Consider the following 999,479-nt stretch of genomic DNA (forward strand, 5'->3'; position numbering starts at 1 on the left):
AGCTATGAATTTGCCCAAGAGACTCCGAGCTTCTAATTAAAAGGCTAGATCATGCAGCCTGACCTCACCCCAGGTGACAGTGCATAAGACATCTTATTTCAGCCATTCCAGCATCCTAGCACGTACAGGGAGGCCAGAAGAGTCAGTCAGAAGAGCTCAGCAGCCACATCCAGGCTTCCACGCGAAGATGTGTTGGCAGACCAGGAAAATGTCGGGTACTCAGCATGTTTGAAAATCCAGCCTTGGGAGTGCTGAGCGCCTGGAATTCTGGCTCTGAATGGGGCAAGGGAAGCACGTCCTCAAGACACCTGTTACTGCCTACTGCTCTGCTCCTCGGTATGACTCACTCAGTTTGCTCCTGGGACCGCACACCTCAGAAGATTTTCACATAGTATCCAGGATTCCTCATTTCTGAGAGACACTAATCACGGGACTGAGTATTCATGAACAGGGCCCTCCCGAGGGAGGGGAAAGAGGGGTCTGGGACAACCCCACATCAGTGCCCCAGCACAGGGCCAGGTCAACCCTGTCTTCTGCTCTGCTCCCATCCCATTTCCTAACTCCTCTATGCAAGCAACAGGGCCAGGGGACTTACCTGGGGCCAGGGATTGTGCGTGGTGCTGGTGATAGCAGCAACAGGGGTTCAACCCATTCAGCAGGTGGATGGTGGGAGTGGCAGCCTGCTGCAATCCGCCATGCTTACCACCGCTGTGGAAGGGCTAGTGCAGCAGGCAGGAGGGCAGTATGCCGAAGAGCAAGCTGCTGCTCCCATTGCCCATGTGGTGAGTGGGGGGAGCTGACCTCCTGCAGCTGCTGCTGTCACTTCCTGATGCAACGTTGGCAACAGGTAATCCCTCAGCCCTGGCCCCAGCCCTAGGTAATCTTCACCTGTGAGGTCCGTAGAATGGCTGGGGTGGCTGCTGGGGGGTCCCGAAATTGTGGACATTGGGGAAGCCACCCCAGTTCGTCCTATGAAGGGGAAGGTGAGAGAGGGTTCCACTTGTCATGTCCATGCAGTGGTTTAATGAGGCCTCTTACCATCACCTGAGAGTGCTAACCCTTCCCTTACTGAATGATGAAACAGTACAACCTCAAGGACTGATTTCAGTATAACCTCACCGATTTCAACAAGTCAGTGTCCATTTCAAAACCCCTTCTGGAGACCTCTGTGGGTTCTGCAGCAGCAAAGGGATAAATTATGGGACAGAGCACACTTTCACTCTCATGCATTAATTAATTTGGTTCCCTCTGATTTCTTAACCACTGAGAGACAAGAAACATTATTTCACTCCCAAGTAGGGACACTTCCCTTCTCCTTTGTCCATCCTTCTCTATTATGCTGCAAAGATGCCTTTTGTTTTAGTGCTATGCTACAGTGAATCTATTTGTTATTTGGGAATATAAATGTTCCCATCACTGACATTTTTAAAGCTACGGGAAAGGATTTTAATTGGCTGAAATGCTGATCGCCATAACAACTGGCTAATGAACCATCTGTTAGCATATGTAAAATTTATTTATGAATTTGAAAAAAAACCCCACACACCTAGAGCTCAAGGCTGGTCTTTTTCAAAGGCAGACATGACTCGCTCACCTCTGTGCAAAGAAGCGTCTGAATGCTTTTCATTGATTTCAAGGCCAGAAGGGAACACTATAATCTTTGTAGTCCAACCTGTCTTCATAATACTGGATAGAGCCTTTTCACCCAGTAATTTATAGTGAATTTTAATAACTTGTGATAAACACTGCATTAGAACTCGTGGCCGTCTGATGCTCACCACAATTCATTTTTTCATAGAATCCTAGAACTGTAAGGAGCCTTGAGAGGTCATCAAGTCCAGTTCTATGGATTCATGACAGGACTAAGCACCATCTAGACCATCACTAACAGGTGTTTATCTAAAGTGTTCTTAAAACATCTCAATGATAGAGACTCAAGAACCTCCCCACACAACTTATTCCACTGCTTAACCACCCTGACAGTTAGGCAGCTTTTTGTAATATCCAACCTAAACCTCTCTTGCTGCAGTTTAGGCCCATTGCTTCTTGTTCTAATAATTTATTACAATAATGGTGATGAGAAGAATTGGACTGAAGTTTGCTCATGATGCCTGGGTTCAAAACTTATGACTGATGCTGAGTTTGATGGACACTGGACAAGTTTGCCATTTCCCCACCTCTTTTTATTACTAGGATATCTAATATCCTGCCAAATGTACACAGGTTTCATGTCCTCAGTATGTGTGCAAAGCTCTCCATTGCCTCAGTTTGCATGTTTCTTCTTTCTTAGTCCTCTCCCTCTCTTCATCCTTAGTAGTGTGATTGCAACTTCCTCAGGAATGAGCTACACCACAGCAAGGGAATGAGGTTTTGCATCTACACCACCACAGGGAAAAGAGTCCCTGCAACAGTGAAAAGCAATGGATCTAAACAAAGATGAAGTCAGGAATTACACATAGTTTTTAGGACCATATCTCGTGTGCATGTCAAAATTGCGCTATTTCCTCTGTTTTAAACCCCAACAATCTTGCTTAAAAGAGGATGCAAAGAAAACTAGGCACACATACTCCAACACGTGTATGTATATCTCACAATCCCCCATCAAGAATTTATCCCATGTGGTGAATCCCCATTTTATGCCCTCCAAATTCTTATTCTAATCTGAGCCTAAGCCAGTTAATGTTCTTTCATCTGTTACCCTCTGTGAGTGTCAATAAAACCTACTAATCTCTTAAAAGAGTCCAGGCATTTGCATGCATTCATCAGCAGCAATAGTCCCCTTCATGAATTGAATAGGATGATGCATGAAGTTTAATAGGAATAAGATATATTTTTAGTTGTTGATGAGGGTAGGAAGAAAAGGGAAGGAGAAAAAGCCCTACTTCACAAAAGTCTCGTGCATACGCAAATGCATCCTAATTGCCCTCTTTAGAAACCAATCATTCTGAATTTTACAAGCCACATTATAGAACCTGACATGCTTATTTTTCCTTTTATTATGTTTGTAAGCAGTGATCCTTTTGAAAAGAAAATCAAACCCTATTTTTATCAGTCACAACCATCCCCTTTTTCTTGAAGCCATTTTTTACAAAAAAAAATCTATTTTCCTTTCTTTCCATCAATTGAATGGAATAACATTTTCATGTGTATTAATTGCCTTGTAAAATGTATGTGAAGTCATTAGATTTCCCCATTCAAAACTATTATACTGTGCCATTATATCAGTGTGTTCTATTTATTTAAATGCGCCCCTTCTGAATTAGCTCATTTTTAACAGCTAGCCATGCTTGAAATACTGTTCCAGTCCAAGCTCCTTTCAAATCTATTTTTTTTACTTTACCTTCCTGTGAGCTATTTGACGTTTTATCCTGAGTGAAACTGTAATTTTTGTTTCCTAACCATCCTTCTTTTCACTTTCCCTTGCTGAGGCTTAAGTACAAATCTTGGGCGACTTATTCTGTGAACCTACAAAACTACTCACTAGGTTTGCAGGATAGTAGCTCATATTATTACAGCCTTTTTCCTCTGTGCCATTGATTTAAGTACATGATGATTTCAAGGGTGGTCACAAAACAAGGTGTTTCCTAAGTAGTACAAGTTGAACCTCTGTAGACAGGCACCCTCAGGACCTGATTGTTGCTGAACCAGAGAATATTCCAGACCACAGATGGACAATGCTTATCTACAAGCATTACCAACACTTCCACTGTTTACTGGCTTCTTAGAACACATTTTGAAGTAAATTGCAGCTACATAACTGTACAGAACACTGAACTCCGGGACAGTTGACTGTATACAAAGTTCAGAGGACCATGAGAAACTTGGCCACACTCACAATAAGAAGACATCTGGCTCACTAAAATCATGCTGGACCACAGAAGTTTCCAGATCAGACAACTGTGGACTAGAGGAGTTCAGTCTATATTGAGAAGCGTGCTGACTGTGCTACAGGAAGAAAGATTCCCCTCAAAATTAGCTGCCTTAAGTTGAGGAAATACAGGGTCAGATCTTTCATTCAAAATTGAGGCTGCATTTTCAAAAGCACTGTATTTCCATTTACCTAATTACATTAACTGTGATTTTCATAAAGTGCTCACAAGCACCCAGAGGGTCCCACTGTGAAACTTCCACCAAGTTTTGTTGCAAGATTGGAGAACTCGAGAGGCCCAGAAAAAAAAACCCCCAGAAATGAAAAATGCTGATATAAACTAGACTAAGATATGTTGAAAAATTCCTGCAAAAAATTACAGGTGTTTGTCAAAAAAAGATGAAATCTTATAAAACAGAAAGATTTTGTTTTGGAGTGACCAAACAATTTCTTTTGTGTGTGTGTGTGTGTGTGCAGTGTTAGTTATAAATAAGAAACCCACTTTGAAAAAAATTAAGAATGAGCTTGTTTGTGGGAGATTGAGATTTTCACAAAACCACATTTCACGACCAAAATTTTATCAAAAAAAAAAAAAAAAAAAGCAAACGATTTCTAATCTGCACCCAGTGTATGGGCACAATGTGCTAAGCCCCTTTGGAAATCTCAGTTAGGTGACCAAAAGAGAGGTAAGTTCTTTGGCAAGTCTGGCCGCACTTGTGTGCAGTCGAGCCCATATGAAAAATCCAGTCACTCCAATTACTGTTGCAATCCCCCTCCAGCTGGGGTCCTTGCTTAATTGTTATTCAAAAGGGATAGAGACCACAATTTTCAGAGTGAAATTTGGAACCCAGGACTCTTAAAATAAATCACTCTTAAAGCAAAGTAGTAATAATAATAATAATATACATCTCTAACATGGCATTATTCATCCATAGATCCCCGAATGCTTTCCAAATATGGGTTTGTATCATTCCCCCCTTTTACAGCAGGGGAAATTGAAGTACAAAAAGAAAAGTTACTTGCTTGAGGTTATATGGCAAGGTCAGGGAAACCAGAAAGCCTGACAGCCTGTTCAGCCCTCTTTCAAACAGACCAATTTTAGGCAACATGAGCTGAACATCCTTACATTTTCTTTATTTTCTATTTGCAACCTTAGGGCTGGATTGGGAGACCTGGAAATTCAGGGCTCCTCTTTATGCTACAGAACTGTGTCACGAGCAGAGGCAGGGTAATCTTTGCCTAGAGTGTGTGTCTCTGGAGGGACTCCAGCTTGGAGGCTGAAATTCATTCAGCCCTTGGCCCCTCTGCTGAGGCTGCCAAGAAGGGAGACAGTTTTTTTTCCAGCCAGATGGGTGATTGTCTTGTAACATAGACACTTGTCCAAAAGGACTGGAGCAGACATACCCCAAATGAACAGCTCCCTAAAGAGCGATCAGGTGCGAGCACTATTGTCATTGTCAGCACAGGCTTCTCTGCAATGTGGAGAGAGAGAGGTTAAAACTACACATTGTCTAACCAGCCTCCTGAGCCATCCATCATCCCTACCCACAGCACAGTTCCTCATGCCTGTTCCTCATCACATCTCTCCCGTACTTATGTCTGCCCCATACACACCGTTTTCCTATTCCAATTAGGCCAGCAGTTCCATGTCTCCCTTTGTTAACTGACACCCATAATTACCAAATATTTGATTCTCTGTCTAATGAATCCCACAGGAAACCTGGCTGCAGCTCCCCAGGCCTGCTTTTGTGTCCTTAGTTTAAAGGCTCATGACAGTCCCTCTTTTGCAGAAAAAATATTCATGCCTCCAGTGGACTGAACCTTCCTCCCTTTGGCGACACAGAAGGTCCCGCTTCTCTGCCAAACTACACATCTGTCTTTTATTATTTCATCCCCCAGAGAATATTCTTCCTTTCTTCCTTTGTTACACATCTGGCTAGCTGGAGGTTCCTACTGAATCACTAAAATCATCTGTATTAACCTGTGGTCGTACTGTGGTTGGTAACTTCCCTGCCTGCCTCTCCAGATGACACTTTATGCTCTGGAGGTCAGGTTTTTTAAAGGAGAAAACTTCACATTCAGTATCCCTTCTACTTAGTTCAGTCAGGGAGGGAGGAGAGTTTGAACTGACTCCTTTCCCCTGCATAGTAGAAAAGAAATCCTATCTTATTCCTATTCTGCGCAGACTGAGCATATACGCATAGTCCAGCAAAAGGAATGAAAGCTAGGCACTGCTGCCATAGCATTTAAAGGTATCCCATGTTCACAATTAGGTCTGGACTAAATTCTGAAGCTCTCAAATTTGGATCTGGACACAAAGTTTGCAACCTAGTACTGTGCCTAGTTTTTATGACAAACTGAGTGAAATATGGAAAGGTATCAGCTGAGTTTTGCTTGGAAGCGCTGGGCCCATTCAATCCTGGAACTTGAGAAGTTGAGGCAAAGGTCATGGGTCCCCCTTTTGAGGGAATTTGTGGAAAATATCCACAAAACCTTGGCAAGTTTGTTATGCACCCCCGTTCGATTATTTCCCTGTCACTGTAGGATCTTTGTCTACATAACATTTATGAACCGTTTGAAATGTAAAGAAGTCCATATTGCATAGACTGAAATAGATCAGCAGGAATGTGTATTTCTGTCCAGCTATATTCTAGAACATTATATGCTCCTGAACAATCACCTAAGCGCAACAGAATGAAACACTATTTTTATAAACATCTTTTCCACTGAGTAGCATTCTGCTAAAAAGTTCTTTTGAATATTTAAGCAAGAAATTCACCATGCCTGGATTCTGTGTGTTACATCATCCTTCATTTCCCCATATAGGTGTTCAAATAAGATGTGACCTATAGGAGCACACCTAACTTCACGGATAGACAAATAGATACTTCTGACACAGAAACCAACCCTCTGCTCCATTACTACCCAACTTTCTCCCATGCCCTACCAAAGTAGCATTTTTGATCACTGCACATTTCATTATTTCCTAAATATGGGGCAAACAGATTTATCTCTTAAGATGCCAGCTCATTCCAGCCTACCAGCCAAGAATCTTAGGAACTATTCAAAAACAGGTACATTGTCAGAAACCAAAGGGTTAAAATTAAGTGGATAAAAACATTACTCATCATATTACATGATGTGAATCTGGGGTTACAAATAACAACACCTGTCTAGAGCCACCAAACATCTCAGTTTCAGAAGATGAAAATAATTTTTTCCACTAGGTGGTGTTGGTTCTTAAAAGCTACTTTAACTATTTAACCATTATTAATCTTGCAATACTCTGTTTTCACTCAAATACGTATTGACAACAGCACTAACAGGTTTAACTGCCTAAGTAAGGGGTGTCCAGAATTTGCAGGTCTAAGGACAGGTGGGGTTGGCAATTTTTAGGAGCCCAAGGTCTGTACATTAAATCCCAGATATACTATGTATTCACACTTTTATTTTCCTTGATAACCAGGAGAAATTTCTTGTTGGTTCTGCACAATAGCAGTAAGGGCATGAAATTGATCAGTGGTTCCCCTACCCTGCGCTTACAGAGTGAGAGAAACCACAGGTGGCATTGCTTTCCTCTGCCTGGGGTGCATTTAATAACTTTTCAGCAGTGTATAAGACACCCCGGCCACATCTTGAACGCCTCCCCCACCACAGCTCCAATCCACTCCACATTCCAGGAACTGACAGCCCAGTTTCCTCAGAGCCCCCTGCCAGCCTCACACCAACTGGGAGACGTTCTGAGCTGTTCTCAGGGGCTATGTCTAGATTACAGCAATTTGTCGAAACTTCCAACAAAACTTCTGTAGAAAGATGGCATCCAAACTGCCAAGCAGATCACATGAGCAATCTGCACTGTTGACAGAGAGCTGCCAGACTGCCTGGCTTCTCTCTCTCAACAAAACAGCCAACCAGAAGCACAGCAGACAATACTGCCCGACATCCCAAAAGCCCTGTTTGTCAGCAGAGGGCCCCCCAGAATGTCCAGATCACCTTTTTGTTGACAGATATCTGCTGACAGAGATGTTGTCCCTAGTGGGGTGTGGGAGAAGACTGTTGAGAAAAATCCTGCGTTCTTTCAATTTACTGTTGACAGAACGCTTTGTGAATCTGGACACCCCCTGGGTTTTGTTGACAAAAGGCCAGTTTTGTCGACAAAACTCTCTAGCGTAGACATAGCCAGATAGTATGTGTCCTTGCCTTTTAAGTTGCCAGAACAGCGTAAAAGGTCTGTAGTGTAAAGGAGAATCTGAATCAACAGAGCCTCAGAAGGTGTAACTGAAGGCACAATATAGTCCTTACTGTGCAATTTAGCTACATTTCCGAATTACCCCCAAATAATTACATTTGAAAGTTATTTTGTGGAGAAAAAAATCACCTGTCTTCCCCAGGAAGCATATGGCTTTCTTTGGTATGAGATAGTAGTGATAAAAATAAATGGCTCACTAGGAGGCAAATTGCTATGGTCATTCTTTCCCCCTCTTTGCTACTCTATGTTTTGGAATGTCTGTGTAGCGGTTACAGCTTCTCATCTCATTCTGCAACACTAGCAGGCTGCAAGATGATCAGCCAGCACTTGTGTTTGTGCAGTAGGTGACATAGGAAAAACCACTTTTTTAATTAGTCCTGTAGCAACTGAAAGACTTACAATTTTTTATTAGCCTTCATGGGTAAGACCCACTCAATCAGATTTGGAGCTGAAATAAGAATCCAGGGTTTATATAACAGGGGTGGGGTGGGGTGAGGACATAGGAGAAGAAAGAAAAAAAGGTGGGTATGGGGGTGGCAGTAGGAAGTCAGGTATCATTAATAGGACTTTTTGGAAGAAGTAAATCAGAAAATCTGAAGAAGGTCTTGCCCATGAAAGCTCATTACCAAATAAATAAAATTGTTAGTCTTTAAGGTATCACAGGACTGCTTGGTTTTCTGTGAAGCTACAGATTAATACGGCTATTTTTTTAACTGAGTGGCCCTGAGAAAAGCTCTTTAGCCCCACCAGCCGCAGAAGAGTTTCCCCAGAGTTGAATTGTGTGGGTCTTACCCATGAAAGCTAATAAAAATTGTTAGGCTTCTCTGTATCTATTTAGCTTAACCAAGAGAAGGTTAAAATAAGAAGTGACGTGATCACTGCCTGAAAGTACCCAAAGGGGCAACAAATATTTGGTAATGGATGGGTTCTTTGGCCAAGCAGAGTAAGCTGTAACATCATCCACAGACTGGAAGTTGAATGTAGACTGGATTAAAGGTGTACATTTTTAGCAGTATGAGTAATTAGTCATTGCAACAATTTACCAAGGGTTGTGGTGGATTCCCCATCACTGGCAAATTAAGAATGTGTGAGTTTCTAAAAGCTCTGCCCAGGGAATTATATTGAGGCAAGTGTCTAGCCGGTGCTTTACGGAGGTCAGACTAGATGATCACAGTAGTCGCTTCTGGGCTCGGAATCAGTGAATGTATGATTAAGAACACCAGCCAACACTGCCTATTTCATGTGAAGGTTTATTTCAGTCCTTGAACTATCCCAGAATCCAGTTAATGTGAAGGTGACAATGCCACCTTTATCCCACACTCCGCTTGGGCTGCTCCTTCTGTGCTGTGTCTCTCTGGAGCAACTTCACCTAGTTTAGCTGTCATGTAGAGCAGGCCCAGTGACGGGGTGGAGGGGAGGCAAAAGGGGCAGCTGCCCCCAGGCCCAGCATTTCAAAGGGGCCTGGAGCTCCAGCCAGTACAAGTGCTACTTTGGCAGCAGCAGCAGCTGGAGCTCCAGGCCTCTTTAAATTGCCATGGCAGAGCTGCTGTGCATGCCTATGAGGGAGTGGGTGGGGGTTCCAGCACTATGATCCAGGTGGCACTGAGGGCCAAATGCCCTAGGTCCTGCCCCTTCCATCCTAGGCCCTGCCTCCACTGGGCTGCAGAGCTGGGCACCCCTCCCACTTTGCCCCAGGGCCCATCGCAGCTGGTGTAGACACAGCTGAGGAGGATAAGCTGTGGGAAGCAGCTCATTTTGTGCTGAACCCTGGTGTGCCCTAGGGCCAGAGGGATTAAATTCAGTTATATGAAGATTCCTTTTAACATCACTGGCAAAATACGTGCATGGTCTGATGGCAGCAAATTCGTTAAAATCAAGATAAATTGCATTCCTCTGATGATGCCTTTGGAGTGGTTCCAGGCCAACACTGTGCACTGGAGTTACCTGTGAAATAGTCATCTGGCCTAGCATTTAAACAAAATAATAAATATAATCCACATTGCAAAAGATATTGATCTGTGGATTTCACTGACATTTACAAATAAATTGTGTATTGCCATTTTCATTTTGGTGGCTGGGCTGACCCTAATGGCCTTTACATAATTTACTTTTGATTAAAGAAGTGCTTTGAAATAGAGAACTAAAAGAAAAAAAATCAATGGAGTTATGTCACCACCTTTAAAACAATGTGCTGGTGGTAGGAGGAGGAGTCACTCCCTATGAAGACACTGGAATTAAAGCATAACTTTTGAAGACACAGAGTGGTTGCTGTGTTACAAAGCAAAAAGCAGTCCTGCAGCACTTTAAAGACTAGCAAAACTATCACCTAATAAATTCGTTTGTTAGTCATTACAGTGCTACAGGACTGCTCTTTTTGTTTTTTGAAGACACATTTCCAAGGCAGTCAGATATTTTTTACATGCCAAGAGGATTTTAGCTATATAAACATTTTTTAAAAACCTTCAGAATTTAAGGTCACACCCTGGCAGCCTTTGTGCCTCAGGGCTGCCTATTCCTCTCCCCCAGTAAGTTCCACAGGCTGGGGTCATTCTGCTATAATAAATCCAGAGAAATACTCCTGGGGCAGATGCTTAGGTGCTACCCAACAGTATGGCTCCATTGACTTACGTGTGTACTATGTCAGTGGGGCTGATGAAATGACTTATTGTGAATAATATTAGCTAGGAATTTGGAGCAGGGGTCAGCTTTGAAAAGCACAAAATGGGTGTCAGGCTCCCATCTCCCAATGACTTTCACTGGGATTTGTATGCCTGCTGACCTTTGTACCCCTAAGTCCTTTTCCCTGTGCACAACATGTTGCAAAGAAACACCTGATTCCTGCAACTGGCATCTATTCGCTGGTCAAAAACTTCAAGCCAGAGTAGCTAAAAAGCAAAGCTTCTAACTCCATAGTTATGCATTAAGCTTTCAATCTTATGTACATTCCATGCCAAAGTGTGCTTTTGAAAAGTTCTGGGTGCCTTCTACTGACAGGTAAACACACTGGTGATACAGAGTAACCATTGAGCCAAATGCAACACCTCTTCTGATCCCCTACCTGCACATCACTGGGCCAGTTATGTGTGTAACAGAGTTTGGAATCCCCATCAGACTTTCCCAGCAAACACTTCAGTTCCATCCTCAGCTGCTTCAAGCTTCTCAGTGCCCCAAAGAGATAGACTTTGCAGCCTGTCCTTTTCAAATGGGTGCAGACGTACCTTTTCCACCTAATCTGATTGCCACATTTTTCATTCACTTTGGAAAGACAAGTGGCTGGACAAGGTAAAAAGGGAGGGAGAATCAAGTCCAACTTTTCAGTTTAATACCTTTCAATATTTAGAGGAGAAAAACAAATATCTACTACTGGAACTGTGCTGGAAAGGAGGAAAATATGTATCTTATTACACAAAATTAGGTTTTCCCATTAGCCACCTTATTGCCATATGTGGTAAACTAAAATGTTGGAATGTGGAAAATGATGGTGGCACTAAGACAAAATCATATTCCCAGTTAATGAAATCCCAAAATATTTATTTCAGCTCTCCAACTGTGAACAACATGCATAATTGATACACACATTTGCAATTAGCACGCCTTGGCATAAAGAAAATAATGACAATCCGTTCACATTTTTCAAACATGACAACAAAACATTAAGATCTTTTATGACTGCTTCTGACCATCTCTGCCACACATACTAGGCCATTTCATTTTCCTAGAAAACTGGAAGGGGTGGGGGATAGTTGTATTGTTGGGAAACATAACAAGCAGGGAGTTGGTGGCAGATCATTTGCTTTCTATTACCCCTTTGGAATAATGCTGCGTTCACCACATTTTTTATCTTCTCCCTTCTGTTTCCTGAACACACATGAAATAGGAAAGAAGACTGAAAGATATTGCCCTTTGATACATCACAGCTATCGTATTTCTTAATGCAGAACACTCATTGTAGGCTGCATCTTTTGTTTTGTTCCATGTACATTGTGAATGAAAATGCAACAAAGTCAACTGGGGCCTTTAAGTTATCACATTGTAGATGGACCAATAAATGCCATTGAGTTGAGAGTCAGACCTAAGCTGTGTCTACACGTGCATGCTACTTCGAAGTAGCGGCACTAACTTCGAAATAGCGCCCGTCGCGGCTACACGCGTCAGGCGCTATTTCGAAGTCAACTTCGACGTTAGGCGGCGAGACGTCGAAGTCGCTAACCTCATGAGGGGATCGGAATAGCGCCCTACTTCGACGTTCAACGTCGAAGTAGGGCCCGTGTAGACGATCCGCGTCCCGCAACGTCGAAATTGTGGGGTCCTCCATGGCAGCCATCAGCTGGGGGGTTGAGAGACGCTGTCTCTCCAGCCCGTGTGGGGCTCTATGGTCACCGTGTGCAGCAGCCCTTAGCCCAGGGCTTCTGGCTGCTGCTGCTGCAGCGGGGGATTCATGCTGCATGCACAGGGTCTGCAACTCGTTGTCGGCTCTGTGTATCTTGTGCTGTTTAGTGCAAGTGTGTCTGGGAGGGGCCCTTTAAGGGAGCGGCTTGCTGTTGAGTCCGCCCTGTGACCCTGTCTGCAGCTGTGCCTGGCACCCTTATTTCAATGTGTGCTACTGTGGCGTGTAGACGTTCCCTCGCTGCGCCTATTTCGATGTGGTGCTGCACAACGTCGATGTTGAACATCGACGTTGGCAGCCCTGGAGGACGTGTAGACGTTATTCATCGAAATAGCCTATTTCGATGTCGCCACATCGAAATAGGCTACTTCGATGTAGGCTTCACGTGTAGACGTAGCCCTAGTGAAGTAAAAGATCCACAAATAAGGATCCTATTCCCAATTGCTTTTTGTTAAACCTGCTATTTTTTTGCCTCAGCCTGCCTCAGAATCCTTTTCTCAAACCTTCTCCCCTCTCTGCTCATTCCACTCTCTCATCAACAGCTGCCTTGCTGTGGCCTCTCACAATTTGGCTACGTCTACACGTGAAGCCAACATCGAAATAGCTTATTTTGATGTAGCAACATCGAAATAGTCTATTTCGATGAATAACGTCTACACGTCCTCCAGGGCTGGCAACGTCGATGTTCAACTTCGACGTTGCGCGGCACCACATCGAAATAGGCGCTGCGAGGGTACGTCTACACGCCAAAGTAGCACACATCGAAATAAGGGTGCCAGGCACAGCTGCAGACAGGGTCACAGGGCAGACTCAACAGCAAGCCGCTCCCTTAAAGGGCCCCTCCCAGACACAGTTGCACTAAACAACACAAGATACACAGAGCCGACAACTGGTTGCAGACCCTGTGCCTGCAGCATAGATCCCCAGCAGCCGTAGCAGCAGCCAGAAGCCCTGGGCTAAGGGCTGCTGCCCACGGTGACCATAGAGCCCCGCAGGGGCTGGAGAGAGAGCATCTCTCAACCCCCCAGCTGATGGCCGCCATGGAGGACCCGGCAATTTCGACGTTGCGGGACGCGGATCGTCTACACGGTCCCTACTTCGACGTTGAACGTCGAAGTAGGGCGCTATTCCGATCCCCTCATGAGGTTAGCGACTTCGACGTCTCGCAGCCTAACGTCGAAGTTAACTTCGAAATAGTGCCCGACGCGTGTAGCCGCGACGGGCGCTATTTCGAAGTTAGTGCCACTACTTCGAAGTAGCGTGCACGTGTAGACACAGCTTTTCACTGCTAGTGGCTTGGGAGCCAGTGCCATCCTTACCCATATGCCGAATATGCAGCTGCATAGGGCACCTGAAAATTTGGGGCATCACTGGGTCTTAATGTCTACCTTCCTGCCTCTTCCTATCCCTGTTCTGTGGCTCTGGTTCCACTGGAGAGGATCTAGTTAACTTAAATGTGAAAAAGCCTGCTGGAGCTCACAGGAAAACCTGGGAAAGAGCCATTCAAGGGGTAATGAATCCATTTAACAGGCATTTGCCAACCCCAGATATATACTGTCAGCTTTGTACTGTACAGCTTTACACCTTTGCATCTGATGCTCTCTCTCTCTCTCTCTCATTAGCCCTGTCTTAGTTCAATTCTAAAGTGCAAACTCAAGGCCAAATCCTTAACTAGATAAAAGTCTATGTAATTCCACTGACTTCAATGAGTCAAGATTTACAGCAGATGAGGATCTGGGCTTAGTTTCTCTGCCTTTTTCTGCCAACAGGAGGTGTACATAAGTGGGGAAATAACAATGCAATTACAGATCTTTGTAATACATTCTAAGAAACCATTTGTGGGGGAGAAGCTAACAAATGCCACATCCTATGCTTCAGTCAAATTAAGTCCCTAGATAGAATAGTGGCTTGATGTTTCAGAGTTTCTGGGCACCTGCAGATCCCAATGACTTCAGCTAATGCTGCGTGTATGCGGAGAACCTCTAAAAACTAACATCATATGTGTCCAGCTCTCTGTTGTTCAAACACTGGCCTGACTCCTATTCATACTAAGGTGGCTTGACAATACCACTTTTGCAAAGCAAAATGTCTCTAAAAAAACCATTAGTTAGTTACATTTGCAGCCACTTTAAGTTCCATTGTGCAGCTGCAGTCGTGAAAAGTGGCCTAAGTATAAATGAGAAGCAGTTCTCATGTTGTCTGTAGTAGAAGAGTTTGTGTTCTCTGTCTAATAATCCTTTGACTACCACATTATTTTCATTAACTCATGTATCAACATGTCGTAAGCCCTTCTCTGATATTGAGTTTTCCTATAGCTATCCATAATCCTTTCACCCTCAACAAAAGTCATGATTACACAACGAAAACAAAAAGCTGTAAGTAACTCAAATGATCTGGGAAGATATAAACAGCTGCGTGCCAGTTTATTCAATCTGCTTAATATATGAAGTTTACAAACATCCTACTGAGTATCCTCAGTTTCCTTATTTTTGGCAGCACTAAAAACAAAGAATGCAAAGCCAGTTGCTACTCAATTTCAAGTTGAATAAATAAAAATGAAATTTAAAAGGAAAAAGTTTCTTTCTGCAGGTTCACCTTGCTTAGGAGTCTAGAGGCAGTATCCTTAAAATCAACAGACAGTAACAATAGGGTATCATGTAATAGACTCAAGGGCCGTGTCTACATGTGCACGCTACTTTGAAGTAGCGGCGCCAACTTCGAAATAGCGCCCGTCACAGCTACACGTGTTGGGTGCTATTTCGAAGTTGAAATCGACGTTAGGTGGCGAGATGTCGAAGTCGCTAACCCCATGAGAGGATGGGAATAGCGCCCTACTTCAAAGTTGAACGTCGAAGTAGGGCACGTGTAGACAATCTGCGTCCCGCACCATCGAAATAGCGGGGTCCGCCATGGCAGCCATCAGCTGAGGGGTTGAGAGACACTCTCTCTCCAGCCCCTGCGGGGCTCTATGGTCATCGTGTGCAGCAGCCCTTAGCCCAGGGCTTCTGGCTGCTGCTGCCGCAGCTGGGGATCCATGCTGCGTGCACAGGGTCTGCAACCAGTTGTCAGCTCTGTGGATCTTGTGTTGTTTAGTGCAACTGTGTCTGGGAGGGGCCCTTTAAGGGAGTGGCTTGCTGTTGAGTCTGCCCTGTGACCCTGTCTGCAGCTGTTCCTGGCACCCTTATTTCGATGTGTGCTACTTTGGCGTGTAGACGTTCCCTCGCAGCGCCTATTTCGATGTGGTGCTGCCCAACGTCGAAGTTGAATGTCGACGTTGCCAGCCCTGGAGGACGTGTAGACGTTATTCATCGAAATAGACTATTTCGATGTAGCATGCACATGTAGACGTAGCCAAGGGGTGCACAGTAGTGACAACTAACGCAGAATGGGTTGAAATATTGGAGTATCTTGGAAAGCACATAAACCTCATTGTTTGAAGCATGTGAGTAATCCCAGTGTAATCAACTCATGTCGTAAATGTTAACCTCATACTTAAGTTCTGGGTCAGGGCCTGAATCATTTTCCCTTCTTTTTTGCTTATCAACTGGAAAGCACAGAAAACTCATCAGTGTCCATTTGCAGATATTCCTGAATAAACATTGGCTGGTTTCAGGTCGCAAAGGGCTCACATCTCCCACCATTGCATGTGACTGGGTCCCAATGCTTAGCCAAAGCTGCCATTTTTTCACCACCACCTCCTCCTGCTCCTCCAGTGTTCTCTGTAAGCTGAACAGTCTCTACGCATGAACAAACTCCTCTGGGGAAATAAGATAACAACGCCTGTCCCTGTGACCTTGGTAATGTCTTTAGCCCTGTCTCTTGGCTTTTCAAAGAAACTTGGCCCCTCCTCAGAGCTTTGGCCACCTGGTACTAGGTCCCTACAAATGGCACCTCTGTGATGCTGATGTTCCCTGGGCTACGTCCCATATAGCCCCTTCCTGTTTTCCCTACCTGAGGGGCTCTCTATCTCTCCAGGTCTGGGTCTACACTGGCCCCCAACTTCAAAGGGGGCACGGTAATCAGGGCCACAGGAGATTACTAAAGTGCTGTGGTGAATACGCAGCACTTCATTAGGTTAATTTGCCCCCACAGCAACTTTAAAACATCAAACTTTTGAGGAGTAAAGGGACTTCAAAGTAGCAGAGGCACTTAACTGCCCACAGCTACACGTATGCTGGCACTTTGAAGTTTGACCCTTTGAAGTTGCTGCGGGGGAAAATTAGCCTAATGAAGTGCTGCATATTCACTGCAGCACTTCATTAGTAATCTCCCATGGCCCTGTTTACCATGCCACCTTCAAAGTTGGGGGCAAGTGTAGACACAGCCCAGGAGTCTCACACCCTACCAGTCCTTACGCACCCAGTTGGTCCCAACCAACCACATGCTCAATTCCAGCCACACCTGAGCCTGCTGCAGCCTTTCTAGACAGGTCTAGACTTCGCTGCTCCTTTCTCTGGGGTAACGTGGATGTGGTGGGACAGCAAGGTCTTCAGCAAGGGGCTCCAAAGGGCTGGTCCACACCATCACACCTGCTCATTTTAATGTTCAAGTGTTCTTCACACACCCCATCTGAACTGATGATGTCAACGATTGGTTTCTGTAAGCAACAGCTATTCTGTGTACAGCCACAACTTGGGGAGTGGAGGGGGCCTGAAGTAATGAGTGGTAGAAGGAAATAGCTGAACATCCTGCTGAATCTTTTCCACTTCTAAGAACCTGACCAGTAATGAAGATTCTGTAGCTACAAGGTAGCTGGCAACATTAAAGCAGGTGCATCCAGATTCAAAAATGGATTCTTGCAGGGCTAACAAGATGGAGAAGGGGCATGTCAGTGAAGTCAGCACAACATATGTGATCTGTGTAGCACACATATGTTCTTGATTCACATGAACTAATTCACTCATTTGTCTCAGTGCCCACTGTAGTGTGTACCTCCTCTTCATTGGAAGACCACAGCATACACCGTGAGACACCACAGGGACAATATGAAGGGAATTGAGATGTATTCATGTGGTACTCTTTTAGCTATCCATGGACATATCTGTTTTATGGCTTCAAATTTTGAGCACCTCAATAAAATTTTAATTAAAAACCAATTGACTAGACAGAAGCTGTAAAGTCCTGTTTGCTGAAGTGAAAACTTATGAATAGCTCCTTTCTGCTACTTTGATTCGCACAAGTACCTTATACAGCCTGACCTCCATCTCAGATGCATTTACATGGAATAAGAAGACTGAGTCAACACTTAGTCTTATTATTTATTAGACTATTTGGATTTTTCTCCTCCTTGAAAAATCCTCCTTAAAAATTTTCCAATAGGAAATCCTGATTTGCCCCATGGTAAATTTAAAAAATGTGGGGAAATGTTTTTATCCCTTTCCTTTTTACTATTTCTGTTCTTATTTCCCAGAAAACAAAAAAATAAATAAATAAACAGTGTGATGGAGGGAGGAACTTTTCACTTAAAAAACCTCTCACACTCTGAAAAAGTGAACACTAAAGGAGGAAAGCAGCCAAAGCAGAGAAAAATGCCTTATCTTTCAAAGGGGTCCAGAGCTCTGGCCTCCAATGCAGCCAAAGTGGCAGCAGTGGTGTCTGGAGCTCTGGGTCCCTTTGAAATGTTGGATCCTGGAGAAACTGGCCCTTTTGCCCTCCCTGCCCCCATGTCAGGCTTGTGGATTGTAATACTTCTTGTACAAAGCATACCTTGTCATGTATCATTTGAAAATTCATAATTGTTCATCAGTATTGTCCTGATAAAATGAGTGATGCAACACTGTATGTGAAGTTATAAGATCCCTCTGCATGATGCTGCTAATACATACTCCAAACCCCATAGCCCTGCCCACGCAGAAGTCAGGCATGTCTTAAAAAATCAAAGAATGTGTTTGTCTTAATTTGCATTTAAGCAGTAAACAGAATCAAGAAGCATGGAGGGAAAACAAAGGAACTTCACACAGCTGACAGCAGGGACTATCCTTCCACATTCTTTGTCCCCTGTGTCTCAGTTGGAAATTTTTTCAAGATGGGAACCAATGTTATACAAAGGAGGAATGAAAATCCCAAAGCTCTCTTCTTTCTTATTGCCTATCACACATAGATACTCTGCATCTAAAGAAAAAAGAAACAGCCATTGGACTCTGGAGGAAAGGTCCTTATCTGAAGAGTTTGGTCAGTGAGACTGCTGAAAGCATGGGGTGAGAAAACTGCTTTGAATCTCATGTGGTTTGTTAAGTGGCACACCACTAAGCATTTTATCTTTATTAACTACAAAGAGTTAAACTTTAAGTGAATGTCTACACGTGCCCCAAACTTCGAAATGGCCATGCAAATGGCCATTTCGAAGTTTACTAATGAAGCGCTGAAATGCATATTCAGCGCTTCATTAGCATGCGGGCGGCAGCGGCGCTTCGAAATTGACGAGCCTTGCCGCCGCGTGGCGCGTCCAGACTGGGCTCCTTTTCGAAAGGGCCCCGCCTACTTCGAAGTCCCCTTATTCCCATGAGCTCATGGGAATAAGGGGACTTCGAAGAAGGCGGTGTCCTTTCGAAAAGGAGCCCCGTCTGGACGCGCCGCGCGGCAGCAAGGCTCGTCAATTTCGAAGCGCCGTTGCCGCCCGCATGCTAATGAAGCGCTGAATATGCATTTCAGCGCTTCATTAGTAAACTTCGAAATGGCCATTTGCATGGCCATTTCGAAGTTTGGGGCACGTGTAGACACTACGGCTACGTCTACACATGCAGCCAACATCGAAATAGCTTATTTCGATGTTGCGACATCGAAATAGTCTATTTCGATGAATAACGTCTACACGTCCTCCAGGGCCAGCAACGTCGATGTTCAACTTCGACGTTGCTCAGCCCAACATCGAAATAGGCGCAGCGAGGGAACGTCTACACGCCAAAGTAGCACACATCGAAATAGGGATGCCAGGCACAGCTGCAGACGGGGTCACAGGGCGGACTCAACAGCAAGCCGCTCCCTTAAAGGGCCCCTCCCAGACACAGTTGCACTAAACAACACAAGATACACAGAGCTGACAACTGGTTGCAGACCCTGTGCCTGCAGCATAGATCCCCAGCTGCCGCAGAAGCAGCCAGAAGCCCTGGGCTAAGGGCTGCTGCCCACGGTGACCATAGAGCCCCGCAGGGGCTGGAGAGAGAGCATCTCTCAACCCCCCAGCTGATGGCCGCCATGGAGGACCCAGCAATTTCGACGTTGCGGGACACGGATCGTCTACACAGTCCCTACTTCGACGTTGAACGTCGAAGTAGGGCGCTATTCCTATCTCCTCATGAGGTTAGCGACTTCGACGTCTCGCCGCCTAACGTCGAAGTTAACTTCGAAATAGCGCCCGACGCGTGTAGACGCGACGGGCGCTATTTCGAAGTTGGTGCCGCTACTTCGAAGTAGCGTGCACGTGTAGACGCAGCTTACAAGTCCTGAGGCATAAAAGTCAGAAATGGTCACAAGAAAAATATAACGTGTTTGACTGTTTTATCTGTTCCAATGTCCAGAAAACCCACATACATATGATGTGTCCATCCCAACGTGGCAGATGCAAGAGTTTGGGCTTGTTGATCTAAACATCCTAACTCCCGGGTGTTCTTCTGCATGTGCCCCCACAAAGCTCATTAACGTTCGTCCCTGGGGATTGTTGGTGGAGGTAGCTGGGATGAGATGCATGCAGCAGGCATAGAATTTTCACAAACACACATTACAAGCAGATCATTCTTGCTGTGTAAGGACAGATTTTATTTCCTGTATGTTTGATTAGGCAGCTAAAAGCAATGAGTTTCCAATATGCAACTAATACTAGAGGCCATGGAGGGATCAGGTGGGCCCTAAATGATGTTTTACTGACAAGAACTGCTTTTTACAAGTAACTGTCAAAAACAAACAAAAGCTAAAAACGTTTTACTAAATTGCTGTACTCTGCCTCCTAATTTCCCTTCATGAATTTTTCACTTTGAACAACAGCATAAATGTTCTGTATCTTTAATTTCATACCATTGTCAGTGCAGTGTACCTCAACATCATTATTTATAGGGAGAATAAAATTAATGCAACAGCGCTTTGAAACTAAGAGGTTATTTTGCACCAGAGGCGTCTGGAATTAGATTTATTGCACGCTCTATGACTATTTGCAATTTATCGTCCAAATGCCTTTTATATAAATATATATATATATATATATATATATATATATTTATATAAAAGGCATTTGGACGATAAATTGCACATAGTCATAGAGCGTGCAATAAATCTAATTCCAGACGCCTCTGGTGCAAAATATATATATATATAACTCTTGCATCTGCCACATTGGGATGGACACATCCCATGTATGTGGGTTTTCTGGACATTGGAACAGATAAAACAGTCAAACATCTTATATTTTTCTTATGACCATTTCTGACTTTTATGCCTCAGGATTCGTATTCACTTAAAATTTAACTCTTTGTAGTTAATAAAGATAGCAGCCAAGAAAATCAACAACTACTAACTGTTATATATATATATATATATATATATATATATATATATATATATATAACAGTTACTAGTTGTTGATTTTCTTGGCTGCCAGCTTTATAAACAGTTACTAGTTGTTGATTTTCTTGGCTGCTATTTAGAAAGCATATCTGGCATACAAAATGTCCATCATTGTGCCATTGTTACCTCGGAACTACAATAGCAACACATGTCTGAAATTCACTCTCTTATGTGAGGAACATCTGTCAATCACCCTTTAAGTCTGATTTAAACTGTGTTTTGAAGGCCTAAGTGGGATTTAAGGAATCCCTTTGCTTTTTCCTATCCCTGTGCACAGAGGTGAATTGCACCCTAAACTTCTGAATATTTTCAGAAGTTTGCCCCCTGAAACGTGATTGACTGTATTTCTATAGCTCTGTCATTAGAAACCTGCTCTTTTGAGGGTCTTAGCCTGATCTTGGAAACAGAGAGGATGGACAAGTGTGTGGGTGATACACACACAGCGAAACAAGAGATCGGAATTGTACTTGAGGGCTAAAAATATTGCCTTATTTTGAAAGACCTAAGGACACCAATCTGTTTCATAATGAGTAGCAGCAACCATGGGCTCAACACCTGTTGGTGTCTGAAGCCTTCCATCTTTCCCTGTCCGGTGCAGAGTGGCTTCGTTTCTGAAGACTAGCTCCACACCAATCTACTATATCATCTCCCGATTCTCTGTGGGGTCTGCCTCTTCTATTCAAACTGTTTATTATGCTGAATACCAGGGTCTTGATTTTCAGTTTGTCCTTATTCTGCAGATATTCCCGAATAGCTGTAACTTCCATTGTATAACTTTCTGAAGTAGTATCAGAGAGGTAGCCGTGTTAGTCTGTAGCTTCAAGAACAACAAAAGGCCTTGTGGCACCTTATAGACTAACAGATATTTTGGAGCATAAGCTTTCATGGGCAAAGACCCGCTTCATCAGATGCATCTGATGAAGCGGGTCTTTGCCCACGAAAGCTTATGCTCCAAAATATCTGTTAGTCTATAAGGTGCCACAAGATTTTTTGTTCTTCTGAAGTAGGTTCTCTTTTGGCTGTATCTTCCTCTATAATTCCTCATTGGTGACCTTCTGCATCCATCCTGTTCTCAGGATCTTTCTGTTTATCAAAAAGAAGATCAAAGGTAACTTGATCCCATTGCATCACTACCTTACAGGAAGCAAGTACTAGGTATTATAGGACTCTTTATTCTAAGATAGAAAGGCAAACGAGGACTAATGGATAGAGGTGGAGACAAATTCAACTTAGAAACAAAACTCATGTTTGACAGTGAGGGTGATTAATCTTTGGAACACTCTACCATGGGAAGTTATGGATTCTCCATCCCCTGAAAAATTCATATTAAGACTGGATGCCTTTCTGGGAGATATGGTTTAGCCAAACACTCAATACAAGAGTCAGCGGATAAGATAGAAAAGTCAGAGTTGATGATCTAATGGTCATCTCTGGCCTTAAATCTATGAATCCATAATTTCCTAGGTCTCCAATAGACTTTCTATGTCACCTTTGTAAGTTGTTTTACTCCTCTGCGCTCTATTTACCAACTGGCTCAGATTCTGCCTCTTAGGCTGCTGCTAAGCTACCACTGTCCTGCTCGAGGTGCCATGGTAACGGGACAATTCAAAGCAGGCTTATTGAGGAGTGAATGTATACATTCAAAGACTCATTAGCATAATGGCGTCCACATGAATTTCGAAGTGCAGACTTCGAATTGCAGATTGACATTGATGATGGGGGCAGCTTCGAAATATGCGTTCCACTTCGACATTCCCCAGGTCTGTGGGAGTACAAGAATGTTGAAATGGGGCACTTATTTTGAAGCTGCCCTCATCTTCACTGTCAATCTGCAATTGGAAATCTGTTCACATAGACGCAAAACAAGTGGTAGTGTAGCAGCAGCCTTAGACCTGAGTTGGGAAATTTAATGGGTTGATGTTTGTGTGGCACTCTGGTACTGCTGTGGGTGGTGCCACAGGAATGTCTACAGTCTAATATTTAAAAGGGAGGGTGACATTGCACCTCCATAGTTTTCTGGAAATATGAGTTTGACTATGAATATGCCTAAATTGAATATGCTTTATGCAAACTGGAGCATGTAAATTACCCTTGGAGGGCTTGCAGTCCCCCTAATGTGTATATTCTATTTGTGTGCATGTGTCACTCCTAAATTTGAAGTCAGAAATATGAATTATAAAAATGTGTATGTATCTAGATGTGCTAGTGAAGGCCATTAGCAATACCCAAGGACCTTAATGACCCAATATTTGGGAAAAAAGATCTGTGAGTAGTCTTGTTTCTCCCATAAACCTGGGCTATGGTTGATCCTCCCAGGACATAGGACCATGCCACCTGGAACTGGGATCTATCTTGAATCGTACTTTCCGACAGGGTCCTGGTGAATTGAACAGACTTCCTGCCCTCAGAAAATTCTATACAAGTAAAACATGCTTGTCTTTGGCTGACTTTTGAGACTGCCTCCCCACCCCAGGAGGATACATGAAAACATCTTGAAACAAAAGAGAACACTAACAAGAGGGGTGGAGGGGCACTGCTGGAGCCCGGTCAGCGGGGACAAGGCTGGTCTATCAACGACTTGACTGAAACAAGGAATAGGGTGAGAAATTAGGACTTCTGACAAGATCTTTTAGTGTCCTAAGTTTAGTTGGTGTCAGACCCACTGATGGGGGCAGAGGGCAAAGGGGGCAGTTGCCCTGGGCACATTATTTCAAAGTAGTAGCATCAGTGGCTGGATCTTTGGGTCCCTTTGAAATGCTGCTGCAGTGCTGCTCCAGCTGCATGCAGCTGTGAGAGAGTGGGGGGCGAGAGAGGGCATGCAGAGCAGAGAGCTAACTGGTCTTGGCCCCACCCCTTCCACTCTTGGCCCTGCCCCTTCCAGATTGTGGAGCTGGGCCCCTTCTCACCTTGCAGCTGTCGGCAGTACTGGTAGGTGTGTTTTGTTTTGTTTAGTAATTATCTTTGATCTGCCTCTTATCATTTGCAAACACTTATATCCCTACTTTTTATAGTTAATAAAATAATTTTGTTTGCCATTAAACTCAGTATAAAAATTTGTTACCTTGGGGGAACAACAGCTGTGCATATCTCTTTCATTGATAAAGAGAACAAACAACTCATGAGCTTGCTCTATATAAATCTTTTATGTAGAGTGAAACAGATTTAGCTGGGGTTTTGGTCCCAATGGGTCTGTGCACCTCAGTGCTGCATCAAGTCCCTGTGTCCAAGCTTTCCAAGAGCTGAACTGCTGTCAGTGTGTGTTGCTTTACTGTAAGCTGTTACCCGAATTATGCACCTTCACTGGTGGAGACCAGAGCTACGGTCTCAGCAGGACATAGTGGTGGGGTGCCCCAGAGGGCAGGTACATGGGCTCAGTGGTATGATCAGCCCATCAGGTGACAGTCTCAAGAGCATCTCTGTGATCCAACCCATCACTAGGACTTTCACATTATATTATTTACGCAATACATACAAACTTCGATACTTGGCCCTCATCCTGGTCGCACCTGAGCAACTCACAAAATGCATCTCATTCTCACAGTACCCTGTCAGGTTGGGTAGTGCTATTATTCCCATTAGCAACACTAAGGCTGTGTCTACACTTGCATTCCTCTTTTGAAAGAGGCATGCAAATGAGGGAAATTGAAAATGCAAATGAGGTAGAAAGTAGAAAAGCCGTGTAGACGTGGATCTTTTGAAAGTTAACCCCATCTTTGAAAGAACCCTTCCTCCCAACAAAAAAGGGAAGAAGTGTTCTTTCGAAGATGGGGTTTACTTTTGAAAAAGCCATGTCTACACTGCTTTTCTTCTTTCATAAGAAACTCTTTCAAAAGAAAAATATGCAAATGAGGTGCCAGATAGGTAAATCTGAACCTCATTTACATTTTTGATTTCCCTCATTTGCATGCCTCTTTCGAAAGAGGAATGCAAGTGTAGACTCAGCCTAAGGGTTAGATTTGTAAAGGTGTTGAGGTGCCTAAAGAAGTAGATAGGTATGCAGCAGGATTTTCAAAAGCACCTAGGTACCGAACACACTGGACTCCAACCAGGTGTCTAAATACCATTAAAAATCTAGTCCTAACTGATTTACCCAAAGCCACAGAGGAAGCCTGCATTAGATCAAGGAGTTGTACCCAAGTTTCAGAGGGACTATGCTCGTGCCCTAACTTCTAGATCAGCCTTCCCTGGCAATATAACCCACTTTGTGCTGAAGTTAGATATCCCCTCTTGAAACATTTCATTGCCATCATTACCCTGAAGATATCAGCAATAGCACATTTTGTGAAAACTATTATCTTCAGCTATAACAAAGAACATTTTGCTCTGCACATCACAACAAGAAAAACAGGCCCTTAAGTGATCTGTGTGTTTCACTCCTTCTAACATCCACCATACACATAGACCACAATCCAATGAAGAACATAAGCAACTTTAACTTGATTTCACTGGGACAACCTGGGTGCTTAAAGTTATTCGTGAGCTTAAGTGTTTCTCTAGATCACAGCCATTTACTATAGATGACCCATCATTTACAATAGACAGTGTTCTATTTTGCCAAAGTTACACAGCAGGATAGTACACAGAATGCCAAGGATACATTTACTTGTATAAACACCACCCTGGTATCATTAAACAATAAATTTGCTCAGAAATCCTTTCATTGTATCTCGGTGGAAATGAAATACAGTCACTTGCTAAGGAGCAAACAATAAAAGGAGAGTGAATGCTTCCTAAGAGCTTCCTAAAACAAGAGCAATCTAATATGCAGCCTGTGTACTGATGCAGTTATGAGGCTTCTAGCTCTGAGCTGGAACAGATGGAATTTTTCCCCCCTCCCTCTCTCTGGTGATGAGGTGAATGCTTTCCCCAAGGGGAGAGTTAAGAGAGCTGCTGACTTGGCAGGGTTTGTGCCAAGCAGCTGGCTGCTGATAGAATTATGGGTATTGATAGGCATAGTCTGAGAGTGATGCAGAAAGGGACTTCTACTGCCTATCTTTCCCTGAAAGAACTGATACAGGGCATGGCTACATAGGTTAACAAATGTAAAATGGGAAAACAACTGAGCTGCGCTGAAAGGCAGATGGGCATTGACTCCGTTACCGTTCAGTTATTAAAACATGGCGTATTTCTTCTGGGCCTCGTTGTATGGCACTTTATACAAACATCCGCAGTGTTTGATTCTTCAGACAACTTACAACCCGACAAAAGAGAGGCCAAAAAACTTGGCAAGAAACAAGGTAACGACAATAGTAATAGTTTTGTGCTCAGAAGGTCTCTCATTAGAGGGTCACAACTGAATGGACATTCAGTTATGCTACACAGTACCCCTACCTGGAATATTATTAATCAGGATGGCCACCAGGGAAGGGAGGGAAAAAAGGCATAACTGCATGGGGCTCAGTGCTTCAAAAAGACTTGGGGCTCGAGGCCACTGCGGGGGCAGCAACATGCTCGAACCCCCTGACCTTTTAAATGGCCACCAAAGCGCTGTGCGGCACACTCCAGGTGGTGCTGAGAGCTGGCTGCCCTGGGCTCACCACTTCTGTCCCAAGCCACACCCCTTTTGGTAGCACGGAGCTGCCTTCCCCCAACTTGCCCAGGGGCTTGCCATGGTTGTTGGGTCCCTTGCTATTAACCCACTTTTTACAAGTGTGGAAACAGGGCTCAGGCATGTGTTCTTCAGGCCCAGACAAACTTGTAACATAGGCACCCGTCTATATTAATACTACAAAAATACTACAATTTGCAGCTTGGTTCAGGCCCCCATTAGGGATACCCTTCCAGCCTCCCTCAGGGCAGGCTTGTGTGGAAACAAAACCATCAGGAAAATTAAGTGTCATTTGGCAAAACACAAGGCTCAAGGTCTGCTCATGTTTTTGCCTGGCTATATGTGCCCCTACCTTTGCATGTGCTATTACCGCAATTTTCCATGTGCAGACTGGGCTTTCAGCTTGCAATGTGCATGCTCAAATGCTTATTTAGCTCACTCCCCACTTTAAATTTCTACAGTGCCTTATATCTGAATATATTGTATGAGCATTAATAGGGAGGTATCATTATCCCCATCTCACGGATGGAGGAAATTGAGGCGCAAGGCATCAGCATGATTTGCTATGTCAGTACTAGAGGCAGTAATAAAAATGGTAGTTCTGACTTCTGGTCATCTTGCTGAAATAAACAGACATGCTTTCTCCAATAAAAGCAGAAGGCTTTATATTCCCAGGGTCGGCTGTCCAGCCCTGCACATGTAGGAACTAAGCCAACCGAGATGACTGACTACCAGGCCCGCTGAAGGGAGTGGGGGTGAGGGATAAAAGGGGCAGTTACCCCAGGACCTGGCATTACAAAGGGGCCTGGAGCTCTGGCTGCTGCCACTGCTACTTTGGCAGCAGTAGGGACTAGAGTTCCAGGCCCCTTTGAAGTGCTGTGGCGGCGCTGCTGGGACGCTCCACCAGGCTGTGAAGTGATGGGAGGGCAGCACAGTAATCTGAGTGGCATTAAGGGCTAACTGCCCTGTCCCCCCGCCTCTTTAGCCCTCACTCATTCCAGGATGCAGATCCAGGTTCTCCTGCAACCTGCCCCAGGGCCTGTGGCAGCTGTCCGCCCCACTGTTGAATATATTGGTTTGGAAACAATACAGTTGGGAGGTACAATAACCAAACTCTTTAGGTCCTTAGGTATAGCAGATGTTCTCTGCCCTGAAGAGCTTCACTTCGTCATCTCAGATTCTCTCCTTGTAGATATGTTGCCCACTGCCATCTGATTTATCCTCAACTTACTGTGCAATGCATGGACATTTGTTTCAGGGCTTTGTTCTGTTGACTTTGACTAATGGAACAGATCCTTCTAAGTCTCCCATTGCCTATGAACACATGCACAACAAGGTAGTTAGTAAAATGCAAAAGCAAAGTGGAGAATGGAAGAGTAATCTGCAGCTCACAAGCATTTAAGGAGGGTGACCATTGACAGGGGCACTTGTCCTGTAGAGTAAACAGCATGTAAAACTTAGAAGGCCTATCTTACACGGGTGACTTTGATGGAAATACTTCTGATCTATTCCAGTGCTAGTGTCATGAGTCACAATCTCATGACACACACACAAAGAGCTTGCAGAGGGAAATAGCTTTTCATTATTGCCATCAGACAAGCAGATCCGCCTCCTGAACAAGAAGGCCTTCTTCCCACTATGTGTTGGATCAACGTGGCAGTGATGGATCCGCTGGCTGTCAATTTATTGTGTCTGCTGTAGACTGGATAAATAGATCTCCAAGCTTGCTCCCATCAACGCTGCTGAGATGAGAACAGTAGCTGGCATTGACAGGCAAGCAGACCCATTGACCTTACCACACGCAAGTTGCCATGATGAGTACGTCGATGCTATTTGTGTAGCTGACGTAAATCACAGGTGCAGATAAGTGTAGACAAGTGCTAAGAGAATAAAGAGTATATGTAGTTTGTTCAAATTCCCCACCTAGGGGAAAAATGAGAGCCTCAACCCTTCCTGTATGGAAGAGAACTCAGCAACAAAGCCACTTGGCAGCACTAAATCTCAGCTGAAACTTAAAAAAGCAATGATGAACCAACTTAAGCTGCTACGGAGACAGCGAGTTCTGTCAGTCAGACCCAGCTGCCTCCTTGTTTCCCAGTACATTAAAGCATCCTCTTTTGAAACCATAATTTCCCCCCTTATTGATGTTTTCACACCTCTTTCTTGAAACCACTAACACTCACTCCGCCTCCATAGTGCCGCCTACAAAAATCTCTTTATTATCAAGAGTGTTTCAATAGAGAGGAGACAGATGGTAAACTGATGCACTCAGGCAGTAAAAGAGGCCCATCTGTGTTAAACACAGAGCTTGTCTGAACCATTGAGGGCCATGAAATCATCTCCCCTGGCCTACTGCTTACTTTTTTGCCTTTTCTGCATGTTCAGGGAATTGGGTGCCTGAAGGAAGTCACTGAGGGATTACTTGCAGTGTACAGGCTTCCCCCCGTAGAGAGAGCTTGTTTTAAATCATTATTTTAGCTTAATTTAAAAGTGGTGGCTCCCTGTAAGGATAAGGGATTTGCACATAAGTCTGACTATTTGAGAGCAACCAGTGAAATACCAGCTCCATTGAAGCCAATGGGAATTTTAACACCAATTTCATTTGTTGGGCCAGAATTTCATTCTGTAATTTGTGGATCATGCTGGCAGAAAAACATAGATTTGGGTTTTCTTGGAAAACTAAATTTTTTCATTAATATTTTTCAACTAAGTTTTGAATTTTGAGATGGTTTTCTCCACTCCATATTAGTTGGTGGGAAGGAACAGCAGACACATACCTGCAATATTTTCTTGTGGTCAACATTCCTGACCAGTTTTTACTAAAAGGGGTTTCTTTTCTGAAGAAACTGGATAGGAAACTTTGGGAACAGTACCATCCGTGAGATGAGGGTGGCTAAAGATGCACATTGTATTTAATGCGCAGCTGAGATAGAGTTTGTACTGGGGGCTGAACCAGAATGGCATGCGAAACCAATATTCCATCTCAGGATCATTTGCTTCCAAGCTCTGGGTTTCAAGTACTTAATTCCCAGTTATTTTCCACTATTTATTGCACTTCTGGGCAAGACGAGACGAACTGTTACAATACCAAAATGCTATAAGAAAGGCTGTTGTCACAAGCCTTGTAGGCCTTGACCTGAAACAAGAACATGAAAAAATGCATGTTTTTGTAAGATCCCCAGGCCTGTTTTGCAAACCAAGCAAGTTTGGATACTTATAGATAAGCATGGGAACTTCTGGGAGTTTATCCAATCTGTACAACAACGGGAAGCATTTCCAGAAGAAGGAAGCTGTTTAAAGAACCAAAATATCCTCCTCTTCCCAAATATCCCTCAAGGAGATCACAACATGTACCTAGAATTCTTATTCATATGAAGTATTCCCTGACATGGTGACAATGCAGGTCTGCATGTCTGGCATGTTGGCACAAGTCGCACAGTGAGAGCTATAGTCCTAACTATATAATGTCCTTTGCTTATCTTTACCAAGAAATTGTTTATGGTCTGTAATGTCAGAGGGTTTTGCCCTCCATTCTTTTTCCAATCATAACACAGCAAAGCCATTTGGATTTCTGAAATGTCACTGTATCTATCCTGAGACCCAGCATAGACAAGGTAATTATCCCTTCCTGTCACCCTTTCTTACTCTGACTTGTAAAAAGAGAAAAAAATGTGTTTTCACTTCATCTGTCAACCAGTGTTTTAGGAAACATTTATGGTTCCCAGCTCCTGCAGGGCAACAGAAAATCTGTTCATAAACACCTCAGTGACAGCGTGCTTCATTGTTGTTCAGGTGGCCTAACGTACATCTGAGAGCTGATCATAGAATAGTAGAACTGGGAGGGACCTCAAAATGTCATCAAGTCCAATCCCCTTCTCTCACGGCAGTACCAGAAACCATCTAGAAACCATCTCTGATAGATGTTGATCTAATCTGATCTTAAATATCTCCAATGATGGAGATGCCACAACCTCCCTAGGCAATTTATTTGAGTGTTTAACTAGCCTGGCAGTTTGGAAATTTTTCCTAATGTTCAACCTAAACCTCCCTTACTGCAATTTGAGCCCATTGCTTCTTGTTCTTTCCTCAGAGGCCAATTTTCCTCGCTCCTCCTTGTAACACCCTTTTAGGTAATTGAAAATTTCTATCACTTCTCCCCATGAGATAGCGTATCCTGATTCTCTTCCAGGTCTTTTTAATGATAAAGTAACACCAGTCTTAGGCCAGGCCTACACTACTGGGGAAGATCAAATTAAGATACAGTAAGGTCTCAGAGTACATGAGGGTTCCGTTCCATGCACCCTTGCATAACCCAGATTTCGCACAATCACAGAATCACAGAATCATAGGGCTGGAAGGGACCTCAGGACGTCATCTAGTCCAGCCCACTGCTTCAAGCAGGATCAACCCCCACTAAGTCATCCCAGCCAGGACCTTGTCCAGCCGGGACTTAAAAACCTCGAAGGATGGAGAATCCACCACCTCTCTAGGGAACACATTCTAATGCTTCACCACCCTCCTGGTGAAGGAGTTTTTCGTAACATCTAAACTACACCTCTCCCTCTTCAACTTCAGACCATTACTCCTTGTTCTGTCACCCCACACCACTGAGAACTGTTTCTCACCCTCCTCTTTAGAGCTCCCATTCAGTAAGTTGAAGGCTGCTATTAAATCACCCCTATGTCTTCTCTTATGTAACCTAAACAAACCCAAATCTCTCAGCCTGTCCTTGTAGGTCTTGTGCTCCAGCCCCATCATCATTTTTGTTGCCCTTTGCTGAACCTGCTCCAGCACATCCACATCCTTTTTATACTGGGGGGCCCAAAACTGGACACAATATTCCAGATGTGGCCTCACCGGTGCCGAATAGAGAGGAATAACTACTGTGCTAGAGCTGCTCGAAATGCTCCTCCTAATGCACCCTAATATGCGGTTAGCCTTCCTGGCTACAAGGGCACACTGTTTACTCATATCCAGCCTTTCATCCACCATAACCCCTAGGTCCCTTTCCATGGTACTGCTGCTGAGCCAGTCAGTCCTCAGCCAAAAACAATGCTTGGGATTCTTCCAGCCCAGGGGATTCTTCCGCAAGTTGGGGTCTGGCTTTTTCCCCGGCACAACACATGTTCTGCAGCCGGGGAAACAGCGGAAAGGTAAGTCCTAGAGTGGGGCTGTGGCAGGTGGGTGTGGGGGATAAGGCCAGGGTGGGTTAGGGCTGCAGGCGGGAGAGGGCTGGAGTTAAGCTGAAGCGGTGTGCGGGGTGGTGAGCCAGAGCCCTTCTCAGGTGGTGAGGCAGGACGTGGCGGGAGGTAGAACCGGAGCCAGAGCCAGGCGCGGGCGGTGAGACGGCGGGGGGGGGGGGTGAACTGGGGGTGAGGGGGGTTGAATTGGAGCCGCGCGTGGGAGCTTCCACCGGGGCGGGAGGATGGAAACGAGGCCACGTGCGAGAGGTCTGAATTGGAGCCGCACGCGGGGGGGTTAAACCGGGGCGGGGAGTGGAGGGTGACCCGGACCCACGCGTGAGGGGTGGTGAGCCAGAGCCACAGCCACAGCCAGAGGTGGGGGTGGCAGGTGAGCTAGAGCCGCGCGCGGACGGTGAGCCGGCAAGGGGGGTTGAACTGGGGCTTCGCGTGGGGGGTGGGGGGGGGGGCGCGTTGAACCAGAGCCGCGTGCGGGGGATTGAAACCGGGGCAGGAGTACGGAAACGGGGCCGCATGCGAGGGGTCTGAATTGCAGCCGTGCGTGGGGGGTTTAAACCGGGGGAGGGGGAGGGTAAACTGGAGCCACGCGCGAGGGGTCGTGAGCCAGAGGCGGGGGGTGAGCAGGAGCTATGTGCGTGTGGTGAGCGGAGCTGCGAGCGGGCTGCAGAGGCTGCGTGCGGAGCCAGTGGGGTTGAGCCAGGACGGGCGGAGCGAGCTAAGCGCAACTGGAAAGCGCGGTACAGGGTTTACAATGGGAATCGGGGTCAGGTGCGTGAGAGCGGGGTCGCTACTCTGAGACCAGACTGTCCTCAATTCCGGCTATGGTAGTTACATATCTGCGGTCAACATACCTTAATCCAGGGTTCCCCGTTACCTCCACTGCTTCCCTTCCTTCTTCTCGGGCGTCCCCGGCTCCTGCTTTGCCAGGGGCAGGAGTACCAGCGTCAGCAGGGGGTGCCCTGCGAGTTAGACTCAGGGAATCCCTACAAGGCACACTAAATCAAACTCTGGAAGATTGATGGCAGCAGGGTCCATCTTCCCTAGAGTGAAAACGTGAATTTAGGATCTAATGAAGTCAGTGGGGGTCTTACCATCAGCTTCACTTGGTTTTGGTTTGGGCCCATAAAGCCAGCCAAAGAGACAAAAGAAGAATTCTTGTCCTGGAAGGACTGCCTTCATGGAACAGGGACCCTGGGCCGCTCAAGCCTCGGTCTTTGCAGCTTGGATTCTCAACAGAGCATAAAGGTGTTTCAATCAGGTCTGGGTTCCTTTGAAAATCCCAGCCTGGGACAACAATTTTGCTGCATGTTATAGATTGTAGTGCTTTTGTAATGCAGATACTTGCCTGTGAGGAGCTAAATTGAAACCCCAACTCATTTCACACACCTAACAGACATTTGGACAGAATGTCTGGCAAATCCAAAGGCTACAAATTGGATTTGATACAGTTATGAAAAGAAAAATATTACCACCCAACCTCCTAATTACCTCAAGAAAAGCAATGTATTATGAAGTTGCTTGGGACTTTGGGCATGAGTGACAATACCAGTTTCTCAAGAGTAAGAGGAGGCAGCATTTTCAGGACATAAACTGGTGAGAATAACAATAATTCAGTTACAATTGCAGTATTGGATACACACTGACACAGCCATCAAGTTTAATTAGGATGGTTAATAAGGTTGAGAAAAATCTCGTAAAGGGCAAGAAAATAAGTATTAGCAGATAGTAGCAGGTTGGTCATGTGGGATACCCACTGGCATTCCATTGGTACCTTCCGATGACCATCCATACTGAGCATTATTGTTCAATGTTTCTTAACCACCAATACAACGCTGGCTTTCTGTTGAACACCCCTTTTTAAACCAAGAGATCTTATCTTTCTTTCAATATAGCTCAGTTTTTGCAGCATCTTGAAGTATTTATAGGTTTTAATACATAACCATAAATGGCCCCTAAACAAGGAATATTGCTCTTTCAGATTACTATTATTGTTTTATTGCTCATCACAACCATAAATTAGCAACTTCCCCCGGCAACACAGAAAGATTTTCAGAATTAGGTTACAATGAACGTATACAAGAACCTATTAAAGCGTTGCTATTTCTTAAAAGTCTTTATCGTTTCCCAGTGCACACCTTTAAGTGTTTCAATTAAAGTGCTACTTGCTTGCCCAGTAATTGCCCTCCCATTTGAGAGAGAGTGTTGGCAGCAGAAAACAGGAGAGCAAGACTAAAAGGTGGAAAATTGGAATATAAAACACAGAAAATGAAACTGCTATAAAAAGAGAGCCATGGGTTTAAATTATGCTAATTAGAGATGTGTGAAGGAGGTGTGTTTTAACTCTTACACTCTTGCTGCTGCTATGAGACCACAGTTTGCTCCTCTGATCAAACCATCTTCATATCACTGTACTGAGTTTTTGTGCTCAGCTGTCTCACTGGTAATCAGTGACTAGAATAAAATTACCTTCCTGTTTGAAGACCAGCAGATGCTGTAACTCATTTCAGCCAAGACACAAGGAACTCTGAGCTTCTTGGGCAACACGTTTAATAGTGGCACATTTTTGCAGCTGCAGAGCTGAGCTCTCAAAGCATAAAAAAGGCTTCCTGGACAGGATTCTGAAACCTTCCACCACCCCACTCAACAGGAAGACCTGCTCAGCCAGCCAAAGACCTGGAGTGTGGTGGTTAATTACAGTCCTTGTTCAGAGGGAACTCAGCATGCCAGGGAACTAATTAAATGCAGATGAGTGCATTTAGGATTAATCTCTTAAAAGATGGGCATATTTGTCTTAGCAGGAAGACAAACAGGAGGAATGGGGTGCTGGCCATAAGAAAGGGCAGGGAGCTTCAGGTGAACTTACAGACTAGCTTGTGTTCCTTTGAACTTTCAATCTCGCAGTTGAATTTTAGGCTGATGTAAGCGTATGGAAAGAATTATTAGATTGCTGTTTCTAGTGTGGTACAGGTTGAATCTCTCTAGTCCGGCATTCTCTGGTCCCACAACATTTGTGGTGTGGCATGATTTTAGTGAGCCGTATGTTCACTTACCATGGGTGTGGCCAAGTTTCCCGTGATCCCATAAAGATTGTTTACAGCTACCAGTTTTGGCTCTCAGTGCTCTAACTTAGCTCTAATTTTCACCTAAATGTCTTCAAAGTCTACTGAGCAGTGGAAGTGTTGGTAATCCTGCTAGACAATATTGACCTCCCGTGGATCTTGTTCTTGTGCTGTCCAGCCCCTGTGACAGCAATCTTATCAGTGATACCCTTGTTTGAAAATTGGGCTTTGGACACCTAGTGATATCTGGCTTCCTGGTCTCACTTAGGTCAGAACAGCCCCTTGCCTGATATTTCAGTCTGTCATCTTCCAGTCTGAATCAGGAAGCATGGGATAGGGTAGGGAAGAGGCATGAAGATGAAGAAATTGAACTTGCAAGGTCACTGAGAGGCAATTAATAAGGAAAACCACCAGGTCATTTTTCCAGCCTCTCTCTCCTCACTGTGGCTGCTCTTTATAACAGACTCAGCTACTGCAGCAAATGTTAGTTTATTGCTATCTTAGGGGAAAAGAACTATTGCTATGATAAAAGACTGCAGAGGGCAACTGGCAATCTGGATACCATTTGACTTCGTACATCCAATGAAGGTTCTCTGGCATTCTTTTCCATCTCTGCCCCATTTTCTATGCATGATTCTTCAGACATTAAACACCGGTGGGGTGGAGGGATTGGGAAGAAGAGAATGGGTAATACCCGATAAACAGCGGACACGAATTAATGCGGGATTACAATGGAATTCAGAGGAAATAATATATGGTAGCCACATTAACAGTAAAAGGAAATTCATCATGGTCAATATTATTAAAATGAATGTCAAGAGAATCAGGGATGATTTGTTGCTTACATTTAGATTAGATTACATTATGCATTAATTTCGGTTGGAGAGCTTCAAGCACCCTATTAAGAGAAATCACTGTTTGTCTCAGGCCAAGAACAACTGAAAATATCTTTAATTTACCCACAAATCCTTCTGGTATCTGGATCCATCAGAAATTTTAAGGACAAAAAGAGGCTAACCTTTCTTCACCCTTTTTAAAGGTTGATCCTCTTTTTAGAGAGGCACTGTGATCTAGAAGTTAGCATGTCAGGAGTTGGGAGATCTGGATTCTAATCCTGACTCTGCTACTTGCTTGCCCTAGGACCTTGCAGAAGTAACTTCATTTTTCTGTGTCCTTTCCCCTCCTTCTCACACTTTATCTTTCTATATTAACTATAAGCTCTTGCAAATCAGAGCCTCAAAGCTCAGCTCCAGTGGAAATTAAGGATCTTCAGTGCCCCTGAAAAAAATCAGATGACTAAATATGACAACAAATGTTGGTGCCTGAGTCTGAATCAGCTGTTAATGCGTTGGTGATGCTGTTCATGTAATAGATGGGGAAGCTGCCTCCAGAAAATTGATACCCTTTTCCTAACCAGGGAGTGACTGCTCTATACACAAGAAATTAACAGTCACATTGCACAGGATAAGAAATAAAACACATAGAAATTGTCTGCAGCACAGAGGTGGGTTACGCTGGTAACAAGCACTGAACATGGTTAACAAATATACATCATAGCCCACCTTGTCCCAGGTACGTGTGGTGGGGAGATTACACTTTAGTCAATATGTAGCCCCCTGGGCAAACACCCATGACACATAACAGAGTCTTCATCTGTCAATATAAATAAATATAGTAACTGAAGGAATGTGCCCCTCTTGGGGGTTAAGTCCTAAGACTTAAGAAAAAAAAAAAAAGAGAATAGTTCAGTCCATCAGGCAATAAAATACGTGCTTCCTCTGACATGGTCCCTAGTCATTCTCAGTCATATCCCTTGATGGTCATCTCATGTCCCTCTGTCTGGCTGCAGTCAATTGAAGTCCCTGAAATGGTCCCTTGTAGTCCTCAATCATGTCCCTCGATGGTCATCTCATTCCACTCTGTCCAGCTGCAGTCACTTGTTGTCCTGGCAACGGTCTCCTCTGTCACTTGAGGGAAGCATGGCCTCGGGGGGGGAAAGTGATTGAAGCACCGGGCTTGTCCCTCCTCAGTGGAAGACCAAGTGAAGTTCTAGAGAAGCAGAGTCCACAGTCTGTCAGGGAAGACAATGGGGTAGTTCACTGACCTTCTCCCTGGGTGGTCGTCTGTCTCTGTCACCGTTGCAGTTGTTTGCTGTCTGGTGATGGCCTCTGTCACCTGAGAGGGAAGCAAGGACTCAGGAGGGAAAAGGGTTGAGGCCCCAGCCTTGTCCTACGACATTTGATCTTTAGCCATAATGTACTCTTCCCAAACCAGTAGTGCTCACTTCCATTCTTAACCACTTCAACTTTCTTATTATATTTATGAACTGCTTACTAGGCAGTCTATTTTTACTGAATGATCATACCTTGCTCCTTTTTGTTTTAATATATAGCATCGCACATAGTCTCAGATGGGTAATTTTGTTAGTCTTTAAGGTGATACAAGACCACTTTTTCTTTGTGAAGCTACAGACTAACAAATGTTTTAGGCACTGAGATTTCATGGGTAAGACCCACTTCTGCCTATTATTGGAGACTTATCAACAAAAGCTCATTACCTAATAAATGTGTTAGTCTTTAAGGTGCTACAAGACTGCTTGTTATTTGCATAGCGCATAGCTAACTTTGCTCCTGCAAATTACTGTCCGAGTTATAAAGAACAGTAAATAAAGAGAAGTGATTTACAGAGAAGTCACACAGCCAGTCATAGGAGCCCTGAAATCTCCATTACCTTTCTTTAACCAATGCAATAACCAGCATCCCACACAGCATATTATCTCTACCAGACTTGTCTTCATATTTCTTTAATAAGCATATGATGCTCTTTTTAGGAATGTAATATTTGTTACAGCTGCTTAAGAAACTTTTTCAGAGAGAAAAAAAAATCACCAGCTATATTAAACATGAAGCATGCTTGCAGAACCTTCCCACCTGCAGATTGACCTCTTCATAAAAACTCTTTCTCTGTGGAACCCTGTGTGATTTATGTTATTGTTCCCCCCAAAAGTGTTTGGTTGCAGTTGAGAGGCATCTGTAATAAGAGCCTGTTCAAAGGGCTTCCTAGCACCTTATTAATTTATCCTTCTGTAAGACTCTACATCTTCCAGGACGAAAAAACACAAATCTTTAGAGGCTGATCTGCAGAACATTATTCTAACGCATTGGAAAGTGTCAATTCTCAGTTCTCTTTTGAAATAAAAGTTATAAAGGGATATTTTAAAGTCAGTATTCATAGCAGTACTATAGATGCTAATTCTTATAAATGAAACCATGTGTTACACTTGCCATATGTTTTGCTGGAGGCCCGTACAGCTGGTTTAATGTTGCTTTGCTGCTCAGATGAAAGAGGTGAGTCTTTTATTAACTTTAGGTTACATTTATGAAGGGGAAAGCACTTGTGTTTTTTAAAATATTTTTAAAATGTTTATTTATACAGTGCTGAAAGCATCCTGGGTTTTTTTGCTTGCTTGCAATAAGACAGATAACTGCCTGGAAAACTTACCATCTAAACAGCAAATAAATAAATCAAATGCAACACTTTTTATTTCAACCTCTTTTTTTTTTCTGTCACATATTGTGTCTTTGTCCTACCTCTTCTCCATGTTCTGAATTCTCTGCTCACATCAGTTTTGTAATTGCTTTAATTCCATTGACTTCAAATAGAGGTACTTTGATTCTCACCAGAGTGAGAGGAAATTCAGGCCCATAATGTACATCATGATTAACAAATGTAGCTGTCAATGACATTCTGTGAACTCAACTTTGCGTATGAACTTCTCTGACAACAGAAGCTAGATGGCTGAATAATTCGACAATGTGGCTTTATAAAAAAGTGTAGGACCTGATTTTTTAGTCTCTTGAATATTGTGTACTTATTTGCACCAGCGTAGAGTAGATGCGAAACACTGTCACTGGTATAAATAAGTGAGGCACTCTGGTTTGGTGCCATTTTATGTCCACTTTGCACATCTACAAAGGGCTTCACAAGGGTCAATTAGGGAGAACATTATTCTTAGGAAACCAGAAGTGAAGAGTTAGATTCATGAGGATGGGTTCATAGAAATCCTTATCTGGAAGGCTGGATAGATAGACTTTACAAGCACCTGGATACATTGTTTTAAATACTTTCATGCTTTTCTTATTTGGTTCAATGGCAATTATGAAATTTTAAATTTTGGAAAGTGTTCATTCTGACCTGTGGAACAGAGTCCGAGCTGCTAACAACAAGCTTAAGTGTGTAAGCTATAGGTTTTTTCTAGATACAAACTGCCAGGGCCATCCTTAAGATTTACGAAGTCCTACACAGTACTATTTAAGTGGTGCCCTGGTACCCAATGGCTAGCTAGCATAGGGGGAGGAAGTGATGAATTTTAGAAATGGGATTTTATAATCTTCAGCAACACACTAATGAAACATCTCAAAGATATTTTAAATTAATGTCCTGGAGATTAATACAGTAAATACAGAAACTGACAGGGTTTGTAAATGCCTGTTAAATGGTTTCATGACCACTTGAATGACCCTTTCATGGGTTAAATGTTCCAATAATTCAGTTTCCCAAAATATGGTATCCATACCACTGGTGGTATGCAAAAGCATTTCAAGGGGTATGTGGCAGAAAATAAATGTCTAAAAACCAGGAGATAAGAACGGGAATGGCAGTGGGCCAGAGGGTACGCCAATAAAGCCGAAGTTCCAAAAGTGGTACATGGTTATTTGAAGTTTGGGAAACACTGTGATAAGAGGTCTGGCGGGCTTTTTCAGGTAAATGTTCACTAGATGCTCTCTGGGGGAAGCAGAGCCACAGAACAGGGACTAGAAGAGACAGGTGGATGGACATTTAGACGCAGTGGTGCCCCAAATTTTTTGGGTGCCCTCTGCTGATGCACATTCTGCATATGGGTAAGGATCAGTGTTCCCTGTAAGTTGTGTGTTTATGCAGCTGCTCAGGAGAAATTCAAATGCCTCTCAGAGTGCCCAGAGCTGAATTTTGTGTTTCTGTTGTTGGTGCACATTAGCACATGCCTCAGTGAACACAAAATTTATTCTGCAGATGGATGGATTAAAAAAAACCACACATGGATGGAAAAGATTACAGTGACCATTGAGAAGGATGACTCTGAAACCTTCGCTGGTGTTGCATGCATGCCTTTAATATTTAGCATGAACTTAAACTTAATTAGATGTGCAACTAAAGAGGACTAGTTTTGTACACATATGGTGATAACTGTGGAGAATTTTCTGGCTATTATTCAAAACCTTTGTCATTTTTATATTAAGGATGAATGCATGCATTCAGGTAAATTTAATAAGGTAACTCTTCACACAAAGGGCAGATAAAACCTGAGGTTCAAAATGGCTTTTAACCATTTTCATTCCAAAATGAGGACCTCTGAATTTCTTGCCCTCGGTCAGGCTTAAAATAAATACGGAAGAACAGTAAGGCTGGTGTTATGGCAATTTAAAGAAACCTTGAGAGCAAAACCTGTTTGGGGTCTGTGATTTCTAGCTTGTTGTTCAGCACCTAAAGCCATGCACCCAGGCATCTGATTGCTTATTTGCACAGAATATCCAGAGGCTGGAATGCATGTCCAACAGTTGTCCTCAGATGTGGGTTGTTTTCTTCTATCATTTACACAGAACAGCCTCACACATGTGCAGGTGCTGCAGCTCAAAACAACTGGCACACTAGAGAGTGCTACTGTATCCTTCCTCTCCAATAAAATAGCAATGCACACTTTTCATGGTTGTCAAATCATCTCCCAGGCTCAGTGTAAGGGCTCAAGTCTCTTGTCATTCACAACAGTACAAATTGGGAGTAACACAGAGGACTTACACAATGCACAGCTCTGATCAGACTCTGAATCCCTAGCTCCTGGCTCTCAGCATGGCCTGTACATAGGAATTAAGGCAATCCCCCAAAGGTTCTTTGTTGTGAATTTACTTGTGCAGACCGTTTGCTGTACCAGCTGCTGTGCTTATTCAGTCAGTGCTGCTAGGAGGATGGATTCTGTGCTTAAATTATGGAAACATAAAAAAAAATTTGCATGCAAATTATCTTTTATATATATATATATATATATATATATATATATATATATAAAGTGTGTGTGTGTGTGTGTGTGTGTGTATATATATATACATATGTATGTAACTAGTTTTTTAAGATCTCTTTAAGTGGATATTACTGCTTCTGTTCCATAGCACATGTACATGTGGTCATAACTGTCTTGCCAATAAAAAGCTAACAACATGGCTTATGGCAATGAATATTGATTTTGCTGTATAAATAGACTAAAACAAGAGAAAGAAAACATATTATTAAATCATCCTCCAATTAGCTTTGGTGGTCTGTCCTGGAGATTTTAGTGGTGTCTAGAACAAGATGAATAATTCACCAGCTAAGATAAGTAGATTCTCAAAATGTTAATGGCCAAAAAGACTGGATTATAATGTGGGCACAGTGCTGTATTTGTGATAAATCTATACTTCGTTTACAGTGCAAACCTCCCTCATCCAAATCAAAGCCCCATATTAAGTGGTAAACTTCACATTTGCTCCATTCGTCAAAACCTTCTTGTCATAGATTTTCTGGCCAGGATGGACCATTATGATCATCTTGTTTGATCTTCTGAATAACATAAGCCAGAGATTTCCTCAAGTGACTCTTTGCCTCTAGGTCAAGAACTTGCAGTTGAACTAGGACATACCATACCTTGCTTGTTCTCATTCAAATAGGGATCCATCCTCCAGGCAGTAAGCAGAGTTTGGTGAAAAAAGGGCATGTCATAACTTGAACAAAACAACCAAAAAGTGATAGGCGAAAGGATGGAGAGTTTGGGGGAAAATTCTGCAAGCTGCTGAGCATATTTGCTGAAGTGCGGGTCAAACTCAGCTGGCACTAGTGAAAGAAATTATTAAACCCTTTCTTCAGGCGGGAAGAAGTCCCTTTTGACTGAGCTTTAGAAGACTATCTAAGCTGTCGGATGCTTATGCAAGCCAGCAACCTAATATTGACAGGTACTGGGAACTCAAGAGAGCATGTGTTAAGTCGAAGAAGGATGGAATCATTGGCTGGGATAAGTATGTAACATTTTAGAGGTTTAGTCTGAAGCTTAGTCTAGGAGTCCAGCAGGCTATTTTCAAACAGGTCTTTATAGCTTTTCAAATGTTGTAAGTTGTCTAGGGTGTCCCATTTCTTATACAAACTCATGTATCCAGCTGGGCTACTAAATATAATTAGTCTGAAATCCTGATCCTGTTAATGTCAACAACAGCCAGGATTTCACCCAGAATGTCAAAATGAGATATTGTAATATTTCAAAAATGCAAAATGGCAGACTTGACAATTTAATATGCATTCTAGCTATTGACATAAGTTTGGATGGTCAAAGATCAAGTAGAGTCAGCTCCCATCTTGTATTCAATAAAATAGGGTTTTATGTCTAACTCGCTTAACACAGCCTTAATACGTATTCTGAAGAGTAACTTACATCATGACAAAGCTACATCCAACATATTCTTATTTCCAAAATAACCTTTTAAAATAGAAATTCCATTTTGATTCTTAAAACACAGTTGTATTTTCTGTATGTATGGGGGAGACACAAAATGTGTTTAGAAGGTATAGATTATATAATCATCATTCTCAAAGAGTCCACACTGGCCATCATTAGTTTTCATCATCAGCCAAATACCAATTGCCCAGTGTTCTGCTTACTTGTTCTCTCTTCCATTCTGATACGTTTCCCCAAGCTGTTTCTGTATGTGGATTTAGACAAAGAGACAAAAGGCTGCCTTATTTTAACTCTATAAATCTGTCTGTTGACTCCACAAACGTCGCCAACCCATGTCACTGCCTTCAGTTCACCTTTCAGTTAATTGAAATAATCAGACGCGTTCATCACTTCTCATCTGAGTGACTGTATCTTTGTAAGAGTAGAGAAAGCTGCTTTTAGTTTCAGCTGGTAAATTCTCAAGAACTGACACATCCTCTCCTATGCTGCACATCACAGGCTAGAGAAATTGTGCCTAGTAATTCCTGTAGGTGAGGAAATTGTTCTGCCCTATTACATAAAGGAACACAATCAAATCCAATAGTTTGTTCCCAGCAAGTAAGTGACTCCCACAAAAGTGCCATCTCCTATCACTACCTGCAAGAAAATATACAATCCTGATAGTCCTATCACTTAAGAATCTTTCTGGCTCCCCCCTCAATAGTCAGTGACATCTTTAATTTGCCAGCTGATCAGGTCTGCCTCTATTTAGTGCTTTAAAACACTAACTAGCATCTGTGCACCGAAGCAATCTGCCTCTGCTATGTGCCCACAATGCAAATGTAGAAGCATTATTTCCCTCCTATCATTTAATTATTTCTGATCTTTTTTTTTTGTCTTCCATTATATGATCTACAAAGGAGAGAGGAACTTGGTGTTCATGAAATAAAAGCAATAGAGATGCTCTTTTCTTTGCTTTGAAGGCGCTAACAAGAACTGGGTGACATATATTGAATAATTAAAAGCAACATTGATGAGTCCGGTAGCCACAATTTTTCCTTTCAATTCAAGAGCTCTTTAAAATCTGTGTCATCTTTGGGCACCAGCCTTACAACCGTGACAAGTAATTTTTACAGAAACACCATTAGGAGTTGTAAACTTTAATGATTTTTTTTTTCTATCCAGGCCCTTGTTATTATATAGTTGTAATTAAACAGTGCAATGTATCTTTAAAGGATAAAAAATTTAATATTACTATAAAAATCATTGTTGCACTCGTCACTACAAACTTTAACAGCCCTGCATCCATGGAACCAGCTAGGGCCAACAATACAAGAGGAGTCATTATTGTAACTAAATTAGACCGTTTGTTTTCTTTCCCTCAAATCGAATTGTGTAGGAGCTGCTTTATTGCAAAACAGACATTAAAATTCCAGCAAGACCTCAGAGAGAAAGTAATTTCTATTTTATCAGTGCTGTAAAGCTGTCTTTATGTTCTGAAGCAGGAAATATTGCAGGGATATTTATAGCCTCAGCACCAAAGCCAGTATGAATAGAAATGTTACTGCGGTCGGCAGAGCTGTCACACTGCTCAGTAGAGCAGGGAATTTTAGTGAATTTGTGAATTACTGTTTCAGTCCTGACAAGTCTTTCAGAGGGGCTGGTGTGTGTCAGGAGTGGCTTTCTGGGTAGGGGATAATGATTAAAGACTCGAATCACTTTAAAAGAAGAGATAGATGATGATAAAGCTAACCAGTGTCACTTTTCAAGACCCTCTGACTGAAGCCAGGCTTTCCAAATTTTGCTGTACTTAATTTTCTGAAGCTTGGTAGTGGAGTCCCTCTCTCTGCCTCCTCTCATTTGCTTATTTCGTTTACAGAGATTGCATTCACAACTGTAAGTCATGGTGTAATCCCGTTTTTCTTTCTTTTTGTGCCATAGGCATGGGAAGTCAGGGTTTGGGCAGCACCCTCAGGTTTGCACTCAGTTTCGACGCACCTGGGGCCGCTCATCCTGACTCTGCACTGAGCTCTGCTGCCCACCCCCTCCAACTGGGATCCCCCTGCCCCCATTCCTGAGCCCTGACAAAGGTTTTACTGCCCTCCCACCACCACCACTCCAAGGGTCAGCCATCTTCTCCCACCCCAGGTAAGCAACCAGATCAATCCCAATCCAGAACTGCAATCCAGTTTTGTGTCTGTTATCTCAGCAGGATTACATATGCCATAGTTAAGGTCTCAGAGTTATTTCTTGCTGGTTTTTAACTCTGAAAAGGTCATTGTGCTGTCATGCTAAAAGCTACACTTGCATTTCCTCACTGACCGTGGGCATTGTTCCTTCCCCAGTGCTTAAGGTCACATTTGTATGAAGTCTTTCCCATTCCCTACTCCCTGGAAGTGCATGCCCTTTGCAGTAATGCTGTCCAAGCTTTTTGGGGTGAGAGGGATCAGGTAGCTCCTAAAACAGTGGAGAATACATCTTTCTCTTGTATGGACATTTCTTCTGCAGGCCAGCATCACAATATTAAATGGCATAGCACAGCAGAAAGTTACTGGCCGTGTCTACACGAGCCCCAAACTTCGAAATGGCCACGCAAATGGCCATTTCGAAGTTTACTAATGAAGCACTGAAATGAATATTCAGCGCTTCATTAGCATGAGGGCGGCCGCGGCACTTCGAAATTGATGCGCCTCGCCGCCACGCATCTCATCCCCCCGGGGCTCCTTTTCGAAAGGACCCCACCTACTTCGAAGTCCCCTTATTCCCATCAGCTCATGGGAATAAGGGGACTTCGAAGTAGGTGGGGTCCATTCAAAAAGGAGCCCTGTCTGGACGAGCCGCGCGGCGGTGAGGCGCGTCAATTTCGAAGTGCCGCGGCTGCCCGTATGCTAATGAAGCGCTGAATATGCATTTCAGCGCTTCATTAGTAAACTTCGAAATGGCCATTTGCGTGGCCATTTCGAAGTTTGGGGCATGTGTAGATGTAGCCCCTGTCTTCCTGTTCTGTTCCTGACATACCTGATTTCTATTGGAAGAGAAAATCAGCTTTTAAACAGCTTTGCTGCTGATCATTAACTCTTTGACACATATGTCTCTGTCCCCAGAAGACAGGAGCTGTGGCTTTTAATTTACTTCGATGACATTCTCTAAGTAACCACCCTGGTAGATTGATTCATGTCATGTGGGTTTATCGAAACTATGGAGCTTGGATTCACACGCAATATGATTTGAGTACAACACAAATGTCGTGACTATTGTAGATGCATGAGCAAGATACACACCTTCAGAGCTCCTTTGCAATCAGACAAGCAACATATCATAACCCTTTCTCATCAGCAAGCAATCATTTTGAATTATCTGCTTGGACTCCTCTCCCTGTTGTTTCATTTCCAATAGTAATGACCATTCCTAACCAAATGGGCTAGGTTCTTTTTTTAAAAAAAAATCTTGATTTCTACAGAAGCAATTATAGATTTATTTTCAAAATAGAAGAAGCAACAGCTCATTCCAAATGTGACAATCACAACAGCTGATGACACCTGTTTTTATGAAGAGCCTGCATATGGATTCTGCTGTTACTCACACTGGGATAAATCTGGAGTAAGTCTACTAAGCCAATAGAATTATTTCATTTGACATCAGGAATTGGTATCAGGATCAGTGCATTTGTAATAGCTCAATTCTCATTAGACTAATGGTGCATTATGTTGAAGCAAAGAAATTTTGGCCTTTTCACATGCTTTGCTGTTTAGGTGGGTATGTCATGTTGTTTTCTGATATGGTCTCATTTAATGGAACTGGATGGTGAAGATCTATAAATGTGGGTACTTAGGACTTACCAGAATATTGATGCTGCACGATCCGTCGCCCAGGGGGTAGGGTGTTGATTTATTGGGTCTAGTTAAGATGCAGTAAATTGACCACTGATTGTTCGCTTGTTGGCGTCAGTGCTACATTGGAACAAAAAGCATAAGGGGAGTCAATGTGAGAGTTTATCACATCGATCCCTCCACCAGCCACTGTGGAGATTGTGCAATAACTCGATCTAATGCTCATCGACTCCAGGTACACTATTCAAACAGCTGGAGTCATGAACCTTAATTTTACATTGCCCCCACTGTAGAACTGGCCTGAGGGAAGAATGCTGCATCCTACCAAATTCATTAAGTCAAAGTCTATCTTATTCCGGTTTTCATATCACACTCGGGAGTATCTGAGCACCTTTCAGAAGTCTGGAGAGTGTCACAATTAGTATCTTTCTTTCGTGTGCTATTCTTTCATTTAGTTCTCAAATTCTTACCAAACCTCTGTTCAGTCCTGCACCAGGCAAAAGCCTTTGCAAATCAACAGTCAGATTCAAAACATAGATCTAATAATTGAGGCATTAGAAATCTTCCCTGGAGTTTCCATAGGACACTTAAAGTATGTGGAGGATCTGTACACCCTTTATCACCTAATCTGCATCCAGACCCTTTTATGTGTGATTGTTTCTTCTACAAATGGATAGGATTTTGTGCTCCACGTAATTTTGATAGCATCCTAGTCTCCATTCCAATGAAAACAGCTAGTTATAAAATAGACACAAATAATATGTTCTTTTCGTAAGTGCTGTCTCATAGTCTTTGCCTTAATATGAAGTTTGGATTTTTAATACTTAATGTACTGGTTGATACGCACTGGTTTAATTGATTTGTTTTGGTAATATGTGCTTATTTTTGCCTTCCATTGGGCCCATCTAGCTTGCATCACGTTTTGTCTAGTACTTTTATTGTAACAATAGATTGGTTCTCAATGTTTGATGAATCGTGACTAACTAAGACCTCTTCTCCCAGCAAGACCCTTAACATAGCATGGGCCTTGTCCACTGCTGCACCTGAGTCTCTCCTGTTCTCTGTTTATGCTTGTATTCTCAGTAGTGGCTTATATTATTTTGTGCTAAATTCATTGTTTTCTGTCTACTTGCCTGTAAAGTGCAGCAAATAAGACCAGATAATTTTGTGGCTGCAAAGTGGATCTGAACGAGGCCTCCTTTCCATTAAGTGCGGGATAACTGTGATTCTTCTGGAGAGAGGTGTTCAGACCCCCCAGACTGAGAAACACCTGTATTAAAAGCTGTACATATCAGAAGACTAAATCAGGGCTGCTCGGTTCCAGCCTCACCTCTGTATCTGATTAGTTGGGTGACCTTGGGAAACTCCCTTAACTGTTCCGTGCCTCATTTCTCCACAGCTGTAGAATGGAGATAAACGATACTTGTCTCACATGTGATGATGTATTAATGTTAGTAATGCTTTGAGGTGGATGGATTGAAAGAATTACAAACGATAAAAGGACTCTTTTCATCACCTAATAATTGAGTCTGGGCTGGATATGCTCTGCATATGAAGAAGCAGGTCAGTCCCATGAAAGCTCTTCATTCATTCATTCATTCATTCATTCATTTGTGCCATGCTGATTAGTGTAGGCGATCATGATCCTCCACCCCTGTCTATTATGAGTACTCTGGAGCATCTCCACAGTACTGTGGCAATGCAACCATGAAGTGATGCAATCCAATATTTTCTCATGTTGTCTACCTCATCCTCGCTTTCCATTATACTTTGCTGTTGTCACTAAATTTTCAAGTGCAGACTTTCCAATTATATGGCCTATAAATCTTGCCTGCCTTTTTCTTATCCTATTTAACAGTGTTCTTTTGCTGCTGGCTTCATTTAAGATAGACTTATTTGTCCTTTTGGTCATCCATGAGATGCACAACATCCTTCTTAAAAACCACATTTCTGTGGCTTCAACATACTTCTCAACTTGTTTACTGATAGTCCATGATTCGCATCCATACGTGAGGACTGGTTCTACATAACATCGCAGCGCTCTTTTCCTAATCTCTTGTGATAAAGATCTGTTTATGAGAATGCTTCTCATTTTCTGAAATGCTGCTTTTGCTTGAGCGATTCTGCATTTCACTTCAATTAAACACCGACCAACGGATATGATACAGGATCCTAAGTACTTGAATTTAGTCACTTGACGAAGAACTGTTCCATTTGCTCGTACCTCACATGTTGTTAGTACCTTCATCTTCGTAAAATTAGCTTTGTGAAATGCTAAAATTACCATAAAATTAGCTTCGTCTTTGTAAAATGAGCTTCCTGAAAGCTCACCACCTAATAAATTATTTGGTTAGTCTTTAAAGTGCTACATGACTTCTATTTTGTCTTGTTAGAATACAGACTAACACGGTTACTTTGTTTCTAATAAATAAGCTGTCTTCATTTCCCCTTTCAGTCAGGCTAGTTTTTAACCGTGGTAGCCTTATTCTTCAGTTGTAGAATTGGGGCTTTTTGGGTATCTAATAAAATATTATTAAATAGTTCCTAATTATAATTGACTTCAAAATGGCACTGCCAACATTTCTTTGTGGCTGATATAATGAAGAGCACCATAAGCAGCTGAAATGGTAGGATGATTTAAGCATGAAACATAGCATTATACATGCTGAAATTTAATCACATTATTGTGGTTAGCACCCATATTCTTGCAAAAAGTGCCATCAGGTCTTTAATAGCCAGGAGTTTTCAGGGAGTCATATGATATCCCTTCTGCAAGTCAGTAACATCTCCTTCTTCACAGTACCCCTTGGAAATAGCACTGTGGAATACAGAGGGATTTGTACTGACTCTGAGGGAAACATTATCCATGCATAATGAAAAAAAGCAACACTCCTATGAAATCTCAAAGATTTCCAACCTGGTGTTTAACATAGCCCAATCTACAGAGGTCAGCAGCAGCAGTGAAAGTGTTACTTCTCCAAAAGCCTCACAAAAAATCAACCAGAGGGCTGGATTCTGCTCTTATTGGAGTCACTTGGGTATCACTGAGGGTTTGTAACTTTTGTTTACCAGAATATGAATGCAGCATCTGTGCTGATGCAGTGCGGTGGAGATAGGTTCTGCATATAATACCAATGTGTTATTTTCTAATAATCTCAGGCAAGTCACAAAGAATATGAAAGGTATGGTATTTCTGCCAGTGGTAAATGAGATGCAGTAGCTCTCTCTGTAAGCTGGGATAGTTTATCCTTAATTGGAATTTGTATGTAGTGTATTTATCTCTTCCTCTAATCCATAAATAAGGCCAGTGTTTTGGCAATTACTGATGTCTGCTGTCATTTTTCAGGACTGGGGTTTTGATGAAGCACATGATGTTATAGGGTAATATTTCTCATTTCTATCATTCTCTAATTCTATTTCTATATGGAAATATAGCTACAGCTTAATGCACACTGACTTGTTTTTCTTTTTTTACCCACTTGAGGAATGAAGGCTGGGGGAGGGAAGTGATCAAATGCTTTTGGTACAGCTCAACATGCACCTTGTAGGGAAGGGAAAAGGATTTGGGGGCTTGATGCAATTCTTTTCCTGAGGAATTCCTAAATAAAGAAAGGAGCCTTCCTCCTCCTCACTCTCTCTGGAGCCCAGGATGGGTGCCTCTGGAAAGACTTCCTTGCAATGGAAGGGAAGAATCCTTCAAGGAGTTAAGGAAGTATAGTTTGAGTCTCACAATATATGGCATGTCCCTGACCCTGCACAGAGCTACAGCTACATTTAAAAACATTTATTCTGACTGGTTTCTATTTCTCTCTGAGTTTAATTTGTTTGCTGATTTGATCTTTGTTTTAGCTTATCAGTTTCCTTTCTATACCTCCTTGCTGTTGTCTATTTTTTAAAATGTTCTCATTATATTTCTCCTCCAATAACCCTCACCCTGATATGGATGGGTTTCTCTTCCTTCTTTCCCTGAACTTCATTTTATGCTGTAAGCACTAGCACAGCTTTCCCCTGAATTCAGATGTCACCAGCTCCCTTGGTACCAAATCACACACACCTCTCAAACCTCCCTGCCAGGCAGACCTGCACCATCCCACTTGTTTTCGAAGGTCATCAGCTGCCATCCCTTTTCTATTGTGATATCCATTTATGCAATGTTCAGTTGCTTGGACTAGCTTAGGGATCTGATTTAGCTCCCACTGAAGTCAATGGAAAGACTCCCATGGCTTTCAGTGAGAATGAATTCCTTCCATGCCACCTTCAGAGCCTCAATGCAACACTCACACACAACAGCTGGCTGAATGGTGATAGTCCTGAGCTTGTGCATATTTGCTTTGCTTAAGGAGGGTCAAGGCCCTCAAAGCAGAAGCAGTGCATGAAGAATGTTCATATCTGTGTTCATGTTCTAATGTATGTTCTTCACTATAGGGCTGATCAAAAAGGATAATGTTATGCTGCAGTTTTTTTCTAAGTATGTGATTATTGTTACCACCAGTTTATGAACATTTATAATGATTTTATGTTTATACAGACATAGGGTAGGTCTACACAGCAAAGTTATTCTGAAATAACAGCTGCGATTTTGAAATAACTATCCTAGCATCTACACAACACAACCACTATTTTGAAATAATTTTGAAACATTGGTTGGCTTATTTTGAAAGTGGTAAACCTCATTCTATGAGAAATAGCTCATCTTTTGAAATAGCAGTTTCAAAAAAGGTGCTGTTACGACAGGGAATAGAGCTTATTTTGACATAAGCCACAGTGCATCCAATGGCTTTATTTTGAAATAGCCTCTGGGCTTGTCTACACTAGTGTCCTCCTTTGAAGGGGCATGCCAATCAGCCTGATCAGAGAATAAAGAGTGGTGTTCCCCAGGATTCCATACTGGGACCATTCCGATTCAACATATTTATAAATGATCAGGAAAAAGGGATAAACAGTGAGGAATTAAAATTTGCAGATGACACAAAACTACTTAAAATAGTTTAGTCCCAACCAGACTGTGAAGAGCTACAAAAGGATCTTAAAAAATGGGTGACTGGGCAACAAAATAGCAGATGAAATTCAATGTTGATAAATACAAAGTGATGCACACTGGAAAACATAATCCCAACTGTACATATAAAATGATGGGGGTCTGATTTAGCTGGTACCGCTCAAGAAAGAGATCTTGGAGTCATTGTGGATAGTTCTCTGAAAACATCCACTCAGTGGGGCAGCAGCAGTAAAAATAGCTAACAAAATGTTAGGAATCATGAAGAAAGGAATAGATAATAAGACAGAAAATATCATATTACTTCTATATAAATATATGGTACATCCACATCTGGAATACTGTGTGCAAATGTGGTTGCCCCATTTCAAAAAAGATATACTGAAATAGGAAAAGGTTCAGAAAAAGGCAACAAAAATGATTAAGGAAATGGACCATCTGCCATGTGTGGAGAGATTAGTAAAACTGGGACTTTTTAGCTTGGAAAAAAGACAGTTTAGGGGGGATATGACAGGTATATAAAACCATGACTGGTGTGGAGAAAGTAAACAAGGAAATGTTACTTACTCCTTCTCACAACACAAAAACTAGGGGTCACCAAATGAAAATAACAGGCAGCAGGTTTAAAACAAACAATAGGAAATATTTTTTTACACAATGCACAGTTGTGTGGAACTCCTTGCTGGAAGATGTTGTGAAGGCCAAGACTATAATAGAGTTTAAAAAGAATTAGATAAATTCATGGGGGATAAGTCCCTCAATGGCTATTAGCCAGAATGGGCATGGAGGGTGTTCCTAGCTTCTGTTTGCCAGAGGCTGGAAATGGGCAACAGAGAATTGATCACTCGATGATTACCTGTTCTGCTCATTCCCTCTGGGAACCTGGCATTGGCCACTGTTGGACAACACAATACTGGGCTTGATGGACCTATGGTCTGACCCAGTATGGATGTTCTTATGTTCTTCTTATGTTCTTAATAGCAATGAAGTGCTGCGCTGCATATGCAGTGCCTCATTAGCATAATTCCTGCCGTGCGAACTTTGAAGTTGTTAACTTTGAAGCGGCGGCAAGAAGCGTTGCACAGCACCTTTGAAATGCACTTTTGTGTGTAGCAGTGTTATTTCAAAATAAACTCTTCCAGAAGTGTTCATGCACAATAGGTTATATCGAAATAAGGCTGCTGTGTAGAAATACCCCTTGTTTGCTTTAAACTTGATCTACAGTAAATTATTTTAATAGTCTTTAGAGTGCTACATGACTGCTTTTTTGTTTTGGCAGAATACAGACTAACACAGCTATCTCTCTATCATGAGCCATTCAGCTATTGGGCTCTTTGGTTGGTTTGGTTCCCCTGAAATACAGGGAGCATCAGCTGGAGTTGAGGGTACTCAACACCTCACAGGATCAGGACCACTTTTCTGTGCGGCTAGCACTGCATGTCTCTGTGAATACAGAACTGACAACTTCTACAGTGCTAAGTATGTCCCAGTGAGCCTGTAAATAATTGTCTGTTTACACAGAATTCGCACTCTGTTCTTTGTGTGTGTGTGTATCTCTCTCTCTCTTCTGCTTGGCTCCATGAATGTATTCCTCTTTAGCAGATCCATTAATAAAATAAAGATCTCTATTGATTCCTGAAGAGAATGTATATTAAAATACTCCATTGTCTATACTGCTGGGGAAAGATTTATATGTATTTTCTGGGCAAGCTGCTGATCTGCATTTGAGTCAACAATCATGCCACATTAAATTAAGTAGGGATCTATTTACTACTGTCAGAGACCTTTAAAGACTATGGTTCAAGTTCATTCTTGGAATAAGAGGTTCTGCTTCCCATCCTGGTCAAGTGGAATTGAACCTTCTTGGGTCAAAGCTAAATTTGCAGATGAGGATGAAAGTCAGTCAGATCAACACAGTTTACTACCAGGATCTAGTAGTTATTTGGAGCTGTTTCAAGGCTTTTTGAGCCTGGACCACACATATTTAGTATTTGTTCTGACTGCTGCTATACACATCTCTGCATAATTGGATGAACTATTCATCTTTAATTATGACCAATAAGCATCTTTGCCTCCAGCAGGCTGAGTAAGACACCATTCGTCAAGAAGGGCTTTGAAGAATGATATATGAAAGATGCCACACAACATCTCAAGATCAATTGCTGTAATTATCCTCTGAATAATTTTTCAGCCATTATTCAGACCCTGCATAATGTACATGAAAGGCTATTTTTAGGCCAACCCGAAGCTCTCTAGTTCCAGGATTTACAGCTCATTGTGCAGAAAAGATTTAGCAGTGAACCCACAGGAAATTCGTCTGTAGATTGTTGAAAGGATAAAGAAAAATATAAGTTCTTTTAATCTTACTATTCTTTATCCACTACTCATTACAGTTCAATACATTTTCTAGTAAGCCTTTGACCATGACAGACTTACAGTGACACAACTTCTTTTTCCCTTTTCCAACAGCAACTTACACAAAATGCCAAATGGCCCAGACTTATGTGTTAGAAAGCAGTTGTTCATCCTCTCAGCATTAATGTGGAGTTCAGAACCTCACTGCACTGTCAAAGGAAGGGATAGCAAAAGGTCCCTAAGTCCATAAAAATGTGACAAGTATTCTTGTCTTATTGCTCCTTTTAACGCATTGTGGGTACTCAAATTAATGGTATCATATTTCCTCTAAAAAGACAGAAAGTCATCCTTGGGCAATGCATTTCTATCAGCCTGGCTTTAAAAAAAAACTGTGAGAGCCAGAACACTGAGATTTTGCAGCAGCCTTGTTTTCAAAAGACTGAGTGAAAGCATGCTTTTTAATAGCAAAGTAGGTTAAAAGAGAAAATAAAATAAAATAAAATATAAAATAAAATATATTTTTGTTGCCCTTTCTCATTACTTGAAACTGACATCTACTCAGGTTGGATGTTAACCTCTGTCCTCTCCTGATATAAGTGCTAGAGTAATAGTCCAACTGCTACGATAAGGCATTTGAACATGTAATGTCCTTTCCATCATTCTTGATAGGTTTAAAATGGGAAGGGCTATTTGTGCAATGTGGAGGTTACACTGTGCACATAACTAAGTGCCTCTTGACTTTGCAAACAAAGATTCTGGAAAATCAGCTTTTATTGTTAAGTCATGCAGAGCAATCTCTCTCATGCTCCCTCACAGACTTATGTAAACTTTCATATTAGGACATTCTGCATTTAATACTGGATTGAGATCCAAAGGAGATAGTTATGGCCATAGAGCTGTCCCTCTATTTTTTTCTGTCCATGGGTGGCATAAATTTTGTTATGTGCACTGAGGCATGTGCAGATGTGCACCACCATAGAAACACAGGCTGCTAGCTATAGCTAGCTGTGTGCACTCTGCTAGTCAGCTGCGTAGCAGCTGAATTGCTCCTGAGGGGCTGCCCAAGTGCTCGGCTTAGAGTGAACACTGCTGTAGATCTAGAAACTAATGTTTGAGCAAGAAAGACCTGAGCAATTGTATTCAAGAGTATTGCTCTGATTCCTATGTAATGTGCATTGTGGGTCCAGTTCTAACCTCTCAGGCACTAGCACAAGTCTTGCTAATTCAAGGGACATTTTCCTCTTGTAACAGGTGGCACATTTTTAACTGGTGGCCAAGAAGATTGTAAGTAAGTGTAATTTTCTGCGCCCAGCCTGAGCCATATTTTGAGGGGAGGGGGCTATTTTTCAGAGGCCAAATGCTCACTGCTTTCTGAAAATCAGGCCTCTTTAAGAAGACTCAGGTTCAATATCCACAATCACTTTTGAACATCTTGGCCACTTTGATGTATTATTTTCATGTTAGGAGTACATGCATCTTTGTGATGCGTGCCATAGGCAGGCCCACAATGAAGGTTAGCGTTTAACAGGTAATTCACAGAACCATAGAATACTAGAACTGGAAGGGATCTTGTGACGTCATCAAGTCCAGTCCCCTGCCCTCATGAAAGGACCAAGCACTGTCTCAATCAACCCTGACAGATATTTGTCTAACATTCTTAAAAATATCCAGTGATGGTGATTCTACCACCTCTCTCTGCAATTTATGCCAATGCTTAACTGCCCTGACAGTTAGGAAGGTTTACCTCATGTCCACCTTAAACCTCCTTTGCTGAAATTTAAGTCTGTTTCTTCTTGTCCTATCAACAAAAGTTAAGTAGAATAATTTTTCTCCTCCCTTCTTATAACACCCATTTAGATACCTGAAAGCTTTTATCATGATCTCCCGTCTCTCTTTTCCAAACTAAATAAACCCAGTTCTTTCAATCTTCCTCATAGGGAGGCGAGGGCCTCATTTCTAGGCCTTCCTCCTGTGAAGTGGTGATTCCTCTCCAACAAAGCACTTAAGAATATGCTTAACTTTAAGCACATGAGAGCTGCGTCTACACGTGCACGCTACTTCGAAGTAGCGGCACCAACTTCGAATTAGCGCCCGTCGCGTCTACACGCGTCAGGCGCTATTTCGAAGTTAACTTCGACGTTAGGCGGCGAGATGTCGAAGTCGCTAACCTCATGAGGAGATAGGAATAGCGCCCTACTTCGACGTTCAACGTCGAAGTAGGGACCGTGTAGACGATCCGCGTCCCGCAACGTTGAAATTGCTGGGTCCTCCATGGCGGCCATCAGCTGGGGGGTTGAGAGATGCTCTCTCTCCAGCCCCTGCGGGGCTCTATGGTCACCGTGGGCAGCAGCCCTTAGCCCAGGGCTTCTGGCTGCTTCTGCGGCAGCTGGGGATCTATGCTGCAGGCACAAGGTCTGCAACCAGTTGTCAGCTCTGTGTATCTTGTGTTGTTTAGTGCAACTGTGTCTGGGAGGGGCCCTTTAAGGGAGCGGCTGGTTGTTGAGTCCGCCCTGTGACCCTGTCTGCAGCTGTGCCTGGCATCCCTATTTCGATGTGTGCTACTTTGACGTGTAGACGTTCCCTCGCTGCGCCTATTTCGATGTTGGGCTGAGCAACGTCGAAGTTGAACATCGACGTTGCCGGCCCTGGAGGACGTGTAGACGTTATTCATCGAAATAGACTATTTCAATGTCGCAACATCGAAATAAGCTATTTCGATGTTGGCTGCACGTGTAGACGTAGCCGAGTAGTCCTGGTACATTCAGGATTTCTTTCATCATTCTTCTCTCCCACTCCCGTTTGTTGTGACTTCACTGTAAACTGTCCCTTCAGTTTGAAACTTGACAAAAAGTTACCTTTGTGAGTAATTTTATTTGGCCTATATTTGAGATGAAATTGTTGTGGTGTTTTGTTTTGTTGGAAAATGGAAAAAAAGAGTTAAATCTGTCTCTTGTGCAGTTTCAGATGCATTTTCATTTGTGCAGTGGCCCTTGCAGGATTAATGACATCATAGAGTCAATTAAATTGTCTTAATTCATTGAATTGAGCCGAGTGGGATGTAAAAGAGAAAAACTAGAAGAGCTCATTTATTAGCTTTTGAAATATTCCCTGTGCAGTGCTCTCTCTGATTTATGATAGATTAACCTCAAAGGTCAGGAAGCTCTGACACCTATCCAAAGCTCGTTAGTCTGGAGTCACTTTAAAATCTTCCCAGGTCTAGAAATCTTCTAATGAAGAAGCTGTCTGTCAAGATTTACCATCCTGAAAACCTCTCATCCATTTTAGTTTTCATTTGAGAAACCAGTTCCATGCAAATGTCTTTTGAAAAAAAATAAATAAAAGGCTCAAATTATTTCAAAATCTAAACATGAGTGCAAAACTATCCCCATAAATACTTCAGCAGCAGTAACTGCATATTGAGGGTCTAGAACAAGTTTTTGTGTATGGCAGGGATGTAAAGGAGTGATTGTTAGTGAAAGCTTAGGGTAGGCTCCATGAATAACTTAATTGCCCAGAGAGAAGTTTGTATTTTGCAAAGATTATTAAGCTTACATTTACCCTATCCATATCAGTATCTGCCTGATACCATATCAGTATCTACCAGTCCACATTGTATTAATGTGATATACACATTGGCTATGTCTACACTAGCCCCAGAATTTCAAAAGGGGCATGATGATGAACCTAACTGAAAGATGCTAATGAGGTGCTGCCATGAATATGCAGCACCTCATCAGCATAATGGCAGCCACAGCACTGTGAAAGTATTTGGTTATAGGAATAAGGGGATTTTGAAGTGTGTGGGGTCATTTTGAAAAGAACCCCATGTAGACAAGTCATGCGTGATCGAAAGTGATACTTTCGCAGTGCCGTGGCAGCGATTATGCTAATGAGGTGCTGCATATTCATAGCAGCACCTCATTAGCATCTTTCGATTAGGTTTATCATCATGCCCCTTGCGAAGTTCTGGGGCTAGTGTAGACATAGCCAATGTGTGTATCACATGTATGGTATGGTAACCCTAATCAAACTACAGAGACATCTAAAAGGTACAAGACACTGAGGCTGCCATAAAAATGTGATAGGAAAATAAGCATATTAAACCAATCAAATCAATGCACTATTAGCTAATAAGATTAGTCAAGCTTCTGTCCTGCTCCAGTTAATTATACTGCCTTGCCAGTCTACCTGCAGTGAAAGAGCCCCTGAATCTAACTGATGAAACAAAATGGTACAGCAAAATCAGATTATAGTTTATAGAAATAAACGAGACTGAAAAGTTTAGTGAGACAGGTCCTAATCTCCTTTGCTGTATAGCTCTCACTGACGACAATTGACATGATGGTTTGTTGATTAGTTTCCAGTGCCTGGCATTCAAGACTATGGCCTCATTTTCCAAAGAGTTCCACTCCCATGCAGGCAACTGAATTAGGACATAAGGTTTCAGTGGTTTCAGTACCTAATTGAGAGCTATTCTTTAAAAAAAAAAATAAATCTTGCCTGACTCATAGGTACAGCGCTTATTTGAAAGTTCTACTTTCATGATGCAGATTTTGGCCCAGTGATCCAGATAATGTTCACCAAGTCAGTGGTACAAAGGGGCCATCAAGCTGTCTTAACCAGTCAGCTGAGGTTTGTCCCAGCATGGGGAAATCTCTGTGTATCATGGAATTGGCTTAAGATTCTGGGAATACCAAAGAACACTGGCTCAGATCCTTTAGGTGGTGCAAGGTCACTTTAGCTCCTTTGACTTCGGGGGAGCTATGCTGATTTACACCAACTTAATGTCTGACCTTTTAAATTTAATCTTCTTAAACTAGTGTTATAACTTTGTGAAATTAGAGCTTTGCTTAAGGTAGGACCCTGTTATTATACAATGGGAGCTGCTGACAGAGTTGTGTTCAAATGTTGGATGCAATGTTGTCTCAGCAGAGTTTTGCAGTGGGGGCAACTGCCTGACTCTGGCTAGAAAAGGTTAAAGCAGGCTGGAGAGAGCCTGTGCAAAGCCCTGGCCAGTCAGAGAGAGGCTTGTAGTGAGCCAAAGAGAAGTGACTTCCTGGAGCAGCCCTCTTGTATAGAGCTGCTTAGCACAGCTGAGGGCAGTTGGGTCCTGAGCAGGGAGAGTGCAAGGCTGGTTTCCAAGTGGAAGCACCTGGAGAGAGCAGTGCTGCGCAGGCTCAGAGAGCAGGAGAGCAGCTCCAGCCAGACTGCAGGACTTGACACAAAGGCCAGGATGATGCAAGAGCCACATGGGAAGTGGCCCAGGGGACAAGATGCAGTTAAAGGGGAGTGAATGAGGGCAAGACAAAGCTGATTCCAGAGGGTCCCTGGGCCAAGATCCAGAGGAGTGGGCAGACCTGTATTCTCCCCTGCCCCCCTTCTCTCCTGCACCACACATTGCCTCCAGGAAGAGTGGCCTGTACAGACTGCAGCTTACCCCTGACGTGAGGGGCTAGACTTTACCAACAGTTGGCCACAGTGGAAGGTGTAGATATTGAGGATCTCAGATAACGCGAGAAGGGGGCGAGAAATCAGTGTCATGGATACTGATGGAGGGCTGTGTCCTAAGAGGATGCTGCAGTTCTGAGAGCAACGTAGTTCCAACAGGAACCAATGGAGCAATGAGCGAGATACTGGCCAAACGAAGGTGCCCTGTTGATTGTCAGGGCTAATTCCCAGTGTGACCAGCAGGAGATGCCATGGTGGTGAGCCATGCCCATTACAACTTTATATATACTTTGGAGATTTTTCAAGGTGAAAATGAGTGCAAATATGTGAGAAACTGTCACAAAATATTTTCCACTCCCTGAGTGTGGTTCTTCTCTCACTTCATTTTTTAAACTGTGTTTATAAGTAAGAACAACAGGTTGAGTAAAGCAGATATTTGCTTCGTTCATAACTGAGATTTGTGTGAATCCACAGTGGCTATTTGAATCCAAGTTATCATGGAGAGTATACATTTTTATTATGCGTCAAATTCCCTGATGCATGGCTCCCAAAATAGTTGATAAAGAAATGGCATTCACATAGAGAAATCAACACTGCTGAATGAATAGAACCATGACATTTACACCCTGAAGATGTAGAAATTAACTTGTTGTGAATGTAACATAAATATAACCACCACTACTGGAAAAAATGAACACACCAACTAATGAGAGAGGAATAGAGAGTTCACAGGCTTTCTTATTGCTTTCTGATATACTAGGATTACTCTTTTGGCAGTGTCTTCAACAGGGCCATAAAAACCATGTCTGCAATGTAAAACATCAGTGCATTCTCTCTGTACCTGCTTCTAAAAATTGTCCTTTGATTGAATCCTCAGGGAACTTGAAGACAAGAAAATGTGCTCAGCACAATTGAAATGCTTAAATAAGATTGCCTTGAAGACAGGATCTGCATGTGTAGCACTCCCATACTGGAGGAATTGAGTTGCACGTCAAACATTTCAAAACACTAGGAAAAAATAATAAACTCAAGGCAACTCCTGAAATAAACCTTATGGGACCTCATGAAAAATTGCCACCAAATGAAAGTGTTATAGAGAAAGCAGATGGAGACTAAAAGAGGAATATTGGAAAATCAAATGACATGTTTAAAAGGGCAGAACATCAATATTACGAGACAAATTGATAAAATGTGTCATTTGAAAAGACACAGGAAAGCAGAGAAATCAGAAAATGCATTATGACTATAAAAGGGAAGATGGGAGGGAAAAAACACAGACATAGCAATCTAGTACAGACATTTCCAGCACCAAAGAAATCAAATTTCATTTTCAAGAAGATGTGAATATAAAGAAAGATGTGTTATTGCTCTGAAAAATTTTAAAAGCTCTAGAATAATAATGGAATGTGACACATGATCATGTAAAAGATTTGTTCAGTTCAGCCAGGTAAGACTTACAGGCACCAATGGCTGTGTTTCCTGATTGGAACATGTTCCTGAATATATTTCCTTAGCTTCCTCCTAGATTGTGCCTTTTGTAAAACTTATGTGTTTGTAGATATCCTCTGTTTACTTTATCTTTGTACTCTGAGCATCTGAGAGCAGGGGTAAAGTGGTATACTTCTAATGTGTAACCTACTAATAAATTGAATGGGAAAACAGGTTAACTGAGGCCCTTTGATCATTACATCAACTACCAGATATTTACCTATGGAATTTTATCTGAAATTAAGCTCTAATCACATTGTCCAGAGAACTAGTTTAAGACAAGATTAAAATTAAGACACTCAAATATGCACTAAATTATAAGTGATGTGTTTCACACTAATGGAACAAATGAGGGCTTGATCCCCCTCACTCCTCATTCAGACAATATTCCCATTGAAAGCAATACTTTGCTTGAATCAGTGCTGCATGAGCAAACCTCTACTTTTCGAGTGTTAAAATGGCAGCTATTGTTGACTGCAAGGTGATTTCAAATTCAATCACTTTTAGTTTTATTCATTATTGCTAGTTATTTTATTAACCAAATTTAACAGATACCACCTTGATGAGCAACACCATAAAATCAATGGTCAGGTGAGCCGCATGTGAAAATGGCTTTTTGTATCTCACAAAGGGAAAATTAAAGTTCAGTGAGCAAATCTCAATGCTTCCTCATAGTGACTCTTCTAACTGGCTAAAGAGATGATAGTAGCTTTGGAATGTGGGATCATCCTGTCTGTACTGCTAAAAATATAGTGGTCAAAAGTTTTAACATAACCAAAAAACTGGAGGCCCTCAACGCTGTGTCCAAAAAGACAAGTACATTTCTCAAGGTGAAAGGAAGTACATTCAAAAGAATCTTTGTGCGTCTCCTGTCATGACTAGTGATGGGCAAGCCTTTGAAGTATAACTTCAATGTGAGTTTCAACTATTCTGCAGCTAGAGAATTGCACCTAGATTTGGCTAAGCCTGGATGCTTCTTCAAAATATGTCCAAGCCAATGAAGTCTATAGATTTTCACTAGAGATGTCATAAAACCAGACTTTTCAAAAGTGAATTTGTGTACTTCTGTTTCTGGTCTTAGCTGGAGACCAGAAAGGTATCCAAATAATTTGGGGCTATAAAAAAAGTTTGGTTGGATTGTGTTCAAGCATTGGAAAGTATCTATTTTTTCATCCCAGTCACAGTGAGATTCATAGCTTTTGTGAAAATCAGCACACACTCTTCCCCTCATTTGCAATCTTTGCACACAGAGACAAAATCAAAGGTGGATGCTGATTATTAAAGCTGTCTCATCCCCCCAGGACAGTCCTTTCAGCTGGCATTAAAAAAGCGACTTTTGCATAAAAGCCATATTGTGCATGCTCAGCTCATGCTTGTATTAAGAATATAGGATAGTTGGCAAACAAGTTTAGGAAGGTGCAAGAAAATACAAAAAAAACTTGGGTCCTCATGTTGTCACAGATAACATCCATTAGGCAAAATACAAAGAAGAAAACACAGAGTTCTAATGAAGGACTTGCTGTATGCCTCAAAACCAAGGAAAAATGTTATCTGCAGTGCCAGGTACCTGTGCAAAAATAATGCTAGCTCATCGCTATTGTTGCTAAATTCTCAGCCAAATTGCTTTTGCACATCTTTTCATTAGGTGTCGTGCTCTAGTGGAAGTCTTGGGGAAGTCCCTGCCCCCATCTGTGCCTCTGTTTCTCCTTCCAGCCTTTATCTGTTTAGACTAGGGGTGAGCAATCAAAAAGTGGCAGCCTGCCAAGGTTAGTCCCTGGTGGCTTGTTGCCGCTATATTTACCTGCACCTCCTCAGGGATCAGGCAATCACAGGTCTCATTGGCCACCGATTGCCATTTGTGGCCAAAGTGCATGGCGGGAACCACCTCAGACCAGGACACCATTTCCCACAGCATTCATTGGCTGTGAATGGTGATTCATGGCCAGTGAGAGCTGTGATCACATGATATCTACCAAGGTGCCGGTAAATATAGAGGCAGCAGCCTGCCAATGACTAACCCTGGTGGACCAGATCTAGCTCATAGGATACTATTTGCCCACCCCTGATTTAGACTGTAAGACCTTCAGGCCACAAACAGTCGTTCACCAGGCATTTTTTTTTTCACTTTGGAGCACTTGTCTCACGCCTCAGTTCACTCCTCTGGGTGCTATTCTAATATACATAACACATTAATAAGGTGATTTTTAGCATCTCATGGCTGCCATTGTGCAGACTTTATCCCCACTTATTTATGGTCATGTAACATCCTCCATGCTCACTAGAATAATTGCTTCCCTGAGAAGTGACAGCAGGAAAGTGTCCTGTGGATCACTAGCTTCTTTTCATGTAGTTTGCTGGCTGCAGACAAGGTAGAAGAGCCAAGTGACCAGCTAACACCCTGTGTACCAATGACCACAGCTGTGATCTTAGCTGGGGACTTTGGTTTCTTCCGTAATACGAATATTTAGTGCTACCAAGGTGAATGTCAAATAGTGATCCATTTTATTTTATCTATTTGCATTAGTGAGAACTGGTGTAAGGTGTTGGTAAAACACTCATCAGAAAAATAGCATTTTGCACTGGTATTAATGGAAACATGAATACAAAGCAGTGACGAATGATGCTCAAGTCTTCTAAGACACAGAAAACCAGCAACACGGAGAACTATAAAGCAGATTTCTCATACTCATTCACCCTTAGGTGCAAGAGGGGACTTCAGCTTCCGTGCCAATCAGTTGGGATTGCCAAGTAGCATCAGTCTCAGATGATGACACTTGTCCCTCAAGAATTAAGCTAACCTTCCATGTATTCTTTGACACAGTAAGTGCCCATTTGTGTTTTAAGGAGAACAAAATTTCCTTGTGTGTTCTGCTCTATGGATTGCTGAGGTATATCTTCTATGCTTGCCGTATGCCGAATTTTCATGGATGATTATAACAGAAAGTGGAGGGCAAAATACATCCTGTGCCCTTATGTTGGCATCTTTCCCTGCAGGTGCTTGTATTAAAGACTTCTCTTTTAATGCTGGCAATTAAAGGTGGAGAATGGTGGTGATGCAGAGAAGCAGAGAAAAGCCTGAAAAACCTCCTAGCTGATAAACATCATTCTGAGCTAACTCCAGCCTTCCTCAGTGTAATCCAGTCAGATCAATATGTGTGACAGTGGCATGCTCTGTGTGGAAGCTCCCTCTTCCAGGTCATCCCAAAAACTGGATTCTGGGCCCAGTTTTCTCATTAGAAAATACTCCACTCAAAGAGCTGGGTCCCTTATTGCTTTACAGCCATTCCAGGAGGATTTTGATAGAGGTACAAGAATAGGACTCCAAGAAGCATGGAGTGGGTTATCAGTTACATCAGCAAAAACTGGTACAACAGGCACATTTTATTGGCTGAAAAGTGCCAGATAGCAAATATTTATATTACGGAAGAAACCAAAGTCCCCAACGAAGATCACCCCTCATTGTACTGGGCACTTTAGAAACATACAAAGGGAGAAAACTCCTGTCCAGAGAGACTTACAATCTGGCTTGTCAATCAAGCAGTTATCATAAGCAGCAACTACAGAATCAAATACACAAGCCAAATGCATTTTTAACTGTACAGTGAATTTATTTTATTTTGTTCTTATAGTTTTAAGTTTTTCACTCCAAAAAGTTAACACTTCACTAAAAAAATCCCGAAGACTTTTCTGTAAAACTTAATAACAAATTATACAAATAATTCATTATCTAGCAAAAAGCAATAAATAACTTTAAGTGGTTTGGCAAATCTGGGATTTAAACAAAAGAATTGTTTGATCCAAACTCTTCTTCTAATCCCCAATTCTTTACTACACAATCTTCCTGCTAATGCTTCAGAATATATCAATTGTGTAATTAGGAATAAATTGCCTTTGAGAGTGATACCTTTTTTTCCTGCCTCAGAAGTATAAATGGTCTATTTTTCTTTCTTTTTGGAAGTGTGCTCCAGTTTTTTTCAAAGACAGATAGCGAGAGACTGTAGATATCATTTTGGAATAATTGCATTTAATGCGTTTGGTAACAAAAGAATGAATCACAGACACTTTTCTTTCTTTTTGAAACTTTTTAAGTAATTTCCACAACTCCCTGGGCTCTGAATTGACACCAGTAATACTGTGCTGCTTCATGATATTCAGCAAGGATAGATTCTTGGAGCTTACCTGGGCTCATGTCTGTGGTGCGCCCTCCTCCTTTTATTGTCCAATCAATTTATACGTTGTGCACAAAATGGAATGATGTTGTATAAACAGGGAAAGAACTGATCTCTGAAATGAGGTGGGCTTGATGGAAAGGACTGCTTTCCTGATCAGGAGTTACCAGCTCCTGTTTGGAGTCCATGCATACTATGGGGATGAAGTTATTCCATTCTGCAGTTATGTATTAATAAAGCAATGAGTGGCAATTGCATCCGGGGCTGACTGAAACCTCCAGTCTCAGAGCAGGCAATGTGTAAAGTACAGCGTTTTGATTGCCGTAAGAAAGAAGCTGTGGGCTTGAAATGGATTTATTGAAATTGGATTCTTTAATATGCTAACTCATTAAGTCCCAAAACTTCCCTGTGTAGCGTAGGTTAGAGCAAGAGTGAAATATGTTTCATGTAAATCCAACCTTCTACCTGTTACTCTGTTAATAACTCATTTAGTGCCAAGACTTTGCTGTGGAATATAGCCGAGATTAAGGATGATGAGTAGGGTAACTGATGGATGGATTTAACTGATGCATATTTCATAATTATGATTTTTAAAATACTCTTGGCAAACAAAGTCTGACCTTACTTAGCTCAGAAAAAAAACAGAAAATTAATAAAAAGAAATAACCTATACAAATAAACAGCTATGCTTGATGAATGTGTCTGAAGGAAACAGTAAACTCAAGAATGCAACGTGTTTATTGGAATCACTTCTCTCGCCTCGAAAATGCAGTCTCTCTGGGGTGGAATGGGGCAGCTGCTTAACTGCAGAATTCAACACTATGCAATAGTTAAAAGCAGGAAGAGAAGACGAATATTGTAGAGCACTGAAAACCATAGTGAAAAAGGAATACAGTCTTGTATCTGAGGCAATCAGACTCAGAACATCTGGATTCAGTTCCTGGCTCTGCTCCTGACTCCACATGTGACTGGGACTGAGACTGATTTGTCTCAGTGCAATTGCCACAGTGAATGCAGCAGTTGCTGCCCTGCCAAGGTTCCTACATACTCATCCTCCTTGAAAGCAGAATGTAAGTGATGGGCAGTTATGGAAAACAGGTGTTTATTGTAGTTCATGGCTGTATCTTGTAGGGGGTTGGGAGTGAGGTTTCACATTTCATAATAGATAAGATGTAAAGCTAATTTTAAAAGCAAACTGTTTCTGTGGAAGTGTTTGACTTTATCTCTGTATAAAAGCTGCTTTCCACAGCCATCCTGTGTTGCTGCACAGCAGAGCTAAAAGTCCTGGGAAATAATTTATGAAGAATGCATTAGAAGAAATATGTACTTACAGCTTTTGTAAACACCTAACAGTCATTCACAGTTATCTATCATTTATTGGATCACAGATGAGTAATCATTGGCTCACAGCTTGTTTGCCTGATACTGAAACTCTAACTCCCAGTGAAGTCTTCCTAGTATCTGAAATATTAAAATATGAGAAATTCCATATAGATTTACAAATGGCATGAGCTGTAAAGATATATGGAGACAGGTAGATATAGAAAGAGAGAGATTATATATATATATATAGAGAGAGAGAGAGTTTTATAGAGAGTTATTATGTTTATGTATTTATGTCCACACAAAATGACATGGAAAATGGCCATATTAGAAATAAGGTCTAGCAGATTGTTTGTATTGTGGTAGTATCTTAGAAGCTTTTGCTGGGTTAAAAGGTCCCAATGTCCTAACAGTTGTATAAACACAAGATATAAGAGAAAAAGGGTATGAAAAAGGAATAACTATTATTTCCATAAGGGAAGTTGATGGTGGAGTTCCTCCTATTGACCTCCTGCTGTGGGGATGGCAAGAAAAATTAATTTAAGATATGTCCACTACAGCTATGCAATTCACCTAGCTGGAGTTGAGCTTCTTAAACACAATTTTTCCCTGTAGTATATACCTGGCCTAAATGAACCACCAAGCTCACAAAGGAAGTCTGGCAGAACCAGGACTTGAAGGCAGGTCTCCTGAATCCCAGGCTAGTGACTTAACACGAGGACAAATTCCTCCTCTTTTTGTATGTCTGTGTTTTGTATCTAGTGTATATACCCCAGTATAGGGCACATTAGAAATGAGATAGATAAGAGCTCTATTAATAGGTGCTTGTGGCTAGTTTCAAGATAGCAGTAATCTTTGAATGGCCCCATATCTTGTCTGCAATTATATGAGTGACCTTGTTTGTACATCTCTTATAGCAACCTCCCTTTATATTGTTAAGAATTAACTTCAAAAGTAGATTTACAGCCTATAAATGGTGCCACCTCTTTTCAGATGTCATCAATTAGAAAATGTGCAAGGGAACTGCAAAACAGGACTCACTCTACGATATGGGTGAAGCTGGAACTGAATCCTAAATCATTTGGATACCAACATGTTTAAATTGTGTCAGTGACACCACGGTAAGCGGAAATATGAGCTTCTCAGTGTAAGAGATACCTTTGGTTGAGTGATCCATCCCTATAGACTTAGGAAGAACTCTGTGGGTTTTATGACAATGTCTGTCAGTCTTACAGGCTTTCAGAAGCATTTCCAACTGAGTGTAGTTAACAGGTATGAAAAGTATGCAATCCCTTTTTCTTTCACAGACTTAATTTAACTAACATAAGAAAACTCACTGGAACATTTTGTTGCATTCACCACAGAGGCTGATATTTATTGATGCTCTCAGATCTCTGAGACTGACAGCTCCATGGGCTATAGTACAGCTTCTCTTTTGCTTCATTTTGAAAAAGAACAGTTGCTTCTTTCTCTGTCCTATTCTTCCACCTCCAAGAGCTTTGGTGTCCCTTGATCCACATGGGCCATGCACACAATCAAGATGATGAAGCAGGTCCTTGCCTATGAAAGCTTATGCTCCAAAATATCTGTTAGTCTATAAGGGGCCACAGGACTTCTTGTTTTTAAAGATACAAATTAACACGGCTACTCCTCTGATAATAATCAAGATGCAGAGCTGGAGTTCTGCTTATAGGGAGCCTCCGCTCATGGCAGCCAATCACTTTGCTAGCAAAGGGCTCCATAGTGCATCACAAGAGCACAGCTGGTCAACTTCCTGTAGTTCTGATATTCATTTCCCACAAGGTGAGAAACCTCTCAAGAACATTTTTTTTTCACTTTCATTAACTCCTTGAATGGCCCTCTGGGCTCTCAATACAAGGCAAGCAGTCCCGTAGCACTTTAAAGACTAACATTATTATTTATTAGGTAATGAGCTTTTGTGGGAAAGACACGCATCTTCAGATTCTGGAGCAGAACTGAGAGAAAAACTGAGGAATCAGCTAAATATAAAAATTGAAAAGTAAGGAGGAGGGAGAGGAAGGAAGGTGAGAGAGAAAAACCTCTGGGAAGTGTCAATTAAGTTAAGTTAAATTCTGGGTTCCGGCATGCAGTGAAAACACGGGTTATCAAAATCTCTCCAGAAGGTTTGTGACTTGTAGACATTTGCACAAGTGTGTGTTGTTTTCGTACCCCTGTGTAATGGTTGGTCTATGACAGGACAACAGCGCCTAATGGCTCTCAGCTAAAGGAATAATTTCTTTAGCTCAAATAGTAGAAGTCTGTGCTGTGGTTAAGGTGGTCCCAAGTTTATAACCAATCATGACTGAAAAGTAGATCATGTTCTGATATGCATCTGCAATCCTGAGTATTGGACCTCGGTGCTTTTTGAGGCCCAGCAAATCATTAACTGAGCTGAGCACTTTGGGTTCAGCATGCAGCCCAAGTATGCCATGGAGGGCTGAGTTGTGGGGGCAACAGAATTCTCCCTCTGGGGACAGAGAAGGAGGGAAGATTCTCCATTGATGTTGTGGCAGCCTTGGATTGCAATAAGTCTGAATATCCTGAACCCTTCACAAAAGAGGCTGTTGCAGCCTTAAATTCACCATCATTTTCCGCTTTTGTCTTCCAGTTATTTTAAATTCTCCTTCCTGTTGGGGCACAGAGAGTCCCTGCTTCATGGCAGAGGTAGGCATTCTGCATATGCCATCAGGTAGCAGAGCTCCACAAAAGAATGGGGAAGGAGGGCAAGGCATAGAAGGGGGAGGGAGATTGTATTCCTATCTGAATTTTTGGCAGGCACATTAGGAAAGACTCCTACTACCCTCTGTCCTTCATACCCATAATTACTGAGCTTCAGCTGTTGGCAAAGCACCAGTCTGTGACATACCCACCCATGCCAGTGGTTTCTTGTATCACAGCCCGGTCTTTGCTGTGACTGAAATTCACCCTGTACATATGTCCAGAAAGGAACATATATGCTATTTGGGTTTCCCTTAAGCTTTCACAATTGGGCTTAAATACTGTCTGTCAGAGGTGGTTGGAAGGTGGAATTTCCTTACCATGAAATGTTTGGAGATTTCAAAAACATCAAGTCCAAATGGGAGTGAAAAGCCAGGGATTTGAAATGTTTTGAAAACAACTACTATAACATATTATGATGGTTCAGTCCAAATGTATTGTTATGATCTTTTCCATTTTATAAACATAAAATAAATCATATTTTGAAATGCAAAGTCATTTTGAAACAAAAAAATCAAAATAGTACATTTGAAATTATTTTTGAAAATTTAGTTTACAATGAAACTATGTCAAATTGATATAACAATGAAACCTTTCAGTTTAATCAAAAAGGTATATACTGCCAGAAAAAAATGTTTTGATTCCTTTCTTTTGTCTAGTACCTATTTTTCCCTAGTATCTAGCCTCTCTATATTGAGGGATGAATTTCACTCAGTGGCTTTATTATACTTTTGTAACATCATGTCTTGCTTATCTTGCACTTTGTCTCTGTGACCTATACACTGCTCCTTAGCCCACCCTGAAAATGTCTTTTTTTTAAAAATAAATCAATTCAGAAAACATCCCCTGGTTTCTCTGCAGAGAGAGTTTATCACAAGCTTGAGCACAGTGTAAAGTGGTCATTCCCTGCTGATTGTTCTCACTAATCCTGCACCAAACAACAAAGCAATTTACCAACCGATAAGTAGGTAGCAGAGCCTTAGGTTTCAGGCGTGTCATGTGGCTGCCTCACATTCTCCTAGCGCCAACTAACTTTGACATTCCCTTCTCATCTTCACTGTAATTTTTACAGTCACTGACAACCTTTGACACCTTTGATTCTGGGTATTTCTCACAAGGCATCCATCATTTGTTGAGAGATTTGTTGTTTTCTGTAAGCAAATGGATGTTTTTTCATCTAAACCTGGTGCAGATGCAAGCTGGAGAAAAATGCTACATTGCCTAGGTTCACAAGCTACCGTCCTGTAGAAGGATTACTCTGTAACATGATTTCCTCTGGCTCCCTTATCATTTCAGGGCTCACTCCTCTCCATGCCCATCACCTAGGGAGAAAACGGGGGGCAATAAGAATTGCCTAAAAGTCCACTTACCTCTAGAGCAGGAGTGGCCAACATGAGGCCCATGGAAAGCCTTTTTATCCGGCCTATGAAGCCTTTTCCTGTGGCAGTGGTACCATTTTACCCAAGCTAGCCAAAGTGAATGCGGGGCATGTGGCGTAACCAAGCTGATCAGCAATCAGTGGGTCTGGAGCCACATGTGGCTCTTTAAGGAGACCCTTGTGGCTCTCTGACTTGCTGCAGCTGAAATAATGGAACTAAATTTAGTTGGCCTAACAGCTGGCAGGGCGGTGGGAGGGATCTAGCCTTTAAACTAATTAAATTTAGTTCTATTATTTCAGCTGTGGCAGGGCAAGGAGCCACCTGCTCTGCAAGTGGGGGAAGTGAGCACGGGAGATGGGGGAAGGGGTGGCAGAGTCTGCCCCTGTTGGAGCTGCGCAGCCCTGCTGAGAAGGGAGGGAGGAGGTGGCCATGGAGGAGTAGGGCTGCATGTGATGCTCATCATTTGAGGCAGGTTAATCCAGGGAAACCAGGGGGGCAGGCTTGGAGCTGAGAGGGGGTAAGCCTGGGAATGGGGGATGTGTTTGAGGCTGAGAGATGTTAAGCCTGGGGATGGGGATGGGGAGTGTGTTTGGGGCTATTTTGTGTTCGGTTCCTGGAACATGCAAAAAATCGCCATGTGGCTCCCCGATGCAATCAGGTTTGCCACTTCTGCTCTAGAGCAAGAATAGTAAGGGACGAATGATGGTTTTGTGGTAAAAGTACTAAATATTGCAGTAAAACTCTAGGTCAGCCTCTGAGGCCCTTGGCAATTAGGAACCTGGGGCATGGTGGCTCTAGCGATATAATGGGGGAAACAGTACTCCCTTCCTATCACTTATGATTAGATTGAAGCTGTTCCCTGCAGGGGCTGTCATTTACTAATGGTATGTTCACATTACACAGCTTTAGCGACACGGCAGTATCGACAGAGCAGCGTTGCTAAGTATCAGGCATTGTGAACCGGGCTGTCCTTAAGATTTACGGGGCCCTACACAGTATAATTAACTACTATTATACAATACTATTATTCCTATGACCGATGCAGCTGGAGAGGGGATGGTGAGTTTTTAGAGATATTATTGTCTGACAAAACATCTGTCAACAGAGTATGGCCATACACTAAAGCGGATCGAGAGCACAATCTCCTCTGTTGACAGAAGCTCTCCCCCACCCCCCCATAGTATCCTCATATCTTGCTTGTGGACAGATTCTGTCAGCAAAGTCACTGTTCCTCATCTGGAAGGGGCAGAAAGTGGTTGTCAGACGTTCCGAGTTTTGTTGACAGACTGTCAACAAAACGCGTTTTGTGTGTGGAGGTGAGGCGAGTTTTGTCAACAAAATTTGAGTTTTATTGAAAAAAAACCAACCCCTCACTAGTGTAGCCATAGCCAGTGGTTTGGATTTTACACAGACTTGTCTTTACCTGCCTTTAATATTTGTAGGAATGACACATAACCCAGCTTAATTTACTTCATTAAATGGTCCTTCTAGTGACAGGTAACCTGCCCCCTGCCACTATATAAACCCTGGATTCTGTTTTTCCTCTCAATTTCCATCTGAAGAAGTGGGTTTCACCCACAAAAGCTCATGATATGACAAATTCATAAGTCTCTAAGGTGCCACAGGACTGCTTGCCATTTGCGTTACTCTAGAAACATTCCTCCACTTGTATCGCTTGGCCTACTTGTGACCTACATAGAGTTAACAGGGTGGGAAAGGGAATTGGGCTTGTTCTTAAGCATTGGAGTACTGTGGGTTTCTTGGCCCTTCATGACTGCAGTGTCATTAACTCATAGCAGAAGGAAGAAGAACAAAAAAGAAAGGTTTTGTGGGAGGTGTGTGAATGTACAGAGGGAGTTTGACTGAAAGCCCCATTGTTTAGGTTTAGCCTGGTGGCTGTGCCTTGATGCTTGGGAAGTTGATTTGGTGCGTGGGTGGATGGTGCAGGAATCTCCAACCAGCTTTCAGATGCTTGTTCTCTAGTATGGGAATACACTGAATAATTGGCATCAGCTGTTATTGTGCAGGCTTGGGGCCAGGCATAAGGCTGGGCAGGAGGAGGCTTGAAAAGAAAGTCAAATGTGAGGAAACATACCAGAAGTGACTGTTGCCTTAGCATTCTGCTATTTGCTTCCTTCTGACCTTGGCTAGACAAGAGCTGCCCCTTCTTCCACTGCTCCCAATTCCCCAAATTGATAGCTATCACCACACAAACAAAGCCTGCATCCATCGTCCAATTTTGAAGTCTGTTAAGACTGTCTGCCCTTCATTTAAATTCCTTCTCCTGTCAAAGAGATGGTGACATTAACAAGCGTGCTCAGAGGGGGGCTTTGTGCCAATTAACAATTTCTCGTTAGCTTAATTAGGGGACACATGTTTTTAATCACAGCTAAGAATGTGGAGTGATTGAAGAATTGATTCTGAGCTTTTGAAAGCATCACTGTCAGTGCGTGGAATTTAATTCGGCAGATGTGCTTAAAGAAAGAGGGGGAGGGCTTTAAATGACTTTGGTTAAATGAGCTTAATAGGACTGTGAAGCAGGAGGAAAAGCAGTTATACAGACAATATTTTCTATTGTCACCAATCACAGACTGCACTTGTGCAAATCTGTGAGACCAATAGATGACTATGGGGAAATGTTGTTTCTTTAATTCACAGGTTATCATCTTTTCTGATGCAGTACCAATACATGCACAGTATATGTGTACATCCTGTGTGATAAGTGATATGTACTGTCCGAGAGTGACCTATTACTGTCTTTTCCCATCCTCTGAGTGTGACCATCTTTGTCCCAATATAACAGGAATTCTTGTCCTTTATAAATCATTTGTAGGAAATGATCCATCTGATAAACACATTTTTGGTGTGCCATACATCCCATTAGTCAAGAAGAAACCTTCTTATTCTGGCTACCCTTTATGGCTGGTTGCAAAAGAAAAGGTGCTAGGAAGAAGTCTGCAGCTCAGGTTTCAGAGACACTAATCCCATAGTACCCTGTGTCCTTGTCATAGGTTTTTAAAGACAGATATTATCCCAGCTTCCAGTAGGTTGCACAGACTGTTTGCCAGATACACCATTAAACTGACAAATTCATGGTGGTAATGTTAAGCTAGTTGATCAGAACTGGTATTTGGGAGACATCTTTTTCTGCCAAAGGACACTTTTTCCCCCCCTCACAGAGGAACACTGTGAAACTGAACCATTTCAGCTTAAGCCAGAACTAAAACGGGGTGTTAAATTTCATGAAATATGATGTTTTCCTTTCAGGCACTGAAGCCACTATTGGCTGCTAGGATTAGTGACTTAAAGGACAAAGAGTGAACTTAGCTTCTTTTTTCCCCTTCTTCCCCTGCTCTGAGGTTGCAGTTTGAGAGACAATGGCCTCGGCTCAGCTGATTTTTATCAGCAGCCATTCCGAGAGCAAGGAGGATGACAAACTCGTAACACTGCCTTCAGCCATCTGCAGATTGGCCATGTTTCTGTCTAATCACACAGACGTGCCATGGAGACTTTATAGAAAATCAGTTGCCATCAGTCACTTTTATCTTAATAGGAACAATGTAATTTGTTGCCTCTTATTCAGATTGATAGTGTTAGTAGTCATCAGATTACTGATAAAAAACAAAACCTATAATCACTGCTCCCTGCAAATTGGCCTAGCTGATGCAAGAATCTGCTCAGGTTTTGCAGATATGGTGAATTATGAGACTGCGTGGCTACGTCTACACGTGCACCCAACTTCGAAATAGCTTATTTCGATGTTGCGACATCGAAATAGGCTATTTCGATGAATAACGTCTACACGTCCTCCAGGGCTGGCAACGTCGATGTTCAACTTCGACGTTGCTCAGCCCAACATCGAAATAGGCACAGCGAGGGAACGTCTACACGCCAAAGTAGCACACATCGAAATAAGGGAGCCATGCACAGCTGCAGACAGGGTCACGGGGCGGACTCAACAGCAAGTCGCTCCCTTAAAGGGCCCCTCCCAGACACACTTTCATTAAACAGTGCAAGATACACAGAGCCAACAACTAGTTGCAGACCCTGTATATGCAGCACGGACCCCCAGCTGCAGCAGCAGCAGCCAGAAGCCCTGGGCTAAGGGCTGCTGCCCACGGTGACCACAGAGCCCCGCAAGGGCTGGAGAGAGAGTATCTCTCAACCCCCCAGCTGATGGCCGCCATGGAGGACCCAGCAATTTCGACGTTGCGGGACGCGGATCGTCTACACGTCCCTACTTCGATGTTGAACGTCGAAGTAGGGCGCTATTCCCATCCCCTCATGGGGTTAGCGACTTCGACGTCTCGCCGCCTAACGTCGATTTCAACTTCGAAATAGCGCCCAACACGTGTAGACGTGACGGGCGCTATTTCGAAGTTACTGCCGCTACTTCGAAGTAGCGTGCACGTGTAGACGCAGCTCATATGACACAAAGCTAAATACAGGATGCCTAGTGTCTTGCAGGGATGGAGGAACAAATTGGGTGAAAGGAGGCCAAAGTTTGAGAGTTTGGACCTGGTATTTTTGTTTGTCCTTTTCTAGATTCAAAGTTTGGCTCTAAATCCAGAGTTTGGCCTGATTCTGTTTAGTTGTCCTTGGTCCTGCCCCTTACAGCCTCACACTTTTAAAATTATTCTATGATTTTACACTCATGGCAGAGTGGCCAATGTCATAGAATCATAGAATGCTAGGACTGGAAGGAACCTTGAGAGGTCATCGAGTCCAGCCCCCTTCCCTCATGGTAGGACCAAGTACTATCTAGACCATCCCTGATAGACATTTATCTAACCTGTTCTTAAATATCTCCAGAAATGGAGATTCCACAACCTCCCTAGGAAAGTTATTCCAGTGTTTGACCATCCTGGCAGTTAGGAACTTTTTCCTAATGTCCAACCTAAACCTCCCTTGCTGCAGTTTAAGTCCATTGCTTCATGTTCTGTCCTCAGAGGCCAAGAAGATCATTGTTCATTTGATCATTCTTGTTGCTTTTTCTGGACCCTTTCCAATTTCTCCATATCTTTCTTGAAATTCAGCGCCCAGAACTGGACACAATACTCCAGCTGAGGCCTAACAAGCACAGAGTAGAGCAGAAGAATGACTTCTCGTGTCTTGTTCGCAACACATCTGTTAATACATCCCAGAATCATATTTGCTTTTTTTGCAACAGCATCACACTGTTGACTCATATTTAACTTGTGGTCCACTATAACCCCTAGATCCCTTTCTGCCATACTCCTTCCTAAACAATCGCTTCCCATTCTGCATGTGTGAAACTGATTGTTCCTTCCTAAGTGAAGCACTTTGTATTTGTCTTTATTAAACTTCATCCTGTTTACTTCAGACCATTTCTCCAATTTGTCCAATTCATTTTGAATTTTGACCCTATCCTCCAAAGCAGTTGCAACACCTCCTAACTTGGTATCATGTGCAAACTTAATAAGCATACTGTCTATGCCAGTATCTAAATTGCTGCTGAAGATGTTGAATAGAACTGGTCCCAATACAGACCCCTGTGGAACCCCACTTGTTATACCTTTCCAGCAGGATTGAGAACCATTAATAACTACTCTCTGAGTATGGTTATCCAGCCAGTTTTGCACCCACCTTATAGTAGCCCCATCTAAGTTGTATTTCCCTAGTTTATTGGTAAGAATATCATGCGAGACCATATCAAATGCCTTACTAAAGTCTAGGTATACCCCATCCACTGCTTCTCCCTTATCCACAAGGCTCATTATCCTATCAAAGAAAGCTATCAGCTTGGTTTGACATGATTTGTTCTTTGCAAATCCATGCTGGCTGTTCCCTATCAGCTTACCACCTTCCAAGTATTTGCAGATGATTTCTTTAATTACTTGTTCCATTGGCACAGAAGTTAAACTGACTGGTCTGTAGTTTCCTGTGTTGTTCTTATTCCCCTTTTTATAGATGGGAACTATATTTGCCTTTTTCCAGTCTTCTGGAATCTCTCCTGTCTCCCATGATTTTCCAAAGACGATAGCTAATGGCTCAGATACCTCCTCCATCAGCTCCTTTAGTATTCTAGGATAAATTTCATCAGACTTTGGTGACTTGCAGACATCTAACTTTCCTAAGTGATTTTTAACTTGTTCTTTTTTTTATTTTATCTTCTAAACCTACCCCTTATCCACTAGCATTCACTATGTTAGGCATTCCTTCTTCAGACTTCTCAGTGAAGACTGAAACAAAGAAGTCATTAAGCATCCCTGGCATTTCCAAGTTTCCTGTTATTGTTTCTCCCTCCTCACTGATCAATGGGCCTACCCTGTCCTTGGTCTTCCTCTTGCTTTTATTGTATTTATAAAAAGTCTTCTTGTTTCCCTTTATGCCCGTAGCTAATTTGAGCTCATTTTATGCCTTTGCCTTTCTAATCTTGCCCCTGCATTCCTGTCTTGTTTGCCTATATTCATCCTTTGTAATTTGTCCTAGTTTCCATTTTTTATGAGATTCCTTTTTTATTTTGAGATCACACAAGATCTCCTGGTTAAGCCAAGGTGCCCTTTTGCCATATTTTCTATCTTTCCTACACAGAGGAATAGCTTGCTTTTGGGCCCTTAATAACGTCCCTTTGAAAAACTGCCAACTCTCCTCTGTTGTTTTTCCCCTCAGTCTTGCTTCCCATGGGACCCTACCTACTAGCTTTCTGAATTTACCAAAAACCTCCATTGTCTCTATTTTGCTGTTCTCCCTTCTACCATTCCTTAAAATTGTGAACTCTATGACTTCATGATCACTTTCACCCAAGCTGCCTTCCACTTCCAGATTCTCAATCAGTTCCTCCCTATTTGTTAAGATCAAATCTAGGACAGCTTCCCCCCGGTAGCATTTTCAACCTTCTGAAACAAAAAGTTGTCTCCTACGCAGTCCAAGAAGTTATTGGATAGTCTGTGTGTCACTGTATTAGCTTCCCAGCATAAATATGGATAGTTGAAGTCCTCCATCACCAGCAAATCTGGGGCCCTGAATGATTTCGTTAGTTGTTTAGAAAAAGCCTCATCCACCTCTCCCATCTGGGTAGGTGGCCTGTAGTAGACTCCTAGCAGGACATGACCCTTGTTTTTTACCCTTTTTAGCTTAATCCAGAGGCTCTCAACACATCCCTTTCCTATGTCCATCTCCACCTCAGTCCAAGTGTGTACATTTTTAATATACAATGCAACACCTCCTCTCTTTTTCCCCTGTCTATCCTTCTTAAGCAGGCTGTACCCTTCCATACCAACATTCCAATCATGTGTATTATCCCATCAAGTTTCTGTAATGCCAACGTCATAGCTGTATTTATTTATTACCACTTCCAGTTCTTCCTGCTTTTACCCGTGCTTCTTGCATTCGTATGTAGGCATCTAACATATTGATTTGCTCTTGCCTCCCAGTTTTGCCCTGACCCTCCTTTTTCTCTGCCATTATAGCCCATGCTCCCTCCCGTTTCCAAACCATCTTTCAGGTCTCCATCTTCTCTACTTACCCGTGGGCTTTGCTCCTCTGTCCACATCGAACATCGTGTAAAGCCCTGCGGGTTGAGTAACTCAGCTTCTAGTCAGCCAGGTGGCAGCATTTCAAACCCTCTCACTGATTGATCCTGTGTTCCCCAGCTGGGCAGTCTCTGTTTGACATGGCTCCTTTTGCAGCAAGTACCCTTCAGGCTTGGTGCAACTCCCAATAAGGTCCAGTGTCCAGGAGAAGGTCAGTCTTCTGTACAGCACAATGTGGCTACTTTTTTAGAGATGATTGACTCAGGAAAGTCAAGGCATTATGATCTCCCTGACTGTAATGCTTGTTATTTTAGATTTCTGTGGGTCTAGACATCACGCCCAGCCTCCCAGTTGCTGAACCTGTGATCATGCATTTTATTAAATATAAATATGAAATTTTATTAAAGGTAACCTAACTGGAAAGATGAGTGATACAGCTGCCCCATTAAGAATTAATATCCTAGAAGATTTAAAGTGAAAGGCCAGTGGCCATGCAGGCATCTGCAAGGGCTAATGTTGGTGGGTTCAAATGCTAATGGGGCTTTCCATTTTCAGAAGGGAAATGTGACTTGTTCCTGTTGTGACAGAATATGGGGAAACAGAACTTTCACAAAACCTTCATTGTTAGAATAGAGATGTAGCATTCTTTCTGGAGGAAGACAGTTCTAGTCCTTGTTTCTCCCTGTCTCTCTTTCATCGTCTTGATCAGTGGCTCTTGCTCCCCTGTTTATTGTAGCTCTAGTTTTCATTTAACAGTGTTCCTTAACTCATCCATTTTGTCATTTCATTCTAACCTTGCCTTTGAAAAACGGGAACACAATATACAGTAACATTTGCACAATATGAGAAACGATGACATTTACTGGCAATAGTATATATAGTAATAAAGGCCTCAAGGTCTCGGATGGTGGTAAGGATATTTATGCAAGTGCAAAAAATATCTGTGTAGTTTCAAGTGACAAAAACACATGAATGGGAAACTTGACAGTACTGGCTTGGAAAAGAGGTTACATTTAACATAGGTAGGTCAGTGGATCTGAACCTGTTTATGCCCTGCAGTAATCAATTTTTACACACACACACAGGCAAAAGCGCTATGCACTCTTGAAACGTTTTTGTACGGACAATATATCTTTGTTTAGAAGCAATTTTCCAATTGAACCCTGTCATTTTCTAGCTCACACAATTTCCCTGCTGTACATGTGGGAGGTGGAAAGGAAAGTATATAGCAGAGGTCTCAATTGGAAGCCATGTGGAAAAATAATTAAATTTCATAGACACTTTGGGCCTTCACTGCCTTTTACCTTGTGTTGGCATTTACACTAGCACCAAACAGCACCTTCTGATTGGGTAGCATTTTTTGTTCATGTCAAGTGACCACACAAAGTGTAGGGTAGCAGAGGAATAGGTGCTATAGTTTCAAAAAGAAGAGCTACATGAACATATTCTCAAGCAGTGTAAATGAAGAAAGTTCCCTTGATATGAATGAGTTCATTTGAAGCAGATGCTCAAGTTTTTGATGAACTGAGGCCACCTAATTGGCCAAAGGTCACAGAAGAAATTTGCTGCAGCTCCAGGAACTGAACCTCAACCTTCTGAGTCCTAGTAGAATCTTTTAGGCAACAAAACTAACCTTTCTGTGTTTAGGAGGAAGTATAGACTAATTAGGCCTCTCACTGACTTTTGCCTACCACAGTTCCCACCCTCAAACCATGGAGGGTTATAAGCTGTCATTTATTTTGCGTACGAGAGCCTTTTCTGTAGTGGTTCATATGCAGGTTCATTTTATGCCCAGTGCCAACACAGGTCAGTCAGATCTGTGTACTTAATGCACTTTACCAGGGGTGTGCAATTACCTAGTTAAGCGTTAGCTATATGAACAGATTTGGCACACATCTGCTAAAATGAAGAAGAGGTTATTTTTTAATATGAGTGTGCATAGATGTCTTACTCCTTTTTTCCCTGGTCAAATAAATACAGTGGGAATATTAGAATCAGAAGTAGATAGATTCTCCAAGCTACCGGGCGATGAAGAAAAAAGAATGAAAACCACAAAACTGAAGCCCAAGCTAATAGTCTTCATCTGTTATATTTGTGACCCTTCACTAACCTAACACCTATGGTTGATAGTACAGTGGTTCAAAACAATTTCTTTTTTCAGGTTTATGAACAATTCATAGGCAAACCGGGCAGCTTATTCATGTAAAGGGGAGTTTTCCAATTACTGGTAACATGACTCTTAAATAAAAATGGTGTGATTTTTTTCAGAAACATCATACACCTTGTGTAAATGCAGCTATCGATTTTACAGAAGCACTCATAGGCTATGTAGTTGATGTCCGGGTGTTAATGAAACAAATCTTTTCCGTTGGCTCTGTTGGATTATCTGTAAGAACTGAGGCAAGCTGAATGTCTCATGAAAGGTGGAGTCATGGGGTATTGTGAGATGAAATCCCATTTTATAGAGCATCATTCCTCCTGAAATATCTCAGAGTGCATTAGGAACTATTTACATAGCCCCAGGTTGTCCTAGGCTGGAGCATAATTGCAAGAAAGGGAACAACTGCAAACCTTGAACATGGGGAAGCAAAGAGACAGCTCCCTCTGTGAGCTCTAAAGAGCCGTGTCTACACGTGCACGCTACTTCGAAGTAGCGGCACTAACTTCGAAATAGTGCCCATCATGGCTGCACGCGCCGGGCGCTATTTCGAAGTTAACTTTGACGTTAGGCGGCGAGACGTCGAAGTCGCTAACCCCATGAGGGGATAGGAATAGCGCCCTACTTCGACGTTCAACGTCGAAGTAGGGACCGTGTAGTTGTTGCGCGTCCCGCAACTTCGAAATAGCGGGGTCCGCCATGGCGACCATCAGCTGAGGGGTTGAGAGACGCTCTATGGTCACCGTGGGCAGCAGCCCTTAGCCCAGGGCTTCTGGCTGCTGCTGCGGCAGCTGGGGATGCATGCTGCAGGCACAGGGTCTGCAACCAGTTGTCAGCTCTGTGTATTTTGTGTTGTTTAGTGCAACTGTGTCTGGGAGGGGCCCTTTAAGGGAGCGGCTTGCTGTTGAGTCCGCCCTGTGACCCTGTCTGCAGCTGTGCCTGGCACCCTTATTTCGGTGTGTGCTACTTTGGCGTGTAGACGTTCCCTCGCAGCGCCTATTTCGATGTGGTGCCGCGCAACGTCGATGTCGAACATCGACGTTGCCAGCCCTGGAGGACGTGTAGACGTTATTCATCGAAATAGCCTATTTCGATGTCGCTACATCGAAATAAGCTATTTTGATGTAGGCTTCACGTGTAGACGTAGCCAAGGTGTAATACATGCCAGAGAGCAGGCTGAAACAGGGGAGGGTCTTGCCCAGATCACCCCAGCATCAAAACACCCATGGCACTGGCCCAACACAGAACAGGCTACACCCCCCCCCACAGGTGGTAGAGAGCTCTGGAAGGCATGCCACTTCTCCCTGGGAAGAGGCCAGTAGGTAAAAGCCACATCTTGGTCCATTTTGCCACTGATGGCTCTGACTATATGTGTGTACAGTGTGTAGCACAATGGGGATGGAGACTTCTGAGAGCTATTGTAACGTACCCAATGATATTAACCAGCAAATACTGGAAACCACACCAGAAAGCTTGTTCTCTCATAAGACTTCCAGCCCAGGAGGTACACATTATATTTCAAAGAAGGCTGTAATCTATGGGCAACATGTCTGAACCTTTGCGCTTTGCCCATAAACTGCCCGTCACTCTTGATTCAATAGAGACTGTGCCTGAATGCTCACACAAACTACAGATAGTGAAATTGCTGGTGCAGACTCCATGTGGCAAGTGGTTTGCTTTCTTGCCCCTCTTTTTACACTTTCTGCTGAGAATGCTTTTTATTTCCCAGCTGCTACTGGCCACTACTAGAGACAGAAACCGTTAGTTCTGGAGCACAGTGGAGCAGCAGTAATGAACAGTTAAAAGTTTTATGAATAAACAAAAAGCCCATCACATCTTTTCCTGCAGAACATGCCACACAAAGTGTAAGAGTAAAAGACTTTTCTACTAAGATTGTCACTTGCAGCAGAGAAGAGAGGTGTGCTATTTATATCTTTCTATTACTGGCAATTTTAAGACTTTGATGTAGGACCAGACTGGATCAGGGGTTTAAGATTGAAATGTAGACTACCACTACCATAAACTCAAAAAGCTTTCAATTGTTTTGAAGAGGTTGTTTTTACCAATTCTACCATTGATGGGTGGGCAGGCCCTCTGATGGGGTGGGGACAAAGAGGGCAATTGCCCAGGGCCTGGAGCTCTGGACACTTCTATAGCTATTTGGGCAGCGGCAGCAGCTGGAGAACTGAGCTCTTTTGAAGTGCCATGACAACTCTGCCACTCTGGGGGGGGTCTAAGGGAAGTGTGTGTGTGTGTGTGTGTGTGGAGCAGCACCACAGTCCAGGTGGCACTATGGTCTGATTGCCCATGGCCCTGCCCCTTTAGGGGGTGCAAGCCAGCACCCCTGACTTTGGCCCAAGGCCCATGGTGGCTGTCTGCCCTGCTGCCTCAAAATTTGCATCAAAATGGGACAAGCCAATAAGGCCAGATCGCCACCCACAATCAGGACCAGCTTTTCCAAATGGCTTCCCTTTAGGCACCAAAATAGTTTAGGCTCCTCAGTAACCTGACCTCATTTTTTCATTACTTATAGTAAAGAAACTTGTGAGATCAGTGACCAAGGGTGCCATTTGGTGAGGGTGGAGAGTGCAGCAGGCTTGTGCACTGGAATGCTGCTTGCTCGTCTTTCCTTTCCCCGACTCTCAGGGAGGAAGAGGACAGGACATGGCTCTCATGCCTGTCAGGTGAAGGGAGGGGTCAGAGGAGTAATTCTCACTTTCCCCTCACTCCCTGATCATCTGGGGACCCAGAAGAAGAGCAAACAGCATCCCACTGTGCAGCCTTCCAGCAGCCCTCTATACCACACTCCCAAAATAACGCCCTTGTCAGTGACTCTTTAACACACAATGGCTACGTCTACACGTGAAGCCAACATCGAAATAGCTTATTTCGACGTAGCAACATCGAAATAGGCTATTTCGATGAATAACGTCTACACGTCCTCCAGGGCTGGTAACGTCAATGTTCAACTTCGACGTTGTGCGGCACCACATCGAAATAGGCGCTGCGAGGGAACGTCTACACGCCAAAGTAGCACACATCGAAATAAGGGTGCCAGGCACAGCTGCAGACAAGGTCACAGGGTGGACTCAACAGCAAGCCGCTCCCTTAAAGGGCCCCTTCCAGACACAGTTGCACTAAACAACACAAGATACACAGAGCCGACAACTGGTTGCAGACCCTGTGCCTGCAGCATGGATCCCCAGCTGCCGCAGCAGCAGCCAGAAGCCCTGGGCTAAGGGCTGCTGCCCACGGTGACCATACAGCCCCGCAGGGGCTGGAGAGAGAGCATCTCTCAACCCCGCAGCTGATGGCCGCCATGGAGGACCCGCCAATTTCGACGTTGCGGGACGCGGATCGTCTACACGGTCCCTACTTCGACGTTGAACGTCGAAGTAGGGCACGATTCCGATCCCCTCATGAGGTTAGCGACTTCGACGTCTCGCCGCCTAACGTCGAAGTTAACTTCGAAATAGCGCTCGACGCGTGTAGCCACGACGGGCGCTATTTCGAAGTTAGTGGCGCTACTTCAAAGTAGCGTGCACGTGTAGACACAGCGAAGGTCACAGGGTGGACTCAACAGCAAGCCGCTCCCTTAAAGGGCCCCTTCCAGACACAGTTGCACTAAACAACACAAGATACACAGAGCCGACAACTGGTTGCAGACCCTGTGCCTGCAGCATGGATCCCCAGCTGCCGCAGCAGCAGCCAGAAGCCCTGGGCTAAGGGCTGCTGCCCGCGGTGACCATAGAGCCCCGCAGGGGCTGGAGAGAGAGCATCTCTGAACCCCCCAGCTGATGGCTGCCATGGAGGACCTGGCAATTTCGATGTTGCGGGACGCGGATCGGCTACACGGTCCCTACTTCGAAGTAGCATGCTATTCCGATCCCCTCATGAGGTTAGCGACTTCGACGTCTCGCCGCCTAACGTCGAAGTTAACTTCGAAATAGCGCCCGACGCGTGTAGCCGTGACAGGCGCTATTTCGAAGTTAGTGCCCCTACTTCGAAGTAGCGTGCACGTGTAGACACAGCTAATGTTCCCTCTACTTTTTTCATCTCTGTGTGGAATGACTGTTGTTATGTGCACCGAGGCATGTATGGATACTCACAACCATTAGAAGCACATGATGCTGGTTGTGAATGCTGTGTGTGTTCTGCTATACAGTTGGAAGGCAATTGAATCACTCCTGGGTGGCCATCCAGGCGCTCAGCTTAAAGGCAACACTGGTGTGTAGGGTTTGTATGGATCCTTTGCACATGGGTGAATTACACCTTGTGTGCACCCACACTATATATTATATTGTGAAAATATGAAACCTCTTTCTAAACTTTGAGAAAAATGCCAAGTTTTCCCAGATTAGCTCTCTCTCTCTCTCTCTCTCTCTCTCTCACTTTCATAACTATTGTCTCAGTGATTTCTCACTCCAAGGGAGAACATCATTTAAGACGAATAAAAGTAGGATGCATGAAACTAGCCAATTTTTATTGCATCTCAGGAAATCATTGCCCTTTTCAGGAAAGCCATGCAAAAGCTCAGTATGTTGTTTTGCAGAGAATTTGACCAGAATGTTTTACTGGGTAATTTTTGGGTCTTCACCAAGGCAATTCTTTTTGTCTAATTTCTAACCCCCTCAATTGTTAGCAACTTGAAACTCAGCTTTAACTCAAACATTATAGGCTTCACACTCCATGTTAGAGACACTGCAGGTGTCACAGTGTTTATGTACTACAGCATTAAACAGTCTCTAACGATAGATAGGTGGAGAGGTGGGCTGTTAAAATGAGATGGGGAAAAACAAAAAAACTGTCAAAAAAAAAAAAAGAAAATCTCCAGTGATAAATAGAATTAGAAATACCCTGCTATTTACTAGTATTTCCAATCAGAAATACCTGAATTAGCTACAATACGGCCTGGTTATAAGTGTTGATAAATGTTCTCCTTTTATTAAAGATCACCTTAAAAGCAAAGCTTTATTAACAAAGATGAATATAGTCCCCATCCAGGTTGTTATGACACGTAAGTAATTTATTATTGATTTTTCCTTGTCTTTTATTTACATTTCCTAATTATATATAACTATATCTGCACTGCCCTTCTGTAGTGGATGCTGCACCATGAGACATTATGTTTGCTGGTGCTCTTTTCTGGCCTTAAATCAAATGGGGACTTGGCTCCTTAATGGATCTGTTTGCTTTGCTGTTTTCAGCAATGCTTTGTGGATTTATTTTTATTATAAAAAACTATGATGGATGGGACTGAGCTTTTCCAAAATGCTTTCATATCCCTTCTTCAATCTGGTTCTCTCCTCATGCACTACAGATAACTACAATCTGAGGTTCTTGGTATCAGCTGCTGAAGTACATATGATATTGGAAGCGTGCTTTAGGTCAGGGTGCTTCCAAGGTTTGTTGTCCTTACTTTTTTGAGTGTTGTGCTTGACCTGAAAAGATTTTCCTTTTAGGAAAATTAAACCATCTTGCCATGTGACACTTTAGGACACTGGGGTAGGAGGGGAAAAGGCGATAATGGAATGGATCTGTAAACTATATTAAAGATCTGAGTGTAAATGGTGTGGTCAGTTGGGCTGCATTAGTAGCAGCCCCAAGGCAGTAAAATGAGAAGTTAATCTATGGAGACTGCAGATTGCAGACAGTAATGGTTCCCCAGCTCGTGTAAACCTCCAGGCAGAAAATTGGTAGAGCTCTGCGGATTTGTACCAGCCAAGGTTCTGGCCCATTATTTCCAGATAAAAGCAAAGCTGATCATATGCATCCACATTCAGGGAGACGCCATACAGACAGATTAATCCTAAGGGAAAGCACAGGGTCTAGAGGCCTTTTGGTGAGCTACATTTTATTTTTGAACATAATGCCTGGTGAGGCTGGAAACACTGATTCCCCTAATGGTGTGAAATATCCATCTTAGATGGCTTGTTTTGCTGATGGAAGCATACTCAGCCAGGCATAGAACGAAGGAGGAAACATCACAGTTCATTTCTTGAGTAACGCTTGAGATTGTTATCTCCTTTTTTTTTTACTTCAAAAGTCTTTCCACGCCACTGTTCCCCCACCCTCGCCCCACCTTGTCTCCAGTAACAATTTGGTAAATAATTCAGAAAAAAAATAAGTACAACGTTCGGTGTACTAAAAATGATGTCTCTATATGCTATTCAAGCACAACATGCCACTTCAGTAAGACAGATGGGAAGGTCTGCTGTACCTTGCTTAGCAAACTGCAATGAGAAAAACCAAATACCCCTGAAATTAGTGCAGGGGGTGAGCTGGAAGTGGACACAGTGGAACAGTGTTGCCTGACAAAGAGGCAGGGAAAAGTAATTTACTCTGAAGTGACAGTTTGAAGGGGGAAGAAAAATAAACTAACAGGAGGTAGTTTAGACTCATTAGCAGCCTGGTCTCAATATTTCATCATTAATAATAATGAAGAACCCAGTCGCAAGAGTGACTCACAATTACGAGCGAGTCTCTGGGTCTCCATTCTTAGTGAGTGCACAAAAACAGGCAAAGGGAAGGGAAAGCAGAATGAAGAATGGGTCTGATGTGTTGTGGGCTGCTGTCTCCAAAATTATAGAAGGCATGGGACCCTGGCTGATTTATGCAAGGATATGGAAAAGGCAATTAGGGCCTCAGCATTCTGCCATTGTTAATGCATCTCAGTCTTTCAGAGCATCTGATCAGCAGCTGTAGCAGGAGTGTCTGGGGCTCCATCATTCAAATGACTGTCGTTCTGTTTTATAAATATTCCCCCTTAATGTGAAATATATTCTCAGTGTCCAGGGAGCAGGGAGAGAAACAGGAGCAGAGACAAAGGAAAACCGCAGCACTCGTTTTCACGCAGCACCAGGAAAGCAAACAATAAGATGGCACAAGGGGCAGTGTTTTCAACCAAGCAGCTAATAATGGAAACGGTGTCTGAGCCACCATGTTAACAACCCATGATTCACCAAATTCATATGTCGACTGCCCAAAATCCACAGCACTTGTTCATTCTGATTTACCATTTAGTTTGAACATCAGATTAGTTATCTTGTACCTTATCTCCATATTGCACTGGGCTGTTGTCATGTTCACATTTACAGGCTAAATTGGAATGAGTCGAACTCATTACTTGGGTGGAAGGCCTTGTAGATAAACATAGGATGCTTCATGATGTGGTGGCTTGTGGTTCAGTAGGTAGCATTTTTCCCTCTGAATCAGTAATATCTCAGGAGTGTGCTGTGCAGTTGAACGTTTCATCACTGATGATGGCATTATTCTTTAGACCAAGGAACTGGTCCTGTTACCATGATGCCCCATTATATTACCAAAAGAGTGTAAGAAAACTGTGGGGCCAGATCTGCAAGTGATCCATACCCAAACAGCTAAGCCATTCTGAAATATTGGCTTACTTATTTTTTTGTGGCTAAATGGGACCTGAGCACTTTAGAATCTTCGGTCCAATGTTGAATGTTGAGATATCTTTTGAACGCTTGCCTTTTATTGCAACTGAGAACCACACTCTAGGTGTCTCAAACTAATCTCCAAAGGCAAGTAAATCAAACATGTACAGGATCCTTAGAGCATGAAACCACAGAGTCTTATTCAGCTTTAATTATGATGCCTAATTGATTCATGCTGATAATGTGCGTAAGTCTTAATCCTGTGAGATGCTGAGCACACTCAGCTCTCTCTGATGCTCCTTGAACAGGCTTGGAGGAGAGGCAATTTATAAATATGAAGTATTATTATATTGGCACTAGGAAATGGAAGGTATTTTATTATTATTTATTACTTTTAGTGTCACTTAAATATAATAACAGCTCTGTTATCCAAATGTGCACATGCTGAAAGGTATCCTACATTGAACCACTATTTCAGCTGTGCTTTAGGATGTGACAAGAGTTCTGAGTAATCATAGGTAAAGTACAATACATGTAAAATATCTTTAACAATGACAAAACCCAGTGATCATTTTGCAACATTAATGCTAGGGATGGAATGCCAGTTCAGCTCCCTTTCTAAGTGGAGTACTTTGCATTTGACTGTTTGAATTTCATCCTATTTAACTCTGACCATTTCTCCAGTCTATCCAGATAGGTTTGAATTACGATCCTATCCTATAAAGTACTTGTAACCCCTCCCAGCTTGGTATTATCCACAAATGTTATACACGTTTCTCTTTGCTGGTAACAGTTATTGAACCAGTGTTATGCACCCACCTTATAATAGCCCCCTCTAGGTTGCATTTCTCTAGTTTATTAATGAGAAGTTCAGGTGAGACTGTATAAACGGTTTACTAAAGTCTAGGTATACCACCGCTATTGCTGCCTCCTAACTCACAAAGCTTGTTACCCTGTCAGAGAAAGCTATCGGATTAGTTTGACACAATTGGTTCTTGACAAATCCTTGCTGATTATTACTTATCATCTTATTATCTTCTAGATGTTTGCAGATGGATTCCTTAATTATTTGCTCCATTATCTTTCCTGGCACAGAAGTTAAACTGATTGGTCTGTAATTTCCTGGGTTGTCCTTATTTCCCATTTTTATAGATGGCACTGTATTTGCCCTTTTCCAGCCTTCTGGAATCTCTCCAATCTTCCATGACTTTTCAAAGATAATATGTAATGGATCAGATATCTTCTCAATCTGTTCCTTAAGTACCCCAAAATGCATTTCATCAGGCCCAGGTGACTTGAAGGCATCTCACTTGTGTACGTTATTTTTAACTTGGGGTTTTTTTTCATATTTTGGTTTCTGAATCTAAGTTATTTCCACTGTCATTCACTATGCTAGGCATCCAATCACCACCAACCTTCTTGGTGAAAACCAAAACAAAGTCATTAAGCACCTCTGCCATTTCCACACTTTCTGTTATTGTGTTTCCTTCACCAATGTATAATGAGTACACTCTGTGCTTAATCTTCCTCTTGCTTCTAATATACTTGTAGAATGCTTTTCTGGTACCCTTTATGACTTTTGCTAGAATGAGCTCATGTTGTGCCTTGACCTTTCTAATTTTGCTCCATATGCTTTTGCTATTTGCTTGTATTCATCCTTTGTGACTTGACCTCGTTTCTATTTTTGTGGGATTCCTTTTGATGTTTAGATCATTCACGATTTCCAGATTAAGCTAGAGTGGTCTCTTGACATGCATCCTATCTTTCCTATGCAGTGGAATAATTTGCTCTTGCACCCTTACAAATGTCTCTTGGAAAAATTGCAAGCTATTGTCACTTGTTTTTCCTCTAAGTCCTGTTTCCCATGAGACCTTACCAACCAGCACCCTGAATTTGCCAAAGTCTGCCTTCTTGAAATCCATTGTCTTTATTTTGTTGTTCTCCTACCGTTCCTTAGAATCATGAACTCTCTACTGTATGTCCCCTTACACCTCTGTACAGGAAAGTGGAGTGAGTGACCATCTTGCCCTTAATGAGAAGCTTTGAGTGCCTGTTCCAAAGTACTGGAAATCCACAGCATCAAGAACCTCAGTAACACAACTAGGAGAGGGTTTCTTTTTTTAAGAGCTGGTTCTGGTTTCCTCCACTTTGTTTTGTGCTGGAAAGCATAACCTTTGGGTTTTAAAGACTTAATATCAATTATGTTTTACCTGGAAAACCTTGGCTTGTTCAAATCTCTTCTGTAGGTTTAACTGAACCTTTTCAATTGAGTTATGGTTTACATTTACATAAATTACCATAAGAAACTTGTTAATATTTCCTGGATATCCTTTTTCATTGCACTATTAGACAAGGTTCTGTGCTTTTGTTTGGAGTTGAATGTCAGTGAATCAGAATTCATGACTCTGATCTGTTAGGAATAGAGTGAAGTAATTTATTCCTCTCCATATAGTCTGGGTGTCACATATGTGTCCTGAGAAATGCTATCTGAAATCAGTACAAATTTATCATGCAAATTACAGGAAGTGTTATCATTAGGAGCAGCGGGAGGTTCTTGATCCACTGTCATTTACACATTAAATGAGTTTATACTTCCTTCAGGGAAAGTGCTATGCTAGGAACATGCTCTACCCAGTCTCTGCCTCAGAAAAATCTAACTAATCGTGGGACATGACAGGCAGAATTCCAATACCCAAGGAGAGTTTGGGAAGGTGGATCACTTGAGCTCCAGCAGTCTTTCCCTTGGGTGTGAAATTATTTTCTCCACAATGCATAATGATGAGCTAACCACTAGGTTCCATTCCTCTCTCTCGAGAAAGGGCTTAGATGAGATGCAGCGCTTAGCCATTATCTTTGCAGATAGAGCACTATGAAAAGATTTACCTATTTCCCACACAGTGTGAGGTCTACAACTATTCCCCTCCCCAGTCCAATTTTCCCTTTTCCCAGCAGTGTTATGCCAGTTTTCAGCATAAATCAACATAGCAAAACTACTGGAGTCCTACTAATCTAGACCCACTGAAGATTTGGTGCATTTGCTCTGAAAGCCTGTGCAAGTGGTGCCTAGATGCTTAAGTCTCTTTATGACTCTGTCTCTGAGGGCTTAATAAGGGAAGCCAGTCTGGATGCGTGGGGTTGTGCCTCATTTTCCTGTGTTGGGTGCTTCTAATGCGCAGGGCTTTGACCATATATAGCTTGAGTCCTGGCAATGCTTAGGCTCTGCCACCCAGGTTGCAAGTTTCTGGTGCTCTCCAGACTTCCTTCCTCCTGCTCTGTCAGAATGCTAATGGCGAGAGGATCCAGGGGAGCAAGGCTTGCACTGAGAACACTCTGCTGCTCTTCCATTCAACCCTGGCACCGAATACCATGCAGCACAGTCTGGCTCTTTTCCATTGCAAATTAAGGGGACTGAGACTGAAATCAGGAGGAACTCTGGGTGCTCAGTCCCTTTTATGATTTTCACCCAGATGAAGAATACCATCTGCTGAATGACAATGCCACAAACACATCCTTTCCTGACCCTATCCCCTCCATGATCCCCATTCAACCTTCTTGCCCTATATTTTTCCACCTGATGATTTCTTTTTCCCCTGGCTCACTAACTGATCCTTTTAATATTGTAACTGGAACTTCCTCACCTCTGAATTCTAGACCACTAGAATTATTCCCCGAAGGCCTGCCTCTTGGTAAGGTCCTATTTTCAAACTCTCTAGACGTACTGTGTCAGTAACAATCTTCTTGATTCTCAGGTTTTCCTCCTAAACAGAGCTCAGAAAATGCTCTCTCCCATGGAGAATTTAGCTACCGAAAGTGGCTTGTTTTCAGGTTTTGTTATTGTTGTGGAGCTTTTAGTGCTTTTATTATGATGGAGTGTTGTATATTTCCCAGTGGATCATTGAAAGTTTGTATTACACCAAAGTCATTGGGACTGAATTTGCAGGTTGCAATTACCTTCCTGGTTCCAGCTTTCTATATTTAATTCTTTCTCTTTTCCTCATTAACAGCTGACTCTCTTCCAAGGCCTGGATCTCAGCACAAGGCTCAAAATCTTTGCAGATATGTTAAAATAGTGTTGCAGTGATTTGGCCTTTTCTCCCAAACAGCAAGCCCAGACTGCAGATGCTTGATGACAATAATGCAATGAACCTATTGCCAGGGAAGAGAGCTCTCAGGAGTAGATTGCTTTGTATTTGTCCCATGTAAAGATATGTTACTGTATTCCATACCTAACAAGAGTCTTTATTCCTCCTTAGAGGCTGGAATATAGAGACAAGCTTAGGCATCTGCCATTGCCTCAAAACTAATGGACATGGTCCTTCAGTTCAAGTAGTAGTGACTCCTGCTTCTAGATCTAGAGGCCCCAGTTTCAGTCCTAATAAATGACAAGTTATTGTTTCATCACTAGATGTGCTTGAGACAGAGTTCCAGACAGGATGGTCCCTGGTGAACAAGGGAGACAAAGCTAGAACTCAAGCACTGCAGAAATTGGTTTGTGGCTACATTTTGTAGCTGCTTTCTTTCACAAGAACTCAGGCCTGGCTAAAGAGTTTGTGGGGCCCAAGATGGCACTCTGACAACAGCGTGTCCATTTGGTGGGGCCCAAGGTATCTTGCTGACAGTAGGGCTTAGCTAGTAGCAGTGTGGGTGTAGGGCCCCAGGCAACTGCCTTGTTCACTTTGCCTTAGGACTGGGCCTGCAAGTACCTTCTGCTTAGGATGGAGTGGGATTCAATATAGTATGGCAACCAGACACAGGATTCCCAGTACAGAGGAATTGTGTGGAAAAGGTGGAGACATTTCAGAGTAAAAACAAAGCCCTGCAGCTTTGTAAGGTTTTCAGCTGGGTGAGATCTTCATGCCTTATAATTCCTCTGAATGCTGCAGCTGACAGTATCTCAGACACACACTCTGAACATGCTCTGTCCCTAGAGAAGCATCAGTTTTTAATCCTGTCACCGTGAAGCATCCATGCACAGACCAGTTACAGGCAGAGCTGATGTAGCTGAGGAACGCTTGTCAGTCATCAGTAATCCTACAGCAGAAAGAATTACATGCTCACCCACATGCAGACAGACAGACGAGCACAGGGGAGAGAGACACAACACCAAACCAATGAAAGGTTTCTCCATGCTTCAGAAAGTTACAGATAGAATGTATTTATATGATAATATTTTTTTTTCCATTTTTAAACTCCATTTACACATAAAAAAGCCTGAAGTGTTTCATTTCTGTCTCTTCAGTCTGAACTCAGGCTTGGTCAGTAATGCCTTACAGTCATTACCATTCTACAGTCTGGATCTCTGGGCCTAACAAGGTTGGAGGCCCACAGTCCAGCTTCTAGCATATAGGTATCATAAGTGCCCAGAAGAAGAGTCTTTAATCAATCTCTAATTGGTAAACACAGGGGTCACTGAGATTGGAAACACATCAGCTTGAACCACACTTTGGTTGGTGGGTAGCTGGGAGTAGTGTGGACATATTTGAATGCCACACTGGTTCTGTGGATAAACATTCGGTCTCCAGGATGGTCAGTCTAGGATTGTCCACATCAAGAACAAGTAATTGTCTTAATCTTCAGCAGTGGAGAGGTAGGTTAGACACCCTCAAAATTTTCTCACTATGAGAAGAGTTAAGCTGTGAAATAATTTTCTTGTTCCTGTGTCAGAAAGGGGAGAAGATGGGCTAGATGCCTTGTTGAGGTCTCTTCCAGCCCTAAATAATAACTAGGATAGGATGTTTGGGGTTCTCTGCTCTCTGTCCCAGACTGGCACCATTTCTCCACCCATCCACGTCCCTGCATTTTTGACTTGTCCCCTTTTACTCAGGGCCCTTTTTGTACCATTTCCCTTGCCATCCTTTTAAGGGCAAACTTTCCCTCAGTTAGTGGTCAGTTGGACTAGTCATTTTTCTCCTTCTGACATTCACTCTCATTTTCATCCCCACTGGATTTCAGGGCATCTTTACTCCATCTTTCGTGCTTCCAGGACCATCTAGCTCTGCTTCTCTATCTATGCCTTTCTCCTCTGTTTTTGTTTCTGATATTTCTGTAATTACCTCTCCACATTGCCATGAAAGGTCTCATACTGTTTTCTTATCACAGAGTCTCTCTTTTTTCCCCTTCCTCCCCTCTCTGCTGCCAAGACACCTCTTTATCACTTGGAAAGTTGAGAGTCTTCTCTTTTTTTCTGATCTGCCGCCCCTGCTCTCTCCTCTGCCACAAGTACTCTAGTGCTTATTTCTCCTCTTTTTGCCTCCCCTGGTAGCTGCTTACCGAATCATAGAATCCTCAGGCTGGAAGAGACCTCAGGAGGTCATCAAGTCCAGCCCCTCTGCCCAAAGCAGGCTCAACCCTAACTAAATCATCCCGTCCAAGATAGCTGTTCGTACTGGACCAAAAGGAGAACTGGGGTACCTAAGGTGAATAAGAGCATTGTCTTCAGTATGGAGAGGTGCTAAGGCTATGGTCTTCCAAAGAAGAAGCATTTAAGACTAATGAAAAGACTAACTTTGTTGTAAATGTCAAATTGCCAGCAGGACTAGGGGAAAAGATCTGTCCTTTGCTTCCTTGTACTTTCTTCTCTCTATTTTATCTCTGTGAACTTAGCTGTATGTGGTGGGAAGGGAGTCAACATAATGTGAACAGTTTGCAGTGAGTCACATACATTTGAGTCTTTAGAGAAGTAGTTATAATCTCTCAGGGTCCTTTTATTGAGTTCCTTCTGCCACCTTTGAGCAGGTGAATTCTTCACAGTTGTGAATTTTCATCTGTGTGCTATGAGAGGGTATTTTGAACATGGTTTGGGTGGTGGTGTTGGGGATAGAATATCTAGATCCCACTTCCAACATCAGAAGTCCTTCCACCTGTTCCTCCCCAGACATGGCCCCATCCTTGTCCACAGACGATGGAATCTGCCCCTAAGCTTTGGATGTCTGAATCAAAACTTAGCAGCAGCTCTGGTGTACAGGGTGAACAATCAAAAAGACAAAGCACCAAGTTTCACAACTGTGTGCACCCACGGTTGCTGGAGATGGGAAAGGATTCTTGTGCTAAACACTTGATTTCGTTGACAACGTCTCCATGCCACATCTTAACAAACCATTCACACACAAATAAAGGCAACTGACAAGCAGCATTCCCTGTAAGTTGGGTGCTTGGGCGGCTGCCCAGGAGAGATTCAGGTGCTGCCCAGCTGATTATCAGAGCAACCACAGCCATCCTCAGCAGGCAGCATGTGTTTCTAATGGTGGTGCACATCCACACGTGTTTTGGTGCGTATAACAAAAGGTATTCTGCCCATAGATGGAGAAGATGAGAGGGCTCACTGCTGAGAGATCATTTTTTACTCAGAAACATATTGCTGTAGTAAACCCCTAATGCAGAGATGAGAATACTTTTTACCTTGGGCCCCACTTTTTGTCCCTGCAATTAGCAGTCCCCTACCCCTCAACCTGTCTAATGTAATCCAAAGCAACGGTAATTTCCGTTATGTTTGAATAAAAAAAAATAAATACACCTTTCAGCATGTGTAAGAAAAGCAGTTTGTAGAATGTAGAAACTTTATTAATCGGTATATAAAGGTGAATACACATATATAAAACAGTAACAGATTTAAATATTTTTAATGAGAGGGATGAGCCTAAGGCAGAGCAGCCAGTCATGCTGCACCCCCCTGCCCCATGAAATTTCATGCCCTCTCAGATGGACCTGCCCCCCACTTCGCACACCCCTGCTGTAATCTCTAGTCTTAACTGGAGTGCAGCATAAGCCACTTTTCTGACACACAAGCTCAGAAGGCTCATCGTCAACAAAACAGTTTGTGACAATTGCACAACAGGCAATTTGTCTGGCAAGGTCCATACCTTCATTAACAAACCTCTAAGGCGAAGTGCTCCTGTTTCCTAGATTTATAGACATCTTCGTGTTGAAAAGTGGCTGGTCAGTTCTGTGGATCAATCCTGTGTTGCTAAATTAGATGGCAACAGTGATCTGGACAGGAATCTGTCTCACAGAAGGAGTATTTTCGTGCTCAGTGAGGACCATACACTGATGTTCTATCATTCACAAATGAAATATGAAACATGATCTGGTTTATTGAACAGTGAGGCAGCTGCACAAAAGGTAGGTGGGCTTGGTGTCATGCTGGCATATGAAACGTAACAGAGAGAAAGCCGTGCTAATCTATATACTATCAAAAAAAAGCAGTCAAGTAGCACTTTAAAGACTAACAAAAGAATTATTTAAATTATTCAAAGTGCTACTTGACTGCTTTTTTGTTTTGCTGCATATGAGTTTGTGGGGCTGGACTTAAAGAACTGCTGAGTTAATAATGTTGCCCTGAAGATCCCAGGTTAGGAATCAACTCCATCTCTGCAGGCCCTTAGCATCTATGGTGTTCCTTTCATATTGATTTTTCCCTATTGGTAGCCTTTGAAAGCTATTATGGTGAGGCTCAAATAGTGGGTTTTCAAACCTATAAATATGAGTTAGTATTAAGAATAATGTTAGGTTGAGCAAGGGGATTACAGAGAAGTGGTCTAGTGCAGTCCACTTGTTTCTCTTTGATTCACAGGGACTCTTCCTAAGATAGCAATAGAGCGAAATAAATGTGTGCTTCCTTGTTCCACAGATTGGGACTAATTGGGTATTGTGGGTCAACAGAAGGGATGTGGGTGGGTGGGTGTCATGGGAGGGGATGCACTTCCATGGCACCTCCTTCTCGTTACCCTGGGAATTATTTCTTTGCTAGTAGGGCTCCCTTGCCTGGCTAGTCTGTCATCTATTGTTGCTCCCTGCTCTCTCCACACTCTGGTCTCTGAACCCACACCCCAGATCATGGTATCCTCCTCAGGACTCTGCTCGAGGGCAGTGCCTGCTATGGTTTCCCGTCCTCTTCTGGGAGGGTCTCAGCAGGCCCGCTGCAGGCTCCATCTAGCCCCCCACCTCAGGGACAAGCCTTAGTCCATAATGGCCACTCTCATGGGGGGGTTAGGGTGGGGCAGTTTTTGACACTCTTTTCTTTTTTTATGCTTCAGCTCGTCTGTGCTGTGGAGGGACTTCTCAAATTGCATTGCCCCCTCATGGATTACTGTTCTTGACTGGGGTTAGTCTTGGGCAAGGTTGTCCCAAGTGTCAACACAGATGCTGCACTTTTTGCGCATGTCTTCAGCATGTCTTCGTATTGCTCTCCCAGTGCTCCTGTCCCTCCTCCAACTCAGAAAACAGAATCTGTTTTGGGAGGCACCGATCATACATCCAAACCACGTGACCAGTCCAGTGAAGTTGCTGATGAATGATAATGGCTTCAATGCTGATCATGTTCCACTCTTCCAGGACGCTAATGTTCATGCACATATCCTCCCAAGAGATATTTAGGATTCTCCTGAGGCAGTGTTGATGATATTGTTCAAGTGCCTTCAAACGATGCTTTGATGTTGTCCAGGTTTCACATACATACAATATTGTTGGAACAACCACTGCAGTGTGTGCAAGGAGCTCTATCTAGGGATAGATGTCTTGGTTCTCCAAAACCCTTTGTTTCAGACAGGCAAAAGCAGAGCTTTTACAGCTCAGACAATGCTGGATTTCTACATCAGTGTCAATGTCAGTGGAAAGATGACTTCCAAGGTATGGGAAGTTAATAATGAGAACAGTCACACATTTTTATTTTCCCGCTTATTTAACAGTCATCCTTTAATGCGCTGTATGAGAAATAGGCATCACATCAGAGGGAGCATTGCTAAATAGCTGCTTCTGACATGAACCATCATGACCCTTTCGTGAAAGTGGCCATAACCTCATCATTGCTTTTGAGAGAAAACCATTAAAAGTGCTAATGGAAACAAGGTGTTTGAACTGATCACTTGGACCAGGAGTATCTAAAGTGAGCTAATGAAATTTGTTTCATCCTGATGGTTGAGTCACTTGAGTGCCCAGGAGGTCCAGAGCAAATGCTCTGGAGGGGGGATAGTAGATATTTTGGCTGATGGTGCTCTTTAAGGACTTTTTTTGTGTCCCAATAATAATGCCATTTTGATATAGACTCACTTTTAGCAAGGCTGAGGTCCTATCTCTCCTTCCTCCACTATTCCCATCTGTGTCTCTGAGTGAGTAAGCTTTAAGGGCAGACAGTTGACACGCAACTGTCCCTGGTGCACAGCTGTCCATTAGTGCATTGATGTCTGGAGAAAAAGAAAACCTTCAGTAGTTCAGAGGCAAGCAGGATGCTGAGGAGAAAGGTGCTGGGGACAAAGTGATGCTCAGCACACACTTCACCTCTGTAAGAAAAGTAAAGGGCCAGATTCTGGCATCAGTGACACCAGTGTAAACTCAGAGAAGCTCCACTGGTGTGATGGAGTTACTCCAGACTGGTATGCAGGTAGCTGAATCTGTTCCATTGTGAGCACCTAGCAGACACTTGTGGCATGCTAGTGCTCCTCCTGCTCATTCCCTTCTCACAGGGTGAGCTGGGCTGGTGCGACTTTGTCCGCACTGCAGTGCAGAGAGGTATAATTCCCACAGGGGGTGGACAGACTGGTGTCAATATGTGCTCGCTTGCCAAAGACAACAGCATGGGGATGTGGCACAGGCAGCATCTTGAGACAGACGCTCAAGCTCAGACCTGGGCTGTGCAGGCTTGGACTCAGGCAGCTATCCTGTTCTGCAATGGTGCTAGCACAAGCAGAGCTGCAGTACAGACAGAACCCAGGGGCTAAGGTCCCAAATCCTGGGCTATGCCAGAATCAGGCGACCAGCAGGAATAATCATGCCACAGACCCAAAGGTGAAGTTGGAAGAGTTTGGGGCCTTGACCTCTTTTAGGCCCAGCTCATCTGTGCCTGTCCTCAGTCTACTTGGACATAATCCCTTGAGTGTGCAGAGTACTTGTTCTGCTGAGTTCTGGAGAGATGGAAGATACACGCTGAATTCTCTTCCCCACCCATGACGAGAGAGATACAGCTTGATTCACACTGGCTGGAATTCACCCCAGGCAGACAGCCAGCACCAGCAGAGCTGTCCTTACCTGTGCACATAATATGCAGTTGTATAGGGCACCCAAACATGTGGGGCTCCACTGTGTCTTAATGACCACCTGTCATTTCCTATCCTTTTTCTGTGGCTGCGCTTCCTCTGGAGAGAATCTAGTTAAGTTAAACATGACAAAGCCTGCCAGAGCTCTTAGATGAACCTGGGAAAGAGCCATGTAAGTGGTAATGAAGCCATTTAACAGGCATTTGCTAACTCCTGTCAGTTTCTGAATTTGCTGTTAGTTGATGGGCCCTTAGTTTAAAATTTGTTTTAAAAATATTACAATAGTGTGTTGCTGAAGATGATAAAATCACATCTCTGAACAATCATCTTATTCCCTTCCCCTCACCCCTGGCTGCCATTGGGCATAGGGCACTGGTTTAATAGTATTGTATAGGGCCCTATAAATCCTCAGAATGGCCCTGCTTGCCAGGCCGATGCAATGCCCATTTAAACTGTTCTGCACATGGGAGAATTTCGCTGAGTGTATGGCGTTCCCACTTCATGAAGAACACTTCCCTCTTCCAAAGGGCACCTGTAACCAAAGTGCCAACTGCTATCAGAAAACCAAGAAATCAGAAGGCAGGGCAACTCTTGTACCTATACAATAGCATTTCTTTATGGATTCTTGCCACTAGGCACATGTTCATCTGGCTAGAATTCCTCAGTAATTTATGTTTAGACATAATCTTGAACAGCTAAAAGAGGAGCATTTTATTTTCAAAGTAAAGTGAGTGATTCATAAAACATTATATGTTGACATATTCTGGAGAATGTAAAAAGGCTTATTGCTGCAATTCAAGTTCTATTTGCATAATTTTTCCTTGTGCGCTACAGGTAAATCATAGTTAAATATTGAGTAATTTATCAAACTATGCATTTGCAAGTCAGACCTCATAAACCTATGACAAAGAGGGCCACATTTTCTAATGCACATCTATTAAATTGTGAAAACATTTTTGCATCTGCCTGACATTGGCTACGTCTACACGTGAAGCCTACATCGAAATAGCTTATTTCAATGTAGCAACGTCTACACGTCCTCCAGGGCTGGCAACGTCGATGTTCAACTTCAACGTTGCGCGGCACCACATCGAAATAGGCGCTGCGAGGGAACGTCTACATGCCAAAGTAGCACACATCGAAATAAGGGTGCCAGGCACAGCTGCAGACAGGATCACAGGGCGGACTCAACAGCAAGCCGCTCCCTTAAAGGGCCCCTCCCAGACACAGTTGCACTAAACAACACAAAATACACAGAGCTGACAACTGGTTGCAGACCCTGTGCCTGCAGCATGGATCCCCAGCTGCCGCAGCAGCAGCCAGAAGCCCTGGGCTAAGGGCTGCTGCCCACGGTGACCATAGAGCCCCGCAGGGGCTCGAGAGAGAGCGTCTCTCAACCCCTCAGCTGATGGTCGCCATGGCGGACCCCGCTATTTCGAAGTTGCGGGACGCGCAACGACTACACGGTCCCTACTTCGACGTTGAACGTTGAAGTAGGGCGCTATTCCTATCCCCTCATGGGGTTAGCGACTTCGACGTCTCGCCGCCTAACGTCGAAGTTAACTTCGAAATAGCGCCCGGCGCGTGTAGCCGTGACGGGCGCTATTTCGAAGTTAGTGCCGCTACTTCGAAGTAGCGTGCACGTGTAGACACGGCTATTGAGTGCAAAAAACTCAGGGTATACAAATCTTGATTTTCTTGAGAGAAATTCACACCTGTGCGGAGGGCCAGCACGAGGACTTGTACATCACTTCAAGTCCTTTCAAAGGTCTCAAAATAGGGCTTATGTGGGACTTCAATGTTGAATATGCTCATGTGCTGGTCCTATACCCAGTGCAAACTTCACTGAGCGGGAGTGCCCATTGTAACTTCTGGCAGTGGAAGCAGTGTTGGATAGTTGACATATCAACCCCATTGTCAATTATTGTACTATCTTTCAAAACAGAAAAATGTCTTTCTGGGATTTTATCACATCACCATTTGTTATTCTGCAATACCAGGACCTGAGTGTGTTTAAAATGATGAGATCACATCCTCAGCAGTTGCCAACTTACACCAGCTGATGATCATCCTATTATACTTAGCTGCTTAGGTTTCTTCACAGAAACTCTACAATAATTAGATAGAGGTCATTTTTCTGCACAGTGTTGTTTATGTTGTTTCATCTTGTAATCAAGGAAAACACATCAGACCTTCACTAGAAATGAAGGGAGTTTATTCTTATGTTGCCCACTTTTATTAATGTTGACCCAAAGCCATGGTCAAAGGCAAATGAATAAATAAACAGAAGGGAGAAGAGCAACTGATTTCCACTTATGATCAAACATTTTCACTTTTCTTAGTCTCTGTTTTCCCTTCTGTTGTTCTGATAAATAAAATAATACTTCACAGCTAGAGATTTACAAACAAATCATCTCTGAATTTGGCTACATTTTCTATGGCAACACAAGAGAGAGGTTCTGTTATTCAATAACTAACTGCACACAGAAAATGCATACAAATTATTGCAGCTGTCATTATCACAACTTTAGGAATAAATGCAGATGGCATGAAATAATATTCACAAATAGCTAATAGAATTTTAATGACCTTAGAAAGAAAATAAAACGAAAGGCACTGTATTTACTTGAGATGTGAAGGGAATTTATACCGTGCCAGTGCAAGTAACAAGGCAGTCTAGGTCTTGCATTTTCACACATCCAGAAGTGGGCAAATCCCTTGTGGGGTTTATTTATGGAAGATTTAAATAGCAATCATAATCTGCAGAATATTCATGGATGCATCTGCATAAAGAATGATGTTTGCATTATGTAAATGTCATGTATGATGAATGAAATGCATCAGACAACTTGAGGACACACAGATGTTCAGCATACCCGGATGCCAGGAAACATGGAGGAAGAGGAAAAACATAATTTCTTCTAGATTTAATTGATTCTCATGTTTCAACATTATCTTCTAAATACCACTGACTAGACTGTTCCAGTTCATTTGTTGTTGATGGTTTCTTTTTATCAAACTACCCATCACTTCTGACCTGCTTGGTCATGGTGCAAGTCATCAGAATTACACATCATTTTAAATGGCCAATGAAGGCTTTCTTCTCATGCACCCAACATTCCATCACCCCTGTTCACCGTTTGGGACAATCTTCATAAGTGATGAGCCTATTTCCTAATATTTTGAGCATGCCTCTCACATGAGACTCAAACTCACCACCCTCACCTACATCCAAGCTAACATTAGAGAGCGTGAAGCTATTTGGTAGGGATATTTATAACAAATCTTATGGATTCTAATTCCTAAAGCAGATCTTTTAGAAGAAAACTTTCCATTTTGACCTTTGGTAAATCCACTGTCCTGTATTCCCCGCAAGCTGAGTTCTTGGGCAGCCACCCAGGAGAGATTCAAATGCCACCCAGCTGATTAGCACTTATTCCACAGCACCAACAGCCAGCACCATGTGTTTCTACTGGTGGTGCACATCTGCATATGCCTCAGTGTACAGAACAAAATTTATTATGCACAGGCATGGAAAAAATTTAAATGGAACACTGATCATGACACAGGATAAATAATTTCACTGGTTAATTACACTCACCATTGAAAATGTACACCTTACTTCCAGTCTTTCGAAATGTTCTGATTTTGTGTGGCATGTGCGTGAGGAATGGAGGTTGGCTTTTACTTATGGGGATTGTGGAGTTGTTACACAAAATATGAGTGGATTCCTTACCCTATTAAAGTCAATAGCAGTTTTTTCCTTTGACTTCAATAAGACCAGCACGTCACCCATAATACTCGGTACATCAAGGTCCCTTACTTCATCTCTGCTAAAGAACACAGTGTGAGGAACATTCTCACACATCTAAAAGGCCTGTGAACATAAGAACATCCATCTGAGTCACAAAAATGGCCCATCTCTCCCAGTGTCCTATCTGTGACATTGGCCAATGCCAGGTGCCCTAGAGGGAGTAAACAGAATTGGGTAAAATCATCCAATGATCCCTTCCCTTTCACTCTTCCCCAGCTTCTGACAAACAGAGGCAAGGAATGTGTCAGTGTCACCTTTGGGGGGTGGGGCTGGGGGGGAAGATATGTGCTAATGTGTTACAGCTGTAATGCATAATCCTCAGGTAATTGGGAAACGTTAAAACCAGTGATGCAAATTAATTCTCAAATCAACAGAGTGCATTGCTTGTACCATACACATTGTTTCACTGACATCAGCGGAAGGATTTATTAAAGGTAAGTGTTCATACAGTTTTACGCAGGTATAATTGTGATAAGTAAATCACACTGCTAATTAACATGCATGTTAATTGTTCTGCTCCCCTTTATTTCCTTAAAATTGTAGTTGATGAAGAAATATACAAACAAATTGCCTCGCTTCCTCTCCAGCTAACACTGGTGTAGATTAGGAAGGACTCAGATGATATCAACAGTGTTACGTTATTATGACATTTATGTAACAGAAAAGACTCAGAATCATAAGACGGAATGCATAGCTGGTATTAAATATATATATTCAACACCTTCATGAACACAATGTCAGGAGAACAATCCTTTTAGCTTTAGTCATAGCTATTCCTCCAGACTTCTATGGGTTTATTCATATTAGCTGCGTCTACACGTGCACGCTACTTCGAAGTAGCGGCACCAACTTCGAAATAGCGCCCGTCGCGTCTACACGCGTCGGGCGCTATTTCGAAGTTAACTTCGACGTTAGGCGGCGAGACGTCGAAGTCACTAACCTCATGAGGAGATAGGAATAGCGCCCTACTTCGACGTTCAACGTGTAGACGATCCGCGTCCCGCAACGTCGAAATTGCTGGGTCCTCCATGGCGGCCATCAGCTGGGGGGTTGAGAGATGCTCTCTCTCCAGCCCCTGCGGGGCTCTATGGTCACTGTGGGCAGCAGCCCTTAGCCCAGGGCTTCTGGCTGCTTCTGCGGCAGCTGGGGATCTATGCTGCAGGCACAGGGTCTGCAACCAGTTGTCAGCTCTGTGTATCTTGTGTTGTTTAGTGCAACTGTGTCTGGGAGGGGCCCTTTAAGGGAGCGGCTTGCTGTTGAGTCCACCCTGTGACCCTGTCTGCAGCTGTGCCTGGCATCCCTATTTCGATGTGTGCTACTTTGACGTGTAGACGTTCCCTCGCTGCGCCTATTTCGATGTTGGGCTGAGCAACGTCGAAGTTGAACATCGATGTTGCCGGCCCTGGAGGACGTGTAGACGTTATTCATCGAAATAGCCTATTTCGATGTTGGCTGCACGTGTAGACGTAGCCATTGTGAACATGGGAAGAAAGATTTGAGGTGAAATATTCAAAATTGCTTAAGTGACAAAGGAGCCAATATCCCAATTAACGGTAACAACACTTAGGAGCCTAAGTTTAATTGAAAATCAATGAGATTTAGGCTCATAAATGCCTAAGTCCCTTTGTAAAATGGGACATAAGGTAGAACTTTCAAACACACCTAGGTGATATAGCATCCTAAATATCACTGACTTTCAATGGAACATTCAATGGTCCTAATGATAGGGCAGATGGGTTCAGTGCTCCAAAAGTCTCTTCTCAATGCCAGTCAGAAGTCTGCAAAACATACTGAGTAGTTGAATCATGACTGTCTGTTTGCTTGCTCCAGAACACAGCAGACAAAATGATTAAATCTGTACCTGAAGAAGTCTATGTAAGTTTGAAAGCTTGTCTCTTTCAGCCCCAGAAGTTGGCCCAATAAAAGTATTATCTCATCCAACTTGTCTCTCTAAAGTCACATTAGTCTTTTAGTGTGATAGAACTAATGCCAATGCAGCAGAATTCTGTCACAATCATAGAATCATGGAACACTAGGACTGGAAGGGACCTCGAGAGGCCATTAAGTCCAGCCCCCTGCCCCAATGGCAGGACCAAGTACTATTTAAACCATCCCTGATAGACATCTATCTAACCTGTTCTTAAATATCTCCAGCGATGGAGATTCCACAACCTCCCTTGGCAATTTATTCCACTGTTTGACTGCCCTGACAGTTAGGAACTTTTTCCTAATGTCCAACCTAAACCTCCCTTGCTGCAGTTTAAGCCCGTTGCCTCTTGTTCTATCCTCAGAGACCAAGAAGAACAAGTTTTCTCCTTCCTCCTTATGACTCCCTTTTAGATACCTGAAAACTGCTATCACGTCTCCCCTCAATCTTCTCTTTTCCAAACTAAACAAGCCCAATTCTTTCAACCTTTTTTCATAGGTCACATTCTCTAGACCTTTAATCATTCTTGTCGCTCTTTTCTGGACCCTCTCTAGTTTCTCCACATCTTTTTTGAACTGCGGTGCCCAGAACTGGACACAGTACTCCAGCTGAGGCCTCACCAGAGCAGAGTAGAGCAGAAGAATGACTTATCGTGTCTTGTTCACAACACACCTGTTAATGCATCCCAGAATCATGTTTGCTTTTTTTGCAACAGCATCACACTGTTGACTCATATTTCGCTTGTGGTCCACTATAATCCCTAGATCCCTTTCTGCTGTAGTCGTTCCTAGACAGTCTCTCCCCATTCTGTATGTGTGAAACTGATTGTTCCTTCCCAAGTGGAGCACTTTGCATTTGTCCTTATTAAACTTCATCCTGTTTACCTCAGACCATTTCTCCAATTTATCCAGATCATTTCAAATTATGACCCTATCCTCCAAAGCAGTTGCAACCCCTCCCAACTTGGTATCATCTGCAAACTTAATAAGCATCCTTTCTATGCCAATATCTAAATCATTGATGAAGACATTGAACAGAACCGGTCCTAACACAGACCCCTGCGGAACCCCACTTGTTATACTTTTCCAGCAGGATTGAGAACCATTAAGAACTACTCTCTGGGTATGGTTATCCAGCCATTTATGCATCCACCTTATAATAGCCTCATCTAAATTGTATTTGCCTAGGTTTTTGATAAGAATATCACGAGAGACCGTATCAAATGCTTTACAAGATCAATAGCTCGCACCTGAAAACAAACACTAAATGCTTCAGCTTCCTATGGAGTTTTTCTGACATCAGGAGACTATTATCCATTGGCTATGTTCTATTCCTTTGACATTATTTCTGAAATGTTACTGATTCCAATTGTCAATGTAAATTCAAAGTTGCATCTGCCACTCTACCTTTTGCTCAAAAATGCATTGGGGTTAGAAACAGTAAGAGAGAGAGAGAGAGAGAGAGTTTTAAGTGTTAAAGCATAGAGTGTCAGACATAATACTGGCTGTTAACAGTTTATGTCACAACCATTGCACTAGAGAAGTAGAATGGAAATTTGACATCAGAGAGAACCGATCAGGAAGAAACATGATGTCAAGGTTTGAGCAGAAGGCTTGAAGTATCAGGAAGTGAATTCTAATCTTGAATCTGGCACTAACTCCCTGCATATCTTTGGACAAGTCACTAATCGCTCTGTTCTGCAGTTTCCCTGTTATTAAACTAGGGATAATAATAGTTGCCTCTGATTTCTAACAGGCAATTATGAAGATTAGCTGGTTCAGGTATGGAAAGTGCTTTGGAGAGTAAATAATGGAAAGGGTGGTTACTTGTCTATTTCTCACTGCCAGTGCAGGATTGTTCCCTACTGTCCATTTGTCAGTGCTTTGCCCAGTCTGGTTCTAAATGAACTAGTTGATGGGACTCCTACTGCTTCTCCTAGGAGACTGTGCTGCAGGATTTCACTATCCAGAAGCCTTCCCTGATAGTCAGCCTCAATTTCCTTTTGCTTAACTTCGTCATGTTGCACCTAGTTATATCCTACATGCACTGCAAGTATTTTATTCAGCATAAATAATACATATTAGAATGAATAATAATGATCATTTAATAGCGTATAATGTGATTTCCCTTTGACTTGGGACTCACTTGTGTTTGTTGATCTGTATCACTTCTGCTCCTGAATGTTTTTTGTGTGTGTGAATTTATATTGCATCGTTGCGAGGCGCTGGCTTTAATGCTTCTTCTTCCCTCGCCTCGCAAGAGTGCATGAATCTTCTACTTCCCCTACGCTGCATAGATATTAAATGCATTATTCTGTTTTGATTGAACACTAATAAAATTAAATTTCCTTGCTGAGGCCCATCTTTCCCTTGGTGAAGCTGAGCAGGGGCATGGATTCCAGAAAGCAGAAAGAAAGCACCGGACAAAAGAGCTACCATTTTCTCCTCTGTTAGCAGCTTCAAGCTAGACATGATAAATTTTTCCTTCACTCGGTGCAGATTCCAACATCTGCTCTGTCTCTACCTTGCAGACATGATGACAGGTGTACGATCCTTTTTAAAATTACTGGGAAGCTGACAGATGGACTGTTGGCAATAAATAAAGGGTAAAACTCATAGCAGGTGGCCAGGACTCCTGAACTTTTTAGTGCATTTTCATTCATTGGCTTTTAATTTCTTTAGACTTATTGTCCCCAGCTGCAATCTCCTGCTGTCCCAGCCCAGCCTGAGGTTCTGCCTCGTTTGGCAAGAAACTTTCTTTTTATCCTTTTCCCACTTCCCTTCAGAGAGGAAAGCTAAATGATGCTAATCTGCCAAATATTTCTGATCATTAGGAGTGCAGTAAAAATTAACATAACCCTAATCAGAAATTACCTGTAAAATAACAAGAGGGTTGAGAGGAGCGATAGCATGTAAAGTTCATTTCTTAGGTTGTGGAAGAGAGAATCTGCAAGTCTGGGGGTTTAATAGTATTACAAAACTGCCTTTGAAATAACACACTCTATGGGCCAATCATATGAATTATTGAGGCATTACCATCGCACTCTTCTCTCATTAACTTTTCCAGATTATATGGAAATATAACTTGAGGAGACTGAGTGTATTTACAAAGAGAATTGCGGCTGAAAAGTAATTGGAATATAAGGCCAGTGTGAAATCCTGGCGCTGTTGAAGTCAATGGGAGTTTTCCCATTGTTTTCAGAAAAGCCAGGATGTCACCCCTGGGGTCTGTTCCTTACTCTGCCATTGCTATTGACTCATTGCATAGCTTTGGGCAAATCAGCTCACTTCACTGTGTTTCAGTTTCTGGACCCATATAAAAAAGGACATCATGTTTCAAGCTCTCAGGGATGTTTAAGAAAAGTGAAAAACATGTGCTCTCTTTTTTTTTCCCTGAAAAGAGTTGGACACATGCAAATGTTTAGATGCTTTCCTGAATCAGGGCACTACAGATGAGCATTGTTGCATCTTGCAAAGTATTGTATTAACTCAAACAGAAACAACTCCCCCCGCCCCAAATCAGATATTCCACTTTCTGCATAGGAAAAGCATCATTTTTGATTCCTAACACAGGGCCAAATCCTCTGCTGTTGCATGGTAGAACTAGAGGTGCAGGAGGTGCTGCAGCATCCCCTGGCTTGAAGTGGTTTCCATTATATGCAGGGTATCCAGTTGGGCTCAGGAGCTCCCAGCACTCCCACTATGCAAATTGTTCCAAACCCCCTGCCCATAGCCTTTTACGGGAAGACTACTTTTTTTCTGGTCTCTTTTTTCAACTATCTAAAAAGCTTGCACCATCACTGTTAATAATTAATACCTAATAATAACCATATCCTGATGAAACTGCCAGTGAACCAGAGCAAGGACATTGCTTTGCTATTAAATTACAGTTATCTCTACAATGGGGATTTGTGCACATGTGATGACAAAAATGGCATGAATAGCAGGTTTGTTCATGAAAGAAGTACACTCACTTTGGCTGGTGTTTATTTTCATTTCAGGTGTGTGGCTTAATTGGGGATTTATGTTAAATTGGAACAGTAATGCCTGTGAAAGGGGGCCTGGGAATTTCAGATTTAATAATTCAAGATGATGTGGGCTCACGAGCCTTTCTTTAACTGTGATCATCCATCCCAAACACTGTCCATGATTTAGGAGCTGAATGTTGCCTTTAAGGACCTGATAGGAAGCATATTGATTGTTGAAAGTTTAGTTGACTCTATGTCAGTGGTTCCCAGCCTTTTTACTAATGTGGACCCTCAATCATTGCCCGTGCGCCCAAGCTGTTCGGGGACTCTCACTAAAGCTAATTCTATTTTCTATGATTTTTTTTATCTTTTATTTTTTTTCATAGAAAATCCCATAATACCCTCATGGAACCCCAGGGTCCACAGACCCCAGCATGTGAACCATTGCTCTGTAGAGCTTTGAATTGGATCGTAATACTTCAAACTAAGAAAATAGCACAGACCAAATCCCAAAGTCCTGATTTTGTTTCTACTCATGCACAGCTCTTGCCAGTTAGAGTTGGATTTATCATAAAGGCTGATCACACCTGATTAATCTAATCTAGATATCCACATGCCCCCCCACTTCCTTTCTGCCCCAATCTACACATTGGGTTGATGAATATTCTTCCTTGGTCTTCAGAACTGTTATTCAACTGCTGTTGTTATTTATAACATTTAAGTGGTTTTGAGTGAAAAAAAAAAGAGAATCTTGGTCATTTTTAGACTAGAATCAAGTTACCCAGTGGGAAATAAAAACAAGAAAAAGCAGCTTTTCTTCTCTTATTCTTCTGATGAAACGAAACTAAATTGAGGCACTTAGGTTTTTGCTGGCTCCCTTGTTGCATACATGAACAGCACTCCAGTATTGCAAATCAAATATTGTTATGTCTTTTGTTTACACTACTACGCAAACCTTCCTCAGTTTAAAAGCTGCTGTGTCTTAATGGATGGACTTTATTGCTTATCTTCAGGAATCAGGATACCGGCTTATTCTGGGTAATATTGTTTCCTTCGTTACACCAACAATAATTAATAATAAAACCTCTGCTGTTTTTTCCCCAATCACAGCCCTCATGCTGAGTGCCTGACAAGCTGTAATCTTTTTGATTTAATGGAACCGTGTTAAAGCATAGCGATGGTGGAGATGGGGGCACGGAAAAAAATTTCTGTCACAGCCAGGGCTTTAAAGATTTGCGCTCCTTCTAATGCTGTGTCCACAGCCTCACTGTCAATGATGGAGCTTTAAGGGACAGATGAGAGCAGGTGACAAAACAACCAGTGAGAGTGAGAGGTACCAGAGCAAGCAGTTCATTAGTGCTGGTAATGTCTGTGAGATGTAAGCTCTTTGGAAGAGTACAAAATAAAAAAAAAATTAATAGTCATCTTACCATAATGAGCTAGAAAGAGCAACGGGAATAATTCACTCTCTCTTCACAGGTGACCTATACCAGCTTCAATGTCACTTTCTACTCACAGAGTACAGCATCAGCCAGTATCTGCAGGCCCCATAATGAGCAGTTACAGATAACAGCCTGCCCCCACCTCCCTTTACAAAAATGTGCTGCCAAGGGCAGAGAAGGGTGAAAGCAGGGGTCAGGCAGTTTATGTTCCATAAGAATGTTAATGAAAGGTGCAGCGCTCACAGAGAACTGTTCTGCTCATGTTGTCGGCAGGGTGGGAGGGGTGGTGCTGGTGGTGGTGAGGAAAAGGAATTAAACTGAGAAGGAAAAGGGATCATCCAACTCCACTCATAGGATTTGAAGCCCCAGGGAGTTTTACCACTAGTTTTAATGGGAGCAGATGTGTGTCCATAGTCCACAAAACAGTGCCCAAGTTTAGGCATGTGGTTTCCTGAGGGATGCAGGAATCCTAAGGCTACACCTCAAGTGATGCCTGAAATGTGGGGTAAGTATTGTAATTTTTGTGATGCCCCTATTTCCAGATGAGAACTGACAGTGTAGCCAAGTGTAATATCTATGTGGGGAAATTACTCTAATGGAAATCCATCTGGATGATGCGGTAGACAATGTAGCTACCGTGCACAGGTGATGGCTTTACATTTCATTCATAAACAAGCATGGTAAGAACTGAACAGAAATATGACCCTCCACAGTAGCTTGCTTTAATTTGAATAATGAGAAAGGCTTAGGACTCACTGATTCCATTACCTTTCAAATTCCATCTCATGTCAACACTGAAATACTCAGAATGAAAAGACTTCTGTGCAACCTGGAAAACCAGGCCTTCTTATCGAAGGTACAGATGGTGAAAGACCCTGTGAACATGTGTAAAGTATTTTAATTTCAAAGCCATTTCCCCTCCTTCCTCAATCTTATTTACCTGCTATGAACCTGAGAATTCTGAAATCTGAATTCCCCTGGCAACAGCTAGTGGTAGTCTCAAATGCCACAATGGCTCAAGGAGCCATAGGCTTTGTGTTCTTCATGCTGAATTTGGTGCTGAGTAGGAGTTCCTCAAGGTGAAACTGCAGTGTGGACCCCAAACTTACAGCTTAAACTGTTGAACTATTAAATAGACTAATAAACTATTTTGCTACTTGACTGCTTTTTGTTTTTATGTCTTAGAAGGGGAGTAAAAAAAGCCCCCACATTTCGCAAAATAATTGGCTTAAAAATGTATTCACTTGAATTTTTTCTTTTAAAATACATTTTGTGCTGATGGAAATGTACCAGAATGTCCTCTCCACAGATGAAACCCCCTATGCCTACAGTTATTTCCAATGTACTCAGCTTTCCCATCCTGACTCAGTGCTGTCCTGGGGAGAGCATGTTTAGCAAAGTGGGAAGAAGTCATTCTCCGCTCTTGGTTTCCCGAGGGAGCCTATGTCAAACTGGACAGTCTGACAGTGACTGAATGTGAATTCAGGCTATAAATAGTAACAGCTTTTAACCGGTTAGTTTGTAGGGGAGAGTGAGCTGGAATAGAATCTGAAAGGAAGTGATACATCCCAACGGGGGAGCTGACTCCAGCTGAGAATGACAACCTTATGTTTATTTTGTTCTAGGCCTTTGATCTCAAAGCACAGCAGATTCACAGAGGGATCATTATAACCACCAAAGGGAATACAATCAAGCGACAGGAGCAACAGTGATGCTTTGGGGCAGAAATAATTCTGTCCCCATTTAAAACTGAAGGAGGAGCTTTAGGGAGCCAGGATGCCACTGTATCAGTTTGAATTTGGCCAGGACATCCATCTTCAAAGTCCACAGGATGAGCTAAGGAATGTTTAATGACCAAAAGTCCTCCTAACCTTGGATGTACACTTCCTTCAAAAGGCAGAACAATGCCTCCTGCCACCATTCAGGGGCTCTGGCATCAGAGTCACGTTCTGAATTACCAACACTCCTGGTCTTCAGTGAAAATATTGACACAACTTGACCCTACCCAGCTTGTGAGATCTGACAAGATCACAGCATGATGTGGTACATGAAGGTTAAAATCCTCTGTGCAGAAACAGGCAAAAAGCACTGAATGGCTGTCAATTGAAAATCCATTAATATAATATAGTTGCTGTATAATTCATAATGCTGTATTTCCCAATTCTACGGTCTGTGTTTCTCTCTCTGCATCCACAAGGGCTTGGACTTAATTTTTTAGGAATTTCTTCTCCAGAGCTCCCCTTTGCCAGTCTGCAGCTTTGCATCTATTTTAACATTTGGGCAGACAGTTCCAAGAAGCTTTAAATGGCTGTGCAGTGGGCCACTGTTCCTCCCAGCTAAGAACATAAGAATGGCTATGCTGGGTCAGACCAAATGTCCATCTTGCCCAGGATCCTGTCTTCTGAGAGTGGCCAATACCAGGTGCCCCAGAGGGAATGAACAGAACAGGTAATCATCAAGTGATCTCTCTCCTGTGTCCAATTCCTATCTCCAACAAACAGAAATTAGGAACGCCATGCCTATCCATCCTGGCTAATAGCCAGTGATGGGTCTATTCTCCATGAATTTATCTAGTTCTTTTACGAATCCTTTAAAGTACTGGTCTTTACAAGATCCTCTGGCCAGGAGTCCTTTTCACTATGGCAGTGTACATACAATACAAGGTACCAATTACCAGTTATTATTACTGCAGAGCCCAAACACTTCAGTGAGGATTGCCAGGCACTGGAAACAAGCAGTTTAAAAGGACCATTTCTGCTCCATGTAGCTTACTTTCTAAAATCGCTGCTACACCATTCCTCCACTTAAGGTCCCACAAGCCTCTTTCAATTCCCAAAGGATCCACTTTGCTCCTTTCATCTTCCTTCCATGTCTTACAAGAGCTTGTGTCACAGTGGGCTGTGTGTTATAGTCTACATCACATCACATTATTGCTATTGCTCAATTGACAATGTGTACAGCATAATCATTCTTATTCCCAACAGCTTAGTCGAATCAGTTGACTTAAAATATCCTGTTTCTTAAGAATAAAGTGTTGGGTCTGAATACCTGTGCCAAGTGCACTTTCTGATCCCAGCAGCCCGTGAAAAGCAGATGCCTTTCTCATATCCTTCAGGTATTTTCAGAAGGTGTGAGTTGGCATATTCATTTCAGGAAGAGACCTTCATGGGAGCACGTCCCATACTGATACTGCTACAGATGCAGTGAAACTGTACACAAATTCGCTTGAAATTTTGTGCACAATTTCATCACGGAGAGTTCTTTGTTGTTGACTCCCCCAAGTGGCAGGTACATAACTCCTCCAACATGGAATAGACACAACCCTTATCTGGAATCATTAAAGAAAGCTGTTTGACACTGAACATCACATTGATTTCTTGCCAGGATTTCACAAGGGCACGTGTGACAGCAAATGACATGCTTAAGCTTTGCAATAAATAAATAAATAAGCATGTCCAATGCAAACCCCATCAGTTTCTATGCCAGCTTGAATTATGTACATCCGCATAGATCTGACAACCATCTTCCTCGGCAGCAGCATAAAAGTATGTGTTGCTGCATGTTGGAAGAGCAAAGTAGGGAGCAACAGGGCTAGGTGTGTGATGTAATATGGATCTTCTGTGGAGGGGAAAGAGGTGCCACATCTAAAATGATGTATAAAAGTCTCTGTCCCTCTCCCACCCCCCATCTATCGTTGATGCTCTGTAGTGAGTATCACAGCTGACCTTAGACTTTTCTTTCTTGTGTCTTCTGCTACTTAGTGAAAAATCAGGGCTGTTCCCTGAAACAGAAAGGTGGGGATTCTTTCATGTGGTGGGGGGTGTGGTTTGGAAGTCCTCCCATTTTGGCCTCATTTAAAAGTAGTGAACATTGGGAAATTTGGGAATAAACTTGTTTTCCCTGGAAAACATCAACACACTGAAACAGAAATGTATCACAGTTTTGACTAAAGTGTTTCACTGGAGGTGGGGAGTGTGGGAAGGAAAGAGGTGATAGATAGATCTGACCTAAAGTAACCAATTGTCTGGTGATTATGCCACACAGCTGTTGTGTGAAAGACCTAGCTTCAGGCCCAACTTTATATCTTGCAGAGCAAGGAAACATAGGGAGTGCCTCTCTCTGATGAGGTTTTGTTTTGCCCTGCTTTATTTTTTGTGAAAAATTCTCATGAGATGCAAACTCAAATGTTGAAACCTAAAATTTTCTTCCACAACAGATTTTTTGTTGTCCAGGCAGCTTGCTTGGAAAGCCCTCTCTGCCCCTGTCAGACCAGCATATCAGGGAGAGCTCCGTTCAGAAACTGGAATGTTCCTCTTGTAGCAGCTGGAGGAATTTGCGTCCCCGTACCAGCCAGGAGGTATGTAGTAAGAACTGGTCTTTCCTTCTTTCTACTTTTGTAGCATCTCTCAGCTGAAGCTCTCAAAGCATTCCATGGTATTAATTAGAGTGCAATAATTAAGCTGAATATCAGCCATGTGAGCTATGGAAGCCTCATTATACACAATTCACAGATGAAGAAGCTGAAATGCTTGAATGTTAAGTGACTAACCAAAGGGTGCATGGTGAATCAGTGGCAGGGCCAGGAATTAAAACCTGTGGATGTTGGCTACTAGCCCTCATTTCTAATGGCTACACAACAACTCCTTGTGCTTTGCTTTCACAGCCAGGGCAGTGCGAGAGACAGGGTGCTTTTTTGTGTCTGTGGAAAAACCAATATTCCTGCTGTTATTGCCCACTCTGAGTGCTTTCTGTTGCTTCCATTAAGGCTATACTGTAGTGTGCTGCAAGCTGCAAGTGACTAATGACACAACTCTTGCATTCTTTGTGCAGTTCTGAAGTGCCATATGGGAGTCACGATATTGTGGTTTGTTTCCTCTGCAGCTAATGTCCTTTGTAGTACTGGGCAAGCCATTTTCATTCTTTGCCTCCACTTCCCCTCTCAGTCTTTGTCTATTCCTGTCTAAGCAGTTCTGGACAGAGACTGTGGTTTAATATGCATCTATGTAATGCCTAGCTCATGGGAGCTTCTAGGTGCTAGAATAGTATAAATAATAATGTTCTGTGTTGCACTGCACAGTGAGCAACCATGAAGGTTTTCAAGCCCCTGCATTCCTCCATCCACCAAAGATTAATGTAAGTGCCACCTCCTGCCATGCACTTCGCCTTATTAACATAAAGTTTGTATTGCATAGCAGTTTGATCCATTTGTGTTTACTTAATTTGGTATTCTGACAGAAGATGGAGAATTTGCATAATTAATAATGACCTGAGCAATTTCACTTAATGCCTACATTGAAACCTCTGACTATCCTTGTTAACTAACAACATCTATAATAGTGTCAGACAGGTAAAAGACTCTGTTAGGCTGTTGAGACAATATTACTCACTTGGGATTATCAAAGCGTGTTTTTCAGCTCTAGCCATTAGCTGGAATCACTTGCCTCATTCATTAAGGCAATTGTTTTAACACTCAACGCAGAAAACACCAACCCAACTCTGGATGCAAAGGGCCATGCATCTTAGCATTTTATGTACCCTCCCATACACTCACATCGTTGTCCCTGAGATGAAAGCAGGCCTGGGTATTTACTATAGGTTGTGTTTCCTGTACACCTGTTCAACTTTGCAAACTCTTAAAATTTCATTAACTTTTCTGTCCCTATTACTAAAATGGAAAATGTTCCACCAGTTCTGATGTTTCCAAAACCACACAAAAAATTGGGTTGCTCCATTACCTCCAAATCTTCCAGACAGCTTTGATAACCCCATTTTTACACTTAATTGCCCTCGTTTAGTGAACCCACTGTCTGCTCTTACTGAAAAGAGCTACCAGCCCTTTTTTCTGGAAAGTACAGATTGTCCCATATATTCCTTTCTCAAGGGACTTGGATAAAGACACCTGATTCCTTGTCGTGATAGGGGCTGAATGAAGGTCTCTCCACTGCTCAGAACTGACACCACTCCTGGGGAAGCTATACACGCATTCTTCCTACACACCTCTCCCATTGCCTGCTGGCTTGGAGAGTGTGGGACTGGAATTCCAGTCAGTGCCACTAGACCACTAAACTGGCCACCAAACCCTTCCCTCTTGGCTTATTTCTGCTGTGAACGAAGAGTTATTTTGCTCTAGTGAACTAAGCACATTGACATCAAGTCAAGAGAGCTACTCTGTGAGTGCGATGAAGAACAATGATGTAGCTGTGGGCCAGTGTCCCCAGTAAGCTGAGCACTTGGGCAGCCACCCAGGAGAAATTCAAGTGTCAACCAGCTGATTAACAGAACACTCACTGCCAGCAGCGTGTGTTTCTACTGGTGGTGCACATGTACACATGCCTTGATGCATGTAACATAATTTATTTTGCACACAGATGGGAAAATTTAGAAGAAATGTGGTGGGCCTAGATCCATTATGCATTGAGCCTAAGTTTCTCTGAAGTGTGTGTATACAGTAGTGTCTCGCCATTTGCAAGCGCCACATTCCCAAATTCAGTTATTCGCGAATGGCCTTGCTTCCCCAGGGCTCTGGGGCTGGGAGTGCTGGTGCCTGCTGGGGCTTTCCCAGGACTCTGGGGCCTGAGCATCTGCAGACGCTGCTTCCACAGGGCCCCAGGGCAGGATCACCAGCAGCCGGTACTTCCCTGAGGCCCCAGACTGGGAATGATGGCAGTCACCGCTTCCCCAGAAGCCTGGGTGGGGAATGCTGGCAGCTGTCACTTCCTGGGGCTCTGGGGCAGGGAGCACCTGCATTGCCACTTTCCAGGGCTTTGAGCGCCACATTCACAAAAATCAGCAGTCACTAGGGTTCTGAACCCAGAACACTTGCGAATGTGGAGACCCTACTGTGTGTGTGTGTGTTTCTTGTAAAAACCATGTAAAGGTTAATTAGATGGTGGCTACTGAGTGTCTCTATGGGTGCATCTACACTAGCTGGCTACTTTGAAGTAGCCGGCACAACATCGAAATAGCACACGTTGCGTCTACACGTGCCGTGTGCTATTTCGACGTTGAAATCGACATTAGGCGGCTAGACTTTGAAATCGCTATTCTCATCTGAAGATGGGAATAGCACCCTACTTCGATGTTCAGCGTCGAAGTCGGGTGTGTGTAGACAATCCGTGTCCCGCAACTTTGAAATAGCGGGGTCCTCCATGGCGGCCATCAGCTGAGGGGTTGAGAGACACTCTGTCCAGCCCCTGCGGGGCTCTATGGTCACCACGCGCAGCAGCCCTTAGCCCAGGGCTTCTGGCTGCTGCTGCTGCTGCTGCAGCTGGGGGTCCATGCTGTGTGCACAGGGTCTGCAACTCGTTGTCGGCTCTGTGGATCTTGTGCTGTATGTCTGGGAGTGGCCCTTTAAGGGAGTGGTTTGGGGCTTTGCTGGCCCCTTATTTAGACAGGGAGCACTTGTGTGTGTGGACACTCTGCATTTCCTTCCAGGGTGGCTCCTTTCGACGCTCTCCGTTGCTACTTTGACGTTGAACGTCGACGGCACCAGCCCTGGAGGACGTGTAGATGATACGCGTCAAAGTAGCTTATTTCGAAGTCCTTACATTGAAATAGGCTACTTCGATGTAGTGTGCTAGTGTAGACGTAGCCTATGTGAGAGAAGTAAACACTGAGAGAACCTGTGATGTGCTCAGACAATACCAGAATGAAGTTCTCTGCTCATCCACAGAACAGAGCTAGCTGAGGCAGCCAAAGTCCAAGTTTAACTGCTCCCACCCTACTTCTGACCTGAGCTGGATGGGCCATTTTATCAGTTGGACAGGTTCTAGCCTAATCTTTCCTTGGATTTCCAGTTCATCCAATCAACCAGCCTGTTATATGTACCTGAGGTTGAGCATTGTGGATGGAGCTAAAAAAAGGCCATGGCTACTATTTTGCGTTGGCTACCAGATAATCATTAGGTGGTGCCTAAATGTCTCAGGGCTGTTTCCACTTACCAGCGACCACACTGCACTGAGCTGGCAGTGAAGCACCTAATCATTGAGGCATGCGGGAAGAGACATGCCTGCTGGAGCTGTTCCACTGCACTGCATTTGCTGTGCTATTATTCACTCAGCTATCCTATCTGGCTCCCATCAGGAAGAATTATAAACAGGCAAGTGCCCTTCAGCTGCGAGGCTCCCTCTGATGAAGCGATAAGGGAGGCATGGGGCCGGCGCATGTTTGGTTTCCTCAGATGAAGTAAACTTGTAATTTCTAATATCCAAACAATGCTGCTTGCCAAGTCAGATGCAATGTTTGTAACTAGGGCTAATCAGATTCCACATTAATGCGAGAAAATATGAAGCTAATCAACACTCTGGTGGGTCTCTAGGCTGCAGGCCTATTAAACTTCATAAAAAATTAATAACTGAAAGAACAAAATCATTTGTAAGGGGTCTCCAGTGGCAGGGGAAGGGTCTTGAGTATCATTCACCTCTCATTACATTGAATTAGCCTCACTTTCAGACCCCAAACACAATCTACTCATCAGTGTGTTGTTCTGGGTTGTAGATGGCTCTGTTTGAAAATACTCTTGAAATATGTATCTATCTCCTCTTCCCCAGCTCCCTCCTGTTCCATTTTCATGGTGGCTTTTTCCTTTTAATTAAGGAAATTTGTACTGGGATCACTCCTGAGAAATGCTTCTCTTCTTTGTGGTCTGTAGATATCATTGCAAACTTCTCTTTCAGGAAAAAGGGAACTTAACTTTGTAATTGACCTGTGAGCGACTGCTAAAAGCATGGTTGGTAGCTGCCTGGAAAACAAGATTGAGGTTATGTAAGAATAGAGAGTGCAAAGAGAAACAAGCTCAGCTGAACTGTTTGAGCAGCAGCCATCTCTCAGATGCTTGAACTTTGATCCTAAAATATTGCTTAGTCTAGGTCACAAGTTAGCAGCATGGAGTTGATGGCTGCTATCATCAGATAGCAATGGCAATTGTGGTCTTAGAAGTATAGGCCTTTATAAAATAATATACGTTTATCTGGTGGGCAGATGCTACTGTATTACACCCTATAGAAATGAAGGACAGAGTGAGAATTAGAAATAACTTAGACCGATAAATGGGTAGATTAGAAATATCTTAGACAGATTGGATTACAGTAGATAAAATAACAAATGACCTGAAATTTCACCCAAAATTCAAATGAAACTCAACATAAATCTGTACCAAAAATGTGTAGTTAACCACTCCTGTGGTGGGGGAGGCAAAGAGGACAGTCACCTTGAGTACCGGCATTTCAAAGGATCTTGGAGATCTGGCCTCCACCCTGCTACTTTCACTGCAGCAACAGCCGTAGCTCCAGAACCTTTTGAATTGCCACAGCAGTGCTGCCCAATTGCTCTGTGTGGCTGTGAGTGGGGAGGAAAGCCCAGCGCCATGATCTGAGTGGCACTAAGGGCTGACTGCCCTGGGCCCTGCCCCTTCCACTCAGTCCCTCCCCTTCTGGTGCATAGAGCTGGACCCCTCTCCCATCTTGCCCCAGGGCATGTGATGGTTGTTAGCCCCACTTGCTAGCCCTGCCCCACTTTACCTGCAACCAGTATCAAGCCTGGACAGAGGAGAAAAGGCTAGGAGCGGGGCTGAGTTTAGGGTCGACTGGCAAGGAGCTCACAGTGACATGAATATTTGTAGTGCACTAGGTCAATGAGGGCTAACGGTAGCATGTCTATGTGAACTAAGAATCAGCTCCACCTGCAGACACAGCTACTTTTGCAAACCTGTTAGGTGCTTTATTCCTTAGATGGTGGGAAACAGCAATGGCTTGATGACCAGAAGGCTTAATGGTCTGGTTTAAAAAAAAACACCCAAAAATCTGCATGCGTATCAGAAGTTTAGTCACACTTTCCCAGAACTCTTTCACCAGAAACCTTGCTGGAATGGGTATTACCTGGTTTTGGACTTGCTTGTGGTATATCCTCCTTCTGATCAAAATCAGGAGTTTTCTACCTTTTTGCCTATGCACTGGTGCAGCATGTTGGTTCAGACATATTTGGTAACACTTCCTAAATTTGCAGACTAAGGCCCATTGGTCAAAGCACTTAAGTACACACTCAATTTTGTGCATGTGAGCAGGACTATGGGCTTACTATGAGACTTCCTATGACCTTGCAGTTAAGTGCTTAAGTGCTTTGCCGAACTGGGGCCTAAAGTTAGTACTATGCATTGGAAATATAGGGCTAGATTCTCTCTTGTCTTGAACCTTGTGGCATTATTTATACCACTGCAATGTAGGTGTAAATAGCTGCCATTTTGATGTAGTGAGATATTGCATCCACTTTGCACTGTCTTTACAGTGGAATATGTGACTACACAAAGTGTAGGGGAAGAGCTAATCTGGTTCAAAGACCCCAACCCTATGGATCAATGCTAATTTTTTGTTGATTGCAATGGGACATGTAATAGGACCATAGAGCACTTTGCAACTTCTGGATAGCATTAGGCAACTTCCAGTGTAACACCTGTCACATGGTGTGCTCTTATCTATTTGTATCAAGTCAGTGATTGTTGCATTCTGAGCAAATACTTCTGGGAATTTAAATAGGTTTAAAAACATTCTGAACTATCTCTGATTGTTCCTGCAGTAAGTTCTTCAGCTTCTTCACTCCTGTACCCATTCCTAAACATCTGCATTCTATACCCATCTTTAGGGACTTCGATACATTGTTCTTTTCCAGTCAGAAGTTCTAAGAAGTATTTCAAAAGTTGTCTTTGTAGTGTATCAATTATAAAGGAGCTGGGACAGGTCAGAGTTCTGTCTTGTGTGAAACATGCCTATTGTGGTAAACTTTCATGCAAAATAAAAGCCTCATCAACTAATGCTAAACAACTAAATTTCTAATAGTATTAAGAGTGTTGCTCATAATAATTATAACGGGCAAACTCAGACAAAATAAACTCAGGAGTAACTTCCTCAATTTCAGAGGTTTTCTGCCTTTGTTTGGAGGCTTAAAAGAGATTTTGTCACATTTATTCTTGTGTTATTTATGCTTTGCATTTCCATTCCACGCCTGGCTGAAATCTACTAGCTCAAAGATATCATGAGAGAACCTTTGGCAATAAGAATTTAGGAATATCAGAAAATCTGGTTTGGAGCCAAAATTGAAGTGCAGTGAAGACTGAAGATCACTACAAGAGAAATGGTCTAAACTGGAATCCTAGATTCAATTCTCCCTTGGAGCTCAGAATCTGCAAATCAAATAACCCAAACTTTGGGAAAGTTTGCATCTGAATTTCTTAGTTCAGGATCATGTCTAGAGGTGAAGTGATTAAGCTGAGTTCACACAGTAACTTTCTTACTCCCAGTTCTGTGGTGTCTCCTTCATTTAAAACTCTACGCAACCGTACACATCTACTGGATAATACCAGGTTCCAGCATACAGGACTTTACTATCATGGCAGCTGACTCCAAGAATTATAGTTTATAAGAATGAAAAATACTTGGGCAAATGGCTGGCTATTTACTTCCTGGCTATATCTCAAAAGTAATAAAAACAACTAAGGATATGATTGCAGTCCCTCTGCGGAATTCTTAATGTCTGCATCATTTATTCCAGCGTCGTCAAGAAAAATAGGCTACGGGATATTCGACAGCCATCAGCCTAGCTTGCTTAATACCCTAGTGGCTCTGTGCTGTGCTGAGTGATTGCAGTATCTCATCAGTAGCTTTAAATAAATCTCTTATTTTCTTTTCTTTAACAGAGGTGAACAGTATAACTCTCCCTGTGACTTTGGTCTGAAGTTGTAATGGGTCACCATCATCTACACTCACTGATAGCTGTAAATTGCAGTGAAGGCAACAGTACAGAGACCATCCTGGCTGATAACTGGCAGTGTGTGTGATGTGTATGTGTAAGAGTAACTAGAAAGCCCATGATGTGCCATTGGAGGTTGTTGTATGAAATAAGACTGTGATGGTCAAGTTTCACAGAAAAATCGCACCAACTTTTTTTCATACTAATGGCCTATTTTGGAGCCCTAAACCAGGAACAGAAGGATCGAGGCAGGGCCATGCATGATGCTCTCCAACTCTCCAAAACATGTCTGATGCACATTGATCACAGGATACTGACAGGGAGTCTGCCTTTGCCAATGGTCAGGCTTTTTCTGTCTTGTGGGTAAATTCTCAGGAGCTGTCAATCAGACACTGTTCTCCAGCACAAAATTCAGTCTAAGGCTTACAAGGGAGGCCAACAATGGTTGGGGAATCTCTCCTAACGAAAACCTGAGAGAGTGCCCACATGAGATTGTGGAGTGTTTCCCTGTTCTGCTCCATTGCTAAGCCAAGTTCCCTGCTCTCATGTAGTTATAGGTATCTCCAGGCTATTTATGTATGACTGTCCACACTCACATAGATCTGGGTTTTCTTGAAAGATTGAGCTAAACTCAGAATTTCTTCCAATTCCTAAATGGTAACATTCTTTAAAGTCAATATGCACTTAAATCAAGGATATGTGCCTGCCTCTTCAGTTTACTTTAAAAGAGAGATTATGAGCATGCATGCATGCCTATTTGTAAATTCCCTATTCTCCAGAATTGTTGCCCAAGTGGCTGGGAAATATTTGCCCTGAAATGCAAAACTGCTCAAAATTCATCTTTCCTTGCATTTAGTTATTCACTGGAAAAATTTCTAAAGAACACAAAATTGTTCCAGTTAAGGTAGGGATAGTTTCTAGTGGGAAAGAGACAATTTCAAGAAATTCTCACCTGTGTCCCCTTTGCCTCCAACCAAATCCCAAACTGGCCAATCTCCTGGCAACAGAAGATGTTTTTTTGGACCAAGATACTTTTACACAATAAAATTTGAGAAAATGTGGTTTTCCACATATTTTTGACAATGTGAACACTACCAAACTCACTGGCTATGTCTAGACTAGAGGTATTTGTCAGCAGAAGTTTTTGTTGGAAGATACCTACTGACAAAACTTCTGTTGCCAGACCAAAGGGCAGATTGAAAGAGCAATCTTCTCTGTTGACAGAGGGTGGCTGTACTGCTCAGTGACTCTATCGGCAAAACAGCCAACTGGAAGCACAGGAGACAGGGTTGCTCCGTGTTCTGGAAACCTTATCTGTCAACAGAAGGGCCACCAGAATGTCCAGATCAGCTTTCTGTCACTACATGTCTGTTGACAGAGGTGTTCTTCCTTGTGGCAAGTGGGGTACAGCTATCATCAAAAGTGGTGTTTTCTGTTGACTTGCTGTTGACAGAATGTCATTGGGAATCTGGACATTCCGCAGGTTTTGTCAACAAAACAGCTGTTTTGCTGACAAATCTCTCTCGTCTAGGCATAGCCACTCAGACTTCCAAGAAAGCAGAATTTGAGGAGGAGGAAAAATCACAACAGAAAACTCAGTGAGTATTTTTGTAAGAAAATCCGCACAAAAATAATGATTAACTTTGCACATCTCACATCTTCTATGTTCTCCATCATAGAGCATACTTCAGGAATCTGAGTGAAATACACATGTCTTAGAACAGAACATACATTGTGCAACAACGAATTCAACTGAAATTATAAGAAATCTTTCCTTTTTTGTTTTTGTTAAACCATGATTTATGTCATTTGTCTATTTTTAAATAAGAATTTGAAAAGCAGCTATAAAGGGTCATATCCAGTTTGTCACCCTGCCTACGGCTTCTCGTAACATGGAATACAATCAAGTTGTCTCTCCAGAGAATGCCCGTAGAGGGGAGGAAGCAGTCCTTTAGCACCTTGAAGACTAACCCATTTATTAGGACCTTTCATGGGTAAGACCCACTTCTTCAGATGAATGGAATAGAAAAATAGAATCCAGGGTTTTATATGGGGTGGGGGTGGGGGCGGAGTTTACCTGTAGGACCAGTTGAAGCAAATTAAATAGGATGTGTCCCATTCCTGCAAATTTATCACAAGATTACAGAGGGAGACATCTGAATTGGAATGCATTTGCAAATTTGACACATTTAACCTAGGCCCGAACAGAGGCCAAGGTACAGAACTGGGCTTGCTGCCCCTGTCCCTGCAGAGCAATGCACACACCGATCCACTTCATCTCTGGGAAGATGCAGTTCGAGTGCACAACATCCAGGAAATAAAGCCCCAAAGTATCAGAGACATAGCTGAGTTAGTCTGTGTCTTCAAAAACAGCAAGAAGTCCTGTGGCACTTTACAGACTAATAGATATTGTGGAGCATAAGCTTTCGTGAACAAAGACATGCATGCATCTGACAAAGTGGGTCTTTGCTCACGAAAGTGTATGCTCTACAATATCTGTAAGTATATAAGGTGCCCCAGAACCCCCAAAAGCTATCAGCCCCCCCAAATGAATATGTCTCTGTGCAAAAGTTTTGCGTAGAGTGGCCCCTTAACTATCCTACGCATTACTAAGGCAATTCCCTCACCTTCAATATGAATTTGGTTCATCAACTGGTCCTAGTGGTGACAAGTAACCCCTTTATTTTCTCTCCCTCTCCAGCTATATAACCCTAATAAATGTGTTAGTCTATAAGGTGCTACAGGGCTGCTTGTTATTTGTGAAATTACAGACAAACGTGGCCAGCCCTCTGAGACTATTTAGAAGGGAGCAGTTCACTAGATATTCCCTGGTTTGAATGTCATTCTACATTCACATGTTGAGCACCCATTCATTTTCCATTTATAATTTGTTTGCATTTGCCATTCATTGTATTTGGACAGACTCTGACATGAGGAAAGTAGGCGTGTGCTGGGTACAAAACGAGAAGAATAAAACAGGTGGGAACAGGTGGTGTGAGGTTTTGATGCCTGCATAGAGAATAGGGCTACTTTAAGAAGGCAGATTTCAGCTCTTCACCTTGTTTATTATCTGCACAGTGTCTTTCATGGTCACATTGTCTGTAGGCCTGAGGAAGAGGAGCTCTGTAATTTGGCATGAAATAAGAAGGCCTGGCAGGTGCAGTGAGCTTTGAAAGAATAAAGGAAGCAAAAAACATTGCTTTGTATCTCAATTTCCTAACTTGTGAGCACTGAATATATTTAGTGTTGAACCTGGCTTTATGCATAATATTCAGTTAGAATCCAATAAGCCAAATCAGCTCTTTAGAGTTCCAGGCAGACATAGTCATATATTTATTTCCTTTGGGAATCCCATCCCTGATAGGAAATTGTGAATATAAATAAAAATAAAATCACCATACTTGACCCTTTGCACTTGTATCATGCTTTTCAGCTACAGATTTCATTGTGCTTTCAAAGTAACATTACCTCCAGTTTCCAGGTGGGAAACTGAAGCATCAGGTGGTTAAGATCACAAACGTGAAATGTGGCATCTAAATTTTGGAGCCTGCAAAATACCTGATTTCCAGAGATTTTTTTAGTGTGATGGGGTGCAGTCACAAAAGACCCCTTGGGATTATTCCCCAGTGTGCGGATCATCCCGCTGACACCCACCTTCTTGTTTTCTGGGGCTCCTCACCATCTTGTCCCATTGAGGCAGATACTCTGAGATCTCCAGCCAAGGCACAGAATTGGGGTTACCCCCTGCCCCCCACCTGCACAGCAATGCATATATTGATCTATTTCAGCTCTGGGAAGATGCAGTTTTAGTGCACAGCACCCAGACAAACCTTCAAAAGGGATCAAAACCCCAAACTAATGTCTCTGGGCAAAAGTTTTGCATAAAATGGTCTCATCAGGTATGCCACTTTTATCAATGAAAAGGAGATAGGCATGGTAGTGTCTTGCCAGGTAATACTGGGCTTGATCTTGTATAAAAGAATGGAGATCCATCAACTACATGAAAAAACTCACACAAATCCAGACAGACATCATCTTTGTCTCCAAATGCAAGAAAATGGACATTGTACCCAAGGGATTGACAGTGAAAAACCTGTTACAATCAACATACTACACCAACTACAGTGAGCATCTATGCAACACGCTGGCTACGTCTACACGTGAAGCCAACATCGAAATAGGCTATTTCGATGAATAACGTCTACACGTCCTCCAGGGCTGGCAACGTCGATGTTCAACTTCGACGTTGCGCGGCACCACATCGAAATAGGCGCTGCGAGGGTACGTCTACACGCCAAAGTAGCACACATCGAAATAAGGGTGCCAGGCACAGCTGCAGACAGGGTCACAGGGCGGACTCAACAGCAAGCCGCTCCCTTAAAGGGCCCCTCCCAGACACAGTTGCACTAAACAACACAAGATACACAGAGCTGACAACTGGTTGCAGACCCTGTGCCTGCAGCATAGATCCCCAGCTGCCGCAGCAGCAGCCAGAAGCCCTGGGCTAAGGGCTGCTGCCCACGGTGACCATACAGCCCCGCAGGGGCTGGAGAGAGAGCATCTCTCAACCCCCCAGCTGATGGCCGCCATGGAGGACCCAGCAATTTCGACGTTGCGGGACGCGGATCATCTACACGGTCCGTACTTCGACATTGAACGTCGAAGTAGGGCGCTATTCCGATCCCCTCATGAGGTTAGCGACTTCGACGTCTCGCCGCCTAACGTCGAAGTTGGTGCCGCTACTTTGAAGTAGCATGCACGTGTAGACACAGCTGCTCTCTCAGAAACTGAGGAACCACTTGATCACAATCCTTTACAATAAACAAAAGATGATTAAAAATGAACTCTCTGAACTTGAAATTATCAACAACAATCAGGCATCCATGCAAGACCCCACAGAACAAGGCTTTACCTGAACTAGAAAAGAAATTTATAAAACACACTTCCACTTCCTACAAAAAAGAAAAGAGAATAAATTTTCTTAATTACTTCATACCTCAAGATACTTCAACTACAATTACGACAGCTCTACTAACAATATTGTTAATCTTTCCAGCTACCAACTCAGCCCAGCAGAAGAGTCTCTCTTATCCAGGGGTCTTTCCTTCTGCCCTACTTCCTCCACAAACTTAATGCAATTTTGTGGTGTCATTGAAGTCTTTTTTCGCTGCCTCTGTCTAAAGTAATTCTTCCAACACACATATGAACGACAATCTGACTCTCTCAACTCCTCCACGAACACCAAAAGAAGAAGAACTCTTTGTGGACTCCCCCTGATGGTAGTAGTGAAAGTCTGGATTTCTATATACAATGCTTCCACAACCGTGCTCAGACTGATGTTATACACGCACAATGCCAAATGAGACACAATCTCAACGATGCTGAATGTTATGCTGTCCAGAGTCTCAAAAATAACCCAAACATTATAATCAAACCAGCTGACAAAGGGGGTGCTGTTGTCCTCATGAATAAGTCAGACTATGAACAGGAGGCAGCCAGACAATTCTCCAACACCACGTTTTACAGACCTCTCTCTTCTGATACCACTTTGGAATTCTAAAGGAAATTACAACTACTTAAGGAACTCCCTGCTGCTCCTCGGGACCTTAGTCACTCAGACACACCATCTGAGCCCCAGCCTGGATTATTCTATTTACTTCCCAAAATCCACAAACCTGGGAACCCCGGATGCCCTATCATTTCGGGTATGGGCACCCTTACCACCAGACTATCCAGTTATGTGGACTCCCTCCTCAAACCCTATGCCACCAACACTCCCAGCTATCTCCAAGATACCACTGACTTCCTGAGGAAATTACAAAACATTGGAAAAGTTCCTGACAACACCATCCTTGCCACAATGGATGTAGAGGCTCTGTACACTAATATTCCACATGAAGACGGATTACAAGCAATCAGGAATACCATCCCTGATGTCACCACAGCCAGTCTGGTGTCTGACCTCTGTAGCTTTGTTCTCACCCACAATTATTTCCTATTTGGGGACAATTTATACCTCCAGATGAATGGAACTGCTATGGGCACCCACATGGCCCCACAATATGCTAATATATTTATAGATGACCTGGAACAACGATTCCTCAGCTCTCGTCCCCTATTACCCCTCCTCTACTTAAGATACATTGATAACATCTTTATAATTTGGACCCATAGTATGGAGACTCTAGAAGAATTCCACAGAGACTTTAACAATCTGCACCCCACCATCAACTTATGCCTTGATTACTCCATGCAAAAGATACATTTCCTGGACACTACAGTACAAATCAAGGATGGCCTGATCGGTACCACACTGTACCGGAAACCCACTGACTGCTACATTTACCTACACGCTTCTAGCTTCCATCCTGCACACATAACTGGATCCATTGTTTACAGTCAAGCCCTGAGGTACAATTGCATTTGTTCTGATCCTATGCCATCATGTGCCAACAATGTGTCAAATTTGAACGTGAATGTTAGTTCTGAGCATTCCTTCTGTGGACAGTTGTTAAAGTTCCTTTTCAGTAGAACAGACTTTCAGATCTTTAACAGAATGGCCAACTCCATTAAAGTGCTGGCTGACAGGTTTGTGTATTTGGAGTTTTTTGATGTCTGTTCTATGTCCATTTCATTCTTTGTCAAAGAGTGTTTGCAGTCTGTCCTATATATATGGGGTGTGGGCATTGTTGGCACATGATGGCATATAAGATGTTAGTTAAGGAACAGGAGAATGCGTCCATGATTCTGTAATTAACCTGGATTGGTCCAGTAATGGCATCTCCAGAATAGATAGGTGAACAAAGTTGGCAACAGGGCTTGTTGCAAGAAAAAGTTCCAGGATTAGTATTATCGTGGTATAGCCTGTGGTTGCTTGTGAGAATCCTCATAAGGTTGGGAGGTTATCTATAGGACAGAACAGGCCTGGCACCTAGGGCCTTCTGGAGCGTGGCATCATGATTTAGGACAGGTTGTAGGTCTTTAATGATACATTGCAGTAGTTTGAGTTGGGGGCTGTAGGTAATAACAAGTGGTGTTCTGTTATTGGCCAATTGCTTTTTTGTTTTGATAGAATACAGAGTTACATTTCATATTTCTAACTTCACACAGGAGAATGATACACACACCAAAATAGAATATAGAGGTCCAATAGATTGTAACATTAAACTTGGCAGCTTACCTGGGGTGTTTTGTGAAAAATATCTTTTGTTGTGCATATTTATATTCATAAGTCAGTTTTCATAAAGCATGGGGAGGGGGCTTCACCACATTTAGAATCCAGGATTTTCACTGCAGTCAATTACAGCTGCTGCTGCTCAGGCAGTAGGGCTGATGTTTTCCAAAGAGTTCAGTGTCCACAGTCGGAGACTAATGGTCAAGAATGCTCAGCCATGCTGGGTGGATGGTGAATGCTGAACTCTTTTGAAAACTTAACCCTTTGTTTTGGTGCCTAAATAGACCATGAAGTCTCCAGAAGATTCTTTTTTTTAAAGAACCTGGGCCCTCATAGCTCTAAGGTGAGCACACATGAACAGAGGCAACTAAAATGAAAATCAGCCTCTGGAAATCAGAGTTTTAGTAACTTATCCAGTGTCACCAAGTGATAATGATAGGATGAAGAATTGTGGTTTTGGGAGTCCCAGGCAGCTGGTTGGTGCTCACAGCCACAGCTCTCACTGAGCTTGCGTGGTTGCACAGGTAAGTGGGTTCTTGTCTTTATAAGTCAGGAAAGTGATCATTGTACCTGTTACATGCATGTACAAACATGAATTTTGGGCACAAATGCATACAAATCAGTCCTCAGCAAAGCTGAACAATAAAGTAGCCTATATGCTGCCCTAATGTTAGCCAGTCTGTAATATCCTAGTGTAATATCCTGCTTTTCGTTCCAGGAATATTGCCAGTCACCTCATCATGCCCCCTATATTAGACTATGTCTACAAGGCCAAGTTTTCTTGAAATAACAGCAGTTGCTTTGAAATAATTTTGGTATTGTCTAAATGACGTAGATGCTATTGTGAAATTAATTTGAAATAACGGGTGCATTATTTCAGTTGTGGCAAACCTCATTCCCTGAGGAATAAGGGGCTCCAGTGGCACTATTTTGAAATAGAGCCATGGACCAGAAATGCTATTTTGAAAGAGCTAAGTGCTATTTTGAAATGCATCTTGTATTTGGTTGTGTTATTTCAAAATAAGATCTTTCGAAATATCCATGTAGTCTTAAAGAGCATGGAGGTGCTGACATAGAACTACCACAAGGAGGCCTCAGTGGGGTTGAGGATTTGGCCCTTAGAGGATGCAAATGTAGTGATTGCATGTGCCAATTTTACAGGGTCAAATTAGGTGCACAGCTTTGAGAAATCATCTGAAAAGCGCAGCTGATGTGTATCCACTGAGAAAATCAGTATCAAAGGAGTCTGCAAAGCATTCAGCCAAAATCAATCCATGAGGGACCCAGCAATTTTCGTCTGACAGTGCCGTAGACTTATCTCCATTTAATTTTGTATTCTACACAAAGCCATGAAAGTGATTTTGACTTTCCAGTAGAAAAATAGGGATATGCCATCTTTATGCCTCTGAGTATTTTAGCCTAAGATCAATAGAATGCATTACACAAATTGCTTTCCCATCCCATCCAGACTGACTGGCTCCACCTCTTTTTTTTTTTTTTTTTTAAAGATGTATGGTCTGCAGCTCGCAATGATATACTGGATGCTTGGACTGGGGGAGCTCAGTCATTAACAGGGTGCACAAAAACTTTCAGAATTACAAACAAAACAAAAAAAAAGCCCTGCAAGGTTAGAAATAAAAAAGCACTCTTCAAACAGCCTGCTATGTTTATAGAGTTTAGGCTTCATGCTCAGTGTGTGCAAATCAGAAGTAATGATTAAAAACACCTCTTCTCCTCTGAAAGGTCAAGTGTCTCCTCTTGCACAAAGGAACTCTGTGTACCAGCGCTCTTAAATTCCAGAGTGAAATCAAGTGCACGTAGCCTTGATATCAGAATATTTAGTGGTAAAGCATGAACATTAAAGGAGAATGAATGTACCGAGTGCAGGGAAGTGTGTTGTAGTGCACAGAATTTGGTTTTTATTCACCAGAGTCAGTTGGGAATCCTATCCATCAGTAAACAGAGAAAACAACACAGCATTTCCTGTTTCTAGGGAATAAACATCTTTATTTTATATGAGGAACATAGAGGAAAAGGCTGTATTTCATTTCTTCAATGGGGCACATCCGGAAATCTGCTGAAAAACTGCAAATCTCACGGAAGTCAAGGTATAGGCAGCAAAACAGAACTTCTGGGGAACTGATACATCAACTTTTTGTTAGAGATGTCTGATAGGCAATTCTGATGGCAAAAATCGCACCCCCCTTACATTCAGAATAGGTAGAAAACAAGCAATGAAAGTGCTTATTCCCTGTCCCAGCCATTCACTCCCAACTTAGCTGGACCTCTAAGAATGAAGGAGATGTGAGGCTTTTTGTCCCAGTTCAACAGAGCCTTTAAACATATGCTTAAATTACACCAAAACCAAATGCCTTGCTGAATTGGGGCTTTGATTCTTTGCACCCTTCTGTTGGGAGTAGATCACCAACAAGGCTGACAAGAAGTGGTCCCTCGAAGATTTTGCATCCCTGTGCTGAGTAAATATTATGTGCACCGAGGCATGTGCACATGTGTACCAGCAATATGAACACATGGTGCTCTGCTAATCAGCTGGGTGGTATTTGAATCTCTCCTGAGTAGCTGCCCAAGCACTCAGCTTACAGGGAACGCTGGTAAGAAGTACATATTGCTGTCCTTTAGCCTAAGGGTATTTTAATCCTATAAAATATAATAATAACCATAGTATGCTAATATAATTAATGTAAATACATTAAAATCTACTCAGGCTCTGACTTAAAAACACCAATAAAGGTTGCACTTCCCTGGTCTGGCATCTGTGGGACCTGAACATCCTGAGGAAGGGAATTTGCTGGACTAGGGGAGGTCACCTGTCACTGGCCTCCCAGTGCCACTGCTGGCCCCAACTGGCCCTCCTACCTCCGGCTTTGGCCAGGCTGCCAAGCACTGCTGCTGTCCACAGAAGTTGCTGGATCAGACAGCGCAGGTCTTTGGAGGTATGACGTGTACTGGCATATCACAAATAAAATTAAAATATGGCTAATGTTTAAGTGGTCAGCACCGAAACATGATCCAATGAGCTGAACTGTTTGGACAATCTGTCTCCAGGTGTGGTTGCTGCTTAGCTGTTGTGCAAATTGAGGCTATAAGGATATTGCATGAAGATAAGCTGGTGTACACTCCATTCCCAACACATTGAAGGGAAGACCTTCTAGGGTGTCTTGAGTGCATGCTGTTCCATCACATACCTTATGATGTTATTACAGACCACACTGGATATAGTGACATATACTGTTACTGTGTTTATTGAAAAATATTGTAGCAACATAAAACATTGACTTAAATCAATAATCAGAGAATTGAATAAATAATTACAAGAATGCACCCTTGCACAGCCATTTGCTTCCCAAAGGATCCTAAAGCATTTTGCAATCCAGAACCAACCCTGAAGTTTATCAGCTCTATCCTTGGGAAACAAGGTGTCACTTCAATGACTGTATACAGCAACACTCCCTAACTCCTCAGGACCAGAAGTGGCTGTAATACTATTCAGTTGTGTATTGGTTGATTTCGGAATCAAGCTGCAATGAACAGGGACAGGACTCAACATGCCTACTGAGCGGTTCTTTACTTATGGGTCCCTGGATGAGATTGTTCACTAAATTAACTCTCCAAACATGACATTAAACAGGGAGGGGGCATGGGGTAATGAATGAAAAAGAAGGTTGGCTAGAGTCTATAATTAACTTTCTGACATTTGGAGAACTGTGACATTAGGTCATATCTGTCTAAACTGAAACATGTCACAGCCCTAAGGCCATTGATAGTATTTAGCCAGACTTCTGACATCCAGACAACTAGCAACTTATCACGCCTCAGATCCAAGTAAGGGACAAAAGAAAGGTCAGGAGCTTAAAATGAAAGTAGTAAAGAAATAATGTAATGATCGAGGATCTTGTCCAAATGGAAAATCTTTCTGATAAACTGGCAGTACAAGAGATACCAGGTTACATGGCTAACTCCTTGTCAATTTACAAATGCTCAAATATATCTTGCTTTGACTATTACTGGATTTATTCATTTGGAAGTGCAAATGAGAGGTGATTGGTGAGAAAAATGAGCTAATGGGGAATTAGGAAGGTCAGCAATGGGACAATTAGTATCGTTTTGTGACTCTGGGCTACTCATTTTTTTGTGGGGAGAGAGATTCTTCTCAGCTCCTTATATCTGGGATCATGTGAATATGACCATAATTCTGCAGTTGCTCTTTAGGTATGTTCTGTACAGATCATAGTTCTTTATTGTAATTTATGCTGTAATTGGTCATGTTGCGCAATTTCTACATGCCTCCCTGTGAGAAGCATAGAGGATAACAATATTTCCCTTGACTACTTCTTGATAAAGGTTGAATTTCTCTAGCTCAGCACCCATGGGACCTGACTGGTGCAAAACGAGAGAATTTGCTAAACTGTGGTCACTATTTTCTAGCAGCATTATCTACACTTCCATTGCTTACAGGGCTCTTAGAAGACATATATGGGTAAATTCGAGCTAAATGACAGCAAAAACACTGAGATCCAGGACTGGTGGCTGTAAACAGATTTTATGGGACCATGGGAAACTTTGCCACACCCATGATAAGAGGACATTCTGCTAACTAAAATCATTCTGGACCACAGCTGTTGCTGGATGAAAGAGTTCCAGACTATAGAGGTTCAACCTATATCGATTATAAAATCTTTGAGTAAAGGATTGCCTCTTATTCTTACTTAGCCTAGCACAATGAAGTCTTGATTTGGTAAGCATGGGCACTAGTAATAATAAAAAATAGCAAGAGTTTTGGTTTTTTCCTACTTTAATAAAAAGAAAATTAAAGAAAAGCCAGTAGAAGTGAAGATTTCTAATTAATTACCGTATGCAGGCAGAAGTCTTGATCATATTTCATACAAGAAACATCTTGTTCATGTTACAGGTACCAGAAGGATTTGACATAATGATTCTTATATCTATGGCACTCTCAGGATGTTATTCTTATCTCATTCCCTGCTCCCTAATGCATGCAGGTAGAAGGTCAGTGGGATTTCGTGCTTAAGTGCCTCATTCCCATTCCTATTGATTTTACTGGGTGTTAGATGCCTATCACAGAGGGAATCTGTTGCAGATCAGGTGGTAGAACGGCTTATCCTGAGTCACAGGTTAGTGCTCTAACCACTACCCTTCAATCCTACCCCTCATTTTGGTCAATTACCAGACTTTAGGGAAAGTTAGGCTGGTGACCTATTAATGGCTATCAGCTTCTCACTGCTGAGGAAGACATTGTGCAGGGTCTTTCATTTTGGAATTCCTAGATGTTTAGCAGATTAAATCTAGAAGGTTAGTTAACCCATTCAAACAGGATTCAGTAAGATAATTACAGCAGCTCATTGCCAAAAATAATAACACATTCCAAAATTTGTTAATGAAGAGCTCGAAATACCATCAGTCTTTGTAGATGCCAATTAATACAGACCTGAGCTCTTCTGTTTTACTGTGCAATGATACAATGTTAGCTCTTGGCTAGGTAGCTCTGTTACTTGGGTAGGAATGGAAAGATATTATTCAGTCCATGTCATCTAAAGCCTGTGGTGAAAGGAAGCTTTGCTAATAACGGAGTTTTCATTTCAAATGAATGCCTTAATTTTGTGTTCCCGTTTCCTGCTTCTCTTTTCCCAATTTCTAAGAAGCAGGAACAACCGGGCTTGTGTGTGTGAGTGGATGAATTCTTTCCTCAGTGCAACTTATGGGAAACCAAAGTATCTCAACTGAGATCAATGGAACCTCCCTGGGTTTACATCAGCACAACTTGGATCAGAGCTGGACCATAAAACACCAGTTCCCATCTCCATTCCAGAGCATCACCCCAACCAAACAGGAAACAAAACATTTTAGGATAAAATCTGCCTATTTTGGGGCAGACTACTATTTCAGCTATATGAAGAGCATTTCTTCTCCTGCCTCCCCTTCACACATCCTCTCTTGTGAAAACAGAAATCTACAAAGTAGAAGTGAAACCAAGTAAAACAGCAAGCTTCCACCCTCCGCCTGAGACAGACAGGCTCGTTTGCAAAACTGCAACCAGGAGAATTCCTTATTGTTTGTTCTCTGAATGGGTTTGAAGGCAAATTTTGCCAGTTCTCCTTTTGTCTTTGATGCAAGATGTACTTATTGTACTGGATTTTCTTTTCATCCAGTTCTGTCTGCAGGAAAAAAAATGCTCTAAATATCAGAAGATGACAGCATATCAGTGCACACTGTACATTTTGAAATGATCTTATTCAAAGCTGAAAACAGTGGATAACTTTGGGGCATGCTTAGTTTTCAAGGCCACAGTTTCAGGCACTGTCACTTTGTTTCTTCACTGTCAAGCAAACTCCAGAAGCAGGCTGTTATTTCTTGTATATTTCTGAAATTTCCCAGTCTGAAGGTCCCAGCTATCACAAGATATTACCGGTGATGTGATCTTACATGACATATAATTTTAAACAAAACATTTGAACAAAGCTTTTTATTTTAAAAAAAGACAGAACTTAAAACTTTCTCTCTTAAAAGAATCCATCAGCTACAGAGATCGTATGTTGAGTTACAGAAGAGCCAAGCCTTGGATCTAAACCAGATTTTTATTGGCATTACTATTATTTATGTGTATTATGATAAAGTTTAGAAATATCAGTGACATACAGCCATTTTTAAAGGTATGTAGGCACCTAAAGGTGCAGATAGGTGTCTTGTGGGATTTTTTTGAAAGTGGCTAGGGTGCCAAAATTTTTATTTTAATGGGAATTAGGTGTCAAGGCCCTTTGAAAATCCCATTAGGCACCTAAGTAACTTTAAAATTTGGTCCTAAGGACCTAAGTCCCTTTTGAAACTGGGCTTTTGGTGGCTGAGTCCTTTAGCTGCTTCTTAAGCTTTTACCCCAAATCTCAATCCTAGTTAATGGGAGTTTTCTATTGATTTCAGTGTGACTTGGACTGACTCCAACAAATGTGGAAGGTCCCATATGCAACAGCATAGCATTCTTCACTATATTTATTGCAGGATGTTCATTAATAGAACATGAGGTTCATTTCATACTGATTGATAACGTCTTTTTGTTTAGGGAAAAAAAGCCCAACCCAAACCAAACAAAAATTACGTAGTGTGCCCAGCCAGAGTCACAAGGCAAAATTATGATTAAAGTAGCCAAAGAGGGAAGTGATGTGATCCATCACCAACCGTAGAAGTGAAGTGACATAGCAATGCCACACTAATACCTCGATTTAATTCTTGGCATAATTAGACGCAATTGTGGCACCAGGGAATCTACCAAGGTAGCAATTTTCTACATAATCAACTTAATGTCTTCATTCAAACTACATTTATATGTGTAAGTTAATTAGGGGAGTTCATTTTCTCAAATGGCAGAAAATCTGCATTTTCCAGTGGCACTTTATTTTGCAACCATTTCTGACTCAAAGCAACTGACAAAGACCACTTACATCCCTTACCTATTACAGAATCCTAACCTGGACTGTGGAAGGGAGCACATCTGGCCTTCTGAGAGAGAGACTGATATATCCCATTATTCACAATCCTTGTCCAGGACTGCTTGTTTTCCTTCACAGGAGGGCAAGGAAGCAGTTTCCCTGCCCCAGACCAAGTGGCTGTAAGTATCAGTAATAACAAGTCTATAAAGGGTGAAACACCTGCCCCATCACTTGGGTTAACCAACCTTCCTTTATTTCTAAAATAAGTTTGCATTACAAGGCTGTTTATGGGCGTCCTGCAGCAAATCAGGATGCTTCATATGGTGACTTGCACATTTTTTGCAACATTCCCTATTCTCTTGGCACTCACTCGTTAATGAGTGGGACGTCTTCATGTCACCCTCCTATTTGTGAGTCCGTTGATGGCTGATCAGCCCTATTCTGGAGCCGCAGGTCTTATCACTGAAGGGGCAGGTGTTCGTAGCTGTTGGAGAGGTGCGGGACAGTTTTTGATGCTCTTTTCTTCTTCCCTGCTTCTTCTCATCTGCACTGAATGTGGGACCTCTCAAATTGTGCCACTTCCTCACGGATTGCCAATCTCCACTGGGGACAGTCATGAGCAAAGTTCTCCCAAGTGTCAACATTAGTGCTGCACTTTTTATTGTGTGCATTTATCATGCCCTTATATCACTTCCGCTGGCCCTCAATGCTCCTCCATCGTTCCTCCAACTTGAAATGCAGGATCTGTTTAGGGATGTGCTGATCAGACATCCAGACCATGTTACCTGTCCACCAAAGATATTGGTGAATGCTAATGGCTTCAATGTTGGTCGTGTTTGACTTTTCCAGGATGCTAGTGTTCATGCGCCTATCCTCCCAAGAGTCATTAAAGATTCTCCTGAGGCATCATAGATGATATTGCCTGATCTAAAGACCCAGTAGTGCAGACAGCGCTCCCAGAGTAGCTTGCAGTATCTGTCTTGGCATGCAGTTCTTTTCTGTGTGTATTATATAGGAGGTGTAGTGGGGAGAGATATTTCAGTCTGTCTCAATATTGCTGATTTATATGACTCTGGGCAATTGTTTCCCTACAAAGTGGAAGAAAAATGTCTGATGTCAGGGAAGAAGGAAACCAGGCTTCAGGGAAGTAAAAGTCTCTCCTTGTATGACAGTGGTGATGCTGCATCTGCAACATTGCATTTTGATATGGGTATCGTTAGCAGCAGAAAGGGAGAGAGGCCAAATCTCCACTGCCTTTCCTTCTGTGTAGTATTCATGTCTGATATGTTTTGTGGTAGCAGAGATAGAGGAAGGAAGTATATGAAAACTAGGATTGCAGCAATTATACTTTTTCAGCCATCGTGTGTGTGTATGCTCTACTATTGTTCTCATTGTGCAAATTAATTTTCATCGAAGCATTTGCAATCCACCCATCAGTGCAGTCCCCGCGTGCCTGAGGCAAGAGTTAAAAGGCTTATTGCAGTCTATGAAAGGGGCAACGTCCTCATTCCCTGTTTCTTACAGGATGGGCAGAAGGGAGAATATTTAAAGGAAGGCGAAATGTTGGCTGTGCCAAATAAAAAGAACAGGAACACCATCATTTCATCAGAACATCATTTAACAGAAGGCAGTGTGGGAGAAAGGCTCTGGAATCAGATCTGACACAGTAAACATGTGCCTTTGTAATGTATTTATTGCAAACTGCTGGTAAAATGTTAACTTTTATTTAACCTGCTGCTGTTGCAGCCTACTTCTTATCTTGCTCCATCAACCTAACATGCTTGGTGTCAACACATATTGGACGAGTGAAAGACAATACATTTAGGTTTCACTGATACTACTGATTTCAGAAAAAGTCTTGTGCACCTTGGAAATTAAAAAAAAATGTTTTTTGTGGTAATTAGCATCAACTAGTGTGTTTGTGTGATAACAGCTTTCTGGGTCCTGGGTGGAGAAAAGGTTGATATGGAAACAAGTAACTCGTAGCACAGCAGCAAGCACATGATTTAAAAGCAAAGTTGTTTTGCTTTTAGACATACAACTGGCAGGGGTCACAAGAATTCTGAAAGACAGGAGGCAAGGTAGCTGTAGGAGGAATTCACTTGCAAGTCTCCTCTTTATAGCAAAGGATGGGAGGAGGTTAATGGGGGTGTAAGAGGAAGAGCAACAAACATAGTCTTTTGTTCCCTGAGGTTCCATAATAGTTATTCTGGAGTTGACAGACCATCTTTGTTTGGCAGGTGACAACACTTCCTGTTGGAAGTGAATATTGCATACTTGTTTGGTCTTTTCTACTGTCTGGTGGGGTACAGTTACAGAACAAAGACTTACATGTCATCTTACAACATGGGATACAGATATTAAAAATGAGATCAATGCATACAGCGTTGCATTACTTGCATTTTATAAAGACATTAAAACATTAAACACATTCTTATCACTCTAGTACCTATTTTAATTTTATCAATGCACATGAGCCAGACTGTTTTAAGCTACATATTTGTCAATGTTCATTTCAGACCTAGAGCCCATGGCATGAGTGGGTACCTCCTCTGCCAGCTCATACTGGCACCTTCTGGAAACCATTGATTCTGCCCTGAAAATGACTAGCTCTCCCAGGCTAATACTCTGCTGGGTCAAGAAACTTTGTGTGCTTCTCAGCTTCCCCAGCCTTACCCACAGGGCTTTGCTTCCCACCAGATGTCCTTTGTTCTGGCACCTTGCTGTCTGCTACACCCTGTGTGCCATGAGCACACCATACTGGGTCTGTCCTCTCTCCCAACCACTGCCTATTATGGGAGTGGTGTTAGTGTACCTATCAAATTTCCTTTTGCTTTGGGATTTCCCATGACACAAGTGTGTCCAGCACATATTGGGACTCTTTTTCCTGTACACAGTTCCCCTTCTGTTCTTCTAAAAAGAATAAATGATTCTTCTCTCTGTTTTCCCACATTTCCCAAACTACACTCTTTTTAATAAGTGTGAAGCTCTCTGTACTGAAACACAGCGGGAACAAGGCTCCCACTCCCACAGGCTATACGGAATCAAAGATTAATATGTCTTTAAACTGTCTTATATGGCAAGTGCTGGGAAGGTGAGATGGAAAGCGGGGAGGGAAAGGCTGAAGGCTTCAAACCAAGCGTAATATGAGGAAATCAACTTAAAAATAAGAGAAAGGTGCTACCAAATGGTGGGGGTGCGGGGACCGGGGATGCAAAACGGAATCACAAACCAGTATGCTGCTTTCTACATAAAACTGACAGGACTCTTTGAGTTTATACAGATCCAAACATGTCCATGAAGTCTTATAATAAATTAGGAATGCAGGTCCCTGAGTAAAAAAGCCTACAGTCTAAAAGGCAACAAGATAAGGTATTCTGTGGGCCACAGCACCCTCTAAATACAGTGAGTTCTTTTAGACGTGTGGATACAGAATAAATGTGTATAAATTGAGGATAGGTGCATTAAAAAGGTGCTAGACAAAGAGGTAAGCAGACAGACAGCTTTGCAGGATGAGACTATGGCTATGGCTATGGCTACACAGCAGAACAGCAATTCTGAAATAGGGCTGCTTCACACAAAACTGTATTTCAAAATAGCAAGTAGCTATTTTGAAATATATAGTCTGTACACATAGCAGTTATTTTGAAATAGCAACTATTTCAATATAAGTATGTAGAAATAGGTGTTGCTAAGACAGGCTATGACCACACTAACCCCTCCTTTCAGAAGTGGCATGGTAATGAGGGATTTTGACAGATGCTAATGAGGCACTGACACGAATATGCAGTGCCTCATCAGCATAACAGCGGCCACTCACTCTTCAAAAGTGCTGCTTTCGAAATGCAAGCCGCCCATGTAACCGAGGGCCTTTCAGAACAACCCCCTGATTTTGAAAGCCACTTCTTCCCAAAATCAAATAGGAAGCAAAGGCTTTTGAAATCAGGGGGTGGTTTTGAAAGGCCCCCAGCTGCACGGGTGGCATGCATTTTGAAACAGGCACTTTTGAAGCATGTGCGCCTTCCATCATGCTAATAAGGCACTGCATATTCATGGCAGCGCCTCATTAGCATCTTCTGAAATCCCTCGTTACCATGCCCCTTTTGAAAGGAGGGGGCTATTCCTCCTGTAAAAGGTTTACTGATTACGAAATATACACCCACTCTTTTAAAAATGTTTCAAAATAGCATGTGCATAGTGTACATGTGTGATGGAGTTCTGGGGTCCCCCAAGCTCTGCACCCTGTCCGCAGGCAGGAGAGTCTCTCACTCAGCAGGAGAACAGCGGGTTTATTAGCCGACAGGACACAGCATTGTACAGAGGAGTCAGTACAGCAGGCAGAGACAGCAAGTCCCATCCATGTTGAGGAGAGGAGGCCCCGAGGGGCCCCCAGAGCTGGGGCCTGGCCCCCTCCTTTGTCTCGCTCTCCCTCAGCCCAGACTCACTACTTCCAACTCCCAGTTCCAATTCAAACCCCTCAGGCTCCACCTCCTCCTTTGTCTGCAGTACAAAGGTGTTACCTGGTCATCAAGGTTACCCTCAGCAGGAGCCCCACACCCTCTGTGAGCCACTCACATACACACAGGTATCCCCCACTCCATCACATCTCTCCCCCCTTCCAGACCGAACTGAGCGGGGTCACTCAACTGGTGACCTGGGGAAGTTCGGGGCTCTCCCCTTGTGATAGGGCATCGGCTGTGCCCTCTGTTCTCCCCTCGATGTGCACCACCTCCACATCATAGTCCTGCTGGGGGAGGCTCCAAGTCAGGAGCTTGGTCTTGGCCCTTTTCATGTGATGCAGCCGGGCAAGTTCCTTTAGTTCCCTTGGGTTGGTCGGTCTCGCTGGTTCAGCCCCGGTCCGTCAGCCACGTTCTCAAGTCGGGCGGGCAGAGCCCATACAGATGCTGCAGCACCAACAGATCAAACAGGTCTTTTGTGATCTGTGTCCTGCCCCATCTGACCACCAGTCCATACAGCTGCTCCAGCCAATGTCTGGAATTCAGTTACAGTCCAGTAACGGAAGGTACAAATGCTTCCATCCTTGGCATTTAGCCAGACCACCACAATGGTTGTGTGCCTCAGTTTCCCCTTCCATGCCACACAATAGGTTTGGAATGTTCCTCCTCATGTGAGAGGTTGCAAGACTAGTTACAGGGAACAACGGTGACATTTCAGAGTTACAGACTCCTTCAACATACAATTCATGCTTCTACATCGATGTCATCATGTCACATGGCTCTTTCCAAACCTTCAGTACATGGTACAATTCTACAGCTTTTGGTGGCAGCACCCCTTGGTTACAGCAGTCAGCGTGAGTTACAGAACAAACCCATTGCAACTGCACATTTACGTTGCTCTTTGGTAGACCACAACCTTTGTGCAACATCCTTGAGAATCTGGTATTTTGGGGATAAATGGCTGAGGCCTTTCTTAGCACCATCAAGTTCTAATCTTCTCTCTTGCCCCCTGGGGTGGAAATTTGATCTCTCTGGCTGTGCCCTCCCTTCTAACAAGAGCTGGGCCATTGATGATCTCAGGGAGACTGCCCCTCCCAGCCAGCCTGGAAATTTGCAAACCAAACTGCTTTTTGAGAGTTGTTTTGTGAGTCCCAGACGCAGAATCTACATGGAGGAATCCCTGTTTATCCCTTACTGGCCCACCAGGACCACAGCTCCTTTGTCCTTCCCCCTCCAACTACTGCCTCCCCATGGAATCAGAAGTGGAGTCCAGTATAAGAATATAAGTGTTTCTAGCATTTGGAGATGGGGAATTGCTGAACCTCTCCTGCATCCTACAGAGATTGGCTGTGCAGCTGTTTTACTTGGTTCTCACAGGGCTGCTCACACTCCCTGATAGTTTTCACTTTACTTGCACCAGCTTCCAATTCCTGAGAAACTTTTACCCTGCCTGCTTTGGACCCTTGCAGAGCACAGCCAGTGGTTTCACACTCAGGCAGGTCCTGGCCATCAGGAGCTGAAACAAACTTCTCCCCAGGCAAAGGGCTGCTCTGGCTCTTACAGACATGCACCTTTCCTGTTCACTCTCCTTCACCTCACTCCCATTTTCTGCAGTCCCCACAGAAGGGTCAGGAAAAGTTTCAGGGAAATTCTCTTCCTTAAGAGCTTCCCCAAACAATAACTCACCCCTGTCTGCCTCCACAGGGGCACTGCTCCCTTGAGCCACAACCAGCTCCTGGGTTTTACCTACACCCAGGATCACTTCTGGCCCATTAAGCAGATTCCCACGTAATCCCCCTCCAGGCAGACAGCCAGTACCACCGGACAGAAGGTTAGGGTCCCTTTCCTCCCTTCTGCTACCAGCTCCTTTATCTTCATCAGCCAGCGTAACTCCATTGCCTGTCTGTTCTTGTGTCCTGGCGAGAGGGTGACTCTGGTAGGACAGAGTCCTCTCACCCCCTCCCAGTAACACCTCAGCATCAGGCAAAGAACAACTACCAGAATCGTCTGGTCTCTGGGATTCCCTGATGATACTAACTCGATTAGACCACGTTAAAGCATCATCCCCCCTGAGAGACACAGAGGTAGGCCCACTTCCCATCTGGGCTTCAGCTGCCCTCAGATCCAGCTCTGGGATCTTGGCTCCATTTCGAGCCCCCACAGGCTCAGGCAAAGGATTCACTTCCCCAGAAGCAGAAGCACTTTTCTTGCACCAAGGACCAGTGTCCTTAGCAGGGATACCACTGCCCATCCCAGAGCCCTTCCCTCTGCTCCAGCCCCCATGGCTGGATTCAGAGACACACCTGGAATGCTCTTTTTTGGTGGATCCTTCTCCAGCCATCCTAGGCTGGGGAATCTTCCTCAGACAATGGGCTAGTTTCCTCATTGGCACCTTTTCCAAACGCAGGCTCTGCTCTCTCCCCAGGCTGCTGCTGCTGTTCAACACAGACAGACAATGGGAGACACTTTCTCCTTTGTCCCAGCCCCCCGGCTGGTCTCCACACACACACAGAAGGTGAAGCAGCTTCTCTCACAGACAACTTGCCATTCCCAGTGGATCAGCTGCTTTCCTGCACAGACACACAGGCACCTTCCTTGGCCCAGGCCTGGAAAACTCTTCGCAGGTCTGTCTTGGCCACTAGTAGATGATGGGCTGGAATCGCTCCTTCCCTCCTTGAGCTGTGGCAGGCCACTCGGTTCAGAGCTCCAGGCAGTCCAGGGTTCCCTGCCCCGATCCGGGCTCACCTCTGCAGGATTCTCCCCAGCCCTTAGCTCTGCCACTGCACATCCACGCTGCCTTGTCCAGCTTCTTTAATCTCGATTCGGTTTCCAGGTGCTGCCACTTCACAGCGGAGTTGCTCAGCGTGGTTGCAGGCTCTCAGGCTGATGCCCTCTGCACCCCACGATTCCTGGAAGAATCCCTTCAGTGTGCCAGGTTCCTTGCGGGTCACAAGCTGCCCAGGGTTAGGCCGTAGGCCCCTCCGCCCTCTGGGACCGACTCCAACAGACTCCCAGCGGAACCCCTTCTTCAGTGTGACACCCGCTCTCAGGGACCATGAGCACCCTGTCTTGGGAAGAACTCATTCAGCGTCAGCCTCCTCAGGGGTCACTTGTTCCTGGGGGTTGGGCTCTCGGCCCCTCCACCTTCTGGGACCGACTCCAACAGATTCCCAGGAGTGACCCCTCCTCGGGTGTGACACCCCCTCTCGAGGACCACGACCACAGTTACTTGGGTTCAGCCGCAGGCCCCTCCACCTTGGGGAGCTGCACCTCACTGCCCGTCAGCACACCTGGGTCTCACAGGCCCCACTTCTTCCGGGGCCCCGGTCACTTACTACTGGATGCTCCATCCTCGGGGTGCAGAACATCCCACTCCTGACACCAGTGTGATGGAGTTCTGGGGTCCCCCAAGCTCTGCACCCTGTCCGCAGGCAGGAGAGTCTCTCACTCAGCAGGAGAACAGCGGGTTTATTAGCCGACAGGACACAGCATCGTACAGAGGAGTCAGTACAGCAGGCAGAGACAGCCAGTCCCATCCATGTTGAGGAGAGGAGGCCCCGAGGGGCCCCCAGAGCTGGGGCCTGGCCCCCTCCTTTGTCTCGCTCTCCCTCAGCCCAGACTCACTACTTCCAACTCCCAGTTCCAATTCAAACCCCTCAGACTCCACCTCCTCCTTTGTCTGCAGTACAAAGGTGTTACCTGGTCATCAAGGTTACCCTCAGCAGGAGCCCCACACCCTCTGTGAGCCACTCACATACACACAGGTATCCCCCACTCCATCACAACATGATAGCAAAAATAGCTGTTATCTCAAAATAACTTGGCTGTCTGGCCATAACATATTGGAGATAAGGACAGATGTGAAGAGTCATATTTAGAAGAGAAACTATGAATATAGTGAACCAAGAGGTTTTGCCTCAAAAGCTACGTCTACACGTCAACCCTACATCGAAGTAGCTTATTTCGATGTAGCGACATCGAAATACGCTATTTCGATGAATAACGTCTACACATCCTCCAGGGCTGGCAACGTCGACGTTGAACGTCGACGTTGCGCAGCACCACATCGAAATAGGTGCTGCGAGGGAACGTCTACATGCCAAAGTAGCACACATCGAAATAAGGGTGCCAGGCACAGCTGCAGGCAGGGTCACAGGGCGGACTAGCGCTTCCGGGGCAACAGATAGCCGCTCCCTTAAAGGGCCCCTCCCAGACACACAGCCTGCACAGCATGCGGTCTGCAGAGCCATAGGCACGCACACCTCGAGCAACACAGTCATGATGGACCCCCAGCAGCAGCAGCAGCAGCCAGAGGTCCACCCAGCCGCCCCTGCAGGAGCAGTGCTCGCCCTGCTCCATGCCATGCAGGAGGCAGCTGAGCACCTCCTTGCCACAGAGGAGGAGCTGCCCGCAGGGGAGGATGACGCAACCCCCAACCGTGCAGCACCCTGCCCCCCCCCGCCTCATACGCCACCGGCTGTGGAGCTACCCCACGAGCACCGACTGGTGGGAGTGGCTGGTGCTCAGAGAGTGGGACGACGACCGCTGGCTCAGGAACTTTCACATGAGCTTGCAGACATTTCTGGAGCTCTGCCAGTGGCTCACCCCCACACTCAGGCACCAGGACATCACCATGTGGCGTGCTCTCAGCGTGGAGAAATGGGTCGGCATCGCTGTCTGGAAGCTGGCCACTCCAGACAGCTACCGATCCGTGGGCCAGCAGTTTGGCGTCAGCAAGGCCACCGTCGGGGCTGTCCTCATGGAGGTAAGAGGACCCACGGGGGGAGGGGCGGGCGGGGCCCTGGCAGGGGAGGGCCACACACACTCTGCTCACCCCTCATTGGTGCTCCCCCATGTGCTTCCCCTGCAGGTCGTCCGCGCCATCAACGCCCTGCTCCTCCACAGGCTCATGAGGCTTGGGGACCCGGATGCCGCCATCACGGGCTTCCCCAGTTGCTTCGGGGCTCTGGATGGGACTCACATCCCCATCCGCACCCCGGAGCACAGTGGAGGACATTACATCAACAGGAAGGGCTACCACTCAGTGGTCCTCCAGGCCTTGGTGGACAGCTGGGGCTGTTTCCTGGACATTTATGTGGGCTGGCCTGGCAGCACCCACGATGCCCGGGTATTCCGGAACTTGGGCCTGTGCCGCCGGCTGGAGGCGGGGAACTACATCCCCCAGCGGGAGATCCCTGTGGGGGACACCACCATGCCCCTCTGCGTCATCACAGATGCGGCATACCCCCTCCGGCCCTGGCTCATGCACCCGTACACAGGCCATCTGTCTGCCAGCCAGGAGCGCTTCAACCAGCGCCTGAATCGCGCGCCAGGTGGTGGAGCGCTCATTTGGCCGCCTCAAAGGGCACTGGAGGTGTCTCCTCACCCGCCTTGATGTGGGCCCCACCAACATCCCCCAGATTGTGGGTGCATGCAGCGCCCTACACAAACTGGTGGAGAGCAAGGGGGAGGCTTTCTTTCAGGGCTGGGCTGTGGAGGCCAGCAGGGCCGATGTGCAGCCACCCGCTGCCCCCAGTCGCCAGGTGGACCCCAAAGGGACCCGGGTCCGGGAGGTCCTGTGGGCCCAGTTCGATGAGGCCGCGGGGTGAATGCTGGCAGGCCCCCCACTGCTCCCCTCCATCCTCCACAACACTCCCTGCCCCTACGCCCACACCACAGAGCACCCAACAGCACACTCCTCCCAACTTTTCTTGTACAAATAAAAGCAGACAGTTGTTTGTGAAATCAAACATCTTTACTGGAACTCTTATTAATTATAGAAATTCTAACTTATATATATGTATATTATTGTAAAAACAGGGATAACAAGGAAGGGGAGAACTATTTACAGGGCGGGGTAAGGATCAGCCATTGAAAATGGGGGTCACAAATAAATACAAACTATTTACAGCCCAAAAAAACGTAAAAGTGGGGGGAATATATACAAAGGGGGGTGGGCCATGTCCTGGGCCCCATGCCCCTACAGTCTAGCACTGGGAGTGGGCGGCCGGGATCCCTGCCTCGGCCGCAGCCCTGGCCGGGGCTGGCTGGGGGCCAGGCAGACCGGTAGATACGGCCGGCGAGTGTCTGCTGGCCCCAGGTCCCCCTCGGCGGAATGGCCCTCGGTGGCGGGTGGTGGTGCGACGGCGGCCAGCGCGGCGGCTGGAGCAGCGGGTGGAGCACGCAGGGCGGGCACAGCGGCGGCCAGCGCAGCATGGGGGGCCAGATAGTCCGCTATGCGGTTGAAAGTCTGCATGTAGGCCCCCCATGCCTCCTGGCGCCAGGCCAGCGCCCACTCCTGCAGGTGGAGGTGGCGTTGCTCCACCCGCAGCCACTGCTCAGCGACCTCCACCTGCTGGCGGTGGAGGGCCAGCAGCTGGGGGTCCGTCACTGGCGGCTGCTGCTGCTGGGTCCTCTGTCTTGCCCGCTGTGGGGCCAGTCGGTCCTCCGCCGAGGGGCTGGCCTGGAGTGATGGTCCCGGAGGGCTTTCCGGGACCACTGACGCCTCGCCGGCGCTCTCCGGTCCTTCCGATGGTGCAGCTGCGGAACACAGGAGGGGGGGAAGAAGAGTGGAGACAGACATTAGTGTGGGCCCCGAGCCGTGGCCCTTGTCCCCCTACCCCTGTGCTGCAGGTTCCCCATCCCCATCCCCAGGAGATGCTGCTGTGATGGGGTTCAGGGGTCCCCCTGCACTGCACCCCGTCCGCTGGCAGGAGTGACTCTCACTCACTCAGCAGGTACGACAGGAGAGGTTTATTAGGCAACAGATGTCCAGTTTCTCCCAGAAGCGACAGTACAGCAGTCAGAGACAGTCCTTCCAACCTGTCCTGGGGAGAAGACCCCGAGGGGTGCCCCTCTGGGGTGTAGCTTTCCCCCTCCTCAGGCAGGCAGCCTTCTACTTCTCCCTTCCCCTAGCCTCTAACTGCGGCCCCCGATTCAAACCCAGCTCGGCTCCTCCCTCCTCTTTGTTCAGGGCAGAGGTGTAACCTGCCAGTTGTAGCCCCAGGATCATCCTTAGCCACTGGGAGCTATTCAGCTTGTTTCTCATATCTAGCCTGAGTCTCGCATTTGCACTCCCCCCCACTCCATCACATGCTGCGGCTGCTGCTGCTGCTGCTGCTGGGTGTCCCACCCCCTCCCCCCGGGGGACCCTAGAGGTTCCGCTCCCCCCTGCCCTGGGGATGGGGCATGGCACTGTCTTGCTGGGGGGGCAGGGGCTGATGCACTCCTGTGAGGGACATGTCACTGCTGTCCTTGGGGCCATGGTCATCTGGGCATGTGGAGGGCCCTGGCCATATCTATTACCCCCGCCCCTCAATCCTGGGGGTGTGCACCGGGGGGGTACATACCTGACGGTCCACTCCCACGGTCGGGGGACACCCGGGGGGTGGACGCCCGGCTGCAGCTCTGGGACGGCAGGATGATCTGCAGGCCGGCGTCACTGGAGTAGGAGTCCCCCTCCTCCTCCTCCTCCTGCTCCGTTGCCCCAGGGGTGGGCTCCTGGGGGGCCGCCGGGGTGCGGGGCTTGCCTCCGGGGCAGACTCCGCCTCCGGGGCCTGCTGGGGCTCCTCAGCTGAGGTGTCAAGCGTGGCCGGAGGGGAGGAGGTGTGCCAGGGGCCCCGGATGTCCCTGAGCTCCCTGTAAAAGGGGCAAGTGACGGGGGCTGCCCCAGATCGGCTGGCCGCATCCCAGGCCCGGGCGTAACCCTGCTGCAGCTCCTTCACTTTACTCCGGACATGGTCCGGAGTGCAGGCAGGGTGACCCCAGGTGGCCAGGCCCTCGGCAAGCTGAGCAAACGCATCCGCATTCCGCCTCTTGCTCCCCATTACCTGGAGCACCTCCTCCTCGCTCCAGAGCACCAGCAGGTCCCAAAGCTCAGCCTCCGTCCAGGAGGGGCCCCGCTGCCGCTTCCCGGCCTGGCTTCTGGTCTGGGAGCCCTGGCTCCCCTTGGGGGGGGTCCCCTGGGGGTGCTGGGGGGGCTGCCGGGCGGCCATCACATCGGGTGGGGGTGTGGGTGGCTGCGGAGGAGCGTGCAGGCTAGCCGCGTGTTACTGCTGCTGCCTGCACGCTCTCTCAGCTTCCTGCACAGGAAGGGAGGGGGCGGGGACCTTTAAGGGGCTGCCTCACGTGGCCACCATTGAGCTCAGGGGCTGGAGAGAGTGTCTCTCAACCCCTCAGCTGATGGCCGCTATGGAGGACCCCGCAATTTCGAAGTTGCGGGATGCGCAACGACTACACGTTCCCTACTTCGACGTTGAACGTCGAAGTAGGGCGCTATTCCCATCCACTCATGGGGTTAGTGGCTTCGACGTCTCGCCGCCTAACGTCGATGTTAACATCGAAATAGCGCCCAACACATGTAGCTGTGACGGGCGCTATTTCGAAGTTAGTGCTGCTACTTCAAAGTAGTGTGCACGTGTAGACACGGCTAAAAAGTGGCTGGCACAATGGCTCTCAGGCTGAAGCTTCTAAGCACTACCATAACACAGATAAACTCATGTATTGTTTTCAAGTTTCTGTCCATTTTTTGCATTGCAATACAAACAGTCTCTCAAAGCTGAGAGCAGTAGGAATTGGGGGCGGGGGTATTTCTCATTTTTCTTTTCATTTCTCTTTTCTTTCTTTTCTCATTTCTGTTCGAGTTAATACCTGGGAAGAGAAGATCTGTGATATCAGATCCAACTGTTGATCTGTCAAGTCCCTCCAGCAGCAGCTGTTAGCTTCAGATTATAAACACTAAGTAAGTGTTAAGAGTGGTTCACTACTGACGCACATACAAACACTCTTCAGTGTTCCAGGCTGTCCACTTTTGTGTCCCCTTGTCAGCAACAAAAACTCACCACCTTACAAACAGGTTGCCATGTGCTAGAGAAGTTCTTATACTGACAAAGTAGCTGCATACCCGGGGTCACCACTCATAAGTACCCTCTGGTTTAGGGAGTAACTTGAGGAGTTTATAAAGCTTCATGCATGGCTGGTGTGGGACAGAAAATTGCCATCACTGACAGTACATGGATCATAGACTCTGAACCACAAGCTTTCAGGATGCAATCATGGATTTTTCTCAACAAAAAAGGGAAAAGGAGCTTGTGACCCAGGAGAATCCAAAAGAAGGCAGGCTTGTGACAGCAGAGAAAGGATTTAATTGCTCATCACAAAATCACTTGGATATGGTCCACTCATCCCTATCCAGTGGCACAGAAGACCCAAGAAAAGTGGATCTCCTTGAGTTTGTATATGCCCCCTCCGCGTCACTGAAGCGATGAGAGTTACGGCAGGTCTACACCAGACCTTAAAGTCAATCCCAGATACACAATTCCAGATACAGCAATTGCATAGATGGAATTGAGGTATTTAAGATCACCTTATCTGGCTGTCCTTACTGACTGAGAAACACTGGCATCGGCCTCCCTTACTTGCGAAACTTAGGAGTACATGGGCAGACTTTTGACCACTGATAGTTGGATTTCATGCATCCCCACTAGGCACACAAAACTGAGGCACAGAAGATTGACGCTGATTAGGTCTACCTACCGGCAGGTGAAGAATGTACACTTCCGGTGATTTATACCAGCTCAGGATCTGGCCTTACAATCTGCCCCCTTCTTACAGTTGTGGCCCATCTTTCCTGGCTTGGATAGGGAACATGTTGGGCCTGTTCTCTGGACAGACAGTATGTGTTCATCAGGTGGAGCAGGGAGAGAGGTATGGGTGCACCAATTCATTGAAATCAACTAAAAGAAAGAATGTGTGAGGTGACAAGTCCCAGAGAACTCTTCCATCCATTTGCTGAATTCAATCTCTTCTTGCTCCCTCCAGAATCTACAGCATGGGCTACTCCTTCCCTGCCACAAAAGAAGCAGGGAACATTGGAGACCTGGCCAAACACCAACAAAATCATGGTCATGGAGAAGAAAGCCATGAGATGTGTTCCTCTCCACACAGCACATATTCAACCTGGGATACTCCCCTTTCTAGTCTAAGTGATGGAGGAAGAGATTGTATCATCTCAGAAACGCTCATATCCATTAAGACCACAGGTGATCCCAAAAGTGCAAGGCCTGAAAGAGTTGCTTGTTTCACTCATACTTCTAGCTGTCCCAACAACAGCATGTTCTAGGTGATTGCAGCAACATTGTCATCCATTAGCTGGAAGATAAATTATCTCCTCTGGAAAGGTTGAGAAGCTTTGAGACTATGATTTCCGTACACTATTGGGGTCTGTAAGATACACTTCCTGGCTCTGAAGTAAGTGAGAGCAGCTCTGTTGATATCACATAGTCGAACCTGTTGACGTGCCACCTTCCTGGTTGCTCTCCGTGAACAATGTCAGAGTAAGCAACTGGGCACACCAGGAAAGCAATCTCAACACACAGGTGATAGCATGGGATGGTGGAATAAAGGAAACAAATGTGCCCAGAGGTATTTTTTAAATATGATTTGGAATATGTTGAATCGGTTCATTGTTTGCAAAATAATCTGAGTGGAATTAGTGATTAGTGCTAGTAGGAAGAGATGCAGTTTAGCAAATGCATTGGCCAGGCAGTCTCAAAGATCTGTAATCTAATTTAGCTCTGAGAGTTAATGATTTTAATGATTTGTTGTGATCTCAAAACAACTGCTAGAAGATAAATCTACATCATTAAACCTATTATAGTGTTTTGCTTCATTTAGCAAATGGTGGGTTGTTTCTTTTTGTTTTGTTTTTGTTGTTTATTCTGCTCACATTTTAAATAAGCTGAGAGATCGGCTGCTGATGGTGAGAAACAATTTGTTCCCAGCTCTTTTTCAGACTGAAATGAAAGTTGTCCTTGGAAGAAAATATAACTCCTCTTGAGTGCTACTGACTATTTTATAAACAGAAACTTTGCTTTTGTTGTAATGTATAAGAGCATTTATGTGAATACCAGTTACAAAGCAAACAGGAACTTACGAAATTGGGCATTGAATATATAGTTCTGGGTTTCTCCCTTTAAGACCCAGCTTAAGAAGTTATGTGGGATAGATTGGAAGGCCCAGGGCACTCGGAGCAGGATACGTACGGTTCAAGGGTAAAGCCAGTTTAGAATAGTAATGAAAGAAATAGCAAGAGAAGGTTCCCAGCAGCTTTGGGTTTGGTGCTCATCCTAATTCCTAGTGACCAGCTGTCCATATAATCAACCTCAGCAGCATAATGGGTGCGGGTTTGCCATTTGATGAACAGATACACAAGTGACTGAATGAATCGTACATAATGAAGTACCCTTGCCCTCAGTGTCTGCTGCTGTAATAAGAGGAATGTGCCCTGCCAGGGCAATATGTACAAGTGTTAGAGAGCACTTGGCTGCTTCTTTTTTGCTGTATGACAAAGACCCTTATTTTCCATTCTTGTGTACCTGGGACCTCCCTCCACCCACAACATAAGCACACAAGAATGACCATACTAGGTCAAAAGTCCATCTAGACTAGTAACCTGTCTTGTGACAGTGGCCTGTGCCAGATGCCCAACAGGAAATGAACAGAACAGGGGATTGTCAAGTGATCCATCATCTGTTGCCCATTCTCTGCTTCTGACAAACAAAGGTTAGGGACACCATTCCTACGCATCCTGATGGACCTATCCTTCATGAATTTATCTAGCTTTTTTTTTAACTCTGTCAAAGTCCTGGTCTTCAGAACATCCTCTGGCAAGGACTTCCACAGGTTAACAGTGTGTTCTGTGAAGAAATACTTCCTCATGTTTGTTTTAACCCTGCTATCTCCTGATGTAATTTAGTGACCCCTAGTTCTTGTGTTATGGGAAGGAGTGAATAGCTCTTATAAAGTCAATTTTTCCGCACCAGTCTTGATTTTATAAATCTCTATCATATCCCCTCTTAACTGCTGTTTTCGAAGCTGAAAAGTCCCACTATTACTAATCTCTCTTCACATGGCAGCAATTCCATACCCCTATTTTTGTTGCCCTTCCCTGAACTTCTTCCAGTGCCAAAATATCTCTTCTGAGATGAGGCGACCACACCTGCATGCAGTATTCAAGATGTGTCCATACCATGAACTTACATAGAGGCAATACGATAGTCTCTATCATATTATCAAGTGCTTTTTAAATGATTTGTAACATTCAATTTTGTTTTTGGACTCAGTGAGTGGATGTTGAGTGAGTGTTTTCACAAAAATATTCCCACACCCACACACCCTAAAATTCACTGAGGAAAATGAAATGATGGACACTAGGTTTAGCCAATGAGATACACACTTAATTTTCTTCAGATTAAGTAATTATGCATTTTGCCTGATAAGTATTATCATTCTCTTATTTGCATAGTACTTAATCCTTCTGCAAGCACAATTTAGATGTATTGCCTTCTTTTAGAGTGTGGATTGTCTGAGTCTGCCGACATGAATACATTTTCTTGAGTCATCTGTTGCACTCTTTGTGCCATTCAGGGACAGAATTCCCTGACAACTTCTGGGCAAATTAAAAACAGCTTAACAATAGCTTTCTCTACATAAATACGATGGGGACAATATGTTCAGAAAGGTAGGAGTGGACTTTCAAAAAGTAATGTTCGGATATATAGGGCTAAATCTCCATAATGTGATCTCAATTTTACCTGGGTGCACAGGTGGTCTGAAGAAGTGGGTCTGTCCCACAAAAGCTCACCTAAGCTGTGTCTACACGTGCACGCTACTTCGAAGTAGCGGCACTAACTTCGAAATAGCTCCGGTCGCGGCTACACGCGTCGGGTGCTATTTCGAAGTTAACTTCGACGTTAGGCGGCGAGACGTCGAAGTCGCTAACCTCATGAGGGGATCGGAATAGCGCCCTACTTCGACGTTCAACGTCGAAGTAGGGACCATGTAGACGATCCGCGTCCCGCAACGTCGAAATTGCCGGGTCCTCCATGGCAGCCATCAGCTGGGGGGTTGAGAGATGCTCTCTCTCCAGCCCCTGCGGGGCTCTATGGTCACCGTGGGCAGCAGCCCTTAGCCCAGGGCTTCTGGCTGCTGCTGCGGCAGCTGGGGATCCATGCTGCAGGCACAGGGTCTGCAACCAGTTGTAGGCTCTGCGTATCTTGTGTTGTATAGTGCAACTGTGTCTGGGAGGGGCCCTTTAAGGGAGCGGCTTGCTGTTGAGTCCGCCCTGTGACCCTGTCTGCAGCTGTGCCTGGCACCCTTATTTCGATGTGTGCTACTTTGGCGTGTAGACATTCCCTCGCAGCGCCTATTTCGATGTGGTGCCGCGCAACGTCAAAGTTGAACATCGACATTGCCAGCCCTGGAGGACGTGTAGACGTTATTCATCGAAATAGCCTATTTCGATGTTGCTACATCGAAATAAGCTATTTCGATGTCGGCTTCACGTGTAGACGTAGCCCTAATAAACTATTTTGCTAGTCTTTAAAGTGCTACTTGACTGCTTTTTGTTTTGATAGAAAACAACTGAGTCCCATGAATTTAAAGTTACTAAACAAAGTCAGGATTCAGCTCCAAACTTTCCTGGTAGTTGTCTACTTATACATATTTTTAACACATGGCCTTTTGGGGCCATAAAGACACCATTTGAGAGACTCAAGAAGTAATATCTGAGATCTGCAAGATGAAAGGTGTTTTGCTGGTGTTGCTTGCAAACACACATCACTTTGTATTATCTCCTTTGTTTGTGAGAGCAATGGAACATGGATGGCACAAAGAGGCCTGGAAATGCATGTGCATAATGCAGCCTGACCCTGAGGAACTCACCATTAGAGTGGTGTATAGTTGTATTTTATCTCGTCGGCTCCATTCTGTTCCCCATCAGACGGCTTTCTTTCCTCTTTTTATTGTTCCAACAAGGGTTTATTTTGAGGCTGTAGAGGACACAAGGGAAAGAGAGAGGAATTTGTATGTTCTAATGGGGCATCTCTCAGCCAAAGGTTATGGCTGGCACATAGACATTTGGAAAAAATGGGGTGGGGAGTGGGGAGTTTGTCCTGTAGTTTCTTTATTGTTTTAGGAGGCTGCTAGATTAGTAGTTTGCCTGGTTATGCTTGAGCCAACTAGTTTGTTTATTTTTTAGAATATAGTGTATAACAAAAGCCAACCCAGCAATAACTGCAGGACCCTTGTATGGCTTGTCTTTTTGCTACCTGGGTAAGGGAGCATATTTCAGCTCTTCAAACATCATTTAGAAATTGCTACAGTGATTCTGCATAGTCTGCCCTTTATGCCTCCTTGCTACGAGAAAAGACAAGAGACACACGGGGAGAGAAACATGTTTGTTGTGTTATACACCTTAAACAAATACTTGGTTTTGAGCACCATCCAGCCTACATTATAATTCTCGGCAATGGATGGGTAGCAAAGATGTGTCGCTTTAATAAGGCAAAGCAAACAGGAGATGAAGACGACTCTTTTCAGTTATGTTTGTTTTGGGGAAGTTCTTGCTTCATCCTATGAATATTGGACACAAGTTTTATTACCATGGTAATATCTGAGAAGGCAGCAATTGACCTCACTGCAAACTAAAATCATGTTTCTGCCCTTTTCCATCTTCTTCAGCCCGAGAGATTTTGCTCCTTTATTAACCAGACAGAAGATAGAGATGTCTCCAACTCCCTCGACTGTGGTGGTGGCCAGAATTTTTCCAGGTACTTCTTGTATTTTAAATTAACTTTGTAAAGAACAGCATCCCAGATAGCTACTAATGTGTGGAAAGCACCTTATTTTTTATCTTTATTTTATAGACTGCTTTCTTTGCTTTTGGCTCATATTTATTTCATTGTTTGTACTTCTTAATGAATTTTATGATGGGGAAAGGGGATATAGTGATAACCCAGCCAGCAGCTATGCTAGTTTCGCACATGCTAACCTAAAGATTTTAATAAGCCTTTGCTAGGAAGGCATCCTCTAAAGGCAAGGGTGTGTTAAATCTTCACTCAGGCTCACCTCTTTATTGCAAATGATACATGGGCTAATGAGTGCCAGCTTTGATGTTGTGGACACACTAGCAATAGCAAAAGGACATACCAACTAACTCCAGATAGGCCATTTCTTCCTTTAGGGGAAAGCCTTTAAGGCAACATTGATGGAGGATGTGTTTGGACTGGTGCTCTACAAAGAAAAGCATTCAATACTCTATTTCCAATCCCCTAAGCACTTCATGTCCCACTCCAAAGATTCTGCATTAAACAACAATTTGTCGACAGCGTATGGTTGGCAAAAGTGCAGTGTAGATACCTCTGTCAAAAGAGATGGCTTCCTGTTGTAGGGCAACCCTGTTTGCAGACCTGCCATTCCGCTTTATGTCACCAGAGGGCAGTACAGTCCGGTGGCACTTTGTTGACCGAGCAAGTTATATGCAGCAGCAGTCTGTTGACAGATGTTTCTAGTGTAGACATAGCCAAAAATTACCACCACTCTTCAAACATGAAAAAAGTTTCCTTTTAAGTATGGTTTGTGGCTTGGATGTCGGTTCAAGTTCAATATTTCTTTCGTACCAGTCAGTTTGTTCCTTCTTTCAAAACTGTCTCATTAAATCCCTCTATGTGTGTTTTGCAGCAGAAAACAGCTGGCATTATAGAGCATGTCAACGTATTAAATTATACAAATATAGTCAGAAAAAACGTGATGGCTTCATAATAATTATAGTTGCACAAAAGGTTTTCAGTTGGATATTAGGTGTTTTATTCTATGAGTTGGTCATATGATTTCACCTGGGGCGTTGCTTGCAGGGTTCTTCAGGGATGTATCCAGTCATGGATTTGTTTGGAGAGCTTGACCACAGTTTTTATGTAAACTGTTGCAGGCATGCCTGCCTGTTCTGTGATATTTGGAAAGTACCCTCCAGGTAGAACAAATGTTGTTTTATTTGCTGCATGGAAATTTGTTAAATAAATCATAGATTCAGAGTAGCATAGGAAATTAACCACGAGCCGTGCCTGGAAGGTTAGACATATTGTACTTCAAATAATCAGGCGACCGCTTTGCAATTCAAAAGAAATATGCCACACACTGTGTGACGGCACATCTGTTAATATTTTTTTCCACTATCCAAAAGGTTGTGGGCCTGAGCCCAGTGGATCCAGGCACTGAAGCTGGATTGCCTCCTTTAAATTAGCTTCAATGACTCTGATCAAAGCACCAAGAGAAAAGCCTGGGAGTTTTTGTCAAAAAACTTTCCCTTTCTCAATTGTAAAACATCCAATCTCTGCAATCCAGTTTCAGATACAGTGTGATGAGTTTGCCTACTGCTGAGAGTTCCGCACTATTATTCCCTTACGCCTTCTATTTTGGAGCACCACAGGGGCATTATTAGTCTATGAAGCTTGACATTTAGTGGGGGCTACAGCCTTAGGTGTTCTTTACTTGACAGTTACAAATGAGTTTTCTTAAGAAAATATACAGAAAAAGGCCATTTTCAAAAGCTTCTTTTCAAAATGGCATTTGATGAATTTAAATAATAGTTTTTAGTGCTGTTAACAGTTCCAAGCATTTTTACATTTATTGTAACCTTTACAAGATCTCTTTTTCTTGTCATTTCACACTCCATAGCTACCTGGAAATATTTCAGAAGGTAAATAAAATATTTGAAAAGTGGTCTTGAAGTCTGGACATCTTTTGGGTATGTCTGGAATCACAGTTAGCATCAAGTGTTCTTCCTGCATAAGAGATATGCATATATGAACTGTTTGATGAATAGATAGTTATATTAATATGTATCAGTGCAACTGGTCAGGAATTTTCCCCACAAAGGCACATGAAAACAGATGCCATTTTTTACTGAAGGGTGCAGGGGCAGGTGTTAAAATCTGGGGGGAAGGGGTTGGCAAAAATATTGTTTTTTGGATTTTTTTTTTTTACTTTTCAGTGTAAAACCCAGGTTTTAGAGGAATACAGGCATTTCTGTAAAAATTTTCATTATCTGGAAAAAGGGCAAAAATTTCCAAAGCATCTTGGTGACTTAAAAGCCCATTTTTCAAACAGGCAGTGATTTGTATTAGTCTAATTGAAAATCAACAGAAATTAGGCACCTCCCTGCCATTTGTGTCTGGAAATCTCCCCCCGTAAGCTCCTAGATCATTTAGGAGCTTCTGAAAATTTTATCCCATGTGATCTGTCCATGGTATGTGTGTTAGAGCTGGGATCTGACCCCAGGACAAGCAAGCTCCACTGCAGCACATTTAGTGCAAGAACACAATTCCTGCCTGAATCCAGTGGGTTTGTTCTTAAGTTGTCCTAAGGCACTTAAAAAGGAGCAGAATCCTGTAGAAAGTTCATCTGAAGCTCTTGAAAAATCAGATGCGTTTCTCTAATGTTACATTTCTAATGCCAAGCTCACTAATTGCAGAGGTTTATTTCCACCTAAACTCATATCAAAAGAGAAAAAAAAAGAGAATGACAACAATAGTTCATATTATGCAGAAGTGCTGTTCATTACCAGAGGGCAATTGAGAGAAAACCACAAAGTCTTGCAAATAAACAAGGATTAATTGTCATTCTGTTGGTCTGGGAGGCAACTGATAGTGCATATAATTAAATTAATTTGTCGTTATTATTTATTGGCAGTTTAACCAAACAAGGGGGGCAGAATGGATTTTTTTCCTGCCTTGCAAAATGGTTTCATGTTAAGAATATTGTTGCTTTACTGTATAATCTCATGTAAACTGCTTCAGTGTGTTTTTTCCTTCTTTCCTTATTTGCCCAATGGGTTGTTTACTTATTGGAATTAAAGTCAGAAGAGACTTGTTCTCACAAGCAATACTGAATTTCTAATAAATATGTAAATAATACATGTCTCAGCTGTTGCCTTTGGCATTCCGTGTGTGCATTACCCTCTGCAGTAGTTAGTCTTCTGACTAACACAAGTGTGTGTTCAAAGAAGAAATATACATAGTCCCAACAGAGCAGTAGAATGAAATTATCATATTTGGCGTCATGGATGCTATTCTCCCACTTTTTTTAAATAGTGTTTTTTTCTGGATAAGACTGATGGCAAATAGATACCATAGGAGACGGCATATCAAAAGTTTCCCAGAGATGCCTAATATTTCCCTTATGGAATGAAGTTTACCTGTGTGCAGAGGCCCAACACAAAAATCATCTGGCGTATATCTTTGGGATCTAACTTCATCTTATAGAGGAATCTGGAGATTGTCTCTGGTGGAAAATGCCCTTTTGGGGACAAGTCTATACTAGGGGAATAGCGTAGCTGGAGCTGACAAACCTTACATCAACTTTTCCCACCATCCCCGCAGCATGGAGTTGATGGGAAAAACTCTCCTGTGAGCTTCCCTTACTTCTTGCAGCTGCAAGGAGTACCAGGAGCAACATGGGCACCCTCAGTGTTTGATTTAGTGCATCCCCACTAGATATGCTAAATTGAACCCTGGAAGATGGACCTCCGGAGCATTGATCTTACTACAAGGGTAGGTGTGCCCTTAGAGACAGCGCCTTATGGGATTCTCTACTCTGAATGCCCAAAGAGTGGGTTTTCTAACAGCTTGAAGAGGTTGTAATGACTTGTCATCACTTGACAGACCCGTGCTTTTCCTGAATGCAATGATCCTGCCAGTGACTCCTAAATATTCTTTAAGTCCCAGAGAAAATTCAAGTTGAATGTTCCCTTCTTTGCCTGTAAGAATGGAAAGGGTATTTTATTACTCTTTAAAAATCAAGTCAGAATTACTCCAGGTATCCAAAATAAAATTAAAATTCTGGAGCTGCAGATTCTGTAGAGGTTAGTTACACATCATGATTTTTGTGCTTTTTTTGCCTGTAAAGAGGATTTTGCAAACTTAATCCATTCAAAGTAAAGGAATCTGAGAACTGAATATAATGGCTTTGTGGCCTTTACCACTCTGGCATGGGTGGGTGGGCTGTTCTTGATAAAAACAATTAGCTAGAATGGTAATTTTTGGACTATCAGTGACCACATTTTAGAGAGAGCATGAGGAACTCACATTTTTCTGTTTCTTAAAAGCAATCCGGAAGAGAGTTGAGGGTATAATCTTGATTAGCTGGGCACCCAAAACTAGAGAAATCAATATGGAGCTAAAATGCTTAAGGTCTATATTGCGCAGCTGTGTTCACTTAAGCCGCGTCTACACGTGCCAGCTACTTCGAAGTAGCCGCGCCAACTTCGAAATAGCGCCCGCCACGTCTACATGTGGCGAGCGCTATTTCGAAGTTGAAATTGACATAAGGCGGCTAGACGTTGAAGTCGCTATCCTCATGAGGAGATGGGAATAGCGCCCTACTTCGACGTTCAACATTGAAGTAGGGCACGTGTAGCTGATCCGCGTCTCGCAACATCGAAATAGCGGGGTCCGCCATGGCAGCCATCAGCTGAGGGGTTGAGAGACGCTCTGTCCAGCCCCTGCGGGGTTCTATGGTCACCGTATGTAGCAGCCCTTAGCCCAGGGCTTCCAGCTGCTGCTGCTGCAGCTGGGGATCCATGCTGCATGCACAGGGTCTGCAACCAGTTGTCGGCTCTGTGGATCTTGTGCTGTTTAGTGCAAGTGTGTCTGGGAGGGGCCCTTTAAGGGAGAGGCTTGCTGTTGAGTCCACCCTGTGACCCTGTCTGCAGCTGTTCCTGGCACCCTTATTTCAATGTGGGCCGCTTTGGTGTGTAGACGCTCCCCTGCAGAGCCTACTTCGATGTAGTGCTGCCCAACGTTGACGTTGAACGTCGATGGCACCAGCCCTGGAGGACGTGTAGATGTTATTCTTTGAAATAGCTTATTTCAATGTCGCTACATCGAAATAAGCTATTTCGATGTCGCATTCACATGTAGACGTAGCTTTACAGGGTTTAATCAAAACTCCACTAAAGTCAATGGAGACTTTTTTTTTTACTTCAAATAGGATATGGATTAAACTTTCTTTGATTATAAAGACACTCAAGAATAGATATCTGTTTGCTATCTCTAGAATTTTCCTGACACTTAATTAATCTGAGTGAACAGTAATTGATCACATTCATTATTTCATATTATCCATAAATATCAGACTATCACAATAATGTTACAAAATTAATTTAAGTGGCAAAATAAATTAGGAAGTAGGAGAAGGAATAATATTCTGGGAAATAACAATCACTTATCCAGTCGACATTATGAAGAAATTCTCCTTGGATATTTTCTTATTGACTGTATGATTTTAATCAAGATCCCAATAATTTGGAAAGTTAGCAATAATGTGGTAGCTTTTTTCCCATTAAAATATAGCTTTTTGGATAAAATGCATTTTGGGGAAAATGTTTCAATTTTTTCATAAAAATCCTGTTTTTGACGAGAAAACGAGTATTTTTTAGTATATTTTCTGTTGCAATTTTATTCCCAATGGAAGTTCAGAAAGAACTCTCCACAAAAAAAAACAACAAACCTATTTCCAAAAAAAGAACAACTTGCAACTTTTTTTTAATCACCTCCAATACTATGACTCCTTGCACCAATTGGAATTGATCTGATATCAAATGAGAAATGGTGCCTCTGTGTATTTTTGGGCTTTGCCCACCAGGTGTCACCATGTTTCAGTGGTATGATAGAAAACATTGAACATAAAGGACCTAACTCTGATCTCATTTACCCCATCTAAGTGATGGAAGGACTCCATTGTCTGAAATGGAGGCATTCCAGACTTCCAAGAGCACAAATGAAATCGGAAATAAACCTTAGGTTGAGGATAGAGAGGAATTACAAAGTAAGTTACTTTGGACCCAGAAAACAATACAGTTCTCACGTTCTCTTGCTGATCTCACCCAATGCACGCTTCGAAGAGAACTTACATTAGTGCTGACTAGGAACATTTTAGTTTGTATCTGCCTTGGTAGGCATTGTTATTCACACTCTCATTGTACAAACTGCAGGGCAGTACAAACAAACTGTGAAAGTGGAGATAGAACAGGATTGAAGCAACTGAGCAGGGTTGCTTCTGGCCTAAACCTTTCTCCTCTAAGGCTCCAAGTTAGGAAAACGTCTTTATTCTGGAAATCACTTAAGCACGTGGAAAAAACCTAAGCCTGCGATGAAGTGCTTTCCTGAATAGAGATGGACTTAGGCAAGTGTTTAATTGCTTTCCTGAAATATGACCTAAATACACAAGACAGAGAAATTAGGAGATAAAGGAAGCATCATTTATTTGTTTGGAGAGCAGAGGCTTATGAAGCGTTACTCCATTTTGCCACTCCGATTATGTATCTTTGAACTCACACTGTGCAATAGATCTGCAGATACTTAAAACATAATGTAATTCCACCCATATAAGCACTTTTATATCAAATAGTAAGAGAATATATTTTGCACTGCTGGTGCTTTATCAACAAAATGCCCTGCTGTAGCTACTTGGCCTTTGGAGATTATTGTCTCAGGGAAGCTGTCATCAAGCAGCTGATTAATTACTCTAATAATCATAATTTTTTCTAATAAAAAACCCTCTTCCCATTCATTAACTACATTGCAGGAAGGTGACAGTGGTAATTATTGTGTGGAAGTATTTCTGAATTATCTTTTCTAATCCAGCCTATGCTGACATTTTTGAGAGAAAAAACCATTTTGTCTCTCTTTTATGAGTGGGGTGACATTTGAATATGCAAACAGTGTCAAAGCCTGCCCTGTGGATATTTTCCTGCACTATGATTTATGAGGTTTGGGTATTGTATTTGCTATCATAGAACCAGAAAGGTCATTAGACAAAGAGGCTTTTCCTGCAGGGGTCTTTTGCAGTCTTTATCTCGTGATGTTTTAATTTATTTTCTTGAATATCAAGCTTGCAATGTGCTGTGTGTTCCAGTTGTATGCCCATGTGTATATTCATTATTTATTTATTCACACCTATTAAAGTGCCCATGTATTGCATTCAAAACCCAACAGGTCTAAATGACTGACTATTGACATGACTTTCAGAGCTGTGGCACCTATATAAATCCCGTGGAGTTATGGTTGCTCTATGGTTTTGAAAATCAGGAAGCAAATCTTTAAGTGAGCTCCAGGTTACATTTCGAAGTGCTCAGCACATACAACTCAGGAAGGAATTTCAAAAGAAGAACTTAATGAGGAAAAGATGTTGGCACCCAGCAGCACCCATTTGATACTCACAGCCAGAGTTTCAAAAGGTCCCAGCAGTCAACATGCTGCAAACACAGCCAATGATCCTTCCCTAACGTACCAGTGCAACATGGCTGAGTTGACCACATTTAACAACAAGGCAACGTTACCTTATAATAACATGGCCTCTGGTTTTTCCATTTGTACTTTCTGCTCTCTGTTGGGATGGAGCCAAACTCTCATAGCTGGAGTTGTGTATCTAAAATCAATTTTAACTCTGAATGGAGACCTGGGCCTTATGCTACCTTTCTCCCACAGGAGTTGCAAATCTAAAAAGCCTGCCCATTGGGAGCGTAATTACTAGTTTTAGCTAATTTGTATTTTTGAAGAGTCTGATGGTACCCCAAATCACCCCACTTTTACACATTCATCACTCGTTTACTCTGGCTTTTGCTATTAAGTTGTGATGATGGGTCAGGACAGGCACCACGCTGTAACTTTACTCATATGTTATTTACTTTTGCATGGGCCTTTATTTATTGACCATTGGGTCCAGTATTGATTACACACAGACCAGTCCTCTATGCTTGCCAGTTTGGGATCTGCTCCCAGAGTCCCCTGTTACTCAGCCCTGTGTGCATGAGGTGTTGATAAGAAATGACTCATGGGGAAGGTTTCTTATGCATCCTAATGGCAGGCTGGATTGCAGCTAAAGCTGCTGCTCCAAACATCAGGTTCTGTGAATTTAGAGTTTGCTTCTTCTACTTTGGAGATTTCTTTTTGCTTTTCATTTTTAATTTTCTCTCTTCTGGTGGGGTTTGCTGGGAACAGATACAAATGTCACTCCAAATCAAAACAAACGTAGCAAGTGTTTCCAACTGTAGAGGTGCATCTACACTAGCCAGCTACTTCGAAGTAGCTGGAACAACATCAAAATAGCACACATCATGTCTCCATGTGCCATGCGCTATTTCGACGTTGAAATTGATGTTAGGTGGTGAGACGTCAAAATCGCTATTCCTATCCGAAGATGGGAATAGCACCCTACTTCGACATTCAGCGTCGAAGTAGGGCGTGTGTAGACAATCCGCATCCCACTACATCGACATAGTGGGGTCCTCCATGGCTGCCATCAGCTGAGGGGTTGAGAGATGCTCTGTGCAGCCCCTGCAGGGCTCTATGGTTGCCATGTGCAGCAGCCCTTAGCCCAGTGCTTCTGGCAGCTGCTGCTGCTGCTGCTGCTGCTGCTGCAGCTGGGGGTCCAAGCTGTGTGGACAGGGTCTGCAACCGGTTGTTGGCTCTGTGGACCGCGTGTTGTGCAGGCAGAGTGTGTCTGGGAGGGGCCCTTTAAGGGAGCGGCTTGCTCTTTCCCCAGACGGGCTAGTCCAGCCTGTGACCTGTCTGTAGGCTTTGCTGGCCCCTTATTTCGATGGAAAGTGCTTGTGTGTGTGGACGCTCCACATTTCCTTCCGGGGCAGCTCCTTTTGACATTTCCCGTCGCTACTTCGACGTTGAACGTCAACGGGACCAGCCTCGGAGGACGTGTAGACAATACATGTTGAAGTAGCCTATTTCAATGTTCTTACTTGGACATTTTATACCTGGCCCTGCAGATTTCCAAGACCAGCATCTGATGAAGTGAGTCTGTGCTCACGAAAGCTCATGCTCAAAACTTTTCTGTTAGTCTATAAGGTGCCACAGGACCCTTTGTTGCTGTTACAGATCCAGACTAACACAGCTACCCCTCCGATACTTGACACCATGCAAGGCACTGCATTTAGCCGTATGGAATGGAAATCTATCAGCCTCACAAGGAAGCTTGCACAAACTCAGACAGACATCATTTTTCTCTCCAAATGCAAATGAATGGACATCGTACCAAATGGACCAAAGGTGAAAAATCCTTTGCAATCTACATACTGCACAGACTACAGTGAGAGATTATGCCATACACTCTCGAAGAAACTGAGGAACGACCTAATGAGCATCCTGGACAACAAACAGGAGAACATCAAAAAAGAGCTCTCAAATCTGGAGTCTTTCATAAAAAAACAACCTTCAACACAAACTTCCACACCGCTGAACTTTACTAAAATAAGACAGGAGATTTACATTAGACACTTCACTACTCTACAGAGGAAAAAGGACTGCAAGCTGTCTAAACTCCTGCCTGCCACACACAGCCATAGCAGTGGTACCACTAACTCGGCCAGCAATATCGTCAATCTGTCCAGCTACACACTCAGCTCAGCTTTCTCGGGGACTCTCTTTTTGCCCCACCACCCGCACCAATGTAATACAGTTCTGCGGTGATCTGGAAGCCTACTTTCGCCGTCTCAGACTCAAAGAATACTTTCAACACGACACTGACCAGCACACCATTACACAGACACCCTCCCAGCAGTACAAGAAGAATAACTCCACTGGACTCCTCCTGAGGGTAGAAATAACAGTCTGGACCTATATATAGAATGCTTCCGCTGATGCGCACAGGCAGAAATTGTGGAGAGACAGCATCGTTTGCCTCGCAACCTCAGTCGTGCAGAGCGCAATGCCATCCACAGCCTCAGAAACAACCCTGACATTATAATCAAAGAGGCAGATAAAGGAGGAGCTACTGTCATCATGAACAGGTCTGACTACCAGAAGGAGGCTTCCAGACAACTCTCCAATACCAAATTTTACAGGCTACTTTCCTCAGATCCCAGCGAGGAATACACTAAGAAATTACACCATCTGCTCAGGACACTCCCTACACAAGCACAAGAACAGATTTACACCAACACGCCTCCAGAGCCCTGTCCGGGGCTATTCTACCTACTACCCAAGATCCACAAACCTGGAAACCCTGGACGCCCCATCATCTCGGTCATTGGCACTCTCACTGAAGGACTGTCTGGTTATGTGGACTCTGTCCTCAGACTCTATGCCACCAGCACTCCCAGCTATCTCCGAGACACCACTGACTTCCTGAGAAAACTGCAAGACATTGATGACCTACCAGAAAAAAACTATCCTAGCCACCATGGATGTAGAGGCTCTCTATACCAACATCCCACACAAAGATGAAATAAATGCTGTCCGGAACAGTATCCCTGATGATGCCACAGCACATCTGATGGCTGAGCTCTGTAACTTTATCCTCACACACAACTATTTGAGATTTGGCGACGATATATACCTTCAAATCAGCAGCACAGCTATGGGTACCCGTATGGCCCCTCAATATGCCAATATTTTCATGGCTGACCTGGAATAGCGCTTCCTCAGCTCTCGTCCACTAACACCCCGTCTCTACTCACGCTACATTGATGACATCTTCATCATCTGGACCCATGGGAAGGAGACTCTGGAGGAATTGCACCGGGACTTCAACAACTTTCACCCCAACATCAACCTCAGCCTGGAACAGTCCACACAGGAGATCCACTTCCTGGACACCACCGTGCTAATACACAGTGGGCACATCAATGCCACCCTGTACCGTAAACCCACTGACCGCTACACCTACCTTCATGCCTCCAGCTTCCATCCCAGACACACCACACTATCCATTGTCTACAGCCAAGCACTAAGATATAACCACATTTGTTCCAACCCCTCGGACAGAGACAAACACCTACAGGATCTCTACCAAGCATTCTTGAAACTGCAATACCCACCTGAGGAAGTGAAAAAACAGATCAACAGAGCCAGACGTGTGCCACGAAGCCTCTTACTACAGGAAAAGCCCAAGACAGAAACCAACAGAACACCACTAGCCATCACCTACAGTCCTCAGCTAAAACCTCTACAGTGCCTCATCAGGGATTTACAACCCATCCTGGACAATGATCCCCCACTTTCACAGGCCTTGGGAGGCAGACAAGTCCTTGCCCACAGACAACCTGCCAACCTGAAGCAAATCCTAACCAGCAACTATACACCGCACCACAGTCACTCTAACTCAGGGACCCATCCATACAACAAACCTCGTTGCCAGCTCTGCCCACATATCTACACCAGCAACACCATTACAGGACCTAACCAGATCAGCCACACCATCGTGGGTTCATTCAGCTGCACATCTACCAATATAATTTATGCTATCATGTGCCAGCAATGCCCCTCTGCTATATACATCAGACAAACTGGACCGGCTCTACGTAAAAGAATAAACGCACACAAATCAGACATCAGAAATGGCAATATACAAAAACCCATAGGAGAGCACTTCAATCTCCCAGGACACACAGTAGCAGACTTAAAAGTAGCTATCCTACAGCAAAGAAATTTCAGGACCAGACTCCAAAGAGAAATTTCTGAGCTACAATTCATCTGCAAATTGGATGCCCTCAGCTCAGGCTTAAACAAAGACTGCGAATGGCTGGCTAAATACAAAAGCAGCTTCCCCTCCCTTAGTGTTCATACCTCCAGATCAGCTGCTGGTAGTAAGCCTCACCCTTGCTGACTGAGCTAACCTTGTTACCCCCACCCTTGCTCTGGCTTATTTATACCTGGCCCTGCAGATTTCCAAGACCAGCATCTGATGAAGTGAGTCTGTGCTCACGAAAGCTCATGCGCAAAACTTTTCTGTTAGTCTACAAGGTGCCACAGGACCCTTCGTTGCTGTTATAGTGTGCTAGTGTAGATGTAGCCCAGAAAAGTATCTACAGTATTATGTGTGAGTGCAGCATGCATGTACGCATACAAGGCTAGATCAGCACATCTTTTACACAGCTGTGCTCCTTTACAGGGTTCTTTCTGTAGCAGCTTGGGTGCTGCTGCCATTATATCACAATCAGCCCTTAACTGGCAGTTGGGGCACTCAAGCCAACAAAGTGGCCAAGGGATTTTGGAACTGATGTTTAGAACCTCTGAACATCAGGGCTTGAATTTTCTTATGCTAAGAACTGTTCCTGGACTCCAACGTAAATGGGGTCCTGGATGACATCACCACCAACAAAAAACAGTACCAGATGAAGCTATGCTGATATACACCAGCTGGCATTCTGCTTTAACTCACAATCGGGTGGAAATTGTGCACCAGTGACAGGCAACTCTGGCCTCCAGAAACAGGGGCCAGCTTACAGGCTTGAGGCTGCTTTTCCTTTTATTTTTCCCTCTCAAATTTCCTCTGCTGATGTCCACTAACATTTATGGGTCTTGAGAAACATGTGCATCTCTCTCTCCCTCAGCATCTCTGGAGCCAGCAGTAAAGTCTATCCTGTCTGCACAGCATGTCCAGAGGATACGTGTCTGTCTAGCTGAATTAGTTACTACTCTGCAGTGACATAGAATTGGTCTGACACTTCCTTTTGCTGACTCAGGCACATGCTCATTCTCTTACCCGCTTGGTTCAGCCACTTGCCAGAGATGAGAATGTGGCAGGCTGAAAAATCCTGATGCTCAGGAGCTGTGACACTGAGGCTGTCCATGCAATCTGAAGACCCCTTCCTGCAGCATGAAGAGGGAGGTGATGATGGGCTAATGTGCTCTTTCCCATCTATTGCACACCATGAAATCTGACATGCCGTATTAAATTAGGGCAACCAGAAAGTACCCAGGCCTGATTTGTCTCTGATTTACATCGGAGTAAATCAGGAATAACTCTAGTGCATCACATATTGGGTTCTGAAGCATAAAATAACAGCACAAAAAGACAAATGGCAGTGGTTCATAAGAAGAATATGAAGGAGAAAGTTTGGTCATCATTAGCTTGCCATGACTCCTTACTGTATATTATAAAGCAGTGGAAGGTATGCAGTGATGCTACTTACCATTCTGTAGCCAATACTGAGTGTGGAATTTATGGTCCAAAATTCTACTTTTTTAATATATTGTGATTTTTTTTCAAAGTTTATAATTAAGTGCGTCACTCACACAGATCAATATATAAAATCTACTGCAAACACCACCTGAGGAGAAGAGTGTCCCTCATAGTGACCCTGTAAAAACACTCAACTAGCAAAAAGAAAAGGCCTTGGGATGTTTCCTCCCTTTTTCACTTTAAATCAATTGCTCTTTTTGCCTCTCTGCTACTCCCTTATTCTCTGCCCTGACATATGCCTGTTCATTAACTTTCCCTTCTGGTGGAAGGACAGTCAAGTGGCTGTGGGGTTCCCCCGCCACCCCCCAGGAATGTAAATTCTTCCTGGACAGTCAATTGGGATCAATTTCCTCCTCTGAGAATGAACATGTTACACCCATGAGGCATACAAGATCTGTCAATAGGAATAAAATGGCCCATCTGTAATTCTGAAAAGGGCAAATGTGTGTTCAGGGGAAGAAGAATATGGTTGGAAAGCCAGTCAGCATGGTGTTCCTACAAACTGCTTTGTCCCCAGTCAGCGTTAGATTTACACACACTACAGCATTCCCTTACACAGCAGCATAATAGCAATGGATAATGTGTCTAATAAACAAAATAATTGCCTTGGTTCATGGCTCATGGTAAAGGCCTATAAAATTGCTGAGTGAAAAGCTCTGGCATTTGTTATACAGGAGGTCAAACTGGATGATCATAATGGTCCCATTTGACTTTTACATCTGTGAATGAAACAGAGAATGATCACTTTTCTATCGACTTTTTAAACCAGCCAGTAGAACTCTGTATCGGAGACACAATATTCTATTACATGCCTATGGAAGGATTAAAAAATGTACAGAATGGTTACATGTCTTTAATGCCAGGGGCTATAGAGCATTTTCTATAGCTGTGCCCCCTGGAATTCATCCCTGCTAAACCACAGAGCTCTTTTCTGTAAGAACCTTCTTGCTTTCAACTATTTTATACAGTGCCACTCCATTGGTTATAATGCAGTTACTCTTGATTTACACTGAGGTGATCAGTAAAAAAGATCAAGCCCAGTAATTAATATTTTTCATTATGAATAAGTTAATGTATAATTTAAGAGATTCTTGAATGTGAGTGCTGTTTATATATATATATATATATATCCAAACTGCATATAGAATCTTCACTGATACAACTCCAAGTTGAAAAATTAGACAGGAATCTGCACAGGGTCCATTACTGCCTTTGTTTGAGACAGAAGTTCCATAAGGAGTGAGTCCCTTGTGACATTTTGGTGTCTCTGGTTCTAGTCAGAACCTTGGCATGTAAGTGTATCATGCTTCTAAAGCATGTTGTGTGCCCCCTTCTAATGCCTAGTCTACACAGAGGATGTTGGCCCATTTCTGTGACCACGTGATGGGTTTATTCCTTTAGCTGAAGTGCGGGAGGTCTGTGCAGCAGCTATGGATGGCTGAATTTGAAATCACTGATGACCACTACTGTAGGTTACACAAGGCCCTTCTAAAATTTAAAAAAAAATGTAAAAAGAAAGATTTTCTACATTGTGTCTAACCTCAAGATAAGGCTGTTTTTAGTTCTGGAACAGGTTTAGGATCTGTATGAAAAATTCTCATTTTATACAGATTGGATTTTATATCCCATTTAATCATTCAGAGAGACATTCAAAGGTGCAAAGTTCACTGATCTAATTCTGATTGCAGAAGCCCAATACTGGATGACCAAGCAGAAGGAGTGGGGAAAGGGGTGAGTGTTGTAATTCTAGTAGCATATTGGTTCATCCTTATATTGGAAAGAAAACACAAACTCTAATCCAAGGAGCCACTTGGCTTTGGATTGCATAAAGGGATTATTGTAGGTGCTCTCAGCAGAAATGTTAGCATCCATAAACACTATCTTTAGTGATGAAGAGAGAAACCATCAACACAGCTAGGACTGTAGCAATGCAACATAGCCACAGCAAGGTTCTTGCCCTTACCACCAAGGAAGAGATGTCCACCTACTTCTATGTAAATGAAGCATTGAATATTTCTGAACCTAACTGTTGTATTAGTTAATCAGCTTGCACATCATAATTCACAGAACACATTAGGTGGTACTGTTTAAAATAAAAACCAAAGATTCTTGATTCTGCCAACATTTGGCTCTCCGAAACAAATGCTCAACTTCCACTTCAGTGGGAAAGCTAGACAAGTACTTTATTATCACTGTCGCCACTTGTGTCCACTTTGCAGAAAGCATTGCAGTAGGGTTGGGATAAATTCTCTAGGACAGGTCTTCAGCTGATGCATCAGCAGGGCACAGCTCCCCTGAAGCCATAGAAACTCTGCTGATTTACAAGGCGATCTGTTCCTCGGTTTGTTTTTGAGGTTTAGGCAAATGATTTAAAACTTTGGTCTAATCAGAACATTTTACTCTCTCCAGTGTTCACACGATGTTGTCTATGCTCAGAGCCCCCAGATGTCCATGTTCAAATGATGAACAGGAGGAATATAAGAGAACTATCAATCCTCATCCATCATTGCTGTGTATGATGGGATTTTTATTCTCATGCTGAGTTGAAGGGACGTGAATTCTAGGATTGTTATTCCTTATATCTTCATGTAAACACCCATGATTTTTCTTCTTATTGTTCTTTAGATAAATCAAGTTTTTTAGTTAAGGAGCTTCTTAGGTGGCAAATACACTATATGTGGATTATTTGCAAATACTGTTTAAGGATGTGGGAGTTTTGCTGCAGAGATCAAAGGTTGCCCTTCATTTGGAATGCAGGGCTCTGGACTGCAAGGGGCAGATAAGAGAATGCCAAGTTGCAGCTTGTGGTAGGCTGCCACTGGCAATATGTAAATAAAGGTAATTGACTTGTTAAATATGAACAGCTCCTAATGGATGTACTTGCACAGACAGCAGTAGGTTTTGGATGAAGTTCAAAGGAGCCAAATTCTGATACTTACCAACTTTCACGACAATCTTACCCTTATTTTCAGTGGAACTACTTGAGAATCAAGGAACTTTTCCATATCAGGGAACATTGCAATAACCTGTACATGCTTTGATTTGTGCAGCTATTTGTAGAATACAAATTTAAATTTTATATTCAAGTATTCTCAGAAACCAAAGTTGAAATTCATATGCACAACTATTTGTACTCACCCACCAGGGGACTGGAAATTACCACGTGATCTATTTATTTGTCCACTCGTAATTAGTTGGCACAGACTGACCATTAGCTATATAATATATATAGATACTAGTTCGTGCATCTGGGGCTTCTGTACTCATTGTACTGTGGTATTTTATGCAAAGAATAGTGCTGCAAATGGAGTTCATGATGAAAGTGCTCTGATGTAGTCTGTGATATTGATCCCTCTCCAGTTTTTGCAGCCAAGCACTGGTATTCATATACCACACAAACTATTAGGAGGAAATTGTTTAAATCCATCTCCAGAGTTAAAGCATCAGAGTGGACAGTGGAAGCTGGCCAACATCAGCCATGTACAACTTCTTCCAACATCTCTGCTCCTTCTGTCTTGTACACAGTACAATATTCAAGTCACACATAGGTTGTTTGCACAGAACTGACTGTGACTAAAAAGAACAGCCAAAAGAGACAGCAGCATATCTTCTGTGTTTAGAAAAACAACAGGGGCTTAGGTTAGCCCAAGAAAAATGAGAATGAATTCATTGCTTTATGTTAAACCTGGAAGGCAGCCCAGAATCTACATTTATGAGATGTATTTTGAACACGATTTCTAATCTTTGAATTGCAAGCTTTACCTATGGCTTGATTCTACACCATGTATGCTCATTCCGCATTTAATCAGACAAATGTCCCAGAAAAGTACAGGACAAAAGAGACTCAAGAAATGCTGAGAAAGGTTCCCGAAGACCAGCATTGCACTTTTGTGTGTCTTCAATAGTAGACGACAAATAAATCTGTACAAGGATTTTAATTGTGGGATCACAAATAGTTTGAGAAAAACAGTTAGTGGGTTTCATTATAACTAAATGAGGGGAGATCCACAAATAGAAAAGAACACTTAACATGAGTGCTAATTCTGACTGTCGTAGGGAAGGCATATATGTATCATAACTTAGAGAAATTGCAGCATGGATAATTGCATCCTGTTTACTTAAATTCACCCTGTATGTCAATTGGACATGGTCTTCCTCGCTTCCTGCCTTGTATTAGAGTAGAATTGCTATGTTCTCTTAAATAGCTGCTCTGTTTTGCCCTGAATAGGGCTGTATTTCAGTGGTGGATGAAGTGATGCCTGTATATCTCATCTACCTTATGGATGCTCTGAGATACTAAATTAGCAAATATTTGTAGAGCACTTGCAGATCTACAGGGGAAAGGAGTTCTAAAATGGGAGTATCCAGTTCCTTGTGGACATACTGTGGTACAGAGAGGTGATCAGAACTGTCAATGAAAGAAATCTGGAATTTGACTATAATTGAGGCTGTGTCTACAGTAGTCAGGTAAGTCGACTGCAGATACACAATTCTGGCTACAGCAGTTGCATAGCTAGAATCAACGTATCTGCAATCAAATTACCTGGCCAACCTCACTGAAAAAGGTCAAGTGGAGAACCTCTCACTTTGACCTCTCTTACTCCTTGCGATTTGCGAGGTATACGGGGGGTCAACTGCTGACCCCGATAGGTCGATTTCTCACATCCCTACCAGGTGCACAAAATGAAACCCCGGAAAAGCAACCTTGAGTGGGTTGATCTTCTGGAGTAAAGTAGACATAGCCTAAGTGTGTGAATTCTTATGTATTCATGTATGAAGTTCAGGATGAAGTCTTTTGAGAATGCATATTGCCTCTGTATGAGTGTGCAACCCTTTGCTCAATGAAACTGTTTCTGCAGCAGTCCTGAAAATCAATATGGCTCTTTGGTTTTTTAAAGAACTAGTTGTATACAACACAGTGCTCACTGATGTTTGCTAGTAGCAAAAATTTCCAGCTGCTGGAGATGGCACATGAGCTGGGGAGTGCTCTGGATTACTAGACAGAATTCCTTCCTAGGCGTCTGTTTGGAAGACAGTCTTGCACTCATGTTCAGTGTCTAACTACTTGCCATACTGGAGGTCAGGAAGGAATTTCTCCCCAGGTCACATTGGCAGATACCCTGAAGGATTTTCACCTTCCTTTGAAGCATGAGGCATGGTTCTCTAGATGGTTTAAAATTGTGTAGAAGGTGAGTTTTCTGTAACTTGAAGTCTTTAAAATGTGATTTGTGGACTTCAGTAATTCAGCCAGAGGTGAAGGGTCCATTTCAGGATCAGGAAAAGTTCTGTGGCCTGCAATGTGCAGGAGATCAGACTGTAGGATCATAATGCTCCCTTCTGACTTTAAAGTCTATGAGCATATAAGCACTTGGAATTTGTCGGGAAATGGTCTCATTTTCTCATGGAGGAATGTTTGCATATGGCCAGAATAGATGTTGGTTAATTGGAGGGTCCAGCTCTGCCAGGACTCCTTTGTCTATTTCTCCAGTAAGTATTGACTAACAAGAAAAGAAAGCCTCCCAAGATGATTTGCAAGGGGGAAAATTTGGCCTACTGTTGCTTTGACAAAATAATTCTATAAGAGAGCTTGCAAATCTTCAACCACCCATGTAGAAGAGATTTTCATTCCTTTCTCCCAGGACTTGCTTTTATTGGTCATTTTTTATTCAGAGATAATAGATCTACTTGAAAAAATGGTAACATTGAACCATCGCTGTAGCCTTGTTAGTATTTCTATGGGATTCTGCAATCCTTTTCTTAATTAAGTTCAATTAGAAGGGAAGAGCTAAATGCGCAGCTGGTATAAATTTCGTAGCTCAATGAAGGTCAATGGAACTAGTCCAATGTATATCCTTGATGAAGACTACGACTTACATTTTTAACATCACAAGCTTATTCATGATTATATGGAAAGGCAAAGTGTCTCATTAATTACCAGGAAAGAAGAAGGCAGATAAATGACTCACAGTGCTGCCATATGAACATGAGACAGGAAGGTGGAGGGCCTTAAAGAAAAGTTGTTTTTCCCCAAGAACCATCTGCATATTATTTTATGATATTTATTTGTGATTTGTATTATACTTATGTCCAGAAACCCCAAGATCAGAGCCCCAAAGAGGTTGAAGACTAAAAACTAGACTGATAAACCAACAGACTAGAAGAACAGACTGGAGAAAAAGAGTAGTATTTATTCTGTTTTACATCTGGAGAACTGATGCTCAGAGACTTTAAGTGACTTTTTCAAGATTACACAGGGAATCTATGGCAGAGTTTGGATTTAAACCTCTGATCACATCACTCCCAGTCCAGTGCCTTAGAAAGCTCTTCTGTGCTTTCTGTACCAGGTAATTTGCCTGAAAACGTTTACTTTAGTTGTACCTGAGTTCTTCATATGAAGATATTTAAAATATATAATGGCTGGTAAATAATATTGGGACAATAAGCATGAATAAAAGGAGCCCATCCTTCTGAAATAGCTGTACTTCTTAAAATTAAAAGAACAGATGTGTTTTGTCCGTTTGGAGTGCATTTCCTGAATAAGCTCATTCTCCCTGGCATTGTTTTGCAACTCGACTAACACACAAACAAACAGATGCTATAAAAGGAATGTGCTCATGTGGAATGCTCCATTATTTTATTACTTAGTTGTATAAATTATTTATTTGAAGAATTGCTGATCCTGATCCAGTCATATAAGTAATGGCTTCCAGAGGAAAAAAATGCTGCTTCAAGGACCTGGCACTTGTGAATAAGACAAAACATTAAAAATCAATTGTAATTCTTTTTTTTTTCTTCTTTGGTTAAGGTTCTGGAGAGCCAGTGCTTTCCAATGATGGCTTCACTTTGCAGGAGGGCTCCATCAAATCTATAAATTAGATTTTTCTGGCAACTTTCAGAATTGACTCTATGCACATTTTTGGCGTCTTGTTTATAAGTGAATTTTAATAACTTGACGTGGGTCAGCATAATATTAAAAGGTTCCATTTTATTGACAGTGTTGGTCTTGTGAAAGTGTCACCTTGTGGCACTGTTGTTAAGATAGCCATTTGCTGGTACATTTAACTTTTGAAGTGTCATTTTGGGGGAGCTAAACAGTCCAAAGAATAACAATTCCCAGGACAATCTGCTCCACATAGTTTTAAAAACCAACAAGCAAACAAACAAATAAATGTCAAGCCCTGCATGATTGCACTCAGTCCCTTTGCCAGTAATGCCCAGCTTTTATTGTTTGACCATTGCTGCTTGCTAGAGGGGAATGGTGTACGGCTAGAATGCACAGGCTCCACCACTGAAAATTCCACATTTGCTCAGGTCGCAGAATTTACTTCTCATGTTTCCAAATATTGCAGGTACAGCCAGACAGAGCACAAAGGCTTCACAGATGACTGCATCAGGTACATCTTTGCCAGCTCATTCTGAGATCTGGTGGGAAAGGAAAAGACAAAAAAGCTTTGCAGAAAAGAATGAAAGGGGATAGGATACTTTTGGGCATGCTTTGGCTAAGTGCCTTCATTTGCTATGATATTTTGCACCTCTCCATTCAGTTTTACTATACCTGTTTTCAAGATGGAGAAACTGAAGTTTTAAGGTGTGAGTCCATCCAATCCACGTGTGGACTCCTTCCACCCACTGACTTTTTTATGGTTCACATTTTATCAGCAGCCAACAAAAGTATTCTTTCCACTGGTGTTTTGTGTAAATCCCCAGACACTAACCCTTCAGCAGAGTAAGCCACCACTCCACATCCTGTACTCTGTGTTAATTTTCTATATTACAGGTTGAACCTCTCTCGTCTGACACCCAAAGGACCTGACTAGTGCTGGACGAGAGAATTTGCTGGACCACAGAAGATCAATATTGTCTAGCAGCGTTACCATCACTTCCACTGCTTACTGGGCTCTTAGAAGACATTTAGGAGAAAATTACAGCTAAATAACAGCACAGAACACTGACAGCCAAAGTTTATGGGGCCATGGCAACTTAGCCACATTCATGATAAGTGATCATCCAGGTGGCTAAAGTCATCCTGGATTACGGATGTTGCCGGATGAGAGAGTTCTAGATTTGAGAACTTCAACCTGTACAGAGAGCCTGCCCAATTATTAGTGATACTTGTCCCCTGCTCTAATTGTCCTCATCTGATGAAACACCAGTTTGCTCCTCAGAAAACAAAACAAAACAAAACGAAACAAAAGAACAAAAAACCCCAACCCCACAGTTGGTTCTTGACATAAGGTTTACAGTACTCATGATCCTTCATTCCAGATCACTACTTAAAATATGGTGCATGGTGAGCTCCCACTAAGCTAACTAGGTGAACTTTATCAGCAAAATGGCTGAATGACAATTGTTTGCTAAGGGTGCCCTCAATCTGGGATGTGATCTTAGGGCTCTGATGCAGCCCAAACGGAGCCAGCCACACAGACACACCTGTAAGAAATCCCCCGAGCAATTGTGGCTGTGGACTGTCCAGTCAAACTTTTCAAGAAGGTGAGCAGAGTTCTGCAGACATTTTCCCATGTGGAAGCCAGGCATAATGGACTATGGGCCATGTTCTTAGTTGGTGTAAATCACTATTGACTTAACTCAGCTCAATGATTTCTAAAAGAGAATTTTCTTGTTTAGGAATGTGCCTTTCCTGGAACCTACAACACTCACTGTGAGGTCAGACACACAACGCAGCAGCATACCCACATGAGTATGGACTTCCTATTTAAGGGGTACAGGGTCAGACTCTTTTGAACCTTTGCTGAACCTGAGTGAGGATAATTTACTTTGAGTTTGTGTTGTATCTTTACTTTGGAAATGACTGTGTCTTGCATTTACTGACTTAAAAAAAAACCACATGAGAAATGATCTTTCTTCTGCTCAGTTACTGCATTCGAAAGCATAACCTGGAATGCCTAGAGAAAGTGCTTCAAATTGCTATTTTCCCCCCGAATTCTTAAAAAATGCTTCTATTTGTTTGCAGTTGCAGTTCTGGATTCATTTGGCAATCGTTCGTAATGCACAGCCTCACTGGAGTTTACAAATATTAGATTTGGTTTTGAAGTGTTTATGCAGCAGAAAACCTAAAGTGCTTCCAAAGATACTGGAGGGTTCCAGTACTGTATTTTATAATGGAACAAATAATATATCAGGATTGTAAATTGAAGGAGTGTGCAGCCCTGTGTGCTGTCATAACTGTTTCAGTTTGAGGAGGTATATGGGCAAAATCAAAATTTTAGAACTCATCTGATCTTAGGAAATATTTCTACATCTAGAGAATTGAACTGAGATAAGTGAACACACTCCCCCCAACCCCCACCCCTTTGCAACTCATTTCGTGGTCCTGGGGTAACATCAGAGGGCTGATGTCTTGCTGGCAGTTTGAGCTTGAATTTTTATTATTAGTTTTGCAATTGGTATATACTTTGTGGCCATTTGACATCATTGCCATGTTTTTTTAATATTGAAGCTTCAATCGCATTTTGTGGATTCCACCTGGCTCAGTGTTCCCTATAAAGCTGAGTTCTTGGGCAGCAGTCCAGGGGAGAATCAGATTTTGTCCCTTAGGTTAGCAGAGCACCCACATCCACCCACAGTGGACAGCATGTGTTTCTTCTATTGGTGGTGCACATCCACATATGTTTTGGGCACATAACAAAATTTATTCTGCCCTTGGATGGAAAAAAATAGAGGGAAGCCTACCTGACTCCCTTGTTCTGGGGAGATAATCGCTATTGCCACTTTCTGTCCTTATTGAAGATGGTGTTGTACAGCTTCTAGCTTGCATTGCTGACTAATCAAATACCATTTCTGGCTTTTCTGCCATGGGAGTGCAGAGCAATGCTGCCAGAACGTGAGTTACAGTAGCTGGGAAAGATACCGTTACAAAATAGGTTATTAACAATGTAAGTGAAGACATATGTTTCACAGGCTCAGGGTTTCCTATAGCACATTATGATCTCGTGAGGAACTAGGATTTCAGTGTTATTAATGGAATTTTCATTATACAGGTTGAATGTCTCTACTCTAGCGCTTTCTGGTCCGGCAACATCCTTGTTCTGGCATGATTTTAGTTAGCTGGATGTCCACTTCACATGGATGTGGCCAAGTTTTCTGCAGTCCCATACAGTCCATTTACAGCCACCAGTCTTGGCTCTGTCTTCTGTGCTGTTATTTAGCTGTAATTTATCCTGGATGTCTTCTAAGAGCCCTGTAAGCAGTGAAGTGTTGGTAATGCTGCTAGATAATATTGACATCCTGTGGTTTGGCACCACTTAGGTCCTGAGGGTGCCAAACTAGAGCAGTCCAACCTGTATACAGTTGGTGTGAATTTATGTGTATTTACGGGGGCTTAATTAATCTCTCTATCAGTAACTTAGATATTACCAGTTTGAACAATGCTTAATATGCGTAAGTTTGTGGGTTTCTGCTTCTGAATCATTCATATCTTTCTGTGAAAACTAAAAGAAAACAGCTTCATTATCTACACTGACCTTCTATATGTATGCTCCTCATGTATGTACATAGATGTGTTCCAGTGCGGGTGACTATAGCCGCGCCTACACATGCACGCTACTTCGAAGTAGCGGTGCCAACTTCGAAATAGCGCCCGTCACGGCTACACGTGTTGGGCGCTATTTCGAAGTTAACTTCGACATTAGGCGGTGAGACGTCGAAGTCGCTAACCCCATGAGGGCATGGGAATAGCACCCTACTTCGACGTTCAGCGTCAAAGTAGGGAACGTGTAGACGATCCGCGTCCCACAACATCGAAATAGCGGGGTCCTCCATGGCGGCCGTCGGCTGAGGGGTTGAGAGACGCTCTCTCTCCAGCCCCTGCGGGGCTCTATGATCACTGTGGGCAGCAGCCCTTAGCCCAGGGCTTCTGGCTGCTGCTGCTGCAGCTGGAGATCCATGCTGCAGGCACAGGGTCTGCAACTAGTTGTTGGCTCTGTGGATCTTGTGCTGTTTAGTGCAAGTGTGTCTGGGAGGGGCCCTTTAAGGGAGCGGCTTGCTGTTGAGTCCGCCCTGTGACCCTGTCTGCAGCTGTTCCTGGCACCCTTATTTCGATGTGTGCTACTTTGGCGTGTAGACGTTCCCTCGCAGCGCCTATTTCGATGTGGTGCTGCCCAACGTCGATGTTGAATGTCGACGTTGCCAACCCTGGAGGACATGTAGAAGCTATTTCGACGTAGCGTGCACGTGTAGACGTAGCCTATGTGTTTTATATGGAGTCCTGCCCTCAAAAAGTAATGTGGACTACACCACACACTCGCACTTTGTAGGAACCTAGGACAGTTGCACAGACACAGAAAATTTGCTGAGACTTAGAGAATTTGTATGTGTGGGTGTGCAGACAGGAAAGACTGTCCAAAGCTCTCCCAATGGGTCTGTGATTCTCACTTTCTGCAGACTGATGTAAAAATCAATAAATAATAAACCTATAAGTCAAAGATGCAGTGCTGCTTAATGAGAGTCAAATCAGAACAGATTAAATATTAAATTGAATAAAGTCCTATTGGTTTTTGTTGTGTGGACAGCAGAGTGTATGCACATAACTGCCCCATCTATCTTTTTTCCAGACAATCACCTTTTTTTCCAGTAGATCAGTAACCTGTGACAAAAGAGCTGTCCTTTTTAATCATCTTCTCTCCCCTTTCATTGCACTTCTTCTACACACACTATCACGTTCCATTTGTTGATCCCATCAGAGATGCCTTAGGGCCCAAAAAAGTCTTTTTCAGTATGATTATATACATCTCTTCACCCTTTCTTGCCCCTTTCCTTTTGACTGCCATTCAACATTACAGAGTTCCATTGCACTGCAAATTGAATGTGACAACAAAATTCTATGGATGTGTGTGCCATACACACGCTGTCTATGGTATGTGTATCAATATATGTATTAGTTTTGTAAGTGATAATGAGGAATCCCACAGTGTGCATTCTCCCGGCAGTAATTGATTGCATTGTTTTCTTTTGTTCTGGATGCTCAGAACTGATGCATAATGCAGCTGACAGAAGTCAACAGATATTCCAGTCTGGTGTATTACTGTCTTTGGAAGCTGTGAATCAGATAATATGGAATGCTGTTCCCCTGCAAATTGTTTGATGCAAACTTCTGTGTTTCTGAATTGTTTAGTTTAGATGCCTACATAAATGTAGGTAAATCCCGCACAGTACTCTCTATCCAGCTGCCAAAACTCTTTGTCTCTTTTCTTCTTTTTCTCTATCTTGATAGTAAGACTGTAAGAAGTGGCCAATCTGAAACAGGCATAAGCACTGTGCATGCAAACTTACAGTTAAACTGTCAATGGCTTCTCAGATTACTTCTTTCTAAACTGCTCTCAGTTCTGCAAGTTAATGATATAGTTACTGTAGTAAAAGCAATACTTATATAAATCTTACCTTTCTACTCTGCACTGATGAGGTCTTAACTCGAGTATTGTGTCCAGTTCTGGGTTTCCCTTTTAAGAAAGATGTGGAAAAATGGAGATGGTCCAGAGAAGAGCCACAAAAATGCATATAGGTCTAGAAAATATGACCTATGAAGGAAGATTGGAAGAACTGGGGCTGTTTAGTCTAGAAAAGAGAAGACTGAAAGAGGACATGCTAACAGCTTCCAAATACCTATCATGTTATTACAAGGAGAAGGGAAAGCACTTTTCCCCTTAACCCAGCAAAGCTGACTGGCTCTGTGGGCCCCTGGGTAATGTGGGGGAGGGCCCTGACTTCATGCTCCCAGAAGGGATGTGGCCAAGGACATTTGATCCTTGGTGCTGTCTGGAGTCCCCCCAGACCTCCCCGGCCTCAGTGCTTAGCAGTGGTCAGAGCACACGGCTCGGCACTCTGGCATGGCACTCCAACAGTGATTTAAAGGGCCTCTGGCATCTTTGAATCACCCAGCCCTTGGACAATTGTCTCCTTTGCCCCCTCCCTTGTTGGCAGGCCTCTCTTAACCTCTGATGACCGAACAGGAAGCAATGGGCTTAACTTACAGCAAGGGAGGTTTAGGTTGGACATTAGGAAAAACTTCCTATCAGATGCTGGAGTGGGAAGTCCTGAGCCTTGGGGTCTGGATCCAGACAAGCCGCTGTCTGGATCTGGACTGTGGGCCATAGGTTTCCCACCTCTGGTCTAGATGGTGCTTTGTCCTTCCATGGCCTAAGGGGACTGGATTTCGTAACCTCTTGAGGTTCCTTCCACTTCTATGATTCTACATTATCCTTTTCCTTTTTTAGTGCTGCACTTTGAATGTGGGACCTCTTTTATTCATTTGGTCTTAGCAAGCGACCTGGCATAAACCCAGTTGCACATCTCCCATTAACTAGTTAAAAATGGTTTTGTGGGACATTGAAGTACATCTACAAGTGGAGATGGAAGCAACTCGATCTCTCCCTTGGCAGATGGACATATGTACAAATGGCCAGCATGCAGTTGCTGTAAATGAGTTTGGGAGATGTGTTGTGAGTCACAAACCTTACTTTAATAGTCGCCTTTTAACAGAGGCTGCCGAGGTATTTACAGATGGCACTGGACAACAAGAAAAGCCTTTTAATCCATTTATCAAAACAGTTGCAGCTCCCATTTGAAAGAAGGTGAAATAATGACAAAGAAAATGGGAGGAGAGGTAATTTGCATTCAGTTTAGAGAACGTTCATCTGGAATCTGAGCATTTTATGAAATACAAAACTGTATAAATAAACAAATAACCATGACCAATGCAGGAGGCAAACTGGGTGGAGAGCCAGAACAGAGCAGTTGGACTGAAAAGGGTGGGAGGCCCTGGTGAATGGTAAAAGGATGCAGAGATTAAATAGGACATCTCCAGTGCCTGTGAACTTCCTGACATGCTAGGGAGACGGAGACTAGAGGCCTGTTTCACCATTGTCATTGTCCTTCTCATTTGTACTCACTTAGCACAGGTAGTCATCATTATCATCAGTCCCTTGACCAAGGTCGTTGGGGTGCCTTCATGACAACGTTCCTTATAGTGTCTCTCCATCTTTGGCGGTCGTGTGCCAATTCTTGAGTTGCAGCAAAGCTCATCCCTGTCCATTCTTTAATGTTGTCTATCTGTTGCTTTTTCTGTCTGCCATGTCTCCTTTTGCCATTGACTGTGCCTTGCAGTATGGTCTGGGATAGGCCTGATGATCTCGTTGCATGTCCATACCATCTTAGTTTGTTCTTTTTCACTCTGGATAGTCGGTCGTGATGAGGTCCTATTGCTGAGTTGATGATGTTTCTGACCTTTTCATTACTAATATGTGCCGTGTAGGGGATGTTAAGAAGCTTGTGGTATAGCGTCATTTCAAGGGCCTTGATCTTGCACTCTAGTTCTGCTGTCAGAGTCCAGGTCTCACAAGCATATAAAAAGATGGAGTGTACAAGAGCTTGCATGAGCCTTACTTTTGACTTGAGGGATATGGTTTTGTCTTTCTAGATTGGTTTTAATTTTGCCATTGTTGTGGTTGCTATTGCTGTTCTGGTGAGTAGTTCTGACTTGTGTTAAGTCAGCACAGGTAGAAATGCCTACAAACGGTGCAAGACTGTGCTGAATCAGATCCTAGGCCTTTGAATTGGCCCTGAGTCAATTGCATGGCAGTGGACTTCATCATCAGCCCCTGCAAAGCCCACATCACTGAGAGGTAGTACATCATTTGCACAGACTCATGCCATGAGGGTCTTTTAAAGTTAACACCCAATGGAAATCTTCCCCTTCAATTTTAGCCAAGGGTGATGATGTAGTTCACTGGTTCCCAACCTGGGGTCCATGGAACCTTGGGGTCCACAAGGTCATTGCAGGGGGCCTGTGGGGAAAAAATAAATAAAAATGATCAGAGAAAATAGGTTTAAATCAGTTGTGAAGTTACAATCAATTACTATTTTAAAATTAAATATCTTCCAATCATATTATTAATCACTGTCTGAAAATTTACGTGGTGGTTTCCTTGTCCATTTAATGAAGTGTACATAGGGGCTAGAATTGACTTTGATGGAGGGTCTGTGAGTGTTTGGGGGTTGACTGGAGATTTGTGATGGTTATTGGAGGTCTGCACTAGTGAAATGGTTGGGAATTACTGATGCAAACAATACAACTGGTTACCTAGCAATGTATCATCCATCAAGTTTTCAGCAAAACATTGGGCCATTTTGTCTAGTTCCATTGACTTCAGTGACATTAAAGTTGACTACACCTGCTAATGATCTAGCCTTCATTTGTTACGTATCATGTAACCTTGTACAAACCCATAGGACTTCCTTGCCCCTGGCCACTTGTGCCAGCAGAAGCAGGAATTCCAGGCTGTTAAAGCATTTATATAAGGTCATGTATTCAGCTGCTGTAAACCCTTGACTTCAGTGTCACCAGATGACTTCTACCAGACAAGAATCTGTCACACGAGTTTCACCATGCCTATTTCTAGATTACAGTGATTTGCTGACAGAAGTTTTTGTTGGACGATATCTTCCAGCAAAATCTTCTGTCAACAGATTGTGGCCAAACTGCCAAGCAGATCACAAGAATGATCAGCTCTGCCGACAGAGAGCCAACTGGAAGCACAGCAGACAGGGCAGCCTGGTGTGCCAGAAGCTCTGTCTGTTGAGAGAGGACCCCCTGGAATGTCCACACTGGCTTTTTGTCTATAGATCTCTGTTGACAGAGGCATTCTGCTTTGTGGGGAGTGGGATACAGCTGTCGGCAAAAAATGCTGCATTCTGTGGATTTACTGTCAACGGAACACCTTGAGAATATGGACACTCTCTGGGTTTTGTCAACAAAACCCTCTAATGTAGACATAGCCTGTGAAAGAAACCCCAGGGCTAAATACCTTGCAATGCCACCTTGTGGGAAGCTTTGTAGGAAGGTCCTGATCTTTTGCACTTTACCTTGTGCTGAAAGGAGGGAGTGTTTTGATTTATTCAGACTGGGATTTTGAGAGGATCCTAAGGGAATTAGTCTCCAAAATCCCATTAAATTTAGGTCCTAAGAAAGTCAGGCACTTACATGCCACTGAGTTGGGAAACCCAGGTCCCATAAATCCTTTCAGGATGTCAGCCTTATTTTATTTTACTTATTTATTATAGAAACTCCCTGTCATTCACCAGGCAGATCAAATAAAAATACTCTCCAAGACAGAATGAATTTCAAAGGGCCAGAACAGTATCCAAGGATATAGGCTCTCTTCAAAGAGCCTGGAGCTGCCATTGTTTGTGTCTCTGCAAGGCCACATGGGTCTTGTCCTTTCAGGCTGGCTGGGACTGCTGTGATATTTTAAAATTCTGCTCATGATCCCTAAGACACAGTTTCTCTACCACTAATCATTCCAGTGAACTTAAAACAAAAATAGTTATGGGATGGATCATATTATTGCCTTAGACTGATGGTATATTTAGTGTTAGTGACCTTATCATGTCACAGTGGGGATTACTTTGGGGAATGTAAAATCTAACATTCCAAGGAGTATATTAATTGAGTTAGGAAAGCTACTTAATGTCATTTTGAACTGTGCCAGGGAAATTGCTTGATTGAAACAAGAAAATAAAACGGAGAATGGGAAAATAATGAAATAGCTGGAGAGTTTACGGGAAAGTGCATTATATAAAAATGGAAAAAATTATATAGACAGAAAGAGCATTAGTTGTGCTGCTCAAAGAGGTATTAGGGATAATTAGTCCACTGGTCTCTGGGCTGGGATCCAGGTGTGTGAATTAAAGTGGTACAAAGTTTTGAATTAGATTATTACAAAGTTTGAAAAGTCTATAAGGTTAGAAGAAAGTTGGGCGACTATTACTTGGGCAGATACTCTGTTGCTAAACCATGGCAAAATCTGTGGGGGAATATCTGAGCAGAGGAGATCCTGATTTTAGCAAAACAAGTGAAAGAGGAAAAGTGTGCAAAACTGCTGTAAGCTTCAGCCAATGTAACAACTGTTTTCCTGTTCTCAAAGGTGACATTTGAAAAACAAAAATTCCTATAATATGAACTCATGCATATGTGCCCCAGGCAATGCAATTTAGTGTAGTATTGCAAATTCATGTGGTGAGACTTGAAAGGTTATTACAAGAGAAAATGTACAGTATAATATAGCTTGCAGCAATCAAATACAGCATAAGAGTACCTTGGTGGGAATATAAGATATACAGCAAATATGTTGCAGCCTTGAAATCTTACTTTGCTGTAAGTGTAAAAAGAGACTACTCTATGCCACACGAACATACGTGGATTTAAGGTATATGCCCACATGTGCTTTATCAGTTTATTTGACAGGTGAAATTTTACAAGTGCTATTTTCTTGATATATAGGTGGGACAGACATATTTTATGTATAAGTCAGTGTTAACCAACCAGTCAAACACACAAATTTTATACTGACAGTAAAATAATACAAGTTAGATTAATACAGGTTACATAAATGTCAGCTGTAAAATGTGGAACATGATTGAAATCCAGATGTTACTGCAGAAAACTGCTTCCTTTAATTTCACAAGCAAGATGGGTGTGGTAATATATTTTATTAGACCAACTTTTGTGGGTGAGAGGAACAAGGTTTGAAGCTACACAGAGTTTCTCTTCAGGTCTGGGAAAAGTACTTAGTGTCACAGCTAGATACAGATTGTTTAGCATAAATAGTTAACACATATTTCAAGGGATGGTTCAAGGGGGAGTCACCCATTTAAAACCTCTTGACAGTCACAGGAGAGAGTTAGTGGGCTATGGGTTGTTGTAATAAGCCATAAATCAAGGGTCTCTGTTCAGTTCATGATTTTTAGTGTCTGTCAAAGTAATTAATTTAAGCCCCCAAGTTCCCATCAGATAAAAAAGGCAGTGCATTCTGTGAAACCCTAGAACTATGGTGCAGAATGATGCTGATTTCTTTTTAAGCTACAGGCCTTGGAGTTTACAAACTATAGAAGAGACACTTGAAACCAAAATTAATTGTCTATCATGTTATCATATCCTAAGTCAGATGTCATGATAAATATATCACTGGCACAATAACATGGACCACTGACACAGTCTTTGCAAATCTGGAATAACACAAGTCAATAAAGCAACGAAGGGTCCTGTGGCACCTTATAGACTAACAGAAAAGTTTAGAGCATGAGCTTTCGTGAGTTAACTCACTTCTTCAGATGCTGGAGCATCTCACGAAAGCTCATGCTCTAAACTTTTCTGTTAGTCTATAAGGTGCCACAGGACCCTTCGTTGCTCTACAGATCCAGACTAACACGGCTACCCCTCTGATACTTGACAAGTCAATAAGAGTTTATTGCCTCTTTTACCGTATTTAGATATTTTCAATGCAAATTTCCAGCTGGTGTAAACAGATGATGCTCCCTTGATTTTAAAAAGCTTTGCCCATTTACACCAGTGAAGAATGTGGTCTTGAGCAATATTCCCTCTAATTTTTTTCATCCATGTGTGGAATAAATTTTGTTATGTGCCTCAAAGGATGCATAGCTGTTCACCACCAGTAAAAACACATGCTGCTGGCTGAAGGCACTCTGCAAATCTACTGGGTGGCTTACAGGGAACACTGGTATTCCTGGTTCTTGATCATTTCACTTTCACAACCACACTGAAAAAATCATAAAGTAAAACAAGACACCAAAACATTCAATATAAATTAGAAATGTGATCCACCCAGGATCTGAAAAGTCCATGAACAACAAACTTAGTGTTGTTGTTGTTCCAAAAATATTACTAAGGAAATATTTTGATGTGAGTTGAAGTGAAACAGAATTCCTCTCTGTTATCACATTTCCCAATTTCTCTTATTTTAGCATGACACAAATGCCTTCAGCTTCTGTCCACACAAAAAGAGTCTTTCCATCCTGCTGGTCCATTTTTATTTGTGAGCAAGCACCATGCCATTCTGACAGATGGAGAGCAGCACAGGCAGAGAAGACATCTTGTATGTGCATTAATTATGTCAAAGACATAATTCCCAGATGAGGATGTTAGAAAATCTCTCTGTGCTGAGTTTACCAGCCCATGGATAAAAGGATTTGCCATCAATAATCCTGTTCTGGACTAGAGTATTATTTTAAAAATAGTTTTGTAGCCATGTAAAGTGAGTTTTTGGATAAATTGAATCAGCTGCAAGACTGTGAATATTAGTTGAATATCTTTCTGCTCTCCTTTGGCTCCAAGTTATTTCCCTCCCCACCAAACCTTTACTTTTTACTTCTGGCTCCCCACTGTATCTGCTTTCTCACTCGTTTATTAACATTCTTTGGGCATCATCAGAACGAGGCTCTGTACTCAGCCACACAGTGAGCATGAACCACCCAGGTGTGTCTAGAAAGTTGTTTGCAATGCAAGAATATTTTTTCAGGGTTATAGCTGAAATTATCAACAGCACAGCAGGTGCAATCTGCCTGGATTTCCCTTGCATGTTCAGCAGCAATAAAACAGTCATGAATGTAAAACAACGGTGCCCAACACAGCTGAAAGGTCTGGATAGTTCAGAAAACCTTGGCTAAACATTGAGATCAGAGGTGGAAAAAATCAACCCCAGGGGCCAGATCCAGCCCACCAAGCATTTCTCCCTGGTCTACCCAGCTGATTAGCAGACTGTGCGTACTTACAGCCAGCAGCATGCTTTCAGCTCCCCTGCCATCTTGTTCTGTCTGCAGCCAAGCTGCTCCTAGGATTCTCCTGCTAGATGTGCAGAGGGAGGGGAGAGGGAGAGGAGAGGGGAGTGCTGAAGTCAGGTTGTTCCCCTGCCCCTGTACCCCATCTCTGCAGAGCAGGGATCAGGGAGAGGGAGACACATAGCAGAGCTGCTCCAGTCTGAAGTCTGGATGACCAGTGACTCACTCAGGAGTGCAGAGCAAGGGAATGGGGAGACAACAGAGCAGGATAGATTTCCCATAAAGTGCCGGGGGCGGCTTCTCTCAGAAACTTATCCAGCAGCAACCAGCACACACACTCTGTGTCACTGTCACACACACCCAGCCTGTGCCACACACAGTCACCACCATATACACATTGCAGTGCACACTCCATCTCAGTCACAACATCTAGCTCTCAGACACAGCGTTTCTCTTTCTCACTCACATACACTCCTGCCCAAGGCCCTGCCCCTTCCGGGGGGCTCAGAGCCAGCCTGCTACCAGTACCAAAATTCATGGAGTGGTCCCTCTGTGAAAATTATTGCCCATCCCTGAGCAAAAGTTTAGGGAACAAAAGTGAACTGACTGGATCTGATGACATTCATCTATTGCAGCTATTCTTCTTTATTTCTATTCCCTTGTCATCTATGGATTGCAACCCCAAGGAGGCTCCTGGTACGAGATGCTATTCAGATTCACAGTAAAAGATCATCCCTGTCCCTAGCAAGTTTAGAAGGCAAGAGGAGAGTGGAGAATGGAGGAAGGGAACGAAATAAATGGAAGGGGGAGATGAAGGTAGGATATGCTAAAACTAAGATGAGCATTTTCAGTAGATATTAGCCATGTGCCCTATTCAAAGGTGTAATAAGCTGATCATTAACAATAGAATCAGCTCGCACCAATTTCTCAGACATTCATTTTGAAATATAAAGTAGCTAGCCTCACAGATGCTGTACAGAGTTGCATTCTTCTAAATGAGGTACTAGGATGAAATGGAAAATAGGCATCATTTACGGTTGACTTTGCAAAATTTAGTTCCATTTAGCGTGCACAAAAAGGGGTATATCAGTTCTGTTCAATGGTGTTTAATCAGAACTCTGTAGATTGCTGTTATTTTGGGAAGTTCTGACTGTGGAAAGTTGCATCCACAATCAGGATTAGCGGTGGGAAAGTCTGTTTTAAAGAACCAGTAAGAAGCTCGCTTTTGCTGCCTTGGTGAACTTGATCCCAGTATACTGAGACACACATGGCCTTATCTATTACTTTACTCCTGCTTGCAATGTGCTTAAGTAATGCTTGAGTATTCTGTGGGCACTCTGCCAGGAGCTGAATTTTACCCTTGGAAGAGGATTTTCAAAACCTTATCTGTGTTGACTTAACTGGCTGTTCACAATGGCCCCTTCTGGCCTTGGGATCTCTGAGTACGAGCTTGGCATCTGCTGAAATCACTGTTAACTCCCATTGGTGTCAGTGGGAGTTGTGCTAAACATTTTGAAAACCCTAAAATAAAAGGCCATTTCATGTTTGTAAACAAATGTCTTGATCACGGAAGATCATAACACCACTGGAAGAGTCCTGAGTCTGTGCCATGCATAACCGTCCTCAGAAAGTAAAGGGATTTGCTCACAAAGTCCTCCTTGTAGGATCAGGGACACCATTTCTGGCTCAGGCCTTAGCTAATAATATGGGCCAGGTACTAGAGTGAGGAGAGACATATAATGCCTGGATAGGCAAGGCACCATGCTGCTTGGTCTGATATGCTACATCGTAGTTTCTGGGAGTGTTAGGATGGTGGGATGAATTGTTGGAATAAGGGAGTCCTCAGATCCTCATGGTATGCCTGATAAATGCAGTTCTTTTTTTTGCTAAAAATGGTTATTGTAAAAAAAATCAAATAAAATGTATTCGGGTTTAACAATTAAATATAAGTGGCAACTGCTAAAGGCTCTCAGATCGCAAAACGAGGGAAAACAGCAAAAAGAGAGAAGCTAGTTCGAAGGATTTGATCTAATTTCGTTTTAATTAGATCCTTTTTCTAACTGAGTTTCTAATTTTTCAATTAGCAATTAGCAGCTGCAACTCATTCTGAGTATCACGAGGTGCCAGAGACACTAATTACACCACAGGAGTAGGAGGCTGCAAATGAGAAATAAAATTATCCATGAATGTTATTAGAAGAAAGGAATGATTACATTCCATAATAATATACTGATGTGAGTCTAATTAGACTGAAGGTTTTGGGGGCGGGGAAAGAATGAGACTTAAAAATGGATTACATTTGGATGCCTGCAGGTCAAGATTTTGCTATAAATATTGCTTTTGCTTGTGTTGCTTGAAAATATGAAACTATTTTACAGTGCTGTCATGTTACATTGTTCCACAGAAAGGCCTGTAACAAGGAAGGGTCTAGTTGTAAAAGGAAGGGGCTAGATTCTATTCCCCATCACTGCATTGTGGTGTAACATTAATCTGATTACTTAATCAGTGCCTCAGTTTCCTCATTTAGCAATAATGCTTCCCAATCCATTTTCCTTTGTCATGTGCTCCACTTATTAAGATCCGCACATGTGCAAAATATTCATACAAAATATATATATGCATCTAGGGGTGAGCCAGGCACCCACAATAACATTAAAACCATGCAAGCCCCACCCAGAAAAGCTTATAAACTAAAGCCAGAGCTGACATCATGTGCTAGTGCTGCAAACTCTCATGCCTAGGAATACAGCAAGAAGTCATGTGGCACCTTATAGACTAACAGATATTTTGGAGCATAAGCTTTTGTGGGCAAAGACCTGCTTCACCAGATGCATGAATGGTGCGGGGGGCGGGGGTTTCAGAGGGGTGTTTAAAGGGTGAGGTACCAGTAAGAGGGAGAGCCAGAGCTGACAAGGTCTATTCAGCGAGGTGGAAATGGCCCAGTATCAACAGTACTTGTCAAAAGAGGGAAAAACAAGTCAGATCAGACAGGAGTATGAGTTTCTCTGTTAGGCAACTACAAGAAAAGTGCAGGGAGCAGAACAAACCTCTGTATATTGCCTTCATCGACCTGACCAAGGCATTTGACCTCGTCAGCAGAAAAGGTCTGTTCACGATTCTGGCTAAGATCGGCTGTCCTCCAACTCTGCTCAGCATTATTAGGGCCTTCCATGAAGGCATGAAGGGGACTGTCATATACGACGGATCCACATCTGAACCCTTTGAGATTCTCAGTGGAGTGAAGCAGGGGTGTGTGCTGGCTCCAACACTGTTCGGCATCTTCTTTGCAGTTTTGCTTAAATATGCCTTTGGAACTGCTACAGAGGGCATCTCTCTCCGCACGAGAACGGACGGCAACCTCTTCAAACGGTCGAGGCTTAGAGCGAAGACCAGGGTGCTTACAAAGCGTCTAAGGGAGTTCCTTTTTGCTGACGATGCAGCTATTGCTGCTCACACTCAGCAGGAACTGCAGTCACTCATAACTCGCTTTGCAGATGCATGCATGGAATTTGGCCTCACAATCAGCTTAAAGAAGACCCAGGTGATGGGCCAAAACGTGGCTAATGAGCCATCTATCAGCATGCTAGACTATGAACTGGAAGTCGTCCATGAGTTCGTGTACCTAGGCTCGACGATCTCGGACAACTTGTCACTTGATAGCGAGATCAACAAGTGCATTGGAAAAGCTGCCACAATGTTCTCCAGGCTGACAAAGAGAGCATGGGCTAACAATAAGCTCACTGTACACACCAAGGTGCAGGTCTACACAGCCTGTGTTTTGAGCACACTGCTGTACGCCAGTGAAACATGGACTTTGCGCTCAAAACAAGAGCAGCGGCTCAACACATTCTACATGTGCTGCCTTTGGCGCATACTCGGTATCTCATGGCGGGACAAGGTCCCCAATAGCGCAGTGCTTGAGAGGGCAGGCACCGCCTCCATGTTCACCCTTCTCAAACAGAGGTGTATGCGCTGGCTGGGCCATGTCTCACACATGACGGATGGCCGAATACCGAAGCACCTCCTCTTCGGCCAACTGGCATCTGGAAAGAAGCCAAAAGGGCGACCTAAATTGCACTACAAGGACACGTGCAAGCATGACCTCAGCGCTCTCTCTATCAGTGCGAACACCTGGCATTCACGTGCCTCAGACAGGCATGCCTGGAAACAGGGAGTGAAGGAAGCTCTTGCTGTGTATGAAATTAGCTTGGTGAAGGAAGCGGAAGACAGGAGAGCCCTCAGGAAGATCCGTGCCCGTGATACCAGAGCGTCATCTGCCTACTGCTGCTCACAGTGCAGAAAGGACTGCCACTCCCAGATTGGATTGCACAGCCACAGAAGACACTGCTTGAATCAGTCCAACTGGGGCACAAACCCATGATCCCTCGGGATCGAAGGATGCCGCCTACTACTACAAGTTCAAAGGTCCTCCTCACATGCATGATGTTATCAGTGAGTGCGAGTGTATGCAGGATTAGCACCTCATTTCAAGATTGTAACAGGGTCAGGCCAGCCGACTCCAGAGGGAAGTGGGGAAGGCAGCCCAGTACCCAGCATGAGCTAGGGGAAAAACATAGTTAAACTCCCAGTTGGAGGCAATAGGGTGTGGTGGCAGGCAACCAGTTAAAAAGGGCCAGCTGAGCTGACTGTAGGCAGGCCTATAAACAGCCGAGGCCCACAGAGTTGGAGTGTGAGAGAGGATGAAAGGGAGAGAAGGAGCTAGAAGCAGCCTCGGGGTGGGCAGGGGGACAGTGAGTATCCATAAGAGAGATGGGAGGGGAGAAATGGGGGAGTTGTCCTTTCTCAGCCAGGCTGACAGCTCTGGTAGTGAGAGAGGAAGGAAGGAGACCAGCCACTGACTAGAACATCAGGGGTAGCCACATCCTGGACCCTACAGTCCAGTGGTGGGCAAAGGCAAGGGGCCTAAACCAAGACAAAGGGGCTCCTGGCCACACGATATACTACAATGTGGGGGGTGATAGGAGAAAGTAGGGGGGAAAAAAAGGAAGAGAGAGAATAAGATTGTCAGTTATTGTACACAGTTACTGAAAGACTAATGCTTGGTAGTCTGCAAAAGAGAAGGGTGGTTTTAGGATTTTTGGGGCAGTAAAGTGGGAATTTGGCTTGGCTTGTTTGCTCTGGTTGGTCCCTAAGGCACTTTTTTAATCAAATAAATTGGGAAATATTCTTTTCTGCGTGGTTTGGCTTAAAATGAAACCTCCCAGAAATTCTCTGTTACAAATAGGGGAATGCAAGAGGATCCAACTGGCAAGGGAATCTATTAGCTGTGAACTGAAAATGCTGGTGAAGCAATGAGCATTATATAAATGTCTGGGCACACTAATAGATAAAGGGTCTCCAACAGATTCACTGTCCTTCCTGTGGAATTTTCCACTCAGCCATATCTCTGCATATGGGGCTGTGTGAATACATTGGCAGCCTTTGACTGTGAGGGGTAAATCTTCAACTGGTGGAATCAGGCATAGCTCTATGATGAAGAAGAAGGTTGGCTCATTTATACCAGCTGAGGATTTGTCCCTAAGACACTGTGATGCCTAATGAGGAACAAAGATGTCCTTAGACAGAAGCATGGGCCTGCTTGTTGCTGTAGAAATGAAAGAGTTTAATGCTCCAGGAGTATCCTCTAGCACTTCCATCAGATCAGGATGTGTGAAGGTAGAAGTGGGTTGTGGTTATACCTTTTCCATGGATAAACAAGGAGCTTCCCTTCCAGTAAAGTCAGCTGCTGAATTTGTTTAGAAGCCAGTGCAATGAAGTTCAAAGGAGTTCTGTCTAGGGTTTGGCTTTTCCCACAGGAATACCATTGCTGGATCAGGGCCCAAGTGAGAATACCTGAGAAGTCTCTTGGTAGCAAACAGGGAACAAGTTTAGCCCATTTGTTTCCATTCTTTAAATGCATTGATCTTTCTTTGTGAATCAATAGCTTATTGCAGTTCATTTAGTGATGGCAGCAGCTACTTCACCACACGCAACCTGCATTTCAGAATCACTTCAAGGGATCCCCTAGTAATAAATGACAATGTCCAAATATGGCTCTTAATAAAATTTATGAGCCCCTATTCATTCTGCTCCCCTGTTTGTCTCTGTAGATCTCACAGCATTTGCCACTAATTATATTCCTCTTTATAATGGGTGCTCCCCAGTTATGGGAGGTAATTGATAGCTCCTGAAAAATCATTAGTTCCAAAAGGGATCAGAAGTGTTTTGTCATGCTGTTCCCTCCCTGCCCTCTCCCCTCCCCCATATGACTAATTATTTTTCCCCTATACTCTGAGTTCTAGAATTATTCAGATGGTTCGCAGTTTGGAGAAGAACGATTAATAGTGCAAAAAGGGAAGTGAGTTAAAATCTATCTCCTCCTTTTTTGTTACTGTAAGCTGCGGTGAGCACTAATGAGAAACTAGTCCACTACACCACAAGCTAATCCTTTTGTCTTCCGTTTATATCCTCACTGCTAACTTGTTTTGACAACTCCCTGGCAGGGTGAAAGATTAGCTGAGGGAAGGGGCCGGGGGAGGGGAGGGGACACAAACATTCTTCATTTAAAATTCAGCTGTTGTGGCATATGGTCCTCTTGAGCTGGAAACTCATTTTGCAGGAAGTGCTGCTTTGTCATTGTGACACATGAGTTTTGTGATCTGGGGTTGTGGGTTAGAGGCGATCAGCTTCCTAAATAAAACCTGTTTTTTGCAGCAGGAAATAGAGGACTCTGGGCAAGTTTAGAGATTTTATATGGCTACTACTCAGGGTTTTCAATTCTATGGACAATTTGGGGAAAGCTTAGGTTGGAAAGGAGAAAGGGAATATTTAGTTATAGGCCTTCCTCTGTACCTTAATAATAATAATACCATCTGCAGAACTCTTTTTCTCCCTGACCCTGCCAGTTCCTCACTTGTATAACAATATGAACTACACAGCCTTATTTCAGGATCTTGAATTCCAAAGCATTTTGTCCCTTCAGAAATCAATCTTGTCTCTCTTGCAGTTGGTACTGCTATATAGCTATAAAGCATAATGGCCATAAAGCGCCAAGGATATCGAGTTCAGATCACTAGCAAGAATGTAAAAGTATGACTAAATCCAGTCTTTCCCATGTTACTAATCACATTGATCTCCAGAATTCTGCTTTGTATTTGAAATGCAGGCCTACTTTGAAAAATGATTCAATAAAAATGTCATGTTATGGTCAAGCTCAATCACTTTCATCACAATGGGCCCATGAAGCTAGCTAGCCCTGAAGGTCAACTTAAGATATGATATTCCTCTCACTTCTACACTCACCAGTAAACAAAGGTTCTGGAGGTCAAAATATGTTCTCACTGACACCTGTGGGTGCCTCAGGGCTGTGAGGAGGCATGCACAGGTGTAGTTAATTGGCCCTGCAAGTGGAGTCTGGTTTAACAATTCTGTTTGATGTTGAGACAAAGGCTAGGTCTATTTCCCCTCCCAAAGCTGGTGCTTCCTCTGCAGAGCTATGGCAAGTAAAAAGCATTATAGGTTGAACCCATCTAGTCTGGCACTCTCTTATCTGGAAACATCTGTAATCTGGCATGATTTTAGTTAGCGAGATGATCACTTAACATAGGTGAGGCCAAGTTTCTGCCATCCCATAAAGTCTGTTTACAGCCACCACTCCTGGCTCTCAGGGTTCTGTGCTGTTATTTAGCTGTAATTTACCCTAAATGTCTTCTAAGAGCCCAGTCAGCAGTGGAAGTGCTGGTAAAGCTGCTAGACAATTTTGACCTCCCATGGTCCAGAAAATTCTCTGGTTTGGCACTGGTCAGGTCCAGAGGATTCTGGACTAGAGAGGTTCAGCCTGTACAAACATCAAGTCTGATATTCTGATGTGTTTCCTGTTTCTGCTGTTTTCGTGGACAGCTGAGGAGGTCAAATATTCAAAACCTCCTCTTATGATTTAAGTATCATTGAAAGCCAGTCAGTCATCTGAGTGCTTTTGAAAATGCTTACCACATGACAGACTTCTCAAAATCAGACCACAAGAGTGTGATCCTAAAAGATAAACACCTAGGCTGTGGCCGCACTAGCCCCTTCTTTCAGAAGGGCTATGGTAATGTGGCACTTTGGAATATGCTAATATGGTGCTACCATGAATATGCAGTGCCTTATTAGCATAGTGATGGCCATGCGCGTGCTTCGAAACTCCTGGTTTCTAAACGCATGCCACCCATGTACCTGGGGGCCTTTCGAAACGACCACCTGATTAGAAGAAGGGAAATTGGGGCTGTTTTGAAAGGCTGCTGGATACATGGGTAGCAAGTGTTTTGAAACCAGCCGTTTTGAAATGTGTGTGCTTGCCATTATGCTATTGAGGTGCTGCATATTTATGGTAGCACCTCATTAGCATATTCCGAAGTGCCACATTACCATAGCCCTTCTGAAAGGAGGGGCTTGTGTGGCCACGGCCCTACAGTTCCTATTGAAACCGAGTAGTCCTCAGGAGTAGGCCCTTATTTTTGTGTGCAAATTAAGGTAATGTGACTCCAAATACACACAGGGAGCAAATCTGCTGAGTACATAGGGGTCCCATCCCCCACAGCTGATGTTCAGAGTAGAAATGTGCTTTAATCTCCTACAACAATAATTAATATAGCCTGTGAATGTTATTTAATATAAGTGCATTTTGTGATCTTTCAGGATAAGAGAAAAGAAGATTTCATTATTAATAAATGCACACGATGCTGCAATACATGATATGGTGTGAGCAAAATAAGTGGGATACTCATATATAGAATGCATGCAATTGCCAGATACTATTTAGCACTGTTAAACCAGCACATAATAATCAGCATTATGGAACAATGCTCAGTAATGATACTTCCTTTCCTTCTTTAGCTTCTTTTTCTTCTCTGGGGTTACAATGATATCTGCTTCAGGCTCTCCTTACTTAGTGGAATCAGAATCTTGGGCTCATCTGCTTTTCCATGTTCCTGGTACTGTGGCTACTGGAGAAACAGCTGGCTTGCAAATAGTCTATGATCCCAGAGAGCACTGCACCCTTGAGTCACCAGTTTCCCAGAACCCCTGCTCTTAAGCCAGAGCTATTGCTGGGGATCTGAAATCCTGGCAGAGTGTCTATGTTTTTTACGTGCCCAGGCTCCTTTAGCTTCCCATCAAACTTTGCATTTCATTCACTAATTCATGAACACTTTAGCTGGCAGCTTTTACTTTTCAACAGGGATTGTGCCACCAACTTTACTGATAAACAATTTCAGAGCATTTCACTAAGACCAGTGAAAAAGACTGTGGAGTCAGTTCTAACCAGTGCTCCCTGTTAGCTGAGCTGTTGGGTGGCCACCCAGGAGAGATTCACATCTACCCAAATGATTAGCAGAGCACCCGTAGCTGGCAGCGTGTGTTTCTATTGCCTTGGTGCACAAAACAAAATTTATTCTGGCCATGGATGATAAAAATAATGGCTCTAACAAAAGTATTATTATGTATTTAAGTACTTTAAGTACATCCCATCTAAGGCTTTTCGTGAAAGGAGATCCATCAAAGGTGTTTTTTCTTTTTTCTTTTTTTTTCTTTTTTTTTTTTTTAACTATCTAACAAATCATTTCCATTTGTTCTGGTATCGAATATGATGGTATCTGAGCACCTGAAATGCTTCACTTTCCAAAGACCCTCAGGCCAGCACTTTTCCCCAGCAACATTTCTTTTTTCTTTTCTTTTTCTTTTCTTTTCTTTAACAACAATGAAAAAACCTCCCTGGTTATTCTTATAGACCATGTTCACACAGTTATTTTCCAGAATCAGCTTTGTGTTTCTGCCAAAGTATTAAAGGGAGGGAGGAAATTAACAATCCTGAGTGGAAATGCAAAGACATCCCAAGTGAAGAAATCAAACCAAGCACTTGTCCACTTGCTTTGCTCTTGCTTCTGAGAGAAATGGTCTAATTTTTTTTTCCCCTCTTGCTGAACTGACATTATTATTCCTCATAAAGATGTATCTGAAACATTATAACAGGCCTGTCAACCTGTGTGCAGACGTTGCTTGGAGAGAACGTTTTGGTGATTTTTTACCTGAATTCGTGAATTGTTTTGGGCAATCCAAATCAGCTCTTTTTAGTGTAAAAGTTTTGAATTAAAAATTTGCTCAGCACTGCCTGATGCTTATTTACAACAAGGTCCCTTTATACTACTCTGAAAGTATAAAGAGATCTTAACATGAGTGTAAAATGTAATTCATACATGCATCATGCCCCCTTTGCACTGTCAGAGTGGTGTAAAGGAGCCTTTGGTATTAGTGAGAATCTTACTCACTACTCACAAGAGCCGTGTCTACATGTGCACGCTACTTCGAAGTAGCGGCGCTAACTTCGAAATAGCGCCCGTCACGGCTACACGTGTTGGGCGCTATTTCGATGTTAACATCGACGTTAGGCGGTGAGACGTCGAAGCCGCTAACCCCATTAGGGGATGGAAATAGCGCCCTACTTCGAAGTTGAACGTCGAAGTAGGGCACGTGTAGACGATCCGCGTCCCGCAACATCAAAATAGCGGGGTCCGCCATGGTGGCCATCAGCTGAGGGGTTGAGAGACGTGCTCTCTCCAGCCCCTGCGGGGCTCTATGGTCACCGTGTGCAGCAGCCCTTAGCCCAGGGCTTCTGGCTGCTGCTGTGGCAGCTGGGGATCCATGCTGCATGCACAGGGTCTGCAACCAGTTGTCGGCTCTGTGGATCTTGTGTTGTTTAGTGCAAGTGTGTCTGGGAGGGGCCCTTTAAGGGAGCGGCTTGCTGTTGAGTCCGCCCTGTGACCCTGTCTGCAGCTGTGCCTGGCACCCTTATTTTGATGTGTGCTACTTTGGCGTGTAGACGTTCCCTCGCAGCGCCTATTTCGATGTGGTGCTGCGCAACGTCGATGTTGAACGTTGATGTTGCCAGCCCTGGAGGACGTGTAGACGTTATTCATCGAAGTAGCCTATTTTGATGTCGCTACATTGAAATAAGCTACTTCGATGTAGGCTTCACGTGTAGACGTAGCTAAGGTATAATAAGGTTTAAGTTCATGCTATGTTAGGCCAAAATAATTTTTAAAAGAAAATCACCATTTCAGCTGAGAGTTAATCAACATCCCAATCTTCTGGAGTCTGTAGGTGTCGTGTGTAGAAGATGTGTGAATTAACCAATCCTCTTTGTGCAACATTATGCAAAAACATATTTTCCCCCTCACAACTATGAATTCAAGTAGAGTCTAATTAGTCAAAAATTTTGATGTGCAGACATCAAGTAAATAATCCAGAAGAACCAATTCTCCTCACCTCTCCTCCCCACCGCCCCTCTATAATGGAAATAGCAGAAGCCTGGCAGTTTTCAAATTGTCTACTGAGGTAATCACCATCCACAAACCCTAGATGCAGATCTGTGTTTTTTGCTGCAAAGCTTGCAAAGACACATGCATTTCAGACAAATATTTCTCCTGTCTCATTTGACACTGAACAAGCAGGAAAAAATATGGCCCATCGCAAGAAATATCAGTGTAATATTCCAATTTTCCACCATTTGACAGCAATCAAGTAGAGACTAATGGCTTTCCTCTGTGACTAAATCATTTAGAGACCAAGGTATTCCGTCTCATTCTCATTAGAAAAAAAAATTCCAATAATCTCATTATCCTAGTGTGAATAACAGTAAAAATGCACCAAGACTAATGGTTCCTTCAGCACTCCTGTTCACTGAGATCAGGCAGGCAGTGTTTTATGGATTCTGCTTAAGTAACGGGGTCTGCCTTGTGCCACAGTGAAGCCAACTTGATTCTCCTCCCCTGTGCAATACAATCATACTGTAATAGCCTTGTTTCAAACCAGGTTTATACTTGCTTTGCACACTGAGGATTTTTATGTACTGTTTTTTAACTAACTTCACTAGAAAAAGAACATGTGTCATGGAATGTTAAGCTTTATGGAAATTCTTCTAGAGAATAACATCATTTCACGGTACATTACTCTAGAATGATCTGATATTTGAACAATTAATTTTTAAGGTGTAGTCATGCCTAATCTTTTCTGTGTTTAGCCTTCTCTTAAGGCATCAACAATATCAGGACTCTTTCCCCCCTCCACACACTTTTCTGAATGGTTTTTCCTTTACGGGATAGTTTTAAAAAGGCTCATGGTGTGTTTTGCATTTTTACCATTTCTTGTGCAGAATATTCTGTTTGAAAATACTGTGTGGTATGGAAAACAAAATCCTGCAGGATTTACCTTCATTATTTCCAGCTTCTGAGTCTATTCCCATTTCTTGGCCTACCTTATTTCTAACTAAAAGTTTTCCAGAATCTCACAGAATGCTTGGGGACAATGCATTCTAATGCCAGACTCCATTAACACCAGACCAAGGGCTTGTGACTATGAACAGCTAGGCTCAGTACACTCACTGAATGGGACTGCTCGGGGAAATAAATGCTGTGCCAGCTAATAAGTTTTACAGCCAGATGCCGAGTTAGACTAACTCAGTGTAGCTCCATCAAAAACAATGGAGTTATTCCAATTTATACCAGTTGAGAATCAGGCTCCTAGATGTCAGGCTTACCAGGACAGAGTGTGTGGCCTTGATTCTTCGTTTTCTCAGCTTTTCAGTACACATTAAGAGTAACTCAGAAGAAGTAAATTGTATTATGCTTGTATAGAACTACTAAGTGATCAGAATCAGGTGCTGAGTTTTGAAGGTGACCATCTGTCCCATTTTTACCAGGACAGTCCCTTATTTAAGCTTTCTCACAGGCATCTCTGCTTTTTAAAGAAAATGTGCAAATTGTTCCAGATTTCGTGGACCTCCTGTTCCCCAGTACCTGGGGTTTCAGGGTAACAGTCTCTGCTGCCCGGGAGCCCTGCTGCAGGGCAGCTGCCCAGTTCCCTGGCTCCGAGCCCCCACTGCCAGGGACCCCTGCCATGGGACAGGTGCTGCATTCCCAGCCCCTCTTCTACCCCTGCTGGGAGGTTGTGGAGCCCCCATTCTCCACTCCCCCTCACTGGGAGGCTGCGGAGCCCCCATCCCCAGTGCCTCCCATCCCTAATGCCTTGCTGTGGGGCAGCAACCCTCATCACTAACGAACCCTGACATGGGACATCAGCCCCCCATCCCTGGAGGCTGGTGTCCCATATTTGCCATAGGACAATGTGGTCATCCTACTTAATTTTTGCTCTTCTGCACTAAAAACCCTTGCACACAAAAGTGAAAAGATGGTACTGTTGATTATCATTTGAGGTGTTTTTTATTACAAAAATTTCTACACCCTCTAAGGCCAAATTTAACTGCACCAAAAGCAGAATTTGGCCCAGATGCCCTACAGTAGATGAAATTTTTTGCAATGTGTTCCTATTAATCTGTTGCAGCACCTTATATTTAATCAGGCAGGGGTACCCTACTGTGGTGTGATTTATGTTCTAGGCCTGTTTGAATCTGGTTCTCTTGCTATCTATCCACCCCTTACTTTTAGTGGAAAACTGCCATGGAGCCACAGTGTTTGCAGAGATGCCATCTGTAGTGTGATGCATGCAAACCCAAGTTCCATCTGAGTCATTTGCCACTTCTGGCTTTTTTTTTTTATTGTTATTCAGACTTGTTGACTGTACAAAATGGACATGCTTGCAATTTCTGTGGGACAATACAAAACAAGGATCAGCAGGTCATTAGAGTTTGTCTCTTGTAACCCATATGCACTCATGGTAATATTAAAAAGACAAGCTGAGAAATAAGTACTTTAATATTAGATACTGTTTTAGTTGGCTACACTAATCTACTGGATTAGCTTCGCCATCTGTGTATTAAACTTGAATATATTGGTGACTGTTTTTTTCAGGAGGTATCTGGCTTCTCTTGCAGTTTCCCTATTCAGTAAGTGAGCTTTGCATTTCAAATATCTGCAATCATAAATAAAAATATAATAATAATAATAGATACAAGATTTACAAGACTAGCACTTCACCCAGTAATTGACTTCCATTGACTACAGTAGAGGTACACTGATTTATAGCATTTTAAAAGTCGATCCATTCAAGTCTTTAAGAGCTATGTTGATTTATATTAATTGAAGACAGGCTCCACTGAATTAAATGGAGCTATGCCAGTTTACCTCAGCTGAGGTCTTGGCCCCTTTTTGGTCCTGTTACTTGGAAACCTGCATTGACTAACAGGCTACACAGAATCTTGTGTTACATTACAAAGTTTTCTTTCTTTATTTCTGATAATTTTTCTCTTGGCACAGCCAGAATGGTGCAGAACTGATCATGGGAAGCATTCACCTTGATTTACTCATAATCTGAAAATCCTGCCTCAATGCAGACTCTCAGACAAGGAACACAAATGCACAAGGAGGGGGATGAGTGCAAACTGCTGGGACTCCAATTATCTTATGGAGAGAAAATGTCTTGTGCAATTGATAATGGGGTAGGGGATGTTTCTTCTGCAGATGATTTGAAACTAGCCCAAAGAGGCAAAGACAGAGGGCAGGAGAAAATAGTCTTAAAGGCCAGGTGAGTTCCTGGATAAAGCACCAGTTTATAGTTATTCTGTAGCTTATGGGAAATTATTCTGGGAGCTCAATTCAGTTCTTAATGGACAACCGTCTACCTAAAAGGCACTAGGACAGCCAGACCACTGACTGAGAGATTCCGCAAGAATCAAACAGAGAAGGAAACAACTCTCCTTTTCAGCAAAGGCTCAGCAGTAGCGCTGGAGAAGGATGTGGAGGCAGGAACTTGCATTGTCCTTGCCCGTGCTATATCTGCTGCGGCAAGCCCCATGGTCAAATCCAACTAGTTCGCTTTTTTCAGACAGGATGGAACCAAACAGCAGAGCTGGGATTTAGATGTGGGCTCCAAACATTCCTACAGCCTGGCCAGGATGTTTCACTCCATGGGTTTGGTTCAGCCCATGGTCGAGGGAAGGACCAGGAGGAAATTTTGGACTTGGATTCAGATTCAAACTTCTCCAGACATGGGGTTCTCTCTGTGTTTGAAAAGGAAACTGCAACTATACACTCTCTCGCCCAATCTCCAGCTCTGTTTTTGACCTGACTGTGATTTTGTGCCATATTTGAAACACACACTTAACATTCTCAGCCACCACTCACTCCCTCAGCCTTCCCTGAGGCAGTCCTTGTCATCTCTGCATTGCTGGCTTTGGGCTTGTGCCAGAAATGCATGCACCAAGGTGCCACAAGAAACAAAATTCCCCTCCCAATATCTACAGCCCAAGGGATGGAGATAAGCATGAGAAAAACTCAATTCTTTTCTCAAGCTAGTTTCACACCAAACCAGTGCAGTCGTTTTTAGACTGACACCTGTGACAATTACCTCAGAGGCAGGACTGGACACTTGGAAGTGTTTGTCTTCAAAGAGCTGCTCTGGGTCATCTAAACATCGGGGGACATGAGGATTTACAGCGGTCAGGATTTACTGGGAAGGAGGGAATGTTCTTTGGCCACATGGAATCTACAATGGAAAGGGGAGGTCTGTCTGTGGGCAGATGAGATTATCACTGTGACTATAAACACACTTTTTGTGACAATGATCATCAGGCAGAGGAAATCAGAATGTCTGACACGTCGCTCCAAAGTTGGAGAAAGGTGGGGCCCAAACAGCTTCTCCCATCGTTAGGAGGTCATTCTCTGAGAGATGTATTTTTGTCAGTGGCTTTCAGCAGGTGATGCTTCAGGAGATGGGTTAATGTGTTAAAAGGAGGCTACACAGCCATGCATGGACAGGGCTGGAGGTGGGGCTTGGATTTTCTGTTGTCAATTTCTATTGTTTGTTTTTGCCAGGACTGTCCTGTGCTGGAAAAAATTGCTATTGCCAAGTCCAATCCAAGATGCAGTGAAGGAGGCAGTGAACCCCCAAAACGGAATATGGATGGGAAATTCTCAGCCAGAGAAAGTGAGATATAAGTCAGGAAATCCACAGTGAAGAGAATGCTTCCTTAATTAAATGCAGATGTGCCTAGGCTTTGACATCCATATATCATGTCAGTTTATGCCACTGTTCTTAGACTAGTCCAGTACCTGCTGTGCAAAGTATTCACACTGAACTGTGAATCTCTAGAAGTGAAGACTTGCTACATGAACACTTAGTGTCAACTCGGGTGTGTACATCTATCCCCCGCCAGCCTGCTAAGCACTGAGGATCCATGTGGACTCAGTTGAGAAGTAAAAGTTCCCTAGTGTGCTTTGATCTACTCCCATTTCAAAGGAGGGTAGATCAAAGCATACCAGGATGCTGTTTGTACACAGCAGTGGGGTCCATGTGGCCTCTTAGTGTATGGCAGGCTAGTGGGAGGTAGACTTGCATCCCAGCATGCCACAGACTAAGTGCTTGTGCAGAAAAGCCCCACGCCTCTTTTGCAGAGCTGGTGGCGAATTTTCAAACAAATTACGTTTTTCAATGTAAACAATTGTGTAACTTTGACTCAAATATCTGAAAGGATTCAGTTGCCAGAGACCTGCATTTTTGGCTAGAAAAAAAAAGTTAGCCAAAACATTTTGCCCAGCTCCAGGTACAGGCAAGATAGGTGTGTGTAGAGTTGTCGTGCTAAGTTCCAACCTTTGGTGTTCATGAGGCAGGGACTTTTAGCTCATCCACACTCCCGGACTGAGTAGAACACAGACCCCACGTGCTTATCTTATAGAGTGCTGTCCACCCACATGTGCCACTGTAGGCTGCTTGTGCAGAACAAACCAAGCAAAAATGAGTCCCTGTTGCAGCTCCCTGGATGGATTCAGCATACTTCATTTTGCTTAATAGGACAGATGCTTGAGATCAGTACCCTTTCTCCTGCCCCTGAGAAGCCACTACAATCCCAGTGGACATAAAGGTGACAGAGACAACAACATCATTCAGAGATCATGGAAATAATAGACCTTAATGGCTCCATTTGCGAACTTGCGCCTAACTGTATTGATATGTCCTCAGAGACTCTTGTTCTGTAGCTATTTGATATTTTATGCTGTATGATTGCCATTACAGCCATTATGAGTTTCTGTGACAATTAATACATAAAATAGGGACTACTGGATTTGAGAAATGTAGCATTTCAATGAAGTTGGTGCTCATAATATCATTGGCCTTGAAGAGTTATCAATATAGGCACATTGTTGTGTGTTGTCTTAGGGTTTATGTCCTTGTGTCCCAGCTGAGATCTAATTTGGGCAATATTCCTAAGCAACTGCCTTTAATTTGGTAACAACTTCCAATCCATTTCCTGTCCCAAACAGTATTGAATAGTATTGGTGTGCACACTTAAACGGATACTGTGTTCTACCTTAAATATAATTGTGTTTTCCTGGTGGTAAAATAATGAATCCTGTGTGTATTGTTAACTTTGCAGTATTCCCAGGGATCCTTTAGGAGGCAAGCAGTTTTATATTCTGTCATAATAATTGTTGATCTCAAGAAATTCATTTTCTGTTGTATTCTGGGGCATGAACTTGGGCTTCAGAGGTGAAAAGACTCTTTTAGTCCCTTGTCCTAAGCAATTATATACATCAGTCCTTGCACACACAATTCATACTTCCATCAGCAGGAATCATGCATGTGGATGGAGAGAGCAGCATCCCAGCAGGCACTAACTGGAACCATAGGTGGCATTTACAATAGTGGCCAAAGAACAAATGGCCTAATAAAGGATGAATTCTTTCATAACACCAGAACAGTTCTCAGGCATATTGATAAGAACAGCATGTGGACAACATGCATTTCCACTTCCAGCTTTGTACTTCTGGGGGGGTGGGAAATGTATATTGATCCTGATTCTGAATATATTCACACCAGTGTAAATCTAGAGTAATTTCACTGACTTTGCCACTTTCATTTGTAAGAAATCAGAAATTGATCCATTGGAACTTAAGTCTCCCAACCTGTCAAACTGGTGTCTTTCACTGGCAGACAGACTAACAGATAAGGTGCAACAGGACTTCTTGCTGTTTTTGCAGATATGGACTAACACAGCTACCCCTCTGATACTTTTTACTGGCATGAAATTAACTTTACAAAAGGGATAGAAAAAGTCAATATCAGGTTCAGTTTATGTTTTTGCCTCCCACAACATTTTGAAAATGCAGGTGTGGAGTCTTTTCTATACATTTATTTTCCTGCAATTATGGCTCTTTTAGCCATAGCTCTTTTAGATCCTTTTGTGTAATCAAGATAGTTTTTTTTTTCATTCTTACAATAACTGAAACATTCGAACAATCATTGTCTGACAATGGAGCTGATTGTAGAGCGATTGTGCTTTGTATCGCTCGATGCCTTCTGGGAAAAAAGTGTTTAAAAAAAAACAAAAAACACAAAGAATTACTTCTCCAGCAGTTTATTACCAACCTGAAGCCATTTTCACACCTCAGAACTGAGGACTAAATTAACGGAGAAATTAAAGAGTACAATTTGCCAGCAGTTCCTTAAATGGCTAAGTGTTTTGACAGATAGGCCAAGGATGTTCCTTCCACTGGGGAGACTGACTGTATGCAGTGTATTCTCCAAATAATGTTTCCGTAATTAATCTGTTCAGCTTCTGTCCATGAAGAAGATTAATAAAAAACAATGTAATATCCATAGGGATGAGTGATGGTCACTATGTAAATGAGTATGTGCATGCCAATGGACATAGAATCACAGAATACTAGCACTGGAAAAAGCCTTGAGAGGTTATCAAGTCCAGTCCCCTGCCCTCACAGCAGGACCAGACACCATCTAGCTCACCCCTGACAGATGTTTATCTAATCTGCTCTTAAAACATCTCCAGTGATGTAGATTCCATAATCTCCCGAGGGAATTTATTCCAGTGCTTAACCACCCTAGCAGTTAGGACGGTTTTCCTAATATCCAGCCTAAACCTCCACGTAAGTTCATTGCTTCATGTCCTACCCTCAGAAGTTAAGGAGAATAATTTTTCTACCTTCTCTTTGTAACAGTCTTTTAGGTTGTTTAAATATCAATGAGTGAACAAAGAGCTCCGTGAACGTACCTGCACTGCAAGTAGAGAGAGAGGGAGAGAGGGAGCCATGCTAGTCTATACACTATCAAAACAAAAAGCAGTCAAGTAGCACTTTAAAGACTAGCAAAATAGTTTATTAGGTGAGCTTTCGTGGGACAGACCCACTTTTCAGACCATAGCCACTTCTGATCTGGCTATGGTCTGAAGAAGTGGGTCTGTCCCACGAAAGCTCACGTAATAAATTATTTTGCTAGTCTTTAAAGTGCTACTTGACTGCTTTTTGTTTTGCAAGTAGAGGTGTGACTGCGGTCAAGCTAGCTTGATCCAAGCTGACTGAGGTACATTTACGTGGGCTGCAGTCACAGCTCTGAGGGCAGTGCAGATAGGCTGTGTGTGTGGTGCGTGAAAGTAGCTTGCTGTGCAGTATATGCTTCCCTGTTTATGTCCCATTCACAGAACAGAGGAGGCTGTTGTAGCTCATAACTACCGACCCTGGCTCCAGAGTTCATCTTATTGGCTTGTAGTATTTTAGCTTTGGAAATTCCTAGCCCTGTTCTGGTGTCAGCCAACACGGCAGCTATCACATGATTAAAGGATTGTGTGTGTGTAACAGAATGTGAATGAGTAAATGGACAGTGTGGGCCCAATCCTCGATTGTTGCAAATCAGCATAGTTCTGGTCAGTCAGTGGTTATCGGTTGATTCCCATCAGCTGTGGATCTGGCACATTGTTGTATCTATTAGAGTATCCTGTTCCTTTAAAGCCGCTGACTCTCCTGGCAGGAAAAGGCACCGGAGGGCAACATATGCATTATATATTTCTGCCATTACTAAGTTATTAGTGGGTGTATATGCATAGGTGTAAAAGCTTAGTCATGACAGAAATAGTTAACTCTAGGAAAGGATGCTATTAGTATCTATTTGATATTTTCAGGCAATTTTAACCACAGAATCCCATTGGTAGTGAGGACGTTTTCACTATTTACCACCTTATGTCATTGCTATTTATAGAAATCCCATAGTGTTGTGTCTGAGCTTGGTGTTATGCATAATGATTAGCCAGCAGCCGAGTGTATTTTGAATGGAGCTTTAGGTCACTCTATTACTTTGTGTCTGAGAAATGAGATTTTGCCTTTGAAAACCAGATGAGAATTAAACTGCTGTTTATTGTCTTACGCAGAAATAGTGGACAAATTATCCAGCTTCATCATATTGGTTAGAATTGTTAGTTAAAAGTGACAGCCAAGACTGTAATTTACATGGAGACTAGAACTTTGCTAGCAGCCACCAGCATTAAATCTTATATTGTAAAACCTTTTGTATTTCTAACTCATTTTGTGCTGGGAGTCATTTAACCTAGACTTAACTGCTAATATAGTTCCATCAAATGCAAAGTATAAATCAGAATTACTGGGTCATTCAAACTGTGTCTGAGTAGTTGTTTATATGGTATTTTTCTTTTGCTCCTGTAGGCCTGCAAGAGATGCCATTAAATTATGATATATTGTACACATCTTGCAACCATCTTGGCAGGCTCTGCTGCAAATAAAACATAGTGCTTAACCAATTATAGTCTTAGGTATACAAAGGATAAGCAATAAAAATAGCACAAGAAGCAAGGAAAGGACAGGCACATTCAGAGGGATGGTGCATATAAACAACTCTTCATTTATTTGTGTGATCCAGGAGTGCGCTGATAACAAAATGTTCCGCTCTAATATATAAAGAAAAAAATGAGCTGAAAAATTCCTGTGTTTCCATCTGACATCCTCAACTTATGCTCAGCGGAAGCAGTGCTGGGCGTTGTGTGTCTTTTTCCTAGAGTTTACCTTTACTGTGTCACATCTAGGCGATGGCTACACTAGCGAATTTTTTCAACAAAACTGGAGTTTTGTCAACAAAACTCACTGCACGTCCACACACAAAATATTTTCTGCCAACAGTCTGTTGATAAAACTTGGCAACAACCTTCTGCCTCTCCCAGATGAGGAAGAGCACCTTTGTCGACAGAATCTGTTGACGAAAAAGCAATGTGGACGCTCTTGGGGGACCTTCTATCAACAGACAGGGAGTACAGAACAATGGCCAGCCATGCCTGCTGTGCTTACAGTTGGCTGTTTCGTTGAAGGAGCAGTCCGGTTGCTCTGCCAACAGGGTGGATTGTCTTTTGATCTGCTTTAATGTATGGCTGCACTCTGTCGACAAACGGCTTCTTGGAAAATCTCTCCCGGCAGAAATGTCTGTTGACAGACACTTCTAGTGAAACTGTACCACAAATGTTTAAAACCACAAGGAAGGCTAGTGTACAGTAGCTTGGACCCTTCTGGAGGGGACAAGAATTCCAACCCCCATCAACAAGTTAAACAGTAGCAACAGGAATTGTTTCCATTGAAATTTTCAGCCAAAAATTTTGACTTTTTCTTAAAATCTGTAAAACCAGTAAAATCAACTTTCTTTCTTTAATTCTTTTTCTTTCTTTCTAACCCAAATATGAACATTTGAAAAATTTTGGGCCAAATCCCCAACACTACATTATCAAAAAAAAGAAAAATTGAAAACTGGAAAACTTCAAGCAAAAGAGATGCTTGCCTGTAAACCAAACCAAACTCAAAGCAAACAAAACAAAACAAAAATCATTTACTCAGAAAACTATTTTCCACTGAGAAAAAGTTTGGTTACAACATTTCCAAGCAGACAAAAACTCTGCAAAACCTGAACCTCCAGTGACTTCAGCCCTACTTAATTGGGGCTCTAGCCTCCTGCAGTATGTTGCACTAGTAAAATAAACTCCCACTCACTTTCCTCCCTCACTTCCCCACAGATCTGATCTCCCTGAAAAGCTTGTCTCTAGAGGAGCTTGCTTAGCCTAAATACATGTGTCTTGCATTATGCTCTGAAGAACAATCCGAGGTTGTTTTGGAGTAGGGGAGGAGGTTGTCTCAGATAAGACCACTGTACTGTCAGTCACCCATCTCTTAAATTGGGGGATCCAGCTTCTGCTGATTGAAATTGTGTCAGTATGACAGAGGGAGAAAAGTAGCTCCTCAACTAGCAATTTTCAACCGATTTAAAACCTTCAGTTGAATCTGTAAACCAATAGATATCCAGGGCCTATCAGGGAGATGCACTGAGGGCATGTGCTGCTACCTAGTAGCATCACTTCAGTGTGCCAATTGCTGCATCTTGCACTAATGTGAGTTTCTGGAATGATCTGAAGGATAGCCCTATGCAGAGTGTATTGCTATAATCTAGCCAAGATCTGACAAAGGCAACAATCACAGAGGCCAGTTACCCAAAGTCAATTTTGAAAATATTGGCCATAACCTTTTAGAATTAAAACAAAAGTTTATGCCAGTGCTATGCCAGATTAGAGTGAAGGCACAGAGGTACTTTCCTATAATGTAGCAATTTTTATTAATTAAGTCCCTTATGAGAACCAGCGTCATGTTGAATTCCAGGTTGGGAGGAAGGGAAGGTACAATAAAAACTACAAATCAAATAGCTCTCTCATCATCAAGCCATCAGGTTCATTAATCACAAATTAGCCTATTAAAATAAAGCAGAAACTAATTAATATCCATCCCTAAGTAACACTTTCAGCTGAGTGAGAACTGAGGCAAATACAAAGTTATCATTCAAGTGCAGAACTAAGGTACAGTTTTCTCCGTTGACCAGAACTAAGCTTGGAATTACACATTCAGTGAAAACATACAATAGAGAGAGATATGAGTTGCTTGTATACTCCTGCCCTAATTGAAGTCAATAAGAAAAGTGTTTGTTTGTATTAGTGAGGAAGGCATCCCTAATAAGGAGGAGTTTCACTGCTGTTACCTGTCCTGTAGCTAAACTATGCATAAACAGAAAACTTTGGAAATTAGGGTTTTGGGATTACTTGCGATGACTAGGTGTCAGGAGGTGTAGGTTCAATTCCTGTCAAATACTTACTTCATGTTCCACAGTAAGCCAAATGGTCTCTCCAAGCCTCCGTTGCTTATGTGTAAAAGGGCATAATAGCACATCCCTGCATCACAGTCCTGTTGTGAGTCATTGAGTTATATAGTTCTCACAATACTGTGGTGGTGTGAGCCAGGGACATGGACAGAAGTGTTAATTCACCATCTTTCACTAGATGCGAAAATTCATACCACAAAAACTGAACATTGTAACAATATAGACAGTGTAAAATTATGATGTGAAAATAACTTAATACAATTAAATAAAGTGACCAGAAAATATGAGTATTAAAGATAATGGGTCTGATTCTCATTCACAATAACTCAACTTTGCATCACTGTGGCAGAGCAAAGGGGCTTAAAATGGGATTAAATTACATTTATGACCCATCTATGCTTCAGCAGGGTTTAAAGAAGGTTTATTGTAAATGAAAAGGTAGGCCAAAGTGTCCTTATTAGCTCAGAGTTCCCCACTATTTATTTATTTATTCATTTAGATTTTATGGTGCCAATATTGTGCCCTCGGCCTGTTAGACAAATTAAAGTGACAGAACTCAAAGTGGAATATAAGATAATTAAATAATTAAACTGCCCATATAAAAAAAATAACACAAGGCTGTCCAATTCTCATCTCACCAATGACCCCAAATGGGGCTTTTTCTCATTTCCAGCAAATCCTTAGCATCATCTCTTCCGGAAGCCTCAGATATAGGCCACTGTCAAATTTTATGTATGAAGATTCTGATCTGCTCTGGCAAATCCAATGTTGTTGTTATTCACATGAAGGGTATTTTGGCATTTAATTGTCTTATTTTCTTATGAAATCTCTTTTCCTCAATTGCATTGACAGGAGGAATTACATATGTGCCACAAAGTTCAGTTTATACACCATTTCCAGGGAATATATTAAAATGCCATTTATAAGAAATGTCAGCTCTGATTATGATTAAATTGATCTATGGCCTAATCATCTGATATATTTCCTGTTTAGTCATTTTGCACTTTATCCCTGGAGAAACAAAGTTTCATCATGGGTGAAGTTTATAAACAGAGTTGTTCACACATTTCTGTAGGAAAAGATTGCAGCTTGAAAAAATGGCTTTGTCCTTCAACCAGTACTTTTTGGCAAAGACTGTCAATACAAACGAGTTATTTCAATTTTTAAACCTACAATTTTATCAGTTTTAACATAATATTTTAAATCACTATTGAACCTCTTTCATTTAGCTTAAAGCCAGTTTCTAGTGAGAATATCAAGTTATCTATAAAAGCAAAATGTGGATCATGAGTTTCATAATGCTTTCTGGACAAATTTCAAGTAAAAATGTCGTGAATATTTTCATGAAAATAGGGGAAATTAGTTCATGCTACAGAAAACAAAAACTACAACATTTTGAAAAAAGTGTGTCATTTTCATGTTTTTCAGTGAGCTCAGTCTTCAAATGATTTCATTTTTCTGAGGATAAATTACAAATGAGGGATCTAATTATTCATAATAGTTTAGCAAACCTATACTAAGACCATGGCTGCCAGGTGTCAGGCATTGAGATTTTTTCTTTTTTTCTTTTATGGCCAAGTTTAAAAACCATAGAAAACAGAGGTTTTTAATGGAAACTGACAAATCACACTAGTCAGGATGGTATGGCTTTTATAAATACATGTTCTTTGCTCTCCTATCTGTGATATTTCTTCCAGTGACACAAGGTCATGGAACTAATGAATGACAAAGCAGAGCATGAAAAATGGATGTTAATGAAGTGTAACTCTGAGTAATAAAGCCATAAGCAACTCTGAGAACAAACACGTTTCCTCCTAACGTCTTCAATTATTTTCATTAATGTCTCTGCATGGCAAGATGCGGTAGCTAGCTTTTCAGGACCATGGACAGGCGTAAACTTGGCACGCACTCTCAAAATATCCCTAATGCACTTGGCAAAGTGTTTATCAGTAGAAAGCTGAATCTATGATAATGTGCATTTCTCTTAATTTTTGGTGACATATGCTTTGTCCATGTCATAAGGAATATGAATTTTGAATAGGAATGCTTGCATTACACACGAGACTGATGGGCTTGAAGGAGATAAGCAGTACTGGTGCGTCAGTAACATTTACAGTGCAGCTTCTAAAATAACAGTATCACTAGTTTTGATGACAATTACTTTGATCCAGCACTATTATCCTGGTCTCTGTAATGTGTTGAGTTTGGGGGTTAGTCACAACTGGTGGTACTGGCACATACAGATTCAGGTTCTTTTTCCTTTCTCCTAAATTGGATTTAAAACTGTTAAGAAGCACCAGAATGACCATTTTGAACAGTTGCTGTAAGGGACTTGAAAGCTTGTCTCTCTCACTAACAGAAGTTGGTCAAGTAAAAGATATTATCTTCCCCATCTTTTGTCTGGAAAATTTAGTCTTTTAGCCACATATTTAATAGAGCATGTACTGTGTCACTGATAACTTCCTCAGACTGACTCATCAATATGCCTTTGCCTTGCTATGAAGGGACAAACTGCTAGGAATAGAAGAGGGGTTTGCACTAACACTCATCTCACACCTCCGACAAAGAGGGTGATTAGTGCTTATTGTTTAAACAGCTTTTACAATGAGGCTGATAGAGGACTGTATCAAAATTGCAAGTTATCTCAAAGAGAACTGGTGGAGGGGATGTTTTTGCCCTGCGTGCTGGCCAGAGGGCTCTGTAGTATAGTGTGCAATGAGAGTCAGTTTTTCAGAGAACCAACTCAGAACGATGTGAGGAGTTTTAGGAAATGGCCTGTGTTCTCTCCTTTTGTTTTGGGTTTCTGTGCATTATCATTCTGGATTTTAAGATCTAAAGTGTAGTTTTATGTTGCAACCATCCAGCACAAAATATTTTTTCTTATCTCACCTCTCTGTGGGCTTGCCAGGAAACATAATGATATGTTTACCTGTACAGTGGGAACTGAACTGATATCCACTACCATATTAGTGTTCATCCTTTTCATGGTCTTAAGATGTTAAATAAAGAGGTTTGGTCATTACTTGCCGAATTTAGCACCTTTGCATTGTAAAAATATAAAGGAAATTGAAGAGACTGAAGCTTTGATTAAATCTCTAAATGTCTGTTTAAATGCTCTCGAAAGCTTCCCAAAAGAGAAAGGAAAGGGGCAAGTGTGGACTGAGCTTACGAGAGCACTACTGCACGTAATATTGTCCCACAAAATCTATGCAGAGGCCATCAGATATGCTGATATGTCCAATGTACTCTAGATATGATGGTTCAGAATGCTTTAGTCCCTATCTAAACATAAAGTGCCTCTGATTGGAATGTGGGACAAGCAAGAGAATGAAGAGACACCAATCACTTTGAAACTGTCATATATTTGTTCCATTTTTCCTTTCTGCAAAGACTCAGTGCAGCACTCCTGACATAAAGCAGATACTGAAAGACCGTTTTTTTATGTGAGACTTACTGTGCAGTGGTGAAATTTACTCCTGAGGTGAACTTTCCAGGAGCTAGGTAGGTGGCTCTCAGGACAGCTCATCACTCATCACTGGGGCCAGATTTTGAAAAAAGTGTAGCTGCCGTTCACTGTGTGGCTAGGTTTGGAAAAATGATCAGCACTCAGCAGCTCCAGATGAGGGCAATGGAAGACATAGTGCCCTAAGCTCTTTGACCACAGCTGTTCATTGTGAGCAGAGGATGGAGAACTATCCTTTTCTGAAAAAAAATGATTACTAAATTTCTCATTGACATTTCCACATTTTCCACAAAATGACAATATAATTAGTGTGAGCTTTTTGGTTTTTTTTTCCTCCCCTTTGTCTCCTATTTTTCTCCTATTTCCACACGAGAGGAACACTCATTATGAAACACAAAAATAATTGCAGCTCTGTTCCATTGTTGTTGTTTCAAAACATTTTGTCAAAAAAAAGAAAAAAGAAAGAAAGAAAGAAAAGAAAAAACCCCGATGAAATACATTTCCAGTAAAATAATGTTAAAAATTGCCTTTTTGACTGTTTCTAGTGCTAAGCAATTTTGTAAATCTGTCCCCATGCATCTTCAGTTCCCATTTAACTGCTTCTCCCCAGCTTCTTACAATTCTGAAGCAATGAAAAAGTCTTTTGATTCTAAATACATTTTCATGTTGCCATTGAAGCCTAACCAAGATTTTTTTTATATAGTAAGTTATAATGGGATGACACCATCATCTGTAAATTCATTCTCCTCTCCTTTGAATTGTAACATGTTTGGTCCTGGCCCCGCCAGCAGCACTCTGATGATATGGAAATGCTAATGAGCTTGTGTCTCAATCTAAACCTCCCTGGTGTGAAGAGAGTAAATGAGTCTTTTAGACTGAGGAACCTAATTTATCTTCTGCAAACTATTCTCTTTTGTATTATCATTATTATTATTTGCTGAAGTGGTGACAGTTTGGGGGAAGAGTCTGAACAGCAAGTTGGTTCGTGTTGGCTTTTCTTTAAGGCTCATCCAGTTTGTGAGCTTCTGGCCAGAATAATTAAAGTCAGTCAAGATGGAAAATAAAAATGAGGGCCTCGGGGAATTGAACGGGTTTTAAGGGTAGAGATGAGGGAAGAAGATGGACATTGACATCAGATCAGGGCTAACTGTACAACTGTGATGGGCAATCTTGGCTAGTGAATTGACTACAAGGATAGCCTTCCTTTATCACAGTGGTCTGCAAGATAGTCATAAGCAGGACTGTCTCCTTGGTTAGGGTATGTTTGCTAATGGCACTCACATTTCTAGAATTTGCAGGGTATACCGATTTAACTGCAGCAGTGCTTTGATTGGATGCAGATGGAGCACATGGCTCTCACAGTCAACACATGTGCAATCAGTTTATGCCTCAATGAACCTTGCTTTACATGTGTGTCAGTTTAATAACTCCAGTAGGGAACAACAACATAGACATAAACCAGTGGAATGTGGCATCCCTGCATGTGGGCAACAGTAATAAAATGTCTCATGGGTAGAGAACCCCGACGGGTGGCAGGCTGCCCACCACTGCTGTACAGGCTTCATGCCAAAACAACAGGAAGTCCTGTGGCATCTTATAGATCAACAGAGTTACCCTAGATTTGAAGGATGGGAGATTTAAGAAGCCAAGTGTCACATGGCAGTCTAAGCACCCCTCCAACAGCAGAGAATAATACAGGTAGATGGCTGGCATACTTGGTTGTTTGCTCTGGCTCATCCTTGAAACCTCATATAATGATAATTCATAATAATTTGTACCTTTCTTCTCAGGATCTCAAAGCACTTTACCATTTATATTAAGCTGCTCAACACTCCTGTAACTATTACTGTTGCCTCAGGGGAACAGAAAGAGACAGGCAGCTCACCCACATTCATGTAAATCAGGAACGGATTTCTTTCAAAAATATATCTTATAGGTTAAACATAGGTTATGGCCTTGATATGGGAACTACTGGATGGAATTCTTCAGCCTACATTATGCAGGAAATGAGACTAGATAGGTCTACGCATCCCTTTTGGCTTCACAATGTACAAAACACTAGCAGCAGGGCTCAGGACTCCGGCATGCCTCTCAGCCCACTTTAATCTGAAAACTGTCTTCTTTGTGCTCACCTTACACAATTCCCTTCTCTCACAAATATAGCAGCGGCCCGATTTCTGCTCTGCTTCCCACTTGTGCAAATTAACAAAAAAAAAAAGAAAGAAAAATCTGGGAAGTCACTGGGGTTATGTCTGAATAGGATTGCAGTGAGGTAAGAATTAGGCCCACAAGCATAATATTGCAACCCCCAAAATAAATAAAATACAAAAAAGTGGAAACACATCCACTCTTCCCCAGCGGTAGAAATTCTCAGCACCAATTTGGAAAGGAACAGCCTTAGCAGTGTGCCATTGTCCAGGTCAGATAGTCATGGATATGAAACATCCAATTCCTAGATAGTAAATTTAAGAAATTCTTAGTAAGGAATTAATGACGTGTGTACTGATGTAATACAAATAAGAACCTTCCATGAAACTTTTTTCCTTTTTGGAGTTTTAACTCAGACCAAATCATATTTATATGCCCTTGTTTTATACTGCATCACTCTATATTTCTCAGTCCAACTAGGACATAAAATGAAATTACAGCAAGAAAAAACATTCTTGTGGTATTTCCAACCATGCCTATATGCAAAAGAGGTAGTCCAGAGGCTAACCTTTGTCAACTGCATTTAACCCCTGTGCCATTTATTACCCATTCCTGCTCAAGAGGGTCTGATAAACTTTTGAGAAACTTTCATATTATGTGTGGTTATCTGAACCCATGTGAAAGAGGAAAGAGGAAATTCCTCTGTCAAAAGTGCTGTAATAATACTTAGCACCTGTACAGCACTGTTCATTAACAAACCTATATGCACTGTACAAAGTCTGTGAGTAACAGTGTCACCATTTTATACAGGAGAAAATTCAGCACAGAGATATGAAGGGCCATCTTTTTAAAGGCATTTAGGCTCCCAGAGATGTAGAGAGGTGACAGGTTGGATTTTCACCTTTTGAAATCAATAGGAGTCAGGGGTGTATGCACCTATTTGCATTTTCATTATTTTAAATATCTTGAAAAATCTGGCTGTGCATATATCTGTGCAGGACATTGGAAGAACCAGGAACCAGGTCACTTGACTCCTACTCCTGCATTTACCCATTGGGCAATGCTGTTTACTAAGCTCTAATAGCAATACATTAATCATAGAGGAGTTTCTTTTACATACAGAATTGAGGACTTGTGTTTATTCATATCTCCATGCTTCCAGAGGCAAGGGGCCTTGGGCAGAAGGGGAGGGGCTGGTTTTAGAAACAGATTCCGTGCTATAAGGGAGTGAAATGTCAATGATAAACAACTTGACAAACTTAGCAGGCAAATAAAGAGCTTTTCTGCCTTGAAAGCTAGGCTTTCATCTAATGACTTCTAAAGGAATTTTACACCATGTATTTGGAGACACAAATGCATCTGTTACTTCTTCCATTGAGTTCCCTCACGTCTTAATATATGTGCACTTTTTCTTTTGCTTGCTTTAGGATTTCAATTATGTCTTCTAGATACTGTCCGGATGGTCTGAATCATTGACTCCATTCTCAGTAATATACAGAAGATGGATAGTTTTAGCACTTTTCTCTAGTTCTTATAACTTTAATAAATGGAGTCATCTATACAACCTTTCTGGAATCCTTCATGTTGCTTCTGTTGGTTTTCACTGCAGATAAGAGCAGGCAATGTTTTCAAACCATGATATTGATGAGCCTGAAACATCTGCAATAATAATTCTATGTCTAAACAACTTCATTCTCCTTTCTGTTCAAGAAGCTATGAGTGACAGTCACTAAATGAACAACAATCTGTACAGAGCAATAAAGAATCAGATATTGCCAGGCCATTTGGCAGGTAAGTTACATAGGAGTTGGAAAGAATTTCTTTGAGGAAGTCTGTGTTATGAGTGATAGGGAAACTTTTGAGTAAATGAATATTGATCTTCAGAACCTTGTAGGACAGTATGTAATGGGAGTGTGGGTTGGCCCCAAACAGATAGAACCTTAGCTCCGCCCGCCCCCCAAAAATGATTTGAGGGCAGAATCCCGACTGTACTAAGTTTCATTGTTTTAAAGATACTTGATCTGCTTAAAAGGACCGTAATTTATGGTGGGATTTCTAAATGAACTCCTCATTGGCAACATTTTCTCCTTAATTTTAGTCATTGGGTGATTCAGTACTTTTTGTGGATCTAAATCAAAGGGCATTCAAACCAGTAGTAGAGCTAGTGGAAGAAAAAGCCCACCTCAATGTGCTTTTGATGAAGAATGGCTCTTTTGACAGAACAGATCATTTCTCAAAAACAATTCCATTTTAATGGAATTCTTCAGGTTTTACTTGAGAACAAAAACTGATCAACAGGAAAAACCCAGAAGATAAAATGATTTCCTATAGCAATATTTTATACATTTCAATCAAGTACGAATTAAAATAGATGAAGAAGGTGGAATATTATCCAGAAATTCTGGGATTTTTTTCTAACTTCCTTTCCTACATTTTGCACTTCAAAGTTAACTTTTTTTTGTGATATTGTACTTAGGTTGACCATAAAACACAGGGAAAAACTAGGCATGATCATCTGTACACAGAGGAGCTCAGTTCAGTCTCATATATGTAGGTCCATACTGAAAGTGAAGTCCTCTTCTTGTAATCCTTATTTATGTAGTGAAATCAATGTGCACTGTGGACAGCAGAAATAAAAGACCTGACCCTTGCTGGAGAGACCTTGCCCCATTTAATCTTAGACATAATGTGATGAAAGATAACAGCTGACACAAGATAGGCTTGTGGGAGTGAAGGCAAGGGCAATACAAATATGATTGTTGGGTTGTTTAGGTGTATTAGATAAACATGTTGTGGCTGGATAAAAGGATGTTTTTAAGCAAGTCAGTTTCCAATGTGTTTGAAATATCTGCATACAAAGAGATGGAATTGTTTTACAAATATATAAGGTGACATTTTTATTTTATCTTACCCATTGTTTGCCAAATGATTGAGTTCATTTTTCAAGGCTGCATTGTGACTCTTTAACCCTTCATACTCTCTTCTCCACCAGAGGAGCAGAGGCACAGTTATTGTGGGTTGCATAACAGCCCCCAAACACTGCAGCACAGTCAGAGGCCCATCACACTGAATGCTGTACGTACACACAATGCTATGAAGATCTGACATTTGAAATTCTAAATAGACGAGCCAGACAAAATACGGTGGAGGAGGAGGGTCAGAGAGGTGAAATATGTGTCCATGGTTGCACAGCAGAAACAGCCAGATTTCTTTGGCCCCACTTCAGTGCCCTACCCACTGGGACACACTTCCTGTGTTTTCTGACACTTATTCCAAAGCCTTCGCTGAACTAGTATGCTGCCCACCCAGCCATCTGCAGAGCCAGGGCTTTCTACATGTTCAGGAATTGCACATTCTTCCAACATGGGGGCCTGCCAGGCAAGCAGGATCCTCCTACAGCCTTACAGTGTTGCTTGCGGGTGCCAGGCTCACTGAGAATTAGTAAAACCATAGTTCACAGGAGAAACCAGGCTTCCATAGAATGCCTGCTGAAAGATTTGAGAAAGGTGTGAATAATAGGCTTCTGCCCCTGTCTGCCCCTGTCTCCTTTAAGAGATTGGTGAAATAACTTCATCCACCAGTTTATTAACAGCTTGCCTTCTCTTGGATCTCACCTTTATAATGAGATAGAGCAGATATGGTGTATTACATCTGGCCTCCTGCTCCCACTCAAAATGAATTATCATGACACCCTCAAGTCAGTCCCTAGACCTGGTCTGCCCATAGCCCCCAGGGGATAAGATAGGAGGGGTTGGGGAAAGAAAGAGATAGAAGAGGGATAAATCTGCATGGAGAAAAAGGCAAAGACACCACTGAGAAACCAGCTTTCGTTTCCAGGCTAAACAAGGTAGAGTTAGTAGAGAGTCTCTGCAGAGAGTTGCTCTATCCTGTGCATGATCTGCCTGTTCAGTGCTAATGAAGACAAGCATCCTGTTTCAGGGAAATAAGATGAATGATAGGGCTTTTGGTCCTTAGAGGGTGTGAGCCCTACATTATTAGAACAAGAGCAGGGACATGTTTGGTCACTTTGAAGGAGGTTGTAGTTTTTGCCTCTAGCCCTGAGCCCTGGGAGACACTGACATTCGAACAGCCACAATTCCTGCCCTGCTGTCACTCTTATTTGAATAGAACTTAAGAGTTTAATTGCTGTATCAGAATAGATCATCTCCCGTGGAACATGTGCAAGAGCCCTCCTTAATTAAGCAAACTCCTATATAACAGGTGATTCTAAGTTTCCCTCGCACTGAGAGCAATTATGTTCCGTCTTTATTAAAAGATCAGCTGTATCATTTATTTGACTGTTTGTGCTATCTACTCTTCTGCCTTCAACACACACCATTTCAGGTTGCTTCAATAGCAATCCTGACATCTCACAGGGCAGCTAAATTGGTAGTTCTGTTCAATGGACTGATATTTATTCCTGACCCCTTTTGAGTGGGTAGATAGGTAGTGCTTGTACTCCTCTTTTTGCTGTTATAGCAGCAGATTATATTTTATCTGATCTGTTTTTTAAATGCCATATTATGGAGCTATTCTTTCATTTGGTACCTGAGTGGTCTATTGGTTTTACAGTATGTCTACACAGAAAAGTTATTTCTAAATAACAGCTGCTATTTCAAAATAACTTTGCAAGCATCAACACAATGCAACAGCTACTGTAAAATCATTTCAAAATTGATAAACCTCATTCCATGAGGAACAGCTATCCCAGAACAGTTTATTTCAAAATAAAGCTGCCGTGTAGACATAGTAATTTGGATTAGAAATACTCATCCGCAACATGCTCTACTGTATGTGGGCACACAATTTCAGAATAAGTTTTGCTTACTTTGGGACTTCCCTGTAGTGTGGGCACATTATTCTTGAATAGTTCATTTTGGAATAATAACTCTGGAATAAGTTATTCTGGAGTAACTCTGTAGTGTAGACATACCTTTAGTTATCCAGTTGTGAGGCTATTGATTTAAGGGTCTGGGGACTACCATGAGTTGGGTGACCAGATAACAAGTTTGCAAAACCAGGACACTTTTTTGTGTGGATGGAATGGTACAGTTGTCTATGTAAGTCAAAGTCCCTAATATCATGTGGGTCCTGATAACTGCAGGATATCTGGTCACCCTAACCATGAGCAAGGAACAACCACTATGCAATGCAGACTTCAGCAGTTAGCCCTGAATATATATTACACCATCAAGCTCAGAGTAATTACAGGTTGAGTAAAGACATAGCAGTCCCCTTTTCACTTTAAATTCAATTTAGTACTGTGAAAATTCATGGAACAAAAATTAATACGTTTCATACAGCTTCAACATTGACCTCTGATTTTTTTTCAAGAGTGTGCAGTGGGTTTGGTTGCTACGAGCTGCCACTTCCCTAATAATCAAGAACAAGGATATTGGGGAGCCAACATTAATTTTGGTAACAGTGAGAAAATATGAGGGAGCACCATTATGTTCTACATATTGAAAGAAGACATGACCCTCCATCTAGCACATAAGAGTCTTATGGTGTGGCACAATCTTTTCATGTAAATGCTATTTTAAAAACATATTTTAACCTATTTTTAAAAGCCAATCCACCCACCATTAGCATTAACACTGCACTGCAAATTAATACCTGAGGTGTAATGGATTTTTGATAGCAACCATATCTGAATGGGTCATTAGACTCACAAGGCACCTCCAGCTTATTTAAGTTAAACTGATGAATTGTTCACTTTGAAGCCTAAGGAGAAAAGAAAAAGGAAAAAAAAGCTCAGCTGATCCTTAATAGTGTACCAGACACCGTTAATTTTCAACTTTAAACTTTTATGTTGTGGTGAAAGTGCCTGACATATTGATTTTGCTGATAAGCATGATTTAGTGTGAGCTCTAAATTTGATTTCAGCTACCAGATAGTCTCTAAAATAAGGCACACTAAAAAGGACCATGTACCCCACATCTCTGTTGTTACCATATTTGTTATTATTATTGCTATTTGTATTACATTACTGCCTGAAGACCACTGCTGGGATTGAGGCCCATTGTCCTGGGTGCTGCACAGATACACAGCAAGAGACAGTTCCTGTTCTGAAGCGTTTACTGCCTAAATTAACAAGAAGAGTTAAAAGGATGGCTAAAAAGAGTTATTTTTACCCCATAGTTTCACTCCATTTTCACCACACCAACAGAGGGCTATCCAGGCCCAGATTTTCACCAGAGCTCTGCTCCTAAGGACCAGATTTTAATGAATTAAGTTCCCTCACCCTGCAGCTCCCATTAAGGCTATATCTACACTTCTAGGAAGATCAACCTGGTCAGGGTCAATCTTCCACAGTTTGACTTCACACGTTTGGTGAAGATACATGAAATCTATCTGTCTGGGGTCAGCAGTCGACCCCTGGTACTCCTCGCTGTCACAAGAAGTAAGGGAAGTCAATGGGAGAAGTGTCTCCATCAACCTTCCCTAGTGAGGACAGTCAGGTAAATTGATTTCATATAGGTCAATACTAGCTATGCAATTTCTGTAGCTAGAATTGTGTATCTTAAATTGTCTTACCAGCCTAGAGTAAACCAAGTCTGGGAGACTTACGGCTAAATATTCAACACCGGCTGAGTTCCTTGTAAATATGGTCCTAAGTGATTTGACCAAGATCACATAGGACATTTGTGGCAGAGCCAAGCATTAAAACTAGATCTCCTGAGTTCCCCTTCGTCACCTTTACCACAAAACCAAAAGCCCAGAGATACCATATTTTAGAAGATGCATGTGCACAATGCCTTGTTCTACCAGCAGACTGGCCAGAGATCTCCCATAAAGACAAAAATGAACCTTTACCCATGCTGTCACATAATCCACCCTAACAGCATAAGTGTAATAAACTGCAGGGCATCTGGGGAACTATATTCTCTGCAAATGATACATTCTTTGTCACTGGATAGCAACTGGTTTTCAATGTCATCTTCAACACAGATTTGTAGTCAGGGGTTTGGCTTATGAGGATTAAGATTTAAATGCTCAGATTCTACATTCTGTTTGTAATAATCTTACAATAATATCTCTGGTAAGACTCCAGGATAGGAAGAAAATCAAAGTTTAAAAAGCCATTCTGTCTCAATTCTTATAATACACAGAGGAGGTAAAAGAGGGGTTCTAAATTTGCTGTAGTTCTTTTCATGAGCAGAGCTTGGGATAAGGCAAAGAAACTTTTGAAAAGAAAGGGATAGACTTTGACAGATGGATGTGTAAATGTGCCTCTTATTAGAGTAGAACAGTTGATTCAGGGGCATGAAATCACATTAGTGCATCTGCAGCTGGCATTGTGTCATCCAGATTCATATTTTATACACCAATGACATGTTTTTAGCCTCATGTTTGGCTATACTTTTTCCTTTTTCTTTTTTTTTTTTTTATCTTCTACATATTATCTTTTCTGGGATTTGTGAAGTTGGCTTGCATTAAAACGAAAGCTGCAGCAGTAGTGCAATGTATCTGATTTCCGAACAGATCTTAGAAAAACAAAAGAAACAAACAAAAAAATAAAAACCCTTCACTGGCTCTATTTAATAGTAGGAAAAGTAAGGCAGCTGGGAAAAAAATAAAATGCCAGCTTCAGCCTGAGTCCAAACAGAAACACTTTTCAGAAGTGATAATCGGACCTTTTGGCTTGGGCAGTGTTTTAAACTTGCTTTTCACTCATTTTTCACTGCTGCAGCATGCAGTGTAATAGAGAATTGTGGCCCTGGAGTTACTATAAAATCAGTGTTCTCTTTCTCCAGGCCAGACAGGCCAGACTTGTAAGGAGAGGGAGCCCAGGATACCTGTAATGTGTGCCCACAGCATTTTTACTGCCACTTTTAACAGTGTTTGATATTCAACAGAGGACTCTGCATCAATCCATAGACACTAGCTTCCCTGATCCCGTCTGCCCCCTATCCTCCTGTCTGCCCCCTATCCTCCCATCTGCCCCATTTCGTCCCCCTCCCCAACCTCCTTGCATACAAACTGCCTTTTTGCTTACTGTAGAAAAACCGCATCTGTGACAAGTGATTATTTTCCCTTTATCTTCCCCCCCGGCAAAGAGCCAACTTCTTCCCATTTCACTTTTCATGTAAATGCTATTATGTTGGAGAGTATTTCATGGGCCACCCTTTCTTTCCCTGCTATCCCCCACCTCCCTGCTGTGTGGGGTGTGCTGCCTCCTGGTTTTTCTATAAGGGAAGTCGCTGCTGACATGAGACTTTGCAGCTGCTTCTTTTTCACCAGGGCACTAGACAGCTGGCACCTTTATCTTGAAAACTAGAGCCCCTGCTTCTTCTATCTTGGTATTAATCTCCCCTTTAGTATAATTAATTGAGCTATACAGCTGGCCACTGGAGAGGGTTGGCATGGGGTTTGAGGGTGGGGGTGAAAAGATACTTCTAGCTTTCATGTCTTAACTTACTGCTACGAAAAGCTTTATTTTTTCCCAAGAGGAAGAAATATTTGAACCCTTGGATCCATTATAGATGACCCTTCTGCAAGAACATGAGAGTTTAGAAAGATCAGGGTCAGTTACTGAATTCTGAAGAGTAAGGAGTATAGTGAATCTAAGTCTATAATGTTATTTATGTCTGATGGGCCAAATCCTCAGCTGATGCATATTGCTATAGCTCCGTTGCAGTCAGACATTTTGCAGCTGAGGGTCTGGTACATGGCATATAATAAACAAAACTTAAAACTAACTGGTGTCATCACCCTTAAGAAATCAACCAAAATGGAGGAAAAAAAAATAAAGAAAAGGGCCCCACAAAGGACAAGGGAGATGAAACTGTTCAGAGATGCACTAACAACAAGTCCAGTGGCACCTTATAGACTTGGGCTACAGTTATGTTAGTGAGTTTTGAGGATAAAACCCTGGTTTTGTCAACAGAACTGGTGGAAATTTCACACACAAAATGTGTTTTGTCGACAGTTTGTCAACAAAACAGCACTTTCGCCGGCAGCGTTCTGCCTTTCAGCCATGAGGCATAATGCTGCTGTCAATGGATTCTGTTAACAAAAAATCTTTGTGGACTCTCTGGGGGGCCTTCTCTCAACAGACAGGGCATCCAGAACAATGGGCAGGCCTGTCTGTTGTGCCTCTGGGTGCCTGTTTTGTTGAGAGAGAGGGCGGGCACTCCGGCTGCTCTGTCGACAGAGCAGAGCACTCTTCCGATTGGCTTTTGTGTGTGGCCAAACTCTGTGGACAGAAGTTTTGTCAGAAAGTCTCTTCTGAGAGTGACTTCTGTCAATAGAAAACTGTAGTGTAACCATAGCTTAAGAGATTTACTGGAGCGTAAGTTTTTGTGGGCAAAGACCCATTTATTCAGATGCAACTGACTCTAAACACAGAGGCCCTAAATGAAGCTTGGAGGACTACTAGAGACAAGCTCAGGTGAATATCCTCAGAAAGTGCCACAGATCACATCACATCAGCTCCCTTCCACTCACCAGTGCTGGGGTGCTCCCTCTGCAGTGTATTGAATAATGACTTGCCATTAAATGACTGTTTCTAGTACTGCTATGATCCCCAATTGGAAGGATGGAAGGAAGGAAATGTTTCATCCTATTTTCAGCAATTGAAATCTTGATGAGTAATTTCATAGCAATTTTTTAAATTTGAAAAATTTCTGCCATTTCTACTTCATGTCTTTTCCCCTTGGTTTACCTTTATTGTGTCACATCGAGTGATCGGACAATCTTGGTGAGATTGGGGTTTCCATAAAGCTTTAGGGTGATTCTTTTTTTATCCAGACTCATTTGTCCATCTTCAGTTGTTTTCTGATAGTACATTATCCATCGCCCGTCTTGAATTTTACTATTCAGTTTGTTTTCCCTACACACAGCTTCTTAGGTTTCTTTTTTTCCTTCTGTCTCTGTTCTTTTATCTCCCTCCTCCTCAATAAAACAATAGCAAAAGCTTCTGAAAAGTTTGCACAAAGTCCTGCTCCCTACAGAGCAGGAAAGTGCTTATTGCTGGAACTAAGTGGAGAAAAACAGTTTTAGCAAAGGCCAGCTTTGAGGTGTTGGAGCTATTCAGAGAATATTTTACAGCAAAAGGTCTTGCCATCCTACTGAGGGCTGCTCATGGGAGGGAAACCACAAGGTGAAGGTATTTGTACAGTTCAGAGCTGCAGCCTGTACTAAAGAGAATGGCCCACACTGTTTGGGACAAATTACATGGAAGCTTGTTCCTTGCTCGCATTCTCTTGTTGTATGTGTATGCTTACGCAGATAGAAAACAAGCTGATGGACAAAGAGAAAATAGCAGGAAAGGAGACTAGAAGCAGTAAAAATTGTTTCACCCCAAATGAGAGCCCCCCACCGCCCATCGTCCAATATTTTTCTTTGTTAAATTAAACAAAAGTCATGGTGCCACAAAAGATGCAGGCACAGAGTCAACCGATTAGTAAAAGGGAGTGCTGAAGACACATCTTATGCAAGAAAATTAGATGTTATCCCTCAGAACTCGTTTCACATGATGGCAGTCATGATGGGAGAGAATAGTCTAATTCCTTCATATTATACGGGTGCCATTCTTGTATACATTACAGCTCCTTCACACTGCTTCAGCAGTGAAATAGAACTTAAAAATAGACCAGAATTACTTTCACATCTATTTTAAGGTCCACTTGCCCTGTCACAATGGTGTAAAGGATCCTTTGTCTAGATGAGATTCAGACTCTGTCTTTTTATTTTCTTGTGAGACACAGGAAGAAGTATAGTTATGGGGTCTTATTCAACTCCCTCGGTATTGGTAGGAATATGTTTAGTTCAGTGGGAATTGGATCACACCTCTTTGCAGATATCTGAAAATCTGCACAGGATTCTACCCTTAAACTTGATGATATCTTGGTAAATACCATACTGGGACATCTGTGTCTTGCACACAGAGGGCCATAATGAGATCCAGTTTCAGAAATTATTTTTTTTCATCAAGAGGAGTGGGTGTATCCCCTTCTCTGCTTATTGTGGCACTTCTATATGAATGTTGCAGGGCCATATATTTATGTACTTAAAAAGCCAGTTCTCCTTTCCTAAGGTCATTAAACCATAAATTACTAGTACGTGGTTATCTCTAATCAAGATATCTACTATTTTATTATCTAAGGGTGTGTCTACACAACATAGTTATTTCAAAAGAACAGCCACTGTTCTGAAATAACTTTGCGAGCATCTACACAATGCAGCTGCTATTTTGAAATAATTTTAAAATAGTGGATGGATGATTCTGAAATTGGTAAACCTCATTCTAGCTGTGTCTACTCTAGCCCCTTCCTTTTGGAAAGAGCACGGTAATGAGCGAGGTCAGAAAATGCTAGTAAAGTGCTACCATGAATATGCAGCACCTCATTAGCAAAATGGCAGCCATAGAGATTCAAAAGTGCCACTTTCAAATCTTGCATCGCCCGTGGAGATGGGGGCCTTTGGTGTTAGGATCTGGTGTTCAGAAGAAGGGGCTTTTGAAGACTGGGGGGGGTCCTTTCAAAAGGCCCCTGTCTCCATGGGCAACATGTGATTTCAAAGCAGCACGAATTGCTGCGGCCACTATTATGCTAATGAGGCACTGCATAATCATGATAGTGCCTTATTAGCATCTTCCAATATCACTTATAACCATGCCCCTTGCAAAAGGAGGGGGCTAGTGTGGACACAGCTTCTGCAACGGATACAGTCTATTCTCAAATAGATATTTTGAAATAGGAGCTGTGCAGACAGGGCACAGGACTATTCTGAAATAAGATATTTCATAATAGTTTATTTCAAAATAATGCTGCTGTGTAGACATGATATTTTGTATTAGAGCCTTGGGAAGCTTCCAGGGGCTCTAAACTGAAATAGGCTCTATTATGTGTGGACACACTATTTTAGAATAAAAGCAAAACAAAAAAGCAGTCCAGTAGCACTTTGAAGACTATTTTGTTAGTCTTTGAAGTGCTACCAGACTGCTTTTTTATTTTGATAGCATATAGACTAGCATGGCTATAGCTCTGTTATTATTTTGGAATAAGTTTTGCTTATTTTAGACCTTCCCTGTAGTGTAGGCGTGTTATTCTAGAATAGCTTATTTTGGAATAACAACTCCAAAATAAACTATTCTGAAATAATTCTGTAGTGTAGACATACTGTAACTGTAAAATAAGAAACAAAAATAATACTTTTAAATCAAGAGTAATATACATCTACAATCCAGAGCCATCTGTACAGTTGAACACTGAAGTCAAAGTCTGCATTACTCAGTAGTTTCAATATTTGGAACACTGAAATCAGATTTGATTAGAGGTTTGTTGTCTGGTCTTTTACAGTTGAGTCTTGTTACTACATTTTAGCTTTCTGTAAACAATAACCATATTGTACAATAATACCTGCCTAAACTCTCAGAATTGATCAGAAATAAGAAGCTGTACTTGTGCCATTTTTATAACAAAATCCTGAGGGTTTGGTCAAATTAAATGGAGAATCAAATTACCTAGTGATTGATCTATGTAGAAAGCTCTGTAATTATAAGGTTGGTGATTTGTATTTACCACAGGTGAGACTGGGCATTGTATTAGAACAAATTAGATTAATTGCCATAGAAGAAGGGGCCAGGGGAAAACATTTTTCCCTGCGTTCTTTCAGTTCATGTGCTATGCTAACGTGTAAGCCAGAAAAATGATCATATACAAGAAGAGTGAATGTTTCCTTATAATACAGTAAGACAGCAAAACAAAAGGAGGATTTCACAAGTCCTGAGCATTTGATTTCCATCCTTGATGTCTCATTTGTCAGCCTCTGTGTTGCAGCAACTCAAGACTTAATAACTTACCAAGTGAAGAATTGTATTAAATAAAAGGAAGCAAGTTCTGCATTCTCTATTGGAATTATTTGTTCATGCCTCACATCAAAACAAGGACTCATCCCTGCTGAGTGATACAGGGAAAAAAAAGAAGATAGCCTTTCCTATCATTCTGGCTGGAAAAGAGGATTTAATCTGCTAGTTTAGCATCTTTATATCATTTCCTTTAGTACATCAATAGGATGACATATATCTTATCAGATGTTGTTTCAGAACTCAGCTTTAGGTACATATATGGCTTGCAAGGAAACATTTATCCTTTCACCAGTTCCTCTTTGTCTGCAATGTGTTTGTGTTTGGTGCCTAGACTTGTCATTAACACCCTGCCTGGAGTCCAGTTGTAGTCATATCTAGACTGTTTCATATGGCTATTAGTAAAGCTGTCCCGTGGTGCAAAGTTTGTATTTGGACATGCTTCCTCAAATTCAGAGTGATGGTGTTTAAATCCAGGGGTTTAATATTAACAAGTAATATACACGCTGATCCAGTGCTCCCTGAATTAAGTGGAAAGGCTCCTGTTGCTTTCAATAGACATTGGATCAGGTTCTAAGTGCACACATTAGTCCAGTGGGAAATATTTCTCAGTGGGAATCCTTCACTCACAGACCTTGCCAAGGCTTGTACTTAACAATGCAAGATGTTAAATTGACCTGGGGCTCCTCCTCCTTCCCATGAAGCATAAATCAGAAAAGTGAAAGTGATAAGGGACATTCAGAAAGTAGAGAAACAAGTAAGTATGAGTCAGCAGCCCCTCTGTGGAGGTCTGGTGGGATGCCAGACTGGGGAGGACATTCTACAGGAACAGAGTTCCTATGGTGTTTCCTTTTTCTATGTGGCCTGGGGAGAGCACGTGGGGAGTTGTTCTTTTATGGGGACATTTCTGGGTGAAATATGATGTTAGAACTCAGTAAGTACAAATAGAACAGCTTCTGCCCATCCAGATCCCAACAGTGCATTATTAACACATCTGCCATAGTCTGGCCCACTGACAGAGGTTAAGAGGGGCAATTGTACTGGGGCCCAGAGATTCAAAGGGGCCTTGAGATCCCAGCTGCTGCCACTGTGGTCAGAACCCCAGGCCTCTTTGAACTGCTACCAAAGTGCCACTCCATGCAGCTCTTAAGGCTGGTGGAGGGACATCATGATCTGGGCAGTGCTAAGAGCTGATTACTCTTGGCCCTGCCCCCTTCCTGCACAGCCATGCCCCCCATAGACACCTTGCCCAGGGGCCCACAATGGCTGTCAGTCCCACTGGTCACAGTGCTCTCTAAGACCATGTCTACACGAGCCGAAATCTTCAAAATGGCCATGCAAATGGCCATTTCGAAGATTACTAATGAGGCGCTGAAATGCATATTCAGCGCCTCATTAGCATGCTGTCGGGTGTGGCTCTTTGAAATTGCTGCTTTTCACTGATGCGCAGCTCATCCAGACAGGTCCTTTTCAAAAGGGCCCCGCCAACTTCGAAATCCCCTTATTCCTATCAGCTGATAGGAATAAGGGGATTTCGAAGTTGGCGGGGCCCTTTTGAAAAGGATCCCTGTCTGGACGAGCCGAGCGGCAGCGAAAAGTGGCAATTTCAAAGAGCCACGCCCACCGGCATGCTAATGAGGTGCTGAATATGCATTTCATCTCTTTATTAGTGATCTCTGAAATGGCCATTTGCACGGCCATTTCGAAAATTTGGGCTAGTGTAGATGTAGCCTAAGCTCAATATTAATTTCCGTCCAAGAGAACCCTGCGCTCAGTTCTTCCTCACTCCCATCATTTTCTCTCTCTGTCTCTGGAGACTTAATCTAGGCATGATCTCCACTAGAGAGTTAAGTTGGTTTCAGATATGCAATTCTATCTACAGCAATTGCATAACTAGAATTGACTTATCTACATTCGTCTTACCTGACCATCTACACAGAGGGAATATCTCCCTCTGTGATATTGAGGAGTACATGGGCTGACTGTCAACCCCTGGTAGCTCAAATTCACGTGTCTCTAGCAGGCAGTGTAGACATACTCCTATTATCCATCAAGGTCAACAGGGCTCTCAATGACTTCAGGAAGTATTGGATTGATGCAAAAGTGAAAAACTGGTAGGTCTATCAGATTATTGTTTTTCCACCAAGAGATGCATCTTACCAAGTGCCCTAATAGCACTGTGCCTGATTCTCTATATACTGCCACCAGTTCAACACCTATTTAACTTCACTGACTCCAGTGGTCTTACTCTCTAGTTGCATGGATTTCAAAAAGAGTGTAAGCAAGCCCCAGTTGTCTCAGTACAGTGATAATGATAATTCAGTCCATAAAACAATCCACTTAAGTGGAATGATACCAGGGCAATTTATTTCTTACCTGAACATTTTCTCCTTCATTTTGTGTAGCACTGATGTTCCACTGTTAGTGAAAGATCGTTTACTCATGAAGCACATGGAGCTGCATCATCTTTTTAAAGGTAGATCATCAACATACTGAAGGATTCATTTGTACACTCAAGCTGTTATTTAAATGTGCACACTCACGGCCAGTTCAATCAATTGGTGGGGGGGAGAACGGGAGTGCTTATAGAGTTGCTATCCATTAAAATGTGAATTAGACTCTTTCCTTATTCCACGGCTCTGACATATAGGCCCCCGTCTGCCAGCCCTGATACAAATCTTACAAACCTTTCACTCATCTAGTTTTGAGGCAGACTTTATGGAATATACAAGCCTGTTTAGCATTCCCCATTACATCTTGTGCCAGGGATCACTTAGACCGAAGATGCCTCATTTTTATGGCACTTGAGGAATGATAGAATCCCGACAGCTGGTATAGTTAAAGGCCTGTCAGCAAAGCCATTCAAATTTCAGCTACTGATTTGGGGCAATTCATAAGGGCTTTCAAAATTTGCTGAGGGCTGAAAATTGACATTGCCCGGGTATTTTGGTTTTGCTCTATTTTACATGTTCATGGAGCTTGAGAAATAGCCTGTCACGTCAGAAGTACTTTTTTTATTTTATTCCTTCTGATCTATAGACATTAATCATTCAGTCAAGAGATGCCCACTGAAGTCAATAGCCTAGGAGGATTTGAAAAAGGTTTGGGCAGTTATATGATTAAGATAAATACCTAGAGTTACTGTAGTGTGGATTACAACATTACCAAGTGTTCTGCAAGGGGAATTAAACCTTCTTGATTCAGGATTTAAGACAACCTCTAACTCCATTGGGATTAAGGAGAAACTTCTGTCAGAAAGCTATCCTATAGCTGTAGAGCTTCTTGTGCCTTCCGCTGAAACATCTTTGGGCTGACCACTGTTACAGGACAAAGGTGGGATGAGATCAGCCTTGGCAACCTGTCAACCCATCCCATGTTCTTGGTGCTCTTAAAAACCTTTAGTGTTTATATCCTCACAGTGTTTCCAAGAGCTGGGAAGCACAGAATTTGAGGAGATATGTCAAAGGCTCCACTTGTGCACCAGGTGCCTCCGAGTGGATGCCTACGTGAAAGAGGAATCACCTATCACAAGTAATTTCTGAGTTCCTGGATGCCCCTTCTAAGTTTTCCTCCTTGTATTAAATTAATGTTTTCTCAAATTCCATTAAATGTTCAGATAAAAGAGGGAAATGGCTTCGATGTGAAATACTCAGATGACTTTAAAAAGGTAATTATCTTCTCAGTTAGTCAACAGTCATTTATGTGGATGAGTAGGAGTTCTGACATGTTTCAGGCATTTCCATCACAGTATCTTTTATTGTGCAAACCACTGGATCCACTAATGAACAGCAAACTGACACCAAACATTCTTTTTGAGCTAATGGATCTGTCTCCTGTTACCATGCTCCACAACCAGCTGGCTGGTCACATGGAACAGGCTCCTTCTCCTCCTTGTTTCCAGTTGCTAAAAGCATCATCCCATGTTTACAAAGTGTGAGTTTCTTCCCCCTTCAAGGCTGGGCCACATGGAGGTTTGAGCCTTTACTAATGGAGCTGAGAGTTTCCTGATTTTATCCAAGGTCTTGGGTTCAGTCCACATGGCTGATGATGCACCCAGCAGCATGGCATTACCAGTTGCAGTCCATACTGGGATTGTTGTGAACTCCAGGATGGGAAGGACTGAGCTTGTGGCCTGAGCTGGAAAACCCAGATATGTTACCATAGCCGTGTCTACACGTGCATGGTACTTCGAAATAGCGGCACTAACTTCGAAATAGCGCCCGTCACGGCTACACTCGCCGGGCGCTATTTCGAAGTTAACTTCGACGTTAGGTGGCAAGACGTCGAAGTTGCTAACCCCATGAGGGGATAGGAATAGCGCCCTACTTCGACGTTCAACGTCGAAGTAGGGACCGTGTAGTCGTTGCGCGTCCCGCAACTTCGAAATAGCGGGGTCCGCCATGGCGGCCATCAGCTGAGGGGTTGAGAGATGCTCTCTCTCCAGCCCCTGCGGGGCTCTATGGTCACCGTGGGCAGCAGCCCTTAGCCCAGGGCTTCTGGCTGCTGCTGCGGCAGCTGGGGATCCATGCTGCAGGCACAGGGTCTGCAACCAGTTGTCGGCTCTGTGTATCTTGTGTTGTTTAGTGCAACTGTGTCTGGGAGGGGCCCTTTAAGGGAGCGGCTTGCTGTTGAGTCCGCCCTGTGACCCTGTCTGCAGCTGTTCCTGGCACCCTTATTTCGATGTGTGCTACTTTGGCGTGTAGACGTTCCCTCACAGCGCCTATTTCGATGTGGTGCCACGCAACGTCGAAGTTGAACATCGACGTTGCCAGCCCTGGAGGACGTGTAGACGTTACTCATCGAAATAGCCTATTTTGATGTTGCTACATTGAAATAAGCTATTTCGATGTTGGCTTCACGTGTAGATGTAGCCCATGAGTCCTGTAATGTCCCTATGCGTTTCCTCCACTAGAGAGAACCACTGCGTGTACATGTGGGTTACAAAATGAACTAAAATGTATTGATGACCAGATTTAGAGTATTGCTGAGAACCCATATACGTTCATCGCAATAGAAACGGTAGGTGCTGAAAAACTTGCACTACATTATTATCATTTACTCTTTATATTCTGGCAGTAATTAAGAGTCCCAGCCAGGTACCCAGGCCACTTCATTGTGTAAAACAGAACGAAAAACAGGCTCTTCCTCAAAGACTGCACAAGTGAAGGCCTTTTCTAATTTTAGTTTTTCCATGTAAAGTACTGTAGTGGTTGCTGCAGTGATGTTATTCAGTCATCGGTGCAAAGGTTGAACAGAAAGTTTCTGTGCTGGAATCAGCACCCCAAGTTCTCACAACCACAGAGCTGTCTGGGAATTTTTCAATTTTTTTTTTGCCTCAGAATTCTGATTCAGCTAAATGAAAAAAAATTGTTTAGAAATGTTAGAAAATTTCAGTTTTAAAGGGTTGAAAAAAAAAAAAAGTCAAAATTGAAATGGCATGAAATTATTGAAATGAAACATTCTGGCTACGTCTACACTAGTGAGTCTTTTTACAAAAGAGCTGGGGCTCTTTAGAAAAATCCCATGGCGTGTCTACACACAAAATGCATTCTTTCGATAATAAATTGGAAGAACACAGCATTTTTCCCACAGTTTTCTTCTCCTCCCAGGTGAGGAAGAGTGCCTTTTTCTGAAAGATTCTTTAGGTAAAAACTGTGTAGATTCCCTGGAGGCCCTTTTTTTCAAAAAAGCAATCCTCCATGCTGCTGGATTTTTTGTTCCATGTCGCTTCCTGGCCCTCTCTTTGAAAAGAGTGGCTGGGTGTGGCCACTCTCTGTTGAAAGAGCAGATTGATTTTTTTTTTTGATCTATTTTTTTTTGTGTGGTCACAATCTTTTGAAAGAAGTTGCTTTGAAGGAGATCTTCCAAAAAAACTTCTTTTGAAGGACCTCTGTAGTGTAGCCCTAGCCCCTGATTGTTTGAACTAATATTTTATATGGATTTTTAATGTTCAAAGACAGTGTGATTTTAAATTTTCATCCTGATCTGGAAAAGAAACATTTTCTAATACACCCAATGATTTGAGGAATGGGAAAACTGTTTTCCTCCCAGTTCAACTAATCAAAAATTGAGAAATTAAAACACTGTTTACCAGATGCTTCCAAGTCCATTCCTTTTGGATGTGAGTTGCTGGATTCCCTCCCCCCCGACACACACACACACACACACACACACCTTTTGCATGTCCCCTCCTCTCAACCCAGGTGCACATATTTTCCTTGACAGCCAAGTGGTGTCTCTGTCATATTACCTTTTACAAACTCCCTGATCTTATATGTACATTACATTTGTTTAGCCTGCTTCAGTTATGTACTGCAATCAAAGTGCCAAATAGTGGTGGGGAGAGGGGGAATGAAAGCATTTTAGCAATTTGCTTAACCTCGGCAAAAGCTGTGTGCCATTTTGCTTAGGCAGCAAGATGACCCAAAATAATAGCATCAAGGCAGCGTCTTCTCCTTCTGTTTGACTTTTATTTTTAAGTTTATTTTTACTGCTCATCACTGGGTCATGACAGGCAGCCCTGGAAATTGTAAATTGTTCATACTCAGAATATATATAATTGACTCAGTGACAGTGCGAGCTTCCTACACATCCCCCCGCAACCTTAAGCCCACCAACAGCCTGTTCAACAGCTGTCCGTTGGGAACAACTTTTAGGGTCAGCCCGTTTTAAGGCTGGCAGGGCTGCATGGTAATAAATGAGGGCAAAATTTGGGCCATCACTATTAAATCTCCTCTAATCAATTCCCTGCCATGACAGAGTAATTGGCCTCTCCTTTTCTCCATGGCACAAAACAGTTTAGATGACTGAAATATTTGAATTTTACTAAAATCATTGGTCTCAACATGCGTGTATGCTCCATGTAATTTAGTGGTCTGTGCTATGGAAGAAGTCAAACTAGATGTTCTAATGGTCCTTTTGGGTCTTAAAGCCCATGAAACCCTGTATAAAGTTATTGGACTTTATATAAACCTATGGGCCTAGAGGCAAAATGTTTCACACCCCTGTTACCAGTCCCCTGTCACCAGACCCCAAACCCATCAGGCTTATTCGTGTTCTATGCAAGTACAAGAAAACTTAAAATAAGGAAGCCACAAAAGCTGGATTGTTACGTTTTAGAGGTGAAAATCCAGGCTTGTCCCTGGTCCAAATTACACAGACTTCAAGTGAGTTATACCAGGAATGAAATGGGGTGAAAGACAATGAGGGTAAAGTAAATGGAAGCACACCAAGTTCATTTATTAACTAATCTATTTTTACTATTTCCAGTACTAATACTGTATTACTATGAGTACTTTGCACTCATCTAGCATCTACTATCCAGGGAAACCAAAGAGCAAGGCAGTCATAAAAGAATTGCTACACCCAGCCAGGGCTGTCCTTAGCATTTAGGCATCCCTGTGCAGAACCGGTTGAACATCTCTCATTCGACACCCTCAGGACCTGACTGGTGCTGGACGAGACAATTTGCTGGACCCCAGGAGGTCAAACTCTTCTGTTGCTTACTGGGCTCTTAGAAGACATTTGGGGTAAATTACAACTAAATAACAGCACAGAACACTCAGAGCCAGAACTGGTGTCTGGAGACAAACTTTATGGGACCATAAATCCCATAAAGTGTATCTGACGAAGCAGGTCTTTGCCCATGAAAGCTTATTCTCCAAAATATCTGTTAGTCTATAAGGTGCCACAGGACTTCTCATTGTTTTTGACGATACAGACTAACTCGGCTATCTCTCTGATACTTTATGGGACTATGTGAAACATGGCCACACCCATGATAAGTGGTCATCCAAGCTAACGAAAATCATGCCAGATTATAGATGATGCCAGACAAGAGAGTGCCAGATTAGAGAGGTTTAACCTGTACTATTAAACTGGTGCTGCTATGACAGATGGCAGCATGGTAAGGGAGAAGGGAGGTGGGGATGATTTTTTTTAGAGATGGGATTTTATAATCTTTAGCAACGCACTAATGACATATTTTTAAAGCACATTTTAAATTAGGCTCCTGTGAAGTAACACAGTAAATTCAAAAGCTGACAGTACAGTAGGAGCTTGATTATTCGGCAGCCCTGGGGAACGGGTTGCTGGATAATCAGATTTTCTGGTTAGTCAAGCAGGGCTGCTGGCCTGACTCAGCTGACTCTGTTGTGGAGGTCAGCCCCACTCCCAAGAGCTGGGGGACCCATCCCACTGCCACCAGCTGCTGCAATGCAGCCTTGCCATCTGGGTGGGTGGGGGGCACCCTGTGGCAGCTGGTCTGGGTCAGGGGGCTGGCCATGCAGCAGCTGCCCCCAGTTGCTGGTTAGTAGGTGTGCCCATTATCCAAGTGTTAGCTAACACTGCTTTTACTGTATATACCTGGCAAATGCCTGCTAAATCGTTTCATTACTATTTGAATGGCTCTTTCCCAGGTTCAGTGCTCTGCTAATAGGTTTGGTGGGCTTTTTTCACTTTTAAGTTAACTAGATCTTCTCCAGAGGAAACAGAGCCATGGAACAGGGATAGGAAGAAGTGGATGAGGGGGCATTAAGATAGCCTGGGTTAGTGGTGCCCCAAATTTTAGGGTGCCCTGTGCAACTGCATATTCTGTACATGGGTAAGGATGAGCTTGCACATAGCTTCCCCCTGGAAGGTAGAAACTATTGTTATTGCCATAATTTTCTTTTTTCACCTGGGGAGAACTGAAGTAAGGAAATAGAGATTCGCCAGAGGTCACCCTGAATTGTGTCAGAACTGATAATTGCTCCACATCTCCTGCTTGCTACTCCCAGGAATGAGGGGAGGGACATACAGAGAGACAGATACCCTCAAATAGAAGAGGCTTTGCTTAGTGGCTGAAGTATTGGCCAAGGATACAGGAGACAAGGGCTCTCCAACTAGCCTCTTGGATGTTCTTGGGCAAGTCATTTTCCCAGTTGTAGAACAGGACAAGGCACACATCTAGATCCACTAATGAAAAGAGTTAGCCCACTGTTTTAAGCCCTACAGATGGCTTGGCCCCTGTACTCTATCTCTCTGGCCTGTCTGTCTGCTCTCTCCCCATCCATCTGTGCAGTCTGAGGCAGAGTATTGGTGGAAGAGAATGTAACAGATGGTGGTTTTCCTTCCAACTCAGCCCAGGCCCCTGGGAACCCAAAGTGATCTAGTACAAAGCATCACCAGCAGAAAGGTGGGACACCAGGAAGAGGGCTGGCCAACCCTTTCTAGGTCAAGAAATCAGGATAATTGGGTCTGTAGTGCTTTAAGTTGTTCCAGGCTCCTCTTTCCCAAAGGTTACAGTAAGCCAATTTGAGCTTCCGAGTGTTCGTAATTTAGAGGCTGGAACAGAACATTTATATCATCATCTTTCTAAAAACACTCTTACCTGTAAATTTCTTGACGTAAGTAAGAATTTATGATTTGTGTGGGTTACACCCTGGCAGAAGACGAAATGTTCGGGTAATGCATGACTTCCTGATGTCTGGCTGCAAATGACACAAGCTGTATTTCCTGAAATCAGCATAAAAAGTTAAAAGTCTATTAGGCTTGAGATTAAGCTTGGCATCAGCGTAAAATTTCTATTACTTCAGCTATCCAATTGGAAAAAAACAGCTCATCCTCTCATATCATAAAAATAAGAAAGCAAGTTTTCTGCTTCCCATTTTGGAAAGTTTTGACACTTGCCATATTTAAATGTTACATACAGTTTGTTACCAGTCAGAGATAAATGCCTGTCTTTGTTTAACTTCCCTAAATCAAAGCTGGAATCAGTTTTAGTACTCATGAAAATGAAGATCTGCCAGAGCTGTCAAGAGTCCTGGAGAGCTGCTACCACACAGCTTTGCTTCTCTCTCAGCATTTCAGTTCTGACTTGCATCCCGCTCTGCTGATCCACTTCTGAGGCATGGCCACTTTTGCTAAAGCATCTCCTCCATGACCTGTATCTTTCTCTGTTGTTCCACACCTCCATCCTGTACTTCTGCATCTCTTAGGAACAGAGACAGCCAGTCATGCTTAATTGTGAGGTGGGGCTTTGTGCTGTCATGCAAAGCTCACTAGTGATTAGATGGAGATCACCCACCTTGGTCCCCTGAGGCTTTGAGATCTTTAGCTGTTCCAAATTTCTGGTGAAGGGTGGTATATTCTGCCCACAACGAATAAATACTGTTAATGTTAATAAGAACGCAAGGGAGAAGAAATCTTTTACATCTGGTCACATTTGATGTGTTGTCGAAAGGCTGGCCTATCTTGGAGCGTGCAACAATTCAGTAATATCCCTGAAACAACACTTGTGCTGCTAGATTAGTCCACTGCAGTTCTGCAGGACCTTCCATTTGAGAACTTCCCATCACCCTTACGCAAAGGGCCACAAGTGAGTTTAGGAAACCCTTTAGTCTCCCTGAAGCCCTACTTTGAGGTCTTGGGCCCTCTCTGTAGGGGTGAGTTTAACCTACTTATTAATTAAATCTTGCAGAGGTAATAAGTATCATTTACCCACAGTCAAATAAGTTTGCAGCAAAGTTGTGAACATCAGTACAATCATGAAACATCCCACTACCCCATTCTTCTGCATTATGTGTCAGGGCATCCTTCTCCTCAGTACAGGAATAGAAGGAATTTTACTATACAGCCATTTAATTTAATGAGCCAAAATGCCAGGCTGAGGCAGAAGGACTTGACAGAATGTTTGGAGCTGGTCAGTTTAACCACCAGCAAGAACCAATGAGCATATTCTTTCCGACTGGGTTCTCTTCTAGGTTTCCTCCCCCGTGTTCTAGGGTGTAGAGCCACTCCACAGCTAAGTTCTCAGGTCAGATCAGAGGCAAGCCAGCTTGATGGAAAGACCATAAGGTTTTCAAGTAGTGGAAGGCAAGAGATGTACAAAGGGAAAACAGCCTGGATCTTTGTGGTCTTCCAGAACCTTGCCAGTGTTTCTGGGATCACTTTACAAAATCTTCAGCCATCTCCAGTGTGCATTGGCCAAATCCAGAAACTGAGCCTGTGTGCTCTTCATTGATGATTATTAGCATTTGGCTGCCAGGCAAGTGCCTCTGATTTCAAATTCTAAAATGCTTTCCCTGAGGCAGGTTGTAAAAACTGCCCAAATGTTAGATCTGAGGCAGAGACCAATGAAAAGAGGGTGAGTTGGGAGTGCAGTTCTCTTGAATGCCATAGATACTTGGGCAAGAAAGATCTGCAAGAAATCTACAGCTTCTGAGTGAAACACAATATTAAAATATTATAAAGTGAAGAATCAGAGTACACAGTCCCAGTCTCTGAAACAGAGCCCCTTCCTCAGCCATAATCTTCAGTGGCAACCTGCAAGGTTGTGCATGGAAGGACAATAACTCAGTTCCCCAACTTGTCAATGAAATTTTCTGTTAGAACTTTTATTCAAGAATTCATTTATTAGAAGGGCAGAAGGAACTAGGCAGTCTAGTCTGACCTCCTTCATAACACTGGCAAGAGAATCACCCAATTCCTGTACATGAATTAAAAACAAAACAAAGTTAAAAAAAAATCATAGGAAGCTGTGCTTGTGATGAAGTAGTTTAAGATGTCTTAGGATCATATATAATGAAGGCGTTATTAAAACACAGTTACTGGCCCAGCATGGTTGGTACCTGAAGGGTCCTAAATAAGAGAATTTGCTATACCAGGGAATGTCCACAATATGTGGTCAGTGCTCCCAGAGCTGTTGGCCACAGCCTCCTGCTCCCTAGGAACTGTGGCCCCCACTCAGGCTCCTCGGCATGAGCAAGGAGCTCCAGCCCTGCTCCACGCTGCCACAGAACAGGTGGAGGCTCCAGCTCTCTTGGGTGGCTCTCCTGCTCCAGCCATGGCCCCACACTGCTGACCGCCGCTCCGGCCCTGGCTGGCCCCACCATTGCTTACTGGCCTGGGGTTGCCAGTCCTGGCTCTCTCCCTGGGACTCTGTGGTCCTGGAATTGATCACAGAAGTTGCCTGATGAGAGAGTCTCAGATAAGAGAGGTGCAACCTGTATTTGTATTAGGAATAATGACCATTGACCTGAAATGATGTAAAGAGTATTTGACTACCCTTAGCAACATTATCTTATCCCAAACACACTTCAATAGCTTGGATTACATAGGAAATGAGTGTGTAGCAGGTGGTCTAGGAAGCTAAGGAAATGGATGATGAAGTCTATCATATACAATCTGAGCACCGTTTGCAAGCAGGAGGGCTGATCTACTGTTAGTCCATGGATATGTAAAGACAAACTGACAGTTCACCTTTAATTTTTAATATAAACCCTTCATAGAGCTATTTAAATAGTGTTGCTAAAACCTTAGTTACAAACAGGAAGCACTGGTAGCAATAAAAACAAAAAAGTCATTAAGTAGCACTTTAAAGACTAATAAAATAATTTATTAGGCGATGAGCTTTCATAGGACAGACCCACTTCTTCAGCCCATAGCCATACCAGAACAGACTCAATATTTAAGGCACAGAGAACCAAAAACAGTAATCAAGGAGGACAAATCAGAAAAAAATGATCAAGGTGAGCAAATCAGAGAGTAGAGGGGTAGAAGTGGGGGAGGGAAAGTGTCACAAAAGCTCACCTAATAAATTATTCTGTTAGTCTTTAAAGTGCTACTTGACTGCTTTTTTGTTTTGATAGTATATAGACTAGCACGGCTCCCTCTCTGGTAGCAATAAAGAGTGGGAAAATATTTGCAGTGACACTCCTAGCCTAGGTAACAGCTCCCTCTAGTGCAACTCAGAAAATTCACTCTGACTAAAGCAGCTACGCATTATGTACAAATAGCCCCTTGTAGTTAAGCTGTCAAGTTTAATATATTTATTTGACTCTCTGCTGTTAGAATGATTTCTGTGCAACACAGTTATTATTTATGTCTATTGTCAGCAGAGAGGAAAAAAATTACGGGGCGTTCACAGATGGCTTGCTTGCTTGATCTCTGCGCTTATTTTGGGCATATGAATGTTCACGTAGCTGTAAGTCTATGCTTAGTGTAACCCATTGCATATTTCATATTCTTGGATATTACATAAAAATCTTTATTGTAGGTATGTTAACTAAAATTTAATTTGCATAGACTGTGAATGCAACATGAAAAATTTCTCTATGTCTTGGTAAAGAAGTTTATACACTTCATTCTCAGCCTAGTTTATCTGCCAAAATGCAGCCGTTTAGTTTGCCGTCACAATCTGGGCTTAACAGAGTAACGTTTAGAAATCTGAAGAAAATAGTATGAAGAGTAGTTAGTGTGTAGATCTGGCTTTTATAAAACAAAATAATATTTCTAGGAGCTAAAACTTTTTTCTGTGATCAGATTCAAGGTCAGAAAGGGCCATTATAATCATCTAATGTTTGACTTCCTACATAACAAAGGCTGAAGAACATCCCCCAGTAATTTCTGCATAAAATCTTTAACTTTTTGTAGAATATTTTTAGCTCCAGCAAACATTATGGTTTCTAAGCAGGATCTACCATGTGAGCTTCAATGTATCATCAAATGTTTGAAGACAGGGTTTCTCAAACTTTACATAGTTGGGACCCATTTTTTTTTTGAGGCCCAAAAATATAAATGCATGTTAAAAATGAATGAAAAATGAATAAATTTTCACTGTTCCTTTGCAATAATAATAGTACATAATATAAATCTTGATATAAAGTACTTAAGTGCCTAACTTATTGTTATTACCTTAATCACAATTAATTACAAATTAATAGGATCATGTGCGATAATTTGTGAATTTTCTAAGGACTGGTATTCTTTTTCCAAGGACGGGTACTGGGCCGTGGACGACACTTTGGGAAACACTGTTCTAAGAGAATGAGACAGGAAAAGAAAACAATAAAAAACCATTATAACACCACTTCTTCCTCTTTGTTTGTCATGAAAAGTTCTGGATTGACTCACTAAACATTTGGGCCATGTGGTTCAGGGAGTTCTGGATTTTTTATGGCATGCAGAGATATAAAAGTGCAAAAGGCATCAAGGTTATGTCTACACTAGCCCCCTCCCTTTCGAAAGGGTGGATGCTGATGAGACACTTCAGAATATGCTAATGAGGTGCTGCAATGAATATGCAGTGCCTCATTAGCATAGGGATGGCCACGGAACTTTGAAAGTGCCCCTTTCGATCGCGGGCTTCTCATCTACGCCGGGTCCACACACTTGGAAATCCCCTTATTCCTTAATCACGATTTGGTTATAGGAATAAGGGGATTTCCAAGTGTGCAGGGTCCTTTAGAAAGGGATCCCGTGTAGACGAGCCACACCCGCTCGAAAGTGGCACTTTTGAAGTGCTGCAGATACCATTATGCTAATGAGGTGCTGCATATTCATTGCAGCACTTCATTAGCATATCCTGAAGTGTCTCATTAGCATCCCTCTTTTGAAAGAGAGGGGCTAGTGTAGACATAGCCCAAATGTAAGAGAACATTTCTTGCATCTAACATCTATTCACCTGCTCTGATGATTATGACAGATTCCTCATTTAGGATTGCTTTCATACTTCAGTTAAGCATATGTGCAAGTTTAACCAACACATTCTGGAGCTTAATACATGAGCCTCTACCTCAGGAGCTAAAAGCTCCAGAGGTCCCAAGTTTGATTCCACTTGTAGATGTCCAGAGGCTAGTCACATGTGAAAAAGTGCAGCATTGGTGTCTACACTTGAGAGAGTCTTGCCCAAGACTGTTCCCAGTGGGGAACGGTAATCGGTAAGTGGGTGGTGCAATTTGAGAGGCCTTGTTGCAGTGTAGACAACAGGCAGAAAAGATGAAAAGAGAGTCAAAAACTGCCCTGTGCTCCTCCAACAGCAACCAACTCTTGCCCCTTCTGTGATATGATCTGCAGCTCCAGAATTGGACTGATCAGCCATAAATGGACCCACAAATAGGAGGGTGACATGATGACATCCTAACTTGTTATCAAGTGACTGCCAAGAGGAAGTTGGTGTCAGCCTGTATTTTCCCAAATACCATGAAAATGGAAATATTGCAGTGTCCTGTAAGAGAGACCTACCAAAGAGTACAGTAAGGCTTGACCTTTCTTTTGTGCTCTCCCATATGTCTGGAAAAAAGAAGGCGTAAGAGGCTAATAAGAAAGCAGGGGTTTCGCTGGCAGAACCACATTTATGCAGCTTTTTTGTGCTGGCAGCAGCATCTGCTGGTGAGCAAATATGCAAATGAGTAGCATTTTCTAAACCTCTCATTTGCATACTGCTGATGGCAGTTGGGGTCAGTGTCACCATAACCTAAGAAAGTCTATGCAGCAGAAATAGCCCTGAGTGTGCTTCCACTGGAGGCTACCTCCCTGCGCTTAAAAATTTCTCACAAAGAGATGGGGGCAGGCTGGCCATGGGATTCATGTAGCTCCAAGGAAGTTCAAGGCATCAAGCTGCTACGAAGGGGCAGGAGCAGGCCATGAGCCCTCCTTGTCCTTCTGTTGTAATATCTCATCCTCCTGTGAATCTTTCCTCAAAACTCACCTTTCCCCCTGTGCCTATAAATCATTACTGTCTGACCCCAAGTAGCCCAACATCCATTTGTGATCCCTCAAACAATTGTAACCATCAACTTATGGAACCAGAGCTGTCTATTCTATTCCCTCGCCTGCCCCATCTTCCTGCCATCCCTGTGTGCCAACTTATTTACATGTTGCCTATTGTCTAAGTCCTGGAACAGTGAGGAGGAAACCTTGGCTACTAAGTGGGATGCTTGAGTGGCCCTCCTTCATCACAGTGGTCAGCAAGATTGTGATAACCAAGATGGTCTTCTGGGATAGGATAGATGTGCTAACTGTGCTTGTGTATCTACAAATTGGGGTGCCAGCTAAAACATAGCAGCACTTTGGACTCAGAGGAGCACACACCTCTCACAATGTTGTGTGCAGTCAGCACACACCTCACCGTACATCACCTTGCTTTACCTGTGTGCCACTGTAGTAACCCTGGTAGGAAAAGAACTACGCACATGAAAACAAGCAGAATCCAGCAGCCATGTGCATGGGCAATAATGAACAAAGTGGGTTGCGGGCCACACATAGAACCCCAATGAGCCACATGTGGTCCCTGGGCTGCGAGTTGCCCACCATTTTCCTAGATTGTGACCTCTCTGGGAGCAAAGCCTGTCTTTGCGTTGCTTGTTGGTACAGAGCCCAGACCCTCCCCACTGCAATACAAGTAGTAATGACTTTATCTTGTGTGACCTATATACCTATGTCTCTGTGAAGTGGCTTCTAAATGCCATTTTGGCTCTCCAACCTGCTGCTTTCTCTTGAGGTAGGAACCCCATGTATTATGTTGGTGTTACTGCAGCATAATGAACAAATCAGAACTGAGGAAGGTCAAAATGTGTTTCCAACTCATCTGGACTCGTAATTCCAGACTTGGTTCATCATCTTGTCTGAAGGCCTGCACTAGTGTATGCGCTTTTACTGTAGTGTCAGGAGGTACCCTTAGAAACATGCATGCATTTTGTCTGTGTTGCCACAGCCAGGTCTTCTGTGTTCGTGGCGTATATTTGTTCTGACAAGAGCTATGGGTGTGTAATTTGCAGCACACATCACCAGCAGCAGCTTCCTGGATGAGCATCTCAAGCAGACAAGTGGGACATGGCAACTAAATTGGCTATCAGATTCCACCGGGTACCTCTAAATGAAACACCTGTGAAGTTTATTTTGTACTTATTGGTTCATGGAGTCACACAGCTTTCTGTTGTTCTAGGAACTGCTGGAGCATACAATAAGAATTCCAATGATCTGGAACCTCTCACTTGTAGCTGGCAAATCATTTCTTTCTGCCATTCAGTCACAGAGCTCCTGGCTTAGTTGGTGTGGGGCAGGGAAGAGACGTCTGTGGATTTTACACATCACTTCAAACATATTTGCAGTGCTGATGACATATGGGAAACAAAGCTTCACAGCAGAGTCAATAAAATACGCACACACGGTTCTGATTTTGCTTGTAATTGGATTGTGTGAACATGCTGGGATAAAAGAAGAGCCCTCAGGGTTTAATGACCACAGTAAGACCCTTGGTTGTCCTTATCAGAACACTTGCTGAGAGGAGGCCTAGATTTAAGGGTGAGATCAGCGTTCCCTTTAATCTTTTCCATCCACGTATGTACTTTTTCCTTCCTTCTGCTGAATAAATTTTATGTGCACCAAAGCATGTGAAAATGTGCACCATCAGGAGAAACACAAGCTTCACTTTGGGCACTCTGCTAATCAGCTGGGCAGCGGTGGAATCTCTCCTGAGTGGCCGCACAAGCACACAGCTTGCTGGGAACAATCATTAAAATGATACGCCGAAAATCAGGAGATCTTGGCTCTATTCCTTAGCCTTGGCCACATACTTACTCTCACTGAGCATCATCACATTGTTAATTGTAGTAGAGTGGCACCAGGAGACCCCAACCATTGTATTATGTGCTGTGCAGAAACAGAGTAAAATTCCCTTCCCAAATAGCCTTGGACCAGATACCTGAATACCTAAATCCCTTGGGATCTGACCCTTACAGCTTAAATAGACAAGGGTGGGTGAAGGATGCTCCCTTCCCCATCTGTAATATGCCACATTCCAATGACTGTGTTAGGTTAAAGCTATCAGTGTCTGCATGTGATTTAGCTTTGAAGGTGATGCACGTGACAGAAAAACTGACAAATACTATAAACTTTTCTGAGATCTGCCTCAGGGAACTCAGCATACTTGGACCTCTCAGTTAGGTGAACTATTGTCTTTAAGGCCTCAGTTGCATTACAAACGTTACCCAATCATGGGTCATGAATAAAAGCTATAGGGTAGGACTCACTGATTATGGATCCTCAGTAACCAAGTTAAAGCCATGGGATTACCTGAGGTTTTTGCCTAGCTTCAGTAACCTGGTTAGGTCTCTTTCACATTGCACCATTTAAAAAGTCACAGTCAAGTCAGGAAAAAAACTGTAGTGGAATCAAGACATGTGACTATTGTCACAGCAAGGATAAAATATCAGGAATTACAGCCACCTGCCCCCATAACTCAGGGGGCCACGCGGTCAGAAGTTAACATGCAGGACACAATCTACAAGTAGATACGGCCTATGGCCTGTTGTCCCTGTAAGCTCTTCTTGTGTGGACTCTCTGATTGTGACTGGGACTCTTGTGTGCCCAGCTGAATAACAGAGTGCCTACTGCTAAGGTTTTTTGCTTCTACTAGTGATGCACATTCACACATGCCTAGCTGCACATAAACAATTTCTTCTGCGCACTGATGGTTAAGGTTAAAGGGAGCATTGCCTATGGCCAGAAACTTGTACACATGTAGAGCCTTGCTGATCAAAAATAGGGCTCCTCATGATGACAATTGAGGTGTCAGGAAACAGGGAACATCCTGTATGATTTGCTATAAAAGCTTAATAGCTTTCTTTCTTTTTCAGCTTGTTCTCTGCAAGTTTTTGTCACTCCTCTCCCGCAGCTGAGTGGTCCTCCTAAAGGCCCGTCTTTGATCTCTGGGAGCTTTAACTATGATGTAGGCAAGACCAGGTCCTCAATAGTTAAAGATGATCCGCTCTGACCTTTTATTCAGAGCAAAATGTCCCCAGATGTTCTCCTGTTCGTTATTGCTTCTGCTTTCTTCTCATATTACTCAGAAAGTCCATGGGCGCATTAAATACATAATCTGCTCTGACTTGCATCTTTCCACGGTTGTCTGGTGGGAGAATATTCTGAGCAGCATGAACATTATTTTTTATTTTTGCTATTGAAATGCAATTTGTTTCAATTCAAGTGCTGGTGAAACGTGGCAGATAGGCGTCATGGGCTCCACAGCACTCTATTTACATTACAGGCATGATGGAGGCGGTGCGTCTACTATAGTTACCAGCCAGAGGAATTTAGCAATGGTTTAGCACTTGGAAATCTTGGGTTCAGTCAGTCCATGATGGCGCTGTTACGATTACAGCTTGTCTGCAAAATTGCCTGTAGAAATGAGAGAACAGTTCAACTCCTACAATACTTTTTGTCATTGGCCCTCACCTGATCCACGCATCTATTAGCTTCATTTAGAAATGGCCCAGAGATACCAAGCTTGGGTCCAGATTTAAGTATCTCCTCAGTCTCAGTCTGTTCAGAGAAATAGGGGTAAGCTGTGGCATTTGTGTCCTGATCCAGAGCAAGTTTTCTCAGTCTCCAGAGATATTCCAGTCTCAGGTCTAGGGTTGGGTCTGCCTCTGTGGAACATAATCTGCTCATAATATTTCTCAAGTGTTTCAGTTAAGACAGTTTTCCTAAAATGTAAATGCTCCCTTGACCCTCATAAACGCTTCCTGAGTGAGGACACATGGTGTACTTCATTCAGCTACATGACAAACAGCTTACATTCCCTTCACACATTCCTTGGAGAGACAGCCTTGGGGGTTTTTTTTGTTTGTTTTGTTTTTTGTTTTTTTCCTTCTTGCCAAAAAGATAATCTATTAGATTTAAGATAAAAAAGTCAGACTAGATGAGAGAATGTTACTGTCCTGCCAACAGGTGGGATCTATAAGAGCTCTCTTATATGTGTATGGGACAACAATGTGTCCTAACCATAAACACTGTTCAGATGAATGCATCCCATTGTCAACCAACTCTGTGGTTGTACAGTGGTCCCTGTACAAAATGAGCTGAGCAGACTGTCACAACCATTGGCAGCAGGATAGACTAACTCAGGTGCTGAGTCACAGAGGCTATGTCTACATGGCAGTATCCCAAAATAGCTGTCCGCATCTAAGAAACATGCCCGTTGTCTAAAAAGAGGTTTCAAGATAATGAGCATGCTATTCCAGCATCCCTGTACTCCTTCTTGAAGGAGGAGTACAGGTATGCCTCAAAATATCACTTTATTTTGTCATGCAGCACTGTTTAAGCAGTGTCACATGCCGAAACAGACTATTTCAAAATCTACTCAGAATAAGCTATGCAATTTGTGTAGTACAAATTGCATAGCTTAGTTTCAAGTCAAACTGTCATGTAGCCACAGCCACAGATTCAACCACCTCTTTTAATGACAGCCCCTCCAAGCCAAAGTGGAGACATTTTATTTGTAGTTGGAGCGGAATAGGACAGTGAACAAGGAGCGATCTGTCTGTATGTTAAAACTGCTCTATAAGAGAATGGACAAGGTCAGTCTGCATGGCTGTCATACTGGGAATTTTCATAGATAGAAACAATTATTTCATTTGGTCTACCCTTGTCTGAGACACAGGAATACTGTATAAGTCTGCATTTGATTACAAAACTGCTTTGTATTCCATGTAAAATTGTTATGTTATCTGGTGAAGGAGAAAGATTTTAAACTGTGTTACTTCCTAGCCTTTCCAATAATGTCAAATTTGATATGGAACCTATGCATACTATTAGATCCTAACTTGATTTTGGAAACATGTTTTGGCAGCCCCCTGATTCCTATTGATGCACTTATCTGATTTTCCTTGAGCCTTTCATTCTGAATGTAGCCAGAGACAATATTTTGAAGAGGATGTGTCTTATTGCATTCATGGTGCACCCATTGGACATTCACTTTCTTTCTTCTTAGGGTTTTGGAGGGAGGTGAAATGTTAGTGCTTCAGAGAGTGATAGAACCGGTAGTGTCTGCCAGCTGGGGGCATGGGGACAGGTGCTGTACAAAATACAACTCCTACAGCTTCATCCTTAACCACTGGACCCTCACCATTCTTCAGGTCTCCTTACATATGTCCAGTAGTACCCCTTGCTGTTCCAGTTCTTGGCCCCAGACTGCTCAATTGGTACACATTAAATCCTAACTGCAAGAGCCCCTGCTGTTCCAGCCCAGTGATTCCTCTTAGATCTGCAAATCTTTACTTCGAAAAAGCACACAGTGAGGGTTTTCAAAGGAGCCCAGAGCATTGCTTTTCAGTGAAACGGGGTATCTAATTGCCTTAGGCTTTTTTGAAAATCACAGGCATAGAAGAGAAGAAACCAGCTCCTCAGCTCCGTTGGCCCTTGTGTCTGTATATTCCCTTTGGCACGGGAAAGAGAAAGAGAGCAACTTCTCATTGCTGCTACTCTGAAATCCACCGTAGACATGGCAAGGCCAGTGGCAATGCTACCATTTTCTGCAGGCTTCCGTCTGAACTCTGTGACCTTGCCGAGAAGTCCCAGCAAACTGGGAACACTGCAACAGGTAATATTACTGGCAGAAGCATGCAAAATGTTTGAGGCTGAGCCTGCTTGGTTCCTGGGCTTTAGCCACTTTAAAGCCATGTCATGATAAATGCCTGAGTGCTATGTGACAAACAAACATGATGACCCTGTCCCATGCCCTTGCAAAGTCCAGCTCTGAATCTGAAGCAGAGTACTCCTGCTTCCTGCCACAGAGCAGTTCCCTTTCATGTTTAATTATGGAAAGGGGGTTTTACTCTTCTTCCTTCCTCCATTGTTGGACCTCAGGAAAGCATCAAGCATTTTCCTCCTTCCTGCCCAAATTGTCATTGATGTAGATTAGACAGAGGTGCCAGCCATGGAAATAGGCAACCTCAACAAAAATAGTTGGAATTTAAATTGGAACAAATATGTGCCCTGCCAGCTGAGTCAGATGTCTTGTTCTTGTAGGATGAAGCTGTGTGTTAGATGGGACATTACAGTGCTCAAGTATCAGAGAAGTAGCTGTGTTAGGCTGTATCTTCAAAAACAACAAGAAGTCCTGTGGCACCTTATAGCCTAATAGATATTTTGGCGCAAAAGCTTCCATGGGCAAAGACCCGCTTCGTCAGATGTGTGAGCGCTCATGCATCTGACGAAGTGGGTCTTTGCCCACAAAAGCTTTTGCTCCAAAATATCTGTTAGTCTACAGTGCTCAGTTAATCTTCAATCTAGAGCATTCAGAGCTCATGTGACTTCCTGCCCTGTCCTCAGTAAATTAATTCTCCTCCTCCTCATCAATGCTATTATTAGAATGATGATGCAGGGTCCAGACAGGATCAATAACAGACACATCCAATCTCCTAATGACCATGACAATGATTTGTGTTTAGCAAAGTACTTAAGTACCTGACTTGAAACACATGACTTAAATGGGGTGCTAACATTCTGAAAATTAGGCTCCCACTTAAGTACCTTGCTTAACTGTGGCTGATATGAAAACATATGGTTTCAACTTACGCAGTTAAATTTCTGCCCTCGGATCAGTATGTCTGAATAATTATACATAAGCTATCTCTGTGCACCATAGATATGACTCCTAAGGGAACACATTGAGCATAGATTCTTATTCAGCTTTCATGAGCCTTGGTTTATTTCATTCCCTTGATCTTAATTATTTTCATTCTTGGCTCATAAAGTTGGCAGGCCTGGAGAGCAGTTCTGTTTGTATCAAACAACTCTCCTCAAACACATGTGTTTGTGTAGGCTCACCTCTGGCCCCTTGCAATCCCCTAAAATGCTGTGCATCTCAAACTCCCCTCCAGCCCCCATGATTTTGTTTTATACACCACGTGCTCTTCCTTTCCTTGTTTCCTGTTCTTATTGCCTATAAAAATCCTCTCTCAGCTGCCCTCAGCGCTAGTGGTGGGCTATCCTATCATAGCATCATAGACATTAGAGAGGCCTGTGACTTGTTAGATCATCTTGTCCATCCTCACTGGTCCCATGGACAGTGAGCAATTGCTCCCCAAAGCACACTTACCATTGCTTTATCTGGTTCTCTGCCAGGCACTTGTACCGACAGTTGTCTAGTAATCTGGAGTCCGATTTCCCAGCAGATGCTTCTAGCTTCCATTATACTTAGACTCCAGACATCAGCTCCATCCGTCTTGTGACACATTATTAAAGCTGTATACCTCATATGTGGAAACAGGACCTATGGACACTGAAGCCCTCACCATGCACTTTCAAAGGTTAGAAGAGGTAAAATCTGTTGGCCTGGACAGCTTCTTTCTCTCTCTTAATGAAACAGCATCTGTGCCAAGGCTTCCATATCTGTTTCTCTATCTCCCTACCAATGCATCCACCTGGTATCTCAGCAATGAATGATGAGATGTGTTATACTGTGGAGGAGCTTCCCAATGATTTTGGTGGAAGTCCAATCACTGGAGTAATCTAACATCAGATGAGAATAAAACACTAACCATACAGATAATCTCACTTTTGTACAGCAGTACAGCCTAGTCAAGCCTAGATAGGTCTTTACTTTTGGGGGTTGGTTTTCACAGACATATCTTAGGATGGAGGGCACCTGTATGGTTCCAGGAAGATTGATGTCCTGGAGGTCGATCGTACAGAATCTGATTTAGTATGTCTGATATGAGATGTTCCAAATCAAATGTTTGGGGCATTGGTGTTGACCCCAGTACTCCTTACAGTTACTAGGAGTAAGAGCAGTCAATGGGAGAGTTTCTCCTGTCAACCTCCCACCATGGGGAGAGAGGCAAAGTCAATCTAAGTTGTGTCAACTCCAGCTACACTATTCCTGTAAATGGAGTTGCCTATCTTAGCTCAGCTTTCCCCACTAGTGTAGACCTGTCCTGATTCTCCTCTGACACACGCTACTGATGTTGATTAGTATTCATTCCACTGATGTCCATGCAATTAGACCAGGAAGGATCAGGCTCTGCAGCACTGAGTAGGAAAACTGGATCGAGAACTGGGAGATGATAGGATATAGTGCATCAATATTCACAAGCAAGTGGTACAAAGTGATCAGAAAGGCAAACAGGGTGCTGGGGTAGAAGGGCAGAAAGTGATACCAGCTGCCAAAGGGTGGTGAAGGCAGTCGTGGGCGGAGTGAAGAGTACCTATAAAAGCACTACCAATCGAACTGGTGAATGGGCTTGCAACAGAGGTGGAAAAGGTACCTAAAAATATACTTGAGTAAAAGTGCAGCTGCTTTGGCAAGGGGGATGAACTTAAGTACAAATCACCAGTGTCCTTTTGGAAACCTACTTGAGGAAAAGTACATCCATACATACACATTTGCATGCACACGTGGGTCACATCTTCATTGTACTCAAGTATCCAAAGGGAAAGCAGCTGCACTTTTACTCAAGTAACTTTTTGGGTTCTTTTTCTTTTTCCACCTCTCGAGCCATGCAACAGTTTTATTTCTATTTTTTTAAAAACCCTAATAATCCTGAGTTTAACAGTTACTGATCAGCTTAATAAAAAGGGAGTAGAGGGGGAGGAGCAGAATGTAATCAAAGGAAAAATCAGAGATACCAGCTGGCAGCAGAAGGGGCAAGTTGTGTGGTTAGCAACTGGAAAGGCGCTGCAAAGTGTTTCTCATTCGTATGCAATGACATAGACTCCTCTAGCTCAAAAAGGTTTGTTTTTGCCAATCGTAATTATCCCCATGTGGGTAATTGACCTGACAGAAGGTTGGGTTTTTTCATTTGTAATGAACTGTAGAGAAGAGATCATCCCAGTTATAAAACCGTCAGCACTGAGAGGTAATTGTGAGTATGCTCTTATTGAGAGAGTTTCTCTGCAGAGTAAACTACATAGGAATGGGACTAATGATTCTCTTACAATCAATGTCTCCTGAAATAGTCATTCAGATTTAGAATGTGCCAGTGTTGCCCTTGATGCATGCAAAATAATATGCAAAACCAATATTTTAGCCCTCATCTTTGCACAGTTTATTAAGCTTTCCAGCATCCTCTGGGGAACATAACTGGTAGGAAACTGATGGTTAAACTGAGGCACGCAATAGTAAAAGAAATGTCCAATGTCATAGAGCTAATTCATTGACTGAGAGAGAGACAGACAAATAGATTCAGCTGGCCAGCACGGGTCTTCCTAATTTGTAGGAATCTTCAATTTTGCACAGTTCTGTAGTTCAGGCATTTTGTGACTTGCATTCTGCTTAACTTCAAATGTGCCTTTACATCACCCAGTGCGATTAAGTTTCATTTTCTCCTTTTAACTCATTGGTTCATTTAACAGAATCATAGAAATGAAGGGCTGGAAGAGTTTTCAAGAACGCCTCTCTTCCATCCTCCATCTGTATGGTATGATTAAGTCCCTCTAGACAATCCCTGCCAGATGGTTGTGTAACCTCTTCTTCAAAACCACCTGTGATGGGGAATCTGGTCCACTGAATTCATCCTTGAACATTTTAGGATATCAACATTTCCAGCAGAATAGGCCCTGTGAACTCAAACAAGGTAAAATCCACATAAAGTGGAAGAGGATGAACGTTACAAATTGTTTCAATCAGAACTTTGGAAAACCCAGTGGATTCCGTAGTTTGCCTTTTCTGTGTATGAATATTTCTTTACTGTGTGCGCTCAAAAAGGTCACTCAAGTATCTTGCTTCCAAGAATCTTGCCCTTGTTTCAGTTCTAACACCCAAGACCTTCAATTCTAGAATGGGAAGAGTTCCTCATCAGGATTACCCAACTTCCTGATTCCTTCTCCCAGATCTATTGAATTTCCTGCTTTGGGAAACAAAAGGACATAAAGAAAAACAATAAATAACAGTAAAGTGTTTAATTTAAATACCATTTGTAATAAAAGGAATAAAAACACAAATGGGAAAGAAACTGGGCCAATGATTCTTGTTTGAATAAGATCATAATATGGGCAAGGGGCAGCAGAAACTGACAAGGGAAGGAGATCATTGTCTGAATAACATCAATTTTAACACAGATGCATAGGAAACTGGCAAGGGAAATGGCAGAGCCAAGCCCGAAAGAACGTTCATATACCAATAAATACCATACAAACCAGAAAGAAATGGAGAGTGGATGATTGCTTGTGAGATGTGCAGAGATACTTTTTGCATCATTGTGGAGAGGAAGAAAATGTGTCTTGTTACACCTTGCTTGTTTTCTAAGCTCATGTTTCTTCCATTAATTATTTTTTCCTTTTTAATCTTGGACCATCATGAAGACACCACACTCCTCTTGATGCTAATGAGATGTGCATTGCAAACACCTTTATAACAATAATTCTATCTTGCTAAGGGGCCACATGCATTCCCACTGTAGGTAAAAATATATTTAGGTTTCAGGGGCTGTCTAATTGCATCTGTGGTGTTCTGTTTACAGGCAGAGATTTGCTACGGCACGAATGGGGGTCAGCCATCTTTTAATGGGAGTGGGCAGCTAACTAACCTCTGTGCCTTTGATAATTTCCACCTTTGCTTTTTATTGGAGATAATCAATCAATCACTAGTACAATCACATAATGTACTTCTTACCATTAAGGGTATAGACTTTTCCGAAGGCAGAAGGCATCAGCTGTAGAATTCCCCATGCTGCTAATGAGATTTGCATTGCTAACATCTTTATAGTAATTATCCCATCTTTCTATCTAGGGAGCTCAACATGTTTTACAAATATGAAGCTGATCCTCACATAGGTCCTGTGAGAAACACAGTAGACAATGATGGGGTGATGGGGAAACTGAGGCACATGTCTGTATTAGGATTTTACCAGTGACACAAAAAATGCCAGTGTCTGAGCCAGGGATAGAACTCAAAATTTTTGAATTATATTCTTGTCTTTTATCCATCCTTAAATTGAGAAAAACTGTTTGTCACCCTGTCTATGAAAGTTCCAATTAGAAATGGTTTACAAAGCATTAATGAATGATTAACTGACGTTATCAGCATGACATAGATATGAGTTTGCATTATCTGCAATTACAACCACATCAGTAGAGGGTGTTATCACTAGTAAAAATCCATAACTATAAGAAATCTGTTGACCTATTGAAATATATGCCAAATGAATTAATCACTTATATACACATCTACTAACTCTATGAACTACTTATTAACCGGAAATTAATATAAAGTGTAATTTAAAAAATCAGCTAACATTGAATAGTCAAATGCAGCCTTTATAATAAACAGTAATGTATCAACTGATTATGCAAAATCAATTATTGGTCATCAATAGAGCACTAAGTGATGCATAATAAGCATTTAAAAATGTATTTAGCTGAAGATTTTACCAGCAATAAAGACTACACGCGCAATAACTGCATAATTGCATTTTATGAATACAGGAAACCTGTAAGGAATGCTTTGAGATTTAATTGACATTTAACAAGATAACTACAGCAAGTTAATTAGAAATTATCTGCTAAAAATATGAATTAACTTTAAATAATATTTTAGCTTGCTGCAGTATAGCTAATGTCTTGTTATATGCCAATGAAACGCTTAAATGAAATAGTTCTTTCACTTAGGGTCTTTCTAATTCATTTCCCACAAAATAAAGTCTCTATTATCAGCTCCTTATTTTTGTATCTTTTTTGGTATCAAAGGGATGGGCTGATCTGCTCAGCAAAAGACTCATTTTAGGTTAAAATAAATAAAATTAAAATTCCCACACATTTCTATCAATGTGCAAAAATACTGTTGCATTTAACCTCAGCTTTACATTTGGCTTTGAACTCAGAACAAACGTGAGAAGCATGGCACAGCCATCATTGGATTTCCCGCAAAACGATGCATCTGAGATTCTAACAGAACGGTATAAAATCTTTCACATTCTCCCAGTCTTGTATGGTCAGGTGTCTATAAGCCGACATAAAATGCAAGGCAGGTTCATGGCTCAGCCCTATTCTTCTCACATCATGCAGGAGCTGCAAAATGATGGAAGACTTAAACAGCCAGTACCGTAAGGATGTTTGAAGGTGGGCAGAGGTGTGGTTTGTGTTCCCAGCAATCCTGAGTCATTGGCAAAGCCTCTGAAGGATCAGCATGAACCATATATCAAACATTAGACTAGGAGTCAGGAGTCTTATTTCTTTCTAGTAGCAGCTTCTGACCTGCTGTGGTCAAGTCACTTTACATCCAAGTGTTTCTTTTCTCCACCACTCTCCATTCATGTCCCCTCTAATTTTTCCCACCAATGTGTGGAATAAATTTTATGTGCACCAACACATATGCACCACCAATAGAAACACATGCTGACCACTGCGGGCAGCTTTGGCCACTCTGCCAATCAGCTGGGCAGCCCCAGACTCTCTCCGGGATGACTGCCCACGTGCTTAGCTTACAGGGAACACTGCTCTCGACCATGTCTTTTTACCTAAGACTGAAAGCTCTTCAGGGGAGGGATTCTGTCTCACCAGGTGTCTCTACAACACCTACCACAATGACACCCCATTCTCTATGTGCCATTACAATACAAATCGTAAAAGAGAGGTATAAACTGTTTTGAAGGCCAAACTGATCTCCTGCTAAAGGAAAGCTAGTGCAATGCTGTCTACCTTGCCCTTTGCAGGCCTCCTAAGCCTCTGAAGTAGAGATTGTTTTTTTTATTTGTGTCTTTGTTAACATTTGTTAACAGTCTGTCAAGCTTTCACATGGAACCCACAAGGAAAATGCAAAAGAGGAAGACCTCAGATAATGTGGAGAAGGTCTAATGAGACTGAAGGACAACAACTGCAGTGCTCCTGGAGCCAGCTAGAAGTTTTGTCCCAAGACCATGAAGTGGAAGGGACTTGTAGATGATCTATGCTCCGCACGGAGTACAAGGGTTAAGTCGTAGCAGTAGTAACATTCTAGACCAGGTTTTCTGACACAAAAGCTTTTAGCGCCAACCCTTTTGAAAACTTGGCCTCTTTCAATATACTGCCACTTACTAGAAAAGCAATGTGGTGATAAGATGGCACAGCAATGTGGACTGGGTCAGGTGATCTAAACAGCTCACAGGCCAAAAACATTTCTCTGCTAATATAAACGGAGTTTGCTGTGAACTAGCTGAAAACAAAGCAGTTTGAACAAGAGAATAGCCAGTCTGAATCTTGGCCCAGACCCTGAATCCAAATCTGACTAGAAGTTTGAAAAAAGTCTCTCAACTCCTCTTTTCCCTTCTCACCTATAGCCCTACTTCATGGGTTTCAGGCAGGGGTTGAAATGGGAATGCCAAAGGCAAGATTTTGAAAAGGTTTTTAGACACCTAAAAACCTGTTCCAAAGTGTTTGAGTAAAATCTGGAGACTAAGCCAGAGCATTTGGAATAGCAACGTATATTTTGGATGTACAGATATTTTGCAGCATAAGCTTTCATGGGCAAGTCTGTTAGCCAATAAGGTGCCACAAGACTTCTTGTTATTCTCAAAGCTAGTGGCTAACACGGCTACCTCTCTATTATATTTTGGATGCTTATCTAAGGGCCTTCAACCTTCTGAAATGCCTTTTTTGCTAACATACTCTCCACAAATAATACTGATACTGTTAAGTAAACTATGCTAGAGAAGTCACTTGCAAATATGATGTAGGGAGTAATTTTGATCTGTCTACTGGAGATGGGAGATGAACGAGTTGTAAACTAGCTGTTTGTTTTAGGATTTTATAGGTAGTGAAGGCTTTCCTACTAGAACTAGGAGGCTGTTATTCAAAACAATCAGAGTAAACATATAGATTTAATAGCACTTAGAATATTTGACCATTAAACAGAAAGAGACACTGTTTTATCGGTTGGAAGGGTGGCATTCTTGTAGCATACGGTAGGCTTGATTCTACAACCTGTATTTAAAAGAGTCTCATATTTGACCTGTGCGACAGAATCTAGCTTGTTAGCCAGTTCTTTTCCTTTGAGGTTTGATCCTGCAATCAATGGCAAAACTTCAGCTGATTTACACGACAGGAAATTTGGGCCATCAATTATTAGCTCATTCTAGAACAAAAAGAACAAATTTTTCCTCTGTCTGACTCAGGAAGCTCTGTTATCTCCAGGGAAAATATTGGCTTGGACAAGCAAACAGGATTTGCTCCAAAAAGGTGATAACCATAGGGTGCATCTACATTGCAATGTAAGCCCAAACTTTCAACTGAGACTCTAACCTAACTCCCCTTCCATTGACATGCAAATCACACGCTGGTTCCAAGGACCCCAAGGCTACGTCTACACGTGCACCCAACTTCGAAATAGCTTATTTCGACGTTGCGACATCGAAATAGGCTATTTCGATGAATAACGTCTACACGTCCTCCAGGGCTGGCAACGTCGATGTTCAACTTCGACGTTGCTCAGCCCAACATCGAAATAGGCACAGCGAGGGAACATCTACACGCCAAAGTAGCACACATCGAAATAAGGGAGCCAGGCACAGCTGCAGACAGGGTCACGGGGCGGACTCAACAGCAAGTCGCTCCCTTAAAGGGCCCCTCCCAGACACACTTTCATTAAACAGTGCAAGATACACAGAGCCAACAACTAGTTGCAGACCCTGTATATGCAGCACGGACCCCCAGCTGCAGCAGCAGCAGCCAGAAGCCCTGGGCTAAGGGCTGCTGCCCACGGTGACCACAGAGCCCCGCAAGGGCTGGAGAGAGAGTATCTCTCAACCCCCCAGCTGATGGCCGCCATGGAGGACCCCGCTATTTCGATGTTGCGGGACGCGGATCGTCTACACGTCCCTACTTCGATGTTGAACGTCGAAGTAGGGCGCTATTCCCATCCCCTCATGGGGTTAGCGACTTCGACGTCTCGCCGCCTAACGTCGATTTCAACTTCGAAATAGCGCCCAACACGTGTAGACGTGACGGGCGCTATTTCGACGTTACTGCCGCTACTTCGAAGTAGCGTGCACGTGTAGACGCAGCTCAAGGGTATAAGGGTTGAGTCTGAGTCAAGCTGGGACCAAAGGTTCAAGCTATATTGCTTCGCAGTGTTGATGCTGCCACATTGGGCCTGTGCTCTGTGAGTCCCCCAGAAGTATTCCACAATCCCACAGGCTGAATTTCTTTCTCAAGAGAAGATTGGGGAAAAGTCAAGTTTTCCCACACTGTACTGTGACTAAAAGGCTAGTCACCACATTTTGGAAGGTGATGGGAAGTCTGGGATATGGTAGTTGAACTCAGTCCGACATAACAGAGTGTGGATGCTGATGCCCCGGGGATCAACAGTTCCTGGCCTGGAGTTACCTAGACATCCGAGCATCAAGTTAACAAACCCATGGTCTGCTAACTCAAAGTACTACTAACTCTGCTCCTACAGTGAAATGTAAATATAACCACAGAGATGAAGGGAAGAATTTCAAAGGCACAGAGAGAAGTTAAACTGGAAAAAAATCAATAGAAATAGAGTACCTCATTTCTATTTTTACCTTTAAAAATCTCCCCTTGAGCTTTAGGGCCGGCTTATAAGGTTGCTCCTAACTAATAAAGGTAGAATAATAAAAGGAAAAGAGTTAGTCATCCCCCAGCAGTGCACAGAACTGAAACACCGCCACCACCACCAAATACTAACGAGCATGTCAAAGCAATAATACAATGGCCTTATTTACAATAAGTCTTCAGCTTCCCATCAGCCTGACTCCCAGTCCCCCTTGACAAAACTAGCTTCCTCTGCCTCCAGCTGCTGTTTTTATCTGCTCCTGGCCTCAGGGATTTACTTATTTGCCAGTTTGCTACTGTTGTACCTGGAGTGGAGTTTTATTATTCTAGTTCTTCTGAAAGGGTCAGATGTCCTTGGCTCAGGTGCAGACACCAGACATTAAAGGATTGTTACTCATCATGCTATAGGTCTCAGGAACAGTAACAAAAATCCAAGCACTCTCTGTGAAATGTCCCCTGGGGCAGCTCGAGCAAATGACTGATAGTCAGTGGGGGCATGGTAACTGGGTTCTCTGTCATGGCCCCCACTGAAGCTCTAGGTGCTTTGATCAGTTTCCCTGTTAAAGTCCATTAAGGAAACTCAGGAAGACATTTATGCAGGTTCCCATTTTTCCTTTGCACTTTTTCTTGGTCAGTGGATTAGTCATGATTGATTTTTCTGCATGAATGGGGGAGGCCGAAGGTTAAAAGATAAAAGAGTAGATTCCCCTTGAAATGTAATTTAGGTTGGTTTTTTTTTATCATCACCTGCAATATCAACACAACATCACTTCAATCCTCCAGAAGCATCTGTGACCCAGCATAGAGCTGCATGGATATGCAAACAATTTCCTGCCAGCAAATGGAACAGATGGGAACTTGGTGGTTCTGAACGCGTGATGGCTAAGTATTGTTGAACAAGCAGTATAAACAGTTTATGTTTGTACTCATCATTAGAATCAGCGTAGATTTAGAATTCCAGCCTTCCTACCACATGCAAGAAGAGTAAATGGGCCAATGTATGCACAGCAAAACAATCAGACCCACTGAATTGGATGGGCTGCCTTTAGTGATTGGTGGAGTTCCAGCAGTAAAAATAAAATGACCTAAAGATGTGGAAGTTTATTCCAACCCCTCTGATCACCCACATGGAGCTGGGAATCCAGGACTGTATTCACTATTATTGCCTGATTTATGGAGACACCTGAAATCTGATTGTCCTAGAGCTCCTGATATCCAAAAAATGCCTACTTCCACCTGCAGTTGGCCCGGAGACTAAAGTCTGTTTCAGCTGCAGTTGACTTGGCCATTGTGAGTCATGTATTCGTGTCCTCCAGGCTGCACTGTGTTATACAGATGAGTAAAGCTGGATGGATAATTCATAATCATATTTCGTTCTGTATCAGTTTTAGTAAAAATTCTAAGAAAAAACAATTGTGTGAGGTGTAACTCAACCTGAAATGTTTGGTCAAGTGAAGAAGTCAGTTCTGAGTCTGTCCCCAAAGAGGGAGATGAATGAAAGGCCCCAACAGCCCAGGTAAGCTCTCTAACCTCTAGGCTAAAGGCTCTAATAAGGAGCAGTGCGGCAGCTCCACCACTCCCACTTTGTGAATAGCTGAAATTAGACATGTCAAATTTGTAAATCGTGTCTGGTTGACTGCAGTGGCCTTTTGCATCAAATAAAGTATATCTATCTGAACAAAAATTCACCGAGGTCTGTAAAGCGAAAGTACCAACACAGGAAAAGCTGGCGATGCAACATGTGAAAGCCTGCTGAGCAATATAATTTTTTGGGAGAACATTATTCTTCTTGTCCAGTCAGTGCGCTGGCTTCCTGCTGAACACCAGATGGAAATAGTCTCTTGGTTTTCCAGGTTATCTCAGGAAACTGCTCTCTCCTTACCTGGGCAAGGCTGTAGTTCTGGCTACATTTTTCAAGAACAATAGAACTATCCACGTCAAGAAGGAGAGTAGCCGGGTGTAAAAGACAAAAGTCCAGATCCTCAGCCATTATAAATTGAAGTCAATGGCACTGTGCCTGTTTATTCCATCTGAAAATCCAGCCCACAGACTTCTCGGCAGATTACACATAGCTGTGGAATGATCTCACATCTGAGCTGAGGATGGCCACAACCCCACACTGCCTTGGAGAAAAAATGCCAAGACCTGGAGAGACGATTCACGAGGTGGGAGTAAAGTTGGGTAAATAATGAGGGGGAAAGCTTTTTTTTCTCTTTCCAAATCTCCAAAGTGGTTTGTGCCGAAATTTTAGCTAAATTTTTGAGCTCCAGTTAGAGGCCTGCCTCATCCAAACCTCCTCTTCTTTCCCTATCTATAGTCCTTTCAACAGAGAAGAAAATGATAATTCTGCAAATTGGCCAAGCATGGTTTAACTGGCAGTACCAGTTATCCTCAGTTTGTCAGCAAAGACATCTTCATCTTTGTACTAGAAATGTTATTGATCTGAAGAAGTGGGTCTGCCCGTGAAAGCTCATCGCCTAATAAATTTATTTAGTTAGTCTTTAAAATGCTACAGAACTGCTGGTTTCTTTTGTTCAGCATGTTCTATTGGCCTGGACACAGTGGACCCGGTTGGATAATTCACTGAAAATGTTTGAACTGATAAATTCCATCATATTTCTTTGAATAAATTATTTGCATATAAATGTTTTCATTATTCAAATATATCTGATGGTCCATTAGCATTCAGTGAACTGTATAGTGGCAGCATTTTCTCATCAGTCACCAAATATATTATTTGCAAATAAATTTGATCATTATTCTACCCGCTTTAGCTCTAAGCATTCCTCTCGGAGAACAGTGGCTCCCTTGAATAGCAAATAGGCGCAGAGAGTGCTTTGAAGGGCTGTGTTCTGATCTCACTTACTCGGGTGTGAATCTGAATTAGCACCATGGAAATCAGTGGTCTTTCTCCATAATTTACACACATATAACTGAGAGCTGAATGTTGTCCAAAGTGTTCCCCTTTGCAGAAGGCAGCATGAAATTTCTCAGTGCACTCACAAGGTAGTCCAAGCCAATATCTTAATAATAAGCAGCTTAGTTTTCCAGCCCACAAAATTGAACTCAATTTGAGGGACCGCTAATCTAACCAAAGACTCAGCTTCAGTATCTATTCAGATGGTTACTGTAACTGTTCCCGAACATATCTCCTTCTCTTCACTAGCCAGTCACCCAGTTACCATGCCCTTTCATACATAATACATTTCAACAAAAACAGTACAGTAAGTGACAATGGAAGTCTCATTTGTATCTGGGCTGAGGAGGATGAAAGTCCGTTAGAACTAACTGAAGCCTGCACTTGTGCCAATTTTAAGGAATAATTGAGGAGACACATACGGGAGCTTGCTGATCTTTCACGTCCGCCTAACAAGGAAGGGCTCTTTTGTCAGGCGGCACAAAAAGTTGCTCTCATTAGAACAAGTCATTCTTTCTGAAAGAGTGCTCAGGATTAATGGTCTCACCCATATGCTGGTGCCTTTAAGAGAAAAATACATAATCTGAGCCTTCATTTCAAGGGGGCTAATTATCAAAGCACCATGATCCCATCAATAATATCCGCTATAGCATGGTAGAGGCGGTTGTCCCAGCATGTTAATAATACAAATCCTACCCTGGCTGCCTCATAATATTGCTAGTACAAATAATTGGTGATTTAGGCAGATGAACAAACCAGACACAGTGTAATTGTAGGAGGGGGAAAACAGAACAATAACATTAAGATAGGTAATTGACTAAATATCACATACTGTTCCCCCAATGAGCCTTTCTTCATCCCCAGAATAATTGTGTAATGGCATTTTTGTGTAATAGACTTGTGACATTATAAATGACATTTATGTCAGGATTGTCAGGCTCTGACAGCCTCAGTGACAGCTCCAGTGAGATATTAATCACCTCTGAGGCACGAAAGTTGCTCATTTATTGCTGCCAAATAAGAGTTTGGTATAAAAATGGAAATGCTTTCCCCTCCCGCCCCCCTGCCACCTTCCTCCCTAAGGGATATCTTCCCTAGAGACCATCCAATGATAGGATTTCTGATAAATGGATAGCAGCACTTTGAATGCCCAGTGACTCAAGAAGAAGATGGTATCACCTGCTATGCCAGAGTGACCTTTTCAGAGACGTTTGCCTGCTCTGGGTTCTGGATGGAGAAGTCACTGTGGGGAGAGGGGAGAGCCTATGGCACTAATAAAACTGCACACTCAGTAAGATGAAAGCTCTGTCTTACATTGCTGACAGGTGGTGATACATGAAGTCCTACCACGCATGTGTCACTATCGTGACCTACCTCTTGTCTCACCAGCTGGATTTGAAGCCAGGACCTGCAACACCATCTCTCAAGCTAAAGGGATGGGTGGCAGGTTCTCATAGGCCCAAATCCTCCTTTGCTACTGCTGAGAGCTCATGGCAAAGGTGTGGAAAGTCAGTGTGCGGGGTATGCTGCTGCACCTTCACATTTTGCCCCTGCCACGCCTGCTGCGACCAGGGGACTCAGCTGGCAACCTCTGGTCCCATTCAGCCCCCAGCTCCACCCAGAGGTTCTGCTGCCAGTCTGCAGTCCTGCCTGGCCGCTGGCCCCAGGGGCTCCACTGCCAACTCTGCATGTGGCTGCTGATCCCAGCGCTTGGGAAAGGTGAGAGATGCTCTGACATAACAGATTTGGGGCCACATACCAGGAATGAAGGAAAGGGCCATGCACAGTGCATGTGGCAGAGCTCTGCAGGGCTTCACATACAGCAGCTCTTTGGAGTTTGTAGCAGGGCAAGAATGAGGCCAGGAAAGCCCAGCCCCTGAGACCCTTCTCTGCAAGCAAGGCCTGCTTACAAGGATGCAGTGAGTGCACATTGCGACGGGGCTCTGCTTCTCTGCCTGGGTCTAGGAAGAGGGAGTATTCAGTATCCTTCATGCATCAACTCCCAATGGAGCTACTCAGATCAGTGTGATAATAATTAAATGAGCGGTAGGCTTGGCTAGATTAGATTTATACGGGAAAATGTTGGGAAATGTCAATTTAATCGTACCCATTCAAATTGAGGAAAAGACATTTCCATCGATCATAATAGAAATTTTACAGATAAGCAAAGAAAGAAAAATGCTGCCTGAGAAATTACTAGAATTGAAGGATATTTACTGTGTGCTGTGATACTTTGACCTGCGATGTTGACAAGTTGTGTTTTTAAAGGTTAAAACGTTATAACTTTTTTTCATCATGCACTATCAAAAAGTTATTGTCTGATCCCTGCCCACCACTGTCTGATGCAACCAAAATTCCCCATCACTGTAAACATTTAAATCCAATATAAAATTAAAAAAAAAACCTACATTTTAAAAAAACACACAATTTGGAGCAACTGTGAAAATTTAAATAAATAAAATAAAAGTATGAAAAATAAGCATCTATATTATTAGTCAGAATTGTGAAAAAAACTGAATTCTGCCTAGTAACAGAGAGGGAGCCATGCTTGTCTATATACTAACAAAACAAAAAAGCAGTCAAGTAGCACTTTAAGACTAACAAAATAATTTATTAGGTGAGCTTTTGTAGGACAGACCACGAAAGCTCACCTAATAAATTATTTTGTTAGTCTTTAAAGTGCTACTTGACTGCTATTTTGTTTCACTTTACAGTGAGATTTATTTACTCCTGCCCCCTGGTGGATTTTTTTTTTTTTTTTTTTTTTTTTTGTGCAAGGAGTCATTTAGCCCCACACTGGACTGGAAGTTGATCTCTGCTTTTCATTTCATGAAGCTAATGAGCAAAGTGAAGCCTTTTGCAGGCATAGTAAGACAATCCAGACTTCTGGGGCTCTGAAAGGCTTAAGGTGTAATCATTTCTCATAATGTGCTTGTACGATTAGATTGCTGATGTAACATATATTTTGTTTCAGCCCCAATGACAATGAAATCTACAAACTGATTTAGGTTAACCGAGCGTGACTGCAATGCAATCATTTCACAAGTCTAATTAAATTACATAACATTCTAGGTGGAAGTTTGTGTGCTGAAGATGGAGAGACTGAAGATTACAAGCCATCCACAAAATCATAATATGCATACTTCAGCACCAGGACTCTCTTCTTGGGAAATAAGCATAAGATATTCTATGCGCATCTCTCAATGTCATTTACAAATCAGTCACAATATTCTTCTGTATTTAATTCAAGGCCTATGTCTTCACCCACAGAAAAGGAGGTGGAGAGGGCTCAAAGGAAAAAAAAGCAACACAGCACAAATATAGAGACGTAGTAATAACAACCTATATTCTCTTAGCACCACCCCAGCCCATTGCTACAAATACTAATTTCAAACCCTCACAATAGTTCTGTGAGATAGATCAGCATCAGTTTCCTCATTTTATAAAGCAGGGAACTAAATCTCAAAGATGGGGCATGATTTGCTCTTGGACCACAGTGCAGATTCTGGGTCAGAGATAAAAATAAACCCCAGAAGTCCTGAGTACTAATCCACCTTGCCCTAGATACTAGACATCAATATCCTCCCAGAGCTGGGAACAAAACCCAGGAGCCCTGACTCCCAGTCCGCTTTAGCGGGTACCCATCACTCAAAATGCAATCACAGCTGGGTGTCTTTACTTCAGAGGGGAAAAAGTGACTGGATTCCAACTTTGCATGGTAAATACAATTAAATAACATTTCTATACCTCTCAGAAGCCTTTCTGGTCCAGACTGAACTCACTGCTGATTCCACAGAGGAGGTTACAATACACTTCAGAGCTGAAAACTCCATGAAGTTCCTCTGCTATTTTTACTCACGTCCAGATTTACCCATATATCCACTTTAACTCATTATGTCCTAAATGTCTCTGATATAGTGCCTCCAAGAGGGTGATTAGGGGCATATCTACTGCATAGATCAACTGAGTACGTTGAACCAACAGATGGTCGTTGGATAAATCAAGGTGTTTTCTTTTCATACTTGATATGTGAACAGACAGAGCAATGATAGAGGTTCCGAAACAGCATCTGCAGTTTGTTTTCAAAATTGTTCAGGGTAATGTCTCTTCTGCCATGCCAGATATATTAGTCATTCTCCTGAGATTAATCCATATAACCAGCACTCTGATCTGCTTCCACTGCCAGACGAAGGCGCTGTTTCTGATTCCCAGCACATACCCATGCTTTACTTTCTGATTAAGACTGGCCTGTGAGTAACACCTTTGTTCTAGTGTGCCTCAGTTATAAAGCCATCACCTGTGTGATGACATAGGATCATATTCAGAGCCAGCTCTTTCCCTCCAGTAAATCAGCAGCATAACACCACTGATATCAATAGAGTTATAGCAATTTATACCAGTAGAGGAATTAGTCTGTAAATCCTCCTCACCATTAAATTCAACGCACAGGGCTTTTGTTGCTTTATGGCGTTTTGGGATTTAGTGTCAGTCATAGATACAGTCTCATTGTCTCCTCACACCTTATGTTAGAGCCACGGGGAGTGATTACCAACCCCAGTAACCCTGGATTACATGCTGCTCCATCTCATGAATTAGAGATCCACCACAGTGTAAATGCAGATGTTGTGCCATCATTGACCTGCTTGTAGTAGTAGGTTCTTATCATGGATGTGGAACAGCCTTTAGAAATGGACAAGGCACACACAGCCCTCAATTCATACACTGAAAGGTCCATTCTGATCACCTCATCTGACCGTGTCCATAACTTGGGATATAAATTTTTGCCCAATTAATTGTGGCTAATAAATTAAGTAATTTACCAGCCTGTTTCCTGAATTATTTATTTTTAATCAGTCCTCCTAATTTGTCCCAGGCAACATTCTGCAAAAGGAGTGAGACACACCAATGGTGTGGGGACATTTGGGGGAAAGCAGCTATAGTTAATTTTCTCTCGATATGTGCTTGCATGATTGGCACTGAGTGCTTTACTACAGTCATAGTAAAGAAAGATAGCATGTGTCTTTGAGAACTCATATTGAGAAAAGCAAGAGAAAAATGTCTGGTGTTAAAAAAATCAGCAAGAGACAAAATATAAATTGCAACTTTAGTGATTTTTCTGACATAATAGATCAACACAAAGGCTACATCTACACTAGCACAAATCTTTGAAATGGCCATGCAAATGGCCATTTCGAAGATTACTAATGAGGTGCTGAAATGCATATTCAGAGCCTCATTAGCATGCCGCCAGCTGCGGCTCTTCGAAATTGCCGCATTTCATTGCTGTGCGGCTCGTCCAGATGGGCCTCGTTTTCGAAAGGACCCCAGGAACTTCAAAATCTCCTTATTCCTATGTGCTAGGGGGAAAAGATAAAAGATCCATCTACCTGATCAAAGGCACATGTGCTTCATGAAATCAGGGAGACTATGAGTTCAGTGCTAGCTTTTCTATATTTGATCTTCACTAAAGACCAAAAGGCCAAAGAAGACCAAATATAATGCAAGTCCATAGCCCATCAGCAGTAGAGTCATAAACATGTGATGCATGGGAGGAAATACTCACTTTTTAAATCACTGGACAGAATATGGAAACAACCCAGTGAAAGTACTCACAGGAAAGTGCTGAAAGTGATGAACTCACCAAAAAAATGGAGACAACAGAATCTCTTCTGGGTTCCTCTCTCTTTCTATGCTGTGTTGTTCCATGAATTAGACTTTTAGGTACAGATGCTGATACCACACTTACTTCATGCAGCTGTATTTGGAACTTTCATGAGAACCAATTCAGTTTGGATGGGATTTTCTAAGATGCCCATGGGACTTAGAACTAAATATATTGTTAAGGTTATCTAAATCCTACCAACGTTCAATGGGAGTGGAGCACTTAACTTCTCTTTATACCCCAGCCTTAGGGTTTCATTAATAGAACAGTAGATTTTAAAGCCAGCATGGAGAGTTTTGACTATCTAGGCTGACATTCTGTGTAACATAGGCAAGATCATTTCATCCAGTGATTCCTGTGCCAGGCCCTATAAGTTGTGGTGGGACTATTCTAAAAATATATATCCATTCTTGATTTAAAGATTCCAAGTGATGAAGGAGCTATCCTGTCTCCTGATAATCTATTTCAAAGGTTAATTGCTCCCACTGTTGAAAAATGTGTGTCTTATTTTCAGTCTAAATTTTTCTAACTTTAATTTTCATTCACTGGCTGTTTGCTTGTTTTTGGTCTTCAGTAGCACCTCACTCCTTGGGATAAGTGCTTCATTCCTCAAATAATACTCCTGTCCAGTGTTCACTGATTGGAAGAGCACCCACAGTGCATGTCTTTCTATTGGTGGAGCACATCTGCACATGTCTTGGTGCACATAATAAAATTTATTTTGTCCATCAATCCAAAAAACATTAGAAGGAACACTGTGCCTGTCTAAGGAATAGAGTACTACTTGCCTTCAGTAAGCCTGGCAGGATGGAACTCTCAAAGGAATGACTCGAAGAGCAAGTTCTGTGTGTGTTAGATTCTACAGGTGCAAGTTGGCAGGGTCAAGTCCATATTGGAGAATCTGGAACACACACTGCTTTGGTGACATTTGTAATAACTGGAGAATTGAGCCAATAGAGAGGATCATCATGGGAGAAATTCTTACTTCTAGTTGAGTGTCATGATCACAATAGAAAACATGGGAACCCACAGGTTTTAAGGTCTTGTGCTTGCAATGAAAGAGGGGTAGAGGAGGAGGATATGCTGCAGACAGCTACATGTGTTTTCTGTTCAATGAAAATATGTGACTAGTGTCAAGAGCCGGGAAGTGATTTTGCTTAAGCAGGAAACAAAATGTGTACAACAGAGACCTCTGAAGATTGTTGTTGTGCTTATAAGAGGGAAAAACAAGGAAAACCCATTGGTCAGCACTTGATATGATTCATGACAGAGTAGCAACATATGTATATTCATATCATTGAAAGATTCCTCTGTCAGGGTGGAATTCCGAGTGTTGTTTTGCATAAAGTGCAGGACTGGGCCTGGGATCAAAATAAATCTTTCGATAAAAAATAAGCACAATGCAGAGGAATGTGAGTGGCTATAAAAATAGACAGTGGGGGTGTGCCTACACTTGCATTCTTCTTTTGAAAGAGGTATGCAAATGAGGTAAATCAAAAATGCAAATGAGGTATAAATTTGCATATTTCGTACCTAATTTGCATGTTATAATTTCGAAAGAGTTTCTTTCGAAAGAAGAAAGCCAGTGTAGATGCTGCTCTTTAGAAAGTAAACCCATCTTCAAAAGAATCCTTCTTCCCATTAAATAAAGAGAAGAAGGATTCTTTCAAAGATGGGTTTACTTTTGAAAGAGCAGCATCTACACTGGCTTTCTTCTTTCGAAAGAAGTGCTTTTGAAATTAGAATATGCAAATGAGGTGTGGGATATGCAAATTTATACCTCATTTGCTTTTTACCTCATTTGCATGTCTCTTTCGAAAGAGGAATGCAAACAAGGCAAATTGAAAATGCAAACAAGGTACACATTTGCATATTCGGAGCCTCATTTGCATATTCTAATTTCAAAAGAGCTTCTTTTGAAAGAAGAAAGCCTGTGTAGACGCTGCTCTTTCAAAAGTAAACCCCATCTTTGAAAGAATCCTTCTTCCCATTAAATAAAGGGGAAAAGGATTCTTTCGAAGATGGGTTTACTTTCGAAAGAGCAGCGTCTACACTGGCTTTCTTCTTTCAAAAGAAGCTCTTTCGAAATTAGAATATGAAAATGAGGTGTTGAATATGCAAATTTGTACCTTATTTGCATTCTTGATTTGCCTCATTTGTTACCTCTTTCGAAAGAGGAATGCAAGTGTAGACACACCCTAAGTGAGATAAAGAATTTAAGATGCATTTCAGAGTGAAGAGCTAATTTAGGGCTTACAGATGAAATTTTCAAAAGGCCCAGATTTTGAAAAAATGTAGGTGCCTTCTACCACTGAATTCAAAACCCTTGTGTTGTTCATGTTAGTGTTGTTAGCAGGACTAAAAACACCTAAATGCATTTTAAAATGTGAGTCTTAAAACCTCTATTTACAGTATGAGCTGGGGTGTTATTCCTCTACTTGAGTTGTTTAATGGCAGCTGGTGTGAGTGTACATAGAAGCATACCCACCATTGTCAGACAGGTGTGCAGCGTATGTGGTAGGGCTTGGCTGTACCTCTGCAGCCACAGCCTGTACAACTGGATCTCTATAAAAGCAATGAGGGGTCCTGTGGCACCTTATAAACTAACAGAAATGTATGAGCATAAGCTTGGGTCTCTTTAGTTATTCATATGTGTGCTGGCTCTCATTGAGCTACCTTAATTATGAGTACTCAAGCAGGGGAAGTCAGAGCTCCAGATCACAGCGTAGACATAGCCAAAATGATTATGGAGCACAAATGTGCTTCTAAATCAGCTAGTGTTAAAAAACAAAAAACAAAAACAAAAAACCACACCTCCCTTAATTCTGCTCCTGATTACAGGAGCAAATCCATAGCAACTCCACTGACTTCAAATTAAAAGTCAAATTTAGGACCAATTTCACCTTATCATAAGCTGGGAGTAAGCAAGAGTAAATTCCATTCAAGATATTGACTTGAATTTAACTGTGACATAAACAAAAAACAGAGCTTGCATAATGAGGTGGTTGTGAACTGGAGAGAAAATGGATCAAAGTAGTAAGACAACAGAACTTTCATTGATTTAGCATGGAGCAGATGGGCAAAGGAATCATAATTTGCACATGGAAAATTCAATATTGCAACCCACGATGATATTGAGTAGCACCTCCTCATGCATCTCGTCCTATTTTTGCAATTTATTTTTTGATAGAGAAAATGGCTTACACAATTCCCCTGCTACAAACCCCGCCAAGCCTCTGACTTCAAAAGAGCCACTCAATGGAGAGATGTATGACTCAGAGGGCTGTCCCTCATACCCAAGGCTTCCAGGGTTATGTCTGCAGGGAAGCTGAGTGAGATTACATGTATGGAGATCAGTGAATTTCCATGGGTCTGCAATCTGTACGCATGTTGTCAATGATAGGTTGGACCCCAAGTTAGGGGGGAATTCTAACGTCCTGGCTCATCTTCAGCAGTAACTAATTCAGTGACAGAACCCAAGCCTAGTCTAGACTTTGACATAACTACTGTGCTCAGGATGTGAAAAATTCACCTCCTGGAGTGTCTTAACTATGCCAGCCTAACCCTGGTAGAGATGCAGGTGGGAGGGGTAGAAGAACGCATCTGTCAACCTAGTTACTGTCACTCAGGGAGCTTGTGCTGCTACAGTCATGGAAAAACCCTTCAACCACTATAAGGCTGTGTTCACACCATGGAGTTATGCCAGTGTAGCTACTTCTGTGGGACAACTGAGAGAACCAGATAGTACATGAAGGTTTTGAGTCTCATTTAGATAGGATCAGCTTTATGTTACTATGGGCAGCATGGAAAAACACTTCCAATCATAGTCATGTATAGTTCCTGTAAGGCTGCTTTAAAATGCATCTAACTGCAAATCAGGTGTAAAAGGGAAATTAGAAGCAATGTGAATTAGGGCATCAGAATATGGTCCTTGCACTTGGTGCATGCTTGCAACACATACGTGCTTATTTGTATTACATTTTGTCTACAGTAGCACTTTTGTCGGCAAAACTTTTGTTGGTTGGGGTGTGAAAAGCCCCACACTCTGCGCAAAAATAAGTGTCACGGACAAAAGCGCCATTATGGACAGCACTGTGGCATCTGTTGCTGCCACAGCTAACAGCACTCACCAGGGGTAATTCAATTATGCTGGCACTGGAGCTCTTAGGCCACCAAACGGCTTTAAGCATTGGGTTGTTAATTCACTTAAACTACTTCAAAAATCCCAGCCATCATCATCACTATGTTGTTGTTATTATATCCCATGCTACTGGGGATCAATTCAGCTAATTGACAAATGAATGTAGGGCTAGAGGAGTGAATGGAAAGGCTATAGATAGCAGGCTAGGATGAGTATAAACAATCCCATCCCTCCTTTTGGCAGCAAATGATGAAAGATCTCTAGCTGTCCTGGCTCTAAGGAGTGAGTGGAGGAGGGTGCTAATACATCACTTGACACAGCTGAAAAGCTTACAAAAATCTGGTTATATTTTTTAATCATCTTGCATTTTAGACCCTTAAAGTACAAATATGGATTTCAAACATATCAAGGGAACAAATTAACTTAGAAAAATGGCCATACTTGCCAAGGTTGCACCTGCCATGAAATTGCTCCAAGTTTGCATTTTCCCTAGGTCTCCAGTGTGTCATTACAGCAGATTGATCGCCCTCCTCTCCCCAGCAACTCCCCCATTAGAGGGTTATTGTATGGAAATTAATGGGAGGCTAGAAACATTTCTTTTGCAGCTGCAGTAGTAGAAGTCAAATTTGATTAAGGGCTTGAAACCCAGCAGACGGGGGTGATCTCTTTGCATTAGTCCCCTCTTTTATTATCACTGGTGTCAAGCTTTCTGTTGTAGCTATTCCCCTGCCACTCACACTGCATCCTGCTGTAAAAAATGGAGGTTATTATTTTTATTTATCCATCTATTTATTTTACATACAGGTGGCCACCTGCTCATTTACAAAAGGCCCCTGTATAGCACCTCACAGTTGGTACAAATGTAATTGGAAGTCACTTTAAGGCCCCTTTGCACTTGTCAAGTGTTATAAAGGGGCAAAGGATTAAATGAGCTTCTGGCCCACAAATACATCTCTTTTCAATTATTCTGTTAGAGGTAATATTTGATGTCACTTAATGCATACCTGTTTTCTCTCTTACTCACCACAGAACTTCTTAACTGTCAAGTTTGATTCAGTTTTAGTTGGCAAAACAGCAGATAAATGGAGTAGTTTTTCTGCAATGTGTGTGCAGGTCTGGGGGAATTGAAGGGTGCAAACACCACCCTATGGATGGTCTCTCTCACTTTCTCCCTGCCGCACTGTGTAGGGGAACCCAGAGCAGCCTGGGAACTGTAGTTCCTTGGCCAGCTACCTGCCTAGACAGCTGGGCCTGGAGCATGGAAGGCACTGCATTTCCCAGCATGCCCTTGGCTACTAGCAACAGGAAAGGGGAGGGGAACAAATATTTGGGAATATTGTTTTTCACTTACAATGTTACAGCAAGATCCCAGAATGTAATTTCTATAAAACCTTTATTATTGTATATATTTTTAGTATGTTATAACAAAATCACTTTATCAATCACTGTTTCTACTTAAATTTTTCATTAACCTCTTTTAGGCACATTCATTACACAACTATTTTAAACTCCTTTATATATAAAAAAATTGCAGTCTACAGTTCCAAAAATGTACCCCATTCCAGAAATTCCTGCCTGTGGGCCTGGTGTATGAGTGCGTGTGTGTGTGTGTGTATGTAAAATCATAGCCGCAATAGAAACAAGGAGGTAAAATAACTGTAAAATGCATGGCCAGTAGGGTTACCATATAAAAAAAGAGGACAGCCCTGAAAGGGAGTGGATCTGTATCAGTAGCTACCAATTCACATTGTATTAATGTGTTTTAGTAGATATAGTACATTAATATAATGTGAGTTGGTAGACACTGATACAGATACACTTTCTCTCAGGGGTGTCTTCTGTTTTGAAAGGTCAAATAGGGTAAAAAGGCCAGGTACCACATCAAAGGGTTATATTCTGTCTGTTTTACTGATGTGCCAGTTTTTCTTGGAAACAATGAACGGGGCCCAGTCTACAAATACAAGAGAAGTTTCTTTTAAACAGATTCCACCACAAATCACAAAGTAATTGAAAACAATGAAGCTTCATGCCATGTAAAGTAGAATTACAATCTTGCATTTTAAAAAAAAAAGAAGAAAAGAAAAGAAAGGAATGACAGGGAAAGGAAAAACCCTGGAATCGTTCAGCCTGCCTCTGGCATAGAGTGAAAAAGGGCAGGGAAGCAATGAAGGCACACAGCTGTCCTAGCTACAGCAGGGAACAGGGATCAGAACACCTGGGTTCCCTGCCCTGGGGATTCTGTATGTGACCTTTGATAAGTCATTTAAACTGTGTAGGCTTCAGTATGCTCAACTGGAAGCTGGAATTGATGAACAGACTGTGTGCCAAATTATCATCTGGTGTAAAGTGGCACAGGTCCCTTGAGTTCAATGAAGCTACTTCAATTTGCACCAGAGGAGAATGTTCGTGCCCCTTCGGGTTCTAGAGCGGGCATTCTCCAGCTTTACAGACTCCCGAGGTAAAAGTAGGCAGCAATGACATTCAGTGAGGAACACAGAGTCCTTAAACAAGAAATCACTGAGCCTAATTTTTGAACCTTTAGCATTGGTAGTGCTAATTTCAGTAAGTGTCACTGTTCCCTACAAACTGTGCACCAACTGCTCAGAAGAGATTCAAACACTGCCCAGCTGATTAGCAGACTGCCTGCAGCTATGTTTTGTTTCTATTAGTGGTACATATCTGCACATGCCTCAGAGCACATAAAAATGTATTCTTCACAAAGATGGAAGAAATCCACACCAGGATGGAAGAGCTTAGAAGGAACATTGGCAGGTGTTCCTCTGTCACAGTGAAAACTCAGCCTGTCATGAACAATCAGAAACCTGAACTTGCTAAAGAAGGCACTACTGATAAAGCCAACTAGTGGAACAATGCCTTGCTGCTGGCTTTCACAAGACAGAGAAGAAAACAATCCTGGCCCCTTGTAGTAAATTTAAAATCCTTTGTTCATTAGGGTGGTGATAAATGGTCAAACTTAATCAGGAAGGTCCTTATTTGTGTTCTCACTGCTCTGTCCCTCTGGCATCAGGGAGTCCGTGTCTATCGTGGTTGAGTTCCTCCATGTGGAAAGTAAAAAATTGCTCATGGCACTTCACTGATGAGGTGGCTTCAGAAAGGAGAAAGAGTTTGGAGGTCAGAGATCCTCCAACCTATCCTGCACAGCTCATTTATAGTAAATTGCTGCAAAAACCAGCCAAGATACCTGACCTCTGCATCCAATCCACTGCTTGTGTAGCAGCTGCCAGCTTCTTCTGTAAACTTCAAACCCCGTTCCTCTCCTCCTCCCAGTCCCACGCCAGACTCCATCAGCTTTGCTCCTTTCCCTGACTCTATGTTAAAGGCATGCTTCTCCTGAAGCAGCAGGAATAAACTCACAATTCTGGAAATGTATTTCTTTAATAACAGAGATGGGCTGACCCAGCCACCAGAACCTAAACTCTGGGGTAAGATGGGAGTTCAGAATTAGAAGTGCAGATGTGAATTTTGCAGCTGTCACCTGCCCTTATTACAAACATGCATGTCCATTCAGTTCATGGAGTGTGTGTTGCCCAACTGCACTTGTGGGGCAGTGTGTGTTACAGAGTAGGTGAAAAGCTGATGTTTTTGGTTTGGTAGCAGCTCCACAAAAAAATCAAATATTACAGGGGGTGGAGGGGGGGAGTGGTGGCTGAACCAAATCTGAATTTGTCAGAGGTTTGGTAAATTGAGAAAGTCCATTTTGGCTCTGTTCCAGAGCAGGAATTCAAAGCTGAGCCACCACCACCAGAGAGGAGAGTCATAGCCACTGAGCTGAAAGAGGATGATGATGGTGGCAGTAACAGCAGCATTTCTTCCTTCTCTTCTGGTTGCTTGGAGAAGGGTCCTAACAATTAGTGCAAGTGGTTCTAGGTCATTCACACCTGCATTTTTCATCAAATCATGTATTCGTCTGAAGCAGAAGAAAAGAAAAAAAAAAACCCTGCCTAGCTCTGTTGAGAAGATCCCTGGCTCACCTCACAGGAATTCAAATTCTGGGACCAGCAGAGCACCCAGGACCACCTTCTGAAGTGTGTAGGGGCAGTGGACCTTTGAAGGCTGGTGGAAGGATTCTGATGGTGGTTTACTGAGCAAAAAATGAAAGCAGTATTGTTTGGGTGAAGCATGGAACCTTCTAGGTCCATAGGCACAAATGGCCTTATGTTCTGAGATAGGCTCTTCCCGTCCTCACACAGACACTGCAAGCTTTTTACTGGGTTGCCTGCTTGCCACTTCAAATGTATTTTGCCACCTTTGAACTTTGCTCCCCTTCTACTATATTTTTCAGGAAACTTCCAAGCACAGAGCTCGTATGAACCACTGACATCCCATAATATATAGTCTAAATTATGTGCAACTAAACTTTGATGAGAAAATTCAAGACAACTGGGGATGCAGAGAGCTAAGCCAGGAAGTGCTGCCTAATGACTATGAGTCAGCAAAATGCCAAACTGTGCTCCACGCAGGGAGCCCGTCATGCCATGGAACAAGTATCAGGCAGGTTTAGAGACACAGCATATGCAAAGTAATTGGTTAGGAAATGTGGCAGGGACCCTTGTGGGGGAGGAGTGACTGACTGAGGCTTTTGGGAAAAATGGTAAATGACTATTTGCAGAATTCATAAAGCTGCTATTTGACTAGTCATTCATCAGGCGGGCAGCTGCAAGGTACATGATGGAGCAGAAGTAATGTAGATTGGATGGAGCACGTTGCTGAGAGCTATAAGGTCTCAAGAGTGCTCTCATTAGGGATCAGCTGCCTAAGTAAAGCAGAGACATTTGGGGAAGACAAACTGAGCAAAGTAGTGAAGAATTTCACGAGCAGGTGTTTGGCTAAAGAGCTGGGTGATGTTGTTCTCATGCTGCCAAAGACAGGAAATATCAAGAGCAACATTTAATAACTTGGATACATATAACAGAGAAGGAACTATGGAAATCTGCATGCTGCCACCTGTCATTGTGCAGCAAATGAAAACAGGAAGACAATAACCATAAAGCACTGGATGAATGCAGATAAAATAGAGGGTAACTGCTGGACGAGCATATGGCCAGAAAAATGAATACACACTGGGAGGACAGAATCTCAGATTGCCACATGACTGCTGATGCTACAGATCAATAGCAATGGGGAGAAGACTGGCACTAATTTTTTATCAGCTTCCTTTGCCACCAAAGGCAGGGCTGACTACAGGAGGCTCACTGCAGCCTGAACGAGCTCCTGATGCTTGAAAAGTGTTCCTTCTAGAAATGAACTGCCTGTCCACCTTCCCCTTGGTTCAGCGATGGCATCCATTGTTGCAATACCCAAGTGCCTCCTTAGGTTAATCAGAGTAATGAAGGAAGGCCACTACTGGACTTGATAGAGACTTTGGTTCTTTCCCCTTCCTTGGTTCCATGAAACTTTGTTTGGGGTAGTGTCTGTTTTCACCCAGTGCTTCTGGTGACTGTTGTTGCCAGAATCAGATCAGTGAGATATGACAGTGTGATCCATGTTTCTGTGCTTTGTTGATTGCATCTATCTCAGTCAGAGCCACAAAGCACTGACTGAATATTCCAAAGCAAATCCTATCTCAATATCTACTCAGTGTAACTCTGGATTTAGATGTGTCCACATATAGGCTTTGGTTCCAAAGTTCTAAGTGAGAATCTAGAGGGCAGCTGTATAAGGACAGGTCCACACAAGACAGAAAAGTCGATCTAAGATATGCAATTCCAACAATGACAATTGCATAGCTGGAAATGGTGTATAATAGATCATTTTTTCTGGCTATCCCCGTACCAGGAGTTTGATGGGACAGTTTCTCCCATTGACTTCCCTTACTCCTAGAGAGAATGAGGAGTACCAGGGCTGACTGTAGAGCCCTGATGGTTCAATTTAGCCCATCCCCATGAGGCATGGTAAAACCCTTTAGGAGGGATCCTGAAGAAGTTGATCTTCTGGTAAATGTACAGTAAGAAGTAGCACTGCAAGGCAAAATCTGAAAACACCCAAAACGTGGCAGAGTCTGAAATGTAACTGACGTTGCAGTTTGAACTCATGTCTATCTGTAATAGCATTATTACATCAACCTCTTCCCTAGTATTCTTTGGAAACAGTTATATCTATGATTGATTTAAGAAAAAAAAACAACTATAGGTTAATGCATGCTTTTACATCTCTTTTAGACATGACTGTTCATTTAAAGGAAAGATATTGCATGACTTTTCCACATATATTCTCCTAAATGGTGCCAGACCAGTTCCCAGAAATGTATTGAAAACAAAAGCATCAATTAATGAATAAGTTCGTTATTGAGCAATCAATACTCAATTATATTGTTTCAATCTGGTGTGAAAAACATTGATGATGTTTCTGCATTTCCTGAGTGAGTGTAGGAAAAGCTATTGGGTTAAAACAGTTCTGTTAAAATTATTTTTAAGTAGTTTAATGCTATAAACATTACATCTCATAAAATTAATGCTGAGTCTGCTTGGTTTATCACCTCAGTCTCTTCACAGTCCATTGATTAACCAGATGTCAGAAGGAGTATATTCTCTTTACTGCATTTTTATTTTACTGTAGCAATACCATTATCCATTCAGTCCAAAGATTCTTATTAAGGCTTTTCCTGACAATTGCTTCCTCTTGGACTTCTTACCATTTCTAGATAATTCTGCAATTGATCCACTATAGGCATTTTCATTGCTTAATGATAATGTCCTAAGATATATACTCCTGTTCCAGGAAACACTTTTCTTGTTAGCTAATTATGTTAAGTGATAAGCAAATCTCCTTTACCACCTACAGAAGAGCATTCTGCTATGTAGCTTCAGGTCAGGGCACACATGATGGCCCAGTCTTTACTTAAAAATTAAATCAACCTAGCCATGTTGCTCAGGATTTTGAAAAAAATGTGTCACGTGCGAACTAGATTGATCAGCCCATCCCCTGGTGTAGATGTAGCTAACATGTCAGAAGAACTCTTCAGTTGATGTAGCTACCACCTCTCAGAGAGATGGATTACCTAATTAGCTATAATATAGAAAATCCACATCTGTTGATGTAGGAAGAGTGCACAGTACGCTGCCATAACTGCAGTGCCATATCTGTGCCACTGCAGACAATGCAGAATAGATATACCCTAAGTATTATATGTGTGTCACAAAGATGCAGGTTTGAATACTATGTTCCCCACCATGAGAACATTTTGGCGCATTTTCTAAGGTATTTGTTGCTAAGGTCCTTAGAAAAACCTAACATAGGATATTCAAACAGATTTAGCTTTATATGTAGTTATCAATGGTTCACCATCATGCTGGAAGGGCATAACAAGTGCAAAGTCACAGGGATCAGTTCTGAGACTAATTCTGTTTAATATTTTCTTAAACAATTAAGATAATGGCATAGTGGGTACATTCATGAAATTTGTGAATGATACCAAACTGGAAGGGATGGCAATTGCTTTGGAGGATAGGGTTATAACTCAAAATTATCTGAACAAACTGGAGAAATGGTCTAAGGTAAATACAATGAAATTCAATAAGGACAAGTATAAAGTACTCCACTTAGGAAGGAACAATAAATTTCACATATGCAAAATGGGAAATGACTGTCTAGGCAGGAGTACTGCAGAATGAGGGGTCAGAGTGGACCACAAGCTAAATATGACTCAACAGTATGACATTGTTACGAGAAAAACAAAACTCATTCTGGGATGTATTGACAGGAGTTTGGTGAGCAAGACAAGAAAAGTCATACTTCTGCTCTACTCTGCACTAAGTAGGCCTCCACTGTAGTATTGTGTCCAGTTCCGGGCACCACATTTCAGGAAAGTTGTGAACAAATTAGGGAAGGTCCAGAGAAGAGCAACAAAGATGATTCAAGGTCGAGAACCTCTGAGGGAAGATTAAAAGAACTGAGTCTGGAAAAGAGAAGACAGGGATATAATAGGTTTCAAGTGCCAAAAAATGTTGTGGTGGGGCCTCCAGCTCCACGCCTATTCTGAGGGCTCCCCCTCCATAATCAGGTCCAGCAGCCTAGTCAATGTTAACAACTTCTGGCTTCTCTGGCCTCAGGGCCCAGTTAGTGTTTCCCCCATCAACTCTCAGCAGCCTAACCAATCTTAGCAGGACACAGTGCTCTTCCTTCCTTGGGGTCACAGGAGTGGGGGTAGGGAGCCCAGGCCCTCCCTTTCCACTGAGCTGCAGCCCAGGGCTTTGTCAGTGGAGGGTGTGACTCTCCAACTACCAGCTCAATGGGGATCCCACTGCAACACACTGAGCTCACAGGCAGGCTTCTGGCTTCCTACCCTGGGCTACTTCCTACCACATTCCAGACGAGATGCGCTGTGGTGGCTCTGGCTGCTCCTCCTCGGGCTGCTGCTACTGCAGCTGCTGCTGCTTTACTTCTGGTGCTGCTGCTCCTCTGGCAGCTGCTGCTCCCAAGTTACAGCAGGAGTTCCTTCTTCCCAGGTGGCCAGCTCCAACTGATTGGCTTCCCTGGCCTTTATACTTGGGCTGCTGTTGGAGCATGCCCAACAGGGATGTGGGGGTGGGGCCTTCTCCATCCAGTAAGCCTGGTCCCCACACCGTTGGCCAGCATGGCATTGGTACACCCTGTCACAGGTTGTTACAAGGAGGATGGAGAAAAAGTTGTTCTCCTTAATCCCTGGTGCTATGACAAGAACAAATGATCTTAAATTGCAGCAAGGGAGGTTTAGTTTGGACATTAACCACCCTGACAATTAGGAAGTTTTCTATAAACACTGGAATAAATTGCCTAGGGAGGTTGTGGAATCTCCATCAGTGGAGATTTTTAAGAACAGAAGAGACAAACACCTGTCAGGGATGGTCTAGATGGTGCTTGATCCTGCCAGGAGAGTAGGGACTGGATTTGATGACCTCTCGAGGTCCCTTCCAGTTCTTGTATTCTAGGATTCTATGATATTATGCCCCACCTATTATAACCCATATGTTATTTAAGAGCACTTGTAATAAATAGAAGATGGCTGTCAACCTTACAATGATACCAACACTCTGGAAATCCAACTTTTATTTCCTAGCAGGAAGTACTGCAGGGGTGATATCTCTCATGTTGTTCCTGCATGCCTTGTGTTATACAATGCTTCCTATGCAGGGCAGAATGTAAATGCAACCCAGTGTCTTCCATCACGAACTATTAATATGGACAGGTCAAATTTTGGTGTATTCCTAGGTGGAGCTTCCAGCACTACATGTGATGGTGCCTTGCTTCTAGCAGCACCTTGTAGCATTGACAGTGATGTCCTTCCTTCCATGAACGTCCCTCCTATCCAAAACCGGTGAAACACTTACCCAAGCAGGTACAGCTACATCCCTTGCTAGATGACACCAGACTGAATTCTGTTCTCGGTTAGATTGCTTGTAACTCTGACTAACCCAATGGAAAGCAGAGAAGTTAATGGAGTAAGATGAGGACCTTGCGCTTAGGCAGATCTGAGTTGGTTCACTTAAACCAATTTAGTTTAACAAGTACAAGTGCCAGTGTGAACACTCTTAAATCAGTTTGTAAAATCACTTACATGAGTTTAGATTATGACAGTAAGTAATCTACTCGAGATACTTTGATATAAGCCATTGTCATGGGGGAATTGCTCCAGGGTAACAGAACTGACTTGACTATATCTGTGCAAATTATGCACCTTTAATGGGGTGGTCCCAGCTGCACAGGCAAGATACGATCCAACTCCACAATTCTCCTCCAGCTGTGGCAAGCCCAAAGACCAAAGGATTTACTCTTGAATTGCATCGTTATGAATGAGAGCTGGTGCTATGCTTTGTTTGCAATCAGCCTAAACATACAGCTTTACATAAACAATTTTATTTGTTTGTTTTCATAACAGGATCTATCAGAAAATATTTTGTCTTCTCTTCTTTTTGAACAACTAAGTGTCAATTTTAAAGTTTATTTTTATCCATTGTAACTAAACATACCCTTAAATTGCAATAGTATTTTATTTCATTCATACCGATGATGGCATTTGTTTATTTTCTTCCAAGCGGGTGCCCTTTGGAGCAGAAAATTACCCTGACCCAAAGATCTTTACCTCATGCTATGATTATGAATTATGTAAGCTCTCAGAGCTTACTGTATATTAATAAAAGTCATAACAGCCACAAGCTCCATTAAAAATATGAGAACTAATTAAAAATGTTTCCTTGATATATAGGGGCAGTGGCAGGAGTGGAAAGAGAGGGAGAGATTACCAGCAATAAAGATTGATCAATGCAGGCTCCTTCACTGCTGCTGCCAAATCATGAGGTTGAGAAGGTATTCAGGACTCATTTAATTCTGGAATTCTTTTAACAATTTTGGCCATCAAGTTTGATTCCTTCCCAGGGTCCCTGGCTACCATTGCAAGCAGTTTGTTGACAAAGTGAGCGCTGGAGAAGCAAGCCAATGTTTAAGGTCCTACCAATTTCACAGTTGTGAAAGGAACATCACAGACAGTGAGACAAGTCCTTCTCTGTGAAATCTGATGTCTCCTTGTTCCTAGGAGTGCCCCATCAAAGGAAGCTTCCGAAACCCTGACTGAGCTGGAGAAGGAGAGGATTTGGCCGTCCCCTGCAAACTGACGTGGGAGTGGGGAACCAGATCAGGCCCACCTCTGGGTGCTACCCCCTGTCTGAGACTGGGCAGCACCCTGAGGTTCCTTCAGCTGGAGGAGAATTGTGGAGTTGGATCGTATCTTGCCTGTGCAGCTGGCACCACCCCATTAAAGGTGCATTCCTTTCCTCAACTTCACTCTGGAGGAACAGACCTTGTCCATCTCTTTCATAGCTCCTGGAGTTGAGGCGAAACCAGACAGATCCACTGCCGAGTGCCTCCGCTGCTGCAGGATGCTGTCTAGAACTGGGCAGCAGCCTAGGGTTCCTGCAGCTGAGGGTGGGGCGGGGGCTGCAGCTCTTTCTGCAGCTGTGCAGGGTTTAGAGTAGTGTCTTTCCCAAGCTGGGCAGGACTAGCAGCGAGGAGGCCCTAGTTGGTTTGCTTCGGGTAGTACAGGGGAGGTCAGACTCACTTCTACCTCTTGGAACCTCCTGAAGCTCATGAGAACTCTGTGGTTGCAGTTGCTGTAGGCCAGCCCTCCCACACCCCCTGCTCTTTGTAACCTAGGCAACCAGGTGATGCCTTTCTTCCCTGGAAAACGAGACAAAGGTAGGAGGACGGGCCTGGCTGGTCTGAACTGGAACTAGACAGTGGAGTGGAATTTGGTATGGCCCTACCAATGGTTGTGCAACAACAAAGAGAATGTCCAATGCATGGAAGGAGCAGCAGGAACAACTTCTGAGAGATGTGGGCTCCCTCAGAAAGATACTGCCCCTGTTTGGAATACAAAACCCAGCAGCATTGTGGAAAATAATAGTATTGGATTATTGGTTGTAGCAGAGGACTAGAAGCCAGGATGCCAAAGTTTGATCCTTTTACTCTTTGCCCACCCATACTACTGTGAATGTTTGTCCCATCATCAGTGTTGGTGTTTATTGCACAGTAAAATGTCTGGATGAAGATGAAACTCTGAGCATTTCAGATGTGAATACTGGCCCTTGGAAATCTGAGTTTCACTCTGTGAATATTTTCCAGTACTTACTGAGCATTTGCTTTTTGGCAAAGGCTTCAGCTAGTAAACAGAGTCGCGGTAATATTCCTGGAACATGACCATAAGCAGGGAAGCTAACTCAGCCAAAGCCAGCTAGTTTAAGAACTGAAATACATTTTCATGAGATACTCATCCAACACTGTAAGTGCACCACTACTACTTTAAGGCCGTGTCTACACTAGCCCCAAACTTTGAAATGGCCATGTAAATGGCCATTTCGAAGTTTACTAATGAAGCACTGAAATACATATTCAGCGCCTCATTAGCATGCAGGAGGCCCAGCACTTTGAAATTGACACGGCTTGCCGCCGCGCAGCTCGTCCCGACGTGGCTCCTTTTCGAAAGGACCCCACCTACTTCGAAGTCCCCTTATTCGCATCTGCTCACAGGAATAGGGGGACTTCGAAGTAGGCAGGGTCCTTTTGAAAAGGAGCCACGTCGGGACGAGCTGCGCGGCGGCGAGCCGTGTCAATTTCGAAGTGCCGTGGCCGCCCGCATGCTAATGAGGCACTGAATATGTATTTCAGCGCTTCATTAGTAAACTTCGAAATGGCCATTTACATGGCCATTTCGAAGTTTGGGGCCAGTGTAGACATAGCCTAAGGTAGGTCGTGATCCTGCTGAAAGCCCCTTCTGCCTCTGAGCTGATTAGAACCATATTTAACCCTGACTCCAAAAATTAAAAGCCAAGCGAGATTTTCCTCGTGTCAACTGTGCCAAGTGTCCATATAACAATAATGCACAGTTTGCAGAACTCTTTGCCAGAGGATGTGAGGAAGCCCAAGACCAAGACAGGGTTTAAAAAAGGACTAGATAAGTTCTTGGAGGATAGGTCCATCAGTAGCTATTTGCCAGGATGTACAGGGAAGGTGTCTCTAGTCTTTGTTTCCCAGGAGCTGGGAATGGGTGACAGGGACTGGATCACTGTTATGTTCCTTCCCTCTGGGGCACCTCGCATTGGCCCCTGGCAGAAGACAGGATACTGGGCTGTATGGACCTTTTGGTTTGGCCCAGTATGGCTGTTCTTAAGGTCCTATTATGGGAATCTAAGGGCTAACTTTTTATTAAAGATTCTAGATCCCTCACTAGGCCATGTTATGCACCTGAGGATAGACCTTCTCCATGAAACCTCAGCTTGCTCATCTTATGTCACACCTCCTGAAGTGGTTAAAAATGTAATACACCCAGACTGCTTCTTTACACCTGGGATCACAACTGTAACCAAGGCAAAATTACACTCCACCTGGCTATGCTGACTACACACTGAATCGGGAACCTGAGCACCAACAGTTCTGACCATCAGTCACTGAGCATGAGCTGTTTCTACCTAATTGGCTCTGAAACATTCCAAACCAAACATTTCTGGAGGTCAGAAGCTGCAAAGCACAGAGGATATGGCAATACTAGTGATAAGTACAGAAACATAATGTGTTCTGATAGTTGGACTGAAAATTAGCTTTAGGGTCTCCACGCATTGTTTTCTTAATGATGTGAAACATAATCGCCTCAACTGTAATAAAGATGAATTACTTTTTCATAAAATAATGAAACTCCAGTAAACACTCCAGGTTTATCACTTAATTTATCCCCAGTGCTCACAGAAAGATTTTTTTGCCTACCCCATTTTTTAATATTCTCAGCTATTAGATTTCAATAACCTGCTCCATAGCTATGTGTGTCTCATTTCCCTGGACAGACAAAATAGGCTATAACTTCCTCTCAGTTAGAACACTAATGTTGTAATTTAGAACTTCTGTCAAGATGAAAGATCTTTCCAGGGATTTGTGGAGGGCCCATGGCAACCCTTCAGCACAGGGCTGGATAATGAAGTTTTCATTATTAAATAAAGATATTTTAAGAATGTCATAACTCATAAATCCATTCTTCTGTAATGCACTACTACATTACTTTGTTTATTTCTCATGCTGTGACTCCCTCCCACCTTTTCCCACTCCCCACTTTAGGGCTACCTTGTGTTCTCTCTTAAGTTGCCATGGAAATGTATTAAAGTGTCTCCTCCAGCAGCTCTGATGCTGGGTAGTGATTGGATGGGAAGGACTAAGAACCTGTGGAGATGGCAGGGTTTATATTCCTTTGGTTGCAGATAGTCTGCAATGTAATGTTACCTTAAGGACATGCTAATGTGAGTTAGAGGGTTGGGAAGCATTAGGAATTATTGAAAGAGGGTTTTTTTTTTAAGCTGAATGGTGCTGGTTTGTTGGCCTCCAGGGCACAACTCTTCCATCTCTTTAGGATGCACATAGGTTGTGAGAAGCTACAGGGCAAGTGAATAGTGTTTACCCCACCAGTCTTTTTCAGTCTCAGTCTGGACAGTGGCTCCCACATCTGTTCCTCCCGTGATAACTGCCATGCTTTTGCTCTTGGGCTGAGTGCGCAACCCAACCTAAAGCAAGGGAGGGAAAGGAAAAGGCTCTAAACCAGGCATGTCCAACCTGCGGCCCGCGGGCTGCATGCGGCCCTGGACAGCTAGGCTGTGTCTACACGTGCCCCAAACTTCGAAATGGCCATGCAAATGGCCATTTCGAAGTTTACTAATGAAGCGCTGAAATGCATATTCAGCGCTTCATTAGCATGCGGGCGGCAGCGGCGCTTCGAAATTGACGAGCCTTGCCGCCGCGCGGCGCGTCCAGACGGGGCTCCTTTTCGAAAGCACGCCACCTACTTCGAAGTCCCCTTATTCCCGTGAGCTCATGGGAATAAGGGGACTTCGAAGAAGATGGCGTCCTTTCGAAAAGGAGCCCCGTCTGGACGCGCCGCGTGGCGGCAAGGCTCGTCAATTTCGAAGCGCCGCTGCCGCCCGCATGCTAATGAAGCGCTGAATATGCATTTCAGCGCTTCATTAGTAAACTTCGAAATGGCCATTTGCATGGCCATTTCGAAGTTTGGGGCACGTGTAGACGTAGCCCTAGTAATGCAGCCCCACAAGATCGTAAACTTTTAACATAAGAACATAAGAATGGCCATACTGGGTCAGACCAAAGGTCCATCAAGCCCAGCATCCCATCTGCCGACGGTGGCCAATGCCAGGTGCCCCAGAGAAGGAGAACAGAAGACAATGATCAAGTGATTTATCTCCTGCCATCCATCTCCTGCCCTTGTTCTGAAGGCTAGGGCACCATACTTTATCCCTGGCTAATAGCCATTTATGGACCTAACCTGCAAAAATTTATCAAGCTCTTTTTTAAACCCTAATAGAGTCCTGGCCTTCACAGCCTCCTCGGGCAAGGAGTTCCACAGGTTGACTGTGCGCTGTGTGAAGAAAAATTTCCTTTTATTAGTTTTGAACCTACTACCCATCAATTTCATTTGGTGTCCCCTAGTTCTTGTGTTATGGGAAAAGGTAAATAATTTTTCTATATTCACTTTCTCCACACCATTCATGATTTTATATACCTCTATCATATCGCCCCTCAATCGCCTCTTTTCCAAACTGAAAAGTCCCAGTCTCTCTAGCCTCTCCCCATATGGGACCCGTTCCAAGCCCCTAATCATCTTAGTCGCCCTTTTCTGAACCTTTTCTAATGCCAATATATCTTTTTTGAGGTGAGGAGACCACATCTGCACACCGTACTCAAGATGTGGGCATACCATAGTTTTATATAGGGGAAGTATGATATCTTTTGTCTTATTATCGATCCCTTTTTTAATAATTCCTAACATCCTATTTGCCTTACTAACTGCCGCTGCACACTGCGTGGATGTCTTCAGAGAACTATCCACTATAACTCCAAGATCCCTTTCCTGATCTGTCGTAGCTAAATTTGACCCCATCATGTAGTACGTGTAATTTGGGTTATTTTTTCCAACATGCATTACCTTACACTTACCCACATTAAATTTCATTTGCCATTTTGCTGCCCAATCACTCAGTTTGCTGAGATCTTTTTGTAGTTCTTCACAATCTGTTTTGGTTTTGACTGTCCTGAACAACTTGGTGTCATCTGCAAACTTTGCCACCTCGCTGCTTACCTCATTTTCTAGATCATTGATGAACAAGTTGAACAGGATCGGTCCCAGGATTGACCCCTGGGGAACACCACTAGTTACCCTCCTCCATTGTGAAAATTTACCATTTATTCCCACCCTTTGTTTTCTGTCTTTTAACCAATTCCCGATCCATGAAAGGATCTTTCCTCCTATCCCATGACCACCTAATTTACATAAAAGCCTTTGGTGTGGGACCGTGTCAAAGGCTTTCTGGAAATCTAGGTATATTATGTCCACTGGGTGCCCCTTGTCCGCATGTTTATTAACCCCTTCAAAGAATTCTAATAGATTAGTTAGACACGACTTCCCTCTGCAGAAACCATGCTGACTTTTGCCCAACAATTCGTGCTCTTCTACCTGCCTTGCAATTTGATTCTTTACTAGTGTTTCTACTAATTTGCCTGGTACTGATGTTAAACTTATCGGTCTATAATTGCCAGGGTCTCCTCTAGAGCCTTTTTTAAATATTGGTGTTATATTGGCCATCTTCCAGTCATTTGGTACCAAAGTGGATTTAAAGGATAGGTTACAAACCACTGTTAATAACTCCGCAATTTCACATTTGAGTTCTTTCAGAACCCTTGGGTGAATGCCGTCTGGTCCTGGAGACTTGTTACTATTCAGCTTATCAATTAACTCCAAGACCTCCTCTAATGTCACTTCAATCTGAGTGAGTTCCTCAGATTTGTCACCTAAAAAGGCTGGCTCAGATTTAGGAACCTCTGTAACATCCTCAGCCGTGAAGACTGAAGCAAAGAAATCATTTAATCGCTCCGCAATGGCACTGTCTTCCTTGATCGCTCCTTTTATATCTTTATCATCCAAGGGCCCCACTGCTTTTTTAGCGGGCTTCCTGCTTCTAATGTATTTAAAAAACATTTTGCTATCGTTTTTTGAATTTTTGGCTAGCTGTTCCTCAAAATCTTTTTTGGCTTTTCTTATTACATTATGACACTTAATTTGGGAGTGTTTATGTTCCTTTATGTTCCATTATTATGTGGTTTGTATACATTAACTATATTATATATTTTGTACGGGGCCCAAGACTACCTTCGCTCAATGCGGCCCAGGCAAGCCAAAAGGTTGGACACCCATACTCTAAACTGTGGTTCCTTGCTATATTTTCCTTGGTTTGGGCCCCAGGAAGCAATGAAGAGCAACTCTCCATGGCTGAAGTTTGTGGGTAAAGGTGGAGGGTTTGCAAGAAGCAGCCTTTCTTAAGGAGAATGCTTCTTTGTGAGCCAGCCTTAATTCTGTAAAGCAGCTTTAAATCCTCTCATGTGGTTGACAGTATGCAACAGCTGGGGAGAATCCCCTAGGAGTACATCTTCTAAGGGAGTTTCACTGCTAGGTGTCATTACAGTGCAGATACAAATGCAAAGAGCTGTGCTTTAAACAGCAATTAGAGAAATCCCTGATTTAAAAGTTCCTGTTTTACAGTATCAGAGAGGTAGCCAGGTTAGTCTGTATCTTCAAGTCCTGTAGCACCATATAGACTAACAAACGTTTGGGAGCATAAGCTTTTGCGGGCTTCGCTCTTTGCCCACAAAAGCTTATGCTCCAAAATTTCTGTTAGTCTATAAGGTGCCATAGGACTTCTTGTTTCACAGTAAACTTTCATCTGCAGCAGCCCTGGGACAGGGAGGTTGTTGGATATTTAAATATTCTGGCTAATAGAGAGGTATGGCTAGCAATGCAAAACACTAAAGAAAAACAAGATTGGATATTAAGAAACAAGCAAAAATGTATGCAGAGCACTTTATTTATCAACAGTAGTATACTATGCTGTAACGTTATAGTGTATTTGCTGTATTTATTTGTATTTACTTTCACTTAATGGAAAACATCACTAAAATTTTCTTATTGCTAAAATGATTAAAAAGGTTAATATTGAGTGAACATTGGGTCTCCCAGTGATTTAGTGTGATTTAGTGAGGTGGAAGCTTCCTCTGTGAACTTTACTTAGGGCTGAAATGCCAGTTATTTGAGAGTTCCAAATGACAGAATAATGGATATGAAAGAGTTTAGTGTATTAAGCACCTGGTTGCAACATGCCTCTCTGGTAATTATGCAGGACCCAGATACTCTAACTGCTCACTAATTGAAATGGGGGCAAGGGTGGCTGGCTCTGGCTCTGGCTCTGCGAAAGGAATGCAACTTGCCTCCCATCTCTTTGCACCAGTAGATGGTGCTGAAGGACATATAGCATGGAACCTGGGTTTCGTAGAACCGGCAAGACTGGTTGTGGCTTACCATAAATGGCTTCTTCTGTGAATCTCTTCACATCAGCTCTTCACAAAATTGATAGAAGAGGCCAAACATTTTTCAAAGGAAGGAAGCTTTTAATTGAAAAGTGGCCTCTTTTCAAAGACATAAATTTTCTCACAAAATTGTGAGCATTATTGAAACTTTCCATTTTTCATGAAATTTTCCACAATATTCTTGCTAAAACTGTTACAAAGACTTTTATCTACACTTTTTCTTTCTTATCAGGAACTGGATTTTCTGTAAGAAAATGCAATTTTTGGTAAATGGCAAATTTTGAAAACAATTTCAATACAAACATCAGTATCACAGAAATTATAAAAACAAACAAACAAAACAGAGAAGTGCTCTTTTTAAGCCCTCTGAAACAGAAACCCCTTATAGTAATGATGCTTCAGATCAAATGGCAACCACCAGAGGGATCAGATTTGAACTAGAGCATTCATCTGTGGTCTAGATTAGAAACATTCTTATTGTGCATTTCCAAGAATATTCTGACAAAGTTTTGAAGAGGACTTTCCACTTGAGCTAAAGGACAAAATGTGGCAGTGTGGTCTTGTGGACAGAGCACTGGATTGAAGCTCAAGGAATCTGTTTTCTATTCTTGGATCTGCTAAAAACCTGCTGAGCAAATCTGAGCAAGTCACTTTCCTACTCTCCTCTGGAAAATGGGTACAGTGATACCTTCACTGCAAAGCACATTGAGATCTACTGTTGAAAAGTGCTCTAAAAGACTGAGGCCTTATTGTTTAACTAATACTAGCTAATTGTAGTGAACTAACAGGCGCAACTTACGTGTTGCCCTACAGCTAAAGGGCTCTTTGCTTCATTACCACTCCACTGCATCATCCAGCACTTTCAAGAGTGCTATATAACACCCATCAATTTAAAATAAATGATAAATTACCAAGGACTTCAGATGCTGAAGAAGTGAGTTTACTCACGAAAGCTCATGCTCTAAACTTTTCTGTTAGTCTATAAGGTGCCACAGGACCCTTCGTTGCTCTACAGATCCAGACTAACACGGCTACCCCTCTGATACTAGAGGGAACATTGTCACCAGTGATTTGCCATCATCACCATCACAAGTAGTAAAGATTCTGCAGGCCAGATTCTCCTGTTGCCAATTATGTGGTTATACGTGTCAGTGTGGAATTTAGCCCAGAAACTCAAAAACAGTAAAAAATTCTACTACGTTACACGAGCCAGAATAAAATCCACCTCACTCTGCTGTGGCTGCACTTATGCCGTTGGGCCAACAGGAATCAATGCACTATTAGTAAGGAAGGATTTTTGTCACTCAAAGCAGCAGATAAACCTCCAAGAATGCACAGAAGAGGAAGATACTTCGATTAAGAAGGTTAATGAGTGACATGCCAGTGAGGAGAACACAGATGCACACAAAATGTGCAAGAAGTTGCCATTTTCCTTACTTGTTTATGGAGCAGTAGAGCCAATTCCATGCAAGCAGTCTTCACTAACCATTTGTGCTGTTATCTTATTACATTAGGGGCCAGTTCTGTTCTTCTGCAGGGCTTTATTTTCTCTTTGTTTTTTATCAGTTTTACCTAAAGCAATTTTAACCTCATTTCTACAGTGCTGATAAAGTTGTTAGTTTGCTCAAATTGTTTGCAATGACAATTTGTACATAAAGATAACGTCAGCTTTCAGAAAGGAATCCATATGGTTGCAAACACAGCCTGAATTTTTGACCTTCATCCTCACAAGATAAAGCTGGAGGAGAGATAAAGGCTCAAGGCAAATTAGGACCAAAGGAAATGTAAGATTTAGATAAGTATCAGCCATGAGATCTTGCCTCCTTTTTTAAAAAAAAGAAAAAAGAAAAAAAACATTAGAGAGAGCACAAACAGGCAAGTATTTCCTGAGGGAATAAAGTCTCATAGTGGTCACCATGCTAATCAGTAGCTTCACAAATAACAAGCAATCCTGTAGCACCTTAACAGATAACACATTTATTTATTTATTAGGTAATGAGCTTTCTTGGGTAAGTAAGACCCACTTCTTCATAAAGCAACTGATGGCTCTCTTTGGCCACTAGGTGTCTATATTGATCCAAAATCTTGGACAAATGGGAAAGGGATGGTAGGAGTCTGAACTGGAAAAGAGGTACTAGGACAATGAGTGAACCCACAGAGATTGCTGGGGCCTTCGCATAAGGTAGATCCAAGATGGGGCAGCTATCCCAACATGTCCCTTCAGCACTCTTAGGCTACATCTACACTACAGCAATCCGTCAAAAGAAGTTCTTCCTGAAGATCTCTTCCAAAAACACTTCTTTCAAAAGAGCACATACTCACACAAAAAAGTGGATCAAAATATCTACCTGTTCTTTTGACAGAGAGCATACACACAGCCCCCACTCTTTCAAATAATGGGCCAGGGATCAAAAACTCTGGTGCCATGAGGATTACTCTTTCCAAAAAAGGCCCCCCAGGGTATCTACAAACTTTGTTTCTGAAAGACTCTTTCAGGAAAAGGCACTCTTCCTCATCTGGGTGAGGAAGAGGGCCACCAGAAAAAATGCTCCATTGATTTCAGATTGAAAGAGTGCATTTTGCGTGCAGACACTCCACAGGTTCTTTTGGAAATGGCATGGTGTTTTTTTTTTCTTTTTTGAAAGAACTTGCTAGTGTAGACACAGCCATAGGGTCCTCAGTCCTGCACTCTTCTTCCTCTCTTTATGATATCAAAAGTCAGGCTGTTCTTGTTGCCTTCTGTAGTGAGCATAATTTACCATGGGGTTATTCTCACTCTATATATTAGGGAAGAGTTATTGGTCTGGAATGCTAGATGACTGCTGGTTACTGTTCTTGGAAACTATTTATTGTAACTGATAGGTTACACTATTGTTAATTAAAATATTGGGTGGGTTATGGTTTAATTCTCAGGATGTGAAGGAACCTATTTTCTGCTTTCAAGTCAAATAGGGTCAAAACAATGTGAAAACCCTTTTTCCTGTGGTATTTCTGCATATAGAATTGGCCATGGCCAAGAAATACCCAGATACATGACCATTAAAAGAAAACATCAAAATTTCATTCCCTTTTTTTGTTAACACTGTATTAATCCTGGGATCCTACCTGGCACCATGAACTTCTGTTGACACTACTGGAGCAGTGTTAATAGATGTGCAATTTTATGGTGAGGGATTAAGGCCATTTTTTGACTTCTGTTATCTGTAGCATAAATCAGGTAGGGATGATACGGCTCTCCTATTGGCACATTAAAGAGTAACAAAATAATTTATTAGGTGGTGAGCTTTTGTGGGATAGACCCACTTCTTCAGACCATAGCCAGTCTGTTCTGGTATGGCTATGGTCTGAAGAAGTAAGTCTGTCCCACAAAAGCTCACCACCTAATAAATTATTTTGTTACTCTTTAAAGTGCTACTGGACTGCTTTTTTGTTTTGATAGCATATAGACTAACACAGCTATCTCTCTGTTACTATTGCCACATGTTAGAACAGTGGTGTCAAATAGAAATTTGACCCATTGCCACAGGCCGCCTCCTCTCCAGCCAGGCACCCTCACCCCCACTTGAGCCAGGCACCCCCCATGAGATTACTCACTTGGAGCTGCGTGAGCCGCCCCACAGCTGGAGCCCACTACGGCTGGAGAAGCCATGTCCAGCACTGCCGCCATTCACTTATCCCACCATATGGTAGGACATGTGCACAAAGCAGCCACAGGGGTGCCCCATGTGTGTGGCTCTTCTGAGACGCATTTCACTTCACTATGATGCCCTGTTCCCCGCACAGGGAGAATATTAGACACCACGGTGTTAGAATCTACCAGAGATACTATGCTAAGTACCACTGGTGAGATCATCTATGTACATGTGCACCCAGAAACAGCTCTGGTTTTAGGATAGGAGTCTGATCTCACTTATGGCAGTTTAAGCTAAGAGGAACACTGATGAAGTCAGTGGATTTCTGCCGTGTAGGAGCACAGCAATCAGAATTAGGCCCTATGGTATTCTGCATTATGAGTGGCTGATCACAGCTGAAACCACGTTGAAACCTCTGCCAGGAAAAACAAGGACATGGAGAATCAACCCATCTGCTGCAGCTTGAGATAAGTACATCCAGGAGTTAAGACATAATGTGGGATGACTTCTTGGTGCAAGAAGGTTAATGTGCATCTGTCCAAGATGCACAGAAGAGCAATTCGTGATCCCAAGAAGTAAGAATTTAACATTTTAAGTTCCCTTCTGAATTATCTAACATTCTTCAAGGCTTTTGTGTTTCTGATCAGAACCCACAGTATAATAAATAGTTTTAAAAAAAAATTGATACACTTTCCTAACTTTGCATTGGTGCAAAATGACAGAAGATAATGGGAGTGGGGAATAAAGAGAGACACTTTTCTACATTTCCTTGGATAAGGAATTTTGCATAACTCCTTCACCGAGAGGTGAAAGGAAGCGGATTAAGCCCTGGTGCACAGTCTGGCTAGAGCTGGCTGATCTGTGGCAAAAACCAGAGGGAGCTTTTGAAAGTGCTGGCAGGGACCTGGTTGCAATAGGGCAATAACTGTAAGAATTTTTAAATTACTTTCACCTCAGCTTCCACCCCAGACAATGGCTACTGTTGGGGCAAACCTGTAACACCACTTTGTAGAGAGATGCCTTTCTTCCAGGATCCATAGTGAAAATGCCATAATGAAAATGTTCACTAGTCCCAGCTGGTCAAGTAGGTGTTCAAGCAAAGCAATGAGACTCCTGGGGTAATAATTAGGCCTTGGTCAGCATTCTGCGAATGCTGCAGAACAGTATTTTCAAACATTTGTTTGATCATAAACTGGAAACTAGCCTCAGTAAGATACACAACACTCTCTAGTTGCTCACCCTGGCCACTTATGCAATTGAGCTGTTGCTTTCAAGAATGTTCGGGGACAGAATCATGAATTCTCATGGACACCAGTACTCCAGTGTGAACATCCTCAGAAATTTTTATTTCCTGGAGCCCTGGCACAAGTGACTGTTCAAATGTCAGACTTGCAGGGAACTGAGAATCTTCCTATCAAGGAAGAAACCTGGACAATACCATGCTGAAAATAACAGAGATTGCATTTATTATCCTTTCCACTATGATTCTCAATCTGACACCTTTTGGCAGAAATGAAGTCATTTAAAATATTTTCCAACACTTTTTTAACATCAACCAATTTATTTGAAAGCTTTTTTCAATTCCTCTCTGTGCAAGAAGATATTTATCTGACGGCAAATGTCTCCTTTATGGCTACTGCCACTTACGACAATTAATACTACTTTTTAATGATGCCAAAGCTTTTTTAATGCAAAGGGATGCATTCCTTGTACACTTGGAGGTCCAAACTCCCCCTGTCAAATGCTGCACCAATGTAGCATGTCAGCTGCAGCTGAGTACCAGCTACTCTCTCTGCAAAACAGGGCAGAGGGAAAGGAAGAATGGGAGGTAAACCAGAGAACTCAGAGTTTTCATATGACAGGGCTGGAAAATCAGCAGAAGTCTATAGCCCCCACAAAGTGCTAAAGGTCAGAGATAGGAGACCAGGAAGTCAAATAGCTTTGTGTAACAGAGAAAAGTTTCTGCAGTTCTCAAGCAGCTGCATACTTCAAGTCAAGCTCCTACTAGCCATTAGCTCTATAATGCTGTATATTAGCCCAAAAACCTTTGACAAGCTGGATCTTGAAGGAGACAAAAACACACCCTGACAACATTTATATTTGCATAAACGTTATTCAATCCTTTCGGTGCCATCTCTGTTGCTACAGAGTGCTCAGCTCAGACAATTGCTAAAAATGACTCCACTCCAATCTGAAAAAGTGGGTCTTAACCACAAAAGCTTATTATTTAATAAATACATTGTTAGGCTTTAAGGTGCTATAAGACTTCTTGTTTGTTTGATGGATTGAATTTTGGTGGGAGACATTCCTGTGTTTGTCAAAAGCTGAAAATAGATAACAGGGGAGGGATCACTCAATGACTACACCTGTTCCGTGCACTCCCTCCAGGGCACCTGGCGTTCGCTAATGTCAGAAGGCAGGATACTGAGCTAGATGGACCTTTGATCTGACTCAGTATGGCCATTTTTATGTTCATATCTGTATAGAGGGGTTAGTGATAATTGCCTGTTGTGAGTTTTATCTCATGTTTCTGAAATGTTTTAAGATCTGCAGATTAAAGCTACTAGAGAAGACAGTGAGGAGTTAGTGGAAGACAGATAAATATGGTGAATAAGATGTAACATTGCAAATGCTGCCCATCTATGTGGATTACCTCTGTGATATCTTCTTTCCCTCTTGCCCAAGGTTATGGATTCAGTTTTTATACCAAACAAAGGGAGGAAAGAAATGCAAATTAACTTCCATTTAGCTGGGACTGGGGTCTTCTGTGGAAAATGCTCCACACCTTTTCTACCTGAGAATTAGCAGAAGTGTAAATGCTGCTCAAAGTGAGATTCTCACGGTCAAGCTGACTGGTGATACATTTCAGTGAATGGACTGCAGCAGTCATGGGAGGAGTTCGATTTGTAAAGGTTGGAAGAAAGGAGACTAAACTCTCACCAAAACCTGTGGTTGTCTGAGCAGAGGGAAAAAAGAAGTGAAAAGCACATGAGAAAATGATAAGAGCAGTACAGAAGTGACAAAAAAGGTAGTAGGCCAAAATTAGAAAGTCCCAACTCTTCATCCATTTCTAGAACCGAACTTCACAGGGGTTCTGCAAGGATAGGATGCTTTCTACTTGTGGGTGATGGTGGCCAAAACAAGGACCAGCATCAGATGTGGTGAAATACGTGGAGAAAAGCTCACCTTAAAGTATATCTAGCCCAAGTAGCATCAGGACATAAGAAACCCCTCTATTTTATATAGCAGCACAGGGACTAGAAGGGAACACAACAGAGAACCAATTTTCAGAAGAGCTCCATCGGAAGCCAATGGAAATAGTGGTCTCCAAATGCCTCTAATGTGTCATTTTCACAACTGGGGAAAAGCAATATGATTTTATGTTGATGTGCACGTCACTGTTTCCCATTCTGAAAAAGGTTACATAGTGGCAGGTGGCAGCCTCTTCTCTTAATAATTCCTTGTGATCTAAAGGTCATTCAAAATATCATATGCTGAACATTGCTGGAATTTCAAGAGAAACCTCTGTATTGTTGCATTGTCATCAAAAGGGTGACACAGAGTGATCTCACAGCAGAAGAATTACTGCCTCTGTGCCTGGCCACACACATTCATATCACTGAGGGGCATTTGTCAAATACTAAGCATAATTGATTCAGCCAAAAGCTCACAATGTTTTGCACTCCCATCATGTGGTCAGAGAATAAACAGTACTAACCTTGATGCTTGAGCAGATCTTGCAAACATTTTTTCTCCTTCTCAGTCATGAGATTCTTTAGAGCTATCATGCCTTGCTGTCATCTCTGACATGGGTTCATAGAGGTTTTGGAGAACCTTGTGGAACTGGAATTGATTCCGTTTCCCTCTGATCTTGGTGTGATATTCTGCAGTACATTGAAAAGATTTAAAAACCATATCACCAGTGAGCAACCACTTATCATGAAACAGCCACTCTACAGCTGACATCTCAGCCCTTGTTCTCAAAGGAACTATGCACAATACCATCAAAAGACAAGCTTAGAAGCCTAAAACAGAACTCTGCTAGACACTAAAAATTATGGACTCAATAAAGACACTAGGTTTATGAAGCATTATAACTATCTGTAACCCACTGACCCTTCTTTGTCCTATAACTGTAGAAGTGTTAACTGCTCACTCCACCTTGAATGGTCTCTTGAACATCCAAGATCTCAAAACCAGCTCTGCATAAGTTTGAAAGATTGTCTCCTTCAATCATAGATGTTGTTCTGATTAAAGTGACATCACCCACCTTCTCTATTTAATAGATATGCAATTATTTCATGTACAGAGGAATGATTTTCAAAGCAGACCTCCATTTCTGGAAACAATTTCACAATTTTGGACATGAAATTTAGCTAGTCTTTTCCCCACACATCCATTGCAGGTGCAAAATGGAGGCCTACTTTGAAAATCAGGACTGTTATGACCCCAAAATATGTATAAGGTGTTGCATAACCACAAGGACAGACAGTGTGATATAACTTCATAAGTTCTGGTACCATATGGAATTGACCATGTTCCAGATGGGAGAAAGTTCTAACAATAAATAAATAAATAACATATAAATTTATACAACTGCAACTAATTGCAGCCACTTATTGCCATAACAGAGTTCACAGGGGGTAGGACGTCACTTGTAGCAATGAGTACCAAGAGAAAACAAAGTATGTGCCCTGTGAATGAAATTAAAGCTACAAAATTCAGCAGCCCTATGCTTATTTCCAGCTTCCAAAAAGTTTGGGGTGTATTTAGTTCTGGAATTTTCATTCAACTCATTATAGACATAGGTCAAAGAGCAAAAATTAGTTCTAGATTGGAGGTTGGGTATCAAACCACTCCCAGATTTTAGGACTACTTGAATATGAGCTATCTCTCAGAGTATGTCCATGCTACACGGTTTTGCCAACAAAACCTGCAGAACACCCACATTCCCAATGCATTCTGTTGACAACGGAACGCAGCAATTTTGTCAACAGTCTTATCCCACTCCCCAGGAGGCATAACACCTCGGTTGACAAAAAGCTGGTCTGGATTTTCCATGGGGCCCTCTGTTGACAGACGGCTCCTGGGATACCAGGCCACACTGTCTGCTATGGTTCTGATTGGCCTTATTGTCAAGAGAGCGACTGGGCAGTCCAGCTGCTCTCTGTCTACAGAGTGGGTGTCTCTTGTGATCTTCTTGGCAGTTTGGCCATGATCTGTTGACAGTTTTGTCGGAAGATATGCTGGTTTTAGTAAAATAGTACTAGAAGGGAGCAAACTCATTCTGCTCAATAGGAAACCTGCACAAACACGTGGGTTTGAAAGAGCATTTCATGCTCAGAAATTGGTGCTGAAATAATAGTGGAGATCATGAAGGTGGAACTCATGCATTTTAGGTTTTATTATGATTTTGAGCCCCAGGGCATGGTGGCACTCTCAGTACTCCAAGTTCCAGCACCTGTATGCACAAGTGTTATCAGGTTTGTGCTTTGTTTGGGAAAGAGGGGTAAAAAGGGGGGCAAACAGGGGAGTGAAAAACTCTAATGAAATAATAAATACAGCATATACTGTGCGTGTGGTGCTCTGCTTGAATAGCTGAGCTTTCTGGGAAGGAAGGCCATCTGACCTAATATTACACCACAGGCAGGACTATCTAAAAGAAAGCAGTATTTTTAAAACATGGACACCCTCAAGGGGAAAAATAAATCAGGAGATTAAATTACAGCTGAGAAAATCTTCCAAACTCTAATTACTTTTGCAATTTTCCCTTTTCCCCAATTCAATGGTTTCGTACTGACATAATGCAAGAATGAATTGTGTTACACAGCAACACTCAAGTTTTGCTTTGAATGTTGAGGTCCATTCAACCCCCAAACTTGGATTTGCAAGGGTACCTAGCACAGACAGAATGAAAACAAAGCTAATTTTCACACAAACCAGACAAACTGAAACCACCAATAGATTTCAACTCTTTTAACTTCAATTGCTTGACAGCCCAGTTGAAATGACTACCTTTCAATTGAAATAATTATCTTTAATGAGCTGTAATGAAAGTTTGGACTGATTTCAAACAGACTTTATTCAAGGCTTTTTGATCACAGTTGATCAAAAAAGTGGTGGTAGTGCTGGTGGCAACATTGTGAGCCCTTTCATAAAATTTCATGTCTGTTTTTTATCTGAATTGCCTTTTCTTTATCATTCTGATCAACTCTATTCTTGATTGCTCTTTTTCTTACTAGTTGTTGCCTATTAAATGTCGCACAAGGTAACAGTATAAATATACTCCATATAAGCCTGTAGAACAATATATTGTGCATCTTATTGATTAGAATCTTGATGGTTACCTCTCAAATCTTCATTTCATAGCTCAGGTAGACACTGAGAACACAGCCTTCTGTCTAAGCAACTTGGCTTAACTGCTGCTTAGACAACTGGCTCTTGCCAACGAAAGCTCATGACCGAATAAATTGATTACTCTGTACAGGACTGCTTGTTATTTTTGAAGCGATAGAGTAACATGGCTACCATTGGTGATGTTTAGGGGTGCTCAGGGGACCACAGACACACCCATGTAAGCACCCCACCCCCAGCACTCGCTGTCAGGACCACACTGCACCACTTCCAATGATTGCGGGGGCCTCCCCTGAAGCAGCGCAGCATGAGAGAAGTGCAAGATTCCTAGTTCATGCTACTCCTATGCCTCTCTGCTCCAGGAGACAGTGGAGAACTGCCCCCACACACTGGGAGCAGCATGCAGGGGTAGAGCAGGAGTAGAGGGGGCAGGGCACAGGCATGTGGCTGGCAGTCCCAGTTGCTTCTGACAGTTGTCCCTCTGAGACTGTACTGACCATAGCATTTCTAGGTGGACCAGTGGAGTGGTAGAAACATCTCTTGAGCCAGCAGTGATACTAAAACTTTTGTTGCCAACAAGTGGAAGGGAGATGACCAATGACTAGCAGCCAGCAATCCATCAGTAGCAGTAAGTTTAATGTAGATGCAACACACTATGTGTTGGATATGAATGAGAAGCTTTAGCTGGAACCTAGTTTGAAGGGATAACACAGTTCTCATGATTTCATCTGAGAAAGCACCTCAAGAATTAAAACCAGCTTTCTACATTTTAAGTAAGACAATGAGCCAGGTTCATCATCACTGATGTAGCGCTACTGACTTCAATGGAGTTACTGTAGGCATGAGTTTAATATACTGGGGCTAATTTTCAGATGTTGTTGATCCATTGCTGTCATCTCTGACGTTGGTTCCTGGAGGTCTTGGAGAGACTCATGGAAATTGATCTGGTTCAGTTTCTCTCTGATCTGGGTGCAGTGTTCTACAGGACAGCTGTGCTTACACCAATCTGCAAAAACTACAAAAAAAAGATTTGGCCCTTTATCTCAGCATCTGGACATTTTAGCTGATAACAATGAATACCTGAACAACTCTGTAATACTCAACACACAAATAGGAGCATGACAGTCATCAGCAAATAGGAGATTCTTACTGAAAAAGTAACAAATTAAATAAAAATATCAGTTGGCAATATACTACCCCAGTAATTTTCAGAGATAGCCTCAAGTGAGCTAAAAGAATCATATACACATAATTTTATCCAAGTCTGGAATGTGTCCCAGTCTGGATTAGGACTCAACCCATGTTCACTGCAAGCTGAGCTCTTTGGTGGACTCCCAGGAGACACTAAGGTGTTGCCCAGCTGATTAGTAAAGCGCCTACAGCTGACAGCGTGTTTCTACTGAAGGTGTGCATCCGCACATACCAGCAGCCACATACCAAAATTTATTCCATTCGTGGGCGGAAAAAAAATTAGAGGGAACCCTGGCTAGACCCCTTGAACATGCCGCAGCTTCGCTGCATTGAATGAACAGTGGGTCATCCAGGCATTACTTATTTCGTGATTTAGTGAGATGGAAGCTTCCTTGGTGAAATCATAACATTTAGTATATAAGCATCAGGATAAGAAGAAAAAAACTTCTCATGTTAATTTAGATCGTACACAAGAGGTCACCTAATTTTCTAATGTGTTTTAAATGTTATAGCTACATTCATAGTGTTATATTACCAGAGCAGCGTTGTGGTATGAGAAAAATCCAGGCTGTTCTTTCCAGCCATGCCAATTTTGTTTTAAACTCCTTTGTTTGATAATGAGGCTTTATTAATATGTCTGATTTAACTACACAAACCCCAGTTACTTAAGTGTATTTATAATGTGACTCTAAATAACACTGACTGCACTTCATGGTGTGCTACCTTAATTGAGTTTATAAATGTGCTCTGAATTCATTATGGCTTGTAAACTGCTTAGAAGTGCATGATGCAACAATAGCTAAATATTTTCTAATAATCTTCAATAAAGACATCCTGCGTGGTTCTTTTTTCCAAAGGAGATTTAGTACAGTTACATTTTCAAGGTAATTTCTTTGCTTCTTGGATTACTGAGGTATGAAGAAGGTTTTATGAGACTGACTAGCATTCTTGGCAGGTTGTGTGATACAACTGGTGATGTGACCACACCAGTGCAAACCCGTAACAGAATAAACCATTCCAAACCATAATTTTCATTTGTGCAGCTGAGCCCAGCTTTAAGCAGGGATAAGATTCAAATGGACAGAAGTCATAATTCAAGGCAATTTACTCTGTCTACAGTAGGAGCTTGCACTGAAATAGCTGCAGCCTGTGTTCAGAAGGGCCCATTAGTCAGTACCAACCTCCTGTTGACAGCGTGGTGAGGCCTCATGTGGAATACTGTGTCCAGTTCTGGGGCCCGCATTACAGAAAGGATGTGGACTCATTGGAGAAAATCCAGCAGAGGGCAACAACAATTATTAGGACACTGGAGTACATGATTTATGAGGAGAGGCTGAGGGATATAGGTTTATTTAGTCTACAAAAGAGAAGACTAAGGGAGGATTTGATAGCAGCCTTCAACTACCTGAAGGGAGATGACAAAGAGAGTGGAGAAAGAGGCTGTTTTCAGTGGTGACAGATGACAGAATGAGGAGTAATGGTCTCAAGTTGCAGGGGGAGAGGTCTAGGCTGGATATTAGGAAAAACTATGTCATCAGAAAGGTGGTGAAGCACTGGAATGCGTTGCCGAGAGAGGTGGTGGAAGCTCCATCCCTAGAGGTTTTTAAGCCCTGGCTTGACAGAGCTCTGACTGGGATGATTTAGTCGGGGTTGGTCCTGCTTTGTGCAGGGGGTGGCACTTGATGACCTCCTGAGGTCTCTTCCAACCTTATGATTCTGTGACTTCAAAGGCAGGGGGACTAGTCCTTGTGTATAACTCCCCAAGGCTAGAGTTACTAGTGATGTCTGGAAGAACACATACTTCTTCAGACCTTACTGCCTCAGCCAACAGAAGCCTGTCTTGCTGTATCAGTGCATCAGGTCCACTTCAGTGCAGATTAAGTACCGGTAATGATTGTGTGCTAAAAGGATTACCTCTTAAAAACCACAAGAATCAATGAGAAAATCATTCCACTAAAAGTTCCATTGATAACTTAAGGCCCTGAACACTCAAAGGCATTGTCCATTGCCTTAACATTTCACATTTTTCTTTTTAATTGCCCAGTGAATTAAAAACTTTTGGAATAACTTAATTACTAGATTTATACTTCACAAAAGGGTCATTTGTAATTATAGGTTGTTAAGATTTTTTTAAATTATTTCCAAATAATTGAATCATAAACATAAATGAGTGTTGTAACTAGACCTAAGGGCTGCGTCTACACATGCCCCTTCCTTTCAAAAGGGGCATGTTAATGAGCGGGTTTGAAAGATGCTAATGAGGCACTTCAATGAATATGAAAGTGAGGCTTGTTGAACTGCGTGCCACCCGGGGAGATGGGACCTTCCGAAAGGACCCCTCCCCCAGTTTTCGAAAGCCCTTCTTCCTATCTGGTAATCAGAAGAAGGGCTTTTGAAAACTGGGGGGGGGTCCTTTTGGAAGGTCCCGTCTCCTTGGGTGGCACGTGATTCGAAAAGCTGCACTTTCAAATCGCCATGGCTGCCATTATGCTAATGAGGTGCTGCATATTCATTGCAGCGCCTCATTTACATCTTTCGAACCTACTCATTAACATGCCCCTTTCTAAAGGAAGGGGCACATGTAGACACAGGGAAGATTTTCTGCTTTGCGATCAAAATTTGCTTTACTGACTTCTGTAAGGAGAATTCATATGAAAACCTTGTTTCGTTAGATGTTGTTGAAGTCTAAAAATATTAGTACACTATAACCGACAGCTGCTGACCCAGGATCAGGCCCATGTTCCAAAGAACTTACAAATTATTAAATTATCTAGACAGCCACTGGTAGCTCAAACAAGGAGTCAAAGGAAGACAGCAAAGTAAACAGTGAAATGATACTAAATAGCTCATCTAGTAGCATTTCTACACCTTTCTTATCCTTTGTTAATTGATTTGTAGCCATCATGGGAGATGTAATGTTTAAGGAAAGATTTAAAAAAGAACAATGCAGCAGCTTTGTGAATTTTTACAGGGAACTCCTCCCAAAGACGGAGGGCAGCATGTTCAGGATGGTCTGTTGAAAGAACCAAGCCTCTGAATACCATAATGCCACATGTTCATACCTGGCTGAGAAGTTTTCTTATTGACAGTTTTTGACTTGAACCTTTGTATTTCAAAGGACGGAACCACTTGAAATGAGGCATGCAAAGCCTAGGGAATACCAATTACGGCACAGACACCATCAGTTTTGAAAGAGTGACTCTGATCTGGTGATCTGTTTGAAATTCCTAGAGAAAGGAAGCTGAACAAAGCTCCAGAGGCTCCATATATAGGTAAACAGGGCAGCTGTTCAGCAAAATGATCAAACCAGCTACAGAAAAATACATATTTGAGGGCAATACAGCTGTCTACTTCTAGATGCCCCAGAAAAGATATGGAGATTGTTTTATGGTATGAGGTGCGGGTGAGGATTTTCTTTTTTTTTATTTGCTTCATTTCCAATTAATAAAGCATAACTCTGGTTAATATTTTTGTTTCATTTCCAGCTAATAAAGCATAACTCTCTTTCATAACATTTTATCATTTCAATCCTGGAATTTTTAAAACAATTCAGCATGACTTAAATCCTTCAGGTTCAACCCTACAAAATTCTGGTCTCTCCTATAAAGCACTGAGTGTCCCATTGATTTAAACAATTTGGACGACTCAAAACTTTGTTAGCATAGGCTAACTTTGGATTTGTTTTCCTGCTTGTCTTTGAAGCCCATAAGGTAACTTAAAGGCTGTGTCTACACTACATTCCCTTGTCAGAAGGGGAATGCAAATGCAGCCAATCAGAAATGAAAATGAGGCACATATTGCATATCGCGCACCTCATTTGCATAATGGCAGCCACTCACTGTTCTGTATGTGCTGTTTTCAGGAAAAAAAAACAAGCAGAGTAGATGGGGTTCATTCATAAACAAACCTTCTTCCTCATATTTTTCATTTGTATTTCTGATCGGAAGTATTTGCATTCCCATTCTGAAAGGGGAAATGTCGTACGGATGCAGCCAAAGTATCTTATAGGTGCTGTTCTGTTGCAGCCCAGGTCCTTGTCAGCTCTTTCAATAGCTCCCTTCTGGCTTTTGCCACACTTCAGTCAGCTCTTTCTGGAGCTGTGCACCAGGGTGCACCTGCTTATTTTTACCTCTGCTATCAAGTCTTGTTATTTCTCCTTTTTGCTTGGAGGGCTGCAATTGTATATCTGTCAGCTCCTAGCTGAAGACACTTGCACAAAGAAAGCTTTTTATTCTACATGTGTTAGGCCTTGGGGTTAAAAGTGTGTTAAAAAGCTGGAAAAGTAGAGTTTTAAACTATCTAAATAAAAATCTCTCCCTGTTCTCAGTTGCTCAAGTTTCAGTCTCTTGTGGCATCATACTCTTGTCGTTGTTTAGTCCTCCAGCAAAAATGGCAGCCAAAATTTGCTGGATTTGATTTTCTTACTTATGCTAATTTGAACAAACACATTGTTCCTGATTGACCTGATTTCACAAACTGTGTTCCATGGAACAATGGTGTTCAGTGGGATGTGATTAGGTGTTCTGTGAAAAAATTTCCATGCTAGCAATTATTTTTCCTTCTAAAATATTAAATAAGAAATTGTATGTGTATCACAAATATGATGGTTTTTGAATAGTTTTTAGATTGTAGGTATATTAATATTTATAATACATTCACAGTAGTATAGTTGTTATGTGGCTCGCGTCAAAACAGAGATGCAAAAATACTCATCCCATTAAAAAAACTGTCAAATGTTACTTATTTTTATTTTTGAGTATTTTTCTGCAAAAATAACAAATTTACAAGACACAAAATGTAAAACTTTTTTCCATACCTAATTTGTTTTGCATTTCTTTTCCGTAAAATATTTTTTTTAAAGTTTCAGGGGAAGACAGTTCTTTTTTGAACAATATTGTCCTTTCTTGGTGACAAGTTTCAGAGATGTAGCCATGTTAGTCTGTATACGCAAAAACAACTAGAAGTCCTGTGGCATTTTATAGACTAACAGATATATTTGAGCATAAGCTTTTGTGGGCAAAGACCCACTTCCTCTGTTAGTCTATAAGGTGTCACAGGACTTCTTGTTGCTATAGTCCTTTTTTTTTTTGTACAAAAGAACACTCACCACCCTTCTTTTGGCTGTTATGTTTTGTTTTGGGTTTGGACTTAATTTTTAATTTTTATACTTATAGGGTTGCTAACATTCCTATCAGAAGGGCATTAGATGTTCATTCAGATGATTTTCTCTTGTTGTTTTTTGTTCTTTGTAAAATAAAAGACATCTAAAAAACTCTAAAATCAACCTTTGATCATTCCCTGTGCCAATTTTTCGGTGTGAAACATCCCCTCCTCCCCAGCCAGCATGTTTGTGGTCCATCAATATACTCCAAACCCAAAAGTGTTCCATGGCCAAAGTAGTTTGGGAAATGCTGGTCTGGCTTAATAGAAAGAACAAGCAAGAGAGACAAACATTTATTCCCTGGGAAATAAACCTTTCAGGCCTCCCTCCCTGCCTCCCCTACCCCACCCGGCATCATAAAGAAGCAAAGCAACGGCACAAACAGAATTGTTTTTCTTTGACACAGTTGTTTCACCTTTAGGAATGCCTCAGTTTTATGTGGTTATAGGAAAGTGATGGGGGACAGAAACAAAATGAAAAACATTAAAAAAGAAATGGAAGGCCGGGGAGAAATAATAATAAGGAGGAAAAATGTCACATTAAAATTTCAGAGCAGCACCAGCTGCCGCTGCCTCTGCCTGGAGGTTGAATGGGTCCAGACAATAGCTGAGGAAGCATGTTGCTTCTTGTGAGCATTCCTGTGGCAGAGACAAGCCTGAACAACCCAAGAAAATTCCATACTCTTGCAAATTTTACTGCCCCATGCTTCATTGTCTATCACTTTGCTGTCAAAAATATAATTAAAATAAATAATATGCAGGTGTTGCTGAAGTGGCTTCTTTTCTTTTGCCTTTACAAGTCTCATAGTAATGCTGAAGCACCTTTTAGGTTGAGGTAGCAGTGGGATCTGTGATGAGGCAAGACAGACCTCTAACAAGCGAGGACCCAGTTCTTCTGCCATGAGTAATTCTTATTTCCATGAGTAGTCCCATTTCTTTCAATGGAGCCATTCATGTGAGGTACATGAGCAAAGGTTTGCTCAGTCTCAGTAATTCCTTGCCTTTGGGTGTAGGTAAAGAAAGTCAGCAGGGGAGGGGGGAGAGGGAGTGTATGCAAATCCTCATGAAAATATTAGGACAATAAGATAAATCTTGATGTTACTTCCCATTTCAGCATTTGCTATGTGATTTTTTTACAGACTCTTGCTCTTGGCTGTGAAAAATAAATACAGTTCAGTGCCTCTTTTCTGCTCCCATTCAGCATTTGCCTGATCATTACTCAAGCATAACCCTGAATGAGAGTATTACCTTAGTAAAGACTAAGTAGGGACCAAGCATGGCCCCATGGTTGCGATGTTTCCTACTCAGTCCCTGCATCTTTTCCTCATTTCCCCTTCTCTTTTTCCTTTGTCGACATATAGATCAAGTGGTATGAGGTCTGCAGTGCCTTGCACCCTAAAGCGATCTCTCCAAATGGGCTGCAGGTTGCTAGCGTAACCATTTAAAGGCTTTTGGGTGGTCCAAGAGAAAAATTTCATGAGGACAGGTCTCTGTATAGTACTAACTACCCTCGTTAATGGTAGTCTCATCACATAGGCCATGGACACGCTGGTACTTTGCACAGGTTGTGGTTGGAGCACATGAGTAGGGTTGTGCGATGGGGCATGTCCATATAGCACCTTCCCACTGAATTAGGAGAGGTCCTCAGTCTCCCGAGTGCCATCTTAGAAATAACTAATAGGGGATATGATAGAGATCTGTAAAATCATAACAGGTATGGAAAAAGTGAACAAGGAAGAGTTATTTACTTGTTCCCATAACATTAGAACTAGGACTCACCAAATGAATTTAATGGGTAGCAGGTTTAAAACTAACAAAAGGAAGTTTTTCTTCACACAGCACACAGCAGGCCTGTGGAACTCCTTACCACAGGATGTTGTGAAGGCCAGGACTTTAACAGGGTTCAAAAAAGAACTAGATAAATTCATGGGGACATTTGACATTTTCACTTCTGCCAAAGGTAATTATAAAGCTAGAATGCATTTTGATGGTATATGTTGTGTTTCCCTATCTAGGATCTGCGGGCAGCCAGAAGTATTTAAAAAGTCAAACAGGAAATGAGTGTTTCAAATTGCAGAAGGAGGTGGGGAAGGGAGCAAAACAAAAAAAGTCTGACTCGGATTCAGTTCCAAAAATGGGCAGACAGAGGCTCAGAGGCTTCTCATTTTCTGCAAGCTGGTTTGCCCATCTCTCATTTAGATGAAGCAAAAATTTTAAGTGAATGGTAATGCTGTTTCTTCTCCACCAAACAGTTGTAATCCTTTGTTACTACAAATACCCTCTTCCCCTAGTGAGTATCAAAACAAAACAGCAGTCATGTAGCACTTTAAAAACTATCTCTGTCCCTCTTACCCTGGATTCTCATGGGCCCCAAGAAAATCATCAACAGGGAATGTAAGTCAAAAAGAGTGGGTTTAACGTATTAACTGTACGAGTAAATTTACCAGGGTTGACCTGGTCCTTAAGGTAATAATGAAGATTTTTTGTTTTTGTTTTTGTTTTTGTTATTGTTTTTGTTGGGGTGGGTCGGTTTTGAAAGTAAAAGTAAAATGTATATGCTTTATTTAAATGATTGTATTTTTCAGTACCTTCCCCCCAACACACAGGTCCCTGCCCTGAGCCACTTCTCATCCCTGAACCCTGACTCTTGTACCCTCACGCCCTCCCAGCTCCTTCCTGCATCCCTCCAAATCCCCAGCCCTCTGCCCTGAACCTCTTCTGATCCCCTCAACCCTGACTCCTGCATCCCCCACACACTCCCAGCCTCCTGTCTTGAGGTACTCCTCACCCCTGAACCGTGTCTCCTGTACCCCCACCACATGCTAAACCATCTGCCTTGAGCCCCTCCTCAATTCCAACCACTTGCTGTTTTCTTTCCTGTTCTGAGAGGGAGTGAAAGCAAAGTACACAGCTGGCCAGCCTCCTCTCTCCCTAGCCAGAATGAGGAATGCAACAAACTGTGTACTTTCCCCTTGCTCCCTGACAGTGAGGAAGGGGAGCAGCAAGCCACAAATGTGGGGGTGGGGGGACTTCAGTGCCCCTCCCGCTCTGCACAACCAAATCCGTGCCTTGCTTTAAGTTAAGAGGAAGCTGCATACTGAATTTGGCTGTCCTAGCTCTTACTGTTTAGGATGAGTTCTTGCACAACCACACAGACACACACACAGACAAACTCTCTAAAATATATAGTACATTACTATGTATGTTATTTGTGCACATACAGAATTCTCAGTTTAATAATGTATTAGCCACTCCTCAAGGATCTAGTTTCCTCCAGAAAGAAGTCCTTCAGAGAGTAAATTTTAAGAATACAATGTCCACGTAGAATCTGGTGCAGAGTATCTCCATTTACAGGTTGAATTCATCTCCACATATTTTACTGGAAACTTAGAGTTAGTAGTGAAGAAATGCTAGGAGCAATAGATAAATAGATACAGAGAGTAAGCATAATAAGCCTCATTTCCACAGATCTCTCTTCAGATCACTTTCCCATCTTCACATGCTGAGCTGAGCTGACATGAGATGAATGGGTGTTAGGGTTTTGTTTCTCCTTTTGCCTCCATTTACCTTCACAGAAATTTAGAAAGTACCCAAAGATGCTGATTCATTCAGACTGGAATGAATAAGGATTTCCTTTTTCCCACATGAAGGCCTCTGATATCTACCATGTGCTAGCACTGTGAGAATCTAAAATTCCTTGTGACCAGCATATTGAGATTCTAACAATGCAGTAAAACTCCTGATTGGGTCAGTTCATAAAAAAATATGGTCTTTATCCTTCCTTTTCTGCAATCCTGTTTCTCTAAGCAAACCATACCAACATTCCCATGGATGTGATTATTATTATAAGCACCTGGCCATTCTTGAGCACAATTTTAGTTCTAATTCTGCTTTTCCTGTACTTCTATCACTTTCTGTATGATATCTGTAGAGCAGCAACACCAGAGAATTCCTTTAGCATAGCATTGTTCTGAGAGAATGCTGCTGGAAAAAGCCATACGTTCAGACTCATTGCTTTATATTTCTTTACAAAGAAAACACATACAGTGGAAGCTCATAAAGAGTCTGCTCATTCTTATGTTGCTGCACAACCAAGAGGCTAGTAAATCATCTCTAAACAGGATGTTTTGTGCTTTCCAGCTTCTACTCTGTATTATGTGAGAATTAATAAGTGATGGGACTTGTGAGATGAAAAGCAAGGAGATCCATAGGGCAGGTGATGGAGAGCATAATTTAACAAGTCAATAAAAAGGACGTTAAATCATGGTTAAATTACACTGGCATTCACCAAAAGCTTTCTTCATATTAAAATGCTTTTCATGAAATATCAAAAGTCCTTTCTTCAGTGACAAATGAAGGCCCCTGAAAGCCAAACGCACAGAAGGAATTGGACAGGAGTTTCTGTTTTTCACTGAATAAATAGTACAGCTCCTTTCACCTTTCAAGTGGTGTTTGATCACAAATGAAAACCCTTTTCTGGAGGGATCAGTCCTTTGGGTAGGTTCAGGTGACAAGTGCACTCTCCTCTCCTCTACAATTTAGGTTCAAACTTCCTAGGTTATGTCTTCCTCACAGATTCCCATCATTCTGAGTACTTGACTAATGTGGAGCTATATAGCTCTTCCTTTCAGGATGCCCTATCTCCTCTGTTCCCTGAATTCTTGGCCCTGGGTTCCCCTCCTTCCAGAGGAAGTTCAAGCTTTAACTTTGCAAACACTTCACATTTCCCATGCCTAATCTCCACCTACTCTGGTCTGTCCATGACTCTCCTGTCCTGACAGCTCACTTGTGACCTTTCACCCTTATTGATTGCACCCTTCAAGCCTGTGTCAGCCTCTCTGTTGATGTTCTGCTCTTTTCATCCAGTTACAAATATCTGCAAACCCCCTTCTCCAGCACAGCCTTCTGCTCCCCATAGCCATGTGGCATTCCATATGTCTTCTTAGCATTTCTTCATATTGGTATCCTGTAGTAGCCCCCTCCAGGCAGAGACCCTATGCTCTGTATGCCGCTTTTGACTTATTGTAATGTCTCAAGGACACCTATAGAAACACGTGAGTGAATGTTCATCACACCAGTGCACGACAACATAGTCTAGTACAACGTTTCTCAAGGATGGGTCTGTGGACCAGCACTGGTCCCTGAGCTGTCCCTGACACAGTTTAAGAAGACAGCAAGCCAGTCCTTGGTATCAAAAAAATTGAGAAACACTAGTCTAGGGGATGGGCCCCAGGACTGGATGCCAGACAACCTGAGGTTTCGTCAAAACTCAGTCAGTGATTTGTTATGAGATCTTTGGCAAGTTGCTTCACCTCTCTGGTTCTGTTGGTCCCCCCATCCTTTTTCTAAGGCACAGTAGAGCTCTTCAGGATAGAGATGTGTATGGATACAAGTCCCCTCACAATGGGGCCCTGATCTTGCAGGCACCTCCTGTAATAGAAATTATAAGAAAGGCAAACTACTCCTACCTTTCCAAGTTGTTCAGATGTGATGATTTATCATGATGGAATGACACAATGCATTGAAAGTCATGTATCAGTTTAAATGTTGTGTGATTCGACCACTTGGTGTTATTATTGTTCGTAACACATTCAGTTTGGTGAGCACATTAAATTATGTGATGTCTTATTCATTTGGGGCAATCCACCACTGTGCATTATTTATGCCCTCATAATAGGTTTTAACTGATGCACGGGCCTCATGCTGGCCTTCTGCACAGGGGTGAATGCCCCCTTAATGGACTTTCAGATTTTTCACCTAGAAGACTGATCCATATGACACTGAAGAAGAGAGAAATGTAAAATGTTTGAGGTAATGGAACTGTGCATTTACCTTGCACTAGTTAATTTCAAATCCCTCCTAATTTTACAAGTACTTGGAGGAAATTTTGCATAAGGTAAACAGAGGAAACTAGATCTCCATGTAGGAAGGAATAACATAATTTCAAACTGCGAGTTCCTGTGAGGCCATAGTCTTAGTCTCAAATGTCTTATTGAACCAATTGTGGAGCAGCAATCACCTCATGTGTTATATGTGACAGATTTCCCGAATGTTCGATTGCATAGGCCAAGACAGTCTTTGGAAATTTAAGGAATGTTATGGAACATCAGTTAATAGAAGAAAAGACCCAGCTTTTGGCAGATATAGCAAAACATGAGGTTGTATTCATCATCAAAGGGAGGACAAAATAGATGGCTATCAATATCCTCAAACAACTATCAATATAGACGGAGAAACACTACTAGTAATAAGGCATTTTACCACTCTGGGGAATGAGATGTGCAATCGTGGCAACACATATCAAAAGCCATAAACAACTTTCATACACTTGAAAATATTTGGAAAAGTAGCAAGATTGGCCCTGATAAAAAAATACACATTTTTAACATCAGCATTGGGTCTGTCTTCCTTAATGGGCTAGAGTCATGGAAATCTACCATGAAAATTGGTAGCATCATCTTATTGCCAAGTAAAATCCTGTGGAGCTCTTGAGTGTCCATTGGACAAAGTTTCTTGCAACCTCAGATAGCATAAAATAAGCTATCTAACCTAATGCACCAAACATGGTAAGAGGATGATAATGGGCATGTTTAAGGTTGACTTTAAATATGACATCAACACATTTTCTCAGCAAGTGATAATATGGACACCAGTTGGGAAGACAAAAAGAGAGCAGTCTAGACAAATGGTATGCAGAACAATAAGGAAAGAAGCCAAATCCATCAACATGACACACAAGCCTGAACAGATCTGGACAAGACTGAGATTAATGGTGGGGACTCGTGGATGCCTTAAGCATCTCGGGGTGTAGAAGGAAAAGGAAAACATAAAGAGAAAGGAAGAGAAACAGATGTTTCAGATGCGTAGATGAAGTACATAGGCTTCGTAATATCCATGGGTTCTAAAACATCCTGGGTTTGATTTTTCTCCCTGGGTTAGCTCCTCAGATGGTGTAAATTAGCATAGCTCTTCACTTTAGTGTAGCTATGCTGATATATACCAGCTGAGGATCTGGCCCTTGACTTCAGTAACGTTACTTTCCCTTCCCAAGTGTTTAAGTGCATGCAGTCTACTTACATATGAATAGTCACAAAGAGGTAGTGATGAACTTTCATGCAACAGACCCACTGAAGAAGTGAGTCTGTCCCAGAAAAGCTCATCAGCTAAAAAATCTTTTTTTTTCAGTCTTTAAAGTGCTACAAGACTGCTTTCTTGTTTTACTTACCTATGCTAGCACCTAGCACACGCTGAAGTCTGCAGCAAAATGGTTCTGCACTAAAATTATGTCTTGTATCACATCATTTTCTTAGTCCTGTTAAAGCTTCTGATAAAAAGTAATCTTTGTCTGACAAAGAATTTTTTGCATTTTCAGACCTGAGGGAATTAGATGGGGTTAAGTAATTAGAGGAGACTTCCATGAGATGAATAGAAATGGACTAAGGAGGCAGAAAGAGCCACACAACACATTGAGATAAGGAAACTAAAGTTAGGGGAAAGGCTAAAAGAGATAGTCTAACCATTCTGTGGGCTGCAACTCAATTTGGACTTTTTTTTTTTTTAAATAAAAGATTTTGTTTAAAATGGACGGATCTAAAGTGCTAGGACACCTTTGTAAATCAACATTTCCTGTGCCCCATAGGAGAAGAAGCTTGCCTCAGCTGAGATCTTTTCATCTATTAATAGATATATTTTCCATTTGGATCTTTATTTGAATTTCACATTCATTTGTAATAAAATTCAGACTCTCCATTGTTGTTCACATCTACTGAAGGACTCAAAATGGGAGGTGCTAATGTTGAAAGAAGCACGGAAATTCAGAATCAAGAGCTGAACAAACAAAAAAACATCCATGGTTCTGGAATAAGAGGGCGTGGATACATTATGCCCATGGACTCAATGGGCACGAAACCAGGATCTGTCAGAATGTGACCTTTTGAACACCAATAATTTACAGGTGATTTGGGGCTGCAATTTGTACTGCTCTGTGGCACCACAGCCAATCTGGTGTCTGACCTCTGTAACTTTGTTCTCACACACAATTATTTCCGTTTTGGGGACAATTTATACCTCCAGATTAGTGGAACTGCTATGGGCACCTGCATGGCCCCACAATATGCTAATATATTTATGGCTGACCTGGAACAACGATTCCTCAGGTGTGCGTGTCCTCATGGTGTACTTGGATGGGTGCAAATAGTCAGTCTGTCTGTGCAAGTATTAACATCACTGACAAAATTGAACCTGGTGGCCCAATACTCAGGTCTCACACTGAGCCTCCCATATTCCCCAATTGCTTTTAGGAACCCTTCCCAGGCTGGGACTCCTCCTTCGTCCGATGATGGTTTTATGTTGCAATTATTTATCTAACCATAAAAAGAGGAGGAGGAATGCCCCCCACACCATCCCAAGGAAACTGGAGAACAGTCACCAAAGATAAATTAAAAGAAAAAAATCACATGATTTGGACTGGAATGGGGATGTACAAAAACTGCTCTGTATTTTCTACACTGATTTACTCCAGTCTCGTGGAGTTTCAGTTCCCAGACATAATGAGTGCTGGGTGTAACTTTCATGATGCAACCTCAACGGAGGCAAAAAGCAAATTTTTCTATGCACTCAACCCATTGGTCATATTCAGTGACGAAATCTGGGTTTCTGTATGACACAAATTAACTTAAAACTACTTAAGTATACTTTGCATTGCCAACAAGGTACAAAGCAGCCCAAGCGTATCCATCTACTGGCAAACACCTGAGGAAGTGGGTCTTATCTTTGATTGAAACTGGGGCTAAGTTTCAAGTGAGCCTGGGGCAGTTTACAATTTCAGATGGAAATCTCAATGGACTCCAAGCGTGTAGCTCAAGGTACAACTCAGGACTCAAAAAATATTTTTAAACTAACATGAGGTTTTCAAATGCTCTCCTTCACACCTTCCTTTGTTTCCTTTGAAGTCAGTTGAAGTTCAGTGCCAAGAGAATTAGGTCAACACTGAGCTCTTTTGAAAATCCTGATGTTCTTAATCAACAGTAACATTTCCTCAGATTCTACTGGTCTTCCTGAAGTTCCAAAATTAATAACACAGACGTAGGATTTCTATCTAGAAAACACAGTCTTTGCAAAAGAGGAACAGACCATTGTGAAGTTTGATGCTCAGCCTCTGAAAGTGGCTGTTACTTGGTGTCTTGTACAATGGCATTCCTGCTTTAATGAATGTCACTAACTGTAAAAAATAAATAATTCCTAGTTCTTACACAGGTCCACAGATCTCAAAGCACTTTCGTGGAGAGCTCAGTATTGTTGGCCATACAAATGGGGAAACGGAGGCACAGAGCTAGGCAGTCACTTGTCCAAAGGCCAATAGCAGTGTCAAGAGTACAACCAACATGTCCTTTGTACCACTCAAGTGTTCCATCCTGTAGACCACTGCCTATGAAAGGAACTCTGTCCAGAAGGGAATTTGAAATCTCGGTTATATTTTTCTTAAGGAGAGACAAGACATGAAAACAGTCTTTTAAGGGCTGAAATTCACCCTGCAAAGGTCCAACCCAAGGCCAATACAGTACTCACCCTATTTAGCCCCTATTTTGAGGGCTTACAGGGGACTTAACTGGTGCCTTGGCCTCCCACAGCAGTGAGTTTCACCCAAATGAGCATTCACAATTGTTTAAAGCCAAAGTGGAGGATGATAGATTTTTTTTAGCTCCCTTCACAGCAGGCTTCAACAAATGCAGCCAAAATAAAAGTACTTTCACTGGAGGGCAGAAGAAAACTTACAAGGATTTAATTTTAAAGCAAGTTATTTGTAAGGGGAGATCATCTATTATTCAGGGTAAAATGCCAAGAAGAGAGCACTAAATGGCATCAGAGATTTTAATGCTTTGTAAATTCTGTAATTTCATTACTTTCCATGTTGAATATTGAGGCAGTAATATAGTATTAGTGGCTGTGACTTATTCTTTTTTTTTCATAAGGCATTTTAAAAGGACTTGTACGGGACTGAATCATGAAATAGTTGGACCTACATTTTTGAGAAAGGATCTCAATATGGAACCTAAATCTTCCTCTCACCCCTGGAACTTTTAAATTCAGGCCAATAAAAATTCCACTGACAAGGCTGAGGATAGAATTAAAGACTCATAAAATTGAGAATACCAGCCACATTCTTAGGCCTGCCCTATCACCTAGGAAAATATGTAAAGCCTTCATTGGTCCACCTCACCTGTACCCCTCTAGGTTTGACCCACACTGAGTTACAAGTTGCATGGCTCTTGAGCATAAGCTGTAGACATGTTTTTAGCCTCAGATGTCCCTGTTTCAGTCCCTGCTATCAAACACAATGGCGAGTGTCATATTGTTTGCCAAGCATCGGAGGGGTAGCCGTGTTAGTCTGGATCTGTAACAGCAACGAAGGGTCCTGTAGCATCTTGTAGACTAACAGAAAAGTTTTGAGCATGAGCTTTCATGAGCACAGACTCACTTCATCAGATGCAGTGAGTCTGTGCTCATGAAAGCTCATGCTCAAAACTTTTCTGTTAGTCTATAAGGTGCTACAGGACCCTTCGTTATTGTTTGCCAGTGACTTTGCAGTTAATTAAGGGACTCTGGCAGCATTCACTTCCAAAAGGAGTCCTGTCTGCTTTCCCAGACTCGGATCTTGCAACCAAATTTCTGCCCAGAAGCCAACTGCAGAATAAGGGTTTTAGGTAGCAAGTACAGAAGGCTTCAAACTTGGGAATGCAGAAAGGAATAAAGTAAATGTACAGCTGAGGGAGGGAACTCTGATAGAAATTGTTTTATTTACAGAGATTTCTATGGCTTCTATCACTATAGAACCTGGTGAAGAAAACTGATTTATTGTCAGTGTTATTGTTAGTATCTCCTGCCTGATACTGAACTCTACATCAGTCTATTGCCTGCCTAGACAACAATGTGCATGCATCTGGAAGGAGCACAGGGACAATCTTCAGTCTCTGTTATTCATATTTATACTGAAATGCTTGTCTCCCTTGTTTAATTACAGTCTGTTATGCAGATCTAAACACAGTCAAACTTTAATAAGGTCCTTAAGAGCAAAAGAAAAAAAAGAAAGAAAAAAATTAAAATAAATTAGAAGGTGGTTCTTTTTTAATTAAACAGAGCATATATGTCATAACTGCAGAGGATGTATTAGAAATGGAATTGTAAAAACTGTTTAAATTCTCTCCTCCAATTTCGTTTAGCATTCAGCACAGGCGCAGTACATCATCTTACAAGCAGATATTATTGCACATATTAACTGTTTCAGCAATATTCGTTTTAGGAAGATTTGGGAGGAAGAAATTAAAGAAGAAAATCTCTGGTAAATTACTTACTGAAATTAACTTATCTTCCAGAGGCGGGAAAAAAAAGCTCTCTCCAATTCAAGTTAACATTTCTCATTTCTATCCTGCAGAGATATTTTCTGATTTTTGCATCAGAAGCTGGTGCCTACCACTTGGTTTTTACAATCCAACAGAGACCAAATTTGCTTGGAGTTTTCATGATAAGTGGGGCTGAAATTTAGGAGCTTTATGATGCATTTTTACAGGGTGATTCCATTTTATCGCACTAACATTTTTCTAAGGTGCTTTACCATTAGTCCATTGTTCGTTCTTCAGTTTTCAGTGGGGCAAATCCAAATGAATTAGCAGCTTTATAATGCATCTGTCAAGAAGAGAAACATACCTCAGGCCCCAGAGGCTAAAATTTATTGTGCCATCATCAGCATCTCACAGAAACTTTAAAAGCAATTCACTCTTGCCACTGTTGAAGGAGATGCATGGTTATGAGGAAATAAGCAATACATAGGGAAAATCTAAGAGTAAAACAATCTAGCACCCATTCCAGCCATGCTGGCATGAGACTCTGATTGCTGTTCCAGTGATGTAAATCCGGAGTAACTGCACTGAAATCAATGGAGTCACATCCTTATCAAACTGGTGCGAGTTCTGGACAGCTCCCATGTGTTCATTACTTCTCTACCAGTTATAATGCTAAAGATTTTTTCCTGGGTTAGAGAAGCTTCTATAGGGAACATTTCTACCCCAAGAGAGTGAAGACATAATTGTTAATTTAGCTTTTTCATGATCAGACCGAATTTATCTGCCACTACTTCCAGGGGGGGTATGTATCAGAGGGGTAGCCATGTTAGTCTGTGTCCACCAAAACGAGAAGTCCTGTGGCACCTATAGACTAACAGGCTTTTTTTGGAGCATAAGCTTTTGTGGGCAAAGACCCACTTTGTCAGTGGGGGGAATGACATCCTCCAGTTTCCTCATGCCTCTTGCCAATAGCTTCTTTTATGCAATATATTACCTTGACTGCGTACATTTAATCTCCAGTGACGGCTGTCAGGTAGATTAGGGTGTGTGCCTGTGCCCCTGTCTGCTTATGTGTTTAAAAGATGTTTAGAATTGGAACTGCAAGAAAATACAGTACAATGTTGGAATTGCAGGAAAAGGATGTTTTCTGCCTCCCTCCTGTTTGGTATGGGTTTCTGTGTTCTTTTGTTTTGGGGCGCGGGTGGGGGTGAGATTAATTTTAAGTCCCCATCCACTTTTGAGCTAAGTCTGGGCAGGTCCTGTATGTCTGGAATGTACCTTAAAAGAGCCTTATCTGTGGAAGTGATCATTAAAAGGCAGGTGGTGGAGACCATTTCATTTTTTCATTTCTCTCTCTCTCTCTCTTGTGTGGGTTTTTTTCCCCCTCTGCCACAGGCTATAAATTTCTGAATTTCAACCAGGAAACTTCTTGTGTTCGTGAACCTGGAATCTATACCTCTCAGTCACTGCTAGAAAAGAAACGAAAAGAGAAAAAGTAACACACAAAACAGGGATGAGAAGAGGCTGTAGCTAAACAGGAAGACAAATGTCAGCAATAGTGTAAAATTAATTTTCCTTCAGATAAACTTCACACATGTTCTTTGGAGGAGAAGATTCCAATAGCATTTGAAGCATGGTACCCCTCAGTGAGCAATGCTCTCTGTCCCTTATTTTCACAGCACTTGAGATGCTTGCTGTTTTGAAAATTCCATCTTTAAGTGTCATTATGGGAACAGCTGGGAACTCAGCAGGTTTGAGAACCTGCCACCAATTGTTGGTGCTAAGCAAATTGAAATCCAACGCTGAGCAATTCTGAAAATCTAGCCTGATCTGTTTAGGTTCAGAATTTGGTAATTTCAAGAGCTGTTTATGGGCGGTGTGATTAATGCTGGGGAAAAGGTTGCATTTTCATTTTTCAGGGGGCCAGTCCAACATTGTCCCTCTCAATCTTACTTTCCATTTTCAGGTTCAATGACTTCCACCTGTTTCTGAATAAGATTGAGGTGCAGTGTTTTGAGCATGGCTGAGTTTAAGCTGCAATGTTTAAATCTGGACCTAGATTTAAAACTCCCAACCCTGTTGAGAATCATTATATCTGAGCTTTGGGGTGGAAATGATGGAATGCAGTTCTGGTGTGTCTAAAGTGATTGTGTCCTGTGTACCCTTCTCTCAAATCATTTCAATGGCTGGTTACCTCCTGTCATAATTGCTCCATTGCCTGATCCTTTTTATAGCATCATAATTACAAAGGGTAAGTTATTTACTGAAGGCACCTAACCTGCTTATATGCGTTTGTAAATTGCACTGCCCGGGCACCTAACTATATCTTTAGATGCCTTTGCAAATCTGGCCCATGATACATAAATGTCCCAATTCCGCACCATGCTCTTGCCAGGTCCCCATTCTATGTGGTGATCATCAGGTAGCACAGCAGACCTTTAGCTTGTGTCAGAGCACAGAGCTAGCACAGAGAAGCCCAAAGAATATAGCCATGGTGTCCAACACGCTGACCACTAGCCACTCCCCTCAAACTCCCACTGTGGGGATCGCGCAGAAAATTGACACAAGGTACATCAACTCCAGCTACACAATTCACATAGCTGGAGTTGTGAGTCTTACATTGATTGTGTCCCCTAGTGTAGGTCTGTCCTGAGGAAACAAAACCTGCTGTGGAAGATGTTTTCTTCTTTCAGTGCCATGTTTCTGATCACCTTGAGGCTTTTTTGATTCTCTGAAGATAAACAGAAAGGGTTACATGCTTCACTGCCCTGAGTCGCTAGACAAATAGACTGGGAAGAGCTCACAAAGCAGGCCAGTTGTCCTTAGTTCATGAAAAAAAACCAAACAAACAAACCCTAAGAATTAATCACCTCCTGTACCCACTCCCTGGTAGCTCTTGCCATCTACAGATCTGTGTAAGCATCTACAGAATTGTATAAAGCATTCACATTCATTAACCAAGCCTTGTGAGGTAGCTATACTCATTTTGCTTATTGAAAATTTAGGTATGAGACATGTAAACCACTTGCTCTGAAGACCCAAGAGTCTTTAACTTTCAGATCGCGAGCTCTTGTGCTTCATTTGAAAAACAAGCATAGAGCTACTGCCTTCCAAGCACAACAGTTCATGTATATTTCAGGGAGACTCCTTTTTAGACTGAACAATTTGATGATTATGTATTTCTGTTAATATTACTATGATAACCTATGTGGAACAACATTTAAAAACTACAGTTGGACTTAATCATCACATTCTGGATCCAAATTTAAAATACCCTGAAATTTGTGGACGATTCAGGTTTAGAGTATGGATTCAGCCACTCCTGAGACAAAATTAATTTGCAAAATTCACAGGCAGACTCATATTCTGCACTCTTTCTCAACCCAACATCTAGGGCATGTTCAGCCCCATTTTTTGTCATGAATTTGATATTGCAACTTCTAATTTAATTCTACACAGTCAACATTATAAACTCCCTTTCATTCGTCCATGAGGGGAGCTCACATGGAACTGAAATTATTTATCAAAGCAGACACACAGGCTAGAAAGGTCAGAACAATCACTTCACATTACAGCTCTTTTGAAAATTCTGGCCCTTAGTGCCAGAGCTGGAGCTGATGATTAAGGAGTGTTTCAGAGTCCCTCATTTGGAAGCTTATGAAACTCTAGCTCCAGTTATGTAGATACTAAGCATATGAATATTTCCTCTTAAGTAGAGCTTTCTGACTACCCGATTTGGAGGAGTAGGTCACCCTGACACTAAAATTGTTAAAATCTTTTGTGAAACAAACAAGAATCATTTTGGGCTGAATAGAGCATTTTGTAAGGTTTTTAAAAACTTTTTAAAAAATAAAATGGAAGTAAAATTCAACCCCAAACATTTTTTCAAACTTAAATATTTTGACTTTTTTGCAATTCTTTTGCTTTATTTTTGGCTGAAACAATTTGATAAATTTAAGACAAATTTGTGAAATATTTGGGTTGATACAAATATGAATTTTTGAAAAAAAATTATCCAAAAAAACCCTCTGGTTTTGAGCTCCTTTGAAAATACAGCCAGTAGGCTTTCCTTTGAAGTCATAAATATATTGGGGTTGAAAGCAGAGTAAGTTCCAAAACTGAAAATAACTGTAGGATTAGTTTACTTTTTAAAAAAAAACCATCAGTATACAAGATGTTATGTGATTTGTACTTCCTAGAAATACACAAATGAATGAGCCACTTTAAAACAAAAAAGAATTTTCTTTGGCTTTATTTTTTGACTTGTGAACGACTTACATACCGTAAACGTAACTAGACTGATGATGATGATGATGATGATGATAAAATGAGAACTGAACTGACCTGCAGCTCACCCCTGCAATCCAACCTCTTTGTGTGTGGATGTGCGTGTATGGGGTGTTTGTTAGACTCAAAATAGCTGTTTGATTGTCTATTCTTAATGAATAAATTAAACACAGTTCTGTGGATCCATTTTCTGCTTCTACCTGAAAGTGGCAATATTAAAGCCCACCAACAGTTGGTGTTCTCCAGCATGACCCAGTTTTGCCCAGAGTAGTTCTGGAAGTCACATGTTTGTCGGTGCCTAACACAATTGGGTCTCAGACTATGACTAGAGTTCCTAGGTGCTATGACAATACAAACAAAAATAAATTTTGATTGTTCATTGTCATCTATTGGATTGAGCACAGAACTGGGAACTGGGAGATCTGAATTCTAGTCCTGCCTCAGACTCGATCTATTACCTTGGGCAAGTCACTTAACCTATGGGTACTATGCCTCAGTTTACTCAAATGAAATGGTAATACAATATTTGCCTATAATAATGGAGGTGTTAATATTTGTAAAACTCTTCATATTTTACAGTTCCTTCCATCTAAGAATCTTATTGCTATTTTATATGAATTATTTTAGCTGCCATCAAAACGCTGGTTAACAGCACATAACAACAGAACAATTTAGGTAGCAAGTGAAGAAGCTAGGACTTCAGGAGATTAAGCAAGCAGCATATAATTACTCCCAATGGATTTGGTAAGGAACCTGGATTATTACCAATGTGTTTATGAGTGAGACCATTAATGGCCGTAAGTATTCATGATCTCTGCCTCCTACCCCAAAAGAAGGATGCAGCTGAGAAACAAGTGGACACTGAGCTAATCAAGCAGAAAGTATGCTGGAGTTTGGATCTCAGGTTACCCCCTTGCTGAAGCATAAACCATTATTAGAAATCCTTTGCTCTGTCTCCATGGAATAGGCAAGCTGGGGAAAGAGTGCCAGGCTCCTAGTGAGGAAACAGATGTAATCTCACCTGGGGCCAGACAACTTTCCAGTGGCATGCGTGATAAATCCTATAAGTGCTGAAATAAGTAATTTAAGAACCAAAAGGATTCTTCTCCTACCTCCAATCAGCCTCTCAAGAACAAAACAATGGAGCTGCTCCCAGGGTTTGAAAGATCAGCCTTTTCCCTGCAAGTGCACTCATGGGGAAGAACTAACCTGAAGTGATGAAGTAATGTTTTAAGAATTTGACCGGCCAAAAGTTCTTTGAGAAGTTGCAGCCTCCTGCATGCATACTGAAGCTTTCTATTCCAGTTCCCTTTCCATCAGTGCTGATAATCAAGCAGCAGAGTTATAGACAGAGATGGTTAAATAATAATAATGTTTTTATCATAAAACACAATGATTGTGGAATAAATAAATAAACTCTGTATTTGTGATTTTTCGCCCAATTTTGGAATCCACAGAATACTGATACTCAGGATTCCTTGCCTATCATATTAGAATTTACACCATCTCCTGTACCAAGGCCTGCTTGATGTAAGAGAGTGGGGCATTAGAAAGCTAGCTGTGTCTTTTTGATAGTGAGGGCCAATCTCTGCCATCCTCTACATAGTTCAGAGCAGCCTGGGGCCATCTCTAACTTACACCAGCTGGCCACATGAACAACTGAAAGGAGCTGGTCCTGTATTTCTATTTATGCCTCATATGTGTTTGGAGATGGTTCTCAGTGGCTATTTTCACCCAGCCACTACCTTCTGAGCCAAGAGATCCTGTCTTTTTAGTGCTATCGGCTGTACACTTTTGTCAAAATCCTTCCCGGCTGAGATAGTATTTATCACTTTTGCATAGTTAAGAACACTTCAGTTTTTTCAGCCTCTCTTATCAGAAAATTTTGCTGAAAAGTTTTTCAAATGAACCTCATTCTCTACCTTCACTCGGGTATAAAAGTAATTGTTTGGAGGCAAAGGGTGTGTTTCATTCCCTGGATATCTGTTCTAGCCCATAGCAAGAGCCTGGGACTGGCCAGAGTTGCAACCAAACATTATAGATGAAATGTTCCAGTGGAGTTTGTTCATATCTTATGATTTAAAACAGAGTGTGTTTCCAGTATGAGATTTTTGCTACCTGTTTGCAGCCTGAAGCAACATTCTGCAGTGAGAGATAAAGAACTGCAAATAATGTAGGAAGTTACAATAGCAGACAAAACATTAACAATGACATAACAGCCTAAATGAGTGACAGTCATTCTTGGGGGCTTCGCTTCAATTTTGCTGCAGGATTGAAATTTTCTGTTGCGTTGCAACAAAAACTACTTCTCCTAAGCCAGGAAAGTAAAACGGGAGGGAGAGGAAGGACTGTATGGTTAGTTCTCATACATAGACCGTGTCATACATAGACCACTTTTTGAAAGGGGGATGCTAATGAGACACATCGGGACATGATAATGAGGTGCTGCAATGAATATGCAGCGCCTCATTAGCATAATGGCTGCTGGGGCACATTGAAAGTGCTGCTTTCAATCGCGTGTGGCTCATCTACACGGGGTTCTTTTCGAAAGGACCCCACACACTTCAAAATCCCCTCATTCCTGTTTGATTATAGGAATAAGGGGATTTCGACATCTGCGGGGTCCTCTCAAAAAGGACCCGTGTAGATGAGCTGCACGCGATCGAATGCGGCACTTTTGAAGTGCTGTGGCTGCCATTATGCTAATGAGGCACTGCATATTCATACCTCATTAGCATATCCCAATGTTTCTCATTAGCATTCCCCTTTAAAAGGGGGGTGGCTAGTGTAGATGTAGCTACAGAATCATTCCTTCTTTCCTCCCAGTGCTGCCGATTCTGCTACTCTCTGACCTTAGCCTTTAGCTTCCTCCTTCATTTATATGTTGTTATCTTGAAGACATTTATAATCTGAGTCATGGGCTGGACCTAAAACTATCAGAGCATCATTGACAGCAATCAGCAGGGATGACAGCTACCACAGGTGCCAGGGCAAGGTGGGAGGAAGGCCCAGATCTGTGCCCCAGAAGGGGCAGGGCAAAGGGTGGAAGGGGCGGGGCCGCAGGTGGAGGGGGTGGGGCCTAAGGCAGCCAGCCCTCAGTGCGGGCCCCCCTCACACACACACACACTCAGTCCCTCAAAACTGCACAGAATGGTGGAGCAGCACTGCCATGGCACTTCTAACGGGCTCAGAGCTCTGACTACTGCTGTTGCCAAAGTAGCAGCAGTGGCAGCTGAAGCCTCAGGCCCTCTGAAATGCTGGGTCCTGGGGCAACTGCCCTTTTTGCCACGACACCAGTCAGCAGGCTGCCTGCAATAAGAATATGCTGACTATCAAAAAGCAGTGGCTCTCACCCCATGTGTTTTTCACGCTGCTTTCCAGGGACAGCAAGAATGTAGAAAGAGAAATTCAAATGAAGGAAACTAATCACCTCCAATCCAGGCAGCTCACCACCACACCACCCCTTACAGAGGAGAGAGGGGCTTTTATTAAAAAGATACAAAACAAAAATTATTTTTGATTTTATCAGGGAGACGTCATTGCCAGAGACAGCTTCTGGCTAGATGAAATATCAAGTCAAAAAGGGAGAGCAGTGAAGCACTCACAAATATGAAGCTAATATCTATTTTTTTTTTTTTTTACTCTTAGGGAAAGTGCAGTTCAATCTCTGGTGCTCCAGGCATGTACAGTTTGAGTGGAAATTCAGAGAAATTACATCCACCTGCTTCCCTTCCCCACCTCAAGGGCTAGACCCTTAGCTGGTGAAAATCAGTTTACTTCAATGGAACGAGGCTGGTTTACACCGGCTCTGGAGCCAGGCCCTGGTCACAGGCTGCAAGGTAAAAATACGAATGAAAATAAATCCTCTAAAAACATTACCCACGCCCAGTGCCCAAGGAAAATAAAAACAGAGCTACAGAATAATGTTATGGCAACTATACTGCCTAACATCAGATAATGCTATGTTCTGTGCAATGGAAAATTATATGCATCTCTTTTTTAATATGTGGCAAAATTAGAGATTTCAAGTGGTTCTCAAGAGTTTTCTTTCGGACAAATATTTTATACATTTGTTTGGATACATTCAAAAATCAAAAGGATAATCTGTTGAAGGCTGTGATTCAAAAGTCCATCTGTAAGTGTGTTATTAATTTCAGAAATGTGCTGTGTCCCTTTGACTTCACTGGCACTTTAGAGTGGGCTTAACGTTAATCAAGCACATGTGTATGTGCTTTTCTGAACTGGCTCCCAAGTCTCTAGACACTCCTATTATCTGTTATATGAACAATGGACAAATAAAAGGGTTATATTGTTCCCTACCCAGGTTTTCCTCAGAAGTAGAAACACAGGTAAATAAATAATGACTGGGTTCACTTGGTTCACCCATCTGTAAATGTGATCATGGTAACACTGAACTAAAGCACCCCCTTGTTTATTCTAAGCGGAGAGTAACAGTTGCTAAGGCTTTGCCCTGTGTTCTGCACATGTGGCCCACATGAACCACTGATGTCAGCGAGAATGTCAAGGGCGAGATATGCCCTGTTTGAATCTTCCAACTCAGTCATGTGAGGCCAGCAGGCAGCTGTTACCCAACATTATTCCACCACCTCCAACCTCTGCCGGGAACAGAGCAGTCCTTCTGGGCTGTTTCTTCAGCCACTGGGGTACAAGAAGGTGTGATAACGGACCCTCCTGACTACTCTGGCACACCAATGGGCAGACACTATGTTCCACACCGACAGTGATAGTGCTGTAAATGTGATTTCTCATGGGCCTGATTTCCTTTACCTTCTCAGAACAGATCCCCAAAACCTGTGACCTTGTAAGGTTTTGCAAGTACAGACACAGAATGGTTTGCGTGAGATTGCGAAACTGAATACACCTTTAAGGCAGAGAGTGATGTCAGATTCCCCAGGCTGTGCCTGCTTTCTTCTCTGCAGTAATTCCAGGGCAAAGCGTGTCCTTTCATGTTCACTGCCTAGACAAAGAAGGGAATTAATTCAAAGCCTGTTTTATTTCTGTGCTGTATTTTAGGGATGGGCAGCTGCTGTAAAGTATGAATAGTGGCACCTTGAGTTGGCTGGACTCAAAGGAGTTTGGAGGGAAGGGAAAGTCTTGCGCAATGGGTGGCAAATACTCTGAAGATGAAATAAACACAAGGGAGACCTCATGGGAACTAGCGATGAAGGGCTTTGTGCGTGAACGTTGATATTTCTTATGTGCATACCCTCTTCTTTAATCACTGATGGCTCAGAAAATAACAGGCACTTTGTGGGAGGGTGTTTACTTTTTCATGGATGTTGCTCAGCAATAACAGTGAAGGGCAACCCTGTAAAAAAATGGGCAGCCAGACAAATAGGTAGATCCTGCCATCCAGTAAGTAAATCCAGTAAGAGCAGCAGTAATTGGAAATTAGTACAAACAACTGTTGTGACCTATGTGAAAAGATTCCAGAGAGTATCCAAACCCTGTTCTCAATAGCAAATAAAATCCAGGGTCATATCTGGCTAACAGTCTCAACAGAGAAGCCTGAGCCTCTTTCTGATTTAACTCTGGAGTTACACCAGTGTCTCGCCAAAGACTTCAGGAGAATCACTGCTGATTTCTATCAACATGAGAAGGATTTGAATGAGGCCTCTGGGGTCTGACTTTGCTCTCTCTGATCCTCACAAGGAAGGACTCATGCAAGGAGGCTTGTACTGCTTGGGCTTGCTTCTTATCTTGTTTATATTAATTTAAGATGACAGTAACCCCAGAGAGAAGAAACAATTTACACCAGTGATAAATGAGGTCAGAATCAGGTCCAGTCTGGTGCAGGTACTGGCCCAGGGACAGAAGGGAGTGGACTTTTATAGATTTCTTGTAGAGGAAGGATATAGAGATGGCAGACCTGGATTTCTGACTTATATGGGGGCCCCTCTGACTTCTTCTGTGCCCCTCTGCTCTGGTCTAGCTATTACAAAGAGGCTGCAGCCCAGGGTGAATTCCCCTTGCTTCTGTCAGTTTTGAACAGGCCTAAAGAGCTCAATATTAGCCTGCTCACATTTCATAGTTTTTCTCATTGGGGGAGTTCTCTTGTTTCAATGAGAGGAGAGAAGAATTATCCATTGTTCTCCCCTGGAGGAAGAAAAATCACCATTATTTTCAATGGGGGAGCTTACAGAATTTCCAGAGTTTTCTGTAGGAGCTACTGAGTATTGGAAAATTTTTCAAATCATTTCCTGCCTGTTTTGGGTCAAAATGAAGCTATCAATACACCATTTTCCAATTTGCATGAAGAAAAGTCAATTTAAAAAAATGAAATGAGAGGTTTATAATTGTGAAATATGTCCATTTGCAGTCTGATGCACAGCAGCACTGGGACAGGATCCATGAAACAATATGTACATTTATATTGAATATTGGCCCCTTGCAGATCAAAAACAAATAATAAATTACTTCTCACTTAAATGTCAATAGAGAGGTAGCTACATTGGTCCAACAAAACAAAGCAGCAGAAATGTAGCACTTTAAAGACTAACAAAATGATTTATTGGGTGATGAGCTTGATGAGGTGGGTCTGTCCTACAAAAGCTCACCACTGAATAAATCAGCTACATTTCTGCTGTTTTACTTCTCAGTTAGAACATGAAATACAAGATAAGCTATCAGGAGATGCAAGCTAACATCTGATTCTAAATCTTTAATGGAACATTGGCAAGCTGGGATTACAAATAAAACCTCTTTCTATAAAGGTAGAATGGGCTTGCAAACTGGCAATGTATACAGCACACTCTCATGAGCTGTAGATTTTGCTGAGAGTTAGAACTCTTCAATTTTTCAAAAAGGCAAAGAGATCCTAAGCAAACATAAGCCTCTCTTCATTCTTTAGCTCTTTATAACTCTCACCACCAAAATTCAGCACTGGGATGTCACCTTACAAAGGAGCATATGGAAATATGCACTGCAATGCTAAATCACCATCATCATCATCATCATAACGCAGAATAAGATCAGCCTAAGGAATTTTTGTGGGGGGAAGAATTCCTCCTGGCATTCACAAAGCCTATGTCTACACAAGAGGATTTTTCCCACAAAACTGGCCTTTTGTTGGAAAAACCTGAGGAGTGTCTGCACACAAAAAGTGCTTTGTCAACAGACTGTTGAGAAAACCCAGCACATCTACCAGCAGCGTCGTGCCTCTTCCCTTTCTGGTATAACGCCTTTTGTTGACAAAAAAGTCGTGTGGACATTCTGGATACCCTTTGTAAACTGCTGACAATGCACATTTTGATTGTTGACGCACCATGGGTTTTTCCAGTTCCTTGGGCAGCTCTGTTTTCTGAGCTTCTGGTTGGCTCTCCTGTTGAGAGAAAGATCGGGCTGTCTGGTCACTCTCTGTCGACACAGAGGATTGCTCTTTCAATCAACTTTTGTGTGTCAACGCGATCTGTTGACAGAGGTTTTGCTGAAAGATCTCTTCCGATGGTAACTTCTGTCACCAGATCACTGTAGTATAGATGTAGCCTTCATGTATAACCTCTACAGATATGCATCCCACAAAGGGTGCAGCATTAGATGAGGGGAAATGGAAAACAGAGCCCAAATGCCAAAAGGAGACAGAAGGCACCAGGAAATCAGCCACCTATTTGTTTCTGTTAATAGGTGTGGCATATTTGACCATGATTCAGCAAAACACTTTAACATGCATGCACTTAATGTGCTTCAGGACTTGCCTAGACAGTTTTTATACCACCTTATCCATTGAAAGCAGTATTGTTAAAGCTATAACTCTGTCCCCTCCCAGTGTGATGTTATATAAGTGAATGGTATTTATTATGGAATATCTATGCTTGTAAATTTCGGGAAATAGGCTGTGCTGGCAGGCAAAGACATCCTCTCCACAGGACGAGGTAGGGTGGCCATCCTGGCCCCTTAGTTTTGGGGGCCCTCCCTGGCTGCCCCGGCCATCCTATGGATGGGAGGAATGAGAAGTAGCTGGGACAGAGCAAAGAGAGACAGACCCTCTCTGGTCTATTCAAGTGTGACCCACCCATCCCATCACCTCTCTGTGGAATGCTGTGATTCTCTCACTCTGAGTGTGTGTCTCAGCACAACATCTGAGCATCCTCAGCAGGCTCATGTGGGCTTAAGCCCTGAAAGTTGTCGCTTTCAGAGATATGACCAGTGTACAATGAGCCAAAACCAAGTTTTCAAAGCAAGGTATTATGTCATATCGGCAAGAGGAGCAAAGCACAAGAAAAGCAAAGGGATGAATACAACAAACAGCCTGCACACATATCTGCGTGACCTACAGCAGAGGGAGGCCTAGCACCCTGTCTTTTGAAGCTGATCTTGACCTTTGTTTCCTTCCCTTGTGATTCAAGGCCTTTCATCAATCTCAAAAGTCTACCCTGGGTCTTTAGTCCTACTTGTTTCTACAGTCCATTTGGAGGGACTGAGGACAGAACTGGGTGAAAATTTTCAGACCAAACATTTTTTTGTCTGAGAAATGTGCATTTGGGTTGACTGAAACAGTCCGATTAAAACAAAACAAAACAAAATCTTCAGAAAAAATCCAAATGTTCTGACATTTTCATAAGGAAACGTTTTGATATTTTGTTAAATTTGGAATGACTTTTCCATTTGAGTTGCACCTCAGATTTTTTTTAAATGTCATTTAAAAAAACTATTTGGTTCACCAAAAAGTTTGGGAAAAAATTAATTCTCTGTTGGCTGAAATAATTTTCTTTTCTTTTTGCCAACTCTGGTTCAATCTGCAGACCAAGAAACTAGCTATTTGTACAATGCCAGTCACTTATAGACTTCACAGCATTTGGCTTACTACATCATCTTTTAAGTATTAGTAAATATTTGTCTGCCTATGTGCAGGTCAGCTCTTGCTGGAATTACTCCCTGGCAATCATGCAGCCAGTCTCACAATAATAATCTGAGAGAGAGAACATACTTTATTCACAAAATACGATAGGCACTTCCACATCCCCTGGAGTGACCACTCATAGTGGCTGAAGATAACATAATGTTAATAAGACCAGGTGTGAGTTACCTTATATAAATGAGGTAATGACAGTTTGTCTATCGGCACTTATTTCAGATGGGTGCAATTTTCTTCTTTGTTTTCAGTATGCTATATGCTATTACCAGCACCATTGTGTTGGCTGCCATAAGCTGCCCCAGTGGGGTCTGATGCCCCTTCCCCTCTAAGACAAATGTACTAGTGGCTACATTTTTCCTGCAAGTAATAACCAACTGATGGGGAGTCATGGGGGACTTTCTGCGAACCAGGTGAGTTCCCTGGACACCCAAGTTGTCTCTTTTTGACCCACTACAGCACAAAAGTATTATTTTTCCCGTGAGACACCACCACGCTTTGAACTTTCATGATATACCAGAAATGCAGTTTCTAGTCACCACTCCCATCTGTACACACCCAAATTCTTACTATAGGATGCTTAGTCATAAGACAAGAATGAAGCCGCAAGTGGTATTATTTACTGAGACACCACATGAGCTAACCTGGGTGTTCTCTGTCACACACATGCTCCTGTGAGGAGCACACAGTTCAGCTTGCTGTTCCTGACTTAGATTTTCAATGCCTTTCCTTGGTTTTCATAAGCAGCTGTATGCAGCACTCTACAAAGGGTCTGACAGTCTCTGGCTACCACCAGTGCAGCATTATTTGGTCTGTATTTGAAAGTGCTGCTGCTTTCACATAAAGGTGTATTATCATTACCCAGTGAGTACCACAGAACAAGTTGAGACAACGCAAAGCTGAATGAAGCAAAAGAAATCAGTGTTCCCAAAGGTGTTTCTTTGGAAGTGCTCCTCAGATAAGTCAGCATGTGTCTTCATGTCTGCTAAAGGGAAGGGCTTGATGTACAATCACACTTCATATTGCAGACAGGCGGCCAAAAGTTAGTTGAAGATTTGCTGCTTGGCATGCTAGGACAGATGCAGGAAACAGGCTTACAGGAAGATTTGTCACCATTTGATGGGCAGAAACTGGACACGTGGAAAAGAGACTTCCCATCAAAACCAAAAAAACAACTCAGAATGGAGATGGCGGGATGCTAAAAATAGGAAATAATTTCCCAGGGAAGAGGTGAGATGGTCTGGCTTGAAAAGGGACTGAATTGAATCAGGAATTATTAACTGTTAATCTTCTTACCAGATGATCACAGCATACCCAACATGGTCACTTCAGCAAGGATCTGCTTTACTGAATCCAGCTTCAAAGGGACATCAATGCTCCACGCATAGACAGCAGTGCAATTAGTGACTAAAAAGGACACAGAAAATGTTGCTTATGCTTTTAAATCTTCACTCACCTCTGTGATCCTTGCTTTTAGTTAGTTCAAGAAGCAAAAAGGCAAAAGAAATCCTAGTGGGAAGACCATTTTGAGTTTCCCAGCTTAGCTCAAATTAAGCCCAAAAAATCGTCACAGGGAAACTTGATTTCTTGAGATTTCTAGTCCATTTTCCAGAGCAAAGGAATTCAGATATATTTCAGAGACGCTTATGAAACAGAAGTGACTAAAGCACACTAAATGGAACTTTTTCACCTTTCTCCCTCACTGGTCACAAGTTCTTACAATGGACGTGCAGTGTGGAGTGCCAATCCTCCGGAAAGGACAGCTGCTGCCACGGAATGAAAGAATGAAATTAAACTTTGTCAGCATTGTTGTTTTAAAAACACATATTTCAGAGTGATTGTTAAAATGTCATGGAAACAGGGACACATGCACACACACTGTCTGCACAATCTCCATACATTACTACATGGGAAAGTACTTGCTCCTTAGAGAACAGTATCACAGTTATACTTAAACTTGTGCTAATGCTCCTGTTTCATCAACTCACAACTGAGCAATCAACTTGTAACTGCTGCAAGGGCCCAAAGGACTGTTCTCAGTGTTCCCTATAATTTTTTCCATCCATGGGCAAAATAAATTTTGTTATGTGCACCAAAGCATGTGCAGGTGTGTACCACCCAAAGAAATACATGTTGCCCACTGTGGGTGGCTGTGAGTACCCTGCTAATCAGCTGGGCAGCACCTGAATTCTCCTGGGTGGTCACCTTAGCACTCAGCTAACAGGGGACATTGGCTGCTCTTGACTAAAGGATAGGCCAGCACAATGCTTATACTCTACCTGAGACTAACTAAAAACCCTGTTTTGTGTACTGGCTGGTGCACAGACCTTGTATTTACTTTCCACACAGGAATAAATTCCACCCAGAAGAGCAGCTCTATTGGAAGTGGACGGAGTACCTCAGAGAATGCTTAATGGCTGGATTCACCAATAGAAAGAGACATCAAAAGCTATTAGGTTAATCACTTGAGTATTAGGGTATTAGTTGGTGCAACAATTTTCGCATCAGTGAAGAGATGCTGTTAGAGCTTGTGCATGTAACTATTTTAGGACAGCTCACTACCAAATATTTGGCACTCCATATAGTCAACTTCAATTTTTCGGAACATCCTGATACTTGGGAAAGTTGAAGTCCGCCAGCAGCTTCTCCTTTTCATCCATTTTCTGAAGAGATGCAGAAGAACTTTCCCATCTCCAGCGTGTGAAAGCACTAAAAGATATTGCTAACATCGGTTGTAGGAGAGAAGGACACATATGCACACCATTGGTCCCGTAGGCAATGAGAGTTCCTTAAATCAAAGCATGGAGAGGTTAGAGGAAACTGCAGGTCCCCAAGCATTACTGAATATGTCTGCACTGGTGGAGATCCACACTGCTCCTAATAAACTCTCAAAGTCCTGCTCCCACACACATCAGACTTACCACAACTGTCAGGAGACTCCACTACCCTTGTGGCATTGTCCTTCTTCTCCATACCTAACGGGGATCTCTGTATACCTTGTAACCCACAGTAAATTAGGAGATGGAGGTTGGGTGGATGGGTCAGACACGGGCAGAAGCGGGTGAATATGCTCATTTGTCCATTTGTAACACAGAAGAGCTTTCTAGGATATCATACAATGATACAGCACCCTGTTACTGTGACAGAGGATGATACGACTCCCTAAATGCAACAGTACCATCCTCCAAAAGCCCATCAGGAATAAGAAGGAAATAGTACCAAGACATGAGGCATGCTATTAGTAACAATTTTACAGTGGCAGCTGCGTGCCTACCCCAGCAGTAGAGTCTCTTCATACACATGGTGCCACATCCCCTCAATGGGGGATGCCCAAGGGTTGTTGCAGGAAGGAGCAGCCCCTCCTAAAATGAGAACAAACCAAAATTTTTTTCTGGGAAGGAACATGGTGGCACATATCAGAGGCAGCACATGTGTTGCCCTAGGAATGGAAGCCCATGGTATGAGAAATTGCAAATAGATTACTTGCAGGAACTGAGGGGAGAGCTCTGTCTTGCAAATAACATCAGAGGCGCCAGTCATGTTTCCTTCCATGCCCTCAGCCAGTGGCTTTCAACCTTTGCAGACAACTGCACTCCTTCTAGGAGTCTGATTTGTCTTGTGTGCCCCTGGATTTCACCTCACTTAATAATTACTTGTTTACAAAATCAGACATTAAGTGTCACAGCTGCACTATTATTGAAAAATTAGTTCCTTTCTCATTGTTCTTATATAATTATAAAAGAAATTGATTGGAATATAAACATTGTGTATACATTTCAGTACATAGGATGTAGAGCAGCATAAACAAGTCATTGCATCAAATTTTAGTTTGTACTGACTTTGCTAATACTTTTTTATGTAGCCTGTTGTAAAAATAAGCAACTCTCCAGGTGAGCTGATGTACCCCTGAAAGACCTGTGTTCCACGATTCAGTGCACTGTACATAAACACGTTAAGATTTATGAGACTTAGCTGTTTTTGAAACTGTAACATCAACCCCAGAGATTGCAACTCCAAGCTTGCTAATATGCCATTATGTTTGTACATTAGCCTGCTGTCTGCAAACTTAGTTTGGCAGAGGCAGGTTGGTTTAATTGTGAAATCAAATATTCCATACTGTTATATTCACACAAGGAGCAGGACTGAACAAGAGTGGCCCTGGGGGGAGGAGGGGCTGGTAACAGGAAGGAAATTAGAAGCCAAAAATTTTTCCAAATATTCAATTTTAGTACAGATAACACAGTGCAAACACTTGAAAAGGGAAGTTCTTTCTTGCTTTCTTTCTTTCTTTTATAAAAGCAAATATGCATTTCTTGGCCAGAAGAGTGTATTGACTTGTCAGGCCTCCTGACAGGTTGGTGGGACAAAGAGGGCAGTTGCTCCAGGGCTCAGCATTTCAAAGGGGCCTAGAGCTCTGGTTGCCACATTGGTGGCCTGATCAGGCCTCTTTGAAACACTGCGGGAGCAGCTGTACTGCCAATCCACACACGGCTCTGAAGGAGCATGGTGGGGGGCTCCACGGCTGACGGCCTTAAGTCCTGCCTCTTCTGCCCTTGACCTCACTCCTTCCAGGGTCAGGGATATGGGCTCTCCTCCCACCTTGCCTCAGGGTCTGTGGTGGCTGTCAGCCCCACTATCACTTATGTGTTTGTACAGCACCTTGTACAATGAGACATACATGGGGTCTAGCTGCAAGCACAAAATTAACAGTTACTCTGTGACTGTAATCTCCAAGGGGATAGCCCAGAGTTAGACTCTTACATCTACAAACCTGTTCCTAAATAGCTTGGTTTTTAGAGATGCTGAGTAGCTGCAACTTCCTACTGTCTTCGAGGAGTTCAGGCAAACTTGGGAACCAGGACCCTTACCTTAGGCATCCAAATATGGATTTAGATGGGGGATTTTCAGTAACGCCTAGTAGAATTATTGAAAGTCAGTGGGAGCTGATTGCTGCTTCTCTTTCCATTTCTGGCTGTCACGTGAAAAAAACAGACTTTGTGTATACTGAGGCAACTTCACCCACCAACACAGATTCACCCTGGTGTAGTTCCATTGCTTTCTATAGAGGTACTTGAGGCTTACAGTGAGCAGACATTCAAAATCATTCTCCTACTGTTTTGAAAGACACACAGGTTTATTACACACAGCTCTCCCAGTAAACTAAATTGTGCTTTCAGTCTACAGACTATTTGACAATCTAGCTGTTTGGCTATCTCCTTAACCTACAGTAGCTATCAGATGTCTAAGGTACCTCTTACTGTGGTATCTAACTTAATCAGTGTTGCTCTAAAGAGCACAAAAGAAAGCGTAATATTGCCTCCATATATTGCAAATAATGTCTTTCTAAATAATCTAATTCTACATTATGTGCCATTTTTCTCTGTGTGTGTGTGTGTATTTATAAAGAATAAAGAATAACACCCATATAGATGTAGCAATATATTTGCTTTAGTTACATCAAGTTCCTGAAATATTCTTTCTGCAGCTCAATCTTTCCCTGCTTATTTATTTGATTTGATTTAGAGTATATTGCAGACTAGCCTATTTGTGTCTTGGAAAAAGCTGGCACTGCTCTTGAACTATAGCTGCGTACCAGAGCAATATAGGACTCTCCAGAATGGCAGCTCATACAATTCCAAATGGTATTTTCAGGGACATAGCTTAGGTATTACAATTCCAATACCTAGTTTGTAGCATGCTCAAAACTTGGTAAGTGGGATCAGTTTACTCAGGCATGCAGCTTCTTCAGAGTAACCTTTTCTAGGAGCACTTGGGGGGAAAAATCACTGTCAAGCCAGAAATCTCATCTTTCCTACTTAAAAGAATGCTATTAGAGTGGAGATCAGGATTTTTGTCTGCACTCTTGTACTTAACAACTCTCTCTGCAAGCTCAAAACTGAAATCCATGTTAAATATTACCAGTAGTGAGATGCCACCAGTCCACAGATGTCAGCTTTAAGGTTTTAATTTTAAATTATTGATTAGTGTCTCTTGCCTGCAGCACTGTGCACACTGAATTCTTGTTTGTGAGTAAGGCATAAAGACCAAAGCATGTATGATGGGTTTTTCTTGGGAAGTCTTACGAGCATTCAGACTGCTTTGTTAGGATGAGATTTCTTATAAAGTTGGTCTGAATTAATTTGCCTTGTGGCATCCTAAGCTCATCAATTAAGGACTGAGCTGGAGTTCCTTGTTTACTATTGTAACTTACTTGTGGCATGGAGTCTGAGCTATGCCTATTGAATTGGCCTTTCAGGATTGCTTGTTAGTGGGATATCTTATCTGAGGGTGGGCCATGAGTGTGGGGCTTTGCATGGGAGTTTTTTGTGTAACACATCATTAGTTTGTTTTTGTAGAGTTGCTCACAGTGCTAAATTATGCTCCACAATTGTTATTACAGGAGTGTGAGAAAGCCAGAGACAGACACGGAAGTAACAAAGAATTGTGCAGTTGAATCACTTTATTCAGTGGCCGCCCTGCCAACACTGCAATAAATGACAACGTACTGTCCAAAATAGGTAACTGGAGCATTATCGTAAACTTAAATCATCATCCCCTTGCAGAGACAGAAAACTGAATCTGTCCATGAGACATGGTCATTTCTGACTTCACCATCATTTATAGAAAAGCAAAAGGCCCAGCACCTTTGGAGCCCAGGGCTCAGTCCTATGAATAAATTACAACTGATCCTTAATTGTTTCTTTTGAAAATTTTTTCTCTCTTTCCTTCATAACAGTCCCAGTTGAGCTCCTTACCCCAGCCAATGTGATTGTTTTCTCTACTGCCTCCTTTTCCCTGATGGTGGTTTGAGATTGCAGAGCAGATTGATGCACTAGACTTAGAACTATGGTCTAATCATGGAATTTGTTCTGGCACAATTAAGTGAGCTAAGGATGCAACTTTTAAATCATAATATATATATTGGTACAATACCCGTAGCATAGATGCAGTTAAATAGGCATAAAGCTGCCTTAGAGCAGTATCATATATACCCCTTCCCTGACAGGATTTAGCTGTACCAATATAAGCACTTTTATATCAGTATAACTTCCTACCTGCTAGTGGGGCTGTACCACTTTTGTAATTACTCGTAAAGACAAGGAAATACAGCCATTGGATGAGGACAAGGCGGCAGCAATTTTCGGCTTTCAATTTTGAATTTATTCAAACATATGTCATTTTCAATTGTTCCCATTTAACACTGGGCCTTTTCCCATAAGCCTGGGGTCATAAAAACATTAGTTTTTAGTTGTTTCTTTATGTACAAAACAAAAAAAATCCACATCCCTTCCATTTGTTAAACCAAGAAGCAATGACCGTCAGTACCCATTAGCAGGTCATGAACCAGCAAGTTAGTATTTCATGCTTCACAGGATGTGCTTGGAACCTGTCGCCACCAGACTTCATGATACTGTGGAGAGAACCACAAAGTTTCCAGTTTTCCACTTTACTGCAGAAGCAAAAACATCATTCAAAGGTCTCAGCATCCCGCAGGCATGCTATTAAACTCCGTTTTGGTTTGCCATCCTATAAACAGTGGTGGGAAATATACTGCTAATATGATGTGTCACCAGCATTGCTTCATAAACCCAGAGGGCTTTGTTGAAACAAGGACATGACACTTAAAAGGAATGGTGCAAAAAGTGCGGGTTACAGCTTGCTGCCCTTTTCAGGAGCATCTTAGATGAATGATGCCTTAGAAGAAGGTAATGGAGCTAGTCAAAAATTTTGATCCCAAATCTATCTTCTACAAAAAATAATCTTTTCCCCTTCGAAAAAGCAAAAAAAAAAACAAAAAAAAAACCCCAACCCTTTTCTTGGATTGTTGCACTTTTTAATACTTTCTGAGTTTTGGCAATAACATTTTTAAAAGGCGTAATTTCAGAGGGGAGGGTGGCATTTTGTGCATTCCTCTCCTATTCAGCAATTATAAAGTGTCTTATGAGTCATGCCGTCCACTTTTACCCCCTCTAGTTAGTAATGAACAAGGGCTGGAGTCTTTTCACGCGCTTCGGTGCTCAGAGTGCTGAAATCGGTGAAGTCAGACTTATACAAAACTGGCATAAATGAGAGTCTCAGGAAGGAGCCCTCAAAATGTGTTTGAAGCATTAATATGGAAAATAATAAAGTAAAAGTTCAGTTACCTGGTACCCAGCTAACCGACACCCTTCGAGCTGGCTGGGGCCGACTGCTGCGGAGCTGGTTACCCAGCTGGAGCTGGGTGCCCACTGCCTGGATAGTGGGTAGGGGAGCAGCTCCAGCTTGAACATCCAGCAGATTTTATTATCTGGCATTCCTGGGTTCCCCAGGGATGCTGGATAATAAAGATCTCACTGTATTTATTTTATTTCTCAAGTATCTCTTGCTGAGCATCGTGACAGGGGCTGGGAGTAATAGGAAGATAAAAAGAAGCCTGATACTTCATACCCGCAATAAGCCTTCTATCAACTTGCACAGGTTTGCATGGGGTTTAGTTAATGGTACCAACCTGAATGGACCTGCTTCTACTCAGGTTAAAAAGGGCTCATGTGACCTTGGGTTAAGTTACGATAAGCCATTTAAAAATGGATTTTGTAGCATCCACACGGGTTTTGCACCTGTTGAACTTAAGTGGGGAATTTTGTATGCAGACAAGGCCCAAGAGTAGTTCACGGAATAACTGACTTTGATAAGACATGGGAGTCACAAGACATTCACTGTAGAGCACTAGTCTCCCCCTCAACAAACACAGAATTCCTGTGAGTATTAGCAGCACAGAAGCTACGCAGAGGTAAATTAAGGCATTTCAGTAAAGCGTGTTCACCACTGTCAGACCAGCAGCCCAAGCTTGAGAGGAATTTGTCTGCAATCAGAGTTTAAAAATTCAAAATGTTTTATTGATTTATTTATTTATTTACTTACTTACTTACTTACTTGCATGCCAGTGAATCAGTGCCTGAAATTTTATACTCAGAATACTGTGCATCAGTTGTCACATACACTGCTTTGAGTGATAAATACAATGGGCCTCATTTTTAAAAGTACTTTCTAAATCCTTCAGCTGGAGCTTTGATATGCCCGAAAGAGTACCTAAAACCAAGACTTGATTGCCCCCAAAGTAGACTCACAGCTTCAGAAAACTAGGATTGGAATACATGGTCATGTTGAATAGATGGCAATATCTCTGTTCTTCTGAAGTCTGACTAACAGTGGACTTTCAGAAAGATGCAAGGCTTGTCAAAGAGAGTGAGTGCTGTTAAATCTGACTCCTCCAAAGGAAGAAAATAACTAAACATATTAACATGAAGGAGCAAAATTCTTCATTTCTGAGCTGCAGAAACAGCTGTGTTATATAATGCCAACTCCAAGATATTTGCTTTTGTATGTGGAGGTGAAGGAGAAAGTAAAAATGGCTGCAGAGGCTTGGAATGGGATGAGGATGGAAAAAGGAAGTTCATATGGTCTGTGAAGGGAAGGGCTTTCTCTGAATTTTGCAAATGAGCACTTTGGGGGAAGACATTTTAAAATAATAGATCTGATGCAAACTGCAGTTCACTGACCTCTGCACAGACATCCTTTGGCTGAAGTGTAAAACTAACATCCTGGTTATATATAGCAATTAAATATCCAAATTACTTTTAAATGAGTTGAGGTATCAGAACTTGTCTCCAGAAAAAATTCAAGCATGAAGAATTGTATTTTGACTCTTTAATTTCCCCCTGCAGTTTCCAATGGATACAATCCTAAATAGATATATGGGTTTGCTGGACTTGCTGCATTCCCCCCAAGAGGTGGCTGCATTTCAGTAGCGGGTGGAGTGATCATTGTATATTAGTAATTAAGGCTGTGAAGCACTTCAGAATCCAGGACAATATAGAAAAATTGAAAATGAAGATGCTCTCTGGATCTTTTAAAAACTCCAGCCCTATTATTAATACTGTATGATTAATTACTTCTCTGAGAGAATACTGCTGACATTCATCCACTAATTTGGAACACTTCAGATATCTTTATCTGGACTGTAATGCTACCTATTTTACGATTATTGCTTCTCTATGGTTATTTCCTTTCATTATCTGTGTATTTGTTTAAGTGTGCATGGTGCAGAGACCATCGGGGTTATATCACCAAGTTTTTGCTCTTCAGTTTGCAATTATGCCATTTTTTCTCTTCCTCCCTCCTTTGGGATTCAGCCCCTGCCCACCTTCAGAGAAAACTCAAGCCTGCTGAGAAACGTTCTGAGGGTTCAGCCCTCAACGTGCTTATTATAATTTTGAGCCAGGGATTCTTTGCGCTGTGTTTTCAGTGATGGATTCTGCACAAAGGCTGATACTGTGCCTGCCAGCCCTACAGAAGAATGTGCTATAGTTCTCACAGCAACTAAAAGTGCATTGGAAAACACAGTAGTACAGCAGTGTCCAATAAGAATTCAAAGATTGCCACATTTGTGGTTGTTGTCAACAATGCCAATATTTGCCACATTATATTATGCAAAACTTTATACAGCCAGGTACTCCTGGTCCTCCCCCAACCTTTTTAATAAATATCCTACCTCCCCCCCTCGCTGTAACTGAATGCCCTCCCCCAGAACCAGGCACCCCCAGTCCCCACCCGTTCTAATTCAATGCCAGAGGCTCATCAAAGCCACTGGAGCTGCTGCTGAGGCCACCTCCAGAGCTGCCACCACTGCCGCCACACCGTTCTCCCACTAAGCAGTGGGGCATGTGCGCGAACAGATGGATGGCACTCCCCACAAGCGGCTCTCAGAAGGAGCTGCATTTAAAGGCTCCAACAGCCACATGCAGCTCGAGAGCCATGGGTTGGCCACTCTTTTATTCACCACAATGCACTGTCCTATTTGCCACACGTGGTGACCAGCCAACATATCGGACACCCCTGCAGTAGGATGTAGGGAATGCTCCTTCACTGGTCAATGAGTTAGAAAGCAAATGACCAAATAATTCTGCTGCACTCTTTCATGTCTGGGCAGGCTACACAATTCTCCCCTTCTTCATGTGCGGGGTGTTGTAAGGGAAAGAGTACAGGTGGCTTGGCTGCATCACAGAACAGTAAAAATATGCACTTTGACTGAACAAAAAAACGAAATAACTAGAGCTTGCATCCACTGGTCATTTTTCAAAGATGAGACACAATAAGAATGCGAAGTGTGATGGCCCAGCTATATCCCTGTTCCTGGAAAGTCTACTTTATAGCATAGATTTTCATCCAGCACAAATAAATTTGAGATGGCTGGGGGCATGGGGTGGGGGGAAGCCTCAAGTAATTACACTCCACCTACTTGCAGACTGGATTTAGAATGGGCAATTCCAGGAGATGTGGCCCTGAGCTTTTCTCGGCTGTGTTTGATGTCTCAAGCTGGCAGAAGAAGTAAATAATTTGATTCTGTTTATTGGACAAATTTAGAGGTCAAAACTGACAAGCCTTCAAGACCACACAGGTTTTCTGCTCCCCAGGTGAGTTGTGGAATGTGCCTGGAAGATAGAACCAGAGAAGAAGTTTTCCCCTCTGACATACTTCTATCAGCAAATTTTGTTATCCCAGCAGTTTTATGATGTGTTGGCAGCTCATTCCGCTTAAACTACATGCATTGAAAGTTGTATGGGACTGGTGCTTAGAAAGATTGAGGTGACTGAGTGGGCCTATATTCTGTCTACTTTTCATTCTGCACCTGTCCCCAAAGTGTCAGCATTTGGCAGTGGTTCTGGTAAATGGTAACATGCTTTGGCTTTTTGTTTTACAGTAATGAAATAGCAGGGTTCTAATTTGTATCCAAGAACAAAATTTGTGCACTTATACCCCATGCAGTGGTCTAATTCAGTGGGGAATTTGCCTTTCATTAGTTCAGACAGCTGTAACAAGCAAAACAGGGAGCTATGGAAATAACTGAGGATGAATATCAATAAAACTGTAGTAACAGAGAAAGTCTATTAGACAGGCAAAAAATCTCACAAGAGACATTGTAGAAACTTCATTGCTGACTGTCAGTTAACACTGGACAAGATAAAGTATGGGGAAATTTCCACTGGGTGAATATTGCAAAGAAACCATTCCATAAATATGTATTCAAATGTGTAATTGAATCACAGAGACAATATTTACAGCTCTCCTTTTTCATTTGTCATGAATACTCCAGCTGATGATTTTACTTACAAGAAATGTTCACAGACACAGCACACTTTAAACAAATGTTGCTGATCAGCCACATTTTGAATTTGTAATTGGGAATGGTTACACTGAAAACACTAGCAGCAACGAAGGGTCCTGTGGCACCTTAAAGACTAACAGAAAAGTTTAGAGCATGAGCTTTCGTGAGTTAACTCACTTCTTCAGATACTGAAAACACTGATGCTTAGAATTATACCCATGCAATCAGGAAAGAAAAAGATACCGTGTGACCAAGTGCCCAATCAGAACAACTTACATTTTGCATATCCAATACACACAGTGAACTAAATACGATAGAGACTAAGAATAATTAATTACTTTTGAATAATTTTGAATAATGGGTGAATTCCAGAGAAATCCATATCTGGGAGAGGAGAATTTATAAAGAGAAAAAGAAGTGAAATTCACTGAAATAATGAATAATTTGTAGATTATAAGGGCCAGAAGAGACCACAGTGATACTCTAAACTGACCTCTTGTATAGTAAAGGCTATGCTCCATTATGATTTATCCATACCTGTTCTGTGAAGAACATGCTTTTATTGACCTGATTTGCCTCATGTAGACAAATGAACTTTTAAAAAATCCAGAGTAAACCTGCTTCCAGTATGTTTTGGCCAGTTGTAATATGAGGGTCTGGGAAGCTTGGCTTGCAGATGATTCTTCCTTATCAGTTGTGCAAATGACCTTGGGTGAGAAAAGAATAATTTCTTGCGAATTTTTTGCTATTTTCCATTGCAGTACAGACCAATATTTGCTAGAACATGTTCATACAAGGAAGACAACTTTGTCCCTGCCCCCAGGGGCTAGGTCTACACGTGAAGCCTACATCGAAGTAGCCTATTTCGATGTGGCGACATCGAAATAGGCTATTTCGATGAATAACGTCTACACGTCCTCCAGGGCTGGCAACGTCGATGTTCAACATCGACGTTGCACAGCACCACATTGAAATAGGCGCAGCGAGGGAACGTCTACACGCCACAGTAGCACACATCGAAATAAGGGTGCCAGGCACAGCTGCAGACAGGGTCACACAGCGGACTCAACAGCCAGCTGCTCCCTTAAAGGGCCCCTCCCAGACACACTTGCACTAAACACCACAAGATCCACAGAGCCGACAACGAGTTGCAGACCCTGTGCATGCAGCATGAATCCCCCGCTGCAGCAGCAGCAGCCAGAAGCCCTGGGCTAAGGGCTGCTGCACACGGTGACCATAGAGCCCCGCACGGGCTGGAGAGACAGCGTCTCTCAACCCCCCAGCTGATGGCTGCCATGGAGGACCCCACAATTTCGACGTTGCGGGACACGGATCGTCTACACGGTCCCTACTTCGACGTTGAACGTCGAAGTAGGGCGCTATTCCGATCCCCTCATGAGGTTAGCGACTTCGACGTCTCGCCGCCTAACGTCGAAGTTAACTTCGAAATAGCGCCCGATGCATGTAGCCACGACGGGCGCTATTTTGAAGTTAGTGCCGCTACTTCGAAGTAGCATGCACGTGTAGACACAGCTAGAAAGTTTCAACTGCACATTATTGTTATACCTTTATGGTAGCACCTAAATAGGCCATTTTTAATCCAGAAATGCTCATTTCCCACTTGTGTACCAAAACAAGTGGCCAGATTTACAAAGCAGCTCGTTTTGTTAGCTGCTGAGCTCTCTGAAAGTGTGGCCTGAAGTGTTGCAGTGCAAAGTAGTGTCTGACTACAGGGCACCTTTGAAAAATTTGCTCTCATTATGATGCCGAGCTGGCCCCAGTTTGTAGATACCAGCCCCCTGAAAATTTGATCCTGTCCTTTTTTGGAAAATCTGGCCCCATGTACTATATACTTCACAAAGGCTTGAGGAAGATAGCCCCTGATGTGAAGTACTCACACAAGCTAAAGACTGACAGACAAGAGCTGCGTCTACACGTGCACGCTACTTCGAAGTAGCGGCACCAACTTCGACGTTAGGCGGTGAGACGTCGAAGTCGCTAACCTCATGAGGAGATAGGAATAGCGCCCTACTTCGACGTTCAACGTCGAAGTAGGGACCGTGTAGACGATCCGCGTCCCGCAACGTCGAAATTGCTGGGTCCTCCATGGCGGCCATCAGCTGTGGGGTTGAGAGATGCTCTCTCTCCAGCCCCTGCGGGGCTCTATGGTCACCGTGGGCAGCAGCCCTTAGCCCAGGGCTTCTGGCTGCTGTTGCGGCAGCTGGGGATCTATGCTGCAGGCACAGGGTCTGCAACCAGTTGTCAGCTCTGTGTACCTTGTATTGTTTAGTGCAACTGTGTCTCGGAGGGGGCCCTTTAAGGGAGCGGCTGGCTGTTGAGTCCGCCCTGTGACCCTGTCTGCAGCTGTGCCTGGCATCCCTATTTCGATGCGTGCTACTTTGACGTGTAGACGTTCCCTCGCTGTGCCTATTTCGATGTTGGGCTGAGCAACGTCGAAGTTGAACATCAACGTTGCTGGCCCTGGAGGACGTATAGACGTTATTCATCGAAATAGACTATTTCGATGTTGGCTGCACGTGTAGACGTAGCCAAGGAGGCAAAGGTTACTAGACTCAGAGGAACAACAAGTGGGAATTTATGCATGAATGGATTTGATTCACTGTAAACAGTAAGACAGAGGTGATACTTTAAAAGGGACCTAAAAGTGGACATGCTTGGGGTCTTGCAGTTGAGCACAGGAGAGCTACATCAACCACACAAAACAATTTTGTTCCAGACAAGGCTCTCACTGGAATTAAAATTTGCTCATCACCATGCACTGGAACACTTCTATCTCACAAGGCTTTGTTTGGTCCAACTTCTCTATAAGCAGGTGCCATGCTGTTGCTGCTGCTGCACGCTGGGCTAGTCTTTTGGAGAGATTAATCTACAGCCCCAACCCTGAAATCAAGTGCTTGCGGGTGACTAGGAAGCTGGCATGGGGTCTGTGAAGGAGCCCAAGAAAAGGGGTGATGAATGCTTGCAACACAAGTCAATCAGTGAACATTGTACAAGGTGCAATCAGAAAATGAATCAGACACCCCTTTACAAGGCTAAGAACCTGCCACCACTCTCTCTCTCTCTCTCTCTCTCTCTCTCTCTCTTTTTTCCTCTGCTCACAGCAGCACTTGGGCTTGATTGGAAGCAAAGACCCACCTTCAGTGAGAGAGATGAGGGTTGGAATTGCACTGCTTGCTTTAGTCTTTCAAGGGTTGTGATTAAAAAGCCACTCCAAAGTTGGTTTGGGTCTTTTTGAAAGTGGGGGCAGGGCAAGAGGGGAGGGAGATCTGCTGTTAGATGTGGGGAGCTGCTTTTATGCCCTGGAGAGTGAAGGTTCTGAGAGGTGGAGTCAGGTAAAGCGGTTCTGTTCTTCATTGGCTGGATCTCACAGGTAACCAGAGCCCTCTTTTATTGTAGCGTAAATAAAGTCTGAATCTCAGGGACACCACCTTAAAATGGGCAGAACTTTTCTTTTCCATCTCTCCTGTGTCACAGAAAAGTATCTTCTGTTATTTACTTTTTTTGAAGAAAACACTATTTCATTCATATCTGTTCCTCTTCTTGCTTCTTTCCACCCCCATCAAATCTTCTCTCTCCAAACCTTCTCCTTTGCTTTTAGTCTGTCTAGATGGGCAAGATAACTGAAGGCGTAGCACATGCTTACCAAAGGACTATTCATTTTCTTCTGCTTATTTATTTCACTTTCTCTGGAGCACTGTTTTGAAGAAGAAAAAGGAAGAAAGTCACAGTCTGATTTTTTTTAAATCTATTTAAAGCATTTTATTTTGCTTTTCTCTCTCTCTCTCATTCTCACAGTATAATTTCATTTTGGTTTAAAGTTACCTAAAGCTGTTTCAAGACCAACACTCTACCTAGTTTATCAATGGGCAGGTGAGTAAGCAGTGCTTCAAGATGTGCTGATGCATTACACAAAACTCTGTTGTAAAATGCGAGAGTTAAGTGGGAGGGGGTGTCATTTTTTACTACAGAGTTTTAGAATGGGTACTTTATTGGGAATGAAATTGTTTGTAAGTTTACATACCACAAATACTGCTTATTTAGCTATTTCTAGGAGCACAAAAGTTGCCATTTTGCTGTTTACCAAATCCTATGTCATTCTTTAAACTTTTATAACTGGTGTTTAAAATCAGATATAACATCTGGATTATACATAACAATGATTGATATATGTAGAGCTCTAGTTACACATTAGTTCTCAACAGTTCGGAATGATGTGCCGTAGCATTTGACCTATGGGGCAATGTAACTCAATTAAAATCAAACAAGTCATACCAGCACAAATTACTGTCAAATTTGGGCTATAGTCTGGGCTACCACATACACTGTTTTAACATCAATTTCTCAAATTGAATGATTTTTCCTTTATTTGTTCTTTAAGAATACATATATTTAATGTACATTTTAATTAAAGTGTTTTAAAATATTTCATTATATTACCAGAGATGTATTATAATATTAGTTTGAAAAAAAGTCAGTTTTATTAGAGCACTAGCCATCAAGAATGCCAGTGTATCAATTTGCTATCTCTCTTTATGGAGAAAAAGATTTTAAAACAGTTTTGATTTGATAAAATGTGCAAAATTCTATGAAATTGAAAAATGCTATGTATTACCACTGTTTCAGAAATATTATACAGAAGAGTAATTGGAACCATTTCTTGACCTATGGGGTTTGCTGACTGATTTTGTGCAGCCAATGGACTCCGAATTTCAGAGTCACTTCTCCATGAGATCTGTGCATCTTATTCCCACCAGACCTACTGGCTGCTAGGCACCAACATGGAAAGACAAGGAGGCAGACCTTTCATAAGCTTTTAAAAGCCTCTAGTCTTGAGCTCTGCACATTGCTTTCAGTCATCTCTTTAAAATCAGGGAGCTTCCAGTGATAACTCAAGTGACCATCATGGGTTAGCACAATTAACTCGTTGCAAAGGAAGCAGCTAGAAAGCAGGAATGGACTGCAGGCAGTAGACTGTGATCAGGCAAGCAAGGGAATGTGCATTAGGTATGTGAGTATTCCAAAGAGACCTGGATGTTTAGCAATTCTGAAACTTAGCCTCACTAAGATCCTAATTCAGAAAGGCAGTTAAGCACAAACGTAACTTTAAGCACATGCATAAGTTTCATTGAAGACTACTTGCATAAGTACTTCACTGAACTGAAGCATTAGTTATAGACATACAGAATCTCTCAGGAACCTCTGAACTTTTCAATTACTGGCTGCCTATGGGCTTGATCCAAAGTCCTTTAAAGGCAACAGAATGTCTATGGGCTTTGATCATATCCTGTATCTTTTTAGCTACGTCTACACGTGAAGCCTACATCGAAGTAGCTTATTTCGATGTAGCGACATCGAAATAGGCTATTTCGATGAATAACGTCTACACGTCCTCCAGGGCTGGCAACGTCGACGTTCAACATCGACGTTGCGCAGCACCACATCGAAATAGGCGCAGCGAGGGAACATCTACACGCCACACTAGCACACATCGAAATAAGGGTGCCAGGAACAGCTGCAGACAGAGTCACAGGGCGGACTCAACAGCAAGCCGCTCCCTTAAAGGGCCCCTCCCAGACACAGTTGCACTAAACAACACAAGATCCACAGAGCCGACAACTGGTTGCAGACCCTGTGCATGCAGCATGGATCCCCAGCTGCCGCAGCAGCAGCCAGAAGCCCTGGGCTAAGGGCTGCTGCACACGGTGACCATAGAGCCCCGCAAGGGCTGGAGAGAGAGAGTCTCTCAACCCCTCAGCTGATGGCAGCCATGGCGGACCCCGCTATTTCAATGTTGCGGGACGCGGATCGTCTACACGTGCCCTACTTCGACGTTCAACTTCGAAGTAGGGCGCTATTCCCACCCCCTCATGGGGTTAGCGGCTTCGACATCTCGCCGCCTAACGTCGATGTTAACGTCGAAATAGCGCCCCACACGTGTAGCCGTGACGGGCGCTATTTCGAAGTCAGTGCCGCTACTTCGAAGTAGCGTGCACGTGTAGACACGGCTTTAATCTCCATCCTCCTCTTGGCAAATAACTGTTGCAACTTTCTCTCACTTTAAAGTTCAACCATGATATACAGTACAGTCTTGCCTGACCTTTAGTTAAATGCCTATCACTTGCAAGGAGGGAATGGATCTTTGCTGTTCCGTAGGGTGGGTGCATAAGACAGATTTCAACCTTAAATCGCAAAACTTTTCTGCAAGGGGAAGCAAATACCCAGAAGTGTGCCTTTAAATAAAGATTTTTTAAACGATACAATAACTTTTGCTATACTTTACATTGGCAATTAGTCTCAGAGAGGTAGCCGTGTTAGTCTGTATCTTCACAAAACAGATCTCCAGATCTGAGGAAGTGGATCTGCCCCTCAAAAGCTCATCACCTAATACATTATTTTGTTAGTCTTTGAAGTGCTACATGGCTGTTTTTTGCTTTATATTGGTAGTTTAAGATCTGTTGGAGGAGCTCCTCTAGATTGGGTAAATCAAGTTTTTAATCACTATTTTTGAAGCCTCTGTTTCTTTTCATAACCATCTTCTCTTTTACCTTCTAAACTGTTCCTTAAGATAGGTGAAGGAAGCATTGGAGCTAGGTGCTCTCTTTCTTAAGAGTTGATTCTAGGCACCTATCCCCGTAAAGGTTTAATACTCTGAAAGCCATTCAGGAGCTGTCTGCTGTTCCAAAGCATGCCAGTACATGCCTGACATAAAAACATTCCAAACAAGTCAGGATTGCACAGAGGAATTTCATCTGATAAGTGCTTGTTTAGGCCACCTTGTACAGGACTTAGTGAAAAGTTTTTAACGTGTCTTGACAGAACTGAAGGAGAGGCTTCAACATGACAGCAGGTTTGTATTAAAAAACAAAAGCCTCCAAGCAGTTTGCTCCTTATATCCCTGAATCAGCATCTATGTGGTTTCCTAAATGTGGAACAATTTCTGCCAATTGTTTTTATTTTTTTCCCCAAGCTAACAAATCATTTCAGTTAATCTCCTGGTGAAATCCTTACTTTCCAATCTCTCTATTGCTGAACCCGACACTTTAAGAAAGTTATGGGCCAAAATTTCTCAGTGATGCAAAGGAGTAGCTTTATTTTTAAATGGCAATCAGGCAGCTATTTCCCTTGGGCATCTTTCAAATGTTTAGCTCTAATGTCACTGCAAATGCCTTCAAAGAAAGGGTGCTATTTTTCTGTTGGGGTGGGAAAAGGTGGGAGTTCTAATCTTGGTTCCCACATCTAACTCCCACTCATTCTTGTCACCCTGGGTAAGTGACTTAACCTCTCTGTGCCTTGTTTTCTCAATCTGGCCAAGTCTACAGCACGTCTACACCAGAAGATCTTCTTTCAAACAAGCACATCCACACACAAAAACACGAATCAAAAGATCAATCTGCTCTTTTGAGAGAGAGTGTCTACACAGCCCCTGCTCTTTTGAAAGAACGGGCCAGGAGTCAAAAAATCTGGTGTCATGAGGACAGTTCTTTTGAAAAAAGCTCTGATGGTTAATTTAATGTGTACAGACTATTTTCCCTCATTGTTGTTTGGTTCTTTTGGGTGCAAAATTATAGTAAATTATATTAAAGTTTCCAGTGTTAATTCCAAGAAGTAAAAATCAGAACACCTACAAAGGGACTAATAATGTCCATTGGTGATCAGTTCCTCTGTTTGAAAGTGTCTTTGAAACACCGTAATTGTACAGATACAGACCTTTCTTAAACTTAAACAGAATGACACTTCAACCCCCCTCTGATTTTTTCATATAGATTCTAACTTGCTGGGGGTTGGGGGGTGGATGTATGTCTTCCAGTGAGTTCCTATAGCACCTAACTAGGGTGACCATGCATCCTATTTTGGCCAGGACAGGCTGTTTTTAAAGCCTTGTCCTGCCTGTCCCATCTTTTTCTGGCAAAAGCGGAAAATTTTCCTGTTTGCTCTTGCCAACTTGAGCAGATATAGAGGAATGTGGTGGGGGCATCACCAGCCTCGTAGAATGGGGAGGCAGTGTGTGGGGAGGGACAGGCCAGGTTCAGGGAAGCAGTGACACTGGTCCAAGCCTCAGAGGGAGAGAAGAAGAACAGGCTGGGATCAGACAAGCAGCTTGGGTCAGCCCCATGTAGGGGCTCATGTCAGCTTGGCCCAGCACCACATGTTGTCCCATTTTCCCATTGGGGAATACAGTCGCCGTACACCTAACACAAAGGGAACCTCAGTACTGAGTGGGGCCTCAGCACACCTCTGCAATATAAATAACACATTTCACATTCTGCTATACTAAGATATCAGCAGAAAACAGGGAAAGGCGGATAGCATAGCAACTTCTGAATAAGAGGAGCTTTTTTTCCTGTGCTATCAATCTGTGTTTGACAATAGAACCTCAAGCAATCAGGCTCCAATTCCTGTATCAGGCTGTTTACAAATGAGATTTTTTTCCCCTCCTAACAAGATTAAAAGGAAGGATTTGGCATTAGGAGTTTAGTGCTTAGTTTTTCGCTGCTGATAAAGATCCTATAACAAGGGTGAATGCACAGAAGAAAATGACCTCCACACATGGCTCAGTTTGTAGAGATTCATAGATTTTAAGGTCAAAAGGGGCTATTAGGATTACCTGGTCTTATATCTGGCATAATACTGGCCAGAGAGGTTCGCACCAAGGCCTTGACTTCTGGATGAGATGGAAAATATCATTTAAAAAGGTGTCCTCTCATGATTTAAAGATCTTCAAGTGTTGGAACAGCCATCATATCCCTTGGTAAGTTGTTCTTAATATTACAGGTTGTATCCAATGGTTACATGGACACAACATTTATGTGCTAGAAAGAAATCACCAGAATGGTGGAATGGGAAATCACTGAGCTCAAGTCATTGCAACCTTGAAAGGAACCGGTTGTATATTTTCATTAGCCACGTGTGTGTCAGCTGAACATCCCAATTGTATCTGCAACATTTCTTTTGACTAATATGTCATATGCTTGCCCCAGTTTTCAGGGTGAGTTAAGAATGATCCATGAATTCTGTTGTCCTTCATTCCACCGGAGTCTGTCTCATACCTAATCAGATTTCAGTGGAGTGAAGCACAAGAGACATGGAGCTGAATCAGCAACAAGAGGAACTACTACATTGACTCATAAGGAAGAAATGTTCCCCATGGAAAACTGGATAAGCAAATGGTCCAAACAAATCTCAAGCACGCTGGGAAACTGACAATGAGAGGAGCATTGCACCGAGCATCTTAATGGCCTGTTTATTCTTTGAAAGACTCCAAAAATTATTTTGAAAGTGTATTTACAATCCTTGTCATATGTAAAAATTAAAAAGCCTACCAAAGCCTACAAGCTGCTTTCTTGGAAGCTTAAATGACTCATTGACAGGAAGTTAAATCCTTATGTAGATAAATTAGATGTGTAACATCTGTTTTTTTCAGTGATCTTCCATCTATCCTGCATACTAGAGAAATTGGAATGTGACTGTCTTTGGTGCACAGTTTTGTGCATTTCCTAACTATTCCTTCCCTTTGTAAGCTACCAGCAACACCTGCTTCCATCTTCCAGCAGCACCTTCAGAATCTGGCTACAGTCTATTAAAATTTTAGACCCATTTATTTTGTAATAAAATGAATGTAAATAAGATTTAACTTGAAGTAGGTTTCAGATTTTTCAGTCTGTGTGTGAAATACATCTTTTATGGTGTCAGTGTAAATTCCACAAAGGTTAATGCAGTTAAACATATTTGACACATAAAAATGTCATATCTACTATTAATCATTCACCAGCTGTAATTTCCATTTCAGAGTCCTCTCCCTGAGATGTATGCCCAAAAAAATAGGCCTGGCAATTTTAAAACAAAAACAAATAGGCTACGTCTACACCAGCCCCTTCCTTTCAGAAGGGATATGGTAATGAGAGAGTTGGGAAGATGCTAATGAGGTGCTTCCATGAATATGCAGTGCTTCATTAGCATAATGGCAGCCGCACATTATTCGAAACCACTGCTTTTGAATTGCGCGCTGCCCATGTAGATGGGGGCCTTTCGAAAGGACCCCCTGGATTTCCAAAGTCCCTTCTTCCGAAAACCAAATAGGAAGAAGGGGCTTTCAAAGTCTGGGGGCGTCCTTTCGAAAGACCCCTGTATACACAGGCAGTGTGTGATTCTAAAGAAGTGCTTTCAAATCATGCACAGCTGCCATTATGCTAATGAGGCACTGCATATTCATGATAGCACCTCATTAGCATCTTCTGACCTCACTCATTACCATGGCCTTTCTCAAAGGAAGGGGCTAGTGTAGATGTAGCCATAATGTCTCTCCACCACTGGGACATATTATTTGCTATGTTAGATCTAGTATTGGTTCCCAAGAATTTATTGTTCTGCATTATATCTTGGCTCTTTGCCTAATTTTTTTCTCCATGATTTTAAAAGCATTCAAAAACCTGCTTGGAGGTGGCACTGCTTTTACTAATCCCAAGCACTCCAAAGGTTTTCTTGTTTAGCAGACTAGCCCCCATTATTACAGTAATGTAACGCTGGGTTCTCATAGTCACAACAAGAGTGACAATGCTCGGGGAGATTGCAATCACTTAGAAAAGGCTGGCTGTTAAGAAAAACTTCTACCCTGTCCCAGGACAGCTCCCAAAACCTGAATCTCCTTCTTAATGCAAATTATTGTTAAAGCCACAACAGCTCTAAAGTATATTGCTTGCAACATAGTTTCAAGGAAATATGTATTTTTGTACTGTTCTCCTACTTTGCCTTACTCATTAAGTATTATGTCTCCATGGTTTCCTTTAGATAAAATAAGTCCAAAATTGATCTTAAGTAAAAGAGTACTTAGAACTAGTATTCACAGTCTGTTAGGTATTTACCCCCAACTCACAATAGCTGAACACCCCACAGTCCTCCGTTTATCGTTGTAGTGTCCCAAATCCGCTCCCATCCCAACTCTCTGGAGCAACCTTTGCATGGTGGTTTAGATTCATGGCCAGGGTGGGATACAGCTGTGGGTCTATGTATTGTCTGCACCTTCAGTCCCTTAAAAAAACAGCTTTCTGAGAAGTGGTTTATACTACAGAGGAAGATCAACCTACTCAGGGTCGATCTTCCAGGGTTCAGTTTTGCATGTCTAGTAGATACACATGAAAGTGACCTCTTCGTGGTTGCAGTTGACCCCGTACTCGTCACAACAGCCAAGTTAGCCAAGCGCAGATATGTCAGTTTTAGCAATGCAGTTGGTATAGCTAGAACTGCGTACCTGCAGTCAACTTTCTTAGTCTAGCGTAGGCATAGTCTGAGAGTCAGTGCAGCCTGAGAAACCCTGGGAGCACAGCCATACTGAAGCTGTGCCATCAGGAAATCTAGGAGCGGTACAAGGGACTCTGGAGCCCAAGAGGAGACTAAGGTCCTCAACCTATTCACATAGAGGTCTGGTCTCCTGCAAATCCCTTTGTTCTGTTCAGGACTTGGGAGGTGCAGGGACAGAAACTTTATGCATTTCACAGTTTCCCCTATGTAATGAGTCACGGAGGCTACCTTGAATTTCTTGTGAGGTTACCCAAACCTGCTGCCCTGTGCATGGAGGACAAGTGGCACCAAATTAAGGCCCTGATTCAGCAAAACAGTTAAGCATGTGATTTATGTTAAACATTTGAACAATCCCATTGAAATCAATAGGACTACTCACATATTTGCAATTAAGCACATGCATAACTGCTTTGCTTGAGTGGGACCCACAGTTTTGTTTTTTTTCCTGGGAGCAAGAAATAATAAAAGGATTAGTCCTACCTGTTGTATCATTAAGAATTCACATCAGATTCTTTGGGGTGATGAAGTCTGTTCTGATAGCTGCTTTACCCCTTACAGAAAAATCCTATAGAATTCTATAAGGATTAGACCAAAGAGACCTTTAAATTCTTGGGGACTTATTCTAAAATGCTCCTTAACAAATAATGTAATCATTTCTGGAGTTTTTAATTATCCTGCTGAACTCTAATTAGGATTAATTAATAAAAATAGAAGAATGTTTAGCTCTTTTCATCAGTAGGCACCTTATAAAGCAGGAAATTGAGGCACGGAGTGGGGCATGATTTCCTATGGCATGCACACACCAGGCTAGTAGCAAAGGCAGGAATAGCATCCAGATGCCCTGAATCTCAGGTCTGTGCTCTATGTGCTAGGCATCACTGCTTCCCACGTTCTCCGTTAAATCATGTTGGCTGGTTAAAAATCTCTGAACATGATTTATCCATATTAAATAGTCCTAGAAATAGTTTCCTTTAAAAGCACAACTTTTATACAACTGTTATGAATGTCCTGGTGCAGCTTTATCTAGTCTCTTTCTACACTGGTAAGTACTGATAATTTTAAAAAGAAAATATTCTACATTTGCATTATCCAGGAACCATTTTTCTTCAAGGCTTCACAAGGAGGCTGAGGTATCAAGGAATCATTCTTGGAATTGAGTCTGACGGTGATTAATGAGGGAGTTAACGGATATGTATCTGGAAACAAATTCCTTTCTCTCTCTCACCCTTTTATTTTTCCTAAGGAGATAAAGAAGCAAAACAGAACACCAAGTATGACAGACCGAACATAAACAGGGGAAAGATGCAGAGCTGCTAGTGACTTACCTACATGTGATAATAAAGTTATCAGCCGACTATGTGACAGAACAATGAGTTTTAGAGTGCAGGATGCTGTAGTAGGAGTCAGGACTGGAAACTCTAGATCTTCTACACCCAGTAATTAGGAGCAGCTGGTGTCTGCAGGAGTGGGGAGGAGGTGTTGGGAGGGCCAGCCAGAGGAGCAGAGAGGGGACATGCGAGGGCACCCCATTTAGCATTTAAAATTTTGGAGAGGCCATAGGATGGTGGCAGGCCTACTGACGGGGGTACAAAGGGGGAACTTCCCCAAGCTTTTGAAATTGCTGCATCACACACTTTGGGCAGCTCTGAGTGCTGTGTGGAGGTGCAGCGCAGAGGGCTGGCTACCCTCAGCCCTGCCCCTTCTGCGTAAGGCCCCACCCTCTGCAGGAGCATGGAGTCAGGCCCCACACACACCTTGCTAGGGCCCACCAAGGCTGTTGGCTCCCCTGGTCAATTTCTCTCTTGTTAGTGCTGCCATACAAGTCACCTATTGCAGCAACAACACACAGCTATAGATGTGTGCCCTGGGCTAGTCACTTCACCACCCCCTCCCCACTCTGACCACCCCCACACACCACCAGAGTCTTCCATTTTCCCATGTGTAAAAGGGAGTTAGGGATATTGGCCTTCCTTTGCAAAACACTTGGAGAAACATGGATGAAAAGCCCTCTGTGGGAGTGAAGTAGCAGTAGCCAGGGAAAAGTCACAGGACTAGCCATAGAATACCATGTTTCAGTTTGTTCTTCCTGCACACAAAGATATGACACACTGGCAAATAGTCTGCCATATATTGAAGCCATGACTGTAATGCAGACCTGCTGACAGAAGGGGCTAAGAGGCAGTTACCTCCAGCGTTTCAAAGGGGCCTGGAGCTCCAGCCCCTGCAGAGGTACCAGCAGCCGTGGCCAGAGCTCTGCTCCCCTTTGAAACTGCAAAGTGCTGTGCCGCACTCCGCACACAGCTCTCATGGAGGGCCTTAGTCCTGTTCCTTCTGCAAATGGCCACGCCCTTTCCTGAGCAAGGAGCCGGGCCCCCTCCCCTTTGCCCCCGGCCTGTGGTGGCTGTCAGCTCCACTGGTAAAGAGACAGCTAACATAAACCAAGAGAGACACACATCCTTATGGCCAATTCTTTGTCAATTTACCTGTGTAGTTAGTGAAGCTCCTTTCATTTAGATGAAAGGGTCTCTATAAATGAAGATCATTATCAGAGAGCACATGGTTGGCTGCTTACATTGATGTGAGTCTAGACACAGGAGAAAAGAACCTCACCTTCTGCCTGTCTCTGGGTTTTATAGGTACAAAACTACAGCAACTTGGCCTGGTTGATTTAAAGCTAGTAGAAAAGCCGGAAGCAGCTTCCAGATTCAGAGCAGTGACTTATATACCAAGTTCCTGGCCCCATGGAAGAAAATGATGGTGCTTCCAGTGAGATCAGTGGGTTCAGAATTTCACCCTTACCATTCTTGTGTGTCTGATAAGCCAGTGTTTGGAGGGAATGTCAATTTACCCATTGTTCTTCTCCAGAGCTCACACTGCCTTAAGTAAGAGACACTGGAACTGGAAAAAGGGGGATGGATTCCTTGAAATTGCCCTGTTCTGGTCATTCCCCCTAAAGATTCTGGCACCAGCCCCTGTCAAAAGACAGCATATTGGGCTACACAGACTCTCCGAGCTATGCTTATGTTCTTTGTGCCACATGTGTGTACACAAGTTAAAAACCAGGTGACTAGAACTATTGTTATAGCATTTGTATTTGTTATAGCTGCTATTTCTGAGACATGTCAAACTGATTAATAGACTTGCTTATGTCTGATGCCATTCAATGGAAAACCAAAGTGCACACCACTGGTTCAAGGCGTTTTCCCAGCCTTCAGAGGATCTGTTTCAGTGCTGTCATCCTGGCTTCAGGATTTTCTTTGGCCCAGCATGCATCCGCACATCGCCCTGCTTTCAAAGGAAACCCACACATTGTGTTTTCAGACTCCTTAAGGATATCCCTTGAATTTTAATTAAGTGCATAGCAGACCCTGGACTCTGGCACCAGCTTCTGCTGCTGCTTGGTGGAATCCAGCACTGGATAGCATCTGTCACTGCAGCTCATAGAGGAAGGTAGGAGGGAAGAGGCCTTGACATTCAGCAATGGTTGATTGTGTGTGTATTTTACTGAAGTGTTGATTACTAACTTCCCCAGCTCTAAGGGCTCAGTCTTCAGGATATTAGTCAAACAAAGCCAATTAAGAACTAGTATCAGATGGGCAGATGTGTTAGTCTGTATCTGCAAAAATAAGAAATCCTGTGGCACCTTATAGATTAACAGATTTATTGGAGCATAAACGTTCATGGACAAAGACCCACCTCATGTACTACTGAAAATCGGCTTGCATGCTGCTTTTGGCACCTGTGCCAATGGTTGCTGACCCCTGATCTAGACCATGCTTTTTACCTGTTAGTATATTGCTGTGTTCAAATTCGCTACAGCAAAACCAGTTTCATGCTACTGTAACCCCTCAAACTCCTTCTCTTTTGCCAGGATAAGTGGACAGCCCAGTCTTCAATTTATCGTGAAATTAAATGTTATATTGTGCTGGGCATTAACTTTCCACAGAGCTCGAAAGCCCTTTAGAAATACAGATTTGATTGACAGACTGATTCATCTTAATTGCAGACATTCTCCTAATTGTACACTTATTTACTGACATTGTGTCAAAAGATTTCTGATGCAGCACCTGGAGGACAACCTTACAAGTGCCAGTCAAACCCAGCTGCGCTGGATATTAGGGTGGTGTTAAGTATTGCTGGTAGCTTGTGAGGGAAAGAATCATAATATTTTAATAATATATCATTTGAGTTTCACCCGCCCACCCACATGCACAAAATCACAAGCCCCTTTGTAGGGAGGAGATCTAACACATCCAGAACAGAGAAGAAACAAAGGGTGCTAATTATGGGGATGTGACAGTTAAATCCCTTTGGAGTCTTTCTATTTGTGCTTCTGTGAACTAGGGGGAACCCATGGGGGATATTTCTGGATGTAAAGATGCAGCTATTACATGGATTCTAACGCCCTGAATCCAGACGCTCTTCTGTGCAATATGGGCAAGAACAGAGATTGTCCATGGTATTGTTGGCTCAAAGGTCAAGCCCACAAAACAATTAATAGCAATTTTAGGTAATTAATGCCCCTTTCTGCAAGCCCATGTACGTTGGCATCAATGGAATGATGGAATAAAACTAAGTCTGTGTTTGTGGGTTGGGACCAGTGTTTCCTGTAAACTGAGGACTTGGGTGGCCACCCAGAAGAGATTCAGGTGCAGCCCAGCTGATTAGCTGAGTGCCCATCGCCACCCAGAGCCAGCCGCATGGTGCATGTCCACACATGCCTGGTGCACATAACAAAATTTATTCTGCCCATGGATGAGAAAGTATTAGAGGGAACCCTGGTCAGGACTCAGCTCAGTAAGTAGCAAGCGCTTACCTAACTTAAAGCACGTGTGGTCCCACTGTAGTCAACAGAGCTACTCACATGATTGACGGTCACATGCCTAACCACTATACCATCCTTCGACCTAAAGTAAAAGCACAATGTTTCCTAAAGTTAATCTCTTTCTCGTTGATTTAACACAAAGCTTCTGCCTAGAGCTTTTTCCAGCCCCCTTCCCCCCATCCACCTACCTTCATGCTACAGTTCACATCAGCTCACAAGGACTTGCTCCTGACATATACTGAAGCAATTTGTATTCTTCCCTTGTACAGCTCTGATGCTTGATGATATATGTGCCAAGCAAACCACACACCATGTGCCTTGTATACTGGAGTATGAAAGAAAGACAGAAACTGCAGGTCAGCCAGAGCTGCTGAATCACAAATTCACTCTTAATGGCACGTACTTCACATGAGGGGTCGTGTTACCCAAAGCAGCAACCACGCTGCTGTATTTGAGTTATGAAATGAAAAAGCTGCCACTGAGCTCAGACTAAAAGGTAACAATGTCTAAAAATGCTCAGATCAAAGGGATACCGAATGACAGCAAATAGGCTGAAATGAGGAGAAGATGCCATTTGCAAATGCAGGACAGAAATTGCAGTGATATTGTTACTCTCTCTGAATTCACTCGTCACATGAAGAGGCACTCATCACAGCTATTTGCCCCTCTCATTATTGGCCTTGTTGAACAGACACCAAACAATCTGTATGAATTAATGACTGCCAACCTCAAAACAAAGCAAAGATGGAGCTGCCTCAAGCTTGTTAGGACTCTATATGGATATTAATGCCGTAAAAGCATGGCTGTTTTGCAAAAACTGATCTGAGCACCAAGTCTTTGAGTCCATAAATGTCACAAACTTAGATGATTCCTGTTTTGGTCTGGGTCAGAAAAATTATGAGGCCAGTCCTTGGGTGCAAATTTTTGTTAAAAGTTTGTCCAATTTTTTCAATATTCATTTGGTTTTCTTGCTTTTGTTGCGTGTGGTTGTTAAACCACCTCTCAGAGGCAACAGCTTGGTCCTCATGCACCCAATTCAGAGTGACTGGTCACACAAGCAAAAAGTTGACGATAGCCTTCTTTTCACCCTTCTTTGACAATCCCATCAATGGAAAGGAGGCCTCACCGTTTCACATCATCAGTATCAAAATACCTGTCAGCAGCTTGCAAATTTAACCCTCCACCAAGGAACGCAGCAGTGTAAAGCACTCAATTTCACAGGGATACATGCATTTTCAAACTGTAGTGATTGAATGCCAGACAGTGCCGATGAGGACTCCATTTCTAATCCCTGATTCTGCTAACCTGTAACCTTTTGCAGAAGGATCTGGTTTTGTAAAGTTGTTCTTCATTAAAAAGAGAAATCCTGTGGCACCTTATAGACTTAGATTTATTGGAGCATAAACTTTCATGTCGCATTCCAGCTGCCAACAATCCTAAAGCACCATCAGCTGAGAACAGCTGGGCTACATCTACACGTGAAGCCAACATCGAAATAGCTTATTTCGATGTAGCAACATCGAAATAGGCTATTTCGATGAATAACGTCTACACGTCCTCCAGGGCTGGCAACGTCGACGTTCAACTTCGACGTTGCGCGGCACCACATCGAAATAGGCGCTGCGAGGGTACGTCTACACGCCAAAGTAGCACACATCGAAATAAGGGTGCCAGGCACAGCTGCAGACAGGGTCACAGGGCGGACTCAACAGCAAGCCGCTCCCTTAAAGGGCCCCTCCCAGACACAGTTGCACTAAACAACACAAGATCCACAGAGCCGACAACTGGTTGCAGACCCTGTGCCTGCAGCATGGATCCCCAGCTGCCGCAGCAGCAGCCAGAAGCCCTGGGCTAAGGGCTGCTGCACACGGTGACCATAGAGCCCCGCAGGGGCTGGAGAGAGAGCATCTCTCAACCCCACAGCTGATGGCCGCCATGGAGGACCCAGCAATTTCGACGTTGCGGGACGCGGATCGTCTACACGGTCCCTACTTCGACGTTGAACGTCGAAGTAGGGCGCTATTCCTATCCCCTCATGGGGTTAGCGACTTCGACGTCTCGCCACCTAACGTCGAAGTTAACTTCGAAATAGCGCCCGACACGTGTAGCCGCGACGGGCGGTATTTCGAAGTTAGTGCCCCTACTTCGAAGTAGCGTGCACGTGTAGACACAGCTCTGGAGTGCAGTGTGGTTTAGCCATGCCCTTGACAAACCTGCTACCGCATGGCTGGGAGCAGCGTTCCCTGTAAGCTGAGCACTTGGGCAGCTTCCCAGGAGTGATTCAGATGCCATCCAGGTGATTAGCAGGGCACCCACAGCCACCCACAGTGGCCAGCATGTGCTTCTATTGGTGCTGCACATCCACGTATGCCTCAGTGCACATAACAAAATATATTCCACCACGGATGCAAAAAAACTAGACAGTAGATTGTCTGGGAGTGATAATGGAAGAGATCTAGAGCTGCCTGAAATCTTTCAGATGATGTTTATTTAACTTGACCCAAAATATTGGTGAAATTGACACAATTACTTTTGGTCATTCAGAAAATGTCTGGAGCAGTTGATGGCTGTGATGCTGCCCTCTGTCATTTTCTGTTAATCACTAGACCAGTGATTAGAATGTTCATATGGGACATGAGAGACCGAGGCTATAGCTATACTGCAGGTTCCAAATAAGTAATTTTGGAAAATTGCATTCGCCCAGCCACAGCATTGAGAAAGGGAGCATTCTCATTTACAGCCACAGCATTGCCACAGGAGCCCTCACATGAGTTGATAATAGCTGTGCTTTGTTCATGCACGTTCCTTTGCACCCTGAAAGGCAAGGGGATGGGTTTGCAAAAGTCGTTGGCAAAGCTGCCGTTATTATTTTGAGGGGAAAAAACCTCATCTCAAATTATCCTGCTTTTCCGTGTGAGTGCTTTGGGGGCTCTTTTGGAAAAAAGGAGGATTTCTTGAAAAAAAGCCCCAGTATAGACAACTCCCCATGTTCAAAAACCGTGCTCTGGGACAGACCCAACACAGATATTTTTCAATTCTGAAAAAATTCAGTTTGGTTCAATGCGATCCAATTTTTTTTCTTTATGAATTACCACTTAACTGAAAAATTAGTTATATACCCATATCTAAGTAGGGCTTGCTGGTCTACCTCAGCTCAGAAATCCTTCCTGCTAGGAGAATTCCTCAGCTCCTGTCGGCCTGCTTCAGGTCTCTGCACTACCAGAGCAGAGCAATATAAGCAGGCAGGAACTTATTAGAAAAGCTGGACTTTTGATTTCAGGTTTACACTGGTGTAAATTAGAGGAAAGGATATATGTAAACCCCACTGACATTATAGAGAATTATTCATACGCTGTTGTGCCTCTGTGCAATGAATAATGAGCAAATCCTAAGGTACGTTTACATTACTAAGACAGCCTCCTGCTGAGCAGTGCTTGCAAAACTAGCAGTTTGGTTGTTGTCTGAGTCTCTCCTGCAAATTGTTAGCTTTTAGGGCAGGGACTGTGTCCTTGCTTATTTCGGTGAAGTGCTCAGTGCACTTTTTAGGGTACTTAAAATAATAAGCCATAAAGCAGTGCAGTAGAGCACTGTAAATCAGGAATGTCACTGGAGATGCTAGCAGGCCTGAATAGCAATGAAATAGTGTGGGGGCTGATTTTCTAGCATGTAATATTAGAGGTGGTCTGAAAATGAAAAGTGTCTCCAGTGAAAATTTGCAAAAGCGAATTTGTTCTTGTCCCCTAGGTATTTGTAGTAATTTTCTAATTTCATAGAATCATAGGGTTGGAAGAGACCTCAGGAGGGCATCGAGTCCAGCCCCCTGCCCAAAGCAGGAGCAATTCCAACTAAATCATTTCAGTCAGGGCTTTGTCAAGCCAGGACATAAATACCACTGCGGATGGAGAGCCCACCACCTCTGTAGGTAACCCAATTGAGAGCTTTACCACCCTCCTAGAGAACAGTTTTTCCTAATATCCAACCTAGACCTCTCTCATTGCAACTTCAGACAGGGCAACCATATTTCCCCATCCCATATACGGGACAGGGAGATATGTGGGGAGGGGCAGCTCCTCCTAGCTCCAGCAAGCCCTGGGGAGCATGGAAGGAGGCAGCAGCTGCTGGCCCTCCCCCAGAACACCGGGGAGGCCGCAGCCCCCAGCGCTCCCCAGAAGTCCCAGGGAAGCCACAGTTGCCAGCAATCCCAGAGCCCTGGGGAACCAGCAGCCACCAGCCCTCCCTGGGTGCCTCAGGGAAGCAGCAAAAACGCAGCAGCCATCCACACTCCTCCTGCTTCTCTGAAGGTTGGGGAAGTGACCCACCTGCACTCTGGCCAGCAGCTGTGCCTGTGCAGCTGCTGGCAGAAAAGGTCAATGGGGGGAGGGCCCAAGTATAGGACAATTAGTCCCTTCAAAAAAATAAGTAAGGATGCCTTTTGGCATCCCGAATACAGGACTGTCCCCTCAATATAGGAGAGATGGTCACCCTAACTTGAGACCATTCCTCCTCATTCTGTCATCTGTCTCCGCTGAAAACAGCTTCTCTCCATCCTCCCTGTAATCCCACTTCAGGTAGTTGGAGGCTCCTATCTGCCCCTCCCCCCGCCCTTCTCTTCCGTAAACTAAATAAACCTGTAACAGCAATGAAGGGTCCTGTGGCACCTTATGGACTAACAGAAAAGTTTTGAGCATGAGCTTTCATGAGCACAGACTCACTTCATCAGATGCTGGTCTTGGAAATCTGCAGGGCCAGGTATAAATAGGCCAGAGCAAGGGTGGGGCTAACAAGGTTAGCTCAGTCAGCAAGGGTGAGGCTCACTACCAGCAGTTGATCTGGAGGTGTGAACACCAAGGGAGGGGAAGCTGCTTTTGTATTTAGCCAGCCATTCGCAGTCTTTGTTTAAGCCTGAGCTGAGGGCATCGAATTTGCAGATGAATTGTAGCTCAGAAATTTCTCTTTGGAGTCTGGTCCTGAAATTTCTTTGCTGTAGGATAGCTACTTTTAAGTCTGCTACTGTGTGGCCCGCGAGATTGAAGTGCTCTCCTATGGGTTTTTGTATATTGCCATTTCTGGTATCTGATTTGTGTGCGTTTATTCTTTTACGTAGAGACTGTCCAGTTTGTCCGATGTATATGGCAGAGGGGCATTGCTGGCACATGATGGCATAAATTATATTGGTAGATGTGCAGCTGAATGAACCCACGATGGTGTGGCTGATCTGGTTAGGTCCTGTAATGGTGTTGCTGGTGTAGATATGTGGGCAGAGCTGGCAACGAGGTTTGTTGCATGGATGGGTCCCTGAGTTAGAGTGACTGTTGTGCGGTGTATAGTTGCTGGTTAGGATTTGCTTCAGATTGGCAGGTTGTCTGTGGGCAAGGACTGGTCTGCCTGAATCCCTCAGCTGCTCCTTGTAAGTCATGTGCTCCTGCCCCTGAATCATTTTTGTTGCCCTATATTATACTCGCTCCAATGTGTCCACATCCTTTTTGTAATGGAGGCCCCAGAACTAGAAACAGTATTCCAGATATGGCCTCACCAGTGTTGTTTATTTACCAGCCTACCATCCCGTGAAGGCTTTTCATTTAAGTTGCTGTGGGGTTCTTTTCACCTAACCAAAATATTTTGCCCATCACCCCTCAGCTCCCATTGTGAAAGCAATGGGCAGATTCTCAAAGGAGCTCAGAGGCAAGCAACACATACTCAAGTCATATTGAGATCTGCAATTCGGTCCCATTTGCAGGTGCCTAGCACTTTTGCAATTCTGGCCTAAAGTACCTGCTCCTCTTATGTCCTTGACAGGCTCTTGCTAGATAAACAATGAGATGCAGAAAACTGCTACAATGCAAGAGCAGCCACAATCACTTTCAAACATTTATTTCATACTATAAATAAACCTCTGCCAAAATCTGTGGGTAATTAGAAGTTTGTAAGAAACAGAAATTTCAGCCCCACCACAGTGATGCTGACAAAAAGCCTTTCACATTCTCTGATTATAAACATGTGACACAAGGTATAAATAATGGAGGAGGAGGAGCATGACAATGCCTGAAACAAAAGTCAAACAATTAAGCTCAAACATTTCTGAAAATGCTTTAGTCTGGATTACTAATGAATTATCAAGTGTCTTTAGAGAAAGGCATTCACATAATGTAATAAATTAGATCAAGTCTTTTTTCTTTTTTTTTTTTTTGTCTGAGTGCATTTTGTGAGTCATTTGTATCTGTCGTCCACAGCTGCCTAATCATTTGGAAAAGATAAAAACACAAGATTCTTGACATGTATTTTACCATGAAGGAATATAATAATAAACCAGTAAAACATCTGAATTCTTCACTGCTACCACACATTAGTCAACAATATAAATGTACATTATATGCCTCGTATCGGAGGGGTAGCCGTGTTAGTCTGGATCTGTAACAGCAACAAAGGGTCCTGTGGCACCTTATAGACTAACAGAAAAGTTTTGAGCACGAGCTTTCGTGAGCACAGACTCACTACAGACTTGAAGTGAGTCTGTGCTCACGAAAGCTCGTGCTCAAAACTTTTCTGTTAGTCTATAAGGTGCCACAGGACCCTTTGTTGCTATTATATGCCTAGAGGATTTCCTGTTATGTGAATGAGAATAATTGAAAGATGATAGGAAAGAACAACATAATTGGATTGCTTTGTATCTTGCAATTGTACTGGACACATTCCACACTGCTAACCGACTTTAAGTAATGTGCCTAGATCTAATCAAACAAGCCAGCTAGTCAAGCTATAGGCCAAAATGCTGCGCCTGAAAGAAAATTATAGAGCGTGATTGCCACTGGCCTGGCCATGCATCACAGAGATTTTATACCTACCGCTGAAGTACGCAGAGAGAAGAATAGGATATAGCCCATTCTGAAATCCTGATCTGTTGAAAATCATTGTAAGGAAAATTAAAAGGGTCAGAGAGAGATTTGCATAAATGAGGGATATTCTAGTTTTGAATATCGGAGGGGTAGCCATGTTAGTCTGGATCTGTAACAGCAATGAAGGGTCCTGTGGCACCTTATAGACTAACAGAAAAGTTTTGAGCATGAGCTTTCGTGAGCACAGACTCACTTCATCGGATAACAACAATCCCCACCCTTGCTCTGGCTTATTTATACCTGGCCCTGCAGATTTCCAAGACCAGCATCTGATGAAGTGAGTCTGTGCTCACGAAAGCTCATGCTCAAAACTTTTCTGTTAGTCTATAAGGTGCCACAGGACCCTTCATTGCTAGTTTTGAATAGTGTGCTAATTTACTCCAACATACTGCTAACCCATCATCCTTGTTCTCCCTCAATGTGTGACTGTCTTTAAATGATATATTTTTACATCCTCAACTTTAAAAGTCAAACATACATTTTGGCAAAGACAAATTGTTATTGCTACAAGCAGCCATCGAAAAGGGCTGACCCAGTTCTTCTAGCCCAGATTTCTGTCTTCTGACGGTGGCTAATGCCAGGCTCCCCAGAGGGAATGAACATTAAGTCAATTTTAAGGGGTCCAAAGGTCAGTTTGTCTACTCCAGTTTTTTCATGAGGAGTAATGCCAAATTCGAATTTACAAGGTTGACTTAATGCTAATGTAGACACAATCCTACCTAATTCAATTTTATTGGCCTCCAGCAGTATCCCACAACACCCTATAGTGTCCGTTCTGACCATCACTTTCACCTCCACTGCTCTCCAGGGCTACGTCTACACGTGCACCCAACTTCGAAATAGCTTATTTCGATGTTGCGACATCGAAATAGGCTATTTCGATGAATAACGTCTACACGTCCTCCAGGGCTGGCAACGTCGATGTTCAACTTCGACGTTGCTCAGCCCAACATCGAAATAGGCGCAGCGAGGGAACGTCTACACGCCAAAGTAGCACACATCGAAATAAGGGAGCCAGGCACAGCTGCAGACAGGGTCACGGGGCGGACTCAACAGCAAGTCGCTCCCTTAAAGGGCCCCTCCCAGACACACTTTCATTAAACAGTGCAAGATACACAGAGCCAACAACTAGTTGCAGACCCTGTATATGCAGCACGGACCCCCAGCTGCAGCAGCAGCAGCCAGAAGCCCTGGGCTAAGGGCTGCTGCCCACGGTGACCACAGAGCCCCGCAAGGGCTGGAGAGAGAGTATCTCTCAACCCCCCAGCTGATGGCCGCCATGGAGGACCCCGCTATTTCGATGTTGCAGGACGCGGATCGTCTACACGTCCCTACTTCGATGTTGAACGTCGAAGTAGGGCGCTATTCCCATCCCCTCATGGGGTTAGCGACTTCGACGTCTCGCCGCCTAACGTCGATTTCAACTTCGAAATAGCGCCCAACACGTGTAGACGTGACGGGCGCTATTTCGAAGTTACTGCCGCTACTTCGAAGTAGCGTGCACGTGTAGACGCAGCTCAGGTGAGCAGGAAGTAGAAAACAGGCATCAGGAATCAGATCAGGCTCTCGGGCTGCCCTCCAGGCCATGCACCTTCTGGGCTCTCCAGCTGCCCTCCGCACTGTGTGGCTGCTGGGCTGTCAGGCTTCCTCCTGCACAATGCAGCTGCCCCTGCCACCCAACTGTGTGGCTCCCAGATCAAAATGAAATGATTCAGAATAACACTATCAGAATGAAGCATTTCAATAATGCCAAAAAATAACTTTTCAGTAGCTCCAAATTGACACTTTTCAGATTTTTAGTTCTGCATTTTACATTTCTGAGGACTGGCCCTCTAGCTTTGTAACAGCATGTGTTAGGGGCAGGCTGTGGAAAAGTGGCGTGAAAATGCATTCTGCAGTTTGTTTTCAATTGGAGCAGGGAGTGAGGGCAATGCACTCTAGGATAATGACCTCAGACACTCACAACCACTTGCTGCACATTTTTTCTCATAACACATTTGCACAGAAACCCAGAATGCAACAGAGGTGCAGAAACTGTGGGATAGGTACCCACAATGGCTTGCTGACATAATCAAACTTAACAAATGTAATGAGGACACACTATGTTGACTTTCAAAGCATTTTTGCCAACTTTGTCCACATATTTACTCTGGAGATACCATCACTGGACCTAAGCACACTAATTACAAGATCAAGGGCTCATTCTCATATACCTTGACCAATATCATATATGCCAGCAATGCCCCTCCATTATGTACATTGGACAAATCGGGCAAATACTTCACCAAAGAATGCATAGACACCAACCAGACATCAGGAATATCAAAAGCCTGTCAGCGAGCATGTCAATGGTGTGGCCCATTTTGTTGAAGTCTTGAGAATATGCTTCCTACAACAAAGAGACTTTAAAAACAGATTACATAGGGAAATTTGTGAACTGGGGTTCATATTCAAATTGGACACATTAACACTTGGTATAAACAAAGACAGCAGTTATATCATGCATTACAAGGACTGCTTCCCTTCCTCTGATGTTTGTAATTGTGTCAGGCAAGATACAACCACCACCCCTTACCTGCCTCCTTCAGTCCTATGTACTTGATTTGTCAGTTTTTATTACAATTATTTTGCACTTCTGTGCTATATAGCTGTCAGTCTATACTGGAAATGTTATTGATATGAAGAAACAGATCTGTCCCATGAAAGCTCATTACCTAATAAATCACTTTATTAGCCTTTAAAGTATTGCATGACTGCTGTTTTGTTTTGTTAGAATGCAGACTAACATGGCTACATTTCTGTTACTTTTCAAAATGTGCGGACACTGACTATCGATTTTGTAAAATCTAGTGGTAGAAAGTCAACTTTAATAAATTCAACTTTATTTCCTAGTGTACACATAGCCCAAGATCTCTCTCTCGAATGTTAACAGATAATTTAGTCTTCATAATTTTATATGTATAGTTGGGAATGTTTTCCAATATGTATTACTGTATATTTATCAACACTGAATTTCATCTGCCATTTTCTTTCCCAGTCACCTAGTGTTATGCAACCCTTTTGAAGCTCTTCACAGTCTACTTGGGAATTAACTTATGAATTTTTGTATCGTCTCCAAATTTTGCCAACTCCTTGTTTACCCCTTTCTCCAGATCATTTATAAATATGTTGAACTTGGCTTGGTCCCAGCCTATTAGCCAATAAGTTTGATGCATTGATTTTTAGACCCATCTGCTGCTGCTAGACATGTAGACTATGTCTACACTACATTGATCTTTCAAAAGAAATTCTTCTGGAAGATCTCTTCCAAAAAAAATCTTGTTTTGAAAGAGCACAAAAAATTGATCCACTCTTTCGATAGAGAGCATCCACACAGCCCCTGCTCTTTCAAAATAATGGGGTGGAGTTCGAAAACTTTGGCACCATGAGGACTGCTCTTTTGAAAAAAGGGCCATGGGGGCATCTATGTGTTTTTTTTTTCCAAAAAAATCTTTCAGGAAAACGTGCTCTTCCTCATCTGGGAGAGGCAGAGGGCTGATGGAAAAAGTGCCACGTTCTTTCAATTTCAGATCAGAGGAGCACATTTTGTGTGTAGGCACTCCACAGGTTCTTTTAGAAAATGCCCAGTTCTTTTGAAAGAACTTGCTAGTGTAGGTGCAGACAAAGGAAATTTTCTTTTGGCTCCCATACTTACTGCAGAAATGGCAAACAACAGTTTCAGTTTCTCTGCATCCAACCAAGACTTGACAGTGAACTTCTGCAGCCAAGTAATGTGCAATCTGATTTTCGAATTCAATGGTAGTTATGGGTCTCCAGCTCCTCTAAAGTTCAGGCTTTTTAGTATGTGTTGTTTGATGGGAGGTAACCCCATAAACATAATCAGTACAAAAGGCTGGCACATAATGTCATGCTATAAAAAAAAGAAAAAAAAAAAAGAAACCAACTTGCAGATTCAAGAGAAATTGTTTTACATCCACATAAATGCAATTTGTTCTAAACACCTGGAGTGTCGTTAATTTATCTATGACATGTTGCTGCACTTAATTGCCTTTGACAATTAGTAACATTTCAACACCTCTTTTAATAGCCCAATTAGGAGAATCCTTGTCTCATATGCACTAGATAGGAAAAAATAGATGGGCAAAGTTCCAGCGCAAAACTCCACTGAAGGTAATTTCATGAAGATTTTAAAGCAAAACAATTCCAAAATGAGCAATTCCAATTCTATGTTTTACTCAAATTCTAAAATGTGTTGTGTTTGCTTCTCCTCTGGATGTGTCTCTCTCCATGAGGCACAATAACAACTAGAACTGTGAACGCTGCATTCTTAAATTAATTACAGGGAAAAGCCTTGAAACATTTGCTTCTCTCCATGTCTTGCACTTAATGTTTTATCGATTACTTGTGTATACTAAACAAACAAAGTGCATTTTTTATAAAATAAATCCTATCTCCAAACTGGAGCAGCATGATGGGCATAAGAATGATGAAAGGACCATTATTTGCAAACACACAAGCTTCTGCCTTTCTCTAATAGAAACGGTGAGAATAAAATCTTCTTTTCCAAATTACCTTAATCAAATCAACAGAAAAGTTAACTGTTAAAGCTCTTTTCCCAGTTGCCAATAGAATATTAGAAAACTGAAAATTCTTGAGGAGAAAGACAAGAAAAAGTAAGGTGCTTTCAAAGAAAAAAGAACAGCTAAAGATAGAGACATCCTTCTAACAAAGAAGGCCATTCCAAGGAACAGAAGACTGAGCAGAAGGAGTGGGGTTAAGAGAGGGCCTGGAATCCTTGAAGGACATGGACCAGAGCTCAACTGGTTCTCAGGCAGGTTGAGGAAACTGGGGGATGGAACAACATGCAGCTGTTAGTTGTTTTGGTCTGCCTCAGTCATATTTTTTCTTTCTGTAAGTGTCTGTCTAAGAAAGGCCCACGCAAAGCCTGCATATTCTTTTATTTAAGTGGCATATGGTCCCCAAAGAGTTAAATTATAAATCAGTGCACATGCAAGTGGACCTCTGGGGAGGGAACATTTGAGCTGCTGGAGAGACTTGGGGGTACAGCAGTTGTTTTGGGGCTTAGAGTAGCTGGACCAGAGGAGACCCACTTTCCAAGAAGGAATATGAGACATGGAATCTGCACCACGGGACCATGCAGAGGAGGCTGAACTAAGTGTTGATGCTGCTCAGATGCACTAGGCCTGGGAGCGTGCAGGATCCAAGGGTTGGGAGCAATACAGTGAAGAAATGAGCAATGTTTGTAACATGCACTAACACATGGACATGCACACACATCAGTTTGCCAAACTGAAAAATTCCATTTATATTGATCTGACTTCATGATCCCTTTATGATCCTCATGATCCCCTTCATGATGTCCTCCATTGCAGCCTCATTCAAATGATCCCACTAAGTGTAAATTATTGAAACTGGGTCCAGATGGTAGGATCTCTGCTCTCCTACTGGAGCTTTACTGCATGTGTTTAGTAACTGGGAAAGCCAAATTGATAAATTTGTCAGCTACTCAATGAATCTTGCTTTTCAAGGGGAAGTGACCTCATAGAGAAAGAGCTGACAAATGAAGCGAATCACTGAAGCTGTGCTGGGCCACTTTAATGAGTGACATCAATTACAAGTCCACTGTTGCAGGCGTGGGGCACTCATGAATAGCATCTCCAGCTAACGGGATATTCTAACACTTTATTTATGATAAAAAGCAAACTACCCCCTCAACATTGTCAGCCTGGTCACAATAAAACAAATTCGACAAGAACTTTTTGCCATGGCCACTTATAAATATTGCCAGCTTCACACCCAAAACAGTACCCTTTTTCTTCCTGCATGTGGCCTGTTCTGTTACATGCTACAGTGGGCACAGCAATTTGAGCCTGAGTAGAGAGAGTAACATACTGGCTAACCCCACATATTGCAGGTCTGCTGTAATTGGGAACTCTCACATATCCAAATAACAATTATTTTTACTTATTCTCTTTTGTTTGCTTCGTTAGTATGAGTGTTGCAGGTAACTGGGCCAGAATGTCTTTTCATGGTAGTGGCTTGAAGCTTGTCTTTCTGCTGATGGGTTTATATTCTGTCATAAATGATTCAAGCTTGCAGAGCAAGTCAACTCGTGGCTTTAGGAAATGTTTACAGAGCTGGATAGGTGTCTCTGTGTTTATTTTGATTTGGTCTGTTTGATCTAGATGTAGCTTAAGGCAGAGCTTAAGGTGAAATTCACCATGGGGTGGAGTTAAAACGAAAGCATGCTTTTCACACAATTACAGGATATGTCCTTAAGAATTGTTTTGATTTGGTTCTAATGGCAGAAGTTTATTTCACTCTCAATGCAGATAGTATAACAATGATGCTGAAAACAAAGAGCCTGATTCTGCTCCCTTTACACAAGTTATCCACTGGTGCAATGCCATAGACTTCAGTGGAGTTACTCTTGATTTACACCCTCTAATAAGCCAGAGGAAAAACAGATCCATATTCACCAGCCATAAAATTCCTTGGAACTGGCTACTCAGAAAGCAAATAAATAACCAAAAGGGAACCTGCATGTTGGACTGGGGTTATGAATAAAACAATGTTTTATTAAGTTGCTATTAAATTTCAATTGACTGGCAATTGGAATACATAGGAGCTGACACATTCCTGAAAGTAATTGGTCTTCCACATCTGCCTTCCTTTCTAATTGGACTAATTACTGTGGTGTAGGATCATGTTTGCAGCTCTCCAGAAAGCAGGAAACCCTGATTTACAGTGAGAGGAGGAGCAATTACAGGGAATTAATTCATAAGGCCACATCTGAATAAATCATATTATGAGAAGACAGCAGTATCATTGTTGTGACTGGTGGTACCCTTGTGGAGAAACTTCACTCTCAAGCCTAAACCAAGAAGCTCAATGCTCCTCAAAATCTACCCCAGCTTCTCCAGTTTCATGAAGCATGAATTACCAGTTTTATTTTTAAGGCTTAATTGAGGCATAGCGTCAAAACCAAAACGGTCTCACACTCCTCCATCAGCTGAGAAAAATCCTTGACACCCTGATGTTTGTACTTTTCCTAAATTATTTGTGTGTTCAATTAATAAGGATAACATAAGCCAGCTGCAATTTCAAACCAGGTGATGTGATTTTTTTGTGGATACAGTTCCCCTAATACAATACCCACTATCTTACTATCTCTTGGAGAAAGCAATCCACACATTCTAGGTGATGCTTAAAAAAGGATATTAACAAGGATAGCATGTTAAACTCCAGGATTTCAGATGATGATCCAGCCACTTAGGTGAATAATTCATCTCTCTCTGTATGCACTCACTGTCTGTGGTCCTAGCACATAGATGGAGATCAGACATCTCTTTGCAATTCCAGCACACTGTGAGAGGTACTCTGCCGAAGATGAGCTCTCCTTCCTTTGCTTGCTATTATTAGTCTTATCCCTACTGTCATCAAGTCATTAGGGTCTTTGATGTTCCTTTCTCAAGCACCTCCTGCTAAGAATAACGCCTCCATGTGATCATGTGTGTCAGGTAGTATCTGAAAAATACACATTGCCTTGTTTCTGAACAAGGAAATTTTCCCCTTTCTGTTAGGTAAGTGATATTTCACAGATTCATAGACTGTAAATCCAGAAAGCACCTGTAAAGCAATGGAGCAGACTCTGAGGCCCCCTACTGGAGGTCTTGTAGTCTTGCCGCAGCCTACCCCATAGAAGCCATAGAGAAGTCCTCCAAGCAGGCTAGAATGGCCACAGAGGAAGCAGCCAATCAGGAGCTGGGAAGGCACTATAAAAGAAGCTGAAGGCTATACAACAGTTAGTCCTGCTGGAGCCCTTGAGCTGTGTGGAAGTGGTGATTGCCTGGCTGGGAGAATGGTAGCACTGCAGCTAGCTCTGTGGAAGGAGCTTAGGAGACTGATGAACTGTGATGGGACTTTGAGATGAAGCTGTAAGGTAAGGGTGAAGATGCTGCCTTCCAGAGAGGAAGCCCTGGTGGTAGTGTTCCCTGTAAGCTGAGTGTAGAGTGGTCAGCCAGGAGACATTCAGGTGTCAGCCAGCTGATTAGCAGAGTTCTCACAGCCACTTGTGGCAGACAGCATATGTTTTTACTAGTGGTATATATCCATTCATGCTTCAGTGCACATAGCAAAAGTTATTCTACCCATGGATACAAATTAGAGGGAACACTACCTGGAGGCTCTTCTCTGCCAGAGTGGGACACAGACTCAGAGGGACATTACAGAGGGCCCTGAAAGGAGTTTGTTGTTCACGCAGCTGGTGTGACTCAGAGGGTGGGTTGAGTTGCCAAAGAGGTTCTGTTCCTGCACAGACAGAAAGTGCAGGCAGAGGGGGCACTCACAAGAGATGAGTGCTGCCCCATCACAGGACCATTATGGTAAACCAGTCTGAGCTTCTGCATAATACACAAGAGAGGACCCCCAAAGCAATTTGTAAAGCCTATGATTTAGAAAACCACCCTACCTAGATTTAAAAAGGTAGTGATGAAGAGTCCACTGCAGCCTTGGTAAGTTGTTCCAATAGTTAATTGCTCTCACTGTAAAATGCATGTCTTATTTCCAGCCTGAACACATCTAGCTTCAATTTCCAGCCATTGGTACAAATTCTACCTTTCTCTACTCGATTGCATATATGTTCCTCATGTAGATTGTTGATATGTCACTCCTTCACTTTCTCTTTGTTAAACTAAATTAAGCTTCTTGGGTGTTTTGTTAGAAGGTATGTTTTCTAATCCTTTAATCATCCTTGGGGCTATTCTCTGAACCCTCTTCAATTTTTCAATATATTTCTTAAATTGTGGATACCAAAATTGGCCACACTGTTCCAAAAGCATTTGTGCTACAGGTTGAATCTCTCTTGTCAGATGCCCTAGAATCTGTGGTCTCGCATGATTTTTAGTTAGCCAGGTGACTTCTTATCATGGGTGTGGCCAAGTTTCAAGTGGTCCCATAAAGTTTGTTTAGAACTACCAGTCCTAGCTCTCAGTGTTTGGTGCTGTTTAGCTCCAATTCACCCCAAATATCTGCTAAGAGGCCAGGAAGCAGTGTTGGTAATGTTGCTAGACGAGTGGTTCCCTGCCTTTTCACTAGTGCAGATCCTCTATCACCCCTCCCAATCCATTCACAGGCCCTCAGATTTTCTATGCTCATTTTTGTTTATCTTTCAGTTTTTCACAGACCCCCAGTAATGGGGGTTCTCAGACCCAAGGTTGGGACCGATTATGCTAGACAATATTGACCTCCCATGGGTGAACAAATTCTCTCGTTTGGCACCAGTCAGGTCACAAGGGTATTGGACTAGAGGGGTCTAACCTGTACTGCTAAAAACAGAGGTCAAATAATATTCCTACTGCTACTGAAGATTTCCCTATTTATATGTTTAAGAATTTCATTAACCCTTTTGGCCTTAATGTGCAAGTTCTTCAATTTTTTTATTGAGCATGTTTTCCCAAACCAGAATTTTTCTGTGAATCCCTTCCTGCAAAAAAAAATTTGTGCTGGGATTTTTTTCTCCTAAAACACATGAATTTTTATAAAAGCAATTTCCATTTTCCAGGCCAACATGGTAGGTGAAGTCATAGCCCCATCAAAGTCAATGGCAAAACTTCTGCTGATCTTAAAAGGGTCAGGACTGCACCAAAAACTTTGTGGTTTGCCAATAAAAGTCTGTGTTCTGAGTAGGCAGATGGAATTTTTTCGCTGTCTACCTGTCTCCCCTGCCAGCTCAATGGTACGATCATTCTGATAGAAAGTACATCTCACTCTTCCTCCAACAGTTGCTCATTGGGAAGGGAAGAGTGAAGTTGGATAGCTGTGTAAAAAGGCACTCACAGGCTCAGAGAGGTGGGATTTTAGAAGCCCCAGGTCTGTGCACTCATCCTATTTTAGTCTCTTGCTCTTCTGCCAGTCACTTAATTCAGACAGTGTCCACATGGAGCCAGGTGGAGTTACCTGTCAAGAATGGCCATTCCAGTGCCATGCACAGAGTTGGCACAGAAGAGTCATTTACTACTTTCCATCCTAGTAACAGCTGCTAGATGGCCAGTTGCTGTGTTCGCCAGGATGTTAGTGTTGTCAGCTGTTACCAGTGTGTTGGCTTCATCTGATAATCACTATATGAATTAATAGTGGGCATACCCATGCCAAAGACAGTGTTTCCCATTAAATGTTAGGCTAGTCATGTCGCATTATGTTGTGTCACATCACATACATGAGCATGATAGGGCTTAGCATAATATGATATAGTTTGTGTCTGCAGTGTGACACACCATAAATCCCTCACATAAGAAAACCAAGCTTCGCATTCAAACCATTATCCATTTTAGCAGATGCTCAGTCTGTTTGGAGTCATGGTGATAAATTGTCAGCTCAGAAAAGTGGAAACATATTCATCTCGATTGCCATGCCTTTGCCATGGTACATAAATACCACCGTCAGTTACAGTGCTTGCTTGCTACATGGCACACTTTACAATCTGAACTGGGAGGGAGAAGAATAACACAAATTGTGGCGGGGGAAGCAAAAAATTCCCTCTATGTACATGGATTAGTTTAGGAATTTGTATTTAGTGGCCTTAACTCTTGGCGTTACTATTTTTTGTCATGCAAGAGATCCCTCCTCGGACCTTTCTCCACGGATCAGTATAGTCTTTGTCTGTAAACATTTAAGGAATTAAATAGTCCACTCAAAAGTTATATAACTAGGGTACTCACAGCAACACAGGAAGCTACAAATTTTCTTTGGGAGAAATCATGTCTTCACTGAAGCCAATGTCCAAATTCCCCCCAGATCCAATTCTTCACTGACCTGAAATTTGCATTAGACATGGTGAGATCAGTTTGATCTGGTTGTGGTTTGCAACTACTTGGAACTCACTAGGTCAAATCCCCAAGTGGTAATAATTTGGACTTCAGTGGAACTACATAAATTCACAATAGCTGAGGATCTGGCCCACTTACACCAGCTGCCAACAAAACCAAAAGGTCACAGAAGTGATCATTCAGCTGACCTGTTTATGTGCCACCAGAATATTGCTCCAGTTCTATGCCTGTTTTCTTTTCCATTGTAATCACTGGAGTTACACTGGCCAAAAAACTGAAATAATGGAGTGGGGAACAAGCCCTACTGTGAGCACATGGTTTTTAGAAAACATTTGTATTGATTTTTTTTTTAGACTCCAAAAATACAGCAAATGGATATATCCACATGGTTCTCAGCAGGATAGACGATATAATAGGCATAATGGGAGTCACACAAGTATTAAAGAAACAAAAGAACCTACAAAAATAAATATATTCGACTATCACAACAATGCAAGAGCTATTTCCAAGGTAAGTGAAATAGCTAATAATTCACAGCTATTATTTTTTATCATTGTTCATCTGAAGGTTGTGAAGATTTTTAAACTGCAATTATCAACAATAGATTTGCACTGAAATAAGATTCCCTGCTACATTTCTCATTCCTCTCCCCTCCTCCTTTTGAAGGAAGAGTTGTGGGAGACAAAGGAAATAACATCAGTAACAAACTAGAGACTAAGATTTTCAGGAAATGCCTGAAGCCAGATAATGTTATCAATCCAGGAAGCAAAGGAAGAGTCCTAGAGTATTTTGCCTGTTTGTGAATGAGTCAGAACCTCTGCTCAGTGGTCAAGATTAAACATCTAACACCAAAATCACTCTCCCTCGGCCAAATACTCTTCAAGTTAGCCACATAGGCTTCGGTGGAGCCATGGGAATTGTCATCAGAGAGCACTGACTCACGTGCGAGTTCCTATCTGGTCAGCAGATTGAGGAAAGTTTGCACAATTAGGATCTAAAATTCCATCCCCAAATGTAAGGCTGAGAAGTTGGACTGGGCTTGGAGTAGGGAGCAGACAGGGAGGAAATTCTTGCTTTGTAAGGCATGTCTTTACTATCTGCTGGATCACCTGTCAGCTATCATTCCAGCAGAGATTGATTTATCATGTCTAGTACAGACAAGATAAATCAATTGTCAAGTGCTCTTTTGTCAGCTGTGATATTCAACGGTATCAAGAGTAGGTGGAGTCGATGGGAGAGCATCAACTCTCAACTCACCACTGGGAAGATGGCACAAACGGAGAGCTGACCTAAGTATGTTGACTTCAGCTGTTATTCAAATAGCTGAAGTAGTGTAGGTTGATGGCCCATGGTAATGTAGACAAGGTGGATATAATTACTACTCAGCCATTGCTTTAGATTTCTAGCTATGAAGGACTCTACAGTCCTGTTCAGAGGTCATTAACAATAGTGAGACCTCTAATGACTAAAATTATTTATTCGTTGATGAGCTTTCATGGGACAGACAGAATCTCTGAAGGAATAAATAAAGCTAATCGCTGAATAAATCATTTTGTTAGTCTTTAAAGTGCTACAGTTCTGCTGTTATGTTTTGCTGGAGTACAGACTAACATGGCTACCTCTCTGTTAATACTAAGACCTAGCAGTTGCATACCAGGTTTCCTCTATAGATCTCAAAGCACAAAGAAGCTAAGTGTCATTGTTACAAATGGAAGAATTATAACACAGAGGCTATGTCTTGACCCGAACTTTGAAGGGGGCATGATAATCAGGCTGATGGGAAATGATTAATGAAGTGCTGCAATGAATATGCAGCACTTCAAAGTACCTGTGGCTACGTGGCATGCCAGCATTTAGAAGTTTGACACTTCAAAGTTGCCATGAGGGAGAATTAGCCTAACGAAGTGCCTTTTAGCTTGGGCACTTGGAAGTGCTCATGGGTACACAGCATGCCAGCATTTCAAAGCTTGACACTTTAAAGTTGCCAAGGGGAGGGAATTAGATCTAATGAAGTGCTGCATCTTCATCTCAGCACTTGATTAGTAATCTCTCATCAGCCTGATTACCATGCCCCCTTCAAAGTATGGGACAAGTGTAGACATAACCAGGAAGTGCGATAGCCACGAGCTGAATCAAGCCTAGAATCCACTGATTCTGGTTCCCAATCCAGTGCTTTCACTGCTGGTCCACACTGGCTGTCTCTCATTAGCCTCTACAGAGCTATGTGTATTTTATCTATGCTCACTTGCTCCATCCTAACAGTAAATTTCAATTCTTTACACAATGTAAGCTATTGAAAGTCAATTTACCTATGAAGATATTACAGGCAAGATAGTACCTGCTTCATTTTCCTCTGGACTCGTCATGTCTGTGGTTTTATTGAAATTTTACTTATTGCAATGTAATTCAAAGGAAGGGAGAGCATCTTTTTGGAACATTATGCTTGAAAAACAGAACAGCTTTGTCAAGTCATTGATGTTCCCTTTTCACTTAAAAGCTTTCCAATTTACTTAGAAATTATAGTGTTTTCAATGCAAAGGAATCACTAGAGAACACTTTCCCTTATGCAGATGAGGAGGAACCATTGGATAAACTTTCCAAAAAAGGCAAACATGGAATCTGGATGCAATGAAAGTTTAAAATAATTGGTGAAGTATGAGGTTATTAAATGCCTTTGAACTGATGGTGGGGTTTGATCATGAATTTTTGCTTTCTGAACAGTTTTTTTTTCTGATACTTAGTCCTCTTTGTTAAAATTAACTAAGGGATGAAATGTAGCTACACATGCTCACATAACTCTGGGGAAATAGCTCTTGCTGGAGGAACAAATCATATGTGGCAGAAGGTAGAGGCACTCGCTAGAAAACTGTGAATGAGAGCACACAATCGACCAATTTCTGTGCAAATTACCTGGCTTGTTCCAGCTACATAGAAAATAAATTTAAAGTGGATTCAATTCTGCTCCACCCACCTCCAGTGTGTCAGTGAATTTATGTTGAGTTTACAATGGAAAATATAGGAAAGCCTAAGATGCAGTAATAATCACAGTAATTGTTAGGCACAATGGAAATGGTGATACCAGCGCTGACCAAATGACCTTTCTAGTCCACAGTCTAGTTTCCTTTCGCCTTGTTTTTTTTTTTTAATCCTTACTATTGTGATTCTGAAGATTCATTTTCGTTGCTTTACCAAATGCTGCTCAGCTCTGAGCCACAGTGATACGTTGTGTGAAAAATGTGTGTGGTGAGACAATTGTGATGTCACTTTTCACCCGAAGGTCCCAAACCCGCCTACTAAGGAGAGGTGGGGAAGGGGAAGTGCAGAGAAGAGGTGACTTACCCAAGGTTACACAGCAAGCCAGTGGCAGAGCCAGAAATAGCTCCTGGGACTCCATCTGCTGGATCACAGCTTCTTCCCCCACCCCCATTTTTGTATTATCTGCTTCAAGGTAACTTGAGTTGGCAAAGCTGTTTTAGAGCCTATATTCTTTTCCAATTGACTAGAATCCTCCATGTGTTTGAACTCGGGGTTTAGTTCAGTTAGACATAGTTACTGGAACTTAAAACTGGATTCAAACATCTTCCAACTTCAGCCATGCTTAAATCCAGGGAGAGGACAAAAAGCCAAGAGGTTTCAGGTTCCATCCAGTACCCTCACTTCCCAATGTCCCAGGCACCTTCAGCTTCCATGGATCTCAGCCTTTGTGTTTGTCTTATGCATCATTGTATCCTTCCACATATTGGAGTGAATTAGCCCAAAATAAAGTGGGATCATCTCTCAGTGCTAAGCCTAATCTTGGGACCTTATTGTTTTCTTCACGAACAAGAAGTCCTGTGGCACCTTTATAGAGTAACATTTAGTTTTGGAACATAAGCTTTTGTGAGTAAAAACCCACTTCATCAGAGAGTGGGTCTTTGTCCACAAAAGCTTATGCTCCAAAATACCTTAGTCTATAAGGTGCCACAGGACGTCCTGTTTTTGCAGATAGACTAAGATGGTTACTCCTATGATACTTTTCTTCATGATCATTCTTTTCCCCTCACTCTGGCAGAAGGTGGCACCACTGTGGGATAACACAGGGCCCACTAGTAGGCACGACAAGTTCAAAACCCTACAGTAGCTTGTTTACACTTTCTGACCCCAAACATCTGTTTCTTCTTTGGAGCATCTTCTTCTTTAATTAGAGATCCTGGGACATATGGAGATTGAAGGACAGGGAGGTGAATAAGGATATTTGATCTGTGGTGCCTACTTTTCTGTCCCTTTGTGTGTGCTCAAAGGTTAAGGCCCCGTGGAGCAAATCAGGATTCTTGTCCCCCGAATATGGATTTCTACTCTGTATCTTTGAGTTCTATATGTTTTGGCTCAGTCATTCTGCACCTGTTTGCCATCTTGTCTCCTGACTTCTGCCAACTGCTTCTATTCCCTCAAGGAAGAAGCTAGAAGCATTGAAACACAAAATGCTGTGATAATTACATTGTCAACATCTTTCCTCCAACCAGCGTGAAGGAATGTTTAGGGATTAATCTGAATTGAAATGCCCCTGTATCTTCATGGCTCCTTTGAAGCAAACAACTGCAAACACACAAAATATGACAGGAATTTTACTTTCACCCCCCAGGAGTGGTATCCTGAAATGAAAGGAAAAAAGTGAGACATCTCAGTGGCTGTGTCTACACTAGCTAGTTATTTTAGCAATTCCAGCCCTTTCCAAAAGAATACACACTACTACACACAAAGTGCTCTTGCAATCCAAAATTGAAAACACAGCTCTTCTGAAAGCCCTCTTCTGCTCCCAGATCACAAACTACTTTTTTTAAAAAGGTAAGACTCTGGGAGCTCCTTCTCGAAAGAACAATCATTATGGCACTGGATTTTTTTGATCTCTGCCCCATTCTTCCAAAAGAGCAGGGGCTATGTGGATGTCTATTGAAATAGCAGATTGATCTTTTGTTCTGCTTTTAGGTGTGTGGAGGTGCTCTTTTGAAAGAAGCCTTTTTTAAGAGACATTCCAAATATCCAACCTTCTCCTCTCCTTCTATAACTTCAGACCATTGCTCCTTGTTCTGCCATCTCTCACCATTGAGAACAGTTCCTCTCCTACCTCTTTTGAGGTCCCCTTCAGGAAGTTGAGGGGTGATTTAATAGCCTTCACTCTTCTCTTCTAAAACTAAAGAACCCCAGATCCCTCATCCTCTCCTCATAGGTCATGCACTGAGCCCCATAGTCATTTTCATTGCCTTCTGCTGAACCTGCTCCAGCACATCCATGTTCTTTCTATAGTGGGGGGGCCCAAAACTGGACACAATACTCCAGATGTGACCTCACCAGTGCAGAACAGAGGGGAACAACCACCTCTGTAGATCTGCTTGAAATGCTCCTTCTAATGCACCCCAATATGCTGTTTACCTTCTTGGCTATAAGGGCACATTGTTTACCCATATCCAGCCTTTCATCCACCGTAATCCCTAGGTCCCTTTACTGTGTGGTGCTGCTTAGCCAGTCAGTCCCCAGCCTATAACAACGCTTGGAATTTTTCCCTCCCAAGTGCAGGACTTTACACTCTGCCTTGTTGAACCACATCAGATTTCTTTTGACTCAATCCTCCCATTTATCCAGGTCACTCTCTCCCACCACCTGAGTGTCATCTGCAAACTTGCTGAGGGTGCAGTCCAGTCTCATCCAGGTCATTAATAAAGATGTTGAACAAAACTGGCCCCAGAACCGAGCCTTGGGGCACTCTGCTTGAAACTGACCACCATCCAGATATTGAGCCATTGCCCACTACCCATTGGGCCCGACTGTCAAGCCAGCTTTCTATCCATCTTATCGTCCATGTGTCCAATCCATACTTAACTTATGGGCAAGAATGTTGTGGGAGACTATATCAAAAGTTTTGCTGAAGTCAAGGTATATCTCATCCACTGACATCCCCATCCCTATGTCCACAGAGGCTGTTACCTCATCATAGAAGCTAATCAGATTGGTCAGGCACAACTTGTCCAGTAATTCTGTATACAAACAGGAGAGGGGAAAATATCCATATAGTAAGGCATTTCTGGGTTCTGCTCCTGCCTTCCAACCATTTCACTTGGTCAAGTCTCCATGGGACCAGGTTCCTTTTGGCCTGAGCTGAGATCCCAAAGGAAAAGGCAAACAAACCCAAAGTGACAGGACAGCCTCCTTATTATAGCAGCTTTTTTGCATTGCAGTCAGTGGATATTTGCATCCTGTGTGAGTGTGCTTGTGATCTTTTTCAGGATTCATAATGTTTGCTTAAGTGGTCCTTATTTCCCATGGAGCACAGTTGTTTCAGAGCACCACTGTTGAGATTTTTAGCAGTGAAATTGTTATTTCTGCCAACTGCAATGCCAAGCTGGTATACCTAGTGGCCCACAGTTTCAGACTTACCGTGTGCGAAAAGAGAACCTCATTAATCACCCTCCCTTTACTAAGATGTAAACTCCAATCATATTTAACTTAAGGCCTTCAAGTTTATTCTGTTGCTGCCACCAAAAGGCCCATAATTAGCGTTTTGGATGCATAGGGAAATCAAGGCACTATTTAGTATTCAAAAGAGAACAGATTCAAGCTCTAAGCTATCTTTCTCTCTTTATTCCTCATCTTATTAGTCTTTCTCAGTGGGTGACACAAGTCACTGCACCTGATGGAAATGGGGTGATCGATTTCAGTGCTACTTTGAAAATCCCACAGGATGGCTCATTCTGAACACTGTTTCTGTTGAACTTCAGGGATTCAGAGAAGAGCTCAGGTACAGAATAGTCCTGCCTTCAGGGGACTATGTGCTGGCTCTGTAGTACACTTGTAAGTGCTTCACACAGAGCATCTGTTTGTCTAGACACAGTACTGTACTCATGTGGCCTCCAACTGTTACCATAGCATAGCTAATATGTTTAGCCTCACAATGCTCCTGGTTAAGTAGGAAGTGCTATCATTCCCTATTTGCTGATAAGAAGCTGAAGCATAGAGAGAGTGAATGCCTCGCCAAAGGGCATACAGCAAGTCTGTAACAAAACAGTAACTTGAACCCAGGTCTACAGAGACCCCAGGGTAGCTGTCTAACGATGGGAGCAGGTTCCCTTGGGGCTATTTTTTTATGGCACTGGAGTCATATAGGACATTTATCACAACACAAACAATCCCCTACTCCCCTGCTGCAAGCACTGAACAAACAGAAAACTTAGATAAGAAGCCAAGGTCTCTAAACTAGCAGCTGTTCTGAGAGCCAAACCTGAGGCTCTAAAATTTTCAACAATGAAAACACTGAATATCTAATTTTAAGAGTCACTTCTGCCAGTGGTGAGCAATCAGCCTAGGAGTTACTCATGTGCTTGGCTGTACTGATTATCAAGGGATCCAGACAGGTAGAAAGACACCAGGAGGACTAAAATGAGCATAGGCAAGTCTTAAGAGGAAGCTTGCATAATTTTTGTCGCCCTTCCTCCATCTATTTGTCCCCATTTCCCAGGAACAACCAGTGAAATTCACCTCTAATGACATTCACAGTGATAGATGTTTTCCCAAATTTAGTCAAGTGATAACTGTCTTTAATATGCAAAGAAAGCCTTTGTGTAGCTCATCAGAACTTCAGTGTTTTGTCAAGCTTGACAGATTTCATAGGAAACAAATTGTAATAGTTACAGGAAGGAGAAAGGAATGTGTCAGGACAATAATACAATCAAGTTGATTTCAGTGTGGAAGAGGGACTTTCATATATAAGTGTGGTTCCCATGACCTTTAATATATTAGAATCAACCCAACTCTGAACACACTGACTATGTCTACACTACAATGATCTTTCAAAAGAAGTTCTTCCAGAAGATCTCTTCCAAAAGAACTTATTTTGAAAGAGTGCATCCACACACAAGGGGTTAAATGAATCTGCTCTTTCAGTAGAGAACATCCACACATCCCTCACTCTTTCAAGAACAGTCTAGGGATCAAAAACACTGATGCCATGAGGACCACTCTTTCAGGGGGAAAAAAATGGGTAGCTGCTAGGGGGGCCCTTTTTTCAAAAGAATCTTTTGGAAAAAGGTGCACATCTGGGAGAGGAAGAGGGCTGCCAGAAAGTTCTGCGTTCTTTCTATTTCAGATAACACATTTTGTCTGTAGATCCTCTATAGCTTCTTTCCCAAAAGGCCTGGTTTTCTTAAACAACTGGCTAGTGTAGACACAGATACTGTGTGTACATACACACAATGCCCTGTACCATAGTTATCCCTGTATATACACTCATGCAACGCTCCATAGCAACAATACAAAAGAATCTTTTGGAAAAAGGTGTTCATCTGAGAGAGGAAGAGGGCTGCACCTAAAAGACTAACAATTTGATTTATTAGCTGATGAGCATTTTTTGGGTAAGACTCACTTCATCAAACAAATTAAAACTGAAGTGGGTCTTACCCACAAGCTCATTACTTAATAAATAAAATTTTTAGTCTCTAAGGTGCTACAGGACTGCTTGTATTTGAGGACTTGTCTATATCAAGAAATCACAGCATGGACAAGTCTTGACTGTTGAATCCAAACAAATAACTGTTTTGCCTCTTGCACTCAGTTACACCTATTTCCTGACCACCTGCCTAGTGACGTGTAACGTTCATCCCTATCGCATATCTTTCCTCCTTGCTTACTGTTTTTGGTTCTCTGTCTTAACTATTGAATCTGTTCTGGTCTGGCTATGGTCTGAAGAAGTGGGTCTGTCCCACGGAAGCTCACCTAATTAACTATTTTACTAGTCTTTAAAGTGCTACTTGACTGCTTCATATCTTATTGTGTTGGGTTTTTTGCTCTTAATCTATCTGGAGAGATAAAAAGGCATTCTGCATTTTCTCAGGGGGAAAAAAGCATATTCTCCTTGACAAGGCTAATCATGACACTACAAAATTACTGTCTAAAAATATCAAATTAAATGTGTCATTTTCTCTAGAACTTTTAACTGATCAGCTTTACATCACAGGTGCAGCTGATCACTACCAAAGTTCTGCATGACATGCAATGTCCTATTTATGATTTTCCCCAGAGTATTTTAAATAGTAACAATTTACAAACAACTTCATTTCTTATTAACCCAGTTTCCTACATGCTTTCTTGGGAAAAGAGTCACATTATTTGCATTTTCCTTCCCAGAACTCAAGGGCATCCAGGCAAACATTTAAAGCATTTTTAAAGAGGGTAGAAGAGAAGACTGAAGAGGGACTTTTAAGGAATTTCAATCCAATTTGAGGTTTTGGGGGTTCTGTGTAAATAGAATGTGCTCTCTTTCTCTCTCATGCACGCACAACATAAATGTTTTTAATTGGGTTCCATAAGATACTTGCATGCAAGAAAGCCAGTCACCACTTTTGTCATCATCTGATGGGTACGTTTCAAGCTCTCTATGATTTCACTTAATTTGAAGAATATGTATAGGATATCCATGTAGATAACGGAGTTTCAGCAAAGGACTCCCCTCTGATACAAGCTCACCCCAAAATATTTTATTTATTACATGTATTCAAACAATATGTGACAATGTAACGTTACCAGTTTTCCTATATCTTGTATGTCCCTACTTCTAAATCAAGAAACTTGAAAGTTGCAGGCACAGTTTACCAGCACATGAATTATTTTAATGGGCCAGAAATAAGATCTTTTATTCTGGTTGAATACCACATTGCACCATTACGTATTGCATGTGAACAGATACCACAGTTGTATCCCCTTCAGTTCTGTTCAGGTTCTTGTACTACTCCCATCATCGTTGTTACAAAGAAAGTCCATACCCAATGGAAAGTATTCTTTCTGCTGAAGCCCATGCAGAGCCTTCAGTTTAAACATATTTCAGAGAAGGGACATGATTTTAATGAGATCTGTGCTATTATGTAGTCATGTGTGATCTTGCTAACAGTTTGACTGTTAATTGGCAAAATGTGACTTGTTAAGGGTGCCAATTAGGAAGGAGCTGATGTTCGATCTTACTTTGTATTTCCATCAAAAAAAAAAAAGCATGGTAGGCAGGGAGATCACTTGGTATGGAAGAAATAAAAATCAAACTGTATAAAGAAATATCCTCTGGATGTTCATCTTTTTAAAAAAGTCAGAAAAATGTGAATACATGAGAGAATCCTGATCTGCTCCGTGGAAACCATCAATTAACCATTACCGTGTATGTTCTTACTGAAGATTAGTGGTGTCTAGGAAGTAATAGTTTACCAAATACTTTTAAGCTACAACAACTGTCTAAAATTCACTACTATTCTTTGTATAATTGTGTGTCCAAGGGGCAGTTAATTATTCTTTGACTGGTAAAGGGGAGAGGGGGGAAAAATAGTACTTGGCTCTTCAGGGTTTCCATGGAACTTTAAAAGAGCTAATTAAAAGACAAAATGACCAAGATTTTCAAAAGTTACCAGTGATTTTTGGGCATTTGACCTGACAATCCAAACACAGCCTAGTTTTTCAAAAAAAGGCTCTCTACAGATGCCTGACTATGGGCGCACAAAACCTGAGGTCTTTAAAATCAGTAGGCTGCAACATTGCCCACAACACTTGTGGGGAAGGTATCAATGCACCCATTTTACAGATTGGAAAACTGAGGCACTACATAATGAAATACATGGTTCCCATCACTGGCAAGAGAACAGGAGTCTATTTCAATCTGACAGTCCATTCCCTTTTTGTAATGGTTATTTGGACTCCCTCATGATCTTCTCTATTTTGCGCAAAAAAAGGGGGAAATAAAGTGGTATTGCAGACCAGAAGCAGCTGCCAGTGAAGATCTAATAGAGGGAAAACATTTTGGGTGCCAAACAAAATGTCTGTTTCCCTCCTAAATCCCCAGACAACACAGGTGTGCAGGCTGGATTAACAGCTGGGGCTTGTTAGGAGTCAGCCAGCCACTGCTTGCAATCAAGCACCTGCCACCAGTTAAGGCCCCCAGACTCCCTATAAAAGGTTTTGCCATGTACCAGGGAGAGAGCAGTGCCCAGGGAGAAGGAGGCTGGAGGGTTGAGAGAAGTACAGTGCAGGACAGGCTGAGTGAAGCCAAGGAACTGCAGCCCCCAGGTGCCAGAGGGAAGTGGTGGGTGCAGAGGCCTAGGGAAGGGGTGCTGCTGTGGGGCATGGGCAGAAGCCCTGCTAGCTCCCTTTCCTCCTAGGGTCCCTGGAGCAGAGTGCAGGGCAGTGGATGGGACTGGACTCCCTTGACCTTCCCCTGGAGGGGTTCATACTCTGCCCTCACTCAGGACTGGCTTGTGATGAAAATGGCTCAGTGAAGGGAGACCCTTGCCCTTGGGAAGCTCCAGGGCAACAAAAGGGCCTCTCTGAGGCACACAAGGAGCTGCCTGGAAGTGCAAGACCCCTAAAGGGTCAGTTGCAGTTCTGTCACAGGTAGGAAGCATGTGTAGAAAATAGGGTACTCTGCTGGCATGCAAATGTTCAGGGCAGAATTCCTGCTTCTGCCATAGACTTTCTATGTAACCTGTGAGTCTAGTAATCTACCTTATGGTTTAGCACCCATGTGTAACAGAGGGTAATAGTTGCTTAATTTGCCGTCAATGATTGTAAAGCACTAAAACTATGGTAATAGGGGCTTTCTTATGTTTTGAGGGTTCAACCCCATTTTGACAGCATGTGTGAGAAGTGTGCCAGTTACAATATCACTTCAATTCATTCTTCTGAGCTGACTTTAGACATTTATTCCACTGGTTACTTGGAACCAGTGTTTCCTGTAAGCTGAGCACTTGGGCAGCCCTCCAGGAGAGAGTCACGTGTTCAGCTGATTAGCAGAGTGTCCACAGCCAGAAACATATATTTCTACTGGTGGTGCACCTCCCCATTTGCCTTGGTGCACATAAACTTATTCCATAATTTATGGGAGGAAAAAATTAGCAGGTACCCTGCTTGGAGCTATTGGCACACCTTTTTCCCAATCACCTTCAGCCCTTCACTCATTGGGACATATGAATTATATTTGACCAGGAAAGGTTCATTCTAAATACTACATAGGAGTAACAGGTAGTGATAGTGTAACAAAGTACATTGGCACAAAGGTGCATCATATTTTACATCCTTGAATCAAGTTTTCCCTTAGACCAATAATTTTCGCTCTTCCTGTTGTGAGGCTAACTGTTTTCATCCAGATAAGGAGTCTTCATTCCCCCGTTGCCAAAAGATGTGACCAAAAAGGCACATCCTCCTTACCACAGTTTAAATCTTTATGGTAAGAAGCATGACAACTGTTCCATACACCTCTATGATTCAGTATGTAACTCTAAAGGTCAGTAAAGGAGCACTGTGGTATTTGCTTGAGAATAGCATCTTACAGAGCACCCAGGGGCAAATGCATTCTTATTCCAATAGTGTGTCTCATTATTTTAATGCATTGATCTAATCTCCATGGTTCAGGACTAGACTAAGGTTCCTGCATTTCATCAGCAATTCAAGATGAACATACTATTTAGGTTCAAAAAATTATCTACCAAGCATAATCAGGAGTTACTTTTCATAAAATTCTTTGCAACACTAACACTTACTTTAAAAGGAGCGGGGCAGTAGGTATTCTTGCCATTTTTCTGGGGTCACCATAAAAGCAGATGCTGGACAGCATACATGGGGAATATTGTATGTATAAAATGTCAAGCAAAGTTGATCTTCATTCCACATTAATGAGCAGGCTTATCACAGAGATGACAATAGTCCATAAATAACCTCTAGGCTTTGTCTAGCATGTAAAAGTTGCACTGATTAACATAAATCAGTTTTAAAATCTACACCATTAATCTACAGCAGGGTGGGCAATAAAAAGCCTGCAGCCTGGAGGCAGTTTGCCAGGGTTAGCTTTATTTCCCTGCACAGGTATAGCTGCCTGCAGCTCCCATTGGCTGCAAATTGGTGTTCCTGGCCAATGGGAGCTGCAGAAAGCATCAGGGATTGGGACTTAGCTACACACACACATTTAAACCAGCTTAACTGTTGTTCAAATTGGTTTTAGTTTTGAGTAGTAGGTTACCAGTTCTGAATGAGGCTGTCTAGACTAGAGCAATTTGTTGACAGAAGTTTTTGTCAGAAGATATTCTGCAACAACAGTTCTGTCAGATCACCTCCAGATGACCAAAGTGATCCACTTCGTTGACAGAGCACAGCTGGAGTACCCGGCTGCTCTGTCAGCAAAACAGCCAACCAGAAACACAGTAGACATGCATGGGAGCAGTGGCCATGTTAGTCTGTATCCTCAAAACCAAGTACTGGGACACCTTATAGACTAACAGATTTATTGGAGAATATGCTTTCATGGGCAAAGACAAAGTGGGTCCTTGCCCACGAAAGCTGATGCTCCAATAAATCTATTAGTCTATAAAGTGCCACAGGACTTCTCATGACAGCAGTCAGCATTGCCTGGTGTCATAGAAACCCTTTCTTTCAACAGACGCCCCCAGAACATCCAGACTGGCTTTTTTGTCTACAAGCCTCTATCAGAGGCGTTCTTACTCATGGTGAGTGGGGTACAGTTCCTGACAAAAGTGCTGTATTCTGTCATCCTACTGTCGACAAATGCCTGTGGGAATCTGAACACTCTGTGGGTTTTGTCGACAACCGTCCAGACTAGGCATAGCCTTAGAGTTGCACTGATATAGCTGGTATAATTTGAGGTAGGATGGCATTTCCCTCAAAATTACTCCAGCTCTGCAAACACCTTTTTCTGACTTCCCACCCTTTAAAGTCAAAAAGGAATGTGGGTGGACAAAGCACAGCTTTTATCAACCCATGTGAAGGTACCTTGGGCAAAGCTGTGTCTGTGTGAATGTGATTTTTCTAACATTACTTATTTAGACATTAGAACATTGAAATAAGTAGCTTCTAAAAACCTGCAGCATAGACATAGCCTCAATGGGCAGCCCCAAATCCACTAAAAACCTGTGCCCTTGGTAAGAGAAATTTGTATACCCCAGCTCTGAGTGCTCTGGTACTCAGACAGCAAATCACTTACGACACATTAAACTTGAAAAGCACAAATAGTCCCACTGAAGCAAAGGAGCAGAAGTGCTTAGCACCTGCCAGGATTGAGTCATGACAGAGTGAGCATAGAACCTCTTAACATGATTAAGTACTAATTCATTCATAGTGTTTTAGGCAAGGATGATATTCATGACTGTACACTGGACTGTATGAGCTCTGCTGCCCAAGAACTCTGGTAAAAGCTCAGGACAGGGTCCTAACGCTATCTTTTAGGGCACATGAATATAATGCACTTCCTGATACTCTTTTCCTAAATCATCTCCCCTTAGTTGTTTTTAGAGATCTAAAGGGGTAGGCCTAGTGCAGGTGAAAAGCCCCATGACAAATGGGTGCCTAATGACTGCAGTCAGTGTGATTACTCACATGACCAAGCAAGGAGATCAGAATTTACTCAGATTACTGAAATATAATAAAGCATCTCAAACCAAAGAGCTAATAAACAGGGCACTAGAATTACCAGTGATGTTGGGAATAATTTAGCTGAAATAATTGAGAATTCTTCATTAGATAATAATGACAAACACACATGTCCTGTCCTCTGGAATCCATCAAGTGCTTAATCGTCTACTTCCCTACTCCTTCTCAATATGTCAATACACATTCTGCTCTAGGTTTACACTTGTGTAAATCTGCTGTAAGTCCACTAACTCTAATGGAGTCACTCTGCATTTACTTGATGTAACTGGCAGCAGAATCTGGCCTATGCATATTTTTCTTATCAGTTTTTAAAGCAGGGTTGATAAATTGTACAGTCAATTGCTTGACCATACTTTGTTTATCCTAATTTATATATATGAGACTAAATAACCAATGAGTTAGGTTTCATAGTATGGAACAGGAAGATGATTTTAAATACTGTCAGTTTCTGAAGAGCAGTTTTGTGAAGCAAAGTTAATCCTCTTACCCAGAAGATATGCTTTTTCATGTATCCATTTTAATTGGTATTAATAATATGATTTTATAAGTTACATGTGTTTAGGTGTTTGTTAAAATTTTTACTCATTCATTGGTTCAGGTTTTTTAAGAAGTTTTGGATATTTACCTTAGAGGTAATGGTCCATGGTGGTACTTGTCTAGCTTGTGCTGAGACATTAAACAAATGTATTTTGATTTTATTTGCTTATTCCAAATGCTTGCTTTGGCATATACAAGGAGGTATGGGATACTTAGACTAAGTGAAAGGCTTATGGTGTAGGTCAGTTTAGGTTATATGATAGTTATAATGTGTGTGGGGGTGTGGGGGTTTTTGTACAGGAGACTGACCAGGACTACAGACTTGTACACTTTCAGTTTAGTGGACTGTCAGATATTGTGCTGATTCAACATTTGTGCTCTTAGATGTCCTAGTGCCTGGTTGGCCTTGCAGATCCTGGCATTGATTTCTTTCCCAAGGGAGCCATAGTTGCCTATCATGCTGCTGACGTACTTGAACTTGTCCACTGTTTTCAACTCTGTCCCTTCAATAGAGATCGAAGTAGGGAGAGCAGCAGATTCTGGAGCAGGCTGAAAAAGTACTTTGGTCTTTCCTAGACTGATGGTCAAACCAAAGAGTCAAGGGGCTTCAGCAAACTTATTGACGATAAGATCAATTGGAGATCAGATTCCTTGTGTGCCATAAGTGCACAGTCATCCGCAAAAAGGGCTTGAAGGATGAGCCTATCAAGCGTCTAGGTGCTAGCATTCAAACAACGAAGGTCAAAAAGTGACCCATTAAGGCTGCACTTTCTGTAGACTCCATGGTGCAGGTCCCTAACTTTGTGGCTGAGGATGCACATGAAAGAGGTTGAATACTACTGGGCCCAGCACGCACCCTTGATTCATGCCATTGGATATTGCAAATGGATCCTAAGACTTGCCATTCAAAAGAACAAGGCCAGTCATGTCACCATACTATAGACGTAGGAGGCTGATGAATCTTCTCAAGCAGCTGAATTCAACAGCATAATCCACAGGGCTTCTCTGTTGATGGTGTCAATGGCCTTGGTCAGATTGATAAAGATGGCATAGATCCACCTTCTGCTCTATGTACTTTTCCTGGACCTGACGAACAGCAAAGATCACGTCACTGGTGCTGCAGCCAGGGCAGAAACCACTCTGTTTCTGGTAGGTTCTCTTACAAGGCTGCAGTCCTGGACCAGTCTCGTGTATGGATGTGAATCCTGGACCTTGTACAGAAAACATGCAAAACTGCTGGAGTGTTTCCACGTACACAGCCTGAGGTCAGTACTGCACATTTGATGGCAGGACAGAGTCATGAAGCTGAAAGTCCTTGACAGAGCAGGAACCATAAGCATTGAAGCCATGATTCTGAAAGCCCAGCTTCGCTGGAGAGGGTACATCATAGGAATGGAGGAATCCCTAAGCAACTACTCCTTGAACTCTTTTAGGGCAAAAGGTATCCAGGTAGGCCTCACAAGAGGTATAAAGACTGCGTGAAGGCCAATATTGCTCATGCTGGATTAAAGCCAAAACAGTTAGAGAAGCATGCAGAAAACCAAACAGGCTGACGTGCTCTCATACAACATGCATATGACATCTTTGAAGAGCAGTGGTGGATATGCCTGATAGATGCTCGTCAGTGGAGGAAAGCAACAGCAGCAGCCACATGGACAGAGCCAGGACAACTTCCTTGCCCCTGCCACTCAAGGCTTGGACTTCCCTGCCACATGCAAATCCACAAGCTCAATACATCATTGGACACGACAGACTAACAAATGTATTACATACATACACGCACACAAACTTTCCAAACTTGCCTTCCTATAGATAATGAGGCCATGTTATCTCAATATCTACCATTTTCCCTACACTATATGTGGAGAATTACTGGCATATGCTAGGAGATACACAACTGGGAGAAACAGGAGTGTTCAACTGGAGCCCCATGAAGTTTGAATTTGGAATGGGAACTACTGATGGCAGGGCATTGTCTTACTGGCATTCACACACCCCTTGCCTTGATCAGAAACCACTCGGTTCAGATGGCCTTCAAGGCACATCATAAAGTTATACAGAGATTTGAGGCTTTTTGGTTCCTTGCTGATGATGATGGTTACCTTAGTGTGCATTTGTTAAGCTATGGAAAGGGCACCTAATGCATACTACTTAGTGTTCCTATCAGCCTCTCGATAAATAGTTAAATTAAAAATACTTGGATAACATCACATACAGCAACAGAAATGTTTTTAAGGATGACCTTATACCTAGACATTTGGGGTAACTTGGAGATTTATTTTTACACATAAAACTGAAATCTTTGAAAATATAAACATTCATCCTTCAAATGCCATGGTTTTGCAATTCCTTTGTTCTAAAAGACAAGTAAACAATGTCACACTGACCTCCAGTGGAGACCAAAGGAATCTACACACATCCCTTTCCTTAAGGTAATGGAGAGTTTTTCATTCCCAGGAACATGGAGTGCTGACATTTCAGCGTATGAGTACTGCAAATGAAGTCACACCTATGATTACCTCAGAGGATGCAGTTATGATATATTAAAACTAATGGTGTGAACGATCTCAAGCCATTACTTTCTACAGCAACGACAGCTAGAATGCAAACAGAATCCAAGAAGCTGTATTCACAAGACATATGATGGATGGGAGCAGTGGGGCTGTTTTTAAGGTCGGCAAGTTCTTAGCTGCAGTGACACTTTTCTTGTCTTGACTTTGTGCCAATGGAAAGAAAGTTCACCAACATGGTGCATGTGGAGGCAGGAACATCCTGAGGGGGGATGAGGCCTTCCCCTGAGTGTCCCAGGTGCAGGACCTGAGGAACGCCCCCTGCACTGTAGGCTGCACCCCTCCATTGCCCTGCCACCTCCCTCCCAAGCAATAGGACCTGGGGATTACTTGGGATCAGGGGCTGGGCATGGCAGAGGCAGCAGGGATCACCTCACCATCATCCCACACTCACCACACAAGCAGCAGGATCAGCAGCCTGCTTTATTGCACCTCACTTCTCCGCAGTGACAGGAAGTGGAGCACCCACCTGCTTCTTCACACTGTGGAGAAGAAAAGTGTAGCAGGCTGGGATGGCAACATGACTCCGCACAGCAGGACAAAGCACGCTGCTGCTCCCACCACCAGCATGGGGTTGGGAGGGGAGGATGGTAATTGCTGCTGTGCCTGGCCCTTGGCCCCAGGTGTCCCCAATCCCTCCCACCTATAGGACAGTTGAGGTGGCCCCCAAAGTGCAGGACTTGGGGTGGCCACCCTATTCCATCCTATGGATGGGACAGCTATTTTTGGAGGCAGAAGTGGATACCTGGCAATTCAGAAAGGTCTAGTCCAGCTAGGCAGGTTTCTGGGCTATGGATATGTGACCCAGTTATGGAAACAAGCTCAGAATAAGCTCTCCTGAGGCCTTCATGTAGTTTTCATTTAGTTCTTTCATTTACTCCATCCGCCACTGAAATATGGACTATTCTGTGCAAGGCAGGCACTAGACAAAATGGCCCCCCAAACTAGGACCATCGTCAGTCTTCCCCCACCTTTGTCAAACTGTTGAATACATAATTTTTTTATTGCACTTGTAGCCCATTTCATTACTTCGATGCGTGATTTGTATGACTGATTTAGCTCTGTCATATATAACTGACAGGCAATGCCCTGTTCTTTATAGGCAACTGAGGACGTGTCTGACAACATTCTAGGAGGCATGAGGAAAACTTAGTTCTCAAAGTATAGAAGGTTCCAGGAGATTATTCAGAGGTCCCGAACATTCTAGGAGGTTAAACAAATCCATACACAGAATACCTGAAATAAAGGTAAACCTATTTTACCTCAAATGTTCAATTTTTCCCTTTTGTCGCTAACCATAAAAACAGCATCCTAACCACAGTGCCCCCAGGCAGTTGCTTGGGTCACTTGCCCCTGGATCTGGCCCTGATTCTGAGCAGGCCCAGCCTAGGGCAGGGCAGCTTTTTTGGGCCCCAGATTCCCTCCAGCTGCGTCCCACTGTCAGTGTGCTGCCTCAAGCCCCACAAACTTTGACTGGACCTGTTGTGGGTAAAATGCTGCAGCTGTTTGAGAGCATAGGGATGAGATGTAGCCACAGATTTTGAAATTCTTTCTTTTAAGGCTCTGAGATTGTTTAAAAATAGGCCATTTTTAATCTCTCAGCAATGTTTGATTACCTGTCAGTTACATTTACATGTGTGGTCTAGTACACTGAAGGCTTCTCAGTCAGTATTTGCAATTCAAAGGCTGCGCCATCCCCTGCACAAGGCAGCCTAATTCCTGATAAAACAAAAACATGGCCTGGTGGTTCTCTGCTTTTTGTCAACACAAATCAAGGTCTTTTGCACTAGCCTTGTTATTTGCTTATCATCTTATTAATGACTCTGGGAGACAGGCGTTGACTTTGAGGCATTGCTGGCCGAAGATTAATCTTCTCACTTTCTTTCCTTTATGGAAGGTAGATAATTTTAAAATCAGAAGTGCCTCTACTATCACCATCTGCTGCTGATGAATATGAGGAGAACTTTGTTGACACGTTAATAATGTTGGTGCTAGAAAGGATGTTAAATGGCAGGAAAGATGTATCAGTCATTAACACAAAAGCCTCAGCTAAATGCACAGGAATGACCTTCAAATTAAAAAGACAAACAGTGAATGAAGGGAAGAAGTTTGGTCACGTCATGCACTCTCCAGTCTTGACGGAGGATAAACTCCGTGCTATGGAAGTAAGAGGGACTTCAACACATACTTCAAGTTCAGCTTGTGGTGAAATGCTTTCCCTGACTGACCACTTAGGCCTTGCTTCTGCATGGCTATCCAGACCAGTGCAACTTGGACCATCTCAGAGCCCTGCTGAAGTCAGTATCTGAAGGCTGGTGGAAATCCTGTGCTGAAGTGTTTGAAAACTGGCATCTTAAACATGTATTTCTCTCGGAGAGGGAGAGCATACCAACATGTCTAAGACCCAGTTAATGTCCCGGTGCATGGCTCCTCATTGAAATGATGCTGCACAGAAAGGCAATTCCTCTTCATGCAGAAAGCACTAACAATACTGCAGCATCTCTGCACGCTACACCTGGCACAATATTAATGGAGGAGATCATATATTGTCTTGAATCAATATTTCACTGACTTAGTAAAGATCCCCATACATCAGCCCCCCTTTCACTTGATAAAATCCTTCCATGTCATTTTCACTTAGACTGATGAGATCACAATGCCCCTTTCCAGTGTGACTGACAGTAGCTGGATGAATAGTTGATCAATAAATTACCACGTCTAAATCAAGAAGACGAGATCCCTGGCCACCAGGAAGGCTCACCAACCACCACAATAAAAAAGCCAAGATAATGAATTAAGCTTCAGTTTCACTAAGCGTGCGGAACAGTACCTGGCTTGGTGAGTGGCGCAAACCCTCTGAAAGAAATCCATACAGACACTAATTCAGCCTCATTCAAATCTTCCCTTAAGAGGTCCTTCTGCCAGCAAGCCTATGGATTCCTGCTGTTTGACAGAAGCTGGCCAGGGGGTGAGGAACACTGCTCAGATTGCTAATCTGTGAGAAATAGCATGCCAAATATCATGTTGGGAGCAGAACTGCCCAGGGAATACATCTGTTGTGAGTGAGTGGGTCTTCTTTCTCCCTGTCATCTATGATACCCATTTGCAATGTTCCCTGTAAGCTGAGCACTGGGGTGGCCATCCAGGAGAAATTTATGGGCCACCCAGCTGATCAGCAGAGTGCCTATAGCCACCCACACGGGGCAATATGTGTCTCTAATGGTGGTGCCCATCAACCCTACAGCTGCTTACTCCCTGCTGTATGCACTTGGGCTTTGTGTGGGAGCAGGAGCCTGCCCCCGTAGAACTTACTGCTAGGCCAGGGCTCAAGACTGTAAACTCTTCAGTGCAGGATCTGTCTCTGCACTGAACATGACTCAGGGAGTGGTCTGGGAGTAGGGATACCCAGAGGCAGGCTTGAAAGTAAATTAAAATTTCTTACAGGTACTGTCTTATTGCTTAGGGTGACCATATCTCCCCATCTCAAATACAGGACAAGGAGATATCAGGGAAGGGGTGGCTCCTCCAAGCTCTGGTGTGCCGGGAAGGAGGTGGCAGCTGCTTGCACTCCTTGGGAGCCCTGGGGAAGCAGCAGGTGCCCATGCTCCCCCTCTTTTCCTGAGGCTGGGGCAGGGGGGCAAATATGGGATGAGTCCCTTTAAATATGGGATGAGTCCCTTTAAAAAGTCAGGAAGACTTTTTGGTGTTCCAAGTATGGGACTGTCCTGCCCAATACAGCATGGATGGTCACTCTAGTATAGCAATCTGGGTCCCTGCCAGCTCTTTAGATAGTTCCTGGCTGGCTTTTACTCCAGCTCAGGCATCTATGGCTGGAGCTGTGCACCAGGGCACACCCGCTTACTTTCACCTCTTGCACAGGCCTTCTGGGTGATCTGGGGAAGTCACTTGACTTGTTAGACAGTTTCCCCATTTGTTTAAAAACAAACAAATGTTTTAAAGTGTTTTGAGACCTATGTGTAGTAGCTAGAGGCACTGAGACCTCATCCAGGGTGAGTGAAGTCTCTGCTCTACAGCTTTGGCCAAGCACCAGCTGGTCTTTAGCTCATGTGGTAGAGTGCAGGGCTTTAGACCCTGTCCTGGCAGGTTCTATCCCTGGTGCTGGCAATAGCTGAAAAGAGGTAGAAAATGCTTTTGGTTTTAGATGTGAGCACCCACCACAACGGGGCTGTGATTCAGATACCTAGGTGATACTGTGCAAATGAGTATTAACGGTAATTTTGCATACTTTAATAGCTTATGGTTATTACAAAGCTGCCATGGAGTCTATTTAAAGGTTGGAAAGCAGCATTATAAGCCCTGCCAAAATCACACACTGACAAAGAAGAGCAGACTGAGGTTACATGCTGATGGGCAATGTGCCCCTCTTGCCTCATTTGCTGCTCATTGACATTGAAAAAGCTGGAAGCCAACGGGGTGCATAGAATGACAGATGATACAGCATAAAGGTGCCGCTGTTTGTTTTTTAGCTTGGCAAATTGGCAGGGCTTGGTTCTAAATGAGTTTGCTGCAGTCAGTGAAATGTGTCAGATGAGAAAAAGTGGTGGGTCTCCATCACCAGGCCCTATCTTGAAGGTACCACTGCTTCAAGTCCTTTCCTTCACCCAGTTCCCACTCATGTCTCCGATTGCTGCTTCTCCCTCCTCTCTCCCGCTGCTCCCTGTGATACATTTTGGGTGATGGGATGTAACTGGGAGCTTTGTCCCATGAGCCATTTAAAAATTGACTGGACAAAACACTGCAGAATATCATGTTGGGAGCAGAACTGCCCAGGGAATACAGTAGATGTGACTGTCTTCTGTCTCCCTGACATCTGATATCCATGGGCAATGTTCCCTGTATGCTGAGTGCTGGGTGGCTGCCCAGGAGAACTTCATGTGCCACCCCGCTGATGAGCAGAGTGCCTACAGCCACCCGCAGCAGGTAGCATGTTTCTATTGGTGGTGCACAGCTGCACATGCCTTGGTGTGTATAATAAAATTTATTACACACAGGGATGGAAAAAAATTAGTGGGAATACTTAGGGATGAAAGTTAATTAATTTCTTCCAGGCATGGGGTGCAGGGAGGGCACATCAGCTAAGGGGACTGCCAGCTCTTTCCCCAGCTCCACTGGTACAGCAGCAGCCCTGTTGGAGGACAGGGCTAGGTAGTGGGCGGGCAGGCCCTGGGAGGTTCTGCTCCTTTCCCTACTGGGAAAGGAGCAGAACATGGGCAGCTCCTCCAGGTGTCATACTGCACCCAGCTCTCTGCTCCCCAGCCCTGTTCTTTTGCTGGATTGCTGCTGTACAGACAGAACTGGAGGAGAGAACTCCATGGAGAATCTGGTATGCCTTTCCCATATGCCACATCTTCTGTCAGGCCCACCGTTGGTAAGGGGAGGGGACAAAGGCAGTGACTGCCCCCCATGCCTGGCATTTTGAAAGGGGCCTGGAACTCCAGCTGCTGCTGTGCCCCATTGAAATGCTATGGAGCACTGTGTGCTGCTCCACCAGTGTCTTAGAGGGAGTGAGGGGGAGGCAGCGGGGGTTGCAGCTACCTGCCCCAAGCCCCATTCCTTCCACCCTGGGCCACACCCCTTGCAGGGCAGACAGCCAGGTCCCCCTCCCACCTTGCCCCCATACCCGTGACACCTCTTGGTGCCATTGTCCATCTGTATATAGCTGATACAGCATACCATATCTGAGCTTGCCACCCGCTATCTTGCAAATAGGGTGTACCACTCCATACTGGCTTAATTTCACCTCTGGTGCCTCATACACTGGAACAGAGGACATGCTACCCTGGACCAGACCCATGGTCTCTGATAATTACCAACATCAAATATTACAGAGGAAGGAAAGATGCATCCTTTTTCCAACCAGTCAGCGACTGTCTTTTAGCTGCAAGAAGGAGTTTGAATATCTCTTCCAAAAATTGTTCGCACTAACTATTACAACTATGGATCTTCTTGTTAGTCATATGAACGTCCAATTTATAAATTTCAAATGAGCCTTTAAAATTTTGCTAACGTTTTCACCTGAGCAAAAAGGATATGCGTGGCGGCAGCACATTGTGTTAGCATTACTAGGTGTACTAAACAAGACGGACCCAAACTGTGGTCAGCACGGTTCAGGGTCAACAGGCATCACAGTTGGGATGAATGAAGGCAGTTTGTTCTGAAGACTGTTACCTCAGGTTCACTGTGTGCAGTAAAATCAGATGTTAGAGTGAATCAGAAGGTTACTTTTCCAAAGGTTATAAAATTTAGATCTGATCCTTCAAGTTTGACTCGCACGATTATTCCCATTAGTCACCAAGAAATCACTAGCAAAAATAAAGACCTATTGCATGAGAAATTATTGGGGCTATAATTATGTTTTCTTCAAGTATCTGTTGTGCAGAAATTTCAGTCCCCAAAGACCTGTTGAAAGGGTGCTCTAGTCTGAGCCACATCATTCTGAGCTTTCATACTGGGAGAAAGGGCGGGGGGGAAGAGTAGCTTTTAAAGTTTCTTCCTCCTAACCAAATTTGTGTCCTACCTTTGAAAGTCTGTTATAAAATGGAAACACAATATGTTCTAGCTGCCATCTAGAGGAATTTTCATGTAGGGTACACAATGTCTTGTGGAGTAGAGTGTGGCTGCATTTATGGCCCAGACCAGTGTGAACAAATTGTGTTGCCCCGTGATTCAAGGCTAATCTGTTAACCTGAGCTAAAAAATTGTAGTCCAGATATTCTATTACTCAAAAGCCTGATCCCAGAACCTTTACTCATGGGAGACAACACTGTAATGATTAAGTCTTAACATCTCTGTATCTGTTTCTGTCTAACTCAGATAGTAGATCTATGTTTATTTTCCTCTGCGGTGGTTTCAGCCCCAACAGTTGACAGTTTGCTAAGTGTATGCGTGCCTGTATGTATGAAACTAGCTGCTTTTGCAAAGGAAAAAGAAAAATGAACAGATGGTGGCCATTTTTCAAAGAGAAGTATGAAGTTATTATACAGCTAAAATGGAGCAAAACTGTGGAGATTGAAGGGACGGTATATTAGCTTTTGTGGAAAGTGAACTCCAGCTTTTCCAAACATCATGCTATGTTTAATTAACTGAAAGGTAGAACTACTTAATGGGTTCTGTTTAGTGTACACCACCCATGCCATGTGCTCTGTGAATAATACATATAGAATGTAATGGAATAGCTAAACGCACGTAATGCTTAGAGGTTTTTAGATTTGAGCATGATCAGTCCAAGGAAGCTAAATGTTAACAAAAAGCAATAGCACTGAACAGTTCCAATTTGTAAGTCTTAGACAGTTGGATCCAAAATCCACTGAAATCAGTTGGAGTCTTTCCTTTGACTTCAGTGGGTTTTGAATCATGCCTAAATGCCTACAAACATCAGGGATAAGAGCACTCCTCCTTTTTGCAGATGAATAAACTGAGGCTTTAGAAATCACTCAGCCCTACTAAGGGGGGCTGGAGTAGAGCCAGAGATGCCATCTAAGAGTCTAGCTAGTTAACTGTCTCTCATTGTCTTTTTCCAGTTGCTGAGAATGGATCTGATGTCTGCATTAGTAGTTAGCCTAGCCAACTCTGGTAGGCTGCCACACTCTGGGTGTGGTGATGGGAAAGTGTTCCAAGACATTTTGTCTTGGTGGGGCTTGCCCTCCCACGGGAGGCCACATTTACAACTGTCCAGGATCTATTGCAGCTGTGGAGGAACACGACATGCGTCAGATTATAAATGTTTCCTAAAACCACGGTGGCATCCAACATGCTCTCAAAAGCGAAAGGAGAGCAAGTTTGTTTTAAAATTAATGTGTGAGCTCTGTAAGCCTGTCCCCTTTTGAGCTCCAATAATTAAAGATTTTTAATGTGCTTTGTGACATTCTGAAGGTCCAGCTATGACATACTTTGCCTTTTTACTGCCTAAAAATTCCACAATGAGCTCAGATTTGTCTGTCTCAGCAGCCTGGTTGCCTCTTCTGTTTCTATGGCTCCATTTGCTCTTATACATTGAAAAGGAGCTACTCTACAGGGTTCTCACCTGAATCCACATTTTCCTAACATCACCCAGGATTTTGGTTCAGCCTGTTCACTAGGAGAACATCAAGTAGCTTTGATTCTGGTATGAATTAGGTCTGGGCTCGAAGACTTAATCTAGAGGAGGGCATTGGATTGAATGGCATCCAAATCTTGAAAGGCGCTTCAGCTTTATTATCGCTAGTTAGTACTTGTTTGCAGTAGGGTTGTAATATGCTAAGCACTTTCCAGACATAAAAGAAGGGATTGTCACAGATCTCACAGTCTAAGGGCAAGTAGACAGAGGTCAGGGAAAGGAAAGTGGCAAAAGCTGCTTTTATTACCAATCAGACAAAATCACTATAGGCAGCAACGCAAAAGTGGGCTTTTAAGTGGGATGAAGAAGTGAACAAGGCAGAGGCCTTGGGGGTGTGTTGTGAGAAATATAAAAAGTCAGAAAGGGCCACATGGAAGGCAACATGAAGGCAATTTTGTGAGAAAGTTGAAATGTGACTTCCATAGATATGGGAACAACAAGGAGGAGTTGCACCACTTGTCTAGCATCTCCCTGAAGAGTGGAAGCCAGGTCATTGTGAGACTTCTGCCATCTTGAGCTACACACAAACAAATGTGAGGTGGGAGGCAGAGGAAGGTCCCTTTAAGCACTGCATCTGCACCTGACCCAAAATCATCAGGCAGGCTTGGGGCTGGGAAAATCCTCTCACCCAAACTACATAGAACCTCTTGCTCATACTTTCCTGGGGCAGTGTAAAATTTTCTGTCCAAAAGATTTGTCAATGGTAAATGGCTTGTCAGTCAAAATGGAATTCTCCACAGGACCTATTCTTATCATTTTACAGGCTTTTATTAAAAAATGAAGACGAAAAACATAAATCAAAACCTTATTGGCAAATACCTGGATAAAAGAAAAAATGAGAATACAAAGCAGAACTTGTGTTAATCAACATTTTGTGGGGAGGGAGAACATAATATATGGAGATATTTCATAGAAGTGGAAGGGACGTTGAGAGGTAATCGAGTCCAGTACCCTGCAGTCACAGAAGGACCTATCACCCTCCCTCACAGATTTAAAACAAACCAAAAACCCACTATTTGCTGCAGAACCCCTAAATGGCCCTTTCAAGGACTGAACATACAACTCTAGATTTGGGAGGCTAATGCACTAAACACAGAGATATTTCTCCCTCAAAGCTACTAAATGGGCTTCCTAACTAACTCTAACTCTCTAATTTATACAGCTTTGACATTATCACTGTATATTTATGCTCTGTTTATTCTGTGCAGTCCATACACTTACTTACGGTACCCTTTTTTCAAAACTAACTATCTGGAGAGTCAAATCACCTTAATGGATACAATGGCATTTGCAGAATTCTTCCAGGACAAATGGACCATAAATGAAGAATGAATGAATAAAACTGCTCAACAACACTGACCAAAACAGGTCTAACCTCATGGACTTCCTGGAGGTAGCAAAGATGAGATCAGTAAAAGATATGTCCTATAATTTAGTTAACAGTTTCAGAGCAAAGGAACAGCAAGAATAACAAACTGGCTTGAAGAAGCTCTGGTAGAAGAACTATGGGAACCCCTAATTCTTACATATTTCACAGGCTGCCCCATATAGCATTAAGCTGCCCCAAAAAATGTTTGTTGTAATTAAATGTGAGCATAAAAACCCAGGAACCATTCAAGTGATCTACCACTGATGAATGGATATTCACTGAAGCTATTCCAATATGTGGTTGGCTGAGTACTTAGAGCATCTCAGACTTGAGCCCTGCTTGTTTCCAGACTAAAGTTCTACTAGATCATCCCTTTCTCTGTGAGCAGAAGTTACACTGGGCTGGAAGTTCCCACCACTCTTTGCAGGTCTTGCAAATAAAAGCAGGACTCAGAGGCTTGAGTCTTAGAGAAGTATTTCACATAGATCAGTGCTTAAATCCATTTGAAAATCCCAGCTGGCAGCTCAGTACTTGGAAAATCCTGGACCTTAATTCCACAAATGCCCCTGAGTACTAGGGAAAGTTGAAGCATAAATAGCAATCTAGTTGTTAACATATTGGTCCCTTTGTCAATAGAGCACTTTGTGCTGCAATCTGGCTTTAAAGACTACGACTCCCATGATGCTTTGGGAAGAAAAGGGTGGGGTTTGTTTTTTGACCAGGCTGGGGGGAAGAAAGATGGTGGCCTCTGTTTTTGGAATGTTAAGGCTTCTGTGGTGGGCACCCTGTGGCATGTGATCAAGCAGACCACTTCAGGGCACATGTGAAGTTTTCTCACAGCCGGGAACTGCTTTGGGGTGTTACAGCCTGCTAATGAGAGGCCCTGCAGAGAAGGAATTTTATTTATCTGTGCCTGTTGAAGTCCTGCAGAGGCCAGCTCCACTGTCAGAGGGGCTAGTCAGCTTGCGGCCTTGCTTGGATTGACACACACACACACACAACTCTCACAGGGCTATTTGCAATACAGGGGAATGCTAGCAGCACTCCAATGGAAGCAAGTATCTGCAAGTCTGGTTCCTGAGGAGTGTACACTGCAGGGTGAGAGATCTGATAGCAGTGTACATGCTAGTTAGGTAAGTTTCATTTATTTCTGTTTATATGGTTAATTGATTTTATTCAAGTGTAGTCTGTAACCCTGTTTCATTAAGTGGTTAGGTAAAGGTGTGTGCTAATTCTAATTTGGTCTGTTAGGTATATGCTATTTATAATTGCTGTTTGGAAGTTAAACCCAGATTATAACTGGAATAAGTATTCCTGGAGGTTCCAAAGGCACCCCATTAAGTGTGTACAGTGGCCAGGGAGGTGGAGGCATAGCTATTTTGAATACCTTTAGAAATCAGGGGTGGGAAGGGGACTGACTCCCAGCTATCCGACATCACCCCTGAGCCAGTCAGAATCTCCTTTAATATTAAACCCAGAAGGTGGACAGGCACACAAGTGTGTGTTGTCTGCTCCCAGGTCATTCGGGGGTAAAGAAAGTGGATTACAAACATCAAGAGTATCCTTTCTCTTTTAGAACTGGTCACAGCTGAGGGCACTGAAACTGAGGAAATTTGGAGCTGGGTTGCTTGAACCCCCACCTTTTGTTAGAAGAAACTTGGTTCCTGACAAAATAAGAACCAGCCCACAAATAATAATACAAGGTTCAAAAAAGAAGGCTTAACCCATTGTATTTTCCATTTTCACTGGTTCCCTGACACTGGTCAAGGTTGGAGGAAGAAAATACTGAAATGCTTCAGGCAACATTATTTTCTTAGTATTTCAAACCCTGTTTGATCAGACTTTTATGGTCTGCAGCAGGTAAGAACTCCTGAACCACCTGGAATTTCTGAATTCTGCATACCTAACAAGGGAAGAACCAGAGACAGCAAGTAAAAAACATAAACCCACTGAGCCAAATTCACCCTGTTGAAATCAGAATTTCTGAACCTGGCATCTTGCTCCCTATGAGCTACAGACATTTGTTAGTGCATTAACAGAGCTTTGGGAAGGAGACAGCACAGGGGTAGGGAAACTGGGAATCAGCCATCACAACATAGATCCTGATGTCTTACTTTGATATCAAAGCTTGTATCGTTTTTCTTTTCTCTAAGAACATTCAGGTTTCCTTGTTAAACAATGTTGGCCAAATATGTCACAGATGCTGCTCAAATGACTTGAATGGATTTGAATTTAGTCTTGCTGAGTTTACATCTTATGCACCTGCTTAGCAATAGCCAAACACAGCCCTATTATAGAAACACCAATTTCAACAGGGTGAGTTTGGCTCAGTGGGTTTGTGTCTTTTTACTTGCTCTCTGCTTCTTCCCTTGTTAAGTATGCAGAATACAAGGAAGCTTTTGGAACAAGTAACTATTCAGTCAGTGGGTGACTTCATTACTCTGTTAAATATCTTAACTAAATTTCACTTGATTCTTGGCACTCCTAATTTAATAGGATACTTCACCAACTTAACCTTCTTAAAGGGGGTTTTATTGATAGTATGTTACACAGACTCACATTTCTTGGGAAGGTGGAAGGGATGGGAGGGGAAGAAAATTAAATTACTTTACTCAGTGCCCTTAATTATCTGGAATAATTACCTCTAGTTCTCAAACAAAAGCATTCTAGAGAATTAAGTATTTTATAGCTGGGGTAAAGAAAAAAGAATTGAGTTTAAAAAAAAGCCAATTTTAGAACTTATTTAGAAATACCTAATTAACCCTCTGAGTGAAGAATCCAATCATACCTTCTCCAGTAGATTAATTATGAAAAGCCATTAATGAAGAAAAAGCTTTTAGGTGTTCGCTAATGTGCTACAAAGAGCTGTGTGTGTTTGTCTCCAGAGCATCCTTCTGACATAGAACTGATAGAGGCTAAATAGGTTAAAAGAGAACTCAAGGGGGAGCAGTTATCGTAATACACTGAAAACAGTAGCTCAGAGCTAGAGTCTTAAGGGGTATTTCGATACCTCACTGCCATTATATTCCCAAAGTTCAAAATTTAGCCTCTGCTGGCATTCAGACAGGAGAAGCCCCTCAAAGGGTCTTAGACATTGCAATGCTGAGTCTCCCAACACCTACCTTCTAAGTGCCTAGAAACTCACAGGAATGGCTGTGCTCACCACAAAGCCACATTTGATGAGTGGGGAGAGAGAGGCACCTAACAATGTGAGCCACAGCTACCAGAACATTGACCCCCGGAAACTGTGCGATGGAAGATGCCAGCTACAGGGGAATGTGCTCAGGCCTTCCCACTCTTAGAGACAGGCAATTAAGTCCTGACTGAAAGGAGGCCCCTTGTTCCACATCGCCATCCATGAATGGAGAACACATCCCGTGCAGACAGCTGGCCTTGGTGCCTATGCCACTTCTTGAGGACATTAGTTAGGTCCCACCTCACTCCACACAAAACAGCTGGAGAAGGAAGAGGCAGCAACATCAGCAGCAGCTATTTTATAGCTTTAATTCCAGTTGTTTAAGCTACTTGTCTACAGTGTGAGAGAGAGCAAGGGAATGCTCTGCAACTGTGGTTCCCATTTCTGTCCCTCTCTGGCCTCACATATCTGGACAGAGTTTCTCTGGGCAAAATCTGCTGCCTCCCTAGACAGTTTTGAGGCACAGTGGGCACAGTTTAGGGTTCTCTGCTTGATGTGCCCCTCTCATTGCCTCATTTTGAACCTCTGACAGGCACGCATGAACCTGTTGTTCCTTAGTTGTGAGAAATTTAGGTTCACTTCCCCCTTTGCTTGTGGGGGAAAGAACTTCAACGGGGCTTGGGGGGATGTGCTAACCACTCAGCTCTGGGATAATCTTATGGGGGAATCCAACGGTCTCTCATGTTGAAGCTTTCCTTCTGTGTGTATTTGATGAAAGAACCAGGGGACTGGATGCTGGGTCTTCCAGCTCCCAGATGGATGCTCAGACTTCTAGACTGCAGAGCTATTTCCTATGCCAGAGCTGTAACCCCCAGGCTGTGAGGTATTCTGAAGAGGGGTGGTACTTCTCAGTCTCTCCTGGTTAAGCTGTCCAGCTATGAACAATGAACAATCATTTGTGTAAGTGTCAGGAACCCAAGCCTTCCACTTTGCATCTGAGTCCCCTAATAATAGGGTGATTAGACTTCCCAGTATTATTGTGAAGGTCTCAGTATTAAGGGCGTTGTCCTATATATGAACTCCTCCTCTCCCCCCCCCACCCCCAGAAAAAACAAACCCACCAGAAACAAAAAAATGTCTCCTCTTTCACGCTTGCTGTCTGGTCACCCTACCTAACCTCCCCACCACAGAGTCAGACACATACCATCTGTCCCATTGACTATTTAAATGGGTATATGGAGTCTAGCTGCACTAAAGCACTCTCATAAAAATAAGTGCGGGTAGTAACCAGTCCCCCTAACCCAGGGATGATCTTCCCAAGGCCAGATTTACGTTTTACGTGCCCCTGGACACTGCATCTTTGGTACACCTCCCCGCTGCCTGTGTTTGACCTGTGTGCTGTTGCACTCAGTTTTAGAAAGATGAGGCAGCCCTACAACGCTGGCACCTCTGAGCATGCACCTACAGTGCCTAATTGGAAATTCAGCCCTGTTTGTTCCCTTTATTTTTAAGATGGAATATGATCAGTCTCAGAACAAATGAAAGGAGAAGAGTGGTTTAAACTTCATTGGATGCTCTAAGATGGCATAGGGAAAAGAGACCCTGTTCAGGGAAGACTTGATGGTGGTCAGCATAGGTGATCCCTGTTGGGTCAATTCAATTTAGGGAAGTCTAAAAGGACTCCATGCTAGTTGAGACTGAATCCATGCACACATTTTTCTTTCCGTGGAATGTTTTACTATTTAGCACTTTTGATAGTGTGTGATAAAAGTTTAACCTGTTTCTACTGCTTGAATCTTAACAGTAACAGAGAGAAAGCTGTGCAAGTCTATATACTATCAAAACAAAAAAAGCAGTCAAATAACACTTTATAGACTAACAAAATAATTTATGAGGTGAGCTTTCATGAGACAGGCCCATTTCTTCAGACCATAGCCATACCAGAACAGATGCAATATTTAAGGCACAGAGAACCAAAAATAAGAATTAAGGTTGACAAATGAGAAAAAAATTATCAAGGTGAGCAAATCAGAGCATAGAGGGGCAGAAGGTGGAAGGGCAGGAGTCAAGAATTAGATTAAGCCAAATATGCAAAAGAGCCCTTATAATGACCCAAAAAATTCCCATCCCAATTCAAAGCATATGTTAATGTGTCGAATTTGAATATAAAAGAGGTCAGCATCCTCTCTTTCCAGACTGTTGTGAAAATTCCTCTTAAGTAAGATGCAGACTTTTAAGTCATTAACAGAATGGCCCACTCCATTAAAATGCCAGCTAACAGGTTTGTGGATCAGGAGTGTTTTTTTTGTCTGTTTTGTGCCCATTAACTCTTTTTCTAAGAGAGTTTCAAGTCTGTCCAATATACAAAGGATCTGGGCATTGTTGGCACATGATGGCATATATGATGGTCGTTGAGGAACATGAGAATGTGCCCGTGATTCTGTGAATAACCTGGTTAGGTCTGGTGATGTTATCTCCAGAACAGAGATGTGCACAAAGCTGGCAGAGGGCTTTGTTGCAAGGAAAAGTTCCAAGACTGGTGTTCCTGTGGTATAGACTAGTAACAGAGAGTAAGCTGTGCTAGTCTATACACAATCAAAACAAAAAGCAGTCAAGTAGCACTTTAAAGACCTAGCAAAATAGTTTATTAGGTGAGCTTTCGTGGGACAGACCCACTTCTTCAGACCATAGCCAGACCAGAACAGGCTCAATATTTAAGACACAGAGAACCAAAAACAGTAAGCAAGGAGGACAAATCAGAAAAAGATAATCAAGGTGAGCAAATCAGAGAGTGGATTTGCTCACCTTGATTATCTTTTTCTGATTTGTCCTCCTTGCTTACTGTTTTTGGTTCTCTGTGTCTTAAATATTGAGCCTGTTCTGGTCTGGCTATGGTCTGAAGAAGTGGGTCTGTCCCACGAAAGCTCACCTAATAAACTATTTTGCTAGTCTTTAAAGTGCTACTTGACTGCTTTTTGCTGTGGTATCGACTGTGGTTGTGGGTGAGAATCCTTATAAGATTGGGAGGCTGTCTGTGAGAGAGAACAGGTGTGTTACCTAGGGCCTTCTGGAGTGTGGCATCCTGATTAAGGATAGGTTGTAGGTCTTTAATAATGCGTTGCAGTGGTTTGAGTTGGGGGCCGTAGGTAATGACCATTGGTGTTCTGTTCTTGGCTTTTTTGGGCCTATCTTGGAGTAGCTGGTCTCTGGGTATTTGTCTGGCCCTGTCGATTTGTTTTTTTATTTCTCCTGACCGGTAATTCAGGTTTATGAATATTTTGGTAAAGATCTTGTAGTTTTCGGTCTCTGTCAGTAGGATCACAGCAAATGTGATTGTACCTAAGGGCTTGACTGTAAACAATGGATCTAGTTATGTGAGCAGGATAGAAGCTAGAAGTGTGTAGGTAAGTGTAGCGATCAGTGGGTTTCTGGTAGAGTGTGGTACCGATCAGGCCCTCCTTGATTTGTACTGTGGTATTCAGGAAATGTATCTCTCACGTGGAGTAATTGAGGCACAAGTTGATGGTGGGGTGCAGATTGTTAGTCTCTGTGGAATTCTTCTTGAGTCTCTATACCATGGGTCCAAATCATAAAGATATCATTGACATATCTTAAGTAGAGGAGGGGTAATAGGGGACGAGAGCTGAGGAATTGTTGTTCCAGGTCAGCCATAAATATATTGGCATATTGTGGGGCCATGCGGATGCCCATAGCAGTTCCACTAATCTGGAGGTATAAATTGTTCCCAAATCGGAAATAATTGTGGGTGAGAACAAAGTTACAGAGGTCAGACACCAGACTGGCTGTGGTGACATCAGGGATGGTATTCTTGATCACTTGTAATCCGTCTTCATGTCGAATATTAGTGTACAGACCTTCTACATCCATGGTGGCAAGGATCGTGTTGTCAGGAACTTTTCCGATGTTTTGTAATTTCCTCAGGAAGTCAGTGGTATCTCGGAGATAGCTGGGAGTTTTGGTGGCATAGGGCTTGAGGAGGGAGTCCACATAACTGGATAGTCCAGTGGTATGGGACTATCCTAATACCTATCCTAATACCCAAAATGATATGGCGTCCAGGATTCCCAGGTTTGTGGATTTTGGGAGGTAAATAGAATAATCCAGGTTGGGGCTCAGATGCTATGTCTGAGTGAATAAAGTCTCAAATAGCAGCAGGGAGTTCCTTAAGTAGTAGTTGTAGTTTCTTTAGTTATTGTAAACCAGCTATGTGTGAAATATTATAATCCAGGGTTATCAGTCTCTATTCTGAGGTACAACAACTAGGAAAATAAATGACAAATACTGCAAAAGGGTGGTGTTTTTTGTTTTTGTTTTGTTTTGTTTTTGTTACATGTGAACTGTCTGCAAAATGTAGGCTTTTAGCAGCATAACCTCTTTTCCCTAGCCCTGCTCTGCCCCTTACTTGGCCTCTTATGGGCACTATAAAGCAAAGAAGGCATTGGTTTTATTTTTTCTTTTCATGTCTGACTGTCTTTAACAAGAACAATCTTTCCAAATATTTAACAGGGTCATGCACAGTGAGGTGTCCAAATGTGATGCAAATTAATGTTTCCTATTTGGTGTCTCTGAGCTAAAGCTGCTCCATCTCATCAAAACCTGCATGACTCTGGATAGCTCTGTAATAATATGTGAGAGCTCAGGCAGATTCACAGTGGAGTTTCAAAAGGGAGTTAATCATGAGAGCCACATGTTAAATCAGGAATGAGAAAATACTGGGTTTTTTGGATAGACCTAGACACGTGTCTAGACTGCTACCAGCATGTGTATTGTCCCCATTCAAATAAACGGAAAGTGAGAGGTCAAAGCAGGAAGAGAAGAGTAAAAACGCAAGATGAAAGTTAATTGAATTTTATTTTTCATTTGCAGAAGAGCATGTGTTCAATAACTGACATGTAGAAAGTCCCCAGGGGGTTGGTGTTTCACATGAAGCAATTGTCACCCAGTGCAAACTGCTTTCCCCGGGAAAACTGAGTCCTCGGACAGTACTATGAGATGCAGATGGACTTGTTACTCCCAAATAACTTCTGGGTGTTTATGTTTGAAATATCAAAAGCAACTCAGTGTGCTTGTTTAGTTCAGGAAGAATTTTATTTTATTTCGAATTTGGTCAGAGCACCTGCGAGCCGCAGAGAACTTGAGACTTTAACTGGGTATTCTGGTCGAAAACAGGACACTTAGCCAATGTACTTTCAAGGCAGACTAGCTGGTAGAATATATTCAAAAGGTAGCCATGTTAGTCTGTATCTGCAAACACAACAAGAAGTCATGTGGCATCTTATAGACTAAAACATGTGTCAACCTTTCTGTTATGCCACAGCGAGAACCTCCGCCCTGCCTCCTTCTGTCTTTTGAGCAGTGGTGGCCATTCTAAAGCAAGCAGTTTGCCCAGAGAGCATGTACTGTGTAACTCAACAAAATGGTAATGAAGTAAGAGACTGTGCCAGCAAAATAGTCAGTGCCTGTGGAAGTGTGAGGCAGGTGAGGGGCAGGAAGCAGTGATGTGAAGAATCTAGTCAGTTTCACTAGGAAAATAACAAGAGAGCACCTGCCCAACGCCACCTCTGCTTAAGTTGTATCTAAAATAACAAAACTGAGAGGAAGGGTAATTCATTTGGGACCAGCTAAAAAGGGGCCAGACGGCATTCCTGTGCCCCTGAACAAGGTGTGTGTGTGGGGGGGGCCTGCTCTGCTCAGAAGGGGTAGGGCTGGGGCCCAGAGTGTCCATCCCTCAACACTGCCCAGACTTCAGCGTGCCATCACCCCATCCCTCAGTGCTGTCTGGAGTGCACTGCATGCACTCAAGCAGCAATTTGAAGGATCTGGAGCTCCAGTATCATCAGTGGTGGCCAGAAGCTCCAGGTCTCAGGCTTTCCAGGCCTGAGGGCAATTGTACACCCCACCCCCAGGTGCTGGGCCTGCAGTCTGACAACAGTGGAGATTTATGTACTCAAATCCAGCCCCTCTTCAAGTAAAATTCAGTAACTATGTAGCAGAGCCCTGCAGTATTACACCCTAATTTGGGACAGGCAGTGAAGCTCAGTCCTCGTTGCCGCAGAGAGCTTTCCTGTACAGCAGCTCAACACCCGTGGCTGGCCTCAGCTTGGCTTGGGGAGCTGTTTAAATGTTGTGTAAGCTTCCAGGCTTGGGCTTTGGCTTGGGTTGTAGGACTTGCTGGGTTGGGAGAGTCCCAACCCTCAGGCTGCAGCCCACATTTGGAAAGTTTACACAGCATTGAAAGAGCCCCACAAATCCAAATCTGTTGGCATAGGCCAACCCTTGGTTTTTCTTTGCTGTGTACATTTACCCATAACTGGAGGAGGCAGTTTTGGCAGGCAGAAGATTATTACCTGACTCGATGACCTGGCCAGTCTCCAACCCCTATGCAGTATCACTAAATCTTCCCAAGATATGTCACCTGAAGGATGCTGCCTTCAGAAACACAATGCCCCTTAACACCTGGCAAGGTTCTAGATCTTACTGAATCAAACACTTCCTTTTGCATTTAAGCATCAGTTTAAAGGTCTTCAATTCAAGTACTGACCTAGTCTGATCCCTGCTTAATTTATTTAAAAGCTTAGGGTCTGAGCCAACCCTCACTGAAATTAAAGAGAATCTTTCCATCCCTCTCTAATGGGTTTTTGTATCCGGCCTGTACACAGATCACAGTACAAGCTGTCATTTGGTATAACATGATAGTACAGCAATAGCCAGAAAGCACACCTCAGTTCTGTTTGCTTTGACACCCTAGACAGCCTGAATTCCATCCCATTAGAGCACTTTGATTAGTGATGTGCCATTTCCTATGTCATTCCCTTAACAAGAACATATTAAAAACCATCTTTCTTATCAAAGAACTTTATAATCCGATGTGTGCTACTTCTAGCAAAGTTAACTAATCATAACAGTAAGATAAAATATTCTTCTGAATAAATGATGCATCTTCCCAAATTTGTATGTTAAGTATGACTAATGCCTTCTACAATCTCCACTTTATGAAGAATAGGAAAATTTATACATAATAAATGGTGGTCTCTATGTATTAGAAGTTAAAATCCTACAACTCACTGCAGATGAGGAGGAAGAATATCAGACAATAATTTAAGTGAAGATGATGACAGCAGTTCTATATAGGGTGGAGAAAACCCTCCAACTTATTTTATTAGGAAAAAAGTAAGCAGACTGTGTTTGAGGCAGAGGACAAACTAATATGATAAGGAAAGAGATTTCAGTCCAGTGAGATATATGGAAATTTCATTTTCAGAAGTCTCTGAAAATTCACTTGCAGGAGTTGATCCTTTCTCTCTCCTCCTCCTGCCACCTTCCTTGTTCACATGAAATATGCCTGAATGTTTTTGTTTGGATAATTACACTAGCTGTGGGTGTTTTGCTTTGCGGGTTGTGTGTTTTTTTGTTTTTTTTTTTAAATATGGAACAAAGATAGATGAGTAATGAGAAACGCCCACGTAAATAGACTCTGAAATGCCAGAGTCTCCAGTATACTGTGTTTGTCATTCTATGCTTGACTACTCCTAACTAGAGGCTGTGGGGGGGGGGTTGTTTTTGTTTTTGTTGTTTCTGTTGGTGCTGCATGTTCACACATGCCTTGGTGCACATAAAAAAATATTCCACCTGTGGATGGAAAAAATCCACACTGAGATAGAAGGACTAGAGGGAACATTGTTCATGAGCCTTTCAATTAAACTTGGCAAAATGTTGTTTGACCCTACGTCAAAATATGGTTTGAATCAGACTTGGGCAACATTCATACTTCTGCGGAATCCAAGTAAACAAGCGTGGAGTTGGCCACCTTTTCCTTGTAGTTGTCTGAGTAGTATGAACCAACTGTAGAATGAAAACACAGAAACTGACTTTACCGTTGCAGAAAAGATGTATTTAGTTTTTCAGTACTTTGAGAACTCTTTCTGTTGAGAATGTTAGCTCTAAATCTGTTGTATCCCTGACTTTTTATTAGGCCATCTACAAAGATCAGAATCCTAAGCATGTTCTTGGCTTATAAATACTGCACCAGCTTCTAATTTCTCTCCCTCCAAGGTGACATCATAGACTGGCACCTCTCTTCCTTATCTCCCACTTTGATAAGGAGGTGCCACACTTACTGTCTCTCTTTCCCAGTGCCAACCTCCTCAAAATGGACACTTGAAAGTGATTCCTACACTTGAGCAATATAAATAATAAACAGATTTTATCCTGGGTGGAATTCACTGGCAAGAGGTCATTCAAATAATACATCACAGCTAGGCAGGTGGTCTCTGGGCTGGTATTTCAAAGCTGATGTGCAGCTTTTATGAAGAAAGAGGTGGCCTTCTTAGGGAACCTATTGGAGTAAATCTCAGCTGCTTAGAAGTTATAGCACTTGGCTATGCCGTTAACAATCCTCGTTGTAATTCAGACCTTGATCATGAAAAGTGGCAGGAAGGGGGATGGATCTATCCACTTGTGTGAATGACCCTAACTCTCATTTTTCTTTTCATACTTGTAAATCAAGTTCGGTGTGGTGTAATTCAGTTACTTCCAGCCTTGCCCAAAAATAGATCTGGGAAACCTTAGGGCATGCGAGAGTAGAAAAATGGTTCTGAAATATCTTCTGCCCACTTTGCCATGCTGGCTGTTTGCCCAGGAGAGGGGTAGCTCTGTGGTTTAAGCATTGGCCTCACAAACCTGGGTTGTGAGTTCAGTCCTTCAGTAGGCTACTTAGGGAGGCTGGGGTAAACAGATTTAAAAAAAAAAATCTGTTAAGGGTGGTGCTCAGTCTGGCTGAGAAGGCAGGAGACTGAGCTTGATGACCACTAGAGCACCCTTCCAGTTCTACGGGAAATGTATATCTCCATATGTTTGGTGGGGAGGGCTAGCGAAGTGATTTGTGCCCTGGCCTGCTAGACCCAGGGTTGTGAGCTCAGTCCTTAAGGGAGCCACTTAGGGATCTGGGACAAATAAATTTAAAAAAAAAGTCTGTGAGAGAGGGTGCTAGGCCCTGCTGTGAGTGCAGGGGAGTGGACTCAGTGACCTCCAGTCTCTTCCTGCTCTGTGAGGTAGGTATTGCTCCATATATTAATAAATCCTCAGCAATCTTTTTATGCCTGGTTGTAACTTCCTGAGGCTATGTTTACACTAGAACATAAAGTAAATTTTAAGGCATTTAACTCAATTTTATGTTACTCTCTTCACAGCAAATACCAGTAGGTTGATTTTTAAGGGCTGCTAAGGTTGACTTTCTTGCTCCACCCCTCTGATGTGGTATACGCCAAGTTCGAGTTTAGGAGGTCAAATTAATGCTCGTATGGAGATAGTATTACTTTAAATCAGTTTTATCAGCCTCCAGAGGTATCCCACAATGCCCTGAACGTGTCTGTTCTGGCTGCTTTCACCTCCATTGCTCTCCAGGTATGCTGGAAGTAGGAAACAGGAAGCTTGGCAACTTGAGTTAATTTTCTTTCTGGCCAGCATGGCAATTGCATCCAGACATAGAATCATAGAACACTAGGACTGGAAGGGACCTCAAGAGGCCATCGAGTCCAGCCTCCTGCCCCAATGGCAGGAACAAGTACTATCTAAACCATCCCTGATAGACATCTATCTAACCTGTTCTTAAATATCTCCAGCGATGGAGATTCCACAACCTCCCTTGGCAATTTATTCCACTGATTCCGTGATTTGTCAGGGTCACAACAGACCCCAAACATGGAGCCATCAGGATATCCAGGATCTCATATGTGTAGGTGAATGAATCTGTGCTGAGTAAACACCAGAGATGCCCAGCAGTGCCAGGTGAAAATCAAGTATCCCCACACCGCATGGCTGCCGGCCTGTGCGGACCATGTCTGCAGACAGCGATGTGCCCTGTCCTGTGTGGGGTGTCAGTGCTTGAGATGCCTTCTTCCCTGCACAGGATTTAGCAGGAGAAGCCAAGAAGCTTGTTTTCTGTGCTTCGTATTTTTTACAGGGCTGTTCCCCATAAAGTGCCATGCAGCTGGTGTGCTAGCCTCCTTGCCCCTACCACATGTGTAGTCCCCCCACAAACACCCTGTGGCTGCTGGACAGTGAGGACCATGTTTCCAGACAGTGGCAGGTACTGCCCTGCACAGGGTTTCAGTGCTGTAGAATGCAACATAATCATAAAGGCTGGGTCTACATGAGCCCCTTCCTTTCGAAAGGGACATGTTAATGAGCGGGTTTGGAAGATGCTAATGAGGCGCTGCAGTGACTCAAAAGTGCGGCTTTTTGCATCGCGCGCTGCCTGTGGAGACAGGACCTTCCAAAAGGACCCCCACCCCTTGTTTTGGAAAGCCCTTCTTCCTGTCTGTTGTTAGGTGCATATTCACAGGGGAAGAGTTTGCAACTCATCTTAAAAGCTTCAACATTCTGGAATTTACAATGGCCACCCACAAACATTTTACGGGGACGGCCTCCCCAAGGCACAATGCACCTGGGACCTAGGCCCCTGCCACCATACCACATGGCTGCTGGGCAGTGGGGACCATGCCTGCAGACAGCATCATGTCCTTCCCTGTGTGAGGTTTCAGTGCTAGAGAGGGCTTTTTCCCTACACAGGATTTAGCAGGAAGGCCTGAGGAAGATGGTGTGTACCCCCAATCTCAGCTGGCTCTTCCCCCCTCCCCCCCCCCGCTTTAGGACCAATATATCCTCCTTCTGGTTGTTAATTACTCCAGGCCATTTATAGAGTGCTGCAGAGAATCATCTGTATAATTAGTAGAGTGCATGTCTGACATGTAAGCAACAAAATCATAAAGAGTTTGTGGGGTGTAGGCTTCTTCCCTGAGAGAAACTTGTTTTCTCCGCTTCATATTTTATGGGGGCTAGCACCCCAAGGAGCCATGCTCCTGGCAGGTTAGCTCCCCCTCACCTGCACATCACAAGGCTAGCACATTTGCAATAATGTAAACAACTCACACAATTTCTCTCCTCAGGGAAAGAGACTTCTGAAAAATGACTGTTTGCTTTCAATGATGTGGGGGAATGAGGGCAATGCAGTCTGGGAAGATGACATCACACAATTACTTTCTGGGCATTTTTTCCCATAATGGACTAGCAAAAAACCCAGAATGTAGTGGGGCTGAAGGATCTGTGGGATAGGTGTCCACAATGCACTGGTGCAAAAGTCGAACTTTGGCGATTTAGTGGGGATGCACTAAGTTGACTTTGTGAGCAGGTGCGGACAATCAACTTTGCCTTTATAAAAACAAAGTGTTGCAAAGTCAGCATTGATAAATTCAACTTTATTTTGTTGTGTATACATAGCCTCAGCTTACCAGATTCCAAAAGAATTTCTTTTGCACCTGTTGCAAGCGCTTTGTGAGCTCTGTGTCCTCTGCTAGTGACCTTTAGATTCAGAATTGTTCAGCTGTGTGTCACAGGGATTCTCATTAAGCACAAGAAGGGGTCTGTGCTTTTAGCTGCATGGGAAGAGGATTTGCTGCCAATCTGCAATCCCATTGGGCCATGTTTTGTACAGCAAGTGATAATGGAAAAGTTCTACATCATCCATGGACTTGTTACACTGATGTGAGAATGAGACTGAACTCTTGTGAATTCCACATAATCCTAAAAATTAAAAAAACTGAAACTAACTAGATGTAATGTGTTGTTTAGTGGACATGGTAGTATGCTATTGTCTTCTAACTGATCATCTGTGTGTCAGAAGCTTTACACTGCTGCAAACTAAGGGAAGTTCACCATTGAGCTGAAGTGGCAGGATCCTGTGCTGCTAGAAAAGCAGTACAATCTATATTCTGCCCTCAGTACGTCGGCAATACAGACACCATCATTAAGATAGTGGATCTTGTCTGTTGCAGCATCTTCAGCCACAGTGAAAAACAATTTACTACAAGTGTCTTCCTTTCAGTGTCATAAATAATGCCTGGACTCCATCATTACATGAACTGGCTTTCCACTGTACTGCAACGGTGACGTTCGTGATGCTTTATGTTCTCTGGCCAGCAACATGAGGTTCTGATGTTTTTCTGTCCTTTGTATAGAAATCCCGGTGACATTCACAACATGTTTTTATAATTTCTCTTACCCACATTCAGTTACTCTATCCGTATTTTCTAAGCAAATTACAAAGCCTGCATTTTCAGAGACAGAAATATTTAAGAGGTCAATCTTTATTATCCATTCACACAATGTAATTTAAGAGAATGTCAGGTCTCCGTAACATGTACAGTCATTATCTGACTTAAATGTTGTCAGATTTTATAGGTGGGAGCCAGGAAACTTACTGCAGGCAAGTGAGAGGTGGTGATTTAAGGGTGCTGTGACTAACTGTATAGATTGCCAGAAGCTGACTCATTGCTCTTAAGGCTAATGACATTCTATTTCAACAGTATGGTGAAAAGATTATTTAAACAGACTGGGATGTATTCCTTTAGCTCTAGCAGATGTATTAGTTGCCAGCAAGTATCCTATGACAACCCCCAAATAGTCAAAGAAGAGAGATTCTAAATTATTATTCAAATCTGTTGATAAGTATAGGTGTATACAGTATTTTGGTGACTGTGTTGGTCCCATGACAGTAGGTATTAGCATTTAGCAATATTACAGAGACAAGGTTGTAACAACAGAAATAAGTCCAATAAAAGATCTCCTCACGCTCTTTGTCTCTCTCATAATTATGGAAACAAAGGATTATATGAGCCAAAAAACTGAGCTGTGGCTTATTATGCATGATGCTATCTTTTAAAATATTCTTGTTTCTATGCTTTTTGCTCATCTGGGAAGCAAGTCAAATGGAGGTCAACTAGATGTCCTAGGAGACATGCATCAATAATGTTGCCAGAACATCATTCCAGGGGACTAAAATGCAGTTTGTAATTACAGGTGCAGCAAGGTTTTATCAACAATCTTATGTGCTGAATGGTCGACCCTGTAGTTGTTTGGTAAATGTTTTATCATATATCTTCCAATCTTCAGTAATTTATTTTGGGAATAAGGGCATTTCGAAGTCTGGGGTTTATTTTGAAGCATCTGCATCTACACAGTCACTTTGCATTTTGAAAGCAGCACTTGCAAAGCGCAACTGGCTGCTATTGTGCTAATGAAGTGCTGAATATTCATATCAGCACCTTATTAAACAATTATGAGCCATGTCATTTAAATGCCTCTTCCAAAAGGGAGGGGCATGTGTAGACAGTCATACTGCTTCCCTTAGGTTCCCTCGGAATGGAGGATGCTGCATAGATTGGCTGTGAATTTTTATTTACTTACTTACATTTTTATTTAATTTTTATAACTTTAATTGATAATATTGATGGTTACTTTTCAACATTTTCTGATTTTTGTTTATTTAAATTTTCACATTGCTGGAAATTATGGTATGGAGTCAATATAGGAGTCTAAGGCAATTATTTAATGACAATAAATGGTGAAATGCTACAAGTTAAAGCTTTATCACCATTAAAACACAACTGATCACCCTCACATGTCAAAATATACGAAGTAAATATTCTTAAACCACTTTTATAAGTTCATAAGCAGCATTTCTTGTTTTACCCCATCTGTAAATATCCGTTATCATCAATGGAAATGTGTTCATTGTGAAATTACATTCACCAGAATTTAACAACTAAAATATCTAATCTTTCCAAGACTGCATGTAAATGTAAAAATAATTATGATGCAACATAGACATGAGACATAATTAACCATTGGAACACTTTGTCCAGGATCATGGTGGAAACTCCATCACTGGCAATTTTTATACCACAGTGCATTTTTTTTTTCAAAATAAGCTCTAGTGGAAAAAGAATTATTGTGAAGAAGTTCTGTGGCCTGTGCTATACTGGACGTCAGACAAGTATTTCTTCTAGCCTTGAAATCTTTAATCATCTCTTACGGTAGAGATGGAACCAAAAAATAATCCAGAGGTGGCAGAGATCAACTTCAGTTTATCTTGCCTCTGCATTTTGTATATAGGATGAGGAGCCCTTTCACCATTTCTGGGAATCCCTCTCCCTCATGTATGCATGAGGCAGCCTTAAAACAATGGGATTAATTTTATTAGATTGTGTTAGAATTCCAGGGATTTTAATCATTCTGCCCTACTTTGCCGATATTCAGATCTGGGATGGTCATAAATTTCTGCCTGCAGATTGTGGTGTTACATCTGGTGACGGGACTGTTTCCCCCACTTTCCTTCAATGTTCCCTCTAATTTTTTCATCAATGGGTGGAATGAAATTTATATGCTCCAAAGCATGTGTGGATGTGCACCACCAGTAAAAACACATGCTGAGGCCATGGGCACTGCAGATGCTCTGCTTATCAGCTGGGTGGCATTTGCCTCTCTCCTGAGTGACCAGCCAAGAGTGCAGGTTACAGGGAACACTGGTTTCCATTGTGAAATCTTGATTTAAGGTGACATTGCTAGATTTTGTTCCACCATTTTAAGCCATTCCTAGCTAGTTTTGTAGCATTTAGGAACCTCCGTCATTCACCAGAGCCTCATTGTGTTAGCTGCTGCATAAACAAAGAATGCAAAACCAGTTCCTGTCCAAAGGAGATTTTAAGATGAACTGTTATCAATGGGATCTTGTTGTCCTGCCTCTAAACTGTGACTACTTTGAAAACAAACAAACCTCAGAACCAGTTATAAATTGCCGTTTGCTTTTTGGTGCCTCAACATACCAATCCATTCTCCTAGCTTACTAGGTATCTTCGAAGTGTGTATAGGTCATGTGCCTTCAGTGTAAAACTGTGTTGCATTCCCTCGTGGTCCCCTTCCATAAGGAAAGGATGGTGCATCACTTTTATGGAATCTTCCCCTCCTCTAAAACTGTTTCTGTTGTGCATATTTTGTTGTGCCACCCACTAGGCATGATGGAGTTGCATCTGAAACTAAAGCTGGTTCTATTTTTCATTGGCGTTGATGTGCTCAGAAGTGTATTTTTTACATTCTTCTTTTCTTTGCTACCCCTATTTAGCATGAATTTCTCTGGCAATTATTGCTGTAGATAGAAAATGGTCTGTTTCTTCTAGCTGTTGTCTTCTCAATACATGCTTTAGCTGAATTTGGCTTCCATGTGAAATAAGCAGAGAAGAATCCAATTAGGCTTTTGTTTTTCATTTAAGCCAAATTCTACAACACTTGCGGTTTTTTTTGTTTTTTTTTATAGTTTATGGTACATACGAGAAAGAAAGCTGTTTACAGCTAAGTCTTTTATACATATTTCAGTCACATGCAAGTGTGTTATAAATGAAAAATAATTAAAGATGTACTTTCATTTGGAATTTCTATATTCTATGGTTTCTAATAATTTTTGTTCACACCACAAGCACCAAAGTTCATAGAAACATAGAGAATTAGGGTTGGAAGAGACCTCAAGAAGTTATCTAGCCCAACACCCTGCTCAAAGTAGGAACAACCCCAACCAAATCACTCCAGACAGAGCTATTGCAAATCTGGCTTTAACAACCTGTTAGGATGGAGATTCCATTACCTCCCTAGGAAACCCATTCCTGGGCTTCACCACCCTCCTAGTGAAATAGTTTTTCCTAATTTTCAACTTGAACCATCACAACTTGAACTATTGTTTCTTTTTCTGGCATCTGCCACCACTGAGAATAGCCTGGCTCCACCCTCTTTGGAATACCCTCTTCAGGTGGATGAAGGCTGCTATCAACCTCCCCCTGCCCCCCCACCACACTTTTCTCTTCTTCAGACTAAATAAGCCAAGTTCACTCAGCCTGTCCTGATAAGCCATGTGCCGCAGACCCTTAATCATTTTTGTTGCCCTCTGTTGGACCTCCTCCAATTTATCCACATCCTTTCTGTAGGGGAAGTCCCGAAACTGGACACAGTGCTCCATATATGACCTCACCATTGCCAAATAGAGTGAAATAATCACTTCCCTCAATCTGCAGGCCATGACTCTTCTAATGCAGACCCATGTAGTCTTCTTGGCAGCAAGGGCACACTATTGACTCATACCCAGCTTCTTGTCTACTGCAATGCCCAGGTCTTTTTCTGCACAACTGCCAGTCAGTTCCGAGCCTGTAGCAACGCATGAGATTCTTCCATCCTAAATGCGTGACTCTGCACTTGTCCTTGTTAAACCTCGTAATATTTCTTTTGGCCCAACCCTCCAATTTGTCTAGGTCACTGTGGCCCTTGTCCCTGCCCTCCAGCATATGTACTGCTCCCCCTAGTTTTGTGTCTTCTGCAAACTTGCTAAGGGTGCGTTCCATTCCCTCATTCCAATCATTAATGCAGATGTTGAACAAAAAGTTAACCTTGCTTAAATCAGGGGCTAGCATACCTGAATTTCAGCAATATGTTGATTTCAACAGTACATATGCAGGGATGTTGGTTAGTCAGGAGAGGTCTTCTCCATATGGTGGTGTAAATAGCAGTATTATGAATCATAGTGTGCAAAGGTGCTAAACAGGTTAATTTGCCTTATGTAAAAATGATTTTCCTTATGAAGATTAGAAGAACCTGAAAGAGCTACTCTCTGGACTGAAGTACTCTTCTGTATAAATTCTGTATTCAAAGGGGCGTGTCAATTTGTCCTGAAACTTTTCTATTTTTTTCCATGTAAACTCCTTTCCAAATTATGATTTTGTTTTGAAATTTCTCATGCAGCCATGTGAGGGAGCAGCAGACCAAGCAATCTTACAGGTAGGCATTGTGGAACTGCTAAGTAACCATCACACCTACTGACTGGCTGTGATAAATGCTGCTTGCCATTGGATTCAGGGTCACCTCCCAAGCTTTGAGGACATCTGTTTTAAGAATTAATTAGTCCTCTACCTGTCACAAGAGTCTGAGAAAAATCACAGAAAAGGTGTGCAACTCTGTGGTTTTTTGGACTTGACCCAAGACTAAAGTTATATACCTTTCAACAGCTTAAAGCGTTGTCTAGTAGGAGAATCCGTTGGTGGCCAAATACCGATGTGGGTTGATATTTCTGTCTCAGGCTATCTGACTCTCGGTTACAAAGTGTTTTCCTTTTGCTGTTCTTTGCTTTTCTTTGCATACACTTGACCTTGTGCAAATATGCAAGTGCATCACAAATGAAACCATCCTCCTGAATACTCCTGTGAGTTTTGAAATCTTGGAATAAATGTCTTACAGAGCTGGGAACAGAATCTACCTCTCCTGAGTCAGAGTCCAGTACTGTAACCAAAAGGCCATCCTCATTTGTTCTTGATGATGGTTGGTATTTTAAATCCTGTCTCTGAATGGCTCCCCAATGGCTCTTTTTGGGGCAAGAGATTGAGTGTGGGTAATAAGAATAATGCCATTGAGTCATGTTACTCTTCTAAACCAAAACCTGCCCATCTGTTAGCAGCCAGAACATTATAACAGACTCTTGCAAGAAGCATAAAGAACAGGTGTATGTATAATAAAAGATAATATGCTGCCATTGTTAGGTTAGCCATGACAAAATTGAAAATACTGTATATTGACTGAGGCCAGTGCAATTTGCAACCCAACTTGTGTATCCTTCAGAGCAGAGGCCATGAGTACAGGCATGTGATTACCTGTGCATTGTCACACCCTAATTCCGATCATTACGATTTAGCTTGCAAAAACAATATGCAGCCACACACACATGGCCACAACCTATCTGCAGCCATCATGTAAATGTACTAAAGGTTTCCAATGTAATTCTTGCCTCATTTCTCAATTAACATCCTGCTGCTCCGAACTGGACACTCTGTGATCTCTGTTTAACAAAACAGCAGTACATATTTTTTTTCCTTAAATGTTTTTTGGCAGACAGATTTTTATTAAAAAAAGGATTTGCAGAGAATAAGACATGACCCGTTGTGTGTCTGCCGTGCTATCAATTGCATCAGTTGCTTATTCTTGGCCCCATTTTATGCTGTCTTATTTGGAGCTGATAAAATCAGAGGGATATTTGGTTTCAGGGAAGCCCTTGACATGTAAGAGGACCTGTGCAATAAGGATCTGAGATACAGTGGTGATAGTGCCTGAAAGGGACTGCTGCGTCACTGCTTTCCATCTTGTGTGGTCATTTACACTTTTCACCATGCTACCAAATCTTAATGCTACCATGTTAAGTTCATCCTGCCTCTGCTTCCCAGTGGGAGAAAAGATGCAACACAATAGTGAATTGGAGTCAAAAACTCATTTCCTGGCCACAGCCATGTAAAGTAGGCAGGGCACCGAAAGCTAACCCATCTGTCATGTGGAGCCATCACTAATGTTGCGTACCTGTTTGTTGTGTTTTAAGAACTTTTAAAGTGGGATGTTGTAGAAAGAGCTGCGAATCAGTAGTTTCTGTGCAAAACCTCTTGAAGTGAGAAGAACCTGACATTGGAAGGAAACAATGAATTAGTGGGGGGGAGAGCTTATTTTTTTATTATTTATTTAAAGCTTTTCTCAATAGAAAATGCAACATCCAATAAGAATTTTTTTCCCGAATGGGCGGCAAAAAGTATATCCAGAGAAGCAGATAGCAAGCATGCCTGCTGCTGCAGCACCCAGTCATGTATAGAGCTAGGAACACCATATAATTCCCTTCAGTGTACTGATTGGACAATAATATTTTGCACTTCCATTAAACATTTCCAACAGAGATCCCAAAATGTCTAATAATTAAGGTTTACTTCATCTATGTGTTATCCCTTTTAAAAAATAAAAAAAACAGGTGGAGAAGTGAGTCTTCCAGAGTCAGGAATATAACCCAGATCCTAACTCTGTCTCTGACATTTCAATAAATTCCCAAACAGTATTGTGCACAGTATTGCGCATGAATGAGAGGATTGTTACCATTGCATTGAGGGGTGCCAATTTGCTGGTGTTAATGTGATAAGGACAAAGGATGATTTAAAATAGTGGGACACAGGCTCACTCTCTTGAGATAGGAAATAAAAAAGAAATGAGTTGGAGTAACACTGAAATATGGCTGTTAGGTAATTTCTGTCTTTACAGGGCTTGATCTACACGCTGCATTTTGCAAAATGTCTGCAGATTCCCCTTAAAGTCCACTTTGGCACATCTTCCTTTTGCTAATTGGGAGCTAATCCATTTAACTGTTAGTGGTAGTTTGAAGTTGATGGGGACACCTTTATATAAATGGTCTGGATAACTCCCCAAAAGACATTGTAGCAAACCAGGAGGTTTGCATGAGTAAAGATGGTAAGGAAAGAATGTTTAATATGTGCATGATTTGATTTTAGATTTTATCACAGAAGGAAATTGTAAGTGAGAAAGGAGACACATAATGATACAAAAGTTTGCTATGTTAAGTGTACGGTATGCCTGTATGTTTAATGAAATATGTGCAAAGTGAGCCTAATGACAGCTGACCTCGATCATAGATAGGAAACTGAAATTGATGTGGGTCAAAACTTTTACAGAAGTTTTTGGACTTCAGTTCCACGTCAAAAAGATTCCATGTTGCATAGTGGAGCATGTTTTCAGGGGAAAAGAAGTTACCTGTATTGGACTGAATGCCACCTGTTGTTTAAAATTGCCTCCAAGGATGTTCACAAGTAACACTTTATTTTTCTTGCTGTCCCCATTCGGCTTTGCTGCAGGCAACAGGCATAATCATTCAGAACCTCTGAATGAATTATGTGGAACCTAGCAGATATTAAAGGTGCCCAGTATGTAGCTGTTTTTGTTCTTGTGCTGACAGCATGACCTGTTTGGATACCTCTGTGCCTCAGACAGACCAGCTGCAGATGTGAGTTTGTTTGTTTGGTTTCTTGATTTCTGTTCGTAATCACTGCTACTGACAAAAAGGCTCTATTGAAAATGAGGGCAGTGGTTCAGAGGAAAATCCCTGTATGCACTTTCACTGTACTAGAGTGAGGGTAAGACAGTGTATGTCTGTAGACTGTAGAATACACTTCCATGATCTAGAAAATACCACGGGCTTAACACACGGAATCACTGCTTTTGTTTCCTTTTGGGTTGCATGCACAGTGTGACAAATTTTCATGATAGTCATTTCTGCTTCACTGGGGCTTATAAAGATACTGTTACATGCAGGACACAGTGTATCTCCTGGTCCATGCATACCCAGGTACAATGACGGGATGAGTCAGTGGGTCTATTATTCACTGCCGCAGTGATCAATGATAATTGAGCGTGTGTCAAACGATAAAAACATGTGGAAATGACTGTATTCCAAGTAGTGTCTGCAAAGAAACCAGCAATAGTTTTAAGTTCATCTCCTCTTTTAAAATGTGCACTTTTATCTTAGACCAAGGTCTGGTACAAAGCACAGCCCCTTCGCTTCTCGATACACCCCCAGCTGTGAGTCAAGAAGCAGAGTGTGAGATGTGGGATAGATCCTGTGCCTGGTATTCACCATCAACATTCACCTTCGTTCCTAGAGCAGAAAGGGAGAGGTGGAGGGAGCTGTGCCTGAGAACCGTGTTTCTGGCACAGTGCCCACTGCTGCTGGGGATACAGGCTAGATTGTACCTTCAGGAATAACACGGACAACCAACGGAGCCGGCAGCCACCATGGGCCTGGGGCAAATTGGGGGGGAGGGGTCTGGTTCTGCGCCCAGGAAGAAGCAGGCCAAGGGTAGAAGGGGTGGGGCCAAAGGCGATCAGATTTCAGTGCTGCCTGGACCACAGCACAGTCCCGCCCTCAACTCATTCACAGCTGCATGCAGTCAAAGCAGCTCTGCCACAGCACTCCAAAGGGGTGGGGCCAGAGGTGATCCAAATCTCATCACCTTTGGCCCCACCCCTTCTACCCTTGGCCTGCTGCTTTTGAAATGCTGAGCCTGGGGGCAACTGTCCCCTTTGCCTTCGCCCTGTTGGCAGGCCTGCTGACAACCCATGCACCACCTGTTACTCAAGATTGTGTATAAGGGTGCAAGGTACTCTTTCTCTCCCCCCCCCAACTGTTGTGAATTCTGCTCCTCACTGGCTTTATGGAGCTCATACAACCACCCCTGCCCTGCTTGGACTCTCACATACAGCTAGTGTCAGGGCTGCCAAGAGCTTTCAGATAGCTCTGTTAGGAGCATAGCACTGACTGACCCGAGTTGTCCTTGCCTGTGGGCTGACATCATTTACATCTTCCTTTCCACTGAGATGTTCCCTCAACTCTGCTGCTTGCCAAGACAGTGGGGGGTGTTTCATGGAGAAAGTTAAATAACTAATTTTTTAAGTTCCTGGTTCTCCACTTGTTAGCATAGTGCAGACACACATTCACATTTCATGATCTGCTCCCTCCCCAGATGCTCCACATCACAGTTCTGCTTTATTATGGAGCAATAATTAGCCCCTGGAGAAGGCATCTACTTAAACCTCCATAATTAGGACTTAATTTCTCTAAAGCTAATGAAAGGCCCCTTTAGGTTCCTAATTGGCTGCTACCTCCTATTAGCATTTGCTCTCAGCATGAATTACCAACTTGGGAAATAAGTTACTTTCGTGAGAGTAATGCAGTGGTTAGAGATGTGAGTAGCCTATCAACTTGGAGGCGGGATGGGAGGGTGTCTTGGACCACTGATCAAGTATGTTTCACTTGTATTGCAGCTGCAGAATGTAAACTAAAGCTGCTTCCTGAGGTCATTCAAGTTAGAAGAGTCTGAGCACAAACCCAAACCAGCTGTTTCCAGGGCGTCGTACCAGTACGCCATGGGGCAGGCATTTGTAGCATGCCATTGCCATGTTTAATGACATCTCTGACTGGCTCATCATGTAAGGCTTCCAGATGTAATATCAAGAACATTTTCCATTTGAAATAAAGGACCAGGCCCAAAGGGGGAAGGTGACACAAGCCCGGAGGTAAGTGGGGAAGGAGGAGAGAACAATCAAGTGGGTTTCCTGGGTGAAGAGGAGAAAGTGGGCCAATCGGCCCCTTCTCTAAGATGCTTGTACACTAATGCCAGAAGCCTGGGGAACAAACAGGAAGAATTAGAGGCCCTGGCACAGTCACACAAGTATCAGGTGGTTGGAGTAACGGAGACTTGGTGGGACGATTCGCATAACTGGAGCACGGTCGTGGAAGGTTATACATTGTTTAGGAAGGACAGATGGGAGAAAAGGAGGAGGAGTTGTGCTCAATGTGAGGGAGCAGTATGATTGCTCAGAGCTCCAGTATGAGGAAGGAGAAAATCCAGTTGAGTGTCTTTGGGTTAAGCTTAGAGGTGGAAGTAAGAGAGGTGATGTTGTAGTTGGTGTCTGTTATAGACCGCCAGATCAGGGAGAGGAGATAGATGAGACTTTCTTCAGGCAGCTAAGTGAAGCTTCCAAATCACAGGCCCTGGTTCTCATGGGAGACTTGAATTATCCAGACATTTGTTGGGAGACCAATACAGCAGCACACAGACAATCCAGGAAGTTTTTGGAGAATGTTGGGGATAACTTCTTGGTACAAGTGCTAAAGGAATCAACCAGGGGCTGTGCGCAACTTGACCTGCTGCTCACAAACAGGGAAGAACTAGAAGAAGAACTAGAAGTAGGAGGGAACCTGGGCTGCAGCTACGATCTCATGGTCGATTTCAGGATCTGGACGAAAGGAAGAAGGGTGAGCAGTAACACACAGACCCTTGATTTCAGAAGAGCAGACTTTGACTCCCTAAGAGACCGGATGAGCAGGATCCCTTGGGAAACGAATATGAAGGGGAAAAGAGTTGAAGAGAACTGCAAGTATTTTAAAGAAGTCTTACTGAAGGCACAGGAACAAACAATCCCGCTGTGTAGTAAGAAATGCAAACATGGTAGGCAACCAGCTTGGCTTAACAGGGAAATCCTTAGTCAGCTTAAATTCAAAAAAGATGCATACAAGAAATGGAAACGTGGACAGTTGACGAAGGAGGAGTATAAACATATGGCTGGAGAATGCCAGGCAGTAATCAGGAAAGCAAAAGCACAATTGGAACTGCAGCTGGCAAGGGACGTGGAGAGTAACAAGAAGGGTTTCTACAGGCATGTGAACAATAAACAGGTTATCGGAGAAGGTGTGGGGCCATTACTGGATGAGGGAGGTAATCTAGTGACAGATGATGCAGGAAAAGCTGACGTACTCAATGCTTTTTTTGCCTCAGTCTTCACAGACAAAGTCAGCTTCCCCATGATGGTCCTAGATGATGCGGTATGGGAAGGTGGAGGGCAGCCATCTGTGGGGAAGGAACAAGTTCTGAGCTATCTAGAAAAACTAGATGTACACAAGTCCATGGGTCAGGATTTAATGCACCCCAGGGTACTGAGGGAATTGACAGAGGTCATTGCTGAACCTTTGGCCATTATCCTTGAAGACTCTTGGAGATCGAGGGAGATACCGGATGACTGGAAGAAGGCAAACATAGTGCCCATCTTTAAAAAAGGAAAGAAGGACAATCCAGGGAACTATAGACCCATCAGCCTTACCTCAGTCCCTGGGAAAATAACAGAGGGAATCCTCAAGGAATCCATTTTGAAGCACTTGGAAGAGGGGAAAGCGATCAAAAGTAGCCAACATGGATTCACCAGGGGCAAGTCCTGCCTGACCAATCTGATTAGCTTCTATGACAAAGTTACAAGCTCTGTGGACATGGGGAAGTCAGTGGATGTGATATACCTTGACTTCAGCAGGGCTTTTGATATGGTCTCCCACAACATTCTTGTCCATAAATTAAGGAAACATGGATTGGATCCTTGGACTATAAGATGGATAGAAAGCTGGTGTGATGGTCGGGCCCAATGGGTAGTGGTCAATGGCTCAATATCTGGATGGTGGTCTGTTTCAAGGGGAGTGCTGCAAGGCTTGGTTCTGGGGCCGGTGTTATTCAACATCTTTATTAATGACCTGGATGAGGGACTGGGTTGCACCCTCAGCAAGTTTGCAGATGACACAAAACTAGGGGGAGAGGTAAATATGTTGGAGGGTAGAGAGAGACTCCAGAGGGACCTGGATAAATTGGAGGACTGGGCCAAAAGAAATCTGATGTGGTTCAATAAGGAGAAGTGTAGAGTCCTGCAGCTGGGGCGGAAGAATCCCAAACATTGTTACAGGCTGGGGACCAACTGGCTCAGCAGCAGTACGATGGAAAGGGACCTAGGGGTTATGGTGGATGAAAGGCTGGATATGAGTAAACAGTGTGCCCTTGTAGCCAAGAAAGCTAATGTCATACTGGGGTGCATTAGGAGGAGCATTTTGAGCAGATCTAGAGAAGTAGTTATTCCTCTTTATTCAGCACTGGTGAGGCCACATCTGGAATATTGTGTCCAGTTTTGGGCCACCCAGTATAAAAAGGATGTGGATTTGCTGGAGAAGGTTCAGCGAAGGGCAACAAAAATGATTAAGGGTCTGGAGCACAAGACCTATGAGGATAGGCTGAGGGATTTGGGCTTGTTTAGTTTACAGAAGAGAAGACTTAGAGGTGATTTAATAGCAGCCTTCAACTTCCTGAAGGGGAGCTCTAAAAAGGAGGGTGAGAAACTGTTCTCAGTGGTGTCAGATGGCAGAACAAGGACTAATGGTCAGAAATTGAAGAGGGAAAGGTGTAGGTTAGATATTAGGAAAAACTACTTCACCAGGTGGGTGGTGAAGCACAGGAATGCGTTGCCTAGAGAGGTGGTGGATTCTCCATCCCTTGAGGTTTTTAAGTCCCAGCTGGACAAGGTTCTGGCTGGGATGACTTAGTAGGGGTTGATCCTGCTTGAAGGAGGGGGCTGGACTAGATGACCTCCTGAGGTCCCTTCCAGCCCCATGATTCTGTGTCAGTGTAGACCCATAAATCTCTGTATACAAATGTACTGAGTCACTGTGGGACCATATTCATCTTCAAGCCTCTAGCTTGTCTTGCGAAGTTATCCTGCCCCCCACCCCACCGCCATTACATGGCTCTCCCCAGTACAAAGTTATGGTCCTGTTGCCCATCCAAGACACACATAAGAGAGAGTTTAAAAACTACCCATTGCCATCCATAAGAAAGCTTGAGTATTTGGGTTTTACATATATAAACATCCTGCAAAAACGTATTTTGTAAGAAACTAAACATTTTGACTAAAAAAATGTTGACCAAACTAGAGGGAGGGAAATAGTTTTGATCAGCTCTGAACATGCAGCTCTCTGAAGAGGCACAGCCTTCAGCTTTTCCTTTATATCAAAGAAGAAGAAAAAATCTAGAGATAGCTGACAAGTTAAAAAAATATTTTTAAACTGTAAATTGACACTAATACATGCAGTGTGCACCCCTTCCTGCTTTGTCTGGGTCACTCACCAAGTGAAAGTGAGTGGTTCCTTAGGTCACTTCTTTTTACAATACATTTTCATCCGGAGACCTAACTGACATTCCCTGTGACTGTGAGCTTTAGTTATAGAAAATGCTACCTGATTAGCTACACAATCATTATGCCGCATACTTTCCACACCCTACTTTTTAAAGCATTTTGAGATACCTAAAGCTTTATCGATACTAGAGAAAAGTAAACTGCCATTTTCAGTATCCTTGGTGTTTCAGGGCAGAGTTTGGTGTGAGTTTCTGATGGATACAAACACACACTGAAATATTGCACAGGAAATATTGCATATTGCACAGGAATTCAAAAACTTGAATGAATGTTAGAATTTCTCCAGCAAGGATCATATTAAATAAGTGTAAACAAAATATTCTCACTGAAGAGCTTGGAGAAATTCATCAAGCTTCAGTGAATCTTAAATGTATTGATTCGTACCACAAAGAGATATTTTGCAAAAAACCAAACAAACAACTGTTCAAGCTTTTAGTGTTCTTTCCAGAGTATCTGTTTTGCAAGTAAGGACATGATCCAGAAAAATTGGCCTCTCTGCGAAAACAGAGTTGAATAAGAGACTCTGTCTAGATTTATGTAGAGACCTAATTAAGCTCTAGAGTAAATGTACCACTGAACAGCTTAATTAGCAGGATGTTTATTAGAAGCTAATTGCATGATCCCTAAGCATTTTTAATTAATGATTACTACTGAGCCTGCAGAATCTAATTGACCAAGGTTAAGGAGAACATGCAAAATCTGTTGCAGAGTCCTTTACCTGATAGTCATCTACTGTTACTTTCATTGTGCAAACAAGGACCTAGAAAGAGCTGTTTATCCCGACAGAAATTCACAGTTGCATCCAACATGTACACAGGGGTGTCCCATTTTAGGAAGAAGATCCCCTAGTATATACCATATGGAAGCAATGAACAAAGCAGCTCAGGTAAAGTAATTGTCACTTCACTTTCACCATTTTGTACATGCATGCAGTAAAGTCTTTGTACCATAGCACTTTTTCCCCTGAGAATGAAAGAGCCACATCAGAAGAATTAAACATGATCTCCCATAAGACAACACAATGCTTTAATGTCAAGATGCTATGGGTATGAACAGCTATGATTAAGAATGAAATTAATAGCTCATTTTTATATCTATTCTTCCAAAGCATAATTTGTTTTTATATCTAAAATGGAATTTAAGGGTCTGGACTGAGACTTAGGCAGTTTTGAATTATTTGTGTGTGTAACATCAGAAGCCACCTGCTGAAAGGATTACAGCAAGATTGGTTTTTAAGTGCTTTCCCATGTAATTCCAGTCCCATATAACACCACTTCTCCTGCAAACCCTTTGACTGACCTCTATGAAGAGTTTAAACAAGATTTCCATGCCCACGATGGCTTGCTCAATCTCCTCTTGTGTTCCTGCTTATCAACATCCTGTCATTCCATCCCCTCCCTGTTCCTTGCCATGTATTATGGTGTCATTCAGTACATCGAAGAGAATCTTGAACTGTCCATATTTCTAATTCTCACCACCCCGGTCTACGCTGGTGCATGGAATTGTGATGTGTAAAAGCAAGAGGCAAAAAGAGTGAATTAAAGGTAACTATGTAAAGACTTAGAGACCCCTGGATCTATTGATCTAAATCCCAAACGTGGCATCGCTGCTTTGCACAATGTGTGGGCTTTTGCCAGTTCACTGGAGACTTAAATGTGGCATTTAATGTTTTCACATTATAATTCAGACTGTGCAACTCTCTTATGAACAGCAAGAAGTCCTGTGGCACCTTACAAACAAGCAGATATTTTGGAGCATAAGCTTTCGTGGGCAAAGACCCTCTTCATCAGATGTCTCATGCATCTGATGAAGCGGGTCTTTGCCCACGAAAGCTTATGCTCCAAAATATCTATTAGTCTGTAAGGTGCCACAGGACTTCTTGTTGTTCTCGAAGATACAGACTAACATGGCTATCTCTCTGATACAACTTTATTATGATGTTTCAAGAGAGCAGACTTCTGCAGTCCTACACTGGACATCCTACCGCCCACATGTGTAGTAGAATGTCTGGGATTCATTCCAGACATGTCAACTCCCTGCTGAATTACACACCAGGAGCAGGGAAAAAGCAAAGAGAAATTGGTCTGCTTCCAGTTTCAGAGTCACGGCTGGAACTCATGAGAAGGAAGAGTCAAGTGCAACAAGAAGTTTTGAATAATTTCTTAGAGGACACAGGTATTGTAGAATGATTTTAAATGTTGCCTTTTTCATTTAACATGGTGCTTGTCTGGTAAGTTTGCCCAGGCTTTGCTTTGTCTCTCTTTTTCCTTAGTAGTCTAATGTAATTAATTTAAAATTTATCCTTTTGAGTGATGTTTTTATATAGGAAATATTTTATTGTCCTCTTAAAATGAGAGCCCTGAACATACTTGAATGGTAAGTACCTTCACCACTCACTGACTTTAACAAAAGGTGGTTATATTTTGATTGGGCCTTTAAAAGCCAATTTTAAGATGAGGAAAAAAATATATACTTAATGTGCACTTCCCTGCAGGAGGATAACAACTCCTCTCACCAGAGATAGACAAGTCAGGTCTGTACTTCTTGGAAGCTGAAAAACAGATCCAGCAATTAAGAAACGGTATTCATCTTTCTAATAAAGGTAAAATAACTCCTTTGTCTTATTACTTTACAAATAATCTATAAAATGTGCTTTGATGGAACTGAACCCACAGTCCGGCTACAGCTCCCCTGACCCTCTTGTAATCATAACATGTTACAGTTATCAGAGGGGTAGTCGTGTTAATCTGTATCCGCAAAAACGGTGAGAAGTCCTGTGACACCTTATAAAATAACAGATTTATCGAAGCATAAGCTTTCTTGGGCAAAGGCCTACTTCGTCAGATGCCTGCGCATGTTACATTGTTAATGCAGTTGGAGTCTCCAAATAAGAAGGTCCTAAGGTCTTCTTTACTGAGAAAAGGGAATCATTTTGGAAGTATTCTTGGATGCAGAAAACACCACACTAACGTGATTTTTCATGTGATGTTGTGTACATTCATCCATTTGCTGAAAAGTTCCTACTTCTAAATAGCCAATGACCCAAACACACAAGGTGTATGTATCTGCAAACTTTCAAGTATTTTTCAAATTTCACTTTTTCCCAAGTTCTATTTTTTAGTTGTTTTGCTTTTTCTTGAATTAACTGAAAATCACTATTACAAGGCCTATTGCTGCTGAGGGTCTGAACAGCTTCTGCAGCTTGTGTGCTATCTCCAGAATTAACCTTTTCTAAATGAACATTGGTGGAGATAAAGACACAGGCAGATATTTTAAAAGAGCACATTCATGCCAAAACTTGAGTGAGAGCATTAGAACAATCTGGGGGTGGTTGTTTGCTTTTGTGATTACAGTTTTTATGTCTCAGTGCAACTGTGAACACAAAGGAGGTTTTCACTGTGATGAGTTTCAAGTGAGTGCATTCTATTTATACCTGCTCTGGACCTTTTTACCTTACTTATTAGACACTACATCTTAATCCATCCATGCAATCAATTTCAGACACTGTCTTACAAATTTTCAGATCTTTCACAATCTCAATTGCTCATCCACTTCTGCAAATGTTTTGTTCTGGAAAGGGGGCTTACATGGATGCAAAGGCTTTGGCAGCTGTACAAAGAAACTTGATGTTGGCTTGAATGAAATCATTCCTTTGTGTAGAAATTCCTGTCTGTATGATTGAGCATGGTTTGCAGTGATGAGCAAAGGAGTAGGAGTTGAAAGGTTTTCCTGCCCCTATCCCAGACTCATTTTACAGCTGTGGACAAGTTATTCCAACCTTGTGTTTCTCTTCCCCGTATGTAAAATAAGGACAATAGTATTTACCTACTTATTTTATTGGGTGTTAGGTGACTTTTTCTTTTTGAGGATACAGTTGGTTTTTTGGGTTTTTTTGATGTTGTGTCTTGAAAGAGAAGAGAGAGATTTTTCTTCCCACCTAAATAAGTTTCAAAGTTTAAGTAAATATACCTGAAAACTGGATTACATTTTCTGAAATAATCAAATTAGAAAGTGATGCATGCAAATAGCTTTGTTGTAGAGTAACTTCTAAGCCTTATTAGATTGTTCCTTGATGCTTTTAAAATGTGTATTTTATTCATATTTTATATTTAAACCCTGCAGAAGTTCTTACAAGCTCAATAGGCATATTTAGATTTAATGTATGTCACTTAGGCATTTTGATGTCAACCAAACACAAGACGAAAGCCATATCAGAGCCAAAACCAGCATTAGGCTTTGAACATATACAGCATTGTGATATGTAATGTCTGCAACACAATCTCCTTTTCAGCAAGTAAAAATCAGATGGTGTCCCATGGTTCTGTGGCCTTGAATGCAGGTGGATATGTAGACACTCAACCCAATGCAAAGTCAGTCTTGGGTAGGCTGCATGTCAAAGCTGTGTCATGATGGGTGATATGTGCCTGTTGAAAATGTGAGAGAATTCCCCAGCAACTTTACAGCACATTAATCAATAGGCCCTCAGAACTCAGAGGAACCTGGTTGTTTAAAGGTGACTGGTCAAGGCGCTATTAATAAGGATTCAACTCCATCACCTAACAATGAGCTGCATTGGTCCAGTAACTTGTTAACACAGTATCACGTATGATGATTATTTCAGATGCATGCAGGGAGTTTTTGCTGGTTTAAATGCGATAAACAAGTTGGGGGAAGGTAAATCTTTGTGAACAATGCCACTGTTTTCCATTTGCCTGACTCACCAACACAGAAATCTTTTCAAGCTGATGTGGTTGTTTACATAGATGCCCCTTCTTGACTCTGAAGATAATTGCTCTTGTGGATCAGGTCAGACATCATGTAAAATTGTTGTTTGAATCCCGTTCAGTGGGAAACATTCTGTTCTATTCAAATTGAATAAACAAGTCCCTTGTCCCATCTTCTGCCACCAAATTCAAGTTACATTAAATGCAAAAGAACTGAGCTCAGATCATCTTCCTGCTGATCGACTGAAACTCACATCTACACAATTCTCTTCCTAGTAGCTGTGACTAATGGCCTTGCATCTCAGTGCCACTACAATCATTTAGCCTGTCTTATTAATTTCATAGTGCAATATCAGAAGGCTGCTAATAGTGCCTCTCTATACTTCCCCAGTCATGATCATTGCTTAAATGAAGGTGCTAATTTAAACTTCGAAAAATGTAATTTCTTGATACACTGTAGTATAGTAACTCCTACACCATTCCATGCAGGGTTATGGCCAAGAATAAACAGAATTGCCACTAACCTGAGTCTCACAATATTCTCTGATATCGGCTGCTCTCAACTACTTGAACAGCACTCTAAGTGTCATACCTTTCTAAGGTGAAATCTTAAAAGTCCCTTAGGGAAATGCCACCATAAGATAGCTTACATATATGTGCCACTTAAATGGGAAAAATTCATTGTACAAACCTTGCATTCCAAAATCTGTCAGAGAAGATTATTCCTGTTCAGCAGAATTAGTTAGAAAATACTTTGGGGAGTTGGGTCAAACTTTAGGAAACAATGACATTTGAGAAGCTTTCTGCCTATGGCATATTCCAAGTTCTGGAGAAGTGTTGAGAGCATGATGGCTGGATTCTGAATATAAACTGTACCTAAGCAGGCTCGCATTCAGGCTGCATTTGACTTTGTCTGGCATCTCACTTACTAATAAGGCAGGCTTCTAAAGCAGTGACAGCCTAACAAGACCAACTGTTAAATCAGAGACACACAATTCCTCTTCTGCTCCTTGCTGTCTGCCAAGTGTATAAATATTGAAAGACCTGGAATGGACAAAATTATTCATTAAAAATCAGACACTACTAGACTGCATATCTGTTATGGACCTCGCTGAAGTTGCTTTGAGTTTTAGAAACTGGATGGATTGTCTGTAGCAATGAAAACTGCTTTTCTTTTCTCCATGCCTGCCTCACCGGAACAATCCTCATTTGAACTCACCAGTCCCTGAAGCATGCATGGTGGATGTAAAGGATCTTCAGTGAAGGTTCATCCAACTAAACTTTTTTATGGCATCCTAGCTCAATCTGGTCTTAACTCTTTCCAGAGAATTGGAGAGGAACAAGAAAGAGGTGAGAGAAAGTGAGCAATGTTACAGGCAAAGTTGCCCTGACCCTTTGCTTTTCTTATGTTCGATGGGGACCACACCCTGAAAAAAAACCTCCACTGAACACCCTTTTCTGGCCTTTAAACTACACCCCAGCCTGGCCAAACTCACCACCAGAAGCAAACTTCCCCACAAACCAGGACACTCCTACTCAGAGACACCAGACCCTTCCAGCCCAACAGAGGCAAAATCTGCCAACATACCTCTTCTGTTCTGATGATCCATTCTGTTGGAATGAACAGAGAAGCAGGCCAACACTTTGAGGAACAGAGAAGCATACAGAACCCTTTATTGCCATCCCACATTTATCTTCGACCCACCAACACATGTTCCAAGTGGCAACATTTGCACACCAGTTACTTTTTTAGCTGTCTTCGTATGTAAGCTCATCCATCTATCACCACTTCCTTTATACCCTTGTTTAGTAATGTTAACTCCCAGGCAAGGAATATTAATAGGCAGGTGATGACATGATTTTACCAGCCCCTCTTTATTGTTTACCGGATTTCCAGCTAAATCCCCACTTTTCTACATCACATACTTCCTGAGTCAGCAGGTTACAGAGAGTATAGAAGATGTGACCCGGAAAGTATTCTTACAGAGCCAGTGAGAACTGAACAAGAGTGTACAAAGTGATATTAACAATGGATGTGTTTGTCAAGTTACAGTCTTCAAGTTGCAGTTTTGATGCATCAAGTTAGAGTTTTGATGCGGTACCTGCTTATCTGTTTGTCTCGGCCTCAAGCAAGAAGGACAATATATCTGTAAAACAGCAAGGAAAAAAACCTGCCCTGGCCAGGACCCCCAACCCCATTACATCACCTTTGCAGATCCTGATTACCTTTTACATATCCAACCACATAGCCCCCCACAACATGCCTCTCCAGGTCCAACACGTGGTGTACCTCATACAGGGCACTCAGTGGCCCAATAACTACAATGTTGGTGAAACCAGACAATCACTATGCTCTCTAATGAACTCACCCAGGAAATCAAAAAAAAAAAATGCCCCATCTCGGTTGTGGGTGAAAACTTTTCACGGCGGTCAGACATAAAGTGATGGCTCTCTGTTCTCCACAAGGAATCCTGCATCAGAGAGGAGCCTGGAAGTTGAAATTCCTAACTTAGCTAGACACTAAAAATCATGGTCTTAATAAAAGCATTGAATTTATGGCTTATTACAATATTCTGTACCCCCTTAGACCTCCCCACCCCACTCCCCGCCTTGTTGCCCTTTGGCTGCAGAGGCATCAACAACCCACTTCACCATGAATGGGTTCTTAGAGTATGATTTGTGCAATTACTTATGATAAACTATCTGTTCCACCTTTGTGCTTAGTTGTGACATGCTGAGGACTTTCTCCACACCTAAAGAACTCCGTGTTTGTTCGGAAGCTTGTGTTTCTCACCAACAGAAGCTGGTCTGATACAAGGTATTATCGCACTCAGCTTGTTGGTATTAAAATTAAATTGTCCTTTTAGGCACAGCCCTGAGCACTGAATAGAACATGAACCATGATGTTCCAGGGCAACAGGAAGGCGGTGTACCTCCAGGGATAGCTTTGGAAGAAACAGTTCCCCTCTTTCTTTCCCCTTTGCCCTGGAGCACTAGAAATTGTCTAGCAATAGTAATTAACTCACAAGCCTCATGTTTTACTTTTACATTATCATAACTCACTCTGGACTCCGGGGGACACTCTTTTGTATTACACAGACTGCAAAGGATTTGCAAATGTGATTGTACCTTACAGGAATAAGATTTCCCAGAAGATCTTTATTAGTATCCACTGGGCATTGAAGCAAATATCTGCTGCTTATGACACATACAAATACAATTCTCAGAGGTACATGATGTCTTTACCAATATGCCAAAAAGGGAAGACTGTGCTGCAACAGCAGATGGTGTAGATGGCTCCATCAGCAGGATGGACCCTAATGAACTATTAAGCACCCATGCTGCACAGGGCACTTCTTGCTGCGGTAAGCAGTGTGGAGAAGCAACGTAACATCTAAGGGCTTTTGCCACTTGTGAAAAGTGGTTTGAGATTATGTATTTGTTACAACTGTTGTGCTGATATTCAGGATGCCTTAGTTGACATCTACATCTTAAATTACTCCTCCAGTTTCTATAGATATATGGATTCCTCTCTTTTAACCTCTTGTGTATTGTTGTTATATGCATTTGTGGGCCTAGAATTTGAACAGCAGTTCAACCTGGCTCTGACATTTTGCACTTGTGACACTTGACTTTAATATGTCCATGTGTGAAATGGGTACAGTAGCACCTACCAATTTGCCTCTTGGTTTTATGGGAAGGATTAACTGCTTTACAGCACTTTGAAAATCACAGGGTCATATATTCAGCTTGAGAAGATCAGTGTGGATGTGCACTGGCTGAGGATCTTATCACATAATGTAGACTATAGAGGCTTCTGTGTCCCTACTGATTCTGCTTCAAGTTCTGTCAAAAACCAAAAAATGTAGAGATTATTATTTTATTTTATTAATAAAAAAGAAAATATTCATAAATATACATAATATAAAGAACTTTAAATAAAACCTTTTTAGTCTCTTTAAATGTCGAGTAACTGTTCACTTCCTAGTTATTACAACTATTTCAATGATGTCTGAGAATAAGGAGATATTTGCTGTGCAAGTTTCACTATTTAAAAAAAACCACCTACAAAGGAAAAAAAACCCACAGAATTTTATTCTGTAAAGCACACATAATTAAATTAAACTTAGCTCGAGGGAATTAATTCAGACATTAAAATCCCACCGCAAACGCCTTAGCCATCCCAGAGGTACTGTTTTAAAGCCCCCGTTTTTGTTTTTGTTTTTTAAGTTTTCCTCAATAAAAACAATCCTTTCATTGTTTGTACTACACTGCTCTCTGCTGGCACGAGGCTGGGATTTTCTGTAATATTACAACTCAATAATGAAAATGATACAGACCACTCTTGTATCTTGATGTCACCAACTCTTACCAGCCTGGCAGGGTGTCCTGGTAGATAGTCAGTTGTGAAACTTCCCACATAGAGCAGAGAGCTGTAGGGTTTGTACTCGTTTCAGAGTCAGGCTCCCAGAATTGCCAAGCTGTTAAAAAAGAATGCATTTGGCCTCTTTGCCTTCTGTTTTGTGTGTCCGTGTATTCAAGCTCAAGGGTTAGAAGTGTCCCCTATTTCTGTGAAAGTGGTGATGCTCACTCAGCATGACCCTAAATTTTCTATGACTCATGGAAAAAATCATGAGGGCTGGCAACAATGTTGATGATTTTTCTATTTGGGTTAGCTCTAAAGCAACCCCCATCCCAACATGATTTTTAAGGGCACTGTACGTCCACTTTCTGATTCAAGGTGATTTCATCTTAGCAGGTAGAGGTCATTCTTTGTTGAAAATGCTGTTTATCAAGAGCAGCATCTTTAAGGCATTCCCAAAGTGATGTAGCTTTCTTGCAGGTCATGTCCCAGGAGACTGATTTCTAGCTATGTCCTTCAGCCAGTCTGGTTAAATGGTCAGTCTTCGGTATTGGCAGTCTTGTCACAGCACCACCTGATCATTGACTACATAGCGGCATTCTTTGGTTATCATGCTCTGTTGGAATTTTGTTGGTCTTCCATCTTAATAGAAGACATTTCTCAACTGGAATGTAAAACTCTCACCCTAGTTTCTGGGGGCTTTTAAATACACAGTGGCACATCCAACATTTCAAGTTTCATACCTACAGGTTTTTTTCCCCTGATTTAAAATACCCTCCTTTACCTCCAAGTCAACAATCCCCAAAACTTCTGTGTCCGTGCTGTCTTGCCACCAGGCCCAGATGTCATTCCTGCAAGAGTTCAGAGAGAACTCAAAAGTGAAATTTCACACCTACTAATTGTGGTTTAGAGCCTGTCCTTTACATCAGCTGCTGTACCAAATGACTAAAGGATAGTTCATGTGATACTGATTTTTTTAAAAAGGGCTTTAGAGGTGAGCCTGACAATTACAGACCACTAACTGTAACTTCAATACTGAGCAAACTGAAACTATAGTAAAAAACAAAATTGTCAGACAGGTATATGAACATAATTTGCTGGGTGGGGGGAAGGTATCAACATGGTTTCTGTAAAGGGAAATCATGCTTTACCAAGCCACTAGGATTCTTTGAGGTGGTCAACAAGCATGTGGAAAAGGAAGATCCAGTGGACATAGTGTGCCTATATTTCTAGAATGCCTTTGGCAACGTCCCTCAACAAAGGCTCTCAAACACAATAAGCTGTCATGGAATAAGAGGGAAGATCCTCTCATGAATTGATAACTGGTTGAAAGACGGGTAACAAAGGGTAGGAATAAATAGTCAGATTTCAGAATGGAGAAAGGCAACTAGTGGTATCCCCTAAGGGTCTGTACTGGGACCAGTATAACATATTCATAAACAATCTAGACAAAAGGGTAAACAGTGAGGAGGAAGAATTTGCAGATGATCAAAACTGCTCAAGATAGTCTGAGGGGTAGCTGTCTTAGTAGGTAGCCTCACAAAAAAACAAGCAGTTCTGTAACACCTTAAAGACTAACAAATTTAACTAATAAATAAATTTATTAGTCTTTAAGGTGCCAAAGGACTTCTCGTTTTTTTGCTCAAGATAATTTAGTCCAAAGCAGACTGTGAAGAGCTTCAAAAGAATCTAAAAATTAGGAGACTGGACAACAAAGATGGCAGATGAATTTTAACGTTGATAAATGTAAACTAATGCATTTTGGAAAACATAATCCCAATTATATGTATAAAACAATGGGGACTAATTTAGGTGTTAGCACTTAAGCAAGAGAGCTTGGACCTATTGTGGCTCAGAAGTCAGGACACTGGGCTAGATGGACCTGTGGTCTGACCTAGTTTGGCCATTCTTATGTACCCTGGCTGCTATTTTAGTGGCCTCTGCATACTGAAATGATTTAGGATTTTTCTACATTAGAGATTTTTGCAGCCGTGCCACTATATTGACGCGCAGTATATAATGTCTAATGTAATGTACATCAATGACATGACTTCACCTGTTTTGAAACCAAGCTAAGTCACATTTGTCCATGAGCTTGCATTAGTGTAACTCCTTAATGTAGCTTAAACCTATTGGCTATGCCTACACGAGAGAGTTTTGTAGACAAAACTAGGGTTTTGTAGACAAAATTTGTGAAGTGTCTAGACGCAAAATGCATTTTGTCTACAAAACACCTGTGTAGACGCTCTGGGGAGCCCTTTTGTCAACAGCATAGCTCAAAAGATCAATCCACTTTTATGTGCAGACGCAACCTATCGACAGAAGTGTTGTCAGAACATCTCTTCCGCCAGTAACTTCTGTAGACGGAACAAAAAAGCAGTCCGGTGGCACTTTAAAGACTAACAAAATAATTTATTAGGTGAGCTTTCATGGGACAGACCCACTTCTTCAAACCATAGCCATACCAGAGCAGACTCAATATTTAAGGCACAGAGAACCAAAAATAGTAATCAGGGTTGACAGATGAGAAAATTATCATCAAGGTAAGCAAATCAGAAGCAGAGGGGCAGAAGGAGTTGGGGGGAAGTAAAGAATTAGATAAAGCAAAGTATGTAAAAGAGCCCATATAATGAGCTAGAAAATTGAAGCTCCTAGTGTAAATGTATCCTTAGAGACTGAGCTCTGCACATACCCTCTAGATTAAGTTTGCAGCAACTGGCAAGGGTCAGCATGTGCAGGGATTGGACCTGGTTCTCTGAATAAGCAAAGGACTGTACTCGTCAAGGCTATCAACCAGCACCTTTCACCTGCCATTAACATTTTAATTCAGGAAATCACCTTCCACACACACAGTTTTGAGGGTACACTGCTATTATGCTGGGAGTACAGGAATAAAATTGGCTCATGGGGCAGTCTGTGGGGCCAGGAAATAATTTGTACCAGTGTCTCATTGCAGAATGATGACAGAGATGACAATACTTTCCCTTGACACGCAACTTTCCCTGAGTCCTGTTGTTAGTGTCTCAGAGACCTATGATTGGAACAGAAATTGTCAGCTGCCTGACTCATCCTACGCTGTCTTCTCTCCAATCACACCTTCGTACTGTATGTACTGCTGGGTTTCATTGCTCTTTATAAAATATGGAGACCCTCGATCTGTGTCTGTAATGTCCCCATATTTCCTTGTGCACTAAAGATCACATGTACATACTGTCTGCCTGAGCCTAATGCACCGCCCTTAAAGATGCAACATAGCTGCAGCCGTCAGATTTGGACCTGTGTTTCTCCAGATTTCAGCGTTTTGATTTCATCCTCCTGGGGAGCAGTAGGAAGTGGTTTCTGTTGTTAATGACGAAGCCACACACATTGTGTACAGTGGGGCGGATGGTTGTATGTTCCCTTCAGTATTTTTACTGCCATCCACAATCCCACAAGTATAAAAGCACGGAAGATCTGAAGTTAGAGAAAATTAGGTTTCTCAGACTCTTGTGACCCTCAAGGTGTTGGGGGTTGATTATATTCTTTATATGTTGTTCTTCTCAGTGTGGTGTCTGAGCTTCTTCCAGTAGTGCATTGACTAATACCTGTCCTGAGTGATGCATTCTCTCAGCCAAGGGAGAACTGTGTGTGCAATGCAGAATGCTTGGTTTGTTTGTTGGTTTTAATGTCCACACTACTCTATGTTTAGATTAGAGAATACAGATCAAAGAGGTGCACCTGGTAATCCAGGCAGTGGGGTGGGGAGGTTTGGGATCGTTCTAGTTCCTTTGGGATTTTATTCTATACACTATATTCAAATCTAGCAAAGATTCACTAGTGTCGGGAGTAGCTTGATTCTATTTTTTTATTGATATGGCTTTAACTGTTCCTAGTAGAAATCCTTTTTCTAAACAGAGCCATTGTGTCATCAGTGGTGATACTTCTCTCTAACTGATTCTGCCCTCCAGCTACATGTTTTGCCAATTCAAATTCATATTGGGTTCCAAGAGAAACTGACAACAACAGAATAAGAATTCCACTGAGGTTGCTCAATGGCAAATTACTGCAGTCATCGTACATATTGATAATAACCAAAGTTGTGAGAGGTTTAGGCCTAATTATCAGACTAATTAAAAAACAATTCTGTATTCTGATTATTAGGAAGTCAGTCAACTATAAGAAAACACAATTTTGGAGCGATGTCTGTTTTGCTGCAAAATTCCAAAGCTTTAACTATGGTTGATGGATGATGCACACAGTAATCTATAAAATCTTGGCTTTTTTTTTTCCATCTGATTACTGGAGTGCTCTCTAGAAGGGGATTCAGAGCTCCAACTTGAGAATGTAATATGACACACAACTCCTGCATGGGCACTTAAATTAACATTTAATCACTTGAAGTGAGATATAGTGTAGGTTTTCTATAAGGGTCTAGACCTAATATGCAGCAGTTTAGGCTGGTAAATGTATTCATATAACTAGTCGCACAATTGTGTGTCTCATTTGTAATCACAAATCTCATAATCTGGTTTGCAGCTGTGGTTTCAGTGCATCTAAAATTACCACCTGTGTCTCAGGGTACATTTACAACAAGCAGCACACCCAAGTTACTAAAAGTCAGACCTGTAAATGCTGTTTGTTGGCACTTTTACCCTCTACAAGTGGCATTTGTTTGGCCAGCAGGGCATTGGAGCTGACCCTTCTCAAGACAGGTATCTGAGAGTATATTCAGAGTCCATTCCTTCTCAACCTCCTGTGTGTTCTTACCCACCCTTAATGGTTTATTGTTCTTCCTGATGTTAATTGAAGAATATGATGGATACAACTTTTCCTCAATGCGACAGCACTAGTTTCATAAACTAGATGGAGAAGGGGATAACCAGTCAGGTGGCAAACCATGCAGATGACACAAAATTACTCAAGACAGTTCGGATCTCACAGAACTAGCTGAATAGAGAAGAAAATGGCAGATGAAAAGTCACTGCTGGCAAGTGCAATGCAAAGTAATGCACTGGAAATACACATGATTAGGTCTAAATTACATGTTGCCCCTCAAAAATGAGGCCTTGCTGGAATTAATGTGAAAAGTTCTCTACAGACCTCTGTTCAATGTGTGTGGTAGGTAGAAAACCTGATAGAACGTCATAACATTAGGAAAAGAGAGATAATTAGTCAGAAAATATGTCACTGTATAAGTCCATGATACACTTACATCCTGAATATTCCTTGCAGTTCTGACCACTTCATCTCAAAATGGATGCATCAGAATTGGAAAAAGTACAGAGAAGAGGGGAAACAGACTAATGGTCTGGAACGGTTACCATATGGTGAGAGATTAAAAAGATTTTGACTGTTCAATTTGGAAAAGAGAGGATTAAGAGGGGATATGGTAAAGGTCTATAATGTCATGCAGTGCTGGGGAGGAGCCAGTGGTTGTGGTACATGTAGGTATCAATGACATAGGGGAGGGTAGGAGAGATGTCCTGGAAGCCAAATTTAGGTTGCTAGGAAGGAGACTGAAATCCAGGACCTCTATGGCGGCATTCTCAGAAATGCTTCCAGTTCCATGCGCAGGGCCAGGTAGGCAGGCAGAGCTTCAGAGTTTGAATGCGTGGATGAGACGATGGTGTAGGGAGGAGGAATTTAGATTTATTAGGAACTGGGGACACTTTTGGGGTAGGGGGAGCCTATATAGGAATGATGGGCTCCACCTAAATCAAGGTGGATCCAGACTGCTGGCATTAAACATTAAAAAGGTCGTAGAGCAGTTTTTAAACTAAGAGATGGGGGAAAGCCGATTGGTGCAGCGGAGCACGTGGATCGGACGGAGACTTCTCTTAGATGAGACTCCATTGATAGAGATTCCCTAGAACTCAGTCAGAAAGAGAAGATGGGAGATGGTAAAGTATGGGCCAGATCAGATGAGAAACAGTCACATATAAAAAAAAACAAAAAACCAACGCATCAGTGAAGGGCAGACATATAGATAATGGTAGTTTTTTGAAGTGCTCTTACACAAATGCTAGTAGTTTGTCTAATAAGATGGGTGAATTAGAGAACCTCATATCAAAGGAGGAGATTGACATAATAGGCATCACAGAAACCTGGTGGAATGAGAAAAATCAGTGGGACACAATCATACCGGGGTATAAAATATATTGGAAAGACAGAACGGGTCGTGCGGGTGGTGGAGTGGTACTATATGTAAAAGATAATATAGACTCAAATGAAGTAAAAATCCTAAATGAATCAAATTGTTCCATAGAATCATTATGGATAGCAGTTCCTTCCTCTGTTAGGACTATGGCACAAGGAATATATTATCGACCACCTAACGAGGACAGTGATAGTGATGCTGAGATGTTAAGGGAGATTACAGAGGCTATCAAAATTAAAAAATTCAGTAATAATAGGGGATTTCAATTATCCCCATATTGACTGGGTACATGTCGCCTCAGGATGGGATTCAGAGATAAAATTTCTCGATGCCTTAAATGACTGCTTCTTGGAACAGCTGGTACAGGAACCCACAAGGGGAGAGTCAATTCTTGATCTAGTACTGACTGGAACGCAGGATCTGGTCCAAGAAGTAACTATTACAGGACCGCTTGGAAATAGTGACCATAATATAAAAACGTTTAATATTCCTGTGTTTGGAAGAACACCGCAGCAGTCCAACACTCTGGCATTTAATTTCAAAAAGGGGAATTATACAAAAATGAGGAGGTTAGTTAAACAGAAATTAAAAGGTAGAGTAACTAAAGTAAAATCCCTGCAGGCTGTGTGGAAACTTTTCAAGGACACCATATTAAAGTCCCAACTTAAATGAATACCCCAAATTAAAAAACACAGTAAGAGACCTAAAAAAGAGCCACCGTGGCTTAGCAACCATGTAAAAGAGGCAGTGAGAGATAAAAAGGCATCCTTTAAAAAGTGGACGTCAAATCCTAGTGAGGAAAATAGAAAGGAACATAAATACTGCCAAATTAAGTGTAAAAATGTAATAAGAAAAGCCAAAAAAGATTTTGAGGAACAGTTAACCATAAATTCAAAAAACAATAGTAAAATGTTTTTTAAGTACATTAGAAGCAGGAAGCCCGCTCAAAAAGCAGTGGGACCCCTGGACGATAGAGAGAGAAAAGGAGCAGTCAAGGAAGATGATGCCATTGCAGAGAAACTAAATGATTTCTTTGCTTCAGTCTTCATGGCTGAGGATATTACAGAGGTTCCCAAATCTGAGCCGTCCGTTGTAGGTGACAAATCTGAGGAACTGTCCCAGACTGAAGTGTCAGTAGAAGAGGTTTTGGAACTAATTGGTAAGCTAAACAGTCACAAGTCTCCAGGACCAGATGGCATTCACCCAAGGGTTCTGAAAGAACTCAAATGTGAAATTGCAGAGCTGTTAATGGTGGTTTGTAACCTATCCTTTAAATCAGTTTTGGTACCCAATGACTGGAAGACAGCTAATATAACACCAATATTTAAAAAGGGCTCAAGAGGAGACCCTGGCAATTACAGACCGGTAAGTCTAATGCCAGTACCGGACAAATTGGTAGAAACAATAGTAAAGAATAAAATTGTCAGACACGTAGAAGGACATGATTTATTGGGCAAAAGTCAGCATGGTTTCTGTAGAGGGAAGTCATGTCTTGCTAATCTATTAGAGTTCTTTGAAGGGGTTAATAAACATGCAGACGGGGGGATCCAGTGGACGTAATATACTTAGATTTCCAGAAAGCCTTTGACAAGTTCCCTCACCAAAGGCTCTTATGTAAATTAGGTGGTCATGGGATAGGAGGAAAGATCCTTTCATGGATTGGAAACTGGTTAAAAGACAGGAAACAAAGGGTTGGAATAAATGGTAAATTTTCACAATGGAGGGGGGGTAACTAGTGGTGTTCCCCAAAGGTCAGTCCTGGGACCAATCCTGTTCAACTTGTTCATCAATGATCTAGAGAAAGGGGTAAGCAGTGAGGTGGCAAAGTTTGCAGATGACACCAAGCTGTTCAGGATTGTCAAAACCAAAGTAGATTGTGAAGAACTTCAAAGAGATCTCAGCAAACTGAGTGATTGGGCAGAGAAATGGCAAATGAAATTTAATGTGGGTAAGTGTAAGGTAATGCACATTGGGAAAAATAACCCCAATTACACATACAATGTGATGGGGGCAAATTTAGCTACAACAGATCAGGAAAGGGATCTTGGAATTGTAGGGAATAGTTCTCTGAAAACATCCACGCAGTGTGCAGCGGCAGTCAGTAAAGCAAATAGGATGTTAGGAATAATTAAAAAAGGGATAGAAAATAAGACTATCATACTTCCCCTATATAAAACTATGGTACGCCCACATCTGGAGTACTGCGTGCAGATGTGGTCTCCTCACCTCAAAAAAGATATACTGGCATTAGAAAAAGTTCAGAAAAGGGCAACTAAAATGATTAAGGGTTTGGAAAGGGTCCCATATGAGGAGACGCTAGAGAGTAGTAGGTAGTGGGTAGTAGGTTCAAAACTAATAAAAAAATTTTTTTCTTCACACAGCGCACAGTCAAGCTGTGGAACTCCTTGCCGGAGGAGGCTGTGAAGGCCAGGACTCTAACAGAGTTTAAAATAGAGCTTGATAAATTTTTGGAGGTTAGGTCCATAAATGGCTATTAGCCAAGGGTAAAGTATGGTGCCCCTAGCCTTTAGTCAAAGTCTAGCGACAGATGGCAGGAGACAAACCGCTTGATCATTGTCTTCAGTTCACCTCCTCTGGGGCACCTGGCACTGGCCACTGTCGGCAGACAGGATACTGGGCTGGATGGACCTTTGGTCTGACCCAGTATGACCGTTCTTATATTCTTATGTCATTGATGGTGAGGAGAAAGTGAAGAGGGAGGTGCTATTTACTCCATCACATAACACGAGAACTCAGATCACCCATTGAAATTAATAAGCAGCATGTTTAATACAAACAGGAGGAAGCACTTCTTCATGCAACTTATAGGCAACCGGTGGTGCTCATTGCCAGGGGATGCTGCCAAGCAAAATATATAATTGGGTTCCAAAAGAATTAGATAAGTTCATGGAAAAGCAGCCCCTCAGTGGCTATCAGCCAGCATGATCAAGGATGCAACTCCATGCTCTGTCTGTTCCTAAACTTCAGTCTGCCAGAAACTGTAGCTACAGGTTGCACTTCCCAAACCCAGGATGCTCAACATCCATGATCTAGCAGGACCACGGTTGTTACTGGACCAGAGAACCCCAGGCTGGGAGGCTATTAAGATGAGGGCTGGTGGCTGGCAGCCTAGCAACAGGGGGCTAGCAGCCATGTGCAGGGAAGCCTGGTGGGGTTAGTATCCCAAGGGACGGCACCAGCAGGACTGGGGCAGTGTCAGCAGCCTGGCTAGGACTGGAGCCAGCACACCTGAGACCAGGGCCACATCTGGCAGCCCAGCCGTGGCTGGAGCTCATACCCCCAGGGCCAGTGCCATGGCTACAGCTGGAGCCAGGGCCATGTCCAGCAGCCTGGCCACAGCTGGACACAGCCTCTATGGGGCCATCATCTGGAGCTGTGGCTGGAAGCCTAGCTGTGTCCAGAGCTGGGGCTGGCATCTGGGCCTGGTCAGAGGAACAGGGGCTCTTGGGGCTGGAGATGAGGGTCCAGAGGTGGCAGAGGGGGTAATGATGTGCAGAGTGGTGGCAGGAAGGGTCAGCAGTTTGCTGGGGCTGGAGGCAGGACGCCTCTTTTCATCAGGCAAATTCTCTTGTTTGGGACCAGTTAGGTCCCCAGGGTGTCAGGCAAGGGAGGTGCAACCTGTAGATGACAGAGGATGGATCACTGCATAAATTGACCAGTTCTGCTCATTCCCTCTGAGGCACCTGTCATTGGCCATGATCAGCAGACAGGATACTGGGCCAGATGGAGCACTGGTATGACCCAGTAGGGCCATTTTTATATTCTAAATCATGACTCTGCAGCAGCACTGGCTGTTGTTTCACGGCAGTCCCACTTACCATTCAGTGAGCGACCCTGGGTTGAACAGCCTGTTTTTCCAGAATTCTAAGGCGCAGGGTTAAGAGGCACCATCTTGATGAATTCATTTCACAGTAAAGCACATGGGGAAACTTTTCTTTCCCTCGCCCCCGTGGGATTGTGGAGGCTGTTTTCAATACTTCTCTGAAGGCCAAACTCTGAATACAGGCAAGTGCGGAGAACCTGTATAGCTCTTGTCTACGGAGTCTGGAGAGAGCCATTCTTCTCGGTTTTGCTTGATCTGCTTTCTTCAGTGGCTATTTCTAACACTTGAAGCATGTTTATACTCGTTCCAAAGCTATTAGCATGGTCTTCGCATTGTTTCCCATTCTGAATAGAGTAAATACCACACAAAAGCCTAAGGTCACAGAACAGTAACTGTTGATATTTTTTTTTCACGTAACTTCCTTTTCAACCACATTCTCAAGGCAATCAAGTTATTTTGAATGGTGATCTTTTGGAAAAAATTGTACTCGATTTAATTGTTATGAAATTAACCAAATACTGGCTGCCTTAATGCCACAATGCACTCCAGCCCTTGTTGTGAGAAGGTATAATCAGTCAGTTCCCCAGCTAGCAAGGGGTGTGATTATAGATATAGTTACAAAGGGGAGCTCTTACCACCACAGTGGAAAAAGAGGGGAAGCTGTTTCCCCAGTGTCCCACCAGCCAGGGAAAGGGAAGAGCTGAAAGTCCGTTTAGGGAAGAATGTTTCCTATGATTTGACTTATGTAATTGTTCCTGCCATAGTTGTTCCTTGCTGCTTAGTATAATTTATTCCTAGTTGCTCCACCAGCTTATCTTAAGCATTTTGTAGGGTGCACATGAGTGTCCCACTCGAGCTTGCTTATGGTGAAGCATTTCCTCTAGCTGTCCCCTACCTAAATAGGATCTTGGCGTACAGCACTGTTTCTTAATCAGGCATTTTGTTGGCCGATCTGGAGCTAAAGCACTGCATAGTGTCATGTAGGATATATTTTTTATCTGGCAGTGAAGGAAAAAAGCAGCTCAATTAAATAGAGGCAGAGGAATAAATGGACCCAGAACACTTGCCCCTGTGCTAGAGTATGTGCTTCTTTCTTGTAATGGTTATGAACATGGCAAGTCTGTTGTTGCCTATATCTCTTAAAGGCCCCAACCAAAAGTAGTACCCCACTGTATGAGGCTCTATACATACACTTAATAAGAGACAATCTCTGCCTTAGAGAACTTGTGATCTAGACAAACAAGAAAAATAAATAGCAGGGGAAAGGAAATAGTTTGCAAGTGGGAACTGAAGCCCAGGTATAAGTGACTTGACCAAGGTCACTAAGGAAGCCTGTTGCAAAGATGGGAAATGAGTCCAGGTTTCTTGAATTCCACTCCAGTGTTTTAACTGTAAAACTGCAATTCCATCTCTGTTGCTGAATTTCTAACTAAGTTCTGCTTTGTTCCTTTTTTTCTAGGAAAATGATTTTTAACATTCTAAATGCATAAATGGATTTGGAAATAGTAAAACCAGATTGAGAATGATGTTGAAGAGCTCAGCAGTGAATGCAGTAGAGATAAAGGACAATTCAAAATGATGAAAAATACAATTGATCTTCTTCCTTAAAACAGAGATTAAGTACAAAAGCTGTCAGTCTTTGTGTTTCATTGAAAATTTTGTTTGAGCAAGGAGTACACATTTGGGCCACTTGTTCAAGGAATCAGTGGATCTAGGCCAATTTCAACCAGCTGAGAAGTCTGGTAGTTGGCTTTTAATTGAGGATGTCTTTGATTGGAACTTGGCCAATATTTGACGCTAGAGGGCAGCAGACACTTACACATTTGGAGGGCTTGCATAGATTGTGTGCAGGTAGGCTGGAGATACTTGTTATAAAATCCATATTTCTTGATTATCACTGTGAGGCAAACTTTTGGGCTGCAGTGCCATTTACTTTAAATTGGAATGCAAATTTCTGAGATGGACTCACGCCAGCTCATCTAAACCCAATAAGAGTCCTCTACAATTCATATTGTTCAGAGCTTTCCACTAGGAAGGAGATTTTCTTACAAACACAGCACAATTTTTAACATGAACTTTCTGTTAATGAAATACTAGCTCTGCAGAGTGAGGAAAATAATGAAATATGTATTCAGAACACGTTCTTATGGAAGAATTGGTCCTCGGTATTCTATGTGTGATAGTGTGAATGAAACAGATGCTGGAAGATGTGTGAGCTAGACTTTGACATATTAGATTGAGAGCCAGAAGATCTGGATTTTATTTGCATCTTTGCCCCCGGACCTGCTACATGAACCTGGGCAAATCACTTCATCACTCTGAGCCTCTGTTTTTCCTCACAGACTGAGTGGCAGAGCAAACGGTGGTATAAAGGGAGACAGGATAGCATTACTCACACAAGCATTCAGTATGTGTGTTGGTGCCCATGTGCAAAGCAGCTGTGACACTCATGAGGGGTCAGGAAAAGCAAAAGATGGGAGGGTGCATGATCAAGTAAGGAGAAGATTGTTAAACTTCTTTAGAGAGGAGCCTAGAACTTTGTATGTGTTTGAGTATCATGCAGCCCGGTGGAACCTACATTCTGTGTATGGCATACAGATGCTACAGGAACACAAATGATCATTGCAGGAGAAATGCAGAATGCTGAATTGAGGCCTCCCTGTTCAGCTTTGAACTAAACAATAGTCTCAGAGGGGTCGCTGCATTAGTCTGTAGCATCACAAATAACAAGCAGTCTGGGGCACCTTACAGATCTAATATATTTGTTACTCTCTAAGATGCCACAGGACTGCTTGTTAGTTGTAAACTATAAACAGGAATCCAAGGAAAATAGTGTGAGTATCCTCTATTGATTTAGTGTTGCTTTAGTCCAGCTGTTGGCCCAAACTCTGCCGTGGTTCAGACCCTGTTTGTTTTAATGAAGATGTAACAAGTTCAGTGAGTAGAGTAAAGCCAGGGTTCTGAGCGCAATCCATGAGGGGGGCCTTGCCAGGGTTTGGGACAGGATAGATTTAAAAAAAAATCGGTCAGGGATGGTGATAGGTCCTGCTGTGAGTGCAGGGGACTGGACTCAATGACCTCTCGAGGTTCCTTCAAGCTCTGTGAGATATGTCTTACATCAGCTGGGCGTCCAGCTAATGATATGTGCATTGCCCTCCCAAAATATTCTAAATGATCTTAAAACACTGAAACACCTGCTAATATTGGCTATATTTTACTTTACATGAGCTAAACACATGGTGCTGTTGAAAACTAGAGAGAACCTATTAGTTGGTTTAAAATAGCCCAGAGTCCCTGATGGTGTTTCCTCTGTTTTTTTTCCATCGAAGGATGGAATAAATTTTATGAAGTGCACCAAGGCATGCATGGATGTGCGCCACCTATAGGAACACATGCTGCCCACTGCATATGGGGGCTCTGCTAATCAGTGGAGCAGCACTGGAATCTGTCCTCAGTGGTTGCCCAGGTGCTCAGCTTACAGGAAACACTGGTCCCTGATAGTAATAATGCCTCACTCCTTGGATAGCACTTACAGGCAGGGGCCCCGTGTGCTCTGAAGGAAGGAAGTATCACTGTCTCAGTTTTACAGATAGGGAAACTGAGGTGCAGAAAATCTTGTCCAGCTTCACCCAGCAGGTCAGCAGCAGACCAAGCGACGGAACAGAGGGCCGCTGACCCCCAGTGTGCTGGGTTCTGCACAAGGTCCCCCTGCTTCTCTCGGAACATTTCCAGTATCCTGCCAAAGAAAGTCCAGGGATTTTGTTCATGCTGAGGAGTCAAGTATTTGAGAGACTATCCAATGACTTTGCATTCTACACATCAATTGTTTAGATACCAAATGCTTTTCTTGAGAAAGGATGCTGCTGCTGCTGCTGCTGCTGCTGTCAAAACCATTGAAATCCTTTCTCTAGCTGACAGGAGGGGTTGAGGCTCAGTCAAGCCATGTCAGTAAAGTGCTTTGGGACATTCAGATGACAGGTGCCAGGTATTACTGTTATTGCCAGTGGTGGGGGTAAAGAGAGAGAGAGAGGCACACTCATGGACAAGCATATCCTGATGTCAATTTACTCCCCTTTAAGTGCTGCCTGGTTACCATCCCTTGAAAGAAATCTCCTGCATTCCTCCCCTTTAATCTCGGTTTATTGCTAGCACCAAACCAGACTTTAATCCCCACAGACCTGTAGGAGCCAAGCAAGAGTCAGAGCAGGAGCTGCTTCCTCTGTGATTCTTTGGGTAAGCAAAACCTTTTCTTAATAACCATTTGCCTTTCTTGCCTGATCAGTGCATAAAAAGGCTTTAGGTTTTGGACAGTATTTTTGTTTTAAGATCTCTTTTCTTAGAACAAAGTAGTGGAGTACAGCTTTGCAGAGGCAGATAGTGTCATTTCTCATGTGTTCCACATGGGACTTATAAAACAGATGGCACAGTTTTACTTTTAAACTATTTAATCAAACGTGTACCTGGAACATGTAATTCAGTGGGGGTCAGGGGAGGGAGATGTCAAATTCATCCACTACTTTGGTTTCAGGAACATTAATTTAAGATGTTTAATGTGGGTTTGATTTAATGTAAAACAATTGGGGCTCTCTGTTGTTTGCCTCCTCATGGTGCTGTCCCCTAGCCATATCTAACACTGCTAGCATTCATTCATTCATTAATTCATTTACATGCAGCACACTTATTCTGTTGCATGGTACAAAGCCAATTCTTTTGGCTTTGTAGTCCTACCCCCACCCCACCTTTTTCATGTAGTTCTTGTTCTAAAGATAAATCCACATCTCCTCTCCACCCCTCACGTATCGTTGTCACAAGATTATGAATCAAGTGCTACGGCAGGTTTTGCTAAGGAAATTCAGAAGCAGAATGCCTGCAGATGGATCTGCTCTTGTGTTACGGAAGCTGGACCAATTTCTTAGGAAAATATTTAAGCAAAATCATAACAACACACAAAATTCTAAGCAACGATGCGTCATCCCCTGGATCTGCCTGAACAAAGCAGCAGTCCTGTTTATTTCTCTGGTCCTTGAAAGAGCAAAACGGTTATGTGTGACAACTGAAATGACTTGTCATTTACAACACAGACACTTGTCTGCCAAGAGTAGCAGAAGGGACCGATATTATACAGTCCTATGGAGCTAACTGATTCTTTGCTGCTGATGGCTAAATAAATTAAAATAATACTTTAGCGCTTTACAAGTTGTAACTACTGAATAAGCATTTCCATATTATTTTGCAAACTTAATACACTGAAAATAAAAAGGAAGCCTATTGTTCTTGAAAGGGGAACTGTTGAGATGAAAGTATAAATCTTTTCTCTGACATCTAGTCTTCTGCAGGAAAGCACTGACCTTTTCCCCTTTCTGTGTTTTCTATTTATGTGAATGGAAGATACATAGGAAACAAAAAAAATAATGCACATACTAATACAGTGTCAAGAAGATATTGACAAAAGGAATAGAAGCATATTTAAGTGGATAGATATAACACACACACGCAAAATTGTTATGAAAATATGCCAAGCCAAGCAGAAATCGGCTTGCCCAACCTTTATCATAATATTTTACTTCTTTGTGGAAAAATCAAACTAACACAAACAAGTGAGTAGAAACAAGTATTTATTTGTTCGTTGATTACTGCCCATGGTTTCTTGCCCTCTTCTGAGACTACCACCACACTACTATTGAGGCAAATTGCAAGAGGTGCATAAACAGTCTAGGGAGGGAAGGGTGGATGATAATGTAAAAAGGTGCATTGTATAAATTGCCAGTCACAGGTCATAGGCAGCCAGGGATTTTGCACAACTTGTGTGTTGTGTGCAATATCCGTGTGCGACAAGGTCCTTCGTAAGTGTCTGGCAGGGGGAGGAAGGATTTTGGAAGTCTGTGTTCTACCATGAGACAAGGAATTTGGGCACTGTGTCCATCAAGTACTTAAACTGCCCCCATATATTGACACCTCCAGTGTATTTAACTTCACAGTAATTGTCTGCTATGCCACTGCTATCCCCCTCTGTGGCAGGAAGGGGAACTAGGACAGGAAGTGACACATTCAGTCACACAAGGCAGCCTGTGACAAAGAAGAGAAAGGAACCCAGGTCTCCTGCATCCCTGTCCCAATCCAGCCTTGAATCATAAGTTCATCCTTCCTCTCCACTGGCCCAGAAAGGCGAACCATAAATGCCCCATAAAATAGAAAGGGGAGGGGAGTGGGAGCTATCGTATGAGCAGATGAATAATCAAGTAACAGACAAACGCATGCTTGCTTATTTTAAAAGAGCATCCATTTGAAAAAAAAACTATTGCAAACCGTGTACCTCTGTTCCCAAGATCCACCCTGAACTAGCAAACATCTGGGAACACAAAACTGCTGTCCTAGTGGGTGTGAGCAATAAAGGGATTACAGTGTGCACCCAGAGATTGATGTCAGCTGTTAGCAGGGAAACTGGGCAACGTTTGGGGGGTGGGGTGCACTCAGGTGGTTTTGCGTGTCATGATTCTGCAGTCACTTGTCATGTCTCAGAAGAGGGGCGTACTGAGCCCAAGTGCTCTTTTGAAGGTCAAGTGTTGGCTCGCTTTTGTTTTTTGCTTGCGGGCTGCTAATTTGTTCCTCGGTGTTGCATACATTTGGGTCCCAAATGTCCCAGGGAGGGGGCTCACTTTCCATTGCCCAGCTCACTGCCACACTCCTGTCTGGATATGTCCTCTTAGGTTTTCCACAAGCTGAATAGAAGTCAGGTGGAACCGCCGGCCAGTGGCTTCTCCAATGTTCTGTTTCATGGCTTAGTCAAACCATCACTTGAGAGCTTAGCTTCCTGCCCCAGCCCAGGTGAGATGGCAGATTGCTGCATTTCATGAGGATGCCCTCTCTGGGAGCTTTCCACATGCTGGTTGGCCAGTATGTGATTGTTCACATGGAATGGGAGCATGGGTAGTTCTGTGCAAGAGGTACCTCCAAATCCTTTGCTGATGACAGCTGCCCAATGACTGGTGAGAAAAGGAATTAGTGGCTGTTTATCCATTTCCTCATGGGCAATTGAGTGAAATCACAGAAAGCACTCGTATAGCTGGAACCAAACGGCAGCCATGCAGTACAGTGATGGGATGGGCATATCTCCCTTTGGGGAAGATTTGAGGCATACTGGCATGGTAAAGTGCAGTGTTTCCTGTCACCTGAGTGCTTAGACAGGCACCAGGAGAGATTCAGGTGCTGCCCAGCTGATAAGCAGGGCACCCACAGGCACCCAGAGCTGGCAGCATGTGTCTTTGGTAGTGGTACACTTCCACACCTGCCTCAGCGCACATAAAAAGTTACTCCACACATTGATGGAAAAATTAGAGGGAAGTTTGGGAAGGTGTTGAGAAAGCCTATGCTGCTGGTGACTATACTGCGTCTCTATGTTACTCTAAGTGCTAGAATGGGGCAGATAACCCATAAGCAATAATTTATTTTGAGTAATTTCCCTTGTCTTTTCTTTTTGCGTAAGAATTAGCCAGTGACGATGCATAGTCTCCGTCAGTCAGTTTAATTCAGGTATTGCAATTGTTTACATTTGGATGCATCATAGGAAAATCACTTTCAGACAATATTTAAAATCCATTTTTGTGAGGTGTTTTTTTTTCCAGCAGGCAAAGATGAAAGTGTTGAGAGAAGGGACTTTCGTGAAAGCTTGCTTCCAAATTAAAAAAAAAATGCAGATAATATTTTTCAAAAATTGCTCCACATTGTTAGGAACTCTTCATCAGCTCTAATTAAACAAACAACAAAATAGGGCTGCTGTACATGGGATTTGAATTGTCAATTGTCATGAGCACATCAGAATCCATAAAGTGAATAAAAATTAAGTTTGGGTTGGCCTTTAAAAGAGTTCATAGTCTGAAGCTACCATTCTTTTGCAGCCAAGCCAATTTCTCTTTCAACAAAGTTGAATTAACCTTTGAAATCTCACGCCAGGGGTCTGAAAATCTTTGTGGCCCTTTTAATTAAGGTAACAATGTAAGCTTACTGGGGATCAGAAATCTAAGCTAACGGTCATGAGACATCAGCTTCTTCATTGCTTTAGTGCTCTGTTGCTCCTGAATACTCTTCTTTTTTAGTTTTCTTTAACAAAAGATTCCATTTTCTCTCCCAAAGATTCAGCTAAGTCTTAGGCTCAATCGCATTATTCCGTAAAAGATTTTAAGTAGTGAAAAATGGAGAGTACTTTCAGCAGCCCATCTGATTCTGCCTCGGATAATTTTCAGTGCACTTTTCATGGAGAAGCCCCCTCCAGGACCCAAGGTCCATGTTGATTCCTTTGATCTCTTCTCAGCTAAGCTGAGAGCCTCACTGATCACTTTCTAATGTACTTCCAGCTCTGAACTTTTAGATGTGATCTCATTAGAAATACTCTTACTCATGTTAGACTTAATACTGCATGTCCCACCTTCCAGCCCTTTCACAAACATTTGCAATTCTCATTGCGCGTATGTAAGAAGAAGTAAGCAGTGGGATATTAAGGCAGTGCTGTGCAAAACCTCTGCCTGAAGAGCTTACTGTCTAGTAAGCAAAGTCCAGAGCTATCCCTAATGTACAGTGAATTGACTCCACCGTGCCAGGCCCTGTACTTTGGGTGATGTTGGGGGCAGAGAGGGGGTGCCATGGGCCAGTGTGACTGGCCAGCATGACAGCCCTGCAAGTGACGTATTTGTCACATCTGCTGTGGGCCTCAAACCCTGCCAGGTTGGGCAGACCAAGGTTGGGAGGTGAAACTGAAGCACAGGGACACGTGACTTGCCCAGCAAGTCAATGGCTGAACCGTGATATGATCTAGGTCAATGGTTCCCAACCTCTTCGCTAGTGTGGATCCCCAATGACCTTGCGAACTGTTCATGGACCCCCCATCAACCCAATTCTAGCTGCTACGCACATGTCATTAAATCAAAAAGGAAACCACAAAATAGATTTTCAGACATCAATTAATAACATTGTTGGAAGATATTTAATTTAAAAATAATTTATTGTAACATTGCAATTTATTGAAAACTTATTTTTATTTATTATTTTCATGGACCCCTGCAACACACTCGTGAACTCTACTGACGCCAGGTTGGGAACCACTGATCTACGTTTTCTGAGTCTCAGTCCTGTGAACTGGGGAAATGGAGACAGAGAAGAGAGAGGGAGGCTAAGGCCAAATTTTCAGGGGCCACCTAAATAAGTGACCTGAATTTCAGGTGTGCTGAGTGTCCACACCTCCCACCAAAGTCTGTGCTAGCTAGCCTAAATCTAGGTACCTAAGTCAAAAAATTATGGTTGCTCTGCTGCCTTGCTGCATATCAGTGGTGGAACTGGGATTAGAAGTTAATAGCTGCTGGGTGGTATGCTGAACCTCAGAGTACCCTGCCTTCTTGGCATGCTGCAGAAAGGCAACAGAAGTGGAAGGCACCATCACTGTCAAGTTAGAGATCTAACTTTCCCTGTGATGGAGTTGGGTCTCTATTGCAGCTCATAAAATTAGATGAGTAGAACCAAGATGAGGTGCTGCCACTCTGTTGTCCCCCCAACCCTGAAATCCTCCACCCATGGTCTGCTTGGTGCTCAATCAGCACACAGCTGCAGTCAATGGGACATCTTCAAGACATACAGGAAGTATACATACTGTAGATGCAGCCTGTATAACACAGAGAGCTGCATGGTCCTCCTGCAAAGGTAGACAGGTTGAGAAATACTGCTTCAAACCTACAATAATTGTCATCTAAACTCATGCGCCAACATCCCTAGGCCTTGCACTTTGCATGCAAATGCGCAGGAGCCACTATCATGAAGTGGTTGAACCTGACTATGGTCATATATTGTTGAAATGATGGAGCTGGAAAGAAATGGAATGGAAGTCCTCTGTATAGCTAGTTCTAAGACAGCAGCTGTTTCACCAAGGAATGTGAAAGGAAAGCAAAGGGTAGATGTTAAATTTAAATAGTGCTTGCTTGTTGTTTTATTGTGTGGAATGGGAATATACTGAGTTCCAGGACAGTTGCTCTCCTTGCTGTGTCTGCGTTGTTGGTGTGTACCAGGCTACCAGCCTCCTTCACAGTCAACCTCCATCAGAAGCAAAATTAAGACCAAAGCCAAAGTTCCATTTTTTTCAATGTGACATCACAGGTCTCTCTATAGCCACCAATGTGATGTCAAAAACTCCAAAGGAGAATCCAAGCAAATGGGTATTTTCCCGTGGTTTAAGTTTTAGCCACCACTAGCTCCTGGTCTTGGTACTGTAAATAACTGACAACTTAACCAGTGCTCTTCTCCACTTCCTGGCAGAATTCCCCGCTTCAACTCTGGAGAAAATGGGCCGCAAGGAAGTGGATGACACCCGCTCCTGGAAGAAGCAGACCAACAATATCCGAAAAACGTTTATCTTCATGGAGGCACTAGGATCGTAAGTACCTGAGTATCATGGCTAATCTTTGACCTCCCCCAAATTGGAAGCAAGGAGTCAATTAGGTGGAACTTGTAGAAGGAGTAAAGCACATTACTTAAGCAAGAAAGAGATGTACTTTAAATAAATCAAAGAATAAGACTATTTATTTAGTAATGGCAGGTTGGATAATTTATGGGAAATGACAGCTTTACCTGACACAAAGATGGGTGTGGAAATTTCCTCCAAGCATTTGACATTTATTTACACTTTTTCTACCTCCGCCTCTCAACAGCATCTCAAACATATTCTTTTTCCCTTTCCAAGGCTCCACTGTCTCTCTGTCTCCCACTCATTTCAAAACAAAAAGCTGTCAAGTAGCACTTTAAAGACTAGCAAAATAATTTATTAGGTGAGCTTTCATGGGACAGACCCACTTCTTCAGCCCATAGCCAGACCAGAACAGACTCAATATTTAAGGCACAGAGAACCAAAAACAGTAATCAAGGAAGACAAATCAGGAAAAAAATGATCAACGTGAGCAAATCAGAGAGTGGAGGGCCGGGGGGGGGGGGGCAGGAAGGTCAAGAATTAGATTAAGCCAAGTATGCAGACGAACCTCTATAGTGACTCAGAAAATTCCCATCATGGTTCAAACCACGTGTTAATGTGTCGAATTTGAATATAAAAGCCAGCTTGGCTGCTTCCCTTTGAATAGCGGTGTGAAAGTTTTTTTTTCAGTAGCATGCATACTTTTAAGTCTCTAACAGAATGCCCCATTCCATTAAAATGTTGACTAACTGGTTTGTGGATCTGGAGTGTTTTGATGTCTGTTTTGTGCCCATGAACCTTTTGTCAAAGGGAGTTGGAAGTCTGTCCAATATACAAAGCATCTGGGCATTGTTGGCACATGATGGCATATATGATGTTAGTAGAGGAGCATGAGAAAGTGCCCGTGATTCTGTGGGTAACCTGGTTAGGTCCCACGAAAGCTCACCTAATAAATTATTTTGCGAGTCTTTAAAGTGCTACTTGACTGCTTTTTGTTCTGATAGTATATATTCTGATAGTATAGTCTATATACTCTATTACCGCTCCCTCTCTATTACCGCTCATTTCAGTATCTGTCAGCTATCATCTTATGACCATAGTGCAACCATATGACCCTACGAGAGACATCAAAAGCTAAGGACAGGCCTGAGGGTCAGGCACTCCTCAATTCGAATCCTCGTTTTGACAGGGATGTCATCACTGGGGTTGAATGAGTCTCAGAATCTCTTTGACAGTTGTAGAACCCCAAAACCTTTCATGCTGTTGGTATTCATTAATGTTTGTGAGATGATTTGAACTCTTCAGCTGGAACGTGCTGGACATGTGCCCAGGAATTTGATTATATTGCTAGGGGACTATATAGTGTGCACCTGAGTGGGTGACCTAACACCTGGTGACACACACTGCTGCTTTCTTGCTGCCAGCGCTTTCTTGCCCATAAGGATTAAATCCTTTACATTTGCAAATGTATCTGTGGGTTCGGGGGTGGGAAAACAACTTCCACATGCAAAACAGAGGGGTAAGATGTCAGTCCAATGTACTCATGCAAAATTTTCTCATTCAAACATGGAGCCTTGATCAAAGCCATGTTGAAACCTTATTCCTAATCAGCAGCATGTAAACTGATGCCTTTCTTTGCACTGCAAAAGCACAGCAGATCTAAGTAAGGGTAGCTAACAGATTTCATTGCAGACTGCATTTGGGGTACACAGATTAAAGTTCCGTTTCTCTGCAGTCAATACTTGCTCTGCAGTGAGCAGTCCCATTTCCAGATAGCTGTAAGAAAAAACAGCAGGTGCCCCAGCCAGTTACTGAACGGCTGTATCTGCATGAGCCTTTCCTCTGAAAACTCCCCACTGCTCGAGCACTGGTGCAAACCCCAGTGTCAAGAAGGCACCTGTCACACACACACAAACACCACGTGGCCCATATTTCCACAGTGCAGGCTGCTCAGGATTGTGCCTCTTAAGATGCTGCACATGCACCAGTGCCACTTCAATGCTCTCTGCTCCATGGATGCCAAAGGTGAGTGGCTACACTCTGGGAAGCTGCCCCAAAGCAAGGCACCAAAGTCTCAGCGAGCTTTAGGAAATTATCTGTGCAGAATCCAGTCCGCACATTCCTGCGTGCTGCAGGGCACACGGTGACATCTTCCAGCACACTGCTATTTTGTGGGCCTGCGTTCCTTGTCTAAGGCCAATGTGCCCTAGTAGTCTGTGAACCGTAGCCAGCCCTGCCGCAGGGGTAGCGGGGGACAATTGCCCCAGGGCCCAGGACTCCAAGCTGGTACCTCAGGCCCTTTAAATTGCCACTGGAGCATTGCCCCATGTGCGCCAGCTGCCCAGAGCACACTGTGGTGGGCTATCTGCCCCCAACCCCACCCCCTCTTTCTGTGAACATGCAGCTGCCCCTCCCGCAACCTTGAGCAGAAGCTCACGCAGGCTGTCAGCTCCCCTGGCCATGGCATTTCACTTAGCATTGTCTGTGCCATTGACAAGTGTGAAGCCTGCAGTTGCAGGGGTGTTTTTGGTGCTGGACCTTTCCTCTGGATTCACAAGAGAGTGCATGCTTCACGCACACCTTTTAGTCTGTTGGAGAGCGGCTGTGATTTCTAATGCTTAAAACAGGAGAGTGGGAGGCAGGACACTTGGGTTCTGTGCCTGACCTTGAGAAGGGGTTGCTTCCCACTACTTAGAGCAGGGAATGGGACACAAAATCAACATTCCCTGTAAGCTGAGCACTTGGGTGGCCAGCCAGAAGAGATTCTGGTGCCACCCAGCTGTTCAGCAGAGCCTAAAGCCAGCAGTGTGTGTTTCTATGGGTGGTGCACACCTGCACGTGCCTGAGTGCGCATAACACAATGATTCCAGAGGTGGTTGGGAAAAATGTAGTGATCACTGGACAGAACTGCTGGGCTGTACTCCTGGCATGGCCCTGCAGTGCAGATGGAAAGAGACAGCTTAAATGGGCCTGTGGTCTCCAGAGGGCTTTACCCGTTTCCTTAGACTCTGATCAGCATTGGGGTGGTAATGCCTAGAGCATGATTCTCAACCAGGACACATGTACCTTGGGGATATTCAGAGGTCTTTTGAGGGGTTACACCAATTTGTCTATATCAGTATTTCTTGGCCTGGGGGTTGCAGCCCCCCATGGGCTCATGGGACAGGTTTTGTAGGTTTGCAGATGCAGGACAGGGATTAGAAGCAGCATGGCGTGTCACCCTGAAATGTACTGAAATTTGGGGTTGAGCTAGCCGACCTCCTGCAGTCTCCCGCTAGTGTTCCCTGTATTTTTTTCCATCCATAGGCAGAATTAATTTTGTTCTTTGCCACCAAGACGTGTGGATGTGCATTGCCCATGGTGCCCACTGTGGGTGGTTGTGGGTGCTCTGCTAATCAGCTGGGCAGCATCTGAATCTCTCCTGGGCAGACACCCAAGCGCACAGCTTACTGGGAAAACTGTGTCTAACCCTAACCTGCCAGGAGTCTTTGTAAGTACAATGGACAGCCACCAACTAGTCCATTTTAGAATTCTAGGGTACAAACGAGAGCCAGCAATCTTTCCGTAGCAGTATGTGGTGACCCTTTGGTGATTTTATGTCTGAGTTTTGTAAGCTACTGGGTTTTTTTAAGTGAGATGAAACTTCGGGTGTGCAAGACCATTGAGGTTCCTGAAAAGGGCACAGGGGCCTGGAAAGGTTGAGGACTGCTCCCCCCACCACCCCCACCCCCAACCTGCTCTATAGTACAGTAGCAAGAGGGGCTTCAGCACCTTGAGTAGCTTTCTCTCTGGGGCTCATGAGACAGGAAGTGAACAATGACAACCTTGCTGCATTTGCGTTGAAGACATTTCACTTTAATTAGCTGTTACTTGGAGTACAGCAGGACTCAGCCATAGGCGGCCCTCTGTAGAGCAGGGGATAGGGTGCTTAACTGGAATAGAGCGAGCCTAGTTAGGCACCTGCCTGCCAGCCAGGAGAAAAGAATTGCAAATGTGAGCAAGTGAGTTCCTTTCCTAGTGAAGCAGCGTGGCGTTATATAACTTGATTGGGCCAAAGGACGTAGGCTAAGGGAAGGACCTTTGTAGCACAGGGGCTTCATAAAGTACCTCTAATGTTGAGGTGCCTGGTTGAGGCCTTCTCTAGTCTTTGTGAGGTAAGGCAGCTCATTGTTTAGAGGCTTTCTTCTTGCTGTTGTTCCCCATTAATTATATGTTAGCTGGATCAAAGCAAGAGCCCCAGCCCCCCACCTCTTCTTCTAGTTCTCTGTAGTGTGGTGGTTACAGCAGTTGCTAGGGATGTTTGCTTCATGGGTTTGAATCCCTGCTTTCCTGGCCAAGGTCTTTCAGTGGCACAGGGAATAGCCTCACTCTTTCCTCTTGGCACTGCTTCCCGTTACTTAAGTATGAACTGGGCCTATATGGGCATTAGGCTCACTCTCTAGCCTGGTGGTTGTGGTGCTTGCTGAGGAGGTGGGAGATCCCTGGGTTTCCTAGTTCAAATCCTGCCTCTGCCCCTTTACAAGGGGTTTGACCAGAGAAATCCTCTCTCCCAGGTGACTGGGGAGGTGGCAGATTCCTGTTTAGGTCCCCTCTCCTTTGCAGGAGCCCTTGACTTCCTGGGAAAAGGAGGGGACTTGAACAGGGGGCTCTCACCTCTGGGGGCGGGGGTGGGGGCTGGGAGGGGGGCGGGGCGGGGGTGGGGTGGGGTGGGGTGGGGTGGGGGCTGGGAGGGGGGCGGGGCTGGGGGGACAGGGCAGTCCCTGGGAGGCAGGAGATCCCTGTGCCAGTCCCTTGGCAGAGAAGGGATTGGAACTGGGATCTCCTACCTCCAAGGTGAGCGCCTGCCATGGAGGGGCAAGAGAGTGAACTGCATTTTATTAAAAGAGTTAAGTGGCGGCAAATAATTTTGCAAAACCCCACTCTGGGCCAGGCAGAGAATAGAACTCACTACTCTGTGAATTAAAGGCACTGCCCAAACCACTGTGCTATAGCAGGCTTCATAGAACATTAGCTTGTTTGGACCCACTTGATTGTTAAGGGGAAACCAGTTTATTAGGTAAGACTAAGGCATTTACCTGATCCGCTCTGGGCTGGAAAGAAGCTTGAACCCAGGTCTTTACCCTGTCAGAACCCTATCATAGCTACTGTGCCACAGAAAGACAGACTTAGTTATTATTTTGGCCTAATCAATACTTAGTCAAAGTAGAACCTTTTCTACATGGAGGAAACAGACAGAAAACACTATTTAAATTTCTTCTAATCAAGAACAAGGAAGACTTGACCCGCCCCCCCCCCCCCCCCCAGCTATCAAAGGGAAGTAGCCTAACGACTAGACTCAGGAGAACTTCCTGGTTTTAAATTTTGCTTTGGCCAAGTTAGTAGTTAATTAAAGTGGAACAGCATCAACAGGAAAGACTGGAGGAGCCCTACCACCAAGTCCAGCACTGAGGATATTCACGTTTCAGCAGGCAAACAGAAGAGCGATTGAACCAAACTGCCCAATAGGTTGGGTCATGGGCTCTCAATCAGGCATATGTATACAACTAAGGGGGCTCAGAGGGCTTTCTGGGGCTGCATTAACTCATGTAGATCAGTGGATCTCAGCCTGGGGGGGCTGCAGCCCCAGGGAGGCTCATGGGCTGCATTTATTGGTGTGGCAAATGCAGGGCTGGCATTAGGGTGAGTGCCTGGAACCCCCTACCACAAGGGGCCATGTTTCACCCTTGGATGGGGAGCTTGGCCTTCAGACTAGGCTCACAAGTGAGTAACAGGCTTGGGTATCCCATCAAGGACACAGTGAGGTTGATTAATCAGGGCAAACTTCAAAGTACTGGGCCAAACAATCTCCAAAGCTGGTGCCTATTTCCAATAACTAGACGCACCCATCCTGCCAGAGGCAACATAAGCAGGGCAGGAAGGCTCAGCCCTCTCTCCAAATGGTGGGAGGTGACAGGAGCAGAGGTTCTACCCACCATGCTCCTACAGCTGCTGCACTCTTCAGCCACACTGCGAGGGAGAGGAGGTGTGGTGCAACAACATAGAGACAGATGCCACTGCCCTGCCAGGTAAGGGGATGGGGCAGGGCAACAGCCTGCTCCCAAGTCCCAGGCAGCCTCCAGCCACCTGCCTTGGGATACTGGTCACTGCCAGATGAAGTGCAGTGGGACAGACACCTCCCTAAATAAGGTGATAAGAGGAAGGGGAGAGTATGTGGGCTCCAGGCTAGGGGCAGCATAGAAAGGAGTCATGGTGGGGGGCTGGTGCCCCATCTTTGTCTCCCCCTACTCCTCCTGCCTATGAATCCAGCAGCAAAGAGCTTCTACAATAACTTGCTGGTCACCCAGATGCTTTAAAGCAATCCAGACTTAAGCTCCCTCCCAGACAGCCAACTCTAATATGATGGGGATTACTGAAAATCTTGTTCAGCATATGTAAAGGTCTAACTATCCCAAGGGACTGGATACATATCTTACCCAAATACATGCTTCCAGCCCGTTCTTATGCACTAAACTAAGATTTATTAAAAAGGAAAAGAAAGAGCATTGGTTAAAAGAATGTGATACATACAGCTCTGAACAATTGCTTTGGTCAGTTTCACAGTAGATACGGTGAGCTGTTGAATGGCAAAGTGTTCTTTCAGAATGCCTGCCATCGTTTATAGCCCAAGTAGGGCAGTGACCAATATCGGGACAGTCCAGACTGGAGCAACTCATCTTCCTCTGCTGAAGCTTAAGCAGTTCTGGGGTGCTAGGCATCTTGGGCAGTCATTCCTTGGGTCAAACATTGTGGCTTTGAAGTAAAAGCTTCCATTTCCGATGTATAAACAGGTAACTAGTTGCATTCTCAGCATAAAGTAATTATCCATTAAGCATTTCATACTGTCTCCTCCAAACTTCAGAGAGCAATATGGATAGTGACATTATTATATCCAAGTTTCATCTAACTGCTAACATTCACTCTTGAGCTCTGAATCAATGATGTATAATTTCAAACAGGCACCATTTGGTCACATGTTTAACATCTAACAAGTTCAAGTACACCTAGACCAACACAGTCACTATCTCCTTCCAGTTCTCTTGCAATACATATTCACACATTAATGTTCTAGTCTATTTAACATGACTTTGTTGGCCTTTTTTTCTTAAAAACAAGGCTTGGCCCTACCTACCATTCATATACTTTTCTAATATGTCCTTAAAAAGTCAGATATGGGGCATTTAGCCTGCTAATTGCTTGAACCCCTCTGGCCCAGTGCCACGCACATTTATATTCCAATGATGTATGTTATAATTCTATTGTAAAAATGGGAAAATAACCCCCTTTTTTGCCAATAAGTGTGCTGTTTCACTTCTTTTGTAGGTTTGTCTGACTTTAAAATCTACTTAAAAGTGAGGTGAAACCTGGGGTATTCACAGAGGTGAAAGTAAGCAGGTGGGTAGCTGCAGCAAAAGCCAGGAGGGAGCAAAAGAAGGAGCTGGCAGGGACCCAGGCTGCAATATGACAATACCTGTAAGAAATTTGAAGTTTCTTTCGCTCCTGAATATGCAAGACAAATCAGACTCCTGAAAGGGGTATAAGAGGTGAAATTCTGTGCTAGAGCCCGAGCCATTATAATGCTCTTCAGCATGGTCTTTAGGTTTTGAAGTAGCACAATGGCCCATTGCTTGGGTTTCTGGGGCTCCTTTCTTGATTCTCCTTCAGACTCTGAGTGATTGTGAGTAAGTTGCTTCACCTCTCTGTGCCTTGCTTCTTGCAACTTCAAAATGGGAAGGAAGCCTCTTGTCTGCAAAGAACTGGTTAAATAGCCGCTGAGGTCCATGAACACTCCAACTGCTTTGATGCAAATGGTTGCATGGTGCTGATTGCTTCAGAAATCACAAGCTGCTGAATTACCCACAGAAAACAGGATCTCTCCTCCTAAACCCTTCCCTACCTGTAATCCTTTCTTTCCGTTTGACAAAAGCCCTTAATTTTCCAAAAGCCCCTGCCTCTGCTTAGCTTCAGCCTCAATTGCTTGATGATGATTACAAGGCTGAGTGAGCAAATGATTTCTCCTTCGCTTGCTGAATCCTGTTTAATTCTCAATGTCAGACTCCAATGAGTATCCCTTCCCCTACATTCAGGCCAATCAGGATGTTGCTTGGCCCACCCCCCAATGAAACTTTCAAAGCTGGACTGGCTCTGTGGGTAGTGGGTGGCCTAGGAGACAGACAGCTGTAATGACACCACTGCTTCCTCCCTTTCTCTAAACCTGCCACTTAAGTTTGTTCGTACTCACATCCACCTTCTCAGCCAGCCACAACTGTGATGCTTCACACCCTTAGCCGCTGCTCACCTATGGCTACAGAAATGATCCCAAGAGCAGTTTAGTCCTGACTGCAGTTGCCTTTCTGGGCTCAGAACTGTGCAGCTGCAATACCTGATTCCTCTGTTTTATCTGTGCTGTGCTTCCTGGTTCACACTTCAAATGTATCACTCCAAGGAGCATGGAGCTCAGCCCTGCACTGCGACATTACAGGATTCCCCACATATCCTTCTGCCCCCTCAGTACCATGCCTGGCAAAAGGGGTGGGCTCAGCAGAAAGTAAACAGCAAATATGTAGCCTACCTCCCTTGACTCGGTCTGCATTGCTCTGTGTGGTATAAACAGGACTAGTGAGTCCCACAACAAATAATTGCACCTCTCTTGCTCCCCCGAAATGAATGAATCTTGCATAGCTCTACGCTGTGGGGGAAATGGGAAAAGGTGGAGAAATGGCATGCCTGTAGCCAGAAACAGTGGGCAAACAGCCCTGATGAGATGCAGAGAGAATAAGGGAGCCTAGAGCTCAGTTTTACCACATGCCTAATGAGGAGAATGACCTGGACACACAGAATTTTTGCTCAGTTTGTTCCAGTCTGCAGACACCCCCAGGTTACTACAGGAGGAAGGAGAAGGGCTGCTGTGAAAGCAAAGCAGCCCTGGGGAGAAGGGCATGGAGACTCATTTCATTAAGGTCCCTGAGGCAGTTCTCTGGAAATATGAAAATAACACAGTGGAGTTTATCATTTGCACAGTAATGGTTTAAAATCTGAGGGCCCTGTCCCCCAGAAAATCTGATCAACTTGAGTGGAACTGACAGCAGAACCTAGCCCCCAGAATAGGTCCAGATCCAAACTTTGTGACTGCCCCTGATTCTAAACAGCCTGGGTCTGCACCTCTTCCCAGCTCCGATCCAATCACTAGTTCTACTGCAAATTAATATGCCAATGCTCATGATTAATTCTCATTGTGTAAAAAAGATGCTAAATTCACCTCACAGAATCGGAGACTCCTAGAGCAGGAAGGGACCTCAGGAGGTCGTCAAGTCTAACTCATTGCCCAAAGCAGGACCACCCCTAACTAAATCATCCCAGCCAGGACTTTGTCAAACTGGGACTTAAAAACCTCTAGGGATGGAGATTGTGCCCCCTCTCTAGGTTATCCATCCTATCATCCATCCTTCATGTCATTATCTTGTGCACCTGTCGTAACTTAGTTTGAACATTCTCTGTGATATAGGCACTATATAAGCACTTCTTTAAAACACAGCCCAGTGCAATGTGGCCCTGATCCCTTGACTGGAACTGTTAGATACAGGGAATAACAACATGGGAAGAGTTTTACTGATTTAGGATTTTGAATGGCCATTTCCCGGAGCTCAAACACTTTGATGTTTTGTTCATTCACAATACAAGCTTCCAGGCAAACCTAAAATATTCAGGATTCCAAAGGTTATTTTAACTATTTACAAACTTGCATTTTCTCTCCCTCCACCTTCTGTTCCATCTATGCTATTCTAGTCCATGGACTTTACCAATGACCGCTTCTGTGCTGCATGTTACATCTTTTGGAACTTAACAGCTTAACTATTCCTTGTGCGTGTACACAAAGCTGGTAAAACTTTCTTAAGGCAATTGAGTGGGGAAAAGGGAATTCTATAAGTGAGACTATCCTGTAACAGGAATGTGCAGCTGAGTTTCCATGAAATTCAGCATTGTCTCCAGAGTTAAGCTGGTGCTGTGAATTGTACGTTGCTATGGTCAGCCCCAGAAATGAGCTGAGTCAGTGGTTCTCAACCAGGGCCAGGTGTGGGTATGCAAAAGTCTTCCAGGGCATACATCAGCTCATCCAGACCAGTGGTTCCCAACCCATTTGTGGACCCCTATCAAAGCCAATCCTAGCTGCTATGTACACTTCATTAACTGAAAAAGGAAACCACCACATAGATTTTTGGAAAGTAATTAATAACACTACTGGAAGACATTTAATTTAAAATAATTTATTGTAACTTGACAATTTATTTAAAACTTATTTGCCATGAATCCCCTGCAACACCTTCAGGCCTGCGGATGCCAGGTTGGGAACCACTGATCTAGATCTTTACCTACTTAAGCACCAAGCTACGTGAAAAGCACCAGTAAAGTCAATATAAACTAAAACTTCATACTCATTTATACTGCTGTATAGGTTATAACCTGATATGTAAATACAATAGTTATATTCCAATTGATTTATTTTATCGCTCTATGGCAAAAATGCAGTCAGCAGTTTTTTCAGTAATGGGCTGTGACACTTGTATTTTTGTCTGATTTTGCAATTGAGTAATTTCTAAGTGAGGCTAATCTTGGGGTGCACAGCAGTCTGTGAAGGTTGAGCATCTTGAGGTTAAATTATTCAGCAGCCCTGTCCTAGAGGAGAGTGAAGGGAAGGTGTGCTCCTTCCTCACCACTTGGTCGTTCCATGGGCTTTTAGTATGGGGACATAATTACTTGTTTCAGAATGAAATGTGGAACAGCTGCTCTAGCATCTGATCTGCAGGCTGTTCATTTCCTACCACAGCATTACAAAGATGGTATTAGCAGTGAGGATTGGTGCCACGTGCAGTGGGTGTCTCAGTAGGTCAGCATTGATTAGCACTGAAGAGAGTTGACAATAAATGGGGAGGTAGGCTAAAAAAAATCCCTGAAATTACTGGGAGGGGGGCACCAGTATCCTTGGATGTTGCAAGGATCCCAAGGACAGTGAAAAATTGGATGTGAGACATTTAGATGCTTTCCAAGGGAAACTCAAATCAGACAGAGTAGGTCTGACCTGTATTGGGATCGCTTTTTTCAAATTGTTCCTGGAAAAAAAATTCATTGCTAATCCAATCTGTCAGGATTTCATTCTTCATGTGACACTATTGCCAGGGGCACTGGCAGGATGGAGGTATGAGATGATGAAGGACCAGTTTGTCTGTGCATGTATGAAGAAGCTGAGTACGAGATTGAAGACAGAATAGCGGGTAGTGAACTTAGAAGTAACGCTGTGGGAGATGCTGAGCATTTAGTTAAATCTGGTCCTTCTTTAGGTGCCCAGGAATGGGAGCAGAGTTCTCTTTAAAATGGGGCTCCAGTCCTGGGTGCTGAGCACTTGGAAGATCTGATTCTATGGATATACAGAGTGTTTGGTGAGTTAAAGATTGGGGATTAGGAACTCAGGAAGATGAGGATGAGACAAAATTGAGCATCAAACAGTGATTTATTCTATAGATCCACAGAAGAGATGGGGGAGGAGGCAGTCTGAGCAGTTGAAATCAGTGGGCAACAGAGTTGAATTGGCTCTTGAGAGTGAATTTTTTTCCCTTGAAAGCATTCTGTCTGGTGTGCGTCTCACTTCTGGGAAGTTTCTGCCCCTGGAGTGCTCCCTTCTGGAAGGGAGGTCCAAAGAGCACAGAACAGCGTGGTGGCAGTTACAGCAGGGGTGGGGAACCTTTTTCTGTTCAGGACCTATAGACCAATCAGTGAGGGACCACAGAATTGAAAAGCCAAAACCAAACCAAAACAACCCCACACCTCACTGATGTGGCCAGGGCTAGGAGGTCTGAGTGGGAGGGAAGTGTTGGACCAGGCTGGAAACTGGGGTCTCTGGGTGTGAGGGAGGTGCAGGAGTTGGCTGTGGGTGGGTGATATAGGCCAGACTGGCATGCAGAGGTCTGAGCAGGAAGAGGATATAAGAGAATGATGGGGACATTGATCTAGGTGAGATGAAGGGTGCAGGAGGGTGTGGGGGCCCTAAGGGAGGGGGCTGGGTGGGAAGGGAATACATGAGGGTTTGGCTTGTGGGGCCTGGGACAGAGGGCAGAGAAGCGGGGGGGGGGTCACTTCCTGTCTTCATCCCAGGTCTCCTGCAGAGCCCATGGTCTGGATCCAGACTGCAGCTTGCCTGATCTGGCCCTCAGGGCTCAGCACCCTCCATCCTCCCATGGGCTGGATTCCATGAAGGGGAGCCCCACGCTTTGGGGCCCAGATCCAGAGAAGCTGTGGTCCATCGGGATCCGCCACCCCTGAGTTACAGTCTCAACAGTAAACTCTCCTTCACCCAACAGGTCATTACAGTTTTGAGAGGACTCTCTCAGTGCAAGTTAATTCTCATTTGATTCACTGTGAAACTCTACAAAGGTCATGTCCTTAACTTTATAACTCCCTAGAGGTGCTGGGAACTGGATGTTTCATAAACTGTTTCCTAAACTGTCCCCTGAATTCTGCTTCCATTTCTCTTGGACCGTCCCTGCTCCACAGGGCCTGATTTCACAGCACCACAATACAGAGAGTGCACCAGTGTAGTTAAGGTGGCTTAAAGAAGTGACACTCTGATTTAAGGGTCCTGTGGCACCTTATAGACTAACAGAAAAGTTTAGAGCATGAGCTTTCGTGAGTTAACTCATGAAAGCTCATGCTCTAAACTTTTCTGTTAGTCTATAAGGTGCCACAGGACCCTTCGTTGCTGCTACAGATCCAGACTAACACGGCTACCCCTCTGATACTCTGATTTAAGACTCAGACCCTTGCATTTTCTGCTCCTTCTGTTTCCATACCCTGCTGGAACCCACAGTGCAGGAGAGACCATGCAGGTGGAAGGAGAAAAGTTGTTGAACCTCAAAACATCTCAGGATTAGCTGTGTTTCAAATAGTCAGTGGCTGGCACTCCTCCCCTGGATGCTAGCCCATGATCTGCACATCTCCAGGCTAAGCCAGCACAGTTGCCCACCTGATTGGGGGGAAGGGCAAAAAAGATATGTCAGAGACTAAGATATGCAGGCAGGACTGTGCATAGCTTGACTCAGGGCAGCTGCTCTCTCCTTACTGTAGGCGAGCCATGTCACCAGCTGCTTTCCTCTCTTTTTTTCTGCTATGAGTCGCTGCTGCTGGCTAGCAACTGAATACACAATCAATCAGCTGTGTGCCAGATGGGTACCACTCTGTGTGCTAGCCAAGCTTTCTGGGCAGCATGCTGGGCGCTTTGAGTGGAATATGAGTGGCAAATTTTCTCATTTTCATTACAGTAACATCTACAGATCCCAACAAAGTAAGCAGCCCCACTGTGCTGGGTGCTGTATGGACACATGGTAAGAGCTAGTCATAGAATCATAGAACACTAGAACTCAGGGTGGGGACCTTAAGAGGTCATTGAGTCCAGTCCCCTGCCATTATGGCAGGACCAAGCACCATCTGTATAATCCCATGCAGATGTTTATCCAACCTGCTCTTCAATATCTCCAATGATGAAGATTCCACAACTTTGCTAGGCAATTTACTCCAGTGTTTAACCAGCCTGACAGTTAGGAAGTTTTTCCTAACGTCCAACCTAAACCTCCCTTGCTGCAATTTTAGCCCATTGCTCCTTGTCCAAGCCTCAGAGGTCAAGGAGGATAATTTTTCTCCGTCCTCCTTGTAACACTCTTTTAGGTACTTAAAAGCTGTTGTTGGTCTTCTCTTTTCCACACTAAACAACCCTACTTTTTAATCATCCCCCATAGTAGTGTTTTCTAGTCCTTGCTCTGAGGAATTTACTATCAAAGTAGACAAGAGAAAAAGTGAGGAAGAGACTTGCCCACAGTCGAAGAGTTGTGAAGAAACTCAAGGTCTCCTGAGAACTATTGGATCACACTCTAACCTTCTCTTCTCTAGCTCCCTTAAAGCACATAGCTGTACTGGCAATTATGTGTGTAAACACCATCAGTTAATCTCATGTGCAGGTGGTGAGGATTACTTGCAAAGAGCTTGGTAAAGCAGTCACTGGTGCTATCACCTGATGTGTTTAGCTGCCTAAGCATAAACCTTTAACAGGATTGTAGGCTTGGGAATGTTATAAATATTCACCCTTCATTGTAAGGAGTTGAACTCTCTTATGAGGGATGTGTTGAGTATGCATCTATCACATTTTAATTCACAGCATGCCATTCTAAGTCAGTTGTGCAAGAAACCAGTGCCAGATGCATCTGATACCAAAAGGAAATGTTATGTAGTGAACTGGTTTTATCCAGTAACAGCAACGAAGGGTCCTGTGGCACCTTATAGACTAACAGAAAAGTTTTGAGCACGAGCTTTCGTGAGCACAGACTCACTTCATCAGATGCCCACTGTGCTCACGAAAGCTCATGCTCAGAATTTTTCTGTTAGTCTATAAGGTGCCACAGGACCCTTGGTTGCTGTTACAGATCCAGACTAACACGGCTACCCCTCCGACACTTGATTTTGTCCAGTTATTTCACATTAGATGGGCAGAACTTGAATGAATGCACTGACAAGCACCCAAAATGGTTCTCAAGCATTAGGAAAAGTTCTCATATACCTGACATGAAGCCACATCTGGGGCAGGAAGCAGTAGATCCTTCTGTGCCAGTGCCATTTCAGAGGTGTGCTGAGCTGGGAAAATGGAAAAATAACTCTATTAATGGAAACAGCAGAGGAATGCAAAGGAGGCAGAACATAATACTTGACTCAAGTTAGAAGCGGACTGGGATTCCATGATTACTCCTGCTCTGGTTTAAAAAGAACCCAAAAAGCCACGGGATCTTTAATGGCAATGAGCAGTCAGGGATTTTATTTAGTGCCTCACTAGACATGCATTAGAGTGGGGAAATCCTGACTCTCGGTCCCACTAGATGACAGTACAGAGGCTCGGAGAAGGGCAGTAAAATGTTTAGGTGCTGATCACTTCCTTCTCAATAACCTGACAGAAGAGAGAGAAAACACAGAAATTTGGAGTAATGCTTTGTGTTGGCTCCACTAAATCAATGCTTACAGTTTGAACACTAGAGGAAAATATTATTGGAAACTAAACTGACTTTTTTGTTGTTAAAACATAGCAAGTGATCAGAGTGAATGATACAGGGATGAAAAAATACACTTGATGGAATTCCCCTTTTAAAAATTACTAAAATACTAACAAATTTTGACAATCCCTTTTTAAAGAAATCCAGAATAAATATTAACTTCATAAAAATAATACTGGATGTTTGAAAATACAATCTTTTAAGTAAAGCATTCACCTTTTCCTTTTATTTAAAAAAAACAGTTAAGAATCAGAGCATTGGCAGGTAAATCTGCTAATTATGAATATATTGAGTACTAGATGTTAAAGCCATGTGAAACTGTACAGGCTTGGTTAACAAGGTTCATTCAAATATATTCTTTGGTTTAAATCCATGTGGACTCCTTGTGTCTGAAATATTGCCAATACCTTGCAGGGTCCTGAATGGCACATTTCAAAATGGCAACATGAAGGCAATAGAATTTTGAAGCCATATGTACATGACAATAATGGAACAGACTGAATCTCTCTTACCTGGAACTCTCTTGTCTGGCAACATCTGTAATCTGACATGCTTTTAGTCAGTCAGATGACCACTTATCATGGCTATGGCAAAGTTTTCTGTAGTTCCATAAACTTAGTTCACAGCCACCAGTCCTGGCTCTGCATTCTGTGCTTTTCTTTAGCTATAATTTACCTCTAAACGTCATCTAAGAGCCCAGTAAGCAGTGGAAGTGTTGGTAATGTGCTAGACAGTATTGATTTCCCATGGTCCAGCAAATTCTCTGGTTTGGTGCTGGGCAGGAGATATTCCACCTGTATCTTAAATATGTGAGGCTAATTACAAATAGCATGCACTTAGAGTAGAAGCTTCAATCATCAAATTACTTGCCTGCTTTTTTCCTTCCACTCTTTTTCCATATGTTTGCTTCCAGCTCACATCTGTGCCATCTATTGAAACAAATTTCTCTTTCATTTGTTTTCTCCATAGAGGTGCCTTTTCAGAAGTTTTCCTAGTGAAGCACAGGACAACTGGGAAACTCTTTGCTCTAAAGTGCATCAAGAAGTCTCCTGTCATCAGGGACAGCAGCCTGGAGAATGAAATAGCAGTGCTGAAGAAGTGAGTATAATTTTGAATGTGAAGCACAGCAAACTACTCTTCCAGGATATGCAACTTTAGAACCTAACCTGCAACGTTCTGTAATGTAAGGGCCCTTTGTCACTGCTGCTGTGCAAATTTGCATCTCTTTAAAAGTGGAAGCAGGAGATGAAAGGAAGACAAGTGTTTGGTATTCATTTCAATTCTCTGAAGAGAGGGATATTTGTAAAGTGGATTTATATGTTCCTCTTGCCAAGTCCAATAGTGTTGCAGGAGAACTGGAGAAAGAAACAGATGAAAATCAAGCAGCATAATGAGTAACAGAAAAGTTAGGTTGACAACACTGTCTAAAAAAAACATTTAGAGAACAACAAGAAGTCCTGTGGCACCTTGTAGATGAACAGATATTTTGGAGCATAAGCTTTTGTGGGCAAAGACCTGCTCCATCAGATGCATGAGTCATTTTGCCCACAAAAGCTTATGCTCCAAAAATCTGTTCGTCTATAAGGTGCCACAGGATGACTACTTCTTGAAGATGCAGACTAACACGGCTACCCCTCTGATACTTGTCACCATTTAGAGACTTGTTCTTCACTGGCCAAATGAGTAAAATGTTACTATTTCCCTTTCACATAAACACATTTTACAGTGGCATAAATGGCAACACAATGTACAAAGCAGGAAAGCCATCAGCCACAAGGGAGCCAAAGTAATCTTTGAATAGGAGAAGATCGAAGTGCATTAACAAATGGTTGATGCCTGTCAGCCAGACCCACCTAGCCACAGCTTTTGGCTAGTGCAGGCTTGGTTCACACCCCAGCTTGCTACAAACTAATGTTTGAGCAAGCAAGCACTGAGTTTCATCTCATTCACTCCTGCCTGCATCAGAAATCACTCATGTGGAAGGGAGGAGAATTTTTGCTGAGAGAAACTGGTGTAAAGCCAGAGGAAAAACAGACCCATGACTTTGAGCTTGACAGGGCACTTTTATCCTCCACAAATAAGTTTCTAACCCAAGTTTCTTTGCTGGTTGCAGAATAAAGCATGAAAACATTGTGACGCTGGAAGATATTTATGAAAGCGCAACCCACTTTTACCTGGTCATGCAACTGTAAGTACCTGAAGCCTCACCTCTGTCTGTGCTGCACAGAAACAGCTGCAACATTTACCTGGTGCTGTATGTCTACATCAGCACCCCCCATGCAGGATTCAGGCACTCAAATTTGAAAGTCAAATACACAAGTATCCAAGGTCCCCACAGTACTTAACACAAGTCGCCATTCTGACAGATGCTTCATCAATGGCTTGTGAACAACACGGTTTGAGAGATGCAACTTTCTGGGGCTTTTCTTCACTGTGCACTGGCCTTCTTTTATGTTACTAGTGTGTGTCTAAGCTCAGGTCAGGATCTCAGGCAGTTGTCACAGGATGGGCACGTTTCTAATGAAAGCTATGCCAGGCAAACCTGCGCCTGTCGAAGAGGAACTGGGCAAAGTGTGGGCAGCAAAGTAAGCGGCTAGATGGGGAAACACCTGAGGGCGTCCCTGCTTTGACTGATGGATTAAGTGTGGATTCCTCTAATGAGGATTGTTTTACGCGGACTAACTCAGTAAATCCAGTCACATGTCAGAGTCTGGAGACTGCTCAGCACATAAGGCTGAAAGTCAGAAGGGAAACCCCTCTTGGTCCTTGGTGTTCAGACAACTCGGTAGCTAAATGAAGGCAATTTGGGTTTAATAAGCTTGGTCACTTGTACTTACTGGCTGTCAGCACTCAGAGGTACACAAATGAATTAGTGAGCGCTTCCAATGCTCATCGCAGAGTGAGGAGCCAAACTGGTGGCATCAAGGCAAGAGGTCTGGGGTCACCCTGAACTTTTTCTATGTGCATCAGCCTTAGGGTGAGTGCTGTGGCCAGGTGGCTGAGTTGCAATGACTACCCCCAGTCTCAGGGCAGCATGGCCTAATGTGTGGAGAGTGCAGTGGGGATCCTCTTATGCCATGTTGTGTGGCTGAATGGCCAGAGTTAGTATTATCTCTTTGCCAAGGCACCATGGCCTAATAGCCAGAGCCATGTAGCTGCTTTTTGATCAGGGCTCTAAGGCCTAGCAGCTGGAGTTAGTAGGATGGCCATCTTTGTCAGGGCTGTGTAGCCTTATCAGTCATGGGGTGGGCTATGTCCTTGGGCAGGTGACAACCAGGGAAGGGGGGGCATAGACCCTCCCTACTCCAGTGGGTCCCAGTCCAGGGCCTGGTGATGGCAGCGTTGCTTACCTCCACCTTGGCTGAGATCCTGCTGAAATATGACCAACTAAGCGTGTTTTTATGACCAGTTCCCTGTTAAGTTGCCAAGTCACTTCCTAACCATTCCTCAGTGGTTTGTCCTGCGACTCCCAGGGCCTCTCTTCCCAGGATGGCATCAGGTGTCTGCAGATTGTGCATCATCTCTGGCTGGCTGGTCTCTGCATTTGGAAGTGCTGACAGTCTCTCCCTAGGAACCTACTGTGCCTATCCATTCCCTTCCACACACAGCTCCGACTGAGCCAAGCAGCTCCCTTTTCTATCAGAGTCCCAGCTGGAGTATGCCTAGCAGTGCCAAGAGGGCATGACCCCCTCAGCCCACAGACAAGAATTAACCCCTGCAGTGCTGGTACATCTCACCGCCAAGTGCATGAGGCTGTTGAGATTTGAACCAGGAAAGCGCAGATAACGTACTGATGAAAGCTCATTATCTGGTAGATAAATTTTAGTCTTTAAGGGGCTACGGCACAGCTTGTTTTTTATGATGCTACAGACTAACACAGCTACCCTTCTGAGACTATTTATCATAGAGATGAGGGTGATCTAGATAAAGTAGTACAGTAAACGCTCGAAATGTGCAATATCAAGTTGCACTTAACTTGCATTAATGTGAGTTAAGTACAGCTCAAAATCTTGCTTCCCATGGCCCTGATTCAACCACCCAAGCAGGGCTCTGGCTCAGCACCCCCCTACCTGGCTCCGGCTCAACCCCCCAACTTGCAGCTCTGGCTTGTCCCCACTTCTGCATGCGGCTCTGGCTCAACCCTCCCCAGCACTTATCTTTCCAAAGGAACTCCCAGTGCTCCTGCTGCTTCCCTGGCTGCAGAATGCATATTCTGCTGGGGAAAAAGCTCCCCTTCACTTATGTGAAATTCGAGTTGAGGTTGCGTGGGAATGCAACCCTCACCTAAATAGAAGCACTACTGTACATTTTTTTTCATGCCTACGTCAAGCACAACTGCTCTTGTCTCTTCATAGCTTTTTCATCTCTGCACTCTTTAGCTAGTGATGCATGTGATATCCCCCCTTCAGGGTGTCTGGCGGGGAGCTGTTTGACCGGATTTTGGAACGAGGCGTTTATACAGAGAAAGATGCGAGCGTAGTGATCCGCCAGGTCCTGGCAGCAGTGATGTATCTCCACGACAATGGAATAGTTCACCGGGATTTAAAGGTAGGTAGACATTGTGCTCCTGGGAAACATCACTGCCCTGTGAAATGAACAATGTCTGCAGTGCAGCACTGCAGGGCTCACTAGAGCACACAGTGAAATCCTAAGGCTCACCAGCTTTTTAAGATCATGCTTGTCTCTGCCACCACCCAGTAGATCATCTATAAGGTTTGACGCTGGGCCCTTCAGCATAAAAAGCACACAAGTCTCTTATGTAAGGTGCTGGGGCAACTCGACTTGGTGGTAATCATATCAAGTTGCACCAATCGCACTCATCCATTGCCTTGTGCACAGTGAGCATTAGCCTCACTCCTGACATGCCACAGCACCATTTTCTGGAATCAGAGCTGGGCGTGCTTGCAATAGGAACCTACATATGCAAGTGTATGGGTGCATAAAATGGTGTCCCTACATGGAGTCACTGCCCCCGAGAATAGGGATATGGACCTGTTCTGGGCTCAGTTCTTTAGACAATGTCACTTCAGCTCATGTTAGCAGACATCCAGGTTATCTGGTCTCCCTATTTGAGTCAGCAGCATAAGGCTGCAAATTACAAAACTCCTTTAGACTGAATGTCAAAAACCTGGTGCAACAACATAGTACAAATAACAATTTTGCTTTTCTAGGATCCTTGGGTCCCATACCCACAATGTGAGACAGCCCCGCCCCAGGGAGTTTAGTCTAGGTTCCAGATGAGGGCTCATATGAGGCTCGTCTCTGCAGTGACCTGCTGTCATTGATGGTTTGTCTTCAACAGCCCCGAGCAATAGGGAGGCATTACTCGCCCTTACGGAAAGGGAAGTGAAGCACTAGGTAGAGCAGATGAATGATTTGCACTTGGTCACACAAAGACTATGGCAAAGCTGCTAGGAAATGGACTTGGGTCTCAAGTCCCAGCCCAATGCCCTACTCTCTAGAGCAGCATTTCTTTAACTGTGTTCCATGGAATGCTGCCCTTTGGTGGACAACTCACAGGTGAGCCATGAACGTTCAGAAAAATACACGGATGGGATCTATTCTCTGTTCTTAAAACCAGATACAATGTTATTCCAGTGCAGCGAGACCTAATTAAATTACTTCATTTTGTTTGTGCTGTATATGTTGTTGGTTTTTTGTTGTGTTTTGGGGAGGTGGTTTTTGTTTGGATGGTTGGGGTTTTTTTGGGCATGTTTTGGTGTTTTGCTTTGTTTTTTGTCTGACAATTCTTTTGAAGAAAAACTTTGTTGGTGTTCCACATAAAAAATATTCTTGTTAGGTGTTGCAAGGTCTCCAAAAGTTTAAGAAACACTGCTCGAGAACATCCTTCCTGACTAAAACTAAGCCAATCAAAGGTCGGTGTAAAATGAAACCTAGTTGGTAGTGCAGACAACCTGGTAGGGAGACCCTAGAAATGCATTTATCATTCTGCTGACTTGGTTTTACAGCAAAGTCACCACTGTATCCCCCCAACCACCCTCTATTTTTATTTTGTGCATCCACAGAAGAAAAAATTTAAAAAAGTGTAGATTGTTGCTATCCCTCTGAATGTCAGTGCTGCACGTAAAGTCTAACCATTTCCTACCAACAGCCTGAAAACCTGCTTTACCTGACTCCTGAAGAAAACTCCAAAATCATGATCACAGACTTTGGCTTGTCTAAAATGGAGCAAAATGGCATCATGTCCACTGCTTGTGGGACTCCAGGATATGTTGGTGAGCAAGGATGACCTCTCCCTGATGACTTTCATGATCCAGGCCCTCATAAGCCTCCTATACACTTTCCAGAAGAAAGCAAGGAAATAACATGCATATAAGTAACATTGATAACAAACACACAGTGAGGGCTGCAGAACAATTAGATTAGTGATATGATTTTTAAAGATGGCAAAATCTGAGCACGCTTAAAGGAGAGAGGTGTCCAATACACACTTTGAAAAAAATTAGTCAAACCTTAACGTTATTCCAGAATTTATTTTATAATTAAGAAAAAAAAATGGAAATCAATGGGATTTTGGTAACTGAAATCAACAGGAGCTTTCTTTGAGGTAAGGATTTCAGGATCTGGCCTAGTAAGTAATATCTGCAGGGATTCCCTTGAGTCTGGTCAGCAGATGTCTGTGAGACAGCCTGTCCTAGTGGCTTGAGAGCTCCAGGATTCCTGCATTCTAACCTATCTCTAAATAGCACTCTCACCTTGTGGAAGTCACGCAGACATACTTTCCCTCTTCCCCCATCTTCAAAATGTATTTACTACTTTCATAGGTCTAAAATCTAATGGCAGAATTCCCTTTCTATGCTCGGGAGCTCTAGCCCAGAAACTGAAAATAACAAAATGAACCAATCGGTATAAGGACTCACCAGAAGGGTAGCTGTATTAGTCTGTAGCTGCAAAAACAAGGATACGTCCTGTGGCACCTTAAAGACCAAGGCAATGGTTAAATTACAGTGATCTGTCAACAGAGACAAAAGCCACTCAGAAGAGCTCTCCACTCTGACACAGCAGCTGGACTGCCTGGCCACTCTCTTGACAAAACAAGGGCCTGGAAGTATAGCAGATGAGGCTGTCCATTGTCCTGGAAGCACAGTCTGTCTAGAGCAGGCCCTCCAGAGCGTCCACACAGCTTTTTTTGTTGACAGAATCTGTCAACAGCAGCATTGTGCCTCATGGCTGTGAGGCAGAATGCTGCCAGCGAAATTGCTGAGATTTGACTACAAAACCAACTGCGTGTGTGGACATTCCACCGATTTGGTCAGCAAAACTCACTAGTGTAACAGTAGCCTAACAGATTTATTTGGACATAAGCTTTCATGGGGAACGCCCCCCCTGCACTTTGTCAGGTGCATATCCCAAGTGGTGGTGATAGAACTAGGTAATGCCCATGCAGCATTTTGAGGCTATAAAACTCTATGTAAGAACAACCAGATGTAAAAGAGAACAGACAACCTTTCAACCTGGAACAGAGATCCAAAGGTTAGAAGCTAAAGCTAGACAAATTCAGACTACAAATAGGATGCAAAATTTTAATAGTCACTGAAAAGAATTACAAGGTGGATTCTTCATCACTTCCAGCCTATCAATCAATACCCAATGCTTTTCTAAAAAGGAGGAGGCTACAACTCAACCAGAATTATAGGCCTGATGACACATTAAGTGAGGTCCTCTGGCTTTTATTACACAGGTCAAACTAGATTATCATAATGTTCTTTATGACCTTAAAATCTGCTGCTTGGTATTGGAGGGATGGTAAAAGCACAGACTTGTGTGTTTATACTGGGGTGGAGACCTACAGCCCATGGGATGGATCCAGCCAGCAGCTTGCTTTGATCCAGCCCGGGAGGCTCAGAGCTCTCCCCTCCCCAGCAGTGGAAAGCCCAAAGCCTTGTGGACCTGATCAAAGCAAGTTACATTCAGTGTTTGACCCATGGGCTTTGCACCAGAACAGCTTTGTCCCCTGCGCTGCTTGTAGGCTCTACCCCATCACTCCCATTGGACAGGAATCTTAGCCAATAAGAAGGGGGGGGAGACAGTGCCAGCTCCCAGATGGTGGTGCAGAGCTCCCTGTGCCCCTCTCCCTTAACCAGAACTGCACCAGGTAGGTGCCCCCTCCCTGTCCCAGCCAGTCCCTGGACCCTCACAATGTTCCTGTATCCTTCCTCCCTCCCAGATGGTTCTGCACCCTGCTCCTGCCCAGACCCCACCCCCCTCCCTGCTCCTGCATCCCACCTCCCATCCAGACCTCCCCCTCTCACCTTGCTTTTACCATCTTCCCACTCCGTCAACAGCTCCTTCCAACATACTGACCCCTTCATTGTGGGCCCCACCCTACACCCAAAGTGTACTAGCTCTGGAACTCCCTCTCCAATGTAAAAGCCTTGCACATCAGGTTCAGGAGTGCTCAGTGTCAAGTCATTTGCTACCCTGAAATGGTTAATATTCCCTATAACTTGAATTTGCTTTTCATTTCCTGTAGCTCCAGAGGTCCTAGCACAGAAACCATATAGCAAAGCTGTAGATTGCTGGTCTATTGGAGTCATTACCTATATCTTGTGAGTATGAGCCAACAGTGCCCTTGCTTTGACAGATCATCAGGATTCTTCACTGAGCTGGCCCCTTGTGTGACACAATATCTGTTTTGTGCAGACTGACCTGTGCACTATTCCTTCAGTAATGTAAAACAATCTGTCGGACTCCCCTTCTGTGCTTTCCAAGTTCAGCTTCATCCCACTAGCTGCATCCCTGTTGTGGCTTTGTCCTGACATTACTGCACTGGGGCTTTGAACCTTTTTGTGAATGGTTACACCCAGACCATGCAGCACAAGAAATACAGCATCCTCTGCTATTCTTCACTTACCTTTGTGATACACACCTGCTAACCCTGGTAGAGATGAGAAATCTTGTGCATGCAGAGGGAGGTGCTAGTCAACCTCTTCCTGTTCTACCCCAGGCTGTGTGGATACCCTCCCTTCTACGAAGAAACAGAATCCAAACTCTTTGAAAAGATTAAAGAAGGCTACTATGAGTTTGAGTCTCCATTTTGGGATGATATCTCCGAGTCAGGTAAATCTCATCCTCTGGAGAGCATCTTAACAGCACCCTGCCCCCTTTCCAGAATGCAACATCTGCAGTCCACAACTCTTCTTTTCACCGAGGGGCTGAGAGCTACGAGGAAGTACAAGAGAAGGAGAGTTCAGTGAATCACATCCTCAGTCGGGGGCTGACAGACTTGCCAAGCCCTTGGGCATGAGGAGGAAGTGCCATGCTTGTGAAAGGGGCAGGGCCAGAGGCAGCAAACCATGAGCACCTCTCAGATTGCCCCTCCAAGCCTTCAGCACCATTGAAAGCATACCATTGCCAGGCTCTTGGAACAATTTTAAGGGCTGGGGGCTCTGGCCACCGCCACAGTAGCAGCAGCACCAGCAGGGAGCCCTGGGTCCTTTTTGAATTGATGGGCCCAGGGCGATTGCCCTCTCCCACCACATTGGTGGGCTTGATCTTTGTCTTTTCCACAGCAAGCTATTTTCTGGGTTTTCTGGCCACAGAAAGGGTTCCGTTTGCCTTTTTCTGACACTGGGGTGGGTCATCAGTGTCCCGAGGCCAGACTTGGTTCACCCTGGTGGGCCACCAGATGTTTTGTGTACCTGCACATCCCCAGGTGCAGCCGCTCACCACTCCCAATGCCCGTGGTTCACTGTTCCCAAAAAGGGAGCTGCAGGAAACAGTGGTCTGGGCCACAGGCTGACTATTGCCCACCCCAGCTCTAAAGCTTCTGGTACTGGCCAGCTCAGAGATTGGCCACAGAACTGGCTGGGGCAGAGGTATGAGCCACTCTGACAATAAAAGGTGACTTATCTTCAGCTGATGCTGTCCCCTAAGCAAGGTATCTCCACTGAGCCTACATCCATCTTACTTTGGGGAGGGTGTCACAGTATTGTGGGTTTCAACGCAGACACTTCAGCAACATGTTTTATTTGCCTGTGTTTACTGTGTCACAGCTAAGATGTGATTCTGTCTCTCTGCATTCCCCCCAAACAGCCAAGGATTTCATCTGTCATTTACTGGAGAAGGATCCAAACAAGAGGTTCACCTGTGAAAAAGCTCTGAGACACCCCTGGTGAGAGCAGCTTGTCTCCTGCCATGTACATGTGCACCTAACATTGCCACTGGTAGCAGATGGAATCTGTCAGCCTCAGCATTTAGCCCGAGAATGCTCTGTTGCCTTTGGAACGGTGATGTCATACTGCATGCGAGGGTTTTCTTTGCAATCTGACTTGAAACATTGTCTTGTTTCTCTTTTGTGAGGAAAGAAAGTGATCATTAGAGTGGTTCTTTGAGCACAGTTCGCCTTTAAGATCGGAGGGAAACAATCCCACTCTGATATTTTTCTCAGTTCTGAAGCGTGTGTTTGTATTATGGTTTGTTGCTGTTTTTCCTTTGGGTTTAATTACTCTTGATTGACTGTACAAAGCAGTTAGCTGCCTTCAGAATGCACAATGCCTCTCAAATGCCATCTGCCTACAAGCCCATTTTTTTTTCTCTCCCCATCTGCAGGATTGCTGGAAATACAGCCCTGCACCGGGACATATATCCATCTGTCAGCGCTCAGATCCAGAAAAACTTTGCAAAGAGCAAATGGAGGGTAGGTTGTTTGCCGTTGGGAGCTCTGGAACTAGTTGCAAATCACAGGCCAGTTGCTGCCAGCTAGCCATGAGCACCACCTGAAACTGCATGGATAAGCCCTTCCAAAATTGGACCCCTTTCCCCAGAAATTAGCTTGAATAGTGTACTTTAGCGTTCATAGTATGGTAGGACCAAGAGATCTCTGCTGAAATTAGAGCCTTCCATAGTGCTGAAAGAGAGTTCGAAATCAAGACTAAGGGTAGGAAGAGGAAAGATTACAGTCCCCATATTACTGAGGCACCAAGAGACTTGCTTGTGGGAACTAAGCCTAGGTTTCCCATGTCTCACTTTACATCAGTTCTTGTGAGATTGGCACTGCTTCCTGGCTGCAGCGAGGTTGGCAAAGCTGCAAGAACAGCCTCGTCTATGGCATTTTAGTGACTGTGTTCCAAATTTGGGTTCAGATTTGAGCAGGCTCTTGCAGCCAGGACCAGTCTGTAAAACTAAAGTCCACAGCTGCCTTATCAAAAAGGAAGGGGGGGTGAAATTCTCCCCAGCCTGAGCTCATGCCAGGGTTGAGCTGGGCCCATCTGCAGTTTATTTTGGCACTGGGCAATGCAATAATATAACGGTAGTAAAATAGGTTACTATTAAGGATGCATCGTCCATTCACTCGTAGCCTCCAGGTAGTTTGAAAGACGGTCATGGTTCTTTTATGTCTCTTGCTCAGCAAGCCTTCAATGCTGCAGCTGTTGTGCGCCACATGAAGAAACTCCACATGAACTGCCATGCACGGGCTGATGCTGACCTCCCAGCAATACAAGTGTCAGAAGTATCCAGACTTGACAACCATCTGGTCCCCACCATCCAAGAGGAGCCCAGTCAAGACAAGAAAATGCTAATCCCCATGTTAGCATGTCAGATTCCTCCCAGCCAGCTTGACCAAAATGCCCAAGTGACACAGAGCAAGTCACTAGATCGTTTGGTTAATGGGTCACTCCCCATCGACAAGAGTTTGATCCTGCCGGACAATCAGAGTCCTCCAACTAGACCTTCTTGTGGTTGCAGTTCAGCCTGTGGTGGGCATGAGAAAGCAAAGACTGTCTTCTGCTCCGAGTCTGTGCTACTTAAAAAAGCTACCAAAACCCAGTAGGTAGCCACATTGTCTGTGCTAACTCCAGAGCCAGGTTTATCTTCCCAGCATGGTTCCTGCCATCAAATGGCACTGGGCTTTCTAGAAAGGTGGCAGATGCATTAAGTTGCAAGCCTCAGGGGTAGGTGGGAAAGAGGGGAGGGAGAGGGGACAGAGGGAATTTGTGGAGTGGCTTGATAGATGTGGCCAGCCAAACCCCCTGCCATTCTTTTGGATAACTGCCTTGGACATCAGGTTAAGATCAGTGTTCCCTCTAATTTTTTCCATTCACACATGGAATAAATTTTGTTACATGCACTAAGGCATGGTCACATGTGAACCACATGCTGCCAGTTGTGGGCACTCTGCTAATCAGCCTGGGCAGCTGCCCAAGTGCTCAGCGTACAGGGAACACTGGCTGAGACACAGTGGCCAGGTGACATAGCAAATCTTAGAATATAAGAGCTTCACTCTCCAGCATCCTCAATCTGGTGCTGTCTCATCATCTGGAAGGATTTAGGAATTATTTTTGCAGTTGTGAAAAATACTGGTCCTGCTTCTCAGCTGGCATTGATCAGCTTAGCTACATTAGCTAAGTAGCTGGTCCATGCTTCATATAGAAAAATAGTTTTCTGCTCCATTAAGGAATGTATCTGGATGTTGCTCTTCACTTCTTGCATTTTCTCTCTTCCCAACCAGTCACTTCAAATCAGAGGTTATCGTTCCTGTGAAAACCAATAACCATTCACACCGTGGCACTGGGCAAACTGGTGTTTGTTTGGTGATGTGATTGGCTGGTCATCCATTTGAGCCAATACATCTGTAATGGTAAGTGCACCAAGATGAAAATAACTATTGCTTTAAAATCAGGATAAGGCAAAGTAAGTCTGGATTGTAGAGTTAGCTGTTTTAGTTGTAAGCATGGCTGAAAGACTTTGTGGCTGCAAGAATCTGAGGAACTGAAGCATGCTTCAACTTGAGTTTAGGACAGTTCCGTGAATCGAGGGGCCAGACTGTTTCTATGGGAGTTGCTCACATCCTACTGCATCAGAATAGGACCCCTTTGGGTTATGTCCTGTAGAAGAGAGGGAGAATGTAGCCCTACCATCCTGAATGGCACTGGATTGAGAGCTCTTAAGTCAGAGCAAAAGCAATCTGGACCAGTCTGAGATGATATGCAGGTTTTGGCCAATGGCCATAGTGCTGCGTGGTGGCCGATATAAAACATGATGGAGCAGTCTACCTCAGAGGAGGAAAGCATCCACTCCCACAACCCACTAGCACTGTAAGCACTCTCAGCAAGTTTCAAGGATATGAAAGATGACCATAGAGCCTAAAGTACTTTTCCCACCCTTAGCTGGGATCCAGCTAGGTCAGGTGTGAGTGCTGATGGGGCCCAGCAGCATAGGGAAATCTGCTCCTAATTAGAAAGTGATCACCTATTAGAGGCACAGGAATGTCTGTGGGATTGTAGAAGTACTTTCTTGTCCGCTGAGGAATGAATCATGGATTAGTCAAGCAGATGCTTGCAGAGTGTGTCCTTTGTGGCTCTATGCCAGTTATTTTCTAAAAGTATAGTAGTTCTATTACCTGAAGACAAAGATCCCAAGAAGTATTATGACACTTTACATGAAGGAACATATTCCCCTCAATGAAGGGGAGAGTATAAGTTAGCCCACCCTCCTCTGCCATAGAGGGTAAGAAGTCTGTCACTATGGTTCAGATTTTTATACAAAGGGTGTAAGATTACACAGACACACTCACGAGGTGTTAGAGGTAGCTTGAAGCACATCGGTAGGAAACGTTATCACCCATGTTGGAATCTGTTGCTTTATAACTACTGGAGTAAACTGCCTAGTGAGATTGGGAACCTCCATCACTGGAGGTTTTTAAGAGCAGGTTAGACAAGTACTTGTCAGGAATGGTCTAGAAGATGGTGGTCAATCCTGCCGTGAGGGCAGGGGAGTGGATTTGATGACCTTTTGTAGTTTCTTACAGTTCTATGACTGATCACTTACAAATTATAACAGAATCAAAACACTCACAAATCAACCTACTATATTTGAGAGAGTTTGTCTGCGTCTGTCCAAGAACTCCCCCGTATTCAGTATACCGCTTCCTCTTGGAATAAGTTAGAAGCAGTGGTGAGCAAATTAGTTACAGTGAGCCCCACTTTTCATCCCTGCCTTTAGCAGGCCCCTCCCCAACCTGTCTGGTGTAATCCAGAGGGAGGGAAATTTTGGTTATGTTTATATGAAGCCCTCCCCCCACACACACACACACTTTGGCAGTAGTGGGGAAGCAGGTGGCCCCTCTGTGGCCCCTACCCCCTCAGCCTAACCTGAACCTCTCCCCAACACGGGATTTGTACTTATCCCTTGTGTTTGCCCACTGGAACCACAGTAGCTATGAAGAGGTGGTTCTCACCTGGCCCCAAGCTGCTGCAGTAGGAAAGGGCTGGGGCAGCCTGCACACTGAACCCTGCATCCCCAGCCCCACACCAGAGCAATGATTGAAATGAACCATGTAAGTTTTCATTTTATTTTTCAAAAACTAGCTGGGTGAAAGACCCAAGCAACTCCCAATAGTTTATAGAGCTGTATAAACTACAGACAAATGGAGCCATGCTGGCCCTGGTGCTGTTTAACAAATGTGTGCTGGAGGAACTGCCCACTGAAACAATGCCAACAGTGATGCTCAATTCTCTTTGATTCCAGAAGGGCTGTTTCATGCATTTCTATGCTCCAAAGCCAGACAGCAATAGCACAAGCAAGAGGAGAGGAGCCTGAACTGATCTGCAGAAGCAGATGAAGTGTCGTCTCAGAGGAGAGTGGCCATTTATCAGGAAGCTGCAGGCTTTTACTCCTAAGACATCCTTCCAGGCAACAACCTTGACGAGTATCCAGCTCATGGAGCAGTGGATTTTAGAGAAGGAGATTCATGGGCATGAGGCTTGTGCTCACACCTTCCATCTCTATGACACATCATTGCATAAGGCTGTATCTTGTTTCTTTGTATACACTGTGTAGTTGTTTAATGCGTAACAAATTTGCTGCACAGGATAATTCTTCTAATGCAAAGTGAGGTGGTGTGTGTTTAGTCATGACCGTCCCTCCAGTTTTTATACCTCTCTCTGCTAGAATTTCTTCTTACTCCTCAGCATGTTTAAATCCAATAGCAATTGCCTGTCTGGGTTAGGCAGTTTTCCTCTGTGCTGTGAAAGGAGAGAGCCTGCTACCACCTCCACATCTCTGATGACAAAGTGAAGTCTGAATTCCCTGCTTCCAAGTCTGTAATTATGTAATAAATACTGTGCTTAATAAAGCTGGGTTTTATTTTGTAAAGTGCCCCTTGGTTAGATGTGGAAGTGGCCTTTTAAATCTTGTTAGACAAAGTTCCACTGCAAATGCAGAGTTATTCCCTGTCATCTTCTACCTGCAAAGGGTGATATTGAAAATAAGCAGATAGTGACAAAATCAAACCCCATGGTTTTTTGTGTAATGAGGGAGCATCACTGCTCTTACATTTGTATAAATAGTGATTCTATTATTTTTACTCAGTTATCCATTCACAATTATCTTAACTCTAGTTTGGCCTTAGTCCTTCCCAGCCTGTGACTTTGCAGAACTAAATTGCTTTATAGCTCAAACCAAGTAATAAAGATGAAAGCGGAGGTTTTCATTCAGAACCTGGATTGCACCTTTTGAAAGGAATAAACAACCCATCTGATTTGCAAACCTCATGCAGTAAGAACTCCTTTGAAAAGGCTTTTATTAGTTATTGGAGTTAGACTCAGTGCCTGCTTTTCTAAAGCCACACTGTGTGGCTTCCACCATGCCAACTAACCACCATTCTGTCTAGGAGAGTGTGTCCTTTGTGGCTCTATGCCAGTTATTTTCTAAATGTCCAGTAGTTCTATTACCTGAAGACAAAGAGCCTGAGAATAAAGGTCTATGAGATAGGACAAAACCCATCAGCCAGTCAGTGTTTGAATAAAAGGTAGTGACATGAAGTCTGGCCGCTCACTGATTAGCATATGGTGTAGTACGTGACTCGATCATGGATATAATTCCTGATCTGTTCCACCTGCTCCTCCAGGCTCGCAAAGCTGGCTGACTTGACGATTAATGCGGCGTTGCTGTCCTGAATTTCCGTTTCTATAGCTGGGGAGAGACATTTGGGGTTAGGGGAAGGTAGTCCAGAAAATTTTTATACCACTAAGTCTTTATTGTCCTCCTGAAAATCTACAGCCTTTCAGTATAAGGCAGGAGAGCACTGTCTGAACAGAATAGCCAAACATGCTACTTTTGCCTAAGAGAAGCCCAGTCAGTGAATGTATTCTAAAGCCACCCTTCTGCAGTCCTGGGCACCCCCATAAAACATTGGTCAATGCTTCCTTTCATCAAAGGCCCCTACCCCACACGTAAAGCCTCTCCAGACCGTGACTGTTGAAGTTAATGGAAATTCTGCTGCTGATAGCCATGCAAGTGAAACAAGCCCATACCATATGCACCAGTGTTCTTTTTAAGCTGAGTGCTTGAGAAGCCACCCAGGAGAAATTCAAGTGCTGCACAGCTGATTATCGGAACACCCACAGCCAGCAGCATGTGTTTCTACTGGTGGTGCACTTAACTGTTTATTTTGCACATGGATGAGGGAAAAAATTGGGAGAACATTGGTATGCACCTTATGTTTGGAAGGGAAATTGCACACTAGCCTATTTAGCAACATCAAGGCTCTTTGCAGAATTCACCAATCTGCAAGCACCGTGAAGCACCTGACACCAACAATAAGCAACAACGTCCTATCCACTCCCTGGCATAGCACCATGTCTTTGGTGAATGATGCTCCGAAGACCCACTGCTTTATCACTGAAAGCAGTGCCAACACTCTGGCTGCTGACTCTTACAACTCACTGCCATTCTCTACCACCTTGAAAGATTCAAGCCTCCTGGCCTGGGCACTAACTCTACACCCTGGCTGGTACACAAAGCTGCTTAAATGAGGCCCCTGTGCCTGCCGATGGGGGACAATGAACTTCTCAGAGAGGTGGTTTTATCCTCTTCAGCAACACACTAATGAAATATTTTTCAAACAAACTTTTAACTTAGGCCCTGTAGTGTAACACAGTAAATTCAGAAAGTGGCAATATGCAGCTGGGGTTGGCACATGCCTGTAAAATGGCTTTTTCATTGGCTCTGCTAATAGCTCCTGCCAGTTTTGTCACTAAAATTAACTAGATCCTCTCCCCAGGAAGTAAAGCCACAGGAGAGGGATAGGAAGAGGCAAATTAGTGGATGTTAAGACCCAGGGTTGGCCAAATTTTCATATGCAGCTGCATGTTCTGTGTATAGGTGAGGATGGCTCTGCCTTGAGAGACTGAAAGGGAAATGACTCCATGGAGCAGTGTACAAAAGGTGAAATGGAGAAGCAGGAAGATGGTCCGTGGGGCATTGACTAGCACAGAGGAGTTGGATTATTGGGTTTTACTCTCCAGCTGCAACTCTCACAAAAGGCCCACGCTACTGGCACAGCAGGTGAAATTACACACTAGGGCCCAAGCTCACCCTGGATGAACATATCCTGAAATTTCTATTATTCTACCCCAAAATGATGCCCTGCAGAATTATCTGGCAGCCACAGAAGCAGGACCTGTAGCTGAGCAAAATGCTGCAAGGTTCAGAGCAGAGCTGACAATGGTGGGCACATTAATCTATTACTTTGTCATGAAAACCCCAAGTCCTTTGTAGTCAGAGCTAAGTTTAACCAATTGTTCAGGTTTCTGTGGCTAACAGAGTTTGTACCTCAAGTTCTTTACTTAGCAGGATGTTTCTTGTTTCTACAAACAGACTCTTATGCAGGGCTTGGTTAGATTAGGGGAATTTGTGAGTGTGTGATAACATTCCACAGCTGGGGCCAAACAGGACTTAAATAAGGGTGATCCTCCCTGCTGCCTACCAAGCCGCTTCTTACAACCAGCACATTACATCACTGCTGTGGCTTTGGATCAATGTTGGGAGGAGGAACCTAATGCAGACAGGGTTCAGCCATCTAATTCTGCTCCACACACTCTCAGTGATAAAAACACTCTCTCTCTCTCTCTCCTGGTTCCATTCTCCTTCTCTCTGTTTGGCGTTAGGCTTTGACAACACCAGCACCAATTCACTTACTTTCCATCCTGAGCATCAAAGCACTGGTTTCTTCAAAGAGCGCTTTTGCCTCCATGATGATTCTTTGTATCCTGCCGCCTTGTGGTGTCTGTATTGACTTCTGTTCCATCAGTCTCTTCAGTTCAGCATATTTGTGTTTTACTTCTTCAAACCCCTGTGGGAAAGTGAATGTGGATGAAGTCAAGGAAATAAATGAGGTCCAACTGAGAAATGCATTCTAGACACAGTGTTGGACCTTTGTGTTATAAATGGCCATTATTACTGTTATAGGGGTATTAAATACCATAATATATTTACATACTGGTTTCTAATGACTTTAATTCAGCACCATTTGTAAGAATGTGAAGTACTGGTCACCCCATCGCAAAAAGAACATCACAGAAATAGGAGTTCAAAGAGCAATAAGAATAATTGAGGAAAATTCTCAGATAAAGGGAGGTTAAAAAGACTGGCATTGTTCACTATAGAAAGGAGATGAAGCAGAGGGACGTAATAATAGCATAGCACATAATGAATGGTTTAGAGGAGAGAGAGAGAGAGATATTGGGAACGTCTGTTCTCCCTGTTTCATAACACCAGGAAAAGGGGACATTCAATGCAGCTGAGAGGTAGGAAATTTAAAACTGACAAAAGAAAATTCCTTTTCACATGTGTAATTAAACTGTGGAACTGATTGCCTTGAAAAGTCACTGAGGCCAAGAACTTGCCTAGATTCAAAAAGGGGTTGGACATTTGTGTGATTAATAGGAATAAGCAAAATTCTAATGAAAACAATAATGAGTCCTGAGCAGTGTTCCCAGTAAGCTGTGTGCATGTGCAGCCACTCAGGAGAGACTCAAATGCCACCAAGCTAATTAGCACAGTGCCCAGAGATAGGTTTCTTGTTTCAACTGGTGGTGTACATTCACACATGCCTTGATGTACACAAAATTTATTCTGTACATAGATAGAATCATAGAACACTAGGACCGGAAGGGGCCTCGAGAGGCCATCGAGTCCAGTCCCCTGCCCCGACGGCAGGACCGACCACTATCTACACCATCCCTGATAGACATCTATCTAATCTGTTCTTAAATATCTCCAGCGAGGGAGATTCCGCAACCTCCCTTGGCAACTTATTCCAGTACTTGACCACCCTGACAGTTAGGAACTTTTTCCTAATGTCCAACCTAAACTTCCCTTGCTGCAGCTTAAGTCCATTGCCTCTTGTTCTCTCCTCAGAGGCCAAGAAGAACAAGTTTTCTCCCTCCTCCTTATGACACCCTTTAAGATAACTGAAAACCGCTATCATGTCCCCCCTCAATCTTCCCTTTTCCAAGCTAAACAAGCCCAATTCTTTCAGCCTTTCTTCATAAGTCATGTTCTCCAGACCTTTTATCATTCTAGTTGCTCTTCTCTGGACCTTCTCTAATTTCTCCACATCTTTCTTGAATTGGGGTGCCCAGAACTGGACACGATATTCCAGCTGAGGCCTAACCAGCGCACAGTAGAGCGGAAGAACGATTTCTCGTGTCTTGTTCACAACACACCTGCTAATGCATCCCAGAATCATGTTTGCTTTTTTTTGCAACAGCATCACACTGTTGACTCACATTTAACTTGTGATCTACTAGAACCCCTAGATCCGTTTCTGCTGTACTCCTTCCTAGACAGTCTTTTCCCATTCTGTATGTGTGAAACAGATTATTCCTTCCTAAGTGCAGCACCTTACATTTATCTTTATTAAACTTGATCCTGTTTACTTCAGACCATTTCTCCAATTTATCTAGATCATTCTGAATTATGACCCTATCCTCCAAGGTAGTTGCAACCACTCCCAGCTTGGTATCATCTGCAAACTTAATAAGCGTACTTTCTATGCCAATATCCAAATCATTAATGAAGATATTGAACTGAACTGGTCCCAAAACAGATCCCTGCGGAACCCCACTTGTTATGCTTTTCCAGCAGGATTGAGCACCATTAACAACTACTCTCTGGGTATGATTTGCCAGCCAGTTATGCACCCACCTTACTGCAGCCCCATTTAAGTTGGACTTGCCTAGTTTGTCGATAAGAATATTATGCGAGACCGTATCAAATGCTTTACCAAAGTCTAGGTATACCACATCCACTGCTTCTCCCTTATCTACGAGTCTCGTTATCGTGTCAAAAAAAGCTATCAGGTTGGTTTGACATGATTTGTTTTTTTACAAAACCATGCTGGCTGTTCCCTATCACTTTACTACCTTCCAAGTGCTTGCAGATGACTTCCTTAACTACCTGCTCCATTACCTTTCCTGGCACAGAAGTTAAGCTGACTGGCCTGTAATTTCCTGGGTTGTTCTTGTTCCCCTTTTTGTAGATGGGCACTATATTTGCCCTCTTCCAGTCTTCTGGAATCTCTCCTGTCTCCCATGACTTTCCAAAAATGAGAGCTAACGGCTCAGCTACCTCTTCTATCAGCTCCTTGAGGATTCTAGGATGCATTTCATCAGGCCCTGGTGACTTGCAGACATCTAATTTTTCCAAATGGTTTTTAACTTGTTCTTTTTTTTATTTCAAAAACTAACTCTACCCCTTTTCCACCAGCATTCACTATTTCAGGCATTCCTTCAGACTTCTCTGTGAAGACTGAAACAAAGAAGTCATTAAGCATCTCTGCCATTTCCAAGTTCCCCATTACTGTTTCTCCCTCCTCACTGAGCAATGGCCCTACCCTGTCCTTGGTCTTCCTCTTGTTTCTAATATATTTGTATTTGCCGTCTTGTTACCCTTTATGCCTGTAGCTAGTTGGATCTCATTTTGTGCCTTAGCCTTTCTAAAACTTAGAGGGAATATAGCTCCTGTAGCACCTTAAAGCCTAACAAATTTATTTGGGTGTACACATCCATGGGCTTGAACACACTTCATCAGATGCATGAAATGGAAACTTCAGTTAGGACAGGATATGTACACATGTAAAGACAGGAGTGTTATATGACTATGCAGAGGACCAGTGCTAACAAGGTCCATTCAATCAATGTGGATGTTACCCCAGTCTCAACCTTTGATGAGAGGATGTGAATTCCAAAAGAAGGAATTCACTTTTCCTGAACCCTTCATCGATGTTCTGCACTTATGTACCTTTACTCCTGCCTGGGAATAAGAAGCTAATGAAGGATTATGGGGCAGAGTCATCCATTGGTGCCTATAAGACCTCCCTTGTACCTGATTAGTGCTCTCTGCTTGTTCACTGGCTTCCTGCGCTCTCTGCTGAGCTTCTGTGGCTTGCAACTGATTCTGTTCAGCCTTGTACCGCAACTGGTCGATTCTCTCTGTGAAGGTGTCCAGCTGATCGGTTATGCCTCTCATACTCTTCTCCATTGGACCAAGGACAGACTGGATCTAAAAGCCATAGGTGTTTGGTATTTTAAAGAAAATATTGTCCAAGAAAATAATTAATGATATATCATCCTCGCAGACACATGCACGATTTATTATTGGTCTGTAATACAGACTCAGTCATGAGTCTAGCCCTGAATCAAGGTTCCACCCTAATAGGAATTGTTCTGCTCAACCACAGACAGTTCCCATCTCACAGAGCTCACACTTACATGTTGCAAGAATAACAAGGTGGACAAGGAGACAGGTGGGGCAGGACACCAGGGCTACGTCTACACGTGCACCCAACTTCGAAATAGCTTATTTCGATGTTGCGACATCGAAATAGTCTATTTCGATGAATAACGTCTACACGTCCTCCAGGGCTGGCAACGTCGATGTTCAACTTCGACGTTGCTCAGCCCAACATCGAAATAGGCGCTGCGAGGGAACGTCTACACGCCAAAGTAGCACACATCGAAATAAGGGAGCCAGGCACAGCTGCAGACAGGGTCACGGGGCGGACTCAACAGCAAGTCGCTCCCTTAAAGGGCCCCTCCCAGACACACTTTCATTAAACAGTGCAAGATACACAGAGCCAACAACTAGTTGCAGACCCTGTATGTGCAGCACGGACCCCCAGCTGCAGCAGCAGCAGCCAGAAGCCCTGGGCTAAGGGCTGCTGCCCACGGTGACCACAGAGCCCCGCAAGGGCTGGAGAGAGAGTATCTCTCAACCCCCCAGCTGATGGCCGCCATGGAGGACCCCGCTATTTCGATGTTGCGGGACGCGGATCGTCTACACGTCCCTACTTCGATGTTGAACGTCGAAGTAGGGCGCTATTCCCATCCCCTCATGGGGTTAGCGACTTCGACGTCTCGCCGCCTAACGTCGATTTCAACTTCGAAATAGCGCCCAACACGTGTAGACGTGACGGGCGCTATTTCGAAGTTACTGCCGCTACTTCGAAGTAGCGTGCACGTGTAGACGCAGCTCAGGAGAACACAAAGAGCTAAACAGTCAGACGTTTACAGAAAGCCAATTTTGCTGAGATCCAGCCTCTCTGATGTATTTGTGGGACATCGTTGTGCCAGCAGCTTAGGACTGAAAACAGTCAGGGGTCAAGGATGTGGCAGGTCATTTTCCAGTGAGTTCCACTGCTGTTTCAAAGGAGCGGTGTGCAGGCTGTCCAGCATTATAGTGCTAGGAACACAGGGCACACATCACTTACCTCATCAGTGCGAAGTTGGATGAGCTGAAGGGAAGAGCTGGAGCCACTCATAAGATCCTGGGCTTCCTGGAGTGCTGTGTTGGCTTGTCTCAAATTCTCCACCACTTCTTCCACGTTACCTTCCACAGCATTGGCTCGGTTCCTGGGGAAATGCAATAAGGAACCATGATTAAATCTAAACCCTGTAATTACATAATGTCATGATAACTACAATACATTATGGTATACAGGTTGAACCTCTCTCATCCAGCACCCTCAGGACCTGACTGGTGCCAAACAAGAGAACTTGATGGACCATGGGAGGTCAACACTGTCTTGCACATTATCAATACTTGCATCACTCACTGTGCTCTTAGAAGACATTTAAGGGGTAAATTACAGCTAAATAACAGCACAGAACTCTGAGAGCCAGGACTGATGGCTGTAAACAAACTTTACGGGACCACCGGAAACTTGGCCACACCCCTGATAAGTGGTCACATGGCTAACTAAAATCATGCCGGATTACGGATGCTGCTGGATGAGTGTATGCCAGACTAGAGAGGTTCAACCTGTACTCTTTTGTGGGTGGAACGTTAACGGATGGCAGAGGGAAAATAAGATGGACAAATAGGACATCTTGAAAAGGGTTGTCCACACTAGCTCCCTAATTCGAAGGGAGCATGGTAAGTAGGGTGTCAGGAGATTATTAATGAAGTGCTGTGCTCCATATGCTGTGTGTTAAACTTCAAAGTGCTGGCTCGCGTGTAGCAGCAGCTATCCCGCTGAAGTGCCTGGGCAACTTCAAAGTCCCTTTACTCCTCAAAATTTTTTAACATTTCAGAGTTGTCGCGGGGGAGAATTAGCTTAATGAAGTGCTGCATATGCAGCGCAGCACTTCATTAATAATCTCCCGATGCCTTATTTACCATCCTCCCTTCCAAGTAGGAAGCTAATGTAGACAAGCCCAAAGAGAAGATGTAAAATGCTTGTAATAGAAGCAAGAAGTCCTGTAGCCATTGCACTTTAACAACCTGAGCATACTGCCTTCCGAGAACAGTGTTGGGCTTCCTAGCACTCAGAAGAGGAGACAAAATGGGAAGAGCCTCCCTTAGATGCACCATTGTTTCTAATAATTGATCAAGTGGTGAAAGACTGTGCCCAATTAGTTGCTTAGATCTTTAAGTCAGTGACACTCTCAGCCAGTCTGAAGTCAGACTCTTTACTTTCCCCTGGAATGTCTGCACACAAAGCTAGACATCTTCCCCACTCTCACCTGGGGTCAGAGGCACTCAGTGGGTTTACATTCTTACCCCATTACCTTCTCTCCAGAACATTGCTGCAACTAAGATAAACCCATTCAAGATCTACCAGGGCACTCTGATTTTGTATTAATGGGACTGTAGAACAGGCCTCTCAACTTTCACCAGGATTGTAATTACACCATTTAACGCTCTTGCCCTCTTGTGTAGTTACTGTGTAATTATAATGGAGGTATCACTTCTGGAAATACAAGTTCAACTCTATCATCTTTCATGATAGGAGCTCCAAAAAGCCAAAAAGGTTCCATTGGCCAGGGAAAGATCTCTTCACCCTAATATGTACAATGAAGGGATGCCAGACTGTTGTTATTAGCAGCAGGGTTTTATTATTTGCATTGTGATGTCAGGTAAAAGTAATAGCCCAGACTAGAGTCCCATTTCTCTAGGCACTGTGCAGACACGTAAGCTATGGGGCTAGACTCTCAGATGACACAAATCAGCACAGGTCCACCAAGGCAGATTGATGCTCTGTCTGGCCAGCAGTCAAATGCACTTTGGTTCTGACACTTCTGGCAGCACAGTCCCAACCTTGCTGGCACTTCCCCACCCAGCCACAAAGAAGGTGCATCTAAGCGTGGGAGTTGCTGAATAATAGACAGTGAGCTGCAGGACTGAAATGGGCATCTCTCTCTTTGGAGGGGCTTCCCTCATTCACCAAGGAATGCAAATACAAGGCCACTTCTTCCTTCAGTTTCAAGGGTCTCTGGCCCGGGCCTTGGACTCTCATCCTATTAGCTTAGAGCTCCACTTACCTGGCCTGCTCAGCCTCCTGCTGAAGCCTCTGGGCTTTGGTGATATCCCCAGCTGTCTGGACCAGGATACTCTCAGGACACTGCAGCTGCAGGGCCAGGTTTTGGATCTCAGTCATTTTCCTCACGACTGCAGCCGTGTCAGTCGGGAGGCTGAGTGAGAGCACGTAGTTGCTGACCTCTTGGATGGTAGCAGGGTCTGTGGCTGGGTCTAGAGAGTTCACAAGCAAAACCCTCAGGAAGAGAAGCAAGAACAGAATGCAGGCAGCATGGTGTAGGGCTGTGAGAGCACAGCGTGGGAGCCAGACTTCCAAAGGCTTGGCCATGTTGCAGGTAACTGTAAACACCAGGATGAGCATTACAAACTCCCAGCCATGTGCCCCTTCTCCTAGTCCACACACTCTCCTCATTCAAAGCACTGTGTGCATATGCTGATAAATGGCCAGAGTACTGCTAACTCAGTCCTTCCATGTGTCTCCCTTTTTATAGTCCCTCCAGCCATTCTGCCAAAGCCACTTACTACACAGATAAAATGTTCTGTAACATAAGATCCACCATGCTAGGTCAGGCCAAAGTTCCAATCCAGTCTTCCAACAGTGACCAATGCCAGATGCCCCAGTGGGAGTGAACAGAACAGGGAATCATCCAAGTTATCCCTGTCCCCTGTCACCCATTGCCAACTTCTGACAAACACAGGCTGGAGACACCATCCCTACCCATGTTCGCTAACAGTCATTGATGGACCTGTCCCCAATGAATTTATCTAGCTCTTTACTGAACACTGTTAAAGTCCTGGTCTTCACAACATCCTCTAGCAAGGAGTTCCACAGGTTGACTGTGTGCTGTGTGAAGACTACAACAGGTACACTGAATCTGTGTCCCTGCTGTAAGTCAGTTTTTCAAGCTTTCAGCTCTGTCATAAAATCCAGAGGTGATTCTCTGACAGCTGAATGCTTTGAGTTCAGGGGAATCAAATCAGTTGAACAGCAAGACAATGGGCCAGATAGTTTCAGCTTTGGACAAGACAGTTCAGGAAGCTGCACCAACCAACACTCAGCATAACCTTGGCTTATCGCCTGGACCAAAATAAGAAATGGTTTGGATTTATTGAGGACACTGCAAAATACTTCAGCCAAGCTTACAGCCAGCGTGAAGGTAAATGTGGAGCAAGAGACTGACTGACAGATGTATTCCAGGGTAAGCCTTCTCCTAGATCACCACGGAAGGCAACCGATGGGGGATAGAAGAGACATGCACCCCCCAAAGGACGTTAGGTTGGTGATTAGCTAGGGTGTGGTAATCTCTGTAATTCCAGACAGTGCTGATTGACCTAGTTTTCTTATTCAACTAATGCTCACGAGGTCGATCCGTTATTAATATCTGCTTATGAATTATAGGTCATCCCACTGGTTGTAGGGCACAATACACTCTTTAACCCAGTTAATAATCTGCACCGTAAAAGATTTGCTCGAGTTTATTTGAGGTCAGCAAGTGCTGCTCGAAAGCTGGTCTGGGTCTGGCTGCTGTGCAGAAGCCTCCATCATAATTGATGCTCACTGAGGACCTCAAAAGCTGTCTCTGCATCAAGGCGAAGGAGCACTCTGATCTCAGATGCTGGGCCAGAAGGACAGTGGCAGTGGAGGACAAATCTCTCCTTGCTGCCACTGTAATGTACCCACTCTCCGGATGGAGTGCTTGGTGACTCGGGCAGTAGGCCCACTGAAGAGGGGGCTCTGTGGGGGGCAGTTGCACAAGGGCCCAGTACTCTGGCCACTGCCATTGCTACTTTGGCAGCAGTGGCAGCCTGAGCTACAGGCTCTTTTGAAATGCTGCAACAGCACCACTCTGCGGAGCCAGTGCCATGGTTGGAGGAGCACTAAGGGATAAGAGCCCTAGGCCCTGCCCCTTCCGGCCTTAGTGCTGCCCCTTTTGGGGTGCTGAGCTAGGCCCCCCTCCGAACCTGAGCCGGGGCTCACTCTGCTGTCGTTTCCGCTGCTGGGCAGTGCTCCGTGTAAGCTTGTGCGGCCACTCATGAGAAATTCCAAAGCCACCCAGCTGATTAGCAAAGCACCCCTGGCCAGGATTCTTGTTTCTATTGGTGGTGTGGAGGAACACCTGCCTTGGTGCACTTCAGAACATTTATTCTGCACATGCGTGGAAAAGATTAGAGGGAACACTGGCCCCAGTGGCTGTCAATCCAGCACTTTTCACCTGGGCTAAATTCAGCCGGTTTATTTTTCCACGTTCCCCTTTGGAAAAGGAGAATGACTCCTGAGCAGACAGGGGAAGCATGGTCAGATTTCTCATTAAGTTCTACAGTACACAAGGCTGAAGTCCAGCAATTTCAGCCACTTAAGGTAACTTCACAGATACAGCAAAGGGGCGAAATTTGTCCCTGGTGTAACTTCATCGAAGTCATCAGGGTTCCACCAGTTGTTCATCTAGCTCAGCATGAAATACCAAACAGACAATACCAGATCCTACAAAGTCAACTAATACAGAGTTAGTCCAGTTTTGAATGATCTTTGGGTCGCAGGGTGCGTTCGCTATGCTTACACTCTTAGGCAATGCAAAAGCAGCTCTTGCTTTAAAAATGGCCGCATCAATTTAACAGTGTTAGACTAAGAATATTAACCACATCTGGTTCCCTAGACAGTGCAGTATGAACTGATGCACAGATGGTATTGGGAATTGTCGGGGATTATTAGAACTAAGAGCACTGCTCACAAAAAGGTCCAAAGCCACTCAGAATTTGCATGTTCTCAGGTTTCATTAAACCTAGTTATGCAATTCAAATATTTATTTGCAAATGTTCTGAAAGCTCCTGGGCCTTATTTTCCAGCAAATTTGAAGCCAATTCATTGTTTCCTTACAACATTAATTAAGTTAAAGTGAGCCATTTTGGCTCAGTTTGGGGTTTAATTTCATCTCTAAAACCAAAGCAAACCTTCGAGGTATTCAAGGTACCTGGAGCAAACCCAAAGCAAATACTTATACAGTGAGACATACCCCCAGGTTTTCTATCACTGTAGTTCCTATTTCCGCTACTCTTCAGAAAACATGCACAGAGAGCAAGAGCTGGTGGGGGTCCCAGTAGATTAGTTAATACCCATTTCTTTTGCCAGTGTTCCATTTCCCAATGGATCTCAATGCAGGTGAAGCCTGTAGGCATGTGGGCTGTGGGGAGGGGCACAGAAATGTACAGACACACTCCACCAGACCTGTCCAGGAGAAGAGGATACCCACAGGCCCTCTAGGAGGATTGGAGGACTGGCACTGGCCAAAAGGTAAATTGACTTTGAGGGGACCCCTACTTTAAAGAGTAAGCCAGGCCTTCAAAGGCCTCCTTAAACATACTCAGAACTGGCACACCAGCAAACGAGCTCCTGTCCAGGTGACTGGGTTTAAGTCAGGCTGGAGGAGTGCTTCCTTCACCTGTTCTCACTGTCCCTGGTCTAAGGGCAGAGGTTTTCCATTCACAAAGGGACACATGTGGGTCTGCTGTGAGCTCAGTTAAGGAGTCCCTTAGAGCTTTCCCTTCAGGGCCCTGCCCTTGTATGCATAGACACTGTTGGATTTACCTGACAGGAAGGCGTGGACTTGCTGGATGAACCGCTGGATGCGTCGGACATCTCCTTCTATTTGGGTCCTGGTTACACTCACTTGATCCCCGAGACGTTGCACTTGGCTTTGGATTTGGTTTGCAGTTACTTCTGCTGCCCTGATCTGCCAAGAAGTGCCCCCAGTAAAGTCAGTTTGGTCTTGGCACAGGACATGCTAGGAAGCTGACCAGACCTGTCTGGGCCTGGCCCCCACTCCCTGGGTGGGTGACCTTGGGCAAATCACTCCCCCACCGGGTGCTTGGGATGCCCCATTTTCAACAGATTGCAGGAGCGGCTTGAGGGATAAAGGTTTAAGACAGGATTTTCAAAACAGATTTTCTATGGGATTTGGCCTTCTAAGTCACTCGCCTCCCTGAAAAATTCTGCCCTTCGCATGTGCAACATACTCTCAGATACGCAGAAGAAAAGCTGTGGGAAGGGATGAAGGTGGCTAATGTGGATGTGCGGGGTTCTAACTAAAGGCAGCGCAGAGAGCCTGTTGCATCAGAGCATCAGGTTTGATGGGTTTAAGCTCGCCAGTTCACATGGCAGCCCTGGAAATACAGTGAGGAAATACTTTCTCCCTGGAGACCTTCACTGAGGGCTGGAAACCCTTGGAGAAGAGCTGTTCCCTGGCATTTCAGATTGTTGGCTGGCACTCTCACAGGGAGCTGGGTTGTGCAAAGTCAGCACAAAAATGGCCATTATTTTAAAATAAGTGCTGGCATTTCCAAGTCACCCAAGAAATTCAGGCTTGGGTGAAATCTGAGGTGAGTTGTTTGATCCCACCCTAGTCCTGCCAGGGTAAACATGCCTGTCATCCCCCTATCTGTTAATGAAGGGGACATCTCCATTGCAGTGTGTCATGGAAGCAGGTAAACATGAAGCAGGTATGCTCCTCTGTCTCTCGAGGCCATTACCTGTGGAAGCAGACTCCCTGAGTTCCTCAGTCCCTGTACCTACCATCTGTGTGGTCTGCTGGATCTGAATGTTTAAGACCTGGAGGTCTCTGGTGGTCTTCTCGGCGGTTCTGATTGCACCTCTTGACAACGCTATGACCCCTGTGCAGGTGAGGCCTGTTCCACACTCTGTTGTGCTGTCCTGAGGACACAGCTCCCCGTCACAGCGCCCAGGGGTACAAGGCTCGGATCTGACCCCACTGCAGATCTAAACACAGAGAGCAGTTGCTTGGTGGTGAGACAGCTCTGGTGGTGCTGGTGCTGTTTCACCATCAACAGCACAAGGACCACAGGGGCATCAGGGAGAGGAATCTTCCAACAGAGACACTAAGAGAACAGGTGTATTTGTGTACTTAGGGACCCACTGTGCTTTTAGAACTATTTCTGGTGTACCATTCTGCATGGGCACAGGGCTGAGTGCACGTAGACGTGGCCACATCTGAGAGTCGTGCAGGAATGTAACAGAAGATGCACCCAAGAACAGTTCCTGGAGGACAGTGAAAGGCACGTCTTGTGAGACACAGGAAACACCTGGGGTGCAGAAGAGTTCATATAGAGAGAAGAGAGTAGTGTAGGGCACGAACAGACAGCCTTGTCTGAATCTGGGAGAGCATATCTGGGTACAGTAGCTGGAGCACGCATTTTTGGACCCAGGCAGGCACTCACTATGTGGCAGCCGCCAGTGACAAGGGCAAAAACAGTTACAGATTCCTGTATCCCATTTGTCAGGTCTCTGGACAACAGACGATGCTCCACACTATACCGCAAGGTGTCTAGAAACAAGAAGAGGGGCAGGGCACACTTTGTCTCCACATTATATGTGATGGTTGCTAATAGCCGCTTACCCGATGGGTTTGCTGGTATAGAAGGTTATAGACTGAGAAGTCCTAGCTGCCATTCGTGCATGAATGGCAATAGTTTGGGACTGCACATCACCATCCAACATTAATTATTACTAGGGTCTGTTCTGTGATAAGGCTGAGAGGAGCATCATGGGAGGGTTCAGAACTGGGGCAGGGAGTTGCCATTTGCCCCCTTCCTGTCACAGGCAGCAATATTTCACTCAGGCATGGCTTGGATGCTGTGAAAAGCATCAAGAGGCCTGGGTGATGGTCTCCATGGAAACAGGCAACAGTAGACGCTGAAATGCATCTCCATGGCAATAGCAAAGCAGCGTGGGGAGGAAAAGAAAAGGAAACCTTGACCAGAAATCGGACAGCTCTTGGGGGCAGAATGCAGAGGGCACCGCTGAGAAAAATATTCATTGGCAGAGAGACCATCCAGTGCCTTGGCACCTGCAGGCCTGCCAACAGGGGGGCAAAAGGGAGCAGTTTCCCCCAGACCCAGGCTTTCAAGGGGGCCCAGAGCTCCAGCCACTGCTGCTACAAAAATAGCAGTGGCAGCTGGCACTCTGGGCCCCTTAGAAGTGCCGCAGCAGCACAGCTCTGGCTGTATGTGACTGGAAGGGAGTCGGGGGCAGCACTGTGGTCCAGGTGGTGCTGAGAGTTGAATGCCCAAAGCCCCACCCCTTCTGCCATTGGCCCCACCCCTTGCAGTGTCCACTGGGTATCTGCTCTTACCTGGCAAGCAGTGCACTCCCTTGCCTCAACCACAAGACCACACCACTTTGGTTCACAAAACAAGGCAGGGGGATGCAGCCTGCAGATGCTAGAGACCCCACCATACCATGCTAGGCTACAGGGTCCAGCTGCAGCACTGCGGGTGAGGACCTCTACACTCTGGGCACTGTAGCCCTGTCTGACAAATGAGTGTCTCCTAGACAAAAGAGGGTAGCTGCAATCAGAGGTACAACTACAGCCCACGTGTAGCCAGGCTCCAGCTAGTGCTGAGCTAGCTCACTCCGATACCAACAACAACGAAGTTGTGGCATCACCACCAGCCACTGCCTGTAGACACGTCCTTAGCCAGAGATGCTTTGACCACCCCATTTTCAGCCTGCGACAGGATCCATGTCTGCTTCACCTTGTTTATGGTGGGCATCAAGTTGGGAAAGGAGGACATCTCGCCCTGGACGGCTTCCAGCCTGGAGGGGAGACTTGCGAAGCTGCTTTCCAGACCCTCCGTCATTCTGCGGTTCTCCCTGGACTGAGCCAACAAGCTGGAGGTCCCAGTGATGCCGTGGCTGGCGTTGGTGGAGTTCTGGTAGGCAGCACTGACAGTCCTGAAGGCTCCTGCAGGAACAGAGCCATGTGCAATAATGAATGGCTCCATGACTCATCAATGCAGCAGTGTTACCTAAGCCACGGGATTCATTCTACCCTGCCAGGGAACGTGCGGCGGGAATGGGGGAGGAAGCTGCGTGAGTGGTTAGTCACTAGAACAGAGATTAACAATCTTTTTATGCTCGCTTCGCTGCAAACTGCTGCCTCCCTTGTGTGTCTAATGTTGTCTTTGAGCTCACAGCAGTAAACAAAACCAGAACAAAGTAAACACAGGTACCATCTGGGCCTGTATTCCAGCCACCCTTAGAGCAATCCAGGAGAAAGTGGCAAAGACAGCTTCCATGGCTTTCTCACCCCAGTCCTGGAGTACTGCATGGAGGACTGCTCTCTCCCTCACCTATCTAACTTGTACCCCAGGAGACTGTCCTGGAAGCAATTCCCTGGCCATTCTCATACTCCCCCTGGAAAGAAACCCGCCACTCAGAGCCAGAAGAAGGGTTAGCCCAGGAGCATCTGCAGGAACTTTGTGCCACTCTGGGTTGTCTTCTTCACTGCAGAGGAGCACCATAAAGTCTCCATAGAGGAACCACGGATCAGCAGCACAGATAGAGGGAGAGGAGGGGTCCCGACAGGGCAATGTAACAGTGAACTCACTTTAAAGTAGAACTAACCTTAGCCAAAATCTTGGGTTGCAAATGTGGACAATGTGAGGTGGGATTGTAGATTCAGCAGAAGCCAACATCTCAAAGGCAAGCTAAGTACAAACCATTAGGCTTTTCTCAGTGTCCTGCAGCTGCGAGTAAGATTCTGAAGTTCTCCATCCAACCCCAGCAATTTGCATAGCTGGTTTGCTGAAGGGGGGGCCTCTTTGGAACCACGCCCTGCTTCCTCTGTACAGCTCAACAGAGCCACAGACATGCCCCGCACCCAGCCCTCAAAGGGAGCTCCTAGTCCTTGTTCAGGCAGCCAGAGATTGCGAGAAGCAGATGAAATGCCACTGAAGCAGACAGACTAGGCTTCAGAGGTCATTCTCCAGTGCTACAGATCACTCTTTTGCCAGCAAACTCCAGCAGAAATACATGATGCAATGAGTCAATGGGGGAAAGTAGAAAAGAATAATGAATCTTCTGGGAATTAATTGTAGCAGGGATGTGCATGCAGCACCATCGCAAAGATTAATTAGCCATTCCCCACAGATTCTGACAGCCACTCGGCTCTCTCTTTTCTACCCCATCACCTCTTGCATCTCTGCAGTAGCTTCTTTAGTCCAGCTCCCTTTCAGTCCCAGTGACAAATTCTCTGAGGGGCTTTTATGTCTCTTTTTTTAATTAAGCTCAGGTTGTGTTTTGGGAGGACAGGTAACCTCCCGAAGAAGGTGTGTGCTGTCTGGGAAAGAAATCACCTGAACTGCTCAGATACTGGTACTGTAGCAACCCTGCCTGTCTTATGCTGAAGCTTTGGGAACAAATTCTACCAGCTGTTGGAGCAATATTGCAGGTGAAAGCTTAGGGGTTAGAAAGAAAGAGCATCTCTAACCCACATTAATATTTGCTGATCCTAAATTGTCAGTTGATCCAGAGATGTTCCTCCTCACCCATCCAACTGGTGGAAAAGTAGCCATAAGTACAGTCACCACTGCTGGTGGAGGACAACTGCACTGAGTCATAATTGCCTACCTGAAAGGTCTGTGTCACGGCTGGCTTCAAACTGTGTCTTCTTACTCTGGTACTGCCCATTAATGAAAATCAGGGTCTTGTCCAGCGCTTCAATATCATTGGCTAGAGAGAAGGTGTCATTCACAAGGGATAGGTGAGGATTTATGCCCTGGACCTGCCGTCTGCAATGGAGAAAGGGGAAAATAAAATGAATTATTAGAGCACACCATATGCGTGTCATATGCATAGTACAGGTAGAGACCTCACCGGAGAACACAGCCCTATTGTGCTGGTTATCATACACACAAAGCAAAACCTTAACATCTGAATAGCTACCAGATAAAAGGTGCAATGGGAAACTGAGGCTTAGAATGAGGAAGGGATTTCTCCTGGCTAGAGAGGAGGCAGGAATGGAACCCAGCCGTCCTCTGCATTACCCATCTGTCTCATCCTCTGTGGCAACAGCATCACTCGGATGATCTGTGCAAACGGAGGGAATGAGGGGCTCCCAGTCTGCTCTGCTGTCTCCATGGATTAGAAGACAGGTCAGCTGGCAGGATGAGCACATGCGGCACGACCACCACATTGTGTCACCCCTGGGCCAAGCAGACCTATGATACACTGAAGAACAGCACAAATGTGAGTGGGATTAATTGTGTAACATGCTAAGGCTGGATGGTGTATCGCTCTCTAGCATCACAGCCACACAGGATAAGAGCCTACTACTGCAGCCAATTCTTGGTTTCGCTCAGGGGGAGAGGTTCTTGGCATGGGTCAGCTATATGAGTGCAGAGGAGTCCTTTACCTTATTGCAATGAGCACGCTGGACACCTGACGCAGGCCCTGCTCTGTCACTAGGGGGTTGCTGAGGATCCCCTGGATCTGCTGCACATTGCCTTCTGCTTTCAAGATGCGGGTGCTGAAGCCAGCACCCCCCATTCCTGGCTGCAGTTGGGAGATGGAGGTCCTTAGGCTGGCCTGGCGCAGACCAAACCGGCCAATGTCGCTGTCGTAGGCTTGGAAGCATGAGTGACAGGCTTTGCAGTGGGGGTAACTGCTGCAGTAACCCCGCTGGCACTGGTCACAGCGTGGCCCGGTAAATCCAGGGCGGCAGAGACAGCTGCCTGTGGTCTTGTCACACCCCAGCAACTCCGTGCCCTGGAAATTGCAGTCGCATTCTGTGGGGTGGAGAGAAAGAGGTGAATGTTTGTGACAGGCTAAGCCATGCTGCTGAATCCAGCCCCCACAGAAAGGAATCCACATGGGAGCCCCAAGGTGCAGAGCGGAAGGAGTCTGGCAGGCAAGACCACAGCAGGAGGAGAAAAGGAGCAGAGAGACCCCGGAAGGCTATTCCAGAGGGGAATGTTCTTGTTGGCCAAAAGCAGCCGGGTTGTGAAAGGCCAGGAGACATTTTTAGAAACACTGTTCCCAAACGCTGTCAGACAAACCGATGGTACAGACCTCTGCACCCTGTCCTGACATCTCCATATGACCCATCAGGACAAACCTCTTGCTGGGCAGCAGAGCACGTACGCCCCATGAAGCCTTCCCGGCACTGGCACTGCCCTGTGAACTGCAGAAAGAGAAGCCCATCAGTGGGGAAACAGCTCTGAAGTACGTCTGCAGGGAGATGGGGGAAGCCCTCTCTGCCTTGGTCTCCAACCAGCAAATCACACCTCCTCTTATCCACATCTCCTTAGTAGCAGGACGAGTGCACAGCAACCCTAGCAAGCCCATTCTATCCCAAGGGATACTCAGGGACATAATCTACCAATGTTTCCCCACCCTCACTTCCATTCCATATCTCTCTTAGTGACACCTTTCCACCACCAGGCCCAACATGGAACTTAGTCACCCCTCGGGGCCTGAAGTCATGCCACTGCTGACCTCCCTAAGCGCATGTCTGCACTTTGAGCTTGGGAGGACATTGCCAAGCTAGCAGTCACCAAGCGAGTGGGAGCCTCTCTTCTGGAGCTGGGGAACATACTGCCAGCTCAGGGCAAAGCTCTACCATAACTCCCTGTTGGCTTGGGCACTTTTGACAGCTCACAGCACTTATGCTTGAAAATGCTGGCCCAAGCCCCGTGTGAGCTGTGGTGAGAGTTCCCCTCCATGCTACATTGAGCCCATAGAACACTCTCCGTTATCCAAGCCCATCTGCTCTGTTTCTTTTCCAGGCCAAGGACGAGAAACAGAGCGTGTAGCGTGGACTTTCATGTTTCTGCTATTGGTTGGCTTTGACCTTACAGACTGTAGACAATCCAAATGCAGGGATACTACCACATTTCTTACTGTGGCAGGGCTGGGGACAGGAAATGGGGAGAGATCATCAGCTGTTCTTAGGAGGAATAGTGAGTCCTTAGACATGTGTCCCCACACTGCTGTGACTGGTGGCCACTGTCTGACTCCTTTTAGGGACCCACCCAGCCCTCTGAATCACCATGAGCATCTCAACCCCCTGCAGGACACAGGGGAAAGGTCAGGAATGCTGAATTTCATCTCCCTCACTTTCCACTGTATGAGGCCAACTCTGCGAAGCTGCAAAAAAGGCCCCATCCTCATGCTTGTATCAGGTGGAAGGCCTCTGTGGCCAATGTCTGCTACTGAATTCATTGAATGTTCTGCTCTTGCAACACAGGGACTCCAATTAAGGGCAAACTGCCTGCCTGCTCTGCTTTAAAAGATGGTGATTATCCAGGAGCATGCTACCCCTTATCCTGTCCCATAAGGGCGGAGACTTAGGTTCAAATGCATGCTCTGCCACAGACTCACTGTGATCCCCACACAAGTCACTTAGTTTCATTGTGCCTCAGTTCCCCATCTGTAAAATGGGGCTAATAAGGCCTACCTCAGTCAGTACCCTCTGTTTAAATTATAACTTCTTCCAGACAGGGACTGTGTCTTATTACTTGTCTGTGCAGTGCCTGGCATAAGAAGGCACTGACCTCAGCTAGCCCCTAGGTATGTCTGGACACAAACAATGAATTTGAATCCAGGTTTCCAACAGCCCCATTTCTAGATGTTCAACCCTCAAGTGTTGGTTTTAGGTACACGAGAGAAAACAACCACAGAAACCAGAGCTGGGTTCAAATTCCAAACCCCCACAAATCTTGGTCCTAGTTTGTTTTTTAGACCCATCTCTACTTGTTAGAATTGGCCTGTTTTCCCTGATCTGTGACCTGAATTTATCTCCTCTCACTGACTAATGAGAACAATTAATCCCCCATTCTCCCACATCTTAAGAGCTCCTATTAGGATTTCTTTGTTTTAGAATAGCTTAGCTTGGTCTTTGTAATTACCAGCTTGTCTTGTGGCACTCTATCCAGGGCATGATAGGTTACAAACAATTACAGGGTGCTTTATGGATCTATGTGGCCCATTCCTAAAGGGGAAAGGCAGGTGCCAGAGAAAAGGCAGGCAAGATGAGACCATTTAATAAGCGGTCTCAGCTCTGTGATCACTTGATGGCACAATACCGTGTAACTGCTCCACACAGTAGGGGCACCGGATTGTGCTGCTATATGTGACAGCCTCTGCTGTTACAATAAACCAGCTGCCCAGTTCCTATCTCAGGAAGATCCATTCAAGCCAAGAGCTGGACTAGCAGCCCTGACAGAATGGTTTTTAGAGCTGACTGAAAAAACAATGGAGGAGGAGGAGGAGGAGAAACAGCAAACAATGTGCTGATTTGTTCCTAATTCTTTTTTCACAAAAATGCCATTAAAATTCATACATTTTTAGACCGCTTTAATTAATATTATTGCCCTCCTCTTGCCTGTGGTTTCATATGGTCTCCATGGCTGTAATGCACACACAATGAAAAGTTGACCTGTGGAACTCCTTGCCAGAGGACAGGGTAAAGGCCAAGACTATAGGTTCAAAGAAGAGCAAGATACACTCATGGAGATTAGGTCTAACATTGGCTATTAACACAGGATGGGCAGAGCTAGCGTCCCTAGCTTCTGTCAGAAGCTGGGAATGGTGACAGGGGATGGATCACTTGGTGATTATTAATTTTGGTCATTTCCTCTGGTGCACCTGGTGCTGGCTACTGTCAGCAGACAGGACACTGGGATGGAGGGACCTCACCCAGTATTATCCAAGTACCTCACAATTGTTAATGTGTTTATTCTCACAGCACGTTTGTGAGTATGGTAATCTTGAGTTTACAGATGGAGAACCATGTCTTTCTGTGCCAAAGTGACTTGCCCAAGGACATGCGGGATGTCTGTGGCATAGTACAGCATTGTAACCAGGTCTTTCAAATCCTGCCCTGGTATCCTGACTTATCGTCCCACCCACGGCACAAGCTAATTGTGATCTTACACAGCCATGGTCAATAATGCTCGAGGTGCAGTTTGAGACAAGACTTTAGCAGCTACTAAAAGGGCAGATGGCACAAAGAGCTCCCCAGCAGCGTGACACGAGATACAATGACTCCAAAGGTTGTCAGTAGAGCCCTGTAGCACAATGCCTATCTACATCCGGAGTTCCCACTCTGCTGCTGCCAAGCCAGCTCTGTAGGATGAAATCAGGGTCAGTACCTGGTTGCACTGGGGGCTGAAGGAGTTACGAGGGTCACAGTTGCATGGCTCACAGCCCTGGCCACTGGTGAGCTTCCAGTGATTGGCAGAGCACTGATCGCAATTGGCTCCCACCACATTGGGCAGGCAGAAGCACCCCCCGGTTTCATCGTTACAGGGTGCATCCCGGCGCGTCCCCAGGATGTTGCAGGCGCATTCTGAAAGGCAAGGAGGATTGTTCAGCCAGTGCTGTCGTTAGGACTGCATGACGAGCTGTCTGGGGGGTGAGAATGGCTGCTGGGGGGGCTGATTCCAGCAATGTTTGCTGTAGCAGGGAACAGAGCATGCAGGGAGGGCGCAAGGGTGGGATGAGAAAGGCAGCACAGGGACAAGTTCCCTGGTGGCCTTTCCCCCAGTATTCAGAGACATAACAGGCAGATTTTTTGGACCTCTGCTGTGGCCGAGCGTAACGAGGTAGGCACTGTGCATCTGGCTTAATACAGCAGTGTCCACTCAGACTCTTACACCATGGCATTTCGGTGATGACTCCCAAGTCCTGATGACTCTGGGTCCCTGTTCTCTCCCCCTCCATCTAGTACATGACAAGTGCAGGGAGATCATTCCAGCTGTCTTTTCTTGATATTTTCTTTAATCATGCCAATGATTAAACTGAGCCGATACTGCCACCTGCTGTAGCAGAGACCCAGCCTAGCCACAGCACAGCATTGCCCATACCAGCTTGGGAAGCATGTTGCAAAATCCAGTGCGATGATTGACAAGGGGTCAATGTGGTTCTGCCTTGTTCTGTTCTAATAAGCACTCAAGACTGTGTGTGTGTGCATGATGGAGTGACTGTTACCACTGGGCCTCAAACACTCTGAACCATCAGCCACCCACGCTCTTCAGAACTGGCTTTGCTCCTCCACCTGCCAAGCGCAAACATGTTCTCTTCCTTGAGATGGGATGCAACCAGTGCAGGGACTGGGTTGTGAAAACCTTCGCTGGCTGGGGTCTTGTTCTGCAAGGCCCATGCTGAGGCTGGCTTGGGAGCAGATCCCATTCAAAGCTCTCTGAGAAGCCACGTTCAAGGGCTGGGTTTGACCAGGGACAAAAGTAACTCAACATTTCTTACAGGTACTCTCCTATGGCAACCAGGTCCCTGCCAGATCTTCACCTAGCTCCCTGCTGGCTTTTGCCACAGCTCAGCCAGCTCTGGGCAGAGCTGCACACCAGCGTGCACCTGTTTACTTTCATCTCTGGCTTGGACCCACCTTTTTCTTACGCTCCCAGAACCAGGCAGCCAGGACACACCAGGAAGAGGCCTCCACTCCAGCTTCAGGCACTGACAGAACGCTTGGGGTGAGCCTGATTTTACCCAGACATGTATATCCTTCACCCCCTTAAAAATCCACCTTCTCCCAAAGCCAGCGTGTGCAGCTGCTTTCACAGACCATTATTTTCAAGGCCAGAAAGGGCCCTTTGATCATATAGTTTGGTCTCCTGCACAACCCAGGAACACAGAGCCAGTAGCATGAGTTTGAGCAAAGCCTTGTGTGAAAAGCAGTGGTAGTTCCTGCGCTCGCTCACCGTGGCATCCCAGGGGGTTGGCATTGCTGAGCTGAGTGAATCCAGGTTTGCAGAGATGGCAACGATCCCCTTGCACATTCTCTTTGCAAATGCAGCGCCCGGTCAGAGGGTCACACATGGACCCAGGCACTGTGCCGTCAGGGTCACACTCACAAGCTGAAAAAACACACACAGTCCATAAACAACAGGAGACCATGGAGAAGTGGCTGGGAGGGGAAGGGGCAGGACTCCCAAGAAGACAGCCAGCCCCTCAAAGGGGATGCCACTTACGCAGGCAGGCTTCCGGGTGGCTGAGGTCTTGCCGCCGGTTGCGAAAGAAATAGGGCTTGCAGTGTTCGCAGTTCCTCCCCGCTGTGTTGTGCTGGCAGTCGTCACATATGCCCCCACTTACTCCACCACTGGCTTGGTACGCAGCTGGGTCAAAATGGCATGTCTCCGAGTGACCGTTGCAATTGCATCCTAGCATGCAAGGAACACCCCGTTTAAGGAAAACCTCCAGCAGCTGGAGTTCTTCCAGCTATGCACTAGATGGCAGTCTGTCCCTGTGCACCACATTCATCATTGTGCTTCACAGTACCCTCACGTTTGGAAAGGGCACTGTCAGGTTAGGTCTTAGAGGAAGGGTGTTGCTCCTGTAAGCTCGCTGGAGCAGAGGAAGGGCTGCCCAGAACCTTCGGGTCCTGATCCCAATGGGGTCATCTAGCCAATACAGCAACCTTAATATATCACAGTGTAAAATAAATAACAGGCGCAGAAACTTCTGGGACTGGTTTTGCAAAAGCCGTAACATATCAGGATAATTTGAGATCAAGGTCCATTGTTGTTCGAACCCCCAAGGTGTTCCTAAGATTTTTGCCTCTCTCTCTAATTATTACAATGCAACTGCCTTAAGGAGACTCAGGAAGTTCTCAATGCCCCAGTTAGTTCTCCCCACAAGAGCTGGGCATGCTTCCCCAAGCAGAGCACAGACAGCCTGGGAGAGGGCAAACCATTCACTCTGGGTCAGAACAGATGGGGAGAGCTGCCCAACGTCCGAGGTTGATGAGAAGTCATAAACAATAAAGGGAATTGAATTCAGTGACCAGGGTTACATTGTACAGACTTCAATGGGTCTGTTGGGTTTGGTGAGGGTAAGAGAGGGTCAGAGGAAAAAAAAGCCAGGCAGTTGGATGGATGGACAGACGTACTGTGGCATTCATTGGGACTGGTGTCATCTGCAGGTCTCCAGGGCTGGTCATTGTAGAAAGCTGCACACCGCTCACAGTTTGGGCCAGCAGTGTTGTGCTGACACACACAGTGTCCATGAACCTGTAACAGGGGCAAAACTTCACAGTTGATTTGCAGCCAGTCTGACAGCTCACAGTGCCATACTGATCTTGTCTGTTTTACGCACACACACACCCCGCCCCACCTTGCTGGCAGTAGCAACTTTTTCTGGCCCCACTGCTCAGTCCCCCCATTAGACCCACTGACGAAGACGACCAGGCCTCTTCTTTCTGTCAACCTGCAGGACCAGAGCAGTGGGGACAAACTGTAGAGATGTCCTGGTACTGTTAACATGAACTCGCCTCCACTACACCCCGTAACTAATGGCAGGGGACTAGTATCTACAAAAGCAGGTGGAAGCCTGTAATAGCAAATGATATTTAGTTCTGAAGTAGCATCAGCTAGGAGTTTCTGGGTCTGTCGGAGCCAGAGAAAGTGAAAGTTTCCAACAGCTCCATGGTGGAAGATGCAATTAGTCTCATTTCATGGCTCCAATGTGAAACATAGAATATTAGAACCAGAAGGAACCTCTAGAGGTCATCAAGTCCACTCATGGAAGGACCAAGAACCATCTAGACCATCCCTGACAGGTGTTTGTCTAGCTTGCACCTAAATATCCCCATCGATGGAGATGCCACAACTTCCTAAGGCTTTTAGCTACGTCTACATGTGAAGCCTACATCGAAGTAGCTTATTTCGATGTAGCGACATCGAAATAGGCTATTTCAATGAATAACGTCTACATGTCCTCCAGGGCTGGCAATGTCGACGTTCAACATTGAGGTTGCGCAGCACCACATCAAAATAGGCGCTGCGAGGGAACGTCTACACGCCAAAGTAGCACACATCGAAATAAGGGTGCCAGGCACAGCTGCAGACAGGGTCACAGGGCGGACTCAACAGCAAGCCGCTCCCTTAAAGGGCCCCTCCCAGACACAGTTGCACTAAACAACACAAGATCCACAGAGCCGACAACTGGTTGCAGACCCTGTGCATGCAGCATGGATCCCCAGCTGCAGCAGCAGCAGCCAGAAGCCCTGGGCTAAGGGCTGCTGCACACGGTGACCATAGAGCCCCGCAGGGGCTGGAGAGAGCGCGTCTCTCAACCCCTCAGCTGATGGCCGCCATGGCGGACCCCGCTATTTCGATGTTGCGGGACGCGGATCATATACACGTGTCCTACTTCGACGTTCAACTTCGAAGTAGGGCGCTATTCCCATCCCCTCATGGGGTTAGCGGCTTCAAAGTCTCACCGCCTAACATCGATGTTAACATCGGAATAGCGCCCAACACGTGTAGCCGTGACAGGCACTATTTCGAAGTTAGTGCTGCTACTTCGAAGTAGCGTGCACGTGTAGACACGGCTTTTTATTCCAGTGCTTAACTGCCCTGACAGTGAAGACATTTTTCCTAATGTTCAACCTAAACCTCCCTTGCTGCAATTTAAACCCGTTGCTTCCTGTCCTATCCTGGAGGCCTGCTCTACATTGCAGAGTTAGCTCAATGTATGACTGCTTATGTCAATCTAATCCCGAGTGTCTACACTAAAATATCACTCCTGCCAATGTAACTCACTCACTGCCCTGACTTAACTCCATTTCTGCAAAAGGCATAAATGCTAAGGTTGACATAATTAGGCTGAGGCACTCTCACTGTAGACCCTCTGTTGCTTCCATCAGCTCGCTGCCTTTCAGAAGCCATCCCATCATGCTCCATACTGACAGTAAAATTGGTGGAAGCATGCCTGGTGAGCCCATGCACTGCCAAAGCAAGGAGCATAGGTGGACAAGCAACAGCAATTTAATTAATGCAGGGCTGACATTCAATGTAACTTAGGTGGAATTAATTTTGTAGTGCAATTTTGCCACAAGAACAAGCACTAGCTCCTGAACATATCTGCCTTCCTCTTTGCACATTAAAACTCAGCATGCTTTTGCTTTGCAAAGTGGAGCCAGACAGGTGCAAGCAAAAGGGCTCAGTTCCCCTGGGATACTGTATCATTCTCCTGCTTCCTCCTAGTTTAGGCAAAATGGATCAACACTGTCCCTCAGTTGACACAGGGCCTGCATTAAGCCATGTGCAGTGGTCTTTCCCTGCCAAGAGCTGACCCTGCTCTGATGCACCCCTGCCCATCTCTCGTACTAGTGAGGAGAACAGGAGGTCAAGCCTGGGACAGGAGCCTGATGTAAAGACTAGAACTCGGGGATGTACTGAGAACTGACACAGTGAACCACACATCTCCTGACTTTCTCTTGCGCCCTCACCTGCATCATGACATTGGGGTCTCCAGATGGGGTGCTGCCAGGGGTACAGCGATCTGCATGTCCATGGCAGAAGCAGCTTCCCTGCACCTGCATTTCAGTCACAGCGTAGAAGGCGTTGGGTGAGCGGTAGCCCTGCTGTGGGAGGTGCAGGAGGTGAGTGAAGTTAACTCTCAGGTTGGTGAATCCCCCCAGGTCTGCATGGGAGAAGAGAAGAAATGAGGAGGAGGGAGTGATGAAGTCACAAGCCAGCCAGGCACGGAAATGCAGCATGCAGAAAGAACCAGTGGTACAACTGGTACTAGCCGGACCTCTTTGTTGCCAGCATTAAGAAAGAGGTCAAAGAACAGAGAAGACTAAGCTATTCTCCTCCTGGTAGGATAGAAGTCTCTCTCCATGGTGGGCCTGCAACATACCTATGGGATGTTGCATGGCGGAGTGAGGGGCCTGCTACTGTGTGGGCTATCCCTGCTCTGTGGGTTCATTGTTTAGAGGTGATTACCACTCGCAATACAAAAAGCACCTCAGAGGGACACATTATGCACAGCTTTGCAAAGGCTGACTCATCTCCAGGGTCCTGCATCCTCCACCCACCACCTCACTAGACTAAAGTGCCTACCATCTTCTCCTTGGCAAATCAGTAACTGGCAGAAGCATAAGCAACTCTGGGACCCCCCAGCCACCCCATGCCCTCGGCAGATATCAGTGAGGAAAGATGCATACTACTAATGCTTTGGCTGCGAGATGAGGAGAAGCCGGATGCCAAATCAAGGGGGTTGAATCTGACCTTGGGAGAAAAAACACAAAAGCAATAATTTAAGATGGTTAAAGGGAAAAAAAATAAGGGTCTTTCATTCATCTACTATCTAAATAATGAAATGTCTCCTCTGGAGCTGCCTCTACTGGAGAGTCCTAGTTCTGGAAGCTATGTTTACATTATGGAAAGAAAGTCAATTGCAGATATGCAATTCTGGCTATGGCAATTGCATAGAAGCATTGCCGTATCTGCAATCAACTTACCCAGCCTCACACGTCTTGTAAGGAGTACAGGGATTGATGCTGACCCAACAGGTTGATTTCATGCATCCCTTACAGATGCATGAAATCAAACCTGAGCAAGTCGATCTTCCAGACTAGTGTAGACATACCTATGTACCATCCTGAATGCAGATGAACCTTGCTGAGGAATGCGCAAGAATTCCACCAAAATGCCTAGCTGTCCACAAATCAGTGAGTGCCTTCATGCTTGCAGGAGCATGAGCCTTCCCACAGGACACTCTCTACTCTCACTACCCAGCATTTCCACCGGGCTGAGCATCAGTGGAAGGTTCACTTCTCTCTGCATCTGGCTGATGCCAGTGCCAGCCTGTGCTCGCTAGATGGACACACAATACTTCTGGAAAGGAGGAGGGCTACTGGAGAGTTGGGAAGGCAAACACAGGGAACCCAGGTGTTGGAAAGGCACCTGGCTGCATAATTCTGAGTTTGCTCCATATCTGCACAATAAGAAGGCAGAACAACTAGCTGGCTAGATTCCCAGAATATGTGGACAGGGCAAAAACATACCTGTCTCTTACTAATGTCTAAAGAAGATCTAGAGAGGGTAGATGAGCTCTTCCATCTGTTAAACATGGAGCTGCACTTTGTTCAGTGGCCTGCAGTAGGCATTGTGTCCCTTCCTAGCTTTTTCTGTCTCTTCCAGAGGCTCAGAAGGGAAGCTGTGTTAATCTGGAGCTTCACAAACAACAAGCAGTCCTGCAGCACCTTAAAAACTACCATTTTTATGTATTAGGTTATGAGCTTTCATTGGTAAGACCCACATCATCAGATTTCTTCTTAAGCCAACAGGGAAGAACAATTCCCTCCACTGCAGGAATTACTGGGTGAAATTCTACGGCTGGTGCGATTCAGGAGCTCTGATGAACTGACCACCGTGGCCCCTTCTGACATATGAATCTATGAAATGCAGGGTTGCCCAGCACCAGTCCACAGGCCATAGGCAACCAGCAGCTTCCGTAATCAGCCTATGCTGTATTCATGTCAAATGTGACGCCCAAAGAATCTATCCTTCCAACTATGCAATGCTCCCAAAGGCTTATTGCTTGGACCAAGAGAGAGCATTGCATGCTGGGAGCACTAGTCGTCATGGGAAGTCCCTCCATGTCCAGGATGAGAACAGCTTCAGTCTGCTTCTGGGTCCTGGCAGGCTGCTAGCATTTTGTATCCCATGGATCCTACCTTCCCCCCATGCAGAGGATGCCCCTGGTGGGTCTGCAGTTCCTGGCAGCGCACATCCTGCCAGCTCTGGGGGGAACCTTGGGGGACTTGTGGGAAGGCTGTTGAGCAGTCGGAAGCCAGGTACTGATAGACCGTCCAGGTCTTGCCGTAGTCGGTGGAGCGCTCGATCAGCATGCCAGCTGGCAGAGGGGCCTGGGGACGCGGGAAGAAGCCACAGACCACAGAATGCGTGGTGAGCTCATGCAGAACCAAGAGCCCCTTTGTAATTCCTCAGACCCCTTTCCCACATGAAGTACCCAACCCTCCATGAATTCCCCCCTCCCACAACAGAACTGACCCCCCTCACAGCCCTACTTCCTTCTACATAGACTCCCCACATTGTGCCAGCCTTCCCTTCTCTGCTACCACTAGCCAAAGCCTCCTCTGAAGCCTGCTCCCATTCAACCCCGGGCCCCATGGCCATGGCCTCCCTCCCGGCTGTTTGGCTGGCCCTATCAGGAACCAATATTGGGGCCCCCACTGAAAATCACTGCAGTTGGGTATAGTATCCCCTCTAGAAAGCAGTCCGTTCTTTATGGCCGAATCAAGGAACCAACCACACAAACACCGTGGGACAGGGGTGAGGTGTTTGTTCTCATACTCAGTTTTCAAATGAACTTTAAAAGCAGATGATAATCTGAGCTCTGGACAGAGCAGAATATATATTGGTGCCTCGTGCCCAGAGGGAGACATTTGTCTGCCTGTTCTTGGCTGTAGGTTTTACATTCTCTGCTTGCCAGAGAAGTCCCCCAGGGACCCCTTCCCAGGTTTACAATCCAGTCACCCAAGTGCAAGCTGCACACATACCAGGAAGTCCAGCAGGATGCTGCTGAGCTGGAACTTTCTATCAAGATCCAGCTGCAAAGAGACCTGGTCCACGTCTGAGGAAACACAATAGGGCAGTATTCAGAGTTGTAGACCTCAGGGAGGTTAGAAAAACAAAACCTTCACCCATCAGAGCCAAGTGGTTCATTTTCCTCTTTCCCTGAAGCTGCCAACACCAAAATCTGGTTTGTTGAACCCACAAACCGCTCCCAGTGATTTCCATCATTATTAGCCTATTATTCCCTATTATTAGGGAAATACACTGACACCCTCCAGGTACTTTCTAAATTGCTCTTGTTCCGTTTGGGTTCCTCATGCAGACCAGAGTTAAAGCACCACTTTGGGAATGTTCAGGTCCAGATCCAAATCCAGATCCACAATCAGAGCTGGACTTCATGGAGCCACATCCTCAGCGGGTGCAAATCAACAGACATCCAGGAATTTCAGTGGGATTATTTATACCAAAGGTGCATGCAAGGAGTTTTGCTGGTGGAGAATTGTCTGATGATTTCTTATTACAAGAGAAAACGCCATTTTCTCAAAACAAGAACTTTCAGTAGAAAAGTAAAGGCCCAGTGCGGGGAGCAGGAACTTGCAGCTGGTTTTCCAGCTTCAACCAGCTGTATAGAGAGCTACAGATGCAATCCTAGCAAACCATATGCCAGGGTTTCCACCCTGAAATCTTTTAGGACATCCATAACAGAAACTTGTAGTTCTGCTAATAAATTGCCTGTAATTTATAAAGCAAGCAACACTAGCGATATCACCCCGGATATGAGTGATCCCATCCATAAGCCGTCTGTGAGAGACAGCTGCAGTTTCTGCGATGGATCCCTGCACCCTGCAAGACAAGCGGGTACCTACCATTCTGGGACTGCCACCAGCGCATGTGTCCTTTGGAGGAAAGCAAGTTTTCCACCCGGTGACTGTTGTAAGTGTGAGGCACTCTGGAGTCGCAGCGGCAGCATTTCATCCTCCACTGAAAGGAAAAGGGGGGCAAACATCAGACACTGACTATGGGCTAGGCCCTGCAGGCTCTGTAGCAAGCAGCAACTAAATTCTGTTGTAAAGTCTCTGGATTTTGTAGCCCTCAGTGTTCCCTGGGAGCTGTGCGCTTGTGTAGCTGCTCAGGAGACATTTAAATGCCCTCCAGCTGATTAACAGAGCAACAACAGCTAGGTCTTTTTCTTTCTACTGGTGGTGCACATTCACTGACACCTCAGTACACAACAAAATTTATTCTACATGTGCACAGAAAAAATCTGCACAGGGATGGACAAGATTAGAGGAAATGCTGCCCTGGGCTATTCCTATAACCTTACTGGCAGGAGGAGGTGAGATAAATCCATACGTTCTATTGTATCAGGGATGAGGAACACATAAGTATCATCTCTTTTCTCCTGTTGCTGGCCACCACCAAACCAGGAAGGCAAAAGACGGGTTTTTCGACATTGCACCATGAGACTACTGCTTTGAGACTCAACAAAGCCACCCAAGACTGAACACTGGTGCATGAGATTAGGTAAATGGTCACTCCCGAGAAGGCGGCTTTCCACGCTCTTAATAAACAACTTCTGTTCATTAAGGTTATTTGGACATTTGGGCCAAAGTTTTCAAAAGCAGCTGCTTATTTGGCGGCAGGAGGGTGCACTGTTGGGAGCCCACCTTGGGCTTGATTTTTGGAGCAGCTGAGCAGCATGTTGATGCAATTCCCTCTATCAAGACTGGCCGTGGTCGGCCATCTCTAAAAGGTTTGGAGATTTGCCCTGGCGATGCCTGCAAGAATTCAACCTAGAAATGAGACTGTACATCCCATCACTTCAGCAGGGACTAAGGGATTCAATGTTTACTGTTATTCACTTGTATCACAGTTGTGCCTGGAGACCCCCAGTCAGGGATTAGGACCCCATTGTTCTGGCCACTATACAGACGCACATGTGCAGAATAATTTTATGTGCATGGAGGAAGGTGCAAATGTGCACCACCAGTAGAAACAAAATCTAGCTGTGGGTTCGCTGCTAATCATCTGGGTGACATTTGAATCTCTCCTGAGTGGCTGCGCAAGCACATAGCGTACAGGCAACACTGGTACTGAATTGTGTACAGAGCACCACTGGTTCCACTTGTGACTGGCATTGTTTTGAATCGGCTTCAACAGATGTGAAGCATGGAAGGGGCAGTGCAGTGTTTTAAGTTTGACATTTTAAAGCACAGGACACAGTACATTCAAGACTCAAGCTCATACCTCTGGGTTCTGGTGTGTGGCAAAAGTCAACACGTATCTCAGCTTGTCTATACAAAGGGGGCTTAGATAGTGTCACAATGTTAGTGATAAATATACATCGCTCAAGTGCTCAGGAAACTACTTTTTCCCCACCCCATAAAAATGTGGTTATTTTCAGTCACTGAAATCAATTTTTGTGAGTTTGACAAAATCCTGACTCTTCTAGTAATTTAAAAAAATTTGCAAAACTTTTGGTTGCAACAAAAGCTCAGGCTTTGTTTGTTTGCTTCTTTTTTTAACTACAAAACTCGTGACTGAAAAAATTCTACAAGCTAAATACACAAGTTCTCAGAGTCAGTAAACTTTTCCCACCTCACCCAGTGAGGCTGCTTATTTGGGTGAACAGAAAGGCCTTTATCTGAAATGCTACAGCTTAACCTCTTGTGCGCCTTCTCCCCCTCCGCCTGCAGCAGTGTGCAAACAGTTGAGTGGGTGAAAGGTTACTAGGCGGAAAGTCAAGCGGACCAAAGTTCATCCCTTAACTTGGGAGTGTAATTCAAGAAGCAAACTGATGAAGTGCCACAGCAGCCCAACAGTGGGGGGTATGCATAAAAGATCCATCAGAGACTGGTTTCTAGAGATGAAGATAAACAGGAAGTAAAGAGGTGCAGGGTAAGAGCAATCACGTAAAGCTAATGCTGCTGTTATTTCTGGAAAGCCTTTTGCGGTGGATGGAGCATGCTCAGGCTGGGATGCATATATATGGAAATCCATGCAGCACAGTTTGATGGAGGGGAGGAACAGAGTCAAGAAATAGGGTAACAAGGTTTGACAAGACAGCAGCAGAGCTGATGGGGAAAACTGGTTTGAATAGGAGAAAATGTTTGATAGAGAGAGTGTAATAATGTCAGAGGTAGATATTGCAGCTGAGACAGATGTTCCTGGGGTTGACAGAATGGGTCCCCAAGACTGCTGATGAGGAGCAGGCAAAATGAGACTCCTTCATTGGACAGCTCTCAGCACGTAGCTGGTCCATTCACACTGACTCATACATCCTAGACTTCCGAGTGACACAGACTGACTAACAACCCTGGAATCTCAGCATATCAGTCTTCACCAGGGTAGGTCAATGCTGTTATCTCCATTGTACTGATGGGGAACTAGGCCCAGAGAACCTAAGCCATGGGATCTATGGAAGAGCTAATTCCCAGCTAGGGTCTTAAATACTGGACCATCTTTCTTCTTCCTGACCTACCCCACAGAGGGAGTCTGATGTATCCCAAAGTCTGGAGTATAAACAAAGCCCTGAACTGAAAGGAAAGTCCTTCCCCCAAATATGCCATTCATTGCCTCGGTTTGTCAGGACGCACGTGAAACCTAGCATGAATTGAAAACAATAAATCAACCCTGGATAACTTAGCAATGGGTCCAGACCTGCTTGCAAGTTGCAGATTTAAACCTGACCCAGCTCTGCTGAAGACACTAAAATTCTAGGATTAATGGTGCTGCAGAGATGTAATGGATATTACAAAAGGTGGTCTTGTGACTATTCATTCCTGTTTTTAAATGGATTCAATTCAGCTGGGTTTGCATCCTTTGTAGTCACTTTCTGCCAACACCCTACTTCAACAGTTCACTTGCAGGAGTCGCTCCAGAAAGAGCCCGTTCTAAGCTAACAGTGTAAAACAACACAGAGACGTGCATCTGTGCAGAAGCAGTGAAAGCAGAGATGGCTGCCTGGGAAAGAAGCAGTAAAATGGTGCTCAGCCAGAGCCATCCTTGCCCCCTGCAATCCATGACTGGGAACTATACCAGAGACTGCCCTGTGCTCTGGCTAAACTAGGACCCCGTTGTTGCCTTCCTGTTCCAAGCCTTGGGTGGGAAACTGCACATTGGAACCAGCCAGAGACTCAAGCCACTCAGAGAAGCTGCAGAAGCAGCCAAAGCCAGGACCATCACACACCAGTTGACTGTTCTGATAGAACTCTCTCTGCCTGGTACTGATCCTCTGTTGGCTCTGACCCTCACCCTCCACGTGCCTCACAACCTTTTCTCTTTGACTCCCTCCACACTTGATCCTCTTCTCCCCTGCCCTGTACTCTTTATCAGCATTCCTTGTAAGCTGAGTGCTTGGGCGGCTGCCCAGGGGAGATTCATACCACCCAGCTGATTAGCAGAACACCTACAGCCACCCACGATGGGCCGTATATTGGTGGTGCACATACACACATGCCTGGGTGCACATAACAAAATTTATTCTGCTCATAGATGGAAAAAATCAGAGGAAAACCTGCTCCTTAACCTCCTTCCTTCTGACCTCCCCTTTCCTTCAGTTTTCTTTCTGTTTAGATTGCCCCCCCCCCACAACCAAAAGGCACAAAACAATGGGACATAACATTTGCCACCATCTCACTGTTTTCTCTACTTGTGTGTTATACCCCTTCCTCCCCGCAACATTGCTTTGGTCTGTGTGGGTTATGTGCTTTTTGGTGCAGTGACCACACTACTCTGAACAGGACAGTCTTGGGTGGTCCTCGGGCACCATCCTAAGAAACAGGATGAATAAAAAGAAAAGCAACTTTAAAATTTATCATCTTGAGTGTCCTTGCAGTGAGTTATGCTCACCCAGTCAGGGACCAGAAATAACTACCCGAGATCTCATGGAAGACTTCATATTTCAGATTCTGATTACACATAATGTGCTTCTCACAGAGACGCTACAGACCAAGATTTCTTGCAAAAGTTAGTGAAAAACGTCCAATAAAGATTAAATGTGAGAAAAATTCTAATGTGAGCAGAGAGAGCCTGAAGGGAAAGGAAGGCCAAGATCATCAGATAAAATATTCATTAGGAATGATGCACCTGTCTCCGTTAAGACCATGTCAGACAGGCTTTGGCACAAATTGCTCCTAGCCACTAAAAGTCAATACCCCGTTTTGTCACTCAAGCTTTAATGCGGCTGCACACAAAGCCACAGTAAAAACGACCGAGTCAGATTAAAACCAATGAAGCTCAGCTCAGGAATAATCCGCAATCAGTTTCCTAAGTAAGCCTCTTTTTCAATTTACTGGCAAAGACCCCCAACCCCAAACCTCCTTCCCCGGGCACTTCAGTGATGTGGCACTCCTTCAATCCCACCTGTTAGTTGTGCTCAACATAACTCTGTAACTGTGTGAAAGGTCTGCCTGCTGCAATCACAGAGGAGCTTGGCCACTGGCTGAGCTCCCTGTGCCCCAGGCCTCCCAGCCAGACTGAACAAGTCCGCACACAGTGACCGAAATAAGCATTACATGAGGCAGCAGACTGGAGTGTTGAAATCTCACTCACCCTTTTTTTTTTAAACTATTTTTTTTGGAAAGCTAAAATTAACGTTGGAAGTGAAACACATTTTTCTGGCTTTGCACAAATTGGGTAACATTTGCATTGCACAAGAAAAGCATTTTGCCAGTATCGATCTTGAGCTGAAAGTAGAAACTATGTGTCTCAAAGTTCCCCAGGACAGAGGGAATTACGGGATATCACAATAAAACTAGATTAAAATAGAGGCTTACCCAGAAAAACACTGCTTTTTCTATCTTCTTCTCTTTTACTGAACTGTTATGGCTTTCAATATACATTCATTTACAGTGCATTTTCCCAGGCTATGTAGTCAAGTGCAGTGTTTCTTAAACTTTTTCAGACCATGGAACACCAAACAATAATATTTTTATGCAGACCACTGATGAAAATTTTCTTCTAACAGAAAATTATTGTCAGACAAAAAAAAAAAAAAAAAAAACCAAACTAAAAACAAACAGCAACATATCCAGCAGAAAGAAAATGGCGTACAGGTTGAGCTGCTCTAATCCAGAACTCTTTCATCCATCAAACTCCATAATCCAGCATGCTTTTAGTTAGCTGGACAACCGCTTACCCTGTGTGTGGCCAAGTTTCCCGTGGTCCCATAACATTTTTTTTCCAGACACCAGCCCTGGCTCTCAGTGTTCTGTGCTGTTATTTAGCTGTAATTTACCCCTAAATGTCTTCTAAGGGCCCAGTGAGCAGTGGAAGTGTTGGTAATGTTTTAGACAATATTGACCTCCTGTCATCCAGCAAATTCTCTCATCCAGCACCAGTCAGGTCCTGAGGATGCTGGATGAGAGGTTCAAACTGTTATTTCATTAGGTATCAAAACAATGAAGAGGTAACACTGTATCTGGTTTTAATAACAGAAAATGTAGACCAGCAGTGTATGGTATCAAATAAGTGTCAGACACTCACAGCACACCTGAGAGTTGTTTATGGAGCATGAGCATTCCGCAGAATAGTTTAATAAACACTGCTCTAGTGGACTGGGAACTAGACTAGAAAGAAAGATTTTGTTTCAAGCTCTGCTAGTCACGCTGTATTGTGTTGGACAAGTCACTTGACCTTCCAAATTTTCTGCAAGTGGGAGTACAATATACAAACGTGGGCACAAGTTGTGCTCACAAAAGGAGACCAAGGGAAAATTTGCCCCGATCTTAGATGAGAGATTAGCCACTTGTAGAAAGATTGCATGAATTTAAGTGAGGACCTAGACCTGGGTGTGCATATCAGAGTGTGTGTGTACCTGGCTGGTTTACACATCATGAGTGAGCATAGGCATGGCTTTGTGTGAGTGTCCAAACCAGTCACACATTCCTACAAAGGCCCAGTGAAGCTGTTGCAATCCTTGCCTGCCTTCACTCTGTTCTCATTCTCCAGTGACCTTGTAAACCAGCTGAAGCTTATCCTTGTGCTGCGGGGTAAGGGTGGGAAGAGGTTATCATACCACTTAAGAGACTTCTAAGCTGACAGACTGCCCAGAAGTATTTTAAATAGCTCTAGCTGCCAATTCAATACTAGCTTAGAGCACCTAAAATAGAACTTCCTCATGCATAAAACAATGTAAATTAGAATGACCGATCTCAAAGCAAAAATGGAGAACTGCCTCTCCCTGGCCAAAGTAAGAAGACACGAGTCCTCCTGACTTTCTGGTCACATTTTTGACTCAGCTTCTAGAGGCACTAAGATCAGTTTGGCTGCCAAAATCCAGCTTCCCCTTGCATGTTGAGAGCTATTATGGGGACAGCTATTGCTGGTCTGACCTTTATCTTTGGAGAATATAAAAGATGTCAGGAATTTAAAAAAAAAATATAGGCTTCTCAGGAACAATAGCAGTGGCCAGAATAAGCCATCTCAGAACAAGAGCTTCCAATAAAGCTGGGTTACTCATTATTGCACTGTATTTTCATTTCCCATTAAGAGCAAATATATAGCTAAATTATGGCAGGTTGGCACAGATAGTTTCATTACACCCATAAAACATCCCATCAAACCAGAGGCTCCCTCTAAACTTTTCAACAGAGAGAGCACTGAAGAAATATTGACCACTAGGCTGCCCTTGCTCCAGGTCCAAGGATTCGAGTAGGTGGATTTTGTATGTGATCCCACCCAGGCTCCTAATTTGTACTTTGATTGTGAACTCTGAATATGAAACTCAACCCAAACCATTATCTTTCATATCATTTCCTGTCAGAATCAGAGGTCAGTCAATGAGGATGGAGCCAGCTTTGGCAAAACCATGAGTCGTTCAGATCCCACTTTGATTTTATCTAGCCCCCAAAATCTGGAAAAGGATTGGGATGGGGGGAGAAATGTATGAAAGGTTTCAGTTTTCTTTCACCAGGAGGGTGGTGAAGCACTGGAATTGTTACCTAGAGAGGTGGTGAAATCTCCATCCCTAGAGGTTTTTAAGTCCCAGTTTGACATAGTCATGGCTGGGATGATTTAGTTGGGGTTGATCCTGCTTTAGGCAGGGGGCTGAACTTGGTGACTTCCTGAGCTCCGTTCCAGCCTGAAGATTCTGTGAAACACCAAGGCACCCGGTGATTCCATTACAGCCATAATTCTACCCAGGCATGTTACAAATTAGGCATATATTTGCCGAGGTTTTGCCAAGCTGTTCAGCAAACCTGTCCCACACAGTGGGGTCTGTAATTACAGCCAAAACCAAGCAACACTCGTTCTCTCTATTTTCAGAATTTCCCTAGTAATCTGAAAAAAAGAGAAAACTGTTTTCTTATTGCAAATGGAGCTGTTGAGCTGATTTGTCTTCTGACGCTAGTATACGCCAAAAAATCACTGCTGTCTGGTAAGCTGAATGGAGCCCATTAGGTGGCATGTCATTGGTTCTATGTTGGAAAGGTGGGACAGGTAATATCACCAATTTCTGTTGGTGAGAGAAACATGTTTTCAAGGTTACATGGACCTCTTCTTTGTTGGCAATGAAAGCAGAGGCCAAGGACTGAATAGACCACAGACACAATCTCCTCTCCCATTTCCAGTCTCTCTCTAGCAGTGTCACAGCTAAAGCACACTTTCTAGTACAGTGCAGGAAATCTGTATTATTGCTTCCTGTACTCCACATACTCTGTGGATGAGCTGATTATACTGTTAAGACAATAATTCCTGTATAAGGAGCCACTTCAGTTAAGGACGTGGCCTTGCTTGTTGCCATAGTGTTGTCTGAGGTACTACATTGTGCCTTGCCCCTGAAAAATATTCCAATAAGGCCACAGCTCCCGCCGCTGTGACGAGCATGTTACACTGCTCTGAGCCAAATTAATTTGGGGTCTGATTCAATATCATAGTGAAAGCTTGACAGTTTAGCAGATGTTCCTCAAGGACAAGAGCCCACTCATTTCAGGGAAAGGGTTACATATTCCCCCAGAGAGCTTAACCATGCCTATATATTTTAGCATGATTTCCTGCCTGCTTTCTCCTAGTTAACACACAGCTCCATAGTGGGGGCTTGTCATAACAATTTGTAATCAAGAAATTACCAGACAGCAATGATTTTGGCCTGTACTCATGCCAAACACCTTGGACAAGCATCCCTGGGACATTTGGGGACAGCACGAAGCCTGTTCACAGCGAGAACAGACATATAAGGCAAATATTTCTAACCACTACAACCAGACCTGATACTCTTTTCATGACGAACGCCACTTCACCTTATGAATGATTCCTTCCACTCGTTTCAAGGGTGAAAGTGTGTGGTGGCAGAGGGGATGGAGGATTAAATCAACAAAAATCAGGTTAGGACCCACATAAGGTTTCCCTTCAGACAGGTATCAAAACTGAGGACATAATTTACGTATAAAAGAGAAGCTCATTTAAAACAGGCAGAAAACTATAAGTGTTCATGACTCCCTAATAACCTGTGGAATTCTCCGCCACTAGGTGCTAATAAGGCAAGTTTCAATAAATAAATAATTTTTCAGAAGAATGACATGAACTCCTATGGTTACACTAACTATGATAAACATAAGATGCTCACATAGGTGGTTACATAGAGTAGCTAAAACAATTGAAAAGGTACGTGCAAAACACTGAGGTAGCTGGATATACTCACCTGGTATCTCATAAGTATAGTAAGTGCCTGGGTCTAGTCAGGGGAGCAAATATATGGGTACCCGTTTTGCTGACTTAGAGTTAGTTCAGTTGTCATGTCCCCTCAGCAAGACATGATTTAAAATTGGCTAGTGTAACAAATGGAAGGAACCAAACAGTGCTGTTTGTCCATGCACACAAACGTATGTTGTCGGGGCGTTAAGCTGATGTGGGGCGCTCTGCTGTAATATGTTCATGAAGAGTGGAGCTCTGGTGCCTAGCAGCATGTGTAATGGTCAGTGTTTCTGCAGCTCTCCACAGCTCAGGTTAGCATAAACGCAGAGTCGGGAAAACCCAGGGGGATGGGCTTTCCCACAGTGCAACCCCTGCAGCTTGAGATGGCCCCTTTGTAGAACTGAAGCAAACAGCGTGAAGCAGTGGAAGAGTAAGAGAACTATTAGCCACTACAATTCCCATAACGATGTTTTCTGGCAAACGATCACATGGTGCTGGGCTTTTACCTTCAAAGGAGGACCGAAATTAGAACACAGTTTTGGATACAGAGACCTTCCATACCCCAGGCATTACACAGCAATGTAACTTCTTCAGTGAAAAGCTGAGTTCTATTCCTGCTTTGGCAACTCATGGGATCAGGAAACAGCCAATCAGTCTTTCTCCGTGAGGTTGTAATTTACCAACAATTACAGTACCATCAGAGGGCTGCGTGGTGGCCTCTGTGCAGTAAGTTGCTGGTGTCAGACAGAGGAGAATACTGTCCATGCTCCATTCAGTCCCTGGCCTGTGGAGGGCAGGGGTTTCTGTGACACAGGAACAGTAATGAGTGCCTCACTCAGTTCAGATTTGCTGCATATTGAGCAACCATCTGACAGTAAAACAAGTGAGCCAGCATTGGGAGCAATGGCATATTCCCTTTTACTGGTAGTCTTCTATTTGGCAGGAGTGTTCCTTGTAATTTTTCCCCTTCTATGTGTGGGATAAATTTTATGTGCACTTCAGCATGTGCAGATGTGCACCACCAATTGAGATACATGCTGCTGGCTGTGGGCACTCAGCTCATCAGCTAGTCAGCGTCTGCATCTTTCCTGGGTGACTGCCCAAGCGTTCAGCTTACAGAGAGAACTGGTTGGCAGTAGCCAAAATGCTTCAGAGCTTAAAACACGATGGGTTCTCTGAATAAACCAAAGACTGATGGATAAGATGCAGCAGCACCTTACCAGATTGCCAGTGAGTAGCTCTCATTTGTCATTCAATGATTCTCCCCTGTACTATGGTCCTCTCGCACTGCATTTTGGGGATTAGGTGTATCTCATCACAGATATCACTTCACGCTTCTTCACCTGCCATGCCCATGTTAACACAGTCCTGTTATCAAGCCATATCTCGGTATGATAAAGATGTCTTCTCACTCTTTGGGGCTGTTACTCAGTGATTGCCCAGTGAGATAATGAAGGAACTGCCCTTGACCTTATGCAAACAAGGTTTGAATATTCAAGGTCTTTCATACAATAAATCCCTTGAGAAAGTTCAGGTGGCAAGGTCATCCGAAACCCTGTAACCCTCGCAGCCTAACTGTCCCACCATGGAAAGCTAAGACCACCACCCCCACCGCCCCCAGCAGCAACTCTCAAATGCAGAAGTGTAATTCGTTACTATCAGACTTTGTGGCATTTCATTCAAAAGACTTTTGCAATGAAGCACAAGGACCTTGGGGTGCTGCCATAACCAACTAACACAGAGCAAGGAGCCTCTGGCTGCCACCAAATACCAAAAGCAAATATATGTAAAGGGTAATTTGGGGGTGCAGAGCCTTCAAGTTTTGGGCTGAATATGATATGCAGGTTCTGTGACCAGACAGGAAGCCAAGAGCTGGACACAGGCCTCCAGCTGAGGCCGAATCAGCACAGTGTAGCGCATCTCATGTTCTCCTCACAACATTCGTGTTAGTGCCTCCCAGAATAATATTTAACTCATGTTAGTTATCATCTCTGAGCTAACCTGAGTCAAGACACACCCTCTCCCGCATGAAATACTGTGCTGGGTATTTAGATAACTTAACAATAAATGCGCCAATCCAAAGCCCATGGAAATCAATAGAATTCTTCTTCTCATCGACAACAGTTGCAGCTGCATCCCGCCCTGGTCTCCTTTCACAAGCACCTTCCCATAATAGTGATTTGTTTTAATACATTCTCTCCCCCTTTTCCTTCCTCCTCTCCCAAATTCTAAGTGTTTTTCCAGCAAGCTTTTTGTTTTGTCAGATTTCCCTCCTCACTCACTTCTCTAACTTCTATTGACCCTTCTTTGCTATAAATGGCATCACTGAATCCCCTCTGGGCTTTGCTCAATGCCTGAGTTTCAGGCCCGGACTCGCAGCCAGTGGGTATGAAGGGCAAATGTTAGAGAGAGTCATGGTCAGAATGCTGGAAGCAGACAGTGGACCAGGGGGCTGGGATGATGCCAGCATCAGAAGATCAACCAGGATTGCAAAAGAGCACACTTTGGGACAATTCAAACTGGCACCAAAATCAGACAGTACACACAGGCCAGAAGGCAGGCCACTGGGGTTGGGTGGCAGGGGAGACAGAATCTGAGTGACCCCACATTGGATGACCTCTGCTAAGGTTGCAAAATGGGCTCTAAAACTGAAGCTCTTTGGCACAGAAGAAGCTTCTAAGGAGCATGACCGGGAATAAAGATGAGACTGAACAGAACAAGCTGTTGTACTGAGGGGACTGCACTGCATCTTAGATTAGGGTGCTGTGAACGTATGGGCATTTCAACACAGAAAAGATTGGGGAATGTGAAGTGCATGATCCTTCTAACAGAAGTTGGAGAACTCATGATGCTCATTGGTCACTGCAAGTGAGAGAGGAGGTGACAAGGAACCTGTCCTTTCAGTAACAGAAACGACCAAGCATATGCAGATGCCAGGGGAAACAAAGAATCACAGACACAAAACAGAGAGGGCAAACGTTCCTGTAAACTGTGCCTACATCTCAGTTATCCCAAACCAAGGGTTTGATTCTGCATGGCACGAGGCACGCCCTGGCCATCTCTACATATCAAAGGGAACTAAGGCACTCATGGCTTCATGGAATAAGGCTCTCGGGATGATTCCGTTTGCACTGCATTTTCAGAAGCAAAGAACCTGCTGCATTTGGATTTTTTTGTTGTACAATGTCCTTGATTCTGCTCTCGATTAAATCAGCTGGGATGAAAGAACCTTGACTGAAATAATAGATTCATAGATTTTAAGGCCAATAGGGTCATCTAGTCTGGCCTGTCCAACACAGTCCAGAGATCCTCACCCAATAATTCCTGCATCAAGGCCACAACTTCTGTTTGAATTACAGCGGCAGTGGACAACCTGTGGCCCACAGACTGCATGTGGCCCACTAGGCTCCACCTGTGACCCATGGACCCCCAGTTGCCCTGCCTCCCCCATGTGCCTCTCACACACCAGGGCACCAAAACCCCACACTACCTAAGCCTCCCTAGAATCAGCTGATTCATGGCATTCCAGCTCTGGGAGGGAGAGGAGGAGTAGAGACAGACCGTGACTCAGGCTGTGCTCTGAAAGGGTTGGGAGGCGGGGGAAGGAGCAGGTAAGAGTGAGGCTCCAGTGTATGAGAGGCATATGAGAGAGGGGGCACCCACGGTGTCTGTGGGGCTACAGGTGGAACCCCAGAGGGCCACAGGCTGCTGCTGCCCATGGCGGTGAAGGAGATCCACTCATGCGTGTCACCCATTATTCCTGGTTGTGCATCCCTGAATTACAGCATATCTTTCAGAAAGACTTATAACTGCAAGCAATGGAAAACGTATCATGTCCCTAGGTAAGTCAATGTTGCTCTTATGGATGGAGTATGCAATTAAGCCCATTCTATCTCCTATATGCTGAACACAAACTTTTGGAAGATCCTTATTCCCAAGGAGAAATGACAGGCATCTCTTTAGCTGTGAGAACATACTATTTATTTAAGGGGAAATCTCAAAGGCACAAGGGCAGTAGGTGTCACTGAAAGTATGAGAGTTGAACACCTGCCTCTGATTTGTGCTTTTGAACATCTTCTCTCTCCTTTATTAAAATCTCATGCAAATAAAGTTTCCAATCTTTGCAAAACCTTGAGTTCCCAACTGTCTCAGCCATCCCTGCTTGCTTTAAGTCAGGGGTCTTGGTTACATGAGGCACTGCACTATGAACAGATGCTGCTGCTTCTGCATTATCATCACCATCAGAGACACAGTCCAGACAGAAATGCCCATAAACGACTGCTGCCCCACTCCTCCCCAAATAAAACAATCCCTTTACAAGTGCAGCTTGATGACTTAGTGGGGGTTGATCCTGCTTGAAGCAGTGGGCTGGACTACATGACATCATGAGGTCCCTTCCAGCGCTGTGATTCTGTGATTCAGTTTGTTGGGATTCTATGCTGAGCTATCTGGCCTCAGAGCCAGAGTGAGTCTTGGCCACTCATCAGCATCCATCAAATGGACATTGGGGTTAGTTAGATGAATATCCACCAGAAGTTCATTGGGCCTTTCCAGGTCTGCAAGATCTCACATAAGCTTTTGGCTACTTCCTGTTCCCTCTGGGGCCCCAAATGCCATGAGAAAAGCACTGGCGTAGGTGATTGTGTGAGAGTTCACCCAAATTTGGTGGAAGCGACCTGCAGTCAGCAATGGCACAAGTGAGAACATTTACAATGCATACTGGCACAATGCTTGCTTATGGGAAATGGAGGAGGAGGGGGGGGGGCATTAACCCTGTCTAGATCAAAACCAGGAAAGAAAATTTATATTGTCCAGGTGACAGACAATAGGGCTTTTTAAGTAAAGAAGTCTGGTTCATTCACACCAGCAAAGCCATTCTGTGTGAAAGTATCTGGAAACCCACATAAAACATCAGCCAGGCAAAGGGATCTGTAGCTTTAGATACTGCACCAGATACAAGTGTTCAGGTCTGAGATTAGGCGGCATTACAAGAGGACTGTGAATCCAGGTTCTATTATGTCCGAACGATGGCAAGTAGTTGAATGAAAGGTCCTGTTTCCAATTTCCACACAATGCTGCACAATGCCCCTACTTTGGGCACAGTTCTAGCCATAAAAAGGTGTTTATGCTGGTGTAATTAATTCCTACGAAGGAAGGGGAGGAAGATATAATATACCATACACCCTGTCACCAGCCTAGCTGCAGTTACTCCATGGGATGTACAGAACACATCCATACAAACAACACACTCCAAACTGAAAGTTATACCAGTACACAAGAGGTGTGGAAACCAGACTTAAGTAGTTGTAAGGTCATTCACCTCTGGCTTACACTGGGGAAACCGCACATTCTGTGCTGTTAGCTAGCATTAGCAGCCTTAGGTTATGGTTTGCTTTGGGTTTACTATCCCAGGGTTTGTCTAGATGGTTGGGGACCACTTGACTCATCTCTCTGTGCCATTTTTAATATGCCCATAAAATAAAATACCATCTAGTTCAAGATTATATTAATTATATTATATTATATTATATTATATGATGGCTCTTAGTGCCAGCTGCAGTGTGCCCTTTCCCAGCACCTTGCAGCATCTCAGAATTTTCCAATGACGAATCCCTGGAGACAGGCTTAGAACATTGGTCTTGGACTGGGAAGAGCTCAATTCTCAGCTTTGCCACTGTGTGATATAGGGCAAGTCACAGCCTCACTGTGCTGCAGAACAGGGACATATTAGCACTGTGCTGCCTGAGGGGATAAAAACGGTGAACATTCTGATATGCTATGGAACCAGTATAGGAACCTGACCTAGAGAGAACCCAGCAGGACTCCGAGGGAGGGAACAGGAGCATTGTTAGTTTCCCCAGTGATATCTGTGATATATTTGAGTTGAACATACTTGCTCATATGGTGTGCAGTAGGTCTCAGGTGTCACAAGGCCACAAGTCGATGAGGCTTTCAAGTGATGGATTCTTCCCACTAGCAGGTCCCCAACAGGTGGGTAGCAGGCACTGTAGGAACAGGAGGCCTGTGCACCCAGAAGCAGCGACAATGCTAAAACAACAAAAGGCCAAGCCTTCAATAACGTGATAGGCAATGCCACAAAATCACTGTTGCTAGCAGCAGTAACTGGCCTCATTAGCTGGCATCTTCCGATGGAAGGGAGAGGAATGAAAGGATGAGCCCCAGCTGAGTGTTAGGGCAAGACAAAAACACTCTGCACACGTACAGAAAAGCAAACGCCTTTTCTTCCTGAGTTGCACATAAGCTAAATGGGTTTTAAAGAATAGGCCCTTAGTAACAATCTCTTCTCTGCCAAAATGTTTCCAAAAACCTCGACATCACCATTGCCTATCATGTTTCACTGTTTTCTTGTGCTCTATGTCTAACTCTTTGGGACAACAGGACTGCATTTTTGTTTTACTTACACAGCATCCCACGCCATCAGGTTCTTGGAACAAGCCACTAGATGCTATGGCAATGCAATTAATAACTACAAATATATTTGGAACCTAATAGCAGGTCTTGAAAGACTAAAATCAATTAGTTCTCATAGCAAACTTCAGGGATCATCCTCTGTACTATTTATCACTGCTTGGCTGAACAAGGGTTTTGCAGGAACTAAGGGCAATGTGGCTCATCCTCCACCCAAATATCCTGACCACTCTCAACAAAATTCAGCACAACTACTTCCAAACAATTGCAAATAGTAAGTGAGGCCTCCTCAAGGCCCTTTTAGAGGGGAAGGTAGGATGGTAAAACTTACCCAGGAGAATGAAACACGTCCACGCAATGGGCCGGTGGGGAGATTCCATGCCTTTGAGGACTGTCCTGAGACAGAATTGGCAGCACAAATGAAACAGTATAGAAAAAAAGGCAGCCTAAAGCACAATTCACCCTCCTTTAATCTCCCTCCTTTCCCATTTTACAACCAGATAAGTTCCTTGACTTCAGAAGAGTTTGACAAGTGCAAGTGAAAGCAAATCAGTCCTAATTGACCAGAACGTATATTTAAATTACATGGGGTGCATTTACTCTAGGAACCAACTTTGAAATTAAATTCGAAGTTAGGCACTACATCGAAGTAGCCAGCAGAGAGTCTATACACATTTTTTTTCCCTTACTCGGAAAGGAACTTCTAAATAGAGCCCCCAATTTCGAAATCCTTACTCCATTCTTGGGAATGGAGTGGTACCCTACTTTGAAGTTTAACTTCACAGTAGGGTGTGTGTGTAGACACTGAACTTCAAAGTTGCTTATTTTGAAGTTGTACTTCAAAGCAAGCAACTTCAAAGTTATTTTTGTAGTGTAGACGGAGCCATAACGGTTCAAAAGAAATGGACAGGCCTCAGCTTTTGTTTTTAAACAGCTCTGGAATTATAGGTAAGAAGTCTCTTGTCCAGTAACATCCGTAATCCAGCATGATTTTAGTTAGCTGGACCACTAGTTATCATGAGCATGGCCAAGTTTCCTGCCATCCCAGGAAGTTTGTTTACAGCCACAAGTCCTGGCTCTGTGTTCTGTGCTGTTATTTAGCTGTAATTTACCCCTAAATGTCTTCTAAGAGCCCAGTAAGCAGTGGAAGTGTTGCTAATGTGCTAGAAAATATTGACCTCCTGCAGTCTGGCAAATGCTCTCATCTGGCACCAGTCAGGTCCCAAGTGTGCCAGATTAGAGAGGTTCAACCTGTATCTTTATTCTCTAGGGTGATCAGTACACATAAACAGAACAATTTGCGAGGCTCCTATTTCCATGTCTAGCGAACACTTTTGAGAGATATCAGGAATCCCTGGTTCTCATGGACTTTAATGAGTTGCCTGTGCCCAACACCTTTGAAAATCAGTTCCCAAATATGCAGCAAATCAACACATTTACCAAATTCACGTACTCTAACCAGGCCGTTTCTTCACCTGCCTGCAGCGCAGTTATGTTTGCTTGCAGTTCCACAGTTTGCCCCTTCCTTTTCAGGCTTTTTTCCAGCTCAAAGTGCTGAAGGTTCAAAGTCTTCCACAGGTTTTGCAAAGTTTAAGAAGTGCGGTGGGCCCAAGCACTGTTCAAACACTTTCTTTTTGTGTAACTTAATTACAGAAATGTTCTCGGCGCCTGCTGGCAACACCTGCCAGCCCTCAGATCTCGGCCAGAAATCCCCCACCGCTGCCATTTTCCCTGCTTCACACACAGTGCTGGCAGAGCTCCCAGCTTGTCCGTCTCCTGTGCAGTGCCGTACATACCTGGCTTAGAGCTAGACTTTTCTTTCCTCGTCTCGTTACTGAACGGCCGATATGAATTCTCACCTGAGTCGTGACGGGCTGTCTCCTTTCACTCTCTGCTTTTAAATGCAGCCTCACCTTAGGACGGAAGTTCCCGTGGGTGCAGCAATGATAAAGGGAGTGATTCAGGAATCTTCAGATGTACACACCCATTACCATGTAAACTCATTATACACTCCCTAGACAGTGTGCACAGCCTGAGACAGAAGTCCCTCCGCACCGTAATGTGCATGAAAAATGTGCACTACAATTAACCGGCATCTGGACTCAGTTCTGTCAATACATGTTTCAGCTTTAGGAACATCTGAGAACAGTGAGTTTCACAGCTTATATCTACGTAGAGAATTGTATTCCAGAATGATTTGGAGCGGGGGGCATGTATGCTGACAAGAGTTTGGCAATGGTTGTTGTTACCAGCCAGCCCCATTTTACAGACGAGGAGTTGAAGCACAGAGAAATTAGGCATCATGTTTTCAAAGGAGCACAGTTCCCATTAAACCACCTAAATAAGTGGCCAGGTTTCCAAAAGAGGCCAGAATTAGAACATAAATTTCAAGGCTCCCCAAACACAATGTAGCTCCTCAACCCCTCAGTTCCCTGTTTTGGGGCCAACTCTGATCTCAGTTACACCAGCTTTAGATGATCAGAGCCAATCCTGATTTACACTGGCACTCCTGCCACAGCCTTTCCTTCTCATGTTGCTGATGAAGAGGGTGGGAAAGCACCCAGGGCCTCATTTAGTTCTGAGCTGTTCTGCTAGAACTGCCTGGAGCTGGACTGAGACGCAGCCACTCAAATCAGGCAAGAGCCCACCCAGCTGCTTCAAGAGTACTGGCTTTTAGGCGCTGCCTCATTTGAACAGATGCAGAGAGCTGTTTGTTTGACTGCTAATCCTTCAGAGCCAGCCATTCCTCAGTTCTGAGATCCAAGCCCCATGGGCATCGATGGCACTCTGATGTGTCCATAAACATCATTGAAACAACCACCTCAATAAACCTCTGGTCTCAAGCTGTTAACGCTTCTGCACCAGAACATTGGCATTAAAAAGTATTTAGACCTGTAGGTCAAGATCCTCAGCTAGCTTCACTGGAGCTAGCCAATTTGGTCAGGCACAGAATCTGGCCCTTAATGTAGAGAGAGTAATCCAAGTTCAAAAGTAATCTGGCCCTAAGGCTACAATATGTGAAAACTTAGCTCAGAGGCTTACTTCCTTACTTAGGTGTGCCAGGTATGCTGTATGAGCAGGCAGCAGTTCTGGGTGTGCCTGCGTTGAGCAGGCTGCTCACAGGCCAGTTAATAGGGGCGTAATACCACATTCTCCACCCTGGCATCTTAATCCAGTGAAGCCTCAGCCGACAGCCAACAACTCACAGCATGTCAGGGGAAATTAGCAAGCACCTCAGGAATTTTAAAAGAAAAAGGGGACTAAGTGCCCCTCCCAGGTATAAACTCAGCGTCTGAGCACGTTGAGCAGCCTCGCTTAGATGTGGGATGGACCCAAAATTCCACGGCCAAACCCTCATGAACAAATCCACCAATAATCACAACAACACTTTGCACTCATCTAAAGCCTTTCAGCCAGCCTCAGCTCCATATACTCTAGCCAGGCCATGACCTACAAGGCAAAGTACCAGCTGGGCAACTACACCTTCCCGTGAGAAATGCCCCCACAAGGTGGAACTTCAGAGCACTGGTACCTAAATACTGTATCTAACAACATAAGAATGACCACACTGGGTCAGACCAAAAGGTCCATCTAGTATCCGGTCTTCCAAGAGTGGCCAATGCCAGATGCCCAAGAGGAATGAACAGAACAGGTAACCATCAAATGATCCACCCCATCTCCCATTCCCAGCTTTTGACAAACAGAGGCTGGGGACACCATTCCAGCCCATCCTGGCTAATAGCTATTGATGGACCTGTCCCTCCATGAATTTATTTACCTGTTTTTTGAACCTCATTACAGTCTTGGACTTCACAACATCCTCTGGCAAAGAGTTCCATAGCTTGACTGTGCTTTATGTGAAGAAATACTTCCTTCAGTTCTTCTAAACTTGCTACCCACCCTCTTCAGGGCCAGCAAGAACTGATCATGGGAAGGTCCCTAGAAACCAGAGCTGGGACCAAACCACAGAACGGAACACTGAAAACCTGAGGAAAATCTGGATCTGATCTGACCCCAAATCTGTCGCTGCACCAGACCACAACTGCACAGGACTGAGCCAGTCCTGCTGCAGGCAAAGGACTATCAGGGTTCCCATGCCTAGGACAAAATGGAGTGCCCCTCATTCTGTATTCTAGCCCATGGTTATTGGTACAACGGGTGGTATGGAGGTCAAGGTACTGTACTTGAGATGTGGGCTCAAGGTCTACCTCTGTCACACACTGTCTGTGTGACCTGGGGCAAGTCATTGAATTGCTTTTTGCCTCATTTTCCCATCCATGGAATGGGGCTAATAATCTACCACATGGAGGTTTTGAAAATGAATTCATTAACATTCAATGTGCCAGGGAACCACATATAAGCCCAGGTAGGAGTTGCGTGAATCACCGCTGAGAAGTGCGTAGGGCCTGATCTGATCTGTTTTGGAGGCAGCTGAATCGACTCTTCATACCCACTATGAATTGGGACACAAGATGACATTCTTTGTAGTAGCAAAGCACATGAAGCCAACCATGCTAAGAGCTGAACAAACACAGAACAGAATGACAATCCCTGGCCCCAAGGAGCTTACAGTCAAAGTCTTGTACCCACTGACTAGGGGTTTCTTCTAATGTCCCCTTCCAAATCCAAACTGGACACCTTGATAACACAGCTTGGACAGCACTGCTTGAAAGGATCCCAGTGCCCTGAGTGCTCTCTCCATTGCATCCAGGAATCCTGAACAGCTGAGCACTGGCTGCCACATACCATGGTGATTCACAGCCCGATAAGGGGCTGCTAAATCCCAGCCTCCCATAAAAGGTGCAGTGTTGCAATTCTGTGGCACAGACGGGGAGGAGCAGAGAAGCACAGATAAACCTTGAGCTACTTGTGGGCCTGTGGAAAATGTCTCATTCCACTCTCCTCCTCCTGCCGCAGACAGGAAGTAAACAAGCACCTGGTTAGTCAGGCTCTGAAGGCTGAAGCAGAAGCAAAAGTGAGGAAGACCCTGATTTCAGAAAGGTGAATAAACAGCCACTGCAGCAGAACAAGGGCTGGGGGTGTAGGATGGTCCAGTGATTAGAGATCCAATCTGGGATGCAGGAGAGCTGAGTCTGGTTCTCTGCCCTGCTACAAACTTGTAGGATGTGGATGTTTTCCAGGGCCTCATCTACAAAAGTGGGCTAATAGCACTGACTATTAAATAATAGAAAGACAAGGTGAGTGAGATAATTCCTTTTATTGCACTAACTGCTGGTGGTGAAAAAGACAAGCATTGTAGCTCAAAAGCTTCACTCTTTCACTAACCAAGTCTATCCAATGTAAAGATATTACCTGGCCCACCTTGTGCCTCTCAAGTCTTAGGACCAACACTACTACCACTTTACTACCAACAATATTAAAGAACAAGGAATAATGTATATTAAAGACTGGGGGAAGGCATCAGTACCTAAGACAGCAGCACTGGAAGGCAATTTTCATTGATTGATTGATTTAGAAGGAACATCCACGGACAAGAGAGAGGATTGACATGCAGGGACATGACACCAGACAAATTTTTCACTCCCTTTTTATTGTCTGTGGCAGCACTGCCCCATGCTGAGGTCGTGTCAGCCCCTGTGAGGTTGGGCCCAGTCACCCCCTAGGTAACAGGCCCTCAATTAAAAATGAGCAGTGACAGGAAGTGGTTTTGGTGATTCAATAGCTAGTACTCTGTCCTCTGACTCAGGACAGCTCTGGTGTGCCAGGCTTCTGAAAAGGTCCTCTGTGGGATGCCACACCAGGGTTCTGCATACTCACAGCCACTAATGACCATATAGCACTTTTCCCATAAGGTTGGTGTCCTGTCCGATCTGACCTTTAGAGACTTCTATTTTACTTCCCTTCAAGCCTAGTGAAGTTTCATGTGGATAAGCTCTGCTCCATTTCCTGCCCTAATCCGTGGGCTAGCACTGCTGTGAACAGCCAAACAGCCTCCATATACCACCTGAGAGGCTGCACTTCCAAACCGGCAGAGTTCTCCATCTTGAATGGGTGCCTGTAGAGCAGTAGCTGGTTATGCACAGAGTATGCATGCCCAAGCTGCTGCCAAGGGGACAGATTTTAAAAGACCTCATCCATGCTACACTTGCAACAACTAATAAACATGCTGCTAGTTCGGTTTCAACCACAGTGTGAACAGGGACAAAGTAGTTTAAACATAAATGCTCCACACCTCTTGGCTAGGAACAAACCTCCTGGAAGAGACAACAGACGGAGGAAGGGGTGAAAGGATCACCCATGCCAGTGTCTCTCAACCTTTTTAAATAAAGTATGAGACTATTGCTGAAAATTTGCTGATTTTCTCCCATCTTATTATCCAGTAAATGAATTGCAATAGAAATATTGCACTTACATTTCAGCATAAGGCATAGGAAGCAGTAGAAACAAGTAACTGTCTGAATGAACTTTCAGATTATACTGACTTTACTAGTGTTTTGATGTAGTCTGTTGTAAAACTAGGCGACTATCTAGGTGAGTTGATAAATCCTCTGGAAGACCTTGGTGTACCCCAAGGGTACACATAACCCTGGCTGAGAAATACTGACCTATGCTTCAAAGAGACGCACACAGTGGTTTTCTACAGTTAACACTCTCGGCAGTGCATTGCATTCTGCATCCCACGCAGGCAGAGTGAGAGGGAACAGAGAGATGTAGGTGCCCATCGGTGACTCGTGGTGGCACTCAACAAGTGCAGCACACTCTTTGGCCCCTGCCAAAATTTTAATTGCTAAATGGGGTGACCTGACGTGCCCCCTTGCTCTACCCCCTCCTGTTGCAGGCACAAGCTGCTCCTGTAGTGGCCACAATTCCAAATTCTTCAATTCAAATCTAGAATTGGATGTTTATTGGCAAAGTTAGAATCCCTGGCAGCAGAGCAGGAGAAGTTGAACACTTTACCTCCCAAACCAACTGAGTATCCAGGCCTGTGCCATAGGTACTAGAACTTGGAGTGCTACCCCAGCCCATGGCTACGGTGACCATCCATCCCATATTGGGCAGGACGGTCCCATATTTGGGACACCAAAAAGGCATCCCAACTTATTTTTAAAAAGGGACTAATTGTCCCGTATTCCGGCTGTCCCCCTGCTGACCTTTTCTGCCAGCAGCTGCAGCTGCTGGCAGGAGTCACTTCCCCAACCCTCGGGGAAACGGGGAGGGCTGGTGGCTGCTGCTTCCCCAGGACTCCCAGGGAGCACCAGCGGCTGCCACCTCCTTCTCAGCACCCCGGGGATTGGTGGAGCAGGAAATATCTGCCCCTCCCACCCATATCTCCCTGTCCCATGTTTCCCTCTGTTTTTTTTTCCCCATTTTAAATAGAGCTGGCCAGGGAAAAATTAACAAAATGGGATAAAAACACTGAAAGAAAAGTTTTGCCAGAAAATGTTTGACCTGCTCTAATTTTACAATCTATTTTCCATTATCCAGGAGTTCCTTTCAGAGAGGAGTGGTGTGTCTGGCTCTTGTTAGATGGGCCACTGCCTCTGCTTGGGATTTGACTGCAGTCAGACAGATATTGATAAGTATCTTCAAACAGGAAATATTCAAGCCTGTTTATTGCTTTGGGCAAACAGGTTCTGAAATGATCCACCCCTCCAATTTAGCAATGGCTCAGAACAAACCACTCACTAGCTGACTGACTGGTTGATGGGAAAACAAATTACTAGTCGTTAGTCAGCTGAGACTGCAACTGAATTGCCCAAATGGCTCAGAATAGACTCGCTGGCAATGCAGATAAGTTATAATAGGTAAACCAGTCTAGAAAGAAAACAACAAGCTTACAAGAGCAGCTGGAAATTTTTCTATAGATGTTTTAAGTTCCAAAATCCAAAGTATTTTTTATTAATTTCTAAAATAAAAACCCTTATCTTTTACAATTTTCAAAAATGGAGATTCAAAAAAAATTTTTTGAACAATTAAACAAAAATGAAACATTTCTGTTTATTCCTAAATGTTTCAGGAAATGTTCTTTTTTGCCACACTAGCTCAACTTGGGACACAGATTAAATCAGTTCTGGCCTAGTCCCCACCCAAACCTTGCCCCTAAGAGCAATTGCAAAATGTTTAGATAACTTTTTTCAACCACTTACATTTTTTTCTTTTTTCGTACCCTTCCAAGTTTCTTGATACCTTCACTAACATTAAATAGACCATTTTAAATTAAGTAGGCCGTCAGCAAAACACTATTCACTACAGTCTGCCTAGCTTATAGCTTAAGAAACAAATTAAAGTGCGCCTGTAGTAGGTGTCACTTTCAATTAAAAAAAACCAATAGTGACAGAGAGAGAGCCGTGTTCATCTGCACTCTACCAACAGCTGCCAAGTAAAGTAAAGTGCTACTTGACTGCTTTTCTGTTTTCACAAAAAATCAAGTTAGTTTGCAGGATCTATAACAAAGCTGAGTGGATTTTTTTCTTCAAATTCTGAAAATTGAAAAAGCTTTTTTAATAGTTGAAAAGGTGAGTTTCCCCCTCTTCCCCAAAGAGTGCGGAAATAGTCAATAGTTTGTGTTCAGAATGTTTCCTCACAGTTCAGTAGCAGCAGAACTATACACACTGCCATCCAAGAGATCTGACACATAAGGGCAGGGAGTAGAGCTGACTGCAATTTTTAGGTTTTCCCGAAACTTAATATTGTTGAGCTTGTTTCGGTTTGTTTTTTTTTCCCATTCCCTTGTAAATACAGGTTGGACCTCCCTGATACAGCATCCTCGGGACACCACTGGTCCCAAACAAGGGAGTTTGCCAGACCAGGGGCAGTCACACGGTTCCCCTCCCAGCCCCAGCTGCTGCCATATCCCTCTGCCTCTGCTCCCCTTTACCAGCACATCAAGCCCCAGCCTGCCAGCCAGCCAGCCCTTCTCCCACTGGTCCCTCTGAGGCTGCTTGACCCAGCCGGGCTGCTGGACTGCTGAGAATGGTTCCACTGGGATTCCTGGCTGGCTGGCCCTGCTGCTGTCAACCCTGGAAGGACTCCCAGCCACAGGCCCTGCTTTTGCTCAACTCCTGGCCGCTGGAGCTCTCCAGCCCAGGAACAGCCATGGTTGTGCCAGACCACAGAGTTTGCTAGACTTGAGAGTCACAGTTCTTAGAGGTTCAACCTCTATGTAGTTATTTTAAAGCTTCTCTGAATTTCTGTTTGATTCTTTTAGTTCTGCTAGTTGATTTTTCCTAAGTTTTCTGAGAAAACAAAAGTGGTGGTGTTTTGATCCACTGTCATTTAGTGGATTAGTTTTTGAGGGAGGCCAGAGGCGGATGTTCCACTGAATAATGTGAGTGGCATTAAGGAGTATCATGTGAGAACCACACCCTGATTCTCTCCATCCACAGGGAATGGCTGGCCCAACGCAAGCAATGGAAGCCTTAATGGAAGGCACGCAGAGGCTATTCACAATTGAAGGAGACTTTTGTTGTTCAGAGGTGCTAGCTGCCCTCTACTCCCTGCAAGACAAAAGCTTTGTAGCACCACATGCCAGTGCTGCTCATTGTGGGGGTAGAATTATTTTGTCAGCAGCAGCGGGGCCAGCAGCCACCTTGGGTCCCAGGGGAAAGTGGGGGGGGGGCCTGGGTCTGCACCCTGGAAGGGGTATGGACAAGGGTGAAAGGGGCAGGGCCTAGAGAAGTCAGTCCTTAGTGCTGTCCGGACTGCAGAGCTGTCCCCCCACCCCCAGAGCCATGTGGAGCAGGGATGCTGCAGCAGTTTGAAGGGGCTCAGAGCTCAGGCTGCAGGGGCAGTGGCTGGAGCTCCAGGCCCCCTTGAAACACTAGGCCACTATGCAACTGCCCTCCTTACCTCCCTTCCGCCTGTTGGCGAGCCTGCTCAACAGAAGAGCAGACAAACAGTGGCTACCTTGCCAGACTTTTAGCCACATGGCAGTGTCAATACAGCAGTGCCACTTAAAGCTGCACAGAGCAGATGCAGCCAGAGAATGAATGATGGGACACACAGATGAACTTTGCCTGCCATACAGCCCAGGAGCCTGGTTGAACTGGCAACTGCCAACTGCAGTACAGAGACAATTACCCACCTTCCCCTTCTGAGTTGTGATTTGTGCACCCCATCACGGGCTCTTACAGTCTTGATTCAAGGAGCCACTTTGGAAAAACTGGACAATGCTTCTGGGCCCATCTATGCAAGAGGGGTTTTGCACCATTCTTTTTGCACCCCTTGCTGCTCTCACAACTACAGACCTCATGCTGCTCTCAGGCTTCTCTACCGGGCTCAGCAACTGCATTTGCCCAGACACTATTCGTTTTATTATGTAACTTTACTCCAAGTGAGGAGCCATCAAATCATTTACCTACCTGCACACGTGTTTATTAAAGGCAAAGTCCAAAGGCATCTGACCCTTGCCCGCATATGGGACATGTGGAACTGGGAGATGTGGCAACGACCCCTTCTGCTTTAGCAATATAAGGATGAAAACAGAGCTGTGCAATATTTGGGGAAATTTCGCGATCCGGCAGAAAGTGGGCATTTCCCTATGGTTGGCTGGGCTGGACTTCTCTCAGAAATGAGAATTCTGGGTGCAAGATGGTTGTGCAAAAGCAGCATTTCATTGAATTGCATTTGAGAACTTCCCTCCAACTGTTTAATAAATAAAGCCTTTTGGAGTCTGGGGTTGAAAAAATAGAACACGAGTTACAAATTTATTTGTATGTCAGAGGAAAGTTTTTTGCATGATTTGTGTGTTGCACCATGATGGCCCTGTCTTGTTGTGTGGTGGTTCTGAGTGTGATGTACTCAAGCTTAACATAGAGCAGATACACAGGCATGCTTTCAAATGCACACCAGCTCTATCTCACAAATACCCACTGCACATCCACACTTCTCTCCGGAACACCCTCTCCCATGCACACATGCCAGCCCACTTTGTCTCTTTCTGTCTTGTGGATAAATTTCTGCCAGTTTAAGTAAAGGTGAGAGACTTACGGATATAGTTTAGAGGTGCACCTTTGTGTGAGAACAAGCTTACATGAGTTTAAATCTGGCCAGTGTGCATTGTGTTAGCTTTCCTAGATGCAAGAGCCTTTGGCCCCAAGTAGCACCTGTTCAACTAAATTGATGCAACATCACACTTTTACTTAAGCCAATGCTTAAACTGAGCAGAAATGGAGAGTGTGTTCGTCTGACAGCTTGCCCCAACATCAGCCACTACTGCACAGAGAGGCCGTCTCTTCCACTTCTTGCTGTGCCCTGAAAAATCTTCCATTCAAGGACTGACACAGCACTAGCTGGAAAGAACTGACAGGATCCCTGTGCAAATATGGCAGGACTGCATGCATAGACAAGCATGTGACATTGTACGTACCTGTGGATGTCCCTTTAGCTGTGCAGAAGGTTGGACCACTGACGAAAGCAAGATGTCTAACCACACTAGGACTTTACTACAAGCTGTGGAATGTTTACAAACATACGCAAAGAGCTCAGCGCAGGCCGGAATGGTCAATATCACTTTATGACTCAGGATCATTAATGAAACAACAGAGCAGCAGCCAGATCCATGCTCCTAATGCTTCAGCCCTGCTGATGTGTCTGCAGGCATGAGCGACACAATGCACCTGTGGGCCTTAACATAGCAATAAAGATTACACAAGGACACTTTCCTCAGCCACACAGGTCTTTGATCGCAAAGGTCAGGGATAAGGCTCCTGCTTTTTCCACTCTGGGACAGAGTGACGGGGTAATAGGTCCAACCTTGGCAAGAGGAGAAAACAAATTGCACGCTTGAGATGATCAACTGGTCTGACGTGCCCAGGTGTGCACTCGCAAGGAAGATGCAGAGGTAGAGATGCGGAAAGGCACTAGACTTGGACTCTAACCGTACACCTACACTGTTATAGAAAAACAGCTCTGAATCCAAGCCTGGGTCAGTGAACCTGGGCGTGGGTTGTGGGCAGTGTTCCCTGTAAGCTGAGCACTTGAGTGGCCGCTCAGAAGAGATTCAAATGCCACCCAGCTGATTAGCGGAGCGCCCACAGCTGGCAGCATGTGTTTCTATTGGTGGTGAACATCCATATACGCCTTGGTGCAGACCACAAAATTTATTTCACTCATGGATGGAAAAAAAGGGAATATTGGTTGCAGGGCTACAAAACATCAGTGTACCTGTTCCGTGGTTGGCAGGAGCCCAAGCTCTGAGACCCTCCCACACTGGGGTTACAGAGCCCTGAAGTTGAATACCTACACTGTAATTTTAAGGCCAAGCAGCGTGAGTCCTGTGAGTCCAAAGTACATGATCCAGGCCAGTCGCAGCTGGGCTGTGGCTCTTCTGTGACCATGTAGCCATGCCTTGAAGTTCATTTGGTGTGTAGCTTCAGTCAAGTCACTTCCCCTTTCTGCTTTTGTTACCTCTCGTTGGATAAAGGATTTCACCTCTCTGAGCCTCAGATTCTACAGATGTAGAACGGGAATAATCAGGGTGGTGAGTTTTCATTCATTACTTTTTGTGAAGATTTCAAGATATTCCAATGGAATGTGCTGTGCAAAAACACACAAATGCCTTGAGATTGAGACTACAGTACTTGTGTTCTTTATGAAAACTTGAGAGAAAGGGAAAAGGAAATGTGAAGTTTGCTAACTTTCTGGTCTCTGTGTTTGAGTTACGTCAGTCCACGATTCCTGTACATTCCAGCTCCTTTCCATCAACTTACTACAGCCTCTTCATTACCATATTTATTTGACTGAAATGAAACTGAAATCATAATAGCAAATGACTAACGCCATCAGCTGATTAGAGATTGGGTACTCCCATCATATGCACAAGTCCCAAATGTTATGCACACATGACCAATTAAAAACACAGGCTTATTAGCATAGAACTATGTGCTGTCCTGTAGACAATAATCTGTGAAAAATTTTTAAAAAGTGTCTGGTCAGAAAACGTAAAATGTTTCCCTTCTTATTCCTCACATCGAGATGCATCTGCTCACGCTTCTGAACAAGACAGGTTGTTTCTGTGGGCACTGTGGAGTCTTTGCCATTCTGGGGCACAAGACTGGATTTTGTTCTGCCTCAAGCACAGCAGTATTTTGTTGTCACCGCTGCGTATCTCCTCTGTCTAATGGAAAAACACCACTTGCTTGCCATCACATTTGCTGCATGCAATCCCACCAAGCCAAATCTGCATCATAACTTCCACTGCTCCACATTCCTTGCCCAGTACTAGCAAGATTAGCCAGTCTGGCCCAGGTTGCATTTATTTAGTTTCATATTATTTGCTCTCTCTCTCTCTTTCACACACACACAGAACTACCCCTACGTCTCAGCCTTATTTTACTCGAAAACCCTTTAGCTTTGATAATGCATTTTGCACTTTAGTTAAAATGGATTTATCCATATTCTCTGTAACCATTTTATCAGTGTGCCTGGCCCCCAGATAGTGCTAGTGCTATAAAAATTTTATTAAAAAGCACTTGATTCATATTTATTTAACTCCATTTGCAGCAGGGTGACAAGGCAGCCTGTAAAGAGAGTTACTGTGCCATTCGTTGCTTGTTGTGCTTTTGCAGCTTGGTTTCATAACTATTATTCATTAACTTCACCACTGATACAGGTTCCACTGCTCAAAACCGGGATTCTCTAGTCCAGCAACATCTGTGGTCCAGTAGGACCACAGCTGTTACTGAACCAGAGAGCCCTGAGCCATGATGCTGTTAGAAGGGGAGCCTGGTGAGGTTTCTTTACTGGGGCAAGCACTCACAGGCCTGGGGCCAGCAGCCCAGGCAAGGGTAGAGAGGGGGACAAGCCGGCAACCTAGTTACGGCTGGAGCCAGCAGACAACAGCCTGACTTCAGCTGGAATCAGGGCCAAAGATATGGGGACTGCAGGGGCTTGAGGTGGGAGGGGGGCAGAGGCAAGGGGGCCAAGGTGATGCCAAGCCAGCAGCAAGGAAGGGCAGCAGGCTGGGGTGCCAGGGAGACCCCCCTTCATCCGTCAGATTCCCTCATTTGACACCAGTCAGACTCCAAGGAGCTGGACCAGGAATCAGTAGGCATCCTTCAGTCTGCACAGACTATGGATTGTGCCCTTTAAGTTTCAATTGAGGACTTCATTTACTTCAATTGAGGACTTCATTTATTGTGACTATAAAGACCCACACGAGAGTGACAGTCCTTGCTGCATCTCTTGCAGATGTGGTGGGTGTCTGGCAAGTCCTTATTGTGCTTTTTGTGCGCTCGCTTCTCCTCTGCTAGCTGTCTGATCTTCACCTCGCACTTCTGAAGGCCCTTGTGTAACCCCTGCCTCCATCTGCTGCAGTCGTCTGCTAGTTCTTCCCAGTTGTCCAGCTCGATGTCTACCTCTCTGAGTTCTCTCTTGCAGACATCTTTGTAGCGCAACTGGGGACGTCCGGGAGGTCTTTTGCCAGAGGCTAGCTCACTATACAGGATGTCTTTTGGAATCCTTCCATCGTTCATCCTGTGGACGTGGCCAAGTCAGCGGAGTCGACGCTGCCTGAGGAGGGTGTGCATGGTTGGGATTCCAGCTTGCTCAAGGACGGCGGTGTTGGTCACTTTGTCCTTCCATGATATTCCAAGGATGTGCCTGAGGCAGCGCAAGTGGAAGACGTTCAGCCTCTTTTTCTGGCGGGCATACAGGGTCCAAGTCTCGCTGCCGTAAAGGAGGGTGCTGAGGATGCAGGCTCTGTAGACTTGCATTTTGGTGTGAGTGTACAGCTTGTTGTTATTCCACACTCTCTTGCTGAGTCTGGACAGAGTTGTGGCCGCTTTTCCGATCCTCCTATTTAGCTCAGTGTCCAACGACAGGGTGTCAGTGATGGTGGACCCGAGGTAAACGAACTCGTGGACGACCTCTAACGTATAGTTGTCAATGCTGATTGATGGGGATTCAGCAACATCCTGACCAAGTACGTTTGTCTTCTTTAGGCTGATGGTAAGCCCAAAGTCCTTGCATGCTTTGGAGAACCGATCCAGTAGTTTTTGAAGCTGGTCTTCTGTGTGAGACACGACAGCAGCATCGTCTGCGAACAGCATGTCTCTGATGAGGACTTCTCGCACCTTAGACTTAGCTTTCAGCCTTGCAAGGTTAAACAGATTCCCATCAGATCTTGTGTGCAGCAAGATGCCCTCTGTTGAAGATCCAAAGGCATGCTTCAGGAGGAGTGCAAAGAAGATCCTGAACAATGTCGGAGCAAGCACGCATCCTTGTTTGACGCTGCTCCTGATTCTGAAAGCATCCGATAATGCGCCGTCATATTGGATGGTTCCTCTCATGTCTCCGTGGAACGACTGGATCATCTTGAGTAACCGTGGAGGACAGCCTATCTTGTGGAGCAGTTTGAACAGACCATCCCTGCTGACCAAGTCAAAGGCCTTGGTCAGGTCGATGAAGGCTATGTAGAGTGGACCAGGAATGTGCCACATGTATTCCCCCACTTTTCTGTTACATTCCTTTGTTTCGCACTTGGAACTTCCCTGTTCTACAGACAGACTTGCTTTGACAAATCTTTCCCTCTAGAGGGGCTGCTTATCAGTTCTCACATCTTTACAGAGAGGAGATTGGTTCATTGTTCTTCTACCATACAGAGTTCAGAATTCACACTGCTTCGTGTTCATAATAGTCATCATCCCAAATCCCCTTGCTGTTCCCTCTCTTTGATGTACTTCCTGCCACATAATTTACACCTTGTTAGATTTCATGCCTGCAGCAGCTTTACTTCGCAGACATTAATATGAATCCTAGACATTAACTCTCTGCATGATGTATCATATCAAGTCCAGTCTGTGGACCAAACCTGCACCAACTGAACCAACTGCTTTCTGGAAGTCTGGTCTACACATAGAAGTTAGATAGGCCTAATATACAATGCTCAAGGCTGAGAGTAATGTTGAGACTTGAGCACCAACCTAACCCTTGGTGTAGACACAGCTAGGTTGACATACGAATTGTTTCATTGACCTAGATACTGCCTTTCAGAGCGGTGGATTAACTCATTAACTACAGCTATAGAAAAACAACTTCCCATTCATGTAGGAAGCCTCTACACTACAGAATTATGACACCTCAGCTGCACCACCAGACCTATTGTACTGTAGTGCTGCCCTAAACTGATTTAGTGCTTGTCCGTACAGGAAGGCAGTACTGGTATAAGGTAAGATGTGAATTTAAACCAAATACAATTAAGGTAAATCAAAAGCAGCATCTTATAAACTGAAATAAGTGTGTCTACACAGGGGTGTGCACCAGTTTAAGCTGAGAAGCAACAACTTTCATTTAAAGAAAAATAATCACCTTAAACCAAAACAAAAGCAACCACAAGGAGGTTTGCAAACAGTTTCAAGCTGACCTGGTACAATTGTCTTGTGCTAAGAAGGCCTCAGCTAGACCTGTACAAATGCTCTTGGTTGGACACGCAAAATTAAGAGTTTCTAAAACTAGTTTACTTTAAAATTAAGATAATTAACATTAGCCACTCAATCTAATTTAAGACTATCCACACAATGAAGCAGCATTGATTTAACAAATGCAATGTAAAAAACAATGTTTTTAAATAGATGCAATTTCTGAGTGTGACTAATGTCATGACATTCGTTTTTCTTAACCACGTCACTCCAGTGGTGGAAGAAACTTCACGTAAAAGTCTCAGCTGGCATTTTACAACTGAAAGTAAAGTGGGTGCTGAGAAAAGATGAAGAATAAACCCGAAGTGCTCAGAAACCAGAAGGGAAAGAAAAAAAAATTGCATTTCATTTTAAACCTCATGATTTCAGGGAATCTGACTCATAGTTTTTGAACTTTTGGGATTGAGGATAGTTAACTTCTACCATGCTAGACACAGCACAATCCCACTGTCACTGTCCTAGGTTGCTGACACAAAAAACTATGACCAGCTGACCCTTTCAAATGAGCCTTTATTCCTTCAGGAGCTAGTATAGTCATCTCCAGTCAGACAGAGACTGTACAGCAGTTAGCAAACAATCTGGTAATAATTACATTGCCCCTGGACTTTTTCTATATGCTGTCTCCTTTTCTCTGTACTGCTCACTTTCCTGTGCACTGAAGGAGAGAAAATGCCATAAATATAGTAACCAGCTGTAAAACTTGTTGCCATCTTGAAAGAAAAGGTGAAGAATATACAAAGAGCAACTGGAGAGACCAAAAAGAACCAGCTGGTTCTTCTGTAATCCTTGAAGCAAATCCTGCAATTCAGTTCCAAAGGCAGCTGGGGACTCTGCATCTTACACAGCAGTTTCAATGTCATACTCTTTAAAAGATCCTTTCCCTCACTGACGAGAACTTGTCACTAGCAAGCAGTACCAGCAGTTCTTGGAAGGGGGAGGAGAGTGCGACCAGGATGAAGAAACTCTAGCCCTTCTGCTACGTGCAGGATGTGTGGGGGCAAGCCCAGGAATGACTCACAGACTAGCTCTCACTCACGTATTGAATGAAATGCTTGGCCAGACATAAAGTTCCAGATTTCAGTAACAATTACTTATCTGCACATAGTAACTGCTGCATATTTAAACTATGGCCCAGATCCCCGAGACTGGTTGTTTCATGGTTTACACAGGTCATGAGTGTAGATAAGGAGACAAACCACCTTTATGCTCCTTCCCCCAATCAATCTTTGGCCCGTGGACACTCAAGGCTACTTCAAGTTGCACCAGCTGCCTGCAGCCCCAAGACAGTGCTATCTTTAGCCTAACACCAAAAGGTCAGAGGAGGAGGAGTCATCCCCAGCTGGCCAACACTGTATTTTCGCCTTAGTTCTTCTGAACAACTTTAACAGGGCCATGGGTATAGCCCAGTGTTCCCTGTAAGCTGACCATTTGCGCAGCCCCCGCAGGAGAAATTCAGGTGCTGTCCAGCTGATCAGCAGAGTGCCCATAGCCACTCACAGACAGCAACGTGTGTTTCTACGCATGGGGCACACATCCACACATACTCAGGTGCACATAACAAAATTTATTCTGACCACAAATGGAAAAAAATTAGAGGGAATGCTGGTCTGGCCTTGTACTGTACCACTGCCTGTGGGCAAAGAGTCTACAAAGCGGGATCCTCACCCAGTGCCAGAAGCTCTGCTTGAACGTCAGCTTTTGCCAGGCTTACACTATTTTCTCTTGACTTCACTTTCTGCTATCATCAACTGGAGCAAATTTCCCTCTGAGCACCACACAGTCGATCTTGACTCTGAGGTGCTGTTCTGCCTGGCAGAGCCACACGTGAGGAATGAGAGCAGAACATCTCAACACCACTATTGGCTCTGAGGGGAGAATCCTGCCCAAGTGTCCGGAGAAGCAATCAGAATGCACAGCTTCTGCTGCCTCCTCTCGGTTTTAGCAGGGATTCTGAGCAGTTTTTAGAGCTCAGTAAGGCTCATTCAGGCAAGGCAGCATTGCTCAGCACTCAAGGCCCCAGTGGTGATGCAATAGTGGCTGATGCAACACTCTTACGGAGCAGGCAACGGAGGAAATGTCCAGTGCTACAGGCAGTGTCATGCTTTCCATGAGCATAATGTACCGTACTTTACCTTCACGCTCATTTCAACAGAGATTGCACACAGCTGGCCGCCTTTGGTTTCAAGACAGAACCGAAGGCAAGAAACAATGTTCAGAAGTGGGATGGGCAGAGCAGAGCAGAGGGGGTGTGTCCCCGCCACAGAGATTACAGCAACACAGCTGTGATGCTGGAGCGCAGTATTTCTTAAACCATGTTCCACAGAACACCAGTGTTCTGAGAACAACTTGCAGGTGCGCCACAAGTGTTCGGAAAAATCATTCAGAGTTTTACAATAAACAAACATTTTACAATAGTAATGGAAAATACAGAAACCTAATTTTATTTCTACATCTCGCGAGAGTAGTAGGAGTTTAGCAACACAGCAAGGCTGGCTAACCTTGTGCTAGCCTCCCCTCTCTAATCTTCTCCTATCTAGATAGTGGTGTCACAACTAGCAACAACATGCAGCACATGTATATATTTTCTGTTATTAAAACAGATACAATGTTGCTTCTTCATTGCTGGGATACCTGATTCAATTATTTCCTTTTAGTTTTGCTGTAAACATTTCTGTTTCATTGTTGTTTATTTTTTTGTCTGACAACAATTTTTTTGAAGAACATTTCACAGGTGCTCCGCAAAATATATAGTTGTTTGATGTTCCCTGGTCTCAAAGGGCTTGTCTACACTAGCTCCCTACTTCGAAGGGAGGATGGTAAGTAGGGTGTCAGATTATTAATGAAGTGCTGCGCTGCATATGCAGCACTTCATTAAGCTAATTCTCCCCCGTGGCAACTTCGAAGTGTTAAACTTCGCATGTAGCTGCTGGTAACCCGCCAGTACTTTGAAGTGCCTGGGTAATTTGAAGTCATTTTACTCCTCAAAATTTTGAGGAGCGAAGGGACTTTGAAGTAATCTGGGCACTTCAAAGTAGCGGCGGGTGAGCCGCAGCTATAAGTGAGCCAGCAAGTTGAAGTTTAACACTTCAAAGTTGCCATGGGGAGAATTAGCTTAATGAAGTCCTGCATATGCAGTCCAGCACTTCATTAATAAACGCCTACTTTCAAAGTAGGAAAGTAGTGTAGACACAGCCAGAGGGTGTGTCTACACTAGGAACTAACTTTGAAGTTAACTGTGAAGCAAGGAACCCAACTTCGAAGTCCTTACTCCATTCCCAGGAATGGAGTAGTGCCTACTTCAAAGTAGAGGGTGCGTAGATGCTCTACTTCAAAGTTGCTTAACTACAAAGTTATTTTTGTAGTGTAGATAGAGCCAAAAAGCGTAAGAAACACTTATCACAGAGCTACTACTGACTTGGAAGGAAGGGGTTCTTTGCTTGGTGTGGTTAATCCACCTCCCAGTAGGGGTAGCTAGGATGATGGAAGATTTTGTTACATGCAGCATTTAGTTCACATTTTAAGTGAGACAATCCACTCCCTCACTCAATGCACTCTGTATTCAGTGGCTAGTTTTTGGCCATTTCTTTTCCTGCCCATGTTTCGCTGATTCCCCGGGCAGTGCAATTTCACTGATTGGGCACCAAAGAGAGACCTCACTGTCCACTTGCCTCCTATGTGCACACTGCATCTTACACTCTTCTGATACAAACAACAAGCAGTCCTGTGGCACCTTCGAGTCTAACACCTGTATTAGGTCATGAGCTTTCGGGGGGTAAAGCCCACATCCTCGAAAGGTGACAAGTATCAGAGAGACTTCCACGACCAGCATCTAATGGAGTCTGTGCTCACGAAAGCTCATGCTCAAAACTTTTCTGTTGGTCTGTAAGGTGCCACAGGACCCTTCGTTGCTGTGACAGATCCAGACTAACACGGCTGCCCCTCTGATAGTATCTGATAAGTATCAGAGAGGGAGCCGTGTTAGTCTGTAGCTTCGAGAACAGCGAGAAGTCCAGTGGCACCTTATAGACTAACAGACACTTTGGGGCACCAGCTTGCGTGGGCAAAGACCCGCTTCTGTTAGCCTCTAAGATGCTACGGGCCTGCTTGTTACTTGGGAAGCCGCAGACGAGCCCGGCGACCCCTCTCAGGGCTCCTTGCGAAGGCTGGCAGCAGATGCAAGACCTTCCCGTGGCCGTCCCCTCGCCGACGCACCCGCAGAGGAGGGAAGCGGCCGCTGCTGCGGCGCTGTAAGAGCTGGGCTGGGCAGAGCCCGGGCCTCGCGCATCCCTGCGCCCCCTCCCGCCAAGGGGTGTCCGATTCTGCAGCTCTCCCGGAGGCCCCTCCGCCCCGGCCGGCTGCCCGAAACCGGCCAGCGCGGGGACGTTTGCTACGTGCCGGCCCACAGCGCGCCGCTGGCTGGAGGCGAGTGAGTGGTGCCGGCGTGATCCGGGCGTGTTCCCCCCGCTGCCCCCGCCCGTGCGGCGCTCCCCTGGGGCACGCTGCCGAGGCGTGCCCAGCCCGGGCCAGGGGGCGGCGCCCGGGAGGAGGAGCCGCCGCGCCGATATAAGGCCGGCGGCCGGGGGGCAACGGTGCACAGAGCCCGTTCGCTGCCAGGTCGCGGGACCGAGCGCTCGCCGCGGTGAGTGCTGCGAGCGTGGGAGCGGGGCGCGGCCGGGCTCCCGGCGCCGGGGGCACGGGGCTGCGGGCGGGAGCGGGCGGACAGGAGGAGATGCTCGGCCCCTGTCGCCCCGGCGGGCTGCAGCGTCACCCCCGGCCGCCAGCAGGCGCGTCGCACGTCGCGGGCACCGCTCTGGGCGCCGGGGGAGCAGCCCGCCGGGCCAGGCCTCTTCCGCTGCGGGAGCAGAAAGGAGGAAGCGGGCTGGGGAGCTCGGGGGGTGCCCAGCCGCTGCGGCGGAGCCCAGGGCCGCCTTCCTGGCCTCCGCCTGCGGCAAGGCTGGTGCTCGTAGTATTGTCCCTGCCGGGACCCAGAGCAGACTGCGCGTCCCTCGGGCACAGCCGCCGGCAGGGCAGGGCAGGGCGAGCAGCACTGGGGAGCAGCCGGTGTGTGACTGTCCCCGCTTCTTGCTCCGCAGGTTGTGAGGCCCGGGGCCAGGTGCGCGTGCCATGGAGACCATGCAGGAGCTCGTGCCCTTTGTCAAAGAAATGCTCAGCCAGAAGCCCAGCGGCAAGATGGTGAAGATTTACATGCTGGGCAGCCTGCTGGCTTTCTTCGGCGTGGTCATTAGCCTGGTGGAGACCGTCTGCAGCCCCTTTACCGCCGAAGAGCAGCTGCCAGAGGAGGAGAAGGAGCCGCCAGCTGTGACCAAAGAACACGCTAACCCCCAGCAGCCCGGGGACTTGATTGTGAGGAAGAGCAAAGAGCAGGGTGTGATGCAGAGGGACTTGCTGATCAGGTCGCATGCATCCTGAGGGGGACTCTGTGGTGACAGCAGTGCAAGACGCTGCCGTCCTGTTTGCTTTCCAGGGAAGCAACATGGACTGCAAACACAAAGGACAGTAGAGAAGTGACTGACTGTTGTATTTGCTGCCATGCAGCAGTTGTACCCTTTGGTTGGTATAAACAGTTTAAGGTGCATGGCATTTTGCACCAATATGTTTATTTTTACTATGAATGAATAGACCTAAATATATTTTGCATTATAAATAAATATTTTATACATTAGCAAGCCTCTGTGTTCTGTAAAACCCTGAAGGGAGATAGAGTCTTAATCCAGCTAAAATACGTTCTTTGGGACCGCAGCTGAAGGCCACCTTTAGCGGGGTGTTTCTCAGGGCACTTGGGGAAGTACCATCAGTCTGGCAGTCAAACAGCTGCTACATACTGTCACACTCCAGTGAGTACAGGCACAGGTGCGGTGAGGTGACACCCGCTGAGGTCTTTTTTTTTTTTTTTCCTCTTTTGTTTTCTCCAGCCTACAGGGTGGGAATTCCTCCCCTTCCAAAAATAGGATCCAAACTCTTTCCTACACAACAGGTATGGTCATACACAGAGGTTGCTTGGCGGTTGAGGATGGAGTTGGTGAGAGTATAGCTCCATGTTGATCTGTGGTACAGGGCCATAAATGCAGAATTGAATAGCTGACTTTTCAAGCTGCAGGGCTAATGAAGAGAGTGCAGCCCTGCCTCCCTTTTTATGGCAATTTTCTGAATGGCATTACAGTATTAGACAGCTCTTAACCTAACTTCTCAGTATCATTATCCCCCTGTTGCAGAGGTGATAACTGAGACCCAGAGACGTGATTTGCCCACCAATGAGGCCAGCAGCAGAGCTGGGACTAGAACGCAGATCTTGAGTCCCGGTCCAGTGCTCTACCCACTAGGACACACTGCTCCCAATTTCTCTGCAGTTTGTCACCCACGTGGTCTTGAAAGCTGAAATCTGTTGACCCCACCATTTAATTAACATGCAATTAAAGCAGCTATGCTATCCTGTCCTTTGTAAAACATGATAGGTGTCCATATGCTGCATGGGACACAAAGCTAGCAAACGCACCCATCACAAGTTAATGGTCTTCCAACTATGGGAGGAGTGTGTTTTAAATGTTGGTTTCTACTTGTTAGAAGCTGCAATGGCATCTCCAGTCCCATGCATGAGGCAGGATAAGCATTTCTCATGTTAAGGCTGAAATGGGCTGTGTGCAGCACAATAAAAATGTCAGCTACATATTGTGTGTAGCATAAGGAAAACATGCAACCTGTCTGTCTAGATAAGATGGAGAAAAAGGATTAGGAAGTAACATGCTGCTCGCACTAGAAAGACCCTGTACAGCTTTCTAGGTACCAATCTTCTTTAAAGAAGGGGGGAAAAAAAAAAGCCAGTGAATTCAGCCTAGCATCCAAGTAACCAACACCTGCTGTCAAAAAAAAAAAAAAAATGGGAAAAAAGGGCACATCACAGGGGCAGCATGTCCCTAAGCCGGTGAAAACTTCACATTCAGAATTAAATACAAGCACACACCTACATTTTCCATTTGGGAAAAAACTGGGATAGAAGTCAACATAAAACAGCACTTGGAAAGTGCCACATTTTATGTGCCAATCAAGCATTCCTCAGCCTTCCAGTTTCCCAGATAAGCCAGACCAGGGCCACTGCCTCATTCACTTCATGGGGTGTTGCATGTGCAAAGCTGAAGACAATTTAGCTTGAAGCTGAATTTAGCTGAACTATGTCCCTGAATAATGCCAGATAAAGTACATTGATAGCTTTACAACAAGTACAGATGGGTATGCTGCAGACGGCTTATTGCAGTGCAAAGAAAACCTTTGGGGCTGTACTTCCATCTCCTTACTTACCTGACTGCCCAATAGTGCACCTTACGTCAGAAATTACTTCATTGAAATTGGTATGTGTGTTGTGTTTTTACAGCTCCTTGCACAGTGGTGCCTTGAGCTATGCCTGGGGCACGTGAGAGCTACACATGTGGGTTTGGTTGAAGTGAGAGAAAACTAATTCTTGATGTTATTTAAGCCTTTTATTTGGCATCAAATTCCCTCAGCATCTTACTCATTCACAGGACTAAAGACCTGCTTCACAGGTTACACCTGATGAAGGATAAAAAGGAAAGCCACAAAAGGTAGAGAAACATGTCTTCTTGCTGTCCTGACAGGAAACCCTTGATGTGCAGCATACAGAGGCTTTGAATGACACTTCTCTGTTCAATAGCCTCAGAGGGGTAGCCATGTTAGTTGGAACTTTCACAAACAACAAGCAGTCCTGGAGCACCTTAAAGACTAACCAATGTATTAGGTCATGAGCTTTCCTGGGTCACTGCTGAAAAAATGGGTCTTACCCAGGAAAGCTCATGACCTTATACATTTGCTAGTCTTTAAGGTGCTCCAGGACTGCATCTTATTTGTCTTCTCTAAACCCAACAGGAGTTGGGGGTTGTTTTTATCATCCTCCAACTCTGTGAGAAGGTATATTTAATTTTGTCTATGACAGCTGCAAAAGGAGATTGCTATCTTTCCACCTGCATCCCCGTGGAATAAATATAGAGTTAGCTAATTTCAGGATTTATGAGCTTAAAGCAGAGAGATTTGTGCAACGGTCAAAATAGCAGTTCCTTAGGCAGCTAACTGGATTAAGACTGCTAGAATAGCTGTGACTATGCCAGTATGTCTAGTATCTTCTGAGCAAGTCCTTCATTCCAGGATGTAACCCCCTGATCTACTGTCATCCTGCAGGTCATCCTCTTGCAAATATTTCCACCACCCTACCACCGCCCCCTGCCCCCCTGAGATCAGATCAAGCCTGTATCTCATTGACTCTGCAATATGAGTTTGCACTCAGAAATCTGTGGCTTTCCACAGCAATGCAAATTAAACAAGTGTCTGTGGATAAACTGATGTGCAGTCATGACACTCTCAACTTGGCTCTGAAACCTTCCCCCCACCCCAAATATTACACCCATAAAATTTGTTTACAGCCACTAGTCCTGGCTCTATGTTCTCTGCTGTTATTTAGCTGTAATTTACTCTATGTTTTATAAAAGCCCAGGAAGCAGTGGAAGTGTTGGTAAGGTGCTAGACAATATTACTCTCCCTGGGTCCAGCAAATTCTCTCCTTCAGCACCAGTCATGTCCCAAGGGTGTCAGACTACAGAGGTTCAACCTGTACTCTTTTGCAATTAAATGCTATAAGCCACTTGCATCTGTCAGACACAGAGGATAAAGTGTTGTATCTGAATCATACATGTTGGCAACTTCTAAAAATAAAGAGGGGTTTGTTTGTTTGTTTATGTGGGCTGTTGGGAAATAGCTAAGAGCACTGCGATGGAATTGCTTAGAGGGAGATGCAGAGTCAATCACGAAAGGCTCCTAAGGATGGAGTGTACAGTGTGAAATAACATCAGTTGGACCAACTGAAATTGGACTGTGCTAATGCATTTAGGACTAAGCATCAGAAACAACCATGCATTGTTTGAGGGATGAATGACATCCCCTAATATGGTAGCTTTTAATTTATATTATTCTGCCCTTTATAGCACATACCTAAATTCTGCTTATTCTAAGCCAGGAATCAGGAAATTTCCCCAGGCAATGCAGCTGGAGTGGGGTCTGGAATACAGGTTCTTCCAAGAGAGGTTATGCTAGCTCAGACTTTATGCAGGCTCTTGTAGCAGGATGGCACTGAGCACCATGAGGTTCTCCAACCTGCCAAAGCACCTCAGGAGCATGAGTCACTTGGTCTTCAGAACTGCCTAACTTGCTATTGGCAGGTTGAGCTCTGCATGGTTCAAGAGAACCTCAACTCAGTTTGGAACTTCAGCACTCAAGAGAGAAACAAGCCAGAGGCTTTTTCAAAGGCATGGGGAATGTGGCCAGGGTCCAGTCCTCCTCTCTGCTCTGCACCCCCCAACACCCGACCCAGGCAGCTCAAGTCTGTATTCTAAGCAAAGTTCCCTCTAATCATTTCTATCCATTTGCAGATTCCTTCAATCCACGTGTGTAATAAATTTTTATGTGCATCACCAGTAGAAACACAAAACCTAGCAGTGGGTTCTCTGTGAACCAGCTGGGCAGCATTGGAATCTCTCCTGAACAGCTGCACAAGTACACAGCTTACCAGGAGCACTGCTCCCAGGGATTGTCTTTCATGGGAGTGAGATGGGTCAGGTCACCCAGCAGATAGGAACATTGAAAACACCCTATTCCCCCCATACTAGCGATGTGCAAATTCTGACAGTACTTCTACATGGGGGGCTCTCATTGAGCCCTTGGAACAGGAATAGCACCTGAAACTGCCCCAATCTCACCTCCATGCCAACCTTCTCACCTTCTCCATTGACCACCCATCCCCATGCCGCTTGCCAAGCATGGTCCCATTTGGGGTAGGGACATTGTGCTGCTGCATTAATGTGAGACTTACCATCTCAGCAGGATGAGTCTTGACACTGGGAGGAGGTTTGTCAATGAGGTGAAGTGGTCTGAGGAGTGGAGTGCCAGGCTCTTTGGACCAGTGCAGGCAGGGCTGCTCCCCTCCCACCCTTCTCCCTGTAGAACTGGCCATGCAGCTTGTAGGAGATAGACCAGCTTCTACCTCCAACCCATCATCAGAAGATCACACCTCATCCAACTGCTACAGCTGCATTGGCTTCATACAAGGCCCCCCAGGCTCATAACATCCACAGTGGCTGCTACTGAGCTGAAACCACTCTGATACGCAGTAGAGTCACATGCACTGGTCATGTGTTTCTGGTGACAACCACTGGCTGGCTGCTCATTTTCCTAAATACCCAACTTGCTCTTTCATGGTTTTGACAGTTTTCCGCCCCCCCGCACCCCCCGAAACAGCCGCTGGCTCAGGGGGATAAGCAAACCGTCATCTCAGGCACACACACGTGTGCAAGAAAGCACAATCAGCTCCCAGAAGGCAATGGTGCAGTGTTCCTTGAGGCTACGCTCCCCAGTGAGATCGCACGGTGAGAGGGTTTGGGATCACATACAGGATAGTGTGGGGAAGGCATTAGGGGCACAGGGGTGGGGGGTGCTTTTTTGCAGCCCTACTGTCTATATTGTCCCTGCAGTTACACCTTCACCCACAGGACTCACCACTATTGCAGTATGGACAGGAGCGCATTTAGAACCTATTTTTCAGTGCCAGTGCAGCTGCACCAGGGCTGGCAAGATTGCTAGTGTACACTGGGCTCAGACATTTCCAGCCTGGGGTCCCTAGAGACCCAGGTGCAGCTACACTGATGATGAAAAACCACACACTAAGCTGTCTCTGGAGCTCAGGATCCATGGTCTGTTCAGTCCTGACCCCTGCCACCACTGGGCCAAGCTGCACCATGGTGATGCATGTGTCTGAGACACACTCCCCCACCTTTTTGTTGAATTGTGCTCGAAGGCAAGATTGTAACTAATAACCAGCAGGAAGTGAAATGCCCCTGTCCCATTCCCAAAGCCCCAATCGCCTCTGTAGTAAGCCCTGAAAGCTATGCTGAAGACATCCCTTAGATTTTTATGATGAAACAGAAACAAAACAGCTTTCAAAATAAGCTATTTTAATTTCTGCCTAACTATTGTGGGCCTGTCATGCACATGCCTAATTTTTTTTTCTCAGTTTGCTGTATTTGCCTCTAATACTCAGCCCAGAGGCAGCTTGTATGGGGAGAGAAGCAGCCACAGATATGATTTGCGGCTTCTCTGACATTTAAATTTCCATTAAACCCTCTCTGCAATGGGCTCTGGGGCTCAAGCACTGAAAAAACGTCCCCTGAGCAGAAAGGGCAGTTCAACACCTATGCACCATTTATTTGCTTTGAGCAGGGAACAAACTGGACTTAAATGATGACTTTCTCCAAAGGTGAACAAATAGAGTAATGCCACTACGGCTGGTTCAGAAGTGGCTGTGTATTTTGAATAATACCAACATGCTTACTTCAAGGGTGCTGCACATTTGCTCTCAGAAGTGCTTCACTATCAGGTTGCTGGTCTTTGGCTGTGCACTGTGCATATCTCTGGGTTAATTTAGAAGCTACGGGTGATAAAGGGAATGAGAAAGGCAGTTCCTGGCACATGGGCCAGTGTTATAAATGTGACTAATAGCTGTAAGACCTGCCCCTTTGGCAGTCCTTCTCAACCAAGCACGTCTGCATAGCAGCAGCAGCAGCCAGGGATGTGCTGTCCATCAGAAACACTGTTCATTTGGAGAGCAAACTTTGCTGCCACAGTTTGGCCTCCAAACACAAGGAGCCCCAGGTTCACTCCTTGGTCAAAGGGAGATGGCAGCTGTCATGGCAGCTACCAGTGAGTGAACACAACAATGTGCTCTGAGTGTAACAGAGCTGGTCAGAGGGTCATTTTTCCCCACTGGCAAAGTTATTGACAGCACATTGTTAAATGGTACACAGCAGAAAAGTGAGTCAAGTGTTTGTGAAAACATGGGAAAACAGCCATGTCGAAAAGCTTCTTAAATGGAACATTCTCAAGCAGTTCTAGAGCTTAGTCCTGAAAAATGACCTAGTGACAATAGGGCAGCTGAATTTAGTGTTTCCTCAGGTGGGCCGTGTTGGCACTTAACTACATCAGTACATGAGATTAATCCCAGGGGGATGTTGGAAGCCCTAGTCAGAACAGAGAAATACAGACTTGAGGAAGACAGGCAGGAAATAAATAACCTAAGACAGAACATCAGGGAAGCCTAGAATCTGGCTCACTTTAGGAAATGCTGCTAAACATTCAGGCTTCCCCACACCCCGCTTTACCTCCTCCCCACCAAACACCTCCACCCTGAAACCAACAAGTCACACAACCAAAGATCAAACAGTTACAAAATTATCCTGAGCCAGAGAATCCATGGAGCCCTTTAAGGACTTCACTTTTCATTTTATATGCCAGGCGATTAGATAGCAGGGTGGAAATCCAGCTGTCAAATTAAAGTGTTCTAACTACCCAGATGCACACAGGGGAGGGAGGAAGCTGGGAAGGGTGAGGGTCAGCAAGCAAGACGAGGTCCCATTTCTACATAGCTTCCACAACAGGCCAGCGTGATCTGGGACTGCATCCCCTACCCTGCTCTCTAGTGACCCCACTCCAGGAACACAAGGCTCAGCTCTGTTATAGGTAAACATTTAGATAAAGTGAAGAGAGGAGCAGGATAGAGAAAAACAGCGACGATCTGAATCTGTCCAGTTTGGCAAAATAATGAGCAGGTGCTAATCCTCCATAAGTACACGAACCAAGCAGAGCTGTCAGTTACATGGGTTTTCACCAGCCCTGTGTCTTACGTTGCTTTCACCATTGACCCACGGCTCAGACTCTGAGCCAAACCCCCATTCCTACGTTTCAAAGTTTGAGCCTCAAGCCTGAGCCATAACTTCGAATCACCATCTACACGGCTAGTCAGATCATGAACACAAGCTCCTGTCTGTGGACTTGCTGCAGGAGGCTGTACAGACACATCCAAAGAGCACTGGACTGGGACGCAGGAGACAGGGTTCTGTTCCTGGCTCTGTGAGGCCTGGAGTGAGGAATTCCCATTTCTGTGCCTCTGGTTCCTCTCTCACCCTTTGCCTATCCTGAATATTTACCTTGTGATGACGTGGGGGCCAAGGGCAACCTCGTGCTGTGTGTTTGTGAAGTGCTTTGCACAATGGAGATCTGAGCTCAACTGTGGCCTATAGGTGCGACAAACACACCACCACCCTGGCCCATCCCACATAATTTTTTTCCTGCTTGCTCTATTCCTGGGGCCCCAATCACCATAGTATCTGAACATCTAATATTTTTATCCTCAAAACACCCCAAAGAGGTAAGGAAGACCTGTCATCTCTTTTGTACAGAGGGAGATTTGAGTCAGGGAGAGACTAAGGGCCAGATTCCCCAAGGTACTTAGGGCCCTAACTCCTTTTGCAATCACTGGTAGTGGAGCAGCTGGAAACCTTTACAAATCTAGCCCTTGCTGGCATCTCCAAAGTCAACCTAGAACTCTAGGGGCTTGTCCACATTTGCCCCCAGCGTCAAAGGGGGCATGGTAATCAGGGCCACAGATTACTAATCAAGTGCTGCAGTGAATATGCGGCACCTCATTAGGCTAATTTTCCCCCGTGGCAACTTCAAAGTGGAAAACTATGAAGAGCCAGCATGCGTGTAGCCACGGGCACTTCGAAGTCCCTGCGCTGCTTGGAAGTCCCTTTGCTTCTCAAAATGTTGAGGAGTAAAGGAACTTCCAAGCAACGCGGGCACTTCAAAGTGCCCCTGGCTACACGCATGTCTGCTCTTCAAAGTCTGACACTTTGAAGTTGCCACAGGGGAAAATTAGCCTAATGAAGTGCCGCATATTCACTGTAGCACTTCATTAGTAATCTGTGGCCCTGACTACCATGCCCCCTTTGATGCTGGGGGCAAATGTAGACCCTGCCTAGCAGAGCAGGGAACTGAATCCACATCTCTCTGATCCTGGGGCCCTTCCCACTGGGCCACCCTTCTTCTTCACAGGTGTTAGGTGCACCAGTACCACGTTACCGAGAGCTTATTCTTTTATTATTCAGCCAAGAGTGAGAAATGGCCAGTTACAAGAACTCAGGGTTACAACAAAAGAAGGAGGAGACACAGAGGAAGTGGAAGCATTTCTCAGAAAGTAGTGTCACTTATCTGACCCAAACATACTAAGTGCCTCTTATCAACAGAGGATAAGGTAAGAGTGAAGTGCAATCTCCACTTTAAGAACAGTGCCCCAATGGCAGCCCAACAGACCTACTGAGTGTATTATTAACCCAAATCTCCTGTCCCCTCCAAGCTATAACAAAGCAGTCTCCATGGCACATCACTATGGGTTTGGCTGTGTGTTTGGGCTACACACACACATGCTGGTTCTTTATCGTAGGTTTGCGCCAAGGATTGAATTCCTTCCACTGATATGTAGTAGAAGTGGGATGTTTGGGGAAGGGGTGGCATTCATTGGCTCTGTGGCAGAGGATCTACACTGAGGTTTCTAGAAATAGATGTGGGGTGTGTACAAATACAGGCACCCTTTGCATTGGGCATCAACATGGGAAGTGACTCCCTAGGATGGAGCACTGCAGAAAGGGACCTAGGGATCAAAGTGTACCACAAGCTAAGTATGAGTCAACAGGGTGGCTCTGCTGCAAAAAAAGAAAATGTGATACTGGGGTACATTGACAGGAGTGTTGTGAGCACTCGTTAGCCTTCACTTGGAGTACTATGTCCATTTTGGAACACCACCATTTACGAAGAGAGGGTCCTGAGAAGAACAACTAAAATGATTAAAGGTCTAGAAAGTACAACCTATGAGATAAGATTCAAAGAACTGCATTTGTTAGGCTGTGTCTACACTAGCCAAAAATGGCCATGTGTCTACACATGCAAATGGCCATTTCGAAGTTTACTAATGAAGCGCTGAAATACACATTCAGCGCTTCGTTAGCATGCGAGCGGCGGCAGCACTTGGAAATTGACATGGCTTGCTGCCGCGCAGCTTGTCCAGATGGGGGTCCTTTTCGAAAGGACCCCGCCTACTTCGAAGTCCCCTTATTCCCATCTGCTCATAGGAATAAGGGGACTTTGAAGTCGGCGGGGTCCTTTCAAAAAGGAGCCCCGTCTCGATGAGCCGCATCAATTTCGAAGTGCGGCGGCTGCCCGCATGCTAATGAGGCGCTGAATATGTATTTCAGCGCTTCATTAGTTAACTTCGAAATGGCCATTTGCATGGCCATTTCAAAGTTTTTGGCTGGTGTAGACAAAGCCTTAGTGTGGAAAAGAGACAGCTCGGGGTGGACATGACAGCAGCTTTCAAATACCTAAAAGAGTGTTACAGGGAGGGAGAAAAATTCTTCTCCTTGGCCTCTGATGATAGGACAAAAAGCAATGGGCTTAAATTACAGCAAGGAACCTTAGGAAAAACTTTTTGTCAGGATAGTTAAATACTGAAATAAAGTTGCCTAGGGTCGCTGTAGAATCTCTATCACTGGAGATGTTTAAGAACAGTTTGGATAAATATTTAATCAGGGTGATCTGGATGGTGCTGGCCCTGCTGTGAGGGCAGGGGACTGAACATGACCACCTCCTGAGGTCCCTTCCGGCTGGAGTACTCTATGATTCCATCTGTAACTCAAACTACATTATATTGCCCTGTAGATGAGGCTTTTAATCCTTGTAAACAGGCCTCCCCCCCACATCCCGGCACAGACAGTGTCCACAAAGGTAATCTCATCAGCAAATTAAGCCTAGTGGGAGTGAGGCACCAATCTCTGCGTTCAAGGGCACCAAGGCCAGAACTATGTGTAACAAGATGTACTGTACTGTCCAGGAAGATGCCAGAGCTAGGCTGACAGTAGCTTAAGCTGATACGTAAGACCTCTGTAATCGACTTTACTGTCGCCTAACAGACTGAGTCTTTGGCTGCTGCTCTGGAGTTGCTTTGGTTTTTCCTGTTCAATCTGAAAATGAAACGAGTGCTTGCAATGTTGGGCAGATGGCCCTGGGGAGCAAAGACCTGTGTTATCCCGACAGCGGGGTACAGCATGTTTTCCAGTTCAGTCCCTCCGCCTCCATCCTGAACAGGAGCGACCACACTTAGACAGGAGTTTGGTCCAGACTCTGAGCCCCTGTCTCCTCTGATGAGGGTGCTGCTTAGTACCAGTTACTTAGCCCATGAGGATACACACAGCTAACCTGGAAAAGCTTCGCCTGAATAGTCCGAGGTCTCCAGCTCAGCACTGACAACGGTAAACGTTCACTGAGTCAAGCCTACTCTGCAGCTAGCAGTGAGCTTACCCGGGGCTGGGAGACAGACATGCACTAGCAAACCTCAAGCTAGCTTGCTAACAATAGCAATGGGGATATCATGGCTCAAGTAGCAGCCCAGGCTCACAAACCCTCCTGACCTCCTAGGTCAAGCTCTATTAGAACAAGTTCACCTCGACAGGCTGGGAGTTCACCACCAGCCACACTGTGGGTTCAACTGAAGTGCATAATTAAACCATGCCCAGTCAAGAACTCTGCAACTCTGAACCAATACCCTCATCTGGTGGATTTCATGGGCCTGAAGTGCTTTCCTAGGGCGTGAGCTGCAATAAAATTATAAGCCCTCTGGGGCAGGGTCTATGTCCTCTCAGATATCTGCAAATAGTACTTGGATGAGAATGTCAGTGCTTAGCAGACAAATAATAATGCAATACAGCATTCTCCAACCTTCAGCAATCTGTCTCCCACGGTCCCTGAAGTGAAGGTCCTTTTAGGAAGGACACACCTCTTTCAGGGTATTTTGCAAAAATCTGTATTTTAAAGGGACCAGAGATATTCAATTAGCTGGCCAGCACCCAAAGTGAACCCATCACTTAGGCCAAGAGTTGAAAATTAAAGGTTTTGATGGCCCCAATACTGTCATACTCCACAGGTTAAACCTTCAGCAGTTGCAGTCATTTCACTAACAGGTTTATAAAGGCTCTAGGCACTGCTGCTTCTGTCTGGAGCATTGTTGCTTCCCCGTCTTTCATGATTTATTTTCCCTGATCCTGCAATGGGATGGGTCTCTTGAGAAAGACTGTCATTCCCTTTTCAGGCTTGGCCATGGCCGGCTGTATTTATTCAACAAGGGAGGATTTTAAACCTGGTAGGTTATTAGAAAGGAATATGTTTTAAAATTAAACAGAAAAGGCCATGTTTGAATGTTTTACACAGGACACATACAGAGCCTGAAGTGAAACATATCTTGGCATTTCTAACACTGGAGATAATAGAACATTCTGTTGGGCAGAGCTTTCAAACTACATCAGACCAGTAACAAAATAATTAAATAGTTAAATAGAAGTGGGAGTTGTATGATTTTGACTTATGGGGGCGTGGCCAGTTTAACATTCAATTTCACATAATTTAAGATTGTAAAAAAAAAAAGAAGAGCTAAAAAAGGTATTTTAAAAATACATTTTTTTTAAAAATTAAAACTTTGTTTTTTATAAAATGGCTGGACATTTTAATTATCATAAAATTTAAAATTCATGTCCTGATTTGCAATGTGGTAGTTTGAAAAAAAATCTGGCCATTTTCCTGCAAATATTGCTTTATTCACATTAGGAATGAAAAGCATTTGTCTTCCACCTTACTGCAGTTTTCTCGGGACAAGGCAGATCACTTGCCTGGTGCAGACAAGCCTGCTAGTTTGGGCAGGTTGAACTGGCTTGCTGTCCACTTTGTTTTCTTGACCCCTTGGAGGGCACTAAAATGTGTGTGTGTGGGAGTCAGGAAGAGGGGTGGCAGAAGGGGAAGGCAATGGAATCTTCTTCTGGTTTCCTGGTAAATTAACACCCCTGTGCCTTGTTTTTCAGAGATGTTGAAAGGAAAGCAAGTGAGTGTTATTGAAGCAAGCAGTGGAATTGGAGAGCAGATGGCTCATCACCTGGCATGGATGGGAGCCCATATTCTGGTCACAACATGGATGGAAGCCGAGCTTCAGACGATAAGACTGTCTGCACTACCTCAGAAGATGGACCCACTCAGGGTCAATCTTCCAGGGTTTGATTTTGTACATTTAGTATGGACATGCGAAATTGACCTCTCACGGGTAGCAGTCAACCCATGTACTCCCTGTGAGATGCAAGGAGCAAGGGGGGTCAAAGTCTCTCATTGTCCTTCACTAAGGATGGCCAAGTAATTGCCACAGCTTGAATTGCATATCTGTGGTCGACTTGTTTTGCCTAGTGAAGATGTAGCATAAGTATTGTGCACCTGAAGGCCAGTCTCATGTCACACATTTAGACAGACGGACGTGCCTACACACTCACCATTGCAATTACATGGTATGCACACCAGCACACATGGCAATGCTCATACATGCACAAACATACATGCATGCTTGTCAGTGTGCAAGTACATGTGCATATCTATGCTCATGCCTATGCACACACAGGCACTCTCCTTCTTATACAGCCAAGTGGGCTGGTCTCCATGCTCACACGCACTCACATACACACAGTTTGTATGCATGTGCACCAACACACAAGCATGTCCTTTCCTTAATACACACACCCTACAGGCCCAGAATTCCACTGCACAGTAGACTGTGCTGATAAGTCAACAGGCTGCTCTGGGTAATATTGTCTGTCATCAGTTGTCTGTCACCCGAGTAAAACTGTCATCAGTTACCTCTGCCAGCAGGGTGACTTTTCAGGTACATGCTGAACCTCTCTGGTGTGGCAGCATTCAGAGTCTGGCATGATTTTAGTTAGCTAGATGTCCACTTGTCATGGGCACGGCCAGGTTTCCCACAGTCCCATGAAACTTGTTTACAGCCACCAGGCCTGCCTATAATTTACCCCTCAATATCTTTTAAGAGCCCAGTAAGCAGTGGAAGTCTTGGTAATGCTGCTATACAATATTGGCCTCCTGTGGTCCGGCAAATTCTCAAGTTCAGCACCAGTCAGATCCCACAGGTGCTGGACTAGAAAAATTCAACCTGGACACAGACTTTGACATCCCAGAAGCCTCCAATCCCCTTTGCAGATCCTTTTGTCCCCACTGTTTAAAGGCAGAGCCAGTGTGTTCAACATAGCAACACTTGGCAGGCAGAACGCTCTCATTCTATCCACAAAGCCATGTCTATCCTGTGATGGATGTAACACACTCAGGTTATCAATGGAACACGTGCCAGGCTCCTTATAAGCTAAATGCTTGGGATGCCACCCAGGAGAGATCCAGGTGTGGCATAGACTACTAGTGGTGCACATCCACACATAGTTCAGCAAACAAAAACTTATTCCGCCCCGGATGGAAAAATCTTAGAGGGAATGCTGAACATGGGTTTCTAAAACAATCCACTCACGGGTTCCAGGTCATCACATGGTGTCTGGAGCTGGGCACAGCCTCTGCACAGTACCTAAACAGCAGCCCGGAGATGAGGCATTTGCCACGCATGTGATGAAGGAAGCTGAAGTAATGCTGGATATATTAGCGGCTCGCAGCCTGGAGACCTTTAACAAGTGAGATGTGGCCTCACTCCTTAGCCTCATTAGTGACTGCCATACTGGCCGTGTCTACACTTTGGAAACAACCTTTGAAATGGTCATGCTAATGGCCAAACTGAAGAATACTAATGAGGCATTGAAAGGAATATTCAGGGACTCATTAGCATGCCAGCGGCCATGGCACTTCAAAAGTGCCGCGTTTCGGCCACATGGGGGTCCTTTTCGAAAGGACCCAGCAAACATCAAAATCCCTTAGGAATAAGGGGATTTAGATGTTTGCAGGTTCCTTTCAAAAAGTACCCCCATGTGGACCAGCCACGCACGAGCAAAACGCAGCACTTTCAAAATGCTGTGACCGGCGGCATGCTAATGAGTCCCTAGGGAATATTCAGTGCAGCACCTCATTAGTATTCTTCAATTTGGCCATTAGCATGGCCATTTGGAATTTTTTTCAAAGTGTAGACGTAGCCATTAAGAAACAAAACAAGAGTGGGCAGGAAAATCAGAAGGTGTGTGGAAATCTCCATCTTTCTTCTCATTAGGTGTGTGGGAGCGTGTAATGGGAAGAATGAAGAAATACATTCTTATTTTATCTCATATTCACAAATGACTAATCCATGCAACTTTTCATAGCTATATCCAGTGTGAGTTACAATTATTATTAACTGGCCACTGGTGATTGAGAGATACAAACAGGACTGACCAGAGACAACCACCGCATAGACAAGCTCTGTGCTTCCCCCCTCCACAAAATGAAGTGGGTCTTTACCCACAAACGCTCATGCTCCAAAATGTCTGTTAGTCTATAAGGTGCCACAGGACTTCTTGTTGTTCTCGAAGATACAGACTAACATGGCTACCTCTCTGATACATGAGCTCTGTCAATGCAACTCTGCCCTGATTAGAAGTATAGTAAACTCTTTCATACCCAGCATTCTATCATCTGGAACTTTCAAATAACCAGTAATTTAACCATAAGTAAAATGTAAGTATGTTTTCCATAAGTAAAGTGCAGTGAAAGTAATACAAACAAATACAGCAAATACAGTATAAGTTTATAGTGTACAGTACTACTGTAGTTGGTAAATAAAGTACTCTGCATACATTTTTGTTTGTTCCTTAATATTTAATCTTGTTTTTCTTTAGTGTTATACATTGCTAGACATACCTGTCTGTTAGCCAGAATATTTGAGTATGTGACAACCCCCTGGTCCAGGGGCTGCTGGATATGAAAGTTTACTGTACCATTTGCTGTGTCATTCTTTGATCTGCTAGTGCACTGCCATCCTGCCCTGCTGAGCTGGCCAAGCTGTTCAAAACCTGAACCCACATAGAAGCTCTGTCACTCAGGCTCAATCTCAAGTGCTCTCTTGATTGCAGTCCTGCACCTCTCACACTCTGCTCTGGGGTCTCAGTTCCAAAGCTTTGGATATTACAACCTTCAGCCCTCTTCTGAGCTGTCAGAACTTCGCTTTGCCAGTTATGGGTCACTGCACGAAGCTGTGCGAGGGCACACCTGTCTGTTTTCTCTGGCTGCACCTCCTGATGTGGCAGGGGTGAGTCTACATGTGGGTCAACAAGGACCTGCATGTCCCCATCCCTTCATCCTTGAAGGAGCAGAAAGTACAAACTGCACTAGAATGGTTTGTAGTGTAATCTAAAGACTGGGACTTGGTGAGTTCACACCAATCACATTTCTACGAGCAAACAGAACCTGGATTTTCACCCAGCTCTGCAGAGAGAACATTGAAGATCATAGAACACTGGAACCAGAACGGACCACAAGAGGTCAAGTCCAGTCCCTTGCCCTCAAGGTTAAGGAGAATAATTTTTATTCCTCCTTCTTGTAACATCCTTACAAAGTACTTGACGGGCCCATGCATGGACCCAAGAGCCTCCATTAATTATTATGTATTATTATAATAGAGAGGTAGCTGTGTTAGTCTGTATCTTCGAGAAGTACAAGAAGTCCTGTGGCACCTTATAGACGAACAGATATTTTGGAGCATAGTAATATAATAATGTTATAATAGTCACAGACTTATTTCATTGCAAGGAATATATGCCCACTGACACTCATAGTGACACCTGAAAATTTAGGGCCACTGAGTCTTAATGTGTGTCCCCCGCATCCCATTTGCTTCTTCTTATTGCTGTTCTGTGACTTGGCTTCCTCCAGGGAGGATCTAGTTAACTTAAAACAGAAGAAGCCTGTCCAAGCTCTTAGCAGAGCATTGAACCTGTGAAAGAGCTATTCAAGTGGTAATGAAACCATCTCACAGTCATTTGCCAATCCCAGGTTTTGAATTTACTGTTATTCTACAGGACCTTTGTTTAAACTCAAGTTCCTTCACCTGATAGATTTCCCAGCGTGTGCTTGCACGCTAGCAACAGGAAAGGGAGGAGACAAGGGAGTATGTTCTTTTTCACTTACAATATTACAGCAAGATTACAGAAGGTAATTTCTATAAAACCTTCATTTCTGTATAGAATGTTTAGCCTGTTATACCAAAATCATTTACCAATCACAGTTTCCAGTCATATTTTCATTAACTTCTCTTATGCACACTCATAGCATGACTATTTTGAACTCCTTTATATTTAAAAGAAGTACAGTCTACATATACCAAAAAAGCACCCCCTCACAGAAATTCCTACGTATGGGCCCAGTATTTGTCAGTTGCCTACAAAGGAAGCCTTGCAGAGGAGCAAGGATTATAGTATGTCCCATACCCGCCTCTTCCGGCGGATAATATTCTTGCAGCAGGCAGATTTGAAATTCACAGAACAGAGGCAGTGCGGTGACAATATCAGAATGGTTCTTGTGATCAGGCACACTGCGGCTAGGTCATTTTCCTAGAGGAATTCTGGCTACATTTGTCTTAAAAAAAAAAAAAAAAACTGTTTTGACTTTTTAAAGCTAACAGACAACACTCTGTGCTTACGATTAAGACTGGTTCCTTCCAATTTCTCCAGATTGTGGATTGCCACCAAAGCCAAGTGGACTGATTTTCAGAGGGGCTGTACCTGCAGCTCAGTAGGACTGTGGCAACAATGTTCCTTGTGACCTGAGTGCTTGGGCAGGACCAAAAAGATCTTCAGGTGCTGCCCAGCTGATTAAAGAGCACCCACAACAAGCAGCATGTGTTTCTACTGCTGGTGCACCTCCACACATGCCTTGGCACACACAAAATTTATTCCACATGTGGATGAAAAAAAACAAATCGAGGGAACATTGTCTGGCAAAGACCTAACCATAGTAACAGAGAGAAAGCTGTGCTAGTCTATATACTATCAAAACAAAAAAGCAGCCCAGTAGCATGTTAAAGACTAACAAAATAATTATTAGGTGATGAGCTTTCGTGGGACAGACCCAGTTCTTCAGACCATAGCCATACCAGAACAGACTCACTATTTAAGGCACAGAGACCCAAAAGTAGTAATCAAGGTTGACAGATCAGAAAAATATTATCAAGATGATCAAATCAGAGAGCAGAGGGGCAGAAGGCTGGGCGGGGCGGGGGGCAGGAAGGTCAAGAACTAGATTAAGCCAAGCATGCAAAAGAACCCCTATAATGACCTAGAAAATTCCCATCCCAGTTCAAACCATGTGTTAATGTGTCAAATTTGAATATAAAACTAAGAGTTCAGCAGCCTCTCTTTCTAAACTGCTGTGAAAATTCCTCTTCAGTCAGACGCAAACTTTCAGGTCATTAACAGAATGGCCCACTTTAATGGATTGTAACATTAAAATTGTTAACAAATATCAGAGAGGTAGTCGTGTTAATCTGTAGTGGCAAAAACAATGAGAAGTCCTGTGGCACCTTAGAGACTCACCGATTTTTGGAGCATAAGCTGTCGTGGGCAAACACCCGCTTTGTCACATGCATCAGGATTTCTTTTTTTTATTAAAATTGGTAGGTTACATGGAGTTATTTTGCCTAAAGCATCTCCAAGTTACACATATTCATATCACGAATCCATTTTCATAAAGTATGGGGGGGTCTTCTAACAAGGGAGCTCAGTCAATTTGGTGTTAATTTAAATATTTGTACTGAATAGATCTGATTGATTGCCATTGAACTTGCTTGAATATGAGTAATTTTCCCAGGTGTTCCATATTTAACACAGGGAAATATGATCACCATTCCAGTGTAACAATGTGAGTTTAAAAACTCATTTTAGTTAAGCAGGTGTGATTTTTTCCAAAGCATCTAAGGTGTATGTTTTGTTTATTTACACCAAGACACTGCTGAGGCAAGGTATTTTTAAGGTCTCTTGCGGGCCCCACCCCGACCTCCTGCACTTGCAGTGTCAAAATGGGGATCAACCTTGATGGATGCAGACTGATTCTAAAGGTGAGCAGATTTTCTATCACACAGGTATTCACAAGCAAGATTCCAAGACTGTACATGGTCGCACATCTCTGAGGCAGCTGTGCCATGTGTGCCAGGTGCTTGGACACACACTCTGAGGAACCCTTTTTCAGAATGCAGATTGTTTCCCATTTCAGTTTGCAAAAGACAGGCTTTTCAATGGAATGAGATTTTAAATGGGATTGTGTTTGGAGAACATGTCATGACAAAACACACCATGTTTGAGTTTCACCCTGAGCTCGCCCAGACTTGTTATTGCAGTTCCTCAGAGCTGAGTTCTGAAATGGCTAACAGTACTGGCCTGCCCAGAAATGCACTGAGAACATTGCACTTCGTCTCCCTGAAATGCCATTACTTCCAAAAGAAAACTAGGAGCAATAACTTCCCATTAATTTTGTAGAGACGTTTAGGAGCTGGTGCACTTCTTTCCCTTCGTCATAGAACTCCTGTGCTAGTCTAGGCCACCAGAACTGACTCCCCTCCACCTTTAAACACCTCCTTGGGAAAGCTTTCTTCCGAGGAGACTGCAGCCCCTGTTTCCCAAGGGAAGGGTTTCCACACACACACTTTTTAGCAGTTACAACAGGGTCAGGCAAACTGTGACCCCCTAGGCCAGACTGGGATGCCTAGTCATCAGATCCAACTCATAGGCACTCCTGCCAGCTCCCTGCCTGCCCTGCTTCAACACTCAGAACAGCCAGCTGCAGAGCCACCTGTGCAGCTGTGAATGCTGACAGCCTGGGGGAGGGGCATCTCACACTGCCACAGCCCCCAGCAGGTCCCATTGGCTGGTTTCTAGCCAATAGGACCTACCTGTTTGCAGAACCATTGGCATGTGAGCTACCCTTCGCTTGGGCTTCCAGCATTCAGTTCCAAACAGCCCAGTTGGCCCCTGAAGCTGGTCTGAGCACATGCCAGGGCACGGAAGGCAGGGACCCTGACTAAAGGGGCTGCAGGCTGGGAGCTTGTCCAGCTAAGTGCCTCCCAGCTAGATCCTGCCTCTGGCACCCCAGCCCATCCCCACAAAACCTCTGCATCCCCTTCTGTACCTATACCCCATGTAACCCAAATCCTCAGCATCCCCACTTCCTGCACCCATACGTCCCTCCTACGCATCTCCAGGTCACACCCCTCTTCCAGATGTTTCACCCCAGTGCCCTATCCCTGGTCAAAACCTAATTCCTTGCACCTCCACCCCAGGACACAACTCCACTCAGACCCTGCACAACCTCCCCCGGGTCAGAATCCTCTCCTTCACTATACTCCCTCTCCCAGATGCTGCAACCCATCCTTCACCCGACCTCTCCCCTCAGATCCCACAGCCCCTCCTGCACCCAGTCCTTTACTCCAACCTCCATCTCAGACCCTGCTCTTCCTCTGCTAACATCCCATAGAATGCAGCCCTTGACCACTTTCCAAGTTCCTGCAGTGGCCCCACATCAAAAATTATTGCCCACCGCTGAGTTAGAAGATCTCATCGGGGGAATACAGCTACAAGACATGTCTCACTTGACTGCTTGTCCACTATTCTCTGATGCATTCTTTCCCTGTATGTGTGCATCACCTGTCTAAATATGCTCAGCAACATAAGGACCATGTCCTTTTACAAGTAGAAAGTGTGTCGTGTGTGCTGGGTATTATACAAATAATAGGTGTGAATGAAGTATAGCAGAATCCGCCAAAGTTTGTGCTGCAGATGCTAAAAAGTTCCATCTTTCTTGTATGACCCTCATTCCTATAGCATTTGAGCACTCCCAATTATTAATGACTTTACCCTCGCAATACCCCCGGGCGGTAGGGGGGGGTATCATCCCTGTGGTACAGACAAGGAAACTGCGGCACATAGATTAAATGACAAGCTCAAGAAAGCATCTGTTAGAGCTGGTATATGAACCCAAATATCCTGACCAAAGTTCACAAACCCACCCATCCTTTCTCAGAGGCAGGCTGTTTCCTGCAGAAGGGATCCCTCCCTTCAATGTGCTCAGCAAACAACCACTACAGTCCATGGCAGAAACAGGGACAGGAAGGAATAGGAACTCCAAAATGACACAGTCATTTAAAGACTCATGATTGCTACAATGCACAAAAAGCAAACTAAGTTTATGACAGAGACCTTTGCAGTCAAACTTGTTTTCAAAGCTGCCATGGTATGCAAAATATTCAGACATCTCTGCTTTTGATGGGGTCTGGCACAGGTGCTGGAATTGGAGGGGTGGGGGAGGGGGAAGGGGAAGGGAGGGTGACACCACTCCCCCTGATTTGCAGTGGTTTCCATTATATACAGGGTTTGCAGTTTGAGTCAGTTGCTGATAGCACCCCTACTACAAGAATTGCTCCAGCACCCCTGGGCTCAGGCCTGCAGGGCTGGACTCTCTTGTGCTTGTTCTTCTGTAGCAGGATGGGACAGTTACTGAAGATTGTATTTGGCCATCTGTTTCTATTCAAAGGATGATTTTAAACCAGGTGAGTGATTAAAGCAAACATCCTTTAAAAACATGACAGACAACGACACACTTGGGAGCCATAACAGACCTGCGCAGAGATCATGCTGCAGTTTTCATGAGCTTTTCAAATCCCAGACTGTAGCCTTCTGAAATTAAGTTATGTCCAGGAATGTCACCTGCAATGGCATTGCTTCGTTGGGAAAAAACAAGTTACAGAGTATTATAAAAAGACAGATATGTTCTAGCTTTGCACGTGAACAGAGCTGGTTTATTCAGGGCTGGCAGGAATTTCCAGAGTAAGTTGTTTGTATTCAACAAAGTCACAAACTTTGAATCCTGTGATTGATACTACTGCTAGTTTAGGTTGCACCTCCCTGGTCCAGCATCCTTGAGACCTCAGTGATCCCAAGCAAGGGATTTTGCTCGATTGGGGCGATTAATGTCCCCGGCCCTCCGGCTGTGGCTTCCTAGCCCTGGCTTGCCACCACAGCTGGCTCCCAGGGCCATAGCCCCACTCGAGGCACATCAGTGCTGGCACTCTGTCTCTGGCCCCTTGCAGGGCTACTGTGGGATGCCATCTCTGGCCCCAGCCCTGCTGCCCCCAAAAGGGCTGCCAGGGAGCTGGCTCAGCTTGTCCTCCTCCCTTAGCTCTCTGGTCCAGAAACATCCCTGATCCCACCCAACGAGGCATGTTGCCAAACCAGAGAATGCTGGTTTTAGGAGGTGCAGTCTGTAACGATACAATACATGGATGCAATGGTGAGCACCATCAAATCGAAACTTTTTCATTCTCAAATTCATGCTGGGACTCAGCCACAAAATGCAGCTCAGGATAAAAGCCATCTCCAAAGGGACAGAAGAGGATTTTTTCTCCCTCTCTAGGTTTTCACATTCTGTCAGTCCTGCTGGTGGAAAAATCTGGGGCCACCATGGCTCCACTGCAGTCAAGGAAAGCAATGCCAATGTACATCAGCTGAGGAAATGGGGGAAGGGGTTAGGCTTGTCCTTTTGGGGAAACAAACGTCAGTTGTGAATACTGGATGTAAACCTTTAAACGTTTGGATCTCAGATTTTAGTTTTTTAGAGTTGTTAGTTTAATTGCTAACATTTTGTTTTAGTTTGCTCTAATTGCATATGCTCACGTTTAGTGGGTTTCAGATGGAATACGTTAAAACTGTATTTCTGGCTGAGTTTCCAAGGCACCCTTGATGGGTTCTTCTTTTGAGACTAAGTGGACAAGGACGGGTTGATCTAAGGATGCACTTGTATGTTTCGGGACAGGAATGATTGGTTTCACCGATCCCAACAAGTGGGTCTGTCCCAGAAAGCTCATCAACTAATAAATTATTTTGTTAGTCTTCAAAGTGCTGCATGACTGCGGTTTCCTTTTGGGCACAGGTGCTTCTGTGGTGATTTTAGTGTGACTTGTAACATTTGCCTTGCACTCCTCTGCAGAGATGCTGAAAGGAAAGTGAATGATTGTTGGTGGAGCAAGCCAGGGAATTGGCAAGCAGATTGCTTATCCCCTGGCGTCGACTGAAGCCCACGTTCTGGTCACAGCACAAACGGAAGCCAATCTGCAGGAAGTAAATGGCTAATCAACCATTTCCGTGGTGCCTACACACCATGGTGACAGATCTACTGTACATATGCAGATACTTGATTAAAGAGATATGTACGCTCTGTCTTGCAAGCAGCTTGTGGAGATGCAATAATGTCTCAGTTATCAGAGGGGTAGCCGTTTAAGTCTGTATCCAGAAAAACAACAAGAAGTCCTGTGGCACCTTAGAGACTAACAGATTTTTTGCAGCATAAGCTTTCGTGGGCAAAGACCCACTTTGTCAGATGCATGCAGTGGAGATTATGCTCCAAAATCACTCAATGACGGTTATGTGATATTTTCCAACCAAAGCTTATTTTCAGCTCCCTCCAGCTGCCATTTTAAGGCTTGTTTGTCACTGACCACTGAAGCATTTCTCACGTTTTCATCAGGTGTACCTGGCGCTGTCTGACATGAGACACAGCTCTCTGGACAAGATGATACACTGGTCTGATCCTGGTTGGCAAATCTTCCGTCCCTCTCCCCTCCATTTGTTAATTTGTACACAGACTGTTCTTTTCCACAGACAGTTTCTCATGTGTTGCTTCTGCCCAGAAGAAACTGTTACTGAAAGTTTTGAGGTCTGTTTGAAGAGGCCACTTTTGAGCAATGAGATTTTGAGCGTGTTGTGACTTCTCACTTCTTGTTACTTGTTCTCACTGTTATCCCATTCAAACACTTGAATGTAAAAGCTCTGTGCTTGTGTTAGCCCTTGATTCTGTCAGTGACTTGTCTGCCCTGGTATCTGTGCTGGGGCCAGAGGCAATCAGTGAATTGCAATGCAGGATCAATGCTTTACACATCGTTTCATAGAAAAAAAAAGTGCACAGAGCTGGCTTGACCAAGTGGAGTGCTAACATCTTGCAGGTTTTAAGTAGAGCTTGAATTTTTTAGTTACTAAGATTTGTAAAAGATAGACAGAATTGTAGCATTCACATTGTTTACTTTTATAAATATTGACAAGAAAAGTTGACAGCACAGGCACAGGAGCTTGGGGGGGTGAACTGCAGCATCCCCAGATTTTAATGCAGGTCCCACATGTCATCTTATGCCCAGGCCTCTGTTTCTGGCCCTGCTCTTGCAGTCTCCAGTGCAGAAGCTGTGCCAAGGCTATTCCCCAGCCCGCATGTGGGGATCTGACTACTTCCAGCCCTGCACCCAGGGCTCTCTCTGTTCCTGGCTCTGCACATGAGGTTCCAATGGCTATCAGCCCTACAGCCAGGGCTTGGCTCCTGACTGTCCAGGGCTCTGTTCACAGCCCTGCATCTGGAGTCCACATGCAGGGTCCCAAACTGACACCAGCCCCACACTGGTAGCTTTGCTCCCAACCGTGCACACGGGGTCCCAGCCTCGGCCCCTTTGACTTTGTCCATGTTTCCCATCCACCTACCCAGGGCCAGAGCCCCACTTCTGGCCAGCCAGGAGGGGAATGGACAGGACTAAGGTGAGTAGTGGGGGGGAAGGTGAAGACTACTGGCCTTCAACACCCCCTGCGTAAAACGTGTTCCAGCATCATTGGTTGACAGATGTCCTTAACAACATCTGATTGCTATTCCAGGGTCTCCTGTGTTTTAACACAAGGGTAGTGCAAAAATTACCATTTGCAAAATTCCATGAAAAAATTACAGTTTACACCAAGTGTTTGCAGAATCAGATATTTAGTGCTTGTTGTACTTTTTGCAGGCAGACACCAAATGCCTGCATGGTATAATTTTATTGCCATCAGTGCATTTACACCAGCCACAAATCTGACTCAGACAAGATACCCACAAGCAGAAGAACATAACCCCTCTGCCCCCTGAACCACATGTCCCTGGGAAACTCTAAGAGGACTAAGGAAGGGGAATCCCTCTCTAAATGTTGCATTTGTCTCCGGTTGTTACATGGCATCTGGAGCTGGGCGCAGCATCTGCTCACTATACCAATGGCAGTATGGAAGACCTGGTGCTTGCAGAAGATGTGGTGAAGGAGGCCAAATGATTATGGGGGTACGTTATCTGCTTGCTGTCTGGAAATCACCATACATATGCCCCTTTCACGGGCACTGGCAGCTTATAGCCCCAAGCTCATTTTTACTTCTGAATGAAGTTAAGGCTATGCATGCAACTGTCCAGAGACGAAAGGACCAGTGAACTTGTTCTGTGCATTGCTGACATCTCCTGGGTTCGCTTCAAAAACACACTTCCAACAATTATTCTTATTACTACTGCTGGCAGCACATGCTAGAGTACATGGCTGCACAGCTTGCTTGTCATTTTCTACAGGGGATTCCAGGCAAAAGGGGCTTTTGTTTTCTGAGGTACACTTGAATACCCTAACCACTGCAGCCACACAATGTGAGGTGTGTTTAATCTCTGGAGAATAACCACCCACCATATCCATTAATTGGGTTTTCTCCTTTAATGAACATTAAAGAAAGGTCTGTGCTATGCTGGGCCTGTCCTGGGTTCAAATGCTGCTGGCATAGGTTCACGGAACAAGTTCTTCATTTTATGCCAGCCAAGGCTCAAACTCACATTCTGCTTTCAGGTGGCCTAGACATACTGATTCTCAATCGCATCGGTCACACCCACTTTGGCTACTTCAGTGAAGACATTAAGCACGTGCGAAAACTCCTGGAGATTAACTTTCTCAGCTACATGGCCATGACAGTCACTGCCCCGCCAATGCTGAAGGAGAGTGGGGGCAGCCTCATTGTGGTTTCATCCATAGCAGGTGAGAGAGAATCAGGCAATTGCCTCTTGGGTTCAATAGTGCTGGAGTCTTTCCTTGGGTTTAATTCCTCCTGCAATTCCAAGAAGACCTCTTCTGAAATTGCTTTACTAAAGGAAGGAAATGGATCACCTGAGAAGACTGAAATAACTGGCTGGGACTGTGGGTTTCATGTAATAAAGTCTGTTAGGCAAAAACAGTCTTTATGGTTTATATACTCCCCTTCTTCCAACACCACTCTGCTCAGCAGCTTCCCACAGCCTGGAGGGTGTACTCCAAACAGGCCTGCTGATGGAGGCACAGGGCACAGTTGCTCCTGGGGTCCAGTGATACAAAAGGGCCTGGGGCTCCCAGCCACTGCAGCAGCCTCAGCGTCCAGAGCCCCAGGCCCTTTAATGACTCAGCACGGTGTGCTCCTGGAGGCTTCGAAGGCTGGCTGCTCTTGGCCTGCCTCTTCTACTTGAGGCCCTGCCCCTCCTGAATGTGCAGAGTCGGGTGTTGGTTCCCCAACTTCAAATGCAACTTGTTTTACATATGCACATACGCCAGTCCTAGACTGAGATCATCAGACAGCACACAGGGCAACTGTCATTCCCAGAAATCTCAGTTTAACATCAACACCTAGATCACAGAGAGCACCTGTGCCTCCAGAATTGACTGTCATTGCAAGTCCAAGGCAGGGCTCAAGCTACCCATTTTCTGAAGCTGCCTCTTCACGCAGTCTGGCACAACCAAAAAGGAACATCTAATAGTCACTGCTCACTCGCAGGCTGAGCAAAAGCCCTTGTAAAACTGCTTGCTAGAGCCACCTGGCATTATCTGCCATCCTGGTGCATACTTGTTGGTTTACACATTCACTGATACATACGTGAATGTGTGTTGTGTGCAAGGGCCACATTTCTCATGAGTGAATTATGCACATCATTCAGGCCTCATGCTGATAATGCCTTTACTTCACCCCATGGTATCATGTATTTTGCCCACGCCACATATTACAGGAAAACTATGCTAGGACTCATACATGGATGAAGTGGGTCTTTACCCACAAAAGCTTATGCTCCAAAATATCTGTTAGTTTATAAGATGCCACAGGACTTGTTGTTGTTGTCGAATTTACAGACTAACAAGGCTACCTCTCTGATACTCTTCCTATATAATTCCTTGTTGGTGACCTTCTGCATCCATCCTATTCTCAGGATCTTTCTATAACAACTCATCTCAAATGTCAATATTCTTCTTTTTGAATCTTTCATTATCACCCATGTCTCACATCTGTACAACATGCTGCTGAATACACACGTTTTCAAGATGATCAGCTTCATTCCTAAGCTAATGGCTTTGCTTTGCTTTTCCATATCTTATCCATTGTCTTCAAACTCACTCTTTCCTTCTTACAGCTTAGAACATACGTTACGTTGTTCCCCAGATACGTGAACTTCTCTACTTTCTCTAGTTCAATCCCATCTACGCTGACCTTCGTCCCTATTTCCTTATCTCCACATGCTATTGCTTTTGTTTTATCAATGTTCATAATCAGCCTGTATCCCATCTTAGTACCAACACAATGTAAGGAGTGCAAGTGCCTTATTCCCGTCAAGGGATGTCCGTGGGACAATATCCCATGGGATGGGGGGTGCCTCAGAAAGCAATAATGGCTGAAAGACATTGCAGGAAGATGGGACAGCCCATTCTTGGGGGCCAAGCATTGCAGTGTGGCATGGTAGCCAGGGTAACTTTGAACTACATATGTAGTGAATCAGGTGAACAAGGAGGCGATCCTCCATGAGAACATACCTGGAAAGGTATATTGACATTCCTGGCCCAACAGTGAACAGGCTGACACACTACTGTGATGCTGGAGGGCACATGATATTCTCCTCTGGCAACAATAATTGGAGCTCTCTCAGCCAAATAATCCTGCAGGACTTTCAGAAACTCAAAGTAACATAAGAAGGATGATTTCAATAGGGGGCAAACAGAGGAAAGCAAGAGATTTCACGATGAAGGAAAGCAAGTCTATCATTCTGTCCATGCGAGGGTTTATTTTGGGATGTGTGAACCCCAGAAACAATGCTACAGGAGGGTCTCAGTTTTCATTCTAGCACTGTTTATCAGTGTCCCTGAAAGCTGCATGCTTGGGTGGCCACCCAGCTGATTAGAAGAGTGCCCATTGACAGCAGCATGTGTTTCTACTGGTGCCCATCTGCATATGCCTTGGTGCACATAACAAAATTTATTCCTCCCCAGGATGGAAAAAATTAGAGGGAACACCACTGTTTAGACATGGCTCAAACATCATGACTGGAGAAATCATTAGAAAATAAGGAAGAAGAGGTCCTAAGGAAGATGGCTGTATTAGAGTTTCCTTTACTTCCATTTTTATGTGAATGCACCTCTTCGGTGTGCAACATTAACACCCATGTCTCTCTGATCTTTGTGAATTCTGCTGCTGGCCTACTGTCCAATGGCTCAAGTTTGAACTGCACTACCCAAAGACAGCTTAGAAGTAATGCTGCTTTCCTTGCCTCTTGAGTGCCAAAGACAGTAGGGCAGCATCAGGAACAGCATGCGCTGCACAGCTTCTTGGGATGGAGCACAGCCTCAAGGTGCACCGGCTGATAAATGGAGAAACAGACATGGACGGTCATGAAGCCTGGAGATAGTAGAATGCAGCTTGTCCCCCAAGATAACCAAACAACTGGTCTGGCCTGGGAGCAAGTGTTGTAGCTTTTGCCCTAGCCTAGCCTCTCTTACCACGTCACAAACTGAGCAGAGACAGGAACCTGAGTTAAGTGTTGCGGCTTAGTACATTTCCTGTTTCCAAAAAAGAAAAAAAAAAGAAGGCAGCAAAGAGAAGTCATTCAAATGAAGATGTCAGTTGCAATGCGTTAGCACACGGTAAGCCTTCTCTTTTCTGGTGTGGGGCTTAACTGAGGTCGTGGAGCACAGCAAGGCCTCTGATTTACGGGCAAATTCACTTCTTGCTGAGTAGAGGTAAGAACCTTAAGATCTGTGACTAGCTACGGATGTGCAGAAAACACCAACCCTGTGAAGAGCGGCACTTTGTGTCTTGTTTTTCCCCCCAGGGTTTCAGCCTGCATTACTGACATTGGTAGGCTGTAACGTGAACCAGCAAGGGATTTTTTTCTTTCCTTGAACTTACAATGTTACAGTGTAAGCAAAAGAGAGATAAAGGGTGCACTCGTTAATTAGGAAGAGTAATTTTGGGTGTCCACAAAAGAAAATAAAATCCATTACTTGTCAGCAAGGGCTCAGCAGTTTGCTCAGCTTGCGGGTGAGTAAGAGCTATGATGTTTCTTTCTACTTTCAAAGTTGAAAGGACTTTAGGTTCAATTCAAATGTATAAACAAGTCCTACTTTCCGGGATGCCCACTAAACAGGCTCTGAAAGAAGGTCATCAGGACAGGTGAGAAGGTATCTAAGGTAAAGAGAAGGGGCAACAAACCCAGCCTTTTTGAGTACACAAGTCACACACCCACATGCATAACAGCATCACCCCAACTTGGCACTGGACTGGGCCACTTTTAAAATATGCAAAAATAAGCAGAGAAAAAGATCTTTCCTGAGCTTGAAAAGTTTGGGAGCAAATTGTCTGTTATTACTTTTTTTTTTTTTTTGGGTGGGGGAGAAGGGAGAATACTGGACTGTACCAGGGTTCACATCCAAATCCAGTTTGAGGGTTTTCAGCTCTGGGGTGTTGCCATAGGCCTAATCATGATCTATTTCAATATCTGCCGAGGTGTTAGCCAGTTCTGCTTTCAGCCTGTTGTGCTGTGGGAGACTGTGCATGAGAGAGAAAGCCCAGAAATGAGGGCCACAATGAAACTATTCAGAGCACAAAAGCTGTGTGGAAACAATGTTTTAAACCTTTCATACTGTGAATTCTCTGGTACATTTTTTTTTCTCCAGCTGAGAGTCTGAAATGATAAACACCAGTGAATAGCAGGTTTTCATGAGATGCAGAGGGGGGAAGAGTGGAAGAACCAAGGGGAAAAATTAGGTTGTTTCAAGGACAGTGAAAGATCTGAGGGTCAACAGCATCTCCAGACAAATAACGAAAATCAAACACACCAATGCGCAGAGGCATTTAGAAACTGACTCCTTTCATTTTTATTTTGGAGCTCTTTGTTTCCCAGGTTGGCTGGGTTAGCATTTAAGGTGATGCATTAATGGTTAGTTTCCATATACTTCTCCCCATAAAAGCATGTGTTCTCTTCATTGTGCTCAAATGTCTGTTCTCATACTGGAGGGAGCTCCTAGTCTAAAGGAGAAGATTTCCGTGAAGTGCTTTGGCTGTGCCAATACCAAAAAGGTGTTTATCTCTACTTGTTCTTTAAAGGTAGCTTTACAATTCTGGGGGCAGATTATTATAAAATCCCACTTCCGTCTTTCCTCTCCCCCTTCCCTAAAACTCTCCCAAGTTTTTAATTGTTGCCACGAATTGCCTCAGTGTTTCAGGAGCAGATTAAGAACAGAGTGAGCCCTGGTACAACACAGTCACATGGGCCCCCCGATACATAAAAAATATTAATATAATATTGTTATGCTTTAAAATTCTTTTCATGCTTATTATTCATGATTCATGGTAAAATTACGCTTCAATTGATTTTAACGTAAGAATGATATGACATTTCTTTTGTATGACTTGTTTAAATAAAATGGAGTTAAGGAGCTTCGGGGTCTCTCACACTTGGGGGCCTTTGGGCAACTGCCCCTTTTGCCCTTATGGTAATCTGCCACTGAGTGTTTCCATCAAAGCCAGTGATTCCAGTTGTCTGGGACAAAGAAATGCTTGTGAATTGCTTATTTTTATTTGAGAGAAAACAAAGTTTAACCTTTTGTTTATTTTTTCAGAGATTCATTTTCCTTGTCTTCTTTACACTTTAGTTGACACCCTTTCTCTCACTCAGGCTCTCCAACTCATCAGTGACCAGAACATTACAGGTACCAAGACAGAAAGAGCACAGAACTTTGCAAGCGTTTGGAAGGGTGTTTGTCCTCATCTATCTCTCAATCTGTCTTTCAATTCAGAGTGCAAACCTACAGGAAGCTGTCTAGCTTATGTAGACATTAAGGACTTTAACAAGTGGTTGCTATGAAAACAATATATGTTGGTGAGAATCTGAAAAATATTTGCTATGAATGTATGTTGCTACCACACCCTTAGGCCCAGTGGCACAGGTCCCAGCTCAGACACTTTATGTACAATAAGATGGGTACTCATTTATGTTCTTGCTGAATGAGCAAATGCTGGCATGTGTCCTCCAAAGCAATATGATCCGCCTTGAAAAGCAAACCTAAGCTGGAAGAGAGTCTCTCCCTATTTCTGATCTCTATTTCCAACCAATCACCAGAGAGCACCAAAAGTGTCTTTTATTTTTTTGTTAAAAACGATTGTGGGCATTGCAAAAGAGCTGATGGCTCTGTTCACAGATACGTCGGTGTGAATCTGGAGTCCATCCACTCAGTGATGTTACTTCCAATTTATTTCTACACAACTCAGAGCAGAACATGACCTGAAGGTAAAGGAAGTTTGGGTACTTAGCAGAATTGAATCCTAATGCTTGTTCACAGTCATTAGGGCTGGGATTTTCCAAAAGCATCTTGTGCTGGCCTAACTCTGCACCTGGGAAAAGAACGGGAAAGCTCCCACCAACTGCAGCAGGAACAGTTAGGCCAATGCTTCACGCTATCGCAAAACCCCATTGTACGGGTAGCTTACACTGCAGATCGGACCACGTCCCCACTCCCAGCCCAGAGGGACAGACTAGAGGGGCTTGAGCTCCTCTTCACCTTCTCCTGTTGATCTGGTTTTTAGTTGCCAAGCATGTCTTCAAGCTGACACTGGCCTTCCCCTTAAGCCTCCTTCAGCATCTCAAACCACCTTTTTTTAAGGCAGTCATTGTGCTGTGAGCTTTTGTTCTCTCTGGCCAATGTCTCCTACACCCTGTTGTTTCACATGGCTCAGTCCTCTTAGTCAGTACTCCCTCAGCTTTTCTGTGAGGGTGACTACCTGAACCATGGCATTTAATTATGCAGCTTGTCAGCAGAGCTTCTTGCAAGCAGAGCACTTGGGCAGCTGCCCAGGAGCGAGTCAGGTGCCACTCAGCTGATTAGCAGAGCACCCAGGGTAGACAGCGTGTGCGTCTACTGGTGGTGTACAGCCGCACATGCCTCGGTGTGCATTACAAAAGCTATTCCACACATGGATGGGAAAAATGAGAGGTAATATTGCTTGTCAGCTCGTGCCTGTTAAAGTGTGGGCTTGAGCAGTCTCATTTGGGCAGGGTGAAGGAGTAGTTGTTCTGTCTCCTTCATTGGCCAGCCTACTGACTCACACAGCAAGGCTGCTGACCTAAGCATGACTTTAGAGCCTTGGCTCTTTAGTTTACATGGCATGGACTTATCACAGCTAATTCAGGTCAGATGCTCTCCATTTACACCGTGCGCTCTTCCTAACATCTGTGTCCACATTCCTACTGGGGCTCACTGAAGATTTCAAGTTCTTGCATAGCCTTTAACTCTGTACAGCTAGATTCTACTGGCATCATATTGTCCTTCTCAACATTGCATGTATGGCAGTTTTTCTTGGGTAACTCATAAGCCATTTTCTTCCAGTGCAGCTCTCCCTAATTCTAGCTCCCCTTTGGAGTTTGCATCTGTCTCCATCGCACAACATGTCACCAGCAAAGAGCATGCTCCCTGGAATCTCTCCCCTAATCCACAACAAGTCAAGAATGGCAATCACAAGTAGAAGTGGGTTTAAGTTTGATCCTTGTGTAGCTCTATACTCTTTGTTGAATAACTGACTAGCTGCAGCTGCTTCTCATTACTGTTGTGTTACCTTCATATATGTCCATAAGAGTCTGAACATGTATCTAGGACAGACCTTTCACCTCAGCTTCTCTGCACACTTGCCTCCTACCTGCTTTCTCCTCTGCCCTTTTCCCTTCCCTTTTAGCTGATCAGCTCCTGACTAACTCCACCACCAGTTCCATCTCATTGTACACTTTGCTGGTAGTTCTACTCCCTTTCCCAGCCTGCATCTTTGTTTGTGCCCTGTGGGTTTGCGCAGTGCTTGGCATGGTGAAACAATTCTTGGTTAGTTGGTTGGGACTTTAGTCCAGCACAATAACATAATCAAGAATAATTAACTAAGACAATCTCAAGAGATATGACAAACCTGCCCCAAAATTGTTCCAAATACAGCGGGCCAGAAAAAGAGAGCAAAATGTCCAGTGGGGCTGGCAGGCACAAGAGTGTTTTGGCTGACAGCCATTCCCACCTGCTGGTGCTCTGACCCAATGCCAAACTGCTCAGCAGAATGCCTAGCATCTTCACATGACCCTCCAAGCAACATGTCTGGAATGTTTATGAGGATTATCTGTTTGGATTAAGGAGCAGGGAATCCCTGGGCTGGCTAATAAACAGGAGTAGGAGGGGAAAATGTAATGTTCTACGTACTGTGTGTCACATTTGTGATGTCTTCTCCTCCATGATGAAGAGGCAAAGACCCAAACAAACACTCTTACTTTACTAGACTGTGGCCATGTGGAAAGAGAGAAGCTTGCAAGTGAGCAGAGAATTCCACAGGAAGGAGACAAGGGTTGGGATTATCACTCACTCTGCACATGTTACACAGTGGCTAGAGTCAATGCCCAAATAAAGGAGCTCATTCTCAGGGCTGACCTGTGAGGCAGGTGACCTGCTTTCCTTGAGCTATGAACAAACAGAAATAGAGGCAAAGGCATGACGCTGAGCAGAGCCACTCTGCTCTCCTGGCTCTAGAATCCAAGTATGATCATAATGTACATCAACATTAATGGAGTTAATATTTACAATGGAAGGGGGCAGGTTGCAGTGAGCTTAGGACACAGAGTTACAGCTGGCTGAGTCTTTGGGAGGAAATGGAAAGGAGAATGCCCAGAGGGCAAACGGAAATGCACCATTTAAGTCAAGCCAGTATTGCAGAAGGTGAACGGTAAACAATGGAAATTAAAACAATCTGTCACTCTTCAATGTCATCTTCAGATAGTGGGAGCTCTTAAAACAGATGAGACAGAAACAAGCTGGGATTTTTCCAACTGTCCCGCGGAAAAAGCCATGCAGTGTTGTAAGACAAGCTACATGCATCAGATCTCCCTGCGCGTGGACAGACGGCAAAGAGCGTTTAGAAATACACACAGATGCATGAAAATTATAGAATAGTGAACTTCTTACATCTGTATTTAGTCTTTTGGAACTGATTGGAAAATTATCTGCAAGCAGGAAAAGAACGCAAGGCCATTGCTCCAGAAATGCCATTATTCTTGCTGCAGACTTACTTTTTTAGGTGAGCAAAGGGGTTAGAACTAGGAACAGGAGGATGAAATTGAGCAAGAGAAAATTTAGACTGAATAGCAGGAGGTATTTCATCCTGGCAAGATCTAAGGCTGCAGAATAACTCTCCCAAGGAAGGTGGTAGAAGCTTCATGTCACGCAACATGATTGAAATTGAGCTAGATAAAGCACTGAAAAATTTTCTGCAAGGAGCAATTCTGTATTAGCTTTCAAGTGTGCATGTATATATTTATCCATGGCTGGGATAAGGAGATGGAGAAGAAGGGACATAATGAGTGTTTGCCACTAATATCTGTGATTTCATGACACCATTCTGATAGCTCGACAATGATGCCATCTGCACTTACTGAATAAGGAGAATATTCCTAAAGCTGGTGTCTTTCCTTCTCCTATTCAGCCTCCACCCTTGTCCATTTGTGCTCACTTGAAATGTGTCCTCCCCCTCCCTTTTGGTTTCATTAGGGAGGAGTTTCACCAAAGCAGCCAGGACATTGTCACAGGTTGGCGTGTTCCACGTGGAACTGCAGACAACATGATCAGTCGAACAGAGAAGTCCCCACGCTGGTGCAGGCCCTCAAGGGAGAGTTACGAAGAGAAGTGTGAGCGCCGACACGAGACCCGTGAGAGCTTGTGGAGGAGAAACAATGTAACTACATGCCGCCGTGTGGGGCCGTGTCGGAAGAAGGAGGCAGAAGTGCAGGCCCAGAGCCCCCGCCAGAAAGAGTTCCTGAAGAGAAGAAACTTAGCCACAGAAGAAGGAAAGAAACAAGTGAGGTCTCCGGCTGGAGTGCCAGCATCGCTGGGCCAAGAGTGTGCAATGGGCACAGCCAAGGAAGCATCCTCCTGGATGGATCTGAGGTCACCCATGTCCCTCCAGGTAACAGCTGCAGCTATGACACAGGTGCTTGGTGGTCTTTTAGGGGCCTTATCCAATGTCCACTGAAATCAATATTAATTTTTCCATTGACTGCAACAGGGTTGGAATCAGACCTATATACCTGAGGGCAAAAATTAAGAATTCATCTACAAAGATGGATATTTCCTTGACATTTCACAGACTTGCTCCAAGGCAAAATTTTGCCTTGTCACTTTCACTGGGTTCCCCTGCCCCTGTTTTCTAAATCCTGAACTTTGACCCAGATGGAGATTTACAGCCACATCTTATAGTTCAAACCAACATTTGGGTAGAAAAATAATTGTTATCCACATATACAGATTGCCTCTCATTTTCATCAGATGATCTTAGAAGTGCACCATCCTCCTTTGCCTTTCCTGGGAAGACCCTATGGAAGTAGAACTTCCTGTCAACACCTTTGGTAGCAGTAATTTTCTCATGTTGAGTTACTAATGAAGGTCTGGCAGGGTCTTAATTTCAACATCCTGCATACAAACTGTACAGCGTCCCATATTTAGGCTTGAAAGTATTAGATTGTCATCAGTAGAAGTTGGTACACATTCATATCACTGTAAACACACAACCAATGAAAAGTATTTTCATTGATAAAAAAAATTTAAAGATAAAGTTTAAAAAAAGGCTGTTGGATCACTTATTGGAGTTTAATGATACTGACTTTGTGTCTTTTGACAGATAATGTTATCTGCCCCATAATTTCTCCCAACTGTGAGAAATTAAGTTGATGAAAATAAGAATAAATCTGCCAACCCTACTGATGTGATACAGGGCCGGTAGTGAATCAGATAACTCAATAAATTTAATGAAACCGGATCAAGGATGTTCTACAGTCACGCAGATCGTCAGGTTGTACCTTCTAAACTCACAGTCCTTTAAACTAAACAATCCCTCCTGCTGTTTTTCTACCTAAGTAAATTTATTCAGAGGACTTTTAGCTGAAATGCATAATGAAGAGCAATAAAAAAAGAACCACAGACATGCCTTGAAGCCCCTCTATAAGGCACGAGTGCAGAGGGCAGTTATTTATTTCATGCAACCATTTACTCTTTTTGGTCATTTGGTTTAATTACAGGCCAGGCAGCAAGATCTCAGGTCAGGTGTTCACATGCTTGCAACCCATGTGCTGCAGAACTGTCACGCTACCACAGGGATTTCCAACCTATGTGTTGGAACCCAAACATGGGTCAAGATTAGATTAGTTAAAGGTTGCCATCAGCTCAGAGCTGCATGTGGCTCTTAAAGAAGCCATTTACAGCTCCTTGACACTGCCACATCCAGCAGCTTTCTCTATCAATAGAGAAGCAATTAAGCATTAAAAAGACAGCTTCTCCACCTTAGATGTTTGTAGCCATCCCATGCAAGCCATTTAATAGACTCTTGCAGTGAGTAACTTTGCCCCCACCCTTCCTCCCTTCCCCCCAATCTGTTCTATGTAGCTGATATGTTAGTTTTCTTTTTTGTTTACCTCCCCCCAACAGCCTGAGTGTGACCCCTCCAGCCCGAGAGAATTTAACAGCCCAAGTGTGACTCCCCACAACCCTTGAGAGTGACTCCCCCAAACCCTCCAGCCTCTGACTGTGGGGTTTAAACTGGCGGAGCAGGGGGAATGGTTTGGGGCTGAGAGTCTTTTCCCCACCATAACTCAAATCAACTATATAAAATCGTTAGCTATAATAAATGTAGTGTTATTATCTTATTATTATTAATGTATTTTCCCTTCTTCCATGACACAACTGGTATGAATATGTTAACATGAGGGGCACAATTTTATATCCTTCCCTCAGGTGCAAAACTAGACAGTTATGGCACTGCACCCTCTCCCCCATGCGCCGTTTTTGAATTGCCTGGGCTCATCAGGTCTTCCTGAATTGTCAAAATGGGTCCACATCTAGAAAAGGTTGGGAAATGCTGCTGTAACACCTGCAGGTGGCTCTGAGGAGCAGAAGTCAGTGAGAAAAGAGTGCGTGCACTTACTATCAGAGGTCCGGGAAAGGCACTCACATAGAGCTCGGATGAGTGCAGAACTAGTGGCTAACATTGCTGCTAGGAGCTGGCTCGCTGGACAGGAATTAACTCAGAGCATCAAAAGCTCTTTTCTTACTCTCTGCCAGATGTATGAAGCAACTAGCCCCCGGGACTCTAAGGTTAGAGCCACACTACCACAGAAGATCGACCTCCTCAGCATCAATTTCCAGGGTTTTGTTTTGCACGTGAACGAAACGGCACTTTCTGAGGCAAAGTCAACCCCAGAACTCCTCACAAGCAGTAAGGTTTAAGGAAGGTCAACGGGAGAAACGCTCCTGTAAACCTTCTTCCATGTAGACAGACATTGGAGTTGATCACTGATAAGTCGATTTTAGCTAAGCAACTGACATAGCTGAAATGGTGTATTGGCGGTTGACTTCTATGTCTAGTATAGATGTAGCCTCAGAAGCATTTTCTTTCCCTTCATGCCTAGTTTCCCACTCAACCTGCCAGCCTCTCAGCAGTTAGCAGGTTCCCCCACTGCCTCCCATCAGTTTGGCGGAGCAGTTTCACTTTGCACTGATCTCAGTGGGAGTTGCAGGTGCTCAGCAACTTCTGAAAAATTAGGCCTTGAACCCAATCTCACTGTAATCCTCAGTTTCCACCTGTGTCATCCTTCAGGTCAGCCACACCATCTGCACCATTTCAAGTGACACTAGGCCATTTGGTTAATCGCTTTCCCTTTTCCCTCCTGATTTTGAATAGGCCATTACACAGTTTTCTCTCTCATGTCATTGCAGCACAACAGCACCTCCGCTTTCCAGTGCAAACGTACCCAGTACTGTCTCAACGATCCTCATGTGCCCAGCTGCTGGCACTCCTGTGGCCTTTCATCAGAAAACGTCCTGCCCAAAGAGATCACCAAGAGCAGCCGAGGTACAAGACGACTGGTGACATGAGACTTAGATTTTGCAAAATGGGATTTCCTATTACTGGGATCAGGGTTGTATTTTATTTAAATCACCAAGGCTGAATTTGAATTTGGATGAATTTGAATTATTTTAGTTTGGGCATCCAAAGCAGGCCAAGAAAGAGGGTCTCCTTTGATAAAAAAAAATCCCTCAAGGGCCAATTCACAATGTGCTTGAACCTGCACCTCTGAAATCAATGAGTGTTTTGCCTTTGAATTGTATGGGAGCAGGGTCAGACACAATACTAAGTTATACATGCCAAAAGAGCTCCCATTACTGGAAGTGCTGTTCAAGTGCTCAAGACAGCAGTGGGCAACCTGTGGCCCGAGGGATCTCTGAGTGGCCCACCAGACATTTTGTCTCTGTTGTCTACGCTCAGGGTTGACAGATTTTGCTGGTTTTCATCTGCAGATTTTTTCCTATCGGTATTACCAAAGAGAAACACATAAAGCCAGGGCACAAAGAGCGAGGTGCTTGCTGATTGCACACAACACTGACTGTCAGAGCCATGTGCTCCCACTGCAGCTGGTCAAAGCATGGCTGTGGTTTAATGGGCACATCCTGCAAATTCTACATGCACAAGTGCTGTTAGCAGAACAACCCTGTCCAGGGAGACCATCTCAATCAGGACAATCTTGTGACCCACTGAGATGAAGAGGGCCACTCCTGCAGCTCACACATTAGCCTATGTTGCCTGTTGCTGGTTTAAGTGTTCTGTATCAACTAAATCTGACTTCTTCCCCTTTCCAAACCATGTTGGACAAGAACAAGGTGATTAACTAGGGGCTATGCTTTGTGCCAAGTCAATAACAACCTCACTGCCCTACTTGTTGCAAAATGACACTGTACTGCAGAGGGGGCCACCATACCACACCGACATAAAATGGAGGCTCTGAACACTTGTCATTATTAAAAACCCCACAGCGCTTTTCTCAGAAATAGGACTGTCTGCCAGTCACTTGGCCACATTGCAAATTCCACTTGCATTTTCAGCTGCATACAAGATTCCTCTTCGCCTCCTGGCCTAAATTGGTGTGTTACATTGATGCATGCCATTTAAAGTGCCACACATCATCCCAGCAATGGCTGTATTTCAGTGATGGTTGAAATAATTAATTCCTATAGAGAGTTGGTAATGTACTTTATGAAGCCTCAGAAAGAGAAGTGCAGCTGTGAATGAGGAATTTTATGCTAGCTCTCTGCTGGTCACGTACCAACCAGTACCCCACCCTCTTAATTCTATCTTAACAGGCACTCAGACATTACCAGATTCTAGAGCAATAAAGCAAGACTCAAGTCAACAAACAGAGTGAGTACTTTGTTATCTATCCCAGTAGGAGCACATTCTTCCTGCCTCAGTGAGGCTGGGGATTCAGTGATAGCTATATAAACGCCAAGAATTATGATTTCTGACATTAGTTATTGCTCTATGAATCATCATACAATTGTGCCTCTACCTAACAAATGTTTCCATTGAAACCCATTCTTGTGATCTTTTTCATAAATTTGTATCATGCCCATCTTAAGAAAATCTCTCTTTTTATTATTATTTTAGCTGTGGAATCGCAGTATTAGATAAGGTAAGCTAAACATATGAAATGCCTGTCAGAATCCTGTTGTCCTAAGAAACATTAAAGGGCTGAATTCTGCCCTCCCTGGGGTTCAATAGCATCTATCAAAGTAGGATTTGTTCCTGATTATTTCTTATTGGAATGACAACTATTTCTGGAAATTAATTTACTGACAGGAAGATGCATGACCCTACCTCTAACACAGTAGACAGGGACTGTCTTATTCCAGGGAAAGCACTGACTGTGCAGTAAAATGCCAACTTTTGGGTTAGCTAGCGAATGACAGAGCTGCTGTATTATCCCACGATTCTCAGCACAGTGAAGGTCTATTCAGTTTATCCTCTTTGCCGAAAGAACAGGATAACTTAGGGCTCCCATTTAATCCTCATTGGAACTCATACCACAGATTGCAGTTGCTTGCAAACTCTTTCCCTGTATGGACTGAGTGATTTATTTTAATATAGTATAATCAGATAGAATGTCTGCACAGATCGAATCTGAATTTTACAGCACTTTTCTTTCACTTTTAGGAAATAATTGAACTTTCCAACTACCTCAAGGTAAGCACAAAAATTATACCTACAGTTCTTGTAATGGAGGGAGGGTGTGTGAGAGGAGGTAGTTTTTAAACTGGTATCATGCACCTAGTTGTAAAGTGGCCAGGAACACAAAAGGAGATCCTACTACGGCCTGGGAAATAAGTTCCCAAAACACAGTGAGGGAAGAAAATTGCTATGATGAGCCTTCAGGTTTTGCCTCTTGATGGCCAGGTGAACTGCAGTGGCAGAGACACATTCAGAGCACATACGTTAGCCTGGCTTTCTCATTTTACCTACAGGAGGCACTGCATCGAGAGCTGCTCCTGAAGCAGAAGCTGGTGATTTTGCAGGAGCTTTTATCCACATTGCTGCAAGCATCAGAAAAACATTGGAAGGTACCAACTGGATATGCAGTTTCCTTATAGGTCCTTGTAGGATTATGCCAGGATCTGCCAGGACAGTGTCCCATGCAGGCAAGGGGGAGAACCCCTGTGACATCTTGCTTATTTCTGCCAGCTGAATTCCAACTCTGCTTTTGATCCTGTCATGCATGTTAGGCTAAAGGGGATGGTCTAGCTCTGAAGTTCAGCTATATCCACAAGGGTACATGGCTCTGCTCAGAACTGTTTAGCATATGAAAAATATTCCCCTCCCTCTCCAGTGTTGTTTCAGCATAAAGCCAGCTGAAAACCCAAGTTTCACTGCTGTGAAAACTTTCTCTATTTTTATTTTTATTTTTGAACAAAAAATGTTGGGATGAAACTAAACTTTTCATTAAGTTTTGGACTTAAAATGTTTCTGTTCATGTTTCTTTTTTAAAAGATTGGAGATTCAAGGCTCTCCCCCCCGCATTGTCTCTCAGTCATGCTTGCTACCATTTTCAGCAGAAAAAAGTTCAAAATAGCAGTATGTGGGGGAGTGAGGGGCATTAAAAAAAGCTTAATATCTCCAGCTGCTCTCCCCATTAAAAAGCAAAACAAAAAAATTTTCAATCTGAAACAAACTTGTGTTTCTATTGGGCTGAGGCGTGGGGTGGGGGGAATGGAGGCAGACAGAGAAGATTTTAACTCAAATGATTTTTTTCACACAATTTTTTGTTTAGATTAAAAGAACATTTTCTAATCAAGGAAACACATCGTTTTAAAGCAACTCCATTTTGTACCATTTAGTGCAGAGGAACAAAAGGGGGAAAAGAGGGATTTTAACAAGAATGCCTCCCTAAGCTCTGCCACAGCTTGTTTCTGTGTTCTCTCCTGCCAAAAGATGCTAACCAAGAGTGCCGAGAGTGACTCCAGAACCAGCTGGTCTGGCTTCTCTGTTTGAACCACCAGTGTATGTGAAAATTTCATTCTGGCAAAGGTGCTAGACTCTCCCTCCTGGAGGCTCAACGTTTATCCACCAGAATGGATAACACAGACTACACCAGTGCCAGTGTCTCCCATGCATTGCCTCTCATTCCATTCTTCATACACATTAGAGGGAGCCTCTCAGAGTAGAATGGCCACTCCGTTGAGACAGTAAGTCAGGCCACGACCTAGAGCCTGCTGTGGCAGCAGTTTGTGTTAGATGGACACTTAGCCACATGACACAGGCCCTGGATGAGCAGAACACTTAAACACACCTTAAGCATTTTGCTGAATTCAGGTCTCGAAACCCAGCTCACATGGCTCACCAAACAGGCATGCAATGGTAACACTTTCTGATCCCAGCTGACCCAAAGGAGATTTTTAACCAGCAGCCTAGAGGTGACCCTCAGTATCTGCTGCTGACAAATACAAGCCATTATGGACTAGGTCATGAAGCAAATTTTCAAATAATAGAAAATTAAAATCAAGTTACACTATGAAATATTACTGTTAAAAATGTTAATTGTGAAATAGTCTGGGGCGGGGGGGAAAAGAGATCTGAAATAGTTCTGTTGGAGCCAAGTGATTGGGTGTGATGGAGCAAAAAATGTGTTGAGATGTACTGCGGTTTGAGACTTCCTCTGTAAAATGCTTCTGACAAATATAAAATGAGCAGGAAAAAACACGCTGACACACATGCTAGCAGGAAGTAGCCATGAAACCTCAGATTAGAAACAGGTGGGTGCACTTTGCTTCTTAATGTCTTTGCTATAGAAAATAGATTTCTCCGCTCCCTCTGCTTTTACTCTTTCATGAGAGGACTGAAATTAACTTGTTGCTGATCTTGTAGCCGTCAGAGCAAATGGAGTAAATATTTATAAACTGGTCTGCTGGGAATAGTTTAGCACACAGGATGAAAAGAACAGGCCAAGAGGAAAACGTTCAGTGGGGCTTGGACTGCAAGACCAGGGCTGGGAAATGAAGTTGCCAGAGACTTTTAGGGAATTGGTCTCAAAAGCAAATTTGAAGGTGGTTGCTATGTTTCCATAACTAGCAGAGGCATCAAACCTTGATGCAGCATCTTAGAACCAGAAGCTCCCATATAACAAAGCTTGACAGCAAAGAAAATTTGACTGTGTTATACAACAAAGGTATGGTCATAATGACACTGAGAATCGCTGTATTATAACACTCAATATGTGTAGCCAATAGACCAAAATAATTAATGTGCTCAGTGGGAGTATGTCTAACAGTTTGGCTAAGGGGCTACGGATTAAGACTGTAGATTTCCAGTTCCTCTGGGTTTTATTCCCAGATCTGCCACCCAATTTCAGTAAACCTCTAAACTGATCTGTGCCTCAGTTTCCTCATGTGCCAGAAGCAGGATAACAGGGCTATTGTAAACTTCAATTACTGTTCATAACATACTTTCAGACCTCCAGGTGAAAGGAGTTAACTATGTTTCATGTTGTCGCAGTAACCCGTGATGGCTTTTTAGATCTGTCTTTTAAAGTGCAAAAGCACCTTGTGAATATACATATTTTCTGAGCCCCCAAAATGCAATCTGACCTTGGGGAGTTGGGGACAATTTCTGCATAGTTCCCCCTCCATTTTCAGGACTCACTATTCTCCCTTTTAGTAGGCATGGGCATAGTATTTGAGTGCAGAGAATGAAGTCCTGAAACAGTGCTTAAAATTGCTTCTTTAAACCAGGAATTTAAATGATAGGTTAAAAAAAAGGTCAGGGGCGGAGGGCAAAGCAGGAGGGAACATCAGGTACATCTACCAATCATGGGCTAGCCAGGACACCCAAGAAAATACATCGTGATTTGCTGACAGCTAACCAGAAATGCAGCACAGGGAGATTTTTCCAGCCAAATAGTTTGGGGTGGCCAGACTTTAGCTGTGCCAATTTTTGGGAACCCCACCTAAGAATCCAGAGCACCAAGCATCAGGGACACAGGGAACCATGAGTGTGAACTGACCTGAGATCAGAGGAACAACCCTCATGTAACTATGGAAATGTGAAGGTGAAAGGGGCATTGTCGTACCCTCTTAGCATCCCCATCTGGACTGGTCAACACAAGAGGAGCCTTGTCGACAGTTTTGTGTGTTTTCAGCAGAGCTATGTCACAGAATCCTAGACCTGGAAGGAACCTCAAGAGGTCATCAAGTCCGGTCCCCTGCACTCAGGGCAAGACCAAGAGCCATCTAGACCACCCCTGACAGGTGTTTCTCTAGCCTGCTCTTCATAATCTCCAACAATGGAGATTCCACAACCTCCCCAAGCCAATTTATTCCTTTGTTTAACCATCCTGACAGGAAATTTTCCCTAATGTCTAACCTAAACCCCACTTGATGCAATTTAAGCTCGGTGCTTCTTTTCCTGTCATCAGAAGTTCAGAATAATTTTCACCCTCCTCCTTGTAACGCCCTTTTAAGTATTTGAAACCTGCAATCATGTCCACTCTCAGCCTTTTCTCTTCCAAACTAAACAAGCCCAGTTCTTTCCATCTTTCCTCAGAAGCCCTGTTTTCTAGACCTGTCCTCATTTTCGTTGCTCTTTTGGGAGCTTCTCCTATTTGTCCACACCTGTCATGAAATGTAGCACTCAGAACTGCACACCGTACTCCAACTGAAGCCTAATCAGCATTCCAAGGATAGGATTTCCCCCTACACCCCCAACCATCACACCTGTGCTGGCAAAAGCACAGTGTAGACAGACAGTTATTCTGGCAAGCAAGTCCTTTCATGGAGTGGCACTTACTCCAGTCAGGGAACTGGTCCAAGCTTTTATGGGGAGAAGGGAGTTTACTGGTATAAATCTACTAGCACCCACAAACCCTGTGAAGTATAAACCAAGCCTGATTCTCCCATCTGGCCCTCTGTATTCATTCACACCTACAGTGGGTAAAAACTGCTACCACTCTGACCTGGCAGTGCTGTACTTCCACTTTGCACATGCTTAAAAAGACTGGCAGTAGAATCCGGCATAAAATCTCTTCCACTATCTTGCATCTAAAAATCTCTCTCACAACGGCTGCCTTCCTTTTTGTGCTACAAATGGCCTCCAGTGTGACATGGGAGCTGATGGCTGGATTTATTGTACTTTACAATTGTGCAAACACATTTGTGTTGACATAGTGCTCAGCAGACCAGGGTTCTGATCCTGCTTGGGTCCTTGGGATGCTCCCAAGAGGATGTTAAGTGTGGCTTCACACCGTAGGGAGTGACAGTGGCACAGATATCCTTCAGATCAGAGAAGGAGATAGTCAAGGCAAGCACTTTGCTAGAAGCCTGGCCTGAATTTGCATATAGCCTCCATTTCACAAAACCAGCCACAAAACCTGAGACCCACACTGGGGGGAAAAAATGACGACTCAGTTTCCCCATTCCTTCCTCCTCCCCTCAGTGAAGCTCACTGAAATGCAAACCTGGTCTGTTTTGTGTGGAAGCTGACAAGAAAGGATGTTGCCACCATCTGGAGCCATAAGCCAATATATTGTCATTCGTGAGACTTGTGAAGCAGAAAGCGAGGCTGCGTGGAGAGACTGGGGACCACTACTGTTCTCAATACAGATTTGTCCAGAGTAACTTCAGGACTTCTCTGCCTTCAGCTTTTCTGAGAGCTCCCGCATTCCTCTAACTGATCGAGCAGGACAGGAAAACAAATGCGGGAAAGAGGAAGAATTGCAAGTGTTTCCTTCTTCCTGCCCCCCGTCCCCCCCAAAAAAAATTGAAATTCTAAATGTTTTACATTTATTTTGAAAGTTAAACTTTAAACTCTGAAAATAATTAGACCAGCCCTGAGCATGACACCAGGAGCAGAAGAAGAATCAGAAACATGAAAGAGCCAGAGCAGGACGGATTAACTTAGAAATCTGCAGAGGTTGTTGTGTCATTCAGTATTCTAGACCTTGTCTCAATTGTTTCTTTCAGGGTCAGATGAATGAAGACAAACTGAAGGGTAAACTGAGGGCCCTGGAAAATCAGCTTCACACCTATGCCCAGGTAACCTATGTGATTTTATTTAAAAAGAGAGAGAGAACAGAGAAAGAAAAGAACTTTGCCTGCAAGTAGACACACAAAACAATTTAATTCAATCAGGTCTCACTTTACAGAAGGCTCTTATTAAATCAAGTAAAAAACTGTTGTAACACCGAGAAGTCCTGTGGCCCCTTATAGACTTACAGATTTTTGGAGCATAAGCTTTAATGGGCAAAGGCATACAACAGATGAAGTGGGTCTTTGCCCATGAACACTTATACTTCAATCAATCAGTAACACTGGGTCTACACTAGAGAGTTTTGTCGATGGACATAACTCAGAAAGCGTCTACACAACATCATCATCATCATCATCATCAACTGTGGGCTCAGCGCCTGTTGGTGTCTGGTGCCTCTCCCACTATTTCCTTCCATCTTTCCCTATCCAGTGCAGAGTGGCTTAGTTTCTGTAGACTAGCTCCACACCAATCCACTACATCATCTATCCATTCTCTGTGGGGTCTGCCTCTCCTATTCAAACCATCCATTATGCTGAATACTTGGGTCTTGACTTTTCGTTCATGCTGCAAGTATGTCCAAATAGTTGTAGCTTCTGTTTTATAACCTTCTGCAGCAGGCTCTCTTTTGGCTGTATCTTCCTATATAATTCCTCATTGGTGACCTTCTGCATCCATCCTACTCTCAGAATCTTTCTATAACAACTCCTTTTGGGTGCCAATATTCTTCTTTTTGAATCTTTCGTCATCACCCATGTCTCACATCTGTACAACATGCTGCTGAATACACGTTTTCAAGACGCCCAGCTTCGTTCCTAAGCTAATTGCTTTGCTTTTCCAGATCTTATCCATCGCCGTCAAACTCACTCTTGTTTTCACTTTTCTAGCTGCTATTTCCTTCTTCCAGTCTAGATCATACATTATGTTGCTCCCCAGATAGGTGAGCTTGTCTACATTTTCTAGTTCAATACCATTGACACTGATCTTCCTTCCTATTTCCTTATCTCCAAATACCATAGTTTTTGTTTTATCAATGTTCATAATCAGTCCAAATCTCTTCCCTTCTTTGTTTAACACCGGCACCATTTTCACTAGCTTCTCCTCATCCTCCTCAATGATAACTATATCATCTACGAACCTTAAAGCATTCTGTTGACAGAGTCTCAACGGAACTCTGCATTTTCCTTGACAGTATTATCCCTCAAAAATGTGAGGCATAACAATCTCTGGACAGAGTACTATCTACAAAAGTGCAGGGCTGCCACTTCTGTCGACAGAGAGGACTTCCAGTTGCTGGGCAGCCCTCTTTGCAGAGCTGCCATTCTGCTTTCTGGCGCCAGAGGGCAATGCAGTCTGGCAGTTTTCTGTCAACAGAGCAAGTTGTGTGCAGATGCAATCTGTTGACAGACCTTTAGTCGAGAGTACCTTGCTGACAGTACCATCAGTCGACAGATGCTTCTAGTGTAGCCATACCCTTAGTCTATAAGATGCCACAGGACTTCTTGTTGTTTTTGCAGATACAGACTAACATGGCTAACCTTCTAAAAATTGTTATGATCTTTGCTCCAGCTTGTTGTGTTTATACTGTACATAAGTATGTTTTAAAATTCAGATCCGGTGAGGTCTCTGGGAAGTAGGCCATCAAAGGTAGTGGTATGAGAAACATTTAAAACTGAATCAGGACAAAGCAGTGGAGAAGGTATAGAGAGTGAGCAGTCCTGATCTGGACCCTGGTGAATCTTTCTGGATTCCCAGATATAGTGTCTCGGGTTAAGAACCCATTGATAATATTGAATCAACTGTCTGTTCCATTGTCCCTTTACAGACTTACTCAAAGGACAGCGTGAAGAGGATCCTGATGGAGATGGAGGACCAAAAACAGACCTACGAGCAGAAAGCACGAGAGGCTCTCCAGAAGATGCTGGAGGAGAAACTCCAAGTCGAACAGCAGCTACAGAACACTCAGGTGAAGAACAAGGCCCAAGGGATGGCCCCATTTTCAGACGACTGAAAAAATATAATTGCACCCCAGTTCAGCCAGGTTGGATCCAGTCCTGGCCCTTATGAACTCACTGTCCAAAATGCCTTGGCTTTAGTGAAAAGAGGATTTCACTTTGTACCATCTTCAACAACTGTGCAAAACAAAGTATTTTAACTAATCATCCTCCTCCCATCTGCTGACCCACCATCCCCCATACTTAACAGAACAATGCCTCATAAAGTTGTGTTTTGTGGCTGAGGGCGGGACGTTATTTAAGTTGTTGGAGCCAAACATGGGGTGATTAAAAATCACAACAACGCTGATGCTACAGCCCATGAAGCTGCCCAAAGCAGTAGTATTTATCCTTCTCACCACAATATATAAATATACATCAGGAGCCCTGGATGCGTGCCCTTTGTTGGGGCCTATTTAGATCAAAATCCTAACAAATGACATCACCATCAGACTCTTCTCCTGTGCCGCATTCGTCCATTGGACCAGGGACCAAGATAACATTTTCAACACCACAAAACAAAATGATACAGTAAAGCAACAGAGAGATCAGCTACAGAAACACCCATGATACTAAATACCCTTCTGTATGTATAGTCGTAGGTACCTTTAACTCCCAGATGGAAAAACTCCTGCTCGTTTCTCTCCCCCAGCATCGGGCACCGCTGTATTGTAATATATTTCTGTGTTACTTCACCACATGGAGAAAGGGCTGTGCCATCATGTTATACAGTATTACAAATGGACAGAACCTACCTTCCTCCTTGCATTTCCCAGAGGTGAGAGAGGCAGTGCTGTCAGCATATGATCTTGAAAGAACAAACCCTACACTTTCATGGGAAGATGGGGGACCAAAGGCAGGCAGTCAGGTGGAATGGCCTTTGAGCTCTGATACATTACACAGATTGGAATCTTCACAGGAAGGTGACACCAAAAATCTAATTTCTCATTCTTTATGTCTGGGTTTGGCTGCACTGTATTCTTTTCAACAAGGGGAACAGGGAATCTTTAAAAGAGAGATGCATGGGTTGAGTTTATCACTTGTTCTATATATTTAGCTTGTGTTTGTAAATTTACAGATGAAAGATCAAAGCCAGAATTAAACAGATTTAAAAGCTGCACCCGTTTAACTAAACCAGTATTTGGGGGGGGAAAAAAATCATGCCATGCAGCAGAAATGTATGTAGGTCAGTTCTCAATGAACCACCTTGAGTCCTGGCTGTTGTTTTGTTCTTCAGAGGACCCTGGCAATCACAGAAGATGACTGTGCTCTCTGGAAAGAACACTATGACACATTAAAAGCAGAATGGAGCGATACAACCACTAAGCACATTGAACTAGAGAACAAGGTCTACGCTTTGCAAAACCAACTGCAAGTAAGTTCATTCTCTACTGTCTAGTTGTCTTTTTGCCCCTACCACTCTGCTCAGGCTGCCAGAGATCATGGACGTATGTCCATGAATGGGTTAAATTCAAACACGATTCCACCATGGCAAAGGTTGTATCTGTAGCCTTCAGTCAGTATTTAGATGATTATAAGATTTTTTCACTGGCTGGAACTTGATCTAAAGTCTATAAACTCATGAAATCGCTATACGGTGTCGTTTGCTCCACATGACTTGAACCCCATCCTGACCATCTAATTCAGGCAACTGAATTCCCCGTGAAATTCAGTTGCACATTCTTCTCTTTGTGTCCTGCAGAGTTGTGTGGCATTTCTGTGCACTGTTAAATAACCACCATATTCCACTTTAGAAGAGGATGCATTGCAATTGTAGGCCAGACAACAGCATCAAATTCACACACAAAGACATGTTTCTAGGTGTGCAAAAACTTTGGCATACAACTGCACAGGCCAGAGATTCAGGCCAATTTGAAAACAAGGCCTTTAATTTCTTGGTTGAACAAAGATGTGGTATTATTCCCTAATCAGAACCAGGCTGTCAGAGGTGTTGAGCATTCAGCTCACTTTTTGACTTCTGATAACCAGACCCAGAGTGCACATGCCCTTTGCACAGTTGAGTATAAAACTTCTTTGACCACCAATGCCCTGAAGCTGAGTTTGTATTCTGCATGCAGTGGGCAGACACCCAGAATGGTCAGCTTCACCAGGCCCTGCATAACTTGGAGAGTGAGCGTGAAGATCTCTATTCAAGAATCAAAGTGCTACAAGAAGATAACAAACTCAAAACGGAGCGTGCCAATGCAATGGAAGGTACAGTCTTTGCAAGGCAAGAGCAGGATCAGAAGTGGCAGGTTACCTGCAGGAGATTCTTTTCTAAGACTTCCCAGTTCTTAAAACCCAGCATAAAGTATTCCTTCCTTTAAGTATTTTGAACATCTCAGCTTGGAAGGAGACTCTGGTTTCCTGTTGGGATCTTTGATTAAGTGTTCTCCAATTTTTTTCTACCTAGGGTGACTGAGTTATAAAGAAGGCAAGTGATTTTCCCAGAAGGAAGGATTGGTCTGGGAGCCAAAAGGTCTGGGTTGAATCCTCATCTCTGTGACAGATTATGTATGCTTTAATCCAGACCAAGTCACTTCATCTTTGTGCCTCAATTTCCCTACTTGTGAAACAGAGATATTCCTAACCCACCGCACATGGCTGTTGACAAATGTTTTAAAATTTGAGCTGCATGGGCATTATGAGGGCATAAATAAATGCTAATCATATTGGCATCTGGCATTTCTCAAAGACACTGAAATTTAGTTATTACTCATGGGGCTATTTTAATTCTAACACATAACATTAAGGACCAATAAACTAACAGCAGTCCCATCTATGTAATGGACTAACATTCTGCAAAACATTCAAACTAAAACCAAAACATACAGCATTATTAACAGAGCATAAAGAGAACCAGAAAAGCCACCATCATTAATTAAATTACATTTACTTGTGCATGTGTAATTAAAAGGAAATCACTGGAGTCTTAGTTCATTAAGGCCGTCAACACCTTACAGTCCTTTGTACAGAAGTTGGACAGATTTGGAGAAACGTAAACCTGTAGCATTTCCACAGATTTCCTCAGGGACTTTCTCCTCCCCACCCCACCCCAATCATCCCTGACTACTAATAATTAACTTGTTAATTTCAGGTCAATTGCAAAATGAACAAAAGCAAAAACTGGCCCTGGAAGTGACAATCACTCATTTGCACAGTAAGTGGCACTGTCAGGCCCAGGTGAAAGTCTGCGTTTTCAAAATGCATTAGTTCTGTTGCTGCCCTTGCAGCATAACTCCAGCGAGATCACGAACCCAGGTTTATATGGACAAGGTGAGAGTCATGCCCAATGGCCAGTGAAACACACATTATAGGGACATGAAAGAGCCTTCTCTGGTTATATTTATTCTTTTCCATTCATGGATCAACTTCCCTGTACAGAAACTGATGGCATTGTTTTGCGTATTTGTTATATAAAGCAGGTTTACCCAGTATCCAGAGCAACTGTGATTGGCTTTACAGGTGACCAGGTTATCAGAGGGTCTTAGCTGATTGATTCTGCAAATACCAAGTTCAGTGATCTATAGAGGGCACAGGATAACTTCACTCCACCCCAGCATCCTGTTCATTTACACAAGGCACCTCACCAGCCTAAGGCCTTGATCATTAGCATGTTGCAACTTCATTTTCCAGTGTGACTTTGAAACAGACTTTCTCAGAGACAGTTAACTATTAGCAGAGGGAGGAAAAAAGCATTGAATTTCCCCTGCCATTATGTTGCCCAGTCACCCTGTTCTGAGAGATTATTTTGTAGCTCTTGGCAGCCTACGTGGGACTTAACTATCCTGCATAATTTTTAGACTCCAAGTGTTAGCTCTGAGTCTGTAGAGTCACAAATAACGAGCAGTCTTGTAACACCTTAAGGACTGACACATTTATTTATTAGGTAATGAGCTTTCATGAGTAATGCACTTCCTCACAAAAGTTCCTTACCTAATAAACAAATGTGTTAGTCTCTAAGGTGCTACAGGACATCTTGTTGTTTGAATAATAATTTTATATTATCTGAAAATTTTGCTTCCTCACTGTTTACCCGTTTTTTTCCAGATCACTCATTAATCTGTTGAATAGGAGTGGCCTCAATACAGACCACTGGAGGACACTAGTGTTTACCTCTCTCAGTTCTGAAAACTGACAATTTATTCCTGTCCTTTAACCAGTCACCAATCCATGAGAGGACCTTCCCTGTTATCCCACGACAGCTCACTTTGCTTAAGAGCCTTGGGTGAGGGGCTTTGTCAGAGGATTTTTGAAAAATCTAAGTGCACTCAATCCACTGGATCCCACATGCTCACCTGCTTGTTGACCCCCCCACCACAAAAACTCTGACATGATTTCAAAATGCTGCCTCTTTCCCTAACAACATATGTTCACTTATGTGTCTGACAAGTTTGTTCTTCATTATAGTTTCAAACAGTTTGCCTGGCACTGAAATCAGGCTTTTTGGCCTGGATGGGGGAGCCAGGGAAGTTGTTGACAGGCACTGTTGCACTTTTCTGTACCATAAGCCAATTAAATATTGCATTTCAGAGTAAATCTGCCCAGACTTCACAACTTCTCCTTCAGCACTGCTTCTATGAGCAATGTTGGGCAACTGAAGTCCTATTTCTTCTGCTGTAAAGTACAGGTTGCGCCTCCTAAAACTGACACTCTCTGGACTGGCAACATCCCTCGTCCAGCAGGACAAGGGATGTTCCTGGACCAGAGAGCTGTAGCAGGAGGGCAACGAGCCTGGAGTGCCAGCTTTCCTCAGCAGTCCCATGGAGCCAGAGTGCTAGGGCTAGTGCTGGATGGCTGGCTGCAATGGCCAGTGGTGGCTGGAGAGCCAGAGGGCATTAACCTTCCCAGGTTGCACAAAAATCCCTCCTTTGGGACAACTGAGGTACAAGGGTGCCAGGCTAGGGAAGCGCAACCTGTACAACCACACGATCCCTGGGCTTGTAGCAAAGAACCCTGTGTGTAACAGAATGTTCCTAGACATTGTAGGAACTATGCAATCAAGCCACTCACACAGCAGAACCAGTTTACAGCGAGCTAAAAACAAGGAAGGCTGAGACAGGAGAAAGGGCAGATTAAAAGAGAAAGAGGAAATGCCCCAAATGAAATCGATTTGTCTGATAATGGGGGTTTCCTCTGTTTGCAGACCTGTTGAAGAACCAGTCCAAGGAGCAGAAGGCTCACGAAGAACAGATAGGAAGAAAAGGTCAGCAAACTTTGTAACTCAGACTCTACATACCTATTTTGCTCCTGATCCCCCATGAAAAGGTTAAGCAGTGGCTTTGAGTGAAATCTATTGGTTTAGCTCAAAGGAATGGTAGTGTTCAGAACAAGTTGCTGGGTTTTCCCAATTAGTACAAAACTTAGCTTCACTATATATGAATCAATGTATCTGTGATGGCAAATGCCTTAAACAATAAATGGATTTGATTTCAACACTCCTCTGCAGAAGCCATGCCAGTCATTGTTTACTTGATATGCTCCATCATTGATTACTGCTAGCCCTGAACACCAAGAAAATCATCATCAAAGATGGGGGACTTTTGACTCCTCCCTTCCCCGCCAAAGACAGCTTATTTTACCAGACAACTGTCAAATACTTAATAATCGGTTTAAAAATAAATATTTGAAAATCACGGCCATATCGGAGCAGTAAGGCCACGTTAGGCCATATCCGGCACTCATTTTGGGTGATCTACAATACATATGTAAATGTACTGAGTAAGATAATCAACTTGTAGAGCAATGAAGATGCTGACCACAAGCCTGGACTTTTTTCTCATTGGAAGTCTGGCTGTTTTTTAGATCAGGTTTTAACCACGCAGCTCCAATCCCCCTGTCCAGTCAGAGACAAACAAGGTGCTTTGTTAAAGCATCCAGACAATGAGGGAGAGGAAAAGCTGAAGGACGAAACGCAAAAGAGGACAGCTGAGCTCATTGCAAAGGAAAAGGAGGTGAGGAGGTGATAGAAGCCGTTAATGAGACTCGGGGCTCTCATTATGAGATTAATTGCTATTTTAAAAGGCTTCCCAGGCAGAAATAAAAAGTGGGTGCGGTGATTTTTAGGAGTAATGGGACCAAGAGCATCTAATTTGCAACTGGAGGTGTGCAGTCCCTACACTTTCATTCTGACCTCAGCTAAACCCGCTGCTGAGTTTCCTTGAAATAGTTACAGGCAGAATAATAATCATGCAGTGACCTCGGAGCAAGCTCTTTACACAGATAACCTTAGAGTCGCAAAATATTTCCTACACCACATAGAGACCTCCCATGCAGAAGCTGAAAGGTATGTCAAGGTTGGCATGCAAGATTAAATACTGCAAGTCAATCTTGCACACAGAACAGCTTATGGCTATGAAAATAATACATCACATTGGTACCCATCTTTCTGGACAGTTGACTCCCTCCCTGCCCACACCTCACCCACCAAGCTAGCACCTTTGAGACTGTTACCTCCTCTAAGAGAGACCTGAATGATAGAAACAGAGCTTATATCCCCCAAAGGGAAGCAGCAAAGACAAAATGCCAATAGACACATTGTAAAAATTAAATGCACATGGAGCTGTGGAATGCAAGAGCACTGCTGGACAATAGTAAGTCCCTCCCTCCCTCCCTCCCAAGTGCTTACGACATGGCAGCACAAACACAACAAAGTACCACAGGGAGCAGACATGGGGCACACAGGTGTTCAAGAAGTAGGATTGGGGGACTGGATGACTCCTAGAGCACTTCCTAAGCACAAGCACGTGTTAGCAGTGCCACTGATGCTAGAGTCCCCTAAGGAGTGTTGTGCGAGCTGCTGCTATGGGGCACACACACCTGTCCCCTCACAGCATGCAGTAGTTACCATCTCAGTGGCCTTGCCCAGAACCAGAGAGCTCTCTGATAGTTTGTCCTCTGCAATCACAAACACTGGCAGGTTCTAGTGGGGCAGTTACTCACTGCTCACCCCAAACAGGCCTGCACGTGATCAGGCAATTAAAGTGAGGCCTGTGGAACTGTGGCTCTGGGGAATTTTTTTGTTACATTTTATCTGCTTTTTCCCTACTTCTTTATGGTCTTATCAGTCCCATACCCCTCTGAGGAGCTGTTTGGGTAGGGAAGGAGAGCTGTGGTTCTTTTAATTCTCCATTAACTAATATAGTATCTTTAACAAAATCTAGACCCCAAGGGACTTACACACAGGAATTTACACAATAGGCTCATATCCTCCTCTGCGGCAGATGGGTCAAGTTAGCTTTAGGACTCAGAGTGTCTTAATGAACACACACCTTGGCCTTCAATGATCACAAGCACCAGACATTGCATATCGGGCCCAAATTAAATCTAAATTGGGGCAGGCAGAGTGCAAAATACCATCCCATCTAAAGCAAACAGGTGAAAGAAGGAACTAGCTAACACACACAAAGCTCTTACTTTGCCCACAGCTTTTACAGGGCTACATTACATAGGGGGTTGTATCCCACCAGGTCAACTTGTGTCACACTATGCATAGACCACATCTCATACAATGCAGCATCAGAACAACCTGACCAGCCCTAGGCTCACCTAACCCACTATGCATTACCACAAACCTCAATGCCACTAACACAGAAACACCAGGAGGTCTTCAAATGCATCCACCAGCCATGGCTGGAACCATGTGGCTCTGAAGAGCTACTGAGAGCACTTGACCTGCCCAACGTGGAAAGGAAAAACATACCAAGTACTCACCCACTGGAAGAGAAGGAAATGCAGCCAGCAACAGCCCCTGCCAAAACAGCCATCTTAGGGCCACAGCTGCTTGGCTCTGCCCAATTTAAAGGGCCCCTCCCATAAAGGCATGCTGGAGGAAAAAAAAGAGTTCTAGGTAAACGTGCTGGGGAGAGTGAACAAAGACTAATCAGCCACAGAGGAAGATGTTTTCCCTTCCCTCCCCTTTCTTGGTTAGTCCTGTTGGTTTTGCTACTGCCTTCCACACACTGAAGCTCTACAGGGGCGCACGGGAGGGTTTACCTATAGAACCAGCTGCAAGCCTGGGGGCTTCCTCCTTTTCTGCCATAGACACCGGGATGGGATTGTGTGTTATGTTTTGTTGTGTGTGTGTGGGGAGGGGGGGATTTTAATTTTCTTCCCATGTGATTTGAGTACTGCTGAACAGGGCCAGCATACCAGCACAGCAGGCTAAGACCCAGGAAAGGAAATATGCAGGCAAAGCAAGTTTTCCCTGGGCTCCCCTTAACAACTTCAATATCGCCTGAGATGTCACAATGCTTTCCGGGTGTGGGGAAGCGTCAACCACTCTCCACAATGTGAGCCCTGTTCCACTGGGAACGTCCCCACTTCTGGGAACACAAGGGCCATTTCCTAACAGTTGTCTGGTTTTGTTTGCAGTGTGCAGAGCTCCACTCGGAGCTGGAAGCCCTGAGCGATGAGTACCGCTCTTGCATGAGCAAGCTACGCCAGTGCCGGGAGGAGCTCAATCACTTCCAGAGCAAGCAGTCAAAAGTAGGCACTCACCCTTACTCTGCCTGCTGTTCCCTTTGGCACACAGGCTGTGCAATCTAACACCCCTGCAGCCCCCACACTCGGGCTGGATTCGGGGAAAAGTTGTTTCTCGGTGCTGTTGTACTTGTTGTACCTCTTATGCTGCACACATCCCCAGAATGTCTGAGCCCCTGGCAGTCATGCAGTAAGCAACATGACTACACACCCCTCACCTTGGTTCCTTCCTATTCCCAAGAGCAGCAAGTCCATGGGAGAGTCATGCTTTTGGCAGGATTGTGTGTGTGTGGTGTGGGAGGGAGTGTTATTTGTCTTTCCTTTAAATACGTGTTGCTCCTGTATTTATGTTAGAGAAAGCAAAAACAAGCAACCACATTGTACTTGGAGCAGAAGGTGGTGAAGTTGTGATATCACTTGGACCCTGACAGAAAGATAACACCTGTGTATTTACACCAGAGGCTAAGTTAATCATTTCCTCTATTTATGTTCTGAGTCATGCAACACATTTCATTTTCCCTTTCAGAGACAATATGGCCACTACATCCCTCTCCTACTGGTGGTGATAGCAGCAGCCACTGCAGCCTTCTTAGCCAATTTTGTACCCTGAGATTCCGTTTCAGCTACCTCATCTCTGCAACCCACTCAGCTCTTTTTATTGTAACATATGAGCATCTGGCTGGGTGTTTGGGGGCAGGGGGAGATGTATTTTGAGCTGGTCTCATTCCTCAACAAATTCACACTGGTCCAATAAATGCCTTGAGATTATTACTGTGGGTTGCTTGATTTTTTTTTTTTAATTGCAGGAGATTTAGTCTCTGTGTGGCAGCAGCTGTATGTTTCATTGCACAGCATCAGCCACTTAAGATCTCCCACTCTTGCAGGAAAGAACTTGGTAGGAGACATAAAACCCTGCACCTCCTTCCTTCTTTGCCTAGACTGTCTCCCTCTTCTTCAGGTCCTCCCTTCCCACACTGATTAGTGTAGACCCTTCCTCCCCGCCATCCTCCACTCCAGGAAAAGCAACAGAAGTTACTTATTTGTTCTTAATTATACACGGAGAGAAAAAAATTAAGAAAGTCAATACACATTGTTAACCAAAGTCAGGGCTGGTGCTTCCTGAAATTCCTTTAACAGACAAGTTCTGTTGCTTTGACAACAGTTAAGTCTTTAATGCAAACACAGTTGTGCTGTTAGCACAAGCAGACTATCATAGATGGTTTACATTAGATAAGACAATACATAATAGTATTTATCACACTTTACCTATTCAAAACATTATACAAATATGGACCCTTTTTTAACCTTCACAATGGTTCCCAGAGGTAAATATCCCTATTTTACAGATGGGCAAACTGAGTCATGTGGGGGAGGGGGGCGCTTGCCCAACATCAGCAAACGGAGATAGAGGGAAAACTGGAATAAGCCCCCATGGCTTCTTGACTCCTGACACTGTGCTCATTCTTCTCCTAGGAACTTTTTTTGATGTGGTATGGGGAGGAGATGAAATTACCACAGGCCTTTTTGGAAGGCTGAATGAGGTGAAGTTCAGTTGTGCCCTTTGTGTGATTATGGGCCCAGGTCTATACTACAAATTTACGTGGGTCGACTGCATCACTTACAGGAGTGGAAAATCCACCCCACTGAGAAGTGCAGTTGTACTGACCCAACTCCTGGTGTAGATACTGCTATGTCAACAGAAGGGCTTTTCCCCTTGATCCAACTACCATCTCTCAGTAAGGCAGAGTACCTATGCCAGTGGAAGCTCTCCCAGCAGCACAGGTAGCATCTTTGCTAGGCGCTACAGCAGTGCTGTAAATGAAGACAAACCCTAGGAGCTGAAGACCCTAATACTGGAAAGAGATCCATTATGCAAGAACTGCCTGCAACCCAGTTTGGGGTGCCTGAATATAGGCAAGTGGTGAGTAGAAACTGCACCTCTAATATGCTCCCTTGAACATCCAGCGCTTTGGGCCTCAGTCCTGACAGATTACAGGTGAGGGGGAGAGCTGTGGTTTGAAGCAATTCCTTAAGGAACCTTTGTGTATATGGGAGTACTAAGTGTCCCTCTAGATTTCAGGCCTGCCCTCCCGCAACCTGTAATGAAAAGTAATGAAGTGACAAGATTTACAAAGCAATAGCTGTTAGAGAAACCACCTCCGTTGAAATACAGAGGTTTGCAAAGTCATTCTGTGCACTAAATATGTCCTTCAGATTTCCACTCCATGCATCCAGCCCCTCCTTCAAGGCACCATACAGGTTCTCTGGGACACTGAAGGAATAAATTCGGACTCGGAGATCTTTACTTATCCTGCAGCAAGAGGCCTGGACAGTAAAAACTCTCAGTGGGGTGAGAGACAAACAGTTGTTGAACCCGTGCTCTGTAGTGAAAGCATAGGAAACTGGGTAGCCCAGGAGAACACCAAAGATGGTGCACAGATTCCAACTGGCAGAGAAGATCTCACTGGTGGTGATGGGCTGGGATGTGACACCTACCAGTGTTTTAACATGAGCCAGTATTTCTGCAATATGGCCTTTTATAGACTCTATGTATTCTGGCTCACAGGGGCCAGGACACATCCTAGAAGCTGACACATCAATGAAGGGCACTTTGTTTGACAGTAACAGCATCTCCAACCACCATGCGGTCTTCTCCAGGTTGAGTATCAGAACATTGCCGGCTATGCTCAGAAGGTGCAGCCGACATCTCGTCAAGCCTGCACCCTGGATCTGCTGAAGATAGCTCCTGATTTTGTCTACTCCAACTGAATTGTAATCATACAGGAAAGCAGGTTTCAACCCAGAAGCTACAGCTAAGATCTCCCCAGCCAGGTGCAAGGAACCAGCTGGAGATAAACTCTTCTTCCTCCCAGGTCTGAGGTTCTGCTGAGCTGCTGCAATTAGCAACTGAGGTGATAAAGCTGCCATCAGCACTCTAGCTTCAGGATTATTCTGGAGCTGACTGATACACAGTGAAATATCGAATCACAATCCTCCACAATCAGCTTTTCATTAGGTTTCTGCTGCCCTGAGTCACATCCTGAAAGAAACTGAAATAAAACAGCATTGGTATTTAAAAAGAATCCAATGTATGTCTGAGTTTCAGAAAGTTAGTATCCCACCCGCCACTCCCCAGCTTGAATTTCTGCACAAATATATCCCCACACCCTAGCATTTTTACCCTCGAGTGCCCAAATAAACATCCATTAAATCCTTACCCATCCTTGCACAGGGCAAGGACAACACACTTTATTGCTAGCTACATTATAACAAAGAGTCTCAGGAAGGAAATCTCATCCCATCCAGCTCTAGCAACATTTACAGATTCCACTCCAAGCCTGGGAGTTTAACAGATTGAAGAGAACAGGGGGAACAAGTGCACAAAATTTAGGGCAACACAGACACAATACAGGCCACTGAAACTGGAGGTCCCTAAACCATGGTCCAGGACCCTCAGAGTACTTGATGGAGGTGCCAGGAAACAGACTAGCCAGCATCTCCTCCTTGTTTCCAACTAAAACAAAGACTATAGGAGACGAAATGAAAGGCAAGATTTATTTTTCCCACAGTGGTAATTAAGCCCCAGCCAGAGCATCACACCACGGGATTCCCCGGCCCCTAATTACTACACTCCCAGGAAAAGCCAGCAGAGAGCATGCCAGTGTTTCATAGCAGACTACTCTCAGCAAGTTTGCGTACAAACCCCCGCACCGCCTAGAGCTGCGCACCGCCTGCGTGCGCACCAGGGGGAACCAAACGCCGGCACGAGGCTGACCACTGTCCCGGGTGGACCAACCCACGCGTGGAGAGCAGGCGCGTGTGAGCCTGTTACAAATCATCTCCCCCCCCCACCCCGCAGCGCACCGACCGCTTGCTGGTATCTCCGCTGCGGGAAGACAGAGCTTCCGCTTCCCCTTGCTCGCTGCTCCCCCATCACCTGACCCAACAGAGGCCGGCCGAGCCTCTGCTGCTTCCTGCACTTAAAGAAACAGGCTGTGTCCATGGCTAGGCGGCGGCAAGCCTGGTTAAATGGCTGCGCTGGCCCCCGAGCGCTGGGAGGGAGGGGTCCACATATTGCAGACCCAGCTCAGCATTAGCTCCTGGGCATTGTGTGAAGATGGCAGTGAACTACCACGCTTAGAGCACAAGAAAAACTAACTTTCCATGTTGCGTGAGCTGCCCCACCTCCCCTGTCCGGCTGCTCTAACAACAAGGGGTTGCGCTGGGTGCATAATCAGCTTTTACAGCCATTTTGGAGAACGAAGCCGAGTAGTGAACCCGCCGTGCCCAAAGCATCCCACAAGGCTGTTGTTGATGCTCTTTGGAGGGAGATTTTTCAGTGGAAAGTCAACTGGCATCCCCCAGCCATAAGGCTGGACTAGCCTACTTGGCAAGTCAGAGTGTTCCACAGACCTCACCTATGGGCCTGGCCTTGCCCTGTCTTCCTGCTGGCTATTTCCTGTTTCATCGACCCAGAAGGGACCTTTAGAGGTCATCCAAGTACATGAGATTAGGCCACTTTCACCATTGCCACCTGCAGTGCTCCAGAAATAAAATACAAGCGCTAACTGCTGCAGGCATCTGGGAGAGCCACATACTCAAGCAGCTCAGGGAAAAGGTGGCCTTTCCCGAGCAAAGCAAAGGCAAAACAAAGGCCCAGTGAACATGATGCAATACAAAATCTGGGGTTCCTACCCATCTCAGTGCAATCCACCCCCAACCCTCAGCAGCCCCTAGATTTCCTGCCTCATTCTAGAAGAGCTTGTTGCTGTTGAAGTGCCCCTACCCCGCTTCTGGGAAACCAGAGAAGGTCCAGACCTCTATTATCCCAGGCAGCTGCCTGTGCCTGGGTAACTTCTAATGCACAGACATGCATAACTTATGGACCCTGGCATGGCTTGCACTGTTACAGGTGCAGTACCCAGAGGAACTGATACCTCATACTGGGATGAGTGAACTCTCTCCTCTACAGCCTCACCCTAGAGCCAGGTGGCCTTTAACTCCTGTGGTAGAGTGCAGGGCTTCAGCCCTTATGATTTTGGGTTCTATCCCTGGTGCCAGCAACCTGGGTCTGTTGGTGTTACACATGTATACTTCTGTAGCAGAGCTTTAAAAAAGGCTTCCCTATTACATCACACCCCCTCCCCTTCTGGTAGCATGAGATCCTCTAAACTAGAAATCAAACTGTCTCCACAGCAGCTGAGCTTTGTCTTACCTGCTTGTAAAGCTGTGCTCTGGCCAGCCCCCTCATCTCCTTTTTGAGAGAACAGAAGACAGTTACTGTATCTCATGGTTGTGAGGATAGGTAAACCTCTAAACAGGTAGCAATTCAGATTTGGTCTACACTTCTTGTTCTAAAAATCCTCAAGACCTGACAACAGCAGGGACGCAGGGCAGAGTTTAGATAGGTAATCTATAAGTTCTTCAGAACTACCGAAAGCGAACCCCTTGTAAACATCTCCATCCCACGGGTAATTCTGGAAACAAGAAACAGAGAGGCAACTAAAAAGCAAGAAAAAAGAAATGCATTTCCAAACCAAACCTACTTTAGGATTGGTTCATGCTTTGCCCATCTGTTACTTATGACACACTTCATTTGGGGAAGTTAGATTCTATGTGCTTTGAAAAGCCCATTCATGCACTAACAGAGATAATGCTATTTTACCTGCAGGCACTGTGTGTGAAGAGGAAGCCTCCTAGTTTTCATGGTGCTTACATATCCCAGCTTTCTTGGGTTACAGAACAGCAGGAGGAAAGTATTTGCCTAATAAGTTTCAGCAGACTCCAACCAACATTGACACTGGAGTGAAGAGCTCATTCAGGAGCATGGATGTTACAAATATCCAAATAAAGGCTTGTGCACATTTATCAATTTGACACTGTTTGGTTCCCGTATAGGGCACCTATTATAGCATTGCCTATAGGGAAAATAGAATTTCTCTTTTCTTTGCACCCTGCTTATATCATTAGGTAGCTTTGCTGGTTGCTTTGATACTAATCTAACTTTTAAATCAACTAAGACAGGCAGCTCTTGCTTTATAAATCGAAAGTCGCATTATATATCTGTTACAGAAGGCAAAGACTAAATTCTATTGAAGGAGTATTAATAACAGAGATAGCCATGCTAGTCTATATACTATCAAGACAAAAAAGCAGTCCAGTAGCACTTTAAAGACTAACAAAATAATTTATTAAGTGATGAGCTTTTGTGGGACAGACCCACTTCTTCAGAGCATAGCCATACCAGAACAGACTCAATATTTAAAGCATAGAGAACCAAAAATCGTAATCAAGGTTGACAAATGAGAGAGCATAGGGGCAGAAGGAGGGGGGTGGGAAGTCAAGAATTAGATTATAGGGGCTGTTTTACATACTTTGCTTTATCTAATTCTTGACTTCCCCCCTCTTCTGCCCCTCTGCTCTCTGATTTGCTTACCTGGATAATTTTTCTGATTTGTCCCTTGATTACTGTTTTTGGTTCTCTGTACTTTAAATATTGACTCTGTTCTGGTATGGCTATGGTCTGAAGAAGTGGAGTGTTGATTTTGATTCAACAGTTTCTCTCCCTCACATCTAAAGGTAAAACTATTTAATATACAATATTTCAGTCAATAACTTTTAAACCTCAGCAAATCCATGCATGAACAAGAGGACATGCAGTTATAGAGAACTGTCCCCCAAGTAAACCTTTGAATAGTAAAACAAATTATCTTTCCCATCTTTTCTCATCAGTTTGCGTAAGGTAACAATGCCTTTAATATCTGGTAACTCTCTCAAACAGCAGTTATGGTTAAATTGCATGAACTTCTTCACTAACACATGCTTCTTATCAAAGCCCCCTTGCAGCATCTACCCTTTGTTTTTAAAGGGTGGAGGTGACGAACATATTTAAATGGACAGACAAAATATGCTGATGGACAGAAAGCTGGACAACTGTCCTTTGTTAAACAGTGCAGTGTACACCTAGAAAAGGCATGTACACAAAACATATTGTACCTTTAAACATAAAAATTGTTAATTTTTAGCTTTACAATAGATATTTCTTCTTTCCTATTTTCTTACCTTTTATCATTCAACTTTATGAAGTTAAATCTAGGGAGAACAACAATTTGACTTTCAGTATTTCTGGTTTGTGAATGCTATATTCATGCAGCCAAGTGTTAGCACTTGCTACCACAAAAATGGAACTGTGAGTTCATGTTTAGCATTTCTGGGAAAATTAGCACTGGCCCACATTGTGCATTTCCTTCACACAAAACCCATGATTATGTCATAGACTGACATGCAGACAGGAAAGACTGTGATGCCTAAATGCTACTCTTGGAGAATTAGATGCATAATGCAATGCTTAAGCATGCAGAGCACTCACCTAAGACCCTTCACTAAAAAGGAGAGCCACAAATATTTAAAAACAGCACAACTGCATTCAGGAAGTGAAACAGGCAATCAAATAATGAAAAAAGTTATTAGCCTCTTCTCTTTACATGAGGCAATTTATTCAAAAATATAGGTAGTTGGGTTTGTGACAATGGGGAAAACCACATGTGCAGGTTGGGGACCTATGTAAATAGGCTTGTGTGTAGTGCTGGGAAGGATCTGATGGTCATGGCACCATTAGTTACCCATGATGAGTGAAACATTTGACACTGGAGGACAAATTTAGGTGGTTAATCCAGGAGCTCCATGGCAGCATTCTCCAAAATGAAAACAGAATAAGAAATGTAGGGCTAAAAAGACACCCTTGTTCTGAAGGCTGTCAGGTTAAAACCTTAATCATGAATGATCTATACATAATCAATATAAAGCATGATAGAGAACTAGCCAGCCATTTGCTGCTACAGACCATTCCAAATAACTGTTTTAATCTTGGCCCACTGTTTTTCAAATCAATTTTAATGGAAAATAAAAAGCATATTCACCACTGATAATTGAAATGGTCTGTTACATTGATAGACTTGTTTATACACAAGACTGTACGCATTAGCTATTTAAAATATTTAAGATGTCAAAAACTGATTTACACACAATAAATTGCTTAAGCAAACAGATAAAAAGTTTAGTGTAAAGGTACTGCTTCAAAGACTGTCACTTCAGACTCCAAAAAGTGAATTACATATACTGTTGAATTTGACCATCTGTATACAGGATTTACATATGTTTTACTTGTATCTGGCAAGGCACAATTTAAAAATATCCCTTTTTATGTACATAAAAAAGTGGAGAACGGAGCAGAGTTAAGTCAGACTGAAAATACATCATTGTGCTGGGAGCGGCTGAGCAATATGCATAGCTGGTGCCTGCACTGGCCAGCCCTCTTGATGACTCTGCAGGAGGCGGTACAGCTGTTTCAAGTGGGCAACAATGTTGTCTTTAATGTCAGGTGTGGAGATCTGAAGCCGGACGCTGCCACTGTCAAAGGAACGCGTGAAGTCACCGGAAAACATTTCATAAATCATCCGAGCTACAACTGGAATGACCTGTATAAAAGAAAGCACGGTTATCTTAACCAAGTTGGAATGGTACCCTAAGGTGCTCCAGGAAGGCTCCAAAATACTCATCTTTTCCATAGAACAGTTTCATGGTCACCTGAGCTGCAGTTTACGCAGAAACATTCCACTTCACTACAAGCGGATTCTATTTTACTTTGATTTAAAAGCAAAACAAATCTGCCAGCTTGCAGTTCTGGTTTCTTATCTCATGAAGAACTTTCGTCTGTCACATATGTTGATACAGAGAAAATCTATTAAGGAAATCTGTATTTGATCCATCCACTTGCTCTAACAGGTCCTTGGTTTGCAAAGCCACAGCTCCCTTACCTGAACCACAATCAGCTTTCTCTCCCTAGGTTTCCCATCAGGCCATTCTTCTCCAAAACAGAAGTAGATCTCATAAGGTGGCTGTTTTTCTACCTGTCCCTTCTGATGGGCAATCAACTCTAAAGGAAAGAGGCAGCATGTTAACATCCAACAGGGGTTTTTGGTTGTTGGTGGTCAGAGTGCCCTGCTCCAACACCTGACTACAATTGTTCACAACACATCCTGTTCAGCACCTCCCCTTTTTATAGAAAAATGCTTACCCTTCCAGCAGCACTTCTCTGACAGCCTAGAGCTTTATCTGCTCTCCTGGATAGAAGATTCTCCAGGAATTACACTAGCCACCAACATAGGTGCTGAGGTTCAATGGCACTCAGCACCCCCACCATAAAAACTGTTGCAGCACCCCAATCACCCTCAGTGCTCTATAACCAGTTATTTGTTTAGCAGACAATAGTGTCTGTTCACTTCTTCCTTCTCACCCTGGGCCTAATCCAAGGACCACTGAAGTCAGTGGAAAAACTCCCATTTACTTCAGTGGGCACTGACTGGCAACTCCCATGCACTCAGACCACCAAAATGAGAACAAAAAGACTATGATGACTGACTCACAGGCTGGCTGGAACAGGGCTGTCAACCAAAAGGCCAGTACTCAACATTGTTGCTTAATATTCCAAGTTACTTACCACTTAGAAATGTTTCCAGACAGAAGAGCTTGACTTTCTTTTGCCTCTCAATCAAGTTTGGTGCAATGGATGAAGGGGCACATGGTCCAGACCAGTACACCTTGCACTGGCAGAGCCGAACAGCATATATGGCATGGCCACTGACCTCCAGAATCAGTCCCCTATCCATAACATCGAGTAGACGACTCGTGAAGAGCTTCTGCTTTTCGTTGGTGATTTGGTCTGTTCCTGGAAACTTTACTTGCTCCAAACTAATAGGTCCAAACAGCTCTTCTTGGTCTGGCATAGGACCCAGTTCTCCATAGAAGAGTCTGCATCCCTGGGGGTTGCTTACAGTTGTCGTCTGGCCAATCTCTTTTCCTCGATACTCAAATTTGATTTCGAGATCGGTCACTAAGAGATAAATTGTTAGAATGACTTTGTTCCAATTCAGTAAAGACTTTGGCATACACCCAGTAAGACAGGATAGGCGTTCTTGCAGGAAGAATGCCGTACAATAAATTGGACTTGGCAAAGTATATCCTAAATATGTACTATTTTTCTGTGTACAGAAGTCAAAAATGCAGTAATAGTAAAATACAGTGTTTTGGCCACAGCGACAGATGCGTGATAAATCCACAGATATACTTACTAGGAAGAGAGCTAATCCAGAGCTCAGGAGAACTGAAGAAGTCATGCTGTAGAGCAGATGGAGGCATCTCCATATCTAGAGGTTCATTCTTTGGCCATACCGCTTCAGGGCTGCAGTTTCCCACGCTAGCTGGCCCCATTGGGGAATCTACACAAAAAGAATCAAGCAAGTTGTTTTAAAACAAGTACTTTTAAAAAACAAAACAGCTTTGACAAATTACATTCCCCTGCAATCTGACCAATGTTCTTGAATATTAAAAATTGGACAGACATGCCTAGTCTATATGTAGCAATTCATTACAAACCTGTTGTAATGGTGCTCACATGCTAGTATGGTAGCACCCAACCTGTTAACAGAGAGATCTGATGAACATACTTCTGTACACTGCCTATAAATAAAAGCTAGCTGTTTTCATGAGTTTTGTTTCACAATTTACATGGCAAGGATTCGTAAACTTGTTAACAACCCAAATAAATAAGTTAAAAATATATTTGGTCCAATGAAGACTGTATTTTTATCTAGAGAGAGAACTGTGGCACAGAATTGATGGAAAGCGCTGTTGTTGGTTTTCCATACAGTTAAACACAAAGGGACAGATGTGTGAATACGAACATCTGCTCTCATTCCCTTTTCCTCAATAGTCTGTTAAGTGCAGAAGCTGTTGTAAGGCAAAACTGGTGTAGCTGTTTGTTCTTACACCCTCCAATTCCAGAGGTTGTAGCAGAGAAACAATTACTTCCCTTACACTGCTCCCCCACAACATTACCAGCATGCTTCCACCTCTGCTGAAGAAAATACATTCATAGACTGGAAGGGAGTTCAATATCCAGACACTGTCAGACCACATGATCACAGATTGCCAAAATGGCTCAGTTAGGGTAGTAGGTGTGAACTGGACTGAATAATCTCAAGGCATGTAATTTCAAACAGCTGCAAGATGGTAAACTTCAGTCACTATTGTAGGAGCACTTATTAGAAGAGCTAAGCATTACAGGTTGGACCTCTCTAATCAGGAACTCTCTTGTCTGGAAACATCAGTCATCCAGCATGATTTTAGTTAGTGGAACAACCACTTATCTTGGGTGTGGCCAAGTTTTCCACAATCCCATGAAGTTCATTTACAACCACCAGTCCTGGCTCTCCATGTTCTGTGCTGTTATTTAGTTGTAATGTATCCCTAATTCTTTTGTCAGGGCCCAGTAAGCAGTGGAAGTGTTGGTAATGTGCTCAACAGTATTGACCTCTTGTGCACCAGTAAATTCTCTCATTTGGTAGGTCTCGGTTCAGGTCCCAAGGGTGCCAGACTAGAGAGATTCAACCTGTAATATTACTGTCCTGACTCAGGCACTTTTTAACGCATGACATGTCTAATTTAAATAAATAAATAAAAGAGCACACACAGACCAAGTCCAAGGTTTAGAGAACACAAAAAAGGACATCTTAACTCCATGTCATCTAACCAGATTGTCTAGAAACTTTTAAACATTAGGTGCTTTTTAGGAAATTAAAAAGAAAGTGTATTTAAGTGCTGATACAGTTATCTGTCAAACTGCAACCTAGCTGCCTAAAAAAATACACACAGCAGCTATTTTAAAATGTTCATTGGTACAGGACATTTTGATTTGACATACAGACTAGGGCATCCCTTTGCTTTTTTGTGCCCAACAGATGGTTTTCCGTTAATGAAGCTTTTTTAGAGGAATCAAGTTTCCTATAAATGTAAACTGAAGTATCAAAACCAAAAAGCAGTCCAGTAGCACTTTAAAGACTAACAAAATAATTAGGTGATGAGCTTTCGTGGGACAGACCCACTTCTTCAGACCACAGCTGTACCAAAAACAGACTCAATATTTAAGGCACAGAGAACCAAAAACAATAAGCAAGGTTGACAAATCAGGGAAAAAAAAAAGAGATCAAGGTGAGCAAATCAGAGAGCAGAGGGGCAGAAGGGGTAGGGTGGGGGGGTCAAGAATTAGCTTAAGCCAAGTATGCAAACAAGCCCCTATAATGACCCAGAAATTCCTATCCCAATTCCAACCACATGTTAATGTGTCGAATTTGAATATAAAAGTGAGAGTTCAGCAGCCTCTCCTTAAAGACTGTTGTGAAAATTCCCCTTCAGTAAGATGCAAACTTGTAAGTCATTAACAGAAGGACCAATTCCATTAAAATGCTGGCTGACCAGTTTGTGGATCAGGAGTGTTTTCACAACACTCTTGAAAGAGAGGCTGCTGAACTCTCTTTTATATTCAAATTCAACACTTTATCACATGGTTTGAACCAGGATGGGAATTTTCTGGGTCATATCAGAGAGGTAGCCGTGTTAGTCTGTAGCTTCAAGAACAACAAGAAGTCTTGTGGCACCTTATAGACTAACATTTTGGCGCATAAGCAAAGACCTGCTTCATCAGATGCTTGAGTGGCGCGGGGGGCGGGTGTGGTTTCAGAGGAGTATTTAAAGAATGGGGTCCCAGTAAAAGGGAGGGCCAGAGCTAACAAGGTCTATTCAGCAAGGTGGAAATGGCCCATTATCAATAGTACGAATCAAGAGGAAAAAAACAACTCAGATCAGACGGGGGATATGAGCCATTGTCAGAGTCTAATGGGGAGATATTAACACCCAGGGCACAGGAGCTGCTTTTGTAAGGTGAGAGCCACTCCCAGTCTCTGTTTAATCCTTGGTTAATGGAGTGAAATTCGCAAATAAATTGCAGCTCACAGATGTCTCTCCCCATTTGATTTTTAGAATTTTTTTTTCAGAACTGTCACCCTTAAATCTGCCACTGAGTGTCCAAGGATACTGAAGTGGTCCCCCACAGGCTTCTGTACATTACCATTACTGGTGTCTGATTTATGTCCATTTTTTCTTTTACATAGAGCCTGTCCAGTTTGGCTAATGTAAATGGCAGTGGAGCATTGCTGGCACATGATGGCCAGCTCTGCTCACATATCTACACCAGTGACATCATGACAGGACCTAACATCAACCACACCATCAGGGGCTCCTTTACCTGCACATCTACTAATATAATATATGCCATCATATGCCAGCAATGCTCCACTGCCATTTACATTGGCCAAACTGGACAGTCTCTCTGTTCTTTAAATACCCCTCTGAAGCCACCCACTCATGAAACTGATGAAGTGTGTCTTTGCCCATGAAAGCTTTTGCTCCAAAATATCTGTTAGTCTATCAGGTGCCACAAGACTTCTTGTTGTTCTCTGGGTCATTATAGGGGCTCGTATACTTGGTTTAATCTAATTCTTGACTCCCCCCTGCCCCTCTACTCTGATCTGCTCACCTTGATAATTTTTTTTCTGATTTGTCCACTTTGATTATTATTTTTGTTTCTCTGTGCCTTAAATATTGAGAGTGCTCTGGTATGTCTATGGTCTGAAGAAGTGGGTCTGTCCCACAAAAGCTCACCTAATAAATTATTTTGTTAGGTCTTTAAAGTGCTAGTTGACTGCTTTTTGTTTTGATAGTGTATAGACTAGCACGGCTCCCTCTCTGTTACTATTAAACTGAAGTAGTGACAGATTTGTCAAAAGTGGGATATAGTAATTGTGTGTTAATAGATTCCCTTACAAATCAAGATGCTATGAATATGTTGGTCCAAAAGGAAAACTTTCAGAAGTCTATTTTTAACCACATTTTTTGGATAGTTTTGGATTTGTTTTAATAATGCCATCACCGAACTCAGATAAAGTGCTTTTCATCCACAGATCTCAGTGTTTTACAAAGATGAGGATTATGATTCCTGTTTTAGACAGGAAAACTGAGGCAAGGTGTGCAGTCTCTTGCCCAGGGTCACTCCGGAACAGAGCTCAGTTCTCTCAAGCCCAAGGCCAGTGTTTTTTGTATTAGGCCACACTGCCTCTCTATCATAGTATTGATTAATAAACCTCCGACTAAATTAAAATACTTACATAATTGATTTACAAGTCCATTACCTCATTGACATAATATATCCTATTCTACTAACCATTGATATTAAGAAATGGGAAAGTGTCTTGTATAGGAACATGCTGAGATGGATTTAGTTCCTCTTCCTCCTCCTCCTCAAGGTCATTATCTTTCTCATCCCATGGAGCAGAGCCAGTGGAGCCTGCATGTAACCATACAGAATGGAGTTGGCAAGCGATACTGAACTTCACAGACCATGGAAAAAACTTAACTAACATCAGTTTCCTCTTCCACTGCTACACAGGGCCAACAGATGCACTTACTGAATAACGAAGAGAACCATCTCAGTTATAAACTTAAGTCAAAGCTTAGTTTCAAAGACAAAACGAAATTCATTACTGGTCAAATTCCATGGAAGTGTTGAGTTGTGCCCAACATGAATTTGGTTTCACTCTTCAGTTTTATCCCCTTTACTCTGAATGGCTTCATAGCTCTGTAGCACACAGTGAAGATAACTGTCAACTGTCAGCCTGATCCATTTCCCTTTTACTTCCATTGACCCAAAGGGTACTGCTCACAGCATTTTCCCCTCTCCCCAAGAATTCATAGAACAATCCTCCACTGCAGTGCATTTTCTGGTAAATGCGGCAAATTAAAAGCTTAGTTTTATAGCCTTTGTGATGTTAACTTGCATGCTTTACCAGTATCAGAATTGTCAGGGGCACGCACACGAATAAAAAAAATTGGGGCTTTTGGAAGGGCATCGTCACCCCCCACAACCATCTATCTGAGCAACCTAAGGAGCTCAGTCATGCACATACGCACCTTGAATGGCCAAAGGAGTACGATTTCTCTTCCCCCCCCCTCCCATCCCTGCCACCACTGTGGTCAGAGGAGTTCTGTACCCACACGGGCTATAGGGAGTGCCCCTGCTTGCCCCCTCCTTGTCCACACCACTGAAAATAATTAAACACAACTGTAATGCACAGTACGTGTAAAACCCTCTGCATTAAACAGGTAAGATGTTGACTGAGAAGCATAACTAATATACTAGGAAATAAGGGCCCACACCAAGCTTTGTGAACAGCTCTGATCACACCACTTAATAAAGATAGATTTGAACTGGTAAAAGCACAGAGAAGGGCAATGAAAACTATTAGGAATATGGAACAACTTGCAAATCAGGAGACGTGAAAAAGATAGGGCATTTTCAGCTTAGAAGAGAAACTAGAGGGGTGATAAGATAAATCTATGAAAACCCGGAATGGTGTGCAAACCACGAATAAGGAAGTGTAATTTATACCTTACATATAAACACAAGAACCAGAGGTCACCCAAATGAAATTAGTAGGCAGCAGATTTACAAACTAGTATCAGGAAGTACTTCTTCAAACAACATACAGTCAGCCTGTGGAACCTGTTGCCAAGATGTTGTGAAGGCCAGAAATAAGTGGGTTCAAAAAAGCATTAGTAACTTCATGGTCATTAGCCAAGATGGTCAGAGACTAAACCAGATGCTCTGGGTGTCCCTGAATCTCTGACTGTCAGACATTGGGGGAGGACAACAGAGGATGGATCACTCAATTATTGGCCTCTTCTATCTAGTCACTCTGAAGTATGTGGCACCAGTCACTCATAAAATGGTATAGTGGATTGGATGAACCAGTGGTCTGACCCAATGTGGCCATTCTTAATTAAGGGGCTAAGCTCACCTAGTATAACTAAATTAGTTTCAGCAAGATTATGCCAAGGATTAATGTAGGTCTCTTTCATTTAGTCTGATCAATCATTAGGAATCCCTCCACTCATGAGCGACGTTTGCCACTTGGTTTGCAGAGGCAGATAAAGAATTAATACGTTAGGGGAACAAGGCCCTTGTTTTCAGGTATCAGTCCAATACAACTTGCACCACACCACCCTTTTCCTCACCTGGGTTCATGATCGATCCTTGGGACTGTGGAATATCACACACTTCATAAATTTTAATGGGATTCATGGGCACCTCTTTCGTGCCATCATACATCAGGTTGAACTCCCGACTTTTGTTAAGAGCACATCGGAGCTGTGCTTTCCATTTTGCAGGGTCTGGATCATCAACTCCTTCCTGGTACTTCCCTGTTTCCACAGCCCATGCCTGGGGGCAAAGTACAGAGCGTTCAGCGGAGTTCTGTTGTTATGCCAGTTTTTAATTGTGGCAGGTTTCCATTATAAAAGTTGTTTTATGAGAAATCTTCTAAGCTGTAATATTTTAGAGCCACTAACAACTGAATTGCCTTTGTTCCTCTGCACACTAGCTTTTCTTCCCAGCACAGAAAAGGATCGCATTTTTAATGGGTGTCTGATGATTTTGCATGCCCAACTGGAGACATTATTAAGAAGTCTGACTTCCACAGTGCTGAGCATGAGCACTTTCTGAAAATCTGGCCCCGTTTATGTCTTCCAGGTTGGATACCCAAAATCTTGTGGTTGGAAGAGAACTCAGGATGTCATTGTGTCCGTTCCCATGTTGAAAGTAAGGATGTTAATGGTTAACCAGTAGTGGCTGGAGCAGCCCCTGTCCACCACCAGGCAGGGGTTGCTCCAGCCTCTTGAGGCTACTGTGGCTGGGAGCACTGCAGCCAGGCAGGAACAGCCCCAGTGTGCCACAGGTAGTGGGGAGGTGGCAACTGAAGCAGCTGCTCCAGACACCCACCCTTAATTGGTTAACTGGTTAAACCTATCATTTAACTGGTTAGCCCATTTAATGGGATTTTACATCCCTAAGTGAAAGCAGGGCCAATCCAAACCAAATCATCCCAGCCAGGGCTTTGCCAAGCCAAGACTTAAGATACCTTTAGGGATGGAGATTCTACCATGAGCCTAGGTAACCTACTCCAGTACTTCACCAACCTCCTAATGAAACAGATTTTTCTAATATCCAACCTAGACCTCCCCCACCACAACTTGAGACCATTGGTCCTTATTCTGCCATCTGTCACCATGGAGAACAGCCTTTCATCCTCCTCTTTGGAATCCCTTTTCCAGTCGCTGAAGGCTGCTATCAAATCCCGCACTCTTCTCTTCTGCAGAGGTCATTAGCCCAAATCCCTCAGCATCTGAAAACATACGCTCCAGCCCCCTGCTCATTTTTTTCACCTTCCACTGGATGCGCTCTAGTGTGCCCATATCTCTTCAGTGATGAGGGGCCCAGAACTGGATGCAATACTCCAGGTGCAGCCTCACCAATTTTGAATAAAGGGAAATAATCACTTCCCTAGATCTTCTGGCAATGCTCCTCCTAATGTATCCCAGTATGCCGTTAGCCTTTGCTACAAGGGCACACTATTGGCTCATATCCAGCTCCTCATCCATGGTAATCCCCACTCACTCACTTTTGAAAATCAGGACATAGTTAACTTAGAACAAGCTGTTCCAAATTGAGGGGGGGGGAAGCACTAAACAAGGTGTTAGATCTTTCAAACAGCTCTCAACTCTGCTTGTATAATGTAACATCCAGCCACGTATTGTAGACTAACCCTACAATTCAATACAAGGCACTCTCATGTAAAATAATGTTACAACAAATGGTGGAGATCGGAAGAGGAAGGTTCACTTGAATCTGTTCACTCCAAGTTTATTTAGTATTCCATTTCAGACCAAATTATGGGCCGAAGAAATATTAAACTAAATAAAAGCTTGCCATGAAACACTCAAAACAAGTAAGTCACTTCCCAGGAAAAGTAGCTATCAGAGGAAATGAGGCTGTTAACTCAGCAGTAACCAAGAAATGTCCTACACTAACGGCATTAGGCTTGCAGTTTGAAAGAAAGACAAATTAATACAGTGATACCTTTAACAGTCTCTTTCCCAACTTAACTCCAAATTTTGCATTCAGATACTTGCAACTTTCCTTCTGATTTCAAAGGAATTGAGTGCATTTAGAGGGCAAACCATAATTATAAACTATTACTCCAATGATGGTTTGACCATTGGCCTGCTAAACCCAGGTTTGAGAGTTCAATCCTTGAGGAAGCCATTTACAGGTCTGGGGCAAATAGACTTTAAAACAGAAAATCTGTCAGGGATGGTACTTGGTCCTGCCAAGAGGGCAGGGGACTGGACTCTATGATCTCCCAAGGTCCCATCCAGCTCTATGAGGTGTGTGTGTGTGTCTGTGTCAATGATCACCCAATAATTACTCCAAACAATTCTCAACAGTGTCTTCAGCCTAGAGCTGTTGCCCGTATACTGGCATTCATAAGACCTTAGGTAACAAAGAGGTCTGTTCAGTTTGTTTAAGAAGTTAACCACAAAAACACCCAGCTTATTTTTGTAGCAAGTTTCTGGCCTGAAACCATGACAGACAGTAAATCATTACAAAGCATTTGTTTTAAACAGGTCATTAAAAAAAAAAACCCACAAAATTCAAACTACTTAGAAGTAGCTGGAAAAGCAGAACAACAAAATTAGGAGTTCCAGCCCCGCCCCCACCTTAAAGATTGTGTTCTCCTCTTCGTGCTGAGGACTGTGTCGAGTTGCATGCTTCCAGGGGATTTGAAATCTCTTTGCTTCTCGATTAAGCCATACGAGGCCTGGATACATACCACTATCTACCTGGGCTACTAACCAGGGTTTCAAACGAACTCTGCGTGGATGTAATGCCATTATCTATAGAAAAACAAACTGTAGGAAAACCACTAACAATTAGTTAATTAGAATTCACAAATAAAATTTGGGTTTTTGTTGCTCATTTGCACCAAACACTACCAGGATTCTATATGTGATGGTTAATTAATTGTGGTTTTCAATACTTATTTGAAAGCACATCTAGAATATGTGATAGCAATAAGGTTTAATCAGATTATATTCTACTCAAAAAAAAAAAAAAAAAAAAAAAAAGGTTACTCATCCATCATTAAAAATAGGCCTTAATTTTTTTTTCAAACACCTTAAAACAATCCAGGATAAATCATCCTAACAGCAGAAGCATTCTACGTTAGAAATTGGCCTATGATTTGTGTTAATAATTGAACAAAGTGAAGGATAAACCCCAATCAGAAGGCTGTTTTAGACACTGCAAAGCTTCTTGTGCAAGAGATAAAACTAAAAACCAAACAGTAAAAGAAGAGATATTAGAGAGTTAAAACGCTCTCCAAATACTTCATCTAGGTGAACTCCCCTATCAGATGATCCTACAATATTCTTTTTCTCCTCAATGACCATCAAAAAAGAGTCCCTCCTCTCAAAAAAGGTGTCCAGAAATTTAAAGATAGTGTTTCAAGTGGGACAGTTTCATAGTGGAGGATAACAAATAGATTTAATTTTAAAGTAACCAGAATACACCATGCAGAGGCACAAACAAAGTAATTTTCAATTGCAATTTTAATTTGCAATTCACATCTTGCAGGAATTTGTGAACACACCTACGTGCGTGCGCGCACGCGCACACACACACCGTTATTCAATATGCAAAGCTAGAGTAACCAGTATATTTTTAGTATGATTATGCACAAGAGCTTTCTAGGATATGAAAAACAAAGATTTATTCCTGCTACGAAACCTAGATATATGTTCTTTTCAAAAATCAACTAAAAGTTTGCTAAGATTTAAACGCTCGTTTACTGTTTGCATCAACACTGCAGTATTTTACCAGTGCATGAAAATCAGCTGTAAAACAAAAAGTCAAAAGAAACCTAACCTCTACTCACAGCTTAAAATGAACACAGTAAACAACCAGTGAAAAACATCACATGAAAATTGCATATGATCAAGATTTACATTCTATTAAAAATAAGATATTTAGAATACAGCATTCTTCAGAAAAGAGTTTTACAGCATATTCAATTTCAGTCTCACATTAATTGAAAAGTGACTTAAGTTACACGTACCTGTCTATAGTTTGTGCTTTGAGTGGTTCACATCTCTTCCTTATATCTATTTGAATCTGGCCTGATTTTAAATATACAAAGCCTTGATCCAAAAGGACTCACATACTGGGTGCATATATCTTACAAGACAAGTATTTCTCCTAATCAAGTATTTCACAATCTGCTATGGATTATTAATGTTAAAGTTATAAAATATGATTTCAGCACAGGGAAAAAGGCTTTAGAGAAGCTACGATAAGAACAATTATATCAATTTATTTGTAGAAATACCTGCAGATCCAACTCCCAGGCACGTGATACAAGTAATCAAAGAAAGTTAATCTGTAACCAGAAGAGAGAGTTTGTTTTATTTATTAAATGGCAAAAATGCTCAGATCCTGTTGTGAATTGCTATTTAATTTAAATTTAAGTAACAGGTTAAAAGATGCCTATTCAAGAGTTTGGATACACCATCGTTAACAAAATATCCAAGCAGCATAAAATAATGTCAAAAGGAACTCAGCTATCCACCTAAAAAAACAAGTTCATTTCTATTTCTTTATTGCTCTGCAAAACAAACCCTGAGCTCTCTCCAAAAATCATACCAAATATTTTGTTGCATGCCTATAACGTTACCACATTTTTTTTCAGAATAAGGGCTTGTTAAGGTAGTGTGCAGTCAATCATCATTTAAATTTACAACACACCAGAAATATACTAACATATCATGTGACACACTCCAAGACTTTCAGTGCATTGTGACAGTGACCATGTGGGACTTAAGTGCAAACCAATGCACTGTAGATTCACATCCTGGCTTGCCACACACTTAAAACAGAAACAGGTTACACTGGTGAAAAGGACAAAAAAGAATCTTGTAGTGAATTTTCAGTACAACAAACATATGATGGAACATTAAACATCTGTGCTCTCGCTTAAATCTAGTCCCATTCATACGCAGACTCCTTAGCTCCTGTGTGGTAGTGCCTGCAACTTGAGTTATGACTAGCCCATTAAGAGATAGGCTACTACTGAATTTGCACAGCTATGCATTGTATTCCAACCACTGCACATGGCTCAAGCATTACTCTGCTCTCTCAAGCTAGCTTTGCAGTGAATAGGTAGACCTACAGTCATTTCAAATAGAGATACTTTTAAGATTTATTATTAGGACTTAAATATTCACACTCCTCAGTGATGTAGCTGGGACCTTCTTACTGTTAAGGGTAGAAAAGACTGCCATCCTGGAATTGCCAATTTTTGTTTCATGTATTTCTGGAGGTTTCATCATCACATCCTCTTTAATTAAAAGCTACTTTTGAATTCTTGGGGACTGTGGGCAATTGTTCTCTGTAAGTTTTATGCTTGTGCAGCTGCTCAGGAGAGATTCAAATGCCACCCAAACGATTAGCAGAGAGCCCACAGTTTTTATTTTTAGGGTGTTTTTATTTATTAATTTATGTTTGTTGCTTCTGGTGGTGTACATTCACACATGCCTCAGAGCAAATAAAAATTTACCCTGCACATGGATGGAAAAAATCAGCACATGAATGGAAATGGTTAGAGGGAACACCCTGGAGGATTGGCTACCTATGCCATCCTGATACACCAGGCATTCTTGGCTGACTATCAGTGTTATATTAGCTATATAACTCATTTTCCACCATATTACTTAGCTGCAATATCTGTCTTGCAAATACTGAGCTGAGAACTACCTTTAAACAGAAGTGAAACCAACTCGCTTTTAATTGCCTAAGCCAAGAGATGCCACAATTAGACAGCAAATCATTAAAAGTAAATTGAATAACCTGGGTACAGTCATTCCTGCCCCAGGGTCTCCTGCTCCCCCTCACAGGCTTTCCAGAGGTACTAGGGGAAGATACTTCCCAACAAGGGACAGCAAAGCACAGGAAGCTGCATCATTGGAGTGCCGTACTTTGTCTCTGAAGCACTGAGTGGCCATCATCACTAATATCCGGTCTACATGGGGAAATTTTACAGCAGTTTCCTGCCATTGCTAACACTGGTGCAGCTCCATTACCGTTAACCAAATCATGAAGCTAGTCCGACAAGCTGCTGGCTGCCACTTGTTTTATAAATACCAAACATATAAGTATGGTTAGGGTAACAGTGCTTAAGATGCCAGTGGTCAAACATCATGTTACAGTGTAAGTCAGTCTTTAGAGACAGGACACTAGATTAGAGGTAGAATCTCCATGAGAATCAACATATAGCCAGGTCTTGTACAGTTGGTGAAACTGATCAGCATATAGCTACATTGGTCAGTTTCACCATCTAGCCAAGTCCCAAGGCTGTCCACGGTCCACCTATAGACTAAGGCAAGAAGCATCTACTAAACACAGTAGGTAAATGACCTAGGACTTTTTATAGACTAGAGAAAACTTGTGTTTTTTCAGTCAAGTTTGCTTAACACTACCATAGATAAAAGCTACCTTTACCTCAGTTTTAAAGGGGTCAGAGCCCCAGCTATCAGGCCCTAACAAGTAGGGTTAACACATGTGAAATGCAACAAAAATGCACCCTTCCCTACTTGGTATGTCTGCTGCACCCCCAAACCCTAGCCACAAGGCAACTCTTCAACCACCACACACACATCCCAACAGCCAATAGCAGCATCTAGAAAGGTAACAAAAATACCTAAGAAAGAAAATGAGGCTAAGCTATGGAAGTGGGAACACTGCAGCATCTTCAGCAGGGCATAGAACCTTTGAACATTAGACAGCCCAGTGCATTGTGATAATGGAAATATTTAGCCCTGTTAAAAACAAAACAAAAAAGACCAGTGCAGCTATTTTTCTTGCAATGGGCAAATCCATAAAAATAACCTAAGCAGGCTAGTTAAATACCAGCCAGGTGGTAATCCTACTGCCAAGGCTATTATTCAACCTGCAACTATCAGTCTAGACACATTAAATTGTTCACATTCACGTTTACAGGGAGTCTGAACTGGAACAGACACACCTTTCTTTTTCTCGACTGGACAAGGCCTAGCTCAGCATTAAACCATTTTCCCTCAGAGTTTACATAAGACTAGGGGTCATCTCTCAGGGCAGATGGTGGTGGGTGTAACCATAGGGTAAGGGCTGGATGGGTGGCAAACCAGACTGAGGGTTGGGAAGGCACAGGCAGGGAGGCTGAAGGGTAAGAAGCAATATTCTCACGACTCCCCGCCCCATGTGCATTATACAATTGGTTATGTGCACTGAAGAAACACAGGCCGGAAGGGACGGTTGGATGGGAGGAAGACTGAGGGATGTGACGGGACTGTAGAAGGGTGGGACAGGGCAGGCTGCGGGTGTTGGGAAGGGGCTGTGGGGCAGGAAATGGGGAAAGTTGGGTTGGTTGGGGCTGGTGGGAGGGGCAAGCTGGAGAAGGGTTGAGGGGCAAAGAAACGGGAGGCTAGGCTGGTTGTGGGGTAGGAGGGGGCTGTGGGTCCGGGAAGGAGGAGGAGCCTGGGTTGGTTGGGGGGTGGGAAGGGACTGGAGGGGCAGAGCAGGGCCGGGAAGGGGAACAGCCCGAGGGAGGGTCTGCGGGACAAAGGGATACTGGGGGGACCGGAGAGTGGGGACGCGGGCAGGAGAGAGGGGAGCAGCTGAACTCGCCCCCCGCTCACTCACCGCGCAGCCGGCTCCAGCGCTGCCCCAGCTCCTGGCCTAACCTAGCCCCGCCCTTCCTGCCTTACCTCACCTGGCCAGGTGCAGCCGGCGCAGCCGCAGCGCCCGCCCCGCCCCCGAGCCGCGCGGAGGTGGGGCCCGAGCGCGCTCCGGGGCGGGGAGGGTTAGGGATCAGTGAGAGCTCGTGGAGGGGGCGATGTTGAGGGTCAGTGGGGGGAAGCCGGAGGTGTTGGGGTCAGTGGGGGAACTGGGGGGTCAGTGGAGGGAATCAGGAGGTGTTGGGGTCAGTGGGGGGAAGCCGGAGGTGTTGGGGGTCAGTGGGGGATGTTGGGGATAATTAGGTCTGGGGGAATGTTGGGGTCAGTGGGGGGGCATTCAGGGGGTCAGCTCCTGGACCCACATCTTTCCACGTACCAGTTCCACAGGGTGCTGGGGACCCAGCGTGTAGGGCCAGCACACCCCACTCTTAGGATCTCCCCCCTATGCTGTGGCCAGAGCAGCTGGATCTCTGGCGTTATATTCTAGGGCCTTAGCCAAGGGGCAGGAGTCCAGGCTTTGGCTCCTACTCCTAGCTGAGACTTTGGGCAGGTCACACTCCTGCTGCACACTTCAGCTTCCCTGAATCTGAGATGGTAGAAGTCACTTCTCTAAAGTGATCATAATAACCGCATCTGCTGATAGCCCCTTGGCAAAACCACACCTGCTCTGTTGAACATATATGCTTGTCTGCTTGGGAAAATTACAGCAGTGTAATTATTCTGCTGTAGCTGGGCCAATATAACACCTTGTCTGGACATTCTGTTGTGGAATAAAAGTAGTTTCGCTCCAGTACAATTATGTTTTTTCAGTTGACTTTGCTATGTTGATAATTCCTAACTAAGCTTTCACTTTTTCTGCGAGCCTGGAGGAACTAGCACACCGACAAGGTGAGGACGCTGGACTATCTCAGGGCTCCTGCATCACCCACAAAATCCTTAACTAAATTACAATTTCAAAGCTAAATTCTGCATGGTCAAAACCTGGGAAAACACAGCAGGGGTTCACAGGCTAGAAGACCCTGAATACACTAGCCTTTTTTCCTAAAAAATTTCAGACATAGGAAAGTTGCTACTGTCTGCTAGTAGTTTAACTACTGTCATCTAGGCCTCATCGGAGGAAGGTAATAATGCTTACAATGCTGGAGACTGCACTAACTCAGTTTCAGCTGGTGAAGCTGATCAACTGACAGCACCAGTGGTAGATTTCAGGAGAATAGCCTGGAGTCGATGCCGGTGATGATCTCAATGGGACTGCACCAATTTAACGAACGGGAGAACTGGTTTCTGCAAAATCTTTATAATGGTGCACAACAGACAAGTTGGACTCCAGACTCAGCAATGAGATTGCAGGGCTAACATTTAGGGAGGAAGCACATCCTTTCAGTACATACATAAACGTACATATATAATTATTTAATTTATAATGTGGCCAGACTCCACTCAGGGTGGGAGCCTATTGGGGCAGGTACAAAATAGACATACATGAAGACACAGTCTTTATCTGGAACTATTATTCAGAAATAGAAAGAAACCCAGTCCTGCACCTGAGATCCTTATGTGAAAAAAAAACCCTTTGAAGTATTATTATAAGCAAATTAGGTGTAGGCATTCGAGTTCTTGGCATGTTTCAATATATTCTGCTGTTGTGTTCCTTCTCATAGAAATCTGAACCCTTGTTCTTCTTCTCAATTTGGCATACAGAGATGTGTCCTAACAGATCCCTAGCACCAAGCACTGAGAAACTTCAGGATGAAGCATGATTAACAGATGAAAGCACTGCAATAGCATTCACAGAGCTCTGAAAAACTACTCCTTCTCCTCCCTGCCCCATAAGAAACGTCCATCACTGTTCATAAACATAGCTTTAGTTGTGAGTCCACTACTGTGTGTTATTTCTCTCTGGCTTCAGTCAGCAAATGGTGTCTCTCAGCAATCCCTTGCTGACTTTATCTTCTTTTTTCATCGTTGGGGACCAGTGAGTCAGGAGGGTGAATCTTGGTTTTGAGAGAGCAAGTTGAGCCTTTCAGTTCAGTTTACATCAATCAGAAAAACAGCAGGAAACTCCCTTCTCCTTACTGCCCATGCAGCTTACCCGGCACCTAATGGTGTTCCTAATTTTGGAAAGCCTAGTTTGTGCCTAACTTTTCACCCTGTGCCAAGGTTTTACAATTATTTATAGTTTTGGAACTTTTTAACAAACATAACTTGCATTTCCCTTGAGTCTTTTGTTATGTGCTTTACACATTTTTCAAACAGAAATCACAACCTCCACCACTGAAATGCAGCCATTTCCAGGGTGGAAAATGGATACTCTTTAGCAGTACACAGTACCATTACTCCCACAAAAAAAGGGCGGTAAACTGGGGAGAGACTTCAAGACTAGCACCCTCCTCAGTAGTATCAGCCTGCATTACTGGATTTGGTCATTTGTTCACTGTGCAAAATTACTTTTATTGAACAGACTGTTATGATACTGAGACCCCAGGACTAAATGGGGCTTGGGGTACTCCTGTAATAAATGATAGGTAATAATATTTGCTATACTGTCATACTTTCCAAACATAAAAAGTGTATGACCATTCAAATCCCCTGGTGATGGGCTCAGAAGAAATGAAAGATAGATAGATAGGTGGATAGATAGATAGATATTGATATATAACTTCTGCCAGCTGTTTTGATAGTCTGTGCCTTTTGAGCTTGTTTGGGCCTTCCATCACTGTTCCAGCCTGACATGAAATATCTGCCACATCCTCAGAATCTCTGTGCAAAATCACAAGTAGCTTCTTGCAGATTGGCTCTGGCTTAATTTTACAGACAGCTTTCCAACTAATGAGAGTTTCAAAGGAAAAAGCGTAGCACAATGGCTTTCCCAGGCAGCTGGGAAGAGATCAGATAAACCTGAAGAAGAAAGAGAAACAGTGATGCTGTTTATAAGAGTCTCCATTTCTGCACTTTGGGCAGCAATGGAGCAGATGAGCACAGATAACTTTAAGCCACCTTTGCATTTCCACTATTCTGGGGCCTTGATAGAGCCGGCCTGGCCCTTGGAGTAAATGATAGATGTTTCTCCAACTTATAGTCTGCTTCCCGGGCTTCCCATGGGCTCGAGAAAACCGAAAATAGCCATGACAGTGTTTTCTGGCCACACACCTTGATCAGTGCACCATGTCAGCAGTTGGGTACAGAGCTGATATAGAGCTCTTAGCTTAGCTTATGCTGCCCTTAAGACACTCTTAGACTGACAGGGCTTGTCTACACTACCACTTTCCTTTGAAGGAAGGATGGTAATTAGGGTGTTGGGAGTTTACTAATGAAGTGCTGCGGTGCACAGGCAGCACTTCATTAAGCAAATTCCCCCCCGCAGCAACTTCCAAGTTTTGAATTTTGAAGTACCGGCACATGTCTAGCTGCAGCTCACCCACTGGTACTTTGAAGTGCCAGGGCAACTCGCGCGCTGGTACTTCAAAGTTTAAAACTTCGAAGTTGCCGTTGGGGGGAATTTGCTTAATGAAGTGCTGCCTATGCACTGCATCACTTCGTTAGTAAACTCCCAACACCCTAACTACCATCCTTCCTTCGAAGGAAGGTGGGAACGTAGACAAGCCCACCGAGAAGTTGAAAGGATCTTACTGTAAATGAGAATGAGGCCCAGATGGTATAACATCATGGAACAATATGGCAGATGAGCTATGCTTCGTAGGACTGGCATGACTTTGCCTGTGGTAGATGACACCTACTGATCCCCTCTTTTCTCTTTGTTCTATTTTTATGCTCAGCAAAGACAAACAAGATTGCTCAGGCAAATGCCAAACTGCTGACTCTTCCCACCCCTTTGTAGTCATTTCCTGAATTTCCTCCAGGCTTCACCAAAGCAGGCGTGTGGGAACATGCTCTGCCAATGGACTGAAGGGTTAAAAACAGTCTAGTTTGCCTTATTTGAGCTTTTCATGCTCCTGGCCAGGTAACAGAGCAGCTTCTGAGCTGTGGTCACTGGTGTAACTTCATGAGTGCTCGTCTGGCAGACCTCACCAGTTCTTTTGCAGCTCAGACGCCTAATAAACTGCTCACAGTTGGTAACACTGCGTGTTTCCAGTCAGTGTGTCAATTTACCCAGCACTGGTCACGCCTGAGGGCCATCTCTTTCTTATCACATGATGCTGTGGTCATCCCCTGAGTACCAGCTATTTAGTACAGTTCAGAATTCGCTAGAGATCACATTTGTTGTTGTTGTTTTAAAAAATGAACAATCTGTACTTACATTTACACAGCCTTGCACAGCTGAAGTAGGTGCAGGAAGAAATCATCTGGATTGTAAGAATTAAAAGCTACTCCACAAAATAATATTATAATAGCCGAAAGACTAGAACTCTTGCCTGTGCAAAAGCTGCAGTGAAAAAAAAGTTCTGAACATCCTGGAGTTAGTGTAGCATGCACAGGAGTTTTCATGCCAGCAGCTAGGGGTTTAATATCGCTTGGGAGGAGCAAAAATAAACAGGGTGGAGATATTATATTTGATGGGAAAATACCACAAAAGTACTACAAGGCAAAATCAAATTGCACAACAAGGTAACAGTGTCCCAGGCATGCAGAACATTGTTTTTTGCACACAGTAGTCACATTCCAAAATGCAGCAGTTTTACAAACATTACAGTAAAAAAAAATTAAATGCTCTACACTTGAGACATTCAACCTTTTCCATACAAAGATCCCAAGTTGCTATAACATCTATCTTTCTATGGGCCAAATAACTTCTTATCCAATAATATCGGGAGCAAGTTCAAAACTTCCATCTGAGCTACAGCATACCTTGTAAAAAGGTTTAGTTTGTTGTTGTGGCTCCAAGTTATGGAGAACCCCTCACATCACTTGATAAGTTGCTCCAATGGTTAATTACCATGGGTTTTAAAAATGTATACCTTATTTCTAGCCTGGGTGTGCCTAGCTTCAAATTCCAGGCATTGTAATTCCTGATGTTGCATGTTTGTTTGGATTTTATATAAATGTGTTTTGAAAGAGGAGAGTAAAGGTAAACATGGAAGATGTATCATTAATCACATATCAACATGTATAGTTTATCCCTCAGTTGTAATGGCCCAGATTTAGCAACTGCCTAAATACAACGAGAAGTCCTGTGGCACCTGATCAGCTAACAGATTTTTTGGAGTATAAGCTTTCATGGACAAAGACCCATTTCATCATGTACATGCATCTGATGAAGTGGGTCTTTGCCCACAAAGGCTCATGCTCCAAAAATTTCGTTAATCTATAAGGTGCCACAGGACTTCTCATTGCTTTTGGGGATAAATACTAACACGGCTACCCCTCTGATACTTGCCTAAATTCAGTTGCCTATTTTCAGTTAGAGTTATTTAGTGAAGGTTTATCCAATACCTGATCAGGGTGCACCTGATAGCAAAAGAAGTAGTGGAAACTATCATTCCTTTCTGAGTGGTTTCTTTTATTGAAATGATGCTGCAAAGACTTCCTAGTCTGGAATATTTGCAGATTTGTCACATGTAACTGACAAATCTTTTTTGACTGTTGCCAAATCTTCTGACTGAAAACCTGCCTTGAAGCAGGGGTGTCTCTCCAAGAGAAAAACATGAAAAACTTCAAAACATTTTCAGTAAAAAATATTGTTTTTCAGTAAAAAATGTTTCACATTTTGTTTGCAGTTTATGTAAAATGGAATAATTGAGGTTTTCAAAAACTACTTTTTATTGAAAAAAAAAGAATCAAAATCTGTAATTGAAATTTAAAAATGTTTAAATTTTTCATGAAAACTGAAAAATTATCATATGGAATTTTGAAAAAATACCTGAAACATTTTTAAAATTTAACATGAATAAGTGACACTTTCAATAATCTGTGATTAGGACAGCAATACAAAGTATTTCAAACCCTTCATAAGGAAAGCCTACATAAATTTTCCGTGAAAATTAGCTCTACACAGAGAAAATTATTAGTCCCATTTTACAGAAACAGTATTACATGAAAGCACACTAGGGCTATGTCTACGTTAGAGGATTTTGTTGACAAAACTGGTGTTTTGTCAACAAAACCTGGGGAGCATCTACACTAAAAATGTTTTCTGTCGACAGTAACTCGACAGAACTTGGCACTTTTGTCGACAGACTTCTGCCTCTCTCCCATGAGGCAGAATGCCTTTTTTGACAAAATCTGGGGACCAAAAGCCATGTGAATGTTTCGGGAGGCCCTTTTTCAACAGACAGCTTCCAAGTCCCCAGGCAGCTCTGTCTGCTGTACTCCGGTTGGCTGTTCTGTCAAGAGAGCGTCCGGGCAGTCTGGCCACTCTCTGTCAACAGAGCTGTCCACTTTTGTGTGCGGCTGCAATCTGTCAACAGAAGTTTGGGGGGAAGATATCTTCCAACAGGAATTTCTATTGATAGATCAATGTAGTGTAGACATAGCCTAGGAGACTTTCAGTTCACTTCAGCAGGGTCTACCCAGATTGGTTAGCGTGCAAAAGAGATGGTGCTCTTTAAAAATCATACCCTTAGCGCGCATTGTTGCTCAGTTTAGACAGCCCGTAAAAACAGGGCTAATAATACCTACCTTTATAGGTGCAGTGACCTTGCAAACCCTTTTGCATTTGCTTATGTAACCCACACACCCACTGGCTGTGGTTCACTGTCTCATGTAGTGGCACTTAGACCACCCACACAGAGGGTATGTCTATACTACCTGGTAGAGACACGCAAAATCAAAGTATCTGGGGGTGGCAGCCGACCCCTGTACTCCCCGATATCACGAGGAGTAAGAAAGGCTGACACCAGAGTTTCTCTCATCGACCTCCCTCTGTGAAGACAGCCAGGTAAGTGAACTGCAGAGAAGTTGATTCTAGTATGCGGCAGCCATAGCTAGCACTGCGTATCTATAATTGACTTACCTGCCAGAGTAAGAATGAGTCTCCTTTACACCCTTAGCTGAGAGCCAGATGACTTCTCACTCAGACAGGCTCATGCGCTCAGCCCCAGCTTTGTGTATGCCCGTCAGCCTTTACATTTACACTATTTGTGGTACAAAAGTGAAACACATTCGTAAGTATTTGCAGGACTACAGCCAAACAGCATTGGGCCAAATCCATTCCAGTTGGTACAGAAGGTGTGAACTGGATTTCTCTGCACCATTCTGGTACACTGCTCTTCAGTGATAGTCACCTGGCATTTTTGCTAGGTGAAAGCAGCTTGAATCTCCCTGGTGATTCCACTGGCCTCCCTTTGTACCCAAACTTTGCATACCCTGACCTTGTCCGTCCCCTTTGTGCAGACTCCTGCGTGAATCGAGCGCTTGACGTTCCTTGCTCGAAAAGTGCTGTAGAAACGCAGAGTACAGACACGCTCCTGCAAGCTGTCACCTAGGTGCGTAGCTCTTTTGACTTCTTGGGGGCTGCTTGCATAAGTAAAAAGTTGGCACGAGTGAGCAAGGAGTTTCAGGGCCAAAAAATTTATTCTAAGCGGTAGCCTGATTTCTAAATGACCTCGTATGGGTGCCTAGCCAAGCTGTTGAATGTGACTTTAATCTTTATGCCCGTTACTATTATTACAGTGTGCTGTCTATTGTTTGCTATTAATGTTGTTCCAATCCTCTTAGGGGTAGAATCCTATCTGTGACTCAGGATGGCTCAGGTACATTTATAGCAATAGGTCATTTGTTTCCAACTAACCTGATAAGATAGATTGTACTCCAATACCTGGTGCAGTCATAGATAAAATTCTGCTTTTGTCACAAAAACACTATAATAAAATAAAAAATATTATCAAGCAATACAGAAATAAGGACTCAGTCCTTGAGAGCGATTTGATTGTAAGAAGTCTGGTGAAAAAGATATGTTTTGTGTGTGTGTGTATCGATATGTACTATGCCAAGCACAAGGAGGTCGTAAATTTTTTACAGTGGTTTGTTGGTGCAACCATAATATAAATAACACTTAAACTACTAGAAGTTGATATTTCTCCTTCCTATGAGTTATGAGCTCTCTCTTCATAGCACATAGGAAACACCAAAAACGTTAGAAAAATATGGGTTTTTTGTTTTGTTTTTAATTAATAAATGTATAGGAATTCTATTTTTGGAAAAATCAAACACCTTATATGCAAACCATTAACCGGTAAACAATTTGTATACAGTATAGTCTTTGTTATCCAGAACCACTGGGGAATGGGAGATTTCAGTTAAATCAAATTTTATGGTTAACAGAGAGGTATACCTATTGGTCAGAAATTTTCATATGTTACATGTCCCTATATATGTAAATTTTCCTGTTTTTATCAATTCTCATTTCAAGGGCCTGAAGCACATGTGATGAACTCTGTACATGGGAATAGTTCCCCTAAAGTTAACAGGACTTCTCAAGTGCTAGTGTTTGTCAGATCAGGGTCTATAATAATAAGAGCTAGTCATTCATACAAACTAACTGACCACATACATTGCTGCACATTAACAGTGAATGAACAACCCATAAAAGTGAAATCCAGTGGCCATATTTTCAAGTGTGGGTCCCTAGAAGCAGGCACCTAAGTCTATATTGAATTCAACTAGATGGGACTGATTTTCAAGGGCACTTAACACCCTAAGCTCCATCTAAACTCAGTGGAAGTTTTGCAACTCTGTGATCCAGGTATTGATGCAGCCACTTAGCTTTCAGCACACAATTTGAAATTTTGGACCACGGTCTCCTTGAGAGAAAATGTGCAGACATGCATGTGTGTTAAATACCCACACAATACTGGAAACTTTTCTATGCAGTAAATGGCAAGCTGATGGGGAACACAAAGTAACAGCGAGATGGGTATGGAAAGTGTAAATAGCAGCAGTTGCAATAAAGGGCAAGAAGTAAAATGGTTATATGTGAGTAATTTCAGTTTAACTTATGCTATATCTCCTAGTGGGCACTCTGGGTAAGATTTCTAGCAGAGCTGAAGGCAGATGAGTTGTTTAGGTGCTTTTAAAAATTTTAGCTAAAAGTTTATTTTCACTGGAAAAGGGAGCCTTTTTTTAAAAATTAAAAACGGCATATTTTCCACCAAAATAGAGCTGTGTTGAAGGTTTTTTTTTAAAGAAGTAAAAATACCCCTCTTTCTAGTATACACTTATCCTTGTGAACATTTACCACACAGCCAATGAAGCTTAGAGTAGCCATCACAAAAAATTCCTACATGTCAGTAACTAGAAACTATTTGTATGGTGATCATTTCTTTATTATTTAAATCATTCACAGAGTCAAGTAGGGGGAGGTTATACATCACATATTATTGGGAATCTCTGCTTTCAAATCCTTAGATTGACATTAAAAGTCATTTTGACCCTGCCTGGAGTTCACTCTGAAATGAAGCACAGATCTGGAGCATCTGAAAGGTCTGTGTGACGCAGAGTGGGAATCTCCTAATGATCTTAGTTATTTTTATCCAAGCGTGATACCACATGTAGCACTAATTTCATGAAGGTTACCCACTTTGGGATCACCTAGTCAGGGAATGAGCTTGTACAGGTGAGAAGAGAAGGAGAGAAAGAAAGAGAGAAAGAAAGAAATAGAAAAAAGAAAGAAAGAGCAAAACAAGTTGTCAGACCAGAAATATCCATTTTGACAGGAAAGAGAAACAAAGACAGGAAATAACTGAAGAAGAAACAGAAGAAAGAAAATAAATACACAGCTGAAGGAAAAAAGGAACAATATAAGCTAAAGGACGTTGACTAAATTTTCCTTTCTTTTTTCTTTCTGTCTTTCTTTCTCTTCTGCTTTTGCAAGTAACATGGGGCAACATTTCACCAATGAGGAAGGGGAACCAACAGAGATTGACGTTGCTGAGTTACAGGAATGGTATAAGAAGTTTGTGGTGGAATGTCCCAGTGGGACTCTCTTCATGCACGAATTCAAACGCTTCTTTGGAGTTCAGGACAACCAGGAAGCAGCAGAATATATTGAGACAATGTTCAAAGCTTTTGATAAGAATGGGGTAAGTGTCAACTACATGCACTAGTGGTACTAGTTAAATAGATCAATCATAAGTCTATTTTTTCTTTTGAAATTTGGGGATTGTCTTGGCTCCTTACATCCTCTTGTTATTTTTATTGAGCTTGAGACAGAATTAGTGACAGATCTATCAGTGCTGAACCAGGATAGCCTGAGAAGGGGTTCTTGTACCTCACATGAGGCAAGGACAAACTACATGAAAAAAAACCCTCTTTAGTTCTGAAAGCTGAATTGAAACCTAGGTCGCAATTAAGGCCACAATTTTCTCACTCAGGTGCCTAACTAAGAATTTAGATGCTTTGCTTTGGGCTTCCATGTTAGGCAATTTCTCCCAAGGAGCCGCAGAGAGTCGATTTGGCTACAGAGGTGAATGCCAAAAAGTTATCATCCTCTTGTGGTACAGACCGAATTGTAGGGAGTGAAGGTGTAGTGAGGCTCTGTATTCTGTGGTGTGGAAAGAGAGTCTTGCACAGTCAGTGCCAGGAAATGCACCTACTGCAATCCCAGTTTCAGTGAAATAGCTGGTGGGTGAGGCTCATATGTGCTTCACTTTGGGCTTTATCTGAAGCCCACCCAAGTCAATACAAGGTTCCAGTTGGCTTAATGAGTCTTTGGATCAGGTCCTAAAAGAGAGCCCCACTGTATCTAGGTCATTGCAAGAGAAGGTGAAGCTAGGGGCCCAAAATAACAGGAGGAAGTGCTTTTGTTTGCCAGTCACTATGGAGTGCCCCATGGAGCTCACTGTTCAAGGGCTCATCCAGTGCTGAGATGAGTAAGATTCCACTGCTCATATTCATCCTTCACTGCATAAGCAGTGCTCTGGATTTCACTTGCTAATCCTATACCCATAGTCATGATAATGAAAATTAAGCAGTAAAAATGTGCAAGCCACAAATGAAGATAACCTCTGTCCCAAAAAGTTACCACCTACCTCCTTTCCGTTAACATGAATAACTTTTACTGTCATGACAATATTTGGTCCTTGTTAGTTTCCAATACTTTGTGATGTCATTGCCACTACTCCTAAAGGAGCATTAATAATTAGTGATGTTGGACACACCTTTTTTAACATCAGCTGTATTGTAAACAAGAAAAATATTTTGGACTGGGAAAGGTTCTCTGTAAGCGGTAGGTATCATTATCATCATAAGCACAAATAACAATGAGCAGGTGTGTGTAAAACAGTATTTTGATTTAAACCATTCAAGGAACAAGAAGGGGCTTAAATAACTATAACATTCTAGACATGATTCTCTCTTGCCTTGCACCTTTGTGTTGTCATTTACACTTTTGCAAAATGGGTGTGAAATGCTGAGATTCCAGTTCAGTAACAGTTTATGCCCACTGTGTATTAACTTTGTGCTGGTGAAAATGATGACAGAAGGTCAAGGCAATGGAGAAATAGGCCCCTATTTCCAGTCTGTTTTGCTAAGCATTAACCTAGTCAGAGAGAGAATTTTTGAAAGGAATATAAGGAGTTAAGCAGACACTTAACCTTTAAGGAAGTTGGGTTTCCAACTCCCCTTAGTTTCTTTGAAGATTTCAGCCATATTAGTTGTAAAGTGGTGACTATTATTGCATGACACTGGAGGACAAAGAGGTGATGGATATCAGCCTTCCATTAGGTGTAAATGGACCCTGACTTGCTTCCATTGAAATCAGTAGGGTCAAGTACAGAGAAAGTATAGCCAGGACATGGCGGGGAGGAGGGAAGGCCATGAAAGAGAATCTGACGAATCACAGTTGGCTCAGAAATTAGGCTGTTGAGAAGCTTTTACGAAACCTGATGCCCAGGTGCTTTAAATCAGTGGCACTTCAGCCAAATACAACAGGGGACCTTCATGCTAAAAGTTGCAGTATCAGCTCACAGAAGTCAGTGCTGCAGTGGGTACACATACATACTTCCCTTTAGCACAGCAGGGGAGAGGTGCATGCATGAATGGGATGAAAGGGATGACATTTTTAGCAATAATGTAACAACCGTAATACTCCCAAAATATTATGGAGGGTAGCTGGGAGGAAATGATTCTGTCATCAGAGCCAGAGACATATAGAGTAGATAATGAGCACAAAAGATAGAAGCACCTCTGACCTTTAGGTCTTCCCAGCCAGCATAGACCCACCTAAACTGTTATGGAATAGCCATTATAAACTGGAGGAGCGTGTTGGGCATTGACAAGTGATTCCCTCTTTCAGTGCTGCTGCAAGAAGCTCACATTCTGATAGGCCATGAGCGTACTCACCTGTTTTAACTCTAGTGTCTTTTTGATAATGATATGCCTGTAAACTTGGCATTACACATGAAAGTCAGTACGTTCTCCCTTTGAACATTAGAGCTCCAAGCAGCAGCACTTCAAGTTATAGACTTCCTGCTCAGAAGTAACTCTGTAGGATGGATCATGGTCTATGTTGTTAAAAATCTTCCATTGTTTGGAAATTCAGATTACTTCGAGCTGATATCAGTTTCAATCCAACTGGGTCAGAGAAGGTGAAATTCATCCCTGAGCAAGGGCCTGTATGGCACTAAGTCCCAGTTAAAACTCTGAAAGCAGAGCTTAAGCAGGACTTAAGCAAAGCAGAGACTTTGGCTGACCCTTTTCACACAAGTGAATTTCACCTACATGGAGCAATTTTAGAGCACACTAGAGAGTATGAAAATAAATGCACATTTTAAGCAGCTTTTCTGCTCCTTTTTTAAGGGTTTGACACAGCTTAAAAATATCTGTATATATCAGACTTGAGCTGAATTTTAACTTGTCTTTTCCCTTCTCACCTAGTTGAACGTAGCAGCTGGGGAAGTCCCTGTTTTTTTGTTTAAGACAGTGAACACTTGAAACCTTCTGATCAGATGCAACAACAGATCCCACTAAGCACAATCAATCAATCAGTTGGTTTGAAAGTGCACAGGATTCCCTTAAAAATGTAAGGAGCAAAATAAATAACCAATCACTTAATCAAGAGAACCACCTCAGCATCTTTTTCATCCTTGTTTATACAACTGTGTTTTTCGGGTCTGTCTAATTGTCCCTGTGGTTGCCGGTCTTGTGTCTGCAGGATAACACCATTGATTTTCTGGAGTATGTGGCTGCTTTGAACCTTGTCTTACGAGGAAAACTTGAACACAAGCTGAGATGGACATTCAAAGTCTATGACAAAGATGGGAACGGCTGTATAGACAAACCTGAGCTCCTAGAAATAGTTGATGTAAGTATCACTTTCCTATTACTAGCATCTAGACCGTGAGCCCATTGTGATAGGCACTGTATCTACATTGAAGAAGTTTTACCCAGAGTTGCTCAGGACCTTCACTCAATTTTTTTTGTTTTGTTTTTTGGTTTTTGTTAATTTTGTTGTTTGGAATATAAACTGAAAATAGACATGGCTCATTTCCATCATTGCTCTGGGATAGGGCTAGGGATGAAGGCTTCAGTCTGCAAGCTGATATGGGGAGAGAGGATTACACCAGCCCTCTCTCACTGAAGTAGCTTGGGGCCAGATGAGAAGCACCTCTCCATGGTCACTGCAGCTCCAGCAGGCGCAGCCAGGGGAGGGCTGAATGTCCCCTGGCTGGAGCAGGCCCAGATTGTGTGCACCCCAACCCCACCCTCACACTCAGCAGCCAGAGTGAGGAATGCAGAAACTCTGCACTTTCCCCTCACTCCCAGAGGAAGGGGAAGAGCAAGCAACATCCCCATACAACAGCAGCGCTGAGCAGGGGGTTGCTGAAAGGTGCAGAGGAGAAAGAATGGTGGAAGGGGCACCTTCTGACTGGTGAGAGGTGGGGTTGCAATCAGCCTGGGAGTCCTCTGATTGAGGAGTGAAGCTCAGGGTTTCCCTGGACAGGGTGTGTGGCTCTGTCAGAGGGAGGGGAACGGGGACACCCACATCCTTGGTACAATGGCATGATGGGAACCACGTGGGCAAACCAGAAAAGAAGTACCACAGTCTGCACGTATACAAAGCAGTTGCCATGCTTAAGGGGCCTAGAAAGCAGATAGGGTCACCAGGGACAACCTGTCCCTGTAAACACCAATGGATTCCTCACATGACAGCACATGCTCTGGCTGGTGTGGAAGGGATAATTTTCAGCTCCATATTATTTATGAGTCTGGGTCAAGGTTTTCTGCCTGAAGAGTGTGAAGTAAGGTGAGAGACCCAAGTCAGTGATAATAGTGGGCAGAATTGTCCTTGCTGATCCACGCTGTGGATTTCTGTTACATATTCTGCAATTGCTCTTCAGACATAGACAGCTGCTGCGGAATAGCTTCTGGCCTAAAGGTTTAGGTCATAGGATTTAAGAGGCAGGACTTATGGGTTCTAGTTATTGTGTGAACTTGGACAAAACTCTCAAGCTCTCTGTGTTGCTGTTACCTCATCTGAGTATCATTATACGTGCCTACTTCACAGAGATATTCCTGAGACTTAATTAGCAATTATAAACCACTTTGAGGTTCTCTAATGAAAGACTCTATCAAATGAACCGGAGAACTCAGGTTTCGGTCCTCACTTGTGGGGTCATGCGGTACTTTTTGTTCCCCCAAGAGAGGGTCAAAGTGCAAAGAAGTTTGAGAACCCCTGTTCTTGGGTGTTGTATGCAAAGATCTGTTCTTGCTCCCATTGAATTCAGTGGCAAAAACTTCCATCAGAGCCAAATTGGACTCCAAAGAGGAAACAATCCAGAGGGATTTGGTTTTTATTAATTAATTCAATACTGAATAGTAATATTTATTCTTACTTTCACTTACTATTGTTATTTCCCTTCCTCCCCCCACCCTCTTTTTCTGTGGTCTCAGAAGCAGAGCAATTTTCTCTGCAAGGGGAGTGCCAGCAGGGGCCAGAAGTAATAGCTTGACTGCCAAAGCTGGCTCCAATATCAGCAGCTATGAACACCCCCAAATACATTCGTAATAATGCTAATAATGAGATATGAATGAGCAGTGTAAGTACAGATCTGGGAGGCATGGATAGATGCACTAGGGTTTGTTCCCCAGATATGCCACTGACATGATGTGTAGCCTTGAGGAAATCATTTAACTTTTCAGAGTTTTCTCATCTGTAAAATGGGGGTGTGAATACTTGCTTGCCTAGATTGCAAGGGAACCTTGAGATCTGATTAATATTTGTGATAGACACAGGCAGGCAGGGAGGAGGTTCAAAGTCCTGAATGTCATCATTAATAAGAACACTCCTTTGCTGTTTTGTGCTGATAGCAGCATTACCTGTAAGTTGTGTGCTTATGCAGCTGCTAAGGAGACATTCAGATGCCACACAGCTGATTAGCAGACCACTCACAGCAAGCTTTTGTTTTTCTATTGGTGGTGCACATGCCTTGGTGCATATAAATATTATTCTGCACATGGATAGAAAAGATTAGTGGGAATATTGCTTAACAGCCTTCACAAGCTTCTTTCTCTTTTCTTCCAGTCTATTTACAGGCTGAAGAAAGTGTGTTGGTCAGAAATGGAGGAGAGGACTCCATTGCTCACCCCCGAGGAAGTTGTGGACAGGATATTTCAGTTAGTGGATGAAAATGGGGACGGTAAGAAATCTATAGCTCTGTTTGTATTCATGCCTTATGAACAGACATCCCTTCCAGCTAGATGAATTAGTCAGCTTTATTGTTATTCATGTAGAAGGAGGATCATCTTGTTCATATTAGACATGAAGGACCACACTCTGATCTCATCTGATGAAGTGAGCCTGTGCTCACAAAAGCTGACGCTCAAAACTTTTCTGTTAGTCTATAAGGTGCCACAGGACGCTTTGTTGCTGTTACAGATCCAGACTAACACGGCTACCCCTCTGATACTTGACACTCTGATCTCAGTTACATAAGGATAAATCTTGAAGTAACTCCAATAAGGTCAACATTGAAGGGAGAGAGAACATTTTCTTTTATCAGAAGGTAAGAAAACAGGAATCCAACACGGAAAAGATCTTCTAATCGTCTTAGAGTATGTCTTCACTACAGGCTGGATCGACGAGCAGCAATTGATCCAGCAGGGGCTGATTTATTGTGTCTAGTATAGACGTGATAAATTGACCACTGAGCTCTCTTCCATTGACTTCTGTGTTCCATCAGAATGAGAAGAGTAAGCAGAGTTGATGGGACAGCCTCAGCTATCGACTTACTGGCTACATCTACACGAGCCCAAAACTTCAAAATGACCATGGAAATGGCCATTTCGAAGTTTACTAATGAAGCGCTGAAATACATATTCAGCTCCTCATTAGAATGCCAGCAGACGCTGCACTTCAAAATTGCCGAGGCTTGCTGCCACGCGGCTCATCCACAAGGGGCTCCTTTGCGAAAGGACCCCAGCAACTTCGAAATCCCCTTATTCCTATGATAGGAATAAGTGCATTTCAATGTTGCTGGGGTCCTTTCGAAAAGGAGCGCCGTCTGGACGAGCTGTGCAGCAGCAAGCCTCAGCAATTTTGAAGTGCTGTGGCTGCCCTCATTCCAATGAGGCGCTGAATATGTATTTCAGCGCTTCATTAGTAAACTTCGAAATGGCCATGCAAATGGCTAGTTTTGGGCTAGTGTAGACATGGCCACCATGGTAAAGAGACCGTGGAAAGCAGACCTAAGTATGTCGACTTCAATTACTTTATTCATGAAGCTAAAGTTGTGTAACTTTGATGGCCCATGATGATGTTGGCAAGGCCTAAAATAATCATGCTACACCAGTCTACTTCTCTGAGATCATGAGGCACCTGCAAAGGCAAATTATAGGACTCAGACACTGGAGTAGTCTTTATAGTTCTGCTGAAGTCAATGGAACACACACAAGAAACTTTTTGCAGGTTCAAAGTTCACCCGAGCAAAGATGCATCAGATATCAAATTATAGCAACATTTGACCTTATTCAAAAGCCTACTCCATGAAGTACAGGCCTGAATATTTTTCTGTCTCTTAGGGAATTTGACCAAAATCGCTATCTTAGAATATAAGCTATTTTGGAAGAGACCCCAATGAAGATACTGTTCCAAAATAAAACTGACTTTACTGGAGAATAATTACTCTGCTTTGGAATAATTCCTTCTGGATAAAATCACTTTTATTCAATCATACAGTACACATAGCAGAGTTAGTCAAGAAGAGCAAAATTATACCAGAATAGTGATAGGTATTCTGGCATAGTTATATTAGTCAATTTCTCCCACGTAGATGAGGCCTTAGCAAAGGGGTTTGCTGATAATGTTTGTGTAACTGTGTTATGAGATGATTTGGAACCAGAAATATTGATACATTTCATGATTTTGCAGCATACTGGAAGACTGGCCATGTACTAATGAGCAGAGGACTGGTCCTGAACTGTTGCCACATTGTTAAATTTGCATTTATTGTACAGAAATATTTTTATTTTGTTTTTTTCCTCTTCTCGCTGACTTTAAGTATGAGAAACTAAACCAGCATAACCATAGCAGAGAGGTAGCCGTGTTAGTCTGTAGCTTTGAGAACAGCAAGAAGTCCTGTGGCACCTTATAGACTAAGAGATATTTTGGAGCATAAGCTTTCGTGGGCAAAGACCCACTTCATCAGATGCATGAGTGGGGGGTGATTTCAGAGGGGTATTTAAAGAGTGGAGTCCCAGTAAAAGGGAGGGTCAGAGCTGACAAGGTCTACTCAGCAAGGTGGAAATGGCCCATTATCAATAGTACGAATCAAAAGAGGAAAAAACAAGTCAGATCAGACAGGGCGATATGACCCATTGTCCAAGTCTGATGGGGAGATATAAACACCCAGGGCACAGAAGCTGCTTTTGTAAGGTGCGAGCCACTCCCAGTTTCTGTTTAATCCTTGGTTAATGGGGTCAAATTTGCAAATAAATTACAGCTCAGAGATTTCTCTCTCCATCTGATTTTTGAAATTTCTATGTTTCAGGACTGCCACCCTTAAATCTGCCACTGAGTGTCCAGGGAGATTGAAGTGTTCCCCCACAGGCTTCTGTACATTACCGTTCCTGATGTCTGATTTATGTCCATTTATTCTTTTACATAGAGGCTGTCCAGTCTGGCCAATGTAAATTGCAGTGGGGCATTGCTGGCACACGATGGCATATATTATATTAGTAGATGTGCAGGTAAAGGAGCCCCTGATGGGATAGTTGGTGTTAGGTCCTGTGATGATGTCACTGGCATAGATATGTGAGCAGAGTTGGCAGCGAGGACTATTGCAGGGGCTGGTTCCAGGCCTAGAGTCACTGGTTTGTGATTTGTAGTGGCTGGTGAGGATTTGTTTGAGGTTGGCAGGCTGTCTGTAGGCGAGGACAGTCCTGCCTCCCAAGGTCTGTGAGAGTGAAAGATCATTGTTGAGGATGGGTTGCAGATCACTGATGATGCATTGGAGAGGCTTAGGTGGGGGCTGTATGTAATGGTCAGTGGTGTTCTCTTGTTTTCCTTGCGAGGCCTGTCTTGTAGCGGGTGGCTTCTGGGTACCCATCTGGCTCTATCAGTCTGTTTCCTCACTTTTTCACTGTCCTCAGTGTCTCCCAGCATAACTATGTCACGCTAGGTACACCAGCATAACCTAATAGGTTGCATCTATGGCTGACAACAGACTTTGCCAGACTCTGGGCAATGGGGGAGCTTGGTTCTGGGCCCCCTGAAAAAGGTGGAGCCTTGGGGTGTGGTTAGGACACTAGCCTCCCACCACCCATCCTCAGCACTACCCAGATCTCACAATGCAGGACTCCAACAGTGATTTAAAGAGCCTGGGGCTCTGCATACTACTGCTGCCAAGGTGAAAACAGAGACAGCTCAGAGCCACGGGCCCTTTCAAATGGACAGGCCCCAGGGCAATTGCCTCATTTGTCCCTCCCTGTTGGCAGCCCTGGGTGCGTCTATAGTGCACTCTTCTTTTGGCAGCATGTAATGTTTGTACACAGGTAGTCCCCCTAGCTTGAGTAAAAATAGCAGGGTTGTTGGCAAGGATGAGTATGGGTAAGTAAAGACGTGCCTGGAGGATGTGGGTTCCAGTAGACACCCTATACACTGTCTGTGGCTGAGATTTCCCCACAAAACTTCTGTCAACAGAGTGTGACCACACACAAAGGCCAATCAGAAGAGTGCTCTGCTCTGTTGACAGGGAGACCAGACTGCCTGGCCATTCTCTCAACAAACAGGTACCCGGAAGACAGCAGACAGGGCTGCCCATTGTTCTGGATGCCCTGTCTGTCGACAGAAAGCCCCACAAAGCATCCACACAGCTTTTTTGTCGACAGAATCCGTCGACAGAAGTGTTATACCTCAGGGCTGACAGGCAGAATGCTGCCACTGAAAGTGATGAGTTTTGCTGACTAACTGTTGACAAAATGCACTATGGGTGCGTGAAGTTCCATCAATTTTGTCAGCAAAACCAGAGTTTTGTTGGTAAAACTCATTAGTGTGACCATAGCCTGCCTGTTTGCCCAAGCTGTGCCTATCCAATTACAATGCTGCTTTCAGCAGTGTCTTGTCTTGCTGACTCCCCACTGCTAGAGCCTTTGCTTGCCACAGGGAAAGCTGCCAGAGTCTGAGCCTTTCCCCCCAACTCTGCTTTGCCAGAGCCTTCCATTGGCTTGTGTAGCTACACACCCCAGTGTAAACAATGTGCTTTTCACTTTGGCATGTAGTTGCATGTCCGTCAAACACCACCACCAGGGTTGTGGAGCGTACATATAGGCAGGGTATAGACATAGCCTATGCTGACTGAAAGGGAATTTCTGTGAATGAAGAAAACGCCACCTCTCTGACAGTCACTAGGCTAACAGGAGCATTTTTCATCTTCCTAACTGTGTCTGCACTGAGGGGGGTTAAGTTGGCACAGCTACAGTGTTCAGGAGTGGGGCTTTTCCGCACTCCCCAACCAACAGAGCTACATCAAACTAAAATTTATCTGCAACCACTCTATTGATCTCTACCGTCCCCATTTCTTCTACAGGGCAATTGTCCCTTGATGAGTTCATTGATGGCGCCCGGAAGGACAAGTGGGTGATGAAGATGTTACAAATGGATGTAAACCCTGGAGGGTGGATTCAGGAACAAAGGAGGAAAAGTGCTTTGTTTTAATTGAATCCTCTGTCATCATGACCTGGATGAAAATGGGTGACACCATGTGCACCAGTGGCTTTTATTTTGAGGGTGAAATCAGCAGTCTGCCACTCTTAACACAGTCTAAGCATCCGAATGAAAACTTCAGATGGCTTGAGAAAGCCCCTTTCCACGTGTCATGCCTCTGTGCTGAATATAGCATGGAGATCTTGCTGGCAGTCACTGTAGGGAATAGACCTCTTTGTGTCCATGCTATTTTGCTTATCAACTCAGGTTCCTGGTGACAACCAAAGGAAGCAATATCTGAGAGAGTCCTCCCACAGATGATACTCTGAGCAGTGTATGTTACTGAGGCTGCCCTAAGAGACTGGAAAATACATGTTCCTGACGCAAAGGAATTGCTTTCATTGTAGATTGCGTCTCTCAAAAGCATCAATGCTGGCAGAGAAATGAAAACGCTGGTAAACAACTACATAAAATAAGTGCTTTGATAACAGACTTTGAGCACAGAAAGTCTGTTATGATGCCTCATACATGTGTGAAACATGGATGGATGGATTTTATAGACTATAACAAGGACTTTAGGGTAGGGACTGACTTTTTGTTCTGTGTCTGTACAGCACCTACCAACGTGGGCTGCAGGCTGGTGACTAGGGCTCCTAGACATTATGGTAACACAAATGACTCATAATGGGAATCAGTGCACTTCTGCTAAGCTCAACTCATTAGACATGAATAGATCAGCACCAAAACTTACATTCCAGCCAGTGAGACAATTATGTTCTGAATTTCCACTCTGGTGGCCAAAACTGTCTGTGTACAGCAGATCACAGGAAAATACATCTCAGAGAACAATTGTATACTGGCTGGGCAGTTGGAGTACAGGCCTTTTCCATCTCTCATTTCTGTCTGCCAAATTCTACTCCCTGAATCGAGCCAGAGGATCTTGGTAATGGTAGGTTCTGTGAGTTGCGGAAGTAAAATCCCCTGTCTCTGGGGTAGCAGTAGAAAGTGCAGGACTACTCTCCTGCAGGACATAGATGCTGGGTGGAAATAATTAGAAGCCCACTTCTTTTTCAGCCGCTGTTTTCTTACTGAGTCATTGCTCTCAGTCAGATTTCTCTATATCGTGGCTCTGTTTTGAACTCATTCAGCTGGCAGAACTTTCACTGCCATTAAGAGGTGTTTCATGTTTGTGAATGGGTGGTCCTGGGAGGACAGAATTTTACAACACTACAAACCAATGTATTGTGTGCTGGTAGAATGAAACAAAATAACCTATAATTATCCAAAGGTGAATTTGCTCCCAGGTTACTAAGCTAACTGCACACCACAAACAGTGAATAGCTAGTAAAGAAAATAATGTATAGGCATCCCCCTAGCCTTAGATTTGTTATACTTATGAATAACAAACGTATCTGCAGAGTTTGGGCTGGATGGTGCTCAGAAAACAAGGGTCAAATTTACTGAATAGATTATTTGCAATAAAAAAAATTAAACCAGGGAAAACATGTGACTTGAGTATACTAGACCTGATTTTTTTTCCCTTTTAAACAGTAGGTCTAATCCTATCCATGGCAGATTTGCAATCACTTTTCATTTTTCTGTGGCCTTTTACTGTAATGTCCTTGCTTCTCATCAGTTCCCTGGTTTGTTCTTTATGGCTTTGTTGGTTTCTCAAATTTAGGGAAATGGGTGGCAGGGGATAGAATAAGGTTCATATTGTGCTGCATCTCATGTTTAAATCATAAATCCACACTTTTTTAAAATTTACTTTAGAAGAGTATGTTCCTGCTATTTCCATAGTTCAGAAGAGGTGGCACATTTCATTTCTAAGTAACATCTATATTTTGGGTTAGACAGTGGCAGCTCTGAAAACATTATTCTAGGTTCAGTATTACCACCAGTCCTAGACCTATTCCTTACACTTAACGTAAAGAATACCACAGAAACCTATGGGTTAGTTGTGAGCATTCTATAAATCCTGGACCACATTGTCAGGCAGCATAAGATAAGACAGTGTAGCTTTACTGACTTCAGTTCTGCAGTGCTGAGTTATACCAGATGGGGCTCCTCCCCATAAAGCAGCATTAGAAGTCATTAGTCAAACTGAGAAGTGACATGGAAAGTGGCCCAAGTTATATGTCCGTAGACACCTTTTCTATTTATACAACTCTATGCACGTACCCAGTCTACTGATAGACGTTCACTGAAGCCCAGTTCTCCACTGCCTTGTGTGGTAATTTACTCAGATCTTGAGCTCTCAGCGGTTTCATATGCCTATATATGCTTGACTTAATTGGAGTTACTCTGACTTTACAGTGGTCTTAATCCAAATTTCATTGAAATCAGTAAAGAATTTACCACTTTGTCATAAGAATGTGTAGTTTTAAATGCTACAACTTCGGAAATTGCAGGAGCCAACCCAATCTAAGACAATTTGACTATTGCTTTTGCATTGCATTTTTCATTTTCTTTTCAGATGTGCTTGTGGCTGATATTTAATTTCTCATTACATAGTAGAGGCTTCCTTATGCCAGTCAGCCAGTCAGATCGTGGTGAAAGAAAGATGCTTGAAATCAATGTTCCCTCTAATTTTTTTCCATCCATGAGCAGAATAAGTTTAGTTATCTGCACCAAGGCATGTGCCAATGCACACCTCCTTAGAAACACATGCTGCTAGGTGTGAGTACACTGCTAATCAGGGGGATGGCACCTAAATCTCTCCTGGCCAGCTGCCCAAATTTTCAGCTTACAGGGAACACTGGTTAAAATCCCCAGTCCCCATCCAAATAACCATATGTTCATGAGCAATTGGAGTGAGTGCTTGTGTAGAATCATTATTTGAGTTTTGTAATATTTGAATTTAATAAAGATCATTTATTTATTAAAATAGTGGGTTTTCTTTACATTTTCTACCTTTACTTAGTTTCCTTGAGACTGAAGTGGTGGCCTGTGGGACATAAGGCAGTATACTTGGGGTGAAATTAGCAAGATGAGTCTCAGAATTAGGGTGACCATCTGTCCAGTATTGGGCGGGACGGTCCTGTATTTGGGATGCCAGAAGGGCATCCCAACTTACTTTTAAAAAGGGATGAATTGTCCCATATTGGGCCATCCCCCTGCAGCCTCAGGGAAGTGTGGGAAGCTGCTGCTTCCCCAGGGCTTTGGGAGCACTGGTAGCTGCCACTTCTCCGAGGCTCAGAGGGATCGCCAGCAGCTGCCGCTTCCCCGGGGGCTCCCGGGGAGGTCCGGCAGCTTCCGCCTCCTTTCCGGCTCCCCATGGCTTGGAGAAGCCACCCCTACCCCCATATCTCCCTGTCCCATATTTGGGACAGGGAGACATGGTCACCCTACTCAGAATCAAACTTTTGTCTACGAGAAATATTTTAGAGTATGAAATAATGAACTTGGGAAATGGTGAGGCTCCCGTTGCTTGGATCTTCGAAAACTAAACAGGATGAGGCAGAAAAACATTCACAAGGGGGTGATCCAGCAGTTACAAGGAGATGGGCCAGTGACTTAGCTGTGGATCTGTAACTACTAGAATGCCTTGATATAAGTATTTCTTGTCCAAAGTTGTATTTGACATCGCAGCCTTCACAAAATCCTGCACCATGCAAGATGCAGAGGAAAAGGTCACCATCTTGGGTACTGAACCCGCAGACCAAACTCCAGAGCTAAACAACTAGGCTCTACAGCTGTACCAGACTTCACATAACTCACGCCCAGCAGTGGGCTACACAAATCCCTGAATTATTGAAAATATCAGTGTCAGCGTCTCCAAGAGCAGTGACATACACAGGTTGAACCTCTATAGTCCATCTCCCTCTCATCCAGCAACATCCATAATCTGGCATGATTTTAGTTAGCCAGACAATTGCTTATCCTGGGTGTGTCCAAGTTTCCCACAGTCCCATAAAGTTTGTTTACAGACCCCAGTCCTGGCTCTCAGTGTTCTGTGCTGTTATTTAGCTGTAATTTACCCCAAATGTCTAAGAGCCCAGTAAGAAGTGGAAGCACTGGTAATGCTGCTAGACAACACTGGCCGCCTGTTGTCCAGCAAATTCTCAGGTTTGGCCCTAGTCAGGTCTCCAGGGTGCCAAACTAAAGAGGTTCAACCTGTATTAAGAGCCACATTACCGGTGGAGATCAGTCCAGGTAGCAAGAGGTTAACTTCCAGCTGACCAGCTTAGAGGCAGAAGCCCAGCTCAGTCAGAGGGCAGCCCTCAGGTAACTCCTTGCTGCTGGTAGCACTTAGTCTTATTTAATTGATCCTTGTTTGTCAAAGGTGAAGGCTATTTATTGTCACATAGCTGAGTACTGTCCTTTGTGAGGAAACTAACCCAAGAGCAGCAGATTCCACCCATCTGGACCCTCACAACTCATATGACAGAAGCAAAGCTTCCCCCCAAGGGGTTGATTTAGTCAAATTAAAGATTGCAGCTCTGTTAGTTAAAAGCAGCAGGATCCCCCTCAAATGAAGGCACACAGTAGAAGAGCCAAAATTGAGCTCTGAAGGCCAGATGTGCCACCCTACCAAGCTGAATGGACTTACACTAACTCTTAGACACTAACATTAGGGGTCTATTTTCTTCTTCTACTTTTTTTTTTAAAAAAAAAAAAACCTATTATTCTTTAAACTGGTTTTGCTACCACAGTAGTGAAATGACTTTTAATGGGGATGATGGAAACCCTTATGGAGTAGAGACTGTTGCACGTGTGATCAAATGTTGCTTTGTGCAATATGCAGGTTGAGTAGGTGGGTTATTTTAACTAGTAGGCTCCTGTGATGGGGCATGACTCATTGCCACAACAGCCACTGCTGTTACTGAGGGAAGACAGCTCTGGAGCCCCTAGAGCACCCTCTATTGGCTGTTGTCTTGCACACTTACCTACCTGATTGGTTCTTCACCAGCATTTCATTGGGACTGGCCTCCCTCCCAGATCATGGTGCCCTTCCTGCAGCCTTCTACTCTCACAGTGCCCTATGTGCTGGGGTCCTCCCCTCACAGGGAATCTCAACCCCACCACCAATCATCATCTATCCCCTTACCTTAAAGGCAAGCTGCAGGCTGAAACAGCCTCTCATCGTCAGCCAGGGTTTGGCCCTACCACCTTTACCCACCCTGGCTGTCTCCCTCCAGCCCTAGCACCCTCAGGTCCTGCAGCCTGGGAACCTGCCTTTCTCTCAACCCAGCACTCCTCTAGGAAGCACCTGTAGCTTCTTTAACATCCCAATCTTACCTACACCCCTACTAAAGCAAATGTATAACCTCTTCTCAACGATCCCTCCATTTATATAGCCCCAACTGGCCCCTAATTAGCTGCAGCCCTAATTGGTAGCTAATTGCCCCTGCTGTTGGCTCTTTCAGCCTCAACCCTCTCCCAGGGCTGAGTTTAACCCTTTTGCTGCTAGAGTGGGGCAACTGCCGTTCCACAGTGCCTCTTAGCAAAATACAAAATACAGAGTGGTGTGTACCGTTCCTTCTCTAAATTCCAGTGCAAAGGCCTTTGCTAAGAATGGCAGCTGAGGACAAGGAGAAGAAAAACTGGGTAAACTTTTTAAAAGTCCATAATTATAAACTCCAGCTAAAATAAGAAATAATGGAGCCAACTTGCTCCCAGGCTCACTGACTGGGGGGTGTACACAGGGGGCAGTTGCCATGGGGCCCAGTGTTTCAAATGGGCCCAGGACTCCAGCCACTGCTGGTGCTGTGGCAGTGCTGCTCTGGGTGGCTTTAAGGGAGGGTGGTGCTGCACTGTGATCTGAGCACCGCTAAGGATGGACTACCCTCGGCCCCACCCCGTCTGGGGTCTGCTTTGGGGTCCATGGTGGCTGTCAGTCCTGCTGCTTGCCACTCTGTTACACAGGTATGAATCTGGCACAATGAAGTGAAGAATCAACCCCAATCTCTCTCCCTTTCTGTCTCACCAATGGCATTGTCATCTTTTCTCAAAGACATCATAGTGCAGCTGTAGTCCTCATGCTAAATCCGCAAGTTCTAAATGCTTTGATCTCCTCTCAACCTCAGCTTGATCTCTGTGTTGGCTCTTGCTGTCAAATGCTGCATTAATCCATTCTCCAGACTTACTGCCTCGATGAAATTGGATTTGCCTGATCGGATTTCTCATTGGCCTAAATTGGGAAAGTGGAGGGTGGGCGTTGAGGCTTGCTAAAGACAAATACAATCAGACTCTCTGAGCTGATCATCATTTGCTTCCATTCTCAATGTTCACCAAAGTTAGCCAGGCCTGAAGGTGAAATAATGCGTTTAGAAAGCGGAAGTCGTGCAGAAATAGGCTGTGTGAAACATGTGACAGAGAAGGGTATCTAGGAAGAGTTATCTTGTTCTAAAGAGACAGAGGGACAAGGTGCAGCTTCCACACAGATAGATATTACTGAGCCCTGTTCAGGAACTGTCTCTGCTTTGAAATATAGATGGGCCACAACACAACTCCTGATTCTGTATCAGAACCACATTTGCAGGCTAAACCCATCTTTATGGGGCTTGGTCCCACACAGCTCAGAGGGATTGTGTCTGTCCCATGAAAGCTCATCAAGTGCTACATGAGTGCTGTTTTGTTTTGTTAGAATACAGACTAACACAGCTACCACTCTCTGTCGACAATTTGCGTAAACTGTCAATGCAAATCAATGAAGATATGACAATTTTCCCTACCTAGAGGATTTGCCTCCAGTGGCAGACTGCTGTGCATAGCAGCAAAATGAGAGGAAGCAGTTCTGCAGTAACGAGCTCACTGCTGGATGGACACAATGTGATCCCTGCCTGGAAGAAAAAGTATGTGAGAAGAAAGCAGGATGTTACCAGGGCTGGGACTGGTATGTCTATTCTGACATGCCCCTTGTCTGTCCACACGCTGACAGTCTTAAAAGGTAGGAACTGAGCACAGCAGGGACCAGAGATTCACTCCTGCTCTCAGGGAAGGCCTATGTCAAGGTTATGAGCTCATCTATACCCACATGTAAATCCTTCCCTCACAAATAAACTGTTGCAATAGCGGTGAGTAGTCAGCTGGGCCCTATGTAAATATCTGCATAATCCCTGTGCTGCTAACCATGTAATATTTTGTAAGTTTCAGCACAGGTGACCTTTTTTTCTTAAAACCCTGTGATAATGTGAGAACCTCCATTTTCATTTTTTTTAAATGAAAGTTGCTAGCTCTCATGACTGGAGAAAAGCTGGAATATATGAAGCAGGTTCACCTTGAAAGTTCAGAATCCACCAGGGGAAAGACACCTCCCCCCACCAAATATATTTTAAAGTCATAATATTTAAGCCAATTTCAGGACGTGTTGGGGCTTGACATGATATTGGAACATGTGGGATTGGCAATACTGCAATCAAGTGACTAAACACACTGAAGTGTAATAGAGAGCTATTTAATCTATTTTATGTCTGTTTCTGTTTTCTGTATCCTCACACCATAAGGTAATGGGGTGTAAAAGGAGGCATGTTTGCAGCTGGAATGCATTCAGCCTTTATTTATTCTGGATTCCTTTTGCCATTGTTCTTCACTCTTCTGTAGCACTAACCAAGAAAATAGCAAATGAAGCCAGGATGCTGTGTTTAATCTCCTTCCTGCTCTCCTGGGTGGGATCTCTCTCTGTATGCTCACTGTGGCTCTAATTCACCTTGCCAGAATTACGGAAGTGATGAAAATAAGAGGAGCAGGCAGGGAGGACTGGAAGGAAACAGATTCTCATCTCCATTGTAACCTAGGTTCATTTCCAAGGGAACGAGATTATTGTCTTCATTTCAAAGGACCAAAAATGTTGTCAATTTTTAAAGGGCTGAGAGAAAGTGGAATGAAAGGTAGGGATTCCACTGAGAGTTATTCCCAGTTTACTGGATGAAGAGCCAAAACAACTAATGTTTCTATTTTTATATGACAGATGTACTCCAGAAATGTAAAACAACCCTACTAAAGGATTAAAAGTTACATTTTTTGCAATCAGCATGCTTTTCCAACATGGGTCTATCTCCCAGATAGCTCCAGTGGGATCATAGAATTTGGATGCCCTCCTAGCATGTGTGTGTACAGGAGGGTAGCTTTGGAAAGATTTCAGCAGCAGGTAATTCAAGTGATCCTGACAGTGGTCAGATGGTGGCATGATTGCTCTTCTGTAGGAATTCGCTACTCCACAAGAAATTTCCTGATGTGGAAAATTGTAACCCTAATATTATTTTTATGACAGCATCATATAGAGATCCTCACTGAGACCTATGCCTATAACGCATAAACACATAATAGTAAGAGACAGCCACTTCTCTGAAGAGCTTTATAATCAAAATAGCAAGGCAGACACAAGGATGGGAGAAATGGAGTATTATCCCTAAATTTAAGATGTGGGACCAAAGCCCCTAATTCCCATTAAAATAACCACCTACGTACATTTAAAAATCCCACACTCTGCATCTTTAGGTGCCTGCATACTTTTAAAAAGCTATCCCTAAGAAACTTGCCCTACTGAACAGGCGGACAACTCAGAGAGATCCAGGGATTCTCAGTTCATTGGCTTCTGTGTTTTGCTCACCACTCTGAGCAGTTTGTGTTTTATTAATTTGTTCTTATTAAGACAGTGGTTGGCAGGAAGCTCCTCTGATGCTCACAAGGAACTTGTATTACTGTGCCAGCCTGTCTACCAGAAATGCTACTAAAACATAACACCGTAAGTAAACAAAGACAGCTGGCACCTGAACAATCCTATGGTGATTGTTACCATTTTGCTGTTCATTAAATTACTTATGAGCTGTGACAAAATGATTCCCAGGGTTATTTTTCCTTTCTTTTTATTTTGCTCTCAGAAACTTTGGTAAGCAGCATCTGGGGCAAGCAGGGGAGGGCTTGACATAACACACATCTTCCTTCAGATTCACCCACTCTGGTTAGTTTATTTTGCATCAGCCTTGAGGATAGTTCAGTCTGTACAAGTTGCTAATTAAACAGAACTTGCACCTGTCATTTTTTTTAATGGGAATTGCTGTCGTTTCTTTCACAGCTGAGTGTAGGGAGGAAGTAAAAGCCAAGATTCCAATGCATAAAAGACTGAAATTCAATTTCATAGTTATGCAGAGAGCCAGGAAAAAGGCCATGAAGCACTTACATCCAGCATCAATTCTGCTTTGAGGGTTTAAGTGCTCCATAAGTCCTGTATGGGTCCCCTATCCCCACAGCAAATTTTACCCTACAAGCTCATATGGGAAAGTGTTTGCAAAAACAAATAAAAAAACACCAGCTCATTTAGGATCTTTCATTAAAGCAAAATTCTGCCCTGTCTCACCTTTGTAAAGATGGTGTCACTTGGTGAATTGCTCTTTTACCAAGGTTCTACGTTGTGCCTCACCTGTGACCACCTCTCAGTCCAATGACTGTGCGATGGGAGCGTGTGATTAGGAACCACGCCTGTTGGGGAATATCAAAGCAGCCGAAGACTAGTCAGAGGAAAGATTTAAAGGTGTACATAGTCAGGTTATTTCATGCAGAGCAGCCAGTCTGGAGACTTGTAAAGTGCAGAGCCATCTATGAAAGCCAAAGGGATGCTTCAGCCGTAATAAGGCTAGGGACTCTGTATCGAAGGTTGATATCCAGAAGGAAGTGAGTGGAACATATGGGCAGTCTTGAACTTTATTAATAAGCCAGACTCCAAAAACAGGGTTATTAGGAGAATGGCAGCAGAGTAAAATTTCATTAGCTGTAGCAGAAGGGAAACTGAGAGATTGGGGCCTGAAATCAGATAGAATGAAGCTTTCTGAAGCCAGAATACTCTCAGTACAGTCAGCAAGCACTAAAGTAACAGGGGATTCAGCAAAGGCAGGAGCAGGACAGTGTTCCTTCTGTTATTTCCATTCAAGGCATGTGTGGATGTACACCACCAATAGAAACACATGCTACCCACTGTGGGCATTGTACTAATGAGCTGTGTGGCACCACCCATCTTGAGTCTGAAAACCACAGGCCTCTCTTCTCTAGGACCATTTTAAGCTGTAGTATGGCTTTAGATCCCTGAATAGAACTGCTCTTGATGTTTACCAGGGAGTTAATATATCCTGCTGGGAATAGAAATGTTGATATACAAAATAAAAAGCCCCAACTTAAATAATTTTATAAAATACCCTCTTTATTTTGTTCTTTAATTACACTATAGAATCAGACGTATAAAACTTAACAAGTACAACACAGTCAAATGCACCGTAAAAACCCAGAAAAATCAGAAAACTGCCAATACGTTGAAACGTGTGCTAAATAACCAAGCATTGAACATGGGAAAAATAATTGCTTCCAGTGTGCAGTGTTGGCTAGTCACATGTGCATTTGTTGCTGCTGGAGGATGAAGAAACTCTATGGCCCATGAGCATATAGCAGAGAGATAAGCAAATGATAAATGGCCAGCCCCTCTCAGGTGCTGCGGATCAGGGGCCGATTACCATTAATGACCAACATTTCAGTGTATAGGGTGGATACTGGGGCAGCCATGATAGTATGTACTGGCAGAGGGGATTGCATTAGGTAATTTGCACATCATTTTATCCCCAAGTCTCTTTCTGCAGAGATGGGAAACGGTTTCCACAAAGGATATGCATTCATCCTTACTGGGGAAAGACGTCATGTTTGGTTCCACTCATAGCCTAAATATTCTAGTGCTTGGAAGAAGCCACTGTTTGAACATTGTATGTGGCCCATCTCAACCCATGGATTCCTTAGAACGGCACCCAGACATTTCACTACCATTGTATGAAAAATGGGTAACTACTAACAGGTATCACAGCAAATAGAACATTGTATCCAGCAGCCCTTGGGTTTGCAACTGACATGCCTCCAGCACAAAATTATTGATGGGAGTAGCAAACCCCTGGGCTGGAAAAGGAAATTTTAAAAAACAGTCCTACCAAGTATGTTAAACAAGGTCCTTTTCCATTTCCCAATGGATCTTCTGCTTGGTACGTGTGTCTACCTCGGGAACTGACAGATGGGGCTCCATATAAACTGAGATGTTTTGTTCCATTCTATTCTCCAGCAAACAAACTGACAATAACAAGAGTAAACATGTCTGTGTGTTTAAAGAGCGAGGAGGGTGAGAAGCCTTGAGACCAAGATTTAAGCCAGTCCCACTGCCAAGCTTTCCACAGCTCAATCTTGCAAGAAGACAGTATTAGTATAGTCTGATTTTCAGGCCTTGTCTACACTGACACCCACCATGTCGATCTACCCTGCACAACTTCAGCTATGCAAATAGCCTAGCTGAAGCTGATATACTTACCACAGTGTCTTTGACACGGTAAGGTAAGGAGCGGGGGCTGTTCTCCCATCAACTCTGACTATTCTCATCCTGGTGGAGTGCTGGAGTCAATGGGAGAGTGCTTGGAGATTGATTTATCATGTCTCAGCAGACACCATAAATCAACCACTAGTGGATCAATCGCTGCAGTGTTCATCCACCACGTAGTGGAGACAAGGCCCACTAATTCCAAAGCACTCTAAAACCTGTTAGCGTATTCCCAGAGCTCAGGCACCTGCATGGTGAAGAAGGGCACTCTGGCTACTGGCATGCAAAAACACACACCAGCAAGTCTCACTTCACTCACAGATTTCTATATTCAGCCTCAAGTCAAGAAGCAGTAATGAGATAAAAGGCTTGGCCAGGCCACGTGTGTAACAATACACAAAGCATCTGGAAAAAAGAGACCAGACTTGCAGTCTTCACAAATCTTCTTCTTTTCTTGTCCTTTTTTTTTATTTTCCCTTTTCTACAGTTATTTGCCAAAAATTATGCTACACCCTAGTTCACTTAGCTGTGTATTCCTAGAGAGGATTTATTCCTTTGGATTTTCTTCTCCTCCCAACTTGTTGTAAGAAGCATTAATGAGGTTGAAATCACCTATGAAAAATCTCTTTCCCTTGCTTATAAAAGTGGGCCAATTAGTAGTGTCACACTGTTATAAATCCAGAGTAACTGAGACCAAGATATGGCTCTTTGGGATCAATAGCTCACTAGGGAAGTGTTCTACAAGACCAAAGAGTGGACACCATTCATTGTCCTTTATGTACAGAGAAGATATGCAGAAGTATTTCTATGGATACGACAAGTCACTACCTTTCAAGTCACTGCCTTGGCTGCCCTTTCAAATTCTTTCCAGGAGAAACAGGGCCATGCAGATTGAACAGTTCAGACAATAGTAAAAAGGCACATTTATGTTTTTCACATTTTAAAAGGAAGGGAAAACATCCCTGCCATTAACAAACTTTTTGTCTAGCTCATCTTGTTGGTTTTATTAAACTTACATTGCCTTTAGTTTAAAGATAGCCTCGAACCAAAGGATGAGTGACATAACCTCATTGACCTTGTCTACTTATGTGACAAGCAGTGGAACTGCTACCACAGGGCAGTTGTCCCAAAATACCTACAGAAGGAGAAGATCCAGATGATTTCTCCAGCTCTTCTGGAATCTCCTTTCAGCGAGTGACAGTAGGGCAAAGCAAAAGAGATTAGTATGGCCACTCTTCAAGTTAATTTTTGCTCCACAGACCCCTGGCACGCCAGGCAGATTTCATTATAGTTGAAATACACCTCAAGAAGAATGTTAGCAGAATGCCCATGCACCACTTGCAGTCGATGCTGCGGGCTTACAGTGCATTCAAGCTGTGTCTTCATGCCCTGAATTTCACCCTTCCCTTTGAGTCACGAAGTGATACGATGAAGCAGTGTTGGGCTCTCCTATGATTTCACTACATGCAATTTACTTACATGCCACTTCACGACAAATTCTGCTGTATTCCCTTATAATAAGGAGAAAAAAATATTCTGTCAAAAATATCTGATTTATTTTCCAGGTCACGTATGTCAATTGGGATAATTCTCTGTGTGTGTGTGTTTTATTTTTCTCTCAGAGAAAAATCAGCACTACTCTATTTTAAAACGTTTTTAAGTATGACCTAGTTCTCTTCCCGCTACATGTGCCTCACCAGAGCAGTGCTTGCAATTTAAGTGCTCTGCTCAAGGAGGCTGCCACTGACACCGAAGCAGTGGGTCCAAAGATACCTGTGCTGCCATTTAACCTGTGTTAAGGATTTAAATGGTGCTGCCTTTTTTGTGGGCTCCCGCACAGGTCTAAATTGCACCCTTGTTGACTCTTTGCTTTGAACTCCATGGACTCTGTGCAGATTTGACTAGCAAAAAAGTGGTTCACTGTGAAGTGGACCATGGAAGGTCACCTGTGTGTTTCACATACCGATTCCCAAATAGGTCACACAGTTGGGGATACCAATCTGCTCTCAGCAGAGGAAATTCACCTCAGGCATAGCCCAGGCCAAGGCCGGTGCAGTCCCACTTAACGTATACTGTGCTCAGTGGCACCAACTTCTGCTGTGGGCTTGGGGCACGGTGGAAGGGGTGGGTATCACTGCAGTCAGCCTGGGCCCCCTCCACACACCCTCCGAGCCACATGCAGAGTGGTGGTACAGCACTCCACAGCATTTCAAAAGGACACAGAGTGCCAGCTGCTGGAGCTCTGGGTGCCTTTGAAATGCTGGGCCAGGGGGCATGCCACTCTGAAATGCTCCCCACCACCACCACCACTGGCAGACCTGGACTCCCATGCTGTTTAAGCTCCCATTAAGAGCCAGGCACTGCTCTTTTTGAAATCAGAGCTGGGCTTTAACAGAGTCAGGTCATGACCTTAATATAAAGTGAAGACCTTGTGGGGCTCCTTGCCTGGGGTGGATTTCCACAGTGTTCACTCAGCAGCGCACCTTCTGAAAATACCCTTCTCTCGACTTCCTGGATCACATGCTCCACTTCTCTTCCTGCCTAGGAGCAGCAACATTCACAGGCACCCAGTTGGCAAATGGCCCAGATGGCACTATTCTAGATATCCCCAGCATCATTTGATTCTAGAGCAAGGAGCCGGCTTGGCAGCTCGCTCTCATTAAGCTCTGACCCCTCCCTTTTACAGAGGCAGCAGTGATTGTGTCCGCTCGTGGGGCAGTGCTCACCCAGTGCCGAGAAGCTCTCATGACTGCTGGTCTGCACTGCAATTTCAATGCATTGCAATGAACTGTGCACACAATTGGTTTCACGTGTTTAGAGGTGCTCCTGACACCCTGGCTTGGGTGATGTTCTAAGAGAGGATGCTCTTATATCAGCAGCAGTAGCACAGCTTGCCAATTTTCCCACCCCCGACCCCAACTTTTAATTATGTGGACAATAAAATAGAAGAGTTTTTTAAAATCTCTATTCAGCTGCTTTGCCCATCTGCTCTGAAGCCTGCGGGTTCTTCCCATCGTTCTGTATCATCCGGACAATGTGCGTCAGGTCCAAGCTTCGGGTGAGGATTTCAAGAAGCATCTCATCCTTCTGTACTCCCTCCATGAACTCCTCCAAGGAGAGTTCGCCTGTTGGCAGGGACACATGCAAAGCGAGCTCTGTTAAACCTTGCACCCAGGTCAGTTAACTTCAATGCAGACCTGCCAAGGGGGTCCAGGCAAACGGAGCAGTTGCCTTGTGGAGCTGGCCCCAGCTTGCCTGATCCAGCCTGCGAGGCTCTGGGCTCCACACCCACCATCCCACCACAGCCCAGATGCTCAAGAGGGGAGCCCTGAACCCCAGGAGCCCATATCCAGGCAAATCCTGATTCAAATCCAGACCACGGACCAGGAGTTTCCAACCCTGCAGCACTTAGATTTCAGGGACGGGAGAATGGGAGAGGAGACACTGAGCAAAATTTAAAAGGGTTGAGGGCTAGATTAGCCCCCTCCTCCCCTAAAGTTCCTCAGCTGAAGTGACTGGCCCTGGCTTTCCTGATGTCAATGGAGCAACAATCGTATACACTTTTAACGTGGCTCTTTAACAAGTTGCTCAGTTCCATTTCTAACGGCTGATTTTTGGGTGCCCTTCAGTAATTTGGCAGAGAGAATTAGGACTATAGGCTTTCAAGTGAAAGAAGTACTCTCTCCAGAATACAAAGTCCCTTACCGTCTCCATTGATATCGATTTTATCGAACACCATGTCTGTGAATTCCTCAGCTGACATTGTTTCGTTACATCGGTTAATGGCTCGAATAGCCTGGAGTCAGAGAAGGACAGAAGAGAACATTTACCAAATTTTCATGCAATGGGCTGGGCTCCCAAAGGGATAACAAGTACATTCAAAAAACAGATTCAAACCAATTTAAAACACATTAAATGCATTCAGTGGGGCCAAGGGCCATTGTGGGCTGTGGGGGTGGGAGGGCCTGACTCTGCACCATAGAAAGAGCATGGCCGAGGGCAAAAGGTCATGGCCAAGGGTGGAAGGGGCAGAGGTCAGAGCAGTTGTCCCTGAGCAGCACCTGGACAGTGGTGCTGGATCCTCCCGCTTCCCTCACACCCACACTGCTGTAGCAGTTCAAAGGAGCAGCTGGGGCTCTGGCCCAGTTTGAACAGTCAGGCCCCTGTGCAGCTGCCCTCTTTGTCCCCTCCCCTCCCACCGCCCATCAGCAGGCCCTAAACGCATTAAAAGATTAAGTAGTTACGGAGGCACACGGGGATAATTCATAAACTTTTGACCTTTAGAAATCCTGGTTCAAATCCTTAGGTTGAGTTAAATTGCCAGCCTTAGCCTCGCCGTGTGTTTAAAGAGCCCGGACTAGATTGCTGCAGGTGAGAACAGGAAGTTACACTGGGAGACCTGTAGCAGCCAAGGAGATTCCAGTCCATCTGCACAGCAGTGGAGTAACATGGCCCAAAGCCACCTACACCGCTCTTGGCACAAGCGACTGCTGTAATTCAACATGATGACATCCCATTTCACAACCCACTGAGCCAGCAGGTACTTTACCCCCCACTGCGGTACTGTGAGTGGACTAAAGATTAGGCTAATCCTTGCTAATTTGCCAGTTGACTGAGCACAATTACTTCTCTAGCTTGGAATGTTCTTCCTGTGGACATGCATCCTCAAGGCTTCTCTTTGTGCCTTTGTCTAATGGTGGATCACCAAAGCACTATAACAATATCATTACGGGCTGAGCAGAAATTGCTCACCTTGATGATATTCAGTAATTCTCCTCGATCAATGCAGCCATTCCCATCCACATCATAGAGCTTGAAATACCATCTCAGCTTCTGTTCCACTTTTCCCTTCAGAACCAAGCTCAGAGCTGCCACATATTCCATAAAATCAATGTAGCCATCCTAAAAAAGCATAAGAACAGGGCTATGTCAGAAGTGCAGATGGGTCAGATAGTCATGGCTTTAAGAGTTCCTCCTGATATCTTTTAGAACAGCTGACTGCTTGTGTGGAATAAAACTGGGATATTACTTACCTTTCTCTAACCACTGGAGCACATCCTAAGCTGGTGGAAATTGGTTCTAGCGGCCGTGAAGTCAATAAATGATGCTAGGTTACACTTACTGAGGATCTGGTCAAGTAAGGGCATAAGCATTTCAAATCATAGACTCACAGGACTGCTAGGAACCTTGAGAGGTCATCAAGTCTAGTCCCCTCCACCCATGGCAGGACTAAGCACCATCTAGACAACCCTGACAGGTGTTCATCTAACCTGTTCTTAAATCTCCAATAAAAGAGATTCCACAACCTCCCTAGGCAATTTATTCAAGTGCTTAACCACCCTACCAGGTAGGAAGTTTTTCCTAATGTACAAGCTAAACCTTCCTTGCTGTAACTTAAACCCATTTCTATCATCAGAGGTTAAGGAGATTAATTTTTCTCCCTCCTCCCTGTAACGCCCCTTTAGGTACTTGTGTCCCTTCTCAGTCTTCTCTTTTCCAGACTAAATAAGCCCAGTTCCTTCACTCTTCCCTCATTGGTCATGCTTTCTAGACTTTAAGCTTTTTTCATTGCCGTTTTCTGTACCTTCTCCAGTTTGTCCAGATCTTTCCTGAAATGTGGTGCCCAGAATGGGACACAATATTCCAGCAGAGACCTAATCAGTGCAGAGAGGAATGGAAGAATTACTTCCCATGTCAACACTCCTGCTAATACATCCCAGAATGATGTTTACTTTTTTCCCCCTCACAACCAGTGATATACTGTTGACTCATATTTTGCATAGTAAGAGAGAGGTAGCTGTGTTAGTCTGTACTCCAACAAAACAAAGCAGCAGAAATGTAACACTTTGAAGACTAACACAATAATTTATTCAGTGGTGAGTTTTTGTTGGACAGACCCACCTCATCAGATCAATTTCATTTCCAATACAGACTGGCATTTATAAATGCAGAGGACCAAAAAAAAACTGCAATAAAAACTGACAAATCAAATTGGATTGAAGGAAGGGGGTGAGGGGATGTTAATTGTCCTCTCTGAGATAATTACGAGCATCAAAGGAAGGGAAGCAGTCCTTGTAATGTGTGAGGTAATTAATGTCTCTGTTCATAACATGCGTTAATGTGTTGAATTTAAATATGTATTGTAACTCACAAATCTCCCGCTCTAATCTGTTGTTAAATTCTTTTTGTCTCAGGACACAAATTCTCAGGTCTTTAACACAATAGCCCACTCCACTGATGTGTTCACTGACCAGCTTAAGTGTATTGTATTTTGCTTGTGATCTGCTTTAAGCCCTAGGTCCCTTTCTTCAGTACTCTCTCCTAGAAAGTCACTTCTTATGTTGTATACACACACTTGATTGTTCCTGTCATTGAGCACTTCTGCCATCTCCACATTCCTGTTGTTGTTTTTCCCACTTCCTGAGGTCAATGAGGGGAGGATTCTGACCACTTTACCCATCCTTCCCCTTTACTCATATCATTTGGTGAGACTAACTAAGTTCAGGTTAATTATTATTTTTGCTTGGCAAAACATTCTTTTCCTTAATTTAAATATTTATTTTTCATATTTAAAAAAATGCATGATTTTTAGCCATTGCAAATGGCAGCCAGAGCTTTGCAATCCATCAAAAGTCATGCTGGTAATTCATTCTTGCCTAGTACCCAGGGAGACACAACAACAACAACAAAAGCCAAACTCAGGTTTTGCTGGAGCCAAATGGAACCTGAACCGCAAATACACCTGGTACTATTTTTGATAGAGAAGCCCTCATTTGGGAGGGCTTTTAAAAAATCAGGCACCAGGAACTTCCAATCCATTGTCACAGACGCCCTCTGTATTTCAACAAAACAAGGTGCTCTGAGTGACATTCATCCCATGCCAGGGCCAACACAAGGGATCAGTAACATTTAAGTTCTACTTAAAGACCTATTTTGCAGGCTTAACTGGTTCATATGCCTTTGTGCCTCTCCCCCTGCATAGGGGTGAATTACACCTGCTCTGGACAATGTTTTTTGTGTCCTGTGGACCTAGAATTGAACTGCTTTGTGTGAAATCAGCAAAGGTGAGCATTCTGGCCTCTCTCCAGAGCACTCCGAATGCAAGCAGGGAAACAGCAGTTAGTTTTGGTTGCCCCCCAATGCTTCCATTCCAAAGGTAAATTTGCAACTACACAATGAGTTTATAATCACAATGATCTCAGAGTATCTGATGTGCTTAGAGGTGAATTAAACCTGGAGAGCTATTCTGTGCTATGGGAATCTCTTTATGCAATACAATAATATCTCAGGGAGAAAAGAAGTACAAGCTTATCCAGATTAAACCTGAGGGGTTACCCAATCCTATCCCATCCGCGTTCCCTTGTAATTCTTTTCACTGCGATGGGGATTTGCATGCCGACATCCAGGATAAAAGAGACTTCTCCAAAAGCATGTAGCATGGGTGTCCTGAGCTGCAATCTTTCCCCCTTGAAAGACAGCTAGCAGGGAATGCTTGGTCAGGCCAGAACAGGAAAGGGGGTTTTGGCTCGTTTTCCTGCTTAGTTACCTTTGCCCCTTACTGAATCACCCCCTATTGCTGGGTGCATTTATTTGTAAAGATTTAATTCTGGGGTGGTTACAGGTCAGGACTGAGATGAATTGCATAGGCAAGACCAAACACAATTTATATCATCTCTGTTCTTAAATATCTCCAATGATGGAGCTTCTACAACCACCCTAATCAGTGCAGAGAAGAGTGGACAGATTACTTCTCATGTCTTGATCACAACACTCCTGTTAATGCATCCCAGAATGATGTGTGCTTTTTATGCAACAGAATCATACTGTTGACTCATACTCAGCTTGTGGTCCACTATGACCCCTAGATCCCTTTCTGCAGTACTCCTGCCTAGACAATAATTTCCTATTTTGTATATGTGAAACTGACTGTTCCCCTCTAAGTGCAGTACTTTGCATTTGTCCATATTGAACTTCATCCTATTTGGCTCAGACCATTTCTCCAATTTGTCCAGATATTTTTGAATTCTGACCCTGTTCTCCAAAGCAGCTGAAAACCCTCCTAACTTGGTATCATCTGCAAACTTGATAAGAGAATAACAAAAAGTCTTGTGGCACCTTATAGACTAACAGATATTTTGGAGCATAAGCTTCCATGGGCAAAGACCCGATTCATCAGATCTGGACAAATTGGAGAAATGGTCTGAGGCAAGTGGCACCTTATAGACTAACAGATATTTTGGAGCATAAGCTTCCATGGGCAAAGACCCGATTCATCAGATCTGGACAAATTGGAGAAATGGTCTGAGGCAAATGAGAGAATCAGATGAAGTGGGTCTTTGCCCATGGAAGCTTATGCTCCAAAATATCTGTTAGTCTATAAGATGCCACAAGCCTTTTTGTTGTTCTCGAAGCTACAGACTAACACGGCTACCTCTCTGAAACTTGACAACAGCACTCTTTATGCCATCATCTAAATAATTTACGAATATATTGAACAGAATTGACCCCAAAACTGACCCCATAAAGTTTGTCGACAGCCACCAGTCCTGACTCTCAGTGTTCTGTGGTGTTATTTAGCTGTAATTTACCCCAGTATGTCTTCTAAGAGCCCCATAAGCAGTGGAAGTGTTGGTAATGTGCTAGACAATATTGACCTCCCATGATTCTACAAATTCTCTCATTCAGCACCAGTCAGGTCCTGAAGGTGCCGGACTAGAAAGGTTCATCCTGTAGTGACAGGCCCATGCCATTATGCAATTAGAGACAAATATACCCTCTCAAATAAAGCTACCTTATGCACAGATTTCATATCCTGAAAAGGAGGAAGCACCATGAGGGTCTCCCACACTGCTGATCTGTTCTATGTGGCAGGTGAATAGATACCATGGTGATGGGCATCTGTACAAAACCCTTACAACAGACAAATCCAGAATCACTCTATTGATGTAATGTCCAGATTTTTATCAAGGTAACAGAGAGTCATTGGTTGGGCCTACATAGCTATTCTTTACATTTCCTTTCTTGCCGAAAGCTCCTTACAAGTTGATGGGGCCTGATTCACTCCTGCTTTTCGCATAGTATGAGGGAGTAACTCCATTGAACCCAATCAATTTGTATTGGCACAAGTCTGGCCATCCAGTAATAATTCAAGGCCTGCACATTGAAGGATCTTTCAGCTATCATTGGGATGGAGACAGCTGTGATTGGAACATGTTAGCAAGAGAACATATTCTGGATTGTAACAAATGTTCTCAAATACAGCCTGATAAAACCCCAGCATGTCTTTCCATTGGCTTTGGACCAGGCCCATAAAGTATACCAGCACAAAATAATCTTAAATATCAGATCCTTCTCTCATTGAAGTCACTGGACATGTAGCTAATGTTTTCAGTGGATGCAAGATCTGGTCCTACAATAAAACACAGGATTCACTAGTAATAATTCCTGTACCTGGTCTCAAATGACTCATTTGATGCTTTCTGCTACTAACCACATCTTGTGATTATCTGAAAGTAATTTAGGAGATGAAAGTAATTACACATTTAGAAAAGTTGCAAAAAAAAAGAAGCCTAGCATAAGAAAAAGAGATAAGCAGTAACACGAATCAACTGATGGTCAATGTATAAATCAACAATAAACTCTTCATCTTTGCTGCAAGCCCATGGAACATGCCTGAATGAGCAGATGTAGAACTTTCTGTTAAACGAACGTAGCACTTTGTGACTCAATTTTCTTTTTACTTCCATGGCATTAGACTATTTAGGATTAAAAGTTTTTTAATTAAAATATTTTCACATGAATATATTTATAGGAACTTGATTCTCCACCATCTTGCAAATTGTGCAAACATTTAGGTCTGTGCAAAATCAATACAAAGTGGGTACACACTGGTACCAAAATTGGTTTTGGTGAGTGGAGAACTTGGATTTAATAGAGTTTTTAACCCATTTGACCCTTTACATGACTGTAAATGACTACTTAACATTTACTCCACTCATCTGAAGAAGTGGGTCTTCCCATGAAACCTCGCAACCTAATAAATTTGTCAGTCTCTAAGATGCTACAGGACTTCTTGGGTATGTCTACACACCAGCCTTATTTCAAAATAAGCTATCTCAGAAGAGTGACATGCATAGAACCTATTTAAAAAAAGAGCCATTGGATGACCTATGGCTTATTTTGAAATATGCTCTATTTCCTGTCTAAGCAGCCCCTATTTCAAAAGAACGATTTCGAAACAGGAACTATTCTTCGTAGAAGGAGGTTTACCAATTTCAGAATAGGCCAAATGCTATTTCAAAATAGCGTTTGCATTGTGTAGACAGTAGCATAGTTATTTTGACATAATGGCTGCGTAGACCTACCCCTTGTTATTTGTGAAGCTACAGACTAGCACAACTCCCCTCTGATACTACATAGCTTGTAAGGCAATGGAAATACAGACCATATTTATACATTATTATTATTTTTATTGATATTATCATAATACCTTAGGAACTCTAGTCATGGACTAGGCCTTCACTATGGTAGGCTCTATCTATCTAGCTATCGACATGCACATACACACAGGTACATATATATTAAACAGGGCTGGTAATATTTACCTTATTAAAGTCAAATGTCTCAAACATTTGTTCAATGTAGTTGTTTGATGCTGGACTCAGATTTTTCAAGCCAAAAAACTGCTTGAACTCATGCAGGGTGAGCTGGCCCGAGGGACACTCTGTCATGAACTTCTTGTACCACTGGTGGCATTCAGTGGCACTCAGTTCTTCCACAGCTTTCCCGTCCATGTTCCCCATCGCCACACGAAGAGATGGTCACGTTCTTCAGGGAACACTGGAAATTTCGTAGACTTCTCCTCAGTTGTTGTGGGTTGTTTGTTTGCTTCCCCCCCCCAATTCTTCTTTTTGTCTTTAAGTTTCAAAAGCAGCTGGAGGTACACTAATCAGGGAAACAAAACACCCAGGTGCAAGATTTTTCTAGTTTGCTGTCATGGGTCACAGATCTACAAAGGCCCTCCTCCAGAGCGAGTTTCACGCTCCCTAACATGAAATTAAAACCACAAAACCCTGTGCAAACAAGGACCTCACATTTAAGTATGCAGCAAATCTTCCTCCAGCCAATAAAGAGCAGCCAGTGATGGGATCCCAGATGGCACCCTGAGTTCAGGGCTAAAATAGAAAGGAGGTAAAATGGGAAACTCTTGCAGATTACAGGTAAGATTATCATGGCAGGATTTGCTCTCACACTAATCCCCTAATCCACTTCATTTCTGATTTTGTTTTGGACCACGTGAGTAATGACTCTGAAACTTACGTCAGAACAAAAGAGAAGTGAGTAAAACATGCTGAAGGCCCTTTGTTAGTCAGTCCTTTCACTTCTCCCCTACAGCCTATTATAGCCAGAGCATTTCCAAAAGTGGCCAGCAACCCGATCCTGAAAAGTCAGGCTGGGGAGAAGAATCCTCCAACTTTTGTCACACGTGTTTCTTTGGGTTGATTTTGATGGCCTAAATTGGGACAACACCAAGGAAAGTGAATCATCTCGACCGCCAAATTGTCCTGTTAGGAGAGATTAAGTTTGAAGGATTGGAGGGTGAGGAGTGAGCATATCTCTGATAGACAAATTGTCATCGCTCCACTGATTTCAACAGCACTCTGACACTTTCCATCGCCAGCTAAGGATCTGCTGCCATTTATTGTGTGCATCAGAGAGATGTAAAACTGTCTTAGTGGGGGAGTTGGGACCCATGTTATTCTCAGAACTCAGGTGCAGCAAACAGAGCAGGATTAATAAGAAATTAATTCTTTAACTGTATGATAGGCCAAATCCTCATCTGGATTAAAAAATTAGAAGAGCTACCTGGATTTACACCAGATGAGGATGTGGTCCATAGTATTCATAAACATTTTGCTCTTCTACACTTGTGAAGACAAGGAACCCGATTTCTGCATGAGACATGCTGTTATTTTCCTTCCATTTTTACAGTTCTGAATGATAGAAAGATGTCCAATTAAAGGCATATAGCAGTGACAGGCAACCTGTGTCCCCCACTGTGGCTCCACCTGTAGCCCACACACCTCTGGCTGCCCTCCTCCTCCACCGGTCTCTCACACAAGCCACCGCAGCCCTCCACTTCTTTGCTTGTTCCCCTCCCTCCCTCCCAGCTCTTTCAAAACATGCAAATCACTTGATTCACTCTTCTTCCTCCCTCCCACCACTGGAATGCTGCAGATCAGCTGTTTGGGGCTATTCCAGCTCTGGGAGGGAGGAGCAGGAGCAGGTAAATGTGGGGTTCCAGAGCCCCAGTACATGACAGGAAAGAGGGGGAGAGGCAGCCAAGGTCCACAGGCTGCAGATGGAGCTCCCGTGGGCCATGGGCTGCTTCAGACTGCTGAGGTGAAGGAGGGCCACCATGCAGCCCACTCACTATTCACGATTACCCACTGTTGATTTACAAGCTGGTTACGCTTCACAGAATCACAGAACACTAGAACTGGAAGGGACCTCGAGAAGTTGTTGAGTCCAGTCCCCTGCACTCCCAGCAGGACCAGCACCATCTATATCATTCCTGTTAGGTATATATCTAACATTCTTAGATATCTCCAGTGATGGGGATTCCACAGCCTCCCTAGGCAATTTAGTCCAGTACTTAACCACGCTGACAGTTAGGGAGTTTTTCCTAATGCCCAATCTACACTTCCCTTGCAGCACACCAACCCTTTTTCAACACTATTTTCCACAAGCTTGACAGTGGCTGGACGGCAGGAACACTTAGCAGGTCACATCACTGAAAAATCTGGATGAATAAGAGAAGACTGAACAGAATGTTTGGCAGAAACATTGTGAGGTTTGATATTCCAGCAACAACCCTTTGAATGAGGCTCAGTGGACTTGAACACACTAGCATTGAGCAATTCAGCAGAGAAAATTGGAATATGCAGAGACAAAATCTCTCCCAGCCATCTACAAAGCAAACTGTGCTAACCAGGAACTGAACATGAAGAGCTCCTCTCATCTGAGTGCCTCAAAGGGCTTTGCAAACATTAATTCATTCCCCGGTCCTCCTTCCAAGGCAGAGCAGTATTATTTCCCCAGTTTTTCCATAAGGAGAAACCCAACTCCAGAAAGGAGAGTCAAAGCCAGAATCAGACACAGAACCCAGGAGTCTGATTCCTCATCTGCTCCTTTAATTACCATACTGTACATGTTCCTGAAGCTGGGAATAGCACCGAAAGCCCTGACCAGTTCTACCCTGTAACTACCTAACAGATTGCGCATCTGCCCTGTTTTCCCATAATGGAAGCAGCACTCCTGTCTTGAACCCCTCCTTCCACTTTCCTCTGGGGGGTATTTACGGCACAGATTGTTCCTGGCCTTTATGCGAGTTAATATGAGCGAGGAGTGCACAAGACACATTCCTCCCTTGTGCAACCAGTGTCAGGGCCTGGTACAATTGCACCCTCTGCACAACAACCCCGAAGGTCAGAAACACCCCACGGGGTGAGGTGGTGCAGGGTCAGGTGCTCCTCTGCCCTAGCCCGTGGGAAAGACAAGCCCGCTGGAGGAGTCAACAGCCTCCCTGGCAGGACAATACGTGACCTTCCTCTACATGCAAATCTCAGCATTCCAGTGGCCTACACCTCCTCCTACTCAGGGGAAGGCAACATACCTTGGGAAGGAGCCACTCTGTCTGAGAGGCCTGGACGGTGCAGATTACTTCCTGCTCAGTGAGTGACAGAACTGTGCAGTTTATGCAAGAAAGATTAGTATCCAGAGCAAGAAAACACCTCCTGCTGCTACATGAATTACTTTTGCCTATGAAAATACAGGGGAACCCTCAGAGATGTGCTGATACAAGCAACATTTAGGGTCTATTTTTCTGCTGGGGGTTACATCTGTAAAGATCCACTTTCCCCAGTCCAGAGTCGATGGAAGGACTCTGGTTTGTACCAGTGCAAAGGGGGAGCAGATGTGGCCCTCCAGGCTGCAGTGCCAAGGGACTGCTCTGTAATCTGCAAAAGAGGTCGTGGCCCCTGACTGCACCTGTAACAGAGGGAAGGGAAGTGGGACTTCACCCGCCCCCACAGCTGTGTCCCAGTGTGGCTCTGACTGTAAGCTGTCTGCTTTGCATTACTAACCACACGAGCAGTCTCTAGGGATCAATGGAAGGCGGAAGCTGGGACTGAGATATGCAGCAACCAAAAATAACTGATGAATAAAAGAGAGTGTTGGCTTTTACCTCACAAGACAGCAATGTGCTAAGAGCATAAGAAATACCAACACTTTGCACAGGCTGCCAGTGGAGATATCCAGGACCCCTGGGAAACAGCCTTCGCACCCATATTCATTGCTGAAAAGCCAAGGCCTGAAGCAAATGGAGGGAGTATGTGCAATCCTCACAAAATCTTAAAGGTGAGGTGCCACTGTTCTTTAGTTCAGTTTTTACAGTGTCAAGCACAAATGAGCTCTCTGCCTCCCTGGGCACAGTATCAGGCCCTGTCGATAAGGCCAGCCAATGAAGGATTGTGCATACTTGCCAGCCTCTGAAAAGGAATGTGGGAAATAAAAAAGAGACCAACTCCATACATCACCAAGCCCACTGTATGTTGGGGCAAGAGGTCTGAAGTTTAGTCTGGTGTGTGGGTACCCAGGAAGTACGTGGGTGAGCTCCCCTTTCGTGCAGTTCACTAGCGAGTTTCTGTGTTTCAATCTAAAGGCATCCCACCAACAGGGACACAACAAGCCTGATGGGCTTTCCTATATCAATGCAGTTACACAGCACTCTAGGTAACCTATGATCGGCCCACTCATCAGGTAGATAGATTCACCCAACGAGCAGCATCTTCCCCAGCCTCCAAGTACAGCCCACTGCTCTAACAGGCACCAGCTGTAATCTTAATATTGTTCATTTAATGTGCCTACTAGTGGCTAATTTTGGAAATTTAACCAGAATGGGAGGTTTACACACTTGCGCTGCATCCTGGGAGGAGCTGTGCAATGATTGTGATAGCTTAGTTTCTGCAGTCTCTCTGGAGAAGGTTTTCTAGAGCCTCCGGGAAGCAGTAACTCACACCCACACACACACTGCACCAGAATATCGTGCACAAATGAGAAGCTTGGGCCAAGCACAACGTCAGTTTCCTTGCTTTGGGTTTATTGTAACCAACTGTGGCTTTGTCCCACCAAAGGGTCTCCACTTGACAATGTTTACACTCTTTACATCCATCAGCTTCCTGGTGTGATCGGTGTCCCGGCAATACCGGTACCCACAGGTTGGCTTCTGTGCAGTGTAAAATGGAGCGTACGAATTAGAGTAATTCGATTTATAGAAGACAAACTTGAGTGAATCCGGCTTATGACTCCCAGGGTATACCACAAAAGGAACAAACATAGAGGCTAAAGCCTGGTCCTTCCGAGAGCCTGCTGGAGATGACTGATCCTGGGACGTGTGCAGTGGGCACGGAAAATCCTGTAAGAGTTTGGTTGTTTCTCTTCCCTTTGCTCTCTTGAAGGCACTGGTGGGAGCTCCAGGTTTTAGAGTCCTATTGACCTGTGAACAGTCATACAAGAGACATTGCAATCTTTTTTTTTCTCGCCCAGAATTCTGGGAGTCTCAGATTGTTATTCTTTATCATCTATCCAAAAATAACAGTTTTGCACCAGTGCACGAGAAACTGGAAAGTGAAAGAGGCAAGGACCAGCGGTGAAAGTGGCCAGTATAGTTACCCTGAACAGCAATTAACAGCTAGCATAAATGGTAAAAAGTCTGGCCACTTACAGTTCTTAATGAGCATCTAAACATGTTGTTCACAGCACAGGCAGGTGATTTTGTTAAAGAAAATGTATAGTTTTTAACTTGACAGCATCTCTTGAAAAAACTCATAATAAAGAAAAATACCATGGAAATTCATAATACAACTAGATAGGAAGGATGTGATTCTCTGTCACCTTGCTCCTTTTGCAATCATTTAGACCACTGCAAAGTGGGTGTAAAGAGCTATCAAAGTGTTCCCTTATGCTCCCCCATTGCCTGTATGTGTCTTGCTGTTGTCTCTTGTCACATTAGATGGCAAGCTGTTTAGGGCAGGAACTGTCACTACACTGGGCCTATTTTTATTTTGCGCACAGATACGTAAACTGGAAAGGAAAATATGAAGTAATAAATCTTATCTGTAATCTACACAGACCTACATGTTCCTGTTGTCTTGGGCCAACAATGATGCCTCACTCAAAATATGCTGCATAGTTCACCATCTTATTTCACAATAGCATATGTGGAAACACCACCTTCCAAATTTGCACTCACATGATCCCTTTGCAGAATGAGCTGACACAGGCTCGATCACAGATTCTACTTGTGTTCATATATAGGTGGAACCCCTCTCCTCTGGCACCCTCGGGACCTGACCGGTGCCAGACGAGAGAATTTGCCAGACCATGGGAGGTCAATATTGTCTAGCATATTGCCAACACTTCTACTGCTCACTGGGCTCTTAGAAGACACATAGGCATAAATTGCAGCTAAATAACAGCACAAAACACTGGCAGCCAGGACTGGTGGCTGCAAACAAACTTTATGTGACCGCAGGAAACGTGGCCACACCCATAGTAAGTGGCCATCTTACTAACTAAAGCATGCTGGATTGTGAATATTGATGGATGAGACTGCCAGACTAGAGAGATTCAAGCAAAAAGAAGCTTTTCTGGTGGGCACATTATGTTTTCTACCTTTGTTACTTAACTAACACTTAGAGCATCTTGGGATATACTATTTTTCACTGAGGCTCCCATGATCCTTGGAAAGGTCAAATAGGAACCAACTTTTCCATGCTGAGTTATTATTTGTGCATCCTAAACAAAGCCCTTGGTGCCTTGCTTTATTTTTAACCATGTAAAGAGGTTTCCATGACGCTATGGCTTATTCAACTGATTTATTTTTGGCCTATATATCTGGCTCTGACGACCGGGGCATAAACCTATTAAATCACGTAACAGGGAGATCAGTAAAATGATTAGATAAATTAAACTGCCTAATGTCTTTGAAGAAGGGGGTAAACCCCCTGTAAAGTTACTCCCAGCTCCTGTCACCCACTCCCCAAACAGCCAGCTGCCCTAGATTTAGCTGTCTCCTTGATCGTCCCAATGATTAGCTCTGCAGAGTTCCACTTGGTGTTGGCTGTAAGGGTGGGGAGAAAATCCTCTCTTCTATGATAGTCTCAATATGCCACTAGAATTCAGAAGCTTATCCACTTTCTAAGAGCCTGATCCCAGCTTCACTGAAGTCACGATTAAGAATCCTATTGGCTGGGCTTTGGATCAGGCCTAGCTGCAGTTTGCAAGCAAGAGGACAGCATGTGCCAGCTTGATGGAACAACAGGTTTTCCACATGGTTTGCTGACACTTCTTCCCCACTCTGAACTGCCTTGCCTCTGGGAGTGTGGCATGTACTTCTGAGAATGACAGTCTCCAAACCGGCAGTGTCCCGGGCACCAAGCATGTGACAGGAACTAGAGGTGATAACATGTCTTCCATGAACAGTGCAGAACTGTTTCCTATGGGCCAGCATAGAGAATGGCTTCAATGCCTAAGTTTTAAATCGGACATCACTAATTAGGGTACTGCATGTCAACACTGCATCTGGAACGGAGTGGGACTCAAGCTAGTGGACTAAAACCAGTGTTGGCATTACAGCTCAGGGGGATAACTTAGGTTCTTATAGCCACCCACCCCATGGGTCTAAGCTCACTTGGCTAGTCTGATTCTCCACCAGAGTCACAGGATCCACATTGGCTGCTATTTTTAGTATGCTTCCCCCACCTAAACTAGTTCAAGCCTGTCCACACAAGCTGTGGATATCCTCTAAACTTTCTGGAAGTGCAAATCCCAGAGCAGTCATTCCAGCTGTTTTGTAAATGTATAGCTGCTATGGCCAGAAGGAACCACAATCCCCATCTAGTCAGGCCTTCCATACTTCCTGAATCAAGCCAATAACTTCTGGCTGAGTTAGAGCGTGTCTTTCAGAAAGAAATGCAATTTTGCTTTAAAGACTCTAGATGCTGGAGAATCCACCACAACTCTAGGGAGTTGTTCCAGCACTTCCCTACCAACACAGTTAAAAATCTGCACCTTGGGTGCCAACATGCCCAGTGCACATTGGGTGCTGAGTTTTTCTGAAAATCTGGACCCAGATGGTGAACTGGGACCTTATTCTCTTGCTCATCTCCACTATAGCTTCCACCTCTTGCTAAGGTACATTACATGCAGTGAGATAAAAGTCTGAGATTAGTAAATACCAAAGATGCTGCAGGCGACTACCACACCCTTTAAACAAAGAGCATCAGATAATAAGGAGGATTTCAACATCTACTATATTCCTGATCTAAAACACATGATTATAGAGAACGTGGAAGGAATGGAGCAGTTAGTCATGACTATAAAGTAGAGTCTGCTTCCCAGTACTGGCAACACAACATATGCAAAAATTATGTGCTAGACTCTAAAAGTTATAAGAATGACTTTAAAATCATGCTTTTTTCTTAAAACAAAAAGTTGGGTACTTTTTATATGTTTTCTGGGTTTTGATCTTTCAATATGCAGTTGGGTCATAAAACCCCCAAAGACAGAAACTCTTTTTTTTAAATTAGAGCTGAGATTCTCATGACATTATGTGACCCAAGGAGCTGGGATTTCAAGGAAAACACCAAATATCATGAGACTGGACATAAAAATGTGAGTCTTGGCAGCACAGGTTAAAATTGAAACAAATGGCTTTCCTTGCTTGGCTTCACCTGTGCTGAAAGCATTCACCAGTGACTAAACTAAAGAACATAAAGCACTCTGCATTCCCACACATTACAGCTTTTAACAAAGCAGCAAAATAATGGGTGTTCCCAAATATGTTGTGTTTTCTATGATATTCAGCTGATTCCCAAGGACCCTTTCTATAGGCGGTCTCAGTAGGTGACAAACACATCAACGCCCATACACGTGCACTTTTGAGATGAAGTTAAGGGATGTCAGGAATTGTATGATCGTAGTCCAGTATCCTGCCTCTGACAGAGGCTACCACCAGGTGCATCAGGGGAAGGTCATAAATAAACAGATATTGCTATGACATGAGATAGCCAGAGCCACCTTAAAATAAATGTGCCAGCCAACCCAGATGTGTCCTGGTTTGCTGCAATCCATTGAAAAAATTAAAAAAAAACCAAACACCCCTCTCACAATTCATAGGGAAAGATGACACAGCCATAAAATATCAGCATCGCCCGAGCCCTGTTGCCAGAATGGTAGGGGGCTGCCGCAGCAGCAGCAACAGGTAGAATATCGAGAGTTAAGGGTGTGGAAAGAACTCAGAGAGGATGGGGAGGAGTAGAGATAGGTGTGCAGGGAGCACATGCAGGGTGTGAACTGAGGATTTACATCCATGTGGTGTATGTATATGTTGACCTATAATTATGTGAATCTGTTTAAATGACAAGCTCATCAAGGCCAGGACCTCTCCTCATATTCACCAGGAAACACCTAGGACAAAATTTTCAAAGTCACCAAAGCGACTGAGGCACCAATGTCCCATTTTCAAAAGGGATTTAGATTCTCAGGAGTCCAACTCACATCAACTGACTAAATACCTATTGAAAATGTGTTTTAGGTTCCTAAATCAGTTTGGCTTTGCAATAATGAGTGAAGAAATATCTGTAAAAATCTGGGCCACAAGCCCAATATACATATCGATTTTGTGCCAGAACAGCCATTTCAGCTCGGAGAGTGTACTTTTTTTACCCTAGTGACCCCAGGCCAACCCCTGGTGCGGGTTCAGTTACACCAGTTCAAAGGTGATTACACTAGTAACACATATTCCCAGTCCCATAAAAGGACAAACTAACGATACCAATAGAAACATATTTGTACCTAGTGCTTTCTTTGTACTGGTACTTTCTGGTACTGAGTACCAGTACCTTGGCAGCCCTAGCTGCAGGATTGGCTGGGAGGGAAGGGAGCTGGCTGAGTATCAGCTCCTCTTTTTTTTTTTTTTTTAAAAGGCACTGTTTATACCTCTAGCTGCATCCATGCAAGGTGACACCAGCATAGTTTAAACAGTGCAACTTCTGAGTGTAGACAAGGCCAGAGTCACTCTTGAAAATGGAACTTGGGCTCCTAAGTCATTGAGATACTACCGACACTTTGACTCCTGGCTCTGCATGCAGTGTTCACGGCTAACTTGGAGGGACAGGGCGAGCATTCCTTCCGGACGGTGCTAGCACCTTGTGCTCTGCCAGAGGTTGCCTGGGGCTGTGGTACGTAGGTCTCAGGGGACAGGTAAAGCTTTCCCCCAAACATTGATTTCAGTAATTCTGTTGACTTTTCTATTCTAACCAGGAAGAATGAGTGGCACCCAGTGTTCCCTGTAAACTGAGCATTTGGGAGGCCACCCAGGGAGATTCAGGCCCCACCCCTGATGACTGGCAGAGCGCCCACAGCCACCCACACTGGGCAGCATGTGTTTCTATTGGTGGTGCACATCCCCATATGACACAGTGCACACAACAAAATTCATCACATTCTTTTCGAGCACTCACATCTGATGAGTCCTCACCAGGACTAGGTGCGCAGTTTTGACGCCTGGTGCCTGCACTGCGGCGGGGGCAGTGGTGAATTTTCTCGGGGGGTCTAACAGAAAAGGCGTGGGAACTCCGTTCCACAGCGTCCCACCAGAAAAAAAAGCCCTGACAAATTTTTCTGCCCACGGATGTGAAAAATTGGAAGGAAGCCGGGTGGCCCCTGGGCTGAGCATCCCACCTCCCTCGGGGCGTGGCTTTGCCAGCCCCCTACTGTTTTCACACAGCCCCGGGCCCTGGCTCTGTACTCAGCGGTGGGGCTGGGGCTGGGCCGGGTGAATCCTGCCGAGCGGGCAGCGCCGCACCAACCCCTTCTCCCCCCAGCCACGGCTGCAGCTAAGCCCATTTGCTCGGCGGGCTCCTACCTGCAAGGGAATCCCCCCTGCGGGGATCCCCGCCTGCGTCATCCCCCCGCCCGGCACCTCGGCACGTGGGCTGCGGCCGCTCTAAGCCTCCGGGGAGCGCTCTGGGGAGCCGGGGGAGGCAGCGGCGGCTGGGTGCATGGTGACCGGCCGAGCTCTGTGCGGCAGCCCGGCAGAGCGCTGCGCTGCGCTGCGGGGCCGGGCCGGGCCGGGCCATTGTGACTCGGCGGAGGCGTCAGCTGGGGGCCCGGAGTCAGCTCTCTCCACGGGCTCCTGCCCCCGGCTGGAGAACCGGGCGGGGTAGTCGAGGCCGGCGGCTTCCCAGGGACAGAGCCCGTCCAAGGGGAGATGGGCATAGGCTCCTTGCTTCCCGAGCTACCCCTTGAGCTAACCCAGGTTTCCGGGGGGAAAGGATGGGGCGCTGACTTTCATGGGAGGATGTAAGGGTCTGCCTGTTTGGACCAGCTGGAGGGAAGGCACCCTGCCTATGTCCCAGGTATTTCTTAGGAGAAATCAAGAGACGCATCCCCCTAAGGGGAGAGAGAACGTGAGGCTCCCCCTCCACACTATAGTGCTAAAAGAGTTGGCTTTCTTCCAATGCAAGATGACTAGCAGCACTGCTTTTCAAAGCTTTCCAATCCTATAAGGCAGTGGGGGTGACCTAGACTAGTGAGGAAGCTGCATGCCTGGCCCTCCTTCATCTCAGTGGGTTGCCAGGTTGCCCTAACCGAGATGAAGCAGCAGAAATGTAGCACTTTAAAGACTAACAAAATGATTTATTTGGTGATGAGCTTTCCGGGGACAGACCCACTTCTCCAGGGGTAAAGTATGGTGCCCTCCAGGGATAAAGTATGGTGCCCTAGCCTTCAGTACAAGGGCAGGAGATGGATGGCAGGAGATAAATCACTTGATCATTGTCTTCTGTTCTCCTTCTCTGGGGCACCTGGCATTGGCCACTGTCGGCAGACGGGATACTGGGCTGGATGGACCTTTGGTCTGACCCAGTATGGCCATTCTTATGTTCTTCAGATTTGTGGGTCTGTCCCACGAAAACTCATCCCCAAAAAATCATTTTGTTAGTCTTTAAAGTGCTACATTTCTGCTGCTTTGTTTTGTTGGAGTACAAACTAACACAGCCACTTCTCTGTTACTCACCAAGATAGTCTTCCCAGCTAGGGCAGTTTTATTAACTGCACTTGCATACCTCGAATTTGTGGGGTGTGCTGACTGAACTGCAGCAGCACTTTGAAAGGCTGGAGAGGGTGCGCACAGCACTCATAATCAGCATAGACCCCACACCTGCCCTGGCTTTACACATGTGTCACTCTGGTAGTACTGGCAGGAATAAAACTAAGGTGGAAACCAACAGAATCTGGCAACTCTGTACTTGGGCAACACTAGACAAAATGTCTTGTGGGCCACATATAGCATGCAAATGGGATGCATGTGGCCGTCAGGCCAGTCACCCCTGCTATAAGGACTGTTTGTCTAGAAAATCATTGGCAGTAATATCACAGCAACCTGATTTGCACTAAAGTAATAATTCATCTCAAGAACTTCAAATTTAAAGTCAGCTTACGGTGACAAGTGAAACAAATGTAATAACCTCAGCCCTTGCACCAGCTATTACTTTCACAAAAATAGAGAATTGACAAAATTACTGAAGAATATGCATATCAGAAAAATTATTATGAAAGCACTAATTCGTCCTGTGATAAAAAAGTACTTTGCAAAATTATAACAGACCCTATTTTCTGCCTGACTGCTTAACAATCACTAACACTGCCTGAAAGTGAAAATCTTCGTTTGAAAAATTGGCTGTGAAAACAGGCCATTTTTCCAAATTTTGATACACAGGTGCCAAACTATGTTAATTACCAATGTTTTCACTGAAGCTCTCATGCATTATTCAGAATTCATGCACATTAAGAATGCAGCTGTTAACAGTTAACACACCGTTCTGAATAGCCACACAGAGGTAGCCGTCTTAGCCTGTAGGTTCACAAAACAAAAAAGCAGTCCTGTAGCACCATCTATCACTACCACTTCTTCAGTTATCAGTATTTGCCACATCCAAAGAAGTGGGTAGGTCCCACAAAAGTTAATAAATAATATTGCTAGTCTTTAAGGTGCTACAGGAATGCTTTTTTTTTGTTTTACCTCTGAAATACCACGTTGATAATACTGTCATAGCCACAACAATCACTAAGTTTCTCTACTATGTATGAGCTACAGCATCAACATTAGAAAAGGACTACATCTCTGCAGGAGTGGATTACATATTTTATTTATGTGGGTGCCTTACCAGATAGCAAAGTTTGTCACTTTGTTGCTTGAATAACTCACTTCATGCATTCAGAGATATTTCACACCAGTCCTGTGTTGCTGAAGAAGTGGGTCCTAACGAAAGCTCATCACCTAATGAATAAATTTGTTAGTCTTTAAGGTGCTATGGGACTGCTCTCTTTATATGAAGCTACAGACTAACACCACTACCTGTGTCAGACTATGTTCTTGAGTTATGAAATCTACCATAGGTATAGTGCTTTAGGCTATGACACAAACATACACCTGCCTTCCCTACAATAACTCACTGAGGAAATATATCAGACTTTCCGTATGGCATGGTTTGGGTGGTGGCAGATGTGTCTGGAAAATTGGGAGTTCTTAGTGTTCAGTATATCACTGGCTACTTAGTAGAATGCCCAATAAAAACACATATTTTCCACGCCTGCTTTGTTGACTCTGGCATCCTAAATTATTTTTTTCCTAGCAGCATTTATAATTTCTGACTAGCACTCAGGAAATTGGTAGCGTGCTGCACGCGTGGAATGTTTGTGCTCTTTCTATTGGAATGCTAAAAATCTCTTTGGTGACAGCTGTGGTACTCATGCATTAAATTAAAAAGGCATGCGTTAAATTAATAATGTCTTTGCAAAAGAAAAGGTGTGGTTGCTAATGTGTAACTAACTAAAGGATGGATATGTGGAGGACATACAGGGGTGCCTTCCGATAGGCACCTAAATACCAATGACCTTCTGCCCCAAAAGAAATGCTATTCATCTGTAGTTCCCATCTTAGGTAGGAGCCTAATTTGCATGTGTTTGTGAAAAGCACTGCCCTCCACTGGCCGAAATGTACCTGCCCACTGCCAGCCAGTCACCTTATTGCCAGACTTAGTGGAACTATTCCTTCAAATTACAGGGCTAGTAGCAGAAACCACAGGTCTGCCACAAATTTTTTTTGAAGTACAAAAGAAGCTATTTCTACACCAGATAATGGGCATTGTTAGGCTTATAATAAGCTTTGGGTGTGCTCATAGAGACAGTGAACAACTTTTAACTGCTGGACAAGGCAAAATAATTGCTAGCAGAAAGCCCATAGTTTATATCCCCAGAATGCAGGTGCCTCTCCCCACCCCCTGTGCAGCTCAGAGAAAACTTGATGAACAGGTTCTCAGCTGAGAGAAGTTTCCAGAGAGCCAGAAGTTTCCTTCCTAAGCCTTGTGATTTTCTTCATTATAAGTGTGTAATGCACTCTGGTACTCGTGGCTCTGTATTTACTTATGTCACCCCTCCTGTTCACTATCCCAGTGCGAGGTTAATCAGCAAAAGCGAAGCTTTGCAATTTCTTACATAAATTGAGAGACTAGGCCTGAGGCTGCTTGGTGTGCTCTATTTTGTGTGTTAATGTGTGTGTGTAACTCAAACCAGACACACTCAGACAACCCAACAAGAACAGGCTTTCTTCTGCAGAAAAACACAAAACAGGAGACCCTGCTGGGGGCAGGGTACACATCTTGGCAGGAACTAGGTAGTTCTCCCAGCATGCTGCAGTTTGTAGTCCACAACTTGTAGTTCCGAGGGCTGGGGCTGACACGCACTGGTCCTTGGGCTACACTTAGTTCATAGGACTCGTGTTTACTTTTATGCAATACAAACAGAGATGGAAAAGGGAGAACACACGCACACATACTGTTTGGTAAAACAATTCCACTTCTGGATTAAGAAACAGTAATGTGTGCATTTTCCACGCACATGGACAAGACGACAGGCTTTTGCAGTGAGAAAAATGACTTGACATGATGAAATTACAATTGGTTCCTAAGAAGCAATAATGTCTTGCCTATCCCTGGCCTTTTGTTCTTGGAGAAGCCAAAGTGACACATCAATCTATAAACAATACCAATATTTTGCATTGCTCTCTGCCTAAAACCCCAGTTCTTTGGTGCCTCCTGTCCAGGCAGATCGCAAACATTGGCCAAGGCTCTTTCCCAGACCTCGCCCAGTCCAGCCTAGGGAAGAGCCTGGGGTAAAGGACAAATACTTTTGGCCTGGAGCAAACCTTGAGGATGGAGAGTGTACAGCAGCCTTTATAAAAGTGCTGAGGACCTCTTGTTAGCTAGCAATCAATTTACTGGACATCAAAAAGACACAGCCTTATGCTAGAGAAATTTGTCTCAGTTTAACACCCCCTTCCTGACTTACTGGTGATGCTGGCAAGGGGCAGCTACCTACCTGCAGCTGGGAATTGGGAAGAGAAAAGGGCAACTCAGGTGGGGGCCCTTACATAGGGCCATCCTTAGGATTTATGGGGCCCTACACAGTACGAAAACTGATGCCCCATGCCCAACTGAAGCTCTGTGTTTGTTAGCATGTGTGATTTTTTTAGAGATGTATTTTTACAGTCTTCAGCAACACAGTAATGAAATATTTTAAAAGCATAATTTAAACTAAGGTCTTGCCAATCAACACAGTAAATTCGGAAACTGACAGTATATATCTGGGGCTGGCAAATGCCTGTTAAATGGCTTCATTACCATTTGTGGCTCTTTCGCAGGTTCAACATTCTGCTAATAGCTAAGGCAGCCTTGTCACTTCTAAGTTAACTAGATTTTCTCAGGAGGGAGTTCTAGCAGGCTGCAGCAGCCACAGAACAGGACTAGGAAGAGGCACCTCAGTGGACACTAAGACCCAGTAGTACCCCACATTTTTGGGTGCCCTATGCAGGTACATATTCTGTTTGTGAGTAAGCGTGGCTCTGCTCTTCCATATAAAACAACACCTACATGGGCATCTATTTCATTGAGATCAAGACTGATCTTTCATTCAGCCGAGATGAAAGTAGGGCACCATTGAAGCCAATGAGAATTTTGCCACTGATTTCAGCAGTTAGGATTTCACCCGCTGGCTCCAACTTCCTCTCTCTATCCACATTGCTACGTAGCCTTTGAAACTAGAGTTTCTAAGAACCCTTGATGACTATGCATGCTAGCAGTTATGGTGTCTGTAGCCATAGCGTCTTCCCAGACCAGCTCTTCCCACAAGATTTGTGGATTTCTCTCACTCGCTATCATTCTATTGGGTTTTCTGTTAATTAGCTGCTCTCTGCCCTTCCTCCTCCTCCTCCCCATTCCATGAGTTAATTTGTCTAAATATGTATATCCTGTTAAACTGGTTTGATCAAACATAGCAAATATCAGGCAGCACTTACCAAATGTCTTGCATATTTCACAAAGATACGGTCTTCTCTTTGCTTATAATGTATATATCTTTGCATTTAACCTACACTGGATGGATATTAAGCTGGTGTTACTAGACAGTGCTGGTGGGGGGCGTACATTTGATTTGACATCAGTTTGAGTCATGAAAGGTACCACAGGGATTTTCTTTAAATATCTGGGGTGCTGGAAGGGTGGACCCTGGCAAAGAGCCAACATTATTCTCTCCACACACCCTCCCTTATGAAAAAAGTCTCAGAATAGCTTCTATCTTATTACCCAGTTTATCTGATTTTAACCTTGACTTCAAGATTGAACATCAGAATAATTTTGTGTACGAGTGGTCCCATGGGACTCAAGCAAGTCACAAAGTGAGCCATCAGTGTTGAGGCTGGCCAGATTTGTTTGTCCCTTTGTTTGTCACACATGTAAAGATTTTTAAAAAGTTATTAAAAACACTGTGGGCCAGATTCTACCGCCCTTGCTCCACTTTACATCAGTTTACTCTGCAAGGAGACCGATTGAACTTTAGCCAGATTTATGTTGGAGCAAGGGATTAATGAACAGGAGTAAGAGGAGCAGCAGAATCCGAGCCTTATTGAGGGCTACTTATGAATCCCTTTCTTTGGTTCTCCTGCCAATGACCACACCTATAATTCACAATGCAGGATGGGTATCTATGGGAGTTTAGATTTTATTTCCTGAATCAACAATCTGCTGCAAGGGGCTAAGGTTCTACTCCCAAAGAGTTTGTTCTTCTCTCCTGCTATCAGTTTTTCCAGGAAAGTACAAAACAAAAACAAAAGTCCATGGATGAGAAGGACATTTACATTAGCACAGCAATTGATATTACCTCCGTTTTCTAGGGACGTAAGATTATTTTTTATTCTGTTTCAGTGATGTTTGGCATTTCTGATTCAACTGTCATTGGGCTGGATTTCCATTTGCAGAGTATTGCACTGGCACTCATTCATTGGGAGATTAAACTCAAAACTCTGGAAAGACTTTTGCAGCTTTTGCGCTACTATTTTTGTAATTTATGGCAAAAAAAAGGATTGGGGGCAGGTGACCTGACAGGTGGCAGCATCTTCAAAATTTACTATAGTCATAAAACCAACATATGTTTTGACCCTAGCAACTGAATATATAGTATAGATTAAGATAATGCTTTCTTTCATCACCTCATAGCATTGTTTTCAGAATTAGTTAATGTTTGAATGACTTGTTGAAGTCATAAAATGCTATGGAACTCCCAAGATTTATAATTAACTGAAGTTATTATTCATTAACTTGCAATAATAATTTGTACCATATGTAAAATACAGGTTGAGCCACTCTAACTCAGCACCCTCGGGACCTGCCCACTGCCGGACAAGAGAATTTGACGGACCATGGGAGGTCAATATTGCCTAGCCCATTAGCAACACTTCCACTGCTTACTGAGCTCTTAGAAGATATTTAAGGGACAGCAGCGCAGAACACTGACAGCCAGGACTGGTGACTGGAAACAAACTTTATGGGACCACAGGAAACTTGGCCACACCCATGATATGTGGGCATCCGGCTCACAAAAATCATGCCTGATGATGGAAGTTGCCAGATGAGAGAGTTCAGGATTAGAGAGGTTCAACTTCTAGCTTGCAGTGGTGGGGATTAGTTCAAAGGATTGTATCTGTTTTTGTACTGGAGAGGACAACCAGTTATATGATGTTATATACCCTTCCCCAAAATGCAAACTAATGAAGAAATCACTGGTTAGCATGTTTAAATATAAACAAAAGGAAGCACTTTTTCACACACTGTATAATTAACCTTTGGAATTTATTGCCCTTGGATATTGTGGTGGCCAAATATATAACTGGGTCAAAAAAAAATAACTAGATAAGTTACATCCATCAATGGCTATTGGCCAGGATGGATACATAGGCAGCACCATGCTTGGGACAACCCTTACCTCTGATTGCCTGGAGCTGGGAGAGGAAGATGGGGGTTGATCACTCAGACTGCCCTGTTCTGTACACTCCTATACATTGATGTGCTGGTACTGGCCGCTGTTAGGCACAGGATGCTGGGCTGAGCAGTCTGATAGCTGGGGACAAATTTCATAAACTAGCTCTTCCACTGTGATTTAGGCCCCAGTCCTATAAACTAGTCTGCACGGGCAGGCTCTTCAGCCCAGACACAATTCTACTGAAGGGAGGCATCAAGACTTTGCACAGGCAGAGGGGTCCTGCCCACCAGCATGGATCAGCTTGCAGGATCAGGCCCTTCCCGTTAGCATGCCATCTAAAATCTAGCTGCCAATTTGCATTTTGGAAAATACACGATGGAGCGAAAGAGTTAAACGAATTAATTGTCTTAAGACTGCTGTTATTAATTTCTCTTGCAGTCACTCTTGAGGACCTCAAAACAGGGTTGGTCCCATTACAAGAGGCACCCTACAAACAAGTGAGCAAATACAGTCCTGGGCAGGGTTCCCTCTATTTTTTTCCATCGGTGGGTAGAATAAATTTTATATGCACCAATGCATGTGCAGATGTGAACCACCAATAGAAACACATGCTGCCAGCTGTGGGCATGCTGCTAATCGACAGGGCGGTACCTGAATCGCACTTGGGTGACTGTTCAAGCACTTGGCTTATAGGATACACTGGTCCTGGGCCACAAGATCACCCCAACCCAGGATGTACGCTCCACAAAACAGATGATTAAACAGATAAGGGGGAGAGCAAGGACTGCCGAGAAAGGAGAAGGCAGTAACAATAGAAAGAGAAAAATCAACCTGCATTTGCTGCCCTGACTCAGTGATTATACTAGTCCAATCAAGATGCTGAATCAATGGTAGCACCACACAGAAATAACTGGCTATGCATTAGTATTTATTTTTCAGGGCTCTCAGCTTCGTGTATCCTTATTGGAAGAGACAAATAAAAGTTGTGGTGAGCCCTGAAGTACATTCACAAGTTGACTAGCATGCTTTGCTATTATTTTGCCTCTGAAAAACAGGAGGGAGAATGAAAGGTGTATGTTTTTATCATGACCAGAGAAGAGCAGATGAGCAGCTTTGCACGGCTGTGGGCTTCTCTCCTGGGTATCAAAGTGTTTTCAAGGGATCTGTGAAACGTCCCTGAGCAGCAGGCACTACTAGAGCCTGGCTGAGTGTAACAATGGTTCCTTGTAGCAGGAAGGGAGGAATGTGACCCAGCCTGGAGTTGCTATTGGGTGTGGCCAGGTAAGAGCAGCCAGCCCTCTACCTGCTCAGGTGTTTACCCTTAAAGCAACCAAAAAGGTAGTTCTGCAGACCAACATCTGTTTCAGTTGGGCAGTGACAGAGCAGGCTGGAGCTATGTCTTACTAAAGGAAATGTCTGAGACTTGAGCAACGAACAGCAGAAGATTTGAACAAATATGAAGAAGAATAATTCTGTGCAGGGGACATTTAGCAAACTCTTTGGGAAGAAACATGCCAGCAACACTTCCCTCTATGCCACAAATCCATCCTGGATCTTCACCCCAGAGATCACTTCTGATGGCAAAGGTGGTCCAGGTTAGTATCTTCTCTTTATTTGGGCTTTCAGGCGAAAGGCAATAAAGAAATTGAATCATCCTCTGGAGGTGCTGCCTGGCTCGAGTAGCTGTTTGATTTGAATCTAAGCAGTGACTGGTTAGTTTAGGCATGGAGGGGTGAGGGGTCAGTGATAGCTTTGTTGGGGTGCTCTGCTGTGGGCAGTGTGGATCCTGGTACACAGTGCCCTATTATTCATGCAGTTTCGGAAACTATGGGAGGTATTTGTTAGCAATGAGCAGCTTAAAAGGAAACATGTTTGAACCTGTGGTCTGTTGAATGAGCAGCAATAAACTGAGTGAAGTCAAGAAATATCAAAGGCTTCTCAGCAAGTTTAATAGTGAACAAAAACTAGGAAATTCTTCCCAAGAGGCATGAAGACTGTAGCTCAATATGTGAGGGGAGTCCCAGCCCTCGGGAGAATGTGGGCTGTGACTTGCTTTGTTCTAGTCTTTGACACATTTGGCCTCCTCTTCTCTGGGTTCTAAATGAGTGATTTTGGATGTGTATTTTTGTAGCAGGTGGTTAGTTTTTGAAGAACTGTGGGGTGTCAAGTCTGTTTGTTCTGTGAATTTTGATTTTTGTCTGACTGTAGATTTAGCACTGGGGCGGCCTAGGTGGGACAGTGCCAGATGAATGTTGATAGAGCTGAACCAAATTACAGAGACCAGAATGTGGATTGGATTTTTTACATTTCAGTAAACAATTGTCATTTCAGAGGTGGAAGAGTTGTTTGTTTAGCTGTGTAACTTGGTGTGTCTGCTGAAGATAGGGGATTGGCAGCCAGGCCTCAAGCTGGTGAAATTCAGATGGGAGGACGGTGGCACTATTATAAGTGTCATGAGACTGTATGTAAAACTGTTCTCTTCAAATTGTTGCTATAAATCCAGAAAGGGACTCATAGTTTACCTGTCAATGTGTGTGTGTGTTTTTTTTTAAAAGTGGCAGCACATTTGGTTTATTACAAATCTAGGTCTCAGATCTGTGACTGTATCTTTCAAAATGAATGGGGCTCTTTAGAGGCACAAGGGACATTGGCTCACACACTAAGAACTGTGAATTTTGAAAATCTGCTCAAACGGATGGGCTGGATCCTGCAATACTTTTAGTAGCTCTTGCACTGTACTATTTTTTCCTTCAGGATGGTTGTGTGCTAATTAGTTTTTTCAAGTCAGCATGTTAAGATTTATTGGTGGTGTTTATCTCAGACCTGCTGTTGCCATGCTGCTAAGCAGTCTAGCTGCAGATTTAGTCGAATTTTTGGTTTCTGACAACACTGTGTTCTGCCTGATCAAAGCCCTGCCCTGTCTTTTGCCACTTTCTTTGAACATTTACTGCATAATTTTCTATGCTAGAAGGAGCTCCACTGCTTATGCTAATCCCCACCCTAGTTTTGCGTCAGATACATTGCAAAGCAAACACAGGTTAAGCAACAAGAAAAGGGAATAGGTATTGCGTGTGCCTGACTCAGAGATTCCTGACTTGAGTTCCTAATGGCACCCACTTCCTCAGACAGGGCTACACTAGCTTTCCGGCTACACATACCACACTGGGGGCAACCACTGAAATGACCATAAGTTACAAATGGTGAGTAGCCTCTGCCAAGTCACATAACTGACTCTCTGGTGTGATACAGTCTTTTTGGGTAGGCGTTCGTTCAAATGCAGAACACTTAAAACAAGCTGCGTCACATCTGCAAATGTCTGCAGAAAACATTTCCCTTTCTCCTTTAAAAAAAAAAAAAATCGGAAGCACTCGGGCTTCTTTCCTAAAGGTGCTTGAAATCTTCATAACCTTGCACCAAGCATCAGGGACCTTTCAGGGAGGAAGAGTCTGTTGCTTCATGTTGATTTGATCTGGTCATTCCTGACAAAAACCAGGCTGGGAAGACAGGACAGAGATGCAGAGAACGGGTGTCATTCCCACGTGTTTGCAGGGCTACAGTAGCACCTGACTGTGCAAATAATCTTCAACCCATACTTGTTGGCAAGGCAGAAAACAAATAGGTGTCTCCGTCTGGAGAAGGGATTCTTACTTGAATGGAAACCACAGTGAAGTGTTCGGGCAAACAATTCAGTCCATCCATTTCAGTTGTTTGTGTGGATTTCCCAATCCTAATTTTCTAGCCACATAAATCACAGAAGTTAAAGGTCATCATCGGATAGTCCTCCTGTGTTTAGGATTTGAATCTTGGATTCCTCTGCATGGAGGTGTGAGCATCATGATGCCAGATTTAAAAAGTTATTTACGTGATACTTTAATGCACTCTCTCCCATGGAAACCAATAACAAAGTCTCATTGATTGTAATGAGTGTGGACTCTCATGTGAAAATTGATTCGATCTTTTTCTCTGTACCTATTTTACTTGTCTTTTTGGCCCCCTCCACTCCCCCCTTCTTTTTCCTTCATACCTTCCTGCTATGTTTTAGGTCTCTTGTTAGCAAGTTATTCAGTAGCTATCCTTCTGGCAAAGTTAGGGTTTATACCCGTTGGTGTCTTTGCCTGTTAATTCATGCTATTAATTAGCCACAGAGAACATCATTAAAATAAATTATAGGCTCCATTGACCATCAGACAGAACAATTGGAAGAGAGGAGTAGTGAGAGGAGTGGTCCAATGGTAAAAGCAGAAGACTGGGAATTCACCAGTTTTATTTCAATACCTTCAGAGGTCATGCCCAAGTCACAACTATGGCATGCACATCTGAAAAAAGGGGTTTTTGATATTTAACTCAAAGGTTGCTTTGGGGGTTTCTTTGTTAGTGGTGGTTACCTTCCAATTATATTGCTATAATATGTACTTGGAACAGCTGAGTTCTGAATGTGATGACAAGGGGAATGAGGATTTTGCGGGGACTGAAGCATTTTGCTGAATGTCTATCTGTGTTCTGCTTTGGTTTTCCCTTATTTGACCAAGCCACCTATATGTTTAAAAAAAAAAAAATATGGCTTGGCTATGTTCCCATTTTATCCCCACCACCCCCCGGGGTAAGGTGATTCATGAAAGGAGAGAGAGGTGCGGAGGTGGATTCAGAGTTTGACTCCCAAGTACAGCTTTGCTGCAATCATAATTCACTGGAGACCGCCCTGGTGTACATTTGGAATAAGTGGGAGCAGCATTTTGCTCTTTGTCGCCAAGTGCCTAGTAAGAACAGGTTCAATCTAGCGGTGTGTGCACTGACTAGATACTTTTGGAGAGAGGTTTAACTTCATGCCTCACCCTGTCTAATCAATGACATTCGCATTTGTATAACACTCTGGGAACTGCCTTTTAGGGTTAGATTTAAACCCTGCAGTAGCAAGTCTCTGAATCTGTCTCAGCTGACTAGCCTCAGGTCATTGCACTAACAACTTGAGGATAGATATTTCTATGAAGCACAGTGAGGTTGGCAGTGTGGGAATGAGTATTAGACACCATCTGGAGGTTGGGCTTTGAACATCTACTTTGCTATTTTTATGCCGTAGCATGATCTCTGTGAGCCCTAGTCTGCAGGCATGGGCCCTGAGGCACACTTCCATGGGGTTCGAGGGTTGTCTTATCTTTTCTTGAGTATAGACAAACCTTTAGCCATCCTTTTGTGGCTGGACTACATAAAGGATTTGAGTCAGCTACACCTGACACCAACCCTGGGTTAGTGGTTCAACCAGGAAAGGCTGCTGCTTTCAGGTGTAGAAGTGCAAGGTTCAGTCCGTGCTGTGGACCCAGCCAGGGGCATGATTACTTCTGAAGGCTTCCAAAGCCCCCCTCACAGCTGCTTTGGAGAGTGTCTGGGGCAGTAAAGCAAAGAGGGGAAGCCTTGTGGCTGCTTGCAAAGCTGCAGCATATCCCCCTTCCAGAGCAAGCTATGCTATTAAAACGCAGTGCAGGAGGGGCACTGTGGAGTGTTTGTTCTTGGCTTTTTTTAGGTGTTCTCTGTAAACAGCTTGAGAAAAGTAGCTGCTGCTGAAAGCTGCCAAGCCCAGGGACCTGGGATCCTGCCATGCAACACTGAGAACTCTTTCTGCTTCATGATTGAAAGACAGGGATCTGTGGCAGAGATACGGCAGCCTAAAATACCAGGAGCAAAGCCCACATGTTGCAGGCTACCTCCCAATGCATTGCATAGGGTTTTGCAACTGATGGGATGGGGACAGGAGCCCAGGCTAATAGGTAAGGATTCAGCAGGGATTCTTTGGCAGGGTTGGGGAGAGAGAGGCTATCAGTCCATCTCAACCACCCCAGACCCCATCTATTTGTTAACCTGCAAGAGAAAAGTCAGCCTCTGTCTCCCAGCCAAGTCTCATGATCCCTGTGCTCCTGCCCACCAGTGATCCAGCTGTAGAACCAGCCAAGTTGCTTTGTGGAAGCAGGGGGGACTGCCAGAGAAAGCGTCGCAGCACGATCATCTGTTTTCTCCTTTTCTGAATCTTCTCCCTCCCTCCCACCCAAAGGGTGATCAGAGTCCAACTTTAGAAGTCTGGTCCATGTGGGATGGATGTTGGTTCATGCTGAGTAACAGTAACAATACCCACTAAAACAGACCTAGTGTGCTCTAATTGATCTGTGTTCCTGAGGGGCAGATGCACTCTCTTCAACTTAAGGTTTTTCTCTTTTACTTCATACACCAAGAGCTCTGATATGACACACTGGGACAAAGGGCACTGAGCACATCTTGGATGCTGGGTATGGTGTATTTCTACTAAACGCATGGGACGCTCCACTCAGGTCAACGGGCCTGTTCCTTACAAAAGGCCTACTTGTGTGTTTGCAGGATCAGGGCGCTGGTGACTGGTACGCCAATTGCAAAGGGAGCTGTTAAGAAAAGTGTAGAGTCCTGGAAACAGTTTTTTTCTGGCTCTTCCTCCACGTTGGTTCTAATTATGGTTGTTCCTTAGGCACCTTTTCCCATGGTGCCACAAAGCTGCTCCATGAGGCAAACGTAGCCCCGAAGCAAACAGAAAACGAGTTGGGCACTCCAGCTGACCAGCAGACTGAAACCACCCCTGTTAAGGCAAAGTTGTACAGACACTGACTTGCATCGTGCCCTGATGTTCCTATGGTGGGTCTGAGGGACCAAGTGAGTATCAGAACAAGGGGCCTCCTTCCCTTGAGGGTTCTCCCAACATGTGAAAGTATATGTAAGCTTGTTCTCATGGCATCTTCAGCCCAGTTTTGCTGACCAGATGGATCCAGCTAAGGACCAGAATTTGGATTCCTTACTCAAACATATGGAGTTCCACTCACTGCTAGGAGGAGACAGCCTCGGATTCACCACACTTCTTTTTGGGTGGTGGTGTGCAGGTTTGACAGCAGTTAAAGTGATTCCTGTCTCCTCTTCTCCTTGTTTTTAGGTGATGTTGTTGAGCTGTATTATGAGGACAATCGCCTTGCTACAGTGACTGACTCTGGAACAGCAACACTTAAGCCTCGGCCAAGAGTCCGACCGTTACTGACCTTCATACCCCTTGTGAGTATCTTTCATGCACCAATCTTGCATCCCTGTATGTAGGAGACTAACTGCACAGCTGGTGTGAGGTCAAAGGAGCTTGCTCTGCCACTCCAGCAGAGGGTTTAGAGCCAGTTAGGTCGGTGTGGTGTCCAATACATTTTTTTTTATTATCTCTATCCAGAAGGTCAGTCAGAGTGGAACCAAAACCACTTAGTAATAGCGGGTACATGCAGGGACTGAAATCTGATCTGAGCCCACAGCCTAGGACAAACATCAGCAAGGTTGGGGGTTGATCCTGCTTGAAGCAGAGGGCTGGACTAGATGACCACCTGAGGTCCCTTCCAGCTCTTTGATTCTGTGATAAAACAGCTAGACATGAAGGAGTGAGATGAATTGAGTTAGATTACATTGGTAGTGAACTTGATAAGCAGTGTTAGCATTTTTGATGCAAATTGGAGGTGGGGAACATTGGTAGCCAATCTGGATCAGATTGTGAGTTCAGCATTATGATTTGTGGGAGTGTCTTCTTGTTGTTTTCATTGTGGGATACTCGTTGGTAAAGTGGGGCCAGGACACAACAGTGGGGAAATGGAAATGGGCAAAGCTATAAGTAGGCTGCTCTAAATGAGCAGAAAACGCACCCCCCAACTCCCGTGAACTGAATGGAACGAAGGAGTTGTCAATGTTGCAATGCTGGTGAGGATGTGGTACAGCAGGGCTTCATCCCAAATGGTATTTATGGGTCAGCGTGTGGATGTTGGTGTCTGCCAAGTCCAAAAGCAAATTCTCCTCCCACTGTGTGGTGGGAGAAGCCTGTGCAATTCATAGGGATTAAATTAGCTGGGTTTTATAGAAAACCTTAGTAAATCAGACCCTTTCTGCAGGGTTTTTGAATCATCCTCCAGGGTCATACTCTTGAATTAAGAATGGTTCCTGTTCTGCTCTGTTTCTAGCTAGGCTTTTATCTGACGGTTTTCCTATAGTGCATTAGGAAATGTGACTGCATGTCTGTCACACGGTGGTGTTTCTCTCATCCTCTCTCCAGGGGAGCTATGTGTGGAGTGTTGAGTTTTGGTAGATGTGGGGTGAATTTGGTTGCTATTGTTTAAATGTACCAGTTGTTATGTGGTTGTGTTGGAAAAGGCAGCTCCAAGAAATACAGGTGGCTGTTAGAGTGGAATGTTTGTGATGGCCCTTGGTTCCTGGGAGAGCTCATTCCAGAGCCATAATATAATAATTGGAGATACGCATCTCCTAAAACTGGAAGGGACCTCTGGAGGTCACATCTAGTCCAGTCCCCTGCCCTCTCAGCAGGACCAAGCCCCATCCCTGACATATATTTGCCCCAGTCTCTAAATGATGGCCTCTTGGATTGAACTCACAACCCCACGTTTAGCAGGCCAAGGCTCAAACCACTGAGCTATCCCTCTCCCCATATACCATGCCCAGACAGGAGGTGCACACAACTCCCACCATGAGTCATGCATTGAAATCAGCTCAAGTTCAGTAAATGCCACTTGGGGAGTTGTGTGTCACTTCCTTCCCTTCGTCCCTCTCTAGCACAGGCTGCATTAAGATGGTCGTCACGCTTTCAGCCCTCCTCGCTCTTTAAGGTGGGGAAGTGACTAACAGCTGCAAGGGAAGAGAGCTCGGTATCTATGTCTGCGTCAGGTTGAATTAACCCATGCCACTAGCTTCTATGTTTGTCTCATCCCCTGTACACCAAGACGCATACCTGCTTTCAGCTCTGCCACAGCTGCTTAACATCAAAGTCGGGGAGTGCACCAAAAACAGAGTGGCTGCTGCTCTTATGCCTATGACTTGGAGCTGTTCCATGCTGGGCGAGGCTGAGAGCTTTTTCTTGGGATCTCTCATGCTTTCTGCTCTTTGACTTGTTGGGCAGTTCTTGCATACCTTTACATCATCCCAAGACAAGCCTCTCTCCTAGGATCAAGGATTTTCTGACAAGATTATTGGCACTTAACTGTACCTCTTAATTTCAGTGCTAGCATCCAGTGGCTATTTATCAGGGCTAGATATGGGGATCCCACAAAGAAACTCTTTACCTCCAGACCCAGAAGGAAAGAGTAATCCTTGCTAATCCAGTAAAATCTCTCCATTTGTAAGAGCATTGAATATATTTTTTTCTCATCAAGATAAGCCTTCGCAGAGGCCTTGTCCCATAAGCAGTGTGGAAGCAGGCACAACTGCCAGGGTGTATTACAGAAATGGAGTAGCTGAGTTACTTGTAACGTACCAGACATGGGTCACTGCTAGACGTAAGATGCTGTTCTTACCAGATCTCAGTCTGGTCATGCAACTCCTGTGTTCTTAACTCTGAAGAGCTGCCATATTAACAGAGAATGAGCCAGATTATGTTGCTGTTTCTGTATCATCAGTGTAGCCATTTATTACATTTCAGTCAGTTATTACTCTGATGGGTGGACAGTGACTGGGTTGCAAAACGCTTATGGAGAGGCACAGTTATGGGTATTGAGACAATGGAGTTGCAGAGGTGCCATTAAAGGAACAATGACCATGTAGGATTAAACAGATTCTGTTGGAGGAATAATGAGGTGGCAGTGGAGCTGTGCAGGTGTTGCTGGGAGCATGATTTACCAGCAGAATGTTTCATAAAGCTGATGACACCAGAGCGAGAGAACCTGGCTTGATTGGCAGAGCTCAGATTGAGTTTGCAGGGCTGGCATCTGAACCCCAAGCAGATAATTTTACAGAGGAGATTCACGGTTGTGGTACAGCTGGCCTTCTGCCTCTGTTTGAGATGGGCCACAAGGGGAAGATAGCTAGGACAGAGGGAATAAACAGGCTGGTGCTGTACACATGTTCTTTGGAATAAGCCTGCAGAAGCGTTCACCTGTTCAGCCTCAGCCAAGCAACTTTCTTGGCTGCCCCTTGATAACCTTTCCTGCTGCAGGGTGGGAGCCCTCCAACTCCTAATGTACATCGTCCCCCCTCCTCCAGCAAATGAATCATCCTGGAGTTGCTGTCCTCCTTCCTGGCTTCTCTGCCCTCTCTGAATCATCTCTTTAATGAGAAAAGGCTACTAATAAAATGGAAAAGGCTGAGGAATGAGTCATTGAGAAGGCAAAAGAAGTGCAGCCCAGCTTGCCTTTGTAGGCAGTGAGAACCTGCCCTGGAAGCCCATCAAGTAGCGTGTGTCCCTCCCTCCCTCCCTGCATCTGTGCCCTGTCGCTTGGTCAATTTGGCGTAAAAGATAAATGAGCTTTTCTACCAAGGGAATGTTGGCTGCACCAAGCTTGGATTAACCTTTTGTGAGTCTGGCACCCAACAGATTGAAAGCCCTTTTGGGAGCAATGGTGCATGGTATGGGGGGTGTCAATCACTGTAGTGAGGTGTGGGGGCGGGGTAGAGGAGAGGAAATGGGAATCTTAATGCTGGCAGATGAATTTATCCTCCAAAACACAAGGGGTTTAGGGACTGAAATATTTGTAGAAAAACTTCATCTTTGAAGTTGCCAGGGAAAATCTCTCTCACTTTTCTTCAATTTTCTGATAAGGAGAATTAAAGGGAGACTAAGAATGTAGAAAAAATTTGTTCTGAATTTTTTTAGTGGAAAAATGTGACTTAAACAAACAATGCAATTTAAACTTTTGGCATAATAACCTTGCCCTTTCTCACCCTGCTCTGGCTGTGAAGTGAAATGAACAGAGCTAAGGCATTGCTGTAGCATACCTCACATAAACACTTTACTAATCGACAGCCCCTTCTTTCAACACAGCAGCGCTTCTGGCATTCTTCATGGCCAGGGCTTTGATTTGGCTGACATATATACAATTGAGAGTCAATATTGAAAGTGGCCTATGGTTCGTATACACCCCGTCCTGGAGTTGTGCCCAGTTCTCTTCACATTCTTTTTGGTCTGACATTTTTCCCTTGCAAGACCAACTTCCTTCCCACACGAGCTCTTCCAGCGTGATCTTTTCTAGTTGGTGTGTGAAAGTGATGGTATTGGCGACTGATGTAGTCTTGGGAGCAGTGCCTCTCTCTTCAAGGATCGACTGCCTGCCCCTTGCACATCTTCCTTCGTTTTCAATGCCAGTGCAGGGTGCTTCCTTCACAGCCTTGGAGACAAAGCACACTAGCTAACAAGCAAGTGGGAGCAGCGGCGGAATGAGCAATGCAAGATTTTTGGTCATGTCTCACCCCTGACTTGGAAGAGTCACCATGAGGGAGTAAGAGAGATCTGGGCCCAGTCAGTCCTCAGCTGCCTGAAGATGCCCTAAAGAGGACCTAGTTTTTTGGTTGTCTCTGGGAACCAAAATGAGACCACCAAACTCCTTCCAAATGAAGGAAGTGTAGGTCATCATGATAGGAGAGTGTGGATTCAGTCAAGGGTAGGAAAATCCAAGTCAGGTAGGGCACTTTCAGCCGCATTCAGACGGTGATAGAAGCTTCCTTGGAGAGTGACAGCCTAATTCTGTGACTGCTGCTCCCAAGTGGGGTGTTCAGGGCCAGAAAACCTCCTTATTCCAGTTCCACAAACCTGAAATGCTAGTTCTGAATGAACCACCCAAGAAAGTGGAAGCTCCTAACCGTGAGTCAGAGGGAAGCTGAGTAAAGCTAGTCATGTGCCTAGCAAATATATACAGTTGCTATGGCTGGCATGGGCAGGAGAAGCCACTGTCATGGGCATCCTCTATTTTTGAAAGACAAACTTTTGACATTGCAGGGGCTAATTTTGAGTGATGCAGAGCACCCACAACTCCTAAAGAATTCTCTGGGAACAGCAAATGCTCAACCAGGACCTTTTAAGCAGCTCATTTTGACATCTTAAAAAAGGAACGCCTACAATTATTGGACACTTGAAAATACAGGCTTTCCTCTTGTTCATTTCCATAGGGGTGTGTTCCTGTAATCGAGCATGTGATGCATGCACTTCTCAGAATTCAGGGGCAAATCAGCACTCTGAAATTACTTTGTTTCCTTGTCAACAAGCTACTGTTTGTATTGTGCTCCTGCGATTCAAAGCAATGTGTAATAGCAAAGACTTGCTGGGTTTTGTGCCCTCCCTTATTCTTTTGACTGCACCAGGGAGAGCCACATGAGCTTACAAGAAGTGCCTTTAGATACTTCTTTGTTTGGCTTTTGCTGGCAAAGCTGCAGAATTCAAGGAAATCCTTCCAAAGTCATGGCCATCTGATATCTTCAGTTGGAGAGGTGCACTTGACCCCCTAGGCAAAAACAAAGGGGGAGAAATCCTGAAAAGCTTCCTTCTCCCCTCTGTTCTCCTGAGCCCTTCAACAAAATCCCTAACAGCACCCTCATGTGATCTTGTGTATCTCAAGGAGCTACAGAATGTCCTGCACGGGAACACATGCAGAAAACTCCTAGCCCGGCATTCTGATGCTGGCAACGGTTAATACCTGACACCTTAAAAGCAGCCAACTGTTTCACCACTATTTATGTGTCTGGCCAACTGCATAATGATACGCGTTTTGGGGATGGAGGAAGATGGTTTGCTGACTATGTTAGGATTAGTTTAGGTGTGGCCAGGACCCAGTAATGCCCACCAAATGGGAGCATCTGCTTTCTCCCTTTCTGTCACATATCGTAAGGAAACTGTGAGTAGTGGTGGGGAAGTTCATATTTGCCATATTCATTTACAGTCTCTTCTGATCACGGCTGCTTCTGGAGTCCAGCCTTGGTGCTCCAAAAACAGACTAAAGGGAGCCCCTTCCTCACCCTACCTGTGCTACATGCAATCTCCCTGGGACATACACTTTGACCCTTGAGGTAGATAACTTAATAGCACTCCAGTGAGCTGGGGAATACTACAGTCCTCAGTGCCCCTGCTTTCCTGGCAGCGTTAATGTTAGCGGCACTCATCAATCCAGGGCAGCTTTTGCAAGAACCCCTTCCTTGAAAAACATGAGCAACATTCGCAGTGGAAGGGCTGGAGAATCTTTAGCATTCAACTGGCTGAAGATAGGTGTTAAATTGCAGCATCAGTGGTCACGTTTCAACCCCCAGCCTGCAATGTTCTGGATCTAGAGTACGATCCAGGAAGGAAGCTATTTTTAGTAACCTGCATTCACTGTGTAATTATCATGTGGTTGAGAAAACACAGCCTGGACATTTGCAGCATTGCCTTTGACTGCAATAGGATAAGTGGTTTGTAGAACAATTTTTCTTGACCTTGGTGTGGCCACTAACCCTTGCTGGTGGCCACTTGGATGGTTTTCCCAACTCAAGCCCCACTATCCTGGGCTGAAGCACAGAGCCTAAGGGCTGGCCCCCAGAGCTCACAGAACACACCTGCTGGCCCCATGTATCTGCAGAGGTGCTGCAGGGAGGCTCCAGGGCTGCATGTGCCACAGCTTTGAAAGTTTGTTTTCCTAAATTATCTCGCACTGGTTTGTTTTTTCCACTCAGTGACTTTATGGACAGTGAATCCAGAGTATCAATGTGTTTATGGTGGAGTAGATTGCATTTATGAGCTATAATGAACCTTTGGCCTGTGAGACCCTACAGCAATCTCTTGCAAAAGTGTCAGTGTTGCCAAATTAAAGACAAAGGGCACTGGCAGCTACATCATTATCCAGTGAGGATGAGGAGTGTATGAGAGAAACAGCCACACTGTGCAGTGGCAGGAATAGCTCAGAGGGCAACATGCTCTTTGCACAAAGGATGGTTAAGCACTGCCTAGAAGCACCATATTTGTGGGCCCTACAAAACCAAGCAACTGTGCTATCTGCTTTTGAGCTCTAGCTGCCAGTTCTTTATCCATTAACAATGTGTTCCTATGGACAAAGGGCACTCTGGAACTGTATGACTGGTATAAAACTCATTCTACAGTGGTATAAAATGGCCCGATTCAGCCTTGTACAGTCACAGCCAAGTGGGTGTATTGCACCACTGCTCTGATTGGGTAGCATTTGGCACAAGGTGCCTGGCAAGGACGAAATGAGTCTGAAATGTCTTGAAAGAGTAAAACTGAAGCCCAAAACTACTGAGTAAAGCGTTGGTCTCGCTGGAATTACTGAGTTCCAGTCCCGGAAGGCTTGGTCTCTAATTTAGATGCATTAGTGTACGTTTAGTGAGCAGCAAAAACTTTGAAGGCTTTTGCAGAATGATTGTCACTGTGACTTGCTCGAGGGACAGGTGGGGCTGTCAGTGTTTGGGAGTCATAGGAAGCCCTTGTTCAGCATTTGTGCCTAGCCAAAAATGCCACAAATGAGGCTGCTTTTTAGAAAAATGGCATGAACTGGAGCTGAGCAAAACTTTTTTGCACCTCAAATGACCTGCAACATCCCTGGTTTCAAATAGCTTCCCCAGCCTGCAGCTTAGCAGGGGCATGAAGATTCAGACACTCCCAACAAATGCACTTCCCAAACTCACCACGCCAGCATAGGGTGCCCCAGTGGTAGTTGCTCTCTGGCAGTGACCAAGAGGAATCCTATGGTGCCTTAAAGACTAACAGATTTACTTGGGCATAAACTTTCATGGGTAAAAGAACACTTCATCAGATGCCAAAGTGGCTCTTGACCTACAAAAGCCAATGCCCAAATAGATGTTAGACTTTAAGGTGCCACAGGACTGCTTGTTTTTGCAGATACAGACTAACAGGGCTGCCATTCTGAGACATGTCTCTGGCAATTGCAGATGTTCCTTCCCCTGTGGGAGGCTGTCTGCACACATAGGCCAATGTCATTACATCGGTTATAGACACTTAACATCCCCCACCCCTCTGTCACCTGCTTCAGTCCGAGGTACTTGATTTGTCAGTTTTTATTGCAATTTTTTTGGTCCTCTGTACTTACAAATGTCAGTCTGTATTGGAAATCAGATTGATCTGATGAAGTGGGTCTGTCCCACGAAAGCTCATCACCAAATAAATCATTTTGTTAGTCTTGAAAGTGCTACATTTCTGCTGTTTTGTTTTGTTGGTTATAAACAAGTTATTTGTAAGTTTCCCATGTTCCCATAAAGCTTGTTTACAGCCACCAGTCCTGGCTCTCTCTGTTGTGTGCTGTTATTTAGCTGTAATTTACCCCTAAATGTCTTCTAAGAGCCCAAGAGGCAGTGCAAGTGTGGGTACTGTGCTAGAACTTCCTGTGGTTCAGCAAACTGTGGTTTGGCACTGCTCAGGTCCTGAGGGTGCCGGCCTAGAGAGGTTCAGTCTGTATTAATATGTATTGTGAAAATGTATGTATTTAGTAGTAGGGCTTTGAAGCCACAGCCCTGGACTAGCACCCCACTGTAGTAGCTGCTATACGAATAGTTGTGACTTTTCTCACAATCCATTTCAGAAAACCCAAGAGACACATGGAGTGGCTGTGCCAACCCCTTCCGTGCCAGAGGGCTTTGAAGAAAAAGCAGCTCTCGGTAAGGTGTACTCTCTGCTGAGGCCTCCGAAGCTCTTAAAATGACTTTAATGCATCAGACCTGTTTGTGTTGCCATTGCCTTTCCTTAATCATACAATTTGTTTGGCTGAAGACAATATACTGAGGCATCAGGGTTTGGCTGCCCATGTTTTCATGCAAATTGACCAAACTTTCTGGTGAGCTGACTAAAGGAAAATTCCAAGTGTCCTCGGGAAGAGGACTGAAACACAGTTACAAGCTGCTGTCGTCTGATGAAGCCAACACCTACAAAGCACGTTGGGCTAGTTTCTTCTGTGATGCAACCGTAGCAACCATCTAGAGTTTTTAAAAATTGATTCCATTGATGTGGAAATTTGGTTGCTTAATTTGTTCTTGTAATCAATGGAAAGCACTGAACTGAATTGTGTCTTGACTTTAGATTGTAACTGTGATGATAAAAGCCAGGAGTCTGGATATGGTTTTTCTGCCAGGTATTACCTAAGGTATAGGAGTCCTGAAACAATCTAGCTCCAATTGTTTCCTTTTGTGGGCCCAATTTATTTAGCTTGATAAATTTACATTAAAAAATCAGTGCCTCAGAAAAGACAACAAGTTGCACCAATGCAGGTGGTGAAGGAATGTCATTCTCCAGGTATTCTTCCTCAGTTTGCATGAAAACAGAACCCTGCAAACCCAGTATGCAATACAAAATATGTCTGTATCAACTGCTAACTTGAAATTCATGAGCCACAATGAAAATTCCATAAGCTACAGTGTCTCTCTCTCTCTCTCTTTTTTTTTTTTTTTTTTGTATAATAATTCCTTCCTAATTTTCATAACCAGAGTAGCACAAAATACATTGTGGGATTTCCCAATGCAGAAAGAAGCCAAGAGACCATCCCTTGTCAACTTGTTTCTTTAAGAAATGGCTCAATCTATTTTTCCTTAGTGGTGAGACACAACTCCTATGTTAGCATAATTACGAACTAGGCTCTTCAGAGAACTCATTCCACTTGGGCTGAAAGCAGTGTTCCCTTTCATCGTTTCCATCCCTGTGTGGATTCTTCCCTTTCAGATTCAGAATAGGAATCCACAACCAAGCTCTGGGCACTCCACTCATCAGCTGGGTGGCATTTGAATTTCTCCTGAGTACCGCACAAGTGCATAGCTCCAGGGAACACTAGCTGAAAGGCTTCCAGTTATTGTCCAGGCAATTTAAAGAGCCAACCTGGAAGGATGCTGGCAACTCCCAGTAGAGGTTGAGGTTGCTGAGCACCCTTAATATAGAGCTCTAAAGATAAACACAGGTCATCTACTCCATCAACAGTCTAGTAGAAGCCATACCTAGGTCATTAGGGTTTGCCCCCTGGGATTTTGAATTGCAAAATCAGACCCTTCTTCTGGGCATCTCCTACAGATGTATTGAAAGAGAGCCCAGTTGTAAGGAGTGAGTTGCAATGGCTGTGTTGGTGCTTAAATCATTTTGAATCACATTGTTTGTTTGAAATGAAATGTTTCCAGCTAGGTATGTGGCACTTGTCTCTTTCTAGAAGGATAATTGTGCTAGAGGTGTTCCCTGTGTGGATCTTGCCAATGTACGATGTGTTTAATGCTAGTGTTCTTTCCCCTAGGCCTTGGGTCCCAAGTCAATGGAAACTACAGAATGTACAGCTCAGTTGGAGACCTGCGCTCAAAGTCTTTCGAAAGAGACTATCTGGACAATGATATTCCTCCACCTCCTGCAATGGCCCCACCCCCTCCTCCACCCTCTATTGCACCCCCACCCCCACCAATGGAAATACCACTGCCTCCAGATTGCATGGCCCCGCCACCGCCACCGCCACCACCACCGCCTCCAATGGCAGCATCTCCACAATGTATGGCTCCACCTTTGCTTTCATCTTCAATCTCATCCTCTCCCAGCCAGCTGTCCCCTCCAGATTTCATGCCTCCAGCACCTCCACTAATGTATGTGATACCGCCGGCGCCTCCTCTGCCCCCGCCGGCGCCTCCCATGCCTCAAACTCCCATCTCAAATGGCATCCCCAAGTGGAAATCAGAAGTAGTCTTGAACACAAGGCAGACAGACATCCAGGGAAACACCAGCACCTCCTCTGTCAGTGTCACTACTCCACCAGCCTCTAGCCAGAAGGACAAGTCTCTGAGCTTGTCCACTCCAGAACCTCACCTAACTTTCCCCAGATCTGTTAAAGTACCTCCTGCTACCCCGGTGAGAAGTTCCTCCATTCCCATGGAAGAAAAAGACTCCTGTGAGGAAGATGGGCCTATTTCCAGACAGCCTCATGCCCGCCCTCCCCTTCCGCCAAGCTTTACAATAAGACCGGCTGCAAAGGTGTACTTAGCGGGAGAAGCTGAGCAGAAATCTACCTGGGACAAGCAGATAGTGACAAAGCCCATCAGAGAAATCGCAGCACCTGCGAGCCCAAGACCAGGGTCAGAAAAGGACTTTGGCCCAAAATGTGAGCTTCCTGCTACAGAGGAGGAGCTGGATGTGCCCTCCCCAGACTACACGTCATCTGACGATGACTGGAAGGAACCCAGTAATTTAAACAAGCTGAAGCAAGAACTATCAGCCCTGCTGTCCTCTTCCTCAAAAAGTGAAGAGACACCGCTGGATAAACCTGTAACTTCCAGACCTGCAAACAGTATTACTGACCATGCTAACAACAGGTTGAGCTCTGCTCGGTCCAAACAAGCTAAACCTATCTGGAGGGAGCCACCGTTAGCAGCAGCCCCAGGAGAAAGTGAGAGGAAAGAGAAGGGACCTACTAAATCACTTTCTACAAAAGAGAACTCCTCTGATGCAGATGTCTCTGCTCCGGGCAATCAACCCCCCAGCACACAAGCAAGCAGTGTTATGAAAGTCAGGAACGAGCTGGAAGCCCTGTTTTCACCAGTGAAGGAAGGAAAGCCACTGACAGGACTTAGAAACCCCAGGCACGGCCCAGGCACAAACAAAGTTGCACTGAATTCTGGTAACAGCCAGACACATTCTGGGGATGCGAGGTGGCCAAAGCCTGTTGCTAATCAGCACCCACCCACTGCCATTTCTGTGGAAGCTGGGATAACACAGGAGGTGCGTAAGATGCCCAGTGCCCTCACCAGTAATAAGACTTGGGAGAATTTAAACCCTGTTCTGGGATCCCAGCAGGCTGATATTGTTCAGCAGTCTCCAGACCTGCCTCGGAAACAAAAGGACCAGCTCTTTGTTCCAGCTTCCTCATCACCCTCCTCAGAAGAGGCCGCCTCTCCCATGCAGACCTCTGGGCTGCAGACAGACTTTTCTCTCCTCCCATACAAGACCCATAGGGCTAAGACAAATTCCACAGACAGTCTCTCTTCTCTGACACCCTCCCAAACTGTGGAGGAGGAGCCTATCAGCGCAAACAAATTTGCGACAGAAAGAAGCACAATCCTCTGTTCGGCTGAGAAGCCACAGGCGCCAGCAGAGCTGCCCTCTTCCTCCATGAACTCAGGCCAGGAGGATGACGATAACCTGATCCACCCTGTCACAGGAGAAAAGGTGGAAAAAGGCTCTCCAATGGCTCTCCTCCTGGCTGCAAAACAACGGGCTCAAAGAGTCAGGCCATTCGCCTCCCGCCAGAATAGTTACGTGGCCAAAAAGCCCCCTGTTCAGCTATCTGACAAATTTGCCAACAGCAGTCAGTCAGAAACTGGCTCCACCACCTTCTTCTACCGTCAGTCCAAGCCCTACTCCTTTGTGGTGGTCCCAAAGTCCCCGCAGAAGGAGTCCCCTGCCCATTTGGAGGGAAAGCAGCATGACGGGCTAGTCGCATTTGAAGGCAAGGCCCTGGCATTCTCGGAACCAGAGCAGAGGGCCGACAAACCATTGTCATTCTCCAGCACCTCTGAGCAGTGCTGGGGCATGCAAAAAACAAGTGCTGGGGAGTCCCAGAGCCTCGCCAAGACAGAGAGGTTTGGCGCCCCTAGTTTATTTCAAGGACTCCTAGAGTCTAGTCCCTTGAGACCACAAGACCGGTGTCCTAACTCCAACCTTCCCCTGCCTGCACCTCTGCCACCAAGCTCCTTGCCCAAGGAGGAGGAAGAGAAGGGAGAGAGATTTGACTATGAGATCATCCCCCCACCCCCGGAGTTCAGCAATGATACCAATAGGGTCGAGGATGCTGTTTCAAATGTGTCAGAGAGTCGCAGCAATCCCAGACTCCTAGATGGCAGCCAACCCTGGGAAAGGCGGGAAAGGCAGAAAAGCCAACTCCCAAACTCTGGTTATGGCAATAGTTATGCCCTGCCCTCCAAAATAGCCTCCGACAGCAGCAGGAGGAATAGCAACGTGAGTCAACTTTACCAAGGTGGCAATTGCTCCGCTGGCCTTCCTGTCTGGAGCCGGGACGGCCGCCCGCTGATTAAGAAGCGCCTCTACGTGTCTGAATCCAACAGCTCCTACACAAGAACCTCCTCCCGGAATGTTGGCACGCCTGGGACCTACGGCCACAGTGTGGTGGGGTACACCCCTCAGGCTGGGGAGGGAATGCGCCGGGTCAGCTCCATCCACAGGAATGCCCCCACCAGCATTCAGGGCAGGCGGATGTCAGTGGAACCCCCTGGGAAAGCCCTGCCTTATAGCAACCCCGTGAACAATGCCAAAAACAAAGTGCACGATGGGGACCACTCTGCAGCCAGTGCAGCAGCCACCAGCAGGTACGTTCCGCTTCTTGTGAGAACAGGTGGGCAATGGCTGGACCTGTGAACCTGAAGCCCTCAGCAAGGGGTGGGGGGAATGGGAAGGAGGTGCAGTTTGCATCCCTGGGTCTGAACCCCAGTTCTCATCCTGCTCAGATCCAGGAGATGTAGAGGCTTATTTCCCTGTACTGTCTGAGCTGCACTTGGCATCTTTTGAGAGTATCTTTTGGAGTTCTCTAGGCCAGTGTTTCTTAAACTTTTTGAGACCATGGAACACCAAACAAAAGTCTTTTTTTACACGGAACTATGAACATTTTCTTCAAAAAAAATTATCAGACAAAAGAATATACCAACATAGACAGCAAAACCAAAACAAAGTAATTTAATCTGGTATCCTAGCAATGAAGATGTGACAGTGTATCTGGTTTTAATACCAGAAAATATCCCATCAAAGTAGGAGATTAGAAAGTGTCAGATGCTCGTGGTGTACCTGTGTTCCACAGAACATAGTTCAAGAAACCAATGCTTCTCGAGGCCAAACCTATGACCTGATCCTTCCTTCTACCTCAGTGCAAAGCCTGACGTTCAGATGGTTTTCCCTCTGACCCAAGCACTGTCTCGCTCCCTGCACAGCCTGCTCAGTCCCTCTCTGTAACTTGTTCAGTGGTGTGGGAAGAGGGGAGGGTTGCCTAAGGGAAAAACATCCCCCCCCCCCCCACATCTGAAGCCATCAATTTGAAGAGCTGGGCAAGGAGTAAGAGCAAGTCTTGCTCCACATTTGTACCATGCCTCGTTGCCATAGGGTCTTGGTTCCGATTGGGCATCTAGTCGGTACAGCAAAACAGATACAAGCCGAAAAGAGCACGAGGGAAAAGTGTTATCCCACCGTCTTTGCAGAATCTTGAGACCCGTCTGCTGGCCAAGCAGGGTGAGGTGTCCCCTTGGTGTGAGGTATGCTTCCCAATGCACATGGTCCTGAATCAACGTTAATCTGGGTGTGATCTGAGGCAGACTTATTTGGCACGTAGCTGGATTTCTGTGCCTGGGTGCGGTGTCAGAGTGTCTTGTCACACCCAGCCAGCCCGGGTAAAGGAATGGTGCACATCCAAAACAGCGCGCCCAGTGGTACAGGCAGTGCAGAGACAGACCTGGTCATGGCTGGAACTGCTTCTTGGCACTCTGTCCCTGCAAGCCAGTCTTCAGAGTCAGGCTGTTGGATGCTATGGCAACAAGAGGCACTGAAGAGACCCACAGCTTGCTCTCCCCAGTTGCAGAGGTACAGTGATACTTGCCTCCCCCCTGCTTTCAGGTCTCTCTGCTTTGTTTTAGAAATGATTTCCATGGTTTTGGATGACTTCCTCTTTGTTTGCTCCCTCAGGCCTGCCCAGAGCAGCCCACAGTACAGCACTCCTGTGAACACCTTCACGGTCAGGCCTGGGACACGGCAGCCCATCTCCTATGTGTACCAAGGTAGCCACTGATAAGCTGGTCCAGGAGGCTGCTTTGCTGCCTCCAGTTATGTAACCCCCACAAGCCTGGTGTGACATGTGATGGACTTGACCTGTGTTTAATGACTAGGTGGAGTTCTGTAGGGGCAAAAGCATCTGCCCCAGCTCCCAGAACATCCTGCAAATGCACTGTATGCAAAATATTGGGGTGAGGGTGAGACCAAAAAACTGGTATGGAGAGTAGTTACTGGAGAGCACCAGTTGTTGCACTGTTGATGGGGTGGGGGAAATGCCTTAGCCCCACCCTTGCCACCCAGGAGCATTATATCAATGCTCAAGCCTCTTTGGGGCTTTGAACATTTAAAAGAGAGAATGTGGCTGGTGCGCTGTTTAAAAGCATCTGATACGAAACTACTTGTTGGTTACTGATTTTTTTTTCCCCCCTTTGGTTCAATTCAATTTTAAAACTACTGTAAAGGCAATGTATTTGGGAAGGGGGGGAACCTGCATAACATGGGGAAGGTGAATGAATCCAAATATGCTAAAAAAGGGATGTGGCAATCCAGTGCCTTAACAGAACAGAGAGATGAGCAGATGATGGAGGGTCTGGAGTGTTTCTATCTCAACCCAGCTCTGCCACAGACTCCCTCTCTAGCCTTGGGCAAGTTAATTAGCTGCATGTCTTCAAAAATGGCTTTTGATTTTCGACGGCCTTAGCTTGACATCCAAGAGCTGTGGGTGCTTCGCCACTGCTGGAAAACCATTGTCTTTTGCTTATTCATTGAGCATGCAGAAAATGGGTGTGTGCAAGTTGAGAAGCCACTTGTAAAAAATTGGGCCTTAACTTGCTGTCTTTGTTTGGTTCATTTATAAATGGTGCTAATGCTAAGTACTGCATGGCTCAGCAGTGCTAGGCAGCTTAACTGGTTAAGGTTTGTAAACTGCTTTGGCGATGGAAGACACCCAATAAGTGACAATTATCCTTAAATTCTGTCCAGACAAATGGGTGTCACTGTGACTTAAAAACTGTGTAGAGTTTTATGGTTCTCTTGCTCTCAGAAGAATGTCCTTTTAAATCCCATTCCAAACAGCAAAACTACTGGTTCCCTAGACATGTTATATCTTGTAAAAGATGTGGTTTTAGTTTTAGCCTACTATGGGGTCAGCTACTTTTTTAATACAGGCCTTAAGCAGCTGACACACACTTTTTAGTGCACTAGTAGTAAAATATGAGCAGTTTGTAACATCATTTTGATTTTAGCTATTTCTGTAACTGTTTGATGGATGCAGTCTTACCAGCTCATCAGGCAAGCGTGCTGCACTGCTTGCTTTCTTCCAGTTCAAATATCTATCTGAATTACAGTCCAACAGGTTACCCAAATGAGATGGGAGACATGAAAGCAATGTTAGCTAAATCGGGGACTTGAGCTGCTCTCCCTCAACATAAATACGTATAGGGGAATATCATCTCATTTTTAGATAACCAAACTTTGGCTAACTAATTCAGTTGGTAAAAGATACAAAAATGAAACATGAATCTTGTATGCAGCACGATGAAAATGACTGTAAAATAAATGTAAAAATATGTAGATCATATTTTCCAGTGATGGATATCAAACAAAACGCACTTTGAGATGCTAGTCAACTTTTGTTTAAAGCACTTTTTTCCACTCATATGCAATTCCTTCATAGTTCACTGAAGCTTGCTGATGTAGTATGTGTATATGTATAGGTTCTTAGTTTTGCCACTGGACTTTCAAAATTAAGTGGAAAACTTTTTTGCTTTCACTGTACAACTTTTAAAACAAGGTGTCTTCTTTTTTGTATCAATGTCATGTTGTAAATTGATAGTATGCGTACCATTATTTGTAATTTGTTATATTAACAACCAGTCTTCTGGCTGTATTCCATAGTTGCCCTATAGGTTGGAAGGGTTCTGGACTCTTAATCTGCTACAAATACAGTGAGAATGCAAAAGTGTTAAGTGTAAGAGCTTAAATTCATTTCTCTTTAAGCTCATATGACACACAATTCCAAGTGGCACAGCAATAAATAACACAGGAAGTACGTGAGTGGTGGTTAAAAAAATTAAATGAATGGATACTGACACAAGCAATAACTTTCTATGTACTCTAAGTTGTTGCCAAAATTTCTAATGTTCCAGTTCGCCAAATGTTTAAGAACATGTGCAACTCTTAGATTTTACTGGTGTTTTGTGGGAGTATGTATGTGAGGAAAGCAATGTCCTTTTCTCATTGCATGATCGGAGTCTGAAATTTAACTATTAAATATTTTCTCTGTAAACATTGAGATGAATTCCAAGTTTTTTTTTTTTTTGTTTTTAACCCAATTTTCACCAATCTTTTAAGTTTCCCACAGGTATGGTTTTGGTTCTGAATGTAACTTTTTTGTAAACTAAGATTTTGGTGTTTGACCTTTTGAACAGTTAAGATTTTGAATATCAGCTTTCCTGTCAAAACTAATCAAGACAAGTGTGGGAAATTGAGGCTTTGCTCAGTAATGATCCTGGGTTGTTCGGTGAGTGTGTCTTTTTTGTGCAAAACCTTATATAATTAACCCACTTTTATGAAAACAGTCTGAAAAAGGTTTTGTTTTTTTTTTTGTTTTGTTTCTTATATTTTTGCATAGCCCCTGCCCCCCCCCCCAAAAAAAAATACACCAAACTTTTTCACTCAGTATGGGACGTTTTTACTTTCATCAAAAATTTAAGTAGTTGTATTGTTCATATAGATAAAGCAGACTAGCTGATTTCATGGATGAGGAAAAATAACTTCCCTTTTAATATGGGGTTTGAATTCTATGGCAAAACGCTGTAGACTATAAGGAGAACTTCAGTGTGATGCTGTAACTGGTTCCCAGTGGAGAGTCTCCCCATTGCAAAAAGTCACCATCAGTTATTGACAGAATAATCACAGCGTAAAAATCAAGTGGGCAATGAAGAGTGAGATTTTTAGGGAAGGGCTCAGCTGCCTCCAGGTCAGGGTGGAAGCACTTGAACAAGACAACACATGCAGCTTGCACTGTGCTGTAGATCCACACAGGACTCCTCTTCTGGGTCTCTTAATTTAGCAGTTTTCATAAGCTCTCAATGCAACATGGTGTTCACTTTTTTTATTTTTTTGTTTTTACTATAAAATCTCCAAGATGAATTAATGTTTTTATGTTGGTCCCCTGCTTCCAAATTGAATAAATGGACTATATAGTCTGTATTAAGCTGAAGCTTAAAACTTATTAGTATTTTTTTAACTACTTCCTTTAGCTTCAGTGAAAACTTGGTCCTTCATTTATTACCAGTTATTCCCAGTCAATGAGCATTCTATGTATAAGCTACACTGGCAGTAGTATAACTGATCTTTTTACTTGTAAAATGTGTAAAGCTTTTATTTATATACTGTATTAAAATGTCACATCCACTCTGCACTGTTTAAATGTTTCACTTTTTCTTCTTTAAAGAGGTGAGTTAGGTACAGTTGTCTAAATAAAACCTTGACTTATTCAGGTATCCAAATGTTTTAGACAAAGCTGCACCGAATAGGTCTGGTGCAAAAGCATGATCTCCTGCAACTTTAAGACTTAAAGAAGCAGTGTGGGGACTGCCTGACTCCTGGCTTTCATTTCTAGGTAATGGAAATGATCTCTGTAATTACCACCCTCTCTCTGTGGATCAGTCCAGTAAATAGTCCATAACAAAACAGCAGTTTGTATTGTCCTCTTCAGTAGGGACACTGTACCCCTTCTGTCCTTGAACTGTATAAATGGACTTGCCTTTGCCCTTTTTGAGGCTCTCTCTCCAGTTCTGGTTAAGGCACCTGGGCAGGGAAGCTTCTACTGAATACACCACACTTGTGCAATAGAATGCTAGGGATACTAGGAACTCTAGTCTTTAGTGCTGTCAGTACAACTCTTTTCAGCAGTACTGAAACTTCCACATGCATGTCTGAACATGAATGTCTTTTAAAAAGGAAAATGCTTGCATTACTCACCCTACGAGGAGAGGAAAAGCTTGTTTTATGCAGTGGCTCACTCAACTTGTCCATCCTAAATATTCCTCTGTTCCCCCCACCTACCCCTTCTAAAAAAACCACTTGTAAGGCATTTCCCATATTAAAGGTCACATAGATGCAGGGCTCTAGCTCTAATCTCGCTGGTGCAAATCTTTGAAACTGATGCAATGTATTGATGTAAAATGGAGGGCAGTGTTGCAAAGTTGGTGTGAATTTCCTTAGATCCCTGCTGCAGACTTACTCTTGACTCTGGAGAAATCTGCTGGCTTACAGGAAAATACAGTTTTAAGTTTCTTCCCCTAATTACAGTGCAGATAGCATATAGCTGCCTTTGGATGCGTTTAAGGCAGCTCTTGGAGGCTCTCTTTATTCTTTGTACAGAATCTAGCACCATGAAGGTCTCATGCATGAGCAGGGCTCCCATACTGTATTACCATAGGAAATGATGTCTGTTTTAGAAGCTGAGGCACAAGTTTTGTAAAACCAGCTGAAAGATGGATGCTTATAGCTTATAGCCAGTGACACCTTTGGACAGCGAGTTAATGAAATGGGAACAGGGAACAACAGGTTTGCTTCTCCCTTCATTGAGAAAGAGATTTACGGAAGGAAGATTCAAGGTTTGGCAGAAACCCAACTATGGAGGACACAAGTCAGAACAGAAAGCAAGTCAATCCCCCATTAAAATATCCTTCCCAACAAATGGCTAATTCCTAGTTGAACCAGGTAGGTTGATCTTTAAAGCTATCCAGAACAGATATACAGGCCAGTTTTCACTGCATGGGAGAAAATACCGGCCCCTCCACAGATCATTCCAGTTTAAATTAGCAATATTTTCAACAGCCCTATCAGTTAAAAAGAAAAGACAGTGACAACTCTCTTATGACATGAGACAACTGCAAGAAGAGGGTGGATGAAATTGCTTTAACATAGTTCTCTGAACCCTAATGAACACTTTCTTTACACAACCTGTGCAGCCCCTTGCAGGTGAATTTGTTCTTAGCTGGTCTTAGATTTTTCAAAAGAGCTCCTCTCCTAATACGGCTCCAAAATAAGCCAGTATGACTGCAAGTGTAGTAGTCTGGCAGTAGAACACTTCCAATGGGGCAGGAATCCATCCAGCAGGGATCAATTTATCCTAAAGTGACCCCCAATCGACCTGCTGACTGCAGTAATTCACCTGAATGAGAAGTACAAGTGGAGTCAGTGGCAGAGCACCTCCAACACAGCCCAGTGAAAATCTTATGTATGATTTTCACTAGGTCAATGGCTCCCAACTGGGGATCCATGAGGGTAGTGGAGGAGGAGGGCTGTGAAAAAAAAAATGATCAAGCAAAATGTTTTAAATAAATTCCAAAGTTACAATCAAAGTTAGGATTTATATTTGGTTATCAGCAATCTTAACACGAAAGCTCAGCAATACTGGGTAGAGAAGACCATGCACAACTTTTAGGTATTTCTTAAAACTAGTCTTAACTACATTGTCTTCTTTCCCATTGTGCTGAGCTATCCTGAGAAAACCCTACCAATGTTAGGAATGATCCCAGCTCAGTTTTCAAAGAAAGATCTTTTTATGCTGCTCTCTGCTATGAAATCAAAAGCTCCTCATTAGGAAACAGTTGCTGCCCCCATGTGGTGGTACACAGGGAAGCTTAACATTGATAAGCTATTAAAAGTTTGAAGGGAAGGCACAAAGCCTCATGTTCAGGCTGCTTGCACATTAACAGAAGCAGCTGAGTACTGCTCTGACAACGCAAAACTTTTAACTAATAATCATGTTAAGGGTCTTCATCCCCACACACCACACTGAGCCCTTCCACGGCCAGTAAAGTTCCACTATCCCATGGGAGTTAAAGACTCCAATAGTTTCAGCATTTAGTTTTCAAATGTTCACAGGTTTTGACATTGTGGAGATTATTGCCAGAGCCGTGCAAATCTGTGGATACCCCAGCTCATTTTTCCAGATGCAGATACAAATTTTGTATCCCCACAGGGCTCTAATTATTGCCTTGAGAAACGTGACAGTGAACAACCAAGCCAATCCCACTTGCAAGAGGCACAAGCAGAAATGCCTATGACAAAAAAAATTCCATAGGTTCATTAACAGCTTGTCATTGATTCTGGGAAGAGCGGAGGTACAGGCAATAACAGAATCTTTGCAGGAAGCAGAGTTTGTCTCAGTTGAGGTTAAATTCACTCCTGTGAATGTGGTGCATGGCACCAGTGAGTCATAAGGCTTTTGCATAGAGGTGAACTGTATCCTTTCTGGGCATAAAGGACCACAACAGTTACTTCCATGTCATGTGCTTTCCTGCTTTACTGGATGATGGCTTTTATCACGAAAAAGATTCTACAATTCACATCAGAGACTGAAGACAAATACATTCATACCCCTCAATGCACGTTATAGGGTCTAAGTTTAGTCTTTAGTATGAAAACAAGGTGAACAGCGCACATCTGGGAGGAAAATGCCCCAGGGAATCTGTACCCATTTAGAAATTAAAACTATGCTTTATTAAAAAACTGCCTTCAATTTTTCAGACACCCATGCATTTCACATTATCAACACAAATCTTGTTTCAAGTCTCTCTACATTATGAGAGAGGTCCATGAGACTAAGTACAACTAAAACATGAAAGGTGTTTGCTTTTAGCTCTCTCCCTTCTGAATAGGTTGCACTGGATCAGTGAAACATTTCACTCTCCTGGAATTCACGAGAGCCAGTTTGGTTTAAAATGAATAAATGAAATAAACACCATGAACCTCAGAAACCTGTTGTCTTGCTTGAAAATTAACTGTGGGCACTGCACAACTTGGATCTGCTATGATCTCATCTGTATGGGCGATCAGATGATGTCAGTAGTATCCTTCATTTTCACTTCCTGGCTGACACAGAACAGCATGTTATGGACCAAGAAAAAGGGAAGTGGCTTCTAATCTAATTTTCTCTCTCTCTGCCTCATAGTACATGGCCTGCTTAAATTTTGGAGGGCTTAGAGGTGCACACAAAGCCTACACTGAGAACAAAATACCAGACTGCAGTAGGCAACACAGGCCCCAACAGGGTAGATTTTCAAAACTACACCCCAGATTGAGGGACAACAAAGTTTTAAAGATGTTACGTGACAAGTTACATAAGAACGGCCATACTGGGTCTAGCCCAGTATCCTGTCTGCCGACAGTAGCCAATGCCAGGTGCCCCAGAGGAAGTGAACCGAAGACAATGATCAAGCGATTTGTCTCCTGTCATCCATCTCCCGCCTTCGACAAAAGGCTAGGCTCCATACCATTACCTCTTGCTCATAGCCATCTATGGCCCTAACCTCCACATATTTATCGAGCTCTTTTATAAACTCTGTTAGAGTCCTGGCCTTCACAGCCTCCTCTGGCAAGGAGTTCCACAGGTTGACTGTGGGCTGTGTAAAGAAAAACTTTCTTTTATTAGTTTTGAACCTGCTACCCATTAATTTCATTTGGTGTCCTCAATTTCTTATATTATGGGAACAAGTAAGTAACTTTTCTGTATTCACTTTCTTCACACCATTCATGATTTTATATACCTCTATCATATCGCCCCTCAGTCTCCTCTTTTGTAGACTGAAAAGTCCCAGTCTCTCTAGCCTCTCCTCATATGGGACCCGTTCCAAACCCTTAATCATTTCAGTTGCCCTTTTCTGAACCTTTTCTAATGCCAATATAGCTTTCATGAGGTGAGGAGACCACATCTGCACGTAGTACTCAAGATGTGGGCGTACCATAGTTTTATACAGGGGGAGTAAGATATCCTCTGTCTTATTTTCTGTCCCTTTTTAAATTATTCCTAACATCCTATTTGCTTTACTGACTGCCGCCGCACCCTGTGTGGATGTTTTCAGAGAACTATCCACTATAATTCCAAGATCCCTTTCCTGATCTGTTGTAGCTAAATTTGCCCCCATCATATTGTATGTATAATTGGGGTTATTTTTCCCAATGTGCATTACCTTACACCTACCCCCATTAAATTTCACTTGCCGTTTTGCTGCCCAATCACTCAGTTTGCTGAGATCTTTTTGAAGTTCTTCACAGTCTGCTTTGGTTTTGACTATCCTCAACAGTTTGGTGTCATCTGCAAATTTGCCACCTCACTGCCTACCCCTTTCTCTAGATCATTGACAAATAAATTGAATAAGATTGGTCCCAGAACTGACCCTTGGGGAACGCCACTAGATATCGCCTTCCGTTGTGAAAATTTACCATTTATTCCTACCCTTGGTTTCCTGTCTTTTACCCAGTTTCCAACCCATGAAAGGATCTTTCCTCCTATCCCATGACCACCTAATTTACGTAACAGCCTTGGTGAGGGACGGTGTCAAAGGCTTTCTGGAAATCTAAGTATACTATGTCTACTGGATCCCCCTGTCTGCATGCTTGTTAACCACTTCAAAGAACTCTAATAGGTTAGTAAGACACGACTTCCCTTTTCAGAAACCATGTTGACTTTTGCTCAACAAATCACGTTCTTCTACCTGTCTGACAATTATATTCTTTACTATTGTTTCTACTAATTTGCCCTGTACTGACGTTAGACTTATCGGTCTGTAATTGCTAGGGTCTCCTTTGAGCACTTTTTAAATATTGGTGTTATATTAGCTGTCTTCCAATCATTGGGTACCGAAGCTGATTTAAAGGAGAGGTTACAAACCACCGTTAATAGTTTTGCAATTTCACATCTGAGTTCTTTAAGAACCCTTGGGTGAATACCATCTGGTCCCGGAGACTTGTGACTGTTTAGCTTATCAATTAGTTCCAAAACCTCCTCTAATGACACTTCAATCTGGGACAGTTCCTCAGATTTGTCACCGATAAAGGATGGCTTAGAGTTGGGAATCTCTCTAACATCCTCAGCCGAAGTAAAAATACAACCGAACTCTAGCAATTCAGGAAGCATAGTTCCCTCCCTGCCAAAAAAAGACACTTGCCATGAGGGGCTCTTCCATTGTACTATTCATGAAAAGTCACCAGCAAAATCTGACCACAGTGACTTTGACCACTGGAACAAGTAATTTGAGCTTTCAGAACCTTCACTCAGACTCCAAGCTGTAACAAGGGAGCTTTTTCTTCAACTCTTCATCCCTTTAAGTATCTGCCATGCAAAGACAGCTGAAGATTTGACCATGGGAAGCCACAATAAAAACTTGCTTTGGCTTTTGGGGCTCCACTTCCTGTCAAATATAATTCAGACACTCTTTGATATGGACACCCATCCTGCAGAGGCCAGCTCATACCCCTCCCTCTTGTAGGCAATACTTCATGGCAAAGGCACTCAGGGGCTGCAATGGAGAACCACAGGACCTGCACTTGGCATTCCTGTTGAACAACAAATCTCCATCTTCTATCTTGGGGTCAGCAACACTTCTGAGGCAGAGTGTTAAAATTTGACCTTTTGACCTGTATGTACGGTTCAAGTGCCAGTGATCCTTTTTAAAAGTCACTAATAGTCTTTCTGACAACACTTTCATTCATAAATAAAGAGGCAGAGCTTTACCGTTCAAGGTGGTGGTTGGTAGCATTAGCTGGTCTTTTGTTAATCCACAAGTGGCATGGCTTTGAGCAAGCTCCCAGCTGTGTGGGGGAGGAGAGGCAGGGCTGAGCTTCTTCCTTGCTTGCTGATGAAAATTGGCTTGCATGCCAATGTTGCTGACCCCTGCTCTATCTGCATGTTCAGCTCTCCATTTACAAGGCAGCAGCAATGATTAGTAGATTCACTGCCTACACAGGGACTCCCACTCCCAAATAGAGGGCAGATGGAGCCTCCCCAACTGCACAAGAGGTCGCATTGCATTGGTGTAACTCTTCTGTAGTAGAAAATACTGAAGCATGGTTTCCATCCATTTGTCAGGATTGATTTACACTGCTCTGAAACTCACTCTTCCAATAATCACCACTCAAGCAAGAAGACAAGACTCAGACTTTCTAACAGGCATGACAATTTTGTTCAGCTACTCTTTAAGTGGTTTGATATGCCAAGAAGAATAAAACTGTTTATGGTTTTATTTATTTATTTTCACCTAAATGCCCATTTCCCAGCAATTCCTGAAATCAGACATCTCTGCTGCAACACATTAAAGGTTTTATCACAGGCAAATCTGGACTCTATCTACATCAAGGGGCTGTTTTTGTAATTAACCTGTGCCTAATGCAAAGTTGCTACAGGACTTGTCTTCTTGGTTGCAAGCCTCAAGCTTGGAGATGGACAATAGGGCCACGCACGTCCCCCTGGTGCATACCACCTGGGATACCAGAGATAAATCTGGACAGGTACATTTATAAAAACTAGTCCTGGACACTGTTACTTCCAGCGGCTTCACCAGTCTGTATTGGAACTGTGTGGTGTAAAACTTGGTGGTCCCAACCTACTGTAGAGAGCAAGGCCTTGTTCACCGGAGACCAGGACAAGCCTCTCACAAAGTCTCGATGAGAGCGGTTTCTGAAACTGGGAAAAGCAGAAGACAGAAGATGTCATTAGCTAGATACAATATTACAGCAACCCTACTCCCAGCGTCCCACCCTCACACTAATTACAAACCACTTAGCTGCATTGACAACACCAGGAAATCACAACACTCACATGACCAGATAATATTCAGCATACAACCCCTGATAAGGAATATTATCAGCTTCTTTATCATCTACCCTCTTGCTCCCCAACAGGCATTCAGTTCAAAAAATTGAATGCAGGACTCCAGCTTTGTTTTGTTCTCCCCCTTCCCACAAGCCAAGTCCACACCTATAGAAAGGGTGCATTTGATCCATTTCTGATTTACTAACCAAAAAAGAGCTCTTTTACAACAAGAGTACATAAATTTAATGTGTTCCTCCCAATTCTCAAAGGCCTGTTATTTTCCAGCATTTCAAGCACACTTCAATATCATTTCATTTCAGTTAACAGGAGACTGAGATTTCAAAATGCAACCGGGGTTAATTCCATTTAGTACTTACACCTCTGAAAGGCTGCAGTCAAGAACAGCTACGGAGCAGTCTTCACTAATTGAAGCTAGAAGCGGTGAACTATAGGGCAAAAGAAAGACCAAAGTCAAAAATGCTCCTGTAGACGTATTTACGTTAGCTCTCACCTGAGCTAGCATGCTGAATGTAGTAGCGTAGTCATGGTAGTGCCGACTAGATGCCACAGTCGTAAGCACCTGAAAGCTCATAAATAAACAACATACAAAATAACAGCGTGGACAGATGACGAGGCAATATTCTAACCTGTATCAGCATAAGTTTCTTTTAGCAATATTGTAATATTCTCTGAATATTTTCTATGTTTTAAAACTGGCATTAGCAACCAACATTCAGTTACCACATAAAAAGAGAACAAGAAATAAAGTTACACGATTATTCGAAAGAACCAGTGCTAACACATATTTCTATATCACTCTGCAGTCAAATATTCATACTAAAACAGTAAATGAATTTTAAACATACAAGACACTAACTCCTGTGCACTACAAATCAGTTTGACACATTGAATATTACAAAAGGCTGAGGCCAAGAGTACTTCCAATTGTTTTGGTTTTCACAGCCAACAGAGTCTACATAGCAGAAGCTAAACTGCCGATTGCCTGTCATTATCATGAACAGTACCTGTGTGTAGAAAATGCAAACCCAGTGATAGTTTGGGAGTGCACAGCTGAACTCAGAGCAGACTCTGGGTTCTTTGTGTCTACAAGAGCAACTGTCCCATTTTCATCACCTTTAAAAGAACAAAGAAGAACAGGATTAGTAAGAAAATGAAACTGAAAACAAAGAGCTTTCAAACAGAATGTGTAGTCTGGAAAATGATAATCATTTAATAGGAAAGGCCCCTTACCCAAAACAAATGTGTCACTTTGCTGTGGATGCCACATAACTGAGGTAGGGAGGTAAGCACAGGCACTGCAAACTGTCAGAAAATAAACCATGGTGAGGGCCACAGAGTTCGGCTATTCCCATGTAATTTTAGCCCTATAAAGTGCACATTTGCTAACTTGTTGGACTTAAGTGATGCTATTCTATGATCCTAGCACTATCACTGGCTGAGATAAAATTTATGGGGTAGAACAATGCAAACATAAAGAAACCTTGCAAATTCCCCTCCCCTCTCTACCGCCACATGCCCCACAAGAGAGTCTATGTATTGTGTTTCCAAAGACTTACAAATTCGAGTAGCGGGTTTGGGGCATCTGGTATCCCATAGTAAAATTCTGTCATCCTACAAATCCAAAGTTAATAAAGGGGTGGGAGAGAGAAAAAAAAAAGGTTTTGTGAACTCTGTGCCCCCACGGATCACATCAAAGCACCAGCCCTGGGAATCGAGAGTCATAATCTTTATTCCCCCACTTGCTCTCTCTGTTACTCTGGGCAGCTTTTAGTTCCTCTTCTCTGAATGAGGACAGTCACACTCCCCTATTACTCCAGAGTGGGAATCAGTTTTTCAATGTTTTGAATGGCAAATAGCACTGTGTAACAGCTGTGTATCATCAGTTGAAGGCAATATTGTATATCTGAACTAGAATATGCCTGTAACACATTAAAAAACTCTGGAGCTCTTTGAAAGCTGTATGGCAAATTCACAACCAAGTAGAGCAAAGATGTTTTGTTTTAGGTAATCTGAGTCAAGATTTTTTTTTCCCTCCAAACTGCGACAACTGCTGAAAGCACAGTTTGTTATGGATAGTTTTACAACAGTACTGTGCAACTGTAAAACGACGTCCCACCCTTCAATTACAAGTCAGTATGTTCCCTCCATTCCATATATTTAAGGTTTTAGTAAACTGAGGTTATCTGTTGCATGTTAACTAAATCACTGTACACTCTCAGTATAGTTAGCAGTCCATCAATGCAGCCTACCCTAATTTCGTATCACTGCAATCTCTGCAATAGTCTTATTTACACTGGGGGTAAACGTACTTTCACGTACTGAGGGAACCTTAAAAAACTACACAGCAAGCTAATCGCACATTTCAGTGTGGCCAGTACAAATTATCATGGTAAGTTATGGACCAATGAATATGCCAAGGTGCAATGCTTCAACATAACCAAAAACTACAATAAGCTACTTATTAGACATGTAAACTCGTGTTTTAACTGCAGAGTTCACAGGACAAATCCATTTTATACTATAGAGATTTGGAGACATAATTAACTTTACCTCAGCACAGGACAGGAACACGGTATCCTTACCAGGACAAGAGGCAACACATGTCACTGGACTAGAATGAGCTACGAAAAGAAACAGAATGAAGCTACTGAAAGGCTGGGAACGGAGTTCAAGAGAGATGCCAAGCCAAAGAGGGGAACCACGTGGCTCACTTGTACTGTTTCTTCTTGAGCTTTAGCTAGTAAGAGTGCCACACCATCATTGTGCTACAAAGTAATAAATACAACATTCTAGAAGAGAAATGTTTTCAGCTCAGCACAATTACCAGGACAATGGCCCTACAGAGTGCCAAGAGGAGAACCATCACCTGTCTGTTATGTTTGCAGGAAAGAAATGAAAGGGAAGGGAGTGACACACATCCCTGGAAAGATGCGAACGAGAAAAATTCTAGAAGCCTACAAACCTCCTATGGATAATCCCACAAAACAGATAATGTTGCAAACTGTTAAATCACAAGCATTGTCTATTTACAATATATTGTACCCTCATTTTTCCTTGGAAGCTGAGCATCACGTATTATAATCAGGATAAATATAATTGGGTTAGCAGCAAGAAATCCCAAGTAAATCATGTGGAGCCAAAGATTTAGGTGTGGTCACCAGCCAGGATTACTGCATAAATGCACCCTACAAAGCACTGTGCATTTTATCAGATTGGAAAAAAGCTTAATTTGAAGTCCAGACCCTCTAAGCGGCTCTTAGGAAACAAACAGGAGAAGCAAAAGGTGTAAGTCAGTTTGATACTCACCTCTGTAAGAGTGCAGTACTGTTTGCTGCAGGATATCCCAAACCTTCACGCTAGGAGTAAGAACACAGCCAGTTAGGAAGAGTGATGGATGGTTCAGTCTAAACAAGAGAGAAGCACAAACACAAAAGAAACTAACCAGAAGTCTCTGCTGCCGCTAACTGCCCGTGTGGCACTAGTGAAAACGCTGACTGTTGTCACAATGTCATCGTGTTCGTACTTACAAAACTTGTTCACTATCAGAGTTTCATTCTCATCCAACTCCCAAAGCTCTACAGCACCTAAAAGAGGGAAAAAGAACCATTTTACAAAGAAGGTTCAATCAAGAACACCTAACACAAAACCTAAATCATGAAAGAACAGATACTCTATTATCAAGAGTGCTCCTTACCCACAAGGGTCTCATGGCAAAATGGATGTGATCTGCATGAAAATACCCCCATATACAAATCAATGAGCAAAGACACAAAGTGCAAGGAAGTTTCCAAAAATGCTACCATAGTTGCATGAAAAATACCAGGTAGCACACACACAGCCATCTTTATTTCCAAAGCATATCACAACATACGCAATCCAAAACCTTTACAACACTTCAACACTACAGTGACGAGTATCATAGAAAAACCCTAACCGATAGTGTTCCAGACCCGTTAAGTGACCTTAAGGAGCTGGAACATCCTGCTCAGATAAATTATTATTTATCATGGCACCTAGGTGCCCCAGGCATGGCCCAGAACTGCACAGGGCTAGATGTGGTCCAAAGAGAATGAATGTGACAGTCCTTGTTACTATCCTTATTTTAACATCCGGTTGGCAGAGAGAAGTGACACTGCTTGCTCATGGACTTACAGTAGGGACAGAAACATGATTCAAATGTTTAAAGACCAAATTTGCACACAGGCTTTGTTTACAAGGGTTCAGAATTGTCATGGTTTCAGCTGAGAGGTGAAGGACAAGAATTCAGCAATACAACTGATGTTGCACTGTAAGTCTATACATGCTTCTGGTCAGGAGATATCCCTGGGCAGATCTTTTTAATGTCCACTTCCTACCACATGGCAACCTGGACAACTCCCTTTATCTGCAGCAGACTACCTATGAATAGTACCCATACATTGTGGACAGACTGCAGTGACAAAAAGTTAACCAGTTCAAACTTACCAGAATCTGAGGCCACTAGTATTCCTTTGTCCGCCACCCATTTCAGATCTGCTACGCCTGCTTCTGTCTGGACCCCGGCAGAGCAAAACCCTTCATTAGGGGCCCGTTCTGGATTCTTAAACACCCAAATGGAACCCACCCAGCAACGTCCACTCAAGCTCGATGCACCCAGGAGAAGAGCTCCATCTGGAAAAAAAAAAGCGGGGGGACCAAGATGAGAAAAAGTGCAAGCCTGCAATTCCAGGTAAGTTGAGCCCACATGTAAAACAAAACACGGGAGTCGGTTACCTTGATTAACCTTTGTTTGGACGAGAAATAGTGAAGAAGTTCAGGTTTACTTTAGCGAATGCAAGCTAAGAGTTTATCCACACTTACAATGTGGCAGCCTCTTTCGAGAGTAAGACTTGTCTGCAAGCTATCCTGGGGGTTGCATGGACAGTATCACTGGACAGCACTTGGGATGCAACAGGAATGAATGATGGTTGTGACCCTTAAGACTATTAGTCGGAATCAGTGTTGCCGGCGGGCGCTCGGGGAGACCGATGCCTCCCAGCTGATAGCAGGGCGCCTCCGCCAACGTTTTGTCTCCATCGAGGGAGCACATCCGCGCACGCCACAACACGCATAACCCAATGTACTCCGCGCATAGATGAAGAAAATCCGCGCGGGAGCGGAGAAATGCATTCCCCGGGGTGGGAGGGCCCCGGACGGAAGGCTCGGGGGGGAGGGGGGTGCTCCAGAGTGACGGGCTCGCTCCGGGACGAGCGATGCTGCGGGGCGCAGAGCTGGGGCAGGTTCACCCCGGCGGAGGACATGGCAGCGGGGCCGGGGTACCTGGCCGGTAGTGGGCCCCGTCCAGGTGGCGCTCCATGCAGGCGGGCGCGTTGGGCGGGATGTTCCACTCGGGCTCAGCCCCCTCGCCGGGCGGCTCCGACTCCGGCTCCGGGTCCGGCTCCGGGTCCTGCATGGCGGCGCGCGACTCCTCAACGCGGCCCGGCCCGAGCGGACAGAGAGCCGCAGCACCCACGTGCCGCTGCGGCTCCCCGGAACCCCGACTCTGCCCCGCCCCCTGCCTGACCCGCCGTACCTCTCGCGAGATTGGCTACACAGGCCCTCCCGCGCGCGACAATCTACAACATTACGTCTCCTCTCGCGAGACACACACCGCTCCCACCGCTCTCGAGATTTTTTTAGCCGTTCCCCGACCGCTTGTCGCGAGATTTCCGCTTTTCGCCGCCATTTTGCCACTGCTGCCGGGGTCACCAGGACGGACAGGGTCGCGCTGAAGCTCTGCCGACCATGTTGTCTCGCCTGGGCCTGCGCGCCGGTAAGTGGGGCTCTGCCCCAGGATGGTGGCTTTGTGATACGTTCGGCACTGACCGCCTTGTCTCTCTCCTCTTCTAGCCCCGGCTGCGCTGAAGGGCCTGGCCCCCTGCCTCTCTGTAGGGTGAGTGTCGCCCGACGAGACTCGGGCTCCAGCCCTGTCGCGGGGGGGGGAGTCAGGATTCCTGGGTTCTCCGTCTTCTTGGGGCGTGAGAGGGGCGTTCAGGACTCCTGGAGTCTCTGTCTCCTGCGGGCGGGTCAGGACTGCTGGGGTCTCTTTTAATTGGGGTCTAGTGGACGGACAGGAGTCTAAGCTGCGACAGGGCCTGTGCTTGGCTCTGGGGTTGGGGGGTGAGAGTTGCTGGCTGTGCCGTAAGCGAGCTGCGCGCTGTGTAGCCAAGGGGCTCTGTGACAGTTGCTTCTGTGAGTTTCTGCGCTAGTTAAATAGGCGTTTGCTTCAGCACGGCGGTTGTGCTGGTGTAACTGTCCTGCCAACCTGATTGAACGAACGTATGTATGTGCTCTTACAGCTCTTGGCTAGGGTGGTGCTAATCTCTAGTTCTTCTGTGGTGCACTTTTGTCTGTAGGGCATTTGATGGAAAGAGGTAACTTACAAACTGGTGATTGCTGATTTAGGTAGCTTCTGGCTATTACAGATATCAGCAAATAACACAAATTAGCTCAGTTATTTCAATTCAAAACAATCAACAAAGTTAGACTTAACTAAATTGGCATGAAATAACTCCTTGAGCTTCAGTGGTGCAACTTTGTGTTAATATTTTGAGCTGCCTATCGGGCAACTAATCAATGCTGTTATCCTCCCTGCTTTGGCAACACTCATGTACTTTTTACCAATTTTTTTAGGGTATTCAGGGTACTGGAGATTTTGGGATGCTTGTATTTGAGCTTGGGCAAGTTATCTTACTTTTCAGTCAGCTTACTTGTTCACATGGATTGTAAAGTTGGGTTTTATTAATCCATGTGTAGGTTGAACTTCAGTCATCTGGAACTTTCTTGTCTAGCAACGTCACTAATTGATCATGATTTTATTTAGTTGGATGACCATTTATGTATTTAGTCATGTTTCCCAAGTCATTTTTGTTTACAGCCACCAGTCCTGGATCTCAGGGTTTTGTGCTGTTGTTTAGCTCTAATTACCCATAAATTTTTTCTAAGAACCCAGTAGGCAGTGAAAGTGTTGATAATGTGCTAGACAATATTGGCCTTCCATGTTCCAGCAAATTATCTCATTTGACACCAGTCAGGTCCCAAGGGTGCCAGATGAGACAGGTTTAATTTGCATAATAATTTTGTAAAACATTTTGAAGCTCTTCAGAGTGGTGGGAATAAATGGTAAATTTTCACAATGGAGGAGGGTAACTAGTGGTGTTCCCCAGGGGTCAGTCCTGGGACCGATCCTGTTCAACTTGTTCATCAATGATCTAGAAAATGAGGTAAGCAGTGAGGTGGCAAAGTTTGCAGATGACACCAAGTTGTTCAGGACAGTCAAAAGCAAAAGGGATTGTGAAGAACTACAAAAAGATCTCAGCAAACTGAGTGATTGGGCAGCAAAATGGCAAATGAAATTTAATGTGGGTAAGTGTAAGGTAATGCATGTTGGAAAAAATAACCCAAATTACACGTACTACATGATGGGGTCAAATTTAGCTACGACAGATCAGGAAAGGGATCTTGGAGTTATAGTGGATAGTTCTCTGAAGACATCCACGCAGTGTGCAGCGGCAGTTAGTAAGGCAAATAGGATGTTAGGAATTATTAAAAAAGGGATCGATAATAAGACAAAAGATATCATATTTCCCCTATATAAAACTATGGTACGCCCACATCTTGAGTACTGCGTGCAGATGTGGTCTCCTCACCTCAAAAAAGATATATTGGCATTAGAAAAGGCTCAGAAAAGGGCGACTAAGATGATTAGGGGCTTGGAACGGGTCCCATATGGGGAGAGGCTAGAGAGACTGGGACTTTTCAGTTTGGAAAAGAGGCGATTGAGGGGCGATATGATAGAGGTATATAAAATCATGAATGGCGTGGAGAAAGTGAATATAGAAAAATTATTTACCTTTTCCCATAATACAAGAACTAGGGGACACCAAATGAAATTGATGGGTAGTAGGTTCAAAACTAATAAAAGGAAATTTTTCTTCACACAGCGCACAGTCAACCTGTGGAACTCCTTGCCCGAGGAGGCTGTGAAGGCCAGGACTCTATTAGGGTTTAAAAAAGAGCTTGATAAATTTTTGCAGGTTAGGTCCATAAATGGCTATTAGCCAGGGATAAAGTATGGTGCCCTAGCCTTCATAACAAGGGCAGGAGATGGATGGCAGGAGATAAATCACTTGATCATTGTCTTCTGTTCTCCTTCTCTGGGGCACCTGGCATTGGCCACCGTCGGCAGATGGGATGCTGGGCTGGATGGACCTTTGGTCTGACCCAGTATGGCCATTCTTATGTTCTTATGTTCAGAGGAAAATTAAAAGAATGAAATGTTTTCTTGTATAAGTATATATTTGCTATAAGGTTCTATTTTAAGAAGTCTCTGCTTTGATTCTTCAGACAAGATTTTGATGGTCTCCTTTTTTCCCCAATGTACACAATTTCTGTGTGTGTCTATTTGTTCACATGCAACTGGGTAAAATCTGTCCAATCTATGCTGTTGGCACGGGAAACGTTATTATATTCTGATCTCATAGAGACATTGTTTTGTAAATGAATGCTTATTGATGTTCTCATAAGGTTCAATATTGAATTTAGCATTGTTAGTGAATCCTCCTTAATTTTTAGTATTGTTTTGTTAATGAGATCCTGTTCATGTTCTATACAACCGAGTAACTCTACCTTCCTGTAATTTACTTTTTGTTAATAATCTATTGGTACTTGACCTCCTGCTCAATAGGGAATTACCAGAGCGGAATGGCATAAGACCAGTAAGAATTCAGTTTGAGCTGGGGGAGTGGATAAGGGAATTATGAGAAACTCTCCCCTGGTTTGTTGGGAGGGGGTGAACAAAGGAGGAGAGAGGTATAAGTATTGCTCACTGCTTGTTGCAAGGTGTGCAGGCTTTGAGGAGAGATCCCCCTGCACCTTACTTGGCATGCCAAATAAAGATTCTTCTTCCACTCTCGGTGTGTTATTGGGCCAGCGTTGCATACCGGGCACGAACTGCCACTGTGCCACCTTAAGAAGGACGCAACAATGCAAATAAATTGATGTGTTGCCAAGGATAAATTTGTATGTGCATTAACCAAAGTGTCTTTAATACTTGATATAAGAATGGGCCTTGGTGACTCAAACCAAATGTCCACCTAGTCTAGTATCTTGTCTTCTCAGGATGGTCAGTGCCCTTCATTTGTATGCAACAGGGCAGTCATCAAGCAAGCCTTCCCTTATGGCCCATTCCCAGCTTCTGACAAACAGAATCTTAGGGCCACAACTAGTGGTCATTTATGGATCTATTCTCATGTATCTGTTTGGTTCTTTATCTGGTTTATCTACCATCACTATATGGTTTTGATTTCTGTAGCACTGAGGAGATGTATGTATTCATGTCATTTGAGACAAAGGTGGTTGTTTTTTGGGGCGGGGGGGGGGAAGAAAACATTTCACAGAAAATGTTTTTCTCATAGTGTATTGCATGCATCTAGACCATTCCACACAGGTCCACGCTGCTTGGCTCCTCTACCACCTCTCCCTGAGAAAGGAGGGCAAGTTCGGCATGGGTTGATCCCAGAGGAATTTTTCCAGTTCCTGTATCCTAAAACAGGAGTCACAGGTTAGTAGGTTGTGCCTACATGGGTGTGATTATGATTAGTAGTTGCTGCAGGTAAGGCGGCATGTCAAAAAGTTAAGTTTTACTGGTGTGAGTAAACTGACATTTACTTGCTTTTGTGATGGGAAGGAACACTGTTTCAAATATTATACTAATTATGAGCTTGATCCTCATGGAGATCCTTCAACTCTATTGATGTGTGGGAAGTAAATGGGAGAGTGCCTTATAGACTTTAACTTTTGGTAATAGGTAAGTCTCAATTGTGTTGTGGGCATGGACAGCAAACAGACTTACAGCTGCTGACTTACAGTAAGTTTAAGCATGGAGGTTAATTCCCAATGCTGAGAAGATAGTAGAGGCTACAGATTACATTGTAGTTTTCCATGGTTACTTACCGTTCTGTGGTAGAAGTCTTCATACAGCATTATATTTCTAGGAATGGTACAAGATGAAGTGTTCTCTTCCTGGTCTTGCTATCTGAGTCATACTTTCTATGAAACTTTAAAAAAATTAAATATCTAGTTCCCCTTCCAGTTAGCTCAACTTGGAATGGATCTGTCTCCAAGTGGCTTATTTAAAACGCTATCCTTTTTATCTTTTTTAGGACCCTATGTGCTGGGAACAGGGCTCCTGTTCTATTTGCTCTCCAAGGAAATCTACGTGGTCAACCATGAAACAATTGCAGGTGCTTGCATAGTGGGAATCCTCATCTACATAGTTAAAAAATATGGTGCTGATGTAGCAGCTTTTGCTGATAAGCTCAATGAGGTAGGAAGAAAATAGAACATAATTAACTTTACACTGATTTCTTGATGAAACAATTCCAGGCAATTCAATTGTTAAAATCAATTTGAAAATAAAAAAATTGAGTGCAAATTGGAAAAAAAGTGTCCCTGTTCTTTTGATACAGAGGAAAAGTTATAGGTTCTCTTGACATAGTGGTGAAAGTCTGTATGACACTTTACAATATGTGATCTCTGCCAAATAAATCTTACCAGGCAGGCAACTTAACCTAAATTCATGGATGTCTTTGATGTATAATTGTGTACAGTAGTGACTCATCTTTTAATGCTGAAGAAAAGGATGGAGCTTTTATCACAATAGTACTTCTAGCATTTGTTGGCTAAGGGATCCAGGACTTGGCTATGTCATGCACTTATTTTGTTGTCTTTTGCCATGGGTGTCACAGCCTAAAATTAAAGGGTAAGAGCCTACTATGCATTTATAGTTGATGTAATGAATCAATATCCATACACGTAGAATTGTGTACAATTTTTCAAAGGCATCATTGGTCCCATATTCAGCAGTAATGTGGATACTTCCAACTTTCAAACTTAGATGCTTCTTGGTTGGTATGGGCTTTTAAAAACACCTAAACCACCTCATACCAGAGGGGTAGCTGAGTTAGTCTGTTGCTTTACCAAAAAAAAGCATGTTAAAAAACTAACAAATTTATTAGGTAATGAGCTTTCATGTGTGAGATCTCATTAGTCAGGTCTGTAATCTAGCATGCTTTTAGTTAGACAGATGTTCACTTATCACGAATGTGGCCAAGTTTCCCATGGTTGATTAAAGTTGGTTTACAGTTACTGGTCCTGGCTTTCGGTGTTCTGTGCTGTTACTTACCTTTAATTTACCCCTAAATGGCTCATGAGAGCTCAATAAGTAGTGGAAGTGTTGTTAATGCTGCCAGACAGTATTGACCAGCTGTGGTTCAGCAAATTCCCTGGTTCAGCACCAGTCAGGTCCTGAGGGTGCTGGATGAGAGATGTTCAACCTGTATTTCAGAATGAAGAAGAGGAGTTTAGTCTGGAAGTAAGACACCTTATTGCCCTATTCATATTTTGGGGGCATACTATTTATATCTTCATGCATTCCTTGGTTCTTTTCTGTAAAGGCCTTTTCTGTCGTAGGAAGGACTTGCTGGTAAAATTATAATGTCGTCTTTATGGGGACTAAGTCTTGGCCTAACTAAACTTCTGTTGTAGGCCTGATTTATAATGGTGTAGAAGACTTTTTATGACTAACTTATGTCATTTGGGGTATACGCTGTAATTGTAAAATGCACTTCTGCAGCAGAATAAATGCCCTACCTTAGGGGGATTTGCAGGTATAGGTGTATCTGTAAACCATTTCCTGTATATACAAGGCCTTAATGTAGAAGGGATTGCCTCGTAGTTTGTTGATTCCCTAAATGAAATGAGCTCAACTGACAAATTTGTCTGTGCTAGTAAAACTGCATGTACATATGTTTTAAGTGTAAACCAGGCTTAAGCTTTAAACCTTGCAACTTGAATGGCAGTTACTGTTCTTTTGAGCCTCTCATCACCTTAAGACTTGATGTATTGCAATTTAAGGTGTTAATGATGAACTTCTGAATAGTCAAATCAGCACTTGATCTTTCTCTTTCTTAACCTTTTAATTTGTATTTTAATCTTCCTTCTTATTTCAGGAGAAAGTTGCTAGAGCTTTAGCTGTGAAAAATCAATCGATCAACAACCTGGAGTCAGCAATTGAGCAGGAAAAGAAGGAGCAGTGGAGAGTTGAAGGACGCGGTTATCTTTTTGATGCGAAACGGGTACGTTATTGTGAATATAATTTTACGGACATATCTTTTTATGTGCATGTATGGCCTTGTTACTGTAGAATCAGTGTCTCAATATACTTAGTCAATGTTTGCTGCTTGTTATCTGTACACTTGTGGGGCAGGTAACATAGCAAGTTAAGCCCTTGTGTGAGTCAATTTTCAGTTGTATATGCTTTTACCTAAATTATTCAAGCTCTTGTTTTTATCATCTCCCTTGAAAATGGTTTAGCCATTTCTGAGAATGATGGAAGGAAAAATAGATTATTAAAACATTCTAGCAACCTTTAATTTGAGAGAGTCTAGAACTTGCAAGCTAGGAAGCCGAGCAACAGAGATTCCTTAGCTTAGCTGCTAAGTTTTTCCATGTCTCCATGCATAATTCTAAGTAGGACTTTGCTGGCAATTCACCTTTGGGCTGCTGTGGCAGTGTTGGGTTTGAGTCTCCCTGCTTTCAGCTCAGGCACTATTTTGTACATAGAGCAGCATAGAGAACGAAATTGCTTGACTTGAATGAAGAAGAGACAAGAACCAGACCTGGCAGGAAGTAGATAGGATGGAGTGCTGGTTAAGTAAGAGAGGGAGTGATGACGGATCAGGTGAGGTGCTCGGTTACAGGGGAACAACTAGAACAGGAAGCAGGAGAAGTGGGTTATTGAAATGGGATAAGAAATCTGGGAAAGGAGAAGAGGGATATGGTGGTGCTGAAGCCTAGGGAACGAAGCGGGACTTTTCGAACAAGGAAAATAGGTAAAGAAGCCTGAGGAGTGGGGAATGGGACTGGAATGAAGACATCAGAGTAGAGACCAGGGAAGAGACATGGGTGAAGCAAGGGAGAATGGTATAGGAGGTGCCGCTGTGGGGCAGGAAATGGTCAATTCTCTCCTTTCCAAGTACTTGTGAAGCCTACTGGCAAAGCCATGTTGTCCACCTAAAAAGTGCTATCTACTGCTGTATCTGCCACTCTCCAGGTTCCAGTGCAGAGCTTTGTTTTGTGGGAGTACTAACCCTGCTCATGATCCACATGAGTCTCAATGACTTTTCCCCCAGTTTTTTTAAACCTACGAGGTTACATACAGCTTCTTTTAAAAGAACATTATTAAGGTAAAGGCTCCTGCGTGTGGTAATAGATTATGCTAAATTTGACACATATTTAACTTGAGTATAGAGACATTCTTAGTTGAAAAGTCTAAATGCAACCATATTAAAAATACCATAATAAGTTAACTAATATTCAGCCTAAATATTGGGATTCTAGCTTTTTAGAGGCTCTGTAGTGTTATAAGAGCAGGAGACTGAGCTGGGATTCTTAGGTTCAGTTCCTGTTTCTGAGACCTTGGGAAGTTATTTAACTTTTCTGTACCTCTGTATTCCTTTGAAAGGTAACGTGGGTGTATTATAAAATATGAGAATACCAATGAAGTTGATCACGAAAGTCACAATGGAAAACTAAACTGCATCTTTTCTCTAACTAGAATAATGTTGCTATGCTGCTAGAGACGAACTACCGAGAAAGGCTGCTCACTGTATACAATGAAGTAAAGAAGCGGCTAGACTATCAAATTGCTGTGCAGCAACTGTCACGTCGTAGGGAACAAGATCACATGATCAACTGGGTAGAAAAAAATGTTGTCCAGAGCATCACCCCTCAACAGGTACTTATATCTTCAGCGCTTCTAGCAGTTTACTTTACTGACCATGTCCTAATGCAGAAGAGTGCTTTCCTCAACTGCCCGATGTCTGTGGTTCCTCTCAGTGAATTGACCTACGTTTAACCAGCATTCTGCCATATGCAGTGAATTGTGCAGGTTCACTTTTTTTTTTTAAGGAACAAGCTTACTCCTCTAGATTGATAATTACTTGCTAATGCATGAACATTGGTTGACATTTGGATTTCTACCTCCTTGACTTTCTTAGATTGTTTTGCAAATTATAAACCATATATGAGTTGGAACTTGATTGTTTCTACTTCGGCTTCAGTTTTTACCCAGTAAAATCTGAAGATGGCTGGTGTGCTCACATGGCTCATGGGAATGACTCTCTTCCTTGAGTTATTTCAATGACCCTGAAAGTCTATCCATTTCCTTTTGCAGGAGAAGGAGAGCATTGCCAAGTGCATCTCAGATTTGAAGATGTTATCGAAGAGCACACGGGCAACAGTGTAACTGCACAGCATTATCTGCTGTTGGAAACTGCAACTGCAACTCTCAATTAAAATTACTTCTGTACTTTTTTTGTCTGGCTAGTAGCATTGAACTAGCAGCACCCCCAGACTGTTTGACATGTGAACAGGTACCATAGTAGGTGTTCAAGGCTGATTTTAGGCAGAAATTAGGATTCCACAGAAACAAACAACTCTTCATTTGTTTGAAGCCAAACACTTCATCATTCTTTGTGACTGGCTTTGCCGCTGACTCCCTGCATCTTTAGGCAAGATGCTACTTTAGTCTGTGCCTCAGTTAATTCTTCTGTTGAATAAGTATATGGGGAACAGAAGAAAGTGAGGCATGTCTCATACTTGTAAAATAATTGGATATGACTGAGTAATGTGAACAGTGTTGACCAATGCAGATTTGTGTTTATAGCCTATCCATGACACAGACTGCAGTCAGAAGGAGTGCTATTGGCATATTTGTTCCCAGGTGGAAAGAGGGAAGGGAATGGTCGTGTGCGGAGTATGTTATACTCTGCTTGTCCTGGAGGCTGAGAGGAGCATGGGAAGGCAGTCTTTCTCCCCCCCGCCACCCCCTTTTTTTCCCCCAAACTGTTGTTCTATATTTCTAACACTATGTTCTTAGCTTTTGGAAAAAAAATATTAAAAGCTTGTGGTTATTTTGGTATATCAGGTTTTGGTATTGTGAGCCGATGCCCAGGTGCCAGCTAAAGGTCTGGTGAGGCAAAAAGTGGGGGGGTGATGCTACATCAGCAGCTATGCTAAGCAGCCAGGGCAGGCTGGGTTCTTTGGTTTGTGTTTAGTTTGGGTACAGCAGCAAGAGGAAAATTACTCTTAGAGAGGCTTTAACAGTTACTTTTATTTATACAAAGATAGAAACAATTTAACTAAGACAAATGATTAAAGTACAAGTTAGTACTTGCAGTTTTTAAAGGGGAAACAACACAATTTAACTTAAGAAAAGTTTTAGACAAACTAGCTAGCTTAAACTAATACAAGTAATGTGTACACAAGAAAGGCAAGTTGCAGGTGTGATTTTCACCCCTGCCTCTTAGACCTGGTGAAACCAAAGTCTTTCCCTCAATTCCTATAGGAAAGAAGTGCAATACAGGTGTAATTTTTACCCCTGCCTCCTAGATCCAGTGTGACCCAAATTCTCTCAATCCCTCGGGAAGAAGTAGATACAAACCAGGCGTCCCCAGTCTCGGGAGTTAATTTCAGACCTGGCCAGCAGGTGTAGGTGATTGAAACTCAAAGCGGGGCGTGGTTTGCCAAACCCCTTTATACTGCTTTTGTCACATGCGCTTCTTCCTGGTCTTAAGTGGCCAATTGGGAGGAATGTTTGAACCCCAGGTTTCCCAGGGAAGATGCAAGGCTCAATTTGCACCTGTGAATTGTGGACAATTGGGCACCTTTGGAGGTGATGGGTGGGTTTCCCCAATCTTCCTGGGGAAGTGATCAAGGCTGGGGAAGTGATCAAGGCGTGTCAATTACTAAGATCAGCCAAAAGGGCGGCCATTAGCTAGCCCATTCAGTGTCTGGTTTTTGTGTATAGTAGAGAGGCTGGGTGAGACAGCACACCTGCGTTCCCAGGACATCAAAGGCCACCTGTCTCCCCTGCTTATTTCTCTCTCTCTCTCTCTCTCCCAGTGGGGGGAGAAGGAAAAAAAAGAAAAGGCTAAATGGGGGGTTTATGTTTGGCTACATTCCACCCCCTTGACACGCCTTATTACGTCCCAGGAAGCAAGGTGGTAGTGATGCCAGCACCTCTTGCCCTCCTTGGAGGAAGCTAAAACTGCCTATTGGCAGGGTCTGATTAGGTAATTTTGGATCGAGGGATTGATTAGGATCACTTGCCAATGCCATATACCGGATTTGTGCAGAGGAGACAGCTGTGTACACAAAATGCCTAACAATACATAGAAGTATACAGCAAGCAATTACAATGAGTAAAATGGTTAATATAGTATTTACAATAGAGTGAAGGAATGGAGTTAATGAAAGTCCTAAGGGTTGGGCTAGCCAATTTAGCCATGAGATTTTCTCATCCTCAGTTAAAGCATGTAGTACCTTAGTAGCGCCCTTTATAGCAAGTACATCTTGTTCAATTTGTCCTGATTTATTTACATAAAAACAGCAAGACTGGTTAATTACTGCACATACTCCCCCTTGTTGGGCTAAAACTGCATTTAAGGCTATTTTGTTTTGTAGGGCAGAACGGGCTACTGATTGTATTTGCTCATTAAGCAAGCCTAGGGCATCTGCAGTGCGGTTTAGAGCCTGCTCTATTTGCCCAGATACATTCACTAGCGCCTTTTTCAGCTCAGCTACTCCAAGCCAGGGCAGGAATGCACGGGTGAACTGGTGGAAACCTGTAGGGCGTTTTATAAGGGGGTTTGTGGTGAATCTTCTTGGCATTCGGTGCAAGAAACTTCCAAGGTTAGTGACACCTGGAGCCATAATGTGGGGGTGTACAGTAAGTCCCCCAGGGGCAGCGTGCCCTAGTGAGTAGCGCCCTATCCAGTTTAGTGGTAGATACTTGTAGGCTTGTTGCCCACAGATGAAAAACAGTCCTGGCTCTTTGTTTAGGATAGGGGAATAGGGTCCCTTATACCACCCTGTTCCAGTGGGTCCTTTCTTTGGAATATGGTGGGTAGCACAGTGACTATCATTAGCAGTTGTGCAATGCAAGGCAAACAGCAGGTCCTGTAGGACTTGGTCTGCAGCAAAAAGGTCTGCTCTGGCACACTGGTTAGAGAGTACGGTATTACTGGTTACCAGTGTGGGGTTGTATATTTGTCCAGTGGTGGGAATTATGAATAGGGAATGATTGTACCAGGCTTTTCCCTTGGGGTATTGACTAAAGTTTAGGGGAATAACAGTGACATCCCTTTGCAATAATGTGCCAGTGTGGGAGATCTTATATCCCCAGCACCTTAAGGGTTTATGGGGGGTTGTACTCAGATAGATATCCCAGATTTTTAATTTCTCATTAAAATTTAGGATGTGGGTGCACTGCTGATCCCTTAACCACCCGAGGTGGGATCCTGTGCCATTTTTATTCTCAAAGCAGATGGGGTACACTTCCCTGGAGGTTCCTGTTATATATTCCAAAGGTTGACCGTACAGTGTTGGTCTCCATTGTCCATGCCACCCCCAAGTTCCCTTTCCAGAGTCATTTAAAAGGTTGTGATCGCTGGGGTTGCTGTTATCAAACCAGGCTGGTCCCCACTGGAAAAAGTCACTTTTGTTCCACCAGTCATTTAAGTTTAAAGGAACAAATTCAACTCCAAGTCCTGTGGAGGAGTTTAGCAGGGTACACATCCAGCAGTTTGTAGCACCAGCAGCAGAGGCAATGGTCTGGATGGCATTTTTGAGTGGGTGCTCAGGTGCAGCTGAGATCACAGTGATCAGGAGGAACATTGCAGCTAATTCGGGCGTCATGCTATTGTGTGCATTGGGATCGGCTCAGGCTGATAAGTGAGGAGCCCTTAATGTGTATTTGCAGTTCTGTGTGGGTTGTTATCTTGTTAACTCCTTTCCTGAAAGAAAGCACAAAGTCAGCAGGTCTTGGATACAATCCAAGCCTCAGAAATGGTTAGTGGCAGCTTGTGGGGGTTTGCAATAATCCAAACTCCCTTTTCTTTGTAAGACTGGAGTATACAAGTGTGTGTGCTTAGGCTGGGGTGCTTAACTACCACAGTATCCCCAGGGGCATATTTGGAGCTTGCTAGTGGTGCTGCTGGAGTCAGAGAGGCTTTTCTTGTAGGGAAGAATCCCTTGCTAATTGGGCTACCCGTAGGGGTCTGCCAGGAAAGAGACAGTAGTCTTATCATTTACTGTTACTAGGATCTGGGGGTCATTGCTTTGATTCTTCCTGCTGGTTTGAGCTCATTTATAGAGAGAGAGAGATTTGTTTCCCTGCTAGTCAATTTCCCTGGTCAGTTTCAACTAGTGACTGCAGCTCTTGTAATTGCTGCAGCAGCTGCCTGTAAGGGGTATGGGAGCTGGGGGGTGCACTAAGAGTAATCTCCCTCCCTTGCTTACCCCTTTTAAGGCAGCCAGGAGCTTTAGCTTCCCGGTAGGCATTCCGTGCAGCAAATCTCGGGGGTATCCTAGATGTAAACACTGTTTCCACAGTTTAGTTCTTAATTCCTTTTCCTCTGGGGTTATCTTTTTGCTGTCTTTTATCATTTCCCTTTAAATTTCTGAACTTTGGCCTGCGGTGCCTCAGTTTCCCCAAACTCTCGGGGGTCTCTTAGCATAAGTTCAAAGAGCTCCTGGTAGGAATAGTTGTGCTCCTGAGCATGATTTCTGGTGGCTAGCATTATTGCCCTATGAGGTCCAGGAGCCCCTTTAAGCACTGGTTTCAAATCCTTGGTTTTTACCCTCTGTTCCCATGGGCTCTCCTCTACATTCCCATTCTTTGGACTAGCTTGGTTGAGCAGAGCTGTTATGGATACAGTCTGCAGGGCTCCTTTAAGTTCATCCCCATTTGTCCACGGGGTGACAGTGGGTTCACCTCTATTAGTGCAGTGGATTCCCCTAGTCCATCTACAGGCAAAGGTCCAAATAGACTTCGGACCCTCCTTATTCCTGGGGGTAAGGAATACTCCTGCACCCAGATTTACCCTCCCACGTTCCCAGGAGGACAGCTGTGTCTGGCCTGCTCCTGTATCCCATATTCTGCCTAGCCATTCTATCACTCCTTCCCCAGGCTTTTCGGCAAACTCCTCTTGGATCTTTCTTAATTCTGTAGGCTTATAGCTGCGGGTAGTAATTCGGGTGGGTTGCGGCTCTGCCTTTTTGCTAGACTCACCCTCTCCCTGCTCAGTGAGATCTTTTTGGTAGGTGATGATGGGTCTCATGTGGATGGGGGGTTTTCCTAACTCAGGGGAGGAATAGGTGGAATATACCTCATCATCAGAGGAATCCCACATGTCCCCATCCCAGTCCTCTGGATCTAGCCAGAGAGCAGCCTCTACTTTAGCTTGGTTAATTGTTCTGGGCTTGCTCTCTAATTTTGCCCTCCGCTCCACTCTTTCCTTCCTTTATTAATGGAGTGAGGCGCTGTTTTAATTGGTCCAAGTTATTACTTAGCAGGCGCTGTCGGGTGTCTAGGTTCTGGCAGCGCTGCTCTAATTCATCTCTTTCGCTTTTCACTCTCTCTAATTCTGCTTTCAGATTAGCGTGGCTGTTACATGCTGCTTGTAGGGCACTTTTAAATAGCCAGACACAAGCTCCTTTTCCCTTTTTCTGCTTTATTTTACTAGCAGTTCTCCAACTACAGAACTGCAACCACAGTTTCTTAGGATTTTCCCATTCCCTTTAACATTTTTTTATCCCATTTTGGGTTAGCCCAACCTTCCTGGGCAAAGCTTTTTTCTACCTTGCTGAAATTAGTGACTGGCTTCATGCTGCTGTATTGGAACTAAGAGCACAAACCCTGCTCGCTGCGCCAATTCTGTGAGCCGATGCCCAGGTGCCAGCTAAAGGTCTGGTGAGGCAAAAAGTGGGGGGTGATGCTACACCAGCAGCTATGCTAAGCAGCCAGGGCAGGCTGGGTTCTTTGGTTTGTGTTTAGTTTGGGTACAGCAGCAAGAGAAAAATTACTCTTAGAGAGGCTTTAACAGTTACTTTTATTTATACAAAGATAGAAACAATTTAACTAAGACAAATGATTAAAGTGCAAGTTAGTACTCGCAGTTTTTAAAGGGGAAACAACACAATTTAACTTAAGAAAAGTTTTAGACAAACTAGCTAGCTTAAACTAATACAAGTAATGTGTACACAAGAAAGGCAAGTTGCAGGTGTGATTTTCACCCCTGCCTCTTAGACCTGGTGAAACCAAAGTCTTTCCCTCAATTCCTATAGGAAAGAAGTGCAATACAGGTGTAATTTTTACCCCTGCCTCCTAGATCCAGTGTGACCCAAATTCTCTCAATCCCTCGGGAAGAAGTAGATACAAACCAGGCGTCCCCAGTCTCGGGAGTTAATTTCAGACCTGGCCAGCAGGTGTAGGTGATTGAAACTCAAAGCGGGACGTGGTTTGCCAAACCCCTTTATACTGCTTTTGTCACATGCGCTTCTTCCTGGTCTTAAGTGGCCAATTGGGAGGAATGTTTGAACCCCAGGTTTCCCAGGGAAGATGCAAGGCTCAATTTGCACTTGTAAATTGTGGACCATTGGGCACCTTTGGAGGTGATGGGTGGGTTTCCCCAATCTTCCTGGGGAAGTGATCAAGGCTGGGGAAGTGATCAAGGCGTGTCAATTACTAAGATCAGCCAAAAGGGCGGCCATTAGCTAGCCCATTCAGTGTCTGGTTTTTGTGTATAGTAGAGAGGCTGGGTGAGACAGCACACCTGCGTTCCCAGGACATCAAAGGCCACCTGTCTCCCCTGCTTATTTCTCTCTCTCTCTCCCCCTCTCCCCCCCAGTGGGGGGGGGGGTAGAAAAAAAAATGCCAAATGGGGGGTTTGTCTGGCTACAGGTATCTGCCTTCCAAACATGAATAGTAGTTCAATATGTGGGTATAAGTCTGTTACATGACTCACCCTCCAAGTGTAAGTTCCCATGGTGAAACCCTAGTGGCAAACCATGGGTCATATTTCAAAATGCAAGAAATTAATTTTTATGAAACAGTTCATTTCCACATTGAAAGAGGGCCTCTCCTGTCTCTTGTTGTGAAGTGGAAAACAACCCTCCAATCTTGAATTAAGTGAATCCCTAGCATGGTTGTGTTTTTCTTAAAACATAGTCTCAAAATCCATTTATCTGTCCTGGGGATATTGTGCTTTCTGGATAAATGGATGGGTCCCTCCCACAAGTAGGGATGTGATCATCCTTTCTTTAAAGCTTGAGGCAGTGCAGTTTCCTTCCCTCTACAGTTCCAGGCTGACTTAAGTTTTCTTTTTCTTCCCTGAATATCTTCTGTAATAGAGCTCACATTTGTTATGCCCGGTCCTGCAGTTGTTTGTTACCCATCTGTCTGGTTTTGCTATAGAATTGACTGTCATGTCTGGATATCATTATGTAAGGTAAAAAGTATTTTGGAAACAGGTATTAATAGCTTATACTTTCAAATAAATGGAGACATCTACCCTCATTCCATTTTCTATCCTACTGTCTATCCTTTGTACAAATTGTACTAGAACAGCATGTGCCCAGATAATCGAATAATCTCCAAATTTTAGACTTCTTTTGTTAAAATTCCAGCAATATGGAAGTAGTTGTACTGGGACATAAACAGTTCCTGAGCCAAGTGAAAATCTAAGCACAATAGCAGTGTGCCAAGTTGAAAGCTAAAGCACTACTATAAATGTTAAGTATGAGTAGGTGAATCACGTGACTTCCATTTGAACCTACTCACTTATCATCCGGTTGACTCAAATATTGGCTCTGTCTTTCACTGACTGGAAATTGGAAAAAGGAGCAAGTAGAGGGAGGGTTCTCCAGCAGTTCCTCACCCTTGATCATGTTTGCTGGTTCCTATGTGTCCTGAAGATGAGATCACTTGCGCCAGTCTGATTTTTTTCAAATAGCAGCCTCCATCGGAGACTGCTCTGTAGTTTGTGCTAGTTACAGTGAAATGAAGACATGTTTGCTGCACATCAAATGCAGTTCTGTCACAAACCCTCAGCTCTGTTTGAAATCATGTTAGTGAATGTTCCATGTATAACATGAACAGCTGATTTATTAAAGGTCTGTCCCATGAGGAAGGGTGAGTGGGTGGTCCAGAGCAGGACTCTGGGAGTTCTGGTTCCATTGTTGTCTCCCTGACTAATGGTGTAGGTCTGAAGAAGAACCCTTATCTTTGAGGCCTCAGTTTGCCCATTTATAAAATATGGATAATACTGCTTATGATGCCATGGTCTCTTTTCATTCCTTCTGCTATAGTTTTGACCTTTGGACTGTTCAAATGTCTTCACACGTGTTGGGGACAAGATAAGGACCAGAGATATTTCTCTTACCATCTTTACAGATCCACCCTGTCAAATAGTCTTCACCCTTCTCTCATGTTTTTTACATCCCCTTCTTACATTACTATTTACTCAAATAATTCATTTCATTCTGCGTCCTTTTTGAATTGTCAGGTGCTTTTGTGAACTGTATTTGTTAATTACATAAAATTATCAAGAGTAGAAGCACAGGTGGGACCACACCATGCCCTGGCCCTGCTGAGTGAGGTTCTGGTGGCAATTTAAAGGGCTCCGGGCGCCAACTGGTGGCCAGGAACCTGGGGTCTTGTGAAGTGTGAGGCCTGGGGCAGTTGCCTCCTTTGTTCTCTTTTTCCCCCCCCCCCCCCCACCCCACTCCACCTCCATGATGCTTGAACAGTTACACTGGGGATGCTGAGAGCCATTACAACAAATTGCAAAACCATTCTTGTGCCCTGTTGCTTGAATACTGAATCCTTTTTCACTTGGGTCAGTATGAGACCAAATTTTCAAAGGTATTCAGTAGCCTAAAAAAGGCAGGTGGGCATCTGTTGGGATTTCAGTGTCTTGAACCAGGTTTTTAACTCCACGGGGTGTTGGGCACTGCCTTCTAAAAATCCCATTGGGTGCCTTATCTGCATCTTTAGCACAGAAATACTTGTGTAAACAGGATCCTGTTTTGTTTGGGTCAGTCCAACTTGCTCCTTATCTCTGCAGAAGTAGTATTGGTAATATGTGGTTGACAAAGGAAAGCTGAACTTGGTACGCAGAAAAGAGAAGTAAATGTTCACATGCATCGCTCTGTGTTTCAAGAAGTGAGATTAAGTGGTCACATGATGAGAGCAAAAGGTAAGCAGAATTGAAGAGCTGTGCTTTGTAAAGACTGACACGGAGATGTGCTATCTGCTCATTTAACCTTTACTGTAGCCATTTCTGTAAGCAATAGAGTATAATACCAATGACAAAGGGACTCCATCTTGCGGGGAGCCAGTGTGAGAGCTTTGGGACTTTTAGGGAGAATGATGACTTAAATGATTTTGATTTGGTTTTTTGTATTTGTAGTGTAGCTGGAGTCATTCTAGGCTGGGTCATTTGCCTTGTTTAATTTGTTAAAGCTACCCAGAGCACAGGATAAATGCTCCTGTGAGCATATAGATTCTTGAATTAAACAACAGTTTAGATGCAGCTTTCTTCTTGTCCCTTCACAGTGTATGTGTTTGTAGGCTCACTACAACAATGCTGTAAGACCCCAATACAGCTACTGGGTTTCGATGGGCAAATCTTAATTCCTGAATAGGTCCAGTTACAGAATCTGGGCCTTAGTATGTGCTCATCTCTTCACTTTGTGCAGAGGCGTAGCTTTGTGTGGGCCTGAGTGGGGCTCACTCACTTAGTGTCTAGGCCCACCCAAATTGAGGCCAGAGCTTCTCAATCCACAGTGCTGGGTGCATTGCTCTTCTGCCGATGCCACATGCTGCTGACTCTGTTTCTGGCCCCAGGGCCAGCCTGGCAGGGGAGAATGCCTCATGGGGGAAGGTTTGGGTGGGGGCTCGTGCTGAGGATTAGAAGCCAGGACAGCAATGTGCAGTACATCATCAGGAAGAGCTGGGAATGGAAGCACAGAATGGTTTAACTTTGTCTTATGGGACTATGGGCTATCCAGGGCTGTCTACTGGGCTTCTGTTTAGCAAAACAGGGCAGAATGATTCTTTCTGAACTTAGTGCTGTAGGATTGAATTAGAAGATCTGGCTGAGCCAAGCTTTATTTTGGTATGTTCATTATGCCTGGTCTCAGAAATGCTCAATTTGTCTAATAGCGCTATGGGATGCTGGTTCAGTGCCTTCTTGTGTTTGCCTGGTCTCTCCCAAGTACTTCACTACAGAAGCTGTGGGAATAAACTTTCTGTGAGGGCAATGCAAGAGACACAATGGGACCCTGGCAAAGCATCTAACAACCCACAGCAGCTGATCTGTTGTTGGGTGTGGTGAGCTTCCTTGGCTGATCTGTTCATTACAAGAGTCCACCTGCACACCTGGGAAGTCTTATCCCTGTCAGAAGCTGGGGTGTGTATTAAATTGGCTCTGTACTTCATCAGGCCAAGGAACAGAGCAATTTTATTAGTGACTTCCTCCAACAAGCAGAACAGAATTGATCACTTTTAACTTGGCTGTAACAGCTCTTTTCAGAGGGTGAGGAAACCGGTCTACATCCTGTTTTCTCCCTCTGCCGTGCTTTTTAGAAGCAACAGAGACTACCAATCAACTACTGCTCTTTAACATGTTTTATCTGTTCTGGTCATGTGGTGGAGTGAAAGGGTTTTGAGACACACTTTTGTTTATTGTATTCTTGCAGCAGGACCCTGTGGTACTGGGCACTGTACAAACACAGGACAAAAAGCACCCTACCCAAAGCACTGACTGTCTAGTCAGGCTGCTTTCTCAGATGCCTGGCAGGGCAGGAGAGTGAGTGTGATTGATGCTAACATAAATGTCAGACCTCTTGAAAAGGTTCGCGTGATCTGGGAGGCAGTTGCCTGTGCCTGTGGCTGTCACGTGAGGCAGATGCCACTCTCTGATTAGGAGGCAGGGTTGCGGTTTGATTAGCTGTGATACTTTATCCATTAGCCCCACATCCTGTTTTAACAACGACTTGAACCAATTTCAACCTGTAGAGCAGCGCACCTTCTTGTTTGTAAGGTGGCAGAAGCTAAAGGCCAGAATCTTCTAAAGCAGTTGCAGAAGTTCCTTCACACTCCACTGAAAGGTTCAGAACATGCAGTTTCACATGGTGTGGTGTCTGTATCAATCAGCATGTAACATGCTCTGCTCACTACAGACTTGAGTTTGGATTTTTTTTAAATGACAGCATACTTGAAGGACCCTGGCCACAGCTGGCTAATCATTCTGTTCTGTCCATGGTCCACCTATGCTCCAGTGATCAGCATGGAAGGACTACTTTTATAGGCACCACCTGAGATCAGGGCTCCAGTGTGCTTGGTCTTTAAGTGTTTGTAGCCCAAAAAGACAAGAAAAAATGTTTACATTTTCCAAAAGAGAAACTGATGCACTTAAATCTACAGCAGAGATAGGAATTGAACCGAGATCAGCTAGAGCCAGCAGTGTTCCCTCTAATTCTCTTCATCCGTGTGCAGAATAAACTTTGTGTATGGAGATGTGTGGATGTGCACCACCAGAAGAAGTACATGCTGCTGGCTAATCAGCTAGGTGGCATGTCAATCTCTCCTGAGTGGCTGCTCAAGCACTCAGCTTACAACGAACCCTGGATCCAAGATGAGAGGCCATTTTTTCCAATTTGGTAAAAAACTCAATAACTGAAGAGCCACAATGCATGCAAATATGAGATAGTCCTTAAGAAATAATGTCAAACCATAAGTTTTGTAACCCTATTTTAAGAACAGTGCACATGCAATAATTCATAATGCAATACATGATTTACTGCAGGTCATTAACAAACATCTTACATGTTCTATTTCCTCATACTTTACGTATGTGTCGTCTTGACTCTCACTCCCAGACCTGTGCTCTCTAGAGGACAACAGCGGGTGATATCTAATAGTTTGAGATCACACATCGTTTTCTATTTAGATATGAGATGTTCATTTGTGGGCTTTTAGACATACACCATTTATCAAAAATAATCAGAAGGGGGGTTGTTTTTTGTTTTTATCTTTCCAATTATAGCATTGGGAGCCACAAGGAAGTCCTCAAAGAGCTGTGGCTTGCAGACACCTGCCCCACAGTCTGCCACAGTCACTCTAGTTCGGGGTTAGTCAACAGGCAGACCACCAGATGCTTTTAAAAGGACCCTGCATTGTTTTATTTACCTATTAATATGATTACTGTTGTTTGTTTTTCCTTTCCCTGGAATCTGGACCTAGCCTGTAACCTAACTCAGAAATTTGGAGTTAGACAAAAAATAATTGATTGCATTTGTTCTAGTTGTCCCATTTACCACAAAATTTCATGGTGCTTCACAGTGATGTTTCGAAAATGGAGAGAGAGGAGGACAGCCAGTGGTCTGGACAAAATGTGACCCACTGAAGCCAATATGGAGAGATCCAGCTGTGAATAGAAGTTCTCAGATGGGCAGGGCAGCCTGCAACCATGCTAACTACTGAAAACTCTTCAGCAATCAGCTGGAGACCAGTATAAAGAGATTTGTGGCCTTCACTTAGTTTGCCATAAGTTTTCCTTTTACTCCACCTACCTTGTTTTGCTGGATCTCCAGTCACCTTGGTAGCTAAAATATAAAGACAAAAATAAAAGAAACTACAACTGCAGCCTTGAAATATGTTGCTATGAATCATGCTGAGCAGCTTTCTGTGTTCAAGGCACTATACAAACTAATAAGTAAGAGTTCTGACATCCTTCAACGTGATTATTTTCTCCATTTGACAGAAGGAAAAATTGTGAAAGTGGTTTAGTGACTGTTTGAAAGAGAAGTCACTGCCAAAGCTGTGATTGAAACTCAGGAGTTCTTGCCTTAGCTAACACAACACTCCTTTTTTCAAATATTATTTGGTCAGCCCATGGCCAGGTTGTTAACTGGAGGTTGAAGCTCTCTAGTCCAGCATTCTCTCATCTAGCAACCTCCATTGTGCAACATGGTTTTAGTTAGCTGAGCAACCTCTTATCATGGGCGTAAGCAAGTTTCCTATAGTCTCATAAAGCTTGGTTCCAGCCACCAGTCCCGGTTCTCAGTGTTCAGAGCTGCTGTTTAGCTATATTTTATCCCTAAATGTCTTCTAAAAGCCCAGTAAGCTGTGGAAGTGTTGGTAATGCTGCTAAACAATTTGACCTTCCCGGTTCAGTAAATTCTTGGGTTCAGCCCCAGTCCAGCATGCTTGGGACCTGAGAGGTTCAACCTGTACTGTATTTCAGAAAACAGTAATACACACTCAATATCATTTCCAGCTGAGCCTGGTCAACAACCTCTGTGAGGAAAATGCAAAAGACAAAATGCACCTGGAATCTCTTTGCTTGACTTTTGAAATACTAAAAGCTGTAATTCCAGATATGCCAGTTTGCTGGTATTCCCAGGAAGGAGCTGGTATATTGTGCCCCTGTGTCATATTTTGTTGTTCTTTCCAATCCCCCAGTTAATGTTGCTTGTTATTGTCTGGGTGATGTCTCATCAGGACATGTCCAGGGTTGTGTGGTTGTGGGGTTTATTTTTTTGGGAGTGGGGGAGGGCTAAATGAATATGGAAGTTGATAAAAGGCACCCAGTTGAAAGGCACCCCTTGTAGGGCTAAGAAGGTAGCTCCTTAGCCCATTAAGCCTCGGGCCTTTCTGCGGAGGCAGCGTGCCACCCAAGGGCCCAGTTGTGTGTGAGATTTCATGATGCCAACACCCGTTGTCCAGTGAAGATTGGATGCTCGGCGTATTAACAGGTTTACCAATTCCAAACAAATGCTACAAGCCAGTTTATCAGTTCCAGTTCTGAGCTTGGCTCCGCTGAACACATGCAATGAGATGTGTTTAAATCCAGTGCAAGTTTATTCAACCAAGCATAACAATTTGAGTACGAGCAAGTGGAATTATGGGGGAAAAAAATCAATAAAAAAGAAACTAGCATGCATTCTAGAGGTGAGATTTACTGAAGAAGATACTCTTGTTGTTAGCAGAGCATTTCTCATCTCATATCCTTGCAGCACTTTCCAGCCACACTGCCTGTGGATCCCCCACCCCCACTTGCAGGAGATATGACTATCTGCTTGCCTCTTTGGTGAAGGTCCCGTGTGTCCCTTTGTATGCCAAGATATACCCAAAACAATCCTGCTGTTTTATCTTCCTGTAGATCTCCTCTCTTGTAGATTTTCAGTCTTTTAATTAGCACGTGACTCAGTATACTGTGTGGTCATCCAGATGAGATACAAATGCTACCCCGAGCACCCACAGTTAGGATTTTGTTGCTACTAGTGGTCCACGTTGGTACCTGCCTGCATGGACATAAAAATATTCCACATATGGATGGAATAAATCTACATATGGATGGAAGAGATTATAGGGAACATTGACTGTGAGGTATGCATTATGCAATCCACAAATGACCAGACTTGGAGATATATGATTACCACTTGCTTAAAAGGAACATGACCAAGGTATGTGATCTGCTTTGACTCCATGACCTTAAGAACTTTATTGTTAACATTATTCTTAACTTCTTAAATCTTCTCTCTCCATATATATTGTAATAGCTATGACAATCAGTGGGCTACTGGCTCTCAGCAGAGCTGTTGTTTGCCATCCTTTGGTGAATTATTATGCATATCTGTGACCTGAAGAGTACCTGTAAAACCCTATGTGACATCAAGGGGTCTCTGGCTCACACTCTATTGTATGCTCCATACTAGGACTGACTGGCTTTGGATCCATGCACAGGACATAGGTTCTTAAAATGAGAGCATAAGTGTCTTTGAACTTCTTTATCTTGCAAGCATAGACAATGGGGTTCATGGCCGAGTTGGAGTGAGACAGCAAAATGCTTATGTATAGCAGAGACTGTGGCATGTGACATTTGGGACAAAAATAGGAGACACAGTTTAGAATGGCCAAAGGCAGCCAGCTAATTGCAAACAGGAAGAGGACAAGAGTCAAAGATTTGGCTGTCTTGAACTCCTTCCCGTAAAAGGCTCCAGCTGCTCTCATGTTTGTTGCATTCTGACTGAGCTTGGTCCGGATAATGTGGAAGATCTCAATGTACAGAACGCACATGAGGATCAGTGGGAGGAAGATAAAGGTGAAGAAGCTGAAATACACCATGTAGTCCATTCTCATCACAGAAGAGAAGCGACACTGGACTTCAGCATGGTTGTCTCCTTTTTGTGTCCTCCTTTGGTTCCACCCAAACATGGGGACTAACCCTGTCAGCAAGGACAGCAGCCAGCAAATGCCAAGAGCCATCCAAATTCTCCTCTTCGTGGTGATTATCCTGTACCTGGTGGGGGCAGAAACCACTGATGCAGTTAGATGTTTCTTTAGTGTCGTGATGCCCAACCTGCTAGCCACTAGCAGCAGATGGCGGTTTGCCTGGTTCAGCGTGGCTAATTGGCTTGAACAATCAAATTATTTTCACAATAATGTGGCAAGCTCGCTATAGTAATAGGGACTTTTGAACTGGTTGGACACCATGGCTTTAGTGACGGAAGCAGCAATCAAGAACTCACGCCTTCAAGGACTGTAGGTTCAATTGTGTCTGACCTGAGTGTACAACTCCCTTTTGGGTGCGGTATCTTATCTCAGATGCTTTTACCACATGTTTCTCTCACCATTTAGCCTGCGTGGTAAGTTAAACTCTGTTGCTGATCACGTCAGAGGCAAGGATGCAATTGCCATAACAAGTGTCTGATTCTGTTGCTTTCCTGCTTTTCTTTAAGGACCTCTCTTTTCATATTGTAATTTACACTATTCCTCCAGGCCATACTGCTCCTCTGCTCTTGGCCCTTTTTGATGCAGGGTTTTTGCTCACAGAAATAGGGCTGGGTGTATTTATTTAGCACAGTGTTCCCCAGATCCCCCAGCCATTTGTGACCCCTTTTGAGACTTTGTCCTTATCGGCATACCCCCTCTCCCCAGTGCTGTCCCAGTGTTTATCTCCTGATTATTAGTAATTTATTTTCTGCCATGTACCCCTTGAAATCTTTTCACATGCTACTGAGGATATGAGTACCATACTTCGGGAAACGCTGATTTAGATGGACAAAGTGAACCCAAAATGGAAGAGGTGTCAGAGTGACCTAGTCATGGCCCGACATTAAACAGCATTAACAGGGGCCTGGGTCTGGTATACATAGATCTCAGCCTGCTTAGCACCATGGCAAACATACCACTGAAAGTCTTTGAAACCTTTTTTGTTGAAGATACGGGAAAGAACTCAAAACCAGTGAAAGCCTTGGAAATTTAGAGCATTGTCATGCTTTCCTAGTGCCATCTCCACTTGTTTCCTTTCCTAGGCATCCTAAGGGGCAGGAGTTGCTCCAGGACCTGGCGTTTCAAAGGGGCCCAGAGCTGCAGTCACTGCTGCTGCTATTTTGCCACTGGCAGTGTCTGGAGCCCTGGACCCTTTTGAACTGTCGTGGCAGCACTACTATGGCTGTGCATGGATGTGAGTGAGTTGGGGAGGAGGTCAGCACCACGGTCTGAGCAGCGCTGAGAACTAACTTGCCCTGGGCCCTGCTCCTTACACTCTTGGCCCTGGTCCTTCCAATATTGGCTCTGCCCCTTCTGGGGCATGGAGCCAGGCCCCCTTCCCGCCGTTTCCCAGGGCCCAGGGCAGCTGTTGGCTCTGATGCCCTTCCCCTTTCACTGGAGAGTTTTGACAAAGAAATCTCACCCCTCTTGTGGTTTGACAATATCTTAGATGGTAATAAGTGTCCTAATAAGGAAAAGAGAAGACATTCATTAAAATAGGCTGAAGCTGTCATCAATGCTGATATTAACATTCAGTCCCACTTCCTGGAGGACAACCCAAGACTAACTCTCACAAAGCAGGAATAAGAAGAATGGCAAAGACACAAAACACACAGTTTCTATATCCTGTGCTGACTCTCACTTGCAGCATCACAGCTGGGAAAACAGGCCTGACACATAGTCTGAGCACCCAGTCTGAGACCTGGCAAAGTTGTACCAACGCTGCAAAATAGTCCTGGTTGGTTGAGTCTGACTCTTATTAGACAGAAGACAAAAGAAGAAACATGGGAAAAAGCAGAAATAAGGGGTGAAAGGAAAAGGGCAGTTCGGAGGTTGGTGAGGGTTGACACAGGCTCACATCCTAGGTGGTGTTTGGGATTTAATATGAGCTGTCTGTCTTTGTACCTGTTTCTGGGTCCCTCTTTCTGGGCCAGATCTGGTCATGACATCTGTCAGGATGCAAATGAAGGAAATCCAGAGACCACAGGGCAGCACATGTAGTCGTCATGCTGAAGCTCATACCTCACCTTTTTTAAAATCTTTTTGTCAGAGAGCAGCATGGGAGCCAGCTTTTCTGCCCAATGTCTCTTCTTTTAAAGATCTCCAATAGCCTAACCCATCCCCTCATTATTTTCTCCATTAGTTAGACCTCATTTCTTGCCCCACCAGTTGTCATTTCTTTAGTGGTCCTACACCTTTCTTGTTTACCAGGCATAATCATAACATGGTACTTGAATTACATCTATAGGCCTTTTATTTTAGACTAATGCAGTCTTTCTGTCTCCTTTTGCACCTTTACCCCCCAATGGCCGTGTCTACACTAGCCCCAAACTTCGAAACGGCCACGCAAGTGGCCATTTCGAAGTTTACTAATGAAGCGCTGAAATGCATATTCAGCGCTTCATTATTGTGTGGGCGGCCGCGGCGCTTCGAAATTGACACAGCTTGCTGCCACGCGGCTCATCTGGATGGGGCTCCTTTTCGAAAGGACCCCGCCTACTTCGAAGTCCCCTTTCTCCCAATTTCGAGGCGCCGCGGCCGCCTGCATGATAATGAAGCGCTGAATATGCATTTCAGCGCTTGATTAGTAAACTTTGAAATGGCCATTTGAGTGGCCGTTTCGAAGTTTGGGACTAGTGTAGATGTAGCCAATATGCTGTTATAGAATAGGGGACAGTTAGAGCTGATGAACTTTCACATTTGACAGCTAACCTCACAATTAAAGTCAATCTGTAGGGCCAGTTAGTGTACCAGGACCCTGTACTGTCTGACCTTGTGCCATATTGGTATTTTTTCATGTATGCTCTTGGCTATGCAAGTTATAGAAAAAAGGATGTGTTTGTATAAACTTATCTTATTAGAAGGTACTGTTTGCTTTATTGCCCTCTCTCATTTTGACCCAGTGCTGGCATGGAGTGACTGCTCCCAAAATAAACGAAGACATAATATAACACTCAAGCTACACACCCCCAACAAAATGACTTGTGAAATAAAACCATGTTTCCCCTTGATCCCAGCAGCAGTCTGCGCTCTACAGCAATTTTATAGTTTATTTATATATATATATATATATATGTATATATATATATATATATATGTATATATGTATATATATATATATATATATATATGTATATATATATATATAAAATATATATATATATATTGCAGTAGCACGTAATCAGGATTCCATTGCGCTAGCTGCTTTGCTGATGCAGAGCTATAAGAGTCTCTGCACCACTCAAAGAACTGCTCTTAAACTGTTTTTTTTTAAGAGATACTCTTTCCCTTTTTGGAACACACATTTAAAGCTAGTTTATTGCATGAGAAACTTGGTTGATCAGAAGCCACTTCAAATAGATAGGGGAGCAGGGAGCCTCTGTAATTACAGAATCATAAAACGGTAGAGCTGGGAGGGCTCTGAAGGGGTCACCTAGCCTATCTCCCAAACCAAGGGGAAGAGACTGTAAAACCTGGGTGTTTCAGGGCAGGTATGAGACAGGGGTATGAGTACTGGGAAAGTTGGAGGAGGAGGAGGAGCATGTATCCAGGTCTGAACTGGGGTGCAGGGACTAAAAAGAGCATTAATTGACACCCCCCCACACACACCATGCAATAGGAACAATAACCTAAAAATTGATGGACTTGCCTGGTAGGCAGCTTCACTCTCAAGTACCTGTCGATCGCTATCGCCAGGAGAGAGAGGATGGAGGCATTGGTGAACACCACCATCAGGCAGCACATGAAGAGGCAGGAGTAGAAGTTGGTAATGACTTCCAGGCTCACCACAATGGCTAGTGGCATGACGAGGATTCCCACGGCTATATCAGCCAGTGCCAAGGAGACGATGAAGTAGAAGGTGTTTGTCTGAAAAGCTGGGTTCAGCTTCACCACCCAGATGACCAAGATGTTGCCCACAGTTGCCAATATCCCAATAATGGACTCAATGGTGATGTAAACGGCATTCAGGCTACTGGGAGAGCAGCTGCTGTTTGTCATGATGAATAGCTGGAAGGAAGAAAATACCAACAGGAACAAGCCTGAGTGAGATTTTACTCCAAATAGAACCAAAACTCAGCTCCTCCAGTGACTTTCTTCACAATAACTTCCTGTGCATAACTTTGTCACAGTAGAATTATGCAGTTAACTGGCTGTTAGCCCCCTTTACGATCGCACAAGAATAAGTTGCACCTGGATCTCCATGTCTTGTGACCCTCCCTAGTGATTCCTTCCTACATATCATTTCTGTAGCTCCTTCAGTAACGACTCTGGAAATTTACTTTGTAACAGTCCAGCCAAAACTCCCCCTGCCTTCCCTTGCTCTAGCTGTTGTCACTTTCCATTTACTCTATTTCAGAGCTGCAAGCTCTTTTTTCAAATAAGAATAACCTTGTCAGTCAACCACATCTGGTTCTAGATAATCAACTTCTACTCTTTGTAGGAAGTGAGGCAGAAAAGTGGAAGTTACCGAGATGTTCTGTTTGGTTTCAGCTCCCCATATGACATTAAATAAACTTTCAGTTCCTGGTGTGTTAATCTTCAGCTAGGGCTCTGAATGGGTGGGAGCCCAGCTATTTTAGTGACCCCCCAACCTTCAGAGCTGGCCTTCTGAGGCAGATGTGCACGTGGGGACACTGCTGTGACTAGGATGGTCCTATCATAAGGCAGAGGCAAGGCCTTTTCAGTAGAAAACCCCAGGCTGTGAACCTCATTTAGTACTAAACATTGGAATGAGTTCAAAACTGATCATGTTCAGAAAGCAATGCACAGTTCTGTTCAGTTCTCCTTGTATCACCATGGTCTCCAGATGCAGGAAGGTCTCCCCACCATGAAACTGGTGAAGAATGAGCCAGCATTGTTCAGGGACAATGAAAAGAAAAAGGAAAGAAGGAATAGAAGAAGGCAACAGGGAATGAGGAAGTTGTGAGAGGAGCTACGTCTACACGTGAAGCCTACATCGAAGTAGCTTATTTCGATGTAGCGACATCGAAGTAGCTTATTTCGATGAATAACGTCTACACGTCCTCCAGGACTGGCAACGTTGATGTTGGGCAGCACCACATTGAAATAGGCACTGCGAGGGAATGTCTACACGCCAAAGTAGCACACATCAAAATAAGGGTGCCAGGCACAGCTGCAGACAGGGTCACAGGGCGGACTCAACAGCAAGCCGCTCCCTTAAAGGGCCCCTCCCAGACACAGTTGCACTAAACAACACAAGATCCACAGAGCCGACAACTGGTTGCAGACCCTGTGCGTGCAGCATGGATCCCCAGCTGCAGCAGCAGCAGCCAGAAGCCCTGGGCTAAGGGCTGCTGCCCACGGTGACCATAGAGCCCCGCAGGGGCTGGAGAGAGAGCGTCTCTCAACCCCTCAGCTGATGGCCGCCATGGCGGACCCCGCTATTTCGATGTTGCGGGACGCGGATCGTCTACACGGTCCCTACTTCGACGTTCAACTTCGAAGTAGGGCGCTATTCCCATCCCCTCATGGGGTTAGCGGCTTCGACGTCTCGCCACCTAACGTCGATGTTAACATCGAAATAGCACCCAACACGTGTAGCCGTGACGGGCGCTATTTTGAAGTTAGTGCCCCTAGTTCGAAGTAGCGTGCACGTGTAGACACGGCTAGGGAGAGAGTGACATCTCAGTAAGAATTACTAAACTAAGCTGAAATGAGTTTGTTATGGAAAAGCATTAGCCTGACCCTTAAATTGGTGTTTTTTGGGAACTGAATACTTACACATACAGATAGACGTGCTACCTCAGAACAGGCAAATAGAAACCACAGCAAAAGGGCAGAGTGGCAGGGTGAAAATTATTGTAGATGCAAAACTTCTGTCCAGGTAGTAAAAAACAGAAATCCAGCCCAAACGCTACTGATATTTCAAGCTCTTTTCTAATTCTCCCTGCTCCCACTACCAGGTTTGACCTTCAACTGCTGGCACTGTAATGGTCTATATTATACTGCTAGCTCATCCAGGGAGTGCTTTCATCTTTCTACGTTAAATGATGAGCCATGCAATGAACTGGAACATAATCACTGGAAGGCAATGTGTACGACATTCTCTTCCTTAAACATTCATTGTCTCTGAGCTGACATTGTTCCTAGCAGCAGAACCAGTGATGTGGAAGTGAAATCAACCCAGAATCTGTAATGGTAAGACATTGGGAAACAATGCAATGAAGAAAGAGAGAGTTTTGCGTGGCATTCCTAGTAAAAACAGATGCTGGACCGAATTCATCCTGAGTGTAACATCACTGAAATCAGTGTGTCACTCCTGGTGGACCTAGGTATAATTCAGAGCAGACCAGTGTACAGTGAAATCACAGTAAAGATCATGGGCATTAGTCTAGCTGTTATCTGCTGCACTGAGTTGCGCTTGTGATTCTTTAAGGGCTTGGTGCAAAGCCCACCAAAGCTAATGGAACATGTCCCTAGAGAACCCCTATCACCTCTGTTCCTTCGACATGAATAGATTTAGGATCAAGCCCTTGTAGCATGGCGAGCCATAACAGAGACTCCTTAGCAGAGAATAAGCCACATTCAAAGACAGAGTTCCGGTTTGCAATGAACATGTAAATCAAATCACATGTCATTTATCCTTACTGCTCATGTTCTCCTAGCACTTGGACTCTAGTCTGGCAATGGGAGAACTGTGGCCAAGGTGTGCATACTAGGAATTAGCTTATAAGTAAGCACCACAAACTTCCCAAAGCTGCAGAAAGTCCTGGGCCCAGCTGTCTGGAGAATAAGCAACAACATCAACCACAGTACAGGTTTCCCCAGCCCAGACGGGCAGCATAGATACATGGTTTGCTTGCCTGCCCAGCTATAAGTAAAAACTGAGTATGGGCAAAGCCACCCTCCTTTTTGCCTGCTGAGACTGGCGTCATCTCACATTATTTTATGCTGCACCATGCAGCACTAAGTGGGTTGATATGGATCAAAGTGTTGGTTCACATGTAGGACAAATTGCAAACCTGCCAGAGTGGTGAGGGAAGAGTATGCCTGAAGGCAAGAGAGGTGAACATAGGTTTATTTCCTGGCAACATTGAATTGAGCTATGCCTGGCCCAGAGAAGAACACCACAAAGATGGGGTAGTGTTACTAATTTGATGGGATTGTTTGAAAACACTAAATTAGAGTTAGGAAACCCTCCATTTCCAAGATCATCATCACCTTCTACTTGTGACCAGCCTTCCTTGTAAGCTGAGTGCTTGGGCAGCCACCCAGGAGTGATTCAGGTGCTTCCCAGCTGATTAGCAGAGCTCTCACAGCCAGCAGTGTGCATGCCTACTGGTGGTGAACATCCCCATATGCCTTAGTGCACAGAACAAAATTCAGTCTGCCCATGGATGGAAACCTGCTGATTTTTAAAAACGTCTAGCCGCCTAAACTGACCATAGCTGCTGTGTAACGTCCTCTTGAGTTAAGCTGGAATAGAAGGTGTCTTGTTATCATCTGATAAAAATAATTTATGAGGATTTTTGGAATATGGAACAGAAACTGTACTGAACACTTCTGCTTTTACTGCCTTAGTATTGACATTTCTACCATTTCCATCTTTGTCCTAATACACTTGAAAGACAGCTCATTATCTTTCCCTGTGCAGCCCTAGATTTCTCCCTGTGTCTTGTTTTCCTTTTCAGTGTCCTATAATTCCAAGCTTCCAATATGTTTTAATTGATTTATATTAATTGGCATTGATGGCTCTTGTTTTCTATTTGTTATATGTTGGTTTTGGGTGATTAATCACTATAAAAAGGACAGAGAATAAGACAGAGAATGCCTTATTGCCTCTGTATAAATCCATGGTACACCCACAGCTTGACTACTGAGTACAGACGTGGTTGCCTCATATCAAAAAAGATATCTTGGTATTGGAAAAGGCTCAGAAAAAGGGCAACAAAGTGTTTAGGGGTTTGGAATAGGGACCATGTAAAGAGAGAGTAAAAAGACTGGGACTCTTCAGCTTAGACAAGAGGAGACTAAGGGAGGATAGCCTTGCCAAGCTGAAAGCTGAAAATGTGGCTGCATTGACCTTAATAATAATATAAATAAGTCTAGAACCCAAACCTACTCAATGTGGTGCTCTGACTTCCTCCACTGGTGCTGCAGCCCTGGCTAACAAAACCAGGCCTTTCAGTTTGGACAATAGAGACTTGGCTATTTGGATGTAGCTGTCTCAAGTTTGATCCCAGCTGCTCCTGACCCACCTAGGTGCACAGTGTAATAATTACCTCATTCACTTCCCACGTACTGCTCCAGAATGTTGTGGACTCTTCCACCAAGCTGGCGTCCAACATGCTGGGGAATATCTGGCATAGGGAACAGTCAGCCAATTCCTGTGATCCTAGCAAGCTGGTCCCAACTGGGATGGCATTCTAAGATATTGGGGAGCTTGGCCTTTTAGTACTGAGAGTCAGTCAGTGGGAGGCCAGAACATCATGCGAGCCTGTGTCTTGCTGCTCTGCGGCAACATAGGGTGGTGAGATAATTTTTATCAGATTGCCTGTAACTGTTTCCAAATCTAGCCGACACCTGCTAGGAAGCCATCTTCACACGCATGTAGCTGCAATGCAGACAGAAGCATTTTAGATGCTTATAGATAATGAAGTTTGGTGGCCTGCAGTCAGAGCTGCTTTGAGTGGAGAAATTATTACTTAGCCGTGACTGAGCTGATGGTTTGTTGATAGGAGAGGCTGGGAAGCCTGGCTTAGCGAGACCAAATCATAGGGCTCAAGACTGGCTGAGGGAGAGGGGCTCAGTGATGTCTGAGTATCTCAGGTGACATCCCAGGAGTTCCAACCCATCGCAAGGAGATCATGTGAGACCGTATCAACAGCCTCACCCAAGTCAAGACATTTGATATCTATTGTTTCTGGACAGGGGTGAGAAAAGTGGCGGGAGGGCATGGAATTTCATAAGGGGGCACAGCATGATTGGCTGCTGAGTCCCAGACTCAGTCATCTCATTAAAAATGTTGAAATCTGTGACTGTTTTTAAGTCTGTGTGCTCACGTTTCTATACCAATTCATAAAGCTTTCACATTTGTCAGACTTATTTTCTTACATGTGCCAAAAGGGTTTTTTTTTTTTTTCATGTGAACATAACCAAAATTTCCATCCGTTTGGATTGCATTAGACAGGTTGGGGGCCCTGCTACTTGCAGGGACAGAAAGTGAGGCCCCATTTAAAAAGTTTACTCTCCCCTGCTTTAGGAAACTTAAAACCCTGACATGTCTTTACATCCCCCTCCCTTTCCACACACACAGACGAGCAACTCAAGCTTTACCACCCTTTCACACATCAGCAGTCCATGAAAAAAACAATAGTCAATAAGCTGCCCTGTTCTGGCCTTGATCTAGATTCATCTCTGGTTTTGATGTAATGGACAGTGGGGTGGGCATAAACCAGCTGAAAGCTGACAAAGAGTATTTGTTTTTATATTTTTTAATCATCAAGTTTATAAATGCTGCATCCAGTTCAATGTTCACCTACCAAAGCCCTGTGTCCTCCACAAGTACCCATAGACAGACAGATGTGTCCGAAGGAGCAAGGACTGAGAAGGCAGATCCATAAAGCTCAGATCCAGGTTCTACAACTGTCTGCTCCTGGATGCAGTTAGTGGAAAGCCTGGTCTACCTCATCTTATTGGTTACTGAGCCCTGGATGTAGAGGATTCTTTGGTTTCTAAAGGATGGTGACCATTACATTAAGGTCACAAGTAGTCACTGATTTTGGTTCCTGAGTTTTTTGGTGACTAGCCGCTAAAGCACCAATATAGGCTCGATTCTGAAAGCTGCTGAGCAACCAAAATCCCATTACTAGAAAGGCAGGTTCTCGGCACTTCATTATCCAGCCCTCCATATCACAAGTTGGTCCTGGAAAACTAAGCACTTTTGAAAATTTGTTCTCAGATTCCAGACTTTGCATATTGCTTAGACCTGCTAATCAGTGGCCAGCACAGCATGATGCTACACAGATAACAATATGAAAACAAAAAACCAGTCAAGTAGCACTTTAAAGACTAACAAAATTTATTAGGTGAGCTTTCGTGGGACAGACCCACTTCTCCAGAGCATAGCCATACCAGAACAGACTCAGTATTTAAGGCACAGAGAAACAAAAATAGTAATCAAGGTGGACAAATCAGAAAAAAAAATGATCAGGGTGAGCATAGCAGAGAGATAACAATATGTTATCAGAGATAACAATATGGGTTGAGATTTTCAGAGCTTTCAAGGGAATTTGGACACTTAATGAGCATCTGGCATCTAGATCCCTTAGGTAGTTTTGAAAAATCTCAGCCATGCACTGTACAGAGTGAGGCTACTTTCCACTAGTCTATCCAAAGCAACTGTAAATCTCACTGCTAACCAAGGAATGGAAAAACAACTAGTTACAATTTTTTAAAAGTTATGAAAACAACAAGCAGTCAAATAGCACTTCAAAGACTTGCTAGTCTTTAAAGTGCTACTTGACTGCTTTTTGTTTTGATAGTGTATAGACTAGCACGGCTTCCTCCTTGTTACTATTAAAAATTATGGTGAATCTTTCTGAAAAATAGCCACAAGATGTCAGCACCTTCCTGAAGCAAACCAATCAGGAGAGACAAAGTTTCCTATAAGTTTTATGAACTGATTAAATCTTCAAAGGTTCCCCTAGCTGTGATGCCTATAAAAAATAGGCAATGCTTAGGTGGCTGGTTAGGTAGCTGCAATCAACGTATCTAGGATCGACTTATCTGGCCATCCTGACTGAAGGAGGTTGATGGGAGAAATGCTCCTGTCAACCTCCCTTACTCCTCACAAAATTGAGGAGTACAGGGGTCGACTGTCAAACTCTGATTGTTCGATTTCGCACATCCCCATTAGGTGGGTGAAATCGAACCCGGGAAGACCCACTGTGATAGCGTTGTTCTCCCAGTAAATATAGACAAACCCTTTGACTGTAAGTGCTTTGGGGAAGGTGGTGGTGATGTTCTTGCACAGCACCTAACACAATCAGTCCTGGTCTGGAGCATTATAGTAATAGAAATAAGTAAACAAACAAATGAAAAGAATTAGCAATTCTGAGGCTTGTGATAGAAAGTAATAAGATCTATCCATTCGATTTCAATTGCAGTGGCTAAGCTCTTCCAGGGTGTGGCCTGTTAATGCCCGGTTGATGCCAGGGCTGACTTTGGCCCTAGATATCATTTTCCCCTCTAAACTACTCCTTCCTGTAAGGGTGCTCTCTTTTGTCTTCTCCATTCTATTTCAGGCAGCCGCTTCTTTAGGCAGTGAAGCTACAAAGCCTGCAAAGTGTCATCCTGGTATTTCGCTAAAGAGTGAACATCACTCTGCATGCCAAGGCGTGAGGGACTGTCACTAAAGCCAACTCCTTCTGCTCTGTTGAATTTCTCATTTCAGAGTTCAAAGGCAATCAGGAGGCTGGTGAGTGAAACAGAACTGAAGGGAGTCCAACACTTGAGCAGAATGGTGTGGGTACACTAGGACTAGGCTTAGCCAGTATGAATTACCCAAGAAAGCCATGATGGTGGATTGGTACTGTCTGTTTCTTATTACAGTATTGTCTACGCTTATGGGAAAGTCCCATAGTATGTCACAGAGACTGATAATTTTTCCATAGGGCTTTATTTGAACTCATCTACAGAATTTAATAGAGTTTTAAAAGAGCTCTAAAATAACAACGAGAAGTCCTGTAACACTTTATAGACTAACAGTTTTATTGGAGCATAAGCTTTCATGGGCAAAACCCCACTTTGTTGGATGCATAGATCTCTAGGTTTTCTTAGTGGAAAAGCCTTTTGGGACCAAGGCTTTCTCTTCTGGTGTGGTTAAACAGTGGTTACCCTCTTTCTGGTGCTCCCAGAACCACACACTATAAGAAAGCCAGTACAGATGGGGGATTTAAAACCTGCACATCAGTCATGAACCTGGGGACAGAAAATAGGCAGGTTCCAGTTCTGAGGCATCAGCCATCTTGTGAGGCAGAGAGGAAATAAAATCAATTAATCTCTCTGGGCCAGCCTCCCTTTGGTACATGCTGGTGCAACTGTGCTGTAGACCTCTGAGCTGCACCTGCCCAAAGTACTGTCAGTGTAATAGTTCCCACATCAGTGGTGGCCTGGGTACTGCAAAATGCACATATTGTCCTCAGATGTTTCCTCAGTCAGGCAGCATCTGTTTCCTGCCCTAAATTCAAACAATCAGGTTGCTGGACTGCTGTGACTCCTTTGCTGCAGAGAAAATAAGATCCTTTCACAACAACCTTCTCCTTTCTCCAGAGCTACTCATACACACACACATGCATGCATGCATGACCCCAGCATGTCAACTTCATGCATCAGAGTGAAACCACTGCAAACAGAGGTCAGATTTCTCTTCTCCCATGCCTGGTTTCCTGTTTTACTGGGCACCCACCTCGCCTTCCCACCCAGCTTCTCTAAAACCGGCTCTGGGAAACAGCAAGCTTGGGATTTTACATCTTGTGAAGCGATGAAACATCATAGGAGCAATGTATTTACATAGTCAGACACGTGAGGAAAGGGCCCATCCTTTACTATTTCTCAATAAAATTAAACTCAATCTTGGAGTCCTAAGTTTGTACCTTGGGTGCCGTTCTGCAAGCTGAACCACATGCAGGATAATAGCCTGATACGACTGCTAGCTTGTGAGGTTAGGCTTTTAACTCTGTCAGTAAAGATTTGCACATTTGGTCCTGCGCTAGACCTTGGTGGTAAGTCCTTCTTGGAGATGAAGTGGGAATCATGGGATAATCCCTTAGAAAAAAAGAAACAACCCCACAGTTATAATGTGAAACTGTAGTTAGTTACATTACTGTGGGTAAGTGTATCTGGCACCAGAGCTGCCAAATTTTGAAATGCCTTTTACAAGGGAATCTGTGGCTTGAATTCTCGATCGAGAACTTGCTGGGAAAAAGTTTCAAGGGGAAGGTTTTTCATCAAAGTTTAAACCCTTTCTGAAAAATGTGCAGTCCTCTACAAGCAGGATCAAAACCAGCACAAGTCCCCAGCTCTGCGAGAGAGCAGCATTCGACAGAGGGTCTGTCTAGGATTCATCCTTCTCATTCCCTGGTAACATCAGGCAGGTGTTCACCACTGAACAAGGCTGTGTAATAGACTAGATACTTTGGATGCAACAGACTTTTCAGATCAGCATACCCACCGATGCGGGGAGAGGGGGGCAGCTGCACAGGCTCTCAGCATTTCTCAGGGGCCTGGCACTCTGGGGGGCTTCTGAGGTCAGGAGGAGGGAAAGCACTGTGCTCCTGGCAGCCCTAAGGGCTGACTACCTTTGGCTCCACCCCTGCTGGGCCATGGAGTACTTCCCCCAGCACTTTGCCCCTAGGCCCACAGTGGCTGTTGGCTCCGCTGCACATCAGCAGTCTGCTGTGGTTTGGCAGGAAGAGGAGATCTAGCTAGGTGGGCTGCTCTGCTGCATGGCAGCGCCCAGGTCCTCTCCCTTGCTGCTCGCTTGTCTCCCTGAGATTCACAGAGCTCTGACGTCAGCTCTCATTTGGCTCCTGAGCTTCCCCCGGCAGGAATGTGCCATGTTTCTTTTGAACCTCTCAGTGGCGTGGTGCAGCTGGCACACAGGACAGGCGCACCAGCTGCCTCATGTGCTCCTGAAAGTGGCTGTCCTTGTGCAGCGAGCTGCTGACGGCGCTGTGCATTGTTCTCAACGGGGAATCGAGCTGAGGGTGCGTTTCCTTCCTTCCTCTTCTGCAGTTTCTCACTGAACACAAGCTAATGTGGAGAAACCTTCCCGGCAGACACAACCCTGCCTGACAGGCTTCGGCGGTTGTTGGCACTGCACAGACTCTGCAGTGACAAGCAGACCAAGGAGATCTTGTTTAAGGCTAATTGACCTCCTCAGTGTTTCTTGGTATGTGGAGTGTTTAACACTCTCAGTCCCCATTGACTTCAGTGCGAGTGGAAAGCTCTCATCACTTCTGGGGGCAAAGGACTAGGTTTAGTGCTTTCAGCTGGGTGGACACCACAGGGTTTGTCTTAGCACAGCGGTTTTGGTGGCAAGAATCCAATGACCCCTTTTGTTTCACTCTTCGCTCTTCACAGCCCTGTAGCACTGTGACACTCAAGAACAGCCAATTGACACCCTTGAGGGGTATGTCTCCTATGAAAAAAACCAAACGCACCCCCTGGCAGTGAATCTAGGAGCCCCAGTCAGCTGAATTAGGCTTGTGGGTTTGTGTAGCAGTAGGAGTGTAGGCATGTATGCTCAAGGCCTGAGCCCAGACTGGGAGACTATCCCTTCCTAGTCAGGTTTCAGAGCCTGGGGACATTCACACCAGTGTTCCCTGGTAAGCCGAGCACTTGGGCACCTGCCCAGCAGAGATTCAGTTGCTGCCCCACTGGTTACCAGTGTGCCCACAGCCAGCAGCATGTGTGTGCACATACTCATATACCTTAGCGCACATAACACAATTTTTCTGCCCATGGGTGGAAAAAATTAGAAGGAAGCCTGTTTTAACCCTGCCCCAAAGGTCTTATCTTGCCTAGGCTTTTAAGAGGGATTTTGAGATCACGATAGCTGGTTGACTGTAACCCACAACTTTTGAAACTGTAGTGTAGACATGATAAGTTGTACTTTATAATGTGCCAGCCTGGTCAAGTTAAAGCACAGAGGACCAGCTTAGGGCTTGATGGTGGTCCTTTAGAACTCACAGAAGCACAGCCAGGCCTGTGTTTCAGAATGTGCCTGTTAGACTTGCCAGAAGGCACGCTGTGATGGCACACCTCTACATGCTAGTCCAAGGGTGTCTATGGGTTGGGCTTGCTGGACTAGCCAGTTGAAAGCTCTGTCTGTTTGCGAGGCATTTCTAGGGATGCAACAACAGGCTCCATCTGCCCCCTCTCCAATATGCACACAGTGGGCTGGGAGTGGGTGTCCTCCTACATCCTGGGAAGATAAGGATCAGGAAGGGAACAATATGTCCTAAATCTTAGCTGCAGCTTTCCATGAAAATAGTTCTCTGTCAGTGACACACACAGATATGAAGGGGAAAAAAACCCTCCTGGAACAATGATGCTATCATGTGACTCAATGCCAACAATCTCTCTTTGTTCTGGCAGGCATATGAAACACTGGCATGGGAAAGACAGCTGCATTCTTTCAGACAGACCTGTTATCTCACCCCACTGCAGCTCCAGATAAGGAGGTATCACTCCTTTGGTGATACAAACACACTTTCTGTCCATCCCTGCTCATTTGTTTTGATGCTTTACTCCCTCCCACCTTTTGTGGATTACTTCTCTCCTTAATTGCCTTGCTTTTTAACCACCCCACATTTTAATTGTTATAGGTACTGTCATATCACAACTCCCCCAACCTCCTGCCCTGAGGGCTCCACCATGAGGGGTTGTGATACAGGAAATTTAACCTACAGGAAATTTAAGTTACTTTCACCCGTGATTAAGGGGGTGAATCAGCAGCTGGGACTGGAGGCAGGGATGCCAGCAATGTGTGACCTAGCAGGAGCCATAGTATTTTGCTGTGCACAAGTCACCGTACTGGATATTATTGGACTAGATGGGCCATGGTTTAGCATGCCCTATTCTCGTCCAGGGACGTAACTATAAAGCACTGGCTACCGTGGTCTGTAAGTACTTTTTCAAGTATATTATTCTGTATGTCCACTTAAGGCTTCCAGCTCCAAACCTCCACAGTAGCAATGGGGACAATGCCTTGAATTTTCAGAGCACCTTCAATCCCATAAGCTCCCCCAAACTCTCTCCAGGCTGGTGGAAACTGGTGTAACTCCAATGATGTCAAAAGAGCTGATAAACATGGATACACAACTGGAGACATGGCCCCATATATTCAGGGATCACTTTGCCTCGACAAAGCCATGAAACCATGGAACAGTCTAAGAAACATGGAAGCTCTGTTGCCAAAGACCGGCTTATGCATTGGCAGTAAAACTGTGGAGAAGTGTTCAGTATTGACCTTAGTATGTATGACCAGGTCCATCTTTAATGTTTATGTTCCTCCACCCACCAGTGAAACTTAGCTAGCTGAGGGCCAGAAGACAGCAGCTGTTTAAAAGCTTGGAGCCATGCTATTGAACAGCTCAGAACAAGAAGTAAAGGTACAAAACAGTCAACTGAACCTGGAGGGTGGAGACTGACTGAGCTTGGACCGTGGCTTAAAAGTTCCAAGACGAAGCATGACAGGGAAGTTGCATGCTACTAAATGGATCTGACGAAGCAGGTCTTTCCCCACGAAAGCTTATGCTCCAAAATATCTGTTAGTCTATAAGGTGCCACAGGACTTCTTGTTGTTCTCGAAGATACAGACTAAGATGGCTACCTCTCTGCTACTAAATGATGTGACTCTAGCAAGTGCTGGCAAAGAAGAGCTAACCTTTTGACTGACGCAGCCATAGGGCAGCCTTTGCAAAGACAGTCACAATACTTCACTAACATGCAGCTGGGGGATATTTTTCCTTGTCCTGCCTTCTGAGACAGTTGCATTGTGCGTGTTATTAAATTCCAAGCATTTGTTCTTCTGTGCCAGTGAGTGTACAGGAACTTTTCAGGGACTTTAGGTATTAAAAAGACAAATTCATACAACATGACAAATATCCCTGTTTGCTGGTTTGTGTCTTCAAAGGAAAACAAAGCAGATACAGAATGCAGGCATGAAGCAAAAATACGTCCATATAACAAAAGACACTATGTGCTCCACTTATCTTGGTCTTGGGCAGCCTGAGTTTTATTCCAGTTCTGCTTCATCCCTACTAAGTGACCTTAAGAAAGTTTCCGTGCCTCAATTTCCCTATCTGTAGAAAGAGGATAATATTTCTGACCGCCTTTATAAAGTGCTCACTGATCTCCAGATGGAAAGTGCTATATAAGAGCAGGATTTTGTTATTTTTCATGTACACTCAGATTAATTTGGGAACTGTTAACATTGGGACATAATTGTCCCAAAAGCCTAAAAAGCGGAGACATATTTACTATGCGTGCATGCTCATGAGTCTGGGAAAATTTGGGAAATTCCCCCTGCCAAAGTTTCCAGGAGGCAAAGCGACTTGGCCTCATCTTGCATCTGCCTTCTGCCCCAGAGAGAATTGAAATTGAGAGCAAACTGACAGGGGAAAGTCAAGGCTGAGCCAGAAGACTCATCTTCCTCCCTTCAACACTTCGCTACTGAGGCCTTGAACCCTGATGGGCATTCATGCTTTTTTGATTCATCCACAATCTATTTGTTTCCAAGAGTGAGAAGTGCGGGGCTGATGAGATGATTTGAACTCATCTTGTACCTCACCTACCTCCAACTGCTGAAGCTATGTCATTGAATTTCCACTGAAAATATATTTGTTCCAAACACCACTGAAGTGCAGCGATTAGCAACGTCTGTAAGAGAGATGAAAGTGCCCTGCGTTTTCTCCTGCTTGTGGTTTATTTCTGTGCACGTATAAAAGGTGAATTCATTGCTCCCTGCAGCAATTTGACACCTTTCTTTCTCTGAGTCTTGTGCTGGTGAAGCCTTTGGGAGAACAAACTATTCTGTTTATCCTCAGGATGGGGATAGAACCAAGGATAGCTGGGATGCAGCATGAATGTTTAGTCAAAGGGAGCAGTTCCCCTCAAAAAAATTCCCCAATATTCTTCTGCCTTCATTCTCTGACCAGCCATCAGCAGGATGAAATCATCTCTGTGATGAACACTTGGTCACAAGGCCTGTTTCGCAGATTTGTCTCCCTTTGGTCCGAAGGGCCCTCTGCACAGGGGTGAATGTCAAGCCCAGTTCGACCCCTGGAAAGAAGATAAGGTGTTTTACAGAGTTGGTGAAGAGTAGGAAGGCCTGGAGGTGGCTGAAGAGAAGTTTGCATTTTGCAAAAGAGATGCAGACCTGCACTTTGGTGGTGCTGGCCCCAGCCAGTCTCCATCCACCCCAGATACTAAAGGCTGAACCTCTCTAGTCCAGCACCCATGGAACCTGACCGGTACCGAACGAGAGAATTTACCAAATCACAGGAAGTCAGTATTGTCGAGCAGCATTACCAATACTTGCACTGCTTACTGAGCTCTTGGAAGACATTTAGGGGTAAATTACAGCTAATTAACAGCACAGGACGCTGAGGGCCAGGACTGGTGGCTGAAAATAGACTTTACGGGACCATGAGAAATTTGGCCACACCCAGGATAAGTGGACATCCAGCTAACTAAAATCATGCTGGACCACAGACTTTGCTGGACCAGATGGTGCTGTATTAGAGAGGCTCAGTGTGTAGCAGCTTCCCCACAATGCCCCACAGTTCATGTTATGCAGGTAAAGGGACAGCCATTGAATGGCAACAGTGTTTGGCCACCGCTGTCATGGGCTGGATTCTAGTGGTTGGCTTAGAGGTAGCTGGAGCTGTGTCTCCCCAGTAGCTTTTAGGTCAACCCCTGTTTCCCTCCCCAATACCCATGTTCCACCCCAGGATGCATATGGTCTCCTTTTGCAATGTGCGTGCGACTCTGCCCTCACCGCTGCTGATTAAAGGTGACCCTTTCCATTGGGAAGAGTGAATGCTGCATGTGCAGCCTGGAAAGCATTCAAGGTTGGAGGAACAGGGAACAACTTTCTGGAGCATTTCCTCTCCCTTCCAGGAGCAGAGCCCAGCAAAGCACATGGGCCAGAGTGGCAAAGGGATTAAACTTGTGACCATCTTTTGTCACTCACTGGCTACGTCTACACGTGAAGCCTACATCGAAATAGCTTATTTCGATGTAGCAACATCGAAATAGGCTATTTTGATGAATAACGTCTACACGTCCTCCAGGGCTGGCAACATCGATGTTCAACTTCGACGTTGCGCGGCACCACATCGAAATAGGCGCTGCGAGGGAACGTCTACACGCCAAAGTAGCACACATCGAAATAAGGGTGCCAGGCACAACTGCAGACAGGGTCACAGGGCGGACTCAACAGCAAGCCGCTCCCTTAAAGGGCCCCTCCCAGACACAGTTGCACTAAACAACACAAGATCCACAGAGCCGACAACTGGTTGCAGACCCGTGCGTGCAGCATGGATCCCCAGCTGCAGCAGCAGCAGCCAGAAGCCCTGGGCTAAGGGCTGCTGCCCACGGTGACCATAGAGCCCCGCAGGGGCTGGAGAGAGAGCATCTCTCAACCCCACAGCTGATGGCTGCCATGGAGGACCCGGCAATTTCGACGTTGCGGGACGCGGATCGTCTACATGGTCCCTACTTCGACGTTGAACATCAAAGTAGGGCGCTATTCCGATCCCCTCATGAGGTTAGGGACTTCGACGTCTCGCCGCCTAACGTCGAAGTTAGTGCCGCTACTTCGAAGTAGCGTGCACGTGTAGACACAGCTACTCAGTCCTTGCTGCAGATCAAGCAGTGATTCCCACCATCACACATATCCACATGCACCGCACCTCACATGTATGTGTGTGACGTACCTGCTGCTCATTGCACTGAGTTGCTTTCAATAGAAAACACTTGCTTACAATATAGGCAATGACTCATCACAAGGATGAAGGAGGAATTAAAAATGCCATGTGTGTGCCGTAAAGGGAATTATCCTTAGAGAAGGTCTCCAGAGGTTTTATCTATGCTTCTAAAATTAAAGTGCAGCTTAGGGTACAGCTACACTACCTGCTAGATTGACCCAATCAGGATCAATCTTCCAGGGTTCCATTTCATGTGCATAGTCAGGATGTGTGAAATCAAACTATTGGGAGAGTTTCTCCCGTTGACCTCCCTCAGTGAGGATGGCCAGGTAAGTCAACTGTAGATAAGTCAATTCATGCCGCGTGATTGCTGTAGCTGGACTTAGGTATCTACAGTCGACTGTAAGGGCTGTTGTATACCTGGCCTTAAATACAATGGTGTGGTCACAGCAATAGCCAGGGGAGCATGGTTCCGAGCACTGTACCACTGCCTACACCGGTGCTTTGCAGTGCTGTAACTTGCTGTGCTCAAGGGATGTTTCTTCACGCCCCTGGGAGAGAAAGTTACAGCACAGTAAAGTGGTAGTGTAGACATGCCCATCTCCTGTCTAGCTTGCCATGCATGATTCACAGCCATCAATAACACTCAACTAGGGTGCAAAATGCACTCCAGGTTTAATAGCATTATAGTTGGAGGAGCCCTCAAATGGCTCTGTTACAGGGGTCTTACATTTCTTTTCTTCAGTGTGAACGCTGCACCAGATGAAGAAATGTTGAACTGTTGTTAGTTTTGTGATGTGGTTTTGTTTTAGGACAGGGCAGTCTGCTCTCTGTCTTAATCTCTCTAGCTGCAAGCAATTCTTGGGGCAGAAGAGCTTCCTGAGGTCTGCCACTGGGGATTCTGCTTGAAAGAAGGGATTGCCTGCTTGCTCTCTGGGACGACTTCTGTTCAAGGACTAGTGTAAAATACACAAGTTACACTATGAATATACATTGGCTGTTTGTGAGCTCCAATGAGCTGTCAACCTGCAAAGCTCCAAACATCTGCTCCCCCCGGGCAGGGGAGTGACAATACAAGAGATGAGTCTGATGTTCCAACTCAGACACAGAAATGAACTCCTTGAGATTCAAAGGGTTCCAGAACTACCCAGCTGTTCGTGCACAGACATTGTCAAGGATCAGCAACCCCCAGCACATGTGCCAAGAATGGCGCATGATCCAATTTTCATCGGCACATGAGTCAGGAGCTCAGTCCTACCCTTCCACCCCCCATGGAGCTGGGAGCTTTCTCAAAGACCAGCTTTGGATTAACAAAAGACCAGCTAATACTACCAACCACCAAACGGTAATGGTCTGCATCTTAATTTATTTATGAATGAAGCTGTAGTAAGTAGGATTATTAGTGACTTTAAAAAGTATCACTGGCACTTGGGCTGTATAAAGAGCTCTAAAGGTCAAATTTCAGCACTCCACTTTGGAAAGATTGCTGACCCCTGCATTAAGTTCTGCTAGCCAGCTCCTCAGTTACTGTGAGCTGGCAGATCTCCATAGAAGCCCAGCATGAAAAAGACAGCTAGTGAAGGCAATGGAGCAGTGCTCACTTACACCAGCTGAGCATCTGGCTCACTGTTTCTTATGCACTTTGTTTTTAAAACATTACAGGTTTTAGTCTTTTGTTAAAGCAGACAGCCTTGTAGATGTTATGTTATTTTGCTGAAAACAGCCATGAAAAATATTAGTCAAATCAATAGTACCTATTTGCAGAAGCCTCACTGGACTCTGAAGACCATCCACTAGAAGACTGTGAGAGACTGTAGCTTTTGACTTTTAATCCTGCTTGTAGTTTTACAGCCACCCTGCCAACTACACTAACAGGAAAGACGATAAGATATGTTGGCTGAGGGAAGGTAACTGCCGCCCCAGAGATGTGTTTAGTGTTAGAAAATGTTAGTTGTGTAGCCTATACCCAGAAAAGTGAGATAAAAACATACAATACTCTTTCAGGAATCTTGCTATATCAGTACTTTATTTCTTAGAATCTGGAGCGATAACATACGAGAAGCCCAAAAGAGATAGTCAATGCAGGTTTCGCCCTGAAACAGCCACGACTCCCCCCACCTAATCACAAGCTGGGGCTTTTTGCAGAGTGACTGCTGAGGACACAGATTGTACACTTTCCTACAAAGCATGCTAGCTGACAAGCAAGGCCAGGCAGCCCCTAGCATTTCATGTGACTGCTTGTAATGTGTACATGGTAGTCCATACACTGCAACAAAGGGCTTTACTTTAATATTTAGGGATGGCTCTTCAGCTGCCATGAATTGCAATAACTCCCGTGGATTAATCCTTTTTTCACCATTGACTCTGATAGAGCAATGCAGGTTAACACTTGCTCTCTTTAAGTGACATGGCATACCCAGACGTAGGTACTACAGAATTCTATGCTTTTCCATTGTGCTTTATTTGCATAGGCTAATAGTGTGGAATTTCACAAAGGCAACAATCAGAATAATAAATAATTCTAGAGTAAATCATTTTTATTCATGACACACCACACCTACACACACCCAGCCCATGAGAATGCTACACAGGCAATTAAAGGACAATATTAAATAAACAATAATTGAAACATCAAAAACTAAACAAAACTGAGCCCTGGCAGTGATCATGATGACAATGGGCTCGGCTTTATCATGCTGTCATTTTCAGGGTCTCTTAATGCCTCAAGGATCCGATTTGAGGGCTGAAACAATGTGATCTCGACACCTCTCTCAGTAGGTCAGTTCCTGGGAGCTGGAGATGCTATGGCAAGACCAGAGCTTGCACTGTTTAGGTCTCCTAATTCAGTGGTGAGCAAAGTGGGTGGCGGGCCCCTTCAGGGTGATGTGACGTTTTGTAAGGGGGGCACAGCACAATCAGCTGCTGGGTCTCAGGCTCATGCATCCCATTAAAAATGTTAAAATCTTATTTTCATGTCCCCAGAGAGCTCACAATATGTACCTGGTCAGTGACCAATGGGAAGTAAGGTCTCAGGCCATGCAGAAAGAACAGGAGCCGGAAGTGCCGTCTAATTAAAGCCATCTCTTTGGGGACGATTCAATAACAATGTACTAATAAGTCTTCCCCCATTCCCCTGGACAAGACCCTGGGCATATATGTGACAAAAGAATCCCTCCTTCTGGAGGCCCAGGGCCTGACTCTAAGATCTGGTGACACTTCTGGGTTATTTCTCTGATTGAAGGAATCCCTTCACTAGCTCATAGGCACAGTGTTCACAAAGTCAGCATTGCATCTCTTATTCTCTGGAAAATTTTGTACTGTAAACAGCAGCAGAATCTCCAGCATCACACTCAGGACTTCACGAGACGCCCCAGGGTGGATTAATTGCTTGACAACGTAACAATTCTGAGAAACATGGCCCCAACCTTTCAGGCTGCTGACAGCTGTTGTGTGAGCGGAAAGAGGCTGGCTTGAACAGGAGTTTTATAACAAGTGAATTTGAACCTAGGACCTCCAGAGAGCAAGGCTGCCAGTTCCAGCCCCCATGCTAGCTGCAAAGAGAACTTAACTCCTTTTAAGTACAGGGGACCTGGGTAAACTCACACTCTTATGGCCACTTCCATTTATGGGGATGGCATCCTTTCAACCACAGGAGACGTACCCTTTCAGGGGCTGGCTGCTCAGATGCTCTCTGAGGGCACAGCTAGAGATCCTTGATCCGTCTGAGGGAAACTCAGCAGCACCAAGGCATTCTGTCTAATGGGGGTGCTCCCCCAAAGTCAGCGTGTTTTGGGAATGGAACACCTTCTCTGGGGATGAAGTTGCTGCTGACCCAAAAGCAAAACCCTTGCACAAGGAGCTTCTAGATTTGGTGGGGGATCGATGCACCCTGCTTGGTTCTGCCTGGGCATGTTGTTGTGCTTGGGATTTTAACCCCTCTGGAGCCTGGGCATATTTCAATCTGAGTTTCTTTCTGTTCAGGTAATTGTAAAGCACAGCTCCTGTGGGGTGAGAACATGGGGCACCTCACCTGCATGGCTGTATGGTGACTTCCCCTGAGCAATAGAAGGGAAGCTTCTGGTCTCTGCAAGGACTCGTAATACCCAAGAAAGATGGTGGCAGTGCCAACTCCTGAAGGATAAGGGGTGCCGATTCATATTTCATATTTAATTACATTGTAAAGAGCATAGTAAAAGGTTTCACAGGAGGCAGCTCTTCAAGTCAGGGAAATTGTGACTTTAGGTGCAGCAGGTAACCCAGGAGTCCCTTTCACCAGAGATCCATCTCCTCCTGATGCCTGATCATAATTAGGTTTCAGTCGCATGAAAGAGTCATTCCCTCGATTATCCAATATCTTGTTGTCCAGCTGGATCGGATGGCCCTGAAATATCTTGGGCTGATGGAGGACTGTGCTGCACTGTGTTTTCCTACTGACCCAATAGTTACTTGCTGAAAAGATTCTGATGCCATTGCAAGCAATTGACCCACATTTCTTCATACATCCAACACCCTTTCTGATTTCTCAGGCCATGGTTTTCTTTTTCCATTAGCACAGTCTGCTGTTTTGTACTGTGACACATCACACAAAGCTGAATTGGTCCTTGTCTCATTGCATCACGTCACAGGGGCAAGTCAAGTGGAAAGCACAACTTTTCCTTTGGTTTTGTCTCTGTGCTTCTGTACTGGTAGGTGAGGACTTGTCATCAGAGCTCCCATTCATGCAGCACATCCTGACACTCCCAATCAAGCATCACAAATTCACTGCTAATTAAAACGTTGCAGCTCATTCTGGAGAAAACTGCAGAGAGAAGGTAATTTCCTTAAGGGAGAGAAAATGCAGTCTGACCACAGCGCTGGGGCCCTGACTTCTAACAAATGAATTCTTGACCCTGAATCCTTTAGGAATTTGGCAAATCGTTTGATCTTTTTTTGCTGAACCTCCTGTAAAATATGGGCAATGGTACTTATTTCCCTACCTGTTGTGCAGGACTATCATTGAACCAACAGATGAGCGTTGTCAGAGATAATTTACCTAAGCATCGGGGCTGACTGCCACTGCAGACCCTGGAGCAAGGTGGGAGAGTAGCCAGGCTCCCCACCCCAGAAGGGGTGCAGCTTAAGGCAATAAGTCCTTCACGCCACTCAGACCATGCGCTGGCCGCCACCAGAGCTGTGCAGAGAGGTGCCACGGCACTTCAGAGGGGCCTGGAACTCTGGCTGCTGCTGCTGCTGCCAAAACATCAGGGTCAGTGGCAAGAACTCTGGGCCCTGGGCAATTGCCCTATCTTGCCTCCCCTAAGATACAGGTTTTGCTCTGAACAGAGTTAGTTACATTGGTGAAACCGTCCTAGTCTGGACACATCCAAATTGGGGTGTAGAAACTGTGTGCAGGCCAGGCCCTGCAACCTTTATTAAAAAAAAGGTTGTTTTCCATTTCTAATGCTCCTTTGCCTTTTTTTGGTAATTAATTTGATGCATTTGAAATGAGTCAATGAAGTGTTAAAATAAAATAGAAAACCAAATGGTAGGTTGGCAGCCCATTAGCCTGTAGGGAAACACAGCCAATCTGGTCCTAACAGGTTTAAAACAACTGAAATCAATGAGAGAATATTTCAAGCAACATAAGGGCAATGATTCTATGGCATAAAAATAAAATAACGTTAGTGGGGCCTGCAGCACTTTCTATAACTTTCTCCTGTGGCCTTTGTAGTGCATTCAGTCTTCAGGATTTCAGCTCTGTGGTTTCTTTCCCCTCCTGGCCCCGCTTCCTCTCTTTAATCTGCACTTTCATTTCTTGGCCATTTCTTTGCCACTGGTTGGACAGTCTGATGACATTTTCACCCTTCAGAATAAATCATTTAACGTGAAGGTTGGACATGTGCATATGGCAACTGATGTTAGAAAGACACATTTTACTCTGCAGCTGGTTGCATCATGCCTATAAATAACATCATTTATTTACAGCAATAGGCCTTTCCCTTTGTGCTTGCATATTAACTCGTTAGTCCCTGGAACCAAGCTGAGGCTGCAGCTCACAACTCTGGCTGCTATTATCATTCTGATGACAGCAGTGATGGAGTTCTGCATGTTCATGCACCCCCACACCAGTGTGCCTTGTAAATTGAGTGATAGGGCAGCTGCCCAGGAGAGATTCAGGCACCTCCCACTGATTAGCAGAGCGCCCACTGCCACCCACAGTGGGCAGCATGTGTGTTTATTGGTGGTGCACATATGCACATGCCTTGGTGCACATAACAAAATTTATTCCATCCACAGATGGAAAACATTCGAGGAAACACTGCCCAACACAAATTATAAAACCAAACTGATTCATTTTTTTATTGGAAAACTAAAAGATTGCTTCAGCAGATATGCTATTCTCTAATTAGCATCTTTTACTGACTATGATAAACAAATAATGCTATTAGGTATTTTGTGATTATGAACTGATTACTAAAGTTTTCTGTATACCTGATGCATATACGGTACCTTTGTTTGTGTGTCTCATTATGAATGTTCCTATTGTATGCACAGAATTGAATGGGCTCTGTGAAAGAAAGAAAGAAAGAGAGAAAGAAAGACTCTGTCCCAAAAAATCAACTTGAAAAAATTTGATAGATAAAAATGTGATATCTGACAAAGCAGGACCATTGGTGGATGGTTAGCTGTTTAAATAGCCAAGATAAATAACATGGAGCTGGCTAGGGATAATCTAATCCCTTCATCCCAACTGAGATCATATCTTTTGTATATGGGTTATGTACCCTATGGGAAAAGTCAAGTCCCATGTGTGTTTGGTTTAACTTGACCATTTAAAGAACTAATCTTTCTGTAGCCTGGCTGTTATTTAAGTACCACCAATGTATCAGGTGTTGTACTAATATCTCTTCACATGCATGTAAGTGTGCAAGGTTCTGTGATTGCAATCACAGGCTCCCTTAAAGGATCTGGGAGAAGTGAGTACATCTTTGCTGAATCTGCCACTGACTCTCATTTCTAGGTGGAATAGTTCTGCCAAGCCTGATTAAATGGACCCTAGCCATTCCAGCAAAAATGCATTTAATCCCTCCAGGCCAGTGCATTAACAACGTAGCCTTTGTTTGCCCCTTGAAATCATAACTACAGAGCAAAGACATTCCCTTTCTTCATGGATAACAGTTCTGCCAGCCAAAGGCTAGCAACATGCCTTTGTGGGAAAAAAACCTACATAACTAAAATCTTCTGCACATACAACATGAATGTCTATAGCTCCCAGCTTTCAAGCTGAAGCATGGGGATCTTTCAGCACTGGCATTTCCCTGCATTCAGTGAGGGACTCTTCTTCTGGGACTCCCACCAACCTCCTGTAGCTGTTAATGCTAGAGCTAAAGAGGAATATCCTGCTGCAGTCTTTAGATGAAGGGAAATTTTTATTTTCCTTGCTGGCCTGCACTCAGTAGGAGGTGAGACTAGTGCACATGGGCTGTCGTGTTCTGCATGCTATGTGTGAATCCTTTCATGGGAAGTTTCTTTCTTATTCTGCATTAGTTAGAGGTTGGCTCATGCCCTGAAGCAGGGGACTGGGATCCCTTGCAAATCTTTGGGTTCTGTTTGTTTTTTTGGCAGAGTCCCTATAAGTTGTCTGGACCACACTATACAATTTAATAGTTTGGTCCCTGCTACAGAATTCTATAGAATACTTTAAAAAAACCCACTATAGCAAAGGTATCATTTGAGTTGAAATTTTTATAGTACCTTCTCTGAAACCTTGTTAGTTTAACCTATGAAGTTCATTCAGACTTTTCAATCAGGAAACACTTGTCATTATTATTGTATTACAAAAGCCTCAGTTGAGATCAAGGGCCCAGTGTTCTACTTAATGTACACATAGGAAGAGACTATTTCTGCCCCCAAAGAGCTTTGAATCTAGGTAGACAAGGAGCAGGAGAAACAAGGGACGGAAGGATGAAGTGACTTACCCATAAGGGTAATAGCAGAGCCAGGTATAGAGATCAGCTCTTCTGACTCCCAGTCCACTGATATTGGCCTTCAGGGGTGCAATGTCAAAAAACCCCACTTTCTCTGTTTGAGTTTCTACTTGCACAATGATAATCGAGTGCTTATTTTGAAGGAAGAGAGACAGGACTGAAATGGTTTCTTTTATTCTTTCTGGCTAGTTGGTAATGCTCCGCGACTGAATCCTTTTGGAGTGTTTGATTCCTGGGAGTCATTCCATAGCTTACTGCACAGGAGACGCAGACGCAAAACCCATCCAGCAAGAAGTCATGAGTGTTCATATCCACATCAATGCATCCTGCCTTTGACGGCGACGGTGTATGGAGCCTGTTCCTTACACTGGCATTTGCCCACCTGCAATCCCCTGTGCATTCTTCCCTTGAGGTGTTGGGTTTGTCCCGCCATGAAAATAACAGAGTTTGTCCTCCACAAGATCAGCAGATCCCCCAGGATCTGGAACGCACAGAGATTTCTTTGCCTGTTGAGTTCTCCATTCTGCAGGGACTCCCCCAGCAGGCATTGACCCCTGCCACCTCCTCTGAGAGAGGAGGTAGAAGGCCAAGAGGAAAAGTTGACTGGGCCACCATTAACTTCTGTGGGGCTTTCAGGGTCATAGTTTCCAGACAACAGAGGGGGCATCTACCTTTTCTGTGTTCCCCCCACTGCTGCCCCAAAACAGAACCCTAGGGCTACCTCATACGTGTGTTTCCTCTGCTCATGGAGGTGAAGGAGGTGCTAAGGACCATTCTGAGGAAGAACTGGCTGTCTGCTGAAGGTCTGGAGGACCCATTTGGACAAGCCCCAGAATCTGAGGCGCTAATCCAGGTGGGGGAAGTCTGTGACATGGGGTGGATGACTAATGAAAGATACCTTATCCAGGTAGCCTTTCCAGTTCTTCCTGCTCCCTCCTGGGCTGGAAATACCATAGGAAGATACTTCTTCCTTGTATTTCAGCATGGTGGCTCCACGGTGCTTGGAAATTTGTGGTGAAATCCTGCTACACTGAAATCACTAGGAGTTCTGCCATTAACTACCATGGGGCCAGGATTTCAGTCCAAAGGCTGTCGTGAAAAAGGAATATAAAAAGGAGATTTTATTTTATCTGAGGAGAGTCAGGTATTCCCTCCGTCGGGCATGACCTCATTTCTGGGGTCAGCTTGGAATTTTGGATGGGCATCCACACTCTGTCAGGCTCACCTGAAGGGAGAAGTGGCTATGATACACAGGCCCCTCCTGCTGTAAGTCAGTCCTGCTGAGCTCCTCTGAAGGAGAACCTCTCCCCTCCTGCCCGCACCCCACACCACCTCCATCCCTCCTGTATCACTTCAGAAAGGAGTATTGCTGTCAGCTCAGCTACAGCCCCCATCTGCCTCAATGTGAAGGTGGGCCCCAGCCTACCTCACCCACCTCTTTGATCCTTATCACAAGTGGAATGATTCAGTAAGCCTGTCTGAGCATCAGCTGTAAAGCATAGGAGATCAGGGCGGGGGGGGGGGTGTTTGTGTGTGTTTGAATTGTGCAACTTCTGAAACATTTAGGATAAATTTTGCTTTTAATGGCACTACTGTAAACTTGGAGTTGCTCCATTGGCTTTCCCTAGAGGTTCAGAGTCAGGGCTTTGGACTTGAAAGAAATAGAAATAAAATCTCATTTAATCTCTACCTCCCTCTGGAGCAAATCCTCAAGCAGGGGTTCCTTTTGATCCTCTCTGGGATAGCTGCTAGGGTGGGAAAGAAAGGTCCCATGTTATTTTCTGGATAATGTAGAGGATGTGCCAAGCTGACAGCACTTAGATACTGTGATAAATAGATAGAGGATTATATGGGGGATAGATAGGCAAAAAGCAGCCAGGCCTGTAAGAAAATAGAAAGCTGATTTGGTGATGGATGGACAGATAGATAATTTCTGCTCCCTAAGACAAGTTCTGATGTCCCTAGCTGCTGTTCCAAAATTCAGTATGGCTGTTGCATTTGCAAACACAGTTACTGCTCTGTCGGTCCCTCTGTCTGGATAGCGCTAGACAAAGCCAAGCGCTGCTCTGATTCTGTCTTCTCTTGATGATCGCTTGATAACAAATAGGATGTCTTCATGTCACTCTCCTATTTGTGAGTCCATTGATGGCTGATCAGCCTCATTCTGGAGCTGTAGATCTTCTCACAGAAGGGGCAGGTGTTGGTAGCTGTTGGAAGGGTATGGGACAGTTTCTGTTACTCTTCTTCTTCTCTGCCTCTCCTCATCTGCACTGTGGTGGGACCTCTCAGATTGTGCCACCCCCTCACAGATTACCGCTCTCCACTGGGGACAGTCCCAGGCAAGGTTCGCCCAAGAGTTGACACCGATGCTACACTTTTTCATGTGTGCCTTCATCACGTCCTTATATCACTTCCGCTGGCCCCCAATGCTCCTCTGTCCTTCCTTCAACTCAGAAAGCAGAATCTGTTTTGGGAGGTGCTGAGCCAACATCTGAACCAAGTGACGAGTCCCATGGCTAGGGAGGGTTAATCAAACCACTTGTGATGCACTGAAGGATGAAGCCTTCACTTCATGTAGTCAGAAGCAAGGGAGTGAAATCTACAGTGTGCTTTTAAAGGCAATGAAGAGAGCCCCAGATAGTGGTGTTTCCACTTTATTTTTACCTCCATGAATTGCTGTCTGTCTGAATAATAGCACCGGCATGTGCTTCTGGAGGAACTGCTGCTCACCCACAGCCCAGCTCCTGAGCCAATAAGTCAGGATGCTGGCAGCTGCAGCTGGCTGACCTTAACCTTGATGCATGGAGCTCTCCACTTGTAACACAAACTAGTGCTAGAGTTGCACTCTTCTGAGCCAACACCCAAGCACACATGCTGACTCAGCCAGTGGTGGCAACAGGAAGAGGAGGAGGAGGATGCAAATGCAGGCTCCCCAGGGTGCGGGAGTTAACAAACACATCAGAACAAATTTAGTGTTGGATGCAGACGGCAGAGGAGGTGGAAATAGCAGGTCATTATGTTCATGGAGCTGTCGTAATCATTTGCTGCAGTAGCAGCCAGGAACGCCCTTCTTGCTGTTCTTTTGCTTTGTGGGAAGGTCAGAGAGGGGCAACACTCAGACCTAAAACATCCTGTCTGTGGGACTTGTTCCAATAGCTTTGTAAACTGCCCTTACCTTGAAAATGTAGCTCTGATAGAACTAGTCACTCCGGTAGCATACAGCTGCTCATCTAGTCTAATGATGGGCAGGATGGAAGAACTCAAACAGATTTAGGATGGGCTATTGGGATCCCCATGCCAATCCAGATTAAATTAAAACTAGGGCCTGACCTGTCTTCAGGACACGTCAGCCCCATATGTCTGAAAGCAGGAATCCTCCACGGAAGAGCTTTTCCCTTCCATGCATACTCACATATTCTGACTGCACAAATGTGGCTGATGGCAGCCCAGGCCCAGTATTTCAGTGTTTGTCCCTGTGATGGGGCACCCTCACCACACACGGGGCATGAAGGGGTTAATCCTGTACTACGGGCTGAGAAAGATGTGCCCCTTCCTCCCTACTGGGCATGCTCCGAGTGAAAGGCTTCTATGAAAGGGAGCATCTTAGTTTAGTCTGGGTGGGATGTTGGAGAGCTCCAGGGGCCGACAGCTGCAGATCCTGACAGCAGGAGCCAGAGACCCTGGAAAGTGGGGTGAGCCTTCAGAACTAACCGTGCCCTGGGGAGAGATGGGCGCTACAGAATCTGAGGACCCCAAAACCTGGTGGAGCCCCATGAGGCCGGAGACATTAGGAAGTGGCCCAGGGAGGGTGTGTGAGTGGTTTCTCCCACCCCAGTGAGCTCAGCATGTTTCAGTGGGAATGCCCACTGAACTGATGGTGAACTGTGCCACCACTGACAGTGCCCTGGGCTGGGGATCAATAGGCCAGGTGGGCCCAGGCCTCCCTACTGGGGTTGTTGCCCCACCCTACCCCCTCCATCTAGCAACAAGCAAACTGATATTGGCCACTGGGCCACGTTACCAGGCAGACCAGGGCGAGTGGACTGACCATGAACAGGAGGCCACACAGCCACATGCCATCAGGCAGAGATGTAGTTCAGAGCTGGGGCAATGAACCAGAGAATTGTAGGTGTGTGCCTTAGAAGGGGCAGGTGCACCTAGCCGGCTCAGCATGACGTCTACCCCAAACACATGACAGTCCAAATATTTAATTGCTGGAGCAGAAAAGCTTGTGACCATTCTACTTCCTTTAGCAGAGGTGCAGCAAAACCCCCTGAAGAGAGTTCTCCCCTCTTCCCTGCTACCAGTGAAGATACACAAATGAAGGGGGAAAAGCGCTCAAAAACCTCACAGGTAACAAAGGGATTTGTGAACTCAGCAAAAATAATAGGAGTAGATCTAATTCTGTTCAGCATGAGAAGAGGGCTGATGTAAAACCCGAGGCAGCTGCTGGAGAGATGTAGATGCACAGCTGAAAAGCCAGTGTAAACACTTCTCCTCTCGACTGGTCCTAGTGGCAAAGACTATTAATTAATACCACACTTTTCCATGATCCTAGTTCACACCTGGAGACACCAGCTGCTCTGTTTCCGGAAGAGAAATGCAAACACCAATCATCACTGATCACACACAAGCAGCATTTGCTTTTACAACAGATGATGTCATATTCTGCACTCTTCCCCCTCCTTTGTCACATGTCCCATAAAATATTCCAGGTAAACATGGACAATGATCGTTACGACAGGTTCCAGAGACAGTTTTGTTAGTCTGTTCCAGCAACAACAACTAATAGTCCGGTGGCACCTTAAAGGCTAACAGTTGCATTATGGCATAAACTTCCATTACTTCCAGATCATTCTATAGACAAAGAATGAGTCCAGCAGCAATGCAAGCTCCTCGCATCCATTCAGAGCACTGAAAGATAGTACTCAGGGACTCAAGTTCTCCCATCTCCTGCTGCTGCAGAACCTTTGAATTCCAATGTTCTATCCTTTCTCTTGACCAAAAGACTCTGCTTGCTGCCTGGATAGCTGGAGGGAAAAATTATATACTTCCACGGCTAGAACAACTGGGACCAAATCGTCACTGGAATCTCTGGACAATATAAATGCTAAATTAAAAAAATGAATATTGTACTTCGGTAAACATTGGAAGGCTAAGTTAATGATGGACAGAGCTTGGTATGTTTGTGTCAGAGAAGCAGCCAGAAACTCAGATGCTCTCCAGTTCTTTTTGAACTCTACAGTCCCCGTGGGACTGCAAAAAACACTTTGCAAAAGCCAACTTTTCATACAGATTTTGGCATTTCTGCTTCTGGTCCTGCTCATAAGCAGGAAGTGCCGAGGCGCCTGGAAGTGAGCAATAAAGGGGAATAAGTGACCTGAACTATTTTAAACTTCTGAATAGTTGTGATGAGCATCTGGGTTCAAGAATTAGCTCTGCTCTTTTTATTTATCCAGACCACATCAACCACCTCCAAGCCCAGTGTTTTCTGCAACCTCCAATGTATCCCACCCTCTTTGTTATGTACTTCTCAGTTCATTTCTCCTCCTGGGAAATTTTTGCCAGGACTTGGCCCACTTTGACATCTTATGAGATTCCCTCTTAACATCAGTGGCATTTGAGCCTGTGTCTGGTGTGAGTACCCACTACAGGATATGGCTTGATGTTTCCCTACCCTTCCATTTCTCTGTCACTGCTCATGTTTTGCCTACTTCTTAGCTTCGGGGGATCCATTGGAAAAGGAGCATCTTTGTGTTAATTTGTCTGTGCAGTAAGGTTCATCTCTCTGATTTGCATTCTTAGGTTAGTACGCCAGGGAAGCATTGTGGCCTTAAGTACCAGACAGAGCCTCAGGAGACCTAGGTCTTATTTCCAGCTGTGCCACTGACCTTCTGGATGACCTTGGGCAAGTTACTTACTTGCCTAGTTCCTCAGTTTCCAACCTGTATCAAGTGTTTGAATTCGACTGATGAAAAGCACTATGTCAAAGCTAGATATTATTATTCCCAATAGTAATTATCAGTAAAGGGTAATGAGTCTGTCTTGTTCTAAATAAGTATTTATACCATGCATATCACCATAATATCTCAGTGTCTCAGGGCTTGTGTTTGTTCTGTATATCTTTAAAATGCTTCCCTCCAGCCAAGAAGAATACCCTGAGCCAAATGCTTATTTAGGAGAACACTCACTTTCTCCCGAGTAAAAGCAGAGCAGTCCCAATGATTTCAAATTGGAGGGACCAAATGGAATCACTCTAGGTTTACATGGCCATGATTGAAATAAGTGTTTTCCTGTCTCTGTCCTTCTTCACAGGTGGATGCACCACCGCCTTTCTGCCCAAACAGTAGCAATTTGCACATGTGCAGCTGTTTTGTGTGACAGTGATTTACAAAGGCACATAACACCCCACCACCCTTCACTACGGTAGGAAAGCATTATTATAATTATGTTTTACAGGGGGAACCAATTGGCATACCTAATGATCAAATGGCTTGCACCGTAACAGCACATAATCTATCTTTGGCAGAGATGAATATAGGACCCAGGAGATTTTACTCCTGTCCCTCAGATACCAAATGTTGCTTAAGAACCTAGTGGTAAGATTTTCAAAGGTCTCTAAGTGATTTAGTGCAAATCCCATCCAAAGTCTTGGGGATTTGTGCTTCTAGATAATTTAGGCACTTTTGAAAACCTAACCCAAGCTGGATGTCTGTCTGGTGCTGCCCCTTGCAACTGAAACATTCATTTCATGGTCAGTTAATTCCTGGGGATATTGGGGAAGAGAAATATTTTCTAATAAAGTTAACCTTGACTCTAAGTGCAAAGGGATGAGAGGGTCCAATATCTATACAGATATATACCAGCAACAATTTCCACTGAGAAGAAAATAGATATCATATAGGAGGATAAAGCAGTAGTCAGGGAGGAAGGTTGTTTTTTTGTTTGTTTGTTTGTTTGTTTGTTGTTGGTAGCACCAGCAGCATTTATGAAAGCAAATTGCTTTCCAAAGGTCTGACCCTGACAAGGACTGAAGTGTGTGGAACTTCCATGAATTTCAAAGAGTTCATCATCACCTTCAGGACCCTCCTGTGCAAACAGGAAGATAAGTTGGAGGCACCCTGGTCTCTCAGAATTTGTTAGTGTTCTAAGTTTTCCAGGGACGCTCTGTGGGCAGGAAACACTGTTTACGTGATTTTAGTTTTAATTTCTGGGTTTTTTTTCCAGTTCTTTCCGCTATGTATGACAGAAATTTGGGCTTTGTCAGTTTCCTCTCAACTCCGAGCGTCCTGACAATGGCAGTTAAATTTAAAAAAAATAAATAAATAGAACCTCTTTGCAGCCCCACACACACACATGCACATCCTCCTGCCCTGTCCTTTAGCAGAAAACAAAACTCAGTTTTCTAGTCTCACTCACTGCTAAGACTTTTGCAGCAATTTTTAGGGAAATAGCTTGTTCGCAATCAATTTTCTCAGTGATCACTCTCTGAGCTTCATAAAAACGCATTGAACGCTTGTCTGTAGGTTAGAATGGCTTTGGAGAAATTGCAACACACTCACTCTAAGTGGAAGGGAATTAAAACTGAGTGGATTGCCTTCTAAACGATTATGAAAGGTTTGTTAGGGGCCTGTGAATAGGATTTAGTGCTCATTTTGCACAGCTTTTGAGCAGATGAGGGCCCAATAGGGAGCCTGCAAGATGATGGAGCGGCTATATTTATGGTAGAAGGGCTTGCTGAAGAAGAAATATGGTGAATGTGTGTCCTGAAGGAGAGCAAGATAAGGCATCACTATTTCCATTTTCTTGGCTCCTTCCGCTTTTGTACAGCTGCTGAAAATTTGAGGGGGGAGGGGGGCCTGCTAGTTTGAGTTCTACTCCTTTTGAGAGAGGAAATGCAGTCTACTAATGTGGAGATTGAGGTGACAAAGGCCAGAGCTCTTGAAGTCAGTCGTTCAACATCTCACTGGACTGCGCGCCAGGAGCTCCAGGCCTAATCCTGCAAGTTGTTAAGCACCTTGGTGGCTTTAACAGGAGAAGGTGTCAAGCTCTTCCAGGCTAAGCCTGACGTTCAGGTGGCTGTGTTGCTGCTGCAGCACATACATGGGGACAGCTTTTGGCGTTCATGGGGCAATGTCCCATGGGTGGACGACATACGGATGGGTTGCTCTGTCATTTAGGAGATAGCTTCAGTGACACTCCTCAGGTGAATAAGTATCTACAGGCATCATGGATGGCTGTACAGTCAGAACTATAGGTCCATTTGGCTCTCAGGTGCACCAGTCCATTGACTCCAGTGCAAAATTTGGCACTGTCATTCATGGCTGGGTTCTGTGTTTGACATAGAACGTGGCTTCCATCATGGAACAAAAGGTCTCCATGGCATTTAGCACACTCTGCCTTTTATTATGCTGTGTGCTGCACACCAGCAAATGTTTGATTTCCTTATCTTCTGGAGGTTTAATTTGTTGAGGAAATCCCATCTCCTGCTGCCTGCCCAGCATCTGCCTGTCCAGTGTCCATCATTAAGAGAGGAAGTCTTTCCAAGGCCGCAATGTTACGATATGTCTGGCAAGCATGCAACTGGGGGTCTGCAGAAGATAACGCCATAGGTGAATAAATCATAGTGCTACAGGTTACTAGGCTACCGGAGGCAAACATTTTAGTCAGCTCCCAAAATAGTAGGGTCTCTCTTACAAATGGGTGATTTATAGCTGCTTTCAACTATGCTCTGAAAACACTGTCTTCGATTGCCATGGATAGAGGTAAGTTTAAAGACATCATATAAAGCCCTTTAGTAAAACTCTTGAGTGCTTGATTCATACGTTTTACATGTAGACAGAATCAGTATGACCAACTCTGACCCCCAATCAACACAGATCCTGAAATTCTAACTGACAACTTTGCAACAAGCCTGATGACTTATTTTTGAACCCTAGAGCACATGTTTGGAAAGAAATCCAATGCCAATTTATTTCAGTCAAACCGTCAAGAAACTGCCATGCACCTGGGCAATCCATTCCAAGTATTCATTATCCTCATTGTTAAAAGAATGGCATCCTTGGAGACCCTGCTATTCTTTTGTCTGCAAGATGAAATAAGAGTTTATGAGCAGAAAGCTTCTCACACCTTCTTGACAGTGATCAAATCAACCTTTAACCTTTTCTTTTGGTAAAAAGAAGAGGCAAAAAACAAGAAGTCCTGCAGTACCTTAAGGACTAAAAAAATTATTTATTAGGTCATGAGATTTCCTGGGTAAGACCCATTTCTTCAGATTTGGAGCAAAAGTCAGAATCCTGGGTTTATATAGTATGTGTGTGGGGAAACGAAGGAGGAGAAGAAGAAGAAGGAGGAGAAAAGAAGGAGGCAAGAGTCACCTGTCATTAACAGAACCTGTGGAAGAGGTAAACTAAGTTATGTGGGATGGGTGCCATTCTTGTGAATATCAAAGATGGGGAAATTGCCCTTGTAATGTGTCAGATAACTGATATCTCTGTTAAGCCCCAGGTTAAATGTGTCAATCTTGCAGACAGCTCCTCAGGCCTCTCTGTAAGATACATTTTGCAGACCAGATAATGTGCTTGTGGCTCTTGTCTGACTTTGCTCCGTGTTCTTGACACTGGTTTTCAAATGTAGGCATCAGAACTGGACACCATATTCTGGTAATGGTCTTACCAATGGTGTGTCTCAATATCTTGGTTCACTGGCTCCTGTCTCAGCACAGGGGTCTGGACTCAATTAATTCTTGAGGCCTCTTCCAGCCCTGCATTTCTATGATTCCTTCTACGAGGAAAAGACAGCTTCTTGTGCCAGACTTAGAAGATTCTGTTTTGCTCTGTGTGAGATACACTGCATCCCTTTTGGGTACATCACATACTCCTGCCTGCGCACCCATGAAGTCCCAGGTGGGAAAGCAGGAGAAGATCTGATTATCTTAAAAGTGACAAAGCCTGCCAGATCTAATGGCAGAACCTGGAAAAGAGCCATGCAAGTGATTATGGCAAGAGCCATTTAACAGTCATTTGCCACTCCCAGTCAGTTTCTGAATTTACTGTTTTAGTCAACAGGACCCAAGTTTAAAATTCGCTTTTAAATGTTTCATGAGTGTGTTTCTGAAGATTACAAAATCCCGCCTCTAAAAATCATTATACCACAGCCCAGCTGCAATTGGGCATGGGGCACCAGTCTAACAGTACTGTGTAAAGCCCCATAAATGCTATAGACAGCCCTGTATTGCAGACTCCCTGGCCTGGAAAGAGGAGGGAGGCCAGGGGCTCCCCTCACTGCACAATGACGAAGGCAGCATGGAACCCCAGGTAATCAGGGCTGGAAAGGATTGAAGTCTGTAGCTAAGGTGAAAACCTGGGATGAGGTTTCTAGCGTACAGGCATCCCCCAAAGGGGCAGGACCAGATGTGCCAAGCTGGTGAACTAAGTAAGGAGAACGAAGCTGACTGCTAAAGGCCTGGAGCTATGGTCAGCAAGGGAAGCCAAGTGAAGAGAGCCTGGTGGGCCACACAGAACCACAAGGCAACACACCAGCAGAGAGAGAGAGATCAGGTGCAGAAAGGGATGAATGACACATGTTGACCAATAGGCTACACGGGGCCCTGCCTCTTCCTCACTCATTGGGACTCAGTTACACCGCCCCGGGAATATGGAGATAACAGCCCCTTCGGCTCTCCTGAGTGTGTACAGAATGACTGTACCATGTTCAGGACTCAATCCAATGCCTTCTGAAGAAAATGGAAGCACCCCCCTTGATTTCAGTGGGCACTGAGTCAGGGTCTCCCTGGAGGTTTAGGCACCTTCTGGCTCTTGGTCAGGTTCTGAATTACCAGCTAGGGCCTGTGGAACTGCTTTCCTGGCCTCCTACTAACAGCTGAGGCCCTGTGATATTTTTTTAAGGAAGGAGAAAGCGTCTTTCATTTCTCTCTGTGCTTCACTGGAAGTGTGACTTGGACTGTACAGCCATGAGTAGCCAGACCTCCAGCTGCAGCCAAAGGGAGTGGCAGGTGCTCAGCTTTGCTGTGAATGTGACCCTACAAATTATGTGCCTCAATCTCCTCATCTGTGAAATAAAGTTAAGCATGCTCACTCCCCTGCCATCGCTGTGAGGATTAAGGAGTGCATAGAATGTGTAAAGATTACATATGCACAGAGCAAATGCCTTCAGAATGCTGCCCTGCTGGGTCCACAGGTGGAAATAGTTCTGACTGACATCACTTGAATCCACAGGTAGAAATATTTAAATACCCAAGAAAAGATTCTGCACTGTATCTCCCGCCTGTCGGATGTTGTCAAAATCCCTCAGGCGAGCTTGCTCCTGTGACCTTTTCAGCCAACAGTCTTGTGCCCAGCCCACTTCTCCAGCCCACACATTTTATTGTTACATGCTCCTCCTCTGATTTACATGAAATTTTCCATATTCCTTCTCTAAATATTGGTTTAGGCTTAGTAAATAATTTCCTTTTCTCTGACAGCAAACATTCACTGTTTAACTTTGAGCTCCCTCGACCTGAGCATGTGTTTTACAAGGCAAAAATGGGTTACAGATTAATTGGGGACAATTTAGGCACTTGTTAAACAGAGCTCAGCACCAGCATGCCTAGAATACAAAGCAGTAGCTTCATTTTACATGATACCCAGAAACTTGTTTGACATAACACTGAGCAAATGTCACCTGGCTTTTAAGGTTGGTTTTCGTTTTTTCACTATATCTATCAAAATAAAATGGTTCTTTTAGTCCAACACCTTTCAAGGCTATTCCTGTTTGTATAGCATGAGTGGTATGGACTTCAGGACAAAGGATGAGAACAGGATCTATTTTTTGACCTTTCCAGAAAATATAGTGTTAGCTAGAGAGAAACAAGGATTCAACCAGTATCAGAGGGGTAGCTGCTTTAGTCTGTATCTGCAAAAATAACGAGAAGTCCTGTGGCACCTTATAGACGAACAAATTTTTGGAGCATAAGCTTTTGTGGGCAAAGACCCACTCTGTCAGATGCATCTATCTCTCGTAAACATATATAAGCAATGACCAGCATAAATACACAGCATAAATACTGTTATAAATAAATAACTCTAACCATTAACAGCATAAATACTGCTAATGAAATTCTGATAATGCTCTGACTTGAAATGAATATGCCTTATTCTCCTCTCTTCCTGAATTGCACCAAGTTCATAGAATCACTGCAAAGCTGCAGCTAAGGAGCTATGAAACAGGCACATCTTCTCTTATGCATTCATTACAATACAATATCTTGGCACAAGCATTGTTACCTTATACTTTGTCTAGTGAAATGTTAAAGGATCCAAGTTGTGGAGTGCTCTGCACTTCTCTAGAAGATCTGTTCAACTGCCCAGAAGAGTTGCCTGCTGGTGACGTTTTCCAGATGTCCAACCTAAGTCTCCCTTTATCTTATGGTCTGTGTCTGCAGTGGGTGGGAGAGAGAGGTATTTGTTCTGATGTAGCTACACTTCTAAAGGCATTCCAGTGTACCTGTACTGGAGATACACTGCAGCCACACAAATGTCCCACAGACAGGTGGTTGTACCCTACTGTTTATATCCATATCACAAGCACCAGTGAATGCCACCCTCATTTGCATTCACGGGAGGAGGTGCTCAGGCCTAGACTGTATGAGGGGCAAATATAACCTGACAGTGATGGAAGGAGAAGAGCAAGCAAAAGCAGCATCAGTAGACATGGAGATGTGGGGTGAGGCTTCACCCCACCCCTCTAAATGATACCCTGCATGCGGGACTCGGGGCTGGGGTACTCCCGTATTGGCAGGAGTGGGTGCCCCCACCCAGCTACTTTCATCTGCCTGCCTCTTAGCACTGCCGCCTGCAGGAGAGCCCTGGGAGCCAGGCTGGGAGAGCGCTCGGCCCCCTGCAGTGGAACGCCCCAGCTGGCTGTTACTGGAATGGCGCACCAGGATGCACCACCTTACTTTCATCTCTAGTTTCTATTTAATATAAGATCAACCTGTCTACACTGCCAAGGGTGTGAAATGTTTCACACACCGAACACCATAGCTAGTTCAGTGTTGCCCAGGCAGAGGGTTGCTGGATTTCCATCTACATTGGTCTTTTCCTACTGGTGTTACAAAAGTGACACGCATGTAAAGCCAGGGAAGGTGAAGGGCGGTGCAAGCTGATTGAACCCAATATTGACTATGAGAGCCATGTGTGCCTTCTGCAGCCAATCAAAGCACTGCAGTGGTTCAATCGGCACACGCTGCAAATTCTAGGCATGCCAGTGCAATTAGGAAAACTACCCTCTCCTGGGAGACTGTCTCAATTATGACAGTCCTGCAGCCTGTTGAGATGAAGGAGGCTACTTCTGCAGCCCACTCACTTGCCAAGGCTGCCCATTGCTGACCTAGCCCTTGGTGTAGCCATGGCTGAGTTGTTGGTAGGCGTCTTCCACTGATATAGTTATCGTCTCATGGCGAGGTGGATTAACTACTTCAATGGAAAAAAGTCTTTTGTCTGCAGAAGGTCTGCACTACAGTGCTACAGTGGAGACTGCAGCATATAGCTATCGCCACAGTAATTAATAGACAAAGAAACCAAATGATCTGCTTTCCCCAAGACCTCGTTCTCTGATTCAGGCTTGGGGAAGTGCCTTTGCCTTTCCTGTGCCCGCTCTGCAGCCAACACATTTTATTCTCTGGGCTAAAATCCTGGTGCCTTCTGCCCACACTGACCTCACTTCCTCCCGCCCTACTTTTAAATAATTCATTGAGGGCCCTGCATCCTTGTGGGCTCCAACCACTCCATGCCAAGTGCAGCAGAGCCTGCAAGAGGCACATTCAGTTCCACTTGCTGTGCTTGCTAAACAGATTATGTTTCTGCCGCAGTCAGTCCGGAGTGCTGCAGCAAAGCTGGCTGGGCATGGAGCCTGCTCAGAGAGGCTGCTGTGCCGCATGCTGTGCAATGCAATTGTGCTCAGTGCTTGGAAAGTAGATCCTCTGTGGGTGCAGGAAGGCACTGCCAAAGGGGAACTAAACAACCTGGCTCTGTGGAGCAGCCTGCACTGAGAGCCACCATTGATCTGCAAGCAGCAAAAGGGAGGATTGCCCAGCTCTCCTCTGGGCCTTTCCCCCTCACTGGATGGGCTGGGAAGGTCAGGGTTTCATTCCCACCCATGCCTTTATCTGCACTCAGTGCCATAAACCAGGGGCTCGCTGGCCAGATTCTGTCATTTCCTCCACAAGGAAAATCCTAAAGCAACTACATTTCCCCATGTGAAATGGAAGAGAAAAGTCTCTTGGAGGGAGTGGCCACTCAGTAGCCTGAGGACCATTGGTCTCTTAATGGGAAGGCTCAGCCACCCACAGCCTGAGAGCAGCATCTTTGCTATCCAGCAGGGTGGAAACGTGCTCCAGCAGTGCCAAATGTAACCCAGCTCCTCTGCTCTCTCTGCCCCTCTGCCCCCGAGGAATGGCAATGGGCCCAGCTCCACTTCCTGCCTATTGCATCCACTGTGCAGGCCAAATTTGCCATCAGCAGAGCCAGTAATTCATTCACGACTGGCACAGAGTAGAAAGGCAATGCCTTCTCGTGATCAGAGCACTCAGAGTCAGGGCTCCTGACCCCAGTGCTGGGATGGAACGCTCTTGAATTAGAGCAGCCAGAGTGGGGAGTCAAGACCCTCTGTCCCCATTGGCATAGGATCTTCTCTGGGCCCCACCCCCATATCTTCACACCACCATAGTGAGGGAGGAAAGTGCTGTTATTTACAAGTGGGAAACTGAGGCATAGAGCGACAGCTTGATTTGTCGAAGATCACACAGAAAGGCTGCTGCAGAGCAGGGATGTGAACTCAACTCACTTGGATTGTTGGCTAGTGATCCCACCAGCTCACCCTTCAATTGAATCCCCTCCTTTTGCAACATTATCCAGGGCAAGCCTAGTACTAGTTCCATTATGGTGACTTTGTGGTGGGGGAGATATTTTGAGGCAACCTTAACAGCTCACTCTAATCGTTTGCAGTATTGTTTGCCATAAAGTGATGTCATCCCTGCCAGCAGAGGAAAACATGGCCGTTAAAAGGGGAATCTTTGTGGTGGGTAGTTGGCCAGATGTGGCAGGGAGCAGCATGCCCTTTAATTTTTAACATCCATGTGCAGAATAATGTTTGTTCTGTGCACCAAGGCATGTGCAGATGTGCACCATCAGAAGATACACAGGCTGCTGGCTGTGGGCGCCCTGCTAATCAGCAAAGTGGCATTTGAATCTCTCCTGAGTGGCTGCCCAAGTGCTCAGCTCACAGAAGATGCCAGTGGGCAGAAGGAGTGGAGGGCTGTTGGACTAATGAACAGAGAAGACAATGGTTTAGATCTCTCTTAGCTCATGGGACAGTATGTGCATGTATCAGTCAGTGAAGGGTGCTGTGGCTCAGGCAGCAGTTAATCAGTGGTGCTGGGGGACAGGGTGTCAGAGCTTCAGCACTGCTACCCTCAATGCCAGGTACACCATGTCACAAGTGTGAATGTGATTGTCTCACTCTAGTCCATGGGGACATGGGCACAAGTTGCAAGGCCATTCTCCCAGTTCCATGTGCCTCTCAGATTTGGAATGGAAAAACAGGGGGCCAATGTTCAGGTGAACTGACGGAGCCAGATGGGGGAAGTTTTCACTGCACTAACCTGTGGTGAGATTAGCTCTTCCTTGAGCATTAAACCTCAGTGGAAGAACAGTGTAAGTTTCCAGAACATCTGTCAGATGATAATGAAAAGGCTCCTGATAGATCAATGGAGAGCGATCCAATCCCACAGCCTGACATGAGTCAGAGGATATTGACAGCTGATTGGAACTTATTCAGCTGTGTAGGTAGGTCTGCTAGATGGCAGCTCAGGTGGTAGGAAGAGTTTCTGTTTGCCCATAGAAGGGCAGATCGCTGTAGCTAGAATGTCAGTAATTCAGAACAGCAGAGTCATGTTGGTTGGAGTCCTGTCGGAGCGGCAGATGTGCTGCATGGGAGAGAAATCACTTACAACAGGCATATGCGATAGAATTATTCACGACAAGGGAATCCTGATTGCCTCTGCCTGAAATGTTGCATGTATTTTTCCTCACTCCAGTTATAATAAATTCATGGTGATAAAAGCTGTTGCACTGAGAACCAGTCAGTCAGGTACAGTACCTTAATGGGTAATAAAATGCAGCCAATAAAAGCCAGTATGATTAAACTGCCTGGTACATCTTTGTGTTTCAGTTTTGCAAACTAAAGTGAAGCCTTTTGAAGGGATAGTAATTAAAGATTCAACTAACCTCTCTAGTCAGCACCCTGGGGACCTGACCAGTGCCAAAGCAGAGAATTTGCAGAACCGCTGGAGGTCAATATTGTCTAGCACTTTCCCAATACTTCCACTGCTTACTGAGCTCTTAGAAGACATTAGGGGTAAATTACAACTAAATGACAGCACAGAACGCTGAGAGCCAGGTCTGGTGGCTGTAGACAATGTTTATGGGCCCATGGGAAACTTGGCCACATCCATAAGTGGGCATCCAGCTAATTAAAATCATTCCAGATCAAGGATGTTGCCAGACTAGAGAGATTCAACCTGTACCTGCCAGCTTATGAAACAGCAGATAACAGACATCTGTGAAAGTTGCTGTATCTTATGGGACAAGGCCGCCTGGGAGATTTCAGAGCTTGTCAGTATAAACAACTCTGAACGTCCCTGTCAAGCAAATACCCCCATTTACAGCATATTTATTGCTTGGAGGGATGGTCTTCTGAGCACAGTTCTGTTATGTGCCTTACATCGATTCTGTTGCAAGACTTGTGGCTTGCTCATGATACTACTGCCTGCAGCATAGACTATTTCTTGTAGTGTTAAGCAGACAGAGGGCTACCCAGTTACCTGCATGTAATTTGGTGGTACCACCTCAACTGAACGACCAGGTGTTTCAAACACCCCCTCACTTTGCACCTAAAACCTGGTACCAGTGGGCCTATGTGTTGTTAGTTCAATGGCTTTGCCCCATTTCCATCATCACATTAACGCCAAGAACTGACACTAAGTAGCTGATTTTGGGACTGTGTGCTAATGAATTATCCTTTGATATGGGTGAGGCATTTTAGGCAGGGTTTCTAATGCTGTGTCTAATACTGTTGTTCATACTAATATTAATGCTGTAACTAATACCTTGCACCAACCCACACTCTCTGCTGCACTGGAGCTGTGTGTTCTCCATGTATGGCAGTCCTCTGTTTCTACCCTCACTAAATTTACACGCAAAAATATTTAATAAAAGAGTTAGGGTTCGGGTTATTTAATTTATTCTTATTTAATAAGAAAACAGGCCTCTTCTCTGGTAAGCAAGAGCCTTTATTAGTTAATAGTATGAGGGGAACCAGGGAGCTGGACGCTGACGTGCATGACGAAGCTATTCTTCTGAAAGATCACAATGTAGGAATGTTCCAGGTGTCTATTCTGTGAAGTTTCACATATACACAATAAATTAAAGCCTTCCAGTGCCTTGGCAATAGGAAGTTTACGAATCATTCCATCAGCTGAACCATGCCTTCTATCTGCAGCCTGAAACAATGTTTGTAATAAAAGCTTTGTTATTTTTCTGAAATGGAAAAAAATAATCACAATTTCACATCAGTAGGACAGAGGTCTGAACTTTCCCCTGAAGCAGAAATTGCCTTTCCTCTCCTGGATTTTGGCTTGATAATCTTTTCCCAGCAATACTAGACAAAAAGCACCAACTGCAATATATGACTCCAGTGAAGGAAGAGTCAACCTGGATGGCTCGATGTCCACTGGAAAAAGGCAATGGGAAGAGCTCTACGAATCATTTGAAAGTTAAAAAAAAAAGAAAAAGAGAGACCAGCTGGTTCACTGAAAAGACTGATCTTGGGGCATTTTGATCTGTCTGCTTTTGTTCCTGTCTGAAAGTAATAAGCACTAGCCACAACAGTCAACGTAAACATAAAATAAAGTGAACAAGATGGTTGCAACTGCACCTTGACATGGGACTGACTCAGTCAGGTTTGCATTTTGAAAGCAAGATATGTCTGATTCTCATTTTCATCCAACTTGTTGAAGTGTCTCATAACTTGGGAAGAACTAAAACAATATAAAAAGTGAAGAAAAAGGGCTTGAAGCTTCTGATGCCTCATTCCTGCTTCTGTATGCAGGGAAAGTAATCAGTGTATCCTGGGACTGGTCACATACAGAATGGACCTCGGATAATTCTAATGTAAATCTTCTCACCTTCAGACAGAGTCTTCAAAACAGCTTTGCTGCAGTGGGATTGTAGCATCATTCAGTGTCTTCTTGTAATGTGGAAATTGTTTGCAAGCTGTTTTTCAGGAAGCTTTTTGCTTCCACATACTTCAATCCAGTTGTTAACATGACAAATCCTGCCTTGAGCCCCAAGCTCAGGGAGCTTGCAAGTTTTTATTTTAGTCCCTGCCCTTACCCAGGTCACAGGACTTATATCTAGTGCAGCATGATTGGAGTCTGTTCTCAAATGGTGCCCAACACTGGAATAACAGGGTTGCCACAGACTGGGAGTAAAGTGACTCGAGAGAGCTGTGTGAGGCCCAAAACTGGAATAGTAGGGGCGCTGTTGGTTGGGAACAAAGCACATTGCAGGGGCAGATGTGTCAGGACTGGGGTAGCAGGAGAGGCTGCTTGTCAGAACTGAGGCACATTGGTACTGCTGTGTGATGTCACAAGACAGGACTCTCTGGAGGTGCTGTGTATCAGGACTGAGGTGCATTGGGAGAGGTTCAGATGGGAAACTTGCTCAATATTTACCCGCTTCTGTCTAGTTAATTGCTCATCCAGAGTTCGCACACATGCTGAAAACAATTCCAGTGCCAATAACTGCAACACATGTAACTGAATCTCAGAAGGAAGCAAGATAACCAGCCTGTTGTGCTGCAGCATGTGGGGCGGGATAGTAACACAAGGCCAGCTCAATAAACAAGAGCTGTGTCTACACGTGCATGCTACTTCGAAGTAGCGGCACTAACTTCGAAATAGTGCCCGTCATGGCTACACGCAGCGGGCGCTATTTCGAAGTTAACTTCGACGTTAGGCGGCGAGACGTCGAAGTCGCTAACCTCATGAGGGGATCGGAATAGCGCCCTACTTCGACGTTCAACATCGAAGTAGGGACCGTGTAGACGATCCGCGTCCCGCAACGTCGAAATTGTGGGGTCCTCCATGGCAGCCATCAGCTGTGGGGTTGAGAGACGCTGTCTCTCCAGCCCGTGTGGGGCTCTATGGTCACCGTGGGCAGCAGCCCTTAGCCCAGGGCTTCTGGCTGCTGCTGCTGGAGCGGGGGATTCATGCTGCATGCACAGGGTCTGCAACTCGTTGTCGGCTCTGTGGATCTTGTGGTGTTTAGTGCAAGTGTGTCTGGGAGGGGCCCTTTAAGGGAGCAGCTGGCTGTTGAGTCCGCCGTGTGACCCTGTCTGCAGCTGTGCCTGGCACCCTTATTTCGATGTGTGCTACTGTGGCGTGTAGACGTTCCCTCGCTGCACCTATTTCGATGTGGTGCTGCGCAACGTCGATGTTGAACATCGACGTTGCCAGCCCTGGAGGACGTGTAGATGTTATTCATCGAAATAGCCTATTTCGATGTCGCCACATCGAAATAGGCTACTTCGATGTAGGCTTCACGTGTAGACGTAGCCAAGAAGGCAATGCAAGGGATGGCCAGCTACTCAGAAGCCCATCTGCTTATTTCTAGCATGATAGTATAGCATGTTATCTCTCCTCATTGCTGTCACTAAACACCAGGATGGTAAATAAGCTATTTTAAAATCCATCTGCTATTATTTAAACAAACAGTTTCCTTTCCCAGTTCAGCCTCAGCAATGTGGTGAAAGTGAAAACACCAAAATGCAACCAGGCTGCTTTGCCAAAGGTGCTGCAGAGAGGCCTTTAGCACGCTAAAGAAATAAGTTGGAGATACAAAGTTGAACCTCTCTAGTCCGGCACCCTCAGGACCTGAGTGGTGCTGAACCCGAGAATTTGCCATAATGTGGAAGGTCAGTGTTGTCTAGCACATTGCCAACACTTCCACTGCTTACTGGGGTCGTAGAAGACATTTAGAGTTAAATTACAGCTAAATAACAGCACAGAACAGTGAGAACCAGGACTGGTGGCTGCCAACAAACTTTATGGGACTGTGGGCAACTTTGCCACACCCTTGATGAGTGGTCCTTTGACTAACTAAAATCATGCTGGATTATGGATGTTGCCAGACCAGAGAGTTCCAGGCTAGAGAGGTTCAACCTGCAACCTCATGGAGGTTCAGCTAATTTTTGCTCAGCTTCTGATATGCAGGTCAGGACTTGGTGTGAGAAGGGATTCTAGTATCATGAGCTGAGTTTGGCTCAGGGCTACAGTCAAGTCTGCACACTGAAGCCAACACCACATTTTACAGAGCTCTCTCCTCTGATCCCACTTTGGAATTCCAAAAGAAATTACAACAACTACTTAAGGAACTCCCTGCTGCTACATGGGACCTTATTCGCTCAGACACTCCATCTGAGCCCCATCCTGGATTATTCTATTAACCTCCCAAAATCCACAAACATGGGAACCCTGGACGACCTATCATTTCAGGTATGGGCACCCTTACCACCGGACTATGCAGTTCTGTGGACTCTCTCCTGAAATCCTATGCCATCAACACTCCCAGCTATCTCCAAGATACCATTGACTTCCTGAGGAAATTACATAACATCGGAAAAGTTCCTGACAACGCCATCCTTGCCACCATGGATCTAGAGGCTCTGTACACTAATATTCCACACAAAGACAGATTACAAGCGATCAGGAATACCATCCCTGATGTCACCATAGCCAGTCTGGTGTCTGACCTCTGTAACTTTGTTCTCACCCACAATTATTTCCAATCTGGGAACAATTTATACCTCCAGATTAGTGGAACTGCTGTGGGCACCCACATAGCCCCACAATATGCTAATATATTTATGGCTGACCTGGAACAATGATTCCTCAGCTCTCATCCCCTATTATCCCTCCTCTACTTAAGATACATTGATGACATCTTTATGATTCGGACCCGTGGTATAGAGACTCTAGAAGAATTCCACAGAGACTTTAACAATCTGCACCCTGCCATCAATTTATGCGTCGATTACTCCACGTGAGAGATAAGTTTCGTGGACACTACAGTACAAATCAAGGATGGCCTGATCGGTACCATACTCTACCAGAAACCCACTGATCTCTATACTTACCTACACACTTCTAGCTTCCATCCTGCACACATAACTAGATCCATTGTTTACAGTCAAGCCCTTAGGTACAATTGCATGTGCTCTGATGCTACTGAGACCAAAAACTACAACATCTTTACCAAATATTCATAAACCTGAATTACCCCCCACGAGAAATAAAAAAAACAAGTTGACAGGGCCAGACAAATACCCAGAAACCAGCTACTCCAAGATCGGCCCAAAAAAGCGAAGAACAGAATACCACTGGTCATTACCTACAGCCCCCAACTCAAGCCACTGCAATGCATTATTAAACACCTACAACCTATCCTTAATCAGCATACCACATGCCAGAAGGCCCTAGGTGACAGGCATGTTCTCTCCTACAGACAACCTCCCAACCTTATGAAGATTCTCACCAACAGCCACAGTCTATACCGCAGGAACACCAGTCCTGGGACTTTTCCTTGCAGCAAAGCACACTGCCAGCTTTGTCCACATATCTATTCTGGAGATACCATCACTGGACCTACCCAGGTTAGTCACAGAATCATGGGCACATTCTCATGTTCCTCACCTAACATCATATATGCCGTCATGTGCCAACAATGCCCAGGTGCTTTGTATATTGGACAGACTTCAAACTCTCTTAGACAAAGAGTTAATGGGCACAAAACAGACATAAAAACACTCGATCCACAAACTGGTCAGCCAGCATTTTAATGGAGTGGGCCATTCTGTTAATGACTTAAGAGTTTGTGTCTTACTGAGGAGGAATTTTTACACTACTTTGGAAAGAGAGGCTGCTGAACTCTCTTTTATATTCAAATTCGACACATTAACACGTGGTTTGAACTGGGATGTGAATTTTCTGGGTCATTATAGGGGCTCTTTTGCAAACTTGGCTTAATCTAATTCGTGACCCCCCCCGCCCCTCACCGCTCTACTCTCCGTTTTGCTCACCTTGATAATTTTTTTTTTCTGATTTTTTTACTAATTTTGGTTCTCTGTGCCTTAAATATTGAATCTGTTCTGGTATGGCTATGGTATGAAGAAGTGGGTCTGTCCCACGAAAGCTCACCTACTAAATTATTTTGTTAGTCTTTAAAGTGCTACTTTACTGCTTTTTTGTTTTGAAGCCAGCAGGGCTGCATTGGTGTAAATGAGAGCAGAATATGACCCCATGAATTTACTTTCTTGATGGAATAGCCTCAAAAGGTTTGGAGAACTGGGGACAAACCATCCAGCTGATAGTCTGGTAAAGCTTCCATCTATTTCTAATTGACAGGGTAGGCCCTAAATTCAGTGGGGGTCAGACCTGCCCAGTGCTTCTCAGTTTCAGTGTAATTACTCAGCAAGGAGGAAGCTGATGATTCCAGTGTAGAGCTCAAGATTTGGCTCACAAGCTGGGAGGATCCACATCCATTACGCTTATTTTGCCAGACGTTTCCAGCTGTTGCAACTCCCCTATTGCCAGCAAAGATGAGGATGCCAGCAGGCAAGGCTCATGCAGCTGCAGGAGCTGTTACGTCCCTGAGGCTGGAACCTCAGGAGAGCTCCACCAGTTAGGTCTGTGCTGGGTGCTCAGATGAAGCCTGCTCACAGCTGCAGACAGTGTGGTGGTACCAGGAGCAGTGTCCCCATAACTACCTTCCAAGTGGAATGCATTCGTCCTCACAACACCCCTGTGAGGCAGACAGGAAATACTGTCGCACCCCACCCCACTGTACTGGTGTGGAAATGAAGCAGAGGGAGGGCATGTCTGCACTGCAGCAGGGTGGTGCAATACTGAGCTCAGGCTGCCATGCACCTATGATCTTTGCTGGTGTTAGTGCTTTAAAAATAGCACTGTGGCAGCAGCAACCTGGACTAGCTTCTCAAGCACAATCCATCCACCTGCGGCCCTGGCTTGTGCAAGCTGCCTGAGTACGTACATTGGATCTTGGAAAGAAGAACTGGCGGGTGCTGGCCCAAGTTGTTGTCGCTACTGCCCTGATATTTCTAGTGTGCAAGCTCAAGCAAAGCTAGTGGACGGGTGTCTGCTCAAGCTGGGAATTACACCTCTCAGTCCCCAGGTCGACAGCCCCTAAGTGGCATCCGAATGCACAGAGAAATTTTGGGGCACAGTGGAACCCTCATCTCTTGATGCTGCCCAGCCAAATGTCCTGGCCGCAAAACCATCCTCCTTCCAGGGTGCTAATGTTGCAGTTAGTCCCCTGATAGCAATGGAGGGGAATCTACGTTAGTCCACTGATAGCAATGGAGGGGAATCTACACAGTTAAAGTATTGAGTACTCTTTTCCTTAGTGCAGAGTTCAGTGGACATTTTTTGTTTCCTAATTCCATGTAGATTGTCAGAGGGGGCACATACCCACTGTGCTCTCTCTCATGAAGGCTTTATGTTTGCTCTGACCTACTTTCTTCTCGTGGTCTAAAATCAAGGTCATCCCTAAATGAACGTATCTGTTTTTTCTTTGTGGATGGAAAAACAGAACACAAGCAGAATTTCCTGTAAGATGAGTACTTGGGCAGCCATACAGGAGAGATTCAGATGCTGCCCAGCTGATTAGCAGAGCACCCAGAGCTACTCACAGTGGGCAGCATGTGTTTCTATTGGTGGTACACAGCTGCACATGCCTTGGTGCACATAACAAAATTTATTCCACCCACGAATGGAAAAAAATTAGAGGGAATACTGAAGACAAGTATTTATTATTGGCTCATCCTCAAATTACTTCCAGTGCATGAAGAGCACTATATAAAGGCTAAGTGTTATTATCATTTAAATTATAATGATAGTGGAATGAATAATAGGAAGAGCTGTGAAAGGAGCTCTTCTGAAAGAGCTGCTTCAGGCTGTGTGGCAGCTAAGAGCACCCTAAAGAGCAGAGGTGGGACGTTTTGCCATCCCATGCCAGCTGGTCACCAAGGCTGTGGGACGAAGAATTCCTGCTTGGATATCACAGCAGCACAAAAAACAAAACAAAACAAAACAAAAAAAGCCCTGCTTTTCCTTTTCATTTATCAGTCCATAATTAACTCATAGCTGTCCTTTCAAACACAGCCACAGAGCCTCAGGGACTTCTGGCCACACCAACCGCAGATGATTACATCTTCTGCCTCATGTAATTTATCCAGGTGCTGTCCCCCATTTAATGCTCCTGGAGGGTGGCTGCCTGGAATGGAGAGGGAGGCAGTGAAGTAGCTGAGGACTCATAATTCTTTCTCTGTAATCTGTGGGGGCCTAACCATCGTGAGCACCAGCTCTGGATCAGAAAAGTGACTAACCTAGACCCCAGATTACATGTATCAGGTGCCTGATCCAAGCATACTATGTTTACGTTAGCTTGACCATTGTGGAGTCCCTCAGATCTTCATAGAGGAAAGCACCCAAGCACATGTTTAAGTCCTGTGAAAGTTAAATGTGTTCTCAAGTGCTTTGCTGAATGAGGGCCTTATACCAGTGCAAAATGGGTACAAAGTGAGAATGAACGGGTGCTATTTAATTTGTAGTATTTCATATTGGTTTGCATGGGTGTGACTGCTTCCTGAGCAAGGAACAAGGGAGTCCAGGTCTTCGGAGCTCTTTCCAATTCTCCCATTACCTTGCTGTGTGACCTTCCGAAAGCCCTTTCTGGGTCAGACCCTGTTCACTCTCATTTCAGCTTCATTGACTTCAGCCCAGTAAGCTGAGTGCTTGGGCAGCCACCCAGGAGAGATTCAGGTGTTGCCCAGCTGATTAGTAAAGTGCACACAGCCACCCAGACTGGGCAGCCTGTGTTTTTACTCTTGGTGCACATCACAAAATTTATTCTGCCCGTGAATGGAAGAAGTTAGAGGGACTGACACTTCAGAGGAATTGTTTCTGTCTCATGCAGGTCTGAAAAGAGCACAGGATGCTCGTGCTGTGCTTCAGGTTTTCCATCACACAGGGAGTGCAGCAGCAGCAGTGGTCCCTCTGTGTTTTCCCGTATGTGTGCAGAATATGTGTTGTTACGCACTGAGGCATATGCAGATGTGCACCACCAGTAGCCACACATGCTGACAGCTGTGGGAACTCTGCTAATCCTCTGGGTGTCACCTGAATGGCTCTTGGGTGGCCGTAGAGTGAACACTGGCTAGCCATGTGTTACCCGACCTTCTAGGAGAGAGAGAGAGAGCGAAAGCAGTGTATGAGGAGAGTGGTGTTTTCTAGAGACTGACACATGTAAAATGCTGTCGATAAGCAAACTGCTGCTGTTTTGTCATTATTATTGCAGCCCTTGTTTGCATCAGATGAGGAACTTTGCTTCAAATTCAATCTGAAACACCAACGCTTTTTCTGAGTTTGTATTATCTCCCTTGACCTTTTCTTTCTCCACCTTTCCTCTTTCCCATGGCCACACGCCTCCACACTACCTGGTTTCAGCTGTGACTGGCCATGTGAAGGCCAAAATGCTTTCCAGATAGAAAGAGACCTTGTCAGTTCATATGTAATGTTCTGTATGTTTCTTTGTCTATGAACATGCAAAGAGAAGAGTTTGTAAAGTGAGCACGGGTAGTGAGATTAGATGATGCATCTTGGTGGCACTGAGTGAAGCTGAGTGAGTGAATATTAAAATCTAAAGTAGTGTGCAACAGGAAGTTGGTTGAGTGCAGAAATTGTATGTCTGTGACTGCCTTTGATCACTGAATAAGCAAACACAGTTTGATGTCAACTGAAAGAATAATATTTTTCCTAGCTCTATTTTGAACTTGGCATATCAGCCTTTACACTCTGGAGAGAATTTCTTCCAAGACCTTTTACTGGTATCAAAACTGCTCTGTAGATATAGGGGCTTGAATCTCTTTCACTCTTGATTCACACCCTGCAATTTCAGTGACTTCATCTGGGTTATTCCAGGTTGCACCAATGCAGCTAAGAGCATAGTCTGGTCCAAGGATATATAGTAGTGAAGGAAACAGGTAGGTGGACTCATGCCTGAAGATGTTAAGGAGAGTTTTCATAAATATTAGGATTAATATGTTGTCAAACATTATATATATGCCTGTTTCACTGTCTGCTGTGTTCTTGTTAATTACATAAATATGAAGGAACAGAGGGCCACACCAGGCCATCATGCAGTCTCATGCAATTCTTCTTGTTAGAGGGTGAGTAATTTTCTTCTCTTATGGATGTTATTCTTTTTTATTATTATTATTTCCATCAGTTATCAGACAGAATGGCAGAGGAGTAGATTTTGTTCTTGAGCTGCTAATTTTTCATGGCAGTTTTTCATGGCTGCTCATAGATTCATTGAACACTAGAACTGGAAGGGACCTCGACAGGTCATTGAGTCCAGTCCCCTGTCCTCATAGCAGGACCAAGCACTGTCTAGACCATGCCTGATAGATATCTGTCTAATCTGCCCTTAAATATCTCTAGTGATGGAGATTCCACAACCTCCCTAGGTAATTTATTCCAGTGTTTAACCACCCTGGAAGTAGTTAAGTTAGGAAGTTTTTACTAATGTCCATCCTAATTCTCCCTTACTTCAGTTTAAGCCCATTGCTCCTTGTTCTGTCCTCAGTGGCCAAGGAGAACAATTTTTCTCCCGCCTCCTTGTAACACTTTTCTCTTTTCTAAACTGAACAAGCCCAGTTCTTATATTCTTCCCACATAGCTCATGTTCTCTCGAACTTTAATCATTCTTCTTGCTCTTCTCTGGACCTTCTCCAATTTCTCTACATCTCTCCTGAAATGTGGTGCCCAGAACTGGACACAATACTTCAACTGAGGCCTACTGAGTGCTGAGTAGAGCTGAAGAATGACTTCTCAGGTCTTGCTCACAACACTCCAGCTAATACATCACGGAATCTTGTTTGCTTTTTTGGCAACAGCATCACTCCGTTGACTTATAGTTAGCTTGTGTTTCACTCATACTCCTAAATCCCTTTTCGCAGTACTCCTTCCGATTTGTATTTGTTTGTAGTAAGAAACAGAAGCTTTGCTGTTTAATGACTATCCTCTTTCTCTCTCTCTCTCTCTCTCTGTCTCCGCAAAATTCTGTGTTTACGAGTATGTTGGTATCAGTCTGGAGCAATAGCAACTGAGTGGAGAGTCCCTGAGCCATCACATGACTCTACAGCTCTTCTCACAAAAAAGGAGAAGCACTAACTGTTGAAAGTAGCGTGTGTGCAGAGAAACCTGGGTCTGGCTATGCCTCTCTGGGACCATAGAATGCTAGCACACTATCCAAGCCTCCCACCAAGTGTTCTTGTTCTGTTTTCCTGCTCTGCTCCAGCAATAGGAGAGAAGTCTAAATAACTTTACATGCATTAGCTAATAAACTTCATGCCATCCCAGTTAACAGGAACTGGGCAAAGAGAGCTGCCTAAAAGCAAACAGAACCTTCGTGTCAGTGCTAAGAAAAGAATCAAAATGTTTCAACTTCCAGTCCCTTCCTGTTCCCCACTAGATACTGCTCCCCCTCTGAACTGGGATAGGACTCAGAGGAATCCTGGCTCCCAGGGCCCTGTTCTCTGTTGCATTATTTAACTTTGTGTAGCCACTGAAGCCCGTGTACTACAGTGTAAATTTCTCCCCACTTAGAATTTTCCATGCTCTCCCAATGGGGGTGATAGCTTACACCCCCTCTACATGAGTGACTGCAGGACGAGGCAGGCAGAGGAGAACTGCACCTATTGCCTCTCCAATGGGTGACTATGCAGTGCAAAATTGCTTCTACTGTCCAAAAATAAATATACTGAGGTCTACTCTGAAAGCACTTCTCTCCTCCATGAATAGACTTGCCAGGGTGAGATGGGGAGGGGTTGGAAAGCAAATTGGTTGGAAAAGAGTTTTAAATATAGCTATGAAATCAATGCCTGTGATTAGAAAGCAAGGGAGTGACACAATTAGAGCTAAGAACAGCTAGCTGATTCTGGCAGCAAACAAAAGTTTTCAGAGTCTCACCCGGGGAAACTTATGCCTGAGGAAGGCAAAATAATAAAATCAGGCCATTAAGATGCCATTAGCCCCCAAAATGGGAAACACCACCTGTGCTTATGAGCAGAGTCTTGCAAAAGTCAAATGGCAGGAGGCCTGATATCTGCTGCCCTCAGTAACAAGTTAACTGCTCTTTAGGAGGTTTATATGCGAGACTCAGGTCCCAAGGATATGTATGAGCTCCCTGGGCAAATGCACCAAGAAAACCTCATGAGACAATAATTTGTTCAGCATCTCAAGCTGGCCTGTTTGACAGAAGAGTCTGCACCCAATTGCATCTGCCAAGGGGAGGCAGACGGCAGAGCAGGAAACTCCACAAGGCTAAGGCAGTAGGTTTGCAGAAATTTTGGTGGTGCCAAAAATGCCCAGGACCAAGCCCCTCCCTCATCCAGACTCTCCACCACCAACACGCTTAAGGCCCTGGGACAGAGTTTGTTTAGATGTCTTCCTGCTTCTGATGTACTTTATAAAGTGTTGCTACTACATTTTGAGCTTTTGCCTAGCTGTTTTTCAAGTTGTTTTTTTGGCCTTCCTAATTATATGTTTGCACTTCATTTGACAGAGATTTTGCTACTTTCTATTTTCCTCACTAGGGTTTAACTTCCCCTTTTTAAACAATGCCTTATTATTTCTCGCTGCTTCTTTTACTTGGTTGTTAAGCTATGGTGTTACCTTTTTGGTTCCTTTATTATGTTTCTTTTTGTTTTGTTTTGTTTTGTTTTTTTAAATTTGAGGCATGCATTTAAATTGAGCCTGTATTTGATATTTTTGAAAAAATTTCCATGTAGTTTGCAGAGATTTTGCAGGGACGCTGTAAGTACTGTTTAAGTAACCTTCTCATTTTGTGTAGTTCACCTTTCTGAAATGAAATGCCATGGTGTTGTGCTGTTTTTTTAACACCACAGGGATGTTAAATTTAATTAATTCACTATTTCCAAGTGGTCCAGCTATATTCACCTTCTGGACCAGGTCTTCTGTACTACTTAGGACTAAATCAAGAATTGCCTCTCCTTCTTTGGGTTCTAGAACCAGCAGCTTGAAGAAGCAGTCATTTAAGGTGTCAAGAAACTTTATCTCTGAATCCCATCTGAGGTCACATATACCCAGTTAACTTGGGGATACTTGAAACCCCCCATTATTATTGAGGATTTTATTATTATTATCATTATTATTATTATTATTATTATTATTATTACTATTATAGCCTCTCTCTATTCTCCCTTAGCATTTCACAGTCCCTATCACCATTCAGGTCTTGTGGTCACTAATATATCCCTATTGCTATATTCTTACTATTAGAGCATGGAATTACTATCTATAGAGAGTCTATAGTACAATTTAATTCATTTAAGTTTTTTAGTTCATTTCATTCTATGCTTTCTTTTACATGTAGGCTACATCTACACTCACCAAAAACTTCAAAATGGCCATGCAAATGGCCATTTCGAAGTTTATTAATGAAGCGCTGAAATACATATTCAGCACCTCATTAGCATGCGGGCGGCAGCAGCACTTCGATATTGATGCGGCTCGCCGCTGCACAGCACATCCAGACGGGGCTCCTTTTCGAAAGGACCCTGCCTACTTTGAAGTCCCCTTATTCCCATCTGCTCATAGGAATAAGGGGACTTTGAAGTAGGCGGGGTCCTTTCGAAAAGGAGCCCCGTCTGGATGAGCCACGTGGCAGCGAGCCGCATCAATTTTGAAGTGCCACTGCCGCCTGCATGCTAATGAGGCGCTGAATATGTATTTCAGCACTTCATTAGTAAACTTCGAAACGGCCATTTACATGGCCATTTCGAGGTTTTTGTCTAGTGTAGACACGGCCATAGTGTCATTCCCCCACCAGCATGACCTGTTCTGTCCTTCCAGTATATTTTGTATCCTGGTATTATTGTGTCCCGTTGATTATCCTCATTCCACCAAGTTTCTGTGATGTCCCTCAAACTCTATCTCCAAACTCCATCGTAAAACTCTCCTACTAACCAACCTTCTGTTTCTTCTCTTTAGACTAGAGAGCCTGACAATGCTTTTGGGATAACATAAGGCTCCTTAAAAGCAACAAGAAGACCTGTGGCACCTTATAGAGTAAGAGATATTTTGGAACGTAAGCTTTCATGGGCAAAGACCTGCTTCATCATGTATCCAAAATATCTCTTGATCTATAAGATGCCACAGGTCTTCTTGTTGCTTTTGAAGTTACAGACTAACTCAGCTACCCCTCCGATAAGGATCCTTAGTTCACTTTAATGACAAGCTTATGGTATGTTAATCACCCTGCCCCTGTTTACACAAACTCTCTGCTGCAAAAGCTGTGCTGCTCCAGAGTTCATCACAGTAATGCTCAGGCTATGTCTACACTACACAGAAGATCAATTTGGTCAGGACTGATCTGCCAGAATTTGATTTTGTGTATCTAGTAAGGATGCACAAAATTGAACTATCTGAAATCAACAGTCAAACCCTGTACTCCTCCATGTCATGAGAAGTAAGGGAGGACAATGGGAGAGATTTTCCTGGTGACCTCCCTCTGTGAGGACAACCAGGAAAGTCAATTGGAGGTAAGCCAATTCTAACTACGCAATTGCCAAAGCTAGAACTGTGTATCTATGATCAGCTTTAATGCCTGGTGTAGTCCTGGCCTCAGACTGGGTTGTGGTTAACGCTGCTGGAACTGAGCCCCCAGGCTTGAATATTCACAGTGCCTGAGCACCTCAAGCCCCTAGAACTCTTTGTCTGTGCACAAGGCTCATCTTGAGGAGTTCCCTTCCTATCTTCCCTTTGAGGGCATGGATCAGGGACCGTCACAGACTCCAGCCCTGAAGGATGTTGCATTTGCAGGGTGACGAGAGCTCCAGTCTTGTGAAGGGTCTGGCCCTCTTCCTGGGACAGCTGCTCTGTGTTTGCACATGCAAGCCCTGTGTGCCAGCTGGGGCTCAGTCCTGGGAAGTCCTCAGCATTCATAACACCCATGGGAGCCAAGTTCTCCCAGTGGGATCCAGCCCTGATGCTTCTTTAAGCAGCTTTAAGGACATCTGCTGACATTGATGGAGAACTGCACAGAGAGCCAAAACCTCTCCTTTCCACTCCAGCTTGCTCCCAGCAGCCATGCTGAGTACTGGGACAGACACATCTATTGGGTACTAGGGAGTGGATGAGGGAAAGATGCCTTGAAATCAACACTCCCTCCTCAACCAGCATGTCTGCCTGGCATGCCCCATTCATTCAGGGTCTCCTAAGCTGTCAGATGTTGGGGGAAAGGGACAGTTAGCCATATACATTCACACAGGCTGACTGGATCACAGAACAGCATGTATGCTAGACCCTCCACAGGCTGAAGATGTAGGACGTATTCAGATGGGGAGCCAATCTGATTCCAACCCTCTGCTGTTGTGATGGCCCTGCCAGATAAGCAGTTCACCTGCCGTGAGACAGTTTGCAGGTTGCTGGCATGTTTTAAATGATCTTTATCATCTAACCTCCAGAAAGAAGGTTTTTGGTGCATTTCATCTCAGTGGTGCATAGCATTGTGAGTTGAGACCAACCACCCTTGCATGCCGCCAATCTTTACACACCCACAAACAAACACTGTCTGCAAGAGCCATAAAAATGTTAGCTATTATTATGCACTGCTAAAATATCGTGAATAATCATTATTTCTAATGAGACATTACAATAAACATGTTAAGGAAAGAATGTTTGCATTTCAAAGGCTCTCAATGAGTTTTGTTTGTTTGTAGCAAGCCTTTAATCTGGTTCTTTCTTGATTATATTTTTAAAAATCAAACATGAAATTGTAGGGGGTTAAAAAAACAATAATCCTGTTTTTGCACTGTTCGCAAAGCTTACGCAGTCATAAAGAATTCAGCACCTCTTCACTTAATGATAATGTATTAGGAGCCTGCACAGTGCTGAATGCCTTTTCATTTAAATATACCATTGATCTGTGTTGCCTTCTCCAGTCCTATGATTCTATCAGCTAGGAATCCAGGCTCATTATGAGATTGCAAATTGTTTCTGGATTTCATTAAGTTGGCAAATGGGTATTAACTAGATATTTGCATGAGCTGAAGTTGTGATAATTTATCCAATGGGGCAACTGTAATTTAAAAAGAAGTCCCAGGGGATTATGATTCATTTTCATCTGGCTGTATGAAAGTTAGAATAAACCACACTGCTGCTTTTGCAGGCAATGTGTTTCAAGCTTGGTGCAGGTGCTCAGAATGACCATGCTTTGCATTGAGTCGTTCACTCCGGCCACATTCAAAAATACAGCAGGCCAAATGATCTCTGGTGCAACCTCACTGATATCAGTAGATTTACACCAGGGAAGCAGTTTGTTGGAAACAAGATTTTATGCAGCAACTTGGGTTTTTTTGTGGAGGTCCTATTCAAGATAGTCTCTGATACTTTATGAAAGTGTAAAATTCAGCATCTCTTGGGGGACTGGACGGCTCAAAGTTCTGGTAACAGAATACAAAAGACTTTATTTTCTGTGCCCCACAGCTCTTGTTGTCATGCACACCACAGAGCAGGGGCACTGAACCAATTTGTATGATGGAGTTGTTGAACCCAGTATCTGATGGAAACCTCTTTAAGTCAGGACATGTGGTAGCACCCCCAGCACCTATGCTGCCACGTATAAATAAATCTCAAGCTTTTGTATTTATTCGCATTTTACACCATCATTACATGGGTGAAAGTAGTGATACAAACTGTAAAGCAGCAGCAAATCAGTTGTTTGTGCCCAGGATGCTAGCTCAAATCCAGCCCAAGATAGCTAGGCCTGCAAGTTGGTACCAGGGGATGTTCAGTGCTGTGTGTCTATGCCACAAGTTTGTTTTCATTTTGAGAATGTGCCAGTCTCAAAAAGGCGCTGAATGGGTTTACAATATTTACCACAGTGAGCCGATGATCTCAGTCTACTTGTGATGAACAAGCGTCCACTGCACAAGAAGCAGTAGTGGAGTAAAACAGAGGTGACTCAGGCCCCAGGTGTGGAAGCTTGTGCTGTTGCTGCCATATTGGCTCAACTGACAAATGGAGAGAATTAGTTTCCAGGGATATCAGGATGATGCACAGCAACAGACCGAAGGCTCCAGTCTTGCACCCACTGAATTCAAAAGGAAACTCCCTTTAATTACAATAGATTTTGGCAATGAGGAGTCATGTGGCACCTTAGAGATTAACAGATTAACTAGGGCATAAACTTTTGCTGGTAAAGCCCACTACATCAGATGGGTTGGAGTGGGCAGGGGTTTATATAAGGACAAAAAAAGTACTTCTCAAGTGTAGGATCAGTGTTAATAAGTCTATTCAAGTCAGCCTGCATATGTCTCATTTGCAGCATTTGTTGTGGAGAGGTGAATTTCGAGAGCGGAGAAATTCCCCTTGCAATGTGTTAACCAGGTAAGATCTTTATTCAATGCTAAAATGATTGTATTAAATTTGTCAATGAACTCCAATTCAGTTGTCCCCCTTTGTAATCGGGTCTTCAAGTTCTTTTGTAGGAGGATGGTTACTTTTAAATTCATTACTGAATGGCCAGGGAGGTTAAAGTGTGCCCCTGTAGGTTTACGCGTAAAATCTTTCCTGATGTCTGATTTGTGTCCATTTATCCTTTTGGCACAGAGACTCTGGTTAGACATTGGAGCTGCCTTACACAGACACACTCTCTCTCTCTCTGTAAAAGAATTTATTGCTTTGTTATCAATGTACCTGTTCTATCAGATCTGATTTCATATAGCTACAGGGTCTTAATGAGCACTCTCTCTGGTCTGGTTCAATGTAAACCAGCAAAAGCCTGGACAAATGAACCTTCCCAGCAACACAAGTGGAAAATGTCCTTGGGCTGAATCAGGCCCTGAGTGTCTCAGCCTTTCTTTTTGTTTTGAAACATAAATCTGATCGCAAATGCCGGCCACGAGGTAGATAACAGTGAATAACTCATTGGATGCAGTAAAGGGAGAGTCAATAATGTTGAAACAGAAAGGATACAGATGAACAGTGAGCAGGGGCAAAGTTCATTATCTATTGAGAGAGACTTCTCAGGTGAATTTCCACCCACCCACCCTGTGCCAAGGCCTAACACAAAGCTTATGTGATGCTTCTGTTCCATTAAGCCACCATAAGGGAGTAAGGGGAATTGTACTGGCCCGCTGCACAGGACTGAATTTCAGCCCTATTTGACTTTACTGCAGTTAAGGCACAACTCTTAAAGACTGTTTGCCTGTTTACGGAGTGGGCTTTGGGAACTGGCCCCATATTTCTGACTTAAAGCAGCCAGTAATTTTCTGTCAGAAGACTACTCCCTACATTTACAGATTCCGTATAAACTCAGAGGCAACCTCCCCAGCCTGTAATCAGAGCTGTCCTTACAGGCACCAGGCACCAGTTCCTTCGACACTAAGCTCCATCAAACGAAAGCTTGAGTGAAAAAAACCAGACATTAAAAAGTGCCCTGAAGGTTAGCAAGTCTGCGCTCTGTCAGACCCACAGGAGGATGGGAGTGAATCCAGAGAGACCTCTGCTAAGTGACAGCCTGCCTTGAGCCGTACAAATCAAGGGATGGTGACCAAGAGTGATTCATCTGGATGACACAAGAAGAGAGAGAGAGAGGAGCTGCAGGTGGCTTGGACTCCAATCCTAAATAATAAAGCTTTATAGATCAGTGTCAAACTTCATGTATGGCACCTAGAAGCAAAATTTTTCTGCACTATAGCTCTCTACTGCAGCAAGAGAGAGAAATAAAGAAAGCTGGATTATCTAAGAGGGCATCAGGATTCTGTTCTTCTCCCTGCCACTGTCTGGTTGTGTAACTAGGGACAAATCACTTATCCTCTCCTTGTCTTATTTTCTGCATCTCTAAAATGAAGCTATTCATATGCACTCATCTCTGTTGGAGCATTTTGGATGAAAGGTAATGTAAGTGTGAAGCACTACACTTCGTCCTCCACTGAAGTTCACAAGTGAAACAGGAGCAGAATGGACAAATGAGGGGCATAGTGAAGGACCATGTGTCATCTAGTTCTATCTGCTTGCAGCTGCTGCAGGGCAATTTACCATCACCTCTTCCAGCAGCCTGAGAGTCCTTTGTGTAGCATAACCTGGAATAACTCCAAAGACCATGGCTGCCGTTCTTCTTATGTCCCTTGACAACTGATTATGTAATTAAAAAAAGAAGTGCTTGCAAACAAATGAAAAAGCTGTATGCATTTTAAGTAATACACATGGAGAGCTAAACACTCAGATTCAGACAGACTGAACTGCTTTAAGATCGGGGCATTAAAAGCTTTAAACTGGCAAAACCAGGCATTCTGCAAAATTCGTAAAACTGGTTTATTTTGGGTCTGAACTTGTCTTGAGCAAAAGTCAAAACTATATTTTACAGCTGAATTATGAATTGCATTGAATTGGGGGATCTCTGTATTGACTTCAGTGGGCTTTGAATTAGATTCTCTGCATATAGCAGAAGGGCCAGTCCTCCAAAAGCTTATGGTTTGCAAAAAAACCAAATAAAAACTAAAACAAAAAGAATATATATTTCCATTCTTCAAAGTTAATGGTATCCTATTTTATATTTTTGATTTTAAAAGCTTTTTATGTCACCAGTTCTCCAATATACTTGTACTTTCCCAATCCCTTGTGCAGATAGATGGTCCTTCCCGCACTGCATTGTTAACTGTCAACACACTGTGAGGTGTTAGTGAGAGAGTATTTTTCTTTCCTTAGCTGTGTCTTCTCATTGTGACTGGGCTGTCCGCACTCAAATACTTTGTGCCATCCCTTGAACTATTCTGGGTCCATCCCTAGAAAACTGTTTCAAAGTCACCTATATTATTTATCCTTGTAGCATATAGGGTCCAGTCAAGGATAAGCCCCACCCCCCTGCACCCATGCTATGTACAGTACAGCATAGAATAAGATACAGCCTCTGCCGCCAAAGAACTTAATAATCTAAAGCAGGGATAGTGCGTTGTTGTTTGTCAAGGTCCAAATTTTGCAGTGGCCACCCATGAGAGATGCCACCCAGCTGATTAGCAGAGTGCCCACAGTGCCTGCATCTGGCAGCATGCGTTTCTATTGATGGTGCACAGCTGCACGTCTTGGTGCACATAAAATTTACGTTGAAAAAATTATAGAGCACATTGGTTCAGACTCCAGAGAAAGTAGTAGTAGTAGTAATAATAATAATAATGATAAATAATCTAGGGCTCATTCAAAACCACCTAGCAGTCCAGACATGTCTCAGGGTCTGCCTATTGACTACCGCTCCTTTGAAGGGACAAGACAAAGCATAGATGAAAAGGAGAGAATATACAAAATATACAATATGCTAGTGAATGTCATGTTAGTCTTGTTTGATTTTGTTATTTACATATATTCTCAACTGCTGTTGTATGGGGAAGCCAATAGTTGTACTCTGGATGGATACAATTCAGTAGAAGGTGTTTACTGTACCAGCATGCGACCTGGAAGTTGACAGGACTAAAAGGAAATCCAAAGCAAGACTGAGTGTCATTATTCCTCAAGATCCACTTCCACCCAGACAGCCACACGTAGCAGATTATTGGTTTATTTTTGCCCTGCAAAAGTCTTGTTTCACGGCAAGTCTGACTTTTTTAACCTTAAATAGGCCTAAAACTGACACTCTGCAAGAGGGTGAATTTCACTTGACACATTTGTGATACATATTTTTTTGAATTTTGTTTTTAATACCAGGCTGAGCCACATGCCTCACTTTGCTGAAAAACAAGTAAGGTCATTTGATAGGTTAAATTGTTCTTTGCCAGCAGCACCCCCAGACAATTACTTTTGCCTCAGTTACATCCTGAGTGAAAATAAAGCAGTCAAGTAGCACTTTAAAGACTAGCAAAATAGTTTATTAGGTGAGCTTTCATGGGACAGACCCACTTTTTCAGACCTGCCTGAAAAGAGTGTACATTTGCAAAGTTAGGAACCAGCTGCTATTTATCTTGTACTGCAATAAGCAAGGCCTCTATGGCCACCGGAGAAGAAAAAATAGCAATCAAGAACAGAACCAGGCAGCACAGGCAAAACAATCTAATCAGCTGAAAGTTTCATATATTGTCAAAACAAACTTCATGAGATTGCGAGAAACTTGGCCACACCCATGATAAGGGGCATTTGACTAACTAAAATCCTGCCGGACCACAGATGTTGCCGGATCAGAGTGTCATACTAGAAACGTTCAACCTACATTTTATGAAAGCACACAGTGTTATACTGTGATGCTACAGTAATTCCAATAATAGCAATGAACTATGTATGTTTTCATACTTCCCTGAGAGTATATGTGTTAAACCTGAGTTTAGAATTGAACCCAATGGTCCAAAAGAAATTGATGTGGTGTTTTGCCGTGTGCAAATTTATCCCAGTCCAACAGCTGTGTTGGGCTTTCCAAATCTATTCCTGAGTTTGTGACAAAATTGAAAAAGTTGAAAATACTTTGGAAGAGGGCATGAAAAGCAAATGGAACTGCAGTGTGCCATTTAACGATCACATACATACAACGAACACCTTATATTATAGATAAAAAAATCCATACTTGAAGCTGAGAAATGATTCCAGGCTTGAATCAGGTTGAAATAAAATGATGCGCTGGCAGAATAATTGGGCTATGGCTCCCAGAAGAAAATAGAAAAAATATTGTTATGATAGCCCTCTCTTTGCTGAGAAAATCCTATTTCTCAGCTACTGAATCATGTATGAAATTCACCTCTTAGCAGGGGAAATACAAATTCTATATACCATCAAATAGGGTCCTAGATGGTGCACTGATCTGGGGCTGACACGACACAGGGGTGTCTATTTCACAAGTGGAAGACATAACCTAAAACTAGCTTTTCATATTCAATAGCTACATTCTGCTCTTCTCAGGCTTCTGCTAGTTGGGGTTTCATTCTGCAAGGTGTCAAGCATGGGACCCTGACCCAGGAAACCATTTAAGCATAGCTGTAGTCCCAGGGAAACAGTATAAAAGCCCCCATAAATCTGTATCAGGGTGTGTAATCCCTGCTATCTTCCTCTTGCCCTGCCACCTTGCGGATTTGGTTTTGTCTGTTTTCATTGTTTGCCATTCAATCCACTGTGGGAGGGTGGCTAGATGAACCTACTAGTGCCCACCCCCCACCCCCGGTGGTGAAGGGGTCCTGGAGAGCCCTGATTGGTTGAAGGAGTCTGTTGATGTGGGATCTAGAGGGGGAGAGGTCCACTCAGTCCAAACAAGAGACAGCAGAATTGAGGACAGACTATAAACTCTTTGAGGCAAGAAACTTATTTTGTTTGTTGGTAAAGCATGAGGTGCACAAAGGGCCCTGTATAAATAAATAAATAAACAAAATAAATAAAACATGACATCAAGTGATAGTAAAACAAAAGCCCAGAAGCCCAGATCCCTCTGCCTGGAATCTGGTCAGCGACTCAGATCAGCAATAACAGAGAGGGAGCCGTGCTCGTCTAGATACTATCAAAACAAAAAGCAGTCAAGTAGCACTTTAAAGACTAGCAAAATAATTTATTAGGTGAGCTTTCGTGGGACACACCCACTTCTTCAGACCAGCACGAACCTGTTAAGTTTTTTAACAGGAATTTTCCACAGAAAAGTCCCAGCCTCTCAGCCCTCCCCATATGCCCTCCAGACACCCCATCAAACCCTTCCTTTCACCCTCCTTCCAAGCCCCCTCCAACAGCCCCCATCCTCTCCAATCTCCCCAGAAACCCGTATCTCTGGACTCCTCCTACAGGCCCACTGCCCTCCAGATGTCCCCCTCCTCATCCCTTCCACACCCCCTTTGCCCCCCAAAGGTCTGAGTTCCTGCCAGATCCAAGCCCGCCCTTCCCATGTCCCCTCACCCCACGCAAGGCCTGGTCAGTTACAGATCTCCCATCGCTCCCGGTTCCTGGCTGCCCCATGTTCCCCGAGCTGAGCGCGTGGCCACCCGGGAGGGATCGCGATGCTGCCCCGCTGACCAGCAGCGGGCGCCTCTGGGGCGGCGCACGTCGGCGCACGGTGCCCGGCACAGAACAAAACTCGTTTCACACCTGGGCGGAAAAACACGAGAGGGAAGATTGGTTCCGTCGCCCCCACGCGCCGGATGCCCTCCAGAAATCCCCCCGCCCTCTCCGGATCCCCACATACTCCCCCGCCCCCCCAGATCCCTGGAACGGCCCCCCGCCCACCCGCCGCTGGCTCCGCCCCAGCCGCTGCCGGCGCCGGGCCGGGGAGGGCGGGGCGGACGCGCCGCCGCCGCGCACAGCAGCGAGCCCCGAGCGCGAGCGGCCGGCGGGCGGAAGGAAGGAGGCGGCGGCGGCCCGGCGGGCTCCGGTGGCGGGTGAGTGGCGCGGCTGCGGCGCTGGGCCCGGCCCGGCCCGTTCGGGGGGCTCTTCGCAGCGCGCCCGGGGGGACCAAGCGGGGGCGGAGTCAGTGGCACCCCGGGGCCGGGGCCGGGGCCGGGGCCGGGGCCGGGCACGGGCACGGGCACGGGCACGCGTGGGGGGCACTGGCGTCCCCCTCCGGCCCGGCCCACGCGGGGTGGTCTGGGTGCGATTCTCTGCCCCGCCCCGTGGCAGGGAGGGCGAAGGGGTCACCGACCGGGCCCCGCGGGAGGGGGTCAGAGTCCGGCCCGGGGCCAGGCTGCCCGCAGGCCTCGCTCCCACCTGTGCCCTGGAAGCAGGGGAGGAGGACGGGGTGCGGTAGTCCCGGCCCCCGAGCGGTGCGGGCGTAGCGGTGCTTCTGTGGGCATTCCCTCGGAAGCCGGGCGAGGGCTGCCCGCCTGGCCCGCAGCTTGGCGGTGGCAGGCGCCGCGGGCGGCGGGGGGTCTGACCTCCGTTGGCAGTGCCCACGCCCATCCCCCGAGGTGCTGCCATCGGCCACTCCCGCTCAACTCCTAGACCCGCTAACGCGCGCTAGCCTGGTTACCGGGCGCCCCCCAGCGCCCCTCACCCCTCTGGATGGGGGGGCGGGCGGATGCCAAGGATGCTGCACTTCCCCATTTGGGGACACGCAGGAGGGCAGAGGGAGTGAAATTGTCTGGCAGGCTGACATACCCGCCTTGCTCGTGCACTCGCTGACACTTCCGATTGGCTTTTCAGTAGTGGTGCGTGGAGGTAGCATAGTTGGGCCGGAGGCTATTTCCCCACTCCCGCCCCAGGTCCCTTAGTGGTCCCTGCAGTCTGGGTGTTTCTCAGTTCTAGATGGGCTTTACAGCCCAGAACTGAAGGAGGGAGCAAAGGAATCCGACCCGAAGGTCAAGCAGGCTATCTCACTGCTCCCAAAGACATTGCAAGGGGACATAAATGGCTGCTGTAGGTCTCATCCCTTGTCCTCAAAGACAGTTTGGGATTAATACATGGGACAAGGTCTTAGGTGGTTTGTGGGGAAGTTCTACTTGTGGTGGACAGTACTTGGCTGAATATTAGATTCCAAGAGCTTATTTTCTTTTTCCTTCAGGTTTGAATTTAAAGAGGAAAGTTTGGGAAGGGACATGGAGAAAGTTTGTGAACTGTTCTCTGACAGGTGTTTAGAGTTTTCAGTGACCCTAAGACCAAACAAAATATCTGCTACCTGAATTATCAAGGCATTCAGAGCAGCAAGCTAGTTTTGGGTTACTCTTGGGCAGTCGGAGAAGGGGGCAAAGAGCATCTACTTTCATTTTCAGAGTCAGTGTTTTATAGTGTTACCTATTTTCAGACTTTGACAGTTTCACATTTCAGAAGGTGTCAGTTTAGGGGGCTCCTGTCTGCTTTCTTTCAATTTCTATTTAAATGTGACAGCGAAGAGGTTTCTTTCTGCTTTGCAAGTTACAACCCAGAATGCCTGGGCAATATATAGCATCAACCTATGTATTTCAAGGGCCACTTTCATTCATCATCATCATCATCAATAACTGTGGGCTCAGCGCCCGTTGGTGTCTGATGCCTCTCTCACTATTTCCTTCCACCGCTTTCATTACTGATGGCTAAATTGTGACTTGTAGCAGTCTTTCAGAAGCTTTTCTTGGTTAAGTTTGGCATGTATGTAGAATAGTAGGAACCTCTGCTCAGCACTGAACCTTTTAAACATCACATGATTTATTAGGCATGGGTTGTGTTACGTAAGCTACATCACTCTTAAACTTTTAAAACCGGGAGCAGACTACCACAAGAATTACCAGTAGGGTAGAGTAGTAGTTTTTCTACTGAACACTACTGGAATAATTATATGCTTCTAAACACCATCAGATTTAATTCCCTTTCACCCACAGAACTGCAAAAAAAAAAAAAAAGTTTAGCTCAAAATTTAGTGGTTATTTTTGTTTTTAGGAAATTTGACAGAACCCAGTGACTGATCATAAACTATTTTGAGTTTGACTTTAAATCTTTATTTTGCAGTGTTTGTAACCAAAGAATTCATAATTTGAAACTGACTAGAAACAAATGTGAAACTGACAAGTCTGTTTTCATTGTTCTAGTCCTGTAATGGAATCAACTGCAAATAGTAAACAAACACCACAGAGAACGAAAACCAGATATCAATTAAAAATTCTTTCATTTTCAGTAGTCTGCAAATGTGGTACCACAACTTGTTTGTGTTTATTAAATTGCTTTTAACCATAGTGGTAGTTTGTAATGTAGCACTAAATGTGTTTGCACTTTAGCAGCATCCTAGGTTTGATTTGTGAACTGCCCTATGTTGAACTGAAATATTTTGAAACATTTCTTCTCCTTTGTTAGTGGAATAGCACTTGATTCTTTATCCAGCTCGTCATGGCAGACTCTTCAAGGGGTGAAAAATGTTTAGTGTGGACGATTCTGAAATTGTAAGACGAGAAAGACTGAAGTCATTAGCAGCACCGAAGGGTCCTGTGGCACCTTATAGAGGAACAGAAAAGTTTTGAGTGTGAGCTTTCGTGAGCACAAACTCACTTCATCAGACGCTGGTCAGATGCAGACCAGCATCTGATGAAGTGAGTTTGTGCTCACGAAAGCTCATACTCAAAACTTTTCTGTTCATCTATAAAGTGCCATAGGACCCTTCGTTGCTGTTATAGATCCAGACTAACACGGCTACCCCTCTGATACTTGAAGTCATTAAGAAACTTTTGAATAATCAAACATACTATAGCTTAGTATTATTTCTGTGACTTTAAGTGAAAGAGAAATTTAAAGCAGAACACACTGGATTCTGCAGTAACTTTTTAAAATGTATACACACTAATGGGGTGCACCATCTCCTAAGTACGAAATACTTTCTGATTATTCTGACATCATTATCATGTTGCTATAGTGACTTCATTATACTGTGAATGTCATGTTCTCTTCCTGTTGCTATGGAAAAGATCAGTGTTATAAATAAAAATATTTGAGTCTGTTTATAGCTGTGACAGATAAAAATGCCATCATTTTAATATGACGTGATTGCTTTAAGAGTGACAGTGTTATTTATTTTAACAAAACTTTTCTTGTGCTTAGTTACGAACTTGGGAATTGACAGTTCAAGTTCCCTATTGCATCCATAGCAGGAATTATGAAACACTAGCTATGGAAATCAAAAAAACAAATGTATGTGTAGTTTTAAGGTGGAGCTGAGACAGGAAGTACTGAGCTTTCACATACCAAGTCTAAAAATAATCTGTTTTCATACACAGTATTTTCATCAAAGCAAGACACACTGGGCCGAGGGGAATATTTGGTGTTCCTTCAAACTTAACGTAATTGGCAGTGAAGTGAGTTATTTTTTTATTTTCATAGCTGTTTTTCCTGGTACTTATGCATTTAGGATAACTGAATCTGAAAGCCTGTAATTGAACTTACGTAGCAGCTACATAAAATGCAAAAACTTAATTAGTAGAGACACTTGGAATTTTGAAGAGCAAACGTTTGAGGGCTCAGATTAAACCGACAACACGTTTAGTTGTGGTTTTTGGCTTCAGTATGATGGTGTTTGGATCAGCTATCTTTTGGTGAGATTTTAGAGAGGAATATGTGCTGAACAGGGAAGAGTTTACTTGCACAGTGTAGTTCCAGTGATACGTTGATGTTTTCCTTTGGAGACTGGTGTGTTTACACAGTTATGTCAGAATAGTTTAGAATGGAAACCAATGGCTTCAAATATTCAGATGTATGGAGACTATTTTGTGATCTATTTGATCCATCTTCACCGAAAATGAGAGCAGCATTGCAGACATACCTAAATAATTGAAATTTTGTTCGATGCCATTGATCATGAGCAAACTATAATATTGAAGTTTTAACAGTATGTTGAAACATGGTGTTCATGCCTAATTAAACCTAAATTTTAATATATACTGATATTCTGTAGTATTTCTGTCCTTCACTGTGTCCACATGCAGTGGTCTCAATGTATTGTCTGGAGAATAAATTAATTCTTTGTAATTTTATTACATTTTTAAATGGCGCTATAAAGAATCTTTCCCTTTTTGAGATAACTTGTCTGGCATTTTTATACAACATTAAGTCATCAACCAGTCATTTAATTATTTTTAAATGAAAAATCTTAGCATCTTGGTTTTAAGGATTAATGACTCAAGAAGTGAATCTTTGGAACATATTTAAAGTTTAAAGTTTAGGATGCTCTTTGCAGAGGTGGCTACTTAGAGCTCAGAATTGTTCCACAGTCCTGCAATCAGAATGCTGTAAGCAGCATCATATGCCATGTGAATAGTTACTGAAGACACTTCATTGGTCCTCTGCATGGGTGCAAGCATCCAATTGTGGCTCTGATTTCAGGACTGGGACTTAAGTGAATCAATATAGTGTTTTTAGGTTATTATTTATATGACCTTGCACTTTTCTTATGTGAGGTGGTATGAACTTCAATTTTCCTTTAGTACTTTTGGTGAAATTTGTATACTTAATTCTACTAGAAGTGGACTTTGGAGACAGGTAACCTAATTCAGCCATTCCCACGTTTGTGTCTCGAGAGATGGATTTTTTCCATTGAAGGCTTACTTCCATTATAAACGGAAGTTTGTCTTTTTTCCCCCCATGAGTGCTGTTCTTTGAAGTCTCTTGTATGCTGAGTGGTAGATGGTGCTTTTTCTCCGTTTGATTAAAGATTTTTTCTTTTTATTCCATTGAAGACAGCTTGTCTAGTGGCCTGTGTTCATGTAACAGTTCATACAGCAATTGCATGTGTTCTTGGGGAGAAATGGTTACATTTTTAGTATTGATTTAATGTGGAAGAAAGATTGGCATTTTGTTATTAACAGTGTGTTTGGACAAATGCAGAATAAACTAATGACATTTATGTTCATATGGTTTAGCTTAATTTAAATGTTTGTCATTATTTAACAGAAAAGTAAGGAAAACAAGCCGCTGTAGTGAAACTTTTGTTTAGAATGGTACTCAGTGCACCTTGTGCCTTAGTCACGTTTTGGCTAAATGAGCAGACTGCACATGAGTTGTAAAACCGTCTGATCCTAGGAACATGACTTTTTAGGCAAATCTACACTACCAAATTACATCGACTTAAAGTCACCAAAAAAATGAAATTGCTATGCATGTCCACACTACTGCCCTTGTGTGAGTAGTGCACATCCTCAGTGGTAGCACTGGCACCTACTGAACCGTCAGTGAGGTGCCTTGTGGAACAGCTTTTGGAAGGCAGCGACAGGCAACGTGAGCAATACAGTGTTTACACTGGCACTGTGTTGCCTTAACTATGTAAACCTAAGTGCTCTGCCTCTCGCAGAGGTAGAGTTAAGTCAGCATTGTGGGCATGTGACATCAGTTTTAGTGTAGGTGCTTACTGCATTGTCAGTTTTTTCACACCATTTATGTTGGCTTACCTCTTTAGTGTAGACCAGGCACGCATGCACATGCCCACTATTCTCCCCCTCCCCTGAAACCACAACCGACAAACTCCCATGAGCAAGGGTGTCACGAGCTGGAAAGATGGTTGAATTTCCTTTGAGCCAATCTTGCTGTGTCTGGATGCCACACATTGATTAGTTTTTTTTTTTAAATTTTTGTTTACTAATATAGCCCCTGTAGGTAGCAATTAAGCTTTGAGAATATTCATTAATTTGCTAACTACTATGCTGGCTCTAGCACGCTAATCAGTGTCCTGAAAGCTCACACTTTAAATGAGTTTCTGCTATTTCCTCTTCGGGCAAATGCAGTGTGAATGAAGAAAAAAGTGTATCTTCACGTAAAGGGTACAGTATGGAATGCTACCAGCTTTTTGCTGACATTGGATATGATTGAAAGTGTAATATGCTTTCTGCTGCTAGCTGCAAATATAATGAAGTTCAGTGTATTTCAAATAGAACATAAAACATCATGCAAGCTGAATTTTTCAGTCATGAACATAAAACACACAGTAATGATAAATTCCTATGATTCTGACTGGATCAGCATCGTAGAAGGGACTTAATTTTGTGTGAAATGTTTTCAAGCATGGTGGACTTCTTAAATCTATATAGTCTCAGAGGAGTAGCCATATTAGACAGTAGTTCCACAAATGACAAGCAGTCCTATGGCACTTTAGGGACGAGCAAATTTATTAGGTCACGAGCTTTTGTGGAAAAAATGCCCTTCCCCTGGATTATTTTTTTCCACTCCATTCATCTGAGGAAGTGGGTTTTACTCTCAAAAGCCTATATCCTAATACATTTGTTAAGTCTCTAGGGTGCCACCGGACTGCTTGTTACTTTTAAAGCTATGCAGTTACTATCCAACTTGTTTCCCTTGCTCCCATATTTTATGGGAACACAAGTTGTCTTTAGGTCACAGACTTAAACATCTTTATTTCTTTATCTTACTGAATTTTTACTTTTGAGTAAATTTAGTTTTGTTTTTTTTTTAATTTAGGTGACTGATTAAAAGAAGTAACCTGTTAGATGTGGTGGGATATCATCTTTTCAATTTGAAATTGAAATAATGGGTGTTAAAATGGCTAGAAAACTCTGTGTTTTAGTATTAATTTTGGAAGAAAAATAAAAGCATCCTTGGGCGCATAGGCAAATTAGAATCATAGAAGCATAGAATTCGAGAATTGGAAGGGACCTCAGGAGGTCATCTAGTTCAGCCCCCTGCCTAATGCAGGATCAACCCCAACTAAATCATGCCAGCCATGACTGTGTCAAGCCAGGACTTAAAAACCTCTAGGGATGGAGATTCCACCATGGCTTCAGGTAATGCATTCCAGTCCTTCACCACCCTCCTGGTGAAATAGTTTTTCCTAATATACAACCTACTGCAGAAGAGGTTACTCATATGGATGCTGTTTAATGTTACATGCTTTGAACATCAAATTATTTTAATTAGAGAAAATATAAACTAGTCAGTTGAGGTTGATTTTTTTTTTTTCTAATGACCCTTCCTTACAGTTTAAGCGGAGGTTCTCACGATCTGTATTTGGTCTTTTGCCCAAATCTGATCCTAAAGATCCCCCTACTCCTTCATTTGTTTCTCTTCCATGCCTCCTTAAAATACTAGCATGGGTTCCCATGGAAAATCCCAGATGTTTGTGGATGAAAGCTCTTTAGCAGGGAGCTACTATTTCTACATCATTTTTGGACTCAGACCACAAGACTCCAGGGACAAACCAACTTATTCCTGATATAGTTCCCTGGAAGTTAACTCAGTAATATAGGCCTAATACTCCACATCAACAGTGCTATGGAAAACCACTTTGCTTGCTAACAACTGCAGAAATGTCTATGAACATTTCCAATTCTGTCATTCCTAATTAGGTTTGCTTAGTTCATCCTGTACGAGTTAAAGGGGATTACTTTCAGAAGTTGGATCTTATCTATTCCATAAAGGTTATCGTCTCATCCTCCTTTTCTCCAAAAGCATGTAATAGGTGGTGTCTGCCTGATCAATTCCTGTTTCAAAAAAAAAAAAAGAAAACCCAAAAAAGCTGTAATTCTTATAAAGGGCTATATAATATGCTGCTTTCACAGGTCCTGTCTTACATGTCATATTTACTAATCCAAAGAGTATTGGTTGTTATGATGTAAAGCTTCAAGGATAAAACCTGGTCATAGTATATAAATTGTGCTGTCTCACTTCTGTTTGATAGAGAATTGCTGGTGGGTTGGGGTGGGGGGGAACCCTACAAGATTAAATGGCATTAATCTAAGCTGTAAGGCCCCAGATGAATATGTTCTGAAATGGTTTGATCATGCTTTTCCTAGTAAGTGTCTAAGGCCATAACAGAGAATCCTCAAAGGTCGGATGAGATTTGCTGAAGAGTAATGGTTGTGGGGAGGAGGAGGGAAGAGGCATAGCTGGTAACTTGGTTTCTGTGTACGCTGCCTGATATGTGCAAAACATGATCTTTTATGCTAAACCTGATTCAGCACATAAAGCAGATAGCTAATGATGATAAGACCTGTTTATCTTGCAGTACTGGAAGCTGAGCATATTTTATAAGTCAGTAAAGAAGTTTATATTTCGATGAAGGTAGAATCATAAAATCAATTTATTCAGAATCTTCAGGCGGTTGTGGATGCTTGACAAATTGCTGTTCTCTCTAGCTCTCTGCACTCTCAATAAACATTCAGTTGCATAGACCTACATTTTCAATACTAACCAGTGATTTTATGGGCCCAAATTATACATCTTCAAGAGGCCTGATTTTACAGAAAATGCTCAGCATCCAGTCACTGAAAACCAGGCTTCTTCAAGGTGTTTTAAAGGTGGGCACCCAAAAATCATTAATTTGAAAATTTAGATCCTAAAGCTTACATTTTCAATGTATTCAAACAGTATAAAATGTGTCACCACAGCTACATGACACCCAGAGGCCTTTCACAGTTGCTGGTTGACTCCATGTAGCTGAGGAGTCTTCTTTTATGGAAATGGAAGGGAGAGAGGGCCAGGCCTTTCTGCTAGACCAGTTGTGGGCGAGCTGCATGTGGCCCATCAGGGTTATCTGCTGGCGGGCCATGAGACATTTCACTGATGTTGAGCATCTGCAGGCGCCACTCCAGTAGCTCCTTGCGGCCAGGGTTTGCTGTTCTTGTCCAGTAGCAGCTGTGGGAATTGGCAGGCCACAAGGACGTGCTAGGTGCCACTTCACATGGCCAGGAGCCACAAACTGTGGCTGCTGCGAGCTGTGAAGGGCCATCATAAACTGTCTTGCAGTCCTCAAGCAAATGACCCTGTGAGCCCATGTCTATCACAGAGGATGCCCACCACTTTCCTAGACAAACCATTACCTCCTGGGTACTGAGATGCAGCTGCATGTCTCTCATCAGGGCAGGTGACTTACTTTATTGTCCCCATATCACAGGCATATGAAACCACTGTGCAACGTTTGTTAGTTTAATGCTGTGATGACAGAGGATGAAAAGCTGATTCTGTGCTTCCACCATTGCATCCAGACAGTGCTCCAATGTGGTCTTACTCTTATCAACCACCAGAGACACAGACACAGCTCAAAGAGGGAAGCTTGAGGTTCCAGTGCCCCACTGCTACAATATCAGTGTGCAACAAAGGTTCCTCACGGTAGGTAATGCTCTGCTACCAAAGACTGCAGACAGTAACCATTTGCCCAACTATTTGGCATTCAGAATAAGAGAGAGAGAATATTCTGAATGGCAAATAGTTGGGCAAATTGTTGCTGTCTGCAGTCTTTGGTAGCAGAGCATTACTTACTGTGGGGAAACTTTAATGTACACTGAGATCACACTGAGTTTTGGAGAGCAGGGTCTTTACAGCTTGGCTTTCAATTGGTATTACCATAGCGGTGGGGCACTGGGACCTCAAGTTGCCCTCTGTGAGTTGTGTCTGTCTCTGGTGGTTGATTAAAAACCTTATGGAGAGATGATAAGCCCATAATTAGGGGAACATCCTGGTTGGTTAGTTATTTCCTGTTCTCTCAAGTCTTTTTTTGGGTGGGATGGGAGGAGGCTGAATAGAAGGCGGAGGTGAAACTTTGTCTAGTATAGATATTGCTGACCAAGTGTTGATAACTGATCCTTTTTGCTGAAGCACATAATACTTGTGCTCCAGGTAGTCAATCATATGCATTTCCCCATGCAGCATAGAATGATCAGGTGGAACAATCACATCTGTAAATGGGTCAGACTTTTTTAAAAAAGAGACTGCCTTTCTCCGCACAATACCATGGTAGTTAAGGCTGTCTGACACACTCTAGCAAATGCAGGTAGTATGAGGAGGCTGTAGGTAGTATATTCAGGGAGAAGCCCTTAACTATTACGTTTGTAACTTGCACTGGTTTGACAGAAACAGTTTACCTCCAAGACTCATTGCAAGATCTGTTTTGAAATTGTGTAGGTGTGTCATGAGATCAAGTGGAGAGGTGGATTATTTTTGGTGGGTAATCATGTTGTTTTGGTTTAGCTTTTGTGGTCTTTGGAGCTAGAGAGAAACAGAATATACTGTGGACACAGCAAAAAATCACTATACATAATTAGTTCAAATGCACAGAGTGAACAGACTGAAAACATTCAGGCGTTGGGGATGGGCTATGCCTTCCTTGCCAACTTCTATTAAGGTAACTTAAAGTACCTTAGTAACCTTTGTAACTAAACAGGGTGCAAAACTTGCTGAGGAACCTGGGCTTTTTATATGCCAGTAACATCACAGAGTAGTCTGCCTATTTATTGTGTCAGCCCTATCTTTTGTGGTGTTCTGTTCAAAATGTCTAGATTTGTTTAATCTTTCTGGGGGTTTTTATACTGTACTCGTCATTTGTTGAATGGATGCCATGGTCACATTTTAAAATACTGACTCTTCGCATAGGATGACAGCTAGATGATATGTACTATCCGCACAGTAATTGCCTTTGACTTTTGCTTTCTAAACATGAATTTGACTGACTTACTTTTAGGTACTTATTAAATCTAAAGCTAAATTCTGTTCTGTGCTGCTGCATAGTCTAGAGTGTCCCCTCTAAAGTTAATTTTCAGCTGAGATCAAGTTCAGTTTTTACGTGAAGTCAGTGAACTGACTTTAGGTTCTTATGTTTATCCTGCCAATCTGATCTGGATGTTTTGTGTGTGTTTTTAAAGTGAGGATTTGAATCCCTCATACTTCAATAAATCTTGCACTGCAAGGAGTTGCTCCATTAACTGGATAAATGGTTAAAGGCAAACATCTTTATTCTTCAGTTATATGTAATTTGTAATTCTAATAAGCTAAAATGAAACTTTGCTAAATCATTTTTGCAACTAAATATTCAGTCTTTTTAATCTGATTAATTGAGACCTTCAGTGGTACTTTACAGTCGGTGAATAGCAGACTGTGTATTTCAGGATATCAAGTGAGTTTCAAGGCTTAATTATGTGTGTAAAATGCTTTGAGGTGCTTGGAATTAAGGCAGCACAAATAAACAAACAGTTCTTATTAGGCCTTTATTAAACCTTTTCCTAGACTACAGTGAAATACTTGTGTTACCTATTGTTGCTGTGAACAATATTAGCTTTTCTTCCTGTCACAGCTTTGATAAGAGGACACTGCTAAAAGAGAAAAGAAGCTTTGGAGACTGATACACAGTCCTTTGTGTGGATGTGAGTTGAATTACCCTCCTGGACTCTGTGCTTATGGTCACGTGTGAGCACTTGGTTTACATGTGATTTTTTGGGGCTTTTTTTCTAATAAGCAGAACTTATTTTACCTCTCAGGAATTTCAGATCTATTATCTTCTAGCTAATGGCCGATGTGTTGGTGTAGTTTTTTAAAAAAAACCCTCCTATTACACTTTTTGTGATGCATTGGAGGGCAGCAGCACAGGTTAAGTCTTCTGAGAACTTTGTAACTCTGCTGTGTCCACAGTGCCAGTAGAAGCCAGCATCTGGCAAATATGGGCCCAAGTTAAAAAGTGATTCTAGTTACCTGCATGTCGTTGCTCCAGGAAGGGGGAAGGGTGCTGAAAGCATCATAGTGACGAATATAATATGACTGAAGGAGATTAATTTTGTGACATCATTTGAAGTGGGACTGTTGATGGTGTATGTAGCTTTAGTGTTTAATTTGTGTTGTTGGACTGGCATGAATAAGTGAATTACTGGCACAAGTGAATGAATTTTGGTAATTGTCTGTTTTGTCAAATGCTCTTGAAGGAGACTACATTCTGGAAATACGTTACACCCTTAGTAGCAGTTGCTATGTTTGTCTGTCAGCCACACTACATAACTGCAACTTTTGAGAGCGCTACAGGAGACCTGTTGCATTTAATTTTTGAGTGGCTGAAACCACAGAGTAGAGGCTTGTTGGAATGTTTGTTTTTTGTTGAATTATTTGTTGAATCCCAAGACGTCAGCTGTGTTAAATGTTTTCAGTATTAGGTGAAGTATATTTGTCATTAAAATTACAATGTTGCTTGTGTTCTCATAGTTCAGCCTGATGTGTCAGAAACACCTTCAGCTTTCTTTTACTTCATTTGAAGTTGTACTCAGCATTTCCGGAAATCAAGCTGTGATGAGCTCTGCTATTTCCTATAGTTGACCTGGATGTTAGTCTGTACCTTTTTGGGTAAATACTTGAAAGTAGAGCATTGACTAAATGGAAAAGGCCTGTGTTGGGAGAGGAGTAGCTGAGTTAGAGGTATTAAGTTGACTTCAATAGGCGTTCAAATGGGTCCTTCTTGTGCCTTTCGCAGAGCATTCAGTTCACTAATGCAAATATGCTTGGAGTTCTAGGGAGAGGCTAGTTAGAAAACCCCTTTCATTGCAAAGATAGTATTTTTATATGTGCCACCTACTGTGAAGTGTGAGTGCATGCAGAAGTTTAAAGATAAACCAGTCTACGATGTAAGGTTATATGTAGAACATTTTAGCTTTCTTTTCAAGCTCTAGCTGTCAGAGACACTTTAGTGGATCAAGTTCCATGATAACCCTCTTTTCAAGTCATGTGTGTAATATTCTTCTTGGTTACTAACACTGAAGGTATGTGTAGGTGCATATAAATATAATTATAACCTGCTTTTGGATGTTTTGGGTTGTAGTTTGTTTTGACATGACTTGTAAATGAAAATAATTCAAAAATAGGTCAGATTAAAGCTGCAGGTGCTGCCCAGCCCAGACAGCATGTTCACATGGAACATTTATGCAAATAACCAGGCTCTTAAGATTATGACATCTTTGTATAGTTAAAAAAAAATGGGGTGAATCTCATTTAAACCTCGCAGAAGGCCTGTGGTTGTGTGCTGGTCTAAGCTTTCATCTCAGAATGGTGTGGAAGCCAACAGTGTATTAGTGTTTTTTGTCCTGCCAACTTCTATGTTTTGTAGCCTATCCTTGTTGCATGCATGGTGTTGTTTAAAGTTAACTATAAACATAAAATGAAGCACAAGTGAATTGAATACTAAAATTAGTTGAGCAAAGGACTTTGTAGAGGAGCTGAACAGACATCAGTGGACATTAGGGCCTCTGGGCACTACCTCAGTAAAAATAAGTAATGTACATAGAGCTTGAAGGCTGAAACTTTGTTTTATTGTGGTTGATGCTGTCGTTTTAGAGCCAAGCTATGGTAAGAACTGTCTATGGATCGGGTGTTGAGGTTTCTTGAAATGCAGCAAGAATCTCCACTACTATGACTCCCCTTTTTCTACTTGCTTGTGGTTTGTCATTTCCAGAGACTCTCTTTCTTGGCCGTCATCTGCCTCGGTCATTTAACTTCTTTAAAATTACTTCTCTGAGTGTCATTATTGGAATTTTTATTTTTCTGTCCAGCAAAGCTGATGAGCTGGGGGAGTATTTCTGGAATCAGTTCCGTTGCTGCTTACCTGCTTTGCTGATTAAGTGGTTTATGATTATTGACACCTTCTTCATTGCCTATGTATTAAACTCAGTGTCATCTTTTGAAACCAGATTGACCACAAAGTAATTATTTTGGACAGCTGGATAATTCTTTGTTTCTGTTGAAATGAGTCTTGATCTTTTTTGAAGATAAAACTGACTCTACAAAACTGCGTTAAACTGTAGGAAGCTTTTTTCCACTTTGTGGATGGATGTCAAATTCATTTCCCTAAGAAGTTGTAGGAGTGGACTGCCAGAGATGTTTTGCCCATCCCAGCCTGTCAGCTTTGGAAAGATTTCAGTCTCTAAGAGAATCTGGGAAGACGTCTAAAGCTCAGTGTGAAAGTAATGTGTTTAGAATATTCAAGTCCCCTATTGTAGGACCCGGTGCAGCTTGAGAAGGACTGAGTGTGATTCTCCTCAGTGTTTTGATGGTTCTGTCAGTGGTTCGGAACATTACTTCAGTTAAAATTATCAGGGGAGGGAGGAGGGAAAGACCCATGCACAAATCATTAGTTGTTTTTTCTGGTCAATTTTAGCCCAACATTTTGATTCCAAGACTGGTCAGAGGAAATAAGTTCAGTGTAGGATAGTAGCCTTTTCCTCTGAGGCTATATCTACGCAACAGCCTGACATTGAAATAAGCTACATAATTTGTACTATGCAAATTGCACAGTTTATTTTGAGTCTATTTTGAAATAGGTTATTTTGGCTTGTGCTGTCTAAATGGTGCCACATGTGAAATAAAGCACTATTTTGAGGCATCCCTGCACTGCTCCTGCGATGAGGTGTACAGGGATGCTGAAACAGAGCGCCCGTTACCTCAAAAAATGTTTCGAGACAGTGGGTGTGTTTCTTAGATGTGGGCAGCTATTTCAGGATGCTGCCGTATCCTGAAATGGCACCCGCTGTGTAGGCACCCCTGTGACCAGTGTTCACGGTAAGCTGGGAGTTTGGGCAGCCGCCCAGGAGAGAGTCACGTGCTGCCCAGCTGATCTGCAGAGCACCCACAGCTAGCAGTATGTGTTAACTGGTGGTGCACTTCTGCACATGTCTCGATGCACATAACCAAATGCATTTCCCCCAAGCATAGAAAGAATGAGAGAGAACATTGTCTGGTATCTGTTCTGCCCTCCCTCCCCCCATCTGTGGTCTCATTCCCTGCAAACCAAAAGCAAATGTTGCAGTCCTTACTCAGGCAAAATTCTCCTTCAAGTCGTTGGGAGTCTTTCCTGAGCAAAGACAGCTGGGCATGGGCCCAGAAAGACCAACCTTTTAAAAAAAAAAAAAAAAAAAAAATTAGAACCTAGGTCTCTTGCCTGCTAGTGCAGGGAGATAGCATATTTTAAAGGGCAGAACAGTCTTGCGTGTTCCCCATCACACTGTCTTGCTGTGTGATCTTGAGACAGTCACTTGTTAATTTCTTAGTTCCCCATTTGTATATCTTGTTTTTAATCAGATCTTTGCCCAAGTACCATATGAATATTGTCATACTGTCATCAAGTGTGGAACCATCTGCTCCCTTACTTATGTAAAGGAAGATCTTAGGTAATTTAGGGGTTAAAGTAACCCTGGTGCTTTGCAGTGGTAAATATTTTGCTTGAGGGTGTTGCCAGTATCATTTATGGTGAGGTAGGTAATTTAGAGACATTTACTTCATGTAGGTTTATGAACATTTCACATGTGACTGAATCCAGCCTAAACTGGGTGTGCCAAATAAAGCCAGGCCCTGAGAAAACATGGCCTCATGCCCAGCATAGTCTATAAACTCAAATTAAACTTTCAGAATCATGTCACTGTATGGAGATAGGTGTGAAGTTTAGTTAATAAGCAAAAATAAACTGGGTCTCCTTCTTGCTTGCATTCCTTCAGTGTCTGCTACAGAGAGGCTCAAGACTGCAATATCTTGGGTGTTGGCTAATCAGACTGGAGGTGCAGTTAAGCTACACGAGTGAGTTAAGCACTGCCTGCCCACGTTGTGCCACATTACCTCTCAGCATACCTGAGCCTTTTACTGTCTTAGGGAGACAGGGTAGTTTTCAAACTACCAAAGTCCTTTATGAAGAAGACATATTTGAGTTTTGCATAAAGCTGCCATAATTATTTGTGCTACGAGCAAGAATAGGTAGTTCAAAAACAGACTTGAATGGCTTTGGAACATTGTACCCAACAGGTAATTGAGACTAACTTTTCACTGCTTCTTGAGTACTTTAAGGGAAAATAGGGGATTTTATGATTAACGTAGATATTGTACTTTGACATTTTAACAACCTGTTTAACAAAATTGTGTATATTGGTTTTCAGTGCCTTTTAGTACTAAAATGAAGTGTGTGTGTGTGTGGTTTTCTCATTAGGCCAATGATGAGCAACCAAGGCTACTGAGTGGCCCGCATGATTGGGCCATCTTCATCTCAGTGGGCCACAATAGTGTTAAAAACCAAGAAGGTCTCCCAGGATAGGGTATCAAAACAAAAAAAACCAGTCCAGTAGCATTTCAAAGACTAACAAAATAATTTATTAGGTGTTGTGCTTTCATGGGACAGCCCCACTTGGCCAAGTGCGCTTGGGTACTGGGAATTTGCATGGTGTGCTGATTAAACTGTAAGGGCTCTTTGGCTGCAAGGGCTCTCAGAGTCAATGTTCTGTGCAATCAGCATACACCTCACTTCATGGGCCTTTGCTGTGTGTGTGTCACTTCAGTAATACTAGCAGGAATAAAGCTGTGGACAGAAACCAGCAAAATCTGGCAACCGTACACATGGGAAATGGTAAACAAAATGTCTCGTGGGCCACACATCGAATCTTGGGCTGAAGGTTGGCCCTCAGTGCCTTAGGCTTGGAGAATGAGAGAGAGGATAACAAAGGATTTAGCTGGCATACTGGATACTCTCAGTTGCAGTACAATGACATTATTAATACTTCTGCATTTTCTGTGGAGGAATTAACATTGCAAATCAGACTCCAGTGAAGCCTCATAGTCAATCTTACTACAGATTTCACTGGAAGCACTTTGCGAATTGCATCTTTGCTTGAGAATAGGTTTATTATAGCACCACATTTTGTTTATATTAGGTGTTTGTCTGAAATGGGTGCTCATCACCCAAGGCAATGAAATATAACTGATACACATAATTGTTAATGATTGTAGAAAAGAGGGATATTTTCATTCAGTAATGATTGTTAGAACAGGCATTAATTAGCCTGCATGTGGAGAAGGTAGTGACTCTTCTGTTGCTTATGTGTTACTTGTAGACTAAACTTGGAAGTGCTTCTTAAAGCAGTGAGAATCCCTAGACATACTTGCCAACATAACTTGTACAGCGAGGATGGCGAGCCCATGGCTTAATCTAGTCCACCACAGCACCTTCCCCCACCCCCCAGTAGCTAGAGTGCTGGCTCCCTGTTGCAGAGGGGTAACCTTGAGCCTCATGGGCCAGATCAAAGCAAGTCATGGGCTCTGCCTGGTGGGAGAGGTGGGAGGAAGTGACTCTGCACATTGCAGGGAACTAGGGATGGCCCTCCTGTCACTCCAATTCTCTAGGAATCATGGAGGTTGGAGCAGCAGGGAGCGGTGCCTGCCAGCACAGGGTGGTGCGGAGCCATCTGTGCCCTCATCCCCTGCCTTCTCCCACCCAGCCCACTCCCCAAGCCACCTGTGCTCCCCATCCCCTGCTATACCATCCCACCCAAACCCACTCTCAGCCCTCTCTTTGGCAGCCCTCTCTCATACACTGAACCGCTCCTTTGAAACTAAACAATAAAATACTAAATTTCTCATTTAAAAACAAGTTACATTTCTTATCACAAACATGCTATACATACACTTAGTCTCATAAGAATAAATTAACAGCTTGAGTCTGTCCAGCATAAAAGCTAGCTCTTGCTGCTTGAAAGTTCTGGGCTTTCAATTTCTGTTCTCAGAAGACTAACATGTACAACGATAGACTCAGGCTGGATAGGAATTTTTTTCATCATGTGCTTATATTGGCCAAGCACGGCAGAGTTAGTAAGACATGGTCTAAAGAAACAGACAGTGTATAGGGAAGGACAGCTGCAGCATAAAAAGGAACAGTGGAATAGACTGGAAAGAAAAAGGGAAGATGTTCAGCTCGCACGCAACTTCCTGTATCCCCCTCCATGTTTGTCGTAGAAAGACTATCAGTGCTTCTGAGCATGAGAGAGACCCTGTCTGAGGAGATTTGGAATAAATTTGTTCTCTGACTTTGAAAAAAACAAAATGTCAACTCGGAGAAGTGCAAGAAGAGGATGCAGGGCCGAGCCTCCAGAATGAAACATCATGAGAAAAATTGCTTGTTGGAAGAAAATGTTGTGGCTGAAGATGTGGGTATGGCTGAAGAGCAATGTGGATCATTCTTCAAGCCTCTATCAGGGATGTAAAATCCCATTTAGTTAACGGATTAAACAGGGTGGGCAGATGTGGGGGCGCTCCTGCCCCCTTCTCCTGCCACACAGGCCGGCTGTGTGGCCAGGCTGGAGCACCACCTGCCTATGGTGGGCCCTGGGAGCTTCTCCATCTCCCACCAGTTAACCGTAACTGGTAAACCTCATCCTCTGTTTAGCCTGAGGCTTACAGGTTAACCATTAACATCCCTACTGTCTGTCTTTTAGTATAAATGTTACTTAATAAGTTCCCAAGCTGTTCGCTCTGTTGGATGTTGCTAGAATAAAAAAGTTTAGTTTAGCTAATCCTTATGGCTTGTTTAATTAGCTAACTAGGTTTAGAATCTATCACCTAAGCATATGGTACAGAAAGCTGCTGTAAGAGAAAGCTCAAGTTGCCAACTGCTGGAGTGTCATTTTCTAACTTTATATTACATAATACGTGCCCCTTATTTTGGAACATCCTGACCACAAACCATAATGGTGATGCCACAAATCTATTCCCTGGTTTATTTTATCATAAGTCAATTCCCAAAGGAACCCCATCCTATGCTTGTTTTTAGTGGGGCTTACTCCAAAATTAAGTGCACTTGAAGCACAGTCGGGCTTAGCTTGTTTGGTAACTTTGAATCAGCCCTGCATCAAAGTGGAAGTTGGGAGTGGGGAAGATGGGATTTGGCTGTATAAGTTTTAAGGATACCGTACATTTAGTGTTGAGTTCTTTCTTGTCTGTTAGAGTTGATCAGATTTGAAAATTAAAAAAAAACAAGTTTAAGGACAGCATCAGCCAGTAGCCCAGGAGATTGTACAGTAGCAAATGTGAAAGGTTCATGTAACATGTTAAGATTTAGTTTAATGAAATGTGTGGGCGGAGGGGAGCAGGGGGAATTGTAAGAACTAAATCTCAGAACTTACTGCTGCTCCATCTTCAGCTTGACGTGGTAAGTAGTATTGTGTACTATTTGCTAAGTTGTTAAAAAAAAAACAAAACAAAAAAACAAGTTACCTAAAAAAGTACCCCAACTATAACCTCCCTTAGGTGTTTTAAAATGCTGAACTGAGCTGTAAAAGTTTGGCTATGGGGAGCAAGCCTTGAGCCTCCAGCTTCCCTTCAGCCCTGGGGGTTGAAGCTCTAGGGGAGTGAGGGGACTTCTTTTTTTTTTTGTCTGCTTCTCAGTTGGGAGCCACATCAGTGAGGTTTTTTCTTTCTCCCCTCCAACCGATTTTTCTGTGCATCAGTGGCCCTTGGCCCCAGGAAAGTTTCCCACCCTCACTTGAGAGCAAGCTGCATAGCTAAATCAAATGTATATTCCTAACTTAATTATTATAACTTGAGCTATTCCAGGAATCCTAATATTTTCTGGAATTTAGTTTATAGTCTAGCAGATACTGTGCTAGAGTTAAGGGTAGAACATTCCCCCCTCCCGTCACATGTAAAGCACTTTTAAATGTTTAATGTATTTTGATATTTCAGTTATAGATCTGTTACCTTTTGTAACTGCCTTAAATCTGTGACTTTAAAAAAATTTTTTTTAAACAATCTTATTAGGAGGTTATTCTTCTTCCATCAGAACTAAAGGATTCATTGTTCAAAAGAAGTTAAGGGCAAATTGTTACTGTTGTGACACCACTTCTGTACAGGGAAGCGGCAGTGTAATCTAATTGAGAGTCTTAATTACCCCACCTGCATGTTGGGCACAAGCATACCTAGCAGCTCAGTGGTGGACAAAGGATGCTGTCCTCCTAGCCTTTGTGTGTTGTCTTCTCTCCTCCCCTCCTTGTTCTTCTTCACTGTGCCTGAGTACTTAAAGACACCATTATTATAATAGCTATTTGTCTAACAGCATGGGTCAGTTTCCCGACTCCGGTGAGGGGCGGGAAGCCGTGAGCCAGGCGCCAGCTCCCTGCCACTCAGTCATGTTAACCCAAGATTCGCATGTGTATCTTGGGGTTCGACTGAATTCTGGGTCTCCAATCCTCATTTGCAAAAGGAGAGCATCCTACCTCATCAGGATGTTGTGAGGATACATAAATACTCACAGAAGCAGGAAAACTGTCCAGCACTGTGAAACCACTTCTGTAATGGGCAGCAACCTGACTCTCGGCTGCCACCCTGACAGGAGTGGGGACACTTCTCCTGTCAGCAGTGGCAGCCTAACTCTCACCAACCCTGACAGGAGTTTCCCTGCAGCTGTCAGGGACAGCAAGAGTCAGGCTGCTGCCCCTGACAGGAATGGTTTCACTCTCCTGTGAGCAGCAGGGAGTTGAAGCCTGGCTCCCAGCTCCATGCTGCTCACAGGAGACAGGAAACTGTCCCGCTCTGCTGTGTTTGTCAGTTTCCTGCCTCTCTCTCTCCCCTCCCCCAGTAACACAAAATTTGACTTTGACAGGGTTGTGCAAGAATGCAACTTTTACATAAGTCAGGGGTCTACTGTACTTAAGTGTCCATGTTATACCAAAATTGAATGAGTGCAGTTATCGCCTGCTGGTTTTTCTTTATTGATACTAAATATCCTGTTGGGGGGAAAAATCTGACAAAGCGTTTTTATCTGAATTTGTTCATTCATCAAAATTGCAATGGTTTGCAGAGAAAATCTGTTGTTTGTGACAAAGTTCCAATGGAATCCAGGCAGGGTCCCTGCTACCTCACCCATCTTTTTCTGTGGCAACCCAGGCTTTCAGGCTCACAGCTTCTTGGCAGCTTGCCTGGTCATCTAATAGGAACCTCGATGTTCTGTGTCTCAGCTCCTTGACCGCCCAGCCTCCCAAGCTAGGCCTTTGACTCCACAGCAGCTCACCAGGTGGACTGCCCAGGCAATGAGGCTCCTTTTCCTTTTGAATAGCAGTCATTGACTTTACGGTTAGAAGGAATTATACAGCATTTGTCTGCCCTCCTCTATATCACAACCATTAAAATGTTTACCCCAGTGCCTGCTGAGCCCCAGGGTTTCAATTAGACTGAGCATTTCATTCTGAGTTGGAATGAAACCAAGTTTTGTAATAAAAAAACTGCAAAATGGAGTTTCCGTTCTTCACCAAGGTCTAATTAAAAAACAAAACAAAACCCTACTAAAGTGCTGTGGCATAGTCATGCTGTGAGTTTATCGAGATGAGAACTCTCTTAGTCTATGTCTACGCTATTGCCTATGTCAGCAAAACTTTTCACTCAGGGTGTGAATATTCCACCTTGGGTGACATAAGTTGCACTGCTATAAGCACTTTAGCGCAGCACTATGTTAGCTTTTACTGCATCCCATCAGCATAGAGTGTCTTTACCAGATGTACTGCAGCAGTGGCGCTGTACATGCAAACCTTTTGGCTGGGAGATTGTGATCACTGGGTTTCAGGTATGTAGCAGGTGGACGAGGAAATTAGCAATATTTGCTACCTAAAAACCTAAAAGTTCTGTTTCCGTTAAATGTTCATGACTCTGTTCTTTACCACTGAGACTTACATTTAAATACACAGTTTTTGTGAGGTAGCCCAAGTTTTCCTTAAAAGCTGTGGTAGTTTGAATGCAAGAAGAAAAGCAGTTTTAAAATGCATAGTCATGTCCCAGTTAGTTTCCAAAGTGTCTTCCCAGTGGCTTGGCAGGTTGCTTCAAAACACCAGCAGCGAACTGAAAGGATAAAGACAAAGTACGCAATAGAGATGCAGGAGGACAGAGATTTAAGCAAGAGACATAGAAGAAGGAAGATGGCAGCAATGGCTAAGGAAGGTGAGTTTTTTAGTGTTTTAGACTGCTGCCTTAAACTCCTTTAATTTTCATTTTGTTTTATCTGATTAAAACGCTTTGAAGGTGTTAGATCAGTGGTTTCCAAACTTAAGTTTGTGACCCAGTAAAGCACTGAGTTGCCTTGCTGAGCACTCAGGGAACCTGGCAGCCAACTGAATCTGGATTGCAATGTGCATTTTGATAATCACAAGGAAGTCCTTACCTGTTCTGACACCAGGTGTCCCAGAAGTAGCTAGCTTGTCCAGTTCTTAGGGAGGGGGGCTGTGGGACTCTGTGTGCTTCCCTTGTCTCCAAGCATCAGCTCTGCAGTCCCATTGTCTGAGAACCCTCAATCCCCAGATCTATTGGATGAAAGTTAGAGGTTTGTTGAGGGCACCATTTGAACATGGCTAAAAAATCTCACCTTGTCTAAACCATTCTTGACCCTCTTCCTCTCTCTTTGTTCTTCAGCTGGATCTCCAGGAAAAGAGGTTGAAAACCACTGTATTAGACAATCATTAAGTTCAGTTGGTGGGATTTCTCCCTTCCAAAAATGTGCAGTAATAAATTACTTGGTCAGAATAACTTTTATTTCAGCAAAACAACCTCAGCTCTCTGTTGAATCTTTCACTAACTAATAGTTACACAACAACATTAGGAAGAAGTGTGAAAATTACATGATTTCAAATTAATGACATACAGTACAAGCCCGCACACAATAGTCGGAAGGTGACCTCTCTCAAAAGCAATTTGTCTCGTCTTTGTATGATGTAACATTTACTTGTTTTGATGAAGGGGGAAGAGGAGGAAGACGAGTCAGACCTTTCTTTTGTAGAAGAGGAAAATCTGTCAAGAATTTTCCAACATTGTAAAAAATCCCATGCTGAAAACGCTAGTAGTTTTGGTCCAAAAGCAAGGAAATGCCCAAATACAGCTATGTGGTGGTGTTTCTTGGGAGGACCTTTTATTCTTGCATGGTTTGGTACATTTGACCTGTGTAATTTACTGTGACACTGTGCTTCCACAATAGAGATACATAGCACTTCCTGTGGAAGCAGCTCTACTGAGTCTCTTTTGTAGACATAGGTGATAAAAGTCCAGCGTCCACCAAAAAACATGCTTCTTTCCTTGTGTTCACAGAGTAGCACTCGTTAGTATTATCTCTGCAGCAGTCTTGCAGTGTGGTTAGAGAGGAGCTTGCCAATTGTAGCCAGTTGCATAGTGCTTTGCCTATGGCTTTCCCTCTGCTGTCTTTGTATATTTGGCATATGTCTCTAGCAACTTTCTGTAAATGTAGACCAACAAGACTAAAAATACTCAGTCTAGACCATGGGTGTCCAACCTTTTGGCTTGCCTGGGCCGCATTGAGTGAAGAGGAATTGTCTTGGGCCACATATAAAATATATAATATAGTTCATGTATATAAATCACATAATAATGTTAAAAGTTTACGATCTTGTGGGGCCGCATCACTAGCTGTCCAGGGCCGCATGTGGCCCGCGGGCCGGACACGCCTGGTTTAGACATTTGAGCACTTCAAGCTGTAGATGGTGCACAAAGTATTTGTTCCCTGACTAAAGAGCTGGTAGGAAGCAATTTAAAATGGACAGCAAGAAAGAAGGCCATCACTTTATTAAAAGTGCAATTTTTTTTACACTTACAAAGTAAAAGTTTTATTTAATTACTAAAATCAAGTGCTGAGGCAGGTATCCTTTTTTCAAAGACTAGATTAATTGTTTCTTATAAATGTTTCTGATTTATTGTGAATGAACTGCAGTGGAGAACTAAGGCCTCAGATCAGCAAGACTTTTAACTTTAATCATGAGTACTGTAGTGACACTGAAGGTGACTGGGACTCATCACGTGCTTTGCAAAATTGGGCCCTAAGTAACAAAAATTGTTGCATTATGTGAGGGGTGAGCAGTGAGTATTGCCTCTAATTTTTTCCATCAACAGGTGGAATAAGTTTTATGTGCATTGAGGCATGTGCAGTTGTGCACTGCCAATAGAAACACATGCTGCCTGCTGTGGGAGCTCTGCTAATCAGCTGGGTGGCACCTACATCTCTCCTGGGCTGCCACCCAAGCGCTCAGCTTACAGGGAACGCTGGTTGTGAGATACTTCCAAGTTGATGGCACTAACTAAAATTCTGGTGGGAGTACTTCAGAGAGACCCCTCAATCTGAGTTTCACAAAGGTTATGTTGAAAGCCTTTTGTGGGAATTTTTCATAGATGAGGGCTTGAAGGGGGAATATTGTGCCATCTCCAAATTTGAGAGGTATAGATTGTACAGAAGCAGTTGCACTAGCATGTAGCCTGAGATGTCCATAGCATCCTGAACTCAGAGCATTTCCTTTTTTATTGTAAAACTACATATACAATGACCTACACACAGACCAAAAGCAATCTTCCGATAGCTGATAGTTTTTTGGGGTTTTTTTTTCTGACTAGTCATTGGTATTGCCAAGTGCGTAAATGTGCTCATGGAATTTAATGTGGTATCTGATACTCAGAAACGAGATTGACGTGTTTAAGAGTTATTTAAACTGATCAGTTGTGGTTACCATACCTTTTGAGCAATTAAAGTAACTAGAATGTTGACATAACCAAATTATTGTGAGTGAAATTTGCCTTTTTAATATGGACTAATACTTTTTCCAGATATACTTCATATAGAACTCTTATGAACGCTTATGAATGTTAAAGGAAATAATTTAACAACATTATTGAATTGCTTCTTCCCGCTGAAGTGGTTCAGGGTCTGGTTCTCTTACTAAGCCTTTGTCTATACTAATTCCTGCCCTCAGTCTAATCTGTGTGACTTCTGACAAGAAAAGTCCTAATATTTATTTTTGGGGCATTCTAAGTCACCTATGAAGGTTCACTACGAGTTAATTTTTTGGCAAAAATGTGTCTACTGCCCAGAAACAAATTTCTAGATGAATGGCCAAAAAAATCACTTGATTAATTTACAGACGTACAAAAATGCTAATTCATTCTCTTTGGAGTTCCTGGAACTAAATGGCTTTGTTTGTAAAGGAAATAATGTAGGTCATTACCAAGATTGAAATTAAAAGGGAAAAACACCCTACAAACTGAAAAGGTTATATTTATAGTATTGAGTAGATGGTCTTGTATTTTGTAGTAACTGGTTTAACAACTCTAATATGTATTTGATAGTTGATTATATAGTTTCTGCATTGTACTTTAGTCCTTGTTGGCTGTCACTATATTGAAAATAACCGAGGAAATATTTCTGCTGATGCATTTGAATCTTAATTAATATTGTAACTACACAAGATAATTTTATCTCTGTCAATCGCTACGGAGAGTGGACTGTTAAAATAATGCAGATAAAGTGTAAACGAGATGAACAGGCATCAGCCAAATCACATTTTAATTTCAATTTGAAAATAGCACCAAAAGTAGACTTGGTTTCTTTATAGTGATCTTTATGGTGCTCTAAGCTTCACAAATATAAATTCATGAAATCAGAGAGTGCAGGGGTGGGGTGGGGAGGTGAAGAATTAGATAAAGCCAAGTATGCAGACGAGCCCCTATAGTGACTCAAAGTTCCCATCACGATTTAAACCATGTGTTAATGTGCTGCATATGAATATAAAAGCCAGCTTGGCTGTTTCCCTTTCCAGAAAGGTGCGATAATTCTTCTTCAGTAACACACATACCTTTAGGTCATTGACAGAATGCCCCATTCCATTAAAAAGTTGACTCACTGGTTTGTGGATCTGGAGTGTTTTGATGTCTGTTTTGTGCCCGTTGACCTTTTGTCTAAGGGAGTTAGAAGTCTGTCCAATATACAAAGCATCTGGGCACTGTTGGCACATGATGGCATATATGATGTTAGTAGAGGAGCATGAGAAAGTGCCCGTGATTCTGTGGGTAACCTGGTTAGGTCCAGTGATGGTATTTCCAGAGAAGATATGCGGACAAAGCTGGCAGCGGGCTTTGTTGCAGGGAAAGGTTCCAGGACTGGTATTCCTGGGGTATAGACTGTGGCTGTTAGTGAGGATCCTCATGAGGTTGGGAGGTTGTCTGTAGGAGAGAACAGGCATGTCACCCAGGGCCTTCTGGAGTGTGGCATCCTGATTAAGGATAGGTTGTAGGTCTTTAATAATTCGTTGCAGTGGTCTGAGTTGGGGGCTGTAGGTGATGACCAGTGGTGTTCTGTTCTTGGCTTTTTTGGGCCGATCTTGGAGTAGCTGGTGTCTGGGTATTCATCTGGCCCTGTCTATTTGTTTTTTAACTTCTCCTGGTGGGTAATTCAGGTTTATGAATATTTGGTAAAGTTCTTGTAGTTTCCACATTAGGAAAGTTTTTAACAGACTTTCAGCTTCTCTTAGTATGGTTCACGAGCTCAAAATGAGAAACCAGCACTTACCCATTATCTCTTAATGGGCCACTGATAAGTAACAGTTCACAGATTTCAGTTTGGGACTTGGAGTTCTTTGGCAAAGCTGCCGGTGGAACTCAGGTCTTCTGTTTCCAGTCCTGTGCTGTATACACAAGACGGTCTTTCTTCCTATACATTTTGGTATGCTGCTCTTTAGGAATAGTGGGCTTGCAGTTGTAGTACAGTGCTGAGAAGAGAGACTGTGAGAAAAGAGCAAAACAGTAAAAATGCAGCACTTTAAAGACAAACAAAACATTTCTGCTGTTCTGTTTTGTTAGTGTACAGATGAACATGGCTACCTCTCTGTGAGAAAAGTAATTTTGGGTGGGAATCCTCATGACTTGGTGTATAGTAACTTTGAAATTGTCATGTGATACGTTTATGTTCAAAATTAAGCAGGCCATTTTACAGTAATAGTTGCAATGGATCACTTTTTCATTGCATGGTAAAAATAACCAGAACATGTGGCTCTTGGAGCGAAATGGAGTAAGTGGCATTTGTTTCTGTAGTACAGACAGCTTCAAGGAACTGACAGCAGTTTAATTTGCAGACGTTCATTTAAATGTCTTTTTATTACCCAACTCTAAAGCACTGGCAACTTACTTCTGTGCTGCTATTCTTTCTTCCTGCTTGTTTGGTAAGTGTTGGTACTCAGTCTCCTTGCACTTCCTTTCCTCACTTCGGCTGATCTGTATCTCAGTAGTGTCACAGTATAAGCCTTTCAAGTGAGTAGTAGAGGCTTGAAATACTGAATAATTTTGGTTTGCAGAGCAAATATGCAGAGAAGCAAAACATTTTGTTGGCAATTTGCTGTTCGCTGTAAGAGTTGATTGTTTTGCTCCTTTTTGTAGGTTGTAGGTTTAGTTTTTGTAAAGGTTGCAGTTCTTAAAGGAAATGCAATCCACAATATTTGTTTAATGTATCACTGTATACAAGCTTATAGCTGAGTCTGTGTCAGCACTTTGATTCTAGGTCCCTATTTTCAAGTATATGTAACTGTTATGGCCCGAGTGCAAGTTCTTTCTGTACCATGTTTGGCAAATGTATAGCTAAAAGAGTAATGAGTTACCATTGTAATTTTGAATGTCACTTGAACTGGCAATACTATATTTTTATTTGGGTGGCATGTATGTGCTTCGGACATTTTGAAGGAGTCTGGGAGTCAACACTTCCAAAAAGGAATAATTTGAGGACAGTGAGGACTTGATCTATTTGTACTTTTGTCACCTTGAGTACCAGCAATATATGCCCTCATATAAACAGAGCTCCACATAACCACTGTTATTTAGAATGTAGCTATATTATCAAAAGAGTTGTACTCTAATAGTGTTTAAAATGGCAGCTGCCAACTTAATACTGACTGCCTAATAGACTCATTGCTGTTACTAACTTAACTGGTGATAGCACTTGTGGGAAGTATGAGAAAATGTCTCAAGCCCCAATCTGCAAGGTTGCTGATGCCCCAGGGTAAGGGTGAGGACCAGTGGCTGATGAGGTCAGAAGAGAGACTGTCAACTTGACGAAAGGTTGCCCATCTGGTGTTGTGGGAAGACCCATGCAAAGGAAACAAAAAGCAGTCAAGTAGCACTTTAAAGACTAGCAAAATAGTTTATTAGGTGAGCTTTCATGGGACAGACCCACTTCTTCAGACCAACTTCCTCTCTGTTACTATTCAACATGCAAGGGAAACAGAGTGGGACCCCAGTCCCATAGCTGAGCACATAGACAGACCTCCACCTTCAGAGAGAGCCGCATTGGCATTAGTTAGAGAAACAGCAATCTGTTGGCACACAGTTGTTCTTCCGTGCCCAGAAAGGGACACCAAGTATATTGAAAATGCTGTCAAATGCACAAAGAAAATAACCTGAACAAAACAGGGTAAAATGGTGTCTTTTGGACATCATAGGTGTTACCCATTTCAAGCAAAGTAAACCCCAGAATTGATCAGTGCAGTTTTTAATGGATCCAGTACAAAGAAGTGAGCTGTTGCCTACCTGTCATAAGTGAGAGGACCTGGTTACGTGTTACTATTTAATGCCCTTCCAAGCATTTAAAAAGCTAATCTTTAACCTTGTCAGAATGGTGAAAGTGTACAAACTGCTTGTCAGAAACTCAAGGTAATTTCCTCATCGGGGCCTTGTATTCCGAATTCCCACAAGCTTTTGTACAAAAGATAAAGACCTGGAATAAATCATTTATGGAGGGACTACAAAGGGAGATTTGTGCAAGCTGCTTGTTTAGAGTGGTTTTTGAACAAGAAAGTGGCAGGTTCTGGTGCACATGAAGTGGGCATGAAGGATAAATGTATAGTTGGGTGAAAACCTGCCTTGGCAGGGGATAGCTTGGTTAAATTTGTGCATCTGAGGGATGGAAAGACTCATTTTTTGTGAATGGGGCCACAAGGGTTCAAGTTAAGTTGTGGGGGTTGGGAACAGGACAGTGAGTAATTCAGCGCACTCTCTTTGTGAAGGAAGGAGTTAGTCAGTAGGAGCAGTAGTCTCATGCATTTGACCAAGCAGGTCTTTGCCCACTAAAGCTTAAGCTCCAAAATATCTGTTAGTCTGTAAGGTGCCACAGGACGTCTTGTTGATTTTGAAGATACAGACTGACATGACTACCTCTCTGATACTAGTCAGTAGGAGCTAAACTTTACCTTTTCTTGTTTCTAGTTCTTTGAGAGAGAGATTTTTCTGCTTATGTTGGTGTGATTTGGTTTTGCTGAGGATGGAAAAGAAACATAATTAGTTGGTTGCACTGTGGTATTACAAGGCAAAGCTGAACTTTCTTTAGCTTTGGCAGAAATGGAAAGTGCTGTAATGTAGAGGGGACAACGGACATGAGCCCTTGTCATCCTTTAGGTAAGGACTGTTACTCCTGTCATCAGCCTGTGGGTTTGGATGAAGCCATATCAAAGGGTTAGAGCTACTAGATAAAGATGCAACCAGGGCAGGAGAATTTTTTCTGCATCCACCAAGGGAGGAGGGAGCACAGTTTACCCAAGCTAGGGAGAAGCGGTTGAGGGAGCCCTCTTCTGCTTGCAGGAGAGGTGTGCTGTTTGCAATAGTGTTTTGGCAACCTGAGCATCTTCAGCCGGATGGTCCGGAAAACGTGAACCACTGGTTATGTCAAGAAATGAAGTCTCAGCTGAGATAATAGCTCTAAGTAGGCCTGTGCCTTTCCATGCCAAATGACACACTCATTCAGGCTGCATCTCTGCAGAATCTGAAGTTAGGGTTTGGTTCTATCATCATCCACTTTCACATAAGGAAGTGGCATGTGATGGCCAGTACCTGACTTCTTCTTATTTGCATGAGAAGCACCTTGCAGCCCTGGAATGAGACGAGGGGCTCTTTGTTTTGGGTGTTTACCGAGAGACGATCTGTATCTCAAATACTTTACAATTAAACAGGCAGGAGGAGCAGAGGTGCAGACAGACAAAGTGACTTGGGCAGCATCAGACCAAGACACGGTGGGACAGCTGGCAACTGAACCTAATTTCTAGGCCAGTCTTACCATGCAGGACAGCTAATTAGCATATTAGCAAATAAGAAACAAATTTTTGTTTCTCTAACAAAGTTGTGGGATTTTGCAAGTGAGACTTGTAAGTAGAGTCCCAATTTTACGAAGTCCCAGTGACTAAAATAGTACTTCCTAGTGAATACTGCTCATGGCTTGATTAATAATAAACACTTGAGTCTTACACAGAGCTTTTCCTCTGGCACCAATAGCTCTGGGCAAGGGTGAGCAGGATCACTGTCCCTGTTCTACATTTGGACAGAGTGAGATAGAGAAGTAAAATAGCTTGTGCCAGATAACATGACTAGTTAGTGGCAGATCTGCTGATTCAGTTATACACAGAATGTAGTCTGCACGTTAAGTCACTGTTCATTCGTATAGAATCCTCATATTTCCCTTGTAGAGCTGAGAACGTGTTCTTAAATCTCCTGGAAATTACATGAAACAGGTTTTTGATAGGATAGTTTTTAGCTAGCACACCATACATTTGTTTTATAGTTGGCAACTTTGTCCTATCATGGGGCTTGGCTACAGTCTCTGCACGTTAAGCTTAATTGAACAATAGATGCCAATTCAGCTGTTCTTGTTAACTCCTTATAATACGACAAACTGATTTGCCTATCTCAAAATCCACTGGACTCAATAAAATAATGTAGTATTGGTTTAGTAACACTAATAGTGGCTTACATGTGACTTTTCTTAGAAACTTCAACCATCAAATATTGCATAGCATGTATTTGGGTTCTCTGTGGCCCAGAGGCATGGGCCACTCCCAGCTGTTGATGTCCCAAGCCACAATAATAAAAATGACAACATATGAAAACAAAACAAGGCTCCAAAAAAGTGAGACATAATTTGAATATTTTTATTTAACACATGCTTTACTAGTAACAGAGGGTTAGCTGTATTCATTTGTATTCTAACAAAACAAACCAGCAGTCATGTATCAGTTTAGAAGTGGGTCTGTGCCATGAAGGCTCATCACCTAATAAATTATTTTGTTAATCTTTAAAGTGCTACATGACTGGGGTTTGTTATATTAAAATGCTTCTCTAGCCTTTTTCTGTCCATATACACGAATTATTGAGGGATGCACATAAAATCAAGTTATGAAACTCACCAAAGGCCAAAAAATTAGTGTGTCTAAATTTGAGGTCGCCTTTGAGCTTGAGGCCAAAGCCAAGTCTCCTGGTGCCCTCCCATCACACACTCTCCTTCGCCCACCTGGATTGGCTGTGTATTTATATATTTTTAAAACAAAACATGCAGCTTAGTGACAAAAGTCCTCTCTAAATAGATATCCTGTGATACTTTCCTTAAATCTGATTATAACAACAAACTAAGTTGTAAAATTTTTCATAAATATACAAACAGTAATTACTGAAAATAAAGTTAACATTACCCTGGAGTAAATTTCTAATGTCACATCTCGTGATGGGAGGAAAGTTTCTAAACTTGTGGACTTGGGTTTTTTGTTTTATTTTTGGGCTACAAGTGTTTCCAGATTTCTGCAGCACTTCTAGACTATATGAAATAAACTTGCAAAGGCTTTAGTGCAAAATGAAATATACGAATAGCAAGACTAAAAGCCTCTCCATCTCCTTCTGAATAGGCATATCTAAGTTAGTGTTGTGTGCTGTTCAAAGTAAGGGTGTTCCTGGGTGCACTGCAAAAGGGTGAAAAAAAAATCCATCAGAAAGAAATCTATTTGATTGTAAGCAGCACCTTTCTTTCCTGAAGAGTGAAATTACCTCTATATTTCAGAGAGAACAAAAAACATAGGAGAGGAATAAATACTTAGTTTTGTCTGTTCTGCATAATATGCGCTCAGTTTTAGAATAAAATATTTTCATCAGCCTGAGGATTGTTTGAATAATTCCAGTTAGTGGAGTGGTTCATTTTTCAGATCTGTACAGATGTGTCCAGATCTGTATAAAACTATCCATTTGATGTGTGCTTGAAGCTCAGTAGCCACATTAGCCACCACCCTCTGTATCATTTCCTGCTCTGGTTGGGCTGTCTTATCTGGTTAATAGTACAGCGTGTTTAAAAAGGTTTGCCTTAGCAAGTTGGAGTTTAAATATGAGTAGCTTCTTACATGTTCCTGCCCCTTCTCCCCCACTTCTTTTAAAGCCAAGTTATTTGCATATGACTCATTTATTAGTGACTTCAAAAAAACTTGCTCATCTGGCAGCTAAAACTCATTCTTGAGAGATTTCTTTCCCTTAATGGGCAATTTTTCTAGGGTGAAAGTCACTTTGGTACAGAGGGGCTGTCTTGTAGCACATTAGCTTCATTTCAAACCTCCAGTTGTGGTCTAAGTGGGGTTGGAATGGCGCAGATGGGTTTGAGGTGGGTTTGGGCCTTGGGAGTCTGTTTTTTATGCACAGACTAGCAGAGCTAGCTGAAACCTTCATCCTTAGTGGGAGGAAGCAGGACTCTTTTAAGAGTCCACTTCAATGTGAGAGTGTAGTTTGTATCAATGGCTTCTTTGCTGAGCCTGACAAGAATATTTCCTGTAACATGCCCACATTATCCCCTAAACAGAGAAAAAGGAGTGACATCAGTAACCCCTCACTATGAGGAAAGCCAAGTGTGCCTACTTGCCAGTGTTTAAAAGGCTTACAAGGATGATAGTTACTGCAACTGAAATTAGAGATATCAAAACAAAAAGCAGTCAAGTAGCACTTTAAAGACTAGCAAAATAGTTTATTAGGTGAGCTTTCGTGGGACAGACCCACTTCTTCAGACCATAGCCAGACCAGAACAGACTCAATATTTAAGGCACAGAGAACCAAAAACAGTAAGCAAGGAGGACAAATCAGAAAAAGATAATCCAAGGTGAGCAAATCAGGGAGTGGGGGGGGAGGTAAAGAATTAGATTGAGCCAAGTATGCAGACGAGCCCCTATAGTGACTCAGAAAGTTCCCGTCCTGGTTTAAGCCATGTGTTAATGTGCCGAATTTGAATATAAAAGCCAGCTCGGCTGCTTCCCTTTGAAGAATGGTGCGAAAGTTCTTTTTCAGTAACACACATACATTTAGGTCATTAATAGAATGCCCCATTCCATTAAAATGTTGACTAACTGGTTTGTGGATCAGGAATGTATTGATGTCTCTTTTGTGCCCATTAACCCTTTGTCTAAGGGAGTTAGAAGTCTGTCCAATATACAAGGCATCTGGGCACTGTTGGCACATGATGGCATATATGATGTTAGTAGAGGAGCATGAGAAAGTGCCCGTGATTCTGTGGGTAACCTGGTTAGGTCCAGTGATGGTATTTCCAGAGAAGATATGTGGACAAAGCTGGCAGCGGGCTTTGTTGCAGGGAAAATTTCTAACTCCCTTAGACAAAGGGTTAATGGGCACAAAACAGACATCAAAACACTCCAGATCTACAAACCAGTTAGTCAACATTTTAATGGAATGGGGCATTCTATTAATGACCTAAAGGTATGTGTGTTACTGAAAAAGAACTTTCGCACCGTTCTTCAAAGGGAAGCAGCCGAGCTGGCTTTTATATTCAAATTCGGCACATTAACACATCGTTTAAACCGGGACGGGAACTTTCTGGGTCACTATAAGGGGCTTGTCTGCATACTTGGTTTTGTCTAATTTTTCACCTCCCCGGCCCCACCCCTCCACTCTCTGATTTGCTCACCTTGATTATCTTTTTCTGATTTGTCCTCCTTGCTTGCTCTTTTTGGTTCTCTGTACCTTAAATATTGAGTCTGTTCTGGTCTGGCTATGGTCTGAAGAAGTGGGTCTGTCCCACGAAAGCTCACCTAATAAATTATTTTACTAGTCTTTAAAGTGCTACTTGACTGCTTTCTGTTTTGATAGTGTATAGACTAGCACGGCTTACTCTCTGAAATTAGACCTGTAGGCCCTCATGGCTGATACGTGTTGGAGGGGAAATCTGATCTTGTTCAGCATACAAACTGCCCTCGCTGCCAGCTGACTCTCCCGGTGGCTGGGTGGGTGTGATGCTGTAAGAGATTTGAATCAGGCCTAACAAATGTAAACTTTTAAATTAATAACTTGCAAAGTCCTGACAAAAATGGAAAAAACACTTCTGTTTTTGCTCACACTGAATCTGGGTCACTATACTGACAAGACCAGGTCATTTTTTTGATCCCCCTCCTATCTGTTTCATGTAACTTCTAGTCTGTTTCATGTGCTGGAGCACAGAGACTGCTGAAGGAATGAATGTTAAAGGGTTGGGATTTCAGGAGTGATTTGCCAAAGATAGTGCAAGCTGTCTTCACTAAAATATCATAAAATGCAAACTAGTAATATTTCTGTGAAGGATATTGAGAAGACAATATTATGGCTGGCTGGCTGTCAGAGGTGCTAAGCATTTTCATTTGGAATTGCCATGTACACTGTATCGAAAACTCATATTTGCTATTCATAACATTGCATGTGCTGAGAAATGAATTGAACCAATGCATGTAGAGGATTATGCTATTACTCAGAAATTTAGTAGAATATAAACTGAATCTATAGATCTTTCAAAGCTGGCTTATCTTTGGAATAAGTCCTTATTGGAGGAGGAGATTTGTTTTTGACATCAGAGTTTGTCTCCAGTTGTATGGAAACAAGTGACATGGCTCAATTTTCTTGTTTGGACGTGGACCTACTAAGTGCGATTACAGCAGAAGAAATACTACCACGACTTTAGGTACAGAGAACTATGACCTGCTCTGATTTTCATGATCTAAACACTCGCCCAAAACTTATTCAGAATTTCTTTTAAATTATCAGCAGTATAGCTTATTTACCATATTGAACTACACTTCTGTGACTTGCATTTGTAGTGTTGGCTGTTTGGTTTAAAATGCAGACGTGATCTTTCCAAATTTTTTTCCTTTTCTGTTTATTAAAAGTGGCTATTCAGTAGTGACTAGTAGTGGGTATAAATACTTAGACTTTTAAAGGTGTTTTTCCCTCAGTCATCTTTGAGACCAAAGAGAACTCTTCCAGCCTGTGTTTAAAACCCAGAAGCCATTGATGCCATGTTTCCAATCTCATTCTCGTAATGCTTTCTTGTTAATTCATGATTCTGAATTTTGACATTTTGGCTTGTATATTTTTACTGTAGGCATGTTAATAGCAGAAGGATATGCATGGGAGGAGACAGGGGACATGCAGATAAGCTAGGGACTCCTGAGTCCTTTGCTCTTCTGCTAAGTCTCTTTCCATGCTTGTTGGCAAGTTGTGTAACCTCTGAACTTCTGCTTTATCTCTGGAGTGGGTATAATAATACTTACCTTCTGCACTAGGAAGTTTTTGAAGGTTAGTTAATATTTGTAAAGTATTTTGAGTTTTTGAGCTGGGAAGTGTTAGACATGCAAATTCTCAAGTTCTTCCAGAGCCCTACTGTTACGGTATATTGCATTTAGATTACTACTAGACTATTGTACATTTAAGCAGATTCTTAAACAATTAAGTACTTCAAGACTTATTTGTAGAGTGTGGTTTGGATGGTTAGAAATGGAAGCTCTTTACCTTGTTTTGAAGCCAACATAAACTAGAAAACACATGATCTGTAAACGTCCACCTGCAGGCAAAACAACAAATAGCCTTTCTTGGTAGACGCAAATGATATGAAGTGAGCCCTCTGCTCCACAGGCCAGAGATTATGTAAACATGACAAAAGCAGCAATGTCCTGTACATCTTTTGGCCAGCGAAGCTCAAGACAAAACAGAGCAGACAGGCTGTTTAAACATTGATTTTTACAGTGATTCGTGGGAAAAGTGAATGTCACTTCTCCAGAGAACTGGCAGAAATTGTTTCAATCCATTTTTTTCTATCTTTTTCTGGTGCTTGGAAATGAATAAGCGTCAGTGTCCATTAAGAGAATTATTTCAATAGGACTTCTGTATAAAACAAAATATTATGTATGTATTAATTTGTGCTAGTAATTGAAACTAGTAAAGAAACAGGCAGCTGGACTGGCACCAAATGAAAGCTCACTTAATAGATTATTTTCTTAGTCTTTAAAGTGCTACTTTACTGCTTTTTTGTTCTGCTTTGAGGAGTTTGTGGTCAGGAAGCCTTTCCCCTGATTAACATGACAGAATGAAAGCAGGCTTGGAATGCAATTCTGAGCTGTCACTGCCTTTCTGTTGTGCATACCAAGGGCATTTTACAAGATGCTTGGTAACTAGAGAGGAAACAGGGTTATTCTAGGCTTATTTGAATTGTAGCTGGTACATATTATCTAAAGCAAGGTGGTAAGTGCTCGAGGGTTCTCTCTTACTTTCTCAAAGCAGATAGATCATAATTAGGCTGATCATCAGCACTGAGGCTCCCTCAGTTGGCTGGATAGATGGCTGCCTGAGTGAGAGAAATACTACTACAGAAATGATACAGCCCTCTCATGAAAAGTTCAGGGGCAGAGTTTGCTTTACGAAGGCAGTCTGTTATTGTATTAAATGCAAATGACTGGTACGCCTCGTATTTCAAGTTGTGAGTAAGAATTGTCCAGTGGATACAGCACTGGGCTAGGCCATAGGAGAGACAGGTTAATTTCCCTGCTCCAGCATAGACCCTCCTGCATGACCTTAGTCTAGTCATTTAATTTATCTGTGCCTGAATTCCCTATCTGTAATATGAGGTTGATAATGCTTCTCTACCTCAGAGGAGTGTTGAAGGTCAGTACATGAAAAGATTGTGCGCCACTTTTAGATCTACTGATGAAAAGTGCTACATAAGAAATAGGCATTATTATTATGTCTTTTTTTTTGTGCTGTCATTGAACTGCAAGTGCAGTTTAGTAAGCACATTTGCTAGCATCAGCCAGTTTCTGAATATGCTGATAGCCACCATGACTTTAGGTACAGAGAAGTATTTCATCTTTTCTATTCAGGCATGAGTATAATGTCCTATCAACACGATGGCTCTTACTCAGGCAGTGTACAATTATGTGGCATGCTGTGGGGATGATGGGAAGTCAGGGTTAAGCTTTTATTCATAGTGTGAAAGCGGCCTCACAACCATTCTAGAAACGGGTTCTATAACTGGACTGTCACATCTAGGGTGCAACCAAAAAAACGTGCAGCATGAGAGTGCTTTAGCAGTGCCAGACGGGGTTGATTTGCGAGTGGGACTTTCAGATATGCTGGTTTTGCTGGCCTAAAGTTACTCCCTCTTATCAAAGTCAGTGGGCGCAGAGGTGGGACAGTGCTGAGTGTTGTTAACAGTCACCCACTGCAAGGCCTAAACTGCAATACCCTTACTCTGTTCTCCTGGCAGTTTAGGTGGGTGCTAGTCCCTGGGGAGAACCAAGTTCCTGTTTCAAAGTGAACATTAGAATTCCATAGCATTAAAAAGAGAAAATAAATGAACTGACCCCAATGCTTCCAAGGCATGTTTTGACCCTATGAGGGGCTTTGTCTCCTCACTAAATACTTACTGCTCCACTTCCCTAACTCCCGCTGTCAGTGATGGTAGCGGTGCACAGGAAGAGAGGAAATGGCCCCTCAGGGTGGTTATTTTGCAATTTATTTCAGTGAAATTAGGCTAAGACAAAGCAATTTCAGCTGCCCTCAGAGCTCACACCGCTCTGCAATGCTGATGGGGCTCCTCCTGTTCAACTACCTGTTTAATTGTACTCAGCACACCCAAGGGCAGATAGTGCAGTGTGCGCCATACAGTCAGTTCCAGGAAGGGAGTTACTCCTGCTGTTCAGTTTCAGCTTTTCACTGTCTACCAGAAGCCGGACCGCTATGCTGCAGCCCGTGCATAGGGAGGAAAGAGTTGCTGAGTATGAGGAAGGATGTGAAAAGAATGTTCTCATGGTAGAAGCTTGATTTTTTTTTTTTTTTTTTTCCTTCAGTACAGGTCTGTTGCTAAAAGACCAGTTTATAAAGAGGCGCTTTGAGATTAAAATTGTTAGTAAAAGCAGGTAATTAAACTTAGATATTATGGCAACTTTTCACTGTTTCTGCTACTTGTTCTTTGTATCTTGCTTCAAGAAATTTCAGTTTCGCTTTCTGATGCTTTATCGCAATGCTGTAGTAACTGATGTTAGCAGTGAAGGAAATGTTTAAAACAGAAGTGGTCTTTGAGAACAACAAGAAGTCTTTTGGCACCTTATAGACTAACAGATATTTTGGAGCATAAGCTTTTGTGGGCAAAGACCCACTTCATCAGATGCATGATGGGGGGCGGGGTTTGGTTTCAGAGGGCCATTTAAAGAATGGGCTCCCAGAAAAAGGGAGGGCCAGAGCTGACAAGGTCTATTCAGCAAGGTGAAAATGGCCCATTATCAATAGTAGGTAAAAGATACCTATTGATATTGATAAAAGATACTATTGATAATGTTACTGTTATCTCTCTGTTATTACCTCTCTGTTACTATTGATAATGGGCCATTTCCACCTTGCTGAATAGACCTTGTCAGCTCTGGCCCTCCCTTTTCTGGGACCCCATTCTTTAAACACCCTTCTAAAACCACCACCCCCACTTACACATCTGATGAAGCAGGACTTTGCCCACAAAAGCTTATGCTCCAAAATATCTGTTAGTCTATAAGGTGCCAAAAGACTTCTTGTTGTTCTCGAAGCTACAGACTAACATGGCTACCTCTCTGATACTTGTCAGAAGTGGTCTTTGTTGCTTACAACTGGCCAGATCATCAGCTAGTGCATATCGGCAAAATTCCTTGGAATTGAAAGGTCCTATTCTGCCTATCACCAACTAAGGATCTGGACCAATGGTCTGTGTAAGATGAGCGCATGGGTGGCCACCCACGAGCGATTAAGATGCTGCCCAGCTGATTAGCAGAGCACCAACAGCCAGCAGCATGTGGTGCACATGGAGGGGAAAAAATTAAGGGAACATGGAGCTGAACCATGCTTTTTATTAACTGACCCAAGATTTCATTGTGGGGTTAAACCTGGGGCTTGTGGAATAAGTTGTGGGTGGTCTATGGAGCTGCAGCTCTTCCAGTGGCAAAGTGTTTTTTAGTCTTCAAGCAGTTTCCTACTAAATACAAAACAATTCAGGTTTCTGCAAATCAGCATAGACTAGTTGACACTACGTGTAATTTTTCTCTTCACATTTTCCAGATGTTTTCAGATCCTGAAAACTCAAAGTCTGAGCATCTTTCTGCTCTCTGCACAGCTGAGGTTACCTCTCATTAAACTGCCCCAATTCAAGTCAGGCAACTTCCCTGCAGTGCATGGCTACTGAAACAGGATTCAGTCACTACCAAGGAGCCAACACTGGGGACAGTGGAAGGAACCAAACACAAACTTGACTGAATAACCTGGTGGCAGCTGCTTCATTATACTCTCAGTATATTAAAGCCTGGTTTACACCAGGGAACAAAGTCGATCCTAGATATGCAATTCTAACTACACCATTAGAATAGGTGGCATCGATGCAACAGGATCAACTTTGTTCCCTGGTGTAGACCAGGCCTCTTCTGGCTCATGCTGACATCCCTTACTCCACATGTACCAGGGCTGACAGCCAAGCCCAGAAAGATCACTTTTGCAGTGTCTTCACAGATGTGGTAGAAATCGATCTCTGGAAGATCTAATGTAGCCTATTGAACCCTGTGCTGTTTTATTTCCTCCCTGAGATTAGGACTTCAAACCTAACAACAAATTTCCCCCCTCTGCTAGATCCAATGTTCAGATTACTAGTTTTCCTTAAAGGTTTATGACATTTAATTTTATGAGTTTGTAAATGGATTCACACTTGCTTTTTCATCGAAGAAACAGTGTTGGCTCCTTGGTAGTGATTGAATCCTGTTTCAGTAGCCATGCACTGCAGGGGAGTTGCCTGACTTGAATTGGGGCAGTTTAATGAAAGGTAACCTGGGAATCGATATGTCAGCATGCACCGCAAGGAGAACTTAGAGCACCACTGTATCCAAGTACCCACCAGTCTTTTTTTCTTTAAGTGCTCTCTGGCTTGTAAGTCTTGCTTCTGAGGAGTCACATTGCAAACTACAGGTTGTGGAGTCCTGAAGTGTAGTCTGTGTTGATTTCACACCTGCAGAATTGTTGTATACAGAGTTTCTGTGGACCCTGCCAGTGATGGAATTAAACTGGTGTGTTCCAAATGGTGTTTCATGGACTGAAAAATAAGGGTTCCACAAGAAAATGATCGGGGTCAGCAACCTGTGGCTTTGGAGCTGCATGTGGCCCTAAGGAGTCATTTGTGGCTTTGGGCGCTGTCGCTACTGACTTCTCTGTGGCTCCTTGTTCTGCTGTTGCTGAAAGAGTAGAACTGAATTGAATTGGTTTAATGGCTGGCAGGATGGTGGGAGGGATCCGGCCATTAAACCAACTGAATTTAGTTCCATTATTTCTGCGGCGGCAGGGCAGGGAGCTGCAGAGAGCTCCTCACTCGCAAAGTAGCCAGTGTGCACGCAGCAGGTGCAGGAGAAGGGGAGTTCAATGACTGTCCAGAACGGGAGCCAGACGGGTCTTGCAGTTCCTGCATCGTTGGCACTTTTCATTGGCTGCGAGACTGGCCTCTCATATTGCCCTTGGGCAGTCAGTGAAATTGGGCCCTCGAGACTAGAGTCAGAGGAACAGAGGTGACTACCAGAGGCTCATCCTTCATGTTGGGTGAGGTAACATGAGGAGCTAACTTGGGCAAAGTTTGTCCAGGTGGGGTAGGCTGGGGGCCTTTTTGGAAGGATGGGTTAGTCCCCCGGGGCTGGTTGGGGGCTGAGGTAGGTTAATCCTTGGGGGATGGAATGGGGGGAGTTTAGAGGAGTTAAGTCATACATGAGATTGTTAGGACTTCTACTAAATTGTTAAGAGTTTAAAAGGGTTCTGTGGCCACATAAAATTGGGAAATACTGAATTAAATTGTGTTGCCAACTCCAACTTAAAAAATTGAGATTTCAATATATTTGGGGATTTTATCTGTGTTTTGGTTTGAACCTTTGCTTGCACTTGGGTAATAGTGAGAGGGGGAATAAAAACAGATGGGGTGGATACTCTTGGAGCCCTCAGATTACATGAGCAAAGGCAATAAGAAGAAAATATCGTGTGTGTGTGTTAAATATAGGCACCATCATGTGAACTGTGTGCGCGCTTTTTGGGAAAGCATTAAAACAAGTAATTCTTGAGAGTTGTAATTGCTTTGAAGCCTGAGCATCATATAGCTCTGTGTGCTCTGCTAGCTTCTAAAGCTAAGCTCCAGATTTGTCCTTCCCGGTTTTGTGGGTTAGAAATCTTATGAAGGCGTATCCCAGCATTTGGAGAGCACTGCTGTATCTGTAAATACAAGCTACTGGAGAGCATGGTATCTTGGCATTCCTTCAGTTCATTATTTGTTTACTGCCTTTGCTGGTTGGTCTGTTTTTTTCATTGGTTTTTTCTAGAAAGATGGACTAATCTGTTACGGAACAGCTGAATATTTCATGGCCTTTGCCTGACACAGCATGGTTAGTTTTAAATTAAAACAAAAACCCTTACAGTATTTAGAAAGCAAACATTGGAGCAAAGCAAATCATAGAAGTACTCAAAAAAGGACCTTCCTTATGTTGTGGCACTGGTTAAGTGTAACAATACTTGCTATACAGCATCTGCTTATTTAGCCATTTGCAGAATGTGATGTAAGGTTGAACAGTAGGAGGAGGTAGGCTGGTGAGACCGGAACAGATAATTTAGGTGTGCTATAAAAGCACCCAGTTTCATTGCAATTTGGGGAAGTGTGTTGCTCTCTGAGGTTCTGGAAACCCATGTCTAGGAGCATTGTACTTTTAATTTTTCTTTTGAGGAGCTTAATGAACATAATGATTCAGCTCCTTAATTGTGTGTTTTCATTAATTTCATTAAGTGTTTTATGACTGAGCTTGCAAGTCATACCATAGAACTATGTCATATCATATAACTATTCTACTATTTCTCTTTTCCAAATGTCATTGATACAATATACATTGTCTCCACTTTCAAAAGGATTTTCCATGGGTGATTTGAGAAGATAGCTAATGCAGGGGACTCTGTCAATGATATTTACTTTGAGGTTTTCTAACGGACCTCAGGGTCTGGTGGATATACTTAACAGTAATGGATTTATTAAAAAGGGACCAAGAGAAGGGTATGTGTTCAAAGCTCTTTCTTGGATCTTTGTTTCCAGAGCTCCTGGGTTGAGGAGCACTGCAGAAGTAGTGCTATCTTTGGGAGAGGAAAGGGGAATGAAAAATTAAGGACTTAGAGGATATTGGGGGAGGTTGATGTTAAATCCTTTGTTATTTAGCATGTGCATTTGTAAGTGGGATGACTGCTTCTGACATGCTGTTTATAAGTCTGGTGTCCACAATTGGAGAAGGATGTTAATAAATTAGACAGGGTTCATCTCAGCATAGAAAAGAGGTGGTCGGTAGGTAGGGGTAACTAGGTAACTGCACAAATACCTACCCGGGGCACAAATATTTGGTAATGGGCTCCTCAGTCTGACAGACGATATGCTCTAAGTGGTAGGTGAAGCTGAATAATTCAGATGGGAAGTTAAGACTTTTTTTGATATGAGGATAATTAACCATGGAACAACTTAGCAAGTTTCATGGTGGAGTCTATTTTTAAATCAAAATTGGAGGTTTTGTAAAAGATCTCTTTTTGGACTTATTTACGCAAAGGTCTGTGGCCCATGTGACATACGTGAGTCTGTTTTTTAACGTGTTAAAACAGTCAAACTTGCATCCTTCCAAAGGTGACACACCTTGAAGTTTGTGTGTTTGGGGTAGTTTAAGTCCAGTAACCAAAATTGTTCTAAGTGCATTCGAAGGAACAGAATAGTTAATGGTTTGAAATTAAAACAAAAACCGTGACTGCTTGGTAAACTGTGTGGAATGGTGTCCTCTTAAAAAGTGTTTTGAAATATTTGAAATTGCTTTTGTATCCTTTCAGATCCCCTTACAGGAAACTTGGACAAAACCTCCAGTAGGGCCAATAACACTGATGAGCGATCTTGCAAGCCAAGGTATGAGTTTTTCATGTTCTCATTATATATTCAAGTGAGATTACCAATTATAAAAATGTGGGGGTTGGAGAAGCAGGAGGGGATGGAAAATGCATTGCTAAATATGTAACACAAGTGTGTTTTTTAAAAACCCGTTCTCCATTCACAATGTTGCAAGTCATGCACTTGGTAGCTCTGTTTTCTTTCAGGGGCACTCAGCAATGTGGATACTTACTATGCTTTTAAAAAGTCCTTTGTCACTGTCTTGCTTAAACGGGGGGGTACGTGTCTTCAGTCACTCTGCACGTTTCATCAGTATATGCAAAACTGTCAAACCACACTTCTACCCAGGCTTCCACCCCAAGCAACACACACATACCTAATGTTACTTGTGGCTCCGTCTGCTGTTGCTGGAGGAAGGGAGAGCCAACCAAATGTAAACCGCCTTCTTCAAACACACAAAATTCTGCTTCAGCAGTTGTGTTTGAAAGTGCTTGTGTCGCATTTCAGGTTAGTGTGAAATTCTTACACTCAACATCTGTTCAGTGGTGTTTATTTTTTTTCCCTTGGGGCTTGCATTAGGAATTTCCTGGTGAAGGGCTGGGATTTTGTAATGGGGAGTAAAAGAGGAGATTGGACCCAGCTGTGTTTTCCATAACGGCTTTCCAGAGGCAATGTTTGTATTTATTATAAAGGTCAAAATTATTTGAATCCTCTTAAAAACAAGTAGTAGTCCTGTGGTACCTTATAGGCTAAGGGGTCTTTGCCCAAGAAAGCTTATGCTCCAAAAATTGGTTAGTCTATAAGGTGCCACAGGACTTCTTGTTTTTTGGCACATACGGGCTAACATGGCTATACCTCCAATACTTACATCTTCTTAGTGGTTGCTCATAAATGCTTTTGACAGTACAGGATGGCCGGCAAATTCTTAATTATTTTTTGTTATGCTGCTGTGGTGCCTCAGTGTGTTCTTACTGACGTCTTATGTCAAACCCGCCATAATAGCTATGCACAGAAACAGGAGCTGATTTTGCATAGCACAGATGCGTGTGAAAATGCAGTTGAGCACTTTAGTGCAATATTTCTTGCCTGAAGGAGCATGATGTAATGGATTGGTTTCCCTGGCTTCCCAGTCTGTTGATCATCTGACAGTGCTTCTTCCTCCTCTGTGACCATGGGCAAGTTATGTCTTTCTGCCTCCATTTTTATGCAGTAAAAATGAGTGTTTACTCCATTGAGATGATAAAAGGATTAGTTAGAGCTTGTAGAGTATTTTGAGGATGTGAAGAGGAGTTCAAGTGCTTTATGCTATTAAAGGTCTTGGTCACCTCTGTTTTGAGATTGATCCTTCAATAGTGTATTCCTCCCGTTCACCAGTGCTTTCATTTCAAACTTGCATGTTTGCTTCTTGTGCAACAAGGGTGCTAAATAACACATTTCCTAAACCTGGAATGCCACTTCACTTGAACTGTAAATAAGATTGTCCTTTTCAGATAGTGCACTGTCTTTCAAAGTGTGTGAGCAGTGTGAAGGGATGGTGTAACTATAACAGGCATTCTGAGCAACTTCTGGTGTCTGCTGTTCTGCAGAAAAACAGTATAATTTGGGATCCCAAAAATATGACAAACATGTTTCACTCTGCTCTAAGTCTGAGTTAATAGTTGGCAAAAATTACAGGCTCAATCCTGGTCCCATGGAAGTCAGCAGGACTCTCTTCAATGGGATCATATCATCTTAATATTGCCTTTTCTTCCTGCTGCACTCTTTTGTCCTCTGGAATAAAATACCTGTATTGTAGCTAGGCTGCCTGGGTCAGCTGACTTGAGTTCACAATGTGATGTGCAAAATTCCTGTGTAGGCGTTTGGGTTCCAGCTAAAATTGATCTCAAGCATCTACACAGCCGTTTGACAGCCCTACAAGCTTAAGCCCGCTGATCCTGGCTAGTCCTGGGTATTTAATATCTGTGGAGATGCACTGTGTGTGTCTTCTCCAGCATGGCTCTTTCCCCACCCCTCGTGCAGGACTCCTTTGCGTATTTAGGCCCTCGTCTGGCAAAGCTTTTAAGCCCCTGCTAAGGTATGGTGTTTAAAGCATGTGTTCAAGTGCTTTGCCGAATAGCATGTGTTCAAGTGCTTTGTGCTCAAGTGCTCTGCGAAAATGGGGCTTTGTCTCCCTCAGGGTAGGTGCACAGTGCAGAGAAACCTTGCACAGTATCCAGTCTCAGGGTATGTTTAGACTGCAGGGAACTGTCTGCAACAGACACACAACTGGAGCACCGCAGTTCTGTCAGGAGAGGCTTTCCCGACATGTGGCTCATTCACATTGGGCCAAATGGCAAAAAATCCCTCTGTCGAGATATCCCTTCTTCAGCATGGAATGAGTTGTACAGGGATGTCAACAGAATGCTTCAGACCTGCAGGTCTCTTCTGAGAGATCGGCAATCTGGACATGCTCTGTTGAGGTGTTTTATTGACAGAAGCCTGCAGTCTAGACATGGCCTCAGAGCCAGGTCATCTGACTCAGGGCTGTGCTGTGGGGCCGGAGCCACAGTGTAGAAGTGCCTGCTTGGGTAGGACCACAGGCTGACACACCCAGTGACAAGAGGTGGGTCTCAATAGGCTTCAGGGGGAGCAGGAATGTCTTCACTGCTATTTACCAGGCTCTGAGACTTGCTGTTGCGGGGGGTTGTTGTTTGTGTGGACTCTGCTAGAGCCCCTTCTGCCAGGCCAGGTCTGGGCAATAATTTTGATGGGTTGTGGGGAGGGCCACTCTAAGTATTTGGTAAGTGGTCAGGGGGCCGCACTCCTCTGTGATATTGATGGAGGTTGGGTGCAAAAGGGAGCTCAGGGTAGGGCATTGGGGAACTGGCAAGTGTGTGGGATCTGTGAGGGTGTTGGGCTGAACGGGTGGTTGTGACTGGTGGCAAGGGAGTGGCTTGCACGTTCAGGGAGGGAGTATGGGTGCAGGAGAGGATTCTGGCCTGGAGTAGTGTAAGTGACAGGGATGTTAGTGGTTAACTAGTTAGCTGGTAGGGGATGTAGCAGCCACATCCACCCACTATGGGCAGGAGATTGCCCCAGCCCTGCTGAGCCAGTGGGGGTGCACCAGCCTGGCCAAAGTAATTCCCATTCTCAGCAGCTGGGGGTGTGTGTAGCTGGACAGGCTGCAAAGGTCATGACCTGGGATAGGGGATGGGGGTGCAATGTCTGGAAGAGGGTAAGGGTGAAGGAGTTGGGGTGCAGAGGGTTTGGATTATGTGGGGTAGACTGGCAGGAGAAAGGGAAGGGTGGAGGGAGGGCCTGAGATACCAGATGGAGGTTCTGGTCGGGAGGTATTTACCTGGGCAGCTCGTGGCCAGCAGCCCAGCAGGTTCCTTGAACAGGCTGTGTGGTATTGGCTGGTTGAAAAGCGCATAGCCCTCTGTTTGTGTTGTATAAACAGATATTAATAGCTTGCAAACATGCCATGAATAATTAAAGAGTTCAGATATTACAGTAATGGGCTGTATAAGAAGCTAGTTTAATCACAGGTGGCCAAAGTCTGGATTTCCTGCTGCATTCAAAAGAAGTAGCTGGAAAATACTGTTGAAAAGTGAAAAATTAATTATAGTGATACCCTTATCTGGTACTTTCTTTCATGTTTTTGGCTGTAATTACGAAGCCAAAGGGTTAAGACTTAGCCATGAACTTGTTTAGTGTACCTTTGAAAGGGAGGAATCAGTATATGTTGTTATGGAAAGGGTACACTGCGTAAAACAAGCAGCTTTTAGATTTCTCTTAAGAGCCATGACCTTCTAAAACCTAGTAATAAATCTGCTCCTCAGTAGTATCCACAGTTAATTAAAAGAACTTCCCTCTGCCTTTTTTCAGTCCAAAATGATGATTTTGAAAAAAAGGAAGTAAATGTTGCTGCTCAGGGAGGTTTTCAAGTGAAAGAAGTTACATAAATAAGCTTTTATCAAAACTTGAACCAAAAACATATTTCCAGCTAACTTCATAATAAATATCTGAAACCAGATGGACAAGATTTATAGACTTGCTATGCTGGGAGAATCCTGTACAGATTGATTTTAGTTTCAGGATTTTTACAAAGTAGAAGTCTGTGGAAATGGCAGATGCTCCTCAGCACTACAGAAATAACCCCCAGTTGTATAAGGATGGGCACCCAAAAGGTAGTTTTGATCTCTGCCTATGGGACTTAGGTTCCTCAGCTGTAAAACCTGGCTGGTGGGGACAACAGGGATGCTGAATATAGGCATGGTCTGAGATGCAGGACTCAAGATGTGCACAGCCAGGTGTAGGTGAGTAAAGGCTTGTCTTCACATGCAGTACACCTACCGGAGAAGCGGTTGCTACGTTAGCTCAGAGGAGCTCTTCCACTGACATAGCACTAACTACATGGGAGCTTCACTGCATCTTTCCGGAGTGTAGGAGCCTCACACTAGTCACTGACATAGTTATACCAATATGGGGCTGGGGTGTAGACCTGGCTTTGGTATTATTTGCGTTTTCATTTGAGCCTCATTTTCCAAAGCTGCAAAAGGGTGGTAGACACAAAATCATGTAAGTGAATGAATTTGCATTGAAAACCTGGATGCATCCTTACCCTCAAAAATGGCATACTGATTTAAAACAAAACCTGCCTCTACCTGTCAAGTTGAGGTCATAGTAAGAGGTATCATAGCCTAATGAATAGGCATTGAACTGGATGTAAGACTTCCCCAATGACTTGCTCTTTACGTAGGTGAAGAGGACAATGTCAGGTATTTTTCATTCCCTGGATTGCACAAAGTATAATTGGCCAGCCCAGTGAGAATGTACCTCTCTCCCTTTGGAAAGAGTTGGCCTCTACCCTCGTCTGTGATTTTCTAGATAGTCAGTGTATTCCACACATGGCTGCTGTGGTCTTGTCCATTAGTAACTTGAGAGGGTCCTGTCATTTTTGTGTCATAGAATAAACCTGCCATAGTGTTCACTTCTCCATAGCTCTTACCCACCACTAAAAAAAATAAGATCAGATGGGAGAGGGACACACATGTCATAGAGCTAGAAGGGACCTCGCTAGGTCATCTAGTCCAGTCCCTGGCCCTCTTGGGGGGCCAAGCACCATCCCTAACATCTATTTGTCCCAATCCCTAAATTGCCGCCTCAGGCATTGAACTCATAACCTGGGTTTAACACGCCCAGGCTCAAACCACTGAACTATCCCTGCACCGTGAGCCAAGATGAGCTCAGAAGTTGTTACTCTCCATTCCTAACAGCAACGAAATAACCTGTGGCACCTTATAGACGAACAGAAAAGTTTTGAGCATGAGCTTTCATAAGCAAAGACTCACTTCATCAGATTCTCCATTCCTAGTTTGCTTTGCTTTCCCTTCCCTCCCTCCGTGTTACCAAGTTTTCTGACACTTTTCCCAGTATATTAGTATTTCCTGTTTAGCTAGAGTTATGCAATTATATAAAGGTCTGAGGATTGCTTACTTTAGCATGTTAAAGATCAGATAAAGCACAGAGAGCATTAGTACCACTTAAAACATGGGGTTAAAAACATTAAGTGCTCTTCTACCACAGTATAGGGAGCGTATGGATACCTAGCGAGAAGAGTAGATGTCCATTGTGTCTGGTAAGCAAAGCATGCATTGGGGCAGACTTTCTGTCCATAGCAGGAGGGTAGAGTTCCACCCGCAGTCTCAAGTAATGGATTGGGTTTGGCTTAGGTTTAGCAGAGTCCTGTGTGAATTAAGAGTTAGAGGGGCAAGCTGCACAACATGGAGTGAGGCATCTACTACTGCTAATAAATAGCACTAAGCACTTGCCAAGTGCCTTCCTTCCCCACATCTCAAAGCACTTGACAAAGGAGGGGTCATTAGCTTTATTGTACAAAGCTGAATAAGGCACAGCAAGGGGGAGAGACTTGCCTGGGGTGTGTCAGTAGTAAAGCTGGATGTACAACCTGAGTTCTGACTCTTTGTTCTGTGCATCGTTGCACAACAATGACTTGTCCCACAGTCCCATGTTCAAGAGAATCAATTGGAACTCTTTTTTCAAAATGAACTACTGGGATAATCCCTCGAAGGGTTGCATGCTTTTTCCATAGGGCCCTGTGAGCGTTGTTGTTTGCAAAATATTTTACTGTTATGTGGCTAGAGATGCATTGACTGCTAAGCTCACTTGCCTCATGGGGCACGTATTGGAACTTATGTGACAGCTGGCGATTGATTTGTGTCCAGCATTCATGAATTATGCATCTTTGCTTAATGAAAAGAAATTGACCAGAGGAGTAGGTGAGATTTGACCAACCGGTCTCGTCTCATTGATTTGTGTTATTTTAGCCACCCATCCCCAAGTAAACATGGATGAAAGGCCTGTTTTTGAGGCATTGGTCTGGGATTTGGGCAAACTGCTTTCTGTAACTAGCTCTACCTGTGTGACCTTGGGCAAGTCCTATAATCTCTCTTAGCTTAAATATATGTCTGTAAAATGGGGAGAATACTTCCCTACTTCACAAACACATTGCAAAGATAAATTTGGTATTGTTTTGACAGTCACACAGATCCTCCAGGGAGCCCCTAGCTGTGTATATAGGTCTTGTTCACAATGCTAATTTTCAAATAATTTTATTTCTGCAAAGAATTCCTGTAGGTTTTTAAAGCATTGGCTGCTTCAATATAGTGACCAAGAATTTAATTATCAAGGGCATTGATACATTACTAGGCATAAAATGTAGCCTTCTGTATAAATTAAGCTGGCCTAAAAATGTTAGTGGCTTGTTTCTTTGTGGAGTTTTGGTCTCAGAAGATATGACTTTAGAGATGATACTTGTAGTAAATAATGGAGCATAATTTTCTCCCTTGACCAAGTGTGGTAGAATTTTCTAGTTAAGATGGACTGGGAGCCCCATTGCGGATAATCAAATGTTGCAAATTAATGAGCATATAAATGTATACAAAAAAAACCTTTGGAAGCACATTTCTAAAATTACTTTTATTTTGACAAGTCTAGACTAGTTTCTTGTATGAATCTATTTGGATACATTTTGTTAAATTTATATAGCTTTATGTGAACATCACTGAGGAGTTAACTACAGTGCTTTGTCAGCTGTTAAAACATTGAGCATGAAGGGCCTGATTGAGTAAATGTTGCCACAGGCACACAGTTGGCTTGATTAAGTCCTAGATTTTCAAGTAAGGTGGAACCATTGTACATTTCATCATTTTAAAGCTAGAAATTAATCAAACAGAGATCGATCTTGCCTAATATCAGGGTGGGTGGTGTGTGTGTGTGTGTGTGTGTGTGAGAGAGAGAGAGAGAGAGAGAGAGAGAGAGAGAGAGAGAGAGAGAGAGAGACGGACCCAACATTGGATCATATAACAAGGATTAAAATAGAGTATATAAGTAGGAAGACCTTTGAGCAGGGTATGATTGACTCCTGTGTCACAATCCTACCATCCACTTATCATAGGAGAAAACATCATAAATGTAACATTCTAAAACAAAAGCTTGTCCTGAAGTGACCATCTGGTCCATTCCTGTTGAGAGCCAGTAAACATAGTGGGCTAAGTTTTCAGAAATGTAGGTGCTATTATCTGTTTAGACCTTTGTACGTATTTTTGTGCTTTCAGCTTCTGACTTTTTCATGTGGATTACAGTTTAAGCATGTTGAATGTGTTCAAAAATGCTTGTATAATTTTACATACACATTTACAAAACATCTCATGTTTCCATCAGTGTTGCTGTTAATGTTTTATTTATTTATGCTGCTGTCTTATTTATTTATTTGCTTACGCTAATGAGGGGCTGTTTTGATCCTCTAATCAAAATATATCGGATCTGTTTTGCATTATCCAGCCTGGTAATTTTAGATAATACCTTTAGATTTGTGTCTCATCCTATGTCAGTTTTGAACTACAGACAAATGGGGATGTACTTAATGTTTTTTTTTTTGGGGGGGTGGGGGGGTGAGGTCTTTTTCAAAAATATAAACCAAGTAATTTTAGCTCTAGGGAGTTTTTGGAATTTAGGATCAACTTCACATTAATGATACTTTGCATTCATTAAGTCACTTCGTTTTTCCAGGGTTTTTATATAACAAATTGCATCCTAATTTTATGGATGTATAAACTGAGGCACAGGCGGACTATAAATGACCTGTTGCACAGTGACTCATTAGCAGAGCTGGCAACACAGTCCATATTACCCTCCACACTCAGGATGGCTTATTTTTATATCATATAACAGGGAATAAATAAATATTTATTTTTACATAAAATCATAAGATTATACCTAGAAAAAGCCCATAAATCATGTGGCAAAGTTAGTCTGAAATCCCTTTTGAGAAGCTAAACCTATCCAATTTCATAGCATTCATATTTCTGAATCCTTTCTTGGGAAGAAAGTGCTATCTTACTTGGGGAAGAACGAACAGATTATTAGCTAGTGAGGTCATTGTTTTCTTGGGCTCCCTTGATGGGGCAGCCAAGCCTGGCTTATAAAGTAAACATAGTGTAAAATGTTTATCGCTGGTTTTGTCATTCTCCTTATTTGTCAGGACATCTTAGTGAGAAAGAGAAATGTTCTTGTGCTGCGTAGTGAGTTCAGGGAGTTGAGAGATTTCCATAAAAAGGCACAGGCATTGTTTGAGAGAGCAGAGAGGGATCTGACTTGGCAGCAGTGAGTTAGGCCTGACCTTTTTCAGAAAGAAAATATTGACCTCCTAAATCATCCCCGTTTGGGGATGTGTGGGGGGAAGTAAAGGCTTGTGCTTATGTTTTGCTGGTTCAGTTTTCTTGTTTAATTGCTTGTAGTTGTATGCAGTTGAATGTTGGCAGAGGGAAGGAAAGGTGCTTTGTGCAGCTAGATTTTTGGGGAAGGTTTTTTCCCCATAAGGGGTGGACACACATCAAGATGCCCGTTTTATCATTACAACAAAACATACCTCTGTAATAATGCCACATTTGACCTTTTTTCTTCACAAACACATGAAAGACAAGACTAACTTTATTGTATCCTCAGAAATTTAACAGCCCGTATGTTTTGGTGTCCAAAGCAAAGAAAGGAATTTCAGGTGTCCGAAGGGGAAAAAGGAATTTCAGAGTCAGACTCCTCGCAAGTTCCCTGAAATAGGTTGAGTAATTGAAAACCAGTAAAACAAATATAGGTAAATCCCAACTCAGAGAATAATTTGAATGTGGTGAAAGAGGTTGAAGGCTGATGGCTGCAGTTCACTCAGTACCTCCAAGTACACATTTGCTTGGATACCCAGGTTTAACGTAAACATCTTTTTGCAGCTGCTGAAGAGATTTTTGTACTTAGTCATATAAAATAGCCTGCCCTACAAATAAAATTGCTATGACGGCTATTCTTTGGGAAGACACCTTGTGTTTCTGAGGGGGCGTTTGCAAGCAATGCTCCTAATTCCATGCTTTCCCCCTGTTTTTCAGATTGCCTGTATTTGAACAGACCACATCATGCGTGAGTACAAGCTAGTGGTCCTGGGTTCAGGAGGCGTGGGCAAGTCTGCTTTGGTGAGTAAATGGTCTATATCTGACCTTAAAATGACACGTTGGAGGGCAGTCTGAAAAATTCCCCCAGTGTCTTGTTTCAAAGAGTTTTATTTTACACTATCTGGACCTTTTGGTTACTTTCTACAGACACAAAAATTGATTGGGTAACTGCTATTGAATTGCTCAAATCGTTGTCAGTGTATTAAAACGACCAGATCTTTAAAGCTGAAGCGCTGAGGTTGTTTTCAGGGTAAGATGTGAGTCACTGTATAAGCTGATGCATAAATCAGGTTTTGTAAATTGCAAATATATAATCTGGAACAATACGAAGCACCAAGTGTTGACTTCTAAATGCTAGTGAATTGCAGATGCCTGCAGCGCAGGGGAGCTGGCCTTCCTTGAAAGGTGTGTGTTTTCCATTGCAGATGGAACTAAACTAAAACTACTGTGGCATGAAGCAGCTCACTGGTAGTGTGGAAGGATAGCGGCAGTCTGACACTGCTCTCCTGAAGTATGAGTGGTGTTTCTCAGTGCTTTGTGTTGCCAGGCTGCCAGCAGAGCCAATGCACTGTAATGGAGACTTTTGTCAGTCAGATGCATATCACATGTCTAAGTCAACCTGTTCACTATTGAGGAGGGTAGGCAGGGAGAGGCTTACTACAGTAAGCAAATTCAGCTTTCCACATGCCCCTTCGCAATGGAATTAGCTGTTCAGTTGTTTTTAATGCAGGCAAAAATAAGGTGTTAAAGATTGCTTTCTTTCGCATCTTTTATTTTCACATGGAGATGAAAAGCTGTTGTACCTGGTAAGTTACCTGCTGAATCCAAAGGGCGAGTGACCGAGAAGATAAATGAGATGTAACGCACATCAGGTTGTTAAACAATGCATGTGGTTTTTTGCACTGTATAACAGATACCCCATATAACCTGTGGTATTACGTAGGTATAAATGTGTTTGTAGAAAACTGTTCTCTTCCGCGATAACTTCAGCAATTAATAATGAGACTTCCTCCTCTCCTCACATAGCCCCTAGGTTATGTCTTTTTGGTTTTTCCTGTCAGGAATATAATATTTGTGATTCAGGATTCCTGCAGTGAGATACTTTGTAACCTGCTGTACACACTACTCAAATGTCAGACAAATGTCAGACTCTGAAGAAGTTTCCTCATTTGTGATATGAAATCTAAATCAGTTCAGTCTTGCAGCCCCCCCCCGTCAGAAAAACAAGCTTTTGTTTTTGCCAAATATCTAATCTTTAGGTAGAAATTAGATTTTTTTTTTTTTTTCAAACCCATTAATTTTCAGATCTTTTCTGTGGACACTATGTGCTTGTTTTTTGTTTGTTACAAGTCATGTATATGATGGCCTGATTCTCATCTCACCTGTAGGACTTAAGATTGGGGGCTGTGACTCCATTCAAGTCTACAGCTTTATACCAGTGGTAAAACTGGAGTGAATGAAGAATACTATCCAATGTATTTGATGTCTGTGTGCATGCCCAGTGACAAATAAACCTTTGGTAAACCAAATGCCTTTATTAACATATATAACCATATGTTGTGTTGCATGTGCAAATAATTGATCCAGCACACTGATAATGGGGAGCAAAAAATTAACAGTAAACCAGTCAAGAAATGATGGCTTCGAGAGGTGGTAAATATAAAATTATTTAAAAGCAGCCACTGCAAGAGAAGATCTGAGATGAATTTTAAATAATACAGTGGAAGAGATTAAAACACAACGTAACTATGGAATTTGTTGTCAGTAATCTTAAAATTTCTCTTCCCTCTTTCCCCACTCCCCCAGTGACTTAAACTGACATGACTTCTGAAAAGGCTGATACTGGTATTCAGTTCTGCATTTGAGTGAGCGTTTATAGTATAGTGTGGTGGTGGTTCATTGCAGAGCCTCCTGTTTTTGCTTGAGTCTTACTTCCTAATACTCTGAGGGTTGTGCAACACTTCATTGTCCCACCTTCTGGATCTAATGGCTGTGTAACAAAGTTCTGAATAGTGACTAACACACAGTTATTTTTAAAGCTTTTTTTGCTCTTATGTACAAAAATGAGCAAATGTGCAAGCTCTGTGCCAAAGGAGAGTAGTGTAAGTAACAGCATGGCTGGGAGCCAGAAACTTCTGAATTTTTCTTTCCTGCCTGCCTTAGTTTTCTTATGTATAAAGTAAGGGTATTATTTACCTACCTCCCAGGAGGGTTACAGAGATCAGCAAGTACTGTAAGATTTTGGAAGGTGAAGAATATGCAGTAGGTAGGGTGACAAATATTGCTGTGGTGTAGTTGAAGGTAAATATAGTGGTGTTTTTAGGTAATGGCCAGTCTTATAGCTGGTGAAAACAAGGGACATTATTTTCAGAAGTTTTGATCCCCTGCAGCTCCCATGGCATTTGTTTGGAACAGTGGCTGAATAGTATCTTCTGAAAATCAGACCTACTTGATTCAGTTAATAACTTTCTTCATGAGAGGCACCATATGTTTGATCAGCAAATGAGTTGTGTTGGGATGTTACATGTGAGATGGAGAAGATTATTTGGAATGGTCTGCAAACTTGCAGCACCTCTTCTTTGAGGGCTGACTTGCGAACATAGGAAAACTGTTAGTGGTATACAAGTGAGACTGTGGTCTGTTCTTTGATTCATGACTGAATCACATTTTCCAGTGTTAGGTTCTTAACCGTAAACCAAGTCTCTGTACCCTTTTTCATGCAACCAGTAAGAAATCTCCCGATATAATCACCACATTCTAATGGAGTTGTTCTTGTTGTGATTGATCTCCTATTGTCTTGTCTAATGCCGTTTCTCATTGCATTGCTAATGATATTGTTTACAGTAGTACTTCTGAGATTGCCTATTTGGAGAAACGCTTGAGACGCCATTCAGTGCAATAGGCAAATGGGAGAGAAGAGGAGACTGTCCTTCTAAACTAGTGGTTTTCAGCCCTTGGTTGTTTGTGGAATCCTAAAACATTTTGAGTGGAGGTGCATACCTCTATCAAAACGTTAGACATCCTTTGCAGACCCACAGGCTGCGTGGGTCACATGCTTCCTATATGCAAGAAATCTTCTCTAACGTGAAAGCTAGAAAATTGTTTTCTGCTGAGTTTAAAAGAAACCAGTGGGTGTTTTGTGCTGTCTAGAATACAGTGATGCCTTTTGCAGGTGTCTGGCCGTATGCTCTCTTTCCTACTCGGAACTTGTTATTTAGGAGCGATAGCATGTTTGGGCCTTGTTACTTAGACACACATCTTTCTACCTTTTAAGTATGCCTGCTGTAAAAGCCAAGTTGTGACTGAAGACAATTTGTATGTAGAACACATGGGAGGTTGTGTGGGCAGGAGCGGTTGTTTAGATGTATATTTTTACTTTAAGTCTACAAAATACTTGATCTGTGACATTTATACCTGGCTTTATATTTTCAAATTTTTTTTTGTTACAAATCTTAACACAAACTACCTACACCCTTTTGGTGCAAGTTTAATCCCTGTTTAACAAAGAAGGACAATGAGGCACAGAAGCTGCTACTACTCTTACGTAGCAAGCCCAGGACACGTTAGTGTTAGAATTTAGTAGTTCCTGGTTCAGAGACCCAAGTTATCTAATTCTAATAGATAATGTAGCTGTATCTTCTGAAAACCAAAAAATCCTCCAAAAAAAACAACCTACTATTCTGCAAATAGAGCATTTCAGACTTCCTCAGATTCTGATCTGCAGCAGTGGTTCTTGAAGCGTGGTGTGTGGACAGCTAGTGGATCATAACCATCTTGCGGGTGGACCTTAGGCTCAGAACTTGTCCACTCCATGTCCCCCCTCCCCCACCCGCAGCTGGGAGCCCACCCTACCTCTCCAGCTCTGTGCCCTCCCCCTCATGTTAAAGCTGCGTATCTACGTTTTTATGTTTCAGTACACTAATATGAATAATTTAGTATTTCAGGTATTTCGAGATAAGCAAATGTATTTTCTCATCATGGATAGTTGGCTGATGATCCACACATGGGTTTGCTTTGGGTGGGCTGTGGGCCAAAAAGTTGAAGAACTGCTTATCTACTGCTATCTGGCTGGTTGCCCTTGGTGCTATGTTCTCCTTATTTTCACACTATTTAATGACATTAAAAGAAGCTTAAACTACACTGTGGTTGTTACAGGGATGTGCTGTAATTGCACATGGGGGAAGAAATACAGGCACATGCCTTTCTATTCAGATATGATCCAGGCTTTGAAAGACATTTGTAAAGTCTTGGAATAGGTGAAAGTAAATTTCATCTATCTCATAGGTGAAAGGTAGAAAACCATTGGGCGGTTGGCAGAAAAGCTGAAGTTTCCATCCAAAAGCCTTAAAAAAGAAGAGTAAAGATATAGGGTCCTTTATAAATTTAAGATAAATATTTGATATCCAGACACCAGCCATGTCACAACTGGGGCGGCTCTGGCCTGGCCTGGCTGGATGCTGCCACATTTAATGAGCAAGGGCCAATTATCTGGAAAGCATACCGGTGAACCTCATGCTTACCGATAAACCATGTTACATCCCTAGACTTTACCCCTCATGGTTGCAGAGAAATTCTTGAAACCATGACAATACATCTCAAAAACTCTCAAATGAAGAAAAATCAAATTTTATTATTTACAATTTATATATACTATATATAGTCCTGGCTCATGACTTTGAATGCTTGGTTGGCAATACTGATGTGATGCAGAAGTTACCCTATTCTTTTGATGAGCTGCTACTTGGAGATGAGTAGGCTGTGTTTGAGTTTATTCTTTAACTGGTTTTCCTTTTTTTTTCCAGACTGTACAATTTGTTCAGGGAATTTTTGTTGAAAAATATGATCCCACAATAGAAGACTCGTACAGAAAGGTAGAGTATAAAATTGTGCTGGTTTTGATCAATGCTTTTAGGGCCTGATCCGATCCTGCCAATTCCCTTTCTCATTCCCTGCTTCCCTCGCCTTTTAAATCAGGAATAAGTTCTGTGTGTCCTGGAAGTTTTGTCTCAGTAAGAAGTATGAGTTTGGATCTGTGTTAGTGTAGCATGTTGGCTTCTTAGTCTCCAGTCCTGCAAGTTGATCCATACAGCTGGTTCTGTGTCTATACAGAGCATCTCCTGCATCAGGACCTTAGAGTGTGTGTGATAGCAGGACTGTGGCTGCTGCACATCAGCTGACTCTGGCTTGGGAGGCTCAGGTTGCAGGGCTATAAAACTGTAGTGTAGAGATTTGCGCTTGGACCAGAGATGAGGCTCTGAGACCCCATGAAGGAAAAGGCTCCCAGTCCAAGTCTGAACATCTAGATCACAGTTTTTAGCCCTGCACTCTGTGCTCCAAGACTTGGTACCACCAAATTTTTTATCATAATGTAGACATATCGTGAAGGGCATGTAGTCTAAATTCCTGGCATAACATTGATTTGCCATTTAAAAATAAATAAAACTAATTCATCATGCCGTACCATTTGCAACATTTCCTACTCTCAAGGAAGTAGCACAAATATCAGAGATTTAAGTACTGCCGTAGAGTAATCTTGTTTTTTATTTAAAAAAAAAAGAAAAAAGAAAAAAACTACTTTACTGTTTTAAAGAGAGTTGCTTACATTGAAGGCGTATGAAATTATTCACTGCCTTTTTGGAAATAAGCTTGCAGGTACAAAGCAGAAGCCCTTCTTTGAATCCTTGGCACCATGGCTTGATGCATTTCTATCCTTAGGGCTCTATTCTTCCATCTGATTATTTTAAAAAAATGTTTGAGAGATAAAAATATTTATCGTAATTTAAGGCCCCAAACCATAAAACACAAGTGGTGCTTTTGTGTGTGACAACTAAGTGAAAAAGTTATTAAAACCTTGTAGTTGAGTGTTGCTTTTTTGGAATTACCCTCTTTAATCTGAAATGATTCTTAGTAAGTAGGGGGGAAGGATAGTTCAGTGGTTGGGGGAGGGAATGCTCAGTGGTTAGAGCATTGGCCTTGTAAACCCAGGGTTATGAGTTCAGTCCTTGAGGGGGTCTTCCAAGGTTCTGGGGTAGGTTAGATTAAAAAAATTATCTGTGAGGGATGGGTATAGGTCCTGCTGTGAGATATGTATGTAACATTTGAAAAATATAGCTGCAGTTAGAACAAATTTGAGGTGATTCTTGTTGGACATGAGGACAAATGAAAGAAAACTTCAGTTGAAAGGCACTTCAGTTTCTAATTTTGTATGTGTGATAGTAGCACATTTTTGAGCATATAAATGATTTCTCTTAATGTTTCTTGTTTCTTCCTTTTTTCCAGCAAGTGGAAGTAGACTGCCAACAGTGTATGCTTGAAATCCTCGATACAGCAGGGACAGTAAGAAAAACCTAAAATATAGAATTCTGAATGTTAAAAATGAGGCTGGATTTTAAAAGCCACACTTGACATTGAAATATCCCCATCCCATCAAAAAGAAAAATTTAGGTTGGCTGCTGCTGCTGCATTGAACTGCCCTGTTTTGTTAAATAAGCCAAAAGCTATTGTGGTGAACCTGCCACTTTGATATGGCCAAACCCAGGAAGACTGCATACAATTGCTGTGCTCTCGAATGAACTCATGTAGGGAAATAAGACACAAACCCCCTATCAGCTGTGGGTGAACTCTTTTCACAAAGCCATCACTCTCTGACCTATCAGTCCTCAGCTTCACAGGGAACATGTACAACAATTGCAAAAGATGAGACTGGGAGCTTAAATTCATAACTTTACCAGACGCTAAAAACCACCTTCTTAATGAAGACACTAGATTTGTGGGTTATTACAGTGTAACCTCCTAGCTCTCCCTCCCACTTTTTGTCCTATGACTTCAGGCATGTTAACAGGCCTCTTCACCTTAACTGGTCCCTTATGCTATGTGCTATCTGTTTGATCTTGTGAGTAGTTGTGACACTCTTAGGACCTTTCCCATTCTGAGAGAAGATCTCTGTGTAGCTTTAAAGGTTGTTTCAGGTTGGTCCAATTAAAGATATTACCTAACCCACCTTGTCAGTGATTTGTAGATGTTACCCAGCAGAATGTCCCTTGTAGTTGGGATATTAATGGCTAAGTCCCCTTGAAAAAACCTGAACACACCCGATCACCTCTGCATAGGAGCAAATTGATGTAATCATAACACAATGCTAGACTCTTAGGATGAGAATGTGTAACTTGTTGTGTGATGGCCGGAGCTCTCCATGTGCTGAGCATTGTACAGATTGACACGGATTTGGTCTCTGCCCCAAAGAGCTCCAAGTTGGAGATGAGGGACAGGGACAATCAATACGACAAAGTGGGCGCTGAGTGACCATCCTAGAACTGCACCGTTCTGTAAGCGAACAATGGGCACAACTTGAAGGTCCTGAATCACTGGTTTTCTCCAAACAAAATTCTCTGTTGAGCCATTGCCCTTGCCTCTGCCTCCTCCTTTTCTTAGAGCAGGACCTTGTGCTCGAGGGCTCTTCCCCAGGTTGCAGTATGGAAGGGACATTCTTCTCCTTCAGCCACTTTCCACTTCAGTGACGGCAAGGTGAAACAGCAGCCTCTCCCGAGCTCCAACATCAAGAGGGGCTTCTCCTTCACAGCAGCTGAGGATGTTCTCCCAACTCCCCCAGCCCCCCATGTGGCTGGGCTGGCAGTTTGAGCATATAAGGACCATGTGCTCCTAAAGGGGTTCCTTGTCTTCCAGGTCAACTGCTCCTCTTGCTGCTTCCCTGCTCTGCCCAGCTGTTCAGAGTCTTGTGAAAGCTCACCAAGCCTCTTCATCATCCCAGGGGAGGTTGTCATTGAACAAACAGACTTTAATCGTTCAGCAAACTATAGGAGGAGGATCTGCTGCTTAAAAGAGCTTTAAAACATAACTGCTGTTTGCTTTGGAAAGCACTTGGATACCATGATGTTGAAATTGCACAGGCAGATAGAAATCACAGCATGGTTAGAATTTGTAGCAAGGGCTCTTTGACTTGGTATCTCATGGATCTGACCTTGAATTTCCCAGCCCTGCTCCTGCATAGCCTCATGTTTCATCACACAGAACCATCAAGCCATTTACATGCAGCAAAATTGCTGCTATAAAATTGAAGGTGCTTCTCCAACACACTCATGTTCACAAAAGTCCACAAGTCTTGCATCTAGGCAGTCTCTGCAGTACAAGAGTATGGATCATATTTGCACATGTATTTCTCTGGCAATGAAATTGAATCGCTGGCTGGCGGTTGCCAGGTAGTACATAGCATTTGTAAGACTGCTATAAGTATGTTAACCAAATACTAGCAATATGCTTTAGATATACATTAGTCCATGTGTATCACTCTAAGATATTTACCAGATATGATTCTTCTGCATCCCTTGTCTTTGTTGTGTGCTATTAGTCTGTTCTCCTAACTGGGCTTTTTCTTCTGCCTGAGGGAGGGAGGAGGAAGGAGGGAAGGAATTAATTTAATGGTTTATTAAATTCATATGCTTCATTGGATTTCTGTAAGGGGTAAAAATGTGAATGCCACAATAGCTACGATATTCTTATATCTATTAGAATTAAAAGGATTCCTGTTGAAATGTTTCTTTATTAAATGGCAAATTACCTTTTAAAATATGTGATTACAGGAGCAATTTACAGCAATGAGGGATCTCTATATGAAGAACGGCCAAGGGTTTGCACTAGTATATTCTATTACAGCACAGTCCACATTTAATGACTTACAGGACCTGAGGGAACAGATTTTACGGGTTAAAGACACTGAAGATGTAAGTAAAGAGTTTTTGTTCTGTACACCACTGAAATCCTTCAATGAGTAAACAAGCAGGCACCTGCTTTTTGAACAAGTTGATGAATGGAAGAATACTGTTAGCTCAGAATGGTTTTTGGTTTTTTGTGTTTCCCGTATCATGAGATTGTGTTAGAGTGTTTAGAAGAATTTAGTTTTTTGACATTAATTTTATTGAGCAAAATTTCAAGAGCTCAGCATGAAAAGTGAGCTTTAGATTTTTCAAAAGAGCTCGTCTCCCATTGGCGAGATTTTCAGAGGAGATCAACATCCAGGTATCCCTTACGAGAGCAATGGGGAAGCTGGAGCATGGAGAGCAATGGGAAAGCTGGAGCATGGAGAGCAATGGGGAAGCTGGCTGCTGAACAATTTTCACAATCTGTCCTCATTTTTTTAACTTTGGTTTTCCTTTCCCAGTACAATATATACATTTTCTTTTTTCCTAGATTGGTTATATTGGAATAATGCTGTTTTTAAAACTTAAAATTTGTTACTTCAGTTTCTTTTCCAGTATCTTTACTGGGGGAAAAGGGGGAAGCCTGCATTTGAAGAATAATCTTGAATGTGTAATACCTGGGCTGTTTTGTATGTATTTTGGAATTATGTCACCACTTCCATAATGAATATAATTTTTCAAGCATGTTGCTGAGCTTTCTTTTAACTCCTGTGAACATTTTTGTACTGCCTAAAGATGAGGCCTCCAGCACTGAAATAAAACCTTGAGTACGTGGGAGGGAAGCAGTCTTCTTGTTACCCCACTATGAGAACTACAGGCAGCACAGAGCAGTCTGCTTAGTTACATAGGCTTATACCAGGGGTCAGCAACAAAAATAGCAAGAGCAGCCATTTTTTTTCTCAAATTGGTGAAGAAATGAATATAATTGAAGAGCCACAATGCATGTAAATACGAGACGGTCCTTAATAAACGTTAAACTATACTTTTTATAACCCTATTTTTAAGAACACCATGCACACAATGATTTAAAATGTGATACGTGTTTACTGCAAGACATTCACAAACTTCTTATGTGTTGTCTTACCTCATACTTTGTGTGTGTGTGTTTGTACCACCCTTTTCCTGACTTTCACTGCTGAACCTTCTTTCTCTCTGGAGAACAGTATTGCCATGTCTACACTAGCCAAAAACTTCAAAATGGCCATGCAAATGGCCATTTCGAAGCTTACTAATGAAGGGCTGAAATACATATTCGGCTCCTCATTAGCATGTGGCCGGCCGCGGCACTTCGAAATTGCCGCGGCTCGCTGCCTCGCGGCTCATCCAGATGGGGCTCCTTTTTGAAAGGACCCCGCCTACTTAGAAGTTCCTTTATTCCTATGAAGTTTTTGGCTAGTGTAGGTGTAGCCTATATGTCAAATACAGTAAGCAAAGAGGGACAACAATTGTCATTTCAAACAAATACACTGTTAATGTGAATTCATACCAACACGATCAAAACACAGATGCAATAGCATATCGCACAATGCACTGCACATGTTAAGGGGGAAGTTATCCAATGTTTGAGATCACATATTGTTTGTTATTTAGATGTGAGTTATTTATTGTTGGGCTGTTAGGTGTTCACCATTTATCAAAAATAATCAGGAGGGGTTTTTTTTATGTGGCAGTAATAGAGTTTGGGAGCCACAAGGAAGTCCTTAAAGAGCTACAGGTTGCAGACCCCTGCTTGAGACCATATTGCTTGGGCAAAGTTTTGGTTTTTTTATGACCCATTACTTTAGTTAATACTATTATATTCCCTCTCTGTCCCCCTGAGCTTGCTTAAGTCATGACCAAGATCAAGGTCTCACTTGTTTCGGGGTGTGTTGGATGGTTTTTAGTTAGCTGTAACAATAAAGAATAAACAACTTTTCCCCAAAAGCTTACAAACACATTTGGGCTAGTCACTAGTTTTTTACAAAAATTCCTGCTATGCTTTTTGAACTTAGAAAACATGTTCAATTTCATGCCTTGATCATATGGATGCAAGTCAGTTTTTTCTCTGCAAGACAATTCCCCCTGTCCTCATTGCTGATTGGAAATTTTTTTTTAAACTTTGTGTTAATATGAACTGGGTGATTTAGGGTGAGTGAAGATCTTCATTCACCCATTGTAACCTTTTAAGTGATGATGATATGTAGTAGGTGGCCTGAGGAGGAGAAATGCATGTTGCACTTGCTTGTTAGGAAATGGATTCTTGAGGCTGAGTAAGTTCCTTTTGTTTCTGCTCACAGTGGCAAACTATTGCAAAACTCAAACATTAACAATTAATATTTGTAAGTCTCTAACAAGCTGCCCACACTAACCCTATTTATGCTTTTTACCTGGAAGAAATTAATGTCCAAGGCATGTGATCTGCATGCATCTAGGGTTGGAGAGGGCTGCTCAGTTTGCAGGGCCTTCTTAATCTGTGGTCTACTGAGACTGCCAAAAAGGTTTTTGCCTGCCATTGTATGTATGAAGTTTATTCCCGTCCACCGAGAATTCATGTCCACACAGGCCACCAAACAGCTGACAAATGGCTAACTACGACAAATCACAACTAGCCAGTTGGTAAATCAGCCTTTTGAAAGGATTTGTATCCTGGTGTCAGTTCCGCAGAGACTCCTGTGATTCTGTCTGTGTTGTGAGGAAGTGGGCTTTGGTTTTCAAGGCTCTCTGGGGCAGCAACTTCTGTAAATCCTCCTTAGGCCTCGGTAAAGTTGGGTTGCTTCTGTTCAATTTACATTGCTCCTTATCTAAAATGAACAAAACAAAAGTTGCTGTATTTCCAGACTTGTCAGTGTTGGTTTTGAGCACTGTGGCCATAAACTTCTGATTATTGCTGGAACAGCATATCGTTAAAACTTGACTGGCAGTTTGTCTATAGCTGTATTTTTTTAAAATATAGATTTATCCTTCTGCCTTGCCTTTAAAGTTTGTCGCTAAGGCTGAGCAGAGCAGTATGTCTTGGGCTGTTTCCTGAATGTGATTCTGTTTTTAGCTATATTGGTTTCAGATCGCAAATTTGAAAATGTGTGTGGTAGCTGTGGGAGGAGGGAGTAAAAACTTACATACTATGGTGGCTAAAATTTTGGTCTAAATTCATAATTAGGCACCTGCATAGGTGAGTGGTCTGGTTTCAGAGATGCTGAGAACCTGCAGCTCCTATTGATTGCAGTAGAGCATGTGATTGCTCATCACATATGAAAATTGTGTAGCTTGGGCTTATGATCCGAACTTTAGATGCCCAGAGAGAGGAATCTTGGCCCCAGACTCTCAACATGCATGTTCTCCCTGATTTACAAGTATGTCAATGGGCTTCTTTTCTACATAGTTCATAAAATTCCTGAAACTTATAAAAACTCAGGACAATTTTCTTTGTCCCTCCCATTATTTTCTTTTTTTCCAATAATCTTATACTCCCAAGACTGACTGCAGTAGAACAGACCGTTTTAGTTTGAAAAAAATTCTCAGCTAATGCTAGAAATTAATGATTGCTTGGTTAATTTTAGAACACTTGAAAAAAGAGAAGAAATATTTTTAAAAAAGAACATACTGTGAATCCTCTCGCTAGCTGAGGACTGATCAGCCTGTGCAACATAAGAGGAGTTTATATTGAGTCATGTGGTGCCTCTGGACCTTGTAGATGGAGCTCTTGTTCTGTTGCATGGGGCCCTCCCTGTTTCATGGTGGAGTATTTTCACCTGAAATCCGATATTTCCCACACTCATGATGAAATTGAAGTCACAGAAGTTTTACAGGACAACGGTGGGGTGAATAGTACAGTTGTCTCACTCTCATTTTATGCTTACATGACAGGAGAATGAAATTAAACTCTGACTAAAAGTTAATAATGTTTTCAAGGATATATACTGAGGGGCATGAAAAAGAGTTGAACCTCAGACAACTTAAAATTAACAGTAATTTTCCACTTGAGGTGTGCTTACCTTCTTATCCACATCCATCCTGATTAAATTAGCTCTGATGTACCACTCCCATCTCTGTATCCCTATCTGTTTTTTTTTCCTTTCACCTCTGTATGTGACACAGTGAGTTGCAATGCAGGAATGCCTACACCATAGTAAAATTGTTAGTATTTAAGGTGGCACCAGATTCCTTGTTGGTTTTGCTGTCTTTAAAGTTGGATTGCTTCAGTCATTTATAGGGTCTTTGTAGCCAAACTGAGATGCTGAATGCTGCTTTTTGTTCACAGGGTTATTTTCTTATCTTCTACCCTCACCCAGTTAAGAGTAGTGTTGTGGATCAGTAAACAGAGCTGGAGTTGTTGCACATGTTTAGGCCAGATCATAAGTAAGCCACAGACATTGTATTCAAATAGGCATTCATGCAAACCTCTGTGAACAATGCAATAGGTTGCTCTGAAGAAGAATAAACATAAGCATGGTGTTAAATGTGTTTTGAAACTGAGGGCTTCTTAACTTTTGTATTTATTTTTTAATCTTCATTGTTCTCTTAACTTTGCTATCTTGCTTATTAAGGATTGTGATACCCTCTCTGGTTTTACTAGGCAAACTTTTTATTTAAGTAAAACTAATCCTGGTTACATGGGGATTATGCTTGCTGGTAACTTGATTCTTTTATTAGCATTCAGGTCAATGCCCTGATCTGTTCAGCCAGCTACACCGCATGCAGTGGCATTTGTACCATGTGTTGGTTAAGTTGAACTACAGAGACTCGTTAAGTCTTCTTGATGATAATTAAAACTAATGTATTCATTTTAAGTAGTGGTTGGTGTTGGATTCAGATTGTCAGCAAGTTTTTTCCATCTTTAAGCCTTGTACTCATGCGAAAAAAGAATACAGGCCACCTTGTGTTTAGTGCTAGCAGAATGCATCTGTTAAAATTTCAGCATTATAACTGTTAAACATTTTACGTGCAAAAAGACCATAAATGGCTTATCTTGCACACGAATTTCAAAATAATCAAAACCAAACTTGATCAAAATCAGTTTCTTGCACTAAGCCTACTAATCTCCTGGGTATGGAGCAGTTAGTTAATTTTTGCCATTTAAAACAACCATGTGTCTTGTTTCTCTTCATATCTAGACAAATGTACACCTTATTTACATCTTCCATATTTTCTGCTGTACCACTATTCAGTGTCCTTTAATTTTAAACATGTACAAATACTTACTTGTACATCATTGTCCACGTCTAGGAAAATTTCTTTGGGTCTCATGCAAAATGAGATTCTAAGCTAGCATGTGTATTTGTGAATATTTATAATTTGTGTAGGGTAAAATGGTTTGATGTGAAGCAGAAACTTTGTTTTCCTGGCAGATTGTTTCATGACTTCATGTTTTGCTGTAGTAAGTAAAACGTGGTTCCTAAAATGAAATGTCCAATCTCTTTTTGAAAATTGTCTGGAGGTACAAGTAGTCTTGAATGTAGATGACAAAGACTCTGCTTAAGAACGATTCTGTTCAAAGTTAAGTATTAAATAATTAAAGCAATTTGAAATGTTACAGTACCTCATAAATGATTGATGGGCATATATAGCAACTTGTTTTCCATACGGAAAGTGTAGGTTTTATGTCTCAGCTTTGTGTGCTGAAGTGGAATGGCATACGCAGCCATTAGCAGCAGCTCTGTAATTTAGTCTTTTAACAGCACTGTGTGGGACTGTTGCGTATACATTGACTATATCAGTAAAACGCTGCAGAGGAATGTGGTGCAGATCTTGCTGTTACCTGTGTACTTAAAAACGCAAAAGAAAACAGACATTTCTTACCTTAATTTCATTTCAGTATTTTAGGAACTGGGATTTACACAAAATACAAAACAAGTCATACCAACTTTTTTGGCTTTCCTACGTGCCATGTTAAATATGTTCTTCCCTGATGGTGTGCAGAGAAATCCATCAGTGGACAACGAGACTGCAGGGAAACAGGAGAAGTCATTGGAAGTTCACATGTTGGTACCATCCCAGAGGTATCCTGCTGCCGAAACCTTCTGGAAAAAGTTCCTGTTTTTTGACTGAACTAAGTCTGAGTGCTTTAGTGGTTATCAGATTGTCACAAGCTATTGAACTGTAGCACATTACTGTTTGCCATAGCTGCTTTGGGGAATGTATTCTTAGACAGGGAAATGTTTGATTTATTGAATGTTGACAACATGCTTGGCTCTCTGTGCTGTATACGACAAATAGTCACTGCCCTGAAGAACTTACATTAGAAAAGCATTAAATCAGCCATCTCCTGGTGTGCCAGAGAACCCTTCATTTCCATCCATCATTTGCTTTCTTGTTTGTGGAAAACTCCTCACTTTGTATGTGTGTAGAGACGTTGCCTTTCTATTCCGCATAATGCAAATAACAGCAAGTCAAGGTCAGTTTGCTAAGGCACTGCAGGTACTGGAACAACTGTATCAGAGATTGTGGGCTCTCTTGGGCACTTCTTCCCTCCTGAGCCAGCCAGCAGCCCAGTGAGAAGGTAGTAGTTCCTTCACCAGGTTATTCAACAGATGGTTTGCCCTCATTTTGTACCATGTACGCAGCTGTTTCAACTCACTGAGCCTTCTGAGTAGAGGTTAACTACAGTGGGCCTAGCCTACAGCAGGGCAGGGTACGCCAAAGGTAAGTACATAAATGAGATAACGTGCGAGTCCATTAAGAAATGGCATTGCATCCAGGCCCAGGAATTTGGCTCTTTTGAGTTTATTCTAAAACAATTAGTTGCAGTTTTGTTAATATAAATAAATATAAATCAGAACCCTGCCAAACAGGTTTAGTATTGCATCTGTCTTATTATTTTGTGTGTTCATAGAACTGTCAATGCCACACGGTCCTGTGGGAAAAAAGGCAGTACCTGTGAAGGGCCATGAAAACCCCTGATATCTTTATTTTTCCTCATTCCATGCAACTACTCCCTTTAGGGAAAATCAAAACAGTGCTTTTCATAGGGTGACCCCATTTATTTTCTGTGGCTTGATAACCGACAGCTGGGTCTTGAGGACTGACAATTCCCTGCATATATCTCAGGAAATACTCTGTATACCCTACTGTCTAAACTGAGATAGCATGCGGTTTAACATCTTGTCGCTTGGAAGAGTCTCAGACAGGACTTCTGTATAAATCATGTATATTGTAGATTTCACAAGCTGTAGTATTTCCATTTGTTACATGATGTGGTGACTTGTCAGGGCAGCTGCATGCCACAATTTTCCTTTAGTCCCTCTCCAGCAAGTGTACCTGAAATGCAGTCTTGTTTGGTAGTTCAGTTTAGTTCTGACTCCGATGCACCTCACGAAGTGGGTCTTCGCCCATGGAAGCTTATGCTCCAAAATATCCGTTCGTCTGTAAGTTACCACAGGGCTTCTTGTTGTTCTTGAAGACACAGACTAACTCAGCTACCTCTCTGATGATTATATACTGTTGTTTATGTATTGTTTTCTTGTGCTTATGAAATACAGCCCTGCCAAACAGGCAACAACTTTTAGAGAAATAACAAGGAATCCTGTGGCACCAAAAAGACTTCTCAGATTTATTTGGACAAAGTAGGTGTTACCCATCCAAACATATGCGCAGGTAAATCTGTTTGCCTGTAAGGTGCCAGAGGACTTCTTGTTTGTTTTTTTACAGATACAGACTCTCATGGTTACCCCTCTGAGACTTTTGGAGAAATAACATTTGCTACTGATGGCTGTGATGGGCCAATACGGTTTGTATGCACTGCACTCACATGCTTCTCACTGTGCTCTCCACACAGGTTCCAATGATTCTGGTTGGAAATAAATGTGACCTGGAAGATGAACGCGTAGTCGGCAAAGAGCAGGGTCAGAACTTAGCAAGACAATGGTGCAACTGTGCCTTTCTAGAATCGTCTGCAAAGTCGAAAATCAATGTTAATGAGGTAACGCTGGCTAGTTGATTGCCAGGCAATGGTGGATCACCTTTATGCATTATCATCTCATGTTGAATATCACTAATGCAGCGTGCAGGCTGTTTGCCGTGTCTGGGTCAGCTAGGATAGGATGCTTCTGGGATTTTCATCTGGAGTACTGTAGGTGTATTGTGTTCATTGTAATGAAACATCCTTCTTGAGTCTCTCCAGTGTACCAAAAGGTGAGATTTGTCTCACTCTGGTGGCTCCTGCCCAGCACTTGAGCTAGACATGGAAGGTATCAATGGAGAGATTTTAACCCAAAATAAGCTTTTTTTCAAAGAGGATGTGTAACCTCTTAAGATGCCATCATCTGAATGTTGGGGTTTATTTCCCAGTGTTTTTCTCATGTTGTCTGCTCTGCCTAAAAGCAATTTGCTTTACACGTACTCCAGTCAGCTGTATTGTAGAGTCTTGGTGCCACACCAAACAGACTCCCTCCCTCCTCTCTGAAAGGGGGAGTTCTCCCTTCTTGCTTCAGCTGCTGTTTTTGTGTGGCCAAGTCCCAGCCCAAGAGCATTGTCAGGGCAGTTTGTGAAAGGTTTAACTGGAAGAGACCTCTGTAAATAGGTGTGTTTTCCACTGCAGTAGCAAGGCACAGGCATTCATGCTCCACCTGCTCTCCAGCGGTGCTGCCCTACTTAGCTTCTCCTGAGCATTGCCTGGTTGTTGGTGCAGCTGTGGAGGGGGAAGTGCCCTCATGTTGGGACCATAAGGGGGATTTAGATGAGGAAAAGCAGTGGATAGACCCAGCCTTACAGCAAAGGGAGCAAGGTCGCATGCCTTTAAGGCCTGTGCGTCAAGTGACTTCTGCATCCAGCACCCATTGGCCGGCCCCTTCTGTCAGCGGGTTGCTTTGAGCTCTGCCAATGGGCCAGCCCCCACTGTCAGTGTGGTGCCTTGAGCCCCACCCACCAGCCAGCCCCCACTGAGCCAGCTCCATCAGTAGGACTGTATTAGCAGCCAATGTGACGTGTACAGCATCAAAGGAGAGGAGAGGTGTGCTCCATGCTGTGCAAAGTAGCAGTCAGCATCCGCTCAAGACGAAGGGAACTCCAACCCGGAATGAAAATGTAAATTGTAGTAAAACATGAACTCAAGTGCATCAGTTGCAGGGTGCCTCACAGTGGGCCATGCAGAGCAGTCAGAAAATTAGCAGCTTTTTGGAAGATACTTAGAATTCCACACTGCACTTAGTGGTCTGTGAGGACTCTGTGGCTAGAGGACTTGTGATGGCTAGAGGCATCGTAATACACACCAGGGAGCTCTGCAGTGGGGGCAAAGAGTCACTTGTACTCAATGAGTATGTGAAACTTGTGTGACTGTGTCCAATGCCATCACAAGACAGTTAAAGAAAAGACTCCCTAGTGAGTGAACCAAGGTATTTCAATTCCCCCTCATGTGCATTCACTCCACTAGCATGTCAGAGAGAAGGTGATTCCCATGGATATGAATCACTACTTGCACTCTGTTTAATGAGGCTATATAGTTTTCAACAAATTACAGTAAACTCTTTTATATCCAGCATTTTATTGTCCAGAACTCTCAAATAACCGACACTTTAACCATAATAAATGAGTTACAGTTGCCATGAGTACAGTACACACAAATACAAATAAACACAGCAAACACAGTATAAGCTTACAGTGTACAGGACGCCTGTAGTTGATAAAGTATTCTGTATAAATTTTTGTTATTTCTTAATATCTCATCTTGTTTTTCTTTAGTGTTATGCATTGCTAGGTATACCTCTCTGTTATCCAGAATATTTGAATATCTGGCAACCCCTCGGCCGGATATGAAAGAGTTTACTGTAGTAGGCTGAATCTTTGTATAGTCCAGGCACATATCTAAATACCCATTATCACAGATTTGCTTCTTGGAATGCTCATTTATACAGGGACAATTGCTGTGGCATTTAAGATTTCTGTGGCTTGCAAATGGCAGCTCTATCAGTTTTTCCTGAATTTTTGTTTTTGTACCAAATGCGCCCATTTCCAGGGCACCTATTGTCATGGTGTTTCAACCTGAAACACTGACACTGCTACAAAACTCTTATTCTATAAACTGGAGACAATACCTAAAAGGTGTGTTTCATATGTGGTTGTGATGAACATGAAAGCCGAGAAAAGCAAAAAGAGGGAAGCCTCAGTGTCTAAAGTGAACTGTTATGGGACCTGTTTGTTGAGGCTGGAGTTTTTGAATGTCAAAAGTGTTGGCCTTAGGCTTGTTTTTGTGGCTAATATCGGATTTTATATTTATTAAAATATGGATGGAAGGGGATTACATTCCTTTTGCCGCTATCTGAAAATGAAGGGTTAAGAAAACTCCTCATGTGCACAATAAACTTCTAAGCAGTTTCTTTACATACGCAGTAGCAGCTCTTTAGAGTTTATCTTTCTGGTGGCTTATATAAGTCTTACATTTATCTGACTCTCTTATTGTGGGAGTGTGATTCCTGTGGTTTCTCCACGCAGACATTTAACAGTAATCTTTCACCTCTGCAAAAAAAAAACCAGTATGAGCCTATGTTTACCAAAGTGCCTTGTGATTGTTGTGCACCTCCATTTTTGCCTTTAATTACGGTGTCTTGTTCAGAGTAGGGGTGCTCAGCGCTTTCAGAAATTTAGGCTTTAAGGTGTTTCAAGTTGGGCACCAAAATCTTGCCCCTCCCCACCCCCAGTTTGTAAAGACTTAAGTACTGGAAGCTGTTTAACATGAGCAGGGGAAGGGCATTTACTGAGCTGTCCCTTTCCCTACAGAAACGCTCTTCCTCACATCTAATCTAAATTTTTTTTCTGTAACATCCAAAGCATAGTAAGCTGTAAAGGACAATCTAGTTTGACCTTAGTGAAGTAGAAGCTGCTGGTTTTGCCTGAGGGTGCCCTTATAAAACTGTGTGAGAGGAAACCCAATGGGGAGGGAGTGTGAGAAACTTAAAGCTGTTAACATTTGTTTTTAAAGCTTGAACACGATGCTGGCTTTATCACTGGTTTTCAAACCAGTTGGCTGTGGTTCAGTGCTTCACGGGACATAATATCAGGAAAATACCACATTTCCAGATGTTACCATTCATATGTACAGCTATTTTTTCCCCTTGTCTTTAAAGCTCCTTGGAATCAGCAGGCATTTGTGAGCCATAAGTCATATCGGGAAGGGAAAAAATAAACAATGTGTCAGGTGGGGGTTTCCATGGGGATGATAAATCCTCTTTGATTCTGTGAGGTAGGTCCAAACCTCCCTGCAAAGCTAATTTTGCTGTGAATAAGCGGCTGAGTATCATTGTAGGTGAGCAAATGGTAGTAAAGGAGTTCACAAGAAATAGCACAGCGAGTAGAGAGACACCAAGATGGGTGATGTCTTATGGATAAATTTCAGTGCAGGGCAGACATGGCTTGCTATTTTGTACTAATTTTATTAGCTAAGTCTGGGATTCCCAACAGTTTGGGAAAGGGTAGGGGGATGAGCTAAGTGACCACATAGCCCCAACATGTACTGCAAAAGCAGAACTTGAAAGATGCAGATCTCCCACAGAGTAGATTGTTTAAACCCTTCCTTCAAAGATCCAGGAGCTTGAGATGTCAGTGGTCCAGTGGGGCAAACCCTCTATGCTGTGCCATTGGTGTAATGTTGCTCTGAAGCCCGGAGTAATGCCCATTGATAGACAATTCCCAGCATCATTGGGCCTCTGTTTGCTTCCTGCTCAGCCCTTTGAAGAGGTATTTCAGATACCCCCTACACAAAGTTGATCTTCAGATGCTTTGCTGTTGGCTGTCTGGGATAAGTTACTGCTGCTCTGTGGTGTTCTGAGGTGGAGCTGGGGCACCTGACAACAGTAGGAGCAGGGAAGGCAAGGGGAAGCCTTAAGTCACCTTTGAACCCCTGGTGCTCACCCAAGCTGAAACCGAACTGCTGCTCCTTAATTTTTTTAATGAAATAAATTCCGTAGCTTTTATTTGCAACCAGCAAGAAAAAGTACCAACTTGCCAGCCAGCCGATTAGCCCCAAAAGGTATATCAAATGTAGTGCCTCTGATTCATGGTTTGCTAAATACACCTTTCTCTTTCAGATCTTTTATGACCTGGTCAGACAGATAAATAGGAAAACACCAGTGGAAAAGAAGAAGCCTAAAAAGAAGTCATGTCTGCTGCTTTAGACCCAGGTCATGCAGCAGCTGTGAGCCAGGTAAGAGGCAAGGAACTGCCTGCCTGTGATGCAGAGCTCTCTATTTGCCCTCTTATCCCCTGCTGAAATCTTGTGACATTCCTGTGACATGTGGCACTGCAGCTGTTTGTGCAGCCTGAGCTAAGCACAGTCACAAACTGATGTGGGAGAGGCAGGAGCTTCAATGGCAAAAGAATGAAAAGCTGCCTACCCTAAAACCAAAAAAGTTTGGACATGTGCTATAAATAACCTTCCTGTGTATCTTGGCATATGTTCTGTCCTACAGTCATTGTTACAAACTGCTCCTGAAAAGAAACCATGATTTGCTGAAGGTTCATGCCTGTGGTGCATGCTCAGTGTTACACAGCTTCCATGTGCCTTACCCTGAAGGGCGCTGTGCTGGCTATACATATATTACTTTGTAAATCTCCCCCTCAGTTCCAGAAAATACTTCATTAAACAGCAAAGACTTCTTCAGAAAACAAGGAAATTTTACGTTGTTGAAGTTGCAGTGTGGCAAGCTGTCTCAGGACCTCAGAAAAACAGTTGCTCTTGTTAACCATGCAGGCTAGAGGAAAAGAATTAGAGAGATGCAGCATTGGTTTTGATATAGTCAGCTGCTACTCCTGGCTTTCAGTTTCTTGAAGTTGTCCTAAATTTTAAGTGTGAACAATGTGCCTTGTGGTCTGTGCTCGCCCTGCCCTGCCCCCCCCCCACCAGCAATCTATTAATTGGTGCATATTTTGCCGTTCTGCTAATGTTGTACAGGTAGAGCTTATTTGGAAGAGAAGTCTGTCGGCAGCAGTGATGCTTCGTCATGGAAAAATATCAAACCCCCCAAAGTTTTCTAAAATCAAGTGTTTGATTTCTGAAGCTTACATGAATCAGTGGTCCTCTGCCTAGCCATTGTGTTCTGGGTGTGTGTATTCTCTACATCTGTCTTGTATCTTAGTTCATAAAATGTTAACACGTCTTTTCTTTAAATAGCTTTCAGATTGGTCAGTGTTGGAGCAGTCACCTGGCTATATAACTGGTTTCTAGAGGTTTGGGGCTTTACGCAGTTTACCTTTATCCTTCCATAGTCATTTGCATGCCAAACTTAATGGTTTACCAGTAAAGAGGGGAAAGAAATATTGTTTCTGTCTCCCATTTCCTGAACCTCAGGCAGTGGGGTTGAATTCATTCTGTGTGTCTTGAGCAAATCAGATTGCATTCTTAATACAGCCTACTCCTTCCAGACATTTAGCAGAGGTGCCACCTGCTGGTCTCTCGGTATTATACATTAATCCATTTGCTGCTTGATCCTTCACTGCAACAGCTTTGCAGCTATAGATTGAACCTCTCTAGGCCGGCGCTCTCTGGTCTGGCAACATCCATGGACCAGCATGATTTTAGTTAGCTGGGCAGCCACTTATGGGTGTGGCCAAGTTCCCCATAGTCCCATAAAGGTTGTTTACAGCCACCAATCCTGGCTCTGTACTATTATTTAGCTGTAATTTACTCATCAATGTTTTATAAGAGCCCGGTAAGCAGTGGAAATGTTGGTAATTCTACTAGACAATACTGAGCTCACATGGTTCAGCAAATTCTCTGGTTCGACCCTGGTCAGGTTCCGAGGGTGCTAGACTAGAAAAGTTCAACCTGTAATATCATTTTCACTGGAACAAATGGAATTCTGTGATAAGTTATGTAGCAAATATAGTAAGTATATTCCACTTGAGCAGCAAAGTGAGTATACAAAGACTACATGCCACTCATACTGTAAATTATTGGTAAAAATTTGGCTGTGTAGTTCTGTTGATAAAAATCACTAATAGTTTTGTGTTAAAAATTAATATCTATGTCAGACAGACAAAATATCAGCGTCTCTACTTTGCTTGCCATTTTGAATCTCATCTTAATTTGTAAAACAGCAAGAAGCACCTGATAGACTAACAGATATTTTGGAGCATAAGCTTTCCTTTATTTATTACAACCCAGGCTTTCAAGAGAGGCTTCAATGAGATCAGTAACTCATTATCCATGTTAAAAAAAAAACATAAGGTACATCTCTGGTCAAATAGTTAGTTATTTTCTTAATGAAATAACACCACATCAACTCCATTTTTATTTATTTACTGCATTCCTGATTTCAATAATTAGTGAATGGGTAGAAACGAGATGAGTTGGTGTGCTGTAGCCTCAGATGAAATGCAGACCATGTTGCGGGTGTTCAAGTCAGGAAAGAGGCTTTATAGCATAATACTATGAGCACCTACTACATACAAATCTCAGTTCCAAAGAGTTTACAAACAGTATCTAAAGAATCCATTTGTTTCTCTTCCTTAACTTCCTAATATAAATGGAGAAGTTGCACTGGAAACAAATCACAATGATGAAGTAAAATAGCCCCCTTTTGGCAGAATGCTATCCATGATGGTGTAAGTTTTTTCTCTACCTTTTCGTCTATGGTCACTTCTGAGGAATGATCTTTGGGCCTTTGTTTAACATATTTCATCTCCAAAGCTCCTAATTTTTTTCTAATTTATTTACATCCTAGATTGCAGGAATGAAAAACTGTTGCCCAATTGGAAAGTGCCAGCATTCCAGATTTCAAAAAATGACAACATATCTGAAGAGGCTTCGCCTGTTTTTATATGTTATGTGAAGAATTTAGATCTTATAATGGTTTGCACAAGATCCCTGGACAAAGAAATTGCTCTGTGTATATCACTTGGAAATTAAAGACAATAGTATTTCTCCTTTGCAATAGCAGTTAACAGATGTGAAAATAAATGTAATTGACTCTAGTGTATAATTATACAAAAGAGCATGGATGCATTTCAAATGTTAGATATTGCTACTATAATTAAAATTATTTCATATTGACCTTTTTATCATTCTCCCCATCAAGCACTAAAAATGTTCAACCATTATACTTATATCTATAACTATATAGATATATACTGTATGAAATTTCCCTTTGAACTCACTGCGGCACATAACTTTTTGAGTCATTGACTTTATTTTATATTTAAAAGTTATGGAATATCATTATTTTCATTCTGCCGTTATATTCTAATTAAAAATATTTGTGCATAAAGCTTTGGAAAAATGGGTCTTTTATAGGAAAAAAAACCTGGGATAACTGATTTCTATGGCTTTCAAAGCAAAAATATATAATATACTAAACCAACTCTAATATTGCTTTTGTGTTTTACTGTCACAGATTAAATTACAGCTTTTATGAATGATTAAATTTTAGTACATTTTAATTTTGTTTGTGTGTTTTTGTTAGTTTTCAGGTCTTGGTTTTCACGTAGAAATGTTTTGTGAATTCCTTCCTGCAACTGCAATAGTTAGTCTTCTGTTACAATAAATCCCAAGTATGCCATGGTTCTGCCAAGGCACTCTCTCCACACTGGCCCCTGTTTGATGTATTAAATCAACTGACATAGTAAAGTACAGCAGGCTACTTGTAAATGCTTTGTATATTCATTTGGATATTTAAAGATTGTATTCTGCTGAAAGAATTCCTCTGTATGGTTATTTTTATATGTAAAATTTGGTTAATACTGTATCAAGGTCTGGTATTAGGTTTGACATAATCGTTCATATATTTCATCAAAGGAAACTTTGTTTTAATGATGTTAATCTGGAGGCCAGGAGTCCGAGAATGAAGTTCTGTGCAACATCTCAAGTGAAGCTGTGGACTGAAAATTGATTTTGAGTCAATATAATTGCACCAAAGCTACCACCAGCTATTACCTTTTTAGGCAGAACTCAGAGAGAATATTAATATTGAAAAGGTCCATGAACTTGGCCTGATGAGTGCAACAAGCTGAATGTTTTACTACAGACCTCCTACTTTCACAAAATTCAGGATGTGCAATGTGGAGAGATGTGTGTGGTTCTCAAGCTGTCTTGTGTGTGTACTAGAGGAGGAGGAGGAGGAGGAGGAGAAGAAGAAGAAGAAGAAGAAAAAAAAAACCTTCTGTTGATGATCTCAGGCCTGATTTCCCCACTTCACATCTACTCTGCTGAAATTCCATTGACTTACTCACATTTTAGGCGCAGAGTAGGTCAGCTGAGAATAAAGTCTGTTTCTTTGCTGTTGTGACAGTGGAGTGAATTCAAGCAGTCCTGCAGCCTTTTTTGTCCAAAATAACAAAACAGGAGATGCAAAACTGAAATGTAGCTAAAAGATCATTCAGGAATCAATATGCAATTTTACTGGAAACCAGGTGCTTCCTTAAAACGTTTTCTAGAGTTGTAGTGGTGGTGCTGTATTGGAATTCTGCAGAGATCCTAATAATTCAGCTCTGATGAGGTTGAGTGAAAGAATTTTGATATGTGTGAAATAGAGAATGCATCCACATTCTTCAGTTACTACGGAAAAAATTAGTTGCTTAGCTGTGTCCCTCCACTGACTTGACTATGCATTTCTCTTTAGGAGGACCAGAAGTGGGTCCCTGAAGGTTAGTCCACATCTTTACTAAATGTAAAATTATTTTTAATAATTTTAGTAATAAAGTAATTTTAATGTAACTGCTGTCATGGTTACAGATGTCTGTTGTATAAAAATAAAAATTTAACTTTGTCTAATCAACTGAGCCAGTAGGTGGTGCTGTAGTAATACAGCTGCTGTGGCCCTAAATCTTTCATTAAAAAGGGAAATACCTTTTTTCCCATAAACATACCATGGAATTATGTACAACAACATAGCCAAAGTACCCTGCTTCATGGGAAAGGATGGGACGTTGTCACCATGAGAATGGGAGCCTACCCAGACAAATCCACAGGCTGTGGGAAGTGGTTTTATGAACTTCATGGTGCTTTTCCCACTTGCTCAGTAAACTTAGAACATGTTTTTGTCTGCATGTTTCAAAACTTTTCACTAATTGGTTGAACAAGGCTAGGTCCAGCACACGGTGCTGGTGTTGACACACACCACCTATGGACTGCCACATCCATTCTACTTGTTAGTAAAAATCAAAGCACCCGAGAAACCTGATGAGTAGGAAAAGCAATGCACGCCCCACACACAGTGCTGCCAGCAGAAGGTTTCTGCTGGCCCCTGCTGCTGGTGTCAGATATAAAAGGCACCAGCTTAATTTATGGTTTGGGAATATTTTTGTAGCTTTGTCGCCAACAAAAATACAGGAATGGTTTGGAAGGAGTGGAGGGTGTGGGTGAAGCAGATGGGACAATATGGGGGCTGAGGATGAGTTGGTGCAAGGGGAGGGTGGAAAGACGTGGAGTGGTAAATGGAAGGCAAACAGAGCTCCAGCCATATGTGAGGGGTGAATGGGTGACAGGAATGCTTGGAGCCACTGTGGTTGCAGTGCACTCTACTGCAGCTAGGAAATGTGAGCGCTGCTAGTTAAACCTCATAACTCGCCTGTGCCTCATAGTCAATGGCTGTAGCGCTGAAATGCTCTTAACTTCAGAGGGGGTGAAGTCAGACATGAAGCGCAGGGAGGCATATGGATACACACAACCCATGGACCCTGGTCTGGTTCTCAAAGGAACCTGAATGCTGGAGCTTATCTTAAAGCTAGTGCGTAAGATGCATGTCTTACAAAATTTGCAATAAAGGATCCTGCTCCTGGGAGGATGAAGGCTGTCATTCATGATGATCTTCAGGCTGAAAAATTAATAGCAAATTTTAATATGATGTATAAATGAGTTAGACTTTGTTTAGTCCCTATATATGTTTGTCACTTTTACCACTGGGTGGCACTGTGAGAGAAGAGTTTTAAGTGATGCATATTATGAGAAATTGAGTTATTTAAAATGTGTATTTAAATTTACTTCTCTAGTGTGAAATACTAGGTCCCATTTGAAATGAGGTAGATTCTGGCATCTGAACAACCTGGATGTTGGTGTAGATTTTCGTGTGCTCACCCTATAACTAAATTAAATAAATTAAATATGGAAATACACCTGCCTCAGAACTGGAGAGACCTTGACAGGTCATTGAGCCGAGTCCCCTGTACTCACAGCAGGATGAAGCACCATCCCTGACCGATTTTTTTTTTTTTTTTTTTAATCTATTTGCCTCAGGTCCCTAAATGGATAAAGCAGAACCCTTCTGCAAAATCCTTGTTTATGGATGGTGCATGCTCCGCAACGATGCCTTGATGCACTTGCTTACTGTCCTACACAAAGATCTAGTTGCCTCATTGGATGATAACTTTAAAAATATTACTAAGGGACTTTAAACAATATAGCCCAAATTCTGCCTGAGCCATGTCTACTCTTTGCTTAAGAGGGAGCTGAATATTCTTAATGCAGGTGTGATGTTTCCTGAAGCAAGTCATTTAATATTTCATCCATTTCAGTGAGAGTTTACTGAGGCACGTTCCAGATAAATGTTGGAATAAACCTCATTCTGGGAAGTGATCTGAAGTATTCCTGTTCCTAACATCCATTGATGCAAAGCAGGATTTAGCTAGTATGGAGGGAATGCATTTATAATTTCAATTGATTCAAAGATTCTACGTTCATCCTGGGTGTAATCCATTGACTGCAGTTGGGTTACAGTTTTCTTGAACTGATTCATGTGTTTTACCACCATCTATACAAACACTTTTCTTCAAACAATAATTAGCTCACATTTTTCTTTTATTCAGCTGGAGACCATGTCATCCAAAGATTTATACTGGTTTGATCAGCTAATATATATTATTGGAACTCTTGACTTACTAAAACCTGAGCTGAATGTTATTGCAGGTGATGATTTTAACCCAAATGTGCCAACAGGCTTGTGGCTGAAAGAGGGAATTACATGATTCTGTCTTGCAGAAAACTAAATTCTACCTGTGGCCTAACCCACCAACTTAAAGTTGCACCAACCTACTAGGAAAGGATATGCAAATAGAGACCCAACACATCTCTTGGTGCTTTTGATTTCTTATGTCCAGCACTACCCTCAAACTTCATGCATGTTTCAACTGGAGAAATGCTTATAGAGCACAGCCCAAATTCTAGTTTACAGCCCATTCTACCTCAAGGAAGTCAAAGGACAGGTATTTAGTTAAGGCTAGGTGAGAATTTAGTGGGGGGCGGGGTAGGGGTGAGAGAACTATTGCACAGTGGAAGTTTCAGCACCAGTTGGGGCAGCTCAAGAGATCAGTTGTATAACCACTCTTTCAAGCCTCAGGGCTCATCCTCACTGCTGATGTAGCTATCTCTGAAAGCTCTCCTAGCGTAGATACAGCTTGGAGAAGCAGTATGAGTATCGATAGAATAATTGTGGAGCTACTAATGGGGGTTTGTTTCTTCTTGGCTGTCACTTGATAATGAATAGGTGTTCTTCATGTGACTCTACTATTCATGAGTCTGTTGATGGCTGATGAGCCAGATTCTGGAGCTGCATGTCTTATCACAGAAGGGTCAGGTGTTGGTAGCTGTTGGAGGGGGGCAGCGCAGTTTTTGACCCTCTTCTCTGCCTCCTCTCTTCTGCCCTGTGGTGGGACTTCTCAAATTGCACCACGCTCTCACGAATTATCATTCTCTACTGGGGACAATCTTGGGCAAGGTTCTGCACTTCTTTATGTGTGCCTTCAGTGCACTCTTATATCGCTTCCTCTGGACCCCAATGCTCCTCTGTCCTTCCTCCAACTCGGAAGACAGAATCTGTTTTTGGGAGGTGCTGATCAGACATCCAAACCAGGTGACCAGTCCACTGAAGTTGCTGATGAATGATAATAGCTTCAGTGTTGGTCATGTTCAATTCTTCCAGGACGTTAGTGTTCCTGCATCTATCTTCCCAACAGATATTTAAGATTCTTCCAAGGCTGTATTGGTATTGCTCAAATGCATTCCGATGACGCTTGTATGTTATCCAGGTTTCACATCAAAACAAAAAGCAGTCAAGTAGCACTTTAAAGACTAGCAAAATAGTTTATTAGGTGAGCTTTCGTGGGACAGACCCACTTCTTCAGACCATAGCCATACCAGAACAGACTCAATATTTAAGACACACAGAACCAAAAACTGTAAGCAAGGAGGACAAATCAGAAAAAGATAATCAAGGTGAGCAAATCAGAGAGTGTGGAGGGGTGGGGGGGGAAGATCAAGAATTAGATTGAGTTAAGTATGCTGACAAGCCCCTATAGTGACCAAGGAAGTTCCCATCCCGATTCAAACCCTGTGTTAATGTTCCGAATTTTAATATTAATGTCAGTTCGTCCGACTCTCTTTCAACAGAGGAGCGATAATGTCTTTTCAGTATGTGTAAGTAGCATTGGAACAACCACTGCATGGTTTACAAGCAGATTTGCTTGGGATAGATGTCTATTCTCCAAAACCCTTTGTCTGAAAGGTGGTTTATAACCTATGCTTTAATCATCTGTCCTAACCACCAGTGTAGGTAGCAACCTAATGATGGTAGAAGTCTATTGCTGACTTAGGCTGGGTCTATGCTGCCACTTTCAGCATTGAAATTAATCATTCAGTGGTGTGTTTTTCATGCCCCAAAGAGACAAATTTAGTGCTGAAAAGCATCTGTATACCCAGCACTAAAGCTGCTTCCCTTTGTTCAGGGTGATTTTTTTTTATTGCCAGAAGAGCTCTCCCATAGCGATAGAGCATGACTACACTGCCCAAGTCCCAGCGCTGTGGTGTCTGGGCTGCAATGTAGCTGTATCCTTAGTCACTGCCTCATAGGGAGGTGTTAGGTGGGAGGGCGCTTCCTATTGCTGCAATAGATCCCTGCAATTTTAATGCTGTGACAGAAGCTGCATTTCACTCAAGGAAGTGGTTTAAGGTCCCTTTTGGCAGCAGGAGTTCTCTCTCCACTAAGGGTTGTTGGTGCAACTCTACCACTGTATAGTAGTGAACCCTTTGTGCTGTCAATAAGGCCTAACACTAAGAGAAATGCAAAAAAGTTACCTGTATAAAGAGAGCAAGCTGGGTTTTAAAAATGTTGTCAATTTTAACCATCCTAGGTACTTCTGGGATCTCACAGAAGGCTATTGTGCTGGGCAAAACTTAATTTTTAAGATAGTCCTGTTAACACATCATTGATGCTGCACAAGAATCACTGGTTACCATAGCAGAATTATGCGGAAGAACAGAGAAGAGTGCTGACAGGAAGTTCCATAAAGAGATGTGAACTGCCATCTCCTGTTGTTCTCGATGGTTTCTAGAAAGCACACCACAGCCTCATACGTACACCTTTGCCAGCCAGATGGGTTTATTAGGATTCAAGCTATTTCTGGTGAGCAATAAAATCCTTGGAGTTTAAATAACACACAGAATCATCTCCTGACTGCTGTATTTTACAGCATGCTCCAATCCAGGGAGCCCATAATATTTAATTTTTACAAGGCTGCTGATGACTGCTTCATTTCCACCCTTTTGGTTGGGTGTGTGCTAGTTTTCCTGCTGGGATTGTAATTCAAGCCCCATTGCAAGGGCAGACAGCTTCCTTGTTGCCCCCTGTCAACCGAAGCATTGTTATGTTAATTTCAGCCACAGCTAAATGGTTTTAAGTCAGTGTTTTATTCTGTGATTGCGCTATTAAGGGGTGCTCCCCAGGACTGAAATCCTGAAATGCGGATTTAATGAGAAGGCAGGCACTGGGGCTATTTACACAGATATGAATAGAACAAGCCAGTTGTTAGGAGCAGACACAACCCTGCCTGTGCTATGGATCAGAAGAGTCTTTCTAATGATTCACCAAAGAAATATTTAGATGGAAGCATTGTGGTAACAGCATTCCAAATTACAGATGTTAGTGAAGACTGATTGCTCAGGTACCAGCTAGTCCCATTTTGGCCAATGCCAGAGGAAGTACTTTTCCCCCAAACAGAACAATTAGCCTGTGGCACTTACTGCCACGGGGATATACCTGAGGGTTCATAAAAGGATTGCACACTTTATAGATGCCAACATTAACTCATGGTAACTTTATTAATATAGCATGAGCTTTGGAAGCAATGAATGTTCTTTAGGTTTCAGGGCATAAACCAACCTTGATCCTTTGGGAGTTGAGAAGAAATGGCCCCTGAGAGCATCTTTTCCTCCAGTGACCTGTTACTGGGGTTTGTTTTCTCTTCCCTCTAAGAGTATTTGCTGGTGGGCACTAGCAGATACAGAACGCTGGGTTAGATGGACTGAGAGAAGCGAGGCACTTCCTACGAAAGATTTCTCCATAGAACCAGAGACAATCTAAAAATAGTATGTTTTGTCAACTTAAAAAGAAAAGGATGTTTTGAAGAAGAAAAAATCCCCATGCAAGGTGGGCAGTGTTCCCTCTAATTTTGTTCCATCCACGCACAGAGTAAATATTATCTGCACCACCAGTAAAAATGCGATGCCTGTGGTGGGCACTCTAATCATCTGGGCAGCACCTGAATCTCTCCTGGGCAGCTGCCCAAGCACTCCGCTTACAGGGAACTCAGACTGTGGAGGGGAAAATAGGATCTCTGGCTTTCTAGGTTTCATTTTTTCCCCTTTTCTCCATCTCCTTCCCCCACCCCCAGCTGCTGATAAGGGAGAAGAAAAGGGAAAACTAATCCTAACTCTCCCAGGAGCCCTGAGAGGGTGTTTTAGGTTTTGCTTTTTGTGTGTGACCAAGTCTACTTCCAATAGTCTTACTCATGGGTCAGTTGAATATTTTGTTCTTGGTTAACAAACTTGCTTTTACTATAAATGCCTCTCCAAGCTGTGGTATTAAACAAAGGGTGACTCCTCACATGAATCAAGCCGCTTGGTGTGCATGCTGTTCCCTGGGGCTCAGTGAACTGGTAACCGATGAGCATGTCGAGTGAGTGGCTGGATACGACAGGATGTGACAGGGAGCGCTGGGGTAGCATTACAGCAATGGAAAGGCTGGCAGAACTCTGAGGAGTGGGCATGAGGGGCTGGCACTCAGCTCCCACAAGAAACATTCCCTCACCCTAGTAAGTAGGTGACGTGCAGGTGTGAGCACCCCAGCACTTTGGCTGTATGTGATTGTGTTGGCATCCACTGGCCTGGCAGCTCAAGGAAGGAAGAGCAGTTCAGCCAGGACTACGTGCTATAGTTTGCAGGCCAGGCCCTGGCAGAATTGCTGGGCTCCTGGGCAAGGTGGGGTGGAGAGCAGCACCAGGCTCCTGGAAGGGGCAGGGTGGGGGGCAGCCAGCCGCCAGTACTACCCTGACCATGCTTAGCACTGCTCAGAGTGAACTGTCCAGGGCTCCAGCTGCTGGAACCGCAGCCATAGCAACAATGGTGGCCAGGCCCCAGAGCAACTGCCTTCTTTCCCCCCTTCCCACCTGCCCCACAAGTTTGGCTGGGCTGCCTGCAGGAGCTTGCAATGCCGTTCTAGAAGATTATCCTTCTACAGGGCAGGGGGTGGGGCAGGACCCCACCCTGTGAATCGGGACAGCTGAGTTTTTGGCTTAGCCACCAACTTGCTGGGTGATATTGGACACTTCCCAGCTGCGTGCCTGTTTCTCCACCTGTCCTTTGTCTACACCTGGGTTGGGTGGGGGTGGGTGCTGCCTTTGTGTGCGCTTGTGCAAACCCTTGCATTGCACGGCTCTACTGTGACCTGCTGCTTCTAGGTGTTACTGCAATATGCAGCACAGCGACCTCCAGCACCGTCTGATTGGAATAATAACCATCAGCTTTGACCCTTGACACGTCCTCAAAAGTTATTGAACCCCTTACGGGCAATGTGGTGCCAGTACTCCAGTCCCTGGCACCAGCTGAGATCCGTCCCCCTTAGTGTAATGCTCTGCCCTATCCAGGGCTCCTCAGCTCTTCGACTTCACAGCGCAGTCTGGACAGCCATCCTGCCCAAACCCTGGGAATCTGTCAGTCTGTGGCAGGGCATAGCCTTGTTTAGCGAGAGTGACAGAGGGCTCCCGGCAGGGGCCGTACATAGGGGCACACAGGCTGTGAAAATGAATGTGTTGTGTTTCATTAAACTCCTGCTGCTCGCCAGAGCCAGGCGCTGGGCTGGGGGTGAGATGTTTGTAGCACATACGTGCTGCACAAGGAGTTGGGGGGTGGTTCTGAGCATCCCACTGGCAGCATTTTGTCCCACAGAGTGCACCCCCAAACCTGTGCTTTCAGCTAAGCACCCACCCATAGCAGCAGGGTGGGGAGAGTTGCGTTCACCCACCATCCGTCTGAGCAGGAATTCCCTCGTGCTTTTGAAGATGGGTGTGTCTCCCCCCTGCCTTGTGCTGGTGTGCCAGACTGTGCACGCTGATTTGTTGGAGGGTCTAGCGCCAGCCAGGGCAGGCTGCAGAGCAGGCTGGGTGGTCTCCAGCACAGCTTCACCCCTCATATCATCTCGGGGCAGGGGTGAGGTTGTGGACATGTGCCCACAAGGGGTCTGCAGCAGCCCATGTGTGGCTGAATGCCCTGGGAAGGCCTCCCAGATGCACACCCTGGACATGGAAGCCAGGCCCATTTTAAATGTCATCGCCCAGTGCTCACAGCTGAGCAAAGGCAGCAGGAGGCTGCTGGGGGCTGTAGGTGCAAAGGAGAGCAGGCTGGGCAGCTGAGCTGCTACGGGCTCTTCTTGCTCAGTGGAGCATTCCCTGGAGTTGCTCCCAAAAGCCATTAGTGCAGCTTGTAGCCTCCACCTTTCATGCTGCTTCCCCTCAATGCAGTGCCTCGCCCAAGGGCTCCTTAATGGGTGAGGTGAATCTTCTTCTTCTAAGTAGGCTGGAAATGAATGTGGAAATGCCTTTCTCTTTTTATCCTCCATTTATCCCCTGCTGGGAGCCTCCGTAGCCAGCTCTTAATAGCATCCAAGGCTGCATTATTCATAGAAAGAGCCTTGAACAGACAGCCCTGACAGGCGCTCTGCATTTCACCCTTTCACATGCCGATGGACCTGTGCAGCTGCACGCGTGCTGCTAATGCTGCAGAGCTACAGAGGGCAGAACTGCAATTGCTCCCACTGGCAGCACCTCTGAAGCACCCCCGGGATCACATTGCACAGGACTAGTCCCAGTTGCATGGGACTCATGCCTACGTTATGGCTAATGTTCAGTCTAGGGCTAGCGCTCATGTCTGTCTTCTCTGAACACACAAACATCACGTGTAGCAAAAAAACCAGCAGCCTGTCTGTCCCAGTGTCCTGCCTCTGCCAGAGGCCTGTCCCAAATCACAAGGAACCTTGCAGCGGGCAAAGAGGGGACACAGGCAAATACTGTACAATAGTACTGCGTTCTCTTTTGTCTGTATCCCAAGCGTTTTGCATTTTTCTTTACAGAGCGATTGACAAGACGACAGCTGAGATTTGACAGGAGGTAGAAAAGCAATTAGGCCAAAAGAGAGAGGTACAAGAAGCCGTCCCCTCCCAGTCAGGTCTGAGCATAGGCTGATTTCTTCCTTGCCCCTGTCTGCCTTAAGCCCAGGGGCAGGTGCACTGAGGCAGGGAGTGGGCTGGCTGCTGACTGGGGCACATAGCTGCAAGGGGTGCCCCTGGCTGAGAAGAGCAGCTCCAAAAATACCAGCACCAGCACTGATGAGAGCGAGTCAATGACCCAGGCTGGCCTGAGGATCTCATGGTCATATGTAGCCAAATGAAGGCAGGAGCTGAGGTGTGACAGAGCTCCTGTTCCCAGCCAGAGGGGAGTGCCTGGCACCAGCAGATTAAGTGATCCCTTTGGTAAAGTGCTTGAGACGCCTATGGGGGGAGTTTCTTTGGAGAAGTACATTGCTAGAATCACAGAATACTAGAACTGAAAGGGACCACCAGAGGTCCCCAAGTCCAGTCCCCTGCTAGCATAGTCACTTGCCGGTGGCAGTTCTGATGTCCTACCCTCCTAGGAGTGAATTTAGCCCCTTTTACTTAATATACCCTAAATGAGAAACCACGTTCAAGGCAACATGGAAGATCTTGTTATGTTTACTTCTCAGGAGTAGGTGGGAGCAAAGTCTCATTGTGCTAAGCACAGGAGAGACCTGCAAGGAGAGACTGCCCCTTCGATCAAAACAGACCAGCCCGGCAGGGCATGCAGAGGTGAAGTGACTTGTCTCAGGCTGTTTAGCGCCTCGCTGGCTTCTCTAGCAGGTCCTGAGTGAGCGTTATCTCCCAGAAAGCGGCTCTCGTTTTTATACGCTGAAACAAGCCTGAGTCTCTTGAATGGCAAACTGTTGCCTCTGTGTTCCATTCAACCAGGTGCAAGTGCACGATCGGAAGCTTGGCCTGAAGCTCGTCACAGCAGCTTCTTTCAGCCGTTCCAAGGAACGCTCTTTGCCAAAAATCATTTCCCTTGGCCTTGTAGCATTGTGACTCTGAGGCTGAGCATGACCTCAGTGTGCGAATGGTGGAAAGGAAATGAAGTTGGGGGGCAGCTGCTCCCCAATCCTTCTGGCTCTGGCCAGGCTCCAGCCATTGAATGCCCCACAAGGGAGTCTCTGAGAGAGGCGGCAGGGTGGCCAGCTGTACGGAGCACCAACTGATGGCTGCTGTGCACTCCAATAGCTGTAGTGTAAGGCACAAGGAGTAACAAGGGGCTGGCACACTGCCAGTGTCACAGGGCCGAGCGTTCGGGGGAGCAGTGTCCTCGGTAGGTAGGGCGAGGCGTGCAGTGTTTTCTTAGTTCATTTGCACAAGCAATGGTTGGGAGAGTGAGGGCCTCGTGCGCTCTCAGAGGGCTCCTTTCTGTGGCGAGAAGCACACATTGCTGACAGAGCCCTGCATGGGTGCACGGCTGGTATCTGCACCCACAAAAATTATCCAAGGCTGTGGATACTAGGACTGTCCCTAGCAGGGTGCAGGGCCAGAGGCAACGCCCCCATATCTGCTCCGCCCCTGCCCTGAGCCCTCCACCTCTTCTCCCACGCCCTGCTCCTTCCTGCCCCCATTACACCCCTTTCCACCCAGTCCCTGCCACATGTGATCAAGCTGGGGGATTACTGGGTGCCCTGGTACTGGGCAGAAGTAAGGGTCCACCACTTACACTCATCCCAGCGGTGGGAGCCAGAGCTCCTCGAAAAGCTGCTTGGCTGCCCTCTATGCTCCGGCAGGAGAGGGAGCACCTCAGACCATCCCCCCCAAACACTGCAGGGCTCAGGGGAGTAGGTGACAGTGCTCTGCTTCCCGCTGCCTCAGTGAAGCAGAGCAGAGCAGAGCAGGCTGGTGATGGGCAGTGGGGTGGAGGGGAGAAGGCTGCTGCCACTGCAGTGAGTGTTGGGATGGGCCTGGGCCCTGCTGCTGCCTTGTGCTAGGCCCCCAGGTAATCCCTCAGGCTGCTCTGGGCCCCATGCCTAACACTGGGGATGATAGGATGGTTGAGGCACCCCTGGGGGTTGAGGCGGCCATCCTGACCCAGGCTGTGGATGGGATGGATCTCATGGATACCTACAAATTGGCAGGGCTCTAGGTACAAAATTTGCATCCACAGCAGTATCTGCAAAAATGAGCTGTGGCCATCCCCATTCACAGATCCACAGCGGAGAGCTGCAGATTTGCAACTGCTGGCCTCTGCAGGCAAGGTCTCCTGCACTCACATTGCTGTATCTGAAGGGCACAGCGACGGAGTTAGGCTTTAAAGGGGCAGCTTTGCTGTCCTACCTGGAGCCTGGTGGCGGCTGCCTGCTGGAACTGCCCCAGCACATTACTGGCACCTTGTTTGATTGCTTTTAGTGTTGGAGTGGTATCGATCCTGGGATATTAGAGGGACGAGGTGCAGGGGATGTCTTAGCTTTTATCGGACCAATTGCTGTTGGCACGAGAGAAAAGTTTTCACCCTTATGCAGAGCTCTTCACCTGAGGCCTGAAGAAGAGCTCTGAGGAGCTGGCAAGCCTGTCTCTTTCACCAGCGGAAGCTGCTCCACTTGAAGATGTGACCTCCCATACTTTGTCTCTCTCAATTAACTTATAACTCAGAGCTGCAACTGGTCCAACGCACCAGCTATTTAACCTGACATTTCATCTGGCTGGGAAGGTGCCGTCATTCGATGATCAGTGCCTTCATCTGGAAACAGGCTGACAGGGGAAGGGCAGCTCAGACTGCCAGCTATAAATCCCACCAACTTTCTGCCATACACGCCTCGCCGATCTGCCTCTTCTCCTCACTCCATGCGGTGGAAAACGACCGTAGAAAGAGACCGCAGCCCCTTGCGCACAGCCCCCTCGCTGTCCTTTTTGTGTAATAAGCCCCCCCACAAACAACCACTGATCAGAAAATTTCCGTCCAGCTCTCGTGAGTCGTTAGCCATGCCTCAGAGCTGATGAAAGCAGAGCACAGCACTGGGTTGCCAATAGGTGTTCAGAACAGAGGTTCAGCTAAACCTGCAGGCAGGCCTGCTGACTGGGGCAAAGAAGGCAGCTGTCCCAGGGCCTGGTGATTCAAAAGGGCTGGAGTCCCATCCAGTGCACTCAGGGCAGCAGTAAGGGTTGCTGCAGTAAAGGGTGCTGAGGGCTAGCTTAACTGCTTACTGTACAATGGGATAGTTAATGTCCAGATTTACCAGGTCTCCGTAGTATTTGATTGCAGGCAGACCTGTTTGTAAGGGTGACATAGAGGTTCATGCATTGTGTGTAGCACTCAGAGGGCCTTAGGAGGAAGATGCTATAGCAGGTTAAGGTACTGTCATTAGCTTCATCCACCAATCAGGCAGTATCAAACCACTGTGTCATGTGGCTCAGGTTGTAGGGAAAACACATTTTATTTTAATGAGACGCCCCTAGTCAATAGGACAGTGCTGGCTCCAGTGTGGGATATTTTTTAGCAGTAAAACATATTTGCTACATGGGCAATCCCTTAACAGAAGCTGGTACATGTGACAGCTAATAACCTGTGATAGCTGCAAAAGGCAAGAGATCAGCAGGCACACCCAGAGGATGGGACAAAGGCTGGGCTTTGCCAAGACCGTGGCTAATCCCAGTGGCTGTGCTAGGGAGCAGCCCTGTAATTCTGTGTCACTATAACTACAATGTACAGGCCCGTTTCCTATTCACACAGCAAAGGAAGGACTGAGAGATGCGAACCATACTCCCAAAGCTCTGCTTGCTGCACAAGCCCTCCTGCACCTAATTAAACTGCTGTCCAGCGTTCCCTGTAAGCCGAATGCTTAAGCAGCTGCCCAGGAGAACTTCAGGTGCTGCCCAGCTGATTAGCAGAGTGCCCACAGCTGACAGTGTGTTTCTATTGGTGGTGCACAGCTGCGCATGCCTTGGTGCATATTATAATATTTATTGCAACCACAGATGGAAAAAAATTGGAGGGTACACTGCTGGCGTCCTGTTGAATCCCAACAATGCTTAATGAGAAAGCCTGGGAACCTCAGGCCAAGGCAAAAAGGCCCGTGGAGGAGCTGTTAGTACCCTGCAAACCTTGTCACAAGCTTTTGGTACATAAATCAGGTGTGGCAAGAACAGCCAGGAGACACCAATTTCCTGGGCGGCTAAAATGCTGGGAGATTCTCATTCATCCCTCTAATGGACTACAGGATAATAAATGCTCCAGCTGTCCTTAGTGCAGAGATTCCCAACTTTAATATATTGATTCAGATTTGACACAAAATCCATTAGGGCCTCTCATGTACAGCAAGAATAAATAAGTGTGTCAACTGGCTCTGCCTGACAGCTTCATACTGCTGATTTACAGGCCTTTGTTTGCCCGGTATTTTTCCTCGGTTGCTAAATGTGGCTACCAAGTGTTCGGGTGACTGGGTTGTCAGGCCTGGGGGTTTTGTCCTGAAGAGGAGAGGGGTGGCTGTGACAGCTGACGGCACACTGCCCCCCACAACCCTGTTCTTCTCACAAGGAGGCGGTGAGAGACGAGCTCAGCAGATTTCAGCGAGCGGTGAAGGCACTCTGTGTCTCACAGGATGCACGTTGCTCCTTCGGGGCCAGGCCCTTATAGCATTCACTTTGTAGGCGGTCTGATTCTCCTCACACGTAACAGCCACGCAGCGCTGTGAAGTCTCACGTGCCTGTCAAAGAAAGCAGCCCCGTTTCTATTTCACAGGCGCTTTGCTGTTCGCTTCTAGGAAGGACTGGTGCAATCACGGCCTGAGTGAGTCTGTGAGAGATACGTGGGATGAGCCATGCCTGAAAGAGTGTTATGTAAGTGCAGTGCCCACACTAAAAAAAGTTCCTTCTCTGCTAGAGGGCAGAGGTGTCACGCTTGCAGTAGGCAAAGCAGTTCCCCATCACCCTTCCCTGGGTATTCCTGCACCACGACATCTCAGTCTGAAAGCAGCTCTGAGTCCGAGGTTATTTCTCTGCTTGAAGGAACTTCCTGGACGGCACTTATTCATCAGCTACAGGGCACATTTATCTACTAGGGGTCGTCTGTTTGTTTATCCAGATTGTAGAAGATGCTCCTTGACTAGGGTGGAGGTGCAGAACTCCTCCTTTGAAAGCTTTGGCTGGGTAATTAAGCAGAATGAGAGACTGTCAGCTAAAACCTTGGTTTTTCTGCTCTGCTTGAGCGAACATGAATGGGGGAAAAGGGCAGAAATGGAAAATTAGAGTGAGAAATCGAGTTGCACAGAGATATCTGTGCAGTCGTTTCGCTTTGATATTCATGCTTCGAACAAGTTTGGCACACTCTGCTGTGTAAATAACAGCATCCCAGACCAGCTTAATCCTCCCCATTGTTGCTGTATAATATTCACTAAACATTCCTCTGGGATTGTTTGCTTCCTAATTAAATTGGGAGCTCACAAATGCTCTTGAAGGAAACCAAACAAGTGTGGGAGGGTGAGTGGGAAAGGAATTCCATACTGGTAAATGCTGCCCAAAACAGATTTAACAAATCAAAGGAGAGTCATAAATAAAAGGATTTTTGCAGACTACGACTACCAGGGCTGTCTGACTAGCCATCTTCTGGGAGCTGCTAGCTTTGAGGGCATTTAAAATGGCCAAGGGAGACAAAACGAGCAGCTTGGATCTTGGTTAAAGAGGAAACTGATTCCCCCCCACCTCCCCTTTTCAGCTAGACAACAGTCTGGCAAGGAATCACTGATGATATCAAAGGGCCAATTAATCTGCAGCTGCTTTGGAAGGGAGTGGGGGTGGAAAGAGGGACACTGAGCGACAAGGAGCTTCCTGAAATTTATTCATAAACGAAATGACAGGCAGGCAGTAGCAGCTGTGAGACCAGTCTATTTTGCCCTACCGTGCTAGCTAGGAAACAGCACCTCACCTTCTGGCATTTCAGTGAGAAGGCATGCTCTCCTACGCCGGGAGCTAGCCAGGTCCTGCACAATTAATGTGCAAAAAAATCAAAATGCCCCATGCCCACAATTGCAGAATATAGGCAAAGGTGGAGCAACCTGTTCCTGAGGGGCTCAACCACCATACAGTTTCTAGACACGGTGTGTGCAAACATCTGTTAATCTAATCTAAGTTTATCCTCACTGTGGTATAGAAATATAGGTACGAAATTAAGGATTGAAAATAATTTCTTGGTGAAGAGTTTTATCTCTGGCTGATTGCAAAGACCAAGAGGCAAATTCCAATCTCATTTATATAGGCATAACTCCATTGATTCAGTGGACTTATTCCCGTTCCATTGCTGTGAGCACAGAATTGGATTGTAAACAATTGAAGTTTATTTACTTATGTTTTGTTGTGTCCTTTCCTCTTTCTAATTCCATTGTTCCACCTGCCTGGCAGAGCTCTTCCTTTTCTTCTTTTAGGCAATTATGTAAATGTGCATTCAAATGCAAGAGGATTATTAGGATCTGGCAAATTCCCCATGGTGCTTTTAGCGTTGCAAAGTTTGGTTGTCCTCTCACTTAACCATTAGCGTTGAGCTGGATTCTAGCAAGCCAGAATCTCCAAGACAATGGGTGTTTCTGAAATGCATCTGGTGCCTGATTTAGGTACTCCAGTCAACTTCTGCTTATTGACATCTCATCAGAGCCATGACCCATTGTTAAAATATATACACACACAACATTAAACACAGCCGAGACATCTCAGCAGCATGGTTTAAGCATTCGGTAGCACGGCACTCTACTTGGAGACCAAAGCTACACTACTGGTTCTGAAAACATCAGGAAAATCTTCATTACTAAATGCTTCAGGTGACATAAAGGTCAGAGAGGACATTTAAATACTAACACTCTTGCCATGAAATCTACTGAATTTCAATAAATGTGCTAAAAGTAGTTACACTGGCCCCTGTGCACTTGGGTTGAAAGCAAAGGCAATGAAGAGGGGGATATGAATACAGTAAAACTAGGGGAAGGAAATTACAAAAAATAAACCTGTAATAATTTACTCTTTTAGGAGCCAACACAACCCCCATTTAAGTTAATTAGAATGTTTCCGTTCGTCTGTGGGAGGTGGACCAGACACTTCAGGCAAATGCTGGTGATCCAATTCTGACTGAACTCCCTTCTATAAAAGATCTTCCCATGAAAATGGAGAAACCATATCTCTCCCTCTCTGCTGTATGGATGCCTAGGGATCACTGCTCTCAAATAAGACTCACACAGTTGGGACAGGCACCCTGCAGGGATGTGCTCTGAATTACTTCCCAAATGATGTACGTAATTAAAATCAATGAGAGGGTACCCTGCTTAACAAACATAATTAGATGAGCATAGGGAGCAAAATGAATGTAAAAGCACTGTGTCCTTTTTGCCTAAGGAGAGCTTTTAACTCTTTCTTTTGTTGCATCTTCCCACAGAGTGTGTTGATGGGATTTCTGAACATGTCAAGGTCCAATATCATTACAGCAGGGTTTGCTCTGTCTAATACATAGTTTTTCCCAGGTACTCCAAAGTCATCTCTGCCTGCTTTGAGTCTTTGGGGAGTGGGGGGGCTTTTCTCCTCTGAATACAAATATTTTTTCCTTTTTGCCAGTGTTCTCTGTAAGCTGAGCACTTGGGCAGCCGCCCAGGAGAAACTCATATGCTGCCCAGCCGATTAGCTGAGTGTCCGCAGCCACACACAGTGAGCAGCATGTATTCTACTGGTGGTGCACATCTGCACATGCCTGGGCACACAGAACAAAATTTATTCTGCCCTGGGATGGAAAAAATTAGAGGGAGCCCTGCTGTCTGCCACAAAAAGAATGGGGAGATATTCAAGGAATGCAGCTGGCAAGAATGGTTGCTTTGTTCAATGGCAGCCAGGCTCACTAGAATGTTTCTGATGAAGAGCTGACAAATTGTTGCAGACCTGGAAGACTAAACAAAAATGCAAGCAACCCCAAAGCAAAACAAAGCCCATAGCAGAACTGGTGAGTCTGGGGGAGAAGTAAACCTTCCAGCTCTGGCTCAGGCCATCATGGTACAGATTTGGCTCAGAAAGCAAATGTTGTTTGCTGTGTTGTATCTCGCTACAAACTCATATTGTTTCACCTTCAGGGGACTCAATCCTACTCAACGGCAAAAATTTCTATGAGGCAGGATCAGGACCAGAATATGGGCCTAGTTATAGCCTGACCCTGCAGTTCCTTATTTAGCTGGGTTAGTCTTTCAGCCAGTGAAGGATCTCACTGGGTTTTACTGTTTGTGCACACAAAAAACCTTAACAAGCCCTTGGTTAGCAGTCCCTGTTTCAATCAGTTTTTCTGCCCCCATTGCTGCAGTGTCAGGGTGCACGACACACATGTCAGCAGTGCCCCGCTGAATTGAAAGCACAGGAAATGGCTCGAGTGGTCGCGCTCGCTCTCTCTCTGCTCTGCCTCCCCAAATCCTCCAAAAAACCTGCCCTTCCTCACCAGCAGCCAAAGACGGGTGTGAGCAGCACCTTGAGCTTTGGGTTGTGCTGTAAAATTGACTGTCAATCGCAAGCAGGTGTGCCAGGCTCCTCCCGGCCATCAGCACGTCTCTTCTCCCTTACAAGGCTTTGGTGAGACCCCCCAGACTGAGCTCTGCTTTCTCGTCAGTTCCTTCGAGCTCCCTGGCTGGCTCACCCTAATGCTTGTGCCTCAACTTCCCTGGGAATTTGGTGCTGAAGAGATGCGTTGCTTGTCTATGGCATGGTTCTTATTTACCAGTGTATGCAATTTACATCTCATTTACCTATCCCAGTTGGTGCTACACGGAATCCAGAACAAAGTTTAGGTGTTATTTTGTCATTACCCCTTTGTCCACCGCACAGAGCTAGTAGGTTACTACATTAACCCTTTCAGTACCGTGATGAACTTAGTTCCCTCTAAGCCTTTCAGTGGTTCGAACAAAGGGGAACATTTCTCTCATCTCCCACGCTTGAGAGGAACTGCTACATCAGAGTGGAATAAAAAGATTAATGATGAAACGCTAACAGGCCATACCTTTCTATTAAAGACAGTAGCCACTGGATGGTGAGGAAAATATGCCTCATGCTAAACTAACAACTGGGTTTTAAATCAAGGGTGCCATCAGTTGGAGATGGAAATTAACTTTTAGATGCATAATGAATCCTTTGGGTCTCATCCTAATTACTAAACATGAGGTGAAGCAGTGGCCAGGTTCGCAAAAGTGGCCACTGGCATTAGACCAAGGGAGAGGGTAACATTTTGAAAGTGCGTGAGTGACTCAGGAGCTTAAGTCCCATTTTCAGCTGTGACCTAGGCACTTGGGCAGGGTTCTCACCAGTGTTCTCCATCTGTGAATGGAATAAATTTGGTTCTGTGCAACAAGGCATATGGGGATGTGCACCCTGAGTAGAAACATACGCTGCCCACGCTGGGTGGGCACTCTGCCAATCAGCTGGGCAACACCCGAAGCTCTCCTGGGAGGAGTTCCAAGCACTCAGCTTACAGGGAACGCTGGACCTGGGCCAGATTTCTAAAGGTATTTAGGGACCTAGAGATGCAAATATGTCCTCGTAGGATTCTGCAAAGTGCTCAGGCAGAATGCCTGGAGACAGTGGAGTATTCGGAGTCCAACCTGCACAGGTGCTGCTGAAAATTTTACCTGTTAGTCTGAGAGTTGCTGGGCTGTTTAAGAGCATGGGACGGCTGAGTCGCTCGGGTGTCAGATCCTAACTTCAGGCTCCTGTTATTGAAAATGTTGTCCGGGGCCAGTGTTCCCTGTAAGCTGAGCACTTGGGTAGCCACTCGCCTGATCAGCAGAGCACCCACAGTGGGCAGCATTGGGTTTCTATTGGTGCACATCCACACATACCTGGGTGAATGTAACAAAATTTATTCTGCCCAAGGATTGGAAAAAATTGGAGAGAATATTGTCCTGGGCTAGGAATTTTTTTGGAAATTTCTTGTTCTGCACTCTGAACCTTTGTACTGCCTGTGGCTGAGAGCAGCCAATGTGGAAATAATGTAAGACATGCTGGGTCCATAAGCAATCCCGGCAAGGTGTTCTGCGGAGGCAAATGGGGGTATTTCTCTGAGCCAGGGGAGCCAAATCTGCCAATTACAGGGCATTGCAAAGCTTAACTAAGGTCTGTACAGTGCTATGAAAATGAAAATCTCTGCTTACTTATGCATAAAGCCACATCTATTTAATTGGCCTCATTAATTTCATCGGGAATTGGGTGGCTTAGAAAATCTCAGTCATAAATGCTAATTGTTATATTTCTACTCATTACTAGACATGGTGTCAGTTCTTCTATGAGATGTACAGACAGACCTAAGCATCTGCATGGAGCCCCATTGGCCCCAAAGGAGTCCTGTTGGGGTACAGTTATTGTCTCAGGGGATTCACGTTACTGCAAGCTTTCAATTTCTGGTATAGAATTGTTTTCCTGACTTTGCCACCTACGCAAAGGGCTGACTGAAAAGTATTTAACTTACTCTGTCTTTTCTTTCACTGCCACATACACAACAAGATGAGCCATGGTGCTTTGGGGGGGTTTTAAAATCTAATTGTAATTTTCCAAGGTGCTGAATTGTTGAAGAGTCACATCACATCTCATTACACTTGATTATGGAGGAACAGCAAAACCCAGGCTAGGAAGAGATGACCCTGTTAGGGAGGCAAGGGGTTATTTACGTGCTATACACTGCGGAAATGACAGGTTGGTCTCTGGATAAGCTCAAAAGCATGCATCTCTTGCAGGCGGTCCTGTAAAAGATTTCACCTCACCTAACTTGTCTCTCTAATATCCCGGGATCAGCATGGTTACAGCAACACACCGCCCCCCCCACAGCTCTGTCATAACAACAATCGGTGGCATTGTTGGAGTGATCTTGACTGAGTTTATTTCAGCAAAGGGAAATCCTCCACTCTGGGAGGGCTGGTGTAGCATCCCGAAGCTGAATGTCACAGGTCCTCTTGGCGATGCCCTGCCCGTCACTGGCTATGGAGATGTCCAGTAGGAGATGAGACACCCAGACTGTGACTCAGCCAGGTGACGCAGCCTGAGACAAAGGTCTGGGTGCATGTGTGCGTTAGTTGGTATCGTGTCAGGACCTGGGATCTGAGCTGGCTACCAAAAACCATGGGCTCAACAGATGCACTGGCCCTGCCTGAGCCCCAAGGTCTATGTTGCAGTATTGTAGCCCCCACATCTGGGGGAGCGAAGGGGACATTTGCATGGAGATTCCAAGGGGTCCAGGGTTCCTGGATACTGCTGCTACTGGGGCAGCTGGAGGCAGGGTACCTTTAAATAGCCGTGAGAACACTGTACTAGGCAGGAGGGGGAGAGGATGTCTCTGTGCTCTAGGAAGTGGGGGGAGGGAGGCACCACATTATGGTGATGCTGAGGGCTGGCTGCCCCAGCCCTGCTTCTTCTGCCCAAGCCTGGCCCCTTCCAGGAGCAGGGAGCCACCCCCACCACCACGCCCAGGGTCCCACAGAGGCTGTCTGCTCTCCTGTCCACAATCTAGTTTTAAAAGAGAAATGGATAAAAAGAAGCTATAGGGAAATGAGTGGAGAATGGCTGAAAAACCTGCTGGCCTTATCCTGATGAGGAGTAACAGTGTGGTGTAACATGAGGGCAAACCCAAGTACAGACAAGGTAGTTGGTAGCTTGAAAATGTGCTAGCAGGGTGAAGAGTTTCATCATCGTCTTACACTGCCTTGTGTTCACTAGGATTTTATCTCATGTTTGTTACCAGCTGTTAGCTAAAACATGCCTCTCTTCCTAGTGAAGATGTACCTACAGATGTAGGTTTGACAAGCCAAGAAGGGCTGAACCTGGTCAGTCACTCTGAGGAAAGGCAGTAAAGGGGATGACTTGGGGCGGAGAATACTTGTGATGCTTTATGTTTTCAGTGGAGACATAAAACTCAAGTCCCAATGGGCTGCCTCAGTTACTAAAACAGCCATGGCAGGTTGGCAAAAGGAGGAATGTTTATTCATAGTGTCATTCTCAAACTCCAGCATTGAAAATTACATGCTGTTGACTTAAATCTCCCCAGCAGCTTCAAGAAGAAATTATTGTTCTCCCAGTGCTAAATTGTTGCTATGAGCCGTTTATTACTAGCTATGTTTCATTCAGATGTGACCTCTTTTCAATGCTGAGTGAAGTAAATCCCTGTTTCTCTCTATCCTGTGTGACTCAATCTATCAGTCTATCTACCTGATTTGTAAAAGCACTTTATTCCTTAAAATGAAAGGCATTGCAAAAATGTAAAATATTGGTCTTGAAACTGACAAAAGAGCTTTCCAAGTGAATTACTATTATGGCACTCATAGGTCTGTGGCTATTTTCCTTCAGACATTAATTCCCTGTTTCGGTAATTGCCATAATGTGATACTGATTCTGAAGGACTCTGAGGTGGTAATTTGAGGTTGTGTATGTAATTGCACTGGGATGCCATTCATGAGAAGAGAGAGACATATTTTTAAATGATAGCGCTGAAAATACTCTGAAACTAGATTACCAGGCAGCTACTAAATAAATGTTTGAATAAAGTCATAACTTTCGTCTTCCTTACGAGAACTGCACTTAGCTGAATCTCCTTCTGCTGGTGACAGTCAGCATAAGAAAACAATCGGTAGGCCACTAAACGTGATACTTTTACTTAAAATCATAGCAACATCTTAAAAAAAAAAACCCAACCACTCCTCTCAGTCACGTTAGCCCTGCTCACAAAGTGCGCTCTGGCACACCCACAACGGAATACTGCATGTGCTTCTGGTTGCCCCATTCAAAAATGGTACATTAAAATCGGAAAAGGCACCCAGAAAGATAACAAAATTTTTAAAGGTATGGAACAGGGTCCCTGTGTGGAAAGATTAAAAAAGACTGGGACTGTTCTCTTATAGACAATGAAGGAGGGATATAATAGGTGTCTATAAAATGAGGAATAGCATGGAGAAAGTGAATAAACAGCAAGTAGGGGCTGGAAGCAGGCACCATGGAGAAGTGCATTACCTTTGCTATTCAGAAGAAAATGGGATGAGGGCGGTAGTGCTGGAGGAAGCAGGAGCAAGGCTTGGCTTTTATGAAAACTGCAGGGTTTTGCTATTTTTTGGCCACAGTCAATGGTGTTTCACCTCAGACATCTTCAGGAAGATTTAGTGGCCCCCATCAGATCTCCCTGATGTGGATGCTTTTGCATAGCAGTTCCAGGTAATACATTTAGTTTTGAAGCAGTTCAGGACAACCCACTGCGCACTGCATGCTGCTGGTTGTTCACAATCACATTAGGAAGTACTTAGAAAGAGGAAATAATTTATATAACCTCTGGAAAGTCCAAGAATGTTTCAAAGGACCATGAGACAGAGCAAAAAAGTTACTAACAAAGAGAAAAAGCATTTTCCTTGGATGATTTTAAGTCAAATGGATTCTAGGCCTCTTTCATCGCCAGGGCTATATCGTTGGGAGACAGTGCCAAGATACCATAGCTGAGACCAGAGAGCTGCATGCATCCGTGACAGTGGCAGTGCTCTGATTTGCATGCATGGTCCGAGTATTGAGCTTGGAAACAAAGGAGACAGTGCAGAGAGGTGACGGGAATATGAATGGGGGAGAAATGCAATGCATCCAGCAATCTGGGAGAGGGAAAGAATGAAATCCAAGGAGGAGGTGGAAGGTCACTGGTGAGTTGGGATGAAGAGTATGACATATCCAGCTATGAATGAATAGATTCCCCTGAATAGATTAACCTGCCCTGCCAGTGTGCCAAGGAGTTCAGTGACTTGCAGCACTAGAGAGAAGAAGGCTTTTGCCTATGTTAACCTCCTTATGCTAGAGCCTACAGGGCTCCTACTGCGGTAAGAAAGCAGCAGTGGAGAAGTTTGTTAGCTAAACCCCATGTGCCATTGCTAGGTGGTGGGTTATTCCTTACAGTCTAACACTTTTCATTCATCACATCCCAATTGTGTAGGTTGGGTTCTGATCCAGCCAGAGCACTCATTAACACAACAGAGCCGCTGGTACAAATGTTCTGCTCACAGTGGCACTTGAGGTCCTGCACGCTGCCAGGGCTCAGCTTACCAGGCTAATGATGCTGGTCCAAAACCAATGGCGGCTGGGAACCTCATTTCATGAAAGCTTCCTGCAGAGCCTTTCTGTGATGGCTGCAGTCACCCACAGTCTGGGCCATTCTAGGTCTCCTGAGACACCCAGTATCCAGGGGAATAATATTCTCAGTCTCTAGGAGAGTGTTGTGAACAATGGTGAGTGCAGAATAGCACGCAAAAAGGCCTGGGAAAGTCCCTATATTGGCTTTTCTAGCCAGAGAGGCTACAATTGGCATCATCATTGTCCTGTGGGGGTCTGTTCGCTTTTCTCCCCTGTGTTAGTTTCCTTGCTGCAATCACCTCTATGGAGGTAACTACCAGAGGTGACATTCCTTTATTCCAAGATGTCATGAACTGTGTTTAGCCCCTCAGAGATTGCCACTGGCAATGGATATGCTGTATGTTCGGAAACAGGCCAAAGCAATGGGACTAATTAAACTCAACCGAGTGTCATGTTCATTACTACGCAGTTCCAAATGTCTCTTCATGAATGTTAGCCTGATGTTACGGCCGTAGCAAAGCCCTCTGGGGAAATCTGACCTGAAATGTTTGCGTCTTCCAATGATAGTACATCAGTAGAAGTGTAGCCTCAGTTGTCTTTGTGACCATGTGGCTTGCAGCAGCACAGGTGGGAGGCTCAAGCTGGTCATCCAAATACAATCCCACCTGTCCCCCAGACCATACCCAACTTCATCAAAGCACCTCAGTTGTCTAGTCATATCCCACTTCTTTGGCTTTGCATAGGAAATTCCGACAGGCAAAAGCAATTTAAAGAAAACAGACTAACTCTGGCCTTGTCAATGGAATATTCGCACTGTCCCTATGTGATTCAGAAGCTTCTTCTTGAATTCCTAAGCATCTGGACACTCTGGACACTTTTTTTTTTAAATAGAGAGCCTGAAACAGCCACAGTCTTGAGACTCACTGTCCACAGGACCCTTCGTTGCTGCTACAGATCCAGACTAACACAGCTACCCCTCTGATACTTGTCCTCTAATGCGTAAGAAAGCTACCCACTGGGAGCTCACATCTATTCCTGCTGTAATAACCCAGACTGATGCCCTTTCAGGTCTCCCTGGTGGGCTCTGTGTACAGGGTTAGAATTTTTTCAGCTTCTTATTTAAGTAGCTCTCATTTCTTTCAGAAACAAGGAGTCCTGCAATGTGTTGCCCAGTGGATATTTCACTATGTCCCAAGAATGAGCAAGAAACCTTTAAAAGGACAGAGATAGAGTGTTTGGTCCAACTAAGTGCACCTAACCATACCAATGAGTTGAATTAGCGGCGGCAATGGGCCTGGGTCAGTGCTTTGCTAGATATTTTAGTAACCTTACCAGGCATCATTTTCCTTTAGACAGGGTCATGTCTCCATCAGGGCTGGAGGCTCCAAACAAAATCCACATTCGAAGAAGACTGTAGCTATGCTGATGCTCTGATGAGCTCTTGGGAATGTTGCTGGCTGTGGGGTGGTATTTCCGTGACTATCAGTTCCCAGAGACCCTACTGGTAGTTCCTTCAGTACAGGATGATCGTCTCGAATCCAGAACTCTCTCATTTGGCCACAGCCGTGATCTGGCATGATTTTAGTTAGCCGGACAACCACTTACCGTGGGTGTGGCCATGTTTCCTGTGGTCCCATAAAGTTTGTTTCCAGCCACCAGTCCTGGCCTTCAGTGTTCTGTGATGTTATTTAGCTGCAATTTACCCCTAGATGTCGTCTAAGAGCCCAGTAACCAGTGGAAGTGTTGGCAATGCTGCTCGACAATATTGGCCTTCCATGGCCTGGCAAAGTCTCTCATCCAGCAGCGAGCAGGTCCTGAGGGTGCCAGATGAGCGAGGTTCAACCTGTACCTTCTGAGTACTGAGGTGTTTCAGGGTCCCCAGATTCATGTATTATAACTTGCAGGCACAATAACATTTTCTGGGAAAAGTGAGACAAAATACTTTTAGGTCTGAATGCCGTCTAGAGTGTTAATCTTTAATATTGTTTATTCATTTGTGGTTTAATAATTTATTATGGTGATGTCTGGAGGCCAGGAAACCACCACATTAGGCACTAATATGTCCATCCAACAGTTTGAGAGAGGCAAGGAAACACAACAGAGTCAGCCAGTCAATGGTGCTTGACAGTAGCACAAGAAAAGACCCCATTGCACGAGCAACAGACTTCCCACAGTGGCTGCAGCTCCACTCACCAGCTGCATTCTAATATAGACACGCACCAGACATAGTCCCTGACCTGCAGAGCTCACAGTCTAAGCACAGTACTGTAGACAAGGAATGACTGAAACATAGTGGCACACATGGAAGCAAGAAGGTGATACCAGAGAAGAGTTCAGCTGAACAGAGAATGAACCCTGAATCACAGGTATTAGGAGGTTTTTGCGATGGCATTGGCATTTTCCTTCCTGAAAACTTGTGCACAGAGAACAGACACTTCTAAAGAACAAATGCTCACAAGGAAACTCCTGAGCAAATGGATCTGGATGAAGGAGGGAACAAGGCCATTTCCAAAAGGCATGTCTAGTTCTGCAGAGAGCACAACACTTCTGCAGAAACACACGTCATGTTTTAGAGGCGACTCTGGGGTTGCCAAGGGGTTGTCAGCAATGGGTGTGGTTGAGCTGTACATGGCATATCTGCAAGTGGACCAGGACCAATGTTCCAGAAGCATTGATTAAAAGCTCCTTGGAGTGAGAACGTGAACAGGGGAGACTCAGTTCTGTCTATAGCCAATCTCCTTGCCTGACTGTCCAGGGCCCTGCATCTTGGGCAGTCAGTTCCACAGCGGCAAAGAGGGTATAACACACTCCTAAATCCTCATGCTGAAGGTTTATGCTCATGCTGATTTCAGACCCTGATTTGGACAAACACCTAAGCATGTACTTAGTATTAAGCACCTGCTTAAGTCTCACTGCCTTTGATGGCAGAGCAATGCATGCTTAAAATTAAACTTACTCTCAAGTGCTTTCCTGGACTGGGGCCTAAATGACCACACAAGGCACAGGGCAGTGGAGAATCAGGCCTTTTGTCTTTCAGCAATACTGACTTTGTCTCCCCCACCTTCCTGCTCAGTGAAAGTGAAGCCAGTTACAGGGGTTTGCTCTATGCATTCATGATGGGAAATGCTCCTGAACAACACACATGTTGAGAGCTTCTTAGAGACAGCAGGCATGTGAGCTAGGTAGTGAACCTCTATAGCGCAGAGAGGGGTACCCAGAGGAGCCCTCTATGACAGGAAGGTCGTGACCCAGTTAAAGCCCTGTTGTTTTTATAAACTAGTGAGATTAATGGAGCTGCTCAGTGTGCTGTAGTACAAGAGCCCATTCTCTGCTTAATGCAAAATTGCCAAGGAAGATAAAATGGGGTGGAGGAGGGGGAGTACAGTATATTGCTTGCCAGTGGGGAGGACATGTGATTTACTGATTAGAAAGGGCATCTGAGAACACATGAGGTGGAACAAAGGGGAAGGAAAAGATACTCTTCTTCCTGTGCAGTTGGGGACTTAATGAAACCCTTTAGCATTGCAGTGTCTTTAGGGATTCTGCCAGAGGAAGTGGAAGAGATGCAGCTGCGCTGGCCAAACAGCCCTTCTGAGTCACGTTGCAGAGCAGGGGCAGCAAAGGAGAGACCCAAGATGAACAGCACTCTTGCAAGTAACCTTTTGCCCATCTAAAATGAGTCCTTGACTGTGGAAGGGAGGAGAGGAGAGAGAGGAAAAGGGAGGATGCCATGTCATTATTGTGAGTATTTCTCTGTGACTGGTTTTAACAGTTCTATAAGCCGCTGTTTGGCATGTAGTGAATTGCCCTGGCTGTGTCTGAGGACAGACATAGCTGCTTGCTGTTGTTCTCTGTTGATGGAATTAGTCTTTTAGCTCTGGTGGTGAGGATCTGTCTGACTGTCAGAGGCTTCGCTGGCAAAGCTGCCACCTTAGACCTTCAGTGTGCCAACCTCCTCCTAGCCCCGGGACAGAGCTTTTCAACTCTCTGTGTGAGCACGTCATGTCATGCGAGGGCACAACTAGTCCTCTGGGGTGTATGGTAGAAGGGGCAGGGCAGGGAAAGGCAAGCCGCTCTGTTGTGATAGAGGTGCAGCCCTGCCAAATGTGAGTGTGTGGTGTTATGACCTGGAACACCGGGTCACAAAGCCACATGGGGTTGGATATGCCCACCTAGGGAGCCGCCTATTTTGCCCATAGCTAGAGTGGCCTCTGACTGCAGTGCTGGAGGACCTGCTGTTGACCCAAAATGAGGTCACTAGGCCATGATTCACTTGTAGAACAAATTAAGCGTGACGCACTTCCCAAACACTCAAGGCATCTCCTGCTCTGAGGGGCTCACAAGGTAATGACAGAGCTCAGGAGAAGGGGAACAAAGCTAGGAAACATATAGACAGATGCACAGATCCACAAGGGTCACTGAAGCCAGCAGTGCAGAGCTTGGTAGCCGGAAGCAGAGCCTGGCAGCTGGTGACTGGGAGCCAATATCTGGCAGAAATTAGATCCTGAGAGTGCCAAACCAAGGAGGTCCAACCTATAGTCCTGGATTCGAGGAGAAATCAGTTGCTAAGTTCAATTCCCAATGATAAGGAGATAGTAGTCAAAGTCTATCACAATCTGCATTACAACACTGGTAGGGGTGGAAATATCATTCTTATAAAAGCCAAGCTGTGGCCTTGAGGACATTTTCAAGGAAAAATCATCAGAATTCTCAGAAAAGGCTGTACACTTCAAGAGTGGTGCCTCGGCTGATTTCTAGGAGAAGAACTCTGATTCACAGCTTTCTTTTTTCACTGGATAAGATACTGTGTATCAAGTAGCTAGGGAAATGAAAAGGGCAGCAATCAGCCTGATTTTCCCTTTCCTCTGATGGTAAAAAAGAATAAGAGTGAAGGGGGTTTGAAAAGAAGGTGTTTTATTTAAAGCTGCCTTCTGAGCCAGGAAATAGGCACTGTGTTGACTGGTTCTGGGAGTCGAAGGGGAGACCAGGGATGCAGAGTTCTGAGCAACCTCAGAGCTGAGCTCACTCTATATATTAATAAACATTAAGGGCCTGCTCCAGCTCCGCTGAGATCTATGACCAAGTATAACAGATGGAGTAGGCCCCCTGCTGGACATCTTGGGATGCTGCCACACCCTGCCCTGGAAAAGGTAAGTGGAGAAGGGTCCTCCAAGCTGCCTAGACTGGGCTGCATGGGATGTGACCAATCAGGGAAGAGGCTGCAGGGAACGGCCAATAAGGGCCCATCAGGCTAGTATAAAGGTAGCTGCAGGCCCAGTATGAGCTTTGTTTGTTGCCAGAGCTTGGGGGAATAACAAATGTCTCATGGGAGCTGCCGGGGTGAAAGGGCTGGAGAGATTGGTTGTGGGCAGGGACCAGAGAAGCCTGAAAATAGCTGCTGGGACTAAGCAGATAGTCACTGGTTGCAACTGGTGGAGCAAGAGAGTAGTTTTTGTTTGACTGTCAGGATTCAGGTTGGAAGGGTGCAGCAAGGTGTCTCAGGGAAGCATAGAGCAGCAATTAGTAATGGGACCCAGCCTGAGGGTGCCATGCTTAAGGTGGCTCAGAAGGCAGGCGGGCATCATGAAGGACTCCAGGAGAGGCAGAAGCCCCAGGGAACAAGTCCTTTGGGTGCTGCTCATTTCTAGAGCAGGAAGCTTGCAACCTAGCCCAACTGAGTGAGGGTGCCATGATAGGCCCTATTGGACTGTTAGATGGCAGCCCAGGGAAGGGGCAATACCGTTTGGACAGGTGTTTTGTATGCCCTGGACAGATTAGTTTGTTTTGCACATTGACAGAGTTGGCTTGGCTGAGGGATGAGTCCCCAAAGACTGAGTGGGGCAAAAAAAACCTGCAGTCATGCACACACCGGTGAGAGGTGGGTGCTGCCCTTTAGAGCTCAGTCTTGTGGGACTGGTATAAACAGTCCCAGATGTCAGAAAGGAAAATGTCGGGAGCTTCTAGATCATCCAGCGTAGCTCACTGGCAGTGCAGGGTTGCAATCTACAGCACAATTTCTAACATCTTCTCTAGTCAAGTTGCAAATACTCCACATTTCTCTTTCTCAAGCAGATATCACTGTCAGGTCTTCCCCTGCTCTCTTTCTTAATTTCACTCTGTCATGATATACTCACTAATAGCTACACTAGAAGGAAGGATAGAGGAGTAAGCTGAGCTGTCTACCACCTTGATCTCATTTGGAATCCATGAACATTGAAGTAATACTAACCAATCATAAAACCTCCTAGCAAATATTAGTTAACAAATGACACTTGATCTGAGCAAACTTTCTCTAGTTGATTATGCTGAGGTCAAGAGGCTGTGGCCAAAATCTCCTGGGTGTTAGATGGCCCAGAATAGTTTGAGATGACAAATGTGATTTTTTTTTTTTTTGTTTTTTAACCACAGCTATAAAATTTCCATGGCAGGCTCACACCTTTCCCCACATGACACTGTCACTGAGCAATCTTGATAAAACAAGTGCAGTGATTGCACCAGTGGGACTGCCTAATCAGTGAAGGGCTGGTTTCATGGCTGGCTAGTTAACTCATGATGCAGAAACTAGACTTCCATGTGGGAAGATGAATTGTGGCAGAGACAATCCATTTGATGTGCACACTACACCTGGGGCTCATGCGTATGCTAAACAATGTCTGTGAAGCAGAACAGATAGTGTCTTTGCAACTGCTGCTCTCGGGTTCCTTGCACTCACAGCTGCTTTTATAATCTCTGTCTCAGACCCCTGTGTGTGTCTCTTGGTGAGCTGTCAGGCTGAGGTTTCTAGTTGGCCCTAGCAAATCATTATTATTCCTGCTGTTCCATGCATGACAGTGCCTCACACTGAAGCTTTTTTTATGACTGCATCGGATAGGAGCAGCTCAGATGCTGTTCCATCAGGTTTTTAAGAAGGCCTCCGAAACAGTGGTCAGTGCCCAGACTTTGCTGTGGATGAGGAGGTGAAGCTGGAGAAAAAAAGAACAGCTGTAGTTCTGGCTAGTCACACTAATTTCAGAGCTGGCATTTTATTTCAGGACTTAGCAAACGCCATATTATCACCCTGAAAATCTTTCTAGAGTCATCAATTCACTTCCCAATATATCATATAGCATCAGTGTCAATCAGCATGGCTGCACTGAAAGCATTGGAGCTTTCCACAGTAGCGAGTTAGATGTCTTGCTCCCAATGAAACCTGCCTAATTTGCTTAGGTGCCTTGAAAAAATCCCTTTACCGTAGAGAGGACTGGAACCAAGCAGATGCCCTCTGTTAGTTGAAAATAACAGGTGCATTGAGAACAGAAACTTTTCTTCCTTCCCTCTTTGTTAATCCCTGTCATATGAATGGACATCATCAGTGTCAAATGAACTCCGGTGCATTTTCAATCATTCAAGCCTTCCTGGGCTTACCACACTCCCACAACAGCAGTTGTGAATCGATCTGAACGTCCAGGTTTCATTTACAATTGCTCCTTTAAAATTGCAATTTAATAAGGCAGGGGGAATGCTCTATAATTAATTTGGGGAGGAAGGGGAATGAGATTGTGTAGTGTTTGTATTTGGTATTGATCCTTTTTACCAAGATTACAGAACTCAGCAATGGTCTCATTAAATACTGTCATTGGGCTAATTAGGCAGGTTTCACACCTAGCAATGGGGAATCATTTTATGGCAATATCATCAAAGCAAGAAACAAACCATTATTTTTTTTCAGGGAAAGGCACATAGGAATTGATGAGTGGCATTTGATGAGTGGTGCCTGGCTTGAATAATGTTCTTTATTGTTTTCCTGTTTATTAGAAAATACTTATCATGTGTCCCCTCTCCAAGGCATGCAGAGTCTTGTCTACACTTGGGCTGTAATTGTCAAAGGAAGATTAGGAGCTCAACACCTACTTGACTTTCTTTGGCTCTTGGAAAATCCCATTCCAGAGTGAAAGGCTCCTTCGAGATAATAGCCAATGGGCAGAGAGTTTCAATCCATTTTCAACTTTATTGACTAGCTGTTGAGATAGCTGTATGAATTGCCTGTATATACATATGTTCCATCCTTTAAAAATTATAAAGGATGCCATTTAAGTCTTTCAGCAGCTCTGCTCTGTACTGTTTTGCTTTATGCTTTACTAATTATAATAATTACCTGTATGGAATGGCTATAATTCTCACTCTATTTATGAGATTGTTTCAAAGGGATGAAACTGACCTAAGATAACAGTATCAATAATAAACAGGAATGACGTCACAGAACCAAAAGGGACCTCTAGAGGTCATCAAATCCCATCTCCTGCCCTTAGAGCAGGGCCAGGCCCAATCTAGACCAGGGGTCTGCAACTTGCAGCTCCGGAGCTGCATGCTGCTCTTTAAGGACTTCGTGGCTCCTGATGCTGTAATTGCAAAGTAAAAAAATCCCTCCAGATTATTTTTTGATAAATGGTGAGTGTTCTGCAGTAAATACGTATTGCATTGCAAATCACAAGTATGATGTGACATTATTGATTTAGGACCGTCTCATATTCACATGCATTGCAACTCTTCAATTATCGAGTTTTTTACTGAATTAAAAAAAATGGCTCTTCCTGTTATTTTGGTTGCTGATGCCTGTTCTAGACCATATCCTGACAGATGTTTGTCTAAACCGGCTCTTTAACTTCTCCAGTGATTTTCGGAGATTCCACAGCTTCTCGAGGCAATTTATTCCAGTGGTGTAAGTATCCACAGAGGGTTTACAATTGTGCATGTTAGAAGCTACGACTGTAGTAGCTATAAAAAGTCCCTGTGAATTCTATAGTGTTGATTTTTATTAGTCATTAATTCTTGTTTGCTTATGTCCATCCTAAGCACTTTACAGAAATGTAGCAAGAAAGGGCCAAGCTTTGCATCTCTGCCTAATTATTAATTTGCACCAAGGTAATGCCTAGGGACTCTGATCCAATGGTGAAGATATCCAGTGGGGCCCCTTTGTGATTGTTGTTTAGAATTCTGCACAGGACCCAGTTTAAACCCAGCCAAGTCCATGGAAGGACTCCCTTTGCCTTCAACAGATGCTGACCTGTAGACATTCTAAGTGAAATTCCCTGTCCCAAAGACTGATCTATTGACATCCAGCTCTCTGATCACTGTCATGTCTGAGTGGATCCCTTCCATTGAGCATCTCTATTAAATATATACATACCATAAACCTACATATTCTGCTCCTCATAGGCTTTCTTCTCCCCACGCTATGCTAACATGACGTAATCAGCCATATGTTATTAGTCAATTACCTTCTTTAGATGGCCCCACTAAAATCAAGTGCTCCTTCCTACCATCACTGCTAACACCAGCCTGACCCGGAGGGTTTCTTCAGGTACCAGCCAGCCAGTGAGGCTTACATTACTTACGGCATGGTTCTCCTTTCTGATTGGCACAGCCAATCCCCGCTCCAACCTTGTGTTCGGATCTCCCGTGGATGCAGATGTTGGTGAAGGAGATGCAGATGCAGGAGTGGGGTACCAGCACTGAGGGATAGCAGAATTATGGGCCCTCATTTGCTCTCACTAAAGTCAGCAACAAGTAACCCATTGACCTCAGTGGGAAGAGTCAGACATGATGCCATACTGACTCAGACAAGAGACACTCTATCTTTGGAAAGGAGACATAAAAGGGCCTTTATGCCTGTCCTTTCCACACATGATCTTGTGATAAAATTAGTATTCATTGAGTAGGAAAAAACATGCTTAAAGGTCCTTAGCTACTGTAAAAAGCATTTGTGTGCAGCATGAAGCTGGCTACAGTTGCACTCTTACTGTTTTTTGTTTTTTTTCTGACTGCGTCACATGAAAGGAGCGTTGTAGTGATGCATTTAGTGCAGCTGTCAAGGAAATGCAAGCAAGGCCAAAGGTCTCTTTCCCAAGAGAAGTTCCAGTTGGCTTCCTTGTCGGAGTTGCCGTCACATGGGAGGGAAGCACACTGCTGACAGCTGTTGTTCTCAGAGCTTAAGCACTTGTGAGGGCTGTGTCAAGGCAGAGTCTGTTCACATTACCTTATTTATACACCCCAGTCATGAAGCATCTGCAGTGCCTAACCCCATGTTCCTTGGCCATGTGTAAACGTGCGAGCTGAGCCAGGGGATTCGGCTGTGGTCCCCAGAAAAAACCTCCATTTTTATTTCCCACAATGCTTATTCTGAACACCACCATCCATCCTTTTCTGTTTTAACACCCAACCCACCCAGGGAGCCTGACGCTGCTTGAGCAATGCACTCGACCAGAGCAGCATCCCCGTTAGCCATAGGTTTGAATTTGATCCCATCTCTCATCAACCACTCAAGAGACAGTGAGCTGCCTTTGCCTAGTCTGGGAAGGGCTTTCTGTGCAGAGCTCCAGTTGGGACCAGAAGGCAGTGCATATTTTAAATCCCCATGCAGTGAGAAACCAGCCCAAACTGAAACAAAGAGCTGGCAGAGTACAGTGCCTCTCCTCTACACAGCTATGGAATCCTTTGCCTCACATGTGAGTCACAGAAGATGAGGTGTTGTTCTCAGGCTGGCTACAGTGTCTGCTGCATGTTGCATTAATCACAGCAGAGAGTTAATTAAACAATAATGTAAAAATATCTTGGCAGGGCACGATTGCAAAGACGCTGCAAAGGCCCCTTTTCTGATGCATTAGCCCCGCACTGCAGGGCTAATACACTTTTTCTGGGTGTGCAACAGGTCCCCATTCAGCACCATGGAACCAACAAAACCAAATGTAGGAGAGGGCAGCTGCTAGGCCACTGGTGCCCTGGTTATTGCTCAGCACTGCCAGTTGAGACCTGGCTCTACTAAGCTCATGGAATCTCACTGCCCACCAGCGTTCCCAGTAAGCTAAATGCTTGGGCAGCCACCCAGGAGAGATTTAAAAGCTGCCCAGCTGATTAGTAGAGCACTCACTGACAGCAGCATGTGTTTCTACTGATGGTGCACATAGCAAAATTTATTCTGAGCATGGATGGGAAAATTAGAGGAAACATTGCTGCCCACTAGGACAGGACGTGTTCTAGTTCAGCACATTCAGCCCTGCTGGGAGACAAAGATGACTGTGGCTGCTGACAAGCAGCTGGCTGATTCACTCTGGCTCTGGAGTATGGCTGGTTCAGACAAACTAGTTTAACTCCGCATAAAACTAGCGCAAGGAAGATTCAATGCCTTGGCTGTCTGTGGGTGGGTCTTTTTGCTGGAGGAGAAGAGTTGTTGTGTCAAAGGGTGAGGTGAAAAGCATATTGGCCAGCAGGCAGGGGACTGTAGCTGCCTGTGCAGGAGACAGCTGGTGGTCAGGATGGGTGTCTGATGTGACAATGTTGATGGTGATTTTATTTTCAAAGTCCCCGCTTTCTCCTGGACCTCCAGGGAGGCAAAAGGGCAGCCCACGTGGGCTGGCATTCAGTGGAAAGTAAGTTAAAAAATCTGCCTCTTGACATGCAAAGAAATGAGAGGGAGGAAAACAGCCCACCCCTGATCCTGGGGGGATGGGAAATCAATACTTGCTCATTCTTCATTCCTTGTATGGGCAAAAGCAGTGCTTGTCTTGTGCCTATATTTAATTCCCTTGCACACAAAAAAAAGTGCACTTTCTCTCTCTGTGATTCTGCCCACTGGCCTCTTCTGCCTGGGAGAGTCAGGCCAGGAACAGAATTGTTAGTTGAAAATAGTGACATGAACAGTCACATCCCCCATTCCCCAAATCTGGACACAGTTCAGCAACATAACCTTGCGCCTTTCTCAGGAATTGCTGTGGTTAAAGCAAACGGTAGTAAAAATGCAGGGGCAGCAACAGGGGGGAAAGTAACTTAAAATTTCTCACAGGTTCTGTCCTGTTACTACTCGTGTCTCTGCCAGCTCTTTCCATAGCTCCCAGCTGGCTTTTCCTGCAGCGCAGCCAGCTCTTGCTGGAGCTGGGCACCAGGACGCACCCGCCTCCTTTCACCTCTGGGCAGTAACAGACAGTGGAAGTCTTCCCCGTCCTCCCCCGTTGACAACAAATTCGCCATGTGCCCAGTTCACAATAAAGTGCAGCAAATCCCGCAGAAGATGCTCAGCGAGAAGCAAGGAAAGGTGGCCCAATCCTGAGCTCCTTCACTCTTCATAAAGCTAGGGGCAAGGGTTAAGCTGCAGGGCCGGGAGGCCAGAGTAAAAATAAAAAGCCTACTCTTTTCCTGGCACCTCCAGGAGGGAAGTGAGGTGTAGCCAAGAGTGTGTGAGGGCTTTGTATTGCCCCTGTCCATGTGGAGTGTGAGCTTCACTCTTCAGGGCTGTAACTCTGGTACCTTTCCCTGAACACAGTACAGCCCAACCAGCAGCCCAAGAGCAGCTTGGCTCTGCACGAAGCTTGTTCTCTGTACAAACCCAGGGGTAGGGTTTGCTTCACTAGGAAGTTCATACTTTCATCCTAGCCAGATTCACTGTATTTGGCTTTCCAGAAATGCTACATGCAGCTGCCCTTGGCAGAACTAACCAGCACATGCTCCATGCAACAGTAGAGTTCAACATAACCCCTGCCCAGGGATCCCAGGAATGGAACACTTCCCAGGCCCAGCCCTTGTGAACAATTTCTCACCCAAACAGTTCTCGCACCCTGGATTTTCAAATGCCCAGGAAAAACAACAAGCTGAGCAATGTGCCTTGAGGGTCATCAGATCTGGGATCTTTCAGCCTGAATGGGAGGAAATGCCAAGGCTGTGGGGCCCTTGTGCATACCCAGCCAGCAGGCCCTTCTTGTGTGGATGACATACAACTTCCCAAGTGGAAAATTGTTTTCTTCTGTCTGCTCTTCAACCCTGTTTTCCCAGTTGAGTAATCGACCCCACAGAACCCATGCACCAACTCAGCTGATATGAGCCAGAGTAACTCACTAGCTTCAACTGAGGCCAGGTCTACACTAGAGCTTAAAGTGGATTGTAGGTATGCAAGTCCAGTGATGGCAAGTGTGTAGCTGGAATCAACATATCTACAATCAACTTACCTGGCCATCCTCAATGAGGGAGGTCAACCAGAGAAACTCTCCTGTTGACGTCCCTTACTTCTGGTGAGATTGAGGACTACAGGGGGTTGACTGTTGATCTGGTAGTTTGATTTCACATGTCTCCACTAGGCACGTGAAATCAAACACCAGATGATTGACCCTGACCAGGTGAATCTATCGGGTGTTGTAGTTGTACCCAGAGCTACACTAATTGGGAGTGTAGCCCTTTTCTAGTTTGTTTGTTAAATTGTGGCTGTCACTCCTGTGGCTTTTGCTTTCCCCATAGAACAGGAGTGCAAACAAGACAGGCAAGAGGCCCCTAGAGAGAGATTATGTGCAATACAAACTATTCCACTGCTCTTTGGAAGACTGTGACATTGCTTTATTAGTTACTGTTGGCGAGTGGAACACTGAAGAACTCATTTTCTTTCAAAACTAAATCTCTACATAAGAACAAATGAACAAACCAAAAACTCCAACAACAAAGTCTGTTGCAACTTCGTATCGCAGTGCAGCATCTGGGTTTAAGGCCAGGAAGAGTAGCACTAAACCAGTGAAGAATTTTCTGGGCACCACAAAATTCCATGGATGGGCCTGTTACTTACACTAGAGGCTAAACCAATGCTGGAAGGCCAAGCAAAGTGCGCACAGATGATAACGCTCTAGAAAAGGAAAAGCTGAAATGCCACGGCATGGTGAGGACACCCCACCTGCATTCAGCAGTGGTTCAAGTACTGCAGTCTATTATAAAACCTCCGACCTTATTTTTAAATTTAAATATCAAGTGCTTGGAGATCAACTTTCGAGTTGTCTGGTTTATAAGCCAGTATTAAGTGCACATGAGGGAAAGCAGATTTAAAAATAGATATGTAGCACACACACACACATGCACACGCGCACACACACACTGAACTTTATGTACAGTAGTTATTTTAACCAGGGATGAACTGAATGGGTTTGGCAAACATGAAATCCCTATGACTCCTGCACCATTAAGGGCCTGGCTGCCCTTGGTGATACTTGCCCTTAAAGCTATCAAGAAATCTGGTCATTCTCCTAAGCCCCACTTCTGGAAAGCTTCTGCACGCATTCTTGGTTCAGCTGCTCTTCTGACGTCCTTCCCCAGAAGATGTCAGTCTCTTGGGGCTGATACCCATGGCGTGTTCCACAGAATGTACTGCCTTCTGCCCCCTGGTGCAAGGCAGGCCTTTGGGGTATATCATGTGCAGGGATGTACGCATGCCAGCTTATCTCTAGCGTGAAGCAGAACCATGGGGCTGAGGAAAGGCTGATAGGAGCTTAGACCCACACAGCTGTGTTAATGTCAAAGCCTGATTGGCTGTGGTCTGTAGTGCTACGGAACTTCTTTGCACAGTTCTTGGATTGGTCACTGCTGGCTTCTGCCTTTATGCCCCTCTCCGTTTTGCTGTGAGCAGTCTGCAGGTTCCCATGGAGAGGGAAGTAAAACGCTCCCTTCAGTTTGCTCACCTTTTTGGGTCTCTTTGAGATTTCTGTCTCTCTGTCTTCTGCTGGGAGCCAACCTGGTTTCTCCTTGAGGAGTCTCTCTCGGTCCGGTCGTACACTCCTCAAGAACTTCTTGAAGATGTTGGGTGTGAGGGAAAACTTCCTGTAGAACTCCTGTGACCTGCTGATGGACAGGGAAGTGTCATTCTTCTCCCCCTTTTTATCCAGCTCTGGCAGATCCAACCAGTTCCCAACCAAGTCTGCAAAGATGTTATCCCCTAAGACCAGAGGCTGCCGGTTCCTACTCTGGGACATTAACGAGGAAGTCCAGTCATTGGTCTCATCAGGAACCTGACATTTTCTGCATCCTGACCGACTCCCAGCCAAAAGTTGAGGGTTGCTGGCTGTGTCTCTAAGAAGCTGGCTCCCAGTTGTGCCCAAACTAGCTGACTCAAATTTCCTTAGTGGGCAGTACTCTGCTGTGGTCAGGACTGAAGAAGGTCTGCTAGCAGGAGAACAGTCTTTGTGATAAGCCACGTGTTTGCAGTGGCTGCTGTCTGGTAAAGTAACAGGGCCAAACAGGCTGGCAGATTGTGGCACCAGGGCAGAGCGTGCAAACGCTGTGGGGCTGCCCTCCTCTAAAGATCCCTTTCCCAGCCACCTTTCATTCTGCCAGCTGGCTCTGGGCATCTCTCTGCTGTTTTGACAGCACTGGTGCTGGCCAATGCCTGAAACCTTGTTTCGAGTCTCTGAAATCTCCAGCTGCTCCAAAGCTGTCTGGACCTGGAGGAGTTTCAGCTCTTGCAGGGCACCCATCATGGAGTTCATCTGTTCATGCAGCCCGTCTCCAACCTCTTTCATGGATAACTGGGGAGGAAGAGAGGACAGTGAATCAGTGCTTGGAAAAGCCAAGACAAACCAAATAGGATTTTAACCCAGCAACGCATAGGGAAGTAAAAGCTAGGTCATTAGTTCCCATCCTGGGGTCCACATCGGTATTACAAGGTGTCCATGAAAAAAATAAAAGGTAAATAAAAATGATCATAGAAAATAAGTTTTAAATAAATTGCAAAGTTACAATCACGTATTATTTTTAAATTAAATGTCTTCCAACAATGTGATCAATCGCTGACTGAAAATCTGTGTTGTGGTTTCCTTTTTCATTTAGCGAAATGTACATAGCAGCTAGAATTAGCTTTGAAGAGGGTCCTCGAATTACAATTGGGAGTCCACACTAGTGAAAAGGTTGGGAACCACTAAGCTAGGCCATATTCCCTTTTTCATTAGAAAGCTAGACAGCTGCAAAAAGCAGGTCCCTCCAGAAACATGCCCTAATGCTGAACTATTTGGACTCTGATTTCATGCATTTGTCTCTGATGTTCCAGCCATTTCATGGGATAATAAACATACGTTTTTTAGACTTGGAAGAAGTTACTGTAAAATATCATTTTTAAGAAGATTCCAAACTCTTGCCCATTAACAAGAACTGAAATAAGCATTTGATTGACAACACAAGTAATGTTTAGCTGAATTTCAGTTAATTGCTTAGCGGAACATCTATTTGGGTAACCGAGCGCGACAATTCGCTACATCAAGTTTTAGACTTACTCTGCAGCTGTTGTTTCTTTCTTGCAGTGCAAACAACTGAGACTGAGTGAGTGCCCTGAATTTATAAATGAATCAGCCTTTGACTAACCAGTTTCTATAACATGCTAAGATTGAAAACATTAAAAAAAGCTATACACTGTCACTTTGTGATTATGTCTCAGAGCTTTGTTGCAATATCATAATTATAGGTTGAGAAACATAAGTACGAGCATGAAATGAAGTCTGATAAATTTGAATGGTAATATTTTTAAAAAAAAAGTAATCACGAGTTTATCTGTTGAAAAACCAATTACTTTGGCTTCCAAACTAGATTCATTATTTACATTTGTGTTTGATCTTTCTATGTTCATAGAAAGATCTGACACTCCATGTTAACCTTAAAATATGCTAGTTATTTCCCAAAGTCTCTAAATTGCCCTCTCTCCCCTCTCCTTCTGTTGCTCTCCTTCTCTCTTGTGTGGGATCTGGATCATATTCCCAAAGTGGCATCATAAAACAAATGGACTATACTTTGCAACAGCTGCTACCACTTTTTTGCCGGGGGAGGCAGTTTGCCAGGCAGGAGGCAAAGATATGTGTTACGCTGACATGGAGAGGTTGGCAGAAGGGATTATAAATGTCTCAGAAAAGCTCACATCTAAATGTTTGCAAGTATACAATTTAAAAAGCCAATGAAAATCTTTTCAGGACAAGAATTCTCTTAATGTGCTGTTTGCCTTAAACAGCTGAACATCAAAGTGGCTGTACACTACCAAGTAATTTTTGTTTTATTTTGTTTTTACCTTGGCTTGGTTGTTTGTGGCTTGCAATTTGTTTGTAAGCAGCAAACTGCAGGCTCTCACCTGTAAGAAAGGCTGTTAAAACATTGCCACTCTATCTATAAAAGCCATGCGGTAAAAGTGGTTATCTCCATAATACATGCTCCAGGCACGTATCGTCATCTAAGTTTCAAAAATCAGACTCGCAGAGTTACTAGAAGTATGACACCTCTATTTGGAAGTTCATGCTCACCTGCTAGAAAGGATATTGGGCTGTAAAGTTATGAAAAAGCTCTGTTCAAACCTCTGATTACATTTACAAATCAAGTCTCCCTTGTAGGCTAAGGTTACTAGTAGCAGCAAAATAAAACTACATCTGTACAGACATCAAGTAGTGCTCACGCTTTTACAATAAAAGAGCTCTTGCATTACCAATACAAAACCTGGGACCATATGTTCCATAAGCTTCAGACAAAACTATCACCTTACCTCTCCAGATTTCCTGTAATGCTTCTTGTCCTAACCTTTCTTGCCTTATTAATGGAAGTCTTTTTATCTGGGGCTTTGAGAAGCTGGATTTGGAGCCAGCATGGCCCCTCATTGGACACTTTGCATCAAATCCCCTCGTAGGCAAAGTAGTGTAATCAAGCAGTGATGAGTGACAAGGATCCTGCAGTAATGACTAGACTGGTCAAAAAGACAACATATGCTGGACGGCTGGGCTGTTCACTTCATTGATTCAATTAACTGCCCCATGATGGGTGGTGTCATTACAGTGCGTGCCTCATCTGACTGGGACTTATGAAGCATTAATATTTCAGAGGCAGCATTTAGCATCACTGAGTTCATTTTGCCCATTGTCCCCTCCCCTGTGAGTGCCCAGAATTCAGAACCAGTTGAAAAATGGGAACAAGTTTTCACAGAAACTTTTCTGCATGTGTTTGTTTTAGTAAAATGTTTTTCAAGGAAATTTCCATAAGTTTTGAGCCACTCAAGCAGGGTAAGTACCAAAAGGATAGCTGTATTAGACTATAACCACAAAAACAGTAAGTCCTGTGGTACCTTACAGACGAACACAGGACTTCTCATTGCTTTTTCGAGTAGGATGAATGCAAGCTTCTCAGCTAGTATGGGTCAGACCACCTCTGACTTCAGCTGGGCCATTTATACCAAGAGAGGAAAAAGCCTACCAGACCTATTAGCAGAACACTGAACCAGGGTGAAAGAGCCCTTCAAGTGGTAGTGGCACCATTTAACAGGTTTATACGGTTAGTTTCTGTATTTATTTACCATGCTTGTCCACAGGGCCTTAGTTTAAAATTTGCTTTAAACATATCTCATCCTTGTGTTGCTGAAGATGACATAACATCTCTAAAAACATCTCCCCCCACCCTCCCTCCTGTAGGGTACACTTTAACAGTACGGCATAAGCCCCCATAAATCCTACAGATGGCCCTGCCACTGAAGTTACATGGATACGTATCTGGTTAATCCAAGCAAAGTTTGGCTAACTGTCATTACAATATCTGACCCAGGCAGGGAAAAGGTGAGTTCCAGTAAAACCAAGGTAATTCCAGCCCTAAGTCTGAAACTGCTGATCAGCACTTGGGTGCACCTTTATTTTATATGACTTTCCCCTCATCACACCCAAGAGTTAACTCCTGTGTGCTGAGCAATTCGTGTCTGTGTTATCCTGTTCAGTAAGTATATTATCTAAACACTGCATCATATTTAGCAGTTGTTGGGTTCCACCCTGTGACAGCTGCACGTTGGTGGTTGGGTGAAAGGATTCCTGTGTCTAGTTCACAGCCAGATAAGCGTATGAAGCATTTTGATGGAAAAAGTCCTATATAAATGTAAGATGTTAGTATTCACAGGTCCTGGGGTCTAGTATGCAAACTGGACAAAGTACTGAATAATCAGAAATGAAATCTTTTGGTGGATCAGTGCATAGTCAGAAAAGCAACCCTTTAATGGGCTTACGTACAGCTCATATTCCTCTAGTATTTTATGTAGCACAAAGTCAAATACTTGTGTGCCACAGGTGGGTTTGACATCTGCCTTTTAATTGACTGGGCCAGGAAACAAGAATGGGAAATTCATTTGTCATTTACCACTTTAAAAAGTATCTGTTAAACATTTTGGGAACTAACATTTTTCTACTAGTGCTTGACTTCACAAGACTACTCCGGCATTCATATCCAGCTAAGTCCCTGGAGCCAAAGCTGTTTGTATTTCCAGTTCATCTCCACATCTGGGTTACCCAGGACTACAGCAATATTTTGATGATGACTGGGAGCAAAAGAATAAAAAAAACAACAGATAACATGTTACAGACTCCAGCTGACAAGAGAGACATGAAAACCAGGGCTCTGGGTGTGTTTGGGATAATGAGGAGGATGACAGATGTCTAGCTCTGAGATGGAAGAGGTGTTGTGAGAGGAAGATACTGTTGCGGGAAAAGGAAAGAGGGAATTGCAGTGGCAGCTCTTAATAAGCAGGTTGATAGGCAATAGACCGAGCAACAAACAACATTTGGTACTGAAAGAGAATGAAATAAGAGTGAAAAATTACTGTAGCACTGTTGAGCTGATCAGATAGTTTCTACATTTTCCTTTGGAGTGCTAACAAAATTAATCTTTAACGAGCCCAGATTCTTACTTCAGGCAGAGCTCCGCAGTGGGAGTTTATTTTAAAGGTGATTTGAGATGCATTTCTTTTTCTCATTGGGGTTATGCCTTGTTTTGTTGCCTTATAATGGATACAGAAGGCATGTAAAGGCCTTTTCATTTCTCCTTGTGTTTTATCATGTAAATCTCAGGAATTTCAAATTTATCAGCCTCTAGTTTTATGGAAGAAACTCTAGGAGTCCTCAGGGGATGTTAACTGCAAGATTATAGCTAGTTTATTTGAAGTGGAGGAGCGGGGATGAACCTTTAACAAAGGCATCCTTTATTCAAAATGTTAACTACACATTACATAAGCTTTAACAAGTAACAACCAACCAACCAACCAGTTGCCTACAGTTTGGCTAAAATTTCAGCGTCCCTTTCAGTTGCTTAACTTTCTCTCTATTGGCTCTTGTGATGTCACCATTTTGCTAGTTCTCCAGCCTCCATCAACTCTTTTGGGGCACACAAAACTTGCATTTCTAATCTAGAAATATATCAATTAAAAGTTAAAAGTACATAAACAGATAAAAAAAGAACTCACTTTCAGGCTTGCATTATTCACTGCAAAGGAAAGAGCAAAGGCAGAAGATCAGTTTTCATTTCATTTATAGATTAGCAGGATTTGGCCCTCTCTTCTGCTTTTTCCTGGAGGAAGGTTCTGGTTTGGGGCCCTGAATGTATACAGCAGTCTGGGTTTGATTCCAAAAGCATCTATGGCTGTCCCAGGAACAGTTATTCCACCCAAAGCTCTGGGCTCTCAGAGCTAAACAGACCCAACACAGTCCCTCATATTCAGCTCATAAATAAAACAGAAACAAGCTCTTTAACTGCTTCCTCCTTTCCACCCACCCCCAGCCTTCCTAGACTGAAGCATCTGTAGGTAGCAGGACATCAGCAGACAGAATTCCTTTCTGCTGCTTGGGCCCAGTGCAATGCTGAAGAAGGGTTCCTGGACAAGGGTGGTGACAAGAACTTTTAATGATGGTGAACATGGTATAAGGGCAAAAATAGCCTCACTTGTGAGCAGAGTGCAACCTAAAAGTGAGGCAGAGGTGCAAATTAGGATGCAGTTTTCCCTCACATTCAATTGGGAGGAGCTGCTGCAGACGCTGGATTGAATATATTGTGCCCAGGATATTCTATGCCCCATGAGCTACTGCAGAAGCTGTGAATAGCTGGATAACAGGAACGTCCTGGCTACGTCCTGCTCCCTCCCAGATACACCTCTCTGGAGGAGACTACAGAGCCGGCTGTCCCAAATCTATGTCTTTCAGGGTGTCCCCTGCATCAGGGAATTCTGTGGAGTGAATTTGGCCAAAAGGTTCTAATCCCACCTCCATGTAGGACAATCCATCAAGACTTTACCTTTTAGCCCTAGGAAGCAAAGGAATTTAAAGGCTGACACCAGACTGCTGAAGTACAAATCACCTTCCTGTGACCTACTAGGAATGGCTCCAGTTGATTGGCTCACTAAGCCTTCTGCTCGGGTCTCAATTTACCCCAATGCAGATCTTTTCTATTCCAATAGACAGGCCTCTTTCTCACGCACATTTCAAAGCTAGGGACCCAGCCCCAACAGGAGAAGCACTGGAGTGGCTAAAGATAAATGGAAGTTCTAGCCCAGATTAGACTGGTTCCTCCCATCTTTGGAGAGTCACGTCTCTGAGTGACAGGAATTTCCTCATTTACTTCTCAAGTAAAGATTCTGGGGAACTGAGGCACAGACAGAATAAACGACTTGTCCAAGGTCAAACAGGAAGCCCGAGCAGGCAACCAGGAAATCAACTTGGGTCTCCTGATTTGCAGGCCGCTGCCCCATCCAATGGATTGCCCTTCTTTCCTCCCTAGAGCTCACAACAGGTCTGCATTCTAGACACTGGCAAGACCATATTTCTTCTGCACATTGTCCTGTTTTCCTCATTGACCATCATAGCTCCCAGGCTGGATTATGCCCATCAACAGCTGTACGCTTTTTAGTGTTACTATCATAGCTTCCTCTGAGATACAATGTCTGGAAAGCCACTTGTATAACAACAATAAAAAATAGTAACTTAAAGAAGAAGTCACATATTCATGGGAGACAACAGGCTTTGGCGTACTTAACATTGGGGCATTTTGCAAGTGTGACACAGGATGTAAAAACAGAAGGGCTGCATTTCATCACTTAAGCTGAAAGTTGTACTCCTGTGAGACGCTCAGTCCAAGAAACACGAAATTGTTTGCTGGCAGATGAGCTTTTATAATAAGGAGACCAAACATCACACCAAATTCTAAAGTTTGAGGTTATGTCTGGGGGGTGGGAGAAGGCATTAACTTCAAAGTGATATTTGTTGATTAACAATAGATTTTAAAAACATGATTTTCCACATAATAATTAAAATCATCCTGCTTTACCCAAGAATAATTAAAACACACAAAATTAGACTGCAACTGAACTGCTTCTAGTGTTTTTAGCCTACCCACCATAAGCATGGTCCTATTTTCAGTTGTACCTGTGTAACTCTTGAGTTCAATGAAGTTACACATGACTAGAAGTTTATTAAGATCAGACTTAGGTCTATCCACTGTGTAAACCCAGCTTGGAGTGGAGAACTCTGATTTGGTACCACATTTCACTCACTTTGCACAGGTGTAAAATGACTTTGCCAGGTGAAAATGGTAGAGAATCCGGCTCTATATTAGCTAAGCATCTTCTTAACCTGGCTCCTATCAAGGGCCAACATCTAAAAGGATGGCAGGGATACTGGGAAAGATGTTTTATAGAAGCAAGTCACCCTGGGTCCCTCTTTCAGAGGAAAGAAAAATGTTGGTGTTTGAGTGGAAGGGATCAGCTCTTTCTCCATTGCACAAAGGTTTCTGCATCTTTCTGACTGAATTTTACAACTTGGTGAGTATAAATTTTCTAGAGTTTGCAGTGTTTTTTTTTAAATAGGGTTTAAACATGTCTGAGGACACTGGCAGCTTTTCCCCATTTACACGACAGCAAAACCTGCAGGAATAAATATTTGCAAATGTTATTCTTACCTATGTCATTTACAACACCTCCACATATATACTTTCTCTCTGTCCCTATTTCCATCTTGCTGCAGTTCCTTGTTATTGCTACTGAAATCATGAACAGGAAATTGGAAGGATCCCAGTTTGTTTTCTTTTTCCATAAGCATGAAAAGCATTTTTTCCCAGGGTTTTCAATATCGCAGCTGAACTTATGAGCAGGAAATTAGCTCAACAGGGTTTTGTGTTCAGCTGTACCAACTGTGAGCAAAATGGAACATAAGCAGATACTAGAGCAGGGTAACCTGAAATTGCTACTTACAATCACTTACACATCACTGTTTATTCCTAAAAGTCACATAAACTCCAGCTGCAACCTAATGGCAAAATCCCACAGATACCTTGCAGCATACTACTTGAGGAATGACTTTTTTACTGCAGTGGAGCCTACAGCCCCCCATCCCATTGTACCAGGCATCTGTGCAACTATAGAACAAGGAAACAATCCCTGTCCAAAAGAACTTATAGTCTAGATCTTAGGAACCTCAGTCATGGACTCCGATCCCTTTGTGTTAGGTGCTGTACAAACACAAAACAGATGACACTATGATGTGCAGTGCTCAGAGAAGACTACCCAAAACCAGGAGTCCTGTTTTCCAGGTTCCTGGCTGGCTGTGTGTGTAACCTCGGGAAAGCCAGCTCACCTCTCTGTATTTCCTTTGGACTTTCTGCTACATGGAGCACTCTACAAAGGTGCCGAAAGGCGTAGGGCCAGCTCCCAATTCTGGGATTCCACTGGAGTCTGTAGGAGTTTTTCTGTCTCCTTCAATGAAACTTGGAGTGAGCCTGTAATGTGCTTGGAGATCCTCTCATGAGGGGCTCCACAGCATGGTGCAGTGCCAGTGCAACTTAATCCAGCACTGCAGAACAATATTACTCAGCCTTTACGTGATGTATTTTGTCATCTCCTCTCAAAAAGGCTAGAGTGGCACTGGAGAAGGGTCAGAGAAAGGCAACAAAGATGATGGAGGCTATCGGCTACATTCCCGATATGGAGAAATTAAAGACTGGGACTGTTCTGCTTACAAGACACAGAAATTAATGGGGGTATGACAGAGGTCTATAAAATCATAAATGGTATGAAAAAAGCTACTTACCCTTGTAGTAGTAGTCCTGGCAAGGACTGTCACTCTCGTGTGCGCCTTCACAGTCACAGTCGACGCTGCAAATGATGATTCCAAATGGAACTATGAAGGGCGCGATCCATAGTCTATGTAGACTGAAGGATGCTTACTACTACTACTACTACTACTACTTACCATTGCCTGCAGTGTAAAACAAGCAGTCTCCTGCTTAAATCAACAGACAGTAGCTCAAAATTAACCTGTAGAACTCCTTGCCAGGGGATTTTGTGATGGTTGAAAGTATAAACTGGGTTCCAAAACAGAACTAAATAAAGCCACTGAGGACAGGTCCACAAATGGCTATGACTCAAGATGATCAGGGATATAACATTATGCTTGTAGTGATCCTAAGCCCTCTGAGTTCTAGCAGCTGGGAGGATGAGAAAGGAATGGCCCCCTCCAAAACTGCCCTCTCTTACTTGTTCCCCTTAAAGGATCTGGTACTGGCCACTGTCAGAAGATGGGCTGCTGGGATAGATGGACCATGTGTGTGATACCCAGTGTGGCTGCTCTTACGTTCTAAAACCTCAACGTGCTTTCAAAGGAGCGCAGTACCATTATCCACATTTTACAGACAGAGAAATTGAGGGGTGAGAACTTGCTTGTTGTTGCTCAGCAGGGTTGGGAATAGAACCTAGGCTTTCTGAGTGCTATCTAATCTGGAACCTCTCTAATCTGGAACTCTCTTGTCCAGCAATATCCATAATCCAGCATGATTTTAGTTAACTGGATGACCACTTTTCAGGGTGCAGCCCAGTTGCCTGTGGTACCATAAAGTTTGTTTACAGCCACCAGTCCTGGCTCTCAGTGTTCTTCGTTGGTATTTAGCTGTAATTTATCCCTAAATGTCTTCTGAGAGCTCAGTAAGACATGGAAGTGTTGGTAATGTGCTAGATAAAATTGACCTCCTGCAGTCTGACAAATTCTCTGGTTCAGCACCGGTCAGGTCCCGAGGGTACCAGACTAGAGAGGTTCGACCTCTAGTTTAGTCTGCAACGGTAGAGCCACTGCCTACTATGTAAAGAATGAAAGTGTCAGCTGAAACTATCCTGACTTTGTATCAGAGAGGTAGCCATGTTAGTCTGTATCTGCAAAAACAACGAGAAGTCCTGTGGCACTCCTTTGTCAGATCTGACAAAGTGGATCTTTGCCCGTGAAAGCTTATGCTCCAATAAATCCATTAGTCTATAAGGTGCCACAGGACTTCTCGTTTATCCTGACTTTAAAACACGTGTATGTGGAATATTCAAATGAGCTGAAGGAAAGCCAGTCTGAAGGCATACTAAGCTTGCCAGTGACTCTTAGCTTATGATGGAAACCCTATGAAAGAAATTACTTACTGACTGAGTGATTGATCTGGTTTTGGTTTGGCTTATCTTTGAGAGTCACAACCACGCCAGAGCTTTGAGCCTGCACAGAGATTAACATGAAAACCAATTTTAAGTGCACCCAGCTCTAAGCTTAGTGTGCAATTGCTGTCCAGCCCTGGCTCTGTTACAGCATGTGAAAGGCACCGTTTACAGTGTATGCTTTTATGCACAGGGTAGCAGGGGAAATACTTTGGAACACCTGCAACCCAAACCAAACACTAATTAATTGCAATCCATTTTTTTTTTACATGCGAATAGATGAAAGAACTGGAATCCATGAATCAGAGGGACAGACAAGCTGGCATTGGGATAGGATTTCATTTTTTGTTAACCTCTCTTGCATGAAACTAGGAGCTCTGCCAATTTTTTAAAACTTCTCGCAAAATCAGCCAAAGTCTGAAATAGTTTATACAAAGACATATTAAACTTCAGCAGATGAAACTGTCTCAAGCTTTCCCCTAGCTGTATGAAAGAGACCTAAGATTTGGTTCTTTAAATGGGCCTTCTTTACAGAACCTCTCTACAATGTTACATTTATTCCCTTGCTGGATGACATGGAAAAGAACTGCTTGCTGTGTGTTATGCAAATCAGCATGTTACCACATTCAAATGGATGCCATAAAATTGTATTCCTAGTTAACCTCTGAGAGGTCTCTCATTGTCCTTATTTGGAGGTATAAAGGGACCTTCTCTGTCCCCCACCTGATCCCTGCATGGTGTTTGGTTCTGGTACATTAATATCTGGAGCCATGACCTGCCTGGTAATGAAGAAAGTGGTGAAGAAGTCAGGGTCAAGAGATTCAATTCCCATCCACCATTAAGCCCAGGCAGTCGCAGCTGTCTGTTAAATTGCTTGCTTGCTTTTAAGGGAAAGCTTTCCTATTTTAATCCTAGGCTGCAAGGAAGGGTATTGATTTTAAATTATTTTATTGTTGAGTATGTAATTTATGATGGTTTTAATTAACAAAATTCTACCTTAGCAAATGTACTTTTCAGAAGGTCTGCTAGGCTGCTAATGAAATTAATAGTGACAGAAAGTTGGCCGTATTGCCATAGAGTGTAGACCATGAAAAAACACAAACTTTTTAAGTGAGTGTAACGAACCATTGGAACATCTTACCAAGGGTCAGGATGGATTCTCTATAGCTGACAACTTTTAAACCAAGATGGGGTGTTTTTGTTGTTGTAGGAATTATTTTAGGCCCGTGGTATACAGAATGTCAACTGAGTCAACAATGGGGTCCTTTGTGGCCTTGAATCTGTGATTTGCTCTAGCTAATCAGCACCAGCATCTTAAGCTCTGTAACACGACTTTGCTCCGATTTAGGCAGAAATCCTGACTGGCACACAGATGCCCTGAGTGTCTCTTACTAAAACAAGTTCATATCTTGATGTCATGAAAAATTGGGGAAAACAACCTGATTCTGCAAAATATTAAGCTTGTGTTTAATTTACACCACGGAAACGGTCCTACTGAAGTCAATGGTCATAACTTCACACCTTGTGAACAAAGCGTATGCATTAGCTTTTGGAATGCTCTGCCCTTGGTTAATTAAGCTAGTATTTTAAAAAATATTGTGTGGCCATATTTTCTACCATTAATAGCATTATCCTATATTCACAATGACAACATTTAAGATGGAGAGGATTTTCAGTATTTCAGTTTTGATTTTCACGTTCAACGCAAAATATCCCTTACCTTTTGCTAGCAGACTCAAAACCTATCAGACTTGGAACCTCCTATGCCAAGAAACAAGCATCTGTTCTAAAAGACAGCTGTAGGGTTAAACATCGAGGCTTACATTCCCAAATGTGAGTGCCTCTTAAATCCGTATGTAAGCTTCTAAATAAAGGTGCTGCTCTGATTTTCTGAGCGGTTGAGCCCCAGGAGTTCCCACTAATTTCAACAGGAGTCATTTTCAGAGGTTACCAGCACAGATAACTTGGCTGCTTTTACACAGAAACCTAAGTATTGATTTAGAAGATAAGCACACAGGTTCAAAAATATTGGCCCAGGTAACAACAACAACAAAGCCTGCCCTATGATCCTTTGAGTTCATTATAGCTGAATGAACTCTAAATGCCTAATGTACCTTCTGCATTGCAAGTGTAGTGCCAGTGAACTGCACACTGTTACTTTTAGTTAAATTTGCTTTCTGGCTCTGTGGTCAGCAAAGGCACAGCTGCAGTGCTGCCCAGCAGAGACTCTAAAGGGGAATGCTGAAATCCAGGAAAAAAGTTTTCACTGAAGTTTGTAACAGATTCTGTCATCCTCTACTCAGGTTGCTCAGCCTTGCTGAAATAAACTGGGCTTCTCACAGAGCTCCTCTATGGAAGTAAAGGTGGCAGAATCTGCCCAACACTTGCAGGCAAAACTTGAAAAAAATGGAGCTCCCCTAGAACTGCAAGGGCTCTCAAGAGGTAATAGAACCCAGTTGCCTCCCCTCCTGGCAGGACTAACCACCAGCCCTGACAGATTTTTTTTAAATGGCCTCCTGAAGGATTGAATTCACAACTCTGAGTGAGTTTACAAAGCCAATGCTCCAACCACTGAGTTACCCCACCCCCCTAATTTGGCTTGAGTCCTATTTTCAAGGAGCTTTCTTTGGACCACATTTGGCCACACTAACACCAGACCCTGCAAGCAGCTCTACAGGGGCTATTTCAAAAGGAGGCAGTATAGCAGAATCTGCTCCCAGACGTGCCCCAATTCTGCCAAGCTTGGGATGGGTAAATAACTAGTGAGCAGTCCCATTGTTCTCAGTGGGATTGCTTGTATACATAACACATGCATGTGTTTTAGGATTTACAGTTTTGTAGCCTTACCCATTGGTGCTAGTTATAAACTCCAATTTACCAGTCCCAGCCGAAGATTATGTTGTATTAGTAGTCACCTTATATTTCACCCTCCCACCTATAATTTTTGCTTTTCTTTCTTCTGTTCTTACTACTGTTTATTCATCTGACATGCATTTCCTTTTTACACACACCCTCTGGCTTCTTATTGAACTTTCAACCCCATTAATTTAAAAAAAAATCAATTCCTTCTATTAATCCACCACTAACAAAAGCCAGGCTATCAACATCTTCCCACCTGTGGACAAGCCCAAGCGTGTGCGAGCAAGACAGCCCTCTGAAAAGAATCTGTAACAGGAGGAGGGGCTCAAACACCCTGCTAAAACTTGCCAAGTGATTCCACCCCAAAGCACAAATATTTTCCATTTTCAAAACCCCACACTTTCAAAACTGCAACTGCACATCCTAGACTGGTCCACATCTCCTTCCTCTAAACCTCTTCCTACTGAGACTTCCAACTTCGCTTTCCAGCAGTGGCTTGTGTGTACTTCGCAATGCAAACCACACAGTCCCTGGAACTGTATTTGCCTGGAGCTCTGCTTTTCTGAGAGAGCTGCCTTAACCACATCTGACCAGTGAGAGGCTAAGCTCTGCTCTTTGATCTACAGCCACGCAGACTGGAGTAAATGAAGTAGGGTCAATGGCGTGGCTCCCGAACAGAACGCCGGGTTTGATATGCCTCTGCTCTGAAGGCTGCTTTGGTCAGAGGAGGACAGGCTGGGCTTGGGGGAGAAGAAGTGTTTAAAACTCTGCCGCCTGGTACCTCCTGGTGGAAAGGATGGGGAGCTGAGCTGAGGGTAAAGGGCCGGACTCACCCCGTGTGTAACTCTGCCCTGCCCGCAGACCTGTGCATGGCACTAACAGGCTGGCTGGGGCGTGAGACTGACCGCGGGGCTTCCACTTAAACCCCACAGGCAGCGCCGTGTGAGCCCGCCGCGTCCCCGGCCGCAGCGATTGGAAAGCTGAGCGGTGCGAGGCGCGTCGGTCACCCCTTAAACCCAGCGCCGAACGCCTGGCGGCCGGACCAGCGGGCCCCGGGCAGGGAGGGACCTCGGCCGCAGGGAGCTCAGGGCTCAGGCAGGGCAGCCCCCGCCCCCGCCCCCGCCCCCCGGGTGCGGAGCGCTTTCGTGCGGCTCCTCGCAGCACCGGCTCCAGCGGCTGCCTCCCCTCGCTGGGGCCCCGGGGCAGGCGCTGCGCTCGCTCTCTGGCACTGACCTCACACCGCTGTGGCTGTGGCTGTGGCTGGGGGGCGGGGGCACTGCTCGTCTGGCTCCTAAACCACCCAGGGCTGCGGCTGCAGCAGCGCCGGTGCCTGGCAGCTGCCGCTGGCGGACGGGAGGCGCTCGGCGCTGCACGGGGGCCGGGCGGCTCGGCAGCCCCGACGCTCTTGCGGGCCCCGGGCGCCCTTACCAGCTCCTGCTTCAGGCGGCGCAGGTAGTGGTCCATGTTCCTCCGCTCCATCCTCCCAGGCGCGCGTCCGCCGGCGGGTCCCTCGGCCGGGGCTCCGGGCACCGCCCCGCCGCTCAGCGCCCTGCAGCGAGCCCCGGCTGCGCCCGGCTGTCCCGGCCGGCTGCGGAGCGCGGGCGGGCACGCGGCAGCGGCACGGGCAGCCCCATCCCCAGCTGCCGCGGCGCCGCCGGGGGGCGGGAATCCGCTGGAGGGGGCGGTCTCAGCCGGGCCGGGAGGCAGCCCGGGATGGGGCCCCGCGGCGCGGCTGGGAGGGGGGCGCTCTGCAGCCGCGCGGCCGGCAAAGCCCTGTTCTCCCCCCGCCGCTACCCTGCGGGGGGCCGCGGCCGGGGCCGCAGAGGAGCCCTCCGGAGGGCTCGGCCCGCGCGGGGTTCCCCGAGCTCGCCCAGCCGCCTCGCGGTGAAGTTTGCGAAGCCCAAGAGCCTGGCGGGGGGACCCTTGCGAGCAGCCCCCTTCCCAGCCCCTGCAGGTGCAGTCCCGCAGCGCAGGGCAGGGCCCCCGCGAAGCCAGGAGCTCTGAACCACAAGCAGGCGGGAACAGCACAAGTCCTGTGGCACCTTAGAGACTAACAGATATTTTGGAGCATCAGCTTTCGTGGGCAAAGCCCCCTGTGACGAAGCGGGTCTTTGCTCCAAAACAGCTGTCGGTCTGAAGGTGCCGCAAGACTTGCTCTTGTTTTTGAAGATACAGACTAACAGGGCCCCCTCTGGTACTTGTTTCCAACTGGGGTGTCTCAAATTTTCTTTAAGTTTTTCAGCACTGCTTAAATGTTTCCATATTGGAGCACAGGGCAAGTGGGTAAAGGACACACGGTCATCAGATCCCAAGTAAACACAGAGGAGAACTGCAGCCTGACCCCACTACTCTGCTCCGAGGCCCTGGGCAGTGAGCTTCACGGCTTGAAAAGGTGACCTTATCCAAATGTTACGACCTTCCAACTGGGGTTCTCCTGAGTGGGAGATGTGCCAACCTTCCTGCTGACCTAAAACATGAGCCAACAAAAACTAGCCTAGCTACAAACTTTGCCTTGACATCTGTTTCTCTTGGCTAGCCGGATGCTTCAGGTGGACCTGTTCAGAGCAGAGTATGACTGGGGGTCCAGCTCTGCAGACAGCAGTGCAGAAGTAAGCTAGCAGTGCTGAAAGCCCCCTGCAAAAACCTTGCAACCTCCACACAGCTCTTTTTTGGGTTGGGACCCCTGGAATTCCAGCACCACGCCATTTTAGATTTAAATATCTGAAGTCAATACATTTATCAGGTTTAAAAGCTTATGAATGTGAAATGGAATGTGAATTTGGTAGGGCCATATTAATGGTACATTGGATGACCTGACTTTGCTGGTGATTATCTCACCTTGCACAAGGACCCCTTGCCCGGAGAACTGCAGGACTCTCAGATTCTGGTTTTCCATGAATGATTTTGGACCTATGTTTCCTTCCTATCTGTTGCCAGTTTTATAACTTCAGCTTGTTCTTTTTGATCAATGATGTGAAGTGTGCAGATTGCACCCCTCCTTCCTGCTTTTTGAGCACTGTGCAATAACTCAGATTAGTATCCTATTATCACGTTTGCTGTGGTGTCCATATCCCCTATCCACTATTTAAAAAACTATATATAACCTCAATAGTAAGGAACAGGGGACTTATTTGCCAGTCCAAAATCAGACAGTCATTTCTCAATGAATTGTTTATCTCAAGAAAGTCTAATATTTACCGTAAGGACTTACCTGTATGAGAAAGTTGCACCGGTAGAACCTGAATTAGCTTCAAAATCAATTTAGAATCATAAAACTAGAAAGGACCTTGAAAGGTCATTAAATCCAGTCACCTGCACTCATGGCAGGACATGTTCGTCTAATCTGATCTTAAATATCTTCAATGATGAAGATTCTGCAACCTCCCGAGGCAATTTATTCCTGTGGTTAACCACCCTGACAGTTAGGAAAGTTTTTTCCTACTGTGCAGCCTAAACTTCCCTTGCTACAATTTAAGCCCATTGCTGCTTGTCCTAGCCTCAGAGGTTAAGTAAAATAATTTTTCTCCCTCCTCTTGTGACAACCTTTTAGGTACTTTAAAATGGTTATCATGTGCCCACTCAGTCTTCTTGTTGCCAGACTAAACAATCCCAGTTCTTTCAATCTTCCCTCATAGATCATGTTCTCTAGACCTTTAATCATCTCTGTTGTTCTCTGGACCTTTTCCAATTTGTCCACATCGTTCCTGAAATGTGGCGCCCAGAACTGTACCCATTAATCTAATTGAGTACTAATCAGGGCAGACAAGAGCAGAATTATTTCTTGTGTCTTTCTTACAACGCTCCTGTTAATAAATGCCAAAATCGTGTTTGTTTGGTTGTTTTGTCATGCTTTTAAGTTGTATGTAGCTTGTGGTTGCAAACATCTGAATGAAAGCCCTTGTTTTGGTACTGGACTGGTTTATGGTTTATGTTGGTTAGTGTAAACTTTCTGGAATTAAGATACATGAAAATAAGATAGTCAAACTGCATTACATGTTCATACAGCCTTTTGCACTGTTCAAGTATGTTGGTTTAAATTCATACATTTTATTTGTGCAACTTTCTCATTGCAATGAGCCGTTAGTCCTTCTGCATCTTGCAAACTAAAAAGTACCTCCTGCTGGCAACTCTGTGACACTTTTTCGAAAGTGCCCTTTGATTTTGGTGCCTTTGTTCTTCAGTACTCACTTGGGTGCCTTTGGCCTGATTGTCAGATCCTGCTAATTCCAGTTGAGGCTGACCAAGACTGTAATTGGAATAAAACTTTTGGGAAAATATCTGCAGTTTCAGGGCTTCTGTTAAATAAGGAATGGAATGGACTGAGAGGGACTGAATTCTTTTCTCTTTCAGTTGCCACCTCCAGGCCCAACAACCATAACCTACTGCTCTCACACATGCTGTAGGAATCCTAAAAAGTTGTGTGGAGCCTCAGCAGACTCTCCTTCAGAGCAGATCTCAGAGAAGGTTAGTTCCTCTTCTTTAGTGCCATTATCTTGTACCAAGTTCTCCCTAAAAGGTAGTGAATGCTAGCCTGTGTTTTAAAATTCAAAGATTTAACAGGTACACACGGCTGTTCTAAGCACTAAAGGCTGGGTTAGGCCATTATAAATCATCCAGCATGAACAGTACACTGGGGCTGTTGGAGGGGGAGTTGACAACTTCACATTGCATGCCATGGAGGCAAGAGCGGTGTTCTGCAGAGCTCCGAAGAAACTCTGTGAGCATGGCAAGTGTGTGACATCCCATGCACAGTAATGGTTAAACCATTGTTTTGATTCTCTTTGTTGCATCTAGTTTAAGTCAAAGATTTTAATCTCAGGTTCAGAGCCAGAATGTGCAGTGACCCCATACAACCTTCAGGGGCTGCTCATTCCCAATGAAGCTATTTAGGGAGTTAGATTCCATGAGAGTAGGAGTGGGGATCGCTTCAGAATATGGCTCTTAAAATAGCCATGTGCAGGGAACTCTCACTAAAGGAGGTCTGGACCTCTTTGTCCAGTCTTCTGCATGTACTTGTGTTGTACTCTAACAAAGCCGCATCACCACTTTGGCCCAATTTCTCCACGGTCTTTCACCAAGGCTGTGTCTTCATGACCCCCTCCTGTTGGAAGGGGCATGTTAATGAGGGAGTTCAAAAGATGCTAATGAGGCACTTACATGAATATGTAGCACCTCATTAGCATAATGGCAGCCGTGGTGATTCAAAAGTGCCACTTTCAAATTATGTGCTGCCCGTGTAGCTGGGGGCCTTTCGAATTGACCCCCCCATCTTCCAAAGCCCCTTCTTCCCAAAACAAATGGGACGAAGGGGCTTTTGAAGTCCTGGGGATCGATTTGAAAGGCCCCCAGCTACACAGGCAGCATGTAATTCAAAAGCGGCACTTTGAAATTGCTGTGGCTGCCATTATTCTAACGAGGTGCTGCATATTCATGGTAGTGTCTCATTAGCGTCTTTTGAACTCCCTTATTCACATGCCCCCTTCCGAAAGGAGGGGGCTTGTGTAGATACAGCACTTGTTTCCAATCTGGTATGGTTCTAATTTACCCCTCAATGTCTTCTAAGAGCTTGGTAAGCAGTGGAAGTGTTGGCAATGTACTCGACAATATTGACCTCCCGTGGTTTGGCATTGTTCAGGTCCGGAGGGCACCAGGCGAGAGAGGTTCAACCTGTAGTACACTATGCAAGACAATGGAAAATAAGCCCCTTGGTTTCAAGGAAAAAACATTGGTGGGAGGAGAGACGAGAGGAACCTTAAGAAGGAAAGCGTACTTCTTAAAATGTATTTTACAGTGAAACAATGGTGATCTTTAGGGAGAAAAAATAGAACATGCGTCCTGTGTGGTGCATTTGTTTTTCATCAAAAACTCCTCAGTCCTTCCCCTTTGAAAAACATCCCTTTCTCTGCAGCTGAATTTTTCTTTACCTACATTTGTCATCTTCCAGTTCATTGATGTGGTTCCCTGATGCTTTTGTGTGTCTGTTCTTTGTTAGATTATGGTCAGGATCTTGACTCATTTTGTGTCCCTTCCAGCACTCCTAAGCTAAACCCCTTACAAAACGATTTATCAGTTAGGGTTGCACTGTGGTCTGAATTGCATCCAGCTTTGTGTAAACCAGCAAAACCAAGAACAGCTATCCAGGAGAAATGATAATTTTAATAATTCTAGGCTTATATTTCTGTATACAAAGTTAAATTGGCCCTGATCCACCTATCCCAGTATCCTGTCTTCTGACACTGCCCAATGCCTGGTGCCTCAGAGGGAATGAACAGAGCAGGGAATCATTGAGTGATCTATTCCCTAGTTCCCATTCGCAGCATCTGTTGACAGAGGCTAGGGGAACCATCCCTGCCCATCCTGGCTAATAGCCATTGATGGACCTGTCCTCCCTGAATTTATCTAGCTCTTTTTTGAACCCTGCTACAGTCTTGGACTTCACAATATCCTCTGGCGAGGAGTTCCCTGGGTTTAATGTGCATTGTGTGAAGAAGGACTTCCTTTTACTACCTATTTTTTTCACTTGGTGACCCCTAGTTCTTCAATGAATGTGAGACACGATTTCTTATTATTTATAACAGTTTCATACACTACTTCTGTTGGGGTAAAAAGGCAAGACTTTGCTAGTTATTTACAGCAACTGAGATGTAACTGCTGCCTCAAAGACATATTGCATGCTGGTAAATTGCTCTGCACCTTTCTCTCACAGAAGATGAATGCACAGGGTGCTCAGAGTCTCTAAGTTTGATTATGGACATGAAGTCTGTGTGTGTGTCAATATCAATGGTCCTTTTTCATTTTAAATTGCTCTGGGTTTTAGAGAACAAGAATAGTCACCATGGCAATATAAACATGTGTAAATACCATAACCCTGAGAGTGAGTCAGACCTGCTGAAGAGGACTGAGAAATCTCTGTGTCTTTCTACTAACATGTCTGGGGCAGCAGGAGAAGGTTATCCCACTTTAAAACTATATCAAAGAAACCAAGGTTTATTTTGAATAATTTTTTTCCCCTCACAGATCCTGAAGGCAAATCCTTCAAAGCTAAACGTGCCAGTATGTTAACAAGTAAAGGAATGACAAATGGCAACAAAGAAGCAGGGACAGGTTTGACTTGAACAGTGTTTAAATTCAAAAAAATTGAACACACAAACCCTGGTTCTGGAAGCCTGTGCAATTTTACTGAGAGTGGCTTATTCCATTAATTCAGAGGGGCCACAAACTTCACTGAAGTGTCATTATTGTCATATAAAATATATGGTGAGAGGTAGAAGAAGAGTTTGTTGCTATAGCATTGGATTGGGCAGCTGGAAATCTGAGAGTATGTCTGCACACACTGGGGGGCGGGGGTTAACATGCTGTGATCAATACATCAGAGTTCAATTTTGCTGCATCCATGAAGACATGGCAAAATCGATCTCTCTGGGCTCGGCAATTGACCCTGGTACTCCACATGGCCTTGTGGAATAAGGGGTGTCCGTGTGAGCCCAAAGAGCCCAGATCTACACAAGGTAACAAAGCTGATCCTGATACACTGATTCTAACTATGTTAATGGCATGGCTAGAACAGTGCATCTGGGAACGACTTTGATCTGTAGTGTAAACCAGGCCTAGGTTTGGATCTCAGCACTGCACAGATGCTAAAGCAGGCTCATGAGGCAAAAAAGAGACCACGCTACAGACCGCACTCTGACTCTAAGCAATCTGGCTCCATCAGTAATGGTTATGCAAAGACCTGCTTGTGGGTTTAGAGGATCCCCCTCCAGCCCAGCAAAAAAGTCAAGGAAACACTCCCTTTACTGTTTGGCATTTCATGGCAGGTGTTTGTGCTCAGCACCACCAGAAGTTTGACTCTTAGAACCCACATAGTCTGTATGCAAAGCAGCTTGTAGTAGATTCTCTTTTTAAATTAAGATTCTTATTTGCTATTTTACAAGGCTTAGGGGAAGAAAAACAAGAGAGAGACCAGCCAGAGGGATCAAATAGTATACATATGTAAAGAACAAAATATCATTCTGGCAGAGAAAATCACATCAGTTCTGCCTGGGCTAGAACCTTTGAAAAGCTACATCCTGCCAGATGAGAGCTCTGTGAAAGTCACCCAGTTTGGTACGTGTTTTACTTAGAAATGATTATATTAGGGTTTAAAATAGATTAAACATTGTATTACCAAAGCAAAGGTTACAAGGGGAATGTGTAAAATGTCACAGCAGAGAAGTAATCTTTCAAAACAATTGTGATGTGTGTGTGTGTATTCCGCTCAGAGGGAAAATTCATCTTGTGCAGAATTAAAACAGTGTATGTCATTTGTGTTTAACAACAGTGTAGGAAACCTTGGCAGCAGAAAAGGTACCATCAGTTATTCCCTGCTCTGGGATTCTCTCTCTTGTTCACAGTATGAGGTATCTAGGCTAGTGTATGCACTGTGCATCTTGTGACAGTGCTGAGCATGTTGTCAGCACTTCACAAATAAAAATAATAAGCTAAAATTACGTTGCAGCTCACAGGAATTGTTAGACTGAATCAGCCTTGAGGTTACTCTGGTTCACTATCTTGTCTGGACTAAAGACTTTCTGTCACATCATGTGTAGTTAGACTACAGTACTCATTGCCACCAGAAGTTGCTGAGGCCAAGAACATAGTGGGTTTCAAAAAGGGATTGGAGATGTATAAGGGTATTCAGAACTACCATAAGTCATTTAACAAAATAGGATGTGATCTACATGGCTGTTAATGTGGTTATTGTTTGAGGAAATGCTCCTTACCTAAGACGTGGTCTTCTCTTTCCCGGATTCCTAAGCAACCTCCCTTTACAACCTCCTTTAACTCAAGTCACTTGATGTCCATAAAAAGTAACACAGGTTTTTTTTCCCAGCTCATTATCATACAGGTTAATGCTGCAGGATTATTATACCTTCTTCTGACACATCTAGTACCAGCCACTGACGGAAACAGCAGGACACTGGGCTAGATGGCCTCTGAGGTCTGAGTCAATCTGGCAGTACATGTGTCTTGGTACCTCCAAAAATTGTCAGTCCCAGCAGCTTTAGAGGAATGAGCTTTGCAGTGGGCAGTTGTTTGAGAACCTGCCCTCAGACACAGATGTCTCTTAGGCCTTGATGGCTTGGTTTATGCCCCAAAGCTTCAGGTTTTATACTCTTTCCCATGTGTGGTTTTAATGACTCCTGCTAATGATCTAACCTGCATCCCCAGGACCTGCTCTGGTCTCCAAATTATGCAGGTTGAGAGGATTCCTAGAAGTTATTTTGAACGGTTTGTACTAGCATCCACTTCCCCGTGATTTTGTTGCAGACCAATGATCAAGGGAGAAGCTGTCCAGATCCCTCATGGCTGGGCTAACATGTAATCACCTGAAATATGGATTTTAGGTCTCCAGGGGATGAAGTTCAGTATACACTGATTCCTAAATGATATGTGAGCACTCTGCAGGCTTCTCTCTTTGTGCATCCTCCTTAACCTGCATGCTGAGGAGCTGCAATGGGGCTATTGATGTCCTGCCAGCCAGACCATCCCTCTCACATGATGCTGCTGTCTGCAGCTAGTACAACTGGGATAGCAACAGTGCAGTGGTTCCAAACCTTTTTGGCCACCCTGCTCAATGCAGACCTTCCTGCAGACCACCAGCCAACCACCCTAATGACAAAATTCATTTGCTTATCTCTAAATACTTTAAATACTAAATTAATCATATTAGCATTTCAAAGTGGCCCGGAGTTCTGGCTGCTGTTGCTACTGTGGCAATAGGTGGAGCGCTGGGCCCCTTTGAAATGAAAGACCTGGGGCGAGGCGGGCACTGCCCCCTTGTCCCCGCTCTGTTGGGTGGCCTGCTATAAGCAGAGATCCTGCAAGCTGCTCCATGTAGACTATGCAGAGCCCTGGTCACTTGAATGGAACTGTGCTGCTGTAAGCCTACAGACATGGAGCAGCTCGCAGGATTGCCAGTAAAGGGTGAATAATGAACTCCAATCCAGTCTTTTGCAGGGTTGCACTGAGAAAGTCATCCTCAGTGTCTTCCCCTCTCTCCTCCAGCCTGGAGAAATCTCTCCTGCTCATTGCTGAGCCATAAAACAGGCAGGAACTTTGAAAATGACAGTTGCACAACCCAGACAAAACACAGCTTCTTGCATGTGATTTCATCAGATTTAGATTTTAATTTTAGGAGGGAGAAAGGGTGAAAAAAATCCAGAAGATTGAGGGATGCGCAAATGTGGTTTTGAAATATAAAGATTAGAAAACAAAAAAGAAACACACTCCTCAGCCCCCAGGGGCTATGAATGTAGCTACAGGGCAGGAAGAAAGGAAGGAAGGAAAGAGCATAATGCCTTACTATGATGGATTCACATTTCCTTTCAGATGAATGTCTCTCTCTTACAGAAGGTCTGTCCTCATAAAAGAGCCCTGCAATGCTGGTGACTCTATTTCTTGGCAAAGGTGCAATTTAAGACAATAAAATAGGGTGTCAGAAATATTCCATATCACAGAAGGCAATGAGCTCTCTTTCAACCCACTCTGTGGGCTGTATAGCCTTGAGGGTGAGTCTTTCCAAAACTAGCAGCATATGTAAAGCCATTGGATTCAGCTGAAATAGAAGAATCCCTGCTCATTGTAATATGTGGTGAGGTATATTGTATATTGTCTGAAAGCTAATTTCCAGAGTTGTCTCTGCAATAGGTAACTGGGGGCAGAATTCACGTGCTAGTTTGATTTATGGTAAAGTAGTCTCCCCTGGACAAGGGGCGTTTTTACAACTGAGAGAGATGGTAAAACAATTAAGCAGTGTGGCTATAGCCAAAACACTTTGCTCTCAGTCACAAGACAATGATGCAGTTTACAGTCTGTGGACTCTGACTCTATGTCCTTTGTGAAGGCATTAGCAGGTTTCTGCATTGACATGAGTCAGTGGTAGTGGAGCCCAGCACAGACTCCATGGTAAACTTTGGAAAGTGCCATTTATGAAATATTGCAAACTCTAAGCATTCAAAAGTCTTCAGTCAGGCCCAAAAGATCATAACATTGGCTTTAAAATATTAGACTTCAAAAATGATAAATATTGGGTTTATAAAGAGCTTAAGATCATGAGCTCTGATCCTTTAGATTCCTGTACCTGGGAGAGCAGCAGGAGTGGGACACTACAGGGAGAGAACCAGTGGAACAATGAAATTGCCAGTTAGGTCAAGTGGTTAATCAGTATAAAGCCATTGGGCTGGTTCTAGTAACTCTTCCTAATGTAGAGCCAGAAAAATTTAAATAAAAAAGAGCAGTGCCCCTCTAGAGCAGCGTATTAGATGCTCTACTTGCAAGATATCACAGAGAGAAATTATTATTTATGTGGAAATTTACCTAAGATGTGTTACAAGACCCTCTTACTAAGGATAATAAAAATCATTGCTCAGAACATACAAAGGAAAGAAATTTGATTGACTGCTATTTTATCACCTCTTCCCCAAGAGAGCAAATGCTTCTTTTTGCCTTTCATTGTCTGCTTAGATCACATCAATTTAATTTAAAAGGGTTACAAGGGATTTTAGTTAATCAAACCATTTGCCATGTCCACATTTCTAGAAGGCTCCTCATCTCTCTCAGGGCCCAGATTATACAGTGATAATGATCTCTTGGTTAGACATTTACTTCCCTATAGGAGCTGGCTTGGAATAATAATAACAAGCCCTGCTGACTGAATATGGCCAAGGGAACGTGTGTTTTTTAATCAGTACGAACACCTAACAAAACCTTATCTGAAAAATAAAACATGGATCTATGTGTGCAGCGTTATCGCCATGCTGGTTCCAGAGCATCCTGCTCACTCTTGAACCCAGTGTCAACACTAGGAATTCAACCAGTGCAAGATCTGAGCTTTATTGTAGTGAATGCTCTCTTTAAATTTTTTTTTCTCTCAGTCACTTCTGGCTCCGTGTTCCAATATTATCCTACTCATGCCCTGGAGTGGCTGTGGTGCCTGTTTGTATCAGTGAGGCTGAGGGGTTGTAAAACAGGTCCTATCCAAGACGCTTAAGGGTTCAAAAGACAAAATTGACTCTCCAGTGCAGGGTTTCCCATACTTTATGTAATTGGAACCCAGTATTTTTCAATACTTTTTTTTTTTTGCGGCTCAAAAATATAAACACATATAAAAATGAATAAATGTTCCCATCCTCACTTGAAGGTTCCACATGACACAGCCCCCACCACCCAGTCCCCTCCCCTGTTTCTGCCCTCATTTCCTCCTCCTCCTCCTCCTTCCCACTTTGCTCTCAACCTTCTTCTCATTTCCTCTCTGCTAAGCTGACTGCTCCTCCCCCTCCTGACCCTCTGTCTCCTTTCACACTGCCCATGCACTCAGCACAGCCTGCCACTACCCCCATGCCAAGCATCCTCCCTGTCTTCCCAGACCTCTTCTCTTGCCTGAAATCCCCTGTGGTGATCACCCCATCTGCTTGGGCTTTAAATTAAATCCTTGCTCACTGTGCAGAGGCCTTGCAAATCTTTTGTGTAGCTAAGGTGCTGTCCCTAAACCAAACACCCATTGCATATGAATGAGTGTAGGGGTTCCCTTGGAAAACTGGCTGCACATTAAGGATGACTTTCTCATGGATACTTTTATCTGTGTATGTGCCTATGTCAAGCACAGTGGGAAAGTAGCATTACTGGGAAATACAGCAATTGCAATATGACCACTTCAGCTGTGAGGAAAGAACTGCCAGGAGTGCTAAGGAAATTAATGGAAGTGAGTGGTGTTGCTTTTCAGCCTGAGGTGCAGCTGGTTCCTTCCTGGGATCCCATTTTCAAAAAGACCCTTTAACAGTTTTGGCTAGAGCAGGAGTGCCAGGCTGGTTCCAACGGCGCCTTGATATCACAGCTACTAAGCTGCAGTAGCTCACATCGGCTAGGATGGTGCTAGTTTTTTCTGCTCCCATGGCCAGTTTCTATTGGTGTGTGATTATTTCCTGTGGAGCTGGGTGCAGAGACAAATTTTCAGAGCCCTCTATATTGGGACTACTTTCCCAAAAGACCACAATTACACCAAGGGCTCTGCTGCATTGGGTACTAGAACGATTTATTTTCTCATCTTCCATTGTTTGAAACTTAATTTCCCTTTTCTCATATGCCAAATGTATGTATTCACTTACTGTGCTGTTCGTTTAAAGTATCAGACTGGAACCTGCATCTGAATCAGCAGCTTAGGAACTTAGGGCTTGCCAGACAGGAGCTGACCTGTGATCTACAGTCCTGTATCCATCTCTGAAAGTGGCTGGCACTCAGTGCTTCAGAAGAAATAGCAAGAAATTCTGCAGTGGCTAGATGTGGACTAATCGGTCTTGTGCTCTATTCCCTAAGAGAGAGGGTCTTCCAGAACACAGCGATCATCTAGCTAGAACTCATTTATATGTGTTTAATGGACTAATGGCAGAGTTTGTAGTGAACCCAGCTACACAGTTTGCAGGTTACAAAATCTATCTGTTGCATTTGTAGAGTGCCCATCTCTAGTACATAAATGCTGTGAAAGGACTAGAAGACCTAACAGCTGTTTTGTGGTTTATGAATTAGGTCAGGTATGCCTACACAGAACCTGCTTACACCTGGAACTAAAGATGTGTGAAGAAAGTTTGGTCCAGAGCATTGTACACATAAGAGAGCCCAGAGTTTCCAGGTAAAGGAAGCTCAGAAATTCAGAGAAAGCAGGATGCTGTAAAGTTATCATTCAGCCACTTGCTAAACCGAAAATATCAGTTTTGTTAAAAAAAAAGGCTCTGGTAGGCAGAATCCAACACCAAGAAACTAGAGGGAGAGGAGAGGTGAACAAAATGTGTTCATGAAGGAAAAGATTGCTGAAACATTGAGAGACAAGAACTAGAGACAGTTATCAGATGCACTATTCCCTCAAAGATCTCTAGGGGCAGGAATCCTGCATCAGTCACAAGATTAAAATTGTGGATGAGGATGTCAAAAGTCACTTTCAAAGATCCAAGAAGCAAAAACAGTCTCAGAGAACCGGAACGAATGTATCCCACCCAGGTACATCGGTCCGAGGGGACTACCAGCACCACCCCTCCTTATTTACTTTCCCTTTGTTCAAGTCCTCCTCCACTGAATCAGTGTACTTTTCCCCCATTCATTTCAGTTGGGCCAGGACTTCACTTGTAGGTTTATATATATAGAAAACTCTTCAGTTGTTTAAAATTAAATATAAAAAAGAAGTGTTGGCTGTCCAGCCCGCCATATCTGCCAACAGAGAACAATGGGAATTGCTCCTATAGTTGATGACATTGGATGTGGCACCTTGCCACAGACAATCACTATCAATTAAATTCCACTTACTTGCCTTTAAAGCTACTGCGCGCTTCTCTACCTAATAAATCACATGGTCAAAGTTCGTATCAGGTTTGCGACAAACTGTATGCCGTACAGGGCAAATTATTTATTACCCAGCTGTGGACAATAATGAATAGAGCTAGATTTTATAAAGAGCAAAACAAACCCAGCCCTCACCCTCAAAGGATTGTGCCATATTACTAAATTGTGTAATTAATCACATCAGTTGTACAGCCACACAGAGAGTTTTTTCAGTTGGTGGAATTTCAGTTATGGAGGGTTATTTTTTATTCTCAGACCTACGTGGCTGCAATTTCTGTGCAGCAAATGTGAGAGAAATTGTGTGAGTGTTTGGTTTACTGAAGGGGGCTTTTTATCTTTTGGAGCAAAATGTAATCACATTCTGCTTGAGCTCACTCACCTGCTCCAGACAGAGGCTGCCACTCAATTGTTTCCCTGATTGAGAGTCTAAAAGCTAACACGTATAAAGGAATAAATAAAGAAAGGCCTGTTTGCAATGATTTCATTTTTCCTCGTTTTTCTAGAAAAGCAAGAGCTGAGGCAGGTACTGTGTGGAAGGATGGTCTCGTGGTTAAATTATCAAGCTGAGAGCCAAAGAGACTGGGTTGGCTGTGTAACTTAATCATGAACTTTCTGGATGTCAGACAAATAGCTTACTCTGTGTCTCAGCACTTTGTCATTAGAATGAATATAATGTTTTCTTTCATATCTAATTAGATTGGAAGCTCCTTCACACAGGGACTGCTTGTTTGGAAACATATATACATCACCTAGTACAGTCTTATTTGAGATCCAAAGATGTATTTAACACAAATTAAGAGTAACAATATCCTGGCATGTTAAATGTCTGATGTTTTGTTACTCCTAGTTCAAATGCAAGGACTTCTTAAGATTAATCTCAATAAATTATTATATTTTTTGGGTGTATGTGGACAAATTTAATCCAATTTAGCCCCAAGCCAAGTCTGTAGACCTGGGGAATTGACCTCTTCTGCCCCAAATGAGACAAAAACTTTCCAGACAACTGGGTAGAAAGAGTTGCAACTTGCAAGATAACTTCCTTTTCCCATCTGTGTTGTTCAAATTAACTTGATCAGCCACTTGGCACTTGACCCTATCCTGTGAAACTTTGTGCAAACAAAAACTGAGAGACGCCGTAGAAAGGTTTGAGAGTATGCATTTGACTGTAGCTGAATATAATGTTCATGATTATTATTAAGAAAAAGAAAGATGAAGAAACCCCTCCTGTAGATTAAATTGTTAGGAAGGGATAATAGAACAGAGATAGCTGGCTGGGTGCTTTTCCTCTGTTCCCATTGGGGCTCATTAGAATTCCCTCTTGACATCTATTTGGTCCAACCACTAAATGGCCTTTTCAAGGACTGAACTTCTAACTCTGGATTTAGCAGGCCAATTCTCAACAACTGAGCTGTCCCTCCCCTCTTCCAGCTGATTCATATGAGACCTAACACTAAGTGCAGTGTCTATAACTGTATAACTCTACAGTGCACTTGTTACACACAGGCCATGAGCCTCAAGCACGGCTGTAGGTGTAAAGAGTGAACGTCAATGGCTACAGCACAATTAAATGAAAACCCTATGACTAATGACTAATGTAGAAGGAAATTTAATGACTGAAAAATGACTTCTTGCCTCTTTGGGACCTCTGCCTAAGAGCTGGATGAATAAAGTGCGCCAGTTTCCACACCAGGAAGGAGAAAATGCAACGTGCAAGTCGGTTAAGAAACTTCATGAATCTGCCCATATTTTTATGTGACTTTAGAGCTGTTGGCAGTTTTTTCCTAAGACCATGTCTACACTGGCAGAGTCTTTTGAACTTGTTGCAGCTCAGGAGTTGTGATGCTTTCTGGGTAATGACAGCAGATTTTTCAAGAGATGCAGCTGCATGGTCTTGTGCTTATGTCAGGTGATTGTAAACCTGAAGACATGATAGCTATTTCTAATACTTCCAGTGGATGACTGCATCACTTACACTTACACTCCTTCCCAAGTAGTAGTTTCTTTCTTTCTCCCCAAATACAAGGACAGAACAAGCTCAACTACTCTTCAGGGAGTGCTAAACCAAGTTGTGTTCAAGCTTCATAGGTTCTGGGCTTGTCACTGCTGATGGGCTTTGAACGCAAGTCTCATACAATTATTACTGCTGAGGGAATTCTGCACATGCATAGAATTTATGTCCCCTGCAGATTTCTTTGTTCCCTCAAGAGAAAAATAACAAGAGTGATCGTGTGCCCCTCTCCTGCAGCATATTTTGGGTGCCCAGGGCAGCCATCAGAGAGGCAAATCTTTGTGGGGCAGGAGGTATGAATAGGGAAGACCAGAGTAAGGGAATTAGCTCAAATGGTAGAGTGCTTGCCTAGCCTCTGGAAGGCATAGGGTTTGTTGCTCACATTCTCCAGTAGCAGGGGAAGAGGTTGTGGAATCTCCATCATTTTTTTTCCTTGACAGAATGAGGCATAATGGTCTCAAGTTGGGGACGGGGAGGTCGAGGTTGGATATCAAGAAAACTATTTCACTAGGAGGGTGGTGAAGCTCTGTATGGGTCACCTAAGGAGACAGTAGAACCTCCTTCCCTGGAGGTCTTTAAGTCCCAGCTTGACAAAGCCCTGACTGGGATGATTTAGTTGGGATTGGTCCTGCTTTCAGCACAGGGTGGGACTTGATGACCTTGTGAGGTCTCATCCAATCATATGATTCGATGACTGCTGGCTCCTACTCTGTGCCAGCCTCAACTACTAGTCCCCACTGGGCTGGGGAGGAGAGAACTACCTCTTCCCCTATATGACATCCAGGGCCAAGCCAGACCCACTCCTAGATTTCTACCCAGTCTGCAAGAAGCTCTGCAAACTCTCCACAGCTCCTGCACCCATTACTCCTCAGCTGTAAGGGAAAGGATCCCTGTAATGGGGACTGTTCCCCTTCCATCTAACCCTCGTACACCCAGACCTCCTCATTCCCACATCTCATCAAGCCTCAGCCCTTGAACTGAGAAACCCACTGATGAGCCCCAGTTATCCTGCACCTCAACCATACCAGCAAGCAACTGCACCCACATCTCCACCCTGCTGAGTCGCACTGTACCAGCATCTGGATGCTTCAGTTAGTCTTAAACCCAGAGACCCCCCCGCCCATCCCTTATCACCTTCACCTGGACCCTCTGCAGTATCTCTTTACCATTGCACCCCAAACTTGCTCTACCAAGCCCCTGTGCATTCAGATCTCCCCACACTCAGATCTCCCGCTGAGCTGCCTGCACCCAGATTTCCCCACACAGAACTCTCTCAATTCACAGCTGAATCCCCCAACACTAAACCCTTCAACACTTGACTCCTGAGCCGTGTCTACACGTGCACGCTACTTCGAAGTAGCGGCACTAACTTCGAAATAGCGCCCGTCACGGCTACACGCGCCGGGCGCTATTTCGAAGTTAACTTCGACTTTAGGCGGCGAGACGTCGAAGTCACTAACCCCATGAGGGGATAGGAATAGCGCCCTACTTCGACGTTCAACGTCGAAGTAGGGACCGTGTAGTCGTTGCGCGTCCCGCAACTTCGAAATAGCGGGGTCCGCCATGGCGACCATCAGCTGAGGGGTTGAGAGACGCTCTCTCTCGAGCCCCTGCAGGGCTCTATGGTCACCGTGGGCAGCAGCCCTTAGCCCAGGGCTTTTGGCTGCTGCTGCGGCAGCTGGGGATCCATGCTGCAGGCACAGGGTCTGCAACCAGTTGTCAGCTCTGTGTATTTTGTGTTGTTTAGTGCAACTGTGTCTGGGAGGGGCCCTTTAAGGGAGCGGCTTGCTGTTGAGTCCGCCCTGTGACCCTGTCTGCAGCTGTGCCTGGCACCCTTATTTCGATGTGTACTACTTTGGCGTGTAGACGTTCCCTCGCAGCGCCTATTTCGATATGGTGCCGCGCAACGTCGAAGTTGAACATCGACGTTGCCAGCCCTGGAGGACGTGTAGACGTTATTCATCTAAATAGCCTATTTCGATGTTGCTACATCGAAATAAGCTATTTCGATGTTGGCTTCACGTGTAGACGTAGCCCTGCTTTGCTGAGTCTACCTGCCCACACCTAGGGGCAAGTCCTGTCCTAGCACTGTACCAGGGTTGGGTGTGACCTCACTGCTCAGTCCATGTACCAGCTGAGAGCTGCACAATGATCTCCCACCTTTGTGCAGCTAGTGGCCTGTGATCCCCAGTGCCATGCTGAAGCCTCCACATTTATTCGATAAATAACATTGGCAAAATTTTAACATATTGTTCACATAATATAAATTTTTAGGCACAGAATTTTTAATTTTTTGGCACTGCAGGCTTTTGGGAGTACATTTGAACTCTGGGGATGATGCAGTATCCCAAGGGATGCTGACAAGATTGCATATATCACTGTGTAGTAAGAAATGCTGCTTGTGGAATATCTGGTCTGGAAACAGTAACTACAATCCCACTGTGTGGATCCATTCATTCTACACCTCCCATATCTTCCCCAAGGCTCCTTGTTTTAACAGCAATCAACTTTACAAAGCAACTGTGCACCACTTGGATTGAAAAGAGAGGGAAAAAAACCCCCAAAACAAACAAATCAGATTTTTAAAATATTTTTATTTAGGGCCCTAGAGGGCTGGTAATGAACCCTTTGGTAATGAACCCTGTAGAATTCCACATTCTTAGCTTGCTTGTTCAAATGTGGCCCTGTCAGAACTCATCATCAGATGACAGATTTTCAGTAGTCATTGTGAAATCAGGTGGTTGGTATCTGCGAATTTCTAGGTGGATAGGTGTTGAGATCACAGAACCCACTGTGGCTCAGCATCACATATCTGCCCAGCATTGGCGGTGGCAGTCTGAGCAGAGAGCCCAAAGTCAGAACTGGCCATAGACTGAATTCATCTGAGGGATTCAGCCATCACATGAGTGAGGCACATTGGTGGGGAGTAGCAAAAAAGTGCGTTGCTGCTCCTGTTTGTACATTTCCTTCGACTAAATCAAAGATTTTGGTTTCTGAGGCTACCACACTGTATGTTTTACTAAATTCAGGCCTTAAACAAAAAGCCAAATTGCCATTCTGTCTCCCTGTTCTCTTCGGCAACAAGAGGAGACTTTCCCCACCGCTCCCACGGGAGATCCTGCGAGCACTCTGCCATTCTGTCATACGCAGAGTTCTGGTTAAGCTATGCATTTAGGTCCCAATCAACACAATATGTGCAGTGGCAGCACCCTCTGCTGACAAAAGAAGTGTTCACATTTTATGCAGTTATTCCAATCTGCTCTTTTGCAGGGCAAATTAGGAACACTGTTATGTGCATGTCAGACCCCAAATACTGGAGCAACCAGGTGGGCGAGGACACGTCTCAGTGGGGACCAGTTTCTATTGGTGAGAGATGTTTTTGAGCTATCCCAAACTGCCACGCTCCCTTTGGCTCTGGAGATTAAGATCATAGTAATTAGAGGTAGAAAATAATACGTAACGGTCAAGAGTTTCTCCACACAAGAGCGGAAGGCGGACGCAGACAATGCTGCGGCGCAGGCCCCTGCCAGCAGAGTGCACTGCTCCCGGCCACCGTGTCAGAGGCGTAGCCTTGTTCGCCGGTGGCTGCACGCACGAGAAGTCTGGTGGCACCTTGAAGACTAACAGATTTATTTGGGCATCAGCTTCTGTGGGTCAATCCACGTGGGCTGACCACCGTAGCCAGATTTGGGGAGCGCTCACAAAGGGCAGCACGTTGTGGGGGGGCACGTGGGGGTGCTCTGGGGTGGGGCAAGTGTGGGATGTCCTGTGTGGGGGACTCGGGGGTGCCTGTGAGGTGGGAAGGGGAAAGTGGGGGGTGGCTCAAGGGGCGCCAGGCAGGTGGAGAGTACCCTGCGCTACGGGAGGCAAGTGTGGGATGCCCTGGAGAGGACGTGGGGGGTGCCCTGTGGGGTGGCGGTAGGTTGGCTACCTCTATATTCCCCCCACAATCTCCTGCTCCCCTTTGTCCCCCCATAGAAGCCACCTTGTTCCCCCTCCTCACTTTCCAATTGCCTCTCTCTGCTGTCAGTCCCCAGGAGGCAGGGGTCTGTCACCAAATCACACCCCCCCCCTCCGAGCCTACAATGGTTCCTTCCATCGCTGGCGGTGTCCGGGCAGCGGGGCTGCTGATAAAGTTTTTCTCGGTGGTGCTCTCCTCGGGTCCGTGAGGCTTTGTGGCATCTCGCGAGAACTCGACTCCCCACCGCTCTTCTCACGATGGCGGTGCCCGCCGCGCCTCCGGCGGAGTGCAGGTTGCGCACGCGGGACGTGCTGATCCCCGACGGCCCGGCGGACTTCGGGTCGCTGCTGCTGTCGGCCCCGGTGCTGGCGGGGCTGGAGGCCGCCGGGTTTCTAAGGCCTTCCCCGGTACAGCTCAAGGCCATCCCGCTTGGGCGCTGCGGCCTCGGTGAGGCGGCGCGCGGCTCAGGTCGCCCCCGGGGAGAGTTCGGTTGGGACCTGGGGCGGTGGTGGGAGGGGAAGGAAAAGGGGGTCCCCGGTGGGGGAGGGGAGGGGAGCTGGGGGGGATTCCTGGAGGAAGGAGGAGGGGGTCTCAGTGGGCGGAGGGGAAGCTGGAGTGGGGGTCCCGATGGGGAGGAGGTTTTGGAGAAAGGTGTCTCGGTGGTTGTGGGGGAGGGAAGAGCCGTGGTTTGCTTCTCCCGCACAGGATGGGCTGGTAAAGGCTTGGGCCCTGTCCGTGTGCAGGGAGTCCCAAATCCGGTGTGAAATCCCTAACACAAGGGCATTGCCCAGGAAAAAAACAAACAGACTTTTTCTGACTGTTGCCTCATTTGAGCTTTTCAAACCTTTCAGATCTCATTGTGCAGGCCAAATCTGGAACTGGCAAAACCTGTGTGTTCTCAACCATTGCCCTTGATTCTCTTATACTGGAAAACCCAGCAACCCAGGTGAGATCTCTGAAGATACAGTGTGGCTTGGGGATATTTCCAGGTCCTTGTCTAAGCTACCTCAGTAGTTCCACTGAGGTCCATCTACAGCACAGGATATTCATCAATTTAGACTGGCTGGTGGGGCAGTCTACATTTGATCTTCGCAAGAAGGCCTAAATTGATAAATCTGGGCTTGTTATATGCGGATTTTCTTGTATTTTGTTGTTTAATGTGAGAGTCTTGCTGCCAAAAGCTCCTATTGGGAATGCAGTGCTGCTGTGATGTTGATTTATTTTGTGATTTGTATTGGTAATAGATTGATCAGTTTTAATGAAATAGGTGGGGGGCCCGAAGGGAAATATCCATGCTTCCTTGTTTTGTCATTTTTAGGTTTTATAAGCACAAAAACTTACCTTGTTGGCTTGACAAACTTAGTATTAGCAGTATTTTCTTAAAGCAAGCATGCTATTGACTGCAATAGTAGATTTCCACCTATAAAATTCTATCAGTGTGTTTCAGGTATACTCTAGAGGGGAGCTTTTATGGGGGCTAAAAGAATTCATTCTCAAGTTATTGATTTGCAAGTGAAGGAGAACCTGGACTTGATTGCCAGTACGTGTTACGCAAGGCGTGAAACCATTGAGAGTAAAAATGTTGTCATTTACAGCCTAAGCTATAGTGAAATCAGGGATGTAGATGTAAAGACGGCATCTAATTCACTGAGTCATCACTGTCACTTCTAAGTCTAATTCTTTATTTTTTCAGATCCTGATCTTAGCTCCTACAAGAGAAATTGCAGTGCAGATTCATGCAGTTATCACAACTATTGGAATCAAAATGGAGGGCTTGGAATGTCATGTCTTCATTGGAGGAACACCTTTAAACCAAGATAAAATGAGACTAAAAAAGTGTCACATAGCTGTAGGTTCTCCAGGTAAGAACACACTTTATTCACTCTGTCACAATTCAGCGAGACACTTTTTCAAGAGTACAGTAATTGGTACATAGATGCAGCCTTGATTCTTGACCCATAATCATAGGGGACAGTTACAAAGTCTGAAGTTAAAGAACCTTGGAGCAGAGAGGTATTTTTAGTGAGTGATTAATTTGAATGTTTTTTTAAAAGGTTTAAGTATGTGGGCTATGTAATGACTTTTTCATTTAACATAAGAATGGCCATACTGGTGCACACCGAAGGTCCCCCTAGCCCAGTAGCCTGTCTTTCAACAGTGGCCAATGCCAACTGCACTAGAGGGAATGAACAGAGCAGGTAGTCATCAAGTGATCCATCTCTTGTTGCCCATTCTCAGCTTCTGGCAAACAGATGCCCAGGACACCATTTCTGCCCATCATGGGTAATAGCAGTTGATGGACATGCCCTCTCTTTGGAACCCTCTTGCAGTCTTAGACTTCACAACATCCTCTGGCCAGGAGTTCCATGGGCTGACTGTGTTATGTGAAAAAATATTTCCCTTTGTTTCTTTTAAATCTGCTACCTGTTTCATATGGTAACTACTTGTTGTTCTGCTATGGGAACAAGTAAATAACTTGCCATTATTGACTTTCACAACACTGGTTGGATTATAAACTTTTATCATATCCCCCACTTAATTGTCTCTTTTTCCAATTTGAAAAGTCCTAGTCTTATTAGTCTCTGTTTATATGGCAGCCGTTATTATTGCCCACTCCTGATCTTTTTCCAATGCCAAGTTTTCTTTTGTGAGATAAGGTGACCATGTCTGCATGCCGTATTCAAGATGTGAGTGTACCATGGATTTGTAGAGAGGTAGTAAGATATTCTCTGTCCTATTCTCTATTTGCTAACCCATTTTTAATGATTTCTAATGTTGTTTGCTTTTTTGACTGCTGTTGCGCTTAGTCATTTTCAGAGAACTATCCACAATGACTCCATGATCTCTCTCCTGCTAATTTAGTCGTCGTGATTTTATACTTAGAGTGGAGGTTGTTTTCCAATATTCATTACAGTAGCGTCTCAGCATTTGTGAGGGTTTGGTGCTGAGAACCCTCATGAATGGTGAATTTCGTGAATAGCATTTTACCCCATGGGGGAGACAGGAGTCTTGGCTGCTGAGCTGCTCCATCCTTCCCCCTTGACAGAGGGATCACCTAAGCCTGCTGTGGCAGCGGTGGCTGGAACTGAGCTGCTCCTTCCCTCCCCCGACAGCGCAGTACCACCTTGGGGACAGGGGTGGCAGGGTCGGAGGAGGCTGCCTCGGTGCTCAGGCTTCATGTGCAGAGCAGCCCAAGATGTCTTAGTTGCCCACCCTACTTTTGCTCATGCTGTCATGTGCCAGGCCCTCACACATGTGCATTGAGCTCTGGAATCTGCTGCCCTCTGCTTGGCTCCTGAGCTCACTCATTCAAAGTCACCAGACATGCCCAAGCCCTTTGGTGCTGCTGGAACTAGGCAATACCCCATCAAGAGAGGGAGGGAAAGAGTGGCTCAGCTCCAGCTGCCACAGCAGAGCCAGATGGTTCCCCTGTCAAGGGAGAGGGCAGGAGTGTTTCATCTCCAGCCGCTGCTGCCGCAGCAGCACCAGGTGATTTCCCCCTGCTCATGGATAATTGAATTTGCAAATGTTAAAGTTGTGAATGTCATCACTTTCCTGTATTTTGCATTATCAGCGTTAAAATTCATCTACCATTTTGTTTCCCACTCACCTAGTTTTGTGAGATGATCGTGTTTTGTCTTGTCTCTGACTAGATTCTTTGCATAAATATTTTTGGAGCTCAAGTTCCTTTCTTGTCTCTTCTCATGTAGGTCGAATAAAGCAACTCATAGAGTTGGACTGTTTGAATACAGCAAGTATCCGCCTATTCATTCTTGATGAAGCGGACAAGCTTCTGGAAGAAGGCAGTTTTCAGGAACAAGTCAAGTAAGAACAGTGCTAGTGTTTCTTACACGCCTAGCAATAGTTTAACATGCAAAATCTTTCAACTTTAAAACATGCATTATGTCAGGTATGTTCACTCTGAATATCCGTCTTTTTCTTAGCTGGATTTATTCTTCTTTGCCAGCCAACAAGCAGATGTTGGCTGTTTCTGCTACCTACCCTGAAACATTGGCTAAAGCTTTGACCAGATATATGAGAGACCCTACCTTTGTGAGGTTAAACCCTATGGACCCAAGTCTGATAGGTATGTTGAAGATGCACATCCATAACTTAAATGGCTTTATGCAAATCTAAAAATGTTATTTAACCTTCAGATACAAGTCTAATTAGTAAAAACAGTTTTAAAATACTTGGTTTAACACTTTTATTTGTATGTTCCTTGATGGTTTGTTCAAAGTGCTAATACTCAAACTTATGTTATCCATCGTAGGGTCTTTGGCTTTTTCTCTCTGTTTTATGATTTTTTTGCTGTAGCTTGAAGAAAAGATTCTAAGCTTTAAAGAAAAATAGCTTTCCAGATTTCCCATTCAGAAAGTGACTCTTTTGTTAACCAGTATTTCCCAAATAATAGGCAATCCTGTGGCACCTTAGAGACCAGCATATTTATTAGGTCGTGAGCTTTCATGGATAAAACCCATCAGCAAAAGCTCATGACCTAGTAAATGTGTTAGTCTCTAAGGTACCACAGTGCTGTTTTGTTTGCGAAGCTTCAGACTAACACAGCGACCCCATGGAGATGATTTAATTTCCAGTTCTTTAGTATTCTTATTCTAGCTTCAGCTACATATTTGGGACAATATTTTTTTATATCAATTGGTTGCTAGCTTTGTGAGTTTTCCTTACCATGGTACTATTTCCTTACATGGTACAAAGGTTACTATTAACCTTACCATGATATAATTTTTTGCACAGGGCTGAAGCAGTATTACAAAATAGTGAATTCTCATTCACTTCCTCATAAGACTTTTGAGGAGAAGGCGCAGCACTTGCAGGATCTCTTCAGGAGGATTCCATTTAATCAGGCCTTGGTCTTCTCAAATTTGCATAGCAGGTAACAAGAACTTCTTAAAACTTAAGAATATGGTGTTTGTAGATAACTGTGAATAGTGGGCATAATATAGGCCATTTTTATAGCACTTGCATGAAGAGCCCAAGTTCGGCACAGACTTCTTTGTGAAATGCTGATGTTACTGGACCAGAGGACTTGTAGCTTGATTGGATCATATGTAGTACTAGTATGAAGGGGTAGGGGGGAAATGTTCACATCAGGGCAAATTCTGCATTTGCTGTGGGAACTGGTATCTGTGCACACTTGACTTCTGAAGTTTTGGCCAAAAGATCCACTGGTTGCAAAATCTCAGTGTTTTTGTGTCTAACTTATCAAGATGAATGGCTGATTTAAACTTTGGCTGTAAAGAAGTAAAAGTCCAGATCTGAGGCTTTGGCTGTTATCTTCAGTTTGTCATCTTGAAGAAACTGTGGAAGTACATAATTTTACTTATGGCCTTCATATGTATGTTGTATTAGGGCTCAGCACCTGGCTGAAATACTGACATCTAAAGGTTTTCCTGCTGAGTGCATTTCAGGTAAGCACATTTGAAACTTACTGCTTCTGTATGAAACTGACCTCAAGTTACAATAGAAATTTAGCCATTGGCATATTCAGGACGTAAGTGGGGATTTGTGAGCATTTATATGAATAACTTACAAATAGTTTTGATATTTCTTGCAGGCTCATAGAGTCTTTAAATATTTGCTTAATTTTATGTAACTATTAGTTCAGTTACTTCACTATGTTTTCCAGTCTGTACTAGGGAATACCATTTATGCTTTGGAGTAGGCTATCAATTAATCACAGTTAATTTTATGTGATTAACTTAAAATTTACAGTTAATCAGTTTGAATTGCATTGCTGAACAACAGAATATCAGTTGAGATGTATCAAGTATTTTTAGATGTACTTCTACGTTTTCAGTTACAACACAGAGTAAAAAGTGCACAGTGCTCACTTTATATTTTATTAGATTTATTATCATGTAAAAAGATAAAATAAATATTTTAATTCACGTCATATGAGTGTTGTAGTGTGATCTCTTTATTGTGAAAGTAGAACTTACAAACGTAGATTTATGTAACTTCACTCAAAAGCAAAATATAAAAAAATTAAGTCCACTCAGTTGTAACTTCTTGTTCAGCTGATCACTAAGAAGAACAGTTTTGTTCATATTTGCAGGAAGTATTGCTGCGTGTTTCTCAACGATGTCACCTGGAAGGGAGAACAGGCATTCTTATGGCACTTTTGTAGGGGGCATGGCAAAGTGTTTATATGTTGAATTTGATAAACATTCATATGCCTTTTATGCTTCAGCCACCATCCAAGAAGACATGCTTCCATGCTGATGATTCTCATTTTAAAAAAAAAGTACAGTTAATTAATTTACATTTGTGACTGAACTCCTTGGAGAACTGCGTGTCTCTTGCTCTGTGTTTTACTAGCACCCTGTCATATTTCATGTTATGGCTGACCAGGATGATGACCCAACACGTGTTCTTTTTAACAGTACTTTCACTGCAGATTTGACAGACCCCAGGTACCAATGTGAGGTTTCTAAAGACAGCTACAACACCTGACCCAAGGTTTAAGAATCTGAATAAAGTTCTTTCAAAAATCTCAGTGACAGGGTGTAGAAAATAATTTCAGAAATCTTAAAAAAGCAACACTCTGAGGTAAAAACTACAGAGTTCAAACCACCAAAAAAGAAAATCAGCTTTCTGCTGGTGGCATTTGAAATGTGGAGTCTTGTGGCTCTTTGAGGACCAACAAATTTATTTGGGCATAAGCTTCATCAGATGCTTTACTGTTAAAACGGTCCTCTGTTTGTTTTGTAATTAACACTAACCCTTTTTCCTGTAGTCTACCCCTTGCTATAAAAATATTTGCATTTTTATGGCAGTAGGTCAAAATATGCATTTGAAGTTAAGACAGATGATGATAATCTGCTGGGTTTGATCAGCACTAGGCTAATAACATAAATGATCTTTCTGTTTTTAAATATTTATTTTTGTTTCTTCAAGGAAGTATGAATCAGAACCAGCGTCTTGATGCAATGGCTAAGCTGAAGCAGTTCCATTGTAGAGTCCTCATTTCCACAGACTTGGTGAGGGTTTTTTTTCCGTCTGTTAAGTAGAAATAATGAATGTATATTCCAAAGATATGCAGATATGCCCAGTGTTGCTTGGATTCATAAAATAAAAACGTACGTGCTCTGTTTTAAGTGATTTGTATTTTTCAAACATTAAGAAGAAAAGTGCAGGGTTGGGGTGGGAGGATATGTTTCCTGAAGGTGCTTGCTGTTCCTCTTCCTGTCGCTGTCAAAGCGAAAGCAAAGTGCAGGAGTCATCTTCCTCCTTCCCTTCCCAGCCACAGGGAGAGGAATGTAACAAACTATGTACTTTCCCTTGCTCCCTGAGGGTGACAAAGAGCAACAGCAAACAACGTCCCCTTATGAATCTGGGGCGGGGGCCTGCAGCTCCTGCCTTCTCCCTAAAGGTGTCTGGAGGATGAAGTCTTGGGGCTGGGATAGTCCCATGGCTAGGTGGACATGCCAAGCTAGTCCCTTTCACCTGCCTGGTGCCTAGTGCAGCAGCCTGTAGCAGAGCCTTGTTTGGTTTTATGAGAAGCAGTTCCGTTCTGGGCACATCCTGTTTGCTTGGCACAGCCACACCCTTCTCTTAGTTTAAATTATGGTAAAGGGAAACTATATATAACGAGATTTGGTGGTCCTATCTCTTCCCACTTAGGATGGTGAATGGCAGCTTAGTCTAATCTGTGAGCTGCCCCCTTCATCTCAGTAGGCTGCCAAATTATGGTTGCCTAAGGTAGGGTAGTTTTACTAATTGTGCTTCCTTACCTGGAATTTGCGGGGTATGCTGATTGAACTATAGGAGCGCTTTAATTGGGTGCAGAGCAAGTGCATGACTCTCACAGTCAGTGTTGCACACAATCAGCATGCCCCCTACTTCATGTATGCTTACTTTACGTATGTGTCACTTCAGTAATCTCAGGAAAAAAATATTAGGCAGATGAAGCCAAAGGAATCTAGCACCACTGCGTATGGGCAATGGTCAATAAAGTGATTCATGGGCCATATTTAGAACCCTGATGGGCTGCATGTTGTCCACCACCAGTTTAGGAGTTCTTAATCAGACAGACAAACTCGATAAAATATGTAGTAGATGTATCAAAACAAAAAGCAGTCAAGTAGCACTTTTAAAAACTAGCAAAACAATTTATTAGGTGAGCTTTCGTGGGACAGACCCACTTCTTCAGACCATAGCCAAACCAGAACAGACTCAATATTTAAGGCACAGACAACCAAAACAGTAATCAAGGAGGACAAATGAATAAAAGATGATCAAGGTGAGTAAATCAGAGAGTAGAGAGGTGTGGGGGATGTCCAGAATTAGATTAAGCCAAGTATGTAGTGTACAACTGACTTGGCAATAGATCTAACTTAAAAGTATTTCTAGAACGTGTATTTGAAAATAACTTTGTCTCAGGGGAGCATGCATACTGCTATGCTTTTTTTTTTTTTCATTTGGAAAAGAAAACCAATTCACTCAGTATTTTAAAAAATACCTAGTTTAAATTCTTATTTCTTTTAAATTAACTTCCGATAGGTAGATTCTGAGAGGTTATATGAATTTTAGGGAAGTAAGTCTTTTTATCTTTGGTGGTGGGAACAGATATTATTTTTCTCCTTAGTATGAAACTAACATGACACATCTTTCACATTTTAAGGAGAGAAGTAGCAGTATGTTTTTGTCTGTGTCATGCGAGCATTGTCCATGACCAATTTTTTTCTTTACATTTAAAAAAATAATAAGCCAGGAAAGGTTATTTTTTTCCTGTTGTCTTCAGTTGAATGCTTGAAGTTCTGCCACCAAAAATACTACTATCCTGTATATTTTTCCTACGCTTGGAGCATATGTGCTCCCGTAACCTAATATTTCCTTCTCTTCCTCCATGGTAATTAGAAATAAACTTCAAGCTACACATTGCAGTGGAGAGTGCTTATACACTTATTTCTGGTTAATATAAGCAAGTCAGTAAATTAAATTTTTCACATGCAGTGTATAGAAATAGATGAAACTTACAGAAAGGACTTCTGAATTGATGGGTGAACAGCATCTCTTCTCTTACTAGTCACTGCTCCTTTTTTTTTTCCTCTTTCTTGAAGACATCTCGTGGAATTGATGCTGAGAAGGTGAATCTTGTCATCAATCTGGATGTGCCTTTGCACTGGGAAACATACATGCATCGGATTGGTAGAGCTGGACGCTTTGGTAAAACACTCTTGCGGGATTGTATAGCTGGAAGTGCTGCATCTGTGGAACTGGCTAGCTAATTCTTCCCTCATTACCTGTGTTGTAGGAACCTTAGGCCTCGCTGTAACATACTGTTGCCGTGGGGAGGAAGAGAATATGATGATGAAAATTGCACAGAAATGTAATCTCCAGCTTCTTCCTTTACCAGGTACAGTCTGACTCCAGAATATCTGCATTGTATTCTTTGTTTTGTTTTTAATCTGACAGTTGAATTGTCAGGTAGTCATGATGAACTATGGTTTAATATACAGAGACTGTGTGGAGTCTAGTAGTTTCCTGTATGTCTTGTAAAGAAGAGTGTTTGGTACCAACAAACATACATACATACATAGTTCGTAACTATGCGGCCTATATATTTTAAACCACTGCAATGGTACTGTTTCATTTAAAATTACATGGTAGGGACAGATTTTGAGTAAGAGTGCAATGGGAGTTGCAGAATGTGGTGCTGAGATGTTGTGGGCTTGAGTACAATAGCAGAGGGGAAGAGGAAGGAATTGTTGCTTCCTTGGGATCAGAAAGAAGTCTTGTGCTGCTTTTGACTGAATGACTGCTTTATTTTCATGTGCAGAGCCTGTACCCACTGGATTGATGGAGCAATTTGCAGAATGGGATGTAGAGGTCACAGCTGTTACCGATGCAGATGCTTCAGTGAACACTCCTGTCCTGACCCATAAAAAACCAGCGGAGCTAGTGCAACACACAAGCATAAATAGCGGTGCCCTTGTGCCTCGCTGTGATCCTGCAAGTGAAAATTCTTCCATGTCCAAGCTAAGAAGAGTTTTCAAGCAAAAGCAGCTACTGAAGGGCAGCAAAGATCATGCAAATGCAGGAAAAACTAGCAAGAGTCCAAAGACATTCAACTTCAGCTTGCAGCAGCAAAATCAAATGGCAGCAACCTGCAAAATGACTGAACAAAATGTTGATCAGCATCTGGATAAAGAAACCTTAAAAAATACACTCCCCAAAATTCCTTGCCTGTCATCGTTTAAAAACCAACCGGTAGCCCTTCCCTGGAGCTTTGCAGAGTTTGTTGAAGACTATGAATACTTCATTAAAGAAGGGTTAGAGAAAAGGGTTGAAATTGTAAGAAGCTACACAGGCCCTGGAGAGCAGTACCAGCACCCTAAAAATGGTGCTTTTGAAAAGAAAGGGATAGAAGAGATTATGCCATCAGTAGCAGACAATGCTTCATTTGAGGACACGGATAGTGATAGTAACTCATACAGTTCCGGAGCTTCCGCTCATAGTAGGGGAAACAAGTCATACTTGGAAGCCTCTTCAGATACTCAAGAGAGAAGTGATATACTCATTATGGATCAGGCTTCTCAGAACTATTCTCAAAGCATGAGCTGCTCCCTGAGCCCAGAGGAGCATCAACAGAAGACACAAATCGAAAATCACAGGCAGATGGAAAAGAAATTGGTGAAACAAAATTCCAAATGGTTTAAGAAAAGCCACCACCAGCAGTTCCTCAGTCCTTCAAAGAGAGAAGCCCAGGAAGACTGTTCATACAGCCCTCAGGATGGGAGCACTCCTGGCTTTCCCTGTGAGACTCAGGCTTACGAAGATTACTGGAAATCCTATTACCGAGCGTGGCAGAGTTGTTATGCTTCTCACTCTTACCATAGGAAATTTCATTGGCATTTTAACTGGATGGCTGCTTATCATGCTAACTCTGTCTATCTTGAAGAACTGCTGAAGACTGACTAGTGATGAGAGAGCAGCCCTTACTGCAAAGGATTTATATTTACCTGGAGGGACTGCCTGTGCTCAGAAATTGATTTACAAAAATAAACTGTTTATTTTTTAGACTGAAGTAAAAAATGACTTTTTTTGTAAGTAAATGCTGGTTAAAGGATTTATATACATTCCAGTGAGTTGGAGTTGGTGTTGCAAATACTTGTCAATAAATAGAAATTACTTGTCTTGTGCATCTGGATGTTGAGTTTGTCTTCTAAGTGAACAAAAATGCAGACTCGGATTAAGGCCAATTTATGTGTAAGAAATCACATTTAAAAAACTAAACTTAGCGAAGTATATGGGCTATAATTTTCTATGCTGTTCACTGTTTTTGTGGTATTCCATGGATGAGGTTGCAGTTGTCATTAAAAAACTGCAGAAATTGCCATTCATGTGTTGCTATCTTAATTTTCATAATGTTTTTTAGGTGGAGCAAAAACTGCTGTTTGACAATGGGAGATTGAAACTTGCTTATCTCCATTAATATATATATTGCTAATTTAAATTGAATTAATTAAAACTGTATAAATAATATTTCCACAGCTAGGTATGGTACACTGGTGATAGAAGAGGTTTTAATTATATACCAAAAAATGCAGCTATCATAATTAGACTGTCCTCCTGGGTGCAGCAGTATCAGAGTTGCCAAGCTTAAGGTAAAACTTTAATTAGAAACACAATTACCTATTAGCCTTGAAATTAATTGGGGATTCTTTATTTAGGTCTTGCTACTGTTTTGTTTGTTTTAAACCTGGAAAAAGTGAGTAAGTAAGTGGCTTAGGATAATGGTGATGAATATAGTCTTTTCTCTCTGGTTTCCGAGTTCAAATCCATCAGTAGTAGAATGCTTGAAAATGATCACTGGAAACTTTATGCTGAGTTCTCTGTGAAGTGATCTGTGTGTCAGGCCAGTTTCTAATGAATTGGTGTTGATTTTTTCAACCATCTATGGTTGATCTTGTTCTTGGTAGTCTTGGGAGATGCCAGCACATAGCTTGAAGTCCTTTTAGTGGAAGGGTTGCTTCCTATCTGTAGGAGTCAAAATACTTTTCTGGGTGGAAGCTTAATGTTTTTGCATGTACAAAACTTGGGCAGAAGACTTCTGATGGAAGGGTGTTACATTTCACCTCATCCAAAATCTAAACGGTAAGAGCTGGGATCACCAAATTTGGTATTAAGCATCCTGTTACCATAGTTTAAAGCAAGGTCGGGGTTTGACTGGGCTGGAACAATGGGATGTGGCTGGAATGCTGCTATTTTTCATATCTTGGACAGGGACGGTTCTGCTGGCAGGGATAGTTACACTGTATAATGGCCGTGGGGGGCAGCAAGGGTCTAGAAATGGGGACTTGGGACATCTATAACCCCATTAGGTCAGCAGGTGACAGGGATGGAGAAAGGGACAGCTGTGTCTATCCCCCAGCTGGAGAATATGCACCTTCATCCTCCTGTGCCTGCTGCAGCTGTTGCAGCCATGGAGAGTGCATCTCTGGCTCCAAACTGCTATGGAGAGAGAGGACTTGGGGTCGTCCTTTCTGCCTGGGGCAGTCTGCATACTGAACCTCTCCTTTCTGCCTGGGGCAGTCTGCATACTGAACCCCTCCTTTTGCATACTGAACCCCTTCCTCCTTTCGCTTCTCAGAGCAATGATTGAAATGAAGGGAAAACAAATAATTTGAGTTAAAGATTCAAAGGGTGAACTTTCTAGTAAATTCATTGTGATGTACTTTCAAGGTTGTGTTGCTGTTTGAAGACCCAGTAGGAATGAGCGCGCAAGTCCTGTGGGGTGTGTGTGGCTGTGACTTTAGTGCAGTATTGTTAAAATCACATGAGAACATATTCAGTAGTTATTGCATACTGCACATTAATGTTAAGCAATCACAACATACCTATGCAAAGGCCCATGTTCAAACTCTTACTACTTAATCCTAGAAGGCTTCAGAGAGGTCATTCATGGGAGGCTGTTGAAACGTAAGAGATAAAGTGCCTTGAAGAATGGCAGGCCTTTTGGCTTTGGATGGTTATACATAATGCTTTTACAAACCTACGCATGCTAGGTTTTTGTAAATGTATGCTTTTGATTATTTGTTATCCCATATATCTATAGGATGTATTAGTTACCTTGACACAAATATGATTTGCTAATAACAGCCAGCTTGTAAAATTCTGTGGTAAATATCTTCTTTCTTTCCTAGTCTATAATAAAATGTACAGATTGATTAAAAAGGCTCTTGAAAGTGGCACCTACCTCTTTCCCAACTACTGTCAATTCAGGCCTTACGCTCTCACTTTTGTTTGTGAGAAGGAGAAACAGTGGCACCTAGTGGGTGTCAGGGTTTACAGCAGGTGGAAGAGAGAACAAGTTGAACCATCTTTAGCTGTAATTATTGCTGCATGTTTTCAGTGAGATGGTCTAGTTTGTAGTTTTTGATTAGACTGTTCTTTAGGGGAGACATTTTGACATGGGTTTTTACTCTTAACATTTGGAAGATTTGATGGTGAGAATTTGTACTAGTGGCCAGTATGTAAAATCACCTGTGACTGTTCTGCACCTTCAGTGCATTCAGGAGTGAGTCCACTGTTTGTATGTAGAACTTGGGGAAACCTGCAGGTGAAGAACTTGCAGAATCATAGCTTCCATTTCTAAAGAAATGCACCGGGAGTGCACTATATCTACCTTCACATTTCAATGGATCATTTATATGTGCAGCCTAACTTTTCATTGAATTACACTGGTTAAAACAGTTGTTCTGCAGAGGTTTTTTGGCCCCATGCCATCAGGATAAATGAATGCTGTAGGAGGAAGACATTTCAAGTGCTTTCGTTATTAACTGAAAAGACTGTTTTGTGACTTTTTTTTTCTAAAAGCATATATTACGTCCTCCTTTCCAGCTCATTAGAACTGGAATAGAGTTCAGCTGCATGTTAGGCTATCTGCATTACTATTCCCTGGCACAGGCTCCCTCAGCGGGTTTCTCCGTTCGTGTCTTTAGTCATAAAGCAGTCAGCAATAAAAGGGTAATATTATTTTTGAACCGTAAAAGTGATTTTAAAAAAGGCAACTTCATAAGCAGTATAGCTATTCCCTTGTGTCTTTAAGTCATATCTACTGGCTTTACTGCTAAACACTTTTTGAACTATTACCTTGGCACAGCTGAGAAAGTGAAATGGCTTGTATGTTGAACTATGCCTAGTGATGTGCCATTTCCAGCAGCTGACTTTTGGTTCTGGGTGGTGCTGCCAGAGGTATAGAGCATAAGGAGCTTTCAAATTTGTGTGGAGTTTCAATAGTGGCAGTAAGGAAAATTCTTGTCATTTTAGGTCTTAAATGAGTGGGAGGGAGTTACAAGACTCGCACAATTCTAGGAAGACAGTAGCTATTTTGAGGTTATGTATAAATGCACTTGAAACAATTTTTTCTCTTGTAGGACCCATTTTGTAACCAGTATTTTTTTTCCATATTAACCCTTCCTGCACTCTGATCAGTCACGTAGCTGACACCAAACTTATTTGCTTGAAGTGAGCAGTACAGCAGTTGCTGGATTTGTTCATGTGCAACCTGTCCCCTGTCTGCTTTTCTGTGCGCTGCTCCAGCTTCAGAAGAATTTGTTTAAGCTTTTGTGGCTTTGTTTGTTTTTGCTTTGTCAAGTTCTGACTTTTTTTTTATGATGCCTTTTTCCTTCATGCAAACAAACTCTCAAGAAGGCAGACCTCATCTGACCTTATGGTGAAACAAATTTCTCCATTGGAACCAGTACTTCAGATTATGCTAACAGTAGCATTTCAAGTTTCCTTCCAATTTTTGAAGAATTGAATTGTTAATTTGAATTAATTTGCCCTTTCTATAGACTGTAGAAGCTACAAACTCCAAATTAAGTTGCCATCAAACCCTTCCTATAAACTGCAAATACAGGTTGTCTTTTAAAAATTACTGATTATGCAAAGTCCTGCAGCTCTGATCAGGGTGAAAAGAGAACAGGAATGATATTGCATTGTTATGAGACTGTTCTCCGAACCGAATTAGAATGCACAAGTAGAAGAAACGCACTGTATGTGCACTCAGAGGTAGGTGGACTTTTTAAAGGACTAAGGGTCTGAGCCATTTCTTAGCCATGACCCCAGTTGTCGAGTCAGGTTGTAACTAAGGGAGAGTCATTTCTTGAAGAGATGTGTGATGGAGAAGTTGCCTAGCATGAGAGAAAAAAGAAGCTTGACTGGGCTTTGTCTCCAAGAAGTAAAGTAGCACTTCAGTTTACATACCCCTTGGGAGTGGAGGTTGTACATAATTGTGAAATGTTTGTAATGTTTTTGGTTCTTTTCAAAAGTTTACAATTGAACATGGACTTACTACTGCTTTGCAATTTTATTAGAAGAAAAATGCAGCTCATAGAATCCAAGACTACTAGAACTGGAAGGGACCTCAAGAGTTCCTCAAGTCCAGTCCCTTGCCCTCAAAACAGGATCAAGAAGCATCTAGATCATCTGTCGTCTTGTCCATCTCCAGTGATGGAGATTTTACAGCCACCCTTGGCAATTTTTATTCTAATAATTAACCACCCTGACAGAATTTTTTTCCTAATGTCCAATGGAAACCTTCCTTGCTGCAATTTAAGCCCTTTCCTATTTGTCCTATTTTTAGAGGCTAATGAGAATAATTTTTCTTCCTCCTCGTCACACGGTTAGGTACTTGAAAGCTATCGTGTTCCCTCCAGCTTTCTCTTTTCCAAACTAACTATCTTTATTTAAATGAAACAAGCACATAGACTTTCCTTACCTTGTTAATTTAAAACAAAAATACTTTTCCTTTTTTTAACCTTAAACACTACTGTATTTTTTTTTTCCTTTCCTCTGTTGCTATTAGATTGTGTGGTTAACTGATCAGTTTCTAACCCTGGCATGTTTAACTGAGATTCCACTGTACGCTGCTTGCAACATTTCAACGACATTTAGCATAGGTCAAATATTGTATGGGCTAAAACTGAAGTATGAGAAGCTGATAATATAGTCCAGTTGAGTCGATAACTTAATCTCTCCATACTATCTAGAAGGACGGAGAAATTCAACTGTAGTTTCTTACACCATTAGTAGCTGTCTTCATAATGCCATAAGTGGAGAAACAAAGTACAAAATGCTTGAGCATTGGTATGAACAAGCCAAGATAATGAATCAGACAGTAGCCTTATGGTAAAGAGACCATTCTGAGAACTGTATAGTAAAGATGGTGTAAACAGTAAAATAGCCGTAGGGGTTAGCAGACCCTAAATCCTGTGAGTGTCTTCTATTGGCAATGGAAAACAAACACACACAGTGGAGGAATGTCTCCACCGCATCTTGTTTCCTATACAAGATCCATTGCCATCTGTTTGCAGTAAAGCAGCAATTCTTCTGCAGGGATCTGGGGATCAGAGGGAAGCCACAAGCACGGTTCAGGGGTGCTGCCAAAATAAACCAGCTGGGGGCTGACATTAGACTTAACTGAGGCCCAGAACAGAAAGCTGCAGCCCAAACCTGAGAGCCACTGCCTGGGTCTGATGGTGCATCTACTTAGCTTTGTGTGTTGCCCTGTGGCTTGGTGATAGCCCTGTATACTATCACCTAACACCAGTCCTGGCTTTTAATCTACTGCTTAGAAAAACAGGTGTGCCGTAACACAGATGGTCTGTGGAATTTTTATAGCATGTTGGAAGGAGGGGGCACAGAAAGAAAGAGGTTGAGAAACCCTATAGAAAAGAATAGAACTGTTGTTGGCCTGTAGAGAACACGATCCCACAAAGAGAGCAAAACCCAACATGGCTGGGGAAGAGTACTTCAGACTTCCAGGATTTCATTAAAAGAAAAAAAAAATCATTTCAAAAGCTATTCCTGTTAAAACAAACTTTCTGGGTCGGTGAACTCTGGTAACAGACGAAAGGGACTTTTGTGTAAGCTGACATGTTCATGTTTTATAAACACCTTAGTTGTAGTGATGGCTTTTTTTAAAAAAAAAAACCTGCCTTTAGCAAGCTTGTTCCAAAAGAAATATCCAGCATGATCTTGGTATTTGTGGCATATACTCTGTTTAATCCAGAATGGATACATCAGGTACAGCAGTGGCACAAGACTCAATACTGTAAATGATATACAAGTTTCAACATATGCACTACAAGTCAAAAAAGAAGACAACAGAAACTTAGAGTTCTTTAAAAGGGTGTTCTCAAATGAATCTACCTGTGGTTTTGTACAGTTTTTGTTTCTGTCATTTGTGATGCTTGTAAGCAAAGCCCATTTATCAAACGAAAATAGGAAACAAGGGTGAGTGTTTCTTGTAACATAAAACCTCTAAAGAAAACACCATTGCATTGGACTGTCTCACTGATTATCAAAAATATACCATCACGTTTTGTAAAATATTTCATTGATCCAAGGTATCAGCTAGAACTCCAGATATGGCTGCAACAGAGAACTGAGTAGAGCATTGTATGGTTCACTATCACCCAGACAGCAGTCTAACCGCCTAGGACTAGTACCAGTTCTAAACTTAAGGAGAAGAAACACAATGCATACATACAAAAATAAGACTGTTGACTGAACACAAGACCATAGCAGGAATTTTTCACAAATGTCTGTGTGGAGTGTGATTGATAGATGAACCTGAAATCTTTCTGACACAGTCTTGTATCTCAACTAGGAATAATAAATCCTTCCACACTGCTAGTCCCTGTCATAAGTGGATCTCTGAAGTGCTTTGCAAACATTTATTTATTTAACTTCACAGCGCTGTGGTGAGATAGGAAAGTTTTATCCCACCTATTTCACAGATGGGTAAACTTAAGCATGGAGCAGCTAAGTGCCTTGTCTGAAGTGACGTAGTAATTCAGAAAGGGAGCCAGGATTTGAACTAAGCAAACTGATCCTAAGTCCCAAATTTTAATCATTAAACCATATTGCATCTCATTCTTAATCTTATGGATCTGGAAGGAAGTTGACCATTGATGGTGTCATTCATTGTCATGCCTGTGACCTCAGTTATGATGTCACACTATTGATCAAAAAATGTCAGAGAAAACATACATAAATTTGCCCAATGAGTAAAAATGTTTAATCAGCTACCGTGTTTTCCGGTGTGGAAGAATAATTATCCCCAAAATATGATTGTGGAAAAAATAGTTGCAAATATTATTCAACCTATCTTAAAATCGAGCATACAAAGTGTTTTATTCAAAATCCTGTTGCCCTTCAGCCATGGCATGGTGACTTGTAACCCTCTTAATCCCACATTGACCTTGGTTTAATGTGGAGCACTGCAAACTATCAGTTAACTATGATTTTAAAGATTCTCAGCCAGCATTAGAACATCTGTAATAGACCAACATGATTACAAATGGATTTACATCTAAAATACTTGAAAAAGCACCTCCTCCTCTACTGAGCTGATAATATCTGAGCTCATGGTAGAAACACAAGTCCCTGCAGCCTGCCTCCAGTTACATAAATCAGAGTACTGAGTGATGGTGGCACCTACTATTTCAGGGAAGCCTTTTAAATTAGGCTTTGGCAGGGCTGAATACTGCAAGAAAGAAAATGATTTCTGAACATGGAAAAATAAATTGGTAAAATAAGTTTGTGATTCTGAATTCTTAAGTGCTTACCCACTGAAAAACTATATTTCTAATTTCCAATTTACCTTGAAAATGTGAATCCTTTGGCAGGCAAAGGCAGCCTCCTGTAAAAGAATTTGCTATCCAAAGACAAGATTGATATTTTTCAGATGTTTGTATGCAGCTGATATTCAACAAGGGTGGTGGACTATTTATTTAGCAGCTGCAAAGGGAAATATTCAGGAGTAATGGAATGAAAAATAAGGGAGTAAAAATTATGGCTCAGTGTCAGGAGAAAACTTCTTGACATGGAGATCTATTAGGCTGGAATAATTTCTCAAGTGAAGCTGTGGGAGCTCTGTACTTGGGGAGATTTATACCTAGTCTAGAAAAAGCTCTGAGAAATATTTTACAGGGAAGAATTCTGTGTTGGCACGGGTTGGACTAAATACTCTCTTTCATATTTACTTTCTATGTTTAGGTTTTGTGGCAGTTGTTTTAAAACTAGTGACTTGAATTTCTTAGGGAAACACAGGCAATAGGTCTTTCAAGGAGAGTAGCTTGAATTCAAAGTTTGAGGCAGGGAAATGCACCAATCATTTTCAATAGTGGTGTTTGCTCCTAGAAAGTGCACAGTTCTGCTAATAAGCATCAACCTAATGCCAAATGAGAAGGGAACAGACTGATGAGTAAAGCTAGAAGAAAATTTGTTGAAATTTTTTTCAACAAAAAATTGCATTTCAAAGGAAACAATTTTCTTTGGCATTTTCTGACCAAAAAATGGAAAATGTTTCATTAAAATTCCTGAAAGCACACTTTTTTCCTATATAAATGATCAGATTTTCTTTTTTAACAGACTCTAGAGTTCAGAGGGTTTTTTTCATAGAGAAAAGAAAAAAAAACAGAAAATACTGGAAATAAGTCGGGGAAAAGTCATGGACAGTTGGCAGTTTTTTTTATTGGATTTACTTGTGCGATTGTTTTGTTCCAGATGTCCTTAAAATTCTCTTCAGGAACATAATCTTTAGAGTTCCTGATTCCCTCCCCCGGGGTTATGTAGAGTACAGCAGTTCAGGTGCCTCAGGTAAGTGGGATGCTGGTGCAGGCAAATGCTGGTTGCTATACCTCTAGCTTCTCTGTGCATGGAATGCAAAAAAGAATGACTAGAGGACAGAAAACTGAGTAACACCTGCAAGGGCCCAAGGTGTAGTATTTGGATCCCAGGTCAAATCTTAACTTATGTCTGAGTGATCAAAACGTAGGGCTGGGTTTGGCCTTATCACCAGTATTGGTTTATAAATTCACGTAAGCTACTCTAGGCTGTTCCCTCTCCTTACCCTGGGAGTGCATGACTGCCAAGCAAATTCCTGTGCTTACTGAAACAAATACTCTCCCTGCCTCCTGCAGTCCTCTCTGCTCTCCACACCGCTCTTTCTCTTTAGTTTTTGCAGTTCTGTTGATCAGTAAAGCATGTGAAGGATGCTGCATTATGTCTGACTGTGTGTATGTGTGTGCTTGTATAAATCATCCTTTAGTATATATAATATGTACAGTAATGGTGGGATTTATTCTGATCCATGCTAGTTCAGTGACTGAAAAGTGCTTTCAGCACAAGGCATTGTTGCGCTTTGTAACGCTAGGAGTTCTGTTCACAGTTATTTATAGGTGCACAGATTTGCTCCCATCGCGTTCAGAGTCACATTAATGGAGGCATTAGTTTTATTTTATAAATGCTATTTTTGTCTGAAATTACTGCACTCAACCCTTTTTTATTCTCCTTCTGACACACTTCTTTCTCTTCTCAAGGATCTTTGCCAAGCCAGTGGCAGCTCCTGCTAAAGTAATACTAGAAGTGTTTAATGAAATGATAGTAACGATAGAAATGCTGCGTGCTTTTGATTAAGCAGAAAAATAATTTCTCCAATGCAGAGCATAGCAAAGGACATGCTAACTATGGCAGCCAGATCCCAGATGGCTAAAGAGAGAAACACTAAGCACTGTTTTCCCTGTTTTCATATCCCTGAGAAAAATTGTGACTGTCCAGGAAATACTTGGATTACTAACCGTAAGCTATACACAAAGTGCTTTCCAGAGGTGGCTGTCATTATTCCCATTTAATTGATGGTGAATATGAGGCACAGGGAGGTGAAGTGACTCCCTAGCAAGTTAAAGAACAGAAGGGCAGAGCTGCGATTAAAGGGCAAGGATCTGGTGCTTTGTCACCCAGTAGCTGGTCATTTGAACCCATGCAAACTGCATACACAATAGGATTAATACATTCCCAACCAGCATAGCAGCATTTTAGCCTTATATTGCCTGGGTGTAAATGATAGCGTAAGGTGCAAGGCAACAGAGAATCGGGCTTTGCTGAGGCAAAAAGATGTTTAACAGGGCAGGAGTATGATGAGATGAAATGGAAGTAAATAAAGCAAAGGAAAGATTAAGTGTGGAGGAATAGTGCTATTGGTAAAACCTATCAAACTACAGAATGCCCTCTGCAGGGAAGTAACAAAGAGACCACCGACCAAACATAGTGCTGGAGAATGTCACGCATGGAGCTATCCAGTCCTGGAGCAAGGGACCACCAGTTTATAACACTACTGACTGCTTAGCTCTAGCTTTATCATTCCTAGAAATGGGATATATAGATTACTGGATTTTTCACGGTGATCATCTGAGTCCATCTGGTACTGAGTCATACAGTAGAAATGCTGACAAGGTGGGTTGATAGTGCATAATTTTAAGTCACACAACAGCCGTACACATCCTGAGAGTGGTGGAAAGACCCATCCTTTCATTCTATCACACAGGGTTACGCTTTGAAGGGTGCTGCAGAGAGTGCTGTTAGGGAACTTAATATTTACTGTGGAGAGAAGGGAAGCGTGAAATGACTCCTCTCTATTAGACTGAAAACTCTTTGGGGCAGGGTTTGTCTGTTCAGTACTTCACCCAGTGTGGGGCTTTGAGCATCTGAGGCATTTGAGCATGATAATAATTACTAATACATTATATTGCATATTCTGCACCTGGCATGTGCTATAGAATCATAGAATACTGGAACTGGTATGAGCTTTGAGAGGTCATCTAATCCAGTCCCCTGCCCTTGTGGCAGGACCAAGTACCTTCCAAGCCATCCCTGACAGGTGTTTTCCTAACCCATTCTTAAAAATCTTCGATGATAGAGACTCCACAACCTTTCCAGGCAATTTATTCCAGTGCTTTGCCACCCTGTGCCCCAACCTAAACCTTCCTTGCTTCCATTTAAGCCCATTGCTTCTTGTCCTGTCATCAGAGGTTAAGGAGAATAACTGGATAAATATGCACTGTTGCTAATGAATTATACCTCTAATGAAAAGGTGGTCTGAGGAATGTGTAGCAGGAGGCTAAGCAATCATTTTCCACTTATTTTTCCAAATGGAAAAAGATCTTAGATCAATGAAACTCTGTTATGTCCATGTAGTACAAGACAGTATTGGTACTAGAAAGATCTCAGGGCCAGCAGTCACCCTAAAACTAGGCAGAAGAATGAAGCTTGGCCATACCACACAGCATTACAGTGTTTGTTGGACTAAAAAGTGTGTGATTTTTCCCAGAAGAGTAGAGCTGCAAAGTAAAGCACTGTCTGTACCATACCATATCCAGTGTATTCCAGCCCCCCCCGTATCCCTCTTCCTGCTCAACCGGACACATATAGTGAGTTCCTGTGCTTGAAGGGGAGGGCTAAACTTGCTAAATGAGTTTACCTACCACATCAGTGCAACCCAGATGCCACCAGTAAGCCAGTAGGAGCTACAGGACTGTGTTCAAAAGCCAAACATCTTTTCAGGCCAGGTCAGATGGTTGGCTCAGGGTTAAATTGTATCAAGTATATATCCAGACATTACTTGGCTACTATCTACAATATGTTGCATGTCCAATATTAGCCTCTCTCTCTCTCTCTATATATATATATATAAATAAGCATGGACCTAGCTTACAGGGTACATTCTATCATATTCTAATGAGTGAGGACAGCTGAGTTTAGTGCTTTCACATTCTTTGCCATTTGTGTGTACAGATTTTAAAAAAGTTTTCCTCTATTTTATTTTTTTTTCCTTTTAAAAATACAGAACTGGTAATCTAGTCACACGCTTTACAAGTAAGTGATAACAAAAATAGAAAGCAGAAATCCATGTGGGACTAACACTCTACCAAAGCCTGTCTTTTTTTTTTTTTTCCACAAATATGTTTTCACAGACAATAATTAGCAGACAAACACAGTTTGCAGGTTCACTGTATTGACTTAAAAGGCAGTTACAAAATCATCTAAATAAAGATTGCTATCCAGGGTGAAAGATTTATTTGTGTGTGGGTGTGTGCGTGCGTGCGTGCATGTGTGCCAGGGTGTTTGTGCAACCAGTTTGCTACTGTGCACCAAATCATGAACATGAGCTGAGACCTTTGTGTGTCATTTCATTGTGGGTCTCTTTCACACATCCACATCCACACACACACACAAACGGAAATAGATTTTGTGACAGCTGTCTTCTTTGTCTAAATCTTTCTCTATAAAAGGAAAAAAAAGATGTGTAATTTTGGTTGATTAAAGATTCAGCTCCATGAAGGAAAGAAAAATCACAAAATCCATTGTTTTTTCACCTTTTTCAGTCATTTCCTCATGAATAAATATTATCCATTAAAAACCTTTAAAAAGGTGCCGAGATACACAGTGTTATATTTCTGTTTCTTTATTGACTTTCTTGTTGCCATGATGGTTCTTATTCTCTAGCCTCTAGAAACAATACTCTGCTTCACAG

General features: G+C 43.6%; 17 protein-coding genes and 2 long non-coding RNA genes across 29 annotated transcripts; 9 read left to right on the plus strand and 10 right to left on the minus strand.

Moving 5' to 3' along the window:
* The first annotated feature begins 65,665 nt into the window (after positions 1-65,665).
* Positions 65,666-492,083, plus strand: CAMK1G (calcium/calmodulin dependent protein kinase IG). Of its 2 annotated transcripts, XM_074977532.1 has the most exons (16): positions 65,666-65,719; positions 66,966-67,093; positions 113,535-113,675; positions 154,669-154,757; positions 462,201-462,318; positions 478,437-478,565; positions 479,581-479,655; positions 481,877-482,015; positions 483,580-483,703; positions 485,962-486,037; positions 486,436-486,548; positions 487,524-487,602; positions 488,040-488,127; positions 488,839-489,257; positions 489,940-490,068; positions 491,958-492,083. In XM_074977532.1, exons 4-15 carry the CDS (start codon positions 154,712-154,714, stop codon positions 490,028-490,030), a joined length of 1,497 nt encoding a protein of 498 aa, XP_074833633.1. In that variant the 5' UTR covers positions 65,666-65,719; positions 66,966-67,093; positions 113,535-113,675; positions 154,669-154,711; the 3' UTR covers positions 490,031-490,068; positions 491,958-492,083. The 2 variants fall into 2 exon arrangements, with proteins under 2 accessions (XP_074833633.1, XP_074833634.1); XM_074977533.1 differs by lacking the exons at positions 65,666-65,719; positions 66,966-67,093; positions 113,535-113,675; positions 154,669-154,757 and adding exons at positions 435,078-435,439; positions 447,136-447,230; positions 453,364-453,524.
* On the minus strand, positions 370,420-397,839 carry LOC142001896 (uncharacterized). The gene is made up of 3 exons (XR_012642584.1): positions 397,775-397,839; positions 377,291-377,384; positions 370,420-370,461 (listed from the first exon to the last, which is right to left on the minus strand). It is a non-coding gene; the product is annotated as an uncharacterized LOC142001896 (long non-coding RNA).
* Positions 412,698-438,283, minus strand: LOC142001895 (uncharacterized). The gene is made up of 3 exons (XR_012642583.1): positions 438,253-438,283; positions 425,803-425,898; positions 412,698-412,830 (listed from the first exon to the last, which is right to left on the minus strand). It is a non-coding gene; the product is annotated as an uncharacterized LOC142001895 (long non-coding RNA).
* A 1,174-nt stretch (positions 492,084-493,257) lies between the features above and the next one.
* Positions 493,258-539,614, minus strand: LAMB3 (laminin subunit beta 3). The gene is made up of 23 exons (XM_074977531.1): positions 539,566-539,614; positions 538,699-538,853; positions 524,036-524,150; positions 523,154-523,227; positions 522,308-522,499; positions 520,793-520,856; positions 520,073-520,266; positions 517,730-517,850; positions 516,813-517,001; positions 516,543-516,698; positions 514,977-515,173; positions 511,894-512,005; positions 511,238-511,610; positions 510,454-510,614; positions 508,579-508,786; positions 507,179-507,271; positions 506,599-506,794; positions 505,615-505,759; positions 502,037-502,244; positions 499,984-500,125; positions 498,600-498,776; positions 495,411-495,564; positions 493,258-493,403 (listed from the first exon to the last, which is right to left on the minus strand). Exons 1-23 carry the CDS (start codon positions 539,612-539,614, stop codon positions 493,270-493,272), a joined length of 3,609 nt encoding a protein of 1,202 aa, XP_074833632.1. The 3' UTR covers positions 493,258-493,269.
* Positions 539,615-560,169: 20,555 nt separating this feature from the next.
* On the plus strand, positions 560,170-561,296 carry G0S2 (G0/G1 switch 2). The gene is made up of 2 exons (XM_074977582.1): positions 560,170-560,252; positions 560,707-561,296. Exon 2 carries the CDS (start codon positions 560,738-560,740, stop codon positions 561,041-561,043), a length of 306 nt encoding a protein of 101 aa, XP_074833683.1. The 5' UTR covers positions 560,170-560,252; positions 560,707-560,737; the 3' UTR covers positions 561,044-561,296.
* Positions 561,297-572,623: 11,327 nt separating this feature from the next.
* HSD11B1 (hydroxysteroid 11-beta dehydrogenase 1) lies at positions 572,624-587,595 on the plus strand. Its single transcript, XM_074977263.1, has 5 exons — positions 572,624-572,711; positions 573,424-573,551; positions 585,354-585,452; positions 585,986-586,196; positions 587,591-587,595. The coding sequence occupies exons 1-5, from the start codon at positions 572,624-572,626 to the stop codon at positions 587,593-587,595; spliced, it is 531 nt and encodes a 176-aa protein (XP_074833364.1).
* A 1,530-nt stretch (positions 587,596-589,125) lies between these two features.
* Positions 589,126-617,086, plus strand: TRAF3IP3 (TRAF3 interacting protein 3). Its single transcript, XM_074977450.1, has 16 exons — positions 589,126-589,187; positions 595,017-595,431; positions 598,233-598,368; positions 599,655-599,712; positions 599,959-599,983; positions 600,505-600,534; positions 600,813-600,908; positions 605,799-605,870; positions 607,688-607,828; positions 609,094-609,231; positions 609,935-610,070; positions 610,954-611,016; positions 613,003-613,062; positions 613,662-613,810; positions 616,230-616,343; positions 616,864-617,086. Exons 2-16 carry the CDS (start codon positions 595,087-595,089, stop codon positions 616,945-616,947), a joined length of 1,647 nt encoding a protein of 548 aa, XP_074833551.1. The 5' UTR covers positions 589,126-589,187; positions 595,017-595,086; the 3' UTR covers positions 616,948-617,086.
* Positions 617,087-617,493: 407 nt separating this feature from the next.
* C26H1orf74 (chromosome 26 C1orf74 homolog) lies at positions 617,494-620,242 on the minus strand. 3 transcript variants are annotated; one of them, XM_074977541.1, is made up of 2 exons: positions 620,206-620,242; positions 617,494-619,387 (listed from the first exon to the last, which is right to left on the minus strand). In XM_074977541.1, exon 2 carries the CDS (start codon positions 619,263-619,265, stop codon positions 618,465-618,467), a length of 801 nt encoding a protein of 266 aa, XP_074833642.1. In that variant the 5' UTR covers positions 619,266-619,387; positions 620,206-620,242; the 3' UTR covers positions 617,494-618,464. The 3 variants fall into 3 exon arrangements, with proteins under 3 accessions (XP_074833642.1, XP_074833641.1, XP_074833643.1); XM_074977540.1 differs by having other exon boundaries at positions 620,041-620,206; XM_074977542.1 differs by lacking the exon at positions 620,206-620,242 and adding an exon at positions 620,081-620,155.
* Positions 620,243-622,553: 2,311 nt separating this feature from the next.
* Positions 622,554-639,890, minus strand: IRF6 (interferon regulatory factor 6). Of its 2 annotated transcripts, XM_074977384.1 has the most exons (9): positions 639,859-639,890; positions 636,512-636,562; positions 634,845-635,036; positions 632,304-632,508; positions 630,454-630,576; positions 626,468-626,614; positions 625,837-626,229; positions 625,154-625,272; positions 622,554-624,814 (listed from the first exon to the last, which is right to left on the minus strand). In XM_074977384.1, exons 3-9 carry the CDS (start codon positions 635,016-635,018, stop codon positions 624,593-624,595), a joined length of 1,383 nt encoding a protein of 460 aa, XP_074833485.1. In that variant the 5' UTR covers positions 635,019-635,036; positions 636,512-636,562; positions 639,859-639,890; the 3' UTR covers positions 622,554-624,592. The 2 variants fall into 2 exon arrangements, with proteins under 2 accessions (XP_074833485.1, XP_074833486.1); XM_074977385.1 differs by lacking the exons at positions 636,512-636,562; positions 639,859-639,890 and adding an exon at positions 636,242-636,368.
* Positions 639,891-649,666: 9,776 nt separating this feature from the next.
* Positions 649,667-659,940, plus strand: GUCA1B (guanylate cyclase activator 1B). The gene is made up of 4 exons (XM_074977537.1): positions 649,667-649,870; positions 652,942-653,091; positions 655,312-655,426; positions 659,813-659,940. The coding sequence occupies exons 1-4, from the start codon at positions 649,667-649,669 to the stop codon at positions 659,938-659,940; spliced, it is 597 nt and encodes a 198-aa protein (XP_074833638.1).
* Positions 659,941-674,176: 14,236 nt separating this feature from the next.
* GUCA1A (guanylate cyclase activator 1A) lies at positions 674,177-682,014 on the minus strand. Its single transcript, XM_074977530.1, has 4 exons — positions 681,817-682,014; positions 675,965-676,114; positions 674,918-675,008; positions 674,177-674,337 (listed from the first exon to the last, which is right to left on the minus strand). The coding sequence occupies exons 1-4, from the start codon at positions 682,012-682,014 to the stop codon at positions 674,177-674,179; spliced, it is 600 nt and encodes a 199-aa protein (XP_074833631.1).
* A 4,337-nt stretch (positions 682,015-686,351) lies between these two features.
* Positions 686,352-692,349, minus strand: CIMIP3 (ciliary microtubule inner protein 3). Its single transcript, XM_074977264.1, has 2 exons — positions 692,202-692,349; positions 686,352-686,768 (listed from the first exon to the last, which is right to left on the minus strand). The coding sequence occupies exons 1-2, from the start codon at positions 692,241-692,243 to the stop codon at positions 686,352-686,354; spliced, it is 459 nt and encodes a 152-aa protein (XP_074833365.1). The 5' UTR covers positions 692,244-692,349.
* Positions 692,350-701,034: 8,685 nt separating this feature from the next.
* C26H6orf132 (chromosome 26 C6orf132 homolog) lies at positions 701,035-724,606 on the plus strand. The gene is made up of 5 exons (XM_074977470.1): positions 701,035-701,244; positions 706,593-706,708; positions 714,982-715,057; positions 716,668-719,737; positions 721,098-724,606. Exons 1-5 carry the CDS (start codon positions 701,106-701,108, stop codon positions 721,198-721,200), a joined length of 3,504 nt encoding a protein of 1,167 aa, XP_074833571.1. The 5' UTR covers positions 701,035-701,105; the 3' UTR covers positions 721,201-724,606.
* A 6,606-nt stretch (positions 724,607-731,212) lies between these two features.
* Positions 731,213-737,334, minus strand: WDR77 (WD repeat domain 77). The gene is made up of 10 exons (XM_074977431.1): positions 737,113-737,334; positions 736,279-736,464; positions 735,257-735,398; positions 735,121-735,170; positions 734,365-734,435; positions 733,371-733,425; positions 733,045-733,116; positions 732,819-732,927; positions 732,171-732,239; positions 731,213-731,664 (listed from the first exon to the last, which is right to left on the minus strand). The coding sequence occupies exons 1-10, from the start codon at positions 737,243-737,245 to the stop codon at positions 731,505-731,507; spliced, it is 1,047 nt and encodes a 348-aa protein (XP_074833532.1). The 5' UTR covers positions 737,246-737,334; the 3' UTR covers positions 731,213-731,504.
* A 156-nt stretch (positions 737,335-737,490) lies between these two features.
* ATP5PB (ATP synthase peripheral stalk-membrane subunit b) lies at positions 737,491-746,203 on the plus strand. Of its 2 annotated transcripts, none has more exons than XM_074977721.1 (7): positions 737,491-737,605; positions 737,683-737,725; positions 741,267-741,394; positions 741,996-742,159; positions 743,844-743,969; positions 745,451-745,630; positions 746,069-746,203. In XM_074977721.1, exons 1-7 carry the CDS (start codon positions 737,578-737,580, stop codon positions 746,138-746,140), a joined length of 741 nt encoding a protein of 246 aa, XP_074833822.1. In that variant the 5' UTR covers positions 737,491-737,577; the 3' UTR covers positions 746,141-746,203. The 2 variants fall into 2 exon arrangements, with proteins under 2 accessions (XP_074833822.1, XP_074833821.1); XM_074977720.1 differs by having other exon boundaries at positions 737,539-737,605; positions 741,249-741,394.
* A 258-nt stretch (positions 746,204-746,461) lies between these two features.
* ADORA3 (adenosine A3 receptor) lies at positions 746,462-782,367 on the minus strand. Of its 2 annotated transcripts, XM_074977719.1 has the most exons (4): positions 782,232-782,367; positions 764,667-765,025; positions 762,441-762,482; positions 760,949-761,045 (listed from the first exon to the last, which is right to left on the minus strand). In XM_074977719.1, the coding sequence occupies exons 2-3, from the start codon at positions 765,014-765,016 to the stop codon at positions 762,464-762,466; spliced, it is 369 nt and encodes a 122-aa protein (XP_074833820.1). In that variant the 5' UTR covers positions 765,017-765,025; positions 782,232-782,367; the 3' UTR covers positions 760,949-761,045; positions 762,441-762,463. The 2 variants fall into 2 exon arrangements, with proteins under 2 accessions (XP_074833819.1, XP_074833820.1); XM_074977718.1 differs by lacking the exon at positions 762,441-762,482 and having other exon boundaries at positions 746,462-761,045.
* A 45,475-nt stretch (positions 782,368-827,842) lies between these two features.
* Positions 827,843-903,920, plus strand: RAP1A (RAP1A, member of RAS oncogene family). 2 transcript variants are annotated; one of them, XM_074977887.1, is made up of 9 exons: positions 827,843-827,999; positions 870,310-870,382; positions 879,802-879,885; positions 884,667-884,735; positions 886,144-886,200; positions 888,462-888,602; positions 896,329-896,472; positions 900,572-900,687; positions 903,206-903,920. In XM_074977887.1, the coding sequence occupies exons 3-8, from the start codon at positions 879,829-879,831 to the stop codon at positions 900,656-900,658; spliced, it is 555 nt and encodes a 184-aa protein (XP_074833988.1). In that variant the 5' UTR covers positions 827,843-827,999; positions 870,310-870,382; positions 879,802-879,828; the 3' UTR covers positions 900,659-900,687; positions 903,206-903,920. The 2 variants fall into 2 exon arrangements, with proteins under 2 accessions (XP_074833988.1, XP_074833989.1); XM_074977888.1 differs by lacking the exon at positions 827,843-827,999 and adding an exon at positions 831,294-831,371.
* A 37,352-nt stretch (positions 903,921-941,272) lies between these two features.
* INKA2 (inka box actin regulator 2) lies at positions 941,273-957,457 on the minus strand. Of its 4 annotated transcripts, XM_074977483.1 has the most exons (3): positions 957,027-957,102; positions 951,559-951,623; positions 941,273-943,236 (listed from the first exon to the last, which is right to left on the minus strand). In XM_074977483.1, exon 3 carries the CDS (start codon positions 943,228-943,230, stop codon positions 942,205-942,207), a length of 1,026 nt encoding a protein of 341 aa, XP_074833584.1. In that variant the 5' UTR covers positions 943,231-943,236; positions 951,559-951,623; positions 957,027-957,102; the 3' UTR covers positions 941,273-942,204. The 4 variants fall into 4 exon arrangements, with proteins under 4 accessions (XP_074833584.1, XP_074833586.1, XP_074833583.1 ...); XM_074977485.1 differs by lacking the exon at positions 951,559-951,623 and having other exon boundaries at positions 957,027-957,457; XM_074977482.1 differs by lacking the exons at positions 951,559-951,623; positions 957,027-957,102 and adding an exon at positions 957,222-957,416.
* Positions 957,458-976,382: 18,925 nt separating this feature from the next.
* Positions 976,383-987,297, plus strand: DDX20 (DEAD-box helicase 20). Its single transcript, XM_074977589.1, has 11 exons — positions 976,383-976,579; positions 976,984-977,078; positions 977,826-977,994; positions 979,843-979,957; positions 980,077-980,219; positions 980,888-981,026; positions 981,503-981,561; positions 983,051-983,133; positions 985,216-985,321; positions 985,410-985,511; positions 985,935-987,297. Exons 1-11 carry the CDS (start codon positions 976,390-976,392, stop codon positions 987,074-987,076), a joined length of 2,343 nt encoding a protein of 780 aa, XP_074833690.1. The 5' UTR covers positions 976,383-976,389; the 3' UTR covers positions 987,077-987,297.
* Positions 987,298-999,479: the final 12,182 nt, after the last annotated feature.

Source organism: Carettochelys insculpta, chromosome 26, assembly GCF_033958435.1.
Source record: "Carettochelys insculpta isolate YL-2023 chromosome 26, ASM3395843v1, whole genome shotgun sequence".
In the NCBI taxonomy this organism is placed as follows: domain Eukaryota; kingdom Metazoa; phylum Chordata; order Testudines; family Carettochelyidae; genus Carettochelys; species Carettochelys insculpta.

Bases quoted from the DNA above. Each gene is read 5' to 3' on its own strand.
- CAMK1G (XM_074977532.1), top strand. From the start codon at position 154,712: ATGTCTCCAACTCCCTCGACTGTGGTGGTGGCCAGAATTTTTCCAG. The intron at 462,319-478,436 runs GTAAGTACCTGA...TTTTCTCCATAG, and splicing joins TTCATGGAGGCACTAGGATC to AGGTGCCTTTTCAGAAGTTT. The intron at 478,566-479,580 runs GTGAGTATAATT...TGCTGGTTGCAG, and splicing joins GAAATAGCAGTGCTGAAGAA to AATAAAGCATGAAAACATTG.
- LAMB3 (XM_074977531.1), bottom strand. From the start codon at position 539,614: ATGGAATCTCCCCACCGGCCCATTGCGTGGACGTGTTTCATTCTCCTG. The intron at 520,857-522,307 runs GTAGGATCCATG...TTTTCTCCCAAG, and splicing joins ATCCTCTGCATGGGGGGAAG to GTCAGATTCAACCCCCTTGA. The intron at 511,611-511,893 runs GTCTGTACCATC...TCCACCCCACAG, and splicing joins TGTCAGGACAGGGTGCAGAG to AATGCGACTGCAATTTCCAG.
- G0S2 (XM_074977582.1), top strand. From the start codon at position 560,738: ATGGAGACCATGCAGGAGCTCGTGCCCTTTGTCAAAGAAATGCTCAGC.
- HSD11B1 (XM_074977263.1), top strand. From the start codon at position 572,624: ATGGGTCTCTTGAGAAAGACTGTCATTCCCTTTTCAGGCTTGGCCATG. The intron at 572,712-573,423 runs GTAGGTTATTAG...CTTGTTTTTCAG, and splicing joins AAGGGAGGATTTTAAACCTG to AGATGTTGAAAGGAAAGCAA. The intron at 573,552-585,353 runs ACGATAAGACTG...TTGCATTTGTCT, and splicing joins GGATGGAAGCCGAGCTTCAG to CCGGTTGTTACATGGCATCT.
- TRAF3IP3 (XM_074977450.1), top strand. From the start codon at position 595,087: ATGATCAGTCGAACAGAGAAGTCCCCACGCTGGTGCAGGCCCTCAAGG. The intron at 600,535-600,812 runs GTAAGCACAAAA...TTTTACCTACAG, and splicing joins AACTTTCCAACTACCTCAAG to GAGGCACTGCATCGAGAGCT. The intron at 600,909-605,798 runs GTACCAACTGGA...TGTTTCTTTCAG, and splicing joins CATCAGAAAAACATTGGAAG to GGTCAGATGAATGAAGACAA.
- C26H1orf74 (XM_074977541.1), bottom strand. From the start codon at position 619,265: ATGGCAGCTTTATCACCTCAGTTGCTAATTGCAGCAGCTCAGCAGAAC.
- IRF6 (XM_074977384.1), bottom strand. From the start codon at position 635,018: ATGGCATTACATCCACGCAGAGTTCGTTTGAAACCCTGGTTAGTAGCC. The intron at 632,509-634,844 runs GTGGGGGCGGGG...CTTTGCCCCCAG, and splicing joins AGGAGAACACAATCTTTAAG to GCATGGGCTGTGGAAACAGG. The intron at 626,615-630,453 runs GTTAGTAGAATA...CTTTTTGTGTAG, and splicing joins CCCATTTCTTAATATCAATG to ATTCCCCAATGGGGCCAGCT.
- GUCA1B (XM_074977537.1), top strand. From the start codon at position 649,667: ATGGGGCAACATTTCACCAATGAGGAAGGGGAACCAACAGAGATTGAC. The intron at 649,871-652,941 runs GTAAGTGTCAAC...TTGTGTCTGCAG, and splicing joins AAGCTTTTGATAAGAATGGG to GATAACACCATTGATTTTCT. The intron at 655,427-659,812 runs GTAAGAAATCTA...TTTCTTCTACAG, and splicing joins AGTGGATGAAAATGGGGACG to GGCAATTGTCCCTTGATGAG.
- GUCA1A (XM_074977530.1), bottom strand. From the start codon at position 682,014: ATGGGGAACATGGACGGGAAAGCTGTGGAAGAACTGAGTGCCACTGAA. The intron at 676,115-681,816 runs GTAAATATTACC...ATGCTTTTTTAG, and splicing joins AGACATTTGACTTTAATAAG to GATGGCTACATTGATTTTAT. The intron at 675,009-675,964 runs GTGAGCAATTTC...CTCTGACTCCAG, and splicing joins AATTACTGAATATCATCAAG to GCTATTCGAGCCATTAACCG.
- CIMIP3 (XM_074977264.1), bottom strand. From the start codon at position 692,243: ATGACGCAGGCGGGGATCCCCGCAGGGGGGATTCCCTTGCAG. The intron at 686,769-692,201 runs GTAGGAGCCCGC...GACTGTTCACAG, and splicing joins CAGGGGGGATTCCCTTGCAG to GTCAATAGGACTCTAAAACC.
- C26H6orf132 (XM_074977470.1), top strand. From the start codon at position 701,106: ATGAAGAAGAATAATTCTGTGCAGGGGACATTTAGCAAACTCTTTGGG. The intron at 701,245-706,592 runs GTTAGTATCTTC...CCTTGTTTTTAG, and splicing joins TGATGGCAAAGGTGGTCCAG to GTGATGTTGTTGAGCTGTAT. The intron at 719,738-721,097 runs GTACGTTCCGCT...TTGCTCCCTCAG, and splicing joins AGTGCAGCAGCCACCAGCAG to GCCTGCCCAGAGCAGCCCAC.
- WDR77 (XM_074977431.1), bottom strand. From the start codon at position 737,245: ATGCAGGACCCGGAGCCGGACCCGGAGCCGGAGTCGGAGCCGCCCGGC. The intron at 734,436-735,120 runs GTGAGTATCAAA...TTCTTTTCGTAG, and splicing joins AGTACTGCACTCTTACAGAG to CTCATTCTAGTCCAGTGACA. The intron at 733,117-733,370 runs GTAAGTCTTTGG...ATTTTCTGACAG, and splicing joins CAAACCCGCTACTCGAATTT to TTTGCAGTGCCTGTGCTTAC.
- ATP5PB (XM_074977720.1), top strand. From the start codon at position 737,578: ATGTTGTCTCGCCTGGGCCTGCGCGCCG. The intron at 742,160-743,843 runs GTAGGAAGAAAA...TTCTTATTTCAG, and splicing joins TTGCTGATAAGCTCAATGAG to GAGAAAGTTGCTAGAGCTTT. The intron at 743,970-745,450 runs GTACGTTATTGT...TTCTCTAACTAG, and splicing joins ATCTTTTTGATGCGAAACGG to AATAATGTTGCTATGCTGCT.
- ADORA3 (XM_074977718.1), bottom strand. From the start codon at position 765,016: ATGACAAACAGCAGCTGCTCTCCCAGTAGCCTGAATGCCGTTTACATC. The intron at 761,046-764,666 runs GCAAGTCCATCA...TGCCCCCACCAG, and splicing joins AGAGTGAAGCTGCCTACCAG to GTACAGGATAATCACCACGA.
- RAP1A (XM_074977887.1), top strand. From the start codon at position 879,829: ATGCGTGAGTACAAGCTAGTGGTCCTGGGTTCAGGAGGCGTGGGCAAG. The intron at 886,201-888,461 runs GTAAGAAAAACC...ATGTGATTACAG, and splicing joins TCCTCGATACAGCAGGGACA to GAGCAATTTACAGCAATGAG. The intron at 896,473-900,571 runs GTAACGCTGGCT...TTTCTCTTTCAG, and splicing joins CGAAAATCAATGTTAATGAG to ATCTTTTATGACCTGGTCAG.
- INKA2 (XM_074977485.1), bottom strand. From the start codon at position 957,272: ATGGAGCGGAGGAACATGGACCACTACCTGCGCCGCCTGAAGCAGGAG. The intron at 943,237-957,026 runs GTCAGTGCCAGA...CTTCCTCCCCAG, and splicing joins CACAGCCACAGCGGTGTGAG to TTATCCATGAAAGAGGTTGG.
- DDX20 (XM_074977589.1), top strand. From the start codon at position 976,390: ATGGCGGTGCCCGCCGCGCCTCCGGCGGAGTGCAGGTTGCGCACGCGG. The intron at 977,995-979,842 runs GTAAGAACACAC...CTTCTCATGTAG, and splicing joins CATAGCTGTAGGTTCTCCAG to GTCGAATAAAGCAACTCATA. The intron at 981,027-981,502 runs GTAACAAGAACT...ATGTTGTATTAG, and splicing joins TTCTCAAATTTGCATAGCAG to GGCTCAGCACCTGGCTGAAA.